The sequence below is a fragment of the Anabrus simplex genome, chromosome 2 (genome assembly GCF_040414725.1).
Source record: "Anabrus simplex isolate iqAnaSimp1 chromosome 2, ASM4041472v1, whole genome shotgun sequence".
Classification (NCBI taxonomy): domain Eukaryota; kingdom Metazoa; phylum Arthropoda; class Insecta; order Orthoptera; family Tettigoniidae; genus Anabrus; species Anabrus simplex.
In genome coordinates, this window is record NC_090266.1 from 902,345,430 (window position 1) to 903,498,862 (window position 1,153,433).

The following is a 1,153,433-nucleotide window of genomic DNA, read 5'->3' on the forward strand; positions in this document are numbered from 1 at the left end:
ATTCATTCCAGCAACACTCTCCATTATCATTTCATTTCTCATCTGTCATTCATTAATCATTGCCCCAGAGGAGTGCGACAGGCTTCAGCAACCGGCACAATTCCTATCCTCGCCGCTAGATTGGGGCTTCATTCATTCCATTCCTGACCCGGTCGAATGACTGGAAACAGGCTGTGGATTCATTCATTCATATTGAACATTAACAGACCTTCGCCCAATACAGTGTTCAAATCCATAATAGCCTAAGCAAATACAGAATGTATAAACTCCCCTGCTTGAGAACAATGACAACATAATATTTCGATTAAACAAACAATATAGTATTTGGAAACAAATGGTCCATGGTCAACTCACTTCTGGAGAGCCGTTAGCCCCGGCAATAAGGTATAAATAAAATACAACATCGGTAGTACGGCACTGGAAGACTACAAAACTACACCTCCCACCTGGCTAACCTCGCAGGCTCGGCACATTCTACCCCAGCTATTGCCCTACCTCCTGACCTAGTCAATTTGCTGAGCCAGCCATCATGTTACAACACTTGCCACGCTAGTGTGCCACAAAACTCCACACTTTGCAATTACCAGATGATCTACTTCCTTGTTGCCAGACAGTGTTACCTAGCTTCACCTCCAAAACAATGTTGTCTCAATCACTCTTACCTCCACTATGCCACCAACTTTACCTCTTACATCTAACAATACTTCAATCGCCAACCAGATCACCACTACCTCTATTATCGCTCAGACATCCCTCACCAAGCTTTCGATCGACCCCTTCAAAACAATATCCTCTCACATGTAGCAATCCTGCCACCACTTCTTCCTCCTTCAATTATTACCGTACTATAACTATAAATCCATCATTCTTATCTCCACTGAACCACCAATTCTACCTCTTACATATAACAGTACCTCAACAGCCATCCACATCAACACTACCGTACCTCTCTTATCAATCAAACATAATACCTCATTACCATTACTCTCTTGCCATGGTCCCCTCACTATATAATGAGCACCTCTGCACGGCCAAAAATACACCTCTCACATGTCACCAAATCAACCCCTTACGGATACGCCAACTCTTAATCGACCTAGAAATTACATTACACTACCAGTTCTTACTCCTTCAATTATTACTCTACCAAATCTATAAATCAGTCACTCATATCTTCACTACTCCACCAACTCTCCCTTTTACAGCATAACAAAACATCAACAGCCAACAACATCAACACTACCTCTGTTATCAATCCGACATAATACCTCATTACAATTCCTCTCTTACCATGATCCACTCACATCTATCAACAGCCAACCCCATCAATACTAACTCTCTGATCAATCAGACATAATACCTCCACTACCCCTATTATCATTCAGATATAATACCTCATTACAATTACTCTCTTGCAATAATAACAATACATTTTCACTTATCCATACACTCATCATCTACTGACTCTCTTTACTTCCTGCTTCTCGTTACTACACCCTCATCTTTAGTGTCTTTCTTGCCCCACAGTTCTTTTACACTCATACTTCTACCTTTCCTCAAGGCCCCCCCCTTTGCTAGGTGTCACTTTTATCTATTTCTGCCCTTCTCTGTCTTTCATCGTACCTCTCATATCTTTTATTGACTCATCAAAATTACCCATAATAATTCTGTTTTGATCACTTATTGTCTCTTTAACACTATCTCTAAGACTATCCATAATAACTCTGATCCGAAATTCCCTCGGCACACAACCTCCTATCGCCTTATCTGCCAAACCAAGACCGTCTTCTCCAGAACTATTTTCTGGAACCTGTCTTTCTTCCACTCTCACTCCGATCCCCTCTTCCACTGCCTTAGGTTTCGACACAGACCACCTCCGCGTCCATTTCCCATTGGTAACTGCTAGTATCAAGCTCCTGATCTGCCCCCTCAACATTTGCAGTCTTGCTCTCACTAGATGCTTCCTTACAGTCTTGTACTTCTCGTTCCCGTCTCTTCCTATGTCTCTATTAATCCACATTTTATCACCCTACAAATTTCTGTCATTCTTCACCACTATGTCCACCATCAGTGTTGATATCGTCACCTTTATTTGATCTACTTCCCCTTATTCTACCCACTCTCACATAATCATCTACGTCAACCTCGATGAAGTTTATTTTCATTTTCTGTTGAACAATATCTACCACTTTATAAATGACAAGAATTCAACCCCTTGATCACTCCTTCCCCCACCCTCACCCCGTCTAAGTGTATTTTCCGAAAACAAAAATACACGTTTCTTTATTTTTAAAGGAGATTCCAAATACCAATTTTCATGCCTGTATGTCTGTAACACCTTCCGTTTATGAGATAAATGCATACTCATGAGAATAATTCAACTTCTTCTTCACTTCTTTCCACCTTTCTCCCGCCTTAAGTAGACTTCCCAAAAAAAAAAAAAAATAGTAAGTTACGTGTTTCTTTATTTAGAAAGGAAATTCAAAATACCAACTTTCACGTCTGTAACAACCTCAGTTTTTGAGATATAAGTATCCTCATAAAAGTAATTCAACTCCTTTTTCAGCCCCTCCCCCCCCCCCTTTCTTAACCATTAAGTGATTCCCACCTCCGCAAAAGTGCGTGTTTCTTTATTTTTAAAGGAAATTCCAAATTCCAATCTTCACGTTTTTAACATCTTTAGCTTTGGAGATATATGTATCCTTATACAAAGAATTCAACTCATTTACCCACCTTAAGTGGATTTTCCAAAGACCAAAGGGCACATATTTCTTTTACCTTGAAAGAAGATTCCAAATACAAATGTTCATGCCTCTAACATATTCAGTTTCTGAGATATCAGTATCCTCATAAAAAGAATTCAACTCCTTTTTCACCCCATCCCATTGATTCCCCCTCCAAAATGCGTGTTTCTTTATTTTTAAAGGAGATTACAAATACAAATTTTCACGTGTGTAACATTAAGATTTTGAGATCTAAGTTTCTCCATAAAAAGAATTACATTTTTTTACTCCCGTTCACCCTCCCCGCTCAAGTGAATTTTTCGAAAACCAAAAATACTTGTTTCTTTATTTGAAAAGGAGCTTCCAAATGCCAATTATCAAGAATGTAACATCTTCATTTTTTGAGATATATGTATACTCATGAAAGGAATTCATCTCCGTTTTCTCTCCCACTCCCCCTACCTAGTTGATTCCCCCACCAAATGCGTGTTCCTTTATTTTTTAAAGGAGAATCCAAATACCAGTTTTCACGTTTGTAACATCTTTAGATTTCTTGATATATATATTCTCATACTAATAGTCCGGCTCAATGGCTAAATGGTTAGCATGCTGGCCTTTGGTCATACGGGTCCCGGGTTCGATTCCCAGCAGGGTCGGGAATTTTAACCTTAATTGGTTACATTCGCTGGCACGGAGGCTGGGTGTATGCGTCGTCTTCATCATCATTTCATCCTTATCACGACGCGCAGGTCGCCTGCGGGAGTCAAATAAAAAGACCTGCGTCTGGCAAGCCAAACTTGTGCTCGGACACTCCCGGCATGCCATTTCATTTTTTCATACAAATAATTCAACTAATTCTTCAATTCTTTCGCCCCCTCCCCCGTTAAGGGTCTTTCCCGAGAGCCTAAGAATGAGTCTTTCCTTATTTTTTAAGGTGATTCCAAATACCAATTTTCATGTCTGCAACATGTTAAATTTGAGATATACTGTAGATACACTAATTTTAAAATTCACCCCCTTTTCAGTTCCCCTTAAGTGGATTTTTCTAAAAAAATATTTTTGTTTCTTTACTTTTACAGGAAATTCCAAATACCAGTTTTCAAATCTGTAATATGTTACATGTCTGAGATCATTTGCAGATATGGTCTTTTTAAAAATTCACCCCGTTTGTCAATCCTGTTCACACCCTATTCATCAGATTATCCAAAAACAAAAAAATACAGGTTTCTTTATTTTCAAAGGAGATTCCAAATTTCAATTTTCATGTCTGTAAGATCTTCAGTTTTGGAGATATAAGCCTCCTCATAAAAGGTGTTCAACCCTTTTCCCCCTTTTATCACCCCCCTTAATGGGATTTTCTGAAAACAAAAATATATGTTTCTTTCTTCTTCTTCTTCTTGTTTCGTATAGGCCAGCTAAGGACCACGACATTCAACTATTGCATTTTGGAATGGGCTTTGATGTTTGCCCAGTAGTTGCGCATCCTCAGGCTGTGTTGCTCCTTCCTCTCCTTTGTCCAAAGGGCGCCAGTCTTCTTTGTTGATAATCTGTCCTGGAACTTCTTATGTTTAAGCATCTTCCTGAGTGCTGTACGATCCTTTAAGATTCCTTCTGTTATTCCCAGTTCTTGTAGATCTTTATTCACTTCCATCAACCATGGTGACTTGGTCTTCCTATTTTGCCAGTAGCTGAGAATCCGGTTGGTCAACCTGGTAGGATGCATCCTGTAGACGTGCCCATAGAATGCTAGGCGTCTCTTCCTTGCTACATTCGTTATTCTTTCACAGTACTTGTAGAGCTCTTGGTTAGGCCGTCTTTTATAACTGTCCCCTTCCTTGACTGGCCCCAGTATCTTCCTCATTATCTTTCTTTCCTGGATTTCAAGTTTTTCCATGAGTCCCTTCCTGTTGAGTGTTAAACATTCTGAAGCATATAAGGCTTCAGGGCGGATGACTGTCTGGTAGTGCTTCATCTTAGTATTACGAGAGAGACACTTTTTATTATACGTATTCTTGGTCAGTTGGTAGGCCATTTCAAGCCTGTTAACTCGAGTTGACAAAGCTGTTCCTTCAGAGAGACTGAATTCCAACCATTCTCCCAAGTACTTAAACCTATTGGTTTTCCTGATCTCTCCCTGTTCCAGATGCAACGTACAAGGAGATTCACCGATGTTCGTGATGAATTGTGTTTTTTCGAGAGACACATGTAGCCCAACCTTTGCTGCTTGTTGTCTGAGAACATTTAGTTGTTTCACTGAAGTTTCTATTGAATTAGATATCAGGGCCAGATCATCGGCATACGCCAGACAGTCAACATTGAGCTCATTGCGCTTATGTCCCAAATAAATGCCACTTGGAATCTCCATTCTAGCTAACTCCTTTCGCCACTCTCTTATTACTTTCTCCAAGGCACAGTTAAAGAGGAGAGGGGACAGACCATCTCCCTGTCTCACTCCTGATTTAATTTCAAAACTTTCTGATATGACTCCTCTGAACTTTACTCGTGACCTGGTGTTGCTTAAAGTCTGTTTGATTAGGTTATGGGTCTTCTCATCAAGTCCTAGTTCCTGCAAAATCTTCATAAGAGTAGGTCTGTCTACCGAGTCATACGCCTTTGTAAAGTCGACGAAAATGACAACGTATTTCTTACCGGCCATTTTTGCTTGATGTAATACTGATTGCAGATTGAGTATCTGTTCTGTACAAGAGCGTCCTTTTCTAAATCCTGCCTGGTACTCTCCTAATTGTGGGTCTAGTTGAGGTTCGGCTCTATTTAATAAGGCTTTAGAGAAAATTTTGTATGTGACTGGTACCAATGAGATTCCTCGATAATTATTGATGTCAGTCAAGTCTCCTTTCTTGTGCAAGGGATGAATTAATGCAGTGGTCCAGTCACTAGGTAATGTTTCGGTCTCCCAGATGTTTTGTAGAATTTCTGTCAGCTTGCTTACAGTCTTGTCTCCAGCCTGCTTCCATAGTTCGGCTACTATCGAATCTTCTCCGGATGCTTTGTTGTTTTTCAGAGACTGGATGATTTGTATTACTTCTTCTTTGGATGGTGGTTGCGAGTTTGGTTGCTTGATGTTGTCTTGGTAAACAAAAAAGGTATCAGGTGATTCACAATTAAGGAGATCCTCGAAGTACTTGGCGAGAAGGTGGCAATTGTCAGTGTCATTATAGGCTATCTTCCCATCTGGTCCACGGAAATGGAGACTGGGTGGACTGTAGTGACTAACGTTCCGTTTAAAGCCTCTGTAAAAGTTTCTGGTATTGTTCTTCTTGAAGTCATCATCCAACTGTGTCAATTGGTCTTTTATGAATTGCCGTTTCACTTGTCTGATGATATTGGCAGTTATCTTCCGTTGCTCTATGAACTTCTGTCTGTTTTCTTGTGTCTTCTGTGAGTTCCACTTTAACCAGGCCATCTGCCTCTGCATTACCGCTTCTTCACATCTAGCTGTCCACCAGGCATGCTTCTTCTGTTTTAGTAATGGCACAGTCTCTGTTGCTACTTTTACTAGATTTTTCCTCAATTCATCCCAATCTCTGCATTCTATTCTTTCCAATTTCTCTGTAAACTGTTTGCAAGTTGCAAGTTTTTCTAAATCAAACTTAGTAAGTTTAACTGATTTGGTTCTTTTAGTGTTCCTAGGTAGAAATTTCAGCTTTATTTTGGAGAGGTAGTGGTCGGAGTCCAAATTCGCTCCTCTTAACACTCTTACATTCTGGATCTCTCTATGGGCTTTCCTTGCAATGGCAACATGATCTATCTGAAATTCCCCTAAGAGGTTGTTGGGTGACGTCCAGGTCTTCTGTTTCCTTGGTAGTTTCTTAAAGGCCGTTGACTTCATTACCAGGTTGAAAGCTTTGCAGAGTCCCACTAGACGCTCCCCATTTCTATTTGTTCGTAAGTGAGCTGGGTATTCTCCCACAATGTCTCTAAATTTGCGCTCTTTCCCTAACTGTGCGTTGAAGTCCCCGAGTAGAATGATTGTATGACGCTCTGGGACTTTGCTGATGATGTCCTCTAGTTCTTCCCAAAATTTGTCGGTACTTTCAGGGTTACGTTTATTGTCCTCATTGATGGGTGCGTGAACATTTACTGCAGTGTAGATCTTGTTTGTACACCGGAAGGTTAGAAGGGACACTCGACTATTGGGCGAGTTGAAGTCAATTACCGAGTCCAGTATCTTATGGCTTACAATGAACCCAGTCCCCAGGTGTGGCACATTCTTCATTCTCCTGCGCCCTACCTTTCCCTTAAAAATACGGTACCCCTGCGAATCAAAGGCATGCTCATCTGTATACCTGGTTTCCTGTATTGCTGTGAGTAGTATCTTGTGGTGAGTCAAAGTATCAGTTAAATGCTTCAGTTTGCCTAGCTTAAGTAGTGAGTTGATGTTCAATGTGGCGAAATAGTTATGTTCCTTATATCGGATCTTATTGCTAGTAGTTCCAGGACGCTCCGACTCGTCCTCAAAGCATGTTGGTGTGGGCTCCCCAGAATCCGAAGGCCTACTAACACCGCCAAAGGCGGAGGTGGATTTGATACCACCTGGGGTAGTTGCTTCCGTGAGTTTGTCCTCCATGCTTTAGTTGAAAATTGTCTTAGGAGACCAGAGGTTAAACCCCCTGATCGAGATACTACCGAGGTTGTGAGCTCCGGTAGGATATGTATGTTTATTTTTAAAGATTCCAAATACCAATTTTTTCGTCTGTAAACTTAAAAATTTTGGAGATATAAACATCATTTTAAAAATTCACCCCCATTTTCATCCCCTTAGTGGTGGAATATCCAAAAATCCTCCCTTAGCAAGCACCTATATGTTAATATGAATGTATCCCCAAAATTTCATTTCTTTATGTCCAGTAGTTTTGGCAGGGCGATGATGAATCAGTCAGTCAGGACAAGTTATTTTATATATATATATATATAATATAGATATCCACCTTCGCTTCTGTCTTCTTTTCCTTCACACCTTAAATAAATATGGATTTTTCTCTACGTTCTGGACTAGCGTACGTTGTTTCCTGCTTTAAGTTCCTCACCTCCTCTTCCAAGGATTTTATTTTCTCCCTTAAAGATAGTTTCCCTGTCACTGATTTCCATTTTTGTTCTAGTTTCCTTCATGATCTCCTGCATTCATACCCTCGCCTTTTCATGTTCCTTAGCTTGTTCCTGCAACAAGCTTTTTATCTGATCAAATGGGCAGAACTCCTCTATTACTTCCTTAACTATCTTCCTTATAACTTTGACATCCTCCCAGCTCATGTTACCACTGTTCATAGGGCCTGGATTAACTTCTGTTCCCCCAATCACCAACAACACTGTGACCACTGCCGCCAACAACAACTCCACCTTCAGACCTATCTCCACTTTGCCTTCTTTCTTTCTGGCTGTTCTCTTCTTTATTCTTCCTTGCCATCTTCCTAAAGCAACCCTAAACTGCCCCACACCGATCATCTTCCTAGTCAAACTCCGGTTGACCCTTCCGATCCCCTCTTCACGACCTGCACACTCGCCAAGGCACTTCCGCTTGCGATACTTGCTTAGATTAGACTGTGGAGTTCTTTTACGTGCCAGTAAATCTACCGACACGAGGCTGACATATCTGAGCCCCTTCAAATACCACCAGACTGAGCCAGGATCGAACCTGCCAAGTTGGGGTCAGAAGGCCAGCGCCACAACCGTCTGAGCCACTCAGCCCGGCAAATAATAATAGTGCTGTTTGACCTGAATGTATATGAGGATGGGGCCCAACTTAAGATGATTTCTGATGTTGAAGACACCACAAAGGCTCAGCTTCGAGCCAGACGAAGGTTAAAATCTCCGAGCTGGTAGGGAATCGAACCCGGGACCCCTTGGACAAAAACGCCACCATGCTAACCATTTAGCCGTGAAGCTGGACATCACACTTTATGCTGGCTAATGATGAAGCAGATCAATGTCACATCTGCAAATAACCTATCACATTTACAAAGATCAAAGTTAGAGATTATTATTCATGAGGTATATTTTTGGGCTTATGCCATGTAATCAACTATAAAACACACTCAACGCATTTCGAAAGGAACCTTGCCTTTCTTCATCAGGAGACAACAGAGAAATGAAACAATGCATAACAGGTTACTAGGAGAAAGCAACAAGGAATTTGAAACGGTGCCCTAAGATGTAAACGGGACGCCATTTTAGCCCCAGCTAGAGACAACGAATGGCAACAGTAAAGCATTACTCTCTGATGGTTCTGATAATAGGTAGCCATGATTCACTGAGGTTGTAGCCCGTATCGCGGTTGAAATTATCTGGGTGTTTACGTATTTCAACCGCCTCCCTGATAATTCTTGGGCGATATTGCTTTATACGGGCAAGAACATCCACTTCTTGGAACAAGACATCATGACCAGGTGTTAAGGCATGATCAGCAACAGCTGATTTATCAGGTTGGTTGAGTCTGATACATCTGGTATCTTCTTTGTGGATGATACGTTCGTCATATGGACGGAAGGTGAAGACAATCTTGGTCACTTTCAGGATCACCTTAATCGCCAGCACCCTTCCATTTGTTTCACCATGGAAATGGAATCTGACGGCAAAATACCATTTTTAGATATACCTCATTAATAGTTACACGGGCTGTGAAAGTCTAAATGATAATATTAGAGATCATTGTCACTTTACAGCTTGTTACAGAGGACCTGCTCATTAGTCATTCAATAGTACATATTGTATTGCATAACATGTTCCCTTCTTTTTTCTCATAACCTCTCTGGGTATTTCTCTCACTTTATCGTATGAGTGTTTGTTTATGGTAATCAAACAGAACCAGGAACGATTTATTTTGTTTACACAACGCGTAGACGATATCAGCATTTGCCTTCTAGACTCTTACAAATTTATGAGCTTTTCTCTTGACATGCTCTTCCTTGTGATGATTTGACATAAAGCTGCCAGTATTTCCCAGATCCTATTGAATTTCAATCTGTAAGAGAATATTCCCTTACGATTATGTGATGAGTTGGGAAACTTTAGAAGAAGACAAACTACCTCCTCAGTCTCCATTTATGAGTTTCTTAAATGAAAGCTCTACTCCATCGCTAAGTGAACCACCAAGTTTCACTCATTACATTTTTTTTTCATTTTAGTTCCGTATTGACGTCATTAAACATGTACAAATGCAAATGTAATAAAATCTATTGGAAACTGGTGTACGACTCATTAAAAGCTAAAACGAAACATCAAATAACAATATGAATAGAAAGTCCATCTATCAAGTCGTAAAATCACACATATTCTGACAAGCTGATCACTAAACTCTTAAAACTGTTCTCTGATGTGTTGATAAACAAGGTTCTTGACGTGGTGAAATCCAAATTATGGGTTGCATATAACAAAGAGCACGTAAAAGAACTCCACAGTCTAGCCTAAGCAAGTATCGCAAGCGGAAGTGCCTTGGCAAGTGCGCCGGTCGTTTAAAATTGGGATATATATCCTCCTTTGGCATGGATTAGTCTTATTTAATGTTGTGGTGAACTTCAACAGGGAACCATTGAACCTCTTGAATACTGAGGTCTTGCTATTGATAACTGTGCTTTAATTATGAAGAACATACAATTTTAATTGTACTAGACTATTCTAAATGGTCATCAATTAAACAGCAGAACAGTTGGTAGGGGATGTTTTAAGCCAGTCAAAGGCCTACTTTCCATTGTGATGTCATTATGTCATTGGCATTCAGAACTGCTTACTTCCTCTTAAAACACTATTCACCATCACCGCTTTAAAATGATTCTTGTTTTTCTTTTTTTCAGTACTACTGCCTCCACTGAGGTTATTTTAATCACTTTCACAACATGAACATATTTCAATTACCTTCATAGATCTTGTCAATGAGCCATCATAGTAAAATCTCCCAAATGCAAGCCTACAGCTATATGACCAGTACCATGTAGCCAATTTGTTCAACAAAATTGTTTCTGGAGTGGAAGTTATCAAACAAAGCAGCAATCAACGCAAGTACTGAAATTGCAAGTACTGTTTAACAATTTTGCATTTTCGTCTCTTTATATCCAAAAATATTTTTTACAAGCACATATATTCTTTGATACCTTAAAAATATCCCTTGTTAATTTCAAATGCAACTGAAAGCCCTCAATGTTTCAACAGGAACTTTTCATAATCGGTTATTTTTCAATTTTTTAACTTACAGGCGTAAATTTTAATAAATTATAATGGCGTATGGCCTCCGGAAAGGCCTGGTGCAGGTCTTTTTCTAGTAGACGGCCTATTAGGCGACCTGCATGTCTGTGAAGATGAGAGCCCTACCAAGGATGATTTCTAATGTTGAATACACCACACACACACACCCAGCCCCCGAGCCATTGGAATTAACCAATCGAGGTTAAAATCTCCGACCTGGCCGGGAATCGAACCCGGGACCCTCTGAACCGAAAGCCAGTACGCTGACCATTTAGTCAACGAGTCGGACAATTTTAATATAAAAGATGATTCAATATGCTTTCGAGAAGAGCGATATAACTACCAATAAACATAGGATATAAATTTCATGGTTTTGATCCATATTGAATAGTGATCACAATAATAATAATTATTAAATTAATGTCATCATGGTCCACCTTTTCAATACTATAACTTGCAATATTTTTGAATTACATTACAAAAATACGGACTAGTTTCGGCCTTGACTGGCCATCTTCAGCCTTAATGTAATACATCTAATAACTAAATAAATGTACAAACACACAATTGATATAAAAACAAAAGCACAAAAATACATTTGACATCAAAATCTGGGATGATCTATGTGTAAAATTTTAAAAATAAATTAGGCTCTAAATTCTTAGCATCTGGAGTATGCTGATCATCCAGACTTTTTCTTGCATTAATATTCATAGAATTGTTAGTTCCATCACTGCTAATCATTACAATTTCAATTGCAAAACGGGAACTGGTAAATGTTGATTCTGTAGTCAGATCATCAATCACCAAATCTACTTGAGTGGTGTTAGCAGTATCCAAGCCAATGGACGCCACTGTAAATAACCACCAGCTGACGCAGAACTGCTAGATGGTGTTTCCACATCAGCCAACATAAATAAAATGAAATGTTCTTGTAGTGCTTGTTAAAATCATGCTGAAATGCTGTTGTACATTGTCAGGATGGCACATGAAGATATGGTTAAAACTGACAATTCTTAATTTGCAGCTGGTATAAATTCACAATTCATTGCGGTGTCCATGAAGTTAACCTGAATAAATGATGGATAAAATTAGATAAAATTAACGAATTGAAGGAGAGAGCATATTAGTCAAATATGGCATAGGTTATATGAGACTTGCCCCATGTTGCGGCATGTGGTGCGTGGCCTATTTTTGTGTGCCTCATACTAACTGTGGGGCAAGGGGAGAAGTCGGGGTTGTAGGGGAATGGGGAAATTAAGGCAGAGCCAAAGGATGTGGGAAAAGAGATGGCTGCTGAGGACAGGTACTGTGAATATTATGAAAAACTGAATTACGACTTCTAAAAATGGGAATCAGAAGGACAAATAGGTCATTCTCTACAGGAAAGAAGGACCCTACCCTGAGAATCCAACATGAACTTAAGCAGACCCTCAAGAATACTTAATATCTATTGACAGATCAAGAAAAAACTAAATTAATTAATATGAACCCAGGTTTACCCACCGCCAAAGCCCTCCCCAAGATACACAAAACTAGCGTCCCCATTCACCCGATCGTTACCTATAGACTGAGTCCGTTATATAAAGCATCACAATTCATTCAAAGATTTTAAAGAAGGAACTATAATTTTTTGTCGAAAAATCCGTCAAAAACACTCAAGAATTGATGGATAAATTGAAAAATTTTAACATTCAATCCGATCATTCCCTGCACTCATTCGATATTGTAAACATGTATCCTCGGATACAAATCTCCAAGGTATACCCCATCATTCAAAACAATTTAAGCAAATACTGCGGCCTAAGTATATCAGAAATACAGAATTTCATGTCTATGGTTAAATTAGTTAAAAGCAACAATTATTTCACTTTCGATAATGTTATTTATCAACAAGAAGGATTAGCTATGGAATCGCCGACCTCTGGTATCTTAGCCAAGATATACTTGGATTTTTTGGAACACACCAAAATTGATAATAATAATAATAATAACTTCAACAACATCCTTTTCTGGGCAAGAAATGTAGATGACACCACAGAAATTATGGATGAGAGCATCACAGACGCTGCTACCATAACCATTGATCCGCACATAAAAGTCACATTTGAATCCGAAATTGAACGGAAAATTAACTTTTTAGACTTAACTATTATCAGGAACCCAAGCTACTTAAGATATAAGATTTTAAGAAAACCCACCCAAACAGTCACTACAATCCGTCAAGATTCTTCACACCCCCAAATTCAAAAATGAGCGGCATACAACAGCATGGCATACAGAGCTTTCAATGTTCCAATGTCTAAAAGAGACCTCAAAAATGAGTTGAACACAATTTGTAACTTAGCTAAATCTAATGGATACAATAGTTTCTTTATTGAAAAAATAATCAATAAATATAAATATCGTCCCTCTACCACTTTGAAAAAAGATAAACAAAACAACCCCTCCCTTTCTATTTTTACATTCAATGAACAAACTTACAAAGTCACCAACATCTTCAAAAAGCATGATGTAAAAGTAGATTTCAAAACCAACAATAGGAATGCAGAAGTCTTACATAATGCCACATCCATAAACAAGTTCAATAGTTTTTCAAAATCAGGAGTATACAGGATTATTTGCAACAGTTGTAATTCTTCTTACGTCAGACAGACCGGGAGGAATTTTAATATAAGGTACTCGGAACATGTCAATGCCCTGAAGTACAATAAATTTTCAGCTATAGGACAGCATATGCATGACTATAATCACAAATTAACAAACATAAAACAAGATATGGAAATTCTCAAAATCATCAAAAAAAAGGACCCCTCTGTAACATTACTGAAAGTTGCTTCATACATATAGATCAATATTTTGATGATGATGATGATGATGCTTGTTGTTTAAAGGGGCCTAACATCGAGGTCATCGGCCCCAATCAATATTTTAACCCAAATCATAATCTTAATGACATTTCTTAAAAGCCAAATATCCTATTTGACCTTCTAATTCCCATTTCTAGAAACATCAAACCAACAAGTCATAATTCAGTTTTTCATAATATTCACAGCCCCTTTCCTCAGCAGCCATCTCTTTTCCCACATCCTTAGACCCCGCCTTAGTTCCCCCCTTTCCCCTCCACCCCCCACTCCTTTTCCAACTTCTCCCATTGCCCTGCCCCTTCCTTTTTCTTTGAATCTCCCAACCATTAGTATGAGGCACACAACAACAGGCCACGCACCACATGCCGCAACGAGATGCAAGTCTCATATAACCTATGCCATTTGACAAACTCGCTCTCTGTCTGGCCCCGTGGTGTAGGGGCAACGCGTCCGCCTGTCACTCAGTGGCCCCAGGTTCAATTGCCGGCCGGGTAAGGGTTTTTTAATTATACATGATTAATATCCCTGGCCTGGGGACTGGGTGTCTGTGTCATCATTAACATTCCTTTCCTCACATTCACCACTACACTTCCGCAATTACATTTACACGCAGGTTCCTATAATACGGTTAAAGTAGTGGCAAAAGATCTGCAGAGGCAGACGCCACAAGCAAATATCATTAAAAAAAGAAAACACGCCCCCTCCTTCAATTCCTTACTTTTATCTAGGCCTGATTTTATCCATAATTTATTCAGGTTAACTTTATGGACACTGCAATGAATTGTGAATTTATACCAGCCACAAATTAAGAATTGTCAGTTTTAACCATATCTTCATGTGCCATCCTGACAATGTCCAACAGAATTTCAGCACGATTTTAACAAGCACTACAGGAACATTTCATTTACGTTGGCTGATGTGGAAATGCCATCTAGTAGTTCTGCATCAGCTGGTGGTTATTTACAGTGGTGTCCATTGTCTTGCATACTGCTAACACCACTCAGGTAGATTTGGTGATGGATGATCCGTCTACGGAATCAACATTTACCAGTTCCCGTTTTGCAATTGAAATTGTAATGATTAGCAGTGATGGAACTAACAATTGTATGAATATTAATGCAAGAACGAGTCTGGATGATAAGCATACTCCAGATGCTAAGAATACAGAGCCTATTTTATTTATTTTTCAAATTTTACACATAGTTCATCCCAGATTTTAATGTCAATTGTAATTTTGTACATTTGTTTTTATATCAATTGTGTGTTTGTACATATGGTTATATATGAGATGTATTACATTAAGGCTGAAGATGGCCAGCCAAGGCCAAAACTAGTCCCTAGTTTAGTAATGTAATTCAGAAAATATTGCATATTATAGTATTGAAAAGGTGGACCATTACTACTTTAATAATTATTATTGTACCAATAAACAATCCAAGAAAATATTCAGTCAGACCAGGCTGGTTGTCGCCAACGTTGCAATTACAACAAAAGATCAAGAAAGAAACCGAATACATAATAAAATCGAGAGCAAAAATAGCAGGAATACCCTCATTTAACCCTGGAACTGGCAGTCGTCGCGATCGTGACTCATTTCCTTGTTACTCAACCGGCAGTCACTATAGAGATGCAATACGCCAGCGCTGACTAATTTTGAGATAGCGCCTTGACACTCAACATCTTTAAAACATATCTTGCATCATGTTGAAGAGGAAATTCTACTCTATAAATACAGCACAATTCTGAAGTAGTTTAGTGTGACTGTGTGCAGTATACACGTGGAAAAACAACAAAACTTTGCAGACTGTTCTATTGAAGGCAGTTCAGTTTTAGGAAGGTTATTCCACTGAAGCTCAACTTCTAGGATTCCAGCAAGATATAGCAGATATCTTGGATTCAGGAGGTCAAATGGACTGTATCGTGATTGACCTGTCTAAAGCATTTGATAGGGTGGATCATGGGAAACTACTGGCAAAAATGAGTGCAAGTGGACTAGACAAAAGAGTGACTGAATGGGTTGCTATATTTCTAGAAAATAGATCTCAGAGAATTAGAGTAGGTGAAGCTTTATCTGACCCTGTAATAATTAAGAGGGAAAGTCCTCAAGGCATTATTATTCGACCTTTTATGTTTTCTTATATATATAAATGATACGAGTAAAGCAGTGGAATCAGAGGTAAGGCTTTTTGCAGATGATGTTATTCTGTATAGAGTAATAAATAAGTTACACGATTGTGAGCAACTGCAAAATGACCTCGATAATGTTGTGAGATGGACAGTAGGCAATGGTATGATGATAAACGTGATTAAAAGTCAGGTTGTGAGTTTCACAAATAGGAAAAGTCTTCTCAGCTTTAATTACTGCGCTGATGGGGTGAAAGTTTCCTTTGGGAATCATTGTAAGTATCTGGGTGTTAATATAAGGAAAGATCTTCATTGGGGTAATCACATAAATGAGATTGTAAATAAAGGATACAGATCTCTGCACATGGTTATAAGGGTGTTTAGGGGTTGTAGTAAGGATGTAACGGGGAGGGCTTATAAGTCTCTGGTAAGTCCCCAACTAGAGTATGGTTCCAGTTTATGGGACCCTCACCAGGATTACTTGATTCAAGAACTGGAAAAAATCCAAAGAAAAGCAGCTTGATTTGTTCTTGGTGATTTCCGACAAAAGAGTAGCGTTAAAAAAATGTTGCAAAGTTTGGGGTGGGAAGAACTGGGAGAAAGACGACGAGCTGCTCAACTAAGTGGTATGTTGATATAGAATGATATAGACAAAGTCGCATAGTGCATTGGCACTGCCGGTGGCTCCAGGTGGCCTGCGCAGTGGTCTCCACGGTGTGCACTGGCCATGCGTCTTGGTGGGTGTGCTATGTACCAACTGATGAGCCCAACTTAGCACACGGAGGTGAAATGCTGGCAGCCAGGAATGAGTTAGCTGGAAAATTTATAATGTACCAATAACAGACCATTTATATTGGTAAGTGGTACGTTCGGAGCTGTTAGCAGAGAAATGGCGTGGAATGACATTAGTAAATAAGTTTGATTAGCATCTTTAAAAGTAGGAAAGATCACAATATGAAGGTAAAGTTGGAATTCAAGAGAACAAATTGAGGCAAATATTCATTTATAGGAAGGGAGGTTAGGAACTGGAATAACTTACCAAGGGAGATGTTCAATAAATTTCCAGTGTCACTGAAATCATTTAAGAAAAGGCTAGGAAAACAACAGATAGGGAATCTGCCAACTGGGTGACTGCCCTAAATGCAGATCAGTATTGATTGATTGAGTGATTGATTGATTGACGGTCTTTCTGTTGTGCTTGCTGTGGTTGTCCGATGTGCATTAGGTTTCATGGTGCAAAATGAGTGAATTGTCAAGAAGTAGTGAAATTCGTAATTGTCTGTCTGATCTGGGCGGCAAAGGTGATAGTGACGTATTTTTAGAAGGAATTGACGATGATTCTGACAATAATTCGTCAGGTAGTGGTGAGTTACATGAGCCTACACTAAGTGATTTCGACACTGATATTGACGATGATGCGGAACACAATGAACCTACCACTGATCATAATGATGACTGTAATGCTGTTGGCCAAACAGAACCCAATTGGACAAGAGTTTATATTCCAGAGACAGAAATAAAAGTGGAGGAGAAGGTTCGAAACTCAGGTATACAAAATTGCCCTCCGAGAAACAGTCCTCCTCTAACATATTTCTATTTGTTTTTCTCCAATGTTATCTGGAATCTTTTAGTGACTGAAACTAATAAATACGCACAGGAAATTATTCGAAATATAATGATTTCCAGAAATATGGGCCTGTATTCTCGTCTGCAAAGATGGGTTGACGTTACAGTATCACAAATGAAAAAATTCATTTCTGAACCCTAAGAGCAAAATTGAAAAATACTGGTGCACTTCAAAATCGTAGATATTTCCATATTTTTCTAAAGTCATGTCACTAAAACGTTTTGAAACAAACTCCATGTTACACATTAGCTCACAACAATATATTCCCCCAGGACAACCAGAACATGATCCATGGTATAAAGTAAGAACGTTCCTGGATTCAAATATTTCATTCAAGAAGTATTTTATTCCCCATCAAAATTTGTCTATTCCATGATAGGAATGAAGAATAGATTTGTTCATATAATGTATATGCCGAATAAGAGACACGTTCGGTTCGGAATTTAAAAAATATGAAGTAGCAGACAGCATATATATATTGTACAATGGAAAACGATTCTTGGCAGATTGGACTGATCCGCTTACAGAAAAAGTTGTTGTGCATTTGTTGACTGTCTCTAATCTTTTGAACAAGGGGTATCATATTTTCACTGACAAACTTTACACAAAAATGCCTTAGCTAAAAGACTTTTTGTGAATGACACATTTCTTACCGGCTTAGTCAATAAAAATGATAAGGATCTATTGAAATCAGTTCTGAATTCAAAACTTGCCCCTCAGACATCGGTATATTTCAGGAAAAAAGGAAACTTTTGGTAGGATACACAGAGAAACATGTTGGTGGGATATCCTTGTGTTATTTCAGTTCTATTTTACTTTACAATACTTCAAGGTAATGAAACCTTTCTACATATTTTTAATCAGCATAAAATTGTGCAAATTTTGTATATAGTAAAATCAGCATATAATATTACTCTTTACATACAGTAGCCCAGAACTTTTCGATTATTTTAGAATACTTAGCGTAAGTTGGATATTTCACCCATACAGCTGACTAAATTACAGTAGAACCTCGATAATTCGAAATCGGTTAATTCAAAATCCCACGTAATTCAAAGAAGCTCTCGTTCCCAGAAACATGAGATACAGTTTTGCACGTTATTTAATTGTTTAATTCGAAATACGGATAATTCGTAATTCGAAGTACAATGTCGGCCCCATTACCGAAATTCAGACTTTTAATTCGAAACTGCCTTTACATTTTAAAACAATAGTATGTTACAGAGTAATTTCAACTCGAAATTTATCCGCGTCATAATAGAACGCGTGTTCCGGAACGTGGAGGGGTAGCTTTCCGCACTTACACTCACTTCGGTGGATCTACAGTGCGCTTCATGATTGCTAAGTTGAATGAAATCGGAATTCTTTTATATTCAACCTTTTCAGGAACGCCGTAATATCACGCAACAGGCAGTGTGCGGGAAAACAGAATGCGCGAACACTGGCGACACCGACAGTTGACGAAAAAGCGTGGCTCATATAATAAATTCGTAAGCACCGAACAATACTGTCATTGTCGATGAAACTGCATTGCTTTATTTTAATGCGAGCCCAAACGGTCTTATAGTTTTAAAGGAGAAAGTGCCAGCCGGAGAATCGTATAAGGGGCGGGGACGGGGGTCATTGTAGTGCGTTGCAATTGCAATGCACATGGAAGCGGGAAACTTTATCCCCTCGTCATAGAAAAGTTTGATAAGCTACGTTTTAAGGGCGTCGGGCACTTTCCATCCCACTACAAAGCATCTAAAAATGCAAACAGTACAGATATCCAAAAAATAATGCATTTGCACAGGGGAACCAGCATAATTCATCCTCGTCTTTGAATTGTGTGATTTTTTTTCTTTCGTTGCGTGAGGTTATGTTCGTCAGTTATTTATCCAAGTGCATTATTTGAACATTGTAAATGCACCTTGTTGGATACATTTCGGAAATAGTTTTTCTATGGCATTGGAAAGGTTTAAACTGTGAATCGAGGTGACTGCATGTATTAATGGGTCTTAGAATACGTTGTGACGCGGCAAGTGTTTACATTTCTGAAGTACGCGAAAAGTGCCATGGCGGGAAATCGTACAAGGATAGTCATAGGAAAGTTTGATTTTAAGGGCATTGGGTACTTTCTGTGTAAATACAAGGCATCTAAAATGCATACAGTATAGCACTTGCACATGGGAGCCAGCATAGATTTCTCCTCTTCTTTGAATTGTGGTGTTTTTTTTTTTTTTTTGTTTTTTTTTTCGTTGCGTGAGGTTACATTTGCCAGTGAGATATGAAGTGCATTATTTGAATACTGTAAATGCACCTTTTTGGATACATTTTGGAAATAGTTCTTTTTTCATGGCATTTGAAAGGTATAAACTGTGAATCAAGGTTAACTGCATGCGGTAACGGGTCTTAGAATATTTCGTAACGCGGCAAGTGTTGGTACTTCTGAATTGCGAATTGGTGGTTAATTCAAAATCACGTAATTCGAAGTCCGATTTTTTAGTCCCAACAACTTCGAATTAACAAGGTTTTACTGTAGTAAGTTTCATTTCCTACTATAGTATTCTTCATCCTTTGCTGAATAAAATGACCTGTTATACATAAACATTAATTGAAAAACAACATTTTTATGTATTTTTTAAAAGATGCTTGCAAAACTCGCCAAAATGCTTGCCACCTGAAGGTAAACCGCTTGCCGGTTCCAGGGTTAATGTAATGAATATTACCTCAACTACCAGAAAGTCTTTGCTAATGTGAAAATATTATTGCTAAGTTGACTCGCATCCTTTCCATTAGGAAAATATGGAGGAGTAAACTCTCTATAAGCCAGGCAGACTCTTCTTTCTTGTACATCTTCACGCAAGATACTGTGCTCCCAAAGATAGCGAGCTTCACCATAGAGAACAAGAAGTGATCGCCTAGGCATTGGAACTCGTACCAAGGGACAAAAATTCTTCTCTTTTTTCTCAACATTGAATGTCACCAAACTACTGGCATTGTACTCGTTACAAATAGTACTTGATTCCTCACAATCTGATGGATCAAACACCACACTACCGGAATCATCCAAAACACGTGGATACATAGACACACATTTCAAATTGTATCGTCCAGGATCACCGCAGTAACGGGTCATTGTCAAAACACTGTCAGAAAGTAAATTAACAGTAACTATCCGTTCACCCCATATCCAGCAATCGTCAATGTGTGGATCGATAGATGCTCCCCGTAAGGGATCATACTCTAAAGAACACTGTTCTATTACACGGTAATTCTGTAAAATAGGTACTTCATCAAATTTCTCTTGAACGAATTTGGTAAATGATGGAAAGCCATGAAAATCACCAACTTTTAGGCGCTGCTTCTTGAAGTTGCATTTTGGCCCAAAATTCTGAAAAAAGAAGCAAGCAACATTATTATAAATTTCAAAGCATGATTTTATCTGGCATATAACATCTTTATCCATTACAACACTTTGTCAAATTTCTATAACATAAAAATTGTGAAAGTCGCTAAAAAAAGTAAAAAATCAACAGTATCTTCCACTAAGTTAGTGTTACTCATGTTACTCCAGACATGCCTTACATTTTAAACTTTTGTTCAGCATACAGGAGGAATTTCTTAAAATTATTAAATACCCTCCATTTGTTTTAGAAATTCAAAGTGTTGAAGATCAGTGGTTTAAAATATTTCCCAATTGAGAAGGAATAAATTATTTTATTAGAAGAAAAGGATAGTTACTGCTTTTAGAGATAAAATAAAATTTTCCAGGTGGTAAAAATGGCCACGGGTAGTAAACATTAATCAGCGTGGTGTCTTATGATGATTGTTGGTAGAACTCTACTATTGTTGGGCATGAGGCACGTCTCAAAGTGAGAGGGAACAGCAAAGCGAAGTTTTCAGTCTATTTGCTGCTCAGCGTTTTAAGTGGTTGGTCGTTTGGAGCCATCCTGTATTGTAATTTGTAATATTTATTCTTCCATGCCACAATACCAAAGAGAAAAATGTAAATTAAACAATAACTGAACAAGATAAAAATCTTTTAAAAGTGGGGAGAGACAAACATGAAGCCGAATGTTTATTGTCAATCAGAAACATTTGTTTCTATACCACAAAAAAGGAAAGCTAGAGAAATAACTACTGGTTTCTAATCCTTATGTTTGTGTTGTTTGGTAAATATTCAATACAAGGGCTTCACATAACATTGCAAACAAATTTCCTAAATAGAACAACATATACTGTAACTTAATCTACTTGTATCGTATAAAATAAAGCTGCCGTTTTCCTCTTAAACTGGTGAAAAGTGTAGAAGTGCATTTGTCTTCACAGAAAAATATGAAATGTGAAAACAGTTCCGGCAGTACAAGTGACATTAAAGTGTTCTTTAATCAGTCAACAAAATATGCACAGTATGTCAATGCAGCAAGGGGAACATCCGAGTTTCACACAGTCCATCATCATTCAGCATATAAAACCATGGACTGCACACCGAAACTGAAATAAAAAATATTTCTTGATTCAGATGTTGCCAAGATGGTGGAAGGACAAAGACCGAATCAATCTATATATATAACAGAACATGTCCTGACCGACTGATTCATCATTGCCGAGCCAATACTACTGGACATAAAGAAACAAAATTTTGAAGATAGATTTATATTACAATGTAGGTGCTCACTAAGGGAGGATTTTTGGATATTCCGTCGCTAAGGGGGTGAAAAGGGTTTTTTTTAAATCAGTGTATCTATATCTCAACACTTTGAAAATTTACAGATGTAAAAATTCATGTTTGTGGGTTACTGTAGTCACGTCCTAGTTCGTGAACCATGGGCAACGGCTGAGTGGCCTAGTAAGTGGTCCTGAGAGTCAGGATACCAGTTGCTATGGAATGGGAGTGGGCATCTCGGACATATTCTGAGTCGTGGCCCTCCTTGTGCTCAGGCAGCTAGGACTATACAATTCACCGGTGGTCCATAACCCGTTAGAGGAGAGATCCTCAGTTGGACTATGTGCAAGTAGAGCAGCATCCTGCTTCATGAATTTACCAAGCTCAGAACACTTTAAGCAAGCCTCGGACCTATGGGAGTAATGGAGACCCACTCCAATTTGACAGGCGAGGGACTCCTTGGAAACAACTTGGCGAACGAAATGGAACTCGATGGGGAGCTATCAATATTAATGGAGCTTATGGAAGAAAGAAGGTAGAACTGGCTGAGTCAGCAAAGAGGATGCATCTGGATGTGCTAGGAGTAAGTGATATTCGGGTAAGGGGAGATAATGAGGAAGAGATAGATTATAAAGTGTACTTGACAGGTGTTAGAAAGGGAAGGGCAGAGTCTGGGGTAGGGCTCTTTATCAGGAATACCATTGCACGCAACATAGTTTCTGTTGTATGTATGTTTAGTCCTCAGCCCGAAGGCTGATTGGATCCTCAACAGCTCCGCCATCAGCTGTCATAGATGGCCTGGGCATCACTGAAGAGGCGTACTAGGGAAATGAGGAGTGAGGTAGTTTCCCATTGCTTTCCTCACCGAGCCAGAAGTTGCTATTACATATCAGTCTGCCAAGCCCACTGAAATGCATGCACCAACCAACCCTATGAGCAATATTTTCACACCATTCATAGCAGGGACTGGCTGCAGAAGGAATGGCATTACTAGCATCACTCATACCTCAGTCACTTTCATTTTGTCAAAGCCAAGGATAAAGCTGAGAAAGATCAATGAAAGTAACAAAATTGCTCTAGCCCATACCAGAAGACATAGTGCACTGTAAACACTACATCTTAGGCACGTAAATGAGCGAATGATGTGGGTAGATCTGTCAGTGGGAGGAATTAGGACAAGAATTGTATCCGTGTATTCACCATGTGAGGCTGCAGATGAGGATGAAGTTGACAAGTTTTATGAAGCATTGAGTGACATCGTGGTCAGGGTCAACAGCAAGGATTGAATAGTGCTAATGGGCGATTTCAATGCGAGAGTTGGGAATAGAACTGAAGGATACGAAAGGGTGATTGGTAAATGTGGGGAAGGTATGGCAGCTAATAGGAATGGGAAGCGTTTGCTGGACTTCTGTGCTAGTATGGGTTTAGCTGTTGCGTATACATTCTTCAAGCATAAGGCTATTCACAGCTACAGGGGTACCAGATCCACAATAGACTATATCTTAATAGACTTTGAATTCAGCAAATCTGTTAGGAATGTACGAGGTTTTCGCGGATTTTTCGATGATACAGACCACTATCTGATCTGTAGTGAACTAAGTATCTCTAGGCCTAGAGTAGAGAAAGTGAAATCTGTCTGCAAACGAATAAGGGTAGAAAATCTCTGGGACGAGGAAATTAGACAGAAGTACATGGATATGATTAGTGAGAAGTTTCGAACAGTAGACAGTAAGCAAGTTCAGGATAGAGAAAGTGAATGGGTGGCATACAGGGATGCTGTTGTAGAAACAGCAAGGGAATGCCTAGGAACAACTGTGTGTAAAGATGGGAAAAGGCGAACATCTTGGTGGAATGATGAAGTGAGAGCAGCCTGTAAACGTAAAAAGAAGGCTTATCAGAAATAGCTCCAAACAAGGGCCGAGGCAGACAGGGATTGGTACGTAGATGAAAGAAACAGAGCGAAACAAATAGTTGTTGAATCCAAAAAGAAGTCATGGGAAGATTTTGGTGTGTGTTTGAGTCATCAGTCCACAGACTGGTTTGATGCAGCCCTCCATGCCATCCTATCCTGTGCTAACCTTTTCATTTCTACGTAACTATTGCATCCTACATCTGCTCTAACCTGTTTGTCATATTCATACCTTGGTCTACCCCTACCGTTCTTACCACCTACACTTCCTTCAAAAACCAACTGAACAAGTCCTGGGTGTCTTAAGATGTGTCCTATCATTCTATCTCTTCTTCTCGTCAAATTTAGCCAAATCGATCTCCTCTCACTAATTCGATTCAGTATCTCTTCATTCGTGATTCGATCTATCCATCTCACCTTCAGCATTCTTCTGTAACACCACATTTCAAAAGCTTCTATTCTCTTTCTTTCTGAGCTAGTTATCATCCATGTTTCACTTCCATACAATGCCACGCTCCACACGAAAGTCTTCAAAAACATCTTTCTAATTCCGATATCAATGTTTGAAGTGAGCAAATTTCTTTGCTTAAGAAAGCTCTTCCTTGCTTGTGCTAGTCTGCATTTTATGTCCTCCTTACTTCTGCCATCGTTAGTTACTTTACTACCCAAGTAACAATATTCATCTACTTCCTTTAAGACTTCGTTTCCTAATCTAATATTTCCTACATCACCTGCCTTCGTTCGACTGCACTCCATTACTTTTGTTTTGGACTTATTTATTTTCATCTTGTACTCCTTACCCAAAACTTCATCCATACCATTCAGCAATTTCTCGAGATCTTCTGCAGTCTCAGATAAAATAACAATATCATCGGCAAATCTCAAGGTTTTGATTTCCTCTCCTTGGACTGTGATTCCCTTTCCAAATTTCTCTTTGATTTCCTTTACTGCCTGTTCTATGTACACATTGAAAAGGAGAGGGGACAAACTGCAGCCTTGCCTCACTCCTTTCTGGATTGCTGCTTCTTTTTCAAAGCCCTCGATTCTTATCACTGCAGACTGATTTTTATACAGGTTGTAGATAATACTTCGTTCTCGGTATCTGATCCCTATCATCTTCAGAATCATAAATAGCTTGTTCCAATCAACATTATCGAATGCCTTTTCTAGATCTATGAATGCCATGTACGTGGGCTTGTCCTTCTTGATTCGATCCTCTAAGATCAGATGTAAAGTCAGGATTGCTTCACGTGTTCCTACATTTCTCCTGAAGCCAAATTGATCTTCTCCCAACTCAGCTTCAACTTGTTTTTCCATTCTTCTGTAAATAATACGTGTTAAAATTTTGCAGGCATGAGATACTAAACTAATGGTGCGGTAGTTTTCACACCTGTCAACACCGGCTTTCTTGGGAATAGGTATAACAACATTCTGCCGAAAATCGGATGGGACTTCTCCTGTCTCATACATCCTGCACACTAAATGAAATAACCTTACCATGCTGGTTTCTCCTAAGGCAGTCAGTAGTTCAGAGGGAATATCATCAATTCCAGGTGCCTTGTTCCTATTTAGGTCACTCACAGCTCTGTCAAACTCTGACCTCAAAATTGGGTCTCCCATTTCATCAGCATCAACAGCCTCTTCATTCCAGAACCAAATTATCTACATCGTTACCTTGATACAACTGTTGGATATGCTCCTGCCACCTTTCTGCATTGTCTTCTTTCCCTAGAAGTGGCTTTCCATCTGAGCTCTTAATATTCATGCACCTAGATTTCCTTTCTCCAAAGGTTTCCTTGATTTTCCTGTATGCAGCATCTACCTTTCCCAAGACCATACAGTCTTCGACATCCTTGCACTTCTCCTTCAGCCATTCTTCCTTAGCAACCTTGCACTTTCTATCCACTTGATTCTTTAATCGCCTGTATTCTTTTCTGCCCTCTTCATTTCTAGCATTCTTGTATTTTCGTCGTTCATCAATCAGGTCTAGTATCTCCTGAGTTATCCACTGATTCTTAGTTGATCTTTTCTTCCTTCCTAACATTTCTTCAGCCGCCCTACTGACTTCATTTTTCATGACTCTCCACTCTTCCTCTATTGTGTTTCCTTCAGCCTTTTTTTTTAGTCCTTGTGCAACATGTTCCTTGAAACAATCTCTCACACTCTTTTCTTTCAACTTGTCTAGATCCCATCTTTTTGCATTCTTTCCTTTCTTCAATTTCTTCAACTTCAGATGGCATTTCATGACCAACAAGTTGTGGTCAGAGTCCACGTCTGCTCCTGGGAAAGTTTTGCAATCCAACACCTGGTTTCTGAATCTCTGCCTAATCATAATGAAGTCTATTTGATACCTTCCAGTGTCTCCAGGTCTCGTCCACGTATACAGCCGTCGTTTGTGGTGTTTGAACCAAGTATTGGCAAGGACTAAATTATGATCAGTGCAGAATTCAACCAGCCGACTTCCTCTTTCATTCCTTTGTCCCAATCCGAATTCTCCTACTGTACTACCTTCTCTTCCTTGGCCTACCACTGCATTCCAGTCTCCCATCACAATTAGATTCTCGCCACCTTTTACATATTGTATTAAATCTTCTATCTCCTCATATATTCTTTCGATTTCTTCATCATCCGCTGAACTAGTAGGCATATAGACCTGCACTATTGTGGTGGGCATTGGTTTGGTGTCTATCTTGACAACAATAATTCTTTTACTGTGCTGCTCGTAGTAGCTTATCCGCTGCCCTATTTTCTTATTCATTATTAAACCAACTCCTGCATTTCCCCTGTTTGATTTCGTGTTGATAATTCGGTAGTCGCCTGACCAAAAATCCTGCTCTTCCTGCCAACGTACTTCACTTATACCAACTACATCTAACTTTAGCCTATCCATCTCCCTTTTCAGATTCTCTAACCTACCACAACGATTCAAACTTCTAACATTCCATGCTCCGACTCGCAGAATGTCAGTATCCTTCTTCCTGATGATCGCCCCCTCTCGTGTAGTCCCCACCCGGAGATCCGAATGGGGGACTAGTTTACCTCCGGAATATTTTACCCGGGAGGAAGCCATCATCAGTACATCATTCATACAGAGAGAGCTGCATGTCCTCGGGAGGTAGTTACGGCTGTAGTTTCCCGTTGCTTTCAGCCGTGTAGCAGTATCAACACAGCTAAGCCATGTTGAGTATTATTACAAGGCCGTATCAGTCAATCATCTAGACTGCCGCCCTTGCAACTACCGAAAGGCTGCTACCCCCCTTTCGATGAAGATTTTGGTAATAACCTGGAAAGGCTAGGTCAAGCAGCAGGGAAACCTTTCTGGACAGTAATAAAGAATCTTAGGAAGGGAGGGAAAAAAGAAATGAACAGTGTTTTGAGTAATTCGGTGAACTCATAATGGATCCCAGGGAATCACTGGAGAGGTGGAGGGAATATTTTGAACATCATCTCAATGGTGGTGTTGCAAACAGCCAAGCTCATTGGGAGGAGGAAAATGATGTTGGTGAAATTATGCTTGAGGAAGTGGAAAGGATAGTGAATAAACTCCATTGTCATAAGGCAGCAGGAATAGATGAAATTAAACCTGAAATGGTGAAGTATAGTGGGAAGGCAGGGATGAAATGGCTTCATAGAGTAGTAAAATTAGCGTGGAGTGTCGGTAAGGTACCTTCAGATTGGACAAAAGCAGTAATTGCACCTATCTATAAGCAAGGGAACAGGAAGGATTGCAACAACTATCGAGGTATCTCACTGATTAGTATACCAGGCAAAGTATTCACTGGCATCTTGGAAGGGAGGGTGCGATCAGTCGTTGAGAGGAAGTTGGATGAAAACCAGTGTGGTTTCAGACCACGGAGAGGCTGTCAGGATCAGATTTTCAGTATGCGCCAGGTAATTGAAAAATGCTACGAGAGGAATAGGAAGTTGTATTTACATACCTGCCAACTTTACAAAACCAAAAATCAGGAGATTTGGATATGAAAATCAGGAAAAATCAGTTGGAATCAGGAGATACAATTGGTCAAAACTGCTTATTCTACATGTCTTGCGCAATACAGGAGTGCTACTGGTACACTAACACCTATTGTCTCAAAACACGACTGTTGCTATACGAGGCTACAAGGTTAAAAATTACACATGTCTATTGCCTCACAGGAAGTATGTGAGTGAGGTGATCGACCTCTGATAACTCCTCGCGCGATTATGCACAGCACTATGTTATTTTAGTAAGGTAAGGGTGTATTCTGCCCGAAGGCAGGTCCGAACCTCCACAGAGGTATGCCTGAGCCGGAGTTTAAGTATGGTAGGGTGGCTAGTTCCTTTCCGCTCCTCCATTCCCTTACCCCCCACCAACAGCGCATGGCAACCAATCCAAATCTTGACCACGCCCAATGTTGCTTAACTTCGGAAATCTCATGGGATCCAGTGTTCCTCCATTCCCTTACCCCCCACCAACAGCGCATGGCAACCAATCCAAATCTTGACCACGCCCAATGTTGCTTAACTTCGGAAATCTCATGGGATCCAGTGTTTCAACACGGCTGCGGCCGTTGGCTATGTTATTTTTATCAAGTAATACATTAAAATTCGCCAGAATTGTCTCTGAATGGCTCCTAAAATCTCTAGGAAAGTCACTAGTCACTATCCTTGAAATTCTGTCACTAAATTATTTAAAAAGACCCCAAACCTAGCAACTAATCTCTAGAATAGACTAGACTGATGTGAACGAACACGAACATAGTACGCGAGAACGAGAAATTGACAATCGATATACGCGTCGCGATATACAGGTTTCAATAAACATCGCACATTCAGGCGCATTTCTCGTGTTAATAAACGCCGATATTTCATTTGAAAGCGGCAGTGAGCGAAGGAATTCCAGCCACTTGCGTACAAAGCTGAAATATACAATAATAAAGTTTTATTATGAATCCACCTGTTCAACACAATATAATGTTGTTACATTTAAAATAACTTCATTAGTTAAAAAGTTATATATGGGACATGTTTCGCTCCCTTATAGAGCATCATCAGCCAAATCTGAATCTCAAATAATTGTTATTTACGTAAATAAAGAAATAAATAAATAAATAACAATTATTTGAGATTCAGATTTGGCTGATGATGCTCTATAAGGGAGCGAAACATGTCCCATATATAACTTTTTAACTAATGAAGTTATTTTAAATGTAACAACATTATATTGTATTGAACAGGTGGATTCATAATAAAACTTTATTATTGTATATCAACAGATTTCAATACGGATTAAAACATGAGATTAGTCACTTGCAACAAAGCTGAAATGGCGAGATTTGAAAACCAATTTTTAAAGTTCACAAAAAGGAAAGGAAAAAAAAAGCTAAAATCGGGAGAAACAATAGAATAATCGGGTGGCGGGAAAAACTGTCGAAAATCGGGAGTCTCCCGCCTAAATCGGGAAAGTTGGCAGGTATGTATTTATGTTTCGTAGATCTAGAGAAAGCATATGACAGGGTACCAAGGGAAAAGATGTTCGCCATACTGGGGGACTATAGAATTAAAGGTAGATTATTAAAATCAATCAAAGGCATTTATGTTGACAACTGGGCTTCAGTGAGAATTGATGGTAGAATGAGTTCTTGGTTCAGGGTACTTACAGGAGTTAGACAAGGCTGTAATCTTTCAACTTTGCTGTTCGTAGTTTACATGGATCATCTGCTGAAAGGTATAAAATGGCAGGGAGGGATTCAGTTAGGTGGAAATGTAGTAAGCAGTTTGGCCTATGCTGACGACTTGGTCTTAATGGCAGACTGTGCCGAAAGCCTGCAGTCTAATATCTTGGAACTTGAAAATAGGTGCAATGAGTATGGTATGAAAATTAGGCTTTCAAAGACTAAATTGATGTCAGTAGGTAAGAAATTCAACAGAATTGAATGTCAGATTGGTGATACAAAGCTAGAACAGGTCGATAATTTCAAGTATTTAGGTTGTGTGTTCTCCCAGGATGGTAATATAGTAAGTGAGATTGAATCAAGGTGTCGTAAAGCTAATGCGGTAAGCTCGCAGTTGCAATCAACAGTATTCTGTAAGAAGGAAGTCAGCTCCTAGACGAAACTATCTTTACATCGGTCTGTTTTCAGACCAACTTTGTTTTACGGGAGCGAAAGCTGGGTGGACTCAGGATATCTTATTCATAAGTTAGAAGTGATAGACATGAAAGTAGCAAGAATGATTGTTGGTACAAACAGGTGGGAACAATGGCAGGAGGGTACTCGGAATGAGGAGATAAAGGCTAATTTAGGAATGAACTCGATGGATGAAGCTGTATGCATAAACCGGCTTCGGTGGTGGGGTCATGTGAGGCGAATGGAGGACGATTAGGAGAATAATGGACTCTGTTATGGAGGGTAAGAGAAGCAGAGGGAGACCAAGACGACGATTGTTAGACTCGGTTTCTAACGATTTAAAGATAAGGTATAGAACTAAATGAGGCCACAACACTAGTTGCAAATCGAGGATTGTGGCGAAGTTTAGTAAATTCTCAGAGGCTTGCAGACTGAACGCTGGAAGGCATAACAGTCTATAATGATTATGTATGTATGTATGTGTGTATATGTAAAAATTTAGAATCTCCTTTAAAAATAAAGAAACACGTATATGTTAGTTTTTGGAAAGTCCCAATAGGAGGGGTAAAAAAGGGGTTGAATGCCTTTAATGAAGATACTTACACCCAGAAACTGAACATATTACAGACCTGAAAATTGGTATTTGGGATCTTCTTTAAAAATAAAGAAACACGTATTTGGTTTTTTTAGAAAATACAATTAATGGGGGGTGAAAAGAGGGGGGTGCATTTTTAAAATGATTGTATTTGTATCTCCACACTTTAAAGGTTTACAGATGTAAAAATTGGTATTTAGAATCTCCTTTAAAAATAAAGAAACACTTATTTTTTTGTTTTCGGAGAGTCCTAATAGGAGAGGTGAAAAAGGGGTTGAATGCCTTTAATGAGGTTACTTATATCTCAGAAACTGAACATATTACAGACCTGAAAATTGGTATTTGTGATCTCCTTTAAAAATAAAGAAACACGTATTTTTTTTGTTTTTGGAAAGTCCAATTAATGGGGGTTAAACAGGAGTGACAAATTGGGGTGAATTTTTAGAAAGACTATATCTACAGTATATCTCAGAAACGTAAAATGTTACAGGCGTAAAAACTGGTATTTGGAATCTCCTGTAACAGTAAAGAAACACAGGTGATTTTTTTTGGAAACTCCACTTAAGGGGAACTAAAAAGGGGGAGAAATTTTAAAATAAGCATTTCTACAGTATATCTTAAAAAGCTTAACATGTTAACGAAGTGAAAAATGGTATAGAAGGCCTTTCTTAAGAAAAGAAATTTGCTTACTTCGAACATTGATATAGGACTTGGGAAGACATTTTTGAGGACTTTCTTCTGGAAAGTGGCAATGAAAGTTAAACATGGGTGATAAGTAGCTCAGAAAGAAAGAGAATAGAAGCTTTTGAAATGTGGTGTTACAGAAGAAGTGCTGAAGGCAAGATGGGTAGATCGAATCACAAATGAAGAAACAATGAATTGAATTGGTTGGGAGAAGAACGATTTGGCAAAATTTGACTAGAAGAAGAGATAGGGATGATAGGACACATCTTAAGACACCTATGTATTTGTTCAAATAGTTTATGAGGGAAGTGTAATAGGTGGTAAAAACAGCAGCAGTGGAGCTGCATCAAACCAGTCTATGGACGGATGACCTGAACAACACTGTTATCTGTATGTATAACTGAAGAAATGAAGATCCATAAACAGGCAAGTGGGTTGCCCTCTGGCAAAAGTCCAAACAGTATCTAATCACTTCCTTCCATTCATTCCAATTGTTGCCATACGAACAATACCATGTGGTATTATGAATCACAACAAGAAACTGAGTGACTTGTTTGTGATGTTTGGTCACATCGCTGAGAACTTGCATTTGGGAAATGGTGGATTCAAACCCCACAGTTGGCAGATCATAATATGATATTTCATGGTTTCTACATTATGACTCCAGGCAAATGCTGTGACTATAGCTTAATTAAGGTAACACTCACTTCCTTCCATTCATTCCAATTGTTGCCGTACGAACTGTCTTCAGTCGGTGAGAATTAAAGCCAATAGCAAAAAAGTAAAAAGATTTAAAACTTTTTCATGTAGTTTGACTCATTAGTGCTTCTGTACAACTCCTGGATTTCCCTAATGTGGCAAGCTTGAGATACAACCAGCCGGCAAACAGAAAACATGTTTTAAAAATGCTCCTTCCTTACTCCTTATTGGAGAAAGAAAGAAGGAAAGAAAGATGGAAGAAAAAATTCAAGCAAAAGGAAAGATAGATCATACATGTTCTTGAACTTTTGAAAATCATAATGAATCATAAAATTCAGATATCTCCTTTTAAGCATACGGTTATAGTAATGAGTACATCAAAATAAAGGCAAGAAATGTGTAACATTAAATTAAGCCAGTGAAGGAGAGAATGTATGTCTAGCTCAGGCAGTACAGTGCTGGCCTCCTGAGCTCAGGTAGGTGGGTTCTATCCTGGCTCAGTCCGATGGTATTTGAAGGTGCTCAAATATGCCAGGCTTGTGTCTGTAGATTTACCAGCATGTAAAAGAACTCCTACAGGATGAAATTCTGACACCTCGGAATATATGAAAATCATAAAAGTAGTTAGTGGGACATTAAACCAATAACATTATTATTCTCAATTCCTCAGTGAGCATGAAAGCTGACCTAATTTCTGTTTACATAGCTTGGCTCATTAGTGCTCCTGTAAGTTTCCTAGGTATGCTTGAAGATATAATCAGCCTGCAAGCTGAAAATATGCTTTAAAATTGCCCCCTTTACTGCTCATTGAAGAAAGAAGAGAAAACATTAATGCAAAAGAAGGGAAAGACATATACCGTATTTACTTGCATATTAGACCCCTTTTTTCCCCCCCCCACTTTTACAGCCAAAAATAATAAAGGGAGGTCCAATATGCAATAACCTCAAAATTCTGTGCAGCGAACATATGACTTCTAGGTTATAAAGAGCTAAAATTGTACGTGTAAACATTCTATACACACTACTATTTAACAAACTTAGAATGTATTTAAGTTATACTGGCTATTTTCGTCGGAAGGCAGTATTTCTAAACGTAAGAAGACAATAAATGGTGAACACGACTTTTAGGCCTACGGTACACATAAAAGTCCGTTTCAGATACTCATATCAAGTCCATCTGTTACATCTCATTAATTCCTCCGGTTAGGCTGACGTCAGGAAGGGCATATGGCCGTAAAAACTCGCTACAAAGATTCATCTCACTTCATACTCGATCCCGTAGAAGAAAGGGATAAGGATATTGTGTTATCATATACAGTAATTAAATATTGATACAAAAGAACTTAATGGCCAGTCATTTGTCTCTGTCAGTTCAGCAGTAGGCCTAGCACACAGTAAAACTGATCATCGCTTTCATTTGAATTGTCGCCTTGCGCCGCCAACTTCCCTGCCTTACTCCCGGCGTGTCGGCATTCTAAGTGACATCTTCACTATCACCCGCCAGTCGCGTCAACCATGTTTCATTCTCTTTCAGCCATGCACTGCAATCAAGAGCATATGAGGTCCCGTCTTTTTGAACCTTTTAAAAATAATTTTGTTCCCGACTACAGAGTCTAAACAGTGTAAATCTATTCCCAGTTGGTGTATACAGTAAGACCTCGTTAATTCAAAGTCGTTGGGACTCAAAAATCGGACTTTTAATTACGCGATTTCGAATTAACCGCCAATTCGCAATTCAGAAGTACCAACCCTTGCCGCATTACAAAATATTCTAAGGCCCGTTACTGCATGCAGTTAACCTTGATTCACAGTTTATACCTTTCAAATGCCATGAAAAAAGAACTATTTCCAAAATGTATCCAAGAAGGTGCATTTACAGTATTCAAATAATGCACTCGGATATCTCACTGGTAAACATAACCTCACGCAACGAAATAAAGAAAGAAAAAAACACGATTCAAAGACGAGGAGAAATCTATGCTGGCTCCCAAGTGCAAGTGCTTTATTAATTGGATTACTACACTGTATGCATTTTAGATGCCTTGTATTTACGCAGAAAGTACCCAATGCCCTTAAAATCGAACTTTCCTATGACTCTATCCTTGTACGATTTCCCGCCATGGTACTTCTCTCGTACTTCAGAAATTAATACATGCAATCATCTCAATTCACAGTTTAAACCTTTCAAATAGCATGGAAAAATCTATTTCCGAACTGTATCCAACAAGGTGCATTTACAATGTTCGAATAATGCACTTCGATAAATCAATGACAAACATAACCTCACGCAACGAAAGAAAAAAATATCGCACAATTCAAAGACGAGGATAAGTTATGCTTTGAATTAAGAATTATCCGTATTTCAAATTAAACAATTGAAATAACATGCAAAACTATATCTCATGTTTCCGGGAACGAGAGCTTTTTCGAATTAGGTGGGATTTTGAATTAACCGATTTCGAATTATCGAGGTTCTACTGTATGTAGCAGAAGCCACTCCTTCCGAATAAAGAAGTGTTGTAGAAGGCATGCCAAACTATCAGCTGATAATTAGCGTATGTTACGAGTTGTACTTCCGAATGTAATACTTAGTAACTGGAAACATTCTTTCGATAAGTGTGGCTGTTTAAACACAGACCCTTATTTTTAAGTACATTTCATGCTTGTTCTCTACATTTATCACATCAGGATTTGCGTACACAGCTGTCCATGAGATAAGACAGACCACATTGTTTAGGTTAGGTATATTATTGCCCTGATAGTGCCACAGACGATAGTGCGAAAAGTTCAACACAAAAATAAAAATAAATAACAGGGAAATATACTGCATTTATGGATATCTACAGGTGTGGAGGTAATGCGTTTTATTATCATAATGTTTAATTTCGTACGTTCGTTGTCTCTTTTTTATTAACGCATACCTTAGTATGTTTTGTTTGGCGTCTCCGAAAATCGTTTAAAGTACGTGGGGACATAAGATTATTATTATTTGTTAGGTACGTTGGCGAGTAAAACAATAGTTTTAATTGGATAGCTTTTATAACATTTTAAACTTACTGCTCTCCAAATATATACCTACATTGGCCCGAGTTACGAGATATTAAACGACCACTTTGTTAATGATCTCGCCTGCTGTATAAATAGCAACAACCGCGAATATTTCTCAACTAAAGTAACACTTGTTTCCTCATCCCGAGGTGGTACAGCTCTTTTTAGACACACCCCCAGTGGATGGGAGTTACATGTACCGCTTTTACCGCATATCAACCTTCCTGCCATTCGTAAGTCTCTGGCAGTATGGTACCGGGAATTGAAATCAGACCCCTGAAAACAGCAACTAATTGTGCTAACCATTATGCTGGCGGTCATTATTAACTACAAAACACAGACATATAGCATGACTGATGCATGCTTGCAATGCATGGGTTGGACACAAAGCTAGGCCTATTCATCTATTTGTGCGACGTCATCAGAGCTGCAGTAGACCTACGCTACAGTGGCGTACATTTCTTAACTGCGAAACACAGATGTACCGCATGGATTCAATGCGTTTTCATTGCGTAGGTCATATGGACGAAACTATTCATAAATTTGTGCGATGTCATCAGACCTGCAATAAGACTTGTACCCGCTTCAAAGCGGAATCATCGTCGTTCTCTGTCGAATTACGTTGGGGGGGTCTTATAGGCGAGATTTATTTTTTTCATTTTCTTCATCTCGAAAAGACAGGGGCGGTCTAATATGCGAGGGGGTCTAATACACGAGTAAATACAGTATATACTAAGTCAATTCTGGAACTTTTGAAAATCACACTACAAAGATCATCACTGCATCATTCAAGATGTCTCTCTCATTTTAGAAATATGGTTATAGCAAAGCATATATAAAAATAAAGGCAGAAATGTATAACATTAAACAGAGAGAGAGAGAGAGAGAGAGAGAGAGAGAGAGAGAGAGAGAGTGTGTGTGTGTGTGTGCGTGCGTGTCTTTCTTTCCTTAATTCCTCGTGAGTTTGAAAACAGACTCAATTATGACTATTGTGATTTCTTTCATACAGCAATATGAAAGATTCTGCTACACTTTTTATGAGGTGAAATGTTGATAAAACTGTTGGATATATCTTGTGATATATTGAACTCTTGCTGTGTTACAAAGGATTATTCCCAATTCAATAGGAACCAAATGAACCTTGCGCGCAATGTGAAACAAGCTTGCCGATGGAGTGCAACTAACCTATGGACTTATTGGACATCACGCAAAATAATTCCCTGTGCGCCAATGTTGAACTTCATTTCTTCTAGAACTCAATAGAAACATTGGACATTGTTTAAAATCCGGCATAACCCAAATTTCCAAATGTGCAACCTAGACTATTCGCCAAATAGAGCTTATTTTATTCAATTTTGAAATAATTGTTGATTAATATGTAATTTTTTGAGACATATATCAAAAGATTTTATTTGTCACTGATCAACATAGCATTGCTACCGCTACAACAGTTCATTTATTCAACATTTTATATGTATATCATTCCACCACATCCCCAGTCCATTCTTTCATCTTTCATCTCACCGCACAACTCTGTTTTAGTACTATGGTATACACATATGTATCTTGGCTAGGCTGATGATGGTCCTAATAAGACCGAAACTAGTACCTTGCAAAAGTATATTGTAATGTTTTTATAAACATCGCATGATTGTTAAATATTGAGAAGGTGGATTAAATTTTGTATTTACTTTATGTGTAACCTTAATTCAATACGGAACCACTATGAAGTTTATAACCCTGAACAGTCGGCAAGTACCGGCATGCAAACAAGCTTTCATCGGTTTATATGGTGTAAGTTCTAAGAAAACTCTACGTTTAAGCTTGTTACTGGTTGCTAATGAGTCGCCAAAAGACAAACGAGGGACATCTATAGGGTCTCGACACAACTTAATTACTGGAGAAACTTGTACGAGTATTAGCCAGTTCACAGAATTATTTGATGTAAAAGAGGTGCATTATTCCAACAATACTACTAAGAAGTACCTGCCTGCTAACCTGAATGTGAGAGCAATGTATGACATGCATGTTAATAAGTTTCCAAACATGAAAGGCACAGTGAAATATAAGTTCTTCCTAAAATACTTTAAGGAGAATCACGAGTTATCTTTTGATAGGTCTCAGATAGATGTCTGCTCTTTTTGCGAGAAATATAAACAAAAAAAGGGCAGTGCGCATTTAAATGATACCGCAAAACGCATAGCCACAGCTGAATATATAGTACATAAACGACGAGCCAGCAAGTACTACAACAAAATCAAGGAAATAAAAGCTCACTCTCTGAAGAATGATCATGTAGCAGGAATCTTAACAGATTACATGCAAAACCTTCCCTTACTTAATATTCTCGTGCAGGAGGTTTTCTATTACAGGCAATTATGGGTATTCGTATTTTGCATTAACAATTTAAAAACAAACAAAGCCAGGTTTTATTCATATCATGAAGGTGAGGCACTTAAAGGGCCAAACGAAGTATGCACATTTCTTAATGAATGTGTTGCAGAAACTGTTACTGAGCTTCATATTTTCTCGGACGGATGTCCGGGATAAAATAACACAGTGGTACATTTTCTATTACTTATGGCATCAAGTGGACCGATTTAAACAAATATATCATTACTTTCCCATTAGAGGACATTGCTTCAATGACTGTGATAGAAATTTTGCAGTAGTAAAACGTGAACTACGTAACGAAGATAGGATTTACACCCCAGAACAGTACATTAGCATGACTGTGCAATCATCAAGTACCAATAAATTTTCTGTGAAACACGTGGGCACTTCAGACATTATCGATTTCAAAAGATGGTGGCCTACACATTATAAAAGATCACTTATCAACTGCTTCTTTTGGGAAAAACATACCTAGAAAGGACAAAATATCTTTCCAGATTTCTGGGTACAATGAATTTCAATATGACTGTGCAGCACCCAGAGTTCTAAGAGTATCTAAGTGGATCTCTAGCCTCCCAGAACTGTCAGAAACATTTGCTTTGTCCAAGGCGACTGGGCTTCGTCCCGCTTTACAGACACTACTCAACTTTCAAACCTATAATGGAAGACTTCCTATTAATATTAAGAAGGTCAACGACATAAAAAAATTGCTACAGTATATCGGTAATGAACATATTAGTTTCTACCATGACATTGTAAACAAATGGCCAACTACTAAGCAAAAAGCACTGCAAGCAGCAGCATTCTGACCCCCTAAGAGAGAAGCTATTTGAAGTTCTTGTTTTTATTGTTAATGTACAAAAAATCAGTGACAATCTATTCATTATAATGGTTATAAGGTTATTTCTCAAAGAGCTAATATAAAACGTAGTGAAAAATATAATACCTTATAAGATGTAATGAACAATATTACTGGTTTTGTTTATCAAAACTATTTATGTGCATTGTTTGGGATGTTTCTGTAATTTGCCAATTTCTAAGTGCTACACGTTGATTAAAAAGAGACATTGTAATGATAAAATGTATTTTAAAACAGAATTAAAGAGACAAGGATGAAAAATGTGTGTTTAATTTCTAAGAACATTCCATTCCCTTGGAAAAGGGCACATCTCCAGGAAACAAAATTTGAATTTTTGTCCTTTAGGGATGGAATCTGAAATCTGTATAATGGGAATAAAAGGACCTTTACCTGTTATATGCATTGCCAAAATGCAGGCTTTTGTACTTTCACTCATTCACCATTTATTCACTCTTTTTGTCCCTCCTGTAAAATTTACTTTTGTGGACATGTGCCCCTTTCCAAATGTCCGATTCAATTGTAATTATTATACTACTGTTAATTAAGTGGGGATGGAGACATCTTGGTCTACATGAGGCCCTTTCTCCATTCACCATCCCTAAATTGTAATGTACAATTTATGGAAAATAATAATAATAATAATAATAATAATAATAATAATAATATATTCCATTAATAAGTATGACAGGAAAGACAAGAAAGGACAGAGTAAGAAATGAGGACATCAGGAAGGAAATCTGAGAGGAAAAGCTTTACAACAGAACTGAGAGGGATAGAAAATGTTATGAGGATAGAAGAAGGATGGATGCAAAAGCAGATGATGGAGATCCAGATAGGAAGAGGGAGACCCAGACTATGGTGGCTGAAAACAATCAAGAATAATATAATTGAAAACCGAATATTATATATATATATATATATATATATATATAATGACAAGAAATCTGAACAATCAAGTTGACGGTGAGGACCAGCCATTAGTCTACAATTGCTGATGATCAAATATTCAAATTTTACCACTACTTTAATCGAGTTGAAACTGAGCCACCTACAATGAACATCTGAAGCTGAACTGTAGAATACCCAAGACTGTTTTCCTATTTATACAATAATTGCTATTAATATACATACTCATATCAAACAGTGTACCAAAAGGTGTGAAGTTCTAACATGTAAATTTCATGAGAGCCTCACAAAATATCACTGCATTTTTCATGTGAACCCTTCCTTTCCTATTATCATATTCACTATTCATTTTACATCTTTTTGCCTATTCTCTGAAAATATCTCAATGAATTAGGTTTCATACAGATGAAGTAAACCAGTTCACTCTCACCAAAACTGTTGAAATTACACTCAGTTTTCAAACACTACTAATTAAATAAATTAAGATTTTATATGAACAAGTGTGGTCGACCAAAGTTCAACTTTCGCTACACTTGACATACATGGCACAGCAAGAATATTTCATGTACAGAATACCATATATAGAGTAATACAATTATATTTCATGGAGCAAAAAGTCTGAATTAATATATTCTCCTTATTAAAATGAACAAATGCAACAAAGACAAACATGTTATTTTAAAGGAAGTTCCATTAACTGTTCCATTCCTTCCTGAATGATGGGTTTACTAAAGGCAAGCTCTGAAAGTATACATTAAATTAATGGTTCACTCTGCATATTAAGTTTTTAAATGTCACCATAGTAACCTGAAAAACAGAGTCATTCTCCTAAATTACTGAACTGTAGACTGTGCAGGTCAGGGAAATAACAGCACTAACTAAATGTTTACTACACATCTATTTTCTGCTACTATATGCAACATTATCTTCTTGAGGAAAGAGAAACGAAGTTGGTTTAGAAAGAAATTTACTATCCTTTCATGGTATAAAGCTCATGGGTGAAACTTAACAAAAAGCACCCCAGCATAATCCACATAATTTGGAAAGGTGAACCACATTAATATTACCTTGTATGACTTCTAGGAGAGTGATGTGTTCATTACCAAGGCCAGGGATCCAATCACCAATCCCCAGAAATATATTTACTTTTATAACATATTATAAATTATATGGCATTTTCCATACCAGTCACATAAATAACCACTGCCATTGGCTGCAATTTATGCAATATGGCATCACTCCCAAAATTCAACACAGATGTCATTACCAACTACAGCACAATAAAAATTCCTAAGCAAATTATGATAAACTAATATAAACACACACACCTAAATAAAGTCTAACCTTCTATGATTTGCTTTGTTCTGCATATATGCTGGAATTCAACAAGTGGTGATAAATTTTCTGACCCATTACACTGAAAATAATCCAATTGTGATAAATCTTCTAATACTTTATGCCTTGCTTTGCTCAGCATTTATGCTGAAAATAAACCAATGGTGATAAATTAATATAAATACATCCAAACAAAGTCTAACCTCTTATGCCTTCCTTCGAACATCATATATACTGTAATGAACCCAATAGTGAAAAATGATCTTCACCTTGCAACCTGCAGACGCATTTCCTTAGCTGGCAGCAGTTCCTACAAGATAAGTATGTCCCTAGCAACAAAGGAGCATCATTCAGCAGTACATGCAGGAGCAGTGCTAGCTGTGAGGAATGAGGTGCACTCATTAAGAAGTGGTTTCCTTTTTTATATATAAACATACACTCACAGTGTATATATATATATACAGGGTGAAGCGTAATTCGCGCACTCGGGCTTCGCAGCGCGACTCCTCACATGCCAGCAATAAAAAAATGTCTCTTACAAATTTTCGTCTTGCGATTATATCCGGTAGAAAACGGACGTTGAAGAGTAGCAATCTGGCAACACTGTAACCATATGTAGGGTAACTACCGCTGTCAGCATGTTTTCGTCGTGCTGTACAGTTGGTGCAGTGGGTAGAGTTTTTGGTTGACATGCAGGAGGTCAATGGTTCGATCCTGGGTTGAGGCGCATTTTTTTTATTTGCTAATTTCCATCTGACATTACCTACTGTAATACAGTAAGACACCGTTTCTGAGGTCACATGTATCCTACATTTACAACATTTTGTAACGCTGAAACAACGTAATGTAACGTAAGGCCCTAACGAAATGTAATGGACCTGAACGAGGGAAGAATAATAGTTGGTACTGATCTATGGGACCATTGGAGGAGGGTACAAAGAAGGGTACAAAGAAAACAGGTTTCACATCTAGTAGATGAAGTGGTGCGAATAAATTCATGCCCACGACGTGGAAAGGGCGCCTTTCAAAGCTGACCAATGAAAACGATTGTTCGTCCATTTCTAGGATCGTAGTATGTAAGTGCAAATGGTTTCTAGAGGACCCGCTGCAATCGCTGTTGACGATTAAGATGCCAGATACCATACCATCTGGACTACATTTACGAAATAAAAAACATACGCCTCAACCCAGGATCGACCACTCGACCTCCTGCATGCTAACCCAAAACTCTATCCACTGCACCAACTGTACAGTACGACTAACTTCTGCTGATAGAGGTAGTTACCCTACATGTGGTTACAGTGTTGCCAGATTGCTACTCTTTAACGTCGTTTTTCTGCCGGATATACTCGCAAGACGACATTTTGTAAGATACATTTTTTTAATGCTGGCATGTGAGGAGTCGCGCTGCGATGCCCGAGTGCGCGAATTACGCTTCACCCTGTATATATATATACACAATTTGCTTTACATTGCATTGATGCAGTTAGGTCTTAATGGAAATTATGGGACAGAAAAAGGGCTTGGAGTGGGATGGAAGTATCCATGGCTTTAATTAAGGCCCCAGCATTTGCTTACTGTGAAAATGGAGAACCGCAGAAAACCATCTCCAGAGCTACTGACGTTAGGATTCAAACCAACTATCTGCCAAATGCAAGCTCACAGCTACATGACCCAAACCGTGCAGCCACTTACTTAGTTAATTAATTTTTACCATTCTCAAGTTTCTTTGACAATGGCAGATACACCCAGATGTTGTGCATTATATAACATTAAGTAGTCCTCCTTGACTTTAAGTAAATTTGCAATACAAAACAAACATTCAATAATTAAATCTGATTATTAAGTCTCCTGAACCTTCATTTATAGGTTTAAGTAGCTATTGCTCTTACTGTCATTCCAGTTCATACTGTAACAAAAACATACATTACATGTAAAATATTTAACCCATACTACAGTGTGACCAAGTTGAGATTGAAGAAGGTTACAACACAAGCAAAATTAAAACTGGCATGTAACATTCCAAAATTTGTGAGAAATATTTGAATTGTGAATTACTTGTGTGTATTTACTTGTTTAGTCTGCAATTAAGAATATGTTATACATCATAATATATTCCATTTCAGAAAAGTTACAAAAGTATTCAATTTATTATTCCATTCATTTAAGATTACCTTTCAGATTATAATCATAAAATTGAAATATATACATACATAATCATTATAGACCGTTATGCCGTTAAGCATTCAGTCTGCAAGCCTCAGAGAATTTAATAAACGATGCCACAATACTCTATTTGCAACTAGTACTGTGGCTTCATTTAGTTCTATACCTCTTACCTTTAAATCGTTAGAAACCGAGTCTAACCATTGTCGTCTTGGTCTGACTCTACTTATCTTACCCTCCATAACAGAGTCCATTATTCTCCTAGGTAACGTATCTTCCTCCATTCGCTTCACATGACCCCACCACCAAAGCCAGTTTATGCGTGCAGCTTCATCATTTGAGTTAATTCCTAACTTAGAGTATATCTCCTCATTCCGAGTACCCTCCTGTCATTGTTCCAACCTGTTTGTACCAGCAATCATTCTCGCTACTTTCATGTCCATTACTTCTAACTTATGAATAAGATATCCTGAGTCCACCCAGCTTTCGCTCCTGTAATACAAAGTTGGTCTGAAAACAGACCGATGTAAAGATAGTTTCGTCCGGGAGCTGACTTCCTTCTTACAGTATACTGTTGATCACAACTGCGAGCTCAATGCAGTGAAATACACTACAGTGTATTTTATTTCCCTATGCATTTTACAATCTTTGTCAGACCTGTAATATTACAAAATGACAGACTTTCATCGCTGAAACAAATTTGTTCAGAATGATTATTCAAATTGCTTTCCATCCCTTATATATACTCACTGACAAAAAAAGAAAAAGAAAAAGTAGTTTGGCACTCAGAAGGAATGGTTCAATTGGGACCTATAGGGAGCGTGCACGGTACTAGTAACAGAGCGCTCTGGCGGAGGTCCGAGAATTAATACGGTGAGAGTGCGTTCCGCTGGAAGACTTGCTTCATAGTTACGGCAAAAAATATCATTGCATCTTGTCGTCAAGATAAATATGAAGTAATGCTATGAAAGTTGTAATGCTGTACATATAAAAATACATTTAAACCTGATATTGTTGTCACAGGGCAAAATTAATAACAATATTGTGACTACCTCATATCTATGAATCTGTGAAATCTCAAATTTCGCGAGTGAGATTTCCGGTGAAATTGACTGTGCTTTTGACAAGCTATTGACAGGCAGCATCCAGAAAGCAAATAAACAGGAATTCAGTTGGAATAAGTAGATAACACGTAAGCGAAGTTCTGATAAGATAGATTTATATGAGTGGATTATGTGCAGGGGTTACAGTTCAACATTCTTTATTATTGGTGGCAAGAAATTTGCTAGCACACAAGCTACGTAAACAATGTCGCTGATATACGGAAACAGATTTTTAGGAATATTTTTCAAGATTTTGAAAATGTTCACCCTCCGTATGCATCGTACAACATGAATTCGCACACTTGCTACACTCTGAGTTTGTAACACTTCATCTGCTGTAAATCTCCCATTGTGAAGAAAAGGCGGCATAACAAGTAAAGAATGAGGTGACTGTGTTTGAATGCCTGGGAATCCTTTGTCCGCTAATATAACGTAACCTTCACTCAAAAGATTTAGGAAACCTGAATTGTTAACAATAAAAGTATCACTAGTTCTTCCATCATAACAAGGGAAACAAAAACAATCGTTCCATTTGGGGCCACAGCTAATAAAAATTTAAATGTATAACATGACTTGTACGAAGAATACATGTAACATCTCTCATCTATTCTTGCTGGCGTTTCTGATTTCATTTCTGAGCAATGTATTACAACTCGTGCTTCAGGATAATATGTTTTAAAAGCACGAGGCAAATTATTTTGCACAGAAGTTTGCTAGGCCAGAAAATAAAATTAGAAGTGCGTTTCTTGACTACTCCGACAGCAGTAAAAAATATTCACGCAGCAGTAGTCCGATGTACACCAAATATGACTGCCTCTGTGTGTGTGTGTGCACGTGTGTGTGTGTGTGTGTGTGTGTGTGTGCGCGCGCGCGGGTGGGTGCGCGCGGGTGGGTGGGTGTGCGCGTGCGCCACAACTTCTATCCACCTTTTCCGAAATACTTGAAGGTAGTGTGCTTGAGTAGCACTGTGTGCCTACATCATTCCCACTAAAAACACAAGTGAATTCGAAAGTCGCTGCTTCAATCTCAAATGCTGCTTGCACCGACTTATGTAGTTTTTCACACACTCATTTTTCACAATAAATTCATGAGTTTCCTGATTAGAAGACGTATGTATATTTGAGCATTTCATTCATTTATTCGCTCTTTCTCCTTATAGCTCTCATAAAACACAGATGGTATATATGATGGATGATTTTCAATATTACTTGGCTTTCCTCCAACAAAATTTTCACTGCAAATGACGGAGCATTTGGTGCGTTCCGATGGAGTTCCATCTGCACTGAAATGCAGGAACACATTATTTGTTATTATTATTATTATTATCATCATCATTCGGCATAGTCAAGACACGTGCACATGGAAGGACATGAACCTGCTGCAATGCATAATTGAAATGAAATGTACTATTTCAAAGTGTACTTAAATGAATGTGTTCTTGACTTTGCATACCTGGTATGTTTGAAATGTGTGATTTACGTCACAAATGAAATAAGGTAGTCTACTGTACATACTTCATCCTTCCCAAAGCCGAAATCCACTTCCTTGCATCTCACCGATTCCTATGGTCGACCAGGAATTGTGTGAAATATAATTCCTTCTCAATGCGTGTTTCTTTATGCGTTGTGGCAGTTCACTGCACAACATTTCTATTTGATTACAGCATGTTGATACACTACTACCACCACAATTTCACACCCACAGTTACACACCCTGGACTGACCGCTAAAGACAAGATCACCAAAATGTTACCAATTCCTTCCGCTAGAGGCGCTAAGAGCGGCCGTGCACGCTCCCTATAATTTGGAACAAATGTAGGGCCTATACCATAAATGAATACATGAATGCTTAATAGTTGTAATCATCTGTAACATCTATAACAGGCACAAAAATACATTACCGAGCGAGAAGGCCATGCGGTTAGGGGCGCGCAAATGTGACCTTGCATTCAGGGGATAGTGGGTTCGAACCCTACTGTCGGCAGTCCTGAAGATGGTTTTCCGTGGTTTCCCATTTTCACATCAGGCAAATGCTGGGGCTGTACCGTAATTAAGTCCACAACTGCTTCCTTCCCACTCCTAGCCCTTTCCTATCCCATCATCACCATAAGACATATCTGTGTTGGTGCTACGTTAAGCAACTTGTAAAAAAAAAAAAAAGTATATTAGTGGTGTGAGGTCTGACCAGAATTATAGTGATAGTGCAGACATGTACAGAATTTGAGAGAGTCAATGAATGTAATAATGTAACATCACCGAACAGAGTATGCCTCTTAGATGCATTAGGTAGAATCCCGAGCACCTGACACATTTTGACAGGTGATGGATAGAGGGTCGACATCATGCCCAGTGGTCGTATTGTGCAATTGTAAGGTGTGTGGAGCATTCAGATGTCACAAGAACCCAACATTAAAACTAACAGATACATATGAGCACCCACACACATGAAGATTCCAGCCATCCATGACAGATCACACCAAAGGAGGATTGCCGCTCATGCATAAAACATTATGCAATCCTAAGACAACTATGCTTGCAATACAGATACAGTTGTTTGTCTCTCTACAACCCAATGACATACTACTGATTCTACATTGTCTCAGCGACTGGTATCAGCCGGACTACAGGTTAACTGTCTCATGCAGAGACTACCATCAACACCAGAGCAGACACAGCTGCACCTGGAGTGTTGCAAAAACCAGGAGGTATGGACAATGACAAGTGGCACTGCATCATGTTTAGCAATTAATCTTGGTTAACTGTATTATCCCACATGATCCATGTTCCGAGTATAACAGAGCATAGGCGAGACGACACATCCAGCCAAAGTTGTAGAGTGAGACACAGCATTGCTCTTGGCATCACAAAGTGGGGGAAAGTAGAGTATGAATTCAGATCTCCTCTGATAACGATCTGGAGGGCTCTGAGAGTACAATATGTCAGTGAGATACTGCATCCTCATGTGTTACTGCCACGTAGCGTAGTGATGTACTTCAACAAGACAATGCTTGACCACAAGAAGGCAAATATAGCAGTTAATCAAAGGTAAGGAATTAAATGACAAACATTATTCGCATATATCGAACACACCCTCCCTGAAAGTACACATGTAGGCCAAAAGATTTGATGAAAAAAAAATTAATAGTATTTACAGGAGTATAAAAATACTGAGGAAACATTTCACAATACACACACACACACACACACACCATAACGTCATTACCGTGAATATATGAACTTGTCAGAATTTTGCATAACATAGGAATACTGTACAGTATAACTTGCGTAACTAGCATGCAGTTTTACACTAATATTGATACCATGATAATACCGGTATTTATGGAATGCTCAGTTTTATGTAAAATCCAAGCCACAGGGATATTACTGTTCTTTTTATACATTCCATATACACTGGCCAGGATTTGAACTGCAGCCACCTTGGTGAGAAGCCCACAACAATGTCACTCAGCTATCATGCCACCCAATGCAATGTACTTTCATCATCAATAATAATAATAATAATAATAATAATAATAATAATAATAATAATAATCACTGACTACTTTTATATCTTCATAGATGCTGAGGTGCCAAAATTTTATCCCACGGGAGTACTTTTACACGCCAATAGATCTGCCAACACAAGCCTGGCATATCTGAACACCTTCAAATAGGCCGGACTGAGCCTGCGCACCAACATTGACCAAAATCGAACCCACAATCTCAGGAACAAATGGACAATGGCTAACCAACCGCATTGAGATCATCATTACTTCAACAAATAATCAATGACATGTTCTCATGAATTTATCAAAATTGTAGAATATAGCAAAATATGATGAACATCAAAATTTTGCTGCTTCCTGTAACAATTATGTCACTGAAACAACAATTTGACAGTGGCAAGAAAATAAAAGGGTACACGAGGTGCAATGAGATCTGCAAGTTTTCTGTGGATAAGCATAGAAAAACACCCAGAAGTAGATGGCAATGTTCATTTCAGCCATCCACTGATGTCATTTCCTGTACTGTATGCATACACAGGGAAACAGAATGTGTATGTACATACACAGATGGGCTACTGTATTGAAGAAGGAATGGAAATTAATAAGAATGTATACCCTAATTAAACCAAACAGTTCATGTAGTTTAAATAGAACTTGACAGACTATCTAGGAAATGATCTGATGCAGGCACTAACCTTGAAAACTATGATGATGTAGATATGTACTTCTAATCACAAAAATCATAGACGTGCTTAGTTTGCCAAGAGATACTTCCAGACTTTAAAAAAAAACTCTCTACACTAAATGATGCGTGTATGCACCATAAATTATTCACAAGGTGGCAACTGGTATATTCCTACTGCAGACAGAAAATACACACAATAATTTACTCACGAAAGTACATTCACCAGTCAGCCTGTATCACAATAAAACAGTTTTCAACGACAACAGTTATATAAGCATATCCATTACGCAGCAGAAAACCAATCTTACAGTTTTACAAGACTGTTGATATTAGGACTGTATCCACAAGACCACCAATTTTACATGGAATCCAAACCAAAAGCTCATGAAATGTCATTTCAAAACACCACATGCAATGACCGGGATTTGAACCACAGCAGCCTTAGCGAGAAGCCAGCGACTACGTCACTTGGCTATCACGAACCCCCCCCCCCCCCCTTCACAATATAGTCTATATCATTTGTGACTAAAAGAACAAACCCAGCCAAGTAACAAGTAAGAGTGATTAACAAGGATTCAATTATGTGTTAGTATATTTGTCCATTTAACTGGTGATGGTCTTGAAAGACTATAATCTAAATTGGGCTAAAACTAAGTACCGGTACACTTTATATTTTCATTCATTTTAATTCCTTGTATGTATATCTTTCAATTATTTTTTAAAAGCTTGAGGAGGATACTCTGATACTTCATCCATAACAAAATAGGTTTCTTTATTTACAATTTGCTTTATGTCGCACTGTCACAGATAGGTCTTACGGCGATGATGGGATAGGAAATGACTAAGAATGGAAAGAAAGAGACTGTGGTCTTAATTAAGGTACAGTCCCAGCATTTGCCTGGTGTGAAAATGGGAAACCACGGAAAACCATCCTCAGGGCTGCCGACTGTGGGGTTCGAACCCACTACCTCCCAAATGCAAGCTCACAGCTGCGCACCACTAAACGGATGGCCAACTCGCTCAGTGTTTAACAAAACAGAACAACACTTAAAAGGTCATGTCTATGATGTCATAGTCTTATAAAAAAACAATCAGTAGTTGCATTAAAACCACTTACTTGCTTTCTTCTTCCACTCTGAGATAAGTCCCAAGGCATTTCATCAATTCCCTTCATAAGATAAGACTCCTCTTCAACTGACAGAAAGTTCAACTGGAGAAAGAAAAAATCAGAAGCCTCATAAACAGGAAATGTAGAGAATAAAACAACACACAAGATAAAAAGTTTTTCTTACGATTCCCATTTATAACAATGTTATTTATTTTTATGTCCCACTAACTACCGGTTTGGTTTTTGGAGACGCCAAGGTGCCAGAACTTAGTCCCGCAGTTCTTTTACATGCCAGTAAGTCTACCGACATGAGGCTGACGTATTTGAGCACCTTTAAATGCCATCGGACTAAGTCAGGATCGAACCTGCCAAGTCCGGCAATTCCCATTTAATTTCTTTTTTCAATTTGCTTTAAGTCACACCAACATACAAGTCTTACGGCGACAATGGGATAGGAAAGGGCTCGGATTAGAAAGGAAGTGGCTATGGCCTATGTAAGGTACACATACCAGCATTTGCCTGGTGTGAAAATGGGAAACCACATATAAAATCCTGATAAAAACTCAGATCATACCATGATGGTGGATACCAATCTGAACATTAATTACAGGTACAGCCACCACAATAATATAAAAAAAGCAAAGCCATCACCATACATGCCATGAAGGCCCATGGAAGAGTGAAAGGTAAAGGCTTCCACAATTTGTAACCTCGGCACTTAGTGGGATAGAGTTTTTGCTCTATGCCCGGCCACCTTTGCCCCCAGGAATTAACCTGGTACTCAATTTTGGTGCAGGCTGACAGAACCTCAGGGCCAAGTGCCATGAAGAAGTGGAAATTTTGTTTCTTAATTTTTCTACTTCCTGATGGGAAATCAAACCCATGTCCTTCTGGGCGACCCAAGCACACCTTAATTTATAGGCTTAACTCTACTTATAAAGCTATAAATACATGAGGCTAGTGACTATGATACCTGGAACAAAAAAAAAATGTTAAATTAGGCCAATCATTAAGCAACTTGAAACAAACCTAACTTTTGAGTCCCATGTCCATCTCCCACTGAGTCATTTACAGAATCCCATGTGGTAGAAAATGTCAGTTGATCCTTCAGTATTCCACATCCAAGGCATACAATAATATGGCAACATCATTAGGGTGTAATAGACAAATGATGCAGACGACCTTGCTACAGGGGTATAAGCACTGCCAGGCTTATTGTGTACCACTAATAGCTGCAGAAGGAACTGTATTTTTATGAATAAAGAAATGACAGTTTTATTGAACTAAGTTAATGACAACTTTCAAGAAAATGATATCTTTCGCAGAAGTGAAAGGTTTGCTACAAATTTCAATTACGATATCATTGTGTGCTAAAATTCTGGCTGGTAATTCAATTACATTTGATCCATCACCATCTAGAGAAGGGCAGTCACCGTTACCAATTTCCTGCATAACAATTTAGTGAATTCCATTTCTTTCGTGGTTTTGCCCATATATTTTTATATAAGTTAGGTAACATATTTTGAAAAAAAATTCAAAGATGAGATTTTTAATATAATTATAAATAAATACAGTCTAGAAAACAGAGAATAACGGCAGAGAGGATATGTCATGCTGATCACACAACATCTCGTAATCTGCAGGTCTTTGGGCTGAGCAGTGGTTGCTTGATAGGACATGGCCTTTCGGGGCTGTTACACCATAGGGTTTGGTTTTATAAATGTTTGGCAATAAGCATGTGGCAAAACAAACAAAACCTCTTCCAAGAACAAAAATCTTTCCACCAGAAGGAATGGAATGTTGTTACCTATGATATATGTTAAAAGACTATTCAAACACATAAATGAATGCTAATGCCACTGGGACTTTATCCCATATTGAGCTGTGTTAATCGAATATCGCCAGCTGCTTTGGAATTTTAATTTTAAACCAAACACCGAATTCTCACATTTAGAGGAATGTTGAATGTAATGTGCACTGTCCAACAGCTGGGCAGCAAGAAAGCGGTTTTCCCTGTCCACGAAGTTCCAGCTGACCAGCAAGACAATGCCTGCGCATGTATGCCTACTCCCACCTCCCCTATCGTGCCTGCTGCTCAGCACTCTCACGGTTCAGGAGGGCTTGCGCTCGCCTCCTGGTGAGCGCATTAGCCAATCAGAATGCTACATTTTTCTTTAATAATTTTAAAATATATGGCAAGAAATGTTCATGCTTTTAAAGACACCGTGCAAATCTATAGGCCAAGAGCTTTCATCAGTATGCTTTACGATGATCATCAGTTCAGCTGTTCTCGCAAAACTGAAAATGAAAACCTACAACCTGTTTTCCAGTCATTGACTGGGTCAGGAATGTAATGAATGAAGCAGATATAGGCTATTAGTACGATGGGGTCGCCACTCCCAAAGTGATTTATTAATGACTGATAAAATACTATGAAATGAGAATGGAGAGTGTTGCTGGAATGAAGGATGATGGGGAAAACTGGAATACCTGGAGAAAAACCTGTCCCGCCTCCGCTTTGTCCAGCACAAATCTCACATGGAGTGACCAGGATTTGAACCACGGTATCCAGCGGTGAGAGGCCGACGCGCTGCCATCTGAGCCACGGAGGCGCTCTCGCAAAATTAATGTAACAAATATCGGCCTAGTATTTTAAATATATAGATTTCCACAAGAATTGTCACTATCTAAGTCAGAAACTGGCAATGACAAAAATCTAGCAGATCACGCTTTTTGTAAGACTAACGGTTTCACTTCTCTATAAATGAAGAGAGTTCTGAACCCTACAAAAATACAGTTAGTTACAACCACATAAGTATCATCATAGAAGATTACTACCTTGTCTCAGATGTATAACTTAATGCATTGAAAGATTCCTAAAGCAGCTCATCATCCATATGATTTTTAAAGTAATTCATCAACTGTACAACATGATGAGTTCCTCCAAGGAGCAGAGGGCAAAACATCCATATCTACTGATCAGCAATATCACCAGTATTCACCACTTGTATGTATGGAACAGCATATGGTTAGGTCCGCTGTGTCTATAGTTGATTCATTACCTCTGTTGGTTTCCTTTGTTTGAGTGATATGGATGTGTGTGGAGGTTGTGTTGTGAACATTGGCAATTTCACCGTTAATTATAAGAACAATTTGAATGATTTATTACAGTTTTATCAACATCACATGTTGATTTCAAATACCGGAGATATGAAAAGTGTGGGCATAATGTAAAATTAAGTGTGACAAGAATCGCATATCGCTTACGTGTTATTGCCAAGTTGAAGGCGGTGGTCAATGCCGTTGGTATATTAGTGACAAACTTATTGGTCTGGATTGTTAGTTCCAGCTAGTACCAAGACCATTAGGCTAGGGACAAGCAAAGGGGGTGTCAGGGCACAAACCCCAGCTTAGAGCTGCAAAGCTATATCCAGCATGAAAATACCATTGGTATAAATTAGTTAGATATGCCAAGTGACAAAACTGCATTAAGGTAAGTTTCATACCAAATATTCTTGTTCTGTATTCCACAATCTTTCCTTTACAGTTTTTATTAACTTGCGTTTTTTATTGTGTGCAGGTTCGTAGAGGAATCTGCGAGTGTGAGTGCTTCAAGCAAAGGAGGGTCCAGATTATTAGCGAATTGAAGTTGGGTGACTGCAGCAAATTCTGCCTGCAAATGTGACAAAAAAGTCAATTACCATATCTCTCTTCACAGGAATTTTTGCTTTAATCAGTATATTGTATAATAGCAGCTGTAGCAGAACACATACTCCTTGAAGGAATTCATAATAACCATTTCCAGAACACAGAGGTCCTTTCCACCTCACTCATACCAGACTGCTACAGGCCACTGATATCCACAAGCACTATGACAATTTCATCAAGAAAATCAGAACTCGATACCAAGAATTACAAAACGTCCATTACATGCCAGCTTATGTTATTAGTGCAATCCAATACAGGTAGTTGTATATTATGGCATTAAGGTTGCTCTGCTAGATTGTATATTTCTATTTTTCTTTGGTACGTTACATATTTCCGCTATCTTCTCTTAAGTCTGTAATAATTATTATTAACGTGTCCCATATCATTACATGACTAGTTGGACAAAATAAAATATACTTTTATATAACGAACACATTAAATTATAACATATACTTCCAACGACACCCCACTACGATCCCGTCATTCGAACCAACTCTCCAATGAAACTTAATAATATACAAGCAACCAAAATTTACCAGTATATAGACCCCTGGAAAATGTATCGCTGTTCCTGCGTGGTTGGGATGATCTGCAATGATTTGAACATCCCATCCAGGCCAGGCCATATTACATGCCGGGCAATACACGTAACTAATCACGTCCTGAAAAGAGATGAAATAAACGTTACGAGGCACAAGTTCGTCTACACATCTACATAACCTCTACAAATGATCTATTTTTCTTACTTCATAGGATGGAACCTCTTTCTGTATTCCATACTCATTCTCACAAATTAAACAGGTTCGAATTCCTTTACACCCACACGGTCTTGGTTTATCCATGAACAAGTTTTCCACCGCAAACAATTCTTATTTTCCGTCGTACTTCTCTTTTGGACAGATCGTCTTTCTTCCTTTCTTGATACTTGTGGCAAAGAGAATGAGTAAGAGATGACTCTCAACGTTATTTTTCACTTCTGTACGCAACGGCTGCGCAAAGATCGCCAGGAATTGCACATTAGCGCCTCTAGTGAGCACAGGGCTGAACTAAAATTACCGGGCGGGCGATTTAAATCGTTTAGCGCGCGGAGGGTCCCCAGGTTCTCCCCCCCCCCCCCCTCTTAAATATTATATTAAATATATTTTTCTTTTTTTTTTTTGCTTATTTTTTTTCTTTCATTTCCTTTTCTTTCTTTCCTTCTTTGTTACCTTTTTCTGAAATACTGCATTCTGAACAATACACCTGGAGGTTGGCCTGTGCTTTTTTATTATTATTATTATTATTATTATTATTATTATTATTATTATTATTATTATTATTATTATTATTATTATTATTATTATTATTATTATTAATTTTTTGCTGGAGAAAAGAAGCTTACCAGCTTGTGCTGCTTATTATAATTATTTGATTTATGGAGTTATATTTTACTTTTACTAATTCACAAAGCCATGAAGGATGGGAGTGACTGGCCTTGCCTGTGCTGCTTTTGTTTGTTTCTGCTGAGGAAAATGGAAGCTAACTCACAAAGGGAGGAAGGAAGTGACCAGAAGGTGAGTGGGATTGGCAATCCCTATCTCAGATTAAGACCTATGACAGAAATAGGCACTAACATCCCCTCGTACATCAGTCCTCTTTAACACTACTTAAGCCAACTGTAACAGCCAATAGTATCAAGATATGCCACTTATGCAGGAAATAAAATATAAATACAATGTAAGAAAGAAAACCATACACAGGAACCACAATGATGAAAGGAAACTCATATGATAAGGAGGGAGTTTGTAGGATTCAAAGATAAATTGAAATGAAACATGATCTTTTGGTTTATGGAGCTATATTCTACCTACTATCCACAGTGTTACAGGTATAAAATTGTGTAGAAATTTGCACAAAAGTTTTAGTGATCATAGTATATCATAATCTCATGACATTACATTCAGCAGTGTTAATCATCAATTAATATTCATCAGCCAGAAAACTATGCAATACAACACAAATACAAAATCATTCATTTAGGAAAGAAAGACTGGAACTGACAAGTTACAACATAATACTTTTCTCTCTTATTGCAGTCTAACGTTGCACTGACATTGCAAAAGTTTTCAGCAACACCATTTGTATTTTTCCAAGGAACTTACTATATGATAAATCTTTCAGTCTGTCAAAAGAGGCACCTAGGGCCACACACTGAGAAATATTGAGATTTGTACTTCTTTTGCATCTACTAGAGGATGGCAAATCTCTGGCAGAGTAGTGTTTGAAGAAACCAAGACATGATAGCTCTGTTCCTACATACTGCACCAAAACACAACATATCATTCAATCAGTCATCTGCATTTAGATGATAAACAATGTCAAGCTACAAAATTGTATGCATCCTGTGTATTCATTGATCTGCACTATTTACAATACTTAAAAATGTTCTATTTTATGTGACAGTAGGATATATCTAAATTTTTCTGCTACATGGAAAAAGATGGAATCATGAATATGTTTGTGGGTTTAAAAGACAAGAGAGCGCTTACAGATTCTGTGATTGTTCCCTCTTACAACATTCAGGAGGTACAAATAATGCTTCCTTTCAGTCCATCCGCAGGAGAGGAGTTCCAATAAATGGACAGAAATATGTAGCATCAGGATCTACGTACAATAATATGGCAGCTGATCCAGCACAAAACATGACCATGCCAAGTCACAACATAGCTCCGCCTATTAAGAGCTATGTCCAAGGAATTGTATGCTAATTTAGTACAGTATTATGAACAATATGCTGCTACTTCCACAACATTATGGTGTGCAAGGGCCTTTGCTGTGATCTAGACGAAATGCCTGTTGAAGACAGTGGAAACTCACTTCAGACAGTGCCATTTGTACCTACTGTATATCGAAGGCGGAAATCTATGTTGGTGGTTGCAGAGTAGGCTGATCTGTGGTCTGACAGCATGCACTCCACCCGGCCAACCAAGTGGGGAGCTCCCTTACTGTTACCCAGTCTTCATCTTCTGCTGATAGGTTTGTTTGGGTTTGTTTGTACTATCGCTGTATATACAGAATGAAGCGTAATTCGCGCACTCGGGCGTCGCAGCGCGACTCCTCACATGCCAGCAATAAAAAAAATGTCATCTTGCGAGTATATCCGGCAGAAAAACTACGTTGAAGATTAGCAATCTGGCAACACTGTAACCACATGTAGGGTAACTACCTCTGTCAGCAGACGTTCCGCGTATTGTACAGTTGGTGCAATGCATAGAGTTTTGGGTTAGCATGCAGGAGTGGTCGATCCTGGGTTGAGGCGTATGTTTTTTATTTCGTAAATGTAGTCCAGGTGGTATATCTGGCATCTTAATCGTCAACAGCGATTGCAGTGGGTCCTCTAGAAACCATTTGCACTTACATACTAGAGGTGGGGACGGAGCGAGTAATACCGATGAGTAATCCGGTTGTAGCGGTAGAGCGCAGCACCGATCCCCTCCGCTTACAACTGTAAGTACTCGCGGAGGACCAGAGCACAGTGTAGCGCACGACAAGTGTTTAACAAGGGCAGACCACGACGTTGAGATCACGGATCATCTTCAAATTTTGTAAACTTTTAGTAGTCTATTAGGACAAGATAATGTGCAAATAGTAAGGCGTACTATTAAAGCGTTTTCAAGAAAATAGCAAGAGAATTTTCGCGTCGAATGTGTACCGGTGCGTTGCAGTCAGGAGCACGAGGTGGCGGTGGTCGAGTGGTTAGCGTTCAAGCTCCGTAATCACTGGATCGAGTCTCGCTTTTCACTTTTTGTTTTTCAACACTGGTCATATTCTTTCATATATATTGCAGGTCAGAGCGTCCAGGTGCAAAGCAGTTCCGGGTACCTTACTCGATTTCACTGTCAGGTATGAGGGATTTCACAAATCGCGACAGGCATACCTTTTCAGGAATACTTTATGCATTGGGCCGTTTACTTGTTGATAATTATAAATGATATATTTGTTTTGTAGTCCACCTCTGTCGTGGAGTGGTTCGTGTGATTGGCTAGCACCCCCAGATGCCCGGGTTTGATTCCCGGCTCTGCCACGAAATTTGAAAAGTGGTACAAGGGCAGGAACGGGGTCCACTCAGCCCCGGGAGGTCACCTGAGTAGATGGGGGTTCGATTCCCTCCTCAGCCATCCTCGAAGTGGTTTTCCGTAGATTCCCATTTATTTCTCCTCCGGGTAAATGCCGGGATGTAGGCCCCTACCTAATGTAAGGCCACGGCCACTTCCTTCCCTCTTCCTTGCCTATCCCTTCCAATCTTCCCATCTCTCCACAAGGCTCCTGTTCAGCATAGCAGGTGAGGTCACCTGGGCGAGGTACTGGTCATCCTACCCAGTTGTATACTCGACCCAAACTCTCGCGCTCCAGGACACCGCCCTTGAGGCGGTAGAGGTGGGATTCCTCGCTGAGTCCGAGGGAAAAACCGACCCTGGAGGGTAAACAGATAAAGAAAGAAAGAAAGAAAGAAAAATATTTTTTGTAATGATAAACATTAGTAAAGAGCCAAATAACATTGGAAATCCAATAACGTTGATGCAAATATACCTTTTTTTCAGTATATTACCTTTGAATTGTAATGTATATGAAAGAATTTGACCAGTGTTGAAAAACAAAACAACACGCGGGACTCGATCCAGCGAGCCAGCGCTTACGGAGCTTGAACGCTAACCACTCGACCACCACCGTTTCACGCAATGTTCGCAACGCACCGGTACATATTCGACGCGAAAACTTATCTTCAGATTTTCTCGAGAACGCCTTAGTAGTACACCTTACTACTTGCACATTATCTTGTCCTAATGGACTACTAAATGTGTACAAAGTTTGAAGATACTCCGTGATCCGAACGTCGTGGCCACCCCTTGTAAGAGTATTATGCCTGTATTCAGTCTGTGTTTCTTAATTTGCGTCTATATTTCCTCCGCTTGTTATGGTTTGTAGATAATACAAAGCATAGTAGATAATAATTGTGGCATTAGTTTGATATTTAATCCCATTTTGAGATGGTATTCATGTTTTAGAAAATTTAAGGAATTGCATAAATTTTTACAGAAATTTGTACCACAAATGCCACGAAAACCGTCTGATGCATGGCATTTCTTTGAAATTACTGGTGATAAAAATAAGCAAAGTGCAAATTTTGCGGCCGCATTTACTTGACGGGTGGTGGCGTATCAAATTTGTGGGATTATATCAAGAGGCATCACAAGGATGAAATGCGCAGGGCGGCTTCTCCAGCAGAAAGCAACATTGCTGTATTCAGCAAAATGGTTATGTTGTGAGAAAAGGGCATTGAATTTACGTTGCCATACCAATAACGTATTTAAACGTGCCGCCACATTACATTCACTCGGTAGTTTACTCGGTACTACCGGGTAATGACGTCACAACAACTGCTCCGCTCCGCTCCGTCCCCACCACTATTACATACTACGATCCTAGAAATGGACGAACAATCGTTTTCATTGGTCAGCTTTGAAAGGCGCCCTTCAAGGCGTGAATTTATTCGCACCACTTCATCTACTACATGTGAAATGGTCCCATAGATTAGTTCGTTCGTAATCTGTTTACCCTCCAGGGTCAGTTTTTCCCTCGGACTCAGCGAGGGATCCCACCATTCAGACTGTGGGTCGGGGGATACAACTGGGGAGAATGACCAATACCTCGCCCAGGCGGCCTCACCTGCTATGCTCAACAGGGGCCTAGTGGAGGGATGGGAAGATTGGATGGGACAGGCAAGGAAGAGGGAAGGGCCGTGGTCTTAAGTTAGGGACCATCCCGGCATTTGCCTGGAGGAGAAGTGGGAAACCACGGAAAACCACTTCCAGGATGGCTGAGGTGGGAATCGAACCCACCTCTACTCAGTTGACCTCCCGAGGCTGAGTGGACCCTGTTCCAGCCCTCGTACCACTTTTCAAATTTCGTGGCAGAGCCGGGAATCGAACCCGGACCTCCGGGGGTGGCAGCTAATCACGCTAACCACTACACCACAGAGGCGGACCCCATAGATTAGTATCAACTATTATTCTTGCCTCGTTCAGGTCCACTACATTTCGTTAGGGCCTTACGTTACCAGTAGGCCTAGCAACGTGCTCTGCGAATAATGTCCAAACTCGGTTACAATTTGTATGTGTTACCACCATGGTCCCAATAATTCTGCCTTTCAACATTGCGTGTTGCGTCTGGTAACCGCATGCTGTTTAGTACGTATCCCAATGTATTATTATTATTATGTTGTAAATGTAGGATCACAGTAGGTAATGTCAGATGGAAATTAGCAAATAAAAAATGCGAACAACCCAGGATCGAACCATCGACCTCCTGCATGCCAACCAAAAACTCTACCTACTGCACCAACTGTACAGCACGGGGTGGACGTGCTGACAGCGGTAGTTACCCTACATATGGTTACAGTGTTGCCAGATTGCTACTCTTTAACGTCCGTTTTCTACCGGATATACTCGCAAGACGAAATTTTGTAAGAGACATTTTTTTATTGCTGGCATGTGAGGAGTCGCGCTGCGACGCCCGAGTGCGCGAATTACGCTTCACCCTGTATATGTTATCGTCTCGTATTTCAAATCAAATCAAAATCTCTTTACTTGCAAATGAGGTGTCTACCTCGGTGGCAAATGGTACACTAAAATACATTATTGTCAAGCACTAAATTTTAAATTAACAAGAGAAGAATTTTTTTTTTTTTTCTAGAATAGAAAAGACTTGTTATTCACGGGCATCACACATTATGGGATTTTATTTACACATAAATTCATAATGTTATTGTTAACACCAAAGGTTAACTAGCGGTTGTATTCAAAAGCGAGGAATAGTGATTGAAGGTAATACCTCTGATAGCTGCTAAAATAGAAGTAGGTCGTTTGTTTACAACGTTAATTTGGTATGATCAAGAAACTGGTGAAATTATGTGGGGTGATGGTTCAAATAATAAACATTGGATGCTTGTTGGCAGAGGTATGTTCATTTTTATTAACTGCTTCAATAAAAAGAAACCGTTGAGAGGAAGCATATTATGAAGTTCAAGATGGCGGGCAATAAGCAATTAGCTGTGTGTGGTTCGTGCATAAAATCAATTACTGCCGAGGACGACTACATCATCTGTGACGGTAAGTGTCATAGAAAACATCACAGAGTGTGTATTAAATTAAATAAACGGGAATTCAGGACACTAATTGAGGACAAATCAAAGAAGTGGTACTGCGGCAAGTATGATAGTGTGAATGGCGATCTGGCCACAGGGCCAAGTGACCATAAGCTTGGGGATATGGAATCTGTAGTTAGGGACATCCACAAAAGGCCATGTAAACTAGAAGGAATCGAAGCTGAACAAGCGGAAATTAGAAAGTCGGTAACCTTCTGTGCTGAGAGTTTCGACGATATTAAGCGTCAGCTGCACAAAACAACTGATGACTTTAAAAACGCTATGGCGGAAGTAACAGCATTGAAGTCTAAGGTTGCTGCCCTCGAAAGGGAAAAGACAAGAGCAGATGAAGAAGTCTCTAAGCTTAGAGACGAAAATCAAGACATCCAACAGTACGTCCGGAAGAACAATGTAGAAATTCATGGACTGCCTCAGCTTGGTGACGAGAATCCAGTCGCAGTTGTCAAAGCACTTGGCAATGCGTTCGCTTTCGAAGTGACCGGCGGTGATATTGATGCGTGTCATCGTCTACCCCAAAAGAAGCAGGAACTCACTCCTCCTCCTCTCTTTGTAAAATTTTGTAGCCGGCTAAAAAAGGATCAGCTGCTCGCAGCAAGGAAGAATAAAGATTTAGGTATCCAAGCAGCTAACCGAGCTGTATATATCAATGAACATCTGACATCGGGGAATAAATATCTCCACAAGATGGCCAGGGATCTACGGCAATATGGATATAAATATATTCGGACAAGGGACTGCAAAATCTACGTAAGAAGAACTGAAAACCATCGGTCAGTGCGAATTAGGAGCATTGATGATATTAGAAAGTTGCAGAGCGAAGACACAAGTGTAACGGCACAGCCAAGATATTATACCAACACTCGTTAATGGCAGTACCTAAGTGTTACAACAAATATTCCATTTTTCCATTAGGCTGTTGTCAAATTCAATACGATTCCATAAATAATTTTGTTTTACAGAACATCACTTCATATACAGTTGCTTCTCACCTGGACGGAAACAGCTCTACTGGTCCGTAAAAATCTTACAGTGCGGTTAGGTGCTTGTACCTAAACAGCAGGAGTATCCGAAACAAACTTCAGGAAATAGAAATTGTTTTGCACATTATAGGTCAGGTAGATATATTGGTTGTGACAGAAACCTGGGTAAAAAGTGAGGAGGCGAAATACTATAATATACCAAATTATAGAAGCATCTTTTCACACAGAGACGGCAAAGCTGGAGGTGCCTTAGGTATTTACATTTCGCACTGTTATTATTATTATTATTATTATTATTATTATTATTATTATTATTATTATTATTATTTATTTTCCTTAAATTGTACATGTACAATTTAGGGGTGGTAGATGGAGAAAGGGTAAGCCCCACATACACGGAAATGCCTCCATCTCCACATGTGTACATAAACTCTACTGAATATTTACATACAAACTTATATAGACAATTTTAAATTTACATATTTACACTACAAACACTGTACCCTTAGAATAATAATTATCTTGATTTATCCTGAAAATATTAGAGTAAGAACACCCAGCCATTTATACTCTCACTCAGACCCCTGTATACACACTCATTCACAACCACTCACACCCGCGCACGCATACACATTCGCCCACATACACCTGTACTTGCACCCATCCTTCTTGCAATTCTAATTTATACAAGTTATATACATCACATATAGGTTTATATTTACATATACATTTTCTTTACTTCGCGGAGGAAGTGAGGAAGAGGAAGTAGCTTTACCTCAGATGGTATAAGGTTCCACGAACGAGCAGCCCTTAAGTAAAACCCATTTAAATATGAGGTTGTTCTAGCGAAGGGAGGGACAAGAGTAACTCCTTGGCCTCTTTTAACAGAGCGGTAATTGAGCTGCAGGCGGTGGAAAGGGAAGAGGTGTGTGTTATCTGTCAGGGATTTCCTAAGGAAGTCTACATCTATTTGTGTACATAGCGAGTTCACTGGTGGCAATGACCTGGCTGTGTTTAAGGGGATGTGTTTGTTAATTAAACGTTCTGCTCGTCGCTGGATACCTTCTAGTTTCCTCATATTTTCCGTTGTAGTTGGATGCCAGGAAGGAAGGCCATATAATAGTATGGGCCGCACAAGGGAAATATAAGCCGTTCGTAGGGCTTTACTTCTTCCTCCCGAGAGACATCTACGGACGAAACCTAGCGCCCGGTATGCCTTACACCTCACTTCCTCCACGTGTTTATTCCATTTCAGATTGTCCGTAATGTGAATACCGAGCAGTCTGATGGAGTTAGAAGTCGGCAATTGGATTCCACATAGAGTAGGTTGGTTCTGGAGTGGTTGTTTAGCTCTGCTTAGTCTTATATATTTACACTTCTTAATATTTATATACAATTTATTTACCTCACACCACAGAGCTATACTATCCAGATCCGATTGGAATTTTACAATATCATCACTGTTTTTCATGGCTCTGTAAATGACTGTGTCATCGGCATACTGCGCCATGGTCGAATTTACACAATCCGGTAAGTCGAGAGCATAAATCGTGTACAGGAGGGGCCCTATCACACTGCCCTGAATTACTCCAGAAGTAATTGTGGTTTGGTCTGATTTGGCTCCTCCGTACACAACACATTGCGTTCGACCCACCAAAAATGACCTCAACCATGACAGCAGTTTACCCTGAATGCCGTAGTTGCTAAGTTTTAACAGAAGTCTTTGATGTGACACCTGGTCAAAAGCTTTGCTCCAGTCCAGAGTCACACAGTCTATTTGTGAGACATCAGTCTGCTCCAAAGAGAACTGCCAGTCATCAATGACTTTTGTTAGAAGTGTTGTGCAGGATTTTCCCGGAATGAAGCCGTGCTGGTTTGAGTTCAGCAGGTTTCTCTCCTTGAGAAAATCCAACATACATTTAGCAACTAGACGTTCCATACATTTACAGACCCCTGATGTTATAGAAACTGGCCGGTAATCATCTACGTTTTCCTTATCTCCATCTTTGAAAACTGGCATTAAATTGGCTTCTTTCCACTCCAAAGGTACAGACCCGGTATTAATGGAAAGGTTGAAGAGAGCGCAAAGCGAGGGCGCCAAGGCGACTGCACAATTCTTGAGAATTCTTGCTGGCACTCGGTCCGGCCCGGTCGAGGCATGAGGTCTTGTTTTCAGAAGGCTCTCCTGTACTTCATTCGTTGAGAAATACAGGTTGGTTAGAGGGAAGAGAGGGGTAGATGTTGTCCTTGAATATAGCATGTTCTCTTCCTCAGTAGGGACGGAGAAGTTACTTTTAAATTTCCTATTGAAGGTGTCTGCAATTTCTTGTGGTGTTGAGACTGCCGTACCGTTATGTTTAAATACAGATGGAGCTCTGTTGCAACCTTTACTTCTGAGAAGAGCCCAGAGTTCCTTGGAGTTGGTGTTGGGACTGTGGATGTAAGAATCGTAGGAATCTCTGATAGATTGTTTAGCCTTGTTCCTAGCCAGCCTGTATTTCTCCCACTCATAATCGGTTGGATTTCTTTACCATTTCTGGTACAGGCGGTCTCTTCTTCGAATTTCTCGCACTATCTCCTTGGTAATCCATGGAGATTTCCGTCTGCTGGTTATATTTACTGTTGGTGTGGTTTCTTCTACGCACTGAAAGAAAATTTTCTTCCAGTCGTTCCATATCTTGTTTATGTCAGTACTGCCGGTGAAATCTGAGGTGAGAACGGGGAGGCGGTTGGATAGTAAAGTGGATAGATCGTTCCAGTTTGTTCGGGAATAATTATAAACTGTTCTGGTATGGAGTTTGGAGGATGGTTTTATATGGGTCAGTGTTGCGAGGATTGCCTGATGGTCACAGAATCCAGGGATAGTATTAAGAGATTGGACGGACTGTGGTATATTACTTAGGAAAAGATCAAGGGTTGAACGTGTTGTTTGCGTAATACGCGTGGCTTCGAACATTAACTGATGAAGGAATAAATCATAGAAAGCGGAAAGGAATTTATTGGCGAGGGGGTTATTTGGAACAGGTGCAGCATTTCTGGACCACGTAATTTCTAAGTTGAAATCACCGACAATATAAATGGCATCGTAATTTTGTTGTACATGTTGCACACGCTCGAGAGGGAGGATTAGTTCATCGTTCATTTCCGGCGACGACTTAGGGGCGCGATAAATTGATCCAATAAGGAATTTGCGTTTGTTGCACGTCACTTCCACCCACAGTGCTTCGGCTGCTGTCTCCAGGTGATGAACTCGAGTTGGATTACATTCTGGCTTGGCTGCAATTAGAACTCCCCCAGCAGAGCGGTCGGTTCGGTCCTTACGGAACAATATCAGCGAGTCAGGGAACACTTCTGAGTCATTAATCTTGCTGGACAACCACGTCTCATTGACACATACGATGGTCGGGTCAAGGCTTTCAAGCGATGCGTGGATATCTTGTAACCGTCCAGGTCGCATAATACTGCGCGCATTGAAGGCAAAAAGTGATATATTTTTATTTACATATGTACATTTAGAATTATTCACTAAATCACTGGGCGTATCACTGGTAACTGTAAAGAACGAGTCTGATAACAGCGGCATTTCACACTTCCAGCATAACCATGTACGGGAACCGTTCTTTATTTTTCTGAATTCAGACACTGAGACATTTGCGCAGGTTCTATGGCCTTTTAGAGAGCAATTATTACAGTGGACAAATAATTGATTCCTCCTACCACTATCTCCGCAAATTGTGCACTGTTGTGGACCCGGGTTTAGTTCGATGTCCCCACTTAGGGCAAGTGCCAAGCACAGCAGTGGCTGATTATCTACAGGCAGTCTGACAACACCGCTCCCGACCCTTCGCCGAGGCCGACCTATGGCTGCCATCCCCAGACTTTCAGCACTGCACCACGTCAAACCGTTAAGACTACATTTTTCACTCACCAATAGTTTTTCCAATAGAATTATGTTTTCCAGGTATCCAGGAGGGTTATCTGAAGCGATTGTAGCACTTTTGGAGTATTTCACTGCACTCTTTACCACCAAAAATATAATAATACAGCGCATAACACTCAGCGTCACTTCTGCACACGCCGCCATCTTGTTCCATCTTGTTGGAAAGTAAATGTGAAAATGAATTGTGAACTTGATCATAGCTTGATATGGGTTGAAATTTATAGGGATAAATTTAGTAGTAGTAAATATAAAAGTATTGATTTAATTGCAGGATATAACCCAAACAGAAATAATACCACACCATTTCTAGCATCCCTCGAAAATTTTCTAAGTAAAACAACTAACAATTTATGCCTATTTTTGGGTGACACGAATATTGATATCTTAACTAGTGACCAACTTAAAAGAAAATACATGAACCTGCTTTCTTGCTATGGTTTCAAGCAATGCAATAATGTTTATCGAACTCGAATATGTGATACCACAAGCACTTCAATAGATCATGTGTCTATAAATAATTCTGGAATATATTATTATTTATCAAATGTTGGTAGCTATATAAGTGACCATAATATATTAATATTTGATATTCTTTTGCCAAATTCTAAATCTCCATCACAATCGCTTGAGCTGAAAAGGCTGAAAGCAATCAATGTAGACCGAAAAGATGATAGACCTGAAAGTAGTAATATCACTGAACATAACACAAAAGTCATAAACAACACTACTAGTAGGATTGACATAATATATAATTCCTTTACTGACCAACTACCGCTTAGTACACAAAGACAGAAAGCACAAAGTCAACGAACACAAAGAACTGGTAGCTCACCATGGATATCTTCTGAACTTCTCAGCCTTATTGAGCGACATGACATTTTACATGCGAAACTTAAAAATCCCACCCTAAAGAATAACATCAATCTCAATCAAGAATATCGCAGGTGTAGAAACAATGTAACAAATCTAAAAAGGAGCTTAAAAAACAAATATTACTCTGAAAAATTTAGAATTTAGAAGTCAATAGATTTTAATAATTTTGCTGGTGGGTTGTTTATAGACCTAAAGAAGGCCTTTGATACAGTGGACAATGAAAGAGTGTTAGCTAAATTAGAGAGAGCAGGCGTTCGTGGTGTTGCTTTGAAGTGGTTTGATAATTATCTGTCTGATAGAAAACAGTATGTAGTGCTGAAAAACTGTAGGAGCTCAGCAATTAGAATTAGAAGTAAGATCTATAATATCAAATCTAAAAAACAAGAGTAGCTGTGGGCAGGATGGTATAACTGCCAACTTTCTAAAAGAATTCCAGGATTCTTTAAGCCCAAAGGAAACATGGAAAGTAATCAATGAAATCATACATAACAGAAAAACAACAAAAGGCGATAATTGTACATCTCTAGAAATAGATAACAAGATAATTACAGACAGTTAGGAAATATGTGAATCATTAAATTTATATTTTTCAAATATTGCTAAAACTCTGGCTTCAGTAATCCCTCCCCAGAGCACTGAAACACGTGGGGTTCCTAGTTAACTTGAACTCATTTTACCTATATCCAACTGATGAAAAAGAAGTAAGATCTATAATATCAAATCTAAAAAACAAGAGTAGCTGTGGGCAGGATGGTATAACTGCCAACTTTCTAAAAGAATTCCAGGATTCTTTAAGCGGGATGCTAACAGAGATCATTAACGAATCCTTGGCATCTGTTACATTACCTAGTGAGCTAAAAGTAGCTAAAGAAGTTCCTGTCTTCAAGGGTGGGGATGGGAGGAATCCTAGTAACTATAGGACTATCTGCATTCTCTTCATAATCTCCAAAATATTAGAAACTATTGTTAAAAAGAGACTTCTCACTTTTTTAAACAAAAATAATTTCGTTTACAATGCACAATATGACTTTCGTGAGAACTCTAACACTGAAATAGCAACCGTAGATCTCATAAATCTGCTGCAAGAGTCAATAGATTTTAATAATTTTGCTGGTGGGTTGTTTATAGACCTAAAGAAGGCCTTTGATACAGTGGACAATGAAAGAGTGTTAGCTAAATTAGAGAGAGCAGGAGCTCGTGGTGTTGCTTTGAAGTGGTTTGATAATTATCTGTCTGATAGAAAACAGTATGTAGCGCTGAATAACTGTAGGAGCTCAGCAATTAGGGTAACCCATGGCGTTCCACAGGGGTCGGTATTAGGGCCAATACCCTTTCTAGTCTACATCAACGACATTGCAACTTGCCGTTTGAAAGGACGTATCACACTATAAGCCGATGACACCAACTTGTTCTATACTGGTTGCAATATAGACTCCATTGTTAAAGATATGCAGGAAGACTTCAATACTCTGTGCTTTTAGTTTCAAGCAAATAAATTAACAATTAATGTGCAAAAGACTAATGATATGATAATGAAAAAACAAGGTCAGAATGAAATCCCACACAGTAAAATATATATGCAGAATACTGAAAAAACTAGTTAGTACTGTCAAATAGCTTGGGTTGGTGATTGATAGGAACTTGTACTGGACAAACCATGCTGAATACATTACTAAAAAGATCACACCTGTTGCAGGAATTTTAAAGAAGCTTAGTTATCTTATCCCACAACATCATCTAAAACAGATCTGCTACTCTTTAATTCATAGTCACCTACAATATTTGAATGTAATCTGGATGCGCTGTAAGAAGTCTGACTTGAACGAACTAATGGTAGTACAAAATAGAACTGTTAGAAATATACTTAATCTTCCCTACTTAACGCCAATAAAATATCTATACCTAAGTGCTAAAATACCACCCCTAAGCATGAGTACAGAATTCAATACAGCTGTACTCATGTATAAAATAAAACATAAATTTATACACCACAACACTACATATACTCTGAATTCTGACAACCATCCGTATAGTACTAGGCACGCAAATGACTTTGCCTTATACAATGTTCGCTCTTATAAATATGGTATAAACAGCTTGAAGTTCTCTGCGATCCAGTTATTTAATAACATCCCTGTGGAGGTAAAAACAGCACCAACTTTGGCAAAATTCAAACAAAGAGTCAAGCATTATTTTCGGGAAAGGTACAGTGCTGTTTAAATCAAAATATCAGTTGTCATTTAAGTCATTCCCCCAAACAATATTGCAAACTGTCCGGAATTATTCTTGTACATCTGCAACTTCTATGTTATGTAAATATAAATACTGTTCGTGTACCTCTGCAACTATGTGTTATGTATATGTACTGTAAATACTCTGTAATCAATTCTTGTACGTCTGCAACTTTTATGTTATGTAATTGTAAATAATCTGAAATCTATTCTTGTACTTCTGCAACTCTTATGTTATGTAAATGAAAATACTCTGTAATCTATTCTTGTACCTTTGCAACTTTCATGTTATGTAAATGTAAATACAGTCAGAAATAATTCTCTGTAATCCTCATATTGATGATGTACATATTTTATATACTGTATGTGTTTACATGTTCTACCATTTACTAATAATATTATATACACAAACTATATTTTGATGTGTAAGTGCCCGCCAGTATGTAATGTCCTGTACAATTCTTATGTATAAGCCTGCAGGCTCGTTGGAATTAATTGAAATAAATGAACGAACGAATGAACGAATGAATGAATGAATGAATGAATGAATGAATGAATGAATGAATGAATGAATGAATGAATGAATGAATGAATATTGAGAGCATTGAAAGAACAGGTGGTTACTATCTCCGTTGGAATGCCCACAGATACAGTATGGGAGGTTAGAAATGTTAAATCGGTATTTGTAGTCAGGCGTTAGTGATGGTTAAATCATAATCGTATGATATTAATTATGTGACGTCGAGTATAGGATCACCCAGTCACAATACTTGTTGATAGCAGCAATCACTCGAAAAATTTTGAACCGTAGCTCACCATATCCAAAAGGATATATATTACTCGCTCCAAAGAGAATGTGCACTCGCACACTTTTTCTTCTTCTTCCCCTACTAGATATTTGATTGGGCTCGGTATTTAACTAACACCCAGTTCCAATACTGTATGAATGAAACACTTCACAACACTCATAACCACTTATTTATGATGAATAATAAACACTTTTTCTCACAGATTTTAAAGCTGGTTATTACCATGTAGGGATCATACCTTAGTATGTGGAAGTAATGCAACTATTCAGAAAGTACTTTAACACAATGATCACTAGTAGGAGTGAAAATCTACATCATGTGGGTATAAGGGAAATAGACCTAGGAGTAAGCACGTGGACACAAGGTACTGTATCTTCACGCCGAAGTGACCCATCTTGGCGTCTTGCTACTATGACATACTGGGCCGGGTCTAGAAGTGGGAAGGACATAGAATATAGCTCACCTACTAAAGGAGCAAGTATTGAGGATGGGATAACACAAATCAGAGGGTTGTAATGTAGATATTGCTCAATGTGTATGTGAAAAGTACCAAGAACGTGTGTTATTACGAACGACGTGTTACTCTAAACCTGACCTACTGAATTTTGATCTTTCTAACAAAAGAACAACGCACTATGACACATGTGATAGAGTCGACAAATGACAGTAGCAGTGCGAACAAGGGTCTCAGTACCTTTTGGAGTTGTATATCAAACAAAACCGTAACAAATTTAAATAGGCATAGTGGGCAGTGTGAAGTAAGACATTTTAAAATGACACACTATTAATGAAAACGTTAACCGGATGGAAATTCTTATAGTATGATTTTCGTATCATCTAAAAATCTGTTTAATATGTATATTACCTCGTGTGTCGGGTTGTAAACAAGACAATCAACACTTGTTGGAAGCGGTAGTCGTAAACGCAGTAGACTTGTAAGTAAGCGTGTTCGAGCCTGAATATATAAAGGACACTGTAGAATGAGGTGATTTTCATCCGCCTCATTTTGAACCACACTGACATATCAGTTGGTGGACAATGTTGAAACGATATTTATACATGGGCGTAAGCGCATGGTTGAAACGTAGCATAATAATATTTATTATATGACGCCGGGTGTATGTTGTTCGTTGATACCAGTGTTGGACTGGCATAGAGGGTTGAATTCTGTGATAGAATTTCCCTTTTATACTTGCAGTTGCATTCCAGAACTGTTGCCATGTTGATTTTTGATGTTTCTTTAGTATTGGAATTACATCAGTTACTGGAGTCATAAATGTCATTGGAGGGGTGTTGAGCAGTGATGCTTCTTTGGCAGCTTTATGCGCTTTTTCATTACCGGGAATATTTTTATGCGCCGGAATCCATATATTCGTAATCTGTATACCAGCATTATGTAGGTCATGTAGTAGTTAAGCGTAAATTTAGAGGACTGGATCGATTGTAACGCTGATAGTGAATCTGTGAAGATATTGGCATTCGGAATTGATGCGTTTTTTATATACACTAGTGTTTGTCTTATCGCTATAAGTTCTGCTGTGAATATAGAGAAATCCGGGTGAAGTTTATATAGTTCAATGTGTTGTATTCGTTCATAATAAAACGCTGCGGCTACTCCGCAGGAATTCTTAGATCCATCGGTATAGAAATTATGACCAATATTAGAGTATGATAAACGAAGTTTTTTCGAGATTGTTGAAAAAGTAGAGGTTTTATACTGCAGCAAAGCAAAACTAGTAGTTGTAGCTTTTATAGTATCTGGATAGTATTGGACTACTCCATACGATACTGTATAATGGGGGAGGTTTGCACTCCTTACGATATTGACTTTTAATATCGACACGTGTTGGAATACGCTTATTACAGCAGGGGTTCTTTTATCTCTTATATTATACGAATTGTATCTTTCATAGTGTAGTTGGAGTTTCGGTACAATAGGATTAGAAACTGTTATTGAACGTCGTAGCAGGTACTTGGAAGCAAGGTACTGTCGGCGAATATGGAGTGGTGGTTCTCCCGTTTCCACTTGCAAAGCATTCGTCGGTGTAGATTTTAATGCACCAAAACAAGTACGTAATGCTTGGTGTTGTATAGTATTTAGCTTATTCAGTGTTGCGGGATTAGCAATATGAATGATATGTGCGCAATAATCTAATCTTGAACGAATTGTAGCGCAGTACACTAACTTGGCTGTTGTAGGGTCTGCCCCCATGATCGTCTCGTTATAGCTTTGAGCAGTTTAATATCATTAGCAGCCGTATTTCTGAGGTGGTGGACATGTCTAGAAAAATTTAGTTTTTATCTAGGATGACGCCTAGATATTTATGATGTGTATTTATCGGTATCTCATAGGAAGCTACTGTTAGCGGTTCAGTGTTGTAGATCCGTTTCTGCGTAAAAACGAGTGTTGAACACTTAGATGGAGATAGTGATAAACCATGGGCACTTAGCCAGTTCTGTACTTCAAGCATTACTTTAGTAATAGTATTACGTGCACTATCAATATCTCTCTCTGATGTGTAAATGACTATATCAACAGCATAGAGTAAGATACGGGCATATTGTAGTAGAAGTTGTTCTAGGTTTGAGAGATACAAGGCAAATAATATGCCACTAAAAATATCGCCCTGTGGAATTCCATCCGTTGCCTGACGTGAAATAGGCGGAGAATCAGGGTGTTTTATTATACGCGTTCTATATGTAAGGAGGTTTCGGAGTAGTGTGATGAACGAAGTAGGAATGCCTTTGGATGATAATAAGGCCCATAACATATGCAATTGGACGGAATCATACGCCCCCGTATATCCAGAAAAATTGCAATTGTGTGGTATTTGCGTGTTTTAGCAAGCAATATGTCAGTTAGTAGTATCATAATGGCATCATGTGAACTGCGACCTTTAAAATATGCATATTGGTATTTGGGAACTAATTTAATATGCTACTACTATTCCACGAATATTCTTGTGATCATTCAACGGTAGCCGTGGTATGGGAATAGGTATTAAGAAAAATTCATTCCAGTCGTCTGGAGGGGTAGAGGTTTGTAGGATTTGGTTGTAGTGACTAACAAGTTCTTGTAAGGCCTGACTGGGGAGGGCTTTTATCATCGTGTAATTAATGTAATCCGGGCCAGGTGTGGATGTTTTACATTTTTGTAACGTAGCTGTAAGTTCACGTAGGGTGATGTTCTGTAACAAAACTGAAGATTATCGTGTAGAATCGTTGCTTTTAGGGATAAACTGTGGGACCGCCGTATTCGGAGTTAATGAGTAAAGGAAATGTTCCAATATATCGGACTGAATTAAAAGTCTAGTAATTTGTGTGGAGACACGCGTCAGTGCTCTGACCGCGTTCCATTAACTTGGTACTGATATATATTTATGGAAAGAATTGATAAATGTTTGCCAAGCTTTGCGTCTCTTTTGGTGCAATATGCGGCGTAGTGTAGCAGTATGGTGTTTCAGCCGAATATAATTCGCTATGTTTAATGTTTTCCGATATATTTTAAAAAGACCTTTCCGTTTAAGAATTAAGTGGTGGCATTCATCATCCCACCATCTGAGGCCATCAATCTTGTGGGACTGTGCGTTAGGTGTTGGTTTAAATCGGTGATAACATTCCAGATATTAATATATCATTTGATAGGGAGTATTGTAATTAAACTCATCGTTTGTATGTTTTTCAATCTGTTTGAGTATAAATATCTTGAACGCCTCGGGATCAAACTTATGTAAAGAGCGTGTTGTACTCGTTATTTTATGGGACCATGGGGGTTGCACTATAGATCCGGAACCATGAGTGATAGATATTGGAAAGTGATCACTGCTATGGGTATCACTTAATGTACGCCAGGTAGTTGTGGATGCTATATTATAACTGCATAATGAAATATCCACAGCACTGGGAGGTGCTCCAGTGGGGTTAGTCTAGTCGGTGACCCATCATTGAGAATGACTAGGTTACTTTGCTGTAGTGCATTCAAGAAGTTAATTCCCCTAGGTGTATCAACTTGGGAACCCCATTGGGTATGGTAAATATTCATGTCCCCTAAAATAAGTAGCTGGCTGGTATCGGGAATTATTGAAAATATTGTGCCATTGTATATATGGTATATATTGATCAGGTGGCCAATATATATTTATGACATGTAAATTGTTAGATATTATACCAAGCACATATGTGTTAGGTATTTGGTATTGGGGATGAAATATCTGACATGAGAATGATTGATGTATTAGAAATGCTACTCCATCATACCCCAGGCCGTCTTTGCGTTCAATTTGGAAATAAGGTATAGAAAAAACATTATCGGGCGCAAGCCAAATTTCTTGTAGGATTCCTATAGCCGGTGTTGTTTCTTTTATCAATATTCGCAATTCATTATATTTATTCCGAATACTTCTAGCATTCCATTGAATTATTTTCATTGTCCTGATTGAATAGGAGATGGAGGCTGTCGCAGAATTGTCCAATCATGGTTAACGTATTAGGTTGATCCTTAAATAATGGTGGTAGTAGCAACATGAGCGTATGTAGGCAATGTAGGACTTGGTCCTTTGCGTATCACGTTGAGAGGGCAAAACAGCTGGGTTTACCGCTTGCTGTGATAAGTGTTGTATCGATGTAGATGGGATCGGCTGAGGATGTGAAGGGGAGTTTTTCTGAGCCGACATTGGTGCGTGCCGAGGAAGTTGATAGTGTTGCAGAATTTGCATATGCCCCATACGATCATAACCGGGAGTTTGTTTGGGTCGAAAATCTTGAACAACAACCTGTGTAAACTTCCGCTTACGTGGAGCTTCAGCAACAGTTGGAGTCGCATGAGTATGTAGGGGGAGGGGGAATTTTGAAGAGTATCTTGTGGAGCTATTGGCTGTGGGTATAGGCGAGAAGCAGCCTCAGAAAAGGATACATTCTCCAGGCACATTCATTTTTTTATGTTGACTTGGCGTTTGTGTACCTCCCATTCAGTCGAACCCTATTGCCTATTGCAGTGCAGACATTGTATTACATTAGATAGACAATCAACTGTCGCGTGATTTAATGCACAATTCCTGCATCTAAAGGTGGAAGATCGACAATTTCTTAGAGTGAGGTCATATCTTCGGCATTTCGCACAAATATTTGGATAAAAATTAAATGGAGTAACTTCTAACACAACTTGAAAAATAGAGACATATTTGGGAAGATGTTTCGCAGAAAAGACATTTTTGACTGAGCCAGTCGGCACATATACTAACTTCTCCTCTTCTATAGTTTTACGATTTAGCCTTTGTACAGAACGTACCTTTGTATCACTTTTAATTAGGGCTAATATGTCAGCTTCTGCAAGATTTTTCTCAACCCCTCTAATTATACCAATGCAAAATAGGTTTGAATGCCTGTAAATTGTGTGAGGCAAGAAAATTACACTGTAAAAATGAGTTAGCATGTAGGGCAGATTGAAAAGTGATCTGAATCCTGTTTCTCCTTTGGGTAGAATGGAGTGAACATGGAAATTACTTTCATGTAGAAGTCTTCCGAGTGCCATTGGATGTAGGTTGCCCATGTTATTCGTGTTTTGGGCGGACACAAATACAATATATGGACCTTGGTGATTAGTTGGGTAGCTATATGAAGCACACTCATTGTTAGTGGTTTTAGTAGTTGAATTATGAGCATTATTAGGAGGAGGATTATTAGCCACAGAGGAATCCTTAAAGTCATTTGCTGAATTTTGATTCGTCATCACTATTTCTTCATGATCTACATTTTTGTTAGCTGAAGGATCAGGTTCTTCACCTCCGCCACTGTCACTATCCATGTTGTCCCACACTGTGCACTCTACCAATCTTCAAGCACTAAGTAGAAAAATCTAAAGCCAACTCGATACAACCGCACGCGCTATACAACCGCACCACTCAACAGAGTGAACGAGACTGAGTCACTTGAGCAATCTCGCACACTTTTTAGTAATAGATGGACACCCTAGTGCTGCATCGGTCAACCTTGGCAATCTTCGAGATTCGTATTGGCAACCTTTGAAACGTAAACTATGCATCGCTTATGCATCGCTGTGCGACATCTAGCGTACATTTTATGTACTAGTACTGTATTTGTTCACACAGCAAAACCAAACTGTAGAATTCATGCTAGGAACAAGATTCGCATCAAGAAATGTTATATAATGTGTGTATGTGTGTGTGACACAGATGTTGGCTTAAGATAATAAAGGTTTAGAAAATTCATATCGATCGATCATATTATCGATACAATTCAGATTTCATTTCCATTCAGTTGGCAGCTTTACCGGAATCGGGAGAGCTCCTAAAACCCGTACACAAATCAATCATTAAAAAGTGTGCGAATAATACACATGTAACATGTCGGTATTGCCAATATTTTCATAGATAAGATACGAAATGATATTGCACCATAGCCGACTACAGTTACAAGCAGCAGTCATGTAAGTTTGGCAACGTCCAATGGAGGCCAAGGTGGAAGCGCGGGAGCTATCGGTGTATTCCAACGAGCTAGCTCGTTAGTGTATTCTGATGTGTAGAGAACGTCTTGTGTTTCATTTCTCGCGGATATGTTCGAGTATATTATCAAGGTAAGTGATCGAAGAAGCATACGTAGAACCTATTATCGGAATATGTAAAGGCACTGCAGGGCTGAGAAGCTTGACAGATTCAATCCTGACTCAGTCCGGTGATATGTGAAGGTGCTGAAGTACGTCAGCCTCGTGTCGGTAAATTTACTGACACGTAAAAGAACTCCTACGGGACAAAATTCCGGCATCTCGATGTCTCCCAAAAACCATAAAAGTAGTTACTGGGACTTTAAATCAATAACATTATTATTTGTGAAAGCGCAGACTGAATTTGTATCGTGGCAACTATAGCATAAAAAATGTTTTGTTACCTCGTTTAGGTTTCCTTCAGACGAGGAATTAAAAAAATTGATTTGTCACTTTAAACGGGATAATTGGGGAACCAGGGAAGGATTCAGTCATGTGAATAAAACATTTCACAGAAGAACGTCTTTCCATAGGGGAAACAATTTGTAATAATAAAGGCACCGTAACTATACTACCACCCACAATTAATTAGCTTCTTCCTGATACATACCCAAATATTTTTCCAAATTTGCCAATATATTTGTCATCAAGAAGTGTTAAAAGAAAAGATCCTGAAGGTAGGAGACTGGAAATGAAGAGTTAGGAAAACATGAAGATGGTCTATTTGCCAAATGTAAGCCATTTACTCAAAATTCACCAAGATATGAATGTCACTGAATATGTTAATAGTTATCAGGTGATAGCAAAAGAAATGACATGTTTAGATGATGGTAAAATATCCAAGTGGTCTTAACTAAGTGAATATTTATTAAATTATACATGAGCCACTGCTAGTCCCGTTAGTGTTGAATGTGTACGAAGAAATGAATTAAAATGCTTGACAAACATTTAGGCCAAAAACATGTTGAGCTGTTTACCTCACCGCACACCTCGCACCTCTAGCACAACATACCGAATCATTAATTTTCTCCTCGCCACACTTCCTGCCGTTTAATGTATTGAGTAATAATATTTAGTCAGACAGCGAAATATGAAATTGGAGCATATACAAAACAGAGTAATGGTGGAACTCTCTGGAGCACAGTAATTTACAAATTAATGGGAAAGCTCACACTAAATATCCCTGCTGAAGAATTTCTTTCACGTTCGAATATGTGAATTTGTTTAAACCATATGCTCCCAAACATCTAGAAGAAGAGAAGGAGCTATTTAACAAGAAACAGTCTGTAGCGCGAAAAAAAGCGGAATTCTATCCTCGAAATGAGAATATTGCACAAAGCAACAGAAACGTCCTGGAACTGCAGAAGCTATTGTTAAAGCTATCTGATTTTTTCATAATACACAAATTGATAGAGAGTATGAACAGATGACATTGCAGAGATCCCACCCTCCAGAATGATGTCCGAGTTCGAACTTCAGAGAGGTGGGTTAGTGGTGTCATCACATTGTGTTGTGAGTTTGCGTAACAGTGACAGGAATATTTGCCTTATTGGTATCTGAAGACTACAAGGAAGACTGCCTGGATTGTGAAAATAATAAAGTATTTCTCTTCTCTCTATCCAGAGCTGCTGTAGGAAGAGATGAAAATCAACAGTTCTAGTTTAAACGTGGTCATTGTGGATGTGGCAATAATGATCCGATAGATTGTTCATTCTCTACATTTTCCTATGCCGTATTAAATAATTATAGAAAACGATGAAGAACAAGAGTTGTATCAGCAGTGAGGATAATAACATTAAGCGGAGGAAGCTGTCAACGCTCCACAGTAATTGAGTCTGTGAGTACTGTTCTTAAAGAATTTTGATTTTATTAATGTACAATGTCTATTTTTAACTTCAGTGAATACATTTACTGATGTGTATGGGTCTCTTAGTATCATTTTACGAAGGGTGTGCATTTATCATAATCACCGTGTTGGTCTAAATGTAGTGAATATAGGTGAAGTAATTCAAAGACGGACACGCCCCCTTTGACAGATAGGTACAGTGTTGCCAAACATACCTTTCAGCTTTAACTGTATTTGGCTCTGTATTGCACACTAGTGATTAGAGATGACAAACGAATATCGATAAATCGGAAATATCGATACCTTGAGTGGGATATATCGATATATCGTCATCGATATACTGAGGTCCGATATATTGTCTATATCGATATTTTGTGTCCAATATATCGATATATCTGCCTAATTTAATACTTTTGGCTACGATGTGATTCTTTTTCAGGCCATTTCAATATTTTCATGCTACAGTTACTACATTTGAATTTTTATTTCTCAACTCACTTCGGTAAACACAGTGATAATATCACCACAACTCATCCATCGTGCATAAGTTGTAAGTTAATTAAGCCACCAGCCACAGCATGCCCAGTCGTTCACTACGTTATCATTGTTGTCGGTGAGGTGAAGGAACGTTGTGGAATATTGTTAGCGGTTAGTGTTGTTCATACTTCATAGTGTTGCCATAAGTAATTCATACGTTTACATATTTTAGTGGTATATAGTTTTCAACAAGTAGTTTCATAAATGGCTCCAAATAAAAGTGATATGTGGAGATATATCACAAAAATCAATAAAACTGATGTTAAGTGTAATATGTGTGCCAAAATTTTGAAACGTTCCGGCAATACCACAAATATGAAGGCTCGTTTGAAGATACATACATTAAAAAAGGAAATACTATATACGTCGCCTGTTAAAGGAACATAAAGCACGAAATGAATGCTCAAGTCAGTGGCAGGTGCAGTAAATCGTTCTTTAAAATCTGGTGAGGCTAAAGCCCCTCCTACAACATCCTTAGCAGCGTCTGCATCTACATCATCACTGGGAACTGCTACTGGGGGTTCACTGCATCCACTACATCGGTGACGCTGAGTTCTCGTCACCAAGTACGTCTACAGCTAACCAGTCATATATCCGGCAATTATTAGGAGACGTTAAGAAATGTTCAGGTTATTTTACTGAACATTTTGGCCCTTTATTGTAGCTGGACAACTGGGAATTCATGTTTAACCATTTACGAGATTACCGTGTTTCATAAATAATTGATGTATTTTTAGACCTATTAAGCAGAAAGTAGGCCTATTTTTAAAGAGCCGTTAGTTGTCTATTGCCCGTTCATTTCATTGTAGAGTCATCAGTCTTATAATAATGGATAATAGCACCAATATTTCAAAACCGATATATCGGCGATATATCGATATTTTGAAGACCGATATAACAATGGCATTGATATTTTATTACCGATGTACCGAAAATCCCGTATATCGATATTCTGAAAGGCTTTGTCATCAGTACTAGTGATGGGCCAAGACCAACTACAATTACATCCGACCGTAACACACACAAAAACGTGGCGGACATCGGTGGGCGATATGAGAGGTTGAGGAGTAGGTTATGCGTGCTCATTCCTAGTTATCTAAAGGAAACGTCACATGTCGAACGTCATGAAATGCAAGTAACTAACTCAAAATATGAATTATTATACACCAAAAGTAGCGTTATCGCGTAATTCTATAGTAAATACAATTTTAACTTCAGTGGGAGAATTACTTTATAAACGTCAGGTTGAAACAGACACACCATAAAATATTTTCACATATGCAACTCCGGACGGCAAATAAGATAAATAGGTGTCAACAAATAGCATTATTAACCTTCCAATAACTACCGTGCAACAACACAACTACCCACAGCACATAATGTAAGAAAAACATGCAAACAAATACATTTCGCGTAAAAAATTTCAATAATAATGATAATAATAATAATAATAATAATAATAATAATAATAATAATAAATACAGAAAATAGAGATAATTTAATCGAAATATTTCACAGTTAACTGCTGCACTATCTGTAATACTTGACATGCCAGTAATTGCACCAAATATTTCCTGAACATTAGGGATGTTAAAGACTCATTATGTCTATTTAACAAATTGTCACTAAATACTTTAGTAAACGCACATTATCAAACAAACGAAATATGCACTTTGATGCATCGTACGGGTTAGGTATACATGGTTTTAAGTTCAAACATTTTCCGGTTGGTCCTATGATTGTCACATATTAAGCAAACAACATCAAGTCCTACTTCGTGCATCACTTTTATAACTTCATTACTTTGATTTAAAAGGTTGTCGGCATTCATGTTCTTCTCAGGGAAAAGACCTATCACATCCTTTATCTCAAAAGATAAGGAAGAGTATATGAAAACCTGCTACTTGCGAACAGTTTTTCGCCACTCCATAAATCCTACCTGTTGTGTACGAGAGCTTAGAATTTACATACATCTCATCCAACATTAATCTTACTACATTTTCTTGTTCCTTAATAAGTTTTACTTTTTCTTGCAAGAATGCTTTCTGTTAAAGCCCAATGCCAGGACAGTTTGGGCCTATTTTAGTCAAAAATTTCCTCAAGTGCACGGGGCGAGATAAAGTCATCACATTTGTAAACCTGAGGAAATGATATGCAACAGGGAATGAAAATGAAATAGTTGCAGCCCATGCTAATAATTCTGCAGAATAAAGCACCTGATTTGTTTCACATAATTCCTGTTGCTCTAATGCAAATTTTATTTCATTACCTTTCAGTTTGTTGCAGTCACTGCCCACTTTGAGAGCATCTTTTACAAAATTTATTAACATAATTAGTCTCTCACTGACTGTAACACTAGATCCTGAAAAATTTCCAAGGTGACTTACCAATGAATTAAACTTGCTCAATCCATTGGATTTCAAGCCTTCGTGTCCTCCACTCTCCAAAATCCATCTGAACTGTTGAGTATAGAGATTTTTCTATGGTGCACTTGAACATCTAAAGAACTCCTCACCTTGAAACTTACCGGCATTGATGGCACATCATCCTTTTGTAATTTATAAAAGAGAATATAATCCTCATTCTCACTTACAAGAAATGGGGTTAGGTTTCGTTTACGCACCTCAGTTGTTAAACATTGGAAATTATAAATTATATCATTGTTGCACCACTGTTGAAAATTATTTTCACCTCTCAATCCTACCTGTTGTTTACGAATTTCGGAATCTTTCCGGGCCTGACTAACGTTTGTAGCCAGGTACGTTGTCTGATTGGGGACAATGGTAGGATAGGCATCAGTAGTTAACATCGGAACTTTGCGTGGCACTCGAACTGGATCACCACCTTCTATAGGTATAATGTCTTCCCTAACAATACATTTAGGACCAAAATGATTAATGTACACAACACTATTATCATTTGGTTCGAAGGTTTCCCTGTGAATGCACCTAACCCATTTTCGCCTTATACTGGGTCTTTCGGAAATCTGAACACTGAAACATGAACACTACCCATATAATTGGACATACGTCCAGGCACACAGCATATACGACCCATTGTATTAAACTATACTCATACTGCACAGTTAACTGAACATATTAAGAACACACTTTTAGTGTAGAACACTAGAACAATAACCTAATTACGAGGTAAATTGCGCAAATAAATAAGTTTTTAGGAATAAACAGCTTCTTACGGCACTGAAAGAGGCGCCATAGCTTCTTTAAGGCTACAAATATATAAAATTTAGATTAATAATATTCAAATTCCACGTAATTATTTAGCAACACGATTTCTACAGTCAAAACCAACACATGGTGGCAGATCGATAACCGCCCTATTTGGCAGTTTCAATAGGTCGGTCAAGGTCTGAGATATTGTAGTTGCTCTAGGATGGGCTAAATTTCACGAACTGTGATTTTTCCACCGATATCAGTAGTGTAAATAGGACGGTTCGGCCGCCACCTCCACCTCTGGCTCTCGGGAGAGGCCACCACCTCCCGCGGGAAATTTGAATTTTGGCGGGAAATTTGAATTTTGACGCGAGATTTTAAATGTGTAAACAAATCCACGTGCTTTTCGACAGTTGTCATCGACGACAACAACGCATCGCTAACCTCACTGCTGCCATCTTGACGGGCCTAAACCTCAGTGGTACCAACTTTACCTTACTAGCGCGAGTTTTGAATTTGTAAACAAATCCACGTGCTTTTTGACAGCCACGTGCTTTTTGACAGACAACAACGTATCCTAACCTCAGTACTGCCATCTTGACGGGCCTAAACCTCAGTGCTACCAACTTAACCCAACTAGCGCGAGATTTGAATCGGTAAACAAATCCACGTGCTTTTTGACAGCTGTCATCCGCCATCTTTAAACTACAGAGCACCGTGCTGCCCTCTTTATCGCAGTAGCTGCAAATTCGTCACCTGTCATCCGCAGTGCTGCCATCTTGGCGGGCCTAAACCTTAGTGCTACCAACTTAACCTCACTAGCGCGAGATTTGAATCGGTAAACAAAGCCACGTGCTTTTTTGACAGCTGTCATCCGCCATCTTTAATCAAGAGGGCACCGTGCTGCACTCTATGTGGTGGCGGCAAAGTCGAAGTGCTTTACAAACTCCACGTGCTTTTGCTATCCGCCATCTTTAATCCAGAGAGGACCGTGCTGCCCTCTCTGTGGCGGTGGCAAATTCCACGTACTCTTGTTTGGAAACAAACTCACGTGCTTTTTTCTGACAGCTGTCATCCGCCATCTTTAATCAAGAGAGCACCGTGCTGCTATCATGCGGGAAATTTCATCAGCTGTCATCCACCATCTTTAATCTACAGAGCACAGTGCTGCAATCTTTAGCTGAAATGTGGTGGCGTTAAATTCTACATGCTTTACAAAGCCACGTGCTTTTTGTCATCCGCCATCTTTAATCAAGAGAGCGCCGTGCTGCTATCATGCGGGCAATTTCGTCAGCTGTAATCTGCCATCTTTAATCTACAGAGCACAGTGCTGCAATCTTTAGCTGAAATGTGGTGGCGGTAAAGTCTACATGCTTTACAAAGCCACGTGCTTTTTGTCATCCGCCATCTTTAATCTAGAGAGCGCCGTGCTGCTATCATGCGGGCAATTTCGTCAGCTGTCATCCGCCATATTTAATGAGCAGAGCACCGTGCTGCCCTCATGCTTGCAATTTCGTTAGCTGTCATCCGCCATCTTTAGTGAACAGAACACCGTGCTGCCATCTTTGTGGTGGTGGCGAATTCCACGTGCTTTACAAACCCAGGTGCTTTTTTGGCAGCTGTCATCCGCCATCTTTAATCAAGAGAGCACCGTGCTGCTATCATGCGGGCAATTTGAAAAGCTGCCAAGAGAGCGTCGTGTTGGCATCTTTATTCTTTAACATGTGGTGGCGGCAAATTCCACATCCGCCATCTGAGAGCACCGTGCTGCGCTCTAGATCGTAGTAGCGGACAATTTAAAAAGAAGCGATTAAGAATATAATCGAACACTGTACTCGATACAACATATGATCAGAACATCGATTTGTTCTAAGAGAAAACAAGACTACAGTTTTGAATAGCTTGCGTAAGATAGCGATTGTTTGCTTAGCATAAATTGCACCTAACATGCTTGTTGTTACATCAGGAATAATAACTAGCTAAATCCTGGTCTTTCAGCGCTAGGAGGGGGCATCTAGCGGTAAAACAATAGTTCAAGTAACTGTGATTTAAATTTCTAGCTGTAAAAACAGATTCTTGCGTCAGGAAGGGCATCCGGCCGTAAAATAGGTTCTTACAATTTAAAATCTCATGTTAGGAAGGGGCAACCGGTTGTAAAAACAGGAGGAGAGCAGCAGCTAGCTGCTTCCTAGAGCATTTCAGGAGTTATGCCTTACGAGTAGCTATGTACTAGCAACGGATTTAGAATAAGCAGACTCTAGAACGAGAAAAAATATCTGGGATGTGTTTTTGAAGCATGCCTACACACACGCGCGCGCAAGCTGCATCAAGCTAGCGAGCTCCTACCTGGAATGTGTTTGCCTCAGCGGAGTACGAAGTCCACTGCACGCGTACAGTTCGCATTAAAATTATTAGCAGCTTGTAAAGCGGAGCTCAAACCTTCCCGTTTAATCATAGTACAAATACGTCTGCTTGTAGAACTTGTATATTTCGGTACCTCAGCGTTTCGTGTTGTTGCTAACAGGTAGGGGGTACTGTGGATGTAGGCTTAGCTTAGTGCTCCTGAGGATTACTTCTCAGCCTAGCGCCTTTGAAAATCGCTTCTTAGCCTAGTCCTCTCTTTGTCTACTTACAGGTAGGGAATACCGTAGATGCAGTCTTAGCTCGGTACCTTCAGGCAACGAATACCGTAGATGTCGGCTTTTTGCTTAGCTGAGCACCCTTACAGGCAGGGGATACCGTAGATGTGATCTTCGCTCAGTACCTACAGGTAAGGAATACCGTAGATGTAGGCTTAGCTCAGCACCCCTGCTAAGTACAGGTAGGGGATACCGTACATGTGATCTTAGCTCAGCACCCTTACAGGTAGGGGATACCGTAGATGTGATCTTAGCTCAGTACCTACAGGTAAGGAATAGCGTAGATGTAGGCTTAGCTCAGAACCCTGCGAAGTACAGGTAGGGAATACCCTAGATGCAGTCTTAGCTCGGTACCTACAGGCAAGGAATACCGTAGATGTCGGCTTTTGCTTAGCTGATCACCCTTACAGGTAGGGGATACCGTAGATGTGATATTAGCTCAGTACCTACAGGTAAGGAATACCGTAGATGTAGGCTTAGCTCAGCACCCCTGCTAAGTACAGGTATCTGATACCGTAGATGCGATCTTAGCTCAGCACCCTGCTAAGTACAGGTAGGGGATACCGTAGATGTGATCTTAGCTCAGTACCTACAGGTAAGGAATAGCGTAGATGTAGGCTTAGCTCAGCACCCTGCTAAGTACAGGTAGGGGATAACGTAGATGTGATCTTAGCTCAGCACCCTGCTAAGTACAGGTAGGGGATACCGTAGATGTAATCTTAGCACAGTACCTACAGGTAAGGAATACCGTAGATGTAGGCTTAGCTCAGCACCCCTGCTAAGTACAGGTAGGGGATACGGTAGATGTGATCTTAGCTCAGCACCCCTGTTAAGTACAGGTAGGGGATACCGTAGATGTGATCTTAGCTCGGTACCTACAGGCAAGGAATACCGCGGATGTCGGCTTTTTTGCTTAGCTTAGTACCCCCCGTTTAAGTTCAGAGGTCGAGGATCGCACGCTAACTTTCCCAGGTTCGATCCGCTGCAGAACTCCTAAATTCTAGCACCTCGGCATCGACAGCAGGTTCGATCCTGGCTTAGTGCTTAAATACATCAGCCTGCAGAACTCAGCGTAAGGCACTCAGGAGAGCTCTTGTTGCATAAATATTTAGTTCCAACTGTACTGCAGATGTCAGCGACTCTGATATCCGCTTGGTAAAAAGCAGCATAATTACTCGCTGCAGTCTGCGTGAAGCGCTTACAGTTCCTTGTGTGTGTTTATTACGTGCACATCCCCGTCTAAGTACTGTCTGCTGTGAATATTATTCTTCAGCCTTCAACTTAAGTTAAGCCTGAACTGTTGGTTAGTGTTTGCAAAGCAACTTCTACGCCAGGTAATAAACATCTACATTCATATATTTTATTTTATTTTATTTAGGTACAACTAGAATATTATCGTTCGAGTTACGGGCTTGAAGGTACGCATTTCATTCATCCGAGTAACAGTTTGCAGAGCGAATATATTAAGGTATGTCTGACCTCTATAGGTTGAAACTTGGTTTCTTCCGAACATCGTAACTTTAGTCTATTGATAAATAGTTGTTCTCTTCAATCCACATGCTGTAGAAGACTTTAATCTTATAATTTCAAACTTACAGCTATGTCTGACCTCTATAGGTTGAAACTTGGTTTCTTCCGAACATCGTAACTTTAGTCTATTGGTAAATAGTTTCCCTCTTCTATCCGCATGCTATAGAAGATGTTACTCTTATAATTTCAAACTTACAGCAATGTCTGACCTCTATAGGTTGAAACTTGGTTTCTTCCGAACATCGTAACTTTAGTCTAATGATAAATAGTTGTTCGCTTTAATACACATGCTATAGAAGATGTTCATCTTATAATTTCAAACTCACAGCAATGTCTGACCTGTACAGGTTCAAACTTGCTTTCCTCCGAACATCGTAACTTTAGTCTATTGATAAATAGTTATTTTCTTTAACCTACATGCCATAGAAGAGGTTAATATTATAATTTCAAACTTACAGCACTGTCTAACATCTATAGGTTGAAACTTGATGTCTGACCCCTAAGGTTCAAACTTGGTTTCCTCCGAACATAGCAACTTTAGTCTATTGATAAATAGTTGTTCTCTTCAATCCTCATGCTATAGAAGAGGTTAATCTTATAATTTCAAACTCACAGCAATGCCCGACCTCTATACGTTGAAACTTGGTTTCTTCCGAACATCATATCTTTGGTCTATTGGTAAATAGTTATTCTCTTCAATCCACATGCTGTAGAAGAGGTTAATCTTATAATTTCAAACTTACAGCCATGTCTGACCTCTATAGGTTGAAACTTGGTTTCTTCCGAACATCGTAACTTTAGTCTATTGGTAAATAGTTTCCCTCTTCTATCCGCATGCTATAGAAGATATTCATCTCATAATTTCAAACTTACAGCAATGTCTGACATCTATAGGTTGAAACTTGGTTTCTTCCGAACATCGTAACTTTAGTCTATGATAAATAGTTGTTCGCTTTCATCCACATGCTATAGAAGATGTTAATCGTATAATTTCAAACTCACAGCAATGTCTAACCCCTATAGGTTGAAACTTGATGTCTGACCTCTAAAGGTTCAAACTTGGTTTCTTCCGTACATAGCAACTTTAGTCTATTGATAAATAGTTGTTCTCCTCAATCCTCAAGCTATAGAAGAGGTTAATCTTATCATTTCCAACTCACGGCAATGTCCGACCTCTATACGTTGAAACTTGGTTTCTTCCGAACATCATAACTTTAGTCTATTGATAAAAAGTTATTCTCTTCAATCTACATGCTGTAGAAGAGGTTAATCTTATAATTTCAAACTTACAGCTATGTCTGACCTCTATAGGTTGAAACTTGGTTTCTTCCGAACATCGTAACTTTAGTCTATTGATAAATAGTTATTCTCTTCAATCTACATGCTGTAGAAGAGGTTAATGTTATAATTTAAAACTTACAGCTATGTCTGACCTCTATAGGTTGAAACTTGGTTTCTTCCGAACATAGCAACTTTAGACTATTGATAAATAGTTGTTCTCTTCAATCGTCATGCTATAGAAGAGGTTAATCTTATAATTTCAAACTCACAGCAATGTCCGAACTCTATACGCTGAAACTTGGTTTCTTCCGAACATCATAACTTTAGTCTATTGATAAATAGTTATTCTCTTCAATCTACATGCCGTAGAAGAGGTTAATCTTATAATTTCAAACTTACAGCTATGTCTGACCTCTATAGGTTGAAACTTGGTTTCCTCCGAACATCGTAACTTTAGTCTGTTGGTAAATAGTTTCCCTCTTCTATCCGCATGCTGTAGAAGATGTTAATCTTATAATTTCAAACTTACAGCAATGTCTGACCTCTAAAGGTTGAAACTTGGTTTCTACCGAACATCGTAACATTAGTCTAATAATAAATAGTTGTTCGCTTTAATCCACATGCTATAGAAGATGTTAATCTTATAATTTCAAACTCACAGCAATGTCTGACCTGTACAGGTTCAAACTTGGTTTCCTCCGAAGATCGTAACTTTAATCTATTAATAAATAGTTATTTTCCTTAATCTGCATGCCATAGAAGAGGTTAATCTTATAATTTCAAACTTACAGCAATGTCTATCCTCTATAGGTTGAAACTTGATGTCTGACCTCTACAGGTTCCAACTTGGTTTCTTCCGAACATAGCATCTTTAGTCTATTGATAAATAGTTGTTCTCTTCAATCCTCATGCTATAGAAGAGGTTAATCTTATAATTTTTAATTCACAGCAATGTCCGACCTCTATACGTTGAAACTTGGTTTCTTCCGAACAGCATATCTTCAGTCTTTTGATAAACAGTTATTCTCTTCAATCCACATGCTGTAGAAGAGGTTAACGTTATAATTTCGACTTACAGCTATGTCTGACCTCTATAGGTTGAAACTTGGTTTCTTCCGAACATCATAAATTTAGTTGTTCGCTTTAATACACATGCTATAGAAGATGTTAATCTTATCATTTCAAACTCACTGCAATGTCTGACCTGTACAGGTTCAAACTTGCTTTCTTCCGAACATCGTAACTTTAGTCTATTGATAAAGAGTTATTTTCTCTAATTTGCATGCCATAGAAGAGGTTAATCTTATAATTTCAAACTTACAGCAATGTCTAACCTCTATAGGTTGAAACATGATATCTTACCTCTAAAGATTCAAACTTGGTTTCTTCCGTACATAGCAACTTTAGTCTATTGATAAATAGTTGTTCTCTTCAATCCTCATGCTATAGAAGAGGTTAATCTTATAATTTCAAAAACACAGCAATGTCCGACCTCTATACGTTGAAACTTGGTTTCTTCCGAACATCATAACTTAAGTCTATTGATAAATAGTTATTCTCTTCAATCTACATGCTGTAGAAGAGGTTAATGTTATAATTTCAAACTTACAGCTATGTCTGACCTCTATAGGTTGAAACTTGGTTTCTTCCGAACATCGTAACTTTAGTCTATTGGTAAATAGTTTCTCTCTTATATCCGCATGCTGTAGAAGATGTTAATCTTATAATTTCAAACTTACAGCAATGTCTGACCTCTATAGGTTGAAACTTGGTTTCTTCCGAACATCATAACTTTAGTTGTTCGCTTTAATACACATGCTATAGAAGATGTTAATCTTATAATTTCAAACTCACTGGAATGTCTGACCTGTACAGGTTCAAACTTGGTTTCTTCCGAACATCGTAACTTTAATCTATTGATAAATAATTATTTTCTTTAATCTGCATGCCATAGAAGAGGTTAATCTTATAATTTCAAACTTACAGCAATGTCTATCCTCTGTAGGTTGAAACTTGATGTCTGACCTCTAAAGGTTCAAACTTGGTTTCTTCCGTACATAGCAACTTTAGTCTATTGATAAATAGTTGTTCTCTTCAATCCTCATGCTATAGAAGAGGTTAATCTTATAATTTCAAAAACACAGCAATGTCCGACCTCTATACGTTGAAACTTCGTTTCTTCCGAACATCATATCTTTAGTCTAATGATAAATAGTTATTCTCTTCAATCTACATGCTGTAGAAGAGGTTAATGTTGTAATTTCAAACTTACAGCTATGTCTGACCTCTATAGGTTGAAACTTGGCTTCTTCCGAACATCGTAACTTTAGTCTATTGGTAAATAGTTTCCCTGTTCTATCCGCATGCTATAGAAGATGTTAATCTTATAATTTCAAGCTTGCAGCATTGTCTGACCTCTATAGGTTGAAACTTGGTTTGTTCCGTACATCATAACTTTAGTTTAATGATAAATAGTTGTTCGCCTTAATCCACGTGCTATAGAAGATGTTAATCTTATATTTTCAAACTCAATTCAATGTCTGACCTGTACAGGTTCAAACTTGGTTTCTTCCGAACATCGTAACTTTAATCTATTGATAAATAGTATTTTCCTTAATCTGCATGCCATATAAGAGGTTAATCTTATAATTTCAAACTTACAGCAATGTCTAACCTCTATAGGTTGAAAGGTTTCTTCCGAACGTCGTAACATTAGTCTAATGATAAATAGTTGTCCTCTTTAATCTGCATGCTATAGGAGAGGTTAATCATATAATTTAAAAACTTACAGCAATGTCCGACCTCAATAGGTTGCAACGTGGTTTCTTCCGAACATCGTAACTTTAGTCTAATGATAAACAGTTATTCTCTTCTATCCACATGCTGTAGAAGAGGTTAATCTTATAATTTTAAACTCACAGCAATGTCCGACCTCTGTAGGTTGAAACTTGGTTTCTTCCGAACATTGTAACTTTAAGCTAATCTCTATTGATAATCATTATTCTCTTCAATCCGCATGCTGTAGAAGAGGTTAATCTTATAGTTTTAAACTTACAGCAATGTCTGACCTCTATAGGTTGAAACTGGGTTTCTTCCGAATATCGTAACTTTAAGCTAATCTTCACTTATAAATAGTTATTCTCTTCAATCCGCATTCTGTAGAAGAGGTTAATCTTATAATTTCAAACTCACAGCAATGTCTAACCTCTATAGGTTGAAACTTGGTTTCTCCCGAACGTCGTAACCTTAGTCGAATGATAAATAGTTGTTCTCTTCTATCCGCATGCTATAGGAGAGGTTAATCATATAATTTCAAACGTACAGCAATGTCTGGCCTCTATAGGTTGAAACTTCGTTTCTTCCGAACATCGTAAGTTTAAGCTAATCTTCACTGATAAATAATTATTCTCTTCAATCTGCATGCTGTAGAAGAGGTTAATCTTATAATTTCAAACTTACAGCAATGTCTGACCTCTATAGGTTGAAACTTGGATTCTTCCGAACATCGTAACTTTAGTCTAATCATAAATAGTTGTTCACTTTAATCCACATGCTATAGAAGAGGTTAATCTTATAATTTCAAACTTTCAGCAATGTCTGACCTCAATAGGTTGAAACTTGGTTTCTTCCGAACATCGTAACTTTCGTCTATTGATAAATAGTTATTCTCTTCTATCCGCATGCTGTAGAAGAGGTTAATCTTATAGTTTCAAATTTACAGCAATGTCTGACCTCTATAGGTTGAAACTTGGTTTCTTCCGAACATCGTATCTCTAGGCTAGCACACTTACCCTTTTATATCCTATTATTACTCTGTGTGATGCAAGTGCTAACGCTACATTTATATATTTGTTCTTTTTAGAAAAACCATGGAGAAGATTAACCAGCTAGGTCATATTTCAACTCCAACTACCAAGCCGCTAACAAGTCTACCGCTAAATGAGCAATTTAAAGTAATTTCACTACGAAGATTAAAAACTAAATTTGGAGAAAGGATTTTATGCGTCTGCAAAGACTTTCAAGTTTTTTTACCTAATAGATTTAGCGTGCTGATTTAGAAATAGAAGAACTAAATCATTGTTCTATTTTCATTATATATCGCGGGATAGAGAACAAATCTTGTGCTATTAGCTTTATTGACGCGTAAAAGCATGTACATACAAGAATTACATCGAGAAGGCAAAAGTACGCAAACATCACTACAAGTAAAATCATTCATGATAAAACTAGTACATACAAGATGTAAATAAATACTGTAGAATTGGTATATTCTTTTATTTTAGATTAGGTATTACCTTCTCCTCCTACTCCTTCCTCTCGAAGAAGAATAAGAGCAAGAAAGAAGGTGTTGATTAACTTCGTAAGTATGTTACCGTCTAGCACAGTAAGTATGTTGAGAAGAGATTTTTTTCTAAACAGTGCTTGATTCTAGTCTTGCAATGCAGTGTACTACAACATCGCACTATAGTATGTATATATATATATGTTTTTTGAACGGTAGTATGTGTTCAAGTCTAAACTTGCACACTCGCTTTTGCAATGCATGTTCGATAAAGATGTACCTTGGCAGAGTAAGTAAAGGTAAAGGAAGTTATACACATCAATTAATGTTCTGATCACATGTTAAAGTTAACAACATCGAGTACAGTGTTCGATTCTAGTCTTGTTATGTTTCAATCTGATTTTGTTAGAACAAAGGTATCCCCTAACATGTTCTAAATACATGTTGTATCGAGTACGGTGTTCGAATCTAGTCTTGATCACTTATCTAGTGTTTTGAACACATCAATTAATGTTCTGATCACGTGTTGAGGTTAACAACATAGAGCGCAGTGTTCGAATCTAGTCTTGATCACTTATCTAGTGTTTTGAGCACATCAATTAATGTTCTGATTACATGTTAAGGTTAACAACATCGAGTGCAGTGTTCGATTCTAGTCTTGCTCTGTTTTAATCTGATTTCATGTTCTAATCACATGTTGAAGTTAACAACATCGAGTGCAGTGTTTGATTCTAGTCTTGTTATGTTTTACAATCTTGTTTTTTGAAATGCATGTTCGATAGAGGCGTACCTTGAAAGAGTAGGAAGAGTTCGATTCTAGTCTTGCTATGTTTGAACCTGATTTAATGTTCTAATCACATGTTGTTGTTAACATCGAGTGCAGTGTTCGATTCTAGTCTTGTTATGTTTTACAATCTTGCTTTTGCAATGCACGTTCGATAGAGATGTACCTTGACAGAGCAGGAAGAGCAGCTCAGTAAGTATGTTGAGAAGAGATTTTTTTGTTTTTCTAAACAGTGCTTGATTCTAGTCTTGCAATGCTGTGTTCTGCAACATCGAACTATAGTCCGCGATTCTAGTTGTAATAGGTTTTAAACAGCAGTATGTGTTCAAGTCTAAACATGCATCACTGCAGTTACACGATATGTATAAAGGTATTCTCAAACATGTCGTATCGTGTTCTATTCTAGTCTTGATCACTTATCTAGTGTTTAGAACACATCAATTAATGTTCTGATCACATCTTACGGTGAACAATATCGAGTGCAGTGTTCGATTCTAGTATTGCTACGTTTTAATGTTCTAATCACATGTTGAAGTTAACAACATCGAGTGCAGTGTTCGCTCCTAGTCTTGTTATGTTTTACAATCTTGCTTTTGCAATGCATGTTCGATAGAGATGTACCTTGACAGAGCAGGAAGACTTCGATTCTAGTCTTGCTATGTTTTAATCTGATGTAATGTTCTAATCACATGTTGAAGTTAACAACATCGAGTGCAGTGTTCGATTCTAGTCTTGTTATGTTTTACAATCACAGAGCAGGACGAGCAGCTCAGTAAGTATGTTGAGAAGAGAATTTTTCTGTCTAAACAGTGCTTGATTCTAGTCTTGCAATTACAACATCGAACTATAGTATGCGATTCTAGTTGTAATAGGTTTTCTAACAGTAGTATGTGTGTTCAAGACTGAACATGCATCACTGCTGAAATTTGCCGCCACCACATGTCAAAGAATAAAGATGCCAACACGACGCTTTCTTGGCAGCTTTTCAAAATGCCCGCATGATAGCAGCACGGTGCTCTCTTGATTAAAGATGGCGGATGACAGCTGTCAAAAAAGCACGTGGGTTTGTAAAGCACGTGGAATTCGCCACCACCACAAAGATGGCAGCAAGGTGCTCTGTTCATTAAAGATGGCGGATGACAGCTGACGAAATTGCCCGCATGATAGCAGCACGGCGCTCTCTAGATTAAAGATGGCGGATGACAAAAAGCACGTGGCTTTGTAAAGCATGTAGACTTTACCGCCACCACATTTCAGCTAAAGATTGCAGCAATGTGCTCTGTAGATTAAAGATGGCGGAATACAGCTGACGAAATTGCCCGCATGATAGCAGCACGGCGCTCTCTTGATTAAAGATGGCGGATGACAGAAAGCACGTGACTTTGTAAAGCATGTAGAATTTACCGCCACCACATTTCAGCTAAAGATTGCAGCACTGTGATCTGTAGATTAAAGATGGTGGATGACAGCTGACGAAATTTCCCGCATGATAGCAGCACGGTGCTCTCTTGATTAAAGATGGCGGATGACAGCTGTCAGAAAAAAGCACGTGAGTTTGTTTCCAAACAAGAGCACGTGGAATTTGCCACCGCCACAAAGAGTGCAGCACGGTCCTCTCTGGATTAAAGATGGCGGATAGCAAAAGCACGTGAGTTTGTAAAGCACTTCGACTTTGCCGCCACCACATAGAGTGCAGCACGGCGCTCTCTTGATTAAATATGGCGGATTACAGCTGTCAAAAAAGCACGTCGCTTTGTTTACCGATTCAAATCTCGCGCCAGTGAGGTTAAGTTGGTAGCACTAAGGTTTAGGCCCGCCAATATGGCAGCACTGCGGATGACAGGTGACGAATTTGCAGCTACTGCGATAAAGAGGGCAGCACGGTGCTCTGTAGTTTAAAGATGGCGGATGACAGCTGTCAAAAAGCACGTGGATTTGTTTACCGATTCAAATCTCGCGCTAGTTAGGTTAAGTTGGTAGCGCTGAGGTTTAGGCCCATCAAGATGGCAGTACTGAGGTTAGCGATACGTTGTGGTCTGTCAAAAAGCACGTGGCTGTCAAAAAGCACGTGGATTTGTTTTCAAACTCAAATCTCGCGCTAGTAAGGTTAAGTTGGTACCACTGAGGTTTAGGCCCGTCAAGATGGCAGCAGTGAGGTTATCGATGCGTTGTTGTCGATGACAGCTGTCAAAAAGCACGTGGCTTTGTTTACAAATTCAAATCTCGCGCCAAAATTCAAATTTCCCGCCAAAATTCAAATTTCCCATGGGAGGAGGAGGCCTCTCCCGAGAGCCAGAGGTGGAGGTGGCGGCCGAACTGTCCTATTTACACTACTGATATCAACAAATCACGAGTAACGACTGTTAATTTGTACAGAGGCGGCTGGTGCATAAAATCAATTGTGTGCTGTAACCCATGTCCACTCACCCCATCCAAAATAAAAATATTTAGAAACATACATAAAAACTCACTCAGTAACGATAAACGAAGTCCATACGTTGCTCCTTCTTGCTACAGAATATGTCGATCACCCTGGCGTTGAATCCCTCCATGCTAGAGACCATCTCCTACTCAATGAAGAGTATAGCGAGGCCAGTTAGTCTTTCTTATAACATGGTGATCCGCAGGAAGGTCTTGATCCTCTTCAGTGACGAGAAGCACCTATCAGGCGCTGAAGTAGTCATGGGTGTTGTTACTATTATCTTCAGAAGATTAGTTATTTGGCAGAAGGTACCTTGCAGATTACTAGAAATTATGAACTGCAGAAGTGGAACTGCCACACCAATATTCTTAAGATCTGGCCTACAGTACAGAACCGACAGCTCTGTTCTGAGCCTTCGCTTTTCCACCATGCTATAGGCCTGGACAATCACATCAAGTTCTTTATCCGGAAAGGTTTTAGAAAGCCTTTCAAAGTTGGTGGACTCTAACAATTTTGCTGCTTCCAGGTGATCCAAGGTTTGGAAACGATCACGTGCCTCACGTGTTATTCTGTTGCACACTTCCTTGGCATCAGTACGCCGACATGATAGTTTTCTGCAGCACACGTTCCTTCATAAGTACTGGCAATGTTTTCTACCGATTCCCTTATGTTGTTTATCATTTGAATTAAGTGTGACACAGCATATTTTATTTTTACAGCATCAGCTGTTCTTGACTGCAACTGGTTATACATAATGTCCACATGTGGCATCAATTTATGAAAAAATGATAGCCAAAAGATGAATTCCTCTTCTTCTAAGCTGCGACGAAGCCCGTTTACTTCAAGGCAAGTTTTATAGAATGGGGTTTTCTCCAACATTAATAAACACTCTTTTGGGAATCACTTTGGTCGTACACCACATTACGGTGCGCGACTTGAAATTCCATCCAGTCGCTGGACCTGTTGGAAATTTTCGAGCTGCCACTGCTTCTAAAGCAGACATCCGTTGCGGCAACCTTGAAAAGAAAACAGGGAACGCTGAAAGGTGAGCGAAGAACACTCTAGCCGACTGATTCTGCGAAGCAGCATGGTCCATTGTCAGATTCAGCTGGTGTGCATATCAGTGGATGTAATGTGCGTTGGGATAGTAGACTTATATCTTTGCTTGCACTCCACCTTTACCACCAATCATTACTGATGCCTTTAAACATGTTGTTCGTTTTACTTAAAATGCATGATGAAAGAGCATCCGCATCCTGACATTCTGGTTCAAAGAAGCACCAAAATCGTTCGTATGGAATACCATCTTTTTCATACCGAAATACCAACATTAACTGCGTCTGATCTGAAATATCGGTAGTTTCATCGGCCATTACACTAACAAAATCTGCTTGCTGTATTTCTTCTGCCATCACTTCTCTGCAGGTCTCAAGCATGCAGTCCAACAGCTCTTTCTGGATGGTTCTTGTGGTCATTTTGAAATTATTAGATTCAATATGCTCCTTTACTGCACTGTCTATGCTAGAAATTAAATCCACCAGTCCCAAGAAAACACCAGGATTGTCGGAACTATGACTTTCGTCGTGTCCTCTTAAAGCTAATTCACACGCACCACAAAACTTAATGCAGTCTACAATTCTTGATAGCACATACCTGTTCTTTCCACTTGTTGATTGTTATTTTCTTTTTCTTCGTGATAAGCATGGCTTAGAAATGTTGCAAAATTAACCCTTCCTAAAGCACTTAAGTTTAAAGAATTATTAATGTGTTTCTCACTGTCATTATTCTTCCTAACAAAATCGTTTTGATGTCCAAGATCTTTAACACCGACTGTTCCCCCAAGAATCACTATTGCCAAAAGACAAACACGAAAAACAGAAAAGGGCAATTCTAATCTCGCATCCGCACACCCAATCGTTTTTATACAATTTTCTCTTAAATTTTCTAGTGTATGGAGTTGTATTAGGGATGCCTTTCTGAACAATAATTAAATCTGGGGTAGGTCTACCTAACTTCTTTACCTTAATATTTTCTTCCAGAGTTCTGGTTGAAAATCCTCTTTTCAAGAGACTCTCCACTGAGTTTTCCATTCTGAACTAACACTCAAATAACCTCAACACATATACACATTCCGCACACAACACTAATTTAGCACAAAATAACACCTGCAATGACAAAACATTCACGAACTCCGAAACACTATGTGTGAGCGCAAAAACAGTTTTCAATGTTACCGAAAGCATTGAAATAAAACCAGCAACGCAGTAATGCAAAATACATGTTATGTTGCTATAGTGGCATTTATGAATTAGGCATTTTGTAATTAAAGAAAATCAAAACATCGTGCCCTTATTTTGACAACATAAAAAGTACAATTTTTATCGTTCATCAATTTACAAATGTGGCTATGGAATAGGCAAGTTGGGAGTATTAAAAGATCTGGCGGGAACAGCTGATGCCTTCCTCTACAGTATTTTGTTTTCCCGTTTGTTTTGAGCGAATCCCTCTTAACCCTGAATCCAGAGAGTGCCACCTGCCACGCTCTCATTTTTGGTCGAAATGCGCGTGTGATCAGCCCTGATCACTGATCGGTGCTGCCTCCCTGTGGTCAAACGAAGAATCGCTAACAAGTGATGTCTTGGCTGTTCTTTCCACAGCATATCAGAAGAGTTGGGCACGCATGCGGAATAGGCAGAGTTCCTGCTTTCTGAAAAAATCTTAACGAATTCTCGCTGAGCTGTAAACAAACAGCCTCCGGAATGGGGCGCACGACAACTTACCTGATTGTGAGGGGAGTTGAATGATTTCCTGTTCTTTGACTGACGTCTTTCTCAATTCACTGTATTTGATTGTACTAGACAACCTTGCTCCGCACATAAGGTACGGCCGCCCCTGACTTTGTACGCTATCACTGTGATCAGCCGTGATTTCAAGATTTCACTTCAAGTGATTATCGTGCACCCTCTTAACCCCATATACCGAACTAGAGAATGTTGCTACATAAACTGTGACTGTGATCGATGTTGTGATCAGTCGTGATATCACGACATATGGTGTCGCAACGGTATTCACGCGAAGCGATGCGTTCAAGGCAACGACATTAAAGATATGGACTATCTGCCAACCATCTTTGAATCTACCTGAACTTCTGGCAGCCATGACACTTACAGGAAAAACAAACGATAAGTGTCATGGCAGAATGACTGTACTTGTAGAGATAAACACGTTAAATTCGTTATTATTTATGTTTCATGCAATAAAACCGGCCTTAGTTATGATAAAATTCTTTTTAAAATACATGTATTAAATGTACAGTAGAAGTTGTGTGATGACAGTGTTTAACGAATGTGAATAATTCATTTGTGGTTATGTGACAATAGACTGTTGGTTGTAAGGTAGCTCCTGATTACTGTAATTAACAATATTTAATGAAATAATGTTGAATGCTCAAAGTAAGTAGAGGGTACGGTACACAAGCCGACCATCGCCAGTTCACTCGTAGGTGCCGTGAAATGCTATTAGATATGCTCATTAGGGAACAGTTTGCTAGGATATCTCACTGTTAGCCTATATAAAAATGTAAACAAACAGAACCTCATACTAATACAATAGGATGAAATGTGTGATCATTTTGTAGGTATTGAATGCAAATATACAAAATCAATACAACATACACCACATTATAAGCACAACATATATTAAAAATATCACTTCAAAATTGACATAATTACGTACCATATTGTACTACCTATAACCTCTAAGTACAGATGGAAGAGATTGTGCTCATAATAAAAAACTAAAATAATTGTACAAATATACACCTTATTTTGGACTTTGGTCTCTATATATACATAAGCGGGCCTAATAAAAGTAGATAATACGTGCCATCTCCATAATACTTAAGGAACAATTTGCTACGATACCGTATGTCAGCTGTATCCTATATAACAATGTAAACAAACGAGTATAGTAGAATTAAATATATAATCCTCTTATAGATTTTGAACAAAAATATACAAAGGTAATATAACTTAAACTATATTATAAGCACAATTTATGTTAAAATATCACTTTATAGCTGACATAATGCTGTACTATATTGCAAGTGCCTACCTACTGTAGAATCTCCAAGTACAGATGAGACAGTTCCTGATCATAATACAAAACTAAAAAATTGTACAAATGTACATCATATTTTATACTTTGGTCTCTTTATACACACACAAATAGGCCTATACAAATGTAAAGGGTTGAACTTAACATCAGATTATTAATTGCTAATTCAGTTAGGTACAAAACAGTAATTAAAACTAACACAATAATTCAAATGAACCATAATGTAGATTTCCCCGTATGGTTGGGGGACGCAGATAAAAATACACCCATGTTATCCCTGCCTGTCGTAATAGCCCACTAAAAGTGGCGACACAGCGATGATATTAGACCCAAGTGATTACTTGTGATTGGTACCATTATGTGCAGAACACCATGGGTCGACGTTACTTGCGACTAGTACCACGTTGCGAGGAAAACCATAGGTCTACGTTACATAGAAGCAGTACCATTTACCGAGAAACACTACAGGTCTGGGCGTTGTTTGTGATAAGTGTCATCGTGTGCATTCCACCAGTCGGTTCCGCTGTGTACAGAATGGGTCTGTGTTACCTATAAGTAGTACCACGTTATAAGGAACACCATGGGTTTACGTTGCCTGTGATTGTGAGAGAAACCACAGGTTTGACTGGCGACCGTGATAAGTACCACTGTGATGAAAACCATGGGTCTGCGTTGCCTGATAGTAATTCCATTATATGAGGAACACCATGGGCTTGTGTTGCCAGTTGGCATTACCATAATGTGATACAACGTGGATCTAAATTGTCTATGATTAGTAGCACTATGTGAGTTACACCATGGTTCTGCGTTGCTTGTGAGTAGAACCCTAATGTGCAAAACACCATAGCTTTGTGTTACCTGTGAGTGGAACCATTATGTGTGACATGCTATGGGTCCACATTACTTGTGATTAGTACCCACCAATATAATAATATGAAATTTATCACCTATGACAGTACCCACCATGCGAGAAACACCATGAGCCTATGTTATCTCTGATTAGTACCGCTATAGGAGTAACACCATGGCCCCGCTTTACCAGTGATTAGTACCATTATGAGGGGCCACTGACCTGGATTTTAGACCCCTTTTAGATAAGTATCATACCAGTCCTTAAGGCATTAGGAATAGGTCCACTGATTGTTTTTGTTTCACGATCATTTTTCATCGTCATTCGTTTTAGACTCTAGTCTGTGGATACATTTTGAAATTTTAATTTTCATTTCATTCACCTCATACCATTAGGGGCCACTGATCTAGCTGTTAGGCCCCTTTAAACAACAAACATTATCAACAGCATTTAGATTTTGACCTCCATTTTTACAAAAACGTACAAAACTGAGAAACTAAATAACATGAGATTAAAAATAGTACAATTTTAAATATGATAAACATCCTATCAATAGGCACTTACATCATGATGTGTAATACTGTAGACTACATTTTCTGAACCTTGGTGAACAAAGTTATTGTCCTTTAAACAAGATGATCTTTGTGAACAACTGGCGTACAGATTTTTGATGCAAGTTGTAGGATTGCTTCTTTGCTGTGTGGTGCAGGCGAGCCTCAAAATAGATTTTCAGGAGTAATTTCAGTAAAGTGGAATAATGCTATTTTTCGCCATATTCACAAGATGAAATAAATGGTCATAAGCCTTGAAATGTTGTGTATCAGACAGTAGTGAAAAACTTGCAGTTGAAGTTTCAAAACTAAGTTATTTTTCAGGTTTTAGATTGGTACTGATATTGCATCGCAGCACTCGTTCAACAGTTTTACACAATTTCACTACTTCCTCAGAAGCATAAAGCAGACCACCCCTATCTTTAACCTTCACCATCAGACAGCTTCCTGGAGAACCATTTATTATGGAGAGACACTTTTCACATCTGACAATTTTACTGCCTTTTTACAGTCCAACCAGCAATATATTCCACAACATTTTCAGAATATTCTGTCAATTGTGAAGACGCAGTATGCATGGTCATTAACTGCACCAAATGTTACATGAAAGCTGTTAGGATCATGATCTGGAACTACGGTATATTTAAAACAGGTGTCTCATCTCATATACAGTTTCTAGACGAAGATGGTGTTATTTGTGTTAAGAGACATCTCCTGTTTGCAAACTTGAGTTGTAAAGCAGTAGGATTGTACCTTCACGATTCCTGATTGTTGCAAAGACTAATTCTAAATTATCTTGGCTGAGCTTTCTTGTTAAAAGAAAGTCTAACTTAGGGGTTTCTGTCCAAATAAGTTCATTTGAAATACCTCTGATGCTCACTAAATCCAAAATGAAGCCCAAAATACCCACATACCTTCTAGATTTCAAAGTTAGTGTTCTAATAACATCATATAATGATTTCAAGTAGTCAAGTGAATCATTTATAAAACACCGAAGTGGTAATTCATTCTGTTTTCTTACTTGGCTCTTTTTATACTTGCCCATAGGATGACATGAATTTGAAACATCAAATACATCATTTATTCCTTCCACGAATATTTCTGTTGATTGTATGTACATCAAAAAGTTCCTCGAGGTCCAAGTTACGTAGAAACCCGAAAGCATCGGCAACTGACTGACTCAAGGTTCGTGCAGCCAGTTTCATTTTCATTTTCTGTTGCTCCCATTGGATGTGCTGCTTTGATATTTTGTTTTTAACATGCGATACTTCCTTATCTTGAATTTTGTGGAGCTGTTCAAATTAAGTCCAGTCTATGGGTGCCTCGTTATGAATAATAATGTCCTCTTTTCAGCAAGTAAATTTCGAATTAACTTCAACATATGGGCTGCATCTAAAAAGCAGTAGACACTAGATGAATTGCATGGGTGTGTGAAAAAGCTTGTGATGGGTGCATTGTTTTCATCAAATTTTATGCCTAATTCTTTTAGATTACTAATAATTGAGGCTAGGTCATCGCATGTTAAGCCAATACATTTTGCATGAGGTTTCCTCAAATACTTTAAGCTGCCTAGTTAAACTGTTAACTAAACAGTAACAAGTTTGTATATTCCATGAATCATTGATGGCAGTGACCATAAAAACCAGTGCTTGTGTTGCTATTGGGACATCATCACCTTCAAGTGGCCCATGGCCTAAATCACAATAGCCCACAGACTGAGTTCCATAAAAATTAATCAATCAATTTGTTGCTTTATTTCGATTTCATCACACAATATACATACCGGTAAACATAAATTATCCTTGTTAGCAGCCTTCTTTTTAATCTTGTCAAATGATTGCTCGGTAAAACCAGGGTCTCCATTTACACTATATGCCCATTTTCTGATGGTACTTGGGTTAGGAAAAGGAATATAATTGTATGCTTTTGATGAGTAAACCAGTAAAGTGAGAGAGAATTTCTTAACATCATCTACATATAAATTTTTCTTCTTTCCCTTCAAGAGATTCACAATGAAGTCCCCATAAATGTCTCTAACTATGGACTCTCCTGCAATGCACAACCTCTTGGACAACCCTCTCGTAGTTTGCTCATATGATATTATTTTTGACAGCCGTCATTTCACTTTTTGTTTGCCTTTGCAGTAAATGACACTTGACTCCAAATGTTCAACAGTTTTTGCCATCTTACGGGGACTGGGAAGAATCAAATGAATCAAATGTGTGTACAAGATTATTATTTTCTTCTGACTCTGAAGACACATCACCAGTACTACAATTTAGATTCCTTTTCACTGGTGACCTCCTTGCGGTTAGGTGATAGTTTCCTTGGATGTGAAGGGAAGTCAAACTTTGAGGGTAAAGTATTATCCCCCAGATATTTTCTATCATTACCATACCTGAAAAACATAAGTAGATTTGAATGAATATTGATTATATGCTCTATTTTACTAAGCTTTGATGCCAGTTAGAGCAATAATGAAAGAAAAATATCATGGCACTTCAATTTTATCCCTGTTGGAATCTCAGTTTACTGGTTTCCCTGATCGTAACTGAAGTGACCATTGTGTGGTGGTCCAGTTGCTAAATTGCCTAATTAGGTTGAAGCTGGTATAAAACCTAGTTACCAGGTTCAGGATTTTATCAGAGATTTTCCCCTACCACTTTTTGACAAGTGTCTGGTAAGTAGTAGGTAAACTGTTTCACCATTAAAGCATTCATCTCATTATCACTTACTTTATCCTGTGAAAGACCCAGCAGTTACAACAGGGGCTTAACGTTAAATTCATTAATTCATAAATGATTTCCAGATTTCATTTCTCTATTTTACATGTTAGGTCCCACCTACTGGAGGTGCTAAGCATCTTTCCCCTAATAAGAGTTGCTGTAGACTAATAACAATTTCACCTAAAATCTGACGGTATAAAGTGATCTGAACATAATATGCTTGCATTGGTTGGCTCCCAATGATCTCTCCTTACTGCAATTAACCATTTGTTTAACAAAGGCGCATTGTTAAAGGAAACCATGAAGGAAAAAATGTGTCATAATTAGAATGGCCTATGGGATATGAAATTTTGTTTAGGCATATACTAAAAGAATTCGCAAATACGTAATTGTTCATACATACTTGTGAAATGTAACGTTAATCCGTTTCTGATGGTGTTTGGTGCAGTTAAATGCTGTGCATGACATGGCACCTTGATAAAGAAAAACGCGTATTATTACAACATAATAATGTTCATCTTCCTTCCAACCAAAGGACCACCAGATTTTGCGGGCTTATTTCATTAAAAGTCTTTTAATTATTAACGTCAACAGTGTCCTCAAAACGTCTGAATTTGCTATTTTTAAATAAGACGTTTGTTTTGCAACAGAAATTACCACAACTACCCATGAACTGATAAACGTGACATGCGTCTAGGCTAGTCTCGAAGTGTCAAGTTCTCTTGCCTGCAACTGTCATGGGGGCCGTAATTCACTGAGCGCTGTAACGAGTATGTTTAGCAGTCTATCTTTAATTTCGTTGGTTCAAGGAAAGAGCATCGCCATGATAACCAACCGTATGGCCATTTGTAGATTTCACTTTTAAGGGCGTCAACATATCGTCAGTATAAATACCGGTAAGGTATTTATAGAAAATGAGCACATTCCTCCCAAATATAATAATAACTGAAACCCTGGTAATCCTCGGCATCGCTTGTAATATTCGTTTTAGAAAATTGTCAAGTTGACTCTCAGTGTGGTATTTTTAAGCACACGTTCCAATTGCAACGTGGTAAACGGGACTAGCCTAGAATAGTAACAAACATGTATTTCTCCTTTATTTTAGAAGACCCAGAGGGTATTTCACTTTCTTACCTCTCATAGTCACTTGACCTCAGTATTAGGAGGCAAGTTGTCCGAAATGGCTTTTTCTAGAAAGAGGAAGAATAGTGATCTTTGGCAGTTCTTTAAGGAAGTGGATGAAAATTCGCATTATGTAATATGTGCAAACAGAAATTGTATTCTAAAACAAGTACCGTACTTCAAATCTGAAGAAACATTTGAAATGCAAGCTCACCTCAGTTGCTTTGCCCGAAAGCAGTAGTCAACAATCAGAATGTATCCAATGATACAGACCAGAGATTTTGGGCTCTAAAAATTGTCTTAGGCACCTAAAATAGGCTTTTTAAGCAAGTAAATAGATTTTAAAAAGAGAAATAGGCACTTCAAATAGGCTTTAAAAATCAGCAGAAAATAGACTTTAAAATATGACAATGTAGACCTATACATATACTGTAACGTGGTATTTTTTCTACTTTAAGTAATGTGATCTAGGCTACCTATTCTTAGCAGAAATAAGTGAAAAATTAAGACATAATTAAACAACGTTTATCACAAACAGCTATGGATTAGGTGTACGAAAAATCTTCATTAGTACTGTAATAAAATATCTGAACACAATCACAACACTGTAGGCATCCCATAATGGTGTAAATGCAGAGTGCCGTATGTGTACTTATTTGTGAGGAACATTCCTACAGCACTTTTCATTCGTAGTTTGCTTTACAGTGCATAATAATCTTCCCCAAATGTTCCACAGTCAGGCTGTGTCTTTTGTCTGTTAAAATAACGTTGAAAGCAGAAAAAGAGCACTCCAATCTCACAGATATTGGAGAGGCATAACAAAATGTACCTTCATTTTTCAGTTCAATTTCACTAGGTAGGTCTACATTTTCCTCATCCATTAGCTGATATACCCTTTTCTGCACTGAATTACCTGGATTCTTCTACAGTTTACTAGACCACCTGTCTCATTTTATCCCCTACTTTACCTCTAGTGCTTTGTACATTATTCTCAGTTTCCTCAAATACCTGTACAAAAAATAGCTATTTAAGACTGTTTACTTTTTCCATTTTTGTAATGGTGAGTGGAAGAAGTGAAAAAATGGCCTGAATATATGGAATGTCTCTCTGAACACTGAAATAATCCTTTAGCAGCTCTTTGCCCATACGACACATATGCATAATTGTCTGTTAAAGGCACAGATATCATCAGATGTCTATCACAGATATTCCATAGAATACAGGGCAGCTTCCATTGAGGAACCCCAATGGCTAATGATTGGCTGTGGTGGAAAGGTAATAGAGGGGAATTTCTCTCGGAAGATGGCTATTCTTTATGGAGCCTTAGACAATTCTTTCTTCATTGTTGACATCAGATTATTTACTGCAGGAGACTTAGCCCTAACTGTTTTTTGAGTATATGCAAGACATGGGCCATGCAAGTATCATGAATATTAAAGAAGGGTAGAAAGTTTTGAGGAGAGGTGGAGTAGCAATCATGTAGGAAGCAGCATTGGAGACAAGGAGACTTTATAATCATCAACACTTCCAGGATATAACAATTGTAACCCTTTGTTGATGATGTACACAACGTTTTGCTCTACTTTCTCATGCTGCTTATAGCAAAAAGGTGAGCAGTAGATGCCAATTGGGTTACAGTTTTTCTACTATAAGATTAGCAAAGTACACGCCCACAGAGTTGGTGGTTTTGTCCACATACAACCATATGCAAGACTCCCAAATATCTTCCCTGACTGACAAAAATACCTCTTTGTAACAAATATCCAACTAGTTTTTCTTTAATGTAGATGTTGAAAGTATGTGCTGTCGGTGTATTTATGTAAATAAATCTCTGAAAACAGGACTAGGCACAGCTGTTCCAGGGGATATTTGCAGCAACTAGAGCTCTACACATATCAGCATAGAAACCTCTATGGGTTGTGGGAAGTATTCTTTGTGTGAGCAAAGTCTGTATAATGTTACATTTCATGGCTGATTTGTCTTTGTGACTGGCTCTATCTGCATGCGGCTGAAGGTGGCATATTTCCTCTTGTGAAATCTAAAACAATAATGTGATGAAAATTACAGACTATGATGAGGAATAGCTAATAAATAAAAAATGTAATTTTAAATTATTTCATTTAAATCACTATTACTCTAAAGTTAATTAAGAACAAGAACACTCCAGGCCTCGAAAGGCCTTGACATTCATTAACAGCTGCTGCCCAGCTCTTGGCTTGCAGATGTTTGATAGCCATGTGGTCAGCACGCCACATCCCTCAACTGTGTTGCCTTGCCTCGGTGACCGCTGCTTAATGTAGCTTCCCAATTGCCCTCACAACACTGTGTCAACGCATTTCCAGACCTCACATCTTTCTAAATTACTGTCTGTACTAGGGAAAAGTGCAGTGATATTCCTAACCTTACATTTAGGTGGCTGAGAATAGTTATTCATCATTATATTTTTCACTCGTGCCAGATAAATGTGCAGAATTTCATTTCCTAGCACATACCAAATAATCGATTACGGTATAAAACACGACCGTTTCCAATATTGATCCAATTTTTTTATATATTGGATGAAATTCACCATGTCCACAAAACAAATGTAAATGAAAAAATAATTATGTTTGCACACCTAGAAGTAAATTGACAACGGTCGTGTCTGTAATGCAACTAAAATGTAGGCTGTATATTAAACCTTAGGTGGCTGATTTTCTTGTAAATGTTTACACAGAGATATCCTGGTCATTAGGGACGGGCGCGACTGAAGCCTGGAAACAAGAGTATCGACTCCATCGGTTCGCAAGCAGCCTCGCGACTCCAAGTTAACCTGATGCGCATTGTGGGGCCGCATGGTCGTTTCGCACGAAGCCTCGCGACTCCAAGCTTACATGCCGCTAGCATGTCGAAGCGCGGAAAATAACATGAAATATCACACATGTTTCTGCTCATTTTCTCACTGGGTTTTTTAAAGAGTATTGTAGAATGAAGTACGGTATCGTTAACGAAGACGACGAGCGTAATGGTGTATTTGAAATAAAAATAAAACGTGTGAAGTCAGAAGGTATCGGCTTAGTAGACCACGGACATCTAATTTCACGACTTTATTTGTCGTGATCAGGAAAGTGATAAGCAAATATCGATGGTAAATCATTATTTATTGCACATGAAAGATGAAAACGAATCTAATATGGGTAAATCCACTAACATAATTCGAACATAGACGAAACCATTAAAAATAAACACTGTCAACGAAGCGTTAACCAACAACGCCCATGTTGTCTCCCATACATGTTGATGGCTATACAGTATGACAATGAACACTGAATAATATTCGTCCTACAAAAGACGTTTCACTAATGAACTATACCGATGATGCCCGTATATAATTCGCGCATGTTTTACCGTCATCACGAAAGCTGAGATACAGGTAAAAGGCCCTGATCTGGCTGGAATCGATCCCGGGGCCTCCATAGACTGCGGAGGCGGCTTACATGATGCACAATAATTGGTAAAATATTTGGTGTAAAATCATACTCTACTACTACTACTAAAATGTTTTCATTCCTCCCTTGAAGGAAGATGCAGGCGTCTTAGACGGTGACGCCGTATCTCAGGCCGGGATATTTGTTTCGGTGAAGGAGATGCTGGGAGAAGTTGAGGGGGTTGGCGGCCGTGGCCTATACTAGGAACGGTCCCGGCATTCGCCTTAGTGCAGGAGACTGCAAAACCACGGAAAATAATTCTCAGGACAGCCGACGGTTGGGGCCAGTCATGAGGTCCCGTCTCCCGAATGCAGATTCGTAGAGCCTGGTAGAGCCGTGGCCACCCCTCCCCTGCTCGATTGGCCGGTCAGAGTGCAGAGCTGTTGGACCACGGACCAGGCCGTGGCCACTTATGGGCCGAGTCCCACTCTGCATCTACCGACATCATACTCTAAGCACTCGCCTTTTCTCTGTTTACATCATTGAAGTTAATATTGGCGATTATACTGTCTGTATACATTCCGATTATTATTAACACTACTATTATCGTCATCATCATCGTCGTTGCCAAAATAGAACTACAACGTTAACAATATCGATGACAATAAGCCGAAATAATATTTCATGCTTGCTGGCAAATAATCATCTTGTATTCATCTTTATAAGCCTCCATGGCTCAGACGGAAGCGCGCCGGCCTCTCACTGCTGGGTTCCGTGGTTCAAATCCCGGTCACATCATGTGAGATTTGTGCTGGACCAAGTGAAGGCGCGACAGGTTTTTCTCCGGGTACTCCGGTTTTCCCTGTAATATTTCATTCCAGCAACACTCTCCAATATCATTTCATTTCATCTGTCATTCGTTAATCATTGCCCCAGAGGAGTGCGATAGGCTTCGGCAGCCGACACAATTTCTATCCTCGTCGCTAGATGGGGCTTCGTTCATTCCATTCCTGACCCGTCTCTGAATGGAAACAGGCTGTGGACTTCAATTTTCATTCATAGTTGCCACAAGTTATCAAGGGAGGAACGTGGAACAATAAAAAGAAGTTCACTGAAGCGGTGGCAAATCGTGAAAAAGCACAGTTTCGGCACGCACATAAGATAAAGGGAACAGGGATCCTAATGAAATTGATATAGCTGCGACCTGACTCTCTTCTGAGATTGCCAACTTTATTAAGCGTGTAGATATAGGTACTCAGTGTTAACCAGCAATTAAGTTTAAAATTTCGAAGACGTTTAAACAGAAATAGAGGAAAATGACAAAGATAAAAGCAAAACAGCGAAGGGCGATTTCAAAATTAAGAAAGAAAATAATGTCTAGAAGAGGCATTGACAAGCTGAAAGAGCGAAGTATTCAATGCTTAAAAAATCAGATCGCCAAAATTCGTAGCGATGCCGAGGGTGGTTGCATTAAAGCAAATTTCCTAATTGAACAAAGTCAGGCTTATGCAAATAAAAGAAAAGCATATATCTTGAAATAACGATGAAATCGTGCGTGTTATTTTCGTCAAGATCACCATCAGGCTATAGATTGTTAAGGGGAGTGGAATTTTGCAGCTGCCTTGTCAAGAGACACTAAAACCCAGTGGTGGCTCGTGCTGAATTATGTTGGTCATTCTGCAGTGTGATTCCCAGTCCATTGCAGTAAGTGAAATAGACGAATCTAAATTTATTCTGCATAAGTTAAGTGCCAACTGAGGTCGTGTGCATCCGTCCTCCAACCCCGACGGAAACGCCTAATAGGTGTCTCTCTGCCCATGTCTTAGTTATCAGCTTTATAGTAATAAATACAGTAAACGTACATCTCAATTTGTAAGACATTCTCATTTCGAGTGACTTCGATTATATAAACAAGTGACTTGTATGGAAACTGTTAAAAAGGTACAAACGATACAGTATTTCGTCCCCTTGCCGAAAATTTGAAAATTATGTTGATCTAGTATGGACATACGGTACTCATGTTTACAGAATTTTCGAGGCTTGAATACAAATATCGTCGCCGGATTTCTTAACGAAGGAGAAATCATCATCTGATGAACAAACGTTCCTATTTTCATTTTCATGACTACCTAACTTCGAAGAGTTCACCTTCATTTTTACCATTAAGTGTAAGAAAGGTCCGCGAGCCCTAGGTTCGCCACATACAAGAGCTTAAAATAAAAATGTAAATTGCGGAGAAACATGATCACTTGCAGAACGTTCATTAACGTACTGATGTCATTAATTTTACGGCTTGTTTCGTCTTCCAGCTGCATTAGGAAAAGTGAAAGACTACTTATTGTAACCTTAGTCAAAATATGTCAGTTTAAACCCTTGAAAAATTGCACGCCTAATAGTGAGATGCCAAGCCGGAATAATGACATTTCAATACAAATTGGCAAGCAATATTTGAAGGCCTTTCTTTCCTTTCACTTGTTGCAAAAGAAGGTCGCCCCAAAGAGGGTGATAGCCCAAGAAAGGAGAGGGTGCGATTTACGGCCGCGCTTGGTTAGGATGGGTGGATGATTTCAAGAACTGGGGCGTCTCATAACTCAGCTACTCCAACACACACGAAAAGGCCAGCCGTACTGCAAGGCGTGCATATCAGACAGAAACGTGTGTGCGACTCTTTAAATACAGCTTTCTCTTATTGGCCACTAAGTGTGATCCCATGCGTTCGTTCTAATGTACTGTCGTTCACAGATCCAAGTAAGGTTAACAGATCACCAGTAACTCAATGGGTGCCTCGCTAACAATACACATTAAGTAGGATGGAATCACTAATCGCTCTTTATCATTTATTCTGGTGGTTCTGAAACTCTGCAGACCGTGTAGTGAAGCCGCGAGTGACAAAAACCTACAATGGATACTCTAATTGGGGAAGAGGCTTAACATCTCTGGCTAAAGCTAGTCTGATATCAGAAGAGAGATCATAAACTAATGCCTGTGAGAATGTAGCCTCCCTGATTATTAATGAGATGGGCATAAAACAGACTCTTCGATACTATAGCGACTTATATATGTTTTTGGGATGAGTTACAGAGAGAAAGTTTTTATCGGCATTGAGGACAAGCTGGCTAAAAGGCTGCTATGCAAATTATTTAAAGAGATGTCGATATTTTACGGACTACCAGTGTCTATTAATTCACTTGTGGTCTCACTGGGGAATAGAACAATTGACGCCACATGCTATTAGAGCTGTCGATGAGAGTAGTTTCAGGGTTTTACGCATTGCGACTAAGCTTAACGTTTCAATGTTTGAATGTCTGTGTATAAAAATGATACACTGACTCATGAAATACCACACCCATTAGACAAGAAAAGACGATTCTTTTTGAGTTTTGGTCTGAGCTATGTGAACAAAAATGTGCCATCGCTGTATTTAAGAAAACACTTCAAAGCTAATGGAAACAGTGTCAACAGTAACTATGTAAAAACTGTTGTACAGACTACAAAAGGCGTTCTTACTCAAGCTCGTGAGGACTATGACTCGTAAAATTATTTATTCAACTAATATGGAGAAGATTAAAGCTGCTTTACGTCGCACCGACACAGCTAGATTTTACGGTGACGATGGGATAGGAAGGGGCCAGGAGTGGGAAGGAATCAGTCGCGGCCTTAATAATTAAGGTACATTTGCCTGGTGTAAAATTGGGCAGCAACGATAAACTATTTTCACGGCTACCGACAGTGGGGTTGAAACCACTATCTCCCGGATACAATTTCACAGCTGCACGTCCCTAACTCTTTTAATTTTTAAAAAGAAGTATTTTAAAACAATTTATACATTTTTACTGATATTTTTTCTTATTTTTCTAATTCTCTCCTTGTCTTTTGTATTTTCTGTTTAAGGACGACATACATACCCAGTCCCCAGGCCAGTGGAAAGAACCAATTAATGTTAAAATCACCGACCCGGACGGGAATCGAACCCGGGGCCTCTTGAACCAAGGGTCAGCACGCTAACCACTTAGCCATGGGGCCGGGCAACCTAACCGCACGGCCAACTCGCCCAGTGGAGAAGATGAATGACGCAAAAGCCAAGGCCGTATTTTCTCCGGAAACAATTGCATGTGTGAGAGTTTAGAGATTTGTTCGGAGAGAATCAAAGATTAGGGCAGTTTTCGTGAAACAATCAACTTCATCGAAAAAATTCACAAGTAGTATGACCTACGAGACATCTACAGTGTGAAGCATAGCATCTACTCAACAAATGAAGAGAATCTCGTGTTTTGTGAGGTCGATGATCAAAAGAATAAATTAGCTTACGAATAATTTTCTGCGCTGTCTATATGATATTCAACGGAATTTTGAAAAAGCCCACAGATTTACCAGAGAATCCCTCAAGACGGTACAATTAACTACTTTTTCCACCGTCGCCTGCATCAGATATTTAATTCGTATTGGATATCGTTACATCATGACTAGCAATCTTACCAGGGATCACACAGAGGTTTTCTTTAGCCATTTGATACAAAGAGAGTGAACAATGATTCAGTGGATCCAAGATCTTGAATGTTATGCGACTGAAAGGACACTTAAAAACAGTATTATTGCAGCTTCGAGGCATGGAAATGTCGAACTCGCTGCTGACTCAGAACATGCAAGTACCAAACAAAGGCTCATAAGAACTACGTGAAACACCCAGAGATACATCCCGGAGATTCACGGTCATGACGTTCAAATATTGGATTCGCCTACTAAATGTAAAAGAAAACGTGTCTTTTCAATAACTACTTAGGCTATTTCAATAAATCTAAACAGTGTTAATACCTTCAGAATCGGCGGACAGCCTGTCTACCATTTCCATACCAATGGTAGCAGGATTTTTGGTGCGCGTGGCAGAAGATGCTACTTGAGAGCTACTTGCAACGGATTTCTTATCCAGCCGGAACAACTTCCAATTTAAGCTTGATTCGCTTCCAGGATCGAGGGGGCCTAGATATGAAAACATATCTTTTAGCATTCCTGAAAATTGTTTCTGATTTTGAGGCAGCTGAAGTTCTCTTTCTCCCTCGAAAAAAAAAATTAGTAAACCTCATGATCATTTTAGTAAACAGATTTGAAAGGGTAGTGAAGTGTGATGTCCGCCTCTGTGGTGTAGTGCTTAGTGTGATTAGCTGCCAACCCCCGAGGTCTGGGTTCGATTCCCGGCTCTGCCACGAAAATTTGAAGAGTGGTACGTGGGCTAGAACGGTGTCCACTCAGCCTCGGGAGGTCAACTGAGTAGAGGTGGGTTAGATTCCCACCTCAGTCATGCTGGACTTGTTTTTCTGTGGTTTCCCACTTCTCCTCCAGGCAAATGCCGGGATGGTACCTAACTTAAGGCCACGGCCGCTTCCTTCCCCCTTACTTGTCTATCCCTCCCAATCTTCCCATCCCCCGCGAGGCCCCTGTTCAGCATAGCAGGTGAGGCCGCCTGGGCGAGGTACTGGTCATCCTCCCCAGTTGTATCCCCCGACCCAGAGTCTGAAGCTCCAGGACACTGCACTTGAGGGGGTAGAGGTGGGATCCCTCGCTGAGTCCGAGGGAAAAGCCAACACCGGAGGGTAAGCAGATTAAGAAAGAAAGAAAGAAAGAAAGAAAGAAAGAAAGAAAGTGAAGTGTGATAAGTGCAATAAGGAGCTTGCATTACTTCTCACAAAAAGGTATTAAAGCGATGTAAAATGATATTGCGGTAAATCATTCTGAGAAGTCTGAAACGTCTCAGAAAAAGTTTTGAAGCTATCTTAACAAATTTTCAAGGCGTGGGTTATGGGTAATTTTTCAGTTTCAAGATATGTCTCCATTAAAGTACTATAATTTTGTATCTAGAAGCAAGTATTGTTCAGTATAGTGTGCATTATGTTTGAGAAAGTGATATGTTGTGATGACTTTATCGTTGTTTATTATGTTATTGGTAATATACACAGTATTATTGCCGATTGGTGAAACAACTGCTTTTTACGAGCAAGTAACCTATTTACTTATGCAATCGAAACCTAACATTGTCTCGCTCTTGCATCTACTACTTGTAACTGCGGGTGCAATTAACTTTAATTTAATTATTTAATTACTTTGTGCAGAATGGAGACTGCGCGTAACGCGTTTAATACTGTTATTGAAAAATATACCGCCAGAGGAGATAGGGGGAGAGGGCTGGGTAAAAGAGATCCTAGCGGCAGAATGCGGAACTCTAATGCCTTCCGTGGTTCTTGCCATTTTCGCGCTTTGTAATCCCGAAGGCAACGGTTTAAACCATGAATTGTAAGAAGTAGCAGGGAACTCCGATGAACAAAGCAGGAAGTGGTGTGACAATTCGAAGCCAGGTAAGGAACATAATCGCAAACATTAGAGATGTTTCGAGCGGGAAGAGAAATCAATTTGTGAAACAGGTTCTCCTCTGATTCTCTTCAGCAGTGTCCGAATGCACTGCTGCAGCAGCAGCCGTTAGTAAAAATGTCTCTTTGGTGGGTCATGAAAGAAAAGTTCAGTTCACCAAAATTTTCCACGTCGGGTAAAAGGAAAGAAATGAACGGAGAGCCGAAATACTACAGACACAGATACAAGATTCATTCCAGGACGATGCAATCCGCCACCAAATTTACGGTTGCCACTTTAGGTGAGAACATCCTTCTATAAATAAAACGCCAAAGAGATTAAAAGACTGCAGTCTGTTCTCGGGAGGGAAATCATCATTTCATAACGTACGGGATAAACTTGGCTTCCAGTACAAAATACTGAAGGCAGGAACATTTTACTTTAAAACGGGGGACGTTGTGTCGAAACTTTGTGAAATTTTAAGATAGATCCATGACAAAAGTCTTACCGAGATCGTCTGGTTGGATGATACTTTTTTAATGTAGGGCACATAGTATCAACCCGAGAATGACTGAGCGACGCCCCAGGACTGGCAGAAAGCAATACGCACGTAGCTGGCGAAATTTCCTAAGCTCAAGAACGCGATAGATTAATTGACACTGTGGTGGACAGCATGATAATACGTGTTGGATGTTCAAGTTGAAGATCAAGCACATCATGCCATAAAAGTGAGGAAAAGGGTAATAGTGCAAGTGGTAGGATGGAAGATGACTTACAGGGGATCGAACCCATCCCTTCGGTTATAAAAAAATGCAGTCCAAGCGGTGAGTAAATGTTTGTTCTATTTGTTTGAAAGCTCTCAGCGTTCAAGGATGTTATATAAACTGTACTATTACTGTAATTTATGCTCCGTAGTACAGTCATTATTTCAATATTTATGTTCGATCGACGGTCTCAGAATGTCAGTTCTTTTTTATTTCATAGCTGAACAGATCTGAAAGTACCCAGGCTAATATCTTTGAATAATATTGTCAAAATCAAATCAAATCAAATCAAAATCTCTTTATTTGCAAATGAGGTGTCTACCTCGGTGGCAAATGGTACACTAAAATACATTATTGTCAAGCACTAAATTTTAAATTAACAAGAAACGAAGAAAATTTTCCTACAATACAATATTATACAATTTACGCTAATAATTTGTTCTATTAAACACACACATCATCCTTAATAAATTTATATTGTTTACAAAATTCTACTTATAATATCTTACAAACATAGTCAACTCATATACAGTATGTGAAATTACTTCTAATAATAATATACAACTGGTATAAGATTAAAATTAACATTGAATTTATTTACATATTTATATTTTACCCATTTTGGAACCTAAGTAGCATAACGACCTGCTGCGTCTTAACCAGAGGCCCTTTTGCCACCACTTTTCAGAGTTCCTGAAGGGCCTTCACAGCTACCGTAGCGGTCCCAGGGCCCTCGAAGTCCCCACTGTACTTCACCCCTACAGGCAGTCCCCTACTTCGGCTGTCCAAACTCCATAGACCAGGGGATGGAATTAATTTAATCACACACATTTTTATTTACAATATCCTGCACTGGTCGAATGCCCTCTAACATTTCATTAACTTTTTCTGTTGTTGTTTATTCTCTTCTTGAATATCTGTACAGATTTTGGAAAAGGATCAAACACTACCCCTGGTAAACTGTTCCACTCCTTCACGCCCTTCCCAATGAATGAAAATTTACCCCAATCGCTTTTGCTAAAGTTCCTTCTAATTTTGTACTTGTGGTCAGTTCTACCAATATAATTATTTTCCAACCAAAGCCTCTCACGGATATCTCTCCATGCTTCTTCTCCTGTATAGGCTCTATATAATCCTATAAGTCTAGTTTTCTTCCTTCTCTTACTTAAAGTTTCCCAACCAAGTTCCTTTAACCTTTCCGATACACTACTCTTTCTCCTGAAATCCCCTGTTACAAACCTTGCTGCTTTCCTCTGCACACCATCTAGTTCTTTTATTAGGTATTCTTGGTGAGGATCCCAAACACTGTTTGCATATTCCAATAATGGACGAACCATACTTAAGTAACTTTTTCTTTTAATTCTTTGTTGCAGCCTTTAAGTAGCCTCATTATGACATGTAATAAATGGGTAATTTTTCAGTTTCAAGATATGTCTCCATTAAAGTACTATAATTTTGTATCTAGAAACAATGTCATCAACATGACCCTTCCAGTGCAAATTACTTTCAAATCTCACACCTAAGTATTTGCACTTGCCATCTTTAGGGATAACTACCTCATCCAAAGTATATTCAAATTCAGTTTTAAAGCTCCTGTTTGTAAATGTTGTAACAGTTGATTTGCCTCCATTAATCTTCATATTATTTTCTTCAACCCATTGTTGGATACTCTCAAGGTCCCTTTGTAATTCTGAGCAATCCTCAATGTTATTTATTTCCCTATACACAATTATGTCATCTACATACAATCTTATTTTCGATGTTATATTGTTCCCTAAATCATTTGCGTATATTAAGAAAAGTAACGGACCGATTATACTACCCTGTGCAGTTCCCTTCCAAACTTTCTCTTCCTGTGATATATTATTTCCTACTTTGACTTTCTGAACCCTTGAATTTAGAAATGTTCTTATCCAACGTATAACCCTTACGTCCAATCCTAATCCCTCCAATTTCTTTAATAATATTCCATGTTCCACTCTATCAAAGGCTTTGGAAAGATCTATAGCAATGCAATCTAACTGGCCTCCTGAATCCAGCTGATCTGATATGTCCTGCTGAAATCCCATCAGTTGTGCCTCGCAAGAAACTTTCTTTCTAAATCCATACTGGCTCCTCATGAACCAATTTTTATTATCACATATCCCTCTGATGTACTTTGCTATTAAACACTCCAGTATTTTACAAACTATACTGGTCAGGCTGATTGGTCTGTAGTTCTGTGGTTTCCTTTTATCACCCTTTCCTTTATAAATTGGTATTATTATAGATTCCTTCCATTCCTTTGGTATTACACTATTATTTATGACATATTCAAAGAGAAATTTTAAATAAGGTACTATATACCACCCCATTGTCTTTAATACCTCCCCAGTAATTTGATCACTTCCTGCTGCTTTTCCTTGCTGAAGCAGTTGGATTTCTCTGAAAATATCTTCATTTGTGAATGAGAAGCTTTTTGTTTCCCTATGTGTCTCTCCCTCTCTATCTTCTGTTATGGTTTCCAAGTCCTGACAATCTTCTACTGAATCTCTGAATTTCCTACTAAAGAGGTTTGCTTTCTCAGTATCTGTTAAATAGTGTTCACCCCCTTCTCCCACCATTGTAGGAATTTGGATTCCTTTTCCTATTTGATTCCTAATATATGAATACAGCTTTTTCCATTTCCCTTTGTGGTCATTACCCTCTTGAAGAATGCCATTCATATAATTCTCTTTAGGATCTAGAAATCTCACTCCCAGTTTCCCACATACCCTCTTAACAGTCTCATTGGTCTCATTGGTGAGATTCGTTATGCTTCATAGTGAAAAACTACTCAACGTATCTGCATTCAAGTTAGCTAGAACTGAACTACAGAAATAGGAAAATGGACGAAGACTTCAGCCCATCGCACAGTTCGACCGAAAGCTACATTTTATTAGCGAAACACTTAGTCACTTTATTGGACACTCTATGTTAATTTATCCGATAATGCCTGATAATGCCTGATAGTGCCTGAAGATAAATTCTCAGGATCAGTGAACATTAAGTTATGCCGTTATTAGTTATTTAAATGTGACAGTAGATGTTCCGTAATAAACATATCTTCATCGTGTGTATTACCGGGTGTAATTATTTACGAATGAATTATGAATCAGTGTTCACAAGATTTTAATTAATCCTGTTCAAGGTGAATTGTAGTTTTGAGGTAGGCATAGTGATTGGAATAGCATTACCTTATGCATCACGTGTAGTGTAGTAGGTAAGGTATTTACACATATCACTCACACAGGTGAGGAATATACTCCTGTATGTACTGTGGTGAGACTTTTACACACGTAGGGGATGAACGTCTGGCAGATGCGCTACATGAGGATTCGCATTCAGACACCGAAAAGACAAATTTATGTAGTTAGTTAGAGAACACGTTGGCAGATATTTATACGTGGATACGAAGACGGTGATTTATGTGATAGGAATCTAATTCAAGAAGACAAATCGACGAACGTCCACAATTGACAGGTAAAATATAATTTAGCTCATATTGCAAGTGATTGTTCCTACGGAAAAGTGGGCCACAATCTGTCTCTGAGAGCGATCGCGGCATCCTTTGCAACTGGACGCCCTATCGTGAGAGTGGGTCACAGTTTTGTTGAGTGTAACCTTGAAATGAACTGTTTAAGACGCCAAGTGTCTTAGCCGCGCCTTGTTGCTCTCACACACGAGAGGAAATATACTCCTGCATGTACTGTGGTGAGACTTTCACACACATAGGGGATGAACGTTTGGCAGATGCGCTAAATGAATTATGAATCAGTGTTCACAAGATTTTAATTAATCCTGTTCAAGGTGAATTGTAGATTTGAGGTAGGCATAGTGATTGGAAAGGGGCTGCCTGGCCGAGGCGGTAAAGGCGTGCTCGGCTCGCCCGGAAGGACGTGGGTTCGAATCCCCGTCAGGAAGACGAAAACTTTAAGAAATGAGATTTCCACTTCCGGAGGTGCATATGGCCCTGAGGTTCACTCAGCCTACACCAAAAATGAGTACCAGGGTAATTCCTGGGGGCAAAGGCGGCCGGGCGTAGAGCTAACCACTCTACCCCATCAAGTGCCGAGGTTACGGATAGTGGAAGCCTTTACCTTCCACCCCTCCAAGGGCCTTCATGGCCTGTAGGGAGATGACTTTGCTTTTGACTTTTGCTTTTATAGTGATTGGAATAGTATTAGCTTATGCATCACGTATAGTAAGGTATTTACACATATCACTCACACAGGAGACGAAATATATTCATGCGTGTACTGTGGTGAGACTTTCACACACACAGAGGATGAACGTTTGGCAGATGCGCTAAATGAGGATACGCATTCAGACACCGAAAAGACAAATTGATGTAGTTAGTTAGAGAACATGTTGGCACGTGGATACGAACGGTGAATTATCTGATAGGAATCTAATTCAAGAAGACAAACCGACGAACGTTCGCAATTGACAGGTAAAAGACTGCTAACATCTGACATCCAGCAGATACATCATGCCAACCAACAACTACCAAACAGATAAAGAATGCTTTACCTGTACAAAGGCGATCACTACTGACGAAATTACGGTGGAATGCGACCGCTGCAACTCACACGTACACAAAGACTGCTCAACCCTAACACAAGGAGAGTATGACATTCTGAAAAGGAGAAACCGGAAACTCATGTGGTTCTGCACCGCCTGTAAGCGTGCTGCCCAGGTAAAAGAACACGGCTGCATAAACCTAATCGAAGATCTCCAAAAGAGGCTCGACAATTTGAGGGAATACTTGACCCAGCAAATGGAAATCGAGCTAGAAAAGCGAATCAGTAATGCCTTCAGGGCTGAGCTGGAAAACACGATGGGGGCCCACCGCCTATACCAAAAAGAACCAAATGAACCAGAAGTAACAAAAAAGGGAAGGGAAGGAAGCGGAACTAACACCCAAATCAACCATGGAAGAGTCACAAGGCACAACGAAGCGGAGAAGGAGACAATGCAACAAACCACGCCAGAGGACAAAGTGGTGCGCCACCAGATGGACCAGATGGAGGATATAAACAACAACGGCCAGGAGGACAACGGACACAGCAATGCGAATAGTGCAAATGAAATAAATGACATCTCGCCAGCGGAACAGATAATAATGAACTCGTTCATAACAGCAGCCAAAATGAGCACGAATGGAGAGAAAGGGAATGGCGATCGCGATAACACGTGGAAGAATGGTGGGAAAAGAAGAATGCAGAAAATGGACGAAGACAGTCTTGTACACAAAACCTCAGACAAGAGTGGGATAGACAAGTATAATACTCAGATGACATGGAAGCCTAGACCAACACCTCCACAAAGGAGTAATATGCAAACCCGCCGTCCTAACAAAGCACAAGCAGAAACACCGCCGAGAAAGGAATATGAGTTGGTGCAGGTAAAAACTCCAGACCTGGAATATGCCAATTTTCCGGAGCAAGTTGCCAGCAAATCAAGTAGAAAGCAAACTAGACAGCAATACGCAATGATAAGAACAGGTCCAAGAGTTGAAGAATTGCAAGCGGCAAAGAAGAAAGCTTGGCTCTTTAAGGGGCGTTTGAGCCCGCACACAACCTCCGATGTCATAAAGAAATACCTAGAAAACAGAGGAATCAAAGACGACGTTACGTGTGAAGAAATAATAACCAATTACGACACGAAAGCTTTCAAGGTGGGGATTCCATTTGATCTAATGGACAGGGTATATGAAGAGGAATTCTGGCCGAAAGGGATTACTATCAAACGTTTTCAATTTCGATCCTTTCGCCCCATACGAGACAATGGACGCTCCTTCGAATAATTCGGAAAAGAAAATAGTTGAAAGAAGGAACCAAAACTTAAAAGACGCTTCAAGAAGTCTAAGAATCATGATGTGGAATATAGAAGGGCTAAAAGGTGCAATGAATATGAGCCCGGAAAACTTTCTATTAGGGTACGATATAGCAACTTTATTGGAAACATTCGTCACTGACGACTGGCAACACCCAGACTTCTGTGGTTTTCATCTTACAACTAGACAGGGAGAAAAAGAAAGACCTACTGGGGGGATAACTATCCTCATAAAACCACACCTAACCCCAATATTATCAAAAAGGCAACAGAACCATACCCTACTACTGGAAATAGGCGGCCTCGTAATTATAGCCGCTTACTTCCAACCGAACATAACAGCGATCGACATAATGGACGAGCTAGGCCAAATGATCACTCAGAGCAAACAAGATAAACCAATAATTATAGCAGGTGACCTTAACTGCAGACTGGACATTCCGAATTACAAAGCAAAGCTAGTCCTCGAGAAACTGGAAGAAGAAGGCTTCATCCTGCTAAACAACCCCACTATCCCTACATACATCTCACATAATGGAAAAAGCACAATAGATATTGCACTTATGAAAGGACCAATAACAGGCATCATGACTACAATATGGACAACAAACCAAGCCGTGATTAGGAAACACTTACCAATTGAAATACGTATCCAAGGGGAGTGGGAGAAACTAAAGAAAAAGACAATTCACCCCCCTTCAAGGAAAATAGATGTTGAGAAAGTTAAAGATATGCTAGATTCAACTACACATCTAGACACATTAATAGATAATTCAAGATTGGATGATGCAACAGGAATAATAGAAGAAATCCTACAAAAGGCCGCCATTCCGCGGGCCACAAGAAGAACAAAGATATGGTTTGATAGTGAGTGCTATAGGCTGAGGAGGGAGACCCTAGATAAATTGCAACAGGTAAGGCAGAACTTGAATAACCAAAGTCTAATATACATATACAATGAGAAGAGGAAACTCTACAAAAGAACACTGAAAGAAAAGAAACGCGCCTACTTAGAATCGGAGAGCAAGAAGCTAGCAGAGGAAGCCAAGAAAAATCCATTCATAGCCCTACACCCAAAGAAACAACAACAGACGCACTACATAAACATGGAAATCTGGGAATCACACTTTAGTAAGATTCTCAACATCGAAGGTCCAGCGAACCCCAGAAAAGATCTACATACCACTACTCCACATATACAATTAGACTGGGTACCCCTGACCATAGAGGAAACTAGAACCGCTATAGACAGCACCAAAAAACAAGAAAGCCGCAGGTCCGGACGGGATCTATAATGAATATGTAAAAGACACTGCACACCTGCTAGCCCTTATATGGACAAAATTATATAACAAATGTATAGAAACTGCTTCCATTCCCGACCAGTGGAAAAAGTCAATTGTAAAAGTTCTATATAAAGGCAAAGGAGACCCAAGAGATCCCAATAAGTACAGAGGCATAGCACTGGAAAACTGCCCCTTCAAAATATTCACCAAAATTATAACAGGAAAAATAAATGAGGAAATAAATGAGCATCTGCCAGAGAACCAATTTGGTTTTAGGAAGGGACGATCTACCCTAAACGCTATTGAACTCCTGCTAAACCAAATCTGGGATGCCTTAGAAGACAACGGAAAATATTACACCATCTTCATAGATTTTACTAAAGCTTTTGACCTGATAAACAGGAAGCTAGTGATAGACAAGCTTAAGGAGATGCTAGGCACGAACGACATATGGACCTATCTCATCACATCAATACTGCAATGGAACGAAGTACGAGTTTCGGATAACCTCACTCTATCAGATCCAATAGCTCAATCAAACGGGGTCCTACAGGGTGACCCACTGAGTCCTTTGCTGTTTATAGTTGCAACCGCAGATATCCTAAGAATTACCCAAAAGGAGGGAGTATTTTCTTGCGCGTATGCCGATGATATTGTAATTGGCTCAAGAGACATAACAAAATTACAGGAAACTGTAAATGACGTCCAAAACTGGTGCTCCGAAAACAAGCTGTTCATAAACATCTCAAAAACAGACACCATGGTGTTCAGGAAAGGAGGGAGAGTACCCGCCTCGGCAGAGACCTTCATTCGGGATAAAAAATTAAAGATAGTATCAGACTTCTAATATTTAGGCATCACCCTGCAATCGAGCGCATATTGTTTCACAAAACATGTCACAGAAAAGGCAACTCAAGCAATGATGGCAATGCATGAAATAAAAGACATTAGATCACTTAGTCTGGAGACAGCAATGTTGCTATTCAGAGTAAAAATTCTTCCAATAATGACTTATGGCATTGAAATTATCTGGACACATTTAACAACGAGGAACTTATCAACCTTGGAAAAGGTGAAAGCGAACTATATAAAGAAGGTGATAGGTGTATCAAAAACGACACGATCTAGACTTGTATATCTCCTCGCAAGGGAATCATTTCTCATAGAAGATGTCAGGACAAGTATGCCACTACCGAACACCAGTGCAGCAAAGAAACTGCTAGCAAATCTGACGGAGAAGAGAGAAGAAATTCAACCAGACTTCTATGGCACAGGGACAATGATAGATCGCTTGTGGACAAAAGCTAATTTTGAATTAAGACATGTCATTACAAGATTAGCAGTTCACGGTTTTCATCACCTACTCTGCAAATCAAAACACTTCCATGACCCAAGTATAGACTGTGAGTGCAAACTATGTGGAAAAACGTGTGAACAGTACCACATTGAATTCTGTACAAGAAGAACAATGTCTATAAGTGATTATGCAAATATGTAACCCATCAATGTAACCTATATTCTCTGTTATGGCTATTTGGCTGCATTAAATATAATAAATAATTCTCTTTTGCTTCCTTTTTCACTCTATTCAGTTCCCTCATTAGCTGTTTTCTAGTTTCTCTATTCTCCCTACCCTCTTTGATTTTCCTGTTTACTATTCTACATTTTCTTTTTAATTTTCTTATTTCCCTTGTATAATAAACAGGGTCTGAGGTCATTTTACCCTTCTTAACAGGTACAAATCTCTTCTCTCCTTCCCAAATGATTCCTTTCAATTTAGCCCAAAGTGTATCCACATTACTCCCTTCACTTATCCAACAACTGAATTGTGATTTAAGGTAAGTCCCAAATTCATCAACTTTAGTTTTTCTGTACAATTTCTTGTCTTGTGTGACCCTCTTATTAAGCCTTTTTGGTACCAGTCCTACATCCATTATTACAGCCTTATTCCTATTCCTTCAATTACCTCAGTTTTATAAACAATTTCCCGTGGTTTAACCAAGAATACATCTAGTAAGTTATTGAGACGAGTTGGTTCTTGTACTACTTGTGTAAATCCTCCCTCCCAAATTAACTTATTTGCCAGTTCTGTTCATGGGCTTCACTTGCAGCTCCATTCCATTCAACTTCAGGCAAGTTTAGATCTCCCCCAATTATTACCATATCATTATTATTGTTTTTATGAGTATAATCTATTATTTTCTCAAATATTTCCATGTCTATTTCCTCTCTTCCAGGCCTGTATGTTCCTATAATTCCCACCTCCTTCATATTATCACAAACTAATTTTACCCTAATATTTCATCCCTTTCATCGGTAAACCATTCATGTGAACAATAAGTTTCCTTCACCAGAATAAACACCCCCCCCTCCCTTTTTATCACCTCGGTCTCTACGATAGACTGTGTACCCTTCTGGAAAGATTTCTCTATTACCCACCCCTTCTCTCAACCACGATTCCACTCCTATCACCACATCAGTCTCATAAGATTCCATCAATGTACCGAATTTTAATTGTTTATTTACTACACCCTGACAGTTTACCAAGAGCTATCTCAGACCTCCTTCCTCCCTAAAACTAGACTGTTGCAATTGGGTAACGTTTGACTCATGAGTTGAGAACGTCCCTGGAACCCAGATCCTTGTACATAGATCTTGATTTAAGGGTCTGGGTTTTCTGGCATGTTTCCCTGTATGTGCCAGTTTAGTGGTATGGGTTTTCTTAAGTACAGATTAGTTTGCAAATCTCTGTTGATAATTGTAGCAATTTGTCTACAGAAAGTTGCTTTTCCATTGCCATTTAGATGTAACCCATGTCTAGTGAACATTTGCCTGCGAAGACTTAAAGTATCTACTACATAGACATTTCTAAAACTCTTACATAATCTCTTGATTTTTATATTTACATCATGTACAGCTTTGTTCACACATGAGTCCTCTAAAAGGTCATACCTGGGTGGCACATTAACTACAATTACTTTTGAGTCAGGTAGTTTGGAAATCTTACCTCTGAGAGTCGTAATTAGTTCCTCACCTTCATTTGCAGCAATGTCATTTTTACCACTCACAATCACCACATAATTGTCCTTTTCTAACACAGGATCACAACTTGAAAGGACGTCTTCAGTTTTGGCACCTGGTTTTATTAGTCCTAAAACCTCAGTTTCTGGATTCTGCAGCTCATCCTTGATGCCTTCTGCCATACCCCGCCCTTGACTGTCTGCGTAGAGATGAATCTTTGGCGATCTTGACTTTCGGTTGGTTTTCTTCTTCTGTAGGTTACCTCCACTGGATTTAAAATTATTTGGAAAACTTGGTGTGTCTTCTTCTGGAACTTGCTGCAATAACTGAAATCTATTTTGGCACTGCAAAGAGTTTTTATCCCGGTTTTAAGTTGTACGTAGTTTCTCCCATATGTTTAACATTAGGCCTAAAATGGCTACGCGTCACTTCCGTCCACGGCGATCTTTCTTCTCCAATGTCTTCTTTATCTTCCAGTTTCTTTATTCTGTCCTTTAAGCTTTCATTTTCATGTTTCAGAGCGCATAAGTCTTCTTGTAGCACTCCTAAAATCTTAATTATAGTTTCGTATGTCTCTCTTTCTTGTTGTACTGCCTCACTATCAGTTTGTTTACACTCGGGACACAGCCACTCACTTTCTTCAATATCAGTCCTATTTACAATATTTGCACAACGAAAATGACACAGAATACCATTTTTAACTACTCTTCTGCATTTGCCACATTTTTCACTGCATCTTACACCATTATCTACTACGGATATCACAGACTCACACACAGTAGTCGCCATCTTACTTGTAGAGTTTACCAAAAGGTGATATATTGGGTCCCATTTGCTGTTTGTTATATACAGCGGAATTAGAATCCATTGTAACTCATACATAAAGAAAATTAGAATTTCCAGATGACATAGCCATATACACCACACAAAATTCAGCTGAAGTATGCTGCATAAATCTTAAACAATATTTAGGCGAAGTATATAAATGACTTAAATTAAGGGGATTAGAAATAAATGCGTCAACAAGCAAAACGGAATCCTTTTCAAATAAAAGAATAAAAGGATAAAAGAATAAAAGTATAAAAGAATAAATAAAATGCCAATTCAAATGGAAAATCTAGATTTTAAATTTACAACTAATTTCAAAGTTTGGGAAACATTATAGACAAGAAACTAAACGGTATAGATTATAGAGTAAATTTAGTAAGAAAAAAGACTAAGGAATTTTATAAAAAATATTATATCCATGATGGATTATGGCTGTACTTTTACTGACATAACACATGCAAATCGTAGAAAATGGGCTTGTCTTCAATACCGAGCTCTAAGAATAATTACAGAAGCTTTAAAATCATCTCCAACAAATGCGCTCCTATTACAAACGGCTGTTTCTCCCCTTGAAATTGGAGGAAAACTGTTATCGATAAAATAGATCATGGAAAATACGGCAATAGTTCAATCTCCTTTTATGGCAAAATTATAATCATTATCCGAGTATTATGCAATAAAGCTACTAACGAAAACTAAAATCCCATCACTAGTATGGGCCTATAACCAGTGCTTTCCTGACAGAAACGAACTTCCTCAAACTAGAATTAATGTGATATATATTATACCAGGAAAAGATGTTTATCTTAGAGGCGCTTGACACTAAAATGATGAGCATGGACTATATCTTAGGGTGTGGCTTAAAACATTGGAGTTGGTACAGAGAGAGGTATAGTTCATCGAGCTTAGAGATTTTTTGATAATCTGAGTTTATTGACCATTGGAAACAAGTTAATATCACCTTCATACAGTAGAATTGAAGTGTCGTGGCCGGTTGGTTACTCCGGGTCTTGGGATGGCGCTGGATACGGCCTGGGTAGGAACCACGCCCGCCTGGATGTGAAGTTCTAGAATTTCTCGAAGTTCTGGACGCACACGTTCCGGGGTTCGATTTTTAAGACGTGATTCACGTGCAAGTCCCGGTACGGCACTCCATTTATTTGTGGCACTGTTAAATAGATATTACCTTTCAATGATTGCATCTACTCGTACAATGAAATGTGACAAGTATTACTAAATCCTTGATTCAGACACTTCATTGAATCGAAAATGTTCCTAAACAGTCACTTGAAAAACAGGATGATTGCAATAAATATTTGACCTTGTACTGGTGGAATTAATGTGTAAAATGTTAAGTTCGTGACGTGAGCTTACTAACACAGGCACGGTAAACTAGAATGTTCTATAGGATTGCCGTTTATAGTCACCACAGTTCTTAATGCACAGTTTATGAAGGTTCGGAACACATTGGCACATTTGCAATAAGCTTAGTAAATGAAATAGCACTCGGAAAATGTCTTATTCCGTCGATAAGCAAAGTAAATAATCATTAAAGAAAAATGGTCCTTGGAAAAAGTCTAACTCCATTAATTGTGAGTTCACTTATAACGCTGGAAAGTTCTATGTTCCCTCGGAACATGGCATGTGTATTCTAAGTTGTCACAGCCTATTATGTTGACACGAGCCTAAGCACAAGTCCTGATGCAGTACTCGGAAAGTATTTCATATTTTCACAATCGAATGCAATGTTTAAAAATACCTTAAGTTCCACAGTTTGTCATAAGACATAAGTTCAATGTGGTACTTGGAAGAAAAATCATACCATTCACACGAAAGTTTACGTTGACACAGCTTGTCATAGAACACAAGTTCAACTTACGCACTCGGAGAATTTCTATGTTCCTGAAATTGATCCACGAAAGCACAAGTTCGAAATATAAGTTCAAACGTGGTACTTGCAGAAGTCACGACACTCACGAGAATTCTAAGTTCCTTCAATAGTTACCGGATAAGAAAGTCCCAACGCGACACTTGAAGAAAATAACAAAGTTCCAATGTGGCACTTGAAGAAAATAACAAAGTTCAAACGCGATACTTCAAGAAATAACAAAGTCCCAACGCGGCACTTGAAGAAAATGACAAAGTTGCAATGTGGCACTTGAAGAAAATAACAAAGTTCCAACGCGATACTTTAAGAAATAACAAAGTCCCAGTGCGGCACTTTGAGAAAATAACAAAATTCCAACGCTCGGATTTCAAAGACTTTTCCAACTATAAGTTCGGTCTGCACTCACAGCGCTCTTCCCGTCACCCGTGCTGCAGAGACGGTGGAGTGACAGATACTGAATTTGTAGTCCGAGTCGTCCTCCTTTTATATCCGATTGTGGGGAGTATCTAGAACATGGGTATTATCTACCCTTATAACTCTTAAAGTATACGGTGGATGTCCCTCAAATGTTGACAAGTTGCGTCCATTATAATATTCTTTACGATGGCAGTGTCAAAATAGCAATATTTTAACGCAAAATAGACTTTTGCAGGTAGGCTGGAACACGACCATATATGGTAATGTAGAGGACACCCGAGGCGGCTACGTCACTCGCTCCGTACGTCATTGAGTTCGGCGGGCTGCAAATATCTTCCGCCTCGCGCGAAGTTCAATAAACATACTTCGAACTTCGCTTCCGTAGCTGTGTTCCCGGTACAATATATGTATATATTACCGTATTGACTATGTTCTCTTATACCACAAATTATTAAATCGGCATTCGACAATATAGAACCATTATTAAAATGAGTAAAATCGTCATCAAGAAAATATTTCTTGAAAAAAGTATGAATTCAAATCCATGTCGGAATTTTTTCACAGATGTTTTAAATTAATGATGGGCAATGCTCTCGATCGAGAGTCTCGAGACTGACGTCACAGATGTCAAGACTCTCGTGAGAATCTCGAGACCGAATCTCCTGTGCTATGATCTACGCGACGTCACAGTAACTAAGAGCATAAGCTTGATAGTACGTCAGCAGCAGATATTGCGTGAAATAATATTCTCATATGGAAACGCGTGAGCCGATAAATAATGTCAAAACCTTGGAAAAGTGCCGCATGAGCCCGTTGATACAATTAACGAAAATTAAAAGAGAATGTCAGTATCTTAAATAGTTCATAAGTTACTTGAGTTTGACATCTTAGCTGAATAACCCTGCATAATCTGTGAATAACTGTAGACAGGACACTACCTGGATTCTGAATACTAGAGACATGCATTATTCCAACATACGACTGAGCAAGATGGAGCAAGATATGCCTCGCTGCATATGCATTACATTACACATGGGCGGAACGTGTAATCTAAAATGCTCGTGTTTACTCCATTTCGTTCGACAGGGTATGTTCGATGCGAAGTATTCTGACAAGGGAGGATAACCTTGCTTGCTTTCCTGACGTTGCAAAAAATGTGGTTCATCCAGAGGTGAATAAGCCCTTGTTTACAAAGCGCAAAGGCCGGGAATTCTGTGTTATACACTAGTTTTGAGCTGACGTTCACCATGCCTCGTGAATAAACGGACAGCTTTACGGTAAAAATTCAAACCGGCGAATATATACTAATCCAGAGAGGATGGCTCAGTTCTGATATTTGGAAAAAAATACCTGCTTGTGGTCCCTGAAGACAGTCAGGAGACAGGTTATATTACCCGTGAAAACTTGTTTGTGCACTCTCAGCATATAAATCCGGTGTAATTCCTTTAAAAAGCGTTTGCAAATGCAATTCTAACGCTTCTCGCCAAGTTTTGCTCTGCAATACAAAGCAAACCATAACTAGCGAGCGAGTTTTCATGGGTGCCGAAGATTTTCGACCATTCAACAATGTTGCTGACGAAGGCTTTAATTAATTAGGGCAAGAATTGATTATTATCGTTGCTAATTTTAGCAAAGTAGATATTGTTCATGTGTTACCACATCCTTTCACCATTAGCAGAAACAAGGACGAAGGCGGGAGGAGAAATCACTTGTACCTGTGATTGAGATAGTGTGTAAAGGATCGAATATCAAATGGGAAGGTCGTATGAATATACAGTAGCTCGCCTCGCCTTTAGAAACAAACTTCGGTCTTGTTCATGCTTGACAAAATAGGAACCGATCGTAGAGACTGTTTTGCATGACACTACTGGATACCTATCAAAAAAGTTTTTAATGAGAAAAATCTCTCTGACTCAATACCCACTAAATTAAAACAGCCCTACCCATATTGGAGATATCATTTTGAGTCATTGAAATATAAAACAAATAATTTTCTGTATATTATAAAAGCCATAGTAAGGAGAAAATGGGGAGCGGATCCAGTCACTGCCCTTACCGTATATAAAAATACAATAAGAGCTAGGTTAGACTATGGAGGTTTCGTTTTTGATATGGCATCTGCATATCACTTAAACATTTGGATGTTATTCTATTCAAAGCGCTACGACTTTACATTGGGGCTTCGAAATCAACCCCCACTAATGCATTGCTGGTTGAGACTGGGGAAATGCCATTATTGCTTCGGAGAAAATTTCTATCAAACACGTTTTTAATGAGAAAAATCTCTGTGACTCAATATCCACTCCCTCCTAAATTAAAACGCCTATCTGAATACTTTCAGAAACACCATAACGCCACTCCAAAACCACCTGCATTATTAACAACCTTTGAATCCATAAGAGTTAATCTTAATGGCATAATCCAATGGCCATCCCTACCCAATTATTAATTCCCATATTATTTATCGTCTTATAAGCCGCAAATTATATTAGGTGCTGGAGCAGCTTACTATACTCCCTCCTCTCAGACGTCCTGTAAATTCACCTGAACAAAATATGCCTCACTTTTTACAGCTGAAGCCTTCACAACTCGACAGGCATTACCGTTTATAAAACAAAACAACATACCGAAGACAATTATATTTTCCAATTCACAGAGCGCTTTGAAAAGCATACAGTCCAATAACATTCCTAGTCCATGGTATATACTTAATATCAAAAAATACTATGTGAACTAGAAAAAAACGGTCAGTATATTACCTCAGTATGGATTTCTGGATATTCTAATATTGCTGGATATATAAAAGCTGACTTACTCGCCAAGGACGCTGTCTTGGGAAACGGTTTAATTTCAAATATCGCTGTTCCTGCTACTGACATTCAAACTCTAATCAAAGAAAATGTTTTTCAGGAATGGAAGGATATCTGGAAAGGATCGGAAAAAGCTAAAGGGGTTATTTATTCCATTATACAACCTACCATATGCCTTCGACAATGGTTTTTTAATGGAAAATATTCACGTCGACATATAACCACTATCATTCGCCTCCGTTTTAATCATGTTCTCATACCTTCATACAAATTTCGATTTCATCTACATAACTCACTGATGTGTAGTTGTGGGAAAGCTATTGGGGACCCTAATCACAATCTATTCCTATGCGAACAATTTACACTGCAATGATAACTATTATTACAAAACTGATCAAACAGAACATTACATTCCCAACTTATATCTCCTGCCTAGTACACGACCCTACACAGGAAATTGTTATGGCCATAACCGACTACTTAAATCAGTGCAGTATCTTTGTATGAGTGACATTTCAAGATGGAAAATATAAAAATGAGATGTGAAAATGTATTCGATTCTTCATCCTACACTATAGTGCTACATGAGTGTACTTTTTCATTCTGTAGGCCTATATACAGTATATATTCCAGGTGGTTCCCGAACGGCGTACATTCTACTTATAAATATCCCGCATGCACAAGTGGTGAATGGGATATCTACCAACAGATTTTCACAGGGGAACTACTGCCAGCGGGCAGGTTACATCAGAATATGAGGAGATAATAACCGGAGTGTCGCTTGCAGCATGTTACTCAGCGCTACCGTTCTAATGCACCCTTTGCGTTAGTAAACCTCGTTTTCGACCGCAAAGTTCTAGGCTGGTGTATGGTACAGCCACACTATATTTACTATCTGCATGTCGGCAATGGCTGGTTTGTTCAGCAGCGACGGATACACAGACATTATTTTAATCTAGACAATCTGGTCGGAATGCAACAGAAGCTCCAATCAGACGTATGCTTTCTACACACGCACTTCACCGAACAGTATTAGTTTTTGTTTCATACAATCAACTCTTTTATCGAGTGGAATGTCTACACGTGTATAAATTAATAATTAGATTTCATTTTCTGCATCTTTGGCGTGTCTACAAACAGTAGTGTCGATTAGGGGATGGGGCGAGGAGGGACAGTCTCCACACCACCCCCACTTTGTAGAGTAAACATTACATTTTTATTCCACTTTAGCGAGCTAGAACTAGGAATTATTTTAACACAGCTGTTTGTACATACCCTTATCTGCTAATTCCTTCGTTCATTTTCTTTCATTATTAACACATTTATTGACGGAAATACGCACAAAATGCTGTTCATCACGACTAAACAATTTGTACAGCACCACGGCAAGTAGTGGAGACTTTGCATGTGCTGTGAGGAAGGGTAGTAGGGGTACACATTTTTTGCCAAGGTCGTGGCCACTGAGTTATAATTCACCCGCTTGCCGCGCGCATTCATCAGTCTGTTAGTCCCTATAGTGTCCGTTAGATTCCTAGTGTGTATTTAAATACTAAATGATTTTTAATTGCATAGTCATGCCGTATTTCTTCTATTTAATTGCACCGGACGAGATGGCCGTGGGGTTACAGGCGTGCAGCTGTGAGCTTGCACTCGGGAGATCGTAGTTTCGAATCCCACTGTCAGGAGCCCTAAAGATGGTTCTCCGTGGTTTCCCATTTTCACACCAGGCAAGTTTTGCGGCTGTACCTTATTTAAGGCCACGGTCACTTCCTTTCCACGCGTAGCACTTTCCTGTCTCATCGTCGCCACAAATCCTATCTATGTCGGTACGACGTAAAGCCAATTCTAAAAAAATATTCGTTTGTAATTGTATTTCAACGGGAGATAATACCAACGTTCCTTTCAGTGCGCTAAATTATTTCTCTGTGTTATGTTATTTATTAAGTAAATGTATTTAACCTGCCCCGTAGTATGTTTGTAAGACCTGGTGAAAATTTTATTATACAAAATTGAATCAAAATCTCAAAAAAACTATTATTACGAATAATCCACGGGGCAGGTTAATTGCATTCACACATAAAATAACACAATACAAACGAAATAATTTAGTCCGGTGAAAGTAAAGTTGGTATTCTCTCGCCTTGAAATTACAATTAAATATATCTTTTTTACAATTGACTTTACGTCGTGCCGACACAGATAGAACTTATGGGAATTAAGCGCCGTGGCCTTAATTAAGGTACAGCCCCAGCATTTGCATGGTATGAAAATGAGGAAACCATGGAAAACCATCGTCAGGGCTAACGACAGCGGGATTAGAAATGACTATCTCCCTAGTGCAAGCTCACAGAAGCGCGCCCGTAATCCCACGGCCAGCTTGCCCGGTACGATTACATAGAACTATGGCAAGATTATGCAATTAAAATCATTTAGTATTTGAATACACACTAAGAAACTAGCAGACACTAAAGAGACTACCAGACTGACGAATGCGCGCGGCAAGCGGGTGAATTATAACTCAGTGGCCACAACCTTGGCAAAAAATATATACCCCTACTACCCTTCCTCACAGCAGATGCAAAGTCTCCACTACTTGCCGTAGCGCTATCCAAATCGGTTAGCCACGACAAACGGCATTTTGTGCATATTTCCGCCAATGATTATGTTAATTAAAGAAAATAAAGGAAATATTTAGCATATAAGACAACAAGTCTTGTACAAATAGCTTTTTTAAAATAATTCATATTTCCAGCTGTTAAAGTGGAATAAAAATGTAATGTTTACTCTACAAAGTGGGGGAGACGACCGCCCCTCCTCACCCCACCCCCTAATCGCCGCTACTGTTTGTAGACACGCCAAAGATGCAGTAAAGGAAACCTAATAACTTATTAATTTATACGCGTGTAGACATTCCACTCGATAAAAGAGTTGATTGTATGAAACAAAAACTAATACTGTTCGGTGAACTACGTGTGTAGAAGGCATACGTCTGTCTGGAGCTTCTGTTGCATTCCGACCAGGTTGTCCAGTTGAAAATAATGTCTGTTTATTCATCACCGCTGAACACACCAGTCATTGTCGATATGCAGACAGCAAATATAGTGCGGCTGTACCATACACCAGCCTAGAACTATGCGGTCGAAAACGAGGTTTACTAATGCAAAGGGTGCATTAGAACGGTGGCGCTGAGTAACATGCTGCGATCGACACTCCGATTCTTATTTCTTGATATTCTGACGTAACCGACCCGCTGGCAATAGTTCCCCTGTGAAATAACTTGGTAGACATCCCATTAATCATTTGTGCATGCGGGATATTTATATGTAGAAAGTATGGCGTTCGGGAGCCACCTGGTATTGTCATAATGAAGACATCGGTGACTAAAGTTATATAGAAAAATGTAAGTTTGGTGACTGTGTTAATTGACGTGTGCAGCGCCCAATAACATATATGAAGAAGAAGTTTTGCCACATTCCGAGCACCAGTGTCGTGCGAGCATTCAAATTTCGCAGATCGTTGTTCTTGTTTGCTGTTTTTGACTGGTGGTGCACTCTTAGGAGTGCTTGTAGTGGCTACGACCTGTCAGTGGCTGTCAGTGGCTGTCAGTGGCTACTGATAGATATGTAGTAGTGTGAATAGTTAAGGGATGTCTGTAGATAGTTAAGGTGGAGGTGTGATTCGACCTCCAGATCCGGTATCTGATGAACAAATAATTTTGTAGCAAGTGTCTTTACATGGGATGTTAGTTGGCAAACAGTTGCCTAATCAAGAACCTATTGGTAGAGATAGGCTTAATAATAATGAATGGTATAATATTGTCAATTTGAACATCTATGCAGAAACGCATATAGGGCCGCATATTGTGCATGTCGAATCGGATGATCCGGATAGAAAAATAGGGCATCTACACCCTATGGCTTTAGGCAGACTTTATTATAGAAGGAAGGTTCCCAATATCAAAAACATTCACAGAAAGCGCCGAAATAGAATTCAAATTACTTTCAGCCCTCTGTAATCTGCAAGTAATTTCCTTTCCAATCCGATTGATCAAGAAAATAAACGGAAAGCTTTCGTACCATTATCAAATGTAAATAAGAGTTGGTTTGGTGAGGGGGTAGATACCTTTTTATCAGAGTCAGAAATGTTACAGTACATAGATTCGCCATAGCCGGTGATCAAGTCTCAAAGAATGAATCGAAGATCATCCAAGGATGGTAAGAAAGAATATATACCAACTGGTACAGTTAAGGTAATTTTTGACTCTCAAAAATCACCTAAGGCAATTACTATCTTTAACGTAATTCTGGAGGTTCAATCATTCATTTTTGCACCTATAATTTGTCGAAAACGTCAAAGATATTGACATTCATCGACAAATTGTTGAACAAGGGAAGCTAGATGTGGGAAATATGCTTTTAATCATAACACCCAGGACTAAGCCCAGACACTGTTTAAATGCATCCATTGTGAAGGTAATTATCAAACAGGGGATGAAAGTTGTACCGAACATCAGCGACAGAAGGAAATTAAAAGAATAATGAGTGTTGAGAATAATACCTTTTAGAGGTAAAAAATTTTGTTCCTTTGGAACAGGAGTTTAATCCACTAACAATGCTACAACAGTCCGCACCCCTTAGTGCAATCTTCTCCTAGTTCATCTGAACCATTACCCCTTGTAAAAGGAAGTTTACTGCTATTATCCATAGTTCACCCAGACAACCCTGTCGACCAGGATTCTATAGAAGTAACTGCCTCCATTTGACAAGGGACCCTCAACGAGAAACACAATCCATTCCGGAAATCAAATCTCATTAACTTTCCAATTCTGTGAACGTACCCTAAATAAATAGGCCCAGCATTAGAGAACCATGCCGTCCTGGGAACTGTGTTAATGAGGCTTCTGTTTCTATGCCGGTAGAATCTTCTAATGTAAGCAATCTGTTGGAAGAGAAAGTTCAAGAACTATCTAAAAAATTTGAATTCATAATGAACCAAATGGGACAAAATATCCAGTGGCGTCACTTAATTAAAATTTTACACGATGAAGTTATCACTCAATTAAGTAACTAAGTAACTGCAGTGGAATTTGCCGTAGTATTTTCAACAAGAAATATGAATTAATTCATATTGTACAATATTTTGATCCAGAAATTGTTATACTTAGGCCCGGTTGTATAAAACACTTGATCTAAGTTTAACGAGGAAAATGGCTGCCAGTCAAGTTGAACTTAGATTTTCCGTTGTATAAACGCTAATCTAAGATCATGTCTTCTCGATCTAAGTTCAGATTTGACTGCCAAATATTCGTCGGTTAATCTCCTTGAACCTAGATAATTATCATTCATATTAAACATTGAACTAGACCTGAAACTTGGGAATTGTTTCTTTGTATCGTATCTGCGTAAGAATACCAAACCTTAATAATATCAATATGAGTTATAAATATCTTAAATGCTAGTAGTTAAAAAATATTGCTAAAGATCGCTCGATTTTTCAAAAGTGAGGTTATGTGAATATCATATAAAAATAGCCTACTGAATACAAACACGTTGCTATTACTTTTATTATACTGCTTCAAAAATTATTTTAATGATATTTCATGTTTACAAAACAATGCAATTGTTTAATGTATATATTTTCCTTAGCAGGGATGTAAGATTATTCCGACTTTTCGTCTGATGAAGAAGAATTGATTTTACGACGAGCTCCTCGCGTCTTTCGGCACAGACGGAATTCGATTATTCAAATGGGTGATCAAATGTTCAAAATGAGATTTTGTTTATCGAAAGATGTTATGGAACGACTGGAACTAAAGCTAAGGGACACACTACAAAAATGTACTCAAAGAAATTATCCCCTGTCATCCATGTGTATGTTACTAATAACTCTTAGGTTTTATTCTACAGGAAGTTTTCAAATGGTTGTTGGAGATCTCTTTACATTGACATCGGCTTCTTCAACAATTCATAAAATGACCAGGCAAATTGCTTCATGGAGACCGGAATTCACAACCATGCCTAACGAACGTCATGAAGCAGCTCAGTTAGTGAAAGACTTTCACGAAATCGGCAATATTCCTTGCATTTTGGGGCAATAGTATTCTTTATTCTTTAGTATTATTTTTTCTTTATTATTTTTTTCCAGATCACAGTAACCAAATACCCTCGATCCATTGAATGAGAAAAATAACAATGTTCATCCTAAGCCACCAAACTCCACACACATAAATTGACAAAACAAACTACTAATAAAATAAAATAAAATAATAATACCCTAAAAAAATACTAGTGTTAATCCCAAACGTACTTCTTGGGCATGCCATGAAGCTCGTCAGATACTCCGGAACCGTGACCCTTAAGGATAGGGTCACCACGGCAGTCATCCTCAGTACCTTCATGCCACGTCCATCGTCACCCTTACATTTTTCTATTCCCACACCCGTACATGCTATTAAAATAAAATATAGTTTTAAGATATCCTACTGCTATTGTACGGCCGTGTCATCACCCCTGGTGAGAAGAAGGCCGCCCTCCCGATGATGACACGACCGGCCCTATCCGTGAGGTCCTAAGGAAGGCCCCAGGAATCCAACCAGATGACAATGCTTTTTCCTCTCACCATTCCTTCTTGCGGCCATCCACCTGCAACTGGAGCCGTTCTCCATCCTTATCTCGTCTAATTCTCCCTTCTTTAATTGGGGGGAGCTCCGTCCCCACCCCGACCTCTTATGGGTATTGCCTTACCATCTCCTACTATGCTGTATTGTGAGAAGAAAAAGCCCCGTCACTGCCTCAAGTTTCTAGCATACACCTCTCGTGTCCATTATTCACTCAGCACTTTCGTCACATTCATCCTTGCCGTCGCGACACATTCCTTCACCGCTATTATACTTCTACTTGACCCACTCCGGATTGCTGAGTCCACACTCCCTTACATCACCAGTCTGGACTTTGTTTACATTCACCTGCTCATGTTGCAACTTTATCCTTGTGCTCTGTTTCTGCACTTCATACTTAACTCTACCTAATCTTATTTAAAGACCCAGCCACACTCCGCATTAAATTTGTCATCTCGTTTCCATGAAAATATACTATCAATACTTCCATAACTTGACAACTTATTTTGGGGCAATCGACTGTACTCATGTGGCCACAATATCTCCTGGTGGTAATTATTCTGAAACTTTTCGGAATAGTCATGGGTGGTTTTCTCTAAGTACACCCCATCTGTGACTCAAAGTTACGATTCAGGAATGTGGTTGCGAGATGGCCAGGTTCGGCCCATGATAGTAACATTTTAAGAATTCCAGAATTCATGCACAGTTTGAGGCTGTTGAATTTCAACAGGGCCTACTGTTAGGCGATAGTGGATACTGTTGTTGTCCCTATCTACTGACTCCTGTTTTACATGAGGAAACAGATGCCGAACGTGCTTACGACCGTGCACATAGGTGAACTAGATCTGCAATTGAAAGGGCCTTCGTAATGGTTAAGGGAAGATTTCCATGCCTGAGGATGAAGCTTCAAGTCAAACTATCTCGAGTTCCTACAATTATTGTAGCTACATTAGTATTAAGCAATGTTGCTATACGTGAAAATGATGACTTACCTGATATCGATCACCATGCTGCAAGAGAGGAAATGCCTTACATAGATCTCCCAGAAGTGGCTGCAAATTAAGGATGGAGGAGAGGAAATTCTGCAGTGCGAACTGCAATTAACAACTTATTCACATAATACTATGTACCCAATTTATTCACCGTTTGTGCTGTGTGCTCCGAATTAATACCATCATTTGGACTAGATTTTTCATGCGTAAACACCAAAGTAACTTACTCAGAAGGAACTTTCTCTGCAGTTCTACTTTTGTAGACATTCCGTCAACATTGCTTGGAGTGGAGATGAAGTTTTATTTTGAAATGCTGAAGATCCCAAACATTTTTTGGCTCAAAGGATTTGATGTTATTTCACAGTTGTTGGAGAAATATAAAGTTTCAGTTATATTTAGGAACTGTATAATAATTGGCGTAGATTTATGAGCGTTAATTTTCCCTTCAGAACTCATTAACGTAACAGTATGCAGAAAATTGTTTGGTACCGTAAATATTCTCCCTTCGAAATCTATGTTGGTGAATTCTAAATGAAAGCTGATGATCGTTCCTTCTGCGTCGATTTAACGATACTTAAGTAGTTACACTTTTTTAAATACACTGACTGACAGAGCAAATGCAACACCAAGTGGTCAGAACTTTATGCCAATTGCAGGGTAGACTGACGTCACTGAGGTATGCTCATGATGTGAAATGCGCCGCTGTGCTGCGCACGTAGCGAACGATAAATGGGACACGGCGTTGGCGAATGGCCCACTTCGTACCGTGATTTCTCAGCCGACAGTCATTGTAGAACGTGTTGTCGTGTGCCACAGGACACGTGTATAGCTAAGAATGCCAGGCCACCGTCAAAGGAGGCATTTCCAGCAGACAGACGATTTTACGAGGGGTATGAGGGGTATGGTGATCGGGCTGAGAAGGGCAGGTTGGTCGCTTCGTCAAATCGCAGCCGATACCCATAGGGATGTGTCCACGGTGCAGCGCCTGTGGCGAAGATGGTTGGCGCAGGGACATGTGGCACGTGCGAGGGGTCCAGGCGCAGCCCGAGTGACGTCAGCACGCGAGGATCGGCGCATCCGCCGCCAAGCGGTGGCAGCCCCGCACGCCACGTCAACCGCCATTCTTCAGCATGTGCAAGACACCCTGGCTGTTCCAATATCGACCAGAACAATTTCCCGTCGATTGGTTGAAGGAGGCCTGCACTCCCGGCGTCCGCTCAGAAGACTACCATTGACTCCACAGCATAGACGTGCACGCCTGGCATGGTGCCGTACTAGAGCGACTTGGATGAGGGAATGGCGGAACGTCGTGTTCTCCGATGAGTCACGCTTCTGTTCTGTCAGTGATAGTCACCGCAGACGAGTGTGGCGTCGGCGTGGAGAAAGGTCAAATCCGGCAGTACCTGTGGAGCGCCCTACCGCTAGACAACGCGGCATCATGGTTTGGGGCGCTATTGCGTATGATTCCACGTCACCTCTAGTGCGTATTCAAGGCACGTTAAATGCCCACCGCTACGTGCAGCATGTGCTGCGGCCGGTGGCACTCCCGTACCTTCAGGGGCTGCCCAATGCTCTGTTTCAGCAGGATAATGCCCGCCCACACACTGCTCGCATCTCCCAACAGGCTCTACGAGGTGCACAGATGCTTCCGTGGCCAGCGTACTCTCCGGATCTTTCACCAATCGAACACGTGTGGGATCTCATTGGACGCCGTTTGCAAACTCTGCCCCAGCCTCGTACGGACGACCAACTGTGGCAAATGGTTGACAGAGAATGGAGAACCATCCCTCAGGACACCATCCGCACTCTTATTGACTCTGTACCTCGACGTGTTTCTGCGTGCATCGCCGCTCGCGGTGGACCTACATCCTACTGCCGTCTCTGTTTTTTCCCCAACTTTCATCCCTTTCGAACCACTCCACCTTGGTGTTGCATTGTCACTGTCAGTCAGTGTATATTGTTAACTCAGAAGGCCATGAGTGAGACACACCTAAAATTATTGACATTAATTGTGCATTGTACAGCATGACAATGGCACAGTTAATGGGTAGCACCTCAGCACGGAAAGGATAAATAACATAGTAATCATGTGGGCGAATGGACTCTGCCATTGTTTGAAGATTACGCCAATGCAATGTCGTTCCCGTAATTCAAGGCAAAACATTTGTCTTGAATTATGGGAGTGACGTTTCATGGAGTAAATCTTCAGCCAGTGGCAGAAACCATTCGTGCCACTGCCAGCCGTCATTTAACACTTGCAATAACGCGACTTATGATGTAATATGAATTATTTTTTGTTAGTTACGCACCGACGCAGATAGGTTTTATGGCGGCGATAGGATAGGAAAGGCATATGAGTTGGAAGAAAACGGCCGTAGCCTTAATTAAAGTGGTGTGAAACGGGGGAACCACAGAAAATCATCTTCAGGGCTGCCGACAGTGGGATTCGAACCCACTGTCTCCCGAATGCAATCTCACAGCTGCGCAACCCTAACTGCACGTCCAACTCGCTCGGTTATAATATGAATAAGAAATGGAGGCCTAAAGCCCCTTCTGACGTGGGGGCGTACGCCTTTCCTTAATCACATACCAATGGTTTTGTCACTAGCCAGACCTAACGAATCCAGACCAATGATTTTCTCACTAGCCGGACATAATGTATCGAGACCAATGGCTCTGTCACTAGAAAAATATTCCATACACACATATAAAGAAGGAAATAGAAAAAAGGAACATGTATACCAATATAGAAGTACCTTAAGAGCCTCCGTGGCTCAGACGGCAGCACGTCGGCCTCTCACTGCTGCATACCGTGGTTCAAATCCCGGTCACTCCATGTGAGATTTGTGCTGGACAAAGCGGAGGCGGGACAGGTTTTTCTCCGAGTACTTCGGTTTTCCCTGTCATCTTTCATTCCAGCAACACTCTCCATTATCATTTCATAGCATTTATCACCCATTAATAAACATCACCTTGGGAGAGGCGACCCCATTGTAATAACAGCCTATATATATGTTTCATTCATTACATCCCTGACCCGGTCAATGACTGGAGAACAGGTTGTAGGTTTTCATTTTCATTTCATTCATAGAAGTACCTTAATTTCGATGTCCACAAACACCGACATCCTTTTTCAACAGTAAATTGATCATCATAGAAACGAATACATTGGTACGTCATACTAGAAACTAATCAATGTCAAATGAACATTAAACAGCGGTTCTGCGCTGGTGAGCCTTAGACAAAGTTGTACCAATTTGACTTCACATTTCACAAGTTTAAATGCTTAATTTTAATTTTGAAGACTTTTAAATTGAAGTTATTTTATTTCGTAATCCATTTCTAAATTTGCTATTACACTAGAGTCCCGTTAATCCGAACCCCTTTAATCCGAAAGTCCGGTTAATCCGAACTGAAATATTAATTTTTTTAAATCACCTTATTGAAATGAAAGAACATATTATAGAATTAAGATTTACTTGCATTTTATGAGTCATATTTTACTAGAATAATTTAATGTAAACAATTACACATCATACACAATCAATCACTGGTCGTTTGTCTTTACAAATTCTGTTAGTTTATTTTGCCGTAGTGATTGGAACCTACTCGAAGATGCAGTGTTAAACCAGCGTCTCATAAACATCACATCAGTGGGCGTAGCAGCGGAGTGTAGCTCGACGTAGCGTACGACAAGTTCTATGGACATTTCAAATTATAGTACGTACTATACTGTATTGTAGAAACTATTTCCTCACATGGTTGAGGCGCTGGCCTTCTGATAAATAATTACTTTAATATTAGCGAACTACTTAAGTGATTAGGATTATTATAAAATTTGATAAGGTGAGTCACTGTATTTAAAATACTGGTTGTCAGATCAATAGATATTAGATCTATATTTTGGTAAGCATATTTCTGAAGTATGGATTTGTAATTGATGAAATCGTGAGCTTACCATTTTTATGGGGAATAATACAGTTCGATTTGAAATTATACTTTCTCAAATATTGAAAATGAGGAAAATGTTTCCGATAAATGAGATCGTTGATCAATCTTGAAACAATATTTCTTTGAAATATAACTATCTTGATAATCAGAGTAACGTCGTGGTATACCATCTAATCCTAAGAAATGCTAGGGACAGACTGTTAAATTTACACCTACAAATATAGGTGTAAATTGTTTTTTAATCATTTGGGTTTAATGCCAATCCTGTAAATAAAGGATATCATTGAATACATCCGACTATAATTGCAAATACTTCTCCTGTCGATAGAACATAGTGGAAGTGAGCAACTATGTAATATAAATAATGTAAATTAATATCAATTGAGGAATTAGCTAATACTCTTACATTTTAATTTCACACATTTCACTTTACACTTCACCACATCAGATGCTTAATTTTGAAGACTTTTGAACTGAAGTTTTTGTATTCCATTTCTAAATTCCGCACTTTAAGTTCATGTTCACGTTCTAAATATTTCAACCTTTTAGAATAAAATTCTTGTTTTAACTCATAGAAAATTTTGCCTCTCTTCCTTCCGGACGCTGAACTCAATGCTTCATGACGTGTCACACTTTCTTTTGGAGGAACCGCTCTGTTATCAAGAGGAATTTCATTTATCACTCCTTCCTCACCAACTTCCACATCCTCTACTACCTCTACTAACACTTCTGGTTGCAGCCTGCCGAGTCATCTACCGCAGGATGGAAATTCTTGTCGTCATCAAAAGGGTTTGACAATGGCAAAAATTGCTGCTGTAGCGCACCAATTAACTTTTCTTACGTACTATTCAGTGTGGAAATAACAGCAATGCCTCCGCCTGTTTTATGTAGTTTAGTCCGAAAACATAAAACAAGTTCGTTACTACGAGTAGGCCTATCACATTAATGTACATTGATTAGATGACGTGAACATGAATTATTATCAACTATTTTTCCCACAAAATAAAGAAAGTATTTGACACTTACCTTCTCATTTGCGAGTGATTTCTTGGTAGTCTTCTTGGTGTTCTCATAGCATAACCTGAGACTTGTACAGTCTCTCTGAATGCCCATAGTACTAGAATTGAACTCGGCTTCAATTTCTTTGCAGGCCTTCGCTTTCATTTTCAATGTCACCGGACCGGTTCTTTTATTTTCTGTTATATATTTGTACCTTGATAGTACAATATCCACCAAATCGTCCTTTTTCCTTCGGTGTGAAATTCACAGAACGTTTCCTTGAAGTTCCTTCCATGTTTACTTCGCGTGAACACAATATTATTTTTTTCTCCTTCTTCGACAGTCACGGCAATTACATATTTCATTTGTTGACAGTCACGGCCATGTCAATCCCACCATTTAAGTATTATCCAATTGGCCGAGCTATTTCGTATTTCATTTGTTTTGCGGTGTTGCCACGTCCACTTTTCTGAACTCCGATTACATTTGAACTACACATGTATAAACCGAGTTCAGTTTTATACAACGCGACGAAGTCGTAATCTCAGTTCATTTTCAGAATTAAGTTTTAAATTGATCTCCGATCAAATGTCTTTATACAACCGGGCCTTAGTGAAGCATGACTCAAAAGAGAATATCATTTCCGTGTCCCTGGTTTAAATGTCATAACATTAGATGAAAATATTGTGAATGGCGTGTGTATCCACATTAAAATACTATAGATTTCCAAGCCAGACAATTAATACATGAGATTCCAAATGTCCTAACAATTGCAATCAAGTTAAATCATTTAGCAATAGTTTATTTATATTTTCATCCTAAAATTAGGCCGACTTATGAACAATGGAAGCATTTGTTTGAACAATTCAAAACGTATGCTATTATTGGCGATGATTTATACTCCCATAACCCGATTTGGTGAAGTGTTTCTTGTTGCAAAAACAGCTGGGATATCGACAACATCATAAATACAGTAGGTCCCCTCTTACAATCTTGAATGATGGATCACCAACACGGATCACTGCTCCTAATACAAATCCCAGTGCCGTAGATCTAACTATGTAACTATTGATTTGGCACATAAAATGTTGTGTAAAACAGGAAATGATACACACCAAAGTGAAATTTTACTATTTCCATTAATATCACCTCGAATGCAGTCCGAAAGCCACAAAAATGTAAGATTAGTGTGCGGCAAATAAAACATATTTATAATTCGTTAATTCAAAGGTATATACAGGACAAATTGTCTATTTTAGACAAAGAAGGGTATCATGGTCAATTTACGAAATTAATAAATAGTATAAAGCTGTATTTAGACACGTACCACCCACTTGAATTTAAATACAAGTCGGAATATTTGCCTAACATTCGTTGGTGGGATGATGATCGTTCGTAATGGGTACAGCAACGAAAAAACACTTTGAAGGAATTCAGACATAAAGGGACAATAGAAACTCATCTTCAACACAAGAACATAGCCGCACAAAACCAAAAATAATTTAATTAAAAATACGATTGGCTTGGAGAGAGTTTAAAAATTCATTAAACAAGATGCCTGGAGCGCCATTCTAAAGTCATGCAATTCGAACTTAAATATTATAAACAATACCGAATGGGATATTACAACTCTCGTTCAGATTTATCAAAATTTAACTCCATTATTATGTAGTACTTTCGCTTCAATGTCCGATACCTGGAATTACAAAACTATTTCAAGCATTGATGTGACAAATAATCCCACCGGAATTCGATATTTCATTGTATAATAAGAAAAGAACTTCCCCAGGAATGGATTATATATCATATAATATGATTAAATGCTTACCAACCAAAGCTAAAAGTATCCTAGTAAAAACTTTTGACCTTATATTTGAATTTGTAAATATACATATAGAGTGGAATTATGTCGTTTTAGTCCCTATAAAGAAACCTGGCAAACCGATACATGATCCAAATAGTTACAGAGGAATTTGTTTAAGTTCTTGTATTAGGAAACTGTTTCAAAAATGTTATTAAACAGAATACTGTGGGCTCTAGAATATTATGAAATTCCACCGAAGTACCAATTCGCATTCGTCAAAGATCGCAGCACGATAGATGATTTAAATAATATATTAGTAGATATAATGTTGGAGAAAGACGAAAGTTCTGATCTGTAAGAAAGGCTGTAAACGATCGAAGAATGAAGAATGGACGATTGATGGTTGTCAAGTGGAGGTCACAAATAGATTAGAGTACTTGGGAATATATATAGCAAACAACGGGAAGTGGATCCATCAAATAAAACAAGCCAAATGGAAAGGTCTTGCAGCATTATCAGTAATTAGAATTCTTGAAAATAAATTCCCAAATATAGACTATAAGATTCAGAGAAATGTCCTGCAAGCCTTAGTTAAAAATCGAATGCTTTATGGAGCTGAGCTATGGGGTGTAGAGAAAGAGTGTGAGATGCTGAATCAGGTTATAAGTAAGTTCTGTAAAATTGTAATGGGGTTACCAAATTGTACAGCAAATTGTGGAGTAAGATTAATATGTGAAGAAAATATCCAAGTAGATGTTCGTAAGAGAGTTCTGAAATATCTGTTGAGATTGAAAGGAAGAGAGGGTGGCGAGCTTCTGCAGATCGCATATCAACATCAGAGAGATAATATCCAGGGAGAGTATTGGTTAACGAAAATCAGAAGTATATTAGATAGGTTTGGAAATGGAAGTTATTGGGAGAGGTTGGAAAGATCAACGAATAAACTAATCATTAGACGACTCAGAGATATTCCAAGACAGTGGTTGGTATCCGAGTGTAGAAGCAAGGCGACCCTCTCAGAGTTTATTAGGATAAGGCAGGATATGAACATAAATATTGTGAGTGTAAATAGAAGAGAAATCAGGGGTTTGATATGGTGGTTAATGGGAATTTACAAGAATAGGGGATGGATTAAAGTGAAAGATGCAACAAGGTGCCTTCTCTGTGGTGAAAACAGAGAAGAATTTCACATGTTGAAATCATGTAAAGAAACCATAGCGGTGAGAAGGAAATTTTTGAATAACAAGGAACAATATATGATAAATGAGGATGAGAATGGCTATAGGATTATTAAGATGATAAGCAAAGAATGGTATAAACCTGGTAATCTCAGTAAACTGTTAATTGTAATTAGAAATTCATGTAGAAGAGTGTTGAAAGAGGCTACAATGAGGGTAGGTCATATTACGGATGGATGATTGTGTTGCGAACCGATTAGTTAAGAAATTGCCAATAGGGCTATGTAGTAAAAGGAATATTAGTATATGTAGCACTGTAAAGTCGATATGTTAGTAAGCCATAACGTAATTAACTGTCAATCTGTTTGTAATGAGACAGGGCCCAATGGATATAATGTTTCATCCTCAGCTGCTGGTGATCCGTGGCTGTAGGTTGATAACATTCATTCACTACTCATTCCACATATATTATTCATTCAATCATTTATTTAATTCATAATAAGGGCTCTCTCCCCAGTTACTGGTTATCCGTACTGGGAGGGATGAGTATTTTTTCCTAACATGCATGCATGAATATCCATATACCCATTCATAAATCCATCCATACGTGTTTTCTCAATACAGTTAGGGAATTGGTAATTAATTAATGAATTATTTCATTTATTCATACACTCATGTAGATAATCGTAGGCATGGCCCTTGCATGTGGAATGGCGATCCGCCTGTGCAAAGGGCACTATTTTAGATAGGGAATCATAGCCAATTAATTAATTCATTCATTAATTCATACACTTATGTAAGGCTATAACCGAAGTAGGACGGGATAGGACGGGCCTATCCCAATCGAATATGTAGAGTGATCTAAATGCGACAGAGAAAGAAGAATAGGGAAGGGGTACATGGGGTGCGGGATTTCCGTTTACGTGTGCCTCGCAGAAATTAGGGAATGGTGAGAAATTAGTGTTTAACAGCTATTAGATCAGGTGGGGTCTTCCGTTTGGGCCTCAAGGGAAAGGGCCGGACGTGTTATCCTTGGGAAGGTGGCTCCTTTTTCTCACCAGGGGTGGATAACACGACCGGGCAGTAGTCATACATAATCCCATCCATGCATTTATCCTGCCAACCGAATGCTCTCTCCTCAGTTGGTGGCTATCCGTGACTGGGAGGGAAGTGTTCATTCATTTATTCATGCATGCATGACAATATTACTCGGTCATGGAATCATTAAAAAAATCTTTCATGCATTTATGTACACCCATGTATAGTGTCTGTGAAAATGGAGGAGAACTCTGTACAGACTTACGATAAATAAATAAATAAATATAATGTTGGAGAAATATAGAAATCAACACGTTGTTGCTGCTTTTTTAAATATTAAAGGTTCTTATGAAAACGCGAATAATTCTATCTTACTCCATAAACTAAGGAATATGGATTTTCCTTCCACATTGATTAATATAATAGGACAACTCTATACGAATCGACGAGCATGTCTAAAACAACTCCCCAACCTAAGCAATTGCCGTAACGCATCTGTTGGACTGCCACAAGGTGATATTTTATGTCCAGTAATGTATATTTTGTATACGGCTGATCTCGAAAAAGAAATTTTTAAATCGGCTCGGATAATACAATTTACAGATGATATAGTAATATACTGCATTCAAAGTACTATAGAGGAATGTCAGATTACTATACAGAAGACGTTAGATGACCTTCAACAATGGACTTTACAAAATGGTTTGGAGGTAGCAACGGCTAAAAGTTCAGTTCTAATATTGACCAAAAACGTATACATGATCAATCACCCATTCGATGTGGCAAAGAGTAAACAAACAAACCATTCAGTATCTTGCGGTAGAAATAGATAATAAACTATCTTGGAAAAATCAAATTGCATGTATATATCAAGAAAAAGTACAAAAATACAAGTATTAAGATAATTCACGAATAGTACATGGGGAGCTGACCAATATAATCTTTTAACTGTTTATAAAATATTATAAGGTCTGTTTTGCTATGGCAGTCAGTTTATAGATATGGCCTCTGAGGATCAAGAAAGGAGACTAGACAAAGTACAGTAAAAAGCTATTCGAATGATCAGAGGTACCATGATCCCGACTCCCACAAATCATTTACTAGCTGAAGTTATCGAACCGAACATTGGAGACGCAAATACATATCTATTAAATATATTCTCAAGAAAATGGTCAGATTTCAACACCCGATCCTTCCCAAGTTGAAATTATTATCGGATTATTATGGAAATCTAAATGAATTACAAGAAAAATATCCGGCACTCCTATGGGTATACTTTCAATGTATATATTTACGACCTAATGTAGCACAAACACGAACTCACCCAAAGTAGTCCATAACGTTTCCTGCGAATATACAAATACCCAATATTATACGCACAAACTTCGACATAACAGTATTTCTGAGGATATAAACAGACGGACAACAAATAGACCATTAAGAACTACTTTAGATAAATACGAACAATATATCCGATTTTATACTGACTGGTCAAAACATCATGACACATCTGATGTTGCAGCCACTTTTTACTCCTCTCATGCGCAATTATCCAAAAAATTTCATATTACCACACATGGCATCTATATACTGTACCCGTAATATATAGTCCGACTTTATCACTTACTTTGAGATTGCACGACTTATGTCTCAAGGCTGTTTCAGGTAAATTATAGCTAGGGCTTGGTACAGGAGGAAGGGTCCTATCTACAAGAAAACTTGAATTTTTTTAAGTATCAAGTTTATTCGAATAAATGCATGTTGAATTGCATATCACCTTAGTGTAATTATTAGTCGTCTTCAATATCGCCCATCAGGTAACCGGTACTCCCAGGTCACCATGCTGAACTGGACTGGAAGTCGTTCTGCAGGCACCTCTCGTTGCGATGAAATGGAGCTGGAACATCCAGATCGGTCTGACGTGGGATCGAACTCGTACCTCTGAAGTTCTAGACGGTCTCCGACTTTCTCCGATGGTGTTGCGGGGTAATCAATCGTTACTTTACTCACACGAGTGTCCACAAGAGCACAGTTCCCCGACACATTTATTTGACACCAATGTTTAATTTAATATTGTCGTAATATGCATTCGAACTCTACTAGTCCCTTATAGATAGAATTTAAATGTTCCTTAAGGATGAAGATGTGGATAGCATCGAATTTAGAAACGAAATAAATCACAGATCATGAACATAATTTTATATAAGTAACGGGACTGAGGAATGTTCATAAATTATGCACAGTTCGTGGTTGCTTTCCACTGAAATATGGCGCACTTGACACAAAAAATAAATATGTGACTGCTCAAGATTTTATCCTACGGACACTTCTGCACTAATTAATAAACACTTTGAGGAAGAAATAATGTAAGAAATTATTATGCACAGTTCAAAATACAGTTCGGTTTGAATTGAATATAATTCACTTCAACCCAGAAATTGAGAAAATTAGAAAGTTAGCAAGTACTATGCACAGTTGTACATTAACACAGTTTAAATTGATTATCGTTCAGAATTAATCACTTGTGTCGAAGCACACGAGTATAAGTTACGTAATAGCCAATCACTTGCATTTATAGTAGTGAAAAAGTTTAAACACTTTCATGAACACGTCTATTTAATAAAGAAAACAAGCTGACTGATTTTTAAGAAAATTCCACAGTTAATAATAATGCAGTGGTGAGTCACTTTGCAATTTACAACGCTTGTTGAGACTATGTTCCACAATTGTAAAATTGTAAAACACTAAGTTCCACAACTATAAAGACTGTCACGTACCGAATTTTCTACACGCGCACAAATTCTAATTTCCAATTAACTGTCAGAACCTAAGTCCACTGTAAGTCGCGCACAAATTATAAGTTCCATTCAACTCATTGAATCTAAGTCCACTGTAAGACTTATATCGAAATTTCTACATGCGCACAAAATTAAAGTTCCTATTGATTGTCAGAACCTAAGTCCACTGTAAGACTTGTCACACATTGGAATTTCAACAAGCGAACATTACAAGTTTAAATCAACTCACAGAATCTAAGTCCCCTATAAAGGCATATAGAATTCGAAAATAAATAGGTCAGCACTTTGACCCGACGAACAGAGTAATGATGCAGCGTGGTGAGTAAGACTGGACTCCCAGCTATGACTGCACTGCACTGATTTGGTTGGGTTGAGCTCGTCTTATATACGATTTGTGCTACTACATCATCAGATATCATGATTTCTGTAAAGTTGATAACTCGATAATCCCTCGATGGATTTGCTTGAAACTTATAATTAGAGACGTTTATATGATCCTTTACAAAATGACGTATCTCTCAAGTCGATACGATCATTATTATAGGAGTTTTGAAAATGCTCAAGTCGAACATTCGGGAAGGTGTGACGTTGCTTCTAGAACATGCCAGTCCATGCCGGGAAGCACGTGGCGTGACAGGCTGGTGGCATAACTTGCACGTTCGTCCACGTCACTCGTACAGCTGTATCTGCTTCAGGCGGGCTCGCTCCACCGAGCGTAAACAAACCAAGCTCGCGGTAAATGTCTTGCGTGATGATTAAACGTTATTGATCTTTAAAAAATACGGCATGTTCCGCGCGTAACCGGTACAATACACAGTTGACATATTTGCAGGTCTTCAAGCATTAACATATTAAACATTCAAATATCCAAAATGCACGCATATATATCGATTCTCTCAGTGTTATTAAGGCATTAGCAAAACGTGACAAATGCGGAAAGTTGGTATATAGAAAACCTAAGGAAACTGCTGTGTGATTTAACCATACTGAATCGGTATATATGATTCACGTGGATTCGGGACATTCTGGAATAGCAGGCAATATAATGGCCGATAAAGAAGCAAACTAGGCAGCTAATGGACAAGGCCTGCGATACCAAATTGCAATACCAGAAAATGACGTATGGACACTGTGTAAGGAATTTATCCCAGAAAAGTGGAATGAACATTGGAGCCAAACAGCAAAATATAAAGGTAAAATTAATACAATATCCAAAATATAATTACTACTACCATGGTTCGCAAAAGACAGTACACCAGACGTCATATAACTGTTATAGTCAGACTATGCTTGAATCATGCCTGTACACTGGAACATCTGTATCGTTTAGAGATTAAGGATAACAAATTGTGTAATTGTGGTAATTATATCGGCAGTATAAATCATATCTGTTTTCCGTGCCATAAATATCCAAGACAACAACAACATTTCATTTCCAACTTAATATCACTAGGCTTTCAACTTCCTCTAAAAGTTAGTTGTTTAGTATTGTACCGGTTACGATCTGTACATGCCATATTTATTGATTGTTAATTGTATTTCATCATCACGCAAGACGTTCAGAGTAGTTCGCTGTAAGACGTGCAGGCGTAAATATCGAACGCGCTGTTCTGTTGTGTGCTGTGAGGTAGAAAGTTTCGAGTGGTATTAGTACAAAGTGCAAGAAAATGGCAAGCTTAAATTATTAGGAAAAATACAGTAAAATGTGCATTTCCTGATAAACTAAACAAACCCGGCCCGGCAAAAATTCATGAGTGGAATGAAATAGTTTTAAAATTAAATGTTGATCAAGTGGAAGCAATACAATTGAACAATTTGGAAACAGCAGTGTACATAAAATTAACCAGCAAATTTCTGATGAAGCGCATTTTGTCTGCAACAAGAGGAAAATCACAGGTAAAGAAATTCAATGGTTCACTTTCGGAAGTAATTATAACATGTGCTGATGAGGACACGAAACTAGTACGGATAATGAATCTTCCTATTGAAATGGCCAATGAACGCGTGGCAACTTATTTCAGTAAATATGGGAAAGTGAGGGAAATACATAATGAAAAATGGTCTTCTACATACACATTTAATGTATTTAGTGGAATTAGAGCTATGCGTATCGAATTACAAAGCGCTATCCCGACAATAGTGACAATTGATGGATATAGAGCTCAGGGACTTTATGAAGGACAACAAAAAACATGCTATTATTGTAGTGGTAGTGACCATCTCCGCCAAGACTGCCCGGTAAGGCGAGGAACAATTTCGACAGGTGAAACAGGACCTAGGCTTATGAGTCAAGTAGTTGCAGGGAACTCCACTGCCCCATCTCTCGCGAGCGACACAGTTGTAAACACTGATAGGAGCGACACGCTGGAATCACAACATGTTATCTGTCTTGAGTCACAACATGAACAGACCAGCCGGGGTCATAAACAAGATACACTACACGAAGCTCAAGTTATCACAACCCAAGCAGAGATACATTCCCTTCCGAATAACCTTGTAACACATGGCCAAGGCAACTCAGTCGATGTGAACGGACCAGAAACGTAACCACAAACTGTAGGACTGGAACAATCTACGGATCACATTCAAATTGAAGAACACTCACCCCACCATAACACAAATGTCACTGAACTTACGACAGGAAACGAACTTATTAATTCTGACCTCGCAAATACAGACTTTGACGTAACCTGTTTGTTGGCAGACAAGTTAAATAGTTCTAGTTACCCCAAAACTAGAAGTCCTCCGAAGGATGATATGAAACTAGATACTGATGATAGTAACACCACCGAAAATTTGACAGGTCATAGTGAAACTCCTAAACAGCTGTGGTCAGATGACCTTGAACCCTCGCCTCATACACTGCTTAACGACATTAGCGACGTTCCTTGAAGTCAGATTGTTCCGCTAGAGAAAAACGTTAAAAAGCTAAAAACTACCCAGTCCACCAAAGATGGCGTCCATAAGTCAGTACAACCTTATATCAGCCCAAAGGATCCTCGAAGACAAGGAGGGAGGATAGGTGAGAGACGGTAGTTTGGCAATGTCTGTCAGATCCAAGGGCTTGACAGTTCAGTTTAGTATCAAGATGAATGTTACATTCCACATGCTATTGACGTACACTATAATGACCTTAAACATTAACTGTATCCAGATAGCCAGCAAGCAACAGCTTCTAAAGAAATTAATTCGTGACCAAGATGTTGATATAGCATTGTTACAAGATGTTGCTACAGATGATTTAATTCATATATTTGGGTATGAAAGAATAGTAAATATCAACTAGACCAGACGAGGTACAGCTATATATATATATATATATATATATAAAAGATACAATTCCACATACAGCTCACGTATTTCTTCCCAGTTCCCGTCGTATCAGTTTCAACATAAAAGGACTTCTAATTATAAATATCTATGCACCTTCTGGTTCTCAGGCGAGAGCCGAACGAAATGACTTCTATACCAGTGATACCATACATCTAATTAAAAATCATAGAGATCGCATGGTTATTGGCGGGGATTATAATGCAGTTATCAATGCCAGAGATCAGAGCGGGAGTTTTCAGAACTGCATAGCCTTATCAACACTAGTGAAAGGGCTCAAACTGATAGACACCTGGGAATTACAAGCATCATCCAACCCAGGCTATACATATTTTTGCGCTACAGGAGCATCGAGATTATACCGAATATATGTCAGTCAAAGTCTGCAAGAGCATGTTGGGAATGCTGAAGTGTGCACCGTCGAATTTTCGGACCATGCAACATATATATAGGTAAAATAAAGCGATCAGAGCTGGGAGAAGCTCAGGGAAGGGGTGTATGGAAACTCAGTACGAATATTCTCAACAGTGGAGAACTGAAGGAACAGTTTTCTGTGCAGTGGCAACTGTGGAGGAAACATACTTCACGTTATACAACGAGACTTGAGTGGTGGTTATCTTATGCAAAGCCCACTGTAATCAAATTCATGAAACGGTTTAGTGCTCAATATACTCGACAGATCAATCAAAAATCCGAATTATTTTACAATTGTTTACGTCAGCTGTATAGGGAAGATCCCAGTAATCCATCAACATATCTCGTATAAAAAACAAGAGCACTTCTCCTCAGATTATACAGAGAAATGAATGAAGGACTTAAAATACGGACACGAGATCACCGAAATAATACTGATGAAATGTCATCATTGTAACTTCTCATTCGTGAGAGTAAACTAGGCAAACAAAAATATATTTCGAAACTGGCATTGTCAAGTGGGGAGTCTTCCGGTGATGTAAATATCATTAAGAACACAATTCAGAATTTCTTTACACAATTGTATAAACAAACGAATGATGGTCTTCTTGACAGCAACAGCGCCGTTTTTATTCTGTTCGAGGAAGACTGACACATGTGCAACATGACTATCTTATTGAAGAATTGCGGGAGGAAGACATTTATGAAGCCATACAGCGCAGTCTGCCTAACAAATCCCCTGGATTAGATGGCCTTGGGCGAGAATTCTACCAGACATTTTGGCCAGTTATCAAGGAAGACCTTACGATAGCCTTAAATGATGTGTTATATTCAAGACCAAATATAAGTCGCCTAAAAGAGGGACTGATTGTACTGGTACCAAAAAAGCCTAATCCTAAAAGTATAGATGATTACAGACCAACTACTCTGCCGAATTTCGACTAAAAGTTACTCACCCGATGTCTTAGAAAGCGAATGACTTTCCTTATCTCCGATGCTTTAGGGGCACACCAATCGTGTGGAGCTCCCGGTAGGAGCATTATACACTCAGTATGTGCCCTAAGAGACCTTATCAGCGATTGTAGGGTAAGAAGGCAGTGTAAACAACTAATATCTTTAGATTTCGATCACGCGTTTTAACAGAGTGAATCATACCTATTTAATTGCTGTTCTACATGCAATGGGACTAGACAACCACTTTATCAATAACCTACAACATGTTCTCCAGGGAGGATCTACGAAAGTCCAATTTAATGGGTTTTTACTAAGGCAATTAACATAAAAACAGGAGTACAGCAAGGATGTCCGTTATCGATGTTATTATTTGTGCAATCTCTTGAACTACTATTGAGTAATTTAGCATGTTTACGGGACAGAGATATGATGGAAAACCTTGCCTTTGCTGATGATGTCACCATCACTGCGGACCGCAGAACAAACGCACAAGATCTTCAAAAACTATCAGTGACTACTGCAACATATCTGGTGCACAGCTAAACGTTAATAAATCGTGTTTGTTAAAACTAGGAGCAAGCCATATACGTGATTAACCTTTGTTAAACTGGACAACGGTTCAGGAAGAGGTAAAAATCTTAGGACTTAGTTGTTTTTACAGTATCAACCAAATGATCCAGCATAACTGGGGCAAAACAGTGAATATGATACGCGGACTGTTACAGCGAGAAAAATACAGGAATCTATCATTAATGCAAATAATTTAGTATATCAATACATACATAATCAGTAAACTGGAATACATGGGTCAAATCCTACCTCTGCCTCGGGTATCCGGTATTAAGGTAATGTCTGCTGTAGGATGATACATATGGCAAGGTTCAATCTTAAGGGAGAATCGTGATACTTTAACTCTGTCAAGATCTACTGGTGGATTAGAACTCATGAATATCCAGAATAATGTGACAGCCTTACTCCTCAATCGACACATAAAATTCCTTATTGGTGAATGTCATCCGTATTCTCAAAATTTTCTCCAACAGTGGTGCAGTTTACAGCCGATGCCTAACCCTCCCCCTTTCCGTGATGTGGATAAATTCGTCCCTCATGCACGATATTTGAAATATGAAATGAGCTATCTACCACAAAATTTCATGAACAATAACGTGACCTCGAAAAGCATCTATATGTTTCTACAGCCTAGTCAATATGTAGCTCCCAGGATTCACCAGTCTATTCTGGTATGCAACTGGAATCGCATCTGGAGGAATATTACGCATCGGGTCCTTCCTCTTGAACTTCAAGCAAAGTGGTGTACAGTTGTTCATGACATTGTGCCGACAAATTGTAAACTGTATAATATTCGTATGGCGGAAAGTTCACTATGTACCGTGTGTCGCAGAGGAGAAGACACTTTTCTCCACCGTCTGCAGGATTGTGCCCGTGTTATGCAAGCGTGGCGATATGTGACGTACATCATCAAACGGGCTTCCCGATCCCGACATTTTGAAGTACCAGCGGAATGGATTGTCCGCCCCACCTTTGGGACAACTTCAGCTCGTGTACTCGTGTTAGTGATTGCAGTGTACGTGTATACAGTGTTAAAAACACATGGAACTTGGAACTCTTGACACCATAGTTTGTGTCCAGATTTTCAAGATGGTCTTGGTCACGTTTTTTCGTCACCAAAATCCATATAGTACGTTATTGTACTCAATAATGGAAGACTTCTATACTGAAAACAACATGAATAATTAAGAAACATTTGTTTTTAATGTCTTTTGCAATTGTCCGAAACTTATGCTACTGTTCCAGCTCGGTAAAGTCAAAAAGAGTGTGTTGCTATTTTTATTTATTTTAATTTTACTATTTGTATTTTTTTTTATTATTTTCATCCTAACGCTTACATAATAATGCTTCCTAACAAATTTCAATTGTGCCAAATTATCAAGACGAAAAGAGACCTTTTAATTTTTCAATCTGTATATTTTACTGAGACATTGTTTGCTAATTGTGTAATGTCATCTATGTAAATATTGGTGTTGTATTCTGTATGTGTACCTACGGTACCAACTGTGCCGAAGGATTAGGCACAAGAACTCTTCATTGTTTTACCCAAGACCAATTCGTTAATGGTAATCAATTATTGTCATAGGGATGTAAGATTGTTCAAGGTTGTGGAAGTGGAAAGGACTTACTGTAGATCAGGAGACATGAACTATGTAAACCTACCAACTGTAAAACTTGTAAGCATGTATTTTTACCAATAAAAAGTTGTATAATAAAAAAGAGCGAATTTGGTTTGTTTACGTTCGAAGGAGCGAGCAGGCGAGCCAACGACAGCTGTGTGTGTGACGTAGCTGCAGGGACAGGATAGACTACCCGTCTGACGCCAAGTGTAGCCTGCATGGCCTGGTATGTTCTAGATATGAACGTCACGCCTTTGCGAACATTCGATGTGAAAAGATTTTAAAACTCCTATAATAGTAATCGCAGCGACTTGAGCTATACGTCATTTTGAAGAGGATAACATAAACGTCTCAAATTACGAAACTCAAGAAAATCCATCGAGGGATTCACGGGATAATCCGCTTCAAAAGGATCATGTTATCCGATGACGTAGAAGCCCCAAAATGAATATAAGCTGAGCACACTTGACCTGATCAGACAGCCATAACTGGGTGACCAGCCTTACTCTCCACGCTGCAGTGTTCGTCGAAGTGCTGACAGAGGTTATCTTCGAATATTCAAAGTCTTCGTGTGGGACTTAAACTCTGACAGTCGTGTTGAACTTATAAATTGTGCACGTGTGAACTCTAATTTATAACAAAGTATTTATAATGCAGCGTGAGTCTATCAATGAAGTTGAACTTATAATATGTGCGCGTATTGGATCTCTGATAACGGCAAGACGTGTATTGGACTTAGGTAACAACAGTTGAGTTGTACTTTTATTCTGTGCGCATGCAGAAACTTCTCGATATAACTTAATTTCGTTCTTGTGAAACTGAGCTTATTGCCACGTTACCTGTGTGAAAATTAGTCTCTGAATCAATATTAATTTAAAAGCGACACTACTGCGATATACTAGGAACTGTGATATTTATTTTTTAAACCTCAGTCAGCAGAACTTAATCTCTGAACACATTAATTTCAGTGTGACACTACTACGTTATGCTATTAAATGTGACATTTTGTTAAATCTCAGTCAGCATAATTCTTTTTATAAACAAGGGTGTTCATGAAAGTGTTCGAACTTTCACATGAATGTTAACGCAAGTGATTACCATAATCGTGTGCTACGACACCAAGGTTTCGCTCCGAACTCAAACTGTGTTCTTTATCCATTTCAAACAAAATTTTGTATTATTTCTTCTGAACAGCGTGTAAATTATTTGTGTCTGACTGACAGCAGTGTCTATGATAAACTCTCGAACAGTCACCTATTTTATTTAATGTCAAAAGCGCCTAATAACGAACTGTACTTTTCATTTCAAATTTTGTTCTTCGTCAAAATGTTTAGTATTATTTCATGACTGACAGCAGTGTTTTTGATAAACTCTAGAGCAGTCATACAATTCTTTCAACGTCAAGTGCTACTTTATTTGGTGGAAAATCACCACGAACTGTGCCAAGTGCGTGAAAAATTTTCAGTTTCATTATTTCTATTCATGAACTGTGCTTTACTTTCTTCCAATCTCGATGCTACTCGCATCTACAACCTTAGTGAACTTATAAATTCTATCTACAAGATTAAATTGAATTCGACGGCATATCCCAACCATGTGAAATGAAACAGTGCTGTTAAACCAAAGTGTCGGCAGACAGTGTAAACTTGGACACTCGTGTAAGTTACGTGACGAGTTATTACCGTGCCACATCGTCGGAGGTCGTCGGAGAACGTCGGAGAGTGTCGGAGACCGTCCAGAACGTCGAAAGTTCGAGACTCAAACCCATATCAAACCAACCTGAGTGTTCCAGCCTTATCTCAACGTAATTTTGCAACTTCCAGAACGTGTTCCAGCCCCGTTCAGCCTGGTAAACTGCGAGCACGGGTCATCAAAAGGCGATGTTGAAGACAGCGACTATCAACAGTAAGGTGGTGTGTACTTTGAAATGCATTTTCTGAAGAAAAAACCATTATTCAATCTATTTAAAAAATTCTTGTAGATAGGACCCTGCCTCCTGTACCAAGCTAGAAACCACCCAGAATTTCCCTGAGACCTACTTCGTGCTAACGTTAATATTAATTCATAAAGTCGGGCTATTTTACTGGTACAGTATATCATCCGACAGTTCACCTAGCAGAGTTACTGACAATTTGTTGAAGAATGTAATATCACGTTTTAATAATCGATCCTGAATCGCTTATTTGTGAGCTGGTCATGTTTGTTATGGTAGTGAGACGCTGCGTTAGATCACACTGGCGTAAAGATCTAGAACCCTATGTCCCCGTGCTAAATAAATGTACTCTAAAAATATTTACTTGTTCCTAACAGTACGGTAGAAGACTATAGTAGTCCTAACGTATCCTACGTAAACAACCACTCCCAATAAAATAGTTCACACTTCCGTTTCTCAGTACCACACTATTCTATCCTCTTTGAACGGTACCTTTGATTAATAATACTTAAATCCTTTTGGTGTTGCTCGTTCGACGAAGTTGGTCGTGTTTTCTAGAACTAACGATACGTATACTTCTGGCTGGTGTAGACAGTGGAGTGTTTAACCTATAGTTAATTGTGTTTCTTTTTAGTCATTCTTACGGAATTAGAGTGCAGTCTAGTAGTGTAGAAGTATATTTGTGTTAATTATGGCGTCCTATATTGGGGTATAGAACCCAAACCTCCGGACATAAAGAAAGGAATCACGGAGGTTGATCAATCCGACATAGAATTGCAGGAAGTCTCATTAGAATATAAGAACGTTATCGACCCTCTAACGCTTGAACAGGGAAATAGAGAGATTAGTCAATCTCAGGCAAAATCAGTACCTAACTGTCTACTGAAAGAGAATTTATCAAATCTATACCCTCGTGGTCATCTAGGCCCATGCATTACTTTTGTTGAATCAGTTCGTGCAAATGGACAAATAGGTAATATCCATCCTATGGAACTATGAAGACTATTTTATGAACAAAGGGTCCCGGAAAAAATACATTAAGTGGAAAGGTAGAAATAGGGCAGGGGTAGTCTTTGTATCGGGCAGAGCGGCTAACTCATTCTTAAATTCAGATATCCTTCGAGAAAAGGAACTGACAGTCTACATTCCTTCCTTAAATGAACACCGAGTAGGTATAACACGTGGAGTAAATGTTGACCTTACGGAAGACGACAAGAAACATTGTATAGTGTCAACATGTCCAGTAATATGTATACAACGAGTGAGTAAGAGAACTTCTACAGACGGAAAAGTAGGATATGTTCTACCGGCACTATTAAGCTAACATTTGAAACTCAAATGTTACGCAAAAGTCTCTATTTTTAACGTTATCCTCGAAGTCCAAACATTGATTTTTCGCCAATAAGGTGCAACAATTGTCAACGGTACGGGCATACCCAAAACAATTGTCGCTCGCGGGAACCCCGATGTGGGGAGTTTACCCTAAATCACGATACACAGTCATGCAATCAAAATCATCCCGCAGAGGCTGCTAGATGTGAGGAACATCAAAAGTATGTGGCCATCAAGGGAATTATGAGTGTAGAAAATAAATCATATCAAGAGATCATTGATGAGCAATATTAAGGTCCTAAGGAATTTAACACCTTACTGATACCTCAACAATTTCCTAGTCTCCTAATGAGTAATACTTCTCTCATTTTGGAAAACCTAGGAAACGAAAGTTTACTGCGATAGTCCGGAGTCCTCATCGCCCCATTCAACGACCAGGTTTTGATAACGTAGGATACTAAAACATCCTACGAAACCCTCAAGGAACCAGAGAAGCTAGGGCAAGTTGTGGAACTAATATTGTTAGGCGGCAACCCATTACATCTTTTGAAAGTGAAGGAATAGTGAACGCACATCAAGTTTTAACATTATCCCAGCAACTTGATACCCTGATGAAACAAATGTGGACTAACACACAATGGCGTCATTCAGTCAAATTGATAAAAGAACAAGTCTTTAGATTGCTAGGTTTTCAAAATGCGTCTACTACAGTGGAATAGGAGAAGCATTCTCAACAAGAAATACGTATTACATCTTTTAATTGCGAAAGTATCGCCATAAATTGTTATCCTAAATGAAATATTACTATCTAGTAATTTTACTTTTAGAATTCGAAATTGAAGACACTTTTACAAAAATAGCCATAGTCAAAAAATTTAATTTTTTAACGGAGACCACCACTCTGTACTTTGCAACATGCTGCAACGTTGGAATTCAAATATTTCACAAAACATCCATAGTTCCATTATAAATACATGTTAAGATTTCCCCGTTTTACAAAAACAACCATTGTCCTGTGACTTTGTTACAAAAAGTGCCAAAGTCCAAAAAGACCTTGATGACATATCGTTATCAAGTAGGCACTGACTTCAAAATGGCTGACATAGATAGTGATGATGTGTACAATGATCCTGCAAATCCAACAAATTAGAATCGTAAAAGGGCTAAGCAGGAAAAAGGAATATATAATTAAAAAGAAGAAAGTATCTGGTGAAGCACACATTAATCACCAAGTCAAAGAGGTTGCTGCGTGCAGGTAAACATAACCGTACTTTACACATAATAACAAGAATGTGCGTCATACAGCAAGCATTACAAGTTATTTATTTATCTGTTTAATTGTAATTGTTCGAGATTGCAATGGTTCGTTAAAGTCAAGGCCGAAGAAAGGGCCAATATTTTGACTCTGTTCAACAAACTAGCAACTAGAAGCGAAGAAGATTCTCATCTGAGTGGTCTGATATCGTTTCATGCTCCATACTGTATCAGTAAAATAGCCCGACTTTAAGAATTAATTAAAAATTAGCACGAAGTAGTTCTCAGAGTGATTCTGGGTGATTTCTAGCTAGGTCTTGGTACAGGAGGCAGGGTCCTATGTACAAGAAACTTTTAATTAGATTGAATAATAATTTTTATTCAGAAAATGCATTTCAAATAGCACATCACCTTACTGTTGATAGTCGCTGCCTTCAACATCGCATTTAGATGACCCGTGCTCCCAGTTCACCAGGCCGAACAGGACTGGAACACGTTCTGGAAGTTGCCAATATTTCGTTGAGTTAAGGCCGGAACACCCAGGTTGGTTTGATATGGATTTGAGTCCCGAACTTTCGACGTTCTGGACGATCTCCGATGTTCTCCGACGATGTTGCGGGGTAATCACTCGTCTCGTAACTTACACGAGTGTCCAAATTTACACAGTTCCCCGACACTTTGGTTTAACAGCACTGTTTCATTGAATATGGTTGGGATATGCAGTCGAATTCACTCTTAATCTTTTAGATAGAATGTATAAGTTCACTAAAGATGAAGATGCGAGTAGCATCGAGATTGGAAGAAAATAAAGCACGGTTCATGAATAGAAACAACGAAATTGAAAACTGTTCACGCACTTGGCAGTGTTCGTGGTGATTTTCTACTAAATAAAGTAGCACTTGACATTGAAAGAAATGTATGACTGCTCTAGAGTTTATCAAAGACACTGCTGTCAGTCATGAAATAATACTAAACACTTTGACGAAGAAATAAGGTTGAAATGAAAAGCACAGTTCGTTGTTAGGCGCACTTGACATTAAGGGAGGTCATACAGTAGATTATACTAAAAATGTCATTTTTAAAAAATCTCAGACAAACACAGATATGAAGTTTTATGTAATAAATTCCTAGTTTCAGAGATATTTGCATTTTAGTGACAGTTTGCACATTGTGATGGGCGGGGCTACGTAGCAATGGATGAAAACGTACAGCGCCAGACGGTTGTGTGGTTTCTCTTTTCGTCAATTTCTTATAGCACTGGCTGCTTGGCAGTGGCGTATACTGAGGGCTACCAAGGCTATCAGTGAAGCCCAAGCCTCAAATGAGAACGATGGAAATATAAATCTTATTATAATGTAAGCATCTGACACATCCTTCCATTTACAAAACTTGAAAGCATTGAGAAAGAACGTCGCTCGTATTTCTGAGAGCAAGGCATCGGAGACTAACATCGCAGCCCAGGCCTTCGGCTCACTCCCCTCGACCCGCCGCGCGAGGCTTGCTGGCGAATGACGGAATAGTGCGGGGAACGAGGGGATACTAATCTTCAGCTGTGCTAGGCTTCGGTCCGTCAAATCGCCGCCGCTAACGAGAGAGACAGCGGTGGAAAGAGAAGGCCCAAAGACTCGAAGTTCTCCGGAAGTGTCCGAATTAATGGAATTCACCCATGTGCTACTGTATCACGATTTGTTTTTGCATATGCAGGACATCTTACGGGTTGCTTATAGTTGGAAATTATTGGTATATTTCAGTTGATCTCAGAACAATTTTAGTTTATCTGAAGTTATAGTGTTTAACGTGACAGTGACCTTGTAATGTTACTTCTGTGAAATGGCTGAACCGTGTGTAAGCTGTTGGATAAACCATTCTCGCAACTGAAATATGAAGATAAATTGCTGATAATTAAGAATGATAAGCTTACCCCACCTCTTACTCAGTTACAGTGTGAACACGAGGAGAAAAAGAAGAATCCATACAAAGGGTATTCAACGTAAATAAGTTTGGAAAATATTTGTGGTTATGTGGCTCATGCGAACTTCACAAACTTTATTGTTGGCCATGCTTATTGTTTGCAACTGAGATGATAATAATAATAATAATAATAATAATAATAATAATAATAATAATAATAATATCCGCCTCTGTGGTGTAGTGGTTAGTGTGTTTAGCTGCCACCCCCGAGACCCGGGTTCGAATCCCGACTCTGTCACGAAATTTGAAAAGTAGTACGAGGGCTGGGACGGGGTCCACTCAGCCTCGGGAGGTCAACTAAGTAGAGGAGGGCTCGATTCCTACCTCAGCCATGCTCGAAATGGTTTTCCGTGGCTTCCCACTTCTCCTCCAAGCAAATGCCGGGATGGTACCTAACTTAAAGCCACGGCCACTTCCTTCCCACTTCCTCGTCTATCCCTTACGATCTGCCCATCCCCCACAAGGTCCCTATTGAGCATAGCAGGCAAGGCCGCCTGGACGAGGTACAGGTCCTCCTTCCCAGCTGTATCCCCCGACCCAAAATCTCACGTTCCAGGATACTGGCCTTGAGTGTAGAGGTGGGATATACCGCTGATAACGAGGGAAAAACTAACCCTGGAGGATAAACGGATTAAGAAATAATAATAATAATAATAATAATAATAATAATAATAATAATAATAATAATAATAATAATAATAATAATAATAATAATATCCGCCTCTGTGGTGTAGTGGTTAGTGTGTTTAGCTGCCACCCCCGAGACCCGGGTTCGAATCCCGACTCTGTCACGAAATTTGAAAAGTGGTACGAGGGCTGGGACGGGGTCCACTCAGCCTCGGGAGGTCAACTAAGTAGAGGAGGGCTCGATTCCTACCTCAGCCATGCTCGAAATGGTTTTCCGTGGCTTCCCACTTCTCCTCCAAGCAAATGCCGGGATGGTACCTAACTTAAAGCCACGGCCACTTCCTTCCCACTTCCTCGTCTATCCCTTACGATCTGCCCATCCCCCACAAGGTCCCTATTGAGCATAGCAGGCAAGGCCGCCTGGACGAGGTACAGGTCCTCCTTCCCAGCTGTATCCCCCGACCCAAAATCTCACGTTCCAGGATACTGGCCTTGAGTGTAGAGGTGGGATATACCGCTGAGAACGAGGGAAAAACTAACCCTGGAGGATAAACGGATTAAGAAATAATAATAATAATAATAATAATAATAATAATAATAATAATAATAATAATAATAATATCCGCCTCTGTGGTGTAGTGGTTAGTGTGTTTAGCTGCCACCCCCGAGACCCGGGTTCGAATCCCGACTCTGTCACGAAATTTGAAAAGTGGTACGAGGGCTGGGACGGGGTCCACTCAGCCTCGGGAGGTCAACTAAGTAGAGGAGGGCTCGATTCCTACCTCAGCCATGCTCGAAATGGTTTTCCGTGGCTTCCCACTTCTCCTCCAAGCAAATGCCGGGATGGTACCTAACTTAAAGCCACGGCCACTTCCTTCCCACTTCCTCGTCTATCCCTTACGATCTGCCCATCCCACACAAGGTCCCTATTGAGCATAGCAGGCAAGGCCGCCTGGACGAGGTACAGGTCCTCCTTCCCAGCTGTATCCCCCGACCCAAAATCTCACGTTCCAGGATACTGGCCTTGAGTGTAGAGGTGGGATATACCGCTGAGAACGAGGGAAAAACTAACCCTGGAGGATAAACGGATTAAGAAATAATAATAATAATAATAATAATAATAATAATAATAATAATAATAATAATAATAATAATGCATAGACTCTGGAAAGGCTTGATGGTGACCTGATGAAATGAATGGTGAAGACGTCATAAGCACCCAGTCCCCGAGCTAGGGGAATTAAGAGTACGAGAAGGCTGATTCTTTAGCTACCATCTACAGTAGCAGAGGCTAGGGCTTGTGAACCATCCTTAACACAGCAGGCTACACCGATGGCTATTAGCTGCAGCTCAAAACCCTTAAGGCTTGACGTTCACTAAACCAACTATCGAAAATGGGTAACCTAACTCTAGTGATAGCCCATGCCTTGATGGCAGCATACGCCACTGCTGCTTGGGTAGTATACACGTAGGCCACGCCTGTATCCTTGGTTTGAGTTGTCTTTGAGAGTGGAAAGCTTTGTAAATATGTTTCCAGGGTTTATGTTGTGTACTCCTTGGCGGTAGTACCAATTTGTTTTGAAATTTTCCACGTTCTTTTATTACATTGTGTTGTGAATTGTGATCATAATGCCTAAGAAAGGGAACGTTGCAAGATGGAAAAAGAGGAGATTTGCTGGAAATCGCTTTTCTAATGAAGCGAGAGGTGATAATGGCAATGTTATTATTGACGTAACCAGTAGGCCTAATGCATCAGCCAGGAAACGTGTGCCAGAGGTAGGTCACTTATCAGGAATGCTAAGGATACTGACAGCGTGTCATAGAGGATTATAGATATTTCTTCTTTAGTGGATAATATAAGTGAACATTTGTGTGGCAAATTGTGTCATGGAAATGTGAAATTAACTGAAAGTAATATATTTGGGTGAGGAAAACAGAGTTACTGATAAGGTGTCTAAAAGGGAGAAACCAAAATGCAAATCAGTCATTCAACTGTAAAGTATGGTCCATTTGTCCCAAAACATGATGCAATGGTAATAAAATTGTTCAAATAGCAACCTACAGTGCAGTGGCCAGTTTTAACGTTGGCGCTAGTAGTGGTCTACAAGTACTCAAGGCATTGGGAATCAAAGTTGTGAAGAATACTGTGGAAGCTTTGAGCAAGTTTGACAAGGAACGTTCAGATTCAGCTGAAAAAAGTAAAAAAGTTCAACTTTGGAGCCTAGAAGAACTAGGTGAAGACTCAGGCTGGAAGAACAATCCAACAACATCCAGACAGAGGGTATAACATATGGCAGGGGAGCGGTGAGTAAACCGTGTGTGCCAAATTTACATGCAATTTCCTGAAAACTTATTTTTTTCAAACAAGAAACGTAATATCACAAGACCCATTTGTCTGGTCTAAACGAAACATTGCACGGTTGTTCAAATAGGAATTCTATTGAGGATGAAATAAAATAAAGGAACTGAGACAAAATTTAGGCTTAATATAATGATATGAACAGGACATAAAATGTAAAAAATATATGTACATGTTTTAAAAATCTGCCAAATTAATTTGAATGCACTAAGAGATTTCATCTTTGACCATCCTCTATAATATTCTGTCAGTTTCAATTCAAGAGAAAGAAAACTACCTTTAAGGTCACATTTAAAGGGTTATCATGTTTTGTCTTATCACGTGGTTAATAACTTTATCAAAATTTATTAATTAATATTGTGGCTACTTTACATTAAAATTTGATTTGTACTATATGAATCAATAGGTTAAGATGTTATGTATCAACATATTGATTTTCAATGTCCTACTTGAAATATTGTAGGATACAGTCATATTTTTGTCAAGTGGTAACTAAACATCGCATGACTAGTGTATGACCCCCCTTAAATAAAGTAGGTGACTGTTCGAGAGTTTATCAAAGATACTGCTGTCAGTCACACACAAAAAATTCACACACTGTTCAAGAGAAATATTACACAATTTTGTTTGAACTGGATAAAGAACACAGTTTGAGTTCGGAGTAAAACCTTGGTGTCGTAGCACACGATTATGGCAATCACTTGCATTAAATTCATGCGAAAGTTCGAACACTTTCATAAACGCCGTTGTTTATAAATTAAATTATGTTGACTGAGATTTAACAAATGTCACAGTTAATAGTATAACGTAGTAATGTCACATTGTAATTAATGACGTGTTTGTCCAGACGCTGAGTTTCACACAGGCAACGTGGTAATAAACTCAGTTCTACAAGAACGAAAGTAAGCTATATCGAGAAGTTTCTACAAGCACACAGAATATAAGTTCAACTCAACTGTTGTCACCTAAGTCCAATACATGACTTGTCATAATCAAGTTCCAACACACGCAAAATTTATAACTTCAACTTAACAATATAATCCGAGTCTGCTATGTAAAGACTTTGAATAATTTGATCTTCATCACACGCAAAAATTACAAGTTCAACTTAACTGATAGACTCAATGTTCATTATAAAGACTTTGTTACTTTTTGTAGTTTAACACGCACACAAATTATAAGTTCAACACACCTGTCAGAGTTTAAGTCCCAAATTAAGACTTGGAATATTCGAAGATAGCCTGTCAGCACTTCGACGAACACTGCACCGTGGAGAGTCAGGCTGGACACCCAGCTATGACTGTGTGATCGAGTCTAGTGAGCTCAGCTTATATTCAGTTTGGGGCTCCTACGTCATCCGATAACGTGATCTCTTTGAGGTTGATTATCTCGCGAGTCCCTCGACGGACTTCCTTGAAATTCGCAATTTCGGACGTTTATGTTATCTTCTTCTTAATGACGTATCGCTCAAATCGCTGCGATTATAATTACAGAAGTTTTCAATTTTTCACATTGAATGTTCGCGAAGGCGTGACGGTCATATCCAGAATATATCAGGCCATGCAGGCTACACGTGGCATCAGGCGGGTAGTCTATCTTGTCCCTGCAGCTACGTCACACACACAGTTGTCGCTGGCTCGCCTGCTCGCTCCTCCGAACGTAAACAAACCAAGTTCGCTTTGAGTGTCTTGCGTACAATTAATAGCCAAAAATACGGCATGTACAGGTTGTAACCGGTACATATCCCTCTCGCTCAGGGATAAAGAAAATTCTATGAGGATTTTCTTTTGATTTCTTCTTACTCAAAGTATTTTTTGAGATTAGAGGCACATTATCCAATGAAGAAATTCAGTCAAGAGTCTGCTGTGTGCAACTGACACAAGATTAAAAAATAAGATAATATGTTCATGGCTGAAAAATATTTTTTCATAAAATCGCTTAATGATATCTTTAAGCGGAGGAGGATGGTCGTACTCAAGTACCAGTCGGTCATTCAAGCCACGAGAGTCCAAGCATAATCGCAGATAACCATTGGGTTTCCTTACTATGGTGAGTGGATTAATATAGGGCATAACGCACTTTGAGATAATTCCGTCAGCCTCCATCTGACGAACAGTGTCCTGGTTTCATCCTTATACTTCTCAGGCACCGGGTATAGCTTGCGTTTATAGGGCGAAGTATTCTTGACGTTGAAGTGGTGTCTAAAATTCTTAATCTCTCCAGGCTTCTCATCGAAGACGTCCGAATATGTCTGATAAATCTCTTCTTCCGCCGCTGCAATGTTAGGGTAGCAATATGGGGCTTCAGTTTCACTGGAGATGTAGGTGAGAAAATCAGGCCCTTTGTCATTCAAAATGTCATCGATGGGTCCCTCTTCATCGGGATCACCTTCTTCTTTTGACACGGGTCCCACTTCTTCGGGATCACCCCTTTCTTTTGTACCTGCTCGACTGGGGCGACATCGCCAATCACACCATCGTCTTGTGTACGGGGTAAATCAATCCCTAGAAATCTAAGATCTTCACCGTCTACCAGCTGTAACTTTACAGATCCAATCCTACATAGGTGTAGTCAATGGTAGCCCTATATTTAGACAGAAAGTCTGAACCCAAGATAAGGTTAAACTTCATAGGCGAGACTATCAGAAATATATGCTCACACACTTCTTACTTGCTGCTTACATTTGATATCCTGTCAGGAATTATGTCCTTGACCTTAACTTGCGCTACCGGCAAAATGATAATGTTACTTCTGTCCTTGATTAATGTTATCAACTTGTCATATATTAGGGAACTTGCGCTCCTGAGTCCACTAATGATGAAACTTGAAATTCCCCAATGGTAATAATGATTATCGGTAAACTTCGTTGAACATGTTGACGAATGAGTAACTCTTCTTCAAATAATAAATTATCATCATCAATGTGCCAATAATTAACTATGTCCACATGGAATGACCCGGCCTCCTCATTTTCGGGCAATCTTATTTCCGAAAAAAATAAGTGTTTTTGATAACAGCACCTGTGGTCTCTGCATTTTGACTTCAGTTGTTTGATTCTCTTATAGTATTCTTGGTATTCAAGAGAAGTCGCTCCAGGTTGATGACCCTCTTGATTCTTCTGATCAAGGTAGTCCTGCGTTTCCTTCCACCGTTTGTGCAAGTCAGAATTGCTTGAGTCTCTACTCTCTTCTTGCTTTTTCCCTTGTTTTAACTAGGTAGGTTTAGTTTGGTATGGCGCCTGGCCACGGTATGGGCGTTTCCTATACCTTCTATACCGCGTAGGTGAAGATTGAGTATCTCTCTCTTCCCTTCTATCCGCTCGCCCAGAACGTTGTCGCGATGGTTCAGAAGGGTTAACCTGAACTGGATGGGCGGCTACGTCCTTACTCTTGCTCGGTTTCAAAGTACCCTGAGAATGAGCAGTATCAAGACGTCGTAATACAGCATCTAATTGATCCAAGTTCGAATATTCGCTGCTACTAAGATCTCTTGAACGTGAGAAGGATACTGTAACGTAATGACCTGTATAAGTTCCTTCTCAGGCAAAGGAGGGTCTAAATACTGCACCTTCTTCAACTGAGATAACAAAAATACTGAATATCGAGAGGTGTTGATGGGGTGTTATACCTTCTCGAATATTGTTGAAATTTGATAAGGTGCTGAGTTTCTGCGTTCCAAAAAACGGTCAAACAAAGCCTTCCTGAAGTCAGAGTATGTCTTAAAATTAAATTTGAAGACGGCGTGCCAGGAAAGAGCCTTGCCTTCTAATAATCGGGCGACTGTTCTTAGTTTTCTACCTTCGCTAATTTTGTGCTCTTGAAAATATTCCTCTACATTAATCAGAAAATCCTTGGCCGTGTAATCTTCTTTACCGGAGAATTTTGGAAGTTTTCCCCTTGGAAATTAACAATAGTCGTCTGGTATGACGTTTCTCCGACACCCTCTATTGAAGTATGAATAGGTCTGGACGTATCTCGAGATTCAAGATTAACTACTTTAGTGCCTAATTGATTGAGATTGTTCTTGAAATCCCACAATTGGAGTTGGACTACCTTCAACTTGTTTGACACCATTCTTTAATTCTATATTAAGTTCACCCACATATTTACAAATACGACTAATTTGTGTGGTCGTAATATCGGCTTGCTGGGTGAACCTTTTGTGAAACTCGCCTTGCTTAGCTTTTAATAAGGTGACTACGTTTCCAACTCTGGAAATGTCATTCTTAACCGTATCCCTAAGAATATCTTGGACAGAAACAATGTTAGTCTGCAATTGTGAAAGGTGACCAAGTGACTCCTGAAATTCAGACTTGAAATCCTCACTGTCCAGCGAAAGCTGATGGAATGAAGGAAGAACCTTTCTCACATCTTCCCTAACAACTTCTATAACTTGATCTTTAATAGTGTTTTTCATTTCTTCTACATTACGAGTCAGTTGAGAATGGATTTCAGTGAATCGGTCATCAATTTTCTTATTAGGTTTTGTGAATCATTTTCTATTTTAACACTTGCTTGATTGAAAGGCGATTCTAAGTTCGCATTCATTTCAGTAAAGCGCTTATCTAACCTGGCATCAGCTTCAGCTAACCGCCTATCTAGATTGATATTTGATTCTGTTAAGTTGTTTAAACGCTTCTCTAACTTAGCATTAGATTCAACATTCGCTTGAGCTAAGTTATTTAAACGTTGGTCTACATGAGCAAGATTAGCATTAGTTTGAACATTAGCCTCAGCTATGCTAGAGAGATTGCTATTATTTTCAGTGAGACGTCGCTCTAAGTTAACATTAGCCAGAGCTATGCTAGAGAGATTGCTATTAGTAGTAGATTTATTATTTCTCCAGATTGTACAGTTCTTCAACCGAATTAACATTTACGGAGAAATAAAAGGGACAACAACCCTAAAGGAAAACATATAGAAAGCAACCCACAGTACAATCAAAACAAGATGTAAATAATGAAAATCCCTATTGAATAAGTCTTCAGCAACACGGCAAACAAGGCAAAAAACAAACACAAAAGCTAACTATAACAGTCCCTACAATGAACGTGTGTCCGAGCGGCGAGCCCTTGGTCAGCTGACCGAGTCTACCAACAGATCCAGGCAGCCGAGCCCTGCCATAGGATGCCGCTCTTGCACACCCATTATCTCCCCCCACTCTGCTATCCAGCAGTGTGAGGATCTCAATTCTCTGCTGCTTATCTCGTCACTCCCTGCTGACCTATCTTCTCAGCAACACACTCGCTATGACAGGAAGAACAATATATACATCTACCTCACTCCACTCTACTAACTTCAGTTTCCTTTAACTTCTTAATGCAGCGTTTTTTGATAGCCTCTAAAAACTTGTTTATATTTCCAGGTTCTTTCCACTCTCTCGCTATCCAGTTAATAATCTTCCGGTCATTGTCCAACACTTTCATGGCTTCCAATTGTCCTTCGCTCATGAATTTCTCTCTCTCCGCACGAGTTCTCTTACATGCTATAAACAAATATAACTCCTCCCCTGTCTCTCCACAAAATAAACAAATTGAGTTGTCGTTCATTCTTGCCCACCCTTTATTTCTGTGAGTACCCAACATCCACCAAATTATTACTCTTCTCCCTAATCTATTCGCATTATCTATTCTTACACTTACTATTTGTTTGATTTTAATAAACATGTTTAGGGACGCTCTTCGCCCGCAATCAGTCTCCAGCTCCTGTAAGTGAATATCTTTAATCCTTTTTAACGTGTTCCTCCAACAAACTGCATTCCTTCTTCCCCAATCCATACCCAATAAATTCCTAACCCCAACATCTCAATGATATTCTTCACCTTGTTAACCCAATAGTCTCCAAAAGAACTCTTCATTTGATGACGGTAGACCGTTTGCAGGAACAGACCGCCCTCTCCCGTTACCAATCTTCTCCACTACCCCAACACTCTCTTCATGATATCAACCTCTAAGCACACATTACACATGAGTCTGACCGCTGCGTTAGCCGTACAATTTGGGAGGCCAATACAATTTTCCAAATCTACTAACAATCTGATTTAATATAATACAATCCTTTTCAACTCCCCATATATCTGCTCCATATAACACCCTACTTAGAACCACTGTTTTAAATACCATTTTCTGAATTTTATAATCGACCCCTGGGAATTTATTTTCCAATATTCTTATAACTGAAAGTGCTGCTATTCCCCTCCACTTAGCTTGATTAATTTGTTCGAACCATTTGGCATTCCTACTTATACAAACACCAAAATACTCCAACTTATTTGTCTCCTCTATTACCTCCCCATTTATCACCCTATGCTTCTTTGACTTCCCATTCCTGTTTTCCTACATACCATTACTTGTCTTAGTACTATTTACTCTCAATAACCACTTCCTGGCGTAATCCGCAACCTTATTTAAACTTCTCTGTTATCCTCCCCCCGTCAACGTCTGCAAATATCAGACCAGGAATCTCTATATCACCCAATACAGGACTCGCCCACTCCCTCCCATGCCCTTCTAATATATCAGTGATAAAGCTCAAAAAAGGAATGGGGGATAATTTGCAGCCCTGTTTTAAACGTACATTTGATTCGATTAGACCACTTACAACCGCTTCTTCTAATCTTATACTACAGTACATTTCCTCATATATGGCCTCAATAGCCCGTCTCATCTCTTTGGAAATTCCCATCCTACCCAATCTCTCAAGCAGCGCCTTCCTACTAACTGTGTTGAATGCCTTTTTCAAAATCCACCGCTGCTATATACACCTTGCTTCCTTCCTTCCTCACATACTTATCAATTATTGTCTTTACTATCATCACGTTATCCATTGTTCTACGTCCCTTCCTGAACCCACTTTGGTAGATCGTTAAAATAGACAACTCTTCCGCCCATTTCTTCAGTGTATTCGCTAATACACCCATGTACACGTTACTCAACGCATCTAATAGAGTTATGCTCATATAGTTACTGGAGTTGCTCTTCGCTCCTTTCTTTTTATATATAGTGCATATGATACCTTTTTGAAACTCTTTCGGAAAATTTGTACCTTCGAACACCTTATTAAATAACTTCACTATACACTCCCTCATCCTATCATTCTCTATCGCTTCTTTCCAAAATACATTTGTTATACCGTTCCTACCCCCAGCAGTTCTATATTTACCTTTGCCTATCAATTCCAATATTCTTCCCCTGATATTTCTTTGTCCAACCCCACCCAATCGCCTCCATGCTTATATCCCCCTTCCATCTATCCTTCCCTCCTAACAGTTTACGGAAATATTCCATCCATATTTCGTAATCAATTTTAGGTTTACTATCCCTCAGCTGTCCCCAATTAATTTTGTTAATTCTCTCCCATACCTTTTCCCCTTCCTTACTTTTGCATTCCCTATTGATCGGCTACACTTGTTTCATTTTCCATAACGTTTTCCTTTTTATTATCTTGGCCTTGTATTCCCTCCTCAGTCTACAAAACCTTTCCCTTTCTTCTCCCCCTCCATGCTTCCTAAAGTCTTTCAGCGCCCTCAGAACTTCTCTCCTCAATCCCTTACACTCACTATCGAACCACCCTTCTGTCTACTCTACCCTTTTCCCCCTATGACGTATCACCTCTGCTACCCTCTTAATGGGGTATTCCACTAGCTCTAAGGCCATGTCTACATTATTACATCTCAGTGCTACTTCGCACCATACCCTAATAATTTTACATTCATTTTGTAAATACTCATCAAGTCTTGTTTTCGTCTCCTCTGTCTATTTATATTTAATGAGACTATCTATCAGTCGTTCCTTTTCAAAACCTATCCCCATGTTCCCCTCTCCTCAGGTTTATAGATCTCGGGGCATGATGAGATTCAGCCAAGTTAATCACTTCCATTTTATTTATGTTCCCCAACATTTCGTCCGTGCTGATTACCAAGTCAGTAACACTCCCTCCTTATTTTGTGACATATGTCAACTCACCCTCGTTATCCCCTGTCAACCATAGACTGTCGGCCATAGACAAAACCAATCAGGATCTAACATCGTTTTCTTCTTGGTCTTTGAGATGTAGGCTTAGGTTAAACCCAGCAAAAACGCAAGCCATCATCCTTGGATACCCAAAACTACTCGCGAAGGTCAATCGACCAGAGATTCCATCTATAAGGTTGTGTAATACTAACATACATTCATGTCATCAGTAAAAGTCCTAGGCATTACTTTCGATGATGACATGTCATGGAAAACGCATATCACGAACATCACCCAGAAGACATTCTCTGCATTGCACATGCTGCGCGGGTATAAATACTTATTTCCTGAAAAACTCAAAAAATGCTGGTAGAAAGTCTGGTTTTCCCTCATTTCGACTATTGTGACGCGATTTATAGAGACGCTCGAGGCAAGTTATTGAGCAGATTACAACGTGGTCAAAATGCTTGTGTGAGATACGTCTGTAACCTACGGTACTATGACCATGTAACTCCTTCATATAACCATCTGTCTTGGCCCCGACTAGAAATCCGTCGCACTTGCATTCCCTATGTCATCTCCATAAAATCCTTCATTCATCACAACCATTTTACCTTACTTCATATTTCAAATACTTATCCTCTTATCACAGTCTTAACACCAGATCCACTAATAATTCCATCCTTGCTTTACCTACCCATAGAACTGCCATCTATGATAAATCATTCACAGTAATTGCCTGCCGTGAGTGGAACCTCCTTCCCGAAAATATCAGGGGGTTAAGCGCTATTCGCACTTTCAAGGAAGCACTTTGGAGACATTTTATGCACCAGTAAGGATCATATGTAAACTTGATGCTGCTACTTACAACCTATCTATTGTTATGGATGTCCTGGTAGAGAGTCTAAAATTCTGATCCGAGTTGTCTTTAAAATCAAATATCCTGTACTGCCTTTTTTTCTTTACATGTAGGATATTAGTTTTAAGAATTTATCCCTTTTTATATCTGATTTATTTCATCTTAATTTAATCTTAATTTATTAATTTAATATTAATTTATTTCATCTTAATATAATCTGACCATTCTTGTATTATTATTAATTTAATTTGTATTAGATCTAGTTATTGTAAGTAATACAATGCAATATATGTATATTTCAGTTCCTGGTTAGATGGAAGAGAATGCCTGAAGGCCTTAATCTTGCCAGGTAAAATAAAACATTACTAAACTAAAAATAAAACATTACTAAACCATCCGTTCAGAATGTATAAATTGCTTGCCGAACATAATTAAAGCAGTTTCTGCCCATACCCATTTATTACCTTATATTTACTCCTTCCTTCACTCCTTCTGATTCCTTTCGCCTCTTTATTATATAAGGGGCTTATGTTCGCTATTCTCGCATTCCAGTCGCCCAGTTAACAGTTTACGGAAATATTCCATCCATATTTCGTAATCAATTTTAGGTTTACTATCCCTCAGCTGTCCCCAATTAATTATCCCACTAATTTCCACTATCAGTTCTTCAAAGAAACTATCATTTGCATATACAGAAACACTAGGGTGGTTGTAAAAAAGGCCAGGCATACCTCTTTCGGCTCACCCCCACCTAGGTTAACCCTCACCCAAATCACCCTTTCCACCTGATTGTCTAAAATATCAATCATCTCGCATATTTCTTCCTTTATTAGTAATGCTATTCCACCAGGATATATTCCCCTCCTCCCCCGTTTTTTCTTAGTTATATTCCTTACCACAAATCCTTTCCAGGTCAAACTCCTTCCTTCTTCTAGCAATGTCTCCGAAAGGGCCCAATGTCAAAGCTCTCCACTCATTTTATCACTCCCCCGTTTCCCAATTTACTTAGAACCCCCTAAATATTTACGAATCCTATTTTCCAATATAGTTATTTATTCCCCTCTCCATCTTCTACACTTCCACCCTTAAATTTATTTCCTTCTGTTGTGTTGATCATTCTACTTCTCGTTACCCTCGTTCCTTCTCTTTCAACTACCCATTCTTCCTTTTTATTCATTTTGGCACTCTCCTTACTGTTCTTGTCATCCTGCCCTTTGTTTTTCTTATCCCATAAGTCTTTTAAGCTTAGACTCCTTCCCCTACCAAACCTTCTCGTCGTCTTCTTTCTTCTCCTTCCACAGCTCCACTTGCGTGAGACAGCACCAACCCCTCCTCACTCGGTGATCTACTCGATGCTCCTTCCTCCTCTCTGGGCACTGGACTTCGGTCACTTCGTCACAGTTATTCACTAGTGCATCAGCACACTCTGCACTTGCTTCGACTTTCCTTTCACCTTCACCCGCCACCTGCTGATGTCTGTCATCCATTTCCTCGAGATTTTTCACTCCCCACACACGTGACCACCGGCCGTCTCCAACTTCCATCTGACGATCTCTAATATGTGCTCTCAAACCTTGTTTTCTCGCTAAGGAAAGAAAAGAGCGTATCAAAAGGTACGATGGAATGGAGGTAGATGAGGAGAGGGAGATAGTGACGGGAAGAAAAAGTAAAGAGGGAAATGGAGAAGGTAGGTAGAAAAGTTATAAGTAGATTGGAAGATAAGCTTTGTAGATATTGAGGGTTTATTGGGCAAAATAGGCAATATAGAATTGAAAAATATAATAGAAAGTGTTGACATTGTGGCAATTTTGGAAACATGGCTAGAGCTAGGTAAGCATATAACTTGAGGTGGGGGGTTTACGGTCAGGCATAAGTCAAGAAAAAGTTGCATAATAAGGGGCGTTCGCCGGGAGGCATTGTGGTGCTAATTAAAGAAGAGATCAGCAAATTAGTAGAGGATATTGAGAGCTATTTGGAAGAAGTGATCTGGTTAAGATTGAATATAGGAAGGGAGAAAGGGATAGAGAAACAAGTGTGCTTGGCTTTGGCTTACTGCCACCCCAGGGATCCCGTTATGCTAGTGATAAGTTTTTTGAGGAGTTACTAGTAGAAACTAGTACCGGTATTATTAGAGGGAAGTATGAAGAAGACGGAATATTATTAATGGGAGACTGGAATGCCACAATAGGTGAGCGAAATCCATTGTATAGTAAGGAAGATGAGATGTTATTATTGAGAGGAAGAAGAAGTAGTGATAAAGAAATTAATAGTTAATGTGAAAAACTACTGGAATTCTGCGAAGTAGGGAAGTTCTGCGTCTTAAATGGATGATGGGAGGGTGACAAAGAAGGAACACTGATTTATATTACGGAACTGGGAAGTAGTGTTATTGAACTAGTAATTATTTCGTAAGACATGTTGGAGAAAATCAAAAGACTGGGTGAAGTCGCATAATGCACCGGTATGGGTGAGAATAGAGAGAAGATTAGAGGAGTTAAAGGAGGGAGATACAAAAAGGTCCTCTGAGAGGGGCAGTATTTACACTAAATATAAATGGACAGTGAACACGAAACAGGAACTAGACGACCTTATGAAAAATGAGATACAATTAATTAGAAGTGGATTGAAGATGGCTTTGAAGGATAAGAACATTGATAGAGCATTGGAGATAGTTGAATATCCAATAAGGAGGGTGGCACGAATAGATCAAGGTGGTAGAAGATAAAGGGGTGAAGATGGGGGTTGGTATAGTGAAGATCGTAAGGCTTCTAGGAGAGAAGTGATAAGAGCGTTAAAAGATTATAGAGCAAAAGGAGGGAATAAGGAAATAGAAGTCTTTTGTAGATTAACGAAAGAGTACAAAATTAAAATTGCTGAGAGGAAGAAGCTATGGATTAACGAACAATCAGAGCTAATAAATGGTGAATGCCAGATGAACCAAACAGAGAGGGGCCGATGACGTTAGATGTTAGGCCCCTTTAAACAACAAGCAACCAAACTGAGAGAATATGGGAAAGAATAAATATAATTAACAAATGAGGGAACTGATACGACAAATCAATTATTATTTATGATCAATGGGTAAGATACTTCAGCGAGCTATTAGGAGGAAGGTATAAATGGGGGTATAGAGGAGGGAGGCAGGTCATATGGGGAAATATAAAAGATAATAAGAACTGGGTAAGGAATTCACAATAGAGGAAGTTCAGGAGGGAATAGGTAATCTGAGGAGTAGATCGACAGGGGGAAGAAATTGTATCAACAATATAGTTTGGAAAGAACTAAGTACATATAGTATGATGGGGGGAGGGAATAGTAAAATTGTTTAACAGGACTTTTAATAGTGGTAAAGTACCGAAAGCGTGGGAATATGTGATTATTTGCCAAATATATAAAAGGAAAGAGAATGAAAACCTCAATCAATCAATCAATCAATCAATTTATACTGATCTGCATTTAGGGCAGTCGCCCAGGTGGTAGATTCCCTATCTGTTGTTTTCCTAGCCTTTTCTTAAATGATTTCAATGACATTGGAAATTTATTGAACATTGCCCTTGGTAAGTTATTCCAATTCCTAACTCCCCTTCCTATAAATGAATATTTGCCCCAATTTGTCCTCTTGTATTCTAACCTTATCTTCATATTGTGATCTTTCCTACTTTTAAAGACGCCACTCAAACTTATTCGTCTACTAATGCCACTCCTCCGTGGTTTCCCATTTTCACACCAGGCAAATGCTGGGGCTGTACCTTATTTAAGGCCACGGCCGCTTCCTTCCAACTCCTAGGCCTTTCCTATCCCATCGTCGCCATAAGACCTATCTGTGTCGGTGCGACGTAAAGCCCATAGCAAAAAAATGCCACTCCACGCCATTTGTCCGCTGACAGCTCGAAACATACCACTCAGTCGAGCAGCTCGTCTCCTTTCCCAAGATCAGTGATAATTGATTGATTTGATTTGACTGCCGACTTTTAAAAAAATACTGTAACTCTAAGATATCAACCTTCTACCCTTCCAGCCTTTGAAATGTGGCACCGGCATGAGACAATCACAGGATCGCTGACTGGGTACTACCCACAGAGATATCTTCGAATATTACAAACTAACCTTAAATTATTAAGCAGGAAGTATAAGAGAGAAGATAAAATTAAATAAAAAGATCTGACTGAGAACCTTTTAGTAAAACACAGATTTATTGAAATGAAAGTCTAAACTTTGGCTAAGTAACACTCCTACACAAATAAACTAAATTTCGGACTGTACATGGATAAGTCATTCATTATCTTTGTCCACTCATATGAAAATTTGGTTCAGTTTTACACAATTATTTATTTTAAATCACTCCATAGGCCATCACCTATTAAGAATTCGTCAGCCTAAGTTATCAAAATTAATGTTTCTCCTATGTCAACTATGACTATGAAAAACCAACAATCTCATCTGTGAATTCCAAAATTCATCCAAGTGTATCGCTTAATTGAGTTCATTATCATTTATCAACATTACTTTACTCCACTAATTCCTTTTACCTAAATCATCTCGGTTTTCATTATGTTTGATTGACACCATATTTCAAAAAAAAATATTAATGTAGTTGGCCATCATTACATCCATCATTTCGTCAGAGTGACCTTTGAAATCCAAAAGAAATAAATCAAATTACACCCATCTATTCATGAATTCATTAATCCATATCCACTTTCCATACTTTCAAAACTAATCAATTATTAAGTCATAAAATTGTATTATAATTATTTAAATTATTACAATATTTTCCATCATGGAATCGTGAAGCTGTTTGAAATAATTAAATCCTAACACTTGTAATATAATTCATGAACTCCACAATTTATTAAATAAAAATCATTAAATCATTAATGATCATTAAATCTGAGGTCATTGCATCATTAAAAGTCATTAAATCTGAAATCATCAAAATTATTCCATCATCCAATTTGTTAAATCATGAAATTATTAAGTCCGCCAATTTGTTAAATCATTTAGTTATTAAGTCCACAAATTTGTTAACTCATTCATTTATTAAGTCCTCTCAAATTTCGTTAACTCATTCTTTTATATTGCTTCCTCCTCTCATCTATATACAATTAACACGGAACGTGACCGAATCGATAGTTACCCCTGACACGAATAAATTTCACCTACTATTCTGATTCATCATTAAAAAGAAAAATCATTTCGCATACGCACAATCAGCTGTTTAATTAATACGTAAAAAAACACAAACTCTGTAGCAAAGGACCTACACTAAATTGAAAAATCCACCAAACTTATTCTACACTGAATCTATGACAATAGGACAGAACCATATTGTCGCAAACATATCAACCATAACTGAAATGAATTCACACATCAACCGAAAATTTGCAACTGCAAACCAGAATTTGCATTGCACAATACATAGTAAAACACATATCACATATGCAACAAACACAACATCAGTCAAATACATAATTATCAGGAAATCATGTTCATTGACCTGGCCGGGCATCGATCTCCGACCCTCAATATCGCACCATTACAGTGACCTATCATTCCCTACATTACAATGGACTGTCGCGAAGTGTATCTAGCATTTTAATTTCAATGTGCTGTTCCTAAATCTCTCAAGCAGAATTGTATAATAAATGACTTTAATCCTTTCATTTTTAAGACCCTAATCAACGCAGTTTGAAACACCTTTAGTATGCATGTCCAGCCGGTAAAACGAACATCTTATCTATATATTCCATTGACACGGCAATCTTCTCGTCAACACAAAATGAATATCTCTCCGTTCTAATTAAATCTATATGTCTCTCTTAAATCATCTTTCGTATAACTGAGCCTCTATGGGCGATCATTAACAAATATTTATAAGCATTCAACGCTTTCAATACACATTATTCATTCCGTACATCACATATTTTTTACACTCTCCTCACAGGATTCCTAACATAAGAGACACTTATATCACTTTGCCGGCACTATATACACATATTACGCTTCACAATATCGTCAGTTCGTTTCCTGCTACTGGCGTTTGTATCTTAAGGGTCTTACTTCGAAGCCAATCTCACTAAATCTCAACTGAATTATATGACAGGATCTCTATTCCCTCACAGCACATTTTCATCTACTGGTTAAAATACGTATCACCTACTGATGAAATAAACTCTAAGATTTCACTGCAATGTGCATGGATGGCCAATGGTTAGTATCTCCACGATGTCAATGAATTTTCTCTCGGCGATCTGAACTTAATATCATGCAGCATGCCACAACTATCCTATCCTATTCCCATGACTATAAAACACATACTGATTGCCATCTATATTACTTAAGATATTTACACACACGGATATCGTATCAGAAGATCACACACTGTCAAAATCATATTTCCACACACGTATCTTATTACTAGAGAAGATCGTATTTCCACACATATTATCTTATTATTCAAGATCATATTCAACAAACGCTTTTTATTCTACATAACTCACTCCCCCAATGCATCAGTATAGAAAGTTACTCCCTACAGCTAACTGCCCTTGCTACAGTAAAACAAATATAAAGTGAACTTTCATGCAAAAAATTATTTACAAGTTAACAGCAAATAGTGCATGAGCGAAATATTGAATCAGAGGTACTTATCGAGTTCGCTGGCATCCCACGTTCAGCAGCACAGCATCTTTGACCTTAGGTCGGCCCCATGATGTGGTTTATTACATCATATTGGTGGCATTAACATGTGCACCAATGCCTTTCTCGATACCCATGTTCTTCACTCTTGCTGGCTTTAACATTTTACACGGCTTCACACGCATTATCACACTAAAAATACACAGAAACATATACATGAATTACTTATAAATACACATTAAACACTTATTCACACAGTACAAGGAGTCCGTCTCTGCAATACTCTGCGATTCTCAACACGTGGCACTGCGAAGCGCCCTGCAGCTCGATATCGTTCCGGTCTTTACTGCCTCGTCAAAAATGTTAATATCGTGAGACTATATCTCCAAATTCTATACTATTTCCACTCCCAGTATCTAAGTGAAAATGAAATCCATCGGATCCAGTTATGCTTTATCAATTTGTTAAAGTTATTAGGCTAAGGAATGCTCAAGATTTTAGTCCGACTCGTCCCGAATCACGCAGCAGAGTGTCTCTCCCAAGCAGCGCGTGGCTTCCACCTGCACGCCGGCCTCCTGGTACGGAGTTCCGGGAGTCCCCTCATCTGTGGTGCAATATCCCGTCGTATATAGATACATTTAATAGTCGCGATAGTTCATCAGGAAAATATTGTCTTAAATTATCATCTATGTAAGAGCCTCAAATTGATTCTACAATGTTCTCCGGCGAATTTTTGTCAATATTGGAGGGCTTTCATGCTGGCGTCCATATTTCTTTCCCCCATCACCTCGAGCTTGCTGTGCTCTGATTCGCTAATCAGAAGTCCTACCAACTTAAAATCTGAGTACCTCGATCGCACACCTCTCTCACTCCAGCGTGGAATATTCCATTCCTCCCATATTACGCCATCAAATGACCCTGACACGTGGACTCTAGCTTCAAGCTTAGGCAAGCGGAATTGCAACACATATCCGGCCCCTCATGTAACTTTTCTCCGTTGTTCCCGTAACTTTCTATAATTTACAATGTTCTTTGCCAATGATATGAAACGTTCGGATTCAGATAGAATTTCCACCTGACCCCAAATGAGCCAGGGTGGCACCAGTGACTCCAGGGAGTAACTGAGATGAGCTGAAGATCTTTCCTTAACCTAATTAATGATAGGTCCTTCAAATAAAGTGAATCTGCATTATGATAGAAATCCGATTAATAGGCTATAAGCTTATACCTCCATGGCAAAATGGTTAGCAAGCTGGCCTTTGGTCTAAGGGGTTCCACATTTGATTTCCAGCCGGTTCGAAATTTTAATCTTCATTGGTTAATAGCTGGGCATTGGGGTGTGCACCACCATCAGGATTAGAATTTACCATAGGGAGGGTCCTAGTCTCACAGACACGCTAGTCGCCTATAAGGCATCACTTTTAACGACCTGCCCTTGGCCTCTCAGGATGCCACACTCCATTTCTTTCTAATAGTTTTATTAAAATTATGAAAGGGATGGATAAGTAGGTGTGTGGGTGTACAGAATGTGTAAGTTGCGGAATGAAGATGAATAATAAATGGAACAACTTTATTGCCTTATTACAAATGATATATTTTTATACAATTATAATGCAAGATTCTAATACAATATTTTCATACTTAATTGTATTGCAAAAGTCTGAACGTTTTGAGCAGCCAGAGCTACGGAATCGATCACTGTTTGGACTCCCAAGATTACGTTGAACATTTCCTAGATCTTACGTAACAAATGGCCAAAGTCTTTTAAATATAATCAGTAAATAATGTAAGTGGAAAATAATACACACACATATTTTTAATCTAATATAAAATTAAATGCAATAATGTGGATAGAAAGTTTCACTTACTCCTTGTGACGAATTAATTAAATTGGTTTTAGACTCCAAGCCCTGGAAGTATCGACTGTTGTGTAAAAAATTATTATGTGTAAGTCTGTTATTTATTCTTTACCAGCACTGTATTCTGTGATTACATAATAAGCAACAGTATAGAGAACATAACACCGGATTTACTAATAAGAATAAGAATAATACAGTGGTTTTACATGCCACAAACAATTTGGGGATGCCAAGATACCAAAATTTTATCCCACAGGTGTTCTTTATGTGCCTGCAAATCGACCAGCATGAGACTGGTGTGTCTGAGCATTTTCAAACGCCATCAGACTGAGCAGGGATCAAAACCCACCTACCTGGGCTCAGACGTCCCGTACTCCTACCATCTCAGCCACTCAGCCAGGCAATTGAGAAAAGGAATGGTCTGAGAAAACTAGCCATAAAACAGTCCAGATATAAAACCAGGGGAGACCATTGTAATAGAATAAACTCCCAAATTTAACAGTGAACAGTCCGCTTCAGATATTAAGAAGGAGTGGAAATCTATTCTCCTAGAAAGTTTCATATAGCTGCAAGAAGGGTTCCATAAAAAATTATGGTCATACTAAGTTATGAAATTGCTATACAGAGAATTATTTCATTACACATTTCATTCAGCTAAAATTGGGCCAGATGTACGTCAAACAATAAAATTTACAGAAATTAAACTGTCTATCCCCTTCCTATATTCATTATAGAGCGTTCCAAACTTAAATTGCAGTACAGCGTAGATGGAGCGCGCTGTTGCGAAATCGACTCGTGAAGATCGCGCTCGAATGTGGCTCAAACAGGGCGTCACAGGTCCAAATTTTTCGTTTGTAATTTTGTAATTTTAAGTTCATTAATTCATAAATTGATATTTGCAGGATGGTAAAATAAATACAACATACCTTAATCACTGTCGTTGCTCTCAGACAATGGACATACACCTTCTATCATTTCTGGAAGGTCTGATGTTCCCGCTTTGGATGAACTGGGTTCGGGAAATGAACATGAGGATGATCCGGACGATGAAGAAAGTCTTATTAAAAACTGTTCCTCGTCGACATCGTCCTGTAATTCTTCTGATTTCCAAAAATCTCTTTCATTTTTCTTTACTTTTTTCACGCAATGTTCCCAATTGTCCACCGTAATGTTCTGGTACGCAGCGGTTATTAAATTTTTCATATAATTTTTCTTGAATGATACGTTATGAGACCGGATGTAGTTTTTCACCTGAGACCACATGGTCTCAATAGGGTTTAACTCGCAGTGATAAGGCGAGAGACGTAGAATCTGCCGACCTGCCGCTTTTGCCATTTCATCTGTTCTCTGCTTATCATACAGAGCCCTATGCTGAGAAACAATGTACAACAATTCTCGCTTGAGCATCCCGTCCTCAAAAGATATTTGCTTTTTACGTAACCACTGTACGATGTCCTATTTTCGCCATGAAGCCACCTGCAAAAGTTCCAACTTACGGGAATGATAAGCGGCATTATCCAACACGATCACGGCACCTTCGGGAGAGTTCGGCAACAGTTGTTCCGAAAACCACTTCTCATAAATTTCACCAGTCATTTCCTAGCGGGCGTCCACCGTGTTTTTATGCCATAAAAATGTTAGTTCAGCATTTGGAACAAAACCATGTTAATTAGTAGAGGAGCAAAGTACGTCCCACGACGAGCCAATCAGAGGGCGCGGAGCAAGTCACGTGACTGCTGACGTCAGCAATGCGTGAAATGTGAATTCTACGGGAGGTCATTGACCCCTAGTAATGTACCTAGGCCGGTTTCGATTCGGTGGTCATTGACCCGAGGTCACTTTAACGTCTAGATGCCCTTCCAGACACATAAGAGAGTGAGCCTAACCTCACATCCGCCATCTGGAAGGGGCTATCCTTAGTTCTATGGCAAGATACCCTTTCCGACGCAATTGCACAAGATGGCGGCTATACAGTACCAGTAAAATAGCCCGACTTTATGAATGAATTTTAATGTTAGCACGAAGTAGATCTCAGGGCAATACTGGATGATTTCTAGCTAGGGCTTGGTACAGGAGGCAGGGTCCTATTTACAAGAAAATTTTTAAATAGATTGAATAATAGTTTTTTAATCAGAAAATGCATTTTAAAGTGCACACCACCTTACTGTTGAGAGTTGCTGTCAACAACATCGCATTTTGATGACCCGTGCTCCCCGTTCACCAGGCTGAACGGGACTGGAACACGTCTTGCAAGTTGCCAATATTACGTTGAGATAATGCCGGAACACCCTGGTCGGTTTGATATCGGTTTAAGTCTCGAACTTTCGACGTTCTGGACGATCTCCGACGTTCTACCACGTTCTCCGACGATCTCTAACGATGTTGCGGGGTAATCACTCGTCACATAAATTATACGAGTGTCCAGAATTACACAGTCCCCGACACTTTGGTTTAACAGCACTGTTTCTTTTAATATGGTTGGGATATGCCGACGAATTCACTCTTAATCTTGTAATTAGAATTTATAAGTTCAATTAAGATGAAGATGCAGGTAGCATCGAGACTGAAAGAAATTAAAGCACAGTTCATGAATAGAAATAATGAAACTGAAAATTGTTCACGCACTTGGCACAGTTCGTGGCGATTTTCCACTAAATATGGTAGCACTTGACATCGAGAGAAATGTATGACTGCTCTAGAGTTTATCAAAGATACTGCTGTCAGTCATAAAATAATACTAAACACTGTGACGAAGAAATAAGGTTGAAATGAAAAGCACAGTTCGTTGTTAGCCGCACTTGGCATTAAATAAAATAGGTGGCTGCTCGAAAGTTTATCAAAGACACTGCTGTCAGTCACACACAAATAATTTGCACACTGTTCAGAAGAAATAATACACAATTATGTTTGAATTGGATGAAGAACACAGTTTGAGTTCGGAGTGAAACACTGGTGTCGTTGCACACAATTATGGTAATCACTTGCATTAACATTCATGTGAAAGTTTTAACACTTTTATATACACCCTTGTTTATTAATGAAATTATGCTGACTGAGATTTAACAAAAATGTTACAGTTAATAGTATAACGTAGTAGAGTCACACTGAAATTAATGATATGTGTTCAGAGATTAAGTTCTGCTGACTGAGATTTTAAAAATAAATATCACGGTTTCTAGTATATCGCAGTAGTGTCACATTTAAATTAATAATATTGTTCAGAGACTAAGTTTCACACAGGTAACGTGGTAATAAACTCAGTTCCACAAGAACGAATGTAAGTGATATCGGGAAGTTTCCACATGCGAACAGAATATAAGTTCGACTTGACTGTTGTCACTTAAGTCCAATACACGACTTGTCATAATCAGTGTTCAAACACGCACACAGATGATAAGAACAACTTGACTGATATAATCCAAGTCTACTATATAAAGCCTTTGAGTAATCTGATATTCTACACACGCAAAAATTACAAGTTCAACTTAAGTGATAGACACAATGTCCATTATAAAGACTCTGTTATACATTAGAGTTCACACGCGCGCAATTTATAATGTCAACTCGACTGTCAGTGATTAAGTCCCACATGAAGACTTTCATTAATCGACGATAGCCTCTGTCAGCACTTCGACGAACACTGCAGCGAGGAGAGTCAGGCTGGACACCCAGCTATGACTGTCTGATCGGGTCTAGTGAACTCAGCTCATATTCAGTTTGGGACTCCTACGTCATCAGATAACGTGATCTCTTTGCAGTTGATTATCTCACGAGTCCCTCGACGGATTTTCTTGAGATTCACAATTTGAGACGTTTAATCGTATGTTATCCTCTTCAAAATGACGTATCGCTCAAGTCGCTGCGATTATTATTATAGTAGTTTTAAAATTTTCCACATCGAATGTTCGCGAAAAGTGACGTTCATATCCAGAACATACCAGATCATGCAGGCTATATGTGACGTCAGGCGGGTAGTCTATCTTTCCCCTGCAGCTACGTCACACACACAGAGTATTCGCCGGCTCGCCCGCTCGCTCCTCCGAAAGTAAACAAACCAAGTTCGCTCTAAATGTCTTGCGTGATGATGGAATCCAATTATTCGTCAAAAAATACGGCATGTACTGGTCGTAACCGGTCCTTATGAGATGGCCAAGGGGCGGTTGCGCAAGATGGCTGCTATACATAGGCTCTCATGAGACGGCTTAGGGACGCTTGCGCAAAATGGTCACTAAAAAGAGCTTCTTATGAGATGGCTTAAGGGCGCTTGCGCAAGATGGCTGCTATACACAGGCTCATATGAGACGGCCTAATGACACTTGCTCTCTTGATTAAAGATGGCGGATGACAGCTAACAGAACTTTTCAAATTGCTCGCTACTACAGAGAGCAGCACGGCGCTCTGTAGATTAAAGATGGCGGATGACAGCTGACGAAATTACCCGCATGATAGCAGCACAGTGCTCTATTGATTAAAGATGGCGGTTGATAGCTGTCAAAAAAGCACGTGGCTTTGTTTCCAAACAAGAGCACGTGGAATTTGCCGCCACCACATTTCAAAAGTATCTAGCTAAAGAGTACAGCACTGAGGTTTGTGATGCAAGATGGCGGATGACAGCTGTCAAAAATCACGTGAGTTTGTACAGCACGTGGAATTTGCCACCGGCACAAAGAGGGCAGCACGGTGCTCTCTGGCGGTTGACAGCTGTCAGAAAAGCACATGGGTTTGTTTCCAAACAAGAGCGTGTAGAATTTACTACCCCCACATAGAGGGCAGCACGGTGCTCTCTGGATTAAAGATGGCGGATGATAGCTGACAAAAATGCACATAGGTTTGTTTCCAAACAAGAGCATAAAGAATTTTTCAAATTGCCGCCACTACATTTCAAAAGTATCTAGCTAAGGAGTGCACCACTGTGGTTTGCGATGCAAGATGGCGGATGACAGCTGTGACGTACCACATTTCAAAGGTAAGTAGCTAAATAGGGCAGCACGGCGCTCTCTGAATTAAAGATGGCGGATGACAGCTGTCGAAAAAGCACGTAGCTTTGTTTCCAAACATGAGCATAAAGAATTTCTAAAATTGCCGCCACTACATTTCAAAGGTATCTAGCTAAAGAGTGCAGCACTGAGGTTTGCGATGCAAGATGGCGGATGACAGCTGTGACGTACTACATTTCAAAGGTAAGTAGCTAAAGAGGGCAGCACGGTGCTCTCTGGATTAAAGATGGCGGATGACACCTGTCAAAAAAGCACGTGGATTGTTTCCAAACCAGAGCATAAAGAATTTCTCAAATTGCCACCACTACATTTCAAAGGTATCTAGCTAAAGAGTGCAGCACTGAGGTTTGCGATGCAAGATGGCGGATGACAGCTGTGACGTACTACATTTCAAAGGTAAGTAGCTAAAGAGGGCACCACTGTGCTCCATAGATTAAAGATGGCGGATGACAGCTGTCAAAAAAGCACGTGGATTTGTTTATCTCGCGCTAGTGAGGTTAAGTTGGTAGCACTAAGGTTTAGACCCGCCAAGATGGCAGCACTGCCGATGACAGGTGACGAATTTGTAGCTACTGCGATAAAGAGGGCAGCACAGTGCTCTGTAGTTTAAAGATGGCGGATGACAGCTGTCAAAAAAGCACGTGGATTTGTTTATCTCGCGCTAGTTAGGTTAAGTTGGTACTACTGAGGTTTAGGCCCGTCAAGATGGCAGTACTGAGGTTAGCGATGCGTTGTTGTCTGTCAAAAAGCACGTGGCTGTCAAAAAACACGTGGCTATGTTTACAAATTCAAATCTCGCGCTTGTGAGGTTAAGTTGGTACTACTGAGGTTTAGGCCCGTCAAGATGGCAGTACTGAGGTTAGCGATGCGTTGTTGTCGATGATAGCTGTCAAAAAGCACGTGGCTTTGTCTACCAATTCAAATTTCCCGATAGTTAGGTTAAGTTGGCAGCACTGGAAGAGGCCTCTGGGAGCCCGATGGTGGTGGTGGCGGCCGAATCCGCCTATTATACTACTTACATGGCTTACTTTCCATAATCTTCAACTTTCCACCTCCAAATGCTGTGCAATATTTTTACCTCTAAGCGTAGGTCTAACTCTATCATTTATTCAGTACATTTTGACTGTTTATTTTTTGTCCCTTCTATCATTATCTCCCCTACATCTTCTTTTTCCTCTTCTAATCCTGGTTCTTCGTTGACTGGCTCTCCTTTTAAAACGCTACGTTTTCGATTCTCATGTCATTCCTTTTTGTTCCTCCCATAAATACCTCGGTGTCATGCTAGACCGCTCGTTATCTTGGAAACATCATATTATTCAGTTACGTAATTCTTCTGATACGCATATTAAAATTCTCCAAGCGGTTACTAGACGATCATGGGGTACTGACCCTGGCACAGCTCAGTTGTTATATTCCGCTACTATTCGCTCTAGACTCGACTACTGTGCGCATGTTATAGATACTGCGCCGGATTCTTTTCTTAACCACTTAAATACTTTACAATTTAAAGCCCTGAGAACTTGTGTTGGAGCATTGTTGTCTCCCCCTACTAATGCTCTCCTTGTCGAGACCGGTGAGCTCCCTTTTCCAATTCGCGGTAAAATGATAACATCTAAATATTTACTTAAAAATTTGCCTTGGCTCAACACCCATTGCTTCCTAAATTGCAGTTATTAGATGAATACTCTCTTCTTTCACAGGCCCGCCGTCGTAAGATGCCTGCTTTGTTGTATGCATATCAATTTCTTCTCTCGTATAAAAATACTATCTTACGCACTGCTTCTTCTCCCTTTTATTCAGTATATTTTGACTGTTTATTTTTGTCCCTTCTATCATTATCTCCCCTATATCTTCTTTTTCCTCTTCTATTCCGGGTTGTTCGTTGACTGGCCCTCCTTTTAAAAAGCTACTTTTTGCTCTAAGTGATTCTGGCGTCAACATATATACAGACGGCTCAAAAAACTCTTCTGGCGTTGGAGCAGCGTTCTATGTTGTCAATACCAATGTTGCTGAACTCTATCGCTTACCCAGTGACTTTTCTATCTACACTGCCGAAATTTTTGCTATTCCTCAAGCTCTCATGTACATTAAGCATCATTCTATACCTAAAGCAGCTATTTATACGGATTATCTCAGTGCCTTTCAGTCGCTCATGTCCTGTCATCTTTCTTTTAACTGGTATTTGTATCATGTTAAAAGTCTCATTTATACCTTGCATCAATCTGGGGTGGTTCTCACTTTTGTCTGGATCCCTAGTCATGTAGGTATCTATGGGAATGAACAGGCGGATTTATTCGCTAAGCGAGCTGCTCGTGATGGAAAATCCCTACTTAAACATTCTTAAACATTCCGCTTATCGTCAGTGGCAAGAAGATTGTACTCGATCAGCTTCTTTTAAAGGTCGCTATTATTACAATGTCCAGGCTTGTATTCCTCCCTATCCTTGGTATTTGAAGGGTAACTATTCTCGCCGTCACATTACCAACATTAATCGTCTTCGCTTTAATCATGCCCTTACTCCTCTGTATAAACATCGTTTTAACCTCTCCCCCCCCACTCCTTCTGTCTATGTGGTACACCGAGTGCTGATGTAAATCATTTATTATTCCAATGCCCTGTGTATGATTCTTTTCATCCAGCTTTTATTTCTCGTCTTATCAGTCTTCAGAAAGCTCTCCCCACCAATGTCTCCTGTTTGCTTACCGATATGTCTCCTGCTATCAATCAATCAATCAATCAATCAATCAATCAATCAATCAATCAATCAATCAATCAATACTGATCTGCATTTAGGGCAGTCGCCCAGGTGGCAGATTCCCTATCTGTTGTTTCCTAGTCTTTTCCTAAATGATTTCAAAGAAACTGGAAATTTATTGAACATCTCCCTTGGTAAGTTATTCCAATCCCTAACTCCCCTTCCTATAAATGAATATTTGCCCCAGTTTGTCCTCTTGAATTCGAACTTTATCTTCATATTGTGATCTTTCCTACTTTTACAAACGCCATTCAAACTTATTCGTCTACTAATGTCATTCCACGCCATCTCTCCACTGACAGCTCGGAACATACCACTTAGTCGAGTAGCTCTTCTTCTTTCTCTCAATTCTTCCCAACCCAAACATTGCAACAATTTTGTAACGCTACTCTTTTGTCGGAAATCACCCAGAAGAAATCGAGCTGTTTTCTTTGGATTTTTCCAGTTCTTGAATCAGGTAATCCTAGTGAGGGTCCCATACACTGGAACCATACTCTAGTTGGGGTCTTACCAGAGACTTATATGCACTCTCCTTTACATCCTTACTACAACCCCTAAACACCCTCATAACCATGTGCAGAGATCTGTACCCTTTATTTACAATCCCATTTATGTGATTGCCCCAATGAAGATCTTTCCTTATATTAACACCTAGATACTTACAATGATCCCCAAAAGGAACTTTCACCCCATCAACGCAGTAATTAAAACTGAGAGGACTTTTCCTATTTGTGAAACTCACAACTTGACTTTTAACCCCGTTTATCAACATACCATTGCCTGCTGTCCATCTCACACATTTTCGAGGTCACGTTGCAGTTGTTCAGAATCTTGTAAATTATTTATCACTCTATAGAGAATAACATCATCCGCAAAAAGCCTTACCTCCGATTTCACTACTTTACTCATATCATTTATATATATAAGAAAACATAAAGGTCCGATAATACTGCCTTGAGGAATTCCCCTCTTAATTATTACAGGGTCAGACAAAGCTTCACCTACTCTAATTCTCTGAGATCTATTTTCTAGAAATATAGCAACCCATTCAGTCACTCTTTTGTCTAGTCCAATTGCACTCATTTTTGCCAGTAGTCTCCCATGATCCACCCTATCAAATGCTTTAGACAGGTCAATCGCGATACAGTCCATTTCACCTCCAGAATCCAAGATATCTGCTATATCTTGCTGGAATCCTACAAGTTGAGCTTCAGTGGAATAACCTTTCCTAAAATCAAATTGCCTTCTATCGAACCAGTTATTAATTTCACAAACATGTCTAACATAATCAGAGAGAATGCCTTCCCAAAGCTTACATACAATGCATGTCAAACTTACTGGCCTGTAATTTTCAGCTTTATGTCTATCACCCTTTCCTTTATACACAGGGGCTAATATAGCAACTCTCCATTCATCTTGTATAGCTCCTCCGAAGAAACAATAATCAAATAAGTACTTCAGATATGGTACTATATCCCAACTCATTGTCTTTAGTATATCCCCAGAAATCTGATCAATTCCAGCCGCTTTTCTAGTTTTCAACTTTTGTATCTTATTGTAAATGTCATTGTTATCATATGTAAATTTTATTACTTCTTTGGCCTTAGTCTCTTCCTCTATCTCGACATCATCCTTGTAACCAACAATCTTTACATACTGCTGACTGAATACTTCTGACTTTTGAAGATCCTCACATGCACACTCCCCTTGTTCATTAATTATTCCTGGAATGTCCTTCTTGGAACCTGTTTCTGCCTTAAAATACCTATACATACCCTTCCATTTATCACTAAAATTTGTATGACTGCCAATTATGCTTGCGATCATGTTATCCTTAGCTGCCTTCTTTGCTAGATTCAATTTTCTAGTAAGTTCCTTCAATATCTCCTTACTTCCACAGCGATTTCTAACTCTATTTCTTTCCAGTCTGCACCTCCTTCTTAGTCTCTTTATTTCTCTATTATAATAAGGTGGGTCTTTACCATTCCTTACCGCCCTTAAAGGCACAAACCTGTTTTCGCATTCCTCAACAATTTCTTTAAACCCATCCCAGAGTCTGTTTACATTTTTATTTACTGTTTTCCACCGATCATAGTTACTTTTTAGAAACTGCCTCATGCCTGCTTTATCAGCCATATGGTACTGCCTAACAGTCCTACTATTAAGACATTCCTTTCTATCAAATTTATTTTTAACTACGACAAAAACAGCTTCATGATCACTAATACCATCCATTACTTCAGTTTCCCTATAGAGCTCATCTCGTTTTATCAGCACGACATCCAGGATATTTTTACCTCTGGTTGGTTCCATCACTTTCTGAATCAGCTGTCCTTCCCATATTAACTTATGTGCCATTTGTTGGTCATGCTTCCTGTCGTTCGCATTTCCTTCCCAATTGACATCTGGCAAATTCAGATCTCCCGCTACAATCACATTTCTTTCCATGTCGTTTCCCACATAGCTGACTATCCTATCAAATAATTCCGAATCCGCGTCAGTGCTACCCTTTCCCGAACTGTACACTCCAAATATATCAAGTTGCCTATTATCTTTAGAAATGAGCCTTACACCTAGAATTTCATGTGTCTCATCTTTAACTTTTTCGTAGCTTACAAATTCTTCTTTCACCAGAATGAACACTCCCCCTCCCACCTTTCCTATCCTATCTCTACGATACACACTCCAGTGCCCTGAGAAAATTTCTGCATCCATTATATCATTTATATCATAATACATGCTATCAATCGATGTTTGGATGACTCTCATATTCATTTGTAAATTACTGTCTTTTTATTGTTCGCACGGTTACATACTCCTGCTTCCAATGTTTTTTGCTTCTACGCTCTTCCTTTGTTATGGTACGCGTTACTTAAGATGTGTACATAGACATGATGCTCAACTCTGTTCCTGTGACCTTCGTAGTGAGACTCATTGCGTGTGACCTTCGTAGTGTGAATAATTGCGTGTGATTTCGCATTATAAGTGTAATATCACGATAATAAGTGTAGTGGCTGGGTGAAATAATAGAGCCCATAACCTCTTCAACAACAACAACAACAACAACAAATATTGACCGTTGGTGTGGACAGATTTCTTTGAGCAGTGTACCCTTAGTCTCGTCCACGACATCGTACTGTACGGTTCGTTGTGTTCGAGGTTTCGTGCTCGGTGTCTGAAGTTTCTAGAACTTACTCCTGCATTCGAGTGCTAGCTTGCGTGTGATTGTGAAGTGGTGGCATGAGTTCTGATAGTGGAGGTACTCGGGACTTTCATCCCGCGTCATATAGTAATGTTGAACGGGAAGAGGAAGTGAAAATGGATACAAACGTGAATGATAGTTCTACTCCTACCCCTTCGTTACAAACTTCGACCCAATGCAATACTAACCCTCCCCTTCCTGCTCAACCTCCTAATACTAGTGCATGTAATTTATACCCATTAAACCACCCAGGACCATATCTTGTTTTTCTTTCATCCAAACACGGTAATAACATTGGCAACCTACACCCTATGGCTATAGGGCGTTTACTCCACGAAAGGAACTTTCCTGTTAAATCCATCCAGTATAAAGGCCGTAACAGGATTCAGGTAAACTTTCACTCTCCTAATCATGCTAATGACTTTTTGCAGAATAAGTTCCTTGATACACACAAGTTGCATGCTTTTATTCCTCACTCCAATATCTTCCGCGTAGGCATTATACGCGGTGTTGACAAAGATCTAACTGAATCCGATATTCTTACTTTACTTCAGAGTGACGTCAAAGTTCATTCAGTTCATCGCCTACGCCGTAAATCCCTCCAAGATGGTCAGGCAGTATATCTACCTACCGGCTCCGTAAAGATTGGTTTTTGCTCCAAAACGTTGCCCAAATATGTTTCAATCTATCATGTAATGTTAGAAGTCAATCCCTTTATATTTTACCCCATTATTTGTTCCAAATGCCAGCGTTATGGACACACCATACGCAATTGCCAGTCCAATAACTTTCGCTGTCGCAACTGTGGTTTGAATCATCCTACCTCAGACTGCCTTGCTAATGTCAAATTATGTGTACATTGCAATCGGGAACACGAAACGGGTTCATCAGATTGTGCTGTTCATCAGAAGCAAGTGGAAATCAAAAAACTCATGTGCACTGATAACATCTCCTTCTCAGAAGCTTCTGCTCGACTATTTCCACCTACTTATTCTGAGTATAATAACATTCAACAATTTCCTCCCCTACCCTCTCAACATCCTTCTCCAATACCAGACGACCCTCGCAAACGCAAATTCACACAAGTGATTGTTAAGGATTTGCCACCTAAACCTTCTCCCGGATATGATAAAGCTGGGTATCTCCAGCTAGTGCAATCCACTACATCCTCTCGCCCCTCTCAGAGTTATCAATACCCCATTCAACCCAGTCAGCCAACTCCCTCAACATCGAGCCCGTCAATGCCTCTGCAACCCGCACAGCGTCCCCCACTAGGTACTACACTCCCACAGCGAGAACATGTTCAACAGTGTGATCTCAATCTTCTCATGCAGCTTACTCAACTAATTGGAGATCACCCCAATATCTTACCAGTTATTAGTCAACTTCGCGAAAGTTTACACCTTATCTTTAATAATGGTAGTACGCATCCTTCAATGGAATGCTAGGAGCCTACAAAATAAACAATAAGAATTCAAAATTCTCATGCACGAAACATCTCCTCATATAGTCGCTTTGCAAGAAACTTGGTTTTCTCATACAACTAACTTTTAATTTCCAGGATATTCTATCGAACGCCATGACGGACCAGGATTTGATGGTGTCGCACTTATGATACATACTTCGTTATCGTACACTCCATTACATCTACAATACATAATACCTAATACCTATTCCCTAGGCCTTATATATCAGAACACATATGTTATAAACTTGTATAACCCCCTGATAACTACATCTCTTTTGCCCAATGGTTCAAATTTTTTAATCAGTTTCCACCTGATACCCAACTGTTGTTTTTGGGAGATGTCAATATTCATCATACTCAGTGGGGAGCCCCGCTCAACACCTCCAAAGGCACACAGTTCTTACATGCTGTAACTCAACATAATCTCTTGCTTCTGAACGATGGTTCCCCTACCAGGCTCACTCCCCCTGGTTCGTTGCCTAGTGCAGTCGATCTATCACTTTGCCGCAACTCTATTGCCTCTATAACCACGTGGCGAGTACTCAGTGACACTCATACAAGTGATCACTTTCCTATCCTCATTACTTATGGCCACGGGTATATTACTAAAAACCCACTTAACGACCATTATATCGCTCCGCTACGTTCCATGAAACAGTTCAATGCTTCGTGCTTTAACTCCTACAAGGTAACCCAATTGGAGACCTTCCCTGTAACAGAATTATCCTATCACTCACTGCTCAAAATAATAACACAGTATCTGGACCTATACCATCCTTTTACACCACCATCAAACTCCATGACAACTGGTGCCTCTAAATTAAAGTGGTGGGACAGTGAATGTCACCAATTAATCCTTAAACGCAAGAGACTCTTCAAAATTTATCGTAAAACTCTAACCCCTTCACACTACTTTCACCTCAAACATCATATTGCTCATATCAGACGTGTATTCAATCACAAACGCCGACAGGCCTGGAAAACTTTTATATCCTCTTTCCATAACCATATTTCTGCATCTCAATTATGGAATGCTATCCGTGCTCTCACCCGAGCTTCCACTCACGTCCCACGCCCTCAAATCCTGCCGACTATTCTGAATGACTTTCTATGGTCCCTCACTCCAGATCATGCACTTCCACCTTATACTCCAGCTATCTCTGCTTCCACTCGTCAGTGTTCAGTCCTTTCTCGTCCCATCACTCTCCCTGAGCTCACGTCCGTTCTTAACTCCTGCAAATCATCCACTCCCGGTCCTGATTATATCTCTTATGCTATGTTACAACAGTTGCCGACCAAAGCGCTACACGTGCTTGTTCAGTACTTTAATTTTGTGTTACATACTACGACTCCTCCTCCCGAGGGGAACACTTTTTCCTAGTCCCATTTCCAAAGCCTCGACGTCCAATGACCTCCCCTAACAATATTATGGGAATAATTTTGCCATCTTGTATACGCAAACTATTTTTTAAACTCATGCTCCAAAGGTTTCTCTGGTACCTAGAATATTATTCCCTCCTTCCCAGGTATCAGTATGCTTACTGTAAAGGTCGAAATGCTCAGGATGCGATCAATATGCTTATAATAGACATCTTATTAGCTAAATCTCGAAAAGAACACACTATTGCTGTCTTCCTCGATATACGAGGTGCCTTTGATTCCGTCCCCCTGAATATGTTATGGGATGTGTTATCACAGACAGGCATCCCAACCACTTTCATAACTCTTTTACGTCATCTGTTAACGTCTCGCACTCTAATCTTCAAACCTCCCCTCACTACGCCATCCCCTCGTCAAGCTACTGTCGGCGTCCCTCAAGGTGATATCTTCAGTGGATTACTGTTTGCTTTATATTTATCCGGCCTCGAGCAACTTGCCCTCCAATCTGCCCGAATTCTTATGTATGCCGACGACATAGTTCTTTACTTTTCCCATAAAGACGTAGATGTTGCTCGCAAATGCATAACACGACTGCTCATTCAAGTTCAGTCCTGGTTACACACTCATGGGTTCTCTTTATCACCCGATAAATGCTCTGCAGTAATCTTTACTACCAAGCGGGTTTACAACTCCGAGCCTTTACTGTTCGATACTTATGAAATTCCCATACGTTCGCACCACAAATATCTTGGCATTATCCTTGACCGTAAATTACAATTTTCCCAACATATACAACACCTAATGCCTGTCCCAATTTTTATACTGATGGATCCAAAAATTCTTGTGGTGTCGGCGCTGCTTTTTATTACGAACAGACTCAGTATGCTGAATTGTTTCACTTATCGTCCCACTTTTCTATTTTTTCGGCTGAACTCCTTGCCATACGACAAACATTACTGTACATCAAACATTCATCCATACAATCTGCTAATATATTCACTGACTCTCTCTCCGTGCTCCAAACACTAAAATCTAACAAGTTTACGCTGAACTGGTATGTTTATAATGTCAAACACATCCTCTTCAATTTACACCAGTTAGGTGTCCAAATAACCTCCATTTGGATACCTGCACATAAGAACATACCAGGCAATGAACGAGCCGATCGCTTAGCGAAAGAGGCTTCCCTCTCATCTACAACCCCAGCTACATTTTCTGTTCCAGCCACAGATTACATATCTCTCCTCAAATCACAACAACGACAAATATGGCAAAACACATTGACAACATCTGCATGTCAGAAGGGCAAATTCTATCATAGTCTCCAACCCATACTACCTACTACTTTCTGGTATCAACACGCCACCTACACTCGTCGTCATATCATCAATATCATACGTCTTCGCTTTAATCATTCCCTTACACCTCTGTATAAATTTCGATTTCGCTTACAACCACATCCCCTATGTCATTGTGGATCTGTAGATACTGATATCAATCATCTCTTTTTTCAATGCCCATTGTACAACTCTCCTCGCCGATGCCTGTACTCCAGCTTAATACAATACAATTATCCACTCCCCTCGTCAATTGCATGTCTCGTATACAAGCCCTCTCCCACAATCATACGTATCTTAAATCAGTTCTTAGATCACTCTAATTTACAACTCTAACCCCACTTTCCCACAATACATTGACACTACTTACATATTTCATCATATTCTCATTTGCCTCCCGCCCTCCCTAACGCCTCCTGTTCAACCAAGAAACATAGTGTGGCGTGGTGAGTCAATGTGGGGTGCCAATAAATATTTTATTCATACCAGTGGCAAAAGGAACGAAAACCTTAGCATAGAAAATGAGATGGTCGACCCACAACAACAAAGATCGTCAAAAGATAATCATTGGGACACCACAACGCTCAAGGTAAACCAAAGTTATTTCACTGGTGGTGACTTGTCGGACCACGGAACGACTTGCGGTCAATGCCTCGTTGGGTGAAACCTAGTATATCAGATTTTATCATTCACCAATCAGCAGAGCCAGTGGACGCCACGGCGGGCTACCCGAGAGGGGTGTCCGTGGTAAGTACAATTTTTCTTTAAAGAAGAAAGAAAAGGGGAAAGGTAAAGAATGAGAGAGAACGTACAACTGACCAAATGTAAGAAAAGGAGAATGGTTTTAAAACAAGTTGTATTTTAAACTCCAAATGACAAGAATAAGCAGGGTACAATAAGCAAAGAAGGGGAATTACAAACTTTTGATAAGGGCTCAGCCCGTTTGACAACCAAGACACAATCAAGAATAATAATTATTAAGATTTCTTGGGAACTATTATCATGACTTTCAAGAAAAGCCCAAGAGCAAGGTTCGACAGGGGAAAACTAGAATCAACACCTATATAAGTACACAAACACTTTAATTAAGAAACAAAGCCACTAAATCTTTATATAAACAATGATTTAAGGCCACCATTACAATCTCGATTTTGCACCCAAAGGAGGGCAGAAAAGTTATAACGCATCGGAGGACAAGAATTTTTAGAACTCAATATCCGAAAGGAAGAAAAGGAAAGAAAAACAAAGCGGAGTAAGGAGGGAAGAAGAGAAAAAAAGGGATGAAGAGGGGGGGGATCCTTCCAGGCTGCTTAGACGCTATCACGTTGGCAATGTAAACGACCACTCGGGTCAGTGAAAAGTTCAAGGTGTGGCAACACTACTCTCACTTGTCCAAGCACAGTTGATTCTGGCGTATGAGGTTGATAAAGGTTCCAGTCTGAAGGACTTCGTTAGAATTGAAACCACGAAACCCCTAAATAATTTAACATTCAAAGTTCAAATCTTGATATTGAGCGCGAAAGATATAAAAGGTTGTAACTTTTGCTCACCCAGTCTGTTGATACATCAATGCAGCAATTCACAAATAAAAGTAAGTAAAACGTCGCAACGGACCAGCCGTTGGCGAACAGTTCCGCTCTCTCCACTCGAGTTGTTTTCCAACTGAATGTCTGACCGCCGAGAGTAAGGAATGGCTTGCTTATATAGGTGGTGAACATATTCGAGAAGTTACTCGATGAAAAATACGTAGGTGTGACGTCACAACGAGGAAGCAGCAGCAGTGTCAGATAGCAGACCAGTTAGTGAACAGCTGGGCGAGCAAGCAGAAGAATGCGGCAGAAGGTAAGACGTAGTAGAGCGGTCGTAACATATTCCCACCACTCGGCGAATCCGAAGGATGGGGGAGATGACGATGATGATCCAGAGGCGGAGAAGAAATTCCCATGGTGACCACGGAAGATACCATCGCCGGAACTCGTAGAACGATGAAGCAGAAACGGAAAGCAAAAACCAAACAAGCATAAGCAGCGAAATAAAAGGAAAAGGGAAGAAAGGGAAAAAGGGATGGAAGGAAAGAGAGAGAGAAGAAGGGAAAACAAAGATGGTAGAAAGTAGAAAGGAAGAGAAAGGTGATATGGAAGGAAATAGAGAGTTACAAAAAATAGACATATATACATTAATAAAAAAAGGAGTGGCCTTAATATATATATATATATATATATATATATATATATATATATATATGGAGAGAGAGATAGATATAAAAATAAGTATTTTTGAACAATATACGTTATTTAAAGTAAAGTTTCCCATACGAGAAATCAAGAAAGGTAATGTAAAACCCCTAAAATTTATATATGGGAGAGTCAGACATAGGGGGAGGGTGAGTGGAGAGAGCAGAATTGAGTGAGCAAAAGGAAAGAGAAAAAGAAAATACAAGTATAGAAAACTCAAAATGGACAAATGAGAGAAGATAAAAAAACCTCACCAAAAGGAACAACAAAGGCAGCCTGGAAGAAATCTTTATCCTTAACCCTCAGGAGCGGAAGGAGGGAAAAATTTCTTCATCTGAGAAAAATGAGCTTTGTTAACCTCAGTAGGAGTGTCAAGGGATTGGAGGAGGGCAGTGGTCGGGGAGGGAAAAGAGAGGATACGGAAAGGACCAATCCAGCGAAGGGAAAGCTTTGCAGATAAATTTTGAGAAGTAGAACTAATGGGATGATTCTTTAATAATACAAAATCAGAAACTTGAAAAGATGGGGAACGGACTCGGAATTACAAGCCTTACGATGAAGATCTCTGGCGTGAAGAAGTTTTTGAAGGGCTTGATTCAGTTGAGTATCAGTGAGAAGATGAGAGGGGGTATCCAATAATGAGGATAAATTCCAAGATAAAGAAAGGGGTGTGTGTAACTCTCTGCCAAGAAACAACTTGGCAGGAGTAAAGGAGGTAGAAGAATTAATAGTAGCATTTAATGCCAAAACAAAATGGGGGAGTTCGGAATCCCAAGACTTATGGTCAGTAGAATGAAAAATGGAAAGAAAAGTTTTGAGATTTCGATGGTAACGTTCTACAATGTTACCCTGAGGATGATAGGGGGAAGTAAAATCTTTCTTGATACCGTAAGAGAAACAAAAATTATAAAAGGCCTTAGAAGTAAAAATAGAAGCATTGTCGGAAATTAATACTTTAGGAAGACGAATGATGGGAAAAATCTGAGTGGATAATAAATTAATAATTATTTGGGAAGAAATATTTCGTAACGGACGAACAATAAGAAACTTGGAGAAACCGTCGAGCAAAGTGAATATATAAGCATTAGCTTTTGAGGATTTTACTAACGGGCCAACAATATCAATATAGAATTTTTCAGCGGAATAAGTGGCAGGAGAAGCGGCATAGGTCCCATAGGGTTGGTGGTTGAGTGGCTTATGTTTTTGACAAGAATCACATAAACGAACCCAAGAATATATGTCTTTTCTCATCTGTGGCCAAAAAAATAAAGAGGCAAGACGAGCATAAGTTTTGGCCATTCCAAAGTGGCCCCCAACAGGGGAACCATGGAAATACTGAAAAATCATAGGACGTAAATTTGAAGGAAGAACGAGGCGAGAAATAGCACGTGGAGTAGGTTTAAAAATTAGCAGACGATTCTGCAAACGAAAAGGACCAGAATAATTTGGAAGAGAAAGGTCTTGAATGAGCTGTTGACAATACGGATCTTGTTTCTGATGGTCCACACAGGACTGAAAGGAAAGGGGAAAATTAGTAAGGGAGGAAATAGAGGTAATAGCATTAACAGGCAAAGAATCAATTTCAGAGTCATGGGATTGAGTATCTTCAAAAAGGCGGGATAAAGCATCAGCAACTGAATTATGAAAACCCGATACAAACTTAAGCGAAAATTTAAAACGAGATAACCGAAGGAGCCAACGACCAGTACGACCTATTTTAGGAGCATTATGAAGCAACCAGGATAATGCTTGATTGTCGGTCTGTACTACAAATTCGCGATGGTCCAAGTATTCGGCAAAATGTTCAATAGCCAAAAGAAGCCCCAGAGCTTCTCTTTCGTAGTCAGAATATTTTTGTTCTGCAGGAGATAAAAGACGACTAAAATAGGCAATGGGTAAGATTTGGCCATTACAAGTTTGTTGTAGAACAGCGCCAAGAGCGACGTCAGAGGCATCAGTTGAAAGTTCAAAGGGGAGGGAAAAATCGGGGATTTGCAAGAGGGTGGCACGAGAAAGTTTGGATTTTAAGGTATCAAAAGCAGTTTGTTGAGAATTAGTCCAATGAAATTTAACGCCTTTTCTTTTAAGGAGATTTAATGGTTCCGAAATTTGAGAAAAATTAGGAATGTATTTGGCATAAAAGCCCACCATGCCTAAAAAGGAGCGCAATTGTTTCAAATTCTGAGGAGGGGGAATTTTATGAATGGCGGAAACACGGTCAGGATCAACAGCGACACCCTGTGAGCTGAGGATATGACCAAGAAATTTGATAGATGTTTGAGCGACAAGAACCTTGAAAGGGTAAACAGTCAAGCCAACGGAACGAAGACGTGTAAGAACTTCACGGACATGCAGTAGGTGAGATTCGAAATCAGGAGAATAAACAAGGATATCGTCAATAAAAGGAAACAAATATTTGTACTTAAGATCGGAAAATAAAGAATCAACAAAACGCTGCATGATCTGAGATCCAAGATTTAACCCAAAAGGGACTTTTTTGAACTGATATAAACCAGTAGGCGTAATAAACGCAGTGTAGCGAGAGCTAACATCATCAAGGGGAATCTGATTGTAAGCAGAATTGAAGTCAAAAATAGTAAAATAATGAGAATTAGAAAAATGTTGGAAAGCGGATTGTAATTTAGGCATCGGATAGGCATCATACAGTATACGGGCGTTTAATTTTCTATAATCGACTATAAATCGAAAGGAGCCATCAGGTTTATTAACAATGAAGGCAGGAGAGGCATAATTGGAGGATGAAGGAACGATAGTGCCATCACGAAGCATCTTATCAATTAATTCATTAAGAATCTTCATCCTAGGAGGGCTAAGAAAATACGGAGAGGAGCGAACCGGAGTAGTGTCAGTCAAATCGATATGGGCTGTGAAGTTCTAAACAGTCCCTAAGTTAGGGGTGATCACATCAGAAAATTCCTGGAGGAGAGACTGTACCTGATCAGAATAAAGAGAATTAATTGTGAGGGAGGAAGACTGATGGGAAAAGGGATAATCAAAAGGGTTTATCAACGGAACAGATTTGGATGAAAAATGAAAAGAAACCTGAGAATGAACGGAATCAAGGATGAGACCAGTGTGAGAAAAAATCAAACCCTAAAATGAGAGGAGACGATAAATGTTCAACCACAAGAAAGGTAAAGGGCCAGGAAAAATATTGCATTTTAATGTTTAAAGATATAATGCCAAGGATATGAAGAGGTTGGTTTGATGCGGAAATACATTGCCGAGAAGATGGAGTATACTGCAAATGAGGAAAATTGGCTTTTAAGGATTCAAAAAATGGCAAACTAATAAGGGATACGGCAGCACCTGAATCTAAGAGAGCAACTGATGGCAAATTATTCACAGTTATCAACACATGAGAAGTAGAAGGAAGAAAAGAAGCACTAGAAGAAAACGGAGGAACATTTTCAGGAGGAGAAAAAGTAAATGAAGGCAGATTTTCCCCAATAATACGACGACTGCCTAACGACGTGGGTGGAAGGCGTTTCCCGAAAGTGGGGCAGTACAATACTTAGAAATATGTCCCTGACCTTTACAACGAAAGCATGTTATAGCTGAATGATTTGTTGATGAAGAAGGAGAGACAGAAGGTGAAGGTAACGAAATAGGTAGGGGAGGGGGTACGATACCAGGTGGGGGAATAGATGAATAATATGAAAGATCTCCTAAGGAATTAATGACATGAGACTGAGCCAAATTGTATAACTGAAGCATGGTAGTGGGGGGGTTAAGTGCATCGAGGAGCTGACGAAAGGAAGGAGCAGCATAAAAACGGACAATTGAAATTAATTCAGAAGTATTACAAGCAATGTTCAGTACATCACTATAGGTAGTAATAGAATCAAGATAGTCATGTGTAGATTCAGTAGGCAGTTGGTGGCGACGGACAAACTCAGTGCTTAATTTGTAACGAATCTCATAGGGCAAAAAATAATTATGTATGATAGTCCGTAAGTGAAACCATGAAGAAAAATTAGACATATTATCAAGCCAAAATTTTGAAAAGAAACCAGTAGTTTTAGCCGACAAAAGACCAATTAATTGAGGAAAGGAAGCAAGTGTAATATTTAAAAATTTTCTCACAGAGAAAAGCCAAATGGTCAAGCTGCGAGGATCAGTAGCTTGTAGCTGAGGTACAAGAAGCAATGATTGCTTAACTATCTGAATATTAAGTGCACTGTCAACAGAAGTAAGATGGGGGGAGGAAGAAAAATGGGATGGTGATGGAAACATTGCATGTTTTTCGACGACTGGAGGAGATTTTATGTCATCAGAAGAATGCATTAGTGAATCCGAAGAAGGAGAGAAAGAAATCAAGTCCCCGATAAGAGGGTTCGGTAAGGACAGATTATGATATGAGGGAAGTGGTGAAGAATTAGAACTGTCACCCAGAGGAAAGTTATCCGAAAAATATGCCATAACGATAAGGAAAAGAAAAACAGAGCGTATAATTAATGGAAAAGATTGTCTGCTACCATTTGTGGCGTGTTAAGTCAATGTGGGGTGCCAATAAATATTTTATTCATACCAGTGGCAAAAGGAACGAAAACCTTAGCATAGAAAATGAGATGGTCGACCCACAACAACAACAACAAAGATCGTCAAAAGATAATCATTGGGACACCACAACGCTCAAGGTAAACCAAAGTTATTTCACTGGTGGTGACTTGTCGGACCATGGAAGACTTGCGGTCAATGCCTCGTTGGGTGAAACCTAGTATATCAGATTTTATCATTCACCAATCAGCAGAGCCAGTGGACGCCACGGCGGGCTACCCGAGAGGGGTGTCCGTGGTAAGTACAATTTTTTTTTAAGAAGAAAGAAAAGGGGAAAGGTAAAGAATGAGAGAGAACGTACAACTGACCAAATGTAAGAAAAGGAGAATGGTTTTAAAACAAGTTGTATTTTAAACTCCAAATGACAAGAATAAGCAGGGTACAATAAGCAAAGAAGGGGAATTACAAACTTTTGATAAGGGCTCAGCCCGTTTGACAACCAAGACACAATCAAGAATAATAATTATTAAGATTTCTTGGGAACTATTATCATGACTTTCAAGAAAAGCCCAAGAGCAAGGTTCGACAGTGGAAAACTAGAATCAACACCTATATAAGTACACAAACACTTTAATTAAGAAACAAAGCCACTAAATCTTTATATAAACAATGATTTAAGGCCACCCTTACAATCTCGATTTTGCACCCAAAGGAGGGCAGGAAAGTTATAACGCATCGGAGGACAAGAATTTTTAGAACTCAATATCCGAAAGGAAGAAAAGGAAAGAAAAACAAAGCGGAGTAAGGAGGGAAGAAGAGAAAAAAAGGGATGAAGAGGGGGGGATCCTTCCAGGCTGCTTAGACGCTATCACGTTGGCAATGTAAACGACCACTCGGGTCAGTGAAAAGTTCAAGGTGTGGCAACACTACTCTCACTTGTCCAAGCACAGTTGATTCTGGCGTATGAGGTTGATAAAGGTTCCAGTCTGAAGGACTTAGTTGGAATTGAAACCACGAAACCCCTAAATAATTTAACATTCAAAGTTCAAATCTTGATATTGAGCGCGAAAGATATAAAAGGTTGTAACTTTTGCTCACCCAGTCTGTTGATGCATCAATGCAGCAATTCACAAATAAAAGTAAGTAAAACGTCGCAACGGACCAGCCGTTGGCGAACAGTTCCGCTCTCTCCACTTGAGTTGTTTTCCAACTGAATGTCTGACCGCCGAGAGTAAGGAATGGCTTGCTTATATAGGTGGTGAACATATTCGAGAAGTTACTCGATGAAAAATACGTAGGTGTGACGTCACAACGAGGAAGCAGCAGCAGTGTCAGATAGCAGGCCAGTTAGTGAACAGCTGGGCGAGCAAGCAGAAGAATGCGGCAGAAGGTAAGACGTAGTAGAGCGGTCGTAACAATAGCTACCGTTTATTCACATCTCCCCCTCCACCGATCGCGTGTACATTTTCATTGATGTTCATATCAACACACTGTCGCCCCTCTTCATCTTTTGTTTACGATTTCACTGACACTTTGCGCTCTCTACATCCCCCATATACGTTGCTCAGATATTTCTTTCCATCTGTCCAAAGTCCTACACTCTCACATATATCCACCCCTCCGTCGTTCCACTGCCCTCTCCTGCTTATCCCTTATATGTTGGCCCGGTGTGTATGTTTTGTAGAAGTCGCTGAGACGGCCACTCTAGCGTGGAGATTAGTATACCTTGTGTCCCTGTGCTTTTCCTATATCTCCTAGTCTTGTATACGTATTTCCTCACTCTCCGTTGTCTAGGTGATACGTCTTTTCCAGAACTACTTCAAGTGCTTTGAACCCATTTTTTGAGTCCGCTGCATGGTCTACTTCCCTCAATCTTCAAGTACTGCGTACTCAGAAAACATTGTAAACTGCATTGGTGTACTACTTTATTGAAATTGTGTGCGCGTGTAGAACTAGAACAAATATAATACAGTATTGTGTCTGGGTGAAATGACGAGCCCAAATCAACTTCACGAACAGAACAGAACAGAGCAGTGTACCGACCAATGAGAACATATAGGACCGTCGTAACCATAGAAACGGGAATAACAAAGAAGTTAAGTTCTGGTATGAAAGTATATACATTGCTCCTGTAGTGACAAGTGTCGACGTATTTAAAATGTATAAATTAAAGATCGTATTTGTAGGTCCTGCCGGGGTAAGTTGTTGCAAAACATATATAAATGATATCCTTAAACGTGCCACATTCTACTGTTTTCCTTTCTTTTACTCACTGTAGTTTAACTTCATATTATTATTTTTTCTTCTTTCTTTGCTTTTATATCCAGAGTGGAAAGACTACTATAGCAAATTTTTTGGCGGATATGCCGGAGAATATTGGAGCTGGTGCTTATCGTCCTACTCAGGGTGTTAGAATTCTTGAATATGAAACACTCGTAGGTGTTGGAACCGAGGCACCAACCAAAACTCAGATTGAGCTCTGGGATTGTGGTTCTAACCAAAAGTAAGATTTTTACATACATGTTCATTTGTGTTATTAATAATTAGAATACTTTGTTAGCATCTCTAATAATAATAATAATAAAAGGTAAACTCGTATCCTCATCCTGAGGTGGTGCAGCTCTTTTCAGGCACACCCCCATTGGAGGTGAGTTGCATGTACCATTTCAACTACATACCAGCCCTCCTGCCATTTTTTAAAATTTCTGGCAGTACCGGGAATCGAACCCGGGCCTCCAAGGACGGCAGCTAATAACACTAACCCTTACACTACGGAGGCGGACATAATAGTAACAATAATCATAATCATTTGAATATAATATCCCTTGAACTATTGATAATATTCAGAAAAAATAGTGTGTCAGGATTTTGCTCTGAAAGATGTTATTTAACTTGTCCATAAATTTGTAGACGCAAACTGACTGTACCAGAAATTCAGTCCTCTAACCTTGGACACCAGTGGTGTATTCTGATACTCAATGATAGGTATGTAGTGCAGGAAATATAATTTCAATGACTTAGTGAATTGGGTACTATAGCTGAACAATATTTTAGGGTAGGTTGAGAGTCATAGTCTTAGTGTAAGTTTTTGCCTCTGGTGCACATTCCAAGTAAGGGTCAGGATAAATTGGTCTGTAAGTTAACATAACTAACAGAATAGCATTAACTTAACTCACTTTTCACCTGCTCCAGTTTCATAATTCCTGCCTAGCTTTTGGTAAATTTTGCTGATGTTTATATCATACCGTAGTCCTTTTCAAATTCTAGTGTGTTAGATTGCAGTTTTGCAGCATCTTTCGCCTTTACAATCAGATCATTAACAGGAACCAAACCACGTAGGCCTACAAGATTCCCACAAAACTACGTTGGCAAGTCAGTGTGTGTCTACACTTTTGCTCTAATTGTCTTTAGGTTGGCTCTATGGTGTTGTGTGCTCACCAGCCGCTAGATGGCACCGTTGTCTACATCTGTGGTAGGTTTCAGTGACGTAAAGATGGCCATACCATTCTCTCTTTGCACCAAGGAAGTACAGCATTCCGTAATCCGTATTTTGTGGTCTGAGGGTGTACCAGGAGTGGAAATTCATAGAAGACTTCCAGCACAATACAGGGACAATGTTTTGCCACAGTGAAATGTTTACCAGTGGATTGAACAGTCCACAAGCGGTTGCACGAGCGTGAAGGATGTGGAAAGATCCAGGCGTCCATCTGAAAGCCGTAACTGATGCCAATATTGAATAAGTGCATGATATGATCCTGAATAACAGACGAGTGACTGTTGATGACATTGCAAACCATATGCACATTAGCCATGGTTCTGCATGTGAAATCATGCATAACAGGCTTAACTTTCACAACATCTGTTCGAGATGGGTTCCAAAACAACTCAATGAATAGAAGAAATGCAATCACACGAGAATCTGTCAGCACCTACTGGATCGTCATGCTAACGAAGGTGAAGTGTTTCCGAAACTGATCATCACTGGAGATGAAACATGGGTTTAACACTTCGAACCAGAGAGAAAACATCAGAGCATGGAATGGAAGCATCCGCTGTGGCAAAACATTGTCCCCATATATTGTGCTGAAAGTCTTCTATGAATTTCCATTCTTGGTACACCCGCAGACCACAAAAAATGGATTACGGAATGCTGTCCTCCCTTGGTGCAAACAGAGAGTGGCGCGGCCATTTTTATGTCACAACAGTGCAAGTTGTACTGATCTGATAATGCTGAAACCTACCACAGACATAGACAGTGGTGCCATCTAGTGGCTGGTGAGCACACAACACCATAGAGCCAACCTAAAGACAATAAGAGCAAAATATCAGATAGTTATTGATTTGCTCTTGTATATCTTACTCTTCCATTTAATCCTGCTCTGTAAAAGATTCATGAACGGTAAGGGCAAAAGATTACAATATTATGTGAATCTTATCTTCTTTCTCTCTTGCACCAGGTGAGTTGACTATGCGGTTAGGCTGCACACAGCTGTGAGCTTGCATCTGCGAGAGAGTGGGTTCGAACCCCACTGTTGGTAGCTCTGTGGGTAACCTTAAAGATTGTTTTCTGTGGTTTCCCATTTTCACACCAGGCAAATGCTGGGGCTGTAGCTTAATAAAGGCCATGACTGCTACCTTCCCACTCCTAGGCCTTTCCTATCCTCGTAGCCATAAGACCTATCTGTGTCGATGCAACGTAAAGCAAATTTGTTGTGTTTTTCTCTCTTGCATTTCCCACACTCTGATGGTTTTGCATGTGTGATCTGTGTTGCACATATGGACTTGGCCCATATTTATGTTGGGATACCCTTCCTGACACCAACCCTATGCGAAGTGATGTAGGTATTCAGCTATTACATGCTTCTTTGATGGTTGCCTGTGTGCTGTGTTATGTGATTAACGTAAACACAATTAACCAATCCCTGGGCCAGAGAAATTATCAGCTAAATTCCCCAATCCAGGACACCCTGAACAAAGGCCACTGTATGAATCAATCAACTGAGGAGCCAGAGCAGTCTTGTAATTATTTAGAAATAAGAGTTCATAGTAACATAATAATAATAATAATAATAATAATAATAATAATAATAATAATAATTGTTCTTGTTAACATCTGTTCACAACTTTGTCCCGCAAGAGTTTTTCAATGCGCCAGGAACCAACAACATCCTTAAATTCTACTGATCTTACCAAGACCATACTCGCTATTTGGGGAATGGAAGGACTAACCAAATACTTCTGAGATCAGCATTCTACCAACAGCTGTTACAGTAGCCTGACTGTCAACATACAAGAAACCCATTTTATTGCCTGTAATAAACATACTCGCCTAGTACGCCCTACAACATCTTTGTTACCTGATAGTTATTGAAAATTTGATTCTGACGACTCCTTTGTGGTCTGGAACAGCAATGGTTTCATTTTTCCTTCTTCATCTTATGCTTTTTTCAGTGATTATCATCTGTTTTCTGCTGAGCCTGTAAACATCTTCCCTTGAATATTGATCAAGGAAATATCTCTCTCATTGTTTGCTTAGCTTGTAGATTGGTATATTTACTGCTTTGGTCCAGTCAGAAAGAACCTTACCCAAACTCCATGCTGATCTTGTTATTCTATGAGTGGCATATAAAACAGGAATTTGCAAGCTGTCAACTCCAATATCAAATTAACAAGGCCAAATATATGAATTTAAGGGTTTCATCTTTTCCACAAAATGTACAGAAAATTTTAAATTTTGGGACAGGGATTCTCTTTTTATTTTGGCTCTGTCTTTATTTAGTGTTTCCACTTGAACATTAACATCCATGTTGTTTCATTGCTTGCAAAGTTAGAACTATATGATGATGAGTCAAAAATCAGTAAAACTAACAATTTGAATTTAAATATCCACTAATTCTTGTAAATAATAAATTATCTGAATAAATGAAAAGAGTCTTGGAGAAAGAGTACGAGATGAAAATAAATAAGTCCAAAACAAACGTAATGGAGTGCTGTCGAACAAAGTCAGGTGATGCAGGAAATATTACATTAGGAAATTAAGTTCTAAGGGAAGTAGATGAATATTGTTACTTGGGTAATAAAATAATAACAATGGCAGAAATAAGGAGGGCATCAAATGAAGACTAGCACATGCAAGGAAGGCTTGTCTTAAGAAAAGAAATTTGCTCACCTCGAACATTGATATAGGAATTAGAAAGATATTTTTGAAGACTTTCGTCTGGAGCATGGCAGTGTATGGAAGTGAAACATGGACGATAACTAGTTGAGAAAGAAAGAGAATAGAATCTTTTGAAATGTGGTTTTACAGAAGAATGTTGAAGGTGAGGTGGGTAGATCGAATCCTGAATGAATAGATACTGAATCAAATTGGTGAGAGGAGGTCAGTTTGGCTAAATTTGACCATAAGAAGAAATAGAAGTATAGGATACATCTTAAGATACCCAGGACTAGTTCAGTTGGTTTTTGAGGGAAGTAGACAATTAGAAATACGAAAGGACCTCCACCTTATCAATACTAATTTATTGCACTTGTTATGCTACAGTACTGGTTTCGACCCCTTACATAGGTTCATCTTAAGCTGAGCAGTTCATTCACATATAGATCATGAAGCTATGATTGAGATTACATTGTCTGGGGAATGCCATATGAGAACGAATATTTGGTCACGTCCAAATGGTGCATGTCAAAATGGGAACTGGCGTGTATGTCTCTATGTGTGACAATGCAATAATATGTCTATAATGATATGCTTTAGGTCTTAAAATTAGTTTATAAAACACTATCTCCAGTTAAAACTAACTTATAAGTATACTAGCAATTGCACGCGGCTTCGCTTGCGTGGATTTCGTAATTTGATTAGAGTAATTGTTCCTCGGCATTGTACTAAGAGACTGTCTGAAAATTCCTAAAGTATAAAAACTCACCCAAAAATTGAGTTTCATTTACCCCAGAAAATCTTGTGTTTTTTTTTTTTTTGCTTTACGTCACACTGACACATTAGGTCTTATGGCGACGATGGGATAGGAAAGGCCTAGGAATGGGAAGGAAGTGGCTGTGGCCTGAATTAAGGTACAGCCTGGTGTGAAAATGGGAAACCACGGAAAACCATCTTCAGGGCTGCCGACAGTGGGGTTCGAACGCGCTATCTCCCGATTACTGGATACTGGCCGCACTTAAGCGACTGCAGCTATCGAGCTCGGTCAGAAATTCTTTGTAAACCATGTTTGTGGTATTACCTTTTGGGTCTAAGACAACCATGCGACATAGAATTGTACATGAGAGAAACAGTCCTCTCTCAAGTCAAAAAATAAATACATGTTTTTATATTTTTAAAGGAGATCCCAAATACCTATTCCCACATCTGTAACATATTCAGTTTTTGAGATATACATAAGTATCCCCATAAAAAGAATGCAACCCCTTGATCAGTCCTTCCCCTACCCCCATCTAAGTGTATTTTCAAAAAAAAATAATACATGTTTCCTTATTTTTAAGGTAGATTCCAAATATCAATTTTCACGTCTATATCATTTACAGTTTTTAAGATACGAGTATCCTCATAAAAAATAATTCAACTATTTTTCACTACTTTTCACCCGGTGTTAAGTGCCCTCTCCGAAAACAAAAAGGTATAGGTTCCTGTATTTTTAAAGGACTTTCCAAATACCAAGTTTCTTGTCTCTAGCACGTTAAGTTTTTGACATATAATGTAAAATGAAATGGCGTATGGTTTTAGTGCCGGGAGATCCCAGGAGGGATTCGGCTCACCAGGTGTAGGTCTTTTGATTTGGCGCCCGTAGAATACCTGCGCGTCGTGATGAGGATGGAGTGATGATGAAGAAAACACATGTACCCAGCCCCCTAGCCAGCGAAATTAAACAATCATGGTTAAAATTCCCGCCCCTGCTGAGAATCGAACCCGGGACCTTTGTGACCAAAGGCCAGCATGCTAACCATTTAGCCATGGAGCTGGATGACATATAATGTAGATATACCGGTACTCATTTTAAAAATTCACACATTTTTCCAATTGTTTTCAGCCCCTTAACAGGATTTTCCGACAACAAAATAATATGTGTTTAATTATTTTTAAAGGATGTTCAAATACCAGTTTTCATGTCTGTAGAGATAAATGTATACTCATAAGAATTATTCAATTTCTTCTTCCTCATTCCTTTCCACCCCTCTCCCACCTTAAGTGGACTTTCGGAAAACAAAAAAATACATGTTTCTTTATTTTGAAAGGAAATTCAAAATACCAACTTTCACGTCTGTAACAGCTTCAGTTTTTAAGATAAAGTATCCTCATAAATGTATTTCAACTCTTTATTTACTTATTTTCAACCCCACGCCCCTTACGTCAATTTTCCGAAAAAACAAATGCGTATTTCTTTATTTTTAAAGAAGATTCCAAATACTATTTGTAATTTTCACGTCTGTAACATCTTCAGTTTTTGAGATATAATTATACTCATCAAAGTAATTCAACTCCTTTTTCACCCAACTTCCTACCCATTAAGTTGATTCCCCCTCCCCCTCCGCATGTTTCTTTATTTTTAAATGAGATTCCAAATACAATGTTCATGCCTTTAACATTTTTAGTTGAAACAAAATGGCGTATGGTATTTAGTGCCGGGAGATCCCAGGACGTGTTCGGCTCGCCAGGTGCAGGTTTTTTATTTGACGTCCGTAGGCGACCTGCGCGTCGTGATGAGGATGAAATGATGATGAAGACAACACATACACCCAGCCCCTGTGCCAGGGAAATTAACCAATGATGGTTATAATTCCCGACCCTGCCCGGAATCGAACCCGGGTCCCCTGTGACCAAAGGCCAGCACGCTAACCATTTAGCCATGTAGCCGGACATTTTAAATTACTTGAGATATAAGTATCCTCACACAAAGTACTTGACTAATTTTTCAATTCATTCACCCCCTTAAGTGGATTTTCCATAGGCAAAAGAACACGTGTTTATTTACTTTGAAAGGAGATTCCAAATATAAATGTTCGTGCCTCGAACATCTTCAGTTTTTGAGATATAAGTATCCTCATAAAAAATATTCAATTAATTTTTAACCCCAGCAAGTTGATTCCCCCCCCACTCCAAAATGCAAGTTACTTTTTTTTTTTTAGGCAAGTCAAAAAAAAATTCTCGTGTGCAACCTTAAGTTTTTTATATATAAGTTTCTACATTAAAAGAATTACATTTTTTCACTTCCTTTCACCCTCCCCTCTTAAGTGAATTTTCCGAAAACCAAAAGACTTGCTTCTTTGTTTATAAAGGAGCTTCCAAATGCCAATTATCACAACTGTCACATCTTCAGTTTTCAGATATATGTATCCTCATAAAAAGGAATTAGGCTCCTTTTTCACCGCCCCCACCGCAAGTTGATTCTCGCCCCCCAAAAATGCAAGTTTCTTTACTTTTAAAGGAGATTCCAAATACTGATTTTCACGTCTGTAACATCTTTAGTTTTTCGGATATAAGTGTCGACCGAATATAAAAACTGGGCTAAGTGCCAACATGTAAGTTCTAAGATAAATAGAAAAAACATTGTCATTTTCACTGTTTTTTATTTTTTCTTCCAAAAAGGCATAAAAAAGTCAGAAGCACTTACATTATAAACACTCATGAAAGCTTAATGTTACCTAAGGAATATTATTCTTACAATTACCTCTTTTGTCTGAACATTTTATGAAATGAGGTATGTGCCAACCCCTCTTCCTTTAAAACCGGGCTAAGTGCCGTTAAAGTATCACAATAATGAAAGGCAAAATTTACAAGAGCAGAGGTAGCAAACAACAGGTATGGATAACGTTTCGTTAAAGAAAGGAGAAAATTTTTTAAAGTGAATTTTATTCATAAAACAAAAAATTTAGTACTGAAGTCATAATAATAGTAGGCCCTAAGTAAAAAGTAGTGTTCTTGAAAACTTTGTTGTAGAAACAATTAATAATTTGAAAACAATGTAGTGTACAGTACTTTTCTTTAGGCTATGGTATAGTGGCTTTCCTCTTTCGGTAAACTTTCAATATGATCAATTATTAGCTTTACATCTTGAGCGCCGGGCTGAGTGGCTCAGACGGTTGAGGCGCTGGCCTTCTGACCCCAACTTGGCAGGTTCGATTCTGGCTCAGTCCGGTTGGTATTTGAAGGTGCTCAAATACGTCAGCGTCGTGTCGGTATATTTACTGGCACGTAAAAGAACTCCTGAGGGACTAAATTCCGACACCTCGGCGTCTACGAAAACCGCAAAAGAGTAGTTAGTGGGACGTAAAGCATATAGCATTATTATTACATCTTGAGCAGTGTATTTCCTTTCTTTAGTTTTGTTACCCCTACGTTCAATATGGGTCACATCACCCCACTTTTTTGCTGCAGCTAGGGTTTCGACTCTTCGCTTTGTAATACCATGAACTTCAAGGAATGTTCTTTTACACACCTGAGCATGTTTCCCGTTGCCATCAGGAAGTGGAAAGTAAACAGTTTCCTGCCGACGACTTTCTTCTGGAGCTGTGAACGAACCATGCCACCTATGTTTAACATCACTAACACCTAAGAGTCCCATTAAATATGAATTTTGCTTCACGTGGTCTGCCAGGCTATAAAACTGGTTAAATATATTGATCTTTTGTTCATAACCAATGTACTTACATTCATAATGGCATCGGCATACAACCTAAAAGTGAAAGTAAACCCACAAGGCATTAGAGGCATTACTATTATTGCCAAAAATAACCTGTTTGCTAAGTTACTCTGCATAGTACAACTAAGAAACTAAAGCCTTAAAATAATCTTAGGCCTACTCACACATTCTTGGAATAAAGATAGCCTATAAGGTTAACATTAGCACTCTAGGCCTTTTGCAAGAACAGTTTGTTTGTTATTTCCCTCATAACTTTTCCCCTCCGACCTACACTTCTTCTTAAATTGGGAAGCACTTTCTTCTCCACTTTTAGGGCATTTTTTAGGGTCATCCATTATTAAAGCAGATTCCAAGTACCAATTTTCACGTCTGCAAAATCTTTCTTTTTCGAGATAAATCAACTAATTTTCCTTCCCCCCCCCCCCCCTCCACTTTAGGTGGATTTCCAAAAAAAAAAAAGTATTTCTTTATTTTCAAAGCAGGTCCCAAATACCAATTTTCAGGTCTGTAATATCTTCTGTTTCTAAAATATAAGTATCCTCATTTAAGGCATTCAACCCCTTTTTCACCACTCCTATTGGGATTTTCCAAAAACAAAAAAAAATACGTGTTTCTTTATTTTTAAAGGGGATTCTAAATGCCACTTTGTACATCTGTACACTTTAAAAGTTTTGAGGTATAGATACACTCATTTTAAAAATTCACCCCCTTTTCATCCCCCCATTAATTGGATTTTCCAAAAACAAAAAATACATGTTTCTTCATTGTTAAAGGAGATCCCAAATACCAATCTTCAGATCTGTAATATCTTCAGTTTCTGAGATATAAGTATCCTCATAAAAGGCATTCAACCACTTTTTCACCCTTTCTCACCCTTCCTACTGGGATTTTCCAAAAACAAAAAATACGTGTTCCTTTATTTTTAAAGGAGATTCCAAATACCAATTTTTACATCTGTAAACTTTTAAAGTTTTGATATATAGATACACCCATTTTGAAAATTCACCCCCCTTTTTATCCCCCCCCATTAATTGGATTTTCGAAAAATAAAAATATACGTATTTCTTTATTTTTAAAGGAGATCCCAAATACTAATTTTCAAGTCAGCAATATCTTCAGTTTCTGAGATATAAGTACCCTCATTAAAGGTATTCAACCCATTATTCATTCCTCCTATTGGGATTTTCTGAAAACGAAAAATACGTGTTTCTTTACTTTTAAAGGAGATTCTAAATACCAATTTTTACATCTGTAAACTTTTAAAGTTTTGAGATATAGATACACTCATTTTAAAAATTCACCCCCCTCTTCACCCTCCCATTAATTGGATTTTCAAAAAACAAAGAAATACGTATTTCTTTATTTTTAAAGGAGATTCCAAATACGAATTTTCAGGTCTGTAATATCTTCAGTTTCTGAGATATAAGTATCCTCATTAAAGGCATTCAACCCCTTTTTCACCTTTTTTCAGCCCTCCTATTTGGATTTTCTGAAAACAAAAAAATACGTGTTTCCTTATTTTTAAAGGAGATTCCAAATACCAATTTTTACATCTGTAAACTTTTAAAGTTTTGAGATATAGATACATTCATTTTAAAATTTCAGCCCCCTTTTCACCCCTTCAGCGACGGAATATCCAAAAATCCTCTCTTAGTGATCACCTACATTGTACTATGAATGTATCCTCAAAATTTAATTTCATTATGTCCAGTAGTTTTGGCTCGGCGATGATGAATCAGTCAGTCAGGACATGTTCTTTTATATATATAGATAAGATAAAAACAATATATGTAGGAACAATTCATGCACATGAACATTCGTGTCTTGCGTGTTGTTCAATTCAGCGGTTGACTTCTGTGTTCAAGTCTTATTTTCATAGTTGTGCACTTGGTTGATGTTTTTGGAGCTTCAATGATACGATTTGCTTGTAAAATTATCACACTATATTTATAAAAGATTTTGTCTTCATGTATGTACATAAAATAAAACACTTTCAAGTTTTAAAAGAATGCCAGGCATATGGATACAATTAGGATAAAATATGTATATTCAGCTCTGCTGTGTGTTGAATCTTGTTGTTTTATGTTATAACTAGCAAGGTACCCGTGCTTCGCTACGGTATTATAATGAAATTTATAATTGAATGCTTATTGTTTTAGATATATAATCCGCCGAAATTCGCGATCTGACTCGTTTTCTGCGAGAATCCGCCAAAATGCGATCTGACTCGTTTTCTAATAGATTACGGCAAGTCTCCTTCCATTTTTCAATCTTTCTTTCCAGCAATCGATTTCATACTTACCGGGCGAGTTGGCTGTGCGCGTAGAGGCACGTGGCTGTGAGCTTGCATCCGGGAGATAGTAGGTTCGAATCCCACTATCGGCAGCCCTGAAGATGGTTTTCCGTGGTTTCCCATTTTCACACCGGGCAAATGCTGGGGCTGTACCTTAATTGCCACGGCCGCTTCCTTCCAACTCCTAGGTCTTTCCTATCCCATCGTCGCCATAAGACCTATCTGTGTCGGTGCGACGTAAAGCCCCTAGCAAAAAAAAAAAAAAGATTTCATACTTCCCGGGCTAGGTCCAGGTATTCCACCCGGTCAGTTGCGTCCCTAAATCTTTGTCATCTTTTCCTATAAGCATTTTTAATATGGATGAAATCCTTCAGGAGATCCGGCCTGGTGTCGTCATGGGTGCCTTGGCGGTTCTGAACCCGCAGCCGGACTAAATTCTTAGTCGTTACCCGTCCAGGACCCGTTTTCAGCACGGTCCGCACATTTGACGATGGTCCAGAACATTATTATTATTATTATTATTATTATTATTATTATTATTATTATTATTATTATTATTATTATTATTATTATAGATGTTCTGGACCCAACAGCAAGATGCAAGACCGCTACTTGGCGGTAAATTACATCTGCTGCCATTGTCATTGTTGAGAATGTGACCAGCACCATTGTCGCGCGTAGGCAACTGTGGGGGGATTTCTGGCCATATGAAAGACATACTTCCGTGCATTATTGACCTTATTATAGAGATGAAAAACTGGACGGTCGATCTCATTCCTATCATTTATTTCAAATGTGTTTAAATTTTTATTTATATGCAAGGAAAGGTACTGTAATCTAAGAACGTTCTCCGAAGGGAAAGATGGCTGTTGAAAACGAACCCAGGAAAGATTAAAAATGATCGGTTTACGATCAGAATAAGTACATCGAAAATCTACAGCCTGTTTCCAGTAATTCGACAGGGTCAGGAATGGAATGAATAAAGCCCCCATCTAGCGGCGAAAATAGGAATTGTGCCGGAAGCCGAAACCTGTCGCACTCCTCTGGGGCAATGATTAACGGATGACAAATGAAATGAAATTATATTGGACAGTGTTGCTGGAATGAATGGTGACAGGGAAAACTGGAGTATCCGGAGAAAAACCTGTCCCACCTCCGTTTTGTCCAGCACGAATGTCACATGGAGAGACCGGGATTTGAACCACAGAACCCAGCTGTGAGAGGCTGCCGCCTGAGCAACGGAGGCTCCTTATAAATACATTATGAACAGTAAAATCAATTGGTCTCAACTCCTTTTACACCCCACCGCCGTTAAGTTTATTTACCCCCCCCCCTCCAAAAAAAGAACTAAAAGAAGGCATGCTTCTTTATGTTTAAAGGAGATTCCAAATACCATTGTTTACGTCTATTACCTTCAGTTTTCAGATTAAAATAATTCACTTTTATCACTTTCACACTCCTCCCCCCCCTCCGGCAAGAAAATACTTGTTTCTTTAATAGTAAAGGATCTTCTAAATACCAATTATCACGACTGTAACTTTTTCAGTTTTTGATTTATGTGTCCTCATGAAAGGAATTCAACTCCTTTTCACTCACGCCACCCAAGATGATTCCCCCCCTCCCCCCGCTCACAAAACGGGCTTTTCTTTGTCTTTAAAGGAGATCCAAATACCAATTTTCACGTCTGTAGGCCCTAACAACTTTAGTTTTTATTAGATGTAAGTATTCTCATACAATTAAGTCAATTAATTTTTCAATTCTTTCACCTCCCCCCTCCCCATTCATTGGATTTTCCGAGAATTCGTGTTTCTTAACTTTTAAAGCAGATTCCAAATATCAAATTTCACGTCTGTAACATCTTCATTTTTGAGATAACAGTAGCCTAATTAAAAGAATTAAACACCATTTTCAGTCACTTTTACACCCCCTCCCCCTCCACCCAAGTGCTATATCCGAAAACTAAAAATACACGTTTCCTTATTTTTATAGAGATAAAAATACCATTTTTCACTTCTGTCACATGTTAAGTTTCTTGAGATATACTGTATAAATTCTCATTTTAAACTTTAACCACCCTTTTAGTTCCCCTTAAGAGGAGTTTCCAAAAACAAATCGCCTATGTTTCTTTACATTTACAGGAGATTCCAAATATCACTTTTTACGTCTGTAACATTCTACGTTTCTCAGATATTCTGTAGATACTGTCTTTCAAAAAAATCACCCAAATATGTCACTCCTGTTTAACCGCCATTAATTGGATTTTCAAAAAAACAAAAAATACGTGTTTCTTTATTTTTAAAGGAGATCCCATATGCAAATTTTCAGTTCTGTAATATCTTCAGTTTGTGAGATATATGTATCCTCACTGAAGGCATTCAACCCATTATTCACCCTTTTACACCCCTCCTATTGGGATTTTCCGAAAACAAAAAATACATGTTTCTTTATTTTTAAAGGAGATTCAAAATATCAATTTTCACATCTGCAAACGTTTAAAATTTTAGGGTGTAGATACACTCATTTTAAAAATTCACCCCATTTCACACACCCCCCCTCATTAATTGGATTTTCCAAAAACAAAAAAATACGTGTTTCTTTATTTTTAAAGGAGATCCAAAACACCAATTTTCAGGTTTGTAATATATTCAGTTTCTGAGATATAAGTATCCTCATTAAATTCATTCCAACCATTTTTCACCCCTTTCCACCTTTCCTATTGGGATTTTCCGAAAACAAAAAAATACGTGTTTCTTTATTTTTAATGAAGATTCTAAATACCAATTTTTGCATCTGTAAACTTTCAAAGTTTTGAGATATAGATACACTGATTTTAAAAATTCACCCCCCTTTTCACACTCCCATTAATTGGATTTTCCAGAAACAAAAAAATACGTGTTTCTTTATTTTTAAAAGAGATTAAAAGTACCAATTTTCAGGTCTGTAATACCTTCAGTTTCTGAGATATAAGTACCTGTATCCTGATTAAAGGCATTCAACCCCTTTTTCACCCTTTTTCACCCTTTTTCACCCTTTTTCACCCCTCCTATTGGGATTTTCTGAAAACAAAAAAATACGTATTTCCTTATTTTTAAAGAAGATTCTAAATTCCAATTTTTACATTTGTAAACTTTTAAAGTTTTGAGATATAGATTCACTCATTTTAAAATTTCACCCCCTTAGCGACGGAATATCAAAAAATCCTCTCTTAGCGAGCACCTACATCTTAATATGAATGTATTCCCAAAATTTAATTTCATTATGTCCAGTAGTTTTGGCTCGGCGATGATGAATCAGTCAGTCAGTCAGTCAGGACAAGCTATTTTATATATATAGATTGAATCATGTTGTCCTGTGACATTCGTAAAATTTGAGTGGCATTGGATTCAAAGTGGTGGCGCCTTTCCCGTCTGTAGCTGTGCAGTGATGTTATAATTATTGTTATTGGTGTGGTTGAGTTGCGTTTGATATGTGAGCTTGTTGTGTAGTTCATAGATTACGGTAGACAAGTAGATTAGAGCAGATGCAGGATGTACAACTGGAAAGGTTAGCACAGGATAGGGTGGCATGGAAAGCGGCATCAAACCAGTCTATATAGTGATGACCCAAATAGCAACATATTTGGAATGATGTTGGTCAGCATTTTATGTTTCTCCACGTATAAATGTGATTTGTGAAAATGAAGCAGCCGTTAATGTGGGCAGTCATAGCAACTTCATTTTTTATACAAAATTATTCTCAAATCACGTCCATTTATGCAAGAATTATTGGTCATTGTGCTTTCATTGCAGTTTGTTGTACAAAGTTTCTTTTCTGCTTTTCCATTTGATATTTACTATGCCTCTTGAAATATAGCTAACTGAGTCATAACTTTGATCAGATCAGTACGGTATTGTCACTGTTTAATTGCATGTATCATTATTTGTGATTCATGTGTTAGTTTCTGTAATTACTTCCTACTTCTGAACTATGAGTAGTGGTTAGAGGACCTGGTATCTTGTCACGGGAGTCGTGATACTAGCTACTACAGAATAGATGTGGGCATAAGAAATATATTCTGAGTCATTGCCTACCTTGTGCCCTGATGGGTAGGACTGCCCACTTCATCAATTAACTCCTAGGGATAACACTCACTGATTTCCTAAAGCTTGCTGCTTCTATATTAAGCTTGCAAATAACAGCCAGACTAAGATGTAAATTAGATTCCACTGGCATGACAATGTTGCTCTACCTTTTGAGGCCAAGAACAACTCAAAAATGAATATGCATTCAAAGAGACCATGTTAAAATCATTGGGAACTGTGGGAGAGAAAAGAACTAGATTGGGATGAATCAGTGATCTAGATAAGATTGTATGAAAGAGTTCCTCTCAGGTGTTGTAGTGTGCTCTGTGTGATGTAGAATTGTTCATCGGGGAAAAGCGTAGAGCATAATATAGTTGCAGTTGGATACCTAAATGAATACATTATGTGGTTTGTTGGAACTATGCTAGTGTCCAAAAGTTATACATAATTAACATATGAGAAAATATTTTATTAATAAAATAATGTCAGACATGCAAATAACACAGAAAAAGTTAATCAAACATTTACCTGGTACACAGTACAACAGAGTACAATGAATTGAAATTAACAATTTTTTTATTGCAAGGATAGATGCAAAATGCTACAAAATTCATAGTTCACTTCTTCTATAGAAAAACAAAGATAACCTGGGGTGTGGATACTCCTAGTAGCCACTCACATAAAATGACATGATATGACATGCTCTCAACACTCTGGTTTCTCTATGGGCAGCTACTTCTGTTCCTCACGAAGGGCAGTGCTGAGCTCTGAAATTGTCCCTTACGGAGCCTCACGGCCTGTAACGTATCTCCCTTTTGAATCGGAGACATACTCTGTAGGGTTCATGTCTGCAGACCTTTCTGGCTAGTCCATGCAGTAGATATCTTTGCCATCTACAAATTCATCTACTAGATTGGTTCGATGTGCCATTCATGAAAATGAAATCTGGGCTGACTCCAGCTCTGAAAAGTTGCATATATTGTTGGAGTTCCTTGTGTCTATACCTCTAGACCAGGGGTTTCTAATTTGTAAGGGCTCGAGGGCCAAATTGGAAACCTTAGTCATGCTCGCGAGCCACACTTGAATAATAGGTCAATTTTCGTAAAATTCTGCATATAGTAGGCTTACAAAACTACCATTTTGAAAAAGATAATATGCATAATTCAATTGATATAAAGGTTTGATCATTTTAATTACTTAAGTAAAACATTATTTTACAATATTGGAGCCGGGTAGAGTAGCTCAGATGGTTGAGGTGCTGGCCCTCTGAAGCCAGCTTGGCAGGTTCGATGTTAGATCATTCCGAAGGTGCTCAGATACGTCAGCCTCGTGTCGACTGATTTACTGGCACGTAAAAGAACTCCTGCTCGACAAAATTCCGGCACCTAGGCGTCTCCGAAAAACATCAAAAGTAGTTAGTAGGACGTAAAAACCAATCACTATTATCTGAAATTTGGAATTAAAATTTTTTTAAATGAAAAATAATCTATTCAGATCAAGTGACTTTTTAAAAAGAGGAAATAGGATTTAAGATTGAACTAGTTCGGACTTGGGTCTATAAAGAATATAAAAATTAATACATTTTTGAACGATCTATAAAATATTATTTTGTAACTATTCTTCACATTATTTATTAGAATGGTCTCGTGGGCCACATTATATGGCTTCGCGGGCCGCCAATTGGAAAACCCTGCTCTAGACATAAACAGCATAAAGATAGGCAGCACTCCATACATCCATTGAACATGATGCTTGCTCACACCAGTATTCCACTACCACCAAACTGATCCCTTTCCCTTAAGTTCCTGGGACTAAACTATGTTCTGAGTTCTTTCCAGATTAATGTGTGAGAGGAATCATTTTGCAAACTGAAACTAAATTTATCGGTGAAGAGGTTGTTTCTCCATCCATTCAGGATCCAATTGATAGTGCTGACTCCACTGTAAACGAGCCCTTCTGTGCATTGGATCCAGCAGGATACGCGCTGTTGAACGTTTTGCATAGAGACCAGCTCTCCTGAATCTCCAGTACACAGTTTGCTGAAAAAATTACTACTGATGTGGCTGGAAGCTCCGAGGACTGTTTTCTTGCTGGTATTGTCCAGTGTCATCGTGCAGTTAGGGCCAGATATTGGTCCTGTTTTGGAGTCGTTTTTCTTGTACTACCTTGTACTGGCCAACAGTGAACATCTCCTGTGTCTTGGAGCCATCACCAGTGCTTGAAAATGACACTTTGTAATACATTGACGGCTGCTGAGACTTCAGTCTGTGTAACTGATGTCCTTGTTCTTACCATAGAGTGCTCACTTTACTATGAAATTACTCTCTAATAACAATTAGAAGACAATACAGAATTGGTCTGATACACTGTGTTTTGTTTTCCTTTTGGTTATGAGCCCAGTTGATGCTGGCAGAATTCTTGCTAATGCACATAAGGTGAGTTACACTACTTGATAAATTTTTACGGTGATCGTGCAACTTCCCCACTCTGTTTCTATTGTTGTCATTATTATGCTTAAATTTTTGACACTGGTGAGAAACAGAATCATTTTAGTAAATTCACAGGTCAGGATAAAGAAGACAAGTTCTTTAATGCAACAGGTGATTCACTGGATCAACAGAAGACAGAGTTAAGTATTGGTATATTTACAAGGTTTATATCAGGAGAGAAAATTTAATTTCAGGTTATGAAAGATGAAAAAGAAAATCTTGGAGAGATTTAGAAGCTAACAGAAGCAAATCATATTTATCAATATTGTTTAATTACAAGCCGGCCCCGTGGTGTAGGGGTAGCATGCCTGTCTCTTACCCGGAGGCCTCGGGTTCGATTCCCGGCCAGGTCAGGAATTTTTACCTGGACCTGAGGGCTGGTTCGAGGTTCACTCAGCCTACGTGATTAGAATTGAGGACCTATCTGACGGTGAGATAGTGGCCCCGGTCTAAAAAACCAAGAATAATGGCCGAGAAGATTCGTCTTGCTGACCACACGACACCTCGCAATCTGCAGGCCTTCGTGTTGAGCAGCAGTCGCTTGGTAGGCCAAGGCCCTTCAAGGGCTGTAGTGCCATGGGGAGGGGTGTGTGGGGGGTTTATATACAACCAAGATGGGATGCTAGGAAGGAGGGTGTGAACATACAAAGGGGGATAAACACGATGACATAGTGTGGGTAGAGGGAGCAACAGAGAGGAGAGACAGGGACTGACAAAACACTACGGAACAAGGTCTTCACAATCTGAAGTCTTCATAGATATATAAATTGACTCTCTCCATATTAGTCCCAGCTCCTCCATATCCATTCTATCAGTTAGTTTCTTCTTCCCAGGTTTTATTTTAAGTGTACTCACTGCATGCTTGTTGAGTTTTAGGAATTTTAAATGTTTTTGACTATACTGTATTATCTGTTAATGTCTGTTACGTCTATTTTGACCGGGCGAGCTGGCCGTGCGGTTAGGAGCACGCAGCTGTGAGCTCGCATCCGGGAGATAGTGGGTTCGAACCCCACTGTCAGCAGCCCTGAGGATGGTTTTCCGTGGTTTCCCATTTTCACACCAGGCAAATGCTGGGGCTGTACCTTAAATAAGGCCACGGTCACTTCCTTCCCACTCCTAGGCCTTTCCTGTCCTATCGTCACCATAAGACCTATCTGTGTTGGTGCGACGTTAAGCAACTAGCAAAAAAAAAAGTCTATTTTGATCTAAACTATTAACAAGCAGCTGAAGATGTCTTTTATGAGACTAAACATGTACTGCTAATTTTGGTAATGTAATTAAATTGCCAAGTGTGATTAGAATTGTACTGAAGACATGGAAATCTTCAAGACGTTTATTCTAGAGCAACTCACGGTCAATACGGAACAATTATGAAATTTGTAACTTGTAATATGTATGCCAACCAGGAAAATAAATTCCCTAACATTTATCTGAAATTAAAGATTAAAACAGCGAAAATAACAAAGGACATCGACTTATTTTAAATCACCTAAATGGTAACTTGGTTCCTAATTTTTTGAGGCATGCACAAAAGAAACATTTAGCTTCTTTATGCCATAGCCTAACTCAAGAGAAAATTAATAAGATCTGGTTGAAGAAGGAGATTAATTTTTTGTTCAAGAAAAATAGCCCTAATGAATGAGGAACTATATGCAGTACATTTAAAGGCTCCTTTAGAGCTGACCCCCTTAGAATGGAACTCTTTCGAAATTCATGTTAAAGGAAGAAATAGAAGCTATTCTGGCAAAAAAAATAAAAAACTTAATAATAAACTAATGCGCATAAAAGGGTCTATTTTAACAGAAATAAATAAAAGTATTCTGCATCCTCCAAGCTCCCTTCCGATTCCAAAGGAAGATTCTCTAAAAAAACCTGTCTAAAATTAATTTTTTAGACTCTGAGATTAGCATTCTCAATAAAGGCCCAAATTTTAATTGGCCTAGTTCTAATAAAGAAAAGGACCTCATAACTACCATAGCCAAAATCAAAGCTACCATCCAAAAACTCCCTACTGACCAGCAAAATGATATATGGTACTATTTAGTTAGGTTGAAATGTAGTAAGCAATCTGGCCTATGCTGATGACTTGGTCTTAATGGCAGATTGTGCCAAAAGCCTGCAATCTAATATCTTGGAACTTGAAAATAGGTGCAATGAGTATGGTATGAAAATTAGCGCGTCGAAGGCTAAATTGATGTCAGTAGGTAAGAAATTCAACAGAATTAAATGTCAGATTGGTGATACAAGCTAGAACAGGTTGATAATTTCAAGTTTTTAGGTTGTGTGTTCTCCCAGGATGGTAATATAGTAAGTGAGATTGAATCAAGGTGTAGTAAAACTAATGCAGTGAGCTCGCAGTTGCGATCAACAGTATTCTGTAAGAAGGAAGTCAGCTCCCAGATGAAACTATCTTTACATCGGTCTGTTTTCAGACCAACTATACTTTACGGGAGCGAAAGCTGGGTGGACTCAGGATATATTATTCATAAGTTAGAAGTAACAGACATGAAAGTAGCGAGAATGATTGCTGGTACAAACAGGTGGGAACAATGGCAGGAGTGTACTCATAATGAGGAGATAAAGGCTAATTTAGGAGTGAACTTGATGGATGAAGCTGTATGCATAAACCGGCTTTGGTGGTGGGGTCATGTAAGGCGAATGGAGGAGGATAGGTTACCTAGGAGAATAATGGACTCTGTTATGGAGGGTAAGAGAAGTAGAGGTAGACAAAGACGACGATGGTTAGACTCAGTTTCTAGCAATTTAAAGATAAGAGGTATAGAACTAACTGAGGCTACAGCACTAGTTGCAAATAGAGAATTGTGATGATGTTTAGTAAATTCACAGAGGCTTGCAGGCTGAATGCTGAAAGGCATAACAGTCTTTAAAATGATAATGTATGTATGTTTATTGCCTAAAAACTTACATTTCTAGTAAATATGAAATACATTTTAATTTAACTGTATATAAGAAAAAGAAATTGAAATTGAGTTGTATGTAAGAAAGAAATTGAAGTGATCCCATCGTCGCCATAAGACCTATCTGTGTCTGTGCAACGTAAAGCAAATAGTAAAAAAAAAAATAATAATAAAAAATTGAAGTGTAGTTAGTAATAAATTACATATGTATGAACAGATTTTTTTTATCACAGTTAATCACTTTAATGAGAAGGATGGCACTCTTTCTTGTTATCGACAAGTTTTTTTAATTTTGGGAGAGTAGGTAGTGGCTGTCATTTGAATATAGTTGTCCAGGTGTTCATCAGTCAGTCTGTTTCTGTAGTTGTTTTTTATATATTTCATACTAGAAAAAGAAACCTTGTACAGATATATAGAGCTGAACATTGCCTTCACTTTGAGAGCAACCTAGACAAAAATGGGTATTTTTCTTTAGGAACAAGTGGCCAAATATTTTCAGAGCTTGAAGAAAGTGATTTTACAGATACCGTAAATCATTTTGAAAGTCAGTCAGTTCCAACTCCACTGCAGCGTTGTATTCTTGAAAATCAAAATCCTCCATGACACAAGTAGAGAACTCTTCAGCATCGATTTCTATAAAAGGCGATTTGACAAACTGTGCAACAATTGAAATGCTTTTGAAATCTTGGAAGCGTTTATTGAAGTGACTTCTCAAATCTGAAAGAATTTCAACATATTGTTTGCTGTCGTCAGGAGGCATTGAAGAGCCTTGCTTTTCAAGGGTTTGTTTTAAACAGGCAAAGTGTTTGTATTCACCCTGGATGAGATTTTTTCACTCACAGTTTCACCTTTTTTGGAAATGAAGGAACCTCTGAAATTGTTCCACCAATAACTTTATCCTTACCTTGAAGCTGAAAATTAAGGATATTTAACTTTTTGATGATGTCTGTGAGAAAAGCAAAATCCTGCAGCCAAACCAGATCTTCTCGTTCACGGAAGGAGTCGCCTAGTTCTTTAAAATAATTCTACATAGGCAGGAAGCAACTATTTAAAACATTGTAATACTCTGACTCTACTAATCCAGTGAACTTCCATATGAAGCGATAGATCACCTTACTGGCAATTTAGTTTATCAGTCAGTATCTGAACAAACATCTCTGAATTGCACATGCTCTAACTTTGTTCACTACTTTTCTGACTCTTTTCATTAGATTGTTCATAGTTAAAAACTTTCCACGCACTGACTGCTGGTGTATTACACAATAGTAAGATAGAAATTTCAGAAAGCTGTTGTCTTTACTACTCAAGGCTACGAATCCCTTCTATCCGCCTACCATTGTAGGAGGTCCACCAATTGCTAAATCCACCCACTTCTTTACAGGAGTATTTTATGAGTTGATAAGATGTTTAACTGCTAAAAATATGTCCTGTTCCATAGTGCATCCTGTCAGTATTACAATCTTTACAAGCTCCTCTCTTATTTCAAAATTATCAAAAACTATTCTTGCAAAAATGGCCATCTGAGCTGAATCAACTATATCAGTCGATTTGTCAAGATGTAGGGAAAAATAGGTGCAATGATCAAAGTCAGGTTTTTAACACTGCACTGCTCGCGCTGTGAATTCTAACGTGAGTGCTTGCGCAGATGACACGTGCCATCCATTTTAATTCTGTTGTTCTACCTTAACTATTAATATATGTGTTTTATAGGTCATTTTATCTATTAAATAATGACCTTATGTATTCAGAAAAGTATATATTTTTTATTTTGAACGTATGAAGTGCTTCAAACAACCTGTTAAAGAATATAACAGAAATTCCAAGTAATTTCCAACTGCTTACATGTCTGTGTGTACTCAACCACTTCTGTTTTCTGTTGTCTGTTGCCATCATTCTTCTTTTACATGAACAAAGGAGGCTGACTGCATCTGCATGATCAGAGCAAATCCATTTGAAATGTGTACTGCAGGATTTCCGGGTGGTCTTGTTGCGACTTCTTACGCACATGTAGCAGCGTTCTTGCCCTCTTGCCTTCCTATGTATGGACGGTTACCAGGTGTCTCATCATTTTTAATTCGCATAAATAACTTGCACATCATTTTCATTTCCTTAGGAATCATTTCTTGTTGTATCCTTCTGAATATATGGGGTTGATGAGGTCATACGGGAACTTTCTTCTCAAAATATTTTATAAACTGCCTGAAAGGGCAGTTTCCACGAAATGCAGTCAGTTGCTCATCAGTGCACAGGAACTCTCCGAGCTTGAATCACTTTCGGCAGTTGATCACAAGGATGTTTTCTACTGCCTTCCATTCTTCCCTCCTATTTATGCCACCAAAACGTATGCATCTCGTAACTTCTTTGTTGGTAGAGTTGAACGGGAAGACTATGTTTCATAGAGAAGATGGATTGAGTGCTTAACTCTCGTTGTGAACGTAACGTCCTATGTTACGGCATATTATAATCACTCTGGAAAACTTTGTGGAGATGATAAAAGTTATAGGTAAGTTAAACAACAAAATTGTTACACCATTCCTCGCATGGATGATTATCGTCATCCACTTGCTTTTAAGATGCGATAATAATGGAAGTATTTGGAGAAATTAACCTTAAACTTCAGAGACATCTTCAGCAATTGTTTCTTGAGGATTATATAAAACACTCAAACAAAATGTTTTAAAACATGTACAATACTAAGAAAATTGTACCACTGGATGACAGTAGTCATCCGTGCAAGCACTGGAGTGGAAGTAACATCAGAACTCATAACCTCAACCCTCCTCATTACTGTATTTGCATAAAGCTGTACAGATTTAATAGCAGATATTATCTCAGTTTTATTTTTGAAAATATCAAATAATGAATGTGCAGCTTCTAAAATGCAGTTTTGATTCATTCATCGTACAGTTCCTTATTCTTTACAATCATCTTTGAAACTCTGAATGATGCCTCAGTTGCTGCTTTATTCTTGTCTAATGGTTTTTAAAAAGTGGACTGTTGAGTATTAAATTTGGATTTTAGCTGCCTTACCCTTTCTTTCCTTAGAGCAAAATCCAGTGGGAAATCCTTTTCAATCCCTAGGTAAATGGTTTTGAACTGACATTCGATGTTCCCTTTCTTCCCAACTGATACACTTGCACAGCACAGTAATCACACACATTTGTCCTTTACCTGGGTAAAGAAGTAATCGGTTTCCCATTCCGAATGAAAGTGATAGGTTTTTTGCTTAGCACGCCATTATTAGAACAAACCCAGCTTAGTATGAATGTGTAAATCAAACTATCGACATTAGCAAATGCCTGATATACACACAAAAAACAAAATGTTCATAACCTCACACATATACAATCAAGTAGGAGGCTGACAATGTAGTATTCTTGACTGACAATTGCAGTTGCGCGGTCTGAGCTCAGTGAAGCAACTCTAGGTTAGCTAACCTGAGCGTTACCACGATCTACCGAAAATGTCCTTGCGAGTTACTAGTAGCTCAAGATCAACGGTTTGGCCATTGCTGCTCTATACAGTATAACATCATCTGCAACAAGAGCCTCATCTGTGATGCCTGTTCTTTACTCATATTGCGGCGCTGAGTAGCCCAGATAGTAAATTCTTGGCCTTATGACTCCAAGTTGGCAGGTTTGAGCCTGGTTCAGTCTAGTGGTGTTTGCAGGTGCTCAAATATGCCAGCCTCAGAACTCTGGTGGAACAAAATTCTAGCACCACAGTGTTGTGGCAGAAAAGGAAGCCAGGCCAAAGCACACATGTTCATAGTCTTGCTGCCAGTAGATGGTTTCCAGTAGTACATGTACACACTCCCAGTGCCACATTCAGTCAGATCTCTGCTTGGGATTCATTACAGTCTGCCAGTGATGCCCTTACAATATGCCAATCTTGATGCTCATCTGTAATACACAGTAATCCTGAATCTGGTCTATGGCCTGTTCAGTTGACCACCATTTATAACAGTGCTGTGCCACATTAATAATGCATCATGACAAACTTGTGCAGCAGTCCATCGATATGTCCATCCCTCCTTGCTAAGTCCCTCGATCTGGCCCTTCTCAAAAGGCTGTAATTGCTTAACAGAGACACAAAACTCTTTGAGTCAATGCTATAGCTTGACTACTGCATACATAAACGATACTGTCTGGTGCGTAGTTGGATATGGTGCAACATATGATTAATACCACACCATCTATTGGCCAATGGCCTTGAAATGTTCATCAGTTTAACTGCAAACCTCCAGCATGCCACTATTGTACCCACATTCAGTTGGGCGTCACTCTTTACAGTAGAATGTTTTATTCTTTCCTTTTTCCAGCAGTGTATAAAAGAATTGGGGATATAAGAATGGGAAATGGAGGTACCTAATTGTACTTGAAAACAGACGAGGGTGAGCCTCATACTAGTGGACTAGACTGTATGCTGATTAAGATGGGAAAAAAGAAGACTGGTAGTTTGTAGCCCTTTGTCACCCAGGTTCATCATAGACTGATTTAAAACTCGCATCTGACCAATTATCATTTTAAAGTGCTATTCCGTACAGAAGTTTTTAAAAATTAATTAATTGTTTTATATATACAATTTGCTTTAAATCACACTAAGACAGATAGGTCTTACCACAACGATGGGATAAGAAAAGTCTAGGAGAGGAAAGGAAGCGACCTTGGCCTTAATTAAGGTACAGCCCATGTATTTGCCTGGTGTGAAAATGGGAAACCACGGAAAACCATCTTCAGGACTGCCGACAGTGGGGTTCGACCCCACTAGCTCCGAATACAAGCTGACAGCTACATGACTTAAATTGCACGGTCACTTGCTCGATCCCTACTGAAGTAGTAGTCGAGGAAGACAAAGGATATTTCTACTATTAACTATATGTTGCTCTTTAACAAATAAAGCATCAAGCAAGGAAACTTGCACAAATGGCAGCGTTTTAATTAGCTATTTAGCTACTGGTACTTATACACTAACATAGACACATTTGTTCATAGTTTGCATTCTCAATCACTTACACACGAACACAGTCACACTAGTTGCTCAGTTACACATTACACAGTTTCTTATATCACACGTAGTGCACTGTTTGCACAATAAGCCACTGTCACTCATTTGTCAGTCACACACACCAACAGTCTTCGTTCAGTGTCTTTCGCTGGCCTCCTTCAGACTCCACACTGATACACATAACCGGGGCACTCCAGACTGCAGGCAGACTCAGGACCAAACACAGCTTCATAACAGTCCACCACAATGGCAGTCTCTCAGCACACTGACACAGAACACTCTCTGACTGTACTGTGCTCAGAGTAGTACACATACAGTACTCCACTCATTACGCCACCCAGTACCCTACAGCAGTATTCACACATTACTCACTACTCCATGGCAGTACTCCCCATGGCACTCCATGATAGTCAACACGACACTTACTCCACTCGACTGTACTCCCCTGTACACACCACAATGAATTCCACAACAGCACTGATGTTACTGGCTGCCTGTCTTATATGGGCCAGGCCTGGCAGCCAAGAATAACAAAATGCGGATTCACCTGGACACCTGGACCTTTCTAGGGAGCTGTAGAGAGGGAATGATCTCCTGCTCCTTGCTTCGTCCTTCCTGAGTGGCGGGCCACACATCAGGGAGGCAGGGCCAATAAACTAGTTGAAACATCGCTCGTGGGCAGGGCCAGACTAACTTGCTCCTCATGCTTTGAAACAACATGGTGGCCATTCCGTGACATTGCCCTTTCCGGCGCCAGACGATCCAATTGGACGACCATCATCCCTCTCCCATGTGGGGGTCAACTGTGTCTGATAGATGATGTTTATTCTTGCAATGACAATTTATGGGCCTTCCCATGCCAGCTAAAGTTTCAGTGACTTTTCTCTCATCTGCACATTCATGCGCTTCCGGGGACCGTTCTCCTTCATCTTTCACTGGCACGATGCATGCAACTGGCTCACAAGTCCTAAACTCAGTCTTGCTGGATATCCTCTGACACTTCGACGATGTCAAGCTCGGTATACAGCCCGGCATGCAGCTTCGTGCCGGGATGAGGCAAGCATCTTGGCCAGATAGACTCCTCGCTCGGTGGTCGTCGATTCGGGTTCCACTAGCACGCTGTCTCCTAATGAGGGTCCCTCCAGCCATGCCGTCGCCACCACTTCATCCATCTTCCGCACCATCATCAGGCCTACACGAGGTTATGCACTGCACCAAACATCATCCTTTCACGGATCTTGGCGTCACAGAGCGCATCGATGAAGGTGTCGGCTGCCTCGCGCTGGATGTGATCCCAGGGTGGCCTGTCCAGATTTATGTGGGCTAGGTGGCTGTCAACTGGTATTCACTGTAGCTCATATTGAGCAACCCCAAAGTCTCGTCATAGGTGGCACCCAGCTGGAGGCGTGTAGTGCCTCCGTTGCTTGCCCATGCAGCGTGGCGATCAGGTGTACAGCTGTCTCTTTCAATGTCCATCCATGATGCTTGTACACCAACTTGAACTAGGTCCAAAATGTTCTCCTGGAATTGGTCCCATTGTTGCTTGCGGCATGGGAGTTCCCCCTTTGTGATGCTGGGGCTTCCCTCGCTGCCAGTGGGATCTGTTGAGGTCTCCATGGCCATCGACCTTCCACGTTGGGCACTCACTTCTTCCCTCAGGTATTGAATTCTGGATTCCATGACCTGGTGTATTGCTCTGTGATTTTAAATGCTTTGAAGTTCCATTATATAGTAAACATTTTTTAAGAAACATAAAGATCGTTGAAATTTTGAAACTTTAATTTTTTAAACCTATTAATCAATGTTCTAGCCTGGCTGGCGTATTAAGAATTTATTAATTTGACCATTTTATGTTGTAATTGTAAGTTTTTAATTATAATGTAATGTGTGATTTTAATCAAGTCATCAATGTTTTTAGGGTATTATTTCTGCTGTGGAAGAGACTGGACTATTTTCTTGAAATATATACGAGTAGATAAATGTAATAAACAAATTGTTTTGTTTAAAAGTGCATCATATTGACATGTTGGACTGCTATTATACTCCTGACTTTTTAGTGTAAGAGGTTAATTGTTAACGTCAATATGGACCAAAAGAACCATAAAAATGGTCACATGAATAAATTTTGAATATGCCAGCTAGGCTAGAATATTGATTACTAGGTTTGAAAACTTAGACGTTAAAGTTTCCAAAATTCAAAAAAAATTGATACTTCTTAAAAATTGTTTACTCCATAATGTAACGCCAAAGCATTCAAAGTCACAATGAAAAAGAGGTAGATGGAAAAAATATGAAAAGAAGACTGGTGTATTGCCTCAGACAGCTTCTCGACCAGTTCATTAATGTTCTGTGTGATATCACCCTTTAATTTTGTTCCAAGAGAATGCACTTCTTGTACTAACTTTTACTGTCCACCCTTTAGTTCACTCCATTCCAATGTTAGTTCACACTAAGTTCTTCCTGACTCAATTTTAATTCACCAATGAGTTGGTCCTGATGGATGTAAGTTCAATTTTAGTGTGGGCCTGGCTAGATTTAAGTTCATCTTGACTGAGTTCTACAATCAGCTAAGCACAACCATCACCAAGGTACCATCTGCTCTTACTCCTTGACGATTTCAATGCCAGAGTTGGGAGAAAAATGTGATGGGTAAACAAGGACTTGGCAGTTGTAATGCAAATGGACTATTGCTTCTCGGCCTATGTGCAGAACATGAACTCTTCATCACCAACACTCAGTTTCAACTGCCTGACCGCTTCAAGACCACGTGGATGCATCCTCGATCCAAGCATTAGCACACACTTAATTATGTCATTACATGGAATTGTGATAAAAAGGACGTGCTTATTACCAGAACAGCAAGAAATATTGATGATTGTTGGACTGATCACAAACTCCTTATACGCTCTAAACCATCTAGGAATCACCAAATATTGACCTGAAGAAAGTTTAACATATTTTAACTTCAGGATGAATCCTTTGCCACAGAATTTCAGAGTATGATCAGTGTACGGCTAACAGTTAATCTATTTAGCACAAATGACATTCAACAACAATGGGCCACTTTGCAGAAGGTAATCATGAAGTCAGCCGAGGAGACCACTGGTTTTGTAAAGCAGAAGAGACACGACTGTTTTGATGACAACAGTGAGGAAATTTTGTGTCTCATCAGTCCATCCATTCTCCAATACGAAGAAAGCACAATTTTTAGAACTCAAAAAGAACATGTCAGACTAAGATAAGAGAAATTAAGAAAACATGGCGGCAACAGAAACCTCAGGAACTTCAGAGACAATGGGCCGATTGCAGAAACTATGACTAGTTTTAAGCCTTAGACAAAGCCTATGTAAACAACATTTAAGTTGCGCACAGTCTTTCATTGCGTAAACAATGTTTAGCCGGTGTTTAACTAGACATCGTTTACAGTTTCAATATTGGTTCGAAAATGGAGATAGAATATCTTTCATGCAACTCTTTGCTTGTCGCAACCAATGAAATTCATCTCTGTGTGCGCCGAACGCTAGTCAGCTGTTGTCTTCGTACACATTACTCAAATATAGCTAAGCATGAGCATGACTTGCCCACATATAAGAATATCACTTTCAATGGAAATTAAATCTCATAATATTATCGACACTAAAGAGACACGCCACTTTACGAGGAAGTGTAGCTTTGATTAAAGTGTTATTACGGTGAGTGTAATCTAAATAGCTTTGGCGAAGTGAAGATGAAACAATAGTACTGTGTAACCAAGTGAGTTGTATGGGCTATATGGTTGTAGCTTGCATTTTGGAGATCATGAGTTCGAAACGCATCATCGGCAGCCCTGGAGATTTTTTTCCAAAGTTTCCCTATTTTTATGCCAGGCAAATACTAGGGCTGTTATTATGGCCACAGCTCTTCTTCCCCAGTCCTAGCCTTTTCCTATCTCATAGTTGCTGAAAACTTATCTGAATTAGCATGACAGTTGTCAAGAAAACCCACACACAACCTATTTTTTAGTTGTCACTATTATATGTGCTTACATAACAGTAAATATAAATGAAACCCTCCTAGTTGATGTATGTGATAGCCCTCTGACAATCGGGACAAGTAATTCTGATATGTATGTGGTCGCAAAGCGATCTATAATTCCATGGAAATTATCCAATGTACAGTATAATAAAATATATTGGTTGCCAAGAATTGTGGTCAAGTTGAGAGTTACCAGACTGTTCCTTTGTCATTCTCAAGAAACAAGTCTCTTGAAAAGCAAAATTGTATTTTAAGCTGTACCTCCCCATACATTTCCAATGAATTGCTGCAATTTCACAGCAGATGACCCACAGAGAGGCCGTTGGAGTAACCTTTCTTCACAGAATCATCTCAGCATGATAATACAAATTATATGTTTCATGGTACATAACCTCTGATTGTGATTCACTCCTCACATTTGAGGTTGAGCAGTGTTTAGACATGGCCGGTTGAACATCGGTTTTAGACAGTGTCTAAGTGATAAATAATGTGTCTGCAATGTGGCAGCCATACATAGACATTGTTTAACCGTAGACATCATCTAAACACCGTTTCTGCAATTGGCTCTATCTGATGCTCAGGACCTGAGAAACTTGTACGTAGGAATAAAAGAGCTGTATGGTCCATCTCACACTTTAACAGGTGCACTGAAAACTGCTGACAACTCTACTACTCTTACTGACAGCCATGAAATTCTGGAGTGTTGGAAGGAGCATTTCTTCACCTTTCTAAATCATCCTGCTGCTGATGAAGACTTTCTTCATGATGTTCCTCAACGGCCCAAACAACCATGAATGGCAGTTCTGCCAACTTACCAATATTTCAGTGCAGCTCTTAATCTTCTGAAACCGAGAAAAGCACCTGGACCAGATAACATCCCTCTGGAGTTTATTCAAGCTTATGGTCAATCCCTCAAAACAAGGATTTTCACTCTCATCCTCAAAATTTGGGAAGTCAGAGAAGTATCTGGTAAACTAAACATTGCCATTATGATCACAGTCTTCAACAAAGGTGATCGCAGTGTTTTTGGCAACTACAGTAAAACCTCTATTATCCATCCCTTTATTAACCGTTCTGCAGATTGTCCATCGCCAAAAAAATCTTATTTAAAAGCAATGAACAGTCACTCCAAAACTGCACGAGCATACTCTTGATGTCAATAATAACAATAACAATAATAATAATAATAATGTTATTGGTTTTACGTCCCACTAACCACTTTGACGGATTTTGGAGACACCGAGGTGCCGAAGTTTTGTCTTGCAGGAGTTCTTTTACGTGCCAGTAAATCTACCGACACAAGGCTGACGTATTTAAGCACCTTCAAATACCACCGGACTGAGCTAGGATCGAACCTGCCAAGTTGAGGTCACAAGGCCATCGCCTCAACCATCTGAGCCACTCAGCCCGGCTCTTGGTGTCGAGGTATCTTGTCACAGTATTCTGTTTTGGAGAGACTGTACATTGACTCTCAGACTCCTGAGTCCACAATCATAACATACTGTAACTACTGTACGTACATGCGCATAGACCAGCAATCGGCATTGGAGACATGACTTCATACATTTTTTTACTACGTAATTTTATGTTGTGTAAAATTATTTAACTTTTAACTGTTATAAAAGAAGAGGGATGCTATTCAAATTCAACAGTCACAGACTTTATTATCCATTCCATTGTTGACGAATAATGTACTGTAATGTGCCCTCTCCCAGCCCACGGAGCATAGAGTATGGTTTGCTGCTAATTTCTATTTCAGAATGATACCTACAACTTATTTGGTAGCGTGTAACATCTCCGAGTACTGTACATAGATCTTTCATATAATTCTCTGTCAAGGTTAAATATTTTCACCACAGGCTACTGCATCGTAAATATTTCACAATGCACAGGAATCGGAAACCGGCCTAGCAGTCCATCATAGTCACCCTGCACTATTAGTAGACAGGTAGGCTACATTCTGTACTGTAGTGCAAAGTAAGGAAATGTGAGAGTGGCTGATAAAGTTGGACATTTATTTTCCGTTCTAATAACCGAGAAATGTTGAGATCGAAATTTGCAGTAAAAAAAAAATGTAGTTTTAACAATACAAAATAAAGTAGTATAATCGAACCGTTAAAGAAAGGTGTACTACTCTCAAATTTAGCATCAGAGTTTGGTGTGAGTATGTCAACAGTGTGGGACCTAATGAAGAATAAAGACAAAGTGTTGCAGTTTGCGGTGAGTTCTGACAGTTCGCATGGACTCGCTAAAAGAAAAACATTGAAAGCATCATCTTTAAAAGAACTGGATGCTGCGTTATTTACGTGGTTTCAGCAGAAGAGAGGCGAAGGTGTGCCTATTAGTGGTCCTGTGATAACAAGGCAGGCACAAATTTTTCACGAAAAGATGGGGCTCTCAGGGTCCTCACCAGCATCCAATGGTTGGCTACAGAGTTTTAACGACAGACATGGCATTCGAGAATTAAACATCGAAGGAGAAAAACTAAGTGGTGACAGTAGTGCAGCAGAAAACTTTAGATACAAGTTTAAGTGCATAATTGAGAGATACAATTTCATTCCTAGTCAAGTGTACAATGCCGATAAAACTGGACTTTACTGGAAGTGCTTACCCAGTAAAACACTAGCAGCTGCTGAAGAGAAATCAGCTCCTGGTCACAAATCTAGTAAAGAGCACATTACCATCTTGTGCTGTGCAAACGCTAGTGGCGACCATAAATTAAAATTAGGTGTTGTTGGTAAAGCAAAAAATCTTCATTCTTTAAAAGGAACAGTGATGAAATATTTCCCAGTAGATTATTGTCATAACAAATCTGAATGGATGACACTCAATATTTTCAGGACTTGGTTCCATAAAAAGTTTGTTCCGTGGGTTCCAGATTTCTTGGCATCCAAAGGCTTGCCATTAAAAGCCGTTCTTTTTCTTGATAATGCACCCCCTCACGCTCTTGCTACAGAGTTTAAATCAGAGGATGGAAACATTTTTTTTTCCTATTTGCCACCTAATGTAACTTCATTAATTCAGCCGATGGACCAAGACGGCATCGCAACCTTTAAGGCACATCATATGTGGGAATCGCTAGGCCTCTTACTTTCCGAAGAAACGTTTATGGTTGAATTCTGGAAAAAACTCAATCTTAAAGAAGCGCTTTATTTTGCCCAGAAATCATGGGATCTAGTAACCGCTCAGAACATTACTCGGTCGTGGAGAAAATTGTATGTTGATGTTGAAGAGCTCGCCGACGATATTCATGGGTTCACTGATGAAGATAAAAATGAGGGATTGATGAACAAAGATATCCTGAAGACTACTGAATATAACATTCATTTTGGAGAAGTGGATGAAAGTAACACTGAGGAGTGGTTTCATACTGACTATGTATTGCCTGGGCATCATATTTTAACTGATGATAAAATAGTAAATAAAAGCGCGAATGGGAACTCTGCAGTCGGCTGTGATGAGTGAAGGTGAGGGGAATGGGAAAGAAGAGTGCATCACAAACAATCGCGTACCGCTTCAGGCCGCACTGGAGTCGGCTGAAATGTTAATGGAATTCTTGGAGCAAGAGGACAGTATGGATTTTTCAGACATTCTTGTAATTAGAAAGCTCAGAATGGACATAAAGAAGAAAATAAGTTTTAGGAGAGTGCAAAAAAAAAAAAAAAAAAAGTAACAGATATTTTTTAAAGCAGCTTAAATGACACCAGGTAAATTAATTATTTATGGTCTGCTGGTAATTTAGGTGAATATTTAGTATGTATTGCTATAGCTTTGAGTACATTTTTGTTTTAAAGAGGGTTTAATGCACTGCATTTTAAGGTTATACGGTATGTATTTTATGTACTTTAAAGTCCATTAAAAACTAGTAGTATGGATTATCCAGGTTTTTTTATTAACCGTTCACCCCTTACCGGGCATTAGAACGGATAATTGAGGTTATACCATATCGTAGTTTATCGCTACTATCTATTGTAGGTAAAATTCTTGCAAGAATTCTGCTTAACCACCATCAGGTTATCTCTGAGAGAGTCCTCCCAGAGTCCCCGTGTGGGTTTCAAACCTCCAGAAGCACAACTGATCTGATTTTCTGTGCAAGGCAACTTTAGAAAAAATGAAAGAGAAGCAGAATCCTCTCTTCTTAGTCTTTTATGACCTGGAAAAGGCATTTGACTCTTTTCCAAGACCTGCTATGTGGGCGGTACTGAAACACTTAGGTTGTCCTCAGCGTTTTGTTGATCTGGTTCCATGATGGCAAGACCGGACAGGTTTACCATCAGAATAGGATCTCAGATGAATTTCCTGTTACTCATGGATTTGGTATGTGCTTGCTCCTACATTATTTGCATTATATTTGGCTGCCATGCTACATGAATCTTCTACGAACAACCCAGATGTGGAGGTTATGTATCGTTTTGATGGAGGGCTTTTCAACCTAGAAAGACTTTGCTCCCTGTGGCTCACCCAGGTTTCATAGGTAACCAAAATGCTGTATCACCTACACTCAGACCAGAGGAAATGCAACAGTCAGTTAACTGCTACAAGAATGCATGTGATCATTTAGTTCTCACCATTAATGTTCAAAAGACCAAGGTCCTTACACTACTTTCAACCAGCACAACCCTTCCACAAATCAACGTCTCCATCTTAGATACTCCACTGGAGCAGTTAGATCACTTTTTGTACTTGGGTAGTATCCTATCTGTGTGCTGTAACTGTAAGCAAGATGTGGAGAAGAGAATTGATGCTGCCCATGCAGCATTTGGATGACTATCACACCAGGTGTTCATGAATAAAGACCTGGCCGTGAAGACAAAACTCATTGTGTACCACGCTGTTGTCATCACAACATTGCTGTATGGTTGTGAAACTTGGACCCTTTACTAATGTGACCTGATAAAGCTTGAGCACTTTCACCAACGAAAACTTTGATCCATCCTTAAGTGAAGACCATGTCACCAACATTGCTGTTCTTGGGAAAACGAATGCCAAGAGCTTAGAATCGTACATCATTGGTCATCAACTTAGATGGATTGGCAATGTCCGTCGGATGAGTAATACCAGATTTCCATGCCATGTCCTGTATGGTGAAATTTTTTCCATCACCAGACCTTGTGGAGCCCCCATGAGGCGCCACAAGGACCAGTTTAAGCACACTTTCAAAATACCGGTCTCAATCCACGAACCTTGGACATGCTCAGTTTGGCACCGAACCATCTCTGCTGCTGTCAGTCTGTTTGAAGGGGAATGACACAGATGTGAAGAGGCCAGGAGAGAAGCATGAAAACTCCATGTAGCGCAACCACGCCCTCCTCCAACAATTCTGTGAAATCTGTGTGGATGCTTATTCCATGCTAGAATTAGTCTGTTCAACCATCAAAAGTACAACGGACAGAAGTGAATTTATTGGAAGAAGTTAAATACTCGGAAACGAGATAAGCCTACAACAACTCTAATGTTGGAAATCGCCCCTAACAAATCGAGCTGCTTTTCTTTGGATTGTTTCTAGTTCTTGAATCAAATAATTCTGGTTAGGGTGCCATACACTGGAACCATACTCTAATTGTGGTTTTATCAGAGACTCATGCCCTCTGTTTTACATCCTTACTGCAAACCCTAAATACCATCATAATAAAATGGAGAGATCTGTAACCTTTATTTACAATATATTAATACCTAGGTACTTACAGTGATCCCCCACACAGAACCTTCACCCCATCAATGTAGTAATGGAAACTGAAAGAACTTTTCTGCTTTGTGAAACTCACAACCTGACTTTTCACCCCATTTATCATCATATCATTGCCTGCTGTCCATCTCGCAACGTTGTCAAGGTCTTTTTGCAGTCGCTTACAATCTTCTAACTAAATACAGTATAAAATCATCTGCAATAAGCCTTATTTCTGTTTCCAGTTCTTTACTCATAACATTTACATATAAGAAAACATAAAGATCCAATAATACTGCTTAGAGGAATTCCCTTCTTAACTATTACGGGTTCAGATAATGCTTCACCTACTCTAATTTTCCGAGTTCTATTTTCTAGAAACGAAATGAAAATCTACAGCCTGTTTCCAGTCATTCGGCCAGGTCAGGAATGGAATGAATGAAGCCCCCATCTAGTGGCGAGGATAGGAATTGTGCTGGCTGCCGAAGCCTGTCGCACTCCTCTGGGGCAATGATTAATGAATGATAGATGAAATGACATTGGAGAGTGTTGCTGGAATGAATTATCACAGGGAAAACCAGAGTACCCGGAGAAAACACTGTCCCGCCACCACTTTGTCCAGCACAAATCTCACATGGAGTGACCGGGGTTTGAACCATGCAACCCAGCGGTGAGAGGCCGGCGCGCTGCTGCCTGAGCCACTGAGGCTCTATTTTCTAGAAATATTGCCACCAATTCAGTCACTATTTTGTCTTGTCCATTTGCACTCATTTTCGTCAGTAGTCTCCCATGATTTACCCTATCAAACGCCTTGCATAGGGGTCAGTTGCAACACAGACCATTTGACCTCCTGAATTGAAAATATCTGCTATATTTTGCTGGAATCCTACAAGTCAAGCTTCAGTGAAATAACTTTTTCTACCCCTTAACTGCCTTCTATCAACCCAGTTAGTAATTTTGCAAACATGTCTAATCAGAAAGAATGCTTTCCCAAAGCTTACATGCAACAGATCAAGCAGATCGGCCTGTAATTATCAGCTGTATGTTTATCCCACTTTCTTTTATACATAGGGGCTACTATACTAACTCTCCATTTATTTGTTATAGCTCCTTCTTGCAAACAATAATGATATAAGTACCGCAGATGTGGTACTATATCGCAACCCATTGCCTTTACTATATTTTGAGATATCTTATCAATTCCAGCTGCTTTTCGAGCTTTGAACTTTTGTATCTTATTGTAAATGTCTTTGTTATCGTAGGTAAATTTCAGTACTTTGTTAGTATTAGTCGCCTCCTCTATCCAGACATTATCCTTGTAACGAAAAATCTTTACATACTGCTGACTGAATACTTCCTCAAATATGCATGCCCCTTGTTAATTAATGATTCCTCTAATGTTCTTCTTGGAACGTGTTTCTGCATTAAAATACCTATTCGTACCCCTCCATTTTCCACTAAAATTTGTATGACTGACAATTATGCTTGCCATAATGTTATCCATAGCTGACTTCTTCAATAGATTCAATTTCTATTAATTTCCTTCAATTTCTAATAATTTCCTTCAATTTCTCCTTACTTCAATGATTTCTGACTCTGTTTCTTTCCAGCCTGCACGTCTTTCTTAGTCTCTTTACTTCTCTGTTATAATATAGCAGGTCTTTAGCATTCCTTCCTACCTTTAAAAGTATGTACCTGTCTTCACGTTCCTTAACATTTGCTTTAAACCCATCCCACAGCTGGTTTACATTTTTGTTTACCAGTTTCCACCGATCATAATCATTTTTTTTATACTCCGTCATGCCTGTGTTATCAATCATAAAGTACTGCCTGATAGTCCTACTTTTACAGCCATATTTATTATTAACTGTGACGAAAACAGCTTCGTGATCACTTATACTATCTTTTACTTCAGTTTCTCTGTAGAGCTCATCTGATTTTACCAGTACAACATCCAGAATATTCTTCCCTCTAGTTTGTTCCATCACTTTCAGATTCAGCTGTCCTATTTGCCATTTGTTGGTCATTCTTCCTGTCGTTCGCATTGCCTTCCTAATTGACAATATTGGTAAATTGAGATCACCCTCTACAATCACGTTCCTTTCCATGTTGTTTCCTACGTAGCTGATTATAATATCTAGTAATTCTGTAGCAGTACCAGTGCCATGCTTTCCTAGTCTATACACCCCATAAACATCACATCTTTAGAGACAAGCGTTACGCATAGAATTTCAGGTTTCTTATCCTTAACTTTTTCATTATTTGCAAATTCTTCCTTCAGCAGAAGTGATAAACACTCCAGTTCCATGAGAAAATGTCCGCATCCATAATATTACATCTCAACGATGATTCAGCTCCTTCAACCTAAACATTAGTTGGATTCAGCTCCTATTACAATATCTATATATACGAGGGCAGGTCAGAAAATAAGTTGCACTTTCCAGTTATGGCCATTTATTACACCACCTATACAACAGCAACACGACTATAATGGCATACACTGTAACGTCACTTTTCCACATTGTTTTTAAGAGACTCCAAACATTTCTGCGAATGCACAACCAACTTATCGATGCCGGATGCATAGAAATTTCCTCCAGCGTTCTGCAAGCACTCGGAGACAGCGCCCTTCACCTCCTCATCGGTCTGGAAACGTCGACCACCGAGCTCCGTTTTGAGCTTACCGAAAAGATGAAAGTCACATAGCGCTAGGTCAGGACTGTAGGGTGGATGTTGCCAGACCTCCAACTTGAAACGCTGCAGCAGTTCTCTCGTTTGGCGGGCCTTGTGAGGTGTTGCGTTATCATGCAACAAAATTACACCGGCGCTCAATTTCCCCCAGCGCTTCTCTTTAATCGCTTTACGCAACCGGTGCAACGTTTGACAATACGACGCCACGTTGATCGCCGTTCCGTTCGGCATGAATTCCATGTGCAGCAAACCCTCCATGTCAAAGAACACTGTCGCCAAAACCTTACCGGCTGAAGGTTGAACCTTGGCCTTCTTTCGTTGTGGTGATGACGGGTGCACTCATTCCATTGATGTTTGCTTCGTTTCGGGGGTGAAGTGGTGGACCCACGTTTTGTCGCCTGTGACGATTCGCCGCAGAAACCCGTTGCCATCTGCGGCATAGGGTTGCAAAAATGCCAGGGAGGATTGGAAACGTTATCCCTTGTGCTCATCGGTGAGAAGACGTGAGACCCATCTTTGACACAGCTTACGATATCCAAGGTCCTTGTGAACAATGGTGAACACACTGCCATACGACATGTTCAGCTGCGTCGCGATTTATCTCAGTTTAATGCGCCGGTTCTGTCTAATGATCGCATTCACACTGTTGACTTTTGCACAGGTCATGGACGTTGCGGGCCTGCCTTTGCGATGGTTGTACGTGATATCCGTGTGTCCGGCTTTGAATTGCTGACACCACTTTACGATACCTCGCCGGGAAATGGCCCACTTCCCATATACAGCACTAATTTCATGATGAATGTCCGTGCAATTCTTCCTTTTGGCCCATAGGAGTCGGATTGTCACATGTACCTCATATTTGGAGTGAACGTCCAGTTGACGCGCCATTGCATTTGGCTGCTATTCATACTGTTCCGAGGTATCTGTGGAACGGCAGAGGTGAAAGAAGGTGCGGGGATGAACAGGTCTCAAACTACGAAATTAAAGTTAAGGTAAAATTTAACAAGGTTATATTTTATTTTACAGATTAAGAAATAACAAGAATGGCAGGTACAGAGTAGCAAGGCAACAAATGTACAATTACAGTATTCACGGAATTTGGGTTTCAAGCCCCGGATTCACAATTCTTGAGCAATTAGCCCAACTTTACCCAAAAACAAGATTCGACAAAGGGGCAGAAGACCCCAATCATGTTCAGGAACACTTGCTCCCAATTACAAAATAAAGCCTCCTCGAGGCATCCAAAATCAATTTCAAAAGAGCACCCGCTCTTAAGTTCCAGCCTATCAAAGGCCACACCAAACTCCACTTTCAAGTTGTCCTCCGAGGACATGAAAACAGGGGTAAAATACCCAACCTACTGAGGCCTATTAAGAAAAGAAACAGGTTAATTACCTGGCCTCTAAAATACCAATTTGAGAGGAGGCGAAGCTGCACTCCTAATACATTTTGTTTAAAACCTACTTGGCACTAGGCCGTTACTGCATGGGCTAATCCCATACTAAAGAGGTGACTTATATGAGAAGACAATTTACATTACGCTAGACAGGAAGAAACGGTTGAGAAAATAAGTTCACCTCAAAGCAATATGAGTGGGAACTCGAGAGGGTTAAGCACTCTCTATCCCAATTTATAGTTTAAAAGATAGAATAGATACTAGGTGTCTTTACATTTTAGGGGAAAAGTTACATGGTAGAACGGCTTCGGACCTGCCCCGAGAGTTAAACTGCTGAGCTAGCAAGAAAAGAAGTTATTAAACGGCCATTACCTACCTTGTAGATGTACTGCTGCCCGAAGAAAGAGGCGCTTCCCGCCCCCTGCTACGTACTTTACACAATGAAAGATGTTACTGGAGTGGCGCGGAGACCCGAAAATCAGCAGTTTATATACTCTCGCGGAAAGTTCGAGGCGTTTCAGGAATGAGAACACCCTCCCACAAGAATTTTATTGGTTAGGGTTAAGCAACATATCTAAGTTGAAGAAGATACACCTGATTGGTTATAAATTAATTAAAGAAATTCGGGATTGGCTAAATTCAAACCTGGCGGAAGGAAGGGGTTAATATTGCCAACATAAACAATAACTGAAAGAAATTTGACAAAGAACAAACTTATAAACACAAAATTTCTTCAAAAACATAGTTCTTTCACTTCGCACTAGGGTGCATAATTGTATTTCTTCAGTAGTGCCATCTGGAAGAGAATGTCCACACTTCTTACTACAGGCAAAACAAAAATACATCGAAAACGACCCACTTCAGAAACTTCAAAGTTTACAAGTAGTGACATCTTCTGAGAAACTTGAAAATTTACGCAGTAGATAAAGTTCAGGCTTCCTCCAGTAGAGGAGTTTCAACTGGCGCAAAGTTTGAATTAGCGGCATGGAGGTGTACCACCCGGTACAGACCTCCCCCCCCCCCCCCAAAAGTTCCTCCAAGGGGTAACACAGAAGAACATAAACTTTTGTTTCAACATAAGGTCCAAGTTATGATGTTGATATGGAAGTTAATAACAAATTTTCTTAAAATGATTGGATCCAGTTTTAAAATTCTTTGATTACTCTTGATGTAATGTCTTTATGCTTGTAGAAGTTGAATTCAGAAGGAAACTTTTAGTTTTTAAAGTTGAGGAAAAATTTTCTAAGTCCACCAGATATAGCAGTTGGATTCAAAACTGTAGTAATTGTTGATGTTAAATGTCCATGTAGCTGATTACATATATCCAAGGTTGATTAAGTTAGACGGCCAGACCGGCCGCTGCTGCTTGTGTCCAGAGGAGGCCGCTCGGACCCCTCAAGTACCCTGAGATACCGCTCGCCCGCACTATGAGAGGAGTAGTGGAGTTGAAGCACGCCGCGCCCGCGGCGAACATGAAGGTCGCGGGCCAGTTACAGGTTGTGCGCCGCACATCAGTCTTGGCCGAGAGGAGGACTCCGGCTCGCCGTACACTGGTTGGCCTCACTGGAGAAGGGCGGGCCCGTTCCCTGCCTCAGTAGCGGTACGGCGCCGCGCTGCTGCGGGGGCACTGAAACATTAAAACTCGGCGGCAGAATTTTGTTTGACCAGAATGATTTTTTTTTTGAGGGCACAGGCTTTGTGGAGAGGTTGAGGGGCCAGCGGCGTGAAGATATCCATTTCATATACAAGCCACTGTTTTTTATGTTAGCAGGAGACGGGAGCGTGGTAATGGCCGTGGTAAGGACAGGATGTCGGTTTAACTGGTCGGGGAAGGTGTACAATAAATGCTTAAATATAAGGAACATTATAGAAAGGGCAGAAGGCCTTAAAAGTGAAACCCCTTAAAAAAAATATAACCTTCCTATTTCTTTCAAAATTAAATGAAGCAAGTTAACAGAGAAATTACACCGGTTTCACCTGCGACAGGTGAACCCTAAATATCCTCTCGGTGGCTGGATTACTTAACAATAAGGTAACGGGCGTAAGGAAATCGAGAATGGTACACGGCCCATGAAATCTGGGGGCAAGCTTGCCCGCGGGAACAAAATTCTTGACCATCACCTGGTCGCCTACCTTCAAATTGGTGGGTCTCCGTCCACGATCATATCTTTCCCTAACTTTTTCATGAGACACCTTAAGATTGGCTTTAGCCTTCTTCCAAAGATCTTTAATGTTATCTGGATCTATTGTCTCAGGTAGAATGTCACTCAGAGACCAGAGGTTAGAGAGCGGCGTGTTGGGAACAAACTTGAACATCAACGAAGGTGGAGTAAATTTATGTGATTCATGAACCGCCGAGTTCAAAGCAAAGGCTAACCAATGCAGGGACGTGTCCCACCTAGAATGATCTTCATGATGATAGGCAATAAGCGCGGACCTGAGATTACGATTAACCCGTTCAGCCAGAGATGGTTGAGGGTAATAAGCAGAAGTTGTCACATGAGAGATGGACAGGTCAAAGCAGAATCTACGAAATAGATTAGATGTAAAAGCCTTAGCATTATCAGACACAATATATTGACACGGACCAAAAGAAGCAAAGATTGAATTTAGACAAGTAATGGTGGACTGAGCGGTAGCCAGCTTAGTCGGAAATAACCAGGAAAATCTTGTAAAACCATCTACACATACAAAGATGAACTTGTTGGCATTTCCCTTTGACTGCGGGAAGGGTCCTACATAATCAATATACAGGCGTTCCATAGGGCGCGACGCTTGATGAGAAGACAACAGGCCTACCTTAGTGGACATGGTTGGTTTACTAAGCAAGCAGGATTTACAAGCCTTTACTAGTTCACGAATTTCACCGTCCATACCCTTCCAGATGAACCTTTCACGAATCTTTTCACGAGTTTTAAAGATGCCTAGATGCCCCCCTAATGGGGACTCATGATAGTACTTGAAGATCATAGGTACAAGAACAGCTGGAACGACAACCTTCATTATCTTATCATGCCTCGAAGGGCAACATAAAACACCATTCCTCAGTACATAAGGGACAACATGTTCCCCAGAAGAAAGGGTTTCCATTATCGGAGCCAGCGTCGGATCTTCACGTTGGTATTTCTCAATGTCCCTAAAGAGCATGGGAGCATCTGTTAAGATGGCATTAACCTCGGGTAGTATGGACTCGGGAGGTGATGAACTATCGACCGGTTCATGGGTCTCGACGTCGTTGGAAAACATACGGCTGACTCCGTCTGCAATAACATTTTCAGTACCTCTGATATGCCTAACATCAAATTGGAAGGCAGAAATTCGGATGGCCCAACGGGCTATACGACCAGTACGACGCGGCCTACCTAAGACCCAGCTTAAGGCTTGATTATCAGTCTCCAGGTCGAATTTGACATGTTCCAGATAGAGACGGAACTTTTCTAAGGCAAATAAGACTGCCAAACCTTCGAGCTCATAGATAGAATACTTGGCTTCTTGAGCCGATAGAGTCCTAGATGCATAGGCGATGGGTCGCCTCCCTAGCTCAGTCTCTTGAAGAAGGACTGCAGCTACCGCCGACGACGACGCGTCGGTTTGGACGATGAATTTCTTCGAGAAATCAGGCATAGCAAGGACCGGGGCATTACAGAGAGCTAATTTAAGATCTTCAAAAGCGGCTTGTTGAGAAGGTCCCCACTCAAATTTGATGCCTTTCCTACGAAGAAGGTTCAAGGGCGCCGCTCTATTAGCGATGTTAGGAATAAACTTCCTGAAGAAATTCACCATACCAATGAACCTGGCGATACCTTTGATGTCCTTGGGAGGTTTAAAATCACGGATGGCCTGTGTTCTAGAATGATCAACTGCAACACCATCAGGTGACACAATATGCCCTAGGAATGACATGGAGGGCTTAGCAAAGGCAACCTTGGACAACTTCACAGTTAACCCGGCCTTACGAAGGCGGTTGAGAACTTCTCGCAGATGATCTAGATGTTCTTCAAAAGTCTCTGAAAATACGACGACATCATCCAGATAATGATACAAGTACTCGAATTTGATATCGGAGAAGACCCTATCTAGCAATCTAGTGAGTACAGCTGCTCCCGTGGGGAGCCCGAAAGGCACACGGTTGTATTCATACAAATTCCAGTCCGTGGCAAACGCTGTAAGGTGTTTAGACTCTTCAGCTAGGGGAATTTGATTATAAGCCTGATTCAAATCCAAGATGGTGAAGAACTTGGCCTTACGAAACCATGAAAAACAAGAATGAAGGTCAGGAAGGGGCACAGATTGTAACACCACCTTCCGATTGAGAGCCCTGTAATCAATGACAGGCCTGAAGCCACCTTGTGGTTTCGGGACTAGAAAAATATGTGATGAATACGCTGACTTAGAGGGCCTAATAATACCATCCTTCAACATTTGGTCAATGATTTCCTTCAGAGCCTTCATTTTAGGTGGAGACAGCCTATATGGTGGAAAACGGACCGGAATCGAATCCGTGACCTCAATTTTGTTTTCAATAAGGTCAGTAACACCAAGAGTATCAGAGAACACCTCTGGAAACGACTGACACAACTTACGAATACTATCAGCCTGCTCCTCAGGTAGATGTCTAAGGTCTAACAACATCTCATCCTGGGTAGGCGAAATAGAGGAACATGATACAGAATTACACTTTAACAAGGGGATTTTACAATTGGAAGCAAATTTGAATGTGCACGACTTACTCTGAAGGTCGAGCATGTAACCGTACGTATGTACGATCCCCGAGTTTTTAGGTTAGGAAATTTTCGTATATAGTTTGTTAGGTTAAAATCATGTAATTTTGTTTATTTACCATGTAAAAAAACGTAATATTATAAGAAGAATGTATAGTTAGGGAATATTGCATATGTTCATCATTATATTTTGTATAAATTTCCGTTTGGGTAAGAGTCTGTAAATATGGCCTAGCCGTAAGGATTGTGCAACCGGGAAAACTGCGACTATATCGGGAAGGACGGTTGAAGTCAGTTGGATGTGTTGCAACAAGTGGCTTGAAAACACGGGGTACGGCAGGTTGTATCGGTTGAAGAATTGGAGTGAATCAATGTGGACATACATGAGTGGACGGTCTATGTCACATCATATACTCGATAGCCAATGCGAGGGCTTTGTTTTGAGCGAGGTATGGGTTGACAGAGTGACGGGGGAAGAAGTGCCGGTGTGAGCGTTGCTACCACTAAACTTTTCAGGACGCTACAACCACGTGTAGCAAGCATATATAAGTGTGTACGCGTGTGCGGCGAGTTATTCTGATTCTGATTCTCATTCTCATTCTGTTTCTGACTCTGATGCTGATACTGTGTGTTTCTCATTTGTACTGGTCTGCGGGAGCGACGTATTTGCGCAGTTTGCTATACGATCTGCTATTGTTCGTGAGTGTCTGATACGGAGTGAGCATGGTATAATCTCAACGACTGACCGGCTTTGCAGTGGACTTTCTGTAAAAGAAAGTATTTGTTTGGAACTTGTCACCCGAGTATGCAGCTTCAGTTGATGGAGAATTTTGCTGTTTGCTTGCCTCCGGACATGTAACGCTTTCTGTCCAGCCAGCAATTGTAAAGAATTCAAGACGACGAAGAAGTGTAAATAAGGTTAGGGATGCTCGTCTTAAAGAAGGTTGCATCCATATGTAGAGAAATAGTCGTCGTACTTTTCTCTACCAGATTAGGATTCACGGTAACAGTGGAGTGCAGTGGGGCTCTTACCTGGAGGTATGTTAAAAGTATAATGATGTTCTATTTTTAGTGATGATTTTAATGATGTGTAATTTGCCTTTGTAGACGGCAAACGAGTAAATCTCGTGAAGAGATGATTTTGTTGGGTAGTATTGTGTATATTAGCTCTATGTAAACAGCAAGCACTAAGTGGATTGCATAAGTGTTTATTTTTGTTGGTGTTTGTCACATATTAGTTCTTATTCGATGTTCTATTTTTATTGGTGAGTTTAATGATGTGTAATTTGCCTTTGTAGACGGCAAACGAGTAAATCTCGTGAAGAGATGATTTTGTTGGGTAGTATTGTGTATATTAGCTCTATGTAAACAGCAAGCACTAAGTGGATTGCATAAGTGTTTATTTTTGTTGGTGTTTGTCACATATTAGTTCTTATTCGATGTTCTATTTTTATTGGTGAGTTTAATGATGTGTAATTTGCCTTTGTAGACGGCGAACGAATAAATCTCGTGAAGAGATGATTTTGTTGGGTAGTATTGTGTATATTAGCTCTATGTAAACAGCAAGCACTAAGTGGGTTGCATAAGTGTTTATTTTTGTTGGTGTTTGTCACATAATAGTTCTTATTCTGGGAGTAAAGTCATAGAATCAAACTTTAAGTGAGTCTTTTGTCAGTGGAGTAAGGCTGAACCTGGCATGTTACCCAAATTTAATTTCAGGGGTTATATAGCAACAGGTAAGGTTATAAAGCAAGTCTGGAGCCTCGTCAGCCTGATGACCGTCGCCTTGGGAGAGGGAGTGGCTCGTTGCTCTACATAATTAAATATTCCTGCAATTGTTTTGCAGGTGGCGCCCATTATCCTTGTTATTTACACTTAGTTGAGTCAACGTTTATCTGGGTCAGTATTTCAATAGTCTGCAGTAGTTGCAATTGGCGCCGCCAACGTGAGGCAGAATGATATCCAGACTTGCTATATGACCTTGGTAGGCACATTTGGTCCGGTGTTTTAGTGAGCTTGTGTTAGGAGTTATGTATCGGTGTTGTCATGTTTTGAGTTCTATGTTTTATCAGTGGAATATGAATAATAGTAAGAGTAGTAGTGTAATGAATTTGAGAAGGAGAAAAGTGCATAAAGGCAGTATGTCATTTAATGATGAGGAGAGCAGTTTTGACACCAGCACACAAAGTTTGTTGAAAGTAGTTTTCAGAGTGATAATATGTCTATGGAAAAAGTGTATGGAATTGTAATGGGGGTGAAGGGGAAGGTAGTGATCAAAATCAAAGTAGCATGGGGGTAATAATGAGTTTATGAAGTTAGTATTGGAGCAGTTGGCCAAATTGATTGATCAAGGGAATAATTTAAGTAGTCAAATTAGTAATCAGGGGAAGGAATTAAGTGATAAAATTAGTAATGTAGGGGAGGAGGTAAGTAATTTAATTGATAAGCATTGCACGGCAGCTAATGATTGGGGTAGTAGTGTGGAGAAAGGAATTGATAATGTAGGGAGGGAAGGTGATGATTTGAGGGATTTTGGGGGTAAGGGGTGTGAAGAAAAGGAGGATTTGTCGGAGGACCTACTATGTGCTAAAATTGATGGTGATAACACTGTGGTAATTGATGCTCTTTGGGAAGTTGCAGAAATTGAAAAGGAAGTTAGTTGTAAAGGTGATGAAGATTATTTTGTGGAGGAGGAGTCTTTGAGGAAGACATATCATGTTGTAGAGGATGGTGTTATTGAGGAGATTAATGTTACGTCGATAATGTGTCTGAGTAGTGATGATTTTGAGATTAATGAAACTTCCGTTAAGAGGGTCAAGAGCAACAGTGTTGATGGCATGAATGATGTGCGAGTGGGAACAGCGATGAAAGATATGGAAGTGGGAGAATTTAGTAGTAATGGTCGGGATCTCGAGTTCAGTGATAGTAGTGATTTCAGGAAGAGAGAGAGAGTGAGTGAAGGAAAGTGTGAGAAGAGTTGTGTGAATGAGATTGAGGTGATTGAAGCTGGTATGTCCGATAAGGATGAGTGGAGGAAAACTGTCGATGCTGTGCGTGAAATTCTTTGTGAAGTGGAGGTTAGGTCACATTTTGTGCATAATGAGAATCATAAGAGTGGTTGTGAATATTATGGGGATTCAGGGTTTGAAGATTTTATGAGGAGTAATTGTGTTGGAAAGCTTTTTGGTATTTGGAGAAAGTTCAAAGAAAGTGAGAGTGACATTGTGTATGAGAGAACAGGAGGCCGATTCAAATGTACACTGACTGACAGAGCAAATGCAACACCAAGAAGGAGTGGTCGGAACTTTATGCCAATTGCAGGGTAGACTGACGTCACTGAGGCATGCTCATGATGTGAAATGCGCCGCTGTGCTGCGCACGTAGCGAACGATAAATGGGACACGGCGTTGGCGAATGGCCCACTTCGTACCGTGATTTCTCAGCCGACAGTCATTGTAGAACGTGTTGTCATGTGCCACAGGACACGTGTATAGCTAAGAATGCCAGGCCGCCGTCAACGGAGGCATTTCCAGCAGACAGACGACTTTACGAGGGGTATGGTGATCGGGCTGAGAAGGGCAGGTTGGTCGCTTCGTCAAATCGCAGCCGATACCCATAGGGATGTGTCCCCGGTGCAGCGCCTGTGGCGAAGATGGTTGGCGCAGGGACATGTGGCACGTGCGAGGGGTCCAGGCGCAGCCCGAGTGACGTCAGCACGCGAGGATCGGCGCATCCGCCGCCAAGCGGTGGCAGCCCCGCACGCCACGTCAACCGCCATTCTTCAGCATGTGCAAGACACCCTGGCTGTTCCAATATCGACCAGAACAATTTCCCGTCGATTGGTTGAAGGAGGCCTGCACTCCCGGCGTCCGCTCAGAAGACTACCATTGACTCCACAGCCTGGCATGGTGCCGGGCTAGAGCGACTTGGATGAGGGAATGGCGGAACGTCGTGTTCTCCGATGAGTCACGCTTCTGTTCTGTCAGTGATAGTCACCGCAGACGAGTGTGGTGTCGGCGTGGAGAAAGGTCAAATCCGGCAGTAACTGTGGAGCGCCCTACCGCTAGACAACGCGGCATCATGGTTTGGGGCGCTATTGCGTATGATTCCACGTCACCTCTAGTGCGTATTCAAGGCACGTTAAATGCCCACCGCTACGTGCAGCATGTGCTGCGGCCGGTGGCACTCCCGTACCTTCAGGGGCTGCCCAATGCTCTGTTTCAGCAGGATAATGCCCGCCCACACACTGCTCGCATCTCCCAACAGGCTCTACGAGGTGTACAGATGCTTCCGTGGCCAGCGTACTCTCCGGATCTCTCACCAATCGAACACGTGTGGAATCTCATTGGACGCCGTTTGCAAACTCTGCCCCAGCCTCGTACGGACGACCAACTGTGGCAAATGGTTGACAGAGAATGGAGAACCATCCCTCAGGACACCATCCGCACTCTTATTGACTCTGTACCTCGACGTGTTTCTGCGTGCATCGCCGCTCGCGGTGGTCCTACATCCTACTGAGTCGATGCCGTGCGCATTGTGTAAACTGCATATCGGTTTGAAATAAACATCAATTATTCGTCCGTGCCGTCTCTGTTTTTCCCCAACTTTCATCCCTTTCGAACCACTCCTTCTTGGTGTTGCATTTGCTCTGTCAGTCAGTGTATGTTGAGTGGAATATCTGATGCTGAAGATCGTATGAATGATTTCAATGATGTGTGGAAGAGTATTGATGAAAGATGTGCGATTGTGGTGTGTTTTCAGAACAGGAGGGATGTTTTGATTGTGAAATGTATATGTGTTCCGAATGAAAGTGTGTAAGTTGTGTGTGAAAGAATGGGAAGAGAGTTTTTGTGTTAGATTGGCAACCATGGTAGATCTACCCTCAGCAGAAGTGGTATCTTCAAAGGTGATTGATTTAGCGAGGCAGAATTTAAGGAAGTCAGCTGATAGGAGAATGATGCAGCAGGGGAGGCATCATGGAGATAGTTTTGAAGTAGGGGAGGAGGTGTTACTAAAGGTTCCACACGTTTCATCTGCAGACAACAAAGAAATTCATGTTTTTTAAATTGTATCAGGGACCTTATACAGTAGGTAAGAAAGTTGGCAAGTGTGCTTATCACCTGTTGAATAACAAAGGTGACATGATTGGTACACACAATATTCACAATCTTAAGAGGTATGTAAGGTGAAGTATTGTAAGTTCAGATGTTTTGTGTATGTTAAGAATAATATGTGAATTTTCTTTAAATCCTGAGTGACTTTGACAGGCTGTGTAGGCTGCTGTACTGAAAAGACTGTGATTTGCTCAGATGTATTGTATATAATCTTCACAAATCAAGGGGAGGTATTGTAACCGTACGTATGTACGATCCCCGAGTTTTTAGGTTAGGAAATTTTCGTATATAGTTTGTTAGGTTAAAATCATGTAATTTTGTTTATTTACCATGTAAAAAACGTAATATCATAAGAAGATTGTATAGTTAGGGAATATTGCATATGTTCATCATTATATTTTGTATAAATTTCCGTTTGGGTAAGAGTCTGTAAATATGGCCTAGCCGTAAGGATTGTGCAACCGGGAAAACTGCGACTATATCGGGAAGGACGGTTGAAGTCAGTTGGATGTGTTGCAACAAGTGGCTTGAAAACACGGGGTACGGCAGGTTGTATCGGTTGAAGAATTGGAGTGAATCAATGTGGACATACATGAGTGGACGGTCTATGTCACATCATATACTCGATAGCCAATGCGAGGGCTTTGTTTTGAGCGAGGTATGGGTTGACAGAGTGACGGGGGAAGAAGTGCCGGTGTGAGCGTTGCTACCACTAAACTTTTCAGGACGCTACAACCACGTGTAGCAAGCATATATAAGTGTGTACGCGTGTGCGGCGAGTTATTCTGATTCTGATTCTCATTCTCATTCTGTTTCTGACTCTGATGCTGATACTGTGTGTTTCTCATTTGTACTGGTCTGCGGGAGCGACGTATTTGCGCAGTTTGCTATACGATCTGCTATTGTTCGTGAGTGTCTGATACGGAGTGAGCATGGTATAATCTCAACGACTGACCGGCTTTGCAGTGGACTTTCTGTAAAAGAAAGTATTTGTTTGGAACTTGTCACCCGAGTATGCAGCTTCAGTTGATGGAGAATTTTGCTGTTTGCTTGCCTCCGGACATGTAACGCTTTCTGTCCAGCCAGCAATTGTAAAGAATTCAAGACGACGAAGAAGTGTAAATAAGGTTAGGGATGCTCGTCTTAAAGAAGGTTGCATCCATATGTAGAGAAATAGTCGTCGTACTTTTCTCTACCAGATTAGGATTCACGGTAACAGTGGAGTGCAGTGGGGCTCTTACCTGGAGGTATGTTAAAAGTATAATGATGTTCTATTTTTAGTGATGATTTTAATGATGTGTAATTTGCCTTTGTAGACGGCAAACGAGTAAATCTCGTGAAGAGATGATTTTGTTGGGTAGTATTGTGTATATTAGCTCTATGTAAACAGCAAGCACTAAGTGGATTGCATAAGTGTTTATTTTTGTTGGTGTTTGTCACATATTAGTTCTTATTCGATGTTCTATTTTTATTGGTGAGTTTAATGATGTGTAATTTGCCTTTGTAGACGGCAAACGAGTAAATCTCGTGAAGAGATGATTTTGTTGGGTAGTATTGTGTATATTAGCTCTATGTAAACAGCAAGCACTAAGTGGATTGCATAAGTGTTTATTTTTGTTGGTGTTTGTCACATATTAGTTCTTATTCGATGTTCTATTTTTATTGGTGAGTTTAATGATGTGTAATTTGCCTTTGTAGACGGCGAACGAATAAATCTCGTGAAGAGATGATTTTGTTGGGTAGTATTGTGTATATTAGCTCTATGTAAACAGCAAGCACTAAGTGGGTTGCATAAGTGTTTATTTTTGTTGGTGTTTGTCACATAATAGTTCTTATTCTGGGAGTAAAGTCATAGAATCAAACTTTAAGTGAGTCTTTTGTCAGTGGAGTAAGGCTGAACCTGGCATGTTACCCAAATTTAATTTCAGGGGTTATATAGCAACAGGTAAGGTTATAAAGCAAGTCTGGAGCCTCGTCAGCCTGATGACCGTCGCCTTGGGAGAGGGAGTGGCTCGTTGCTCTACATAATTAAATATTCCTGCAATTGTTTTGCAGGTGGCGCCCATTATCCTTGTTATTTACACTTAGTTGAGTCAACGTTTATCTGGGTCAGTATTTCAATAGTCTGCAGTAGTTGCAATTGGCGCCGCCAACGTGAGGCAGAATGATATCCAGACTTGCTATATGACCTTGGTAGGCACATTTGGTCCGGTGTTTTAGTGAGCTTGTGTTAGGAGTTATGTATCGGTGTTGTCATGTTTTGAGTTCTATGTTTTATCAGTGGAATATGAATAATAGTAAGAGTAGTAGTGTAATGAATTTGAGAAGGAGAAAAGTGCATAAAGGCAGTATGTCATTTAATGATGAGGAGAGCAGTTTTGACACCAGCATACAAAGTTTGTTGAAAGTAGTTTTCAGAGTGATAATATGTCTATGGAAAAAGTGTATGGAATTGTAATGGGGGTGAAGGGGAAGGTAGTGATCAAAATCAAAGTAGCATGGGGGTAATAATGAGTTTATGAAGTTAGTATTGGAGCAGTTGGCCAAATTGATTGATCAAGGGAATAATTTAAGTAGTCAAATTAGTAATCAGGGGAAGGAATTAAGTGATAAAATTAGTAATGTAGGGGAGGAGGTAAGTAATTTAATTGATAAGCATTGCACGGCAGCTAATGATTGGGGTAGTAGTGTGGAGAAAGGAATTGATAATGTAGGGAGGGAAGGTGATGATTTGAGGGATTTTGGGGGTAAGGGGTGTGAAGAAAAGGAGGATTTGTCGGAGGACCTACTATGTGCTAAAATTGATGGTGATAACACTGTGGTAATTGATGCTCTTTGGGAAGTTGCAGAAATTGAAAAGGAAGTTAGTTGTAAAGGTGATGAAGATTATTTTGTGGAGGAGGAGTCTTTGAGGAAGACATATCATGTTGTAGAGGATGGTGTTATTGAGGAGATTAATGTTACGTCGATAATGTGTCTGAGTAGTGATGATTTTGAGATTAATGAAACTTCCGTTAAGAGGGTCAAGAGCAACAGTGTTGATGGCATGAATGATGTGCGAGTGGGAACAGCGATGAAAGATATGGAAGTGGGAGAATTTAGTAGTAATGGTCGGGATCTCGAGTTCAGTGATAGTAGTGATTTCAGGAAGAGAGAGAGAGTGAGTGAAGGAAAGTGTGAGAAGAGTTGTGTGAATGAGATTGAGGTGATTGAAGCTGGTATGTCCGATAAGGATGAGTGGAGGAAAACTGTCGATGCTGTGCGTGAAATTCTTTGTGAAGTGGAGGTTAGGTCACATTTTGTGCATAATGAGAATCATAAGAGTGGTTGTGAATATTATGGGGATTCAGGGTTTGAAGATTTTATGAGGAGTAATTGTGTTGGAAAGCTTTTTGGTATTTGGAGAAAGTTCAAAGAAAGTGAGAGTGACATTGTGTATGAGAGAACAGGAGGCCGATTCAAATGTACACTGACTGACAGAGCAAATGCAACACCAAGAAGGAGTGGTCGGAACTTTATGCCAATTGCAGGGTAGACTGACGTCACTGAGGCATGCTCATGATGTGAAATGCGCCGCTGTGCTGCGCACGTAGCGAACGATAAATGGGACACGGCGTTGGCGAATGGCCCACTTCGTACCGTGATTTCTCAGCCGACAGTCATTGTAGAACGTGTTGTCATGTGCCACAGGACACGTGTATAGCTAAGAATGCCAGGCCGCCGTCAACGGAGGCATTTCCAGCAGACAGACGACTTTACGAGGGGTATGGTGATCGGGCTGAGAAGGGCAGGTTGGTCGCTTCGTCAAATCGCAGCCGATACCCATAGGGATGTGTCCCCGGTGCAGCGCCTGTGGCGAAGATGGTTGGCGCAGGGACATGTGGCACGTGCGAGGGGTCCAGGCGCAGCCCGAGTGACGTCAGCACGCGAGGATCGGCGCATCCGCCGCCAAGCGGTGGCAGCCCCGCACGCCACGTCAACCGCCATTCTTCAGCATGTGCAAGACACCCTGGCTGTTCCAATATCGACCAGAACAATTTCCCGTCGATTGGTTGAAGGAGGCCTGCACTCCCGGCGTCCGCTCAGAAGACTACCATTGACTCCACAGCCTGGCATGGTGCCGGGCTAGAGCGACTTGGATGAGGGAATGGCGGAACGTCGTGTTCTCCGATGAGTCACGCTTCTGTTCTGTCAGTGATAGTCACCGCAGACGAGTGTGGTGTCGGCGTGGAGAAAGGTCAAATCCGGCAGTAACTGTGGAGCGCCCTACCGCTAGACAACGCGGCATCATGGTTTGGGGCGCTATTGCGTATGATTCCACGTCACCTCTAGTGCGTATTCAAGGCACGTTAAATGCCCACCGCTACGTGCAGCATGTGCTGCGGCCGGTGGCACTCCCGTACCTTCAGGGGCTGCCCAATGCTCTGTTTCAGCAGGATAATGCCCGCCCACACACTGCTCGCATCTCCCAACAGGCTCTACGAGGTGTACAGATGCTTCCGTGGCCAGCGTACTCTCCGGATCTCTCACCAATCGAACACGTGTGGAATCTCATTGGACGCCGTTTGCAAACTCTGCCCCAGCCTCGTACGGACGACCAACTGTGGCAAATGGTTGACAGAGAATGGAGAACCATCCCTCAGGACACCATCCGCACTCTTATTGACTCTGTACCTCGACGTGTTTCTGCGTGCATCGCCGCTCGCGGTGGTCCTACATCCTACTGAGTCGATGCCGTGCGCATTGTGTAAACTGCATATCGGTTTGAAATAAACATCAATTATTCGTCCGTGCCGTCTCTGTTTTTCCCCAACTTTCATCCCTTTCGAACCACTCCTTCTTGGTGTTGCATTTGCTCTGTCAGTCAGTGTATGTTGAGTGGAATATCTGATGCTGAAGATCGTATGAATGATTTCAATGATGTGTGGAAGAGTATTGATGAAAGATGTGCGATTGTGGTGTGTTTTCAGAACAGGAGGGATGTTTTGATTGTGAAATGTATATGTGTTCCGAATGAAAGTGTGTAAGTTGTGTGTGAAAGAATGGGAAGAGAGTTTTTGTGTTAGATTGGCAACCATGGTAGATCTACCCTCAGCAGAAGTGGTATCTTCAAAGGTGATTGATTTAGCGAGGCAGAATTTAAGGAAGTCAGCTGATAGGAGAATGATGCAGCAGGGGAGGCATCATGGAGATAGTTTTGAAGTAGGGGAGGAGGTGTTACTAAAGGTTCCACACGTTTCATCTGCAGACAACAAAGAAATTCATGTTTTTTAAATTGTATCAGGGACCTTATACAGTAGGTAAGAAAGTTGGCAAGTGTGCTTATCACCTGTTGAATAACAAAGGTGACATGATTGGTACACACAATATTCACAATCTTAAGAGGTATGTAAGGTGAAGTATTGTAAGTTCAGATGTTTTGTGTATGTTAAGAATAATATGTGAATTTTCTTTAAATCCTGAGTGACTTTGACAGGCTGTGTAGGCTGCTGTACTGAAAAGACTGTGATTTGCTCAGATGTATTGTATATAATCTTCACAAATCAAGGGGAGGTATTGTAACCGTACGTATGTACGATCCCCGAGTTTTTAGGTTAGGAAATTTTCGTATATAGTTTGTTAGGTTAAAATCATGTAATTTTGTTTATTTACCATGTAAAAAACGTAATATCATAAGAAGATTGTATAGTTAGGGAATATTGCATATGTTCATCATTATATTTTGTATAAATTTCCGTTTGGGTAAGAGTCTGTAAATATGGCCTAGCCGTAAGGATTGTGCAACCGGGAAAACTGCGACTATATCGGGAAGGACGGTTGAAGTCAGTTGGATGTGTTGCAACAAGTGGCTTGAAAACACGGGGTACGGCAGGTTGTATCGGTTGAAGAATTGGAGTGAATCAATGTGGACATACATGAGTGGACGGTCTATGTCACATCATATACTCGATAGCCAATGCGAGGGCTTTGTTTTGAGCGAGGTATGGGTTGACAGAGTGACGGGGGAAGAAGTGCCGGTGTGAGCGTTGCTACCACTAAACTTTTCAGGACGCTACAACCACGTGTAGCAAGCATATATAAGTGTGTACGCGTGTGCGGCGAGTTATTCTGATTCTGATTCTCATTCTCATTCTGTTTCTGACTCTGATGCTGATACTGTGTGTTTCTCATTTGTACTGGTCTGCGGGAGCGACGTATTTGCGCAGTTTGCTATACGATCTGCTATTGTTCGTGAGTGTCTGATACGGAGTGAGCATGGTATAATCTCAACGACTGACCGGCTTTGCAGTGGACTTTCTGTAAAAGAAAGTATTTGTTTGGAACTTGTCACCCGAGTATGCAGCTTCAGTTGATGGAGAATTTTGCTGTTTGCTTGCCTCCGGACATGTAACGCTTTCTGTCCAGCCAGCAATTGTAAAGAATTCAAGACGACGAAGAAGTGTAAATAAGGTTAGGGATGCTCGTCTTAAAGAAGGTTGCATCCATATGTAGAGAAATAGTCGTCGTACTTTTCTCTACCAGATTAGGATTCACGGTAACAGTGGAGTGCAGTGGGGCTCTTACCTGGAGGTATGTTAAAAGTATAATGATGTTCTATTTTTAGTGATGATTTTAATGATGTGTAATTTGCCTTTGTAGACGGCAAACGAGTAAATCTCGTGAAGAGATGATTTTGTTGGGTAGTATTGTGTATATTAGCTCTATGTAAACAGCAAGCACTAAGTGGATTGCATAAGTGTTTATTTTTGTTGGTGTTTGTCACATATTAGTTCTTATTCGATGTTCTATTTTTATTGGTGAGTTTAATGATGTGTAATTTGCCTTTGTAGACGGCGAACGAATAAATCTCGTGAAGAGATGATTTTGTTGGGTAGTATTGTGTATATTAGCTCTATGTAAACAGCAAGCACTAAGTGGGTTGCATAAGTGTTTATTTTTGTTGGTGTTTGTCACATAATAGTTCTTATTCTGGGAGTAAAGTCATAGAATCAAACTTTAAGTGAGTCTTTTGTCAGTGGAGTAAGGCTGAACCTGGCATGTTACCCAAATTTAATTTCAGGGGTTATATAGCAACAGGTAAGGTTATAAAGCAAGTCTGGAGCCTCGTCAGCCTGGTGACCGTCGCCTTGGGAGAGGGAGTGGCTCGTTGCTCTACATAATTAAATATTCCTGCAATTGTTTTGCAGGTGGCGCCCATTATCCTTGTTATTTACACTTAGTTGAGTCAACGTTTATCTGTTCAGTATTTCAATAGTCTGCAGTAGTTTCAAGCACTAGACCGGTGTGAGAAATGAAGTCAGCTCCCAATATAATGGGGCAAGACAAGTGCTTGGCCACAAACAATTTAACTTTCCACGTAAATTTAAAAATACGAATTTTGACATTTAAAGAGCCTAAAATTTCTAATGGAGAAGAATTAGCCGAAACATATTGAACAGGAGATGAGCAGTAGTCAGGTAGTTTGCAAATAGATTTCAATTTCAAATACCATTCAGCCGAAACAATAGAACAAACACTGCCTGAATCTAAAAGAGCAGTTATAGGTTCATTATTTAACTCAATTTTGAGAAAAGGAACAGGTGCGGGGGAGTCCGCCACAATCCTAAGACATTCTTTGGGGCATTCAAAAGATGAATTTGTAGACAGAATATTCCCTGAATTTTCGACCTGTTTACCGGGGGCTGAGCCTTGGGAAGCAGAATTAGTCGACCCAGCCGAAGCCGCTAGTCACTTATTATTAGTGACATTGGTGGAAGTTGCACCAGAAGTTGAGCAGGAGGGGGGCTATTTGAATTTGGGCAATTCTTTGCGATATGTGAGAAAGCCCCACATTTAAAACAGCCTTGTGATGAACCAGCTCCATTATTTGCCCTACTAGATTTGACCAATGGACATTTATTGCGAAGCATAACATTTACGGGGTGTGACTGGTCGGCGAGGTGGAGGCCGAGGATTACTAAAAGAAGGAGGGGGTTCTTTCGCGACACGCAAGGAATCGGCGTATCTAACGCCTTCCGCTGAGACGGCCAATGCTTCAAGTTCAGAGAAGGTTTGCGGGCACGCCGCGAAACACAAATATGACCTATAGGATGGTGAGATACCTTCCACAATAGCTTGTACAATCTGATCCTTAGGGAAGTGAAGAGCAAACACCCTAGTATAGAACTTAATATCTTGGATGAAATCTGCCAAGTTTTCATCCAACCGTTGTACACGATAATAGTACTTCTGAATAAGCGAGGACCTTGCCCTAGCCGGAATGAAGTTAGCTAGCAAGTGGGCGTGGAAGTCTTCAATAGATGATTGTTCGGCAATGGGTCTTACTATTTTGTCTGAGAGAACACCAATTGCATAAGGATAAATTATCTGCAAAATTTGACATGGAGAAAGAGAAAAAACAAGAGCATGGTCCTGAAACTCAACTAAAAACCTTAAGAAGGAAATTACTTCACTGGTGGTATTAACAGAAAACTTAGAGATACCTCTGAGCAACATTGCTAATGGATGAGGCAAGCTGCTGAACCCAGGTGACATAGTAGGTAAAGGTTTAAGTGGCAAAGAAGTTAATTCAGAACGTACATTATTCAACGAGGTACGGCGTTCAGACTCGTTGTCCAATGAGGCAGAGGTTGTTTGAGCTCCAACAGTTTTCCTATTGACTTCTCCCTTAGGAGGTTCTTCCTCGCTACCTACATTCACCGTAGTGGATTGATCAGTTTTGGGAGGAACTTCCCCAGTTAACAATAGGGTAACCATACTAGACAATTCAGAAAGATTTTCAAGAACCATACTAGCTTCCTTCCTCTGAACGTCATTCAACTTCAGAGGCAACAGATCGTTGACTCTATTAGAAAAATGAAATAGCCTAGCTTGCACACATTTAATTTGATTAGGCGACGGGTCATTTTCTTCAAAAAAGGTAATTACAGATGCCAGCTCAGTAGTATTGTCCGTGATCGTGGAGAGAGAGTCGTCAATTTCTTTCTCTCCCAAAGTGGGGATGGAAATGGGCAAATCAAGGGACTCTCTAAGCTTATTTGTGTCTACCGCAACCGTGCCTCCAGATTGCACATTTCTAATAGTTAATTCATAGATCAACTCCTCCTTGCGCAAATAGTTAAGATGGAGAACATCGCAAGGGCCGGGCATGATGACAAAGCAATTTGAAAACAAACGGAAAAATCAAAAAATTCCAGGAACTGAGAAAATTGTTAGAGTTCGAAAATAAGGCAATGTTTAGCCGTCAGAAGGGGCTAAATTGAGACCCATTCAACCACGCTCTGCTACCACTTGTTCCGAGGTATCTGTGGAACGGCAGAGGTGAAAGAAGGTGCGGGGGTGAACAGGTCTCAAACTACGAAATTAAAGTTAAGGTAAAATTTAACAAGGTTATATTTTATTTCACAGATTAAGAAATAACAAGAATGGCAGGTACAGAGTAGCAAGGCAACAAATGTACAATTACAGTATTCACAGAATTTGGGTTTCAAGCCCCGGATTCACAATTCTTGAGCAATTAGCCCAACTTTACCCAAAAACAAGATTCGACAAAGGGGCAGAAGACCCCAATCATGTTCAGGAACACTTGCTCCCAATTACAAAATAAAGCCTCCTCGAGGCATCCAAAATCAATTTCAAAAGAGCACCCGCTCTTAAGTTCCAGCCTATCAAAGGCCACACCAAACTCCACTTTCAAGTTGTCCTCCGAGGACATGAAAACAGGGGTAAAATACCCAACCTACTGAGGCCTATTAAGAAAAGAAACAGGTTAATTACCTGGCCTCTAAAATACCAATTTGAGAGGAGGCGAAGCTGCACTCCTAATACATTTTGTTTAAAACCTACTTGGCACTAGGCCGTTACTGCATGGGCTAATCCCATACTAAAGAGGTGACTTATATGAGAAGACAATTTACATTACGCTAGACAGGAAGAAACGGTTGAGAAAATAAGTTCACCTCAAAGCAATATGAGTGGGAACTCGAGAGGGTTAAGCACTCTCTATCCCAATTTATAGTTTAAAAGATAGAATAGATACTAGGTGTCTTTACATTTTAGGGGAAAAGTTACATGGTAGAACGGCTTCGGACCTGCCCCGAGAGTTAAACTGCTGAGCTAGCAAGAAAAGAAGTTATTAAACGGCCATTACCTACCTTGTAGATGTACTGCTGCCCGAAGAAAGAGGCGCTTCCCGCCCCCTGCTACGTACTTTACACACTGAAAAATGTTACTGGAGTGGCGCGGAGACCCGAAAATCAGCAGTTTATATACTCTCGCGGAAAGTTCGAGGCGTTTCAGGAATGAGAACACCCTCCCACAAGAATTTTATTGGTTAGGGTTAAGCAACATATCTAAGTTGAAGAAGATACACCTGATTGGTTATAAATTAATTAAAGAAATTCGGGATTGGCTAAATTCAAACCTGGCGGACGGAAGGGGTTAATATTGCCAACATAAACAATAACTGAAAGAAATTTGACAAAGAACAAACGTATAAACACAAAATTTCTTCAAAAACATAGTTCTTTCACTTCGCACTAGGGTGCATAATTGTATTTCTTCAGTAGTGCCATCTGGAAGAGAATGTCCACACTTCTTACTACAGGCAACACAAAAATACATCGAAAACGACCCACTTCAGAAACTTCAAAGTTTACAAGTAGTGACATCTTCTGAGAAACTTGAAAATTTACGCAGTAGATAAAGTTCAGACTTCCTCCAGTAGAGGAGTTTCAACTGGCGCAAAGTTTGAATTAGCGGCATGGAGGTGTACCACCCGGTACACATACAATACTAGACGAGACACCACAGCGACCTGCCTAACAGACGTGTGGGCAGTGTCTGTCCCTTTCTCTGCTGTGCCCACGTTTGCAACACACAGCGCGCTGCTGTGGCGCGTTAGTGCAACTAACCTTTTGATCCACCTACGTATAAAATAACTTGTCGTGACTGACTGACTGACTCGTTCATCATCGCCGAGCCAAAACTTCTGGACATAAAGAAATGAAATTTTGAGGATACATTCATATTAACATGTAGGTGCTCGCTACGGGAGGAGTTTTGGATATTCCATCGCTAAGGGGGTGAATTTTTAAAATGAGGATATCTATATCTCAAAAACTTAAAAAGTTTACAGATGTAAAATTTGGTATTTGGAATCTCAGACACATAACATATTACAGATTTGAAAACTGGTATATTGAATTTCCTGTAAAAGTAAAGGAACATAAATTTTTTTAGAAAATCCACTTAAGGGGAACTGCAAAAGCTCAAAAACTTGAACATGTTGCAGATGTGAAAATTTGTATTTGGAAACTCCTTTAAAAATAAGGAAACACGTATTCCATGGTTTTAGAAAAAAAAACCTTAACGGGGGGGAGGTGGAGAATTGAAAAATTAGTTGAATTATTTGTATGCCCAACAACAAAATCTAAAGATGTTACAAATGTGAAAACTGGAATAGGAACCTCCTTTAAAAATAAATAAACACGCATTTGGTAGGGTGAACGGATGAAAACGGAGATGAATTCCTTTCACGAGGATACATATATCTCAAAAACTGAAGATGTTACAATCATGATAATTGGTATTTGGAAGCTCTTTTAAAGAAACGGATACTGTTTGTTTTTGGAAAACTCACTTGAGTGGGGAGTGTGAAAGGAAGTAAAAAAATTGTACATAGTGTCTTAACATGGTGTTTATTTTATATCAAGTGTGAATGTATTGTACATAACGTCTTAACATAGAATTTTATTTTGTATCAAGTGTTACTGGCCTCTTTAAATGTTAAACAGTGTTTCATAAGACTGAGATTGCCTAACCACATGATCATCATTTTAATAAGTGCCAGCACCAGGTATCTTCCAAACATTTCAAAGACTCCTTCAAGAACTCCACTAAATCTTGTTTACCTGTCAGTAAAGGACCATCACGTTGTATTTTTAACCCATACTACTATTTTGGTTATATGTTGGTTTTAATATGAATGTATCGGTATCCCGATATCTATTGACTTTGAGGCTGAGAGATAGCCTGACGATGCCCACAACAAGGGCGAAACATGTTCCAATTTAAGTGTCATGCTTAAATTATAAACATTCACATGAATGTATTGTATTGAATAGGTTGACCACTTCAATAAACTTACTTTTTTCATATTTAAGTCTATTTAAGGCGGGAGAGGGGTGGAAAGAAGCTAAGAAGAAGAAGAAGAAGAAGTAGTAGTTTGAATTATACTTATGAGTAGGGCTCGGATGTTTAGGAAAAGTCATATTTTTTCTTTGTCTCTATTTTCTTGCATGTTTGGATTTTGGTGAAAATTAGGTGATTATCTTCACAATTAAGTTATTTTTATTTGTCATACAAATGCATATTTTGGCTATTTTTTGTCATAAGGTCATATTTTGAGCTATTTTCATATAAACGTCATATTTTGGCGCTTTGACGACAGCTGTAGCTGTGCAAAATTACCTTCGACTTACCAAATACAAACTAGTATTCACAAAACTGTTTCTCTGTATCACGTCTGCAGCGAATACAAGTACAATACTCTGCCTCTTCTGTCAAGATTGTACAGGATTGTTTTCTAACAGTTTGTCAGTAAGTCTGGCATATATTAAGTCTAATTTTGGAATTATATCAAGTGCAATTCCTCGTTTAGAAGCTGCTAGCTTAGAAATTCATGCACGTATTGAAATTTTGAGAAGTGTTGAACCTCCAGTACATCAATCACATGGAATAGTTGGCGACAGTATAAAACGGAAACTTTAAAACGTGCTTAATCAAAATGACACTTTTCGCTGTGTGTGCAAGATTAATGATGTTCTTAGACGAGAAGGTACCAGTACATTTCATGATGAAGCATACTTGACAGCAGTGATCTAACATTATTTAAATATGCACTAATAACGTCTTGTGTCGTAGAAAGGAGCTTCTCTTCCTACAATAATGTGTTAAGTGATAATCGGGTCTTTCGCACCTTATGCGTTGAGTATGAATCTTGTCATACCCTCAATTCCATCCGCGGAGAAGAATGAAAAAGGTATACGAGTTTGCACTATGTGCCCTGCCGCCGTACCATAATGTATTGAAAGACATCTACTTAATTTCGTGGTGCTCAATTTAAACGTTAATGCATTTGAGTAATATTAATGAAATTTAGACTTAAACGTTCAAAAATATTTAAAAATAGATTGATTTCTATTTTTCTCGTATTTCAAACCACCAATGTAGGGTGCAAACATGTCTTGACTTTTAAAATATTGTGTGATATGATCATCTTAGCGAACTTAGAACTTTATAGGTATGTATTCACAAATGCTTGATAATATTTATTTATTTGGGAATATTTATTTATTTATTTGGGAAACCAAAACAGCGAGAAGCCGAATTACAGAGTTCCGCAATGAAATACATATTTACAATAGAGTAGCACAAGGCAAGCATAAAGAAAAGTGGAAGAATAATGACGAAAAAACATCTAACGATAAAAATAGAGGAAAAAATTAAAAACTAACAAAATTAGAGACACAACATATAAAAACAAAAAATAAAGGCTAAAGAAACAACGAGAAAAATTGTTGGACGTAAAACGAAGAGAAGAACTTACAGCTAGGCACAGTAAGATAAATACAGATATAACACTTAAGTAATTGTATAGTACAGTAAAAAATAAATAAATATTATATTATGTACAAAAGAGAGGACAGCAATGAGAAGAGAAAAAAGGAATATGAACTAAATGAACTAGGTTAAGTTAAGGAAGAATCGATTAAAGGAGGCATACGAAGAAAAAACGTCCAAGTTCCTGTCAGAAGATAAAGAGTTAAGGAGGGTTGGTATGCGGATAAATAAACTTCTTTGAACGAGAGAGAGGCGGGAATGCGGAATATGAAGGGGCGGAGTAATCCTGGTTTTGCGAGTTGGAACATATAAGGAAAAGAAGGATGCAGGTTCAGGAGAACGAAATAAACCGTTAACAGCGTTATATAGGAATCTAAGGTCGGCTACATTCCTGCGACTAGATAACGGGTGAAGGTTTAACTTGTCTAGTATCTGATTACTGCTCAAGTTTCGACAATCAGATACTCTGGCTCTAACAATGGCACAGAAGAATGACTGTACGCGGTCAATATGATTCAGATTAGTGGGTGAAGAGGTAGACCAAATGGGAGACGCGAATTCAATAATCGGTAGGATGCAAGATACATAGTAGGCTCGGAGGGCGCGGATATCGGTGATGTCAGTGAATACTCAGATTTTATAGCTAGTGGCTTTACGTCGCATCGACACAGATATGTCTTATGGCGACCCAGAAAATTAATATGAAAGTAAGAATAAATTTAGTTAACAAATATGTATCAAAGGAATTGCCATTTCGATTGATAACTTATTTTAAAATTACCATATTTAGATTAATCATTTTCGGGTCATATTTCGTCACTTTTGAGGTCATATTTCGTCACTTTTGAGGTCATATTTCACCATTTTGAGGTCATATTTGCTTGCTTATTTGGGCTAATTTTAGGTCTTAAACATCTGAGCCCTACTTATGAGTATACATTTATCTCAAAAATTGAAGGTGTTACAGACATACAGGCATGAAAACTGGTATTTGGAATCTCCTTTAAAAATTACGAAACACGTATTTTTTTGTTTCTGGAAAATCTAGTTAAGGGACTGAAAAGAATTGGAAAAGCGGGCAAATTTTTAAAATGAGTACCGGTATATCTACATTATATGTCAAAAACTTAACATGTTAGGGACAAGAAACTTTGTATTTGGAAAGTCCTTTAAGAATACAGGAACCTGTACCTATTTGTTTTCGGAGAAAGCACTTAACAGCGGGTGAAAAGAAGTGAAACATAATTGAATTGTTTTTATGAGGATTCTTATATCTTAAAAACTGAAGATGTCACAGATGTGAAAATTGGTATTTGGAATCTTCTTTAAAAATAAAGAAACATGTATTCTTGTTTTCAGAAAATACACTTAGAGGGGGGGGTGAGGGTGGGGGAAGGACTGTTCAAGGGGTTGAATTCTTTTTATGGGGTTACTTATGTATATCTCAAAAACTGAAGATGTTACAGATGTGGGAATAGCTATTTGGAATCTCCTTTAAAAATAAAGAAACATGTATTTATTTTTTCAACTTGAGAGAAGACTGTTTCTCACATGTACAGTTCTATGTCTCATGGTCGTCTTAGCCCCACAAACATAGTTTACAAAGAATTTCTGGGGTAAATGAAACTCAATTTTTGGGCAAGTTTTTATACTTTAGGAATTTTCAGATAATGTCTTAGTACAATGCCGAGGAATGATTACTTTGATCAAATTACAAAATCCATGTGAGCAAAGCCGCGGGTAATTGCTAGTCTGGTAAATATATATATTTTATTACTTAATTCTATTTCTTTCTTTACAGTATTTCTGCAGTTTAACACTAACATTTTTATGTCATCCTTACTTGACTTCAAGATCCCTGTACTCTTATTGTCATTCCCTAGTCCATAGTGATGAAAAGGATGGGAAAGAATCCATAAAACACATGAATGAAATGAGTAACAATTATGAAGTCAATTTATATTTAGCAATTCTTATTTCTGTACTACCAGATAATTGTTGTAGAGCTAAAAATGAGGCTGAAGCATACTTTATTGATGAAATTACTACTGAAGTGCGAATATTCAGTGTTAATTTTATTTTGATACATGGTATAAATAGATGTTTAGTAAATGTTGTTGTTGTTGTGTTGTTGTTTTTACATCCCACTTATAACTTTTGCCGTTTTTGGAAACACCAGGATGCCTGGAAATTTTGTCCTCTTGGAGTTCTCTGATGTGCCAATAAATCTATCAACACAAGGATGGCTTATTTGAGCACTTTCAAATACCATTGAACAGAACATTGATTGAACCAACCTCCTTGGTCTCAGAAAGCCAGCACTCTACCATGCAAGCACTCAACTGATTCTTCTGTCTTATTTGCCGATATCAAAATGTTTACATTCCCATTTTAAGGATGTCTATTTGGGTGAAGTTTGATAGTGGTTTTTCATAGATCTCTCAGTATCTATTGAGCTGTCCGTTGTTTACTGTGGACGTCCTAACTTTCTCCAAGATACTATTTAGGGTTGTATTCTTTCTTTATTTATATAAAATAACTTGCTTTACGTCGCACCGACAAAAATAGGTCTTATGGCGACGATGGGATAGGAAAGGCCTAGGAGTGGGAAGGAATCAGCCGTGGCCTTAATTAAGGTACAGCCCCAGCATTTGCCTGGTGTGAAAATGGGAAACCATGGAAAACCCTCTTCAGGGCTGCCGCAGTGGGGCTTGATCCCACTATCTCTCAGATGCAAGCTCACAGTTGTGTGCCCCTAACCGCTCGGCCAACTCGCCCGGTATACTTATATTCATCATAGGATATATTACTTAGGAGTTGACACTCCCAATGGCATTTAATATTTATTTTAGTCAGGTTGTTCCTAACGTAAAGACAGGCGCCCTTTGCAGACACTCTTAACTTGGAGATCGCTTGTTATCGGGTGGATTTCATATATATATACACTGACTGACAGAGCAAATGCAACACCAAGAAGGAGTGGTCAGAACTTTATGCCAATTGCAGGGTAGACTGACATCACTGAGGTATGCTCATGATGTGAAATGCGCCGCTGTGCTGCGCACGTAGCGAACGATAAATGGGACACGGCGTTGGCGAATGCCCCACTTCGTACCGTGATTTCTCAGCCGACAGTCATTGTAGACCGTGTTGTCGTGTGCCACAGGACACGTGCATAGCTAAGAATGACAGGCCGCCGTCAACGGAGGCATTTCCAGCAGACAGACGACTTTACGAGGGGTATGGTGATCGGGCTGAGAAGGGCAGGTTGGTCGCTTCGTCAAATCGCAGCCGATACCCATAGGGATGTGTCCACGGTGCAGCGCCTGTGGCGAAGATGGTTGGCGCAGGGACATGTGGCACGTGCGAGGGGTCCAGGCGCAGCCCGAGTGACGTCAGCACGCGAGGATCGGCGCATGCGCCGCCAAACGGGCGGTGGCAGCCCCGCACGCCACGTCAACCGCCATTCTTCAGCATGTGCAAGACACCCTGGCTGTTCCAATATCGACCAGAACAATTTCCCGTTGATTGGTTGAAGGAGGCCTGCACTCCCGGCGTCCGCTCAGAAGACTACCATTGACTCCACAGCATAGACGTGCACGCCTGGCATGGTGCCGGGCTAGAGCGACTTGGATGAGGGAATGGCGGAACGTCGTGTTCTCCGATGAGTCACGCTTCTGTTCTGTCAGTGATAGTCACCGCAGACGAGTGTGGCGTCGGCGTGGAGAAAGGTCAAATCCGGCAGTAACTGTGGAGCGCCCTACCGCTAGACAACGCGGCATCATGGTTTGGGGCGCTATTGCGTATGATTCCACGTCACCTCTAGTGCGTATTCAAGGCACGTTAAATGCCCACCGCTACGTGCAGCATGTGCTGCGGCCGGTGGCACTCCCGTACCTTCAGGGGCTGCCCAATGCTCTGTTTCAGCAGGATAATGCCCGCCCACACACTGCTCGCATCTCCCAACAGGCTCTACGAGGTGCACAGATGCTTCCGTGGCCAGCGTACTCTCCGGATCTCTCACCAATCGAACACGTGTGGGATCTCATTGGACACCGTTTGCAAACTCTGACCCAGCCTCGTACGGACGACCAACTGTGGCAAATGGTTGACAGAGAATGGAGAACCATCCCTCAAGACACCATCCGCACTCTTATTGACTCTGTACCTCGACGTGTTTCTGCGTGCATCGCCGCTCGCGGTGGTCCTACATCCTACTGAGTCGATGCCGTGCGCATTGTGTAACCTGCATATCGGTTTGAAATAAACATCAATTATTCGTCCGTGCCGTCTCTGTTTTTTCCCCAACTTTCATCCCTTTCGAACCACTCCTTCTTGGTGTTGCATTTGCTCTGTCAGTCAGTGTATGTGTATATATATATATATTGTACCAGTTATGCGCGGTACATGTCGTATTTTTTTGGATAAATAATATTTAATCATCTCGCAAAACATTTACTGTGAGCTTGGTCTGTCTACGTTCGGCGGAACGAGGCCGCCTGAAGCAGCTACAGCTGTACAAGTGACGTGGACGCAGGAGCAAGATAGGCTACCCGCCTGTTCTGTCACGTGCTGCCCTGCATGGATTGGCATGTTCTAGAAGAAACGTCACACCCTCCCAAATGTTCGACAAGGAAATTTTCAAAACTCCCGTAAAAATGATCTATCAACTCGAGGGATACGTCATTTTGTAGAGAATCATGTAAACATCTCTAGTAATAAATCTCAAGTAAATCTATCGAGGGATTCTCGGGTTATTCAACTTCATAGAAATCATTATATCTGATGACGTAGAAGCACAAATCGTATATAAGATGAGCTCAACCCAACCAAGTCAGTCAGTCATAGCTGGGAGTTCAGTCTGACTCACCACGCTACACCATTACATTGTTCGTCGAGACGAAGAGCTGTCAAAATCTATCTTCAAATTCTACAAGTCTTCATAGTGGACTTAGATTCTGTCAGTTAAATGGAACTTAGAATATGTACGCGAGTAAAAACTTCGATATGTGATAAGTAGAGCTCGGATTTCCATGCAAATGCATGTTTTTAAATAAGGTAGTTACACTTCTCAAACTTTGCAAATATGCGTTTTATGGCTTAACAGTTCCAAATAACCGTTCTTTTTCCGTGCATGTTTGCATGTTTCGGCCTTTTTAGGACAAAATTCATGCATAATGCATATTTTGAAGATTTTGGATTTAATGTTACATAATATGACTTTTCTTCTGACTTTGGCGCATATATAATGGTAACTTGCATGATAGTGCCTTTTAAGAATGTTGGTTTTTCATGTTACACAGTATGTCTATTACTGGGAGACGGAGAGAATGTATTCCTGGTATCCTATGTTACAACCAAAGTTAGTACATATGGTAGAGGTCCTATAATCCAATTTAACCAAGCACTTTCTTATCCGTTGCTTGAATAAACATTGACGTAAGCCGGAAGGCTACACGTCGATCTCTGTGATTTTTAGGAATAAGGTGTCCCAGTTATACATTGCTGTAAATTGAACCGCAAATTGTGCATGACACATTGATGGCTCATTTTTTCGTTTATGTTAGACGAACAAAACAGAACTTGTATCACTCTTCTGTGGTGCCGCGTTACTGAGACATTAGCTTCCAAATCTTGGTTTTGCATTGAATCCTCTTCTGTTGTTATCCTGGAATTTTCTACCCGGAACTCTCAATTGCCACACGTTTTTGTTATCGCAGCATACAATCGTTACCAGTTATTGAGGACATTCAAATGTGTCTGCAATCATCGCACGGAGAAGTAGCTGGGGCAGGTACAGATAGGTTGAACAATGTGATCCGTTCAAGTTATGATTTTGAATTCGTCAAGCTTGTAAAAGACGTATTGTGGTGAAAGTGCAAAAGACGTACTTGTGACGTAGAAAGGTAATTTTCTGTGCTTAAGAATGTGCTGACATATAAACGGATGAGCTAAAATCAAGACTATTTGGAGAAATTAGTTGTTGTACAATGTTTCAAAAGGAACTGAATTTTGATAGTGCATATTTTCCAGTTTATTGTGCATGTTTTCCCATATGATCGTGCATGAATGCATGCATATTTTGAGATTTGATAGTGCATGGAAATCCGGGCTCTAGTGATAAGTCTTACAGTGGACTTAGGTTCTGACAGTTGATTGGAACTTAGATTTTGTGTGCATGTAGAAACTTTGAAGACAAGTCTTTATAATTGTGGAACTTAGTTTCTTATCAACGAGTGTTGTAAATTTCAAAGTGACATACTACTACATTATACACTGACTGACAGTGACAATGCAACACCAAGGAGGAGTGGTTCGAAAGGGATGAAAGTTGGGGAAAAAACAGAGACGGCACGGATGAATAATTGATGTTTATTTCAAACCGGTATGCAGGTTACACAATGCGCACGGCATCGACTCAGTAGGATGTAGGACCACCGCGAGCGGCGATGCACGCAGAAACACGTTGAGGTACAGAGTCAATAAGAGTGCAGATGGTGTCCTGAGGGATGGTTCTCCATTCTCTGTCAACCATTTGCCACAGTTGGTCGTCCGTACGAGGCTGGGGCAGAGTTTGCAAACGGCGTCCAATGAGATCCCACACGTGTTCGATTGGTGAGAGATCCGGAGAGTACGCTGGCCACGGAAGCATCTGTACACCTCGTAGAGCCTGTTGGGAGATCCGAGCAGTGTGTGGGCGGGCATTATCCTGCTGAAACAGAGCATTGGGCAGCCCCTGAAGGTACGGGAGTGCCACCGGCCGCAGCACATGCTGCACGTAGCGGTGGGCATTTAACGTGCCTTGAATACGCACTAGAGGTGACGTGGAATCATACGCAATAGCGCCCCAAACCATGATGCCGCGTTGTATAGCGGTAGGGCGCTCCACAGGTACTGCCGGATTTGACCTTTCTCCACGCCGACGCCACACTCGTCTGCGGTGACTATCACTGACAGAACAGAAGCGTGACTCATCGGAGAACACGACGTTCCGCCATTCCCTCATCCAAGTCGCTCTAGCCCGGCACTATGCCAGGCGTGCACGTCTATGCTGTGGAGTCAATGGTAGTCTTCTGAGCGGACGCCGGGAGTGCAGGCCTCCTTCAACCAATCGACGGGAAACTGTTCTGGTCGATATTGGAACAGCCAGGGTGTCTTGCACATGCTGAAGAATGGCGGTTGACGTGGCGTGCGGGGCTGCCACCGCCCGTTTGGCGGCGGATGCGCCGATCCTCGCGTGCTGACGTCACTCGGGCTGCGCTTGGACCCCTCGCACGTGCCACATGTCCCTGCGCCAACCATCTTCGCCACAGGCGCTGCACCGTGGACACATCCCTATGGGTATCGGCTGCGATTTGACGAAGCGACCAACCTGCCCTTCTCAGCCCGATCACCATACCCCTCGTAAAGTCGTCTGTCTGCTGGAAATGCCTCCGTTGACGGCGGCCTGTCATTCTTAGCTATACACGTGTCCTGTGGCACACGACAACACGTTCTACAATGACTGTCGGCTGAGAAATCACGGTACGAAGTGGGCCATTTGCCAACGCCGTGTCCCATTTATCGTTCGCTACGTGCGCAGCACAGCGGCGCATTTCACATCATGAGCATACCTCAGTGACGTCAGTCTACCCTGCAATTGGCATAAAGTTCTGACCACTCCTTCTTGGTGTTGCATTTGCTCTGTCTGTCAGTGTATTATTATCTGTGGAATTTCTTAAAACTCAGTCAGCTTATTTTCTTTCATTTATTAAGTAGAAGTGATCATGAAAGTGTTTAAACTTTTTCACTACCCTAAATGCAAGTAACTACCTATTACACAATTTATACTCGTGTGCTTCGCCACAAGTGATTAACACTGGATAGATGTGAACGATACTCAATTCATAGTGAAGTGAATTTACAACTGTGTATAATAATTGTTAACTTTATTATTTCTTCAAATTTTGGGTTGAAGTGAACGATACTTAATTCAAACTGAGTTGAATTTGAACTGTACATAATAACAGCCCACATTATCATTTCCTCAAAGTGATTAATAATTTATTAATACTTTACTGACAGCAGTGTCCATTGGATAAACTCTAGAGTAGTCGTATATTTATTCTAGTGTCAATTGCAACCATATTTCAGTGGAAAGCAACCACGAACTGTGCATAATATGTAAACAGACTTCAGTTTTGTTGTTTCTAAAACTTATGTTCATAAACTGTGATTTATTTCTTTTCTTAATTCAATGCTATCCACATCTTCATCTTTAAATAACATTTAAATTATATCTACAAGGGACTAGTGAAGATTGACGTCATATTACATCAATATTAAATCAAACATTAGTGTCAAATACGTGTGTGGGGGGGGGGGTCTGTGCAATTGTGGACACTCGTGTGAGTAATAAAACGAGTGATTACTCCACAAGATCGTCGGAGAACGTTGGAGACCGCCTCGAATTTCAGAGGTACGAGTTCGATCCCAAGTCGGACAAGCCTGGGTGTTCCAGCTTCATTCTATGGTGACGAACGAGGCCTGCAGAACGAGTTCCAGTCCAGTTCAGCATGGTAACCTGGGAGTACGGGTTATCTGGTAGGTGATGTTGAAGACGACGAAAATCTACACCAAGATGATATCCAATTCAACATGCATTTATTTGAATAAACTTAATTCTTTAAAAGAATTTTCAAGTTTTCTGGTAGATAGGACAGGACCCTTCCTCCTGTACCAAGCCCTATCTGTAATTTACCTGGAACTGCCCTGAGACATAACTCGTGCAATTATAAATTAAATAGTAAATCCGGGCTATATTTTACTGGTAAAGTATATACTGTATATATATACATATAATGTTATAATATTGATTTTACATCACACTAACTACTTTTCCAGTTTCTGGAAATATCAAGGTGCCAGAATTTTGTCCCACAGGAGTTCTTTTACATGTCAGCAAATTTACCAACATGAGCCTGATGTATTTTATCACCTTCAAATACCACCGACTAAGCTGTATTTGGACCCACCAAGTTGGGCTCAGGAAGCCAGCGCTGTACCGTCCGAGCTACTCAGCCCATTTGGCAAATTTTATTATCATTTACTTTACTAAATGTGCATCATCCCATAGGTGTTCCTCCATCTGATGTTATTGGCCTTTCTAGGAAGAAGAGCTATGAGGTATATTTTTTAAGTAAGTACCGTTTTGAAATAAACGAAAAACAAACAGAGATTTTTTAACAATTTTATTTTTATATGAAAGCCTGTACATTACTCTGCTTTTCAACATAATTCCCTCCAATATTGAGGCACTTGTCATATCGTACAATGAGCTTTTACATACCATCCTCATAGAAGTTGACCACCTTATTTGTCAGTCACTGCAACACAGCCATCTTGACCCCATCATCGTTGTCGTGGCATTTGCCGGCCTTATGTTTCTTCAAATACAGGAACAAGTGGTAATCACTGGGCGCAAGATCAGGACTGTATGGAGGGTGATCGAGTTGTTCCCAGCGAAATGATGTGATGAGGTCTTGGGTTTGATGAGCCGCATGTGGGCGTGCATTGTCATGAAGCAAAACGACGCCCTTACTGAGCATGCCACGCCTTTTGCTCTGAATTGAGCAGCACAATTTGTTTAAGGTCTCACAATATTTTGCTGAATTGATTGTCTCACCACGGTGCAAAAAGTCCACCAGTAACACCCCCTTTCTGTCCCCAAACATGGTACACATGATTTTCCGGGTTGACATTGTTTGCTTAAACTTCACTTTCTTGGGTGAAGTTGAATGTCGCCATTCCATAGACTGCTGTTTTGATTCAGGTGTAACGTAGGACACCCAGGTTTCATCCCCCATTACTATTTGACTCAAAAAATCATCACCTTCCTCGTGGTAACGCTCTAGGAAAGTTAAGGCACTGCCCAAACGTTTGCTTTTGTGCTCCTCCGTCAACATCTTCGGTACCCAGCGTGAGCACACCTTTCGGTAATTTAATCGTTCACTCACAATTTCATAAAGAACACTTCAAGAAACTTGAGGAAACACGTCAGATAATGACGTAATCGTAAAGCGTCTGTTTTCTCTCACTGCTCGGTCAACTGCCTGAACCAAATCTTCACTAATGGCTGAAGGTCGCCCACTCCGTTCTTCATCATGCACATCTTTGCGGCCACCTATAAATGCTCGAACCCATTTCCTAACCATTCTATCGCTCATTATGTTTGGTCAATAAACTGCACAGATCTCACCTTTTGAACTCAGAAAATGAATAACAGACCGGACTTCACAGTCGGCGGGACTCTCGATCGGCGAGGCCATTTCAAATGCTTGCCAACAAACATACACAAGGGCAACTATTGCCGTAATGGCGTCTCAGCCTTGCCAATAGATGCAGGTACACAGTGCGCATGCATGGAATGCCGAACGCAGCGCTGCATCGGCGGAATATCAAAACGGTACTTACTAAAAAAACATAACTTAGTATTTGCCATCACTGAACGCTCATCAGCGAGTGTCTAGCTGTACATTTTACTCCATTACTGTAGCAGATACTTCGTAAGTCAGCCAATGCCCCTTGCCATACACATAACAAACATCGAGTTGCTTTACGTCGCACTGACACATAGATCTTATGGCGATGGTGGGACAGGGAAGGGCAAGGAGTGGGAAGGAAGCGGCCATGGCCTTAATTAAGGTACAGCCCCGGCATTCGCCTAGTGTGAAAATGGAAAACCACAGAAAGCCATCTTTAGGGCTGCCGACAGTGGGGTTTGAACCCACTATCTCCCGAATACTGGATGCTGGCCGCACTTAAGCGACTGCAGCTATCGAGCTCGGTATAACAAACATCCACACAACTATAAAATAACACTTTCTGTGAATAAATTCCATGTTAAAATTCATAATATTGCCTTAAATTTTCACAACCTTTATGAAATCACTACTTTCTTATGCTCTGTAACAATGGCCTTTGGTGTTTCACAGTCTCATTCATCAGTGATACATGCCAATAATTCAATAATTACAATAACCGCAGTCTAGCCTGAGCAAGCAACAGGTGCGGACGTGCTGAGTGGCGAGTGCCGAGAAGTATGGTGGGAGTTGAGCAATACCGGGCGGCGATTGGGAGATGGTAGTGGAGAATGAAGAAGAATACCTCTAAACGATCAGGGTGCAAAGAAGATCTGGGAAAGATGGGAGAGGCGGTTTTGGTGGCAGGGGTGATAACTGTGCTACTGGTTATCAGGGGCGTGGAATTAAACCCTGGCCCAAATGCTAGTGGCAACATCAGCTGGGATGACGTTGAGGTGATTAAGGAGGTGATGAAGGAAGTATTTAAAGAAGCCTGCCCATTTGCCCAGATTAAAGAGATGATACAAGAGCAAGCTAAGGAGTTCAGAAATATGAAGCAATGGATACAAGAAGAAACGGAAGAACCAATGACCAAGGTGGGAAGTAATGAGGAGGAAATCGTGATGCTAAGAGAGAAAGTTAAAAATCTGGAAGAGGAGGTGTTGAAACTGATGAAAGAAGCAGAAACCAGCAGTCAGGAACGTATGAAGAAATGTATATTTATATACGGTGTGCAGGAAGAAGTGAGAGAAAACAAAGTGGACATGATATACTAAGCGGTGGAAGTAATTTGGAAGAAAATGAAAATCAATTTCAGTGAAGTTGACATAGATGACACGGAAAGGGTAGGTAAAATTAGAGGACACAGACCAATTAAAGTCAAGTTACTGTCTACCCTAATGGCGGACATAGTGATAAGAAATGCGGATAATTTAAAAGGAGAAAAATCTGGATGAAAAGAGGCATGGGAAGAGAAGGGAGTGAGAATTTGAAAGTTTTAAAGAGACATTTAGTGAGAGCCAAACATCAAGGACTGAGGGTGCACATTAGGGGCCAGCATCTGGTGGTTTACAATGGCAGATGAGTACGAGTTTGGTCAGTGACGAAACTGCAGGTAATGGAAGAGAAGCTCAAGCGAAAAGACGACTTGGTGACAAGGCAAGATGGAAGGCAGGACGCAGATCAAGCGGTGGGATGAGACGAGGTAAGATACGAACTCAACTCAGGGGTCAGTGGACAGTGCAGCATGGGATCAAAAAGAAGGATTCAGGAGGTGGTGGCGTAGGGTGACTCAAGAAACGGCAAGGACAGGTGCATAACAAAGGTGAAGGTTTGGGGGATGAAATGAAAGGAAGAGAAGCCATGACGACAGGGAGAAGTCTGAGTTTAAGAGATGTGTGGGGTAAGAAAAATAAAGGTATGGAGGGCAAAGAACGCCCTAAAATGACAAGAAGAGAGGGAGTGGAGGTAGAAGGAGACACGGCCATAGTAACGAGAAGTAAGAATAAGGGAGGAAATGGAGAAGGAAGAGAGGGCAAGCTATAACTAGATTGGAAGATAGGGTTTGTAAATATTGAAGGTTTGTTAAGTAAGTTAAGTAATAAGGAGGTCAAAAAAGTACTGGAAAGCATTCACATTGTGGCACTCTTAGAGACATGGTTAGAAATAGGTATGGAGATAACAAGGGGGGGTTTGTGGTCAAGTATAAGTCAAAGGAAAAAGAGCGCAATAAGGAGCAAATGCCAGGGAGGGGGGATAGTGGTGTTAATTAAGGAAGAGTTTAGTGAACTAATAGAGGATATTGATAACGAGCTGGAAGAAGTGGTCTGGCTTAGGTTTAACATAGGGAGGGAGAAAAGGAGAGTAAAGAAGGTATGCTTGGCTCTTACATACTGTCACCCCAATGGCTCCTTATATGAAAATGATAAGTTCTTTGCGAACTTATTACTGGAAACTAGTATCATTAGTGGGAAATTTGAAGAAGATGGAATATTGCAATTTGGAGACTGGAATGCTAGAATAGGTGAACAGTGCCCAATGTTCAGCAAAGAGGATGAGGTGATAATGGGGGGAGGAGGAGGAAGCGAAGATTAAGAAAGGAGTAATTATGGAGCAAAATTCTTAGAATTGTGCACAGCAGGAAAATTCTATGATTGGTGGGAGGGGGATAGGTTAGGGATATTCACATACATTACAGCTCTGGGAGGAAGCACTATTGATCTGGTAATTAGCTCGGAAGACATGTTAGAAAGAATCAAAAGGATGGAAGTAGGAGACTGGGTTAAATCCCATCATGCACCGGTCTAGGTGTTAATAGAAAGAAGTGTGGGAGAGGCAAGGTATGGAAAGATAAAGAGGAGTACCGAGAAGGGTTGAAGTTACAGCAAATATAAATGGACAGATAGAACAAACAGGGAATTGGATGCCCTTATAGAAAACGAGCTACAATTAATTAGGTGTGGCTGAGAAGTTGCTTTGAGAGAAGAAAATTTTGACAGAGCATTAGATTTAATTCAATACCCAATTAAAAGGGTAGCTCAGATAAGAGGAGTAAAGTGAGAGGGGAGGAAGGTTGGTATAATAAGGAGTGCAAGGAGTCATGAAGTCACTAAAAGAATACAAGATAAAGAGAGGGAGTACAGAAAGAGAAGTTTTCTGTAATTTGAGGAAAAAATACAAGCTTAAAATTGTTGAGAGGAAGAAATTATGGATGAAGGAACAAACAGAGCCAATAAATACGGAGTGTAAGATGAATCAACCTGAGAGAGTATGGGATAGAATAAACAAAATTAATAAGGGAGGGAAAATGTTTGATAAACCGTGCATTGATTACACCCAGTGGGTGAACTGCTTCTATGAACTATTAGGAGGGAAGGGCAATTGGAATTATAGAAAGGGGGAAAAGGTCTTATGGAGAGATATAGAGGTAATGGTACATGAACATTGTAAATAAATTGCAAAAGAGGAAATGTTGCCATTGATTCTTTCACGGCCTGTACTTATAGACATGATACTGTATAGGCTTTTGGGCTTATGCCGTGCCAAGAAAATAAGGTGAAATTCTTTACGTTTTGCAGAGGACTGTGCTCTGCATCATCAGAACACAACAGAACAATTGTTTAAGAAGCCTTTCTCGTGGACAGTCAAGATTTTCTTCTGATGACCCAGAGCACAGTTCTCTGTGAAAAGTAAAGAATTTCACCTTATTTTCTTGACACGGCATAAGCCCAAAAGCCTATACAGTATCACGTCTAAAAGAGGAAATAATTGAGGTGATAGGTAAACTTAAGGTAGGTTGGCGGGGGGAAGTAATGGCATCAACAACCTGTTTTGGAAAGAAATAGGGAAACATGGGCATATGATGGAGGGCATAGTAAAATGATTTAACAGGATTTTCAATAGTGGTAGATTTCCTAAAGAGTGGGAAACAGGGATTATATGCCCAATCTATAAGAACGTAATGAAATGGGTGGTTCGGGGGAGAGGATTGAACAAGTAGATAAGTTAGAATATCTAGGAGTGATTATAAACAGAAGAGGGGGATGGGACGATCAAATAAAGGGAGCAAAATGGAAGGGGAGGGCAGCCCTCTCAGTTGTTAAAATTCTAGAGTCAAAGTTCAGAGGGATAAATTATAAAATATTAAGCTTAGTGCTAAGGAGATTAGTGTTAAGTAGAGTACTGTATGGGGCTGAATTATGGGGTCTTGAGGAAAAAAGAGATGTACTAAATTCAATTATTTGTAAGTTTAGTAAGATGGTAATGCGATTACCAGAGTGCACAGTGAACGCTAGGGTGGTATTAATGTGTGGGGAGTATTTTAGAAGTGGAATCCATCAAGAGAGTATTTAATTATTGGATGTGTTTAAAAAGAGGAGAGAGGGTGAACTGCTGCAAGTGGCTTATCTACTACAACAAAAAGTACGTACGCTGTGTGCTGGCTATCAAAAATTAAAATGTATGTGGAGAGGTTGAGGATGGGCTACATTTGGCAAGAGGTCTGGAATAGAAGGGGTAGATACAAAGGCAGAGGCAGGTAGAAGAAAGCAGGAATAGACCATCCCTTAGTGTATATAATAAGGTAATACAAGTTGCAGAGATAAATATTAGGAATGTGGATAGAACAATGAGAGGTGGTCTATTGTGGTGGCTTATGGGATTGTACAAAAATAAGGGGTGGATTAAGAAAAATAAGATAATTATGTTGTTATTTTTCTCTCTTATAAAGATCGAATAGGTAAGATCTGGAGGAAAGTAAATAAATAAATAAATAAATAAATAAATTACAATAACCCTTGAATGATACACAACAGAATATCTACTACAACATTACATTAAAAACTTATAACAATTGCACGCACTATGTGATACTGCCACATCCTGCTCACTGACTCTGCTCTCTCCTAATATACTAGTATTTAAAGAATTTACAATGTATATTATGTGGAAAAATTATTGATGACCTACACTTCGTAAGCCAATGTAAAGAAACCGAAAAGATAAGAGGGAATCTTGTGAGTGCCAGTAATCAAGAGATATTCAGGCAAGGGGATGAAAAAAAATTTTTAGTGTGGGTGATCAAAGATTGGAACAAGGGAGCGAATTTGAGTTGATATTTATGTGCCGTCAAAAAATTATGTGTAAAAAAAATCAAAGAGGTGGACACATAAATTTATATAGGATGTATTAAAAAGGAAAAACTGGTGTGTGGAATCACAAGTGGACATGAATGTAAATGGTGAAGTAGAACAGTGAAGTAGTATTATAAACTGCGGAGACAGCAAGTTGAAATGTAAGAGGAATTGGAGCACATACTCGGCGGCTGACTAAATGTCATGATTGAATCAGCAGGCCTTAGTTTAGTGGGATATGTCTCAAGTGAATATGGCATATATATATGGAATGTACTCTAGGCTTGCTGACGCAATCAGGTCAGAGGAGGCAGGTCATTAGCCTCCCTTGGGGGTAGCCGCGTTGGTACATGAGCATCCTCGCGATTCTCTGGCAATCACCAATTTTCCGGTAATCACCGGGCTCCATCTCGCTGTTATCACTACTTGAAGGAGTCACTATTCTTATTATTCATAATTTCTATTATTATCGTGAGTATCCTCGCGATCCGCTGGCAATTGCCAAATATCTGGTTAACACCAGGCTCCACCTTGCAGTAATCACTGCTATATTGTTTGGGTCTGTTAATGTCAGCTTGATGCCGTGGGTAAGTGTTCTTGATATCTTCTCTCAGAGTAGGAGAACAATCCTGGTTTAATTTAATTGTGTTATTGTTTAGTTTATGTAGTTTAGTAACTTGCAAATGCTTGCTTGGGTTTAGATAATTATGTTGTTATTTTTCTCTCTTATAAAGATCGAATAGGTAAGATCTGGAGGAAAGTAAATAAATAAATAAATAAATAAATTACAATAACCCTTGAATGATACACAACAGAATATCTACTACAACATTACATTAAAAACTTATAACAATTGCACGCACTATGTGATACTGCCACATCCTGCTCACTGACTCTGCTCTCTCCTAATATACTAGTATTTAAAGAAACAAACTGCTCCACTTTTCCACTCTAGTATATCCTCTTGATCCCCCTATATCATAATTCTTCTTTTGTACCTCAAAGATTTGTTTGGTCCTTTTTTATTGTTTTTTATATCCACCTAGATGTTAAGCCCCTTTAAACAAGTCATCATCATCTTCTTCTTCTTTATATCAGCTGTTTCCTTGTATTTGATTTTTTAATCTCCATATAAACCTTTCTCATTGGTTTCATCTATTTCAATTTTTTTACATTCATAATTTCTGTGCTTAATATAAAGAGAATTCTTACAAATAACATAACATTACAACTTTTGTATTTACAGATACGATATGTGCTGGCCAGCTATCCAGAATGAAGCCCATGGAATTTGTTTTATAATAGATGCTGCTAATCCTTCCGATATTCCTGAAGTTGAGAAGTTGTTCAACATATTGGTCATTCAAACTGGGCTAAATCGAAACAGGTGCATGCTTATCGCACATCACAAGAAATCCATAGATCGTGAGATGAAACATCTTTCAAGGCTAGGTAGGTTATTTTATACTACATTCCAAGTTGGAAACCTTTCAAGTTCTAAACAGAGCACACCTATCATTAACCCATCTCTTGTAGCTCTTGATGTTGAAATTAATCCATGTAGTATCATACAAGGGAGGATCCCTAAGTATGGCAAGTTTCCTAACCACAAGTACTTAAATACGCAGGTGCACAACTGCCTTAGAAGTAATCCCCCTGTGTGATCATACACATTCGCCAGCATTGGTAAAGGTTCTGGAAGCATTACTGGGAGCAGTCTTTTGCAACCACCCATGCCTCCTGTGATGATCATTTTACTTCATTAACTGATGCAAAATTATGTTCCTTTGGATGTTTTTTCATATTTGGAAGGAGTCAAAAGTTGGAAGGAGACTAAGTAAGCCAGGTGGATAGGCAGAATGTTGAACCACAGGAGTTCCATGTTTAACTTTGTGACCAGTAGGCACCGACTTGCTTGAGTGTTGTCGTTGAGAAGTACACATTGTCCACTTCGCCACATCACATCTCAGGCTGCCTACAACAGATAAACTCCCACAAGCAATGTAAAAATCCAAACACTTTGCAACTGTCCTCGTAAGTATATGGTACCTAGAATGGTTAAATGACAACTTGTTTGTGCTCGTGCATCTCACATACCATAATACGATTGCTGTCATTAACTATATACAGGGTTATTCACCTAACATGTTACACAGAAATAACTTCTAAACCGTTAAAGATATCGGCATTCTGTTTTCATATTCGTAAATGGTAATTGGGGTCTTGTAAACTAACGTGCTACTTAGTCTCATGGGATGATTAATAACCGATATATTGATACTAACTCTGTATTTTTAAATGGAATGTCACAAATTTATACAGCTGGCCTAAAAGTTCAACTACGTACAAGTTCAAATATGTAAGTATTTTCAGAATTGGACAAGTACATTTTGAGATATAAATAAGAACATCATGCGCGGTTTCACATGCCGCATCAGATGGCGTGCAGTCGGGCAAGGACATACTGACGCACAAGCAGTTTCCTGGGAGTGAGTTCAGCCTCAGAACGGATACCAGGCATGTATTGTAAACATAATATGATGTACCGAGGCTAGGAAAACAACAGATGGTGAATCTGCCACTTGGGCGACTGCCCTAAATGCATATCAGGATTGATTGATTGATTGATTGATTGATTGATTGATTGATTGATTGATTGATTGATTGATTGATTGATTGATACCGTATCATACCCTGGGTGTGCTTTTTTTTTTACATCCATGTATAATAGGCTGCGCTCAGTTTAGCGTCTTTTCTCACGGATGTGAATGGGAAGGATTTGGAAAGGACGTCGGCCGTGGCCTATCCCAAAGGTACCTATCCGGTATTTGCCTGGTGTTGAACATGGGACTCTATGCAAATCACTTTCATGTTGGGCGAGGCAGGACTCGAACCTGCGTTCTCCCGAATGCAGAGCAGTCTGTCGAGTTTTTTTAATCACGTGTAGCGGCTAGCATTCGTAGCTGTCACCGCGGTGGCCGGGTTAAATTCCCGGCTCTGATAAGCCATTTAATTCTGGTTGGAGGGCTGGAACGGGGTACACTAAGCCTCGTGAGGCAAAACGGAGAAGAGGTGGGCTTGGTACCCATCTCATCTATCCTGGAAGTGTTTCCATGGTTTCCCACCGCTACTCCAGGCAAATGTTGGGATGGTCCCTTACTCACTACAATGGCCGCCTCCGTCCCAATTCCTAACCTGAATTACAAATACAGTACACTACTACAGACACCACAATAACACAGGTTATCCGACATATTCTAACACGGGCCGATGACCTCTATGTTAGGGCCCTTTAAACAACAAGCATCATCACATTCTAACACACACACACACACACACACACAAACACACACACAGCCAAGCACATGGGACTACACGACCACGATGTCAAAGTCCCAGAAAAAACATAACAACAACTATTCTCTGTACCCCTTCGAGTGTCTTAATCACGTACGTCTGGAGAGGAACCCGAACAATAAGATGCATTACTGAAAATGCGACCGTATAAGCATTACTGTTCTGGAGTAGACTTAGTGTTTGAAAATGTGGATTTTGTCATGCAATCACAGTGTGAAATGTTACACGTCCTGCAAACAAATGGAAATAGTTGCTGCTATTGGACGGCGTAGGAGGGGAAGGTCTTGTCCGCCCTGTTCTCCTGGAAAACGTACCCCTCAACATATGACAGGATATGTGGTTCCAGCACGATGGGTCTTCTGCCCACTATTCGCTTGTGGCCCGGCAAGTCTTAAACGAGATATTCCCTGGGCGATTGATTGGACGTGGAGGCCCCATCAGGTGGCCAGCACAGTCACCTGATTTGACACCGCTGGACTTTTTCCTCAGGGGTACGTGCACGGACATAGTCTACGCGTAAGCTCCAACATCACCACAGGATCTCGAGCGACATATCATCGCAACATGTGCTGCAATGTCGAGGGAAACTCTTCGGTCTGTAATATCATCCCTCGCAACACGACTGCAAATGTGCATTGCCGTTGATGGTCAACATTTCGAGCACATAATTAAATAGACACAGTGTGTATGCGGATCACTGAGATGCAGTCCGGCTCCATGGCTAAATGGTTAGAGTGCTGGCCTTTGGTCACAGGGGTCCCGGGTTCGATTTCCGACAGCGTCGGGAATTTTAACCATAATTGGTTAATTTCGCTGGCACGGGGTCTGGGTGTATGTGTCGTCTTCATCATCATTTCATCCTCATCACGACGCGCAGGTCACCTACGGGAGTCAAATCAAATCAGAAGACCTGCACCTGGCGAGCCGAACTTGTCCTCGGACACTCCTGGCACTAAAAGCCATACGCCATTTCACTTTTTACTGAGACGCACGTATTCAAACATCACCCACCTCGTATCTTTATTGTTGTGATAATTCCGCCTCCAGCCAATCAACGATTGGCCACGAATGGCTTGGCCACATAAAGTACTGAACTCGTTGCCAACACGGTCTCTACATACAAAATGCAAAAATGCCCGCCTCATAACAATTACACTGACGAGACGTTGTTATGTTCACATTCCTATGCCCTACGATTATTTCCAATGAAGTCTACCTCGGACATTATTCATTTGCTTTTCTAGAAGGAGCTCTTCCGGTGTTTTGTGTTACGCTTATTTCTCAACTCATACAGTAGTATGTAATGTACACTACAGCCAATGACAATTATAGCTTTCGTTATGTTCCTTTCAAGGCAAGTTTTTACTTTATTCCTTTTAAACATATCATCCCTCCATGTCCTGTCATGACTTGGCTTGTCATACACACTTTACAAACCCATCACATGTGTATGAGGTACTTACATGCCTGGTATCCGTTCTGTGGCTGAACTCACTTCCAGGAAACTGCTTGCGCGTCAATATGTGCTTGCCCGACTTCACGTCGTCTGATGCGGCATGAAAAACCGCGCATGCTGTTCTTATTTATATCTCAAAACGTATAGTCCGTTTTTTAAAATACTTACATATTTGAACTTGCACACAGGTGAACTCTTAGTCCAGCTGTATGAATTTATGCCGTTCCATTTAAAAATATGGAGTTAGTATCAATATCTCGGTTATTAATCACCCCATGAGACTAAATGGCACGTTATCTTACAAGACCATTTACGAATATGAAAACAGAATGCCGATATCTTTAATCGTTCAGAAGTTATTTGCGTGTAACATGTTAGGTGAATAACCCTGTATAATAGGGTAAATTGGTCCACCTATTCAATAGACTAGAGTGCTCATTATTAACAATGGATCATCAGCCCTCTTTAAAACACTGATTTCACTCGATGTTTGATATCACCTGGAGTCGCTGTACACTGCCATTAGCAGTCTCCAGATGTGTTTTTCCTAAATGCTGAAAAATGTTATATTTGAATGTTGCTCTTGAAAATCCATGTTTCTTTCATTGCAGCATAAATGCAACCAACAGTAGAGGAATGCATCTGCACATGCTGCTGTTTCTCTGTTTACAGGGAAGCCATTCCAATTATGGAAGGGAGGGATGGTAGGTTGCATGTCAGACAGTGTTACTTTAACTACATGCTCATGGGTTACTGGGTGCACACAGCCTCAAAGTTTTCAACGCATTGTAGAGAATGAATAAACATACCCTTTCAAACTATATACTATATTGCTTGAGTTGTGTAGTGTTCTAGATGTGTAGCCAGGCTTTCAGAAAAGTAATTATTATGTAATAACTTCCCTCAACTAGAAACACTTTGAATATGTACCCAGCTAAAAAGGTCGACTGTAAGAGTTACAGTCTATATCAATTATAAATAGCTTATAATGATTTCAAAAATATTCTAGCTAGTATCATGCTTCATAAAGTTGGGCTTGGTCTTCATTTGGTTCTCTAAGATCAGGTATGGAATGAGAATGGCCTTCCTGTACCTGTATTTCTTCAGAAATGAACTAATCTCCAATTCAGCAAAAACATGTCTTTGCATTCATCTGTAAACACTTTGCAACTGTCTTCGCAAGTATACCTAGAATGGTTAAATGACAACTTGTTTGTGCTCGTGCATCTCACATACCATAATACAATTGTTGTCATTAACTATATATAATAGGGTAAATTGGTCCACGTATTCAGTACTTATATACAGTGCCAAATATAATATTTCTATGAATCTGTTATATCCTCATTGAAACTGATTTTCAGTACTAGTTTTGACCCTTTGGGTCATCTTCAGCCGTATACAGTCAATTGGTATATTAAAAACATGAAACAGAGCACATCTAAAAAAGGGGAAACCACTCTGGAAAAAGAAAACACTTTAAAAAACACTTTCAAAACAAGTCAGTCAATCAGTCACTACTGATCTGCATTTAGGGCAGTTGTCCAGATGGCAGATTCCCTATCTGTTGTTTTCCTAGCCTTTTCTTGAATTATTTCAAAGAAATTGGAAATTTATTGAACATCTCCCTTGGTAAGTTATTCCAATCCCTAACTCCCCTTCCTATAAGCGAATATTTGCCCCAATTTGTCCTCTTGAATTCCAACTTTATCTTCATATTGTGATATTTCCTACTTTTAAGGACACCACTCAAACTTATTTGTCTACTAATGTCATTCCACACCATCTCTCCACTGACAGCTTGGAACATACCACTTAGTCAAGCAGCTCGTATTCTTTCTCCCAAATATTCCCAGCCCAAACTTTGCAACATTTTTGTAACGCTACTCTTTTGTCGGAAATCACCCAGAAGAAATCGAGCTGCTTTCCTTTGGATTTTTTCCAGTTCTTGAATCAAGTAATCCTGGTGAGGGTCCCAAACACTGGAACCATACTCTATGTGAGTTCTTACCAGAGACTTGTATGCCCTCTCCTTTACATCATTACTACAACCCCTAAACACCCTCATAACCATGTGCAGAGATCTGTACCCTTTATTTACAATCCCATTTATGTGATTACCCCAATGAAGATCTTTGCTTATATTAACATGTAGGTACTTACAGTGATCCCCATAAGGAACTTTCATCCCATCAATGCAGTAATTAAAACTGAGAAGACTTTTCCTATTTGTGAAACTCACAACCTAACTTTTAACCCCGTTTATCACCATACCGTTGCCCGCTGTCCATCTCACAACATTATCGAGGTCATTTTGCAATTGCTCACAATCTTGTAACTTATTTATTACTCTGTACAGAATAACATAATCCACAAAAAGCCTTATCTCTGATTCCACTTCTTTACTCATATTATTTATATATATTAGAAAACATAAACGTCCAATAATACTGCCTTGAGGAAATCGCCTCTCGATGAATGTATCTTGGAGATGGCATAAAGTACATCCGTTGTAAAATAGTGCATACGAAGACTATCCCTTACATTATTAGTGGCACCATGATGATTGTGAAAACATTATTGTCCTTGATTTAATTAATATGACTTGTAGAGCCTTAAATGATATACTTGAAAAGTTGAGTGAGGGGGGGGCATCTGTAAAATAGGCCAAACGGAACAGCAGCCCTTTGTTTGCGACTGTCATTGTTTTCTTTTTTTCAAAGTGGTTTCTAAATGTGAGTAGGGCTAGAATTCAATAGCATCCCATACCATAACACCAGGTGCCAGACCAGTAGCATAATGCATAATGCTAGGCTTTTCTAATCTGTCGTCATGGTACTGCTAGACACAGATGTGATCATTTTGGTGCTGCATTTAAAAATGTTGCCAGAAAAGATTATGTTATACTATTTATTCTTCAGTATGTGATATTATAAGCACCACTGCAATCACTAGTGGCCATGGTGTGCAATGAAAGGTAGTCAAAGTAACAGGCACCATGAGATAAAGAAGTTCTTCATCTGCAGATGATGTCAAACCATGGATGTGGTTTTGGCAACCGAACAACATACCCAAATTCTTGAGAAAGTGTTTGTGATGTGACTGTTCGAACTGTAATAGTCATGTGCAAAAATTCTGTCCACTAATTGAGATGTTGTTTGCATAACCATAACTGCATTCCAACCAATATACAGTAAGCATCACCGTCCTGGAAGTATAATCCATGGTCTTGATAAGTCAAAGTTTGTAACTTGCTGGCAGGGGTGCCATATTTTTCAGTGAGGCTCAGTGAAGTTATCTGTGCATATGTGCAGCAAGTAAATGCTCTTCCACTTTGTAACAACAGTCCTCTGTCCACACCTTTTCTTAGTGCTTCTCAGGGACGTGATTGACACAAGTGATGTGCAGTGATTGTACAGCTATTCGTGTTATTGTTTTCTCATGTGTCACTTTTGGTGGTCCAAATTTAATATCCAACAGCATACATAGAATTGTGCAGTCAGTTTCTGCTTCTGTCAAGCTAATCAGTTGTTATGAGGATATATCACCAACTCCCTGGTAACTGTTCCCTACATAAGACCTTCAGCGCTCTGGCAAATTGTGACCTGAAGATTGTATCCTCAGTCTCATCCTCATCAATGGATTCTTGTCTTTCAACTACATGATTTTTTAAATTATTTTTCTTAATCTAACCACTCTATGCTCCTTTCATCCTGCCTTGTCTTATTTTCCTATTAGTGGCTTCCTATTTGAGCTCCCGCCTTTCTAATCATTCAGCAGCACAAATTGGCTTAATTTCATTGATGAAAAAGGGAAACTGTGGCAGGAAAAAATTAAAACTACACCAACTGATGAATGTTTTTTCTCAGAAGAAGCAAATCAAACCTCACGCTCACTGCTGTGGACTTGGCTCACAAACTGTGGAAAAGGGGAGTGAATCTGCATGTTTCTAATGTTTGTCATAGACTTCTGGCAGCTGGAAGGAAAATCCACAAACCTGCATAGAAACACCTTCTTATCGGGAGAAATAAGCAGGAAGCGTCTCTGGTGGGCATGTAGTTATCAGGATTGGACAATGCAACACGAAGTTCTTTTCTCTGGTGAGAGTCACTTTGAAGTACAGGGACAGAGGGTTCAATATGTGTGCTGAGTGAAGAATGAGCCAACAACTTCAGCACATTTGCAACAGATCGTAAAACACACCATGAAGAAAACGTTCAGGAAAAATTGTGCACAAACTCTTCATGGAAAAATTATTTCTGCAATCAGTAATCAAGCCTACCTGTTCACAAACATGATGATGATGATGATGATGATAATATGGCTTCAGCTACCTTGTGTAAGCATTTTAATTTAATGCCATCTGGCTGCTTGCTCATCAAGTATTGATGTTCCATGTTACTCTAGGCTTACTAGATGTCACAGTAAGCCAGATCTCTCTTGGGTTTCGTCTATAAATTTTGTCTGGTAAACACCAAGTGTGTCACCAGAGATATTTTACGTGTTGATGTACGGTATGTACGACTTTATTCTGCCCTCTGCCGGGTTTGAACCTGCTATCTTGGGATTCGGAGGCCAACACTCTACCACTGATCCACAGAGGGAGTTACAAACTTATGATGATTGGCTCAGATGGACCAAATGTGAATAAGAAAGTCCACAGACTTTTCAAAGAAGATTTAATTAATGAGATCTCACAGATTAGTTGATATCAGGACCTGTCCCTTTCACGTCGTTTATGATGCATGTCTAAAAGACTCTGAATTAGCTGTTGTTGTTTGTCACTATTTTGATGGGTGACCAGCCAGGCTGGAGGAATATGAAAGAATTCAAGGAGGTCTCAAGTTATTTCAAAAGAAATTCTTGTAACATTCTCCATCTGGGTGGCTTACATTTCTTCCACTGCTGAGAGATTGCTTGTACTGTGGAAGGATAACATAATTTTTTCATAAATTCTTGCCATCAGTAAAGATACAGACTGTGTCACAGTCTACTTCATACAAAAGGATGGCCAAAAGTCTTACATTGTTCAACAATCAAAGCACAGTTGTATTTAACTATATCTTCTGCAGAATTTTTTTACATGCTTCACCAAAATATTTCAACAAAATGAACCATTAATTCATTACCTTCAAGTACAAGTTCTGTTAGAAAAACTGGCCGGAATGTTTGCAAGTCTATTTCTGTTGGTAACTTTGATGTAAATGTGTTACTTGATTCAAAAAAATATGTTGCCCCTGAAAGATATTGTTGTTTCATAGAAAATGGAAATGAACTTTCACATAATTTGGAAAAAGAACTTTTGGTTTTCGTGAACAGTGCAGTGAACAGTTTTTGTATACAAATATTTGATTGAAAGAGCAATGAAAGATTGTGATTTGATTTAAGCTCTGAGATGTTTAATTAAACCCCTCTCTTGTATAAAACCAATAAAGCTATCCAGATACAGATTGGCACCAGAGAACTATCTATCCATATGAAAGAGGACATGCTTGTTGACAAATGAAAGAAGTTGCAGATGGAGACGGGACCAGCTTTCAAAGGAAGAATATAGAGATATTGGGATAAAAGGTTAAAGAAAACTAATGTAGCAGACCAAAAAGAATATAAGGAATTGGTAGCCTTGAGACTGCATTGTCTCTATCACATGGGAATAATAATTGTATATTCCTGTTTTACTGTCTTCATTCAGTAATGTAACAAAATGTATTTCTTAAAATAACTTTTAATGTAAAAGTTGGAAAAACATTTGCCGTTTTACTTCTATTCCTCGAACATCAGTATTTCATTTAATAAAAATCTGTAATTAATCTTCATATTTATTTAATAAATGAACAGGCCAGGAATAGACACAAATGAAACAGCCTAAATCATCAAAGGAAATAGCTACCGGTACTATTCTTTATCATTTGGTAATTTATATGTGTATACTTGTACTTACAGATTCATTTCTTTTTGGTCTCCAGCGGCGTTGTTGTTGTTGTTGTTGTTGTTGATGTTGTTGTTGTTGTTGTTGTTGTTGTTGTTGATTACTATATATATTATTCATCACAATTTTCCATCCAGAAACATGTGAATATCTATTATTTGACCATATTGATCATTTGGCAACTTTGTCTCTTTTTCTCTTTCTGTGGAGTGGTCTACCACTCCTAGCCCTGCTGTCCCCTAAATATGCCATTGAGTGTACCAGGTGTATGCATAAGTTTTTGCCGGTTCTTGTGGTAATGAAAACAAGTAATTTTCAAGGAAAATCAATTTTTTGTTTGTTAAAAATATTGGCCATCGGCTTGTACACGCATCGCCCATCTTTCAGGTAAGTTATGAATACCATGCCAGAAAAACTGCTTGTCTTTTGCAGTAAACCATTCGTCGAGCCATTTTCCAACTTCCTCAAAATTGCTGAAGTGCTGCTCTTTGAGTGTGTGTCCCATTGATGCGAAGAGGTAATAGTCAGATGGCGCCAGGTCCGGGCAGTACGGCGGGTACAGAAGGATGTCCCCATCCATACTATTTCAAGGTGTCTTTCACTGGTTTTGCTGTGTGAGACGGCGCATTGTCATGTAACAAAATCACTTTGTCGTGGATTCTGGCTCATTTTGGTCGTCTTTCGATCAATGCATGATTTATATGAATCATTTGTTGGCGATAGCATTGTTCATTAATGGTTTTTCTGGGCTTCAAGGGTTCATAACACAATATACCGCCATGATTATCTCCACTTCTGGTTTTCAAAATAAATCCATTTTTCATCACCCATCACAGTTTGGTACAGAAATGATTTTCTTTCATGTCATTGAAGCAGTGTTTCACAAGTGACTTTGCGATTTTCCATTTGCCATTCATTCAAATTGTGTAGGACCCATTTACCAAGTTTATTGATCTTCCCCATTGCTCTTAAATGTCTGCTGATTGTTTCTTGTGACACATTTAATGCTTGTGCCAATTGCTGTTGAGTTTGAGTTGGGTCATCATCCAGTAACGTCTGCAATTGCTCGTCTTCGTACTTTTGTGGTCTACCTGAGTGTGCACTGTCTTTCACATTGAAATCAATATGTTTAAATTGTTGAAACCATGTCTCACATGTTCTAATTGATGGAGCATGTTTACCATATGTTTCTACCAACAGACGATGACTTTTCACAACCTTTTTCTTTTGATTAATTAAGAAAAGCAATGCATGCCACAAATGTTCCTTTTCAGGCACAAACGTTGACATGATCACTGAACGATACAACACAGACGCTAGTGTTTGGCGGACTCAACTTGTGTGTGTTGTTAGTTTAATGACAGTCTAACAAACTGATGTATGTGTCAAATTCATATGCTGTGTACTGTTCGCTGGTGCCATCTCTTAGTGAAACGGGAAAAGACTTATACATACACCTAGTATGTACTGTAAGTATATTTCATTTCCTCCTCCACTACCTTAATTTTAATTGTTGTTGTCATGTACATTTTTTCAGGTAGCTCCTTCCCTCAGGTTTATACGATACATGCAAATGTTGAGGAAAATGACTCCAGATTATTGAGTGACTTCAATAATTTCTATTCTTCTATATTGGCTGGACTGAAAGATACTAATGAACAAGAAGAACTTAGTATCATGAATATGGAAAAGACTGGATAGCCTGGCTGAACTAAGGAGTTTACAATAAAGTATTGAACATATAGTTGGTTCTACACTTAATTGTAATTATCCTATCACTGTATGCAGACAGTTCTAATTTTGTCTTCTCATTAAGTACAGTTGTATGCATTAGCCAACTCTGAGATAAATTCTCTTATGTATATTATTTCTTTCATGGCCTGTATTAATAAACATCCTAATCTTTTGGGTTGTTGCCATGTGAAAGATGTGGACTGTAGGAATCCGTTACATTTTGCAAAGACTTTGCTCTGCATCCTCAGAAGAGAAACTTCTGTGACATGTTTACAACCCTGTACAGATTTATACAGCCCTGCACCCCAGAGGGGTGAAGAATGAAGATGTGAAAAGAACTGCCTACCTTCCTTATATCCAGAATAGCACAGATTGAAGTACTTCAGATCCTCCACAAGCGCAGTGTTAAACCATGTTTGGCACTGTTACAAAAATTGGTAACAGTTTAGGTAAGAACAAAGGCAAATTGTCCCCACTATTACAGCCTGGGATGAACAAAATTCCCTGTACTTGCAGTTGGGTATGCAATGGCCAAGCATGTCTGCTCATTGGGACTCACATCAGGGAACACCAAAGAAATATCCATATCAACCAGCCAGACAAGTTGGCAATAGCTGAACATACCCATTAAGTTATGATTTCTCGTGCTGCAGGATGTTCGAAATCTTGCCCACACAAAACACAAAAGTTCCAGGATCATACAGGAAGTGGTGTAAATATATAAAAAGTCCTAATAATTTTAACAGGCATACTGGCTATCAATTAAGCAGTACTTGGTTGCCAGCGATTTAAGATTTGGGTAGGTAGTTAGTTCTCTTCCCTGTCTTTGACTGTCTATTTCGTTTCATTCATTTTCCAGATTCGTACTGTGCTCATTACCAAATGGTTCACTCACCGAGTTATATATTCATCTATGTGCACCTGTTACTTATTTATTTTTATTTTTTAATCTCATCTCTTCAACCTTCTTTGGTAGTTTCCATCTTCCCTTCTTTCACCCCCCCCCCCCGCCCCCCGCTCCCTCTAGCACCTGTACTGTCTTTAATTTTTTTTCTGTTTTCAACTACATCTCTGTTCTATTCCTGTGTCTTTCTTCTGTTGATCGTGATTTAATTTTTCTGTTATATTCCTCCCAACCACTACTGTCTTTGATTAGCCTGATGACTTTGTTGTTTATTCTGCAACTCATGGATGTGTAAACATGAAATATCTGACTTAAAGCTATGATGGTAACAAAAATTTCTACAATAGTGCATAGTGAGCCATCCGGTGATGAATGAGAGTATCATTTAATCAATAGAGCAACAGTAAGATGTTTTCCAAATTCAATTACGATTATTAGAACAGTCGTAGTCAGGCATAGGGTAGGGTGGGGCTATTCTGCTCGCGGGGCTTTCCCACCTGAAATAGGCAGAAGTTATAGTGAGCAGCCACCTTGCGCATGTGACGTCTCCCATTGTGTTTGGTGTGAACATTAGTATCTATGCTACTAGATCTATCGTATGTTTGAGACTTACACGTTGAGTGTGGGAAACAAGGGGAAAATACTCTAAGGTATGTAGTTTGTATTGCAAAAATTGTTTTCATGAATGAATATTGTTTGCACCTTAGGGCATAGCATCCACTGTTGTGGCTATTCTTTCCCGGAAGCATGGCACCTGGTAGTCTGAAGGTTAATTTATATCTCGGAAGAGCAGGTAGTACATTTCCTTTGTCACAGTTCTCACAAAGGCACACATTTCTAAATTTCAGTATTTGGGAATATTCCGCCTAGTCAGCACTTCTCCTTATTATAATATTGCAAAAAAATTATTTCAGATAGCAGATAAGTATTTTATTTTTGATACATTATAGATGGTATGGATGTACAAGCGGAAGGTAGGCCAAAAATGGATGGAGGAAGATATTGACTGAGCTATTTCAAGTGCTTTACGAGGGGATATGAGCATGAGAGGTGCAGCTGGACTCTTTGATGTGCCTTATTCAACACTTAAGGACCATGCTCATTTATGTAAACGACAGGGAACATTAGAGGATATAGTAGTAGACAAACTACCTGGTCATTTAGTATGCATGAGGACAGGGATTTTTCATCCTGGCTAAAAGCCTTGGCAGCAAGAGGTTTTGGATGCACACCAGAACAGTTTTAAAGGACAGCATTTGTGTACGTTGCTGTGAAAGACATAAAGCATCCCTGGAATAATGTGTAGAATCTACAGGCAAAAACTGGTTTACAGGTTTCTAGAAGAGAAATCTGTACATTTCACTAAGAAAACCTGAAGGTTTGTCTAAAGCAAGAGCTCAGGGGATGAATAAAAGGGCAGTAGACAATTATTTTCTAGTGTATCAGGATTTATGTACAGAACTGAACATTAATGACAATCCCCATCTAATTGTTAACATGGACAAAAGTTGAACACGCTGTCAGAGGTTTCGAATGCACAGGCATGTTTCCGTTCAATGCAATGGCCATTCCTGAACGCATTTTTTCATCTTCAGAATACTTTCAGCCAGTCATTTCTGAGCAGGCTACAAGTTTAGCAAGTGATACTCCACAATCTATGAAGTCGGCTGATTTATCATCAGTAGGAGAAAAGAAGTCTCCCTTCTGCTCAGTAATTCAAACTCTATGAAAAAAGCAAACAATCAAAGAAGTCTGAAGAACCCCAGAAACCAAGCACCTGACATCAGATGCAAACTTTGAAGAGGCAAGAGCAAAATGGAGTTTAAAATTCAATAATGGAAGTAAAGGAAAGGTTGCTAAGAAACCTTTTCAAAACATTAGTTAGGCAAACCATGGAGACCTAGAGCCCGTCCTGCCAGAAGACAGTGACGAGGAAGACATACCCTGTGGATTTTATGGCATAATTTTCTACTCTGCTCAGTCATCGTCAAAAGGTAGCTGAATGCAATGCCAAGACTGTGGAACATGGTTTCATGATGTGTGTATTGGGGCTACAAGAAGGAAAAACTTCTTTTGTGACAAATGCCTTTGAAAGAAAACATTACGTACAATGAGCAGAATAGCCCCACAAATGTAATTTTTTATTTTTGCATCGATTCATATTTTAATTTAACCAGACTGTACATGGTAATATCAGCATATTTTTCAATAAATGTAAGTGGTAAGCGATAAATAAGATGTCTTTTGTTGTGGGCCCATAATAACTGTTTTTTAAATTTCTAATTCTTACAACTTGAAATGAGTGGAATAGCCCTGCCCCACCCTATTCTTTTGAGAACGCAGAGCAAAGTCTATTCCAAACGTAAGGATTCTCACAGTTTACTTCTTTCACATGGTGATAATACAAAAAATTATGTCTATAAACTTTTATGTTTAATAAAAGAAGCTATTCTTACATCATTAACTTTAAATTCTGTTCTTTATAATCATACTTGTTGTGTTAAAGATTTGATTATGTGATAAACTAGTAATTACCCGCAGCTTCGCTCACGTGGATTCGTAATGTGATCAAAGTAATCGTTCCTTGACATTGTAATAAGACATTATCTGAAAATTCCTAAAATATATAAACTTGCCCAAAAACTGAGTTTCATTTACCCCAGAAATCCTTTGTAAACCACGTTTGTGGTATTACATTTTCGGGCTGAGACGACCGTGCGACATAGAACAGTACATGGGAGAAACAGTCTTCTCTCAAGTTGAAAAAATAAATACTTGTTTCTTTATTGTTAAAGGAGTTTCCAAATACCTATTCCCACATCTGTAACATCATCAGGTTTTGAGATATACATAAGTATCCCCATAAAAAAGAATTCAACCCCTTGATCAGTCCTTCCCCCTCCCTCACCCCATCTAAGTGTATTTTCTGAAAACAAAAATACATGTTTCTTTATTTTTAAAGGAGATTCCAAATACCAATTTTCACGTCTGTAACATCTTCAGTTTCTAAGATATAAGTATCCTCATAAAAAATAATTCAACTATTTTTCACTTCTTTTCACCCCCTGTTAAGTGCCTTCTCTGAAAACAGCAAGGTGCAGGTTCCTGTATTTTTAAAGGACTTTCCAAATACCAAGTTTCTTGTCTCTAACATGTTAAGTTTTTGACATGTAATGTAGATATACCGGTACTCATTTTTAAAATTCACCCGCTTATCCAATTCTTTTCAGCCCCTTAATTGGATTTTCCAAAAACTAAAAATATGTGTTTCATAATTTTTAAAGGAGATTCCAAATACCAGTTTTCATGCCTGTATGTCTATAACATTTTAAGTTTTTGAGATAAATGTGTACTCATAAGAATAATTCAACTTCTTCTTCACTTCTTTCCACTCCTCTCCCACCTTGAGTGGACTTATAATACCAATATAATGGTCCGTTATTGGACATTATAAATTTTCCAGCTAACTCATTCTTGGTTGCCTGCGTTTCGCCCTCGTGTGCTAAGTTGGGCTCGTCAGTTGGGACTTAGCACACCTCCCTAGACGCAAGGCTAGTGCATACCATAGTCGCGCGTAGGCAAGTGTGGAGGATTTCTGGAGATACGAATGACATACTTCCGTGCATTATCGACCTTATTATAGAGGTGAACAATTTGACGGTCAATCTCATTCCTATCGTTTATTTCAAATGTGTTTAAATTTTTATTTATATGCCATGAGAATCTACTGTAATCTAAGTACGTTCTCCGAAGGGAAAGATGGCTGTTGCAAACGAACCCAGGAAAGATTAAAAATGATCGGTTTATGATCAGAATAAGTACATCGAAAATCTACAGCCTGTTTCCAGTCATTCGACAGGGTCAGGAATGGAATGAATAAAGCCCCATCTAGCGGCGACAATAGGAATTGTGCCGGCTGCCGAAGCACTCCTCTGGGGCAATGATCGATGAATGACAAATGAAATGAAATATTGGACAGAGTTGCTGAGTAGTATAATAGGGGGATTCGGGCGCCTCCTCCTCATCCCGCGGCGCGGGAAATTCGAATTTTGGCGGGAAATTTGAATTTTGGCGGGAGATTTGAATATTGGCGGGAGATTTGAATTTGTAAACAAAGCCACGTGCTTTTTGACAGCTGTCATCGACAACAACGCATCGCTAACCTCACTGCTGCCATCTTGACGGGCCTAAACCTCAGTAGTGCCAACTTAACCTAACTAGCGTGAGGTAAACAAAGCCACGTGTTTTTTGACAGCCACATGCTTTTTGACAGACAACACCGCATCGCTAACCTCAGTACTGCCATCTTGACGGGCCTAAACCTCAGTAGTGCCAACTTAACCTAACTAGCGCGAGATAAACAAATCTACGTGCTTTTCGACAGCCACGTGCTTTTTTGACAGCTGTCACTTAACCTAACTAGTGCGAGGTAAACAAAGCCACGTGTTTTTCGACAGCCACGTGCTTTTTGACAGATAACAACGCATCGCTAACCTCAGTACTGCCATATTGACGGGCCTAAACCTTAGTGGTACCAACTTAACCTAACTAGCGCGTGGTAAACAAAGCCACGTGCTTTTTGACAGCCACGTGCTTTTTTGACAGCTGTCATCCGCCATCTTTAAACTACAGAGCACTGTGCTGCCCTCTTTAGATGTAAAATTCGTCACCTGTCATCGGCAGTGCTTCCATCTTGACGGGCCTAAACCTTAGTGCTACCAACTTAACCTCACTAGCGTGAGATAAACAAAGCCACGTGCAGCTGTCATCCGCCATCTTTAATCACAGTGCCGCTCTCTTTAGCTACATACCTTTGAAATGTGGTGGCGGTAAATTCCACGTGCTTTACAAACCTATATGCTTTTCTGACAGCTGTCATCCGCCATCTTTAATCCAGAGAGAACAGTGCTGCAATCTTTGTGGGGGCGGCAAATTCCACGTGCTCTTGTTTGGAAACAAAGCCATGTGCAGCAGTCAACCGCCATCTTTAATCACTGTGCTGCCCTCTTTAGCTACTTACCTTTGAAATGTGGTGGCGGTAAAATTCCACGTGCTTTACAAACCTATATGCTTTTCTGACAGCTGTCATCCGCCATCTTTAATCACAGTGCTGCCCGGTGGCGGCAAATCCCACGTGCTCTTGTTTGGAAACAAAGCCATGTGCAGCTGTCATCCGCCATCTTTAATCAACACAGCACCGTGCTGCGGGCTATTTCGTCAGTTGTCATCCGCCATCTTTAATCCACAGAACACCATGCTGCCCTCTTTATGGCTACTACCTTAATCACGTAGTAGCGGGCAATTTGAAAAGTTCTGTTAGCTATCATCCGCCATCTTTAATCAAGAGAGCACCGTGCTGCCATCTTTAGCTAGATACCTTTGAAATGTGGCGGCGGATAATTTGAAAAATTGCTTTTTGACAGCAGCTATCTTTGAGCACCGTGCTACCCTCTATGTGGTGGCGGCAAATTCTACATGCTTTACAAACCCACGCGCTTTTTTTGACAGCCATCATCCGCCATCTTTAAGCAACAGAGTACAGTGCTGCCCTCTTTGTTGTGGCGGCAAATTCCATGTGCTCTTGTTTGGAAACAAAGCCACATGCTCTTTTGACAGCTGTCACCCGCCATCTTTAACCAACAGAGCACTATGCTGCTATCATGCGGGCAATTTCGTTAGCTGTCATCCGCCATCTTTAATGAACAGAGCACCGTGCTGCCCTCATGCGGGGCAATTTCGTTAGCTGTCATCCGCCATCTTTTAATGAACAGAGCACCGTGCTGCTCTCTGTAGTAGCGGGTAATTTGAAAAGTTCTGTTAGCTGTCATCCGCCATCTTTGAGCACCGTGCTGCCATCTATGTGGTGGCGGCAAATTCCACGTGCTTTACAAACTCACGCGCAGCTGTCATCCGCCATCTTACATCGCAAACCTCAGTGCTACACTCTTTAGTTGAAAAATGGTGGTGGATAATTTAAAAAGAAAAATTCTACAGCAGCCATCTCTCGACGCTAATTGCACAAGATGGTGGCTATACATGACTCCTTAAAGGTTCTTATGCAAGATGATCGCTATACATAGACGCCCTTGGGATGCTTACGCAAGATGGCGGTTATACAAGGCTCCTTATGAGACACCCTAGGGATGCTTGCGCGAGATGGTGGTTGCTCTTATGAGGCGGCTTAAGGATCCTTGGCTCGAGACGCCCTAAGGATGCTTGCGCAAGATGGCGGATGCAAGATGGCGGCTATACATAGCTCCTTATGAGACAGCCAGTACTCAATACAACATGTGATCAGAACATTGATTGATGTGTTCAGAACACTACATAAGTAGAATCGAACGCTGTACAACATGTTAGGGGATACCTTTGTTCTAAGAAGATCAGATTGAAACATAACAAGACTAGAATTGAACACTGCACTCGATGTCGTTACATGTGATCAGAACAATGATTGATGTGTTCAGATCACTAAACAAGTAGAACCGAACACTGTACAACATGTTAGGGGATACCTTTGTTCTAAGAAGATCAGATTGAAACATAACAAGACTAGAATTGAACACAGCACTCGATACAACATGTAATCAGAACATTGATTGATGTGTTCAGATCACTAAACAAGTAGAACCGAACACTGTACAACATGTTAGGGGATAGCTTTGTTCTAAGAAAATTAGATTGAAACTAACAAGACTAGAATCGAACACTGCACTCGATGTCGTTAACCTTAACATGTGATCCGATACAACATGTTAGGGGATACCTTTGTTCTAAGAAGATCAGATTGAAACATAACAAGACTAGAATTGAACACTGCACTCGATACAACATGTAATCAGAACATTGATTGATGTGTTCAGATCACTAAACAAGTAGAACCGAACACTGTACAACATGTTAGGGGATAGCTTTGTTCTAAGAAAATTAGATTGAAACTAACAAGACTAGAATCGAACACTGCACTCGATGTCGTTAACCTTAACATGTGATCTGATACAACATGTTAGGGGATACCTTTATCCTAAGAACCGAACACTGTACAACATGTTAGGGGATACCTTTGTTTAGATTGAAACTAACAAGACGAGAATCGAACACTGCACTCGATGTCGTTAACCTTAACATGTGATCCGATACAACATGTTCTAAGAAAATTAGATTGAAACATAGCAAGCCTAGAATCGAACACTGTAAGAACATTGTTTGATGTGTTCAGTACAACTTCAATGATTTACCTAGTGTAAAACACACACTGTGCACATATCGCATAGCTATCTCAAATCAAAAAACACACTGTGCACATATCGCATAGCTAACACTTCAAATGATTTGCTTAGTACGAAAATAAAAAATCTATACCGGGTAGCTAACTCGTTCATCGCACTGCTCAGACGCTTAGTAATTGCGAATACACTCATACGAAAATCAAGAAAGCACACTGCGTAGCCAACTCGCTCGGCTCACGGGCTTAGTAATTGCAACACTGATACACACACGGATAAGAATGTTCCGAGATACTACATACTTACATGTTTTTTAAGGGGTGTGAAAGATCATAAATTATATGTACACATGTTGTCTCCTCCAAGTTGTAAGATGAAATAGACGCAGTACTGCGAGTTTCCGCTCTAGCTGGCGAACGGAAGTAGCATGATATCTCAGCAAAATAAAAAATAAGCGTGAGCTTGCAAGTCAGACACAATGATGGATACCGCGATTCAAATCCTGGCAACTTATGCCGTCGGGAAGGGCATCCGGCTAGGTCATGTAATGACGATCGCGCAGGTCCCTCGCCTAGCATTTGCTATTTTTTACGGGTTCCAGTTCGAACCCGCTATCTTCCGAAGTAGTGAGAATGATTGAAGAGTGTTTGAGGGTGATTCATTTGTTGGATGGAGGCGTTAAGCTGTGTGCAGGCTTCTTCGGTAGGAGTAGGCTATGTACCGGTACCGGGATATCTAGTTATCGATTTAAAATCCTAGTCAGGAAGGGTAACCGGTCGTATAAAACTATGGTGTATGATCTAAGAGGCGGGGTGTGCAAAAAAGCCAGCATTAAGTAAGGGTTGTTGATGGGGGCGTTAAACCTTGTGCAGGCTCCTTCGAAAATGATTTTGAGTACAAGAGTGTTGAGGGTGATTCATCTGTCGGATGGAGACAATAAGCCTTGTGCAGGCTTCTTCGGTAGGAGTAGGCTATGTGCCGGTACCGGGATATCTAGTTATCGATTTAAAATCCTAGTCAGGAAGGGCAACCGGTCGTAAAACTATGGTGCATGATCTAAGATGCGGGGTGTGCAAAAAAGCCAGCATTAAGTAAGGTCTGTTGATAGGGGGGCGTTAAACCTTGTGCAGACTCCTTCGAAAATGATTTTTGGGTACAAGACGTTGATGGTGATTCATCTGTCGGATGGAGGTAATAAGCCTTGTGCAGGCTTCTTCGGTAGGAGTAGGCTAGAATCGAACTCGGACCTCCGGGGGTAGCAGCTAATCACACTAACTACTACACCACAGAGGAGGACTATTTCAGTTTTACAGAACAGAATATTTTACAACCTTAATTGGTACTGTGTTTTAACCTCTCCGTACAATCATAATATGTTAAGAGCTTACATGGGCTGAATGCTACTCAGCTAAGAAGACGTTCGTGAGTTACAAGTCGCTTATCAGCACACCATGTCTTCGTTCAAGGTTACTACTACAGCCGGAAGATACGTGTACAATTTCAGCTAACACATGCATTCCGCGCCTCGCTCAGAATGACTGCGTCGATACAACTTCAAAGACTGTAAAAATGTAACCCATAGCCTACAGTTTAGTTTAGTGTGCATGCCTCTCACCCGGTAGTCTCGGGTTCGATTCTCTTGAGGTTAAAAATATGTTTTACAGATTTTAAATCGCAAGAATTTGTTGAGTCGTCCTTCCTGACGCAAAACTAGCAGTATCTAACCTCTTACATCATACACTATTGTTTTCGACCGGTTGCCCTTCCTGACGACAAAGAACTCGGATTAAGAATCTGTTTTACAACTTCTAACACGAGAATCGGGGATTTACAGCTAGATGCTCTTCTTAGATTTTAAATCACTGTATCACGAACTATTGTTTTACAGCCGGATGCCCTTCCTGACGCAAAACTAAGATTTTAAATCGCAAGAATTTGTTGAGTTGCCCTTCCTGACGCAAAACTAGCAGTATCTAGCCTCTTACATCATACACTATTGTTTTCAACCGGTTGCCCTTCCTGACGTCAAAGAACTCGGATTAAGAATCTAACACGAGAATCGGGGATTTACAGCTAGATGCTCTTCTTAGATTTTAAATCGCTGTATCATGAACTATTGTTTTACAGCCGGATGCCCTTCCTGACACAAAACTAAGATTTTAAATCGCAAGAATTTTTTTAAGACTCAAGTCTTGTTATGTTTCTTTCGTAATCCGCAAGTCTAAACATGCATATCGCTGCACACTCTTGCTTTCGCGATGCGTGTTCGATAATTGTTTTCGACCGGTTGCCCTTCCTGACGTCAAAGAACTCGGATTAAGAATCTGTTTTACAACTTCTAACACGAGAATCGGGGATTTACAGCTAGATGCTCTTCTTAGATTTTAAATCGCTGTATCACGAACTATTGTTTTAAGCCGGATGCCCTTCCTGACGCAAAACTAAGATTCTAAATCGCAAGCATTTGTTTTAAGACTAGTTGCCCTTCCTGACGCAAAATTGGCAGTATCTAGCCTCTTACATCATACACTATTGTTTTCGACATGTTGCCCTTCCTGACGTCAAACAACTCGGATTAAGAATCTGTTTTTCAACTTCTAACACGAGAATCGGGGATTTACAGCTAGATGCTCTTCTTAGATTGTAAATCGCTGTATCACGAACTATTGTTTTACAGCCGGATGCCCTTCCTGACGCAAAACTAAGATTTTAAATCAGAAGAATTTGTTGAGTCGCCCTTCCTGACGCAAAATTGGTAGTATCTAGCCTCTTACATCATACACTATTGTTTTCGACCGGTTGCCCTTCCTGACGTCAAAGAACTCGGATTAAGAATCTGTTTTACAACTTCTAACACGAGAATCGGGGTTTTACAGCTAAATTCTCTTCTTAGATTTTAAATCGCTGTATCGTGAACTATTGTTTTACAGCCGGATGCCCTTCCTGACGCAAAACTAAGATTTTAAGTCGCAAGAATTTGTTTTAAGACTAATTACCCTTCCTGACGCAAAACTAGCAGTATCTAGCCTCTTACATCATACACTATTGTTTTCAACCGGTTGCCCTTCCTGACGTCAAAGAACACGGATTAAGAATCTGTTTTACAACTTCTAACACAAGAATCGGGGATTTACAGCTAGATGCTCTTCTTAGATTTTAAATCGCTGTATCACGAATTATTGTTTTACAGCCGGATGCCCTTCCTGACACAAGACTAAGATTTTAAATCGCAAGAATTTGTTTTAAGACTCAAGTCTTGTTATGTTTCTTTCGTAATCCGCAAGTCTAAATATGCATATCGCTGCACACTCTTGCCTTCGCGATGCGTGTTCGATAATTGTTTTCGACCGGTTACCCTTCCTGACGTCAGAGAACTCGGATTAAGAATCTGTTTTACAACTTCTAACACGAGAATCGGGGTTTTACAGCTAGATGCTCTTCTTAGATTTTAAATCGCTGTATCACGAACTATTGTTTTACTGCCGGATGCCCTTCCTGGCGCAAAAATTAAGATTTTAAATCGCAAGAATTTGTTGAGTTGCCCTTCCTGATGCAAAACTAGCAGTATCTAGCCTCTTACATCATACACTATTGTTTTCGACCGGTTGCCCTTCCTGACGTCAAAGAACTCGGATTAAGAATCTGTTTTTCAACTTCTAACACGAGAATCGGGGATTTACAGCTAGATGCTCTTCTTAGATTGTAAATCGCTGTATCACGAACTATTGTTTTACAGCCGGATGCCCTTCCTGACGCAAAACTAAGATTTTAAATAGCAAGAATTTGTTTTAAAACTAGTTGCCCTTCCTGACGCAAAACTGGCAGTATCTAGCCTCTTACATTGTTTTCGACCGGTTGCCCTTCCTGACGTCAAAGAACTGGGATTAAGAATGTTTTACAACTTCTAACATGAGAATCGGGGATTTACAGCTAGATGCTCGCCGGATGCCCTTCCCGACGGCATAAGTTGCCAGGATTTGAATCGCGGTATCCATCATTGTGTCTGACTTGCAAGCTCACGCTTATTTTTTATTTTGCTGAGATATCATGCTACTTCCGTTCGCCAGCTAGAGCGGAAACTCGCAGTACTGCGTCTATTTCATCTTACAACTTGGAGGAGACAACATGTGTACATATAATTTATGATCTTTCACACCCCTTAAAAAACATGTAAGTATGTAGTATCTCGGAACATTCTTATCCGTGTGTGTATCAGTGTTGCAATTACTAAGCGAGTGAGCCGAGCGAGTTGGCTACGCAGTGTGCTTTCTTGATTTTCGTATGAGTGTATTCGCAATTACTAAGCGTCTGAGCAGTGCGATGAACGAGTTAGCTACGCGGTATAGATTTCTTTTTATTTTCGTACTAAGCAAATCATTTGAAGTGTTAGCTATGCGATATGTGCACAGTGTGTTTTTTGATTTGAGATAGCTATGCGGTATGTGCACAGTGTGTGTTTTACACTGGGTAAATCATTGAAGTTGTACTGAACACATCAAACAATGTTCTTACAGTGTTCGATTCTAGGCTTGCTATGTTTCAATCTAATTTTCTTAGAACAAAGGTATCCCCTAACATGTTGTATCGGATCACATGTTAAGGTTAACGACATCGAGTGCAGTGTTCGATTCTCGTCTTGTTAGTTTCAATCTAAACAAAGGTATCCCCTAACATGTTGTACAGTGTTCGGTTCTTAGGATAAAGGTATCCCCTAACATGTTGTATCAGATCACATGTTAAGGTTAACGACATCGAGTGCAGTGTTCGATTCTAGTCTTGTTAGTTTCAATCTAATTTTCTTAGAACAAAGCTATCCCCTAACATGTTGTACAGTGTTCGGTTCTACTTGTTTAGTGATCTGAACACATCAATCAATGTTCTGATTACATGTTGTATCGAGTGCAGTGTTCAATTCTAGTCTTGTTATGTTTCAATCTGATCTTCTTAGAACAAAGGTATCCCCTAACATGTTGTATCGGATCACATGTTAAGGTTAACGACATCGAGTGCAGTGTTCGATTCTAGTCTTGTTAGTTTCAATCTAATTTTCTTAGAACAAAGCTATCCCCTAACATGTTGTACAGTGTTCGGTTCTACTTGTTTAGTGATCTGAACACATCAATCAATGTTCTGATTACATGTTGTATCGAGTGCAGTGTTCAATTCTAGTCTTGTTATGTTTCAATCTGATCTTCTTAGAACAAAGGTATCCCCTAACATGTTGTACAGTGTTCGGTTCTACTTGTTTAGTGATCTGAACACATCAATCAATGTTCTGAGTACATGTTGTATCGAGTGCTGTGTTCAATTCTAGTCTTGTTATGTTTCAATCTGATCTTCTTAGAACAAAGGTATCCCCTAACATGTTGTACAGTGTTCGGTTCTACTTGTTTAGTGATCTGAACACATCAATCATTGTTCTGATCACATGTAACGACATCGAGTGCAGTGTTCAATTCTAGTCTTGTTATGTTTCAATCTGATCTTCTTAGAACAAAGGTATCCCCTAACATGTTGTACAGCGTTCGATTCTACTTATGTAGTGTTCTGAACACATCAATCAATGTTCTGATCACATGTTGTATTGAGTACTGGCTGTCTCATAAGGAGCTATGTATAGCCGCCATCTTGCATCCGCCATCTTGCGCAAGCATCCTTAGGGCGTCTCGAGCCAAGGATCCTTAAGCCGCCTCATAAGAGCAACCACCATCTCGCGCAAGCATCCCTAGGGTGTCTCATAAGGAGCCTTGTATAACCACCATCTTGCGTAAGCATCCCAAGGGCGTCTATGTATAGCGATCATCTTGCATAAGAACCTTTAAGGAGTCATGTATAGCCACCATCTTGTGCAATTAGCGTCGAGAGATGGCTGCTGTAGAATTTTTCTTTTTAAATTATCCACCACCATTTTTCAACTAAAGAGTGTAGCACTGAGGTTTGCGATGTAAGATGGCGGATGACAGCTGCGCGTGAGTTTGTAAAGCACGTGGAATTTGCCGCCACCACATAGATGGCAGCACGGTGCTCAAAGATGGCGGATGACAGCTAACAGAACTTTTCAAATTACCCGCTACTACAGAGAGCAGCACGGTGCTCTGTTCATTAAAAGATGGCGGATGACAGCTAACGAAATTGCCCCGCATGAGGGCAGCACGGTGCTCTGTTCATTAAAGATGGCGGATGACAGCTAACGAAATTGCCCGCATGATAGCAGCATAGTGCTCTGTTGGTTAAAGATGGCGGGTGACAGCTGTCAAAAGAGCATGTGGCTTTGTTTCCAAACAAGAGCACGTGGAATTTGCCGCCACAACAAAGAGGGCAGCACTGTACTCTGTTGCTTAAAGATGGCGGATGATGGCTGTCAAAAAAAGCGCGTGGGTTTGTAAAGCATGTAGAATTTGCCGCCACCACATAGAGGGTAGCACGGTGCTCAAAGATAGCTGCTGTCAAAAAGCAATTTTTCAAATTATCCGCCGCCACATTTCAAAGGTATCTAGCTAAAGATGGCAGCACGGTGCTCTCTTGATTAAAGATGGCGGATGATAGCTAACAGAACTTTTCAAATTGCCCGCTACTACGTGATTAAGGTAGTAGCCATAAAGAGGGCAGCATGGTGTTCTGTGGATTAAAGATGGCGGATGACAACTGACGAAATTGCCCGCAGCACGGTGCTGTGTTGATTAAAGATGGCGGATGACAGCTGCACATGGCTTTGTTTCCAAACAAGAGCACGCGGAATTTGCCGCCACCGGGCAGCACTGTGATTAAAGATGGCGGATGACAGCTGTCAGAAAAGCATATAGGTTTGTAAAGCACGTGGAATTTTACCGCCACCACATTTCAAAGGTAAGTAGCTAAAGAGGGCAGCACGGTGATTAAAGATGGCGGTTGACAGCTGCACATGGCTTTGTTTCCAAACAAGAGCACGTGGAATTTGCCGCCACCACAAAGATTGCAGCACTGTTCTCTCTGGATTAAAGATGGCGGATGACAGCTGTCAGAAAAGCATATAGGTTTGTAAAGCACGTGGAATTTACCGCCACCATATTTCAAAGGTAAGTAGCTAAAGAGAGCGGCACTGTGATTAAAGATGGCGGATGACAGCTGCACGTGGCTTTGTTTATCTCACGCTAGTGAGGTTAAGTTGGTAGCACTAAGGTTTAGGCCCGTCAAGATGGCAGCACTGCCGATGACAGGTGACGAATTTTACATCTAAAGAGGGCAGCACAGTGCTCTGTAGTTTAAAGATGGCGGATGACAGCTGTCAAAAAAGCACGTGGCTGTCAAAAAGCACGTGGCTTTGTTTACCACGCGCTAGTTAGGTTAAGTTGGTACCACTAAGGTTTAGGCCCGTCAATATGGCAGTACTGAGGTTAGCGATGCGTTGTTATCTGTCAAAAAGCACGTGGCTGTCGAAAAACACGTGGCCTTGTTTACCTCGCACTAGTTAGGTTAAGTGACAGCTGTCAAAAAAAGCACGTGGCTGTCAAAAAGCACGTAGATTAGTTTATCTCGCGCTAGTTAGGTTAAGTTGGCACTACTGAGGTTTAGGCCCGTCAAGATGGCAGTACTGAGGTTAGCGATGCGTTGTTGTCTGTCAAAAAGCACGTGGCTGTCAAAAAACACGTGGCTTTGTTTACCTCACGCTAGTTAGGTTAAGTTGGCACTACTGAGTTTAGGCCCGTCAAGATGGCAGCAGTGAGGTTAGCGATGCGTTGTTGTCGATGACAGCTGTCAAAAAGCACGTGGCTTTGTTTACAAATTCAAATCTCCCGCCAAAATTCAAATTTCCCGCCAGATTTCAAATTTCCCGCGCCGCGGGAGGAGGAGGAGGCGCCCGAATCCCCCTATTATACTACTTTGCTGGAATGAATGATGACAGGGAAAACCGGAGTATGCGAAGAAAAACCTGTCCCACCTCCGTTTTGTCCAGGACGAATGTCACATGGAGTGAAATTGATTTGAACCACGGAACACAGCTGTCAGAGGCCGGCGCGCTGCCGCCTGAGCAACGGAGTACATTATGAACAGTAAAATCAATTGGACCGGGCGAGTTGGCCGTGCGCGTAGAAGGCGTGCGGCTGTGAGCTTGCATCCGGGAGATAGTAGGTTCGAGTCCCACTATCGGCAGCCCTGAAAATGGTTTTCCGTGGTTTCGCATTTTCACACCAGGCAAATGCTTGGGCTATAACTTAATTAAGGCCACGGCCGCTTCCTTCCAACTCCTAGGCCTTTCCTATCCCATCGTCGCCATAAGACCTATCTGTGTCGGTGCGACGTAAAGCCCATAGCAAAAATAATCAATTGGTCTCACCTCCTTTTACACCCCACGGCCGTTAAGTTCCCCCCCCCCCCCCAAAAAAAGAGAAGGCGATTTCCTTTATGTTTAAAGGAGATTCCAAACACCAATGTTCACGTCTATTACCTTCAGTTTTGAGATATAAGCATCCCCATAAAAATAATTAACCTTTTTTTACTTCCTTTCACTCTCCTCCCCTTTTAGTGAATTTTCCGACAAAAAAACTTGTTTCTTTAATAGTAAACGATCTTCTAAATAGCAGTTATCACGACTCTAACTTCTTCAGTTTTTGATTTGTGTGTCCTCATGAAAGGAATTCAACTCCTTTTCACTCTCGCCCCCCAAATGCCCCCCCCCAAAAAAACCGCTTTTTTCTTTGTTTTTAAAGGAGATCTAAATACCAAATTTCACGTCTGTAAGAAGTTTAGTTTTTATTAGATGTATGTATTCTCATACAATCAAGTCCATTAATTTTTCAGTGGATTTTCCGAGAATACGTGTTTCTTTACTTTTAAAGCAGACTCTAAATATCAAATTTCACGTCTGTAACATCTTCATTTTTGAGATATCAGTAGCCTAATTAAAAGAATTCAACACCATTTTCAGTCACTTTTACCCCCCACCCATCCACCCAAGTGGTATTTCCGAAAACTAAAAATACACGTTTCTTTGTTTTTAATAGAGATAAAAAATACCATTTTTCACTTCTGTAACATGTTAAGTTTGTTGAAATATACTGTAGAAATTCTCATTTGAAAATTTCACCCCTTTTTAGTTCCCCTTAAGTGAAGTTTCCAAAAACAAATCACCTGTGTTTCTTTACATTTACAGGAGATTCCAAATATCCACTTTTTACGTCTGTAATATTTTTCGTTTCTCAGATATTCTGTAGATATAGTCTTTCAAAAAATTCACCCCAATTTTTCACTCCTGTTTAACCGTCATCAATTGGATTTTCCAAAAACAAAAAATTACGTGTTTCTTTATTTTAAAGGAGATCCCATATACAAATTTTCAGTTCTGTAATATCTTCAGTTTCTGAGATATATGTATCCTCATTAAAGGCACTCAGTCTGTAACCCGTAGTGGGTGACATGGTACGTGAGCTGCAAGAAAATGTTTAAGTTTTTATTCTGGATGAATCGAACTATTGGACGGTGATCACAAGAGTGTTTTGTATACATCAAGAAATTGTAATTTTATGTTGTTTTCTCGGTGAAAATGTTTTGTGTATCTCGAGAAATTGGTTTTTTTTTTCTAGGTAAAGACTATCCGAAAATTATTTTGAAAGAAAATTATTTAGAAACAAACTGTTTGGACATATGAAGAAAAAATGTGTTATTATGTTTTGTGTATTTCAATTATTCCAGTGATAACTTGAAGATTGTATAATTTGGTTTTGCTGATTTTATGTTTTAAAATTTTGGTCCAGTTTAAAAATGAACTCCCTATACCAACACGTGTAAGAAATTGATGGTTCAATTGTTGCGTCAGCAATTTCTTCATGGCTTGTCGTTTGCCTGATGCCCATACAAGGTTAGGGTTTTTGTAATTGGTTGTAATTAGAAGTTTTGTATTGGTTTAACATGGAGGTGTTTTCCGATTGGCGGTTTGATATCGAACGATTTCCGGTATGATGTGAGGTACGCGTGTGCTACCGTTTTCTTGTTGTCTTTCGTTTTTGATCTTCGAAGGGGTCGGACGCGCGGTGCGCGCAGTCCGGGCCTATGGGGCCAACCTACCCTAAGGTAAGCACGTTTAATTATTTTAAAATTTTGTAATATGTGATTTTGTTTTTTCTTTCTAAATTTAACTTTCATGTGTTTCGGCCTTTCTTATTAAATTTCGCGAAATGTAAATGTTCTCATCCTGCCAGGAAATCACCTCGAATCTTAGTTTGGGCTATTTCATTTATGCCTCTGTGCTACACGAGGCCACCTTTTGTTTGGAGGTTTTCCTGTTTTAAAATTTATTTTATTCTTTATGTTGCAATGTGTTAATTTTCTGTCAGGTTGCCTCCAGGAGCTCTGTATAATGAAATTACAAGAAAGGTCTGTAGTTGTCCTTTGATGGACCATCCAGAAGATTGTTTGTTATATCCTATCGGGTTTATTGTTCAAGATTCAAGTTGCAGTTGTATTTTGTTCCTTTTCACGAATTGTTTTCTATACGTTTCTGTTCTTGTTTTTCTAATTATATTTTATACGAAGGGTATGGGCGAGTACGTTCTTTTCCTTACAACATCCTACGATCTTACAGCCTCATAGGGTCCAAGGCCGCTTTCCACACTATTCCTGCCTGTAGTTGTCATTTAGACCTTTAAGCTTTAAGTATCCTATCCGCATCTTTTATTTTATTTACGATTTTATTTTTAACGCAAATCGGGTAACCGGTAAATATCAAACCAGGCTACACAGTCCATTATTCACTCTTACAACCCTGCTATTGGGATTTACAGAAAACAAAAAAATACGTTTTCCTTTATTTTTAAAAGAGATTCTAAATTCCAATTTTACATATGTAAACTTTTTAAAGTTTTAAGATGTAGACACACTCATTTTAAAAATTCACCCCCCCCTTTTCACCCCTCATATGGATTTTCCAAAAACGAAAAAAAATAACTGTTTCAGGTCTGAAATATCTTCAGGTTCTGAAATATAAGTAGCCTCATTAAAGGCATTCAACCTCTTTTTAACCCTTTTCCACCCTTCCTATTGGGATTTTCCGAAAACAAAAAAATACGTGTTTCTTTATTTTTAAAGGAGATTCTAAATACCAATTTTTACACCTGTAAACTTTAAAAGTTTTGAGATATAGATACACTCATCTTAAAAATTCACCCCCCGCCCATTAATTGGATTTTCCAAGAACAAAAAATACGTGTTTCTTTATTTTTAAAGGAAATCCCAAACGCCAATTTACAGGGCTGTAATATCTTCGGGTTCTGAAATGTAAATGGCCTCATTAAAGGCATTCAACCCCTTTTTCACCCTATTCCACCCTTCGTATTGGGATTTTCCGAAAAACAAAAATACATGTTTCTTTATTTTTAAAGGAGATTCTAAATACCAATTTTTACATCTATAAACTTTAAAAGTTTTGAGATATAGATACACTCGTTTTAAAATTTCACACCCTCATTAAATGGGTTTTCCAAAAACAAAAACAAACAAAATTCGTGTTTCTTTATTTTTAAAGGAGATCCCAAACGCCAATTTTCAGGTCTGTAATATCTTCAGTTTCTGAGATATAAGTATCCTCATTAAAGGCATTCAACACCTTTTACACCCCTTTTCATCCCTCCTATTGGGATTTTCCGAAAACAACAAAATACGTGTTTCTTTATTTTTAATGAAGATTCAAAATAAAAATTTTTACATTTGAAAACTTTAAAAGTTTTGAGATATAGATGCACTTATTTTTAAAATTAACCCCCCTTTTCACCCGCCCATTAATTGGATTTTCCAAAAACAAAAAAATACGCGTTTCTTTATTTTCAAAAGTGATCAAAAGTACCAATTTTCAGGCCTGTATTATCTTAAGTTTCTGAGATATAAGTACCGGTATCCCAATTAAAGGCATTCAACCCCTTTTTCAACCTTTTTCAGCCCTCCTATTGAGATTTTCTGAAGACAAAAAAATACGTTTTTCCTTATTTTTAAAGATGATTTACATCTGTAAATTTTAAAGTTTTGAGATATAGATGTACTCATTTTAAAATTTCACCCCCCTTAGCGGCGGAATATCCAAAAATCCTCTCTTAGCGAGCACCTACATCTTAATATTAATATATTCTCAAAATTTCATTTCTTTATGTCCAATAGTTTTGGCTCGGCGATGATGAATCAGTCAGTCAGGACAAGTTATTTTATATATATAGACTAGCAAGATACCCGTGCTTCGCTACGGTATCATACTGAAGTTTATAATTGAATGCTTATTGTTTTAGATATATAATCCGTCGAAATTCGCGATCTGACTCGTTTACTGCGAGAATCCGCCAAAATTCGCGATCTGACTCGTTTTCTAATAGATTACGGCAAGTTTCCTCCCATTTTTCAATCTTTATTTCCAGCAATCGATTTCGTACTTCCCGGGGTAGGTCCAGGTATTCCGTCCAGTCAGATGGGTCCCTAAATCTTTGCCATCTTTTCCTATAAGCATTTTTAATATGGATCAAATCCTTCAGGAGATCCGGCGTGGTGTCGTCTTGGGTGCCTTGGCGGTACTGAATCTGCGGCCGGACAACATTCTTAGTCATTACACGTCCAGGACCCATTTCCAGCGCGGTCCGCACGTTTGACGACGGTCCAGAACATTATTATTATTATTATTATTATTATTATTATTATTATTATTATTATTATTATTATTATTATTATTATTATTATTAGATGTTCTGGACTCCACAGCAAGATGCAAGACCGCTACTTGGCGGTAAATTACATCTGCTGCCATTGTCATTGTTGACAATGTGACCAGCACCATTGTCCCGCGTAGGCAAGTGTTCGGGATTTCTGGCGATACAAATGACATACTTCCGTGCATTATTGACCTTATTATAGAGGTGAACAATTTGACGGTCAATCTCATTCCTATCGTTTATTACAAATGTGTTTAAATTTTTATTTTTATGCCAGGAGAATCTACTGTAATCTAAGAACGTTCTCCGAAGGGAAAGATGGCTGTTGCAAACGAACCCAAGAAAGATTAGAAATGATCGGTTTATGATCAGAATAAGTACATCGAAAATCTACAGCCTGTTTCCAGTCATTCGACAGGGTCAGGAATGGAATGAATAAAGCCCCATCTAGCGGCGACAATAGGAATTGTGCCGGCTGCCGAAGCACTCCTCTGGGGCAATGATCGATGAATGACAAATGAAATGAAATATTGGACAGAGTTGCTGGAATGAATGATGACAGGGAAAACCGGAGTATGCGAAGAAAAACCTGTCCCACCTCCGTTTTGTCCAGCACGAATGTCACATGGAGTGAAATTGATTTGAACCACGGAACCGAGCTGCGAGAGGCCGGCGCGCTGCCGCTTGAGCAACGGAGGCTCCTCATAAGTACATTATGAAAAGTAAAATCAATGGGTCTCACCTCCTTTTACACCCCACCGCCGTTAAATTTATTTACCCCCCCCCCAAAAAAAATTAAAAGAAGACGTATTTCTTTATGTTCAAAGGAGATTCCAAACACCAGTGTTCACGTCGATTACCTTCAGTTTTGAGATATAAGTATCCCCATAAAAATAACTACCTTTTATTCACTTCCTTTCACACTCCTTCCACCGTAAGTGAATTTTCCGGCAAAAATACTTGTTTCTTTAATAGTAAAGGATCTTCTAAATAGCAATTATCACGACTCGAACTTCTTCAGTTTTTGATTTGTGTGTCCTCATGAAATGAATTTAACTCCTTTTCACTCCCGTCCCTCCAAATGCCCCCTCCACCAAAACGCGTTTTCTTTGTTTTTAAAGGAGATCCAAATACAAATTTTCAGTTCTGTAATATCTTCAGTTTCTGATATATATGTATCTTCATTAAAGGCATTCAACCCATTTTTCACCCTTTTACACCCCTGCTATTGGGATTTAAGGAAGAAAAAAATACGTGTTCATTTGTTTTTAAAGGAGATTCTCTATTCCAAGTTTTACATCTGTAAACTTTTAAAGTTTTAAAGTTTTAAGATGTAGACACACTCATTTTAAAAATTCACCCCCCTTTTCACCCCTCATTTTTTGGATTTTCCAAAAACGAAAAAATACCTGTTTCTTTATTTTTAAAGTATATCCCAAATACCAATTTTCAGGTCTGTAATATCTTCAGGTTCTGAAATATAAGTAGCCTCATTACAGGCATCCAACTCCTTTTTCACCCTTTTCCACCCTTCCTATTGGGATTTTCCAAAAACAAAAAATACATGTTTCTTTATTTTTAAAGGAGATTCTAAATACCAATTTTTACATCTATAAACTTTAAAAGTTTTGAGATATAGATGCACTCATTTTAAAAATTCACCCCTTTTCACCCCCTCATTAATTGGATTTTCCAAAAACAAAAAATGAGTGTTTCTTTATTTTCAAAGCAGATCTCAAACGCCAATTTTCAGGTCTGTAATATCTTCAGCTTCTGAGATATAAGTATCCTCATTAATGGCGTTCAACCCTTGCACCCCTCCTGTTGGGATTTTTTGAAAACTAAAATTACGTGTTTCTGTATTTTTAATGAAGATTCAAAATACCAATTTTTACACTTGTAAACTTTAAAAGTTTTGAGATATAGATGCACTCATTTTAAATATTCACCCCCCACGTTTCACCCTCCCATTAATTGGATTTTCCAAAAACAAAATAATACGTGTTTCTTTATTTTCAAAAGAGATCAAAAGTACCAATTTTCAGGTCTGTAATATCTACAGTTTCTGAGATGTAAGTATCCTCATTAAAGGCATTCAACCCATTATTCACCATTTTACACCTCTCGTGTTGGGATTTACAGAAAACAAAAAAATACATGTTCTTTATTTTTCAAGGTGATTCTAAATACCAATTTTACATCTGTAAACTTTTTAAGTTTTAGGATGTAGACACACTCATTTTAAAAATTCGACCCCCTTTTCACCCCCCCCCCATTATTTGGATTTTCCAAAAACAAAAAAATACCTGTTCCTTTATATTTAAAGTAGATCCCAAATACCAATTTTCAGGTCTGTAATATCTTCAGGTTCTGAAATATAAGTGGCCTCATTAAGGGTATTCCACATTTTTTCACCCTTTTCCACCCTTCCTATTGGGATTTTCTGAAAACCAAAAATATGTGTTTCTGTATTTTTAAAAGGGATCAAAAGTACCAATTTTCAGGTCTGTAATATCTTCAGTTTCTGGGATATAAGTACCGGTATCCTCATTAAATGCATTCAACCCCTTTTTCACCCCTCCTATTGGGATTTTCTGAAAACAAAAAAAATACGTGTTTCCTTATTTTTAAAGAAGATTCTAAGTACCAATTTTTACAACTGTAAACTTTAAAAGTGTTGAGATATAGATAATTTTAAAAATTCACCCCCTTTCCACCCACCCCCCCCCCATTAATTGGATTTTCCAAAAACAAAAAAATGCGTGTTTCTTTATTTTTGAAGGAGATCCCAACACCAATTTTCAGGTCTGTAAATATCTTCAGTTTCTGAGATATAAGTATCCTCATTGAAGGCATTCAACCCCTTTTTCATCCCTCTTATTGGGATTTTCTGAAAACAAAAAAATAAGTGTTTCTTTATTTTTAATGAAGATTCTAAATACCAATTTTTACATCTGTAAACTTTAAAAGTTGTGAGATATAGATGCACTCATTTTAAAATTTCACCGCCCCCTTTTCACCCCCTTAGCGACGGAATATCAAAAAATCGTCTCTTAGCAAGCACCTACATCTTAATACGAATATATTCCCAAAATTTCAAATTTCTTTATGTCCAGTAGGTTTGGCTCAGCAATTATGAATCAGTCAGTCAGTCAGGACAAGTTAATTTATATATATAGATAGATATACAGGATGAAGCGTAATTCGCGCACTCGGGCGTCGCAGCGCGACTCCTCATATGCCAGTAATAAAAAAATGTCTCTTACAAATTTTCGTCTTGCGATTATATCCGGTAGAAAACGGACGTTGAAGAGTAGCAATCTGGCAACACTGTAACCATATGTCGGGTAAGTGCTGCTGTCAGCACGTTCTTGTCGTGCGGTACAGTTGGTGGAGTGGGTAGAGTTTTTGGTTGGCATGCAGGAGGTCGATGGTTCGATCCTGGGTTGAGGCGCATTTTTTATTTGCTAATTTCCATCTGACATTAGGCCTACCTACTGTAATACAGTAAGACACCGTTTCTGAGGTCACACGTATCCTACATTTACAACATTTTGTAACGCTGAAACAACAAATACCTGGTTAGACTAATAAGAAATAGACAGCTGAAACAAACAGGTTTCACATCTAGTAGATGAAGTGGTGCGAATAAATTCACGCCCACGACGTGGAAAGGGCGCCTTTCAAAGCTGACCAATGAAAACGATTGTTCGTCCATTTCTAGGATCACAGTATGTAAGTGCAAATGGTTTCTAGAGGACCCACTGCAATCGCTGTTGACGATTAAGATGCCAGATACCATACCACCTGGACTACATTTACGAAATAAAAAACATACGCCTCAACCCAGGATCGACCACTCGACCTCCTGCATGCTGACCCAAAACTCTATCCACTGCACCAAGTGTACATTACGACTAACGTCTGCTGACAGAGGTAGTTACCCTACATGTGGTTACAGTGTTGCCAGATTGGTACTCTTCAACGTCGTTTTTCTGCCGGATATACTCGCAAGACGAAATTTTGTAAGAGACATTTTTTTATTGCTGGCATGTGAGGAGTCGCGCTGCGACGCCCGAGTGCGCGAATTACGCTTCACCCTGTATAAACTAGCAGTTACCTCCGGCTTCGTTCGCGTGGATTTCGTAAGATCATCATCATCATCTGTTTACCCTCCAGGGTTGGCTTTTCCCTCGGACTCAGCGAGGGATCCCACCTCTACCACCTCAAGGGCAGTGTCCTGGAGCTTCAGACTCTCGGTCGGGGGATACAACTGGGGAGTATGACCAGTACCTCGCCCAGGCGGCCTCACCTGCTATGGTGAACAGGGGCCTTGTAGGGGGATGGGAAGATTGGAAGGGATTGGCAAGGATGAGGGAAGGAAGCGGCCGTGGCCTTAAGTTAGGTACCATCCCGGCATTCGCCTGGAGGTGAAGTGGGAAACCACGGAAAACCACTTCGAGGATGGCTGAGATGGGAATCGAACCCACCTCTACTCAGTTGACCTCCCGAGGCTGAGTGGACCCCGTTCCAGCCCTCGTACCACTTTTCAAATTTCATGGCAGAGCCGGGAATCGAACCCGGACCTCCGGGGGTGGCAGCTAATAACGCTAACCACTACACCACAGAGGCGGCATTATTTCGTAAGATAATAAATGTAATCATTCCTCGGTACTGTGCTAAGACATTATCTGAAAATTCCTAAAGTATAAACACTCGCCGACAATTTGAGTTTCATTTACCCCAGAAACTCTTTGTAAACCATGTTTGTGTTACCGGTATTGCCTTTTGCAGCATAGAACTGTACATATGAGAAACAGTCTTCTCTCAAATCGAAAAAATAGTTTATTTTTAAAGGAGATTCCAAATATCTATCTTCACGTCGTAACATTTTCAGTTTTTGAGATATACTATAAGAATCTCCATAAAAAGAGAGGTTCCAAATACTAATTTTCGCGTCTGTAACATCATCAGTTTGTGAGATATAAGCATCCTCATTAAAAATTGTTCACTTCTTTCTCACTTCTTTTCACCCCCCGTTAAATGCTTTTTCCAAAACAAAAAGTGTATGTTCCTGTATTTTAGGGAACTTTCCAATACGTACCAAGTTTCATGCCTATAACGTGTTAAGTTTTTGACATATAATGTAGGTATACCGGTACTCATTTTCGAAATTCACCCACACTTTCAATTCTTCTCATCCCCTTAAGTGGATTTTACTGAAAACAATAAAGTACGCGTTACTTTATTATTAAAGGAAATTCAAAATACAGTACCAACTTTCACGTCTGTAACATCTTCGGTTTTTGAGATATAAGTATCCTCATAAAATGAATTCAAATTCTTTTTCCCTTTTTCCACCCCTTTCCCTTTAAGTGGACCTACCGAAAATAAAAAGTATGTGTATCTTTATTTTTAAAGAGGATTCAAAATACCAACTTTCACTTCTGTAACTTCTTCAGTTCCTGAGATATATGTATCCTCTTAAACAGAATTCAACTCCTCCTTTACTTATTTTCACCCCTCCCCCCAAAGTTGATTTTAAAAAGACCCTTTTTCACCCCACCCCCGTTAAGGTGGTTTCTCCCCACCCCATGCGTGTTTCTTTATTTTTAATGGAGATTCCAAACACCAATTATCATGTCTGTATCTATCAGCTTTGCGATATAAGTAGGCTATCCACATAAAAATAATTCCATTTTCTCACTTCCTTTCACCCTCCCTAAGTGAATTTTCCGAAAACCAAAAATACGTGTTTATTTATAAAGGAGCTTCTAAATACCAATTATCACAACTGTAACATCTTCAGTTTTTCAGATATGTGCCCTCATAAAAAGAATTCAATTCCTTTTCACCCCCTCCCCATCAAGTTTATTTTCCCCTAAAATACGCTTTTCTTTATTTTAAAGTAGATTCCAAATAATTATTTTCACGTTTGTATCACCTTTAGTTTTCATAAGATATAAGAATCCCTATACAAATAATTCAATAAATTTTTTATTTCTTTCACCCCCTTAATTGGATTTCCCGAAATCAACGGAATATGTGTTACTTTATTTTTAAAGGGGATTCCAAACACCAATTTTCATGTCTGCAACATCTTTAGTTTTTGAGATATAAGTAGACTCATACAAATAATTTAACTATTTTTTCGATTTTTTTCACCCCCATCTAAGTGGATTTTCCGAAAACAAAAGTGTGCATTTGTTTATGAGTTTCCAACCAACAATTTTTACGTTTGTAACGTTTTCAGTTTTTGAGATATCATTATCCTAATAAAATGAATTCAACCCACTTTACAGTCCTTTCTACCCGCCCCTCTCCCTCTCCCCCCTCCACCAAGTGGTTTTTCTGAAAAAAAAGTTTCTTTTTTTTGAATGGGATTAAAAATATCAATTTCCACTTCTGTAACATGTAAAATTTTTCAGATATACTGCAGATATGCTCATTCTAAAAATTCACCCCTTTTTAATTCACCTTAAGTGGATTTTCCGAAAAAATTATCTGTCTCTCTTTACAGTTACAGGTGATTCCAAGTACCAGTTTTCAAGTCGGTAACATGTTAAGTGTTGAAGTATACTGTAGGCCTAGATATATAATTTTTAAATTCCTCCCCTTTTGTCACTCCCGTTCACCCCTATTCATTGGATTTTTCAAAAACAAAAAAAAACAAAAATACATGTTTATATTTAAAGAAGATTGCAATTACCAATTTTCAACATCTTCAGTTTTTGATATATAAGTATCCTCATAAAAGGTGTTCAACCCCTTTTCGCCGGGCTGAGTGGCTCAGACGGTTGAGGTGCTGGCCTTCTGACCCCAACTTGGCAGATTCGATCCTGGCTCCGTCCGATGGTATTTGAAGGTGCTCAAATACGTCAGCCTCGTGTCGGTAGATTTACTGGCACATAAAGAACTCCTGCGGGACCAAATTCCGGCACCTCGGCGTCTCCAAAAACCGTAAGAGTAGTTAGTGGGACGTAAAGCAAATAACATTATTATTCAACCCCTTTTCCCCATTTTTCACCCACCTTAATGAAATTTTCTGAAAACAAAAAATACGTGTTCCTTTATTTTTATACGAGATTCCAAATACCAATTTCTACATGTGTAAACTTTCAAGTTTTTGAGATATAGATATCCTCATTTTAAATATTCACCCCCCCCTTTTCACCCCGTTATTGACGGAATATCCAAAAATCCTCCCTTAGCGAGCACCTACATGTTAATATGAATGTATCCCCAAAATTTCATTTCTTTATGTCCAGTAGTTTTGGCTCGGCGATGATGAATCAGTCAGTCAGTCAGTCAGTCAGTCAGTCAGTCGGTCAGTCAGTCAGTCAGTCAGTCAGTCAGGACAAGTTATTTTATATATATATAGATGTCCCTTTGTTTTTAAATTGTTGGTTTAATGAACCTAGCTGTGTAGGTTATTGTTCCCTGGTGACAAGTTGATAAAAGATACAAACAAACACAGGTCATTCACTGGTCTTCTCTGTAATATCACCTGAGCAGTGGCGGCTCGTTTGGGAGGCGCTAAGGCGCGCGCTCCCCACGGGGTTCCATTAAATTCAGGAATTTTAATCTTAAATGTTAAGAAGGGAAATATTTTACTATAAGGTTATTATCAAGGGCGCGAGTTGTACTGTACTGCGGCCCGATGTGCTGCTGGCCCTGCGTAGGAGGGCGCTCTATAATAGCAGACCAAACATTCCGAGGGAGCCAATCAGAGGCACAGGAGAGATGTGATGTTCTAACGGAGATTCTGGCACGTTTCTGCCCCGGCCTTTCATTGCAGCCAACCTACCCGAAACATTGGTGATTTGATTTCTATTTAACAGGGGTCAGTTTGTCCCATTTCTCTCCTAAAACTAGGAACTATTTTACGGAGGCACTTACCTGAGTTAAATGTGCTGGTATATATTTAAAATAGTCTTGTAATTTTTAGGATTATTAACAACGAAATGAGTAATGACTGTAACTACCGTTTCCTCGCACTTGACTCATGTTGGCTATATTCACTGGAGAGCGCGATGTTTAGCTTTATGTTGAAATGAAATGTTGCATGGCTTTTAGTGCCGGGATATCCCAGGACGGGTTTGGCTAGCCAGGTAGAGGTCTTTCTATTTGACACCTGTAGGCGACCTGCGCGTCGTAATGAGGATGAAATGATGATGAAGACAACACACACACCCCCAGCCTCCGTGCCATTGAAATTAACGGGTTAAGGTTAAAATCCCCGACCTGGCCGGGAATCAAACCCGGGACACTCTTAACCGAAGACCAGTACGCTGACAGTTCAGCCAACGAGTCGGACAGCTTTATGTTGATGGATGATCTCGTGAGGTGACTGTGACAAAGTGAAATTAGAAGAAAGGTTGTGATTTATATGTAGGCGTAGTGTTATGTTTGCACTTCGTACAGTATAATTACCGTCGAACATATTAAAGAACTAACGGTTTTTTTTCTTTCTATCGAGAAGAAAGTCAAACTGAAGGAGTGTGGTAGGCCAACACCAGACTTCTCGTTGAAGAAATCGGAGACCAAGAAAAATGAAAATAGGGCTTTTCTAAGGAAAATGAATTCTCCTGACGTATGTAAGAATGTATTACATTGAATCCAATCAATACGGAATATGAAACTTATAAATAATAATAGTATATAAGAAGAACCCGTATATATGTGGAAGTGATGTCTCAGAAACCTTTTACTTCTTTCCTTGCCTGCTATTCTCCCGTTCTAGGAAAGGAGATAAATGGATCACCACAGGGGTAAGTGATATCAAGCATATTCATAAGAAAATTAAAAAGCGTGAAAGATCCCAAGAACATATCACTAGTACCATGGACTTTGAAATGCTTGGTCAAGTCAATGTCGTGTCTTGTTTAAGTGATCATTACAGTGAAACTATTCGTAAACATAATTCAATCGTGGACAATAACAGGCAAATAATAAAAGGACTCATCACTTGCGTACGTTTTTGTGCGGAATTTGAATTGCCGCTCAGAGGCCACAATGAAGAAGATAATTCTTTAAATCCAGGTGTATTAGTTAACTTCACGGCTGATCTGGATAGCGTAATGAAGCAACAGTTAGAAACAGCTAGTGTATTTAAAGGAACGTCAAAGATGATTCAAAATGACATTTTAAGTTGCATGCTGGCAGTGTGTAGAGAGGAAATATCTCAACAGATTAAAGAGGCTGAATTTCTTGGTATACAGTGTGATGAAACAACCGACATCTCGAAACATTGTCAGTTGATCATTGTTTTAAGATACCTTCACGAGGGCTCGGTACATGAAAGATTCTGGGGATTATTTTATCCATCTGACAAATCGGCGAGTGGAATAACAGAAACTTTTTTGGAACAGATTAATCCTCTGGTAGGCCATTCCCGCAATAAGTTGATTGCACAGACCTAATAAATTATTACATTTATAATATATTTGAAGAACCACCTTTCCAATACACAAAATCCTTATGTTTAGGATGAAACCATTAAATCACAAATTGGACATGTTTCGCTCAATCTTAGTGAGCATCATCAGCAATAGAAAACCTAAAACATTGGTAGGTCAGGGCCCTGATCCTGGTGTATATCACAAAAGAATGTCTAAAATACATTGGTAAAATGTATGAATTTAACACTTTAAATAAGATTATTTATGTCTATTAAAACGAAAATTAATCATTCAAATTGTTTAAAATGTAAAACGGAATGGATGGCTTAAATGTTAAAAATAGTTTATGGTAATTAGATGTTCTTAAAAATCGTTGTCCAATATAACTACGTTCGATTGCACTAAACTGTTTATGATAAAACCAGTTTTTTATATCTGGGTGAGCCAGTTACCATCAAACCTCAATAAACAACCAAGGAACCAGTTCACACACGGGATACATCCGATTTAATTTCACATACTAGATCAGTAATTCTCCGTCAGGAGAACAATCAACACATTACTGCACAAAATAATGGCACGACGTGGATTTCGTTTTTCAACCATTATGTGTGATTTTTGGCGTTTCTCATCATGTTCATTTTTTAAAAAACAGCAACATAGTTTATAATAAGAGCTCACCCAGATATAAAAAAACCCTTTATTTACAATCCCATTTATGTGCTTACCCCAATGAAGATCTTTCCTTATATTAATACCTAGGTATTTACAACAATCCCCAAAGGGAACTTTCACCCCATCAATGCAGTAATTAAAACTGAGAGGACTTTTCCTATTTGTGGAACTCACAACCTGACTTTTATCCCCGTTTATCATCATACCATTGCTTACTGTCGATCTCACAACTTTATCGAGGTCATTTTGCAGTTGATCACAATCTTGTAACTTATTTATTACTCTGTACAGAATAGCATCATCTGCAAAAAGCCTTATCCCTGATTCCACTGCTTTACACATATCATTGATATATATAAGATAACATAAAAGTCCAATAATACTGCCTTGCGGATTTCCCATCTTAATGATTACAGGGACAGATAAAGTGTCACCTACTCTAATTCTCTAAGTTCTGTTTTCTAGAAACAGAGCTGCCCATTCAGTCACAGTTTTGTCAAGTTCAATTGCACTCATTTTTGCCAGTAGTCTCCCATGATCTACCCTATCAAATACCTTAGACAGGTCAGTCGCAATACAGTTCAATTGACCTCCTGAATCCAGGATATCTGCTATATCTTGCTGGAATCCTAGAAGTTGGGCTTCAATGGAATAACCTTTCCTAAACCCAAACTGCCTTCTATCAAACCAGTTACTAATTTTGCAAACATGTCTAATATAATCAGAAAGAATGCCTTCCCAAAGCTACATGCAACGCATATCAAACTTACTGGCCTGTAATTTTCAGCTTTATGTCTATCACCCTTTCCTTTATACACAGGTGTTACTATAGCAACTCTCCATTAATTTGGTATAGCTCCTTCAACCAAACAATAATCAAATAAGTATTTCAGATATGGTACTACATCCCAACCCATTGTCTTTAGTATATCCCCAGAAATCTTATCAATTCCAGCTGTTCTCTTAGCTTTCAACTTTTGTATCTTATTGTAAATGTCATTGTTATCATATGTAAATTTTAATACTTCTTTAGCATTAGTCTCCTCCTCTATCTGGACATTATCCTTGTAACCAACAATCTTAACATACTGCTGACTGAATACTTCTGCCTTTTGAAGATCCTCACATGCACACTCCCATTGTTCATTAATTATTCCTGGAATGTCCTTCTTCGAACCTGTTTCTGCCTTAAAATACCTATACATACCCTTCCATTTATCACTAAAATTTGTATGACTGCCAATTATGCTTGCGATCATGTTATCCTTAGCTGCCTTCTTTGCTAGATTCAATTTCCTAGTAAGTTCCTTCAATTTCTCCTTACTTCCACAGCCATTTCTAACTCTATTTCTTTCCATTGTGCACCCCTTTCTTAATCTCTTTATTTCTCTATTATAATAAGGTGGGTCTTTACCATTCCTTACCACCTTTAAAGGTACAAACATGTTTTCAAATTCCTCGACAATTGCTTTAAACCCATCCCAGAGTCTGTTTACATTTTTATTTACCGTTATCCACCTGTCATAGTTACTTTTTAGAAAATGTCTCATGCCTGCTTTATCAGCCATATGGTACTGCCAAATAGTTCTACTTTTAAGACCTTCCTTTCTCTCACATTTATTTTTAACTACGACAAAAACAGCTTCATGATCACTAATACCATCTATTACTTCGGTTTCTCTACAGAGCTCATCTGGTTTTATCAGCACAACATCCAGGATAATTTCCCTCTAGTTGGTTCCATCACTTTCTGAATCAGGTGCCCTTCCCATATTAACTTATTTGCCATTTGTCCGTCATGCTTCCGGTCGTTCGTATTTCCTTCCCAATTGACACCTGGTAAATTCAGATCTCCCGCTACAATCACATTCCTTTCCGTGTCGTTTCCCACATAGCTGATCATCTTATCAAATAATTCTGAATCTGTGTCAGCGCTACCCTTTCCCGGTCTGTACACTCCAAAGATATCAAGTTGCGTATTATCTTTAGAAATGAGCCTTACACCTAAAATTTCATGTTTTTCATCTATAACTTCTTCGTAGCGTACAAATTCTTCTTTCACCAGAATGAATACTCCCCCACCCACCATTCCTATCCTATCTCTACGATACTCACTCCAGTTCCATGAGAAAATTTCTGCATCCATTATATCATTTCTCAGCCATGATTCAACTCTTATTACAATATCTGGTAAGTATATATCTATTAAATTACTTAATTCTGTTCCTTTCTTTACAATACTTCTACAGTTCAACACTAACATTTTTATGTCATCCCTACTTGATTTCCAGTTCCCTGTTCCCTTATCACCGCTCCCTGGTCCACCCCGTTTCCCTGAATGTACCTCCCTACAACTCTTCCAAACAAATTTCCTAACTTATATGTACCACTGCGGTTTAAGTGAAGGCCATCAGAGCGAAGATCCCTATCTCCTACCCACCCATTAGGATCTAGAAAATTCACTCCCAGTTTCCCACTAATCTAATAGATTGCCTTGAAGAAACTGAAGAGAAATGTACAAACAAGATCAGATGAAATGAAGCAAGTAGCTTAAGATGCATTCTTTGTGATCCTGAATTTGTTTTCTGGCTATATGTGTTCCATAGTCTATTTCCTCACGTTAATCTTCTATATAATCAAATTTAGTCCCGAAACAAACATAGTGTTCAATAAATGACATTGATTCTTTCGAAAAACACGTAATGAGCGAAAGAGCACCATTTGATGTAATTCACAGGGAAATTGAACAAAACATTCCAGAACCGGATCGAAAGTGGAAAAAGGATGATATTTCTCCACAGAGTATACGAATAGTGTCAGCCAAAGAAATATGCGACATGGTTTCAGTGCAAGTGTATGTTTCTCTTTCAGTGAACTATAAGCATACCTGTATGTTTTGAATCAAATCTCAAGAGAAATCATGTCTTCAAGTCCCAAGGATGCTGCACAAGCTTTCGTCTTGGTGAAAGAAGGTCGTAGTATATGTTATATTGCAAGAGTGTTAGGAACTACAGTTTTGGTGATATCTAGAATAGTAAAAAAGTACAGGGAAAGTTAAAATTATTGCAGTACACCAGGATTGTCAATCAATCAATCAATCAATCAACCAACCAATCAATCAATCAATCCTGATCTGTATTTAGGGCAGTCGCCCAGGTGGCAGATTCTCTATCTGTTGTTTTCCGACCCTTTTCTTAAATGATCGTGTTTGATCCTGGCTCAGCCCGGTGGTATTTTAAGGTGCTCAAATATGACAGCCTCGTGTCGGTAGAGTTACTGGCACATAAAAGAACTCCTGCGGGACTAAATTCCGGCACCTCGGCGTCTCCGAAGACCATAAAAGTAGTTAGTGGGACATAAAGCAAATAACATTAAAATTAAATAATCGTAAAGAAATTGGAAATTTATTGAACATCTCCCTTGGTAAGTTATTCCAATCCCTAACTCCCCTTCCTATAAACGAATATTTGCCTCAATTTGTCCTCTTGAATTCCAACTTTATCTTCATATTGTGATCTTTCCTATTTTTAAAGACACCACTCAAACTTATTCCTCTACTGATGTCCTCCCATGCCAACACTCCACTGAGAGCTCGGAACATACCACCATACAACGTACCACCAACGACTAAAACAATGGGATGCACTTGATGCCAGACATTTTATATCCTTTCTCACCAAGCTGCTCTCTTGTAAATATGTATATAAGCTTGTAATTTCTCAACTGTTCAATTGGATATTGTAAATTTACTGTATAGTTACCCTGTCAACCTGTGTCATGAACATTGACGCCAGATACTATATACCCTTTCTCCCCTAACTGTTTAAATGTAAATATATGTATAATCTTTATATTTTCCTATAATTTTCTAATGAATAGTGTCAATTATTCTTCGGACCACCACTGCTGGACTCTGCTAAAGTACCCAGTGATTTTACGTATTGGTGCCGACTACTGTGTCTATAAACTTATATTGTTTAACTGTAACTTTCCCATTGTAATGTATGTGTCATGAACATTGACGCCAGATACTTTATACCCTTTCTCCCCTAAGTCTTCCCAGCCAAACTTTGCAACATTTTTGTAACGCTACTCTTTTGTCGGAAATTGCCCAGAACAAATCGAGCTGCATTTCTTTGGATTTTTTCCAGTTCCTGAATCAAGTAATCCTGGTGAGGGTCCCATACACTGGAACCATACTCTAATTGGGGTCTCACCAGAGACAAATATGCTCTCTCCTTTACATCCTTACTACAAATTATAAATACCCTCATAACCATGTGCAGAGATCTGTACCCTTTATTTACAATCATCGTATGTGATTACCCCAATGAAGATCTTTCCTTATATTAATATCTAGGTATTTACAATGATCCCCAAAGGGAACTTTCACCCATCAACTCAGTAATTAAAACTGAGAGGACTTTTGCTATTTTTGAAACTCACAACCTGACTTTTATCCCAGTTTATCATCATACCATTGCCTACTGTCCATCTCACAATATTATCAAGGTCATTTTGCAGTTCTCACAATCTTAGGCCTGAGAAGGGTCACACATCAGGTAGGAAGAAGCCAGTCTCCATTCCAGAAGATCTGCTGCGGGCACCAAACTCACCTGACATTGTACTGTTCGCTTGCGTTATGCGACAGAACATCGTGACTGGACAATCCAGTAGTGGGAGTAAGTGCTGTTTACTGATAAGCTTTGATTTTGCCTCCAAACAATGGAGGGCAGAGAAAATGTGTGGAACGGGACTGGGGAAAGATATCCCCCTGCACATTTTCACCGAGGACAGCTTTCAGGGAGGTTCTGTTATGGTGTGGGTGGGAATAAGCGTGACAGCAAGGATTGACCTGGTCTTCATCTAGCATGGGATCCTTACAGCATGTTGGCAAGTAGATGAAATCTTTGAGGAGCATGTTGTGCCATTTGCTCCATTCATCGGTGATGGTTTCATGCTAATGTACACAATGCTCACCCACATGTTGCAAAGTAATGGAATGGACTATACGTACATTGGATCTGAATACCACAGAGAATAATTTATGGGTTGAACTGCGAAGAATGGTCCACCAGCATTATACCGACATCCCACAGGACCTGCGGGATACTCCCCAAGAACAATGATAACACGATTGCATTATTAATCTGGAGCCTGCCTGAAAATTTGGAAGACGTGTTTAAAGCAAGACCTCTTACACATGACATATATTTTCTTTAATAATCTAGTTTCTCAATTATTTTTCCTTTTAAGCCTACTTTTACATCTGTTGGCAGTGCACTTTTCAAGGGAACCCCCCCACCCCCACCTACAACTTACTGTATGTAACAGGATCAGCCTTCAATCATAAGAGAACTTGAAAATAATTTTCCCATATCAACACTCCAAGAAGCTTCTTCAACGGCAATATCATACTATTAAAAACTTTTATAGTGTACAAGTAGTCTTCAGACTTTCTAAATGCATGTTTTTAGATGTGGAATCAGTATTCATTGAAAGCATTTTAAATTCATCTACATGATAACTTTCGATTATAGCCTTTGTATTCTAATTTAACTACCATTGACAGATTCGTTGTCGAATCACCCATTATTCACTAAGGGTTTTAAATTATCCTTGTTCCAATTATTTTGTTTCTTCTAATGGCTGATGATGTCCCAAAGTGGATGAAACATGTCCTATTTTATTAAGTATATGTTATTTTGAAAAGAATAAAATGAATTTTGTATTGTAAAGGAAGAACATTTTCACTAAAATCATTATAATGCTTACACTTCATTTCCAAACCAAACGAAACTAAACCAAACCCCATGGCACTACAGCCCTTGAAGGGCCTTGGTCTACCAAGCGACCGCTGCTCAGCCTGGAGGCCTGCAGATTATGATGTGTGTGTGGTCAGCACGACGATTCCTTTCAGCCATTATTCTTGGCTTTCTAGACAGGGCCCGCTATCTCACCGTCAGATAGCTCCTCAATTCTAATCATGTAGGCTGAGTGGACCTCGAACCATCCCTCAGGTCCAAGTAAAAATCCCTGATCTGGCTGGGAATTGAACCCGGGGCCTTCGAGTAAGAGGCAGGCACACTACCCCTACACCACGGGCCGGCTTACACTTCATTTGGTTTGGACAAAAACCACATGGTTAAAATTTGGAGGTTTATGCTTTTCTCAGAACTTAAGACAAAGTGAAGGATACGGAAGAGGGTTGACATAAAACTTGCTAATCTTTTAAAAATTGGAACACTGTGTTGCACAGCGTAGTGAGACCATCAATAAAGGGAACAATAAGTGTGCATCATCTGTAATGAAAAAAATAAGAGAATGAAAGGATGAAACCAAAATCAAAAATATTGCGTGAAAAGATAAGTCTCAATCAACTTACTCGTTAATACGCTGTTGTCTCAAGTGGAATGACTTTGTCGGTCTCATGTCACTATTGACACTAAGCTTGTGTGTAGCTTACAGCGTGTCAGAGCTGATGTGGTTGGGTGAGGAAGCAGAAGGGAGAAGGAGGAGGGGTAAAGTACGGGAGGGGGATATTGAGGGAAGGGTGGTCTAGTTCTAGAATGCTGAGCTGAGTGGCTCAGATGGTTGAGGCGCTGGCCTTCTGACTCCAATTTGGCAGGTTCGATCCTGGCTCAGTCCGGAGATATTTGAAGGTGCTCAAATACGTCAGCCTCGTGTCGGTAGATTTATTGGCACGTTAAAGGACTCCTGTGGAACAAAATTCTGGCACCTCAGTGTCTCCGAAAACCGAAAAAGTAGTTAGCGCGATGTAAAGCAAATAACATTAATTAGTTCTGGAATGTTGATGGTGAAACTCGTTTTTATTAACAAATTGTTGACAGATGAGCAATACAAAGGTTTCCAGTAAAACATTTTTCTTCTTGTTGATTTCATTTAGGTTGTTTGAGGAATTGTTGTATTGGTCAATATCAATATAAATATTCTGAAGTATATTGAGTAAGGGATTTTCTGTTCATAATGTAAAATCTTTAAATCCTGGTCAATTGTTGTGTATTAACGATTTTGTTCCTTACAATGTTCGCTCATGGCTGGGTAGCGGTTATATCTCAAGACGTTAAGATGTTCAGTGTATCTTATATTGAAACTATGGCCAGTTTGTCCTACGTAGGTTGAAAAACAAGACTGGCACTTTAATTTGTATACCCCTGAGTTGGTAAATTTGCTGTTGCCATTGACGGTATGAGAATTAAGAACTATTTTAGCATTGGTGTGAGTAGTCTTGAAAGCAATTTTTAACTTGTGCTTTTTAAAAATATTAAAATTGGATATATGTAATTATTATGGAAGGTAGATGTGGTAAACGTTTCTTTAGGGGGAGGTTCTTTTTCCAAGGTAGTCTTGGGTTTACTTCTAAATTTATTAAAAATTTTGTTCACGAAGGCTTTATTGAAATGATCAGATTCAGCTATTGTATAAATGGTGTTGGTTTCTTTCTTAAAGTTCTTATGAGAGAAAGGAACATTAAGTGCTCTGAAAATCTTGCTATTAAAAGCTGCCTTCTTCTGCATCCCCGGATTTAGAGACGTCTGGTGAATTGTGCTAATTGTGTGGTGTATAAACCGACCGCCGACCGACCGCTGATCTGCATTTAGGGCAGTCGTCCAGGTGGCAGATTCCCTATCTGTTGTTTTCCTAGCCTTTTCTTAAATGATCGCAAAGAAATTGGAAAATTATTGAACATTTACCTTGGTAAGTTATTCCAATCCGTAACTCCCCTTCCTATAAACGAATATCTGCCCCAATTTGTCCTCTTGAATTCCAACTTTATCTTCATATTGTGATCTTTCCTACTTTTAAAGACACCACTCAAACTTATTTGTCTACTGATGTCCTCCCACGCCATCTCTCCTCTGACAGCTCGGAACATACCATTTAATCAAGCAGCTCGTCTCCTTTCTACCAAATCTTCCCAGCCCAAACTTTACAACATTTTTGTAACGCTACTCTTTTGTCAGAAATCACCCAGAACAAATCGAACTGCTTTTGCTTTGGATTTTTTCCAGTTCTTGAATCAAATAATCCTGGTGAGGGTCCCATAAACTGGAACCATACTCTAGTTGGGGTCTTACCAGAGACTTATATGCCCTTTCCTTTACATCCTTACTACAACCCCTAAATACCCTCATAGCCTGGATTTGATTCCCATCCGAGCCAATGATTTCAACTGTGCATGGCTAATTCCTCTGGCTTGTAGACTAGGTGACTGTAATTGCCTTAATATACTTCTCTTCATTTACATAAAACACATCACACTATTAACCACTACAGAAACATGCACTGGTGAATACATCCTTCAAAATAGTGTTGGTGAGTGGGCTTCCTGTAAATATCAAAAGAAAGGGTTTTATTATGATTATGAGTAATAGTTAAATCGAGATAATTAAGAGAGTTATTGTTTTCGGACTCTATCATGAACTTTATATGAGGGTCAAATCTACTTAGTTATTCAAGTACTGTATTTCTATCTATAGTCTGAGAATCTAGGATAATAAACGTTTCATTGATGTAGCGTGTCCAGTATTTGATACCGTTAATTTTGCCTATGATATGAGTGTGTTCAAGTAAACCAATATAAATGTCAGCGAAGATTCCCGAGGCTGGTGACCCCTTGGTATACATTATTATTAAAAGTGAAGAAGTTATTATTTAATGTGAATTTGAGGATCTGAATAAACTCATCTATCTCATCTACACTCAATTTACTAAATGTGGAAAGATTAGTTTTTACTAATTAATAGGCTGAAACATGTAGAGATATCGTCCCATCTAATATAGATGGTTGTTTTTTATTGAAAAGGAGGATTATTTAAGACTTTATATTTGTAAAGTGAAAATCTTTGACAAACAAGAAACATGAAAAGGTGAACCAAGAGAGACAGAAGGGAAAGGAATAAAACTATGATCTTTCCAGCAACTGATTGAAAATAATTATGAATCCAGCTAAGGAAATATTCAGGATTATCAATACCTGTACTCAAATTTTCTCAGTCTTAGAGAGCACATACCTCGACTTTTTCTAGGATACAATTTCAATAAACTCTACCACCAAAGCTAGATTGCAAAATTATCCTTCTGACACCTCTACCGCAATCACAAAACTTCAATGATCAGAAACAAAATCTCCCCCACTGAGCAAGTTGCATCAGAGGGCCCTGGATTCGATTCCCATCCGAGCCGATGATTTCAACTGTGCATGGCTAATTCCTCTGGCTTGAGGACTAGGTGACTGTGATTGCTTTAATACACTTCTCTTCATTTACATAAAACACATCACACTATTAACCACTACAGAAACATGCACTGGTGAATACATCCTTCAAAATAGTGTTGGTGTCAGGATGAGCCAAGTCCATAAATCCAAAGGCTAGGAAGAAGAAGTGACGAGGGTCAAACTAAAAAAGGGAGAAACAATCACAGCTTTCTGCAGGAGTCAACTCATCATTATATGGAAAGACAAAATGGATGCTAAACGTGTTTAATATTCCAACTATTAGCAGACTTAGGGCCAGTATTATAATAGAGGTTTAAACTGTTGGTTCAGTTTAAACTTTGGTTTGTCTGTCAGTCGCGTATTATAAAACTTAACCTTCAGTTTAACTAGAGATTAATTTGATTGTCAGTCGTCTACCGTTTAACTGCAGTTTAAGAATAATAACAGTATATGACAGAACAAATTAACGTGTTTGGTTGATGCAGAGTGAGTCTCGATGCACAAGTGGCCACGGCTGATCCGTGGTCCAACAGCTCTGCACTCTGACCGGCCAACCGAGAAGAGGAGGGGTGGCCACGGCTTTACCGTAGCTCTACACCTCTGCATTCGTGAGTCAGGACAGGGCTGGCCCCAACCATCGGCTGTCCTGAGAATGGTTTTCCATTCTCCTGCACTTAGGCGAATGCCAGGACAGTTCCTAGTATAGGTCACGGCTGCCAATCCCCTCACTATCTCCTTCCATCTCCTTCACCGTAACAAATCTCCAGGCCTGAGAGACAGTGTTACTGTCTAAAAGGCCCACCTCCCCTTCAGGGGAAGAATGAAAAAGTTTTAGTAGTAGTAGAAAATGAATGTAACTTACAAGCTTTTCAGTTACATTTAACTGAGTCGACACTGGAAATTATGGCATCCTTCTTAACTAAAGAACAAGTGAATCTCAAGGATATTTTTGAGGTGTTTGAAGAAATACTTAGCGATGATGCAGAAGTGGTTCATATTATTGAACAACCACAGGCACCATGATTTTTTCAATCAAGGGCATGTCACTTTCATATATGCATTGAAACTGAGTTTTAAAACAGGTTTAGGCTGACACAACAGACTGCCATAAAACTATTTCAGCAAATCGGAGCTAGAATAAAATATGCAACAGAATGACATTTTTGAACTGTTAATGTCAAAAGTGTAAATTTTAGAAAAGGAAGTACAGTAAATTCCTCGTGTTTCAGAAATTATCTCAATCAGCTACCGGTACTAATAATGCCGCCAGCAGTATGCTTATTACAATGGGAAATTTTGGAACAGAATCTTCCCAGTTGGAACGAATCACAGGTAAGAACACAAAACTCTGTTGAAAGGCTCTGTGGAGTCTGGAAACGTCGATTCCCTATTTTGTCTCTAAGCAGAAGACAAAATTTAAAATGGCTCAGGTGGTTACTGCAGTTTTACATGTCACTGCAAGAGACAGGAATCAACCTGAGCCAGACTTGGATCGTGTGGATGAAGACAGACTAGAAGGTATAATGGAAAGGGTGCTAGGGACCAAAGTAAACAGAGGTGGAGAATTTGTTAGGCAAATCCTCATTCAAGATAACTTTTCAGATTTATTGCAAGGCTTGCATTTTATTTCAGTGAACAAAAGAGGAATGCATTCTTGTAACAAAATAACACTTTCAATTTTGCTGTCAACTTTTAAGATTTTCAGATGGGTAGTTTCCTATAAGAAAAACATAATTCCACTGTTGCATTATAGATACTGTTGTTAATTAACATGAACACTGGCATGGAACTATTAGCGATAAGAAAATGAAGGGCAAAGGAAAAGAAAGATCTCATCAACATTTTACTAACTTTTCAGTAGAAGCATTTTAAACTTCAAAACCTCGTAGAACCAGTAATTTTACCGAATTCAAAATCCAGAAATTCATAAATCTTGGTACATTTCATTATAAATGTGTAACTTATTTTCATTATGGAATTTTAACATACAATAAGGCAAAAAAAATGAAAATAGTTTCCAACTATGTACGGTGTAGGAAGAAAAGGGGCTCATTGCACTGAACTACTATTATCTTAAGTCTCTGTATTATTGTTTATTTTCATTATTAGTAAAATAAAAAGAGCAATATATAAACTATGAACATTTTTCAAGCCCCTGATGAGCACAATATCACACTTTACAATATTTATAACAATTTATCAATTACTTGAGTAACTATTATGTCCATCACACCCCATAACACAGGCTACAGTTCATTATCCATGAGGAATTTTTGGGAAATAATCACTTGCCTCATTACCACAGAATCTCATTAACTCTTGTAAGTCAATGAACTTTTTGGCAGATATGGGCAAAGCTCCTAGGAAAGAAAAGCATTGTGCTATGTTGGGGTAATTAAGTGAAGGTGAGAATTACGTCATGAAGGAATGGTACACTTACCTTCATAAGCTTCCTCTGGCAGGTCAAATTGGCCATCAGGATGATTGGAAGCATCATGTCTCTTCCGTTTCGGTGCTATGGGGATGCATTCCCAAGCTCTGTTGTAAGTGGTCCAGAAGCTCAACAACAGTCCTATTTTAATCTTGATCTCTGTTACTGGCAGAGACAGAAATGGTGATTTCTTTGCATTCTTCTCATCGAAGAAATTGTTCCAACTCCTGAACATTGCGTGGTCAACTGTTACAGCATCGACTGACAAATGGTTTTGATTATAGAGATCCAGTCACTAGGAACAATTGCCTGACTCTTGAATTCACCAAACTCATGTTCTTACCATCCTCAAGACACGAATGGCCCCTTACTGGGAAAGTTGCATTTTTTCCTCAATAATTACCATATTAAAGAGGAACTGAAAGAAACTGAAGTTCTTCTGTTGTTCACTACACAAGTCAGAGAACATACTCAGGTGCATTACATTAGAATGGTTGTAGATGAAGTGATGTAACAAGGAGCATACATCGTTGCTCTCTTTTTGCTTTTATGCTCCGGATACACATGAAAAACACTTTGAGAAGTGGACAGTACATGGACGTTAAGTGCAAATACAGGTAACTGTCTCTTGAAGCAGACATCATTCATGAAGATGTTAGGAACAGCCAAGCTTATTCCACAGTCAAAGCAAATCGCCTCAAATTCACATTGACTTTTTGATTTCTCCTTACGTCTTCTTTTCTACAAATAAAATGCTTCTGTTCTACTTAGCTCACCTCCTGCTGCTCATACGCTGAGCGCGAGAAGAATACAATAAGCTCCTCCTTCCTCTGCAGGTATAACGATGAACCCCTTCTTTCCCTGTATGGTCTTTTTTTCTTCAGCTCATTTCTCTGGAGGGAGCTCCTCCTTCAAGTTGCCCACTAGGAAGTTCAAGTAAACATCAGCCGACGGAGTAAGGATAGTAATTTTTCTAAAAAATGCAATGAGCCCCTTCTTTCCCTGTATCTTTCAAATATGTTTGTGCTAATTGCACAGTCACTTCCATATTTTCTTGGAAGTAAAATTAGGACAATATTCATTGTTTTTATCTGCCATTTTTGCTATCAGAAGTAAACAAAACAATCAATAGTCATCTCTTCTCAGCAGTCACTGCTACCAAGATTCTGTCTTTCCTTCTCCACCTCAGTTTAACTTAGACAGGACATTATAATATGCAACATAGGTTTAAACTCTAGTTACAGTGTAACTCAATCTTCAGCTTAAACCTTTATTATAATACCAGCCTTTAATAGGGGATGTTGAGTCAAATTTAGGACATAATAAACATGCAAGTAAATCTGTTAACATGGGTCTCCTACATTTAAGCACTCTTAAGGTACAATTCCACTGCCTGTAGCAAAGGGTGACATCTAGCATGCGGCTGGCAACAAAGGTTGCTCTTTGTAACATGCAACTTGTTGTCAGTGGGCAGAAAAGATGTGGTATGTTACATGTGTTGCCGGATGTAGCTTGCGTCACTTGTGGAGACGTGTCACCAACTACAAACGTTATTCCATCATGGCAACCAAGGCAACAGTTCCTCACCCGACTTTGACTGAGTAAATTGTCTTTGCAGCAGCGTATATCATTATTCAGCATGGTCATAGGAGAAAACAGCCTCGGTGGTGGAGGGGAGAATTTTTCGTTCGATCAAATCGAGTACAGTACAGCATGAAGTATTTGATAAGTTGTTGGCTGATGACAAAGCACATTTCAAAAATTTTACAGGAATGAGCCCAAAAAGATTTTGAATTTTTGTTAGAGAAGGTTAAACCGATAGTTGTAAAGTCGGACACCAATTTTTGTGAAGCAATACCACCACAAGTTAGACTGTTGCTTACACTTCAGTTTTTTGTAACTGGTGACAGCTATACTTCCTTGATGTTCTTATTTTGAGTTTCTGAACCTAGCATCTCGCGAATCATCCCGGAAGTGAGCATAGCGCGGAGTGATTCAAGCTGATAAAGGCAATGGAGCCTTTCGCAAAAAAAAAAAAAAAAAAAAAAAAAAAAAAAATGTTGGAATTCTCAAGAGGTGAAAGCCATTAGGGATGTGTTTATGGAGTACTTTTTCAGATGAAGGCCATGCACCATGGCAGGATCGGTATGCTTTTAGAAGCTTCTTGTACACTGGAATTTAATCAAAATTTTAAAATTAAAATGTATTAAGTAAAATATCAAACCATATTATGTTAAAAGATGCATTTACGAGAAATCCATAGGAATGAAAATGTCATACAATACTGATTTGTAGAATATATTATTTTTATTATTGTTGTATAATAATAATAATAATGGCTCTATGTCTCATTACTACTTTTACTTTTTTTTTTTTTTGGCTTTACTGAGCTCGATAGCTGCAGTCGCTTAAGTGCGGCCAGTATCCAGTATTCGGGAGATAGTAGGTTCGAACCCCACTGTCGGCAGCCCTGAAAATGGTTTTCCGTGGTTTCCCATTTTCACACCAGGCAAATGCTGGGGCTGTACCTTAATGAAGGCCACGGCCGCTTCCTTTCCACTCCTAGCCCTTTCCTGTCCCATCGTCGCCGTAAGACCTATCTGTGTCGGTGCGACGTAAAACAACTAGCAAAAAAAAAAAAAAAAAAAAACAAAACTGTTTTTGGAGATGCCAAGGTGCCGGAATTTAGTCCCGCAAGAGTTCTTTTACATGCCAGTAGATCTACCGGCACAAAGCTGACGTATTTCAGCACCTTCAAATACCACCGGACTGAGCCAGGATTGAATCTGCCAAGTTGGGGTCAGAAGGCCAGTGCCTCAACCGTCTGACCCACTCAGCCTGGCACTTACAAGAGTTATTAAGCAGTTAGCTTATTTTACTTGTTAAAGGAAAACAGTGGCTTAACATCAATTCACCTCATGTTCCTCATTGTCACCTGACGTTGAAGAAGTTTTCTTCAGAGCATCGATATCAAGAAGAAAGGTAAGTAGATTATACCCGAACCATATTTTTCCTTTCAATCGAGAAGCACCACAAGTTTTCATTTTCTGAATTCTTTTATGCTCATGGTGAAAAGATGAACAAATTTCTTCAGTTTCTGGACACTGCAGTCATATTTTTCTGAGAGCCATTTCAACGTATCCATCTTAATGCTACTGTTTTTATAATCACTCAAAGTTGCATTCCACAATTCCAGAGCATTGTGATAATCCTCAATTAAATTTACACATTTTTTCAACACCCCACTCCATATTGTTGCACGGAAATTGTAGCACCGATCCACATGTCGCCCAAATGTTGCCTCAGTGAAATCCCACCTTTAAATATTAACTAGATGCACCAGGATATTATCTCACAACCTTGGGCAAAGAAGGCAAGCATCTAACCAACTGTGGTATTCAGCCAGTCCATCCACCTGTGCTTTAGTAATTAGGTACCTTGAATGTTGTCATAAATAACTGTTCTCCACATTGAATATGAGAAAGGAAAATATACCATTTCCCTTGAATACAACTTCCAACAAGAGGTGATCGAAGACTTGGTCGGCAATATTTATAAATGCCTGAATGAAAAATTTCAGATCAACAACAAAAGAAACTAAAGAGAAATTGTGATATATGCTCCAATAGGAATCCGAAAGAAGCTAGAAAAGAAATGGCCTTTTACTGCAAAATCTGTTCATGACACTCTGTTCTGCATCCTAATTTGTTTTTGAAAAATTCTTCTCAAATAATAGATTTGGAATAATCAGGGTAAATATGTCTTTTATGTTACATTGTTTTCTAGTGTTCACTTAAGCTCATGTGCTAAAATAATTAAAGAATGTAATAGGAAATGTGGAAGGAGGTAGAAAATGGGGGGAAAATTAAGTTCATAGGCTTAAGAAAAAGGTAACAGTTAATCTAATCTTATTAACTACCGGTATATGTTAAAAAAAAATATATGCATACTCATGGAGGTTATTGGGAGACAACTGAGGCTGTATATATAAACTGAATCATCAAATGCTGAATAACAGGTGTCTTCCAACGTGGAAATAGAATACCCACCAAGTCCATGGAAAATGAAATCCAGGTCACGAGTATGAATTAAGTCTTGCCTATTTTCCTATATCTGCTCTGTTTTGAAGTACTAAGGTCTTGGGCATTTAAAAGAATGAAATCCAAGTCACGAGTATGAATAGGGAACATGCATAATTTTCAAAAATATTTTTTTTGAAAAATACCCTAACGAAACAGTATGTAAACGTATTACATTGTGGTAAGTTGCCTTGTTTTCTACCATTAAAATAATATTTAATAGTGCCTTACCGCAAGGCGAATGAAACGGCCTCTGACGTAATCGGCGCGTTGTGACGTCACGATCCAGTACCGCATGCAGCTCTACCAGCCGTTGTGCATCAGCCGTTGCTAAAAGCCGATTGTTTATTATTCGTGATCGCGAATAACTTCGAAATGACAGAAGAAAGGTTCAAAACAGCACAGTCAGACAATCTACCATGTGTAGACGTCATCATTCTTGAAAAATAGTGACTTTTGTGGCCGCAGAAATTCATGGATAAAAAGCAAGTTTGTAAGTGGCGTCTTTTATATACGTGCAGTGTACTGCAACTCATAGTATTAGGATAACAACGAACCTGGATAGATATCACATCACTTTCAACATTTCCTTCTAGACTGATTCCCTTATTAAAGAATAACATTACATTTTCGGGCTTTCAGCATTAGTAAAGTAAGAAATCGGATTTCAGCACTAACATAAACATATAGGTAGCATTATAGTACTAGTCCGCCTTTGTGGTGTAGTGGTTAATGTGATTAGCTGCCACTCCCGGAGGCCCGGTTTCGATTCCCGGCTCTGCCATGAAAGTTGAAAACAAATAGTACGAGGACTGGAACGGGGTCTACTCAGCCTCGGGAGGTCAAATGAGTAGAGGGGTTTCGAATCCCACCTCAGCCATCCTCGAAGTGGTTTTTCGTATTTTCCCACTTCTCCTCCAGGCACCTAAGGCCACGGCCGTTTCCTTCCCTCTTCTTTGTCTATCCCTTCCGATCCTCCCATCCTCCAACAAGGCCCCTGTTGAGCATAGCAGGTGAGGCCGCCTGGGCGAGGTAATGGCCCTCCTCACCAGTTTCATCACCATACCCAAAGTCTCACGTTCCAGGACACTGCCCTTGAAGCGGTAGAGGTGAAATCCCTCGCTGAGTCCGAGAGAAAACTAACCCTGAAGGATAAACTGATTAAGAAAGAAAGAAAGAAAGAAGAAAGATCATAGTACTATAGGGCTATAATCTATCATTCCCAAAAAATTATATATTTATGGTAGGGACAACTGGCCTACCCACTTCCAAGGGTAAATATCTTTGTGGAAGGAAAAAGTTAAAACATGATAAAGATAAATATGACTTCATCTAGTTTTCACGAGTCAGGCTGAGTGGTTCAGACGGTTGAGGTGCTGGCCTTCTCACCCCAATTTGGCAGGTTCGATCCTGGTTCAGTCCGGTGGTAGTTGAAGGTGCTCAAATACGTCAGCCTCGTGTCGGTAGATTTACTGTCATGTAAAAGAACTCCTGCAGGACTAAATTCCTGCACATCAGCGTCTCCGAAAACCGTAGAAGTAGTTAGCGGGGCCTAAAGCCAATAACAATGATTACATTTGGCTTTTAACAAGCTGAGCATATCAGGCAAAAAAGTGTCCTGGTGACATTTTAGTCGTTCAATACAGGAATGTCTTTGGGTGCTGTGACTTTTACTTTTTTTTTTTCTTTGCTATTTGCTTTACGTTACACCGTTACAGATAGGTCTTATGGCGACGATGGGACAGGAAAGGCCTAGGAATGGGAAGCGGCCATGACCTTAGGTACAGCCCCAGCATTTGCCTGGTGTGAAAATGGGAAACCACGGAAAACCATCTTCAGGGCTGCCGACAGTGGGGTTCAAAACCCACTATCTCCCGGATGCGAGCTCACAGCTGCGCGCTCCTAACCGCACGGTCAACTCGGTTTATTGACTTGGCTTGTATAACCTAAAACTTAGGCTAAGTTGGATAATATTTTAAACAGCAACATCACTATTTTCACCTGTGTGCAATTATATAATTTATTTCATTAATATTATGATAATTATTATATTTGAGCATTGTTAACTTACAAGACCCCAACAGACACACATTGGTTATATACATTTGTTAAATTCACGTTGTTTCCTTTCATGGTGTACACGCCTATTTTTTGTTATATTATAGAGTATTTAGATATAGCCTAAATTTCTTTACAAATTAAACTCTTCAATACAGACATAAATAACTGTCGCATGCCAAGGTAAATTGGTAGAATTAGAGCTGTCAATATGGTTCATAACCCCTTTGATTTATTATCTTGACATGGATCATCCAAAACATAGGTTAGGTTTGGAGAATACTTTAATAATCAGCATTACTTAATGCACTGTTTATTACTTTCATATTCCAAGATGTAATTGAAGTATTTAAATAAAGCATCATACATTAAAATTTAAAGTTTTACCACTAGAATAGCTGACATGGAAAAGTGATTAAAAATTCAAACAAATTCATCTTACGTTAAAATCTTCAAAAATTAAACTGTAGACTTTTCCGATATATCACCAGCATTTCTCCGGCACGCCAAAATCCATTTCTCCCTTGTTTTAGCATCTTTGGAACATTTATAAACAATTTGTTTGGGATCGTATGCAATGTGTTATTGCACATCGGAACTCTACACCATTTATAAGTTTTCTGCCTCACTGTCTGCGCAGAATTCATTTTAAGTCTAAAATATACCACTCAGATTATTATCCAATGTATAGACCTCGAATTTAACTATACCAGACACTAGCATAAAGTAGAAATAAGCGACGTGTATCCTGCTTCTCACAGCACACTATGTGTTATTTCGTCTGCTAATTCAGTCAACGTGTACGATGACGTCAGACCAATGAGATCACGTACTTGCGTCACGTGACAGTTTCGTATATTGATTTGGATATTTATCGTGTTTGGAGTTATTATTTGTACATTCTGATCACATTTTTGAATTCTGCATGAAATTTTGAATCAGATTAGCATATTTTTAATTAAAACCCCGGATCATGCATGTTCCCTAATAGTCTTGTCTATTTTTTCTATATCTGCTCTGTTTCGAAGTACTGTCTTGGGCATTTAAAACAAATTTTAGATGCATCTATTTGAGTGTGAGATAAATTGAAGCACTGACAAGATATATAAGACTTATCTGGAAATACCAAATACAGTAGAAGTCCGTTATAGCGAGAATTCACAACCGCGAAAAATTTACTCGCTGTAACGGATTCTCGTTATATCCGATTTTTAATAAAAGTCGGAAAACCCTTCATGCACTTTAAAATCGGTATGAAACGGCAATCAGTTTGTTCAAAACTTGCGTTTCTGTAGATGATATTCACACTACGGCTTACTTGTTTGTTATTTTTCGTAATCCGATACTACGTGAAAGTGTATGTTTAATTTCATTCTGAAAAAAATATAGTACCGTATATCTCCGAATCCAAGATGAACCCCACTTTTTCCTTCAAAAACAGGCTCAAAAAGAAGTTTGTAAAATCATATGAATGCCTTGTCTTACACTGGGCCTACGCATTTTTAGACTATTTTTAGACGCCGAACATTGACTTTCGTCACGCCGTATTTCTTTATTTTTGGCGGCTGCACAATTATTAATTTCCGCGGGTTTAAGGACCATTAACTCAATATTGGCATCATAATACCGAAGAGAACTCGTTGAAAATTTTCTGGCAATACCTATTCCATGCGTCTCTACAATACAACGATCCATCAGGAAATCATTCTTGCTGTCTATAAAACTGTTAGTTTTACGCAGCGTCAGATATAACCGGCTGCCGCTACACGCACGTCTCGCTTGTCGGATTCGGCCAAATTCAGCGACTAGCGATGTATTGGCCTAATCGCGAACGTTGAAAGTCAACGAACGAGTTTATTGCGCCACGGTATGGCAATTCCGCCCTTGCGTTTTTCGTGCACATACCTCACAATTTCATCTTCGACTTCTTTAAAGCGTCCTTGTTGCGGACCACTGAATGCATTTTTTGTACAGTACGCATTTTTTAGCTCTTTGTCTTCACGCTAACGCCAAATATTGGCTTTAGTTAGGCCTATGCCGTATTTACTTGCGGCTGCACAATTATTCTACATTTCCGTGTGTTTAATAAACATTAACTTATAATTGGCATCATAATATCGACTAGAACCCGTTGAAAATTTGCCGGCAATACCTTTTCCACGTATCTTTACAATACAACTATCCATCACCAAAATGTTCCTGCTGTCTATAAACCTTAATTTTACTAAGCGTCAAGTACAATAGACGCGTTATGACTCTGCCACTGAGTAGCCATGGCTTTTGTAAGAATTCGAAGGGTCGCATGCTTTGATGCCATTCTGCAGATTTGAGAAACGCACAGGCTCTGTACAACCGGTTGTCGCGGCTAGCGATGTGTAGTAAAGAGGCGGTCGTTTATTGTCAACGAGTTCAGTGCGCGTGTGAAAAGAAGCAGCGTGGTTACCGCGGTAGTTGCCAGTGGTATCCATTAACTTACTGGTGTTAGGCCGCGAATGCAACAACCCTTGAGTTTTCGCATGAAATTCTGAGAAAAAAGTATTGGATTCGGAGAAATACGGTATCCCTCCAGAGATATCTGTGGCAAACACCTCAGGTTTCTTCTACAAACAGTGTCACCTAACCTAACCGTATATGTAGCCTATCATGAAAACATATTTGAAACCCTTGTAGAGAAATAACCTCCTCGCGAAAAATTGACCGTAACTAGAAATCAGTGATGTACTCTGCCATATCTTGAGGTGTATCACATTCTTACTTAATTTCCGTATATAACATTAAAATTAAGATATCGTTTACTTCAGTCTATTTTTAACGAGTTAACAACTGCTATCGGCCACGTTATTTACGCATTTATTACGAAAACGTGTTTTCCTCTTTCATTTCGAATTTTCTTTAGAGAACAGCAGTCAATGGGTATTACTAATAAACTCCAACATCGCCACTGAATGTCAACGAGAGAGCTCGCAAATGCACAAACTGAGAAAACTATACCGTACCGAAGACGATCGATAGCATTTTGTTGCAAACGTTTCGGTTTTCTTATTCAAACAGCGTCACGTACCCTAACTTAACCGTACTATACGTATGATGAATACACACTTCAAGCGCCAGTAGGGAATTAAGCACTCTGCCATATCTCAAGGTGTATCCCATTCTTACTTAATTGCAGATTTAGCCTCAAAATTAAGCGGTGGTTTAGTCAGCCTTAATTTTAACGAGTTAACAACCGTTATCGGACACGTTATTTACGCATTTATTACGAAAATATGCTCTCTTTCATTTCGAATTTTCTTTACGGAACAACTGTCGACGGATATTACTAATCGACTCCGACATCGCCTTCGAATGTCGACGAGAGAAATCGCTAGTGCACATAGCGAGGAAACGTTGCCGAAAGTAATCGATCGCATGCAATATCATCGCTGGGGTGCATAAATATCGGCAACGGAAAAAATCGCGCGCGCTTTAATCGCTCGTAATAACGGATGCGCCAGTGATAGGGTTCTCGCTGTAACCGAAGGACGATACACAGTTTAATATAGGAATTTTGAAGGGACAGAAAAATGTCGTCGCTATAACTGAGTTCTCGTTATATGCCGTACTCGCTATAACGGACTTCTACTGTAATTTAATTTTAATTATCTTGTTTGTGTCACCTTTGAAAATATTCACATTTAATCCTCTTAAAACTTTAAAATATAAGTTCTTTCTTCATTGATCAAACTTTTCTTCTACAAATAATTCTACAAAACACATGATAAATGCCAAATGTAAATAGATCTGCTACACCTTGGCAAAGATTTTACCTCAAGCCCAAGTTTATTTCTTAAATAGGTCAAAAATAAGGATTTTACAATAGTAATGCCCTCAACACAATGAGACTCGCTTGAAGATGCTACACTGCAATACTGGTAAAGAAAAACTGATATAAAGCATAACATTCCCCCCCCCCCCATTTTCCCTTCATCATATTAATGGAAAAATGCTCAAAATATTAACAACTTTTGACTCTTCACTTAAACACAAACTGAAAATTATCAGACCTTGAGAAATGAAGAAGTAAAGTAAAGTTTTCATAGACAGATCTAATTATACAGAAGTTTTAGTCACAATTTCTTTACAAGCAGAAACTGAAAGGAGAGACTTTAAAGGTTAAACATATTTCTGAATGTACTTATACACAAATGTGTTCATGTACAAATATGGTATATACTAAATGTAATTGTGTAAGTTGCAAATATAAGCATTAAAAATGGGAGAGAGAAAAAAATAGAATGCAGCAATGAAATTAAAAAATGCTCTGAACATCAAAACATGCCATTATAACAAGCAAGGTGATAATGGCAATGTGTATTGGTACAGGGAGAAAACTTGACTTATAGGATTATATAAAGCCTATACAGGAGAGGAAGCACAGGGGGAAATCCATCAGAGATTTCAGTTGGAAAATAATTATATCAGCAGGGCTGGCCACAAATATAAATTTAGACTGGATTTTAGCAGAAACGATTTCATTCATTGGGAAGGGCATGAAGGAGTGGAACAGTTTACCAGGAGAAGTGTTTGATCCTTTTCCAAAATCTGTACAGATATTTAAGAAAAGAATAAACAGCAACAGAGAAAAGAAATGAAATGTTAGAGGGCATTTGACCTGTGCAGGTTATTCTAAATAAAGTGGTTTTTTTTTTTTTTTTTTTTTTTTTTTTTTTTTTTTTTGAATAAACTAATTCCATCCCCTTGTCTATGGAGATTGGACAGCCAGAGTAGGGGACTGCCTGTAGGAGTGAAGTACAGTGGGGATTTCGAAGGGGGCCAATGACCTTAGATGTTAGGCCCCTTTAAACAACAAGCATCATCATCATCAAGGGACTTCGAGGGCACTAGGACCGCTACGGTAGCTGTGAAGACCCTTCATCAACTCTGAAAAGTGATGGCAGAAGGGGCTCTGGTTAATACGCAGCAGGTCGTTATGCATGTTAGGTACCAAAATGGGTAAACATAAAAGCAATGTAAATTTAAATCTAATAGCAGTTCTGTAGTATTATTTGAAGTGATTCCACATACTGTATATAAGTTGATTATGTGTGTAAGTACAGAAGATATTATGAGTAGAATTTTGTAAATAATATAATTTTATTAAAGATTTTGCTATTGCTTTAAACTGAAAATTATTATTCAAAGTTTTACTTTTTGGAGAGTCCACTGTCAACTAAGCCTATAAAATATGCCCTCAGTTCGTACATCAAACGTTTTTGGGGGAATGATTATTTATTTTCTGATCTAACACTCATTTGATCCCCATACGGAAGAATTTGAATGTTTTAAACCCTATCTTATTTAAAATCTGGGATGTAAAAATGACCAACCTGTGAAATTTTAATTTTGTACATCGAACAGTAATGGAGGAATATATACTTTCTAAAGGGTGAATGTTTTTAAATATTTATTAACATCTAGAGTACAGAAGACCAAATTTCATAAACAAATAAGTTAGTGCCTGAAAGGGTTTCGGAGGGTCAACCACCATCTAAATCCCTTAGGGGAGAAATATTTTGAAGTATACGATATTTTACACCTAGGACATAAAAGAACACCCTTCTAGTAAAATTACAACTTTGTACATCAAACAGATTTGGAGGGATGAATAATTTAGTTTATGGAGCTAACCTCATTTAATGCTTAGGGTTGGAACGTTAAAAAATATTTCCTATTTCACACCTAGGATTTGGAATTGGAATTTTGTCTTCATACGTTAAACCATTTCAGAGAAAGGTATGAACATATTTGTTTTTGGATCTTAACCCCCATTTAACTCTCTGAGGGGTTAAATTTGTTTCAAACCTTCTGTTATTTAACGCCTACGATATCATTTGGAATTTTAACTTCATAATTCAAATGGTTTCATATAAATGCATATTTTTGTCATCATTCCTCACCCCCAGACAAAACCCCCTTAGGGGTATACTGTTTTAAGTCCACTTCTTATTTGTATTCTCATAAAAATAATTGAACTCCTTTTACGCCCCGCTAAGAATACGCGTTTCTTTTTTTAAAAGGAGATTCCAAATACAAATTTTCATGTCTGTGTCATCTTCAGTAATTAAGATATAAGTATCCTCATAAAAAGAAATCATCTCCTTTTACAGTCCTTTTTACAACCCCCACCCTTAAGTGTTTTTTCCGAAACAAAAAATGTGCGTTACTTTATTTTTAAAAGAGATAAAAAATACCAGTTTTCATGTCTGTAATGTGTGGTAAGTTTTTTGATATACTGTAGATATGCTCATTTTAAAAATTCACCCCCCTTTAACACTTCCCATTAAGTGGATTTTCAGAAAACACAAAAAATGTGTGTTATTTTATTTTTTAAAGAGATTGAAAATACCAATTTTCATGTCTATAATATGTGGTAAGTTTTTTGATATACTGTAGATATGCTCATTTTAAAAATTCACCCCCCTTTAACACTTCCCCTTAAGTGGATTTTCAGAAGACAAATTATGCGCATTCCTTTACTTTTACAGGAGATCCAAATACCAATTTTCACGTCTGTAACATCTTCAGTATCCTAATATATAAGTATCCTCATAAAAATAAATTCAACACTTTCTTCAGTTCTTTTCACCCAGCCCAACCCCTTAAGTGGATTTTCTGAAAACAAAAGAATACGTATTCTTTATTTTTAAAGAAGATTCCAAATACAAATTTTCATGTCTGTAACATCTTCAGCTTTTGAGACATAAGTATCCTCATAAAAAGAGTTCAACTCACTTTTCAGTCCTTTTTACAACCCCCGTAAGTGAATTTCCCAAAAACAAAAATACGTGTTTCTTTATTCTTAAAGGAGATTCCAAATACAAATTTTCATCTCTGTAATATCTTCAGTTTTGGAGATACCAGTATCCTAATAAATTAATTCAACCCCTTTTTCAGTCATTTTAACCCCCCCTTAACGTGTCCTTTTTTGAAAACAAAAATATGTATTTCTTTATTTTTAAAGGAGATTCCCAATGCCAATTTTCATCTCTGTAATATCTTCTGTTTTGGAGATACCAGTATCTTGATAAAAATAATTCAACCCCTTTTTCAGTCATTTTAACCCCCTTACATGTTTTTTCTGAAAACAAAAACTATGTGTTTCTTTATTTTTAAAGGAGATTACAAATACCAACTTTCACATCTGTAATATCTTCAGTTTTGGAGATACCAGCATCCTAATAAAAATAATTCTACTCTTTTTCAGTCATTCCCCCCCCCCCCTCCTTAAGTGTTTTTTTCTGAAAACAAAAAATACGTGTTGCTTTAATTTTAAGAGAGATTAAAAATACCAATTTTCACTTCTGTAATATGTTAAGTTTTTGAGATATACTACAGATTACTCATTTTAAAAATTCACCCCCTTTAACACTTCCCCTTAAGTGGATTTTCAGAAAACAAATTATGCGTGTTCCTTTACTTTTACAGGAGATTCCAAATACCAATTTTCACGTCTGTAACATGTTACATTTTTGAGATATATCGATATACTCATTTTAAAAATTCAACCCATTTGTGACTCCTGTTTACTCCCTCTTAAGACGATTTTCCAAAAACAAAAAAATACGTGTTTCTTTATTTTTAAAGATTTCAAATACCATTTTTCAAGACAGTGAATTTTTGAGATATAAGTATTCTCATTAAAGGCACTCAACCAATTTTTCACCTTTTATCACACCTCTTAAGAGGATTTTCCAAAAACAAAAACAAAAAAATATGTGTTTCCTTATTTTTAAAGAAGATTCCAAATACCAATTTTCATGTTTTTAAACTGTTAAGTTTTTGAGATATAGATACACTAATTTTAAAAATTCACCCCCCCCCCCTTTTCACCCCCTCAGTGATGGGATATCCAAATATCCTCCCTTAGTGAGCACCTACATTGTAACAGAAATGTATCCTCAAAATTTCATTTCTTTATGTTCAGTAGTTTTGGCTCGGCAATGATGAATCAGTCAGTCAGGACACGTTATTTTATATATAGATAAGCTGTATGTTTAATAGAAAAACTGTTAGTGTAAATTGTATAATACTGTATTTTAGGAAATGTCTTCTTTCCTTTTTAATTTAAAATTTAATGCATGATAATGTATTTTTGTGTACCATTTACCACCGAGGTAGACACCACATTAGCAAATAAAGTGATTTTGATTTGATTCAGTTTGAATGTGTTCGAAACATGCATCTTCATGCCTCATGCATTGTTTACAATGGTCCTGGAGATTGTCAAACATACTGATGAACACAGGTTGCTACAAGGACACAAATAAATGACTATCATCTCTCGTACTTCAGAAACATTTCTAGGTTGGCTGTCTGACTGGAAAATGGTTTGTTTTCAGCATGGCCCATGCATAGGCATTTGGAGGCATGAGATCTGGGGAATGGGAAGGGTATGGGAAATAAAACAATCTTCAAGTGTTGTTGCAGAAGGGCAAGTGACCCTCTTGCAGTGTCGGCTGTAGCTCCATCTTGGTCCATCCATTGTTGATGCAGTGACAGATTTCTGGTGACATTCAGTATTGTATGATGTTCAGAGCATATTTGTAATTTCAGTACTGTTTGTTTTACTCCACACTGTATTTTACTTATGGCATTAATGAGAACAGATACAAGAATGGAACTGCATATCACTTTATTACATCCTGTACACATTATGAAAGGATACTGGAATTGCACAATAAATCTAAGGTATGAGCAATATATTAAACACGGTAAATATGTTTCTTTAAAAAACATATCTTACCACAGATAAAGTACTATTAGTATTAAAGAAGAGCTAAGCAAAACTGTTCTTCCAATTAGAAGTATAAAATGATCTCTGTGCTAAATTTCAAAACTAATTTACAATACTTTGAAGAACAGTCATGTTTTCATATTTATGAACTTGATAAGAACTTTGATAAAATGTAACATTCATCTGACAATATGTTCTACAATAACAATGCCTTTATATTTCTAACTTTAAAGAATACCTAGGCAAATACATCCTATTTTATTTATATATTTCAAACAATGAATATGTTAAAAGGCTTTTCAACAACATGCCAGAATTAAAACAAATATTTCAACTTCTATACAGATATATATCAACCATACAAAATATCTTTATGTCAATGTTTTAAATATTATCATCACTGAATAAAAATACGTCTAACAACATTTTATTATTAAAAACTAATATTGCAGAATTGCACAGTTCATGCTTAATAAGTGTATATACACCTACTTTAACAACTGTCAACAATAAGAAGCAAAAATGAATTTCATAATTCACCTTTTTTCCATTTCAAATTGTTGAATGAGCAACAGTACTGGCAACAAATTCATTTTCTCAACATTTTACTATTTAGGATGAAAGAAATAAGTACCAGTATGTAAATCATACTCTACACAAGTAATCATTCATAAATTCTATCAGATGCAGACAAAAACACTGTAAAATTCATAATTTAAATGAAGATCAATTTTATAAAAGATAATTCTCATAAATCATAACTCCAAGAAAAAATCATTCAACATAATAAAATGCAATTCCTCAAATCTGCTTTCTATTTAATGTGCAATGTTCACTGCCAGGAGATGGAAGTTTTATCCATCATCATTACAACATTTGCATAATACAAACTTCATAGGAGATTCCATATACATATAGTGGCTTGTAAAGAGGGTAAGGGAACAATTCACACAATTCAGAGCAATACCAGATACACTATTTTGTATTGGTTAATGGTGCAACAATTTATAAAATTGATATAATGGAAGAAGTTATTCTAGCACCAGGAAGTATTGCAACAGTCTCAGCATGAACACAGTCTTAGAATCTCTCATCACAAATGACTGATACATTTTGAGTTATATATTATTTAGTCATAAAGAAAGGGCCAAAATCTAGAAATTGAACTTATAAATTCACGTCTTTAATTAACAAATGATAGAGTTTCTAAACAATTAAATGATTCTAATGAGAATTAAAAATAATAACTTTTATGTAACTGTTCATAGGGGTTTACTTATTGTTTCAAGCATCAAAAGTCCAACTTTCCTGGTCTCTCAGCACCTAGAAGATTTCATCCCAGAGCCTCCTATAATAATGAAACAATATGTCAATGAACTTCTGCACTCTACTTGGGAACAAATTCATCATGGGTACGATTATAGATACTGATCTGCAAATTAGGACTGAATAAATTAAAAGATTCTGTGGCACAGCATGAAAACAACCAAAATGATGCATCAAGGTACATTAAAAGCAGCCTTTTCTAACATAGTGCTACTGAAATAATGACATGCGCAGCGATGAAAAAGAAAGAAAAGCAATTTTCAATGTAGATACCAACACCAGCATTCAAACTTTGAATATCTACTTAGATAGGAACGCAAACTAAGGAAACAATTGACCACATAACAAAACAACTGATATAAATGCAAAGAAAAGAAAATCTTGCATGGTTTAAAATTGTTTGATACAGGTTCACATCTCAGCCAGGGTTTTGTTCCCTAGTGTCTCACTATCACATTCAGGCACTTCTATCTACACAGTCTAATCACATTATTATGGCAAACTGCAGCGCGTAGCCCACGACGTATGTCCCATGATTTGGGCAGCTGAAGCAGGTATATAATGTGACCAACAAGCTGGCTGTACAAATAGCACTTCCCGTTGTCATGTGTAAAGGCCGGTCTCCACTGATTAACACTTAACACTAACATGTTAAATTTAACATGTTACAGTTGACATGTATATTGTGATTGTGTCCTCCAATTGACTTTGCATGTTAACTCAGAATGTTGAGGTTAACACTTTTAACATGTTGGCATGTTTTCCACATCAGTTCGTTGTTCGTGAGATGTCAGCACAGCTTTAGAAACTTCCGTGCTGTTTCCATGCCAACACATAGCCTAAATGACGCAAATGACGTGCTTCTCGTGAAGTAGGATTGTATTTACAACACTCCGCAACACTCATTCTCTTTGCTATAAAAGCTACAAATACAGTACGCGCACGTGTGTCGTTCTCTTTGCACTATACTAAAATTTATCGTCAGAAATGGAGTGGAGCAAGGAGATTACTCTGGACTTCATTAATGATATAATAGAAAGGCCTTGTTTGTGGGATGTCTCATCAAAGGAATACAGAGATAAAGCGAAGAAAGCTGACAGTTTCCAAGTACTTGAAATTATCTATAATTGTTCCCGTGAGTGCATCGAAAAAAACTAGCATCCCTCCGCTCCCAGTACAGTCGAGAATTGCAAAAAGTTCAGAAAAGTCGGAAGTCAGGGGTGGGAGTGGACTAAGTTTATACTTCAAAGTGGTTTGCTTTTGAAGCAATGAGCAGGATTAGGGGAGGAAATGTGCCTGATAACACTGCATTTCTAAATCAAGAACAAAAGCAACAGTGGCAATAACAAAGGCCAAATGCTCTTCATCTGAGTCCATTGTCCTTGTTTGAAAATACTAGACACCACCTAAATGTATTACCACAAATTGATATGATGTAACTACCTGTATATAAACAAAGGAAGTCAAGTTTAACACATTTATTAAGTGTGGACACAACACTAATGAAACAGCATTTAACATGTTGATGGTATCACCAGTTAACATTTAACATGTTATTATTAAATGTTAATCAGTGGAGACCAGACTTAAGGGAAGCAATTTAACAAAGTTGCAAAAAGGAATGATCATTGACTTTTGGGCCAAGGGGGACAGCATTTCGGAAAGAGCGATGTTTGTGAACTGTTCACGTGCCTCTAGTAAAGGTGTATCGTGAGTGGACAAACGACACCATTGGGAATAACATTGTGTAAATTGTGGAGCTCTACGCACCATTGATGTCTAAGGTGAATATCAACTACAACGGTGCATTAAGGCCTACCAACAGGCTACAGTGGAACAGCTCATGGTCCAAATGAATCAGGGGCATCTAGACAGGTTTCTACCCCATCATATTAGTGAACCCTTCAGCGAACGGGGCTCCAGAGCAGATGGAGAGTGACTGCACCCATGCTGACACAGGTGCTTTGATGAAAATGACTGGAATTTGCTCGACAGTATGGCAACTGGACTGCTGCAAATTGGCGATGGTTAGTCTTCTCTGGTGAGTCATGCTTTTAGCTGCATAGAACGGATGGACATCAGTGTCCGGCAAGAAATGTTGGAGTAACCTGCAACCATTGCTGGACGAATACAAGCCGGTGGGGACAATGTTATGATCTGGGGAATGTTCTTGCGTTCTCTAGGTCCCATTATCCGTGTGGAAGGCTCTCTTGATCGATTTGGTCATGAAACCATCTGTTGTGATCACGTGCACCCGCACATGATGATTGTCTTTTCTTGGAAGGATGGGATCTTCCAACATGATAATGCACCTTGCCACATGGTTAGTGTGTCTGCACATACCTAGAAGATAATGATCAAGACTTCAAAGTTCTTCCCTGGTCACAAACAGCACCGATTTCAATCTAATTGATCATCTGTGGGACCACCTCGATAGACGTGTTTGCCATCTGTCTCATCAAACACACACACCCTTTAAGAGTTACGAGACACACTGCAGATGACATGGCTCCAGAGGCCCGTAGAGACCTATCAGCACCTGACTGAGTCACTACCAGCTCGTTTAGCCGCTGTCTATTCTTTTTAAATTTTAGAATTGGCTTTATGTCGTACCGACACAGATAGGTCTTATGGCGACGATGGGATACGAAAGGCCTAGGAGTGGTAAGGAAGCGGCCATGGCCTTAATTAAGGTACAACCCCAGCATTTGCCTGGTGTGAAAATGGGGAACCACGGAAAACCATCTTCAGGGCTACCGACAGTGGGGCTCAAACCCATTATCTCCCGGATGCAAGCTCACAGCTGTGCACCCCTAACTGCACAGCCAACTCGCCCGGTTAGCTGCTGTCTGTGCTGTGATGAGTGGTTACTAGTAGGTGGTCATAATAATGTGACTGAACTGGGTTTATGACCAGTACAAAACCTTGCATGTCTTTGTTTTGTACAGAGTAATATACAAAGACACTATGACAGGATTCCAAATGATCAAACATTTTAACTCTGGCTAGCTTTGTATATTGGCTAATCAGCAAATAATGTGGCCAAATGGCAGTGAATTCACTAGGATAATTTCAAATCTCCCAACAATGACAGTTTCACTATTACAGACTCAAATAAGCCCTCGTACCAACATAAGAAGACCTCTCTCTCTCCCAACCAGTTTTTTTTGGCCGTCACACTGATGAGTGATCCTAGATCAGACAGCCCCTTCAAGAAGAGAAACAGTGAAGTGTACCTTGGGTACACAATTAATTAGGAGAAGAAATAAATTCTACTTTCAAACGCTGAATGTCAACTGATCGAAGTAGTGGTAGTAGTTACTTTGTGGAAGGGACTTATGACATCTTGCGAGACATATACTATATGATATAATTTACGTCGCTGTGGCAACTGATTCAAGTGTTATAAGCAATGAATGTCATTTTGGTCCATGGTGGAATTATTATATATAACAAATTCCAACTTGTAAGTTTGAGAAGTTCCACCTTTCCACCACTTTAAAATTCTATGATTTTTCTTAGATTGAAATAACATTAATTTATTTTAAAATTAGGCCTAGTTGGTACATGTTTTGTTTCTCATAGAAAACATCTTCAGCTGTAATCTTGATTTTCAATTAAAATATCACAAAAAAACAGTGAGCAGTGATAAGGGAACAGGGAACTGGAAGTCAGGTAGAGATGACATAAAAATGTTAGTGCTGAACTGTAGAAGTATTGTCAAGAAAGGTATAGAATTAAGTAATTTAATACATATATATTTACAAGATATTGTAATAGGAGTTGAATCATGGCTGAAAAATGATATAAATATATAAATATGATATAATGGATGCAGAAATTTTCTCACGGAACTGGATTGTGTATCGTAGCTAGGACAGGAATGGTAGGAGGGAGAGTAATCTTTCTGGTGAAAGAAGAATTTGTAAGCTACGAAAATGTTAAAGATGACAAACATGAAATTCTAGGTGTAAAGCCCATCTCTAAAGATAATAGGTAACTTGATGTCTTTGAAGTGTACAGACCGGGAAAGGGTAGCACTGATGCTGATTCAGAATTATTTGATAAGATAATCAGCTATGTGGGAAACAATAAGGAAAGGAACATGATTGTAGCGGGTGATCTCAATTTACCAAATGTCAATTGGGAAGGTAATGTTAACGACAGGAAGCATGACAAAAAAATGGCAAATAAGTTAATATGGGAAGGACATCTGATTCAGAAAGTGATGGAACCAACTAGAGGGAAGAATATTCTAGATGTGGTGCTGGTAAAACCAGATGAGCTCTATAGAGAAACAGAAGTAATAGATGGTATTAGTGATCATGAAGCTGTTTTTGTGGTAGTTAAAAATAAATGTGAAAGAAAGGAAGATATTAAAATTAGTACTATTAGGCAGTACCATATGGTCAATAAAACAGGCATGAGGCAGTTTTTAAAAAGTAACTATGATCACTGGAAAACAGTAAATAAAAATGTAAACAAACACTAGGATGGGTTTAAAGCGATTGTTGAGGAATGTGAAATATGTTTGTACCTTTAAAGGTGGTAAGGGATGGTAAAAACCCACCTTATTATAATAGAAAAATAAAGAGACTAAGAAGGAGGTGCAGATTGGAAAGAAATACAGTTAGAAATGGCTGTGGAAGTAAGGAGAAATTGAAGGATTTTACTAGGAAACTGAATCTAGCAAAGAAGTCAGCTAAGGATAACATGATGGCAAGCATAATTGGCTGTCATACAAATTCTAGTGAAAAATGGAAGAGTATGTATAGATACATTAAGGCAGAAACAGGTTCCAAGAAGAATATTCCAGGAATCATTAATGAACAAGGGGAGTGTGTATGCGAGGATCTTCAAAAGGCAGAAGTATTCAGTCAGCAGTATGTAAAGATTGTTGGTTACAAGGATAATATCCAGATAGAGAAGGTGACTAACACTAAAGAAGTATTAAAAAATACCTATGACAACAATGACATTTACAGTAAGATACAAAAGTTGAAAACTAGAAAAGCAGCTGGAATTGATATGGTTTTGGGGGATATACTACAGACAATGGGTTGGGATATAGTACCACATCTAAAGTACTTATTTGATTATTGTTTGCATGAAGGAGCTATACCAAATGAATGGAGAGTTGCTATAGTAACACCTGTGTATGAAGGAAAGGGTGATAGACATAAAGCTGAAAATTACAGACCAGTCAGTTTGATATGTATTGCATGTAAGCTTTGGAAAAGCATTCTTTCTGATTATATTAGACATGTTTGTGAAATTAATGACTAGTTTGATAGAAGGCAGTTTAGGTTTAGGTAGGTTATTCTACTCAAGCTCAACTTGTAGGATCCAGCAAGATATAGCAGATATCCTGGATTCAGGTCAAATGGACTGTATCACGATTGACCTATCTAAGGCATTTGATAGGGTAGTTCATGGGAGACTACTGGCAAAAATGAGTGAAATTGGACTTGACAAAAGAGCGACTGAATGGGTGGCTATGTTTCTAGAAAATAGAACTCAGAGAATTAGAGTAGGCGAAGCTTTATGTGTCCCTGTAATAATTAAGAGGGGAATTCCTCAAGGCAGTGTTACTGGACCTTTATGTTTTCTATATATATATATATATATATCAATGATATGTGTAAAGAAGTTTAATCAGAGATAAAGCTTTTTGCAGATGATATTATTCTGTACAGAGTAATAAATAAGTTATAAGATTGTGAGCAACTGCAACGTGACCTTGATAATGTTGTGAGATGGACAGTAGGCAAGAGTATGATGATAAACGGGGTTAAAAGTCAGATTGTGAGTTTCACAAATAGCAAAAGTCCTCTCAGTTTTAATTACTGCATTGATGGGGTAAAAGTTCCTTTTGGGGATCATTATAAGTACATAGGTGTTAATATAAGGAAAGATCTTCATTGGGGTAATCACATAAATATGATTGTAAATAAAGGGTACAGATCTCTGCACATGGTTATGAGGGTATTTAGGGGTTGTAGTAGGGATGTAAAGGAGAGGGCATATAAGTCTCTGGTAAGACCCCAACTAGAGTATGGTTCCAGTGTATGGGACCCTCACCAGGATTACTCGATTCGAGAACTGGAAAAAATCCAAAGAAAAGCAGCTCGATTTGTTGTGGGCGATTTCAAACAAAAGAGTAGTGTAAAAAATGTTGCAAATTTGGGCTGGGAAGACTTGGGAGAAAGGAGATGAGCTGCTCGACTAAGTGGTATGTATTACCAATATAAATGGTCCGTTATTGGACATTATAAATTTTCCAGCTAAGTCATTCTTGGTTGCCAGCATTTCTCCCCCGTGTGCTAAGTTGGGCTCCACAGTTGGTACTTAGCACACCAACCACGACGCATGGCTAGTGCATACCGTGGAGGCCACTGCGTAGGCTACTTGGAGCCAACGGCAGTGCCAATGCACTACGAGAGACTTTGTCTCCTTACCAAAAATTAATGCCTGCTTGACCATCAGGTGATACAGCTGTTGATTCCCACAGGGAACCTGAAATATTTGTCCCGAATGAATAAATTTATAATACCAATATAAATGGTCCATTATTGGACATTAGCACACTTAGCACAAGGGGGCGAAATGCTGGCAACCATAAATGAGTTAGCTGGAAAATTTATAATGTCCAATAACAGACCATTTATATTGGTATTATAAATTTACTCATTCGGGGCAAATATTTCAGGTTCCCTATGGGAATCAACATCTATATCATAAGTGGTATATTCCGAGCTGTCAGTGGTGTAATGGCGTGGAATGACATCAGTAGAAGAATAAGTTTTAGTGGTATCTTTAAGAGTAGGAAAGATCACAACATGAAGATAAAGTTGGAATTCAAGAGGACAATTTAGGGCATATATTCATTTATAGGAAGGGGAGTTAGGGACTGGAATAACTTACCAAGGGAGATGTTCAATAAATTTACAATTTCTTTGCAATCAATTAAAAAAAGGCTAGGTAAACAACAGACAGGGAATCTCCCACCTGGGTGACTGCCCTAAATGCAGATCAATAGTGACCGATTGATTCATTGATTGACAGTTGACGTATGTAAATCACAATTAACCACTTAGGGCCTATATTAAAAACAGCTTGTCCTTGACAAGATGAAAGGTCTAAAAATCTAAAGAGTCTGGTTTTTTCTTCATTGTCACTATTTGACATTACTTAAAGTGAAAGATGTATTATTCATAAAATACCACTTTGAAAAATATCCCAAGGTAAAGGGATCTTAATGTTTCTTGATAAATAAGTGAAAGAGAAGTGTACAATTATGCAAATTTTTCTGACATTCAACATTTTCTTTTTTTTTGCTATTTGTTTTACATCGCACCAACACAGATAGGTGTTATGGCGACGATGGGATAGGAAAGGCCTAGGAATGGGAAGGTAGCAGCCGTGGCCTTAATTAAGGTACAGCCCAAGTATTTGCCTGGTGTGAAAATGGGAAACCACGGAACACCATCTTCAGGGCTGCCGACAGTGGGGTTTGAACCCACTATATCCCGGATGCAAGCTCATAGCTGCGTGCCCCTAACCACACGGCCTATTTACCCGGTCATTCAACACTTGATGTAACCTGCGTTTTTGAGCACATTTTAACTGTAAATCAAGATTACGGATGAAGAGGTTTTCTATGAGAAACAAAACTTGTACCAACTAATTTTAAAATAAATATATTATTTTATTATAAGAAAAATTGGAAGATTTTAAAGTGGTGAATAGGTGGAAATTCTCAAACTTACAAACTGGAATTTGTTGTATAGAATAATTCCCCCACAGACCAGGATGAAATTCATTACATGTAATAGTACAGTCAACCAGGCAAAAATTCCTAATACTTTCTTGAATCTTAAGATCAAAATTGCCAAAATCAACAAAGGCATAGGTTTCTTGAAAGAGTGTAGGACCCATAACCTCATTCAAATTTTATAATTTCCTCCCAAAGAAAAAGTTTGCCTTCCGAGCAACACAAAGCAACTCAAAACAGCATTAACCAAATCTGGTTAAAAAACGAAATTAGATTTTTGTGTCGAAAGAAAGTCATGTTGAATAAGAAACTGTACTGGACTCATCTGCAGGCACCCCAACAGCTGACTCCCTTAGAATGGAGTTCGTTTCAAACACACACCTTAATAATAAGATGGAGAAAGTTTTATCCCAAAAACAGGCCACTATTGATCGCTAGTTAGGTGGCTGAAGACTAGTCAGTCAAAGGGAAAAGAAGATCCTTCTAGATCTACCACCATTAAAGCAAATGAAACCTCCAATCTGTTCAGTGTTCGCTTCACTGAGTCCGAATTAAACATTTTGTGCTAAGGACCCAAGTTCAAATGGCCAAGCCCAAATAAGAGAGAAGATTTGTTAACTTCCATAGCAGAAATAGAAGCTAATATCCAAAAATTACCGAAATATTAACAAGATGTTAAATATGAAATGAAAAAGAAACTACCTAATTTAGCTAAAGGCATTAAGGAAAGGGCCCCAGGTAATGTTACGAAACAAAATAAGACGTTAAAAACTAAAATACATGGAAACAATGTCATAGTTACGAAATACAATAAGGGGGAAACAACTGTCATCATGGACAAGGACGATTATGTCTCAAAAATGAGAGACCTTTTTCTCAAACAGTTCATGCACATTAGTAAATAAGGATCCTACAATGCACATTCAGAAGAAATTAAAAACACTCCTAAAAACTCATCTTTCATTTTCACTGAACACGAGAAACAAAAGTTCTTCAACATGAACCCTAGTCTTCTGACAGCCTGAGCACTCCCGAAACTGCTTAAGACCAGAATCCCCACTAGACCGATCATTAATTTCCAAAGCATTCCTACATATAAGATCTCTAAATACACACTTCATTTCTTAAAACAACACTACAATTTCCACAGGAAAACACCCATAAAAAAACTCAGTAGATTTCTGTGAGAAAATGAACCAGTTTAAATTGTCAGTTTCATGTCATGTGTTCATACAACATCAAGGACATGTACTCACCCAAAGAGAAACCATCAACATTATCTGAGACATATCAATTAAGCTAGCTAGAAATAGAAAATTTCATCAGCATTTCAGATTTTGTTTTAAGCAACAATTACTTTACATTTAACCGCAAAATTTATCATCAAATGGGACTTCCGATGGGAGCTCCGACCTCCGAGATTTTAGCGGATATTTTTGGAAAACATTAAAATTATTGGGCAAGTGCAGGGCCTAGAGATCTGGTTGAGATTTGTTGATGACACATTTGTCATCATTGACCAGAGGAAAAAAACAATAGCCACGATATTCTTCAATATCGTAATCCATTACATAAAAACATCAAGTTCAGCATTGAGGATGAGGTAGATATTTTATTAAACATTTTAGATGTCACTATTACGAGAGACCACGAGAATTTCGTCTATAAAGTATACAAGAAATCGACATATTCACCCATCACAATTAAATATAACACTATGCATCCAGCTGGGCATAAGAAAGCAGCTTTTTAAAGGCCAAGCGCAGTAGGCTATATCGAGCTTTTAAATTACCTCTTTCTAAAGATGAACGTTACGAAGAGTTGAAATATTCATGTAATGTAGCTACATTCAATGGTTTTGAAGCAAAATTAATCAATAAAATCATAAGTAAGGTAATGCGAAAATTTGTTTCAAAATTGACTCCGGACACAAGTAAAAAATCCAGTTTTTTACAAATAGCATACGTGTTTGAAAAAAGGAAAGTTCAAGTGGCATACTCCACCCACAATACGAATAAGATGGTTTAATTCAATGTATTTTCACGTTTCGTGTTGTAGAGGAGTGAATTTAAATCACAAAATAACGCAATTTTATGTATAACACCACAATCTCCGAAATAAAAACATTTTTATAAATGACTAGCAGGATAGCCGTGCTTCGCTACAGTATTATACTGAAATTTCGAAATGAATGCTTAACATTTTATACATAATCCGCCAAAATTTGTGACCTGACGGCAAAGTTCCTCCCATTTTTCAATCCTCTTTTCCAGCAATCGATTTCGTACTTCCCGGGCTAGCTCCAGTTATTCCGCCGGTCAGTTGGATCCCTAAATCTTTGCTATCTTTTCCTATACGCATTTTTAATATGGATAAAATCCTTGAGGAGATCCGGTGTTGTGTCGTCTTGGGTGCCTTGGCGGCACTGAACCCGTGGCTGAATCGCATTTGTAGTCATTTTACCCGGCCAGGACCCGTTTCCAGTGTGGTCCGCACATTTTGACAATGGTCCAGAACATTATTATTATTATTATTATTATTATTATTAGGTGGTGGTGGTGATTATTGTTTTAAGAGGAAGTGCAACTGGGCAACCATCCTCTATTATTATTAGGGTAGGTGATATTAGTTGAATTTAGATGATTATTATTATTATTATTATTATTATTATTATTATTATTATTATTATTACTGATGTTCTGGACCCCCCAGCAAGATGTAAGACTGCTACTTGGCGGTAAATTACATCTGCTGACAATGTGACCAGCACCATTGTTGCACGTAGACAAGTGCGCAGGATTTCTGGCGATACAAATGATATACTTCCGTGCATTAATGACCTTATTATAGAGGTGAACAATTGCATGGCCAATATTATTCCTATCGTTTATTTCAAATGTGTTTAAATTTTTATTTATATATCAGGAGAATCTACTGTAATCTAACTAAGTTCTCCAAAGGAAAAGATGGCTCTTGAAAACAAACCCATGAAAGATTAAAAATGATCAGTTTATGATCAGAATCAAGTACATTATGAACAGTAAAATCAATTGGTCTCAACTCCTTTTTCACCCCACCACCGTTAAGCTGATTCCCCCCCAAAAAGGTGTGTTTCTTTATGTTTAAAGGAGATTCCAAATACCAATGTTCACGTCTGTTACCTTCAGTTTTGAGATATAAGTATCCCCATAAAAAATAATTCACCTTTTTTCACTTCCTTTCACACTCCCCCCACCAAGTGAATTTTCCAGAAAAAAAACTTGTTTCTTTATTAGTAAAGGATCTTCTAAATACCAATTAGCAAGACTGTAACATCTTCAGTTTTTGAGATATGTGTCCTCATAAAAGGAATTCAACTCCTTTTCACCCCCACCCCCCCAAGATGATTTTCCCCCCAAAATGCGTTTTTCTTTGTTTTTAAAGGAGACCCAAATACCAATTTTCACGTCTGTAACAACTTTAGTTTTTAATAGATGTAAGTATCCTCATACAATTAATTTTTCAATTCTACCCCCACCCTTTAAAATTGGATTTCTGAAAACAAAAAATACATATTTATTTATTTTTAAAGGAGATTCCAAATACCATTTTTCACTTCTGTAATATATTAAGTTTTTGAGATATACTGTAGACATGCTCATTTTAAAATTTCACCCCTTTTTTAGTTCCCCTTAAGTGGAGTTTCCGAAAACAAATCGCTTATGTTCTTTACTTTTACAGGAGATTCCAAATACCAACTTTTACGTCTAACATCTGTGAGTAGATGGAATTCCTGGTTTAAGGCTGTAATGTATATGGCCATACATCTGGAAGATCTGGTAGCATTTTCCAAAACACTGCAAGATTCAAATTCTGAGGTCGAATTTTTCCAAAAAGCATCAACTTCAACAATACAAATTATAAAATTCCAAGCAGTGTATGTTTATTGGTGCCTCTCTTACGGACTTGCTTAATTTCATGGAGAGATCCATATACTCATTAGAAAGCCAGATGACCTTGAGGTAAGGCCCAAGTTATTAGGCAATAGTGGAGTATTCAACCAGACGATCCTCCAGAACTTGATATCTCCTACAGAACTATTCCAAGTTGTTTTATTTTTATTTTTTTATACGAAGAATGCAAAACACCACCTTTGATTTTTAAATCAACAAATCTTTCAAACAGTTTTTAGAGGCTCACAGTACTTACCTGACTGCCATTAAGAACCAACAGCGTCAAGAAAATTATGTGAATGCTCCAGAGATTCTCATGGGATTAACGCTTGGACTCTGAGACTATGAAACCGCTACATTAAAATGTGTGTGGTATCCATGTTCAAATGTGGATTCTGAAAAGTCGTTTTCAAAATATGGTTTCATAGTAAGTGTTAGGAGAGACGGCTGACAGCTGCAAATGCCGAGACACTGACCATGATCTAATTTCAATTAATTCACTGCAGTATTCAGATAAAATTGAGAAAGATAACTTGTATTCATTTAAATTATGTTTCAAGATGCTGCATGGAGGAAAATGTAAAATAAAATTGTGACATCCTTATAAATGTTTTCTTATTATTAGGCACATTTAACAGTTTACCTACTATCTTGCTTTTCACTTTGTTTAATTAATGTTATATATTTTTAATGCACTTATTGTACAAGCCTGATCATTTTCCAAATTTTAACTTTTTCTTTCCAAGAAAATTATAAAAATACAAAACACCACCCTTGATTTTTAAATCAACAAATCTTTAAAAAAAAACCTTTCTAACACCTCTAGTTATGTAGAGATTTAGGTGTTTACAGACTTAATTGTGCTAGTTGTGGAGCCTTGTACGTTGGACAAACCGGACTTCGCAACTAGATACATGGAACATGTAAATGCCAGTAAACACAGAAAATTCTCAGCTGAGTATCCAGATGGAAGAGTGAAGAAAGGGTGCCTCATGAATACAACGGAGAACCTATTTATTTTCCTGGACAACTTTTATAATAGTAATCAAAATCTGAACAACAACTTAGAAAATAGGAATCCTTTCCTTGATTCAATACATCACTTATTAAACCTACTCGGCGTCAATAACAAAATAGGTTACAGAAAGAAGAATTTTCCCCCGATTTAGACGGAACATTTCCCCTACAACTCCTTCTGCAGTTGTTGTTCCCCCTCCCTCCACCAAGCATGCAGACCCTGCTGGCACAGATACAACACCAGGAGGAAAGCAACTTTGAGTGCAGTAGGAAGCGTGGTGTGAGAAAGCCGTGAGGGGTATCAGGTGGTGAGTAAATTTAAGATCTTATTAAACACAACAGGCAGATCACTTTCATTATCCTTTCCAGATTTGGACGCAACAACAGCATAGGGAGTTGCTTTCCATCTCGAACACAATCAGTCCATTTCATCTGACAAGAAAATTCACCTTTTCCATTCACATCAAGTGTTGTATGTCACAAGCATGTGCACAGTTGTACACTGCTGTTTCATTTATTTATCAAGAAATGTTAAGATCCCTTTATCTTGGAATAATTTTTCCAAGTGGTATTTTATGAATAACACATCTTTCACATCAAGAGATGTCAAACAGTGACAAGGAAGAAAAAACCAAAGACCCTTTAGATCTTTAATCTTGTCAAGGACAAGTTGTTTTTAATATAAGTAGTTAATTGTGTCTTACTTATGTAACCTGTGTTTTTGTTCATATTTTAACTGTAAATCAAGATTACAGCTGAAGATAATTTGTATGAGAAATGAAACTTATACAGACTAATTTTAAAATAAATGGTATTTTAATCTAAGAAAAACTGTAAGATTTTAAAGTGGTGAAAAGGTGGAACTTCTCAAACTTACAAGTTGGAATTTGTTATATATGATTAAAATGTTCTACTGCACATGTGGGACATCACCATTTTACATACAGATTACCAAACTACTCACAGAGAATGCCTGCAGAGATTCTACATTGTCGTGTCCACTCCAGACTTGAACTCAGGACAACCACTCTTCCGAGGATCGAACCTGTGGTCAGGAACATACGAGGAATGGTGTCACTGAAACATGAGCAGATATTAAAGGGGAGAATATGAGTATATAATTATACCTATGTAATGGTAATAACACAAAAATAGTGTGCATAATATCAGAAGGGAAATTAGTATAAAATACGAATCATAAGGTTTGGAATATGAGAGAATATTGAGTGAAGAAAGGTACAGCATAATTGTGCAATGAGAGGAAATGGCTTGGTCGAACAGTGGTTAGTCGCGTACGTAGGGAGTCGCACCCCAAGTGCGTAGATCTTCTTCGAGAAAGTATAAAGTCACGTTGCACAAACACGGGAGCTTTAGCCCTCTGATTGGCTGAATTCAGTTTCCACTGGGTGGAGAACTTCGATTCCCTTCTAGAAACATGGGCGTGTCTAGGAGAAGGTATAAAGCCCGGGGGCACACCCTGAACGGGGTCTTTGGATCAAATCTACCAGGAGTTGAGAGCGGAAGCTCTGTCAGTCAGCACTTTGAGGTCTTCAAATAATAATAATGTTAAGCACTTCAAGTTGGGACTTAGAAATACATACCACTGAGTGTCGAACACGCCAAGTCTTCGATATACATATCATTTGAAGTTGTGGAGGCGCTTGTAAATACTGTATATATCATCAACTGCGGAATTAAATGTGGTATAAGGGAAGCTGTGGACTTCAATTCTCTTTATGCGTAGCGGATCACCCAGGCCCATAGAATTAATCTTCTAAACCGCTCGGGGAGCAATCTGATTTATCAACACTCACGTCATGAAAAACCAGTATCACGACAACGTATTTCTTATATTATACTTATCCATTAAAAGATGGACATACAACAGTTTTATTCATCACAAAGTAGATTCTGTTTGTTATTCAATTAAGTGCTTCAAGATGTGCTGCTCTCTTTTATTATTTATTTACTGAATATAGCCCAAAAGCCATTGAGAAAAATAAAATAAAAACAGCTTTGTATCTCTTCAAAACAATGTTACACATTCTTCTATAGCATATCTGTATGGGTGGAGAAACTCTGAAACATATGAGAGTCCTTTTGAAGGATAATTGTCAGCGAGTGTTTTCCCTAGATTATTCCTCATTCATACAATTTCTGACCTGATTTCTGACACCAATGTCTGAGGATCCTCTCCCATGTCATAAAATGAGTTGCTGCTTCTGCTACTACATAAATAAGAGCAAAAGGTTGCAAGGAGATGAGTATACGCTGAAATTCCCATAAACAGCAGTAGTTTTCAATGTATTCAACAATATCACCAGAAGAAACATTAGATGACACCAGCCACTTAAGCCTATGAATGAATATCATCTTGGTAAAGATAACCAATTGAAGGTCTTTTACTTAACACACATCGGTAGAACTACTGAATGAATATAATTTTCCAAAAATATTTTGAACATATTTCATTTTAAAATTAACTAAAAAAGCTAAGATTAGAATATAAACTACACATCATTCCAGAAAGTGGAAACTTTAAAATGAATTTCAAAAATACAAAATAATTATTCAGTACATCATACAGTCAACAATATGAACACACCAATGAAGGATGAGAGAAACTCTGCATTCTGAGTTTACACAAATTCACTTCTGGTTAAGAAAAAAAGTACATTTATACTCTCTTAAAAACAAAATTAGCTCTTCCTTATAAATAAATGCCACGCCATTTAAAATATAACTGGATTCACATAATGCCCATTTAAAATAATACAAACATGAAAGAACAGCACATTACCAACACAAAAAACAAAACATTGTTGATTCTAAAAGCTACTGAAATATTCATTATTAACAAACCAGCTGGTATCATTAATAATCTTCAGAGGCATGTTACAAATAATAAGCTAGATAAATCTGGGTCATCTATCTCAATAATATTTCCAGAACTGGTGATGAACAGGGTGTAAATGAGATTCTACTGTATGCAAGAAATACTGAACTATACTAAGGAAAATTTAATTACCAATAGGGGTGTATTTCAATATTCACATACATTTTATCAATTCAGCAATGTCTTGTTTACCAATTTAGGTCCGTTTGACTATCAAGTAAATATGGAATTTAACTTATCTTCTTCTTTCGATCCCCGATCCCACATTAAGAAATGGGTCTAAGGGGTAGACATACATCCAGTTAACTATCCTCTTTCTGCAGAGATGGAAATCTCAACAGAAAGGCTTTTGCTCATCAACTGCTGAAGTTAAATGTTCTACAGTAAATTCCAATTTACCTACTTATGATATTTAACAAAACAATAGTTACAAACTGAATATCTGTTCTTTGTGTGGATTGGACTGTGTCAAATATTTATGTAAATTATGCACAGGTTACAGACATTTCAAGTGCATTGCAATAATCACTATCAAGACAACTTAAGTATATCTACTAAACCTGAGGTACTTGGAGTTCCCAAGCGGGTAACTTTGTCTAGGTTGGACCACGTTTCAGTTTTACGTACATTATTTACACTTAAGTTTAAAATACTAGTATACTTGCTCCACCTAGTCAACAGATACAAGTTTATTTATAATTCAAAATTGTAAAAACATCATATTAAAACAACAATACGAGTTTCGGCCTCATTAGGCCATCTTCAGCGGTCTAGAAATAATGTTAACTTAAAATTATGTATTGAAAATTGCAAAACATGAGTAAAATTTACATTCATATGATATATTTTTAAAATAAGATAGGTGTGTGCTAAAACATCATTAGATGAAAGAGTCATTTGATGTAATATGATGAAGTCAGAATGAGTCTGACATTGAACTGTTTTATGTAATAAATGACAATGATAATGCAATTAAAAGTTTCTTCTGTTCCTTAAAATTTGTTTTCCACTTCATATAAAAACTTCTAGAATGTTAGAGTTTACAAGTGTACAGTAGATTAAATTAATTTTATTGCCAGACAGAGCTGAGTGGAAATGAACTGTCGTCAGGTCATGTTGTGAGATATGAAATTTTCAACAGCTCTGTGTTTGCGTCATATCATATGTGTCAACTTATGATATACATAATTTAATAATTTCATCCCCGTGTTGATGATTTACAATGACAAAGAAGAAATGGAAAAATTGTTCCTCCTGATCAACACATTTTTATTTACAAGAATAAAATTTTTTCAGTACTAGATTCGGCCCTTTTCCTGGCCATCTCCAGCTTAATAGATAAACATAAATAAAAACTTAAAAACACAAATTAGCATACATTAAAACATATAGCAAAAAACAGTGGTGGGGGAGTGACACTTTCATTTAATTTATTTTAGCACACACCTGTATTACTTAAAAAATATATCATATGAATGTAAATTTTACTGATGTTTTGCAATTTTCAATACATTAATTTTAAATTGAAGTCATTTCTAGACAGCTGAAGATGGCCTAATGAGGTCGAAACATAAACAGCTTTAATATGATATTTATACAATTTTGAATTATAAATAAACTTGTATGTACTGATTAGGTGGAACAAGTATACTAGTTATTTCAACTTATATAACATAACTGTACATACGGATCAAAAATGAAATTTATTTTACGTTTTTTACAGGCTGCCAACAGCTCATGCACACAGCAATATTCACTATCAAGGCAAATAAAATACACCTACTAAACCAGAGGTAATTCATTTCCAAAGGCAGATAGAATATGTTACTGCTGTGCTAGTACTATGGATGTTCTCAAATCAGGAGAATTAAATGACACTGTCATTTAAGCTAAACTTGGTGAACACTTCAGAAAATTGATGTTTAAAAACAAGAAACTTATTAAAGCTCTGTATCTACTGTTGGTGAGTTTTCACAGAACTTGTTATCTACAGGACTTGCAATCAATTTTAAACAGTGCATTAGAAATAAGTTTCCAGAGAGACCGAGGCAAGCTGTGAAATGGATTATTCCAGCAACCTTTCTACTTAAGATGAAAATGGCTCTGAGTTTTGGAGAATGGCAGACAATGTAATGCTGTTAAAGGGTAGGAGGTGCTCAGAAGCATGCGAGAAGTAACGTTGTGTGGAAGAGTGGTTATGACGCAAAGGTTTCTAAACAGACATTCGTGCCAGCTGCACCATGCCAACAGTGGTTAAGTTACATGTTACTGAATAGTAACTTTCATTGTTGGAACAGTTCACATTGTTTGAAAAGACAGTTATTTCAACACTCTATAGAATGTTATTCATCTGAGTAATATTAAATAATAGTAAAGCAAAGAAATGAGTGAATGTGTGTCACCAGTCCCAGAAGTTCCAAGAGGATGTAAGAGGTCTGAGCACAAACACTGAGGGGAAAAAAAACCCTCCAGGTATGCTGATTCTAGTAATACACCTAACATTCCTTGTACCCATATCTTGACATGGAAGGAGAAAAGAAAATTAATAAAAATTGTTTGGCATCTAGTTTGTCTCTAACTTCATCCACTTCAGAGAAAATTTTTATAATAATGAAACGAAGTTGAAGCAGGATATCTTTCTATGCCGATATATGACCATCGCAAACCCTGCAAGGTGAGTGAACTACCGCTGAAGAGGAGAAAAAGAGAAACAGATCCATGACAATGTCTTACCATGTAGAAAATTAAGGAATGAAAGATACTGATGTGCTTCTACTTTTGTCAGTATACTGTTCAAAGGATAAACTACTACACCTGGCTAGAATATATATCATCACAGGACAGATTCCAGAAGAAAATCGCAGTGGTCAGCAGAAAATGAAAAAGATGAAGAGCAGAAACAGCAGATTAAAATACAAATTTTGTAATACAAATGTAGAGAGGCACATTACTCCCAGTGAGATAACTTCCGTTCTTATTTGTAACCAGAACTGAACTTGAAGATGATGTGGAAACTATTCAGTGATGAGCATGTTCGAGATGGTGGTTTGAAATGTTCTTTGTCTTAGTACAACTCTGTGTTTTACGAATATTTCAATCTAGGATTTGGTAACGCCAACACAGATACATGTTCTACATGTGCACAATTTTTATTACAAATTAAAGCTGCCTTTGATCTGGACGTAAAACAATTGTGGTACAAATGACATTGCTGCAAATGAAGGTGAGGAATTAATTACGACTCTCAGAGGTAAGATTTCTAAACTACCTGACTCAAAAGTAATTGTAGTAAATGTGCCACCCAGGTTTGACCTTTTAGAGGACTCATGTGTGAACAAAGCTGTACATGATGTAAATATAAAAATCAAGAGATTAAGTAAGAGTTTTAGAAATGTCTATGTAGTAGATACTTTAGGTCTTGGCAGGCAAATGTTCACTAGACATGGGTTACATTTAAATGGTAATGGAAAAGCAACTCTCTGTAGACAAATTGCTACAATTATCAACAGAGATTTGCAAACTAATCTGTACTTAAGAAAACCCATACCACTAAACTGGCACATACAGGGAAACTTGCCAGAAAACCCAGACCCTTAAATCAAGATCTATGTACAAGGATCTGGGTTCCAGGGAAGTTCTCAACTCATGAGTCAAACGTTACCCATTTGCAACAGTCAAATTTTAGGGAGGAAGGAGGTCTGAGATTGCTCTTGGTAAACTGTCAGAGTGTAGTAAATAAACAATTAAAATTCGGTACATTGATGGAATCTTATGAGACGGATGTGGTGATAGGAGTGGAATCGTGGTTGAGAGAAGGGGTGGGTAATACAGAAGTATTTCCAGAAGGGTATACAGTCTATTGTAGAGACCGAGGAGATAAAAAGGGAGGAGGGGTATTTATTCTGGTGAAGGAAACTTATTGTTCGCATGAATGGTTTACTGATGAAAGGGATGAAATATTAGGGATAAAATTAGTTTGTGATAATATGAAGGAGGTGGGAATTATAGGAACATATAGGCCTGGAAGAGAGGAAAGAGACATGGAAATATTTGAGAAAATAATAGATTATACTCATAAAAACAATAATGATACGGTAATAATTGGGGGAGATCTAAACTTGCCTGAAGTTGAATGGAATGGAGCTGCAAGTGAAGCCCATGAACAGAAACTGGCAAATAAGTTAATTTGGGAGGGAGGATTTACACAAGTAGTACAAGAACCAACTCGTCTCAATAACTTGCTAGATGTATTCTTGGTTAAACCATGGGAAATTGTTGATAAAACTGAGGTAATTGAAGGAATAGGTGACCATAAGGCTGTAATAATGGATGTAGGACTTGTACCAAAAATGCTTAATAAGAGGGTCACAAAAGACAAGAAGTTATACAGAAAAACTAAAGTTGATGAATTTGGAACTTACCTTAAATCACAATTCAGTTGTTGGATAAGTGAAGGGAATAATGTGGATACACTTTGGGCTAAATTTAAAGGAATCATTTGGGAAGGAGAGAAGAGATTTGTACCTGTTAAGAAGGATAAAATGACCTCAGACCCTGTTTATTACACAAGGGAAATAAGAAAATTAAAAAGAAAATGTAGAATAGTAAACAGGAAAATCAAAGAAGGTAGGGAGAGTAGAGAAAGTAGAAAACAGCTAATGAGGGAACTGAATAGAGTGAAAAAGGAAGCAAAAGAGAATTATATGAATGGCATTCTTCAAGAGGGTAATGACCACAAAGGGGAATGGAAAAAGCTGTATTCATATATTAGGAATCAAAAAGGAAAAGGAATCCAAATTCCTACAATGGTGGGAGAAGGGGGTGAACACTATTTAACAGATACTGAGAAAGCAAACCTCTTTAGTAGGGAATTCCGAGATTCAGTAGAAGATTGTCAGGACTTGGAAACCGTAACAGAAGATAGAGAGGGAGAGACACAGAGGGAAACAAGAAGCTTCTCATTCACAAATGAAGATATTTTCAGAGAAATCCAACTGCTTCAGCAAGGAAAAGCAGCAGGAAGTGATCAAATTACTGGAGAGGTATTAAAGACAATGGGGTGGTATATAGTGCCTTATTTAAAATTTCTCTTCGACTATGTCATAAATAATAGTGTGATACCAAAGGAATGGAAGGAATCTATAATAATACCAATTTATAAAGGAAAGGGTGATAAAAGGAAACCAGAGAACTACAGACCAATCAGCCTGACCAGTATAGTTTGTAAAATACTGGAGAGTTTAATATCAAAGTACATCAGAGGGATATGTGATGATAAAAATTGGTTCATGAGGAGCCAGTATGGATTTAGAAAGAAATTTTCTTGCGAGGCACAACTGGTGGGATTTCAGCAGGACATATCAGATCAGTTAGATTCAGGAGGCCAGTTAGATTGCATAGCCATAGATCTTTCCAAAGCCTTTGATAGAGTGGAACATGGAATATTATTAAAGAAATTGGAGGGAATAGGATTGGATGTAAGGGTTATACGTTGGATAAGAACATTTCTAAATTCAAGGGTTCAGAAAGTCAAAGTAGGAAATAATATATCACAGGAAGAGAAAGTCTGGAAGGGAATTGCACAGGGTAGTATAATCGGTCCGTTACTTTTCTTAATATACGCAAATGATTTAGGGAACAATATAACATCGAAAATAAGATTGTATGCAGATGACATAATTGTTTATAGGGAAATAAATAACATTGAGGATTGTTCAGAATTACAAAGGGACCTTGACAGTATCCAAGAATGGGTTGAAGAAAATAATATGAAGATTAATGGAGGCAAATCAACTGTTACAACATTTACAAACAGGAGCTTTAAAACTGAATTTGAATATACTTTGGATGAGGTAGTTATCCCAAAAGATGGCAAGTGCAAATACTTAGGTGTGAGATTTGAAAGTAATTTAAACTGGAAGGGTCATGTTGATGACATTGTTGGGAAAGCATACAGATCGCTACATGTCATAATGAGACTACTTAAAGGATGCAACAAAGAATTAAAAGAAAAAGTTACTTAAGTATGGTTCGTCCATTATTGGAATATGCAAACAGTGTTTGGGATCCTCACCAAGAATACCTAATAAAAGAACTAGATGGTGTGCAGAGGAAAGCAGCAAGGTTTGTAACAGGGGATTTCATGAGAAAGAGTAGTGTATCAGAAATGTTAAAGGAACTTGGGTGGGAAACTTTATGTAAGAGAAGGGAGAAAACTAGACTTATAGGATTATATAGAGCCTATACAGGAGAAGAAGCATGGGGAGATATCCGTGAGAGGCTTCGGTTGGAAAATAATTATATTGGTAGAACTGACCACAAGTACAAAATTAGAAGGAATTTTAGCAGAAGCGATTGGGGTAAATTTTCTTTCATTGGGAAGGGCGTGAAGGAGTGGAACAGTTTACCAGGGGTAGTGTTTGATCCTTTTCCAAAATCTGTACAGATATTCAAGAAGAGAATAAACAACAACAACAGAGATAATAAATTAAATGTTAGAGGGCATTCGACCAGTGCAGGATATTGTAAATAATAAATGTGTGTGATTAAATTAATTCCATCCCCTGGTCTAAGGAGTTTGGACAGCCCAAGTAGGGGACTGCCTGTAGGGGTGAAGTACAGTGGGGACTTCGAGGGCCCTGGGACCGCTACGGTAGCTGTGAATGCCCTTCAGGAACTCTGAAAAGTGGTGGCAAAAGGGGCTCTGGTTAAGACGCAGCAGGTCGTTATGCTACTTAGGTTCCAAAATGGGTAAAATATAAATATGTAAATAAATTCAGTGTTAATTTTAATCTTATACCAGTTGTATAGTATTATTAGAAGTAATTTCACATACCGTACTGTATATGAGTTGACTATGTTTGTAAGATATTATAAGTAGAATTTTGTAAACAATATAAATTTATTAAGGATGATGTGTGTGTTTAATAGAAAAAAATTATTAGCGTAAATTGTATAATATTGTATTCTAGGAACATTTTCTTTGTCTCCTGTTAATTTAAAATTTAGTGCTTGACAATAATGTATTTTAGTGTACCATTTGCCACCGAGGTAGACACCTCATTTGCAAATAAAGAGATTTTGATTTTGAAATAAAATAATTGAGAAGTGAGTCACAAGTTGAAAGCTAAACAATTTTTCCACATATTAAAATCACTAAAGATGATGTTATTAATAACTGTTTTGACAGCTAGCAGAACCAGCCACTTCTCAAACTTCCCATTGGAGAAATACTGTATAGCCATCAGGTGTGGCTGTATAAGTTAACAGTGCTACAAAAACAAAATGGCGTATGTCTTTTAGTGCCGGGAGTGTTCGAGCACAAGTTTGGCTCGCAAGATGCAGGTCTTTTGATTTGACGATCATAGGTGACCTATGCGTCATGATGAGGATGAAATGATGATGAATACAACACATACAAGCAGCCCCCGTGCCAGCGGAATTAACCAATTATGGTTAAAATTCTTGATCCTGCCGGGAATCAAATCCGGGACCCATGACCATAGGCCAGCATGCTAACCGTTTAGCCATGGAGCTGGACAACAGTGCTACAACTACAGAGTGAAAAGTGTGAAAATGTTTCCCATTACACATGACAGGAAACACAAAGTTCTCGAGGCTCCAACATCTCATGCGCACAGCAATATTCACTCCAACATTCTGGATATGGATATGGAAGCAAAGTTACGCAGGGAAAAGAAAAATATCCTTCAATTCTTCTCTAATTGAGTGCAACAGGCCTCGGCAGCCGGTACAATTCCTATCCTCGCCGCAAGTTGGGGGCTTCATTCATCCCATCCCTGACCCAGTCATTGATAGGAAAACAGGTTGTAGGTTTCCATTTTTTCTTCTCTGATTCCTGCTTCTCACAAAATAAAAATTCTACAATGCTGGCCGCATTAATGAGGATAAATGAAAAGTCGATGACTTTCAGGAAGATCACTATTTTCCCCATCAGAGGTCACAGTTATTTACCACCAGATTATATCTTTGGGAATATTGAGGAGGAGGAGTATAGGTGCTTAGATACAATCACTGTACCTTTGCAGTATTATGTTATTCTTGGAAAATATGGCAAATGATTAGTCCTTGGCATAGATTAGATGAATTTTGACTTGAATACCACATCTGCAACTCTACTGAAGAATAAGCTGCCATTTAAACTCAGTGAGATATGTGTGCTTCAACTTTTCAAAGATGAAATACACACAAAGACAACATATGCAGGACCTATGATTAAGGTGGAAACATTGAAGAAAGGTGTAAGAACACTGAGAAATATGGACAAGACATTGGAGGTTAAACTGAGAAAACACGACATACAATAAGTGTTGATGTAAAGAAGTTGATGAATATTTTGACACAGAATCAGAGGAAGCCAAGATGTTTTACTGGGGCGTGTTCAATGAGTATGCACAGAACAATAACATCATCAAAGCAGAATATCAGGAAGAAGCTATGTAAACGTTGTTAAGCTTTCATAATTTGGTGTTTGTGTTATTCTGTTGAAATAAGCATTGATTTGTGTTTCCCAAGAATTTGGATATAGTCTTCTAATGATAGAATGTGCTTAAGATTCTGAAAGACACTAATGCAGAGTACTGTGGAAAAAAAACTTGACACTTATTCATAAATAGCATGAATGAAAGAAGGTTAATTTTAAATTGTTTGTAGAAATGTACAACGTAATTATGTAATGTCAGTGTGTTTGTGTTAATAACAGTGTTACTATACCATATGACAAGTGAAACATAGTGGATATTTGATGCAAACTTCATAATAATAAGTGCAGATAATGCATTTTGTAAAAATTCTAGAAATTTACTTATATATTCTACATAAAAATAAATTACTTTTTCCAAATACATTCAACTATTCCATTCTAATATTTAAATACATCATACAAATATAATTTTTTAAAATTCATCATTATATGGGTGTATTTGAAAAAAAAAAACAGCTCACCTGAAAAAAAGTTTCTTCTAGACAAGCTTTGTGAAAACGCCCCTCAATTATTATAAAGTGATATTTTATTTAGTGTTAAATGTGTATCTATCGTTATCCAGTATCCATTTGTATTAGCTTTACGTTGCCACAATAGATGAAATTGTTGGACATTCACGAGGCACATCATCATGTCATTTAATTTGGAGCAGAAAGGAGTTACTAACAGTAACAGTTATTAAAAATGGGATACAGAGTTGAGTCGGAGTGCAAGGGAGGCATTTTAGCATGAGTATGCACAGAACAATAACATCATCAAAGCAGAATATCAGGAAGAAGCTGTGTAAACGTTGTGCCCATTTACATCTCGTAGACAGCTTTCAAAATGGCGCTGAGTGAAGGTATGGCCCATCTGATCTATAAGATGCAAGGAATAGATATCTAATGTGATATTATATGAAGGCCATACACGTCACGGAACGGTCATATATTGAAGGCACTACGGACAGTGGACTGTCAAATGCATTTTTTTTATGAAAAAAAAAAAAGAAGACAACGGATTGTTAAAAAACTCCATCTTAAAAATTTTCATTGGAGGGTGAAGACGCAATTGGCGAACGCGCTAAGTAATTTGAAGAAGACGGAAAAATTTAGTAGAAGTACTTGAGAAAAAGGGATCGTCATAGTAAAGAAACGACGTAATTCACCAGCTGATGAAAGGCGATAAAAAAAATATAAAATAGGCAAGATACGACGAAATACGCGTGGGAGGATCTCGACAGTAATTGAGCTACATTCCACAAGGAAGAAGCAAGTGAAACCTAGGAAAAAGATTCTCATACGGGAAGAAGACTAGCTGAATTTAGTTTCAAGAGAAGAAGAACAATTTTTTTCAACATTTGCGGGAAGCAGCCGATATAGATATATATACGCGGAACTTAAACCCGACGAAATTAAATTCACCTCTGAGAGCAGCAAAGGAAATAATAATTGAGGAATTATTATCATCGAATGGAACATACCATGGCTATTTACTGCTCTGAAATCTGCATTTTTGTTGCTAACAGAAATAGCATGATGATGGCTTGCTAAATACGCATGATGGACCGAGCTGGGGGAGCAGTACATCCTTACCGGAAGACCAACCCATGATGAAGAAGGCAATGGGAAACCAGACCACTAACACATGATGAGGAAGGCAATGGGAAACCAGACCACCAACCCATGATGAGGAAGGCAATGGGAAACCAGTTGACCAACCCATGATGAGGAGGCCGAGGACCTACCAGGCGACCTGACCGCAGAGGCAACTACATCCGAGTGGAGGCGGAACGGCTGGACCAGATGTAACGATAAGCGAGCTAAGTCATTTACATTATTTAATTACATAGTTTTTGGTTCGCGTACACAGGTGCTTTTGGCATGTGCCGATAAGTTGGTTATAGAAACCGTGGAATTTAAAGTGCAAGTGAATAATGAAAGTGATGTGTGAGATATTTAAGTCCATAGTAATACGATTATGCAGTGTAGAATAAGATTCTTGTATGTTATATATATATATCCATCACCGCATTTTGGTCAGAATAACTCGTGAGTAACTACAAGTGGAAAGAAGTGTCTTTAATAACAGCTGATAGTAATGACACATTGTGGAATTGCAATGAATTCATATTTGTTATACTATATGTCTACGTCACGTTGGTATGCGCGGTGGTAATGAATGCATAGAATCACGTACTCTTTGCTTCGCAATAAGTGCATTGAACTCAGCTTTAGGGTTATGATAAACAGCGATATTGAAATGCGTTTATGAGAAAGGAATTGTGGCATTTTGACATGGTAAAGTTAAGATAATCGCGACGTTGTTATGGAGGCTATGATAGTTAAGATGTTAAGTGAATGTGGAAATATGGTTACAATAGTGGTAACTCGACGAAGTATGTTGTTGTATATGAAATGCGGAGATTTATTTATGTATTACGTAGAGGCCAAGGAGTGCCTGCAGCTTAGGATATGCCATGCCACACTTATTATAGGAAAGGAATTATGTGAAAGGATACAGGTACGTGAAATTGACCACACCGCGGAGATGAGCTAAACCAAGGTATGGATGGAATTCATTGAAGTAGAATTGAATTTATGACGGGATTATATGTCAATTGTAGATGCTTTGTTCCAATTACGAGAATATTATCATATGTTTTATGACGATGATCTTGACCAAATGCATTCAGGATACCCATAAATGCGGTGATATATTCCCATGTACAAATACGTATTATTTATATTACGACTGCACATAAGAATTCAGTCTCAAATACGTGTGTATGTCGACCAAAAACTTATGTTGAAGTTAGATAGATAGCTTATTTATCCTGAAACGGAGTTTGTTGGAATTTACATTCTTTCAATGAGTAATGGTTAGGGAAATGATAGGCTAGAAGCCAGATTTAACAGGCACTAGGGGGAAATGCCTTAGTCCGTAAATCGTTAAGCCATGTGCAACACTGAAGAGAGAACAAATAAATGAGTTCAGATTTATGATTTGCAACGTATAATTTAAATATTATTCATAATCCAAATATAATTGAGATATATAGTTCGAAGTTATAATTCAGAATTATTTTCAAGCTTAGATCTATTTGTTGATCTTACATTCACTTCAGATTAACTGTACGTCTACTCAGATCTACTTAGCTTAGGTTTATAATGAAACTGAGCAATGCTAACAACATAATGATATTGGTGTCGTCTCAAGGACTTGATTTCAAGGAGGACCGTAGGAATCCAGTGATTAATTGTAAATATTTGTATCCGATTTTGAATTCATGACAGAACTGATGTACATAACTTAACGTTATATTTATTTTCTTTTTCTACGAGCCAGCGCTGACTCTGAACTTTACTTGTAAATAATACCAGACAAATACTACCCCAAATCAGATTACATTTTCATAGGGCATCTGTTTATTCAATAAATACTATTATTGTGCTTTTCTATAATTTGGTGTGTTATGAATTCTTTCATCTTGACATAGTTGATAAGTTAGTTGATAAGATATGTGAACTAACGAATGGGTATTTACCCAATTTGAATATACTGAGTTCTCACGTCGTTGGTACCTTAGTTAGGAGAAATAATTAATTGATATTATGTCTATATCAAACGACCGCAGATAAGTTTACCGTGGATCGCTATTCTCTTCGACCTCACGTAAAGCGAAACCTAGGGTAAAATCTATAGATTTTACTTGACAATCGGATACCCTGAGAAGAAATTGAGCTATTGGGAAAAATGTCCAGTCAACGACTGTGTCACAACGTTAAGCTTTCATAATTCGGTGTTTGTGTTACTCTGTTGAAATAAGCATTGATTTGTGTTTCCCAAGAATTTGGATATAGTCTTCTAATGATAGAATGTGGTTAAGATTCTGAAAGACACTAATGCAGAGTACCTATAACACGCAACATGTCCTAATAAAAGGACATCTATTTACACAGGTAAAAATCTCAGCAGCATTGTACAAATACAAAACCAGTGACTGGACAAACTCGAATGTACTTCACCATCCTCTGTGAAGAGTGATGGTGATGATTATTGTTTTTCTATGAGGAAGTACAACTGGGCAACCATCCTCTCCCTTGTGAGGAAGTGGCAACTAGGTAAAAAGAAAGCGGAAGTAGACGAGTTTGATAGAGGTGATTCGACAGACTATGGAGGACATCTGCATCAACCAAGTGTTGGTAAGTTATTGTCTGCAATTGAGGAAAAATTCAATTTCCCTTGGCAAAAGGATGTTATCAGGGATACATTATGAGACCCAGGATTTGTTTGGAAGCGTTCAATCAGTAAGAGGAAGGTGTCAGTATAGAGACGTGACATTACGGATTGGAGATGTCGCTATTTTATGAAAGGGTGACAGTTCAGAGCAGACAGGAAGCCAGTGATTTTCCTCAATGGAACATGGGTGGACAATAACCTCACATTTCATATATGTTGGCAAGGCCCTGGGATATATGGGGTAATGGACACCGCAAGTGGAATTAATAGACTAATATTGTAGTTCACATTGGATCAACAGATGGGTTTTTACTCAGTGCACAGCTCATTTAAAAGGCGGGGAGTGTGTTTTGTAATTATCACATCGAGATGAACTACGAGAATTTTTTTTTTATTATTTTTTTTTTTGCTTTACGTCGCACCGACACAGATGTGTCTTATGGTGACGAGAGAATTTTTCTAAATGGGTCATGTCATCAATCATCATCATCATCCTCATCATTTTACGGTTCCAGCTTTTTGGGTAGCAGAATACTGATAGTGGCATAGACTAAAGGAGATGCAATGGACACCACTGATGAAGATGACGACCAATCAGGAGGAAGAGTGGGTGATTCAGCTTGTTAAACCGGTAAGTCGATATTTTTACAACAGATGGCAGGCACAATCGTGAACAAGCTGGACAAGTAGTGGGTAAGTGGAGGGGAGACACCAGCTTGGCCTTCGCTACGCCGCTGCTGGAGGAATAAAGCTGGAGAGTCGCAAGCGTAAGTGGCCAGATGGATTAACGTACATCAGTCTGTTGTTTCTTGGATGTGGCATTAGAGTCCAAAATTGTGTTCTGAAGGCCAGCACAAGGATGAACAAGTGTAACACCCAAAAGAGAGGACCGTTACTTGACCATAAGGATGAGACGGTACAACCGGAGGACTACATAGCAGCTGGCACCTGATCTCACAGCAGCCACTGCAACAGTTGTATTGAGGCAAATGGTGTAAAGATGGCTTAGGCAGAGTGGCCTTTACCGACAGGGATCAGCTGTATGTGTACCCCGTGCCGCGTGTATACAAATGACAACATATAGAGCGGAGTCAACAACATGTCACCTGGACAGCTGTACGGCAGGCCAATGTTCTCTTAATGGACGAGTCCCGATTTGGTCTTCAGAATGATTCACAATGGATTCGCATCTGGTGAGAATCTGGAGCACTGTTCGGGTTTGGCCCTCAAACATTGCAGAAAGGGACCAACATTAGGTGGATCAATAACAGTGTGAAGTGGCATGATAACAATTCAAACACCTCTCCATGAAGTTGTACAGGCAAACTGGCAAGTTTGACGGCCATCAGGTATTGTGACGACATCTTGGCAACTCATGTTCGTTTGTTTTGAGGTGCTGTGGGCCCCGATTTCATATTGATGGATCATAATACATACCGTCATAGAGCACAGCTGGTTGATGTCTTCCTGAAAACTTAACAATATTTTTTGCATGGATTGCTGCTTGCCCTCCCAACTGAAACCCGATACAGCCCATGTGGGATGCTCTTGGGAGACTAAATGCTTCACGTCCAACTCCTCCAGGCACTCTCCACGAGTTAAGAGTTGCTGTATAGGAAGAATGGAAATTAATGGTGCAAAATGAGACTGGTGACATTATTCACAGTGTGTCATGTCATTGGTGGGCCTGTATTGCTGCCGGAGGTGATCACACACCCTACCAAGAAGTAACCCGTGTTTTGGTGTTCGTGAAAGTGGATACATTTTGTAGAAAAGCAGACAATGGTGGTTTGTGACTGTTCATTCATCAAGAACAAATGAGCAAATAATGTTACAATGTTTACTTTGTTTGTACTTTATATTTGACTAAATCTGATACTATTTTGTGATTTAAAAAATTAAAGGAGGAAAGAATTTCCATTTGTTGCTTTAATTTTGGACACTAGTATATTTCATAAAATTATGTACCTAAGTATATAATTACCAAATTAAACTTACCCAAGTTCAAACTCTCTACTAAGATATGAAAATTTCAAATTATTTTCACATAACATGGAACAATAGATAGCAAGTTAAAAGGTAGGAAGCAATCTGAGTAAATATAAGTCACTCAAGTAACAGCTGTGATATATGGGAAAAACTATACTAAAGTGTTTCCAAGAGAAACTTATTGAATGATCAATAATCATGGATTGAGGTTCTCCTACTCATGTTAACACAAATGTGATTTACAGTGAGCTATATAAAAATAAATATTTAAAAATAAAACATTCATACTCCAAATGCTTTTCTCAATCATTGCAAAATATGTTTTTTGTTTTAGTTTTCAAGAACTAAAATAAACTGCGAACGCAATTTCATATTCGAACAGTTTGAATCATGCAGAAGAGCAACAAGTATCTTGCTGTGTCCCTGTGATCAACTCAAAACACAGTATCAAAATGTTTACATTTATTTTCCCAATTAAATTGCAACTTCTACTGTTCCTTCACATGAATCATTCACTGAAAAGACTAAATTGGTATGGTAAGATTCTAATAATAATGTTACTGGTTTCACACTCCACTAATGGGGGTAAGATTCTCTAAGACAGAAAAGAAATAAACTTTTCCTTACATATGCTGATGATACAACACTGAACAGTCTGTCAAGAACTTGCAGTTTAATATTTCAGAACTCACACCATATAAAGTGGGTGCAAAATAACATTTCAACAATGGAAATGATTTTGTGTAAAAAAAAAGAACAACACTCAATATCAAAAATAGGATATACCAAATAGGAATAGACAATGAATATCAAGTAGGATATATGAAATGGCAGCAGACTGAGCAGTTCAGTATTTGAGCCAAGTATACTTCCCTCAGGATGGGAGAATTTGTTAAGAAAAAGATAATCATCATACACCACAGCCAATGCAGTGAGCTTTCAGTTGTACACTATAAAATGTTGCAAGAAGGAAGTTCGTTCACAACAAACTGTCCCCACATCATTTTGTGCCCAAACTAATTTTGCTGAAGAGCACAAGCTGGAGGAAACAGACCTTAACATAGTGAAATAATTGCAGACTGGGATGGGAATAAGAGAGGAGAGTTTCTGTTATGAAAAAGTCACACTGAATACGAAAACATTTAACGAAGCTATCCACAAAATTTAGGTTGAGTGGTGAGGCTAGAGGTGATGCAAAAATTGATGATGAGAGGTTACTGAATGTGAGAGAAGATTGAAGATGTTCATAGATACAGAGGGATATCCATGAAGTGACAGAACTGCTGCTTTACATATTACTAATTAATTTTATGGTTTTCAGAGACTCTGAGTGGCTGAAGTTTTGTCCCGCAGGAGTTCTTTCATTCGCTCTTAAATCTGACGTGAGACTGATGTATTTGAGTACCTTTAAATATCTCTGGACTCAGTTGGGATTGAACCCATCAACATGGGCTTACAAGGCTAGTGCTATATCATTCAAGATATTCAGCCCGACTTTGAATAAAGAATTGCTGCCACAGTTATAACAGTGCGCTAGGAAAATACAATGTAATACAAGAGTTAGTTTATTCTATCTGTGGGTACTAAAAACGTATCCAAATCATAATGCTCTAAATAATAAAGACAGACTGCTATTTAAACACATCCAGCCAAACAAAAATTTGATGACAAAAATTTCTAGAAGTATGGTACTTCAGTGTCTGTGAAATCAACTTTGAATAATTACAAAAATGTTTAGTGGAGAAAACTATCATCAGAATGAATCTTTACAGTATGGAGAAATTGCACTTTAAAGTTGCCATGTAATTTCAACATTCACGTGATTTAATTAACCCTACTGGGGAAGGGGGGGGGGGCATAAAGCTAACTACATTTTTATACCACATCAGATAATAGGAACGAGCAAATTGATTCAGAAGTTATATCTACAAATATTACTCTAAGCTAACTCTTATAAATTTTATCATCCTTAGTTAAAAATTGTTGGTAACGACTCTCAGAATTACAAAACTAACTACGGCCCATGTAAATGGTCTGCAAATGTTGGAGTAATTTGTAACTAAAGTAGTTTAAAACATATTATTCTTTTCAACTCATGCAATTCAGAAGGAGTAATTCATTACATAATATGTTCATGTTACACAATATTACAACACAGATGTTGCAGATTAATTTTCTCTAGGTAAAATCCTCCTTGCAATGATTTGACATCCTTCCTAATAGTCAGATGTATTCAACTACTATGACTATGTTTTTCATGTAGCAAATATTTACAAATATACTTAAATATTACAAAGCGGAGGCAGGACAGGCTTTTCTCAGGGTACTCCGGTTTTCCCTGTCGTATTTAATTCCAGCAACAATCTCCAGTATAATTTTGTTTCATCTGTCATTCATTAATCATTTCCCCAGAGGAGTGCGACAGGCTTCAGCAGCCAGCACAATTCCCATCCTTGCCGCCAGATGGGGGCTTCATTCATTCTATTCCTGACCCAGTCGAATGACTGGAAACAGGTTGTGGACTTTCATTTCATACCTAAATATTGTATTTAAGCAGTCCGCCTATTCAATACATATTTATTTTGATCTAGAGCAGGGCCTCTCAAACGCCGAAACTCTCACGCGTGCAGAGCGAGGTGCATAGGCTCTGTGCACTGTGCATCGGTTCCCCTCGGCGATACTCGGCATGACTCGGATGGTGTCGTGTGCTGAGAGCGACGAAGCGTTTGGTGGTAGATGACGTGTTTATCAGTGAAATGGATAAGCGCACGACGACAACATAATAATGGAGCAACCTGTTTCGAAGAAAGCAAAGACTGCCGAAAGTCCATTTCAATCGAACTGGGAACTTTCATGTTTTTTGTCTGTCGTGACGATAACGCCAAATAATCTGTGGGACGATAATTACGTGCGTAAGAAAATCGTCTATTGAAAGACACTACTACAGACTACATTTGGAACATTATTGTGAAATCATAGGAGACGCCATAGAGAAAGAATTAAGGAAGTTGAAACATCTTGAAGAAGAGCATTCTATATCCACAAATGAGGTTTGTTCCAGTACTGTAGCATTTTCAGTTTGGTTACGGGTTCTGCATTCCTTTAAAATTATGTTTACATTCCTCTCAAACATGTATCTGTATTTCTAATACACTTCTTTAATATATCTAATTTAGGGCGAGGAAGATGAAGGGTGTAGTCACGCTGCTCTTAGAGCAAGTTATAAAGTTGCTTTACGGCTAGCAAGAGCTGGGAAGCCGTTTATGGAACGGCCACTAATAAAGAGTATTTTGTTGGACATAGTAAAGACAATGAACCCTACATTAGCTCCAGCATACAGCAGAATACCACTGTCCAGTATGACAATAACTCGACGAATCAGCGACATTGCAGGGAATTTGCGTGAACAATTGGCAGCCAAAACAAGACTTCTTAGCGTATTCCATTGCACTTGATGAGTCAACGGATATTAGCGACACATCCCAGTTAGCCATTTTTTTACGTGGTGTAGACGACGACCTGCATGTAACGGAAGAGCTCCTAGATATGATTTCAATGAAGGACACTACTACAGGTGCGGATATTTTAGACGCGGTCGAAATGGCAGCTGAAGGAATAGGACTCACTTGGGAAAAGCTATTTTCCGTGACAATAGACGGGGCGCCAGCAATGCGCGGTAAAGTAAAAGGGTTCACTGGTTTACTGCGGAAAAAGCTTAATATGCCGTATTTGCCATCCATTCATTGTTTTGCTCACCAAGAGGCTCTTTGTGCAAAAGTTATTGGTCTTCAAGACGTGATGAACGTAGTTGTGCGTATCGTGAACTATATTTGTTCTCACGGGCTCACTCATCGCCAATTCAAAGAATTTTTGGTTTCACTTGAGGAAGAGTATCCCGATATCTCCTACCATACAGAGGTACGGTGGTTAAGCAAGGGAAAGGTGATTTTACGATTTTTTCGAATACGCCACGCTGTTGCTGAGTTTTTGGTGGAAAAAGGACGTCCAGAGCCACTTTTACATGACTCTGAATGGGCAGCTGACTTAGGATTTTTAGCAGATATTATGGCTCTTCTAAATGATCTAAGTTTTAAACTCAAAAAAGAAAATCATCTAATCAAAGACATGGTCAGCAAGATTAAGGCTTTCCAACAAAAACTTCAACTCCTCAAACACAACCTTTAGGAAAAAAATACGGAACACTTCCCTGAGCTAGGTAAGCGATATATATACATATTATAATCTTTAATAAATACTCTAGGTTTTACAAAGTGGTTTACTCAAAACGTTACTATGGTTTTGTTTGACAGCATCTGTGCGGGAAGGAGCACACTTTGAAAAGTACGTCGAGGTGCTACAATCCCTTGAAAACGAGTTTAGCGACCGATTCCAGGTAAAGTACCGGTATACCGTCAACTGTAAAAAAGTAGATGATTTTAAGTGTACAAGCGTAACATGCAATTAGAAAACATTCGTCCACAATACCTCTTTATGTAAATATGTCCCTTTTGGTATTCCAAAGTATTTTATATATTAAAAACATAACTTTTATTTTCAAAAAGTGTGTTTCTCGTTACAGGATATTACTGACCTGCAGCCAATGCTTGATGTCTTTGTAAAGCCCTTTTCGGTAGCAGTTGAAAGTGTATCTCCTGATTTGCAATTTGAATTAATAGATTTGCCGTCAAAAAGATCTGTTTTTCCATACAAAGACTTTGCCCAAATTCTACCAGAATATGTCGAAGGAAGATTTTCCTAAGCTACATCGAGAAGCAGCTAAGACTATTTATATGTTTGGTTCAACATGTATATGTGAAAGGTATTTTTCTGTTTTGGCTTGTACGAAAACTAGATTGCGTGCTAGTATTTCTGATTGTAATTTAAAGAACGCTCTCAGAATTGCTGTCAGCCGATCCCTTATTTCAGACATTACTGGTATAATTGCAAGGAAAAAGGAAAAGAAGAGCTAGAGAAGGACACTACTCAAACCAAACATAATCTACAGTACATGCCGACAAATATCCAGCATGCCGTGCACCATCTGTAAAGTTGTTTAGTACCCTGGTCCAGCGCCTTTCGGAAATGGGACCCTCGAACTAAACTGAAAGAAGAGGTTTTTTTAATAACACTGGTAACCTTGTCCCATACAACTGAGCGTCTCCGCTCACCACACGTAAACATTTCGCAGTGGGGGAGAAACAGCAGTGAAGGTGAGGAACGCGGAGACAGACCGAACGGGTGAGGCAGGTGTAGGGAAAGAGGAGTGGGGGGTCTGCACTCTGGTCAACCAAGCGAAGTAGTCTTTTGCACCGTGCACAGTGCATGCACCACGCGCATGCACCCTGAGAGGCCCTGATCTAGAGCATGTTTCTTCCCCAAAGGGACAACCTGAAAATGTTACAGACGTGAAAACTGATATTTGGAATCTTCTTTAAAAATAAGGAAACATGTATATTTTTTTTTTCGGAAGATACACTTAGGTGGGGGTAGGGGATGGACTGATCAAGGGGTTGAATTCTTTTTATGGGAATACTTATGTATATCTCAAAAACTGTATGTGTTACAGATGTGGGAATAGATATTTGGAATCTCCTTTAAAAATAAAGGAACATGTATTTATTTTTTGACTTGAGAGAAGTCTGTTCCTCGCATGTACAGTTCTATGTCGCATGGTCGTCTTAGCCCCAAAAGGTAATACCACAAACATGGTTTACAAAGAATTTCTGGGGTAAATGAAACTCAATTTTTGGTTGAATTTTTATACTTTAGGAATTTTCAGATAGTCTCTTAGTACAATGCGGAGAAACGATTACTCTGATCAAATTATGAAATCCACGCGAGCGAAGCCATGGGTAATTGCTAGTCTATTAATATGATTTTATATCTGATGTATTTTGTGAAATATTCTAACTAATGATGTCCCTTAGGGGAAGAAACATGTTCTAGATTTTTAAAATAAGTATTGAATAGGCGGACCACTTAAATACAATATTTAACCATATTCTTAAATATTTGCTACTTAAATTCTTAAATATTTGCTACTTTGATTTTCAAGTCAATACGGGTTTTAAAAAAATGAGGATGATAAAGCTTGTTACTTGTAATCTATGTTTTTCATCGCTAAGTCTATTAACAATTCACAGTGAAGAATGTTATGCATTAAATTTTGTAAAGACTTCATTCATATCTTTAAATCTCATCTGTTTATTCCTAACAAATGTAGACATAAAATTTATTTTTTTTACTTTGCACTGACAGATAGGTCTTATGGCGATGATGGTTTAGGAAAGGGCTAGGAATGGTAAAGAAGCGACCGTGGCCTTAGTTAAGGTACAGCCCCAGCATATGGCTGGTGTGAAAATGGGAAACCACATAACACCACCTTCAGGGCTGCAGACAGTGGGGTTCAAGAATACTACCTCCAGAATGCAAGCTGATAACTACATGACCCAAACTGTGCATCCACTTGCTTTGTTATAACAATGGTCAACTTATATCCTTCTTCAGATGTGGTTTTATTATTTCGAGGCTAGTATGTACCTATTACAGGAGCCCAGAAATAATCATACTCAGTTTGGCAGCTTAGGAAGAGAGTGATTGCTGGATATTGTTATTTGTGAAGTCTCTGTCACAATGAGCCACTTTCTGTTGTCCTTAACAGCAATGCCATTTTAGAGTTTAAAATACAAGCAATCTACAGATCTTACATTTACTCTATATGAAAATTTGAAGATACCTACAGAAACATGAAAAATACTGTGTTAACAAATGTCAACATTGGACATGTATGGAACTACCACAACAGTTACAGTTTTTCCTCTTAGCTTTCATTTAGACTGACTGTTAAGCAGATTGCTAGTATATCTCTGAAAGAGGCAGATAACATTTTTGATGCTCTTATATTTATAGATGTGACGGTGATGGTGACAAGGATGAGGATGAGCTGTGTGGAGATGTGAACAGATTTCAGAGAATCAGCTTGGAGTTGGAGTAGAATTTGAGCACATGAAAAACTGAAAGCATGATTGATTGAAGCAGGAATCTGCATGTGTTATGTCAATGATATTACAAAAATAAATTGACAAGAGGGTCCACCTTTGCAATACAATTGCACTTCAATACGGAACAAAAATGAAATTTATAGCTTATAAATATATCAATGATATCTGTGATAAGGGGACGTTTTCCAGAAATTGTCATAAAAATTACAATAGTGGACAGCCTGAATGGAACATAATATGAATTACACTCAGCAGGACTACAGTGGCAAGGATACGGAACCAAGGCTGCCTCGGGGAGAAGCCAATGGCAATGTAACTATCATGCCCAGTCAATGAGTCAATGTTGTCGTAATATGGTATACTATAGATATAAAAATAAAATAGTGTAGGTTGGGACAAAGGTAAACATTTATTTGCCCATTTTTCAGAACCATGATTACTCTCCAACTCAACTGTTTGAACTACACTTAAAAGGAGTCCTTGACTTTAACATGCAGTGTAAAGTTCAATGTTCTAACAAGATAGGAAATACATATTCTACATTGAATAAGAATGAATCACAGTTCAACTCATTGGCTGAATGGTCAGTGTACTGGCCTTCAGTTCAGAGTGTCCCGGGTTCGATTCCCGGCCAGGTCGGGGATTTTAATCGCTTTTAATTAATTCTTCTGGCTCAGGGACTGGGTGTTTGTGTCCGTCCCAACACTCTCCTCTTCATATTCACACAACACAACACACTACACTACCAACCACCACAGAAACACGCAATTCTGATTACATCCCTCCATATAGGGTTGGCGGCAGGCAGGGCATCCGGCCGTAAAACAGGGCCAAATCCACATGTGCGACATAGTTCGCACCCGCGACCCCAAATGTGTGGGAAAAGCGGTAGGAAAAGAAGAAGAATGAGAATGAATCACAATGCTTTTTGTTTGGAATTTTAGTTCCTTCCAGTGACAATATGATGGCCAGCCCTAGAATGAAAATGTGTATCATGTGTAAAATATGTAAACAAGGTGATGGTCCACAAAAAATAGATAGAACTGATTACCTTGAAATATTCACTCTGTGCAGAACATAATAATTGAATGCTAGCTTTAATATTACCCTTGTAATACATATTCTTCAGTGTATAAGTCAAAAACTAAGCAAACTTGTATTTTTATGGGACTGTTGATAATGTATGATCACAGCCACAAGGATGTGACTTCTCATTTCAAAAATCCCATGTTCACTGGCAAGGATACGGACTAAGGCAGAAGCCAGCTGCAATGCAATTCGGCTTATCACACCCACTGGATGAGTCATTGGTGTCATAATACGCTTTTATTCTTGCTAGTGGCTTTACGTCGCACCGACACAGATAGGTCTTATGGCGACGATGGGATAGGAAAGGCCTAGGAGTTGGAAGGAAGCAACCATGGCCTTAATTAAGGTATAGCCCCAGCATTTGCCTGGTGTGAAAATGGTAAACCACGGAAAACCATCTTCAGGGCTGCAGACAGTGGGATTCGAACCCACTATCTCCTGGATGCAGTGTCATAATATGGTTATGCATAGATTCATAATTCACTGTGGTCCCAAAACCATCAGGGTGAAAATTCTCACTGGAACTACATGTAAGTAAGGCTGAAAAGTTATATCATCATCATCATCATCATCATCATCATCATCATCATCATCATCATCATCATCATCATCCTATGCAGTTTCCAGCTGCTGGCTGGGTCTGCTTTGAAAAGTTACAACACACTGTAACAAAATATCAAACTGAAATATATTTAATGCTGAATGAATCCTGTTACATGAAATTTAAGTTAATTTAGATTCGAAAGGAAAGCAATAATGGGACAACAATTCTTTTGGAATTATACATGTTGCTCACAAGTTGCCTTTGTTTACTCAACAATATGGAGAATATGTGTGTAGAGATAAAGTTACAATAATTCATTTAAAATTGCTTAGAGAAGAGAACATTGAGAGAGAGAGAGAAGTGAGGTAGGGTTCAATCAAGAGAAGGAAGTAAAGATGGGTATCATAACATCTAATCACAAACCCTAGCCTACATCAAGATAAAATATGTCACATTCTGAAAGCATAACACCACGTTTAATTGACTTCTACTGCACACACTGCTCTCCTTGATCTAGTTTCTGCATGTACTTAAAAGAATTCTGATTATCTTAACAGTCAATGTCCATAACATTAATGACTACTCCAAAGAATTTCAATTCTCTTCTTCATCCATTCCCTTTTCCAGATTCTCTCTGGATAGGTTAGTATACCAAATCCCTCCACGTTACTCGATATTTCCACTATTCCTCTTCTAGTACTTTATTGCTATCGACTCCTGTACTTGCAATACAGTCCACAACAGACCTCCTCCATCTCATTCTAGGCCGTCCCCTAGGCCTCTTTCCAGTCTCTGTATCCATGAATGTTCTCTTTGGTATTCTCTCTTCTGGCATTCTCATCATGTGTCCAAACAATTTTAGCTTTGTTATATCAATCTCTTCTTGAAGTTTACACACTCCCATGCTTCTCCTTATTTCCTCATTTCGTATTCTATCTCATCTTGTCTTTCCCTGTATGCTACTCAAGAACTCATTTCAGCTGCTCGTATCTTACTTTGGTTCCGCTTAGTCAACGTCCAGGATGCTGAAGCATAGGTCAGTATAGGTTTGCACAGTAGAACCTTGATAATTCGAAATCGGTTAATTCAAAATTACGCCTAATTTGAAGAAGCTCTCATTCCCGGAAACATGAGATACAGTTATGCATGTTATTTAAATTGTTTAATTCGAAATACGGATAATTCGTAATTTGAAGTACAATGTCGGCCCCATTACCGAAATTCAGACTTTTAATTCAAAACTGCCTTTACATTTTAAAACAATAGTATGTTACAGAGTAATTTCAACTCAAAATTAATCCGCGTCATAATAGAACGCGTGTTCCGGAACGTGGAGGGGTAGCTTTCCGCACTTACACTCACTTCGGCGGGTCTACAGTGCGCTTCATGATTTCTAAGTTGAATGAAATTGGAATTCTTTTGTATTCAACCTTTTAAAGAACGCCGCAATATCATGCAACAGGCGGAAAAACAGAATCCGCGAACACCGGCGATGCCGACAGTTGACGAAAAAACGTGGCTCATATAATAAATTCATAGGCACCGAACAATATTGTCATTGCCGATGAAACTGCACTGCTTTATTTTAATGTGAGCCCAAACGGTCTTATGGTTTTAAAGGAGAAAGTGCCAGCCGGAGAATCGTACAAAGGTGGGGGATGGGGGTCATTGTAGTGCGTTGCAAGCAAGTGGAAGCGAGAAACTTTATCCCCTCGTCATAGGAAAGTTCGATAAGCCACAATGTTTTAAGGCAGCCGGGCACTTTCCATGCCAGTACAAAGCATCTAAAAATGCAAACAGTACAGAAATCCAAAAAATAATGCATTTGCACAGGGGAACCAGCATAATTTATCGTAGTCTTTGAATTGTGCGATTTCTTTCTTTTGTTGCGTGAGGTTATGTTTGTCAGTGAGATATCCAAGTGCATTATTTGGATACTGTAAATGCACCTTCTTGGATACATTTTGGAAGTAGTTCTTTTTTCATGGCATTTGAAAGGTATAAACTGTAAATTAAGGTTAACTGTATGCAGTAACGAGCCTTAGGAGGTTTTGTAACGCAGCAAGGGTTGGCACTTCTGAATTGCGAATTGGCGGTTAATTCGAAATCACGTAATTCGAAGTCCGATTTTCGAGTCCCAACGACTTCGAATTAATGAGGTTTTACTGTAACAGGATGAGTATAAAACCTTGCACTTCATTGGCATATCTTTGTTCCATACAATGTCTCTCACACACTGGTAGATACTTGCAGACTGCTGTATTCTTAAATCAATTTCTCCATCCAAATTTCCATCTTGTGACATCACGCTGCCCAAATATTTAAAATTTTTCACTACTTCAAGAGGTTCATTTCCTATTTTTATCACTCCCCAGGATTTTCTGTTACCTCTCGTCATAATTAAAGTCTTGCTTTTTGCAGTACTAATCTTCATTCCAAAATTTCTTATCTCCTCATGCCATAAATGAAGTTGTGTCTGTGGTTCCTCTTCATTATCTCTCCAAACTACAATGTCATCAGCAAAGAGCATAGCCTTTACTTGCTCGCCCATCATCTTCTCCTTGATATTATGTAGAATTCTATCCATGACGATAATGAAGAGTAAGGGAGACAATACACTTCCCTGTCTTAAGCCTGTCTCAACTCTGGACCGTTCAGTTTGACCCACTTTGGTTCTAACAAAGCTTTCGCAATTTTGATACAATGCTATTACCATCTGCATTGTTTCATTCCTAATATGTGCCTCTGTCAATGTTTTCCATACAAAATTCCTTGGGACACTGTCATATGCCTTTTCAATATATAGAAACATTACTATGTCCTTTCCATATTCCCAATACCGTTCCATCATTTGACGCAATGTGAATATTGGGTCAAATGTGGACGTGCTTCTTCTGAATCCATACTGGTGTCCTGACAATTTACCCTCTACTCTGTCTCTTATTCGTTTATCCAAGATTCTTTCAAGGATCTTAGCTGTATGAGGAATCAGTGTCACTCCTCTGTAATTTTCACATTGCTTCCTGTCTCCTTTCTTGAAAATTTGTACAATGACCCCTTTTGTCCACTCTTTTGGAACATTCTTTTCTCTCCATATCACTCTGAAGAGTCTATGCAACCACTGTAGACCAACTGCTCCTGCTGCTATTATCATTTCTATGGTGACCTCGTTAATTCCAGCTGCCTTGCCTCATTCCATTCTTTTAGTGGCCCACTCAATCTCTACCATGAACACCTCATTTTCCTTATCTTCCATCTGCAATAAATCTGGTTCTTCGATTTCTCCTTGTACCGGGCTATTTCACACGTTGTAAAGCTGTTCAAAGTATTTTCCCCACCTTCTGTGTCATCACCTCCTCCTGTTCATTTTTAATGAAATTAACACCTTCACCTGGGTGTTTCTTCTTTTTAACCCACTGGAACAAGATCATTTTGCTTCCGGTTGTATCTTCTTGCAGAGATTCAGTGAATTTTTGCCAGCATTTCTTTTTCTCTTCTTGAACCACCTAGGAGCACTCCTTGCAATGCCTGTATTTTGTTTTGCATTCTGTTGTTCTGTTTCTCAGCCATCTTTTCCAAGCTTGTTTCTTCCTTTTAACTATATCTTTTACCCAGTCATTCCACCAGGGCATTCTTGATCTTTCTTCTTTCCTGATACTCTTCCACAGGTCTTTTCTGCAGATTCCACCACGACTGTTTTAAAGTATGCCCATTCTTCTTCGACCCTTCGATGTCTTCCTTAGGTATACTTGTTTTAATGTGTGTCTGGAACTCTTAATTTATTTACTTCTGCAATTTCCACACCCTTAGCTTTCCCGGCCTAATATCCGTCATCTTTTGTATTTTTCCCATCTTTAACTTAGCTATCACAACTCTGTGATCTCCTTCGAAAGATTCACTTGGAAGGGCTGTTACATCTACCAACATTTTCCTGTTACCTTTCTCGACCAAAATGTAATCTATCAGAGTTTTGATTTTGCTATCCCAACTATATCTTGTTATCTTCTGACTGTTTTTCTTTTGAAACCATGTGTTACCAATGATCAGCTCATTTCTTCTACAAAAGTCTACCAAAATACAACAGTTTAATCTCAAAACCAGACAGCTTCTCTTGCTATTCACATTCTTCTTAGAGACTGATCTACAGCTGTGAATAATAAAAACAAAAAATATGAAGAACTTAAGTGTGTCATGCACTCGCGCTGTTCATTACACATTAAGCTGAACTATATACCCACAACTTTCACATCCTTCCAAATTGATTCCCAAATGTTGCAACATATGCAACATAGATCAACTAGGTAATTTCTCACTACTCAGTCACTGCATGATTTAAATAAGAGAGTTGACAGCAATAATGAGACTATGAGAAACAAGCGAAGTTACTCCATTAATTTGTTTAAGATTTTTCAATATCAAAGCAGTAGCATAAAAAATACAGACAATTAACTGTAAGCATAAGACAATGTATTAATCAAAAGAAATAAAATCTATTAAATTCCATTCTATGTTGACTTATGCATTACAAATCAATAGCAGATTATAGTAACAACGTTATTCAGGATGTGCAATGAGATTTCTTTCCTTCATTTCTACCCCAATACTGAAATCTACACATTTCATTTTGTATTAAAAAACACATTCTCCATTCACACACTGAGAAAATTTTTCAAAACTTCCAAGGAAAATCACGTAATTAATGATGGAAGAATTACCAAGTTTAGAAAATTTCTTAAAAAGTAAGCATGAGAATACTTGTCTAAAAAATTAATTATATATACAATCTGTTTATTGGGAAAATTGAGTTTCTAACATTTAGGTAAAATGCTGAGCTATAAAGTATAACCTTTCAGCTATATACAAATTATATTGTGCTTTGTTACAGTTCCTTTCTAATCGTAGTATTGTACTATATTCAACATTTTTTCGCTGCCGGGACAAAACCTCCTATGCAAAATACCGTATTTAAGTGAATAATCCCCGCACCCTAACTTTTGGAAGGCTGATTTTGAAAAAAAAAATGCCAACATTGACGTAAATAAAACCCGCACCCCAATTTCGTGCCTCAAATTAAAAAAAAAAAAAAAATGCGGGTATTATTCGCATAAAAAATAAAACCTGCACCCCAATTTCGTGCATCAAATTTTTAAAGAAACTATGCAGGTATTATTCGCGTAAATACGGTATTTTAGCTTAGAACTTTGGCCCGTAAGGTTCTGTCATCTAAGGTTCAATATTGTGTAAATATTGTCAAGGCATTCTTGCTCTTCATAATGTATGTGCTGCGGGTCAGTATATCTCCAAAAATATTATCACATAGGAGATTTTGTCCCAGCAATGACGATTTGTAAAATACTCTATCTGAACAAAGTATTTTATGATTATTATACAGCAACAGGAGCTTCATTTTACAAATATCTATAATTCTTAACAACATACAAAAATATCAAGACCATGTAACATGTTTGGAAACAGCATAACAGAGCACAACAAACAAAACTCTGGTGCGATTCTTATCGTCAGAGTAATCTACAAACACGAGCTTCCGTTCACATTATCTTTTGCATTCCACATTACTTTCTCATTTTTCACAAATCAGACAACTGATTACAAGAAAGATGGTGGTAACTTAACAGATAAATATTTTGAAGGAAATACATTCACTAGATTCACTATAATGGAATACTGTATGAAGACAAAAGACTTGCTATCAGTCTCTCTTCCTTTCAAACGTTATGCGATGTGTGTGTGTCCCCTAAGTACTATTCAGTAAGAATAACAGTCTCATGGTAGTTACATAACAGTCTATATACATATGTCTAAATATAAAGAAAATATGAACACTTTTTGCATACGTAAAATACTGGAACACATTTTCCTTGTCCTGCAATTTATGCACTGTGAAGCTGTACCATATTATCACTATTTGTTATGCACCAAAATGAAGTAGTAGTACTACTATACATGAGAGACTGCAGGTAATTTCACTATTATTCTTAGCTTTCACTTGCAGTTATGAATGTGTCTACCAATACAATAGTAGGATTTCTAATTTTGTTTCGAACTCTAAAGCTGGAACTTTGTAACAAGCTGTTTTGTGGCCTTAGCGATATCATAGGCACATGATCGAACTTGCTGAAGAAAGAATGCCCTCTCTGCAACCTGGGATGCATCGGCTGTGCACTTCTGTAATCCAGCACATTCTGTCTGTAATCTTCCAGTGTTGCTATTGAGCTGCCGTAGTGCAGTGCGAATATGTTCATCTGGAGGGTTCTGGAACAGGTAATTAAATCCATTGATTACCATAGAATACATATAGACAAAATTTATTAAAGCACAAAATACAAAATTTACTGAACAAATCAGCCCACTAAACCAATTATGGACAAAAATGTTCTACTAAACCAAAAATGAAATGAAAGGGTGTAAAAAATTTACTTTGTCTTTACAAAAATAAAAGGACACAGAAAACATGATTCATAATTTAATCACCTCCAAATATATGTATCATTCACCTGAACATTCATGTAGATATATTCAATTAACCCTAGAAGTACCAAAAGTCGATTTTTCGACAATGTGTGCCTGTCTGTAGTGTCAGCGCCGAAAAATTCGACATTCATAAAAGTTGTGATAAAGGTACTTTAAGTTATATCTACTGACTTAGTAGTAGTACTATCTGTGTCAGTGTGATGTAAAAAAATTCTTTAAAAAAACCCTGTCACTACTTGTATCATTACTATTAATTTCACTGTGTTCTATATCACTAAAATTACTTCCTCCATCTATTAATTCTAGTAGGAGTATGAAGCACACAACAGTAAGCCACGCACCACATGCTGCAACGAAAGGTTAACCTCATGGACACCGCATTTAATTGCGAATGTCTACCAGCTACAAATTAAGAATGTGCCAGTTATTTAACCACATCTTCGTGTGCCGTTCCTTGATTCATCCATTGATAATGTCTCATATTTAACACATTGTGCACATAGTTCATCAGAGATGTTTTTAACATTTTTTAATGTCATTTGTGTGTATTTGTATATTTGTTTTAGTTATTGGATGTATTTGTACAGTTTTCCATTAAGGCTGATGATGGCCAGCCAAGGCCGAAACTAGTTCCCAGATTAGAAATGTAATTTAAGCATTGCATAATATAGTATTAAAAAGGAGCACCATTATGACATAACCTAAGTTTAATTATTTTTGTGATCACAATTCAATATGAATCATAATGTGATGGCTATACTTCTTTTTTTTCTATTTGTTTTTTGTCACACCGACACAGATAGGTCCTACGGCGGCGATGGGAGAGGAAAGGCCAAGGAATGGGAAGGAAGCGGCTGTGACCTTAATTAAGGTACAGCCCCAGCATTTGCCTGGTGTGAAAATGGGAAACCACATAAAACCATCTTCAGAGCTGCCGACAGTGGGGTTCGAACCCACTATCTCCCAGATGCAAGATCTCAGCTGTGAGCTCCTAAACACATGGGCAACTCGTCCGGTTCAATATGAATCAAAACCATGAAGTTTTTATCCTATGACTTAAGATACATACCAAGTTGTCAAGCATAGACTGAAGTTTATTTTTTACTGCTTAAGGAGTTCCGGATCTGTAAATATTCCATCCTCTTTGCTTTGTGATTTAAATGTGGTCAAGATGGTGATTCGAGATGTCAACAATGCAAGCAATATTGACTTTATTGCAGAATTAATAGGTGGAGGAAGTAATTTTAGTGATGTGGAACACAGTGAAATTAATAGTAACGATATAAGTTTTTATTTTTTTAAGAATTTGTTTTACGTTGCACCGACACAGGTAGGTCTTATGGCGGCGATGGGAGAGGAAAGGCCTAGGAGTGGGAAGGAAGCAGCCGTGGCCTTAATTAAGGTACAGCCTCAGCATTTGTCTGGTGTGAAAATGGGAAACCACGGAAAACCATCTTCAGGGCGGCCAACAGTGGGGTTTGAATCCACTATCTCCGAGATGCAAGCTCACAGCTGCGCGCCCCTAACCGCACGGCAAACTCGCCTGGTGACAGTAGTGACAGTGACAGTGAGCCAGAGCAGACTCAAATGCCAGAAAATGGCGATCGCGTGACTCCGAGGATGATGTTCCTCTTCGATCCTGCTAATGCAGGTAGGGGTAGGCCTACAGTACTGAAGACAATTAGGACACTATTACAGGCCTAGAGAACTGAAGAGAAGGAAACCTGCTGTGGAAGAGGAAGAAAAATAAAAAGAAATCCACTCAGACAACTCAAGTAACCTAACCTAACTTCCTGTTATACATGTCTACTCATATTATTTTCTGTTGTAACCCTAGTTTTGCAAAAATTGCAACCAAACATTTATTAGCAACTGATAACATATCAAGGAACAATTTGCATATATTTGATTTTTCAAATTATATAAGTGTTTTTCTGGCAATTTTGCTTTGAATTTTGAACTGCTTTTTATTTTATTTTTTAAATGTTAAAATGTTCTTCTTCTTCTTTTCTTCATGCCGCCTCTAAATATTAGTTCCTAATTAGCATCGACCTCTAAGATCTTTTGCTACCATGTTTCTCCTTCATTCCCACCTAGATATACCTGCTCCCTTCACAAAGCTGCAGGTTGTTCTTATTGGGTCATCTTGGACTTTTTCTCTCTCTTCACCTGGTAGTCCTAGAGTGGAGAGTCCGATTCTACCCAGCACCTCACATTCGAAAAGTACGTGTTCAAGTGATTCCTCTGCTTCATTGCATTTGCTACATATGTTGTCTCTTATTACTCCAATTCTATGTAGGTGTTTTTTCAGATGGCAGTGTCCTGTCAACAGTCCTACTACCCATCTTATATTTTCTCTGCTGAGTTTCAACAGTTCTATGGTATGCTTCTTGTTTGGTCCTTTTATCAGTTCCTTTGCAAGCCTGCATCCTGGAGTATTTTTCCAGTTTATTAAAATGATAAGTTAGGTCTTTCAATTTCTTGAACAAAGCTACATCCTACATACGATTAAATTACAGAATCTGCTCTAAAAATTCATATACGAGGTCTCTCATATGAACTAAGACCATCAAAGCAGGGTTTTTACTTTCCAATACGCAAGCTCCAGTATGGGAGGCATGCACATTGTTCTTGACCTTGCAAGCAGCTTGCAAGTGTTCAACCTGGTAAGCATCAGTCACCAGTCTAAATTTCAGCTGTTAGCATGATGAGATAGTTATCATTGCAACACCATATTTTCGTATGACAAAGTTCTCATTTCATCTTAATGGTTGTGTGTTCACTCGTAACTCTCGTTATTGATGACGATGATGATGATGATGATGATGCTTGTTGTATAAAGGGGTCCAAAATCCAGGTCAACAGCCCCTTATAATGGTACTTATCACTAATAAAGTAAAACAATGGTATTGGTCATGTTGCGGTACTAATCAAAAGTAGCGTAGACTCAGGGTATTCCACACATTATGGTACTACTCACAAGTATTATATGTCGCACAGGTAACGCAGACCTATGGTGTTTCTCACATAATGGCGCCACTCATACGCAACGCAAACCCGTGGTGTTCCTCACCTAGGTGTACTAATCACGGGCACCGGTATTCCCATGGTGTTCCTCATATAGTGGGTACTAATCACAGGCAACGCAGACCCACGGTGTCACTCATATAGTGGTACTAATCATAGGCAATGCCCAGATTCGTTGTGTTCCTCACAATGGTACTAATCATCGGTAGTGGAAACCCAGACTGAACCACTGTCTGCTGCCACTAAGCACAAACCTATTGTGTACCTAACATAGTAGAACTACTCACAAGTAAAAGTGACCCATGGTGTTCCCCGCGTGATGATACTGATCACACATAGTTTCATGGTTCTAATAAAATCATCTCTTGGTCGCCCCCTTTAGTTGCCTCTTACAGCAGGTAGGGGATACCATGGGTGTATTCTTTGTCTGCGTCCTCCACCCACAGGGGGTAGACAAGAGAGAAAAAGAAGGGATCCGTCACTTCGGATGAAGAAAGGCAGGGGCCACGAAAAGCATGAAAATGAAAGACTCCCTAGGCCTCGAATGCTCTAATACCATCGGCGTCAACAAACCTATTGTGTACCAAACATAGTGGTACTACTCGCAAGTAAAGGCGACCCATGGTATTCCCTGCGTGATGGTACTAATCACAAGTAGTTTCATGGTTCTAATACAATAATTTTGATGCTGTTCTTTCATCAGTTAGCAGAAGAAAAATCGTGTGCGTGGTTTCAACAAGATTCAGCCCATGCTTATACAGCAGAAGATTCCCTCTTACAATCTCGGAAGTGTTTGCAGACAGAGTGATCAGTGCTGGTCTATTTCCCCCTCGTACTCCAGATCTAACAGTGTGTGATTTTTACTTGTGGGGTTAACTGAAAGAAAATGTGAACCGTGGACAGCGCCAACAGGAGGGCTGTGTGAGTGAGGTAGCCTGTGGGTGGTTAAATAGTGAGGACAAAGGCAAAGTTAAAGAGTGTGACAGTGTGTGGAAATTGTTTCAAGTTATAGGGGGGATACTGACGCAAGTGCAATAACAGGTATAACTTGAAAACAATGTTCTCTCACCCATGGGTAACTAATGCAGATACCATGCTCGAATTATTATTATTATTATTATTATTATTATTATTATTATTATTATTATTATTATTATTATTATTATTATTATTATTATTATTATTGTTACCGTGTTTTGGTGGTAGTTATGCATGAAAGAAGGTGCGGGGTGGTGAACGGGTCTCAAGCTACTAAAGTGAAATTAATTTTAAAATTTAACAAGGTTATATTTTCTTTTCAAAATTAGGTAACAACAAATAGAACAGGTACTTAGTAGCCGAAACACGATTGACAAATACATTTACATAGGTACCCCATTTGGGGCTTCAAAAGACAGAAACATAATTCTTGAGCAATGAGCCCAACCTTACAATGAACACCATACAACAAAGGGGCCGAAAACCCCCAAACATGCCAGAAACATCTGCTTCCAATTACATCCAAAAGCCTCCTTGAGGCAGAAACACAATTTTCAAAAAGGGCAACTTCCCCCTAAAATACAAGCCTATCATAGGCCACTCCGAACTCCACCTTTAAGCCGTCCTCAAAGGACATATACACAGGGGCAAAATACCCAACCTCCTGAGGTCTGTTAAATAACAAGAAGATTAATACATGACCTCTAAAATACAATTTGAGAGGAGGCGAACTTGCACTCCTAATACACTTTGCTTAAGACCTACTTGGCACTAGGCCGTTAATACAAGGGCTAATCCCATACTACAGAGGTGACTTAATAGCAATTTACATTACATTACGGAAGAATTGGTTGAGAAAAATAAGTTCACCTCAGGACGATGTGAGTGGGAGCTCGAGAGGGTTAAGCACTCTCTACCCCGATATGTCGTTTTAAAAGAGAATATATGAAAAGAGTAGTTACATTTTAGGAAAAGGTTACATGGTTGAACGCTTAGAACCCGCCCCGAAAGTTAAACTGCTGAGCTAGCAAAGAAAGAAGTTATTAATCGGCCATTACCTTGTTGTTGACCGCTGCCGAAGAAAGAGGCGCTTCCCGCCCCCTGCTATGTACTTAACACACTGAAAGATGGAACACAAGTGGCCCGGAGACCCGAAAATCAGCAGTTTATATCCTCTCGCGGAAGGTTCTAGGCGTTAGGGGAAAGAAAACACCCTCCCACAAACTCTTTATTGGGTAGGACCCCGCAACAGATTCAAGTTGGGGGAAGATACACCAGATTGGTCAGAAATTAATAGAAGAAATTCGGGATTGGATACATTCATAACAAGGGGAAGAAAGGGGTAAATATTGCCAACTTAAACAATGACAGAAAGAAATTTAACAAAGAACAAACTCTTGAAATTAAATTTTCTCCAAAAAAATAGTTCTTTGACTCCGCACTAGGTTGCACTATTGTAGATCTTCAGTAGTGTCCTCTAGAAGAGAAAGTTCACACTTCTTACTTCAAGCGAAACAAAAACACATCAAAAGTGACACAGTTCTAAAACTCCAAAATTTACAGGTAGTGACATCTTCTGAGAAGGTAGAAAATTAATACCGTCAATAAAGTTCAGACTTCCTCCAGCAGAGGAGTTTTAACTGGCGCGCATTTAAATTAGCGGCGTGGAGGTGTACCACCCGGTACAATTATTATTATTATTATTATTATTATTATTATTATTATTATTACTATTATTATTATATTCTTATTATTACTACTTGTATGTATGGCTGTGAAGTGTTACATCCAGTTAGTATTTGTATTATTATTGTGATACGATCACGTTGTTTTTGTTGTCACGTCATGGAGAACGTGTTGTACATAGACATTTATATAAGTTCATTTAATGTAAATACCTGTAAATTAATATTATAATTTATTCTTATCTGTATATATAATTTGTAATCTATAATTGAATCGGCACATGCTAAAAGGGCCTCAGTCCAAGCAACCCAGTTTCGATAAAAACGAAAAAAGTGTCTCTCAGCGATCCAAATTAAAAAAAACTAATTACTTTACTGGAAGGTAGTACATACCTCAACAGTACCCGTTTTTACTATTTTAACAATCTTTTAAGTTTAGTTACTTTGCAAACTAGGTGTATATACCGTGGACCGAGGCCCTTTTAACATACTGCAAGGTTTTCACAAAATAGAAACAGAACATCTTCGGTTTTTGTCAATCTGTTTACTAACAATCAAAGATTCTGAGTAACATATTTTTATAAAGGTAAGAAACACTTAATGTATCAGTACAAAATGTCTTTAAAGTTGAACTTAGTCATCATTTCCATCATCATTGCTGCGTTCAGAGGTAGGCCAGGCTAGAATTTCAGTATAAAACTCCAGAAACTCATGAGGAATGTATGGCATTAACTTTTTAATGTCACTTACTTTGGCAGGTTTTATAGGGACTTTGTTTGTGGGTAAGCTACTGCATCGGGAAGCCTAGCTTCTTGAACTCCGGGTTGTTTAAGGTGAAATGTGTGGGTTATCACAGAATCAATGAAGTGTATTGCGACAATCTGGAATTTAAACTTGGAGTCGTAGGTAAAGTGCATGCATGTACTGATCATAAAATTAACTTTGTGGTCTCTAGGAACAGTCTTGGGTTTAGTTTCTTCTGAGATACAGTTCGTTTTATAGTAGCGTGGCCACCATTGTTTGAACTCAATAATTTCTTCACATTGAACTTCTTTCACTATGAACTTGTGAGTTTTACTTGACTGGATGATATTGTTTGTCAGTTCATGAATGCCATAAATTCTGTCGTGTTTTTTCAGTGCTTTCTTTATTATAGTGAAATCCCTATCACATGGTAGAAATGAATGTTCTCGGACAGGAAAAAATTGTTCAATTTTTCAAAACGCTTTGTGTCCGTTAAAGCTAAAAGCATTCTAGGTAAGGGATGATTTTTATTTTGCCCCCCTCCCCACAGTTATCTGAATACACATGCAGCTCTGTGTATTGTGGGGGGACACTATTCAAAAAGTCATAAACAAGTGAGCATACTTCATTAGGCCCTTTTTTCCCTACACCTTCATGATACAGATGAATAACGGCCTTATTTTTTAATGTCGTGTATACAAGACATGCTGGTTGTCAGCTGACGTAGGTAGAAGGTTCCTAGAACAGGTATTTGAGGTAGTTGGACATTCTGCATGAAATCAAAGCAGATAGCGAGTACATGGGGTTCGTCTTTGGTTTCCTCTTCCCTTTTCAAACGAGTATAAAACTTTGAGGCTTTTCTGTTATGAACTAAAAGCTCCGCAGATGCCGCTCTTTTAGGTGCCTCATTTAGGTGGGGGATTTTTAACTTGACTTTCAGTTCTTCACAAGTAAAACAACAATCACTCTGTGCTACATCAAAATGCAAGTTATGATTTTCATCAAAATATATTGCAAAAAATGATTGGCTAACTTTGTTGTTTGGATTCTTTTCATTGTAAAGAATGCACAAGAGTTTTTTGTTCAACCTTGCATCTAAATGGTTATAAGTCTTTGATGCATAACAGGTTTGTTTTTGAGGGAAACTTTCAATATGTTCCCGCAAAAGCTATTTTGTATGTGGCAAGTGGGCTTTTTTAACGTGTTTTCCACGTTGGTCAACAGGACTTTTATCCAATAGTTTCAAGTATTTCAGTCTTTTAATTCTTTTTACCGACACTGGAATGGAGAGCTAAGAAAGCTTTAAAATGTACTTCTTGTCTGTTTGATCCTACCATCACATGATAACAAAAAGTGTTGCTATTTTCTCTGGCAGCATCTCCTTTTCGAGTACGTCTTTGTTGTACTGCAAAAACATCAATCAAATGTTGCAAATGCAAATCTTGTACATCTTAGGAGGAAAAATCATAAAACTTTGCCAAAATGTCAGTTTGTTCATCTTCGGTTATGATTTCAAAACAATTCATTCTCTTGCAACTGAAAGAGAACATAAAAATTATTAACAGAGACTAGAAACGCAAACAAAAACACTTTGTGTATGTTTCGTTAGGCTATATTCTTTACAATATAAAAGGTGTAAGTCTCAAAATCTTTAGGCCTATGTTTTTTATTAAAAAGATTTTGATTTCAAGTTCCAAATTACACGTTTGTATGTGTGGGTTAGTATTTAGTTTTTATCAGAACTAAATAGTTTCAAAAATTGGTTGCAATGTTACTGCACTGATATATCTTACCTGCAGGCATTTCCAGTAGTTTTCTTAGGCACAATAACATTTACTTCTGAGTTGGCAAATTCTTCATTGTTAACCTATTCTATTCCTCTTTGTTGCCTTTATGCTTCTTACCAACAGACTTTTCACTATTCTCCACTAAATCTTCCATTGATATTATTACGTACAACAAACTTAAATGTTTTATAAAACTACAGCAAAACAAATGTTTAATTCTGTTTATGACACATTACACACAGTGCAGGCTTGCTAAGTAAGGTTAGGTTAGAAACAACACCACCAAACAAGTATGACAGCTGATCAAGCATGCGAAACAGTCAGACAGTGTTGCCACTAGCGTATGCTAGAAGATCCTCAGTCACGGTCTGAGAACCTTTTAGCGTACGTTAGGAATTTCCCTAGCTAATATTAGCTAACCTGAGTGTGTGACTCAATCCCTTTTAGCATAGATAGTTGAACCTATCCTATAACATGCGATTTTCATGCTTAACTCACTTTCCCATTTTTTGTGACTGGGGACCTTTTAGCATGTGCCGATTCAATTGTGAAACACATTGTAACTTCCAGAGTGGTATAGACGCTAGAAGGATTGAGAAAATTCTGTACATTACGACCTATGTATTATGCAGTCTAGAATATTCAAGAAGGTAGTTTTTTGTAACATATCTTTCTGAAAACCTGGTCAGGATACATATAAAGGGACGATCTTGACGGTGAAGTAAGTTCAGAGTTAGTTGTGGTTTGGAAGTTATTGAAAGAGAGTTATTGTTTACTAGCATGTGGCTGACATGCCGAGTTAAGCAGTCTCCATGTTGAATTGACCAGTAGTAGTCTGATTTCAACTGTGCTTAAAAGTGTAACCTCTGTTGTATTCGGTGTCACTTGTCAACGAGTTAAAGATGGCGGCTTTGTTGATATTCTACAAGTGAAGTGTTTTTGTTTTGTGATAGGGTGATTAAGGTTATGTGTGTATTAATTTGTGGATATATGTAAATAAAAAGTATTGTATCAACTGACAGCATCTTGTGTGCATTTCTGTGGATACGTTAACCGCCTCCCCTCAAAACGTTTACACGTCAAATACAAAGCACCCCGTTTGTTCTTTCCAACAGCAATCTATTCTATGGTATATCATATTACACAATAAAATTTGCTCATTACCTGTTAGTTCTGCAATAAAAAATTCTTTGTAGCCTGTTTCGCACCCAGCAGCTGCTTTTCAGTGTAGGTTTTCTTGAAACATACTTCACCCTGAGATGACATTTTCGTCTTCAGAACCATAAGCGATTCCAGTGTAGATGTACTTGATGTAGGCCTGAATCCTTTCTGATTTTTCCTAACAACACTGAAATCTCTTTCTGTGGAAGAGTTACTGAGTTACACTTAATACTGCAAATACAATATTACTTAAGGTTTTATACTTCATTTGACCACTTTCGTTTTTAAGCTCTGCAATGTTGCCCCAGTTCACATCAATGTTAGGTCATGTACAACATATTCAGGGAAAATATCACACTGGTAAACTGCAAATTCCTCTTCAAGTTTGACATGTTCACTTTCCTTGACCAACTTGGAAATGTTTGAACAAATTATTCAAGAGGTGAATAGAAAACCTTCATTCTGAGAGAGATGAAGAAATTCATCAAGGGGAAATTTCCTGATAATTTAACTGTAAACTGCCATATAAAACTCTCTTACAGTATTATAAAACATCTCTTCATCACAGTCATTATCTTTCAAGTATGCCCTGGCTTTTGCTCCAATTACTAAGTCCTCATTGGCTTTCTGGTATTTCCTTCTCTTGAATACAGCACTCAAAGGGGAGGTAGATTCTGACTGAATAAAACATGACTGAACAAATCTGACCAATAGGTCAGTTAAAAGACCAGTAAGTTTCCTTCTAAGGAGATGTACGGCTGGAGCATCTTGTTGCAGAAATAAATTCACTGAGTTAAGACAGAAAGTGTACTCTGAAGAAATAGCAAAACAGTTTTGTGTGTGGGTCTTGTAAGAAAGATTTGTCAGTTTCAAACTGCTTGGTGCTCTCATTTTTATGGTGGGACTCACTACAAAACATGAGTGTCAAAGCTTCCCACCGGCTCAAGAATTTGATTAATAGACTGAAGAACTGAGAGCCAGTGACTACTGACACATTTCAAAATTTTGTGACCCTCTGTGCCACAAACAGCCCGATAAACTTTCAACGTGTTTTGCCTTTTAGAACTCTTATCAAGATAGTAATATAACTGAACCAAAAAGTTCCCAACATTGACTGGTAATTGGGCTGCTGCTTTTTCTGCACAGATGTGTATGAGATGACATCCATGAACAACCCAGGACATAAACAAAAGAATGCCTGTCCTTCACAAATTTGGCAACACATTTGACCCTATCACTGAGTATGCATTTTCAGATGAAAAAGAATTGCGATTTTCCCATGGAATGGCTAAAGAAGACAATTCACTATTAATAACAGAGAAAATTCCTTCGTCTATGTTGTCAGTACTCTCTAACAATAGAAGAGCTGATATTTGGCCTCTCTGAGCATTAAAAAAAAGAGACAACTATTGAATAAAGTTTAACTGCATTTGAATCTGTACTACCATCAGTAGCCAAGGAAAAAGGCGTTAGTTGCAAAAGTTCACTTATTTCCTTTTTTGCCTCAGATGCCGTGTATGTAACTAAAGCAGAGGTTTTAGTTCTTGAACAACCATATTTCTGAGATGTTTTAGAGTCTGGGAACATTAAATAATAAATAATGTCGTATAGTCTCCGTAGAGGCCTGATGCAGGTCTTTCGAGTTAATGCCGCTTAGGCGACTTGCGCATCTATGAGGATGGGGCCCTACCTAGGATGAATTCTAATACAGAAGACGGCACACACATGCAGCTCCCGAGCCACTGAAATAAACCAATGAAGGTTAAAATCCCCGACCTGGTCAGGAATCGAACCAGGGACCCTCTGGACCAAAGGCCAGCACGCTAACCATTGAGCCATGGAGCCGGACGTCTGGGAACATTGATCTAAATAAATTTCCAGCGTGGTCTGAAACTGATAATGGAATAATATGCTCCAAAAGAAATGATGTGAACAGGAATTCGGCATTTGTCACTGCAGTTTCATTACTTTTTACGAAGAACGATGAAAGAGACTGGTTTCATAATTTTGCTTCACCGTACGTGTGATGTTTCTTCGTATCTATGCGTCTTCTGCAATCATCTCGTCCACAGTGAGTTACAGAGAAATAATGCGAACACACACTGCAGAACACGTGGTTTTCACTAACACGTGAAGCAAGTAGGCATGGCCATTCGTTTGTGTAACCGTCTCCATATTTCTGAAACACTGCTGTCTTAGAAGAAGATGCAACCTGACAATTGCTCTGCTTCAATTTACAAAACCAATCACTTCTTTTCGAATCAATGACTAGGATAATTAGAATTGAAACGCACTAAATATACCACTCACGTCTACGCACACAACAAAGAGAGAGGTGATCGCGCACATTGGAGAACAGCAGAGCAAGCAATAGAGCCTACTTCACGGCTTACTTGACTAGCTACGAGTACAGCGTATATCTATGTAGCTGGCCATGATTTCACAACGCTTGCAGGAAACAAAAGGCAGTGACGACCAAATACCCGCCAAATATGTTTAGCTGCCAACTTACAAACAATGAAACGAGGAGGGTTGACCAGTAATGCTCTAAGGGATTGAACATGTTTTACTTCCTTCCTTTTTTTGGTGTTTTTTTGTGTGTAGAAATTCATTTTTATCATGATAATGTTGTTTTTCTGTAATAATTTCCCCTTTGACTGTAATGCCGTAATCGCGAAGTGAAACCCGTAATGATTACGGGCAATCCGTAATAGTTGGCACCTCTGTATGAGACCCCCTGTTTGTAACATTATTTTCTGAAAAAATTGTGGTAACTGATAGTATTTAATCCATAGGCTACAAATTGCAGGTTTACAAGCTGGCACTAAAGAATTAACACAAAATCACGTGGGGGAAACACAGAAGCTGGTGTGATAATCAACTCTTTGAACCGGTATTTGAACACCATGCCAATGAGCCTACATGTGGTAATTAAATTTACTGTGACTTAGCACTCTACAAGTATCACACAAAAACATCTTATAACACAAGAACCAAAGTAAATAATTTTGTACATTTTTCTGGACTACTTATCAAGACTTCAGGTCACACAATAGTGCAGTTTACAAGAAATTCTGATGACTCATTTATCTGTGGCAGTGGCATAAATATAAATGTTCGGCTATATTTTCCACTTCAATATGAAATATACCCACAGATACTTCATAATAAAGTTACACACTAATATTCCTTCATCGTCATTGGTTCCCACTTCCTAGTGTGTCTGAACTTGGCTTTAGAATAGAACCTTGAGTTCATTTTCTCTCTGTGGATCTGTTCTCAAGTACAATTTCATCTATACCCTTGTCATAAAGAAAATAGAAAGGCAACTAACACACTGTCAAAACCCTTTGCACTGGGTGAGTTGGCCATGCGGTTAGGGGCGTGCGGCTGTCAGCTTGCATCCGGGAGATCGTGGGTTCGAATCCCAATGTCGGCAGCCCTGAAAATGATTTTCCGTGGTTTCCCATTTTCACACCAGGCAAATGCTATTTTCACACCAGGCAAATGCTAGGGCTGTACCTTAATTAAGGGCATGGCCGCTTCCTTCCAACTCCTAGGCCTTCCCTTCCCACTGTCGCCATAAGACCTATCTGTGTTGGTGTGACATTAAGCCACTAGCAAAAAAAATCCTTTGCAGCCCCGGTTGAACTGTTAAAAGTTATTCTGCTCATAGTATTCAGACCATGGGCCCACTATAACTTCACACAGTGTGTACTGCTGCTGGATCTGCAGAACCTAAATTATTATAGTCTTCGTCTTCCTGGAGTCTGGTTCTCTTTGGGCACAATCACTATCATTTTTTCTAATCACTCCTGGAACTGTTATTTCTATATAAAAGAATGGAAACTTCAGCAGTCATAAGAAAATGAGATTGTCCAGTCATTGTAAATTCCCAGGATACTCCTTGGAGGTGAGAAACTTACATTTTTTTATGTTTGCTACAGTAGGTGGAAGTAGTATGACTAAAAAGCTTTCTTTATAACGTATTTGCTTATGTACTGTGCACATCAGTTTTTTTCCTTTAATCGTTCCGAAAGTAGGGTGCACATCATACGTGAATGCTTTAATACGAGTCATGTTCCAACTGATGTTATCTGATTGGTGTAGTACTTCTGATAAACTTATGCTCTTTCAAGACTATAATCTGAGCTGTATTCCAACTGACGTTACCATATTTGACTATTTTTTAGTACATCTGGCAAACTTCTGCTCTCGAAGCTGTGTGTACATGCTGTGCTGCGACACATTTATTTGAGAATGCTCTCATGTATTGACTTTTTAACCGTGATAGTGTACAGCTCATAAAATGTGTAAAAATATGAGTGATAAAAAGTATTTCATTCCTGCAGAGCCGCAGAAAAACTAAGAGTTATTAAAGAGGCTGAAGGGTTAGGGAATTCTGTAATAGGAAGAAAATACAAAATTCCAGAATCATGTGTTAGAGATGAAATGTTTCTTAGGTTTCACAACTGCTAACATCTTTATACAAAAATGCTATTCATAATTAAACATGACTGTACGCTCAGACTTTGTGCAATACAGACATACAAAACAATCCCTCCCCACAAAATTTACTAATTAAGGTTACAATACAAATATAATATTCTGGAATGCATCTAGTTAAGTTAAAAGATGCCATAAATTTAATAAAATAGGAAAAATAGTTGAACAATGCTGCAGAATCAGCAGCTAATCAGAATATGACCTTACCGTGTGTATTTGTTTACATCAGGCAGCAGGTTACAACAGGCCCACTCATTATACTGTAATTGTTTATTTCTTCACTTTAACCAACATGCAATATTGGACTTTTCTTTTGTCTTAGATGAAACTTCTAAAACCAGGTGAGTTGGCCTTGCGGTTAGGGGCGCGCAGCTGTGAGCTTGCATCTGGGAGATAGTGGGTTCGAACTGCACAATCGGCAGCCCTGAAGATGGTTTTTTCCATGTTTTCCCATTTTCACACCAGGCAAATGCTGGGGCTGTACCTTAATTAAGGCCACGGCCACTTCCTTCCCACTCCTAGGCGTTTCCTATCCCATCGTTGCCATAAGACCTGGCTGTGTTGGTGCAATGTAAAGCCAATTGTGTGTAAAGAAACTTCTAAAACAGGGCAATAAACTCTTAAGATTAAGTATTACTTATTAAATACATATTATGCTTCAAGAAAATGTTGTTATAAATTTCTGCCCTGATTTTATCTCATAAGATAAACTGGCCGATCCAGTCCACTATGGTAATCGAGTAGACCGTACAGCCTATGATTCTGCGCTAAGCGTCAGACGGCAAGAAAAAACTTGACCCCCAAAGAGGACCAACGGCTTTGGGCGGATAAGCTCTCTTAGGTGGGATGACGGTACGTTCACAAGGGCGTGCAAGTTGTGATCACAACTGCAAAAAAAGTTTTGGTTTGCATGTTAGAGTTTTACATTTACATTACAAATTAACAATTACACTGCACTTTACAATCATGCGCATGTTCAGTCACCCGGCTCAAAAAATAGGTTGTTGGTAGCTCTTGGCAAAAGATTATGAGGATGAACCTCTCCACAGAGTATAAAGTGCCGGAAACAAAATTGCTTATCACAGTCGGAGCACTTCATGAATGCCTGCATTAAGCAGTCTTCTGAGTCACACTGCTTTTGAACATCAAAAATATATTCAGGCGATGTTTTAAGCCTCTCTGGTCTGAAGTCATCATAACCAGCTTCAGTCCAAAAGTATCTAACAAAGTCTGTGATGACTGAAGAACAGAACTGATCGTGTAGAATACACATCAACAATGAAACTGAATCCCTCGATGATGGTGTGAACCGATAGTAGTTAAGGATACTGTGATCTTCAATCTGCTTCAGCACCACCTTGAGCTGTCGGACAAATAGCACATCAAGTGGATGAATGTAAGGTGTGCACCCAGGAGGGATGGTCTTGACTGTATACACCATGTTTTGAGGTCAGATAGCATCGATACGAGTTCTGTGACGATATGTCCCGAGTGAATCATCCAGAAGAAGAGACACCTTCGCTGCATATGGGAAGTAGACATCTTGAAAGAATTGCATCAGGATTTGTTTCGTGATTAGGCTGGACTTCGAGGTAACTAGAATCAGATTTTGCTGTTTCAGCATGTGTTGCACTACTCGCACTCCAAACTGGCTTATAGGTTCCTGGTAAATTACCAGCATCTTCGGAAACATGTATCCACTTGCCGACGTAGTGGGTTGGATGGTGTAAGAATGCGTTGTTGCATAATCACTCTGCACCGAACTTATCGATTTTTCTCCCTTGAAATGCAGAGTTTGCGATGAGTGAAGTTCTCTCCGCATACCACTTTGATCGGTATTATTAATCTGTATATGCTCTATGGCGTTCATCAAGGATATTACCTCATTGCTAAACTTGTCCCATCTTTCATTCACTTCACATCTGTATTCCACATTTTAGTGGTTACATATTTTGTTATTGCCCGTGAGTCAAGATGGTGTCTCTGTTTAAACCTATCCATGGATAGATCCAGTGAATTGAGTCAGTCCTTATTTCTTCGGTCTTTTCCAAACCCTAAGCACGAATATCCCTGCTGTGAACATAAGCACCTAAAACAGCTCTCACCAACCTGAATTTTTCAGCTACATAATCGTCAAGCATGTGAATTTTGAGCGCTGGCCTTTCTGCCCTTTCCCTACTACGTGACGTAAATATTGTAGATGATGTAGATGTAGATGCACCATACAATATTGTTTCTGTACTGTATTGAAACTTAATCTTTTAGTTGTCCCAGAATCATGGAATGCTATTATCTCATTTGCCTTTTCAAAAGATACATCACACCACTTCTTCCTCTTCAGTGGACTTGGCAGATAAGCAGATGATTGACTTCCATCACTTCTAAACAACTCTTCTTCACTGTCAGGTTCTGGATCATCCATAACTTTTTCACAATCGGACAAGTCTTCTTATGCATATTCATATTCTTCAATATAGTCTATTGTATTTTCATGATGTATATTGTTACCATTGGCTGAACCGTTTCATCTATCACACTGATTATGAATGCAGCTACATTTCTCTTCTTTACTGTAATTTCTATGGATCTTCTTTTGTGTATGTAATGGCTAACAATCATGCTCGCTAAATTATTTGCAGGATTCATTGTCACACGATTAGCTTGACAGTGAGAGTAATGTGACTCGCGACGAAATCGGTATCGAAACAGACAGACGGATTAACTGCCGAGGTTGATGCAACATAGATGGGGGTCACTGTTATACTGGTTTCCTTGTTCTTATGCGTCATGTCTGACTCGTTCCCCTAGATGCCGCATTGGACACTTCGTCACGTGACCTTCAGTACGGCGTGGTGAGTGGACCATAGCATACACTGTAAATAACTACATTGGCTAGAGAAAAGAATGTTTTTTATGACTAAAGTTACTAAAGTCACGATATCATGTTAGGTATTGTCCCCTTCAAATTTGGCCTACAATTAACATTTTATTGTGTATGGAAATAAGAGACTATCATTCCTTTATTAAGGGTGATATATTTCAAGTTCATTCTTACACAGTCATGTTCGCATGCAAAGAACCGGTTTTTACAGGCCGGGGGAGCAGTATTGATTTTTCAATTGACCAGTCAGCTGTGTCATGTGACCTACTTGGGAAATTTCAAGGCCAGGTTAATTAGCAGCGCGTGTGGAATATTCTGGAGAATGTGATATGTAGAATTATAGTAACCTATCAGGTGTAAGTACGACGTCCAATTACGTTACCTATATAATGGTCCGTTATTGGACATTATAAATTTTCCAGCTAACTCATTCTTGGTTGCCTGCATTTTGCCCTCGTGTGCTAAGTTGGGCTCATGAGTTGGTACTTAGCACACCTACCATGACGCAAGGCTAGTGCATACTGTGGAGGCCAGGCTACTTGAAGCCACCAGCAGTGCCAATGGACCATTATATTGGTATCATAAATTTACTCATTCAGGACAAGTATTTCATGTTCCCTATGGGAATCAACATCTATATCATCTGATGGCCAGGCAGGCATCAATTTTTGGAAGTGAGCCTCATAGTGCATTGGCACTGCTGGTGGCTTCAAGTAGCCTATGCAGTGGCCTCCACGGTATGCACTAGCCTTGCGTCTTGGTAAGTGTGCTAAGTATCAACTGATGAGCCCAACTTAGCACACGTGGCGAAACGCAGGCAACCAAGAATGGGTTAGCTGGAAAATTTATAATGTCCAATAACAGACCATTATATTGGTATTATAAATTCACTCATTCAGGACAAATATTTCATGTTCCCTATGGGAATCAACATCTATATCGTCCAATTACGAGACGACATTGTGACACACCCACCAGGTAAGTGCTTAAATACCCATGTTTTACGAACAAACACTCTCTTATTCTTTGATTCTATGATATTCTAACACTCTTATATTCTGATTCTACGATACTTTGACATTCTGACATTCTGGTAGTCGTCGAGTAAAGCAGATTTTCAAGAGCTAAGTTATGTACTGTCCTTCAATAAATTCAACGTGGCTGTGTGTGAGAACATAGACTAAAATTTTGTGTTAGTTTCAGCTTTCACCTTATCAATAGAGAAGAGGACCGCAACGTGTTCGATAATCTTTGCCAGGAGGTTTCAACTACCATCTGAAGAGAAACCTACAAGATTACTGATCTGGACTTGGCTGTCGACATGGAGAATTAAGATGTAGGCATTATCTGACATGGGGAGATAGCGACTGGAGCAGATTAACATCAACATGTGAGCGAGCAGATCCAGAACATCGATGGGGAGATCCAATTCCATCAGAAATTTAAGTACCATTTTATAATGTTTTTCCTGTTCATCTTTGTAGACTTAATACTTACTTATTCATTAGTGGTAGTATTTCTATTAGATTAGTAAATTTTGATGATATTTCCATTCTTCTTACACATGGGTAATGGTAGTGTTGTTACGTTGAGAGTGTATGAGTTATTGGATTCTATTAGAGTAGTTAGACTGTGTGTGTCTTCTATTATAATTCTGAACGTCCCAACCAAAAGCTTAGTGTACTATTTAAAAACCATTGACCTCACCGATAAAAGATGATGGTTTTTAGAGGATATTTTCAAATGTCAAACTCGTGTGGGACAGATTTATGGCATATTTAATATGCTGAATTTCAGTGTAAATTTCACCTCACATATTTCATTGGATTTATGCGAGTTAGTATCATCAGATTCATTGTCGAACTCAGATTTTGGTGGAAGTAATATCCAGCACTAATAATAATTGTACCGGTTGGTACACCTATACGCCACACATTTGAATTTTCCGCCTTAAATTACTCCTCCACAGCTGAAACTCTGAACTTTAAAACTGAATTAATTCAACCGTTTATCTGAAGATGTCACTGTGTTAATTTCGAATAATTTTTGTTTCTAATTATCAGGAAGTATGGACATTCTCTCACAGATGTCTCTACCAAAAACTATGATCATGCACCCTGGTGTGAAATGAAGGAACTTTTCTTGAAGATATTTTGTATTCATAAGTTGTTGTCTTTACTAAATTTCGTTCTTTCGTTGTTGGGTTGGCAATATTAATCCTTTCTTTCCGCCTGTTTTGAATTTACCCAATCAGTAAATTCTGTAATTAATTTCCCTCCAATCACAGGTTTCTTCTTCATTTTTGACTTGTAACTTTTACCCGACCAATAAACGCATGTGGGTGTGTCTTATTTATTCATGAAAGGTCTCGAATCTTCCATGAGGGTATAAAAGCTGCTGATTTTCTGGTCTCTTGGCCACTTCAACAACATCTAGCTTAGTGTATGGAAGTATAGCAGGGGGCGGGTTGCGCCTCTTCTTTCGAGCAGCAGCTCTTCAGCAAAGGTAATGGCCCTTTAACATCTTTATTTCTTTCTTGCTCAGCAGTTTAACCCCCGGGGAAGGTTCGAAAGCTTTTCAAAGTATCCTACCTGTTTAAAAATGTAACTTAGTGCCGGCTTATGTGAACATTTTCTTATTACTTTAACTGTGAATCGGGGATAGAGAGTGCTTTACCCTCTCGAGCTCCCCTTCAATTTGGATTTGAGGTGACTATATTTTCATAACCGATTTTCTTCTCTTCATTAATGTGTTAAATTATTTTTCTTATACAAGTCACCTCCCTAGTGTGGGAATAGCCCCTGTTTAATCGGCCTAGTGCCCCTTAGGTTTTAACAAGTTGCATGTAGGAGTGCAAGCAACGCCTCCATTCATATTGGTATTTTGGGCCATTTCATTATCCTATTTTTTTCTTTTAAGGCCCGGTAGGCTGGGTATGAGATACCCCTGTTTAATTCGTGTAAGTTGCGCCTCGATGGCAAGTGATTGTAAAGCTTAGTATTGCCTTTAATAGGCTTGAAAGATTGAGAGCGGGTCAGCTCTTTATGGTGTTGTGGTAAAAGTGCCTCAGAGAGGCTTGAGATGTGAAGGTGGGAGCAAGTGCTCCATGTTATGAGGGGTTTTCTGCTCTTTGGTAATTTGTGGTTGTGAGCTGAGAGCTCAGAAATTGTTAATCTTTGGGGCTCGTAGCCCAGAATTTGTAAAGACCCCTTAACTTGTGCTTTTGTTTGTAAAGTTGCTTTGTACCTGATTTTTCTTTGTTATTTCACCGAGTGAAAATTGTTAAATCTTGTTGTCTATTGAAAATATAACCTTTATTTAAAATTTCAAATTCACCTTTCGGACTTGTAGTTAGACCCATTCCAGCCCGCACCTTCTTTCACCTCTGCTGATCCACCGAAACACGGTAACAATAATAATAATAATAATAATAATAATAATAATAATAATAATAATAATAATAATAATAATAATAATAATAATAAAAATTATAGCTTGGGTTAAACTAAAGATTAAGGGTCATGAGTTTAAATGTTACTTGTTCTTATTGTGAAGTGTTTGATATGTGCTCAAGTAAGTGGAATATGCATCTGGAATACGGTGAAATCCCGAGGGCTTAATTATTGGATTTATTTGGGAAGTATGTGTTTGGTGAACCATGACTTTTGCAAATGTTGGAGCACGTCTTAAATGATGTGTGTAAGATTTAAAGTAATAATAATATTATCGTGACTCATGAACCGCAGGTTCGGTGGTGTTAATGTTTGACCTGTATTATGTGCGTGTTTGTAGACGACAATTCTTCTGAATATTGAACCGATAATATTCCTAATGACCAACGTTGTGAGAATTTTGGTAGTTTTTCTGAATAAGTGATCGCCAATATTTTATCACGTTTCTGTGAGGGCCGTGAGTTGATATTTGACCGATACCGTCATCATAAAAATTCCATGAGTAGGGAATAATAACCAGAATTTAATACTCAAAATTCTAGAATCCGCTTGTAATATATGTAAATAATATTCGTGTATCATTTGTGTGAGTGTTGTAGTTCATTACATTTGTTTCTGTGATTTATTGAAATGTGGTTCTGACCTGGCCAAGTGGTCACCATGTTGGGCCCAGGTTATTGTTAGCATTGTTTAGGATGATTTATTTTGTGTTGATTTAAACCTTTAGTGACTTTTATTTAAAATTTACATAAAAGTAACATTAAGGTACCAGTCATGAATGAATAAGTGTGTAATATTTCATAAGTGAAGGCAAAGGCACCCGAATTTGTAAAAGTTGTTAATTTCATTTTTGAGGCGTCAGATAATGTGAATTGATTAATATCACGTATTATTCAGTGACATTTTGAAGGAGTTTCTTGGAAATAACAGTTATAAGATTTTTTTTCTTTTTTTCTTTTTTGCTAGTTGCTTTACATCGCACCGACACAGATAGGTCTTACGGAGACGATGGGACGGGAAAGGGCTAGGAGTTGGAAGGAAGCGGCCGTGGCCTTAATTAAGGTACAGCCCCAGCATTTGCCTTGTGTGAAAATGGGAAACCACGGAAAACCATTTTCAGGGCTGTTGACAGTGGGGTTCGAACCTACTATCTCCCAAATACTGGATACTGGCCACACTTAAGCGACTGCAGCTATCCAGCTCGGTAGAATGTAATTTAAAGGTGATCTTATATAGACATGCTTTAGAAAAATTTTTATAATAAATATTTGAAGCATAGTTCAGGGGAGCTCACGCTAGATTAATGTAATAATGTTGATGAAACTTATCCACGAGAAGGACGACTTTATTATAATATTTCTGGCAGATTTATGTGAACTTAATGACAATGATAATTAATTTCTTCAGAAAACATGAAGTTTCTTTGTGTGAATGTAGATGTTATTACGATAACACATGAAAGTATAAGATAGTCTAGGATAGCCTAGGATGGCATATGTGAATTTTTCGAGCCATGGAAAGCACTGATATTTAATTTTCTTATAAATTGTCAATAATCCCACCATTATTAAGAGGAGATTCTCCCAGCATAATGTGATTTCTTTATTCAAGCCAGATGTAGGCGAATAAATATTTATTATGTATTTTAGTTAAATTCAAGTTTCAATATGAGTGGAGAACGATGGTGTTATATCTCAGGCAACTTGCAGAGAAGAATTTGAGTAAAAATCCATCAAGATTTGTTTATTAAAATTTGTTAAATTTGTGTTTTGAGTGCTAGTTTTAAATAAATGTCAAACCTGTTGTTTTAAATGTTCTTTTTGTGATTGTCGTCAGTCCTTGTATCTTTCCTGCCTCTTTAAAGTAAGCAAAGCCTGACAGCGAATGGTCCACGTCTGGGACTTTTGCTCTCCCGCTTAGCCGACCGGGAATAAAGGGGGCAGTATGGTCCACTGTGAACAGAATATCGAATCTTCGTAGCTTACAGTGTAGTTGGTGATGGCACTATGCTTATATATTTTTGTAATCAACATCTCAAAACGTATTCATACAAACCACAACTCAACTGCAATTGTGATCGCAACTTACGCTAACTCCCTTGTCAGTGTAGGAAATAACACTGGAACCCATCCAGCAGCATTTGACCCCAAGTTAGGAGCGGCTGCAGAATGCGTCTGTATTCCATAACTTGCTGGCTGCAGCACTAAAATGCCTTTGGGAGTGGAGAATCCATTGCAATAACAGCCTAAAAATAAGTGCATATTTGATGTGGCCTCGGTAAAAGCAGGTGACGGCAGAGTTCTTCAGGTACTGCGACCAGTATCACAATATATCCGAATTGGGACAGTCAACATTCTAACCCTGAAAGACAAGACCGAAGAGCTGATAGAGTTCATGAAAGAGAAGGACATAGCCATCCTTAGTCTTAGTGAAACAAAATGGAGAGGAAGATGGGAAAGAAAACTGAAAGAAGAATATAGGCTGTTTTACAGTGGAAGACAAGATGCAGTAAATGGAGTAGGAATGAACATTAGAAAGGATGTCCTGGAATATGTGGATGAGGTGAAGAAGATCAATGACAGAATGATCATAGCAAGGATACAGTTTGTGACAGGAACACGAGATTTGTACCATGTATATGCTCCATAAACTGGAAATAAAGAAGAGAATACAGAACAATTCATTGAAGAAGTGGAGAAATACATAGAAGACAAGGAAGTAATTATAATGGGAGATTTGAATGCACAAATGAGAAAAGAATAGATTCTGGAGCCGTATGGATATGACAACAAGAATCAAGAAGGGGATATGTTAATCTAAAGGACTTTCATTTAAATATCCCTGTATGTCACACTGGCTCAGATTTAAATCCCAGTGGAGAAGCTGTTTGTGAAGCACAACAGAAAATAGATTGTGAAAATAATTTTTGAATTGGCTTTATGTCGCACCGACACAGATAGGTCTTATGGCGACGATAGGATAGGAAAGGCCTAGGAATGGGAAGGAAGCGGCCATGGGGCTCGAACACACTATCTCCCGGATCCAAGCTCACAACTGCGCACACCTAACTGCATGGTCAACTCGCCCGGTAGATTGTGAAAAGAGAACTATACAAGATATTAACCTGAAATTTTGTCAGTAGGTGAAGGAATACATGCAGTCACCTAAACTGTTTTTGTGTGATAGATTACAAAGCAATCAGGGAGATGCAGTGGAATTTCCCACTTCTTGCACTGCCACATTGTCTTACTTGTTTGCAAGGTCGCAAGTATCTGTGTCATTACAGTCACAGGGACGTCTGCGTAGTAGAGTTTCCTGCGCTCTGACTGTAAGGAAGTACAGTGCACTACAAAGGAATTGAAAAGACAAATGTCTAGAAGACAGAAAAATATTTTTATTTACTCTTTGACTGTTTGCTTCATGATAGGAAAAAGGGCAGTGACCTGGTCTTGTAAATCTACTCACTTCATCCCATCTTGGTACTCAAGGGCCAGTTTTGGTTTATCAATTTCTTCTCATGGCACTTGTCTGCACCTTCTCCTGAGTTTTTCCATTGGTGTAATATTTGCTGTTACGTGTTTTGAAGAAAGAAAATGAACACCTTTGTTATCCTCCCAATTCAGGCACAACATGTTGTTGGATGACCACGTTTGATATTCACCTCTTAGCAGTACTTTAGATGAAATATCAGGTGGCATGTTTTTTTCTGTTGGGCCTGACAGTTCCTAAAATATTTGTTTGCTTTTCATTATCTCTTTTACAAAGGTCTGGAGACATATACCAGTTGTCAAGGTACATGGTGTGACCCTAGTTGAACAAAGGTTCACACATGCTCATTACATTAGTGTTCACACGCAAGGAAGAATCAATCATGTTATTTCCTGTGTACATACGAAAGGTGTTGTAGTAGCCTGTATTTGCATCACAAATTTTATATATCTTTATGCCAAATCTGGCCCTCTTACTGTGATTACACTGTGCATACAGCAGCCTACCACGAAATTTCATGAGGGATTTGTCTAAGGCAATGTTTTCTGAAAGTTCAAACAATGAAGAAAATGTGTCCAAAAAATTTCAAACATTGAAGAAAATGTGTCCAAGAAGTGTGAAATTATAGGCCTGATTTGGTTCAGTTTGTCACTAGTAGCATCACCTGAAACGACACCAGTGAAGTGGAGGAAACGAGAAAAGAGGAGAAATCTTTCCTTGCTCATTGTTTCTGAAAAGATAGGAATTTCAATACACCTATCTTTACTCCAGTACAACTGGATACATGGTTTCTGAACCCGGGACATCAGGATACACAAGGCAAAGTACTCATTTATTTCGTCATCCGTTGTGTTAAACCATTTCTCGACATCTTTTCACTTTTTCCTATTCACATCTGTAAGTTGCTTCTTATCTGGCCCCGCGGTGTAGGGGGCAACGCGTCTGCCTGTCACCCAGCGGCCCTAGGTTCGATTCCCGGCCGGGTCAGGGGTTTTTAATTGTAAATGATCAATATCCTTGACCTGGGGATTGCGTGTTTGTGTCATCCTTAACGTTCCTTTCTTCACATTCAACACTTTACACTTCCACCATTTACATAATATGTGCAGGTTCCTCACATATGGTGCAAGTAGAGGCAACAGATCTTCATAGGTCGACGCCCCACACAAACCGCATTAAAAAAAAGTTGCTTCTTGGCATAAATTATTTGCTCTATAGCAATTACAGAAAATAAAGGGTCTGTATAGTCTAAAAAGACGGAGAGCTCTAATGGAGCTATGGCCACATATTTCAGAAATAAGGACTCTGAAACACCACTGTGTGCACTGAAGGGGTGAATGACAGGAATATTATCTCCACTTATCCACACCCAGCCATCCTGTTTCATGTTTTGGTTGTGGAGGCCTGGCGCGAAAGGTATGCTCATCATCACTCTCTGAGGCACTAGTGGTATATATAGGGTGACCCAAAAGTCCATTAACATTTGACAAGGCAGTACTTCACGGAATATTGAAGGTAGAGATGTAATAATTGACACACATAACTGGCATGACATGCGGTTTTATTGACACAACAAAGCTTCACTAACAGTGCCTTTTCTGGTAATATCAACATGCCACAATTGCAGGTGCATCTTACGCCCTCTCTCATGACAGCTCCTTTCATACCGTACACGGGTCTCATATGGCATCACTGACAAGTTGCTGTCCAGCACCATCTATTGGCCTGTTTGTGTACTCGTTGTTGGTGATAATAAAACCCCATGTCATATCAAGCATATGCGGCCATTTGTATCTAATGTGTTGCTGTCCAGTACAATCTGTTGGTCAGTACTTTATTTTGGTGTCAATAAAACACCATGCTGACTCATTACACTGGCAGTTTAATGTACAGAGTACGCTCAGCGCAACACAATGTTCGAACATTCATATGTCGTTAACCAGTCATCCTAAATATGCATTCTTTGTACCATTTCAATCTCCAAAGTTTTTTTTCCCCCTTTCCTGCCATTTATGAATTATCACTGCTGGAAATCTGATTCATATCTAACAGTGAATTTGTTTGAAGTTGAGCTGTGTGCTCACTAGAGTGTATCCTCTTGTGTATCCAATGAAAAAATACTGTATTTGCTCATGTAACATGCGCCCTCACTTAAGACGGGCATCCAAGTTTCGTGAGACATCATCATCATCATCATCATTAACTCCACTCTTCCAGCTGACACTGGGTGGGGGCAAATACGGTACCTCTCCACTTCGTCCTGTCTTTCCACCATTTCTCATCCAACACTGTGTTCCAGTTCGGGTTCAATTGTCCTATGCTGTTCTTCACAGAGTCCATCTATTTTAATATTGATCTCCCTTGTCCTCTCTTCCTTGTTATCTGTCTTTCCAGTGATCTTCTTGGCAACCTTTCTTCTTTCATCTGCTTGACATGTCCAAAACACCTCAATCTATTCTGTTCCAGTTTGTCATTTAGTTTTTGCACAATGAGCTCTTTTCGTATGTTTTCATTTCTTACTCTATCCCTCCTTGTCTTCTGTACCATACTCCTCGGGAATTTTATTTCAGCTGCCTTTACTTTACTTTCATCTCTCTGAGACATAGTCCAGGTTTCTGCTGAAAATATCATTATAGGTAAGTAATATCCCTTGTACAAAACTTCTGTAGCCTTCATTGCTATATCCTTATTACATATTCATCTCCGTATCTGGTGGTAAAAGGCACTCCCCAGTTGTATCTTTCTGCTGATAATAATAATAATAATAATAATAACAATAATAATAATAATAATAATAATAATAATAATAATAATAATATTATTTGTTTTACGTCCCACTAACTACTTTTTAAGGTCTTCGGAGACGCCAAGGTGCCGGAATTTAGTCCCGCAGGAGTTCTTTTATGTGCCAGTAAATCTACCGACACGGGGCTGTCGTATTTGAGCACCTTCAAATACCACCGGACTGAGCCAGGATCGAACCTGCCAAGTTGGGGTTAGAAGGCCAACGCCTTAACCGTCTGAGCCACTCAGCCCGGCAATAATAATAATAATGATAATAATAATAATAATAATAATAATAATAATAATAATAATAATAATAATAATAACAACAACAATAACAATAATTGTATGGCCTCAGCTACCATATGAAGACATTTTAATCTGACGCCTGTCTGCTTGTCAATTTAGACGGTCTGTTTTACTCTAAGCCTACTGGATGGTAGGCCGAGTAAACCGAAACTCTCTTGGGTGTCTATGGCTGAGATTTAATGAATTTTGCCAGGTAAACACCAAATGTGTCACCAGAGATCTTTTACATGCTGACATCATATGACAAGGAGTGTCGAATGGACCTTTTTCCGCCCTTCAAAAATCTGTCTACCCCTGCTGGGTTTGAACCTGCTATCTTGGGATCCGGAGGCCGACACACTACCACTGATCCACAGAGGCAGCTATCTTTCTGCTAATTTCCATATACAGTCTTCCATTATCTGTCAGTTCACTTCCCAAGTATTTGAAGTTATCTACTTTTTTTCACTTCCTTGTCTCCAATTTTGATAGCTCCTCTTCCTTCCTTACACTTCCTGTATTCATCACCATTGTCATTCTCTTCTCCACCTTGATCCTTATTCCCCATTCTTCAATCCTTCCATTCAGTACATTCAGCTGTTGTACCTCCACCTCATCTTCTCACCAGATCACATAATCATCTGCAAACATCATTACACAATCAAGGCCACACTCACTTCCTTTCCTCTCCTAGCCTTTTCCTATCCCATCGTCGCCATGAGACTCATCTGTGTCAGTGCGACGTAAAGCAGATTGAAAAAAAAATCTTTCATTAAATTCATTCTTTCCCTTCTACAATCTTCCCTTGCAGCCTTCACGATGTCGTCCATCACCATTATGAACAGTAAAGGTGACAGCACACTTCCTTGTTCAGCCCACTGTCAATTCCAAACCATTCTGTTCTACCCATTGTTGTCTTTACACATCTGTAACAGCTGTTATATAGAATACTGCTTTTATCATTGTTATTAGTTCCTTGCCTGCGTGTGGGATCTGGGGAAGTTGTTGTATGCCTTTTCTAAGTCTGTAAAAGTCGTTATTATATCCTTCCTATATTCTCAGCTCTTTTCCATGATTTGCCCCACAATGAAAATGGGTTCTAATGTTGACCATTCATTTCTGAAACCAAATTGCTCCTTTTGTACCTGACTTCCAGTCTTTTCTCCAATTTTTATAAATTATTAGGTAATAGCATTATTACAACATCTTAGTTTGTATATTTTACGTGGTAGAACATGTATGGTTTACAAAAAAAGGAGTATTTCAAATAACTGGCAGTAGGTCCTTTCTGTGTGTATGTAATAAGCAAGTTGTACACCACACGTGGTCTGAAACCAGACTGGTATATTGATAGTTCTGTCCAAGAGCTGACTTCCTCCTTACAGAATGCTATTGATCGCCTTAAAAGTTTACAGACGTAAAATTTTTTATTTGGAATCTCCTAGTGTACTAGGTTTGCTGCACCTATATTCAATGTTGCTTACTATACTGTCATCCTGGGAGACTACACATCCTAAATACCTACTTGGAATTATCTACCTGTTCCAGTTTTTTATTCCCCAACTGACATTCAGTTGTCTTCCCTACTGAAATCACTTTAGTCTTGAAAAGTCTAATTTTCATGCCATACTTTTTGCACTTTTTTTCAAGATGCAAGATATTAGATTGCACAGTTTCAGTAGACCAAGTCTTCCACATAGGACAAACTGCTTACGACAATTCTACCTAACTGAATCCCTCCCTGCCACCTTATACCTTTGTAACTTAGCCTTTATCTCCTCATTCCAAGTACTCTCCTGCCATTGATCATACCTGTTTGCACCAGCAATCATTCTCACTACTTTCATGTCTGTTACTTATAGCTTATCTATATATAAAATAACATGTCCTGACTGACTGAATGAATGACTGACTGATTCATCATCACCGAGCCAAAAGTACTAGACATAAAGTAATGAAATTTTGGGGATACATTTATATTATAGTGTAGGTGCTCACTAAGGGAGGATTTTTGGATATTCCATTGCTATGGGTGAAAGGCGGGGGGAGATTTTTAATTGAGTATATCTATATCTCAAAAACCTTAAAAGTTTACAGACGTAAAATTTTTTATTTGGAATCTCCTTTAAAAATAAAGAAACATATTTTTTTGTTGTTAGAAAATTCCATTGAGGGAGGTGAAAAAGGGGTTGAACACCTTTTATGAGGATACTTATATCTCATAAACTGAACATGCTACAGACATAAAAAATGGTATTTTGGAGCTCCTTTAAAAATAAAGAAACACGTGTATTTTTGTTTTTTGTTTTTGCAAAATCCAATTCATAGGATATAAACTTCATGGTTTTGATCCATACTGAATTGTAATCACAATAATAATTATTAAATTACAGTAAAACCTCGTTAATTCAAAGTCGTTGGGACTCAAAAATCGGACTTCGAATTACGTGATTTCGAATTAACCGCCAATCCGCAATTCAGAAGTACCAACCCTTGCCGCGTTATAAAATATTCTAAGGCCCGTTACTGCATGCATTTAACCTTGATTCACAGTTTATACCTTTCAAATGCCATGAAAAAAGAACTATTTCCAAAATGTATCCAAGAAGGTGCATTTACAGTATTCAAATAATACACTCGGATATCTCACTGGTAAACATAACCTCACGCAACGAAAGAAAGAAAAAAAAAAGCACGATTCAAAGACGAGGAGAAATCTATGCTCGCTCCCATGTGCAAGTGCTTGATTGATTGGATTACTATACTGTATGCATTTTAGATGCCTTGTATTTACACAGAAAGTACCCGATGCCCTTAAAATCGAACTTTCCTATGACTCTATCCTTGTACGATTTCCCGCCGTGGCACTTCTCTCGTACTTCAGAAATGTAAACACTTGCCGCGTCACGAAGTATTCTAAGACCCACTAATACATGCAATCACCTCGATTCACAGTTTAAACCTTTCTAATGCCATGCAAAAAAACTATTTCCGAAATGTACCGGTATCCAACAAGGTGCATTTGCAATGTTCAAATAATGCACTTGGATAAATCGCTGACAAACCTACAAAAAAGAGCCATCAAAATCATGTATGGATTCCCCTTCCTCAAACCATCACATGAAGTTTTTTCAGAGTCAAATATTCTGCCATTCCATAAACAAATTGCATTTTCATCAGCAGTCTTTATGTATAAGCTAGACAGGAAGTTAACCCACTACTGTTAACTTCTCCCACTTTAGTGAAGTTCATGGATATGAAACTAGAGGATCATTAAGGATATATCCCTCTCATTCTAATTCAGTAAAGTACGGAGTGAAAGGCATAGAATCATCAATATTTAGGGAATATAATGTGTTGCCTCCTGTTATAAAGAACTCTAAATCGATTATATGTTTTAAGAAAAAACTGAAGGAATATTACTCTTTTACAGATATCTTAATATAATCTCTATATAACTTGCTTTAATTAATACAATAATATATATATTGTCCATATTTAGTATATTACAGCCATGCAATATCTGAATATACTTCTGAAAAATTATGATCCTAACATGTAAAAAGAAAGAAAGAAAAAAGTACTTGTCACTTTACAGAAAAGCCATTGTATATGAAATGTAATTATTGTGTTGCCTTAAAAAAGTATGTACTGTATTGTCCCTATCACGAGCCAGAGGCTCATGGGACCTTTTATCACCAATAAATAAATAAATAAATAAATAAATAAATAAATAAATAAAAACATAACCTCACGCAACGAAAGAAAAAAAAAGTCGCACAATTCAAAGACGATGATAAATTATGCCGGTTCCCCTGTGCAAATGCGTTATTTATTGGATTTCTTTACTGTTTGCATTTTTATTATACATGCTTTGTAATGGCATGGAAAGTGCCCGACGATCTTAAAACATCGTGGCTTATCGAAGTTTCCTATGACGAGGGGATAAAGTATATCCCTTCCATGTGCATTGCAACGTACTACTTATGACCCCCATCCCTCACACTACGATTTCCCGGCTGGCAATTTCTCCTTTAAAACCATAAGACCGTTTGGGCTCGCATTAAAATAAAACAATGCAGTTTCACCGGCAATGTCAATGTTGTTCGGTGCCTACGAATTTATTATATTTGCCACGTTTTTTCGTCAACTGTCGGCATCGCCAGTGCTCGCGGATTCTGTTTTCCCGCACACTGCATGTTGCGTGATATTACGGCGTTCCTTAAAAGGTTGAACACAAAAGAATTCGATTTCATTCAACTTAGCAATTATGAAGCGCACTGTAGACCCACCGAAGTGAGTGTAAGTGCAGAAAGCTACCCCTCCACGTTCCGGAACGCGCGTTCTATTATGACGCGGAGCGGATACATTTCGAGTTGAAATTACTCTGTAACATAGGCCTACTATTGTTTTAAAATGTAAAGGCAGTTTCGAATTAAAAGTCTGAATTTCGGTTATGGGGCCGACATTGTACTTCGAATTACGAATTATCCGTATTTCGAATTAAACAATTGAAATAACATGCAAAACGGGAACGAGAGCTTCTTCGAATTAGGCGGGATTTTGAATTAACCGATTTCGAATTATCGAGGTTCTACTGTAATGTCATAATGGTCCACCTTTCAATACTATAATATGCAATATTTTGAATTTTATTACGTTGATTGATGTTGAAACACCTTCTAGCAGCTCTGTGTCAGCTGGTGGTTACTTACAGCGGTGTCCAGTGACTTATATACAGCTAACACCACTCAAGTAGATTTGTTGATTGACTACAGGATCAACATTTACCAGTTCCTGTTTTACAATTGAAATTGTAATGATTAGCAGTGATGGAACTAACAGTTCTATGAATATTAGAGTACATGAAAGAGTCTTGATGATGAGCATACTCAAGATGCTAAGAATTTAGAGCCTAATTTATTTTCAAATTTACTCATAATTTCATCCCAGTTTTTAATGAGAATTGTATATTTGTTCATTTGCTTTATGTCAATTGTGTGTATGTACATTCGTTTAGTTATTAGATGTTTTACATTAAGGGTGAAGATGGCCAGCCCAGGTCGAAACTAGTCCCTAGTTACTGTAATTCAAAATATTGCATATTATAGTATTGAAAGGTGGACCATTATGACATTAATTTAACGCATTAATGACGGGCTACGTTAATTAACCTAGTTTCGTATTGGTGCGCGGGCGACCGGCTACGTAAATTAACGTTTTCTCACATTGCTTCATTCTTGTGTGTTTTTATCCTCTCCGCTGTTTATTAATCGAAATCTTTTGTGTTGTTTACAAACTAAAGTCTTTGTTGATCGGAATTTAGATAGACATATTATTTCCTTGACAAAGCTTTCGGCACAGGAACGTGGTTTCATAACACTCAGTACTACGTGACCGAGTGTATTGCCAGGTGTCAGCATGGCACACATTAGCAAAGACAGCTTAAACGATGATGAAATATTTGGAGAATTGCATGCTGATAGTTTATCTGATGTCCCTAGTGATTGCAAAAGTGTAAGTATTAGTGATTGTGAAGATGTGTTTCCGCTAACATCAAAATATACGCACGGAAGCGAAAGTGCGACATTCAGTTCAGACGTGTCTGTTGACGGCGGCAATAATACGAGTGAAGATGCCAGTGATTGCAGTGACAGTGAGGTTGATGGATGCACAAGTAAGGATGAAAACAGAGTCCTAGAACCATTTACAGGTTTTACAGGTATTTATATTTCATCCTACTTCTCATGCTAAGTGTGCTTCTGTTGCTGGTCCACACGAAAGAATGGAGTAGCACACGCCCGGACAACAATGTGTTAATAATTATTATTGTGATTTCAATTAATGGGAGTGAACAGAATTGACAACGGGGGTGAATTTTTAGAAATACTATATCTTCAGTACATCTCAGAAACGTAACATGTTACAGATATAAAGATTTGTATTTGGAATCTCCTGTAAAATTAAAGAAACGCAGATAATTCATTTTTGGAAAATCCACTTAAGGCGAACTGAAAAAGGGGGGTTAATTTTTAAAATGAGCATATCTACTGTATATCTCAAAAATTTAGCCCCTCCTTTTAAAAAAAAAAAAAAATAATAAAAAAAATAAAGAACCGAGCTCGATAGCTGCAGTCGCTCAAGTGCGGCGAGTATCCAGTAATCGGGAGATCGTGGGTTCGAGTCCCACTGTCGGCAGCCTTGAAGATGGTTTTCCGTGGTTTCCCATTTTCACACCAGGCAAATGCCGGGGCTGTACCGTAATTGAGGCCACTGCCGCTTCCTTCCAAGTCCTAGGCCTTTTCTATCCCATCGTCGCCATAAGACCTATCTGTGTCAGTGCGACGTAAAGCAAATAGCAAAAAAAAAAAAATAAATAAATAAAAAAATAAAAAAATTAATAAATATGTTTTTTTTTTTCTGAAAAATGCACTTAAGAGGGAGGGGGATGAAGAGAATTGAAAAATTAATTGAATTATTTGCATGAGGATACTTACATATAATAAAAACTGAAGTTGTTACAGATGTGAAAATTGGTATTTAGAATCTCCTTTAAAAATAAAGCAGCACACATTTTGGGGGGAAAATCAACTTGGGAGTGGGGGTTCAGAAGGATTTGAATTCCTTTTATGAGGACACACATGTCTCATAAAATGAAAATGTTACAGTCATGATAATTGGTATCTGGAAGCTCTTTTATAAATAAAGAAACACTTTTTTTTGTTTCTGGAAAATTCACTTAAGGGGGAGGGTGAAAGGAAGTGAAAAAAATTGCATTCATTTTATGGGGATACTTATATCTCAGAAACTAAATGTTAGAGACATGAAAATTGGCATTTGGAAACTGCTTTAAAAAATAAAGGAACACATATCAAGAGAAAAGAGCAAGGCTACAGGAGTATCGTGTAGAATCGCGTTAATATGCGGAGAAATTGAAACGACTTGTTGGGAATCGTTACATAACTGGCTACGTCACAAGACACCACACAGAAGTAGCAGATATAATTCTAAGTCACTGGCAAGAAAATAATAAAAACTGCAGCAACTGAAAACAAGATATAGAAAACTAAATCGAATTATAATTGAGAATTTCGTAGACATATTAGTAGTCTGCAAAACGTTAACTGGATTACATTGAAAGAAGCATTCTTTTCAATACGTTTATGAATGTTAGAAGGCTTTGAATACTAAGATGACGAAACTGACCGTGTTCATCTTTATTTTTGTCCTAACTGCGCAAGAGATGGCCAGCATCATGCACTAAGAAGACCAAGGCTGACTGTCTGGAGATGACCTGAAGTCAACGGAGCCATCCCAAGATGACAGAGAAGGGAGGATAACATGCCCATATGTTCCCAGAGACCAACACAATGTAGCAGACGTATCTGACTAGATGTCCTAAAGCATCTGGACACACCATCGAGGGAATACAGGGAAGAAAAGATAAGTTGATTGATATACTATTACAGTAAGTAACTTAAATAGCTTGTTTTGAAAAGTGCCATTTTCTAATTGCGTGTAATATATAATTGTGCAGTGCTGTCATTGATTTAATTCAAGAAGAGTGAATTCATGTGTGAAATAGCATTGATATAACGACGTAGGAGGATAATAGGTAGTCATCTAACTCAAAATGACAATCCTTTGGTTAGGATGTATTTGATCAGTGATAATCAAGTTATGTTTTCGTAATGCTGTCTATTTTAAGTAAGAGGTTAATTTACTTCGGTTGTGGATATTATACTGACATTGTGGTTAATGTTATGATTGAATTAGGGTGTTATACCACGAAATGGTGATGATGCGGTATGATATACAGGTTATATTTGGATCATAAGATGACATATGAGCAATATGAAATGAATCTGAAGAAAATTGAGAAGGAAATGGAACATATAAGTGGATAAATGATAGTTATGAATTCATATGCGTCAAGATATATATATATATAAGGGTTATTGAAATGAAGGAAGAGATATGATGCGAAGAATATGAAACAGATGTTATATATATGAAGAATGGTTGTGTAATAAGAAGAGTAATGATGGTGATGATTACTATTTCATTGAGAGAGAAGAGATGGATGTATTTTAATGGTGATATTAAGTTAATTGACATGATTTAAGGTTAAGAATGCATGTATTTAATTCCATAACGTATATTAATCCTTCAGTATTCCACATCCAGCATTAAATATGATCCATGTAGTTTACATATGTCGGATAGGTACCGGTAGATCATCAAAATGAATCCATATAGGGAAGAGTGAGTGGAATTAGCCCACATTATCCAGAATTCTTAACCACAATCATGTTTATTTTAATAAATAGAGTTAGAATGCTTAATTGCTCATTTCAGTGATATCACTGAAGAGGTTTTCCATAATTAGGTGATAAAGATACTGGTTATTAAAGTCTTCTTAGATGACAGACCACAGAATTTCCAGAAATGATATTAAATAAGGTGTTGCAAGTTATTGGTGACACACTAACAAGTAGCACATGATATAAGTCATTGGCACTTAACTTGATTTTGAGAATTTATTTTTATTTTAGGTAAATGATCTACATAATGATCAGTAATGGCAATTTTTTGTTATTTTAAAAAATGAAAATGTTAAATGACTTATCTTTTATCTTTTCTTCCTTGAAATTTTGAAGATAAAAGCCACTGAATCTGAAATACTCGAGAAATGAATAAGAAGACTAATGTTTTCCTTGTACTAACAATTAGCGATGGTGATATAAAGCACGATTATAAAATATTGACAGCTACATGCAGGCAAATAGACTGATCACTTCTGAATAGATCTGCAATATATTATATAACTATTCTGAAAGAGAATTTAGGGAATTATTTTGTGTTCAAGCAGAAAAATGAATAACCTAAACGTGATTTTAATTTTAAAATGTCACAATAATGAGCATCTCTAGATTATTTTCTACTTTTCAACAGAAGCAATGTATATAGAAAAGATTATTTTTTTTAATATCAAAGATCTTTGAATATTTTTATGTAATAATTAGCTAAGTTAAGCGAGGATAGTCAGATTTCAACAAACTATTCAACTATTCTATTTCAAGATTATTTAATTTAATAAAGTGATATTAAATAAATTTATTCATTCTTTTAATGGTATCTTGGGTTAAATAAGTACTTATAAACATCCGTAGATTAAGTATGACCGGGCGAGTTGGCCGTGCGCGTAGAGGCGCGCGGCTGTGAGCTTGCATCCGGGAGATAGTAGGTTCGAATCCCACTATCGGCAGCCCTGAAAATGGTTTTCCGCGGTTTCCCATTTTCACACCAGGCAAATGCTGGGGCTGTACCTTAATTAAGGCCACGGCCGCTTCCTTCCAACTCCTAGACCTTTCCTATCCCATCGTCGCCATAAGACCTATCTGTGTCGGTGCGACGTAAAGCCCCTAGCAAAAAAAAAAAAAAAAAGATTAAGTATGATAGATATTTATGAAGTGTTATGGATTAATTCGCGAGATGGAAATGTCCAATGAACTGATCTGATGCAAATTTAGCCGTATAGCTCACCTGGTGACTTTACTCTCGGAACCTACGACCCAAAACAGATACTCGATTGATAGATAATGATGAATTGAGCTAGTCAGGATTTCTTTGCGGCGCGACCTGGATGCAGGAACAGCGCACATATAATAGGAACAAATCCACTGCCTTGCAAACTGCGATCGTCTGGTTCTTTCCTTTCTCCTAATATATTAATACATTAGAATAATATCTTCACCCGAATTATCGCTTTCACAACACATTCTTTTCCACTCATGAATATGAATACGTCTGTAGTCTGCACAGTACTGGGCAGGAGTATCACCTATTTCCGTGCAGTCAATCCCTCTCGATCGATGACCAGTGTGACAAGTTAAATGAATTTAGTCGTTAGTACTCGATGGCAGTTGGTTGCTCTTGATCGTTCGATCCTCTGTGTGACAGGGGGCTGAGAATTGCAAGAAAGATGAGTGCAATTACAGTTGAATGTGGGAAAATGTGTATGCGTACACATGTGGGAGTAGCCGTGAATGAGTGTGTATACAGAGGTATGAGAGAGAGTATAAATGGCTGGGTCTTCTTACTCTAATACGTATAGAATAAACCAAGATAATTATTGTTCTATGAGTATAGTATTTGGAGAGTAAATATGTAAATTTAAAATTGTCTACAGAGTAAAACTTTGTTATTGCATACCTCATTAACAAGTTTTCCCGCTTAGGATGCCGTAAATTCAAAGTCCTGATTCTCATCGTATTAAATCTACATAAAAATAACTCGCTTATTGCGTCATGAATTTTCGCTATTACCCCTTAGTCCGATCACTTTTTTTCTAGCCCTGAAAATGTTATTTGTCATCCCTTGTGAAAGAAACTCAGGTAATAGCCGTCGCCACAGTTGTGTCATCCTGGCAAAAGGCCTTGAATTCCTGAACTTCGCAGGATAAGTTGCACCTTCAGGGAGCAAGCCGTAAGCCTCAGGAATGTTCAGTTTTGCTTGCCGGTTAGCAGCGAGATTGCTGAAAAACTGTGAACCTGTTTGTGCGTGTATTTCGCATTCCATTCAGAAGTTAGACATTTATTTCCGTGTTGAGTGGTACAGTGAAATGTAGCGAATATTTGTCATGTAATACAATAGCCTATATCTGGATTAGGAATATAATTGTGTGAAACTGACTAGCATGATGCATATTTATCTTGTGATAGCCTAGTTATGGATACAGACAAAGTCGTAACATTCCTTCCTAATGAACACAAAATTAAAATCCATCAGAAAGTGGACAGGCGTCCGAATCTTTAAACGCGCAGAGGTCGTGAATGTTAAACTTGCACCTTCGAGTTTTGTCTCGATCACTCAAGTTGGTTGAAATTTTGTAGACTTCAAAATGGCGGCCAAAGTAATTCGTCCCGGTTGCACATGTTCGAGCGTAACCTCCAATTCCTTGTGTAAGAGTGTGACCAGAAAATAATGCTTACTAACCCACTGCTCCGAATAAAAGGCCTCTACCAACGTTTGTTTTCAAAAGAGTGTGATCAACAATAATACTTCCAATATTTTTAGTGGCCCCGGTGCACATACTTTTATGTATGTTGTCTGGCTTTATTACACCTTTCAGTACACTTGTTATTATAAGCGCCAGTGGAAAAGGTTTTCATATTTGTTCTCTCGTGCTTTTCCACACCTTTTAATACTCTCCTCTCATCTTTAGAAATTGCTGATATAATTTTCAGTGTACCCGCGGATACACAATGTAAAATGCAATGTCGGAAAAACCATATCTAGTGTTTCCACATCCCTGTTGGATAGTTTTTATTCGTACATTCAATAGTACGTTTTCTTACTTAACATGTTCTTTTTCCTTGTCTCCTGCAGAGACATCTTAACGAGTTTTTACTGTATATGTAAATACACTGATTGACAGAGCAAATGCAACACCAAGGAGGAGTGGTTTGAAAGGGATGAAAGTTGGGGAAAAAACAGAGACGGCACGGATGAATAATTGATGTTTATTTCAAACCGATATGCAGGTTACACAATGCGCACGGCATCGACTCTGTAGGATGTAGGACCACCGCGAGCGGCGATGCATGCAGAAACACGTCGAGGTACAGAGTCAATAAGAGTGCGGATGGAGTCCTGAGGGATGGTTCTCCATTCTCTGTCAACCATTTGCCACAGTTGGTCGTCCGTACGAGGCTGGGGCAGAGTTTGCAAACGGCGTCCAATGAGATCCCACACGTGTTCGATTGGTGAGAGATCCGGAGAGTACGCTGGCCACGGAAGCATCTGTACACCTCGTAGAGCCTGTTGGGAGATGCGAGCAGTGTGTGGGCGGGCATTATCCTGCTGAAACAGAGCATTGGGCAGCCCCTGAAGGTACGGGAGTGCCACCGGCCGCAGCACATGCTACACGTAGCGGTGGGCATTTAACGTGCCTTGAATACGCACTAGAGGTGACGTGGAATCATACGCAATAGCGCCCCAAACCATGATGCCGCGTTGTCTAGCGGTAGGGCGCTCCACAGTTACTGCCGGATTTGACCTTTCTCCACGCCGACGCCACACTCGTCTGCGGTGACTATCACTGACAGAACAGAAGCGTGACTCATCGGAGAACACGACGTTCCGCCATTCCCTCATCCAAGTCGCTCTAGCCCGGCACCATGCCAGGCGTGCACGTCTATGCTGTGGAGTCAATGGTAGTCTTCTGAGCGGACACCAGGAGTGCAGGCCTCCTTCAACCAATCGACGGGAAATTGTTCTGGTCGATATTGGAACAGCCAGGGTGTCTTGCACATGCTGAAGAATGGCGGTTGACGTGGCGTGCGGGGCTGCCACCGCTTGGCGGCGGATGCGCCGATCCTCGCGTGCTGACGTCACTCGGGCTGCGCCTGGACCCCTCGCACGTGCCACATGTCCCTGCGCCAACCATCTTCGCCACAGGCGCTGCACCGTGGACACATCCCTATGGGTATCGGCTGCGATTTGACGAAGCGACCAACCTGCTCTTCTCAGCCCGATCACCATACCCCTCGTAAAGTCGTCTGTCTGCTGGAAATGCCTCCGTTGACGGCGGCCTGGCATTCTTAGCTATACACGTGTCCTGTGGCACACGACAACACGTTCTACAATGACTGTCGGCTGAGAAATCACGGTCCAAAGTGGGCCATTCGCCAACGCCGTGTCCCATTTATCGTTCGCTACGTGCGCAGCACAGCGGCGCATTTCACATCATGAGCATACCTCAGTGACGTCAGTCTACTCTGCAATTGGCATAAAGTTCTGACCACTCCTTCTTCGTGTTGCATTTGCTCTGTCAGTCAGTGTATTCAGTACAATTTAAGTACACATACATGTGGGGATGGAGGTGCTTCCATGTATGTGGGGCTTGCCCTTTCTCCATCTACCACCCCCTAAAGTGTACATATACAATTTAAGGAAAATAAATAATAATAATAATAATAATAATAATAATGATAATAATAATAATAATAATAAATAATAATAATATCCTTCCCATTATGTTTGCAACATGGGAGAAGATGGTGATTCCTCAGTAGATACTGCACATCATGTTATCTCCTTTCTCGAATATTGGTATTATAACCTCCTTTTCCCAACCCTGAGGCACTTCTTCCCCTCTTCATAAACATTTGAATATTCTTCAAGTCCACTGGAGTCCCGCTGGTCCTGCAGCCTTGATCATTTCTATGGCTACTCCATCTCTTCCCACACCTTCTCCAATCTTCATCTTTTTATCTTGATTAATTAATTTCATTTTTGTTCCGTATTGATATCTAACACATATCATAGAAAGAAAGAGAGATCCACCTGATCAATACTTATTTATTTAAAAGTTTTTTTAAAAAACAGGACCGGTTTCGACTTCTCACAAAGTCATATTCAGCTAATATACATTTACATTAGACTACACATATTCTCAATAGTAATACCTTGCCAAATTTTAAACAATTTTGTATTGAATGACATCAAGTAGTCATGTTTTTGTGTGATTGTCCTGTTTGTATATTTAAGTTTGTTAGAAGACTAATATTAAAAGGATAACTATTTTGAAACACATTAAAAGTTTACATTATAGGGTAAAACACATTGCTATGTACACTTGTACTATCACCTTTCAAGTTATACAGATAAAACAAATTCTTAATACAATTCATCAGGTGTAAAAAGATAATATGCTTGAATACAGCTGTATAAGCTCTTATAATGTTGTGTTAGGCTTTTTACCTAGTTAAGTGAAAAAAACATGAGTCGGAAGTTAGACTGACATACACATAATAAACATATTATGTTCATAATAATAGTACAAAACAGGTAACTTAAAAACGGTGTTGATTGACAAGTTGTAAACCATGTAGAATACATTAACTGCACACAAGGTGAAAGTACACTCCAAGATGCAAACGTCTATTGATGAATCAAATGAAAAGTATAAACATTCATGAAGGTATACGTTGAGCTCATGTGGAGCATTTGTTTTATTGCGTATGCATGCTAAGTTCATATGGGGCATTTAGCATCATCATATAATGTTTACATTGAGTCCAAGCACTGTGTAGCTTGCATTTTTCTAATATTGTCGAAGTGTTCTGGTTTGAAGATGAGCGTGTGCTGTTGAAGTTATTAATCTTGAAACCGTAAAAAGCAGGATACACTTATGTGTAAAGCAGTTGTTGTAGGTGGCCCTCTTCCAGTCTATGACTTCTGATAACTATCTGTAAGAGGTAAATTAAGTTAATTAGAAATTTTAAAGGTGTTCGAGAGTGTCTACTTGTGTGTGTGTAAGTAAAAGTTACTTACTGCTGTTGAATGGTTGGGAAGCGTACAGCTTAGCTGCTTGGCGTGTACTATAGCGTGTACTTCTGGTGCTGGTGTTCATCGACGCGAGGGGAGTGGAGGGGTAGGTAGGGAGAGTTGTTATGTGAGTAGGGGCGGAGTTAGGCGTGTACGTCACTTGCGCTGTGGTTTGTGGGTGACGTTGTTTGTTGACTGTTGTGAGATAGTAGTTTTTTACAATAGGGATAATTTTGTTAAATAAAATATTAGTTTTTTTAGTTATTTCATTAATGTTGAAATTGGGGTTGGTATATTGGTCTATTGTTATGTAAAGTTCTTCTGTAATATTGAGTACGGGTCCTTTGGGGTTTGTATTTAATATTTTCATGTAATTATCTATGTTGGTAAAATTATGTTTATAATCGACCATGTGTTGACCTATCGCCGAAAAATGATTATGCTTTATAGCATTGACGTGTTCGTTGTATCTGACAATAAAATTTCTACCGGTACGTCCTATGTAACTTGTTAGGCAATTATTGCAACTGATTCGGTAGACTCCAGAACGAAGGTATATGTTGTTATTGTTAATGGTCTTGGAATTATGTATGATGCTACTGCTATTGTGTGTAGTCCTGAAGGCTATTTCGAGGTTGTGTTTTCTGAAAATGTTAGTTAATGGGTATATGTGTGTGTTATTGAAGGTGAAGGTTGCGTAGTTTTTCTTAGGTTTGTCTATTTTTAATAATTTTGTTTTGGGTCGATTTTTGAAATTCTGAATAATTTAATTGACTATTTCTTTTTTGCTATTTCTTGGATCAGGTGTATTTCTTCGTTGAAGTCAGTTTTTGACAGTGGTATGTTAAAGGCTCTATGAATCATACTGTAATATGCTGCTTTTTTATGGGAATTGGGATGAATAGAATCTGTTCCTATTGTGTTCATTGTATGAGTGGGCTTACAATAAATTTTGAAGGTCAAATGATTTGCCTGTCTAGTGATAGTCAAATCGAGATAGTTTAATTTGCAGTTATTCTCAGATTCTTTTGTAAACTGTGTATGTGGGTCTATGGTGTTTATTCTGTCCAAAATGGTGTTGTCATTATCTAGTCTATTATCGATGATGGCAAAAACGTCATCAACAAATGTGCACCAAAAGAATATTCCGTCTATTGTACTGATTGAGGTGTATTCGAGGTGGTCTATATATATTTCGGCTAGTATGCTGGAGGCATCGGTAAGCCTGATTGTTGATAAATTGTATCATGGAACCTGAAAAAGTTGTTATTAACGGTGAATTCTAGTAATATTATGAACTCCTCAATTTCTAAATTACTTAGTTTACTATGAGTTTTCAGACTGGATAAGATTATGTCTATGTTTTTTTTAACGGGGATATTCGGATACATATTAGTTATGTCGTATGATGCTAAGGAATGATATTGTTCTAAACGTATCTCCTTAGTTTTATTACAGAAATCTACTGAATTACGTATAGTTTTATTGGCTTGGAAATGGTAATGTCTTTAAGAAATTTTTGGATAAATTGAGATAATTTATATGTAGGACTTGCTCTGTAATTTACTAAGGGTCTCATAGGTGTGTTATCTTTATGTATTTTTGGAAGAGCTTTTGCAGTCGGTAGATGGGGGTTCATTAATATGAGATTTGTTGCTTCCGCTTCTGTAAGTAAGAAGTGTGTGTTTTTTAGTGAAGTCTTGAGATTTCTTTGTATCGTATTTGTAGGATCTTTTCGTATGATCCGGAAGGTGTCATTTTTGAAACGTTCTTTCGTTTTTTGAACGTATTCATCTTTGTCAATGATTACTGTAGTATTGCCTTTAACAATGATTACTGTAGTATTGCCTTTATCTGCTTTTGTTATGATTAGATTGTTCTGTTTAATTTTGTTTTTAAGAGTGTTTATCTGTGTTGTATTCGTCTTGTTACTGTGTGAACTATTTTCTTGTACTTCGTTGATATACTGTGGTAGCCTAACACAACATTATAAGAGCTTATACAGCCGTATTCAAGCATATTATCTTTTTACACCTGATGAATTGTATTAAGAATTTGTTTTATCTGTATAACTTGAAAGGTGATAGTACTAGTGTACAAAGCAATGTGTTTTACCCTATAATGTAAACTTTTAATGTGTTTCAAAATAGTTATCCTTTTAATATTAGTTTTCTAACAAACTTAAATATACAAACAGGACAATCACACAAAAACATGACTACTTGATGTCATTCAATACAAAATTGTTTAAAATTTGGCAAGGTATTACTATTGAGAATATGTGTAGTCTAATGTAAATGTATCTTAGCTGAATATGACTTTGTGAGAAGTCAAAACCGGTCCTGTTTTTTAAAAAACTTTTAAATAAATAAGTATTGATCAGGTGGTTCTCTCTTTCTTTCTATGATTTGCTTCATCTTTTTATCTGCCAACTTTTTTCGGCTACTACTTTCTTGCAAACTCTTTTCGCTTTGATATGTGTGGCACTACTCTTTTCAGTCTTTTGTGTTTTCCATTCCTTCCAAGTTCTTCCTCTGTCACTGTAATGTCTGAATCCTTCTTTGTTACTTCTTCTATTCCTGCTACCTGGATACCTTCTCCACACGTCTAGTTTCTCACGTTTCCAGTTTACTGAAATATTCTTCCCATATGTTTAGTATCTCTTCTGGTTTTGTGGGTGTTACTCCTCCTTTATTCTTCACAAGTCCTGTGTTTATGATTTCATTCCTAAAATTTCTTATAATTCCAAAGAATATACCGTGTGATTCAGCAGCCCCTTCCAATATCGTCTGCTGCAGGCATACGTGCATACGGTTATAGGGGTGCAATTCCCATGGAGGCAGACTGTATGGTACTAATGTTCGGTGAGCACATTTTGCACACGATTTTGAACCCTAGCAAAATGTTATATCATCTGTTTGCAAAACATGACGTCTTGAAATCATGTAGCTATGTTAATGTATCGTGCCTCGTGACTGGGTGTAATGAAGAGGGGAATCAATGCATACTCGTACTACCAGCATGTTTCAAGCAGTGTAGCATAGTAGATGTGGTTAGGCGTTCGCCTAGCAATCGACGGAATATGCCAGCACCGGTTCGAATCCTGCAACGTTCAAATATTTTTGCATCGGTATGAGGTTTGAATACGTAAATACAGGCCCACATTTGCCACGTTCAAACAGTGGAATGACGCTGTTATTCATCTTGTGCCCTGTGCATACTCCGCTCGTTAGGGCCTGAATGTACTGTAATCTCTGCAGTCATTCGCCATATTTTCCACAGAGGAATACGTTGACATGCTCCTCATTTATGGGAAAGCACGACAAAATGCGTGCGAGGCACTACATCTCTACCAGGAATAGTATCCCGACAGGTGACACCCAGCTGCTATGACATTCTGCCGTGTTGAAAGATGCCTAAGGACAACAGGCATGATTTCCAACCTGCCACCAGTCCGCGATAGGCTTGTTAAATAGGGTGAAACAGAAGAGGCCATTCTGGAGGCAGTTCGTAATAATCCACACATCAGTACAATGGCGACTGCATGACCAGTGAACACCAGCCAGCTGTCCGTCTGGTGAATACTGCATGAACATAAATTTCACCCATCATATTGAGCTACACCATGAGATCCATGGGCGGGATTTCGAAGCTCGAATGGAATTCTGTTGGTGGCTATTAGGCCGGCTGGACAAAGATGCAGCATTCGTATTGCATATCTTATTCTTGGACGAATCGCGCTTCCACAATAATGGGAACGTCAATCGTCACAACATGCACTACTGGAGTCCGGACAATCCTCACTGGGTGTGACAGGCGGCCCATCAAGTACTATGGGGAGTGAATGTTTGGTGTGGAATCTTGGGGGATTGCCTGACTGGACCTTATTTCTTTAAGAGCCCATGCTACCTGCACTTTCTGAGTCAGAAACTCCCACTGCTGCTCGAGGATGTGCCCTTGCACAATCGTTTGACGATGTGGTTGCAACAGGATGGAGCTCCACCACATTCAACTGCGCTCGTCCGTAACCATCTGAACAAGGAACTGCCAGGGAAATGGATAGGACAAGGAGGCCCTGTTTCTTGGCCCGCCAGATCACCGGATTTAATGCCATTCGACTTCTTCTTGTGGGGACATATGAAGACCGTTGTTTACACTCACGCGCCAGAAAACCCCCACCAGCTCCGGCAACTCTTCACGGATGCCTGCCGAGCGATTACACCTGGAATGCTTCATTGCGCAAGATGATCTATTGGACACCAGGCCCGAATTTGCATAAACAAAAACGGTCATCACATAGAGCATTTACTGCGATAAAACATTGTCAGGGCAGTTGTGTTCCTATTATTTCCGGTCTGTATGTGTCCGGCCTGCTAACTAATTGGCCCTTCTTAGGGCTACAAACATATTCATTCACACAAAATTTGCATGAAAGCGGGTACTGAACTTACATTGCATGCGGTACGTATTAAAAAAATATTTTTAAAATTTGTAATCTTTGCCCCAGACTCGAACCTCTCACCTCACATGCAAGCCCACTCTGCCATGCCTTTACGAACTACACTATGGTTCCATATGGCACACTGGGCAGCTTATAGCAAGTATTAGGTTTACTGCGGTCACAATATCAATTTAGTATTTCGCCGGCGTGTCAGGTTCATATGATCTAGAAGGTGCACACGTCTTCCAGTGTTTAATGCAAGTATAACATTACGGCGTCCTATCATGGTGAGGCGGTAAATACCAAGATATCCGGTTGTGTTGTCTGAGCATACCGGCAGGGCAGATGTTTTCAGGACGGAATGGATATTGTGGGTTGCATACAACTACATTGGAAGGGGCAGCTAAATCATGCTGTATATATATGTTTTTACAATATGTTTTGCACTGCACCTGCACAGATAGATCCTATGGTGGCAATGGGATAGGAAAGGGCTAGAAGTGATGAAGGAAACAACCACGGCCTTAATTAAGGCACAGCCACAGCATTTGCCTGGTGTGAAAATGAAAAAAACACAGAAAACAATCTTCAAGGCTGCCAACAGTGGGGTACAAACCCACTATCTCCTGAATGCAAGGTGATAGCTGTATGACCCAAACTGCACAGCCACTTGTTCTCTTAATAATTTTTCCTCCACAGTTCAAATCTTCCTTTACTTCCTGGGGGAATGTTTCCCAACTTTTCTTCAGCTACTACTTTCTTGCAAACTCTTTTTGCTTCTGTGTGTCTGGCTCTATTCTCTTCTGTCTTTTGTGTTCTCCATTCCTTCCAAGTTTTCTTCTCTTCTTTTACTTCATCTTTCACTCTATCATTCCACCATGTTGTCTCTTTCTCTCTTACCTTTCCTGATGTTCTGCCACATGTTTTCTCTGAACACCTTATATATGCACTCTTAAAATTATTCCATTCCTGTTCAACATGACTAAAATCTGTCCTTGGTATCAGGTTTTGTAATTCTTCTTGAACTTCGTTTTCCTTCAATCTCCAGATCCTGATCTTTCTTTTTTTTCTTGTAGTTTTGTGCTCTTGCCTAATTTCAACTTTGCTATCATTGCTCTATGTCACTCCTAATTAGGCATAGCTCTAACATCCATAAAATCATTCCGATGTCCTTTTTCCACTCATATGTAATCCATCAGCATTTTCATTCTTCTAACTACCCATCCGTACCTGGTAACCTATTGGCTATTTTTCTTCCTGAATCATGTGTTTCTTATTATTAGTAGATTCCTCTTGCAGAACTCCATTAACCCAATGAACTCGGATGACAAGGCATGCCTGCTTGCGAACACATGGTCTACAACTCAGATGACGAGGTAGGTTGCTTCAGACAGTACCACGATTAGTTACTGTATGTAAATTTTCTTTTTCAAGAAGCATGTAGTGATGTTATATTATATGAGAGTCTTTTAATTACAATTCCAGAGGAACATTTGACATTTTTTAAATTTAGAAAAATCTAGATATAAATTTAGTTCATAGCTTTTGTATACTATGGTCTAATCATACCTGAGGAAATATTGCAGTGAGCTCAGCAACTGCAACACGTATCCTCTCTGCACAGGGAACAAATGCATCTCGTTTCTCTGGATCCTGCATGGATGTCCACAACTCTTGAATGCGTTTCGTAACTTGGTCAGTGCGCCGCACTACCTCTTCTGATAATGGCATTCCAGTGCTGCCACTACAGCTTCTTGTAAAGCCTTCTGAATTTGTACCAACACACTGGTACAGACTCTGAGTCATCACAGGACGTACAAGTGAACTTGGACTGTCGTATTCATTCATGATCCCATCTTTCTTATGCTGAAAATAGATCATAACTGTGATAACCAAAGTTTAAGACTAACAAATGGAATAAAAAAGACAGAAATAGATGATGATAATAATAATAATAATAATAATAATAATAATAATAATAATAAATAAGAACAACTAAAACAACAATAATATACCAGGGCATAAATTACAATGCTTAAAACAGTAAAGTACACTTTAGGACAAGCCTTCCACAGACATTTATTTTGCAAGTGGTTTAATGTCACACTAACACAATGAAGGATTTTGGTGATGCAATGATGGGAAAGAGGCACCAATCTGCAGTAGATTGTTAAATCGTGCAAAACACTCTAGGTGGTAGAATTGGCTACTTTAATAACCAGCAAAATCCTAGACATATAAAGGGGAGAGTTGGAGGCGAGTTTCTGGCCCATTAAAACTGGATGAACTCTACCAACGGGGGAAAACCTTGACATAAAGTACTGATGATGATGATGATGATGCTTGTTGTTTAACTCTTTGAGCACCAAGGGATGATTTTCATTCCTCCGTGAACTCGCCGAAAGTGCCAGGAATTATATTTCATCCCTCATGCAGACTCGTTTGGAAATCATCATAGTTCTTCTTTTTCCATTAGATGGTAGCACATATCAGTATATTCTTATCAAGGAAGGTGTGTAGTCTCTAAACTTACCACTAGGACCTTGATTTATCAGTTTTATTTTCCGTATTGACCGTTATCGTAAGTTATAGACGAGAAAGGTTCCACCTTATCAATACAAATATCTACAGTACCGGTTTCGACTCTTTACATGTAGTCATCCTCAACTGTACACCGTTACCACCTTCACATAAATCTAATTAGTTGATTTGCCTTGTCCATAATAATAGCCATAATGATAGGATATATCTTACTTCTAACTGAGCATACATCAGGGTAAATTTGACTATGTACAATCTAAAATGTGTAGGTGAATTTTTTTAGGCCTAATATCATGTAAATGGGCTGTTATTAAAAGTAAAATTATGTAAACACTTTTTAAAAAATATATGTGAAATATGTAAAATGTTGTCTTAAAATATACAGTTCAAGTAAAATCCGTTATAATAAATAGGAAACATTTTGTTGGAATAAGTTTTCGTCTTGCGTACGTTGATTTAAATCAATATGATGTGAAAATTGTATAAATGGACTATTCTTAAAAGTACAGTTACATAAACACTCTTAAAAATATATATAGTACATGTAGAGTGTCATCTTAAAATGTGCAAATTCATGTAAGATCCGTTACAGTAAATAGGAAACAATTTTTTAGAGTAAGTTTCCGGTCTTGTATTCGTTGATTTTCTTCAATATGATATGGAGAATGTCTATGCTTTTTTGTAAGTGGTGCTCTTCTTTCTGCTGTATATTATGCTTATTCATTAGTTTATGGTTGACTTATCAATCATTAATAACAAGTCTGATGTATTGTCTGAGGTAGATGTGTGCAGCTGCGATTGAATATGGCTGGAGTATTGAATGTATTTTCTATTCTGTGAGTGTCAAATGCAGGAAGGTGGGTCTTCTCTGGTCTATAAATGCCGATGTGTGTCTGTAAGAAATGAAAAATGAAATTAAGAATTTGTAGTCTGAGGAATGCCTGTTTGTTTGTGTGTGTGTTTAATATAGAGTTCTTCTCTGGTCTATAAATGCCGATGTGTGTCTGTAAGAAATGAAAAATGAAATTAAGAATTTGTAGTCTGAGGAATGCCTGTTTGTTTGTGTGTGTGTTTAATATAGAGTACTTACGATTGCTATTGTGGTTGTGATGCGCTAGCTTTGGCTGCCTGGCGTGTACTGTGTCGTGTTCTTCTGGTGTTAGTGTCCGCTGCTGTAAGGGGAATGGAGGGGTGAGGGATGAGGGGAGTTGTTGTGGTGGGGGTAGGGGTAGAGTTGGGCGTGTCGATCATCTGTGTGTTGGCGCGTGCTGGATGTTGTTTATTGATTATTTTAAGATAATAGTTTTTTAGTGCAGGGATAATTTTATTGAATATGGTATTGTTTTTTTCTGTGATTTCATTTGTGTTGTAATTAGGGTTGGTATATTGGTCTAGTGATATGTATAGTTCTTCTGTTATATTGAGTAAGGGACCTTTGGGGTTTATGTTAAGTATTTTCATGTCGTTTTCAATGTTGGTGAAATTATGTTTATATTCGTCGATATGTTGACATATTGCAGAAAAATGATTGTGTTTCACAGTATTAACGGGTTCATTGTACCTGATTGCAATATTCCTACCAGTACGTCGTATGTAACTTATTTCACAGTTATTACATTTGATACGGTATACTCCTGAGTGGTGATGTTTATTAGTGTTATTGATTGTCTTGGTATTATGTAATATATTAGTACTGTTGTGTGATGTTTTGAACGCTATTTTTAGGTTGTGTTTTTTGAATATATTAGTTAGTGGGTATATGTGTGTATTGTTGAAAGTGAATAGTGCGTAGTCCTTCTTGGGTTTATCTGTTTTTGTTAATCTGGTTTTTGGTTGGGATTTGATTTTCTGAATGATGGTGTTGACCATATCTTTCTTGTAACCATTATTCTTAGCTATCTCATGAATTAGTCGTATTTCTTCATTAAGGTCAGTTCTTGATAATGGTATGTTGAAGGCCCTATAAATCATACTGTAATATGCTGCTTTTTTATGAGTATTGGGGTGGATGGAATCTGTTTTGATTGTGTTCGATGTACGTGTGGGTTTTCGGTAAATTTTGAAAGATAAATGACTTTCATGCCTGGTTATAGTCAAGTCGAGGTAATTTAATTTCTGATTGTTTTCGGTTTCTTTTGTAATTTTTATGTTCGGGTCTAGTGTGTTTAATTTTTCTAATAAGATGTTGTCGTTGGTGTGTCTGTTATCAATAATGGTACAAATGTCGTCGACAAATCTGCACCAGAAGAATATGCCGTCTGTTTTCTTGATGGAGGTATGTTCTAGATAGTCTATGTATATCTCAGCTAAAATACCAGAAGCAGGTGACCCCATTGGAACGCCTTGCTGTTGGTAAATTGTGTCATGGAATTTGAAGTAGTTATTATTGGTTGCAAATTTGAGTATTTTGATGAATTCTTCAATTTCTAGGTTACTTAATTTGCTATGATTTTTGAGATTAGATTGAATTATTTCTATGGTTTTTTTTTTGGTGGGAATGCTAGGGTACATATTGGTTATGTCAAACGAAGCGATGGTGTGGTATTGTTCTAGTTGTAATTATTTTGTTTTTTTGCAAATTCATGAGATAGCTAAGAATAATGGTTACAAGAAAGATATGGTCAACACCATCATTCAGAAAATCAAATCCCAACCAAAAAACCAGATTAACAAAAACAGATAAACCCAAGAAGGACTACGCACTATTCACTTTCAACAATACACACATATACCCACTAACTAATATATTCAAAAAACACAACCTAAAAATAGCGTTCAAAACATCACACAACAGTACTAATATATTACATAATACCAAGACAATCAATAACACTAATAAACATCACCACTCAGGAGTATACCGTATCAAATGTAATAACTGTGAAATAAGTTACATAGGACATACTGGTAGGAATATTGCAATCAGGTACAATGAACACGTTAATACTGTGAAACACAATCATTTTTTTGCAATAGGTCAACATATCGACGAATATAAACATAATTTCACCAACATTGAAAACGACATGAAAATACTTAACATAAACCCCAAAGGTCCCTTACTCAACATAACAGAAGAACTATACATATCACTAGACCAATATACCAACCCTAATTACAACACAATTGAAATCACAGAAAAAACCAATGCCATATTCAATAAAATTATCCCCGCACTAAAAAACTATTATCTTAAAATAATCAATAAACAACATCCAGCACGCGCCAACACACAGATGATCAACACACCCAACTCTACCCCTACTCCCACCACAACAACTCCCCTCATCCCTCACCCCCCACTCCCCTTATAGCAGTGGACACTAACACCAGAAGAACATGACACAATGCACGCCAGGCAGCCAAAGCTAGCGCATCACAACCACAATAGCAATCCTAAGTACTCTATATTAAACACACACACACAAACAAACAGGCATTCCTCAGACTACAAATTCTTAATTTCATATTTTTGTTTCTTACAGACACACATCGGCATTTATAGACCAGAGAAGACCCACCTTCCTGCATTTGACACTCACAGAATAGAAAATACATTCAATACTCCAGCCATATTCAACCGCAGCTGCACACATCTACCTCAGACAATACATCAGACTTGTTATTAATGATTGATAAGTCAACCATAAACTAATGAATAAGCATAATATACAGCAGAAAGAAGAGCACCACTTACAAAAAAGCATAGACATTCTCCATATCATATTGAAGAAAATCAACGAATACAAGACCGGAAACTTACTCTAAAAAATTGTTTCCTATTTACTGTAACGGATCTTACATGAATTTGCACATTTTAAGATGACACTCTACAAGTACTATATATATTTTTAAGAGTGTTTATGTAACTGTACTTTTAAGAATAGTCCATTTATACGATTTTCACATCATATTGAAGAAAATCAACGTACGCAAGACGAAAACTTATTCCAACAAAATGTTTCCTATTTATTTATTATAACGGATTTTACTTGAACTGTATATTTTAAGACAACATTTTACATATTTCACATAATTTTTAAAAAAGTGTTTACGTAATTTTACTTTTAATAACAGCCCATTTACATGATTTTAGGCCTAAAACATTTCACCTACACATTTTAGACTGTACATAGTTGAATTTACCCTGATGTATGCTCAATTAGAAGTAAGATATATCCTATCATTATGGCTATTATTATGGACAAGGCAAATCAACTAATTTGATTTATGTGAAGGTAACGGTGTAGAGCTGAGGATGACTACATGTAAAGAGTCGAAACCGGTACGGTAGATATTTGTGTAAATAAATTTGTATCGATAAGGTGGAACCTTTCTCGTCTATAACTTACCACTAGGAGCCGCATAAAATTATTTGTTTTCGTGCGATGAAAATGAAAAAATGTGAAGGCCATGTCCGCACATCTCGAGCACGTCAACAGTGATGGCGGAATTACGGCACGTCGTATTTACAAACAATGATGGTCTAGCTGATTACATACAAAGTTTAGAGAATGACTATGATTATGTAGAGTCAGAAAGTGAACTGGACTTCATAATAGTGTTGAAAAAACACCGCTTGTGAGGTTATAGTCTGCGAGAGAAGTTCTGAAAACGATTTTGTAAGTCGAACACTGCCCATTGCCGAGGTTAGTGATAATTTGGAAAGTAACGAAGATTTCATCGGTAATATTGGTATTAACAATATCACACATTGTCATTATTTAGTGAAGTTACCCGTGACAATGATTTGCCATACCAACCACCTCACCCTTTCCTCGAGTTACCCGGATCGAAACATGTCCCCCCTCATGATGCTAAACCTGTACCACATATTTTGATTTTAAAGACATAGTATCACTCCAAATAACATGATTTCATTCAAAACGACAGTCAAGAGTCTGTTTTACAAAAAATACCATCAGTTAGTGTGTCATACCGATTTTTAGAACTACATATTTGCCTTAAAATGTGGATTTTCATTAATTGTATTTAAAATTTTTAAATTCATGATTTATTTTAACTATAAATGATTTTAGGTAAAAAGTGCCACTACTTCATAGGAACATTCCTTTTATATAATAAAAAAAATTTTCACTGAGAATGGGTATAAATTGAGAGAGTGATGAATGTTTTTCTAGAGAGTTGCAAATCGGACAAAACATGGGTGGCACTCTTAGCTAGTACCTAACAAATACGCCCGGCACTGAGAGGGTTAAAGGGGCCTAAAATCTAGGTCATCAGCCCCTGACATAAAGTAAAATAGGCATGGAAGCTGTGAAGAGGCAACCCCTCGACTGTGCTAGCCCACATAGGCATAATCACCCTTGTTAGGTAAAATCTTTAAATTCAAAGAATAAAGAGAAGAATAAAGATTTTACTGCAGCCGATGGTCATTAAATATGTTTATATGACTAATTACATCAAACAGAATTTGGTTAGTCCCATCTGTCTTTTAGTACACATCACAACATGATATAAGTCGCAAATCTTCTCGCACAGTACACATATACATTCCTTTCTCGGGGTGTGAAAGGTTTTGTTAGCACACACACGATGATGAAAACTGTGTGTTGCTAATCTAGTCACTATGTGCCTGAGTTCATAGTTTGCCTTCATCCAATCCGTACCGGTCATTGACGACATAACGGATACCCTCAGACATCCAAAAGGGAAAGTTTACGCGATCTTCGTAGACTACAACAAAGCGTTCGACCTACTGGACACAGAAAAGCTACTGAAGAAACTGGGAAACATAATAGGATATATGAATCCTTTAACGAACATCATTAGGACCATTCTTGCTTATAATTACATCTCTGTAAATGATAACGTCTCTATCTCAAATCCCATAACACAGATATTCGGAGTACTACAGGGTGATCCAATGAGCCCCATACTCTTCAATATTGTGGTCTCAGACCTAATACCCACTATAAAGGTCGAAGGCGATGAGGTACATATATATAGTACGCGCACTTTTTCTTGAGCCCTAGTTCCCATTCGTTACTATGGAGATCCGGGCTCAAGATAAAGTGCACGTATAGTACTGTACCCGGATGAGATAGGCCCTAGTTATCATGATTTCTTGATTATAAAATAAATGCAGATATATGGGAATGATAAATTATGTACAGTGTCAGTTTGGTGTGGAAAGAAGAATTTCGACATAGCCAGACGTGGTCATGACAATCCGTCGCCACAGTTAAGCCTGTCATTATGGAGAGAATATTCTTGGTCAAAAGTTAAGAGGATTAAATCTAGAGCTCACAACAACAGAAGTAATGACTATAAGGAAGTGAAAGAGCATTTATTTCTGAACAAGGGCGAGGCCAGGTGCATCACCGATACGAAGAATTACGAACTAGTATTTCCAACGCCTCGAGGCATTTTGTGTTGTCAAGTTGCAACGAAGAGATTTTAAACTAACCGATGCGGTGTTGACCAATGGAAAAATTTATCAGAGGCTCGCAGATAAACCAACATAAGAGAAACTCAGAGTGAACTCCAGTTAGCTTCTCCGATAACAATAATTAAATTATTCCAACCACAGAATTGAATAGAGGGGATTTTTGTGATATCATTCCCACGTTGATTAATTGTAATTGTAATAAATTAAAGTAATGAATTCTTGGAAATGACCCACGCTATCTCACCATTGGTCAAGATGAGCACGCCATCAGGGACGCCGACTTAGCGCGCGAAAGGTGGAGGACAGGAATTAAGTGATATTTCCATAATCACCAAACGATATGAGTTCAGAATACGACACATGAATGTGTATCGCCAGTTTATTAAGTGGGATAAATTAAGAGATCCAAATCCACCTGCATATGCCGATTTAGGATAACCAACCCCTCTCCCTATGAGATGACCACGGATGACCCTGGCGGGAAACCATATCATCCATAAATAACCAGCAGTGGGACCTCACATCACCAGTTGTTACTAGTCACCAGTTGTGACCAGTCGAGCTTCACATCAACCAGTCGTTTGAAATAATTTGATACGCTGACACGGTGACTCCGTAACTCAGTACCAGAAAACGCATTATAGATTCTGTTAGAGTTGAAAGTACATTAGTAGTCATGAAGGTGAAGACGAACAGTGATAATTATTCAGTATATCGAGTGTAAATTATCAGTATCACTGTATGTGAAATTAATATATTTCTCAACATTTCATGTGTTGGAATTTAAAGGATCGACAGGAACGCCGATAATACTTTTTGAAGGCAGTGTTCAGAGCCTGAAATAAATATTTCATGATAGACGGTGTAACAATTACTGTAGCAGGGAACTGTAGGAGCGAGGCGATCATAAGACGGCATCGTATACTTCAGGAAGTGCGGGATAAAGAACGCGATACGCGCCAGTTCGAATGAAACGACACTTCATCGTAATGTGCCACGACGTGTGATTCGGGCTCAAGGAAGTATAATTGTGCAAATGTAATGGGTCTAGAGGCACCTATAAGTGTTTGTTTTTATTCTTGTATAAATTAGTGTAAATTCTCTAGTAAGGTATTAATCATGGGTAGTTGCCCAGAAGTGTTTTATTGTGTTAAATTTATAAAGTGCAATATGAAGTACGAGTAAAATTACCATGGGGCCATAAGGCTTCTCATCCGTTACGAGACAATGGAATTCTACATAGGAATGAGTACACAAATTTAATATTTGGGGATGTTATCGCGACTAAACGGGGTTCAATGTAGATTAATTATGGTTACTTAACATGGTCCGCCTCCCGAATCCATGATTTTATTTTTTTGTTAGACGGATGAACTAATGTATATTAACGTAATTATGGGTTAGATTAATTAATTTGAGTATTTGTTTGTTGTATATAATGTAAATATGGGATATATTTCTTTCAATTAATGCATGCAGTTTGTGTATACTTTGATTTAAGTGTTAGATTTCCTTTTGTGCTAACCCATTTATTTGATTTTCAATCACTGCGGTGATTATTTGTATGTTAGTATGAATATTTGTTACCAGACATCCAGATTATGAATGTGCCAGAGAGTAAAATTTTTGTGTTGCGTACGGAAGGTAATAATAATAATAATAATAATAATAATAATAATAATAATAATAATAATAATAATAATAATATTTTGTGCGTTTGCAAGTTAAAATATAATAATAATGACAGTGCTTCGTGAGTTGGCTAGTGCTAATCAATGTGGAGACGACATGTAGCGTTAAAGAATTTAATTCGGGTAGTCAGTTTGATTTTACGTAAATTGTTGATTGCACATTTTTGGACTTTATCTAAACCATTAAAATTTGTTTAAAAGCGATAGAGGCACGTGAATTAGAATGGTCACGATATGTTAAAAGCCCAGAGTAGTTTGAGCCCATATTTAGAGCTGGAAGTCATGATGGACGAAAATCCGGCATGAATTAAAATTGAACCGTACTGTTTGTAATGATTAAATAGATGAATCTCAAGGCCTAAGATGATATAAAATGCATATTCTGGTGTTATGAGTGGCAGAATCCACACACCGAGGAGTCATTTATGAATTAAATGTTTGAAGAGTTCCAATAAGAAAAGTTGGATTTCAAATGAGTAGGAAGGAATAGTTAGCAATCGCCGGCATTGGAGGTATTTGCCCAGCCGCGACGTGCCATAGGTTGTGAGATGTGTCTTGGGAGGACATGTGTCCCCATAAAATTAACGGCAGTACGAAACTGAAGGTTGCGGTACCGAATACCGTGTTGTCCCAACCGATATAAAGCAGATCTTGGTGGTTCATAACGGGATTTAACATATGTGACTGAATTCTAAAGAGTGGAGATTAAAATATCAAATTTCCCATTTTAATAATAAGAATAAGAATAATCCAAATGAATCTTGTCTTAAATCAATTGCTTAGTGCCAAAGTAGACTGAAATTGTAAAAGCTTATGCATTTATAACCATAAATATCGCTAACGTTAGTGTAACACGTACAATTAAGTTACCATAACAATAATAATAATAATAATAATAATAATAATATGAAGAGGAATAATAGGAAGAATTTATTTGATTAATTTGAGAATAATTATGGTGAGATCAATGTAAAATATTAAACCCATGATGAATAAGTGATGCGATAATGATAATCTCCACTGATGGAAATAATAATAATAATAATAATAATAATAATAATAATAATAATAATAATAATAATAATAATAATAATAATAATAATAATATTTTATTAGGAAACTGATCATTAAATTGTGCAGATAAATTACGAGGAAGAACGACTCGTTGTTTGAGACGTCGGCAAGGGTTAGCATATAATCATCCTGGATGACAAATGATAATAATCAAATATAGGATTATAATTGAAATGAATGATAATAATAAATTAATTGATGGTAATCAAAGAATATGATAATGATCAGATAAAGAATGATAATGATATTATTTAATAATCATAGGAGGATATGATAGGGACAGTCGTCATGTGTCGAACTGCTCAGAACCAGATGATGGGTTTTCACGTGGGAGATTATCAGTGGTAGATGCGAAATAATCCACGGGCGGCACATGTCTTCGTTGTCAGAGCGTAGTAATGAACCTTTCCGTACGTCTTGTCATATTGACAAGTGTAAATATTGAAATAGGCTTTGAGTTAATGAGCTCTACCTGGCATGTTTGTGAATCTGGAAATAATAGGCTAGAGTTTGTCCGTACTATAAATTCCCGTTTTCGATACGATAACAATTCCACGGTGGGTGTCCGGCTCACCAGAATGTACATACCAGAAGTGTCTCATGTCCAAATGGAACGAGGAGATGACAGTAAAAAGTTACTGTTATGCCTTCGTCTCCGAAAGATCTCCAGCGGGGAAACGTCCACTCATACGGATGTGAATTCGACCCCCAGTAACCAATTGGGGCGAATTCACCAAATGTTTTTTTTTTTTTTTTTGCTAGTTGTTTTACGTCGCACCGACACAGATAGGTCTTATGGCGACGAACCGAATGTTTTACACTACCAGAGTAGTGAGGTAAATCCAAGTAGTATGTCATTTATTTTTCAGGATGGAAGTGTCCCAATGTAAAAATTGTCATCATGTGTAGTTTGCAAAATAAGTGAATAAATTGCTCCTTATTGCAATTTCAATAGGAATACAGTTTCCATATCTTTTTATTGTAGTTAGTCCAGTATGCCCATGGAATTTAAGTTGTCACTTCCCAGTCCTATTGTGGAGTCTAAAATTTGTATCCATGAATGAGCAGTCCCTGTTACCTTAATTTGCATGCCCCGTTCATCCCTGTGTTTATTTGGTGCACCGATTTATAATTATAATTTCTTTATAAAATTTTTAAAAATCTTTTTCGAACTGATCACCCCTGAGATTAAGGCTAGTCTGGGACTCAGGAGGTGAGCGGGTGCAATACATGTATGCAGATGACATGGTACTCGTATGAAAAAAAAAACACGAAAAACTACAGACTGCTTTCAACAAGCAGAACATTTGGGCAGAGGACAATAAATTCAGAATTAATCGACAAAAGATAGTACAGATGATCTTCCGTAAGGGAGGCAGAACAGCATTAAAAGAGAAAATTCACTATGAAACTGGAAGAGAAACTATGCCAATAGTAAACAACTTTAAATATTTGGGCATTACATTACAGACGTCAGGAACTACTAATACCAGACACATCAAGGATAGAGTGGCTGCAGCCGTAATAGCAATGAATGACATCTTGATCTTATGCAAACTTTCGGTTAAAGTCGCTATGAAATTGTTCCATGCAAAAATATCTCCGATAATGACGTATGGACTAGAATTGATATGGGAACATCTCACTAAAGGAAATATTCGAGACATTGAAAATGTATAAGCAATCTACATGAAAAAGGTATTATGTTTGTCCAAATTCACTCCTTCAAGACTATGTTACGAGCTGACAAGAGAACTCTTCTATACAGAAGGACTACGTCACAAACTAATATTGCCGTATACAGATGCATTCAACCAGTTACAAACAGAGCTGCAAACCAAGAAGGGAGATATATGGGAAACATTTTACACCACAGAATAAAGAGAAGAGCTGGACGGATAAACATAATATGAACTTGTGAGACAAGGACTACGAGATGGGCTACATGTAACGAGATAACCTCTATGACAGGAAAGGAAAAATGAATGGATCCAGTACATCAGACAAGAACGGAAAGCCTCTGCTGCAATCAGGAAGCTAGCCACTGGTAGGAATGCATATAGAAAATGCCTGGTAGAGCCAATGCCAAGAGGCAGAAAGTGATTCCTGCCCAGGCATTGTAACTGTGTATAGTTAATTGCTTTGGCTTGGGGACAGGGTGTGTGTGTTCAACTTAACACACACCACTTCATCTACATGTAAGCTGCCTCTGTGGATCAGTGGTAGAGTGTCGGCCTCCGGATCCCAAGATAGCTGGTTCAAACCCGGCAGAGGTAGTCGGATTTTTGAAGGGCGGAAAAAAAACCATTCGACACTCCATGTCATACGATGTCGGCATGTGAAAGATCTCTGGTGGCACATTTGGTGTTTACTTGACAAAATTCATTAAATCTCAGCCATAGATGCCCAAGAGAGTTTCGGTTTGCTTGGTCTGCTATCTAGTGGGCCTAGAGTAAAATGGAACGTCGAAATTGACGAGCAGACAGCCAGATGGCGTCAAATTGAAATGTCTGCACACGGTAGCTGAGGCCATATGAGGCATCTAGTATCAAAACCGGCCAAGTCACTCAAGGCATATTTTTCAATATGGACGAAAAACCTGTAGAGACAAAGCAATGATGGTCAGAAAAGATATTTTTTCACAGTTATATCCTTAATGGTTTAATATTTAAGTTCCATTGTTTTGAGAAATCTAACTCATAATTAACCCATCTTTTTTGTTAATTTAAATTTTGACTTGGCCGTTTTTGTTGCAATTTTGTGCAATTTCACAAGGTATGAAAGTAAATTTTTCAGTTCAGCACTTGGAACAATATCCATGTTACAGCACACAATAATGACAAAATACGAGCACACCGGAAATAGGATTGCTTTGGCGCCAATAACGGTAAGAAGCCCGCGAATACGTAAATCAGTGTTGCAAACGAACAAAAAACAAAATATTATGACTTCAAAGAATATACATTATGAGGAACGATTTTGCCTACTGATATTATCACATTGTTGCTTAATGTAACAACACAAGGTTCCAGACAATAATGCTGCATCATAAAGATTGTCGCTCGTTCCTTGACTTGGCCGGTTTTGAATTCACTGGCTGCATGACTTGGCCGATTCTGTTGCACGACCGAGAATTCAGTGCTCTATAACATGAGGACAAGGACGATTTTAAAGCATATTCTTGTTTCACCTGATAGTGCTATACTTCTACTTCAAATTTATAACCTTAACTCATTTTTGTAAATTTTGTGACTTGGCCGGTTTTGATACTAGACGCCTCATATGATTATTCTTATTCTATCTACAGGTAGGATTGGCATAATTCAAAATTCCAAACAACCAGGACACCACTTATGTGTTAGTACAGTTGCTGTCAGGAATCATTTATAATTAAAAAAATAACATTGGTATGTTTGTATCAACTTCATTTAATGGCGAGAACATGTATTACTCCAAAAAATGTGTACTTGTAATGGACTAAGCATTTGTATACCATCCAAACTTCACAAAGCCAAGAACAGAAGGTAGAACTTTATTTGAATTTCAATAAGCCCATGAAACTTACAAACTAACATGTTTTAAGTTGTAATGTAGTTCCAGCATAGCATTTACAGGTATTAGTGTTAATCTGTTCCTTTCCACTGTCCATTGGGCAGACATGAGTCACATTATGCTTTGGAACAGAGAAATAATACCCAACAATTTTGAGCACTTCAAACTTTTGTCTCCTTGGGCCAGAATTCTTCTCACTCTATAAAATCACGCACTGTCTGTGAAACCCATGATATATGGTAACTCTACCTACACACAACATACCACACTACCAACCACCACCACAAAAATACACAATAGGGAATACATCCTCCAAAAAGGATTGGTGTCAGGAAGATCATCCAGCCGTAAAACAGGGCCAAATCCTCATTAAGTGCCAACTCCAAGAAATTGGGAAAAGACCAAGAAGAAGAATGTTATGGGTTTTACATCCTACGAACTACTGTTACGGTATTCGGAGACACCAAGTGCGATTGTGTCCTGCAGGAGTTCTATCAAAAACAAGGCTGGCATACCTGAGCCCTTCAAGTACCACCGGACTGAGCAAGGATTGAACCTACCAACTTAAGTTCAGAAGGTCAGTGCTCTACTGAGCTACTCAGCCTGGCAGGAAGAAGGACAAAAGAGTAGTAGAATATCCCTTAACAATATCCACCTTTGTGGCAAAGCATGCCAAATCCACACTCTACAACAGAACTGTAAACTTCATTACTGAGGTGTCCAAGGTTGGAATGTTAGTATCTCTAGTGGCTATTGGTTATTTTTAGTATGTTTCCCCCAACATCTTCACATTCATTCCAAGAAAGTACTAGTTCAGTACAACTAAATCAACTGTAGCAAAACTTATTTCAGTTATATAAGTTACTAGCTGATGTACCCGTGCCTCGCTACGGGATTCTCAGAAAGACTGACTTTTTGGTTTTCCTAACTGAAGTCAACATAGGTCACTACAAAAATGTCAGTAGGAATGTAGCGATTAAAAGCAATGTTATATCATATAAAACACTCGATCTAATGAAAATCCGCACATTTTCTCACTTTTAACGAACAGTACTACAGTGCCGATCTAACAGTCCAAAGTTCCAGAACTGGAATGACCAGGCCGCAGAGAGCCGTGAACACTCCTCTGCCATTATTCCGTAACATATGCACACTGCTCATTCCATTCAGTGCCTCAGAGTAGGGATTCAATAGTTCGAATGCTATGATGAACCAGTGTGTAACGTACCAGTAGTATCAGAAAATTTATGAACCACAGGAATGGCATGCTAAAGAAGAAAGTTATCTAACTCCCCAGGTACTTCTCGCCAATATTCAGGCAGGCTGTTACACTCAGTACGACCAGGAAAGTTGGCCGTGTGCTTAGGGGCGCTCAGCTGTGAGCTTGCATCCGGGAGATAGTGGAATCGAACCCCACTGTCGGCAGCGCAGAAGATGGCATTCTGTTGTTTCCCTTTTTCACATCAGGCAAATGCTGGGACTGTACCTTAATTAAGGCCAACGCCGCTTCCTTCACACTCCTGGCCCTTTCCTATCTCATCGTCGACATAAGACCTATCTGTGTTGGTGCGACGTAGAGCAAACTTTAAAAAATGGTACGCAGCAGTAATCCTATCTATCCGAGATGAGTGGCAACAGGAGACACAAAGCACATCACAACAAACAACGGTCAATATAATGTTATTGATGATCAATTTTATGAGCTTTCTATATTGTAGGCCTTCACATTTAGTTTTCTTTCGAATCTGTGATATTAGGGCACCTTAAAAAATATTTATAGCGTAGATTTTAGTTCATTATTCTCCGACTTTACATACCTATTTTCATTAAATTCTGTTTACCAATCTTCTTGTGACCCGGCGCTGATATGGACTTAGTAACAAAAATCCAAATTCATGAATATCTCTGTGATCATAGCCTATACGGTAACAATGTATAAGACATAAATGATTGGAAATTTAATACTATATAACTTTAGTTATGTAGTATTTATCAATACGACCACTAAAAACATAAATATTTGAGAATTACATTTTTGGCCTTCCCCTAAACTACCAGTTCACTCAGCATTTATAAAATTATTTATGGCCTAGATTATAGCGCCTTAATCCCCGACATTGCGTACCGATTTTCATTAAGATAGGACCACTAATAACATAAATATTTGAGAATTAATTTACAGGCCTTCCCCTAAACTACCATTTTTCTCAACGACGTGAATACAATTATTTATAGCCTAGACTGTATCGACGTTTTCTCCAGCTTTGTCTACCGATTTTCATTAAGATACAACCACTAATAACATAAATATTTGAGAATGAAATGTTCAGGCCTTCCCCTAAACTACCATTTCACTCAGCGTGAATGAAATTGTTTATGGCCTAGATTATAGCAACTTATATCTCAACATTTTATACCAATTTTCATCAAGATAGGACCATTAATAACATAAATATTTCAGAATTAACTTTTAGGCCTTCCCCTAAACTACCATTTCACTCAGCGTGAATAAAATTATTTACAGCCTAGATTGTAGCGACTTATTCCCCGACTTTTCATACCGATTTTCATTAAATTCTCTTCAGCCGTTTTCTCGTGATGCGTGTACATACATACATACATACATACATACAGACAGACAGACAGACAGACAGAAATTACAGAAAATTTAAAAATGCTTACTGTGGCCACAGCTGATACAGAAATACCATACTTTTTAAATTCTGAGCAATGTACAGACAAAACTCTTATTTTATATATATAGATTATAGAACCAAGCTCGATAGCTGCAGTTGCGTAAGTGCAGTCAGTATCCAGTATTTGGAAGATAGTGGGTTTGTATCCCACTGTCAGCAGCCTTGAAGATGGTTTTCCGTGGTTTCCCATTTTCACACCAGGCTGTACCTTAATTAAGGCCATGGTTGCTTCCTTTCCACTCCTATACCACTGTCACTGTATGACCTATGTGTTCACTATTAGTGATTAGCTATTTTCAATACGGAACAATGACGAGAATAATGGTTTGTAATGACCTATCTGTGCCGGTGTCACACAAAGCAACCTGTAAAGTTATTATAGACTACATCAAACACAAATTACCCGACAGTTAAATAATTAATCACCTGAGCTGGTATTTAAATCTGCAACCATGAGTATACGGAGCAAAAAAACCTTGGCATGCAGATGGTCCCCCAACAGCTTCTTTATACACAAGTATTTTAGACTTATTTCCCAACACATTCTAAGCCCTTAAAATATCATCATGGTCATCACCATTGTTTAAATCACTACAATCATCAGAAGTATGCATGTGAGATCTCTGAAATGCAGAGTCATACCCCTGTGATTTGGATTCTATGCAACACTGCAAATCATATCAGGCACAGGCAACATCAACAGTCATGTAAAATTACAAGTTTACCTATTGCATCAGGGCTGAGCACACCACTCTTCCTCTTCATTGTTGAACGAGCTAGCGAGTGGTCAGCTGTTACATGAACTCTGTAGTATTTCAGTGATAAAGCAGTTTATACTTATTGAAATTTAGTTAATTTTGCATGTGTAGGATCTGTTCAATTCTATAAATATTGGTGTTTAGTGTTTATTTGAAATAAATGAGATTAGTGATATTTATTTAAATTTTACATTACGTAGTTCCGTAAGCGTCCAGTAGATTACACGATGTAGGATAGGTTTTTCTCTGTTTCAATTTTGGGTTGGAATAAGGAAGAAAAACCAGTAGTATTAACTTTTTAATATAAATATCGGTAGGTTTGTTGATAGAATATTTAGAAAGACAGGATATTGTATGGAATTGTAACTTCCGCAGCATTTCGCATTCGTACTCTATCTCCAAGAGAAATTTGCCGGTTCTACCTATCACGAGGGTAATAATTTCTTTAATTAATACGATAAGCTTGTAAATTTTGTTTCAAGCAAGAAATTCAACTGAATATACAGTATTTCACTGGCGAAATAGTTAACAGTCATCGTATTGTCATAGATTATTGCCACTCATTGTATTCAAATATTTGTATATTCTGAAAACTTACCGTATTTGTAGTTCTGAGTACGAAGTTTAAAGTTTCCACATAATATATACTAGCACCCTCAATCTTTCCCGGCATTTAAGAGAAGTTGTAATTTCTGTTAGTTTGTAGGAATAAAACGAAAATACTTTCTAATAAGGATTTAGTTTTAACTACATTTCTGTTGTTTCAATTAACCAATTGTAATTAGGATGTCTAAAAGAAGGGGTGGCGGTGGCGGTGGCGGTGGCGGCAGCGGCGGCGGTTACCAATTCAGCTTTGTTGTGTAATCCTTGAGTAGTTCTTCTGAATTACAAATATTAATTGTAGTTTTCATTTCTGTTTGTAAACAGCAATAACCTATTGTAATTAGGATACGTCTGAGCACAGTTTAAAATTATTGCAGTGTAGTTATTTTATTAGAAATTAGCGTGCTTATTTTATTATTGCAAAATATGGTATTTGTGTAGTAGGAGAAATATCTTCCAAGAAACTCAGATCTTACTAGAATTCTATTGCTCTAATTAGGATAGGCTTAACTGCAGTTTAGAATTGTGTAATTCTCGCGTATTCCTTTCGATATTCAGTAATTAACGTCAGTTTTCACTCTAACAGGGTGTTGTAGGATTAAAACATAATAATACGCCTAAGTAGTATTGTAGTATTGTCGTGTGATCCGTGTGCACTATCCTAGAAAATATTTCTTTCCTTCGATTCTTTTGCACAGAATAAATTATTTTGTCTTTGCTGATTGCTTTTATTCCATAAAGAAGAGTAAAGAATGGCTAAGGAATGCAGGTGTGGGAACTGTGGGTGTGGCCAGGCATTAAGGAGTATGAGGGTGGATTGGAGGATTCGAGGAAGATAATTAGGATTTTCTCAGAGGACAGAAAGGAATCTCTGCTTCCCTCAAACAATCTACGGGATAGGTACAGTAGGTGAACAAGAAGGATGTGAAGGAAACTGCAGGTTAAGAGCTCTATTCAGGAGCAGAATTCAGGACAGGTGTCTGTGAGAAAACCGTATGAGTCACTGCATGTAGAACAGCAGAGGGAAGATGAGGAACAGGGAACTGTTGCTGAGGAGTGCGGAAGTAAGAGGACAGTAAAAGAAAGGAAAGGGAAATGTAGAGTAGAAGATAGGAAAAAGAGAAAAAGACAAAAAATGGTGAAACAGGGTCATGGAAGGGAGAAAAGGGAGGAGTAAGTAGCTTCTGAAGCCATCAGGAAAGATAGGGGAGACCAGGAGGGGAGGGTAACAAATGAGGTCGGTAGGGATGAGGCTCTGGTAATGGGGGTTTCCACTGTTAGACATATAGGGTAAGTGCAGGGAAAAGATGGAACCTGGGTAGAGTGTTATCCAGGTACAGTAGAAGTCCGCTATAGCGAGTATGGCATATAACGAGAACCCCGTTATAACGATAAGTTTTGTCCGTCCCTTCAAAATTCCTATATTAAACTGTGTATTATCCTTCGGTTACAGCGAGAACCCTATCACTGTAGCATCCGTTATTACGAGCGATTATGCGCGCTCCATTTTTCCGTTGCCGATATTTATGCACCCAGTCATTATACTGCATGCGATCGATCATCTTCGGTACCGTTTCGTTTTTCTTGCTATGCCCACCAGCGAGCTCTCTCGTTGACATTCGAAGGCAATGTCGGAGTCGATTAGTAATACCCGTCGACTGCTCTTCCGTGAGGAAAATGAAAGGGGGGGAACACATTTTCGTAATAAATGCGTCAATAACGTGTCCGATAGCCGTTGTTAACATGTTAAAGATAAACACTGAATAAACGATCGCTTAATTTTAATGCTAAATACCGCAATTAAGTAAGAATGAGATAGGCCTACACCTCAAGATATGGCAGAGTGCGTCATTGATTACGAGGTTCATTTATATTTTCTCGCGTCCGTTAAATTACGGAAAGGCTATCATCATGTAAATTTATAGCGAGAAGGTTATAATTTCTGGTTAAGTGTAAGACAGGGACACGTGTCCCTAACTTTGCCAGTTAAAATAAACCATATCTATCTATCTATATTATAATTTCTCTATTTCCGCTTGAAGTATGTTTTCATCATACATATAGTACAGATATGTTAGGATATGTGACGCTATTTGAATAACAAAACTGAAACGTTTGCCACAAAATGCGATCGATCATCTTCGGTACAGTATAGTTTTCGCGCTATGTGCACTTGCGAGCTCTCTCGTCAACATTCGAAGGCGATATTGGAGTCGATTAGTAATACCCGTGGGGCCGATGACCTTCGATGTTAGCAGTAATACCCGTCGACTGCTTTTCTCAAAAGAAAATTCGAAATGAAAGAGGATAAGATGTTTTCGTAATAAATGCGTAAATAACGTGGCCGATAGCAGTTGTTAACTCGTTAAAAATAAAGGCTGAAATAGACGATCTCTTAATGTTAATAGTATACCGTATACTGAAATTAAGTAAGAAAGTGATACACCACAAGATATGGCAGGGTACTATCACTGATTTCTGAGGATAGTTTATATTTTCTCGCGTCTCATTAAATTTCGGAAAGCTATTCTTATGTCAGTTGTTAACGAGGAGGTCATCATTTCTCTACATACGTTCCAAATAGGTTTCCATGATCACGGTTAGGTGATGCCGTTTGAAAAAGAAAATTCAAATGTTTGCCACAGAAGCCTCTGGAGTGATACCGTATTTCTTCGAATCCAAGACGACCTTTCTCAGAATCTCTTGTGAAAAATCAAGGGTCGTTTTGCATTCGCGACCTGATAGTAATTAACACCACTGGCAACTACCGCAGTAACCACGCTTTTTCACCTCCCCCCCCCCCGCGCGCACACACAAAACTCGTTGACAATAAACGGCCGCCTCTTTATCATAGGCGTACATCCCTAGCCACGGCGACCGGTCGTACAGTGCCTATGTGTAACGTCACTGGATCTCGGAAAATAGTGAAGAGAGAGTGACATTCTACGTTTCTCTTCAAAAACGTTTCTCAAATCTGCAGAATGGCATCAAAACATGCGAGGCTTCGAATTCTTAGAAAGGCCACGGCTATCAGTAGCAGAGTTACAACGCGTCTGCTGTACCTGACGCTTAGTAAAATTAAGTTTTATAGACAGCAGGAATAATTTCTTGATGGATCGTCGTATTGTAAAGATACGTGGAACAGGTATTGCCGGAAAATTTTCAACGTGTTCTCGTCGATGTGATGATGCCAATTTTAAGTTAATGGCTACTAAACACTTGGAAATGTATAATAATTGTGCAACCGCAAGAAAATACGGCATAGCCCTAATTAAAGCCCATATTCAGCGTTACCGTGAAGACAAAGATAGCTTAAAAATGCGTACTGCGCAAAAAATGCATTCAGTAGCCCGCAACAAGGACGCTTTAAAGAAGTTGAAGATGAAATTGTGAGGTATGTGCACAAAAATGCATGGGCGGAATTCCCATACCGCAGCGCAATAAACTCGTTCGTTGACTTTCAAAGTCCGTGATTAAGACCTGTACATCGCTAGCCGCTGAAGTTGGCCGAATCTGGCAAGCAAGACGTGCGTGTAGCGGCAGCCAGTTATATCTGACGCTGAGTGAAAGTAACAGTTTTATAGTAAGCAAAAACATTTTCCTGGTGGATCGTCGTATTGTAGAGGCGTGGAATGTGTATTGCGGGCAAATTTTCAACGAGTTCCCTTACATATTATGATGCCAATTTTAAGTTAATGAAACCCAATGAAATAAAGCATAATTTACAGCCGAAAAAAAATACGAAATAACTAAAGCCAGTGTTCGGCGTCTACAGTCTAAAAATGCGTACTGTATAAGAAAAGACTTTCATATGATTTTACAAAGCACTTTTTAAGTCTGATTAATTATTTTGAAGGAAAAGTTGTAGTCGTCTTGGATTCGGAGAAATACGGTAATATTTATTTTTCAGAATGAAATTAAACACACACTTTCACGTAGTATCGGATTTCGAAAAACAAAAAACAAGTAAGCTGCAGTGTGAATATTATCCGCGAAAACTCAAATTTTGAACAAACTGACTGTCATTTCATACTGAATTTAATGTGTATGGGGTTTTCCCCGACTTTTACAAAAATCGGATATAACGACAATCCGCTATAGCTAGTAAATTTTTCGTCATTATGAATTCTCGCTATAACGGACTTCTACTGTATTAGGTTAAGACAGATGTTGAAGAAAGTAGAAGAGAAGGAGGGGGAAAGGAGAAGGTGGTAGATTTTCACGTTGGTACCAACAACTTAAGGCAAGCAAGTGTAAGTACCAACATAGTGGGAGATGTATGAGATATGGTTAATGCAGCATGGGTGAAGTCTAAGGAAGCAGAGATTGTCATCACTGGAATACTGTGTAGGAGGGATACTGACTGGAGGATGATCGGGTATTTAAAAGAGACTATGGAGTGGGTATGTGGGAAACTGGGGATGAGATTTCTACATCCTAATGGGTGAGTAGGAGATAGGGATCGGCACTCAAATAGCCTTCAATTGTACTGCAATGGTAGCTTACATACAAGTTAGGAAGTTTGTTTAGAAGGGTTATAGGGAGGAACATTCATGGAAACGGGGTGGTTTAGGGAGCGGTGATCAGGGTACTGTAACGGTTCAAATCCCATTACAAGATGATATCCGTATTATTATTATTATTATTATTATTATTATTATTATTATTATATCTGTGAGATTACTATTATTGTATTATAATTATTATTCAATTCAATTCTGCAATGCTTGTCGCTTGCGTGATTGTAATTAAATGTATACATATATAAGTGTGTGTTGATTAACACTGAAAACATGTACAGTATGAGTTGCTGTACCGTAAAACAGGGTAACTTCGGCCACTTTCTCGTATATTTTTAAAATTAAAATGTGAAATAATCCCTCTAATTTTCTGAAAAATATAATATAAGTTCTGCCATATTTGTTCTTCATTTCTAAATATGAACATAATTCTAATTGTTCTTCAGTAATGAATTATGATTATCGAAAGAGTGGCCGGAGTTACCCCATGTTTTGGGGTAACTTCGGCCGCCATAAAAATATCTCTTAAAACGAAGTTTTCTTCGATGTAGTGTTACTTCGGCCTCTGTGAATGTTTTTAAAAAACTGCAAAAAGCCCAGTATCAACAATCACAAACAAATTAAAACGATTTGTGGTGAAACAGAAGTATAGTGATCAAATTCACATTTTTCACAAAGAAGAAACTATTTTATTTAGCCTAAGCATACAAGCATTGTATGATATTAAAAATTACGTGTTGCATGGCGTAATTATTCGTAATGGTACAAAATCATAAAGCCCAATAGTATGGAGGGAAAAGGAGATCGGAAAAGAAGCAATCTTGTAGACTGTTCTCATAATACACTGTCTTCTAAATTAGAAAATATCCGGGCCTTCAATCAAGTTCTTAATTGCGCCTCGTCCATGTCAACTGATTTCCATCTATTTATCATTGAAAATAAGAACCGTCTTTCTTCTCCCTGTCGGGATCAACTTCCCCGTTTATTGTTATTGTAGCTTTATTAATCTCTTCTAAAGCATTCTTGAAGTAAACAGGCTCGTAATTACAAAACCCGCTGCAGCGTAATGTTTTCCTGTACGTTCTTGGCATGGCCGAAGTTACCCCGGAAGTGGACAACTTTCATCACAAAACTATTCCCTGAAGAACCTATTTGAATAAAATGCATCAAATTAGGTTGATCAGTTACCAGACGTACTTACATTTTGACCCCATAAACCACTGGAATGGAGAATCGAATGCTGGGGCTAGAGAACAGTTTGTTTTCTGCTGTTACCAGACAAGACAATAGTCGGGGCTGCGAAAAAAAGGGATTGGCTCAAAAATGAGCCCGCCAATATTCTTTGGACTACCGAGTGTTGATAGAGCATTCTATTGTACGGGCATTTCAGTTGTTGAAAGTGGTTTATCTTCTTCAGTTTAGGAGGCAGGAGAAAATAAGTGTTGCTATTCGTCAGTGGCCGAAGTTACCCTGTATGTCCGAAGTTACCCCCATTTTACGGTATATCAGATGTGGATGTAGTGTGTGCAATAACTTGTGACATAGTAATATTGCAAAATACTGCTGGAGTAACTGCAGAGTCATTGCTACGTCATCGTGAGCATTTAGCGGTGAGCTCATTTTCTTAGAGATACCTAGGGTGCCGCCGGCGGTTTCACCATTGCATGTAACATTTGTTGCGAGGTGGGAGTAGATCATAGTTATTCCTGGAGATTGTGTAGGTGTGTCAACCAAAGTCTATATAAGGTGGCTGCATATTGTAGCGTCAGTCATTATTCAATTGGAAGCATGTGCCACAGTTGGTCAGAGAGTGAACGAGATGGAGAGGCCTCAGTCGGTCATTAAGTCAACGGGAGTCTACGGGAAGGAGAGGACTCAGTAAGTCATTAGTCATTGAGAGAGTGAGGCCACAGTTGGTCGGTCACTTAGTTGATGATACAGACGGGAAGGCTTACCACAAAGTATTAGAAGGATAGACTTTCCAAGAAGTCATCACATGGATACTTAGTTGTCAGTGAAACAAAAAGGATACATCACCAAATTAGGCTTGATACATCTACAGCAAATACCAATTCAAAGGAATACGTTGTAATTACACTCAAAGTGTTGAAGGTACAGTCAAGTGAACCAGAGAGGGATAAATTTTGTGTATAATTGTTTAATGTCCGGTCAAGAAAAATTCAAATTCATGCCTAGTTTCTTTCAGTTGCAATGTCATAATTTTATATTCTCATCTGTTTTAATCACAGCAGTTCTCACTATTTTCAATGAAATTATTTCTAGAATATATTTTGTTCTATCAAATTAATTAATCGTTTTATTTAAACAGTAAAATTTCTTAACCTCAAATTTAATGGGGAAACTGAATGCCAATCTCCTTTTCCCAGAACTTATATGGTATGTTGTCACAAGTAAGCTTATTACTCCACACCCTTTTAGTAGTAAATATCTCAGTACAGAGATCTGGAAGTGAAGTAGGGATGACATGAAAATGTTAGTGTTAAACTGTAGAAGTACTGTAAAGAAAGTAATTTAATAGATATATACTTATCATATATTGTAATAGGAGTTGAATCATGGCTGAGAAATGATAAAATAAATGCAGAAATTTTCTCACGGAACTGGACTGTTTATCGGAGAGACAGGAAAGGAATTGTAGGACTATACTTATAAGTACCTGACATTTACAGTAAGATAAAAAAGTTGAAAACTAGGAAAGGGGATATACTAAAGACACTGGGTTGGGATATAGTACCATATCTGAAGTATTTGTCTGATTAATGTTTGCATGAAGGAGCTATACCAAATGAGTGGAGAGTTGTTACAGCAGCCCCTGTATTAAAAAATAAATAAACAAAAGAAAGGGTGGTAAACATAAAGCCAAAAATTACAGGCTAGACAATTTGACATGTGTTGCATGTAAGCTTTGGGAAAGCATTCTTTATTATTATATTGGACATATTTGCAAAATTAATAACTGGTTTGATAGAAGGCAGTTCGGTATTAGGAAAGGTTATTTCACTGAAGCTCAACTTTAGAATTCCTGCCAGATACCTATGCTTCACTACGGTTTTAAACTGAGTTATTATTCAATATTTTACATTTTGGAGAGTCCATTGACAGCTTAGCCTGTAAAATATGCCCTCAGTTCATATGTCAAACGGTTTTGTGGGAATTATTTATTTTCTGATCTAATACTCATTTGAAACCCATAAGTAAGAATTTGAATGTTTTAAACCCTATCTTATTTAACATCTAGTATATAAAAGTGACCAATCTGTGAAATTTTAATGTTGTATGTCAATCAGTAATGGAAGAATGAATACTTTTTTAAGGGGTGAATATTTTTAAATACTTATTAACCTTCTAGGATATAGAAGACCACCCTCGATAAAAAAAAATAATAAGTTCATGCCTGAAACGGTTTCAAAAGAATGGATATTGTGTTTTTGAGAGTCAACCACCATCTACACCCCTTAGGGGGAGAAATATTTTGAAGTATATGATATTTTACACCTAGGACATAAAAGAAGACCCTTCTCATAAAATTAAAACTTTGTATGTCAAACGGTTTTGGGGGGGATGAATAATTTTGTTTACGGAGCTAACCTCATTTAACACTTTAGGGGTGAAGCGTTAAAAAATATTTCCTATTTCACGTCTATGATTTAAAATATATACCGCTATTTGGAATTTTGTCTTCATAAGTTAAACTCTTTTGGAGGAAGGAATGAACATAATTGTTTTCGGATCTTAACCCCCATTTAACTCTCCGAGTGGTTAAACTTGTTTAAAACCTTCTGATATTTAACACCTAGGATATCATTTGAAATTTTAACTTCCTAATTAAAACAGTTTCATATAAATGCATTTTTTCTTTCATCATTCCTCACTCCCCAGTCAAAACCCTTTTTGGGGTCTTCTGTTTTAAGTCCACTTCTTATTTGTATCCTCATAAACATAATTCAACTCCCTTTACACCACCCTTAAGTTGATTCTACCCCTGCCACAAAATATGAGTCTTAATTTTTAAAGGAGATTTCAAATACCAATTTTCTCATCCAAAACATCCTTAGTTTTCAAGATGCAAGTATCCTTTAAAAAAAAAAAAATCAACTCATTTTTTAAATTCATTTAACCCCCTCCCCTTAATTGGATTTTCCAGAAACAAAAGAATACATGTTTATTTTTAAAGGAGATTTCAAATACAAATTTTCATGTCTGTAACATCTTCAGTTTTTGAGATATAAGTACCCTCATAAAGAAGAAATGAACCCCTTTTTCAGTCCTTGCAACAAAAATATATGTTACTTTATTTTTAAAAGATATTAAAAATACAATTTTTCACGTTTGTAATATGGTAAGATTTGAGGTATACTGTAGACATACTCATTTTAAAAATTCTCCCCCCTTAACACATCCCCTCAGGTGGATTTTCAAAAAATATTATGCATGTTCCTTTACTTTTACAGGAGATTTCAAGTACCAATTTTCACGTCTGTAACATCTTCAGTATTTGAGATATATGTATCCTCATAAAAATAATTCAACCCCTTTCGCAGTCCTTTCTATAACCCCCTTAAGTGAATTTTTGGAAAACAAAAAAAAAAAATGTGTTTCTTCACTTTTAAAGGAGATACCAAATACCAATTTTCACGTCTGTAATTTCCTCAGTTTTGGAGATACCAGTATCCAAATAAAAATTCAACCGCTTTTTTCAGTTGTTTTACCCCCTTAATTGTTTTTCCCCCAAAACAAAAAAATTCATGTTACTTTACTTTTTAAAAGTGATTACAAATACCAATTTTCATGTATGTAATATGTTAAGTTTTTGAGATATACAGTAGATATGCTCATTTTCCTCCCCTGCAAACCACGTGACCTTGCCGCAGTGGGGAGGCTTGCGTGTCCAAATGAAGCAGATAGCAGAGCCGCAGGTGCAACCATATCGGATGGGCGTCTGTCGAGAGACCAGACTAACGAATGGTTCATCAAAAGGGGAGTAGCAGCCTTTCAGAAGTTGCAAGGGTGGCAGTCTAGATGATTGCCTGATATGGCCTTGTAATAATACTTAACATGGCTTAGCTGTGTTGATACTGCTACACGGCTGAAAGCAACGGGAAACTACAGCCGTAACTAACTCCCAAGGACATGCAGCCCTCTCTGTATGAATGATGTACTGAAGATGGCTTCCTCCCGGGTAAAATATTCCGGAGGTAAAATAGTCCCTCATTCGGATCTTCGGGTGGGGCTACATGAGAGGGGGCGAACATCAGGTAGATGGATACTGACATTCTGCGAGTCGGAGCGTGGAATGTTAGAAGTTTGAATCGTTGTGGTAGGTTAGAGAATCTGAAAAGTTAGATGTAATTGGTATAAGTGAAGTACGTTGGCAGGAAGAACAGGATGTTTGGTCAGGCGACTACAGAATTATCAACATAAAATCGAACTGGAGAAATGCACGACTTGGCTTAATAATGAATAAGAAAATAGGGCAGCGGGTAAGCTACTACGATCAACATAGTGAAAGAATTTTTGTTGTCAAGATAGACACCAAACCAATGCCCACCACAATAGTGCAGGTCTATATGCCTACTAGTTTAGCAGATGATGAGGAAATCAAAAGAATATATGAAGAGATAGAAGATTTAATACAGTATGTAAAAGGTGACGAGAATCTAATTGTGATGGGTGACTGGAATGCAGTGGCAGGCCAAGGAAGAGAAGGTAATACTTGGTTCAAACACCACAAACAATGGCTGTATATGTGGATGAGACCTGGAGACACTGGGAGGTATCAAATAGACTTTTCATTGTGATTAGGCAGAAATTCAGAAACCAGGTGGTGGATTGCAAAACTTTCCCAGGAGCAGATATGGACTCTGACCACAACTTGTTGGTCATGAAGTGCTGTTTGAAGTTGAATAGGTTGAAGAAAGGAAGGAATGCAAGGATATGGGATCTAGACAAGTTGAAAGAAAAGAGTGTGAGGGTTTGTTTCAAGAAACACATTGCACAAGGACTAAATGAAACGGCTGAAGGAAACACAATAGATGAAGAATGGACAGTCATGAAAAATGAGGTCAGTAAGGCTGCTGAAGAAATGTTAGGAAGGAAGAAATGATCAACTAAGAATCAGTGGATAACTCAGGAGATACTAGACCTGATTGATGAACAACAAAAATACAAGAATGCAAGAAAGGAGGAGGGCAAAAAAGAATGCAGACAATTAAAGAATGAAGTGGACAGAAAGTGCAAGATAGCTAAAGAAGAATGGCTGAAGGAGAAGTGCAAGGATGTTGAAGGTTGTATGGTTCTAGGAAACGTAGATGCTGCATCCAGGAAAATCAAGGAAACCTTTGAGGAAATGAAGTCTAGGTGTATGAATATTAAGAGCTGATGGAAACCCACTACTAGGGAAAGAAGACAAAGCAGAAAAATGGCAAGAACATATCCAACAGCTGCATCAAAGTAAAGACGTAGATGATCTGGGTCTAGAACAAGAAGAGGCTATTGATGCTGATGAAATGGGAGACCCAATTTTGATGTCAGAATTTGACAGAGCTGTGAGAGACCTAAATAAGAACAAAGCCCCTGGAATTGATGAAATACCCTCTGACTTACTGATTTCCTTAGGAGAAACCAGCCCGGAAAGGTTATTCCATCTAGTGTGCAAGATGTATGAGACAAGAGATGTGCAATCTGATTTTCGGTAGAATGTTGTTATACCTATTCCCAAGAAAGCTGGTGCTGACAAGTATGAAAACTACTGCACCATTAGTTTAGTATCTCATGCCTGCAAAATTGTAACACGTATTATTTACAGAAGAATGGAAAGACAAGTTGAAGCTGAGTTGGGAGAAGATCAATTTGGCTTCACAAGAAATGTAATAATAATAATGTTATTTGTTTTACGTCCCACTAACTACTTTTTAAGGTCTTCGGAGATGCCGAGGTGCCGGAATTTAGTCCCACAGGAGTTCTTTTATGTGCCAGTAAATCTACTGACATGGGGCTGTCGTATTTGAGCACCTTCAAATACCACCAGACTGAGCCAGGATCGAACCTGCCAAGTTGGAGTTAGAAAGCCAGCGCCTTAACCGTCTGAGCCACTCAGCCCGGCTCAGAAGAAATGTAGGAACACGCGAAGTAATCCTGACTTTACCAGGATTGAATTAAGATGGACAAGCCCACGTACACTGCGTTCATAGATGTAGAACAGGCATTCCATAATGTTGATTGGATCAAGCTATTTGAGACTATGAAGGTGATCGGGATGATCAGATAATGAGAAAGAAGTATTTGAAGGTGCTCAAATACGACAGTGCCGTGTCGGTAGATTTACTGGCACGTAAAAGAACTCCTGCGGGACTAAATTCCGGCACCTCGGCGTCTCCGAAGACCGTAAAAGTAGTTAGTGGGACGTAAAGCAAATAGCATTATTATTATTAAAAATCAGTCTGCAGTGATAAGAATTCAGGGCTTTGAAAAAGAAGCAGCAATCCAGAAAGGAGTGAGGCAAGGCTGCAGTTTGTCTCCACTCCTTTTCAATGTTTACACAGAACAGACAGTAAAGGAAATCAAAATGAAATAGCGGATGGATTTTAGTGCCGAGTGTGTCCGAGGACATCTTCGGCTCGCCAGGGGCTGGTCTTAGATTTGACTCCCGTAGGCGACCTGCGCGTCGTGATGAGGATGATATGATGATGAAGACGACACATACACCCGGCCCCCGTGGCAGTGAAATTAACCAATGATGGTTAAAATTCCCGACCCTCCCTGGGAATTGAACCCAGGACCCCTGTGACCAAAGGCCAGTAAGCTAACCATTTAGCCAAGGAGCCGGACTAGGAAATCAAAGAAGAATTAGGAAAGGGAATCATTGTCCAAGGAGAGGAAATCAAAACCTTGAGATTTGCCAATGATATTGTTATTTTATCTTAAACTGCAAAAGATCTCAAGAAGTTACTGAATGATGTGAAATCTTGGGTAAGGACAAGATGAAAATAAATAAGTCCAAGACAAAAGTAATGGAGTACAGCTGAACAAAGGCAGGTGATGCAAGTAATATTACATTACGAAATTAAGTCTTAAAGGAAGTAGATGAATGTTGTTACTTGGGTAGTAAAATAACTAACAATGGCAGAAGTAAGGAGGACATAAAATGCAGACTAGCACAAGCAAGGAAGAGCTTTCAAAAGAAAAGAAATTTGCTCACATCAAACATTGATATAGGAATTAGGAAGATTTTTCTGAAGACTTTCATCTGGAGCGTGGCACTGCATGGAAGTGAAAAATGGATGATAACTAGCTCGGAAAGAAAGAGAATAGAAACTTTTGAAATGTGGCGTTATAGAAGAATACTGAAAGAGAGATGGATCGATCAAATCACAAATGATGAGATCCTGAATCTAATTGGTGAGAAGAGATCGATTTTGCTAAATTTGATGAGAAGAAGAGATAGAATGATAGGACACATCTTAAAACACCCAGGACTTGTTCAGTTGGCTTTTGAAGGAAGTGTAGGTGGTAAGAATGATAGGGGTAGACCAAGGTATGAATATGACAAGCAGATTGAAGCAGATGTAGAATGCAATAGTTACGTAGAAATGAAAAGGTTAACACAGGATACGCTAGCATGGAGAGCTGCATCAAACCAGTCTATAGACTGCTGACTCAAACAACATGCACATGTTAAAAATTCACCCCCTTTAACACTTCCCCTTAAGTGGGATTTCAGAAAACAATGCACACATGTTCCTTTACTTTTATAGAGGATTTTCCAAATACCAATTTTCATGTCTGTATCATATTACGTTTTTGAGGTATATTGCAGATATATTCATTTAAAAAATTCACCCCCATTGTCACTCTTGTTTACGCCCTCTTAAGTAGATTTTCCAAAAACAAAAAAATACGTGTTTCTTTACTTTTAAAGGAGATTCCAAATACCAATTTTATGACTTCAACATTTTCAGTTTTTGAGATTTATGTATCCTCATAAAAGGCATTCAACCCCTTTTTTCATCTTTTTTCACCCCCTTAAGAGGATTTTCTGAAAACAAAAAAATACATGTTTCCTTATTTTTAAAAGAGATTCCAAATACCAATGTTTACGTCTTTAAATTGTTAAGTTATTGAGATATAGATACACCCATTTTAAAAATTCACCCCCCCTTTTCAGCCCCTTAGCGATGGAATATCCAAAAATCATCCCTCCATGAGCACTTACATTGTAATATAAACATATCCTCAAAATTTAATTTCTTTATGTCCAGTAGTTTTGGCTGGCGATGATGAATCGGTCGGTCGGTCAAATGGACTGTATTGTGATTGACCTATCCAAGGCATTTGATAGGGTGGATCATGACTTTTTGCGGATGATGTTACACTGTATAAAGAAACAAATAACTTACAAGATTGTGAGCGACAGCAAAAAGACATCTACAATGTTGTGAGATGGCGAGATGATGATAAATGGGGTTAAAAGTCAGGTTGTGAGGTTTCACTAATAGAAGAAGTCCACTCAGTTTAAATGACTGCATTGATGGGGTGAAATCTCCTTGTCTTGTCTTCTTCTTCTTTTTTTTTCTAGTGGTTTACTCTTAACACTAACATACTGAAGGTGTTTGGCAATTGAAAGTTCCTTATGGAGATCACTGTGAGTACCTAGGTGTTAATATAAGGAAATATCTTCACTGGAGTAACCAGATAAATGGGATTGTAAATAAATGGTACAGATCTCTGCACAGGGTTATGAGGGTATTTAGGGATTGTAATAAGGATGTAAAGGAGAGGGCATATAAGTCTCTGGTAAAACCCCAACTAGACTATGGTTCTAGTGTACGGGACCCTCACCAGGATTGCTCGATTCGAGAACTGGAAAAAATTACAAGTTACTTACTAAATGGAAAAAATCCAAAGAAAAGCAGCTTGATTTGTTGTGGGCAATTTCTATTGCTATTTACTTACGTCGTACCAACACAGATATGTCTTATGGCGACGATGGGAAAGGAAAGGCCTGGGAGTGGGAAGGAAGCGGCCGTGGCCTACATTAAGGTACACCCCCAGCATTTGCCTAGTGTGAAAATGGGAAACCACGGAAAACCATCTTTAGGGCTGCTGACAGTGGGGTTCGAACCCACTATCTCCTAGATGCAAGCTCACAGCCGCGCGCCTGGGTGATTTCCAACAAAAGAGTAGCATTACAAAAATGTTGCAAAGTTTGAGCTGGGATGGCTTAGGAGAAAGGAGAAGAACTGCTCAACTAAGTGTTATGTTCCGAGCTGTCAGCAGAGAGATGGCATGGAATGAGATAAGTAGACAAATAAGTTTGAGTGGTATTTTTAAAAGTAGGAAAGATCACAATATGGAGATAACATAGGAATTCAAGAGAACAAATTGGGACAAGTATTTGTTTATAGGAAGAGGAGTTAGGGATTGGAATAATTTACCAAGGGAAAAATATTCAATGAACTTCCAAATTCTTTGCAATCATTTGAGAAAAGACAAGGTAATCAACGGACAGGGAATCTGCCACCTGGGCAACTGCCCTAAATGCAGGTCAGTGGTTATTGATTGATTCCTCCTCTTTGCAACTCTCTTGAGGATCTGACTGCTTGTCTTACCATACAATAGAATTTTTTTTAAAATTTTTTTTTATACTTTGTTTTACGTCACACCGACACAGATAGGTCTTAGGGCGACAATGGGATAGGAAAGGGCTAGGAGTGGGAAGGAAACGGCTGTGGCCTTAATTAAGGTACAGCCCCAGCATTTGGCTGGTGTGAAAATGGGGAAACCATTGAAAACCATTTTCAGGGCTGCTGACAGTGAGATTCGAAACCACTATCTCTTGGATGCAAGCTCACAACTGCGCATCCCAAACCACACGTCCAACTCGCCCAGTCTTTAAACATTTTTTTAACAATAGAAAGTCAATGTTGCATGGAATGTAATCCAAATAGCTTCCCTTCTACCACCACCCAAAATGCCTTTATATAACAGCTTCTTTCAGAAACTAATGGATTTTAGATACGTAAAGGGGCCCAAACATGTTACCTGACAACAGCCTAATTTTTCTAGAAGTACATGTAATTGACTTTATATGCAGGTAACAGAAATCAAGACTTTGACAGCAAAAGCATTTCGCATACACCTAGATTATCCTAGATTTGTACTTCAGTTGCTGAAAATGGTATAGTTCTTCAGTCTGCTGCTACCACCCAATAAGCAGTAATAATGGTGTTATGAACTTGGCATTCCAGTAGGAAGGTCAAAGAGAAGCGATTTTTGTATTTTGAAGCCTGCTGGAAAAACATCATCCCTGTAAATGTTCCCAAACTGTGAATTTGTAACTAGGCTTGGAGAGAACACAATCATAGTCTATGAGACAGGTAGTTTTTCCAGCATTTACCTCCATATTAAATGTTAAACTATGGCAAGGTATTTCAAGGATGAACAGCAATTGGATATTAAAGTACTTCTCAAATTATGGAAGAGAAAAAATTGTTGTACTTCAAACTGAATGCAATAACCCTTTCCACTAATTAGAGAAAACTTTTAATTTCACCTGAAATTTATCCCACTTTCCCATATTAGCTGCAACTGATGAACAATGAAGACTGCTTCCAGAACGATACAACAATCCTTCCCTTGGTTCGTACATAGATGCTGGTCGCTGACTTGATGACCTTGGTGATTTCACATCCAGCACAGGTTCATTCTCAGTTTCTGGATCATGGCCGTTAGGGACAGGCGAGGCAGAAGTGGGAAGTGCCAGTCCAGCATTCTGGATTACCCGACGAAGTTCACGATTCTCCAAAATAAGGTTATTAACCTGAAACATAGACAGAATATATGAGGAAAACATACTCCAGAAAGAAGTGAAGAGACAGTCAGATTTTAGAATCCAAAATGGAATTGAGGAATGAGCATATTTCACATAGCATCATATACATCATCTTTATTACAATTTCATTTATTATATTTCTTCCTTGCTTACTAGACAATAATAGACAAAATCCACTGTTTATCGTGTGAGTTCCTGTTTACATCATTCTTGAACCATGACCAACAGATGAGACAAAATTTTCATCTGTATTGTCCATTTACAGAAAAGCATAAATCGTGAGATCACGAGTCAATTATATTAGGTGAAAATATGTAAACAATTTCATTTATGACAATGACCTGATTGTAACGACAGACTGTCATATATAGATTTCAATTCCCGATAGAGAACTTGAAATATTTGCTCTGAATTAGTATATTCACAATTACAATATAATTGGTTCATTATTGGACATGATAAATTTTCCATCTAACTCATTCTTGGTTGCCAGCATTTCACCCCAGTGTGCCACTTCGGGCTCATCAGTTGGTAATTAGCAAACCTACCAAGACGCATGGCTAGTGCAAGTAGTGGAGACTAGTGCACAGGCCTCAGACAGTGCCAATGCATTATGAGAGACTTGGTCTCTTACAAAAACTGATCTCTGTTAGGCCATCAGATGATAATTTTAATTCCCACTACATGAACTCACCTCCTAGGGCATCAGATGATATAGATTTTGATTCATACTACATGAACTAATTATGCATATTGGCAGGTGTACTACCTACCAACTGACGAACCCAAATTGGCACATTGGGGCGAAATGCTGGCAACCAAGAATGAGTTAGTTGGAAAATTTATATTTCCAATAACGGTTGAATTATATTAGAATTATGACAGCCTGTGCTGAAAACTTGTAATACCTTGGAATTTGAAATGAAATGCTATTGCAAGTTAAGACAAGCAGCATTTTCACAACTAAAGTAATGTCAGTAGGGCAGAATCTAAAAGGATTATATGTCAGGCAAGCAATATGAAATTAGAACAGGCAGATCATTACCCGCATGATGGAGTAGTTAGAGAAATAGACTTAGGACCTAGAATAGCTAACACAGAGGGTTCAAAGTTGTGGCTGTGTTTCATTAGATGGAAGCAGATCCATGGATCAAAATTATTCTTGCATGCTCACTCCTTCAGCCAATTTTGCAGTAGGTAGATTTAAGATATAGATAAGACTGAGTGAACATACACCAAAGTATCAAGATCAATCATAGGTATGCACAGATGAGAAGAGAAGAACAACAGGATGAGATTCAATGAAGACAGATAACAGCTGAATTCTTTTTTCTTTTTTGCTAGTTTCTTTACGTTGCACCGACACAGGTCCTCCGGCGATGATTGGATAGGAAAGGGCTAGGAGTGGGAAGGAAGTGGCTGTGGCCTTAATTAAGGTATAGCCCCAGCATTTGCCTGGTGTGAAAATGGGAAACCATGGAAAACCATCTTCAGGGCTGCCGACAGTGGGGTTCGAACCCACTATCTCCCGAATACTGGATACCAGCCGCACTTAAGTGACTGCAGCTATCAAGCTCAGTATGGAAACTTTTTTTATTTTTTTGCTAGTTTCTTTACGGCACGCCGACACAGATAGGTCTTATGGTGACGATGGGACAGGAAAGGCCTAGGAATGGGAAGGAAGCGGCCGTGGCCTTAATTAAGGTACAGCCCCAGCATTTGCCTGGTGTGAAAATGGGAAACCACAGAAAACCATCTTCAGGGCTGCTGACAGTGGGGTTTGAACCTACTATCTCCCGAATACTGGATACTGGCCGCACTTAAGCGACTGCAGCTATCGAGCTTGGTGGAAACATTTTACTGCCAGCAGATTTCTTTTTCATTTCTTAATGTTGGTAGTACATATTGTCAAAAACGGCAGCTATAGAACCAACACTAGGACATTCTGGAGTGAAAAGAATGCGAGGCAACGAAAAAAATTAACCGAAGCTGAGGTGTTAAGTGCTTTGGAGAATAGTGAACATGAGTTTAGTGGTCATGAATCCGAGAACAATGACTGGTTTCTGGAGAATTCGGACAATGGGGATAGTGATGACAGCGTGGAAGGGGACCTCAGAAGTATGTTTAAACATATCATAGAGTCGGAAGATACTGGCGCTACTGATAATGAAGTCAATGAAGAACCAGCAGAAGCAGTAATAAATGAACCAGATAATGCTTGGAGTACGGAGCCATGTGACCAGCAACATTGTTCTTTCATAAAACAGGAAGGTTTGTACATTCACCTTGCTGGGAATACACCTATGGATTTCTTTCTGATAGTACAAGGGAGAAATCTAGGATATGTGCCTGGAAAACTGTAAGTATAGAAGAACTGTGTTTTTGGGAATTTCATTACATTACTTCCCAGGTTACAAGGTTACTGGAAGAAGGATCCACTGTTTCAAAATAAAGGAACTGCCATGAGTATGAGCAGAGATAGATTTTTGATCATCTTACATGCATTGCATTTTGCTAAATATCCAGAGCCAGGTCAACCCAAATCTAATGATCGCTTATATAAGATACGGGCAATCGTTAATTTTTTCAACATAAAAATGTCACAAGTTTATTACCATGGAAGAGAACTATCGTTAGATGAATCTATGGTACTTTGGTGGGGGAGATTGTCATTTAGACAATATACAAAAAACGAAAGGCATAAATATGGCATCAAATTGTACATGCTGAACAATCCGGATGATTTTGTAAACAAGTATGCTGTGTACACGGGGATGCTTGATGATATGGGGGGAAGGTCATGCTGAAAAGGTTGTTTTGCATTTGTTGGAGGAGAAGCTGAATGTAGGTCATCACATTTACCTGGACAATTATTACAATAGCTTTACATTAGCTAAAACTCTCTTGGATCTAAAAACGCATTGCACTGGCACACCGAGGTTGAGTAGAAGGAATACGCCAAATGAAGTTGTAATGGAAACTAGAGAGGTCCAACTATTCAATACCATATAATGTTATAAGAAAAATTATAACATTTTATTATATTATACTCGGTACCGGTTTCGATGCTGGTGTGCATCATCATCAGCCAAAAATAAGAAAAATATACATAGACAAGGTTACAATTAACAATGCATAAAGTATACACAAATTTTACAAAACTGGCAAGACCTAATTAAAAAACAAGATCCATAAACATTAACCTATGACTTAAACCTAAAAATAGCACCAACTGTCTTAAAACTTTGAATATACGTTCTCTTGATAAAAGTCCTCTGAATCTAAAAACATTAAACCATGAGCAAGCAGATTAAATGTTTTTAGATTCAGAGGACTTTTATCAAGAGGACGTATATTCAAAGTTTTACGACAGTTGGTGCTATTTTTAGGTTTAAGTCATAGGTTAATGTTTGTGGATCTTGTTTTTTAATTAGGTCTTGCCAGTTTTGTAAAATTTGTGTATACTTTATGCATTGTTAATTGTAACCTTGTCTATGTATATTTTTCTTATTTTTGGCTGATGATGATGCACACCAGCACCGAAACCGGTACCGAGTATAATAAAATGTTATAATTTTTCTTATAACATCATATGGTATTGAATAGGTGGACCTCTCTTGTTTCCATTAGATTCTTGGTTCAATACAGAATTAACATGAAGTTTTTAAACTTGAAATGAAGTTGTATCCACAAAACTCGAAAGAGGCACAACTATTGCTCAGTATTCTCAAGGTGTGATGATCAGAAAGTGGAAAGAAGGAAGAGTTGTTAGTTATATGTCCACTGCAATTATGAATACAATTGTGGAAGAACCAAATAAACACCAGGTAATGAAGTCAAAACCATTGCCAACTGTTAAATACAATCTTTACATGTCTGGGACTGATAGGCAGGACCAGATGTTATCATATTATCTATGTGAATGAAAGATAATTCGTTGGTCTAAGAAGCTATTCTTTCACATAACTGAAATGATACTTTCAATTCTCATTGGCTGTATGATAAATACCCGGGAAGTAAAATGCCTCTCTTTCAGTACTGAGTAACAGTGATAAAATGCACATTGTAGAAAAGCGGAAAGCAACTGAGGGAAAAAAACGGGTCATGAGGGAGAGGTGAAAAAAGTGTGCTGAAGGAGGGAAGCAAACTGATATAACCTATGAGTGTAAAAACTGTCCAATGCATCCTGGATTCTGTCTGAACTGCTGTACCATTACACACAATTAGAATCTGTACGGAAGACTGTTTTATTCTTTGCCAAAAAAGCACATTATGTTTGGTTTTTCTTTCTTCATTTTATTGTGAATAAAGTTACATAGTCAGGAGTATTGTTGAGTAATGCTGGCGATGTGAATAGCAATGTCTGAAATAACAGCATGACGCTTATATGCGTCGGACAGCATGCATAGATTACCACGATACCAGTGCGACTGATGTTTACTGACGCTTATAGGCGTTCTTGCATTTTAAGGACCCCCTGGTGTTAAGATATCGTTAGGAGTCAATATTTAGTAATTACAGAATACTTGATGATGATGTTGTTTAAAGGGACCTAACATCTAGGTCATCGGCCCTACAGAACTCTAAGATAATATAATTTCAGCTCCTGGGTGATGCAATGGCCTAAATGAATAGCACCAAACGTGTTAAGATAGACTGATCAACTCGGCCAGGGAACATAAATGCAAAAGGAGTTTGAGGAAACAATGGTTAGTCTCCATACTTCATTATTTCAAGAGAAGAGTCACAGAAGTACAGTATAAGTAACATAAGTAACATTCTTGAATATAAGGAAACGTTTCAGGAGATATTACTTCATTTGCTGAAATCTACATACCGAACACAGAAAAGAATAACAGACTATCATAGAAATGTATGGGTGCATGTAGACAATAAGAAAGAAGACTGTTATAGCAAGCAGTGTTCCAGTTTTCAAATTTTAATATATGTACAGAAATTTAAGGAACATTTAGTAATTAGCCCCATTGATGTTAATGTGCACTCTCAGATGGGATTAATTACTGAGTCACTAACTAAAAATATATATATTAGAGTGTATCAAAAGGTCAATAAAAAAAATACACTATTGACTTACTGACGGTTGGAAAGTTTCAGTATTTTCCCAGAAGACAGTATCAGTAGCAATAGACAGTATGTATCAGACAACTAATCAAGAGTAAAGTACCAATTGCTTTGTGTTTTTCTTCTCTTTTCTTACAGTGTGTTTTACATCAAACCGACACATCTAGTTCTGTGCTTTTATACCTGATGGATATGTCTGGAAATTTATTCTTCTAGACTAATATAACAATACTTCTCAAACCACTTAGAAACAGGACATAATTACGTAGATACAAGTACATATTATAGCAGAGATGCTCATGCTGGGCATTTCGTCCCGCGGGTGCACAGCACTGTAAGTGGGGAGGCAGGTAGGTGACGGACATATGCTATTCCAACACAGTGACGTGGTTACATCACAGGTTCTGGAGTTTGGGCGAAGTTCTCCCTGTCACTCTCAATCACTGTGGCGATACCTGAGTATGAAATGGAGGCAGAAAATAATGAAAGAAAGAGGGCAGAAAACCAAGCCACTTTCAATTTACGTTGTGAAAAATAAGTTATGTTCATTGCAGTTTATATATTTTGACTGGGATACAATAAAGAGTTAGGCCTACAACCTCATATTTTTGTAATGAACTAAAATTTTCACTATTAAATTTTGAGAGGTGCTTTAGAAACATTTCTAATATAATACGGAGTTAACGGGTTAAGCTGTGGCTTGTGGTTAGGTTTAAATTATCTGATAAACTCACCAACAATCCAATCATGCTTACTGGGAATAAAATCAGTTAGGTTATTTATTTGAAGGCACACTGTATATACAGGGTGAAGCGAAATTTGTGCACTCGGGCGTCGCAGTGTGCTCCTCACATACCAACAATAAAAAAATGTCTGTCACAAAAGTTTGTCCTGCGAGTATATCAGGCAGAAAAAGGACGTTGAAGAGTGGCAATCTGGCAACACTGTAACCACATGTATGGTAAGTACCTCTGTCAGCAAATATTATCCGTGCCGTACAGTTGTTGCAGTGGATCGAGTTTTGGGTTGGCATGCAGGAGGTCGAGGGTTCGATCCTAGATTGAGGCGCAAATGCTGTAATACAATAAGGCAGCGTACCTTAGGTCACATGTATCCTACATTTACAACATTTTGTAACACTGAACACAACAAATACTTTGCTAAGCCTACTGGTAACGTGAGGCCCTAATGAAATGTAATGGACCTGAACGAGCCAAGAAAAATAGTTGGTACTAATCTATGAGACCATTGGAGGAGGGTACAAAGAAAACAGGTTTCGCATCTAAAATATGAAGTGGTGCGAATGAATTCAGGCCCACGACGTGGAAAGGGCGTCTTTCAAAGCTGACCAATGAAAATGATTGTTCGTCCATTTCTAGGATCGTAGTATGTAAGTGCAAATGGTGTTTAGAGGACTCGCTGCAATCGCTGTTGACGATTAAGATGCCAGATACCATACCACCTGGACTACATTTACGTAAAAAATATACGCTTCAACCCAGGATTGACCCCTCGACCTCCTGCATGCAAATCCAAAACTCTATCCACTGCACCAACTGTACAGCACGATTAACATGTGCTGACAGAGGTAGTTACCCTACATCTGGTTACAGTGTTGCCAAACTGCCACTCTTCAACGTTCTTTTTCTGCCTGATATACTTGCAGGACCAATTTTTGTGAGAGACATTTTTTTATTGCTGGCATGTGAGGAGTCGCGCTGCGACGCCCGAGTGCGCAAATTTCTCTTTACTCTGTATATTTGGTACATACATTTACATTGTTGTTGTACTTTAATAATCTTGGACAGAAAACATTATGTCCTCACTCGTGATGTAACTCTCTCGCCATTCAGAGACTATCATCAAACGCCTGATAAGTTTTAAATACTATTTCCAGAAATTCAGTGAACAGGGAAGTCACACAATACTACACCACCTTGCAAAATCAAGCAGTAAACTTGTTGACTTATGTAAATATATTACTTTTTGCAGAATGAGTAATAGGAATTTTACTTTTTTAAATGGAAATACTGTTATTCCCATCCAAGAAATTCTTGTAACTTGTACGCTTAAACCCTTTACTTTTGCAAATTGAAACACTTTTTTTTTTTTTTTTTTTTTTTTTACGTCGCACCGACACAGATAGGCTTTATGGCGGCTAGGGGACAGGAAAAGGCTAGGCGTGGGAAGGAGGCAGCCTTGGCCTTAATTAAGGTACAGCCCCAGCATTGCCTAGTGTGAAAATGGAAAAACCACGGAAAACCATCTTCAGGGCTGCCGACAGTGGGGTTCGAACCCACTATCTCCCGAATACTGGATACTGACCGCACTTAAGCGACTGCAGCTATCAAGCTCGGTAACACGAAAATTATAACATGCCAGTATTCTTTGAATGTATAAATGCAAGAAAATGAAACTGACTGCTTATATCAAGCGCAGTATAAATAAAATCGGAATATCTTGAAAAGGTCTGTTTTTTTGCAATTATAGTGTTCTTTCCTTTTTAAATCTTGTACCCCAGTCAGCATTTCATTGAGTGGTGGAGGAGAGCTTCGTAATCACAATTGAATGTCACTGTTTCTTCCCTGCAAAGTGTGTTTGCTATCCTGCTTCACTGTGCCATATGCTTGCTACGTAAGCCACCCACATTTACATTGGGCCAGCCCAGCTGCACTGGGCTAGCCTCAATGGCCGCCCAGCTGAGCACCTCTACATAACAGGTTTAAAAATTGAACTAGAGACCTTTCTGTTAGCAACCTATTGCCCAAACTGCCCGTGCACAAAGCACAGCTGTGGATGTGTAGTCTCTACTTAACAGATAATCTTGAAATTTCTGATTCATAACTGATGAGATGTATTATTATAATAATAATCATTGTTGTTAATATTAAAGAATATTTAATTAGTATTCATATTATTAACATTTGGTGGAGTAGAAATAAGTGAAAAAGTGCCGTGAGGTGGAACTAATCACAACAAAAATGATTCTTGTTGTCAATGGTAGGTAACTTGCTCTTAATCAACATACTAAAAATATACATCCGCACTGTCATGCAAAATGAGATTTTTTGGCCTCCGTCTTGAAAAACAAAAAATTGAGAGAAATCATAAAAAATCACATGTGGTACCAAATTACAGGAAATTTCATACTAAAAAGGCATATGATATTGGTTTTCAAAAGTCAAAGGAAATAACAAAAAGGTGGCCAAAAAACTAAGCCTTTGCAGTACTGTATTGAAAAGCATATATTTTTTTTTTAACACACACATTTAAAACCTATGTTTTACTTTAACTTTGCTCACAATTTCTAAAGAAATGTTATATTAAAAAATGATTATATGATTAATTTCACACTTAAAAATCTACAATTTGAAGAAGTTACACAATAAATGGGTTTATTTCATCAAAATTAAATCACTTCTTGATCTAAATCAAAACTGTCTCCTGTGTTTGTACAGTCCTTTCCACAACAGTTTTTACAAACTACAGAACATGGAAGTCCATATCGTCAATGTGTACATTTCATGGTGTTATATGGTTCAACTGAAGGGATGCACGCAAAAATGGGCTAACAATAATTTTTCTTAAATTGGAGAAAAAAATTCTCACTGATGGAAAAAAATACATTTGTTTGCTTTCATTTGAAAGAAGTAGCTTTATTTTTTAACAATGGCAAACAACTTTAACCATTTTATTGATAACCACAACAAGGGTGGAACAAATTATGTTCAGATGCAGCCACTTAATCATAATCCAGCCCATTGAAGAAAGGTTCCTCAAATGATAGCTGGTTGTCGTCATGTGGTAGGTTCCAGGGAATTTGAAATAAGGTACTATCCCGGCGTTCGTCTGGAGGGAATGCAAAAAAAAAACTAGGGTAAAACCAAACTCAGGATAGCTGCTGTTAGCACCGGCATTCGGAACTCTGATCTCAGAACGTCGCAGCTCCTCATTCCTGTCATGGAGGACGAGTGAATATGCTGAGCCATGGAGAACGGAACACAAAATATTGGGCTAGAACATGAAAACAGAAAATGCATCTACCATTTTTCAGCAATAGTATTAACTTTCGCACACATTTACAGTCTCCACCAATGCTTTCCTTTTCCCTCAGTTCACCTATGTACATAATGTAAGAATCACCACTAACCCTTTTCTTTTGTGTTTTCCCTTTCTCTGTTTCTGACATTCTTTTTAAATTTTCTGTAATTTACATTTATAGAACTCTTATTATTTTTACATAAATTATCATTACTTTGAAAAGCAGAAGCCATCTTTACTTGGTTTGTAAACAGACAATGTCAGTAAGAAACAATAAATGTCAATATAACACTTCATAATTGACATTAATAAACGTATCGTCTAGCCAACTTGAGATAGCATATTTTATGCCCATTTTGAAACTTCTAACCAACAGTAATTATTTCATATTCGATAAGGTAATATACAAACAGGACGGGCTAACCATGGATTCACCGGCATCTGGCATTTCAGCCAACATACATCTAGATTTCTTAGAGTACACAAAAATAGAAAAAGACAAGAAATTTAACACCATAAGCTTATGGTCTAGATTTGTAGATGATACGTTTATTTATTATTTATTTGGCGTATGATGAATAATGACAACCTATAAACTATTTACACAACCAGTGAAAGATGAGTACAAAGTAAATACAAATTATCATATCTATACAGTCAAAGAAAGCAATTTACAAAGTTTGAAAATACAAGAAGAAAACACAATATATTTACATCACTATCCACCTATCAACTCTGACAGTTCATATATACACACTGAGTGCGAGTGATGTACATGTCACTAAATGTGAATGTCCAAACCCGCCACCCACTTCACTGCTTCGGGTGTTGCTGTGTTGAGGTCTTCCATGGTGCCAGTGAAAGCACGGAGTGGACATTCCTGCACTACATGTTTCATTGTTTGTCGAACCTCCCCACAATCACAGTATGGAGAAACTGACCAGCCCCAGGTGTGTAAAGTAGATGCTGTTCTACCTACTCCACATCTCATGCGGTTTAGTCTACTCCAGGTGCAATGTGGCAGATCAAAGCCTGCCAGCTTTGTGGATGGGTTATCAATATCCACTATTGCCCGAGCTGGGGATAAAGACCACTCTGTTAACCATTTAGAGGTGGGGTTGAATTCACTAGATGTTATCTTCACGGCTGTCTTCCAAGCAGGCTGGCGAGACTTCAGGCGTGTGCATTTCTGTCTGATATCCTCATGAACAGGTAAACGTTCATTCTTTAGCATTCTGGTCCATAGCTGAAAAAGGGCCTTCTGTCTCCTGATATGTGGAGGTAGTATATTGCTGAGAACCGGTAACCATTGGGTCGGTGTAGCACGAAGTGTACCAGTTATGATTCGCATGGTTTGACGAAGTTGTGAATCTACTAGCTGTGTGTGAGCACTGTTAAGCCAGACACCAGAGCAGTATTCTGCTGCAGAATAGACTAAGGCCAGAGATGTTGTCCTTAATGTGTTTCCATCTGCTCCCCAGGAAGTTCCAGCCAATCGTTGGAGAATGTTATTACGACTTTTTACTTTGTTGGCGGTTTTCTGCAGATGATTTTTGTACGTAAGAGACCTGTCCAATGTTACTCCTAAGTAACTGGGATTGGCACAATATTGTAGTTCATGGCCCTTGAAGAATACCCTTGGATGGTGGTTTGCTTCTGCGTTGTTCAGATGGAATGTAGATGTCACTGTTTTCTGTGGATTGGGATGAAGGTACCATCTTTGAAAGTAGTCATCCAACAGTTCAAGGTCTCGGTTAAGAACTATTTCAGCTTCTGCGAAGTTGGGTCGTTGAATTGTAAGGCAAATATCGTCCGCATATATGAACTTTCGGGACACTGTTTCAGGCAGGTCGTGGATGTATAAGTTGAAGAGAGTAGGAGATAGAACCGACCCTTGAGGCAGACCATTGTTGACTTTGTGGAATTTGCTTCTGTTGTGTTCTGAGTGAACTTGAAATAGTCGGTTGCTTAACATTCTGTCAATTAGTGTAGTAATTTTTAAGCAAGGAACAGCTTTAATCAGTTTAAGCATAAGACCTTCCCTCCAGACTGTGTCATATGCAGCTGTAAGATCTAAGAAGACAGAGACGCTTTTCAATTTCTTCTCAAAACCAACCTCCAGATATGTGGTCAAGGACAGTACTTGGTCACTGCAGTCACGACTGGGTCGAAATCCTGCTTGTTCAACTGGAAGGAATGCTTCGATGGCTGGTACTATTCGGTTTAGTATCAGTCTTTCTAATAACTTGTAGGTGACGCAGAGTAGAGCTATAGGTCGATAGCTTTGTGGGAGAGTTGGATCCTTTCCTGGTTTCAGAAGGGCAATAATTTTTGACTTCTTGAAGATTGGGGGAAGTCTTCCTGACTGAAGTATGGAGCTGAAGAATGCAGCAAGCCATCTTCTTGTAGCTGGACCACAGTTTTTTAGTAGTTCTGGGTAGATTCCATCTAGTCCTGCAGCTTTGCCATTTCGGAGTGATTTTAATCCCTCATCGACCTCTTGTGATGTGAAAGGTTGTGAATAGGTTGCGTTCGGTTGTGTTTCTCGTTTTGCCTGTTTAAGCTCAGTTTTAACCCATTTCGTGGTCAGTTTATTCCTTGTTGTTTTAGAGGTGGAAACGAGGTGATTTGCTATTGCTTCTACCTTGATTGGGGAATGTTGCTTTGGTGGTATGGATGTGGAATCTAATTTCCGAATAAGTGACCATGCTTTTCTGCTGGAATGGGTGAAATTCATGTCTTTTACAGTCTTCACCCACTTCTCTTTTCTAGCAAGATCAAGTGATTGTAGTAGATCTGTTGCCTTCTCGTGACTGCTATTTTCTTCGAATTCCTTACACAGTCTGCTGGACTCTTCACTCCATCCCGGTATATAGTCTTTACGGAATCCTCTAGGAATATAGGTTTTTGCTGCTGATTTTATTAAGCCAACAAACCTCATGTAGTTCTCTGGGACAGGTTTAATCCATCTGATGTTGGCATCAGTAGACTTGGCATAAGCAACCCAGTCTGCTTTCTGAAAGTTCCAGCGAGGTCTGGGTGTAGATTGTATAACTGGGATCTGAATTCCTATTTGGTAGATTATGGGTCTGTGCTGGCTGTGTGGGAAGTTATTGAGCACTTGTCTCCTAACACGGCAAGATGGTAACATAAAAATGTGCGAGACAAAACAAAGGTCTGGTGTGTAGTCACATTTCCAACGGCCAGAGTGAAACGTTCCCTTATCTTTGGGGTCGTATATCAGTGCAAGGTTGTTTACTTCTGCCCATTCTGAGACCTTAGTTCCATTTTCATCATCTCGCTTATAGCCCCAAGATGTATGGTGGCTGTTGAAATCTCCAAGGATGATGTTATTATGAGAGGGTATTATGGGAATGGGATCAGGCCATATTTCATTGGGTGGCTTGTAAATATTCGTTACCATGATGTCTTCTATTTGTACTGAGGTGGAGAAATAGGTTGGATGATCGCTTACTGGTAGGGTACTGTAGTTGCAAATGTTATTTCTAATGTAAGTAGCAATTCCGTATTGAGCATGGTCATGAGCTGCTATCATTTTAAATCCTGGTATCTTTCCCCTTGCCAATAACTGTTCAGTGTTCTCTGTATGTGTTTCCTGTAGTACAACAATGTCAACTGAGTGCTTCTGTAAAATGCTTGATAAATACTCACTCTTGGCTCTACTAATGCCTTCGATGTTAAACTGGCAGATGGTGATCTGTGGGCCGATCTTCCGTGTATGAAATTCATAGTCCTTGGAAGGACTGTTCGACGAATATAGGTTATCATGACCGAGAGGTCGTTTATGACAGTTCGGTCTCATCTTGATCGTTTATTATCATGGACCAACGTATTACTGATGCATCTACTACTCTTGCACACCTCAATAATATCGATATAGACATTAAGTTCACAATAGAGTCTGAAAGCAATAAGGCTCTCAACTTTTTAGATTTAACTATCACTAGGCTCCCATTTTTTTTAAAAATACAAAGTCTATAGGAAACCAATGCACACAGCTATAACCATCAAGCAAGATTCCATACATCCCCCTAGCCATAAACGTTCCACCTATAACAGTTTAAAACAATGTACCCTTCAATGTACCCAGGTCAAAATAAGATTTAAACAAAGAACTCAATACTATACGTAGCATTGCACTCCACAATGGCTATAATCATAGTTTTATAGAATGTATAATATATAAGTTTAAACACCGACCTAAATCCAATTTACAAAACGAAACATCTAAATCAAAAACTCATTCAACTTTTACATTTAATCCCGACAACTACCGAGTAACAAATATATTTAAAAAGAAAAATACCAAAATTTCTTCTAGGACCAATAACAGAAATCTCCACATATTCCATAACTCTAGCCTAGTTAATGTTCCCAACCTCTTTGATAAGTCAGGCATCTACAGATTTCACTGTAACAACTGCTCCAGCGCTTACATTGGACAAACAGGGAGATCCTTCAAGATCAGATACAATGAGCATGTTAATGCTATCAAATACAGGAGATTTTCGGCAATAGGGCAGCATATAAATGACTACAAACGTAGCTTTCATGGCAACAATAATGATATAGACATCATCGAAATAATGAATAAAGGTCTTCTACTTGACCTAACGGAGCAATGTTTTATTTTATTTGATTAGTATTACAACCCTAAGTACAATCTTAATGATCTATCTGAAAAACCTACAATCTTATTTCATATGTTTATTTCAGTTATTAACAATCTTAAAATACCGAAAGATCCAACAGTATACCAAACAATACGTAACACGCTAGCCTACTATCCCCACCAGAATCCACGTCCTCCTGACCTATGTTCTCCTGCTACCATGACCTCCCCTCCCCCTACCTGACACGCCCCCCCTTCCCCGCTGCTGTCGCGGCTTCTTGCCTGACATTCTGCTTGGCAGTTCCTCTTTAACTCTTCGCTTGTTAACTTGGCGCTCAAGGTGAGTTCCTTCCTTTCTATTCTTTTTTACTAAGCACTTTTCTTTGTCCCTGATTGCATCGTGCTATCCTTTTAGGTGTGTCCTGCTTCGAGATCTTTCTAGATCCAAAAAAATTCACCTGAAAATAGCGTATTTTCAAGAAACCTCGTCCATCAATTTACGGCTTCAAGTTTACCACATAATGTTGGATACGATTTTAAATTATAGGACCAATACTAATGACACATTTTTAAACTAAGCTGATTCAGTGTGTCCATACAATACATACTGTATGTCATTAAATCTTTTATTCTAATAACGAAAAAATATGAACACTACATATGGTTCACTAAATCACAGTCTATGAGGAACTGTTTTCTATCAAAATTGGTCACTGAAAATGGTTTTCTACCCATTTATATTGTACAACAATATTCTAAAATGAAACCAGCTGTTAGTTTATTATTTTAGAAAAGTGTCTAAGACAGAAATTTTTTTTAAAAGGTTTTTATGCCTCTTCAAGGCTAACTGCATGCCCTTAAGCTGAATAAGTTAAACTTAATAAGAAATTTTATCTAAAGTTTGGTGTAGTAGTAAAATTTTTATAATAGTTGCAAACAATTCGACAATGCAAGGAGCTGTATATTTTAAAATTGCATACATTTTTATGACTTATCTAGAACCTGATAACAATTGAATTAGTCTCTGTATTTCAATTACATAAACTTTAAGGTATACACGCAACTGTAAATACAATTAGTATAAGTATTTTATTGTAGCTATCAAAAATGTCCTGCAACAATCTCCTAGGCTGATGATGGCAAATTAAGTTGCCAAAACCGGTACCAGAAATGACATTAAATAAAAATGTGATGTTTTAATAATTTCACTATTTTGTAGTATTGAACAGGTGGAAAACCCTACCCTTATCTTTGATTGTAAACTTCTCTCCAATAGATTGTTGCATGGCTCGAATGTCACGAACTTCATCTGATTGTGTGGGAGACTGCATTAACCCAATCGCTTCAGGTTTAATTGTCCCGTGCCCTCACTTAGAAATCAGATTTAAATCACCCTCAACACGAGTAAGCCACCTGGTCAGAACTACTGTGTACCACTCTGAAATAAATGCCATAAAAAGAACACCAACCAAAATTTTCACGCACAGTTTTCAGTGAAGCATTCACAATAATTGTACTCAACAACAACAATGTTAGAATGAAGATTCTGTCCGGTAAATCGTGAAACATTCAGGTATATGTAGAGGTACTTCACACTACTCATTGTCTCTCGAAAAATTGGGGTCAATATCATTCGATGCAAGGCTTACGAACCTGGGACATCAGAATGCAGAGGGTAAAGTACGCCTTAGTTTCATCCTCATTAGTGTCAAACCACTTTTCACAATCTTTTTCCATGTAGGTCTGATAATTGTTCCAAAGCATAAATATTTGTTTCCCCACACAATTTGGGAAACAATGGGTCCATTAACTCCACGAACACAGACAACTTTGATATAGAATTATCTAAATATTTGTCTCTCAGTTCTCCTGATACCCCTGGAGAGCCTGTAAAGTGGTTATCTCTATTATTAACCCACATCCAGTCACTGTTTTGGTTTCGCACGCGGGGCTTTAGGCACAATTTCACTGTCACTCCTATCAGATGAAATATCACTTTCACTTCAAATCCCTTCTTCAACGTTACTAATCACCATCACTGTCCTCCAAATCTAAAACACTTTCAATTAACTCAGCAATAGCATTGCCGTCACTTGCTTATACTACGCCCAGAGTCATGGCTAGGAGAATGACTGACATCTGATGAAATGTTTGTGCTTTCAGAGGCTACAATTAGGCCATAAATAACGGAGCATGTTCTTAGAAGGAGAGCTGTAAACAAATCACATTCCTGTTCTATTCATAGAAGTTCGCAAAAAGGAAACCCTTGCAGGGGTGATCAAAATATAAGCTAGTACATAAGACTCGGCGCAGCACATGAATGTCTCATCATCTGAGTTTAAGGCCTGGCCAATGCTCGCATGTATGTTACGTCAAATGAGTTGAGTGGATTGAAATGTTTTTAGAAGAATGAAATAGCAGTAGGATTAAAATATCAGTATCATCACCAGCTACTACAATGGCATGTTTTTCCTGGGCTATGTTTCAAGCTTCTCTGACCAATTAGTGTGTCTGCATCACTTCTGCATGAATGACAGAATGACCTCTTCCTTGAAAATAACTCCCCAGTATATTGATAAAGCATTGTTTGTTCATTTGTCAAGTTAGAAAGAAATTTGTTTTTCTGGTTGATCACAGGCGAATTTTCATCAAGGACTACTACAACAACGGACGACTGCTTCATGCACAATCTATGCTCCGTATCTTTTATATTTGGTTTTTCATATCAATCAAAAACTATTGTCACTTTTCCATACCTTCTGTTGACATACGCGATTCATGTTGCTTTATGACATTGCCAAATGTTGCAGAAGCAGACCACGGCAACTGGTGAATTAATGTACGAAAGCTGATCAAATATAAACAGGATTTTTGTTCCTGAACATCAACAGTTGGTAAACTGGCCCCACGCTTCTGCTATGCTTAGAAGGGACCGTTAGGAGTAGGGAGAGTGTGCTGTTAGATATTTCCCGCTGTTTCGTCAATAACGCTCTCGATGTTGGAGCAACAGGTGCACCCCTCCACTGCACAACGCATAATTATGAAATTTCTTGCTCGTGAAGGCGTTACAGTGGCAGAAACTTGCCAGAGATTGACTGCACACAATAATAATTATAAAATTAATGTCGTATGGTCCACCTTTTTGAATACTATATTATGCGATATTATTGAATTACATTACTAAACTAGGGACTAGTTTCGGCCTTGGCTGGCCATCTTCAGCCTTAATGTAATACATCTAATAACTAAACAAATGTAAAAAGTACATGTTTGACATGAAAACTAATGTACAAACACACAATTAACATTAAAATCTGGGATGATATAAGTGTAAAATTTGAAATATAAATTAGGCTCTAAATTCTTAGCAACTGGAGTATGCTCATCATCCAGGCTCTTTCTTGTATTGATATTCACAGAATTGTTAGTTCCATCACTGCTAATCATTACAATTTCAATTGCAAAACGGGAACTGGTAAATATTTATTCTGTGGTCAGATCATGAATCACCAAATCTACTTGAGTGCTGTTAGCTATATACAAGCCACTGGATGCCACTGTAAATAACCACCATCTGACGCAGAACTGCTAGATGGTGTTTCCACATCAACCAACGTAAATAAAATGTTCCCGTAGTGCTCATTAAAATCATGCTGAAATGCTGTTGGACACTTGTCAGGACGGCACATGAAGGTATGGTTAAAACTGACACAATCTTAATTTGTAGCTGGTATAAATTCACAATTCATTGCAGTGTCCATGAAGTTAACCTGACTAAATGATTAGGAGCATGTTATCTACCATTTAAAACAAGAATAATTTTTCTTCCATTTAGGTCCACCTCTAACACTATTTCTACTGCATTAACTATAGGACTATCTGAATTAACAATAATAAACATACATCAGGTTATATCAATGCAACAATCAAAGCTAAATGTTAGTACACCAAATGGACAACATTAATGACAAAATAACAAACAATCATTGAGTAAATTCTGAGAAAACTGAAGTCAAAGTTAAACCCACATTATAAATCTGTATGTTTCTGAAATGGCCCAGATTCATGCACACCTTTTCAGCATTTTTTTAAAGTTGTATTTTTTCACTGAAAATTATTCATTTCAGTAATGTATTTATTTAGCTATTAACACTTGTCCTGCTTCAGTGTCACCCATAATGAGGGTTGAGTTACCTGCAGGTGTTATTGGTTCATGGCCTGTTGCTTTCAAATGTGGTATAATAATGGGCAGAAGTAAAAAGCCTTCTGATCCTTCAAATTTCAAAAGATTATGTCGTAATTTTCTGAAAAACTGTAACGAAGATGGCATTCTCCTTCTCTGGAGATTTAAAGCTTTTGTACAACTTTCAACTCTCTATTGTATGACACCTCCTTTCTTCAACGATGACAACAATGGCAGCAATGAAACCTAAATAACTGAAGGAACAAATGAGCTGCCAATAAAAGAAGCTCTAAGTGACAATGGCAAAGCTCTAAGAAAGGGTTGTAAGTTTGTGTCACACACAGAGGAAATGAACTGCTTACATTTATTTCTGTCCTCAGTGCTGGCTTTAGACTTACCACTAGTGCTGTATGCTACACAAATAGCTACAAAAATATAGAATACTGATGATTATTTTACATGTGAACGATTGTTACTAAACAATGTAACAGTGGAATGTAAATATAGTATGTAGATATACAGTATTATAAACAGGTGGGTGCCTAGGATATTTTATCATTCCACACATGCAGCGTCATCGAAGATTTTTCATTTGTGTGTGCAAAAATTCATTTATTAATGTTGAAACTATCTACTACCGCCTTCCAATTAAAAGAAATGGAAGAAAAAGTTATCCGATCCTGGAGTGATTTATAGGCTTAATAATTAAGGTGGGTGGTTGTTTAATTGTAATTCGTCTCAAAAAAATACACCACCACGACCTTCAATTGCTACAGATTTTAAGAGACATTGGGGTGTTGGAATTTTGTTTCTGTGGAGTTCATAAATGCATTAGAAGCGAAGGACACAGAGTAATTACATTTAAACACCTTCACAAATACATACCTTTGATTCCTAATCCAACTTCTTACAGCAAACTAATGTGTCATCAATAAAGTAAACAAGTTTACAAGTTTTAGATGGTAAATTCATAAGCCATCCAAACTACCGGGATGAAACATTCCATTAAAGAAACCAAAGACCTGCAGCCCTGGGCACAGGAGGAAAGTGTCCAACTGCCCTACTCAGTTGGCTGGAAAGGTAGTAAAATTCTAGCTTAAGTAATATATATAATGCTTACTGGATTCATCTCAACCTTCAAAACAGAAATGACAAAAATGAGAGAGGGCTAAACAAAATTATTTTCAATGAAAAGAAGCAATCATTTAACATTAAAAAGAACATTAATCAAAAAAAGTTTTGCATCAAACTGTAAGCAAGTCAGTATGTTACTTAACTGGATAGACATGAGAAGACCAGAAAGCTAATCTTTAATTTGTTTGCATACACCACCATATTTGTATGTAGCCCTACCTACAGGGAGAATCTCAAACTCAGATGAAGTTGTGGTCTGGTGCCTTGGCTGAATGGTTAACTTAAAAAAATAATTCAATTTGCTTTATGTCGCATCGACACAGATAGGTCTTACGGCGACAATGAGATAGGAAAGGGCTAGGAGTGGGGAGGAAGCAGCCATGGCCTTAATTAAGATACAGCCTGGTGTGAAAATAGGAAACAATGGAAAACCACCTTCAGAGCCACCGACATTGGGGTTCGAACCCACTATCTCCCGAATGCAAGCTCACAGCTATGCAACCCTAACTGCACGGCCAACTTGCTCGGTCTGACTGGTTAGTGCCAAGGCCTTCGGTTCAGAGAGTCCCAGATTCGATTCCTGGCTGAGTGCAAAATTTTAAATGTGTCTCGTTAGCTCTTCTAGCTAGTGTTGGCATCAGGAAGAGCATCCAACCGTAAAAAAAAAAAAAAAAAATAGGGGGCCATGTCCACATGTGCTATACAGCTCGGACCCCTGAGCCCACAGGATGCGGAAAGGGGAGAAAAGGAAGAAGCTGTAGTACAAGTAAAGAAACATTCGGATTCTGTTCTAAAAAGTTTAGTGCAAGTTCACGATGGCAAGAAGAACAATGTCAACATTTGATCATGTCTGCATTAATCACTTTACATTGTGGATGACTATCAACAATGGAAGTTGCTCAATGAATGCGAGAGAACCAAAGTAACGTGAATTGGACAAAAGAATAATTTCAGAAGAGAACCAAGTGACGTTCTACAACTGCGGCCGATGGCTGTTATCTCCGACTGTTGGCTCGGATGAACTCCAAGCCACAGGACTAAATTTGGCATTTGTGGTGGCTACAGGACATAAGACAGTCCAATCAAAATGTACGGAATAGGCTGTTTGACACTAATCTGCATTCCCAACAGTCATAGTGAATTCCAGCTCTTCCACCTTGAACATCATGTACCATACTACATATAGGCAGAATGTACTTCCCAAAATAGGCATAGGGGCAGTTAATATGTCTGAACTCAGAGGACTGCAGATGTGTTTTATTTCTCTTATATTATTTTGTATTTACTATAACAGTACCCACTTCTGTCTGGTAGCAGACAGGAAGATGCAACTATGTTCCAAATGTGAAGTAACTGTGGGAGATACAGTTACCATCATAGCAGACACAGCCATACGGTGCAACATTTCCTTGTCTATTCCATTGATTCCAGTCATGATGCTGGTCTTCAAATCTTCAATTGTTCGAGGTCGATTCTGATACACTTTATCCTTGAGATAACCCCAGGGGAAATAATCTGATGTTGTTAAGTCCAGTGATCTTGGTGGTCACAAATTCTAAGAGATTACTCAGATCTCAAAGAAGCTGCTGGTAAGAGCGAGACACTCACCTGAAGTGTGGCAACTCTTGCTGAAAATAACCCTCAATGTCAGCTAGTTGCTCGACAAATTACAGGAAAATATCCTTGCACCGGTCTGTGTTTATTGTATCCAAGAGGAAGAATGGATCAACTATCAATTTGCTGAGACTGCACACCAAACTCTGACCTTTTGTGGCTCCAGGGGTCTTTCATGAATACCAACTAAGTTGTGTGTAGCCCAAATGTGGGTATTTTGAGAAATCACAAAACCAGTCAGATGGAACCAGGCCTCATCTGTGAGCCACGTGATGTTCAGAATTCCTGATAGCCGTACAGTAAAATCCAAGAACCATGTGCAGTAATGGATTCATTTTTCTTTATCTGGCACCTGCAACTCATGAACTCATGCTGTATGGCTGCAGTTTCTTTACTTTGGTCACTCTGACATATGGAATACGAATACCATGCATCCTGAGAAAAATGATGTAATGATTTTCTAGGAGACCGAAGCAAACGAGTGTGAACATCTTCTGCCACATCTGCTAAACCAGATGTGCGATGATTGCCAGACTCATTCAACAAAGACCCATTCTCATATACAGCCAGTATCGTATCTCTCTTTTTGCTAGTTGCTTTACGTCGCACCGACACAGATAGGTCTTATGGCGACGATGGTACAGGGAAGGGCTAGGAGTGGGAAGGAAGCGGCCGTGGCCTTAATTAAGGTACAGCCCCAGATTTGCCTGGTGTGGAAATGGGAAACCACGGAAAACCATCTTCAGGGCTCCGACAGTGGGGTTCGAACCTACTATCTCCCGAATACTGGATACTGGCCGCACTTAAGCGACTGCAGCTATCGAGCTCGGTACATATCTCTCTTAGGAGGATCATACACACACACCATACTCTCTCCTCAATGCTCTCTGCGCGCCTATGATGGATTTCACAATGCAACTGTTCACTAAAACCATATGTTGAGGCAATGTGTACTGCATCGTGAATGAATGTATGAAAAAACAAGAAGCAAGCCAGCAACAAACAGAATTGCAGAAACTACTGACAATTAACAAAAAATAACTTCTGTATTGTTGGCAAATGTTGGCAAGTGAATTTCCAAGAGTTTCTTCACATTTTGAAAGCAAATGCATCTTCCTCTTTACTAACAGAAAGAAATTGGGTCATTTTGAAAACCATTTGGTTTATATAAATCGCCCCATATAATTTTGTCAAACCAGGTATTTTCTCAATTTTTACAATTTTTGCATTTATATTCAGCTTTAGTTGGTTCACTGAATAGACAAAATTCCAAAGTTTGATATTTTATATAACAATTTTCATCATTTGAATAATGAATGAATGAATGAATGACAATGAGAAGTCCCTCATTACATTGTGAATGTATTTCCATTGCTTCATCCTCTTATGTTTACTTTGTGTTTAAGTACTTCATTTAATTTTTTCATTTTCTTCTCCCTTACCATTGAATGTTGACCTTGAACTATGCACGAGTTCATAAAGTAATGTTTTGGTAACTATACCTCGTTAATCAACTGACCAAAAAATATTTCACCGAGGAAGCCCCTAATGAGGGTGAACGTGTATGAAATTCATCCTGTGAAGAATTCAATAATTTCTCACTGAAAGTATTAACTGGCTGATCTATTTCGGCTTTCTTTGATATGAATATTCTGAAGGTAGATAACAAGACATTCTTCCCTTTCTGTCAACAATATGTTAGGAGAGGACCAGGTAGCACTATATGCCTTTAATGTTGTGCCGAACATGCACAACAAAATAATCGCTCATTGAAGTTCTGGGGTGCCATTACGAGAAGTCACTATACACTACACATGGTTGTGCAAGGTACACTAAATGCTCCTAATTACAGGGATAATATTCTTTTTTCTTTTTTGCTAGTGGCTTTACGTCGCATCGACACAGATAGGTCTTATGGCGACGATGGGATACGAAAAGCCTCGGAGTTGGAAAGAAGCGACCGTGGCCTTAGGGGACAATATTCTTCAAACTGTACTGCCAGCATTTCATAAAAGACTTTACCTTAATAGACGATAACTCGTGTTTACATTGTACGTTCATGTGATACCAGCATAGAGTGACCAATTCTCGGCCCATAATTTAAAAGAGATTTAGTCTTGACAACTTTTGCACATTTTTAGCAGTGTTGCCATCATAGAAAATTTTCATGTAATGGATAATAGAATTAAATCACTGTCATATAATACACAGACCAGCTTAAAGATTACAAAATTGGCATGTTTGTGTATCTGTCAACTAATGTTGCAGAACGAAGCATTTTTTAATTCTCTTGTGCAAACTTCAAAAACTCTTTAACAACTAAATTATACTCACAATTAACTGCCCCCATTAACTTTGACTTAATTAGTTCTAAGCTGCATTGATTTCTCTGATCAGTCCATTTATTGCTCACCAGCAAAAAAACTCTTTCATGTTGAGGATTTGAACCTGGGATGCTTAAAACAAAGTCTAAAAATCTTATTAAGGTTTGTCACATCAATTTGTGTCCAACTTGTTGGCTGAATGGTCAGCGTACTGGCCTTCGATTCAGAGGGTCTTGGGTTCGATTCCCGGCCGGGTTGGGGATTTTAACCTTAATTGGTTACTTCCAATGGCTTGGGGGCTGGGTGTGTGTGGCATATTCAACATTAGAAATCATCCTAGTTAGGGCCCTTATCTTCACAGACATGCAGGTCGCCTAATAGGCCGTCTACTAGAAAAAGACCTGCACGAGGCCTCTCCGGAGGCCATACGCCATTATTATTATTACATCAATTTGTTTGTTTCTGAAAGCAATGATCCAACTTTCTTCTCTAATTCCCCTTTTTAGTATTTTCACAATAGTTTTTGAACATTTTTCTTCGCACAGCACTACGTCCAGTCACTGCTTTGTTCTTTGAGTGTACCTATTATATTGTATTTGTATTACTGGTAGATGGAAGTCTAATGTAAAATGTTTTTAAAGTGGAAAGTTTGATAAAAAGCAGCTCGAAGCCCTTCCAAGTGCCTGCCTGGTAGCTTGCTCTTTTATCCCCCATGCAAAAATCAAACCCCTCCTCCAATTTCATTAAAATTACAATAACCCTTAAACCATTAACACAAATAGATAGTGTAGAGAGCTGCTTTTCTTTCTTTTTGTAATTTTTTCATACACACTTGGTTGATCGTTTAGTCAGCATAAGCAGTGATGGCCTTTTTTCTTTGACTTCCTTCACTAAAATCACCACTGCTTAGGTCCCTTTTTATTGTAGATTGTTTCATACACCTAAACCTTCTCCGATAAATGCTCTGTGCCCCCCCCCCCCCACACTCTCTCTCTCTCTCTCTCACACATATATATATTTTTTACTTGAGATAAATAAACCTGTACAGTAAATTGTTTGCATCACCTGCCGAATAAAAGGGTTGGATATTCACTAGCTGTAAAACATAGTTTGTTAGCCACTTGTTTTCTGTGTTCAAAAGTGCAAAATGAATCTCAGCAGGGTTGTATTTAGAAGTTCTTAAATGCTAGATACCCATGTCTGTAGATTGTAGATTTACTGGCACATCAAAAAAGGAATAGCTGCCTAGTTGTTTTCCCTTTAAAAAGTAATCACCCCCACCTTTATGGGGTAAACTTATGACATTACGGCATGTCTTATATTCTATATCAATTGAAGGAACATTCAAAAGCATTTTTTACAATTACCACCACCAGTTTACCATTGGGGGTTTAGCATGATAGCTGAGTAACAGTATCCCTGGTTTCTCACAAGTCATTTGAATTGTGGCCAGTGAATAAGGGATTTAAAAAATTAAAAGTCTCATCTTGCAGTTCAAATTCCACATAAAACTGTTAAGTCCCACGGCTAGCGATAACAAGATTAAGGTGCTTCAAACTATCAAATTGATTTATCATTCTTTCACAAATGTTTGTGACTTGTTCTCCAATGTTTGAGGCATTTATATTAAGTTTTATTCCAACTTGTTGTTAAAGGCATGCGAGATTTCAAAAGTGAATTCCAACATGAAACTTGAAGTTTCTGTGGCTATGATCATAATATAAACATTCGTGTAAAACTACAAGCTTGCTTACTTTTGAATTCTCCCATGGTATAACTGTGGTGCTCCTCTTTTCAGTTTTTCACTGAATGGAACCACGTTATGTAGCATCTCTCAAGTCCATGTACATTTTACTCTAAGTGTACGTTTATGCTGCAGCAAACTGGCACATGGATGCTCACCCTAGCACCTCGCTGCTGCCTATAGCCAGGCTTTTCACCCATGGAGCTTTTAACCTGTAGCAGCACCGTTGCTCACGCTGCTGGCAGCTCTCAGTTGTAGTCAAAAATTCAAAACAGTGGAACTGATAGTTAAGGCCGTTTGTATTTTGCGTAATGTGATTACAGATATAAAAGGGCTGAACACTGTGATTACGAAGACGTACTTCCAAGAGCTACGCTGTCAAGGAGGAACAATGCAGCTCCAGCTGAAGCTTTTGAAGTGCGAAATAAATTCAGAGTTATTTAACGAGTGAGTCACAGTTTTGTTGGCAAGTATATCTTACAATAATTTGGTGTATTGCATGTGTAATAAAAAGTGTAAAATGCCTCGCCTGGATTTTTCAGTGCTTTTCCACTGCGGGAGTTGCTTGAAAAATGAAGTTATCAATGCTTCATTTTGTAATTTAATAGTGTACTTTTGAATAATGTAAAATAAGTGGTTATGCTGTACCTCATTTTGAATTTAGTTAGGTCTCCTAAACAAAATATATTTACAGTTTAAAAAATAACTGTCTAACTTTCCATGAAAATCGAGGTACTTCATATAAATCACCTGCTTGCAATGATAGAGGTCCCCAAATAGCAAGAATGAAAATAAAAACAAAGTTGACATAATCACTCCGCATTCTTTTACCAATTCATTCCATAGTTATTGGGCTAACATCTAGGCCATCGTCCTCTGATGGTACGAGATGAGATGAAATGGTTTAAAAGTTATAATTAACCCACTGACTAGGATTAGAAAAATGATGAGGAAAATTTTTATGAATTTAAAATAATAGTTGATTTAATTCGCAACGCCTTATTTTCCTCTAAAATAAAAAGCGTAAAATTTAATAAAACTGAACAAGACACTGACATAGAAGTAAATTCATAAATTTAATTCAAATTTTAAAATATATAAAGATCGATGGACACATAGTAAATACAGTAGAATAAAAAAGTAGTTACAATAAAAGAAAAATTAAAAACAAATAGAAACTCACTTTTAAACCCGATAAATCAGGCCATTATCCCTCATAAGATGGAGGACGAGGTCTCTGGCCGCTCATCTCGTCACTCCATATATCCCCTTTGAACCTCGTATGATGATCCACATGCCGCTGGTTCCTAATCGCATTTCGTTCGAAGATAAGTTCAGATAGCAAGTGACCCCAGAACATCTGTATAGAGTGCGAAGAGAGGAAGAGTGGGAGAGCGGATGACCTTGAAAGAACCAATCACTGTTCAAGTTAGAGGATAGCCGGCGAAGTGCCAGGCTCGATAATTAAACGTGTTTGAGACCATGAATGTGTCGGGGATAGCAGCCAGCAGCGCAACTTTAAGCTGGGCTCCAGGGTAAAAGCACCGATTGAGATCCATTGGTTTGTTTCATCATCACCTAACATCAAGCAGCGAGGCTTGGCGATGTGCCAGCAGCGAAGCTGCAGCATAAACATACCCTAAGAGAAGTTCTTTAACATGTTGGAAGTCAGCAACATTAGAATTGTCACAATAAAGTTGCAAATGCCATTCATTTCAGCTGGGATCTAACCTGCTATCTCCAAGCGAGTTGGCCATGTGTAGCTGTGAGCTTGCATTCAGCAGATAGTGGGTTCGAATCCTACCAATGCACAGTGGGTAATTTTAGCATCCAGCTGGCCAAAAATTATATTTTCAACCCTTGTCTTTGGTGCGCATTTTCTGCGAGTTGTATTTTTAAGACTCTTGGGTACAGTAATTAAGTATTGAAAGGTCGTGCTGTCTGATTGTCTAATCTCACCGAAGGCCTAAAGTGGCTCTCCTCCGTTAGAGGATGATAACATTCTGGCGAGGTGAGCACGCAGTTCTTATTATGTGAGGGCTCAGTAAGGACGTCAGAACTAAATATTTCTTTAGCTTGCAATGTGATTATATTAGATGAAGGTATGTATTTTATATAGTATGCAGCATTTTATGAAAATTACTATATTGTTGTCCGGAATGTGCGCTTAAAATTCAGGTACAGGGTGTCCAAGCGCTATCTAATTATATAAAGTTGAGCTGACTTTCAAAATGGATTGCCTTTGATTTCCGTAATGAAAGTATTTTGGAGGAGTTATCTACACTTTAATGAATAGAAAGCTGTGACTTTGTGCTGTGACCAGGCGCGACCATGAGAGTAATAAATTTTTTTTTTCAGAAGCCATGTACTTTGTAACCCGGAGGTCGGTTTTCGAGCTGTTGAGGAACAGCAGGGAATATAAGCAGAACGATGATATTGCGAATGTTGTAATTGAACATTTAGGTTTTGAGGGTTGTTCCGAGGATATATCCAAGTCAATAAATAAATTGGTCAGTATTTTGTGTGCTAAAATTCGATCACGCTGGACAAAATAGAGTAGAAAAAGGGACAAACTGCTGAAGTACAATAAAAGTTGGTTCGACCACAACAATGTCAGGATGAGCCTGCCAGTACTATAGCTCATTCCATGTTAAGAAAACAGTTTCGCTCATATGACAACAGGGTTGCCATATCGAACGGCTTTTCTCAACGCCATCACGGGAAAATGGCGGCACATAAATTTGTGAAATTCAGTATTTAAGTTCAAGACAAAAAACTGAAGAAACTAAAGGGAGCGCGGGGTTTACAGGGGCCACTTTTCGTTTGTACAGAATCAGAGGTAAACTACGGCACATAAAAAAACCTCAGCACTGAAATGTAAGGCAAATTGCGGGAGAAAATAGACAAATCATTTTTATGGGCTCAAGGGGCGGGGGATGTATTTAATTGCATTTAATAAATTTCTCAAGAGAATAAAGACTAGAAAACAGGTGCAATAAATAAATACTGCAGATGACTATAAAAGATCACAGTATTAATGTTAAAGAAAGAAATCACACATGTAGGCTTATCGCATAACTCTCACTCAACACAAGACAATTCCTACTCCTTGTAAATCCATAGAGCAATGCTGTTTCCTTAACATGGAATGAGCTATAGCACTCGAGGATGTCCGCGTAAACTGTTTGCAGAATTGAGTGAATGGTCCAAGAGAAGGAAAACTAGATCACTTCTTGAAGAAAAATCACAAGAAGTTATAGTTTCTGCCACTCAGATGAGTCTTTGAGCTTCTGGGAAAAATGATGCCACTGATATTGTTGGTGAAATTTCATTTGCCTCTCTTCAACGTGCAACAAAAATAAAAAGGTCACGCAATTTATTTTTGCAGGAACAACCGACAATGTCGCCTTATCAGACTCTCGCTATGATAATTGATTTGTAATTGTCATCTAATCAGTACAAGGAATTGAGGGAAAATGCTAAAACATATAGCTGTAACTTTTAGGTACCCTCCATATTATCTAGTGAGAAAAAGTAAAGACGAATGTTACCCCAGTGATGTTTTAATCACCGATTCATCTGCAGAGGTCAGATTACAAGTGATTTTTGACTATACAAGTATGCCGAATTTGCCAAATAGTATGGAATATGTTGAATTTGGCAGATCAAGAATATAAATATCAGTATAAACTTGTAATGAAGTGGGGCTGTGATGGCAATTCAGACCAAAGTCAATAGAAACAGAGATTTTCACAGGGTCAATCATTAAGTGACGAGTCTCTGTTTTTCATTTCACTTGTGCCCCTTGAGCTTTTGTTTAGCCACCCAAACACTGGAAACCAGGATACAATCTGGCATAATCCTAGACCTTCATAATCTTGTTACTGCAGGCCTATTAAATTAGAGTCCCAAAAAGAAACAACCGACTTATTCCGGGACGAGGTGCAATGTATTAGTGTCCAGGAAGAGAAGTTGTTGCCTACTACGGTAGTCCTGAATGATGAAACACAATTGTGGTTGAACATGAGCTACACTTCACTATGGTGGATGGAAATGTCTGCAGTGCACTGTCTTCCTATCAGTCTTCCAAAATGTGCTATATATGTGGCGCATCCCTTAAAGGGATGAATAATATTCCTGAAGTGACTGAAAGAGTAATTAGCCCAACAACACTTAAGTTTGAGTTATGACTACTTCATGCATGGATTCAATGTTTTGCATGCCTTTTACATATAGCGTACAGACTTGACGTAAGAAAGTGGCAAATAAGAGATGCCGAGGAGAAGAAACTGGTTGAAGAAAGAAGAATACACAGGTTCAGTTCAGGGAGAAATGAGTCTATAGTCGAAATCCGAAGCAAAGTGCTGGCAATACTAATGATGGAAACTTCTAGAAGATTCTTCAGAGAGGCTTCCACTTCTGCAGATATTACTGGAGTAGATCTAAATTTAATAAACCATCTACGTGTCATCTTAGAAACTCTTTTGTGTGGGTATGAAATTGGTAAAGTGACATTTGGCATGTATGCAAAGGAAACTATACAATTGTACTTACAAAAATACAAATCGTACTACATGGCTGTAACTTTGCACAAACTCTTGGTTCATGGAGAGGAGGTCATTAGGCACTGTATTATACCTATTGGAGAACTCTCCGAGGAAGCCCGGGAGACCAGGAATAAAGATAATAGGAAACCTTCCAGAAAGAACACAAATACTGACCTTTTCCATAGGCTGCTTATATCCTCGGACCCTTATATTACCAGCTTAGGGAAATCAAGGAAGAGGAAGTTGATTCCGCTTTCATGAGAAGTGCTCAACTTACTGTCTGAGCCTCCTGTATCTGGTTCTGCCGAAGGAGATAATGACAGTGAAGTTGGCGGTTCTGATGTAACTGCATCTAATGACTAAATTGTTTGGGAAGTACATGTATTCCTGTATCTGTTTTTCAACATTCTAAACAGCATGTCCCGATATTAACATCTACAGTCAAATCTCGGAATGCGAGTAACTTGGTCTACGAGTGTTTTGCAAGACGAGCAAATATTTTAAATAAATTGCAACTTGATAAAAGAGTGACGTTCCGCAATACGAGCGTCACGTGTGCCTATGTTTTCCCCTCCCCTGTTCGTTTGTTGAATGGATGAACGAGAACTTTGGTCCTGTAGTGAAGACATACCTTTCAGAAAAAAAAATCTGTCGCTCAAAGTCTTGCTGGTTATGGAAAATGCTCCTGCTCATCCTACAGGTCTTGAGGCCTTAAGGACGACGTACTGGAGGAATTCAACTTCGTTAAGGTTAAGTTCCTACCTCCCAACACTACTCCACTACTCCAGCCTATGGATCAGCACGTCATTTCGAACTTCATGAAGCTAAACACCAAAGCACGATTTCAGCGATGCTTCAAAGTGACTGAAGAAACAAACATTACCCTCCGAGAGTTTGGGAGAAATCATTTCCCCATTGTGAACTGCCTGAAGATCGATAAAGCCTGGGATGGAGTCACCAAGAGAACTCTCACTTCCGGTTGAGGAAAGCTGTGGCCTAAGTGTGTTCTTAGACGTGATTTTGAGGGGATTGTTGGTGACAATGAGCCGCCAATAGCCGATGAAATTGTGTCCTTAGGGAAGACTATGGCTATGGGGCTGGAGGTGAATGACAAGGACATTCAAGAGCTGGTGGAAGAACATAGCTAGGAACTGACCACCAACAAACTGACGGACCTGCATTGCAAACAACAGGAGGAGGCTATGGAGAAATCGTCCGGGGAAGAGGAGGAGGAAAAGTCAATGGAATCTCTCACTTCAACTGAGATTCGGGAGAAGTGCAAAATGTGGGAAATGGTGCAAAAATTGTAGCAAAACACCACCCGAATGAGGCTGTAACAGTGCGAGCGACGAATCAGTTCAATGACAATGCAATGTCACATTTTCGTGAAATCTGTAGCGGTGAATCGAGACTACGCGTACACAAATAAATAATAATAATAATAATAATAATAATAATAATAATAATAATAATAACAAATACTGACTTAAAATGTGAATAAAGAAATAGTTGTAAAATAATATAGACACTTAATAATATGAATAAGGAAATAGTATAATGACGCCGTAGCGGAGAATTCACATCAGAACATGGAAACGTGACGAGTATCTTTCGCTACGCAATATTAAATCAAATACAACGGAACACTTACAGGCCTAAAAATGACAAATAAGAGAGGAGAGTGGAAGGTGTTGGAAGCTCTATGAGGTCCATGAGAACGTATGATGTTATGGGGGAGAAAAGACTTACAATAATACACCGAACAGACAAATAATTATTGAGAAAATGAACATACAATAATAAATGAACAAATAAATGAACTGCGGATTAACTGATACTTGAGATACAAAACAAAAGATGTGTAAGGGAAATGAATTAGGCTCTTCGGTCATGAACAAACTTTGACATAGATATTCACATTAAAAGTTAAATTTACGGAATGAAAACTTTGACATAGAGGTTCACATTAAGGTTAAATTTACAGAATGAAAGGAGGCAACCTCGAACGAAACAAAATTAATTACACTATTCAAGAAAGAGTGTTACTGTTACTTACAACCAAAACTAGAGTTAGAAAAGAAGGTCTGCCTCTGAAAACAACACGTTGCGGACTAGTACAATCGCTAAGTCATATAAATGCTCTATTTTGGAAAATGTGGAAAACTAGAGGAAACTCCGGCACAAAAGATGATATTCTACATAATTACTGAAGTTACATTAAGTGGGAATAGTCCGAAATACAAGAATGCATTTAAATAACGTAAGGCAAAACACCGCTTACCTTGCCCGGCTGAAGACCCATAGCGGGACGGACGCAGAACGCGTCCGCCCGTTGTACTGCTCCAAATTCAAGGACGTGGACAAGGTAACTCGCACACGCAAGGAGCCACAAACAGGAAATAGAGTGATTACAAATAACCAATAGCAATACTCCAGTTTGCCACATTCACCAATTAAAAATCCTAATGTACTGGCCAATAAAAACACTTGAATTTTGGCCAATGATAATTATCTTCTGGAATAATCCTTTCTGCTGACTTTGCATCTTCGCGGATATTAAAAAACGACAGGAAAGGGCCACTTACACGTGGCACACCCTGCCTCACAAGTCATGTATTAAAATTCCACATCCCTTTCTATACTTAGCAAAACAATACAATTTAAATCAGGAAATGCAAAAGAACATAAATCTTCTTCATAGGCCTAAATATTTAATAATTTTTAAATAAGAAAGCTTCATACAATAATTTGCTTTACATAAACACTTCAGTTCTTTAAATGTTTTTGTTTACCCAACATGATGACAAGACAAAATTAAATGATAACAAGACAAAATTTATATCACAAGGACTTCTGTTGCTTTACTGATTTCTGTTGATTGCTGTTCAACAACAGCCAAAAATTCCTCAGAGAGAGGCAAAAGCAACAGTCATTGGAGAGGTTCCTCGTTAAAGCTGAATGAAAAGAAAACAATTCCAGTGAGCGAACAGATAGCAGTGATTCCATTAGTGCAATTTGTGCTACACAGTAACTCTTCTCATGTCATCTCTCATCTCCCTCACACCAACAATGATTCTATTGTAAGGAAAAGTGCACTTTAATTTGTTTTACATTGTATTTTGTTTTAGAAATGGTATGCGAATAAATATTTTTGTGTCGTGAACGAATCATCCGCGTTTCAATCGTTTCTTATGGGAAAACTTGCTTTGATATACGAGCGCTTTGGATTACAAGCAAGTTGACGGAACGAATTATGCTCGCAATCCAAGGTTCCACTGTATTTAAATTCTTAAAGCTATAATGAAAAATGATTAAAATTACAAAGTTTACTAATTCTATCCTTGGTGTAGTCATTTGTTCTTTGTACTTGACTGACATACTAAGTCAGTCCATTAGTTTCAGAGATACGATTTTTGGCTGGCTAGATTCCTGAAATTACACACTGTGCAATGGCAGCTCTGAATATGGTTTTCCGTGGTTTCCCATTTTCACATCAGGCAAATGCTGGGGCTGTACCTTAATTTAGGCCATGGCAATACCTTCTGAATCCTAGTCCTTTCCCATCCTTGCATCACTGAAAACTTTCAATGTGTTAGTGTGATGTTGAACAAGTAGGAAAAAAACCCTGCTGTCTTGGAGATGGATGTTGCTAACCAACTATAACACAGAGATTGGTGGAATGGAATGAATTTGTACGTATATGTATACAATTATAAAATTAGAACCTACAGTTTGGTTCCTTGTCTGAAAGGTCAGCATAGTGGACTTCAAATCAGAGGGGCTCGCGCTTGATTCCCAGCTGGGGCAGGGAATTCAACTGTGTATGGTTAATTCCACTGACTTGGGGACGAGTTGTTTGTGGACGTCATAGTTTACACCTCTTCACCTACATACCAAATTACCAACCGCCACAGAAACTTGCAATACTGAATAGTCCTCTATAAAGGGTTGGTGTCGGGAAGGCATCTCGCAGTAAAGCTGGGCCAAATCCACGTGAAGTGCCACACTCAATAAACTGGGATAAAAGAAAGGAAGAAGGAAGAATTCTTCTTCTTCTTCTTCTTCTTCTTCTTCTTCTTCTTCTTCTTCTTCTTCTTCTTCTTCTTCTTCTTCTTCTTCTTCTTCTTCTTCTTCTTCTTCTTCTGTAACTGATGTTGGTGTTGGATAATTTCACTTTCAAAAGCAGCTTACCAGCAGATTCACTTATCACAACGTTCACCATATCTACAGAGGATGGTAAAATGGGTTATTCTTATGGTATGGAGTTCTTTATATTTTGCAATTCTGTAAAGCATTTCTTGGTACTAACATCTGCTTAAAAATATACAGTACTGGAAATAAGAAATGGCCCATCTCTGTAGTTAAGAAAGTTAAATGACACAGCACATATTACGCAAGGCGTTATAGTCATCATGTGGAAGTTCGTGGGGTAAATCTACGCTAATGTTACGGGCAATTTTGGTGAACACTGTGTAAAATTACATGAAGAATGTGTAATACTTGCAACCCAATGCTCAGGACCAATATTTGACTGGGCTGGGCACAAAAGAGAGGAAAATGTTTGCCTTTGTGCAACGTGTCTCAGAAGCTCAGGCATCTGTAGCATGTGCCTCATGTTGAAGGCCATAGAATTCAAATCCCACTCCCTCCTTTATAATAATTTTTGTACTGTTACAGGCAACGTGGTTGCTATCTTACGGCCGTCCTTATAATGTAGAAAAGAAGTGGTTAAGTATTTGTATCCAACAATGCAGGTACTAGTTTTAGACATTACCAGGCTCATGGTAGGGAGGAAAGCAATGCAAAAGAACATTAATATTTGGAAGATTAAGCATAAAAACAGGCATGTAGACCTAATACTTTGTCCACATATTGTTGGCTTCCAGATTTATTTACATACCTGCCAACTTTTAAAAACCAAAAATAGGAAGATTTTTAATTCTTGGATTTCACCACATATATTCCACCACAGTCTACATGAAAAAAGGTCAGGATAAAAGGCAGACATGTCTATAGTTACAATGCGAATTGACCATTAAATTTAAAATCTTAAAGTAAGAAAACATAAAAATGGTTACAGGGTAGTTCCCTTCAACGTCTTCAGCCACTCAATGTATGGCATGTGCAAGACATGTTACATGCACCATTTTTATGATACAGAAATTGAAGATTTTTTGACGCTTTTATGACACTTGCAATCTTGCAAATAATATTATTTATGTCACACCGGCACACACAACAATATGCACAATACCGTATTTTCTCACGTAATTAACGCACTTTTTTGACGAAAAATACAGGCGAAAACTTTGGATGCGTAAATTATTCAAGGAATTCAGATCTTTACAAATTATTTACAATTCATTTACATTTAAAAGATACATCAAATATAATATAAACCCAATTGGTTCAATTCATTTGTGGTTAGTCATTTGGCGTAAAATTCCGGCGTGAGATTTTTTCTGAAAAGTCAAATAGGGTACATCAGGTAAGTTAGACACGTGGGTTTGAAGTACCGACACTAGAAAATATTCTTCTCATTACGATCTGACAATAGGACATGAATGACATACCGGCAAAAAAGAAAACTGTCCAACACGAGAAGGACCAGGCATCGAAGGAGGGACCCTGCTACCTTACCCCAAACCGTTCATATCCAATCTTGTACGAGTGACGTGTCCATCCACCCTTTTTCTTGAATACGAACGTGGATCACTTGCGGAAATGTTGCTTTAATCATTGTTCTTTGTTTTATAACAATGTAAGGTGCAAGCTTTCTGCCATCAGCTGTTACAGCAAGCATTGCAGGACCGGTACTTCGTTGTTATTTTTTGCTTCCGGTAGCGTGTATGATAACTCTGTATGTTCCTTTCTTATCGATTGTTCGACTTTGTGACATATGGGAACTGATTGGCGTCTGACCTGTGGGAGATCAATCATTTTCATTGCTTTGTGATTGAGAGGCGTAAAGTGAAGTGCACTTCTGTTACCGCGGTAGCGCACATTTCATGTGGACACTGAATACTTGCCGCCCGCTGCCCTATTCCCGTATGTTTCGGCGTAACTGATCACCGCGAGTTTGTATGATGCAGTATTACTCCAATACTGTGGACTGACAAACAATTTTGAGATCACAGAATGTCCCGTACCCGAAACACTCGTAAAACGAGTGCAGTGAGAATTAGTTACCATGTTCCAGTGATTACCTTCTAAATGGCATTTCAACTTACATTTACAGCATACTGTTCTTTTCAGCAGCAAATCAGTGTGATTATCAGCCTCCCTTTCAAAAGAATCTTTCATACACAGCAGACATTGTTTACTCTCTTCACCAATGACTTCGGTCCACATAAAACTGAAGTCCAAATAACCATATACACAGTAAAGTCACATTACTAGGACCACCAGCCAATACACAAAGCCATCACCATGTGCAGAATAAATGACAGCTACTAGGTTGGGCTGGGAGCAACTCAATAAGGTCCTGGTGAGTTGTCTAGAGCCATGTTACCTGTAGTGCATTCCACAGCCACTGGAGATTGCATGGCAGAGGATCCATACAGCAAACATGACAGTTGCAGAGGTCCCACAAATGGTTCACTGGGTTCAAATCGAAGGAATTCTAGGGCCAGAGAAGTAACTGGATATATTGGTCCTGCTCCTTCAACCACTGCTGGAAACATCTAGTCATGTGATATATCGCACTTTCTCACTGGAAGACCCTAGGAAGGACTATCAGTATGTATGGGAGTACTTCACCTGCATGAATGGATTCATAAACATATCAGTTGAGAGTGCTTTCAACATGGATGAGTGATCCAAAAGAATGCCACAAAAACCGCTCTCATACTATAACACTGCTGCCATCAACTTGTCGTCTTCCAATACTGCCAAGCAAACTGAACAAAACCTGCTCTGCTGGAGTGCCTTCATTAGCGTAAGTGTAGTGAGGATCCATTTGCTTTGCAGCCCCAAACGCAGTAGGGTGCTTTGAAACATCATTTTCGATTCACGTCTAGCAGCCTCCTCATTCATTCTCACAGTGAGCTGCTCTACTGTAGCGTGTCAGTCAGCCCTCATAGACCTTTGAAGCAGATGTTCATCTCTTACATCAATGAGGCAGGGTGCTCTAGAGTTTTCATGTCGATTATTTGCAATGGTACCATTTGTCCACTTACAGTACACCATCATCACAGCAGAACACAAACTAACTGTTTCAGAAATATTGCCGCTCCACTCTCGGCCCAGAAACCTATAACCATACCTTTTTTGCAACTTGGAACATTTACCTGTGTAGCTCGCCAGGTCATTTTCATTATCAGCTATAATGAGGTTACCAATCTCATATTTTATATCTGTTCATAACATATGGACAAATGTAATTTTCAGCCACTTGTAACCTAACTAACAGGTCCTATATGATGGATTTTATTGCAGTTTCCTCCAAACAGAGGTCATAACCCAATATGGAGGGGCTTCTCTGTCCAAATTTTCAGCCGTTCTGGGGATTTGAATCATACTTCATTACTGTAGCAGGTACATGGCAATACAGCCAATGAACCTGGCCAGACACATGCTAAGTGTCCACAAAACCATAAAATAACATACTCAAAACTTAATTTTTTAAAATATAAATGAATTAAAAATACGTTAAGAATCTTGTTCATCTTTACACACCAAAGCAAGCTAGTTTTCAGTTTTACATGACTATTGGTACCATGATCATAGCCACACGACTTCTAGTTTTACAAGGAATTTCAACCACAGGGACAAAACTTTTCATTTAAATTATCCAATGTGCATTGGCTAGGATTTGACCCATGGCATCCTTGGTGAAAAGGCAGTGAGTGTGTCCGCTGGCCGTACAGGTCCCCTTATATTCTGCAACAATGGCTTTCTGAGTTGTGCAGTATTATCTAAGAGTTACAACCATACATTTCAGTAAGTAAATAAGCCTTGTGTAACACATACTAATCCTTGAGCTGCATCATTTTAAAATAATAGTCACACTAAGCTAGTATTGAAATGAACAATATTACTGACATAATGTAAACATAAGATAAATCATAAGTGATACATACCCTTCTTGCAACAATTAAAAGCACAGAAAAGTTCAACAACCATAAGACCCCAATGAAGACTGGGTACTCAATACTAGTGATACTAAATAACTGAAAAGGAAACCTAGCTTGTACAGTATATTTAAAAAGCACACAATATGTTAACATAATTAATTCTTGAACCACCCATAAGCAGTATATTAAAACAGCATATCTCTGGACAATATCTCAGGATAAATAATTAAAAACAAACTGGTAATAGAACAATGTTGTATGATCATTCTGAGGACACTGCAATGAAAACTGAAAGCACATCACATCCATGTGGCCAATATAAGGGTATTGCTGTGTTGAATACTTGCAGTTAATGTAAGTAATTTCATTAGTTCTACAAATGCATTATGTATTCTTAAAATGCACTATGTGAGAATTCTCATATTTCGGTATAGTGTACAACACACAATGTCTTCTGACATGGGCTGGAACAAGTCTGTTACTTTCACTGGCCTGTTTCGGTTTCACCTTGACACATTAATGATGCTATCAATACTATTCCTTTTGCAGCAGTCCTCATGACGGATGGTGTGAAAGTATGGCTTGTAGTGTCGGTTGGTATGCCTGTGCCTGTTTCACTGAACTTGGCAGACTGGGTCAGTGATGAAAAGCATTGAAAAATTTCCTCACTCCTCATTTCCTTGTATACCACTTCAGTGATTCCTGGGTTATGATAGCTGATAGTGGAACTATTGGGAATTTTAACAGCCTTTGGACTGAGGACTCTAGAGACACATATTTTCTTTCTTTCTTTCTACAGTATGATTTACTTTAAGTAAATCTTCTCTTCCTGAACAATCTTTGGTTACATTGAATGAACTGGTCTTCTGCCTCCCTATACTCATTCTCTATAATAGAGGTCAAAGTTGTAAGGTGACTGGTTCAGTAACTGAGGTGTAGTCCTATCACAGAGTCTTTGACTTTCCATTTCAACATTCCACCCATGTTTGTTATGTCCAATTTTGTACTTTGTTTATTCTGTACCATGTAATAGGCTAGGTGTCTGCAGGTATGATCATGTAGATGTCTATGACATGTTCTGTTCATTAGCTGAACATATTCCACTGAGACACCTGTTTAATGAATGAAACATCAGCACTCTCCACTCAATCTCCAGTTTATAAGGTAGGCAAGTGCTTGGTTTATTTCTTGTTGATATGCCAGTAAAATAATAATAATAATCTTCTTCTTTTCCTACCGCTTTTCGCACACCTGTGGGGTCGTGGGTAAAATAATAATAATAATAATAATAATAATAATAATAATAATAATAATAATAATAATAATAATAATAATAATGTTATAGAAGAAAAGCCCATAGTGAAAGGATGAGGAAGTTTCGGGAACATATGAACAAGAAGTCCAGTGCTAAATAATGGTTCTACGTGCTCCTTAAAGGGCAAAACACATCATATACTGTATATAATAATGTTATTTGCTTTACATCCCACTAACTACTTTTTACAGTTTTTGGCAATGCCGAGGTACCAGAATTTAGTCCTGTTGGGAGTTATTTTACGTGCCAGTAAATCTACCAACACGAGGCTGACGTATTTGAGCACATTCACATACCACCAAACTGAGCAAGGATCGAACATGCCAAGTTGGGGTCAGAAGGCCAGCGCCTCAACCGCCTGAGCCACACAACCCGGCAGTAAAATTCTTCTTATTAATTTAACATTACTTGTCTGTGAATGCAGCTAACTGTCCACACAGAACAATGCTGTAGCATACTGGTTCAGTTCTGGCATTTCCAAGACCCAGTCTACAGCGACAAACCTCTGCCCAAGTTAGACACATTAATGTTTAGGGGGCCCAGTCAGAAGCAGCTTTATCCTTCTGATTAATCTGTTGTTTTTAACTTTCTTCACAGTTTGGACTCTATCTCACACAAGCAGCCACCACAAATCCCTGATGTTAGCAATAGTTTACCAGCAACTAAGAATGATGCCAGCCAGTATCAAGTATTTCTTACAGCTATCTTTAAAATTAAGGCACATTCATCGAAATGGCCTTGCACCCTCGAGTAGCTTTCCAAATAGCAGAGTGTTTGGTATTCGTTGAAGATCCAAGCACATGACGTGATCCAGTCATCTGAGCCACCTGTAGCTAAGCAGGCTATATGTAATGATCTTTACGTGCAGTAGTAATGTTTATTCTGTCTCTTCACAAGATCTGGAAGAAATGTGTTAGGCAAAGATTTGTTCTGTCCCACCTGAAGAAGGTAATATAGGACATAGTTTTTTTTTTTTTACCAATGGTACTGATGCTGGAAGAACTACCTGATGATATGTCACACTTACCCTTTCAACTATATTTCGATAATCTTTTTCCTGAAATGGCAGTTTTGGCTCATCTAAAACATTGTGGATATGGCGCTACAGGAACCATTCGAGAGAACAGAATTCCCAAAGACTGCTCGATCACACCTTCAAATGAAATGAAGAGACAGGCTCGTGGGACATACGACATGGCAATGAACTCAGAGGGTATAAGTATTGTTCGGTGGGTTGATAACTTCGTGGTTACCATAGCATCAACATGCCATGGTGTTGAACCAGTTTCTAAGGCAACACGATACTCCCAGGCAGGGAAAAGGAAAGTGCGTATAAACCGGCCGGCTGTGTTTGGAGCTTACAACAGTGGAATGGGTGGAATAGATAGGATGGACCAGAATGTGTTGTACTACAGAGTAGGCATATGTGGAAAGAAATGGTGGTGGTCGCTATTCACATGGCTCCTGGACGTATTCATTCACAATTCATGGTTACTGCTAAGGAGGTCTGGATGTGATTTGTAACATCTAGAATTTCGTCGCCACATTGTGCAAACATATCTACGTAAGTTCAAAATAACGCCAGTAGGAAGAGGCCACCCCATCACCTCAAGATACAGTATCCAGCAGAGTAGTGTCACTGACGATGTACGACTTGATGGGATTGGGCACCCCATAGCGCCCTACAATCGACGACACTGTGCTGGAAAGGAATGCTCCACTACTGTTCGCACCGAGTGCATAAAATGTAATGTTGGACTCTGTGTTCCATGCTTTGTCCTATTTCATACAGTGTGAAGCATACAGTTCTTATATTTGTTCCTATTCGGTAATTTCTGTGAATTAGATAACTTGAATGTAATATATTACGAATATCTTGAGACTTTCATTGCTTTATTTATGTACGTACATATTGTAATTAATGTATATTCTTCATAAATTATCATCTTTAGTTTATTTTAGTGTATTTTGTTCATAATTTATCAATATCAATACATAAAATATATAAATACTAAAGAAATGCTATACAGACTGAAATGCTAACACATCCGCCTAGCGTGATCATATGAACACGCCACCGAACGACGAAACTGTGAAAAGTATGAGCTTAATATTTTGTAGTTATGTTATACTATGGACCTGAAGTGATTTAAACGAATTTCAAAGAAAACGGACGAAAATAATTTCGGCGTTAAAGGGTTAACCAAGACTAAATCAAAAGTCAAGCTCAAAGGGGAATTCTGTGAGCCATTCATCATAGAAACTGGTTGAAGACAGGAAGACTGCTTGTTACCACTGCTGTTCAACTGTGCCTTGGAATATATAATGAGGGAATGGTACAATATAAACCCAAAGAACATCTGAATTGGAAGACCCAAAGACAACAGAAGTTTAAATTGCCTAGGATCTGCTGATGACCTTGCTCTCTTGTCAAACAATATTCAGGAAACCAGACAACACATTATATCACTACAGGAAACAGCACAGAAAATTGGTCTTGGAATATCTTTTAAAAAGACAGTAATCATGTTAACTAACCCACCACTCATAAACAAAATTGCCATAGGAAACCAAGAAATCAAAAATTCACTTCACTCTAAACTCAAGGCTGTCTGTGGATGTGTTGACGGTGACTAAACAGTCCAATCTTAGCATGGAACAAAAGACCACACAGATCACACAGAATTGTTGGAGGAGGGCGTGGTTGAGCTCCTCGCTTAGCTTCTTCATAACTGCGCCATTTCCCTTCAAACGTCTTGAGAGCACCCGGGATGATCTGTCGCCAGCTTGAACGATCTTCAGCAAGCGATCCCCAGGTTTGTGGATTCAGACTTGTCAACTTCATAGTATGCTTAAACTGGTCCTTATAGCACCTCATAAGACCTCCATGAGGTCTGGTACCAGAAGAGAGTTCACCAAACAGAATCTGACATGGAAGTCTCGTATCATCCATCAGGCGGACAAGACCCAGCCACCTAAGCTGATGACCAATGATGGATGACTCTATACTATTAGCATGGGGAGATTCTGAATGAGCGATTCATTATTCAGTGTACGATATGAATCGACTCGTTGAATCGAGAGATGGTAGCCGCAACTCGTTCCTTGGTTCATCATTCGTTCTGATTCATATCACCAAGTCGGGCATCCATCATTTTTTAATCAATGATAACTTGTGAAGAACAACTCTGTTATTTTTTTATTTAACCTGAACTAAAAGTCCGGTTCACAAGTCAAATACTCGTAACCTAACCTTAAAGGAAAAACAATTTCTTAAAATAAGAAATTAACACATTGTTTCAAGTCACACACTTCATGGAACTGTAATATACACTCAACTTCCAGCTCATTGCAAAATATTAGGTTAAGTTTACTTCAAGGTTCCCGTTCTCGTGAAGTACTGTGAACTAACGTGTGGAACATGGAAGCCTCCCCGTTCTCATTCTCAGCCCTGGCACAGATTTGTTTCCCCTAATTGTACTGCCTACTACAGAGAGAGTGTGACCCGCCTAAATTTGCTATCTAGTGAGTAGCTTGTGAACTTAATGGAAATCATAAGGAATGTTGTTAAGAACAATCGAAGTTCAAAAAACCGTAACGTAGCATTTACTTTGTCGCAGTTGATTATTTCGCAGTCGGGTGATCACGTTCACATTTGGTTTCAGATATTTTAAAAATATTTCTTCAGTACAAAAGAATTAAAAGTAAAGAACTGATGGTGAGTTGCTGTCAATATTCACTTTTGAACTGCCACAAAAATGTTCGTATCTACTATAAATTTCAAATTCCATTGTCATATAGTTTTGAATGGTAGCTTTGAAGAGTGTATGTTATTTTCTTAAAATCACAGTTAAGCATCGGCAGTTCCTAACCTACTTAAGTTTGGAAAGGATTAGTTGGACAGCGGTGTAGCATTTTTCGACTGTAACCTCTAAAAAGGATATTACTCTAGCGATTACCTTCAACATTTCACTTCTTGTAACTTGTACACTTGTAAAGCAGTAGAAGTTACAAAGAACATAATGGAATGGTTCATCTGAGTCCATGGTTTTGCTTTCGGCTCTCAGTCACGTGGTAATCGAATAAACGAATCAAATGAACAAATCATTTTGGTGAATCATTTCAAGTGAATCAGTTCTCCTAAATGAATCAGATTCCCTATCTCTAATTGACAAGTTTACACAACGTAAACAATTTGTATAAGCATACACACATGGTTAGAAGTGATTTGATAGAATCCGAGAATGTTCTTGTAGATTTAGAATGAAACATGTCATTCTGTTACTAATAGTGGTGGTGATTTTTTTACAGATATATTGTAGTGTTGTAAGAGTTATATTTCATGTTTCAATAGAGTGCAAAAACTAAAATATTATACATTTTGCTAGTGGTTTAACAATGCACGAACACTACAGGTTTGCTGGCAACAGTAGTATCGGGAAGGGCTAGAACTAGAACAGTAGTGGCTGGGGTTTTAATTAGGTAGTCCCAGTATTTGCTTGAAAAAATAGGAAAACACAGACAATCATCTACATTGCCAATGGTGAGATTTGAATTCATAAGCAAAAAAATTTTTTTCTTAATGGAATGGCGTATGGCTTTTAGTGCCGGGAGTGTCCGAGGACAGGTTCAGCTTGCCACATGCAGGTCTTTTGATTTGACGTCCATAGGCGACCTGCACGTCGTGATGACGATGAAATAATGGTGAAGAAGACACATACACCCAGCCCCCGTGCCACCGGAGTTAACCAATTACGGTTAAAATTCTCGACCCTGCCGGGAATCGAACCCGGCACCCCTGTGGCCAAAGGCCAGCACGCTAACCATTTAGCCATGGAACCGGACACGAGCAAGCAAATTCCCAGCTACAGAACCTACACCACACAGCCAATTCATATTCTGCTGAGGGCAGCAAGCTAATATTTTGACACTTGAAGTTAATACAAAGGGCACTAAGAAAGTTTTGAAATGTGAGTGAACGCTTTAGACTTTTTCAAAATAATTTCCACCACACTCAATATACTTTTCCATACGTCGAAACCAGTCACTGAACCAACTCTGCCACTTTTCTTTGGTTACATTTTTACACTCTTGATCCCATGCTGCCAGAAGCTCCTCGTCGGATGCAAAACGCTGCCCTTTCAGCTTCATCTTCACTTCTGGTAAGAGCGTGAAGTCACATGGGGCAACATCAGGACTGATCAAGCACAGTCAACCCTGATCTGGCAAGAAAATCCACTGTTACATTAGCACGATGTGCTGGAGCATTGTCATGATGCAAGAGTTAAGTGTTGAGCCGTGACCTTGGACGGAGCTGCTTGAGAACCTGGATGACCTGAGGCAGGCAAGTCTCACTGTACCACTTTGCAGTAACTGTCCTTTGTGTTTCTAGCACAACCCGAGTCAGGATGCCCCGTTTAGTGAAGAATACTGCAATCATCCTTTTCTTCACTGACCTTGACTTTCGCACAGTCACAGGAGTACCCTCATATTCAAACAGACACACCTTGTTCTGGGATTTTGTTGGGACATCGTAATAATAAAGCCAAGTGTCGTCACCTGTAACGATGCTATTGACGTTACACGAAGTCCCATTTTTAAACTGTTTTAGCATATTTCGGCACCATTTCACTCGATGTGCCCTTAGTTCCTCTGAAAGTGAATGGGGCACCCCATGGGAACAAACCTTTCTAACATGGAGATGGTCATGTAGAATTGAATGAATAGAAGGTGCAGGTATGTGGAGGGTCTCTTCTACCTGCCAATGTGTCAACCACCTCTCTTGCTGCAACATTTTCCTCACAGCTTCAATGTTTTCCTCAGTCACTGATAGAGATGGTCGCCCAGAACAAAGATCGTTTTCAACCCCAAAATTTCCCCTCTAGAACTCTTTGTACCAGCGGAAAATTGTTGTCCGATGTGGACAGTCTTTCCCCAGGACATGAGTCATTTCCTCCAGGCACTGGTCAACAGTTAATCCACGAGCAAAATTGTAGCGGATAAATGCGCGATATTCACCTTTAGACCACACTGACATCTTAACTTGCTTTCAATCCCACTGCTTGGTAACAACTGGTGTGAAGGTCGCACCTTGCTGTCTTCTAGACCGGTTTTCACCCCTCTTTTCACCCATCACCATAACAGGGGTGTCCAGCCAACCATTTTTGCATATTGCAAAACATTCCTAATGCCCTTTGTAATAATGTTGTTGATTTTGCATCCTACTAACTACAATTTTTTTAAGATTTTAGGAGACTCTGGGTGTTGGAATTTTGTCTCACAGGAGTTCTTTTTTTTTCTTTTCTTTTTTTCCCATTTTCACACCAGGCAAATGCTGGGGCTGTACCTTAATTAAGGCCACGGCCGCTTCCTTCCCACTCCTAGCCCTTCCCTGTCCCATCGTCGCCATAAGACCTATCTGTGTCGGTGCGACGTAAGCAACTAGCAAAAAAAAAAGTTCTTTTACGTGTCAGAAAATGTACTGACATGAGGCAGATGTATTTGAGCACCTTCAAATACCACCAGGCTGAGCCACGATTAAATGCGCCAAGTTGGTCTCAGAAGGCCAGCACTCTACTGCCTGAGCTGCTCAGCCCAGCACACCTGAAGTTACAGAAGGCATAATTCTGTGGCTTGGTTCTAAAAGGGCCAATGTAATTTTTTATCGAAATTGAGATATTAACTGATACAAACGCGTTTTATCCTGGCTTGCAACATGTTAAAAGGGCCAATGTCTCTGTTAAGTACCAAACGAACAATTAACGTTTAATTAAATAAGCCCTTGCCAATAATGTTAGATTACCAGTAAAGATTAGAGACCTGGCAATTTTTAAAGAATACGATAGAAAAAATTAGCGTTTAATAAGGTGACTTCCACAAAGAAAGTATAAAGTTATTTAAAGTTAGTTGTTTAACTGGAAAACTATAAGCAAAACTTCAAATGCTCATAGCTCAAAAACAGGTTTTTTGACATTGGCTATTTTAGAACCAAGCCACAGAATTATATCTGTCTGTTACAACTGTTGGCATAGAACCAATGAAATTAATTTAAATTACAATGTTATTCAGCAGGAAACACTCAACTGATATCAGGAAAGGAAACAGATCAAATTATGTGTTTAATGGGTATAATAGCCTAATTTATTTTTAGCTAGCTGTAACGTATAGTCATGATACACAAAGTCTGCAAGACAAAATGGTGTAACTGCTCAGCACTGGGTTCATCACAATGGCTGTGTAATTATCATAATGTTTTATCTTACAAAGGTTTGAAACTACACCTCATACAAAAAAGAACTACCTTGGAATATCAAACAAGTAAACAAGCAGCCAAACAAACAATCAATCTAAATACATGCCTCAGTTATCACATGCTTTATGGTCAATAAAAAGAAAACCATATTACTTTCATCCTAAATAATTAGAAAAATGTACATTAAGAAACAACCTTGGTCCAAAATATTGATTCAGATTAGATTTCTAACTCGTATCATTTTTCCTGACAGAGAACTGAATCATCCTGCCAGCAAAATACAATCTCAGACACCAGAGATGAAGTTTTGTTTCAAATGGCTTACAATGTAGATCCACTAATTTCTACTGTACAAAGCTCCTGCTATTCAGAGCAGGCCCCAACTAAAGCTCTGAAAATTCCAGACATGCAAGAAGTCACCACTGCCTAGAAAGCAATTGAAAAGATCTCAGTGTCCCAACCTATTTCTATGAGTGGAACCCCGAATATTAGTACATGGATACAGAACAAGATGGCACTGCGTTGGACAGGTACCACGCACAGTGCGATGGAACTGTAGAATGGATATGACAAGAACAACGTGCATACATCAAAATGGCTTGCTGGGGTTGCAATTCCAAAGAATGCTACAAAGAGCTTGTGGAAGCTGTGGGGAAAAATGTCCTTCTGTACCTAACTGCTGTAAGATGGGCAGCAGCATTTCAGCATGGATGTGAAACAACCAGTGACGTGCAATGGTCTGAAAGACCTGTTAGTGTCCAGAATGATATAACATGTGCAGTAATTATCCAGTGCATGGATGTGGATAGAAGATGGACACTACTTAAGTTACGAGCCAAAACAGACATCGAAAAGCGAACCATTCACAGAATGGCACAGAGGCAACTTCAGTGATGGGGTGGAAGTACTAGAACACCCACCATACACACAAGACCTATCTCTGTGCTATTTTGACCTCATCCCCTAACTGAAAGAACCATTGCGTGGGAGATGGTTTGGGACACGAGAACACATTGCCAATGCTGTGAAACATGAGATTGCAAAATTCACAGATGATGAGGCAACTGGTATCTGCGGTCTTTCACATCATTGGTAATGTGTTGTTGACAATCTAGGGGACTGCTATGAGGTTTCACTGTAAAAGTTACTATACTCTGAGAATAAATATTATGAAGTACATGGATTTCATAACTTACAGTTTCCTTGCTTTATACTCCATGGTAAACCTTCTTGACATTTGTACTACGCTCCCTACAACCGTGTGTGTATTTTCATTTGTCTGGAAATCCTGCATTTGTGCGGAAAAAAATAGCTGCCATGACTTATGCGCCAACCCTCATAATTAGAAAAAAAATAGGCTAATGTATGTGTGGATAATGAAATTATAGTCTGGGATTTTCTATTTTGACCAGTATATTAGCCTAATTTTTTTTCTTGCTTCCTTTTAAATCTCTTAGCAAATATATGCAAACCCTTACCCAAACAACATACTAAGTTTGGAAGTTTGGTTATATTTCACAATACATCATGCTACAGAATTAATTTCTTCTACTAACATCCTTTCACGTTTACAATTTTCTTTATAAATTCTACACACATGCTCCAAGTCCTTGATAACCTCACTAGGTTATAATCCTGTTAATTCCTCACAAATATAAACAGAGGTTTTATATTACATTGTGATTAAAGAACTACAGAAATTCCTTCAAATACTTAGGCAATATGAGCTGGTTCGATGCACTAGGAGAGGTAAAGAACACGTTTTCTAGTATTCAACCTGCAAACATCCTAGAACAAACCATACTTCTCCACCATCCTTTGCTCATGGCAAACTTCAAGGTTTGATACCAAGAAAGCTTGGCATTTTAGCACTTGTGCAAAGTTAGTTTTCATTTGCTATGTGGGTTTCCTGGATGACAGCCCTACGCTTTCAAGAACCTGAAGAAAAAAACTGGCAACGAAATCTACTTATGCTTTCTATATTTAGCTGACCAATTCTTGTATTAAGTCCGGAGGTCCACATCCTGGGTCTTTAGAAGGACTGTGTCATTGGATTTTCATTCTTGACATGAATTATCTTGGAATTCCAAGGATTGTCTGGCTTCCACCGTAGTTATTTCTTTAGCACCACTCTAGGGAAACATACAGCGCATAAGTGTTGTGCATTGCAGCCACAGAAAAAGACTATCTTGACATACGAGCACTGTTCAACTTCAGTTACTTCCATTATGCACTGCTGTCACCAAACAATTGAAATCGGGAGTGTCACCATTTCTGGAACCTATCATAGTCTACCTAGTAGCAATGTTATGAAGCAAAAATCACACTTTCAAATATATATATTACATTTCCAATGCAGTACATTTTTGGGAGATATAAAATAGCTGTCATAAATTATGAACCTATGTACAGATGAACAAAAAAAAAAATTTCGCATCTCTAAAGACGTGAAATATACCTATGTCAACAGTCAACTGAATGCGTTTTGCAACACCATCCCTAGTTCTCACTTATTGTGTCGGTTGCTCTCTCTCTCCTTCTCGTGACATGCAGTTGCATACAGCACTATGAAATAATAAGCACATAGCAAGCTCCTACACAGTGCAGTAGGTTAGCTGTTGGCTATGAAATTCATGCCTACCATAGCAGCTAAGGTTCGAATCCCACTGTGAACAAATTTTTCTCTTCCCGAACTAATTCACCGTGATGAAGTCAGACTACCTACACACCAAATTTGACAGAGCTAACATCACTGCTAAATCCTTCACTCTACTCTGACATGACATACTATTCACACACAACAAGAGAGCAACTGCTGGCTCTTGTCCAACATGGAAATTTTAGCACTTGTGAGGCAGTAATTCGATGTGGCGTTTCGCCTAGGAATGCTCAGAGACGGACACAGCAGTGACGGGTGTCAGGGGACACTGGGTGTCTACCGGGCACTGGTTTAAAGCAGGTTTCTACTATGGAAGGAGACAAGAGGTCAGTTGAAAATTCACAGGAGAACACGTTCTTAAACTCGGCAGAGCTTATGCAGACAACCAGTTTTCCTTGATGTCCATACACGGTCCGTAAATGATCACGGGAAGCTGCATTCCATTGCAGAAAAGACTCTCTCTGATCAACAGGTAGTCGATCGGTTGCCAAGATGGAGTTAAAACCATAATTGGGATCATGTGATCTTCTCTAATGAGACCTCTTTCAGTTTGGTAGAGGTTGGGCCAGTTCATGTTTACAGACCACGAGGAGCCTGATACGGCAAAAGATATATATATAGCCGAGTATTCACCCACTGGCTGCATATCCGAGTCGTGTTGCAGCTGGATATCATCTGATGAGGCTGGAGTGCTTCATCAGTTAGAAGACACGTCTCACATTGGACCAATATTTGGACATTCTGCAGAATATTATGGTTCTGTATGTGAGAGTGCACTATCTAGATGAAGTACTACAGTTCATGCAAGACAACTCCACAATCCACAGAAGCGTTGTGTTAAGGGCTGGCTTTCTGAGCAGGACTGCACTGAACTGCTCAACAGGGTCCCTCGGGCTCCAAACTTGAACCCCATTGAACATGTGTAAGCAAGGCGGACACGCCATATAAAGAAACAGTGCCCTCACCTCTCCCGCATTCACATGATCCTTTGTAGGGCGTTATGTTGGTTGCACAGGAGGAGGTCGTCCTTGATGAATACTTTAGGAAGCTTGTTGAGTCAATGCTATGTCAGTTTGAAATGAAGGCAGAAAATAATGAAAGAAAAAGGCAGAAATCCACGTCATTTACAATTTATGTTGTAAAAAATAAGTTATTTATGTTCATTGCAGTTTACCTATTTTGACTGGATACAATAAAGAGGCCTACAACCTCAAATATTTTTGTAATGTACGCAATGAATTACAATTTTCACAATTAAATTTTAAGAGGTGCTTTAGAAGCATTTCTAATATAATACCGAGTTAAGGTGGAAAAGCTGTGGCTTGTGGTTGTTGGGTTTAAATTATCTAATACACTCACTAACAAACCAATTATGCTTACTGGGAAGATATACTGTACATCTACCGTATTTGGTACATACATTTACATTGTTCTTGTATTTTAATCTTGGATAGTAAATATCTATGCCCCCACTCAATATGAAACTGATGATGATGATGTTTGTTGTTTAAAGGGGCCTAACATCTAGGTCATCGGTCTCTAATGGTACAAAATGAGATGAAATGAAATGACAAATTAAAAGTCCAAAATCCTCCACTGACCAGAATTCAAAACGTGAGGATGAAGAATGAAAGGATGGATGGATATGAATTTAAAATGATCAGTGGAACCGACCCACAGTGCCTCACGTGCACAGAAGCTGGCATAAAACAATAGTATTAATGACCAAGGGACTGCTTGTATAGCACGATACTGAGTCGATGATGCTTGTAGTCGAAAGGAGTCCAAAATCCAAGTCAGCGGCCCCTCATAACAGTACTTATTGCTACAAAAGTAGAACCATGGTATTTGTCATGTTGTGGTACTAATCAAATGTAGCGTAGACTCACGGTATTCCACACATTATGGTACTACTCACAGGTAATGAAATTCGCACATGTATTGCAGACCTACGGTGTTCTGCACATTGCGGCGCCATGTACAGGCAACGCAAACCTATGGTGTTCATCACATAAGTGTACTAACCACAGGGACTCGTACTATCCCGTGGTGTTCCTAATCATAGGTAAGCCAGAAACATGGGTTACCTCATCCCATGGCGTCACTCACATTGTGCTACAAATCACAGGTACTGTAAAAGCCGTCGCGCTCTCGTTTGCTACTAATCACAAACCTATTTTGTACCTGACACAGTGGTACTACGCGCAAGTAAAAGTGACCCATGGTGTTCCCCGCGTGGTGGTACTAATCACAAGCAGTGCCATGGTTCTAATATAATAATCCATTGGTTGCCCCTTTTAGTCGCCTCTTACAAGAGGCAGGGGATACCGTGGGTGAATTCTTCGTCTGCGTCCCCCACCCACAGGGGGCCGATATGAAACCCCCATGCTGTATAAATCAAACAGGAATATCTTGAAAAGGTCGGTTTTCTTGTGATTACAGAGTTTTCATTTTATTTAAATACTGTGCCCCAGTCAGCATTTACAGGTTAGCTATTATCATCAGGAGCTTGATAAGTTTTAAATACTATTTTCAAATTTAGTGAACAGGAAAATTCAAATATCACAACACTGTACAAAATCAAGCAGTAAACTTGTTGAATTATGTAAATATATTATTTTTTGCTGAATGAATAACAGGAATTTTACTTTTTAAGAAATGGGAGTACTGTCATTCCCATCCAAGGAATTGCAAATTGTAGCTTGTATGCTTAAACCATATACCTTTGTAAATTACAAAACAAATATTATAATGTGTATAAATATAAGAAAATAAAACTAACTGTTTACATCGAGCGCAGTATAAATCAAACAGGAATATCTTGAAAAGGTCGGTTTTCTTGCGATTATAGTGTTTTATTCTTAAATACTGTACCCCATTCAGCATTTCGCTGAGCAGTGGAGGAGAGCTTCATAATGACAATCGAACGACACCGTTCCCTTCCTACAAAGTGCACTCGCTCTCTCGCTTCACTGTGACGCATGCTTGCTACATAAACTGCCCACATTTACATCATGCCAGTCCAGCCGCACTGGGCTAGTCTCAACGGGAGCCCAGCTGAGCACCTCTGCTATACACCATTGCACCATGAAGTGCATCGAGCTTCACTTCCCAGGTGTGTCCCTCACTTCACATACTTATTTAACCATTTTGGCACACTCTCATCCACTTCATTGTATTCTTTTACATTATTCTGATACCAGGACAATTGCATTTTGTCAGAAATATGTCTTAACAATAACTGAGTTGCATAACTTTTTTGTTAGAGATGTACCGCCTCACCCAAGGACAATGATACCTGTTACAGGACTTTAACATTTTTTATACTCTGACAGGTTTTGTAGAGAAAGAAATGAGAAAAGTGTGTTGTATTTGGACATGTAACTATGGATAAATTGTAAACGGTTATCATTATTGTTAGATGATATTTTGGAACATTGTGAAAACATCATGACTTGGACTTTTGGTACAGGGGGTGTTTGCCCTTGTCGATTCTAGAAGCATGTTCTAGTAGTGTACTAGTTTCGTAAGATGGAAAGTTCTCGATAAATATTTTGGTTGGAGAAAATAACAGGGGTTTGGATTGGTGGATCTGGGTGGCGAGGGTAAGCTTCTATGGCCTGATTGGTTACCTGGTGTATGGAGCAGGGCCAGTCTCGGCCTCCTTAAGAGAGCAAGGCAAGATTTTGTGATCCTTTCGGTTTACGCCAGTCTAGTGAGCGGACACACTTCTGCGATCCTCCCATACGGGATAGCCTGCCTTGGGGTAAGCGCTGTTGGTTTCATTTCCATCTTAATTTAAATTCAATGTTTCCTTTTCTTTTCGCATAGGAGTTTACCCCTACTGCCCTGACTCGCCACTCTATTATAAAGATGCCTTAGCTATTCAGCTGGGCCCCACTGTTTGATTTTGGAGGCAATTCCCATCTTCTTTACTTTGGTAACTGCGTAATTAATCGATAAATTTCATTTCCCTCGGGGTTGCCTCCCGTAATTTTGTGTCACTTGATGTATGCTAGCTGTTCCTCTACCCCACACCAGAAGTGTTCTGGGTTGGGAGTAAGTTCAGGTAGCCCCTGTATCAAGTTTTAGTATTTCTCGTTTCCCTCTTGTTTCCATTATGTATTATTTTAATATCATGTGGTTCCTATTACCTGTAATCATTGTATTCTGAAGGTTGTATTCTGTAAAATATCTTTTGGTTAGCCTCTTTGTCTTAAGGGAATAGCCCTTGGTAAGTTACTCCTGAACTCGTATATTATGGCCTATGCTAACTTGAATTTTGAATTGATGAACTTTGTTTGTAATGTTTATTTTGGAAAAAATATTAACAGTTCAAAGGATCAACATTGATATTTTTTTTTTTTTTTTTTTTTTTTTTTTTAAATATAATCCGCGACCTACGTATCCCCATGGACCTGGTAGGGTTCCCACACCTGCTCCACATCCTTCCTCATAGCTGTCACGTTGCCCAACCTGATGTTAATTTTTTTATGTTTTGATGCAGTCCGTCTGGTGTTTTGGTTTGTCTTAAAGGTGTCCAAATTCCATGTAATTTAAGTTTTTTAAAAAAATTATTATTATTTACCTTGTGTTGTGTAACTGGAACCCGGTTACACATACGTCAATTTTTGATTATTCAATTGTACATATGTTTCATATTCAGTATTCAGTTTGGTATCAACATGATTATATTTCAACAGCTACCAAGGTGAAATTCCATCACCTCTTCTGAAGTTTGGGTGTGACTGGCAGAAGTTGAGTGTTTCAGCTGAGTTTCAAATATAGAAGAACAAAAGTTACCTGTAAAGCCGAGATTTGAAAGCAAAGTGCTTGTTTATTTATTTTACACACCTAAAGGTATACTTTGTAATGCACACCTTCTCTAGCTATTTACTAGAATCTGATAGTGCATACAAATGCACATTCCATGGGAAAACGATTCAACACATGTACCAGTAATGTAAAATTTAAGATAAAAATGGATATTTTACTCATAACTCTCCTACTACTGTACATTACAGTCGATGCCATTTTAACCAGCCTGCTCAGGACCAGATCCTAGGTTGGGAAACAAAATGACTGGTTAAACTAACAATATTCAAATAAAGGGCATATTCAGCAATTTAAAACAAAATACCATAATTTAAGATATTTCAAAATGTTTTTAAAAATATTTCAAAATATATTATCATAAAGTTCATTTGAATACAGTAATCTACAGTATTACAAATGATCTAAACATGAAAAAAAATATAAGAGTACAGTACGCACATATCAACATCTGAAACGATACAAAATATGAGATCTGATTCATGATCCAACTAATCCTTAATATCTTTTGCTATTTTGTGTCAAATGATATTTTGAAGCCAAAGTCACATCATTTTTATTTGTTGGCCTCTTTAAAGTGCGTTCAGTAGAAATAATTTTTTCTGAATCCAACTAAGCACAGTAGTCTGGCAAAGATTTTTAACTGCCTCCCTAACCATTTACCATATTTTTCCAGACATGTAACTCAAGATAAATTAACTTCACAGATTCATCTTTACTTAAATGTTCCAATACACTAAGCTTCTGCTGAATTGTTGAAATGTTTCGGTATTTTTTTACCCTACAGTCAGTTTAACAGTCAGTTTACAATCATTTAAGTATAGCACACTTACTTTACTGCACTCAAGAGATCAGCAAAATTGACTAAAAACATCACATGCAATTGTAGGTTGATACTGATAAGCAATATGAAACAAGTTGCATGTCATTTCCGCAAGCAGGGCGGAGTGGGAAGTAGTGTGCGTGCTCTCACAACTGTGGGAAACTCGAAGCAACGTTGTTCACCAGGTCAGCTGTTTACCTTGAGGCCCATTAAGAGGGTGTCCACTGTATTACTGCATATATCTAACCTCCAAACTTCAGACAGGAAAGCAAACAGCAAGCTAGATGGAAAATCCAATCTTGAACATACTAACAAAAACAAATCTGAGAACACTGTTCTCTTAGAGAAATCATCTTGCCCTGAAGTTGAGCAGTCCAAGTTAATATCTATTCCAAGAGACACACACTAATTGTGTGAATGTTAAGGAAACACAAGACCTGCCTGTCTCTTCATTGCACTTTACCGTGCAAGTTCATGCATGTTGTAAAATGCTACTGAGCAGTGAAAATTAGAAGAGGAATTTTTTTTTTGCTAGGGGCTTTACGTCGCACCGACACAGATAGGTCTTATGACGACGATGGGATAGGAAAGGCCTAGGAGTTGGAAGGAAACGGCCGTGGCCTTAATTAAGGTACAGCCCCAGCATTTGCCTGGTGTGAAAATGGGAAACCACGGAAAACCATCTTCAGGGCTGCCGATAGTGGGATAGGAGAGGAATTAGGGTATCTCTTCCAAGCTGTGGTGTAGTTAATCACCACTGATCTGCACTTAGGGCTATCACCCAGGTGGCTGATTCCCTAGCAATCATTTACCTAATATTTTCTTAAATGTTTTCAAAGAACTTGAGCATTTATAGAACATCTCCCTAGATAAATTCTGCTAATCCTTAATACCTCTTCCTATAAAGTAATATTTGCCCCAATCTGTCATCTTGAATTACAACTTTATCTTTGTTTTCTGATCATCCCTACTTGAAGTTTAATTGTCTACTAATACCATTCCATGCCTTATCTGATAACATGCCACTTAGTTGAGCAACCCATCTTCTTACTCCCAAGTCTTCCGAGCCATAGTTTGCAATATTTTTGTAACTCTACCCTTTTGTCAGAAGTCACCCATAATAAATCACGCTGCTTTCCTTTGGATTTTTTCTAGTTTTCAAAATGAGTAATCCTGAGTGTCCCATAAACTGAAACCACCTCCAATTGGAGTCTTACCAGTGAGTTACATGCCATCTCCTTTCTATCCTTACTACAACCCTCTAAATACCCTTGTGACCATATGAAGAGCTCTGTAACATTTATTTACAACCTCGTTAATGTGATTACCCAAATGACAATCTTTCCTTATACAGGATGCAACAAAAATGTACGGCACAAATTGAAGGACACATTCCTTATATACAGATGAAGAAATTATGTTATATGAACATGGGTCCGAAAACGCTTTGTTTTCATGTTACACCTCAGTATCTGCAACGCATTAATCATGGGAAGCACACAAGAACAGAATGTACCAGCATACCACATGCAACTCTTTCTCACAGATGTTCAATATGCACTCCATGAGCTTTGATACATGCTAGCCAAGGTCGTACTGACCAATGAAAGAGTTGATGTAACCTGTAACCAAGCAATGATGTAAGTTGCATGGCAACAGCGACATGTAAAACAAAACATAACAAAACAATGGCAGTGCACCTAAGATAATAACACTGTTACAAGATATTAGAATCATTCCGTATTGATAGTTTTCACTTTACAAAGGTAAAAAATTGAGTGTATCTTCCTAATTCAGTACATCATATTTTCCATCATTAGATGGAGTAATCAAATTCAAACATGTTTTGGCTCGTTTGAGCCATCTTCAGTGAAAAAAAGGGAGGGACGGGGGCGTTGAACTAATTGACATAATACAACCTAAAAAATGCCAAAATACATAATGAAGGAACAAATGAAAAAACAAAAGAGAGCCTAGACGGAAACAAAATTAGCACAATATACAATATTTACATCATCATGTGGAGCAAAAAACAACTCGCTGCGATAAAATTCAGTGAAACAGGGGTTAATACAAAACATAATTGAAACTAAAAACTGTGTTAACCTAAGAAGAAAAGAAATGAAAACAAATGATACAGATGGAAATAAACAATAAGTGTACATAGTGAGGTTGCGGTCCTCTTAGTTTACAAAATATTGGTTTTGTAACAATACAAAACAGAATGAAATCACAGTCGAAAATTCAGGCAGAAAATCTATCTTTGTAGAAACCCATCACATTGAATTGGCTAGGATGGGAGCGGGAGCGAAAAAGTTTGAGGAATCAAGCCTGAGGTAACGTGCAAGCGAAAAGCCTGTGACAAGGAAAAACACCGATGAAATTTAAAGCTTTAGAACAACAGTATTCTCAATATCTTCTCAATCTAGCGGTCCATTCTTAATTATCGTTTCATAATGTTGGCTGGTTGGTTTGCCTTATTATAAAAGGTCAGAAGGGCTGCGACATAAAACTGAGAAGCCATGTTAAAGGAGATGACAAATGCACGGTAAACTGTAAGTGACCTAGTGGAAACTGTCAATGAAGTTCTAATCTGTAATTGAAAAAAAATGAGGTTGTGTGAGAAACTTGGGCTGATAAGTAAAAAGTGTGAAATGGGTGTGTAAAAGCTTAAACTTACGGTGTTTAGAAAGTGGTTGTCCTCTCAAACGGCCTGGCCAAGGCCATTTCACACTTTTTACTTATCAGCCCAAGTTTCTCACACAACCTCATTTTTTTCCATTACAGATTGAAACTTTATTGATGGTTTCCACTAGATCACTTACAGTTTACCATGCATCTGTCATCTCCTCTAACACAGCTTCTCAATTTTATGTCGCGGCCCTTCCGACCTTTTATAGTAAGGCAAACCAACCAGTCAACATTATGAAACGATAATCAAGAATGGGTATAGATAAGAAAAGTGTTTTTCCACCAATCAATACACAATTTATTTTAAATAGATTAAACTAGTACCGGTTTCGGCTCTTTAACGGCCATCATCAGCTAGTACATGATTTGTTTCCAGCCATTAGACAATTCACAAGTTGTTATTGTATTAGACATCCGGATGTCTAATGGGGGATGGAAATGTATACAGTAGCATGTAATTAAAATATCAGTAGTCAAGGTAAAAAGTTACAATAAGTTAGAACATGAGTATGTAGGACATATTAAAACATATGGGTCATAATATAAAACACTTAAAAAGTTTTAACACATTAAAATTTGGTAAGTATAGGTAGACACTTGTTAAAAAATTTTAGTTCATGTCACATAGGTTCCATTCTTCTATCTTCTGTGTAGTTCCTTTGCTTTTATGTTATGTTGATTTTAGCTGTGTATGGTAATCTTCGAGAAAGTTCTGAAGTTGGTATGCGTCATATTGATATGGACCTTTGTCATGAAGAAATTTTTTATATTGTGTAATATATTCCAACTTGTGATGTACTCTGATAAGTTTTAATATAGTAAACAGCAGGTCTTGAGTTTGAATTAGAAGTAGTTGGTGGCAACACCTCTCTCGTCTACGTTTGTGGTTGTAGTCTGTAAAGATAAGGTAATATAAGTATACCGGTGGTGTGTGTATGAAGGAATGCCTGGTGTGTGTATGGAAAGAGTACTTACTTTAGTTGTTGTGGAAGTCTTGTGCCGATGTGTTTGAAGGCTTGTTGTCTTCTACTGCGAGTGCGTCTGGGGCTCATATTAGCTGTGGAGGGGGATGTAGGTGGAGGGGAAGAAGGAGTGGCCATTGGGGAAGTAGGGGCGGGGTCGGGCTTGTGATTCGTTGGTTTGTTGGAGCGTGTGTTTACTATTTTGAGGTAATCATTCTTTAATGCCGGAATGGCTTTGTCAAAAATGATGCTGTTTTTTTCAGTAATATCATTAATGTTATGATTGGGGTTAGCGTATTGGTCTAAAGAAATGTAGAAATCTTCGGTTATGTTGAGCAGTGGGCCCTTGGAGTTTATGTTTAGTATCGTCATGTTGTTATTGATGTTTGTGAAACTATGCTTGGATTCTTCTACATGTTGGCCTATTGATGAGAAATGGTTATGTTTTATGTTACGTTCTAACTTATTGTAACTTTTTACCTTGACTACTGATATTTTAATTACATGCTACTGTATACATTTCCATCCCACATTAGACATCCGGATGTCTAATACAATAACAACTTGTGAATTGTCTAATGGCTGGAAACAAATCATGTACTAGCTGATGATGGCCGTTAAAGACCCGAAATCGGTACTAGTTTAATCTATTTAAAATAAATTGTGTATTGATTGGTGGAAAAACACTTTTCTTATCTATACTTTGAATGTGTCAATACGGAAAATGAAACTTATAAATAATAATACGGAAGCCAACCAGGCAAAACGTAAGGCATTTAAATATCAGAACTTGAAAATTAAACTAATGAACGCAACCAAAAGCATTGCCTTTTTGAAGGAATGCCTTTCAAACAACTTAACACCGAAGTTTCTCCAGAAATACAATAATAAACACAGACGAACTGCTCAGACACGCAAAACACAAAACAGGACTAATGAAATTTGGTTAAAAGAAGAAATAAAATTCCTATATCGTAAGAAACAACACCTTAATAATGAACTTTACTCAACACACCTGGAAGCATCCCATGAACTCCCACACAGCTATTGGAATTACTTTCAACGAATTTCCAGAGAAAAAATAGAAGACTTAGCCATAAAGAAACAAAACACACTAAACAAAAAACTGGAAACACTGAAACAACAACAAAGTAAACCAAAGCCACTAACCATAATCCAAAACAAAGATCCCTCTCTTTCTAACAAGAATTCCCAACATAAATTCCATCCGCCTATAAAAAATCTTACGCAAACCGTATTTGACGACGTAGAAACAGATATGTTGAGCAGGGGACCCAAACACAACTGGGGTAATGCATCATCCTTCCAGAATATTATAACTACCATTACCGAAACAGAACTTGCTTTACAAAGGATCCCATATGACGTACGAGACGAAGTTAGACACGAAATCAGCAGAAAGATCCCGCAATACATCAATAACATTCACAATAATAACCTAAACATGAATACCACCAATAGATCGAACTTAAACAAACTTAAAAATAAAATAAAACAGAACAATTTACTAATAACGAAGGCCGACAAAGGCAACACTACGTTTATAATGGATAAAAATGAATACATAACAAAGACTAAAAAATGTTTCCAAGACAATACTTTTTCTATTAAATGCCGAGATCCAACCAATAACATACAAAGGAATTTAAAAATCTTACTTAAAAACACACACTTTCTTCTCACCGAAACTGAATCTGCTAAACTCATAACAATGAACCCCCAATTACCGTCCGCGAAAGCCTACCCAAAAATACATAAAGAAGACGTACCTATGAGACCAATTATAAACTATAGAGCCAGTCCAACCTACAAATTATCGCAATTCATCCAAAAAATGTTTTAAAAAAAGCACTATACATTTTTAGCAAACAAAACAATACTAAACTCAATAGATTTCTGCAACAGAACCAGAGAGCTAAAGATCGAACAACACCACACCCTTGCTTCATTTGACATAATAAATATGTACCCTAACATTCCTGTTAAACAAACAATCAAAATAATAGAATCTAACCTAAAAAACAATAGCAACTTGAGCACCTTAGAAATAAACGAATTCATAAACTTACTTGAATTCACCATAAACAATAACTATTTCAGATTTCACGATACCATTTATCAGCAACAAGGCCTACCTATGGGGTCTCCTGCCTCCGGAATATTACCAGAAATATATATAGATTACTTAGAACACACGTCAATCAAAGAAATAGATAATATACATTTTTGGTGCAGATTTGTTGACGATATCTTCGTAATTTTAGATAATAGATCCACTCACGCACAAGCTATACTAGACAAACTTAACACTCTAGATCCCCAAATTAAATTCACCAAAGAAACCGAAAATAACCGTACACTAAATTACCTAGACTTAACAATAACCAGACACGACAACCACTTATCTTACAAGATCTACAGGAAACCCACACACACCTCAAATACCATAAAAAATGACTCCATTCATCCCAATACACAAAAAAGAGCAGCCTATTATAGTATGATTTATAGAGCTTTTAACATCCCAATGACAACAGAAGACCAAAACAATGAATTGAAGTTAATCCACGACATATACTTACCAAATTTTAATGTGTTAAAACTTTTTAAGTGTTTTATATTATGACCCATATGTTTTAATATGTCCTACATACTCATGTTCTAACTTATTGTAACTTTTTACCTTGACTACTGATATTTTAATTACATGCTACTGTATACATTTCCATCCCCCATTAGACATCCGGATGTCTAATACAATAACAACTTGTGAATTGTCTAATGGCTGGAAACAAATCATGTACTAGCTGATGATGGCTGTTAAAGACCCGAAAAGTTTAGGACCACATAAGAAATCACGAAATTTCATCCAGAACCGAAAATTGTGCCACTAGACCTCTGTAATTTTCTTTCTGAGTTCTCATATATAATAGGATATATGTCGCTTAATTTCATTGAGTTACTGTAGAAGTTATGAATTTTTAACTCTTGGAATGTCACAGTAAAAATTCAAAAAATTTAGCAATATTATGTACTGAATACTCTAATTGGTTGCAAGTATCACCAACAAGATTGTTTTGTAGACTTAGCAATAGGTGGGGGCCATCTTAGTATAAATATAAAAATTCCGAAAATATGCGGCACTGTTTTTTTCGCGTGTTTTATTTTTTTTGAACCAGGGCCAAAACTGTTGATTTTTCTTTGTCTTTGTCATGTATGGTCCAAGGTCACAGGACGAGCTATCGGCGTCAAACTTATCCGCCCTGATAGTTTCAATTGCGCTTTGCGGATGGCATCCAAGAGCACATCTCTGATGCCGATAGCTCACAATGAGACCTATGACAAGAACGAGGAAAAATTCACTATTTTAGCGCTGGTTTGAAAGAAAAAATAAAAGCACAAAAATGGGTGCTGTATTTTTTTGGAATATTTATAGTTATACTAAAATGACCCATAACTATTGCTAAGTCTATAAAAGAATCTTGGTGGTGATACTTGAAACCAATTAGATGATACAGTACATAATATTTCCAAAAATGTTGACTTTCTGATGTGACCTTCCAACAGTTAAAATTATATAACTTATACAAAATTTGGCGTAAATCACTGAAATCAGGCGATGTATATCATATTAGATGCAAGAACTCAGGGGAAAAAATACAGAAGTCTAGTAGCACAATTGTAGGTTCTAGATGAAACTTCATGATTTTTTAATGTGGTCCTAAACTTTTGACCGGTACTGTAGTTTAATCTATTTAAAATAAATTGTGTATTGATCGGTGGAAAAACACTTTTCTTATCTATACTTTGAATCTGTCAATACGGAAAATGAAACTTATAAATAATAAATCAAGAATGGGACCGCTAGATTGAGAAGAAATTGAGAATGCTGATGTTCTAAAGCTTTAAATTTCATCGAAGTTTTCCCTTGTCACAGGCTTTTCGCTTCCACGTTGCCTCAGGCTGGATTCCTCAAACTTTTTCGCTCCCGCTCCCCTCCTAGCCAATTCGATGTGATGGGTTTCTACAAAGATAGATTTTCTGCCTGAATTTTCGACAGTGATTTCATTCTGTTTTGTATTGTTACAGAACCAATATTTTGTAAACTAAGAGGACCGCAACCTCACTATGTACACTTATTGTTTATTTCCATCTGTATCATTTGTTTTCATTTCTTTTCTTCTTAGGTTAACAACAGTTTTTAGTTTCAATTACGTTTCACTGTTTCACTGAATTTTATTGCGAGTTTTTTTGCTCCACATGATGATGTAAATATTGTATATTGTGCTAATTTTGTTTCCGTCTAGGCTCTCTTTTGTTTTTTAATTTGTTCCTTCATTAAGTATTTTGGCATTTTTTAGGTTGTATTATGTCAATTATTTCAACGCCCCCTCCCCCCCTTTTTTTCACTGAAGATGGCTCAAACCAGCCGAAACATGTTTGAATTAGATTACTCCATCTAATGATGGAATATATGATGTATTGAATTAGGAGGATACACTCAATTTCTTATCTTTGTAAAATGACGCCGTTAGAAGACGTGACCAAAGAGTGCATGTTTCCCATGATTAATGAGTTGAAGAAAATGAGGTGTAACATCGAAAAAAAGCATTTCTGGACCCATGTTTATATAACATAATTTCTTTGTCTATGTATGGGGAATGTGTCCTCCAATTTATGCCGTACATTATTCTTACACCCTGTATTAACACGTATGTCAGGGGTCCTGATTGATGGTAATGTTGCAATAAAGGGGTCTCTGGGGTCCAAATATTTGGGTGAGAACAGTAAGTGCTGGTCTTGCTTACAGTGATTCGTTGATGATGATGTTTGTTGTTTAAAGGGGCTAACAGCTACGTCATCGGCCCCACGGTGATTGGTTACTCCATTCAAAAACTACAGGAATAAAGTACAGTATATATTAACAATGCACTTCAAGGCAATTTTAACAACTTTAATCAGTGGAGTGTTTATATACAATAATACATTCACAGAGAAACTAAAGTTGGATCAGTGATATTTTAAATTCAATGACAATATGCACGTTTGAAATATACATTTCACCCACCCACCCTCATCAATCAGAGAATTGGCATGTCTTTATAAGTGAAATCTTTTCAAAGTCTGGAGTGTACAAAGTTCTAGTAATGGTTAAGCAGTCCCTCAAGTGCCCACTAGCTATCCTGGATCTAAAAATGTTTTTCACAAAATTCACACTGGAAATCATACTTTCACACATGTTGACCCAAACATTGTCAGCACACATTTTAAAAAATTGTGCAAGTCATGAATCTCTATCAAGAATGATTCAAAACAACAACTTTCTCTGCTCATTTTTCTGTCATCTACAGTTGTAGCATTTCCATATGTACTTCTACCTTGTCATAGTTCCACAATTAAGTTCCCCTTGAGGATCAATGGAAAACATCTCAGTTACAAGATAAGGAATGATCTTTGGGAAAATTAATTCTTTCCTTCTTCAAGTCTTTAATAAAGAGATCTAGACTTGTTAAAAAAAATCATATATCATCATCCAGGTCATGTACCAATGGACTGATTTTTCTACGTTGAATGGGGTAAGAATGTACCTACCTATTCTTCAATTCATGAATATCAATGATAATATAAATATATTTTCATAAAAAATTGGCTATAATCTCATCAAAACATTAATGGTACTAGTTTTAAACTTACTTGGGGTCATCCTCAGCCATTACATACTCAAAATTGGCATAATTAAATAGTACATCTAAAAAATGATAACATTTTTTTAAAATCACGAGTCTTTGATGAAAAATATATTGAAGAGTGATGCCAATGTCCATCAGTTGTAGTGTAATGTGATGTTATTCAGAAGAAAATGTTTGTTGAGTTAATGGCACTATTTTGTTCAAGTTGTAGCTGTAGGAACCTGTCAAAAACACTGTGACTTGTAATGAGAAAATATGTTTGACAAACTTGATAATTGGCTGGAGGGGGCCAGGAGTTGTTTGCAGGCTGTCAATATGGATCAAATATGTGTATCCAGAATAGATGTCTGAAAAAATAAAAAAATAAAAAAAAAATAAAAAAAATAAAAAATAAATAAAATAAAATAAAATAAAATAAAATAAAATAAAAAAATAAAATAAAATAAAATAAAATAAAAAAATCAAACCGCTGTTTTGTTGAAGAAAAGTAAATGAAAAGTCCAGTATTACACAAGACTTACCCCCTCCCCCCGGTCACACAGTTTAATGGGGTGTCCTTCAACAACGATGGAGTGCGCAACACTGATTGCCATATCGAAGCAGAGGCTGGCAGTATGGGTTCAGGTTGTAAGAGGGGTGGAGGAGGGAAAGCCGTAAGGGGATGTAAGAGTGGCGAGAGGCTGGAAGGGATATTAAAGCTTCTGTTCATACTGAATTTATGCTTTTTATAGACAGGAATGATTAGGTCAAATGAAATGTTAGGTTTTTCAAAAATTTTGTTGAGGTTGTAATTGGGATTAAAATATTGTTCTAAATGAATAAAACACATCTTGAGAACATTGAGCAGAGTACCTTCATCCACGACCTTTATGATATTCATATCTTGGCTAATATATGTCAACTGATGATTGGAATGAGACATATGTTGACTCATGGCAGAAAACCAATTATATTTTTCAGCGTTAAAATGCACTAAATAATGTGTTGTGAAGCTTCTGCCTGTCTGACCAATGTTGCTGTTATTGCATATAAGTTTATAAACTCCAGAATAGAGAAATTTATTATGTGGGTTGATTAAATGTGTTTTGTAAAAGATGGAAGAATTATTGTTTTGTAAGCTATATTTAACTTATGTCTCTTAAAAATGCTGGTAATCTGATATATATTATCATTATTACTATTAAACAAGGAGGAAGATAAATCTTTTTGGGGGGCATTTCTTTAGTTAATGTGGATGATATCAGTTTTTTTTATTTTATTAGTTATTTTGTCAATAAACTGTTTGTTGTACCCGTTATATCTAGCTATTGCACGGATAATATTGAATTCTTTTCTAAGATCTATTTTGGATAAAGGAACAGTAAAGACTCTATGTATGACGCTGTAATGAGTGGCTTTTTTATGTGATTGAAGATGCAGAGACTCTTGTTGGATAGTATTAGCAGTTTGTGTAGGTTTTCTGTAAATATTGTAAGATAAATGATTTGAATGCCTGGTAATAGTTAAATCACCGGGCTGAGTGGGTCAGACGGTTGAGGTGCTGGCCTTCTGACCCGAACTTGGTAGGTTCGATCATGGCTCAGCCCAGTGGTATTTGGAGGTGCTCAAAAACATCATCCTCGTGTTGGTAGATTTAATGGCACGTAAAAGAACTCCTGTGGGACTAATTTCCGGTAGCTCGATATCTCCGAAAACTATAAAAAGCAGTTGGTGGGATGTAAAGCAAATAACATTATTATTTAATAGATAAATCTAAATAATTCAATGATTGGTGGGTTTCAAATTCTAGAATAAACTCAATGTACAAGTCTAAGTCATTTATTTAGCTTGGTAAAAGTGGAAGTTAAATTGGTGGATCTATGATCTATTACAACAAATATACGGTCAACATATCTCGTTCAACAGCATTTGTTGCTGAAATCAGTATTATTAAGAATTTTATTATGTTCAAGATTATCTAAATAATTATCTGCAAAAATCCCTGAAGCTGGCAAACATATGGGCAAATCGTTTTGCTGATGAATGATATTGTCAAAGCTAAGGTAATTGTTGTGTAAAACCAGTTGTTTTCTTACTGGCTTTACGCCGCACCAACACAGACAGGTCTTATGGTAATGATGCGACAATAAAAGGCCAGGAGTGGGAAGGAAGGGGCCGTCCGTGGCCTTAATCAGCCTTAATTTGCCTGATGTGAAAATGGGAAATCACAAAAAACCATCTTAAGGGCTGCCAACAGTGGGGTTTGAACCCACTATCTCCCGAATATTGGATACTGGCTGCACTTAAGCGACTGCAGCTACTGAGCTTGGTAAAACCACTTTTAAGATGGTAAAAAATTCATCAATTTCAAGTTGGCTCAATTTGCTAAATTTCTTTAAATTGTTGCTAATTATGTCTATTGTATCATTTATGGGAATGCTTGGATACATATTAAATATGTCAAATGAGTAGATGGAATGGTAAGATTGAATGTTGATATCTTTCATACTATTGCATAACTCTTTGGTATATCTTATTGATTTTTTTACCATGAAAAAAGTTGTTTTTTAAATAATAATAATGTTATTGACTTTACGTCCCATTAACTACTTTTATGATTTTCGGAGACGCCGAGGTGCCGGAATTTAGTCCCGTAGGAGATCAATTACATTCCAGTAAGTCTACCGACACAAGGCTGACGTATTTGAGAACCTTCAAATACCACCAGACTGAGCTAGGATCAAACCTGCCAACTTGAGGACAGAAGGCCAGCGCCTCAACCGTCTGAGCCACTCAGCCCGGCTTGTTCCTTAAAAATCGTTGGATCAACTAAGAAAATTTGGAAAGTGGACTATGACTGAAATTAATAACTGGCCTCATGGAGACTCCAATTTATTCAATCTTAGACAATGCTCTCGCTTTCGGAAGTCCTGGGTTCATGTTTATAAGTTTTAAACACTCTTGATGACTTAAATGAAATGATTTTGAGAATTTGCTTTAAATTATGCTGGATTCTGGATGTTGGGGAGAGGGGGCTTTCTTAATTATAGTTAGCGAATCATTAGAAAAAATGTTTTGGTTTTAATGATCTAGTCTACTTTATTCACTGTAAGGGCTGTATTTCCATTATCTGCTTTTGTAATGATAAGATCTCTGTCTTTAATAGTTTCTTTTTAAGATTTGAAATTTGTTTTAAAGAATTATTATTATTATTATTATTATTATTATTATTATTATTATTATTATTATTATCATCCAAATTATGAGTTTTTGTGAGATGTTGATGTTATTTAATTTCTTTCTGGCTTCATACCTGATTTAGTCTTGCTTATCAACAAGCTAATTGCTAATTCAGTGACTTCTGCTCAAAATTCCAGTCTCAATATTGTTTAAAGGAGAATCGCCAAATTGATGATGGGGGATTAAGGTTATGTAACATATTATTAGATGTCTGAGTTCTATGATCGATTCTATGACTGGGTGCTAGATTTTTAAGTTTGTTCAACTTATTATTTAGAACTTGTTTATAAGTTAAAATAGTTTGAAGCCTGTGACTATCGTATAATTGGAAAGATCCCACTAAAGTCCAGGTAAGTGGCTGCATACCTCTAAGTGAGTATCGCATACTTTATAAGTTTTCTTCTTGTATAGAAATTTAATTGTGTCTTTGAGCCAAATTTTATTGGTTTCAGCTTGAGTTTTAGCAGTTCGAGGAGTAAATCTAAGTTTCTTTTGATTAAATTTTAAGAAGTTAGGCATCAAATTACTTGCTAGACATTGTTTTAAGAACATGATCATACATACATACATACATACATACATACATTATAGACTGTTATGCCTTTCAGCGTTCAGTCTGCAAGCCTCTGTGAATTTACTAAACATTGCCACAATCCTCGATTTGCAACTAGTGTTGAGGCCTCATTTAGTTCCATACCTCTTATCTTTAAATAGTTAGAAACCGAGTCTAACCATCATCGTCAGGGTCTACCTCTACTTCTCTTACCCTCCACAACAGAGTCCATTATTCTCCTAGGTAACCTATCCTCATCCATTCGCCTCACATGACCCCACCACCGAAGCCGGTTTATGCGTACAGCTTCATCCATCGAGTTCATTCTTAAATGAGCCTTTATCTCCTAATTCCGAGCACCAACCTGCCATTCTTCCCACCTGTTTGTACCAGCAATCATTCTTGCTACTTTCATGTCTGTTACTTCTAACTTATGAATAAGATATCCTGAGTCCACCTAGCTTTCGCTCCCGTAAGGCAAAGTTGGTCTGAAAACAGACCGATGTAAAGATAGTTTTGTCTGGGAGCTGACTTCCTTCTTACAGAATACTATTGATCGCAACTGCGAGCTCAATGCATTAGCTTTACGACACCTTGATTCAATCTCACTTACTATATTACCATCCTGGTAGAACACACAACCTAAATACTTGAAATTATCACCAATCTGACATTCAATTCTGTTGAATTTCTTACCTACTGACATCAATTTAGTCTTCGAAAGCCTAATTTTCATACCATACTCATTGCACCTATTTTCAAGTTCCAAGATATTAGACTGCAGGCTTTCGGCACAATCTGCCATTAAGACCAAGTCGTCAGCATAGGCCAGACTGCTTACTACATTTTCACGTAACTGCATCCCCCCTGCCATTTTATACCTTTCAGCAGATGATCCATGTAAACTACGAACAGCAAAGGTGAAAGATTACAGCATTGTCTAACCCCTGTATGTACCCTGAACCAAGAACTCATTCTACCATCAATTCTCACTGAAGCCCAATTGCCAACATAAATGCCTTTGATTGATTTTAATAATCTACCTTTAATTCCATAGTCCTCCAGTATAGCAAACATCTTTTCCCTCGGTACCCTGTCATATGCTTTCTCTAGATCTACGAAACATAAACACAACTGCCTATTCCTCTTGTAGCATTTTTCAATTACCTGGCGCATACTGAATATCTGATCCTGACAGCCTCTCTGTGGTCTGAAACCACACTGGTTTTCATCCAACTTCCTCTCAACGACTGATCACACCCTCCCTTCCAAGATGCCAGTGAATACTTTGCCTGGTATACTAATCATTGAGATACCTCGATAGTTGTTGCAATCCTTCCTGTTCCCTTGCTTATAGATAAGTGCAATTACTGCTTTTGTCCAATCTGAAGGTACCTTACCAACACTCCATGCTAATTTTACTAATCTATGAAGCCATTTCATCCCTGCCTTCCCACTATACTTCACCATTTCAGGTCTAATTTCATCTATTACTGCTGCTTTACCATCCTTTCCACTTCCTCAAGCATAATTTCACCAACATCATTTTCCTTCTCCCCATGAGCTTGGCTATTCGCAACACCATCAGGCTGATTTCCTTTTACATTGAGAAAATATTCCCTCCACCTCTCCAGTGAATCCCTGGTATCTATTATGAGTTCACCTGAATTACCCAAAACACTGTTCATTTCCTTTCTCCCTCCCTTCCCTTCCTAAGATTCTTTATTACTGTCCAGAAAGGTTTCCCTGCTGCTTGACCTAGCCTTTCCAGGTTATTACCAAAATCTTCCCACGACTTCTTTTTGGATTCAACAACTATTTGTTTCGCTCTGTTTCTTTCATCTACGTACAAATCCCTGTCTGCCTCAGCCCTTGTTTGGAGCCATTTCTGATAAGCCTTCTTTTTATGTTTACAAGCTGCTCTCACTTCAATATTCCACGAAGATGTTCGCCTTTTCCCATCTTTACACACAGTTGTTCCTAGGCATTCCCTCGCTGTTTCTACTACAGCATCCCTGTATGCCACCCGTTCGCTTTCTATATTCTGAACCTGCTTACTGACCACTGCTCGAAATTTCTCACTGATCATATCTATGTACTTCTGTCTAATTTCCTCGTCCTGGAGATTTTCTAACCTTATTCGTTTGCAGACAGATTTCACTTTCTCTACCCTAGGCCTAGAGATACTTAGTTCACTACAGATCCGATAGTGGTCTGTATCATCGAAAAATTCCCAGAAAACTCGTACATTCCTAACAGATCTCCTGGATTCGAAGTCGGTTAAGATATAATCTATTATGGATCTGGTACCCCTAGCCTCCTATGTGTAGCGGTGAATAGCCTTATGCTTGAAGAATATATTCGTAACTGCTAAACCCATACTAGCACAGAAGTCTAGCAAACACTTCCCAATCCCATTAGCTTCCATATCTTCCCCACATTTACCAATCACCCTTTCGTATCCTTCACTTCTATTCCCAACTCTCGCATTCAAATCGCCCATTAACACTCTTCTATCCTTGATATTGACCCTGACCACGATGTCACTCAATGCTTCATAAAACTTGTCAACATCATCCTCATCTGCACCCTCACATGGTGAATACACGGAGACAGTTCTAGTCCTAATTCCTCCAACTGACACATCTACCCACATCATTCGCTCATTTATGTGCCTAACCGAAACTATGTTTCCTGCAATGGTATTCCTGATAAACAACCCTACCCCATACTCTGCCCTTCCCTTTCTAACACCCATCAAGTACACTTTATAATCTCCTATCTCTTCCTTGTTATCTCCCCTTACCCGAATATCACTTACTCCTAGCAGATCTAGATGCATTCTCTTTGCTGACTCAGCCAGTTCTACTTTCTCCCTTCCATAAGCCCCATTAACACTTTGGCGACTACGAGACCCGCCGGCGGGTCACGCCAACTCTTTACTTCTGGACGGTGAGACTCGCCGGCGGTCTCATGACACATTATATATACTGGAGCTGTATTGCGCGCCGTTCACAGATTATGCTTTCGTCCTTTCTGGTTTGTCTCTACATAAGGCAAACTAACTTCGTATACAGCGGGACATGCAGGGAGTACATAGGAGCCAGGATAATTCAACATGCTTGTTCCATTACTCAAATCATTTTATATGAAGAAAATATGTACAAATATAAGAATAGACACACACTTAACATGTTGCTTCACAACACTACGTTCGATCAAAACAAACAATGCTGCATAAGACCGCCAATTTCAGTGAGGTCGCCGGCGGGTCACAGAGTGCGCGCGAACCTCGTGCGTTACCACTGGACGATGAGACCCGCCGGCGGGCTCAGCACACAGTGCACCCTAACGCCTATAGGCTGTACTTAAAATGTGTAATAGTATGTAATATATCCATTAGAGTTCAAGTACCTCTGATTTTTCACTTCGTTCCTCATGAATAAACTCGGAAAACAATACGCCGTCGTCAACGTGTTAATATTGATAGCTCAACATCAAATTCCATTTTGTTCGCCAAGTTGTTTCCAAGGAGTCCCTCGCCTGTCAAATGGGAGTGGGACTCCGTTACTCCCATAGGTCCGAGGCTTGCTTAAAATGTTCCATATCAACTGGTATCCCGACTCTCAGGACCACTTACTAGGCCACTCAGCCGTTGCCCATGGTTGACGAACTAGGACGTGACTACAGTAACCCACACCATGAACCATAAGAACTTGATATCTTTGCCAATTTTGGCTATTTTGATTTTTAGACCTAAATAATAATAAGCCTTTTTTTTCTTGCCTGGTTGGCTTTAACATCATAATGATCCGTATGAAGTTTACATCATATGAGGACTGATTCTTCATTGAGGAATTTGATAAATTGATATTTCTGGTTGTTGTCCTTAAAGTCATACTCACTGATAAATTTTCTGATTATGTCTTTCAGTTCAAAGAATATGGAAAGCATGTTTCCTTTGCTAGCAAGTGAACATTGTTGTGAAGCAAAAGATCTGTGCGCATGTGTGCATGGCATCAAGTTCCTCAAGGTAGGTTCTGAAAAGTCGTGTGTCAATGTTGATCTCTAATGTAAAAAATTAACCATATTGGCGACTTTTCTCCCACCATCAGACAACTCAGAAGACAAACTGCATATGCAGTGGCAAAACACAACATAACTATTTGGATTCAGTTATAATATGCCAGGCCACTCTTATTTCCCACCATGCTATGAGCACCATCTTTTGCCACTGATAACGGATTTTCCCATTTTATATCACACTCCGACATAATGGCGCATAGTGTCCAATATATGCCTTCCACACGACTGCGTTCAATATCCTTGAAGGCAAGTAAATCTCCACAAATCGAACACCATTAAAGAGGTGAATATATATCTGATGATTTGCCCAGAGCAACAGAGCATCAGTGCCCATATGACAGTTTTTTTTTTTTTTGCTACTTGCTTTACGTCGCACCGACACAGATAGGTCTTATGGCAACGATGGGACAAGGAAGGGCTAGGAGTGGGAAGGAAATGGCCGTGGCCTTAATTAAGGTTCAGCCCCAGCATCTGCCTGGTGCGAAAATGGGAAACCATGGAAAACCATTTTCAGGGCTGCCGACAGTGGGATTCGAACCTACTATCTCCCGAATACTGGATACTGGCCGCACTTAAGCGACTGCACCTATCGAGCTCGGTCATATGACAGTTTGTAGGGGGCGACTTGTATTCTGTGGCAGAATAACCCACAGTGTTCTCTGGCTGTTGGTGGGGAACGGTACTACCGCTTCAATGTAATACTGACTTTTAAATCATTTTCTTGAAAGGAAAACACCTGACTAGACTAGATTTTTGCCTTTCCCTGAGAGCTGGGGGCGGGGGCACGGCCCGACCTTGCCCCCGGGTGTGGGCACCCTTGCAACAGAGTAAACACAAGTATCATGCATTTCCTGCTTGAGTTTAGTATGAACATTCATTGATAAAAATTCTACCCTACACACATTTGTAGCTGCAGACAGCAGTATATTTTTCACAACTTGAATCACTTTTGCATCACCTGGAAATAACGTTCCGGCCATTTCTTTCAACAAGACAATCTTTCACAGTTTCAGAGCTGACAAAATAACTTTCTGCTGTACCTAAAATACAGGATACTTTTACAGCTGCCTGTGTTGCCTTCTTTTGTTCTGTGGTGTCTCATGCATTCTAGACCAGTCTGTAATGAAACTTTCAAAAGTTAATCTTCCTATTTCTTGCATCAGTGCCAAGTGGAAATTGTTGGTCATAACTGGAATGCATACTGCTAAATGCTGCTTTAAATTCCCAATCTTAATAAAAGCAACTGTCTGATTGCATATTAAACATCTTGGTTTTCCATCTGTACAATCAGGCAAAGGAAAGAAGAAATGTAGTTCCCATTCCTGTTTGAAGATGATTTCCATAGTCCACTGTGTCTCCCTTGTAATCACTCATGACGAAAAAGTTCACTGAAATAATTGAAAAACTACACTGATGTATAAACAATATATTAAGTTTTAATTCGTGTGTAGTGCAAGCTAAAGTTAACTATTAACAGAGGCAGGAAAGAGCCTGCAGACAAGGGAACACAACATAAACACTCCCCGTCATCTGTGGAGCAAAATAGGAAACCTGTTCTCTCTCATATCTACTACGATTTTTTGGAGCAAATGTTGTTTTAGGCCAGAGGCTATGTAAGTTGTATATTACCCTCTAAAATATTTTTACTGTTTTAACTGTAGTTTTTTCCCCTTCTGTCCTTACTCTTGACACAGTGAAAACTGTGCAGGTCTCTAAAAACTAAGTCATCGGGGTCTGGATCCAGACTGGGGTCTGCCTTTTGAAGACTACTGGATCTATACCTCTAATAACTAAACTTGGCGTCCAACATTTCTTAGAGGGAGGTCCGTTTACTGCCTGCCATGGCGGGATAAAGGGAGTGGGGGTATGGTTGCCATGGAAACGAGGGTAGGGCAACTGCGGTTGCCATGGAGATAAATCTTCTGGCTAGCTCGTCTTACTGGGAGTTGCCAAACCTCTCACTTCACTTCTGAGTTAGATCTTGCTGCAAGCAGTTCAGTGTGAGTGGCATGCTATTTGCGATCACTGTAAAATTATCAGCAGCCTATCAGGGTTTTCCAATGTCAATGCAGCAAGGGGACTGCTAATTAGGGTGTACTACACACAACTGTGTGTTAGGGATTCTCCCAACCCATACCCTCTCTCTTGAACGTTTTTTGAGGTAATATTAGTCTATACTTTTCAACATACTGTAATTATTCCAGCTGTAGACATCCATCGTTGACGTTGCTTTTGTTGTTATGCTATCTGCGTGCTTACTTACGACATGCAGGTCAATGAAATGAAGAAAGGCATATAATGGATACTCTTACAGAAATTTATGGAAAAGTCAGGGATGTTTGGTGACATGGGTTTGTTTTACCACTGGATTTACATTGCAGCGACACAGATAGGTCTTATGGCGACAATGGGATAGGAAAGGGCTTGGAGTGGGAATGTCAAGATGGCGGCTGGAGGAGACACGCGCAAGCTTAGTGCTGGTGCAGTTTGTGTTGTTTGTGTGGTAATTATCAGAGTTGTTGCGCTTTACAGTTCTCTGCACGGGTCTATTCGAGTTAAGGAATCGGTGTGTGCAAGTGAAAAAGTGAGTTCTCCTTTTGCATGGCTACTAGCAAAGAGAAACTACTACATTCCGGCGTTCTTTCTGACTGGATGCGCCATTTTCCAGACTTCTAGGTGCCTCCCTACTAGCTCGGAGCCGAACAAGCCTAGGCCTGGTCTCTCAACGACTAGCGGCTTACTTTGCCTCCTACTACTGGCTGGAGATGTCCACTTAAACCCCGGTCCCACCGCTTGTGAAATGAAAACAGACATAAACATCTATTATCAGAATGTGCAAAGCCTAAACAATAAGTTGTCTGATTGTGAACTATCCCTGCCAGACTTAAGAGAAGTTGACGTGATTGGACTTACTGAAACATGGCTCTCTTGGGCTAGCGACAGTGAAATACCACTCAGTGCTAATTACAGCATATTCCGTCGTGATCGCGCTACTCTAGGTGGTGGAGTGATGCTAGCAGTAAACAGTGCGTTATGTAAACGAAGGACAGATCTCGAACGGAACTGTGAGTTAGTGTGGGTTGAGCTACTCTTTCCTCGACGCCCTGTTACTTGTGGGATGTTACTACAGACCACCAAACAGCCCATTCTGTGACCTTGAACAGTGCCTGGACTCAGTCATTGCAGCGTTCTCTCATGGTGAAGTAATTTTAATGGGCGACTTGAACCTGTCTATAAAGTGGTCTTCTCCAACTACCAGACAGTCAGCTAACAACTGTGACACATACTTTATAGACAGTTTTATTAATGGCCTCGGACTGAAATAGTTTAATATGTACCCAACCCGTGGACCCAACACCCTGGACTTCATACTCTCCTCATTAGAACTTAAAACAATAACCCCAGGCAGAAACCTTTTCCTGTGCGACCACCAGTCCCTCGATGCTACATTCCTCCTTCCCCACCCCTCCTCAAAGCCTCACAGCAGGACATCCTACCGCCCTACCTACATCTGGCGCCGTGCCGACTGGCCTGCTCGAAATAGCTGATATCGAATCGGCTCTTGATCTGCTGTACGACTGGCTGCAAGCTGCAATTAAAGACTTCGTACCTGCACAACGGGATACTACTAGCAAACATCAACACTGGACAAGAGACCAGACTGATTCTATTTAATAAGAAGAGAGCTTGGCGCCTGTGGAAAGACTTCCCTAACCCACACACTCACAATACCTTTGTTAAAATCCGCAGCCACGCGAGATTTATGGTCAGAAGAGACTACAAAACACACGTAGACACTGTCACTGAAAACGTCCGCAGCAATCCCAAGCGCTACTGGAGTCTCATCAACACACGGAGAAGGACAGAGCGGATTCCTGTCAGCGTGAACCACAACGATGCAACAGCAGATGGCGCCGATCACAATGAACTGTTCAACAGGTATTTCTTCTCCAACTTCTCCCCTCCCTTACAAAACCAACCGCTCCCTCCCATTGGTACAGCTTCAAACAGAACGCTATCAAGCATAACTACCACACCAAGTGAAGTTCATAACCTTCTTCAAACTCTTCGTACCAACAAAGCTACCGGTGCCGACACTATAGGTCCTCTTTTCCTAAAAAATACTGCCAGCACTCTTTGCGTCCCTCTCTCTAAATTATTTAACAGATGTTTTGCCGCGGACTATTTTCCTATTACCTGGAAACAGGCAAATATTGTTCCACTTCTCAAATCAGGCAACAAATTTAATGTTTCATCTTACCGACCAATCTCTATTCTCCCCACACTATCCTTTATCTTTGAAAAAATTATACACCAGCGTCTCCTCGCATTTACTTTGCCGTATATCTCAACCAAGCAGCATGGTTTTCTACCAGGTGGTTCTTGTCTAACAAACCTGGCCACTCTGCATAGCTTTGCATCACACGCCATTGCAGCTAAATCACAGCTGGATATCTGCTACGTAGACATTTCGAAAGCTTTCGATTCTGTTGACCATACTCTGTTGCACCATAAACTCTCCGAACGATTTAATATACATGGCAGTCTTCTGACCCTTCTTGCTGGCTTCCTACATAACCGTTGGCAGAGAGTGGTAATATCAGGCACTTCATCCTCATGGTTACCAGTCACCTCCGGATCCCACAAGGCAGTACTCTTGGCCCCTTGCTGTTTTCTTTGTTTATGGACGATCTGCCGTCCGAACTCAACAAAACAGCGAATACCCTACTCTTTTCTGACGACTGCAAGATATTTAAGGAGATCAGGAATCCAGCAGATGCAGCTCTGCTACAGTCCTCACTTAATGCCCTCTCGAACTGGTGCCGTACTTGGAAACTTTTCCCCAATCCACAAAAATGCAGCCACATGACCATAACACTGCGTAAATCTCCTCTACGGACATCATATTACCTACTCAACAAGCCCATCACCGTGGTTACGCAACAGCGTGACCTAGGTGTAATATTCGATACAAAATTACAATTTAAGACCCATATAGAAACATATACAACCAAGGCTATGAAATTACTAGGCATTTTCTATCGCTTCACAGAAATTTCTGACCCCATTGCTCTTCGTCACTTCTTCCTCACGATCGTTCAACCTCTCTTAAACTACTGCTCTCCGATTTGGACAACAGCCGCCCCCTCCAATACTAAGCAGTTAGACAGAGCAGTGTCCTTCTTTGTTGCAATTGTAAGGAACAGAAACCCCAAGCTCAGAAATCTGTCTACGCAGCAGGTATTAATGGCAATTAATATGTCACCACGGCACATCAGGCGACAGGTAGCTGACCTGAGTTTCCTTCATGAGATCTTAAATGGACATTACCGCTCGGAACATCTTGTTTCTCTCTTCTCTCTCCGCTCCACCAGAACCAAAGACCTTCTCCACATTCCCCACACTCAGCACTCAATACTTCAACGATCTTTCCTAATCCGCCTCCCAACACTCTTTAACAATATTAATAGGAGACAAGAGCTTGATATAGCATCAAATAAAAGTGTATTCGAGAGGTGTGTAAATAGTATCTTAAAGATAAGTTGATGTGAAGGGATTATACCGCCATCTTGACCCACGACGACTTGGCTATGAACATGGACATTCTCATGGTTTTCGATTTGGACAGTTATTAGTAGGATGTGTACCTGATCTTGTTATATTTTGTTATGTTTGTTATATTTGATTATGAAAGTTTACGTTTGTTAAATAGTCTGTTGACAGTGCAAGTGAAATTTGCTCAGTGTAGCTGTATCTTGTGCTTTGTGAATAAATAAATAAAATAAATAAAGGAAACGGCCATGGCCTTAATTAAGGTACAGCCCCAACATTTGCTTGTTGTGAAAATAGGAAACCACGCAAAACCATCTTCAGGGCTAGCAACAATGGGATTCTAACCCAATATTTTCTGAATGCAATATAATCTTTTCATGCTATCATTATAGAATTATAATTTTTTCAACTTATTTTAATCTAAGCATTGTCTTGACATGAAGTTCTGGAATCTTGTACATCTAATCCGAGCATACAGACAAAAATCATAATTTTATTTATATAGGTTAAAGTAGGCTGAGTGGCCGCGCATTTTAACGCGCTACAGCTATGCAGCAAAGCTCTGCATTCTGGAAACACGTGGGTTCGAATCCCACCGTCGGCTGTTCTCAGAACAGTTTTCTGTGGTTTCATATTTTCACTTCCAGGCAAATGCCGGTTCAGTTCCTATCCATAGGCCAGAGCTGAGTCCTCGCACCCCTTACCCAATTTCATTCGCCATAACACATTTCATCTTCATTAGCTCCTCAACTGAGGTTGGTGCCAGGAAGGGCATCCGGCCGCAGAAACATGCTGTATAAATTAATCTCATCTCATCCCGACCCGGTACCAAGAAATGAGAATGAGGTGTACACATACAGACAGAGGAAAGTAGGCTAATTGCAGTATATTTTGAGCAGCTGCTTACTTTTTTTTTTTTGCTAGGGGCTTTACGTCGCACCGACACAGATAGGTCTTATGGCGACGATGGGATAGGAAAGGCCTAGAAGTTGGAAGGAAGCGGCCGTGGCCTTAATTAAGGTACAGCCCCATCATTTACCTGGTGTGAAAATGGGAAACCACGGAAAACCATCTTCAGGGTTGCTGATAGTGGGATTCAAACCTACTATCTCCCGGATGCCAGCTGCTTACTTAACATCTCAGTATGAATATCTGAACAGTTTGAGCATTAAGTAAGCATTAATTTAATATTATCCCCTATTGTATAAGAAAGTGTAAGTCAACTGTTAAGTAAGAGATGAGCTACAATTGCTTCAAAAAGGGTAGCACTGTCGAAGAAGTTAAGTGTCACAGCAAAATCCTTTGTTTTGAAATCAGAAAGTGTAAAATTCTACGGTTTTAATGCGCCCATCTTTTGACCTACTTCTTAAAACTCATTTAACTGCCTTTACACCCACAACCATCTGGTAACTCTAAATAAAAGGTTTATTTGAGTCCTGTTTATTCTCTGTCAGTCCCGATATAAACGCATCAGTCTCAAACGGTAAATATAAGTAATTTAACTTGTTTCAACATAAGATTCGTAAGAATCCCAGTTTCGCCAGTTACTTGAGGGATGTCTTCCTGTACCAGTTCTTCAGTAAGGAATTCCCTCACAGCAACCTGACTGTTTGTATGTCACTGATAAGAGTGATCGCAAATGGGACGACACCACCTGGCCAGGTAGTTACAAGAGATCATAGCGGTCAGAATGAACGTGGTAACAAGTGAGCCGGAAACGAGGGGTAAGAGAAAGGAATGATGGAATGTGGCAACATCGTAAAATGGCACGTGCAATGCTCCTCCCTCCAACCTTAGGTGTCAGACACCAACTTTAGTTATTACAGATATAGGTACGTATAGCGATTCCTATGAGGTACCTTCACTCCATCAGCACAGTAATCACTGCTGACAAGATTTTGACTCTAGGTTAAACTTACAACCTGACTTCACCTCGTTTACCATCATACAATTCTTTGCTGTCCATTTCTTAACATAGTCGAGGTCTTCTTGTGGTCATTCAAAATCCTGTACCATATTTGTTTCTCTATAAAGTATAACATCATTAGCAAAAAGCTTCATCTGTAATTCCAGTTCTTCATTCATGTCATTTACATACATAAGAAAACAAAAGTCCAATAATAATGCCTGGCAGAAACCCTCCCCCCACCTCTTTAATTACAACAGGAACAGATAATGCTTACAGCAAATATAATTCTCCGACTTCAAGTTTATAGAAATTTAGCCATGCATTCAATTACTCTTTTGTCTACTATAATAGCCCTTATTTTCAACAGTAGTATCCCGTGACCTCCTCTATCAAAAGCCATGGATAGGTCAATAGCAATAGAGTCCATCTGACGTCTTGAATCTAAAATGTCTGCTATATCTTGCTGGAATCCTATAACTTGAGCCTCATTGGAATAACCTTTCCCAAACCTAAACTGCCTTCTATCAACCAGTTAGATATTTTTTTTTTTTTCTAGTTGCTTTGCACCGACACAGATAGGTCTTATGGCGATGATGGGACAGGGAAGGGCTAGGAGTGGGAAGGAAGCGACCGTGGCTTTAATTAAGGTACAGCCCTAGCATTTGCCTGGTGTGAAAATGGGAAACCATGGAAAACCATCTTCAAGGCTGCCGACAGTGGGGTTTGAACCTACTATCTCCTGAATACTGGATACTGTAACACCAATATAAATGGTCTGTTATTGGACATTATAAATTTTCCAGCTAACTCATTCCTGGTTGCCAGCGTTTTGCCCTCGTGTGCCAGCGTCTTGGTAGGTGTGCTAAGTACTAACTGATGAACCCAACCTAGCACACGAGGGCGAAACGCTGGCAACCAGGAATGAGTTAGCTGGAAAATTTATAATGTCCAATAACAGACCATTTATATTGGTATTATAAATTTACTCATTCGGGACAAATATTTCAGATTCCCTATGGGAATCAACATCTATATCTACTGGATACTGGCCGCACTTAAGCGACTGCAGCTATCGAGCTCGGTAGTTAGACATTTTGCAAACATGTCTAACATAATCAGAAAGAATGCTTTTTGAGAGTTTACATACAACACACGGCAAGCTGACTGGCCCATATTTATCTGCTTATCACCCTTTCCATTGTACGCTGGGACTTCTATAGCAACTCTCCATTCATTTGGCATAGCTCCTTCAAGCAAACCATAATCAAACTACAGTAGTACTTTAGCTGTGGTACTATAACCCAACCCACTGCCATTAGCATATCCCCACAAATCTTACCAATCGCAGATGCTTTTCTGGCTTTCAACTTTTGTATCATTTTGTAAATTTCTATTTCATCATACGTAAATTTCAGTACTTTGCTAGTATTAGTCAACTCCTCTACCTGGACATTATCCTTACGTCTAACAATCTTAACACTCTGCTCACTAAATACGTTTGCTTTCTGTAAATCCTCACATATACATACCCCTTGTTAATTCATGATTTCTGGAATGTACTTCCTGTTTCGGCCTTAAAGTATGTACTATACAAATATTTTGATTTTTCAATAAAATTCATACAACTTGCCAATATGTTATCCATAGCTGGCTTTTTGTTAAATTCAATTTCCTAGTAAATTCCTTCAATCTCTACTTACCTCCACAAACATTCGTAACTATTTCTTTCTTGCCTGCACCTTCTTCTTAAAACCCTTTTATTCCTGTTATATAGCAGGTCTTTATCATTCCCTACCACATTTAATGGTACACTCAACAGCGCATAAATTGGCCATTGCAGAAGATGGCTTGCTTTTGAAATCCTCTTTTTTCAAATAGGAAGAACATACCGTATTGTGCAGATGGTATTCCAAGTATCATCTCCTCAGCCACAGGCTGTCCACAGTTTACGAATATCTTTGTGTTTCGAGAATGTATAAAATTAAATATTTCTTTACTGGCCAGTTTTAGTACAGTTGAGTGTTAATACCTGTTCTCACACTCCTTGACAATCCCTTTAAACCCATCACATAGGCTGTCTAGATTTTTATTTTCCAATTTTTAAGGATCATAATTACATTTTTTAAACTACCTCTTGCCTGTCTTTTACACCATATGATACGGCTTAATAGTCCTACTTTTACAACCTTCTTTTCTATCACATTTAGTTTTAACTACAACCAAATCAGCTTCGTCAGCATCAATCAGTTCAGTTTCTTTATGAAGCTCTATGGTCTTATGGAGCATCATGTCTAAAATATTCTTCCCTCTAGTTGGTTCCACCTTTTTCTGACTGAGCTGTCATTCCACTTATTTACCATTTGTCGGTCATACGTAATGCTTTCTGTCGATCGTATTACCTTACCAGTCAACATTTGGTAAATTGAGATCACCTGCTACAATCACATTCCTTTCAGCATCATTCCCTAATTATCTCATCAAATAATTCTGCCTCAGCGTCACCCCTTCCAGGTCTGTACACTCTAAAAATATCAAGCTGCCTATTATCTTTAGAGACAAGCCTTTCTCCTAGAATTTCATCTTACTCATCCTTAATTTTTTTCACAGCTTACAAATTCTTCTTTCACCAGTTTAAATATGTTTCCTTATTTCAATTCTATCCTACTTCTGTGGTAAACACTTCAGTTCTGAGAGAAAATTTCTGCATCCACATCATTTCACAGCCATGATCCAACTCCTATTACAATATGTGGTATAAACATGTAACTATTAAATGACTTAATTCTATTCCTTTCTTGACTTTTTGCCACCCTTAATTGACTTCCAACACCCAGTACTCTTATTGCTGCCCCTAGTCCGCCGCATCTTTTCCAAATGTACCTCTCTACAACCCTTCTAAACAAACCCCGTAACTTATATCTAACTATATGGTTCAAGTAAAGACCATCAGAATGTAGATCCGTATCTCCTACCCATACATTAAGATCCACAAATCTCACTCTCAGTTTCCCATATACATTCCATAGTGTCATTTAAATTCCCAAGCACCCTCCATTCAGTTTCCCTCCTACAGTGTATCCCACTGATAATCTCTGGCGCCTTAAACTTCTGCCATGCTGCTGTCATCATGATTGACCTATCTAAGGCATTTGATAGGGTAGATCATGACAGACTACTGGCAAAAATTAGTGCAATTGGACTAGACAAAAGAGTGGGTGGCTATTTTTCCAGAAAATAGACCTCAGAGAATTAGAGTAGGCAAAGCTTTATCTGACCTGTAATAATTAAGAGGGGAATAACTGATATGAGTAAAGAAATGGAATCAGAGATAAGGCTTTTTGCAGATGATGTTATTCTGTATATAGTAATAAATAAGTTACAAGATTATGAGAAACTGTCAAATGACCTCGATGTTGTGATATGAACAGTAGGCAATGGTATGCTGATGAACGGGGTTAAAAGTCAGGTTGAGTTTCACAAATAGGAAAAGTCCTCTCAGTTTTAATTACTGTGTTGATGGGGTGAAACTTCCTTTTGGGGATCATTGTAAGTACCTAGGTGTTAATATAAGGAAAGATCTTCATTGGGGTAATCAATCACATAAATGGGATTGTAAATAAAGGGTACAGATCTCTGCACATGGTTATGAGGGTATTTAAGAGTTGTAGTAAGGATGTAAAGAAGAGGGCATATAAGGCATATAAGTCTCCGGTAAGACCCTAACTAGAGTATGGTTCCAGTATATATGGGACCCTCGCCAGGATAACTTGATTCAAGAACTGGAAAAAATCCAAAGAAAAGCAGCTCGATTTGTTTTGGGTGATTTCCGACAAAAGAGTAGCGTTACAAAAATGTTGCAAAGTTTGGGCTGGGAACAGCTCAGTAAGGACCAAGGAAATGAGATTTATAACATGTAATAAGTGGTATGTTCCGAGCTGCAAGTGAAGAGATGGCGTGGAATGACATTAGTAGATGAATAAGTTTGAGTGGTGTCTTTAAAGTACGAAAGATCACAATATGACTGATTCCTTCCCTTCTACCTCACTCAACATCTGTCTTAACATAATTCCTGGATAACACAGTACCCTGGTTCCTTTTCCTCCACACATTTTCCCCACGTCTAACAATGGAGCCCCCAATGACTACAGCCTCAACACCACCTACCTCATTAGATCCCCTCCCAGTTGACCTTATCTTCCCTGCAAAACCCACTTCCTCCTCCCTTTTCTCCCTCTTGCGACCCGGTTCACCTCCCTCCTTCTATCCTCTACTCTACTCTAGGTTTCCATCTTTCCCTTTATTTTCCCTTTTTCCCATCTCCCCTCTGCTGTTCTAGCAGCAGGGTCTCATACTGATACCACTTCTGAAATCCCCTCCATCCCAATGCCCCCCCGTGACTAAATCTCTTAGCCCTCAGTTTCCTTCCCCATAAAACATTAACCCACCTGTCCCCAAAAATTTATTCCCTTCCTTTCCCTCCCTGCTGTCTACCTACTGTACCCTGTACATTGTTTGAGGGAGACCTACCTTAATTGTTGTTCTCTATAAGAAGCTTAAACCCAAAAGCAAATCTAATCAGCACCAGGCACGTATTCACATGAAGTTGATAAATCCCGAGTTATCAGAACTGCAAAATGTACATGATACCGGTACATTGAAACATGAATGTACCAGGGTATCAACAGACAAGAAAATAGATACAGTAGGGCAGTGAATATTCAGTATTGTACTTTGTACCATGAAAGCAGGTGCTCTAAAACCCACGCTGATTCACACACCTGTACCTAACATAGTGGTACTACACGCAAGTAAAAGCAACCCATGGTATTCCCCACGTGGTGGTACTAATTACAAGTAGTCTCGTGGTTCTAATTTGCCCTTTGTCGCCCCTTTTAGTCGCCTCTTACTACAGGCAGGGGATACCGTGATGTATTCTTTGTCTGCATCCCCCACCCACAGGGGGGGATTTTGTGTTTGGTCTGCAAGAGATATTTTATTTTGCTCAAGTCCACTGGCAAGCCGGTTAGGACCCCCTATCTGCCACCTGGGACACGCCATGTGGCAGTATCACCTTTCCCCCTGCTATGCCAGCATAGTAGGTTCATGGCAGGCGGGGTGGAATACTTGGTTCGAGTCTGGCTCTACATTCATAAACATTTCAATGACGTTGACTTCATAGACATGATGAAGGAAGAGAACAATGGTGTTGTATTTTTGAAGAATATAAGTAGCAGTGAGCTAGCTGTCACAAGAGCTTGAGCTGAGTTTATGGCAGAAAACTGTAACCGGATCATGGATTTAATTACACCATTAGAAGGGAATAACTACCCCACTGCTCATACTCTGTGTTCTAAGCTTGGAGTATTGCAGAACATGTTGCATCTGCTGACTAGGGAAGTGTTTTCTCTGAACTTAACCCTTTAAGAGACATGTTTCTGAAGCACTAAAATACCTCACACTTTAGGTTTTTTTCACACTTATAAATAAATTGCATTATAAATTACCGTACAAGCACATAGTACATTACAGTAGCAGTACAAGATGGCAGCTTGTCACATTCAGGTGTCTGTAGTTCTCCGAGTAATACTTGTGTTCTCAATAGTTAAATACGCCTATCGTCCAGTTCGTTTGTGCCGATGTGATTACAGTACTCTAAGTTTGACAGTATGTGAGATACAGTTTGGGAAAGAGTCCTAGTGCAATAAATGCAGTTTATCTGGCCTCGTGGCTTCTCTCAATGGCTCGAGATACTTTGTGTCGCCACACCGAAGTGAAAGGTGCGCCCGCGACTAAGGGAGGCCTGCTCGTCTGCCGGTATCCAGCCATGTACTAGCCATCCTAATGCTAGCGCTCTCTGGGGATGTACAACTGAACCCAGGACCCAACCAAAGCAATCAAGGTATGACATTTTTCTATCAAAATGTGAGGAGCATGCCTAACTCGCTTGCTGACTTTAATGCTGGACTAAGTGAAGGGAACTATAACTGTATTTGTATCAGCGAAAGTTGGCTTAACGAAACAGTAGCTGATACAGAAATATTAATGGACAGTTATATGGTATTTCGTAAGGACAGAAATTCTGTGCACACTTCACAACTGGATGGTGGAGGCGTTTTACTGGCTGTGAAGCCTGACCATGGATCAGCTTGCTGGGAACTGGGAGTGTCAAGCAGTGAAAGTCAACTCTCAACCCAGTCATGCTGTCTTCATTGTGTGCTGCTACCTGCCTCCAGATGAAGTGAACAATCGGCGTAACAACCTATGTCAAACATTGCATCTGTTCACAACTCACGGGACATTGTCATTGTGTGTGGCGATTTTAACTTGAGCCAATTAGCTTGGAAAACTGATGAGTGATCAAAAGTCCAACACATAATCAAACAGAGAAGCGAGGAGGTATTCCTATTTCTAGAAGTTATTAATGAATTCTATCTCTGTCAGATTTGTGATTTCCCTACTACGCCAAACACATTTCACTTCAAAGCGCAAAACACAGTCATATTTGCCTGGAAGAAAGCTGATTTTTCTTCAACGAGGGACCCTTTATCCCTGTGCCCCTAGGATATGATTAAAGAATCCCACACTATGGTTGAAGCTATGAGCACTTTTATGACTGCATATAGTAAGTTCAATTGGAGATGCATTGGACAAAGGTAAACAGGTTGATGTGATATACTGTATACGGATTTCTCCAAAGCCTTCGACTCTTTACAACATGAGGTCTTGTCGAGGAAGTTGTCAGCATATGGAGTGTCTGGGAGTATTTTCGAGTGGCTGAAGAGTTACTTGACTAAACGGATGTGTTTTGTCAAGTCCGATGGTTTGATCTCTTAACACCTATAAACTTTCATCTGGCGTCCCACAGGGATCACTGTTAGGGCCTCTTCTATTTGTTTTTTTTTTCTAAATGATAGTACTAAAGTCATTCAGAGCAGTGAATGTCTCTTGTAGGCTGACAACTTCAAAGTATACAAGTCATAGAAAAAGACAGTGATGGCAGGTATCTACAAGACGATCTATGCGAGTGGTGTGAGAAGTGGTCCCTCATTAGTAAATAAAGTTAAGTGTGGTGTCATGTCATTTACTCGAAAATCAACACCTGTACTTTACAGAAATAAAATCAGTGGAGGAAGTTTAAATTGTGTGGAGGAGTTTAATGACCTAGGTGTAATTTTTAGTAACAGGAATGGTTTATCCTTTGAGTAACACATCGATAATATTATAAAGAAATCTTTCAGATTACTGGGGTTTATCAAAAGGAATTGTAAAGATTTCAGTAATATTGCATGTGCCGAAACACTGTTTTGTTCCCTGTTGAGACCCTCTCTCGAGTATGGTTGTGAGGTGTGGCTCCCGTATAAGAAAGGCCACATACACCATCTCAAGAGAGTACAGATAAGTTTCATGAAGTGGATTAGTTTTGGATTACTGGGCATGCCACTCTCTTCAAGCAGGTATGAAGAATTTGTAAAAAATCTTGGAATGAATACGCTGGCAACGCGCCGGAAATGCGCGAATGCAATGTTAACAACTAAATGCTTGAAGAGTAAAGTGGACACACTGGCTATACTGGGGTTAATTCCACTTCATGTTACAAGCAGGCGAACAAGGTAGAAATGTACATTCCACCTGCCCAAATGTAGGACGGTTGCACATGAAAATTCTTGGTTCATACAAACCCATAGAGCCATAAATCAACTGGAAGGGTAACTCGACATTTTTCACCACCCTGCCACTGCAATTTGGGCATGTTACATTGCCTGCCTGCTTCCTCCAGCAAGTCAGTGCTTGTTCCACATCAGACATTTACTTCTTTGCCCGAGATCCTAAGTGAACTTAAAGACATCATATTGTGACAAGAAGATCATAACCATAAATTTTGTTATTATATGTAATGTAATGTTATAATTATTCCTGCAACATTGTCTCTGTCTGTTATACATATGTTTTAGTTATCACATAATCTGTTTAATTTTATTTGGCTGAAGATAGCCACTAGGTGGCTGAAACTAGTCCCAAGACTGATGTAATATCACTTACATGATATATTGCACTGAAAAAGGTAGACCCTCTTGTCAATTTATTTTTTTTATCTTCTGAATAACTGTTTCTTTAAATGAATGACTAGGCCTCTCTGCAATGCTACCCGCCAGATCAGCTGTGTCACATTCGCTGACTCTGTAATATGATGTCATGTTTGAATACTGTTGGTGCTTGCAAAACATTGAGAGGTTTGAACTTGACAGTAGAGGTTGTCCTACTGCACAGAACAGTTCAATGAGCAGAAAACAGTGTTAGCTTCCGTAAATGCAGAAGATACCCAGCTCCGTCGGTAACTGGTTAGTATAATGCCCTTTGGTACAAGGGGTCCTGGGTTTTATTCCCAGGTGCATCAAGTATTTTATCCTCCATTGGTTAATTCTTCTTCTTTTTATTTTATAGAATTTGATTCACGTCACACCGACACAGATAGGTCTTATGGCGACGATGGGAAGGAAGCGGCCATGGTCTTGATTAAGGTACAGCCCCAGCATTTGCCTGGTGTGAAAATGGGAAACCATGGACAAACATCTTCAGGGCTGCCGACAGTGGGGTTCAAACCCACTATCTTCCGGATGCAAGCTCACAGCTGCGCGCCCCTAACCGCACGGCCAACTCGCCATTGATTAATTCCTCCGACTCGGAGATCGAGTATGTGTGCTATCTTTAACAACAGATTTCATCCTCACAGTCATGCAGGACACTCATGGGAGTCAACTCGAAAGACCGTCACAGTAAATTCATTAATTAATGTAGAAGATGCAGCAAACACTTTAAGAGTTCAGAAATGTTTTTCTGAAAATAGCATTACGAGAATGCTCCAGTACACCGATAAGTATTTCTCCAAACTATCCAGAATTATAACAAAATTACTTCTTCTTCTTCTTCCTCCACAACATTTCCCCACACCTGTAGGCTTGCGGGTGCAAACTGTGTTACACATGTGGATTTTGTCCTCTTTTACAGCTGGATGCCCTTGCTGATGCCAACCCTATGTGGAAGGACGTAATCACTATTGCACGTTTCTGTGGTGGTTGGTAATGCGGTGTGTTGTCTGAATATGAAGAAGAGAGTGTAGATACGAACACAATCAGCCGGTCCCTGAGGGAGAAGAAATCCCCGACCCGGCTAGAAATCGAACCCGGGACCCTCTCAACTGAAAGCCTCAATGTTGACCATTGAGGTAATAAGTCGGACAATTATAACACAACTGAAGGCTTGAAATAATTCCTTACATCACTCATTTTCTCCAATTCATCAACTTTAATCAAATTTCATTACCATTGTCTTCAGAAACTCACAGTGTAGGTAAAATTGAGGACCTGGATACATTAACAGCGTTAGTCTACTTACGCTCTTGTTGCATAAACATCATATTCAAAATCTGAACCCTCTGTTATCCAACAAGCTATGTCTTAGATCTGTACACAACTTCTAGAGATAAGGAGATGACAGAAATGAATGGTGTGCGCTATACTGTTGTTGAAAGGAACAAGAGCGATCCTGCATCAACAGCGTAAGAGAAAATGTCGCGTGATAGTGAAATGATGCACGGGACACATTCAATCTAGTTTTTCACAATGTAATGAATTGGATGTGTCTACTGATGAACAGGAGGTGGATGAAAGTTTTACACCTAGGAGTAAAGGGAAGAAAAGGGAGATAAAATACAGGTAACTAGAAGAGAAATATTATAAAACGCATTTCTAAGAGTACCTACTGCAAAAGGGTACATATTTTCAACCCAGAAATATGTGAGGCTTCATTACAATAATGGCATTGTATCTGCGTCTCAGACATATTTTTCCAACTTTCAGCCATTTGTGTTCATAAATAAAAAGGTTAACGTTGTGTCTTAAAATGATTTACAATTACATAATATACATAAGCCAGGTGTGAAAGCACAAAAGAGGGGTGATACACTATCCTTAGCTAAGTACTTAAAACCTGAAAAGTCGCCATAAGACCTATCTGTGTCGGTGCGACTTAAAGCCAAAAAAAAAATGTGGAGTGGTATGAAAAGATCTTGTGTGTGAGCTGTGAATCAGAAAGTTGAGAAAGTGATTCCGAATGTAACAATGCATGAGTGAAATGAATAATTAAACTGAATGAAAATCATCTTAATTCAATGTATCATCCAAACCTCTTTTCCAATCATAGTTGGTCCATATTCAGCTGATGTAATTACTCAGAACCTGCGTTTATATAGTATTTCAGAGTTCCATGCAATAACAGCGTATACTAAGAAAATTTAACTCATTTTATCCTTGTACCCATTAAAGATATTTGAGTACAAATGTTAGAATGTCTTATCTGATTGTTAAATATTATGTTTATGTATCATATTACCTTTTTCAAATTTAAATTCAAATTTAAAACTTTGACTTCCTGTTTCTCCAAACAAATCTATTAACGTTGTTGTTGCATCTAGGTTCTCAATTGCAGTTAGCCCCTCCTGTGGATAACATGGTGCCGAAGGACACTTTTTTCCTTCCCTTTTAGTTAACCCGTTAAGTGGGGAGCGAGCTCTTCCTCTTTACACACTACGGTGGGGAGGTGTTTTCATCATTATTTATTTTTTTAAATACTTGGATTTATGCAACCCGACATGTATCTATCTAATATTACTTGTATATAGTGACAATAAGACACATTAATTTCGATACTGCACCGCATATTCACGATAAAGAATGATTTTTAAGCACTACGTTTTTTAGTGCAACAAAGGCATAAGTCTCATATTTCCCGTTTTTTCTCTTATGGGCATTGTAATACTTTCTGAAACTTGTACATAAGCAGTAAACATTTACGAATCAAACTGTCATTGTAGTCCCACAAGCACTATAATATATTGTTATACTTTACTATTATTACACTATTGAAGAATATAAAAATGATCAGAGAAAAATGTACTCACCGAATATCTACTTTCTTCTCTTGTTCTGGATATGAAACTGCCGAGTCACTAATTTCACTCATAGATTTTAACTAGTCTATATATCCACACACGCAGTGGCGGTGACAATGGTGTGGGGGGGGAGGGGGTTAGCGGTTAGGGGTAGTGCTCCTCCACATTTTGGGGAAAAATAACATTTTTATTGCATTTTAGCCGTATAAAAAAGAAATTAAATTCGCAGTTCAAATGTAGGTCCTACCCTTTTGTTTCTAATTTCTTTATCCGCTAGTCGCCGTCACTGTCTACACGCACGCACACACACACACACACACACACGAGTTTACACAATTAGGGACACTATTCACAATACACGTTCAATGGACGCCTCTCAGTTCACATTTTAGCGGTGTGGTACACTCCGAAACAAGGAGCCGGGCACAGTGCTACATCGCAGATTTTGCAGCAGTGCTGTGTCTCCTTTCTTTTATTATTTGCATTGCAAACAACACATCTCTTGCTTGCAATGGGTTTCGTCTTTGAAGGGGCATTGAAATCCGGGAAGTGCCTTCCCGAGAATCGATCCGAAGGGTCATTTGACAGTGACAATACTGATCTGACTGGCTGGGCTTCAGCAGGGATTGATTTATCATACTTGTCAAAAAGCTTCTGGATAACGTGCATACGAAATTGTAAGTGAGTGAATTTTCCTCCATGTTTTTGATAAATAACGAAGGAATTGAACATTGTTATGTCCAACAAGTGCCTGAAAATCTTTTGGTAGAATTTCTTGATTCGCTTTCGGGCTGTACTGTACGGGACCATACACTGATCAGATAAATCGACCCCACCCATTGAGTCATTGTAATCTATACACATGACAGGCTTTTCTACTGTGTCCCCTTTCCTGTTTTTCACAGTGTGCATTTCGGCATCATGTATGCTACTTAGCATACACACATCCCTCTTGTCTCTCCACTTGAGAGCAATGAGTTTGTTACGATAAGCAAACGCAACTTCCCCCATTTTTAGTTTCTTCCCCATAACATCTTTTGGGAGATTTTTCCTGTTCGGTCTTACGGTGCCTACAGCATCTGTCTGAAGGTCATTGAGCAGGTCAAATAGCTCCGGACTACTGTAGTAATTATCCACAGCTATTAGATAACCTTTATTCAGCAGACCTTCGGCCAGTGTAAATACTACTTTGGAAGGCTTAGTGTACTCGGAAATATCTATTCCACAAACTTCGTTTACCAGATCAGTTTCCTTCCCCGTATACCATAGGAGGTTCCACACATACCCAGATTTAGCTTCACATAACTTATAAGATTCCATACCAAAGCGCGACCGTTTCTTCGGTATGTATACCTTCCATCCCAGTCTACCTTTCCACAATAACAGGCTCTCATCGATAGATAGGCGATCGTCTGGAGTATATGCAGTTCTGAATTTTGATAATAGGTCGTCTAGAACTGGCTTCACTTTATACAATTTGGGGTGAACCTGTCTATTATATGCTTCATTGTCCGCAAAATGCAAAAATTTAAGTAAAAGGAAAAATCGTTTCTCAGACATAATTTCATAAAATACAGGAGTAGCTAACAGTTTATTACGAGAAAAGTAATGGACTAATTTCGGCTTCTGAACAATACCCTGCAGTAATAAGATTCCTAAAAAGAGTTTTATTTCATTTTTGTTAGTGGGTACCCAGTCTCTCTCACGACTTCTTCTTTTCACTTTTGCCATCAACGAATTTGAGGTAATTATTTGCTGAGCATACAGATTTGTTTGCTGTGCAATAAGATCACAAAGTCCGTCATCTATAAAAAATTCGTAAATTTCTTCGGGCTGTTTCTTATCCAAAAGTTCACCCTGAATTCCAGCACTGTAATTTGTTGGAAATCTTGCTCGCTTACAACCCCGCACATCCCATTCACCCTGTACAGCAGCAGGATTACCGTCATTCGCAGTTTCAGTTTCACTGCTTTCACTGGAACTCGAACTCCGCACCGATTGAACCGGTCTTGGAACACTACTAGAAAAGCTACTTCCTGGAATATTTACTAATAACGGAGATTCATCGTCACTTTCCGAGCTGAAGTCACTACAACTTTCATCTTCGCTATTTTCAAGGATATCACGAATAGTACAATCACTTGGAATATCCCCCGCCCTTTTAAACATACTGTATTATGATATAAAACAAAATAAACATTTCAAAAACGCAAAAGGAACACACTGAAGCTTCTATTTATCGTGAACTTAGTACAGCGCAGGGCCAGTCATGCGGCCTACTGACGAATGCACGGGCTGAATGTGATGCGGCGCTTAAGCGATTTTTGCACTGAACAAATACGAACGAAACAGAAAGGGGATTCCCTGTCGCAATACCGTTCTTACTACGTAGTTCGAAAAAAATCGTCAAGATGGCAGCACCTTCCAAAGCATGTGAGGAAAGTTTCAAGGCTCGCGCCTAATATTGAAGATAAGAAAAAAATAAAAACAGTCCCGCGTCTGGAGCCGCATCGCCCACCCTAGCGCAGAGTTTGAAGCGCGGATGGAGACGCAAGCCCCGCTCTACGGGTTAAGATATAATTTAGTTTTATAAAAATACCCTGGCATTTCAAGGAAGGCATGGAAAATTTATAAGTATTACAAAATATTCTGATACTTTGGCAACTGGAATGAAAGCTAGTGTGATCATATAGTGTACTAAGATAGTCTACAGATCATCCTTGTACATTGCTGCCAAACGCCGCAGTATGCATAGCATGCACAAAGCACAAATCACAGCTTGTTTGAGAAGTCTGCAACAATTTGCATTTGTTTTCTATTACTATGTAATTCTCAAGCACTGATAATGGCCACGGCGATGAAAAGATTCATTCAGGAAGCTAACTGGAACCAATCAGTACTTATAGTGTCTTGTGAATGCTTCCCTTCCAGCATGGTATGTCTAGCATTTGACAATCAGCATTACATAATATGACCTAGAATCCAGATTAATATTACGTTATCAATAACAGACACTAACAATGCTGTAAGAGCATGTACTGTTTATTGTGTGAATTAATTTTGTAACCTGAATATTCAAGAAAAAGTACCCTTTTATGTTAATATAAATTTGCACCTCTTCCTTCCCCTCCAGGATTTTAAATGCAAATGCAAGTCCCATGTATGGCTCCAATGATTCGTAACAAGTTTATAAAGATAAATTACGGCAGCATGCCTTTAGTGTTTATAGCATAATTCCAGCCCGCGAGCTAGAGAAATTAACCCGGCAAAATTTAAATTCCTGTCCCACCAGGAATCAAACCCAGGGGCCTCTAAACCGAAGGTCAGCATGCTGACCACTCCGCCAAAGAGCTGGACTAGGTTATAAGTGTTATATAGGCTATTAATACAGACAATGTACTGATACAACTCTGTGAATATCGTGAAACTTCCTTCAAGAGAAAACTTTACGTACTGAGACAATGGTAACTGAGACAACATAAATAAATTTGGCCGGCCGTGGGATGACAAATTCCGTCCAACTCTGAGTTATTGTTTTGGATTTGTGTAGTAACACAGGACAGTGTGATTTCTGTTCTCTATAGTAACAGACAGCCCTCTATTGCAAACATGCTTGTAGGTGTTACTACACACAAGTTCTATCAGATCTCTTGAATTGGTCAAGATAAAATAATATCCATTCTAAGACTAAAAGTTAGTCCAGACTAAGGCTGGATCATCTTCGGACTAACTGAAAAACCATCTATGAATAAGAAAAGCGATTGTTTGCTTTTAGTCCGTAGTTGGTACCGGCTTAGTCCGGACTAACGACGATTATGAATACCACCCTCTAACTTTAAATGATCCATCATTTGGATCAATAAATCTTATTTCCAGTCCTAAATTCTTGATTTTCCTATATTGCAACTGGTTTGGGTGGAAGAAGCTGCATGACACATTACTTTCATGAAATGTTATTAAAGCAGTATTGATCATAGAAACCACAAAATCTGCCATCATTCATCTCCATATTGGTGAAGTAAATTGCAGAATATTGCACTGCCTCCCTAACATCTTCAAATATATTTATATACAGATCTTTCTTTTATTGCAAATAAAAATATAAATATGAATGAAGAATATTTTGGATCATTGTGGTATAAATCTCAAATCTTCATTGGAAGAAACATTTGATTTCCCAAAGATTCACAATGCATATTTCTTTCAATTTGCCCAGCATGGGACTTGGCTCAACATATTAGAAGGCAATGATTGTTACACAGTAAATATGATGGCTGTGAATAAAGTAGTGGCAACGTAGTCCAGACACTCGCAGGAGATTGGGCATGGGCAAATTGGATATGGGAGCGGTCAGGTGGTGCTGTTGTCGATGTGTAGTGTGCATTTAATGAGCATCCAGTTGGTAGTGTTGTTTCTGTGTGACGTTGAAGTGAAGAGTGTTGATTTCACCGCCCTAAAGAACGTTTTCAAAAGGAGATCAGTGTTCGTGGATTAAAATCAAGGTTGCCTGTGGCAAAGATGCAACAGAATGATATCGAGTATTACGTGAAGCCTGTGGCGAGAAAGAATGACTGTACAGAATGGTTGCACGATGGGTCAAGGCATTTCGTGCGGGTCGGAATGGGGTTTTGGAACACCCTCCATACTCACCAGACATGAGTTCTAGTGATTTCGACCTGTTTCCGAAGTTGAAGGAACCCCTCAGAGGTCGCCAATTTCCTGACGTGGCAGTAGGGCCCTCTGTCACTGTCATCAACAGAGAATGCCTTGACAACGATCTCCAACGGCTTCCCGACATTTGGCAAAATGTAACAAACTTTGCAGGTGACTACACTGAAGGAATGTAATGTAATTATACATGTTAGTTCATTAAATATTGCGTTCAATCAATATTGCCACTACTTATTTACAGCCTTCGCATAAGAGTGCAACTGAAGATGCTCGATAGCAAACTTTTTTAGCCTGTAAACAGTAAATTTCACGAATAGGAGAAGACACCTTCATAAAATTCCCCATACTTCTCATGATTGCTGTTGTCTTAAATTTTGGCTTCTTTGACATGAGCACTAATTGTTTGCTCACAGAGAGTCTGTATTATGAAATATATATCCACTTATAAAACAAATTTTCTTCTTCTTACTAACAAAGTAATTGTAACAGGAAGATCCAACATTTATAATATAGAATTCTGACAGGCTATAAAAAAGATAACAGATTGAAAAATAGTTCAGCAAATTTTGCAACAAATTGAAAGTTTGTTTATACATGCCCTGATTATGCTCTGAACATTATCTAAATTGGTGTTTTGTCTACTTTTGTTGCTGTCTACTGGTTGTGTGTGGAAACACAGACATTAACCTATCCCACGCTGCCTTTCGGACAGATTTATATCAGTACGGCGTGATTTCAAAACCTGGTTGCCAACTCTATTGTGTACATTCACCATGTGGTTAAGCTATCTCGCTCAGCATGTGTGGTTATGTTGCCACAAAAAATAAGCGGTTTACAGTTTCTTAAGTGGAAAACCTGTTAGCCAAAACTGTGGCTAATGTTAGTGCCAATGACTGGAGAAAATTTGTGCACCATATACTAGCAGTACTACGTCAGGAAAAAGAAAATGAAGATGTAGTCGAGAATTACATTGATAGTTTAATAATCTCTTTGGGAACCGGCAACAGTGATACACTGATGGCAGGTTCCCGTGATTCTGATATCTTTGGAGTATTCCTTTTGTAAGCCATAACCTCCTACCTGTGCTAGCCATACGTGGTAACTAATTTATTATTTACTCATTTCTTTTATTCTATGTAATTTACTTTCCTTGTTTTAGTGTCTGAAGTTGTTAGTAAGTGCATACAGTGTCTTAAGTTTTTGTGAATTTGTTTTCACCCGTAATTCATTAGCTTTCCCGAGTACGATATTGCATTATATGAGGGATGTGCGCTTTAGTCATATTGCATTAGCTGTTCTCACAGCAGAAAAGCAATGGCAACATAAGTAAGGCATTGGTAATGTGGTTTGCAAACTGTCAATTTAGAAATAAAGGAAAGTCAGTAAATAAGTGTTCCTAATCTGTCTTCTGCAAGAATTTTACTATTTTCTTTACGCTGCACCGACACAGATAGGTCTTATGGCGAGGATGGAATGGAAAAGGAATGGCATAGGAACGAAGTGACCATGGCCTTAAATAAGGTACAGCCCCAGCATTTGCCTGGTGTGAAAAGAGAAAACCATGGAAAACCATCTTCAGGGCTGCCAATAGTGGGATTCGAACCCACTGTCTCCCAAATGCAAGCTGATAGCTACATGAACCAAACCACGCAGCTACTTGCTTGGTGCAAGAATTTTCATTTTAGAAATTAGCGTATGATATGGACAAGAAGAATTATTAGTCAACTATTTTTAAAAATAATTCCCAATGTCACTGTGGAACATTCTGTACTGTTTCACAAGTTTGAACAACCTCTCTTCGTAAAAGTGCAACTCCTGCTGACAGATGAAGAGTTGTACAGCAGTTTCAATACCTGCATTGGTGGTTTAATGCTTTCCTCCCAGTGTTTTCTTCAAATCAGGGAATGAGAAGAATTGGGCGGATTCCAGGTCAGGACTGTAGGGTAGGTAGCCAGACACTCCCAAATGATGCTGATAAGATAGCTGATCAATGCTGCACCCATATGGGTTTTCAAGTTGTTGTCTACAATGAGAACTCCAAATGTCAGAATTCTTTGAACAGCAGTTTTCAGTCATGCCAGTATACAAAAGTACTATGGTTCTGTGACTTTGGTAAAAGATTTTGTGGATTCATGTATGACTGATACCAAATTCAGTGGTAGTGTCATTTAAATGTGTGTTCTGTTTATCATCTCATCAACTTGTCCAATAGTCTTATCTCTGGTGACTGTTGAAAACAGACAGGGTCTCACATCATCCGTCACACTTTCACATCTTTTGCAGAACTGCTCACATCATCGCCACACCACATGTATCAATATCATACCAAGACCATACACTTACACTAGTCGTTTACGAATGTCAGTACCAGACATTCCACGTGCCCATTCGTAGCAACCACCACCCTATACTTCCTCCTTTGTCTATCTTTGCAACACATCTTTTGTTTGTGCCAGTCAGACAGGCTGTTCAGCTCTTCCTTTCTTCCAAACAGCATACCGTTTCTGCCATCTTCATGGTCATGGATCGCAAAAAAAAAAGATCACGCCCGTATAACCACACAACATACAGTCAAACTTGGATATCCTCATGTACCTGCAAAGGCTGAAAATACTTCGAGTTATTGAAAATTTGACAGATATAGTCCACACTACTTTTATATTTGGAGGATACTGTTTGTTATTTCAAAGAGTTGGAGTGCAATTCTGATCCAGCAGCACTTTCATATTTTTGTGAACTAAGTTCTGGAAAGACAAAGTCTGTACAATGTGAGGCTACATTTGCCGTTGTGGATCTCATCACCACTTTGGAGAGAATATCCTATCCATTAACTCAAAGCTTGATGGACATTTAAGTGAGTGGCAACTTGTGGAAAAGTTTGTTTTAAGGGAAAATGTTACTGATATCCTTACCACTCTAAGTGATAGCAGGCAACAAACAGCCAGAAGCGGAATCAAGCAAGTGGCAGAAAAAACTGTTATAAAGCTGACACATTTTATGAAAATAATACCCTGCAGCTAAATTGTTTGGAGCTGCTGCAGAAATTTTCTAGATAAATTTAAAGACATCCTTGTGTTAGATGGTTTTTCAAAAAGACTTTTTGAAAGGTTATCAAGCTTTTCAGAACACTGCAAGAGAAGAAAACTGAATGTGACTGAATAGTGTTTTGACAGGCTTGCTTGAAGATCACAACAGATTTCCTTCCAAGTCCCTGCGACTTCTATGGCTTTCAGTTTCAAATGTTGATATAGAGGATTTTCTGTTCACAAAGACATTTTATCAGATAAAAGGGCTTCTTTGTCATCTTCAAGTGCAGAAATTATTCTCAAGTCCTTTTATTGCTCAGAAAAATATTTACTTTCCATAATAATTAGACAAACATGTTAGTTTAATATACTCATTTTAAAAGTTTATTTTTTGCTGAATGTGAAATTTGCACAAAATTGCCTGCTTTTTCAAGAAATATTCACTGAAATCAGTGTATTATAAGCACCAAAGTCAGAGTAAAATAATCACCATTAAATCACACACCTAGTATGGGATATATAAAATGTAAAATATATAAGATCCGTCAGGAAATAAAAATTTAATCAAGATATCAAAGTCAAGTTACAGAAGTCTGACTGTATTATCAATCTACATCTCTACATTTCTAGAAAACAGAAATATGAAAAACTCAATTTCCAACTATCCATCAACACATTATTATTATTATTATTATTATTATTATTATTATTATTATTATTATTATTATTATAAACTACAATAGTAAGTATATCATCAACTCTCACTTCCAAGAAAAACTGCACACCATGAACAAATTGTATGGGTATGACGGTTGACACAATATTGTTATAAGCCGATGTGTCCTGTTTGCGTTTAATGCAAACCACTTGCACGGAAGTGCCACAAGGGAGTGTACAAGTCCCTCACTCATTCACATATGCACCGAATAAGAACTTAGAAGCAGTGTGCCTCGATAGCACATTCAACGAACCTTTATATACAAGTTGCTTTATGTCGCACTGACACAGATAGGTCTTATAGCGATGATGGAACAGAAGTGGCTAAGAGTGGGAAGGAAGTGGCCGTGGCCTTAATTAAGGTACAGTCCCAGCATTTGCCTGGTGTGAAAATGGAAAACTACGGAAAACCATCTTCAGCACTACCGACAGTGGGATTCGAACCCACTATCTCGCGAATACTGGATACTGGCCGCACTTAAACAACTGCAGCTATCGAGCTCGGTCAATGAACCTTTGACCAACCAGATATGTTTGAGAGGGGCTGCATCGCCAGACTAAGAGAGGGAGACTGGAAGTTCTGGTGTATTACTTGCCACTTCAACCATTCTGACTACACTATGCACTAGTGCTGGATGCAGTGGAAACACGAGGGTATATATACGCGTCGAAAAGGGTCGGGTTGGTCTCAGTGAATGACCAGCAGAAAGGATTGTTTCATTATGCAACACGCTGTAAGCACTCCATTGATGTCACTGCGCACCATCCAGAGATACGTTGCGGGAGCTGGGAATACGCCTGTGTCCACCAGTACCATATCCAGGAGCTAGCACAGCAGGATCTGTCATTACAGTGTCCCTTACAATGTCTACAATTACGACCTGAGCATCATCGACCCTGTGTGAACATCTACCAGGAATGTGCAGTATGACAGCTTGCGGATTGGCGACAAGAGGTGTTCAGTCATGAATCACTTTTCTGTCTAATAAAGATGACTGCCGAATTTGAGTTGGAGAAGTCCTGGCCAGCGCAGTAATCGACGCTTCATTGTAGAACAACACATTGCCCCAACGGGAGGTGTCATGGTGTGGGGTGCCATTTCCTATGTTTCCTGCTCACCAAAACTGTTGACTGAAAGAACCCTGAATGCAATGACACGTCCAGGAAATTCTGCAACCACGTGTGCTTCTCTTCCTGGTACAGCTTGACAACCCCATTTTCCAACATGATAACGCCCAGCCTCACATAGTACAGGTATCTCTGGCCTGCCATCACGATGTCAACATGTTTCTTTGGTCTGCAAGGTCTCCAGATTTCTCACCTATTAAGAAAATTTGGGACCAGATTGGATGCTAACTATGGACAGTGGCAACTATGTAAGATCTGGAGGGTCAGTTGCACCACCTGTGGCAAGACCTTCCTCAGAAGAATATTCGACAACTGTATGTCTCCATGAATGATTGTATTGCTGCTTGTCTCTTCACTGTGTGTGGTACAACACCATACTAAGTGCATCCAGCAAGTGTATGTTACTCTGCAATAAAAAATGGTTAGTCCTCTCGACCACAATGTGCTTGATGTCACACCGACACAGATAGCTCTTATGGCAAAGATGGGATAGGAGCGAGAAGGAAGAGACCATGACCTCAATTAAGGTACAGCGCCAGCATTTGACTGGTGTGAAAATGGGCAACCACCAAAAACCATCTTCAGGGCTGCTGACTGTGGGGGTTCAAACCCCTGAATACAAGCTGATAGCTACGCGACTTAAACTGCAATTGATTAATCTCATATTTGCTATTCCACATTGACACCAATATCATATAATAACCTCAAAAGGATATAATTCTGGTTCTACCTTATTCAATACTTGCCACTTGCTCAGTATTTAGATGTTTTCATCTTTGCATTATGTTGCAACGACACAGATGGGTCTTATGGCAACGATGAGATAGGAAAGGGTTAGGGGTGGGAAGGAAGCAGCTGTGGCCTTAATTAAGGTATAGCCCCAGCATTTGCTTGGTGTGAAAATGGGAAACCACAGGAAACTCTCTTCAGGGCTGATGACAGTGGGGTTCGAACTATCTCCTGGATGCAAGCTCATAGCTATGCGTCCCTAACTGCACAGCCAACTTGTCCGGTTGAAGTTTTCTTTATCCTACCATGTCCCCCTGCAATAGCTCCTTGATGGTGCACAATCATTGTTTGCAAATGAGTTTATTTAGGAAAAGAAATATCTCAGGGAACATGGTACTGAGAAAAATTAATGCAAAATAAAGCTTCATGAAATTTGTTCACTGTGAGATATAAATCTGGGAAAACTGCATAAGAAATAATGGATTGTAAAAAAAAGTGTCCAGGAACATGACTACTCATCTTCATTCTCATTCAACAATATCTTCCATTAAACAAATACAATAATCCTTTGTAATGATAATAAGTGTAAATTGTGTACATTTAACAAGATCAAAATTCAGTATTATTTTTCTACTTGTTCAACGTCGCATTAACATCAAAGGTTTCCGCCAAAGGAGGGATGAGAAAAGGCTGGGATTGGAAATGTAGTGGCCGTGCCCTTCCTGAAGGTACAGGCCCAGCATTTGCCTGGTGTGAAAATAGGAAATCATGGAAAACCATCTTCAGGGATGCCAATGGTGGAATTCGAACCTCTACTGCATGCAAGCTCACAGCTGCACGACATTATCTGCACGGCCAACTTGCTTTGTAATTCAGTGTTTACTGTTACTATTTCATAGCACAGTAGTTAGTTCAAAATATAGAAACCATCTTAAAATAAAATCTACTGAACAAGTGAGCAATACTACCATTTTTACATACTAATACCTAATTGTACATGACAGCAATGCAGCATTCCATGCTCATGCTAGTCTGTAATAGTTTGTGCTCCTATGGTGATAAAATATTGCTTCTTCTATTTTTGAGCAGATTTTATCAGCTGGTAACATTAAACTAAATTATTACTAAGATTAACATATACAAATTTTAATTTATATCTGAAGCCATCTCTTTTCAGTATTGACTCAGTTAGTTTGTAACTATTAGGTCCTTCAGACTGCCAAAAATAATGTTGAATAAATAAATTTATAAACCACCTGAAAAAGAACTTTTTCAGGTAGTTCATAAATTTATTTGTTCAAAATTAATTTCAGCAGACTGAAGAACCCAACAGTTATAAATTCACTGGCTTTAAGCCACTGCTGCACTTTTAAAACAATGATGAAGGTATAAAGTGAGTGCACTTAAAAAATTAATGTGTGAGTTCCATGGGTGTAAATTTGAAAGAATATGTATACCTAGTAATTGTAAAATTTATTTCTTAGTAATCTACTTTACTTTGATTCCAACTTTTTTTTTGCAGCATTCCTACAATAAAGCTACCAAAATTTCAAAATGTAACTTTAAAACTTTTCAGTCTGTCGAAAACACTAATTATAACATATACAGTTGAGACTGGTTTGTACGTAGTTCAAGGGGACGGGGTTTAACAACGCATAACTGAAATGTACTCCCAAATCTGATATAATTTTTGAGAGGTTATTTTATGTACAGTAACTGAAATCTAAACAAGGTAAGCACTCATAAAATTTATTTTTACATTGTTCTAGTGTAGACCTATTTGAACAATTATAATACTGAGGTGAATTAAACTGTATAAGTTCCACTAATGTTTCACATAATTTTTTTCTCGCTTGATTCTTTTTTGTTGCACAGTAAGAAAAGTCAGAATTTTGCTCTGTTTTGCACTTTGAGCATAGGGATAATACACCTCCTTCTGAAAATCATGCAGCGATGTTAACGCTGTTTCACCATTCACCATTACTCCACAAAACGCTTACACAAATTTATTGCACTATTCACCTCACCTAAAGTCGGAATGGAGAATGTAGGATTTTCATCATCATCTTCTTGGCCCCAAGAGTCATTCTCATTTCTTTGCATGCACGCTTCATTGACAATTTCATCTCCACCTTGCTCTCCACAAACGACAAGGTTATCATCAAATTAAACAGAAGAATTGAAGTTCACATCTTCATCAATGATCACTGCGTCAGTTTCATCTTCAGAACTCTCTTTGTCATCTTTTACAGCACCTGCTTGGCAAAAGCAATTTTTGATTGATGAAGAGGATACCTGTTTCCATGCAGTTAAAATGAACTCCATGGCCTATAAAGATAGACAAACGAAACAAATCACATCATGAACATACAATAGATATATACTTATGATTTTAGAAAACAAGAAAAATTAAGTTCATAATTACCTCAAGAATGTTGATCATGGGATTGATTTTCCCTACGTCAGGCTCAGCAACTGCATGTTGCACTAATATTCTCTTGTAATGGACTCTGAAGTTGGCAAATATGCCCTAGTCTAGTGGCTGAAGCACACTGGCAGTCAGGTGGGAAGAACTCAACTCAAATATTCTGTAGACACATCTGAGGTTTATGAGCAGCACAACGATCCATAAGAAGAAGAACCTTCTATTTTTCCATGGTTGTGTCTAATTCATTAAGCCATTTTCCCATCAAAGCCATTGTAATCCACAAATTTTTGTTTGATAATTCGTAGGGTTAGTCTTGAAACAGTGTAGGTTCTGCAACTTTCCTGTAACCAGGGGTCAAAGTCTATGCCAACCATCAGAATTCATAGCCAGCAGAACAGTTGCCCGGACCTTACTCCCCTCTCTCCATGGCAAAGGTCTCCTTTCTTGTTAAAATTATAAAATAATCCAGTTTCATCACAGTTGTACACGTTATCGGATGTATTATGTCACTGAAGGCTTTCAAGTCTCCACGAATCATCCATTGTGTTTTACCATGGCGTTCCTTGAAACCCTAAAGTCGTCCTGTGGCTGCCTTAAAATCATCTGTTACATTCAGTATTTTAGCAAGTTCTACTGCTTTTGATTTTAGCATATCGCCACTAATTTGTAGGCTGATAGCACGCTTTTGCTGAAACAAGTTGTCAAATGTCTCTTCCATGTATGCAAATTTTCCCTCTTGTAGACGACTGTTTTTTGCAGACTGCCTCAATTTTATGAAATTCCTGCAAGATTTTCTCCTTCTTACTGATGAGTACAGTAGTGTACTTTATGTTTAAATTCATTGCTATTTCTGCAGGTTTTCCTCCACTTCCTGTATGAACCTAACTTTATCCTGGGTAACTTATTCTCTTTTTACCACCAATAGTAGTTGAGTAGAAATTGAAGTGTTTCCAACTAAACAAACACGTTGGTTGGCCAGTGCCAAAATCCACACTTTTGTCTAGATCTAGAGTCAGCACTATACACAGCTGCCCTGAGCCTGAACGTGTGGTCACTATAGGGGAAAACCCTGAATGTGTCACAGCTGTATTCTGAACAGTATGGCGCAGTGGCGGGCTTTGTGATTGTTTGGGCAGGCACATGGCAATCAGTTCAGTCTAGACTTGCACCCTGTGAAAAGACACACCACAGGTCTGCATGGCCAATAATGTAGTCTCATACACTTCCAAAGGCAAAGTGCTCGACTCATGTATGTTTGTGTGATTCGCGCCAGACTCATTTCTTGCTGTACTGCTCGAAGTCTTTCTGTTTGTTGATACTTATTGTAACTATTGTTGGTGTGGAGAATACTGTAAAAACAACAAAAGCCCGAAATAAGAATGCACAGCTAAATCACGCTTTCAGAAATTACCTACGTATAGAGGAAAATTATATACAAGTCAGTTATGCATAGCTCAGAGAGATAGTAAAGTAGTTAAATGGCGTATTTGTCGGGACATGCGTAAAACCACGCACAAACAAGAACTACGTACAAATGGTTTACGTAACTTATAAACCAGTTTCATCTGTATAATAAACCTGTAAAAAAACTAAAAAAGTAAAACAAAAAACACACACTAGTAAAGAATGACACGTTTTGTTCTATAAGAACATCCCTGGATTCTATCAAATCACTTTAAATTATGAGTATATATGTAGAATATTGTTTATATTGCATACACATGTCAATGATTGTGAACTGATGTTATGAACATGCGAGACAAATTATGACTGTAGTAATCTTCCACTGTCAGCTTAGTAACTTTGTGAGATTCCTGTATTTATCCTAAGCTGTTAATTGACTGTTACCTCCAATGACTACGTTTGGACCGAAGCCAGTCATCTTGCTCTGTTGTGGTTAGTATATATAGTGAGGTGGGGTGATGGGAATACCGTAGGCAGTAACTCTGTAATTTTGTGTCACACACTAATAAACAAAAAAATGACATACATTAACGGAATTAATTTAAGTACAGAATTTCTCAAAATTACTAAGGCGACAGTGGTGGACTACAACAATCATAATTTGTCCTGCTTTTTCATAACATCATCAATTCACAATCATTGATAAGTATACACAACATAAACAATATTCCACACACAGTATATACACTACACATGATTTAAAGTGATTCTGATAGAATCTGAGGATGTTCTTGTAGAACGAAATATGTAATTCTTTGTTTATTAGTGTGTTTTTTTTTTTTTTTTTTTACAGATATGTCATAGTGTTATACGTGTTGTTATTTATTTTACTGAAAAACGAAAATCCACAGCCTGTTTCCAGTCATTTGACCAGGTCAGGAATGGAATGAATGAAGCCCCCATCTAGCGGCGAGGATAGGAAATGTGCCGGCTGCCGAAGCCTATCGCACTCCTGTGGGGCAATGATTAATGAATGATTAATGAAATGAAATGATATTGGAGAGTGTTGCTGGAATGAAAGATGACAGGGAAAACTGGAGTAACCAGAGAAAACCGTGTCCTGTCCTGCCTCCGCTTTGTCCAGCACAAATCTCACATGGAGTGACCGGGATTTTAACCACGGCATCCAGTGGTGATAGGCCAGTGCGCTGCCGCCTGAGCCACAGAGGTTTCTATTTATTTTATTATTATCAAAAGACTGAAAAGCTCGAAAATTACATTAACTAAAAAAATGTCTAAAAATATTTGCAGTAAGTTACATGTTTTAAATGACACTGAAGGTATAGCACAGCGAATAACTGGACCTATTTCATTAATACCGAGGAGGATAGACAGAACATATGATGAACTACATCACAGAAACCAATACCGCTTCAATATATTTTGCTCTCAATAGAGATGATATACGTAAAAGAAGGAAAAGCAATACCACTGATTAGAAGAAAAAGTAAAAATGTGAAACCAGGTGGAAATAAGATGAAATCCACCTAACTCTTGAAAAGCCAACTATTCCCTAGCTTAAATTACAACTTTTACACTACATCTGGTCATTAAAATTTTAAAAAATAAAAAAATGAATGAAATTTTACTGTTACTTTAACAATATGTGGTTTTATTTTCAATACTTCATGAATACTACTCAAATCAGAGAAAGTACGAACCACATACATCCATTTTTTATGACTGAAAAATAGTAGCTTGCAAGTTAATTCCTGAAAATTTGAAAATAATAAAACTAAAATCTTTAAGCATTACAAAATGGCAACTGAAGCAGTCACCACAACTATTATAGAAAGGAGTATAAAAAAGGAAAGAAAGAAGAAAATAAATAAAAACTAGCTACCAGTAGGTGATTCAATACAATAAAAATATATAGAACTTCAACAATGTTCATAGACATATGTGGAAGAGAGGCGAAATTTTGATTTGCTATACTGTTGAAGAAAATAAAGTAAGAGTATAATAATTTGTAGTTGATGTCCCTGATACATTTCTGACATTCAAATAAGAACTACACACTACTAATGTAAGTGTATTTTTCAAGATAAACAATTTCCATATTCCAATCCTTAACAAATCACTCAAAAGCATAACTTTGATAGAAGAATACCACATCTTCTGAATCTTGTTATACTTCTAGAGAGAGGCAGCCAACATTTTACTTAGCGAGTCAACCATCTTTTTTCTTAGCAAGTTTCAAATGCAGTTACCTACACAACATGCACATCAAGATGTAAAAAAAAAATTTTTAAAAATAAAAAATAAAAAGACACCAAAAATTGGTGAAAAAGTTGGCCAAAAAAATTTAAATTCTAAATTGTATTTGTAGAATGCAAGTATTGTAAGATGAAATGAAACATCCACAAACAAATTTGACTTGAAGCTAATAACAACAAAATTCTAACATTCTAAGTCTGTAGGACTACGAATTTCTTTATTCCAACCTACATGCAATCAAATTTAGCTGGAATTAATTTTCATAAAATACCATGAATGCTACCTTCAGGGCACATGAACTATTAACATGCAAAAAATAATAGAAGAAACAAACAAAGAAATGGACCAACTTTGGATTGTAAGGAGAGGCAATACCCCGCAGCAGATGGCACACCTACAAGACAGACAGATACAAAACTATGAGTAGTTTTGATGATAAGACGACTAAAGTATAACAGGAGAGGAGTTACAAGCTTAAGTGAATAATTTCCATCAATTTAGTATATACAATGCAACTTTCTTCCAAAAATTATGAAGAAAATTCAAGAAGTGTACATATTTCTTACTGAAATTACGTACCTTACAATGATTTAAATTATCACACCAAAATTTGAATACATTCACTGCCATTAAAGATCACCACTCTGAAGGAAGCGCAACAATGAACCCAGGCATACAGCTAGCACTCGCAAAGGACATAGAATGGTGAAATATGTAATCTATTCAACAGTTCACAGTGGGCTTTTCACAGTCAAATGAGTCTACCTGATACTTCCCAGAGACCTCAACATCCAAGCAGACAAGTACCAGTGAAGTTATTTTAAGCACAATCAGTGACAACTTCTGAGTGTTGAAAGATGAAAATAAAATCAATCTGAATTGTGGTATGTTTTCGGCAGCACCTTTGTATATTCAAATATTCAGGACCACAGAAGGCACGTATGTGGATGAAAACTGCAATACGTATATACTCTGCAGAAAGATTGTTTAAAGCTCCTCATTCCTCTGGATATGTAATCCAATCAATTACATAGAAACTGACAGCTGCGTACTGCTGACCACAAAATCTCTCCTCAAATCTTACATTTTCGTGCTTTATAACTTAACTGAACATCAGACAAAATAGTTTTAGTTTATTCGTGTTCTTCATATTGTTCAGTTTCCTTAACTGGCACTACAAATATATTATGATTTTGGATTAAGAATCTTTGTAACGTATGTCTCTGAAGCAAGTTTAGTAAAAGAACACTGATGCGGCTCATAATAAGAATACAGATGATCACTTCAGACATAGATTCTACATAATGAAAATAGCTCAATTACATGGAACAGACAGCGAACCCATTTCTATATCCTCCTTTTCTTTTGAGCTTGTGTCAATTGCTTTTTTAAAAGCAACATTTTCATATACTACAGCACCAAGAGAGAAGTTACTGCATTGGCTCAACTTCTGCTAACAGACTGGTATCCTCTGATATTTTTTCACACAGTAATTTGGCTCCCACAGTAACCCAAGTAAAAAGAAAAAAAGAAAAAAAACCAACACATTCAACTGACCAAAGACTGAAATACTATGCTGACAGTTCATGTGTTATTCAAGATTCCTCTCCCTCCTCTTCACTTTAAACTACATATCCTATTATTTCACACATACAGCATATCTAGTGATATTCTGAAGTAAAATATAAGTTTTAAAAACAAATAGAAAATAACTCCATTCACTATCATTTCACTTCTACAGATTTATCATAACTTTGCTGTCCACTAAGGGTAACTTTCTATCCATCCCTCTATCCATACTCTGTGCACAATAATCAATCTTCCTGTAAATGTAATCATTCAATGTCCCCATCAAGTGCAAACTATATGCTAAGTGCCAATGAGTGTGAACACCCTCCCGTATGTGGCGATTCTGTTCCAGTAATGAGGACAGGAAAGAATTTCACAAACTGTGGAATACCTGTATAGCAATAAATAAATATTTACATGCTAAAAAATTTCTTTAGTCAAGGATTTAACCTTCAGTAACACTCTTAATATATGTTTTACTCAGTTAACAAAATATCATCGAATATGTTGACAGTTTAAGTGCAACTATGTGATCTTGCTAAGATCAAGGATACAATTATACATATAGATAGATAATTACATGCCATGTAAGAATTGCATGCTAATCACAAAAACTATTGTGATTCATACATTTTAGAAAGGTTACTTCTGATATTCAACTACTTTTCATAGAGAACCAAAAATAAAATAAGAAACACAAACAAAAAGCCACAAAATTGGGCATACTGTTGTCTGGAGATCACGTATCTCAGCTTTCATTTCATCCATTCTGCTTTCAGACACAGCTAGTTGCCTTCGAAGGTTTTCTTCTATTGAGGACACACTGCCATTCAGAACATTACGGTGTTCTGTTTCCTGGAATTCAGACTCAAAATTGACATCTAGACTACTACTGACCAGAGAAGGAAATTAATAGTGCCAGGCAGCAAAATTTTAAACTTTCTATTACTACTATATGCATTCAAATATTTTAATGAACTACAGTATTGTGTCAAATCAGTTAAATAAATAACTTTACATAATATGCTTCAATATAAGCATTTTAAGAGAATTGGTCTTTATTTCAAATATAGTACATACACATAAAAAATAAAAAAAAGGTTGCTGTGAATCAAACAATGTACACAATGTACACAGAAAAGGGGATGAACCAATATAAGGGAAGAGATCAAACACACAAACAAAGACAGAGTGAAATCCAGCTGCTCTGGTACAAAAATTTGTCAGATGGTGCAAAAAAGTGACCAAGAGAAACCTTGTACTAAAGTTGTGCTAATTTAGAACTGTGTTGTACTTCATATCCACTTGCTGGAACCTTGTAAGGCAACGGGGGCAATGTAACTGCCTCTTTGGCAGCCTTATCTGCTAACTCGTTTCCCTCTACACCCATGTGGCTTGGGAGCCACATAAACGTCATTCTGGTGCCGGCATCCGAACACCCGGCCAGCAGGTCCTGGATCTGCTGCACCAGAGGGTGCCGAGGGAAACAGGTATCAATAGACTGTAGCGAGCTCAAGGAGTCAGTACACAGATGGAAATGCCAGCGCCCATTGGACAGTGCGTACCGCAGAGCTTCAAAGATAGCATTGAGCTCTGCTGTGTACATACTACAGGTTTTCAGGAGAGCAAAAAGAAACCTATCATTGTCGACAACGAACGCACAGCCCTCCATCGTTTCTGCCCTCGAACCATCCGTGTAAACGATGACTGAACCTGGATACCGGCCAGCAACGGACAAGAAGAGCCTCCGATAAATCGAAGGGTCCGTGTTTTCCTTCGGACCAGTGTGCAGATCCAGGATTTCAGGTTGTCGTATTATCCACAGAGGTACCTCACTTGGTTGCCTGACAAGGCAGGGAACTGAAGGTATATCAAACAATCTGTGACTGCTATCCAAGCATAATCCAACCGGCCGCGTTGCTCGAGAATAAGCAGCATACAACCGACTGTTTCCATTGTGGAATACAAAAGGATAGCTTGGGTGAAGTGGCATCTGTCACAAATTTGGAGCATAGGACAGAAGCATTTGCTCGCGCCTCAGGTGTAAAGGCGGCACACCAGATTCAGCGAGCAGGCTAGCAATGGGACTTGTATGTAAAGCTCCCGTCGCCAACCTAACCCCGCTGTGGTGGATGCTATTCAGTTTCGCAAGGGTGCTTTGTCTTGCTGATCCTTATGCTGCACTGACATAGTCTAACCTGGATAAAATATGTGCACTATAAAATCGTAGGAGCATCAATTAGTGCTGCTAAGAGACTTCAAGATATTCAACTTCTTAGTACATTGCACTTTTAACTGCCGCACATGTGGCTCCCACAATAATTTGCTACAGAAAAGGAGCCCAAGAAATCAGTAAGTGCCAACTACGGGAAGAGCAACATTTCCTAAATAAAGCTCAGGATGTGAGTGAAGAGTGCGCTTCCGACAAAAGTACACAACAGAGGTCTTTGCGGTTGAAAACCGAAACCCATGCTCTAAAATCCACTGTTCCACTCTTTTAATAGATTGCTGTAATTGCTGCTCTGCAACTGCCATATTATGCGAGCTATATTGCAGAGCAAAATCATCCACATATAGTGCAGTATTACTGCTGAACCAGCAGCAGCGACAATACCGTTTATGGCAATTGGAAACACAGTGACACTAAGAACCGATACCTGTGGGACTCATTTTCTTGGACGTGGTACTGCGAATATGCCCTCCCTACTCAGACACGGAATAGATGGAGGGACAAAAAATTTGCAATAAATACCAGCAAGTTACCTCGGAATCTCCATTGGTGGAGGACTGAAAGGATACCATATCGCCATCTGGTGTCATAAGCCTTTTCTAAGTCAAAGAAAACAGCCACAAAATGCTGTTTACGGAGAAATGCATCCTGGACAGAACTCCCCAGGCGTTACCAGGTGGTCAGTGGTCGAGTGGGCGGCTTGAAAACCACATTGGTACTCGGACAAAAATCCTTGTTTCTCCAGACACCACACAAGTCGGCGATTTATCATCCTCTCAAATAGCTTACACAAACAGTTAGTAAGACAAATAGGTCTGTAACTAACTGCATACTTGGGATTATTGTCAGGCTTAAGGACAGGAATGACTATGCCCTCTCTCGCCACTGAGACGGAAACTCACCCTCTATCCAGACTCGGTTGAACACACGAGGGAGATATAACAGACTATCCTCACTAAGGTGTTTAAACATCTGGTTATAGACTTTGTCTGGTACAGGAGAAGTGTCCTTGCAAAGTGCCAAAACGCTGCGGAGTTCGCACTCCGTAAAGTGCACCTTTTAGTCCTCTGAAGCTTGTATGGCAAAACTAAGATGATGACGTTCTGCCTCCCGCTTAAGATCAAGGAAATCACGAGGGTAATTCCCGGAGCCAGACACATGCGCGAAATGACTGGCCAGATGGTTAGTAATCAAGAGCGGATCATCAGTGATGGCACTGCCCGCAATGGAAATTCCTGGTACAGAAGTTGATCCTTGGATACCCGAAATACTTCGAAATTTAGTCCACAATTGAGATCACACAGTATGTGACGTCATAAGACACAAAAATGTCCAATAAGGGACCATTTATATTGTGGTATTACATCTCTCCCACGAAGCTTTCTTACTCTGTCGAATAAGAACTCAGAGTTTCTTAAATGTTACCAAAATGGCCACAGCAGGCTGCCTACGATAGTGTTTATGAGCACGACGGCGTTCTTTGATAGCTGCTGCAATTTCTTTGTTTCATCAAGGAACGATTTTTTTGGTGAGGAGTCCCTGAAAACGATTGAATGGACTCCTCAGCAGCAGCAAGAATAAGTTTTGTAATGTAAGTTATATCGCCGTCTACGGTCTGCCTGGTCACGTCGTTAAAGACAGCAAAAGATGTGAACTTTGGCCAACCAGCATGTTGAAGAATCCATCGAGGAGTCAATGGATTTCTGTTTCAACAAAGTAATAACAATGGGAAAATGGTCACTGTCACAGAGATCATCGTGTGTATTCCACTGAAACAGCGGAACCAACACTCGGCTGCACAGACTTACGTCTATTCGAAAATATGTGCCATAACATAACACTAAAATGAGTTGGCTCTCCTGTATTCAAAATGCATAAATCCAGCTCTCTCACTAATGTTTCCAACTCTCTTCGCCCAGGGCAAGGCGCTTCAAAGCCCCATATAGGGTGATGGGCATTGAAATCACCCAATAAGAGGAAGGGAGGTGGAAGCTGATCCGTAAGATCAGTGACATCATTTATTTTGAGGCAGGCCTGGTGGAAAATAAACATTACACACTGTTGCTATGATAGGCAGCGGAACGCAAACTGCTACAGCTCCAGCAGGGTTCTTAGTGGAACCTCTTCGCTGTAGGTATCAGAATGGACAAAACTGCCAATGCCACCAGAAGCTCGGTCAGCATAATGTCGTTCTGTCGAGTATAGTCTAAAATTTCTCAAGAATGTACGATGACCTGGTCTGAGATTTGTTACCTGAACACAGACTACTGTATACTCGCCGAATACTCACTAATGAGCTGGCGCACGAGATGAGGTGACGCATGCCTTGAACGACGTATTCCTGGGGCAGGGTTTCTTCCTACAAGGGGAGCGCGCAGGTTTTCCTCCTGGCGCAGATCAGACCCTCCGGGTAGAGGGCATGAGACCCCTTTTGTAGGAGAGGTGGAAGAATGCCTTGTAAGAGTGCTCTTCTTTCCCACCGTCGATTCTTGTTTAGACGGGCTGGGAAATAATTTCCCAGCTCTGGTCGACGATGCCACCTCCGCCAGCGGAGGCAGAACTTTCGCTGACCTTGTGCGAGGGAAGGAGACGTTGTCTTCTCCCCCTGCTGTGCCGGCTAAGAAACCTACGCCAGCACAGGCTTGTTTGTGGTCGAAGGCTGGGATGAACCCGCCTTCGAGCTTTTTATGTTTGCGGCGTTGCTCACAGGAGCAACTGCCGCCTTGGACGCAGCTATCTTCTGGGAATGTGTTGCAGTAGTAAATGATAAACCAAGGAGAGACTGCGCTATCATGCAGAAGTCTAGTGTCTTGGCTGGTGCATTCAGAGAATTAAACTTACAGCACGCTTCCTGGTAGGAAAGACCATCCAGGGTCTTGATCTCCTGGACCTCCTTCTCACTCAGGTATAATGGACAGTTCCGATCTTGAGGAGAATGAAGACCAGGGCAGTTAGCACACCTATATGGAGTTGTGCACTCTTCCGCGCCATGAGCTTCTCTTCCACCGAACCACACAGATGGATTCGAACGAAATAAATAAATTTGTTCTATTACTATACTAAAACATACATAATTAATGTTATTTCAATTAGATCAAAATTTCCTATTCATCAAAATTTAAATTGATACTTTCAAAATAATTCGAATCGCACGAACATCCTCTCAGTGTAAATGAAATGCTTCACTTTAAGCTTTATTTTGCATTCTAGGGTCAACTATCTCTTTTATTGGAATTATCTTCCTTATTTTCATTATTTGAGAAAGTATAATCTCAAATCGAACTGTTTTATTCCCTATAAACATGGTCAGTTCATTAGAATGATATCAATCCTATCCTCCGGCTGAACACTCATATTCGGAACTACCTATATTAACTAATTTCTAATATGGCAGAATAGTGCGGTAGATTTAAGCTCTACATATAAAGTTCACCCTTTTAAATTCCGTGGAATCCAATTTTATCCAATCAATCAAATTCTATTTTGATCTATAGTTTCTATTGTCATCCTTTTAACATGAATTGGTGCTCGACCAACTTGTTAGGGATGGATCGTAAAATTGCATATGCGAAAAGGAAATATCATTCGGGTTGAATATGAACAGGTGTAACTAGAGGGTTAGCAGGAGTAAAATTATCAGGATCTCCTAGTATATAAGGTTCGAGAAGAGTTAATAATAGTAGAATGGCAACTATAATGATGAACCCAAAAATGTCCTTAAAGGTGAAATAAGGATGAAATGGAATTTTATCCGAGTTTCTATTTAAACCTAAAGGGTTATTTGACCCTGAGTGGAGAGAGAAAATTGCTAAGTCAACAGAAGCACCAGCGTGAGCAATCCCTGAGGAGAGAGGGGGATAAACTGTTCAACCAGTACCTGCAGCGCTTTCCACTAAACTACTTCTAAGTAATAAATACTCTTACATTTTTGAATTCTAAATTCAATACACTTCTCTGCCAAAGTAGTATTTAATGTTTATCACCTATATTAAAAATTATTTTGAATATTTGGTCCTTTCGTACTAAAATATTCACTTATTATAAAGACAGAAACCGACCTGGCTCGGTCAGACGGGCATTAATTCCATTGTGGAGTTTTATCTCCCGTATGCAGTTATCAGACTGTGCCACATAAGAGGCTTCTGATAAGTTCACCTGCATACACCCCAGCATCAGTGGGTAGGGTCTGACACATCCCACTCTGATGAGTCTAGTGTCAGACCTAAGACGAAATGCTGGTTAATAGAGCAAACGCCTGAAAAGCCATACATCCAATTTTTGATCTGATTTTTGATATGCTCTATTGGTGGAAAAATATCTAATTCCCTTCATGGGAATTTAGTATTACCATTTGGAATTGCTAGGCAGGCATTAATTCCATTGTGGAGTTTTATCTCCCGTATGCAGTTATCAGACTGTGCCACATAAGAGGCTTCTGATAAGTTCACCTGCATACACCCCAGCATCAGTGGGTAGGGTCTGACACATCCCACTCCGATGAGTCTAGTGTCAGACCTAAGACGAAATGCTGGTTAATAGAGCAAACGCCTGAAAAGCCATACATCCAATTTTTTATCTGAGTTTTGATATGCTATATTGGTGGAAAAATATCTAATTCCCTTCATGGGAATTTAGTATTACCATTTGGAATTGCTAGGCGGGCATTAATTCTATTGTGGAGTTTTATCTCCCATATGCAGTTATCAGACTGTGCCACAAAAGAGGCTTCTGATAAGTTCACCTGCATACACCCCAGCATCAGTGGGTAGGGTCTGACACATCCCACTCTGACGAGTCTAGTGTCAGACCTAAGACGAAATGCTGGTTAATAGAGCAAACGCCTGAAAAGCCATACATCCAATTTTTGATATGATTTTTGATATGCTCTATTGGTGGAAAAATATCTAATTCCCTTCATGGGAATTTAGTATTACCATTTGGAATTGCTAGGCGGGCATTAATTCTATTGTGGAGTTTTATCTCCCGTATGCAGTTATCAGACTGTGCCACTTAAGAGGCTTCTGATAAGTTCACCTGCATACACCCCAGCATCAGTGGGTAGGGTCTGACACATCCCACTCTGACGAGTCTAGTGTCAGACCTAAGACGAAATGCTGGTTAACAGAGCAAACGCCTGAAAAGCCATACATCCAATTTTTGATCTGATTTTTTATATGCTCTATTGGTGGAAAAATATCTAATTCCCTTCATGAGAATTTAGTATTATCATTTGATGGGAATTTCGCCACAGTGGTTGCACATAAGTAACCGATCTGCTTGGAGCGCAGTGCTCATGTTCAGAAGCAAACCACCACTGCGCATTTTCTTAAGATCCCCAAGTTCGCCGTATACACCTTTGATGTGTCGACTGAAAAGGATCGAAATGACCAGCTTGAAATCTTGCCCATCAGTTCTGGTAGCAACCAGGAACCTAGGGAAGCTGGAACCCAGACTAATAGGCTGCACTTGTTCCCAAGGGGTTGCCCCACTTAGGGAACTACCGAAGAGGCAGGCGGAAGTGGTTTTGACGCCATGCACGAAATCCTCCTCCCCGAATGCCACCCACTCCAATCAGGGGCCTCTGTAGCCGAACCAAGCAGACAAGGCAATACCCACCTGATCGTAGCAGGTATTGGCCGGGGTCCGATGTTGGACGATGCCTAATACGGAATGACTGAGGCAACGAGCACTAGGACTCCCTTCCTCCAGTCACCCGCAATAGCGTGTACAGATAATGAAATATTTTATTCACACCCTTACCTCCAATGGCCTTGATGATTCCTGCTGCTGTGCAGTTTGTTTAAATGTGTCAGTGAAAAATTCAATGTACCACTCTTTATACAGTTTTGCACACACCTTGTATCAAAGAATTTCTATAAATGTAATAGAGTGTTTAGCAATACATTCTAGCCTACATCGTTGAACATTTTTAATATTTAGAGGGTTTATTTACTCCCATACTGTTAAGTACTGACCCAAGTTTATCACTGCTAAATTCTACTACCAGGCAGATCTGAGGGGAAAAAAAAAAAAGAAACCCACAACTTGTTTTTGAGTCAATGACTGGGTCAGGGATGAGATGAATGAAGCCCATACTTGCGGCGAGGATAGGAATTGTGCCGGTTGCCGAGATCTGTCGCACTCCTCTGGGACAATGATTAATGATTGACAGATGAAATGAAATGATAGTGGAGAGTGTTCCTGGAATGAAAGATGACAGGGAAAACCAGAGTACCCGGAGATAAACCTGTCCCACCTCTGCTTTGTCCACCACAAATCCCACATGGAGTGACTGGGATTTGAACCACGGTATCCAGCGGTGAGAGGACAACACGCTGCCGCCTGAGCCATGTAGCCCCTGCAGATCTGAGAAATGAAACTTTTTTTCTTCTGAATTTCTTTCTTAATGGTTCATGGTGTGGGTCACAGTAGTCACATCCTAGTTCGTGAATAATGGGCAATGGTTGAGTGGCCTAGTAAGTGGTCCTGAGAGTCGGGATACCAGTTTGTATGGAATGGGAGTGAGCATCTCGGACATATTCTCAGTCATAGCCCTCCTTGTGCTCAGGCAGCTAGGACTATACAATCCACCGATGGTTCCTAACCCGTTAGAGGAGAGATCCTCACTTGGACTATGTGTAAGTAGGGTAGCATCCTGCTTCATGTATTTACCGAGCTCAGAACGTTTTAAGCAAGCCTCGGACCTATGGGAGTAACGAAGTCCCACTCCCATTTGACAGGCAGGGGACTCCTTAGAAACAACTTGGCGAACAAAATGGAATTCGATGGAGAGCTATCAATATTAATAGGGCTTATGGAAAAAAGAAAGTAGTGCTGGCTGAGTTAGCAAAGAGGATGCATCTGAATGTGCTAGGAGTAAGTGATATTTGGATAAGGAGAGATTTCGAAGAAGAGATAGGATATTATAAAGTGTACTTGACGGGTGTTAGAAAGGGAAGGGCAGAATCTGGAGTAGGGCTCCTTATCAGTAATACCACTGCACGCAACACAGTTTCCGTTAGGCAAATAAATGAGCGAATAATGTGGGTAGATTTGTCAGTTGGAGGAATTAGGACTAGAACTGTCTCCGTGTATTCACCATGTGAGGGTGCAGATGAGGATGAAATTGACAAGTTTTATGAAGCATTGAGTGACATCGTGGTCAGGGTTAACAGCAAGGATAGAATAGTGCTAATGGGCAATTTCAATGCGAGAGTTGGGAATAGAACTGAAGGACAGGAAGGGTGATTGGTAAATATGGGGAAGATATGGAAGCTAATGGGAATGGGAACCGTTTACTGGACTTCCGTGCTAGCATGGGTTTAGCAGTTACGAATACATTCTTCAAGCATAAGGCTATTCACCGCTACACATGGGAGGCTAGGGGTACCAGATTCATAATAGACTATATCTAAACCGCCTTTGAATTCAGGAAACCTGTTAGGCATGTACGAGTTTTACGGGGATTTTTCGTTGATACAGACCACTATCTGAACTGTAGTGAACTAAGTATATCTAGGCCTAGGGTAGAGAAAGTGAAATCTGTCTGCAAAAGAATAAGGGTAGAAAATCTCCAGGACGAGGAAATTAGACAGAAGTGCATGTATATGATTAGTGAGAAGTTTCGAACAGTAGACAGTAAGCAGGTTCAGGATATAGAAAGTGAATGGGTGGCATACAGGGATGCTGTAGTAGAAACAGCAAGGGAATGCCTAGGAACAACTTTGTGTAAAGATGGGCAAAGGCGTATATCTTGGTGGAATGATGAAGTGAGAGCAGCTTGTAAACGTAAAAAGAAGGCTTATCAGAAATGGCTCTAAACAAGGGCCGAGGCAGACAGGGATTTGTACGTAGATGAAAGAAACAGAGCGAAACAAATAGTTGTTGAATCCAAAAAGAAGTTGTGGGAAGATTTTGGTAATAACCTGGAAAGGCTAGGTCAAGAAGCAGGGAAACCTTTCTGGACAGTAATAAAGAATCTTAGGAAGGGAGGGAAAAGGGAAATGAACAGTGTTTTGAGTAATTCAGGTGAACTCATAATAGATACCAGGGAATCACTGGAGAGGTGAAGGGAATATTTTAAACATCTTCTCAATGTAAAAGGAAATTCTCCTAGTGGTGTTGCTAACAGCCAAGCTCACGAGGAGGAGGAAAATGATGATGGTGAAATTACGCTTGAGGAAGTGGAAAGGATGGTAAATAAACTCCATTTTCATAAAGCAGCAGGAATAGATGAAATTAGACCTGAAATGGTGAAGTATAGTGGGAAGGCAGGGATGAAATGGCTCCATAGCGTAGTAAAATTAGCATGGAGTGTTGGTAAGGTACCTTCAGATTGGACAAAAGCAGTAATTGCACCTATCTATAAGCAAGGGAACAGGAAGGATTGCAACAACTATTGAGGTGTCTCATTGATTAGTATACCAGGCAAAGTATTCACTGGCATCTTGGAAGGGCGGGTGCGATCAGGGGTTGAGAGGAAGTTGGATGAAAACCAGTGTGGTTTCAGACCATGGAGAGGCTGTCAGGATCAGATTTTCAGTATGCGCCAGATAATTGAAAAATGCTACGAATTGAAAAATGCTATGAGAGGAACAGGCAGTTGAGTTTATGTTTCATAGATCTAGAGAAAGCATATGACAGGGTACCAAGGGAAAAGATGTTCGCTATACTGGGGGACTATGGAATTAAAGGTAGATTATTAAAATCAATCAAAGGCATTTATGTTGACAATTGGGCTTTGGTGAGAATTGATGGTAGAATGAGTTCATGGTTCAGGGTACTTACAGGGGTTAGACAAGGCTGTAATCTTTCACCTTTGTTGTTCGTAGTTTACATGGATCATCTGCTGAAAGGTATAAAATGGCAGGGGGGATGCAGTTAGGTGGAAATGTAGTAAGCAGTCTGGCCTATGCTGACGACTTGGTCTTAATGGCAGACTGTGCTGAAAGCCTGCAGTCTAATATCTTGGAACTTGAAAATAGGTGCAATGAGTATGGTATGAAAATTAGCCTCCCGAAGACTAAATTGATGTCAGTAGGTAAGAAATTCAACAGAATTGAATGTCAGATTGGTGATACAAAGCTAAAACAGGTCGATAATTTCAAGTATTTAGGTTGTGTTTTCTACCAGGATGGTAATATAGTAAGTGAGACTGAATCAAGGTGTCGTAAAGCTAATGCAGTGAGCTCGCAGTTGCGATAAGCAGTATTATGTAAGAAGGAAGTCAGTTGCCAGACGAAACTATCTTTACATTGGTCTGTTTTCGGACCAACTTTGCTTTACGGGAGCGAAAGGTGGGTGGACTCAGGATATCTTATTCATAAGTTAGAAGTAACAGACATGAAAGTAGCAAGAATGATTGTTGGTACAAACAGGTGGGAACAATGGCAGGAGGGTACTCGGAATGAGGAGATAAAGGCTAATTTAGTAATGAACTCAATGGATGAAGCTGTATGCATAAACCGGCTTCGGTGGTGGGGTCATGTGAGGCGAATGGAGGATAGGTTACCTAGGAGAATGGACTCTGTTATGAAGGGTAAGAGAAGTAGAGGTAGACCAAGACAACGATGGTTAGACACAGTTTCTAACGATTTAAAGATAAGAGGTATAGAACTAAATGAGGTGAAGCCATAACGCTAGTTGTAAATCGAGGATTTTGGCGATGTTCAGTATATTCACAGAGGCTTGCAGACTGAACGCTGAAAGGCATGACAGTCTATAATGGTAATGTATGTATGTATGTATGTATGTATGTATGTATGTATGTATGTATGTTAGTAACTTGCACGGACCAAGAAATGGGTTGCACATTTTCAACAGGAAGCTTGGAGCCGAGGGTCTATTTGTTCGCAAGCTATATTGAGAAAGAGGGATTTGTACATGACACACCCGACCTGTACGTGCTTGGTTCAGAACAAGGAAATGATGGAAGACAACAACATGGACCAACAGACCACATTTCAGAAGCCCGGCGAGAGGCTAGGAGGTCATACGACGTGAGTTTGAAGTAAGCGTCGGGCACAAAAATGTTTGGAACCAATGAAAAGGTAGCATCATTCCGATATTGTCTATGCACTGGTTAAAGTGAGAGATGGCCCTAAATGAGCATACAACAGCGTCTGTGGAGGCGAATTAATAAAAGTGACCAGCGCGCTGGCTTGCTACCCTCATTCAGCATGGGTCTTCGAAGTAGTAACATCATGAGAAGAAGTGTACTTACGGAAGTGCGGAGTCAGGTATTATATGTCTGGACTGTGTGGGTACTTCTAACATTTAGCTCAATATGCTCAGACTTCACTTAATTACTCATGATTTAACTTTGATAAATTTGCATTTAGTATCTTCAAATTTCTGACGGGAGAAACAGTTTCAATATGAACATTTATGCGCATAGTTGCCTGCCTATTTAAAGTAGATTTTCCAAGGTCACGAACCCTCCAGCTTCTAGTCCAGCATTTGTGTACTGTTTCCAAATGTTTGAGCTGTGACGTAACACAATTGAAGTGTGGAGCGAGTGGGGAAAATTTGAGTTAGTTACGGTGTTAGATAAGTGAATATGTGTCCTGTGGCTGATTGGGAACTGGTTTTCATGGCCACGGGAAATTACCCCGACTGTTGTAGATAGTAACTGACAGGTTGTATTAGCCCAGTTGTAATACCATGAATGAATGGAATGTTTTAGTCAAGATCCGAACCGGCAGTAGCAGGAAGACGAAAAGAACATATTTTCTATGCCAGGATGGAGAACCACAGACTGAAGGAGTTCCAATTTTACGGCATCACAGTCAATATGGCTGGCAAGAACGATTGGGAGCCGACTGTCCGATAGCGGGCGACTGAATCAACAAAAAGATGAGTATTAGCTTTGCAATGTAATAATGTACAAAGGGCACTAGGAAAGTTTTGAAATGTGTGTGGACGCTTTAGACTTTTTCAAAATAATTTCCACCACACTCAATACAATTCTCCATATGTCGAAACCAGTCACTGAAAGAACTCTGCCACTTTTCTTCGGTTACATTTTCACACACGATCCCATGCTCCCAGAAGCTCCTCGTCGGATGCAAAATGCCACCCTTTCAGCTTCATCTTCACTTCTGGGAAGAGTGCGAAGTCACATGGGGCAACATCAGGACTGTATAGTGGGTGATCAAGCACAATCAACCCTGATCTGGCAACAAAATCCATTGTTACATTAGCACAATGTGCTGGACCATTGTCGTGATGCAAGAGCTAAGTGTTCAGCCGTGACCTTGGACGGAGCTGCTTGAGAGCCTGGATGACCTGAGGCAGACAACTCTCACTGTACCACTTCGCAGTAACTGTCTTTTGTGTTTCTAGCACAACCTGAGTTAGGATGCCCTGTTTAGTGAGAATACTGCAAGCATCCTTTTCTTCACTGACCTTGACTTTCGCACAGTCACAGGAGTACCCACATCTTCAAACAGCCACACCTTGTTCTGGGATTTTGTTGGGACATCGTAGTAATAAAGCCAAGTTTTGTCACCTATAATGATGCTACTGACGTTACACGAAGTCCCATTTTCAAACTGTTTTAGCATTTTTCGGCACCATTTCACTCGATGTGCCCTTTGTTCCTCAGAAAGTGAATGGGGCACCCAAAGGGAACAAACCTTTCTAACATGGTGATGGTAGTGTAGAAATGAATGAATAGCTGGTGCAGGGATGTGGAGGGTCTCTTCTACCTGCCAATATGTCAACTGCCCCTCTCGCCACAACATTTTTCTCACAGCTCGATGTTTTCCTCAGTCACTGGTTCAGACGGTCGCCCAGAACGAGGATCATCTTTAAACCCCAAAATTTCCCCTCTGGAACTCTTTGTAGCAGCGGAAAATTGTTGTCTGATGTGGACAGTCTTTCCCCAGCACAGGAGTCATTTCCTCCAGGCACTGGTCAACAGTTAATCCACGAGCAAAATTACAGCGGATAATTGTGCGAAAATCACCTTTAGAGCACACTGACATCTTAAATTGCTTTCGATTTCACTGCTTAGTAACAACTGGTGTGAAGGTCGCGCCTTGCTGTCTTCTAGACCGGTTTTCACCCCTCTTTTCATCCCTCATCATAACAGGGGTGTCCAGCCAACCGTTTTTGCGTATTGCAAAAGTTTCCAAGTGCCCTTTGTATTTGTACACGTGTTTTAATGTAGTCAAGGGGTAGGTTAGTTTCTTATTATTTCATTTCAGTAAGTTCAGCTGTTGTTTGGAAGGACTACGTCCTATTTCAGTAAATGTAAGGAAGTTTGTAAATATAAATAACTGTGAAGTACATGTGGACCGATTGCATACGGTCACAGCTTGATTTTTTCCTTTCATTAAGATTTTATAGCTGAGTAGTTAAAGTCATTCTTTTTACAAGTCAGTTTCTTGCTTTTAGTGTTTTTTTTTAAATTTTTAATTTGTTTTCCTTTGATGTTTGAGACGCAGTGAATGTCTCGGGGTTTGAATGTAAATGTTATAAGGATTTAAATTAAAGTCAGGAAGGGCTAGATTGATTAGATAATGGGATTTCAAGGTGTACGAAAACATGCCCTCATATTTTCTCTGATTTATTGCATGAAGTGTGGATGAGAATATGTGTTGGTTGAGATTAGATCCACAACCTCTGATAGCATCATCTTCATGATTATTTGAATGTTAAGATGGGTGTGAATTAGTGATTGATTCACAATTTCCTCTAACGCAGTTTGGTATTCCAAGTTCTGAATGTTAGAATCAGTGTTCTTTAAATCTTGTTATTATTATTATTATTATTATTATTATTATTATTATTATTATTATTATTGCTGCAATTTGCTCGAATTGAAAAGGTAAGATATTTCAGTAACTTTCAGATTTTCAGACATGATCCATGTCTGTCTGTTGTAATTTCTCAGTTTCTAGTTATTGTATTATTACAGAGTTGGCTATTTTCTTTTTAAAGTTTAATGTAACAAGTGTGAGTGTTCTGGTTTGTGACCAGCGCGGTGTTGTTTCTTTTCCTTAAGAGCAAAAGTTAGACAACATCATTTATATTTGTATCAGTTTTGGCAACTTTAGGAGATGTGATATTTTGTGTGATGATGAATAAGGGGACGCGCTCCTCATTCTAAAAGGCCTGCATTTTTCATGTTGGAGTAACTTGCAGCGTGTGTTAAGGGTTGGACCCCGGATGTATTGGTATTTGCTGCAAATTTTGGGAGATGAATATCCGCTTTTGAGTCATTCTGCCATGTGGTATGAAAGGATGATGTGTGTTTCTACCGAGGAGAGTTTCATTTTAGTGGCCTATTTGTGTTGATTTTTTTAATGTCCATGTCACTCCGGTTGATGCTGTAAACGAGATTTTTATATCGTGATGCCTAGTTTTGACTTGTCTTTTATGATATGACTGCGCTGAGTTATGTGTTGAAGGTAAAAGGCTACTCTGTCATTTTCTTGAATTTTGTGTCATGTAATTTATTCAGGAAACCACGTTGATTTATGCATGACGTTGTAAGGTCCACCAGATTATTGGTTTGTATCACGTAATCTATTTCACGAACCTACTTTGAATAGGAAGTGATTGCTCAAAGTGTATAATTTATCTCATTAATATTTTCCATCGAGACTGTGTGCGAGTGAGAGTTGCATAAATGCGGCATGCATTTTCTTGGTGATGCCTGGAAAATATGACAACATGTTTTTGCTCTTTGATTTGTGTATAGTTTGCCATTTATGTGATGTTTATTGGTGTGTGGTTCCGATCCACAGTGTTGTTTTGTGCTCATGAGTTTACTCATTATCGAGGTGTATATATTAGTAGGATGTTTTACCACTCAGCGTAGTTTCATTGTGTACAGTTAGATTAGTTATTTTCGCCCCGAAGCACATTAAAGCACATCTCTTCTTTAAGGTTAAGGGCCCCCATTGCAATGTAAAGTGTGCAGGAAAGTAGAAAAAATTAACAAACCAGCCAGAAGCGTAGTGCGAGCACACGGGGCACAGTGTTAAAGTGCTAAAATTTAGGAATTTTTCTTGCTAATGTTACGTATGTGTGTCGACATACACTTGTTAAGATGTAATATATTATTTGATCTTCGGATGAACCTTACAAGCATTGAGAAAGATCTGAGTCACGTATTTTTTTTTTTTTCATCACACTTGATGTTCCAACATTTCTGTATTTTCTTGTTTATTTTAATAAACATTTTTTCCTCTAAACTGATGTCATGCCTCACCTTGTATTATTTATAGCTATTAGTTGACCTCGTCTTGTCCATTTAGATATATGTTCCCCATCAAATCCAGCGTGTAATTTTTAAGTTTTCCTTCATAATTCGAACTGAGCACGCCTGGGAGCAGCTGACTAGTCTGGAGCAGATTACCTTGATTGTCAAAAATGGGGACATATAAATGGCACAGACTAACGTGGGGCTTTGTTTGATGCCTTTCACCCCCTGTTGGTGATTTGGACACGGTGGTTATGTAATTGCTTGCCCAATGTTTGATGTTGATGCTTTATCGTATTTTGGTGACGGCAAAGTATCCATTTTATCAGATTTGAACGACGCGAGGAACGTGGAAATTACGGTAAAGCTAGGTTCGAAAGTAGACTCCACCTTACCCTTAATATGGACGAGCGTTAAGGTGAAAGTAAAATGTAAATTCATATTAAGCGCAGTAAATAAACCATTTCACCTTTACCATAAGGAAGGCTATGCCTAGTATGAGTGCTTTTTAGTGTTATTAGAGCGAGGCTTCAATGTCAAAATTTGACGATAGGATGGTCAATATGACACGGTAATTTCAGACAGGGTTTTAAGTCACAAAGCATGTTATGTTGAACCACATAACGTGCGCACGCTCACCGTATAGCAGAGAAGAGGTTTGATATTTTACCCATTGGGGTACATTTTTTCTATGAGCTCCACGTAATTTTTAATGTAATGAAACCTGTTTGGAAGGTTATTTCCTTTCTTTTTGTTCAAGTTAGGCATAGAATTAAGGGCATGACACAGAATGGAGGTGGGATCCTAGATAAAAGTGACCAGATTATTATTATTATTATTATTATTATTATTATTATTATTATTATTTTTCTAAGTGACATCAAGATTTAAGGAGAATTTGTTTATGGCAGTGTAGTAGAGTTCATCGTTTTCCTTTATATTTAGCTCTGCTGAAACCTACGCCGCACAGGTTATTTTAATTTTCCAAATTGTATGCGATTATTTTGTGAGGTAATCATGGTTACTAAAGTAAAATAAAAGTAAGCTGAATTTTTTACGAGAGGGCACTGGCTATTTGTTTGTTCTTTCTACTGATTCACTACGTTGCTATGCTGAAGGTCAACCATTCCCATATGTTCAATATTAACTATGTAGTAATGGCTACTTTAGAGGAAATTACCAAGTTGTTAGAGGAGAACAACAGGAAGATGAGCGAGGGATTAAATAAGAACATTAGGTAGGTGATGAAAGATGTGATGAGAACATTCAACAGGTGCAAGAGAACATTAGACGGGTGCAAGAAAATTTAAGTGAGAGTATCAAAGAGGAAAATAGGCAGGCAAAAGAGAAACTATTAGATCAGATAAGAACTTTCGAACTAGAATGCAGTGCAGGTAGGAATGAGGTCGCCAAGCAGCTTGTGCAAAGTCAAGAGAAGGTGTCAGAGCATGTACCCCAGTTGAAGGAAAAGATTACTGTCACTAGGGCTGACATACAAGTAGTAGTGAGAAGTTTAAACAGAGTGCGAAACGAGGTAGGCACGGTCGGATGGAATGGAAGCGCTCAAGGAGGAGGTCAAAGTTTCGATCGCCGAAGTTTCTAACAATTTCAAGTATAGGGTGTCAGGATTGAAATCGGAAATGCAGACCATAGTAGAGGCTATCCAGAAGAAGACAGAAGGTCAGACAGATGGAATGAATGAAGAAATTACAGCTGGGATTAGGAAAGAAGTGCAAAAAGTTCGACAGCTGTCGGAAGAGAAAGTTGGCCATGTGAAGATGGAAATCAGGGGTGAGATATCTCATCTATGGAAGGACGTCAATGGATCACAACCAGGAAGAAAGCAGCCAGAATAGCATAGAGCTAGGAGAGAGAATTACGTCATGGGGCGAACGACAGCGTAAGGCCGAGATAAGGACAGCAATGCAGGCCAGATAACAGACATTAAGCGTGATTTAGGGACAAATGACAAATATACCGTTAGACCTCCAGAGAGAGATGACGCAGTTAAGGTTGCAAGACAATAGGTCAATGACGAACGTGAAGTCAATATCGTACCAGCAGTGTTACCTAGTGCCGAAACCACTGAATGAGATTAGTAAGCTAGGGCCACCACCAGATGACACAGTGATGATAAATCGGAGTCTTCCAAGTAACGTAGATCGGGCACACATTGGCCGAAATGTACAGATGTCAACCCCAATCGTAAACATAATTTGGATAGGGGACGACATGCCCAGGATGACTGATGGATTAGAAGCAGTGATGCCCAAGGGTTTCTTGCGTCAGCTGGAAGATTACATGCACGACCATAAGATACCTTGTGAAAAACAGCTCAGGACCATGGAAAAGCTACTTGACGGGCACAGCTTAATGTGGTTTACGGCGTTTCGCTATTCCTTCAACAACTATGAGCCTACGCAGTGGCCTCCACGGTATGCACTAACCATGCTTCTTGGTGGGTGTGCTATTTACCAACCGATGAGCCCAACTTAGCACACTGGGGCAAAACACTGGCAACCAGGAATGAGTTAGCTGGAAAATTTATAATGTCCAAGAACGGACCATTTATACTGTTATTATAAATTTACTCATTCGGGACAAATATTTCAGGTTCCCTACGGGAATCAACATCTATATCAACTGTGAGGAATTCAAACGAACGTTTCTGCAAAAATATTGGAACACACAAACTCAACAATCTCTTAGATTGGAGTTCTACTCCAGAAAATATACCCGGCAAATTCCCTGTCTAAATACTCAGAGTTCTTCACTGCACAATTACAAAAGCTCAAGGAGTTGGACAATGGAGGAGGAATTAATCTGCGCAATAGAGAAACTGTTGCCTGTCAAAATTCAAAAATTATGATCGCCTCTAACATTAGAACGCTAGTGAACGCTGAGGCCGTCCTGAGGCAATTAGATCAGATAACTCGTGCATACCACCACAGGAATGCAGTACAGCACGACCATCAGGTGAATGTGATTAACGCCACCATCCGAGTAGAGAAACCATGCGGAAGACACCAAGGTACTAACACGCATGTTAGGCAGGAAGATACTTGGCAGCCAAGGCCAGTATAACACTACAATGACGGGAACCATTACGATAGGCAACCCACTACATTCGAGTGATGGAATCCAGGAAATTGGCGATGGCAAGAAAGGTGGCCAGCGAGAAGAGAATAGAATTCTAGCCACGCCTACAGAAACGGGAGAATGTTTACGAATTGTACAGGAGCTGGAGACCGAGAATGGAACCAACCAGGCCGTAACTTCAAGGAAGATATTGAAGAACAAAGGCGAGAATCAGAGAGATACCTCAATGAATTGGCAAGGAAGGAAAGAGAGCAGGAGCAATGGAAGGAAGCAATTTTGGAGAGAGCGGCACAAGAAGGATGTGAGGGAAGAGAAAGCGAGGCCCTCCAACAGGAAAACAAAAAGAAGTCAGAGGAGCAACTTAAATCCACTTGGTCAGGGATTTGAGTCCGTTCAGGAAAAAAAATTCCGTCAATTTTCTTAGGGTATCATGCGACAGAAGGGCAACGGTGCGAGAAGAATGAAGTATGGGTCATCGCACAGATTGATGGGTGGGTGGTCAACCCAGAAGAATTGGTTGCTGATTTCCCGAAGAAGGACGAGATTGCCAAGAGAGCATTGCCGATCATACACGTGAAAATTGCCAATATTGTTGTAAAAACATTGACTGATACTGGAGCTTCAATCAGCATGATCTCGTTAGATTTAATTAAGCACATAAGGATGGAAGTGCATGTGCGCACTATACCACTTTTAAGCGTGAAAATAAGAGGGATTATTCAAGATAAGATCGCTGCCTGTAAGGAACAGGTATTCCTAGAGTTAGAAACTGTGAACTGTTATTTTAACTACACATTTATCGTAATGCTTAAGATACATTACCATTTAATTATTTGACTAGACTACTTGAAAACACATCAGACTGTCATAGATATGTCGCAGCATGCAATCAGGTTTAAGGGACGGAGAGCTCAGAACAGGTCAGCGTTGACTCAAGTGGAGATAAACTCACTAAGGGAGAGGAAGTCTGGACATTGGACCTCATTAAGGACGGGAAGGACGAGCATGGATTGCAATGTTTGTCTGGCGGAGACTTGTCTGGCGGAGTCAGCTTGAGCAGGTTGTAGCTGTACTGGAAGAAGAGAAGGAACCGGATTACATTATGATGATTCACAAGAAATTTCGCGAAGCAAAACTCAGCCCACCTGATATGGAGAAATTGAAAGCTATATTATTAGGTATTATGGATGTCTTTGATTCAAAGGCCAGAATGGTAAAGAATTTTAAATACACTCAACAACTGGAGTCTGTGGAAAAAGCAACCTTATCCAGTACCTGAAATGCACTATGTTGCGGTGAAGAAAACTATCAGTGAAATGGAGGAGAATGGCCTCATTAGTAAAAACCCCAATGTGTTCGTAAACCTCTCGTAATTGTCCCCAAGTCTGACTGCACAGAATGAGTCTGTTTGGACGCTAGAGCGATTAATGAGCGTTTAGTTCCAGAATGAGATCAAGCTACAGTCTCAAGGGAAGTTCTACGTAAATTCAGAAACAAGAGATTTTTTATTACCATTGATCTGATCGCCTCTTTCCACCACATCTTGCTTGAGGAGAAATAACGACTGCTGACAGGTTTTCTGTTTGATCAACTGACCTATACATTTATCCGGCTCCCTTTCGGCATCAAGACAGCTTCTTCCGCACTAAACAGAGTGCTTGATAGGAACCTAATCCAGAAGTGAGGGAGTTTGCTATCCGCTATATAGACGATATTATTTTGGCAGATGAGACAGTAGAAGGACTCCTCGGCCAGCTGGATAAATTACTGCAGAATTTAAATGAGGCCAACTTCAAGATCCACTTGAAAGAGCCGCAGTTTTGTCAGGAAGAGGTCTTATTCTTGGAGCATATTGTGGACAGACATGGAGTGAGACCGAATCCACTGTTTGCCAGTTTCTAGGAATGACCCAGTTTTTCACGAATCACTGTCCGGGCTACTCTGAGACTGTAGCACCGCTTCAAGAGCTCTTAAGGAAGAATTCGAAATTGGCATGGAATGAAGACTGCACTAAGGCTTTCAACAGCACGAAGGATATGTTCACAAACAATGTGAAGCTAGGGTATCTGGATTTATAATCCAGACAGATGCTTCACGAGTAGGAATTGGAGGTATGCTGTATTAGTAAGAGAAAGGACTGGAACGAAAACGGAATTACCTAGGGTTTATGAGTAGAAAGATACGTAGCCACGAAATGAAATACACTGCAACCGAACTGGAGATGCTAGCCATTGTTACAGCACTTCAGTATTCTACGAAAATTGTTTATGGTTTTCCCGTTTCTATCTGTACGGACCATAAAGCTCTTACGTTCATTTTGAAAGCAGAACTGGCCTCCGATCGAGTGCAGAGGTGAGTGCTGTCCGCACAGCAATTCGATTTAATCCTAGAACACTGTGCAAGAAAGGAAGTATGTTACCTGACGCACTGAGCAGGAATCGCAGCCCAGGGGAGCTCATTATCCACAACACTGAGCTAACGGACGAGGATGAAGAAATCTTAGACAAGCTCGGCAATATGAGGGAGGAGCAACTGAGGGACAAATTTACTGGCACGATGATCAACTTTCTTACCAAGCAGTTAAATTCAGATGCACTGGAATAAAGAGGATAGTGCCACAGTACCATTACTACAACAGTATGCTCCACAAGTTTATCGACCTGGATCACACCACGTTCCGTATCGTAGTACCCAAGGGTTTACAGAAAGAACTGATGGAGCACGTGAACAGAATAACAGGTCACGGGGGTATTGACAAGGTGATGGCTGTAGTGAAGTAGGATTTCTTCTGGAGCAAGCTCAAGGACACAATTCGGAGCGTGATTAAGACGTGCGACAGTTGCCAGCGAGTGAAGCCTAAAACCTTTCTACTATCACAACCACCTAAGCCTCTTCTATCTACCAAACTGCTAGAACTATTCGCAGCAGATTTGTACGGCCTGCTACCTCCTAGTAGAAGAAATTGCAAGCACATTCTAGTAGTTGTGGATGGTTTTTCCGAGATGGTTGTACTCAGTCTGATACAGCGAGCCAACAGTAAGCAAGTCATTAGTTGGCTCATGAACAACGTGATACCGAAGCTAGGCAAGCCCAAATACCTTCTAACGGATCACAGCTCGCAGTTCACGTCAGTGGTGTTCCGTGATACCATTCAGAAGCTAGGAATTATGCATGTTTTATCTTCTATTCAACACCCCCAGGGGAACCCTAGCGAACGCATTATGGCTGAGATAGGAAAGTTCTGTAGTATTTACGTGTCTGAAGCCCATTTCTGTTGGATTGGTATATTACCAACTATTACAGAGTGTATAAATAATACGGTGCACGAATCTACCGGTCAAATTCCTGCTGCTGTCCATTTCAACCAATATCCAGAAAGACCATGGCATAAGAAACTTCCATGTCTTGAGGACCAATGACCATCACACGAGCTCTGTATCAAAGCGACCACAGAACAGTTGAAGAAACAGGCTGAGAAAAGACTATGAAGGTTATGTCATAAGCCTTCCCATAGACCGCTTCAAGTCAGAGAGTTGCTATTGATAAGGAGGCCTACGGGATCCAATGCCTCAGGCAAAATATATACTAAATTTTGTAAGCTTTTCGTGGGGTCTATGAAGTTATTGAAAACCAAAATAATAACGCTTATAAGGTCAGGAGCAGGGACAGTGCAAATGTAACCTTTCATAACGCTGCTAACTTGAAGCTGTACTATAAACCTGACAGCAAAGTGGAAGAAGGAGATGACGAAGAAGAGGAAGAAAATGATGTCTGAGGAGAAGTAGAAGAAGAAGCAGACAAAGAAATCAGCGAGATCAACGCCTGTGGACCAGAGACAAATGTATTTGTACATCAAGAGCAGGGACAACATGGGAGAGGTGATAAGTGTGAGGAATGCGAGGACGACGAGAAGCTACTAAGACAATTACAACATTGGTGGAACGAGGCGCTGGAAGAAAATGCATGTCTCAAGGAAGAATGCCGGACTCTAATCTTAACGGAGGAATTCAAGTGGAAGCAGAAGGCCGCACGGGGACAGGAATCATGCCCAGATGTAAATAAGGTAACATGCAGAAGAGAACAAAATTACACTATTTCTTTTGCCAAAGTGTTGAGGATATGAGCCCTTACTGCTCATTTAATTGATCATTCATTTATTGAGAGCACAGAGAATACTTCATTTTATTGAGTCTTAGTAACTTGGACGGACCAAGACCTGGGTTGCACAATTTCAACAGGAATTTGGAGCTGAGGGTCTATTTGTTCGCAAGCTATATTAAGAAAGAGGGGTTTCTACATGACACACCCGACCTGCACATGCTTGGTTTAGAACAAGGAAATGATGGAAGACAATGGCATGGACCAACGGACCACATTTCAGAAGCCTGGCGAGAGGCTACGTCATACGACATGAGTTTGAAGTAAGCATCTGGCACGCGACGTTTGGAACCAATGTAAAGGAGCCTCATTCCGATAAAGTTGTTAAAGTGAGAGAGGGCCCTAAACGAGCATACAACAGCGTCGGCGGAGGGGGACACCTACAACTTGGATCAGTGGACTGTTTGGTCCAGTGGAAAAATCTTTGTGATTATCAACGAATCAAATGTGAAATAGATGTCTGAAAGAGAAAGGATAAAAATGTATTTGAAAAGGAACTAATCTTGGAGGAGACAACAAAACAGAATAAAGAAGGAAAAAACATGAAGCTGCATGAGATGTGTCTATAAGCTATGGAAGCTTGTGCCAAGTGTTGGGCAGCAAGAAATAACTCGACCCCGTAAGAGGGCCAATGGCTTCGGGCAGATGAGTTCTCTTTTAGGTGGGGTGATGATCGCCTCAGTGTAGGAAATTACACTGGCAGCATATGTCCCCAGTAAGGGGCGGCTACAGAAGGAGTCTGTATTCCATGTTAGGAGTGGCCGCATTACCTGCTGGCAGCAGCTCTAAAATGCCTTTGGTAGTGGCAAACTCATTTTAATAAAAGCCTACAAAATAAGTGGAAATATGGTGCAGCCTCAGAAAATGTTCGGGCATCGCCTGCAGCCGATGTGCAGTTCTTCAGGTACTGGGTGAGCTGTGACAAGTGGGCGACCAATATCGCAATATATCTGAATCGGGACAGTCTGACAGACAAGACTGAACAGATGATAGCGTTCATGAACAAGGACGCAGCCATCCTTGGTCTTAGTGAAACAAAATGGAGAGGAAGAGAGGAAAGAAAAGTGAAGGATGGGTATAGGCTATTTTACATTGGAAGGCAGCATGCAGTAAATGGAGTAGGAATGATCATTAGAAAGGGTGTCCTGGAAAATGTGGAGGAGGTGAAGATCAATGACAGAATGATTACAACAAGGATACAGTCTCAGATAGGAACACCAGATCTCTTACAAGTATATGCTCCATAAACTGGAAATAAAGAAAATACAGAACAATTCCTTGAAGAAGTGGAAAAATACAGAGAAGACAAAGAAGTAATTATAATGGGAGATGTGAATGCACAAGTGGGAAGAGAGAGACTGGGAAGAGAAGAGATTCTGGGGCCATATGAAATGAAGAAGAGTGAAGAAGGGGATATGTTAATAGACTTCTGCCAGAGAAAACAACCAATAATAGGGAACGTACGGTTCAGGAAGAAAATTGCCAGAAGATTACCCGGTATGGATGGGTAGACAGAAGAAAGAAAATGTTGATTCGTTATATATTAGTGGAAAAAGGAAGTATCTTATAAATGTTATAGCTATGTCTAAGGAAGCATTTGGTGGTGACCACAGAGCAGCAACAGCAAAGTTGAAAATACTCAAGGTCATAAGACAACAAGAAAAAAGAGAAAGAAAAATTAGGGTCTGGAGATTGAAGGAAAAGGGGGTTCAGGAAGAGTTCAGGAAAGAATTACAAAAATCATTACCAAGGACAGATATTAGTCATGTTGAACAAGATTGGAGAATTTTAATAGTGCATTTGTAAGGTGTGCACAGAAAACATGTGGCAGAACATCAGGAAAGATAAGGGAGAAACCAGATGGTGGAATGATAAAGTAAAGAGAAAGAAAATACTTGGAAGGAATGGAAAACACAAAAGATTGCCGTGTTCTACATCATACACGCCGCCAGAGGTCCCATTTTGAACGGAGAACATCGTTTAGTGCCCTGGGAAAACACGGTGTCCGCCTAATTTTCATGTAAAAACTTGCTATAGAATACTTAGTGGATCAAATCCAGCCACAATTTCTTAAGTTAGAGAAGACATACATTTTACTATGTAAAAAACAAAGTTTGAAGTTCTTTCATGTTCTCGTTAGATTTAAAATTTGTTACGTCTTGAGACTGGTTAGGCTATTTTAACGACTGTTTTCAATCAATGGTAAAACAAACATTTTTTGATTGAAGTTCTTTACATTTGCACCACTTACTTCAAGACTCGGTGAATGTTCATCAAGAAGACTTATGGAGTTGGACTTTTAAGATAGTGTTATTGTCCTCGGCTCATTGTTAATCTAGTCACATATCATTCAAAGTTTTAAGATTCAGTGAACTCTTGTTATGAGGATGTTTACACAAAGCTTTAAGATAATTGGTGCTATATTTTTAGAAGAGTGTACTTTTAGGTCAGTGTTACAAGCTCATGTTTTTAATCAAGTCATTCCTCATGTTTTTGCAACCTTACATTGGAACAATAAACTATTATAATTCATTTTATAGCATTGTATTGAATACGTGGACCCCACAGTTTTGCTCCCATTAGACCAAAATAAATTTTTAAAAATGACATACAGATGGTGCTTCATACGATACATAAGCAATAATTAGCATAACAAACTAGGTTCAGGAAAGACGATGTTCTTTATAACACATGCTCAATATGTCGGCCGTCATTCATCAACAATATCTGTAGTTGAGGGACAATCTTGTGAACAGCACTGTACAGCATATCCGTAGGTATGGTGAGAAATTGCCATCGGATGTTGTCTATTAGCATCCCTAATACGGTTGGACAATCGTGGTAGATTTGAGACTTCAGGTTACCCCACAACCAATAATCACAATGATTCAAGTCGGCGGACCGGGGAGGCCAAGCATGACAAGCCGCTATTGCAGGAACATCTGAAGCCCTCTCTCATGACAGCTCCTTTTTAACCGTACACGGGTCTCATGCGGCATCAATGCTGTATTGCTGTCCAGCGCCATCTGTTGGATTGTTTGTGCACTCGTCGTTGGTGTCAATAAAACCCCATGTCATGTCAAGAATGTGTGGCCATTTTTAACCGACGTATTGCTGTCCTCCAGTGGCGCCATTTGTTGGTCATTCTGTGTACCTTATTTTGGTGTTAATAAATCATGCCAATCACGTGTGTCAATTATTACCTCTCTACCTCTAATATTCCGTGAAGTATAGCCTTGTCAAATGTTAACGGACTTCTGGGTCACCCTGTAAAATGGATATTACCCACTAATAATGACATTTGCAGCAGAAACCTGGCCAATGACTCAGAGATATGGGAGTAGAGTACAAGCAGCAGAAATTAAATTTCTGAGTAGTATGGTACAGAAAACAAGGGACAGAGTGATAAATGAAGAAATACGAAAAGAGCTAAATTTACAAGAACTAAATGACAAACTGGAACAGAACAGATTGAGGAGTTTGGACATGTCAAGAGGATGAATGAAGAATGAATGCCAAGACAAGCACTGAAAAGACAGATAAAGGGGAGAGAGGACGAGGGAGACCAAGATTATGACGGATGGACTCTGTGAAGAACAGCACAGGATAGCCGAACTTCGACTGGAACATAGTGTTGGATGAGGAATGGTGGAGGTACAGGAGGAAGTGGAGAGGAACCATATTTGCCCCCACCCGGCAGCTGGAAAGGGCAAAGTGATGATGGTGATGATGATGATGATGATGATGATGATGATGATGGACATAGTTTCTTTTACCTGTCGCTGTCGGAACTGAATATATTTCAGGTACCTTACACACGAAAAATTTGTATTTTTACCACAAAATTATTATTTATTGATCAAATAGGTGAAATTAACGTGAAGTAAACTCAATCAATGATTTTATTACACAGTAATCACCCGAATTGAGAATAAGTTACACTATAGGAAAAATCTAAACATTTTATGATGCTAAGTGTTTTTCGAAAGAAAAATTTTGTTTCAAAACATGTTCAGATAATTTCACAAAGCGACCGAATCATTACTACTTGTAGTTGGCCACTTTGATAATTATCTCCTCATAAAAAAAAGCTGTGCGTCCTCTCCTTGAATGTATTTCATCAATTTCTGAATATCTTATATTTCATTTCTGTTTATCATCACTTTTCCTTCTTTGTAACCCCTACTTAAGGTCTTAGAAAATTCCAGTACCATACCTTCTTTTTTTTTTTTTTTTTTTTATCAGGTTAAACCAATGTTTAACGCAACCGTTCATAAAATTATAGGCAGTTACTATTCCAAGTTTTGTTGAATGATACCCATATTGTTTAACCCTCAAATGGTTAAACGACGATGCATCACCCTTTTTGTACACGCTGTTGTGGTCAACGGCGCTACATCGACTGTTTTGCAGCCGTTCATTAGACACGCTCTCGTTATGCGTAGCAACACACAAATGTGCTCTATGTAGTATCATTTTAAACAGCAGATTCCAGTCTCTCTTTTTACTCTAGTTGCTAGGCTGTAGACTGCCATTTAAATGAACTGCGCAGTCTTAAAATTCAGCCATTAGGCTCGCTACCTTAACTGCGCAGTACAATATGGCGCCTTGCCGCGTCACGGTGTCGTTCTGTTGTACGCGCTGTTTTTATCAGTTATTTGCGGAAATGGCGAGTAATTTAGTTTCAAGTCCCAAGTAATTTAGGTTCAAGTCGCATTCGGAAAATGTTGGATGAAATAATGAGTGACGTGAGTGATATGAGTGATAATGACAGTGACATTGACAGACTTCCTGGAAAGCTGGAACGTTTATGCGTAATCTGTGGATCAACAAAAAAGGGGAAGGACCTGGTATTTGTGCCCTGGTTGTAACTATGCAGTTCACAGGGGGTGTTACCACAATTTACAGCACTTTAGGAGGCCTGAAAGGAGAGGAAGAAAAAGGAGAGAGCAGTCTAATTCTGGTAGCTCCTCTGAGTGACTTTGCGGAGGCGTTCTAGTGCTTGTGTATATATGTATATATATCTTTATTTGTGTATATAACATCAAAAGAGTTTATAGTTTTTTGAAGTGCATAAAATTGTGAACAACATTGTGATTTGACTTTCTCGGGTAAGTTGAGTAATTTAGTGTCTGGTATGGGTGCAAACATTTTGATAATATCATTTTGGAACACTTTTTTGGAAACTCAGGATGGCTGTAAAGATATAATAAAAGGTACGAAACAAAAATATATTTATTTCAATAGCCTATGATATTATGATTTAATAAAATGTATTACACTGCGTAATTTCCTTTTAAAGCCTATTTTTAAGAATTTTTAGTGAAAGTATACAAAAATCCTGAAAATCGTGTGACCGTAACAGTTGTTTACATAGACCATTTGAGGGTTAAGTAGTGATGAGCAGAAGCTTTGCTGTTTCCCTAGACAGTACATTTTTCTAATAATAACAAGAATCACTGGCATAATTCCTTCCTCCTCGTGATGATGAATGTTGATACGCGTTTTTTTCCCCTTACGATACATTGCACATAGCTCCTGTCAACATAAGCTGTGGACAAATTAATAATAATTTGTGGAAATATGCCCCATGTAAGGGGTGGCCTGAATAATTACGGGCAGTAGCTCTAAAATGCCTTTGAGAGTGGCGACCCTATCGTAACAATAGCCTAAAATGAGTGGGGGTAATTATCAGCCTTGGAAACTATTAGGGCGTACCCTGCTAAAAGCGACACCCAAGTTGTTGTGCTGGGGGAGCTGTGATAAGTGGGCAACCAGCGGTTAATATTATGAAGGTGGGAATAATAAATGTTATGCCCCTGACAGGAAAATCAGAAGAGTTGATTGATTTTATGGAGAAAGAGAATGTTGCAATGATGGGATTGAGTGAGGTCAAGTGGAGAGGAAAGGAAGTGAAGAGGATGAGTAGAGGGTACACCCCATAGTGCAACGGAGGAGGTGAGGCAAAGAATGGAGTAGGAGTGATCGTTAACAAAATCCTGGATGAAAATGTGGATAGCGTAGACCACGTTAGTGATAGAGTAATAAGAGTACAACTGAGGACGGAAGAAGGAGTGAAAGATTTCATCCAAGTTTATGCACCCGAAACTGGAAACAGTGAGGAAAATATAGAGGAATTCTTGGAGACACTTGAGGAAGTAATCACCAACGTGGAAGTGATAGTCATGAGAGACCTCAATGCGCAGGTTGAAAATGACAGAATTGGTAAAGAAGAAGTGACTGGTCCATTAGGATATGGAGAAAGAAACAGCGAGAGAGATAAGTCGATTGATTTTTGTGAGAGAAATGGTAGATAGTGCGGTAACATTCGGTTTGGATAGAAGAATAGTAGAAAGATCACTAGATATGGCTGGGGCGAAAGGACAAAACATTTATTGATTTTTTCTTTTTTGGTTGAGAAAATAAATCGTAAACAGTTAATGGATGTAACAGCACTATCAGGTAAAGCATTTGATGGAGATCACACAGTAATGGTAGTAAAACTGAAAATAGGTAAAATTGTGAGAGTAAAGGAATAAGACAGGAGAAAATAAAAGTATGAAAATTGATGATGATGATGATGCTTGTTGTTTAAAAGGGTCAAACATCTAGGTCATCGGCCCCTAATGGTACGAAATGAGACGAAATGTAAGGACAATTAAAAATCCATAATCCTCCACTGACCAGAATTCAAAACATGAGGACAAAGAATGAATGGATGGATGGATATGAAGATAAAACAATCAGTGGATCCGACCCACAATGCCCCACATGCCCAGAAACTAGTGTTAAACAATAGTATTACTGACCAAGGGACTGCTTCCCGAGCACAATACAGAATCGATGATGCCTGTAGTCTAAACGGGTCAAAATCTAGGTCAACGGCCTCTCATAATGGTACTTATTGCTAGAAAAGTAGAACCATGGTATTTGTCATGTTGCTGTACTAATCAAAAGTAACGTAGACTCGCGGTATTCTACACATTATGGTACTACTCACAGGTAATGTAATGCACACATGTAACACAGACCTATGGTGTTTCGCACATTGTGTCGCTATTTGCAGGCAACGCAAACCTATGGTGTTCTTCACATAAGTGGATTAACCACATGGACTCGCACTATCCCGTGGTGTTCCTCACATAGTGGGTACTAAACACAGGCAAGGCAGAACCATGGTATCGCTCACCCATGGTGTCGCTCATATAGTGGTACGAATAACAAGTACTGTCAAATGCATCCTGAGCACACACTGTCGCTACTAATCACAAACCTATTGTGTACCTAACATAGTTGTACTATGCGCAGGTAAAAGCAACTCATAGTGTTCCCAATTACAAGTAGTATCATGGTTCTAATTTTATCATCCCTTGGTCACCCCTTTTAGTTACCTCTTACGACAGGCTGGGGATACCGTGGGTGTATTCTTCATCTGCATCCCCCACCCACAGGGGGTTGTGTGTTTGGTCCGGGAGAGGTTTTTTTTTTATTACCATCAAGTCCGCCGGCAAGCCGGTTAGGACCCCCCTATCCGCCACCCTGGATGTGCCACGTGGGAGTATCACCTATCCCCCACTGCTATGCCAGCACAGTAGGTTCGTGGAGTATGAAAATATCCCTCACCCACAGGGGGTTGTGTGTTTGGTCCGGGAGAGGTATTTTATTTCCCTTAAATCCGCCGGCAAGCCCGTTAGGACCCCCCTATCCGCCACCTTGGATGCGCCACGTGGGAGCATCACCTATGCCCCACTGCTATGCCAGCACAGTAGGTTCGTGGAGTATGAAAATTAAAAGATAAAAGAACTCGGGAGGAATTAAAACAGCAAATCCTCATGTCAGAAATAGAAAGTGTAGAAGAAATATCAGAAATAGAAGGTGTAGAAGAAGAATGGATCAAATTTAAAAACACATTTATAAGCTGTGCAGAGAAGATTTGTGGTAGAACTTTGATGACAGTGAAGGAAAAGGAGACACCTTGGTGGAATGAAAAGGTAAAGGAAGTTGTTAAACAAAAGAAGAAAGCATGGCAAGAATGGAATGGAGATAGAAAAGAAGAAAGTAAGATTCAGTATCAGAAAATAAAAAATATGTGTAAAAAGGTGGTAACACGAGTAGGAAGAGGATGTAAATGGTGGATAATTTTTTTTTTGCCATTTGCTTTACGTCGCACCGACACAGATATGTCTTATGATGACGATGGGATGGGAAAGGCCTAGGAAGTGGAAGGAAGCAGCCGTGGCCTTAATTAAGGTACTGCCCTGGCATTTGCTTGGTGTGAAAATGGGAAACCACGGAAAATCATCTTCAGGGCTGCTGACAGTGGGGATCGAACCCACTATCTCCCGATTACTGGATACTGGCCGCACTTAAGCGACTGCAGCTATCGAGCTCGGCAATGGTGGATAAAGAATATAGTATGGACTGATAAAAAATAAGAGAAAAGAACAAATCTACACAAAACAAGTGAAGGAAGAGAGTGAAAATGTAACATCAGACCCAAAGGAGATAAAATAAGGGGAATGATTATTCTGATAAACTCCCAAATGTGAGATATGATGCAGAAGGGTGTGTGTAGTGGTAAATCAGGATGATTCAGAAATGGAGAGTGATATTGCAATGGCAGAGGTGGAAATGGCTGTTAAATAAATGAAAACAGGGATGGATGAAATGTGTGTGGAAATGATAAAGACAGCAGGACCTATTCGTCAATGTTGGTTAAATAGGCTGCTACAGTATATCTGGAGGGAAAAAAGCAAGTACCTGATGATTGGTGTAAAGGTGTAATAATACAAGTATTTAAGAGAGGTGACAGGAAGGTATGTAACAATTATCGTGGAATTACACTATTGTCACAAGTAGCCAAAATATTGGAGAGAGAATGAGAGGATGAGTGGAAAGAAATTTAGAAGAAGAGCAGTATGTATTTCAACAGGGCAGGTCAACGATAGACCCTATATTTACCATGAGATTACTGATGGAAAAACAGTGGGAATACGGAAAAGATCTGGTGATGGTATTCCTTGATCTAGAGAAGGCATAAGTTAGTGTTAAGTCCGGCCCCGCGGTGAAGGGGGCAACACGTCCGCCTGTCACCTGGCGGCCCCGGGTTCGATTTCTGGCCAGGTCAGGGGTTTTAATGGTAAATGATTAATATCCCTGGCCTGGGGACTGGGTGTTTGTGTCGTCCTTAATGTTCCTTTCCTCGCATTCCACATTCTACATTTCCGTAATTCCAATTACACGCAGGTTCTTATCATATGGTGCAAGTAGTGCCAAAAGATCTCTAGAGGTTGACGCCACGAAAAAATATCATTATATATGAAAAATGAAAATAAAGTTAGTGTTAATAGAGAAAAGGTGTGGAAAACCCTGGAAAGGAAAGGGTGTGGAAGCCAATCAAGGTGAGAACAATTTGTCCCAGTTGTGTCCAGACTCCAGTGGGGAGAGCAGATTGGTTTCGAAACCAAATTGGACTAAGACAGGGAAGTGTATTGTCTCCACTTATATTTATAATGGTTATGGATGAAATTCTAAAGGAAGCAAAGGCAAGATATGGAGGGGATATGAAAATGTTGTTTGCAGATGACATAGTGATCTGGGGAATCAACAATACAGAAGTGCAAATCACACTAGAGGCTTTAAATGATAATATTGAGATGAATGGTATGAAAATCAGTGTGGAGAAAAGCAAAACAGTAGTGATGACAAGAGGAGAAAGAGAAGGAATTGTTTGAATCACGAGACAAAAGTTTGAGGTTGTTAAATACTTCAAATATTTGGGAAGTGAAATAATGCAGGATACAAGGTTGAATAAGGAGATCAGCAGAAGGGAACAAAGTGGAAAATATGTTCCACCAGAATGAAATGTAAACAGATATGTACAAGATGTACTATACCCATATATTAATGTACTAATGTATTAATGACTCTGACAGCAAGAAATGAGAGTAAAATTCACGCCAGTGAGATGAAGTTCCTAACGATTATGGTAGGGAAGGGAAGGAGAGACAGAGTAGAAATGTTGAAGCCAGAAAGTGTTGGAGGATAAGATGGAAAGATGAAGGCCCAGAGCAAGATGGATGGACTCTGTCAGTAGTAGTAGTAGTAGTAGTAGTAGTAGAAGAAGAAGAAGAAGAAGAAGAATGGAATACAATTACTGAAGAAGAGTGGTGAAAGGAGAGGCAACGGTGAAGAAGTGCCATCAACACCCCGACCTGGCAGCAGCTGGACAAGGGGAAATGAAAATGAATGAATGAAAAGTGCAAAAATTAACTTAGTTCCTTTTTCTACCAGCTGATTCCAATTTAAAATATCACAAAAATTAATTATGCTCACATACCAAATCATAATCTGCTTGACAAGGGTTACCCCTTCTGGTTAAGAGCAGGTGGGGTGGAGAGAAATCAGCTTTATACAGGACTATTACTCTCATCTCTTGGCCATTTCTTTTACTTGCGTGTGTATAATTTCCTCACCATCGACTTCTTAATCACAGGTGAATACACAGACAATACAACAAAGTTATATCAGGTTTATTATGTGGCTTATACATACCTCAGTTTTATCACTTACAGGACCATTTTTGTTTTCTACTAGATCCCCCTTCTCCATTGAAAGCTTTTCATCCAGCTTCTGAAAAAAAAAAAAAAAAAAAGGCAAGAAGCAGCTGTTTTATCCTATGCCACAGTAAAATTTCCATACTTGTCCTGCATCCACATATGGTTGGTTTTATCTGCATGCAAAGGGAATTACCTCTGGCCTCTTATCTTTGTTGTCCTGAATCTTTCCAATAGCAGTTTGTTGAGTAAGAACAGCCATTTGCTCTGCAGAAACATAATCTTCATCTGATGCCACACTGTCATACAAAGGTTCATCATCTGAGATTTCAGATTTTCGCTTCAAACCCGCACTCAGAGTCATAAGTGGACCCTTCAACAGTTTTGATGAAAGGATATCTCTACTTTCTGTAGGAAAAGAGAGAAATTATTTCCTGGCTAATTGTAACAATTTACACTAAATATGAGAAAACAATATTTAAAGTCACACATCACAAAAATTCTTTAACCAATTTATTCCACTCACCATGAGATAAAATAAGTGAGGAAGTTGATGGCGACTGGCGACGTTTTGCATCTGACAAGATATCGATTATGAGCATGGCGAATTCTCGAGCATTAAAACGAGCTAATTTCTGTCTGCCTTGATTTCGTGTTGAAGAAAACTCAGGATTGACGGGAAGAAATGGCACAGCACAACGGTCTATAGCTAAAGCATTTGTAGCCTGTTGCATTGACAGCCAAACTGAAAGATTCAACAACTGTTTTATTAATGTAAGAAATGGTTTTGTGAAATAGTGTCTCTCTTTGAGGAAATATTTCTAAATAGAGCCAAGCCAAAAATGGACCTCAAGAGACTCAAATAAAAATTCTCAGAGTTTATTATGAGACCAGTCAGGGATTTCTAATTTTGTCAAATGATTAACATAGATAAATAGATAATTAAAGTGATTCATAAAATAAGGAAACTAGAATACCTTCACTGCATTTATGATTGATCTGATTACGCTATCTTTACCTTAAAATGAAAACAACTTATACTGGTCACTCAAGATAAACGACAAACACTCTTGTTTGAAAATATACGTTCATTTTGGCTTAGTTCTATTCAAATGTATATAAAGGGTGTAACAAAACTATACCAACAAAAAAATCAGGGATGCTCCTCGTATTATGTTATGAACAATGGTGCAATCTGTGATAGTACATATATCACACCCCCGAATTATATGTAGAAGTTACAGATATTATTGTCAGTATTCGATTTATTATTATTATTATTATTATTATTATTATTATTATTATTATTATTATTATTATTATTATCTGTATTTCATTTATATATTTTGTCATTTATATTTGTAAGCTGGGAGATATCCACATATGTAGGTATGAGTAATTTGTTTTGCACGAGCAGGAAAACATTGCTATATTGGACTCTGGTAATTTGGATGACTCATGTGGGCATCCCAGAGTCTGATGAGATGTGTTTGTTGATGTTATTGTACTAGGAAAGATCTATGAGTCATGTGATATACCCCAGCGTTTGTTTATTTCTTGGGACCAAGTATGAGTTCAGGGCATGGTCTTGACGAGAGCATCACTCATGATTGGCTGGCAAGGACCAATCCAAACGTATCATCTGAGAGGAAGGGAGAAGCAGATGTTTATAAAAACTTCAACATCACTGTATGAAGGAGCCACAACTGACACTCTGTACTACTGGAACCACAACTGACACACTGTATGAGAAGGAAGGAGTACTGACACACTGTACGAGCAGGAAGTAGTGCTGATACACAGTACTGGAGTGACACGGCTGCAATGGACTGGACTTCAAACGTTCGTGGAGTGTAGTCTTGTTATGTTCGTGGAAAGTGGCTGATCGACAGATTGTGGAGTGCTGGCGCATTAAGTATTGTAGCACTTGTGGCGGCCTGGCATTATATGTTGGTGAAAGCTATCTCAGACTTTCCATAATTTATGTTCAGGGTCAACAAGCATGTGTTACTTAAATGTATATATCTTTACAACAAGTGTTAAAGTCTGTGAACACAGTATTACGAGGTACAGTATCTGTGTGATGTTAGAAGTGCTGATTATGAGAATTGGCAAGTAGTATTGATACAGAGACAGTGAAGGGTATTTATCTACATATATGTACATTGTTCATCGGACTATCTACAAATGGTAGTTAGTTCTCGCTTTCGTTTTCCCACTGTTTTCATTGTTGTTGTAAATATGGAGTCTTCCAGCAATATTTTGTGTGTGTATTATATGTATAATTTTGTGTGTTGATGAGGTGCTCATGCACGGATTTTGTTAAGAATATAGTTAGCTATTTTAGAATCAGTGAAATTATCGATGAACCTAGGTGCAGTTCCTACCTATTTAGTCATTTTCAGGAGGTTAGGTAAGGCCTACAGCAGATGTACCAGTACGCAGCATTATGTACACGCCCTGGGATATAAAGTTTATCATGCTCTATCAAAATTCGAGGGATCCATTCTGGTGAACTCTGGCGCCCATACAACAGACATTTCGATTAACTATTTCTATTAATTTAATTTATTCAAGTATTTTATGAAATTTTTGAATATTTTCATTTGTGATATATTTTATGATATTTTATTGACTATATTCATTATTACCATCAAATGGTTACAAATCAGATTGGCGGAGAAAATTTTTCTTTCAGAGAAAATGATGTTACTTTGTTACTTTCGAGCGCGCAATTAAAATTGACGAACTTGCCATATTTGCTATGCCAGAAAGCCAGCTGCTACCTGTTGCTGTGGGTCAGAGGAGGGATAGGAAGTGGGAGAAGGTAATGCTCAGTGCGAATGCACAAGTTTCTCATTCATTTCACATAGTCTCTTCCCAGCCCAAGTAGGCAGTGTACAGTTTGTTCTGCATGAACTGACTACTATGCAAACCCAATAGAAAGAGAAGATGAACTTGTACCAAGAATACAGTCAGCTTTTCGGGTCGTTCGCTACACACCATACATCCTGAACAGAGTCCAAAGGTCACTACTACACTGTTGTGAACTGTACATCGAAGTAGGAGGCGGGCATAGCGAACATCTACTGTAATCAAATCACTGGGTGTATCGTTTGCTTCTTTCAGTATTTCATACCATTTACAATGTTGTGAGTGAAGGAATACACAATCATTGGGCAGCACCGTTGCACCTTCAAGCATGTTAAATAATAGAGAATGTTACTGCGACCAACAGACGAAAGGAGAAACGATCTGGTACATTCCTTGACTGACTAGTGTATATTAATTTCAGTGTATTCTTGTACTGTATGTGCTGTTCAACAAATGAAATGTGGATATTAACTGTAAGAGACGAGCACAATCTCGTGTGAGACAAACGAGGAAACTTGTGCATATGCACAGAGCATTATCACTGTCTCTATCACAGACCCCACTCCCCCTCCCTCCCCTTCTCTTCCCTGAGGCATGGCAGCAGCTTGTGCTCTAGCATACCAAATACGGCTAGTTCGTCAATTTGATCGTGCGCCTGGAGGTAGCAAATTAACCTAATTCCCCCCCCCTCCCAAATTTTTTTTCAGCCAATCCAAATGCACCATTGTTCCTAACATAACAGGAAGAGCATCCGTGATTTTTTTTTTGTCTGTATAGTTCTTATCCACTCTGCAACCGATGCCTGGTTTTTCCATCATACATATTCACACTTGCATCATATATAAATCTACAATTTTTAACATTTTCCTAATAAATCTATAACACAGTAGAAATACAAGATATGTTACTATACATACATACTGTTATATGCCAGCCCCATGGTAGCCCCTTATGGTACTTCCAGGAAGGGGCCAGTGACTCACACGACCTGGGATCTCCCAGCCAGCTTGTAAGATGGGGCCGGCCGTTTCGTGTACTGTTCTTGCAAGTAATCAGCTTCATTTTCCGTATCAAAATCTAATCACTGAGATTTACAATATTAAAATTCTTCCACCGTTTTGATACTTTTTTTATTTGCCTTTTAGCAAATTTTTATTTGTCAACAGTACATGTTTCGTTCCTACTTAGGAATATCCTCAGCTGTTACTAAAGCTTAGGTGAATTGCGAAGATTTTAAACACGTTAATTTGCAGGTACATTGATTCTCTTAAAAACTACTAAAATACCAAATAAACTAAATGATATTAAAAACAATGTAGGGGTTAGTGTGTTAATGTTATGAGAATGAATGATTACATAGTTGGTCAGCTTAAAAACTATGTCTATTCATTTGATTAGTTGTTAAAAAATTTTTTGTTATATTAAAAATGTCTGTTTGTTTTCTGGTTAAAAAGTTTTAAAAATGTTTGACTTCATGACACTGTTCAAATTGTTGAATGTTTTTTCTTTCATTCCTTCCAGGTAAGTTGTTATTTATGAGTTTGCTTAAAATGCCTTTGATTGAGTCTAATGTGGAACTTTGAAGCTGATTGCTCCCTTCCCAAAAATTGACCAGCAATCAGCTTCAAAGTTCCACATTAGACTCAATCAAAGGCATTTTAAGCAAACTCATAATATATAACAACTTACCTGGAAGGAACGAAAGAAAAAATATTCAACAATTTGAACAGTGTCATGAAGTCAAACATTTTTAAAACTTTTTAACCAGAAAACAGACAGACATTTTTAATATAACAATTTTTTTTAACAACTATTCAAATGATTAGACATAGTTTTTAAGCTGACCAACTATGTAATCATTCATTCTCATAACATTAACACACTAACCCCTACATTGTTTTTAATATCATTTAGTTTAATTGGTATTTTAGTAGTTTTTAAGAGAATCAATGTACCTGCAAATTAACGTGTTTAAAATCTTAGCAATTCACCTAAGCTTTAATAACAGCTGAGGATGTTCCTAAGTAGGAACGAAACATGTACTGTTGACAAATAAAAATTTGCTAAAAGGCAAATTTAAAAAGTATCAAAACGGTGGAAGAATTTTTAATATTTTAAATCTCAGTGTACTGTTCTTGTCGGCCAGCTTACCTGTGAGGTTCTTGGAGATTCAGTGGGAATTGCCTGCCTCTAGTGATCTCGCGAAAATTTTGGGTGAAATCATCCGAGCTATAAAAAGGGAGGCTAGCCGCGGACAGTCAGTCAGTGTTGGACTCCATGTGAGACTCAATGTGTTCGGGTTCGGTGGCTGGGCTGAGGGCAACAAAGGTGCTGGCTGATGATACAGATGTTGATTCTCATAGGGAACATGAAATATTTGTCCTGAATGAGTAAATTTATAATACCAATATAATGGTCCGTTATTGGACATTATAAATTTTCCAGCTAACTCATTCTTCGTTGCCTGCGTTTCGCCCCTATGTGCTAAGTTGGGCTCATCAGTTGGTACTTAGCACACCCACCAACATTCCCTATGGGAATCAACATTATCATCTGATGGCCTGGCAGGCATCAATTTTGGAAAAGAGACAAAGTCTCTCATAGCGCACTGGCACTGCTGGTGGCTTCAAGTAGCCTTTGCAGTGGCCGCCACGGTATGCACTAGCCTTGCGTCTTGGTGGGTGTGCTAAGTACCAACTGATGAGCCCAACTTAGCACATAGGGGTGAAACGCAGGCAACCAAGAATGAGTTAGCTGAAAAATTTATAATGTCCAATAATGAACCATTATATTGGTATTATAAAGGTGCTGGCTGTTGCTAGTGTCCCACCGAGGTCTGAACCAGGAGCTGTTGTTGTGGTGTCTGAGAGACCAGAGAGTAGATGGGCTGGAGACGACGGAGCGGAAGACGTGTACTACCTGAGAGAACTGTGTCCTTGTGTATTTCTGTGGACTGAGAATCCCTGTGAGACAGCGAGGAAACCAGATATCATCAGTGCGAGGATAAATGGACCTGTGTTAATGTTCGCTGTTGTATTGTCCTGCTGCTGAATACTGCTGACCTGTTTAGTTGTTCGCTGAACGTGACTGCGTGAATTACTGGACAATCTGTGGAGTCGAACCAACGAACAGTCATTGTGTGTTGTGTAGCCAGTGGCACTGTGTTCAAATCCAGTGGTCTACACACACCTGCTGTATGAGTTGACTGGACTTGGGGGAAGTGAAACTAAGGATGAAGTGACCCCAGTCCCCAGGTAGAGTAATGGGCTGGACCGCCTGCTGCGCCATAAGGAAGAGCAATTTGTAAATAGACAGTAATTAGTTAAGTGTGGCCATTCATAGCTGATTAGAACTGTGTGTGTGTGTGTGTGCATTTATTGGGTCATCCTGAAATATATTGGAGTAATAAAAAAGATGGAGTTTTATTCGTAACAATACATACATACATACATACATACATCATCATTATAGACAGTTACATCTTTCAGTGTTCAGTCTGCAAGCCACTGTGAATTTACTAAATGTTGCCATAATCCTCTATTTGCAACAAGTGCTGTGGCCTCATTTAGTTCTATACTTCTTATCCTTAAATTGTTAGAAACAAAGTCTAAACATCATCATCTTGGTCTCCCTCTAATTCTCTTACCCTCCATAACAGAGTCCATTATTCTCCTAGGTAACCTATCCTCCTCCATTCGCCTCACATGACCCCACCACCGAAGCCAGTTTATGCGTAGAGCATCATCCATCAAGTTCACTCCTAACTTAGCCTTTATCTCCACATTCCGAGTACCCCCCTGCCATCGTTCGTACCTGTTTGTACCAGCAATCATTCTCGCTACTTTCATGTCGGTCGCTTCCAACTTATGAATAAAATATCCTGAGTCAACCCAGCTTTCGTTCACATCAAACGAAGTTGGTCTGAAATAAGACCGATGTAAAGATGTTTTGTCTGGGAGGTGACTTCCTTCTTACAGAATACTGTTAATCGCAACTGCGAGCTCACTGCATTAGCTTTACTACACCTTGGTCCAATCTCACTTACAAAGGGCACTAGGAATGTTTTGCAATGTGAGTGAAATCTTTAGACTTCTTCAAAATAATTTCCACCGCACTCAATACACTTCTCCATACGTCGAAAGCAGTCACTGAACCAACTCTGCCACTTTTCTTCGGTTACATTTTCACACACTTGATCCCATGCTGCCAGAAGCTCCTCGTCGGAAGCAAAACGCCGCCCTTTCAGCTTCATCTTCACTTCTGGGAAGAGTGTGAAGTCACATGGGGCAAGATCAGGACTGTATGGAGGGTGATCAAGCACAGTCAACCCTGATCTGGCAAGAATATCCATTGTTACAGTAGCACGATGTGCTGGAGCATTGTCATGATGCAAGAGCTAAGTGTTGAGCCATTACTTTGGACGGAGCTGCTTGAGAGCCTGGATGACCTGAGGCAGACAAGTCTCACTGTACCACTTCGCAGCAACTGTCCTTTGTGTTTCTAGCACAACCCGAGTTAGGATGCCCCGTTTAGTGCAAAATACTGCAATCATCCTTTTCTTCACTGACCTTGACTTTCGCAGTCACAGGAGTACCCTCATATTCAAACAGACGCACCTTGTTCCGGGATTCTGTTGGGACATCGTAATAATAAAGCCAAGTTTTGTCACCTGTAACGGTGCTATTGACGTTACGTGAAGTCCCATTTTCAAACTGTTTTAGCAATTTTCGGCACCATTTCACGCGATGTGCCCTTTGTTCCTCTGAAAGTGAATGGGGCACCCAAAGGGAACAAACCTTTCTAACATGGTGATGGTCGTGTAGAATTGAATGAATAGCTGATGCAGGGATGTGGAGGGTCTCTTCTACCTGCCAATATGTCAACCGCCTCTCTTGCTGCAACATTTTTCTCACAGCTTCAATGTTTTCCTCAGTCACCGATTCAGACGGTCGCCCATAATAAGGATTGTCTTCAACCCCAAAATTTCCCCTCTGGAACTCTTTGTACCAGCGGAAAATTGTTGTCCGATGTGGACAGTCTTTCCCCAGCACAGGAGTCGTTTCCTCCAGGCACTGGTCAACAGTTAATCCACGAGCAAAACTGTAGCGGATAATTGCGCGATATTCACCTTTAGACCACAATGACATTTTAACTTGTTTTCAATCCCACTGCTTGGTGACAACTGGTGTGAAGGTCACGCCTTGCTGTCTTCTAGACCGGTTTTCACCCCTTTTTCATCCCTCACCATAACAGGTGTGTCCAGTCAACCGTTTTTGTGTATTGCAAAACTTTCCTTGTGCCCTATTTGTATTACCATCCTGGGAGAACACACATCCTAAATACTTGAAATTATATACCTGTTCCAGCTTTGTAACACCAATCTGACATTCAATTCTGTTTAATTTCTTACCTACTGACATCAATTTAGTCTTTGAAAGGCTAATTTTCATACCATACTCATTGCACCTAATTTCAAGTTCCAAGATATTAGACTGCAGGCATTCAGCAAAATAGGCCATTAAGACCAAGTCGTCAGCATAGGCCAGACTGCTTACTACATTTCCGCCTAACTGAAATCTTCCCTGCCATTTTATACATTCCAGCAGATTATCCATGTAAACTATGAACAGCAAAGGGGAAAGATTTCAGCCTTGTCTAGCCCCTGTAAGTACCCTGAACCAAGAACTCATTCTGCTATCAATTCTCACTGCAGCCCAATTGTCAACATAAATTACTTTGATTGATTTTAATAATCTACCCTTGATCCCATAGTCCCCCAGTATGGCGAACATCTTTTCCCTCAGTACCCTGTCATATGCTTTCTGTAGATCTACGAATCATAAACACATCTGTCTATTCCTCTCGTAGAATTTTTAAATGACCTGGTATATACTGAAAATCTGTTCCTGACAACCCCTCTGTGGTCTGAAACCACACTGGTTTTCATCCAACCTCCTCTCAACCACTGATCGCACCCTCCTTTCCAAGATGCCAGTGAATACTTTGCCTGGTATACTAATCAATGAGATACCTCGATAGTAGTTGCAATCTTTCCTGTTCCTTTGCTATTAGATAGGTACAATTACTGCTTTTATTATTATACTGGGCTGGCAAATTAAAACTGGCCCGGAAAACATTTATAAGACTGGCATGAAATTGACCCTTGTTAATGAGCAGGAGAATGGCCTACCACAGGAAATGCTGGAAACCATGATTACCAATCAGTTGCTGACACATGTCTGCGCGAACGCATCTCTTGAGTAGATCGTCGTGTGATTACATGCGAGTGAGTGAGAAGAGCAGATGTGTTTAGTGACCAGTTGAATGCAACACAAAAGGGTACTCACAATAAAACAGCATGTCGTATGTTATGCTTATCACGATTTGTGGAAAACCTGCGCGGAGCTGTTTGTGCAAGAGTTTAAGATTGGAGGTGTTGTGGCAAAACGTTCAGCAAAGTCTGCAATCAAAAACTTAGTGGCAAAATGCGTGAAACAGGCCCTGTAGTAAAAAAAAACCGTAACTATCCGAAAAGAGTTTGAACACCAGAAAACTGCTCAAGTGAAGGAAAGCCTGGACTGAAGTCTGACGAAATCTCAATGCCATTTATCCGTGCAAGAGGTAATTAAGGGATCATTGTGTCAAAACATTATCAAAAAGGAATTTCATCTGTATCCTTACAAATTTTTTTGTTGTGTATGTGTTAAAGCATCTAGATGAACTTTCAAGTGTTGAGTTCTGCCGGTGGTTTCTGAGTGAAGTGGAGTCAGGTCTTTTGGATCACTCAGTTTTTCATTTCTTGAGATGAGACTATTTCCAGCAATTTCTGAGATGCTTATTAACAAGGGTCAATCCTGTATCAGTCCTATTGTAAATTCTTCTGGACCAGCTTTATTCTGCCCAACCTGTATTATAAAAACTTATATAAAATTCCTTAACTTGCTCTTTAAAATGTTAAATACATAATTTGTAAAGTTTTTTCATTATGTGCGCTCATGTGATGCAAGTACAAATGGATATATCAAGGACCGTGCTTCTAGTAATCTGAAAAACAAAAGCACATATACAACAAAACTATATTTATGGAACAAGGATATAACACATAAAATCATAAACACAGTAGAAAGCTAGTATGGGCAAAGGAAAAAGAAGGAAAAACATGACACATAATTTGGCAGATATCTGTAAGCACTATTGAGAGTATGCTCTCTGAAAAAGTATTTGTGCAGGTGAACTTCTAGTCTGTGTTACTTTAGAACAAGGCACTCACTTTCACCAAAGTATGTGCCCCACATCAAGTGAACTAAATTCAAGAAGCGCTAAGTATTGTCATCAGGTAAGTAATACTTGTACGATGGGTAAGGCCAAGAAGATTGCAGCCAGTACGGGACTGGGGTTAGAGCTAGTGCAGCGAACGAAGTGACCTTGCAGACACGACTGTCTGGCAGGTAAGGGCAGCCCTTCAGTGAAGTAATAGGTTATTCATGAACAAACTGACTCTTCTGAATGACTCATTCTAAAGAGCTAGCTTGCTCCAAAAAGAACTAGCTCATTCCACTGACTCTCATTCTTAGCCAAACATGTTACTGGACATTACTTGTCAACTTATTCCTGTATGTACTTAGAATCAATGAAGGATGTAGGTTGAAATAGGTTAAGTGCATACAAATGTCAACACCACAAAACGAAACCAAATTGAGGTTAACTTTCAGAAACTATACATAAATAACACTGTTATGGTACAGAGCACTGGAATACACCACCAATACCAAGCAGAAAACAGCGTAGATTTATTCTGTTGGGAATAATTAATAAATAGACAATTGGTCACGTATTCTTCAAATCTGGTCATAACCATGACTCAACACATAATACCAACATCATTAATACCATTCTCTTTCACGGTTCAAAGGATAAATTGATATAGCTTGAAATCAAAATTATAGAAAAAATAAAATGGCACGACTAATTTGGGAATTTAAAAATAAATAACAAAGAAAATAACTCTTACCACAGTACTTATACTGTTATATGTTTTACATAATGATTGCAAACAGGCAATGAATGCCAATATATTGATGTACAGTGCATTCAGTTTTAAAATACATTATTTTACAAACCCCCCCCTCAGAAACCGTAAAGGTAGTTAGTGGGGACATAAAGCCAATAACAATATTATTATTATTATTTGTTGCGTGAGATGTAAACTATCTGATGCTCTCTCATTTGTTCAAACTTGAACGAGAGTGGATACAGAAAAATAGCCATGACACCTCCTTTGCTCCTTCCCCCACGAATGAATGAACCAAGTAACAACTCAACCCTAGGTGTGCTTGATAACTAGACCCAGTCATTCAATTACATGTCGACTCTCTTATGAACTACAGCTACAAAATGAGCTAGCTCATTTCACAAGCTCATGCTCTTTACAGCCAATAGCATGCTTCATATGATCATGCGATGGAGAGAGTCACTTTATAGGTTATTCAGGCTTTTTTTCTGTCCTCAATCTTGGCGTCGAGTCAAGTGAACACTACTAAAATGACATGATGTTGACGTTGACTACCAAAAACTGTGCAGAAACAACATTGTCACTATCCAGAGCACACAGCACCGTCAAGTAGGAAACAGAGCAGCTTTTTCTTCTGTTTGCAAAAGTTAAGAAATATTCCGGTAAATCCTCACATATTCCTTAAATATGGTCACAGTAGTTGTAAATCAATTATGCCAACATTATTTATATCACTCGGTTGAATGGTTCAGTAGATAAAATGATATTGTTTTAAACAGGAATTAGTCCGGCCCCGCGGTGTAGGGGGCAACGCGTCCGCCTGTCACCCGGCGGTCAGGGGTTTTTAGTTGTAATGATTAATATCCCTGGCCTGGGGACTGGGTGTTTGTGACGTCCTTAATCTTCCTTTCCTCACACACAACATTCCACACTACCGGCATTCCAATTACATGCAGGTTCATGTAATATGGTGCCAGTGGGGGCAAAAGATCCACATGGGTCGATGCCCTGAACAAACAGCATTTATAAAAAAAGAAAAAATAGGAATTAAGGAAAGTATAAAATAATATAACTCTTGGGATTTAAAAATACATAACTTCCATGACAGAACTTATAATGATATTCAATGCCATATACTGTATGAAAAATAAACTCTTGCACCATCTCGTTTGTTGAAAATTGAATGAGAGTAGCGGGAGAATAATCACCCCCACTGGTTAAATGCAGAAATCGAAGACCTCATGCCCCAACGTGACTATAATTTTAGGTACTCCAAAAACACACAAAACTGATGAGTTCTTCACAGTGTATACAATTCTGGGAAATAAAATAAATAGATAGATTTGATTCAATCAGAAATGTAAAATATGTCATGCATATATTCAACTGAACACTGATCTTTTATCAAAATTATGGCAAAACTTACAGAACTTAGGCGTAACGAGTAAAAGATGTAGTGGTAGTTTGATGCGGCATTATTTTTATACACACTGAATACAAGTATCATTACTCCCCCAGTTCAGACAGAACCTGAGACTAAATAGACCATAATATCCAACTAAGTTCACAAAAGCCTGACTGCGAGCAATTTGCAATGAGTACAGTATCCATGAATCAAGTGAAATTGGCATTGTGTAGAGGTAAGAAAAAAAAAAATATATAAAGGAGAGGATGGTATCTGTTCTGAAATGCTTGATCTAATTCTGAACAAAATTCTTCCCACAATTACGTGCATTTACAACTATTCGTTCATATTCCCATCGCAAGAGAAGCGTGCAGCTGCCCATCCCATGCCAGAAGTCACTAGCCCCATTACGTTCTCAGATTAATGACCCATTAATATCACAGGAGCTCTCTCCATAGATCTGGAAAGGATTGTCCATGCTCAAATGTTACAATTTCTACTGAAGCTTAACCTATTAGACTCTCTCCAGTTGGATTTTCGACCCAAACACTGTACTTGTACAGCCCTTGCCTATGTTCAGAGATGCTGTTAGAAGTGGTATGGATAAAAGGAAAATAACTATAATGTCCCTAACTGATTTCAATCATGCAACTGTCAGCAGAGATCACAATATCCTACATGCGAAGTTCAGAAACCTCAACATGGCCAATGGCATGGTGAAGTCGTTCAATTCTTACCTTAAAAATACACTGGTGGAAAACGAAATCTCGAAACCAAGGAGTTGTGCTAGATAAACGAGGAGGCATGTTTGCACACCTGAAAGATGATGCCTATTCAAATTTGCGCACTAGTCAATGAAGAGTGGTGCGAGCAGCACCACTATGAGCTTGTAAAGCAGGATTACTTTAAATAAACACTGTTCACATCGTGAGGCTTGGTCATCAACAAGTGTAAATGTTGTGAGGTAGGTGCGAGTCAAACATGCCTTTAAAGAGACGAAGAAGGCAGTATCAGCAGCTTACCGAGGTTGAACGAGGGCGTGTAATAGGGCTACAAGAAGGTGGAAGTTCTTTCCGCGATATTGGAGAAAGACTTGGCGGGGATTTATTAACAGTGCACCGGTGTTGATAACAATGGTCACGGGAGGCACTGTCTCAAGATGACCAAGGTCTGGACGCACACGGGCCACTACGGAGAGGGAAGACCGCAGTGTTCGCCGCATGGCTGTGGTAGAATGTACTGCATCTGCAGGAGCCATTAGTTTCAGTTGGCACCAGAATGACACAGCGAACTGTAACAAATCAATTACAGGAGGGACAGCTCCGAGCCAGACATTATGTAGTTTTCATGCCACTAACTTCAAATCACTGCCATTTGAGGCTTTAGTGGTGTAAAGCTAGAGCTCATTGGAGAGCAGAGTAGAGATTTGTTGTATTCTCAGAAGAGTGCCAATTTTTCTTGGTGTCAGTGATGGCCATAGTTTGGTAAGGAGGAGGCCAGGTGACTGCTTGGAACCAAGCTGTCTGTGGCGTCAAAACACTGGACCAGGATTAACAGTTGCTGATTTGACTGATCAAGTGCAACATGCGTGCGACTGCACCTCACAAAATGATGTACGGCACCTGTACGACACAATGCATTCAAGTTTGCATGCTTGAATTCGAAATCGCGATGATACAGCAGTTATTAATGTACCATCATGTCGCATGTCTTCTCGTGCACATTTGAACCTGTGACCTGGAAACTTTAATCAAATTACGTAGACAGTTTTGTATGTATGTCCGAATCTTGTCCCGTTTCTCTATGGGGATGGGCATGGAGTGAGATGAATCTTCTTAGTGAGTTTTTACGACTGGATGCCACTAACCCCATCAAAGGTGTTAATGCGATGAAATGAATGACATGATATATGATGTGAGGAAGGGACAGAGTGAAATCTGCTGCTGGCACATAGCTCACTCCTGTCGAATAGCACCAAGGAGTCTGCTGAAGGCTTAACGTTGCCATCCTACGGACGAATCATCATTAACAGCATCATATGCCTTCACTTCATATGAACAGTGCAGAGTTTTGGAATTGAATCCAGGCTTTTGGCATACATCTAGTGATTAGAAATTGTATACCACGACCTCCTCTACCCTGCTGGCTAACATTCAGATTTTTTTTTTTAACCAACAGGACTCAAAACGGCTAACTATGGTGTCAGACCATATAGACCTGATGCCTTAATGATCATGGCCACAAGGCAGCCATTTTACCTAGACAACTGCTTAGCCTAAATTGTAGGTATTCCTCTAAACTAATTTCAACTTGATATTGAGATTTCATTTACTGCCAGTGCAGAAGTCAGAGAGTAATTTTGAGCAACAGTTTCATCTTGCTGAAATTACATAATTAAAGGAGCTCCTCAAGGTTCTGTGTTGGGCCCATTATTATTTCCGCTTTTCATCAACAATATTTGTAAGGCATTGACAATCTCTAGTTACCATATTTATGCTAATGATCTGCAGAATTACAAACACTCCAATCCATGTAACATCTCCGAAAACGTCACCATTAGTCATTCTGCTCATTGCCTGAGCATTGTGACCTACTTTTATCAATCTACTATTGCATTCATGATGATACACATCGGCCCAGAGCAGTCTTCAGATACTATCATAATCTGAAGAGGCGATTGTCTTCACTTGACCTAACCATCTACCTTTTCTTCCTCATGGTCTACAGTTTCGAATTTGCCTAGCAAGATGATCTCCAAATTCTGTCCTCTCCAATAAACGTGAGCAAGGAATTGAATGTAACTTTCTCTTACATGGGAAAATAGATGTTTCTTGATGCTCAGTTCGTCTATAATGGAAGCATTTGTTCGCCTTCCCATCCATGGTATATGTACTGTAGCATAGAAGGCATCGATTAACTTTTGTCACAAGTTTTCACGGACCAGGTCTCACGGCCATATAAAAAGATGGAGAACACTAGTGATTCAACCAAACCCACCTCCATGGCTTTTTTATATTACCCGATTCCACCAGTTTCACCATCACAGCTTGACCTATGACAATACACATTTTTTATCTCTCTTTTTTTTTTTTTTTTTTTTTTTTACAGATGACTGACCCAAGGTATATGAAATTCCTTAGTACCTCCAGGTCCTTTAGATATCACGTAAGTTGGATTAGACCTTCCCGGTGGTTATGTCACAGGCCGTGAAGGCTGGGCGAAGTTCTCCCAGTCACTCTCGATCACTGCGGTGATAGCCAAGTTTTGAAATGGAGGCAGAAAGTAATGAAAGAAAGAGGGTACGTTGTAAGAAATAAGTTATTTATGTTCATTACAATTCATATATTTTGAATAGATACAATAAAGAGTTAGGCCAACAACCTCAAATATTTTGTACTTAACGAAATTAATCACAATTTTCAATATTATATTTTAAGAGGGGCTTTTGAAACATTTCTAATACGTAGGTTGAGTCATAAGTCATGGCAACTATTTTTTTTCTTGTGAACAGGAGACAACACGGAAAATCTAAGATATGCATTTCAAAATGTACAGTATGTACTTGCGTATGATGCCACTAGATGGTGTATGTAAACAACAGTGTGGGTCTAAGCATGCCCCCAAGTTCAGTGTGCGAGGGAGAGCATCACAAAATGGAAGTCAACAAGCAGGAGCAACGATCGTATATTAAAATAGCAGTTCTCCATGGCAGAAATGCACACCAATGCCACGCAGAGCTGCGGGAAGCATTAGGTGGACAACGGTTTGCTAACAAAGAGGACATCCTAACAGCATTTCGGAGAGAGGTGTCACAAGTTAGCGATACACATGCAGCGAATGGTTTTCAGCGCCTGCCCCACCGCTGGCAATGCACAGTGGAAGCCTTCGGTGATTATTTCGAAGGTCTGTAACCAGTGGAGACCTGTCCTTTGTACGTAGTCTTTTGTATTTGCTATCTATACCATAATAAAACAATGTTTACCAATGGCCTGTGTTCTGTCACTTTCCTACGAGAATCTCCTTGAACCCAGAATTTGTCTTCAGGCACTATGCATAATACATGCTCTATATTTCCAAATGCATATCTTAGATTTTCCGTGTTGTCTCCAGTTCACAAGAAAAAAAAACAGTTGCCAAGACTTATGACTCGACCCTCGTATAATACGGAGTTAAGGTGGATAAGCTGCGGCTTGTGGTTGCTTGGGTTTAAAATATCCGATAAACTTGCCAACAATCCAATCATGCTTCATGAAGATGATGCTTGTTGTTTAAACGGGCCTTACATCTGAGATCATCGGCCCCCAATCATGCTTACCAGGAATTACATCAGTTAGGTTATTTATTTGAAAGCATACCATATATCTCTCTGGTAAATGCATTTACATTGTTGTTGTTGTTGTTGTTGTTGTACTTTAAATTTGGATAGTACAGTAATTATCTATGTCCTCACTCGTGATGAAACTCCCTCGCCATTAAAAGGATAGCTGTTATCATCAGACGCCTGATAAATTGATAAGTTTTAAATAGTTCTCCACATACAGCCAGATTGTCATCGAAATGCACAAAAGTATTGAATTCTACACCCTCCAGTAGCGTTAGCTCATTGCCACACAAAACTTCGTCCCCATAATCATCATTAGAGGCAGCCTCTTCTAGTAAGACACCAGCTCTGCGGAAACAGTTGCTGATTGTGAAGGATGACACCTGCTTCCAGGCAGCTGAAATAAAGTCCATGGCTTGTAGCAAATTAATGGAGAGAGGTTCATTTCCTGCATCATTCAGTGTTATTAAATGTTGAACCAGCATTTTTTTATAATGCACTTTGAAATTTGCAATGATGCCCAAATCAAGCGGTTGTAGAACATTGGTACAGTTAGGAGGGAAAAATTCCATTTGGACATTCTTCAGAACAATTTGAGGTGGATGTGCTGCACATCGATCCATAAGAAGAAGGATCTTCTTCTGTTTCTTTTTCATTTTTATGTCCAGTTTTTTCAACCACTGTTCCATTGGATTCATATTCCTTAGGTTTTGTTTTCGCACCCTTTAAACACCTTAGATTCTTCGATTTTCCTGTCACAAGTGGAGGAAGTTTGTCAGATCCATCTGCACTGATAGGGAGAAGTACTGTTACACGAATTTTACTTTCCTTCCCTCTATGGCATGAGTCACCCTTTTCAGCTAATGTTTTACTAGGAAAGAGATTGTAGAATAGGCCGGTCTCATCACAGATGTAGATGTTGGAGGCTGATAATCGCTTACAATACCCGGCAGAACCTCCTCTTTCCAGTGTTACACCGTGACGTCATCTGCAGATTTTGAGTCACCGCAAATTGTTCTCCCTGTGATTCCATGACATCTTTAAATACTTGCAACCATCCTGATGAAGCCTTGAAAGCGCAGTGATACTCATCATTTTAGCTAAATCCATCACCTTTGCCTTCAGCATGACTCCACTAATTGGTAGAGCTGCAGGCCGCTTTTGCTGGAACCATGTGAAAAGTGCTTTCTCCAAATCTATGTACCTTTCTTTTTGCTGACGGCTGCGCTTTGCTGATTTTGAACCCAGTTTTGGGAACTCATCCAAAATAGTGTTTCTTTTACTGATGACTGTACATAGCGTGGTATAAGCAATCCCTAAGTCTGAAGCGATTTCAGTTTTTGTTTTGAGTGGATTAGCGTGCACTTCTTGTATAACTTTTCCTTTTTCTGTTCTCCATGGCTAATCAAAAGCAAATGAAAGACAAAACTACTGTTCAACAGTAAACACCAGATACCAGCACCATGGACATTTTACTTCTCCATTGTTCCCATGAAAGAAATTATCATATTCAAACAAATTTACTTGCAACTTGTTTCCGCACCAAAACCGCCCACTTTGCTCATAATACATCTTAGTCTTTGGTGGCGTGTCAAAAACGACGAAGGTAGAGGAGGAGCAAAGAGGACTCACCTTTGTTAAAACGCCAGTAAGTAAGGGTCAACAATGTCACTCGGCAAAACTCTGTGTTCTGTTTCAGCACCGAAACCCGATCACTCTACTTCCGCCTACGCCGATAAAGAGGAAACTTTGTAAATACAGTAGTTTCTTTTTAAAAAGCACATTCTCATTACAATTACGCAAAACTCAATTATATTTCACTGGCACTTAATACATATAACAGCGAATTACGTATAAACAAGGTTTAATTAACATGCTTTTAAATTATATTTTGCCAGGACCTAAAGGAAATTATGTATAAATACGAATTATGTAGAACAGAGTTACGTATAAAGCAGGTTCAATTGTATTTTAGTATTTTTAAAACTGTACACAAATCAACATTTTGCTGAATAATGGAGAAGAGCTTCATAGTCACAATCGAACGACACTGCTTCTCTCACTTCCCTGCCAAGTGTATTCACTCTCTCGCTTCACTGTGGCGTATGCATACTACATAAGCTGCCCGCATTTACGACAGGCCAACCCGGCCGCACTGGGCTAGCCTCAACGAGCATCCAGCTGAGCACCTCTGGTATAGATGATGTCCTGTCTTAGGGTCATTCCCAGTTTTTCATATTGTATATAAGACATGCATTACTTTCAGCATTTCTCCAGAAAAACCATCAATAATGGGGCTTCATTTTTCTTCAGAAGACAGACGGCTTTCTTGATATCACTGAATAGAATACTGGGTTCCATGTCAGATTTCATAGAAATTTCTTGTTCCATGATGGTATATCCTTTGCAATACAGCATTTCATAGTATAGCTTCCACCTATCTATCGTTTTGTCCTTATAGCCAACAAGGTTGTCATTTTCATCTTCAATTGGCCAAGTGTATGGTTTGAACTTGTGGGTAATTCTGCTTAATTTCTTAAAAAAGGTCATGTATTTCTTTCAACTTTTGCTGTTGGTCTTATTTCATCACACACCCTAGTGAGATACTGTCTCTTGTCAGTTCTACATTGAAATTTGCAGCAAGGTACACTGTATGCTTTTTCATCTTGCGAGGTTTGAATACCATGTTTCTTCAGCTCTTCTACCAGTACAGAGGTGTATGATATCCAGGGATGTTCCACTTGAAGGGACTCAGTAAGTAGTACAGGAAGGGAGGAATAAATGATAATTTTGACTTTGCCCCATGTTTGGAAGGTTGCTCCCTCCTCTTCCCCAGCCAGCATTTGCCTGGTGTGAAAATGGGAAATCACGGAAAATCATCTTCACGGCTGCCGACAGTGCGGTATGGCGCAACCTCCGACCAGCCGAATACACATCCGGATGGGTCAATCCCGACCAGAATCGAGTTCTACAATTGGCCACTACACTACAACAGCAACTACTGGTGACGACAGCCGGCAGGGATCGACACGACATAGAAACCATTCTCCGGGGCCACAGTGCCTGGAACACCTCGACGATGCCCAGCGCAGCTACTTCGCCACCCGAGCAAACCTTCTCTATGTGGCCATCAACAAGGGATGGCAAGCAGCCATTCAGCTGGACGCGGCCACGTCAGAGACACTTGCCTGGACCCCAGAGGGGTTCTCCTTTCAGCCAGTGCAGCGCCCAGCCCCGGTCATCCGCGGACGGGGACGCGGAACTCGGGGGGGGGCAATGCGAAGTGAAGCAGCACGATCGTAATTTACTTAATGGGGGAAAGTTATTATCTATGAACATTTAATTTTACTATCAAAGTAATGATCTGAAATCCCATTATCTCTCTCTCCCTCTCTCTCTCTCAAGGTACTACTCACTGCATATTACTTGCATCGCGTCTACATATAAGTCTTGCTCAATCATTCCGTCTGGGTCTAGTCTTAGATCAAAAGCTTAATTTTGACATGACAAGTCGGTTCCCTGTGTTTTTCTTGTGTATTTTCTACATTTTTGCTTCCCTGTGTTTTCACGACTTTCCTTGTTTTTTTCCAGAAAACGGGTACCATGTATCAAGAACTTTTTACCATGGGGCAGTTCTTATTTTCTATTTTATCATCTTCAAGTTCCATCCTTTCTTATGTGGGTCTTAGCAGATATATGCATGTTCTGCTGGCTCTGTTTCACTGCAGTTGTCTGAATATCGAGCTTTATGAAGAAAAAGCACACTTGTATGAGACCAGTGCTTTGTAACCCATGGAGAAATTGTGGAACTGACAGGTGACATTGGAAGTGTGGTGGCAAAGGGCTGCTCCACCGGTCCATAGTCAAGGTCAGCAACACTGTTCCCCACGGACACTAGCAGCTGAGTAAAGTAAGAATTTCCAGTTTCAATCAAGATCTCGTCTACATTCTAAATTGTGTGTGTAATAGCAGATCATCCTCTCCCCTAAATTTGTATTCGGGTGCAAGAAAATTCTTACAGATATGATATGGGCTTTTGCGCTTATGCCGTGTCAAGGAAACAAGGTGAAACTCTTCAAGTTTCCCAGAGAACTTTGTTCTGCGTCCTCAGAAGAAAATCCTGACTGTTCCCGAGGAAGTCTTCTACAATAATGAGGGTTTGAATTTAAGATTGTTTTACTGTTGGATCTGCAGTGGTACGCTCGTTCATCACCAGGTAGCTCACTGTATGCTGGCACAGTGGTCCAAGCGGGAGCTGACGACAACATTAAGCTCCAATTAAGATGTTCATCACACCGTATGTGAGGAGTAACAGAGAGGACATCGACAAATCAGGGACAAATGTGGTAGAAGAAATAAACAGAAACTAATAAAGTAAAATGCAACAAAAGACACCAAGAAAGAAGAGAGCAGAGCTGAAGAATGTTCTATTCTTTTCTGGTGTCTTTCCTTGCATTTTATTAGATGTACAAAACATAAATGTAACTATCTATTCCTCTCATAGCATTTTCAAATTACCTGGTGTATGCTGAAAATCTGATCCTGACAGACCCCCTGTGGTCTGAAACCACACTGGTTTTCATCCAACTTCCTCTCAACAACTGATTGCACCCTCCCTTTCAAAATGCAAGTGAACACCTTCAATGGCATACTGATCAATGAAATACCTCAATGGTCGTTGCAATTCTTCCTATTCCCTTGCTTATAGGCAGGTGCAATTACAGCTTTTGTCCAATCACAAGGTACAGTACCTTACTAACATTCCATGCTACTCTTATTACTCTATGAAGTCATTTCATCCATGCCTTCATCACTACATATCACCATTTCAGGTCCAATTTCATCTATTCCTGCTGCTTTACGACATGGAGTTTATTTACCATTCTTTCCACTTCGAACACAATTTCACTAAAATCAATGTCCTCCTCAATACGAGTTTGGTTATTTGCGACATCAACAGTAAGATTTCCTTTTATGTTGAGAAGATTTTCAAAATATTCCTTCCAACTGACCAGTGATTCCCTGGGAACTGCTATGAGTTTACCTGATTTACACAAAAAACAATTCATTTCCTTTTTCCTCCCCTTTCTAAGATTCTTTATTAATGTCCAGAAAGGTTTCCGTGCCACTTGCATACCTGCCAACTCTACAAAACCAAAGATAAGGATATATTGATATGAAAATCAGGAAAAATCAGGAGATACAATTGGTCAAAACTGCTTATTCTACATGTCTTGCACAATACAGTACTATGATATATTTATAACACTTATTTTCTCAAAGCCCGACTGTTGCCATATGAAGCTACAAGGCTAAAAATTACACATCTCTATTCCCTCACAGGAAGTATGTGAGTGAGATGATCAGTCTCTGATAAGCTTACCAAAAATAGTATTAACTCATGCTCCACATGTGTGAATCAGTGCCATTACTTAGCAAATGCATAGATTAATATATTGCATCAAGCATCCGCGCAATTATGTGAAGCACAATGCTATTTGGATCAAATAGCTAGCTGATGTACCCGTGCTTCACTACGGAATTCTCAGAAAGACTATACTTATAGTTTTCTCAACTGAAGTCAACATAGGTCATTACAATGACGTCAGTACGAATGTCGCAATTAAAAGCAATGCTGTCATATGAAATATTCAATAACGTGAAAAACAGCACATTTTCTCATTTTAACGAAGAGTACTACCATACCAATATAAATGGTCCGTTATTGGACATTATCAATTTTCCAGCTAACTCATTCCTGGTTGCCAGCGTTTCGCCCCAGTGTGCTAAGTTAGGCTCATCAGTTGGTAAATAGTACACCCATCAAGACGCATGGCTAGTGCATACCGTGGAGGCCACTGCGTAGGCTACTTGGAGCCACTAGCAACATCTATATCATCTGATTGCCAGGCAGGCATCAATTTGGTAATGAGACAAAGTCTCTCATAGTGCAATGGCACTGCCAGAATGACCAGGCTGCAGACAGCCGCGAACACTCCTGTGTAATTATTCTTTTTAAGTGTGCACAATGCTCATTCCAATCACTGCCTCAGAGTAGGGATCGAATAGCTGGAATACTACGATGATCCGGTGTGTTACGTACCGGTAGTATCAGAAAATTTACGAACCAGAGGAATGGCATGCTAAAGAAGAGAGAGATCTAACTCCCCAGCTACTTCCCGTCAATATTCTGGCAGGCTGTCATACTCTATACACAGCAGTAATCCCATCTATCGGAGATAAATGGCAGCAGAATACACAAAGCACATCACAACAATGGTCAATGTAATGCTGTTGTTGATCAATTTTATGAGCTTTCTATATTGAAGGCCTTCACACTTAGTTTTCTTCCGACTCAGTGATATTAGAGCATCTATGTAAAGTGAGTCGTCCTTTCTTTCATGACTCCCTCTTGTGTTATTATTCAAGCGATCATTCCTTCATGATTTTTTTCCTCATTCTTATAATCATCTTCACAATTTAGACACCATCCCCACCAATATTATTATAGTCAGTATGCTAAAACTGAATAAGACATAAATAATCAGAAATTGTATTCTCTATAACTTTTGTTATGTAGTACTTTTTGATATGACCAATAAGACAGATAATTAAAAACTAAATTTTTGGCACCTTCCCCTAAACTACCATTTCGAACAGGGTGAATAAAATTATTTATAGCGTAGACTGTAGTTCCTTATTCCCCAACTTTACATAAAATTCCGTTCACCCATTTTCTCGTGCCTCGGCGCTGATATGGACTTAGCAACAAAAATCCAAATTCATGATAGTCTCTGTTATCATAGCCGGTACGGTAAAAATGTATAAGACATAAATTATAGGAAATTCAATAATATATAACATTAGTTATGTAGTATTTTTTGATAGGGCCAATAATAACATAAATATCTGAGAATTTAATTTTAGGCCTTCCCCTAAACTACCATTTCACTCAGCGTGAATAAAATTATTCATGGCCTAGATTATAGCGACTTATTCCTCGACGTTATATACCGATTTTCATTAAATTCTCACTCAGCGTGAATAAAATTATTCATGGCCTAGATTATAGCGACTTATTCCCCAACGTTATATACCAATTTTCATTAAATTCTCTTTAGCCGTTTTCTCATGATGAGCGTACATACATACATACATACATACATACATACATACATACATACATACATACATACAGAAATTACGGAAAATGAAAACGTACGTTTCGCCTTGTTACTGTGGTCACGACCGGTACGGAAATATCATTCTTTTTAAATTCTGTGCAATGCACAGACAAAACTCTTATTTTATTTATACTAAGATAAATTAAAATTAGTCAGAATTGTCTCCAAATGTCTCCTAAAATCACTAGAAAAGTCACTAGACATTAACATTGAAATTCTGTCACTAAATTACTAAGAAAGACTCCATATCTAGCAATTAGTCTCTAGACTCCCTAGAATCTATTAGGCTGATGTGTTGCATAAGACTATTTTCATGTTTTTTACCCGTATTAAACTTAATAATAATTGTTACAATTCTTGTTTCATTTTCCACCCAATTCAATACATAAAAATGTTTATTGTCTTTAGAAGGACATTTTATTACAACACTAACAGGAACATGTTTCGCTCGTTATATCGAGCATCTTCAGCTTCATTTGAACAACTATCTCAAGGTTAAGTCTTTTCATTGAACTTTCATATAAACAATTTGATCATTAAAATTATTTTACACCCATAAAATATTACCACTAGTTAACAATAATTAAAAAGAATTAACAAATTAAAATATAGCTGTGATGAACTAGACATTGAAATGAAATGGCGTATGGTTTTAGCGCCAGGAGTGTCTGAGGAGAAGTTCGGCTCGCCAAATGCAGGTCTCTTTATTTGACACCCGTGGGCGACCTGCGCGTCATGCCCCCCGCGCCAGCAAAATTAACCAATTATGGTTAAAATTACCGACCCTGCCGGGAATCGAACCCGGGTCCCCAGTGACCAAAAGCCAGCACACTAACCATTTAGCCATGGAGCCGGACGGACTAGACATTGATTACAATTGAATGGGTGCTCGCAAAAACGGGCTAACCAACATTTTGTCAGAACAGAGATATATCAACTTTTCCAAATGTCAAAAAACAAAAATTATACCATAAAAATAACATTTGTTTCATTATTTTATCTTGATGTAGTGACTTTAAATTATCAATACCATATATTGGAAGTGTATTAAAAATGAAAAGTGCTTGAAAATATAGGAATATAAAAAATGGAAGAAAATTGATGTCTGCACTGACCTAGCTATAGTTAATAGTTTACCTTAGATTCGTAACCAAACTTTATTTTATGATCATACAATACAAAAAAGTGTTTTATACAGTAAACTAGACATAAAGATGCCGGCCCCCGTAGTGTAGGGGTAGCGTGCCTGGCTCTCGCCCAGAGGCCCCGGGTTCGATTTCCGTCCAGGTCAGGGATTTTTCTCTCGACCTGAGGGCTGATACGAGGTCCACTCAGCCTACGTGATTAGAACTGAGGAGCTATCCGACGGTGAGATGGCGGCCCCGGTCTCGAAAAACCAGAATAACGGCCGAGAGGATGTATCGTGCTGACCACACGACCCCTCGTAATCTGCAGGCCTTCGAGTTGAGTAGCGGTCGCTGGGCAGGCCAGAGCCCTTCCAAGGGCATAACTTCCGTGCGTTTTCTAGACATAAAGATGCTTCAGACTTATTTTCAAATATGACATAACTTTCCCTCATGGGACAATCATCAGTCATATGGGTCATATTCTAATGCATTGGAAAATAATTCCTCAGTCACCTCTTGACCATTGCTAGCTGTCAGTTCTCTGTAATACTGGTGATATATTGCAGGGACATATTCAAGTAGCTCAAGAAAGTCCTTAAGCTTTGTTGGCTTTATTGGCCTTGTAAAACTGTACTTTGGTGACAGCTGAACACTAGCAAGTGATGGCCGACCACCATTACTATTCCTTTTGTGAACGTCAACACAATCATATTCCTCAACAATACCATATAAATAATATTTTTAAAAAACTTAAATGGTACATCTTTCATAAATAGTATGCCTGAAACTTTACTAGTTAGTACTCTTTGCTTATTTAGAGATACCATTCTCTTGGTTAATTTTTCTAGCAAAGGTTGAGTGCTCACAAACTTATCACTTGTCATTTTTACTACATGAAATGGCTTTCTTACTCTAGCTCTTTTTACTAAATCCTTCCATTAATCTGGCACAAAAACACGAGAAACACCCACAGCCTCTAGTATACACGGGGATAAGGTTTGCTAACCTACATATACAGCAACGCCATCTTTACGGCCACCTCCGTAAATGTCTCTTAGCCCGATTTTGCAATAAGAAAATTGCCCTAAATAAAATGGCATAAAATTCAAAGCGTTGTATCTCATCACACAGGATTGCCTCATGTTAGCCCAACTCACAGAAGATACTTTGAACCTTCCACAAGTGACAGCAGCACTTAACTCAATTTTTCCAAATTTGTTGGTTAGCCCGTTTTTGCGAGCACCCATTCAATTTACTGATGTCCAAGTCATAGTAATGTTCTAAACATCTGTAAGATTTGGCTAAAAATCTCGCTAGTTTCCAGTTTTTACTAACACTATTTAGTGCTATGTGTTTTTTTTTTTTTTTTTAATTCCCTATCTGAAATTAATGATGTTAGAGGATTAAACTTGCAATATTTTTCTCCTTCGTTGTACAATAGACAGGGATCTCAAAATAATAAAAAGGATTGATAAAAGGAAGTTAATGACCGAGTATGAAAACATTTATATTCATTTGGATCAGCATTACAATAAAGAAAAAAACCTAAATGAAGCAATCGAAATAAAAATCCCATTAATAGAGCGATTGCCAAAATTGCTACAAGTTCTCAAATCAGAAAAGAGTAATATCTTCAAAATATTAAATTATAATCCTTCCAACATGTTAACAAACACAAATCCCACCTCAAAAATACACAGCGACCCCCACCACAAGCCAAGTCAGTATACAACATCCTGCCCACAGTTCCTTCCCCTACGCCCCCTACTCGCCATCCACATGTTACACCGGTGCTTAATGCTCCACAAACAGTTTCTTCCCCTACGCCTCCTACTCGCCCTCCAACACACCCGCCCCATGCATATAACACAAGAAGCAGAAACACGATAATAAGTAATCTCAGTACCGCAAAAAGCACAGCTATGCACTAAAGCATAACTAAAGCAGTTAGTGAAATTCTAACCACAAGAATTTCTCATTACAACTACAAACAACACACTCATAATATTCTTTTGTTACAGGCACATTCATCCACAAATGTTGCAGTAAAACAACACATCAGCAACTAAGCAACATTTATTGGTGTCCCTATTAACCATGCTTCAATAACAAACAGATCAGTGTTAAAATACGCTGACAAAAACCAGGTGAGGAACGGAAAGGACTACTAGTATGATGATTCCAACAGACCAGAAACCTTCAAAGCATAATCTTTTAATAACGTAGTGGTTTCTCAACTAAACCCAACTAATCCTCTATTTGCAACTAGTGCTGTGGCCTCATTTAGTTCTATACCTCTTATCTTCAAATCATTAGAAACCGACTCTAACCATCATCGTCTAGGTCTCCCTATACTTCTCTTACCATCCATAACAGAGTCCATTATTCTCCTAGGTAATCTATCCTCCTCCGTTCGCCACACATGACCCCACCACTGAAGCCGGCTTATGCGTACAGCTTCATCCATCGATTTCATTAATAAATTAGCCTTTTTCTCCTCATTCTGAGTACCCTCCTGCCACTGTTCCCACCTGCCTGTACGAGCAATCATTCTTGCTACTTTCATGTCTGTTACTTCTAACTTATGAATAAGATATCCTGAGTCAATCCAACGTTCGCTCCGATAAAGCAAAGGTGGTCTGAAAACACACCGATGTAATGATAGTTTCGTCTGGGAGCTGACTTACTTCTTAGAATACTGTTGATTACAGATGTGAGCTCGCTGCATTAGCTTTACTACACCTTGATTCAATCTCACTTACTATATTACCATCCTAGGAGAACACACAACCTAAATACCGGTACTTGAAATTATTGACTTGGTCTAGCTTTGTATCACCAATCTGACATTCAATTCTGTTGAATTTCTTACCTACCAACATCAATTTAGTCTTTGACATGCTAAATTTTATAGCATACTCATTGCACCTATTTTTAAGTTCCAATATATTAGATTGCAGGCTTTCGGCACAATCTGCCATTAAGACCAAGTCTTCAGCATAGGCCAGACTGCTTACTACATTTCCACCTAACTGAATCCCTCCCTGCCATTTTATACTTTTCAGCAGATGATCCATGTAAACTACGAACAGCAAAGGTGAAAGATTACAGCCTTGTCAAACCCCTGTAAGTACCCGGAACCAAGAACTCATCCTACCATCAATTCTCACCAAAGCCCAATTGTCAACATAAATGCCTTCGATTGATTTTAATAATCTACCTTTAATTCCATAGTCCCCCAGTATGGCGAACATCTTTTCCCTCAGTACCCCGTCATATGCTTTCTCTAGATCTATGAAAAAAACACAACTGTATATTCCTCTCGTAGCATTTTTCAATTACCTGGTGCGTACAGAAAGTCTGATCCTGACAGCCCATCTGTGGTCTGAAACCACACTGGTTTTCATCCAACTTCCTCTCAACTACTGATCGCACCCTCCCTTCCAAGATGCCAGTGAATACTTTGCCTGGTATACCAATCAATAATAATAATAATAATAATAATAATAATAATAATAATAATAATAATAATAATAATTTCGTGTGGCTATTTCTAGCCGAGTGCAGCCCTTGTAAGGCAGACCCTCCGATGAGGGTGGGCGGCATCTGCCATGTGTAGGTAACTGCGTGTATTGTGGTGGAGGATAGTGTTACATGTGGTGTGTGAGTTGCAGGGATGTTGGGGACAGCACAAACACCCAGCCCCCGGGCCATTGGAATTAACCAATGAAGGTTAAAATCCCCGACCCGGCCGGGAATCGAACCCAGGACCCTCTGAACTGAAGGCCAATACGCTGACCATTCAGCCAACGAGTCTGTATATACCAATCAATGAGATACCTCGATAGTTGTTGCAAACCTTCCTGTTCCCTTGCTTATAGATAGGTGCAATTACTGCTTTTGTCCAATCTGAAGGTACCTTACCAACACTCCATGCTAATCTTACTACTCTATGAAGCCACTTCATCCCTGCCTTCCCACTATACTTCACCATTTCAGGTCTAATTTCATCTATTCCTGCTGCTTTATGAAAATGGAGTTTATTTACCATCCTTTCCACTTCCTCAAGCGTAATTTCACCGACATCATTTTCCTAGTCCCCATGAACTTCGCTGTTTGCAACACCACCAGGAAGATTTCCTTTTAAGTTGAGATGATGTTCAAAACATTCCCTTCACCTCTCCAGTGATTCCCTGGGATCTATTATGAGTTCACCTGAATTACTCAAAACACTGTTCATTTCCTTTTTCCCTCCCTTCCTAAGATTCTTTATTACTGTCGAGAAAGGTTTCCCCTGCTGCCTGACCTAGCCTTTCCAGGTTATTACCAAAACCTTCCCACGACTTCTTTTTGGATTCAACAATTATTTGTTTTGTTCTGTTTCTCTCACCTACGTACAAATCCCTGTCTACCTCGGCCCTTGTTTGGAGCCATTTCTGATAAGCCTTCTTTCTACGTTTACAAGATGCTCACACTTCATCACTCCACCAAGATATTCGCCTTTTCCCATCTTGACACACAGTTGTTCCTAAGCATTCCCTTACTGTTTCTATTACAGCGTCGCTGTATGCCACCCATTCTCTTTCTATATCCTGAACCTGCTTGCTGTCTACTGTTCGAAACTTCTCACTAATCATATCCATGTACTTCTGTCTAATTTCCTTGTCCTGGATATTTTCTACCCTTATTTGTTTGCAGAGAGATTTCATTTTCTCTACCCTAGGCCTAGAGACACTTAGTTCACTACAGATCAGATAGTGGTCTGTATCATCGAAAAACCCCAGACACTCTTACATTCCTAACAGATTTCCTGAATTCGAAGTCGGTTAAGACATAGTCTATTATGGATCTGATACCCCTAGCCTCAGCCTCACGTGTAGCGGTGAATAGCCTTATGCTTGAAGAATATATTCGTAACTGCTAAACCCATACTAGCACTTAAGTCCAGCAAACGCTTCCCATTCCCATTAGCTTCTATATCTTCCCCACATTTACCAATCACCCTTTCGTATCCTTCAGTTATATTTCCAACTCTTGCATTGAAATCGCCCATTAACACTATTCTATCCTTGCTATTGACCCCGACCACAATGTAATCAATGCTTCATAAAACTTGTCAATTTCATCCTCGTCTGCACCCTCACATGGCGAATACACTGAGACAATTGTAGTCCTAATTCCTCCAACTGCCCTATCTACCCATATCATTCACTCATTTACGTGCCTAACAGAAACTATGTTTCGTGCAATGGTATTCCTGATAAACAGCCCTACCCCATACTCTGCCCTTCCCTTTTTAACACCCGTCAAGTACACTTTATAATCTCCCATCTCTTCCTCGTTTTCTCCCCTTACCCGAATATCACTTACTCCTAGCACATCCAGATGCATCCTCTTTGCTGACTCAGCTAGTTCTACTTTCTTTCTTCCATACGCCCCATTAATATTGATAGCTCCCCATCGAATTCTATTTTGTTCGCCAAGCTGTTTCCGAGGAGTCCCTCGCCTGTCAAATGGGAGTGAGACTCCGTTACTCCCATAGGTCCGAGGTTTGCTTAAAATTTTCTGAGCTCGGTAAATTCATGAAGCAGGATGCTACCCTACTTACACATAGTCCAAGTGAGGATCTCTCCTCTAATGGGTTATGGACCACCGGTTGATTGTATAGTCCTAGCCGCCTGAGCACAAGGAGGGCCATGTCTCAGAATATGTCCGAGATGCCCACTCCCATTCCACAGCAACTGGTATCCCGACTCTCAGGTCCACTTACTAGGCCACTCAGCCACTGCCCATTGTTCACAAACTCGGACGTGACTACAGTAACCCACACCATGAACCACGAAGGGAAACATTAAATGAATTTTTGGAGCACCTAAATTCCATTAACAGTAAGATCAAGTTCACAATGGAAGTAGAAAATGAAGGTAAATTACCTTTTCTTGATGTGTTAGTATACAAGAAGAACGATGGTACTCTAGGCCATGCAATGTACAAGAAACCTACACATTCGGAAAGATACCTTCATAAGTCCTCACATCACCACACCTGCCAAAATGCAGCTCTCCTTCGAACGTTATGTACTAGGGCGAATAATGTTGCAGACGATGATAACCCCTCAAGTGCATTAAGAGAACTGACAACATCTATGAAGAAAAACGGCTATACGTCAGGAGACATAACACGAGCTGTGAAGATCAAGGAGCCTAACAGGGATAGTACCAACCAGGACTACAGTAAAAAGTATTCCTTGCTTACGTGGCAGGTATAACTGACAGAATAGGGCGCATTCTTAAGAAGTACAATATAATTCCAGTTTTCACCACAGACCGAAAGCTCAAATCCCTGTTTCCACCAGTCAAAGAAAAACCACATCTTGAAACACTGGACGTGTATGAAGTTCTATGTGGTTGTGGTTGCTCATATATTGGCATGACAAAATGGCCTGTTAGCACCAGGATGAAAGAAGACATCAGGTCAGTAAAAAATGTCACTCTTTCATTCTCCACGAAGAATATTATAAGTCAGTCTGCCATAGCAGAACATTTCTACAGTACAGACCATGAAATCTTCTTTGACCAGGCAAAGGTCATCGCGCCTGTAAAAGACTTCTATGCTCGACTTGTGAGGGAAGCCATAGAGACTGAGCTGTACCCAAATAACATTAACAGGCAAGACGGCTTCAAGTTATCAAATACATGGAGACCTGTACTGTAGATATATATGCATAACACTATCATGGCATAGCAGGACACACTCAACAAACCGTCGACAGAGGGCGGTGAATCAGTAACCTCCCTCCCAACCACCACAGCACAGCGTAACGATCGTCGAGTCTAGTTAGTGGGGGTAGGCTGTGGACAGTATGGGCATGACTTGCACGTTCCTTCGTATAATTTCTTTGATTACTGTCGGAGGCAGAACTTCACATGCCCTGATGAAGGCCAAAGCAATTTAGCTAAAAGTTCAGCTTTATTATTAAATAAATATATATATAGTGGCTTTAATCCAGTTCATTTATTTCTTTATGTTAATACAATGAGCAACGAAAACCTACGTTCATTAATTGCTATAACTTCTAAACGACTTGTCTTATTTTGTTAAAAATAAGAGGTTACGTAATTCATATCATGCAGATGTTGAATTTACGTACAAAAATGTGGCATGCAATGTAAATAAAATGCCTAATTACCTTCTTGTTGGAATAAAATTCGAATCAACAGGTGTCCATGACCACTCGGGTGAGCATTCACTTATATTACTATCATTATGTACATCACACGTAATTTCCTGCTGTGCATAATCATCATCACTAACACTTTCATTATCACTTGGATTATTCTCATAACTACTTTCACCTAATATGCATTCGAGAGCTGCATTAGATAAATACAGATCATGCGAGGATGCCGCCATGTTGTAAACAACGATCGACATTGATGGAACAAATTCTTTTTACGCCAACACAATGCCACATTATGGTAGAAGGTACTCCCTGCATGGAATGATACCCTGTGCTGCGAGCCATGCTAAAAGTTCACGTTGACAACAGATGGCACGCAGATGTACATCTAAAACATTGCTAGCTTAGTCCGCACAGGTATAGATCTAAGGGCCGCTTCACACCAGGCGACTGGAATCGGCGACTAGAATCGGCTACTGAGTAGCTCAGGTGAATTCCGTGTCGCCGTGCGGTCGCCGGTAGCGCTACTTAGCCGCCTTCCCCGGCCTAGAACCAGTTTTCATCATGAGTTCCCAGGCAGAGGAGTACTCTTGTTGTTACATGTAATAAATATCATTTTTGGTCCGTATTGATGATATTAGATTGAAATAATAACATTAAGTTATTTATTAGACCACCTAATCAATACAAAATCGTCTTGGATGATTTACATAAATTTGTTAGCTAATGGTGGGACATGTTTCGCCTTCCCTGAAGGCATCATCAGCCATAGTCTTAACCTTAAATTAAAAATAAGCGTTTAAATAACATGTAGTGATGAAATGAATTTTAAAATCTTGAAGAGATTTGAAGTAAAATAACATTAAAAATAACAATGATGGTTTGAAAATACAATGTGATGAGATACAATAGTGGAAGTATTAGCAAAATTAACATTAGAAGGCTGCTAAAATAAGTACAATGGATAAAACAACAGATTGTTATACAACCAGTAGTAAGATTGCATAAAAGTAAAGTTGATAGTCATGGCGGTTATAATTAGACGATGGCGAAAAATCTTATATAATCAAAGTAAAGAGGAGAGAATAAAAGTCAAAGTTAGTCGTGAGATCAGAAGTTCATCATGATCTTGAAGATAAAAGACGAAAGTCAGATGCATATGGTGAAGTTGTAGAACACGTTGAGGATATGAAGTTGGTGAATAGAAGTTGAAGAACAGTTTCAAATAGGATCACTATGGACCATCTCAAAATTTGAAGTGATGTTCAAATGTTGTAAATTGTGAGTTTGTAGATATTCTAGTTGAAAAAGCATATACAAGTGGAATCTGTAAATGGAAGCAAGAAACGTAGAGTTAATTGTGTGAAAAGATATTTGAAAAATATTGAAGTAGAATCGTATGCACTTACCATTTGACGGTGACAAAGATAGCTTGTAATATTATGAGTTAGAAGTATTTGCAACAGTAGACTTCTTGCTACGTGTGTTATAACTGAAGTTTTGTGCTGGAGGGGGATCTGTTTGCGTTGACGTAACTATTGGAGGGGGGCTGCTATTGGTGGGAGGGAAGGAAGAGAGTGTATTACTGCGCGTGTTGTAACGGTGTGAGGCTATTGGAGGGAGCGATGTTCCGGTGGGTGTGGCTATGGGTTTATTGGTTGTATTTGAATTAGAGGTACTAGCGGCGGGGGGAAGGGAGGGGGGTATATTAGCTGTAGGGGAGGTGGGAACTCTAATTGATGTGAGGTTGAAGATTTTTAAGAATTTGTTGGTGAGGGAAGTTGATTCTCGTAATAAAATAAGAATCTGTTCATACAAGGGGCTTTTTTTATCAATAGTGTCATTTAGATTTTTATCTTTATTAAAATGTTGGTCGAGGAAAATAAATAAGTTTTCATATTCTGTCATGAGTTTGCTTTTATCGACTCTTTTTAGGATATGGAGGTCTTGTTCTATTGTGGTGAATTTATGCCCGGTGTCCCTCATATGGTTGGCCATTGCGGAGAATTTGTTGTGTCTTTGGGCATTGTAATGCTCGGCGTATCTGGTAGAGAAGCTGCGGCCAGTTTGGCCAACATAAGAAAAATTACATGTAGAGCATTTCAATCTGTATATTCCTGATCCAGAGTAACTATTGTCTGTGATGTTGATAGAGTTGTGATTGAAGAATAAATTACGATTAGTGTTTTTTGTTGTGTAGGCTATTTTTGTTTCGTGCTTCATTAATGAATTGGTTATCGGGTAAATGCTATGGTTAGTGAACGTGAATTTAGCGTATTTAGGTTTGACGGGTTTTAATGGAGTTAAATTGGTAGCTAGTTTCAGTTTGGTTTTATTGATGATTTTATCAATCATATTCGTGTTAAATCCATTGAATTTAGCTATTTCCTTGATGAATAGTAATTCCTTCTTTAAATTAGTAGAGGACATAGGGATCTTTAATGCTCTATATATTAAACTGTGATAAGTGGCTTTTTTATGTGAGTTGGGATGTAAAGAATCATTTTTTATGGTTGTTGGAGAAAAGGTGGGTTTTCTGTATATTTGGAAGTCGAATTTGTTTAATGCTCGTGTGATTTTGATATCTAAGAAGTTCAAAGAGTTATTAAACTCATCTTCTTTAGTGAATTTAATATTATTATCTAAGTTGTTGAGGAATGATAGTATGTTATTGCTGTTGTTGATTTGTTTATCAATGATAGCTATGGTGTCATCAACATAGCGATGCCAAAGACAGAGTCCGTTGATGTTATTAATAATCTTACTATGTTCGAGATTATCTAAGTATATATCGGCTAGTATTCCAGATAACGGGTCTCCCATCGCTAGACCTTCTTGTTTGTAAATTTTCTTATTGAAGGTAAAATAGTTGTTGTCTAAAACGAAATTAAGTAATTTTAACCATTCATCAATTTCGATTTTACTCAAAGTGCTATGTTTCAACAGATTGTTTTTTATGATGTTAATAGTATTGTTGATAGGGATATTAGTATACATGTTGGTGATGTCAAAAGAACATAAAACGTGGTTTGGTTGTAGACTGAACTTATTTAAGGAATTACAAAGTTCGATCGAGTTCTTTATGGGGTTGGAGTTGTGAAATTTGAAGTGTTTTTTTAGGAATTTGTGTAGGAATTGAGAGGTTTTATAGGTAGGACTATTGATACTATTAATTATAGGCCGAATGGGGACATCATTTTTATGAATTTTGGGCAGTGATCTCACTGTAGGTAATTTTGGGTTCATTACAGTTAATTTCTGATAATCTTGATCATTTAAAATGAAGTTAGAATTTTTAAGAAGGTTCTTTAAGTTACGCTGTATTTTGTTTGTTGGATCTTTGTTAATTAAGGTATAGGTATTGTCTGAAAAAAAGGTTTCAGTTTTATTGATGTAATCTTGTTTGTTCATTATTACTATGGTGTTGCCCTTATCTGCTTTTGTAATTACTACGTTGTTGTTATTAATTTTGGATTTTAGGTTTAGAATTTGTTTCGAGACATTGAAGTTATTATTAGATGTTATCTCATTAATCAAAGTTGGGAGTTTCTTCTTTACTTCATATCGTACGTCATTCTGTTTATCAATTGGGATTTGTTTATCGATATTAGTTTCGGTTTCAGCGATGGTAGTGATGATGTCTTCTGCCTTTTTGTGATTAGGCCAATTATGTTTGATGCCTTTATCTAATAGATTTAATTCTTGGTTAGAGAAGGTTGCATTAGATAGGTTGATTGTAGTGGGAATGTTAGTCAAATGGGAAGGGGATACTTTGTTGTTTGTATTTTGGTCAGGAGTTTTACATTTGTTTTCTTGAAGACAAAGTAATTTATGGTTTAGGGTTTTTTGTTTCTTGTCTAATACGTAAGATAGTTTGAGGTCAGTGTACCTTAAAAATGAGCTCCATTCAAGTGGGGGTAATTTCTGAGAGATGGTCAAATGAGTCCTATATAATTGTAAATTTAGTAAAGATTTCTTCTTGTATAATAGTTTAATTTCATTTTTCAACCATATGTTGTTTACTTTCTTTTGAGTGGCATTAGATTTTGAATAGGGATGACTTTTTCTTTGTAAAGATTTGAGAAATTTAGGTACCAACTCTAATTTCAAGCAATCTTTGAGAAACTTGATATCTCTAGAAATCTTGCCTATTTTAATTTTTAGGTTCAAGTACTTGTTAGGTTTTACTATTGCCTGGTTGGCATTGACATTACATGTAATAAATATCATTTTTGGTCCGTATTGATGATATTAGATTGAAATAATAACATTAAGTTATTTATTAGACCACCTAATCAATACAAAATCGTCTTGGATGATTTACATAAATTTGTTAGCTAATGGTGGGACATGTTTCGCCTTCCCTGAAGGCATCATCAGCCATAGTCTTAACCTTAAATTAAAAATAAGCGTTTAAATAACATGTAGTGATGAAATGAATTTTAAAATCTTGAAGAGATTTGAAGTAAAATAACATTAAAAATAACAATGATGGTTTGAAAATACAATGTGATGAGATACAATAGTGGAAGTATTAGCAAAATTAACATTAGAAGGCTGCTAAAATAAGTACAATGGATAAAACAACAGATTGTTATACAACCAGTAGTAAGATTGCATAAAAGTAAAGTTGATAGTCATGGCGGTTATAATTAGACGATGGCGAAAAATCTTATATAATCAAAGTAAAGAGGAGAGAATAAAAGTCAAAGTTAGTCGTGAGATCAGAAGTTCATCATGATCTTGAAGATAAAAGACGAAAGTCAGATGCATATGGTGAAGTTGTAGAACACGTTGAGGATATGAAGTTGGTGAATAGAAGTTGAAGAACAGTTTCAAATAGGATCACTATGGACCATCTCAAAATTTGAAGTGATGTTCAAATGTTGTAAATTGTGAGTTTGTAGATATTCTAGTTGAAAAAGCATATACAAGTGGAATCTGTAAATGGAAGCAAGAAACGTAGAGTTAATTGTGTGATTTTGTATTGATTAGGTGGTCTAATAAATAACTTAATGTTATTATTTCAATTTCAATACTCTTGTTGTTGTCGAAAAGAAAGAAGGAAAGAAAGCGTCGTAGGTTTCATTCACATCCTATGTTGAAAGATCGTTTGGAAAAAGGATTTTTCTATAAACTGTTCGACGATTTATGTGATGATGGTATAAAGTTTTTTAGTTACTTCAGAACGTCAAAGAAATATTTTGATGAACTCTTCGAAAGTGTGCAAGAAGATATTCCCGGAATGGATACCAAGTTGAGAAAAGCAATACCAGCAAAAGAAAAGTTAGCCTTGAATTTGAGGTAAGTTGAACTGAGATGCTAGTAGTTTTCCAGTAAAAGGTTCCTACATAGAAGCGTATTTAAACAAATTGCCCAATCCTTGTCTATATAATCGGGATAGAGTGGGTTCAAGCCCCACTGTCGACAGTCCTGAAGATGGTATTCCGTGGTTTCCCATTTTCACACCAGGCAAATGCCGGGGCTGTACCTTAATTAAGGCCACGGCCGCTTTCTTCCAATTCCTAGCCCTTTCCTATCCCCTCGTCACCATAAGACCTGTCTGAGTCGCGCTGCCTAAAGCAAATTGTAAAAAAAAACACGACTCGACCGGGAATCGAACCCAGAACCCAGGCCCCTCTGTACCGAAGGACGTTGTGCTGAGCATACAGCCAAATGAGTCGGACAACAATATCTCAATTAACTTATATTGAACATTTAATAAAAGTGATGTCACATAAAGGCTATTTGTAAAATTTTACTTAAAGATCTCGTTTCTTTCCTGGGATGTTCTTTCTTCAAAGTCACTGAAGAAATGCGTGATTACTTCAGACCATGCGTTTTTCTTTTCAACTTTATTGCTGTACTCGTTACAGTTTAGGTTCCAGATGGCTGGATGCTGCTCAATTTGTAGAATTAAGTCTTCAGTGCTAATTTGGCCCACTTGTTTAGGTAGATCGCTCATACTGAGAACGTACGAGAAAAGCGCAATGACACTGAAGGGTGTTCTGAAGGCGAGTAGCTGGGCTGCACAGTCGCCTAGTGTGAAGACTCCAATATAAAACAATGGTTCACCAGCTGTCGCTAGCCGGGGTTGTGCAATCTGCCTCCGCGACCGGTAGCGGGACTGAGCTACTGCAAGGTCAGTTGCCAGGCTTCTTTCTGTAGCTCGGCTACTGAATCGCCCAGTGTGAAGAGCTCCATTTAAAACAATGTTTCACAAGCACGGGTGGCTGGTCGCCGATTCTAGTCGCCTAGTGTGACTTTACAAAAGAAAATATTTATAAAATCCTCCTATCAATACAATTCAAGTCATCTGTTAGATGAAGCAAAGTCATTGTTTTACTACTGAAGATGGCCTTGAGATTAGGCTGAAACATGTATAGACTTTGCTTCATCTAACAGATGACTTGAATTGTATTGATAGGAGGATTTTATAAATATTTTCTTTTGTAAAGTGATAACCGTCAATACGGAATGAGATTCATAACTTGCAACGCCTAGTGTGAAGCGGCCCTAACTGCTCCTGGCTTATGTTTTGTAGGTCCATACACGTACACATCAAACTGGCTTGAGCGGTTAAAGAAACATTTAAAAAAAGTTCAGTAACAATCAGCATGGATGATCTTTGTAATGCAACATATGATGCAATATGTGTACTATAATATTTTCTCCTCAATGAAGGTCACATCTTTTTCTGGTAACTTACAAATCCACCATGAATCCACACCATTCACACCATGAATCTGGTTGGTTGGAAAAGAGGTTCATGAGCTGTTGAGTTATTTAAAAGAGCAGGTTCTTTTCAGTAAGCAAAATGCTGAGCCGTCTCTAACAAGTTGTATATCCGAAGCAATTAAGTTAATGGAATTAAGATAGAAATTGGCTTTACATCCCACTAACTACTTTTACGGTTTTCGGATTAAGACAGAAATGAGAATATTTTGCTAAGATTATCGGAATACTATATATGCAATGGAAAGTGGTCACCACAAAAACTAGATTTGTAATGAATATCAGAGATTCAGTCTGGTCTAATAATCTGAGCTCCGAAGTTTGGAAAATTATCATTCTTAAAACATGTCTTGATATATCTAATCAATCTGATCAAAGAATAATTAGTGTGATATATTTCATTTCTGAACTTTCTCATATGAAGAAATATAACATGATTTATATTTGATGAATAACAGAAATGGTACTCACTTGTTTCGGTCTCTCGTCTATCTACTTCATCGTACACATCCATAGCAAGTTCTTCAAAGAGATGATTTGGCAACTGAAATAAATTAAACACTACTGCAAACCTTTTTCTAATCATGAGAGCCCCCTTTCTTCCTTTATTTCCAAGTCATTTCTACATTCAATGGACTGTTATAGAGACCTGAATAGTATGTAAAACAAATTAAGTTCTTACCTGTTGCAACTTCTTCTTAGCAGTTTTGGCTAATTCTGTAAGCTCCAAACTATCAGACATTTCTGGAATTATGTAATGTTGACCATTCAGGTGATCTGGTTTTCGTGAACACAAGTAATAGGCTAATCTGTCAGTCAGTTCATACATGCATTCAGTAAGACGATCTGCAAGATCTTTGTGCCCAGAAGATCTGAAAAGTAAGAAAGAAAATTAAGACCAGAAACCGAACATATATCAAAAAATACAAGTGCAAATCATGATATAATTAAAATTTTAATCACTCCAGCAAGAGGACATGTCCACTATCTTACATGCTCTCACCCTGCCCAGCAAGTATTTTAAAATTTTGTAAAATGTCCAACATATAAATGAAAAGTAAGCCTAAAGGACCTCAGAAATAAGGAAGAAAAATATCTCACACATGACTGTAATGACATGCTTATAAAGGTGGGCTAAGGTGTAAAATATTAAACAGTTTACGTCAAAACAGTGCTGAAGTTACTACCACTGAATATATGGACTTCATTTCTTTCCCAAGTAGGTATTGTATTATTGGACATAAAAGACTGTGTATATTTACTTTGATGGTCACAAAATAACAATGGAGAGTATTTATTGTTCAATATTGTTTCCATTAAACCAATATCAGTTCAAATTACCCAAATTTGTAATAATAATAATAATAATAATAATAATAATAAATAATTTTACATCCCATTAACTACTTTTACAGTTTTCATAGATGCCGTGGTATCAGAACTGTGTTCCTCAGGAGTTCTTTAATGTGCCAGTAAATCTATGGGCATAAGGCTGATGTATCTGAGCACCTTCAACAAATACAACCTGGCTGAGCCAGGATCGAACCTGCCAAGCTGGGCTCAGAAGACCAGTGTTCTACCATCTGAGCTATTTAGCCTGGCAAATAATTTTGAAACAAGGTCATAGTTAATTTCACAAAATTCCTCGAAGAAACACGTTATGACATGTTAAAGCCAACTGTTATGTTTTGCCATTATACAGAAAGCATTCCATCACAACAAAAAGTCTGGATACGTTGGCAACTTACAGTGACAAACAACAAGAATCGTGGGCAGTCCTAGACCCATATGTGTTGTTACACATCTCTAAACAAGAAATCTTTGCTGAAGTTCTTTGATAATGGTTATCAATGGGATGTCCATACATATGACATATAAATGTGAAACCAAAATCTGGCAAAATAGAGCCTTGCTTGGACTCTCTGCCACCAATGTTAAGGACAGAACATGATGGAAAAGAGCTGGTCATGTCGCTGATCCCATAACAGGATAAAGCGAGGAAAAGAAGAATAAATAACTTGTTTTGCTCCAGAACCAATTCAGTGAATGCACATTTTCCCCCATACCAGCGTTCCCTTACCTGACCTGACACACATAATAAGAATTCTTTTGTGAAGAACTGGGTGGATTTCCATGTTGAATGTAGACTGAACATCTGAACAATGTTGACTTGTTTACCATAACAGTGAACTGTGGTTCCAAGAAGTATAATTAATTGGCTTTACGTCCCACTAACTACTATTGTAGATTTTGAAGATGATGAGGTGTCAGAATGTTGTCCTGTAGGAGTTCTATCACTTGCCAGTAAATCAGACTGGTACGAGGGTGAAATAATCGGTACATTCAAAAACCAACAGAGTGAGCTGAGATCAAATCCACCAATTAGAGCTCAGAAAGACAGCACTCTATCAGCTAAGCTACCCAGTCTTGCTTGTCCAACATACAAGCATAATAATACCTGAAGAGGGTCATAGGGCATCACACTTATCGAAATAAATTGTAAGGAAGATGTAATGGCAAGATGCAGTCAGGACGGTCGACAAGGTCCAGGAATGAATACACTGTTGGCTTTCAGAGAAGACAGAATGATCACCTGGTTCAACAAGTGTAGTGGATACATGAGGAATACTGGACGACCCAGGACGGTAGTGGAAACCAAATTCTCACAACACAGAGCCTTGTTTGAACTGTCTGCTACTGATGCAATGGACAGGATGCGATGGCAAAGAGTAGGTCATGCCGCTGACCTGATAATGGGATAAAGGGAGGAGAAGAATAGCATAATACCAATCAAGAAACCACAGGCTTTATTCATGGCCAATTTGTATGTCCCACTGGCATTAATTGGACAGTGAGTGAAAAGAGGATCATTTTTATGGCCCTTGATTTCAAGAAGGTGGCTTTAATTTGAAAATAATTTTTACACGGAAAATTAACTCAACGGTTTGTGGTGAGGGTTACTGTAGTCATGCCCTAGTTAGGTAACGGCTGTGTGGCCAAGTACATGGTTCTGAGAGTCGAGATACGAGCTGCTAGGGAACAGGAGTTGACATCTAGGTTATATTCTGAGTTATGCCCTTCTTGTGTTCAGGCAGCCAGGACTATACAATTCACTGGGAGTCCCTAAACTGTTAGAGGAGAGATGCTCACTAGGACTATGTACAAGTAGGGTAGCATCCTACAGAAAATACTGAACTCAGAATATTTTAAGCAAGCCTTGGACCTATGAGAGTGATGTAGTCCTACTTCCAACTAACAGAAAACTGGGCAAATGAATTTGACACAGTCCTACCAATATTGATGGGCCTTTTGAAAGGAAGAAAGTAGAACTGGCAGAGTCAGCAACGAGGATGCATCTGGGTGTGTTACAAGTTAGTGATATTTGGGTAAGGGGAGATAACAAAGAGATAGGAGATTATAAGGTATTCTTATCAGTCTTAAAAAGGGTAGGGCAGAGTGTGCAGTCGGGCTGTTTATCAGGAACACCATTGCACGGAGCACAGTTTCTGTTAAGCATGAAAATGAACGAATGGCACAGATAGATTTAGCAGTTGGGAGTTAGAGCGAGAATTGTCTCTATGTATTCACCATGTGAGGGAGCAGATGAGGAAGAAGTAGACAAGTTTTATGAAGCACTGAGTAACATTGTAGTCAGGGTCAACAGAAGGATTTTGTATTACTAATGGGCAATTTCAATGGAAATAGGGCTTAAGGATATGAGAAGGTGATGGGTAAATGTGGAAAAGGAATGGAGAGCATTTACTGGACTTCTATGTGTTAACATGAGATTAGCAGTTGCAAATTCACTACCCACAGTTACACGTGGGAAAGTAGGGGTACGAGATCCGTAATAAACTACATCATAACTGACTTTGAACTCAGAAAATCTATTAGCAACGTACACGTATTCTGGGGATTTTTCTATGACATAGATCACCATGTGTAAAGATGGGGAAAAGTGATCATCCTGGTGGAATTATGAAGTAAATGTAAGAAGAAAGTGAATCAATGGCTCCAAACGGGAAATGATGTACATAAGAGAACTGTAAGTAGATAAGAAAAAAACAGATCGAAATAAATCATTGTAGAGTCAAAGAAGAAATCATCGGTAGGTTTTAGTAATATTCCGGCTGTAAGACAATTTGTTTTACGTCACACCAACAAAGATACTTATGGTGATGATGGGATTTCATAAATTTCATAAATTGGGATGGGAAAGACCAAGGAGTGGGAAGGAAGTGGCCATGGCCTTAATTAAGGTACAGCCCCAGCATTCGCCTGGTGTGAAAATGGGAAACCACGGAAAACCATCTTCAGAACTGCCGACAGTGGGTCTCGAACCCACTATTTCCCGGATGCAAGCCCACAGCTGCACGCCCATAACCACAATGCCAATTCGCCCAGTCCCTACTATAATAAAGAATAATTTACGAATAGTAAAGAATCTCAGAAAGGGAGGGAAAAGGGAAATTAATAGTGTAATAGCTACATCAGGTGAACACATTTTTGATCCCAGGGAATCACTGAACAGATGGAATACAACTGAAACTGGTTTATACATAACCGAGCTGTACATAGTTCTGGTATGTGTGTAGTTTTATGCTTTGTGCATAGTTTTAAGCAAGTTCTAACGAATACGCCATTTAACTACATATACTACCTCTCCGAGTTATGTGAAACTGACTTGTATGTATGTAATTCTCCTTTCTACACAGGTAATTTTTTGAAAGTATGATTGAGCTGTGCGAATTATTTTGGATTTTTTTTTTAATTTTTTACAGCATTCTCCGTCGCAAAGATAGTTAGGATATGTATCAACAAACGGAAAGATTTCAAGCGATACTGTGATAAATGAGTTGGACGCGAATCACACAAACATAAGTCAAGCCGTTTGCCTCTGATAGTGCATGAAACTACATTATTGTCCTTGCAGACCTAGGGTGTGTCTTTTCACAGGAGGCAAGTCTAGACTGAACTGACAGCCATGTATCTGCGCAGACAATCACAAAGCCTGTTACTGCGCCACTCTGTTCAAAATCCAGCTACAACACTTTTGGGTTTTTCCCCATAGTGACCACACGTACAGGCTCGGGCCAGCCATGTACAGTGCAAGCTCTAGGTCTAGACGAAAGTACAGAGCTTGGCGCCAGCCAACCAACATGTTCACTTCAAGACACTTCAGTTTCTGCTCAGCTACTATGGTTGATAGAGAATAAGTTACTCATTAGAGGATAAAGTTAGGTTCATACGAATAGTGGAGAAAACTCCGCATAAATCTAAAGCAGAAATAACGATGAAGCTAAGCATAAAGTACATTATTTTTATGTACCCTCATTGGAAAGAAGGAGAAAATCTTGCAGGAATTTCATAAACTTAGGTCAAAGTCTGCAAGACAGAGTCCTCTCTACAAAAGGGAAAATTTACAGAAAAGGTTTCTACAAAAGCATGCCACCAACCTACCAATTAGTAGATATGTGCTAAAATCAAAAACCATAGAATTTGATACAATGATGAACATAACAGATAATTTTAAGGCATCCACAAGATAGCTTCAAGGTTTCAAAGAACGCCATGGTATAACAAGGAGGAGGAGTTCCGGAGAATCGAAAGCCATTGATGACGTAACAGAGAATAAAGGGATGATGGCGATTCTGACACAACCTTTTCCAGATTATATGCCCAATAACGTGTACAACTGTGACAAAACTGGACTCTTTTATAATCTGTTACTAAGTATAACACTTGCTGAGAAAGGATACTCTTGCCATGGAGGGAAGAGGAGTAAGGGCCAGGCAACTGTTCTGTTGGCTACGAACTTTGATAGTTCGCATAAACATGGACCCCTGGTTACAGAAAACTTGCAGAGTCCATGCTGCTTCAAAAATGTCAAGATAAAACCTACAGATTGTGAGGCAAAGAAAAGTTCAGGGATGACAATGGCTTTGATGGGAAAATGGCTTAAATAAGAAACAAATATGAAAAAAGTAGGTTCTACTTATGGATCACTGTGCTGCTTGTCCACCACACGTCTCTGCAGAATGTTCAAGTGGAGTTCTTTCCAGCTAATTGTACCAGTGTGCTTCAGCCACTATACTCGGGCATAACTGCAAACTTCAAAGTCCATTACAAGAGAATGTTGGTGACACATGCAACTGTTGACCGACTCAGGGAAGAATCGCACGACCAACATTCTTGACAAGACTATTATTTTAATTTTTCTTGTTTTCTAAAATCATAAGTTTATATTTACCATATGTTCGCAATTTGATTTGGTTTGTTTTGTTTACATATTTTTACAGGCCATGAATTTCATTGCAACTGCATTGAAGCATAAAAAATTGCTTTTGCAAAGCCGGCGTGTAAAGAATGATGAAGAGGAGAGTTTTGAAAATGAAACTGACGCACCCAATCACTGATGAAGATATAAACTTAAATTCTTATGTTCAGTTTGATGACAACCTTGCCATCTGTGGAGAGCAAGGTGGTGATGAAAATGTCAACAAAGCGCCTATGCGTAGATATGAGGAAGACTCTGAAGAAGAAGAAGAAGAAGAAGAAGAAGAAGAAGAAGAAGAAGAAGAAGAAGAAGAAGAAGAAGAAGAAGAAGAAGGAGGAGGAGTAAATCCTACATTCTACTCGTACATTCCGACTTTTGGTGACTTGAATAGTGCAGTGAATTTGTGTCAGCATTTTGTGGAATCACAGATGAATGGTGGAACAGTGTTAACATCGCTGAATGATTTTCAAAAAGACGTGCATTCACTCCATGCTAAAAGTGCAAAACAGGGCAAAATTTCAGATTTTTTCCTATGCAACAAAAATGAGTCAAGCATGAGCAAGAATTATGTGAAACGTTAGTGAAACTTGTATAGTTCAATTCACCTCAGTATTGTATTGTTCAAATGGGTCTGCACTAGAACAATACAAATATGTTACGAGTGCTTACTGTATTCAGATTTCAATTACTGTACATAAAATAACCTCTCAAAATTTAGATCTGGTTTGTGTATAATTTTGGTTTATACATAGTTAAAACCCATTCCTTTGAGCTACACTGCATGCCAAAAGCACCCAGGAGAAATGGTCAGATGTCAATGGAACATCATACATGTACACACCATCGGCGGGTATGTAAATTATTAGAGTTGTTTTTCTCTGTAATGGGTACAACGGCCACCAGGTCTGGTAGGGTATATATGGGGTGTGAACAGCATCAGATGTTTAGTGATCACTGTGAAGGACACGTAGATGCCATGTACTCATATGAGACAAAATTATCAGCACCTGACAAGAGTTTGAAATTGGCCTCATTGTGGGTCCCCATTTGGCCAGCTGGTTAAATCGTGCAATATCCAGATTTGTGAGAGATTCGGACGTGACGGTGGCCCCACGTTGGACTGTATGGGAACATGAGGGCAGACATACTCGTCGTCAAGGTTCCAGTTGACCAGTCTGACCACAAGGGAGGATTGCCGTATTGTGCACCAAGCACATCATTAACCCCTTCACATCTGCGCCTGCCATCCTTGGCCTCCCTGCAACTCTCTGCATCATCCCGCATCACTGGTCGAAGATTAGCAGCAGCTGGACTATGGAATTATGGCCCATGCGTAGGAAGCCATTAACACCACAACACAAACAGCTGCGTTTGGAGAGGTGCCGTGACCAGGAAGCACGGACTACTGATGAACAGTGTCGCATTGTGTTCAGCGCTGTATTGCGGTTCTGCTCTACCATGGATGACTATCATCTGCGAGTATGGTGGCAACCTGGCAAGAGCGCTGTATTGCGGTTCTGCACTACCATGGATGACTATCATCTGCAAGTATGGTGGCAACCTGGCAAGACGTCTCATTCTTCCACTGTTTTGGAGAGGCAGAACAGTGTTACTCCTGGCAGCATGGTGTAGGGAGCCATAGGGAATGACTTCAGGCCACAGCTGGTAGTGATTGAGGGAACTCCGACAGCACAATGGTATTATTGTTTATAAATTTCATTTCCAATAAATTGTGTATTGATATGTGGAAAAACACATTTCTTGTCTATACAAGCACAATGGTATATCACGGACATCCTTCGTCCTTGTGTTACCTCTCGTACAACAGTATCGTGGTGTCATTTTTCAACAGGACAATGCTCGTCCACACACGGCACTTATCTCTACGAACTGTCTGCATGATACTGAGGTACTCCCGTGGCAGCAAGATTTGCAGATCTGTCCCCAATAGAACGTGTGGGAACAGCTCGGATGTCAACTCCGTCCCAGTGCCAGTAGTACGGATATCAAGGACTAGTTACAACAGCTGAAGGCCAGCATGCATCAGGAGAGGACATCATGGCCTTATGACACCCAACTGAACAGAATCAGTGTATGCATCCAGGCCAGATGGGGCGGAAGGGCAATGTCATACTGATAAGTGGGCTCATACTGCCAAGGTCTTTGTAAATTTGACTTGATTTGTAATCACAGAAATAACATCGTATACCCTCTCAACATGCTAAGTTTCATTTTGTTTCCTTCTCCTCTTCTGGGTGCTTCATTTTTTTTTTTGGTCAGGCAGTGTACATACAAACCAGTCTTAACAGTTTTTCGAATATCCTCTGAACATAAAAATTATTTCTGTTGAAGCCCTGAACGATGGAGGTCATGGGGAGAAAAAACTACAAAGGCAGTGAAATTACACCCGAAGAAATGGAATGGATTTTAAATAAATTATATTGTTATAAAGCAACATGAATAGATTGAAGGCGAAAAGGTGAAATATAGTGAAAATGAAGGGAAGAACTTGCTTCGTAGAGCAATAGGATTTAGCATAGAATTCAGTCAGGTACTTTCTGATTATACGAAAGAAGTAATTGCATCCATCTATAAGCAAGGGACGAATGGAAGGCTACCTAGGAGAATAACAACTGGCTTTATGTTGCACCGACACAGATAGGTTTTATGGATATGATGGGACAGGAAAGAACTAGGACTGGGAAGGAAGCGGCCATGGCCTAAATTAAGGTACAGCCGCATTTGCCTGGTGTGAAAATGGGAAACTATTGAAACACATATCTTCAGTGCAGGTAGCAGGTAGGGACCCTCTTCGGAGGCAGCCCTACCCAGGGAGTGGCGCCCCTGCCTATGTGAGTCCCAGAGCACACTGACCCGGTGTGTATCATCTGGTAAGGGTCCCAGCTCAGGGTTACGGGTGAAGACCTCAACGGCAGTGAAGGCGAAGATGAAGATCATTGGTACGGCGAAACTGGCGGAAAAGGCATCCTTGCTTTTTGGGATAGTAATAAAAAGCATTCACGAAGATAGTCAACAGCTTCAGCAGCGAATGAGGAATTTGGATCCCAACGGTGAAGAAGGTGGAAGAACTATCTTTGAAATGTAAATCCACACATGTCTGATCCCGCAGCGGGCGGTGTTGTGGTCAGCGTCTGTATCCAGATCAGGGTCGGCTGTTTAAGCATGCTCCAGGTCTTACCAATCTGGTTCTAATTGTTGTGGAACCTACAGGTTCCACCCTCATGTGAAATGATTCACACAATCTACCATGATGGTACAATGCACATCGGAAACTACCCCAGCCGGTAAAATCCGGGGCCAGTTAGAGTCTGGTCTAAACAGGGCATTGGATTCTGGGGGCCCTGCACCATCATGTTGGGATCAGTTGGAGGATCCCTCACCCCGCAAGATCAGGACCAAGAAAAAACACTTCTTTGGTACAGTGAATGTCAATACCCTCCTAAGAGTCGGTAAACAGCTGGAACTGGAGAGATATCAGATCAAGCTACTCGCTGTACAGGAAACAAGATTCCCATCTAATGAAGTATCTATGATGGGCAAGTACAAGATAATAAAGGGTCAACCAGCGATCAGGGAATATAAAATGGGTAATAAAAGAAAATCACCTTCAATTCTAGGAACAGCATTTTTTGTTCACAATTCAATTATAGATGCAATCATTGATTTTCGATCACCTTCCCCTAGGATTTCCATCTTAACCTTGAATAGTGGAAACAAATCATATGCTATCTTCAATGGGCATGCACCTATTAATGAGGACAACAAGAAAAATCCAGATAAAGTTGAAGAATTCTGGTCTCTCCTGGAAAAAGGAGTTGTTGGAAACTCCGGAACATATGATTAAAATATTAATGGGTGATTTTAATGCTCAAGTTGGCAAGGAAAGAAAATACAGAAAAATAGTTGGCAGTTATCCTGGGCATATAAGAACCAATGGATAATAATAATGTTATTTGTTTTACGTCCCACTAACTACTTTTTAAGGTCTTCGGAGACGCCGAGGTGCCGGAATTTGGTCCAACAGGAGTTCTTTTACGTGCCAGTAAATCTACCGACACGGGGCTGTCGTATTTGAGCACCTTCAAATACCACCGGACTGAGCCAGGATCGAACCTGCCAAATTGGGGTTAGAAGGCCAGCGCCTTAACCGTCTGAGCCACTCAGCCCGGCAGAACCAATAGAAATGGGGAAAGGCTTATTGAAGTGTGTGAAGCATTCAACCTCAAGTTAATGTCCACCCAATTCAAGAAAGAAATTAATGACATGGCGTTCACCAAATCCCATGTTAGGGGAGTTCCAAATAGACCATGTAGCCACATCGAACCCTGCAGAGATTTTGAACGTTAAAGTGCAAAAAGGTGCAAACATAGATTCTGACCACTACCTTGTTAGAGTCAAGATAAGATTTATTCCAAAGTCCTTCAAAAGACCTTCACCCAAAATCAAGAAATATCGAACTGATGAACTCAAGATAAACCAAGAGATTGTTGAGAATTATAAACGAGAGCTTGAGGTCTTGGAATCTTCGAATTGGGCCAAAATGGCAAGGAGGATACAAGAAGCAGCTGAAAAGACTATAATGATCGCCAAAAAGAAGAGACATCCATGGTGGAATGACGATTGTGAAGTAGCCTTACGGGAAAGGTCTCTTTTTTTTTTTTTTTTTTGCTAGGGGCTTTACGTCGCACCGACACAGATAGGTCTTATGGCGACGATGGGATAGGAAAGGCCTAGGAGTTGGAAGGAAGCGGCCGTGGCCTTAATTAAGGTACAGCCCCAGCATTTGCCTGGTGTGAAAATGGGAAACCACGGAAAACCATCTTCAGGGCTGCCGATGGTGGGATTCGAACCTACTATCTCCCGGATGCAAGCTCACAGCCGCGCGCCTCTACGCGCACGGCCAACTCGCCCGGTCGGGAAAGGTCTAAAGCGTGGAATAAATGGTGTACTAATCACAAGAATTTCGAAGACTTCAAGGGACAACGGAAACATACAGAAAAAATTCTTCGGAATACGAAAAGAAAGTACGAAAAAGAACAGCTGCACAACATAGAAGAAGATTTCAAGAGAAACAACACAAGAGATTTCTATAGAAGGTTTAAAAACAAAATCAAAAAATTCTCCCCTGGTAATCTATGTTTTAAAAGTGAACAAGGGAAACTCATTATTGGTGACAAGAAGAACTGCGAGTATCTGGCCAACTATTTCCAGAATCTTCTGAACTGTGAACCTCCCGAAGATGGATTGCTGTTTGGAGAGCCTCAATTCAAGTTGAAGGATTCATTACCACCAAATAAGGAAGAAATTAGGGACATCATTAAGCAACTAAAAAACAACAAAGCTCCTGGGAAAGATTCAATTACTGCAGAGTTATTCAAATTTGCAGGTGAAAATATAGTGGAAAAACTAGAGGAATTATTCGTTTTTATTTGGGAAAAAGAAGAAATACCAAGTGATTGGAAAAATGCACTCATTCATCCTTTACACAAAAAATGGGACCAAACTAACGTCAACAACTACAGAGGTATCTCTCTTCTTCCTATAGCATACAAAATTCTATCCAAGGCATTGCAACACATCTAGATAAACAAATTGGTGAATACCAGGCAGGGTTCAGGAAAGGGCGTTCATGTGCTGAGCAGATTTATATTCTAAAATCACTTATAAAAATAAGATCAATGAGAAATTAGAAGAGGACAATTATAACCTTTGTTGATTTCAAAAAGGCATACGATTCCATAGATCGTGGAGTGCTCATGAACGTTCTGCAGGAGTTTGGCGTGGATGAGAAATCTCTGGCCATAATTCGGCAATCTCTTACAAACACTTTTTCTCAAGTCAAATTTATGGGCGAACTCTCAAATCCATTTGAGATTAAAACGGGTTTGAGGTAAGGAGACAGCCTTTCTCCACTACCCTTTAATTGCATTTTAGAAAAAGTTATTAGGGAATGGAGGCTGAGAATGACTGAAAATGGAATGAAGAATGGGGTAAAGATAGGTTGTGGAAAAAATACGATGATGTTGGATTGACTTGCCTTCACAGACGATGTCGTTCTTATTACAGACAACCGTCAAACAGCCAAGAAACAAGTCGAAGAACTACAAAATGTTGCAGTCAAAACAGGGTTAAGAATATCTTTCGAAAAAACAGCATTCATGGATTCTATAAAAAAAGGCGACACGGACAGACTTGTTACATTGTATGGGGATATCCAGCGTGTGCAAAAATTTAAATACCTGGGAGAAATACTCACCCCCAATGGAGATGAAAAGGAGGGATTAAAGGAGAGGGTGAGAAGGATGGAGCTGGCATTCAGACTATGTCATGACACCTGTAAGTCCAAATCTCTCTCAATTCAGGCCAAGTTAAAACATTACTGCACAGTGGTTAGAACAGAGTGCCTTTATGGAGCAGAAACCTTGACGAGGATGGCTGACCCAGTCCTTGAAAAAAGAGAAAGAAGATTCTTGCGAAAAATCTTAGGCCCTATAAAGTCGACGAGTGACCCAAACACATTCTGGTTAAGATCGAATTTGGAGCTCTACAAGACAGTAGAAAGAATCACGACTGTGATGAGAAAAAGGAGACTGACGTTTTATGGACATATCAAAAGAATGAACCCTGAGAGATTGGCCAACAGGATACTTCTTCTGCAGGAAAGGTGGAAAAAACAACCGGGATGGCTTACACACGTGCACAATGATTTGGCAGAAATAGGTATCAAGGAGGAGGATATAAAAGAAAGGACATCATTTAGGAAGAAGGTTGCGGGATTGAGGGATGCGTCTGAAGAGCAACATGCGAAGCCACGGAACATCTCGGTGGAAGAACGAGCAAGAAGAAGTCAAAGACTCAAGAATCTTTGGCGAGAGTGTAAAGAGAAGGGTATCAGTCTGCGTGACAGAAGGAAGATTGTGTAAACGTGGCCCACAGGTGGCCGTATCGATTAATAATAATAACATATCTTCAGTGCTGCCGACCTAGGAAAATAAAGAACTTGGCAATGGAGGGTAAAAAAAGTAGAGGGAGAACAAGACAACAATGGTTGGACTCAGTTTTTAATGATTTAATGTCAAGAGGTGTGAACTATATGAGGCCACAGTGCTAGTTGGAAAAAGAGTATTGTGGAAGCTTGAAGACTGAATGCTGAAAGGCACTGCTGTCTATGTATGTATGTATGTATGTATGTATGTATGTATGTATGTATGTAAGCCTCTTAGTCCCATTTCATGACAAAAGGTCAGGGAAGAGGTGAAATGAATTTATTTGGCATGTTTTTATGGCCGGATGTCCTTCCTGATGCCAAGCTGGGTTGAGGATACAACAACAACAACAACAACAACAACAACAACAACAACAACAACAACAACGTTATTTGCTTTACGTCCCACTAACTACTTGTACGGTTTTCGGAGATGCCAGGGTGCTAGAATTTAGTCCCGCAGGAGTTCAAGCCAGTAAATCTACCAAGACGAGGCTGACGTATTTGAGCACCTTCAAATACAATGGGGCTGAGCCAGGAATGAACCTCAAGTTGGGGTCAGAAGACCAGCGCCTCAATTGTCTGAGCCACTCAGCCTGACGAGGATCTAATGAAGATGAAATGAATTATTGTGAATGGAATTGTGTAAAGAGGTGGAAGGAATCAGCTGTGGCCTATGAATAGGAACTGTCCCGGCATTTGCCTGGAAAAGAAGATGGGAAACCTCAGAAAATTACTCGGACAGCCGATGGTGGGGTTTGAACCCACGCATCTACCGAATGCAGAGCTCAGCTCAACAGCCACTCAATAGCCACTCAGCTCGGTATAACAGTATATTATGTAAAAATGTAAATATACGCCGTCGTCCCAAGGTGGTGCAGCTCTTTTCAAGCTCAAACAAATCGAGGTAAGCTGCATGTACTTTTTTCTGGCTTTATTCTCAAGTTCAAATTTATGTCGCCTTGGTACAAGTGTGGCATTCTGTTTCGTTGGTTTATCCATGGTCCACTGTCAATGTCCTCCCCATGGAACCACGTCCCGCAGTCATCCCCATAGCACCACGTATCCGTAGAAGTTCCCTCGACGGACGTTCTCGCTTGTGAGGTAAAAAGTATATATCCCAAATGTAACCAGAACTACTGAATTCCTGACTTTGTTAAGCAAATTTTAAATTTATTCATGAGAAGGAAAATTAAATTTCACTGATGTTGTCACTGGAGAAAAATGACCAGGCGAAAAATTAATCGCGTACAAATGTCACTTAGAATCAAACCCACGACCACTCGTCATGTTAGAAAGTAATTAAATTAAGAATTCGTAAGTATCTACATGTTGATAGAGTTTATTGACATGCGTGAACACTGCTGTTGTCTATACAAATTATCATGAAGAAAATAGTTTGTCAGAGTTTTTGAGACACACAGAACTTATTATAACTATGTCCTAATGAGTTATTTGCTTTAATGCCACTTCAAGTTAAATGTTCAAGTATTATTGGAATGGAGAGTGAGATAAGTTTATTCCACTCGAAGAGTATATTTAGATGTTCACTCACGATATCACAAAAAGATAAAGTACTCTTCCGCTAGAAATCACTGTGTGTTACAACTGGAGACTTAAGTGACTTCTAGCACTAAGTTATCAAAAATTATAAGTATTACATTCAACGGAGAAAATATCCAAGTCCGTAGCACTGTGGCATTGAAGAAAGTTAAAAGTCTTATTTTCAATGAAGAAAATAGCTGTAACACTGTTCATGGAGAAGAAAGTTAGTCTTATTTTCAATAATGAAAATAACCACGTCCACAGTAATGTCACATAAAGGAAATTATGTCCTATGACATGAAGAATTTAACGTGAAATTTCCTATTAAGTACAGCAGTTGACCAGAATGGTAGTGCTGTGGATCGTCAACCAGATAATCTGGGTAAATCTGAGCCACCTTATATAGCAGAGAACTGCAGCTGGCGAGAAACATCACGCCAAATGCATAAGGACCTTCCTTCTTTAATAACCACTATAATAACTATCCTATTTTCCTCAAACCAGGAGGTTTTATACATCTTATAGAGATGCACAAGTTGCAGCTGTCTATATTCTTGGATTACAATTATTATAAGAGAGATAAAATAACATACAGTATCAGGCGATACCAAGTGATGTATCACAGGACTAGGAATAGGAAGGAAGCGACTGTGGCCTCAAGTAAGGTACAGTCCCATCATCTGCCTGGTGTAAAAAGGCTAAACTCTGGAAAACCATCTCCAGGTCTGCCCACAGTAGGTTTCAACTCACTATCTCCCAAACGCAAGCTCACAGCTATGTGACCCTAACCACATGACCAACTTGCTCAATACATCTCCAGAGGCCACATGCCATTCTCATTATTATTTAACAAAACTAGGATCCACAATAGTCCTGTTTCCTAGTAATATAGACCTACAAATTTTAAGCAAATGGAAAGTTCGTGGATGTGGAATTATTATTTTAATGCAAGAAATACAAAATTAAGGCACCAAAAATCTTAATTTACTTATAAACACACTTTTTCTCTATTTAAATACTTTCTAATGAAGGTATGCTTATCTAATTTCAAACTTAATGTTAAGATGAAAAAACTGCTCCTCTACAAGAAAACTGCGTATTTTACTGGCTTTATAAATGTACTTATTTGCCTAATGAGCCACAGAACTACTGAAATTATCTGCTCAAAGATGAGTAGATGGGAATTTTGATTTCAATTAAAAGAGAACACTTCTGAATTACTCAAGGAGGATTCTTTTTTAATTATCAAATATTCTACATGTAAAAAAATACTTTATTTTGCAACTATTTCATACACAAAGCAAGAATCTAAAAAGCTGTTCACATACATTTAGACAATACAATGGTGTACAGATTTCTCACACACACAAACATAGAAATAATTTTAATAGCATGTCAAGTAAAGAAGAGTTTCCCACTGGTAATAACATTTTCCTAAAAACTAAAAGTTAAATTACTTTTTACAAGTTGTTTTACATCACACCGACACAAGCTCACAACTGCAACTGCTCGGCCAACTCGCTTTGTAAGTTAAATTACAAAACTCTCTCAGCAAATAAAATGGCCCATTTTTACAACAGCAAGAACACTTTGTTTAGAAAACATTCAGATAGATGGTAAATGTTAAAGAATCACTCAGCTAATAGACTGAGAATATTTCATTAATTTTCTCGACTTCAGTCACAATATATATATGCACGTGTTTACTGTCATTTCTTAACACTTTTAAATTTGAGAAGTGGATGGTTTTACATACTCACTTAGCATAATCAATTGGTGTTTTTCCATTATTATCAAAAGCCCCTGGATCAGCACCATAAACAGCAAGTAGCTCCATTTGAGACATCTGTCCAGCTTTTGCTGCTACATGCAGGGGAGTTGTTCCCTTCTCCTGAAATTTTAAAAAAAAGAGTAAAATTATATATAATCATTACGGATACCCAGTTCACGACTTTCCTTTCACAACTATGCTTTATTATTTCAGAAACTACTCTTTCTCACTATCACCAAACATACTCATATTTTTAAATTTCTTTTGTCACTATGCACAGCAAAGAAATCAAAGTTTTTCTTCAACAAAAAAAAAAATTCTTTAAAATGGTTTAAACCTGCATGTCCTATGCTGAGTTAATAATGATCAAGTTTCTAAAGAATATCTTTGCAGCTCTCTGTCATAAAATATGTTTTCTGGTTCTACAACAAGTTCTTTAATACTTCACTTCTTTTCAAAATGTATACACTTCAAGGAACAAACCATTATCAATCTTCATATGTACGATGTTTCCCAGGAATCTCTTGATCCTAATGGATCACAGTTACAAATATTTCTAGCATTGTCATTCATACCAGGGAAGTGATAACCATTTAAATGATTGTTTTTACATTGTGTCAGACTGTCCAAAAAGCTTCAAGTTTCAATGATCAATATAAATATCACCATTCTGTTAGCTCCCTCTGTGAATAGTAGCAAAGTGTCGGCCTTTGGATCCCAAGATCGGAGGTTCAACCCTGGCATAGGTAGTTGGATTTTTGAACGGCAGAAAAAAGTCCATCTGACGTTCCATGTTGTACAATGAGAGCACGTAAGAGATCTCTGGTTAAACATTTGGTGTTTACGAGGTAAAATTAAACAGATAACCTATGGGAGATTTGGTTTACTCTGCTACCTAGATGAAGTAAAACAGTGTGTTGAAATTGACATGCAGGCAACCTAAATGGCATCAAATTGAAATAACTGCACACGACAGCTCAGGCCATACAAGCAGTAGCAGCAGCATTTTGTTAGCAATCATACTGCTCGAGAACAGAGCACATGATAATTTGTGATCACCAGCAAGGTGACATTTGACTGTAATTCACAATAAAATGTAATTGTCTGAAATACGAGTGAGCATATGCTGAAGATTCAATATCTGGGACTATTCTATAAAAAGGAGGAAAAATGCTAGATACATGTAAAATAATTTGTGGAGTGTATGGAGAATGTGGTTCTAGTGAAGCAGCGATTAGATGCTACTGAAAAATTCAAAACAAACTATTTTAACTTAAAAATCTTTGTCAGAGGACAGCGATCTTGCAAAGATATAATGAGGCCAGTCCAAAATTTACAACTCAATAGTTAGCACAGATGCAAAATATCCCTACAAAAAATTGCTCATGAATATTTAAAGCAGTGATGCTTAGGTCCCACACATCCTGTTCCAGAAAATACAATCCGATAATGAAGTTCTGTAACCACTACATTTAACTACACCTCTTAATAAAGTCCAGTTGCAAGGTTTGGCAAGGTTTCTTTTTATGTCACAACAACACAGGTCTTATGGTGAATAGTAGCAAAGTGTCGGCCTTTGGATCCCAAGATCGGAGGTTCAACCCTGGCATAGGTAGTTGGATTTTTGAACGGCAGAAAAAAGTCCATCTGACGTTCCATGTTGTACAATGAGAGCACGTAAGAGATCTCTGGTTAAACATTTGGTGTTTACCAGGTAAAATTAAACAGATAACCTATGGGAGATTTGGTTTACTCTGCTACCTAGATGAAGTAAAACAGTGTGTTGAAATTGACATGCAGGCAACCTAAATGGCATCAAATTGAAATAACTGCACACGACAGGGCTAGGGCTGGAAAGAAGCAACTGTGGTTTTAATGAGGGTGCAGCCCAATTGCCTGGTGTGTAAATGGGGAACTATGGATCACCATCTTCAGAGCTGCGAACAGTGAGGTTCCAAAACACAAGTATGTGATCCAAACAATGAAGATGATGATGATGATGCTTGTTGTTTAAAGGGGCCCAACATCGAGGTCATCGGCCCCTAATGGTATGAAATGAAACAAAATGGAATGACAAATTAAAAGTACAAAATCCTCCACTGACCAGAACTCAAAACGTGAGGACGAAGATTGAATGGGTGGATGGATATGAATTTAAAACTATCAGTGGAACTGACCCACAGTACCCCACATGCACAGAAGCTGGCGTAAAACAATAGTATCACTGACCAAGGGACTGCTTCTATAGCACAATACTGAATCGATGATGCTTGTAGTCGGAAAGGAGTCCAAAATCCAAGTCAGCGGCTCCTCATAATGGTACTTATCACTAGAAAAATAGAACCATGGTATATGTCGTGTTGCAGTACTAATCAAAAGTAGCGTAGACTCGCGGTATTCCACACATAATGGTACTACTCACAGGTAATGAAATTCGCACATGTATTACAGACCTACGTTATCGCACAATGCGGCGCCATTTACAGGCAACGCAAACCTATGGCGTTCATCACATAAGTGTACTAACCACAGGGACTCGTACTATCCCGTGGTGTTTCTCATATAGTGGGTACTAATCATAGGCAAGCCAGAACCATGGGTTCCATCATCCCATGGTGTCGCTCATATAGTGCTACTAATCATAGGTACTGTCAAAGCCGTCGTGCTATCGTTTGCTACTAATCACATTTACTTGTTGCCTAACATAGTGGTACTACGCACAAGTAAAAGCGACCCATGGTGTTCCCCGCGTGGTGGTACTAATCACAAGTAGTTTCATGGTTCTAATATAATCATCCCTTGGTCGCCCCTTTTAGTCGCCTCTTAGAATAGGCAGGGTATACCGTGGGTGTATTCATCTGCGACTCCCACCCACAGGGGGTTGTATGTTTGGTCCGCGAGAGGTATTTTATTTCCCTCTAGTCCGCCGGCAAGCCGGTTAGGACCCCCCTATCCACCACCTGGGACGCGCCACGTGGGAGTATCACCTCTCACCCTGCTACGCCAGTGTAGCAGATTCGTGGAACAATGAAGATAACTCTCTTGTTTGTTTGGGAAGAAGTATAAATTTCTGTATTGACTAGTTTGAATACAATAACAACTTGGACTTTTCGGTGATATAAAGCAAACATACAGTCTTATGCGACTTGATATAGTGAACATAGCCACAGGACCTCTAGTTTTAGCACTCTGAAGACGATGTCACCCCATGTGGGGTGACAGACTCTCATACAAAATATAGTATGTCACCCCTCGTGGGGTGACACGGTAGTATGACCAGGCCTCTCAACTTTAGGCTGTCGCACGAAACTAGCGCTACCATTTGCTGTTGTATTGCATTGCTTGTTCACGTAAGGTGTTCATAGAGTGCAGCGCAGTGCCCATTCCTTTTTCAGCACGCTGTGCATTGCGCAACAGACAGTGGAATTTCACCCCATACACAACCATCAGAATTCAGTTATTAATGGCAAGGAAAATAATGTGGATTGGAGTTTATTATTGCTTTATTCTTACATACTGGTTGAGATTTAGCACTCGGATGAAATTGTAAACCGGGGCTACGTGTGAATAAAAAAATGTTTCTGCAAACCTGAGAATGTTCCCCAGTAATTGTCACTGGCTGGTGATTTGGTTGAATCATCGCCTGATACAGCACCAGAATCTTTGCTAGTGTCCTCGCTACACAAACTACTGTAGAATTCCGACTCGGAAAAGGTGGCATCACATTGCAAATCCTAAATTTCAACATCTCTTGATTCAACATTCGAACCCTTTTCAAGTTGTTGTTCTATCTCTCTATCGGTAATCATGGCTTACTCAGCACAGAAACACATAACATGAATTAAATTCTTGTCACAAAACTGTAAATTACAAGGAACTCGTTGAAAGGTGCGTAAATCAACAGCTCACAACACAGAGCACAGTGTTCCACAACAACAAAGGTAAAAAGGCCGTCACCCCTGTAGGGGTGACGTGCGCTTTCTCTGTTGCATAGTCAACCTAATAACCATATGTCACCCCAATGGGGGGACACAAATATAGTAACTTTGAACATAAATTATGTCTTTGCTTATCATCTACAAATGAAATTACGAACATCCGTAGCCCACAACAACCTGACAAATGTATATCACATTTCAGCAGTTTACCACGAAAAAAGCAAATGTGCATGTCGACGCTAAAGTGTTAGGTGGCATCCAAATCTGACAGACATAATTTTCCATTTGAAAAATCCCACATGCTCTGGTCGGGTTTCAAACTACAACCACCTCAGTAAAGAAGACAGTCTCAGTGATATCATGATCATCATCATCATCATCCAATTCTATCATTACATGATGTGGCCTCCTTAAAGCTGAGAACTCAGGTAAGTCTTTAGCAGAACTCTCCAGGTGGAACGGTGTTGGAGCAGTTCTCTGCCAGGTATCACCAGCTATTCTCTTGATGTCTTTGTCCCATCTGTCTGGCGGTCTTCCTCTAGGCCTCTGATGATCTCTCCGTTCTAACACTAGCTTCGTCCATCTGTCATCTTCCTTTCAAGTAATATGTCCAGTCCATTGCCATTTTAAAGTGGCTATTCTCTCAAGAATGTCATTAACTTTAGTGGCTGATCTCATGTCATCTGCCCTCTTCTTATCTTTCCTTGTAAAACCCAGCATTGACCTTTCCATGCCTCTCTGCACTGTCCTAAGTTTTCCTTTTGTAAATTAATTCAGTGTCCAGGTCTCGCAGCCATAAGTCAGCAGAGGTAGAATGCACTGATCGTAAACTATTTTCTTCAGATTTACTGGCATATTTGATCTGAAGACAGTTGAGTTTCTTCCATACGCCTGCCATCCTAGCTTAATGCATCAAAAAATGTTGGTCTTATATCACCTTTCATGGAGCCTCCGTGGCTCAGACGGCACCGCGTCGGCCTCTGACCACTGGATACTGTGGTTCAAATCCCGGTGACTCCATGTGAGATTTGTGCTGGACAAAGCGGAGGCGGGACAGGTTTTTCTCCGGGTACTCCGGTTTTCCCTGTCATCTTTCATTCCAGCAACACTCTCCATTATCATTTCATAGCATTTATCACTCATTAATAAATAACCTTGGGAGTGGCGACCCCATTGTAATAACAGCCTATATGTTTCATTCATTACATCCCTGACCCGGCTTATGACTGGAGAACAGGTTGTAGGTTTTCATCACCTTTCATATTCATCATCTGGCCCAGACAGATATATTCACTGACCTCCTCTAACGGCGCGTTGTTGATGTTCACATTTCCTGCTGCGATCCATTTGTTGGACATGACCTTTGTTTTGGAAAGATTCATCTTCAAGCCGACTGACTCACATGTCTGGAGTTCGTCATTGTCGTTTGCCAGTAATGCAATGTCATCAGCAAATCTCAAGTTGTTAAACCTTCTGCCATTTATCCTTATACCCTTTCCTTCCCAATTTAACTTCGACATTGCCATCTCCAAAACAGCTGAAAACAGCTTTGGAGAGATTGGATCACCTTGTTTAACACCTCTTTCGATAGGGAATTCTGAAGTTGCTTCACCGACATTGACAAAGGCTGAAGAGGTCTTATAGATGTTATTGAGAACTCTGATATAAGCCACTTCAAAACCATGCTTATCTAAGGCTTGTAAAATAGCTGAATGGCTGAATGAATCAAATGCCTTTTCAAAATCGACAGAGGCTATGCACAGAGGCATCTGGTATTCATTTGCTCTGCTAATCATTTCACGCAGAGCCAGAATGTGGTCCATTGTGCTACTGCGGAATCCTGCTTTTTCTGAGCTGAGTCATGGGTAGAGCTGATTCTGTATAACAACATCTTCATAAAAAGTCTGTACAAAACAGAGAGCAAGATTATAGGGTGATAGTTTTGGATATTTTAAATACTTTGTTTATTATGCAAAATTACTATCTTTGTTTTATTCCATGATGCTGGGATTGAAGCATTGTGTAAACAGAAGTGAAGATTTTAGCCAAGTGGTTTACTGTTTCATCACCTGTAAGCTTCAGAATATCAACAGAGAGATCATTGCCAGCAACAGTTCCTTTCTTCATGTTGTCTATAGCACATCTGACTTCCGAAGGAAGTATACCTGGAACTTTAGTTACACTTTTTAGGCCAGGTGCTATCGATGTTTCCTTCGTTTTACTATACAGATTTATATAGTCTCTAATAAAATTCAAAATCTCCTCCTTTTCAGTAATTCGACCATTGTCTCCATCAATTGCTATTATCTGCTTTTTACCAATTGTGAGCTTACGTTTAGCTGCCTTTAAGCTTGTCTTGTTTGTAAGGTTTCTTCATTGACTTCTGTATATCAGCTTTCATTTCTCTTCTTAAGCTCAGAATATTCTATTGTGTCCCGATCAGTTCGATTTTTCATTTCTCTTCTCCTCTGTAGCAGGTTTTTGGTTTTATCACTGAATTTATTTGGTTTGTCATTATTCTTATATAAGCCACCTACTTCTTGTGCACTTACAACTTACATCTCTGCTAGGTCTTCTTCCTTTGTTACCTGAAACTTCCTTTGGATGACATTTTGGAATTCCTCTTTGTTTTCTTCTAAATTTTTGAGATTTATTACGTTTCTCTTCCTTTTCAAGAGTTTCTTTCATCTCTTACAATGTTTTCAATTCTTGCTCTTATAAGTCGGTAATCACTGTCAGTGTTGAATTTGTTTAAAACTGAGACGTCTTTCAAAATATGAGGTGTATTTGACAGAATAAAGTTGATCTCATTTTTAACACTGAAGTTACGATTCTTTTTGAAGAACGCGTTCATTATTGGTATGGTGGTATATTCTGCAAATTGGACTAATCTCTCTCCTCGGTTGTTTCTGTCATCAAGCCTGTAATTGCCCACCAAAGAGTCGCCAAGTTTATAGGTGCAGACTTTTGCATTAAAATCACCAATAACCAGTTGGAAATGACAATCTCTTCCTTTTTCACACATTTTTTCACGACTCTCATAAAAGGACTCAACTTCTTCATCTGAATGGCTTGAAGATGTCTACATTAATCATATAGTTATACAAAAAACATATTTTTTTAACCAACTTCCAAAATAGCATTAATTTTAAAGATTTTTTATAAGGATAAAAATAACCAGGATCCTGGATATTTTGATTCACTGAGTTAAGAAACATGGCTGATGATGCCCAAAATATGGGCAAAACATGTCCCATAATAGAATCAATAACAGTGTAAAGTTTTAATGTGGAACAAAAAAATGTGATGTATTGAAAAGGTGGTCATTTCAAATAAAAGTTTGAAGTAAATAACATTCAGAACCAGTCGAGCAATTTTGCTGGATACTCTAATACCGATATCTTGTCGGTGATGTTCCTGTTTACTAAAAACCCAACTCTGTTCAATTTTCCTTCTGGCTTGCCACAGAAATAAAACAAATTGCCAGATTTTAAGAGGAGACAGTCTTCTCCTTTCCGACGTATTTCACTTAGGCCATCAATACTCCAGTTGATCTTGATCTTCCCAAGTTGTTCTTAAATCTCTTCTAGTCAGTCATTACCTAGCAATGAACGACAGTTATAGGTACAGACATTGAATATTTGAGGTTTCTTTGTAACAGATCTTTGTTTCTGAGACATCAAATCTACTCCCACCCGGAGATCCGATTGTGGGAATATTTTACCTCTGGAGAATTTATTAACCTTAATGTCATTCATCATTTGACTAAAAGGGTGTGAAGCTTAATCACAACGCCTGCATCAATGACGGATTGGTGGTCCTCCCCCACTGATCGGCTCGCCGACCCAGTTTCCCGCTGGGGTTGAGCACCCAAACCTTCCACTGGATTGCTCGGCCTAACAGGGGCACCTCTTGTAGGTTATGTGATTGGAGTTGACGCGAGAGAGGCTAGAGAACTCAAAATTGCCGAGTCCTTATGTTATTGTAGCTAGATGGATTGCAACGATGCATCTCACGCCCATTTGCCAGATTCAAAAGACTCTTCCCAGGTCAATTCCCAGTAATATAAATTTCCAAATTAATATAGAGAGGTAATTAAATAAAAAAACATTTGTTGACAGAAAGAAAAAAAAACCACAAAGGTCAGGCAACTGTCTAAGAAATAAGAAAGAATATCAGTGGTTATGAGCAACACAGTCACCATGATGCTTGGTCAACATTCTGTCTCTTATGAAGTTTGTCAATATTCTGTACTACAGAGTGCAGCAGATCTTAGACAAGCAGTGTTTCCATTGATGATCGCAGATGACACCTTTGTTTATTTGATACTTTATCTACACTACATAAATTCTTACATTCACTCTTTGATGAGTTGGCCATCAGCAGCAATCATGGACACATATTTAAAATTTGTAGCTACTGATAGGTCTTCATGATCAACTCAAACTGTTCTCATTTTTTTGTGGCTCCGATGTCAGATATGTTGATGATGATGATGATGATGATGGTGTTTGTTGTTTAAAAGGGCCTAACAGCTAGGTCATTGGCCCCTAATGGTACGAGGTGAACGAAATGACACTATAATTGAAATATCAGAATGTATCCACTGACTATAATCTAAAATGAATGACGATGAAAAAATGACCATGTATCCAAAACAGTCAGTGGATCCAATTCACAATTCCTTATTTTCAGAGATGATGCTTATTGTCCAAAGGGGTCCAAAATCCAGGTCACCTGACCCTCATAATAACAATCACTGGTAAAGCAGAACCATGGTGTTCCTCCTATAGTGGTACTAATCATAGGTAATTTAGACTCATGGTGGTACTAATCACAGGTAATGTAAACCCATGGTATGTCACACACAATGCCACCACTCACAGGTAATAAATACCCATGGTGTTCCTCACATAGCAGAACTAATCATAGGCCACGTATACTCATGGCGTTGCTCACATAGTGTGCTAATCATAGGCAATGTAGACCCATGGAGTATCACACATTATGGTAACACCTACAGGCAACACAAACCTATGGTGTTCCTCACATAATGGTACTACTCTCAGGCAACGCAGAGGCATGGTTTTCCTCACATAGTGGTACTAATCACGGGCGACAGCCAAACCCGTGGTCTCTCTCATAAAGTGATACTACTCATAGGTAACGCAGACCCATTCTGAACACAGTACAGTGGAACCAACTGGTGGAATGCACACGACACTTATCAGAAGCAATGCCCAGACCCGTAGTGTTCCTCTCATAATGGTACTGCTCCTATGTAATGTACATCCAGGGTTTTCCTCGCAAGGTGGTATTAGTCGCAAGTAACGTCGACCCATGGTGTTCCGCACGTAATGCTACTAATCAAAAGTAGTCTCATAGTTCTAATATCATCCTTTTATCGCTCCTTTTAGTCGCCCCTTATGACAGGCAGGAGATACGTGGGTGTTAGTGATGGGAATATCGAATGTTTTAAACTATCGGTAGACTACCGATTGTGAAGCGTGACAGTGATAGTTTTCATTCGGCTTGAAATTGGTTAGAAAGTAGTGAAATGCGTTTTGTACTGCGGTGCTCAACTCTTAGTAACTAGTAATAAGTCATTTGCTAGTAACTACAAAGATCGAATATTGAAATGCGGATTGTTGTATTATACTACCGATTTTTACAGCATGTTTGTTTTGTTGGTAGTGATATAAGCGGAAATATAGAGACCAGTAACAAACATTACACAATGTTCGAGTGAAGTGATTGGAAACTGAAAAACTTGGTCTATAAAATAAGATAAAGATTCCCGATTAAAGTAATTGTGGTCATTATGTTTCATTTTAAATAAAATGCATTTTTGTGTCCCTAACCACAAGCTAATGAATGTATGATCGTTCATAAAACAACATGTGTTAAGTAATTTCAGACGAAGGTTACCTTTACACCTTCTTGTAATGAGACCCCATATTAAAATAATGTGAATGTAGCAAACTAAACTAAATGAAAAGACAACATATTTTACTAAGACCAAGTACTGTAATACTGCACATGTTAATTTAAAAACCATTCCATTCATTTAAGATTATTGTTCAATCATTAGAGGTACATAGTTAGTACATGGAAAGTATTTATAAAAACTATAACATGATTATCTATTGATAACGTACACAATAATACAATTTCATTTTATCATTATACAAATTTGTATCAGAGTCTGCGAGGGGAAAATATATCCACACATATTATTCGCTTTATTAATTTATGTTTATATCATAATTCACGCCAGTCAAGAGATTCATCCCAAAGAGTATACAGTCTACTATCAACTCTGACTTTACTCCATGACGAAGGAGGAGGCCAATTTCAGCGCCGACAAGTGGAAGCAATTGGAATTTGAGATCCGAATGTAAAACCGAATGCAAACGGAAATAATCGGTTGTAACAGTAGTTGACGACCATCAAATAATTCGGTAGTTTTCATTCGATAGTCTTGTCACTAGTGGGTGTATGCTTCGTGTGCGTCCCCCACCCACACAGGGTAGATGTGTTGTTAGCCTTTTTTTTTATGTCACACCAACACAGATAGATCTTATTGCAACAATGGGACAGGAAAAGGCTAGGGGTGGGAAGGAAGCGGCCATGGCCTTAATTAAGGTACAGCCCCAGCATTTGCCTGGTGTAGAAATGGGAAACCACGAAAAACCATGTTCAGGGCTGCCGACAGTAGGGTTTGAACCCACTATCACCCGAATTCAAGCTCACAGCTGCGAGTCCCTAACCACATGGCCAACTCAGTCGGTGCCTTTTTTTTCTTTTGTTGCAACCCACATTGTGTCAAATGATCATTCTATACTTGGGTTTGCATTGGAGATCACGCTTGATTTCAGCACCTAGCATGACCTCATCAGCATACAGCAAGTTCCATGGTATCAATAGATGCAGGTCTGCCATAATAGTGTCCATCACAAGAAAAATCTTAAGTGGTGATAAGAGTCTAGCCCTGGTGGCTGTAAAATTATTACCTGACATTCCAACAGTGGCTTCGACACTTATTAGCACTATGTAAAACTGCTGCTTTCATCTGATAAGGCACATTGCAATGTCGAAGATCAAACCATACAAAGTGGTACATGATTGCAGCCTTCAGGAAGGGAAGATGGAGAGGCATGTTCTTTTCATAGTCTTTCTCAACAAGAAGTATTGCAGTATGGATTACGTTGGTTGTGCAGTAATTTTTATCTAGCTTGGCTGTCAAAATTTTTTATGATCTTCCAAACAACATCAGGGCCACCAACAGGACACTGTGAGAGGCAGTGATATTGGATCGAGTAAGTTTCTTAGATTGCTGCAGGTAAACTGCGGAAGTATTGGTAATAAAATCGCAAAATTCGAAAACTTAGAGTTGATGCGAGTGACCCTGATATAATTGTGGGAATGGAAAGTTGCTTATCGGATAATATATATAACTGAGAAATATTCAGGTCAAAATTTCTAACATTTAGACGGGATAGAGGGTCTAAAGGAGGCGGAATTTTCATTTGTGTTAGGTTACCCCTAGGCAGTACGTTAAAATGTGTTTTGATGACTGCGAAATAATTGGGGTGGAGATAAATAATGCATCCAATAAACAAAATATTATCATTATTGGAGCTTATCGCCTGCCAAAATCAGGTTTAAACATGATCACTTGTCTTTCAAAATTGACATGAGCAAATATAAGCTACGGGAAAAGAACTATAATTGCAGTGGATCTAAATCTACCGTCAGTAAACTGGGTTGGGTCAACTACGAGGGCGCCTATCACAGGAAGCAGTTAACTTATTAGTGTGGAATAATGGCTTTTCCCAAGTTGTTATAAAGAACACATGTAAACAAGCACTCTTAGATGTTTTTCTAGTCAGAGCGGATAACATAGTGACGTAATTCAGGGATTAGTGACCACAGTGCAGTGGTACTCTATCTCTCTTGGGAAACTTGTAATACGAGGCATGTGGGAATATCTAAGACTATTTGATGCTATGCGAGGGGAGACTCCGTAAGTTTTCAAAACTATCTGAGGTTGTGCTATACTACTTGGTTAAAGGAAGGCAAGGGGATGGACGATATTTGGGAGAACTTCAAAACCATTTTAAATACTGGACTGAATAAATTCGTTCCCAAAAGGATAATTAGGGAAAATTCAGATCCGCCATACTACACTGCGAGTATTAGGAAGCTTAAACATAAGACTAGGCGAGTGTTCAACAGCAGAAATAATAACGATGTGTGCAAAGCAGAGTACAGAAGTTTGGTGAAGCTTTTGCTAACAGAAAAGATAATGGCTGAGGACAAATATCTTGACAATATCCTAAATGAAAATTGGAATTCCAGGAACCCTTTTAAAAGTATATTAGAAGATTGAAGGGAGAGAACAAGTCAGTTCCTTCTCTTTGTATAGGAGGTGATTTATTGGCGACAACAGATATAGATAAGGCGGAAGCATTAAATAAGCACTACGGAAAGGTTTTTGATCCGGCGGCATAGTTATTCAGGGACAATTTTCTGAAAACTAATAATGATTTCAAAAATTAAAGCTTCATTATTGCATAAAGGTCTTTCTAAACTCAGAAGAAGTAAATCTTGTGGGCCAGATTCTATTTCCGGGGAGGCACATAAACTCGGGGGTGAAGCGATCCTACCACATTTAATAAGAATCTTTACTACATCACTGAACAATACGAAGGTTCCAGAAGATTGGAAATCGGCCAGTGTAGTTCCTATTCACAAAGGCGGTGACAAGAGTGACTTGAATAACCACAGACCAGTAAGTTTGATGTCAATCGTATGCAAACAAAAGGAGCAATAAATAGTAGATTATCTGAGGTTAAAATGGGACTCTGGGACTCTTCTGGAATAATATTTAAGGGGCAGCATGGTTTTAGGGAAGGTTTCTCCTGCGAAAGTCAGCTCTGTTCGGTATGCCAAGATATATCGGATAACCTCGACAGTGGGTCAAGGATTGACGCAAAAGTAATTGATTTTGCTAAAGCAGTCGATCTTGTGCCATACTGACATCCTCCTTAACAAGTTAGCGCGTACAGACATTGACATCAGAGTTGCAAAATGGATACGAGAACTCCTCAATGGAAGAACTCGGGGGGTGCGCATGAGAGAAATGCTATCTTCTCCAATAAGTGTTACGTCTGGTGTGGCTCAGGGTAGCGTTATTGGGCCAATTCTTTTCATGAATGATATGCCTGATTGGAAAAAAATCAGAAGGGCGCCTCTTTGCCTACGATTGCGTCATATATCGGAGGATAAAGACAGAGGAGGACGAAGGGCCAATTCTTTTCAAACTTTTCATGAATGATATGCCTGATTGGAAAAAATCAGAAGGGTCCCTCCTTGCTGATGATAACGTCATATATAGGTAGATAAAGACAGAGGAGGATGAACTACTGCTTCAGCAGGATTTAGATACATACATACATAATCATTATACACTGTTATGCCTTTCAGCATTCAGTCTGCAAGCCTCTGTGAATTTACTAAACGTGTCGCCACAATCCTCGATTTGCAACTAGTGTTGTGGCCTCATTTAGTTCTATACCTCTTATCTTTAAATCATTAGAAACTGAGTCTAACCATCGTTGTCTTGGTCTACCTCTACTTCTCTTACCCTCCATAACAGAGTCCATTATTCTCCTAGGTAACCTATCCTCATCCATTCGCCTCACATGACCCCACCACCAAAGCCGATTTATGTGTACAGCTTCATCCATCAAGTTCATTCCTAAATTAGCCTTTATCTCTGCATTTTGAGTACCCTCCTGCCATTGTTCCCACCTGTTTGTACCAGCAATCGTTCTTGCTACTTTCATGTCTGTTACTTCTAACTTATGAATAAGATATCCTGAGTCCGCCCAGCTTTCGCTCCCGTAGAGCAAAGTTGATCTAAAAACACACCGATGTAAAGATAGTTTTGTCTGTGAGCTGACTTCCTTCTTACAGAATACTGTTGATCGCAACTGCGAGCTCACTGCATTAGCTTTACAACACCTTGATTCAATCTCACTTACTATATTACCATCCTGGGAGAACATACAACGTAAATACCGGTACTTGAAATTATCGACCTGGTCTAACTTTGTATCACCAATCTGACATTCAATTCTGTTGAATTTGAATTTCTTACCTACTGACATCAATTTAGTCTTCGAGAGGCTAATTTTCATACCATACTCATTGCACCTCTTTTCAAGTTCCGAGATATTACACTGCAGGCTTTCGGCACAATCGCCATTAAGACCAAGTCGTCAGCATAGGCCAGACTGCTTACTACATTTCCACCTAAATGAATCCATCCCTGCCATTTTATACCTTTCAGCAGATGATCCATGTAAACTATGAACAGCAAAGGTGAAAGATTACAGCCTTGTCTAACCCCTGTAAGTACCCTGAACCGAGAACTCATTCTACCATCAATTCTCACTGAAGCCCTATTGTCAACATAAATGCCTTTGATTGATTTTAATAATCTACATTTAATTCCATAGTGCCCCAGTATAGCGAACATCTTTTCCCACGGTACCGTGTCATATGCTTTCTCTAGATCTACAAAACATAAACACAACTACCTATTCCTCTTGTAGCATTTTTCAATTACCTGCCGCATACTGAAAATCTGATCTTGACAGCCTCTCTGTGGTCTGAAACCACACTGGTTTTCATCCAACTTCCTCTCAATCACTGATCGCACCCTCCATTCCAAGATGCCAGTGAATACTTCGTCTGGTATATTAATCAATGAGATACCTTGATAGTTGTTGCAATCTTGTTCCCTTGCTTATAGATAGGTGCAATTACTGCTTTTGTCCAATCAGAAGGTACCTTACAAACACTCCATGCTAATTTTACTACTCTATGAAGCGATTTCATCCCTGCCTTCCCACTATACTTCACCATTTCAGGTCTAATTTCATCTATTCCTGCTACTTTATGACAATGGAGTTTATTTACCATCCTTTCCACTTCCTCAAGCGTAATTTCACCAACATCATTTTCCTCCTTCCCATGAGTTTGGCTGTTCGCAACACCACCAGGATGATTTCCTTTTACAATGAGAAGATGTTTAAAATATTCCCTCCACCTCTCCAGTGATTCCCTGGGATCTATTATGAGTTCACCTGAATTACTCAAAACACTGTTCATTTCCTTTTTCCCTCCATTCCTAAGATTTTTTATTACTGTCCAGAAAGGTTTCCCCTGCTGCTTGACCTAGCCTTTCCAGGTTATTACCAAAATTTTCCCACGACTTCTTTTTGGATTCAACAACTATTTGTTTCGCTCTGTTTCTTTCATCTACATACAAAGCCCTGTCTGCCTCGGCCCTTGTTTGGAGCCATTTCTGATAAGCCTTCGTTTTACATTTACAAGCTGCTCTCACTTCATCATTCCACCAAGATGTTCGCCTTTTCCTATCTTTACATACAGTTGTTCCTAGGCATTCCCTTGCTGTTTCTACTACAGCATCCCTGTATGCCACCCATTCACTTTCTATATCCTGAACCTGCTTACTGTCTACTGCTCGAAACTTCTCACTAATCATATCCACGTACTTCTGTCTAATTTCCTTGTCCTGGAGATTTTCTACACTTATTCGTTTGCAGACAGATTTTACTTTCTCTACCCTAGGCCTAGTGATAGTTCAATACAGATCAGATAGTGGTTGGTGTCATCGAAAAATCCCCGGAAAACTCGTACATACCTAACAGATTTCCTGAATTCGAAATCGGTAAAGATATGGTCTATAATGGATCTGGTACCCCCAAGCCTCCCATGTGTAGCCTTATTCTTGAAGAATGTATTCGTAACAGCTAAACCCATACTAGCACTTAAGTCCAGCAAACGCTTCCCATTCCCATTAGCTTATCTTCCCCACATTTACCAATCACCCTTTTGTATCCTTCAGTTCTATTCCCAACTCTCGCATTGAAATCGTCCATTAGCACTATTCTATCCTTGCTGTTAACACTGACCACGATGTCACTCAATGCTTCATAAAACTTGTCAACTTCATCCTCATCTGCACCCTCACATGGTGAATACACGGAGAGAATTGTAGTCCTAATTCCTCCAACTGACAAATTTACCCACATCATTCGCTCATTTACGTGCCTAACAGAAACTATGTCGCGTGCAATGGTATTCCTGATATAGAGCCCTATCCCAGACTCTGCCCTTCCCTTTTTAACACCCGTCAAGTACACTTTATAATCTCCTATCTCTTCCTCGTTATCTCCCCTTATCCAAATATCACTTATTCCTAGCACATCCAGATGCATCCTCTTTGCTGACTCAGCTAGTTCTACTTTCTTTCTTCCATAAGCCCCATTAATATTGATAGCTCCCCATCAAATTCCATTTCGTTTGCCAAGTTGTTTCCAAGGAGTCCCTCGCCTGTCAAATGGGAGTGGGACTCCGTTACTCCCATAGGTCCGAGGCTTGCTTAAAATGTTCTGAGCTCGGTAAATTCATGAAGCAGGATGCTACCCTACTTGTACATAGTCCAAGTGAGGATCTATCCTCTAACGGGTTATGGACCACCGGTGAATTGTATAGTCCTAGCCGCCTGAGCACAAGGAGGACCATGACTCAGAATATGTCCGAGATGCCCACTCCCATTCCATAGCAACTGGCATCCTGACTCTCAGGACCACTTTCTAGGCCACTCAGCCATTGCCCATGGTTCACGAACTAGGATGCGACTACAGTAACCTACACCATGAACCATAGATTTAGAGACGATTGAAATATGGGCGTGTGAAAATCAAATGTAAATCCACAGCGGAAAAAGCAAGAAATTGTGTTTCAATAAAAAGAAAATGACTGGAAAGAGGGATTACAAAATTGGAGGAGAAAGTGTTGTTGAAGTTGATAGCTGTAAGTACTTAGGTGTTACTATTAGAAAAGAAACTGGTCAGAGCAAATGGAAAATGTAGTTAAGAAATCCTGGAGATCGTTACATTTCATTATGCAGAATCTCAACAAAGCTAATTCTGATGCCAAAAGTAAAGCTTATAAATGCTTGGTAAGACCGATTCTCGAATATGGATCTGGGTGCTGGGATCCATACAGGGTGGGTTTAATAAATTCCCTAGAAAATTTCAAAGAAGAGCGATGCGTTTCGTAATCGGGAATAGAAGGAATACCTTTAATTGGGAAAGTATAAGTCTTTATAAGAGCTATACGGGAAGGGCTGCCTGGAGTAGTATTAGGAATAGGTTGAAACCTCCCTCATAATTATCAAGAAATGATCATAAGCATAAAATTAGGGCCAGAAACCCGCATACAGACGTGGGCAAGTTTTCCTTCGTTAACACGACTGTAAGGGATTGGAATAAATTACCTGCAACAGTCTTTGATAGATTCCCTTCCGGTATCAAGTCATTTAAGAAGACCATTAGTGCTAGTGTAAAGTGAAAAGTAAGAGCTGTAAATTACGGACACGGAATTTGTGATTTTCTGCTTGGTTTAAATTGTGATACTAGTTGTTTTGTTGTTGTAGTAGTAGTTGTTGTTGGGTAATTACCAATGTTTTTAACTTTACTTTATTATCACTTGTAATATTAAGCTAGTAGTAAGTTCAACCTGTAGTACGGTATTGTAAGCTGTAGTGTTAAGCACTGGAAATACTGAAGTTGTGTATGAAATTTTATATGATAATGCTGGATTTAGAATGGTAAACTAGTAGTATTTTGCCAGCAATTGGTAACATTGTTTGAGCTACTAAATAAAGTGCTAGCAACAAGAGAGCTTCTCCTGTGTGAAGCTGCAATGCACTCTAACTGTGCTGCATAAGTAGCTATTCTCAAGTTGTACCCTGGGTTTGAACTCAACTCAGTTACTTGGTATCTGAAGGTGTTCAAACCATCACCCATTTTGTTGAATGTCTGTGAGGCAGTTACATGCATGCCTTCGTTCAGACGACAGTGTAGGTCTTTTGTAGTCAGTCAATGGATGTTCTGCGATGTCAAGACGATGTATATCAACGTTTAATCGTACACAGATTGTTGCTTTATGCCAACACAGACTGTCAGAGAGAGACATTGGGAGGCGAATAGCAGTGAGCCAGAGTGTTGTTGTTCGGACCTGGAATTGCTTTGAAAACATAAGTACTGTTCATGACTTATAATACCAATATGGTTGTTCCGTTATTGGACATTATAAATTTTCCAGCTAACTCATTCCTAGTTGCCAGCATTTCACCTCAGTGTGCTAAGTTGGGCTCATCAGTTGATAAATAGTACACGTACCAAGATGAATGGCTAGTGCATACCGTTGAGGCCACTTAACACACTGGGGCAAAACGCTGGCAACCAGGAATGAATTAGCTGGAAAATTTATAATGTCCAATAATGGACCAACTATACTGGTATTATAAATTTACTCATTCGGGACAAATATTTAAGATTCCCGAAGGGAATCAACATCTATATCGTGTTCATGACTTGTCCCGTACTGATCGCGCTAGGGCAACAACTGCGGTAGATGACCGGTATCTGCGACTTCTAGCCTGCAGGAACCCTGACCAAACTATGATTAACAATGACTTCATGGGAGGCCACCGGGAGGCACATGTATAACAGAACTGTACAAAACAGACTCCACAACGCCTCTGCGCATTATAGACGGCCATGGAGAGGCCTGGCCGTTGAACCCAGACACCATGCTGAACGGTACAAATGGGCAAAAAGTCACCAAGAATGGACTATGGAAAATTGGGGTGAAGTTCTCTTCACAGATGAATGCCACATGTCTGATACCTAATGACTGTCGGCAACGTGTGTGCAGGGTACCTGGTAATGCTACACACCAGAGACATCCGTCCATTAAGTACAGCAAGGTGGTCGATCAGTAATGTTCTGGGGTGGCATCTTGTGGGGTGTTGGACACCATTGTTGCCATGCAGGGCAGACTCAATGCTCCCCAATACAGGGATAATATTCCCCAACCCATCGTTGAACCATTTGATCAGCAGCATATCGGGGAAGAATTCAAGTTTGTGGATGACAACTCCCACGCCCATTGTGCAGGCAATGTCAATGATTTCATCAATCATGCCAGTAGTGCCCGACTGGATTGGCCTTCATGTTCCCCCGATATGAGTCCCATGGAACAAGCTTGGGATCGATTGAAAAGAGCTGTGTGAATGTCCTGAACCACCACAAAATCTATGGTAGTTACGCAGGATTACCACTGAAGAATGAGATAAATTAGACCAGTAGTGGTTAAATGAACTCATGGGCAGCATGCCATGTATGGTGCTGGCTTGCACTTATGCAAGGAGACAAGTTACTTTGTACTGAATGAGGTTGCTATACAATGGGCTTAACTGAAGAAAACTGATTTTGTTTCTGTTAGCGTACAGTCAAAGTCAGTATTTAGAATTCTAGAAAGTAAGACGATACATAAGTGAGTTGAAAACTCAAATAACCCAATACTTTTATCATTTTTAACTGCAGCAGAGCAGTGGTCCGCCAAAAGGGTGGCTCGGAGAATAATTTATGTGGTGCATCTATCGGAAGTACATATTATGACAATACAACCTCAGGCTCATTTTTCACAATTATTGCTATCCTCAGATTCTCAGTGCAGTAAGCCAGGCAAGAAACTCATCCATTCCTATTCAAAACTGACATACCTTCATGGAAACACAATAACTTAATTAGAATTTCATAAGTACTGACCAGAATGACTGACAATTGGACCGTAACAGCATAAGTCTGGAAATTAAATGCTGACACAAATCTTTGACTACAGCAATTACCCCAGCGCCCTTTTGGATCCGAACCTACCGCCCATTGTGCCAACTTCCACCCATTGTAGCTTAATGACAATAACGCACTTGCCACTACCTTGCTATGCTACAACAATAGATTCTTCTTTCTTAGCCTGTCAGTCAGTACAAAGACTATGAATGAACACTACACTGTGTTGTAAAAATGTATTTCTGTGTGTTTAAGGGTTTTCAGTGGTAAATATTGTCATAATTATGGACAAGTGGCTGATTCACAGTGGTAAAGAACGATCCCATGAAAGTATTCCGTCAAATGCCTGTTAGCACAGGAAAATACCCAATAAAGAATAGGATGCAAATTTAGTTGTAAATGCTGGAGCTGTATCTTAATTACGGTCATGGTCGCTTCCTTCCTGCTCCTAGCCCTTTCCTATACCATTGTCGCCATAAGACCTACCTGTGTCAGTGTGACATAAAGCAAATTGTTAAGAAAAAAAAAAAAAGAATTAGTTCACATCTGCTTCAGCTCTCGCCGGTAAGGTTAATTAAGCGTCACGAGCAAAAACTGAAAGTAAAGTGTCATATTCCTAGAAAAACATAAAACAGTTTTTAAAAAAGAGCTAGGAGCATCGTTAGAGGTTTTATGTAGAATCATTTGCTGTCACAAGCAACTAATTATTATTAACATAAGTTCATATGAGTTGGATTTTTTGTGCAATTTAATGAGTACTGAGAGGGAGGGGAAGGAAAGAAGGGTATGGAGGGTGGGAGGAACAAGAAATTTTATGCTCCTGAAAGGGGGCACGACATAAAAAGTCTGTGGAGGACTGCAACGAAAGTGTACGAGAAATGACATCATATCGAAGTAGGATACACTTGGTAACACATTTGCCCATAGTTGCAAAAATGCAACAAGCAAATTTATCAAAGTATAAATCAGAAGTTCTTGGTGTCAGAATGTCGTTTTTATGCTCTGAGCAGATAATGCACCTTCCTACAGTAGAACTATGTGCATAAGAGTACATATTTATAAAACGAGCATACGAGATTTCCTCGTTTCTGTCACTATGTGACATCATTGTTTCATGCAGATTGAACTCATACTACTATAAACAATCGCCAAGAATGGTCAGCTGTAGCAGCATTGTTGTCCGACCTAGAAATGAAGAAAGTTCATTATTTACTAATACCAGTGGCATTTTAAGACGGAAAAAACATGAGTGGCAGTAGTTTGTTGCTAAAATGCACCTATGCGCTTGATCATCATTATCACCCATTCCCCTTTTCCTGCTGAGACCAGATGGGGGCATATATGATTCCTCTCCACTTTGCCCTGTCTCTCCATCATTCCTCATTCAACACTGTATCCAAATCCAGGTTCCATTGTCCTATGCTGTTCTTCACAGAGTCCATCCATCGTTAATCTTGTCTCCCTCATCCCCTCTTCCCTGTCATCTGTCTTTCCAGTACTTGTCTTGGCAGTCTTTCTTCTTTCAAACGCTTGACACGGCCAAACCACCTGAATTTGTTCTGTTCGAGTATGTCATTTAGTTTTTGCACATTTAGCTCTTTTCGTATGTTTTCATTCCTCAATCTGTGCCCACTTGTCTTCTGTACCATACACCTCAGGAATTTTATTTCAGCTGCTTTCATCACTCAGTCAATGTCCAGTTTTCCGCTGCTTATGTCATTATAGGTAAAATTCCTTGTACACGACTTCTTTAGCTTTGATTGGTACAACTTATTCCATATTAATCTCCATACTCAGTGGTAAAAAGTTGTATCTTTCTACTAATTTCCATATCCAGTCTTCCATTTTTTGTCAGTTCACTTCCGAAGTATTTGAAGTGATCTACTTTTTACACTTCCCTGTCTCTACTTCGATAGCTCCTTTTCATTCTTTACTTCCTCTACTCATCATCATTGTCTTGTTCTTCTCCATGGTGACCCTCAATCCACATTCTTCATTCCTTCCATTAGTACATTCAGCTGTTGTTGTACCTCCTCCTCTCATCTTCTCCCAAGACCACATCATCATCTGCAAACATCATTATGTTCATTCTTTCCCCTTTATACTCTCCCCTTGTTGCCTTTACGGTGTTATCCATCACCATTACTTTGTATGAACAGTAAAGGTGACAGCACACTCCCTTGGTTTAGCCCATTGTCAATTCTAAACCATTCTGTTCTACCCACTACTGTCTTCACACAGCTGCAACACTTATCATAGACTGCTTTTATCATTGTTATTAGTTCATTGCCAATGTCCCTGTGTGTCAGGCTTTTCCAAAATTTTGACCTGAGGATGCTGTCTTATGCTCTTTTCCATGATCTACCTCAGGCCTATAGGCTTACATAGGTTAAATCTCAGTTTGGATTAGGATTTTCTCAGAACCAGAGTATTTTAAGACCTCTATCATCACTCAAATATTTTGAAGCCGAAGATCGTGTCAGTGACAGTGATATTAATTTGTCCTTTGCTGGATTGTGAATTATGAAAACTAGACTGTGATATTCAGAATAAAACATGACTATGAAATGTATGCAACAATAGATGATGGCTTTTTAACGGAGGCACAAACAGATGATGATATTGTACAGGTAAGTGAAGAGAAGAATACCTTAGTGAGAAGAAGAAGAAGAAGAAGTATTAGTAGTTTGAAACACTTAACCCACCTCTAAGTAATACTCAGATGCCATCGGAGTTGTGAAGTTGTTCTACAAAACTAGGGGAGGGAAATTATGATGCAAATTATGAACAGAGAATGTAATTTAAAAAGTATGTACTGGCAAGCAGGAGCACACAGAGAATATATATATATATATATATTTTTTTTTTTTTACTTTCTGCTTTACGTCATTCAAATACAGATAGGTCTTATGGTGATGATGGGATAGGAAAGGCCTAGGAGTAGGAAGGAAGTGGCCGTGACATTAATTAAGGCACAGCCCCAGCATTTGTTGGCTGGTGTGAAAATGGGAAAGCATGGAAAACCATCTTCAGGGCTGCTGACAGTGGGGTTCCAACCTAATATCTCCCAGATGCAAGCTCACAGCTGTGCGCCCCTAACCGCACGGCCAACTCGCCCGGTACGCACACACAGAAAAATGGCTCATTATTCATAAATGAAGAAGCCTGGCAAGTTCTGTATATACTGTATTTGTAAGTTTAACTGCACGAAGCAAAAACTTTATGAAATTAATACTGAATTTTATGTTGTATGTACTTCAATTTTGCAGTCCGACTTGTTGGCTGAACGGTCAGCGTACTGGCCTTCGGTTCAGAGGGTCCCGGGTTCGATTCCCGGCCGGGTCAGGGATTTTAACCTTAATTGGTTAATTCCAATTGTACGGGGGCTGGGTGTATGTGTTGTCTTCATCATCATTTCATCCTCATCATGACGCGCAGGTCGCCTACGGGCGTTAAATAGAAAGACCTGCACCTGGCGAGCCGAACCCTTCCTGGGATATCCCGGCACTAAAAGCCATACGACATTTCATTTCATTTCAATTTTGCACTTTAATCTCAGGCTTAAAAATTAATATGTACAATCTAAAATAAGTCTAGTTATTAAGTTTCGTCCTATGTCATTTCCATAAATCTCGGTTATGACAACAATGGTTTATAATGTCAAAATTTATCAGGACCTTTAAATGTTGTTGTACCCAAATTCTATCATAAATATAGTCCGGCTCCATGGCTAAATAGTTATTGTGTTGGCCTTTGGTCACAGGGGTCCTGGGTTTGATTCCCGGCAGAATCAGAAATTTTAACGATAATTGGTTAATTTTGCTGGCATGGGGGATGGGTGTATGAAATGAATACTGAACATGTTGTATGTACTTCAATTTTGCACTTTAATCTCAGGCTTAAAAATAAATATGTATGATCTAAAATAAGTCTAGTTATTAAGTTTCGTCCTATGTCATTTCCATAAATCCCGGTTACGACGACAATGGTTTATAATGTCACAATTTATCAGGACCTTTGAATGTTGTTGTACCCAAATTCTATCATAAATATAGTACAGCTCCATGGCTAAATGGTTATTGTACTGGCCTTTGGTCACAGGGGTCCTGGGTTCGATTCCCGGCAGAGTCAGAAATTTTAACAATAATTGGTTAATTTTGCTGGCACGGGGGATGGGTGTATATGTCGTCTTCATCATCATTGCATCCTCATCACGACGTGCAGGTCACTTGCAGGCGTCAAATCAAAAGACCTGCATCTGGGGAGCCGAACTTGCCCTCAGACACTCCCGGCACTAAAAGCCATACGCCATTTCTATTTCATCATAAATATATTTCAAGGGGGTGTCCTTTACATGTACCTTGGTTCCCAGCATTGGTAATGAACACTTCTCTCTCCTATATGTACTACGAGGTAATATTTCTATAAATCATCTTCTGTAATTATGTATTTCATGCTGAGAAACTATTTTCATGTTTTACCAGACCAACTAACTTAGGCATAGAAAGCCAGTGTTCTAGATGCCACTCAGGGAGGCATTTCTTTCTATCAAAGATCAGTACAATAATGTTCTGTTTCCAGTCGGTCAGTATTCATTCTTCTTTAACATTTTGGTTAAAAAGTAATGTTAACAAGCCTGCAACATCCTATCTGTGAGAGCACCATTTCTCTGATGCAAATTTGCCTCACCCAGAAGTATTTCTGGCTTTAATTTGCTTGAAAGCATTTTTGGCTTAGGAGACATCAATTTGCTTGACATACCGTTCAGTGGCATTGATGTTTGGGATTTCCCGGCCAGGGAAGACCTCAGTCGAGGTCTTCTAAGAGCAACGTTGTCAGCACTCTTTCATTTTCTTCAAATCCACCAGCAAATTGCTCAGTTTGTCATTAATGCTGTAGAAAAATTAAATGTTTTCCATTTTGCAATGCCATGATGTCAGCATGCACAACTTAGCACCATTTGCCTTCCTCAAACAGATCAGCATATGAAATAACTTTTTGTCATGGTTCCAGTCCCCTTTGTCTATCAATGGGCTGTTTTGCTGTTTTGCACGAGTTCCAATGAAGTGGTGATTACGATGATGACTATGTTTAAAGAGGCCAAACATCAAGCTCATTCATCCCCAATGAGATCATGATTTGCTGTCGAGACACTCATCCAACAATTTGCTATTGCATAGTGCACCTTTGATTTCATCACTCAAAAGTCACGAACCTTAGTCAATCTCTTACATTTCTTTGCATCCTTCGTTTTCTTGTCAATCACTTATACAACAGTATTTATCCATTTTTGTATTACTGTATTTCTACATATCAAGTTTTTTTCTATTAGAAATTATCAACCTTCTAAATTAACTTTTAATTTTATTACCATTTGAATGACTGATAAGCTTAAGATATAAGCTCATTATCAAGTAAAACTGAGTACCAAGATGGATGTTCCACCAAATCAACACTTGTCAAGTACTGAACTGGTTTATTACACTAGAGGACCAGTTTCAAATCATCATGGAGTCTTCTTCAGTTCAAATATTAAAAATAAGAACCATAGTACATGCATACATACAGATAAAAAGTTACAAATAAAATATCATATGTTCCATAATGTCAAACCATCAGGGATTCCGCAAAATTCTTCCTCAATTTACATTATTTACATTTATAAAGTGTCTCTTGTTTCAGCTCAAATATGACAAAAAACCAAAGTACATATATATATATATACACAGATCAAAAGTTCCAAAAAAATATTTTATGTTCCGCAATGTCAACTGTCAAGGGTTCTGGAAAATTCTTCAGTGTCCTGCTTTTTACATTTAAAAAAGTGTCTTTTGTTTAAAACTCATACTGAAAGTAACTAATGTTACAAAATAAAAAAAATTATGCTGCAATATGATTGGAATCCTTCCTTGTAGAAGTCTAACACTTCTGTTAAATGTGGATATATCAGTCTTATATGGCCAATATTAAACTGATGTCAAATGGGCCTTGCTTACAATAGATCTGTCTAAACTTATCAATATATTGGTGTTTTGGATGGGAACATCCTCTAAGGTGAATATTGCTTGTAAATATTATGTTATGCGTGGAGAACCAGTAAACTTGTGAAGTCAGATGTCTATCATACAACTGGTAGTGTTCAAAATACCTGAATGTCTGTAAGGAAAGGAGAAGAATGAAAGTGAGCCTTTATAAAATATCATAGTACTGAGTGTAGAAGCTATTGAGCATACTTACTCCCTTTCTTGCCCATGCTGTCCTACCACTGAAAGTGTTCGGTGTGCTCCGCTGGCTTGTTTTGGTGCGGAGGTTGTATCTCTGTGAGTCTGGAGAGGGTGCAGGGGAAGAAAGACGGGCTTTGTTTGGACATGGAGGGGAGGCTCAAGGGTTTAGCGAGTTGGAAAGTACGTATTTAAGATGAGGATCAATATTCTTTTGATATGTTTTCATAACAAAAGGGTAATGTTTTTCTTATAAGGTATTAACTTTATCTAATGGATCATTTAAATTATGATTAGAATTATTTTTTTTGTCCAGAAATACAAAAATATCTCCTGTAATGCTGAATAGAGACCCCTTATGTATCTCTTTCAATACATGTGAATCTTGACATATCAGGAAAGTTGTGACCGGAATCCTTCATGTGTTGCCCCATACCCAAGAAATGATTTTGTCTTATTGTTTTTATTACTCATATCTTATATTAAAACTTCTCCCTGTTTGCCCAATGAAACTCACTGGACATGTAGGACATTACAGACTTATTACCTGTTATTTTTATTTATCAAATTTGAGTTATTAAAATGTGAAAAATTATTATTAGTTGTTCTGAATGCTATCTTAATTATAAAACTTCTTGAAAATGTTGGTGATTCGATGAATATTTTGATTATTATAGCTGAATGTTGCATAACCTCTGTTGTGTTTAGATTCCCTGATTAAACTTGATTTTACCTTATTTTTATCTTTGAAATTAATTTATTATAAATGTCCCTGCTATATTCATTCCTTTTAGCGATTAAATGTATAATGTCTAATTCTTCTTTAAGATCTGGCTGCGAGATACGAATACTGAATGCTCTATATAACATGCTGTAAGAGGGTGTGGCAGGATGTACTAAAATATGCCTTATCGTGTTGTTGGTTTGTGCACGATTTCTGTATATGTTAACGGGACAGATGATCAACATTCCTGTTTATAGCAAGATCCAAATAATTCAACTTATGGTTCTGTTCTATCTCCATAGCAAATTGTATATAAGGACTCAAATTATTTAAAGCTTCGAGAATCGAGTCACTATTGGTTTGTTGTGTATCAATAATAACAAATGCATCAACTACTTACCTAGCCAAGAAAAATATGTGATCTATTTTGTCATTGCTGGAATATTCTAGATGATCCGAAAGAAAAGTCCGCCAAAATGCCGGATGCAGGGTAACCCGTGGGTGAACCGTTTTGTTGGTATATGGTACCATCAAAAATGAAATAGTTATTACTAAAAAAGAATTAAGTAAGTATAAGGAACTCTTCTATGTCAGTTACACTCAATTGGAAATACTGTTTAAGATTGTTCTCTATAATGGATATAGTATCCTTAATAGGAATCAATCAATATCAATCAATCAATCAATCAATCAATACTGATCTGCATTTAGGGCAGTCGCCCAGGTGGCAGATTCCCTATCTATTGTTTTCCTAGCCTTTTCCTCAACGATTTCAAAGAAATTGGAAATTTATTGAACATCCCCCTTGGTAAGTTATTCCAATCTCTAACTCCCCTTCCTATAAATGAATATTTGCCCCAGTTTGTCCTCTTGAATACCAACTTTATCTCCATATTGTGATCTTTCCTACTTTTATAAATGCCACTCAAACTTATTCGTCTACTAATGTCATTCCACGCCATCTCTCCACTGACAGCTCGGAACATACCACTTACATTGCAGGTTATAAACTTCATTTTCCTTGTCCGTATTGAAGATCTACTTGTGATACAATTCCTTTAGTTTTGCCAATTGCCACCTTTTCAATACAATAAAAATATATTACAAACTTACATATTTATTATGATGCTTATATGGTACATGTTTCGCTCCTTTTTGTGAGCATCATCAGCCAAACTATCATTAATCTAAGATTGTATAAGATCATAAAACAATTATTTTGGTTCAAGATTACTCCTATAAAACTAACTGATAATCTTATAACATTTTAAAAGTTACATAACAATAAAACTATGTCTTAAGCTAACACTTTTTGTCTAAAATCTTCTTCAGTCTAACATTTTATTGTCGAAACTTATCTGGTGAACACCTTTTAAAATTGTTTAAAAATAAGAATAAAATAAAAAATAAAAATAAAAACTTTTGAGATCTGGCTAGTTGTGTTGATTCCTGTTGCTTAACTTGTATAATTGTCATTAAAACTTCATAAACAGTATTGAATATTTTCTGCAGTTGATAATTGTCATTATGGTCGATAGACTCGTTCTCGTTGCTGGAGTAACATTTATAAAATGTATTGGTATTAATTTATATTATCAATGGGTTAAATTGTTCGTGAACAAACTTGTTGATGATACACTTTCTGATGTGATATTGGATTTAAAATGTTCTCGAACGTTCCATAATGGCTCGTTGGTGTATCTGTAATGAAAGATAAATATTATATGTTTATGGTTTTGATTGTATTTCTGTATAACATCTTATTGGAAGAATTGTCACTTACTTTCCTTTCTGCTGCGTAATTGTTTGGTGTTACTCCTAGCCTCTTGAGAACTACTTGTTGTCCTGTTTGCACATCTTGTGTTGTATGAGTGAGTGTGGATGAGTTTACGTTTTGGCGGGGAGGGGGAAGGGGAAGTTAAGGTAGGCGGCGTATTGATAGTTGCAGTAGACTGTGGAGGGGATAGTCTAGGAGAAGTGAGGGGAGGAGTTGAGTTGGTTTGTGTCAATAAGCCATTAACTTTTATCGGATTAAAATGTTTATAGAATTTATTTATATCTGATTTGAGTATTTGTATTAGTTCCGGTAATTGTAATAAGATGGGATTCTTTATTTCTATTTCGTCATTTAGGTTTTTATTTTTATTGTATTGTTGATCTAAATGAATGTATATGTGTTCCAATTCCGTCATTTCTTTTCCTTTCAATAGTTGTAAAACTGTGTCCAGTTTCTTGCATGTGTGTACTCATTGCAGAATGTTTCCTGTGTTTGGCTGCATTTACATGTTCGAGATATCTTATTATAAAGCTTCGGTCAGTCTGGCCAACATATGAAAAATTGCACTGTGCGCACGTGAGCCTATATATTCCAGATCCTTGATATTGATTACTATTTATATTAACTTTATTGTGGTTGAAGAAAACGTTTCGGTTCATGTTTTGGGTCTTGAAGGCAATGTTAATATTTTGTTTTTTGATGGTGTTAGTGATTTGGTATATAGCTGGGTTAGTAAATGTGAAAGTTGCAAATTTGGATTTTTTATTTTTATCTGGTACGAGATTAGTGGCCAATTTTATTTTCACCTTATTAATGATTTTGTTAATCATTTCTATTTTGTAACCATTATTGAGTGCTAGATCTTTTATAAAATCAAGTTCTTTCTTTAAATTCATGTTTGTTAGTGGAATTTTTAGGGCTCTGTAAACCAAACTCAAAAATGCTGCCTGTTTGTGAGAGTTGGGGTGTAGTGACTCGTTTTTGATCGTTACTGGAGTAATCGTCGGTTTTCTATAAATCTGGAAGTTAAATTTGTTTCCTGCTCTCTTTACATTTATATCTAGGAATCTTAATGAATTGTTCCTTTCATCTTCCTTAGTGAATTTTATATTACTGCCTAATTTATTTAAAAAATCCAAAATGTTATCACTATTGTTTAGTTTACTGTCTATTATAACAAACGTGTCATCCACGTATCTCAGCCAAAGGTTTAGTCCATCTACGTTATTTAAAATTTTAACATGTTCTAAATGATCCATATAAATGTTAGCTAGTATACCTGATACAGGGTCACCCATTCCTAAGCACATTTGCTGATATATCTTTTGATTAAATGTGAAGTAATTATTATTTAAAGTAAATCTTAATACATTTATGAATTCTTCTATTTCACACTTACTTAATTTACTATGATTGAATAAATTTATTTTGATTATATTAATGGTTTCGTTGATTGGAATGCAAGGGTACATTTTAGTTATATCATATGAACACATTTTATGATGTGGTTGCAGTTCGAATTTATTTAGTTTATCACAGAATTCTATTGAATTATTAATTGTAGAATTATTGTAAAATTTGTAGTGCTTTTTTAAAAAATGATGTATAAATTTAGAGGTCTTATATGTTGGGCTATTCATGCAGTTGATTATAGGTCGTATAGGAATGTTAGCTTTATGGATTTTAGGCATGGCTCTGGCTGTCGGTATCTTGGGATTCATATTTATCAGCTTCTGACATTCTAGATCATTAAAGAGAAAAGACGAATTTTTAAGTAATTTCTTTAGGTTTCGTTGAATTTTAATTGTAGGATCTTTCTGTATTATCGAATAGGCTCTATTTGAGAAAAATTCTTCTGTTTTCTTAATGTAATCTTGCTTATTTAAAATAACTGTAGTTTCTCCTTTATCAGCTTTGGTCACCATTATGGTGCTTTCGTTGATTTTAGTTTTTAATTATTTGATTTGTTTAGTGAGGTCGGGATTTAAGTTGTTATTTATTTCTTTTACTAAGGTTGGAAGTTTCTTTTTAACTTCGAATCTTGTATCACTTTGCGATTCTAAAGACAATTTCCCTATATTAGATTCTACTTCAGCTACAGTGGTTATTACATCTTCTATTTGTTGATGGTTAGGCCAATTACATTTTGATCCTTTATTCAGTAAGCTCATTTCACTATCCGCGAAGGTGACATCTGATAAATTTACAGTGGTTGGAATGTTTAAGAGAGAACAAAACAAAATCCGAAAAACATAATATAAGAATAAAACAGACTAACTCAGACCTTAAAAACATCCCAACCACTGTAAATTTATCAGATGTCACCTTCACAGATAGTGAAATGAGCTTATGAGATATAAATGTAAAGAGAGCAGGAAAAAAATTTGACTTCCAGATTTATAGAAAACCGACGTTTACTCCAGTAACGATCAAAAACGAGTCACTCCACCCCAACTCTCACAAACAGGCAGCATTTTTGAGTTTGGTTTACAGAGCCCTAAAAATTCCACTAACAAACAAGAATTTAAAGAAGGAACTTGATTTTATAAAAGATCTAGCACTCAATAATGGTTACAAAATAGAAATGATTAACAAAATCATTAATGAGGTGAAAATAAAATTGGCCACTAATCTCGTACCAGATAAAAATAAAAAATCCAAATTTGCAACTTTCACATTTACTAACCCAGCTATATACCAAATCACTAACACCATCAAAAAACAAAATATTAACATTGCCTTCAAGACCCAAAACACGAACCGAAACGTTTTCTTCAACCACAATAAAGTTAATATAAATAATAATCAATATCAAGGATCTGGAATATATAGGCTCACGTGCGCACAGTGCAATTTTTCATACGTTGGTCAGACTGGCCGAAGCTTTATAATAAGATATCTCGAACATGTAAATGCAGCCAAACACAGGAAACATTCTGCAATGAGTACACACATGCAAGAAACTGGACACAGTTTTACAACTATTGAAAGGAAAAGAAATGACGGAATTGGAACACATATACATTCATTTAGATCAACAATACAATAAAAATAAAAACCTAAATGACGAAATAGAAATAAAGAATCCCATCTTATTACAATTACCGGAACTAATACAAATACTCAAATCAGATATAAATAAATTCTATAAACATTTTAATCCGATAAAAGTTAATGGCTTATTGACACAAACCAACTCAACTCCTCCCCTCACTTCTCCTAGACTATCCCCTCCACAGTCTACTGCAACTATCAATACGCCGCCTACCTTAACTTCCCCTTCCCCCTCCCCGCCAAAACGTAAACTCATCCACACTCACTCAAACAACACAAGATGTGCAAACAGGACAACAAGTAGTTCTCAAGAGGCTAGGAGTAACACCAAACAATTATGCAGCAGAAAGGAAAGTAAGTGACAATTCTTCCAATAAGATGTTACACAGAAATACAATCAAAACCATAAACATATAATTTTTACCTTTCATTACAGATACACCAACGAGCCATTATGGAACGTTCTAGAACATTTTAAATCCAATATCACATCAGAAAGTGTATCATCAACAAGTTTGTTCACGAACAATTTAACCCATTGATAATATAAATTAATACCAATACATTTTATAAATGTTACTCCAGCAACGAGAACAAGTCTATCGACCATAATGACAATTATCAACTGCAGAAAATATTCAATACTGTTTATGAAGTTTTAATGACAATTATACAAGTTAAGCAACAGGAATCAACACAACTAGCCAGATCTCAAAAGTTTTTATTTTTATTTTTTATTTTATTCTTATTTTTAAACAATTTTAAAAGATGTTCACCAGATAAGTTTCGACAATAAAATGTTAGACTGAAGAAGATTTTAGACAAAAAGTATTAGCTTGAGACATAGTTTTATTGTTGTGTGACTTTTAAAATGTTATAAGATTATCGATTAGTTTTACAGGAGTAATCTTGAACCAAAATAATTGTTTTATGATCTTATACAATCTTAGATTAATGATAGTTTGGCTGATGATGCTCACAAAAAGGAGCGAAACATGTACCATATAAACATCATAATAAATATGTAAGTTTGTAATATATTTTTATTGTATTGAAAAGGTGGCAATTGGCAAAACTAAAGGAATTGTATCACATACCACTTAGTCGAGCAGCTCTCCTTCTTTCTCTCAATTCTTCCCAGCCCAAACTTTGCAACATTTTTGTAACGCTACTCTTTTGTTGGAAATCATCCTGCTTTTCTTTGGACTTTTGTCCAGTTCTTGAATCAGGTAATCCTGGTGAGGGTCCCATACACTGGAATCATACTCTAGCTGGGGTCTTACCAGAGACTTATATGCCCTCTCCTTTACATCCTTACTACAACCTCTAAACACCTCATAACCATGTGCAGAGATCTGTACCCTTTATTTACAATCCCATTTACATGAACACCCCAATGAAGATCTTTCCTTATATTAACACCTAGATACTTACAATGATCCCCAGTGGAACCAATTCCCTTCTCAGTAAGGACTCGGGAGGTGGGGCTATTATTATGACAGGGTCAAGATTTTTTAAGGTCTTCAAGTTTTTTTTTTATACTTTCATGTTTCTAAAATATAACGGTTTCTAATTTAATATGTGTACAATTGAGAAACTTGTTCCAACATAACTTTGGAAGATTGTTTACGCTTCCAGATGTGCTTCATGAAGTCCAGTGTTTAGATGGACTTTTTTTGCTATATTGAAATATAATTCCCTCCTTTAACCATGTTTTATTGGTCTTAATCTGAGACCGTCGTGTTTGTGTAATAGACCTATGTTTTTTATTATAGGTTCTCAAGAATTTTGGTGTTAGGTTGTGTGTCCAAAATTCCTTCAAAAACTTCAAAAATGTTAACGCATTTGCTATTATTGATAACAACAAAACAATAGTGAATTGATTCTTGAAGCTTGAAATAATTTGAGTCCTTATATACCATTTGGTACGAAGATAGAACAGAACCACATATTGAATTGCTTGGATCTTACTATAAACAAGAATGGTGATCATCTGTTAGTTCACATATACAGAAAACCTACACAAACCAGCAACATAAGACACAGTTCAGTACATCCTGCCTCACACAAACGCTCACCCTTTCAGAGCATGTTATATTTATAAAAAAAACCAAAACCAAACCCCATGGCACTACAGCCCTTTAAGGGCCTTGGCCTACCAAGCAACCGCTGCTCAGCCCGAAGGGCTGCAGATTGGGAGGTGTAGTGTAGTCAGCATGATGAATCCTCCCGGCCGTTATTCTTGGCTTTCGAGACCGGGGCCGCTATCTCACCGTCAGATAGCTCCTCAATTCTAATCACGTAGGCTGTGTGGACGTCGAACCAGCCCTCAGGTCCAGGTAAAAATCCCTGACCTGGCCGGGAATCGAACCCGTGGCCACCGGGTAAGAGGCAGGCGCGCTACCCCTACACCACGGGGCCAGCTCGAGCATGTTATATAGAGCATTCAATATTCCTCTCTCGCAGTCAGATCTTAAAGAAGAACTAAACCCTATCCATTTAATCGCTAAAAGGAATGGATATAGCAGGAATTTTGTTAATAAATTAATTTTGAAGTTAAACATAAGGTAAAATCAAGTTTAATCAAAGAAAATAAACACAAAATAGGTTATGCAACATTCACCTATAATAATCATCAAAATATTCATCAAATCACCAACATTCTCAAGAAGTTTGATAGTTAAGATAGCTGTCAGAACAACTAACAATAATTTTGCACATTTTCATAATTCAAATTTGATCAATAAACATAATAGGTTTAATAATTCTAAGAACTATAGACTGCAATGTCCTACACGTCCAGTGAGTTACATTGGTCAAACAGGGCAAAGTTTGAATATAAGAAATAATGAGCATATAAATGCATTAACAACAATCATTTCTCAGCATATGGGTCAACACATGAAGGATTCCAGTCACAACTTTTCTGATATCAGTCAATACTTGCATTTACTGAAAAAGATACATAAGGGGTCCCTACCCAATATTACAGAAGAATTTTTTTTTTTTTTTTTTCCTGGAGCAAAAAAAATTCTGATCATAATTTAAATGAACCACTACATAATGTTAATACCTTATAAGAAAAGATTTATCCTTTTGCCATGAAAACATATCAAAAGAATATTGATCTTCATAATAATTATGTACTTTCTAACTCGCTAACCCCTCGAGCCTCCCCTCTATGTGCAAACAAAGCCCCTCTTTCTACCCTGCACCCCTTCCAGACTCACCGAGATATAGGCTCTGCACGAAAACAAGAGAGCAGAGCACAGTTAACACTCCTAGTGGTAGAACAATATGGGCAAGGAAAGGAGTAAGTATGGTCAAATAGCTTCTACACTTAGTGTTATTTTATAAAGGCTCACTTTCATTCTTCTCCTTTCTTTTTAAAACCACCACTTGTAGGACATACATCTTACTTCAAAAGTTTACTGGTTCTCTGCACATAACGCCATATTTACAAGCAATATTCACCTTAAAGGCTGTTCCTGTCCAAAACACCAATATAATAATAAGTTTAGACAGATCTATGTAAACAAGGCATGTAAGACTGATATATCCACATTTCACAGAAGTGTTCTACAACAAAGGATTCCAATCATATTGCAGCATAACTTTTTATATTCTGTAACATTGCTCACTTTCAATATGAGTTTTAAACAAGAGACAGTTTTCTAAATGTAAAAAACAGGACGCTGAGGAAGAATTTTCCAGAACCCTTGACGGTTGACATTACGGAACATAGAATATTTTATTGTATCTTTATATATCTATAGATTAGACATATATATTTGTATAATTTTTTTTTTTCATATCTGTGCTGAAACAAGAGAGACTTTATAAATGTAAATAACAGGACACTGAGGAAGAATTTTCCAGAACCCTTTAACGGTTTGACATTACAGAACATATATTTTATTTATAACATTTTATCTGTATGTATACATGTGCTATGGTTCTTATTTTTAATATTTGAGCTGAAGATGACTCCATGGTGTGTTGAAACTGGTCCTCTAGTGTAATAAACTAGTTCAGTACTTAACAAGTGTTGATTTGGTGGAACATCTTTTTAAAGGTAGTTTTGAAGTAAGTAGTATTAACACAGAAATGAAAATTTATCGAGATTAACAAGAAAGAGTCATCAGAATTGCATGAAACTTGATATGGGTGTTTGTAATATTCATCTAAATCATTACAATATCAGAGCAAGAGGACAGTTTATTGTAGAAATCTGAACACTTGAGGGAAGACTTTAGTATTCTGAAGCAAGATGGTGGTGTGCATGCCGGTGGTTACAAGTGTTCTGCGTGCATTAATTATAGTTTTGTTGGTAAAAAGTATCGTGGCATACGCGAAAAGTGTAACAGTGCATTCGGATAAGCCTTGTGGTGATTTGAATATGATTCATCAACTGGAAAAACTGTTGGCAAGTGAGAAATTTTCTCTTAACCCTCTACTGCATGAATTATTTTTCGTTTTCGTTTGGTGAAGAAAATTTCAAGCTTTAATGTTCAACATACGTTCAGTGTATTAGATGTACCAGCAATTCTTAACTGAGGCTAATAGCTTAACACTCATATGTGATGTGGATTGCCATAGTTGAATATATATACGATTTTTCACGATTTTACTACCTACTGGCCATGGATACGTACTGCAAGGCGCAAGTACAACTTGCAGAACCGTAGGTCGGTAATGTCTTTGAGGTTGAGCCAGAGGTACTCCTGAAGCCTGTGGTAATGTGATGGGGAGGGCCCACGTAAAATAAACGGTGGTTGGTTCGCGTGGATGTTGACGGGGTGGAAGGAGTACCTTTGGTTGTAGGGCTGTTTTGACTTATGTTATGTAAAAAAAAAACAAGGCATCAAAAAAATGTAGTTACTGTTTTCATAAATCTGCATTGTATTATAAGAAGACGCTGCATAAAGGGGCTTTTCAGTCTCAGTGGCATGTAAATCATGATCAATAAATTCAATTCAATTCAATTCAATTCAATTTTTTTTTGCTAGGGGCTTTACGTCGCACCGACACAGATAGGTCTTATGGCGACGATGGGATGGGAAAGGCCTAGGAGTTGGAAGGAAGCGGCCGTGGCCTTAATTAGGGTACAGCCCCAGCATTTGCCTGGTGTGAAAATGGGAAACCACGGAAAACCATCTTCAGGGCTGCCGATAGTGGGATTCGAACCTACTATCTCCCGGATGCAAGCTCACAGCCGCGCGCCTCTACGCGCACGGCCAACTCGCCCGGTTCAATTCAATTTAATTGATTGTACAGTTGAAGGTGTGCCGTAAAACTACCTCTGTCTACATTAATTATCCATTTATAGAGATGAAAAGTTATTTGTTGCCAAAAGGCAACAGTATGCAGTAGAGGGTTAAGTGTCTCACTTGGTGTGGCAGTGAAAGCCTCGGGCTGCTAGCGATAGGGCAGATGGGGAGGGCAGAGTTGTCAGACATCCGATCGCTGGGCGGCCACTGTAGTGCCAAACTCTCACATTAATTGGAGACCTAAAATTGAACTCCAGATCTCAGCAGTGTATAATATGTGAAAGCAGTGTAAGTCGTAATCAACTATTTGCGAACTGTAACAGTTGTTCGTCATGTAGTCACGGGACACATGCACAAATTTCAACTTCGGAATACAAGAAATTAAAGAAGGGGGGCAGAACGTGGATTTGCTGGCAATGTGAAATGCCGTCACTAACGAACTCTTTTTTTCTAATACCAGTGACATTACCTGTGACTGTAAATAGCTACAACTGTAAATATGTAAATAATAATCTAACTCTCTCTACTTTTAATGCATGCAGCATTTTACGACCAGGTAGAAAAGAACATATTCTCACTTCGCTCTCAAGCCTAAATCCCTCTATAGTGTGTATCAGTGAAACATGGCTTTCAGATACAATTAATGACTCAAAAGTGCTACCAGATTCTCTTGTCTAGTTCTGTAAAGACCGTATCCTAACCACAGGAGGCGGAGTTCTTATTGCAGCAAAACCAGAGAGTAATCCAACTAGACGTCTCGAGTTGAGAGATGACCGCTGAAGCCATGTGGGTAGAAATTACGTGCAGTAATAATAAATTCCTCATGGGATCACTGTATCGTACACCAAAGTCCTCGGAAACGATGAACAGCCATGCTCTCCTCTCTGGATCGAGTGCAACAAGGACAAAGTAATTATGACACAATTTATATTGCCCGTGACTTCAATCTTGAAATTACTTGGTCTAGAAATGCCGCCCCAGTACCAGACAATACTCATGCTAATAGTTTTCTCTCCACCTTCTACAACATTTTTCTCCATCAGTGTTTGAAGCGAGTCGTATTAATCAAAATTTCCATTCAACACTAGACCTATTTCTTACTAACTCCCCATCATCTGTCCAGTCCCTGGACGTAATACCTGGATTTTGTGATCACCAAACTATAATTTCAACTTTGACCTACAGAAAACCCTCCCCAAAACTTCACTCCAGAACAATATATAATTTTTCCCGCACCAACTGGAACGATCTTTTCTCTTTTCTATCAAAAAATCTTCCTATTCCCCTCATGTCCTTCACCGGCAATATAAATATCAACGAGATCTGGGAAAACTGGAAAAAAATATTTATTGAATGTGTCGATCAAGTTGTGCCAAAAGTTTCCAACTCTAATAAGCAAAAAACGCCATGGATCACTAAAGAAATAACATCAGGTATTCGAAAGAGAAATTGTTTATACAGGAAATGGAAGGAAAACCCAAGTGACAGTAAGTGGGAGAAGTACAGGCTGGCTAGAAATAAACTCAAATCATTAATCCCTGATGCCTACAGTTCGTATAACTACAACCTTAGTTCCAATAGTAAAGAGCTATGGGCTTTCATCGGAAACAAAAGCGACAACAGTGCTCCCTCAGTCTTCAAATTCAATAGACTATCAGATTCCTCTCCCCAAGAAATAGCAGACACATTTAACAGTAAGGCCTGGTTTCTCCAAATCTGTGTTAAATTTTACTTAGCAAATGTTAACTAACAACTGTTATTAATTTAACACTTCGGTTAAAAGTGCCCTGTTTCACAAACACATTTCCAACATTTGTTATGAAACAATTGTTAAAGACAAATTAACACATTTCCGTGAGATTCCTGAACGCGTTTGGCAGTAAGCGTTTTTGTTTCTTTACATAAAGCACTCCTAGCAGTATGTTGAAATAGTATTTTGTCACATATGGTTGACATTATTATAGGTTATGGTTAGGAGAGACTGCTAAGACGTAAACATATGTAGTAAGAGGCAACAAAAGCGTTATTATGATGAATGCAGGAGAAATGTTGTTATAAATTTCAATTTGAAAGTATGCGAGTGTGCTCGATAAGTCTAAGAATGGACTGCTATATCACAACATTCAATATTATTCTTACATGAGTGCAAACTAAGGCTCCTATATTACTGGGTAAATGTGATAGTTGATATGTTTTGAATTATTTTCGGGCATTCTTTTACTCAGGGGAAAATAATGTAATGCCTTGTTAATGCTGCAATGGCAGCAGGAATTCTTTGCAGAATTCAACACACTCTTGTCTCGCACTCGTGAACATAGTCTCCTACAATTACACAAAAAGTGTCCCAAGCATAATATCTACAAGACCCTGAGGTCAATCGATTTCAACAAGCTTCAATGTACCTATGGGGGGGGACACTCAACAGTAACTCGTGGCCGGTATAAGGGTTTAGATCTATACGCATTCGTTTTCGGAGAGAGAAAAAAAAGAGGTCAAATATCATGACACAGGATCCACTTCGGACAAAGCGGAGGTGATATAACACTAGAAGGCGAGCAAATATTACTTAAACATGTCAGGTCCGCAACCTAATAATTTCTGAACAATTGATGAATCCCCAAATCCAATGCAACGCATATATACTTGTACGTTATATCACATTTAACATTAAGAATTTCATATTTAGGTTCCGTATTGAAACAAGATTTACATCAAAGAAAGGACAATAAGTTCCACCTTTTCAATACTATATATTGTGTGAAAGTTTTACATTACAGATAAAACATCACAACTTTTGTATATTCGGTACCGGTTTCGACAGATTCCCTGTCATCATCAGCCGAGAATAATTAAACAAAGACAAGTATAGATCATGATTCTTATGGTGTAATTACAATGGTGGATTAAAATATACATTATATGGTTAAACTAATTTCTTTTAACAAATTAACCTTTTAATTAGAAATATATATATACACAAATAAAAGGAAAGTAAAATGGGAATGGTCATTATTCTATGAGGTGTACACCTTGATATTTCTAATTAAAAGGTTAATTTGTTAAAAGAAATTTTGTTCTTGTAATATATAATTAGGGCCTATAGTGAAATTTGATTGTAGGCTTAAATCTATAATATTTTAACTTTTTGACCAGTCAATTCATTGAAGTTATGTAGCCATGTTTGACACATTAAAAAGGTAAACAAAACATTTAGTCGAATGGTGTTCCACATAAAATATGTACAATAAAATTCGATTGGAGCTTCAACTTGGACTTAAGAATGGAAGAATTATATTAATGTTCAATGCAAACTGAAATAGACGAGTTAATTTTTTTCATTATGTATTGATGTTGATAGTTAGAATGTCCATTGAACAGTTCAATATGTCGATTTGTATTCTGGAATGGTTTACATTATTTTGAGATATAGTAATTGAGGTTCTTGCTAAGGTGGTACTTGAAGATCTTGTGTTGTAAGTTATGGATACATAAATGATCCTGATCATACATAAATGATCTATACTTGTCTTTGTTTAATTATTCTCGGCTGATGATGACAGGGAATCTGTCGAAACCGGTACCAAATATACAAAAGTTGTGATGTTTTAACTGTAATGTAAAACTTTCACACAATATATAGTATTGAAAAGGTGGAACTTATTGTCCTTTCTTTGACGTTATATCACAGTCAAACCGAGCGGTGGCCTAGTGGGCACTGTACTTGTCCGCGAACCTCGCTGACGTGAGTTTGAGTCTCGTCGCAGCTATAATTCTTGTACAAAATAAATTAATAATTGAGGGAATGTGATGATAAAAATGGGAACAAAATATTACGTAAATTGCAGTACACTTAATTTTCTACTTGTAATTAACATACCGGTAGGCCTAAATGTTTTCACAGTTACTACTGGATCTCTCTCTCAGTATATACTCACGTCAATGCAGTTCATAGACAAGTACGGTGACCAGTCGGCCACCGCTCCACTTGACTGTGTTGCAACTATTCAAGTATATACATGTTGCATTGGAATCTGTGGATAATTCAATTTTTCGGAAATTATTACGTTGCGGACCTGACATTTTTTAAGTAAAATGTGTTCGCCTTTATGTGTTCTATCAACTCCACTTGGTCCGAAGTGGATCCTACCTCATGACATTTGTCCTCAATTTTTCAAAAACAAAAGCGTATTGACCTAAACCCTTATACATGAGTTACTGTTGAGTGCCCCCAACAGGTACATTAATTAGCTCGTTGAAATCGATTGGACGCAGGGTCTGACCTCTCCTTATAAAAACTATTAGCTACTGCTGCACTGGGGACATTGATAAATTTTAATTTGTTGGAAACTCCAAACAATTTTCAATTTCTTCTAGTACCTTGTTCATTATGGCTTTGGTAATTAGATATCTTTGCAGAAATCTTTCTTCTGACAACTCTAAAAAGTCATTCTTTTTTATTAGTATGGGTCATCCTTTGCCTTGTCCGACTCGGCTGAACGGTCAGCGTACTGGCCTTCGGTTCAGAGGGTCCCGGGTTCGATTCCCGGCCGGGTCGGGGATTTTAACCTTAATTGGTTAATTCCAATGGCACGGGGGCTGGGTGTATGTGTTGTCTTCATCATCATTTCATCCTCATCACGACGCGCAGGTCTCCTACGGGTGTCAAATAGAAAGATCTGCACCTGGCGAGCCGAACCCTTCCTGGGATATCCCGGCACTAAAAGCCATACGACATTTCATTATCCTTTGCCTTCTTCAGTTTATAAAATCTTCATACAGCAGTGAAGCTTCAAACTTACATCTTCTACATGCCTCCATTTTGATATTTTAGCAGTTGTTAAGAGGTTAAGATGTTAATTTAACACAGGTATGAACAATTTGTTAGAGCTAACAATTCTCGATGAGACAACCATTTTGTTAAATTATGTGTTAAGTCTTCTTAACAGCAGTGTTAACACTTAACATTTGTTGAAGAAACTGGACCTAAATTTAAAAATAACTTCACCACAGCTGACTAGACGGAAGACATGTTCACCACAAGGACAACCTCTCCCTTTCCACCCCAAACTAGCCTGTACTTCACTGCTAACGAAGTCGCAACAAGTCTTGAAGAACTAGACCTCATGCAGCGAATGGGCCAGATAACGTGCAGGCCAGAATTCTCTATCGCTGTGCAGAAGCATTGGCACCTTCTCTTTGTACAATATTTAACATTTCAATGAACAGTAGGACTATGCCAGAAGAATAGAAGAAAGCAAATGTCGTTCCCATGTTCAAAGACGGTGACAGGAAAAAAGTAGACAACTATCACCCAGTCTTACATCTGGTTTATGTAAATGCATGGAACGCGTAATTGTTAAACCTGTGCTGGATTTTCTGAATGAGAGAAACCTGTTGAATAACAACCAACATGGATTCCTCCCTGGAAAACCCTGTACTACACTTTTAGCAACAGTAATTGATGAGTGGCAACATTCCCTGGACCAGTCTAATATATCCCAAGTGGACTGCGTAACTCTCGAATGGAGTAAGACCTTTGATCAGGTACCTCATCAAAGACTTGCTAAAACTTGGCAAGTATGGCATTCAAGGCAACCTGCAGTCATGGTTTCGACCATTCCCGGTAGGTCGGACGCAGAGCGTTGTGTTCAGTGGGGCCAGGTCAGACTAAACTTTACTCACCTCGGGTGTGATTCAAGATAGTGTGATAGCGCTGCTTCTGCACAGGATATTTACGCTGGATCTGCCAAGTTGTGTATTGTCTACTATGGCACAGTACACTGACGACACCATCATTTACAGAGCCATTCGCAATGAGAACGACATAAATAGGTCACAGTCAGATCTGGATAATGTGGCTCTGTGGTGCACAGTAAACAGAATGTCTATAAATGTACAAAATGTAAATATATCCGCTTATCTAGAGCAAGATCACAGCTACAACACCGAATTTTACTGTGTGGTAAAAATCTGATGCCTTACACCTCAATAAAATTGCTGGGCATTCACATTTGCAGCAATTAAAAAGGAACAAGCATGTTGAGGAAATAAGTTGCAAAGCCTACAGAGTCTTGGGATTCATCCACAGATCTCTACTGGGAGCCAGGAAGAAAGCAGTTCAGACAGCCTATTTGTCATAGTATGGCCAATACTGTTGTACGGGCTTCCTTCCTGACACCCCACTACAGTGGAGAACAAAATGAAACTAGAGGGAGTTCAGCACCGAGCAGAACGACTAATTACTCAACACGGTCATTTAAACACAGCCAGGTCACTGCCCTCCGTAACCACCCTCTATAAACAAGTATATATTGCTTTTCTGAGAAAATCCCTCGCAGGTAACATTCATACAAACCCTTTCAACTGCTTACAGCTGAACTATCGTCCCACTCAAAGAGGTCGAAATGTGTCCCTTTTCCCTCCATTTGCAAGAACAGTATCGTATCAAAGTGGCTCCTTTATTCGTTTTGCTCGGCTGTGGAATGAACTCTCACCGCAGATAAAAGAACTACCTGCAGAAAAATTATGTAAAGAGGTAAAAATAATGTATATATAATGAAACCTTCTGTACATAACATAGTTTTTCTACTGTGTGAATGTTCCGTATGCGTGGGAGGATGGATGAGAGTTTATGGGATCCGGAATGAATGAGACGGCATGTGAGCATGAGTGAGCCAGTCTAGCTGAAGTATATGTGGGGATTCTAGTGTGTGTACGTGTGTGTGTGTCAAATTACTTGAATGCTGAACAGGTCTTGTGAATATTATGTAAATATGTCTATGTAAATACGGTAAATGTATATAAGCACACTATGTAGAATATAACTATCTTTTAACATTGTAATTTTAAGTGGGGATGGAGGCAGGTTCGTGTATGTGGGGCTATGCCCTTTCTCCATTCACCATCCGTAAATTGTACCTACTATTTGTGGATAATAATAATAATAATAATAATAATAATAATAATAATAATAATAATAATCTCTAGCTTGGATACAAGATCTGATACTAATGGGTATGAAGGCATACAGCTTTATTATGGTATCCTGTGGCAAAACTGTCTGTATTTCCTACAAATGGTCCTCTAAATCGTGTAAACTCCTAGGATGGGTGTCAATGGCAGGACACACAATGGGCATTATGAGATGAAATTTTGTTCAGTCAAGAACAATGGAAATTGTTCAGGCTGACAGGGGTCCTGTAACGATGATGCTACATTTATCTAGTTGCCGGACACTGTAACAGCGGATCTGCTTGTAACTGTGGGTAGAATGGACGTCGGTGGTTAGTCCACAGTATTCTGGACCTAGTGGCTATGTGAGTGTGCTCTTGTGCATCTGATAGTCTCAACATGCCTTGACAGTCCAGAATGCTTTGGTGTGACTGTGATGTAGTCACAAAGATGCACACAAAATGCTATCACTTGGGCACACTGATTTTATTTACAATTTATTCCCACATTACACACACATCAATAAACCACCATTTTGAATAACTGCCTATCACGAAGAATAAGAAGACTGCAACCAATGCATGTCAACTACCAACTCAACATAACCAATTCACATACTTCAAACACTCGCTAGCACGACTTCCACACAAGTCTCATCAAAACAACTCCTGTTAAACAATAACTCAACTCATCCATCGAGACTGTCTCCTTATATATGTTGCCTGGCCAGGCTTCTAGAAGGATATTACACAACATATTTTCTCGTAAATTCTAGAGTGCCTAATAGCCCAGTTATAATGTAAAGTACTTTCTACAACTATCTAGTGCCAAAGATACGTTATTCTGGATATTACAGTGCGTTGCACAATATTGTAGTGGATTATACATCATACATACAGGTAATAATAAATTATATACTATTAATTAATGTGTTCTTACATTAAATAAATGTATGTTTATATACATATACATACTGCACATGTTTCATGACATAACCTCACAAATAATATGATCGTCCGTACATAACTGCGTAAGTAATAATATTACTAATGAGTGGATGTAAACACTGCATAGCCATACCTCACAAGTCAATAATAATAATAATAATAATAATAATAATAATCATAATAATAATAATCATAATAATTGTACCGGGCGTACACCTCTACGACGCAAGTTCAAATCTTGCGCCAATTGAAACTTCTCTACTGTAGAAACCCGGAACTTTAACAACTGAACTAACTCGACTGTTTATCAGAAGATGTCACTGTGTGATTTTGATTTGCTTTTGTTTTTCATTGATCAAGAAGTGTGGACATTCTCTAACAGATGTCTCTACCAAAAACTATGGTAATACACTCTGGTGCAATGGAATGAACTATCTTGAAGAAATTTTGTATTCATAAGTTTTGTCTTTACTAAATTTTGTTCTGTGGATTGTGGGTTGGCAACATTAATCCTTTCTTTCCGCCTGTTTTGATTTTAGCCGATCAGTAATTTCTGTAATTAATTTTCCTCCAATCATAGCTTTCTTCTTCAAATTTCCATGTGTAATTCTTAGTCAACCAATAAAAATTGAGTGGGTGTGTCTGCTCATTCCTGAAAGGTCTCGAATTTTTCACGAGGGTATAAAAACTGCTGATTTTCTTGTCTCCGGGCCACTTCAGTAACATCTAGCTTAGTGTGTGGATATGTAGCAGGGGGCGGGAAGCACCTCTTTCTTCGGGCAACAGATCTCCAACAAGGTAATGAATGGCCTTCTAATATCTTTATTTCGTGCTAGCTCAGCAGTTTAACTCTCGGGGAGGGATCGAAACCTTTAATATGTAAACTATTAAACATGTAAACCCTTTTCCTGGTAAACTTCAGTTTTCTTGAACTTTAATTCGGGGATAGAGAGTGCTTTACCCTCTCGAGCTCCCCTTCATTTGAAATTGAGGTGACTACGTTTTCGCGACCGTTTCTTTTCTTCCTTAATGTATTAAAGTTTTCTCATATGAGTCACCTCCCTAGCTTGGGATTAGCCCCTGTGTATTGGCCTAGCACCACATAGGTTTTAACAAACTTTAGTGTAGGAGTGCAAGTACTCGCCTCCATTCAATTTTGTATTTTGGGCCATTTGTTTAACCCGTTTTGTTTTCCTTCCTGAGAAGGCCCAGTAGATTGGGTACGAGGTACCCCTGTGCCATTATAAGTGTGCCTTGAGGGCAGTTAGTGTAAAGTCAGTTTATGGCCTCTTAAATAGGCTTGAAAGATCGAGAGCGGGTCAGCTCTTTGTGGTATTTTGAAAGGTGCCTCGGGGAGGCATGACATTTTGATTGCTGGGAGCTAATGCTCCATGTAATTAAGGGTTTTCTGCCCTTTGGTAATTTGTGGTTATGAGCTGAGGGCTCAGGAATTGTAACTTGGGGCACGAAGCCCAGAGCTTGTAAGAACCCGAAACTCAGGCTTTTCTTGTAAATCTACTTTGGTACGTGATTTTGTTATTTCCCCTAGTGAAAACTGGTTTAAGTTTTTATCTAATCTTGGACTTCTTGATTGTGTACCTGATTTAACTTGTTGTTATTTGTTGTACGCTCAAAATTCTATGTCACCATTGTTAAGTTTTGAAAATATAACCTTTCTTGAAATTTTAATTCATCTTTCGGACTTGTAGTTAGACCCATTCCAGCCCGCACTTTCTTTCACCTCTGCTGTTCCACAGATACCTCGGAACAATAATAATAATAATAATAATAATAATAATAATAGTAAAAGTAATAATAATTATAGCTCGATATTGGCATTATTTACCCATGGGTTGAAGAATATTGTTTTCAAGTTATCTTAGTCTATTACACTTGTGTCAATGGGCGAATTGTTGATCAAAGTAATGTTCTATGAAAAACCAAAAAGCTACGGTTAAAGAATGAATTAAAATTTCTTTACAAGAAAACAACCTATTTGAACCAGAAAGTGTATGAGGCTCATCTCAAGGCCGCGGGTGCACTTACGAAGGCTAAATGGAACCTTTTCCGAGAACAGTTTCAAAATAAGCTAATTATTTTCTTGACATTAAACAGACAACATTAGAGAAAAAACTTAAAATACTACATAAAAAAAGTAGCATCCAGCAAACCTCTCCTTCCAAAAGCTAAGCTTAGTTCCAATGACAGATTAATAGGTCATTTCCATACTCCAGTAATTAACCTGTCTAAGATTGACTTAAATGAGGATGAAAAGATTATTCTTGTTAAGGGCCCTACACATAACTGGCCTAATTTTAATTTGGCCAACGTAGCCTCTAAACTAGTCATTGAATATGAAATTGCAATTCGTAAGATGCCGCATGATTTGCAGGATGATGTCAGGACAGATGTAAAAAGACAATTACACAAAATTTTCATTACAAATAATAATAACAAACCCAGTGTTATATAAAGCCTCCCTTATTGAAAGAAAGCATATCCTCAATCTTAGGAAGACAATTAAAGATGAAGAGCTTATTGTAACTAAAACTGAAAAAGGTAATACAACATTAATTATGCATAAGGCCGGTTACATTCAAAAAACCAAAATATTTTTCGACGATGAGACCTTTGTCTCAAGTGTTATTACAATATTATAAGTCCACCTGTTCAATACAATACAATATGATCCACTATTTCATATGGTCAAATGTTTTTTATACATAATACATAAAAGTCAAAGGTACATGTTTCACCCTCCTTAGGGGCATCATCAGCCTATATCAATCTTAAAAAATAATAATAATACATATACTTATAAATTATAGGTTAAAATGTTGAAAATGGTTTCGTAAAACATTATACAATAACATCTAAAACAACGATAATGCACCAAAGTATGTTAAAAGAGTGAAATTAACAGTTTGAAGATTAAAACGTGATTAAACATGAGATTTTGAGAGTCTAAAACTAAAATGGATCCATATTTTTATAATATCATTAAGACTGTGAAAGCCTTGAGTATAAAAACAATCATCAAAGGGGGGATGTTTCTTCAATTCCCAAGTTGAATCCAAGGTGGTAAAATCACTTTCAGTTATTTAAAACGGAAGTGTGAATGTAATAAACAAGTTTAAAATGTATATGATTGGGATATCTGAAAGTCAAGAAGAAAATGGAACTTCTGTAGAGGCGATGCTTGTGATAAAACGTATGTCAAAGCTAGCAGAGTTCGGAAATTATGGTAGTCGAATGGATCTAAAAGATAGTCAAGTTGATATATAATTCCGTTGAAACATGTGTTGGAAGAAATGTTCAGGATTTTCTGAAACAAAATGTAGAAGAAAGTATGTTAATAATACCGTACTGTACAAGAGACTTCCCGTACGTCAAAGATGGCTAATGCGGTACTTACTCGTACGGAGCGTATTAAGTACGTCAAGTTGTTACAGCAGCGCTAGCTTGACTGGGTTTTCGACTTCTAGTATTATAACGGTGTGGCTGAGGCAGTGAAGGGCATGGAGGGGGGGTAATGGTGGGTGGATCCTTGCGCGCATGTGTTGTTATTGGCGGGCTGTTAGGAGCAAGATGGGCGGGCCTATCATTTGACGAGGTGGTGGAAGCTTTAGAACAAGAAGTTCTAAAAGTTGGCGGGATTGTATTATGTTTTGAATTCACCATGCCTAATAACTTTGGAGTTAGCTCATATAAAGGATTTTTTGTTTCCGTGATATCGTTAAGATTATGGTCTTTGTTATAGGCTTGGTCTAAAAAGATGTAAAGATTTTCTAATTCATTCATAAGTTTTCCTTTGCCTATGCATTTTAGAATAGTGAGATCTTTATCAATTGATGTGAACTGATGTCCTGTTTCACTCATGTGTGAGCTCATCGCTGAATATTTGTTGTGCTTTAAGGCATTATAATGCTCCATATATCTCGTATGAAAGCTGCGCCCAGTCTGTCCAACATAACTAAATCCACACTGAGCACAAGTGTGTCTGTAAATACCAGATCTCGAAAAACGGCTGTTTTTATAATTGACTTTATTATGATTGAAAAATATACTTTGATTTGTATTGACTGTTCTGAAAGCAATATTAGTGTCGTATTTCTTCAGTGTGTTGGCGATCTGGTGGATGGCTGGGTTATTGTATGTAAACGTAGCGAAACTAGTTTTTTTAGGTTTATCCGGGATGAGATTCGTGGATAGTTTGTATTTAACTTTACTGATTAACTGGTTAATCATTTCAACCTTGAACCCATTAAGCTTGGCCAAGTTCCTTATGTAGTTTAATTCTATTTTTAAGTTGTTAGGGGATAGTGGGATTTTTAAGGCTCTGTGTATTAAATTATAGAATGACGCTTGTTTTTGAGATTTAGGATGTAAAGAGGAATTATTTATGGTTATAGGAGACTGTGTGGGTTTTCTGTAGATTTGAAAATCGAAAGTATTATTGGCGCGCGTGATCGTTATATCTAAAAAATTTAAGGACTGTTTAACTTCGTCTTCTTTAGTGAATTTTACATTAGGATCAATTTTATTTAAAATCTCTAAAACTTCGTCGCTGTTAGTAACATTTTTGTCAATAACTACAAAAGTGTCGTCAACAAATCTCAGCCATAAACATATACCTTTTATATGTTCTTTAATTTTCGTGTATTCTATTGAGTCCATGTAAATATCGGCCAAGATGCCGGACAAAGGGTCACCCATGGCTAAGCCAGTCTGTTGATAAATCTTGCCATTAAAGGAAAAAAAGTTGTTATTCAATACAAAATTCAGGATCTTCATAAATTCATCAATTTCCAGCTTACTCAGGCTGCTATGTTTTGAAATATTGTCATAGATAATTTTGACTGTTTCTTTAGTAGGTATATTTGGGTACATGTTTATGACATCATAGGAACACATTATATGGTTAGGTTGTAAGTCAAATTTACTTAAAATATCGCAAAATTTGATTGAATTCTTTAAAGGAAGTTTATTATTAAACTTGTAATGTTGTTTGAGAAAACCGTGGATATATTTGGAAACTTTATAGGTAGGGCTATTACGGCAGTTAATAATCGGACGTACGGGAATGTTGTTTTTATGGATTTTAGGTAGGGCTCTGGCTATTGGAATGCTGGGGTTCATGTTTATCAGTCTCTGTTGTTCCTGTTCATTGAGAAGGAATGTGGAGTTCTTAATTAGAGATTTTAAATTACGTTGTATTCTTACGATAGGATCTTTGCTAACTACTGTATAAATCTTATCCTTAAAAAATTCTTCAGTTTTATTTATGTAATGGTCCTTATCCATTAACACCATAGACCCTCCCTTGTCAGCTATTGTGACTATGATGTTGTTGTCTTCTATTTTCGTTCTCAAATTACTTAGTAAAGATTTTTGATTAGAGTCGGATTTAGCATTAAGTTCTTTAGCTAGTGTAGGTAATTTCTTTTTTATGTCAAATCTAATGTCATTTTGAACTTCAAAGGGGAGTTTAGAGATATTAGCCTCTACCTCAGCCACTGTGGTAATAATATCTAAGTCCTTTTTTTCACTAGGCCAGTTATACTTTGGACCTTTATTCAGGAGTTCCATTTCTGTTCCAGAAAACTGCACGTTGGTTAAATTAACAATTGTGGGTGTGTGAACATTTGAAGTAGTTGTTCTCTGTTTATCTGTATTCTGTACAATGGATAGTGTTTGAGATTCTTTTAAATGTGATAATTTCTTGTCTAAAGTGGCCTGCTCCGACTCTAATCAAAAATCTTTACTAAGTAATTTGAGAACGAAAATAGAAGACAACAACATCATAGTCACAATAGCTGACAAGGGAGGGTCTATGGTGTTAATGGATAAGGACCATTACATAAATAAAACTGAAGAATTTTTTAAGGATAAGATTTATACAGTAGTTAGCAAAGATCCTATCGTAAGAATACAACGTAATTTAAAATCTCTAATTAAGAACTCCACATTCCTTCTCAATGAACAGGAACAACAGAGACTGATAAACATGAACCCCAGCATTCCAATAGCCAGAGCCCTACCTAAAATCCATAAAAACAACATTCCCGTACGTCCGATTATTAACTGCCGTAATAGCCCTACCTATAAAGTTTCCAAATATATCCACGGTTTTCTCAAACAACATTACAAGTTTAATAATAAACTTCCTTTAAAGAATTCAATCAAATTTTGCGATATTTTAAGTAAATTTGACTTACAACCTAACAATATAATGTGTTCCTATGATGTCATAAACATGTACCCAAATATACCTACTAAAGAAACAGTCAAAATTATCTATGACAATATTTCAAAACATAGCAGCCTGAGTAAGCTGGAAATTGATGAATTTATGAAGATCCTGAATTTTGTATTGAATAACAACTTTTTTTCCTTTAATGGCAAGATTTATCAACAGACTGGCTTAGCCATGGGTGACCCTTTGTCCGGCATCTTGGCCGATATTTACATGGACTCAATAGAATACACGAAAATTAAAGAACATATAAAAGGTATATGTTTATGGCTGAGATTTGTTGACGACACTTTTGTAGTTATTGACAAAAATGTTACTAACAGCGACGAAGTTTTAGAGATTTTAAATAAAATTGATCCTAATGTAAAATTCACTAAAGAAGACGAAGTTAAACAGTCCTTAAATTTTTTAGATATAACGATCACGCGCGCCAATAATACTTTCGATTTTCAAATCTACAGAAAACCCACACAGTCTCCTATAACCATAAATAATTCCTCTTTACATCCTAAATCTCAAAAACAAGCGTCATTCTATAATTTAATACACAGAGCCTTAAAAATCCCACTATCCCCTAACAACTTAAAAATAGAATTAAACTACATAAGGAACTTGGCCAAGCTTAATGGGTTCAAGGTTGAAATGATTAACCAGTTAATCAGTAAAGTTAAATACAAACTATCCACGAATCTCATTCCGGATAAACCTAAAAAAACTAGTTTCGCTACGTTTACATACAATAACCCAGCCATCCACCAGATCGCCAACACACTGAAGAAATACGACACTAATATTGCTTTCAGAACAGTCAATACAAATCAAAGTATATTTTTCAATCATAATAAAGTCAATTATAAAAACAGCCGTTTTTCGAGATCTGGTATTTACAGACTCACTTGTGCTCAGTGTGGATTTAGTTATGTTGGACAGACTGGGCGCAGCTTTCATACGAGATATATGGAGCATTATAATGCCTTAAAGCACAACAAATATTCAGCGATGAGCACACACATGAGTGAAACAGGACATCAGTTCACATCAATTGATAAAGATCTCACTATTCTAAAATGCATAGGCAAAGGAAAACTTATGAATGAATTAGAAAATCTTTACATCTTTTTAGACCAAGCCTATAACAAAGACCATAATCTTAACGATATCACGGAAACAAAAAATCCTTTATATGAGCTAACTCCAAAGTTATTAGGCATGGTGAATTCAAAACATAATACAATCCCGCCAACTTTTAGAACTTCTTGTTCTAAAGCTTCCACCACCTCGTCAAATGATAGGCCCGCCCATCTTGCTCCTAACAGCCCGCCAATAACAACACATGCGCGCAAGGATCCACCCACCATTACCCCCCCTCCATGCCCTTCACTGCCTCAGCCACACCGTTATAATACTAGAAGTCGAAAACCCAGTCAAGCTAGCGCTGCTGTAACAACTTGACGTACTTAATACGCTCCGTACGAGTAAGTACCGCATTAGCCATCTTTGACGTACGGGAAGTCTCTTGTACAGTACGGTATTATTAACATACTTTCTTCTACATTTTGTTTCAGAAAATCCTGAACATTTCTTCCAACACATGTTTCAACGGAATTATATATCAACTTGACTATCTTTTAGATCCATTCGACTACCATAATTTCCGAACTCTGCTAGCTTTGACATACGTTTTATCACAAGCATCGCCTCTACAGAAGTTCCATTTTCTTCTTGACTTTCAGATATCCCAATCATATACATTTTAAACTTGTTTATTACATTCACACTTCCGTTTTAAATAACTGAAAGTGATTTTACCACCTTGGATTCAACTTGAGAATTGAAGAAACATCCCCCCTTTGATGATTGTTTTTATACTCAAGGCTTTCACAGTCTTAATGATATTATAAAAATATGGATCCATTTTAGTTTTAGACTCTCAAAATCTCATGTTTAATCACGTTTTAATCTTCAAACTGTTAATTTCACTCTTTTAACATACTTTGGTGCATTATCGTTGTTTTAGATGTTATTGTATAATGTTTTACGAAACCATTTTCAACATTTTAACCTATAATTTATAAGTATATGTATTATTATTATTTTTTAAGATTGATATAGGCTGATGATGCCCCTAAGGAGGGTGAAACATGTACCTTTGACTTTTATGTATTATGTATAAAAAACATTTGACCATATGAAATAGTGGATCATATTGTATTGTATTGAACAGGTGGACTTATAATATTGTAATAACACTTGAGACATACGTCAACTTCAATACGGAACCAAAATGAGAATAGTCACTTGTAAGATGAGACCTTTCTCGCAACACGCAACAGAAAAACACCAAACAACACACCCAGCTCCACCCCTACCCCCACAACAACAACTCTCCCTACCCCTCCTTCCCTTCCCCTCACAGCAGCTAGTATGAGCCCAAGAAGAACACGAAGTAGTACATTACAGGCTTGCACGTCAAACACAACTCAGCTACACCAACAACAGTAAGTACATATTCCAATTCACACACATAACCCTTAGACATTCCTCCAACACGATATCACTTATAACTCAATCTTATCTTCCACAGATAAACATAACATCATTGCACAGCTACAAATGCGAAAGGACCCACTACTTTGAACACAATGTCATCCAAATTTACAGACGCCAAAGGACAACATGAATTGGTTCTAATAAAAGGGCAACACACACAGCAGAGCTGAACATATTTTAGTTGAATTTCATCCATACATTTGGCACCTTTTTAAAACTGAAAGTGTTTTATCCCACATTTACACAGAAAGACAAAACTTTTTACCCATGCAATTTTACAAACTCCAAGAATAGCAGCTGAAGTGTACAACTGTAAATAAGACTTAAATATGGAAGTTAGTTGATGTATTGACCAACAAGCAAGAACGAATGTTCATATGCATGAAGTGTTTTTATATATATATGTACAAGATAAATACAAGTTAGTTTAAGTATAGACATATTTTATACACTAATTTTAAGACCTTCAACATTTTAGACATACAGCTGCAATATTGTACAGAATGACATATACGCCAGTTCACGCTAAGACGTGCCCCATTTGTATGTGACTAAATGTACATCATCATCATATAGCATTCCTTTAACAACACAATCTTAATCAAAGCTTCATTATATAAATATGTATGTATGGTTCAGCTGAAGATGTATATGAGGTCGAAACCGGTCCTGTAGTTTAATATATGCAATAAATAAGTATTGATTGGTGGAAACCCTCTCCTGTTTTTAATTGTTTTAATTGATGAGACCTTTACCGTTTCCAAGAAAGATCCAACACAACTACTTCAAAAACAACTAAAACAAACATTAAAGAATGCGGTTTTCCTCTTTACGGAACAAGAGAAGAACAAATTAATTAATATGAACCAGGGACTTCCAACAGCTAAAGCACTTCCAAAGATCCACATGGCCGGAGTCCCCATTTGACCCATAACAAATCATAGACCGAGTCCTTTTTACAAAGTGGCACCGTGTGCACTGGCCAGCGTCTTGGTAGGTGTGCTAGGTACCAACTGATGAGCCCAGCCTGGCACACGGGGGCGAAATGCTGGCAGCCAGGAGTGAGGGAGATGGAAAATTTACAATGTCCAATAACTAACCATTTATATTGGTATTATAAATTTACTCATTCGGAACAAATATTTCAGATTCCCTATGGGAATCAACATCTATATCATCTGATGGCCAGGCAGGCATCAATTTTTGGTAGTGGGACTGGGTCTCTCATAGTGTATTGGCACTGCCGGTGGCTACAATTAGCCTACGCAGTGGCCTCCACGGTGTGCACTGACCGGCGTCTTGGTAGGTGTGCTAAGTACCAACTGATGAGCCCAGCCTGACACACAGGGGCGAAACGCTGGCAGTCAGGAGTGAGTTAGCTGGAAAATTTATAATGTCCAATAACGGACCATTTACTCATTCGGAACAAATATTTCAGATTCCCTATAGGAATCAACATCTATATGATCTTAAAGGATCGAATAAAGAATGACAAGCCCACGTACATGGCATTCGTAGATCTAGAAAAGGCATTCGATAATGTTGATTGGACCAAGCTATTTAAGATTCTGAGGGTGACTGGGATCAGATACCGAGAACGAAGAATTATCTATAATCTGTATAAAAATCAGTCTGCAGTGATAAGAATCAGGGACTTTGAAAAAGAAGCAGCAATCCAGAAAGGAGTGAGGCAAGGTTGCAGTTTGTCCCCGCTCCTTTTCAATGTTTACAAAGAACAGGCAGTAAAGGAAATCAAAGAGAAATTTGGAAAGGGAATCACAATCCAAGGAGAGGAAAACAAAACCTTGAGATTTGCCAATGATATTGTTTTTTTTTTTTTTTTTTTCTTTTTTTTTTTCTGAGCCTGCAAAAGATCTCGAGAAGCTGCTGAATGGTATGGACAAAGTCTTGGGTAAGGAGTACAAGATGAAAAATAAATAAGTCCAAAACAAAAGTAATGGAGTGCAGTCGAACGAAGGCAGGTGATGCAAGGAAATATTAAATTAGGAAATGAAGTCTTAAAGGAAGTAGATGAATATTGGTACTTGGGTAGTAAAATAACTAACGATAGCAGAAGTAATGAGGACATAAAATGCACATTAGCACAAGCAAGGAAGAGCTTTCTTAAGAAAAGAAATTTGCTCACTTCAGACATTGATATAGGAATTAGAAAAATGTTTTTCAAAACTTTCGTGTGGAGCGTAGCATTGTATGGAAGTGAAACATGGACGATAACTAGCTCAGAAAGAGAATAGAAGCTTTCAAAATGTGGTGTTACAGAAGAATGCTGAAGGTGAGATGGATAGTTCGAATCACAAATGAAGAGATATTGAATCCAACTGGCGAGAGGAGATCGATTTGGATAAATTTGACGAGAAGAAGAGATAGAATGATAGGACACATCTGAAGACACCCAGAACTTGTTCAGTTAGTTTTTGAAGGAAGTGTAGGTGGTAAGAACGGTAGGGGTAGACTAAGGTATGAATATGACAAGCAGATTAGAGCAGATGTAGGATGCAGTAGTTACGTAGAAATGAAAAGGTTAGCACAGGATAGGGTGGCATGGAGAGCTGCATCAAACCAGTCTATGGACTGATGACTCAAACACATCGGAGATTAATCTCTCTCCTTTTCTCTCTCTCCCTTATATTAAGACAACATTTTATATCATTTTCATTAATTTCCAGATGTTTACAGGTCATTTTATATTGTCAGACATTTTATATTGTCAGAGGTTAAATGTTTTCAAAGTTAAATTTTTTTTTTGGCTAGTGGCTTTACATCGCAGTGTCACAGATAGGTCTTATGGTGACAATGGGGCAGGAAAGGCCTAGGAACTGGAAGGAAGCAGCCGTGGCCTTAATTAAGATACAGCCCCAGCATTTGCCTGGTGTGAAAAATGGGAAACCACGGAAAACCATCTTCAGGGCTGCCGACTGTGGAATTCGAACTCACTATCTTCTGGATGCAAGCTCACAGCCACGCATCCCTAACCGCACGGACAACCTGCCTGGTAATGCTAATTTTATCAGTTGAGGCAGCCAAATGTACTTGAATGTAATAATCGCCTTATAGACAGTTCATGGGCTTACCCATATTAATCTCCACTACATGGTGCCCCCTAGTAACCTAAGTATGATTTCTTTTCAGAGATAATTTCGTTTCTCTGTAATCATTTCTCCTTAATACTGAGGCAAAATCCGTAACAATTATACGCAATCCATAACAGTTAGCACTTCTACGTTATATAAATTACATGAGTAGCTTTTAAACCACTGGGCCTTTTAAAAAGGATGTTAAGAAGGTAAGAGTTATTGCCTCTTTTATTTATAATATACACTTCAAAAATAGTTTTGTACCACCTATATTTTTAGTGTTCACGTTCTAAGAGTTTTTGCATGACAAACAAGACAACTGAGTGATGAGTAAAGGCACCTGTTAGTGGACGTGAAGTTAATACATGCAGTCTTAGAACAGTCCAAAAGAGTGTGCTGTTAATGTCACCTGTAGACACAACCTGACAAGAGCACATTTGTGTCCTGAGCAGTATACAGACATGCCTTGACGAGTGATTACCGCTTCTGACCATACACGCATAGTGACACTGCATCAACAAGGCCTGTCTGTGAGGGCAATTGCTGGCCTGGTTGGTGTATAATATAGCGATGTTGTCAGGAAATACAGCCGCTACCGTGTGACACAATATGTTGAAGATACCCTAATAGTGGTTGTCCGCAGCCAACAACAGCAGTTATGTGCGAATTCTGGCTCGCAGGAACCTGGCAGACACTGTAACAGAGCTGCGTAATGCCTTACCGCAGGCAACTCGCAGGGCTGTGTCTATACAAACAATCAGAAATTGTCTCCATAGCGACCGCCTACACTCAAAGAGTTCCTTGGCGAGCATCTGCATGTACACCCCAACACTGTGGCGCCAGGTACAGATGGGCAAAGGGGCACTTGTACTGAACTGCGGAAAAAAAGCGGTGGGTCCTCTTCACGAATGAGTGCCAAATGTGCCTGATGCTGGATAATCGTTGGAGGAGGATTTGGAGAGAGCGAGGTAACACCAGACGAGTCCTGTACGCCATCAGGGAGATGGATCAATCATGTTTTGGGGCGGCATTATGTATGGATATCGTACGCCACTCATCATCGTAAAGGGCAATATGACTGGTACACAATACCAGAACAGAATCCTCGCTCCCACTGTTTAACAATACTGACAACATTTTATGTTCTGCAGGATGAAAATGTGTGCCAGCACCACTCCAATCTTGTGAATCTCTTCTTCAGGGAGGCCCACAACCATTGGATGCACTAGCCTGCAGTGTTTCCGACATGAATCCCACTGAACGTGCCTGGGATATGCTGAAACAGGAAGCGCAACTATGAACAAATCCAGCTTTCACCTGGCCAAAGGGTGGGAAAGGCTCGACATGCCATGACAGGTCCGACGATCATGCTTCAATGCACGGGGTAGAGCAACACCATACTGAGAGGCAGAATCAGATTCCCATGTTCATTAAGGAGATGTATGTATATTGCCGAAGGATAGCATTTGTGTTGCGCCTGCCATTGCCTTTTCTTTACACCAATCGTGTTGTGCTTGACAGGGTGCGTATTTGCATCCCATACATTCCTTGGGGTCATCAGCAACCTAGAAACCCAGAAACCTGGTGCAAAAATTTCTTTGAAGTATGTATTACTATAATGTAAGTTTTGGCTTAATAAGAACAAAGCAATTACAAATGAATGGGGGAAGTTTTATCTATGAACATTTCATTTTACTATCAAAGTAAAGACCTGGAATTATGATATCATTAACAGTGAATTGTAAGGTACACCAAATTCAATCTAATTCAATACACGATGTGTTGCATGTCTTATATACTGCCACCTTTGAGAGGCTAGCACAAGTATGTCTATCTTTTCCATTCACTCACCCTCGCTATCATTCGTGCTCACTCTATAAGTCTCTATATTTCTCTCAAAGTACTACTTGCTGTGTATAACTTGTGTAATGTCTACATATCAGTCTCATTTGATCATTCCATTTGGGTCCAGTCTTAGATCAAAAGCTTAATTTTGATGTGACAAGTCATTTCCCTGTTTTCCCTGTACATTTCCCCATTTTTATTTCCCTTTGCTTTCTCCATTTCTCCAAAAATTGGGTATTCTGCACTATCACATGTTTACATCACCTGTATCCTATTTCCTCAGCAGCAGTTTTAGGCTGTGAGTGTTTTTTATTTTATTTGTTTTGAAAGAAGAGTAAGGGATATTGTTATAGAACTGCTACTACTCCTCAGTCCTATTTCCTGATATGGGATTGGGGATGAGGGGAGATGAAATTCATGGCTTGTTCCTATGGCTGGATGCTATTCCTTCCTGTTGCCAACCTCAGTTGAAGAGGTAATGAAGATAAAATGAATGATACTGAATGAAATTGGGTAAAGAGCTGGAAGGAATCAGCTGTGGCCTATGAATAGGAACTGTCCCAGCATTTGCCTGGAAATAAAAAAGGGAAACCACAGAAAATCATTCTCAGGACAGCTGACTGTGGGGTTTCACTGATAACTCAAATGCAGAAAAAATGAAATGGCGTATGGCTTTTAGTGCCGGGAGTGTGCAAGGACAAGTTTGGCTCGCCAGGTGCAGGTCTTTCAATTTGATGCCCGTAGGCGACCTGCCGGGAATTGAACCTAGGACCCCTGTGACCAAAGGCCAGCACGCTAACCATTTAGCCATGGAGCCGGACTCAAGCGCAGAGATCGGGCTCCATAGCTGTAGCACGTTACCACGCACGGCCAATCCACTCGGTTACAACATATTTTCTCCAAACATGGGTATTCTGCACTATATGATTTAGTATAAACAAAAGTCCCTGCAGATTAACGGTTCACCATTCAACAACCAACAGGGCTAGCAGAAAAAGAAAACTTTTTGCTATTGGTTTTACGTTGCACTAACTCTGGTAGAATCTTATGCCGACAATACAATAGAACAGGGATAGGACTCTGAACGAAGAGAGTGTGGCCTCAATTAAGGTACAATTTTGCCTCATATGAAAATGGGAAACATGGAAAAACCATCTTCAGGACTGTTAACAGCAGGGTTCAAACCCATTATCATCCAAATGTGAATCAACAAGCATGGCCTGAAACATGCAGCCAACTTGTTCTGTACCAAAAGTAAAACTGAGAAACTAAGAAATTCTGATTTCCTTGGAACCCCACACTGATCATCCTGTTTTAGGACCAATCAATATTGGATATATACCGGGTGAGTTGGCCGTGCGGTTAGGGGTGCGCAGTTGTGAGCTTGCATCCGGGAGATAGTAGGTTCGAACACCACTGCCGGCGGCCCTGAAGATGGTTTTCCATGGATTCCCATTTTCACACCAGGCAAATGCTGAGGCTGTACCTTAATTAAGGCCACAGCTACTTGCTTTCCACTCCTACCCCTTTCCTATCCCATCGTCGCCGTAAGACCTATCTATTACAAATCTCATTTTTGGTCCGTATTGAAAATTTACAGTTCATAAAACAATAAAGGTGTTTTATAATCCACCTATTCAATACTTTTAGTTTCACTTATAGTGGTTACATAAACAGGCTATCCGTTAAATGGGACATGTTTCGCCCTCAATTTCGGGCATCTTCAGCCTAAAAATAATCTTCAAGAGTACATCTATATATATAAAATAAGAGTTTTGTCTGTACATTGCTCAGAAGTTGAAAAGAATGGTATTTCTGTATCGGTCATGTCCACAGTAACAAGAAAATGCATTTTTTACTTTTCCGTAATTTCTGTCTGTCTGTCTGTATGTACATGCATTACGAGAAAACGGCTGAAGAGAATTTAATGAAAATCGGAATGTAAAGTCGGGTGGTGAACCGCTACAATCTAGGCTATAAATTATTTTAATCACGCTGAGTGAAATGGTAGTTTAGGGGAAGGCCTGAAATTTAATTCTCAAATATTTATGTTATTAGCGGTCGTGTCTTAATGAAAATCGCTAGACAAAGATGGGAAATAATTCGCTACAATATAGGCTATACACGCTGAGAACAATGGTAGTTTAGGGGAAGGCCTAACATTTAATTGTCAAATATTTATTTTATTAGTGGTTGTACCTTCACGAAAATTGGTATGCGAAGTCGGGGAATAGGTCGCTATAATCTAGGCTATCAATAATGTTATTCGCACTGAGTGAAATGGTAGTTTAGGGGAAGACCTGAAATGTAATCTATATATAAAGGAAGTGCTTTGCCTGTGCATTGCTCAGAATTTGAAATGAATGATATTTCTGTATCTGTCACATCCACAGTAACAAGGAAATGCATTTTTACTTTTCCCTAATGTCTGTCTGTCTGTCTGTCTGTACACGCACCAATATAAAACGGCTGAAGAGAATTTAATGAAAATTGGTATGTAATGTCGGGTGATGAACCACTGCAATCTAGGCTACAAATTATTTTATCCACGTTGATCGAAATGGTAGTTTAGGGGAAGGCCTGAAATGTAATTCTCAAATAAGTTATTTATGTTAATAGTGGTCGTATCGATAAATACTACATAACTAACATGTATGTATGTTCAGTCTTCAGCCCTAAGGCTGGTTGGATCCTCAACAGCTCTGCCATCAGCTGTCATAGATGGCCTAGGCATCACTGAAGAGGCGTACTAGGGAAATGAGGAGTGAGGTAGTTTCCCGTTGCTTTCCTCACCGGGCCAGAAGTTGCTGTTACATATCAGTCTGTAACATAACCTTAGTTATGTCGTAAGTTAGTAGTAGTTATGTAAGGAGTTATTAAATTTCCGATCACTTATGTTTACACATTGTTACCTTACCGCATATAATCAGAGATATTCATGAATTTGGATTTTTGTTATTAAGTCCATATCAGTGCTGAGTCACGAGAAAATGGGTAAACAGAATTTAGTGAAAATCGGTATAAAAATTCTGAGAATAAGGAACTACAGTCTACAATATAAATAATTTTTTAGGACACCCTAATATCACAGAGTCGAACGAAAACTAATGTGAAGGCCTGCAATATAGAAAGCTCATAAACTTTATCAACAATAACATTACATTGACCATTGTTTGTTGTGATGTGCTTTTTGTCTTCTGTTTCCTCTCATCCCCGATAGATAGGATTACTGTAGCGTACCAAGGTTTTTTAAAATTTGCTTGATGTCGCACTGACACAAGTAGGTCTTAAAGCGACAATGGGATAGGAAATGAATAGTGGTGTGAAGGAAGCGGCCTTGGCTTTAAGGTACAGCCTGGTGTGACTGGTGTGAAAATGGGAAACCACGGAATACCATCTTCAGGGTTGCCGGCAGTGAGGTTCGAATAAACTATCTCCCGGATGCAAGCTCACAGCTGCGCGCCCCTAACCACACGGGCAACTCGCCTGGTCATACCGACTGTAACAGCCTGCCCGTATATGGGCGGGAAGTAGCTGGAGAGTAAGATAACTTTCTTCTTTAGCATGCCATTCCTCTGGTTCATAGATTTTCTGATATATCTGGTACGTAACACACTGGTTCATCATATAGTATTCGAGCTATTCAGTCCCTACTCTGAGCCACTGATTGGAATGAGTAGTGTGCATATTTAACGGAATTATGACAGAGGAGTGTTCACTGCAGTCTGCGACCTGGTTATTCCAGCTCTGGAACTTTGGACTCTTAGATCGGCACCGTAGTACTGTTCGTTGAAAGTGAGAAAGTGTGCGGTTTTTCATTTGATTGAGTATTTTATATGATAACATTGCTTTCATTCGCTACATTCCTACTGACGTTTTTGTAATGACCTATGTTGAATTCAGTTAGGAAAACCACCAAGTCAGTCTTTCTGAGAATCCCGTAGCGAAGCACGGGTACATCAGCTAGTCTAATATTAAATATGGAAGCTAAAAGTTTAGCCAGTTATTAAAATTATTAAAGACAGTTAGTTCAAATAAATTTAAGATACCTAATATATTTAATTCTTCATACTCTAATACTCCACACATACCTACAGATATTAGGCCTACTTCCAGCAAAACGGACTCGTCACAGTTAACTCCACCCATCCTCTCCTCCCTTCCACACTCCCCTATTCCTTCCCGTCCGAGTTCACTGCCGCCTCTGCACCATAGTTATAATATGAGACTAAGAGCCAACAGAAGGGCAGCTACCAACACAACAGTAGTTAACAAATAACAATTTTCAACTAACATGTAAGTCCTCATCTGTTCCAAATTACTTAAGCTGAATTTTTCTCCTTGCATTCAACTCCAATTTCATTTTTTCCTTCTCTTACAGAGAACATTTTTCAGTATCCTCTGACATTTCCTGACAAGGTTTCAGCCAATAGTATTGCCTACCGATACTAAAGGCTACTTCTACAATATTTCAACTGTTGCTTCTGTTTCACCTTATACTCACGAATTTCTTTAGCAGCCTTGAACATGTTGCTTTTATGACATTCATGTTTGTGCTTGTGTGCACACCCTCCTGTCGTTGGCATTATGTTGTTATCACTCTGATATTCCATTAACATTTTTAAATGAACTATTTTAATTGGAATTTTAATGGAAGAAGTTTTAGTCTCTGACAAGATCATTGTTTAATCATTGACTGTGTTTCCATTAACATGTTTGTATAATGTATCATTTTTCACATTTTTATATCCCAAAGTTTAATAACTGGCTAAAATTTTAGCTTCCATATTTAATATTAAATGTACTCTTGAAGATTGTTTTTAGGCTGAAGAAGCCCTAAATTGAGGGCGAAACATGTCCCATTTAACTGACAGTCTGTTTATGTAACCACTATAAGTGAAACTAAAAGTATTGAATAGGTGGATTATGAAACACCTTTACTGTTTTAAGACCTATCTGTGTCGGTGCGACGTAAAGCAAAAAAAAAAAGAAGAAGAAGAAGATATAATGAATGAAAATAAGATGCAACTCATGAGACAGATCCCAAAGGAGGTGCAAGATAGATAAATAAAGTTTGTTTCTTGTTAAAGAGAGGATCTAATTCACATTGGCCCTAGTATCTGACACCACAGCTGTATACAAAAAGATCACCTAATAAGGGAAGGATTTTAAACATCTCAAGATGCAGCTCAGTCTTATCAATTTCTTCTGATTTAGTTTACTTGAGAACAATGGCAATGGAGGGAGAAATTGCAGAGATGTGTGACTAGTACCATGATCTTTTAAATAAGAAGTTGAATGCATAAAACCTATCTAAAAAAGAAAACATGAAAATCATGTGAATAGAGCAGTAATTGTTGCAGATAAATCCAGGTAAAGTGTGACTACTGAAACAAAACAAAAATTAAGCTCTAAGGTGCTACAGCTCTGTTGGGCCTTGGACTATCAAAGACCATTGCTCAGCATAAAAGTCTTCGGGTTATGAGACTCGTGTTCTGCGGCAACCTCTCAGTTGTTATTCTTGGCTTTCTAGACCAGGACCGCAATCTCACCATCAAATAACTCCTCAGTTGTTCTTGCATACACTAAGTATATCATGAACCACCCCTGAGATACAGCTAAAAATCCCTGACCATATCGGTAATCAAATCTGGGCATCCAGATAAGTGGTAGAATCACCACCCCTATATTACTGCTGCTCAGCCTTACGGTTGAAAAAGTTGAAAATTTGTTAGTCATACTTTGTGAACAATGCCTTTGCTGGTGGGATGTAGTGTTTACAGTGCACTATATCTTCTGGTATGGGCTATATCTAATTTGTTACTTTCATTGACCTGTCTCGGTCTCAACCTTGGCTTTGACAATATGAAAGTGACTGAGGTATGAGTGATGCTAGTAATACCATTCCTTATGCAGACAGTCCCTGTTATGAATGGTGTGAAAATATCGCTCATAGGGTCGGTTGTTGCATGCATTTCAGTGGGCTTGGCAGACCGATATGTCATAGCAACGGCTGGCTCGGTGAGGAAAGCAACGGGAAACTACCTCACTCCTCATTTCCCTAGTATGCTGTGAACAGGAAAAATATGTTAACCTGTAAGGTACATTTATTTATATTTTGTAAGAAAAATACTGTATAGGAAGTACAGAATAAATTAAGAATTTTTTTATAAATTTGCTGCACACAAGGTTTTAAAAATTTAATTCTTCTGTCTTTTACTGTGTTGTATCTACATTTTAGACTTTATGATATTTATAGACCCTAGATACTGATATCAATAAAACTAGAAGCTTCAAAACCTTTACTGGATCATATCGCTGAGGAGGTTTATCTCTAAACTACCACCAGTATCAGACATTTCAAACCTCCTCGTCCTAACCTTACTTACAAGGAGCAGCATGAGCAGCATGTACAGACCGGGAAAGGGTAGCACTGATACGGATTCAAAATTATTTGATAAGATAATCAGCTATGTAGGAAACGACAAGGAAAGAAATGTGACTGTAGCGGGAGATCTGAATTTACCAGATGTCAATTGGGAAGGTAATGCGAATGACAGGAAGCATGACCAACAAATGGCAAATAAGTTAATATGGGAAGGACAGCTTATTCAGAAAGTGATGGAACCAACCAGAGGGAAAAATATCCTGGATGTGGTACTGATAAAACTAGATGAGCTCTACAGAGAAATTGAAATAATAGATGGTATTAGTGATCATGAAGCTGTTTTTGTCATAGTTAAAAATAAATGTGATAGAAAGGAAGGTCTTAAAAGTAGGACTATTAGGCAGTACCATATGGCTGACAAAGCAGGCATGCGGCAATTTCTAAAAAGTAACTATGATCGGTGGAAAACGGTAAATAAGAATGTAAACGGACTCTGGGATGGGTTTAAAGAAATTGTTGAGGAATGCGAAAACAGGTTTGTACCTTTAAGGGAGGTAAGGAATGGTACAGACCCACCTTATTATAATAGAGAAATAAAAGGTTCTTTCCAACACGCAGTTTGCTGTCAGTACATGGACGCATCCATTACCGCTCTATACGCATGGGCTGACTTTGTATCGGTTCTGGGATTGATACACGATTGGGTTGTGTTGAATGGATTCTCGTTCATGAACTCCAAGGAATAGGAGTAACGGCAATTACTGTACTAACCTGGTGTAATGCCGATATTTTCCCATATTGCCCGTAATGTCTTTTATGATTTGTAATATCTTGAGCAAATCCTCAGCTAATGCGGAAGTGCTAGAAAAACTCTTTCATTATACTGAGGAACAGTTTCTTCTAAAAAATACATCATATTTCAATTATATTTTGTTTCACCTGGTAGCTATTGTGCCTTCATAAACTATAGGCCTAACATAACACAATACATAAATAACTAAAGAAAGATGTTTAATTACCGTCACCTAAAAAATTTTCATTTCTTTTTCTTTTTGCGAAAAATAGTACTTCCTCTTCTTCACTGGATAAAGAGTGTAAAAAATCGTTGTCACTATCCATCCTAACCTCAGTAACCAAACAGCTGATTAATTTATTAATGGGAGAAGAGCTTACAATGTGCATAAAAATGGCTGATTAAGGAACTCCAAAGAAATCAGCGTACAGCAGAAGGTCACGATAGTGTTTCTGCGCATGTCACAGAAATGTACGGCTCAGTACATGCTTTAGACTGCGGACTAGTTCCGACCGCCAGGGATTGATGAGAAGAGTTTGTTGGAACGCCTGACTGCAGTACACGGACGAATACATGGATGCAATTTTAACTGTGTTGGAAAGGATTTTTCGTATTGCGCATGCGCAAGGCCACCATCTACCGGTACAGGGACTGTGTTGGAAAGAACCTAAAGAGACTAAGAAGGAGGTGCAGACTGGAAAGAAATAGAGTTAGAAATGGCTGTGGAAGTGAGGAGAAATTGAAGGAACTTACTAGAAAATTGAATCTAGCAAACAAGGCAGCTAAGGATAACATGATGGCAAGCATAATTGGCAGTCATACAAATTTTAGTGAAAAATGGAAGGGTATGTATAGGTATTTTAAGGCAGAAACAGGTTCCAAGAAGGACATTCCAGGAATAATTAATGAACAAGGAGAGTGTGTATGTGAGGATCTTCAAAAGGCAAAAGTATTCAGTCAGCAGTATGTAAAGATTGTTGGTTACAAGGATAATGTCCAGATAGAGGAGGAGACTAATACTACAGAAGTATTCAAATTTACATATGATAACAATGACATTTACAATAAGATACAAAAGTTGAAAACTAGAAAAGCGGCTGGAATTGATAAGATTTCTGGGGATATACTAAATATACTAGCTACCAACTGATGAGCCCAACCTAGCACACGAGGGCGAAGCGCTGGCAACCAGGAATGAGTTAGCTGGAAAATTTATAATATCCAATAACTGACAATTTATATTGGTATTATAAGTGGTATGTCCCGAGCTGTCAGCGGAGAGATGGCGTGGAATGACATTAGTAGACGAATAGGTTTGAGGGGCGTTTATAAAAGTAGGAAAGATCACAATATGAAGATAAAGTTGGAATTCAAGAGGACAAACTGGGGCAAATATTAATTTATAGGAAGGGGAGTTAGGAATTGGAATAACTTACCAAGGGAGATGTTCAATAAATTTCCAATTTATTTGAAATCATTTAGGAAAAGGCTAGGAAAACAACAGAAAGGGAATCTGTCACCTGGGTGACTGCTCTAAATGCAGATCAGTATTGACTGACTGACTGACTGATTGATTGATTGATTGATTGATTGATTGATTGATTGAAAACAACTGAAAATGAAAAAACACATGGTGGTCTTGAAAGCTGGTATAGGCAATACTACTGTGGTTATGAACACGGTTATAAATTCTCAGTGAACCTAACTGTACGGTGCCCAAGAATGATCCTAACACCACCACTTATAGGAAAACTGAGTCTCTTCTTAAAGCTAGCTCAATTCTGAAAGATGTTTCTCATGGTTTAAGAAGCAGACTTCCACAGTTCCCACATTTTATGGTCTTCCTGAGATCCATAAAGATAGAGTTCCCCTTAGACTGACTGCCAATTGTACAGGCTCCCCTAAATACAACCTGTTTTAAGTCGCACTGACACAGAGAGGTCTTATGGCGACGATGGGACAGGAAAGGGCTAGGAGTGGGAAGGAAGCAGCCGTGGCCTTAATTAAGGTACAGCCCTGATGTGAAAATGGGAAACCACAGAAAACCATCTTAAGGGCTGCCGACAGTGGGGTTCGAACCCACTATCACCCTGATACGAGCTCACAGCTGCGCGCCTCTAACTGCACGGCCAACTAGCCCGGTGGATTGAAAATGAGTTTGGAGTTGGTGTGGGAGGTTCTATATGCTATTTTGATATTGTGGGTTTTTTTAATGTTAGAAATTTGGTAAATGCTACTATTATTGACAGTGAATGTGGAAAACTTTTCTTTAGGAGCGGAATCCTTTTCTAGGGTAGTCTTGGACCTGCTCTTATATCTATTGATGATTCTGCTGATGAAGATTCTACTGAAACTATTGTGTTCTGCAATATTGTAAATATTGTAAATAGTATTAATTTATTTTTTGTAATTCTTGCGGGATGAAGGAACAGTTAATGCTCTGAGGACCATGCTATTAGAAGCTGCATTCTTATGTACATCTGGGTGCATGGTGTGGGTGGGTTTCCTGTATATATTAAAGGATAAAGCGTTGTTGGTGTTGCGCATAAGGGTTAAGTCCAGGTAATTAAGGGCATTATTGTTTTCTGACTCTATGGTGAATTTTATATGTGGGTCAATGGAGTTGAGAAATTCAAGTACTGTGCTGCTGTTAGTAACGCGGGAGTCTAAAATAACAAAAGTGTCATCTACAAAGCGTGTCCAGTGTTGAATGCCATTAATCTTACCAATGATGTGAGAATGTTCTACATGATCGAAGTAAATATCTGCAAGGATTCCTGAAGCTGGTGAACCCATGGGAAGACCTATCTGTTGGTAAATGACATTATTGAAAGTGAAGAAATTGATATTCAATGTAAACTTCAGAATCCGAATAAATTCATCTATTTCGCCTATACTTACAGTAAATTGCTGAACTTAGAAAGATTGTTCTTGAGGTGCTGTTAACAGGAACATTAGCATACATGTTAGTAATATCAAATGAATGAAGAGAGTGGTGTTTAGATAAATTAAAGTGTTTAATTCTATTGCAAAATTCTATGGAATTCTTTACTGAAGTATTGGCTTGAAAATGATAGTGTGACTTGAGGAATTTGTGAGTGAACTGAGATACCTCATAGGTTGGACTATTTCTGAAATTGATAATGGATCTTATGGGGATGTCGGCTTTATGGATCTTGGGTAGTGCTTTTGCTGTGGGAAGCTTCAGACTCATAATAATCATTTTGAATTTTTCAAGGTCATTAAACAGAAAAGAAATGTTCTTAATGATGGATTTTAAGTCTCTTTGTATTTTATTAGCTGGATCTTTTTATAGAGGTTATGAAGTTGTTCTCAGCAAAAAACATATGTGCTTTATAAATATAGGCACTTTTGCCCATGATTACAGTAGCGTTCCATTTGTCGGCTTTTATCATTATTAAGTCATGGTGTCTGACTTTTTTCTTTAGTTTGTTTATTTTAGCTATGTGTTCTGTGTTGGGTTTAATGGTTTGTTGTTGATTAAGGATAGAAGATAGCTTGCATTCGACTTCATATCGGACCTCTTCTTGTATGTTCATGGGTAATTTATTAATGGCCAATTCAGATTCAGCTATGGTGAAAATTAAATGACCACGCTTAGAAGGTTTACCCCAATTACGTTTAGGTCCCTTGCTCAGCACATCGAGATCATTGGCATCAAGATTGATTTTACTTATGTTTACTACAGGTTGGATGGTTCATGTTTGTGGGTTACTGTAGTCACGTCCTAGTTCGTGAACCATGGACAACGGCTGAGTGGCCTAGTAAGTGGTCCTGAGAGTCGGGATACCAGTTGCTATGGAATGGGAGTGGGCATCTCGGACATATTCTGAGTCGTGGCCCTCCTTGTACTCAGGCGGCCAGGACTACACAATTCACCGGTGGTCCATAACCCGTTAGAGGAGAGATCCTCACTTGGACTATGTGCAAGTAGGGCAGCATCCTGCTTCATGAATTTACCGAGCTCAGAACACTTTAAGCAAGCCTCGGACGGGAGTAATGGAGTCCCACTCCCATTTGACAGGCGAGGGACTCCTTGGAAACAACTTGGCGAACGAAATGGAATTCGATGGGGAGCTATCAATATTAATGGGGCTTATGGAAGAAAGAAGGTAGAACTTGCTGAGTCAGCAAAGAGGATGCATCTGGATGTGCTAGGAGTAAGTGATATTCGGGTAAGGGGAGTTAAGGAGGAAGAGATAGGAGATTATAAAGTGTACTTGACGGGTGTTAGAAAGGGAAGGGCAGAGTCTGGGGTAGGGCTCTTTATCAGGAATACCATTGCACGCAACATAGTTTCTGTTAGGCACGTAAGTGAGCGAATGATGTGGGTAGATTTGTCAGTGGGAGGAATTAGGACAAGAATTGTGTCCGTGTATTCACCATGTGAGGGTGCAGATGAGGATGAAGTTGACAAGTTTTATGAAGCATTGAGTGACATCGTGGTCAGGGTCAACAGCAAGGATAGAATAGTGCTAATAGACGATTTCAATGCGAGAGTTGGGAATAGAACTGAAGGATACGAAAGGGTGATTGGTAAATGTGGGGAAGATATGGAAGCTAATGGGAATGGGAAGCGTTTGCTGGACTTCTGTGCTAGTATGGGTTTAGCTGTTACAAATACATTCTTCAAGCATAAGGCTATTCACTGCTACACATGGGAGGCTAGAGGTACCAGATCCATAATAGACTATATCTTAACAGACTTTGAATTCAGGAAATCTTTTAGGAATGTACGAGTTTTTCGGGGATTTTTCGATGATACAGACCATTATCTGATCTGTAGTGAACTAAGTATCTCTAGGCCTAGGGTAGAGAAAGTGAAATCTGTCTGCAAACGAATAAGGGTAGAAAATCTCCAGGATGAGGAAATTAGACAGAAGTACATGGATATGATTAGTGAGAAGTTTCGAACAGTAGACAGTAAGCAGGTTCAGGATATAGAAAATGAATGGGTGGCATACAGGGATGCTGTAGTAGAAACAGCAAGGGAATGCCTAGGAACAACTGTGTGTAAAGATGGGAAAAGGCGAACATCTTGGTGGAATGATGAAGTAAGAGCAGCCTGTAAACGTAAAAAGAAGGCTTATCAGAAATGGCTCCAAACAAGGGCCGAGGCAGACAGGGATTTGTACGTAGATGAAAGAAATAGAGCGAAACAAATAGTTGTTGAATCCAAAAAGAAGTCATGGGAAGATTTTGGTAATAACCTGGAAAGGCTAGGTCAAGCAGCAGGGAAACCTTTCTGGACAGTAATAAAGAATCTTAGGAAGGGAGGGAAAAAGGAAATGAACAGTGTTTTGAGTAATTCAGGTGAACTCATAACAGATCCCAGGGAATCACTGGAGAGGTGGTGGGAATATTTTGAACATCTTCTCAATGTAAAAGGAAATCATCATGGTGGTGTTGCAAACAGTCAAGCTCATGGGGAGGAGGAAAATTATGATGGTGAAATTATGCTTGAGGAAGTGGAAAGGATAGTAAATAAACTCCATTGTCATAAGGCAGCAGGAATAGATGAAATTAGACTTGAAATGGTGAAGTATAGTGGGAGGGCAGGGATGAAATGGCTTCATAGAGTAGTAAAATTAGCGTGGAGTGTTGGTAAGGTACCTTCAGATTGGACAAAAGCAGTAATTGCACCTATCTATAAGCAAGGGAACAGGAAGGATTGCAACAACTATCGAGGTATCTCATTGATTAGTATACCAGGCAAAGTATTCACAGGCATTTTGGAACGGAGGGTGCGATCAGTCGTTGAGAGGAAGTTGGATAAAAACCAGTGTGGTTTCAGACCACAGAGAGGCTGTCAGGATCAGATTTTCAGTATGCGCCAGGTAATTGAAAAATGCTACGAGAGGAATAGGCAGTTGTGTTTATGTTTCGTAGATCTAGAGAAAGCATATGACAGGGTACCGAGGGAAGAGATGTTCGCTATACTGGGAGACTATGGAATTAAAGGTAGATTATTAAAATCAATCAAAGGCATTTATGTTGACAATTGGGCTTCAGTGAGAATTGATGGTAGAATGAGTTCTTGGTTCAGGGTACTTACAGGAGTTAGACAAGGCTGTAATCTTTCACCTTTGCTGTTTGTAGTTTACATGAATCATATGCTGAAAGGTATAAAATGGCAGGGAGGGATTCAGTTAGGTGGAAATGTAGTAAGCAGCCTGGCCTATGCTGACGACTTGGTCTTAATGGCAGACTGTGCCGAAAGCCTGCAGTCTAACATCTTGGAACTTGAAAATAGGTGCAATGAGTATGGTATGAAAATTAGCCTCTCGAAGACTAAATTGATGTCAGTAGGTAAGAAATCCAACAGAATTGAATGTCAGATTGGTGATACAAAGCTAGAACAGGTCGATAATTTCAAGTATTTAGGTTGTGTGTTTTCCCAGGATGGTAATATAGTAAGTGAGATTGAATCAAGGTGTAGTAAAGCTAATGCAGTGAGCTCGCAGTTGCGATCAGCAGTATTCTGTAAGAAGGAAGTCAGCTCCCAGACAAAACTATCTTTACATCGGTCTGTTTTCAGACCAACTTTGCTTTATGGGAGCGAAAGCTGGGTGGACTCAGGATATCTTATTCATAAGTTAGAAGTAACAGACATGAAAGTAGCAAGAATGATTGTTGGTACAAACAGGTGGGAACAATAGCAGGAGGGAACTCGGAATGAGGAGATGAAGGCTAATTTAGGAATTAACTCGATGGATGAAGCTGTACGCATAAACCGGCTTTGGTGGTGGGGACATTTGAGGCGAATGGAGGAGGATAGGTTACCTAGGAGAATAATGGACTCTGTTATGGAGGGTAAGAGAAGTAGAGGTAGACCAAGACGACGATGGTTAGACTCTGTTTCTAACGATTTAAAGATAAGAGGTATAGAACTAAATGAGGCCACAACACTAGTTGCAAATCGAGGATTGTGGCGACGTTTAATAAATTCTCAGAGGCTTGCAGACTGAACGCTGAAAGGCATAACAGTCTATAATGTTAATGTATGTATGTATGTATGTATGTATGTATGTATGTATGTATGTATGTATGTACTACAGGTTGGTGAAAATCATTTGGCTTTATATTATTTTTGATGTGTTATGTTTGCTAAGTGTTGTTTTTGAAAGAGCATTCCATTGTTTGTCAAGTGTGTTTTGTTTCTTTAACAAAGTAAGATTAAATTTGTTAGTGACGTGTAATTGAAAGGACGTCCATTCGAGGGGGCAAAGGAGAGTGGAAACTTCTAAACGAGTTTCATATAGTTTGTGGTTCAGAAGAGATTTCTTTTTATAGAGAAATTTGATTTCATCTTTAATCCAGATTTTATCGGTTTTAAGCTGAGTCGCGCAAGTTTTTGCTGTGTTCTTATGAGTTTTCTTGGTGAATTTTAAAAATTTGGGGATTAAGTTATTGATCAAGCATTTTTTCAAAAAAATGTAAGTCTTGCCCTAATTTGGCAACCTTTATTTTGAGACTGCAATAAAGGTTAGTTTTCTTGCCTGCCTGGATGGCATTTCCATTACAAGATATTTTCAATCCACACATTGTCAACAACAACAATAACATTAATAATAGATATTAGAACTCTGGACTTTACAAATTAGAATGGCAATCCTGTAATTCCAGCTGTGTAGGTCAAACAGACCGCAATTTTGTCATAAGATATGCCGAACATCGCAACGTTCTCAAATATAATAGTTTTTCAGCTATGAGTGAACATCATATAGCATCCAGCCACGAACACACTTCAATACATAAAGATCTTAAGATCTTGTATTATGAGCAAAAACGCACCTTGCTCAACGTTCTCGAGAGCATCCATATCGATTTAGATCAGTTTATGAACCCCCCTCACAATTTAAATGAAATCAACGAAAAAAAGAACATTCAACTTGAAACATTCATTCCATATATTTGTCAGAACTTCCATAATATAAACAAACCCCGCCTCCATCTCTCCAATTCACCACCACTCCCCCCTCCCCACCAGTCCTGCATCACGTATTACCGTTCCGCTCCTTCCATCCCTGCAAACACAGCTGAGCCAACAATAGACTCGATCGTACGAACTGGACCGTTAACTTTGAGAAAGCCAGACCTTCTAAACACCATAAGTTTAAAGCTTTCTTCACACCCATTTTACAGTTTTTACTAATCAGCCCTAGTTTCTCACACAACCTCATTTTTTCCATTACAGATTGGAACTTCACTGAGAGTTTCCACTATGGTCACGTATAGTTTACCATGCATCTGTCTTGATCTCTAACACAGCTTCTCAATTTTTGTCACGGCCCTACCGACCTTCTTAAAATAAGGCAAACAAACCAGCTGACATTACGAAACTATAATCGAGAACGGGACTGCTAGACTGAGAAGAAATTGAGAATGCTGCTGTTCTAAAGTTTTTAATTTCATTGACGTTTTTCATCACTTGTCACATGAATTTTGCCTGCACATTATCTCAGGCTTGGTTTCTCAAACCTTTTCGCTCCCGCTCCGCTCCTAGCCACTCGATGTGATGGTGTTTCTACAAAGGCAGGCTTTTGGCCTGAATTTTTGACATAGTGATTTCATTCTGTTTTGAATTGTTATAAAATCAAGACTAAGAGGACCGCAACCTTCCTATGTGCACTTACTGTTCATGTTCATATGTATCAATTGTTTTCATTTCTTTTCTTCTTAGGTTACGACACATTTCAGGTTCAATTATGTTTTGTATTGCCGTGGGGGTTTTCTTGCCTGTTCCCCTATCGGGCGTGTTCCAGGTGGCGGATAGGGGGGCCCTCTGGACTTGTCTGGAGGGTCTGAGGGAAATAAAATACCCTCTCGCAGACCAAAAACAGGTGTTGCCTGAAAATATCTTGAGGCAGTGTGATTGTTACAAGCCCAAGCCAAGTCTTAGAAGTGGAAACCTTGCCCACACATGCTAAGGGCATCCATGTTACCTCCGCATGGGTGATAGGGTTGTTCAGGTAAAGTGGGTGCTGGTGATTGAGGTGAAAGCTCACTGCGGTGTGCTGGAACCAACATATCACTTTGCCCTACGCAGCCTGAATGAGCCGCGGGTTGGGAACGGGGCAAACCCAACCTAGGGGGAACCCATGGCTGTGAACTCAGTCATGGGAATGCCAAGTGAAAACCACATGAGTAGGTCTAGTGCAGGTGGAACAAACCTAGTCGGGTTCGGGCCTGGGGCGGACTGCTGGATGGAAGGCTGAGGGGCGTGGTGCCTGCAACGGAGAGCCTGAGTTGCAGGAGGACAAAGTCTGGCAGAATGCCTCATCACGGATGGTGAGAATGCTGCTCGGGACCCTAGAAGGGGCAAAAACCCTTAAATGAACCACTTAAACAAATACCAAGGGAAGCTATGGAAGCTCCAGAAGAGCAGGTCCAGCGGCAGGCCCAAGAGGAGAATATGGAGACAGAAGTCCCAGTAGGGCAAGCTGAATCCAAATCTGAAGAAGAAACAATAGAAGCAACAGGAAAGCAGACTTCTGGACAAAAGGAAACAGAAGATTTCACGAGAAAGACCTGAAGATATCGGCATCGAAACTAAATAGGATGCATATAGACAGACCACCTCACACAAGTGCCTACTGCAAGGAAAAGAAGAAGGCGAGGAAAGAAGCCAAGATAGCGGCTGGGACTTGGGTGGAGAAGAAGCCAAGGAACAGGGCTCGATGACATGCCATGCCTATGACTACGCCCGAAAGGCCAAGGTCGGAGGAAAGCATGCCATCAAGTTCAGCTACAAAACCACCCTCCAAGAAACAGAAGGAAGAAAAAGTCATGTCCTTTTCGGAAAGACTATCCTCAGTTAAGGTCGCTTTAATACGTAAGACCTTTCCAGATGGAAAACTAAAGGATGAATTGTTATCTGCTCTGACAGCACAAATGAAGCCGCTGTCAGACGGATGTCTGCCAGGCCTCCTTGAGTCACAAAGGACGGAAAGTAGAGCTATGGTACTGATCTGTGTAAATCCAGAAACAAATTGTAACCCATGGAAAGGGTAGACCCTAGATGTGGCGGACGCAAAATAGGGGCTGAACACGAGCAATGTCATCACCAAGTTCCCACCTCCTTTTGAAAAGATGAAAGTGGACGATGTTCTTGTCAGAATCAATCAGCATGATGCCAAACTTCTAACACAAGAGTGGAGAGTGCTGAATGCCGCTTCAATTGACAAGACAGAAAGGACAGTCGTTTTAGCCCTTGGTGAAAGAGACTTTGAAGAGCTCAAATACAGAAGCCTTAAGGCTAAGCTCAGACTTGGGCATCATGGGAAAAACGAAACCTAATGTTGATACAGATGGTGCTGAAGGTCCTTCCATCCAATCTTCAGCATAAAAAAGCAGCTGTGGCCAATTTCGCCAGGAAGTTCAAGTCCAGGGCTGTGGACGTGGCATTTATTCAAGAGCCTTGGGTAGTCAAGGGCAGAGTAGCAGGACTGAGGGAATCTGGAGGTAAGCTGATGTACGATACAACATCGGAAATTCCCAGAACATGTCTTCTTGTGAACAGGAAACTAAAATGTCTTATGTTAGAGGAACACTGTTCATGGGACTTAACCATGGCCAAAATTAAACTTGGAAATTGGGAGAGACTCAGAGAAATTAGCATAGGCTCTGCATACCTCCCATATGACTCAACTAATCTGCCCCCACCAGAAGAAGTTGAGAACCTAATTTGCAATGCAAAGAGGAAAGGCGAACACTTAGTCCTTGGAGCAGATGCAAATTCACACCACACAGTATGGGTAGCACGAACTGCAATGCAAGAGGCGAGTCTTTACTAGAGTTTATTATAGGAACTGAGTTGACGACACTAAACCTATCAAACAACCCTACATTTATAAATAAAAATTGTAGAGAGGTAATAGACATTACACTAAGCACTATGCATATTGCAAACTTTATTAAAGACTGGAAGGTGCTGGAGGAACCATCATTGGCAGACCACCAGCACATCCAATTTGCAATAGATGAGAGACTATGTGGGATTGAGATGTACAGAGACCCAAAAAGAACTAACTGGGATAGATCCGGAGAAGTTCTAGGGAAGGCTGTCCAAAAAATTCCAAGTAACGTGAGAGGACAGAGAGAATTGGATGAGGCAGTGGAACTATTAGAAGAGGCCATTATAGACTCATTCCATGACAACTGTCCTCTCAAAGAAAAGAAAAACACCAAAAAGTAAAGTGGTGGAACAACAAACTAGCCAAAATGAAAAAAAGAGGTTAGGATGTTGTACAGAATATCATCTAGAAATGGTATGTGGACGGTATGTCACAGGAAACTCACCGAGTATAACCTTAGAGATACAGAACATACATACATACATTATCATTATAGACTGTTATGCCTTTCAGCGTTCAGTCTGCAAGCCTCTGAGAATTTATTAAACGTCGCCACAATCCTCGATTTGCAACTAGTGTTGTGGCCTCGTTTAGTTCTATACCTCTTATCTTTAAATCGTTAGAAACAGAGTCTAACCATCGTCGTCTTGGTCTCCCTCTACTTCTCTTACCCTCCATAACAGAGTCAATTATTCTCCTAGGTAACCTATCCTCTTCCATTCGCCTCACATGACCCCACCACCGAAGCCGGCTTATGCGTACAGCTTCATCCATCGAGTTCATTCCTAAATTAGCCTTTATCTCCTCATTCCGAGTACCCTCCTGTCATTGTTCCCGCCTGTTTGTACCAACAATCATTCTTGCTACTTTCATGTCTGTTACTTCTAACTTATGAATAAGATATCCTGAGTCCACCCAGCTTTCGCTCCCGTAAAGCAAAGTTGGTCTGAAAACAGACCGATGTAAAGATAGTTTTGTCTGGGAGCTGACTTCCTTCTTACAGAATACTGCTGATCGCAACTGTGAACTCACTGCATTAGCTTTACTACACCTTGATTCAATCTCAATTACTATATTACCATCCTGGGAGAACACACAACCTAAATACTTGAACTTATCGACAGAAAGCAAAAAGAAAATCTTGGAGACTGTTCTGTGAGAAAGTGGAATCACAAACTGAAACAGCAAGGCTCCAGAAGGTTCTGAAAGCAACCAATATAAACCAAGTGGGGACACTGGAGAAACTAGATGGGCCATTTACGCAGGTGGGTAGGGACACGCTGGAGATACTAATGGCGTGTCACTTTCCTGAGGCTGAGGAGATGACAGAAGAAGAAACAGTTGGAACAGAGACCGGAGCTCGAAGAGCAGAGTGGAACTGTGCAAACAGAATAATAACATAACCCTGTAAAATGGGCAATCGACACGTTTCATCCTATAAAGGCTCAGGGGCCAGATGAGATATTTCCGATACTCCTACATGAAGGACGGGAGATACTCGTCAATGCCCTGGCGGACCTTTTCAGAGCTAGTCTAGCCTTAGAGTACGTAACAACATCACTGTCTGAAGCTAAAGCGGTATTCATACCTAAGCCAGGAAGGACAAATTATGCCCAAGACAAAGCATGCAGACAATTATGTTTAACCTCCTTCATGCTGAGAGGAATGGAGAAAATTCTGGATAAATATATCAGAAGAATGGTGCAACTGAACTCAATGTTACATGAAAATCAGTTTGCATATAGACCTGGCAGATCCACTGAAGTAGCACTCCACCAGTTGGTTTGTAAACTAGAGGAAAGCATAGAATATAAAGAAATTGCACTGGCGACATTTCCAGATATAGAAGGAGCCTTCAGCAATGCAACCTATGACTCTATGATCATAGTATTGGAAGAGAGCAAGGTGAGTGAAACCGTCGTCAAATGGATTAAATCCATGTTAGATGGAAGGAAGATAAAAGCAACCCATTTTGAAGAAACGCTGACGGTTAAGGTCACACGAGGCTGTGCTCAGGAAGGAGTTCTTTTGCCTTTGCTGTGGAAACTCGTGGTGAACAACTCATAGCTATGCTCAACGATCAGGGTTTTTATACACAAGGATACACAGAAGACCTAGTGATTGTGGTACGAGGTAAGGTGATGAGTGTTATCCAGGACTTCATGCAAAGATCACTTAATCTTGTGGAGAACTGGTGTTGGGAAGAACTATCAGTCAAGCCAAACAAGATAACTCGGGTCCCTTTCGCAAGAAGGAGAAAATTAGAGAGAAAGAGATCACTGAAGCTATTTGAAAAAGATATATATATATGGAAGAAGAGGTACTGCACCTAGGTGTAGTGTTAGATAAAAATCTAAAGTGGAATCCAAATATAGAAAGGAACATAACCTGGGCCAAGAACTTGCTGTATGCATGTAAAAGAGCTGTCGGGAAGACATGGGGCCTAAGACCATCAATGGTAATGTGGATATACACAATGATCATTAGACAGTTGATGGCCAATGGTGCAATCATCTGGTAGCAGAAAGTAAGTCAAAGAAAAGTCAGGAGTAGATTGGATAGCCTACAGAGAATGGCATGCATAGCTATAACAGGGGCTATGAGAACTACACCGACAGAAGCCTTGAATACTTCACTAGTCATATAGATTGGCACAATCAGACGCAATCTAGGACACTGTAAAATTAACAGAGTAATAACAGAGGAAGTTCTACACATGCCTTCTGATCATATGATACCAAAGTACAACATTGAAAAACCGTTTGAGACCCACATAATAAAAAAAGAAGACTGGGATATCAACAAATGGAATGCTGAAAAAGAAGATGTAGTGTGGTGGACTGATGGCTCAAAGACTGGGGATGGCACAGGAGGAGGGATCAACGGGGGAAGACCTGAGAGATCAATCCAGATGAGCCTGGGCAAACACACTACAGTCTTTCAAGCAGAAGTGATAGCTATCACATGTTTTGAAGAAATTCTGAAAATGAACTCTAGCAATAAGAACATTTTCATTTTTATGGACAGCCAAGCGGCCATTAAGGCACTAGAAGCAGTCCGGATAACATCCAGAATTGTGTGGTATTGCCATTCACTTCTCCTTAAGCTCTCAAAGTACAACACTGTCAGAATAATATGGGTACCAGGGCATGAAGGTATAGATGGAAATGAAAAGGTAGATAAACTGGCCAGGAAAGGGGCAGAAACATATCGTAGACCCAGAACCTGTATGCAGGATTTCCTATGGACAAGCCCGGCACTACGTAAGAAAATGGGTACAAAAGAAACAAATGGATTACTGGAAAAATACTCCAGGATGCAAGCTTGCAAAGGAACTGATAAAAGGACCAAACAAGAAGCATACTAAAGAACGGTTGAAACTCAGCAGAGAAAATATAAGCTGGGTAGTAGGAATGTTGACAGGACACTGCCATCTGAAAAAACACCTACACAGAATTGGAGTAGTAAGAGACAATATACGTAGGAAATGCAATGAAGCAGAGGAATCAGCTGAACACATACTTTTCAAATGTAAGGCGCTGGGTAGAACCAGACTCTCCACTCTAGGTCTACCAGGTGAGAAGAGAGAAAAAATCCAAGAAGACCCAATAAGCACAACCTGCAGCTTTGTGAAGGGAGCAGGTATATCTAGGTGGGAATGAAGGAAAAACATGGTAGCATAAGATCTTGGAGGTCGATGCTAATTAGGAACTAATATTTAGAGGCCCCATGAAAAAAAGAAGATGTTTTGTATTAACCCCTGTTTTCACTTAATTTTATCGCAGTGAGTTGTTTATTGCTCCATATGATGATGTAAATTTGTATATTGCGCTGTTTTTTATTTCCATCATGTCTCCCTTTTGTTTTTTCATTTGTTCCTTCATTATGATTTTTGGGACATTTTTAGCTTTTATTATGTAAATTACTCCAACCCCTTCCCCCCTTTCACTGATGATGTCTCAAACGAGTCAAACGAGTCGAAACATATTTGAATTTTTAATTACTCCACCTAATGATGGAATTATATGATGTACTGAATTAGGAAGATATATTTCATTTTACCTTTGTAAAGTGGTGTAATATATGAACAAATAGACGTTGTTGCAATGGGTTCACCATTTCTATATGCAGGATTTTGAACTGAAGTAAATTTCTAACAGGATCCTTCAATCTTGAGGGTTCATACTGTGAAGTGACAATTGCCATTAATGGTCTTCATTCTACACTGTCATTACTCTGAAGACGATCTTGCTTGCAAGCTGTATTCCATCATAAGACTGGACCAACATCGACACCCTTCAAATATCTAGGCGTGATATTCAAACACCTGGCAATACATACACCTCGCACATTAAGGACAGGGTCAGTGCAGCAATAAAGCAATGAACGATATAAAGCATCTCAGAAGATTATCTCTTGGAACAGCCAAAAACTATTCCACATAAAGATATCACCTGTCGCAACATATAGCCCACAAAATATCTGTGATCTCAATATGGCACTTAAAAGAACTCGAGACAGTTAAAGTAAGGTTCCTGAAGGAGATCATGTACCATCTGGGGCTATGCCTTGATTACGGCCACGGTCGCTTCCTTTCCATTTCTAGCCCTTTCCAATCCCATCATCGCCATAAGACCTTTCTGTGTTGGTGAGACTTAAAACAGGTAGCAATAAATATAATTTATTTCTTCGTTCTTCCTGCACATGGCTTGTAATTTGGCTATTGGTTTATGTTAGGCCTAATCCCAAAGCCTCGGACATTTCCTTCTGATATTTAAAGAGGACAGCCTACATTTATGATGAGGCGGCCTATAGCCTACAAGGAAGAAAGGCAATGAAAGTATTAATATGCATGTATGGTTAATGCGACTCATTTGTTTCACTCTCATTTTCGTCTTATTTATCATTTGAATCATCGAGCATGTTTCACAGACTTCCCACATGCCTTGTACTTTGGTTTAAACTGATCTCAAAGCTGCAGATTTTCCCTTCCAAGACTCATTGCACAGGACAGCCTGCATATTATGGTAATGCTACATGCTTTGTTAACATCACATTTTTATCTCTCTTTCTCATTATCGTGCACACTTCTATCTTCTACAGCACATTGCTTGTAATTTGGTTTAACCCTTTAATTGGCAGTTACCTGAAGTTTATAGGAGACATTTTCAAAGGATATTTCCTACATGAATTGAACTCTCTGAATGCTCTGATGTGTTCACAAACATTTATTTACATTATGTACAGAAGTACTGGAAAGTAGAATAAGGCTGAGGGCTGAGAATCAGATACAGGAGAATCAGTTTGGTTTCAGAAGTGGAAGGTCAACAATAGAGCCCATTTTCATTATGAGACGACTAATGGAAAAGCATTGGGAGTACGGGAATGATATAATAATAATAATATTTTATTGCAGCCAATGGCCAAAAGATATTTACATTAATACACAACATTAGTCATCTCTGCAGAAGGCTATCATCGATTCGCGCCGACAAGTACAGCTCATGGCATGATATCGTTCACAGCTCTTACCACAACGTTCACATACACAGTCCGTGTCTGGTTGATGGAATTTCTTTGTTTTACACAGCTTGTAATGAAATCCGTGTATTGCAAAGCGTGTAATCATGTGTCTGAGCTCATATCCTTCTGCTTGCCAGTCTTTGTAAACCATTGCGTCCGTCGAGTAAAATTCGCTCCATATGTCTCTCTTCTTTGCTCGTAATTTCTCTATGAACTGTAGATATGTTGGTGTAGTTGGTAGTGGTAGGTGACAACGGACATCTTCTACATAGAAAGGTTCGCGGGTTAACTCATATACAAGCCTTGAAGGCGTATACTTCGAGACACAAAGTGCCTTTTTCAGAAACGTAGCTTTCACTTTTTCTAATTGCTCGAACTGTTTCATTTTTAGATGCGGCCATACAATTTCTAATCCATAGGTGATCACTGGTGACACTTTGAGGTCAAATATTTTCAGGGCTGTTTTGATAGATAGCTTATTCAAATTCTGTATGTCGTTGATGGCTCTGATTGCTGCATTTGTCCTGTCATTGATGTGGGTAGAGAAAACATTACCTCTAGTTTGTAGTGTGACCCCCAAATACTTGAAGTTTGATACATTCTTTAGAGGTCTCCCATGTATATGAAACTCTGATGCTTTCCCTCCTTTCCTAAATGTCATTGTTACTGTCTTTTCCTCATTTAAATGAAGTTCATTCTCTTCTGTCCATTTCACCAGCGCGTCAAGTGTCTCTTGCAGTTTCTCGCTGGACCTCGAGGCAATCACGATATTGTCTGCATACACATATATGCTTGTTTCTTCAGGGATTACTTCTGTGATGTCCGCCGTAGCAATTATAAATAGTAGTGGGCTTAGTGGATCCCCTTGTAGTACACCGGTGGTTTGTTGAATTGGGTTGGACTTCGCTATTCCGTCACTAATTTCTATGCAGTTTGAGGCCAGTATGTTCTGAATTAGTCGTTTGAGACTTGCATTGCTTCTCATTAATCTGTCTAGTTTCTCCATTATAATTTTTCAGCTGATAGAGTCGAAGGCTTTGGAGAAGTCGACGAAAATGGTATACAGCTTGCCTCCCGCTCTAGTTGTACCTGCTTCAATATCATCCATTAGACACTTGATGGCCTGAATCGTGTTCCTCCCTCTTCTAAAACCGAATTGTTCTTCTGGTAGTTTGGAATCGACTTCTCTAGTAAAGCGTTGACATAGGAGTTTTGTTAGGATCATTAGCATAGTACATTCGAGAGCGACGCCTCTATAAGCGTTTGGGTCTTCAGTGCTTCCCTTTCCTTTATATATCATTTTGACTGTGGACTTTCTCCAGCTGCTTGGAATCGTTCCTTGCCTGAGGCATTGGTTCAAGACATATGTTATTGCTTCTTTTAGTGTCAGGAAAGCAATTTTGATGTGTTCATTGTAGATATTATCCGGACCGCAAGCCTTATTATTCTTGGAGCTGTTTATAGCATCTTCGACTTCCTTGAATGTAAACCGTACAGTGTCTAGGTCTTTTTCTCCCGTGGGTGTTTGAGTTAGAATACTGCAAGGACGTGTGTCTCTTGTACTTAATACGTGGCCCACATGCTTCTCCCAAACCTCAATAGGAATATTTTGCGGATATTTCGGGCGTCTTGGGTTAAGAGCTTTATACGGGCATTGCTCTGATTTTTCTATCAATCTTTGTTCTTCCTGCTCCTGAAATAGCTTTTACTCCTGCTTTACGAGTGCCTTATAGGTCCGTCTCTTGTTGGCGTAATCTTCCAGTAGATTGGTGTTTGTGCAGTCTTTCTTGCCATGTAGCAATTTCTCCTAAACCAAGGCTTTGCTTTCCTTTTAAATGTAGGCTCTGAAATGACTGTGCCTTGTAGTAAATTTTCTAGCTTGTTGACCGCTTCCTCCAGGTTGCCTTCCACCACCATCTTCACAATTGCCTGATTATCTGTCTCACATACATCGTGCTGGAGGAATTTCCTCGATATCCTACGGGTTTCAATCTCCTCTCAATCATAATCACCTTTAATCAGAAGCATAGTTTCTACCATCTGATGTTTCCTTACTGGGTTTAGGATAATTTTCTGTCCTATTGGTTTTAGTTTACCTAGGTTTGTAAAGATCAGGTCTATGGTGCTGGCTCCATTATGACATATGTATGTTTTGTCTTCGCTTCTATTAACCATGGATAGTCCTTCCTCTTCCAAATATTCTAATACTTCTCTTGATTTTTGCGAAGGATCATCTACTCTGCAGTTGAAGTCACCCGCAAGGATGATGCCGTCATTTCTGTTTGTTGTGCTCAAGGCTGTGCCTATTTCATCTATGATTTGGAGAGAGTTGAAGTCCGGTTGGAAGTACGCACAAATGAAAATACACAGTTTAGCTTTTACTACTAAGACATTATTAGTTCTATATATAGCTTTAAAGGGCAAGAATTTCGGCGTGAGGAGGCATGTGATTCCTCCTTTTGGTCTTCCTGTGAGTCCTTGTTCTGCTAGTACGTTAACTGTGTAATGCTTGTTTGCTGTCCACTCTGAAGTCAGGAAGGTTTCTAACATTATCACTGCGTCGTAGCGATCAAAGATATTCTCTGGCTCTAAGTTGGTAACATTTAACATGCCTTCAACATTCCATAGTAAAAGATTCACTTCTGAGACTCTCATTTGCCATGAAGTTTCACTGTCTCTTTGAGCTGAAACGAAAGGGCCGAAAAATTACGCCCGTTGGCCAGAAAGCTAGCTCATAGACGTTATCTTTGCTTTCTAGAGGAATTCCGACCTTGAAGGCTTTATTTTCTCCTTTGGTTCGAAGTTCTTCACATTTAACTCCATCTTTGATCCCCTTGTCCCCCAAGTAGTCGATTACATCATTTGGAGTTATGTCCTGGTGTACTCGGCCTATATAAATCCAAGCCATCCTGTCTCCCGCCCTTAGTTTTAAGTTGCCTTTGGATGTTATAGCTGTCCCTCTTTGTGTTCTTTGTGTCATTTTGAGTCTGGTATTTTCAGTGTTTGCAGGTTCGGTCCCATCGCTTCTCCAGGGGGTAGTGTCGCCCTCTCTTCGCATGGTAACTTCATGCGGGCCAGCATCTGTACAGCCGTCCGTATCTTTCCTTTCCCATCGTCTGATGACTCCCTTCTGAGCTTCGTTAGCATCCTGTCTGGGTGTTGGTCTAAGTTGTCTCGTCATCTGAGAGACAATCCTATTTCCATGTTTGCTTGCGTCAGGCTTAAAACTACTGTTATCTTCTTCCACTATCTGGTAAACTTCCTCCCTCATCTGGGCTCCGTCTCGATTTCCACTTTTCCATGACTTATCAAGATCGCCCTTCCCTTTCTTTTCATTTGTGTTGATCTTAGTAGCTACAGCGGACGTGTTTATAATTATCTGCTCAGCTGGGGAGATCTCATATGATCATTTTTCATTATTCACGCTGTTTCTGCGATCTTGCGGGGGGTGCGCTACTTCATCCGCTGGCCTGGTCTCCTTTTCACTTATGTTCTTCCCTATATCTACTTCTGCCTCCCTTCCGCGGTTTCTTGAGGAGTTGTTCTCTACGAATATCAACATATATTGCTTCATATCTTCTATATCTTTCATCATTCTGAACAGAGTGCTCTCATAATTTCCCAAGCTTTTCATCTTTGCTTTACATTCATCACATACCCATGCCAATTTGCAGTTAGTTCGTTTTAAAGTATCGAATTCCCCCTGCGTTAAGCCAGCACATTTCTTATGATGCCAAGCTCCGCATCCCTCGCATTCCACCGAATAGCAATCACTATCAAAATCGTTCTTGCAGGTTCTGCAGAAACCCTTTAGATCACTCTGTGTAGCTATTTCTGGCATTTTGAAAACTCTCTAAGTGGCCGTGGCTACGACAACAAACGAAACAAAAGAGACTTAGTTCTTTTATAGACAGATATATCACACACTAGTATTACCGCCGTGAGAGCGCACGTTTAAGTTATTCTATATACTATATATACTACCATATACTATATACATATGTATCAGAGAATGTCTGTCCGCATTTAATACAACTGTGCAGGTATGCGATCTCCTCCCCTTGTGATTCGCTATGTGCAACTATGCTTTCTCTTTCCAGTGTGGGTCGAACTTTCCTCCACCCTTGATACAAGTATGTGGTCTCTTCCTCGTGTGATTCACTACGTGTAACTACGTTTCCTCTTTGCTGTGTGCATTAAAATCTTCCACCACCCTCGAAACACTTATGAGTTTTCTCCCCCGAGTGATTCACTAAGATTTTCTCTTCACGTGGGCGATCTGTTTGTTTCTCCTCCGAGTGTTTCACTAACGTTTTCTCTTCAGGTAGATGATCTGTTTCTCGTCTTACTTAACCTCACTAATTTCACCCTGGCCGTCTCTAGATTTTGTACTTGTATTTTACTTTATACACTGTTATTTACTATTAATTGATGATTTATATTTGCAATATGCTCCTTTCCTGTTCTCTTGTACTCTGCCTTACCTCGTTTAAGACATGACATATGGTAATGACATTCATTGACATTGAAAAGGCATATGACAGTGTCCCTGGGACGAAAGTTTGGGACAGTCTCGTGCAAAAAGGAATTGGACAGGAATTAATAAAAATGATCATGGCATTGTATAAGGAACGTTGTAGTTGCGTGCAAACACAAGTTGGCAGGACAAGTTGGTTCAAAATAACTAGTGGGCTGAGACAGGGAAGTGTTCTATCACCAATCCTGTTTACAATAGTAATGGATGACATCATGAGAACAGCAAAAGCAGCATATGGAGGAAAAGAAATGAACATGATGTTATTTGCAGATGATATTGTCATTTGGGGAGAAGATGATGGGAAGGTTGAAGAACAGTTGAATGTGGTGAATGGGAAGATCGAAGAATGTGGATTGAAAATAAGTGTAGAAAAGAGTAAAACTCTTGTTATGACTAGAGGAGAGAAAGAAGGGAAAGGTCAGATTAGACTTGCAGACAAGCCCCTGGAAGTAGTGGAAACGTTTAAATACCTGGGGAGTGAATTAATGGAGAATGGTCGACTGGATGCTGAGATTAGTAAAAGGATTCAAGCTGGAAGTTGTTTCTATCATAGTGTAAGAAACATGTTACGGGACAAAGATGTGCCAACGGAAGCAAAGGATACTATGTACAAGATGTATTATGTACCCATAACAACTTAGGGGGCAGAAACTTGGACAATGACAAAGAAGGATGAGAGTCGAATACAGGCAGCCGAAATGAAGTTCTTGAGGAGTACGATACAGAAGAGTAGAAGAGACAAAATAAGGAATGAGAAAACCCGGGAAGAAATTGGAGTGGAAAAAATGAATGATAGAATAGAGAAGAGCCAACTAAGATGTTTTGGGCACATAAAGCGAATGAGCGATGAAGGAATGCCAAAAAAGGCGATGGAAATGCAAATCCAAGGAAGGAGAGGCCGTGGACGACCACGATTGAGATGGAAGGATAACATCCAATGCAGCATTATGGAAAGAAACCTGGACTGGGACACAGTGTTGGAGGAGGAGTGGTGGAAAGACCAAAGAAAGTGGAGAGGAACCATATTTGCCCCTACCCGGCTACAGCTGGATAAAGGGAAACGATGATGATGATGATGATGATGATGATACAGAAGTTAGGGAATGATACTTGAGAGCAACACTACTGAAAAGTAACAGTCAGTAATTTCGATAAAATTCTTGTTGCTTCAGAGCAACACTGCCTATTAAAGGGTTAAACTGACTCTAGAGAATCAGACCATCATCATTTGAGAATTGAGAACAGATGAGAATATTACTGTATAATGTATACGAATATTATTAGCAGAATATTTGCCAGTGCTATAAGCAGAATAAAACTCTGTGTGCACTTTGAGTAAGAACTCAGGTTTTATTCATACCACCCATTATGTGGAAGAACTACGGCTCACAATGCTTTTGCCAGTAACAACCCGATACGAGACTGTCCTGCATGAGCTAATGATAAAAAAGACAAGAAATCTGGACTGACTTTTATGCCACTGATGCTATAATTTTTCAGAACTGGATGCAAGCAAATTAGGATCTGCATCATGCGATGACCAGATACGCAGTGCACGGATTTCACCATCTGGTATGTGGTAATTCAATATTTCACCAACCAGTTTGTGTTTGCAAACTCTGTGGCACAACATGTGGAAGATACCACATAATGTAATGCAAAGAGAAACATGAATAACTGATAAGATTCTATTTTATGTTTATACTAGCAATATACCCGTGCTTCGCTATGGTATTATACTGAAATTTGTAATTGAATGCTTATTGTTTTAGATATATAATACGCCGAAATTCGCGATCTGACTGGTTTTCTGTGAGAATCCGCCAAATTCGCGTTCTGACTCATTTTCTAATAGATTACGCCAAGTTTCCTCCCATTTTTCAATCTTTCTTTCCGGCAATCGATTTCGTACTTCCTGGGCTAGGTCCAGGTATTCCACCCGGTCAGTTGGGTCCCTAAATCTTTGCCAACTTTTCCTATAATCATTTTAAATATGGATCAAATCCTTCAGGAGATCCGGCGTGGTGTCGTCTTGGATGCCTTGGCAGTACTGAACCCGCGGCAGGACTGCATTCTTTGTCATTACCTGTCCAGGACCCATTTCCAGCGTGGTGCGCACATTTGACAACGGTCCAGAACATTATTATTATTATTATTATTATTATTATTATTATTATTGTTGATGTTCTGGACCCCACAGCAAGATGCAAGACCGCTACTTGGCAGTAAATTACATCTGCTGCCATTGTCATTGTTGACAATGTGACCAGCATCATTGTCGTGCGGAGGCAAGTGTGCGGGATTACTGGCGGTGCGATTGACGTACTTCCATGCATTATTGACCTTATTAAAGAGGTGAACAATTGGACGGTCAATCTCATTCCTATCGTTGATTTCAAATGTGTTTAAATTTTTATTTATATGCCAGGAGAATCTACTGTAATCTAAGAACGTTCTCCGAAGGAAAAGATGGCTGTCGAAAATGAACCCAGGAAAGGTTAAAAATGATCGGTTTATGATTAGAATAAGTACATCGAAACTCTACAGCCTGTTTCCAGTCATTCGACAGGGTCAGCAATGGAATGAATACAGCCCCATCTATCGGCGACAATAGGAATTATGTCGGCTGCTGAAGCACTCCTCTGGGGCAATGATCGATGAATAACAAATGAAATGAAATATTGGACAGTGTTGCTGGAATGAATGATGACAGGGAAAACCGGAGTATCCGGAGAAAAACCTGTCCAGCCTCCGTTTTGTCCAGCACGAATGTCACATGGAGTGACCAGGATTTGAACCACGGAACCCAGCTGTGAAAGGCCGGCGCACTGCCACCTGAGCAATGGAGGCTCCTTATAAGTACATTATGAACAGTAAAATCAACTGGTCTCACCTCCATTTACACCCCATCGCCGTTAAGTTTATTAACCCCCCCCCCAAAAAAATTAAAAGAAGGTGTGTTTCTTTATGTTTAGAGATTCCAAACACCAATGTTCACGTCTATTACCTTCAGTTTTGAGATATAGCATAAGCATCCCCATAAAAATAATTAACTTTTTTTCACTTCCTATCACCCCCCCCCCCCCCACAAAGTGAATTTTCCGGCAAAAAATACTTGTTTCTTTAATAGTAAAGGATCTTCTAAATACCAATTATCACGACTATAACTTCTTCAGTTTTTGATATATGTGTCCTCATGAAAGGAACTCAAATCCTTTTCACTCCCACCCCCAAGATTATTTCACGCTCCCCAAAACGCGTTTTTCTTTGTTTTAAAGGAGATCCAAATACCAATTCTCACGTCTGTAACAACTTTAGTTTTTATTAGATGTATGTATTCTCATACAATTAAGTCAATTCTTTCACACACCCCCCCCCCCCCGTTCATTGGATTTTCCGAGAATACGTGTTTCTTTACTTTTAAAGCAGATTCCAAATATCAAATTTCACGTCTGTAACATCTTCATTTTTGAGATATCAGTAGCCTAATTAATTAGTTCAACACCATTTTCAGTAACTTTTACCCCCCCCTCCACCCAAGTGGTATTTCCGAAAAGTAAAAATACACGTTTCTTTATTTTTAATAGAGATAAAAAATACCATTTTTCACATCTGTAACATGTTATGTTTTTTGAGATATAAATTCTCATTTTAAAATTTCACCCCTTTTAGTTCCCCTTAAGTGGAGTTTCCAAAAACAAATCACCTATGTTTCTTTACATTTGCAGGAGATTCCAAATATCCACTTTTTACGTCTATAACATTTTACGTTTCTCAGATATTCTGTAGATATAGTCTTTCAAAAAATTCACCCCTATTTATCACTCCTGTTTAACCGCCATTAATTGGATTTTCCAAAAACAAAAAATGCGTGTTTCATTATTTTAAAAGGAGATCCCATATACATCTTCAGTTTCTGATATATATGTATCCTCATTAAAGTCATTCAACCCATTATTCACCCTTTTACACCCCTCCTATTGGGATTTACAGAAAACAAAAAAAATACGTGTTCCTTTATTTTTAAAGGAGATTTTAAATACCAATTTTTACATCTGTAAACTTTTAAGGTTTTAAGATGTAGACACACTCATTTTAAAAAATCACCCCTCTTTTCAGCCCCCATTAATTGAATTTTCCAAAAACAAAAAAATACCTGTTTCTTTATTTTTAAAGTAGATCCCAAATACCAATTTTCAGGTCTGTAATATCTTCAGGTTCTGAAATATAAGTAGCCTCATTAAAGGCATTCAACCCTTTTTTCACCCCTTTTCACCCCTCCTATTGGGATTTTCCGAAAACAAAAAAATATGTATTTCCTTATTTTTAAAGAAGATTCTAAATACCAATTTTTACGTCTGTAAACTTTTAAAGTTTTGAGATATAGATACACTCATTTTAAAATTTCATCCCCCTTCTCACCCCCTTGACGACGGAATATCCAAAATTCCTCTCTTAGCGAGCACCTACATCTTAACATGAATATATCCCCAAAATTTCATTTCTTTATGTCCAGTAGTTTTGGTTCGGCGATGATGAATCAATCAGTCAGTCAGTCAGTCAGTCAGTCAGGACAAGTTATTTTATATATATAGATATGGTCAATGGCTGCTATAAATAGTTCATTCATAATATGAGAAAAAATGCACACAATCCAATGCTATGAGTATATTGTTACATTTTCCACCAATAGTGTTATAAACCCTCTGTTTAAAGTAATTATGATAAATAAAAGACATCTGTTCTACTGACCTTGTAATGCTGCCTTTAAGTCTTCAAAGTGCAGATGTGGGATTTCAATGAAGTGGTTAAAGCAAAGTGGAAGAGAACAATATACACATCTCATTAAAGTCACATTTTTATAATCAACATCATTTTCGCATTCAAACACTCCAATATCAAAAGCCACACTAATTACATTTTCGCATGATGATATCGGTATGTCAATGTCAAAACCTTCTTTTTGTTAAGCATACTGCAGCATAAGGCTGTACTTTGGTGAAGAAAACTGATTGTATACCACCGAGTGAGTTCTAATTATGAATGCCGGTCCTATAACTTGTGGTTTTTCACATTGTTGTCTTACAAAATCAGCAGTGCTTATTGCCAAAAGAAATATACTTTGTTGTTTTCGGTGAAAATATCTTAACCCAATCCTGTATAAAGACGGATCCCTCTGTTTCTCCGTCCTGGAAACGTGCATGTTTATGAACATTGTCTTTTGTTTATCAACTTTGTATTAGTACAACAGCTTCCCTATAGATGACAATGTTTAACATATATGACTTCCCTGGAGAATTTGCGATGAAAATAATGTGAGCGAGTGGAATACCTTGTACCTAAGCATCCAAGGCTTTGACACAGGGATATCAAGATGGCAGCTTCCATGCTAAACAAGAAAGAAGAGATACTGAAGTTTCTAGTAGAAAGTGACATAGAACTCGAGATAAGTGATGAAGACTGGGTTAGAAATGACAGTAGGTAGTGTATCAGTGATGAATTTGTCAGTGACAATGAACAAAAATTTACCGGCAAGAAATCCACTGAATGCTAGGCTTGCCAGCGATGTATCACGAGTTGTTTCCGGTTGTATTTCGGATGAAAATAAGTGGCAATGGGAGAACATAAGTATGTAGGGACTTCAAAAAGTAAGTTACACACCATGCTAAGACCATTGCACAATAAGAGTGGCTCACTGTCAGAAGAGAGTACAAGTTCTGGCTTCCTGCAGACACAGTTCTGATGTGGTACCGATAACAGGTGCATCACAGTGTGCGAGTGAAATGGCACATCAACTAGAAACGTACTCCAAAGTTATGGGTCGGCTGATGTTCATATGCTGTCTGGTATAGCTACACATGCACACAGATAAGTTGAAATAACTGGCTCGCAGGTTTCTAAAAAGGTATCCAATCATAAGTCAAGGTCAGCCACATGTATCACGATATGATATGTATACAAGCAGCCACATCATGCACGGGACGATAAATCACACCTGACCAGAAAGAGATTAGCCATTTGGAGGAAGTTTCAAACAGAAGGAGCTGAAATAAAAATTCTGAATTGTAGATGCACATTATTTTTGGTGATATTATTAGAATTTTAAGATGAAAGAGATGCTTATTTTATGTAAGAAAACATTGTTTTTATGTAATTTAAAATATTTTATTTTGTTGACAAGTCTTGTATTTTAATTATAACAATTCAGAGTAATGTGATTTTAAATATTTTATGTAGATGACATTTCTTGTATTTTAATTTCAACTTGTTTAGATTGTATTGTGAGGAGATTAGGTATCAAGTCCACAAATTACTTGGTCGCTGATGAAGAGAACAAGCGACGTTCTCCAAACATGTACAGCATTTTATTAACATAGATTAAATAACTTTTTATAGTACTGACAAAGTGGACATAGATCTTTACCAATGATTTTCAGTGGTGTATTAAATTTAAGTCAATAGGACCAAAATAATGAACTCCAACTGAACTCTAAAGTTGAAGTATGCAGGACAGGACCATTCTTGCGGGCAAAATGTCTAAATTGCACAGAGATTCATTGTGAAATTCTGGCAGTATAAAGACCAAAGGCAATGACGAGTTCAGCCATAGTGAAAAGGTGCCAACAATTTGACCAAGGCTGCACAGACGTGTTCAACGCAGATGAAATGAATTTATTTTTTTACCGTCTACCTGATAAAACATTGACATTTTAGAGCAAGAAATATCATGGTGTAAGGAGAGACTGATAGTCATATAGTATTTCAATGAAAGTGGAACAGAAAACTTGGTTCCTCACATAATAGGGAAAGCAAAGAATCCACAGTATTTTTAAAATGTGCAGATATTTTCACACAAGTGCACTTCAAATCCAAAAGCCTGGGTCACAACCACAGTATCTAAGCAATATTTACATGCACTAGATATGGAGATGGGTGCCATAAACCAAAAAATCCTTTTGTTTGTTGACCAGTATGCAGCACATCCTACTGATACATCATATCTCCAAAATGTGAAAGTTTTATTATTTCCAGCAGACCACACAAGTCGTTTGCAGCCTCTCCATCACGATATCATATGACGTGTAAAGCAAAACTGTAAAAAGAGCCTTGTTCAAACGCAGTTGACATCTCTTCCTTCCACGATGTGGAACATAAACTTCTTGGATGCGACGTATTTTGTATGTCATGCCTTTCATTAAGGCTGCCTGAGATTCTGCAGAGCAAAACACCAGTCGGAACTGCTTCAATGCAACCGGCTATTGTCCTGTTCGCACTGATGATGTCATGCTAGATAATTTTTCTCAGAATGAAGAATGACGCCGAATAGCAGGAGAGGTCACTTTCAAAACATGTCAACGATGATGACGATGTTCCAGTGTGTGAAAGTACGACAATAGATGAAAAATTTGAAGAACAGAAGATGGAAAAGCATCAGTGCAGGATGAAAGTGATGACGAACCAGATCCTGAGCCAATTCCCATAGTGTCAAAAGTGATGGAGGTAATTGACATAGTGAAGCGAAATGTGTGTAGTTTCGAAGTTGATGGCAAAGTAATGACTTCATTAAACAGGATGGACAGAACAATTTTAAAATTAAAACCAAGAAAGCAATCAACCACACAAATGTATTCCAAACCAGTGTAAATATTAATGTTCGACTGTGAGGTAAGATGTATTATTAGAATTAAAGTTTGTATACTATAATTAATTTTTTTAAGTTTTTATTTATTCCCCTTGTAAGTTAGTGACAAACCTATGTTTATGTTGTGACTGTAGGAGTGCACGTAACTAATTATTATTAAGGTCGACAATTTCACATGCACATCTATGACACGTTTTTTTTAAATTATTTTTAAACGTTCTAAATACAGTATAGCGTTTTCGGTAGTATGTTTTCCCCCTTTTGACATATAATATTTTTCACTCCCTTTGAAAAAGGACTAACGAAGTTTCACTGTATTTGAAAACTGAAGCTCCATGAACAAGTAAAAATATTTTATGCAACGTGGGACTTGAACTGCCGAGCCTATTATGGGACTGACTATCATTCCAAATTCATAGGATATAAACTTCACGGTTTTGATCTGTATTGAATTGTGATCACAATAATAATTATTAAATTAATTTCGTAATGGTCCACATTTTTCAATACTATAATATGCAATATTATTGAATTACATTACTAAACTAGGGACTAGTTTCGGCATTTGCTGGCCATCTTCAGCCTTAATGTAACACATCGAATAACTAAACAAATGTACAAACACACAATTGACATAAAAACTCATGTACAAACACTTAATTAACATTAAAATCTGGGATGAACTATGTGTAAAATCTGAAAAATAAATTAGGCTCTAAATTCTTAGTATCTGGAGTATGCTCATCATCCAGACTCTTTCTTGTATTAATATTCATAGAACTGTTAGTTCCATCACTGCTAATCATTACAATTTCAATTGCAAAACGGGAACTGGTAAAGTTGATTCTGTAGTCATATCATCAATCACCAAATCTACTTGAGTGGTGTTAGCAATATGCAAGCCACTGGATGCCACTGTAAGTAACCTCCAGCTGACACAGAACTGCTAGATGGGGTTTACACATCAACCAACGTAAATTAAATGAAATGTTCCCGTAGTGCTTGTTAAAATGCTGTTTGACATTTTTAGGACGGCACATGAAGATGTGGATAAAACTGACACATTCTTAATTTGTGGCTGGTATAAATTCGCAATTCGTTGCAGTGTTGCGGCATGGGGTGCGTGGCAACAAGATGTTAACTTCATGGACACCACAATGAATTATGAATTTATACCAGCCACAAATTAAGAATATGTCAGTTTTAACCGTATCTTCATGTGCCATCCTGACAATGTCCAACAGCATTTTAACAAGCACTACGGGAACATTTCATTTAATTTATGTTGGTTGATGTGGAAACCACATCTAGCAGTTCTGTGTCAGCTGGTGGTTATTTACAGTGGCATCCAGTGGCTTGCATACTGCTAACACCACTCAAGTAGATTTGGTGATTGATGATCTGACTACAGAATCAATTTTACTAGTTCCCGTTTTGCAATTGAAATTGTAATGATTAGCAGTGATGGAACTAACAATTCTATGAATATTAATACAAGAAAGAGTCTGGATGATGAGCATACTCCAGATACTAAGAATTTAGAGCCTAATTTATTTTTCAGATTTTACACATAGTTCATCCCAGATTTTAATGTTAATTAAGTGTTTGTACATTAGTTTTTATGTCAATTGTGTGTTTGTACATTTGTTTAGTTATTAGATGTATTACATTAAGGTTGAAGATGGCCAGCCAATGCCGAAACTAGTCCCTAGTTTAGTAATGTAATTCAATAATATTGCATTATTGTTTTATTATTTACATTTTATGGCCTTCATTGGACTGCTCTAGCTAACTTTATATAAAGATTTTACAGTTTCCTGTCAGCCCAGTGCTTCTTCATTCTCTCTGATCTTATCCTTCTTTCTTCATCAGAAATCACCCCTCCTATTGTCTGTCTGTAGACTGGTTTACTTGTCTGTGAGTTTCCTGATTTTGTCGGTTTTGTTTCTTAGGTCTTCTACGGTAATTTGTAGTTCATCCATATCTTCCTTGATTTCTGTAATCCACTTAATGTTGCACTTGCTATTCTATTATTCTCCTGATGATCCTGTTCTCTGCTGTCCTGATTAGATGTCCAAAAAATGAAATGCATTTCTTCCTGATTGTGCTCATTACTGGTTCTATTTCCTTGTAGACTGTTTCATTAGAAGCTACTCTCCAGTGCCCATCTTTTTGGTATGATTTGTTGATGCACGTTCTAATGATTCTTCTCTCTATCTTGAGTATTTTGTCTATTTGTGCAGTGTTAGTTGTTTTGAAGATGGTTTCACTTGCATATGTTATTTCTGGTTGAGTGACTGTTTTGTAGTGTTTTAATTTTTTTTTTTTTTTTTGCTAGGGGCTTTACGTCGCACCGACACAGATAGGTCTTATGGCGACGATGGGATAGGAAAGGACAAAGAGTTGGAAGGAAGCGGCCGTGGCCTTAATTAAGGTACAGCCCCAGCATTTGCCTGGTGTGAAAATGGGAAACCACGGAAAACCATTTTCAGGGCTGCCGATAGTGGGATTCGAACCTACTATCTCCTGGATGCAAGCTCACAGCCGCGCGCCTCTACGCGCACGGCCAACTCGCCCGGTAGTGTTTTAATTTTGTTACTATTGATAGGCCCTTTTTGTTGTAGGTATTCTTGGTGACACATTGTGCTCTGGTCAATTTATTTATTCTGTTATGCCACACTGGCTTTTCATTGAGGTTATATGTTATGATTTCTCCCAGATATTTAAATTTATCTACAATTTTGATTTCTTGGTTTCCTATGGCAATTTTGTTTATGAGTGGTGGGTCAGTAAACATGATTACTGTCTTTTCAAAAGATATTCCAAGACCAATTTTCTGTAGTGATATAACTTGTCTGGTTTCCTGAATATTGTTGGACAAGAGAGCAAGGTCATCGGCAAATCCTACGCAATTTAAATTTATGTTGTCTTTGGGTCTTCTAATTCAGATGTTCTTTGGGTTAATCTTGTACCATTCTTTCATTATATATTCCAAGGCACAGTTGAACAGCAGTGGTGACAAGCAATCTCCTTGTCTTAAGCCTGTTTTTATGATGAATGGCTCAGAGAATTCCCCTCTGAACTTGACTTTTGATTCAGTGTTGGTTAAGGTGAGTTCTATAAATTTGATTAATTTTGGATGGAGCCCAAAATTTCTTCCAATTTTCAACATTGAAGGTCTATGGATACAGTCGTAAGCTTTTTTAAAGCCCACAAAGGTTATTGGAAGAGGCTTGCTTTTTCTTCTTGTAATATGCTATGGCTAATTTTAAAGTGATGATTTGTTCTACACAGCTTCTCCAAGGTCAGAAGCCTCCTTGGTATTCACCTAATTCTTCCTCTAGTTGCTCTTTGATCCTCCTGTATAGGATTCTGCAGAAAATCTTGTATGTGCAGTCTAAGAGAGAGATACCTCTGTAATTATCTGGATTACTTTTATCTCCTTTTACGTGGAGTGGGTAGATTATGGCTGTGGTCCAATGTTCGGGGAACGTTTCTGTTATCCAGATTTTTGTTAGGGCCACGTGTAAGCATGTTCAAACTGTATCACTGGCATATTTCCACATTTCTATGAAAACTTGGTCTTCTCCGCATGCCTTATGATTTTTCAACTCTCTGAGTGCTGTTTCTACCTGTTGGATTGTTGGGGGGTTTATGAGTTCAGGCAGGGTTTTGGTGGGCGTGTCTGTATTAATTGCTATAAGTTCCTGGGGTTCTTCACAATTCAAAAGTTTAATGAATGCTTTTGCCATGATTTTGGCATTTTCCTTGTCATTTTGTATCGTTTTTCCATCCTCACTTTTCAGCATTAACGTGGGAGGGGCAATTTTTTTACTTGTCTTCCAACATTTTGTAGAAGTCTCTGGAATTGGTTTTGTGGTAATTTTCTTCTACTGAGTTGATTCGATCTTCCTGCGATTGTCTCTTGGTTTGCTTGATAATTTGTGTGAACTTTTTCCTGATATTTTTGAGGTTGGTTGCACTTTCTTCTTTTTTGTGTGTTTGAAATTTTAACCATGGCTGATGTCTTTCTTCATGAATTTTGTCACATTCTGAGGTCCACCAGGCATGTCTTTTACGTGTGTTATAGGGGCTAAATTTTCAGCTCGTTGCCTGAGAATTGGAACCAGTTCTGCTAAGTTATCTGTCAGTTTTATGTTTTGTGTGACTTCTCTATATTTATCATTTCTAATTAATTGGTGTGGATCAATGTTCCTCTTTCGTTTATTGCGTTTTGGTTTCTTTTTTAAAGGTGTGAACTTAATTTTGATTTTGACTATGTAACGATCTGAACCTATATATACTCCTCTTAATACTGTAACATTGTAGAGTTCTCTGTGGAAGGTTTTGTCCATAAATACGTGATCCAGCTGCATATTGCATGTTATAGTATTATAGTATCAAAAAAGGTGGACCATTAGAACATTGATTTAATAATTATTGGTATCACTCCAAAACCAATTCCTTTCAGTTATGCAACAGCTGTGCAAGTGGCTCACATATTACCTTCAGAAATTTATGCGAAGGAACATGGCTCTACTCACACATTTAATGAGACATGTTAAAATTATATTTTCGTATGAAAGCGCATGGCAGTAATGTGAAATAAGATGAAGCTCAACAAAGATGGGAGAGAATGACGACGACTTCCTAATTTATTGTACGGTACAGTTCCTGGTCCGAAGTTGTGCGAAATTCTGCACGATTCTCAGGTTGGACGTTGTACCTCTGACCACCGTCGTAAAGCTCCGACATTGATGATACCTGATATAGATGTTGATTCCCCTAGGGAATCTGAAATATTTGTCCCAAATGAGTAAATTTATAATACCAATATAAATGGTCTGTCATTGGACATTATAAATTTTCCAGCTAACTCATTCCTGGTTGCCAGCGTTTTGCCCTCGTGTGCTAGGTTGGGCTCATCAGTTGGTACCTAGCACACCTACCAAGACGCTGGCTAGTGCATACCCTGGAGGCCACTGCGTAGGCTACTTGGAGCCACCAGCAGTGCCAATGCACTATGAGAGACTTTGTCTCTTTACCAGTGCATTGGCACTTTCTTCATCAGCATTTTAACAAGCACTATGGGAACATTTTATTTTATTTCCGTTGGTTGATGTGGAAACCACATCTAGCAGTTCTGTGTCAGCTGGTGGTTATTTACAGTGGCATCCAGTGGCTTGCATACTGCTAACACCACACTCAAGCAGATTTGGTGATGCACTATGAGAGACTTTGTCCCTTTACCAGTGCATCGGCACTGCTGGCGGCTCCAAGTAGCCTACGCAGTGGCCTCCACGGTATGCACTAGCCAGCGTCTTGGTAGGTGTGCTAGGTACCAACTGATGAGCCCAACCTAGCTGGCAACCAGGAATGAGTTAGCTGGAAAATTTATAATGTCCAATGACAGACCATTTATATTGGTATTATTACTGATGATACCTCCCGTAACATCTGTCCTATCGAAAAGAGTAAAATGCCTCTTTAGTTTTTCCCATTGCCCACCTTGAAATGGCATGCACAACATGTCCCACAGGACTTGGACTAAAAATTCAAATTTTGTTAATCATCTGCATTATCAGTCATACAATAAATACATGCAGGATATAAAGGAACGGAAGTAACGTATTCTTAAACGTTTGTTGTATACAGTATTTTGATAAAGCTAATGTTAATGAAAATATCTGAGAATAATCTTCCTATAAATACCAACTCTAAGGGCCTGTACTACGACTGTCAGGTAAACAGCCAGATATGCAGGCTTCAGTTTTGCAAATTAGGAGTTAAATATTTTCTTGCGTACTACCAACGGCTTTTAACAGTGGTATTGAAATGCAGAAGATGTAGTAATGTTGTTGCGTTGGTAAAAAGGTTACTGAATATACAGTGAAATTTAGCACGGTGGTATACGTGTTCCCTGGTGTTTTGTTTGTTTAGCGCTATTTTAAAAAAAATTGTATTACTGGAGTCTTATTAGGATATAATGTGGAAGTTCAGGTCAAAAGCAGATTTAGGACTGACATTTACACATACAAAGAAATTTTAAAATTAATTAACTATGTAACGAAACTCAGAAATTGTAGAAAATAAAAAGACAAAGTGTAACCTGGATGCAAAAATTAAGATTCAGGTTATGCATCTTATCAAATAATTCCTACCACACTGTACAATTTTGTTTTTTGTCTAACACTCTTTATGAGGATGCAGGTTACGGCAAAAGGAAAGTTTATATTCGTAATTAATGCCACTGTATGCAGCGTAGGATCATTAATTTTATTATTAAATCTATTTAGTGTTGCTAATTTAATAAGTAGTTAGTTTCTTTTTTCTTACCAAGACAATGTTAGAATAGTAACTGGCAAGCATTTATCTCACATTAGTGTAAATACTTATCAGGAAGTTGTTACGAAATCAAAGAAACATAACCTTAACATCCACATTCAACGGACGAATCACCATGACCAATGTCGTATACCTTATAATGCATATGTGCGTCTTGGATAAATTTTGAATAGAACCCAAGCTTTTGACACGCATTCTAATGATTAGGAAATGTGTACTATCACCTCTAGTACCCTACCGACTAACATTTAGAAGGTAAAAAAAATCTTGGGACTATTTGGACTCGAACCCATAAATAATTGCCTGCCAGCATGAAACGTTGTTGCCGTAACGACTACAGGTACCTAAGACGCTTGCTATTGAGTTGCTTGCGTGCAACTCATACAGTGAGTAGCAACAACTTGCTAGCTTGGAGAAATCTTTAAAAATTTTGTGATAGCTAGACAGGAAGCATGATATATTTTAAATTTTATAAATATGTATACTGTAGATAGATTACATTTTAACAATTTATTTTTCGTATAGCATCATGCAGATGTAGATTCACCTTGATGTGTAGCCATCTTGATTCTTACAGTAGCGTCCCCGATAGGAGTCAAGTCCCAGATAGGAGCGAGCGGTAACTGCCTCTCCAACTTCGGCACAGCTAAACTTGAGAATATTCTCCCAGACTGAACATAAACGAAAGTCGTAGTATGCGTTTTCAATCAAACTTCCAGAAGAATGTGCAAACTGCCACATAAATTTAAACCGCACTTTTACCTGAGTGTCGTAGTACAGCCCCTAAGTGATTACCAAGACGTCATATGCACCTGATAACACAATCCTGAGTGGGTAGAATCCAAATACGTAGTTTGGTTGAAATAAGTCCAGCAGTTTTCCACTTTTAGGAATATACAGACTGATAACCAGGCAGAAACCAAAGGAAAAGTTCTACCTCATGTTACCTCAGTGGTCAGATACTAGGTGGGGGTAATTTTAAAGCTGAGAGAAATACGAGGTGAAGCAATTAAATAACGAGACTGCACCCCTCCTACTCCGTGGTCGCATGGTGGGAGATTGTCATTGGAATGTAGTTGACCTTGATTCTTCCTGAGCAAGCATACTTCGTTCCATTCTTCTACCTGCTTTAGTTTGCTTTTGAGACTTGGTTGTAGCGGACACTGTTGTGTAGTCGTGCCGTGATCATGGTGGACATAAAACTCGAGCAGCGCAATAACCTGAAATTCCTAGTGACATTAAAGAAATCACTCACGGAATGTTTTCAAATGTTAAAGGAGGTGTTTGTTGACAATGCTATGTCACGTGCACGAGTGTTTGAGTGGCACAAACTATTTTCTGAAGGCCGGGAAGAGGTTGAAGATGAACGTCCCACACGACCTGTGACTGTCAGAAGTGAAGGAAACGTCCAGAAAGTCACAAAATTGTTGGAAACAGCGACGTCTGAGTATTCAGATGATTGCCGACATGTTAAACATTAACAAAGAGACAGCGAGTCAAATTTTGCATGATGAATTAAACATGAGAAAAGTTTGTGCAAAATTGGTCCTGAAAGACCTCACTCAGGAACAAAAAGACAATCGGAAGAACATGTGCTCTGACATCATGGAACGACTCGCAGATGATCCAGACCTGCTCACAAATGTCATCACAGGTGACGAAACATTGATTTTCCAGTATGACCCGGAAAAAAAACGTCAATCCATGCACTGGAAGAACCCCCTCATCGCCAAGAATGAAAAATTTATTATTTTCACCGTGTTGGTCCGTATTGACTTATATTCAAATCTCTATAGAACATTTTCCTGCCTTGTCAATACTTTACATATTTTATTATATTTAATTACCGCACATGTTTCCAGAGCCAACTACTCTCTTCTTCAGCAGTGCCAAACATTAATTAATCTTTGGACTTGGTGCACTGGTACAAATAGAACAATTATATATAAATCTTGAAATTGTTACAATATTTCTCTGTGGTTCACCTTTCACTTACCTACTATGTCATTTGTTACAGACTTTAAACTAGAATTTTCAAATCATAAATAATAAAATCTGTTAAATTAATCACTATATGTTAATTTTAAGTCCTTATTTACATTTAAAAAGAAAAGACCAGATTCATGGAAGAACGGCTCATGGATTCTTCACCACGACAACGCACCTGCCCACAACGCCCTATCTGTGAAGCAGTTTTTAGCTGACAAGCGCATTCCTGTGCTAGAACATCCTCCGTATTCACCTGATCTTGCTCCGTGTGACTTTTATCTCTTCCGGAAAGTGAAAAGTGTATTGAAGGGAACACATTTTCAGTCTGTGGAACATGTAAAAGTAAAAATGGCAGGTGTTGTGCAGGGTGACAAAGGATGACCTACAGCATTGTTTCGAACAGTGGAAGGCACGTATGCAACGGTGTATAGATAGGGGAGGGGAGTATGTTGAAGGGGATAAAAGTGTATTGTAACTTTGTTTGCAATAAATCACATTTTTCACATCAGTCTCGTTATTTAACTGCCACACCTCGTATAATGCATCCTCTCATTTTCTCCTGTTATGGATCCTTCAAATAACTGTACGTCAGCGACGGTGTCCGACAATGGCTGCAGAACATGAAGCCCGTAGAAAATAGTAATTTTCCCAGTCTTTTGAAGAGCAAGTGAAATTATGTAAAACAATTATTTAAAACGAAGGGGCGTTTCTCATAGTCAACAGAATTTACATATAATCAATAGTGTAAGAGAAAATTGAAAAAAACTCCTGTGGTCTTCAAATAAACTCCCAGTCCACTGAGTGATTTTTAAATGATAATGCATATCAAAGCCTGCTCCTGGATGCATAGACTCTAGATATGAAGTATGGCCGAGATATAATCAATAGTGTAAGCGAAAATGTAAAAAACACTGTTCTGGTCTTCATATAAATCCCCCAGCCTCTTCAGTGATTTTTAAATGGTATGCATATCGAAACCTGCTCCTGAGTGAGTAGACTCTAAATATTAAGTTTGGTCGAGATCTATTCAGCCATTTACCCGTGAAGGTGGAACAAACACACAAACAGACAGACAGACACGTAACCTAAAAACTACTGATACGATCCTGAATTGATCTAAAACGGATAAATATATAAAAATTTGGCAAAATAAATGACAGTACAGACAACAGTTCCCCTAGAATTCTTTTAATACGACATCTGGTGTGCAATTCTCTTCCACTTCCGTGTTTGATCGTAGTATCATGTTACTATATCATGATTTAAGCATTAATAGCATACTACACCTAATCACTTGGCATTACCTAAAACTTCCATATGGCAGATTAATGTACAATTTATAAAGAATGTAATATTTTTGGAACAATGTTTTCACTGTACAAAATTTAAGAGAGTCCAGAGTGCTTTGCAGGATATACTTGCAGTGAGTTATACCTGAGGCACACAGAGGAATATCAACCATCACGAATAAAGCTAAGACTATCTCGTATTACTGAATTATGTAACTTCCAAAATTGTAAGGGGCAACTGATTCACTTGGCATAGTCCATCTGCTCCCTCCGTATCAACAGTATATGACTGTCTCTTTCCATTTAGTCTCTTGCATGTCCAACAATTAAGGCGATTAGCATAGGGTGCAAGTGACTTATTCTGATCTCATACATTAAAATGAAAATCATGATGGAAGAAATTATCAACAATGGGTTGTTGTTTAAATGAAGCTTCACTTTAGTCACAATAAAAGTAACTAGGATGGTTGAAAGGACATCAATTATTATTATTTTTCTTTTTAAAAAATTTGTTTTACATCACACCGACACCGGCGATGATGGCATAGGGAAGGGCTAGGGGTGGGAAGGAAGCTACCGTGGCCTTGAGGTACAGCCCCAGCATTTGCCTTATGCAAAAATGGGAAATCATGGAAAACCATCTTCAGGGCTGCTGAGAGTGGAGTTTGAACCCACTATCTCCCGAATGCAAGCTGATAGCTACGTGACCCAAACCACGCAGACACTTGCTCGGTCTTCAATAATTTAATCATTACCTTTCCCTGGAAAAAACAAGAACCAAACTCAATTCCAGAATGCCCAACAAACATAACAATACACCAAAGCTGTTACATGTAATGAAACTTGCTATGTTCCAGTAATTCTGTTTCAAAAGAGCATAGTCTATTAAATCTTGTTAAACTTCAAACATCCAATGAAACTGCTTAACATAGGGTCTGTCAAGTAACAACCAATCAACAAAAATTAAGTATATTTTTGGATTTTGCAGCCCAAAATTACTAAAACTGGCTACTATTACCTCTAATAATATTTTGGCAGTTGACAGTGCAATCAAGCACTTGTAATATGAGAATTTTAAAGTTACTGCATTTACGCGAATAATCGCTGCACATTTTTTTTAAAAATTCTGAAGTAAGAAATTGGGACGCGGGTTTTATTTGCATCAAGATTGGCAACACGCTCCTGCATCACCTAGTTTTTCGATGTTGGCATTAGTTCACCACTAGTGAGGAGCTAGCAAATGCCTGGTATCTGAATGGGAGTAAATGTACAAACTATTATGAATATATACAAATCTGAACGGGGTTGCTATGATGGAAAACATGTAGTGGACCCAGTGTTGCCTATTAAGTGAGTTTCCTACTAGACCTGGAGGCTTTTGATGTTAAGGTAGCAGGTGTTTCAACAGCAGCAGCTAGCGGGTATTGTGGCGGTTTCTACCTTACAAATAGCTGGAATTTAGCCGTAAATATAATTGCTATTAAATACGATTTTATTTATCAGTATAGTACTGACAACCCTAAATATGTATTATTAAGCGAGACTTTACATTTTATGCCAATGAAAATAAAAAGTCTGCATAATGATGCATCACGGCTTTATTTTTTATTCTGCTGAAAGTAGGATATTAGGAAATTGGAGTCTTTCCGGTGTAATCATATGTCTCGCTGTTTGCAGCTCTGCTTCAGATGACAGGCTGTGTCCCAGTCAGGTCCTGGTCTCGGGGACCTGTCAACAGGTGATAACAGCACTTCCCGTTTGGTTTGCCATCACCCAGCCCTTACCCCCCAGGCCGTGCCGTTTCGAATGTCAAAGCGTCTGGAAATGGTGGAAAGCGCCTATTTTGCATGTTGTATAATTTGGAAATTAATATAAACTGTAATATATTGGTTGTCATGTCATTCAAAACCCGATCATGTATTGTTCAACCACGGCCCTTTTTCAATAAATATAGTAGTTTGACATTCTAGCATGATTTGGAGGAAAAACTGCAGATTTATAAGATCCATCTTACAGGACTGTGCCAAACACAGTTGGCAACTCTACGTGAGCCATGGAGTCATTCTTCTGTGTGCATCAGGTGAAGTGAATCACGTGTTCGAGACGGCAACAAATGGAACATGCTATACGACTTTTACGGCCAAAGAAAAGCTGCAGATTATAGAAGTCACAAAAGGAATTGGAAATCGTGCAGCAGGAAGAAAATACGATGTAGACAAGAGCTATACTCGGTTCGTGACAGGCAAAAAATATAAATTACGGCTTCAGCAAACTAGTAGTTAATGCTGGGCATTTCATGAACAGAAAGCAAAGTTTCCTGAGAATGAAACAAAATTATGTCCGTATATCAAAGAAAAGAGACAATTCAGATGTGCCGTTACGAGTGAAAGCTTAAACCCTATCGACTGCAAAAGAACCAGGTGTTACGGGTTTCAAAGCTAGTCATGGATGGCTTTCACGATTTTATGTTTATTACAGCTATAGTTTTCAAAGAAAAATTACCATCGTGCAGCATCTTCCAAAAGATTATGAACATAAAATTATGAATTTCCAGAAATATGTGACCAATTTACGCAAGAAAAACTCATACTTTCACAAATAGGAAACGCAGACCAGATTCCAATTTTCTTCAAAATGCTGCTTGATTATACTGTAAACAAAAAAAGTGAGTCCAACATCATGGTTAGAACTCCCGGGAATAAGAAGCAAAGGTGTACAGTTATGCTTTGTGTAACCGCACACGGAAGAAAACTGTCCCCATACATTGTATTTAAATGGAAAACAATTCCTAAAATAAATGTGAAAATCGTTATCATAAAAACGCAACCCAAAGGGTGGATACAAAATAACCTACTAGCAGACTACTCATTTTAGATAGGTTTCACGGGCACACTACTTAAGAAGTTCACAAAGTTTTTTTTTTGTTTTTTTACAACTTGCTTTACATCTCACCGACACAGATAGGTCTTATGGCGACGATGGGATAGGAAAGGGCTAGGAGCGGGAAGGAATCGGCCGTGGCCTTAATTAAGGTACAGCCCCAGGATTAGCCTGGTGTGAAAACAGGAATCCACGGACCTTCAGGGCTGCCGACAGTGTGATTCGAACCCACTATCACCTGGATGCAAGCTCACAGCTGCGCGCTCCTAACCGCATGGCTAACTCGCCTGGTCACAATGTTTTGTCAAGGGGTAGAACGGACTTGTTAATAATTCCAGGAGGTCTAACATCCATTCTCCAACCACTTGACATGTGCATTAACGGGCCTTTTAAGGTGGCAGTGAAACAACTATACACACACTGGATGGCAAATGAAGCGCACAAATTTACGTCTACTGGTAAAATCAAGTGCCCAGAAGGGAGGCAGATTTGTGAATGGATAAAACATGCTTGGGATTCCATTCCTCTGCAATTGGTGGAGAAGAGTTTCAAGAAATGCAGGATCTCTAATTTGCTCGACGGAACAGAGGACTGTGCTGTGGAAGAATGATGATGGTGACAACAATGGGGACTGCAATTATGCCAGTGATAACAAACACTAAGAAGATTACAGGTAAGGGAGCATCAATGTACAGTAATTTTATTTCGTGCTGTTTATTTCCATGCAATTTTACGATACACAATTACAGTTATGTTTTTTCTATTGTAGGATGCCGGACGCTGCTGCTACGATCACAGTATAATATTGTGTTTACGTTATTTTCTTGTATGCGACTCCTGCACTTTGCTAATTCATGTACAATTTAAAAATTTTATTTGCCGATTCATGTACTATTTATATTTTTTATTTAAGCCTTTATAACTTATTAAAATAAAGTAAGTAAAAAAAAACACACTTTCCAGCCAGGAAATACAGTAGGTGTAAATAAAATCATGTGATTTCGACCACTTCACACTTCCTTTGTCTGCCCAGTAAAGGGTCCTCTTAAATTTTGTACGATTGTAATGAGTTGTTTATGACGGTTTGAAGTATGAAGTATTGAGTGCAAAAATACTATTAGGCCCACTGTTCTAAGCTTCTAACGAATATCTTAAACATCCAATATCTGCTCAAAGAAATCCCTATTTTTCTGCTAGCTGTAGCAGGTGCAGAGATCACGAACAAATGATCTCAATTCTCTTCGCTGCAATGTTTATACACAGAGCAGTTCCTGCTCGTGTAAAACATAAAGAGAGGGGAAACAACTGAAAAGGAGACAAAAGACAGTTGTGTTAAATGTATTTAATATATTCATTAGGGTGTCCCTGAAAAAGTCCAAAAAAAATTTTTTTTTTTCATTTATTGAAACGCATACCCCATTATTGTGTTTAATAGTCTCTTAGTTACCCAAGTACAGAATTTCAACTTCCTACATTAATTTTAACCTGTGCCGACGGGGCCTAAAAGTTTTAGAAAATAGCTGCTTAAAGTGTCTCTTAAATGTAGTTGTAGAAGAGAAATATAAATGAAAACTGAAATTGATATAATGCTCTTCTTGTAAGTCACAAAAAAGATACAATTTTTATACTTATTCATTTAGATATATCCTCTTCAAAGTCTCTTTTTTACAGTCTGGGTAAATTTTTCTATGTTCTTGCACACAATGTAATAAGAACTGCTTCTGTTCTTCACCTGCGGTAATCAAACCATGAATGTCTGTCATTAGTTTAACAGCCCTTTCAGCTGTGTCATTAACTGCTTTTAGGCAAATACAGTAGAGACAATATGCGACACTCTGCGAGATATCGAGGGACAGCGATTAGAGCTCTGTCTAGCGGAGTGACCTGGGTGTTACCGATTCTGTCATAAGACCACGTGTATTTGTTTGTGAAGTTTTTGGCGTTATTTATGCGTTTGCATTCAGTTGACATAAGAAAATAGTAGTGTGTGTCATTCCTTTTATCTCCTCTCAATATGAGTGGAAACATATATGCTGTGTTTGGTTGCAATTACAATGAAGTGCAGAAGGATTCGCGGTCTTTCATCCGTTTCGCTCGTGACAAGAAAATTTAAGTAAATATTGTGTTTGCATAGATATTCTCCCAGTTACAAAGAGATTTGTATAGTATTTCCAACATTTCTGACCTGCACGATCCATATTTTAACCAGTTTAAAGCATAATCTTATCTTATTGTATAGTCAGCAGTTAACCTTCAATACCGATGTGTTGTTGTAAGTGTGATCTGTGGGTTTTGATTTAATTCAAGAAAATGCATATGTGTGTGGCTGGTTGTGTTCCAAGTTACCCCATTTGGAATGTCGTAATGCGTTGACAAGCACTGAAGGAAATATGAGTGATTTACGAAATGTACATATTTTGTTGAAACAATATGACGATGCAAATTTGCTTTACCCCAATGTAATGGCAAGTATTGCTTATAGGGAAATTTTGAATGTTCTTGAGGGTAAATTTATAGATTTTCTTTCTGTTAGTAGGCTTCAAGTTAAAAGGAAAATTGTCCAGCTCTTAAATATAAATTCACTGAATCATGTATGTAAGGAATGTGCCGATATATTTATTGACTAGTATCTTAATGTGATGATACAAAGCTTTTAAATGGGAAAAACGATAAAGCTAGCCGTGAAAGTTCAGGTAGGAATACTAAAGCTAAACAAGTAATGCATAAATGAAAGATCAAGCCCTTTCACAGCAGTCCATTTCACATCTTGGTTATATGTCTAATTTCAGTCTTAAATAATAACTTGTTAAATAAATTTTCATTTATTTATCCAGAATTCCTTTAGCAACTTTGAAGTTAATATCTTAGTAACACTTTCTTTTTAGATGTAATTTATTTATCCATTTCCATATATGCATTTCCATTTATATTTGAATTTAGCGCTAATTTTCAGGTCACGCCACTAGGAGCGCCACTTGCGAATTTTGTCCCATTTTAGCAAGGCTAAATCCGGAAGTGTCACGTATTGTCTCTACTGTATTTGTTTTAAGGTGGAAACCTTCTTTTTAGCTTCCACAAGCGCCACGTTGTCTTTCCATGAAGATACAATTTCTTGGAGGAAACCACTGTCGAGTTTCAGTCGTGAAAATAAATCTTTACTCTTGTCAGAAACAAAATCACTCAAAGATTTCCCTGAAACAAGATAAAAAATACTTGTAGTGCCTATAAATAAAACAAATAAGTTCTAAATTAAATACTAGATTAAACACTACTAGTCTACTACGTACCATATAGAGAGCCAGACATCTCTCCTTTCGATGGAACATCTCTCCTTCCGGAATCACCAAAGCTTTCTTTTTGTAAGTTTTCTACAATGTTTCCTTCGGTCTGCCGATCAACTTCATCATCAAAAATTGAAAGGATGGCTATTTCCTCTGACAAGTACAAGTGTTGACTGAACTTGTTTAAAGCTGCATTAGAAATCAACTTGTCAACTTTCTCGTAATCTTTTAAGGTCTTTAAAAAACAAAAATCTTGATTCGGCGCTTTTATTGCCAAACTAAATCCAAGCTAGGGCTTCATGTAAACTGCCACAATGAATAAACAAACATTTTGTAAAGCTTGTTTGTTCTTAGCGTTCATTTTAAACTGGGACTGCAGTAAACACATTTTAAGGAGTAAATAGCTCTTGCTATCCATCGTGCTTGATGCATTGGACCAGGAGGTCTGATTTTTATTTTATTTTTAATGTCTCCACCCAGAAAAATAATAGTGAGCTCGCGATAATCATCTCGTACAGTCGATTTTGCCAGCTCATTGTTAAAAAAGTCACCAATTCAACAATATTTGCCTCACAGAGATGTTGTTGGACAAAATCAATGCACAGTTCGATGGCACTAGGATTAATATTCTTCCAGTTGTATCTAAACTTCTTGAACAGCGGAATATCAGGACAACTAGTGATTTGTTGGATCTTTCAGTCAAACACACTTCTGAGCACCAGTTCGTAAATATGATGGCGGCAAGGAAAGAGTGACAACTCTCTTTCTAGTTTTTGCTCTAAAAGCACACAAGCTCCGTTGCTAGATGCTGTTGTATCACAGCACATTATTTGTACCTTATCATCCAGGTTCTAGTCATGAAGGGCATTTGATACTGCTTTCGCTTGCTCTTTGCCGGAAGAGTTGTCTAACTTCGGAATAGCAAGAAGTTGTTCTTCCTCTTCATATGAAATAATAATGGTAGGCGTTCTTCTTTAGAACTTCTTACATCCGGAGCAGGTAACAATTTTCCATCCTAATGAACAGTAACTACTTCGTGCACGTTATTCTGAAAATCGGATTTAATGGATCCCGCTCTATCTTTTCTCATTTGTGTTCGAATCCGTTGAATAGAAGATTTGTTGATCGGGTAATTGTCAGAACTAAGACCAAGTGCTTCTACTACACACTGAATTATATAAACAGAATCTCTGATGCTTAGTTGACACTGTCTAAATTTGCAACTAATTTAGATGTGATAAAATCTTTTTTTCCTCTTCTTCTCGACGTAGCTAAAGAATGGAAGATAGGAACTTACAGATTGAGATGTGGATGGCAGAGATTCTTCCAGGCTTTCTTCAGAGCTTGTAGATTGTTTTTCTACGCCTTCATGTGTATCAAAGGTCTGTAAAGTTGCAGATTCCAATGAGCTCGCGGAAGGCATTTGCTTTAGTCTCTTTTTATCTTCTGCGAGTTTTCTCAGCCTGGCCCTTTCTTCAGTTTCAGCCAACTTTTTTTTCAACACCCGCCAGGCAGACTTTGCTTTTGCAAAAATATTTTATCTTGTTTGATGTTTATTCTTTCAAGAGCATCAGCATGTGCGATATCGAATAAATAATCTAATTCAAGTTTAAAGTCCTCCTCGCGGCGCCTATATAAATCCTGAATCTTCTTGCTATCTTTTTGCAGTTCTCGCCAGACCTGATATAGATCCACTAACTTAACACAATATGCACAGCTCTGGTAGTTATTCTACCCTTTTCCCAGAATATATTGCACTCCTGAATGACAAGATTTGTGCTTTCACTAACAGACAACTTAAACTCACGTATGTTGAAAAATAGAACTGCGAGAACTTGACGATTAGATGGCAATTTTGCGCCTGTTATTTGGTGATTTACTTCACCAACCAAGAAAATACTTTTTTTTATTGCTCCTTAGTTCCACTGATATCTTTGAAATATAAAACAATCCATGCTAGCTGCCAGGTAAGCGAAAACTAAGTGAAAATAACAATTAGAGCACGCCACTCTTGTAATGCAACTTGTATGAACATGTTTGCGAGCGAGTCGGCACGGGTTGAACTGTTCCAAATAAGGAAAAAAATTGTCGTCGGGTGTTTTAAGCCCAAATGAATAAAACAATAACCTGTGCATTGCAAAATTAAAACTTTGAAAAATAAGGGACACACTAATGTTTATGGAAATGTATCCCGACTGTATAATTGATCATATAGCAAAACTAACTTCCAAGTTTGCTGGTGTGTCTGTTTCAAGTGTTTCTTCTTCTTCTTCTTTTCTAGCCTATTTCAATCCACCGCTGGATATAGGCCTCTTCCATATGGTTCCAACGTCTTCGGTCGTGAGCCACTTGGAAGCAGCGTGTTCCAGCCAATAGCTTTATGTCATCGAGCCATCTCTTCTGGGGTCTTGTGTCCATTGTCTCCAGTGAACAATCTTAGAGGTCCACCTGTTGTAGTCTTGTCGAGCTACGTGTCGTACCCATTGCCATTTTAGCCTTGCTACTCTCTCTAGGATGTCAGTTACATTCGTTCTTCTCCTGATGTCCTCTGAACGGATCTTATCCCTAAGGCTGATCCCTAGCATCTGTCGCTCCATGGCTCGTTGTGTTCGCTGAAGCTTGCGAGCACTTTCCTTCGTCAGAGTCATCGTTTCCAGACCGTAAGTAGTAACTGGCAGCACGCACGTATTATAAACCTTGGTGTTTAGATTAATTGGAGCATCCTTGTTGGTCAGGATGAAACTTAGTTTTCGGAATGCTATCCAACTCATACCTATTCTGCGAGGAATTTCTGCACGTTGGTTGTCTTTTCCAAGTTTTATCTTCTGTCCAAGACAGATGTACTCATCGACAACTTCTATATGTTGGTTTCCAATTTTAAGTGGTTGACTGTCTGGGCTTAGTATTTTCATTTTATTAATGTTCATTTCCAAACCAATCTTAGCAGAGGCAGTTTTTAATTCTTGGATCGTGCTTTCTAGCTCATCTAGATTTTCACTTATGAGCACAATGTCATCGGCAAAACGCAGGTGGTTCAAATATAACCCGTTGATTTTAATTCCTTTTTTATCCCAATGAAGGGTTTTGAATACATCTTCCAAGGCAAGGGTAAACAGCTTTGGAGAGATTGTGTCACCTTGTCGAACTCCTTTGCCAACTGGGATCTTATTGGGGATGAGGTCTTCGTCCACTCTGACTACCACTGTTGCTTTATCATAAATGTTTTCCAGGAGCTTTATATACCTTGAGGCGTCTCCGAAGACCGTAAAAGTAGTTAGTGGGACGTAAAGCAAATAACATTATTATTATTATTATATACCTTGAGTTTATCATGGCATTTTGAAGTGCCTTCATGATTGCCCAAATCTCCACCAAGTCAAAAGCTTTTTTATAATCAATGAAGGCCAGATGAATCTTGATGTTGTGCTCAGTGGTTTTTTCAAGAAGAAGACGAATAGTCTGGATGTGTTCAACAGTTGAGGAACCTTTACGAGATCCCACTTGCTCGGCAGGTTGATAAAAATCCAGTTCTCTTGTGAGGCGGTTGGTTACAATTTTAGTCAGGAGCTTGTAAAGGTGTGATAACAAACTCACAGGATGATAGTTCTCTAAATTTTCCTTATCACCTTTCTTGAAGAGAAGTATCACTTCAGCATTTTTCCAATTTTCTGGTATTCGTCCAGAGTTAATACAGTTGTCGAGGAGTATTCTCACGGCTTCTAGCAGATCTCTTCCACCTAATTTCAGCATTTCATTTGTTATTTTATCCTCCCCAGGGCATTTTTTTATTCCTTAGTTGTTTAAGTGCATTTTCAATCTCAGCCGTGGTTACTTCTGGTGTTACTTCATGTGTATAATTCTGGACTAGTTGTTCATCACTGGGTGGTTTATTAATGGTTGATGTATACAGCTTGTAGTAGAAATCTCTAATAACTTCAGCAATGTTTTGCCTATCTGTGACTATTTCTCCATTTTGGTTCTTAAGTTTTGTAATTTTTGGTCTTCCTGTAGACATGTTGTTCTTTAAAATCTTCATGTTTTTATTTTCTTCAATTGTCTGCATGATCATCTTATTATTGAATTTCCTTAGATCTTTTCTCATTTCCTTGCGAATGGTCTTGTTAAGATTTTTGTATTCTGCTGTATCCCTGTCCATTGTCTTCCTGTCCTTAATGAGCTGTATGGTATTAAGTAAAAGTCGGCTCCTCTTATAAGTTTTCTTCAATGGGATCTTCTTTGCTGCATTTTGAATACTCACAGTAATTTTCTCATTAAGTTTGTTCACGTCCAAGTATTTCAAATCTATTGCGTTAAGTTTTTTGGTAAGAGCTTGCTGAAATGATGATTGATGTCTTTCTAAGTCCTCTACTCTTGGAAAAGTGTGCCCCCTTGTCACTTTGGACCGTTCACAAGTTTGAGGTCAAATGTGAAGGTTGCTCGAACTAGCCTATGATCGCTTCCTGTATCAAATCTGTTGAGAACAGTAACATCTGTACAATATTTCTTCTTGTTGGTCAGGATAAAATCTATCTCATTCTTGGTTTGTCTATTGGGGCTCTTCCACGTCCATTTTCGTTGGATGGGTTTTTTAAAGAAAGTATTCATGCAAAAGAGATTTTCGGCTGAGAGATATTCTAGCAATCATTCACCTTTTTTGTTTCAATTGCCTAGTGTTTACATAGCATGAAAAGAATTATCCACCACTGGTTGTGTTACTATCCGAGTAAAAATAGACTGCGTGTGAGAAGTGTTTTAGACGTAGACTGTGATGAATTTATAAGCAATTTAGGAGAGGATTCTAATGATGCATGAGAACGAATCTTCCGATCTACAGGGAATAGAGCCTCTTGCAAGTTCAGATTAATGAAATATCTGTCACATAAGTAGGCCTACTTGTTAATTTTCATTTTATACCAGCGATAATATATTTTTATCATATCAAATATGTTCAGGCAAAGCAGCTATATCCGTAAAATTACATGTTCATACATTTGCGTTAAGACCACATGGGCCTCGCAGAGTTATATGAAATGTTTGTATATAGTATACCTAGGTTAGTCTTTTCATGGAAGGAATTTTAGTTTCTTAGTTGTTTTTTTTGTTTTGTTTTTTTTCTTTCTCAAAATGACCCTTCCTAAAATTAGGGTGCAGGGATTATTTGCATCAATACAGTAACATACCTAGAAATTTGCAGGGAAAAGTAACAGAGGCTGCTCGTTTTGTCCCACATAAATACAGTACATTCATGAATATTAGCTAGAGAATATGAATTATAGAAAAACCCCTATTTAATGTATTTGGCCAATTCCAGGCATCACGTGTTTACATTTGTATATTTCTTTTTAACATATATATGAAACTTACCATCTAAAAGAATTGAGATTTGTGCATAATAACGTTTAAATGATGCTCAATAACCTCCACAAATTTCATTGTTGTAAATCTAATGTATGCGACTTTATAAAAATTTAAACATAGCAATCGGTGTTTACATGGAGAAGACTTAAATTCACATACCTTTACGTTTTTTCCTAAATTCTACGAATTGTGGTAACCTTTATTGGTAATGTTAAGGTAATGTTTACATGAAGGACAAAGGTACATTTTGCAAAAAAAAAAGTGTAAGTTGCATAATTTAGTTAAAGGTGATCGTCACGTTTACTTTACTGCATCGCAGGATTACACATGTGAATCAGTGCTATGGCGACATGGCACGAGGGGCTAATAAATCTTAAACTCCGCATCAAATACGACCACTGAATGATAAAATTTATATTTAATATCGCAGTAAGTAATAAGTAATAATAAATAAAGAGAGTGATGACGCAGCGGTGAAGATGCTTGCAACCACCAAGACGGGCTGGGTTCGAGTCCCGATTAATGCATGTGTGACTTTCAAGTCACATACGATGATTTCAATTTTCAATTTCAATTTTGCATAAATAATGAGGTCCTGTGGCTTATCAACATGCGATTATTGGTCACAAAACATTCCAAGCTTCCTTCCTCATAATAATAATTAATAATAATAATAATAATAATAATAATAATAATAATAATAGTAATAATAATAATAATAATAATAATCATCATTCCGTGTCCGGTCAGCATTTCCAAAATGTAGCGACTCCGATGGCCTTGTTGTTCGCCTCGATCAGGTCCTGTGTAGTGCAGGGATGTTCTAGTAGGGGACAGATGAGCAGGTGGTTTGGATCTTGTGTTACACCACACTCGCAGGATGCGTCTCCATCAGCTGGAAGTATGGCCCATTTTTGCATGTTGGTCTTGCAAAGAGGTACGCCCAGCCTAAGACGATTAAGTGATCTCCAAATAGGGTAGGGCAGGTCATTTCCTGGAGCTAGCTCTTCCTTTGCAGGAGTATCAGGCGGCAGCACGCTCTTCCACCTGGTGATGCGGTTAGACTCAGGTGTTCCTACCAGTGGTTGAGTCCTGGTGATGAAGCTCTTTCTCGACTTCAGTCGACAGACTAGAGCCTGGTGATCATGCAGTGGGTGGCGAGAATCATTAGTCTGCTTTGTCCTCTCTGCATCAGCAGCAACAGCCCTTCTGATAGCGGGGGGAGCTATTCCAACAATCGGGTAGAGTTTGTCAACTGGGATTGGCTTCAGACATCCCGACAAGATACGTACAGTCTCGTTGATTGCAATGTCAACCTCCTTGGTGTGAGTGGATGCACTCCACACAGGTGAAGCGTACTCTGCAGCGGACACACACAAAGCAAGAGCAGAGGTTCTCAGGACGTGAGGGCTTGCTCCCCAGGTGGTGGCTGTGAGCTTTCTCAAAAGATTGTTCCGTGAACTAACTTTCAGCCTGGTGTTGTGGCAATGTTTCTTGAAGGACAGTGTTCGGTCAAGAGTAACACCTAGATACACAGGTGTTGGACAATGTTCTAGTCGTTTGCCTTGCCATACAATGTCCAGTTCCCGCCGAGCTTCTCTATTCCTTAAGTGAAATGCGCACACCTGAGTCTTGTTGGGATTTGGCTTTAGATGATTGCCTTCATAGTAAGAGCCAAGAGTATCTAGTGCAGAAGTCAACTTTTCCTCCACCTCTTCAAATGTCTTTCCTTGGGCAGCCACTGCAGTATCGTCGGCATAGATGAAAAGCCTGGTATGTTCCATTATGGGCTGATCATTAGTGTAAATGTTAAAGAGCACAGGGGCTAGCACACTGCCTTGAGGTAAACCGTTCTTTTGTACGCGCCATCTGCTCTTCTTACCATGGAGAGAGACTTGGAATCGTCTATTCTGCAGGAGAATGCCAATAAGAGATTTTAGTTGATAATCATTAGTGAGCTGGTAAATTTTCCTCATTAACTTCCTGTGGTTGATGGTGTCATAGGCAGCTGTTAAGTCAACAAAGGCAACTCCAGTTACCTTATGCTGTTCGAAACCATCCTCGATGTGTTGAGTAAGGTTCAGGATTTGACTGCAGCATGACTTTCCAGGTCGAAAACCAGCTTGTTGAGAAATGAACTTTCCTTCAAGGATGCCACTAATTCGGTTAAGGATAAGGCGCTCGAAGATCTTGAAACAATGACATAACAATGATACTGGGCGAAAGTTTTTAGGATCGTTTGGCTCCTTACCAGGCTTAAGTAGTGCAGCCACTCGAGCTTTCCTCCAGAGCTTGGGAATATAAAGATTATACACTGACTGACAGAGCAAATGCAACACCAAGAAGGAGTGGTCAGAACTTTATGCCAATTGCAGGGTAGACTGACGTCACTGAGGTATGCTCATGATGTGAAATGCGCCGCTGTGCTGCGCACGTAGCGTACGATAAATGGGACACGGCGTTGGCGAATGGCCCACTTCGTACCGTGATTTCTCAGCCGACAGTCATTGTAGAACGTGTTGTCGTGTGCCACAGGACACGTGTATAGCTAAGAATGCCAGGCCGCCATCAACGGAGGCATTTCCAGCAGACAGACGACTTTACGAAGGGTATGGTGATCGGGCTGAGAAGGGCAGGTTGGTCACTTCGTCAAATCGCAGCCGATACCCATAGGGATGTGTCCACGGTGCAGCGCCTGTGGCGAAGATGGTTGGCGCAGGGACATGTGGCACGTGCGAGGGGTCCAGGCGCAGCCGGAGTGACGTCAGCATGCGAGGATCGGCGCATCCGCCGCCAAGCGGTGGCAGCCCCGCACGCCACGTCAACCGCCATTCTTCAGCATGTGCAAGACACCCTGGCTTGATTAATAAATTTCATGATGTTCCGTATTGATATCTATAGTATGCCATAGAAAGAAAGAGATCCACCTTATCAATACAAAATTTAATATTGTTATTTAAAACAGGACCGGTTTCAACTTATTACAAGTCATCTTCAGCTGTCATTTACATTCACATTAGAATACATGTTCAAACAGGTGTATCTTACAAATAAACATGTCATGTTTGATAGACATTAGATAGTATGTCTAGAAGTGAAATTCTGCTTCTTATATCTAAGTTTAAAGGATCAAAAATATTAAAAAGATATCTATCTTTAACACATTAAAAAATTACAACACATGATAAAATTTGTTGTTTACACCTGACCTTGAATATAGCATTATCGTTCAAGTTTTACTAATAATAGTTCTTAAAAGGACTTTTATATTGCATTGTTTTTAGTCGACTAAATATGCTTAAATGTAGCCACATGTGCTTATACAGATACTTCTTATTAGGCTTAGACTTCGTCAAAATGAGTAATGTGAATTCAAAGTTGAAATTACAATAACAAAGTGAAGTGCGTTTGAATTAATATTGAATGACCTCTTCAAATATATACTGTGTAAAATACATTAAAATCAACATAAAACAATGGTACATTTCAATATAAGTTAAAAAGTAAGAGGCAGTCCTGCAAATTTGTAAAACTTCATATGAAGTACTGTTCTTCATGTGTACATGCCAAGTTCAAATGGGGCACTATTGGCCACTATTTGCTTAAAGTCCAATCACTATAAATTTATATTGTCTGGTTGAATATACAGTGAAGATGAATGTGCTGCTGGGGTTATGAAAGCTGTTGTTGTAGGTGGTTCTTTTTCGGTCTATGATACTTGCTAACTATTGTCGTGAGATGATTGGGAAGTGTATCGCTTGGCACCAAGCGCCAAGCTGCCAAGCGATACACTTCCCAATCATCTCACGACAATAGTTAGCAAGTATCATAGACCGAAAAAGAACCACCTACAACAACAGCTTTCATAACCCCAGCAGCACATTCATCTTCACTGTATATTCAACCAGACAATATAAATTTATAGTGATTGGACTTTAAGCAAATAGTGGCCAATAGTGCCCCATTTGAACTTGGCATGTACACATGAAGAACAGTACTTCATATGAAGTTTTACAAATTTGCAGGACTGCCTCTTACTTTTTAACTTATATTGAAATGTACCATTGTTTTATGTTGATTTTAATGTATTTTACACAGTATATATTTGAAGAGGTCATTCAATATTAATTCAAACGCACTTCACTTTGTTATTGTAATTTCAACTTTGAATTCACATTACTCATTTTGACGAAGTCTAAGCCTAATAAGAAGTATCTGTATAAGCACATGTGGCTACATTTAAGCATATTTAGTCGACTAAAAACAATGCAATATAAAAGTCCTTTTAAGAACTATTATTAGTAAAACTTGAACGATAATGCTATATTCAAGGTCAGGTGTAAACAACAAATTTTATCATGTGTTGTAATTTTTTAATGTGTTAAAGATAGATATCTTTTTAATATTTTTGATCCTTTAAACTTAGATATAAGAAGCAGAATTTCACTTCTAGACATACTATCTAATGTCTATCAAACATGACATGTTTATTTGTAAGATACACCTGTTTGAACATGTATTCTAATGTGAATGTAAATGACAGCTGAAGATGACTTGTAATAAGTTGAAACCGGTCCTGTTTTTAAATAACAATATTAAATTTTGTATTGATAAGGTGGATCTCTTTCTTTCTATGGCATACTATAGACACCCTGGCTGTTCCAATATCGACCAGAACAATTTCCCGTCGACTGGTTGAAGGAGGCCTGCACTCCCGGCGTCCGCTCAGAAGACTACCATTGACTCCACAGCATAGACGTGCACGCCTGGCATGGTGCCGGGCTAGAGCGACTTGGATGAGGGAACGGCGGAACGTCGTGTTCTCCGATGAGTCACGCTTCTGTTCTGTCAGTGATAGTCACCGCAGACGAGTGTGGCGTCGGCGTGGACAAAGGTCAAATCCGCCAGTAACTGTGGAGCGCCCTACCGCTAGACAACGCGGCATCATGGTTTGGGGCGCTATTGCGTATGATTCCACGTCACCTCTAGTGCGTATTCAAGGCACGTTAAATGCCCACCGCTACGTGCAGCATGTGCTGCGGCCGGTGGCACTCCCGTACCTTCAGGGGCTGCCCAATGCTCTGTTTCAGCAGGATAATGCCCACCCACACACTGCTCGCATCTCCCAACAGGCTCTACGAAGTGTACAGATGCTTCCATGGCCAGCGTACTCTCCGGATCTCTCACCAATCGAAAACGTGTGGGATCTCACTGGACGCCGTTTGCAAACTCTGCCCCAGCCTCGTACGGACGACCAACTCTGGCAAATGGTTGACAGAGAATGGAGAACCATCCCTCAGGACACCATCCGCACTCTTATTGACTCTGTACCTCGACGTGTTTCTGCGTGCATCGCCGCTCGCGGTGGTCCTACATCCTACTGAGTCGATGCCGTGCGCATTGTGTAACCTGCATATCGGTTTGAAATAAACATCAATTATTCTTCCGTGCCGACTCTGTTTTTTCCCCAACTTTCATCCCTTTCGAACCACTCCTCCTTGGTGTTGCATTTGCTCTGTCAGTCAGTGTATACACACTCATTAATCATTGTAAGCAGCCATTGCAGAGTAGTCCTGCCGAATTTCTTGATCTGTTCTACTCTGATATCATCGATGCCAGCAGCCTTATTTAATTTCAAGGTGGAGATGACAGACTCTAGTTCATTCAAGGTGAAGGGTTCTTGGAGATTATGGTTCGCACTTCCTGGGGTTCGTTCCAGTTGCTCCCGTGTACTCCGACCTTTAATATAATAATAATAATAATAATAATAATAATAATAATAATAATAATAATAATAATAATAATAATAATAATAATAATAATAACTACAGATACTGATACTAACATGTGGCCTACTTAATGTTTTTATGAATTGTCACATTTTTTTTTTTTTGTAGTTACTTTACGTCGCACCGACACAGATAGGTCTTATGACGACGATGGGATAGCAAAGGCCTAGGAGATGGAAGTGGCTATGGTATTAATTAAGGTACAGCCCCAGCATTTGCCTGGTGTGAAAATGGGAAACCACGGAAAACCATCTTCAGGTCTGTCGACTGTGGGATTCGAACCCACTATCTCCCGGATGCAAGCTCACAGCTGCGTGCCCCTGACCGCACGGCCAACTCGCCCGGTCAATAACAGTGAATGTAAAATTAACTAAAATATTTTTAAAAACTGAACGTTCAATGCTTAAGTAACCTACGGTTTGAATGAAAGTTTGATTGGAAATAAAAAATATTAAAAAATGAAAAAACTTTTTTGTTCATTCCGCTTCTGGTATAGACTCATCAAAATACCATTTCCCACAAGTAAAATGCGACACTGGTAATTTTCTTGCAATTTCACTTTCACTTAAAAAGCACTAGTCTTTCATCGGTGGTTCACAAAACAGTTTATCTTCATTGTTGAACTTACGAAAATTGGTTATGAAATAATCACCACCATCACTTTCAGTTAAGGTACAAACATAATATTTGGAATGTTTCTTTCCACTGTATTTTCCAAGTACGAAGTCGCCCGTGTTCCTGGAAGAGCACAGACATCGGCGAAGCGGCTTTCCAGAAGGGGTTTACTCTTTTCAACATCTTCAGCAGGAACGAATATAACATTTGCGTTTGCTGAATTCCTTTTCGTCGCTTCCACAACATCGTGCATGTTTATAAATTCTCTTTTTGCACGTAGAGCAACAGTCAAATTATGTTTTAGTGCCCCACCAACACCATCAACAGCACCTTTCCTGTGACCAGACGAAAAAACATTCCAAGTTACATTCTTTCCAAAAGTTTCCTTAAAAAATGTTAGGTTTGCGAACATGAACTTTTGTTTAAACTGGCTTGCAGCCCCATCTGAGAAGATCAACACTGTGGTGATATCAGGTCGGTTTTCCTTGATGTCTGTTAATACAGTGCTTTAAAAGGAATACGTGGCATATTTGTTATGCTCCATATCGTCAGACATAATCCTATATGAAGCATGATTTCCTCCCGCAAACCATGCAACAGCAGTAAATATCATAATTTGTCAGTGATGCCAATAACAACTCTGAATTTCATCTTCTGGAAGAATAGTGAAATTCTCTGTGAAATCCACTTGCAAAGCCATTGAATTTTCAATCATTTATTTTTTCTGTACCTTTAACACTTTGCTTTGATTTCTCTTAATAAATGTGTGTTCCATAAGTTTGTCAAAGCACTCTTGGACAGTGACAGATTCTTGAATTTTGAGATACTTGATTTTCAGTATCACTCTGCCACTGGTACTACTCTATTCCGTCTCCAGCATTCTCCTCTGTCGATTAATATTTTACAATATTTTTAGAGCAAGTATTACATTAAACAGTCATACACTGTTCATTAGTCATCACACGCCACAGAAAGAGCAAATTCACTAAATTTCCTAGGAATATTAAGTACTTCTTTATTTAAAGCATCAATCAACAAACTGAAATTTTCATGCTGCTTGTACAGGCAAATATTTCTTGGAAACTGATGTTGTAGAGAAATGTACTTTGGTCGAAGTCCGCAAAAATAAGACCGACCAATTGCGTGATGTGGGTGTTCTTGTTTAAAAAGTTCATATGCCTCTTGCATTATGACACACATTAATCGTTTTTGTTGTTTTAATTTTTGTCCAGAACTGTTCTTTACAGAAATAAAATCTTTTGTTCGAGGAGATGGCCAAGTGATATAATCCCGATTGAGAAATTCAAGAATTTCTTGATTTGGAAGTGATGACTTCCTGCGCTTGCTGGAGGTAGATGAACTTACACCGAATTTTGCATTCAGCTCAGAAACAACTTCCCGTTTCTTTCGCGGACTCACTGGTAAAGCCTGCTACAGCTTTCTCCAAGGTTTGTGTTGATGGACTTGTAGAACAAGAAGTAACTGGTGATAAGCTCTGAGGTTTTTCTGATATCTGTGTTTCTTCGCCGATTTTTGTACCTGTTGGCAGCGTACGCGTAACTGGGCAGGTGTCATCTTCCTTCTTCTCCTTGCACGCCTTTCCCTATTCTTTCTTATAAAATCCCCATAATCCTTTTTCTTCTCGCGATACCGTTTACAACGTTCCTTGTAAGTGGCATTATTAAAAATCACCACAGTGAGAACACCGATTTCTGTTCTAAAATATGTCCTCTACAAGTGAGTGTGATGCAGAAACTGAATCCAGTGGATAGCGTCTTGTGTTACATAATTCATTCCTGTACACATGGCTCCAAGCGACGGGAAACTCCCTGGTCGCCTGCTCGCAAGAGCGTCGTAAACACGTGATGTATTTTACTATCAACTTTATATGAAACCATTTGAAACTTTAAATTAATGATATAGCAGCTTGAAAGGGTGTACAGTATTGGCTTTGCATAACAAATTTTATTCATACTGAGCCGCGCACTTTTCGTCTACGGAAACTTTTATACCTTATTCATTGCATGTTTACATGGCCTGCAGCAATAAATTAGTTGCCTTATTACACCTTATATAAACTGTTAATAACCTAAATAACTACTTTACTTCAAAGAGAAAGAGCCTTAGAATTAAAATTTACCACAATAATTATTTCCATACCTTTTCATCATAATAAACAGTAATTTCTAATACCATTGAAGAATATCAAATGAATTTAGACTGTACAAAGGTTCAATCAACACAATTAAAAATTGAAAGACATCAATAAATGAATACATATCATAAAATTAATAACATTTCATGTTTTATCTATCATTAAAACAAATTTTTGAGATTTATTTCAAACTTTACTTCTTTCCTAACTGGGTGGACTATTCTCTGAATCAGCCTTTCAGAGGGACCTGATTTTTTTTAAAACCCTAATTGGGGGTTTACCTTAAATCGAGGTTTCAGTAGAAAGCACACCTATTCCAGAAAACTTTGCCTGTACACTAAAATACCAGTATAACAAAATTTTGGGGACCTCTGAAATTAATTTGTTATACTAAAATAAGTCAATTCTTAACCCCTTAAGCGGCGAGCTCGGTTCACACTATCTCACTCCCAGGTGGGGAGCGACTTCCCTGACTGAAGAAAATATTTAATTACTTGATTAAAAACAACCTTAGACTAAAATGAACTATTGAAGGGCCAAAAGAGTAATATTTACTTGAATATAATGTATTTAATTGTTGAAAAATTCGATTATTTTAAATTTTCAATACTTTGTGCAAAAACGTACTAAGTGCTTTCACACTGTGAAATCGAGATTGCTTCTTCCTAACAGCAAAACTCTGGTTTTTGTGTATACAGTAACTTTCACCTGAATATTTTAGGCAGTTTACTATCAATCTCTGCCTGTAAATACATGTTTCTGCATATGTAAATTGTAGATTTACAAAGTTTACATGTACTTAAAAGATGTACAATGGAATAAATTATAATACTCACAAATTTTTTGTTATGTTGGTTAGCGCTTTCCAGGGATCAATTTTATATCGCCTCCCTACAATTCATAAGTGACATAAACGGACTATATTATACTACAGTATAGGTAATATTTACAGTATTTACAGTCTTCACAGAGTTATGTCTTTTACAGCTGTTCATTATGATACAAATGGAAGCAGGTCATGTTATATAACCTGTCTCGCCTTCGCATAATTTATATAATTCCATTCCAAAACGCGATCCTTTTCTTGTTATGTAAACATTCCACCCTAGCCACCCTTTCCATAGCAAGACGTTGTCATCAATTGACATTTTGCCACCAGGGATATAAGCTTCCGTAAATGTTGCTAACAGGTGGTCAAATACTTGATTTATCTTGTATATTTTGGGAGGATGTTGTGCATTATTCACCTCATTGTCAGAGATATGTAAAAAGCTGTGGAGGAAAATTTAATAATAATAATAATAATAATAATAATAATAATAATAATAATGATGTTATTGGCTTCACGTCCCACTAACTACTTTTACGGTTTTCGGAGACACTGAGGTGCCGGAATTTAGTCCCGCAAGAGTTCTTTTGCATGCCAGGAAATCTACTGACAAGAGGCCGACATATTTCAGCACCTTCAAATACCACCGGTCTGAGCCAGAATCGAACCTGCCAAATTGGGGTCAGGAGGCTGGGCAGGCCACTTAATCTGGCAAGAAAAAATCTCTTCTGTGTCATCAGTTCATAGAAAGTAGGCGTAGTGAACAAGCGATTGAGAGAAATAGTGTCCTAATTTAGGTTTCTCTACAATCCCCTGCGGCAACAGTTTGGCCATAAGAAGCTTTATTTCGTCCTTATTTGTCCGGACACGGTCTTGATCTCGACTCCTTCCTCTTGTCTTACTAAACTGGGATTTATGTGCGATTTCCTGCTCGGCATCTTTTGTCTGTTCAGCTATGTTCTGGCATATCTCGTCATAAGAAAAGAATTACAATATTTCGCTCAGTTTTGTTTTCCCTAAAAACACTCTTTTTACATCACGATGGAAATTTGGATCAAAGCGGGAATTTCTTTGTCCATTTTCAGTATAAGTCGACGAAGAACTTGCAATGGTTGGATTGTAATCAGTGTTATCGTCACAACTGTCACTGTCATGATCGCTACTTGAACTGGAATCGAACACGTGTTATCTCTTTTGCGACGCTTAACATTCATCAGCTACGCCCAAATCCTGTATATTCGAGCTTGCAGTACTTTTTCTAGGTAAATTCCTGTCACTTACGAATTCCCCTTCGGCAGAACTTATTTCATAATATCACAATTCTCCCCAGTAAATTCCAACATTTTGTTTATCATGACCCGTAAATCGTCTTCCTCTAACAGTGGGGGCCGGTAATTCGTTATAGATATTTTAGCGGAAAAAATGTAAGAAAAAGGATGGAATAGAACCCTGGTCTCAGCAGTTTGGCCGGAAATCATGAAATAGGAGTGTATTACGTATGCGTACGATAATAAAATGCTGTGTAACTCGCGATAAACACACACTCCAGTCGTGAAGGATGAACTCAAGACTGGGGATAATAAATCAGGTCACAGTTCTAAAATGTCATCAGAGAAGTCTGTTCAGTGTCATAATCTCTAGAAATCCCTTCTACAGCAATATTATTACATCCAAGGGACGATTAGGCGATGAGCTAAAGCTTCAGCGCGGAGCTATTAGGCCTTAGGTCGTTCTTGCCCGGACACAGCTGCGTTCTTTATGTTGCAACTCGTGGATGACACATTTGTATTGAGAGAACATAATTGAAAAAATTCACATCAGAGGGCAGACTCATCCAGAATACGCTGCTAAAAAGGAAATAAACCTCGGCAGGCAGGCAACTAAGAAAAAAAATATAATTCGAATTGGCGGATATATCCGCGTTCCCCACCGAACAAGCGACTTGTAGCCGCGGATCTCGCCGCTTCGCCCACGGAAGGGGTTAAGAACTCGCCTAGTATTATATCCGTTAGTTATGGTTGATTTTAGGGGTGGAACTATGAGGTCATCTGCCCTGTTATATCCGTTGCAGGATATATATAACTTCAAAATACCATTATGAGTTACAGTATTGACAGATGTTTTCAGAAAATCTATTTTTACATTGTACCAGGAAGTCTACACATTGTTCCAGAACCTCATTTTTTGAAAAAGTATGTGATTTTCTTCTGAACAGATCCAGACACAAAAGCTCGTTCCAAACAGTCACCAACCACTGCACATGAATTTAAAACAGATTCTGGCACATCACTTCATGACACAAGAAAATCTTGAAGGCTACGTGCCATGTTTGTTGCCTGCTGGAGAGTCAATCTCTGTCGATCACAATCATTTGGGGGTTGTCTTCCTCTTCTTCCTCATCACATGGATCTTTCATTCATAATGTCCTCCACAATTTCCTCACTGGTGATTTCTTTGTGGACTACTACATCACTATCTACATTGATGTAGTCGGTAAGACGTATCGTAGATGGCACATCCAACGTTATACACAAATGCTTCCAATTCTCCTCGGTTTCCACATCATCCAACACTTCACTTTCTGTGACGTCTTCTGTAAAAACCACTCCAGCTTTTCTAAAGCAGTTTATGATGATGTCTGCATTCAGGGATTTCCATGCAGCATTAAACATCTGCATTGCTCCCAATATGTTGATGTTAATGTCTCTATTCGTGGCAACGTTGCACAGCATTCAACGGACCACAGGAGCTCGGTAATGCTGCTTTACTGCATGAATTATACCCTGATCCAGAGGCTGCAGAATTGAAGTTGTATTTGGAGGCAAAAATAAAACTTTTACATGCTCCAAATGGCGAGACACACAATTATGAGAAGAGCAATTGTCCAATGATAGAAGAATTCTCCTTCTTTCGGCCTTCATCCGATGCGCTTGACAACGGTTGGCTGTTGAGAGAGCTCTTGCATTATTGTAGTGATAAAGTAGTTAAATCCTATTGAAATAGCTTAATTTTGTGTATTTCTGATTCATTTAGTGCTGTTTATATAGTGGTGTTTAGTGCTTGTTGGTAGAAATTGGGAGTAGTGATATTTATTTAAATTTTATAACAAGTAATTCAGTTGGTCTTCAGTAAATTACGTTTTCTAGGTTAAGTAGGCTAGCTAGGTGTACCTTGTTTCGAATTTAGGTTTAGGAAATACTTTAGGTAATAATATTAACTTTAAACATATTTGTAAATATCTGTAGGTTCGTTGGTATAAGACTTACAAAGGCAGATTATCATAAGGAATAGTACCGTAACTTCTGCCACAACTTCTCCGGTACCCGGTATTTCGTATAGATATCCGTTCAAAATATCGCGAAGGTAATAATTTACTACATTAAAAAACACGATACACCTGTAAACTTTGATTTAAAAAGAAGTTAAAGAGATTACACGGTAATAGTTAACAGTCGTCGTATTGTTATTGATTATTGTCGCTCTTCATATTCAAATACTGCATTGTCGGCTACAGCCGTGAACAAAGGGTGTAGTGTAGTCAAATAAATATAAATAAAAATCAGCTGATCTTGTATTCCAATCACTTGTAGTTCTGAGTAGGTAGTTAAAGTATCCGTAATTTATATCGCGCTCCCTCGATCTTCAGTATTTATGAGCGGTTAGATAATAATAATAAAGTTCATATATTCCAGTAATTGAAATTCAAGTCCCCAAGGAGTAGTTTCGACAGAAATATTTGAGAAATTATTGTAGACAACCTCGTATTTTTCAGTAGGCCTAATTAAGGACACTTTTATTCTCCGTCCCGTGGAGAAAGGAAAATAATAGTTATCCACCAGCTGTAATAATCACATAACCACGTTTCAGTTGAGAATTGTAGTGAACATAAGGCATATTAGATAGTATCTTGCCTGTTATATTTGTGGTTTTCTTTGTGTACGGCAATCCTTTCGATACTTAAGCATTTAACCAAACGCAAGGTTTCATTTCTATTAGAGCATAATAGGATAAGTTATACCCTAAAGAAATAATCTTCTGTCTACGCGTTTAACTTTGTTGGTAATCCCTGAGTACGGTAGTTCTTGCGAATTTCAAACTTTAGGCCTAATTGCAATTTTCATTTCTATTTGTGCTTATTAATAACCTATTGTAATTAGAATACGTCTGAACGTAGTTTAAAAACTGTTGTAGTGTATTGTAGTGAATTATTAGGATTTAGAGTGCTTATTCTATTGAGTAGTCTTGCGAATTTCAAACTTTAATTGTAGTTTCCGTTTCAGATTGTGCTTAGTAATAACCTGTTGTATTATAATTAGGTTACGTCTGAACGTAGTTTAAAATCATTGTAGTGTATTATAGTAGGTATTTTATTATAAATTAGCGCGTTTATTCTATTACTGTGAAATATTTGTGTAGTATAGTATCTGTAGTATCTATAGTATCTGTGGTATCTGTATTAACTCTCTTACTAGAATTCTGTTGCAGTAATTAGGGCAGACTTAACTGCAGTTTAGAATTGTGTAGACCTAATTCTTGTGTATTGCTTTCGGTTTTCAGTAATTAACAGCAATTTTCATTCTGTTAGGGTGTTGTAGAAAAAAAATTCGTACAACTAAGTACCGGTAGTATTGTAGTGTAGTAGTAGCCCCGGGCATGGTTTTGACAGAAATTATAGTAGGCAACCTCTTATTTTCAGCATTTAAGGACACTTTTATTCTCCGCCCCGTGTAGTAGGGAAAATAATACTAGTCCACCAGCAGGTAAAAGTTCATATAACCACACTTCAGCTGAAAATTGTAGTGTAAATACACTGTAGTATAGATACAGTAGCCTACATTTAAATAGTGCCGTATCTTGCCTGCTATATTCGGGTGTTATCTTTCGTGTGTATCTATTAGAGCGTAGTACTAATATAATTTGTCTAAGCATTTACCTTTGTTGGTAATCTTTGAGTACAGTAGTTCTTGCAAATTTCATTTCTGTTTGTGCTTAGTAGTGACATACGGTACCGGTATCGTAATTAGGATACGTCTGAAAGTAGTTTAAAAAATACTGTAGTGTACTGTACAGTAGTATACGAGTAATTTAGAATTTACTGTGCTTATTTTATTATTGTAAAATATTTGTGTACTACTGGTGTAGTAGAGGTATCCGTAGAAACTCTTACTAAAATTCTGTTGTTGTAATTAGGATAGGCTTAATTGCAGTTTGGAATTGTGTAGTTCTTGTGTATTACTTTCGATATTCAGTAATTAACATCCGTTTTTATCCTGTTAGGGGTTGTAGGATAAAAAATAGAGTACGACTAAGTAGTATTGTTGTGTAGTCGTATATTAATTACCGTATTGTTGTGTGATCTTTGAGTACAATCCCAGACAATATATCCCTCCGTTCTTTTATTTTTTGCAAATAAGTTATTTTATTTTTATTTTCATTTTTGTCCGTAAGAATGGCTAAGGAGCGCGAGTGTACGAACTGTGGGTGTGGCGAGGCATTGAGGGGTATGAGGGAGGAGTTGGAAAGTTTGAGGGAGATAATTAGGATTCTCACAGAAGACAGGAAGGAAGATAGGACTCCCTCAAACAATGTACAGGTTACAGTAGGTGTACAAGAGGGAGGGGAAGGAAAGGCGGGAGTTGTAGAAGCCAGGTGGTCTAATGTTCTAAGGGAAAGGAGATTGCATGCTAAGGGCTCTATTCAGGATCAGAATTAAGGACAGGTGTCTGTGCGAAATCGGTACAAGTCACTCCAGGTAGAACAACAGAGGGAAGATGAGGGACAGGGAACTGTTGCTGAGATGTGTGGAAGTAGGAGGAAGGGAAAAGGTAGGAAAGGGAAATGTAGAGTAGAGGATAGGAAAAGACAGGTGGAACAGGGTCATGGGAAGGAGAAAAGGGAGGAGGAAGTAGCTTCTGCAGCTATCAGGAAAGATAGGGCTGACCAGGAGGAGAGGGGATCAAATGAGGTGGGTAGGGTTGAGGCTCTGGTCATGGGGGATTCCATCGTTAGACACGTGGGGAAAGTGTGTGGAGGAAAGGGAACCAGGGTAGAATGTTACCCAGGAACTAGGTTGAGGCAGATGTTGAGGAAAGTAGAATAGAGGAGGGGAAAGAGAAGGTGGTAGTATTTCACGTTGGTACCAACAACGTAAGGCAAGCTGATATAAGTACCAACATAGTTGGAGATGTGTGGGATCTGGCAAATGCAGCACGGGTGAAGTTTAAGAAAGCGGAGATTGTTATTAGTGGAATAGTGTGTAGGAGGGATACTGACTGGAGGGTGATTGGGGATTTAAATGAGACTATGGAGTGGGTATGTGGGAAACTGGGAGTGAAATTTCTAGATCCTAATGGGTGGGTAGGAGATAGGGATCTGCGCTCAGACGGCCTTCACTTAAACCGCAGTGGTACGTATAAGTTAGGAAATTTGTTTGGAAGGGTAATAGGGACGTACATTCAGGGAAACAGGGTGGCCTAGGGAGCGGTGATAAGGGAACAGGGAACTGGAAATCAAGTGGGGATGACATAAAATTGTTAGTGTTGAACTGTAGAAGTATAGTAAAGAAAGGAGTAGAATTAAGTAATTTAATAGATATATATTTACCAGATATTGTAAAAGGAGTTGAATCATGGCTGAGAAATGATATAATGGATGCAGAAATTTTCTCACGGCACTGGAGTGTGTATCGTAGAGATAGGATTGGAATGTTGGGTGGGGGAGTATTCATTCTGGTGAAAGAAGAATTTGTAAGCTAAGAAAAAGTTAAAGATGAGACACATGAAATTCTAGGTGTAAGGCTCATTTCTAAAGATAATAGGCAATTTGATATATTTGGAGTGTACAGACCGGGAAAGGGTAGCACTGACGCGGATTCAGAATTATTTGATAGGATAGTCGGCTATGTGGGAAACGACATGGAAAGAAATGTGATTGTAGCGGGAGATCTGAATTTGCCAGATGTCAATTGGGAAGGAAATGCGAACGACAGGAAGCATGACCAACAAATGGCAAATAAGTTAAGGGGAAGGACAGCTGATTCAGGAAGTGATGGAACCAACCAGAGGGAAAAATATCCTGGATGTGGTGCTGATAAAACCAGATGAGCTCTATAGGGAAACTGAAGTAATAGATGGTATTAGTGATCATGAAGCTGTTTTTGTCGTAGTTAAAAATAAATGTGATAGAAAGGAAGGTCTTAAAAGTAGGACTATTAGGCAGTACCATATGGCTGATAAAGCAGGCATGAGGCAGTTTCTAAAAAGTAACTATGATCGGTGTAAAACGGCAAATAAAAACGTAAACAGACTCTGGGATGGGTTTAAAGAAATTGTTGAGGAATGCAAAAACAGGTTTGTACCTTTAAGGGAGGTAAGGAATGGTAAAGACCCACCTTATTACAATAGAGAAATAAAGAGACTAAGAAGGAGGTGCAGACTGGAAAGAAATAAGAGTTAGAAATGGCTGTGGAAGTAAGGAGAAATTGAAGGAACTTACTAGAAAATTGAATCTAGCAAAGAAGGCAGCTAAGGATAACATGATGGCAAGCATAATTGGCAGTCATACGAATTTTAGTGAAAAATGGAAGGGTATGTATAGGTATTTTAAGGCAGAAACAGGTTAGAAAAAGGACATTCCAGGAATAATTAATGAACAAGGGGAGTGTGTATGTGAGGATCTTCAAAAGGCAAAATTATTCAGTCAGCAGTATGTAAAGATTGTTGGTTAGAAGGATAATGTCCAGATAGAGGAGGAGACTAATACTACATAAGTATTCAAATTTACGTATGATAACAATGATATTTACAATAAGATACAAAAGTTGAAAACTAGAAAAGCGGCTGGAATTGATCAGATTTCTGGGGATATACTAAAGACAATGGGTTGGGATATAGTACCATATCTGAGGTACTTATCTGATTATAGTTTGGTTGGAGGAGCTATACCAGATGAATGGAGAGTTGCTATTGTAGCCCCTGTGTATAAAGGAAAGGGTGATAAACATAAAGCTGAAAATTACAGGCCAGTAAGTTTGACATGCGTTGTATGTAAGCTTTGGGAAGGCATTCTTTCTGATTATATTAGACATGTTTGTGAAATTAATAACTGGTTCAATAGAAGGCAGTTCGGTTTTAGGAAAGGTTATTCCACTGAAGCTCAACCTGTAGGATTCCAGCAAGATATAGCAGATATCTTGGATTCTGCATGTCAAATGGACTGTATCGCGATTGACCTGTCTAAAGCATTTGATAGGGTGGATCATGGGAGACTACTGGCAAAAATGAGTGCAACTGGACTAGACAAAAGAGTGACTGAATGGGTTGCTATATTTCTAGAAAATAGATCTCAGAGAATTAGAGTAGGTGAAGCTTTATCTGACCCTGTAATAATTAAGAGGGGAATTCCTCAAGGCAGTATTATCGGACCTTTATGTTTTCTTATATATATAAATATTATGAGTAAAGGAGTGAAATCGGAGGTAAGGCTTTTTGCGGATGATGTTATTCTGTATAGAGTAATAAATAATTTACAAGATTCTGAGCAACTGCAATGTGACCTCGATAATGTTGTGAGATAGACAGCAAACAATGGTATGTTGATAAACAGGGTTAAAAGTCAGGTTGTAAGTTTCACAAATAGAAAAAGTCCTCTCAGTTTTAATTACTGTGCTGATGGGGTGAAAGTTCCTGTTGGGGATCATTGTAAGTATCTAGGTGTTAATATAAGGAAAGATCTTCATTGGGGTAATCACATAAATGGGATTGTAAATAAAGGGTACAAATCTCTGCACATGGTTATGAGGGTGTTTAGGGGTTGTAGTAAGGAAGTAAAGGAGAGGGCATGTAAGTCTCTGGTAAGACCCCAACTAGAGTATGGTTCCAGTGTATGGGACCCTCACCAGGATTACGTGATTCAAGAATTGGAAAAAATCCAAAGAAAAGCAGCTTGATTTGTTCTGGGTGATTTCCGACAAAAGAGTAGCGTTACAAAAATGTTGCAAAGTTTGGGTTGGGAAGAATTGAGAGAAAGAAGAAGAGCTGCTCGACTAAGTGGTATGTGATTGAAATAATAACATTAAGTTATTTATTTGACCACCTAATCAATACAAAATCGTCTTGGATGATTTACATAAATTTGTTAACTAATAGTGGTACATGTTTCGCCTTCCCTGAAGGCAGCATCAGCCATAGTCTTAACATTAAATTAAAAATAAGCGTCTAAATAACATGTAGTAATGAAATGAATTTTAAAATCTTGAAGAGATTTGAAGTAAAATAACATTAAAAATAACAATGATGGTTTGAAAATACAATGTGATGAGATATAATAGTGGAAGTATTAACAAAATTAACATTAGAAGGCTGCTAAAATAAGTGCAATGGATAAAACAAGATTGTTATACAACAAGTAGTAAGATTGCATAAAAGTAAAGTTGATAGTCTGGCGGTTGTAATTAGACGATGGCGAAAAATCGTATATAATCAAAGTAAAGAAGAGAGAATAAAAGTCAAAGTTAGTCGAGAGATCCGAAGTTAATCATGATCTTGAAGATAAAAGACGAAAGTCAGATGCATATGGTGAAGTTGTAGAACACGTTGAGGATATGAAGTTGGTGAATAGAAGTTGAAGAACACTTTCAAATAGGATCACTATGGACCATCTCAAAATTTGAAGTGATGTTCAAAAGTTGTAAATTGTGAGTTTGTAGATATTCTAGTTGAAAAAGCATATAAAAGTGGAATCTGTAAAAGGAAGCAAGAAACGTAGAGTTAAATTGTATGAAAAGATATTTGAAAATATTGAAGTAGAATCGTGTGCACTTACCATTTGACGGTGACAAAGATAGCTTGTAACGTTATGAGTTAGAAGTATTTGCAACGGTAGACTTCTTGCTACGTGTGTTATAACTGAAGGTTTGTGCTGGAGGAGGATCTGTTTGCGTTGACGTAACTATTGGAGGGGGGCTGCAATTGGTGGGAGGGAAGGAAGAGAGTGAATTACTGCGCGTGTTGTAACGGTGTAAGGCTATTGGAGGGAGCGATGTTATGGTGGGTGTGGCTATGGGTTTATTGGTTGTATTTGAATTAGAGGTACTAGCGGCGGGGGGAAGGGAGGGGGGTATATTAGCTGTAGGGGAGGTGGGAACGCTAACTGATGTGAGGTTGAAGATTTTTAAGAATATGTTGGTGAGAGAAGTTGATTCTCGTAATAAAATAAGATCTGTTCATACAAGGGGCTTTTTTTATCAATAGTATCATTTAGGTTCTTATCTTTATTAAAATGTTGGTCGAGGAAAATAAATAAGTTTTCATATTCTGTCATGAGTTTGCTTTTATCGACTCTTTTTAGGATAAGGAGGTCTTGTTCTATTGTGGTGAATTCATGCCCTGTGTCCCTCATGTGGTTGGCCATTGCGGAGAATTTGTTGTGTCTTTGGGCATTGTAATGCTCGGCGTATCTGGTGGAGAAGCTGCGGCCAGTTTGGCCAACATAAGAAAAATTACATGTAGAGCATTTCAATCTGTATATTCCTGATCCAGAGTAACTATTGTCTGTGATGTTAATAGAGTTGTGATTGAAGAATAAATTACGATTAGTGTTTTTTGTTGTGTAGGCTATTTTTATTTCATGCTTCATTAATTAATTGGTTATCGGATAAATGCTATGGTTAGTGAACGTGAATTTAGCGTATTTTGGTTTGACGGGTTTCAATGGAGTTAAATTGGTAGCTAGTTTCAGTTTGGTTTTATTGATGATTTTATCAATCATACTCGTGTTAAATCCATTGAATAGCTATTTCCTTAATGAATAGTAATTCTATCTTTAAATTAATAGAGGACAAAGGGATCTTTAATGCTCTATATATTAAACTGTGATAAGTGGCTTTTTTATGTGAGTTGGGATGTAAAGAATCATTTTTTATGGTTGTTGGAGAAAAGGTGGGTTTTCTGTATATTTGGAAGTCGAATGTGTTCAATGCTCGTGTGATTTTGATATCTAAGAAGTTCAAAGAGTTATTGAACTCATCTTCTTTAGTGAATTTAATATTATTATCTAAGTTGTTGAGAAATGATAGTATGTTATTGCTGTTGTTGATTTGTTTATCAATGATAGCTATGGTATCATCAACATAGCGATGCCAAAGACAGAGTCCGTTGATGTTATTAATAATCTTACTATGTTCGAGATTATCTAAGTATATATCGGCTAGTATTCCAGATAACGGGTCTCCCATCGCTAGACCTTCTTGTTTGTAAATTTTCTTATTGAAGGTAAAATAGTTGTTGTCTAAAACGAAATTAAGTAATTTTAACCATTCATCAATTTCGATTTTACTCAATGTGCTACGTTTCAACAGATTGTTTTTCATGATGTTAATAGTATTGTTGATAAGGATATTAGTATACATGTTGGTGATGTCATAAGAACATAAAACGTGGTTTGGTTGTAGACTGAACTTATTTAGGGAATTACAAAGTTCGATCGAGTTCTTTATGGGGTTGGAGTTGTGAAATTTGAAGTGTTTTTTCAGGAATTTGTGTAGTAATTGAGAGGTTTTATAGCTAGGACTATTGATACTATTAATTATAGGCCGAATGGGGATATCCTTTTTATGAATTTTGGGCAGTGATCTGACTGTAGGTAATTTTGGGTTCATTACAGTTAATTTCTGATAATCTTGATCATTTAAAATGAAGTTAGAATTTTTAAGAAGGTTCTTTAAGTTACGCTGTATTTTGTTTGTTGGATCTTTGTTAATTAATAAAATTTTAATAAAGATAAGAACCTAAATGATACTATTGATAAAAAAAGCCCCTTGTATGAACAGATTCTTATTTTATTACGAGAATCAACTTCTCTCACCAACATATTCTTAAAAATCTTCAACCTCACATCAGTTAGCGTTCCCACCTCCCCTACAGCTAATATACCCCCCTCCCTTCCCCCCGCTGCTAGTACCTCTAATTCAAATACAACCAATAAACCCATAGCCACACCCACCGTAACATCGCTCCTTCCAATAGCCTTACACCGTTACAACACGCGCAGTAATACACTCTCTTCCTTCCCTCCCACCAATAGCAGCCTCCCTCCAATAGTTACGTCAACGCAAACAGATCCTCCTCCAGCACAAAACTTCAGTTATAACACACGTAGCAAGAAGTCTACCGTTGCAAATACTTCTAACTCATAACGTTACAAGCTATCTTTGTCACCGTCAAATGGTAAGTGCACACGATTCTACTTCAATATTTTCAAATATCTTTTCATACAATTTAACTCTACATTTCTTGCTTCCTTTTACAGATTCCACTTTTATATGCTTTTTCAACTAGAATATCTACAAACTCACAATTTACAACTTTTGAACATCACTTCAAATTTTGAGATGGTCCATAGTGATCCTATTTGAAACTGTTCTTCAACTTCTATTCACCAACTTCATATCCTCAACGTGTTCTACAACTTCACCATATGCATCTGACTTTCGTCTTTTATCTTCAAGATCATGATTACCTTCGGATCTCTCGACTAACTTTGACTTTTATTCTCTCTTCTTTACTTTGATTATATACGATTTTTCGCCATCGTCTAATTACAACCGCCAGACTATCAACTTTACTTTTATGCAATCTTACTACTTGTTGTATAACAATCTTGTTTTATCCATTGCACTTATTTTAGCAGCCTTCTAATGTTAATTTTGTTAATACTCCCACTATTATATCTCATCACATTGTATTTTCAAACCATCATTGTTATTTTTAATGTTATTTTACTTCAAATCTCTTCAAGATTTTAAAATTCATTTCATTACTACATGTTATTTAGACGCTTATTTTTAATTTAATGTAAAGACTATGGCTGATGATGCCTTAATCATCCAAGATGATTTTGTATTGATTAGGTGGTCAAATGAATAACTTAATGTTATTATTTCAATCAAATATCATCAATACGGACCAAAAATGATATTTATTACATGTAATTGGTATGTTCCGAGCGGTCAGCGGAGAGATGGCGTGGAATGACATTAGCAGACGAATAAGTTTGAGTGGCGTTTATAAAAGTAGGAAAGATCACAATATTAAGATAAAGTTGGAATTCAAGAGGACAAACTGGGGCAAATATTCATTTATAGGAAGGGGAGTTGGGGATTGGAATAACTTACCAAGGGAGACGTTCAATAAATTTCCAATTTCTTTGAAATCATTTAGGAAAAGGCTAGGAAAACAACAGATAGGGAATCTGCCACCTGGGCGACTGACCTAAATGCAGATCAGTATTGATTGATTGTTCGAAGTCCAACAACCACTCTTTGAATAGCACAAATGTCATCCATGCCTTAGATTTGTGCCTGTATTCACAGGGCAGATGTTGCACCCCCTTGAAGCACCTTGGCTTCCCAAACTTCCCAATTATGAGAGGCTTGAGTTTGCCCATCCCAGTGGAATTGGTGCACAAAAGAGCCGTGATACGTTCTTTTGAACATTTGCCCCCAAAACCATGGGTTTTGTTCGGCATTAGTTTATAAAATAACGCAGTTTCTTCTGCATTATAAATGTCTGCCGGAGAATATTCCTTCAAGGCATCTGTTAGAGTCTCCAGCCGCCATGAAGACGCAACTTTCTTCGGGGCATCGTTAGCTTCACCATTTATAATTTTGTGAGATATGCCATATCTCTCCCGGAACCTATGAAGCCAACCAGCACTACCCATAAACTCAGATGACCCAAGCGAACATGCGAAAGATCGCGGATGCTCACATAACAGTTGGCCATTTATTGGAATGTTCTTACTCCGCATTTCCACAAACCCCGTACAGACGACTTGGTCCACCTCCTTGTAGTTGGCTGTCCTGATCATCTTACACTGTGGACCTAGGGCATCAGCATCAATATTTTCCTCTATCTTACTTTTCTGTTTTAAAAAAGTAGAGAGTGTTGATGGGCTAATGCCATACTTCTTTGCTACTTCTCCTTTCTTTCCGCCTTTCTCTACTTCCGCAAGTATTTTACGTTTTTCACTCAATGAAAACAGCTGTCACTTCTACTTATCCATTTGCGGTGATATGAACTTATTTAACGAAATGCACACGAACTTTCCAAGTTTAATTATATAACCTTAACAGAAACACGTTGCTTTGCGAATTAAATATGAAGAAGAAACATGCAATGCATGATGAGACGAAACCGTTGCGTTCATTGGTGGATAACAAACTTCGCGATCCTAATCAGCCAATAATGTGACGTCTTACATTGGTTGATGGGCGAAGCCTATTGGTTACACAAAGTGTAGCGTTCATTGGTGGTTTGCAAACTTGGCGCTCCTACTCAGGTAATAGAGTGACGCCTTACATTGGATGACGGGCAAAGCATATTGGTTACACAAAAGATTTGCCTTCTCAATTGCGTACGGTGTATAAGTGGAAAATGGCGATCATATCATCTGAATATGCCTTTGCTGGCAGGATGTAGTGTTTACAGTGCACTATGTCTTCTGGTAGGGCTAGAGCAATATTGTTACTTTCATTGATCTGTCTCAGCTTTATCCTTGGCTTTGACAAGATGAAAGTGACTGAGGTATGAGTGATGCCAGTAATGCCATTCCTTATGCAGCCAGTCCCTGCCATGAATGGTGTGAAAATGTTGCTCATAGGGTCAGTTGGTGCATGCATTTCAGTGGGCTTGGCAGACTGATATGTAATAGCAACTTCTGGCTCGGTGAGGAAAGCAACGGGAAACTACCTCACTCCTCATTTCCCTAGTACGCCTCTTCAGTGATGCCTAGGCCATGTATGACAGCTGATGGCGGAGTTGTTGAGGATCCAACCAGCCTTCGGGCTGAGGACTAAACATACATACATCATCTGAATAACGAAATAATATAACAAGAAAAATGTTGGTCATAAAACAGGATGAATTTTAGTTTTAATCTGAGAAAATATGGTCAAATTGGTAAAGAAAAGAGCTAAATTTTAATTCGTTAAACTGAAACTACAAAATTCGTTAAGATGAAATATTTTAACACACAATAAATGGGGAAAAAGGAAGGGACCAAAAAAAATTCGTTATTCTGAAAATTTTATTATACTGGTGTTCGTTACAGTGGAATTCTACTGTATTAACATAAATTGCACCATCACATATTATTTACACAGTGACAGCAATAAGACACGGAGATATCTACCTTACACACTATACTGTTGTTACAACTATGTACTGTTTGAGCTGAAGATTACTTCTGTGTGAAAATTGCCCCTGCTACCTAAGCAAGAGATCTATTTTGCACCATAACTAGCTTTGGCTCAATTTGTTCTTTGAAAAAGGAAAAAAATAAAAATAAATAAATACTGCGTGCATGGGTACAGCCAAACAAATGTGTTTCTTTGCACTACCATCAGATTAATACACCTAATATATGCTATTTACAGAAACCAACTGAATAATTGCTGAAGGCAATCACCACATACACAGGGAAACGTGGTTCCTAGATGATGGATCGTTACGCCTTTTAGCATTCAGTCTGCAAACCTCTGTGAATTAACTAAGTGCTTCCATAATTCTCTATTTGTAACCAGCTCTGAAGCCTCTTTTAGCTGCACACCTCTACGTCTCTTGGTTAAGAAACTGTTTTCAACGTTATTTAGGAATATGTTCACTATTATTCCTGTCAATGGTGAGCCCATGGTTAACCCTTTCTTTTGACACATTTTTGTCAGTGAATACAAAACTGTTTTGGTTTAAGACTGTTCTTATAAGGCTGGAAAAAATACCACACTTGGACCAAAACACATAAAAATCAGTATGAAACAGCAATCAATTTGTTTAAATATTTTCACAGATGTTTTCTAAACAGCGGCTTAGTGCAGTATTTTCTAATTCTGATAGTCTGTGAACACGCATATTCGGTTTTATTAAATACTGTAATAGCATCACTCCAGAGGCTTCTGTGGCAAAGTTTTCATTTTCTTACTTCAAATGGCATCACCAAACCTAGGTTTACTGCACAAATATTATGAAAACATATTTCAAACTCCCCGTAGAGTAATGACAACCTTTCCACTATTAATTTGCAAGGGAACAGGCTTTCTGAAATTTAACCAGACACAAAAGTACATAATCTAACCTCTGAAATTAGTTATGCACAAAGCTGTATCTTGAGAAGGAGAAGTATCACATTCTAATTTTACTTCAGTATCTAGTATTAAAATTAAGCATTCCTTAGAGTTAACAACTGCTATCAGTGCACTCACTGCAAAAACATGTTCACCCAGTGTTCGTTTACCCCAGTCGGAGTTGTGGGACATTGTCAATCGACGCCACCTTTGAATGTCAGGAGGAGTCAGTGTTGGTTGGGGAGAGCTCCCTCAGGACCAACTCTAGCTCGTGCATATAGTGAGGAATCGATACAGAAGATGATTGGTTGCATTCAATATAAACGCAGGGGTCGAATGTATGAATACTGATAATGGGGAAACTAACGCGCCCAAATCTGCCCGTAATAACAGATGAATCGATGAATGAAAATTCAGTAGAACCCCATTTTAACGTGCCCGCTTTTAAGAAATTCCGGCTTTTAACGAAGAGTTTCATAAGGTCCAGCTAAATCGCCATAACCACAATGTTATTTAAACCCCCTTCTATGAACCCCAACATAAGGAAAAGTCCGCTTTTAAGGAATATATTTCACATAAATTACGACCGCACATCCCGTTGAAACAAAAACTTGTGATAAGATACTTTTTTCTAAACTTGCTTTAAATGTTGTTTTATTTCCATTTTCACGTAATCTCAGTCTGAAGTAAACTCACTAAATGAAAGCGTTCCTTTAGCGATGTGTGGAACCATTACAAACTGGCGCAGCCTCTGGAAATCACTATTACCGGCAAGCAGCAGTCACAGTCATGCTAGATGCTGTTGGTTAGTTATATATTGAACTGTAGGTAGTACTGGAATGATGGCTGTATGGCAGCGAAGTGCAGTTTCTAGCAAGACTAGCTGTACGCCTGGAGGCATAACTGATGTACGCACATGCCGCGAGACACAAGTAACTTCACGAAATATCAACATTTAGGCAGAAAGTCTCTTGCAAACATCTCGTGATTTACAGTGAAGGATATATTTCAGGAGATTAAAAGCAACTAAAAACTGAAAATTGCTATGGATATTGAACAAAATGAAAATGTATTCTAGAAAAAATTACGGAACGAGTAGAAAGTCGTGCCTTCTATGGCTTATGCTGCCTGAACCATCATCGATAAACCGTAAGCGTACAAAATGCAGAGCTGTTCAAGCTCTACAAGAAAGTCCACGAGGGCGTATACTTATCTCCAACCATTTGCCCTTTAGAGCGATTTTAGTTCATAGTCTGTGGTAAGAAAATCACTTTTCACATAAATAAATTAGAGATTTTTCCTGAATTTTGCATCCAAATAAAGTATAAACCTCCTCTAGGGCTCATTAAGGATTAAAGTAACCTTAAAGTACATAATTTGCACAAACGATTCGGGAGTGAGGACCATTTTAGTCAGGGTGGGTCGCTAGTTGACCTCCAATATTCATAAAAATTATTAATTTCGTATCATACATCAAGCCTGCGTGATTTCTACAATCATAGTTTACAGCATCCATAATAATGACATTTAATTATAATCATAAATTTTAAAAAAAGTATAAATAATCCCATAATGAAATTAAATATCATATCCAGTGATTATCTGAAAAGGAGAATCTTCACTAACGATAGTTCAGTGGTTATGATCTCCAGTGAGGTCAGCTGCCTTAACCTATAGCCGCAGCGCTGTTACACCGGATAGGCATTTCTGTCACGCGACACCAATTGCTGAATAGGAATCACGCGGAGGGCGCAGACTGAAGAATATTTTATTCCTGCGTTGCAAGTTGTGTTACGAGTTACATTTGTGTTTGTGATAAGAGTTGTGCTGCGAGTTACGGCGGACTACGATTATTATACCTGCTAAATGCAAGAAGCTGACTCTTCAACAAAAGATCAACATCATTAGTGATGTTGAAAGGGATGGCCAAGTACCTTTGTCACAGACGGCAAACAAATAGACTTGGCACCCTCTACATTGTTTGGCATCATGAAACCAAAGGAAGCCATTCCAACTGCGGAAGTGGAGTGTGGTTCAGGGGCAAAAATACGGAAGAACATTTGCTCTTCGCCATACGAGGAACATAAAAACATTTTAATGAAGTGGTTCGAGGGAAAAAGGAGTGAGAACTCTCCAATCGATGGGGACATACTTACTATATAGAAATAATGAGTCACCACCTTATCAATACACTATTTTATTTACTACCAAACTGGTAAATAGGGTCAATACCGGTTTCGACCCCTAAGGGGTCATCCTCAGTTGACACATACAAAATATCTACAAAAACATCACATATAATGGTTAATGTTTAAAATTCATATGTCATAAAATGCTGGTAAGTACATCTTAGTTAGGAACATAAAAACATAGAACAGCCAACCAGGCAAATAGAATAGCACACAGATATCAAAATCTGAAAATTAAGATCACAAACATTGTCAAAAACATCACGTTTTTAAAACAATGTCTACAAAATAATTTAACCCCTAAATTTCTTAAGAAATATAATAACAAACATAGAAGTACCTATCAAACTCGAAATACACAAAACAAGACAAATCGAATATGGCTTAAAGAGGAGATCAAATTTATGTACAGAAAGAAACAACACCTCAACATGCAAATGTATGAAGCACACCTAAAAGCCTCACATGAATTACCATATACATACTGGATTAACTTCCAACAAATAACCAATGTTAAGATATAAAACATAGCGATACAGAAACAGAATACCCTAAATAAGAAACTCAATGCATTGAAGCAATCACAAAATCAACATACACACAATTACACACAGAACAGACAACATACTACTGCACCTATTGAAAGCAACCTACATGAATTCCACCCACCAATCAAAAATCTAACTAATACAGTATTTAATGAAGCAGAAACTACTATACTGAGCAAGGGACCGAAACATAACTGGAAAAATAACTCAATTTTTGAAAATATCACCACTATCATTACTGAAACAGAAGATGCCTTAAACAAAATACCTCAAGAACAACAAAATCAAATCAGATATGAAATTTTAAAAAATATTACCACAATATATTAATAGAATCAACCAAGAAACCTACAAACAAGATATTAAAGACCTAACACAAATTAAGGAACTCAAAAACAAAATCCAGCATAACAACTTACTAGTAACAAAAGCAGATAAAGGAAATACTACAGTTATTATGGATAAAGAGGAATATATAACAAAAACAAAAACTTGTTTCCAAGATGAAACCTTCCAAATTAAGAATAAAGATCCAACCAACAGTATCCAGAAGAACTTAAAAACTCTTTTAAAAAACACCAACCTCCTTTTAAATGAACAGGAAACTACAAAACTGATTACAATGAATCCAAGTATACCTACAGCCAAAGCTTACCCTAAAATTCACAAAGATAATATTCCCATGAGACCTATCATTAACTACAGATCAAGTCCCACCTACAAACTGTCAAAATTCATACAAAAATTCCTAAAAAAACATTATGTTTTTCAGGCAAATAAAACCATAAAAAACTCAATAGAATTTTGCAACATTACTAAAAACATAAGAATAGAACAATACTACAAACTAGCAACATATGACATAACAAACATGTATCCTAACATACCTACACAAAAAACTATAACTATCATAGAATCTAATCTCTACAAATACAGCAAGCTAAGCAAATTAGAAATAGATGAATTTATAAAACTATTACACTTCGCCAGCAATAACAATTACTTTAAATTCCATGACACTATCTACCAACAGAAAGGATTACCCATGGGATCACCAATATCAGGTATAATAGCTGATATATATATATGGACTATCTAGAATACCAAGAAATCCAAAAAATAGAAAATATCATTCTTTGGTGCAGGTTTGTCGACGATGTATTCATAATGATGGACAATAGACACACAAATGAAAATACAATCTTGGAACAACTGAATGAAATAGATCCCCACATTAAATTTACTATGGAAACCGAAAACAACAATACCATAAACTACTTGGATACATCTATAACCAGACATAACAACCATCTAACATACAACATATACAGAAAGCCTACCCATACATCAAATACAATAAAAACAGACTCCACCCACCCACACACTCACAAAAAAGCTGCATACTACAGCATGATACACAGGGCATATAACATTCCACTTTCAAAGAAAGATTTGAACAAAGAACTAAACATAATTCATGAAATAGCCAAACAAAATGGATATAAAAGAGAAATGATAAACCAGATCATCAACAAAGTAAAAAACCAACCAAAAACTAAGCTAACCAGAATCACCAAAGATAAAAAAGAATACGCACTATTTACTTACAATAATAACCATATACACTCCATAACCAACATCTTTAAAAAACAAGGCCTAAAAATAGCATACAAAACTACACGCAATAACACCAACATACTATACAATTCCAAATCAGTCAATAGCATAAACAAATACAACCACTCAGGAGTATACCATCTAAAATGTAATGATTGCCAAGCCAGTTATGTAGGGCTTACTGGTAGAAGTTTTTCAATACGATACAACGAACACGTAAATGCCATTAGATATAGACACTTCTCAGCCATGGGACAGCACATTAATGATCAGAAACATAAATTTACAGACATCAGTAATGATATGCAAATCCTCAATATAAACCCAAAAAGCCCCTTGCTCAGTATACTAGAAGAATTCTATATAAACTTAGATAAATACGTTAACCCAAATTCCAACTTGAACGATAACATAGACAGAAATAATATTCTTTTTCATACAGTTATTCCCCTCCTGAAAGATTATTACTTAAAAAGAATTGATAAACAAAAATCCATAAATACAAATCAGCCGCTCCAAGACCTCTCCTCTTTTAACCCCACTCCCGTTACAAGCGCTCCACCCATCCCTCCAAGCCTCCCCTCTACCGCCGCAAACTATAACCTCAGAACAACACGCTATAGATCTCAACTGACAGCCACACAGAGTGCACGATCTCAACAGCTAACGTAAGTAATACGATATATAACTTGCCACTACATTCCTATGAGACATCATCTCACACACTTATTATTTCTACTTACAGATATATTAATTTACAACACGCTTTTACGATACAACCAACGTGCAACCCAATTAAGACATACGACATCCAAAATGTACTTCATCTCATAATAGTCACCAACCCAACCTGAATACGACACGCGACAAGAAGAGAACGCTTTCTTAACAACATTCAAGATTTCCAGCTACAACAACAGCAACATCCCACAAAATTGCCAGTTATTACTATCAAAATGTTACGCAATTTCACTCGTAATGCATACAGCATGAACATGTATTCGGTCCTATTCAAGTAAACATTTATATATTTCTAATGGACCAGCTATTAAACTACAACAACTATCATAATAACCTACAGTACTGTTATCAAACTATGTTGAACTCATTTATGTTTCAAGAATATGCACATAGCACCACATATCAGTACTTTTAATCTAAAGTATTTTAACAGGTATCTCATACTGGTATTTTAGCCCTAAGGGTTCATTTTAACAAGACTTTTATATGCCTGCACCTAACAAAATAAACAGTGTCAAGGCACAACTCTATTTTAAGACAAAAAACAAGAATAGAAGGTGCTACAAAGTTATACATTAGTATTAAGGATCCACGTCAACAAGGTATCATATACCATTATTTTAATCATAAGAATTCAAATCAACAAGGTCCTTCTATGCATTTAACTGAACTAAATAAGTGAATAAGTAAACCTTATAAACCACTACATGAAATGTAATCAGGATACTGAAAATCCAAACAGTATATCTTTAAGACCCTACATTGGACTTAATATCATATATGTGTGCAAATGCAATAATTTTACTTCATATTGTGTAATATAAATTGTAAAGTAGAATAGCATGTACCTCTTAGTAAATGTACATACTTAATAGTCAAGTCACTAGCATTTTGTCAAATGGATGAATTACATTCAATACAATACTTTTGACACTGTATACAAGGGAACAGAAGACCTATATAATAGCTCAAATAGTGCAAACTTATAAATCCCATAATATACGCATATCCTAACTAAGATGTACTTACCAGCATTTTATGACATATGAATTTTAAACATTAACCATTATATGTGATGTTTTTGTAGATATTTTGTATGTGTCAACTGAGGATGACCCCTTAGGGGTCGAAACCGGTATTGACCCTATTTACCAGTTTGGTAGTAAATAAAATAGTGTATTGATAAGGTGGTGACTCATATTATTTCTATATAGTGATACCAATCAATACGGATATGAAGCTTATAAAGAATAAGGGGACATACTTAAACAAAAAGCTTGAGAATTCGCACCTAAGCTGGGTTTGGTCGATTTCAATGCTTCTAATGGCTGGTTTGATCATTTTATAAAAGGCACAATCTTTTGTTCCAAATCATATACAGCGAGAGTGAGAAAGTTAATGGCAATACAGTTGCGAACTGGAAAAAATATACGTTGCCTCGATTTCTTGAGGAATATGATGCTAAGGACATTTTTAATGCAGATGAAATGGAGTGTTTTACAATTTGCTCCCGTCCAAGATATATGCTGTTTGCGGAGAAAAATGCCACAAAGCAAAAAAAAAGTGAAGAAAGACTGACGTTGTTATGTGTTGACAGCGACGGGAGTGAAAAATTACCCCAATAATAATTGGAAAACTTAAGAATCCAAGATGTTTCAAGAGCACCCGTACACTCCCGTGTAAGTATTATTTTAACAAACATGCATGCATAACATTGGAGATATTTCTAAAATTTTTAAGTCTGGAAGGATTGGCAGGAAGGAAGATAGTGCTGGTGATAGATATCCTGCTCATCCTTCAGATACATCTTTCCTGTGGAGTATCAAAGAGGTTTACTTTCCTCCTAACTGCACCAGTCACCTGCAGCCTTTGGACCGTGGCATTATTCCTTCTGTGAAACAGAAGTACAGGAAGGCCCTGGTTCAAAGAGCTATTTCTTTCCTCGAAAGACACTATTCAAAACTGCTTTGGCCATGCAGTTTTTTGTGCCATTTCAGACCTTTTTAATGAAGATGACATTACTGATGACATTGGGGAAGATTGGGGGACGTTGTATCAAAGGACTTGAGTGCCACAACATTTGAACAATATGTTAATTGTGATGATGATATCCTAATCTCAGCACCACAGATGAATGTTGGAGACCTTTGTGACGATGCAAAAAGACAAAGTACTGAAGTGGAAGAAGAAGAGGATCCAGCAGAACCAACTTTTGGGGCAGCAGTGGAGGGACTGAAATTGTCTGATGGTGCTTCTCCTCCTTCAACGCTGATGAAGACCCCATCAACAGCCTCAACCAAATTGAGAGAAAACTTGTTTCCATGAGACATCTGGTCAAGAGAAAGCAAACTACTGTACTGGTCTATTTCAGAAAGTGAAAGTTAATATGCTTATTCTCACAGTTCTCATGGTCCATTTTTCACAAATCTCTTTAAAAATGTATTAGGCCTGTGTTCCTTCAGTTAAAATTGCAAGTCAGTAATATTATTTCTCTTTTCCTTGCTGCAGGTTGTGCTCCCAATGGTCCACTAAGGAATTTTTTGTCTGCCGTTTTGTAGATATTTTCTGTCATTCTTGTGTATTTCTAACATGTTCATTTATCATTTCTTGACAACATTACATTAGTTAAATACATAAATGGATTATTATTTCTTGTAATATATAGCCTATTTTCTTTGACCCCCCCCCCCCCCTTTATTTTTACAATTTGCTTTACGCATCACCGACACACATACATCTTACGGCGACGATGGGATGGGAATGTGCTAGGAGTGGGGAAGGAAGCAGCCGTGGCCTTAATTAAGATATAGCCCCAGCATTTGCCTGATGTGAAAATGAGAAACCACAGAAAACCATCTTCAGGACTGCTGACAGTGGGATTCAAACCCACTATCTCCTGGATACAAGCTCACAGGTGCGCGCCCCTAACCGCATGGCCAACTTGCCCGGTGAACCCCTTTTTAAGGAAGAAATATCAAATCCCCCCAAGATTCATTATAAAGGGGGTTCTACTGTAATTACAACTAGTGTGAAGGCATTAATGAATCATATTGGCTTTTATTTATTAGGTGTTTCATGTAAGTGAGAGTATTATTCCTGTATTACAGCAATATTTCCACTATAATGTTTCAGAAATGAGGGTCCAAAGAAAAGGGTATCAAAATACAATTTCAGATGCCAAAACCAATCAAATAATTATACAAACCTCATGGAAGTAATTTGGATCAGCTCCTTGAGAAAGAAGACGCAGACTAGTTTCAAGGTTTGTAGTACGTACACTCGAATGTAACTGCTTGCTCAGATCACTTTCCAAAAGTACAGTGTCATCTTTTCCAGGTCGGAATACAAATGCCAACATCTGATGCTTTGCACGGATGAATTCTGCTTTTGTTGGGCTGAAAACAAATTTGTTAATATCAATGTTCCATAGCACACTATCAAATTGTTTACTGAATCCTGGTATCATAAACCTTGGTCTATGCACACTTTGAAACTACTGTATTCTACATGGCCAGTACTGAAGATGAAAGACCAGTAATGTAATTAAATTACAGGCATGTTATGGACAGTTCACCCACAAAGAAGACTATTTCTCCTCCATCTTAGTAATCGCAACAGAAGAGAAGGAAGGTGATGGAAGGAGCACAGAAATTGAAGCTCAGTATAGGTTACACTAATATTGGATCTTGTAAAGCAAACTTCCTATCACCATGACAGACAATAAGATATATTTTCTCATTTCTACTAGCTGTTTAATGTCACACTAACTTCACATACAGTATTTACTCATGTATCATCCCCCACCTTCCTTGAAATTTTAAATCATTAATGTGGGGGGGGGGGGGGGGAGCGGGAACTACATGGGACTGATCAGTTACAGGGAAAAAAATCAAGAAACTAAAAAATTTACAATTTTCTGTCAATTATTGATAGGAAATTGGTATATTTTTCTATGTCAATAAAATACATTTTCTTATTCATTTACAAAATTTGGTTGAAATGTCTCTCCATGGTGGCAGAATCCTCCTGAATATCATCAGTAAAGTATCATCCTGTTCAAAAGAAAACTTTTAATTGCTTTTGTTGTTGTGGAAGCAATTTCTTTTCAGTTTCAACTTAACATATAACTGCAAGGTTTTTCAGTCTATCAAAACAAATTCAGGATAAATAAAATGAGAAAATACTTGAAAAATAAAATATTTAAAAACATTTAAGCACTTTAGCACCTTTTCAATCGTGAAATTACCAGCGTTTCACCCCAGTGTAGCAGTGGGCTCAATAGTTGAATTGCTACACCTTTCCAAGACGCTGGCGACTACTGAGCCGTTAAGACACCACTACAAGCCTCATATGTAGGATAACGCAATGATGGTGCACTAGGGGAAGCATGTGCCTCCACTTGTATAAATGCTGAAAGATATCAGTTAATCAAAAACAGAATGACATGTTTTGTTGCTGATGGAATATCATTCGATTTTATCAAATTATGATTTTTATTATTATTACCTTTTCTTTTTTTTTTCTAATTTTAATTGATGAATATTATGAACAGAACTTTGTTAATATTCTGAGTATACCTTCCTAATAATAACTAATGAAACGTTTGATCTTATCATAACCCGAGAACGGTCGCTGTGGGTCGTCATAACCCGCACGCTTACATTTCCATTCACTCCTCCTCCACCAATGGCAACACAGCAAAACACCTCCCAGTATCTTCCTAAGTCTACCCCCTCTACACAGCACAACACGCGGCACTTAGTTCAAGCGGAGCAGTTCTCGAGGAAAGTAGTGTGCAGGTCACCACGACCCACCAGCGACCTTTTCTGTTCACATAAATGTTCTGAGTTAATTTTACATTTCAGTACGTTTTCCTTGTTTCGGTGAAATGCATGAGAGAGAAGCAGACCGTATTCGTTCTCTGCTAAATTAATCATTCTCGGCAGAAACAGACAATGAACTGGGAGGTGATGAAAGTGATGTAGGGACTGATGTCGATCCAGAAGAAGAAATACAAGGCGACCAAACCGGAACACAGATACGGAACAAAGTGATGTTAGTGATGACAAAGTAGCCACTGACGGTGAACATTTGGAAGGCAACTCTACTTCTGATGATGACATCCCACTGCTTTATAGAGGTAACTACACTGGTAAAGACGACACTGAACCTACACAATCAGTCCGTACAAGCGAGGGGTATTGTGACTCATCTTCCAGGGTGCAAAGGAGCAGCGAAAGAGGCTAACACACCGACGAAAGCATGACAGTGTTTCTTCACAGATGACATTCTACAGAAGATCGTTGATTATACCAATATATACTGCACCCGTCCACCTCCCGAGTCCCAGACTAGCATTTATCTCAGGGGTGTCGGTTCATTATTTAAATCATCAAATATAAATATAACGGCATAATAGAACACGGGGATGAACGGAGCAACTTAAAATTAAAAGGGGGAAGGCTCGATTGTAACTTGAATTTAAGGACTCCATGATAGGACTAGGAAGTGACTGTTACTTTAAAAAGGGCATCATCTAACTACAATAAAAAGATTATGAGAGTGGTTTCCTTTGAAATAATTTGCCAGAAGGAGCGGTTTATTACGCCATTTGACGTATAAAACTTTGATACACGTGGCAACAATATTTGAATTTACACACATGTTACATATATAAATCACTTGCCATACCGCAAGTGGTATCAATATCTTGCTGCGTTGCTTCTGAAATAAAATGACATTTTGGAGGTATAATTTACGGATCGATTCCATTTGAATCGAACCGTCACTCAAAGATATAGCTTCCTTCTATCGGGAGCCCGAGCATAACCCATGTTACGGTCGGCTTCCCGATTTAACTAAGATGATGTACTCCGGCTATATACATTTTTCCGAGACCGGTACTCGGACTGGGTAATGTTTCTCGTGAAGTGCGAAAACTGGATTCCACGGACAGTTCCTATCTTACGATATCCAGCTGATGCCATACCAATGAATTAGCATTTACATTTTATTTACATGTGATCTGAATTGTCACCAGTTAGCCTCAGTAGACTACTGACACAGATGAGATAACGAGAAGCGGTGGGAAATACCGTGCCAGTGACCCCCCTCGCATCGCGAGCGAATTAAACAAACACGCAAGTATGTAACATCGTCCCATACGGAGACCGTACAATAACGCGGTAAAAAAAAATGATTCTAATATTATCACTCTCATTATTCAACATACGAATAGAGGGACGTCGTCACCAAATAATTAAATTCACGATATTATCATCCTCGAAATTATTATTATTATTATTATTATTATTATTATTATTATTATTCAACGGTTCCTGGCACTGTCACGTTTGATTAATATCATCATTATTATGCGGGATGCAAACACAAATGGTTATTACTGTTATTATTATTATATCCCTCTCGTGATTATTATTATTATTAATTAATAGGTGACTCAAGATATTATTATTGTTATTCACGTCACTTAAGAGGTTATTATTATTAATGGACCGGTCACTTCCGCCAAATTATATATTAAGATATCGGTCGCAATTACAAATTAATTCACTGATCAACCAACGACATCATTACAGTTATTATTATGACAATTATTATTAATCTGACCGCGATGATTTAACATCGTCCTTACATTGTTATTATTATTATCGGTTGCATATTATCATTTAGATTCCCGTTTAACATCCTTATCAACGCTCATTTAATTAAGGCGGTCCAATCCTTTATCTGCAATATTTATTATTATTATTATTATCACGACATCATGATTGTCCCTCGCTCGTCATTACAATGAATACAATATACGACCATTTATGTGGAATCTGAACTCTCATTATCCTTAGATCCGTTGTATCTCAACGAACAGCTGTGCAGTCTATTTATTTCGTACATGCTGTCACGGGTTCGAATTCTACCCGCTGCGTAACTCAGTATTTCTCTGTGACACTGCCCGTACATTTTACACTCATATCAATATCCTAAGTGTCTCTCGTACGGAATTTATTTTCATCTCTATCTCAATATTCCTCGATTCATTTATTTATTCCTCACAGAATTATCAACTGACTTATTTATTCATTTCGGACATCGTACGACCTTTTATTATCTGACTGCAAATTCTTTCACATTTTCTATCTCATTTGGATCTATGCCTTAGTTCATTCCCCACAAATAATCGTAACATCTTGAAATTATATTTACCAAAATTTGACAATCATGGTCTCGTAATATTAGCACTACATGTTCCGGCTAATGAATCGCAACTTCAAAACGCGACATTTATACGTAAAAAAAAAAATTGGACCGTAATTTAAACCACACGTTCATTAACATGTACGGATTATTAACACCGATCTACATTTCAATATTATTAATCGATCAAATTAAGTTATCACGCACTTTAATTCCAAATTAAAACGACCTCCCGTCATTAAATGATTCCCAATAAACTCAACACTTGATCACATAAATTATTATTACCTCCAAATCATATTTAAAAAAAAGATATCTTCACAAAAAAAAGTAGTTATATTATTTATTTATTATTATTATTAATATTTAAAAAAAAAATAATAATTTCGCCTGTACTACGGTAGTCCACTCTTATTATGTTTAACGCATAACCCCTTTAACAAATTCAATTTATTCTGGCACTAATCACTCCAGATATGATTTACTTGGACATTAGTATATTAATCGCATCTCACAAATTTAACAACTTCACTTTGAAAATATGACCATATTAATTTCAACAAAACACACTTGGTATGGCGAAGCTGGATTTTCCTTCCATGTCATTAAATGGCTCGTTAAAATGACAAAACATAAAAGCACATATCGGGTCTTATTTAACTAGCATAATCAAAATCAAATGTAAAGAAAATTATCGACTACAAAGAAAATAATGAATGCATGCATGACTTAACGTACTACACTATATATACAAATTTACATCTCCAACAAACTGAATACATAAAAGACCCGATTATTTACATTATTATGATTTACTACTGTCCGTGCTACAAATTTAGGATGGGGTCGTTAAGCGACCCATCTTGTTACAGAAGGTAACCAAGTATGACCAAATTATTCCCATTTTTCCCATCACGATAACATTTCCCAAATATATTTTACAGTTTAGTACTCATCTTAGTTATCGGTATTCCATTGCAGCTTTGCAGACGAGAGGCTTCATCCAGCCCCTCTCTGCGTTTTACTCCTCCATCCTTGATGGCGTAGTTTCACAAAAGATTTCCTGGCACATTATTATTTTATACTCATATCTTGATTACCACAAACCTTCACCATTTACTACGTTAACACTGTATGCTTTAATTTGGATACAACAAATTTCTATCCTAGACCCAAGAATTTAATATATTTACACTATTTAATCTTCGTCCACCTACCGCACAATGGACCTGGACACGTACGACGTGGTGTCAACTATTACGCCCGCCGCGATACGCCCGATTTATACGGCATTCTTGACGTGTTCATTACATCGGTTCGGTATAGCTAAGTACAGGCTACTACTTCCTTAAAGTACTGTTCGTCACACAGTCTATTATGTACGTACTTATGGTGATATATTTTATACTACTCTCTTGCAGGATAATTACTTTACGTCACTGATTATTCATAAATAACAAACACTATCCTACGTTAACTATTTCCAGATTTAACATGTTGCTTGAGCGCGATCACACTTTACAAACACTGGCGGATGCTCGCGCCATTAAATGACTGTACGTCCGTAGAATTCTAAGTTACCGGCGACCAACAGTTCAACTCCCGATATTCAATTCACGTGTGCTGGCGACCGTCAATTCAGCTCCAACGATTCAAGACAAGTGGCTGGCGACCGTCAATTCAGCTCCGTATATATGGATGAAGCCTTTTTCCCGCGGATTCGTTGACGTCATGCCCCTTAGGGAGGGGGTGGATTTTTAATATCGGTACTTGCACTCCGAATTGGAAGTTAAAATTTACATCAAATTAATCCACTCCGCTAGCATATCTGCTGGATAAAATATGAACTCCAGGTGATCACAGATTTAGGAGATATGGGTGGATTTCGCTCCTCACATTTCGCGCCTTCGTAAGCGTCCCTGACAACGTGGTCTTCTTTCAGCCAATGAGATTCAAGCTGTCCGGTTTCCAAGAAATCCAGCCTTCAATTTAATTAATTTGCCAATAAGTATTGATTATTTTTCCATGCATGACCCCTAATAAATTCATTACATTCATCCGCGTACTCCTATTAATTTATTACTGAATACTTTTGTAATTACGAAAATATCTCATCCATCATTCCTTAAGATGGTATCACTGAGTCTCCCATCAAATTTTTACTATTGGCCGGCAAGCGGTCACGTGATTTAAATCTCCACCTGCTCGAACTTAGGCTAGCGAACGTACACTCAGCCGCTGTAATTTTCCATGAGGTCATGGAATTTCCGTCCTACCAAAAATATCCCAAGGTCTTACTCATGTGGTGAGTTTTCTTTGTATGATTCTCCCCCTTCCTCTTTCTGACCAAGACTTATTTGTGGACTCTGTATTTCCTTGTACGCCAACTAATGATATTCCCTGCTGTGAAGTAGCTAAAAGTTGTCGTGTTGAGCTAATCCGTCAGGCTCCAGTCTGTCGTCCTTCCTTCGCTCCGATTTCGACATTACCTAAACGAAATATTTTCAAATACACTCCTCTGTATTTCAATAAATGTATCATATTATTTTACCGATCAAATCATGATTGATTATGGGCCTAAGTCACTCGGGTTCATCACATCAATATAATAAAAGACAATTACGAATGTGAAAGAGGCTCAAAGAATACAAATTTAGAGGAGATAAAGGCATTACTAGGACTTCTGTTTTATGCAGGAGTATTGAAATCGTCGCACTTGAACACTGATGAAATGTGGAGTGACGATGGGACTGGAGTACCTATTTTTCGGTCTGTAGTGTCTCAGCAGCGCTTTCGGTTTCTTCTCAGAGCTCTTCGCTTTGATGATAAAAGGGATCGTCACATTAGAATTGCTGGTGATAAACTCGCTCCAATGCGTGAGGTTTTTGAATACATCGTAGCTAAGTGTCAAGCAAATTTCAGTGTATCGGAATATACCACAGTCGATGAAATGCTGTGGGGATTTCGTGGCAGGTGTCCCTTTCGTCAGTACATGCAAAATAAACCAGCTCAGTGCGGCATAAAAGGGTCTTCCATTGTTGATGCTCGCACCTTCTACGTCCTGAACATGAAGGTCTACTTGGGGAAACAACCACAAGGTCAGTATCATCAGATCAGCCAAACTCCTGCTGAAATTGTTATGAGGCTTGTATCACCTATTTCAGGAAGTGGACGGAATATCACCCACGACAACTGGTTCACAAGCGTTCCCCTAGCTCAGAACATGTTGCTGTAACATAACCTCATAACTGTTGGTACCATTAAAAAAAATAAGACATAGCTACCTCTTTGCTTTGTGAAAAGTACGGGGCGTGAGGTACATTCTTCTATGTTTGGATTTGGCAAGAATCTTACAACTCTGGTATCCTACGTACCAAAGAAAGGAAAGGTTGTCATCTTAATTTCAACGATGCACCACAGTATATCTATTGATCCTAGCACAGGTGATGCGAAGAAACCGGAGATCACTACGTTCTGGGGTTGACGTAGACGATGAAATGTCGGGAAGTTACTCTGTGGGTAGCAAAACAAACAGGTGGCCCCTTACTGCATTTTTTCTCTTATGGACGTGACAGCTATCAATGCACTAGTTGTTTATTCCTGGAACAACAAAGACAAGCATCAAGGTGAGGAGGCAGTTCTTGAAAGAACTCGCCAAGGAATTGGTTACGGCGTTTATGAGGAGCCGCTTGCTGGCTGGAAATCTTAGCTGTCAGCTCAGGACGGAAATTCTATGCACTCTGAAAGAAACGGATCCACTCCCTGTGGGACCTCAAGAATACGAAGGTACCAGAAAATGAAAAAGATGTGCACTGTGCTCCAGGACTGGCAACAAAACGTATCAGACGTGTGCAATCTGTAAGAAGTTTGTGTGTGGAATCCATGGCAAACTGACTTGCCTAGACTGTCTGGAAAATGCCTAAACCAAAGACTGAGAACTGTGAGAAGCTGAATTTGTAAATGTTTTTTAATCCTAGCTAGAGATTCTGAATTTATCAGTTGTTTCCGACGTTTATTCGTTTCTGTTACTTTTTATATGTTTACTCGTACCAAAAGTTTATGTGTGAAAATCAGTGAAAAATTCAATATAGTGCCTATTCAAAACTGATCTCTAAAACTTTCTTCATGTTCTTAGAAGGCATTCGTGTAAAATTATTTCTGACTTTTAAAATATTCCAGAAAAGATACTAATTTTTGTAACACATGCAATTAAGTGGAGGTTTTGTATTAACGTTTTAAAAATAAATTTGTAGTTATATAGTAAGAACATAAATAAAGGTTCGGTTGATTCTATCTCCAAGATAGTATTAATTGATGTACAAACATAGTTTTAAAGAACAACAAGTCCTGACGAAGTAAGTTAAATAATAATTTGTGGGTCATGGTGACCCACCGCGAGCACTTTAAGATGCACCATGTGCGCGACCACTGCCGGGTTAATGATATACTCCTCTTGTGCTTCCCCTCTCCTCACTAATCCAGCTAGGACTGCAATGTGCCATCCCTGGCATCATGCCAGCTTGCTGGTTACGTAGCATTTCGTCCGAGTTGCAGTTCATCCAAAAGCGAAATACGTAGAAAAATGTTGCAGTTCGTCTGCAACTGTTTTACAGGTCTGAAAACAGGTTAATGTGTTGCGTTTTGTCCAAGCCTGGGAACAGGAAGGGATGGAAAACAGATACCTGAATCAAACCACTAACCTAGCGACATACTGGTGACGAGTCACACTTTGACCAACCAGTGGTTCCTCCACCCTTGAGGGAGGGTGCAAGACATTGTTGACATTATTTGTGTCTGTGTTTTCAAGGATCTTCTCGCACTGTAAACCTAAGCAATGAACAATCACACACACACCTAAAAGATCCCCCACTATTCGCTAGATTAAATCACATCTCAGTAAAGCAGCACAATTCAAACTCCACTTAATTGTAAAATGTATTAATTGACTAATGCTCAATAAAAATCCTGTAAATGAATTTCAAGATAACAACAACAACAGAAGAAGACCACAAGCACAGTTCTGTAAAAGCCAATGACATCACCAAAGCATGACACAACAGAATGTTACTGATAAATAAGCCAGCTTGTGTGACACCAGGGATTACACACTGCACTCCTAGCTGCAATAGTGAGGGGAAAGGAAGCACAGGATTACATCATTATCATAAAGGTAAGTTCAAACATTTCAACAATAATTATTAGAAAGGTGTACTCAGAAATGTTAAAATAAATTTATTTACACTTGATAAAAGGAGCAGGACCCATTGGTCTACAATGGCTGTATAGGCTATTTAGATCTATTTGGAAAGAAAATTCATTACCATATGACAGGAGTAAAGGAGCAATAATACCTGTATTTGAGAGGGGACAAGAAGATACATGATGATGAGAGAATAACACTCATATCTCAGGTAGCAAAAATATTTGGAAGGGTACTAGAAAAGAGAATGAGAAGAAAGGTGGAAGGACAATTTATTACAAGAAGAGCAACATGCCTTTTGGAATGGAAGATTATCTTCAGTATGAGGCAATTAAAGGAATAATATTGGGAATATGGAAGATGTATGGAGATGACAATCCTTAATTTAGAAAAGTTTATGATAGTGTATCCTGAGCAAAGGTATGGAAAGTAATACCATGGAAAGGATTTGGAAAACAAACGATAGGATATGTACAAGCAATACACAAAAATTGTTGCAGCAGTGTTCAGGCAGATGTGGGGAAGAGAGTAGTTTTGAAATTAAACTGGACTACAAAAAGAAAGTGCTCTATTACCACTGTTATTCATAATGGTTACAGACAAAACTGTGACAGAGAAAAAGGTAAAATATGGAGACAGGTAGCTGAAGGTAATGCTGTCTCTAGATGGTATTGTGGTATGGGGAGTAGAGCTGGCTAGCGTATGTATGCTTCAAAACACTGAGTCGGTGCAATCAGCTGCCTCGATGCCTCAACACAAAAACACTTCACTGTTTCAAAGCAGTGAGTTTGCTTCATGTGCTGTGTCGCATGAAAAGAAACTCCAGTCGTTCCGTACATGTCAGCTACAGGTCATTATCCTCATGGTTGTTCCGTACTGAATGATGTTATTCACAGCAATTATAATAAGAAGCATTTCTTATCCACCTATTCGACACAAATCACCTTTATTGGTGTTTACAATTTCATATAATTAATTCTTCTAAGGGACATGTTTCGCTCTTATAAAGAGCATCTTCAGCCATCTTAAAATGATGTTCGTGAACAGTCATAAACATATTAAAAAGACAATAGTCAAAATTAAAATTACAGTAGTCTAAAAACCAAATTACATTACATCTAACAAACAACATTAAAACACTTCAAAAACATGATAACATGAAAATTTAAAATTATCACAATGTCCATTCAAAACCTTGTGTCTGAAACTATTATTGAATCTTCGTCTTAAAAACAGTAGTAAATGTTTTTCTATAAAACCAGCACCAAGGTGAACACCAATACTACGGAAAAAAAGAAAATGAAAATACAACTTATGTGACGTGGTGTTTCCAGAATGTAAGTTAAAATAGAGTGCCCACAAGCTGAATTGTGAAAACACAATGATCCATATTGCTCTAAACATAACAGACAAGACGTAGAACGTGTGCAGGAGTCAAATGTGGGCTCTAGTTGAAAATGTTGATCAACTTGTTCAGAAATGTAGGTAGTAAGCATACGTTATGTTACGCAAATTTGCGAGGTATAGAACGTCGTACTTGACCTCCAACCAATTTGTACAGATAGTGGAATTTGTTATTATTAAGATGATAGGTACGTCCTGCTGATTGAGAGTTGCTAACTTGCTTTTAACTGTAAAACATCCCTTTCAGTATCACTGTAAACGTATAGTAAAGAAACACAGTTTATTAATATATGCTGGTGCTTATTATACTGTGTGTCATCTTTTTATCATATTGTATTTTGTACACTTGCTCATTAAATATTTCGTGAACCTCATATTTTATCGCTTTCAGAATGTCGAACATTTTATTCAATGAAGTGAACTTAGCTATGAAGTGAGGTTCATGTTTGACCACACCATCACGAAACATTGCTTCTCTTGCAACCTGAGACAGAAGTGTTAACACACTGCTTTGAAGCAATTTGCTGTGCCATATCGAATATTTTGAATCAGTCAGCAGTGTCACTTTGCCCATCTCTAGTGGGGAGCAAACAAAGGAAGTACAAGGGCTACTCGACATACTGAGCGAGATTATTGAAAATTATGGAATGAAAATAAGTGTGGAGAAGAGTAAGACAATAGTGTTGACTAAAGAAAAATGGAAGGGAAAGGAACTACAAAAATAAAGCAACAAAACCTTGAAATTGTGGAGAGCTTCAAGTATTTGGGAAGCGATTTGATGCAGGATGCAGGGCTGGACATAGAGATCAGTAAAAAGATTTAATGAGGAAACACATTCTAGCAGAGTGTGAGATACCTGGTGTGGAGGAAGGAAGTACCAATGAAGTGTAAATACATGGAGCAGACTTGGACCCTGACAAAAAGACAAGAGTATAAAATCCCCAGGCCAGTGAAATGAAAGTTTTAAGCAGTATGATAATAAAGACATGAAAGGTCAGAGTAGGAAATGAAGACATCAGAAAGGAAATTGGAGTGGAAGAGAATTTACGACAGAATGGAGAGGGGTAAACTTAGATTGTTTGGAGATGTTAAAAGGATGCCGAGGCAGATGCAGGAGACCCAGGTAATAATGTTACTGGTTTCCACATCCCAGCAACTACTTTTACGGTACTCAGAGGCAGTGAAGTGCTGAAAGTTTGTCCCGTAGGAGTTCCTTTGTGTGCCAGTAAATCTACAGATACAAGGCAAACACATGCATTTGAGCACCTTTAAACACCACTGGACTGAGCTGGCATTGAACCTGCCAAGCTAGGCTCAGAAGGCTAGCGCTCTACCATCTGAGCTACTTAGCCAGGCAGAAGACCTGGATAGAAAGAGCAAGGGCAAGAGGGAGACCCAGACTAAGGCTGAAAACATCGTGGAGCGGGGAGCAAAGCAGAGAGCAGAGCAGCGAAATCGAACACACGTTTGTAAGTGGGAGCTTGCATAGTGCAGCGGAGAGCGAAGCGTCACTTTTATCACGAGGAGAGAGCAAAGCGGAGCGTTCAAAATAATTTGATTTCGCTGCTTTGCTTGCTGCTCTTACCTTGGATCCAACATGGATATCGATCAATTAATTAGTGCTGTTTATATTCGTAATGCTCTGTGGGGCTAAAAGGACGCACAACACCACAATCGCTTTGTTTTAGATAAGCTTTGGGATGAAGTTGCTGCAGAAATGAAAACAAGTATGTAGATATACTAAATTACTGTAGTAGTTTTTAGATGATTTTACACGTGCCATAAATTTAAGGAATCTGGGCAAACTTGACTAATTCCAATATAATAAGCTTTTATTACTTGTTCTACTAGGTATGTTAGTTAAAAATTCGTAACATCTCAAATCGTGCGGTAATAACCGGCAGTTTTCTTTTTTTCATCCGAGAGCGAGATTGTGGAATCTTTGTTCCCATTACAGAATATGTACTGTATTACCGTAACTGCTTTTTGAGTTATCAGTGTAAAGTGTATTGACATTTTGCTCCTATAGGAGATGAGGTGAGTTTTGTTAGGGCAGGTCCCTAACTACGCTAATGTTTAAATATCGCGTTGCAGAGCGGCATTTCTAAGGAACTTCTCATAAGCCAGTTGACCGTAGCAGTAGTTGGCTTTCCGGACGGGAAAAATACCTAGTCCCGGCGGTTGAAACATTTTTAGGCCTACATATTGCTGCTTGTTGTTTAAAGGGGCTTAACATCTTGGTCAATGCTGTGGTTAAATCGTTCGTTGTCCTCATTCCGAGGTTGTGAAGCTCTCATCAGGTACACCGTCAAAGGAGACGAGATGCATGTACTGTTTTTAAAACACATACCGGCCCTCTTGCCATCTTACATTTTTGGCTTATGAGAATAATCCGGGCCTTCGAGGGCGGCAGCTACGGACGTGGCCTGTAGTAAAGGCTTAATAATATATTTTAGAATAACATTTAAATGGTATTTAGCCTACGCTTGCCTTTTTCGGTACCGGTAATCGTTTTATATTGAGGCGCTGCGTGTGTGGAGACACATTCAGGCTTCCCGGATAATATTTCTCACCAGAATGTTTCGTTACTGACTTATAAATGCACGAGGAAACGTAGGAATGTATTTCGTAATTTAATACTCTGGCTTACCCTAAACAATTGAAGACTAAAATCAACTCATAACGAGAATATCTAGGACAGCTAATCTAATATTTCTCACCAGGCTCTTTCGTCACTGGGTTATTGGGTGCACATTACAACTTCTACTGGTACTGGTATCTGCGTTTTGCAGCACATGCCAGATTTTAATGCAGAATTTTCCAGCATAAACAACTCGTCCATCATTCACTACCTCAAGGTACGTAGAATACATCTACCTTGCACTACCTGACTGCGAAGTCTGTTGGCGCACACTGCTCGCTGCTTTGCCCTCCGCTTCACTATGACCACCAACCTCCTTCATCGGCGCATTGACAATAAAATGCTTTGCTCGCTGCTCTGCTCTCTGCTTTGCTCTCCGCTTCACTATGTTTTCAGCCTAAGGTGGCTGAAAACAATCTAGAAGAGTATAACTAGAAGATATCTGAATTGGAACACAGTTAAGGAGGAACAATAGTTGTTGGATATGGAAAGATTGAAAGGTGCATAAACATCCCAACTCAGCAAGAGCTGGATGAGGGAAATGGATGATGAAGATGATGAAAAAAGAAACTTTGACATACTGTATTGGGTCCTTTGGCTGTGGTTTCCGTCGACCTGATTTTGAATTTGTTGGATCCAGGAGAGAGTGTTCCCAAATGCTGTTTACACCACTGTTGTTTAATGTGTGCACCATCTGAAGTAATGTAGGACTCCATGATCCCTTCTTCAATGACTTCACTTGTGATATGTGACGACCTAAACTTCTGTGTATGCTACAGCATTCATCACACAGTAAGATACCTCTGTTAATAGATGCCCATGATGGATCTGAAATAGAAATATAAAGAATATTGATTACTGAATAACTCCTGCACAAAAGCAAAAAGAAAAACTTAAGCCAAGATTGATGACTATCTCATCAATTTTCTACATAGTAACCACATCTGCTATGCACTTTTGTGCATCTGAAATTTATGTATCTCGAATATGAAATAGTCATGATAACAATGACACTAATAACATTGGAGTGGACAGCCAATAATGCATACTAAACGAACCAGCAAAGCAAAGCCCCAGAGGAAGACCCAACTGAGGCATTACAGGTATACTGGCACCATTCAAGGTTGTTCACATAACAGACAAAGTTCAAGTCACATGCACGTACTTTCAACCACGGCACAAGTGTTTCATCCAAATACGTGGACAAATGTTGGTAGTTAAAATCAAGCAAATACTAAAAAACGGCGTCTACCTGATGAGACTAAGATCCTGAGTGACCAAAAGAACTAGTTTCTGTTGTACCTGATTCACTCAGCATGGCATGGTCAGTTGTCATCCAAGCGCTTTGCTGAACGTATGTACAAACTTTAAAATAAAGCAAGGTTCTCCATATTACTTTCTTATTTTTTAGGTGAATTGTTATGATTTTTGAAATGGATAATGTTGAGCCAAGAACTACTTTCAAATATTCATAATTGCAGTAATTTAGTTATAACTGTATGATTTTGAAACTGAGAAAAAGAGCTGTTTGTTTCACCTGAAAATAAATTTATGTGTTTCCGGGTTATCTACTTATCTACATTTGAATTTTGGGTGCCGAAAAGGGCCAATTAATTGTGTTTTAGTGCAGCCTATATTTCTTAAGAAAAAAAATCTGCAACTGGTCGTCACATTTCTCATTTTCTTTCCGTTCAGGGCCTTCTAATGTGAACATTGTTACTTGAGAATTTGTACTTAAGAAGTTAAAGTAATATTCTGAGAAGGATTTTTTTTAAATGGATATATTTCAAAATGAAGTAATAAATGTTTGTTGTTTACCTACAGAGTAAAAACCCGAATTTTTTAAAAGATTTTTGTGATTTAAATCTGGAATTATGTTAAGTGGCAAGCTGCTAAAAGAACAGAGCAAGTTTTCTTGAGTAAGAATTTAAAATGGCTACAAGGAAATATAGAAATACCTCGTAAGAAAGTCACTACTGTAACTGTCAGCCGTCTGCAAAAGCCTTTTGAGTACCTGACAGATCACAGTAAACGCTGGAAAACAGAACACTGAAGGACAAGTAATGTGGCTCAAGAGATGTTTTAGGCAGGACAAATGCTGCTATGGGAGCAAGGGAACTCTGGTAGATCGCACATAATGAAAGACATCATGACTACTCCAACATGCAGTGACAAGTATTAAAAAAAAAGCATACAGGAAAAGTGATCCAATATCATCAGTTAGTAAGAACTAACTCCAACAGAAATACTATCGATGTTTGTTGAGGCATCTTTAAGTAGAAGACAATATGAGAGTATTCAAGGAATTTCTAAAGGTCTTTATCCTTGCTACAGTATTTTGCTAAAAGCTAAGAAAGATTGTTATCCTGTAAAAGAGTGGTGGTGGTGATTGTTTTAACAGGAATTATAACTGAAAAGCCATCTTCTAGTCCTGTAAAAGAATCCTGCCGGGTTACTGAAACGTGTCCTGAGGTTGATTTTAGGCGTTATTGAACCATACCGCACAGTGACTTATAATGTATTTCAACGGTGTTGTTGAAGTGTGAACTGAAGAATTGTAGAATTGGCTTCCCTTGAACTGAAATGCAAGTGAGGCCGTGATGGAAAGCAACAAGGTCAGTATATAAAATTTAAAAAAGGGTCCTATAATATTATTGGTTGGCTATAAAATAGCAGCGATTCTGACGCCAAAATAGTTTGGCTTTCTCTAGTTCCTTTATGACTCACTTGCCTAATAAACTACAAAATTATTTGGCAAAATTCTGCTCCATTGCCTCGGTTTTGTCATCTTATCAGGATAAGGTTCATAGGGCCTACACGAGATGCAAGATGTAACCAAAGAAAAAATTAACGGCAACAACAAAATTATGTCTTTAAATGCAAAAGTAGTTGCAAAAGAAGGAAAAGAAATTATTGTAAAACACACAATGCTTTTGACAATGGTCGATGGCCAAGTATGATTCTAGTTCAACCATGAGATGTTATAATTGTAAAGCTACATCAAAACAGTTCAATGATTTGTCAAGATGTAATGAAGTGAATACTGAAAATTCAACATTTAACATTTGGTTTGTTGACATTACATGCCCGAATAAGGTTTTTTGAAACTTTGCTCCATCCCTCTTATAAGATTCCTGTTCAGATCTGGCAAATACAATCTGAAGAAGAAAAAAGAATAAATGAAAAGGACAAAAAATATATCATGCAGCAGAAATTTAGAACAGAACTTGGATTTATTTTTGATGTACCGAAATTACAATATGGCAACAGTAATAATGGCAATATAAGCGAAGGTTTACCCCAATTTTTTTTTTTTTGCAACTTGCTTTATGTCGCACTGACACCCGTAGGTCTAATGGCTATGATGGGATAGGAAAGGTCTAGGAGTGGGAAGGAAGCAGCCGTGGCCTTAATTAAGGTACAGCCCCAGCATTTGGCTGGTGTGAAAATGGGAAACAACAGAAAAACCCTCCTCAGGGCCGCCGACAGTGGGATTTGAACCCACTAGATCGCCAATTCTGAAATGTCCACAGTGATCACAGGCATCGGCAAAAGCCTCATAGTAAGATTTGCCACTGTCACACAGAGGTGGACACAAGTTTGAAAAAATTTTGTACTTACTGCATAGATACAGCGACAGTGTACCTAAAACTATATTTGTAGCACCTGATGTCTCCTTCAGTCCACAAAATAAGAATAAACAGATCTGTGATTACCAAGCATGCCTTACTTCCAATAAGGACATTATCAGAATAGGCTGCAGTGGCCAGATATAAACATTTTTATCAATTCAGAGAAAGTTACTCTAGAAAATGTTCTTGAGAATAAAACAATATGGAGAATGTGAATAGATTATTATTGATGTCTGACCCCAATTTAAGTTAGGCCTACATTAGACAAACAAAAACCAAATCAAAGCCTTTAACCAAGAATGCTTTAGAAAAGCAGCTTCATTGGGAAAATAATGAACAAGTATTTGAGGAACATGTGGAAAAATATGATGAAGATTGGGTTTCTTCCTTAGACTGAAATTTTATATTGTAAAATAAATCATATCAAAAATTAGGTTCCTAGAAGAAAACCATAATTTAATTTCACTGATTGCAAATGTTAAAAACATGTTTAAAAAAATGTTTTTATAACTTATATTGTAAACTAAACTGTTTATTTCCATGCCTGTCCCGAATGTAATTGTTTGTTTGTATAAGTATTTATTACAACAAAATATTTTCTAAGTTTCCAAGCAAATGGAAATGAACTCCTGGACAGAAGCTGCTAAAGAATATGGACTCATATTCAGCCAAGAGAAAAGTGAGATTATGGTCATGAAAAGATACAGACAACCAATGGGACCATTGAAATGGAGGGGAAACAGCTACAGATGAAACATCAATTCAAATATCTTGGAAGTGTTATCTCTGATACTAGTTCTATGGACAAGGAAATGTCTCACAGATTTCAGGGAGGTAGCAACTTCTACGAAATAGTTAAGGACATAATATGGAACAAGAAAATACCAACACAATGTAATAGAGTCATATATGAAACCTATTATGTACCAATCCTGACCTATGGTTGCGAAACAGGGACCATGAGAAGTAAAGATGTCAGTAGAATCCAGGCAGCAGACGAGATTTGTCCATAGCATCATCGGTAAGACACAAACGGACAGAGTCCGTAATGAGGATGTCCGCAAGCAAGCTCAAGTTGTAAGGCTGCAGGACAGAATAACATCGTAGCGACTGAGATGGTACGGACATATGCGATGCATGGAAGATAACAGATTACCAAAACCAATGTATGATCTAAAACTTGAAGACAAAAGAGCAAGAAGGTGACCAAGACTCAGATACAAGGACATCGTGAAGACTGACAATGAACAGCAAGGACTTGCTTTGGAAAGCACTGAAGAAGGAGAGAAATTCACAAACCGGAACTGGTGGAGAAGGCTCGTTCGTCGACCCACCGCTTGGAAAAACGTGGAGTATGTATGTATGTATGTATGTATAGTCCAGACAGTCCAGAGTCCAACTAATGGACGACTGGACAAAGGAAAAGGTATGCAGGAAACTAGATGTAGAATTAACGGAACATCGGGTGATCATCCACATAGTGGAGCTGATCTCAACAAGAGATCTGGACGGAACAACAAATAAAATTGAACGAGCCATTCAACATTGATGGTACCAAGACCTACCCCAACACAAAACCGAAGGCATAGTTTAACCAAAACTGCTATGAGGCATACAAAATAGAGGAAGCACCGACCTACTCAATGTGAATCCTTCCAGATTTCCAGTTTCCAGAATTAAAACGACAAGAGAAGACAATACAACATCATTATCAAAGAAGAGAATAAAGGAAACTGATGGGGATGCAAACAGAAATCCATATAGAGCTCTGACAACCCAGAGTCCCATGAAACATCCTTATAGAGGTTTGGGAAGATGATGTTAGATCTTCAAAACTGGGATACATGCCCCGAACATATCAGGAGGAAGCTCCTCCGACATGACAGGAGAACAAAAAATATTCATAGGAGAATTTATATCAGTCATCAACCGTGCGAGGTACAAGACATGAGGCACGGACTTAATATACTACAAACACCTGAAAAAAGGCTGGGCCCAAACCAGGACAAGCCATAGCCAATCTCTTCAAAGAGTGCCTTAGAAAAAAGGCCATCAGTGAAACTTGGAGAAAGTCAACAAGGGCTACTAGTGATTCAAATTTGTACTGACCAAACTAATATGATCACATGACAAGATGTAGGATAGCCAGATCCCCACAGAACTTTTTTGCAAGTTGCTTTACGTCGCACCGACACAGATAGGTCTTATGGCGCTGATGGGCAGGAGAGGAATAGGAGTCGGAAGGAAGCATCCGTGACCTTAATTACGGTACAGCACCAGCATTTGCCTGGTGTGAAAATGGGAAACTACGGAAAACCGTCTTCAGGGCTGCCGACAGTGGGGTTCGAACCCACTATCTACCGAATTCCGCAAAGAACAGTCTGGTTTCAGAAGAGGCAGATCAGCAATACAAACCATCCAATGTTATAAACAGAAATTGAAGAAGCACTGGCATCTTCATGTGGGAAACTGCATGCAGTAATCCTAGATTATATGAAGGCCTTTGATACTATCAACAGAGGAATTCTGATCCTCTAACTGGAGATACTAATGGCAGAAGAGAAGCAGCCCGACTCATTAAGAATATATTCAGCAGGGAGTATGTGGAAGTCAGCAACCATACCACAAGATGCAGACCCATCAAACAGAAATGGTGTCCTGTAGAGGATTGCCTAAAGTCCCAATTGATTTTTCATTGTCACGACTGATATCATAGAAATAATACCAGGGAACATGAAGCTACAGTGTATACATATAAGCAGATGACAAACTTTTTGCGTCAACCAGCAGAAAAGACCTGAAGGATGCATTTGACATGGTATTAGACTGGGGGAAAATGAGCTAAGCTTAATCAAGACGAAGACAGTGAAACTCGCAATCAGAAAAGGAGATAGACAGGATCATATATTAGACAGGATCATATATTAAACAGACTGTCCTCTTGCATCTGCAAAGCATTTCAAGTAATTAGACGATATGTTCCGAAGTTACACAACCCATCTTAACAAGAGAGTGAATGTTCCAACAACAAGCATAGACACATCAATCAAATATGCACTCTCTCCCACAAGGCAAAAGTAATCCAACCCTTTTCACCTTAAAATAGCCTCAGTAGCAGGATGTGAACTGGAGAACACATGGCCAAGCCTGATATACAGACATCTGTCAGAAATAGAAAAATCAAATCCACCTACGTTCTATCTTTCAGAATCCACACCATCACAAGCCTAGTTCATGTAGGTCTACTACCAAGAGAGCTTCCTTTTCTTGAAGAATTATGACCTCAGTTACTACTTACCAGTTACACTGGGATACACAAAGCAAACGAGTACCATAAGTAAGAAGGCAAAAAAAATATTTTGGAGTGAATTTTACTCAAAAGATACCATGACCAAAAGTTACAAGAAACAATGTTCATTCAAACTGCAGCAAACAGTAAAAAGATTTTCAGTCCAAGGGTTGCATTTCAATGTGTGCAGAAACAAGAACTACCATTTTCACACTTCCAGTGCTCCTGCACTCCCTGTGGGAAACACTGTGACAGATACCACATTATATGGTGTGAATGAATGCAGAAGTCTCTAACACAAGTCTATAATGAAGATTAACCTATCACTACCACGTATTGTGGTGTGAATGAAGGCAAAATTTGTTAACAGAATTCTGTAATGAAAATTAATCTGTCACTTTGTGCATATTAAGTGCTTTTCTTCTTAGAGCCAATTCTATCACCTAAGGGTAAACTAACACAAAAGTTGTCCTTCAAGTTTTCATTTGACTACTCCTGTGTGGCACTGCTGTCAGTATAAATCGTAGTTACCCAACAAGTAATTTATCGGCCACTTTGAGGGTCCATTAAGTTTACCTGCTGAGCAAGTCTTGAGAGCTGAACACTATTAGCTGCAATATTGGTGACATACATATTAAATTACCTCAGTATGTTGATAAAAACATGATTCTGGCTCAGTCCAGTGGTATTTGAATATGCTCAAATACATCAGCCTCATGTCGGTAGATTTACTGGCAAGTAAAAGAATTCCTGCAGGACAAAATTCCAGCACCTTGGCATCTCAAAAAAACCATAAAAATAGTTAGGGGGACATAAAGCAAATAACATTATTATTATTATTATTATGATAAAAACCTGGCACCATAACAGTGATCGGTAATGTACAACATCAATGCTTCCCTTGAGTTGCAATAGTCACACCACCCTCACACATCTACAGAGTCGCAAACACATATTATATGTCGAGCTTTTGTGAGGAAACTCTACAAGGGTACAGAATCAAACCTATTTGGAAACTACCTCAATTAGGCTTTAATTTTCAAATTTCAATTTTTTAGTCTTCAAACACCAGTTATAAGTACCAACATATACCAACGCTATCACAAAACTTCTTGTAGCGTAATGGCTAAGGCGCTAGCTTTGTAACATGAGCCACTTAAGTTCAAGTCAATATCATTCTGGATATTTTTACTCTCATAATAAGCTGTTGTATTCACCTGCAAGCTTTTTTGGTAAGCACTGTATTTTTTATTTTACAATTTGCTTTACATCCCACCGATGATGGGATAGGAAAGGGCTAGAAGTGGCCTTAATTAAGGTACAGCCCCAGCTTTTGCCTGGTGTGAAAATGGGATACAACGGGCTGCCAACAGAGCGGTTTGAACCACTATCTCCTGAATGCAAGCTCACAGCTGCACAAACGTAATAGCATGGCCAACTTGCCCGGTCCTATCATACATACCTTTATTGATAACATATTTCATTCAAATATTTAATCACACTATGTCTATTGGGAAAATGCTTTTAAATGTAAAGAAAGTGATGTTATGATTAATTCCAACCATCACCCAAGTGGCAGATACCCTATCAATTGTTTAGTATTTTCTTAAATGATTTGAAAGAACTTGGAAAACTATTGAACATATTTCCTTTGATAAATTATTCTATTCCCGAATTCTTCTTCCCATAAATGAATATTTGCCCCAATTTGTCCTCTTAAATCCCAACTTTATCTTCATAAAGTTAAATATTAGAATGAAATAAATTGTTATCAATGAAAGGAAACACGTGGAACTAAACGAGGCCACAGAGCTAGTTGCAAATAGAGGATCGCTGTGGCACTCATTTCACGGAAGCCTCTGGACAAAATGCTCAAAGATGTGTCCATTAGGAAAATATTATACTAGCTGATGTACCCATGCTTCACTGCAGAATTCCACACTGTATACAGAATTCTAGGTTAAGTAGTGTTCACGTTGTAAGATTGTATTAAATTCCATAGCTCTTAACGTTACCCCACAAACGTAACGGGGAAGTCACCATACGTTTTTTCTCATGTGAAGACTAAGGTAGGAATTTTCAGTGTAATGGCAGACCCTCTTGCCTAATATCATTTTTATTTTTATGCTATTGGCTTTACATCGCACTGACACATATGTCTTATGGTGACGGTGGGACAGGAAAGGGCTAGGACTGGGAAAGAAGCGACCGTGGCCTTAATTAAGGTACAGCCCCAGCCTTTGCCTGATGTGAAAATGGGAAACCACAGAAAACCATCTTCAGGGCTGCCGACAGTGGGGTTCGAACCCACTATCTCCCGAATACTGGATACTGGCCGCACTTAAGCGACTGTAGATATCGAGCTCGGTTTGCCTACTATCAGTCACAATCAAGTTGGGGAATGTTCATTATGATGGTAGGCCTACTTGCCTACTGCCAGTCAGAATCGAGTTGGGCAGTTTTCATTATAATGCCAGGCACTCGCGCTCCACCTGCCATTTTACATCCTCAGAAAGACTGTTTTTTTGTGGTTTTCTCAAATCATGTCAATATAGGTCATTACAATGTCAGTCGGAAGGTCACGATTGAAAGCAATGCCATCATATGAAATACTCGATCAAATGAAAAACTGCTCGTTTTCTCACTTTTAACAAACAGTACTACACTGCCGATCTAACAGTCCAAAGTTCCAGACTTGGAATTACCAGGCCACAAACAGCCGTGAACATTCCTCTACCATTATTCTGTTTAATGTGCACTATTTGCTTTACGTCGCAATGACACAGATAGGTCTTATGGCGACGATGGGACAGGAAAGGCCTAGGAAAGGGAAGGAAGCAGCCGTAGCCTTAATTAAGGTACAGCCCCAGCATTTGCCTGGTGTGAAAATGGGAAACCACGGAAAACCATCTTCAGGGCTGCCGACAGTGGGGTTCGAACCCACTATCTCCCGGATGCGAGCTCACAGCTGCACACTCCTAACCGCACGCCAACTCGCCCATTCGTCAGAGTAGGGATTGAATAGTTGGAATACTAAGATGAACCAGAGTGTTACGTACCAATGGTTATCAGCAAATTTAAGAACCTGAGGAATGCTAAAGGAAAGAGTTATTTAAATCCCCAGCTACTTCCCGCAAATATTCAGGAAGGCTGTAATACTCGGTATGCAACCGTAATCCCATCTATTGGAGATGAGTGGCAGCAAAAGGCACAAGCCACATCACAACAAACAATGGTCAATGTAGTGTTACTGCTGATCAATTTTATAATAATAAATTTTATTGCGCACAAAGTGCAAAATTTGCATATTACATCAAGTAAATTACAATTCACTCAAGGAGAACTTTGTTCAGAGCAAAACTGATTCAGAGAGACTGTTCTCTTCTTGCACTTCATTACGTGATATGTATCACACTGTTCACTGCACAATACACATACACAGTCCTGGCTGACCCGGTGGTAGGATTTCTTGGCACAGATAGTCGTGAAAGCCATGTATTGCAAAGCATATCACCAAATGTCTCAACTCATATTCCTCTTTCATCCAATCCTTATTTATCAGTGTGTCTGTACTGTAAAAGCTTTCCTCGATCGAGTCCCTTTTCTCTCGTAGTTCTCGTAATAGTTCCTCGTATGCCGGAGAGGCATTTGTAGTCTTAAATCCTCTATCAAGAAGATTTAATGGGTTAAAACTTAAAAGTACCGGTATCGGGTGAATTTAGATACCCCTAGGACCCTCTTAAGGTATCACAGTTTCATGCTTTCCAGTTCTCATAGCTGTTTGCGTAATAGTTACTCCCATATTACTTCTAATCCGTATGCGAGTGTTGGTGACACTTTGAGTTGGAAAAGTTTCATGGCCATCTCCAGAGACATTCTTTGCAGATGTTCGATTTCACTTATGCTTCTAAGTGCAGCAGCTAGTCTCTTCTTTATTTGCAATGAGAAGGTCATCCCAGAGACTTGTAGTGTGATCCCTAGATATGTGAACTGGTTTTTTGGTGTTAATGTATGTCCTCCCACATACAATGTAGTTGTCATCTGCCCGTTGTGTGATAAGCTCCATTCCATTTTGCAAATCTTTTATGTTATCAGCAGCTAGGGCCATTTTTTTTTGTTAGTGACTTTACGTCACATCGAAACAGATAGGTCTTATCTTGATTTATGAGTTTCATAGCGAAACCGGTACTGTAAGCTAATTCTTACAATAAACAGTATTGACAAGGTGGAAACCCTTTCTAATCTGTACAGATAGGTCTTATGGCAACGATGGGATAGAAAAGGGCTAGGAGTTGGAAGGAAGCGGCCGTTGGCCGTGGCCTTAATTAAGGTACAGCCCCAGCATTCGCCTGGTGTGAAAATGGGAAACCATGGAAAACCATCTTCAGAGCTGCCGACAGTGGGATTCGAACCCACTATCTCGCGGATCCAATACTGCCATATCATGCTCATATGTATGTGCTTATATTTTGTGCTCCCTCTTTGGTTTTTGTAGGGAGATCCTGGGTCACAGCACTGAACAATAAAGAGCTCAATGGGTCCCCTTGTAGCACTCCGATGGTTTGATCAATCCAGTCTGATTGGGATACCCTGTCACTGATTTGCACTTGGTTTGCCGCTAGTATGTTACAATAAACAGTCATTTGTCATATCCGAGCTTTCTATATTGCAGGTCTTCACATTTAGTTTTCTTCCAACTCTGTGATATTAGGGCATCTAATGTAAAGTGAGTCTTCCTTTCTTTCATGACTCGCTCTTGTCTTATTATTCAAGTGATCATTCCTTTAAGATTTTTTCTCATTTTCATTAACATCTTCACAATTTTCCTTGTCCATATGGACCAATGACCATCTGTTTTACACCTTAAGACAATCAAGTTAAAATCCATTGGCAGTTAACACGATTGAACAATATTTCCATGTCAGCAATGCTCGGTGTTGATATGGACTAAGCAATAAAAGTCTAAATTCATTAATTCTCTTATTATAGCCATGCCCCTGTGGGTGGGGGCAGTAGAATACCACCCAAAGTATCACCTGCCGGTCGAGAGATGCAACTAAATGTGGCCCCAGGGGCTCTGAACTTGGGAGGGTGTGTTGTTGACCACGGGGCTCTTAGCTGAGTCCTGGCATTGCTTCCACTTATTTGTGCCAGGCTCCTCACTTTCACCTATTCTATCCGACCTCCCTTGGTCAACTCTTGTCCTTTCCCGAACCCGACAGTATTACATATGGAAGCCTAGGGAGTCTTTAATTTTCACACCCTTCGTGGCCCTTGTTTTTCTTAGGCCAATACCTTCGTTCTTCCAAGTATCGGACCTCCTCTAATTTTCTCTCTTCTTCTTTTCATACTGCTTTTCCCACATCTGTGGGGTTGCAGGTGCGAACTGCGTCGCACATGTGAATGTTGCCCCGTTTTACGGCCGGATGCCCTTCCCGACGCCAACCCCATCGGGAGAGATGTAATCACTATTGCATGTTTCTGTGGTGCTTGGTAGTGTGGTATGTTGTCTGAATATGAAGAGGAGTGTGTTGGAACAGGCAGAAACACCCAGTCCCCAAGCCAGAAGAATTAATCAGAAGCAATTAAAATCCCCAAAAGAAATAAATGATTGGAAATTGTATTCTCCATAACTTATGTTATGTAGTACATTTCAATAGGACCAATAACAAAGGTAATTACAGATTAAATTTTAAATGCCTTCCCCTAAACTACCATATCAACCAAGATGGATAGAATTTGTTAGAGTTTTCATGGATCACAGAGGTGAAAGAAGGTGCTGGTTGGAATGGGTCTATCTACGATAGTCAAAGATTAATTTAAAACTTTAAAAATAAACGTTATATTTCTTTTCAGATATTAAATTTAAACAAACAACAAGAAGTCAGGTACACAGGTAGTTTTGTACAAAAACCAAGAATTGGTAAGTTACGATTTCAGCTTCAAGCTCATTATTTACAAATGTTGCGTGTAGACAGACAGTCAAGGAGACGAATCTCCCAATTTGTTTCACAGGAAATTCTAAATCACAATTTTGAAGAGCACTTTGCTCCAAAGGTCACAAAATATGGCCTTCGCAAGGCACCATTCAATATCATACAAATATATTGTACATTCGAAGAAAAGAGCCTCAATGTTCTACAATTCTACCAAAAGAGACTACGCTCCCAAACCCTTATAACATACTCAAGGCAATCATTAACTTTTACAATATTGATTAATGCGTCTTTGCTCAATAAAATTACACTTTCAGGACTCTCTAGGCAAAACCTACAATTTACAAGACCATATCAATGACCTTTTAAGTTTGCACAGGGGTATCTAGTACCCATTCTACTGGGCGTTTATGGAAATCAACAAGTTCAATTACTGGCCCCAAAAACAAAATGTATGGAGGCGGACACTTGCGCTCCTTGAAATTAAGAGTTTAAAACTCTGGTTGGGCTTGTGGCCCGACGATGCAGAGGCTAATCCTAAACTACTGAGGTGACTAGATGGACAAGTTAAGTTACAATTTACAAGCAAAAATGGTTACAAAATCACAGTCACCTCAAGATTAATGCAAGGGGAATTCGAGAGGGCAACGCACTCTCTATCCCCGGTTTTCAGTTTAAGTACTTATGACTTATTTGAACTTTTACATGAGAAGGAAGAAAGTTTACATTTTAGGAGATGGACAGTTACATAGTTAAAGATGGGAACCTTCCCCTCGAGTCAGCTTGCAGAGATAACTACTGAGATAGAAAAATGGTGGCCATTACCTTAACTGATATTCTGTCTGCCGAAGAATGAGGCTCCTGCCTCCTCTCTTAACACACACAATGACGCAACGATCAATAAGACAACTTAGCTCGAAAAGTCGTCAGCTTTTATACCCGAGAGGAAGGTTCAAAAAGGCTCTGGACTAAAACCAGACACAACCTCTCACTTTATTGGCAGATAAAATAGGTACAAGAAGCGTTTTATTGGCTGAAAACTAAATACACAAAATTTCCAATTGGCCAGACTCCAAAGCTGGCAGGATGAGTAAGAAGTGTTGCAAACCTTGAAGTATCAAAAACCAAGAAAGTCAATTCAGTTCAGACAACCTGTGAACACAACATTTCTTTAAATTTCTAGTTATTCCACTTTGCACCAGAGTGCATGACATCAGTTCTTTAATAGAGACATCTATGGAAAAAAGTCCAAACTTCTTGAAATAGTTGTTGCAAGCTGTGATACACCCCAAAAAACAAAAAGAAATCCAGTCATTTTATGAAACCTTAAAATAACACATTACTCTATCACTTTAGTAGTGACATCTGTTGATCAATGTCCCAACTTCTTGCACTAGTTGTTTCAATTTTTATGTGATGGATAGAGTTCTTCAAGGCGCTTCATTTAAAATCACGGGATTGAGATGTACCTCCCGGTACAAAATTATTTATAGCGTAGATTGTAGTTTCTTATTACTCGACTTCACATACTGATTTTTGTTTAATTCTGTTTACCCATTTTTTCATGGCTCAGCATTGATATAGACTTGGCAACAAAAATCCAAATTCATGAATATCTCTGTTATCATAGCAGTATGGTAAAAATGTATAAGACATAAATGATCGGCAATTTAATACTATATAACTTTTAGGCCTTCCCCTAAACTACCACTTCGCTCAGCATGAATAACATTATGGCCTAGACTGTAGTGACTTATTTCCCGGCTGTACATACCGATTTTCATTAAATTCTCTTCACCCATTTTCTCATGACGGGCATACATACACACAGAAATTATGGAATGTTAAAGTGCCTTCTCTTGTCGATGTGGACACAACTGATTCTTTTTAAATTCTGAGCAATGTGCAGACAAAACTCTTATTTTTTTATATACAGACTGAAATAATAAAGGCATATTTGTAACGGCAGAGAACGAAAATATTTTTGAATTTAAAACCTAATCGAGACTTGAGGTAGAGACCATTGTAGAAGGTGACCTATATCCAGATAAGATAGAGCCTGTGGGCATGCCTACATGGTTTACTTTCTTTACTGTGAAAGGAACGGAAAAGCAGTCCCAGCAAACTCTTTGGAAATTTGGTTTTGTCCCATGGCCGTCAACCTTCAGTCCAAAAACGTATTGTAGGAATGCCTCACTGGGCTCTCAATGGTTCCATGCCCAATACAAACCATTACAGCACCATTTCTTTACAATGGTACCTATTAAGAAATCAAATGGGAACTTTATGAAACAGAGAGCTTCACTTATGCTCGAACAAAGTGTTCAAATCTCATTTGTGTTTCGTGATGACGAAACATAAGGCATGGCTCCTTTGGACATGGCGCATTTGCAAGCCCGAGGTGGATGGGGAGTAGGAGTTACTAATTATGATGCAATCAGTGGTACTTCCTTTTTTTGAAATAATTTATTGAAACTATTTGTACATAATAAATTATAATTACATTAATCTGTTGTATATATTTCTTTGCTCCTTCATATCCATGTGACAAGGTACTTATACGATCTGGTAACACGATCCGCTTCTTGTCGGTGGACGACAGTGCCAACTGACGTCGTTTTATTGTTCTAGGAACGTGTTGTAGAGACCGTATGTAATAGTGATCCACAAACAATTCCTTATCGCCAAAGAGACAATTTAAATAATCTCTGAACTGTATTTCACACTTGCCGGCAATAGTGCAAGCATTTGTTCCCCCTTATGTTTCTGTGTAGATGAATCATCACAGAAAGGAAGGGCGTAAGTTTTTACTCGTAAACCCACAAACTCAACAATTTCTTTGTAGTCTACCTCATCTGCCCATAATCCTTCTACTTTGTGAGTTCCGAATGTTCTAATAACATAACCAGGTGGTGCATTTTCAAAGTCCAGTTTGGAGCTCAACAATGGGTTTCGCATCATAGTTAGAAATGGATGCATGCATAGAGAATGAAAATGCCACAGTAAGCTATCTGTATCAGTATATAATAAGCGGGCGTTCTCACCAAATACTTGCAAAATGTGAAATATGAAAGAATAAATTTCTAACTTTGCGAATTCTAAGATCGCAAACCCTAACTGTATAGGTTTGTTTAAATGGATCTCCGTGTTCTACTTTCTTTCTTCCAAACACTGCATTAATCATTATAGCTCCCCATCAAATTCCATTTCATTTTCCTAGTTGTTTCACAGGAGTCTCTCGCCTGTCAAATGGAAGTACAACTTATAACTTTCCGAGCGTTCTCGGAAAAAATAATCTGTGATGCAGGATGCTGCCCTACCTACACATAATCCCGGTAGGAATCTCTCCTCGAACAGGTTAGGGACCACTGGTGTATTGTACAATCTTAGCCACAACTCAGAAATGTCCGGGATGCCCACACCTATTCCACACTAACCGGTATCCAAACTCTGAGGACCACTTACTAGGCCATTCAGCCGTTGTCCATGGTTCATGAACTAGGATGCGACTACAGTAACCCACACAAGGAACCTTTAAAATTAAATAAATTTGTAAGTATAAAAGTATGCTATTCCCTTACAAATGTTGCTGTTTTTGTAGAAAATTATTGTTAAATGTTCTATTACTGACAATGAAGAATGTGTTGTACACAATCATGAAAAGTGATGCAGAAACATTCACACTGAAAGGAATTGAGAAAGAGAACAATGAAAGAAAACAATCAATGAATATAAAATGATAAAATCATGTAGGCCCTACAGTGCAAATCAATATTACCACAAATCTTCCAAAACAACAAATCTAATACCAAATGCACACGATATGAAATACAATAGGCTACTAAACAATTCTTAAAATCACTCAAATAAACAGTAATTAGTTTTTAAAGAAATTGCAAGATACTTTAATAGCAGATAACAGAATATTGTTTTGTACAAAATGTCAAAAGTACAACACAAACAATCTTTATTTGATAGATACAATTTAAAATTATAGTCTAATTTTACAAGTTAGACACAAATTGCTGTCTTGAAATACTTCTGTCGGATAATACAGGAACATTATTTTATCTATGCAGGGGATTGTCGCTCACCCGCTCGCCTGCACTACAAGCCTGTCTCCTGCCAAGTACTATGCCATAATGCGGCTAAGTGCTCAACCGGCACTAAATCATAGTGCATTTTTGCACAAGATTTCCTGTACTTTTTGAAGGTAGTATGTATATACATACGCTCTCGTAACGAAAATGGCATTGGAACAACACAGTGGGCACTAAACATGTGAACACTTGACCAAACTGAACCTTACACTGATAAAGCTCTCAGCAGATTGCAAAGGAGGGGAACTCATGGCACCGTGAAGCGCACTAAGGCAAAGTGCTTGGTGGGTGAGAAACTAACAGCGCTGGTGACCTAGCGAGTGATAATCCCCATCAAAGATAAAGGAATGTCTCTGTATATACACTATTTACAAAATTCTCTGTTGCCAGGACACAAAACAAAGGATAAGAGTCTGTTTTGTAGTTAAGTACAGAGTCTCTTAAGGGAAGTATTATGTGAGAATATCACTGTAAATATTAGTTCTAGATGTACGGAAGTAGTTTGAAGGTAAAGACGAAGTCTTAGAATAAGAATGCTATTCCTTGCAGCCGATGGACACGTCCTGAGGTCAGACCTCCCTGTTTACTTCAGTCTACCTGTTCAGGACACATTCAAAATAGGGAGTAACCCTATGTCTCCGAAGTACTGTATCATAAATCGCTGGATGGTGATCTGTCTTCTCCTGCTGGGTCTCTTCTTTATTTACTAGTCTGCGCAGTCACATCAGCGCTGCTGCCTGTTCACCGGTCGAACTCGCAGGCATAAACTGCTGTTGATAAACTTAACCATAACAGGTGTTTTATTTGAACCTGTATTGACCTGTATAAATCTATTAAAGAAATTATTTAAAATAGTCAATACACTTTTTTTTTTGCTAATTGATTTTACATCGCACCGACAAAGATAGGTCTTATGGCGACGATGGGACAGGAAAGGCCTAGGAACTGGATGGAATCGGCCATGGCCTTAATTAAGGTACAGCCCCAACATTTGCTTGGAGTGAAAATGGGAAAACACGGAAAACCATCTTCAGGGTTGCCGACAGTGGGATTCGAACCCACTATCTCCCGGATGCAAGCTCACAGCCTTCTGTAAAATAAATGGCATTTTGTCAAAAAAAAAAAAAAGTCAAACAGATATAAATTTGTTGTATCCTCGTGAAGAAATACTCCCTTTAATTCTGAGAAAAGGAGGCAGATAAAGCATGGTTTAAACAATAATATGTATTATTTTTAACGTGAACACCTTGCCTCATCTATAGAAATCTTATTTTTAATTTTAAGAGTGTAAGAACATGAAAAAAATCAGAAATGAATTTAAAAACAAAGAATTATTAAATATCAATAAATAAATAAATAAATAAATAAATAAATAAATACAAGGTAGGAACAAAAAAAAATTTTTTTCAATTGGTTTTACGTCGCACCGACACAGATAGGTCATATGGTGACGATGGGATCGGAAAGGGCTAGGAGAGGGAAGGAAGCGGCCGTGGCCTTAATTAAGGTACCGGTACAGCCCCAGCATTTGCATCTTGTGAAAATGGGAAAACACGGAAAACCATCTTCAGGAGTGCCGACAGTGGGGTTCAAAACCCACTATCTCCCGGATGAATGCTCATAGCTGCCCGCTCCCAACCGCATGGCCAATTCCTCCAGTAGATAAAAGAGAAGCCAAGAAAACTCCCTTTATTTTGGCTCACTTGCAACTGAGACTACCCTCAACTAAATTACACTGGAGCAGGAGCAATAGGCCTACAAGCTATCACTGACAACAGACAGGCTTTAATTCTTCCAAATGACAACAGGTTCATTTTTCTTCCAAGGATCAACAAACTGATATTTAATTTTATTGTATTATTCCTTAACAACAGCTGCATGACACGTCCTGCAACAAAACAAGTTGCTGCTCTAGTGGAAAATTGAGAAACAATTATGCTGGGGTAAATTCCAATGGAACATCTATCCGCACTCCTATAACTACACAGTTCCAAAAAAAAAAAAAAAAAAAGGGGGGGGGGGGGAACATGTTTTTGAATGTATGCCATTTTCCACAAAACAATACCTCACACTTAGTTATATTACCAACTAAACCTTTATTCTTTACCACTGAAGTATACAAAAGAACATTGATGGATCCGCATTCATTTTTAGAACACCAACGGAAATGTCAAAACGGGCAAAAACAAAGTGATAACAGTCCTCCAGGGTAGATTTTTATCAGAGTTGGAGAGCTTCAGTATGGTGAATGTCCTCTACGAGCATTTATCACAGCTTGGCACCTACATGGCATGCTCCGTATAAGTCAACAGAGGTCACGTTGAGGTATCAGGTCCCATTCTTCAATGAGAGCCTGTTCGAGGTCTTGGAGAGTCTGTGGTGGAACAGGACGCCCAAGAACACTTCTGTCAAGCCTATCCCACACATGCTCGATGGGATTAAGTTCAGGACTCACTGCTGGCCATTCCATCTCTTGAATGTCCAGTTCTCGCAAGACAGCACTGGTGATACGCGCTATGTGAGCCCTGACGTTGTGCACGAGTATGAATTCAGGGCCAACACCGTATGCAGCAACCAACACATGCTGTAGCAGAATCTGCTCAATGTATCCTGCAGCACTAAGATTACCACGGACGATGACAAGATCTGTCCAATACTGATGCCACCCCCACACCATCACAGAACCTTCTTCGAACCGGTCGCCTTCCTGGACAATATTTGGCATGTACTGTACACACTGACGTCCAACACGCTATGTCAGAGGAAATCTGGACTCGTCTGTGAACAACACAGGTCTCCATTGGCGAAGTTGCCAGTTGACGTAAGTAAGGGCAAACGGAAGGCGAGCTGCGCGATGTTGCTGCATTAAACGGGCACTCGAACAAGACGTCTGGGTCGAAAGTACAGTTTTCTGAACTTGTTCCTTACTGTCTGCTCAGACACTGTGACTTCAGTGACCCTCCGGAGGTCTTGTTGCAGTTCTCTGGCAGTTGCTGAACGACGCCGTAACGCACAGATGGTCAGATAACGGTCATACTGTGGGGGTTGTCGTGCATCCACGACCTTGTCCAACCCTCCTCGGGAACTGGTCTGTCTCACTGTAGCGATTCCACAAGTGGTGAATAACTGACGGAGAGACATTGAGATCCACAGCACCACAACGAAAAGTCCATCCTTCCTGGATCAAAGTGACAGCCCTTGCGACTTCATCCTCGTTAAGATGTCTTACGGGATGTGCTGGTTGACGTACAACGTGCCCAAATGACCACAGTAGTCTGTGTATCTCACGACACACAGACGCGCCGCTATTCACTTTGTTTTGAGGGGTCACCTGATAGTTTAATGTATGGCTATGCCTACAGAAGGAGTATGACTTCGATTTAACATACCCTGAGTAGGTAAGGTCTCAAGGTATGCTGTACGACCATTGGAACCCCATCTACCAAATTAACGTTCACATACCAGGCTTACAAAACATGTTCCCCTAATTTCTTTTAACTGTGTATTTCCAATAAAGGACATGTTCAATAGTGTACTCTGAACCAATCCTTAAAAAAAAAAAAAAAAAAAAAAAATTAATACCTGAATGCTGTCCTTTTATAATAACAAATGGACTTCCTTTCTTACAATAGGCCTACCTTCTGTAAAGCAGAAGCTGTTGCAATGCAGATATGAACACAATATGTTTTGCTACAAATCAAATATTAGGCCTATAGGCCCAATTATAAATATAGAGAATAACACATCAAAAATAACTGACAGAGTAACAAAATCAGCCAAACAAGTAAAATTCATATCTTTAAGTTAATAACACACTACGTCCCTTTCCCCAAGAGTAGTGAATGATGCAACTTCATCTAAACATTACTTCAGTGTTTGAGTAACCATAGCAAGCAAAATTTGTCCAAGCACCCCTACAGTACATGAAATTTTTGGTACACACATACAAAGCAGTACACTAATTAATATATGTATAAAACTGAATAATCATTAGGCTGAATAATGTAACTGGTTATGTACTCGCTTCCTATGAATAAGGTTCCAAGATCACATCCCTGTGCAGTTGGTTCATAGGAAGTGTTTAAAACCAAACGCAAATTTATTGGATGTTTTAAAGAAAGCCCTTTCTGTGCAAAAATTCCAGCACACCAGTATATCCTACCAAATAACAGCAGTTGAAAGGATATCAGAACACGTATCATTTCTTTGTTTTTATGATATCTTTATCAAAACTATGGTGTCTGTTCATGCTTTTACATAAGTAGTTCACCAATTTGTAACCTTCAGTTTTTGCAGACTTTTGTGATGTGGCTCAGCCGTCTAGTTAACCCTACAAAAACTAGTCGGTATCTCACATAACCAAGAATCTAAATATTCTGCACACGAAACGATCAAATAGACATGCATTATGATTTTGCAACATTAAATAGGCCTATGTAGCCTAATCAGTAACATCACACACTAAAACTACCCAATGCAAATACATTGTAACAAAACAGTTTTATCATCCAGCACCCTACCATATAAGATGACATTATTTAGCGTAAAATATGAGAGAGCATCAATTTATGATGGCTATTTTTATAGAATGTTGTATTAATTTTTAGCACCGTTCACTGACAAAACATATAGATCGTTCCCAGACACTATATTTCATAATCCATATATAAAAGGAATGATCCAAGGATGGCAAGCATCCCAGTACACACAATGCACCACCAGTGCCAAAACAGAAGGAAAGAAAAAATTTGCAGGCTTATAATCCAACTCACAGAGTGTAAATACGCACGACTACATTACACATCCGTCACAAAAATAATTACTAGCTCCCATCAAAAATTTGACAAATTATGGAAGATATTAACGACTTACCCAAAGCTCCACAGTCGGCACAAACTTCAGTGACACTCCTTAATTTTCCCCTGGACATCTGAAGTGACATTATACAATTCCATTAATGTAGGTTAGGATTAACCCACGTTCAATTTAAGGATCCCATGATTTTCAGTACTAGCAGAAAATAGCACTATACACTCCAGAATGTCAGTTTCGAGCTCTATCACGGAGTAACATTTAATAACATCTCCGTACAAACGCTTTAGGGGCAATTAACGCGAATACCATACACCAACGAAAGATTTCTACAATCCACTCTTTGTCATTAATCACAATGTTAAATGAAATTTAAACATCCCAGAATATACTTATGATCCTTATCGAGACCTGAGAGTTGGGCCACCTATCTACAGTCATTGGACATTCTAAACTCCAAGACTTCTATCCTCCTATGTTCTACGATCCAAAGAAATTCGAACGCAGGTAAAATATATATATATATATATATATATATATATATGGAAACGTCGCGCTAATCCGGTTGGTCTTAGAATATCGAAGGGGTCCGTAATCCGAGAGATTACTTAAGCCTGATAGGTTTTCACAGGGAAGTTCTTAACTCATGAGTCAAACGTTACCCAATTGCAACAGTCAAGTTTTAGGGAGGAAGGGGGTCTGAGATTGCTCTTGCTAAACTGTCAGAGTATAGTAAATAAACAATTAAAATTCGGTACATTGATGGAATCTTATGAGACTAATGTGGTGATAGGAGTGGAATCGTGGTTGAGAGTAGGGGTGGGCAATAGAGAAGTATTTCCAGAAGGATAACCAGCCTATCGTAGAGACCGAGGAAATAAAAAGGGGGGGGGGGGGGCGAGTTTATACTGGTGAAGGAAACTTATTGTTCACATGAATGGTTTACTGATGAAAGGGATGAAATATCAGGGATAAAATTAGTTTGTGATAATATGAAGGAGGTGGGAGTTATAGGAACATATAGGCCTGAAAGAGAGGAAAGAGACATGGAAATATTTAAGAAAATAATAGATTACACTCAAAAAACAAAAATGACATGGTAATAATTGGGAGAGATCTAAACTTGCCTGAAGTTGAATGGAATGGAGCTGCAAGTGAAGCCCATGAACAGAAACTGGAAAAAAAATTTAATTTGGGAGCGAGGATTTACACAAGTAGTAGAAGAACCGACTCGTCTCAATAACTTGCTAGATGGATTCTTGGTTAAACCATGCGAAATTGTTGATAAAACTGAGGTAATTGAAGGAATAGGTGACCACAAGGCTGTAATTCAGTTGTTCGATAAGTGAAGGGAATAATGTGGATACACTTTGGGCTAAATTTAAAGGAATCATTTGGGAAGGAGAGAAGAGATTTGTACCTGTTAAGAAGGGTAAAATGACCTCAGACCCTGTTTATTACACAAGGGAAATAAGAAAATTAAAAAGAAAATGTAGAATAGTAAACAGAAAAATCAAAGAGGGTAGGGAGAATAGAGAAACTAGAAAACAGCAAATGAGGGAACTAAATAGAGTGAAAAAGGAAGCAAAAGAGAATTATATGAATGGCATACTTCAAGAGGGTAATGGCCACAAATGGAAATGGAAAAAGCTGTATTCATATATTAGGAATCAAAAAGGAAAAGGAATCCAAATTCCTACAATGGTGGGAGAAGGGGGTTAACACTATTTAACAGATACTGATAAAGCAAATCTATTTAGTAGGGAATTCAGAGATTCAGTAGAAGATTGTCAGGAGTTGGAAATCGTAACAGAAGGTAGAGAGGGAGAGACACATAGGGAAACAAGAAGCTTCTCATTCACAAATGAAGATATTTTCAGAGAAATCCAACTGCTTCAGTAAGGAAAAGCAGCAGGAAGTGATCAAATTACTTGGGAGGTATTAAAGACAATGGGGTGGTACATAGTGCCTTATTTAGAATTTCTCATTGACTATGTTATAAATAATAGTGTAACACCAAAGGAATGGAAGGAATCTATAATAATACCAATTTATAAAGGAAAGGGTGATAAAAGGAAACCAGAGAACTACAGACCAATCAGCCTGACCAGTATAGTTTGTAAAATACTGGAGAGTTTAATAGCAAAGTATATCAGAGGGATATGTGATGATAAAAATTGGTTCATGAGGAGCCAGTATGGATTTAGAAAGAAATTTTCTTGTGAAGCACAACAGGTAGGATTTCAGCAGGACATATCAGATCAATTGGATTCAGGAGGCCAGTTAGATTGCACAGCCATAGATCTTTCCAAAGCCTTTGATAGAGTGGAACATGGAATATTATTGAAGAAATTGGAGGGAATAGGATTAGACGAAAGACGAAGAACATTTCTAAATTCAAGGGTTCAGAAAGTCAAAGTAGGAAATAATATATCACAGGAAGAGAAAGTTTAAAAAGGGAATTGCACAGGGTAGTATAATCGGTCCGTTACTTTTCTTAATAACCGTAAATGATTTAGGGAACAATATAACATCGAAAATAAGATTGTATGCAGATGACATAATTGTTTATAGGAAAATAAATAACATTGAGGATTGTTCAGAATTACAAAGGGACCTTGAGAGTATCCAACAATGGGTTGAAGAAAATAATATGAAGGTTAATGGAGGCAAATCAACTGTTACAACATTTACAAACAGGAGTTTTAAAACTGAATTTGAATATAGTTTGGATGAGGTAGTTATCCCAAAAGATGGCAAATGCAAATGATTAGGTGTGAGATTTGAAAGTAATTTGCACTGGAAGGGTCATGTTGACGACATTGTTGGGAAAGCATACAGATCGTTACATGTCATAATGAGGCTACTTAAAGGATGCAACAAAGAATTAAAAGAAAAAGTTACTTAAGAATGGTTCGTCCATTATTGGAATATGCAAACTGTGTTTGGGATCCTCACCAAGAATGCCTAATAAAAGAACTACATGGTGTGCAGAGGGAAGCAGCAAGATTTGTAACAGGGGATTTCAAGAAAAATAGTAGTGTATCAGAAATATTAAAGGAACTTGGGTGGGAAACTTTAAGTAAGAGAAGGGAGAAAACTAGACTTATAGGATTATATAGAGCCTATACCGGAGAAGAAACATGGAGAGAAATCCGTGAGAGGCTTCGGTTGGAAAATAATTATATTGGCAGAACTGACCACAAGTACAAAATTAGAAGGAATTTTAGCTGAAGCGATTGGGGTAAATTTTCATTCATATGGAAGGGCGTGAAGGAGTGGAACAGTTTACCAGGGGTAGTGTTTGATCCTTTTCCAAAATCTGAACAGATATTCAAGAAGGGAATAAACAGCAACAGAGAAAATAAATGAAATGTTAGAGGGTATCGACCAGTGCAGGATATTGTAAATAAAAAATGTGTGTGATTAAATAAATTCCATCCCCTGGTCTATGGAGTTTTTACAGCTCAAGTAGGGGACTGCCTGTAGGGGTGAAGTACAGTGGAGACTTCGAGGGCCCTGGGACCGCTACGGTAGCTGTGAAGGCCCTTCAGGAACTCTGAAAAGTGGTGGCAAAAGGGGCTCTGGTTTAGACGCAGCAGGTCGTTATGCCACTTAGGTTCCAAAATGTGTAAAATCTAAATATGTAAATAAATACAATGTTCATTTTAATATTATACCAGTTGTATAGTATTATTAGAACTAATTTCACATACTGTATATGAGTTGATTATGTTTGTAACTACAGGAGATATTTTAAGTAGAAATTTTTAAACAATATAAATTTATTAATAGAAAAAAATATTAGCGTAAATGGCTGATAAAGCAGGCATGAGGCAGTTTCTAAAAAGTAATTATGATCGGTGGAAAACGGAAAATAAACATGTAAACAGACTCTGGGATGGGTTTAAAGAAATTGTTGGGGAATGCGAAAACAGGTTTGTACCATAAAGGCTGGTAAGGAATGGTAAAGACCCACCTTATTATAATAGAGAAATAAAGAGACTAAGAAGGAGGTGCAGACTGGAAAGAAATAGAGTTAGAAATGGCTGTGGAAGTAAGGAGAAATTGAAGGAACTTACTAGAAAATTGAATCTAGCAAAGAAGGCAGCTAAGGATAACATGATGGCAAGCATAATTGGCAGTCATACGAATTTTAGTGAAAAATGGAAGGGTATGTATAGGTATTTTAAGGCAGAAACAGGTTCCAAGAAGGACATTCCAGGTATAATTAATGAACAAGGGGAGTGTGTATGTGAGGATCTTCAAAAGGCAGAAGTATTCAGTCAGCAGTATGTAAAGATTGTTGGTTACAAGGAAAATGTCGAGATAGAGGAGGAGACTAAGGCCAAAGAAGTAATAACATTTACATATGATAACAATGACATTTACAATAAGATACAAAAGTTGAAAACTAGAAAAGCAGCTGGAATTGATCAGATTTCTGGGGATATACTAAAGACAATGGGTTGGGATATAGTACCATATCTGAAGTACTTATTTGATTATTGTTTCGTCGGAGGAGCTATACCAGATGAATGGAGAGTTGCTATAGTAGCCCCTGTGTATAAAGGAAAGGGTGATAGACATAAAGCTGCAAATTACAGGCCAGTAAGTTTGACATGCATTGTATGTAAGCTTTGGGAAGGCATTCTTTCTGATTATATTAGGCATGTCTGTGAAATTAATAACTGGTTCGATAGAAGGCAATTCGGTTTTAGGAAAGGTTATTCCACTGAAGCTCAACTTGTAGGATTCCAGCAAGATATAGCAGATATCTTGGATTCTGGAGGTCAAATGGACTGTATCGCGATTGACCTGTCTAAAGCATTTGATAGGGTGGATCATGGGAGACTACTGGCAGAAATGAGTGCAATTGGACTAGACAAAAGAGTGACTGAATGGGTTGCTATATTTCTAGAAAATAGATCTCAGAGAATTAGGGTAGGTGAAGCTTTATCTGACCCTGTAATAATTAAGAGGGGAATTCCTCAAGGCAGTATTATCAGACCTTTCTGTTTTCTTATATATATAAATGATATGAGTAAAGGAGTGGAATCGGAGGTAAGGCTTTTTGCGGATGATGTTATTCTCTATAGAGTGATAAATAAGTTACAAGATTGTGAGCAACTGCAGCGTGACCTCGAAAATGTTGTGACATAGACAGCAGGCAATGGTATGATGATAAACGGGGTTAAAAGTCAGGTTGTGAGTTTCACAAATAGGAAAAGTCCTCTCAGTTTTAATTACTGTGTTGATGGGGTGAAAGTTCCTTTTGGGGATCAATGTATCTACGTGTTAATATAAGGAAAGATCTTCATTGGGGTAATCACATAAATGGGATTGTAAATAAAGGGTACAGATCTCTGCACATGGTTAGGAGGGTGTTTAGGGGTTGTAGTAAGGATGTAAAGGAGAGGGCATATAAGTCTCTGGTAAGACCCCAACTACAGTATGGTTCCAGTGTATGGGACCCTCACCAGGATTACCTGATTCAAGAACTGGAAAAAATCCAAAGAAAAGCAGCTCGATTTGTTCTGGGTGATTTCCGACAAAAGAGTAGCGTTACAAAAATGTTGCAAAGTTTGGGTTGGGAAGAATTGAGAGAAAGAAGAAGAGCTGCTCGACTAAGTGGTATGTTCCGAGCTGTCAGCGGAGAGATGGCGTGGAATGACATTAGTAGACGAATAAGTTTGAATGGCGTTTGTAAAAGTAGGAAAGATCACAATATGAAGATAAAGTTGGAATTCAAGAGGACAAACTGGGGCAAATATTCATTTATAGGAAATGGAGTTAGGGATTGGAATAACTTACCAAGGGAGACGTTCAATAAATTTCCAATTTCTTTGAAATCATTTAGGAAAAGGCTAGGAAAGCAACAGATGGGGAATCTGCCACCTGGGCGACTGCCCTAAATGCAGATCAGTATTGATTGATTGATTGTATAATATTGTATTCTAGGAAAATTTCTTCACCTCTTGTTAATTTAAAATTTAGTGCTTGACAATAATGTATTTTAGTGTACCATTTGCCATCGAGGTAGACACCTCATTTGCAAATAAAGAGATTTTGATATTATTTGATTTGAAGATTAATTCAGATAGTTAACTGATGAATTAAAATTTCCTGAGCACATTGTATATTATATGCTTTTCACGTGCGTACAATTTAATTTTCATAATATCGGAGGGAGATTTATTACCCAGCAATGTTTTCAATACTGGATATTTGTATAGTCGTTATAACCGTTGCCGAGCAGTAACCAACCAGCGAAGTGAACGGACGCGGGTATGTTACAAGAGTGCATACGAACAAGAACGGGTGTGCCAACCGAGCAATACGGGTGCGCTAAAGGGAGGTGCAATTGTAGCATGAAAGTGATAATAATTCCAATAGTCCACAGTCCCTGTAACATTATTGTTATGACCATACACGAATTACATTTATAATTAAACACGAACACCTTGCTTACACAAATACTGTATTGAAAGTGTATCATGATACTCTGACAAAAAACAACCTCAACAAAGAATAACAAGGTATCTGTATAAATGCTGTGGTCAACATGCGCGCATTCTACTGGGATATAACAGTCTCCCACGATTATTTTGAAGAAGAGAATTTGGTGATCATTTAAGTAACATAGTCCTTAAGGTACTGCGGAGGACGGCGTGTCCTATCTGGTAGGCAGGTTAGGATTGGGGGTGGAGGTCCGTTTTCTTCTGCTTCAAGTCTTCGATTTTGCATGTCTTCTTCTGCCTCGAGTCCTTGATTACTCCCAGGGATTGCCTCATTCATCCGGTCAGTGAAGATGAAAGGTTGTTTATATTCAGGGTGTTCTTCTTGTTGACTTGGGCCTAATTTCTGATCAGTGATTGTTCCCGTCTTCTTCGGAACCTCCGTCCTAAGTATTTGGTCAATATGTCTTTTGAGGCTATAACCATCGTCTAGCTGAATCTGGTAATGCAAATTATCGAACTTTTCAATGACTACTCCATACTTCCATGTCATTTTATTCCATTCATAGAATTTCACTCAGACTCTGTCTCCCACGCTTAGATTGCGATGTCCATGAGTCTTCTCTTGATTTCCTTCCTGTTTGATTGGGCGCATAACGTCTAGTTTGATCCGTAATTGTCTGTTCAGGTACAATTCAGCTGGTGATTTTCCACAATCTAGAGGGGTGGCACGATATTTCAGAAGGATCTCTTGCACCTTTCTGGATATAGACAAGGGCTCATTCGACATAGCTTTTAGTCGACGGTTTAGCGTCTGGATGTTTCTTTCAGCCATTCCGTTAATTGCTGGATGTCAAGGAGCTGTGAATTTTTGGAATATATCGTGTTCCCTACAGAAGGATTTGAATAGGTCACTTGCAAATATTGTAGCGTTATCAGAGACTATCGCTATTGGGAATCCATGAAATGAAAATATTTCTGTTAATAGCTCAATTGTCTTCGCAGATGTCGAAGCTTCTCGAATTACTTTGATTTCTGCCCACCTGGATTTTGCGTCAACAATTAGAAGGAAGTAGAAACCTTGAAATGGACCTGCATAATCCATGTGGATTAGTTGTCTGTAGGGACGTGCCAGTTGTGAATCGGTGCTTTCGCTGGAGAGGATCGAATGTCAGCGCAGGCCTGACAAGATTTTACCATTTTCTCAATATCCTTATCGATATTCTTCTAGTAGGAATAACTCCTTGCTAATTGTTTCTGTTACGGAGTTTTGGTGGACCAGCAGAGGTGAAAGAAGGTGCTGGGTGGAATAGGTCTCAACTTACGAAATTAAAATTAATTTAAAACTTTAACAAATGTTATATTTTCTTTTCAAGATCAAGAAATAACAAGTACAACAGGCACCCAGTAGCATATCAACAAATTAAGAAAGTACAATTACAGTTTGTTACAGGATTTGGGCTTCGAGCCCCAGACTCACAATCCTTGAGCAAAGAGCCCAACTTTACCTATATACAAGGTTCAACAAAGGGGCAGAAAACCCCAATCATGCCAAGGAGCACTTGCTCCCAATTACCCAGTAAAGCCTCCTCGAGGCACACAGAAAATCCACTTTTAAGAAAGAGCAAACCCGCTCTCAAAGATCAAGCCTATTCAATCTGCCTTCCAGGCACACAAGAACAGGGGTAATAATACCCAACCTACTGAGGCCTATTCAGTAAAGAAACAGGTCAATTACATGGCCCAAAATTCTGAGTTGAATGGAGGCATAACTTGCACTCCTAATATATTTTTAAAACCTATTTGGCACTAGGCCGCTTATGCAAGGGCTAATCCCATACTACGGAGGTGACACGATAAGAAAACTTATTTACATTACGAAGGGAGGAAAAATGGAAATGAAAACGTAGTCACCTCAGAACAATATGAGTGGGAGCTCGAGAGGGTTAGGCACTCTCTATCCCAATTTATAGTTAAAAAGCCAAAATTTACCAAATGTCTATTACATATTAACGATAGGTTACATTAGGAAGGATTCGAACCTGCCCCGCGGGTTAAACTGCTGAGCTAGCAAGAAATGAAGTTATAAAATGGCCATTACCTTATAGATGAACTGCTGCTCGAAGAAAGAGGCGCTTCCCGCCCCCTGCTACATAATCACACAAGGAGAGATGTTACTGAAGTGGCCCCGAGACAAAAAAATCAGCAGTTTATATACCCTCGTGGAACATTCGAGACCTTTCATGAATGATAACAACCCGCCCAAAAATTTTTATTGGTCGGCTAAAGATTACAAGTCAAAACAGAAGAAGATATCTAGGATTGGTGGAAAATTACAGAAATTACTCATTGGTCAAATTCAAAACTGGCGGAAAGAGAAGGGTTATACTGCCAACCCAAACAATGACTGAAAGAAATTTAACAAAGAACAAACTTATGAGTACCAAATTTCTTCAAAAAAAGTTCCTTCACTTCGCACTAGGGTGCACAATTGTAGTTCTTAAGTAGTACCATATAGAAGAGAATGTTCACACTTCTTACTACAGAGCAAACAAATACAAATCGAAACCGACATAGTTCAGAACACTTCAAAATTTACAGTAGGGACATCTTCTGAGAAACCTTAGAATTAATGTGGTTGTTAAAGTTCAGTCTTTCTTCAGTAGAGGAGTTTCAACTGGCGCAATGTTTGAATTAGCGGCGTGGAGGTGTACCGCCCGGTACAGTTTCATTTTTGTAATCCCTGTGTGTGTGCTATGTAATTCCCTCAGGACTAATGGCTGGAGCTTTGACGGAATGACGACTCTTTGACCCTTGAATAAGATTCCATCATCTAGTGTGAATTCATTGTCTATGGATTCAGATGACATGAGCTCTGCTTTGATTTTTGATAACAATTCATCGTTTTCTGTTGAAATTCAAATACTGTCAGGATTTAATTCCGTGGTTGCTATTTCAGCGATAGTTAAATAACAGAGTTTATGAATTTCTTCATTGAACACTATATCTTTTGAAATGTGTGATTGAATATTCGCTGCTCTTGACAAGCAGTCAACTTTGGTATGTTCTGAACCTTTTTTAATACTCAACTTAATAGTCAAATCCCGAAAGAAATGATGCATATCCTAACAATCTAGCAGAAGTCATAGCTGGTAATCTTAAATTCTGATGGAAGATTCTTGTAAGTGGGCTATTGCCTGTTATCAACTTAAATTTGCATCCAAATAGATACATACAAAATAGTTGACAGCGAACATAATTGCTAGAGCCTCACGATCCAGATGGCTGTAGTTACGTTCAGCTGAAGACAAGAATCTTGAAGCAAATGCGATAGGCTTTTCAACATCATTAACAATGTGTGACAGGACTCCAGGAATACCTGTTGGATTGGCGTCACAAGCTAGAACCAGTGGTAGATCTGCATTATAAGGTGTCAGCACTCGATCAATTGCAATCCCAACTTTGTCGCCAATTGTTATGACCAAAGGACCACAGTCCCTGTAACATTATTGTTATGACCATACACGAATTACATATACACTGACTGACAGTGACAATGCAACACCAAGGAGGAGTGGTTCGAAAGGGATGAAAGTTGGGGAAAAAACAGAGACGGCACGGATGAATAATTGATGTTTATTTCAAACCGATATGCGGGTTCGATTCCCGGCCAGGTCAGGGATTTTTCTCTCGACCTGAGGGCTGGTTCTAGGTCCACTCAGCCTACGTGATTAGAATTGAGGGGCTATCTGACGGTGAGATGGCGGCCCCGGTCTCGAAAGCCCAGAATAACGACCGAGAGGATGCGTTGTGATGACCACACGACCCCTCGTAATCTGCAAGCCTTTGGGCTGAGCAGAGGTCTCTGGGCAGGCCAAGGCCCTTTCAAGGGCGTTTAAGTGCCGGGGGGTTCATATTTCCAAGAAACCCTTTTTGGACTATGAATATAAACATTCTGGTTTGACTACCGATCTGTACTATCTGAGTTTGGCCTGAGGAGAGAGTCCGGCACAGTCTGAATGTTTTTTTCCATCTTTCACGCCCTTTCTTCGATTACTCTTTTTAGCTGAAGCTCGGTGTCAGAATCTCACCGAGGTACTTGAACTTCTGGACGCTATTCATATTATTATTATTATTATTATTATTATTATTATTATTATTATTATTATTATTATTATTATTATTATTTAGAGAAGATTCTTCTGAACTATTCTATGTGATTCCACAGTTCAGTAAGATGAATAGAATATCCACAATTGTTAGAATAGCCCGCTTGTATATTCACCATGCATAGCACCCTCATCAGAAGTTAATGTCTAGGGAGTCCGTTCATTGAAAAATAAATACACTTTGCTTTACGTCGCACCGATAGAGATAGGTCTTATAGCGACGATGGGATAGAAGAAAGGTAGGAATGGGAAGGAAGTGACCGTAGCCTAAGGTACAGCCTTGTGTGAAAATGGCAAACAACATAAAACCATCTTTTGGGCTGCCGACCGTGGGGTTCGAACCCGTTTTCTCCAAATTACAAGCTGATAACTAGGAGATCGAAATCGCGCGGCCACTTCGTCAGTCCCTTTCATAACACAGTGTCTACAGGGGGCATCCAGGGAACAGTTCATCTCATGAGGATTTTACTCCCGCGTCAAGTATCCACCGAAGTGGTCATTAGTGCTTCCGCAACTTTCCCTAGATTAACCACAGGTAATTAGTTATCCTCACAGCAAATTTCCACTACTTATCACACACGCACGTTAGTGCATGGAACTGATAACCAGATCTCAAACTCCTCAATATAAAGCAACACCAAAGCAACAAATATTTACATATCTACACTGACTGACAGTGACAATGCAACATCAAGGAGGAGTGGTTCGAAAGGGATGAAAGTTGGGGAAAAAACAGAGACGGCACGGATGAATAATTGATGTTTATTTCAAACCAATATGCAGGTTACACAATGCGCACGGCATCGACTCAGTAGGATGTAGGACCACCGCGAGCGGCGATGCACGCAGAAACACGTCGAGGTACAGAGTCAATAAGAGTGCGGATGGTGTCCTGAGGGATGGTTCTCCATTCTCTGTCAACCATTTGCCACAGTTGGTCGTCCGTACGAGGCTGGGGCAGAGTTTGCAAACGGCGTCCAATGAGATCCCACACGTGTTCGATTGGTGAGAGATCCGGAGAGTACGCCGGCTACGGAAGCATCTGTACACCTCGTAGAGCCTGTTGGGAGATGCGAGCAGTGTGTGGGCGGGCATTATCCTGCTGAAACAGAGCATTGGGCAGCCCCTGAAGGTACGGGAGTGCCACCGGCCGCAGCACATGCTGCACGTAGCGGTGGGCATTTAACGTGCCTTGAATACGCACTAGAGGTGACGTGGAATCATACGCAATAGCGCCCCAAACCATGATGCCGCGTTGTCTAGCGGTAGGGCGCTCCACAGTTACTGCCGGATTTGACCTTTCTTCACGCAGACGCCACACTCTGCAGTGACTATCACTGACAGAACAGAGGCGTGACTCATCGGAGAACACGACGTTCCGCCATTCCCTCATCCAAGTCGCTCTAGCCCGGCACCATGCCAGGCGTGCACGTCTATGCTGTGGAGTCAATGGTAGTCTTCTGAGCGGACGCCGGGAGTGCAGGCCTCCTTCAACCAATCGACGGGAAATTGTTCTGGTCGATATTGGAACAGCCAGGGTGTCTTGCACATGCTGAAGAATGGCGGTTGACGTGGCGTGCGGGGCTGCCACCGCTTGGCGGCGGATGCGCCGATCCTCGCGTGCTGACGTCACTCGGGCTGCGCCTGGACCCCTCGCACGTGCCACATGTCCCTGCGCCAACCATCTTCGCCACAGGCGCTGCACCGTGGATACATCCCTATGGGTATCGGCTGCGATTTGACGAAGCGACCAACCTGCCCTTCTCAGCCCGATCACCATACCCCTCGTAAAGTCGTCTGTCTGCTGAAAATGCCTCCGTTGACGGCGGCCTGGCATTCTTAGCTATGCACGTGTCCTGTGGCACACGACAACACGTTCTACAATGACTGTCGGCTGAGAAATCACGGTACGAAGTGGGCCATTCGCCAACGCCATGTCCCATTTATCGTTCGCTACGTGCGCAGCACAGCGGCGCATTTCACATCATGAGCATACCTCAGTGACGTCAGTCTACCCTGAAATTGGCATAAAGTTCTGACCACTCCTTCTTGGTGTTGCATTTGCTCTGTCAGTCCGTGTATATTCAAAATTTCATGCCGTTTTTATAAATTCCCTAGTGCCAAACTTTTGTGCATCGTACATTCGAATCATTTTAGAATAAAGTGATCAATCTCACAGTAAATCACAGATAATTATTAGATCACCATTCTACACTGTGTACAATCTCAATCACAACTTGACAAAGAATGCCGTCGAGTGCACAATCATACATCAACACGGTCAACTGTATCATAATGAAGCAACAAGTAGCCAGATCTGCCTCAAGGCTCATTCTTTTATAGGCAAATAGGGGAGAGAGGGAAGACCACGCCCCGTTACCAAACTTTGGTCCGCTAATATGGGATCCTGGACGTTGATTGAGGTATCAAATTAAAGCATGAATGTTCCTCTTCTTACTGATCGATTTTCATTACAATCGCATTGTGTGTTCTCTGCAATCTTGAAAGCGTCCTCTGATATTTTCCAGTGAGCGGCGCTAAGCCGATCGGAATCCTAGAGCTCGCTCGGGTTGTCAGAGCTCGACATCTGTTTCTCGTTTGTCGCACACTTTTTTACTGTTAATTTAATTATGTAAGACACTTCTTGGCGTTATAATTTAGGATAAAATTCCCAGATTCAGAGGAATGTTAACTCGTAACTATCCATCATATACTTCGCAAATTCAGTTTTTTATTATTATTATTATTATTATTATTATTATTATTATTATTATTATTATTATTATTATTATTATTATTATTATTATTATTATTATTATTTTTACGGAGTTATCCGTGGTAGTTAGAGGAGAAAGAAGGTGCTGGGATGAATAGGTCTCAATCTACGAAATTAAAGTTAATTTAAAATTTCACAAGGTTATATCTTCTTTTCAATATCAAGAAATAAAAAATATAACAGGTACTCAGTAGCCTAGCAACAAATCGAGAATGTACAATTACAGTGTTACAGGATTTGGGCTCCGAGAGCCAGACACACAATTCTTGAGCAATTAGCCCAACATTACTCGTATACAAGATTCAACCAAGGGGCAGAAGACCCCAATCATGCTCAAGAGCACTTGCTCCCAATTACATAGTAAAAGCCTCCTCGAGGCACACAGAAACAATTTTTTTATAAGAGCAACCCGCTCTCAAAGTTCCAGCCTATCAAAGGCCACACGAAATTCCACCTTCAAGCTGTCCTCTAAGGACATAAACACAGAGGTAAAAATATCCAACCTACGGAGGCCGATTTAGTAAATAAATAGGAAAATTACAAGGCCCCAAAATACAAACTTGAGTGGAGGCGTAACTGGCACACCGAATATACTTTATTAGAACCTAATTTGGCCTTAGGCCGCTTATGCAAGGGCTAATCCCATACTAAAGAGGTGACACGATAGGAAAACTATTACATTACGAAACGAAGAAAAATGGTTGAGAAAACGTAGTCACCTCAAAAACAATATGAAAGGGAACTCGAGAGGGTTAGGCACACTCTATCTCAATTTGTAGTTACAGAGGCAGAATTTAAATCAAGAGTCTTTTACATTTTAGAGGAAGTTTACATGGTAGAAGTTTTCGAACCCGCCCCGAGGGTTAAACTGCTGAGCTGGCAAGAAAGTAAGTTATAAGACGGCCATTACCTGGTGGTTGAACTGCTGCCCGAAGAAAGAGGCGCTTCCCGCCCCCTGCTACATAATTTACATAACGATAGGTGTTACTGAAGTGGCGCAGAGACCCGAAAATCAGCAGTTTATATACCCTCGCGGAACATTCGAGACCTTTCAGGAATGATAACACCCGCCCACAATCATTTTATTGGCTAACAACGAAAACCCCTACACCAGATGAAGAAGAATCACATTATTGGTGGAAAATTAATTAGAGAAATTCGGGATTGGTAAATTCAAAACAAGGGGAAAGAGCAGGGTTATACAGCCAACATAAACAATGACTGAAAGAAATTTAACAAAGAACAACATTTTGAACACAAAATTTCTCCCAAAAAAACCAGTTCTTTCACTTCGCACTAGGGTGCACCATTGCAGTCCTTCAGTAGTGCCATCTAGAAGAGCATGTTCACACTTCTTACTACAGGCAAAACAAAAATTCATCGAAAACGACACAGTTCAGAACACTTCAAAATTTACAAGTAGGGACATCTTCTGAGAAACTAGAGAATTAGCACTGTAGTTAAAGTTCAGGCTTCCTCCAGTAGGGGAGTTTCAACTGGCGCAAAGTTTGAATTAGCGGCGCGGAGGTGTACCGCCCGGTATAATTATTATTATTATTATTATTATTATTATTATTATTATTATTATTATTATTATTATTATTATTATTATTATTATTATTATTATTATTATTATTATTATTATTCTCATTATTAAAAACGGCTGAAGACTGAGATGGTACCAGTGAACATGTAGGGAAACTCACGGGGTCATACTGCTTCATATGTTGAGACGACATCTTAAGTCCCGCTTGGTGACCTAAACCCTTAGTCACGTAAGGCGTACCTATTCCGAGCTCTCTCGCACAAAAAGAAAGAGAGTTTTCCAAGTACAAACTCTTGTACTCACCTCTTCCTCTCATTACGCGCAATGAGACTTCAGTCGCGCTAGCCAACAGATAACCACTCGTGTCCCGGAACAGGTAAAATGTGCTAGTTTGGACACTATTTGTCATAGAATGGCGCGGAAAACGACATATTCTACCTTCACAGTATCATGACGTGCTCTTTATGATGTCGTGAACGGTCACAATACATAAAAAAATTTAAACGCTCTTGTAATATCAGAAGCATTGTATGGGGCAAAAATATGGCGTACTGAATTAGATAAAAGAACTAGACGTAATTCGTGATAAATTCTGAAAAATAATGATGGGTTTATAATAATGTACAGTTAAAACGGCGTCAATAAATGAATATTCAAGATAAACTTAAATATTATAAATAAGTGGTCACCTATTCAATACAACATATAATTTATTATATCTAGTACATGTTTCTTCCCCTAAGGGACATCATCAGCTAATAATAATAAATTAACATTAATATATCAGAAATAAATATTATTAAAACTGGAGAGACATATAAAAATTTTTTGACATTTAAAATAAGATGGTAATTTTGTTAAAATTGCAAGTCATAAGACAGATAAAACAGTTAAATTGTCCATGTTTCTCTTCTTGATGTTCTTGGAAATACCAGTTTGGCTTATAAAATCTTAAAATATCATTTGTTGTAAATAGCACACTTGATGTGTATCTCTTGGTAGAAGATTTGTTGAAACGTAATAAGGTATAATAAAATTTAAATGCTTCAGAATTTAAAGTCAGATCGGGGCCGTGATGGTAAAGTTCTGTGTGGTAATGGATAAAATAATTTGTCTGAAATAAAATGAAAAAATGAAAAATAATATAAGTGTAAGTAACGTGAAATGGAAGATGAAATAAATATAACGTAATGTAATAAAATCGCATTACTCACTCCTTATTATTGGCCCGATGTGCTGAGAAGGACTCACTTCTACCGAGGTAAGTGTGCATCTGCTTTAAAACAAGTACTGGTAGTTGCTACGCTGAGCGGGGAGTGTGGAGGGGAAGTAGGAGAGTGTGTCCTATGGTAAACAACCTCAGTGTCACCGAGCGTGTGACGTGTTAGAGTCTGATGCTTCTTCCTAACTCTCGCTTTTAATAGTTCTTCATATAAAATATTATACTTCTCAGAAAGCTCATTGATATTATTTGTTGGATTGTTTCTCCGGTCCAGACAAATGTAGATCTCCTCATATATGTTTAACAAATGGCCTTTATTTACGGTTTTCAGTATTTTAAGGTCATCATCTCTGTTTGTAAACATGTGATTGGAGTCGCTCCGGTGTTCCCTCATGGCCGAGTATCTGTTGTATATCTTGGCTCTGGTGTGTTCCTGATATCTTGTAATGAAGTTCCTACCTGTTTGTCCTATGTAAATTTTAAACAACATTTTAAACTTAATTATAATATTTATCTTGAATATTCATTGATTGATTACACAACCCAGCATTTTCAAACATTTTTCTTGCGGCAAGAAGTGTGATAGGTGATCTTAACTAATTTTGGGTCGCTGAACACGAATCCGTTGTTTCTACGTATCACGTCACGCTTTCTCGCAATAGGTACATCAAAATAAGAGATCGACCTGAATATTGCATTTGAAAAGTACTGAAAAATGTTGATAATTTTGGAAATATCTATATTTCTTTGTATTATTATATATATTTTGAAACAGTTGAATATTGTCTTGAGTTGTTATATACAATGAATAATTATTGAGTATAAAATTACAATGAAATATTTAGCATTTATTGTAATATAATACTGATTTACACAAAGCACACAAACAACTCTGAGGCAATGAAAGCATTTTATTTTTACAATTAAACGTGATTTACAAGCAAACAGTGTAACTTTTATTCAGCATCTTTATCAATTCATAAATGTGAACAAAATAAACTTTAACAGTCCTAGACGACCGCTTGGATTGAACGCTTGGCTCCCCAGCATCTGACTGCACAAAAGTTTGTTTTTCATTTCAAACACCAACAGTAGTCGGCAATCATTGGTTCATCCAACCCCTCCTGGTATCTTCTTTCTGCCTCCTTGATGTCCTGATGAAACCTCTCTCCCATCTCTTCATTAACTGCCCCAACGTTTTTCGGAAATTGATCGAGATGAGAATGTGCAATTTCAGACTCATTCTACGCAACTCTTTCATATCACCCAACATCGTTTTCACTGTTGTTTCGTATTGTTCATCCTTTACATTTCCTAGAAACTTCATTACGGCGTCTCTTATTGAATTCAATGCATCAACTTCCATGGCATTCGTTGTCTGTTCAAAGTTTCCGTTTTTCATAAGCTTTAAAATTTGTGGTCCATAAAAATGCCTTCCTTGACTTTTGCATCAGATAAATATGGAAATTTGCTTGCAATGTACTTGAAACAGAGGCTACTTTTGTCCAAGGCCTTAACGAACTGCTTCATGATTCCCAGTTTGATGTGTAGCGGTGGCAAAATATTTTTTGTGTGTCAACTAATGAAGCATTTGTAACATTTGTAACATTTTTCACACCAAGTGTCAAAACATGTCTCTTGGGCCAGGAAGATGTAGACCAGTGTTTGTCCCTAGCTCTGCTGTCCCATTCACATAAATAACAGGGAATTTAGTGTAGCCTGCTTGTTGTCCTAATACAATACCACACACCTTCATGTCACTACACACATCCCACCGGTGCTCATGATACTTGATTTTATCTAAAACTGTTTGTATTGTGATATATTGTAATTTTCTTTCAGTGATACCGAATGTGCCACAGGAATCGAAGCTTGAATGTTTCCGTTATGAAGTAGTACAGCCTTTAAGCTCCTCTTGTAGGAATCCACAAACACCCGATTTGCCGTTATCACAATGCAGCACTGTGCAGCAATGACACATTTTCAGACAGTAAATGGCAAATATCATCAAAACTAGATGTGATACAATACAACAAATGACATTTCTGAGATCAGGAGACCTTATTTAGTTAATATCATGTATCAGCTGCCTTGCCGCAAAAATCATGCTGGGCAGTGTTATAGTCAATACGGGATTAGCATTACTTGAAATGAAGCTGTTAAAGCTTATCACTTGTAATAAAAACGGAGTCAGTGTACTTCGCAGAAATATAAATATATAAGTTGATATAGCTGGATAGATAATAAAATATTGGCTGAGATTAAGTAGGGGAACCATGGAGGGGATATTGAATTTAGCACATCAACAACCGGATGAGACATTTAACTTATGATTACTGGGTAAAGAATGTTAAAGGTATGCGGGGTAGAATAGGAATAGGAGAACATTAGAATAGTGAGATACAGAACAAAGCCAAGAAATGGTGCAAACGAGCAAAGACGAAAGTGAAAGGTATTGAGAAGCAAAGGATTATGGTAGAACGTAAGACTAAAAGAACGTTATCCGATTTCTTTCAAATTACCAAAATGTAATTTAAGAAAGAAAGGTTTCCAAACAGAGAATTAGGAGGTATAATGTGGTGCCTAATGGGGCTACACAAGAATGAGGATCAGCGAGAGAAACTTGACGAGAACCATTGTTTACCTGGTGGGGAAATAATGGAAGAAGATCATATAGTGAGAGCTTGTAGTGACACGGATATAATCAGAGTAAAATATCTAGGAAGTTAATATAAAGAATAACGTGAACGAGGAAAAGAATTCTACACAGTCATTAAATTATTAAATAAGGAATGGACTGAACCGGGAAGAACTGCAAAATTGTTTTGCATTCTAAAAAGTATGTGCCAAAAAATGAATAAGAAGAACAGAACAAGCATTAACGAAAATAATGAAGGATAAGAGACGTGTTTATCCGAGAATATGTAACAGTGTATAATATCTAGGTCAAAAAGAAAAATGGGAAATGGATATCATTACTATGATGTTTAAATGTGGCAGTGAATTAGAAATTTCATTCATTTATGAAACTCTCCCCCAAGTTGGTGGATATCCTTGACTGGGGAGAGAGGACTACTTTTTATACTGTTCACTCATCCATCCGCTCAATAATAAATGCTCTTTCCCGGTTGGTGGCTATTCGTGAATGGGAAAGAAGAGTGTTTATTCATTAATGTATGCACGAAGACGATTCAATCATAAAATCATCCATTTAGTTCAATTCATTCATCCAATCATTCACTCAATTCAATCTATTAATTCATTCATCAAAAACTCTCTCCCAAGTTGGTGGTTACCCGTGACTAGGAGAGATGATAGGCCCTATAGATATTTTTGCGCGAACCCAGTCTATTCATTCATCCATTCCACCATTCATGCATTCATCAATTAATTCATTATTTCATTAGATAAATAAATAAATAAATAAATAAATAAATAAATAAATAAATAAATAAATAAATAAATAAATAAATAAATAAATAAATCATTCAATCAATCAATCAATCAATCATTAATGAATGCTCCCTCACTGTTTGTGACTATCCGTGACATTGTGGGAAGAGTGCTTATTCATAAATTAATTGATTGACTGATTGATTCATTCGTTCATGAAATTATTCATCCGAAATTGATGTAATCTTTTTCTCATTCTTTCATTCGTTGAATAAATTCAAAATGCATGTTGTAATTGTTGGATAAAGCACGAATACAACTTAGGGAGGGTAAGAAACATGTTTGTCCTAGACTACATAACTATTAACATCTAGGAGATTATATATAAATAAATAAATAAATAAATAAATAAATAAATAAATAAATAAATGAGTAAATAAATGAGTAAATAAATAAATATTTAATGAAGTAACAGATAAATAGTAATAAGCAAAATAATATTTGTATCAAAACTCATTTTCGATTACAGTAAATGATTACAGCCTTCCAGTTTAAGGTGATCCGAACTGACGGATATGAGTATTCTATTCTATCCCAACCTCGTCTATTCTATTTTATTCTATTCTATAACCGTTGAATACGCTATCATATAATGCCTTGAAATGCACTAATTAAGCCGGGCGGTATCCTAGTTCGCCATTCATCCACTTGTGTTCGCATGGCCGTATATATCTATAAGTAATCATATCCTGAACAAAAAGAGCATCTTTGTGAGTACTTACAGTACCTTATTTGTAGAGCGGTGCTTCATTACCTTGGACAGGTAATTAAGTTTATGATTTTTTTTCTGCTGGGAGGCTTGTTATCAAGTTTCGGAACACCCTCTCTACTACTTAAGTCTATCAGAGGTTAGAGATATTTTTGGAATAGAAAAAGTTTTAGTTTGTACACTTAATTTCGCTGATGAAACTTTCTTTCAGGAAAAAAAATTGTTCATATTTAGTAACTGTTACCGGGACATGTACCGCACACCAGTGGTGTTAAACTACCTCGTGCAATGCAGAAGTGTCACAAACGACGATTTCTAGTATCTGAGGACTGCGCGACCTAGGAAACGAATAAGATGCAATACTGGAATTTCACTAGCTGGAGAAGAGATATATTCTTATCAACCTTCACAGTCTGCTCGTTCGGCCACACGAAGTGAGTATTTTTCTTCCATAGCTATAGCAATATCAGCCATTGTAGCTGTTGATCCTAAAACAAACTAATCATATGTATATACTAGCGAACATTTTTCAATAACGTATTCTTCAAACAGGGTTTTGTATTGATAGACATTATGTGTTCAGAAAGCTGAGGAAATTGCAAATCCTCGAGCTTTCATGCCTTCGATCTTTTTCATCCACCTGAGACAAAATTGATTATAGTAAACTGGTTCGTGCAGTGTGGATTTTTTATTTAACCCTCAGCTCAAAATTGCCATGAATTGATGCTGAATCAGAGCATGGAACGTTCTTTCGATTGAGTTTAGGCATGACCTTGCATCCATAGTGTCACTCTATCCCGCTTTGCGATGTAAGTGATTGAACAACAGCTCGATGTCATTTCTTGTTAGGTTACTCGTCAAGGCATAATGAAAATGTATAATTATATGTTACGCAGGCCACAGTCGGTTGGATAGTCAAGGCCAAACCCTGATACGTTTCCCTCGTGAATCAATTCGCGTTCTCTGGATGTATTTCAATTTTCTTAATATATAACTGGTAATCATTAATTAATGAAATGAGGCGTTCATATTCAACGTTGAAAAATGGCAGTTTGTTTTTATTCCAGGAATATATCTCACATGAAGTGTCGGAGACTTCATGCGCATCAAACCTGTTCACGAAATCCTTCATAAAAATGTTTTTTAAACTATCTCTGTATTTAATGCTATCGGACGAAACCTAATCTATACTTTTCAAACCAGTTATTTTTTTTAGCTCTTTCTACATTGCTTTCTTTTCAAACATGTCGGGTAAATTACTTTTCTGGTTAGTTTCCTTACCGGGTTCATAATGGAGAATTTATGAAGTTTGAAAAGGCCTCTCAAATGATAGCTTGTCGAGGAAGAATTGTTTACCAAAAAATTCCCGTGACATATTTGGGATCGCACGATTTTAATGACGATACTCGTATCAAAACCTAGGAACAAGAAGCATAGTTTCATAAGCTGCATGTCGTATCTCCTGCGTAATGCTTCGTCCGCATAATGTTTCGAACATGGAAACACTTACTTGAAAACCACATTCTTGAACAGAGATTAACGCATACAATTATGCAAATTGTGCGCCCGTAACGGTGGAAGTGAAATAGAGAGACACCAGTATTCTGTGGTATGTAGAAAGACCCTTGAACAAAAAGCAGAATGTTATATTGGTTAACCTATCTTCAAATCCTATAGCGTCAATTTCTGTCATTCAGTCTAATAAATATACCTAATTTCCTGTCACACATTAGTCTCGGCTTTATGGACATTTCATGGATTGTAAGGGAACCAACCTTTTCACTACGACTGACTAACGAAGTTATTTCCGTCAGTAATCGGGCTTTAGTTAGAGATAACGCAGGGTGCGAAATCAGAAATAAATGGTGGAGGGAAGGGATATAGGGTTTAACTACTAGTGCTTTTATCAGGCATTATTTCGCGGTTGGGGGGGTTAAAATTCTCCTGTAATTTAATTACCCCCTTCCTTCCCAGACAAATGTAAATTGTAAATCTTTTTGTTTGAATTTTGTTGTTATAACGAGAATGATAAACATTGGAAAATTATTCCAATCAGCTGAGAAGTTTTGAGAGACGAGGCGTGGTTTGTCGTGATTTATTGCTCTATTAGTGGAACCTTTCTCTATCAGGGCTAAGTTTTGACTGAAAAAAATTGTCGGTTTGTACACTGCTTAAGTGAATATTGTCCTATTGACTACTTATCGGAAACACACCCTCTCCAAGAAGTACAAGAGTGGTGTAAGCTCGAGCTACATAGAGAAATTACAAAGGAGGAGAGCTTTAAGTAATTTATATTTTTCCCGGGGTTCGGATGGACTTGTCAGAGAGAAATAAGAATAATAGGTTGCAGGTCAGGATTGCCACTGCTGCGTTGTTTTATTGCTGAAGGTCTGGCAGTCACTTGAATTATTACTGATGTTTTCATAAAAATATGTACAGTAAAATCATTAATTTCAGTCATAAATTATATGTGTTCTACATTTTCCTCATAATTTTATAATGAAAGGATCCCCCCGGGCAATTTATTGGGGGGAACTTTTGAGATATAATCGTCGGTGGGGGTAAAACCCTCCCTTCCTCCCGCGATTTCGCACCATGGATTACATTGCCGTTCTGATTTTGAGTAAACAACCTACGATTTCAAAGTTTTTGGACCAGGAAGATGCAAAGCATCGAGTGTTCTGAGAATCCGATAGTATAGTATTTATTGAACATAACAGGCGATTAGCCCGATACATGTTCACAATGCCCTTTCCATGCACAAACAACTAACAACAAAAGGAAAGAAACACGAGACTCTTTGGGCATACCATGAGGTCCATCAGATATTCCGGAAACGTGGCACTGCCAAGGGAGGGTCACCACAGCAGTCATCCTCAGTCCCTACATGTCACGTCCATCGTCTCCATTTAATATTAAGAACCAAAATATATAAAAAGATAATATAATTAATAATAATATTAGAAAGGGCAAGCTAGCTACCCACTACTACTGTCCGGCTGCGCCATCAACCCTGGTGAGAAAAAAGGCCACCCTCCCAGTCATGGTACGACCGGCCATAACCCGTGGGGCCCAGAAAAGGACCCCCACTACCCCCACCAGATGACAGTGCAGTTTTCTCGCAATTCCATTTGCGGCCGGCCACGTGGTGCTGAAACCTCTCTCGTCCTGTTCCCCGCCTCCCTCACTCCTCATCCCACATATATCTCCATTATTCTTTGGGGTAGGCCCGTTATACCCCATCCTCTTACGAGCACCTTTTTCCCTCCCTTACTCATTTATGAATGAATGAATGAATGAATGAATGAATACCTTCTCTCCCAGTCACGGATGACCTCCAACTGGGGAGAGCGTATTCGTTTATTGTAATCTAAAACATTACATGTAGTTAAATTTGAACTAATTAAAACAAACCAATAACCGAAAGCAAGATACAAAAATCCAAGGATTTTCAAATTCGTTAACAGATGTTAGTATATGTTGCATACCTCATACATATTATACATCCTTATAAAAACAGCGAAAAGGCCCACCCAAATCAGGGACAACTGGCCACCGGGAAAGAAGGTCCGCCCGCCGCGAGCATTACACTCGCATGCAACCAGAAATATTAATTACGGTAAATCAAATATATTTAACTCCACACGACCGATTGGAAACAAAGAACGGACATCCCCTCCCCCAGTCACGGATGGCCACCAACCCGGGGAAGTGACCGTCCGATCATCGAATCCATCGCTATCACATGCACTGGTTCTGCTCCATTTCGAAATGCAACTCACTTGTAACTGAAACCACATTCAATTACAGTTTACTACCACACACATGTTCTTTAATAGTTACTTAAATATATCTTTAAAAGTATACCTTATGAGGTATTTCCTAGATTTTATCTAAGTTGTACAGTCCAGGATACCTCTTCCGTAACTACATGTAATTATCTCTGTTTTCTTCACTTTTTTCCCAAATACATCTAATAATATTAAATATTTTTGTTACTTTTCCCGGTTTCTTCCATTCTCTGTTTAATAGCCTTGAAAGTGTGTAAAATTCCTGTTCATTTAGGATTTTATCCAACACTTTCCTTTCTATGTATTTCTCTTTAATATTTCTTGTTTATTTAAAACCCTTAATCAAATGTGCTACTTCCATATTTTAATTACATAAAATAAATTTATTTTCGTCATTTTTTCTCTTAAGGCTTTATTTATATACACTCCAGTCAACCACCAGATTATTCCTGTCATCTCCCTTTTGTTAACATTTGTGCCCTTATAGTCACATTCTCACTTATTTTACAAAATTCTATTAGTGTTCTCTTGCTGTTGCATTCTGTCCTTATTGTTTGTCTTTATTTATCTTTCACCCTTTGAAATACTTTCTTATGCAATCTCCTGTCATCCCTTGATATATTACTAACCCAGTATGATACCAATCCTATGTACTCTAGAAGCTTCTGCACCCCATCCCCCCTGTAGCCTTCGTTTAGATGTTTCATTTGGTGCTGATAGGCTATGCCTAATATTTCACCACTTCACCCCGTCTTTAATCTCAACCCCCTTACCCATTTACTATACATAAATAGTGCACCCTACGGGTCAGGGTAACCACAGTATTTTCCCAACTAGTCAGTTATATATCTCAGGGTATTCATGCCTCCAGAAAAATGGTTAATTTTTCTATGTTTTGGTTTAACGTGTGTTCAAAGAGAAGGTAACGGTATCATACGCGGTTCAGAATTACATAATTCAACGCTCAGTTGTAGATTTTGTGTACGTAAACTTCAGTCAACCTTTCAAAAAAAACATATCCGCATAACGAGAACCTTACTCACTAAGTACAACTACTGACTACCATTATAAATGAAAACTCATTCCATTATATAAAAATTAATCAAGAAAACACATTTATTAAACTATCAAGATTCGCGAAAGAAATGGTTAATGTCAAATATTGCTCATAATCTTCCAATTATCAACCTAATAAATAAATATTTTAATTACTGAATCAAATATTCTAGGTCAGCGCTGCCTTACTCCTAAACTAAGTTTACATATCTCAACATTCTGGGTCGCGTATTCCTGAAATGAATTGTTGCTTTGTTTCATCTTCCTATTAAAATTTACATCTGGTCACTTAAGTATATATTACATCAAAGTCTTCAGACCACGGTCAAAATTCGGTATACCAATAAGTTATTCCATCACTCACGGTGTTAATTATATACCCTCATCAAAAATACAACCATAACATTGTTCAAGTTATCGTGGAAATGAACTGAATTTGAATAAAATGTCCTGAATACAAATATCAGTGACCTAAGTTACATTGAAAATTATCTGAGTTCGTTGGTGCAGACTACAGTGAAGAAAATGAAATATTTAATGACACACTAAGTTTCTCGGTCCGATTGCCACTTAAATTACGGCTCCTAACTAAATATTCGCTCTAATAATATTTCAGATTAACAAAACATCGATGATATCCTAAGTAAATCTCAAATAATTTCCCTACTCTAGCTAGATAATTTCTTATGTATCGTATTCCAGTTCAATATACACATAGCCAATAAGCATTTCTCATATATAGATGTGCAAATGCCTACACAAAGATATTTCAACACTACATTATCATACTAGTTGCATACAAGTTTGATCTTCCACGCAATTACCATTCATTCAGAATATGATACAATCATGTATTCATTTACCCATCACCGGTTGTTATTATTGTCAAACCACTTTCACACTTCATTAAAATATGCGTAATTTTATTGTCCATACCTTGCTATAGTTCCTTCTTGGGGCATACTTATATTACGTAGTCGCTTTACATGTGCTCCTACCTCGCACATTATATAAATCATATACGTTTTACTCCCTGTTAATCTGCGCAATATATCATTTAAAATACCATATACACTTCCATTATTTCATTATTAACCTTCAATTCAACCCATATTTAATTCATTTAACATCTATAATTACCGCGTTTAACCTCCAATATTAATTAAACACAACGATACGTATCTCTTCAATAGCGCAGAATTCGTTCCTCAAAACGCATTTTTGTCATACAATTAAACATATAACCCCAAATTCAGTATCCATTCTTTCAATATATTCACACAGCAAAGAGTATGGTAATTTAACTTAACCAAATCAAACAAGCATCCCTCTGTGACGTAACTGGGTTTGACTGGTATTACATCACTCATGGATCTTTCTAACTAACCGGGATTCTTTGAAAACAGCTGTTACACTATGTCACATTTTTAAATCGTATTCCTTCATCCTTGGATAAAATAATGTAGTAAACACGTTACCATTCTGTCACGAGATATCGTCTAAAATATTTCACACTGCACTTTCTTATATTCACAGCACACTTAATTATCTCACGCTTAGGCTATTCAGATCTATTGCATATACTGGTAATACTCTACATAAGAAATTATACTACTTAATACTATTACTTAGCTCGCCATTCAATATCTCGGGCCTTAGTTGCTCTTCGGTCTGGTCGTAGGCCTTGGATTGGGAACTGGGCAGGATCTCCACCACTGGTATCTCAGGTAGAGTGACCTCCTTCACACGGGTCGGGTGGTTTTAGCAGCCAGGATGACATCTCCCTCCAGGTTGGTCTATGCCGATTTAGCAAGCCATCATCTGTTCAGGAACACAGTAGACAATATGCGTCGATTCTGGAAAATATGAATTCATCATGGTTCAGCGTAGTATATATATATTTTTAATAGTGATTGATTCTTTATTTAGGCTGTCCTTGCAATTATTTCCACTAAATATAGCTCAACCTCGAGCTCTCACGTCTCAATCAACTTCTTGTCTCCAAACGACATTGCGTCTAAGTATTTGGACGGACTTTTCAAAGCTTCTGGATTTTTATTCCCTCTTTACGGTATTTCAACGTTTATCTCTTCGTTTCGTTCAATATTTCCGTCCTCTCAGCTAAAAATTTCACGTTAGATAATGCAAACCTTGCTTATCTTTGAGAGCGATGTTCAGGATATCTTGTCCTTACCACGTCAATTTTTAAGTCAGTTTTTTATAATAATCTGTTTGATCCTTCTTATTTTTTAAAAAACAATTCTATCGATTCTACACCATTGTACACCGCCTTCATAGTGGTAGGTTTAAGTTAGTCATGGCCTTCTAGCATACATCAATATCGATACCCTATTACAAATTTCTTTGCCTAGGCTGGCCTCTACTTTCCGTAGGCGCCATTTTTAATACGTCCAGTAAATGCATCGGGTACAATAGTGAGAAATCAGCACATGCCGTCATATAAACAACTAAGTGCCGTCCTGCTAACGTACTATCATTAATAGTAAAAATATAAATTATAATGACCAAATTATAATCATAATTAACTACCATAAAATAAAAATAGAATACCCTACAATTCCAGTCCTAAATAAATCCAGTCTAGCCCTACTCTATCCTTAGATTCTACACGTAGCAATTCAGGTCGCTGTTGCAAAATCCGCCGACATCAAGTTTCATCAACTATTAGCACATGATCTTGCCTGCTTATCTACTGCGTTCGCATTTCTTGTCCACTGGACCACTCTGATGAGTCAACAGTTACACAATCACCTGCCGTATCATCATAAGACCTCCTACAGTTACAAAATCAAATCAACTCCCTAACTTACAACATTACACTCATCTCCCTTTTCTCAATGACTTCAACACACCTCCATCTTCAGCCTTTACACATCGACTTATTCCTCCTATGCCTCATCCTCTCTGAACTTTCTCTTAACTCTTTTTAATGACACACATGTACCTGAGCAACTCTCTTCCATCTTCCCATTGACTGATAAACCACATTATAATATTCCGCTCATCCCCTTTTCCTAATAATTCACGATGTTAGGCACTCAATAGGCTATTCCTTATCTTACTCGTTTCTTTTCAATTACCAATTAAATGAAAATCGTCGTTTACTCCCCACATAATACCTATGCCTCCTTATCTGTACCCTTTAACCATCCCTTGTTGTTGTGGAGTACCATCAACCACCATACCATCTCACCCCTGTTTAGCCTATCAACAAACCTAATATTTATCCCCATTCCTCTAATACTTTATTCCAAACACTAAGGGAACTACTTAGCCTAATTTCTTCTAAAAATCTCTGCCTTTACATATCTCTAATCCTCCTGGATAGTACCTTCCACTCTCTGGTATCTGTCTTCGACCAAACCGTATCCCACATGTACCCCTAACCTATCTTCCCCAAATATCCTTTAATTTTTTCTAGCCAGCATCCCTTACACATGCTCTTCAGTTGTTGCTTGTACGCGGCTTTCAACGATTCCCCGCCTTCTTCTCTTTTCGAAATTATCCAATACTTAACTGTTCTTTTCACACACCCAAATTCCGTATCTTCCTCACATAGTAATTCCACCCCTGTATTATCTGTGCACTGCGGGAGCCGCACCACCGACTTACCGAAATTAAAAATGATTCATCTTAACTCCACTTTCTCTCACTCAACTCCCATAATTCAACCACCGATCTTAAAATTAACCTCAAGGTTTTATAATTGATACTCGGAATTTTATCCAGCAAGTTTTTGCCTGAGGCTGGGGCGGCCATACCTTTCTTTCTCGCTCGTCTAATTTGATCGTCCCAAGTCCCTTTTCTGTTAATAATGACTCCTAAATATTCCATCTTACTCACTTGCTACAACCTTTCTCCCTGCACGATCCATTTCCCATCCCCATTCTTTCCTATGTGTACCTGGGCTACTAGCACTTTCGATTTATTCGCGTTAATTTTCAAGGCCTATTTCTTTGCGAAATCCGACAGTGCATTTAAGCTCACCTGCATCCCTCTTGAAGTTAGTCACCAATATTACATCATCAGCAAAAATCAATCCCGGTATTTCCAACCCATTAATCACGGGTACTGTCCAATCCTTTCCCCCATGTCCAACCAGGATATCGTTAATAAATAAAATAAACAATATTGGGGATAATTTACACCCTTGCTTTAAACCCACCGTAGACTCTAGTGGTCTGCTCAACCTATCGTCACCCAACTTTACACAGCACCTAACCACCTTATATGTCGCCTACACTGCCCTTAACATCTTTTCCGACACCCCCAACCTACCCAATTTCTCTAATAGAGACCCTCTATTCACCTTATCGAACGCCTCTTCAAAGTCAATTGCCGCTATATACATCTTACCTCTTGAAAAGCTCATATACTTCACCAAAACCGTCTTCACTATCACTGTGTTGTCCACTGTTCTTTTCTTTTTTCTGTATCGGCTTGGTAATCTGACAATACTTCGTTTCTTTCGGCCCATTCACTTAACCTGTTCGCCAACACCCCTGTATAAATTTTACTGAAGGAATCTAACAGAGATATCCCCCTGTAATTATTCGTACTGTTTTACTACCCTTTCCCTTATATATTGGACATAAAATTCCTGCCTCCCGCTCCCTAGGGAATTTCCCCTCCTCAAAAATCTTATTGAATAGTTGACTATGCCGTCTATCATTGTTCCATTTATGCTAAATTCTTTCCAAAACGTATTATTGATACCATTGCAACCCCCGCCGACCTGTCCCTAATTCTTCTTATCACTCCCAATTTTCTTCTCTTGTAATTTCCTTGTCTAGTTCGTAAATTGCCACTCTTCTATTCCTCCAAATTGTTTCATCCCACGTCTCACTCATCCATACCTCCACTTCCCCCCTAGTAATTCCCTAAGGTAACTAGCCCACTGTACATCCTCAATACTCGTTTTCTCTAAACTCCTTCCTCCTTAATTATTCTGTTTATCCTTCCCCAAATTTTTGAGTGCTGTTCAACTTACATTCTTTATTTATGGTTTCCTGTCCTCTAGTCACGAATTTTTTACCTCACAAGTTTTCTTTTAGTAATCTTTCCTTAACTTACAGAAGACCTCAATTTCTGCGCTCCCACCTTTTTTCCAACACTCTCCTAACTCTCCCAACACCCTCTTTCGCATACCTTCACACACTTTATTAAATCATTCTTCTCCCTCTTTCTTTTTTCTTCTTCCACCTTTATCCGTCTGAGTATTCATCTTTATTGGATGTAGCAGCAAGAGAATCCGATAACCCATTTGTGATCTTGAGATAACAGCACACACATTTTAATTGTTATCTCCAGGTATTTTCATTTATTTTCTCCAAAGCACTGAAGCTGCTCTAACAAAAATGCTTTCGTATAACCTCCCTCAGCTTCATTGTGCATTTCAGAGTCTTGAATTGCAATATTATCGTGATCCTTCTTTCTCTTACTGACATTTGCATGCAAGTCGCGGATATTTCATCCGAATTTTTTAATAATAATGGTCACATGCCTTCCATTCCTTCTACTGATGTATTTTGATACTGTTGGTTTCAGGACGGGCGAAAGCTTTGTACCTGTTGTTGCGGTGCCTACATATATCGGGACCGATTCTCCAGTATTATCAAGCCAAGACCAACTACAATACATTAGACCTTAACCAGCCTATCGAAAATGCCCGTAATGTCGGAAATTGGAGTGCTAGCTTTTGCTTGTTTTGATTGGTGGAATTCGTATTGTTACCAAATATGTACGGAAATTTGAATATTATTCATCGAAAAATATTTATTTATAGCCTTAAAAGGCTGTATGGCCTGTTTCAGTGCCTGAAGAATCAGTTTGTTATTAAAAAGCTTATTTATTCGAAAAATTCCGGAGGTGATAATGATAAGGTTATTGTCCTCATGTTCTTCTTAGGACCTGTTTTCTTTATATTTTCAGTTGCCTGTGCAGTATGTTTGTAGTTTAATCTGATAGGTGGTATACGCTGCGTGCCTGGATGGAAGTCCAATTACAGGGGCAGAGCAAATGCTTCGGTGTTCAGATTTCCAAAAAGACTTGGTATTAATGTAAATTGGTTAGGTGAATTCATAGGGAAAACCTCGAACCAAGCGATACTAGTGTTGTGTGATTCATCATTTTGATATCAAATTTATTGTTAGGGAAGTTATTAAACCCTTAAAAGGTGTTGCTCCAGTTCAGGTGCCAAATCAACCAACGTACCTAATTACAAAATTAAATCAGTCCCGGAAAAATCCGAAAAATCATGACCCAGAGTTGCGACTGAGATATGAAGATCACTTTAAACGGGTAGAAGAATGATACAATTGAATAATTTTCAGTGTATTACAAGGAGGTACGTACACGATACCTAACCCCATTCCCCGTGAGATGGAATGAGGATTACATCATTAAAAAATACTGGATGATTGTACGCCATCAATTCTGGTGAGTTTTAAGGTGACTAGCACTTTAGATGTTCAAGAGTATCATACAAATATCACTGTACATATTCAACAATTCAGGTGGATTTTGGAGAGTTGAAATTTTGTTTAAGAAATATATTTGATTGCATGTTTTACATAATGGGCTGTAGTTAACAATGATGCTGCATGGTAGTTCATGTATAGTTAACAATGGTATTCCTTGACATTTATTAAACTTATTTGCTGTCCGGAGTTGCCTATGTGAAATATTTTTATAGTATGTGTGTGTTTCAACCTGACATTGATAAAACAATTCTCCCATCGGTATTTTCCCAATGAAATTAAAATTAGATTTAGAACAATATTACTTGATAACGATGCTCTTGATGCATAGTTATTCATATTTTGAGTTAATGAGCTGCATTTCATGACGTTCGACTTGTGATTTTTTCCTTAGGGGACTCAGAATAAACACGTTTAATCTTCTCCTAAACCTCTCCTTCCGCCAACAGATGTCTGGTTTATGGTCTGATGTATTGTAGTTGGACTTGATCAAGTACAGGGTATGTCCACTGGCACTAATGTTGAGGTACGCGAGATGTAGTTTCAATGAATTCGGATAGGGAAGGAAACCAGTCGCAAATCCGTTTTTCATTTACATATCTATGGCGACATTTAAGGCGTTAAATCGTTAAAATACAAAGTTTGTACCATTTTCTTTGAAGATGAAGACACCACGAAAATATACCGTAAGTCTGACTGTGAGCCCGTTGGTACCATTACTGAACGTACTTTAAAGAATTCTGTAAATTGTGAAGTGTTACTCTCTCCTTATGTACATACAGCTGAAGAACTCTATATATAAAGTAACATGTCCTGACTGGTTCATGTTCGTCGAGCCGAATATTTTTCATTGCAATTCATATCCATGATTTTCTTTTCTTTAATATTTCTTCCTCGATTCCCATCGCTTTTTCATGTTCTTCATTCAGATACATAACCTTTTATTAAAAAATTTAATTCCTTTTCAATAAACACATCTCTACAATAGTTACATGCAAGAGTGAGTAACACATCACAATTTACAGAAATATTTAATCTTATCTTCAGACTGAGTCTACTTTTAGAAAGATAGCAAATAAATTCCCTTTAAACAAATTATTTATACTATTATACATTATATGTGCGGATTCATTGTGAAATGGTAATGTAGTATTTTTATATTGTTTCAGAACAACATGCACAGCATTCACTTTATTATTCTTTCTATACAAGTTTACAAATTTATTTCTAAATTCTTCATGAGGCAATTCTGCACATATCCAGCTGTATACATATGAATCTGCACATTAATGAACAATATTTACAGGGATTTCATTACTTCCTTGTACTGGATTATTTACTGAAGATTGAATAGCAAATAGTTTAATTTTTCTGTAAATCAGATCATACAACTAAAAACTTACTTGCATCCATGGCTCAGTTGCTTGTTTTACAAGTCTAAGATTTTTTCTGAATGTTGAGGAATAAGGGGTCACATTGTTTCCACCCTTAATTCTTACAACAGAAAATCAATTTTCCAAATTATCTAAGTAATATCCAAACCGATACTGAGTTTTTAGCTCCTGTCACAATAATTTTAATGCTGAAATGTTTTCAAGGGGCTGATGTCCTTAGATGTTAGGCCCAATAAACAACAAGCATCATCATCATCATCATCATCATCATCAAATATTTTCAACCCATCCCTTAATACAAGGAGGTTTCTCACGCTGGCTATTCACTCATAGATACACGTATATGTTTATTGTTCACCCTAGTATACATCATCAGCTTACAGGTAATAAAGACAGAACGGAACAAAATTATAGCCACTACATCTCTCTTAAATCAACTTAACTATTAACTACCACTACATCTACTTAGTATCATCTCACACGCTCGCGGACAGTCAGCACACATGCAGAACGCCACCGCACTACAAACTACCCTAATCACCTACTCCTATCCCCCGCCTAAAAAAAATTGAGTAGACAGGTCGCTGCGTCAGCCCCGGTATGGAACACAAACACACCATAACGATGACGCAGCCACCAGCCTCGCCACGTGAGAATAGATATCATATCTTACCCACACCTGCTGACAATGTGTTCCTTCCCTATCTGCATGGCAAGACACATAAGGCGGAAACCAGACCCAACACCCGGCCTGCCACACCCTTCCGATGTGCACTTCACGCCTATTTTGATCCATTGTCAGCGCACTTCCTTCCCTCTCGTTTTTCGTCACGTGCAGACATGCTTAAGCCTAATTTCCTTTGGATGGGTCAGGTCCCCACCCCCTCTTCCCTTGACACATTAAAATAATTTTTCCTTTTTTAACTCTCCACCACATACTTCCACATTTCTCATTTTACCAACCCTTTCTACTGCACTACACTACCCACTTCAAACTCTCATAATTTTCTATTCCATACCCATTCACTTACACACTCCTAAACAAAAACACTTATTCTACCACACCGCACTTGCACACATACAAACTATTTTCCATTCCATGTCAATATGTTCACTCAGTCTTCTCAATCGACAGCACCACACTTACACACATCAAAACGTTTTCTTACGCAAACAGTATGTTCCCTCAGACTTTTCCCAGTTCTTTCCGTCTTATTAAACTTCAGACTTAAATATCAACTCTCAATCATTTTACATCCCTCATCAACGCGCAAAAAGCAATTTAACTATTTTTAAGGCACTATTACATACTTTCTCAATTTTCATACCGCCAATATTAACTCATTAACTACAGTCTCACATACTCTACCTTAATTACAATTACATACACCTTTATCCTCCCTCCTCACACATGTACACCTGAATAATCCAATTTCTTCCCACACTTCATTTACAAACAAACAAACAAACAAATAAAACAAACAAACAAACAAACAAACATTTTTCCATTCCAGGTCCATTAGTTCACTCAGTTTTCTCACATTTTTTTTACTAACTTCTAACTAGGCGTCATTTCAACCATCAACGATGAACATGAACTATATACTAACTTCTTAAATTTGCACTACCCTCAGAGCCTACTCAACCTCCCCTTTTCTCAACTCCTATCTAATTTTCTCTGGCTTTCCCTTGTTGCAAACTCTTTTCATAAACACATCTACTCTCGTATTCCTCATGTCTTAAATATACTACACCCTTCCGTACTACTACTTCTCGATCTACTTCCCAACAACTTGCCCCGTGCGGATCACCATTCCACAGGGTAAGGTGCTCTCCCCATTCCCCTAACACTACAGCCCCCTCTTCTGATATCATGGTCACCATGATACCCTTCGCGCATCTGCTCAGGGCGGATTGCCATACATCTGAGCAGAATGCCTTCCCCCTTCCCCTCTCAGCATGAACCACTTTATCTGAACAACACCTCTTATTCTCTCATTTTCGTTAGAAATCTAGCTCTAGCCACATCTAAGAATTTCGCTATATTCGTTCCTTTCTCACACTCTCTACGTAACCGAGATGTCATTTTACTTAGTAGTTTAATCTTTACCTCCTCCAAAGCTCGGAATTACAGGTCCGCCCACCTCTCTCCACATAACACACATCTATCCTTATTCTCACTTCCTACCCACCACCTGATTCTCGGAACTCCCAATACCCAATATAAACCTCTCTTATCCCTTCTACTCTCGAACTCATTTTTCGGGTTTATTACTTCCACCAATTCATTTAATGCTAATAAAGAGGCTCTCTCTTTCCCCCTTTCTTTATTCCCTTATTAATATAGGATTACCTCCTTTTTAAAATAAAATAGGGAGGATTGTACGCCATCAATTCTGGTGAGTTTTAAGGTGATTAGATGTTCAAGAGTATCATGGAAATATCACTGTACCTACTCAACTATTCAGGTGGATTTTGGAGAGTTGAAATTTCCCTTTCTCCTTTCCCAACGCATTTATTTCTACCTCCCCCCATACATCTCCATATACCCCCAATCCAGTCTGTTGTAACCTGTTTTTGCACTTAATCACTCAGGAACCTTCGTTCGTAATCCCTTTCTGAAAACTAAACGCTTCTTGTAATAATAACACACTGTTTCCTTCCGCCAATCTAATCCAATACTTGAACACCCTCTTAGGTATTTCAACTTCCATTGATTCTTTACACACTAATCTGGCATCTGCATTGGCTGTGCAGTTCGGGAGGTCCATCATGATCTTACTAAGTTTCGCCACTACCTGGTTTAGTTCACCCCTGCCCTCCTCCATCCTCCATAATTCCACCCCAAATAGCATTTTGCCCATTACCAGTGATTTACACACCGTTTTCTGAATTTTGTATTGAATATCTGGGAATTTCTTTTCTAATACCTCCACAGCCGCAAGCGCTCATTTTCCCTTTAATTTAGCCCTCCTATACTGTTCTTTCCAAGAACCATTCTTACTAATTATTACACCTAGATACTCAATTTTCCCCCGGTCTAATTTCTTCCTGATATAGCCTCCAGACTTCCTTATTCTTTCACCCCTTTTCCTACAGACCATTATCTGAGTCTTCCTTACATTTACTCTGAGAGACCACTTCCTAGTATACTCAACTATCTTGTCCAACCCTTTTCGCAATCCACTTGCCCTCAAAGCAAAAATCAATAGGTCATCCGCGGATAGCTACCATGGAACCTCCATTTTCCCTATCCAAGGACATCCCCGTCTCTCTCCTCCATGGCCCTCTAAAATATTATTTGTAATATAAATAATATCGGGGATAGCTTACACACTCGCCTCACCCCGCTCTTCGAATCAAAACACTTACGTATCCTTCCACCCTGCAATTTAATCATCACAAACACTTACTCATGTATTATTTCTATTGCCCCCTCAGGTTCTTCGACATTCCAACCTCCCTTAATCTCATAAATGGAGCCTTCCTACTGACCGTATCGAAGGCTTTTTCTATGTCAATCGCTGCTACATATAATTTACGCCCTGCTGTCCTCACGTACTTTGTAATCAAGGTGTCCAGAACTCAAACATTATTGACTGTGTTGCTACCTTTCCTAAATCCATTTTGAAACTCAGATATCGTCCCATACTCTTCCGCACAATTTTTTACCCTATTCGCCAGAACCCGTGTGGACACCTTCGACAACGCGTCTAGGAGTGTACTGTAATTCCTCTATAGTTGTTAGGATCATTAAGAGCCCCTTTATTTTTATAAATTGGGCATAATACCCCCTTCCTCCATCCCCTCGGAAATTACCCCGTTTCCAGCATCCTATTAAAAAAATTACAATCTCCCTCAACATAGGTTCATTTGCCCCAACCTCCTTCCACACACTATTGGAAATATCGTTCAGACTTCCTGCTGCCTTTTGTCTTGAAATCCTTATTACTCTCATTACTAGCTATCTTCTCATCCAATTTTTTAATTTCTACTTCCAATTCCCTTCCTACATATGACTTGTCTATTTCTCTATCCGAATTCCCCTCGCCTTCTAAAAGCCTTTTAAAATGCCTACCCATACGTTTTCTCCTATTGTATCCCCTATCCACCGGTTTCGTTCTTCTAAGCTTGTTTATAGACTCCCATATCCTATCAAATTTCTTCTCTCTACAATATCGATTTATTTCTTCAGCTTCCGCCTCCTTCCATCCTCTCTCCTTCTCATTCAATACCTCCTGACATTCCTTTCTCAATTTATCATATACCTTCCTTTTTTCTTGCTCCCCCTCCTTCCTAAACTTCACTAGGTCTCTCATTACAATATCTCGTTTTCTCCTGCGGTCTTCATCAAACCATCTATTCATTTTGTTCTTTATTCTCTCTACCCTTCTCACTTTCTACTCCACCTTCGATACAAGGAGTTATATTAATTCTAGTACCCTATCCATGTCATTTCCTTCTGCCGCCCTTTCAATTCCTATTCTTAATATTCCTTCCTCTTTCAAATCCCGTCTCAATATCTCTTTCGCATTATCATACCAGACATACTTCCATCCTCCTTTCCTATATATCTCCCTACTTTCCTCCAGCTTGCCCTTCTCATCAGCAACCACAGTTCTCAATTTTATTTTGATAGGCATATCTTCAGTTAACCCACAATCTAACACCTCAAAATTATTATTCTCCTTAACGCTATCTCTGAGCTTATTCATATGTCCAATACACTCCCTCCATTTGTTGTAATTTTCGTCAAATCTCCCACACTATCCCCCTTCATCCACCCATTTAGAATAAATAGCACATAACTCTAATTAACTTTCTCCATAAGTTTTTTACACCATTATCCTTACTCTTTCTTTGCAGCCCCCGCCTGCTTTTACTTTACTTTACTTCTTTCCTGTACACCAGTACACTATTGCTCACTCTCGCAATCCAATCCCCCAATAAAATCATCCCATCTTCTACATACAGCCCTTTAATTGTGTTTATTTCTTCAATCAGTTCGTCAAAGATATGTTTATTTGCATGAACTGAATTGCTCGGGTTTTTATAAAGCAGGGCCAGACAAATTGCTTCCGATGACTTTTTCCCCATTGTTACTCTCAGCCACACTATCCCCTCTACCCTACTCTGTACATCTCCAAATATTCCGCTACCTCATTTCTTATTAGAACTACTATGCCCCCTGCGTTTCTAAACTTCTTCCCTATTTTTTCCTTAACACGTTAACTACTCTATAACTGTTCCCTTTCCCTAAACACAAGGGCAATTATCTCAAAATCTTTCACTAAATCCACAATTCCTCTATTCCCTAACTTCCCCATCAACCAATCAATATTCGACACCCCTATCACCATCTCTATAGTTATTTATTTCCTCCCCTTCCCTCTCTATGCTTCTGCGTTTCACCAGTTCCCCCTTATTTCTCGTAATTCTTCCTTGAGACTCCAAACCATCCGTCTCCACTTCCCTCCTTTTTTCTCAACCCCCTCCTTCCCCTTTTCCGTGCCAAAGCCCTTTTGCCTCCCCATAGATCTTTTAAACTTAACGATCTCCACTTATTCAACGCCTGATTTCTCTTCAAGTTTTTCTCTTATTCGGGGAGGCTGAGTTACTACCCTGACTCATTTTTCCTCCCATCACCTCTTCACTATCTAAACTCACTTCAATTCGGTTTAGTGTCATATTTGTTGATTCACTCATTCCTGCGTTGTTCTGACTCACCAAGGTCTCTGCTATCCACGCCACTTGATCGCTGACACAACACTCCCATCTTCTCTCTTCCTTCTCCCCAATGATGACACCCTGCTCTCGATTTCTGCAACTCATTTCCTCCTCACATTTTTCCATCCTCAGCAGTTCCTCCTGTGCCCACTATCGGGTCCAATTTCTGCCTGAAGTCACCAAATACCTCCTTACTATCTTGGCTCGCAATCCCTACGCTCTAGCCTGCCACATGTGCCGTTTTAAGATCTCCGACCGTATCCTGTCTTCTTTCTCTGTCTCAGCTTTCAAATAAATGTTCGATCCTTTCATATTTTCGGGAATCCTCAGAATTATATCGGCCATCAGGGTTGAAATTAATGTTATCTTCACCGGCCTATGTACCTTGCTCCTTCCTACTCTATATATATCATCTATATCCACTTCAGAGAAGTTCATCTTCATTTTATTCAAAACTATGTTCACCACTTTCAATACTAACAACACTTTTGATTCAAATTCTTCCCCTGGTACACCATACACAAACACATTTTTCTTGCCGATTCGTTCCTCGCTAGCCTCACTTCTCTCTTCATTGCTGTTAATTTATCTTCCAGTACCAACACCGGCTTTTTAAAAACACCCTACCTCATGTTCTATCTCCACTAAACTTGTCATTTACCCCTCTAATTTCTTCTTTTATAAAAATGTTTTAAGTCCTTCATCTCCTTCATTTGGGTTGACTATTCATTACAGCGATACTTTCCAAGAATTGTGATAATTCATTTAAATATTCAAAATGTTTGCGTTCATCATGTATAGCGCAGCGGAATTCCTTTGCGGAATGATTTTGAGACGAGTTGAATACATCAAATAAAGAGTCCATTTCTTCAATGAACTTAGCAGCAACTAACGTTTCATCATGCATACAAAGAATTATAAGCAACACGCGTTTTAATTCCACAACTAACAGAATGACTGAAAACACGAAGAGCCAAACATACCCTCATCGGACCAAATGGAGGGAGATGAATAAATTTCCTGGTTAATCTTGGAGCTAATCGAGGTTTCATGGCACTATTTTTTTATAACATTCTACAATATGGTTCCAAGAAACCCTTCCGTCTTCGCACATTAAATCATGCCTTTTAAAATTGTTACTGACTTATTTTAATGAGTGGGGAGCGCTGTCAGTGAATCGCGTTCGTGTGCTCTTACGATGAAAGATTTTCACTTGACTCGTAAAAAATTCTTTTGAGTATGAGCTGGAATTACCAAAGTACTTTATTAAGTACGTACTTAAGTCATTGTTTCCACCGTACTTTTCTCTAATCTGTCCATCTCGCCCTTCACTTTGGTGATATGTGCAGATAGTTCTGCAGATAGTTTTTTGAGACACGCTAAGTTTGCTTAATTATATTGAGATTAACTTCGTTATTAATACGTTTAGGACACCTTTTACGAAGAAGACAGAGTGTTGGCTGCACCTGAGTAGTGCTGGTGGATAGAGATTTTTCCATTACGTTCCAATTCTTCTTCTCTTTTTCTTATTCGCTCTTCCTCTTGCGTGGATTCCCTCCTTCTTGATCTAAAAACGCCTTTCACGCGCTGCTGGGAAGATTTGCTGGCACAGAATTGGACTTTACCCTAAAATATGAGTTAATATTCATATTAATTATACTTTATATTAATTATATTTTTCAATAAACCCATGGTCTTTTACTATGAAATGCAAAACTGGTAGGCTATAATAATACAACATGTAAATTTCAAGAATACGTAAACTGCTGTGAAATACCATTCAATTTCATACTAATTGTGTAACAGCCCAAGATTCAATATTATATTATTAATTTTTGTGGTTCATGGTTTGGGTTACTGTTGTCACCCCCTAGTTAAAGAACCACGGGCAAACTCTGAGTGGACTATTACGACGTCCTGAGTCTCGAGACACGAAGGAGTGGGCATCTCTAACATTTTCCGAATCATGTCCTGTTTTGCGCTTTGGCTGCTAGGACCCGTTTGGGGAGAGGTCCTCAATAGGACTATGTGTAAATAAGGCAGTATTCTGCTTCAATGAATCGACCGCTCCATGCGGTAGAGCTTGTGATAGTTATCGCACTCTTATCTGTCCTCAGAGAAAAGTATCGTTGGCATGTTTCTGCTGCAACTAGTATTTACTCCGCATTGTTAGTAGTTAAATATTAAGATTGGTGCATTTATTATATAAAATAATGATTCATTGGAAATTTAGTGAACATCTCCCTTGGCAAGTTATTCCAATCCCTAACTCCCCTTCCTATAAACGAATATTTGCCCCAATTTGTCCTCTTGAATGCCAACTTTATCTTCATATTGTGATCTTTCTTAATTTTAAATACACCACTCAAACTTATTCGTCTACTAATGTCACTACATGCCATCTCTCCACTGGCAGTTCGAAACATACCACTTAGTCGAGCAGCTCGTCTCCTTTCTGCCAAATCTTTCCAGCCAAACTTTGCAACATTTTTATAACGCTATTCTTTTGTCGAATATCACCCAGAACAAATCAAGCTACTTTTCTTTGGATTTCTTTCCAGGTCTTGAATCAAGTAATCCTGGTAAGGGTCCCATACACTGGAACCATACTCTATCTGGGGTGTTACCAGAGACTTATATAGCCTCTCCTTTACATCGTTACTACAACCCCTAAACACCCTTATAAGCATGTGCAGAGATACTATAGTGTCATGTGCAAAATATTCTTGTTCAAATTATGCTCATATTATTCTGGTGTCACCTAAGGGATTTATGAACTGTAATTTAATTGAACCTTGTGACCATTGACTGCAATAAAATATTAAATTATTATTATTATTAATATTATTATTATTATTATTATTATTATTATTATTATTATTATTATTATTATTATTATTATTATTATTATTAGCGTATTCTCCAAATAATGGAAGACGTTAAGCAAACAACTCAATCAAGCTTTCTTTGGGTTCTTCTTGTTCTTCCAATAGGCTTTCATTCTCTCTGAGAAGGCTTGTTTACGTTCTTCCGACCATTTCGGTCTGCACTGTTTTTGCTTTGGTTGCTCTGCTGTAACTTCCCACTTGTTGACTTTGTGTCTGAAGGTGTCTCTTTCTAAAATGTCTGTTGCAATATGTTTGAGTTTTTGAGGTCCTTTCGAAGTTCGTCCAGCCAAGGTGTTGATTTCTTAAGTGAGCTAACATAATTTAATATTCTTTTTGACAGTCGATTTTCTGGTAATCTTGTGAGGTGTCCAAAGAATTGCATTCGTCTTTTCTTAATGTCAATTTCAATGTTTGAAACTTTTTCTGTTGTTTTGATTGATTGTAGCCTGTAACCATCTTGGGTATATTTTGCTCCTAGGATTTTCCTGAAGATCTTCCTCTCTTGCTTTTTTATTTCTTCTAATTCTTGTTTACTGTTAAGTGACGATGTTTCACTTGCGTAAAGGACTGTTGGTTTTATGACTGTGTTGTAATGCCGAATTTTGGTCTGTCTTGACATGCATTTTTTGTTGTAGATGTCTTGAACTAACGCTAATGCCTTCTTGACTTTTTGGAGACGGTTTTGCTGTGAGATCTTCTCAAGGCCTGCCGGTTCGATGAATTCTCCGAGGTATTTACAGTACGAGACCCGGTCGATTTTACCGTATTTTGTTCTCAGGCTCGTGATATCTGTCTTTGAACAGAAGAATTTAGTTTTCTCAAATGAAATCTGTAGTCCCACTTTTTCTTCACATTCCTTAAGTATCTCAAGCTGCTTGATGGCAGTCTCCTCATCTTCGGTTAAAATCGCCAGATCGTCCGCAAATGCGAGGTATGTTACGTGGAGGTTGTTTTTGGGAAAGCCCAATCGGATCGGTTTCCAAGATTCACGTTTCTTGATTTCCTTCTCCCATTCTTCCATAACCTTGTCTAGGACGACGTTGAACAGAATAGGAGAGAGTCCATCACTTTGTCTCACACCTGTCTGAATGTCGAAGGGTTCTGAAATTTCTCCCATAAATATCACTTTAGATTTTGTGCTCGTTAGTGTTTGTTTTATGTGTTCTAGTGTTTTGGGATCTAGTCCTCTCTCTTCTAGAATTTGGAATAGTGAGGGTCTGTCTATCGAATCATATGCCTTTTTGAAATCTACAAATGTGCATACTGTAGGCTTTTGTCTGAGGGCTCGTAGTTTAAGTATGGTTTTGAGGTTGAAAATTTGCTCTGGGCATGACTTGTTTTGTCTGAATCCTGCTTGAAATTCTGATAATTTGGGTTCTAATTGTTGTTGTGTTCTATGCAAGAGACAGGCTGATAGTATTTTGTATGTGACTGATACAAGTGAGATTCCTCTGTAATTGTTTACGTCTAACTTGCTGCCTTTTTTATGTAGTGGATGGATTAGTGCAATCTCCCAGTCATCCGGGAGCTTTTCGGTTTGCCAAATGTTTTGGATTATTTGTGTAATTTCTCTGAGTGAATTTGGGCCTAAATTTTTCAGAAGTTCAGCTACAATTCCGTCTTCCCTGATGCTTTGTTGTCTTTAAGTTTCTTGATATGTGAATAAATTTCTTCTTGAGTTGGTGGTGACGAATTTTCCGGTATGATTTCTGGCTGTACTTTCGGGAATCTCTTTTTGGGTTCTGGACAATTTAAAAGCTGTGAATAATATGTAGCTAATTCTTGGCAGTTTTCCTTATTTGTCAAGGCTAGTTTACAATCTTACTTCCGAAAGTAAAGGTTCTGTGGGGAATATCCTTTAATTTGGTTCGCAAAGGTCTTGTAGAAATCGTGTGTGTTGTAATTTGGGCCGATGACCTCGATGTTAGGCCCCTTTAAACAACAAGCATCATGTGTTGTAATTTTTGAAGTTGTCTTCAATTGACTTCAGTTGGACATTGACGTATTTCCGTTTATTTTGTCTTAAAATGTTGGATACATGCTTGCGAACTTCGAAGAATTTCTTCTGTGTTTCTTCTGATTTGTTACAATTGTAGTTTTGAAATGCCTTTTTCCTTTCTTCTGGTGCGGTCTCACATTCTTGATTCCACCAAGGATGTTTTGGTTTCTTGCGAAGAGGGATTAGGTCCTTCGCCGTTTCGATGATTTTAGTCTGGAAATTCTCCCAGCTCTCTGCAGGTCGTTTTTCCCATTCTTCTGAAATTTTGGAGTCCTTGATTTTGTGTAGATCAAATTTTGGAATCACCGATGTTTTCCTGTTGAATTTCCCTTTGGGTGTGAATTTAATTTTGATTCTGCTTAAATAATGATCCGAATCGATGTTAGCACCTCTGCGCACTTGCACATCATGAATTTCCTTTTGGTAATCATATGATATTGCCACATGATCAATCTGAAATTCTCCTAAAAGATGGATGGGTGATCGCCAAGTTTTTTGCTTTTTGGGATTCTTCCGGAGTGGTGTTGACATAATTTTGAGGTTATTTTGTTGGCATAACTCAATGAGGCGTGTGCCATTTTTATTGGTGAATCTGTGGGCTGGATTGTCTCCCACTGTCCTCCTGTATTTGTACTCCCTGCCAAGCTGTGCATTGAAATCACCGAGTAGAATTTTCACATCATTTTTAGGGATTTTGGCCATTTCTGTTTCAAGTTCTTCCCAGAATCTTTCTGTTTTTTCAGGCTCCTTTTTATTGTCTCCATTTGTTGGTGCATGCACATTAATAAATGTGTATTTTTTGTTTGTATGCCTGATTCGTAAGGTCATAAGCCTATTGTTGATGGGTTTCACCTCTATTACTGAATCCAAAACTTTTTTGTCTACACAGAAGGCCATTCCTAACAATGCTGCTCCTTTACCAATTTTCTTGTTTGTTCCACTTTTGAAGACCCTATAATTATTGTAATCCATCGTTTCTGAATCGGTGAAGCGTGTTTCTTGTAGGGCCAGTATTTGGATTTTCTGCTTTGTAAGGTCTGTTGTGAGATTGTGCAGTTTTCTTGTTTGAATCAGTGTCTGAATGTTGAATGTGCCAATGAAAGTGTGAGTCTTTCGTGGAAGTTTATCAGAGCACTCCGACTTGCTCTCTCGTATTTGCCCAAGCTCCCCAGAATCCGAATGCTTAGTTGCCACTTTGGAGTGGGTGGATTGTCCACCTGGGGTAATTTTGTCTTTACTTGTACGAGTCATGTCTGCTTGTAAGCAATCTTCTAGCTTTCGCTAGTGGTGTAGGAACAGGGATTGTTAGTTCCTGGAGCATATTTACAGCAGCACCTCGGGTGATCAGACGCTGACCACTTGCGGCTTGCTACAAGTCAGACGCGAAGTGGATTTGATTCGGTTCTTCCGCCCTCTCTGCCATTGGGATATGTCCTCTTCTGCCGTGCCGTCGAGGCCGTTGACAATTTCTCTGTTTACCTCAGGTGATCCGCGGGTGCTTATTTGGCTAAGCCTTATTCACATCTGTCCTGCATATCTACAGGAGCTTCCCCTATCAGCCATATGGGACGCTCCGTGTCGGGGTTGAGGGCCCCCACCCCAGTGTCTTACGCAGGGTTATGCCTAGCTCCTACTTATTTCAGAACCAGACCCCCTTGTAAGCTGACCGGGCACGGTTATTATTATTATTATTATTATTATTATTATTATTATTATTATTATTATTATTATTATTATTATTATTATTATTATTATACTCACAAAGGCTTGCAGAAAGACATAACCGTATGTATGCAATAATAATTTTCTCTATTTGAAGCAGTAAAGCGCAGTTAAACGTTTTATACACAAGATCAGTTTAACCTCATAACTTACCGATGACTACACAGCCGAGGATTGGAAGTGATCTGAACATATCCTGTATGTGCTATTTAAGTAGGCAGGTCTTTCTTTGTAGTAAATGCCATCTAAATCACTTCTCCTACATTTGATAGCTCACTGGTCACACCTACAACGAAAGAAAACAACAAATTAAAATCTAAGCTATGAATGCAACTTTTAGGCCAATGAAACCAAGGTATATCAATTACAATAAAAATACACATACACAAACCTTAACGCCCTACGCATATCACAGTGGGATTGTGCGCGAAAGGTCCAATATGTATCTAGAATAACTTATTATGTAAAATAATTTAAGATAAGAATACATGTTGTCAGCTAAATGTTAAACATAATGTGATGTGTACACTAATATTTTGCATTGTTGGAATTTACGTACATTGTTTGTTTTTCTCGAACAAATTAGAAGAAAGATTTCGATAGCTGAACAAGTTCGGAGTTACTGCAGCCATAAACAGCACAAACCTTACCAAAGACAGTTCAGTGCTTGTATGATTGTAATTCCGAAATGTTTTGTCAGTGGATAAATTAAATTTTCACGAAAATCTTCTTCTTAACGTAAATCCGAGAACAAATTTTTCGCACATCTAATGATCGGTATCACATCACAACTACACTCAGTTTAAGTTCGTTGCCCTAGGCGCGCTGGCAATCAATGCCTCGTGATACATCGTGAATTTTCTATAGTGTATGTTACAAGATTTGTATGTACGTTGGCAACCCTTCATGTTGTGTAACAAAACACACTTGTAGTTGTCAACCCGGGACGACTGTGTTGTTTGATGAGTTTATGTCTTGGAGCAATTGGTTATAATGTCCAGATCAGGCCTTTTTCGGTGAGGTTTTAAACCATAAATGGCTGTGTAAACATTTTGAATTAGATGGCGATTTCGCATGAACTTGTCTGCAACAAGATAATCAGATGTATTGAAGTTACTCGATGGACTTGGGGTGCCGGTAGGGTATATCAGCGTAGAATTACAAATTATATTAAGGACATCATCTGAATATATTACGAATGCATTTTATTGGTTTATCCATAGGACAATTTTCGTCATGTACGAATATCAGTTGAAATACCATGGACGTTGAAAGTGTAATTGTTTTTCTGCTTGCAGTTGTAAGAAGATTGATTTGTGATTTTGTTACAGCAATCTGTTACGATTGGGATCTTCATATACAAAGGGGGTCTTTTCGTAAAATTTCATCAGCTAATTCTTTGATGCGTTGTGGAACCATTTGCTTACTTTTAGAATTTGCCCGGAATTGGGAGACCTTTATTTTATAATATTTTGTATCAATCTGTCAATACTTGGGATTGTATTTTGAAGTTGATGCAGTCAAGATATTGATTTGTTAATATTGACCTAGGTGTCACTAGAGGAAACTCACCTAGATCACATTCATTTTGCTGGTACTAATGTTTTAGAGAGAAAAAATTGTCATGGGAAGTGATGTCATTGTTTGCAATGCGAGTACTGTGGAACTCTTGGTCAGTGTGTGCTTGTGGATTCTTGCTCATGAAGGATAAATACTTAACAATACTTTTGAAAAAGTACTCCAGATGTAGAAGATACAAGTTGGCAGCTAAGTTATTCTAGATACATATTGCACCGTATGTGCACAATCCCACTGAGATATGCATAGGATTTTTAGGTTTCTGTGTGTTTATTTTTATTGTAATTGGTATACCTTGGTTAGGTTCTAGTGAGTGACAGATTATTGATTCGATTACAGTATCACATGGCATAGGTGTGTATATGTTACCTTATTGCTTTTGGGTAGTGACAGATTATTGGTCTGCTTATCATGTAGCATACTGATGGGTAGGAGAAGAAAGAAAGAATGAAAACCTGACAACAGAATTTTTCAGGAGGCCAAAACTTAGGTGCCAGTAGCAAAAATACAGTCGCTGCGGCGACTTGACGTCCGAGATTTCTGAACACGTTTTAGACCAATGGGCTTGTCACTAGCCGCAACTAAGTTGCCTGCTTTGTGTAACTTGTTATGACGTTCTCCGGTCATGCCATGTTGGTACTCCTAACCGCTTTGCGCGCCTGTTAGTAAAGTACCGTAGACTCGCAGTATTTCACACAGTATGGTACTATGCACAGGTAGTGAAATTCGCACAGGTAACACAGACTTACGGTGTTTCGCACACTGCGGCGCTACTTACGGGCAATGCAAACCTATGGCGTTCCTCACATGAGTGGACTAAACACAGGGAACCACACTATCCCGTGGTGTTCCTCACAGAGTGGGTACTAAGCATAGGCTAATCCCATGGTGTTGCTCATATTGAGGTACGAAACACAGGTACTGTAAAAGCCGCCAACACACACTATTGCTACTAATCACGAACCTACTGTGTACCTAACATAGTGGTACTACGTGCAAGTATAAGAGACCCATGGTGGTACTAATTACAAGTAGTATCATGGTTCGAAATTTTAGATCTCAAATTCTTCCACCAAGAGCTCTGCTGCTGTAACAAATAAGGCCCAGCTGCATTATGCATAGTGACTATCAACTATCGGTGCAAATTCTCTTGTTTATGGATATACATCGATGGTCCTGTGCATATATATATATCTTCTCTTTGGTCCATTGGTTATTTATTTTTGACAAGATCATGGCGTGGTTTTAAGCTTGTTCAGCAAAGTCACGTCGTATGTCACAGGGCTTTTGTTGCATACATGCTGATTGGCCAAATTTCAGATCACTCGCTATCTTTAACGACGAGACCAGGCGGACTATAGACGGCGATAGACCTTATATAACACAAGTTATCCTTGCTGCTGCTGATGAGTACATTCCCTCCTTCTGAGGGAGTCCTCGCCAAAAAACTCATTCCTTGGTGGAATGAAGAAATTGCAGCAGCTATCAAAGAACGTCGTCACGCTCATAAACTTTATCGTAGGCAACCTATTGTGGCCAACTTGGTAACATTTAAAAAACTCTGCGCTAAGGCGTGTGTTCTTATTCGCCAAAGTAAGAAAGCTTCGTGGGAGAGAGATGTGTCGTCGTTCTCTGCAAACGGCATTTGGTGGCTGTTTTCTTTGACTTAGAAAAGGCCTATGAAACCACGTGGCGATATGGTATCCTTTCAGTTCTGCATCAGTGGAGATTCCGAGGTAACTTGCCGGTATTTATTGTGAATTTTTTGTCCATCCGTCTATTCCGTGTCCGAGTTGGGAGGGCATACTCGCAATACCACGTTCAAGAAAATAGAGCCCCACATGGATCGGTCCTTGGTGTCACTCTGTTTGTGATTGCCATAAACGGTATTGTCGCTGCTGCTGGTTTAGCAGTCACACCGTTGCTATATGTGGATGATTTTGCTCTCCATGTTAGCTCACATAGGCCTAATATGTCAGTCGCAGAGCGACAATTACAACAAGCAATTAGGAGAGTGGAACAGTGGGTCTTAGAACATGGCTTTCGGTATTCCACCGCAAAGTCCTCTATTGTCCACTTTTGTCAGCTCCGCACTCTTCACCCACAACCTGAGCTTTATTTAGGAAATGTCGTTCTTCCCGTTGTTGGCACTTACCGATTTCTTGGGCTCCTTTTCGATAGCAAATTATCGTGGGAGCCACACGTGCGGCAGTTAAAAGTGCAATGCACTAAGAAGTTGAATATCTTGAAGTTTCTTAGCAGCACTAATTGGGGTGCTGACTGCACGTGCTCCTAGGATTCTATAGGGCACATATTTTATCCCGGCTAGACTACTGCAGTACAGCATATGGCTAAGCGATACCAAGCGTCCTTGCAAAGCTGAACAGCATCCACCACAGCAGAGTTATGTTGGCGACGGGAGCTTTTCGTACAAGGCCCGTTGCTAGCCTGCTCGCTGAATCTGGTGTGCCGCCTTTACACCTGAGGCGCCAGCAAATGCTTCTACCGTATCCTGCAAATTTGGAACAGATGCCACTTCACCCAAGTTATCTTTGCGTATTCAACAGTGGAAACCTTTGGCTGTACGCTGCTTATCCTCCAGCGACGCGGCCGGTTGGAATACGCTTGGATAGCAGTCACAGATTGTTTCACGTACCTTCGGTTCCTTGCCTTGTCAGACAACCAAGTGGTGTACCTCCATGGGTAGTACGACGACCTGAAGTAATCCTGGATCTGCACACTGGCCCAAAGGGAAAAATGGACCCTTCAATTTATCAGAGGCTCTTCCTGTCCGTTGTTGGCCGATATCCAGGTTCAGTCATCGTTTAAACGCACGGCTCGATAACAGACACGAAAGTGGACTGTGTGTTCGTAGTCGACACTGATAGGTTTCGTTTTGCTTTCCCGGAAACTTGTAGTGTGTACACAGAGGTGCTCTATGCCATTTGTGAAGTTCTGCGGTATGCACTGTCCAATGAGCGTTGTCACCTTTTCTGTGTACTGACTCCTTGAGCTCGCTACAGGCTGTTGATACCTGTTTTCCTCAGCACCCTCTGGTGCAGCGGATCCAGGACCTGCTGGCCGGATGTTCGGATGCTGGCACCAGACTCACATTGTTTCTGTGGCTCCCAAGCCACATGGGTGTAGAGGGAAACGGGTTAGCAGATAAGGCTGCCGAGGAGGCAGTAACACTGCCCCCGTTGCCTTACAAGGTTCCAGCAAGTGATATTCGCTCTCAGCTGAGACATCTGGTTATGTCCCTTTGGGAGATGGATTGGCAGGCCACTATTCCAAATAAGCTGAGAGCGATAAAAGGTACAACGAAGGTATGGAGGACTTCCCTTCGGGGTACTCGGAGGGAAGCAGTGGTATTATGTCGTCTTTGGATCGGCCTGACGCACTCCCATCTATTGAAAGGAGAACGCCCTCCGGTGTGTACTTGCGGCGATCATCTTACCATGGTACACATCCTTACATAGTGCGTGGATCTGGTCGGCCTGCCCCGTAGCCTAAAACTCCTGAGTACCATCTTCCTCATCCTGTGCAATGATGAGCTGTCGTGACCCTAAGGGATGTACAACAGGCTGAGGACTTGGGTTCGGAGTTCTGGGAGTGTATAGTCAGATTGGCAAAGTTTAAGAATTAATTATATTCTAAAAACCCAGAATATTCACACATCAATATATACAATAGTACATACAACACAAAATCTCTGACACCAATTACCCTTTCAATCTCTTTCAAATCTTGCTAAGAGTCCTGGAGTCTTTTTCCATTTACACACAAGAATACATATAATATATATTCATTGGTTAAATACTTAACTACGGGTATAGTTGATCCTTGTACAGCTGAAGTCTTCGTTCTTCTTTCTTCTCTTCTGTTTCTGAGTAGCAATCCCTGGAGCCCGTTGTTTTACATGACAAAGTGATACTTTCCCAAATGAGACTGAGCTTCTGGTTTATACAATTAACTTCCAACACCTACTTTGATAATTGGTGTAGTAAACCCTTGTGATTACTTGCTGGCAAATCACACTTACTTTCTGAACGTAATATCCCTCTTACTTACTATTGCTTTACTGCGTACTTGCGGCTCTACTCAAAGTCTACCAGCACTCCAAGAGTTCTCCCCTCTACAGCCGAAAAGCCTCCTTCGAGGTCTGCTAGTTCAAAAGCCTTCTTCGATTGTCGTGAGTCAAAACGCCCTTTTGTTTAACAGTTACCAAGTTATATAGTCTCTTTCTATTCTTTCTCGAATAATCGTACTGATTCACATACCACCATCACAAGTCACTAGTTCACATCATGACTACACTGTTCTCTGATTGGTTCTTTCACATGGAACCACCCAGTCACGTTGCATTACACACATTGTTCCAGAACACATTGGAAACTGTTTCTACGACTCTTACACGTGACTCTGTATATTTCCAACCCAAAAGAAGTGCGCATTTATCTTACACAATGTTTCACAATATTGAGACACAAAACTCTTGGCTTACGAGCTCCAAAGCAACATCGAATGTTGTAAATCCTTCTTTGAAATATTCTGTTATTTCTCTTATTATTATTATTATTATTATTATTGTTACCATCATTTATGAATTATGAGTTATGAACAAACACAAATTCTCCTGTAATTTCCCTTCATATATACATGCACTCATATGCCTGCTACTTTTCAAATCACAGGCTTTCTACCCTGGAGGTCGCAGATTCGAATCCGTTCGCTCTCTTGTTAATACGCGGAAGGTGCGTCGCGAGCCGTCGTTCACGACAGAGCAGTCAGCAGGCCTCGTCATCCGTTTTATGAGGGATTGTGGTCTTTTTTATCGCGTTTAATAATGTACTTTGTCTTTGTGTATTTGTGTTAACTGCACTTTTATGCCTTTGACTCTATTTTAGTTTGTGTTTGCGTATTTTAATTTCTGACATGAAATATGTATATATCTGTATTTCCAGGCAATGCCTTATTCCATTATCACCTCTATTTTCTATACTTTTATTAGAATACTAGCTGATGTACCCGTGCTTCGCTACGGAATTCTACATTGTATACAGAATTCTAGGTTAGGAAGTGTACACGTTGTGAGCAAGATTGTATGAAATTGCATAGCTCTTAACCTTACCCTAGAAACGCGACGGAGAAGTCACCAAACATCTTTTCTCTTATGAAGACTGAGTTAAGGAATTTTCACTGTAATGGTAGACCCGCTTGCATACCATCAGTCACAATCAGGTTGGGGAGCTTTCATTATAATGGTAGACACCGACTCTCCACCTGCCTTTTTACATCCTCAAAAAGGCTGTCTTAGTGGTTTTCCCAACTGAAATGAACATACATTACAATGACGTCAGTAGGAATGGAGCGATCAAAAGCAGTGCTTTCATATGAAATATTTGATCAAATGAAAAACCACACATTTTCTCACTTTTAACGAACAGGACTAAGCTGCCGATCTAACAGTCCAAAGTTCCAAAGCTGGAATGACCAGGCCGCAGGCTGCCGTGAACACTTCGTACCTTTTCTGCAGGGAGGGGGTCGAATAGTGGCAACTCCCAAGGCAAAAACTATGCCTTTTTCTAATCTGTTTCCTAGGAGTACCCCGATGAGTCTGAAAGTATCAATTCACTACACTGGCAGTGGAAAAATCTATCTGACTTGGAGGCAAATTTTTCCTCCAAGCCAGAGGAGAAACCTCCTCTTCACTGCTAATTTGGGATAAAATGAATGTAGAATTTAATAAAAATGAAAAGGAAGAAGCTTTTGTTAAGAAACGGCTCTTTTCAGGGTTGAGTTTTGAGTTATTTAGTGAATTGTGGTGCTATAATTTGGAATAGCCCTAATTGTTATTCTAGACCAGGCCATACTACTACTACTATCCTACTAAGTGAGCTTCTGCCTTAAGTATGCCCACTGCTTATTCAAAACAGCGCATCAGAGTAGAGATCGAATAGCTGGAATCCTACGATGAACCAGTGTGTTACGTACCAGCTGTATCAGAAAATGTATGAACCAGAGGAATGGCATGCTAAAGAAGAAAGTTTTATAACTCCCCGACTGTTTCCCTCCAATATTCAGTCAGGCTATTATACTCGGTACGCAGCAGTAATCCCATCTATCGGAGTTGTGAGGCAGCATAAGAGACAAAGAACATCACAACAAACAAAGATCAATGTAATGTTATTGTTGATCAATGTTATGCGCTTTCAATATTGTAGGCCTTCACATTTAGTTTTCTTCCCACTCTGAAATTATAGTAGGTACGTAAAACGGAATAAAACATAAATGACCGGAAATTGTATTCTCTATAACTTTTGTTATGTAGTACTTTTAGATAGAATCAATAACATGTTTAAAAATTACATTTTAGGCGCCTTCCCCTAAACTACAATTTCATCCAGGGTGAATGAAATTGTTTATTGCTTAGACTGTAGTTTCTTATTCCCCGACTCTATATACCAATTTTCATTAAATTCTGTTAACCCATTTTCGCGTGGCTCGTCGTTGATATCGACTTGGCAACAAAAATACAAATTTATGAATATCTGTGTTATCATAGCCGGTACGGTAAAAATGTATGGTATAAATGGTCGGAAATTTAATTCTATATAACTTTGGTTATGTAGTATTTATCAATATGACCACTAATAATATAAATATTTGAGAATTAAATTTTATGCCTTCCATTAAACTGCCATTTCATTCAGTGCCAATTAAATTATGTATAGCAGAGATTGTAATGGCTTATTCTCCGACTTTGCGTACCAATTTTCAATGAGATAGGACCACTAATAATGTAAATATTTAAGAATTAAGTTTTAGGCCTTCTCCTAAACTACCATTTCACTGGCATGATTAAAATTATTTATAGCTAGATTGTAGCGTCTTGTTCCCCGACTTTGTATACCAATTTTTATTAAGATAGGACCACTGATAACAAAAATATTTGAAAATTAAGTTTTAAGCCTTCCACTAAACTACCATTTCACTCAGCGTGAATAAAATTATTTATGGCCTAGATTGTAGTGACTTATTTTCCTACTTTGCATTCAGATTTTCATTAAGTTCTGTTTAGCCGTTTCCTAGTGATGCGTGTACATACATACAGACAGACAGAAATTATGGAAAAGTAAAAAGTGCATTTCCTTGTTACTGTGGACATGATCAGTACAGAAATACCATTCTTTTCAAATTCTGAGTAATGTACAGACAAAACTCTTATTTTATGTATATAGATAAGGCATTGTGAATTAGATCCACTGATTGTTTTAATCTCATCATTTTTCATGTCCGACTCGTTGGCTGAACGGTCAGCGTACTGGCCTTCGGTTCAGAGGGTCCCGGGTTCGATTCCCGGTCGGGTCGGGAATTTTAACCTTAATTGGTTAATTCCATTTGCACGGGGGCTGGGTGTGTGTGTTGTCTTCATCATCATTTCAACCTCATTACGACGCGCAGGTCGCCTACGGGTGTCAAATAGAAAGACCTGCACCTGGCGAGCCGAAACCTTCGTGGGATATCCCGGCACTAAAAGCCATACAACATTTCATTTGATCAGTTTTCATCACCATTTATTTTAAACTCTAGTCAGTGGATACATTTTAATGTTTTAATTATCATCTCATGCCGTCCATTTTGTACCATTAGGGGTCGATGACCTTAGATGTTAGGCCCCTTTAAACAACAAGCATCGCCATCATCATCGTCATGTTTATCAGCTCTAGTGACTGATCGGAAATGTTATTGTGCTCTTGGAAAATGTAAATGTAAATAAAGATAAAGCAGTTGCTGTGGCAAAACTTCTACTGAGAAAAAACTCACTGATTGTAAATTTGTTTGTATGTTGCACTTTTTCTGGATTCTATTTTAGAAATCATGAAGTATTTGTCTCACCTATTTCAGAGGAAACGGCTATTTCTCAGCACTATTAAACTACATGTAAAAAGTACAATAGAATCACTTGAATCACTCAAAACTACCCCTGGCCCAAATGAAGATACCTTCATTAGTGGCATTTTCCAAGACATACAACTGAAGGGGGTTGTACCTGCTGCTAGTTCTGCTGTTGATTTGCAGAAAGAAAATCTGATCATCCATAGTGTCAGACAATTGAAGGGAAGATTTTTGGTGCAAGGAGCTGTACAGAAATCCACAACTTTATCTCATACCCTTTCATGGCAAACTGATCTGGAAAATTATGGTGTTGATGACATCTCTATGTTGACAGAACATTTCAGGAAGCAACTTGCAAAATGTGAGATCAATGGGAACTGCAAATGCATACCGTACAAAGTGAGTGTTATGAGTTCAAAATTTTTGCAAGAGGAAAAAAATTGTTCGAACTGTTTAAACTTGCAAGCAGCGACAATTTCCTATCCTGGGACAGCTACTATCTATTAGGTGTGGTCTTCCACTCTCCACACTATCGTGTGGGCGAGGATTTATTCAGATGAACTTTGTACAAGTCAGATTCAGATTGTTATTAGAAACAAACATTTTGTGTGATTTGATGATATGTAATATGAATGTACCTGCAGTAAGTCAATTTATTCCTGCAGGGTCTGTGGACCAGTGGTTTTTTATTAGCAAGATTACAATGGAGATCCATGGCCACAAACAACTATGCAATAATTAGGCAATTATTCTGTAAGATTTGTAAGTCTATGTTCTGTATTTTCTGAATTTTGTAAAACAAAACTGATACTAGAATTTACAGGTCATAGTCCTGCTATAGCTCTTTAATATTAGTGGATGGTTTAGATATTAAGATTAGATAAAGTAATACAGTAGCACAGCTAAATTATTTGTAGGTATTAGGTTGGTCTCTTAAACTTAGGGCTGGCTCCTCAATTCAGAGAAAATTTCTGAACCCTTGGGCTAAAATATAGCTGAATTTCACTCTTTCTGAACTTAATATATTCACGTAGCAGATAGATCTGGCACATGCCATGACACTTTCAAAACTTCAAGGTTTTGTTATTGTAACGTGTTGGCGGGGTAAATAAGTACATAAATGCGTACAGAACCTGGTAGCAACCTATTTCTAAGATTTATTAACTAAGCACTACAATTACAGATTTACACACACACAGACGATAGCCGAGCCACAACTTGCACATGGTTACACACTTACACGGTTCACGCTCTCTCTCTCTCTCTCTCTTAGTTTCTCATGTCCCATCTACAATGGCACACACACACAGTCACCGATTATTTACAGTACACTCTCTCAGCCACTCAGTCACACTCGTTAGCGCTGTCACGGTCCACAGCCTACACGTCAGTCTCGCAGGTCGGGATAGTATCCTCTGTTCACTCCATCCGTTGAACTCCGCAGTCTTCACACGTCGGCACCCAGTGTTCCCCTCGCGCTTCTCCAGAACACCCAAGGTTTCCTCTCCAGCAGCCGGCCCCAAGAGATACACATGCACGACATCAACGAAACAGGAACGAGTCCTCGGCTCCAACAGGCAGATACTCCATCAGGCTGACACCTCAGCCCAGGCTATCACCGACTCACTAACTAACTCTCACTCCAAGTTACTCCTCTCCTTATATACCTGCTCTGGGCCTTCCAGAACAGTCCGGATGCTAGAAGTATCCAGGAACCTCGACCGGACCCAGCGGATCCCCCATGGGAAGGTGGTGGCCAACCAAACACACCGTATTGCAGATTAATAGTCGAGTAATTTCCGTCATCCTCTGCTGTAGAACCGCGGACGGAGGCGAGAGGGCCGGCCTAGCACCAAGTGTTGTTCATGATTGGCGCGCTTGAGCGTAAGGGGGGTGGGGCCGATATGATGACGCCCCCGGCACGTAGCGAGTTTTCATGGCGGACACTATAACCATTACATTGCCCCCTCCTTAAGGCTGCTCGTCCCGAGCTGCTCCACAATACGCTGCAATACGGTGTGTTTGGTTGGCCACCACCTTCCCATGGGGGATCCGCTGGGTCCGGTCGACGGTGTCCTCGTTCCCGATGATAACGAACAGCAAGTCCTCGCGTGGCAGCCGGATCTTCGGTGGTTTTCCTTTCGTCCACTGCGTCTACTTTTGGGGCTTGAGGGCCTTCGTAGTCCTCGGGTGCGATGCCCAGGACTGGTTTGCTCACCCCAGATTTAGCCCTGCTGAATTTCCTTTTCTTCTGGGGTGCGGAATTTGATGTTCGTACTGGCATGCAGCTTTGTGCCGGAACAAGTGTCGTGGTCAGGTGGCATCCTCGTTCGTTGGTCATCGGTTTATCTTCCATTGGTGCTCCGTCTTCTAGTAGGGGTCCCTTCAGCCATGCCGTTGCAGTAGCTGCCTCTGTCTCACGGGCCATTGTCAGAGCCTGTTTGTAGTTCTCTTTCCTGCCGATCGTCCTCCCTGGATGGATCTCTGCGCCGCGTAGTTTATCACAGGCATCAGCCGCCTCGAGCTTGGTGTCACCTCACGATAACTCTTCCACAATCACGTCTCCTGGTCGCTCAATCTCGGTGTCGATTTCCCGTGGCGTTTTATCGGAGCGCCGAGTCCTCTCCTGCAGCTGGACTCAGTAGGTAGCTCTCGGTTCCTGGACACCGCAGCGCATGTCGAGCACTCCTACAAGTTCCTCGTAGGTAGAACTTGGCCGGGGGCTGCGTTGAACTATCATCTTCTGTACACGTAGTCCGGCGATCGGGTATTCGGCACTCTTCTTGGACGTCGATCCGGTCTCGAACTGGGTTCGGCATGTTCTGTTGGAAGTAATCTCGTCGTCCTGTAGGGTTTCCATCTTCACGTTGGTGGAGCCGCCGTGGCTGCTAGCAGGATTCATTCGCGTCTCCACAGCCATAGTTTTCGCACGCAGGGCACTCACTTCCACCGCTGGGTCTTGAACTCCGGACTCCACAACCAAAGCATCTCTTCGGATCCCTTATCTTTCAGTTCGTTGTCATCCCGCACATCGTCATCGTCGACCTCGGTTTCTATAGAGCGCACTTTGTTTTCTTACTTTAACTGCTCACTCTTCTGATCACTTAAGTCTGTTTCCAGCTGGTCTGAGATAGAACTCCGTTCAGATCTCAGTTCATTAACGAGTTCGCCATAGGTAGATATGATTTTGTTTTCAAGTTCACTAAACTTGCTTAGAAAAATCTGAAGCTGTTTGGAATTCATTTCGCTAGTAGAAATTTCTGTCAACTACAAAATACGCTACCAGGTACTCGATTCTGACACCAGTTTTTACGCAAGAGTTTATCCACTATTTTATTACACTTGTCCATCCCACTTCTGATGCCAGTTGTAACGTGTTGGCAGGGTAAACAAGTACATAAATGCGTACAGAACCTGGTAGCAACCTATTTCTAAGATTTATTAACTAAGCACTACAATTACAGATTTACACACACACACACAGACGATAGCCGAGCCACAACTTACACAAGCACACGGTTCGCGCTCTCTCTCTTAGTTTCTCATGTCCCATCTACAATGACACACACAATCATCGATTATTTACAGTACACTCTCTCAGCCACTCAGTCACACTCATTAGCGCCGTCATGGTCCACAGCCTACACGTCAGTCTCGCAGGTCGGGATAGTATCCGCTGTTCACTCAATCCGTCGAACTCCGCAGTCTTCACACGTCGGCACCCAGTGTTCCCCTTGCGCTACTCCAGAACACCCAAGGTTCTTCTCCAGCAGCCGGCCCCAAGAGATACACATGCACGACGTCAACAAAACAGGAACGAGTCCTCGGCTCCAACAGGCAGATACTCCATCAGGCTGACACCTCAGCCCAGGCTAACACTGACTGCGCTCTTTGCTAACTCACACCAGCGAACTCAGTCTTGCTCTCACTCACTAACTAACTTCTCCCACTCCAAGTTACTCCTCTCCTTATATACCTGCTCCGGGCCTTCCAGAACAGTCCGGATGCTAGATGTATCCAGGAACCTCGCGAGATAGAAGACTCCAGATTAATAGTCGAGTAATTTCCGTCGTCCTCTGCTGTGGGACCGCGGACGTAGGCGAGAGAGCCGGCCTAGTACCAAGTGTTGCTTGTGATTGGCGCGCTCGAGCGTAAGGGGGGATGGGGCCGATACGATGACGCCCCCGGCACGTAGCGAGTTGCCATGGCGGACGCTATAACCATTACATTATTTTTACAGAATGCATCCCTATATGATGCAGGCTCTGTCGGAGATAATAGCAAACTGCTCCGGTCAATGGGAACACAGAAAATGGTCCCATTTTCCTGATTAACATAATCTCGGCTTTAATTTTTCTTTACATTAAAAATAATTCTAGGGGGTCCTTAGCAAGCATAAAGGAAGCATATGTCCTCTTGGCTAATTCAGGTATCACTTAACATAATTTTTGCATGATTTTCTCGTTCCTAAACATGCACCCTCGTTAGTAAAGTGTTGCTAATTTGTGGTATTTAATTTCCCTTGAATTGGATAGAGAAAAGGGGCAATAGGCTAGAATCTTAGTTTTGTCTCCCTGGTGGTAATGTGTGACTTAGGACGTGGAATCTTAATTATCTTACCTCACTTGACATGTTTCTAAATATCAATAACACTAACATTAGTGAGGTCTACTTTTTACAGGCTTTGAGTACCACATTAAACATTTCCTTTCAAATATCATCAGATTGCCAATGCCTCTAATTGCAGCTGGGATTGAGTTCCAAGAACGTGTGGTATCAGGTATAAATGAGTTGTTATATGCATTACCATGATGAATGGGAATGGGCAAGAGGGATCGTGTGTATGATCTTGAGGGAGCTCTACCAGATGGGGAGAGGTACTTAAAAGTACCTATTCTGAGATAGTGTGGTTTGCTTGTTTGCAGAACAGTATGGAGGAGGAAAACAGCGTGGTATTTCAGTTGTTCCGTCAAGCGTAGACATGACAGCTGAGAGAGGAAGGGCTGATATGAGTTTGGACTGGGATGTTTAATACAGATTGAGCACAAGCATTGCAGGCTCGCTGTAGTTGACATGAAAGTGTTTTGCTCATACTAGTTTCAACTACATCTCTGCAATCAAATATTGGGAATATTAGATTCTGAACTAATCATTTTCTGTGGTTTCCGGGAAGGAAGTCCCTCATCCTTTTTTAGAGAATGTAATGAAGAGTTAGGTACTGTGAGGTGGCTAGAGGACTGTAGTATCCCCTGAGCAAGACCATTGGTATGGTTTGGTTAGACCATTGGTCGGCTTTGGTTAGATCCTGTGAGTAACAAGACCAGTGGTCTGCTTTATTGCTAAAAAGAACACATAAATTGCTTTAGTAATGTGTGATTGATTAAAGAGTCCTTGAATTTCACTCGATCGCTAGTTATTGAAAACTTGTAATATGGTTGCATCCAGCACTTGCCATGACCCATGATGATTTAAAACTGGGCGGTTTTCTTATTTTGACCAAATGTGAGTTCCATGTGACTAGAGATGATGCAAGCTCTATTGGAGACAACAGCAGAGTTGCCTTCATCACAGCTAGCCAATAGCAACACAGAAAATTGTTGTATTTCACATATTTACACAGGCTCATTTTTAATTCTTCTGTATAAGTAAGGATAGTTCTAGGGGAGGGTTGGTGGGTTTGTGGCTGGCATAAAGGAACGATCTCTCCTCACGGCTACTGTTTGTTTGCTGGTAAAACATCTCTCTGGTAGCTCATTTTGTAAAACATATACGGGAGACAATTAATACAAATTTATTAAACCACATTTACATCAAATACTTAAGAAGCTCAGACACACAATAGCGTGTGGCGATCATTGCTAACTGCGCTTTAAGCGAAACATAGTAGCTCAAGTTCAAATCTACAATCAACCATTGTTGCCAAGACAAGTCCAACAGTCTCTTTAGCCCACTGTTACGGGCGTCCAACAGAGCAGCCAAGCGGAACACACAAAAATCACTTCAATAGTACAAATACAACAACAAATAAAATAAGAACAATTGCACAAATAAACATATAAGAAAGTCAGTCCCAACATTCCGGCCGCCAAGAAATGTCAATTTCTTAAAATATACAACTGCAAAGGTACACATAATAAAGTTGAAATCAAAATAATTCAATCAAATTACACTAGACAAGTTCACAGTACAACACTCAATATTTACAACGTCCTCCTCCATAGCGTAACGGTTAGTGTTATTAACTGCCGTCCTCGGAGGCCCTGGTTCGATTCCCGGTACTGCCAGAAATTTAAGAATGGCTGGAGGGCTGGTATGTGGCTGAAATGGTACACGCAGATCACCTCCATTGGGGGTGTGCCTAAAAAGAGCTGCACCACCTCGGGATGAGGACACAAGTTTTTAAAATACTTACGACACACATAAATCAATCTTTGTCCTTTGGAAGAGGGCACAGTTTATTGATAGGCCTCTTCAATATCCCACGAGAGGTGCAGACAGTAGCCACACGCACTGGTCCATCTGATCCTGGGTGAACGTCCGTGATCACTGCCAGTTTCCACATTAGTGGTGGAAGATTATCTTCCTTTAACACCACCAGTGCACCAGGTTGCACATTTGGACTGGAGTGTGTCCATTTGGATCACTGCTGAAGGTGATGCAGGTAGTCATTTGACCAGCAGTGCCAGAACCTCTGCATTTGCTGCTGTAGTATTTCCCATCTAGTCAGTAGGTTAAGCTTAGTATTACCTAGATCTGGCCAGGTAATGGTAGTGAGAGGTGTGCCAAACAGGTAGTGACCTGGAGTTAGGGCTTCAGGGTCATCAAGTTTGCAAGACAAGGGAATACAGGGGCCTGGAATTCAGGCAGGCTTCTATTTGGCAAGTGAGGGTGGTCAGCTCTTCATAAATGAGACATGTAGTTCCCATGACGCGGCGAAGGTGGTACTTGAAGGACTTCACGCCAGCCTCCCATAATCTGCCAAAGTTTGGTGCTCGAGGAGGGATGAATATCCATGTTATTCCCTCTTGTTCTGCGAAGTTTCTGACTTCCGTTTGCTGTTGACAGGACCTAATCACTGCACAAGTTCTCGGTCCGCTCCAACAAAGTTTGTCCCGTTGTTGCTGTGGATTGACTGACATTGGCCATGACTCATCTTCAATGCCGCTAGGAAGGCTTGAGTAGACATGTTGGTTACAACCTCAAGGTGTGTTGCCTTAGTGGCTAGGCATACAAACAAGGCAATATAACATTTCTGCTTTGTGATCGCTTGGAACCTGTCCTTACATAAGAACGGCCCAGCATAGTCTATCCCACGGTTGTAAAATGGTCTAACTGCTTCTAAGCGAGGGCGTAGCAGCTGAGCCATCAGCTGTTGAGCAGTGTTTGACTTCAATTTTTGACAAATCAAACAACGGCGCAAAATTCGTCAGATGATATTTTTGCCATTAACATTCCAATACTGCTGTCCATCCGATGATAGTAGAAGTTGTCCGCTGGCATGCAGCATACATCTGTGCTCTTGCTCAACAATCAACTTTGTAAGGTGGTGATTTGCTGGTAGCATTGCTTGATGAATTTGTTCATACAGTATTTTGGCTTGTTCGAGTCTTCCTCCCACTCTCTGGATATTTGTATTGTCTAACACCGGATTTAAAGTTTTCAATTTGCTCTTGCTCTGAATAGGTTTCTTGGACTGCAACTGATGTATTTCCTTAGATTGCGATGTCAGCAGAGCTATTCGTATGCAGTGGAGAATTGCACTGTTGAGCTCTAGAAGGGATAGTGCACCTATTGCCCTGCACCCACGGGTTGTCCTGCAATTTCTTGCAAATCCTAGACAGTTTGCTACAACACTTTGCAGTTTGGTAAGCCTGGAAAAGCGGCTGATAATATTATCCTCAGGAATCGTTGTGATATTACATGTCACCTTGCACCTGTCTTCAGGTAGCGTTAGGGGTGGATTGGTGGTAGAACTGGGTTCCTCGAAAACCGCATGATTAGGTGCATAGTTTGCAGGAGTCACAGAAGGGAGTGAAAATTCCATGTTCCCTAACTCTTGGCATTCCTTTACGAATTTCACATGTTCTCGGTTCATATAAGATTCTTTGCACAATCTTCCCTCTAGATGAGAGAATCGCCTGGCTGCCATTTGAAACGAGTGGGTCTTCTCTCAATGGTAAACGAACAACAACCTTCTTAGTATGTTGCACAAATTGTGCTTCACATTGCTCTTTCTTCATACACGGAGTCTGATGCAACTCTTCAATCTCCCAAAATCTTCGAAGCTGCTGTTGTTCTTCAACATCTGTCTTAGCAAAGAATGACAGAACCGACCGCCGTGAGACACCTGAAGGACCTTCGCTAATTGTGTATCTTTCGGCTACAACACATCCCAGTTTGGTTTCTTGAAGAATGGGGTGATTAGCATCTTTAGTGAGTCTGCCTGGCTGCTGAATGTATGGACAGACCTCAGCTCCTAGAAGGATGTCAATCTTACAGGGCTTATAAAACTCTGGATCAGTGAAAACAATGTGCTTTTTTTTTGCTAGGGGCTTTACGTCGCACCGACACAGATAGGTCTTATGGCGACGATGGGATAGGAAAGGCCTGGGAGTTGGAAGGAAGCGGCCGTGGCCTTAATTAAGGTACAGCCCCAGCATTTGCCTGGTGTGAAAATGGGAAACCACGGAAAACCATCTTCAGGGCTGCCGATAGTGGGATTCGAACCTACTATCTCCCGGATGCAAGCTCACAGCCGCGCGCCTCTACACGCACGGCCAACTCGCCCGGTAAACAATGTGCTGGGGAATGTTCCATGTTGCAAAATCAATCATGTGACCAGGTAAGTCATCTGTTATCTTAAGAAGCACAAAACAATTTGCTGAAGTTGTAAAGTCACTAATGAATGAGCCATGATCTACTGAAACACTGTACAGTACTTGGTTTCTGAAATGGTATCACTTATTCCCTGAACAGGTGTTCTGTTAAGTTCTCTATGCAATCTTAATCGTTGGGCACAAGACACTGACATAAAACAGGATTGGGAGCCTGAATCTAGTAGAGCTCTACATGTCTGCCACTTTCCATTCCTATTCTTAATTCCGATGCGTGCAGTGGATGAAAGGATGTGTTTACTTGGTTCCACCTTTAGTGAACAATAGCTATTGATATGTGACTCTGATTGTGATGAAGTACTCACTTTCTCGGTGTTGCATGACAGGCCCTGTTGTTGAGCAAAGTACTGATATGTAGTGTCTGCATGTACTAGAGTATGGTGCTGTTTACCACAAGTGCGGCAGGCACCAGATTTACAAGCCTCTACCTTGTGATCTCCCCGAAAACAGTTGAAGCACAGATTGTTGCAAAGTCTCTGCGCTCATTGATAGAAATACGTGCAAAGTTACGACACTCAGTGCGAGAGCTTCAGTGCAATTTGTGCACTGCGGAGTGGTCATCACATGACTTCTGGGTTTGAAGCTGCTTACGACTGGATGAGTAATTCGTTCTGGTGTTCGAAAAGGTTGGTTATACAGGCAAACTAGAACTCACGATCTCAATGGACTTGCATTTCGTTTCCAAGAAGTCGCAAGTATCTCTTAATTGTAGGGAATGTCTTGGAACTAGAAGTAGTTTCGTACTCCCTACGAATCGACGCATCCGTTTTTTTTTTTTTTTAAGAATTAGCTCTGAAACAATCAGATCATCTACAGTAAATGTACATTTAGCTCCTAGGCCTTGAGAGCGTTCAAATTACTCAAAGCTTAATTGAGTAAAGCACGGAGTTCATTCGCTGATCGCTTATTCATCGTAGGTAAGTTCAATAGATTCTTAAGATGTGCGGATGCAATTAACCTCGGATTATTGTAGCGTTTGCAAATCGTATCGAAAGCCACGTTAAAGTTGGAGCTAGTGACTGGGAGGTTTGCTGTTAGTACATGCGCATCGCCAGTTGGAGAACTCAGTAAGTAATGAAATCTTTGAATACGGAGCTCGATTGCTGCAGTCGCTTAAGAGCGGCCGGTATCCAGTAATCGGGAGATACTGGGTTCGAGCCCCACTGTCGGCAGCCCTGAAGATGGTTTTCCGTGGTTTCCCATTTTCACACCAGGCAAATGCCGGGGCTGTACCTTAATTAAGGCCACGGCCACTTCCTAGGCATTTCCTATCCCGTAGTCGCCAGAAGACCTACCTGTGTCGGTGCGAAGTAAAACAAATAGCAAAAAAAAAAAAAAAAAAAAAAAAAAAAATCTTTGAATGTTGTCCAGCGATTCATTAACTATATCTCATGAACGTATCATAAAAGTGTCTAAATCCATTTACATCACCATTGAAGGTTGGCAGTTTTATGGTAGGGAGCTTAATTGCCTTCTTAGTTTCACTTAAACAAGACTGGCTGTCACTAGAACGAGAACTTCTGGGGCCAGCAGCTTCGGTAGTCAATGCGATTAAGCTATTCATTTTTGCTTCTGTGTCGAAATACACTGACTGACAGTGACAATGCAACACCAAGGAGGAGTGGTTCGAAAGGGATGAAAGTTGGGGAAAAAACAGAGACGGCACGGACGAATAATTGATGTTTATTTCAAACCGATATGCAGGTTACACAATGCGCACGGCATCGACTCAGTAGGATGTAGGACCACCGCGAGCGGCGATGCACGCAGAAACACGTCGAGGTACAGAGTCAATAAGAGTGCGGATGGTGTCCTGAGGGATGGTTCTCCATTCTCTGTCAACCATTTGCCACAGTTGGTCGTCCGTACGAGGCTGGGGCAGAGTTTGCAAACGGCGTCCAATGAGATCCCACACGTGTTCGATTGGTGAGAGATCCGGAGAGTACGCTGGCCACGGAAGCATCTGTACACCTCGTAGAGCCTGTTGGGAGATGCGAGCAGTGTGTGGGCGGGCATTATCCTGCTGAAACAGAGCATTGGGCAGCCCCTGAAGGTACGGGAGTGCCACCGGCCGCAGCACATGCTGCACGTAGCGGTGGGCATTTAACGTGCCTTGAATACGCACTAGAGGTGACGTGGAATCATACGCAATAGCGCCCCAAACCATGATGCCGCGTTGTCTAGCTGTAGGGCGCTCCACAGTTACTGCCGGATTTGACCTTTCTCCACGCCGACGCCACACTCGTCTGCGGTGACTATCACTGACAGAACAGAAGCGTGACTCATCGGAGAACACGACGTTCTGCCATTCCCTCATCCAAGTCGCTCTAGCCCGGCACCATGCCAGGCGTGCACGTCTATGCTGTGGAGTCAATGGTAGTCTTCTGAGCGGACGCCGGGAGTGCAGGCCTCCTTCAACCAATCGACGGGAAATTGTTCTGGTCGATATTGGAACAGCCAGGGTGTCTTGCACATGCTGAAGAATGGCGGTTGACGTGGCGTGCGGGGCTGCCACCGCTTGGCGGCGGATGCGCCGATCCTCGCGTGCTGACGTCACTCGGGCTGCGCCTGGACCCCTCGCACGTGCCACATGTCCCTGCGCCAACCATCTTCGCCACAGGCGCTGCACCGTGGACACATCCCTATGGGTATCGGCTGCGAATTGACGAAGCGACCAACCTGCCCTTCTCGGCCCGATCACCATACCCCTCGTAAAGTCGTCTGTCTGCTGGAAATGCCTCCGTTGACGGCGGCCTGGCATTCTTAGCTATACACGTGTCCTGTGGCACACGACAACACGTTCTACAATGACTGTCGGCTGAGAAATCACGGTACGAAGTGGGCCATTCGCCAACGCCGTGTCCCATTTATCGTTCGCTACGTGCGCAGCACAGCGGCGCATTTCACATCATGAGCATACCTCAGTGACGTCAGTCTACCCTGCAATTGGCATAAAGTTCTGACCACTCCTTCTTGGTGTTGCATTTGCTCTGTCAGTCAGTGTACATGATTTCAAAGTGATCTCTGTCTTCGGCTTGCTGTTGGAAATCCTCAAATATTTCTAGCTTAGATTGAGCAGTTTGAAATTTGTCACGAATAATAGGCAATTCCTTCAAACGAACTACGATGGCCTGATTATTTGAATCCGTTTGAAATTCTTGTACGAATTTCGCGAGACGCGTGAGGCTGGCTTTCGCTATTGCAAGAGTAGGCCTACTGCTGGTCGCATCCATGCTGACAGATAAGGGCCGTAGAAGAGTAATGCACAAGAATAATAATAGGAACATTGGGGTCAGTAACACGAGCGGGGATAACATGAACATACAATATTAGGTAAGAAAGGATTGTTTGTTGCCAGTCTAGGTACTTACGTCTGCCTGTAGACGTGCTTCGGCCTGGAGTCGAACTAGGGCGCTCCGCCAGGTCCAGTAGGTTACTCAGCTCTCCACTGGAATTCTTGAACAGCGCGTCGGGTTGTATTTGAACGGGAGCCCGCACGATAGTCTGACACTTTGAGCTTCGTCGGCAGATAAGCACGGCCGCGATGAAACCCGAGTCCATTCGGAGATCCGCAAGACATAACATACAGTTATGCTTAAAACGACTGGCAAACAGCACACAACGCGGCACTGGCTACCGTACGTAAAGTAGCGTAACATACGAACTGAAGGACCCATGCACGAAAGTTCACAATAGGGTATTCGTAACATACGGCTGTAGACTATTCACAAGATCCGGCCCGGAGGCCAAAAAAATGTTTGTTTGCTGGTAAAACACCATCCCTCTGGTAGCTCATTTTGTAAAACATATACGGAAGACATTTCATACTAATTTATTAACCATATTTACATCAAATACTTACGAAGTTCAGACACACAGTAGTGCGCGGCGATCATTGCTAACTGCGCGATAAGCGAAACGTAGTAGCTCAAGTTCAAATCTACAATCGACCATTGTTACCAAGACAAGTCCAACAGTCTCTCCAGCCCACTGTTAAGGGCGTCCAACAGAGCAGACAAGCGGAGCACACAAAAAAATCACTTCAATAATACAAATACGACAACAAATACAATAAGAACAATTGTACAAATAAAACATACCGGTACGGTATAAGAAAGTCACTGTTCCAAAAGCTACTTCTGGTATCACTTGACGTCAGTTTTACATGCTTTTGGTATTTCGTAAACATATAGACCTGAAATTGAATCTCTACTCATAAACCTATTGTATTGAAATATGTTTAAAACCTTAACAAAATAAACAGTTAAGTTTTCAACCTCCATGTATATTAATCTGTTAAGATCAAAGGTATGTTTAAACACCATAATAATAATAATAATAATAATAATTTTCGTACCGCGCAAGTTGGCCGTGCGGTTAGGGGCGCGGAGCTGTGATCTTGCATCCGCGAGATAGTGGGTTCGAACCCCATTCTCGGCATCCCTGGAGATAGTTTTCCGTGGTTTCCCATTTTCACACCAGGCAAATGCTGGCGCTGTACCTGAAGGCCACGGCCGCTCCCTTCCCATTCCTAGGCCCTTCCTATCCCATTGTCACCATAAGACCTATCTGTGTCGGTGCGACGTAAAGCACATAGCAAAAATAAATAAATTTTAGTGGGTACTTGAAACATATTGTTGCAACTGTGTTGTTTGACGAGGGGCAGGCAAATACACTGCTGAGTGTGCTCATAGTGACCCTGAATGCACACACAACCACAGCGGAACAATCCTGACATATAGGCTATATCTTATTAGCTATTGTGACCAAGGTAGGCCAGTGGTAATTTGAATCTTCTTGTGTTTGTGTCAAGACATGATGTCATTGGGAGGTGGTTTTGATTTATACAGAAAGGTCAGATGTGAGTTTTTGCTATGCTGTCGTATATTCCCTAGCCACCAGAAGTTTGATTCCACATATATTTGCGAGATATTTATTTCAGTTGTGAAAAATTAATGAATCAGAGTTCTGAGCAAACATTACAGATGAATGGGGCTGGAAAAATCTGAAGGTGCCTGAACCGTGGTGATGACGAAAATGTGTAGGCACATAAAATTATCTAATTGTGACTACTAAGTTTGAGAGTGAGAGTTTCTTCCACTCTAGAAATAACAACATATAAAAATTTAATATTTGTGGCACCCCTTGTTGGTGGGGGGACGCAGATGAAGAATACACCCACGGTATTCCCTGCCTGTCTTAAGAGGTGACTAAAAGGGACGACCTTGGCACGGACATGGATTGCGGTTTGGTATCAAGTGTTGGACCCCCTGTGGATGGGAGGGGCTGAATACATTCACAGGTAATTGCTACCTGCGTAGAAGGCGACTAAAATGGTTATCAGATGTAAGGCTTTTCAGGCGTTTTTTGACATGCTCTATTGGTGAAAAATATCTAATTCCCTTTATGGGAATTTAGAATTTCCATTAAAATGGTTATGTCGCCATTGATCCCCTCTTTATTTTTAAAACACATGGACACATGGACCTCCTACTTGTGCGACTACGCTCGAAAGCCCGTGTCAGTAACCACCCAGGAAGCGGCGGGTGGGAGTGTCATGTACCGGGCAGTAGTATCCGCCTGACAGCCGCACAGCCGAATGTCAGAAGGACATATTCTTATTAATTATTTTTATTTATTTTTACCTATATTTAGTGCTTTGTATATGCTAAGGGTTATTTGTGGACAGATTCAAAATTCTTGATGTGTGTGCTGCTCAGAGAAGGGCGACTACTGTCGGATTTTTTATTATGGACACTCGAGTTTAGGCTTAATTACAAACGAACCAATAGGCCTATTGCAATGCGAGTTATACCAATATTTTCCTTGTTTAATTCTATATTAGCTTATATAAGACAGATTGTTTTTGACGTTCATTAAATATTTTTATTTGTGGTTGTAATAAATATTGCCCGCATTTTTGGCTTCTTCTCTAGGAAGCGCTCACTTAGGAATATATACAAGGAAAACTACTTGTCTGATGGTAATGAAATTTTTATATGATATAACCACATGTATTTGTTATGTAATACCCAAGTTACAATTTTATTCAACCACTCCGAAAGAAGTTCTTATCATTTTTCTAAAGCAACTCTTTCTCAGCCCAGGATAAACTTACAGCAGCAAACTTGGGCTTGTTTTGAAGCAATCAGTCATGGTTATCAGAAACTACAACTACTGTAACCGTACAGTGTGGTACCGAATTCATGAAGAGTAATATTAAAGGGAGGTTTTCTGTACGCCGGACCGTGCGATTAACAGCAGGCCGGGTGGTGAAATCGGGCGCAATGTTGCCGCGTTCAATAGCAATCACCCGCGCAACGAACACAGCTTTTCGTTTACTTTCAACCTTTACTTTCAACTTGCAATGATTTTGAGTGCTATTTGTTTCTTTCAATGTGAGGGGGGGAAAAGTAGGGGACAAGAGGTTCCCTGTGTACCAGAAGGTGGCAGATTGCCTTGGATAATCGCTGTCGTCATGAAGAGAGTAGGAGCCGCTTCAAATGCGAGTGATGGAAATACGTCATCCAGGTCAAGAAAGAAGTAGTGTGTGAGACCGGTGCGTCCGAAAATGCATCTCGATGATTTTACTTCGGGCACAATACGAAGAAATATCCACGATTTTTATATGAAAAGATATTTCCCACAAATAAAAGCCTCCCCATGAAACTGTTAGAAAATATGGCGGATTTTTCTGATATGTCAATTTCTACGCTTTTGAAAGTACCGGTAGTTCAAAGCTTGGGATTCAGATTCAAAAAACTAAAAAGGAAACTAGTGCTAATGGAATCTGTAACAGTTGACATACCTACCTTAGAAAAAATTACAGACTTAAGAGCACAGGGCTACAAGATCTTCTTTACAGAAGAGACCTGGTGCGGACAGAACCATACTATGAAATATGGGTGACAAGAAAACGTGGTTGAAGCGTTAGAAAACAACTTTGACAACTATAATCTGTACAGAGCGTACATTCAGCAAATTTATGGATGGCGTGGAGGGTTCAAAACACTGTTTGGAGCTGGGAAACGCATCATTATTTTACACGTCGGAGGTGAAGAAGGATTTATTGACGGTGCAGAACTCTGTTTTATTGGCAAGAAAGGAAGTGATGATTATCACAATGAGATGAACTCGACTCATTATGAAGAATGGTTCACGAAAGTCTTGAGTCTGATTGTCCTTGCCAGGCCTTATCCGGTAAAGAAGCTGGAACAACTGACTAAACGACTTCGACCAGATGTACAGCTTGTTTGGTTACCAGTGGCCCATTGCGAGCTTAATCCAATCAAGCTCATTTGGGCTTACGTAAAAGGGAAAATAGCAAAAAAAAAAAAAAAATGGCTAACACATTAGAAAATGGTAGAGGTACGGAAGCAATTAACGCTTTATGCCGAGAAGCCTTACTTACCGTGACCCATGAACTCTGCAAACAATGTATTAAACGCTAAGAAAATTGAAGTCCACTACTGGGAAAAAGATGGACTGTCTGAAAATGTCCCTTATTTCGAGCCAGTCATAATCAGCATGAATGACAGCAGCACCGAACATCGGAACACAGTGATTTTTCAGACGAAGAAAATTGATAGAATTAAGTATTGTAAATATATGTAAATAATAATGCAAACAACTCTTGTAAAAATGTACAGTGTCATATTTCTAAATTAGGAAGTCAACCATTTTTAAACCTGGGATTGAAGGTCGAAAGCCGTTATGAGAAAAGGTGATGGGAAGTGGAATTAATAGGAGGAAATAAAATTGAAGGTTGAAAGCAAACGAAAATTTGTGTTCGTTGCACGCGTGATTACTACTGAACGCGGCAACACTGCACCCAATTTCACCACCCGGCCTGCTGTTAATCGCACGGTCCGGCGTGCAGAAAACCTCCCTTTAATATTACTCTTCATAAATTCGGTACCACACTGTACGGTTACAGTTGTTGTAGATTCTGAAAACCATGACTGATTGCTTCGAAACAAGCCCAAGTTTGCTGCTGTACGTTTATCCTGGACTGAGAAAGAGTTGCTTTAGAAAAATGATAAGAACTGTTTTCGGGGTGGTTGAAAAAAGTTTTAACTAGAGTATTACACTACAAATACATGTAGTTATAACATATAAAAATTTCACTACCATCAGACAAGTAGTTTTCCTTGTATATATTCCTAAGTGAGCGCTTCCTAGAGAAGAAGCCAAAAATCCGGGCAATTTTTAATACAACCACAAATAAAAAATATTTAATGAACGTCGAAAACAATCTGTGTTATATACGCTAATGTAGAACTAAACAAGGAAAATATTGGTATAACTCGCATTGCAATAGGCCTATTGGTTTGTTTGTAATTAAAGCCTGAACTCGAGTATCCATAATAAAAAATCCGACAGTAAGCCCGAAAGCCCGCCGGTTTTCTCAAAACTACCCCCTGCAGGTGGGGGATGCACATGTAGAATACACCCACAGTATCCCCTGCCTGTCGCAAGGGGCGACTAAAAGGGGTGACCTAGGTGCGGACATGGACTGCGGTTTGGTATTATGCGTTGGACCCCCTGTGGATGGGAGGGGCTGAATACGCTCGCAAGTAATCTCTGCCTGTCGTAGAAGGCGACTAAAAGGGTCATGTGGCCAGGGTCCCCTCGTTATTTTTTATTGTTTTTTTTTTCGAGGGTCAATTGAAGGCCATTTCAAAAATTTTCATGTGCGTGTTGCTCGGAGATGGACCTCCTACGTGTGCGACTACGCTCGAAAGCCCTTGTCAGTAACCACCCAGGAAGCGGCGGGTGGGAGTGTCATGTACCCGGGCAGTAGTATCCACCTGACAACACAAGTCCCCGCACAGCCGAATGTCAGAAGGACATATTAATTATTTTTATTTATTTTTACCTATATTTAGTGCTTTGTATATGCTAATCGGGTACATGCTATTGCGGGTGAATGGAGGAAGGGAGTCCTAGTGCTCCTTGCCTCAGTCCTCCCGTATTAGGCATCGTCCAACATCGGACCCTGGGCAGTACCGGCTATGACCAGTTGGGTGTTGCCTTGTTTGCTTGGTTTGGCTACAGAGACCCTTGATCGGAGTAGGTAGCATTCGGGGAGGATGATTTCAGGCATGGCGTCGAAACCACTTCCGCGTGCCGCCTCGGGTAGTTCGCTACCCGAGTTTTTATCATTTGATTCCCTAAGGGGGGCAACCCCTTGGGAACAAGCGCAGCATAGTAGTCTGGGTTCCAGCTTCCCTAGTTTCCTGGTTGCTACCAGAACGATGGGCACGACTTCAAGCTGGTTAAATCCATTCTTTTCAGTCGACACATTAAAGGTATATAGGGTGAACTTGATGACCTTAAGAAAATGCGCAATGGGGTTTGCTTCTAAAGACGAGCACTGCGCTCCAAGCAGATTGGTTGCTTAAGTGCGACCACTTTGGCGACATCCCCGTCAAAGTAGAAGAGCACAAAACCTTGAATCTGGTTCGTGGAGTTATTTTCAACCATGATCTCGTTCTGAACAATGACGAGGAATTGATGGAAGACATGAAGCACCGTGGTGTGACCGTCCGGCGTATCACACACAAAGTCAACGGTAAAGACGATGCCACAGGTGCGTTCATAGTCTCCTTCAAATTGTCAGTGGTGCCAGAGAAAGTCAAGGTAACAAACTATCGTTGCGATGTGAGGCCGTACATCCCGCCTCCTATGCGATGCTATCAGTGCCAGAGATTCGGACACATGGTATCTCATTGTGCGAATCAGTGTCTGTGTGGTACATGTGGAAGAGTAGCTCACGGTGCGGAGGAGTGCACAGCTCTGTACAAGTGCACTAACTGCTCTGGTCTTCATTCTCCTCGAGATCAGACCTGTCCGACCTATCTGAGTGAGAAGATCCAGGAGATCAAGACCCTGGATGGTCTTTCCTGCCAGGAAGCGCGCCATAAGTTTAATTCTCTGAATGCACCGGCCAAGACACTAGACTTCAGCATGATAGCACAGTCTCTCCCAGGTTCCTCATTTTCAAACGGAACACCTTTCCAGAAGATCGCTGCGCCCAAGGCGGCAGTTGCTCCTGTGAGCAATGTCGCAAAGAGAACGAGGTCGAAGGTGGGTCCATCCCAGCCTTCGACCATCAATAAGCCTGTGCCGGCTAAGAAACCTATGCTGGCACAGCAGGGGAAGAAGACAACGTCTCCTTCCCTCGCAAGGTTGGCGAAAGCCGCGCCTAAGGCAGCGGAGGCGGCATCGTCGACCAGGGCTGGGAAATCACCTCCCAACCCGTCTAAACAAGAATCGACGGCGGGGAAGAAGAGCGCCCTCACCAGGCGTTCTTCCACTTCTCCTACAAATGAGGGTTCGCCCTCCACCCGGAGGGTGTGATTCTGCGCCAGCGGGCTTTCCGCCTGGAAAACCTGCGCGCTCCCCCGGACTACGTCGAAGAAATTCAAGGCATGCATCACCTCGTTTGGTGACGAGGTGATGCATATGGAGCATTTATCTCCATCATCATATGGGGATGTGAGTGTAGGTTAGGTAGCATTACGCTGCTTCTAACCTAAACCTTACAAGTCCACGCCAACACTATGGCACTGTTACAGTGAAATTGCAACGGTTATTACAGGCATCTTGCTGAGCTACGTCAGCTCATTAGTGAGTACGCAGCGAGTATAGTCTGTATTCAGGACACAAACTTCAGACCAGGTCATCATACGGTCTTGAGAAATTTCAGATTATACTCGACAGAACGATATTATGCCCTCCGGGCATCTGGTGGCGTGGGTATTTTTGTCCGTTCTGATACTTATAGCAAGGAGGTTCCTCTAAGGACCCCACTGGAAGCAACTGCGGTGCGGCTACTGCTGCCTGTCACAGCAACAGTGTGTAACGTTTATTTTCCACCAGGCCAGCCTCTTAACATAAATGATGTCACTGATCTTATAGATCAGCTTCCATGTCCCTTCCTCTTATTGGACGATTTTAACGCCCATCACCCCATATGGGGCTCTGAGATGCCTTGCCTCCGGGGAAGAGAGCTGGAAACATTAGTAACAGATCTGGATTTATGTATTTTGAACACATGGGAACCAACTCACTTTAGTGTACGTTGCGGCACATATTCTCGTATAGACGTAAGTGTGTGTAGCCGAACATTGGTTCCGCTGTTCCGTTGAAATACACACGATCTCTGTGACAGTGACTCTTTTCCTATCATCCTTACTTTGTTGAAACGAAACTCCGTTGAGCCTCGATGGATTCTTAAACATGCTGATTGGCCAAAGTACACATCACTAGCTGTCTTTAACAACGATATCAGGTGGACCGTCGGCGAGGAAATAACTTACATCACCATTCCGTTCTTCTCGGGGATTCCTCGCCGAAATCTTGTTCCTTAGTGGAACGAAGAAATAGCAGCAGCTATCAAAGTACGCTGCCGCGCTCATAAACGTTATCGTAGACAGGCTACTGTGGTCAACTATGTAACATTTAAGAAACTCCGCGCTAAGGTGCGAGTTCTTATTTGCCAAAGTAAGAAAACTTTGTAGGAGAGATATGTGTCATCTATGACATCACATACTCCATCATCTCAAGTGTGGACTAAGCTTCGACGTATTTCGGGTATCCATGGATCAACTTCTGTAGCGGGAATTTCCATTGCAGGCAGTGTTGTTACTGACCCACTCTCGATTGCTAACCATCTTGCTAGTCATTTCGCGGATGTATCTGGCTCCAGGAATTACCATCGTGATTTCCTCGCTCTGAAACGGGAGGTAGAACGTCATCACCTTAGTTTTGCCACTCAAGCTTCAGAGAACTACAACGTGCCCTTTACGGAGTGGGAACTTTAGCGCTTTGCAAGGACACGTCTCCTGGATCAGACAACATCCATAACCAGATGTTGAAACACCTTAGTGATGATAGCCTACTATATCTCCTTCGTGTGATCAGCCGCATCTGGATAGACGGTGACTTTCCATCTCAGTGGCGAGAGGGCATAGTCATTCCTGTCTTCAAGCCTGACAAAGATCCTAAGTATGCAGGGAGTTGCAGACCGATTTGTCTTACAAACTGCCTGTGTAAGCTATTTGAGAGGATGGTAAATCGCCGACTTGTGTGGTGTCTGGAGAAACAAGGACTCTTGTCCGAGTACCAATGTGGTTTTCCAGCCGCTCGCTTGACCACTGACCACTTGGTACGCCTGGAGAGCTCTATCCAGGATGCATTTCTCCGCAAAAACCATTTGGTAGTTGTTTTCTTTGACTTAGAAAACTCCTATGGCACCACATGGCTATATGGTATCCTTTCAGTCCTGCATCAATGGAGATTCCGAGGTAACTTGCTGGTATTTATTGCGAATTTTTTGTCCCACCGTCTATTCCGTGTCCGAGTAGGGAGGACATATTCGCAATACCACATTCAGGAAATTGGGGATCCACAGGGATCGGTCCTTAGTGTCACTCTGTTCACGATTGCCATAAACGGTATTGTTGCTGCTGCTGGTTCAGCAGTAATACCGTCGCTCTATGTGGACGATTTTGCTCTGCACTATAGCTCACATAACATGGCAGTCGCAGAGCGACAATTACAGCAAGGTATTAGGAGATTGGAACAGTGGTCCTTAGAACATGGCTTTCAGTTTTCCACCGCAAAGTCCTCTGTTGTCCACTTTTGTCGGCTCCGTACTCTTCATCCACAACCTGAGCATTATTGAGCATTATTTAGGAAATGTCGTTCTTCCTGTTGTTGATACTTACGATTTCTTGGGCTCCTTTTCGATAGCAAACTATCATGGGAGCCACATGTGTGGCAGTTAAAAGTGCAATGCACTAAGAAGCTGAATATCATGAAGTTTCTTAGCAGCACTAATTGGGGTGCTGACTGCAGGGTGCTCCTACGATTCTACAGAGCACATATTTTATCCCGGCTAGACTACGGCAGTGCAGCATATGGCTCAGCGAGACCAAGCGTCCTTGTGAATCTGAAAAGCATCCACCACAGCCGGGTGAAGTTTGCAACGGGAGCTATTTCTACAAGCCCCATTGCCAGCCTGCTCTCTGAGTCTGGTGTACTGCCTTTACACCTGATGCGCCAGCAGCTCCTACTTTCATATGCTGCAAATTTGTGACAAATGCCACTTCATCCAAGCTATCCTTGCATGTTCAACAATGGCAACCGTTTGTCCTTGAGCAACGCGGCCGGTCGGAATACACTTGGATAGCAGTTACAGAATGTTTCACGTACCTTCGGTTCTTTGCCTTGTCAGACAACCGAGTGGGGTACCTCCGTGGGTAGTACGACGACCTGTAATAATCCTGGATCTGCACACTGGCCCGAAGGAAAACATGGACCCTTCGATTTATCGGAGGCTATTCCTGTCCGTTGTTGGGCAATATCCAGGTTCAGTCGTCTACACGGATGGTTCAAGGACAGAAACGAAGGTGGGCTGTGCATTCGTTGTCGACAATGATGGGTATTTTTTTGCTCTCCCGGAAACCTGTAGTGTGTACACAGCAGAGCTCTATGCTATCTGTGAAGCTCTGCGGTATGCACTGACCTATGAGTGCCGACACTTTCTTCTGTGTGGACTGACTCCTTGAGCTTGCTACAGTCTATTGATACTTGTTTCACTCAGCACCCTCTGCAACAGCGGGTCCAGGACCTGCTGGCTGGGTGTTTGGATGCCGGCACCAAAATCACGTTTATGTGGCTCCCGAGCCTGGTAGTACAGCTGATATTTATATACATAATTTACATTAGACGTTAAAATAACATATTAAAATACACAACACAAACTAAAATGAAGTCAACGGGATAAAAGCGCAATTAACACAAATACACTAGAACAAAGGACATCATTACACATGATAAAACAGACCACTATTCCTCATAAAGCAGATAACGAGGTCTGCTGACTGCTCATCATCTCGCAAGGTAAGTTAGATTGTACTCGGGAGGTTAAGACTACAGCGCAGATCGACCAGGACCAAACACTCCGTAAGGATGTGTATCATGGTAAGATGATCACCGCAAGTACACACCGGATGAGGTTCTCCTTTCAATAGATGGGAGTGAGTCAGGATACCGTGGCCGATCCGAAGACGACACAATACCATTGCTTCACTCCGCGAAGCCCTAAGGGGAAGTCCTCCATACCTTTCAAGGTTCCAGCAAGTGATATTCGCACTCAGCTGAGACATCTGGTTATGTCCCATTGGGAGAGGGAGTGACAGGCCATTCCACTTCTAAATAAGCTGAGAGCGATAAAAGGAACAACGAAGTGTTCAAGTTAACATACAATATACCTACATTTATTTATTTATTTATTTATTTATTTATTTATTTATTTATTTATTTATTTATTTATTTATTTATTTATTTATTTATTTATTTATTTATTTATTTATTTATTTATTTATTTATTTATTTATTTATTTATTCACGAAGCACAAGATACAGCTACACTGAGCAAATTTCACTTGCACTGTCAACAGACTATTTAACAAACGTAAACTTTCATAATAAAATATAACAAACATAACAAAATATAACAAGATCAGGTACACATCCTACTAATAACTGTCCAAATCGAAAACCATGAGAATGTCCATGTTCATAGCCAAGTCGTCGTGGGTCAAGATGGCGGTATAATTCTTTCACATCAACTTATCTTTAAGATACTATTTACACACCGCTTGAATACACTTTTATTTGATGCTATTTCAAGCTCTTGTCTCCTATTAATATTGTTAAAGAGTGTTGGGAGGCGGATTAGGAAAGATCGTTGAAGTATTGAGTGCTGAGTGTGGGGAATGTGGAGAAGGTCTTTGGTTCTGATGGAGCGGGAGCGAACGCGGAGAGAGAAGAGTGAGACAAGATCATCCGAGCGGTAGTGTCCATTTAAGATCCCGTGGAGGAAACTCAGGTCAGCTACCTGTCGCCTGATGTGCAGCGGTGACACATTAATTGCCATTAATACCTGCTGCGTAGACAGATTTTTGAGCTTGGGGTTTCTGTTCCTTACAGTTGCAGCAAAGAAGGACACTGCTCTGTCTAACTGCTTAGTATTGGAGGGGGCGGCTGTTGTCCAAATCGGAGAGCAGTAGTTTAAGAGAGGTTGAATGATCGTGAGGAAGAAGTGACGAAGGGCAATGGGGTCAGAAATTTCTGTGAAGCGATAGAGAATGCCTAGTAATTTCATAGCCTTGGTTGTATATGTTTCTACATGGGTCTTAAATTGTAATTTTGTATCGAATATTACACCTAGGTCACGCTGTTGCGTAACCACGGTGATGGGCTTGTCGAGTAGGTAATATGATGTCAGTAGAGGAGATTTGCGTAGTGTTATGGACATGTGGCTGCATTTTTGTGGATTGGGGATAAGTTTCCAAGTACGGCACCAGTTCGAGAGGGCATTAAGTGAGGACTGTAGCAGAGCTGCATCTGCTGGATTCCTGATCTCCCTAAATATCTTGCAGTCGTCAGCAGTGAGTAGGGTATTCGCTGTTTCGTTGAGTTCGGACGGCAGATCGTCCATAAACAAAGAAAACAGCAAGGGGCCAAAAGTACTGCCTTGTGGGACACCGGAGGTGACTGGTAACCATGAGGATGAAGTGCCTGATATTACCACTCTCTGCCAACGGTTATGTAGGAAGCCAGCAAGAAGGGTCAGAAGACTGCCATGTATATTAAATCGTTCGGAGAGTTTATGGAGCTACAGAGTATGGTCTACAGAATCAAAAGCTTTGGAAATGTCTACGTAGCAGATATCCAGCTGTGATTTAGTTGCAATGGCGTGTGATGCAAAGCTATGCAGAGTGGCCAGGTTTGTTAGACAAGAGCCACCTGGTAGAAAACCATGCTGCTTGGTTGAGATATACAGCAAAGTGAATGCGAGGAAACGCTGGTGTATAATTTTTTCAAAGATAAAGGATAGTGTGGGGAGAATAGAGATTGGTTGGTAAGATGAAACATTAAATTTGTTGCCTGATTTGAGAAGTGGAACAATATTTGCCTGTTTCCAGGTAATAGGAAAATAGCCCGTGGCAAAACATCTGTTAAATAATTTAGAGAGAGGGACGCAAAGAGTGCTGGCAGTATATTTTAGGAAAAGAGGACCTATAGTGTCGGCACCGGTAGCTTTGTTGGTACGAAGAGTTTGAAGAAGGTTATGAACTTCACTTGGTGTGGTAGTTATGCTTGATAGGGTTCTGTTTGAAGCTGTACCAACAAGAGGGAGCAGTTGGTTTTGTAAGGGAGGGGAGAAGTTGGAGAAGAAATACCTGTTGAACAGTACATTGCGATCGGCGCCATCTGCTGTTGCATCGTTGTGGTTCACGCTGACAGGAATCCGCTCCGTCTTTCTCTGTGTGTTGATGAGACTCCAGTAGCGCTTGGGATTGCTGCGGACGTTTTCAGTGACAGTGTCTACGTGTGTTTTGTAGTCTCTTCTGACCATAAACCTCGCGTGGCGGCGGATTTTAACGAAGGTATTGTGAGTGTGTGGGTTAGGGAAGTCTTTCCACAGGTGCCAAGCTCTCTTCTTATTAAATAGTATCAGTCTGGTCTCTTGTGATATCCAGTGTTGATGTTTGCTAGTAGTATCCCGTTGTGCAGGTACGAAGTCTTTAATTGCAGCTTGCAGCCAGTCGTACAGCAGGTCAAGAGCCGATTCGATATCAGCTATTTCGAGCAGACTCCAGGGAAGGCATTCCAGGGCACGACACATTGCAGGCCAGTCGACACGGCGCCAGAAGTAGGTATTGCGGTAGGATGTCATGCTGTGAGGCTTTGAGGAGGGGTGGGGAAGGATGAATGTAGCATCGAGGGACTGGTGGTCGCACAGGAAAAGGTTTCTGCCTGGGGTTGTTGTTTTAAGTTCTAATGAGGAGAGTATGAAGTCCAGGGTGTTGGGTCCACGGGTTGGGTACATATTAAATTGTTTCAGTCAGAGGCCATTAATAAAACTGTCTATAAAGTATGTGTCACAGTTGTTAGCTGACTGTCCGGTAGTTGGAGAAGACCACTTTATAGACAGGTTAAAGTCGCCCATTAAAATTACTTCACCATGAGGGAGCGCTGCAATGACTGAGTCCAGGCACTGTTCAAGGTCACAGAATGGGCTGTTTGGTGGTCTGTAGTAACATCCCACAAGTACAGGGCGTCGAGGAAGGAGTAGCTCCACCCACACTAACTCACAGTTCCGTTCGAGATCTGTCCTTCGTTTACATGGTAACGCACTGTTTACTGCTAGCATCACTCCACCACCTAGAGTAGCGCGATCACGACGGAATATGCTGTAATTAGCATTGAGTGGTAGTTCACTGTCACTAGCCCAAGAGAGCCATGTTTCAGTAAGTCCAATCACATCAACTTCTCTTAAGTCTGGCAGGGATAGTTCACAATCAGACAACTTATTGTTTAGGCTTTGCACATTCTGACAATAGATGTTTATGTCTGTTTTTATTTCACAAGTGGTGGGACCGGGGTTTAAGTGGACATCTCCAGCCAGTAGTAGGAGGCAAAGCAAGCCCCTAATCGCTGAGCGACCAGGCCTGGGCTTGTTCGGCTCCGAGCTAGTAGGGAGGCGCCTATAAGTCTGGAAAATGGCGCATCCAGTCAGAGAGAACGCCGGAATGTAGTAGTTTCTCTCTGCTAGTAGCCATGCAAAAGGAGAACTCACTTTTTCACGTGCACACACCGATTCCTTAACTCGAATAGACCCGTGCAGAGAACCGTAAAGCGCAACAACTCTGATTATTAGCACACAAACAACACAAACTGCAGCAGCACTAAGCTTGCGCGTGTTTCCTCTAGCCGCCATCCTGACTGTTATGCCTTTCAGCGTTTAGTCTGCAAGCCTCTGTGAATTTACTAAATGTCGCCACAATCTTCTATTTGCAACTAGTGCTGTGGCATCATTTAATTCTATACCTCTTATGTTTAAATCGTTAGAAACTGAGTCTAACCATTGTCATCTTGGTCTCCCTCTACTTCTCTTACCCTCCATAACAGAGTCCATTATTCTCTTAGGTAACCTATCCTCCTCCATTCGCCTTACATGACCCCACCACCAAAGCCAGTTTATGCATACAGCTTCATCCATCAAGTTCATATCTAACTTAGCCTTACCTCCTCATTCCGAGTACCCTCCTGCCGTTGTTCCCACCCGTTTGTACCAGTAATAATTCTTGCTACTTCAATCAATCAGTCAATACAGATCTGCATTTAGGACAGCCGTCCAGGTGGCAGATTTCCTATCTTTTGATTTCCTAGCCTTTTCTTAAATGATTTCAATGCATACATACATTATCATTATAGACTGTTATGCCTTTCAGCGTTCAGTCTGCAAGCCTCTGCGGATTTACTAAACGTCGCCACAATCCTCGATTGGCAACTAGTGTTGTGGCCTCATTTAGTTCTATACCTCTTATCTTTAAATTGTTAGAAACCGAGTCTAACCATCGTTGTCTTGGTCTACCTCCACTTCTCTTACCCTCCATAGCAGAGTCCATTATTCTCCTAGGTAACCTATCCTCCTCCATTCGCCTCACATGACCCCACCACCGAAGCCGGTTTATGCGTACAGCTTCATCCATCGAGTTCATCCCTAAATTAGCCTTTATCTCTTCATTCCGAGTACCATCCTGCCATTGTTCCCAGCTGTTTGTACCAGCAATCATTCTTGCTACTTTCATGTCTGTTACTTCTAACTTATGAATAAGATATCCTGAGTCCACCCAGCTTTCGCTCCCATAAAGCAAAGTTGGTCTGAAAACAGACCGATGTAAAGATAGTTTCGTCTGAGAGCTGACTTCCTTCTTACAGAATACTGTTGATCGTAACTGCGAGCTCACTGCATTAGCTTTACAACACCTTGATTCAATCTCATTCACTATATTACCATCCTGGGAGAACACACAACCTAAATAACTTGAAATTATCGACCTGTTCTAACTTTTTACAAGTGACTATTCTCATTTTGGTTCCGTATTGAAGTTGACGTATGTCTCAAGTATTATTACAATATTATAAGTCCACCTGTTCAATACAATACAATATGATCCACTATTTCATATGGTCAAATGTTTTTTATACATAATACATAAAAGTCAAAGGTACATGTTTCACCCTCCTTAGGGGCATCATCAGCCTATATCAATCTTAAAAAATAATAATAATACATATACTTATAAATTATAGGTTAAAATGTTGAAAAATGGTTTCGTAAAACATTATACAATAACATCTAAAACAACGATAATGCACCAAGGTATGTTAAAAGAGAGTGAAATTAACAGTTTGAAGATTAAAACGTGATTAAACATGAGATTTTGAGAGTCTAAAACTAAAATGGATCCATATTTTTATAATATCATTAAGACTGTGAAAGCCTTGAGTATAAAAACAATCATCAAAGGGGGATGTTTCTTCAACTCCCAAGTTGAATCCAAGGTGGTAAAATCACTTTCAGTTATTTAAAACGGAAGTGTGAATGTAATAAACAAGTTTAAAATGTATATGATTGGGATATCTGAAAGTCTAGAAGAAAATGGAACTTCTGTAGAGGCGATGCTTGTGATAAAACGTATGTCAAAGCTAGCGGAGTTCGGAAATTATGGGAGTCGAATGGATCTAAAAGATAGTCAAGTTGATATATAATTCCGTTGAAACATGTGTTGGAAGAAATGTTCAGGATTTTTCGTACGGAGCGTATTAAGTACGTCAGGTTGTTACAGCAACGCTAGCTTGACTGGGTTTTTCAAGTCGAAAACATAAAAAACATTTGACCATATGAAATAGTGGATCATATTGTATTGTATTGAACAGGTGGACTTATAATATTGTAATAATACTTGAGACACTGTTCTAGCTTTGTATCACCAATCTGACATTCAATTCTGTTGAATTTCTTACCTACTGACATCACTTTAGTCTTTGAGAGGCTAATTTTCATACCATACTCATTGCACCTGTTTTCAAGTTCCAAGATATTACACTGCAGGCTTTCGGCACAATCTGCCAGTATGACCAAGTCGTCAGCTTAGGCCAGACTGCTTATTACATTTCCACCTAACTGAATCCCTCCCTGCCATTTTATACTTTTCAGCAGATGATCCATGTAAACTACGAACAGCAAAGGTGAATGATTACAGCCTTGTCTAACCCTTGTAAGTACCCTGAACCAAGAACTCATTCTACCATCAATTCTCACTGAAGCCCAATTGTCAACATAAATACCTTTGATTGATTTTAATAATCTACCTTTAATTCCATAGTTCCCCAGTATGGCAAACGTCTTTTCCCTCGTTACCCTCTCATGTGCTTTCTCTAGGTCTACGAAACATAAACACAGCTGCCTATTCCTCTCATAGCATTTCTCAATTACCTAGCGCATACTGAAAATCTGATCCTGACGGCCTCTCTGTGGTCTGAAACCACACTGGCTTTCATCCAACTTCCTCTCAACGACTGATCGCACCCGCCCTTCCAAGATGCCAGTGAATACTTTGCCTGGTATACTAATCAATGAGACACCTCAGTAGTTGTTGCAATCCTTCCTGTTCCCTTGCTTATAGATAGGTGCAATTACTGCTTTTGTCCAATCTGAAGGTACCTTACCAACACTCCATGCTAATTTTACTACTCCATGAAGCCATTTCATCCCTGCCTTCCCACTATACTTCACCATTTCAGGTCTAATTTCATCTATTCCTGCTGCTTTACGACAATGGAGTTTATTTACCACCCTTTCCATTTCCTCAAGCATAATTTCACCAACATCATTTTCCTCCTCCCCATGAGCTTGGCTGTTCGCAACACCACCATGATGATTTCCTTTTACATTGAGAAGATGTTCAAAATATTCCCTCCACCTCTCCAGTGATTCCCTGTGATCTATTATGAGTTCTCCTGAATTACTCAAAACACTGTTCATTTCCTTTTTCCCTCCCTTCCTAAGATTCTTTATTACTGTCCAGAAAGGTTTCCCTGCTGCTTGACCTAGCCTTTCCAGGTTATTACCAAAATCTTCCCATGACTTCTTTTTGGATTCAACAACTGCTTGTTTCGCTCTGTTTCTTTCATCTACGTACAAATCCCTGTCTGCCTCGGCCCTTGTTTGGAGCCATTTCTGATAAGCCTTCTTTTTACGTTTACAGGCTGCTCTCACTTCATCATTCCACCAAGATGTTCGCCTTTTCCCATCTTTACACACAGTTGTTCCTAGGCATTCCCTTGCTGTTTCTACTACAGCATCCCTGTATGCCACCCATTCACTTTCTATATCCTGAACCTGCTTACTGTCTACCTTTTGAAACTTCTCATTAATCATATCCATGTACTTCTAATTTCCTCGTCCTGGAGATTTTCTACCCTTATTCGTTTGCAGACAGATTTCACTTTTTCTACCCTAGGGCTAGAGATACTTAGTTCACTACAGATCAGATAGTGGTCTGTATCATTGAAAAATTCGCGGAAAACTCGTACATTCCTAACAGATTTCCTGAATTCAAAGTCTGTTAAGATATAGTCTATTATGGATCTGGTACCCCTAGCCTCTCATGTGTAGCGGTGAATAGCCTTATGCTTGAAGAATGTATTCGTAACAGCAAAAACCCATACTAGCATTGGAAATTTATTGAACATCTCCCTTGGTAAGTTATTCCAATCCCTAACTCCCCTTCCTATAAATGAATATTTGCCCCAATTTTTGCTCTTGTATTCCAACTTTATCTTCATATTGCAACCTTTCCTACTCTTAAAGACACCACTCAAACTTATTTGTCTACTAAAGTCATTCCACGCGATTTCTCTGCTGACAGCTCGGAACATACCACTCATATACAATAATAAAGTTTTATTATGAATCCACCGGTTCAATACATTATAATGTTGTTACATTAAAATAACTTCATTAGTTAAAAAGTTATATATGGGACATGTTTCGCTCCCCTATAGAGCATCATCAGCCAAATCCGAATCTCAAACAATTGTTATTTACGTAAACAAAGACTTAAGAACCATTAGAACACTTTTGACAAATTTAAAACTTATTCTATTAGAAAATCATAAAATATAAAATCCTTGTATACATGGCTCAATTTTAAAACTTATTCATAATAAAACTTTATTATTGTATATTAACAGATTTCAATACGGATTAAAACATGAGATTAGTCACTTGCAACATACCACTCAGTCAAGCAGCTTGTCTCCTTTCTCCCAGTTTTTCCCAGCCAAAACTTTGCAACATTTTTGTAAAGCTACTCTTTTGTTGGAAGTCACCCAGAACAAATCGAGCTGCTTTTCTTTGGATTTTTTTCCAGTTCTTGAATCACGTAATCCTGGTGAGGGTCCCATACACTGGAACCATACTCTAGTTAGGGTCTTACCAGAGACTTATAAGCCCTCTTCTTTACATCCTTACTAAAACCCGTAAACTCGGGAGATAGTGGGTTCGAATCCCACTGTCGGCAGCCCTGAAGATGGTTTTCCGTGGTTTCCCATTTTCACACCAGGCAAATGCTGGGGCTGTACCTTAATTAAGGCCACGGCCACTTCCTTCCCATTCCTAGGCCTTTCCGGTCCCATCGTCGCCATAAGACCTGTCTGTGTCGGTGTGACGTAAAGAGAAAAAAGAAAAAAACCTTAACACCCTCATAACCATGTGCAGAGATCTGTATCCTTTATTTACAATCCCATTTATCTGACTACCCCAATGAAGATCTTTTCTTATATAAAACCCAGATACTTACAATGAACCCCAAAAGGAACTTTCACCCTTTCAACGCAGTAATTAAAACTGAGAGGACGTTTCCTATTTGTGAAACTTACAACCTGACTTTTAACCCCATTTATCAACATACCATTGCCTGCTGTCCAGCTCACAACATTATCGAGGTCATTTTGCAGTTGCTCACAATCTTGTAACTTATTTATTACTCTATAGAGAATAACATCATCCGCAAAAAGCCTTACTTCCGATTCCACTCCTTTACTCATATCATTTATATATATAAGAAAACATAAAGGTCCAATAATACTGCCTTGAGGAATTCCCCTCTTAATTATTACAGGGGCAGATAAAGCTTCGCCTACTCTAATTCTCTGAGACCTATTTTCTAGAAATACAGCAACCCATTCAGTCAATCTTTTGTCTAGTCCAATTGCACTCATTTTTGCCAGTAGTCTCCCATGATCCACCCTATCAAATGCTCTAGACAGATCAATTGCAATATCGTCCATTTGACCTCCAGAATCCAAAATCTTGCTGGAATCCTACAAGTTGAGCTTCAGTGGAATAACCTTTCCTAAAACAAAATTGCCTTCTATTGAACCTCTTATTAATTTTGTGAACAGGTCTAATGTAATCAGAAAGAATGCCTACCCAAAGCTTACATGCAACGCTTGCCAAACTTACTGGCCTGTAATTTTCAGCTTTTTGTCTATCACCCCTTCCTTTATACACAGGGGCTACTACTGCAACTCTCCACTCATATGGTATAGCTCCTTCAACCAAACAACAATCAGATAAGTACTTCAGATATGGTACTATATCCCTACCCATTGTCTTTACTATATACCCAGAAATCTTATCAGTTCCAGCCGCTTTTTTCGTTTTCAACTTTTGTGTCTTATTGTAAATATCATTGTTATCATATGTAAATTATAATACTTCTTTAGCATTAGTCACCTCTTCTATCTGGACATTTTCCTTGTAACCAACAATCTTTACATACTGCTGACTGAATAATTCTGCTCTTTGAAGAACCTCATATACACACTCTCCTTGTTCGTTAATTATTCCTGGAATGTCCTTCTTGGAAGCTGTTTCTGCCTTAAAGTACCTATACCTACCCTTCCATATTTCACCAAAATTTGTATGACTGCCAATTATGCTTGCGGTCATGTTATCCTTAACTGCCTTCTTTGCTAGATTCAATTTTCTAGTAAGTTCCTTCAATTTCTCCTTACTTCCACAGCCTTTTCTAACTCTATTTCTTTCCAATCTGCACCTCCTTCTTAGTCTCTGTATTTCTCTATTATAATAAGGTGGGTCTTTATCATTCCTTACCACCTTTAAAGGTACAAACCTGTTTTCACGTTTCTTAACAATTTCTTTAAACCCATCCGAGAGTCTGTTTACATTCTTATTTACTGTTTTCCACCGATCATAATTACTTTTTAAAAACTGCCTCATGCCTGCTTTATCAGCCATATGGTACTGCCTAATAGTCCTACTTTTAAAACCTTCCTTTCTATCACATTTATTTTTAACTATGACAAAAACAGCTTTGTGATCACTAATACCATCTATTACTTCGGTTTCTCTGTAGAGCTCATCTGGTTTTTCTGGATCAGCTGTCCTTCCCATATTAGCTTATTTGTCATTTGTTGGTCATGCTTCCTGTCGTTCACATTTCCTTCCCAATTGCCATCTGGTAAATTCAGATCTCCCGCTACAATCACATTCCTTTCCATGTGGTTTCCCACATAGCTGATTATCTTATCAAATAATTTTGAATCCGCGTCAGCACTACCCTTTCCTGGTCTGTACACTCCAAAACCATCAAATTGCCTATTATCTTTAGAAATGAGCCTTACACCTAGAATTTCATGTTTCTCATCTTACTTTTTCGTAGCTTACAAATTCTTCTTTCACCAGAATGAATACTCCCCCTCCCACCATTCCTGTCATATCTCTACGATACACACTCCAGTTCCGTGAGAAAATTTCTGCATCCATTATATCATTTCTCAGCCATGATTCAACTCCTATTACAATATCTGGTAAATATATATCTATTAATTTACTTAATTCTATTCCTTTCTTTACAATACTTCTACAGTTCAACACTAACATTTTTATGTCATCCCTACTTGACTTCCAGATCTCTGTACCCTCATCACCGCTCCCTAGACAACACTGTTTCCCTGAATGTACCTCACTATTACTCTTCTAAACAAATTTCCTTACTGCGGTTTAAGTGAAGGCCATCTGAGCGCAGATTCCTATCTCCTACCCACCCATTAGGGTCTAGAAATTTCACTCCCAGTTTCCCACATACCCACTCCATAGTCTTATTTTAAATCCCCAATCACCCAGTCAGTATCCCTCTTACGTAGTATTCCACTTTAAAATCTGTTACTTCTAACTTATGAATAAGATGTCCTGAGTCCACCCAGCTTTTGCTCCCGTAAAGCAAAGTTGGTCTGAAAACAGACCGATGTAAAGATAGTTTCGTCCGGGAAATGACTTCCTTCTTACAGATTACAGTTGATCTGAACTGCGAGCTCACTGCATTAGCTTTACTACACCTTGATTCAATCTCACTATATTACCATCCTGGGAGAACACACAACGTTAAATACTTGAAATTATCAACCTGTTCCAGCTTTGTATCACCAATCTGACATTCAGTACTGTTGAATTTCTTACCTACTGACATTAATTTAGTCTTCAAACAGCTAATTTTCATACCATACTCATTGCAACTATTTTCAAGTTCCAAGATATTAGACCGCAGGCTTTCAGATTAATCTGCCATTAAGACCAAGTTTTCAATTATCTGGCGCATACTGAAAAACGGTCTTGCACAAGGTAGTGTGCTGGCTCCAGTTCTGTTCAATATATACACAGACGACCAACCCTTAGCCCCCAGTTGCAGTACCTTCTTGTATGCTGACCTCATTCTAGCCACCCAGAGCACAGATTTTGAATCAGTGGAAAACACCCTCACGGATGCCCTTAATGATCTTTCTAGATATTACAGCACAAACCAGCTTAAACCAAACCCCTCAAAGACACAAGTGTGTGCTTTTCATCTGAGAAAAGGGAAGCTACTCACAAGTTAAAGATAGTATGTTCAGGGGTCAACCTGGAACACAATGAGTCTCCAAAATATCTAGGAGTGACACTTGTTAGATCTCTTACTTTCAAGAAGCACTGCATGAACTGCAAATCGAAAGTCTCCACCAGGAACAATCTTTTATGGAAACCTGCCGGATCACAGTGGGGTAGCCAACCTGAAACCATCCAAACTTCTGCAGTGGCACTATGCTATTCTGCAGCAGAGTATGCGTGTCCTGTTTGGTATAATTCAACATATGCCAAACAGGTGGATATAGCTCTCAACGACACTTGCAGAATTATAATAGGTTGCTTGAAATCCACTTCAGTCGAATATCTCTACCACCTTGCAGGAATAGCACCTGCTTCTATTCAAAGAGAAATATCTGTGAACAAGGAAAGAAAGACAGTGGAACAGGAAAGGACCTATCCTCTATATGGGCATGAACCGTATCTGCAACGATTAAAGTCAAGGAAGAGTTTTCTCAGAACTTCGAAGAAACTTAGAACCACTACTGAAAAGGCCAGGCTAATCCTAACTTTTCCCTGGTTGGATAAAATTTTCTAAAACTCTACCTCCTGGCCACGACGAAGAATGGATGATCTGGAAGTTCCTGAATAGACTGAGATGTGGAGTTGGTAGATCCAAGGTTAATTTAGCAAGATGGGGCTACATTGGTCAAGAAAAAATCCAATGTGACTGCGGAGAAGACCAGACCGTCCAACATATGCTCCAATGTCGACTATGTCCAGCCTCCTGCACAGAAGTTGAACTATATCGAGCTTCAAAAACGCATTGGAAGTGGCCAAGTTTTGGACAAATGTAATATAGTAATTATAACTACTATAATTATAATTTTCATACCATACTCATTGCAACTATTTTCAAGTTCCAAGATATTAGACTGCAGGCTTTCAGATTAATCTGCCATTAAGACAAAGTTTTCAGTTACCTAGCGCATACTGAAAAACTGTCTTGCACAAGGAAGTGTGCTGGCTGTATGTTTCTGATACGAGAATAATTATAATACTGAAAATCAGATCCTGCCAGCCCCTCTGTGGTCTGAAACTACACTAGTTTTCATCCAACTTCCTCTCAACCACTGATCGAACCCTCCCTTCCAAGATGCCAGTGAATACTTTGCCTGCTATATTAATCACGCCGGGCTGAGTGGCTCAGCCGGTTAAGGTGCTGGCCTTCTGACCCCAACTTGGCAGGTTCGATCCTGGCTCAGTCCGGTGGTATTTGAAGGTGCTCAAATACGTCAGCCTCATTTCGGTAGATTTACTGGCACGTAAAAGAACTCCGGCGGGACAAAATTCCGGCACCTCGGCGTCTCTGAAAACCGTAAAAGAGTAGTTAGTGGGACGTAAAACAAATAACATTATTATTATTATTATTATTATTATTATTATTATTATTATTATTATTATTATTATTATTATGATATTAATCATAGAGATACCTCGATAGTTGTTGCAATCCTTCCTGTCCACTTGCTTATAGATAGGTGCAATTACTGCTTTTGTCCAATCTGAACGTACCTTACCAACACTCCATGCTAATCTTACTACTCTATGAGGCCATTTCATCCCTGCCTTCCCACTATACTTCACCATTTCAGGTCTAATTTCATCTATTCCTGCTGCTTTATGACAATGGAGTTTATTTACCATCCTTTCCACTTCCTCGAGCGTAATTTCACCAACATAATTTTTCTCCTACCCATGAGCTGCGTTGTTCGCAACACCACCAGGAAGATTTCCTTTTACGTTAAAAGATGTTCAAAATATTCCCTCCACCTCCCCAGTGATTCCCAGGGATTTATTATGAGTTCACCTGAATTACCCAAAACACTGTTCATTTCCTTTTTCCCTCCCTTCCTAAGATTCTTTATTACTGTCCAGAAAGGTTTCCCTGCTGCTTGACATAGCCTTTCCAGGTAATAACCAAAATCTTCCCATGACTTCTTTCCGGATTCAACAACTATTTATTTCACTCTGTTTCATTCATCTACGCACAATTCCCTGTCTGCCTCGGCCCTTGTTTGGAGCCATTTCTGATATGCCTTTTTTTTTTTTTACCTTTACAGGCTACTCTCACTTTATCATTCCACCAAGATGTTCGCCTTTCCCCATCTTTACACACAGTTCTTCCTAGGCATTCCCTTGCTGTTTCTACTACAGCATCGCTGTATGCAACCCATTCTCTTTCTATATCCTGAACCTGCTTACTGTCTACTGTTCGAAACTTCTCAGTAATCATATCCATATACTTCTGTCTAATTTCCACATTCTGGAGATTTTCTGCCCTTATTGGTTTGCAGACAGATTTCACGTTCTCTATCCTAGGCCTAGAGATACTTAGTTCTCTGCAGATGAGGTAGTGGTCTGTATCATAGAAAAATCCCCGGAAAACTCGCACCTTCCTAACAGACTTCCTGAATTCGAAGTCTATTATCGATCTGGTACCTCTAGCCTCCCATGTGTAGCAGTGAATAGCCTTATGCTTAAAGAATGTATTTGTAACTGCTAAACCCATACTAGCAGAGAAGTCCTGCAAACGCTTCCCATTCCCATTAGCTTCTATATCTTCCCCACATTTACCAATCACCCTTTTGTGTCCTTCAGTTTTATTTCCAACTCTTACATTGAAATTGCCCATTAGCACTATCCTATCCTTGCTGTTGACCCTGACTATGATGTCACTCAATACATCATAAAACTTGTCAATTTCATCCTCATTTGCACCCTCACATGGTGAATACATTGAGCGATTCTCGTCCTAATTCCTCCAACTGCCAAATCTACCCACATCATTCGCTTATTTACGTGCCTAACAGAAAATATGTTGCGTGCAATGGTATTTCTGATAAAGAGCCCTACCCCATACTCTGCCCCTCCTTCTAACACCCGTCAAGTACACTTTATGATCTCCTATCTCTTCCTCGTTATGTCCCCTTACCCGAATATCACTTACTCCTAGCACATCCAGATGCATCCTCTTTGCTGACTCAGCTAGTTCATCTTTCCATGAGCCCCATTAATATTGATAGCTCCCCATCGAATCCTATTTCGTTTGCTAAGTTGTTTCCAAGGAGTCCCACGCCTGTCAAATGGGAGTGGGACTCTGTTATTCCCATAGGTCCGCGGCTTGCTTAAAATGTTCTGAGCTCGGTAAATTCATGAAGCAGGATGCTACCCTATTTGCACATAGTACAAGTGAGGACGTCTCCTCTAACCGGTTAGGGACCACCGGAGGATTGTATAGTCCTAGCCGTCTGAGCACAAAGAGGTCCGTGACTGAGAATATGTCCGAGATGCCCACTCCCATTCCATAGCAACTGGCATCCCGTCTCTCAGGACCACTTACTAGGCCACTCAGCCGTTGCCCATGGTTCACGAACTAGGACGCGACTGCAGTAACCCACACTATGAACCATACATACAATAATCCTAATATTTATGTACTCAAATTTATTTAAGAAACACAATATTAAGGTAGCTTTTTCAACGAACAGTAATACTAAACATAGGTTTTTCAACCACAACGTAGTCAACAAATCCAAAGAACAGGAATATCAGGAATCTATAAGTTGACTTGCTCCCTTGCAGGGTTTCGTATGTCGGACAGTCCGGGCAGAATTTTTCAATAAGATATCAGGAGCATGTCAACTCAGAGAAATATAGAAGGTTCTCCTCAATAGGGGCTCACCTGAAGGAAACAGGACATAAATTCACCAACATTAAACAAGGCCTTGAAATTATTAACAGGATAAACAAGGGAAGACTTATGAATAATTTAAAAAACATTAACATCCTTATTGATAAGCTAACGAATAATGATCTGAATTTAAACGATATGAACAAAGAAACCCACTATATGAACATATGCTTAGATATATGGAATTACTAGAAAGGAAGCAAACAAGCTTAGCAAATAAAACGAACAAATATGACGTCTCTAAGTCACAGTTAGCACCCCCTCCTCAGAGAAACAATAACGGATGATGACACGCCCTTGTTTCGCATCTTCCCGCCGAACCGTGCTAGCAAGCAGGCTATAACACATCGCTGCTATACCAGATCGAGGACGGAGGACACAGACCCACACCCAAGATAGTGGGAAGTAAAGACTTGAATCCAGACAGGGGTAAGGTAGGATTTTTCAAAACACTACTCTCCTTTTTCCTAAGCGATAATACTAAATACACTTCCGAAAAAACGCTTTTATTCTCACGTATTTTGTGCCGGTTGCAGATCATGTTGCAAGCTGCCCAATAATATGGTCTATGGACATAACATCTAAACATATCCCAACAGTGAGATGCAAGGGCATTCTAAGAATCTGCCTTTGGCAATAAGAAAGGCAAGCTAATCAGCTTTTTCCACAAGCATTCACGCGCAATATGAGTGAGACTTAAAAAGAAGATTTTTACTCGTTGAGCGGAAGCTGGCATATGTTTTTGTGAATATTTTAGTTAAGAATATGTTTTAATTATATACTTCAATAACATCTTAAGTAGTTAGTTGGGGAAAAGTTAATCACTGTTTTTCAAATATGCTTCCGAACAATAGCTAAAAAGGACAATTAAAGACTTTTTATCTTCTTGGTAGAAGAGAAATTAACAATATTTTAGTTAAGGTCAAGTTATTAATCACTTCTTAAGCATTTCTCCCCCCACCTCCAGTCCTCCCTCACCACCACCATCCTCCCCCAATAGACAAAAATTTTTAAGATTCCCATGAGAGATTATTAAGACTAATACGAGAACATGTAATGTGCATACGTTTACCTTATTTACACCTACGCTTATGTAAATATAGTTGATGACTACAAAGCAGTGGAAATAGGTACTATTGATGATTTAATAAAATTGCCAAAGGCAAATAAAATATCAATTAGGTGCATAAAAATATATTTCTTTGATTGTTAGAACTGCAAATAGCGAAAGTAGGGTAACTTCACCTCAGAGTTATTCCAGCAATTGTAATGCACTGTATGAACAGTTTCTAATAACATCAGATGATCAGAATCGCGTTCATTTTATAAAGGTCTCTGTTTTTACATTTATTCTCAAGAGTTTGTGTTTGATCTAGTACTAACTACTAACTGATGTTCCTGATAAAGTTAGAATAATTTTGGAGCATTTGCAGAAAGATTCTACTAGTCTGGTTGATGCCTGTAGAATTTGTTGATGCATTTGTGCTATTGAAAGAGAATGTCCTGGAAAATATTTGAGAGAGGTTGAATTTGACGTAGAGAATGGAAATTTTTGCGTTGTTCCACTTAAAAAGGTATGTAAATTCGTTTCCTCGTCCTGAGGTGGTGCAGCTCTTTTTGGGCATGCCTCCGCTTCATGTACCATCTTAACTATTTAACCACATACCAGCACTCTTGCCATTCTTCAGTCCTTGGCAGTACTCAGAATCGAATCCGTGCCCCCCGAGGATGGCAGCTAATAGTGCTAACCGTTATGATATGGAGGCGGACATCTTTTATGGTTGAAAAAGGTCAGAATTCATTTCTCCAAAGACTGTCTGAGAATGTGAAATCTAGATTGCTGCCCACAATTTCCTCCTACTGTAATTCTCAAAGTGATGCTGCCGATACATCAGAGTTCAAAGCATGGATTGAACTTAATTCAAGTACTGGGACCTCTGCATGGCTAGTAGATGTATATACTCCATGGCTTGAGGATGGAGAAGAAATTTTCACAACTATGTGAAAGGTTCTGCATCCCCTTCTACATGGTTCATGAAAACTTAAAGGATCTCAATAATTGTTAATGTGTGAAAGCCAATTTGAATAAAGTGAAACTGGCTATATCACCATTGCCCGTAACTAGTGCTGTATCTGAAAGGAGATTTAGCACTTTGAATTTCACCATGGCACCATCCAGGAAACGTCTTTTGATTGAAAATGTTTCTAGTTTGATGTTCAACTTATGGCCACCACTTCACTTCACAAGAATGGTTTCTGGAACACAGAACGGCTAATGATACACATGAATCGCACAGTGTCATCTTCAGTAAAATTATATAAGATTTTTTTTTAAGCTCTTTTGACTGTGTTTGAATTTTATGGCTGTTTGTGAGTATCATGTTAATTATCATGACAAAGACTATGCATCTTTTGTGTTACATAGAACTACTTTATAGGTCAGTAACTTGGTATTGAAATTTTATGTGAATTTAAAAATATATTAATATTTTGTTGTTATTATTATTATTATTATTATTATTATTATTATTATTATTATGCGTGAATGGTCCCTTCGGAACACATGAAGTTTTATTTATGATTTCGTTTGCGGAGGATCCAGGATGCTTTCATCTGTTGACTAAAGATCCTTTTCCTTTCTTCCGTCCACTTGGTACCTGCTCTTTTTGGTACTTCATTCTCTGGAGTAACTTCTCAATTGTCAATTTTCTTTCTATATATATTTCGATTCAAAATGTCTTCACAGAGAATTTGTGCGTTCTTCATGTCCGCTTTTGTTTTTTGTATCCAAGGAAAATTCTTCAGTTTGTCAACTCTTTCAAGAACTTGGTGGGTTAGTCTAGTTTCTGGAAGCCTCTTAACATGTCCATAAAATTTTAGCCTTTTTTGCCTGAGGTTTGCCGCAATATTAGATAATTTTTCTGTGGATTTCCGGGTTTGGAGGCGGTACCCTTCTCCCGTGTGTCTTGGTCCTAAAATTTTCCTCATGATTTTTCGCTCTTCTTTTAGGATATTTTCCAGTTCGCCCTTTCTATGAAGCGTTGGAGTTTACCCTGCACATAAAGCCACCGGTTTGATTACAGTATTGTAATGTTTAATCTTAACGTGGAGAGACATTCATTTTTTGTTGTAGATTTCTCTTGTTCTCCCATAAGCTCTTCTGAGTTTTTGGACACGGTTGTTTTGGGCTATTTTCTCTTGTCCGGTTGGTTCGAGGATTTCGCCCAGGTATTTGAAGTGAGGGACTCTGTTGATTTGTCCGTATTTTGTATTGAGACTATGGATATCTAGTTTTGCACAGAAAAATTCAGTTTTCTGGAAGGAGATATGAAGTCTGACCTTTCTGGCACATTCTTGGAGAATTTCAACTTGCTTTATTGCTGTGACTTCATCGCTGGACAAAAGGGCCAGGTCATCCGCGAAAGCTAAGCATGGAATTTCAAGCTTGTTTTTTCGTGTCCCGATGTTTACTGGGTTCCAGCTATTTTGTGCTTTCAGTTCGTTTTCCCATTCCCTCATCACCTTATCTAGTACGAGGTTGAAGAGGAGGGGTGATAGTCCATCTCCTTGCCGGACACCAGTTTTTATCAGGAATTCGTCTGAGATTACTCCCATGAATTTCACTCTTGACTTCGTGTCAGTGAGGGTCTGTTTGGTCAAGTTTAGCGTTTTGGAGTCTAGTCCCTGTTCTTTCAGGATGCTGAACAGAGATTGACGATCAACTGAATCATAAGCCTTCTTGAAATCTACGAAGGTACAGATGATTGGAAGGTTTCTGAGGGCCCTGAATTTTAGAGCGGTTTTGAGGTTGAAGATCTGTTCAGTGCATGATCTGTGAGGGCAGAACCCAGCTTGATATTCACCAATTTTATGCTCTAGTTGTTCTTGTATTCTTTTCAACAGGCATGCAGAGAAAATTTTGTAGCCGACTTCAAGGAGGGAGATTCCCCTATAGTTGTTCACATCAGTTTTGTCTCCTTTTTTTGTGAAGTGGGTGAATCAAGGCACATTTCCAGTCTTCTGGGAGTTTTTCATTTTTCCAGATTTTCTGTATGATTTCTGTAAGTTCCTTGAGTAATTTGGACCAAGATTCTTAAGGAATTCTGCAACAATCCCGTCTCTTCCTGAGGTTCTGGTGTTCTTTAGTCGTTTAATGTGGCTCTGAATTTCTTCCGGGTTTGGTGGAGGTGATTCTGGGTGAGTGAAACTGGATGCTTCTTCAAGAAATCTTTCAGTGGGTTCGGGGCAGTTAAGAAGTTCTGAGAAGTACCGTGCAAGTTCTTGGCAGTTTTCTTTATTAGTAAGCGCCAATTTTCCGTCTTGTTTCCTAAAACATAAGTTCTGTGGAATGTATCCTCGGATTTTTTCTGCGAATGTTCTGTAGAAATCCCTTGTGTTGTGGTTTCTAAAGTTTTCTTCAATTGACTCCAGTTGTTCTTTCAGGTGCTTTCTTTTCTCTTGCCTGATGGTTTTGGATACTTGTTTTCTGGTCTCATAAAATTCTCGTTGAGTTTTCTGGGATTTTCTACTGTTGTATTTCTGAAACGCAGATTTTCTTATCTCTAGGGCTTGGCTGCATGTTGAGTTCCACCAGGGGTGTTTTGCATTCCTTTTTAAGGGTACCATTTCTTGTGCCTTCTGTATGATTTTGGTGTGGAATTCTTCCCATGTTTTCGCTGGTTGATTTTCCCATGCTTCTTTTAGATCCGTAACAGGAATCTGTTTTATGTCAAATTTCTGTTGTTGGATTTTCTTGGAGTAAATTTTACTTTAACTCTTGTGAGATAGTGATCAGAGTCTATGTTTGCTCCTCTTCTCACTTGTACATTATGTACCTCTTTCTGTAGCTGATACGAGATAGCTACATGATCAATCTGAAATTCTCCAATGGATTCAATGGGGGACCTCCAGGTTTTTTGTTTCCTGGGATGCTTTTTGAGGGATGTGGACATGATTTTAAGGTTGCACTGTTGACATAGTTCAATGAGCCTTGAGCCGTTTTTGTTCGTAAATTTGTGCGCCGGGTAGAGCCCGACAGTTTTCCTGTGTTCCTTTTCTCGGCTGATCTGTGCATTGAAATCGCCTAAGAGGATTTTGACGTCATCCTTTGGAATTTTTGACATAACTTTTTCAAGTCTGTTCCAAAATTTGTCCACGTTTTGGGGATTCTTCTTCTTGTCTATATTTGTAGGGGCGTGTGCATTTATTAATGTATATTTTTTATTGGCACACTGAATCCTCATGGTCATTAGGCGATTGCTGATGGAATTAACTTTTTGGATCGAGTTCAGTATACTTTTATGTACTACGAAGCTCATGCCAAATAAAGGGGTCCTATTTAGAATCTTTTGGTCTGTTTTGCTTTTGAATATACGGTAATTTCCATAATCCAAGGTGGCATCATCAGTAAATCGAGTTTCCTGCAGGGCAAGGATAAGAATTTTTTGACGATCAAGTTCTGTGACTAAATTTCGTAATTTTCCTGGTTGTATCAAAGTGTTGATATTGAATGTACCAATGTACGTGGGGGTTTTGTGGGATAGTTTACCAGAGAGCTCCGACTCTCTCCCATGTTTTCGTGGTTGTCCAGGCTCCCCAGAATCCGAAAGCCTGGTTGCCGTCTCAACGCGACGGGTGGATTGGATACCACCTGGGGTAATGTTGTTAGTACGCTCACGAATCATGTTTGGCTTGTAATAGGAAATCCAGCAGTGCTGGGTGCTTAGAACCAGGGATTGTTAGTTCCTGGAGCTTGGTATTGCCGCCGCACCTACAAGGTGACAGACGCGGACCAGGAAGCCGGTGGATACCACTCAGACGCACCTGGATTTTAAACAGGCTTTTTATTACTATCCCAAAAAGCAAGGGTGCCTCATCCGCCAGTTCCGCCGTACCAATGATCTTCATCTCCGCCTTCACTGCCGTTGAGGTCTTCACTCGTAACCCTGAGCTGGGACCCTTACCAGATGATACACACCGGGTCAGTGTGCTCTGGGACTCACATAGGCAGGGGCGCCACTCCCTGGGCAGGGCTGCCTCTGAAGAGGGTTTATTATTATTATTATTATTATTATTATTATTATTATTATTATTTACCGGATAATCTCGGAAATTTGTGAGATGTGTAATAAGCAACTGGCAGTGCTTGTGGTAAATATGTCTCCATATGGAAACCAATCACTACTTGCAAAACATTTTTAAGTAACTAATCAACCTGTAAGTTGAGCTAACACTGTATATAATTGTAATGTGTTTTAGTAGTTATGGTGTGCTTTTTTTCTTGCCCTTCCGATTTTGCATTTTCTTAAAATATACTGTGGTATATTGAGACATTTAAATAATTGTAATAATTTTAATGCAGTTTTTTCCCCATTTCAGTTGGTCAAAAGCCCTTCCAAGTAATCTATTACATGCATGTTCATATTTAATTTGTCATTTCATGAGTGAGTCTGTAACCTATTTCTGTTACCACTACAACCCTAGTGTAGACGATGGTGAAATTTTTTTAGCAGATATGGTAGGTGGTGTTTTGCTACATACTTCAAGCTGTGATGATGTTGAAAGTGATGGCAACTCAGATTGGTTCGACGTAGACTGTGTCAAAGAAGGCCTGAAGGTGTTGAATGACAGTGCTGTTATTAGGCAATCAAGGAAAAGAAAAAGAATGCTAACAGAGGAAACAAACGAGGGTGATGAAGACTACAACACAACATTCTTTTAATTCTGGAGAACTTTATCAGCTATTCATGTACACTACAATAGGCTGACCGAGCGAGTTGGTCATGTGTTTGTGGGCACACAGCTGTGAACTTGCATTCGGGAGATAGTGGGTTGAACCCCACTGTTGGCAGCCCTGAAGATGGTTTTCCATGGTTTTTCTATTTTCTCACCAGGTAAAAATGCTGGGGCTGTACCTTAATTAAGGCCAGGGCTGCTTCCTTCTCACTCCTAGTCCTTTCCTGTCCCATTGTCACAAAAGACCTATTTGTGTTACCTATCTGTAAAAATAATAATAATAACTTGGACCCCATGAATTTCAACCAAATTAATTCTAGAATACTGCTCACAATCAACTTGACATAGATTTATACTAATATTTTCCTTCCTTAGTGTATTGTTTCAGGTCTTCAATACTATTAAGACATTTGCTGATAATTTCTTACCGTTTTTGTAGTAACGATTCTCATCTAACTTATCATGAGTGGCACTTAATGATTTACCTAAATACTTTTCAGTCTCTTTACTTAGTTTCTTTAGTTCCTACACCCCATCTGTTAACACAACCAACAATTGGCAAATTTCTATATTTGGTATTTTGTCTGCGGTGCTCTTATCCAGTTCATGTATGCTTCTCCTTCACGGCACCAAACAAGAACGGCAGTGCCACTGCTGAGATGAAAATATTTTATATCCTCTTCCTTTATATTAACACAATTATATCGAAACCAGTTACTACAAATATTGCACTGAATTTTAACATTAATATCTGCCCTTGGTACAGATTGTTGCACTCAATACACACCCTCATTTTAGTGAAGACGTGGAGCACCTAATTCAAAGAAGTTGTCGATGTCAGTATCTATTTATGAAAAGTTGTATCATACATTGACTTGTGTGGCTAGGCGAAGTTGGTAGAACTGTATAAATGAGACTCGATTTACTTTCACTGGCTACAACCAAAACATATTTTTAACACATAATGAGTATCATAGAAGTTTGTAGTATATCCAATACTTGCTGAGCTTCAAAAATATTCACTGCATTAATCAAACATCGCTCCATGTCTCCAAACAACCTCCGACCACAAGAAATTAAAAATACAGAGCTCCCATCACCACACTCGCTCACACTGCCATGACGTCATTTGTTGACTGGAAGACTGGGCTGTGTAGCTGTGAGTTTGCATTCGGGAGGTGGTGGGTTTGCATTCCACCATCAGCAGCCCTGAAGGTGGTTTTAGTATTTTCACATGAGAAAATGCTGGGGCTATACTTTAATTAAGGCTTTGGCTGTTTCCATTCCCATCCTAGCATTTTCCTATCCTATCATAGCCACAAACCTTTCTGTGTAGACGATTTGTATAAGAAAGCAGTTACTTGTATGAAGACCAGATGGCAGTGGTGTGCATTGAATGCCATTGTTGTTGCTGCTACCAGCCAGTTCCATTAGGCAAATGTAACGACAAAGGCGTTTTTAATGTACCATGCATCGAATCACTGTATCGAGTCAGTAATGTGAATGGAATCAAATGAATCAGATGTCTTATCACTAATCACTTGTGCTATACCTAGCATTGATTTGGACCGATTCAAGTTGAAGGTATAAATTTTAATATTCTCACCACTTTGTATGCTTAATATGCAGATGCCTATCCATTTCCAGAATAATTTTAATTTTGTCTTCAGTAGTAAACAAATTGACAACTTTTTTTTCTTATTCATAACTAAGTTATCACAAGACAATACGTACGACACTACTGAACTTCTTGTGATTATGTTCCATATTCGTAAGTAGGCTATCAGACAATGAAATATATTCACTACCCTTCACTTGTTCAACTCAACATAGAATAACTGCTCCAGAGCCAACTTCCCCCTCGCTTATATAGCCACTTGGAGCGGCGCGTGTATGGGAGAAGTTAGCACTGGCACAGCCGTGCCGGGACAAGAGGCTAAGAACCGTGATGTCCCTCTGAAGGAGGTGGCACCACCAATGCTTTATTTTTATAAAGTATACATCAAACAGTAGCGGAATGACATGAATGATACAAAAATAACACAAAGGCTGAAAAGGTACAAAGAAAGATTACTAGAAAACAGATGAAGACACAAGTACTCATCACTGGAACCCGTCGGGCGGCTTCTTGCGTCTGGGACTGCGTCGGATGGGTCCCCGGATCATAAGACAGATAAGATTTTCAGGACTGGGAAAAATGTGATCATACTAAGCGGCAATAGTGAAAAATTGTTATTCTTTAAGTGAGGTATTTTTATACATATTTACATTGGAAAACAGGACTTTGAATTTTTGACATGCCAAGTGAGAAAATGATTTATTGAGGAATGCATTAATGATGTTTCATTGTATTGCATTGGCTGTTTGGTAGTTATGGAGTCAGCTCGTTATTGGAATCCATGGCATTTGTTGATATGTTCAGACATGACAAACTGTATCAAGCCTTTCCTCAGTGGTCTACCAACCAACTCTTTCAGTTTTGATTCAATCAGGGTGTAATTCCTTGGGAACAATCGCAGTACCAAGTGCTTTGGCTGCGTAGTATGGGCTGTGTAGCTGTGAGTTTGCATTCGGGAGGTGGTGGGTTTGAATTCCACCATCGGCAGCTCTGAAGGTGGTTTTCGTATTTTCACATGAGAAAATGCTGGGGCTATACTTTAATTAAGGCTTTGGCTGCTTCCATTCCCGTCCTAGCATTTTCCTATCCTATCATAGCCACAAACCTTTCTGAGTAAGTACAGTATTAAAACAGTAGCAACAGGAAAAAGAAGAAGAAAAAACTCTAAACAACCACAGCGTGAGAAAACTAGTGCCAGTTTCTCCAAGTTCTTGGTTACTACCAGGACTGATTAGAGGGGCTTCAATCTGATAAAATCCATACTCATTAGCTGCTGCGTAGAAGGCCTGCATGGAGTGTAAGACAAGGTCAAAAAATTGTGAAATGGTGTCTTGCTTTTGAAGACACATTCACATGCTCAGGGAGTAGAGTTACACGAGTCTGATGACGCTTTCGTTCGTGTCAAAGTTGAAGAGCTTAGAACTCTAAGGGGACATGGAGTTACACACTTTTGTGACCTGATTCTCAATACTGACAAAGGGTTGCTTGAAGATGCGAAGAACCATGGTACTTAATAATAAGCTATAAATTTCATTTTAGTTCCATATTTAAGTGCAATTGTAAGAAATAAATCTTTTCAATACAGTATATCAAGAAAATAATATTACATAAGTCTTGGGAATAGTTTCAGCCACTTAGTGACCATCTTCAGGCAAAATAAAATTAAAGAGATCATGTGATAACTAAAACAATGTATATAAGATAGACATTATTGCAGGAAAATTTATATCATTAGAATACATATAACAACAAAAATTATGATTGTGATCTTCTTGTCATAATGCGATGTCTATAAGTTGGGTTAGGACCTCAGGCAATGAAGTAAATCTGGAGATGATAGCTAAAATTAGGAATGAATAAACAAACTGAAAGGAAATGAAAAAGGAGAAAATTATTTGAGACTCACCTCTAGAGTGAAATATACAGGACATGTCATGTCTGATGTAGAACAAAACACTGACATGCGAGGGGAAGCAGGTGGGCCATGGAAACAAAATAGTGGATAGGGAACAAATCATTCACTGACGTGTTTTCAGGAAGCAGGCAATGGAAAACAAAGGAGTAGATGGGAGGAGGTGGGGTAAAGAAGGAAGGAGTAAGGGTGTGAGGGGAGAAGGAGAGAAGGGGCATCTAAGGTGGGGCTGAAGGATGCAGAAAGAAAGACTGCTGCTGAGAGGGGTTTTCTATAATCTCTTTAAATTTCCCTCTCCACAGCAGTCTTTCTTTCCACATCCTTTAGCCCCACCTTAGACACTCCTTCCTTCCCTCTTCCCCTTCCCCTCCTGTCTCTTTTCCCCTTCCCCTCCTGTCTCTCTTCCCCTCCCGTCTTTACCCCACCTCCCCGCCTCCCACTATCTACTCCTTTGTTTTCCATTGCCTGCTTCCTACAGCATGTCAGTGGATGTTTCGTTCCCTATCCACTCTTATGTTTCCATGACCTGCCTGCTTCCTCTTGCATGTCAGTATTTTGTTCTGCATCGGACAGACATCACATGTCCTGTAGGCTATACTTCGCTCTAGAGGTGAGTTTCATAAATAATTTTTCTCCTTTCTAATTTCCTTTCTGTTTAATCATTCCTAATTTTGGCCATCATTTCCAGATTTACTTCATTGCCTGACGTCCTAATCCAACTTAAAGACATCATATTATGACAAGATGATCACAACCATAATTTTTGTTATATGTATTTTAATGGTATAAATTTTCCTGCAATAATGTCTATCTTATATACATTGTTTTAGTTATCACATGATCTCTCCTCTGCGAACCATGTGACCTTGCCGCGGTGGGGAGGCTTGCGTGTCCCAATGATGCAGATAGCCGAGCCGCAGGTGCAACCATATCGGATGGGTATCTGTTGAGAGACCAGACTAACGAATGGTTCATCGAAAGGGGGGTAGCAGCCTTTCGGTAGTTGCAAGGGCGGCAGTCTAGATGATTGACTGATACGGCCTTGTAATAATACTCAACATGGCTTAGCTGTGTTGATACTGCTACACGGCTGAAAGCAACGGGAAACTACAGCCGTAACCACCTCCCGAGGACATGCAGCTCTCTCTGTATGAATGATGGACTGATGATGGCTTCCTCCCGGGTAAAATATTCCGGAGGTAAACTAGTCCCCCATTCGGATCTCCGGGTGGGGACTACACGAGAGGGGGCGATCATCAGGAAGATGGATACTGACATTCTGCGAGTCGGAGCGTGGAATGTTAGAAGTTTGAATCGTTGTGGTAGGTTAGAGAATCTGAAAAGGGAGATGGATAGGCTAAAGTTAGATGTGGTTGGTATAAGTGAAGTACGTTGGCAGGAAGAACAGGATTTTTGGTCAGGCGACTACCGAATTATCAACACGAAATCAAACAGGGGTAATGCAGGAGTTGGTTTAATTATGAATAAGAAAATAGGGCAGCGGATAAGCTACTATGACCAGCATAGTGAAAGAATTATTGTCGCCAAGATAGACACCAAACCAATGCCCACCACAATAGTGCAGGTCTATATGCCTACTAGTTCAGCGGATGATGAAGAAATTGAAAGAATATATGAGGAGATAGAAGATTTAATACAATATGTCAAAGGTGACGAGAATCTAATTGTGATGGGAGACTGGAACGCAGTGGTAGGCCAAGGAAGAGAAGGTAACACAGTAGGAGAATTTGGATTGGGACAAAGGAACGAAAGAGAAAGTCGGCTGGTTGAATTCTGCACTGACCATAATTTAGTCCTCGCCAATACTTGGTTCAAACACCACAAACGATGGCTGTATACGTGGACGAGACCTGGAGACACTGGAAGGTATCAAATAGACTTCATTATGATTAGGCAGAGATTCAGAAACCAGGTGTTGGATTGCAAAACTTTCCCAGGAGCAGACGTGGACTCTGACCACAACTTGTTGGTCATGAAATGCCATCTGAAGTTGAAGAAAGGAAAGAATGCAAAAAGATGGGATCTAGACAAGTTGAAAGAAAAGAGGGTGAGAGATTGTTTCAAGGAACATGTTGCACAAGGACTAAATGAAAAGGCCGAAGGAAACACAGTAGAGGAAGAGTGGAGAGTCATGAAAATTGAAGTCAGTAGGGCTGCTGAAGAAATGTTAGGAAGGAAGAAAAGATCAACTAAGAATCAGTGGATAACTCAGGAGATACTAGACCTGATTGATGAACTACGAAAATACAAGAATGCTAGAAATGAAGAGGGCAGAAAAGAATACAGGCGACTAAAGAATCAAGTGGATAGAAAGTGCAAGGTAGCTAAGGAAGAATGGCTGAAGGAGAAGTGCAAGGATGTCGAAGGCTGTATGGTCCTGGGAAAGGTAGATGCTGCACACAGGAAAATCAAGAAAACCTTTGGAGAAAGGAAATCTAGGTGTATGAATATTAAGAGCTCAGATGGAAAGCCACTTCTAGGGAATGAAGACAAAGCAGAAAGATGGCTGGAGCATATCCAACAGTTGTATCAAGGTAAAGATGTAGATAATTTTGTTCTGGAACATGAAGAGGCTGTTGATGCTGATGAAATGGGAGACCCAATTTTGAGGTCAGAGTTTGACAGAGCTGTGAGTGACCTAAATAAGAACAAGGCACCTGGAATTTATGACATTCCCTCTGAATTACTGACTGCCTTAGGAGAAACCAGCATGGCAAGGTTATTTCATTTAGTGTGCAAGATGTATGAGACAGGAGAAGTCCCATCCGATTTTCGGCAGAATGTTGTTATACCTATTCCCAAGAAAGCTGGTGCTGACAGGTGTGAAAACTACCGCACCATTAGTTTAGTATCTCATGGCTGTAAAATTTTAACACGTATTATTTACAGAAGAATGGAAAAACAAGTTGAAGCTGAGTTGGGAGAAGATCAATTTGGCTTCAGAAGAAATGTAGGAACACGTGAAGCAATCCTGACTTTACGTCTGATCTTAGAGGATCGAATCAAGAAGGACAAGCCCATGTACATGGCATTCGTAGATCTAGAAAAGGCATTCAATAATGTTGATTGGACCAGGCTATTTATGATTCTGAAGATGATAGAGATCAGATACCGTGAACGAAGAATTATCTACAACCTGTATAAAAATCAGCCTGCAGTGATAAGAATCGAGGGATTTGAAAAAGAAGCAGCAATCCAGAAAGGAGTGAGGCAAGGCTGCAGTTTGTCTCCTCTCCTTTTCAATGTTTACGTAGAACAGGCAGTAAAGGAAATCAAAGAGAAATTTGGAAACGGAATCACAGTCCAAGGAGAGGAAATCAAAACCTTGAGATTTGCCGATGATATTGTTATTTTATCTGAGACTGCAGAAGATCTCGAAGTTGCTGAATGGTATGGATGAAGTCTTAGGTAAGGAGTACAAGATGAAAATAAATAAGTCCAAAACAAAAGTAATGGAGTGCAGTCGAACGAAGGCAGGTGATGTAGGAAATATTAGATTAGGAAACGAAGTCTTAAAGGAAGTAGATGAATACTGTTACTTGGGTAGTAAAATAACCAACGATGGCAGAAGTAAGGAGGACATAAAATGCAGACTAGCACAAGCAAGGAAGAGCTTTCTTAAGAAAAGAAATTTGCTCATTTCAAACATTGATATCGGAATTAGAAAGATGTTTTTGAAGACTTTTGTGTGGAGCGTGGCATTGTATGGAAGTGAAACATGGACGATAACTAGCTCAGAAAGAAAGAGAATAGAAGCTTTTGAAATGTGGTGTTACAGAAGAATGCTGAAGGTGAGATGGATAGATCGAATCACGAATGAAGAGATACTGAATCGAATTGGTGAGAGGAGATCGATTTGGCTAAATTTGACGAGAAGAAGAGATAGAATGATAGGACACATCTTAAGACACCCAGGACTTGTTCAGTTGGTTTTTGAAGGAAGTGTAGGTGGCAAGAACGGTAGGGGTAGACCAAGGTATGAATATGACAAACAGATTAGAGCAGATGTAGGATGCAATAGTTACGTAGAAATGAAAAGGTTAGCACAGGATAGGGTGGCATGGAGGGCTGCATCAAACCAGTCTATGGACTGATGACTCAAACAACAACAACAATTATTCCTGCAACATTGTCTTTATATACATTGTTTCAGTTATCACATAATCTCTTACATTTTATTTTGGCTGAAGATGGCCACTAAGTGGCTGAAACTAGTCCCAAGATTTATGTAATATTATTTTATGTAATATTATTTAGGCCCTACTTGATATATAGTATTGGGAAGGTCGAACCTCTTGTCAATTTAATTCTTGTAGAACCATGGTACGACTAATATTTGTTGCTTATGCGTTAAAACGAGGATGTTGCCACCAGTACCTTCATCATTTCACACAAATTGTCAGTTCATCCTTTAAAGGTCAAAGTGACAAGCTACTGGTGTGATGTTAGACCGTATATTCAAGCTCCTATGTTGTGCTCCAACTGTCAGAAGTACATCCGGGAGGTAGTGGGTTTGAACCCGACTGTCGGCAGCCCAGAAGATGGTTTTCTGTGGTTTCCCATTTTCACACCAGGCATATGCTGGGACTGTACTTTAGTTAAGGCCACAGCCGCTTCCTTCCCATTCCTAGGTCTTTCTTCTCCCATCATCACCATAAGACCTATCTGTGTTGGTGCGACGTGAAAGCAAGTGGCAAAAAAAGAAAAAGAAAAAAAAAAGCTGTCGAAAGTTGGGGCCTGTTATATCTCTTTGCTCAAGGAAGTATGTGGAAACTATGGAAAAGAACCTCACATCATGCATTCCACCCACCAACAATTACACCAAGTGCTCCAGGCTTTGTTCCCCTCGGAATAGGAATCGTTCTATGTATCTAAGGCTATTAACAAATGAATGATTAATTTGCTGCCCTGTAGAGTTTGTAAAAGGAATATGCTCCAAAGACGTGCCACAGTGAACAGAAACTAAAATGGTGGAACCCTCGTTTTTGGTATGGATTTAGGTGAATAAACTCTTCTTGCTCCCATCCTACTGTGTTGCTGTCACCATAGATGACAATGGTGGTTTTAGATGCACCCAGAAATGGTAGTTCATTTGACATCAAGAGAGAAAACACAAACGTGAGAAAGAGTATTCCACTTGAGAAGAGTCTTGCAATTGCAATGAGGTAGGTATCTGAATCAGTAATATTTTAGAATGGAAACTATTTTACAGGAAAGCATCCATTGATGCGCTCATTTCCTAACTATGAATTGAAACTCATGACCAGTCTTATTAGAACCAGCAAACTCCTGAGGTCTGGCCAGGTCTAACAGCCATTTTGAATTTCTTTGTAGTTTGGAAAGCAGTAGTAATGTTTCAGTGGTTTTTCTGCACCGGAATATTACAGTATATTAAAGTACACTCTATATAACAATTTTTGAAACTCAGATGTTTTAATTATCTTAACTTCATTATTCATACGTCTAGGAAACATGGTGAGCAGCAACTACCATGTGAGACCATGTGGATAGAGTGGACATAAAGGAAAAAACATGGGTCCAAAATTTTTGGCTGCAGCCTTCGTCATTGTAGGATGAAATGTTAATGGTCATGGTTGGCAAGGAGACACTTTGTGTGGTGAGGGGAGTGGGGGACAGACAGACCAGAGAATCAAAAAAAAAGGAGAGGTTGTATAATATTAAGGCTGAGTAAATGTTCGAGGACTTCAGCTGTGAAAGATACATCAAACATGTTTTGATGGTGCCTGGTTTCGAATGGGGACTGGAAGATCTATGTTACAGGTTTTGCAGGTACTGCAGTGGCTACATATACGTTTAGCATCCAAGTTTTGTTATTCACATATTTCATTGAATTAATAAAAGTCATTGCAAGTGCTTGACTATCGGACTGGAGGCATACAACTTGAGCAGGTGATCCAGGAGATGGATTGCAGCTTCGGTGATAAGAATGACCATGTGGAGAAGGAAATTTCTGGGTTGGTGTGGGAGTGTTGAGTTGCAGGAATCCAAGTCTTATGTTTCATATGACCTGCTGTTGGATGGAGAAAGGGTTGGAAGCTGGGATAAATGGTGACAGACTTGCTTGATACGGAGGTTGGTTTGGAGGGGGATACTCATGACTGATGAAAGCATTCTATTGTATTCTTTAATACTGCTAATAAATTCTACCTGGAGGTACAATTTAGCATCTTCAGGCAGACTCATAACAGAGCAGGAGGCTAAGTAAAAATGTCTGTTAGGGTCATTTTTACATTCTGGCAACTTCTTCTGCAGGTTTTGTGCAGTAGCCTGAAGAACCTGGTGTTCTTCCAAAGCAGCTGTTTTACTCTTTCTTTTTTGAACAAATGGTAGTGAATTCTCAAATGAAAGGGTCCACCTGTTCAACACTTTACCTCATTTATTGAGTTATACAGGATGAACCGAAATTCGCGCACTCGAGCGTCGCAGCGCGACTCCTCACATGCCAGCAATAAAAAAATGTCTCTCAAAAAAGTTCGTCCTGCAAGTATATCCGGCAGAAAAAGAACGTTGAAGAGTGGCAATCTGGCACCACTGTAACCACATGTAGGGTAACTACCTCTGTCAGCACATACTAGTCATGCTGTACAGTTGGTGCAGTGGATAGAGTTTTGGGTTAGCATGCAGGTGGTCGAGGGGTCAATCCTGCGTTGAGGCGTATGTTTTTTATTTTGTAAATGTAGTCCAGGTGGTATGGTATCTGGCATCTTAATCATCAACATCGAATAAATTCACGTCCACAACGTGGAAAGGGCGTCTTTGAAAGCAGACCAATGAAAACGATTGTTCGTTCATTTTTAGGATCGTAGTATGTAAGTGCAAATGGTTTCTAGAGGACCCGCTGCAATCACTGTTGACGATTAGGATGCTACATACCATACCACCTGGACTAAATTTACGAAATAAAAAACATACGCCACAACCAAGGATCGACCCCTCGACCTCCTGCATGCTAACCCAAAACTCTATCCACTGCTCCAACTGTACAGCACGACTTATATGTGCTGACAGAGGTAGTTACCCTACGTGTGGTTACAATGTTGCCAGATTCCCACTCTTCAACGTCCTTTTACTACCGGATATACTCGCAGCTTTTGTGAGAGACATTTTTTTATTGCTGGCATGTGAGGAGTCGCGCTGCGATGCCCGAGTGCGCAAATTTCGGTTCAACCTGTATATTAATGGAGATACATGTTTTGTCCCCTATGGGGACATTCAGTTCTTTGAAAGATAAGCAGATGTGGTATTAAATGATATTTATAAACTATTACCAAAAAAGAAATGAAATGGTGTGTGGCTTTTAGTGCCAGGAGTGTCCGAGGACATGTTTGGCTCGCCGGTTGCAGGTCTTTTTGATTTGACACACATAGGTCACCTGCACATCGTAATGATGATGAAGATGGCACATACACTCAGCCCCCGTGCCAGAAAAATTAACCAGTGCTGGTTAAAATTCCCAACCCTGCTGGGAATTGAACCTGGGGCCCCTGTGATCAAAGGCCAGCTTGCTAGCCATTTAGCCATGGAGCCAGACACCAAAGAGATAAGTAAAACATAAGAAAGATGCCGTCACCTCCCCTCACCCTCCTCCTTACCCTGATCATAACACTCCTCCAGCTAATATGTCACTCCGGCCCTCCTTAACAGCTGTTCAACTTAACCAACTGTCTTTATCACGTGCGCCGCATAAGACACGCATACCACCTTTCGGAAGGATTCAGTGGGGAAGTAACATATTTAAAAACTTATCTGTAATAAACCTTATTTTTATCTACACAATACTTATACTCCCATTTCTCGTAGTTTCTAGGCTCAACACTCTGGAATTGTCGGATTACACCCGTTCCATATAAACACAGTTGTCATCTGAGAGGAGTTTCCCTTTCAACATTTTACTCATTTTAAAGAACATTTTAATATGTATGTTGGGTATTCAGCCTGAAGGCTGGTTGGATCCTCAGCAGGTTCACCATTAGCTGTCATAGATGGCCTAGGTGTCACTGAAGAGGCGTACTAGGGAAATGGGGAGTGAGGTAGTTTCCTGTTGCTTTCCTCACTGAACCAGAAGTTGCTATTGCACATCAGTCTGCCAAGCCCACTGAAATGCCTGCACCAACCGACCCTATGAGTGACATTTTCACACCATTCATAGCAGGGACTGGCTGCATAAGGAATGGCATTACTGAGACAGGTCAATGAAAGTAACAATTTTATTCTAGCCCATACCAGAAGACATAGTGCACTGTAAACACTACATCTTGCCAGCAAAGGCATAGCATTTTAATACCATAGTTAATTTCTACAATTCAGTTGCTATAAAATCATTTTGTTATATCCAATTAGATTATATCTTATGCGATTTTAACTTGTGTGTTCAAATAGACAACAAACTTGATGCTCAAGATATAATGAAGCTTAAAGACTTCATCATCCACATAAATTTTAAGGTTGTCCTCTAAAAAATTGGAATTATAACATGTCCATATAGACTACAATTTATTGCTCAAGATACAGTTCAACCTAGACATTATCTTTTAAATAACCATAAATGTAATAATAATAATAATAATAATAATAATAATAATAATAACGTGTTGTCCTTGTAACCTTATGCCTATCTTTCAATGAACTGAGGATATCACGATGGGGGGCGAAACATGTATTCCCACTAATATATAACTCAATATATTAGATAAAGCGTTGAACAGGTGGATCCTTTCATTTGAGAATTGAATCGTGTCAACACGGATATGGAAATTACAAAATTAATCAGTAGTTGCTAGTTATGGTGTTCGAGGTTTCAACATTTCACTCTCTTCCGATGTTTCCCTTGGTGTAGTATCAATAGATCAATATCAATAAATTTTATAAGTTTATAAGAGATACTCTAAATAACAATTTTTGAAACTCATATTATTTTTATTATTCTTACTTTATTATTAACCTTTTGTCATGTTAGTTTCAATTAAAAAAAAAAAGAAGTCATCACAGATGCTCGTCGGGTTGGACTGGGGGGGGGGGGTACAACACGAGTAGCTGTTGTAGGTGATCCAGGAGCTGCACTGCAGTTTGTGAAGTGCATTGGAAATGATAAGAATGACAATGCTGAGAAGGACGCTTCCTCTTCTGGAGGCTTTCATTAGAAAACTACCATCAAGAATGACAGCTGCTTAAAGAATATATATTCCTCCCTGTTTCTCCTCCAGAACCAGAATTCATCATCTTTTACTTTGTCAGCTTTCTTCTGAAATTATTGCATACATTTTTCACCTTCGTTGAAGGTCCACAGGTGAAAGCTTTAAAAATATGGTTTCAATTTTTTTTTTGGCTACTTCCAAATTTTGAGATGAGGGGATTGATAACAATACCAATATATCAAAAAGGATCTGCGTAACATTATTACATTGATATTAGCATGTTATTACTTTGTAGAGTGATAGTAAACGGGAAAACTCTTCAACTAGAAATAAAATTAAGCCTATTAGTTCTTCATGAAACTTGTTATTATCATTAATTCATTCATTTGATCCATTTATTTGTTTGCAGGTATCTTGATTCTTTCAAAGACCTAAATTACACATTCAAATGTGGAACATCCGCTGCTGATGAGTAGGGAGTGGATTTTTATGTGCTAAAAATGTGAAAAATATTTATTTTTTATGTGCTGAAAAACTTTAAAATATGTGATAAGTTAAAATTATTTTCCTTTAAATATCACATAACTACTCACACTCAAGAAGTAAATAAGTATAACTTTTTGTATTAGAATATGGTGCTACCAAACGTGCTCCTTAAGGCAAATTGGTGTCTGTGTATGGAAACGTGCAGTATGGTATATTAATTTTTGATATGTCAGAGTAGATATTATGAATGGTTATTTTTTTAAAAGGTAATGTTTTGTTTAAATATAGCAAAAACAACCTGTAATCTTTGGAAAATTGTACGAGTTCGTACTCACCCATCACGCTGGAATATTAGTTGCTAGAAATAGTTTCAGAATTGCAGTGAACAACAAAGGTCATCGCCAAATTGTCCATCAGAAATGCATGCCGATTATCTCTAAAGAACGCCTTATACTGCGAAAATGATCGTTCCACATCGCAGGAAGTCAGGCGTGCATAGTTAAAGAGAGGAATGTCACCAACACTAATGCCATCAATTTTGCCAACATGAACCCCCTGTAATACATTAGAAATTTGGCACATTGTTTGAAATCCGCTGTTTTTCCTGAAAAATTTTGATATTTGACCTTTAACAGTCCCTGTATCTGCGAAGCCGGGGGTGAATCTAATTTATTTTCAACAGCGTGCACTTCCTTCATTGTTTCGGACAACAGGTTAGTGGATTTTTCAAGTATGTGTATTGTTTTACACAAGACGCTTAGATTGGCAGATATAAATGCCGAATCATTTTTCAAAGAGCTGTCTTTCAGTATCTCTTGAAGAATCTCAATTGACGACACGCCGTTTTTATCTAGTGCATTCACAACGGATGCAAAACTTTCGAAATTGTCTGTGTAGTATACCACAGCACTAAGCCAGGTACCCCACTGCGTAACGATAGGCAGAGAAGGAAGCTCAAGATCCATTAGACACTAATTTATCCACTTGAGGATACTGAGCCCGCACAGTTTCATATAACCTGTGTAGAGCATGAACAATGCAAGTTACAGAAAGGCCTTCGGCTGCCTTCTTCATGTTAGCTGCACTTTCAGTAATGAAAAGCAATACATGGTCGTATTTTATACCTTCTGGCCAATGTAAGTGCATGGCTTCATTGAATAACCTAGCTACAGTGACATGGTTTGCAGCAAGCATTTCTTCACACGCTAGTAAATAAGAATGTTCACAAGCAGTTTTGTCATTTTTCAACACACCAACTACAACATTTCCTACTTTTCTGCCACTTGAATCAGTGGTTTCGTCAATGCTCACCCACAGTTTTTCGCTATCACATACTGCTCGAATTCTCTGTAAAGTTTCTTCATAACATTTTGGGAGATAGTTTTTCCTTCATGTGGATTCGTCTGGAGGTTTAAAATTAATGTACTTTGTTAAGAAATTTCTCAGTCCCGGATTATTTATTTTGTCAAGAGGAATGTCGGCGCAAACAATTGCTCTGCACACATCTAAATAATAATAATAATAATAATAATAATATTTGCTTTACGTCCCACTAACTACTTTTACGGTCTTCGGAGACGCCGAGGTGCTGGAATTTAGTCCTGCAGGAGTTCTTTTTACATGCCAGTAAATCTACCGACACGAGGCTGTCGTATTTGAGCACCTTCAAATACCACCGGACTAAGCCAGGATCGAACCTGCCAAGTTGGGGTTAGAAGGCCAGCACCTAACTGTCTGAGCCACTCAGCCCGGCACACATCTAAATAATACTGGTAATATTTAGATGGGCCTGCATTTGAAATAGCTGGTTCAGCTATTAGTAATTGTTGCGAACGCACATGCAAAGCAGCAGCAGTACGCTTATTTCCAGACAAATGCTGGGTTACTTGAGAACGTTGATCTGCACGTACTGTTTTACCACACGGTTGGCAAAATAATACTTTTCCATCGGTAGTGAAAATGCTTTTAAATTCCACTACTTATTGTTGAAGACGTGACCTTGCACTCGACTTCTCTTTTGGCATTATTTCGCAGGTTGCGACACGAATTTACAGTGAATCACTGTTTCAATAAAAAGAATAGCAGCAGACACTGAAGGAAATATTTCTTAGAAATCCATCCAAAATCACACGACCACGGGAATGATATATGGACCCGAACAGCTAATCTTACTCTTAGAAATGATGAAATCCCACCAGCTAATGGTGGGGCAGTATTCTTCCCAGTCTCCCATGTCGTAACGGTATTATGTCACCTTATCTCTCTGCGATTGCCTTTCGCTGACATTCTATAAACAAAACCCGAGCGGGCTGACTCATAAAAGCGAGTTGGAATGACATCATGCAAGGAAACACCTTGTGCAGCAAATCAATTCGCTGTCTAAATGTAACGACGTAGCCAGTGACCAGCAAGTTTTAGAACTTCTGGAGGGAAGTCTATAAATAGCTGAAACATTCAGATACATGATGTCAAATACATTGTTAAAAACAATACTGTAATTGTAAAATGAAAATATGAGCATTATTTTATAACACACAAGTATTTTAAATTTTACTGATTAACAAATATTGCTGATTTATGTTCTTATTATAGATTTTCTTAAAATATGTATTTGTATTTTAAAAATGTGAAAATATGTGTTTTTATGTGAAATAAGATTCAGTTTTTACACTTGGGGATGCACAATAGGAATAATGAACTTTGTAACTTGTGTTAAAACTTACGCAAAAAAAAAAATGTAATTACATAAAAATCCGCTCCCTCCTGATGAAGTAGTCACTGATGTCTGTTAAAAATTTTGGAAGCATCTATGCGGACTCTGTTTTCCACCTTTACCCAAGAAGAGTGTCTGAAAATAGCAGAAGGCTTCCAGATACATGTCAACTTCCTAAACTGCCTAGGAGCAATTGATGAAAAACATAATAGACTCATTCAGCTGGTCTTTTTAATATTACTATTAGAAATATTTTTTGGCTATGTTACTGGTGCTGTGTTTTTCTAACTACAGATTTATATTCATTGATATTGGGTCATTTGGTAAGGCCTCAGGTTCATCAGTATAGGAAAATAGTGAACTCTGTCTTAAGATTTGGGACAAAACTTTAAACATCGCAAATGACAATTTGGGGAGCCACTGCCCTTCACTTTAGATAATAGATTTATTAACCACCAACAAGCTATTCCCAATTAAAGATTGCATAACTTAACTAGAGATGAAGCCCTTGGTCTCTCCACGCAATTGCTAAAACTGTTTTGGGGCAAAAATCTCTCACAGAGAAAGAAAATCTTCAATTATCATCTCTAAAGAGCAAGGCGCTGTACTGAATGAACTTTTGGAATTCCTATCAACAAGTGACATATATTCCATAGACCATTGAACGTGCCACTTTGTTAAGAAAGCTCAAACTATTATAAAAGTTTGTTGCACTTGACATAACTTTGTACAAAAACGGTCTGGTGTACGCTTTGTATGTACTCTGAATATTCTAGGATTTCATGATGGTGACATTGTACCTCAAACAGGAGGTCTACGCTATGATGGGCTTTATCAATCAGAGAAAAGTTTGGCCATTACTTTTGTAGTGAAGAAGGAGCTCTCCCTTGGCAGTTCAGAATGATCGTAATCTATGATCTTCATATCCGTATTGACAAACTACACAACTAGAAATAGGAAAGGACTTCCACATATCAATACTTATTTATTGCACTTATTATGCTACAGTACCGGTTTCGACCCCCTACGTAGGGTCATCTTCAGCTGAACAATACATTCACATATAGATCATGAAGCTAAGATAAAGATTACATTGTCTGGAGAATGCCATATGATAAGTATTTGGTCATATCCAAATGGGGCACGTCAAAACGGGAACTGGCGTGTGTGTCACTGTGTGACAATGCAATTGTATGTCTATAATGATATGCTTTAGGTCTTATAATTAGTTTGTAAAACACTATCTCCACTAAAAACTAACTTATAAGTATATAAGATAAAAACAATATATGTAGGAACACTTCATGCACATGAACGTTCGTGTCTTGCGTGTTATTTAGTTCATCGGTTGACTTCTGTGTTCAAGTCTTATTTTCGTAGTTGTACACTTGGTTGATGTTTTTGGAGTTTCAATGATATGATTGGCTTGTTAAATGATCACATTACATGTATAAAAGATTTTGTCTCCAAGTATATACATAGAATAAAACACTTTCCAAGTTTAAAAAAGAGTGCCAGGCGTATGGATACAATTAGGATAAAATATGTATATTCATCTCTGCTGTGTGTTGAATCTTGTTGTTTTATGTTAAAATTGAATCATGTTGTCCTGTGACATCCGTAAATTTTGAGTGGCATTGGATTGAAAGTGGTGGCTCCTTTCCCATCTGTAGCTGTGCAGTGATGTTATAATTATCTGTGGAAGATAAGATTGAGCTGTGAGCGATATTTTATGTTGGAGGAATGTCTAAGGATAACATAACAGAAGAATTTTACATTTCTCTAGATCAGTATACCAATCCAAATTTCAACATAAATGAAATTACAGAAAAAACTAACATCTTCACTACAGTCATCCCCGCCCTAAAAACTGGTTACCTTAAGATAATCAATAAAAAAAACATGACATGCAACAGGGAAACATCAAATGACACACCTAGCTCCACCCCTACCCCCACAACAGCAACTATGATGTCGTAAAAATGTATCCAAATATTCCTACCAAAGAAACTGTAAGAAACATCGATAACATCAATAAACACAGCCACCTTAGTAAGCTGGAAATCGAAGAATTTATGAAGATCTTGAATTTTGTCTTAAATAATAACTGATTCTCTTTCAATGGAATCATAGACATCCCATTTTCCCCATTTGAGGGTACCTTATCTTTAACAATATTCCAAAATAATGTGTATGTAAGCCATGCGTACAGTGTTAACTACAGATAATTGTTTTGAAATATAGGTTTATCTGCTTTGTTTTTCTTTCCGTTGTTGAATTTGTTTTTCTTTCCGTTATTGAATATCTACTTCTGGAAAAGTTAGGAAGGAATATTGAGAACAACTCTTCCCATGCTTTTCTTATTGAAAACTTGTTTCTGTACACCTGCCAAATAGAGTTCCAAATTGAAGGGTGGACTTCCACTTTTACAATAAAATTATTGGTATTGAAAGAAGCCATTGCGAACACTTGTGTACACTGCGATCCCCAACCACCAAGTGTCTGGAAGTCTCCCGTATGCTTCTTGTTTTTGTGTGAAATGGTTATGCCATGCGTTGCCACAGTCTCTTGCTACTGCTGTTGCTCGTGTGATCAGATACCTGCCTTACTCATGGAGTACAATGCTATGCTACTTCATGCCACTTCGTGGTGCCTCGGAGTAGCACCAGAGAGTCGTTCATATTGTTACGTGTCAGCCCTCTGGTAGTCCCTTTCGTTACTTCTTGGAAGGGGCTAGTTAGTCAGTTGACCGGGGATCTCCCAGCCGGCCTATGGGACGGGGCTGGACTTTCTGTGTATTGTTCTCGTTGGCTGATTTAATGCGAGTTTCTGGGAGATACAAGAAGAATGTTCTGCCTGTAGCCATCTTGTGAATATTTTGGTACACATCACCCGGGCTATAAAAAGGTAGGCTATCCGCAGATAGTCACTATTGCACTCAGTGGTGGAGTCAGTGTTGGACCCCATGGTGGAGTTCTTGTTGGACTCGTGAGTTAACGTTGGAGTCAGTGTGAGACTTGGCTTGTTGGGATTCGGTGGCTGGACTGAGCGCGACAGAGGTGTTGGCTGGCGACGATTGAAGCAATTATTGTGAGTGTAATTTGATCTGTGTTAATAGTTGCTGTTGAATACTGCTGAGCAGTTGCTGTATAGTTGTTCATTGCATGTGACTGTGTGAATTACTGAACTGTCTGTGGAGTCAAACCAATGGACAGTCATTGTGTATTGTGTGGCGAGTAGCCCTGTGTTCGAATCTAGCTTTTTGCACACAGTTGCTGTGTGGGGTAACTGGATTTGGAGAAGTGAAAGTTAAGGTGAGCATGTGAATAGGATTAGAGTTTCCTTCAGGTAAAGACTGTTCAGCTGGAGTCCTGCTGTGAGAGACTTGTAAATAGACAGCCATTTGTGAGTGTGGTCATTCATGGTTGAATAGAATTATATGTGTGTGTGCGCCTTGAAATAAATTAGAGATAAAACAGACAATGTTTTATTCATAACAAATTTGTCAGAAGTAAGAATAGACCCCCCCTTCCCATGTGTGATACATCATCATTGTAATCTGTATGAATCACTGGACCAGGTACTGTAGGTTTCGACCGCCATCGAGAGCATTCCAGATCACCGGTGTATAGTGACTACACACACATATAAATCTTTACGTTTTCATTTTGCGTTATTTGCTGTATGCCGGTTGAGACCAGAGGCCACACAAAATTGGAGGCTCAGTTAAACGCGCTCTTGGAGACTATAAAAGAGATGAAAGAAGACCAGAAGGAGATGAAGGAAAATCAGCAAGGGATGAAAAATAAGATGGAAGAAGACCAGAAAAGGATGGTAAAGAAAATGGAAGAAAGCCAGGAGAGGATGATAAAGACGATAAAAGATGGTCAGAAAAAGATGGACAAAGATGACCAAGAAAAGACAGCCAGAAGAACATGGAAGATGGCGAGAAGAAGATGACGAGGAGAAGATGACGAGGAAGAGGCAGAAGACATACTGAAGAAGACAGAAGACTGCTAGAAGAAGATGGAAGAGACTACAAGGAGAAGACAGAATATGGTCAGAAGAAGATGGGAGACAGAAGATGTTAGGAGATGGCCGAAAGATGACGAGACGACCAGAATAAGATAGAGGAGAGCTGGGGGAGACGGAAGACTACCAGAAAAAGATGGAAGGCGACCAGAAGAAGATGGAGGATGGGGACAAGAATATGAGTGACGGACAGAGAAAGATCGATGAGGGTTTCCATGAGATGAAGCATGTTCCGCAGGTCAACGCTCTGTCTTAAAGACCTTGTCCAGAAGACTGCAAGTTCTGTTCAAGGAGGGAGGCCGAGCACGAAGTTCCCTGCTGAATAATGACTGTGGAGTTTGAAGGAAACTGGAGGTGTGACACCTGGATGGAAGTGCGGAGGACGGGGATCGTCACCTTCCCATAGTCCCCTTGGCTTACCAGTCTGCAGTGCACGAGGTCACGGGATCTACTCCAGCGAGGACACCCTGTGAAAGAGAGCTGCAACTTCTGGGGTATTTAAGGTTCGGCCAACCTGAGGACCATGCTGCCCCAACCGATAGGTACTGCCTGGATGTGACAGGGAGACCAGAGGATGTACATACCGCTGTCTGGAAGAGTACGAGCACAGAGAGTGATCGAGTGGAGGCATGGTATGACCAACGAGTGGACACCATCGGAAATCATGAGAACGACCTAGGATGGCTACATAATCCCTTAAGGAAGAGAGGCTTGTCTCTCAAGCTCCAGAGGATGTGGAACGACACTTGCCAAGTTCCGAGGGGATTAAATGATGTTGGTTACAGAGTACGGCGGAGGCCAAGATACAAGATGAAAGAGGTACATCTAGACCGACAGGTGCCATACCAAGGTATAACTGAAAAGAGACCGATCAGTTCTCGAAGAGAGGCAATGTTACGTGCCAGCCCTGCGGTAGCCCCTTTCAGTACTTCTTGGATGGGGGCTAGTGAGCCAGACAAATGGGGATCTCCCAGCCAGACTGTGGGACAGGGCCGGTCTTTCCGTGTATTGTTCTCATCGGCTGGTTTACCTGAGAGTTTCTGGGAGATGCATCAAGAATGTTCCACCTCGTGATATGCTGGTACACGTCACCCGAGCTATAAAAAGGGAGGCTAGCCGGAGACAGGTGGTGGAGTCGGTGGTGGACTCGGATTTAGTGTTGGAGTTAGTGTGTTGGGGTTTGGTGGCTGGGCTGAGGGCGACAAGAGGTGTTGTTGGCTGTGGCTAGTGTCCCACCGGGGTCTGAACGAAGAGTCATCGTTGTTGTGTCAGAGTGTCAAGCAAGTAGTTGGACTGCAGACGGTGTACAGGACAGAAGTCTGTGTACTGCCTTAGAGGACAGAGAGAGAACTTCTCTAGATTGAGGACCACCGTGAGTTAGTGATTGAAGCAGTTATTGAGAGTGTAATTGGCTCTGCGTTTATAGTCGCTGTTGAATACTGCTGAGCTATTGCTGTTTAGTTGTTCACTGCATGTGACTGTGTGGTTTACTGGACAGTTTCTGGAGTCAGACCAATGGACAATCATCGTATATTGTGTTGCAAGTAGCTCTGTGTTCAAATCTAGCCTTTTGGATGCAGTTGCTTTGTGGAGTAACTGGACTTGGAAAAGTGAAGTTTAAGGCAGTCAAGTGAATAGGATTAGAGCTTCCTTGAGATGCTTAAATACTTCAACCTTGTGTTGGTAGATTTACTGGCATATAAAAAAACTCCTGTGAGAGAAAATTCCGGCATTTTGGCATTTCCGAAAACCGTAAAAATAGTTAGTTGGACTTAAAGCAAATAACATCATTATTATTAAAACAGACTCTACTATTTTATTCATAACAGTATGTTCCTAGAACATGGAGAAGAAAATCCAGGAGATCAAGACCCCGAAAAGAATCTTCTGCCAGGTAGCACACAAGAAGCTTCTTGACTCTGTAAGTGCCCTAGTATAACAGGCAGATTACACTCTGGCTAGTTGGCTAATGCCCTCAAGCTTGTCATTTGTGGAAATTGTGAATACCCTTGCTATCGTAACTCTAAAGAAGATTGCTTCAAAGAGCAAATCTGTGGAGAATGTAAGCCTGAAGGCGGGTATGGCATTTTCTTTCAGCCCAAAAGAAGTCTGTGTTGGTGATGGCAAGTCAACTGATGCTGCAGGGGAGAAGGCTAAGTCTCCTTCCCATAAAACATCTGCGATAGCTGCTCTCAAGTTGGCAGAGGCGGTTTCATTGACCAGAGCTTTTTATGTGTGCATTCGAAACACTTTCTAATCTAGTAACACTGGCTGACCATCTCAGCATCTTAGTCTCCGTGATGCTTAGTCAACATTCTGCTTCTTTTATAGGTGACCAACACTTGGTACCATAAAATGCAACAGGATGATAATAGAGCAATAGATATTAAATTTCAAGTGCTCTTTCATCCAGCAATCACCGTTGATGCTGGTCATTGTTCACCACTTCATAAAGGCTACATTAATTTTCATGAATTGGCCATCGTCAACAATCAGAGAACCAATGTATTTGAATTTTTTCACTGGGAAAAGTCTCTGCCACCAACTTGGATTATTCCAATTTCTTGTGGGTTTATGTCATGTATTCAGTTTTCTTTTTGTTCATTCGCAGCTTTGTTGCACCTACGTTGCACCGACACAGATAGGTCTTATGGCGACGATGGGATAGGGCTAGGAGTGGGAATGAAGTAACTGTGGACTTAATTAAGGTGCAGCCCCAGCATTTGCCTGGTGTGAAAATGGGAAACCACCAAAAACCAGCTTCAGTGCTGCCGGCAGTGGGTTCGAACCCACTATCACCCAAATGCAAGTTGACAGCTATCTGACCCAAACCACGCAGCCACTCGTTCAGTTCCTGCAGTTAGCATCAGTTAGTGTCAGTTCCTATAGGTCTGCCATTACATTGTCAGTCCCAAGGATGAACGGAAACGGCTATAGCCCTAGCCCTGGTGGATGCCAAATGTAATGTCGTAGATATCAGACGCTTAGATTTAGCTTCATGGGAACACCGTGTTGTCAAAATGCTAACCAAATTGATAATTTTTCTTGCAATTGAAGGCTTCTTGATTTCCTAGAAAGTGAGATGAAGCGGCTTGTTCTTCGCTCCGTATTTGATTTGCATGAGCTGTGCAGCTTGGAATGCATCAGTTGTGCCACAGTTTTTCACAAATCCAGCTTGGTACTTTGTCATTTTGACAATATTTCTAATTCCATTGCTTAGAATTCTCATCATGTAGCTTAGAAGATAGATTGAGTGGTACTTAGCACACTCTGTGGGACTTTTCATTTTGAAAATATGTTCAGTGATGCTCTGTTGCCAGTTGGAGACTGTTCGTCAGTCTTAAATAATTTGACTAAGCAGCAGCCTTCACCAGCTTGCTGCATCCTGTCTTCAAGAGCACCACATGTGCTTACTATGAGTGCCGTTCTTAATATTTGCCTCATAACCAGTCTTGGTGTGGTGTCAGTTAAGCTGTATGAATTTTTAATTTGGAAAAGCTGGGGCTAAGGAGGAAACAGATGTAGCCTTTGGAAAAGTATTCTCCCTGATATTTCTTAGAGTTGAAAAGGGTTAGAAAAAGCAATTTCAAGGAAGACTGATGGTGACATTTAAATGCACTTATTTCCTAATTCCAAGGATATTTTCCTCACTCACTCTTGCTTAAATGTACTGTCATACCAGCCCATCTGAGTGTTAAATATTATTCACATTAAAGCAATTTTTCCCCGAATTGTTATGTATTTGGATTAACTGTCTTCCTTGAAGTGAAACCTGGGTGGATTTGAGGTTAATGTCCATGAACATTCCAAGGTTTATCTGTATTACTTATAGCTGGGAGCAGTGCCTGGCCATAGAAAACCAGTAAGGGAAAATAGGGAAAGGAATTTTATTTTGGGGTGTGCAGTGTGGAAAACCTGTATTACGGAAGTAATGAACTCTCAGAGCAGTGGTGCTTTAAAAGTATATGTGATTTAGAAGCAGATCAGGCTGTATTGTTTACATTAATAGATGAATTTGGTGCTCCACCTTATATGCTTTAAAATGCTGTTAACCCCCTGTGGGTGGGGAATGCAGACAAAGAATACACTCACTGTATCCCCTGTCTGTCATAAGAGATGACTAAATGGGGCGAGCAAGGGATGATCGAATTAGAACCATGAGACTGCTTGTAATTAGTACCATCACGCGAGGGTGGCCTTTATTTACGAGTAGTACCACTATGTTTGGTACACAATAGATTTGTGATTAGTTGCAACAGTGGGTGGGCCACTATGGGTTTACAGTACCCGTGATTAGTACTATTATGTGCGGAACACCACAGGCTTATGTTGCTTGCAATTGGTACCTTTGTGTGAAACACCATGGGTCTGAGTGTTGCCCATTATTAGTACCACTATATGAGCGACACCGTGGGTCTGTGTTGCCTGTGATTAGTAGCCACTATGTGAGGAACACCACAGGATAGTAAGAGCCCCTGTGATTATTACACCTGTGTGAGGAACACCATGGGTTTGCATTGCCTATGAGTGGTGCCGTAACGTGAGAAACACCATAGGTCTGTGTTACCTGCCCGTATTACATTACCTGTGAGTAGTACCACAATGTGTGGAACACTAAGTCTACGTTACTCATGATTAGTACCGCTACATGAGAAATACCATGGTTCTTATTTTCCTACCGATAAATACCATTATGAGGGGCCATTGACATGGATTTTGGACCACTTTAGACAACAAGCATCATCGATTCAGTATTGTGCTTTGGAAATAGCCCCTTGGTCAGTATATACCGTACTATTGTTTTAATATCGTTTTTGGGAAGGTGGGGCATTGTGGGACGAATCCACAGATTGTTTTAAGTTCATAATCCTTGTTCGTCTCTTTTTTTGAATTCTAGTGAGTGGAATAAATTTGGAATTATTTTTAACTTGCTGGTTGGATCTGCTGATTATTTTAAATTCATGTTCATCCATTCATTCTTCATCACGTTTTGAATTCTGGTCAGTGGATGAGTTTTGGACTGTTATATTGTCATTACATTTTGTCTTATTCATACCATTAGATGACCCAGATGTAAGGCCCCTTTAAGCAACATGCATCATCATCATAAATGCTCTTAGATATATTGCAACTCTGCAGAACATGATAAAGTGTAGAAGTTAATAAATTTGCATTATTAAGATATTCTCTATTATTTTACCTCCAGTGATTATCTTTTCTCCCCTGATATTGTTAGGGCTCTATGGCCTTCTGTAATGTGATATACAGGTGTGGTACTTAAAACACGACTTGATGATCAAGACTCTTGATTGTGCGCTACTTCTCCTACATTCAGAACTATTAGGATTAATATTGAGCCTGTACTCTTCTTGTGTTATTTCCCCTTTCAAATGACATAAGTTATTTTGTTTTATATAGTTAATGTATGGAACTTTTCTAACTTGATTTGTTGTGTGTTGTCTGATTTTCAGAACAACTACCCCTTCCCAAAAGGCTAGTGCAAGTGGCCAGAATGATGGTGCTAAGCAAGTAAGTTGATAATTTTTCTTTTTAAAACATTTGTTGAGAAATCATTGAACTCTGACTGGCTACATAGTATAGTTGACTGGACAGTTACTTCTTGTGCCTGCGTACCATGACCAGGTTAGGGGTTGGGCGTATGGTAACTCCTCTACCTCGTAAAAAGAAAATTGTTATGCATACCATAAGATTGCCTAAAGTAAAATTGGATAACTTGGTGATAACCTGGCAAGAAAAACAGCTAAAGCGAAGGAAAACTGTTATTGTATTAGCAACCTGAAATGTGAGGACATTGAACAGACCAAGCAGGTTGATGGAATTAAGGAATGAATTGGATAAGTATGAAGTGAAGATAGTAGCATAGCAGGAAATAGGATGGAAGGGGCAAGGGATGATAGTGTCTGGACAGCGTATCCTGATGTACAGCGGAGAAGAAAAAGAAGGCAGTAATGGCACAAGATTTCTCATACAAAAGTCTGTATACCAAAGCTTGATTAACTGTACTGCAATCAAGGATAGGATGTGGTCTTTGAGACTTCGGGCAGAATTCTTTAATGTTACTGTGTGTATGCCCCGACAGAGGAGGCAGAAGATGAGGAGAAAGATGCATTTTACACCAAATTGGAGGGAGAAATCAACCAAGTATAAAGACATGACGTGAAAATGATACTTGAAAATCTAAATGCAAATATTGGAATAGAAGAGGTGTATAAACACATAGTAGGGAAAGAAAGCTTGCATAAAGTCGGTAATGATAATGGATCAAGACTGATTGACTTTGCAAGAGGGAAACAGATGATAACCAAGAATACTTGGCATGCTCAGAAAAACATAAGGAAGGAGACATGGATATCACCAGATGGAGTAACAAGAAACCAAATTGGCCATGTTATCATAGATAGGTGGCATGCAAGGATGTTAGATGCTGTAAAGGTGCTGATGCTGATTCACAACACTGTCTTGTTAAAATTCAGTGCAGACAAAAAATAGACATGGCGAGAACTGATAAAGCCAGAAGAAAGGCAAAGCACAATGTTGAGAGCCTTAAAAATGAGGAATTGCAATAGAAATACAAGAAGAAAATAGCAGAATCTCTGAGAAAAAAAAAAAGTTATGGGAGAAAGGAAAAGTGGATAGTAAATGGCAGATACTGAGAACAACTACTGTATTTACTCGTGTATTAGACCCCTCCCCCCTTGTCTTTTCGAGGTGAAGAAAATGAAAAAAATAAATCGCATACAAGATCCCCCAATGTAATTCATCAGAGAACAACAAGGACTGGAGAGTATGCATTCAAATAAACTGTCAGAACTTCACTAACCTTTGAAGGACTACAGTGTTTTTTTCTGGAGGCTTTCCTGAATAGTCTTAGTACTCTTTTCTGGTGTGGTAATCCGAATAGCAGGTACCTTTGTGAAGGGGCATACGACATTGTTTGCACATATATCTTGTTTCACTACTCTTACCCTTGCTCAAACACACACAACTCACTCTAGTTGGGTGTTTCTTTGCCCCAGTTGCTGGAATTTTCTCCAGGTTATGATCCCTTATTTGTCTGGAGAGTCTGATTGGGGGCTCTCTTTATAGAGCCAGAAGGAGAGGAAGTTTGGGGATCCATGGAAGTTACACTTCCATTCCCTAGCAACTCCCACCAGAAACTGCTTCTACCTCAATTTTCTTGGGGGATTTAGGAAACAGAACAGCCTAATAGCATTGAATAAAGCACAGTTCACTAAATAGAATACTACCCTCTTATTCCATTTTACTGTCTTGCGAAGGAGAGTAAAATATGCCAGGTATTGGTCCGCCCGATCCACTCCCTTCATAAATCTGTTATAAAAGAGGATGAAAACGGGCTTGAATATAATGGTCCCTAGGTTGAATGTTGACCGCATAGATGCATCATGATGACATCGTAAAGGCAGCAAGGGGAGATTATAGAGGGGAAAGAATGAACCTAATGATGTTTGCAGATGATGATGTGATCTGGGGAGAAGATGAGGAGGAGGTACAACAACAGCTGAATATACTGATTAAAAGGATTGAACAATGGGGATTGAGAATCAATGTGGAGAAGAGCAAGACAGTAGTGATGAGTAGAGGAAGTAAAGATGGAAAAGGAGCCATCAAAATTGGAGACAAGGAACTGGAAAAAGCAGATCACTTCAAATACTTGGGAAGTGAACTGACAGAAAATGGAAGACTGGATATGGAAATTAGTAGAAAGATACAACTTTTACCACCAAGTATGGTGGTGAATATGGAATAAGCTGTACCATTGAGGGCTAAAGAAGTCATGTACAAGGGATATTACTTGCCTATAATGACATAAGCAGCAGAAAAGTGGACATTGACTCAGAGAGATGAGAGTATAGTACAGGCAGCTGAAATAAAATTCTTGAGAAGTATGGAAAGAAGACAAGGAGGGATAGTGAGAGAAATGAAGACATATGAAAAGAGCTAAAACTAAATGACATACTGGAACAGAATAGACTAAGGTGGTTTGGACATGTCAGGTGGTTGAAAGAAGAAAGACTGCCAAGACAAGCACTGGAAAGACACATGGCAGCGAAGAGTACGAAGCGGACCAAGATTGCGATGGATCGACTCGGTTTGAAACAGCGTAGGACAACAGAACCTGGACTGGAACACAGTGTTGGACGAGGAATGGTGGAGAGACAGGACGAAGTGGAGAGGAACTATATTTTCCCCCACCCGTTGTCAGGTGGAAAAGTGGGATTGATGATGTTGATGACGACGACTAGAGCCCGGATTTTTATGTAATATCAAAGTGCGAAATATGTACATAAAAATGTAGTAAATATCAGTGAAATATGTATTTAAATATGTAATATTCTAAAGATATGTAGTTAAATGTGCAATATTCATAAAATACATATTAGTGTTAATGCACTAAAGAACCAGAGAAACAAGGAAATGCCATTTGGTTCTTGTTTCAGTGACGGTGAAATCCTGACGTTCACCTCCCCGCGGTAGAGAGGGGCAACGACTGCATATAAAAATTATATTTTATATGCACGCGGCTAACGGATGAAGGGACCGATTATCTCCCGGTATAAGGAGATCCCCTATACCAAGTGCCAACAGTCTCTTTGAGAGTGGATGAGCGAGTATGGGTAAGGGCAATCTATTGTCCTGGGGACAAGAAATTGTTCCCAAAGGCGGAGGAACCAGTTTGGTCAACGGCAGTAGGATGCAGAAGGCAACGGGAAACCACTGCATTAAAGATCCTGAGAGATATTCCAATAAATTTACATGGCATGGCTGCAACGTCAAGATCAGAGCTGGCCATGTGGATCGTCTACCTCCATTTGGAGACGATGTCTTAAGATTAATGCACTAAATTTATGAAAATGTTCGTATATTCCTTTTATCATGGTTTACGATGTGAGACAAGAAGTTGTTTTAAATCCCTCCATATTTTATGACAAAGTCATCATCATTTCTGTAGATAATTCATATAGTCTACTGTTTTCTAATGTTGTCAGTACAGTCTAACCTCTCTTCTGCGGACACCACCGGTTCCATGGAAAAGTGTCAGTTACGAGAGGTGTCCGCTAAAACAAGGTTATAAAAATTAATCAACTATCTTAACGGCAAAGAACATCCCTTTAAATATAAGCATGCATCTTTATTTTGATTATTCTAAACCATTTATAACTAAATATTTGCCTGGGAGATATTAGAAGTCGTTGTACAGCCCTTACATTCCTTGCAGCTTCGGGAAGTAATCATTCAGCTGGATATACAAATTTAGCACATTTTTCTTTACTACAGTATTCTAAAAAAAGGGAATAACGACCCACTGTGAGAGAGAGAGAGAGAGAGAGAGAGAGACACACACACACACACACACACACACACACACACACACACACACACACACACACACACACACACACACACACACACACACACACACACACACACACACACACACACACACACACACACACACACACACACACACACACACACACACACACACACACACACACACACACACACACACACACACACACACACACACACACACACACACACACACACACACACACACACACACACACACACACACACACACACACACACACACACACACACACACACACACACACACACACACACACACACACACACACACACACACACACACACACACACACACACACACACACACACACACACACACACACACACACACACACACACACACACACACACACACACACACACACACACACACACACACACACACATTGTTTGTTCAGTTAACCTCAACGTTCAGGTTACTTAAGATTTCTCGCACTTTTTCTTGTAACATTGACCCACTCACTCACAGTTTCTTTGGTTGAACACATTCGAATCACTCATATACCGCAATATTCACTTCTGTGAAAACTGACTCCCACTTCTTTTCGTTCCTTGTTTCCTATTTTCCTGCCACTCACTTAAGATGTCATTCTTATGGTTAGTTCACACCAAAGTTAATAAACAATGTTAATGAAAACATTTCCCCACATGTTAAAAACTTTTGTTAACAAACTTCTTCAACGTTGTGTCCACACCAAAATAGCTGTTGGTGAGGTTACAGTTGATAGGGTCAGGAAGAAGAAAATACTTACAGCTGCAGTTTTCATTATTTTAGTGAGTACAATTAGAGAAAAGCGCAGGCACGAAGTGTGGCAAAGAAAAATACTGGAAAGGCGAGTAGAATTAAGTTTGGAAAGAACACTTATATCAGAACTTTTAATTCATGATGCAGCAGGCTTTCAAAATTCTGTTGAGAATGCCCCCACATGACTTTCAGTTCTTGTTGACAGTAATTGGGTCTGAAATTGCAAGTAATGATACAGATTATCAGAAAGCCGGCTCCACTGATGACAGGCTATTTTTTCTTCATAGATATGCTATAACTTGAAAGATTCCTGGTAACAGGTGATATTTCACTTATATACCTACAGTATTTGTCTAGAGTATCAAAACAAGCAATTTCGGATATTGTGTGTGAGGTGTTTGAAGTTTTATACAACAATATCAAGGAATTGGTAAATGTACTGTACCAGGAAAGCCTAGGTCCTGGCCCATATCAATCGAAAGAAACGTTATTCCGGCATAAAATATCCGTCTGACGTATGAACAACTGAGCAAAGGAATGTTCCAGCGTGTGCCAGACTCCACGAGTGCACTAGGCGAAGTCAAGTGACGTCACCAGTCGCTCGAAGCTCACCTCCCCTAGAGTTATTTCTCAAAAAGAATTTTCTTTTTGCAAGCTTTTCAACGCCTTAACCAATTTCAACGGGACAAACGCTGAATTGTAGCGGACGTCATAAAAGTTAATCCCTGTGAATTTCGAATTAATCCATCCCATGGTTGTTGAGTTATAATAATGTAATTATTAAATTAATGAAAGGTGGACCATTACTACATTAATTTAATAATTACATTGTACTTGCAATTCAATACGGATCAGAACCATGAAGTTTATAACCAATGAGTTATAATAATTTAAAGTCTAAGAAGATTATGCAGTCACGGTCACATGACCAAGAGAACCACCCCTTCCAGCGCCGGTATATATGTCAAGGCTAACAAGCAGAGCAGAGCAGTACAAGGACGAGTACACAGATGTGTGCGTGAGTGAGACAGAGGGAGACCGACCCTCGTACAGTATGTCCGCGCAGTCACGGTGAAAGTACTTGCCCTCGCGTTTCCAGAATACGAAGTTATATCGCCGACAAAGTTATAAAAAACGTCGCACTGTATTTAGTATATCGCGTCGCGACTACGGTCTAATTCTAAAGACATTTGAGAATATAATACGAGTGAACTTATTGAAGTGCAAATACTAAATATTTAACGTTCACGGAGTATATCATTACGTGTAGACTTAGTTTACTTTACATAATATTGAACTTCTGTAATGAACAGAAACTAATGTGTAGAATTACCAGGACTCATTTCTTTTCGAGCATTGAACTGTGTTTTTTTTTTAATTCACGTAGTGTTCATGCCATATTAGTATGCGACTTACAGTAGTAAACTGGGTGAATACTTAGAACTTTTCTGAGGTAATATGACGTTATAATAACCAGATAATCAGAAAATAATCCTTAGTGACTTAATGACCGTGTTCAAAGACTGTGGTTATAGACTGTGATTTGCCTTTTTTCAAGCGCGAACTGTGTAATTATGGATGTTCTTAGTAACGACTTTAAATAGTATTTCATACAGAAAGGACTGTGATTATTCATTTAACGTCTTAAAGTTCAATTACGCCATAAACTGTGTTCGACAGTAAATGACAGTGTCAGTGATAACTACTCGCACTAAGTGAATTTTCCGTGTGCGAAAAATCACCTTAACGAGCTGCATTTCTACACTATCCAGTTCCAGCAATCATCACCTCATCGAGGGACGTCAACATGGTGTGTTAATGGAACATCGCCGATCCTGATTCTCCACGGAACATTCCAGACGTCCGTCCTTCAACATTTGTAGCAACACTTCTTTCATTAAGTGAGTAGTAACAAACTGACTAAAATTTTCTCATTAATTTTGAACAGTGGAAACTTCAGTGCTGCGTGTGAACAAATATTTCAGAGTTTTCATAATTTCTCAGAAGTTCATCTTTTGTGATTAATTTAATTTTCAAATTTAATTTTCATATCTCATAGAAGAACTTTAGGCTTTTCAAGTGTGCTATACATTAAGGTTTACAAACTGAAAAAACTGAAAAACTTTCAACAGAAATTTAAATTATCAGGTTAATTTGCAATTACAAGTGTGTGCTCATATTTAGAAAGACTTTAGGTGGAAATCTAATACCTCGTATTCTCATATATGAAAGACTTTGGAATCAGTGATATTAATTTAATTTTCATTAACAGAATTCAAGAAGATTACGTTTAAACTTTTAATTTCAATGCCAGATTTGAGTCCAATAATCACATTGCAGGGTGAAGAATCAATAAATTGTTAAAAAAAAAAAAATTATAACCATCTATTATTTGCTCTGCAAGTCTGTCCTACTCTGTATCGGCTCCAAAACCAAGTTCCACTCCCTGAGGTCCTACTCATGCCCTTTACCCAAGAACTTCTCCTGGTACAGAGAGGATAGAATATATAATAGATGGCGCCGCAACTTTAGGGGCTCGATTTGGAGCCGTGCCATAATAATAGATGATGCGCCAGTAATAATAGATATAACCACAACATTCAGGGTTCGATTCAAGCCATAATAAATTGCAATTTGAGTACAGGATTCAACTGCAACTATTACGAACACGAAGAACTTGTTGTATTTGACTTATTCGAATATTCCGGAAACATGGATAACTTACTTGCAGCAATCGAAGCTCTCAGGCTTAGCATTAACGATCAGAATGCTAGGATTGATAGGTCTAATAACCAGATAACACAAATACAGGCGCAAATGGTAGAGTCTAATAACCAATTGCAGGCTCAAATGAACACACAAATAACCGCACTACAGTCACAGATAGTTGACTCTAATTTCCAATTGCAGGCTCAAATAATAGATTCTAATACTCAACTGCAAACGCAGTCAAATGAGTCAAGCAGCAAGGTCGAGGACTTAACTTCTAAAATTGATAGGACTTTGGACACTAAGTTTGCAGAGGCCGATTAAGTCATTAATAAAAGGCTCACTGAATCCAGTGCCCTTATCGAGCAACGATTCCGTGAAGCTGGAACTCGCCTCGAAAAGAAACTTACGGACTCTAGTGCACAAGTTGAAGCCACTTTAAAAAACATGAAGGATCAGTTTGTTAAAAACTTAGAGTCTATCAAGGAAGAAATAAAGACAGAGGTCGTCAAGTCTTTAGACAAAGATCTTAGAAATGTTCTTCCGTTCAAGCATTTTCCACTGAACTTAGAGATTTACGGACTGAATTTCAAGAATCCCATGGTAACATCTCGCAAGCTCAAGTAAAGCTAGCTCAGGTGCAGGAAAACCTGCGAGATGCATTAAAGAACGACGTGGGCAAATTATGAAGCGAGATAGGATTAATTAAGAGCACGCAAGGAGAACTCGACAAGCGTATTACAGGACAGCTAGACAGCACGCATACCCAAATAGCTGCTTTCTGTAAAGATGTACAAGTCATTAAAACTGACTTGAGAAATGAAATAAAAGATTTAGACGCCTCAATTAATTCCAAAATTGAAAACTTTTCTGAAGTGAATCATATTAAACTCGAAGAATATACGACTGACTTCACAATCCCTGGTTCGTCGAGGGAAGTACACAACACAACAACCCTCATTAAAGTACCAGATGACAAACCAGTCAAATTTTCAGGACGTGACGAGTATACTGCTGGAGAATTTTTGTTAAATGTCGATGATTACCTGGAAGAGAATAGGGTAGATGACGATAGAAAACTTAGAGTAGTATCCAAGCTTCTAGAAGGACGAGCCTTGTCATGGTTCATAGCTTTTAAGAGCAACTTTAAAAACTATGACGACTTTAAAAAGGCACTTCTTAAACGCTTTTGGGATTCTGAAAGACAACACCTCGTCAAGATGCAACTCTACTCTAGTAAATACAATACTTCAGTCAATACTTCCCAATATTCAGATTATTGTTTAATGCAATTTAAAAAATTACAATTTTTAGATCCACCTTTGCCAGATAGCGACCTCATTCAGATCCTGGTACTTCAATATCCGCCTCATGTTCAAGAGATACTAGTCGCTGCCAACATTAAAACATTGGAACATTTCGACGCTACTTTGCGCAGATTAGATACGGCTAATATCCAATCTAGTCCGAAAACTAACAGGAGTCGAGAAATAAATACGAACTCTGCGGAAATAAAACCGCCGGAGAGAGAGGAACCCAGGACACGTGAAGAAGGCAGATTAAGCCCTACCAACCCAACCAGATTCCGGAATTTTAGATGTCAGAGGAATCAGGATAGACACCCTGACCAACCTAGGAATTCATGGAGACAGCATGAAAGCACTCCTGAAGGAAATGGTGAGTCCAGACGACGAGAACTCGTAAGTAGATGGAAGGATACACGGGAATACGTCAGGAAGAGAAATCGTAATCCTGATGAGCTTGGAGCTACGTCCCTGGAATACCAACGTCAATTCGGACCAAGAGAACAAAGATCACATGATCCTGAATCAGCAGGCGCTATTAAAAAAAACGCCGATCTCACAATAGGGAGATTGACTACAGAACACGATGAGGACGAGATTTCAAACTACTGTACTGCTATTATCAATTACTGGCACATTGACGATTCCGAATTACTATTCGAAGACGCACAAACACCAAGGCCAATCATTACCCGTTCATTACCTGTCATAACAGTATGCACAGGCAACCTACAGGTGACTACGCTCATCGATTCTGGAGCGCAAGCTTCTTTAATTTCTGATAGGCTTGTGGACTCACTTAAAAATCAGAACAATGTTTTGTTATTTCCTGCAGCTCAGATCAAAGTAAGAGGGATAGTTCCTGATAAAGTTGTTAAGTGTAAATCCCAGGCATTTTTAGAGTTTGAAATTAACAGTCAGTCATTCGAACACATATTTTTGGTAGTATCACGTCTTAACTTCAATTGAATACTTGGATCAGATTTTATGATCAAATACAAAGGAACCATTGACTATGATGCCAACCTCGTAAGATTAAAGAATAATTCCGTAGGACTATAGCTGGTAGGACGAAGCGACCTGGAAGTTCAAGAGAATGGAGCCCGTTTCGAAGAAGCCGTTGGTGACATTATTAAGCCCGCTGTAAGCGAGGTTGTGCCAGCCGTAGCAGAATGTAGAAAGGGTGACCAAAGTGAGGACGATGCAGAGTCCCTATTCAATGAGAACTCCATCATAGGTCGGGATTATATAATGTCAATAACCAGTGTGGTTGAAGACCTGGAAATTAAATTAAAATTGGAGGAGGCTAAAAATGATGTTCTACAAAAATTTGCATGTGTGTTCGATGACAAGCCTGGAGAGATAGCTGGCTACGAATATCATCTTAATGTAAATGACTTGTCCCCTTATCAGAAGAAGCCATATCCCGTCCCCGAGAAATATCGAGAAGTAGTTCGTGACTTAATTCATAAAATGACAGATGATGGGATAATTTCGCCTTGCGTAACTAAGTACCTGAATCCATTGGCCATAGTGCGTAAGTCTAACGGTAGTATCAGGATTTGCCTTGATGCGAGGGTCCTAAATGACCGACTGACCTTAGAATATGACCGTCCACCATTACTTAAGGATATCATCAGAAGATTCCACGGCATGAATTTCTTTAGTTGCCTTGACGGAACTTCTTCATATTATCATATAAAATTGGATGCTGAAAGTAGACTTTTCACAGGCTTCTTATTTGAAAATAGGACCTATGTTTTCAATAAAATGCCCTTTGGCATTAAGAACTCGGGAGCTGTTCTGATCAGAGCCCTGGAAAAACACTTATCAGCTGATGTAAAGGACATAACTACGATTTATGTTGACGATATTTTGATTGCCTCGAGAACGTTCGAAGAGCACGTGAGAGATGTCAACCTAGTCCTACAGGAATTGGAGAAGAAGAATTTCAAGATAAATGCCCAGAAAAGTCAGCTTTTCCAAACATCAGTATTATTCTTAGGACATGTAATTAGTGGTGATGGAATTCTACCTAACCCTGCCAAGATTAAGAGTATCATTGACTTTCCTAGACCTCAACGCTTTAGAAACGTAAGACAGTTCCTAGAACTTTGTCAGTTCTTTTCTCAACACTGTCCAGATTATACTGAGACGGTAGCTCCTCTAGAAACTACTACTTAAGAATAATAGATGGAAGTGGACTGAGGAATGTGAATGAGCTTTCCTTGCCACCAAGGACATGTTGAAAAACTGTTAAACTAGTTTATCTGGATTTTTCTCTTCCATTCTTCATAGAGTGTGATGCCAGCTCTGTAGGAATAGGCGCAGTGCTGTATCAAGTGAGACCTGAAGATCCCGATCACAGACTTTACATCTCGTTTCTAAGTAGAAAACTATGACCTCACGAAAGGTCCTATACCATAACCGAACTCAAAGCTCTGGCTGTTGTTTTTTCTCTCCAGTATTGGAAGAAAATCATCTACGGCTATCCAATTATGATTTACACAGACCATAAAGCTCTTGACATTCATACTGTCATCTGACATGACGAATGAAAGAGTCTCCCAATGGGTTCTTTTCTGCAGTTCGATCTCACAGTAATACACAGGCCTGGTCGGAAGAATGCCTTAGCAGATGCCCTCAGCCGCAACCCTGCTGAAGTTATCGAAGTTCACGAGGTTAACACCATGAATGATGATGACGAAGAATTTCTTCGCAAACTGCGATACCTTGTCCAGATGCAACGAAGAGACGCCAATTGTAGGGAAATAATTCGATTTTTATCAGGTTCGATTCCCGCCGATGATGATGAATTCCCACGTCTCCAACGACTTTCTTCAAACTTCTGTTTACGGGATGGGATTCTTATGAAATACATTGACTTAGCCAAGACGCAATGCAGGATTTATGCACCTGTCAAAATCAGGAAGGCTATCATATGGCATTGTCACTCAATTTCAGGTCATGCTGGAACGGATAAAGTTCTCAACCTTATTAAGGAAAGGTTTACATGGGAATATCTTAGGCGAGACACTAGGAGAATTTTGCGGTCTTGTGATTTATGCCAGCGGATCAAACCAAATAATTACCTACTCAAGGAATTTCCCAAACCGCTGATCCCGGAAAAGCCCGGAGAAATTATGGCAATCGATCTGTACGGCCCTTTGCCAAAGGCGACCAGGGGGAAGAGACATGTCATTGTTGTTGTGGATGTATTTTCCAAATATACTATGCTGTTGCCTATCCAGAAAGCTAATGCCGGTAACATCTTAAGGAGGCTGAAAAAGAACGTCATCCCTGAGATGGCAAAGCCTGAATACTTACTGACTGATCATGGAACGCAATTCACTTCCGTAGAATTCCAACAGGCCTTAGAAGAACTTAACATCCGTCATATAATGAATTCTATTAGGCACCCGGAAGCTAACCCTGCTGAAAGGATAATGAGAGAACTCGCTAAATTCTGCCGAATTTATTGTAGCGAACATCACTGGAAGTGGATCGAGGTCTTGCCAGTAATGCAAAAGATTGTAAACTCTATTGTGCATGAATCCACTAATGACATTCCTCTCAGCCTGCATCATGGGATAAAACCAGAGCAACCTTGGGACAGAATTCTACCAGCTCTACCAGATGCCATCGTGCCGCAGCAAGTTAAGATCAATGACGCGCTGACCAGGTTAAGACATGCAGCTGCCACCAGAGAACGACGTCAGCATAATAGGAAGTTCAGAAGACCATTAAATCCTCTAGACCTTATTTTAATATGCAGACCAGCTACTTCCAACCCTGAGAGAAGGATTTACGCTAAGTTCTGTCCACTATTTATAGGTCCTTACCGTGTCCGCACTGTATTGAGAAATGGAGCTTGTGAAATTGTAGGATTGGATGGCACTTTTGAGGGTATTTATAACTCAGCCAATTTAAAACAATATGTACCACAGGAAGAGTAAAGCCTGGAAAAGAAAATCCTGCGTATTTTCTTTTCGTCAAACCAAGGGGAAGATGTACCAGGAAAGCCTAGGTCCTGACCCATATCAATCGAAAGAAACGTTATTCCAGTATAAAATATCCGTCCGACGTACGAACAACTGAGCAAAGGAATGTTCCAGCATGTGCCAGACTCCACGAGTGCACTAGGCGAAGTCAAGTGACGTCACCAGTCGCTCGAAGCTCACCTCCCCTAGAGATATTTCTCGAAAAGAATTTTCTTATTATTTATAAATTTCATTTTCCGTATTGACAGATTCAAAGTATAGATAAGAAATGTGTTTTTCCACCAATCAATACACAATTTATTCTAATAGATTAAACTAGTACCGTTCTCGGCTCTTTAACGGCCATCATCAGCTAGTATATGATTTGTTTTAGCCATTAGACAATTCACAAGTTGTTATTGTATTAGGCATCCGGATGTCTAATGGGGGATGGAAATGTATACAATAGCATGTAATTAAAATATCAGTAGTCAGGGTAAAAAGTTACAAATTAGAACATGAGTATGTAAAACATATTAAAACACACAGGCCACAATATATAACACTTAAAAAGTTTCAACACATTAAAATGGTACGTATAGGTAGACACTTGTTAAAATTTTTAATTCATGCTACATAGATTCCATTCTTCTGTCCTCTGTGCAGTTCCTTTGCTTCTAAGTTATGTTGATTTTAGCTGCGTAAGGTAATCCTCGAGAACATTCTGAAACTGGTGTTCGTCATATTGATATGGGCCTTTATCATGAAGAAATTTTGTTATGTTATATATCCCAACTTGTGATATACTCTGGCAAGTTTCAATATAGCAAACAGCAGGTCTCGAGATTGTATTTAGAAGTAGTTGGTGGCAACACCTCTCTCGTCTACGTTTGTTGTTGTAGAAGTCTTGTGCCGATGTGTTTGAAGGCTTGTTGTGTTCTACTGCCTTTTTACCCTGACTACTGATATTTTAATTATATGCTATTGTATATATTTCCATCCCCCATTAGACATCCGGATACCTAATACAATAACAACTTGTGAATTGTCTAATGGCTAAAACAAATCATATACTAGCTGATGATGGCCGTAAGAGCTGAAACCGGTACTAGTTTAATCTATTAAAATAAATGGTGTATTGATTGGTGGAAAAACACATTTCTTATCTATACTAAGAATTTTCTTTTCGCAAGCTTTTCAACGCCTAAACCAATTTCAACGGGACAAATGCTGAATTGTAGCGGACGTCATAAAAGTTAATCCCTGTGAATTTCGAATTAATCCATCCCATGGTTGTTGAGTTATAATAATTTAAAGTCTAAGAAGATTATGCACTCACGGTCACATGACCAAGAGAACCACCCCTCCCAGCGCCGGTATATATGTCAAGGCTAACAAGCAGAGCAGAGCAGTACAAGGACGAGTACACAGATGTGTGTATGAGTGAGACAGAGGGAGACCGACCCTCGTACAGTATGTCCGCGCAGTCATGGTGAAAGTACTTGCCCTCGCGTTTCCGGAATACGAAGTTATATCGCCGACAAAATTATAAAAAACGTCGCACTGTATTTAGTATATCGCGTCGCGACTACGGTCTAATTCTAAAGACATTTGAGAATATAATACGAGTGAACTTATTGAATTGCAAATACCAAATATTTAACGTTCACGGAGTGTATCATTACGTGTAGACTTAGTTTACTTTACATAATATTGAACTTCTATAATGAACAGAAACTAGTGTGTAGAATTACCAGGACTCATTTCTTTTCGAGCATTGAACTGTGTTTTTTTTTTATTCACGTAGTGTTCATGCCATATTAGTATACGACTTACAGTAGTAAACTGGGTGAATACTTAGAACTTTTTCTGAGGTAATATGATGTTATAATAACCAGATAATCAGAAAATAATCCTTGGCGACTTAATGACCGTGTTCAAAGACTGTGATTATAGACTGTGATTTGCCTTTTTTCAAGCGCGAACTGTGTAATTATGGATGTTCTTAGTAACGACTTTAAATAGTATTTCATACAGAAAGGACTGTGATTATTCATTTAATGTCTTAAAGTTCAATTACGCCATAAACTGTGTTCGACAGTAAATGACAGTGTCAGTGATAACTACTCGCACTAAGTGAATTTTCCGTGTGCGAAAAATCACCTTAACGAGCTGCATTTCTACACTATCCAGTTCCAGCAATCATCACCTCATCGAGGGACGTCAACATGGTGTGTTAATGGAACATCGCCGATCCTGATTCTCCACGGAACATTCCAGACGTCCGTCCTTCAACATTTGTAGCAACACTTCTTTCATTAAGTGAGTAGTAACAAACTGACTAAAATTTTCTCATTAATTTTGAACAGTGGAAACTTCAGTGCTGCGTGTGAACAAATATTTCAGAGTTTTCATAATTTCTCAGAAGTTCATCTTTCGTGATCAATTTAATTTTCAAATTTAATTTTCATATCTCATAGAAGAACTTTGGGCTTTTCAAGTGTGCTATACATTAAGGTTTACAAACTGAAAAAACTGAAAAACTTTCAACAGAAATTTAAATTCTCATGTTAATTTGCAATTACAAGTGTGTGCTCATATTTTGAAAGACTTTAGGTGGAAATCTAATACCTCGTATTCACATATATGAAAGACTTTGGAATCAGTGATATTAATTTAATTTTCATTAACAGAATTCAAGAAGATTAATTTTAAACTTTTAATTTCAATAACGTATTTGAGTCCAATAATCACATTGCAGGGTGAAGAATCTTAAATTGTTAAAAAAAAAAAAAAAAAATTATAACCATCTATTATCTGTATCGGCTTTACCCAAGAACTTTTCCTGGTACAGTACGAAATAAAGAAAATCTTCATTTAACTTGCCTAGTTAGGATAGTATTATTTTGATGATATACAAGTGATTATGGCAGGTTAGGTTATTCAGCGAGGAGCGAAGCTGGATATGAAACTACATTAAAACACAGCTAAAAGAATATCATACAGAATTAAAGGTACTGTATATTAGAACTTTTGCTTGCGATTTGATAGTCAATTTTTATAAGAAATAAGAAATCGTCTTATTCCACACTATGAATGTGCGTGCTCTAATTGCATCCTTGTGCATGTGTGAACTGAAATATTAACAAATACACGAAATATTAATGAAGTTTCATTCACAAAAGTTAAAGAAATTTTGTTTATCACCATGCTTGAAAAGTTAATGAATACGCTATTTTGTTTATTATCATACAAAAATGTTTGTGAACATTTTTCATTAACAGTGTTTATTAAGAATGTTAAGAAAACATCTTGGTGTGGACGCACCTTTTATTAACTTTTTTCAGGGGGATTTACTCACTGAAAGTCTTTTCGCACTATATTTTCTCTTGTCTTGTGATCTAAACATGCTCGTCCCTCCTCATGTTTACTGGGCGATTGAAATACTATGGTATTTCTGCCTCAACAGTCAGCACATGAAAGTCTAGTCCTTGTCAAGTTTAACTGAACTATCTGACCTCGACCTTATCATTGACAATATGAGTTATGAATAGAATGATGCAAGATATGCTGGAAAATCCCTGGTAACTCGTGAGTCACTGGTAGCATTCCCGGACAACTACAAATCTCAGAATGTACACTAATTAGGACAAAAGATGACGCTAATGAAAGGTTTGGAAAGAGCCCTGTAACTTCATGGCTACTTCAGCATTCCTATGTACCTTCTTTTCTGTTTTCCTTGGACATGAAGTAGCACAAACATTATACACAAGAACCTCGTTTATCTGGCCCTCATTAATCCGTATCTCCAGTTTTTCCGGATTGATTATAATAAAAATTTATTTTCAGTTGTACAGTATTTCTTTCATGGGGTCGTTTCTTCTTGAATGTCTTTCCGCCAAGGATAGTTAAGGACAGGAATTGGAAGTAAGTCGGCTGCGCTCTATCAAAGGTACTGTCCTGCCATTTGCCTGGAAGTGAGAATGGGAAACCATGGACTCTCTGAGTTCCTTGACACATTTGCACGCATTCCCGGATACTCGGACATAGATGTGAATGACGTAAATGACCGGTTGAAAAATGACTGTAATTCAGTCTACGGCATAATGACAGGTGAATAAACTATTGCCTCTTGTTCCTCGGCAGGTAATGATGAGAGTGATGGTGAATTGGAAGATGAAACTGGCGCTCTATCAGAAGAAACAATAACTCGTGGAGATGCGAAAATGCCCCTGGACAAACTGATGGCCTGTTTAAGAATCCCAGACTGAAACCACACCGGCAAAACTGATGTTAGTAAAATGTCTTCGTGAATATGCTGCACACAAACGCTATACAAATGTAAAACAGAAAAGGCTCAGACATTACTTTAGTGCATAAAACAGAGTCGGCGTCTCTGAAGACCTTAAAGAGTAGTTAGTGGGACGTAAAACAAATAACATTATTATTATTATTATTATTATTATTATTATTATTATTATTATTATTATTATTAAAACAGAGTCGTAAATGTAAGAAAAGTGTTCTTATATTTATTGTATAATTGAAGAAAGGTACTGTACAACTTATATTAATCTATACGTACATATAAAAGAACATGTCCTGACTGACTGACTGACTGACTGACTGACTGACTGACTGACTGACTGGTTCATCATCGCCGAGCCAAAACTACTGGACATAAAGAAATGAAATTTTGAGGATACATTTATATTACAATGTAGGTGCTCGCTAAGGGAAGATTTTTGGATATTCGAATGCTAAGAGGGTTAATTTTTAAAATGAGTGTATCGATATCTCAAAACTTTAGAAGTTTACAGATGTAAAAAATTTGGTATTTAGAATCTCCTTTAAAAATAAAGAAATACGTATTTTTCGTATTCCCAAATCCATTTAAAGGGGAGGGGGTAATTGAAAAATTGTTTAAATTATTTGTTTGAAGATGCTATTATCTCAAAAATGAAATATGTTAAAGATGTCAGAATTGGTATTTGGAATCTCCTTTAAAAGTAAAGGAAAAGTATTCCTTTCATTTCGTAAAATCCAATGAAGGGGGGGGGTGGGGAGAGTGAAAAAATGGAAAAATTAATTGAATTAATTGTATGAGGATACTTTCATCTAATAAAAACTAAAGTTGTTACAGATGTGAAAATTGGAATTTGGATTTCCTTTTAAAACAAAGAAAAATGCATTCACTTAACGGTGGGGGGTGAATGGAAGTGAAAAAAAGGTAATTCGATTCATGGGGATACTTATATCTGAAAACTGAAGGTAACAGACGTTAACATTGGCACTTGCAATCTCCTTTAAACATAAAGAAACACGCCTTCTTTTTTGTGGGGGGAGGGTAAATGAACTTAACGGCAGTGGGGTGAAGAATGAGTTGAGACCAATTGATTTTACTGTTCATAATGTACCTTGATTCTGGTCATAAACCAATCATTTTTAATCTCTCCTGGGTTCGTTTTCAAGAGCCATCTTTTCCTTTGGAGAACTTAAATTTAGGCATATAAATACAAATTTAAACACATTTGAAATAAACGATAGGAATGATTTTGACCGTGTAATTGTTCACCTCTATGATAAGGTCAATAATGCACGGAAGTATACCATCGTATCGCCAGAAATCCCGTGCACTTGCCTATGTGCGACAATGGTGCTGGTCACATTGCCAGCAATGACAATGGCAGCAGAAGTAATTTACCGCCAATTAGCAGTCCTGCATCTTGCTGCAGGGTCCAGAACATCAATAATAATATTAATAAATATAATCATGAAATGAAATGGCGTATGGCTTTTAGTGCCGGGAGATCCCAGGAGGGGTTTGGCTTGCCAGGTGCAGATCTTTTGATTTGACTCCCGTTAGGCGACCTGCGCGCCATGATGAGGATGAAATGATGATGAAGACAACACATACACCCAGCCCCCGTGCCAGGGAAGTTAATCAATAATGGTTAAAATTCCCGACCCTGCTGGGATTCGAACCCGGGACCCCTGTGACCAAAGGCCAGCACGTTAACCATTTAGCCATGGAATAATAATAATATAATCATCATCATAATAATAATAACCTAAATTCAACTAATATCATCCACCCTATTAATAATAATAATGTTCTGGACCATCGTCAACATCTGCGGACCGCGCTGAAAACAGGGTCCTGGTCGGGTAATGGCTACGAATGCAGTCCAGCGGCGGGTTCAGTACCGCGAAGGCACCCAAGACGACACCACGCCGGATTTCCTCAAGGATTTGATCCATATTAAAAAAGCTTATAGGAAAAGATGGCGAAGATTTAGGGACCCACAATCGATTGTTAGAAAGAGAGATTGAAAAATGGGAGGAACTTTTCCATAATCTCTCAGAAAACGAGTCAGATCGCGAATTTTGGTGGATTCTCTCAGAAAATGAGTCAGATTGCGAATTTCAGCAGATTATATATAAAACTTTAAGCATTCAATTATAAATTTCGGTATAATACTGTAGCGAAGCACGGGTATCTTGCTAGTGTATTATATAACATGTACTGTATTTGTTTTTTTAGTTTTTCCAGATTATCTGGATTCTCGATAATCCGGATAAGTTCCGGTCCCACTTAATCCGGATAAACAAGGTTCTTGTGTAATTGAATTCCCTTATGTTTTCAGAATGATTTTAAGATAAAAGCCCTATACAAAAATCGTGTCCTGGAACGTGTCAAGTCTCCGCTTAGGAGAAGTGGACGTGATTAATGGTGATATCCGCTGTTCGTAATTCAAAGTTTCTACTTAAGTGGGGCTTATTTAACATGTGTCTTATGTAAAATAAAACTTTTTCTGTGGAAAAATGTCCATGTGGGGAGGTATCTGCTGAATAAAGGTGTCTTACGGCAGGTTCAACTTTATTAAATAAATCAAATTAATGGCACAATCAAAATAGTTCACATATTTAAAATTAATGTTACGCACTGTAAATCGCGGAGTATGTTGCCCAGTGTATTGCTGTATCTAATTCCTATTGCTATCTTGTTTGGAAAATAAAACAAAAATGTTAATAAATAAAGTTAATACAGAATCTGTCTTTAAACCCCTATTTAGTAATGCAAATAGTACAGTACCTTTTTTATCGTGATGCGCACTTTGACACCAAGTACTTCTCTATGTTTTCCATCGTGATATTTTGGCGCTGATCTGATAAAATTTGCTTATAGGCTGAGAAGGACCGTTTAACATCACAGGAAGTCACCAGTGCATACATTTTTATTATATAATTGGCTTTACGTCACACTGACACAGATAGGTCTTATGGCGATGAGGTGCATATTTTAAAAGAAAAACTAACTGGGTGGAATATTTTCTGAGGTGTTCGTCTTGTTCGCCACTAATGATTCTGCGAACAGACAGAGTTTGAATAACCTGGATTTCAATTCAAGAGTGCATGGAGTTTGTTACACTCTGACCAGTGAAATTCTCTGAGCCATTCTGGATTCTTAGAAAGGATTAGTGCTGTTGTATGGAGTTGAGGCTCTCAGACCTGTTGTATTTCACAGACGAAGGGTTAGAAATCCCAATTTAAAATAATTTTACACCAAACTTTAGCAGTTGAAATATACTCTATATGAGATTAAAATTGACAATTATTTCACTGTAGTCTGAATATTAAATGAGCTGGCACAATTTTTAACAATTTTTGAATTATCACTTAGATATGTACAAAAATGTTACATTCATCAGATATGTGAAAATGTGTAATATTACTAGGATATGCAAAAATGTGTAAAATAAAAAATGGGTATAAGCATAACCACAGTTTGCCAACCTTTTTCATTTTCAGTTATCTGCAAGAGAATTTAGGCCCTAGTGATGACTCTCAAGGTAAGACTTGTAATATCAAATAAGGCTGTAATGATAGTTGCAGGTAAGGAACCATGAAAGAAATTAGTGTTTTCGGAGAGACCTGTACACTGAATTCTGTGAGATCCAATAAAGTAGTTAATGATGTAAACTGAAGATTGCATGTTACTTAATTTGGAATTGGCAACATTGTTTATTAAGGTATCTGTAATATCTGTACCATTTTATTCTTGATTACTCTAGTGTGATTGTGACAAAACAGAGATAACAGTCCATATATTATGTGTACTTGGGTTCATGTATAATTTTATACTTTATTTTCAGTGACTTCAGGTAACATGTTATGCAATGCAGATTGAGAGAGAACTCGTTAGTTAAGTTTGTGGGGTGAAATAGCCCACAATTTTAGTAGACTTTTAATTTTTGCTTAAAATTGTTTTGCTTTCTTTCTTTTTGTAGGGAGAGGATGATAACGTTGATCAGGGGAGTTTGCTGATGAATTACATTACTAAGGAATATGAGCTATTGAAAAATGTTCTTAAACAATTACCAGCCAAAGATTTGAAAGCTGCTTCTCAGGTTTGTAGGTATGAATCATTACAGTTTATAATCTCTGAATCAGTTATCTCTATAAACAGTGCAAAGTTTAAGCACAAAATATGGTAGGTTTTATTCTACTGATAAAGCCTTGTAGCCTAATAAAGTTGGTCATTATAAAAGGGATATACTCAGAACAGACATTATATGTATGAATTTTTGAATGAACTGTTTTGTTCCAACTGTACTATTCATTCTTCACCGAACACATCAGTTCTTGCTTAAGTATGCCATGGTGAAACATTATTACAAATTGCATGCACATCTCTACAGTAGATCACAAACTTCACTCAAATTGGTGTGGATAAATATTTTGTAAGAGAAATAACGTTTGGTTATAAGGATATTCGACTTGTGTTCAGTCTGATAGAATATGTATTTCAAGAATATGTATTTCACTCTGGAGTTTTAGATCCTGAAGGATATGTATTCTTGATTTCTGGCAGGTTTGATGCTATCCTGAATATGGTTTACCTTGAGGTAGGTCAGTAATTCAGACACACTGTACCAGTAAAACATAGCTCGTCCTAACTGATGATTTAAAAGAGCATGGATGAAAGTTCTCAAGGCGTTTTTACTATGCAAAAATAGCTAAGGCTTGGCAGAGGAGGATAGGTTCTATCTACAATGAGTGAAGATGTATTTTGAAAGTACAAAATTATTGACAAGTTGAAATTCATGTCACCTTCCCGAATGGTTCTCCAGGCAAACTCGTACTCCCAGGTCCTCCCATCACCATGAAATTGGACTCTTACCCCAGGATCCTCTCGTCACTACGGAAGTGGACTCGTACTCCAGGATCCTCTCGTCAGTATAGAATTGGACTCGTACTCCCATGTTCACTCACCAGCATGGAATCGAACCCGTACCTCAAACCTGAAGTTTTCAAATTTCTCAAAGGTCTGCGACAAACTTGATGTGGGGTAATCACTCGTGAATTTAACTTAATATGAGTGTCCACAGTCTTACATTCCCCTGACTCGTTCAGAATCACTTGACACCAAAGATTGACTTTAATATTGATACTACAACTCGAAGTTTGAAGTATGCCAAATCTTCACTTGACACTTGCAGATAGAAATTATTGAATGTTACTTGAAAAGTTGAAAATGCGGATAGCATTGATCTAGGAAATGAAATGATGGAACACAGTTCATGGTTAGAAGATAGGAAACTTAAAAGGGTCCACCTTTTCAATACAATAAGTGGCCGCTCCCCAGACCTAAACTATCCAACACGCTCTGTTCCTCTTCATCTCGCGCCATAGCTTTACCACCTTATGTCCCTCAATAAACATCATAGAAACCTGCCCCCACCCTACACGTAACGCTGCAACAATACACCACAAATACTGGCACAGTCAACTCTCAGAAAACGTATTCCTTAATACCAATTTTATATTCTTGTCGAGCTGAATACCGGACCTGTGAAGATTACAAGATTATTTTGTGCATCTACAGAATGGTGGTGTTAATGAAGCTATGTAATATAGAGAGAGACTTTCAAAGGTGGTTAAATGAAGAAATTTATATCATGTTCAAGATCATGCTTTCACGTCTCTGCACAGTATTTAAAATACAATTTACCGTTGGTCTTTATAGCTATTGTTGAGAGTAAAGAAAATTTCCTGTTGTGTATGTTTATCAGGAACTCAAGGGAGACTTCATTAGTTAGTCGGAACATAGAAAAAATGATGAACTCTTCTCAGAAGAACTCTTAAGGTTTCACCTTACTTTTCCTGCCTGCTGGCTCTTCAGAAGTGTGTGCACGTGTGTTCTGTATTCAGGAATCATTCAAGGCAAATATTTTCGCACTGCAAGATGTGTGGTTAAGGTTATTTTTAATATGTACAACTTTTGCTTTCTCAACGACTCATTTGTTTCTATATTCGTCCCTGTTTTTATCTCCTCGTAAGATGTGTATTGTTTAATGTAACACCTTGTGTAAAAAATTGGGTTAAATGAAGAAGTTAGATCATGTTCATGATCATGCTTTCACGTCTCTGCACAATATTTAAAATGCATTTTACCGTTGGTCTTTATAGCTATTGTTGAGAGTGAAGGAGAATTTCCTGTTGTGTATGTTTATCAGGAACTCAAGGGAGACTTCATTAGTTAGTCGGAACATAGAAAAAATGATGAACTCTTCTCAGAAGAACTCTTAAGGTTTCACCTTACTTTTTCCTGCCTGCTGGCTCTTCAGAAATGTGTGCGCGTGTGTTCTGTATTCAGGAATCATTCAATGCGAATATTTTTGCACTGCAAGATGTGTGGTTAGGGTTATTTTTAATATGTATAACTTTTGCTTTCTCAACGATTCATTTGTTTCTATATTCTTCCCTGTTTTTATCTCCTCGTAAGATGTGTATTGTTTAATGTAACGCCTTGTGTAATATAAATGTCTACATGCTAGCATATTTCCCACATTTTGGCTGAAGATGACGCCAAACAGCGTCGAAACTAGTTCAAGTTTAAATATATGTTGTAAATAAACTATAACATTTATTGTATTGAAAAGGTGGACCCTTTTAAGTTTCCTATCTTCCATTCTCTGTTCAATACGGACAAAAATGAAATTCCTAGATTTAAACAGTTCATGGTTATTTACCACTAAGAATGATGAAACTACCGTTCACTTGTAGTGCACTGTCTGTGGTTACTTGCAACAACGAATAATAATATTGTCGCACTTGACACAAAAATGGCTATTTAAGAGTTTATCTGTAAGACACTGCTAATAGCGATAAATAAATGACTTGTCACCCTTAGCACTGTAAGTCTCATAAAATGACTGAGTCACTGAAGAATAGTTAGAAGTAATTATGTACAAGTATGAGCAGAAATCAATTCGAATCCAGTTAAGTCTAACACTATAATGGATTATCAGTTCACATCGCTAACTTTTAACAGTGCCGTTAGCACAGTTTATCATACTCAAAATTTATCTCCAGTTAAGGAGCACTTAAAGAGTTGAATTGCAAGAAATAGACCAACACTTGTGTTATCACGATGAAATATCACAGTCACTGAAATAATGTTTTAACACTTGCATAGCAATGGAATAAGTTAAACACTTCACTTGGTTTCTGACCGAAGAAATTCTAAGTTGCGTAGTTGGAGAATTACATTGAGTTCGGTTCTCGGCGTGAGAACTTTCACATCGCACTTGATAACCACTACGTTGTCACTTAACTCTACTGCTGACGAACAGAATAACAGAGGATCTGGCAAGGCAGAGCCCTTGTCGAAGAATGTTTGTCTCTTGCTGGGTAGCCTAGTCTTTTATATGTTCAAGACCTACACGTCATGAGGTAACGTAATTATTTAAAAGTGGATTTACTCGAAAATCCCCTGGTGGATTTTCTTGAGATCTGATAGTGGAGATAATCTTGTAGTTGGCTACAGAATGGCGTATCTCCCAAGACGATACGACCATTATTAAAAAGATTTCTAAATCTCTAAATCGAAAGTTCGAGAATGCCTGACTCATTGTTCAAGGTATATCCATGTCATGCCTTTGCTGGTGAGATGTAGTGTTTACAGTGCACTATGTCTTCTGGCATGGGGTAGAATAAATTTGTTACTTTCATTGACCTGTCTCAGTCTCATCCTTGGCTTTGACAGTATGAAAGTGACTGAGGTATGAGCGATGCTAGTAATACCATTCCTTATGCAGCCAGTCCCTGTTTTGAATGGTATGAAAATATCACTCATAGGGTCGGTTGGTGTGTCCATTTCAGCGGACTTGGCAGACTGATATGTTAGCAACTTCTGGCTCAGTGGGGAAAGCAACGGGAAACTACTTCACTCCTCATTTCCCTAGTACGCCTCTTCATTGATGCTTAGGCCTTCTGTGACAGCTGTTGGCATAGCTGTGGAGGATCAAACCAGCCTTCGGGCTGAATACCCAACATACATACATATCCATGTCACGGTGCAAGTTGATGAGCTGGGCGGGTTAGTCTACCTTGCTCCTATATCTGCGTCACTCACAGCTGTTTTCCTCACATGCTGGCTCGTCCTGGTGGATGTTAGCACTACATGTAATTAATCTCATAATTAGACCTGTATTGAACTATGCTATGATATACTAACAATTTGTTGGTTATTTTGATCCACCTTTTCAATACAAATTACAGTTTGTGTTTCTAAGTTGTAATGTTACAACACTAATTTACCAGGACATGTTTCGCTTTTATTCACAAGCATCATCAGCCTATACAATTGCCTCAAGGTTTGTCATATTTGGATTGTTGTTACAAATTTCATTACATTGAATGTAAATCTAATTTCAGTGATAACAATATTTAAAACAAGAATAATATACACATTAAAAATTATGACAATATGATTTGCAATGTTAAAATGGAGTAACTCTTAATTCTAAAACACATTGACGTCCAAAACACAGTTTTTACAATTTGAAAATTTGGCTAAAAATTGTTTGCAATGTTAAAATAAAATTGATTCAACTATAATTTGGCATTAAAATTTGAGTCATTGGAGAGTCTGGTCGCTTCAAACAAGAATTAAATATGTCAGTACTTCCTCTGATCAAATTGCCAAACTGCAGCAGCAAGCCTCATCAAATCTAGAAGCCATTTTCCAACGAACCCAAGACTTCAATTCTAGATTATCATAATGACTAATTACGCATAATGCAAAATTACAGCCTTTTTAAATAACATTATTTAGAGACCACAATTCTTAACTAAAATTCTCAATACTGAAATGTTACTGTATTCTAGAAACCAACGCACTTCAGAAACTATGGCTCCTATATATTAACATCCAATATTTGTATTTATGACTCAAATTTTAATGCCAAATTATAGTTGAATCAATTTTATTTTAACATTGCAAACAATTTTTAGCCAAATTTTCAAATTGTAAAAACTGTGTTTCGGACGTCAATGTGTTTTAGAATTAAGAGTTACTCCATTTTAACATTGCAAATCATATTGTCATAATTTTTAATGTGTATATTATTCTTGTGTTTTAAATATTGTTATCACTGAAATTAGATTTACATTCAATGTAATGAAATTTGTAACAACAATCCAAATATGACAAACCTTGAGGCAATTGTATAGGCTGATGATGCTTGTGAATAAAAGCGAAACATGTCCCGGTAAATTAGTGTTGTAACATTACAACTTAGCAACATAATCTGTAATTTGTATTGAAAAGGTGGATCAAAATAACCAACAAATTGTTAGTATATCATACGATGTTTGGACATCGAGCTTGTAGTTCTCTGCGTGCGCGATGATTATACGACATCGCTCTTAATAAATACGTCATTTACCGTGCGTTCCTGGTACATATCCCTCCCTCTCAGGGAAAAAGAAAATTCTTATGTAAAAGTATGAGTAGAAATCAATTCAAATCTTCCTTCTCAAAGTATTTTTTAAGATTGGAGGCGTTGTAAATGACTTCAGAGCTGTTTAACTTTTTAACCTTCTAGGCGCCATTATCTAATGATTCAGCTATCCTGTAAGGACCAATGAATAAGGGACAGAATTTAGCATAGATACGCAATTCCGGATGGGAAATTGCAGGCTTGCGTATCAATACTTTATGTCCCACTTGCAAGGGTTGTCAGAAGTTGCGGTTTTGGTTTCTTCTTCCCCTGAGGTCGGCAGCATGTTTGAACTTTCCTAGGGCTTTTGCCACTCTATCTTCTTGGGTGATCGCAGCATCTGATGAAACAGGTAGAACTGTATCGCATGGACAGTCTGGTGTACATCCATGATGTAGAAGTACTGGGATATCTCCAGTGGACTCATGGACATTAGAGTTAACGATCTGCTGCATTACTGGAAGCCTGTCGATCCAGCTCCAGTTTTCCTCACTGCAATATACGCGGCAAAATTTGGCGATTTCACTCATCAATCGCTCGACAGGGTTGTCTTCTGGATGGTGTATGGAATTCATAATGTGGTGGACTTCCATCTCTTTCAAAACTGCTTGGAACTCTTTGGAGGTGTACTGACTCCCATGATCAGTTAGAAGAAATGTTGATTTTCCCATCTCAGAAAAGATGTTCTTTTGTAGTCTTCTTAAAATGTTGCCGGTGTTTGCTTTCTGGATTGGCAACAGTGTGGTGAATTTAGAAAATACATCAATTACGACTAGGATATGCCTGTTGCCCCTGGTCGCTTTAGGGAGTGGGCCATACTGGTCGAGCGTCACCACTTCCCTTGGCTTCTCTGCAATGATAGGCCTTGGATACTCCCTCATAAGATGATTGTTGGGCTTAATCCTTTGACATGTCACAAGTCTTAATGGTGACCCTAATATCTCTTCGGAGGTACTCCCAAATGAACTTCTCTCCGATGACGTTGGCGACCTTATCTACTCCAGCATGCCCTGTGATAGTGTGACAATGCCAGATCACTTCCTGTAACTTAGTAGGGCCATAAATCTGTTGCTTGGTCCTAGTGGGATCGAGATACTTGTACAGCAAGTTTATTTTCAAAGGAGAAAGCTTGAGCTGCCTGCCTAATCCGGGTGTAGTCTGGATCGTTAAGCGGAATCAATCCCTCGAAGAATGGAATGATCTCCTGGAGCCTACTATCTCTACGCTGGGCTTGAGATAAGTATCGAAGTCTTCTTAGGAATTCCTCATCATCATCATTGGTAACAGACGTTCCATCATGCAACTTAAAATGTCATTTTGAATCATCTTTGATGTTCCTTTAAATACACTAGCTGTTTCTAAGTGTTGCTTCATTACGCTATCCAGATCAGCCGTGAAGTTAAATAATCCCATAAATACACCTGGATTTAAAGTATTATCTTCTTCATTGTGGCCTCGGAGGGGCAATTCAAATTCCACAAAAAACGTACGTAAGTGATGAGTCTCTTTAATATTTGCCTGTTCTTGTCCATGATCGAATTATGTTTACGAATAGTTTCACTGTAGTGATCACTTAAACAAGACATGACATTGACTTGACCAAGCATTTCAAAGTCCATGGTACTAGTGGTATGTTCTTGGGATCTTTCATGCTTTTTAATTTTCTCATTAATATGCTTGATATCACTTACCCCTGTGGTGATCCATTTATCTCCTTTCCTAGAACGGGAGAATAGCAGGCAAGGAAAGCAGTAAAAGGTCTCTGAGATATCACTTCCACATATCTACAGGTTCTTGTTATATACGTCAGGAGAATTAATTTGTCTTTGGAAAGCCCTGTTTACATTTTTCTTGGTCTCCGATTTTTTCAACGAGAAGTCTGGTCTCGGCCTACCGCACTCCTTCAGTTTGACTTTCTTCTCGATAGGAAGAGAAGAAAACGTTAGTTCTTTAATATGTTCGACGGTAATCATACTGTACAAAGTGCAAACATAAAACTATGCCTACGTATAAATCACAACCTTTCTCCTAATTTCACCTTGTCACAGTCACCTCACGAGATCATTCATCAACACAAAGCTAAACATCGCGCTCTCCAGTGAGTATGGCCAACATGAGTCAAGTGCAAGGACACAGTAGTTACAGTCGTTACTTGTTTCATTATTTAATAATCCTAAAAATTACAACACTATTTTAAATATATACTGGCACATTTAACTCGGGTAAGTACCTCAGTAAAATAGTTCCTAGTTTTAAGAGAGAAATGGGACAAACTGACCCCTGTTAAATAGAAATCAAATCACCAATGTTTCGGGTAGGTTGGCTGCAATGATAGGCTGCGGCAGAAATGCGCCGGAATCTCCGTTAGAAGAGCACATCTCTAGCGTGCCTCTGATTGACCCCCTCAAGGCCAGTCAAGTGAGACTCGGAGTGTTTGGTCCGCTATGAGTGAGTGCCCTCCTGCGCAGGGCCAGCAGCGTATTGGGCCGCAGTACAGTACAACTCGCGCCCTTGATAATAATCTTACAGTAAAATATTTCCCTTGTTAACATTTAAGATTAAAATTCCCGAATTTAATGGTACCCCATGGGGGGCACGCGCCTTAATGCCTCCGAAACGAACCGCCACTGCTTTCATGACAAGTATGTTGCTGAATTCCCATAGTGTTTTCTCTGGAAAGAATCCAAACCCAAACTTTGTAAGAATGTCAATCCTGTCTCTGTTTACTGAAGACTGCAGCAGCTTCAAAAGCACCTAATTTCACCAAATGGCTGTGAAGAAAAATTGTCTATGGACATCTCTTCGTAAGTAGAAAATGTTAATTCTCATTATTGTTCTGTGTATTCACATATGAGTATATTTCTTGAGGAGTTCAGGTGAGGCTAGTGCCCTGTACACTAGCTTAGTAACTAAAGGAACAGCTTCTGGAATGTTGTTCTTATGAGTAAATTGACAGTGTAATAGACTGATAATTAGCACAACTACACGTAAATTGCACATAAGGTCTTGTTTATTACCGTCATCACTACACATAAACTACTGGCAATATTAAATCTATTAATCTAAATCTTGTACTTCCATCTAAGTTACTGGCAAACTCCTTGGTTCAGAGTAACAAATTTTTCCACGAAACAGTGGTAGGACTCTTTTTCTTACCTCAACGTTGATTTTTTCTTTTTGTATTTTGTTCATATGTATCTTCTTTACTTACATGAACACTCTACCAAGCCTACCCATCCTGAAATACTTTCCTTATGAATCACTTGAAGTAAAATGGAAACAGCCTTAAAAAAAAAAAAAAAAAAAAAAAAAAAAAATCACACTGCAAAACAGGTGCTAATAACAAGCCCAGAAGTCAAGAGTATGCCTCTCCAACAAATAAATATAATGGCCATCTATAATAGAATGTTATTTAGGACTGTTGCTGAGGTGGAATATTTCCTATTAATTATTTACCTAGTCCTTTAGTCTTTTCTTATGTAATTTCAATTTGCTGTCTTACATAGCCTGTCAAAATTGTTTGTAAATACTGACTATAGAAGATAATATTTGACAGAGTAAGCTGCATAGCTTTTGTAAGACCTTGGATTTTATAGTAATTAATCTACTCAACCTTTGCGTCCGGCTCCATGGCTAAATGGTTAACATGCTGGCTGTTGGTCACAGGGGTCCTGAGTTCGATTCCCGGCAGGGTCGGGAATTTTAACCATCATTGGTTAATTTCCCTGACACGGGGGCTGGGTGTATGTGTTGTTTTCATCATCATCATCATCATCATCACGACGCGCAGGTCGCCTGCGGGAGTCAAATCAAAAGACCTGCACTTGGCAAGCCGAACCCGTCCTGGGATCTCCTGACACTAAAAGCCATATGCCATTTCATACTCAACCTTTCATTGCAAGGATTTAACTGTCATATAAATTTATTTTCAATAAATACTCATGTGCATAAAAAACAGAACACTGGGCTATTTGGCCGTGTGGTTAGAGATGCACAGCTGTGAGCTTGCATCCAGGAGATAGTGGGTTCGAATCCCACTGTCGGCAGCCCTGAAGGTGGTTTTCTGTGGTTTCCCATTTTCACACCAGGGAAATGCTGGGGCTGTACCTTAATTAAGACCACGGCCGCTTCCTTCCAATTCCTAGGCCTTTCGTATCCCATCGTCGCCATAAGACCTATCTGTGTCGGTGCGACGTAAAGCCAGTAGCAAAAAAACAAAAAACAAAAAACAGAACACCTTGAAAGACTAGAGATAGGAAGTTTATATTCACAGGACATGTTCATTAGTATATTCTACAGAAACGATCAGTATTTCAGTCACCTAAGATCAGCATGTGTCCTGTTGCCTAGTAGGCACTGATAACTTGTTCCATGCATGATGGCATTGACGCATATAAGGCACGAATGGCGGCCTGGGGTATAGCCATTCATACTGTATTCACCTGGTTCCAAGGGTCATCTTTGCTGGTTGGCATTGAGTCACAGCGCCGCACGCATCGTTTCACCATATCCCAGAAATGTTTGGTTGGCGACAAGCCCGGTGATCGGGTGGGCCAGGGCTACAATCTGACATCCTGTGACAACGAGATGGCATGTGTTTGTACAGCAACATGTGGGTCGCGCATTGTCCTGCTGAAATATGGCGTCTGGGGTGTCGTGTAGAAAGGTTATGGCTACGGGTCACAGGATGTCATTCACGTAGGTCAAACTGGTCACAGTGCCTTCTACACGCACCAACTGTGATTTGTGGTTGTACCCTATAGCATCCCACACCACAAGGCCTTGAGCTGGTGCTGTATGTCTTGTGCAAATGCCCCGTAATATCTCTCCTGTCTGTGGCGAACCAAAATGTGGCCTTCATTTTCAAACAGACAGAATCTGGGTTCGTCGGAAAACACTATCTGCTGCCATTCCTGTCCCTAGTGATGTTCCATACACCAAGACAAGTACTGATCCTAGTTACCCCACCGAATCCAAACAGACGTGGGCATCGAAATACATATCATATAGCTACTTCAATGTATCGACCGTAATAAACGGCGGCGGACTGTCACTCCTGATAGTATACGATGTGTTACACTGTTCCACTGTTGCGCCAATGCTGAGGAGGACACACATCTGTCCTGCAATGCCATTCAGATGAGGTGTCGATCTTCTTGGGGGGTGGTCTGGGTGGTGTGACCAGACCCATCTCGTCGTGTTCTACGGCCTTCTGGGAACAATCATGTACACACCCATTGCACTGCCTACATGTACCTAATTAAGGCCACGGCCGCTTCCTTCCCACTTCTAGCTTCTTCCTGTCCCATCGTCGCCATAAGACCTGTCTGTGTCGGTGCGACGTAAAGCAAGTTGCAAAAAAAAAAAAAGCACTGCCTACGCACTTCGCCCACACGAGCAGCAATTTCCCGGTTGGATGCATCACGTTCTCTCATGCCAATAATACACCCTCTTTCAAACTCACTCATTGGACGGTACGGTTCTCGCATATGTCTGCGAGGCATCCTGCACGTCTGCTCATGTCACAACGATTCATCACCTTATAGTGACAACGAGAGTTGCAGGCATATATTACCAGTCGGTGGTGGTGTGCCGATATATTGATGTAGACCTTGAACCTGAGGGCCGACATGGTTCAAGTGCTAATTATTTCTGTAGAACATACTAGTGCGCGGGTATTCAATTTTATGATAATACAGACCACTATCTGATCTGTAGTGCCAAGTATCTCTAGGCCTAAGAAAAAGTGGAATCTGATTGCAGTCAAATTATTAGGGTAGAAAATCTCCAGGACGAGGACGAGAAGTAAATGGTTCTGATTAGTGAAAAGTTCCAAATAATAGACAGTAAACATGTTCAGGATACAGAAAGAGAGTGGATGGCATACAGGGATGCTGTATTGGAAACAGATAGGGAATGTACAAATATCTTGGTGGAATGATAAAGTGAAGGCAGCTTGTAAACTTACAGAGAAGGCATATCAGTAATGGCTTCAAAGGAGGACTGATGCAGACAGTAAATTGTACTTAGATGAAAGAAACAGAATGGAACAAATGATTGTTGAATCCATGAAGAAGTCATGGGAAGATTTTGGTAAGAGCCTGGAAAAGGTAGGTCAAGCGGCAGGGATTCTGGACAGTGAAAGAATTTTACAAAGGGAGAGAAAAAAAGAAATGTATAGTATCTTGGGTAAATCAGGTGAACTGAAAGTAGAGCCCAGGGAATCTGTGAAAAGGTGGAAGGAATATTTTGAAGATTTTCTCAATGTAAAAGAAAATATTTCTGTTGATGTTGCATACAACCAACCACATATGGAGGAGGACAATAGTGTCAGTGAAATTGCACTTGAAGTGACAAGGATAATAAATAAACTCCTTTGTCACAAACCACCAGGAAGAGATGAAATTAGGCCTGAAATGGTGAAATATTATAGTGTAAATGCAGGGATGAAAATACTTCATAGAGTAATAACTAAAGCCCGGAAGTTAGGCAAAATGCCTTTTTTATCTGACTGGATATATTGAAGAATCGGATAGAGATAAATGTGTTTTCGTGCATTTAGGAAGTGTAGAGACAATTTTTGTTTTGCCTTTTTTGCCTTTTTCCTATTTCAAGATTTAAAGCCTCTTTCTGCCTTTTTTGATCATTATGCAATTTTTTTTTCTGTGATTTACACAATGTAAAAAGCACATAATGAATTTCCGTACATCAAAGGCAAAATAGGTTGCACAAATTAAATTACATATTGCCGTCACAAATATATATTTAAAATATTGTTCCCTGTAAATCGTTTATTTGTTTTCAGGCATTCGAAAGCTTATTTTCTCAACCCATTCATTTAACTTCTGTAAATAGCAGAACCTTCATTAGTGAAGGAATGCACAAGCATAATGAATACCAGGAAAGAGAGAGGATGAGAGACGTACGTCTCTTCTCCTTCCAGTGAGAAGTGTAAATGCGTTCTGAGTGCTAATGTGGACATTGAAAAAATTAAGATCATTCATGATGTTCTGAAAGATGAAAATTCTGTTTTAACTGGCATGTGTCCTTCCGAAATAACTTGTTTCAAATTTGCGCCAATCACTTCAGTGGAAGTAGAACGTTCCTTTTCCACGATGAAAAACATTCTTTCTGACAAGCGTCTGTCTATGACAGTTGATACTTTGTAAAAGCACGTTGTTGTTGCATGTAACCAAGGAAAGTAAGAGTAAGTATGGTAATTATGTGATAAATTGATAATAAAGAAATGAATGAGTATTTAAAATACATATTTTCATTAATAATGAATGAGATTCCTCTTTGCTTTCACTCCTAATAAATGCCTATTTTAATTACAGTACTGCCTATTTTCAGTATTTCAACTGCCTTTTGGCCTGCCTATTTTAACCAAAAATAATTGCCTAACTTCCGGTCTCTAGTAATAACAATAGCATGGAATGTTAGTAAGGTACCTTCTGGTTAGACAAGAGCAGTAATTGCACCTCTCTATAAGCAAGGGAACAAGGATTGCAACCACTATAGAGGTATTTCCCTGAGCAGTATACCTGGCAAGGTGTACACCAACATTTTGGAATGGTCAGTGGTTGAGGGTATGTTCAAGTGTGGTTTTGGATCGCAGAGGGTATGCTAGAATCAGATTTTCAGAATGCATTAGGTAATTGAAAAATGCTATGAGAGGAATGTACTGTTATATTTATATTTTGTAAATCAAGAGAAGGCATTTCACTGGGTACTGAGAAAAGAGGTGTTAGCTAAACCTTGGGGGGGGGGGGGGGGGGCGATTTCAGGATTACAGGCAGATTATTGAAAGAAATCAAAAGCATTTAAGTTCACAATAGGGCTGCAGTGAGAATTGATAGTAGAATGAGTTCTTCGTTCAAGGTACTTGCAGGGGTTACACAAAGCTGTATTCTTTTGCCTATGTTGTTCATTGTTTATACAGATCTATAGCACAAGAAACAAAAGAATGGGTCTACTTTGATGTCCTTAATGGACTCAGTATATCTTATTAATAATAAGTTAGAAGTAACTGACATGAAAGTAGCAAGAAGGATGGCTGTTGCAAATAGGTATGATCAATGCCAGTATAGTGCTTGCAATGAGGAGATAAAGGTTAAGTCACAAAGGTATAAAGTGGCAGAGAGAAATTCGGTTAGGTAGAAATGTAGTAAGCAGTTTGTTCTAGGCGGACGACTAGGTCTTAATGATAAGACTCTACTGAAACCGTGCAGTCTAATATCTTGCAACTTGAAAATAAGTGCAATCAGTTTGACTAAAGTGATTGCTGTAGGGAAGACACCTAAAAGAGAATTGAATGTCAGGTTGGGAAAACAAAACTGGAATAGGTAGACAATTTCAAGTAGGTATTTAGGATGTGTATTCTCCCAGGATTGTAGTACAGTAAACAAGGTGCAGTGAGCTTGCAGTTGTGTTCAACAGTATTCTGTTAAAGAAAAATTGGCTTCCGGACAAGACTGTCTCTACACCGGTCTGGTTTCAGACTGACTGTACTGTACAGCTGTTTACTACATATGCACAGAAAGGACCTACTATTTTAAAATACTATTTTTTGTTACCTATGCATGTTTTATCACATAAAGCTAGTTACCAGTAATAAATCTGAAATAGCAGCATAATAAAGCTAGTAATTACCAATTTTCATCCCAATTCTCAAAGCAGTAGTGCCATACAAAATTCAGTCTTCCAATTACTATACCCAGGGAGTCTAGGATTATGTAGCACTTCGTTCTCATGCACAAGATAAATTTAAGTTAGGAATGAACTCGATGCATGAAGCTGTGCGCTATGGAGTGGGTTCACATAAGGCAATTAGAGGATAGGTTACCTGAGAGAATAATGGAGTATGTTATGGAGAGCAGTAGAGGGAGACCAAGATGATGCAGTTTCTAAAGATTTATATATAAGAGGTAAGAAACTAAAAGAGGCCACAGAGCTAGTTACATACAGAGGATTGTGGTGGTGTTTAGTAAATTCACAGATTGCATACTGAATGCTGAAAGGCTTACAAGAAGTATGTTTTATAATAGAACTGGTTTGGTATTCACTGTAATAATTTAATTAAATACTCCTGTTTGATTGTAACACCTGTTTCTTTCCTAGTTAACACAGGCATTTCATGAAGTAAGCATAACCAAGATTTCTACCAATACTTAGTTTTCCTGACGTTGCTTCCTGGTGAAAATTTATCCATATTAAAGTACAAGACCTTCTTTATCAAGTCGTGTGGCAGACTAAACTACAGTAGAAATTAATGTAATCTACGTAACTTGGATCTACAACGGCTTGTTACATATACACAGAAAGGACCTACTCTTTCAAAATACCCTTTTTTTTGTTAACCACACATGTTCTACCACATAAAATATACACATTAAGATACTGTAATACTGCCATTACCTTACAATTAAAGGAGGAGGTTCTACCACATAAGGAGTAAAGGCTATATTCTTCTCAAATGCTAATATACATAACTCACTGAGGATTCCAATAAATGTTGATAGATAAGTAGGGACCTGAAAAATTAGCATCTATTTCAAAATTATCATCTACTTTTTCCAAAATTAGCATCCATTTTCCAAAAATTAGCATCTATTTACAAAGTTAAAATAATCGCATGGTATTATTAATTTTAACGATTCCAAGTTTATGAAGTGCAATTATTGTCCTTGGTTCACACACAATACAAATTCATTGTTCAAACGAAAGCATTGTCAGTACTTCGGCATTGCTTTTTTTCAAATTGCAGTGTCTGTCTGTAACCACTGTGTTGTAATGAGACAACACGTGCTCGCTATCTACATTGTTCGTTGGGGTCCACAACAACTCAAGATAGTATTTAGCAAATATGCTGAACTCTGTCTGAACTGCAGTTAATGCAAGAATGACATCACATTTTTCACTTTCTTTCCTCTTGGTTTGAATTGATTCAGATAACAGCAACCAGACCAGATATAGTTTTGTGAGAGATCTGTTACTCCAAACAATTTCTCAGGTTTATCTTATTTATCAGTGTTATTCAAAATTATATTTTTTGGATACAAAGCTTGAGAAATTGACACAATGCTTATGGTTGGGGTCTTTACCTTTCAATTTGGCTAGCTTGCACCGTGAAGAATGAGCAGGTTTGACAAATGTGTCTCTACATGCAGCCTGCTGTAGAGGAGTGAGCTTAATCAAAGCATCATTAGTTGCCGCAGAAAAATTCCCCTCACAAATTAAGGTAAAACTGCCGTCAATGTTATGCAGTTTGGGGTAAAGGAGATGAGAGGTAGGATACAAAGACCCTTCAAGTTCAGTAAGGAGGTCAACCAATCCAGCTGCATGATCTGTGACAAAAACCATATGGGAGTGAAGCCTATTCACTTCTCGGTCACTCAGATCAGTCACAGTTGTTGATGTTTTTCATGTCAGACATCTTGAAAAATGTAACATCAGTAAAGTAAGCACTCAGATAGAAGACAGCTTGAAACCAGCTATTCCATCGGGTTTTAACAGGTGCAGGGAAAAGCTTTGCTTCCTTTGAAACACCATACTTCGATGTTGAGAATTGTAAATAATTATATTTTCGTTTTCTTGTGTTCAAAAATGCAGACTTCACCATCGCAACCACATGATTTAAATCTGTCATCACTGTGACCCAATAATTGCCAACCAAGCTGATCTTGTATGCCCCATGCATTAAATGATCCCCTATGACCACACTTAATGTTTCATAACACCGGCTCATGTACGGGGCACTGTCACTAACAAACACTTTAACTGCATCATATGGTACACTATAACTGCGCAGAGCTCTAAAACAGCATGAGAGTAGTTTGTAGCATTTCCTGCATCAGGATAGTTCACAGAAACAACGTGCAGCTCTCTTTTCGATCCGGCTGGGACTTGGAATATGATGATAAAAACACAACGGCCTATTCTATCTGTAGTTTCATCACAGAGTATGTTGATATTCTTCCCCACTAGAGCCTCTGCTGTTCTTTTCTGGTGGTCAGATGCAACTTCTAGAAAGGAAGAAAGACCTCAAATTATAACAAAATAATTTAAAATTACTGGATCAATTGGGTCCGGGTAAGATAGTTCGATATGGAAATCACACTCAAATTCGGTATCCTTCAATTTTGCGTGTGGTTTCGATGTCGTAATACCTAAACTGTACCCGATCAGTGAAATCGAAACACCCGGTAAATATACTTCACATAGAGTTCTCACACAGGGCAGCTCTTCATTTGAAAACTCAGTAATCCAGGCTCTTAGCTCTTTGTTTCCAGCTTTTCCAGAGGTATATTTGCTTTGGCAAATACTTCAACTGTGCGTTTCGAGAAGTTATCTCTGAAAATTTTTTCGTCGTCTACAACTGTCTAACTGTGTAAGCACAGAAGATTGCTTTCTTTGAGACGTACTAGCAGCAGGGGTTGAACTTTCGTTATCGCGTCGCTTACCCACGTGTTTTTCAGATTTAACATGATTCACAATGCTATATCTTTGTTTTCCCATCCAACTCGGCAATTACAATAGTTGCAAAACACTGTAGCTGAATCTGTGGCATATAAGCCACCCTTTGCATATTGCTGAGTCCTTCGTGCGCAGTTTTTGTCATACGCTCCATAACCTAAACAATCGCTCGACCTTCTACTCTTCACTAGTTTCAATTTTGAACAATGGTTTTCCGTGGTTTCCCATTTTCACACCAGGCAAATGCTGGGGCTGTACCTTAATTAAGGCCACGGCCGCTTCCTTCCAACTCCTAGACCTTTCCTATCCCATCGTCGCCATAAGACCTATCTGTGTCGGCGCGACGTAAAGCCCCTAGCAAAAAAAAAAAAAAAATTTTGAACAACAGATAAACAACGCTGCACCCATCTCATTATTTCTGTGACACTCGATTTACATTTCGATAACAATCGATACAGATCCTATTCCCCTTGCTATTCACATTGTAAATATTGATTAAAGTCAGCAAACAGCAATCAATCGGCTACTTTTCTTCATCGATCGGAACGGTCGAAAGATTTATGCATCATATTTTGAGTGTTTCTGACGGTTTTGCCGAAATATGTTGTTTTCGCCACTCAAATAGCCCATTTTTGTGGAATTCGCACCAAAATCGCATATTTATACTAATTTCGCATTTTGTCGCACTTCTAATTATGTTGCAAGCTGTCCACTTCATGGCCGTATCGATGAGTTTACTCAACAAATTAATCTAAAAAGCCACCTAATCGATACTTTATTTCTTTTGCCTTTGGCAAACTTAAAAATACATTAACAAACACAGTACATGTTTCGACCACGTAGTGGTCATCTTCAGCTGTATATAAAAAATCTTAGATGATAACATTTAAAAGCAAGCACATTGGATCTTATAACTATATCCCATGGGAATCCAAAAACTATTGTTCTAGATGCTTTAAATGAATTGGAAGATGGGGGGGGATTGGGGGAAAGGAGATTTATGTGAATGATACTTAAATTACAGTATCGTTTACAATTGTGTTTAAAAAACTTAAATGATGAAAAACATATTTAAAATATTTAAAAGCGTCTATGTTAAAATTCTTTTTGATAAAATTAGGTGGCGTGATTAAAAGTTCGTGTTTGTAACAATCGTCAGGCATTTGTGAGAAAATAACAACTTAATTAAAATTCGCGTCTATGGTGCTGTTAAACACTTTGTTTTTAATAAACACACTTAAAATATTCTAAAGTGTCTATGGTAAGGCACTTATTCAAAAACACTTGTGCTTGAATGAAAGTTTGTCAGATGCACCAGTCTTCAGGTATTTATTGTTTATATTTGATAACTTCCTTGAGTGATATTCTTGTGGTTAAAAGGCCGTGTTGACTGTTTAACTTCCGAGAATTGCTCTTCGGAATGTGATAAAAGAATTTGTGTTAGTCGTTTAACTTGTTAAAACCCTGTGGTGGCTTCTGTTATACAAAATGGCGATCTGATTCGGGCAGCTTGCCTCGCGATCTGTAACCAGCAGGAGATCGTAATATATTAATATATAACATATGATAAAAGTAAAAAGCTCTGAATTCCAAATAGATAGCGGGAAGATATTTGTATTCGAGATTGCGTGGCCTTGACTTACCTTATCTGGCAAATGTTATGTGTAAAAATGTTATTCCACATTAGAATTACCGTAGGCTTGGATTCAGTACAAGATTAAAAAAATCGCATTTATCGCAAATGCGATTTTTTTCAGGTCCCTATAGATAAGTAAATGGACAACATATTTAATTGAAAAAGTAGAAAATTTCTCAAGGACACATATTTTATTAGATTCTTCCTTGATCTAGGAATGAATACAACAGTTCTTGAACTTTTACTCTGAATACCCTTCGATCTACTTCACTGAGTCTTTCCATGTCCTCGTGGGGACTCTCTAAAAATAACATTGATGATGTTTTTTCAGTTTTCACTTTCTTTTCCAAATATTTATTTAGCATATCACTTTCACATTTCTTTTTTTTTTTTTTTTTTTTACATTGGTAGCAAAGCTGTTTCTAGAAGGAGTCACTAGACTGGAAGTTGAAGTCCCTTCAATAATACTTGAATTGGAGGAGCCCTCCATCACAAGCTCTATTTCTGCCTCCTCCTCCTCCACTTCAGCTCGTTGAGAAGGCTCTCCTACGTCAGGTGCCACTTCTGTAGGCCATGGTGTGTTTGTTATAGGACTGTAAAAAAAAAAAAAAAAAAAAAAAGAACAACATATTAATGCAGTTCTTCTGAATAGGAGGTAATTTTTAGTATGCACACAAGCCTTATGTTTAAAAATATATAAGTTTCAGTTAATTCTGATACATTAATGAACAGAGGGTAGAAGGTAAGGTCTACAGACGGCATTTTCCCGTCATTCTTTTTTTCACTACTAGAGCATAGATCTGTACTGTAGGCCTACTAATAAAAATAAATATCACAGAATTATAACTTCTTCCAGTAATGAAGGGTTCCAAAAAGCTCAGAGCATCAAGGTAGACCCTTTAATTTTTATTTTTTCCCTATCAGAGCTCTATATCCTGCCATTTTTTGGCACAACTTTTTCCTGAAACAATGAATTACAATATTGTGACAAAGAAACACTTCATGTAGTATTTACGGCATATTTGTCATTAAAGAGAACAATGGTGCTCATTCCATGTGCCGATTAGGAAGAGATAGAGGTTAGGTAAGTAAGTACTGCTTATGTTTCCCAAACTTGTCTTCAGTTATCATAAGAACAATAATTACTACTTCTAGTGTAACTTTCTTTACCAATCTATTCCATATAATAGGTTTTACCAGTAATTATTATGAGATAGCACTACTCATAACATAAATATAATAAAGCTAAAACTTACTTACCAGTTTTCGTCCCAATTCTGGAAGCTATAGCGTTCCAAACCAAATCTACGGTCTCCCTATTGCTGTATCCAGGGAGTCGAGGATTGTATATTAGTGCCTACTTCATTTTCATGCACTAGGCAAATTAATTTGTCGATTTCTTCCACAGACCACGAAGTTACACCCACCATTATCGAACGACTGCGACTGAAAAACGGACACGCATTTTTTCACAAACCAGTCGATCTTCATCGCTCGTAGTTGATTGCTGACGATTGATGCTGTGTGACTGGTGCCACTGCCTTCCGTAGGTTTCTTTCCTTAGTCGGTTGATTGCAGTCGTTCGATCGATCCAGTGTGACAGCCCCCAAAGGGCATCAGCAAGCATGGTCTTTTTCCGAGGTCGATGTACAATAGACATATTAAATTGCTGTATGATTAGAGCCCACCCAGTGACCCTTTCGCTGGTGAGATCGGAAGACAATATAAAAGGTAAGGCTTTGTGATCCGTATAAATAGTGATCGGGTATCCAAAGTCTACTTTCTTCCAGTAGAGAAGCGAATATACTATAGCTAGGGCTTCCAGCTCATTGACTGTGTAAACTCTTTCATGCGCCCTCAGCTTCCAGCTCAAAAATGAAATGATTAACTTCACGTTGGGCTCACTAGGATCAACCTGGTAGAGAGCTGCACTTATCCCTATCCTACTGGAATCACATTTAGTGTGGAATGGCCATTCATAATTAGGATAATAGAGCTTGACGTTGTCCTTGTAGTGGCAATAAAGGATCGCTCGCATTTGTCAGTTCACTTCCAGCGATTGTTTTTCTTTAGCAATTCTTGAAGAGGTGACAAAGTCTCTGTATAGTTGGGTGAATACTGTGTGAAGATTTGGCAAAGTCCAAGAAATTGCTGAACTTGTTTAATCCTACAAGGCCTAGGGAAATCCACAATACACTGGATCTTGGCTGGATTCAGGCGCATGCCCTCGCTGCTGATGGCATGACCAAGGAAAAGTATTACAGTTTTGAAGAACTGAATTTTCTTCATGTTAATCTTGAAGTTCTTTTCCCTTAATTCCTTGAGGACCTTGTAAAGATCTTCTACGTGCTACTTCCAAGTGAAGTGAAGTGAAGTGAAGTGAAGTGAAGTGACAGTGAAGTGATGTTTGAACCCTCCGATTTCTCCTGGCTTCTCATCGAATACATCAGGGTAGGAACGATAAATCTCCTATTCTGCCGCAGCTGCGTCTAGATTGGGTTCTGGGGCTTCAATCACACTGGCGACATAGGTGAAGAAATCGGGCCCTTTGTCACATAAAATTTCAACAATGGGTCCCTCTTCTTCCTTGGTATCACCCTCTTCATCTTTTACGTGGTCAACTGGGGTGGCATCCCCAATCACACCATCGACTTTTGTATTAGGCAAATTAATCCCTTGAAGTCTACTGTCTTCACCATCTGTCAGCTGCAGTTCTACAGAACCAACCCTGTATAGACTAATTTTTTTTTTTTTTTGCTAGGGGCTTTACGTCGCACCGACACAGATAGGTCTTATGGCGACGATGGGATAGGAAAGGCCTAGGAGTTGGAAGGAAGCGGCCGTGGCCTTAATTAAGGTACAGCCCCAGCATTTGCCTGGTGTGAAAATGGGAAACCACGGAAAACCATTTTCAGGGCTGCCGATAGTGGGATTCGAACCGTATAGACTAATAATGTTGGCAGAGTAATCTGTAGTTGCCTTATACTTCAATAGAAAATCCGATTCTAGGATAAGGTTGAATTTCATTTGTAAGATTATCAAGAAAATATCTTCAAACACTTCCTCTTCTATGGCAAACTCAAGAAAAACTTGTTTTTTACATTTGATGTCTTTGTCAAGAATGGTACCCTTAATCTTCACTTGTGCCACTGGTAGGATAAGAATATTATGTTTATCCTTAATCATGGTTACTAATTTATCAGATATCAAAGAAATCTGAGTACTTAAATCCGCTAATGAGGAAATTTGAAAGTCCCTAATAGTAATATTAATGACTGGTAGGCTTCGTTGTACTCTTTGACGAATAGGTGACTCGTCCTTGTGCAGTAATCCGGCATCGTCAATTGACTGTGTCAACATAGAACGACTCAACCTCCTCATTTTCAGGCAGTCTTGTTTGAGAAAATTTTAGTTTTTTTTTTTTTTTTTTTTTTTTTTTTTTTGACAACAGCACCTGTGGAATCTGAAGTCTGACCAATGGTGTTGTTTCTCTTATTATACTCTTGAAATTCAAGAGAAGTTGCTCCAGGCTGATTATATTCTTGTTTGTCTTGTTGGAGATGGTCCTGTGTTTCTCTCCATCTCTTGTTCAGGTTGGCTCGATTAGAGTTTCTACTCTCTTCTTGCTGTCCACCTTTCCTTCGCCAGGTAGGTTTTGGCTGGTATGGTGCCTCGCCATGATATGGGCGTTTTCCATACCTTGTATATCGCATAGGTGCAGCTGACTGAGTATCTCTCTCTTCCCTTCTCTCAACCCGTTCTGGACTTCGATTCGGTTGTTCAGGAGTGCTGATCTGAACTGAATGTACAGTTAGGTCCTTACTCTTGCTAGGCCTTAGAGTACCTTGTGCCTGAGCAGTATCAAGATGTCTTAGTAACCCATCTAATTGGTCTAAGTCTTGAATATTTGCAGTTACTAAAATCTCTTGGACATGGGAAGGATACTGCAAAGTGATAACTTAAGTTTCTTCTTAGGTAAAGGAGGATCCAAATATTGCATCTTCTTTAATTGGGACAGGAGAAAATCTGAATATCGAGAAGTATTAATCGAGGTATTGTATCTTCTCGAATACAGTTGAAGTTTGGTTAGGTGCTGTGTTTCTGCATCCTCAAAACGCTTAAGCAACGCATCCTTAAACTCTGAATAGGTTTTAATGTTAAATTTGAAGACAGCATACCATGAAAGAGCTGTGCCTTCTAATAACTTGGTGACAGTTCTTAACTCCCTATCCTCAGTAATCCTATGTTCTTGGAAGTATTCCTCTACATTAAGTAAGAATTCCTTGGCAGTGTATTCTTCATTGCCAGAGAATTTAGGTAGTTTTTCGTCCTGAACTTTGATTACTTTCGTCTGATGTGAAGTCTCTCCTATGCCCTCTATCATACTTTATACTGGTCTAGATATTTCTTGAGACTCTAAGTTGACAGCTGTATCTTCCAACTGGTCTATCTTTCCTTCCAAATTGGTCTTAACGTCTCCCAATTGAAGTTGGACGACCCCTTCCACCTGTTTGACTTCATTATTGAGATCCATCTTTAGTTCACTAACATCGTGGTCAAACTTTAAGCTTGTTGAATGAACCATTTGTCAAAATTGCTCTGTTTAGCTTTTAACAAGCTAATATCATTTCCTACTTTGGGAAAGTCGTTTCTGAATGACTCTCTAAGATTTTCTTGCACGGAGACAATCTTAGCCTGTGCCTGTGAAAGTTGACCATGTGACTCCTGAAATTCAGTTTTAAAAACTTCAATGTCTCTTGTGAGCCACTGGAATGAAGGAAGAACGTCTTTTAAATCTTCCCTAACGACTTCTATTACTTGAGTTTTAATGGTTTTTCTCATCTCTTCGACATGATTAGTCAGTTGGGAGGTGATTTCTGCGAATATATCATCAATCTTTTGAGTAGATTCTGCAAATCGTTTTTCTATCCTGGCACTTGCTTCACTGAGACGTAACTCTAACTTATCATTGATTTCAGGAAATCTAGCCTCTAATTGGGAAAAATTAGCCTTAGACTCAGCCAACAGTTGAGCATCATGTTCTGCTAAACGCCTATCTATGTTAGCATTAAATTCAACTGCTAGGTTGGCATTTGATTCTGCCTGAGATTGTGCTAAGTTGTTTAATCGCTGATCTAAGTTAGCATTTGCTTCGGCATTGGATTGAGCTAAGTTAGCAAGATAAGCATTAGGTTGGACATTAGATTCAGCTATACTAGAAAGATTATTAGTTTCTGCAAAACGTCGCTGTAAGTTAGCGCATGTTTCAGGAAGCGTGGTTTCTAAATTAGCATTGGCTTCACTTACATTAAGCCTAAGAGTTTCAATGGCTGCAAGAATGTTATCCATTTTACTACAGTTTAATGTTGAAAATATAGCACTAGCAATTTTAAACTGTTGATTGCATAGAAATGGCTTTCGAAGTTCGAAAAGCACTCAGTTTTTTTGTAAAAATGTAAATATCACACTTAGAGTTGTCTTATGGTCAGTCTTATGAAGAGAATACATAGAAAATATTCAAACATTTGTATAAGAATGATTTACTTGCCACGTTCAGGGCATCAATTGCACTTAACTATAACACTACGTCCAGGATGTTGCATTTATCTGTCTAACTCTGATAGCACTGTTTTTCATAGCTATCGAGCCCCACACTCATGGGGGCCACGTTTATCCAATCCTCTCTGTACCAGTAAAAGATAGCCCGTCCTAACTGATGATTAAAAAGAGCATGGATGAAAGTTCTCAAGGCATTTCATAGGCAAAAATAGCTAGGGCTTGGTACAGGAGGATAGGTTCTATCTACAATGAGTGAAGATTTATTTTGAAAGTTTAATTTATTCAAAATTATTGGCAAGTTGAAATTCATATCACCTTCCCGAATGGTTCCCCAGGCAAACTCGTACTCCAGGACCCTCTCGTCACCATTGAATTGGACTCGTACTCCTAGATCTTGTCATCAGCATGGAATTGGACTCGTACTCTCAAGTCCGTTCACCAGCATGGAATCGAACCCGTACCTTGAAACTGAAGGTCTGGAATTTCTCGAAAGTCTGCAGCGATCTTGATTTAACTTTATACGAGGGTCCACAGTCGTACAGTCCCCCGACACGTTCAGAATCACTTGACACCAAACACTGACTTTGATATTGATGTAACACGAAGTTTGAAGTATGCCAAAACTTTGCTTGACACTTGCAGATAGAAATTGTTGAATGTTACTTCAGAAGTTGAAAATGCGGATAGCATTGATGGTTATTTACCACTGAGAATGATGAACTAAATACCGTTCACTTGCAGTGCACTGTCTGTGGTTACTTGCCACAACAAGTAATATTGTCACACTTAATACAAAAATGGCTGTTTAAGAGTTTATCTGTATGACACTGCTAATAGCGATGAAATAAATAAAGTTATCAGTCACCCTTAGCACTGTGAGTCTCGAAAAATCAGAAAGTCATTGAAGAATAGTTAGAAGTAATTATGTACAGCTATGAACAGAAATCAATATTTGAATCCAGTTAACACGCGAGAGGTCGCACCCGTTATAGAACGCGAGAGATCGCACGAAGGCAAATTGCTCATGCTTAATATTTTAATGAGCTGCTATTTTCCTTATGCAGTGAATGCTCTGATAAAAATATAAATATGTACCCTGTTTAAGTGCCTATCAACAAGTACTAACATAATTACCCAGTAAAAATATTTTTCCAATGTAAAAAAATTAATGAATTTTTTTTGCAAAATCTGGTAAAATTATGCGAGTTCCTAAAGAGCCTCAAGTGTTGAATTGCAAGAAATAGGCCAACACTTGTGTTATCACGATGAAATATTTTAAACACTTAAAATATCACAGTCACTGAAATAATGTTTTAACACTTGCATAGCAATGGAATAAGTTAAGCACTTCACTTGGTTTCTGACCTAAGAAATACTAAGTTGCGTAGTTGGAGAATTACACTGAGTTCGGTTCTCGGCGTGAGAACTGACACGTCGCGCTTGATAACCACTACGTTGTCACTTAACTCTACTGCTGACAGACAGAACAACAGAGGGTCTGGCCAGGCAGAGCCCTTGTCGAAGAATGCTTGTCTATTGCTGGGTCAAGTTGATGAGTTTGGTGGGTTAGCCTACCTTGCTCCGACATCTATGTCACTCACAGCTGTTTTGCTCACATGCTGGCTGGACCTGTTAGATGTTAGCACATCGAGCTTGTAGTTATCAGCGTGCGTGATGATACGACATCACTCTTAATAAATACGGTATGTACCGTGTGTTCCTGGTACAATATGTCATTAAAAATAGAGCACAGATATTCTCACCATGGATGATCTTGTTGGCACAGTTTGTTAGTTGGTGGTCTTCTATTCTCAACGTATTGGATTTGATCGGGATCAAGATCGGCAACATTTGAGTGTGTTCGGATGTGACAAGTTCATGCATGAGCTCCCAGCACATGAAAGAACTCTTGCAGGGCAAAATTCTAATACACTGGTGTTTTAAAATCTACACCTAGGGAAGGGATTTCAAAGAAATATATATATTTAAAAAAAAATATTGTTTTGGCCTTTTAGGACGATGGTTAACACTTTTCAGCCTTTCTGGATTTCCAGTACTTCTTCATCTTGATAGAGAATGCAGTTCTTCGCTCTTTGGGCCACTTTGCACTAGTTTGTTTTCTCACTCTGTCTGGAAGATCTATTTTCCCATATACCTAGACCCCAAACTTACTTCTTTCTTGAACCAGTGTCTCGGAGACACTGCCCAGATACCCCTTCACTGCAGTTGCCCACGCAGTGGTACATTTCAGTCATGAGAAGATTCAAGAATTCAAGATATTCTGGTGTTGGGCATACGAGACAGATAGGTGTAAAACATAAGATGACGCTTGCTCATCACAAGTGAGAGCTTTCCATTTTAAAAAAAAAATCTATTTTACGTTGCGCCGACACGGATAGGTCTTATGGCGACGATGGGATAAGAAAGGACTTGGAGCGGGAAGGAAGAGGCCGTAGCCTTAATTAAGGTACAGCCCCGGCATTTGCCTGGTGTGACTTTCCAAGTTTAGAGCACATCACTGCATTTTTACTTGGGCGATATTCGCTCTCACAATTTTGATGTGGGCTTAGGAACTTCCTTTAGAATTTCCTAATTGAATTCTGTTTTACGTCGCACTGACACAGATAGGTCTTATGGTGACGATGGAATAGGAAAAGGGTTGGGAGTGGGAAGGAAGCGGCCGTGGCCTTAATTAAGGTGCCTGATGTGAAAATGGCAAACCACGGGAAACCATTTCTGGGCTGCCGACAGTAGGGTTCGAACCTACTGTCTCCTGGATGCAACCTCACTGCTGCGCATCCCTAACCGCACGGCCAACTCACCTGGTATTTCCTAACTATCTCCCTGCGTTGAGTCAGAGCAAAGCATTCAGCATCGTATAAAGCTTTAAGACATAGGCTACTATGATGGTGTAATGGTGGTATTAGACCTGCCATGAGATTACTCAGGACTGATAAGTGTGTTTTAGATAGATAATATTTATTTTCCTCCAGATCTACAGTACATGACCTTAATGATGTATAACAGAGAAAAATAACAATGTCTAACCTTATCAACTTATGTTCAATCAATTTGCATTTGCTGAAAACTAAGCAAACGAATCAAAATAGATTTCCATGAAATAATCGACCGACACACTCAAAAGACCCACGGTCAACGCCTTTTCGGAGATCCGTTATCCGTGGGAATATGACAACTGTGTGAACACAAAACCAAAAGGCATACATGGCAAAAAATGAAATAAAATAAAATAAAATAAAATAAACAGCAGCACGGCACATGGTGCTTGGCCATCCATATGGAGGGGTAATGTCCTCCCATTTCTCTCCTGACTGACACAGCAAGTCATTACTCATTCCACAACTACATGTCAACATGCGACCCATTACAACTTGAGCCAGACCAACGTTAAAACATCTGCTGAGTCAGTGTCCTCTATTTTTCTCTTGTATCTACCTAGTATATTGTTCTACTTCCATTACTCACTGTGACATCATTAACTACTTGCCATTTAAATAATTAAAAGCTAAATCCACTAATACAATCTAATATTACACTCTTTACCAACCATTATAATCTCCATCACTCTCAATCATACTATATCTTCTATTCTAATTGTAAACAAACGAATCAAGCCAAACTCCACATTAAAAAATTACTCCACCGAGCTCGATAGCTGCAGTCGCTTAAGTGCGGCCAGTATCCAGTATTTGGGAGATAGTGGGTTCGAACCCCACTGTTGGCAGCCCTGAATATGGTTTTCCGTGGTTTCCAATTTTCACACCAGACAAATGCTGGGGCTGTACCTTAATTAAAGCCACGGCTGCTTCCTTCCCAGTCCTATCCCTTTCCTGTCCCATCGTTGCCATAAGACCTATCTGTGTCGGCGCGACGTAAAACCCCTAGCAAAAAAAAAAAGCCTTACTTACTTACTTTACTTGACTTTTTACTTCTAGTTACTATGTCCTCATAATTTTTTTTTTTTTTTCATTCCCCACAGATCCCTTAAGCTCCTGCTCCTCCCTTTTTTCATAAACAGTTCTGTTCTCTCTCTGTTCTCCACTGACCTTTTCTTTCCATTCTGCACGTCCATTCCTTCACTGTGTTCACCTCTCTGCCTTTCCTCTTCCCTGGCTATATGTCCATAGCTGCTTCCTTAAACATTTCTATTCTCACCCTGTTGTCTACTGCTCTTTCCTTTTCACTATGCATGACCACTCTTTCACTATGTTCATCTCCCTGCCTTTCCTCATGCAACTTCCTGTTTCCCTTGGTTCTTTCCTTATCACCATGTCCGTCTTCTCCAACAATGCTTTCTATAACTTGCCTTTCTTCCCCATCACTTCTTCTTGCTTCAAATTCTCTTCTAATTCCCATAACTTTGTCACTGTCCAAAATCTGGTCCATTGGTCATTGGTTAGCACTAATTGCTGACCCCTAATGTGAGCTCTTAATCCTTGAAGTCTGGCTCTCACTAAATGTTTCTTTAGGGTTTTTATATTCTTAATCCCTTCTCTTCCCATGTCTCTCTTAATCCAAATTTTTGTTTTGTGGATCACCCGCGTTTATTATCACTATTTCCGCCGTCAGGGTGGATAACAACTTCACTTTTATCGGCCTGTTACCCTGTGCTTTACCTATCCTTTCCACATCTTCTATATCAACTTTACTGAAGATAATTTTCATTCTGTTTTGGATGACTTCCACAACATTGTAAATTGTCATCACTTTGTCCTCTCCTTTTTCTTCTAGCACTCCATATATAAATGAGCATTTCTTCCTGCGTCCCTGGCTACTGTCTTATATTTCTGCCTTCAGCTTCACCACCTCTTCTTCCATATTCCTAATTTTCTCTTTGACACAGTTTCTTTCTCGTAGTTTCCCACTTTGGTCATTGTTTCGTCCGTTTTTCCCTGGATCCATTGCCTCATATTTTCAAACTCGTTCACTTGTTCCTGAATCATATTTTTAATCTGTTCAAATGGGCATACTTCTTTGACGACCTCCTTTACCACCCTCCTTATGACCTCCACATCTTCCCAGCTCATGTTGCCACTGGAAGTCGGGCCGTGGTTTACTTCTACGCCCCTTAAAACTGGCAGTACCATAATCGCTGCTACCACCAATATCATCTCACCCTTCAATCTTATTTCCACTTTACCTCCTTCTCTTTCGGCTGTATCCTTCTTCCTTCTCCTCTGCGATCTTCGGATAACTACCCAATATTGTTCCACACCAATCATCTTCCTCTTCACTCTTGTCTTCCCTCTTGCACTCACCGCTCACACTCCGCTCCTGCTCTACCGGCACACTCGACCTAGCACGTCTGCACCCGATGCTTGCTTAGGCTAGACTGGATAAGTGTGTTTGCAGAGGTAAAAATCTGTTTCCATGCATGTAGCCCGATATTTTAGAGCTACTTTTTCCTGTGCATTAAAGTTAACTATCTCTCCGAGATACTTAAAATGAATGCAAAATTGATTTTTCTATATTTGGGATTGAGAAATGCAGTGGTCAGATGTCATTACTTCAGATTTATCGAAAGATTCCTGGAGACCTTCAGCTTCAACTACTTCTAGTAAAGTTTCAACCTGTAAGTCGGCAATGTTCGGGTCATCTGCCTTTAGGGCTACATCATCTGCAAAAGCAAGACAGTCGATGTTCACTGCATGGCTGAAAGCAACAGGAAACTAAGCCGTAACTAACTCCTGAGGACATGCAGCTCTCTCTGTATGAATGATGTAATGATGATGGCTTCCTCCCGGGTAAAATATTCTGGAGGTAAAATAGTCCCCTATTCGGATCTCTGGTTGGGGACTACACGAGAGGGGGCAATCATCAGGAAGATGGATACTGACATTCTCTGAGTCGGAGCGTGGAATGTTAGAAGTTTGAAGTATTTTGGTAGGTTAGAGAATCTGAAAAGGAAGATGGATATTAGATATAGTTGGTATAAGTGAAGTATGTTGGCAGGAAGAGCAGGATTTTTTGTCTGGCGGCAATCACAGCATTATCAATACAAAATCAAACAGGGGAAATGCAGGAGTTGGTCTGATAATGAATAAGAAAATAGGGAGGCGGGTAAGCTACTACAACCAGCCTAGTGAAAGGATTATTGTTGTCAAGATAGACACCAAACCAATGCCCACCATAATAGTGCAGGTCTATATGCCCAATAGTTCAGCAGATGATAATTGAAAGAACATATGAAGAGATAGAAGATTTAATATAATATGTAAAAGGTGACGAGGATCTAATTGTGATGGGAGACTGACATTCAGTGGTAGGCCAAGGAAGAGAAGGTAATACAGTAGGAGAATTTGGATTGGGACAAAGGAAGGAAAGAGGAACTCAGCTGGTTGAATTCTGCACCGATCATAACTTAGTCCTGAAGCCACTGGAAGGTATCAAATAGACTTCATTATGATTAGGCAGAGATTCAGAAACCAGGTGTTGGATTGCAAAACTTTCCCAGGAGCAGAGGATGGCTACCACATCCAAGGAAGGCAGCAGGCATGCAAATTACCCACTCCCGGCACGGGGAGGTAGTGACGAAAAATAACGATACGGGACTCATCCGAGGCCCCATAATCGGAATGAGTACACTTTAAATCCTTTAACGAGTATCCATTGGAGGGCAAGTCTGGTGCCAGCAGCCACGGTAATTCCAGCTCCAATAGCGTATATTAAAGTTGTTGCGGTTAAAAAGCTCGTAGTTGGATTTGTTTCCCACACTGTCGTTCATCGCTCGTCAGTGTCTAACTGGCATGGTTCGTGGGACGTCCTGCCGGTGGTGGTGAGTTGAAAGCACGCGGCCGCCGTGGTTATCCGCATGCGGTTCCTACACGCCGTAGGCGGACCCCGATGAAATCCTACCGCGGTGCTCTTCATCGAATGTCGAGGTGGGCCGGCACGTTTGCTTTGAACAAATTAGAGTGCTTAAAGCAGGCCGGCTGCGCCTGAATACTGTGTGCATGGAATAATGGAATAGGACCTCGGTTCTATTTTGTTGGTTTTCGGAACCCGAGGTAATGATTAATAGGGACAGGCGGGGGCATTCGTACTGCGATGTTAGAAGTGAAATTCTTGGATCGTCGCAAGACCGATGCGAAAGCATTTGCCAAGTATGTTTTCATTAATCAAGAACGAAAGTTAGAGGTTCAAAGGTGATCAGATACCGCCCTAGTTCTAACCTTAAATGATGCCAGCTAGCGATCCGCCGAAGTTCCTCTGATGACTCGGCGGGCAGCTCCCAGGAAACCAAAGCTTTTGGGTTGCGGGGGAAGTATGGTTGCAAAGCTGAAACTTTAAGGAATTGATGGAAGGGTACCACCAGGAATGGAGCCTGCGGCTTAATTTGACTCAACACAGGAAACCTCGCCAGGCCCGGACACTGGAAGGATTGACAGATGAGAACTCTTTCTTGATTCGGTGGGTGGTGGAGCATGGCCGTTCTTAGTTGGTGGAGCGATTTGTCTGGTTAATTCCGATAACAAACGAGACTCTAGCCTGCTAAATAGTCGCATCTGGTATCCATTCGTGCTACCGGCGAGAACACATCTTCTTAGAGGGACAGGCGGCTTCTAGCCGCACGAGATTGAGCAATAACAGGTCTGTGATGCCCTTAGATGTTCTGGGCCGCACGCCCACTACACTGAAGGAAGCAGCATGTCCTCCTAGTCCGAAAGGACCAGGATGAGCTGTGTGTTTAATAGAAAAAATTGTTAGCGTAAATTGTATAATATTGTATGATAGGAAAATTTTCTTCTCTTGTTAATTTAATATTTAGTGCTTGACAATAATGTATTTTAGTGTACCATTTGCCACCGAGGTAGACACCTCATTTGCAAATAAAGAGATTTTGATTTTTTTGATTTTGAACCCGTTGAACCTCCTTCATGCTAGGGATTGGGGCTTGCAATTATTCCCCATGAACGAGGAATTCCCAGTAAGCGCGAGTCATAAGCCCGCGTTGATTACATCCCTGCCCTATGTACACACCGCCCATCGCTACTGCCGATTGAATGATTTAGTGACGTCTTCGGACCGGTGCACGGGATGTGCTTCGTGCAGTTTCTGATGTGTCTGGAAAGATGACCAAACTTGATTATTTCGAGGAAGTAAAAATCGTAACAAGGTTTCCGCCAGTGAACCTGCGGAAGGATCATTACCAAAAGTGTTTTATCAAAAAACATTTTTAGAAGGAGGAGTTGGACGGCCCCGCGCGGTCCTCTTCTCCGGCGAGGCTCCCTCGAGGAGCAAGACTCCTGCCGAGCCTGCCGTTGCGAGCTCAGACAAGTCCTGTACGTATTCTCTAAGCGGCGGCCCCGTCCGTTGCCGACAGTGGGAATTGAAATTGACGAAATTGAAATAAAGAACCCCATCTTAGTACAATTACCGGAACTAATACAAATGCTTAAATCAGATATAAATAAATTCTATAAACATTTTAATCCGACAAAAGTTAATGGCTTATTGACGCAAACAAACTCAACTCCTCCTCTTACTTCTCCTAGACAATCCCCTCCACAATCTACTGCAGCTATCAATGCACCGCCTACCTTAACTTCCCCTTCCCACTCCCCGCCAAAACGTAAACTCATCCACACTCACTCATATAATACAAGAAGTGCAAACAGAAAAACAACAAGTAGTTTTCAAGAGGCTAGGAGTAACACCAAACTATTACGCAGCAGAAAGAAAAGTAAGTGACAATTCTTCCAATAAGAAGTTATACAGAATTATAATCAAAACCATAAACATATAATTTTTTATCTTTCATTACAGATATACCAACAAGCCATTATGGAACGTATGAGAACATTTTAAATCCAATATCACATTAGAAAGTGTTTCATCAACAAGTTTGTTCACGAACAATATTATCCTATTGACAGTATAAAATTAATACCAATACATTTCTATAAATGTTACTCCAGCAACGAGAACAAGTCAAATGTCCATAACATAGACAATTACCAACTGCAGAAAATTGTCAATATAGTTTACGAAGTTTTAACGACAATCATACAAGTTAAGCAACATGAATCAATACAATTAGCCAGATCTCAAAAGTTTTTTATTTTTTATTTATTTTTTATTTTTTAAACAATTTAAAAGATGTTCACCAGATGAGTTTCGTCAATATAATGTTAGACTTAGATGGATTTTAGACAAAAAGTTTTAACTTAAAAACATAATTTTATTGTTGTGTGACTTTTAAAATGTTATAAGATTTGTCAATTAGTTTTATAGGAATAATCTTGATCCAAAAAAATTGTTACATGATCTTATACAACCTTAAGTGAATGATAGTTGGCTGATGATGCTCACGAAAAAGGAGCGAAACATGTACCATATAAATATCTTAATAAATATGTAAGTTTGTACTATGTTTTTATTGTATTGAATAGGTGGTAATTAACAAAATTATAAGAATTTGTATCACAAGGCAGTGGGATTGTCGTGGTCCGTGTGGCCGCGTCTTCTTCGATGCAGACGTTCGACATTGGGTACTTACCTCCCTCGCTCAGTGGATGGGGATAACATGAGGGGACCCACCGCGGCTTCGGCCCGGCGGGCAGGTTTTAAATGAACGCAACGCCCATGCTCGAGACACTTCTTAGCTCTGTGATGAGAAACCCATGAAAATGATTGCTTCTCCTCCACTCACCGTGGAGAGAATGATCGAAAAATGAAACAAACAACACTGAACGGTGGATCACTCAGCTCATGGGTCGATGAAGAATGCAGCAAATTGCGCGTCGACATGTGAAATGCAGGATATATGAACATCGACATTTCGAACGCACATTGCGGTCCATGGATTCCGTTCCTGGACCGCGCCTGGCTGAGGGTCAGTTGCTAAAACTGAACGTGTCATTGCATTCGAAGGGTGGGAGCGTCGCGGTTCATGCGGCCACGGCTGCCGCCGCGTCTCCTGAAAAGAGCTTCACCCCGGTGGAGCTGGACCGGTCGACACCACCACTGAGAGTGTGTTAGACGGGAGGGTTGGTCCGCGCAGCGTCTTTGTGTCTGCTGGCGCTGGTTTGCCGCCCCTTCCCCGCAACCAAGCTTGAAAGTGTGTGCTGTGTGTGCTGTGTGTGCAGCAGCCGAACATTTTGTGCAACACGCACAAACCAAACACGACCTCAGAGCAGGCAAGACTACCCGCTGAATTTAAGCATACTCTTAAGCGGAGGAAAAGAAACTAACAAGGATTCCCTTAGTAGCGGCGAACGAACAGGGAAGAGCCCAGCACCGAATCTCGCAGGTTCACCCTGCCGAGAAATGTGGTGTTTGGGAGGGTCCACTTATTCCGGGAACCTGCGGCGAGTTCAAGTCCTTCTCGAATGGGGTCACGCTCTGCAGAGGGTGCCAGGCCCGTAGAGACCGCTGCAGCTTCCGGGAGGATCTCTCCTTAGAGTCGGGTTGCTTGAGAGTGCAGCTCTAAGTGGGTGGTAAACTCCATCTAAGGCTAAATATGACTACGAGACTGATAGCGAACAAGTATCGTAAGGGAAAGTTGAAAAGAACTTTGAGGAGAGAGTTCAGGAGTATGTGAAACCATTCGGGGGTAAACGTGAGAAAACCGAAAATACCTCAGCCGGGGAGATTCAAGCCTTATCCGCTCCTCTTCCCCTGCTTTGGCCAGATGGGTCCGTCCCCCTGCACGGAGCAATCCGGCGTCAGGGTGGTAACGGGTTTCTACTCGGCCGGGCAGTGGTGGGGAGGTATGTGGGCCGCACTTTTCCCCTCGTTGGACGTTGCGACCCGTTGCGTGTCGGTCTAAGGCCTGGGTGTGTAGCCTGTTCGTCCGCGTCGCAAGGCGTGATCGTCGGACCACAACTTGTTGGTCATGAAATGCCACCTGAAGCTGAAGAAATTGAAGGAAGGAATGCAAGTAGGTGGGATCTAGACAAGTTGAACGAAAATAGTGTGAGGGACTGTTTCAAGGAACATGTTGCACAAGGACTAAATGAAAAGGCTGAAGGAAACACAGTAGAGGAAGAATGGACATTCGTGAAGAATGAGGTCTCTAGGTATGCTGAAGAAATGCTAGGAAGAAAGGAAAGATCAACTAAGAATCAATGGATAACTCAGAATATACTGGACCTGATTGATGAACGACGAAAGTACAAGAATGCAAAAAATGGAGAGGGCTGAAAAGAATACAGGCAATTAAAGAAAGAAGTGGATAGAAAGTGCAGGACATTTAAGGAAGAATGGCTGAAGGAGAAGTGCAAGGATGTTTAAGGTTGTATGGTCATAGGGAAGGCATGTGCTGCATACAGGAAAAAGAAAACCTTTGGATAAAGGAAATATGTGTGTATGAATATTAAGAGTGTAGATGGGAAACCACTTCTAGGGAAAGAAGACAAGGCAGAAAGATGGCAGGAACATATCCAACAGTTGTATCAAGGAAATGACGTAGATGATATTGCTCTGGAACAAGAAGAAGCTGTTGATGCCGATGATATGGGAGACCCTATTTTGAGGTCAGAATTTGATAAGAGCTTTAAAAGACCTAAATAGGAACAATTCCCTCTGAATTACTGACTGTCTTGGGAGAAACAAGCATGGCAAGGTTAGTGTGTAAGATGTATGAGACAGGAAAGTGCCATCCGATTTTCAGCAGAATGTTAAATGAGCTGGGAGAATGTCAGTTTGGATTCATAAGAAATGTAGGAACGTGAAGCAATCCTGACTGTACACCTGATGTTAGAGGATTGAATAAAGAAGGACAAGCCCATGTACATGGCATTCGTAGATCTAGAAAATGCATTTGATAATGTTGATTGGACCAAGCTATTTGAGATTCTGAAGGTGATCGGGATCAGATACAGAGAACGAAAATTATCCACAATCTGTATAAAAATCAGTCTACCGAGCTCGATAACTGTAGTCGCTTAAGTGCGGCCAGTATCCAGTATTCGGGAGATAGTACTGTAGGTTCGAACCCCACTGTCGGCACTCCTGAAAATGGTTTTCCGTGGTTTCCCATTTTCACACCAGGCAAATGCTTGGGCTGTACCTTAATTAAGGCCATGGACGCTTCCTTCCCACTCCTAGCCCTTTCCTGTCCCATCGTTGCCATAAGACCTATCTGTGTCGGTGCGACGTTAAGCAAAAAAAAATCGGTCTGCAGTAATAAGAATCGAGGGCTTTGAAAACGTAGCAGCAGTCCAGAAAGGAGTGAGGCAAGGTTGCAGTTAGTCACCCTTCCCCTTCAATGTGTATATAGAACAGGTAGTACAGGAAATCAGACGAATGTGAGAAGGGAATCACGATCCAAGGAGAGGAAATCAAAACCCTGAGATTTGCTGATGATATTGTTATTTTATCCAAGACTACAGAAGATCTGGAGAAATTGCTGAATAATGTGGGCAGAGTCTTGGGTAAGGAGTACACGATGAATATAAACGAGTCCAAAATGAAAGTAATGGAGTGCAGTCAAACAAAGTCAGGTGATGCAGGAAACATTAGATTAGGAAATGACATCTTAAAGGAAGTAGATGAGTATCTTTACTTGGGTACCAAATAACTAGCGATGGCAGAAGTAAGGAGGACATAAAATGCAGACTAGCACAAGCAAGGAAGGCCTTCCTTAAGAGAAGAAATTTGCTCACTTCGAACATTGATATAGGAATTAGAAAGGTGTTTTTGAAGACTTTTGTCTGGAGTGTGGCATTGTATGGAAGTGAAACATGGACGATAACTAGCTCAGAAAGTAAGAGGATAGAAGCTTTTGAAATGTGGTGTTACAGAAGAATGCTGAAGAGGGATAGATCGAATCACGAATGAGGAGATACTGGATCGAATTGGTGAGAGGAAATGGATTTGGGTAAATTTGACCAGAAGGAGAGATAGAATGATAGGACACATCTTAAGACACCCAGGACTTGTGCAATTCATTTTTGAGGAAGTGTAGGCGGTAAGAATGGTAGGGGTAGACCAAGGTATGAATATGATAGGCAGATTAGAAGAGATGTAGGATGTAGTTGTTACATAGAAATGAAAAGGTTAACACAGGATAGGGTGGTATATAGAGCTGCATCAAACCAGTCTAAGGACTGATGACTCAACAACACCTGTAAAAATAAGACTTTTTAACCAAGCAATAAAAATACACACTATTAAACAAAGAATGACACGTTTCGTTTTTAAATCATCAGATCGTAAGTTATGAATTTCATTATGGTCTGTAATGACAATTGATCACTATCAAAGGGTAGAGAAGAGTCCACCTAATCAGTACCTTTAGTTTGTATAGTGTCCTATATTTAATGGCTATAATGAAACTTTCATCGAATGCATAATCAATAAGTTAAGACCGATCAAAATCAAATTTGATAAAAGATAAATCTAAACCCAAGTTATTTTTTACTTTCACTTTTAATAAAAGCATTTACAGTGTCACTAATAGATTTAAGCAGCACAACATCAATATCTCTTTCCGCACTAGCAACAGTAATATGGATATTCTTCACAATTCTTAACAATAACCGATAATCGAATTACAAAATCTTGTTTATTCCTCCTTCTACTATCTCTTGGTGGATTACCTCCTTTTCTAGGGTTCTTACCTAAATGATTGGTTATTCAAACCTTGACTGATTTAAATGACCAATTTATTGTAATCATCATGGTAACTATAACCCTTCGACTAACATTTCTCGCATTCCTATTCTCCTACACTGAACTAAAATGAACTTTAGTTGGTTCCTTTAATCATACTCTTTTCTCTCTTGTATTAATCCTTACTGGAATATCAACATTAGGGTTACCTTTTAGATCCATCCTCTATTTTATGCTTTAAGGCTTTAAGTTAATGAAATATTAATATATTAAATTGTAGAAATCACCATGGATAAGGACACATTGTGTTAATAGTACATTCAGCGAAGCAGAAATTGATGATCAGATGTATATACGAGGCATGTTTCTTTTAAAGTAAGTACCGTTTTGATATTCCACTGATGCAGTACCTCGGTCGGCATTCCGTGCATGCGTGCTGTGTACCTGCATCTGCTGGCAATTCTGAGATGCCATTACGGCAACAGTCGCACTTGTGTACGTTTGTTGGCAAGCATTTGAAATGGCCTCGCCGATCAATTGTCCCGCCGACTGTGAAGTCCGGTCTGTTATTCGTTTTCTGAGTGCAAAAGGTTTGAAAGCTATCGATATTCATCGTGAGATCTGTACAGTTTACGGACCAAACCTTATGAGCGATGGAATGGTTAGGAAATGGGTTCACTCTAATCAGAGTTATAGAAAATTATCACTCTAAAAACAATCTTACAACAGTGGTATACAAACTGATAAAAATCAAGTCAAATATAATGTGTATTATCGATTACAGGACAGATTCCTCTGAAAAGACTAAAACACCGCCAAATTCTTTGAGTTCCAAGAACATAATTATTACTACTCAAGTAACAATATTTACAATTGGAATAATAGGGTATCTAATCGTAGTTTATAATCCAACTTTCAAAGCTTCATATATCATTCCCAAGTTATACATAAATTCAGAATTCTACCTTCAAACTTACAAAAAAAACCCTATTAACTTTTATACTAATAATGTTTACTCTAACCCTACGTATAACCACGGCGGCTGGCACGACTTTAGGCGGCTACATATTATAATACTAATTCCAAGTCACCTTGATAAATAATATTAAATACTGCAAGTATACTTTTTACTATTTAAACTTATAAATCTATATTCACAAAAATTCACATGTAAAACATATAAAAAGTAAACAATTAAGCAAGAATAAAACTTTTAAAATCCATTATTAAACAATGGGTCAAATAATAGCAATATTAATAATAACATAACATCACATAATTAATTATATATAATATAATGTACCCATTTTAAGTATTTCCTGACGTTGGATTTTCATCATATCTTTCGCCCCTATACAATGAAAATATTCACTTAACCACAAAATAACATATGGGACACATCTGCTATATACTGATAACTTTACTTTATCTAATTACTTTAACTCCCAAAAAAACTCCGCAGGCCACGTAATAAATATTTAATTAGAATAATAATCATAGTATATTTATGTATAATTCTTGAAATATATACTCAAATAGGTATATTTATTATAAATGTATATATAATAATAAATACTTTAATGTATTGTTAAAAACTAAATAGGTAATGAATATAGGTTATTATATATTTATCCCTATATCTCAGATATATATTATATAAACATTTATTAATATATAAATATATATTTAATATATATGTAGATATATACCCCCTACTATGCTAGAAATATCTATAAGATCCTCTTTTTCTCTCTCAAGTATATTTGTTATTAACATTATCGGGGATTGTATATCAATAAGTTATTATTAATGAATGTACCTTTTCTATATGTAATTTTTATATATATAACTATTGTAACTGACCAAAATTTCTTACTAAAAATTATCAACTAATCTAAAATTGATCTTAAATATGGCCTTTATTCAAAAATTTTAAAATTTCAGATAATTTCAAAATTGTTGCTAATTTATGTCAACTACATCTATTTTAATCGTTTTTTTAAACCTCAAAATTTCCAAAAATTGCTGGCGACCAAAAATGCAGAAAATGCGCACTTAAAAAAAAAAAAAATTACCCCGCGGGGATTGTGCTCCTTTTCATTAATCATTATTTTTTTTTTGCTATGGGCTTTACGTCGCACCGACACAGATAGGTCTTACGGCGACGATGGGATTGGAAAGGCCTAGGAGTTGGAAGGAAGCGGCCGTGGCCTTAATTAAGGTACAGCCCCAGCATTTGCCTGGTGTGAAAATGGGAAACCACGGAAAACCATTTTCAGGGCTGCCGATAGTGGGATTCGAACCTACTATCTCCCGGATGCAAGCTCACAGCCGCGCGCCTCTACGCGCACGGCTAACTCGCCCGGTCATTAATCATTATAACACTAACTACTACCCTACACCAATCCTTATCATTCATACATAAAAGTTTTTTACAATGAAGTGCCTGATAAGGATTACTGTGATAGAGTAAATCATGTAATTATTTACCTTCATTTTATCTAATAGGTTTAAACTATTTCCTAAAGTATCAAAAACTTTCGTGCTTCATACAGGTAAATATATCAATAATCCTAACAAAAAGTTAAGCTAAATATAAGCTAATGGGTTCATACCCCGTAAATAGGATTGTCCTCCTTTTTAATCTTCATTACTCCTGCTAAGCTCTTATTTACTACAACTTTAGTATTAGGTACACTTATTGCCACTACATCTACTTCCTGACTAGGGGTATGGATAGGACTAGAAATCAATCTTCTGTCCTTTATTCCCTTAATAACTAATACAAAAAATCTCATATCAACAGAAGCCTCCCTAAAATACTTTTTAGTGCAAGCTCTTGCTTCCGCTGCACTACTTTTCTCTATTATTTTAATGTTTGTATTCTCTTATAACCCTTTTTATATAAATTCCGAAATCTTTTCAACCCTAATATGTTCAGCATTGTTACTAAAAATGGGAGCTGCCCCCTTCCATTTTTGGTTTCCAGCAACAATAGAGGGTGTTGCTGTCAGCCATATGTTTTGGTAAAGTGATGTGAGCCGTATAAAGAAGTGTTTCTAACATTAAATTCAGTGCAAACCAATTGTAAGACTTCCTTAAATATGTTCCTGCGTTTAATGGTATTACACAACATTTAGTGGCGACCGTGGCAGGACATTTATGACTTGAAGAAGGAAGAATCATCGTACCCACGAGGAACATGGAGCGCGGAAGCCTCGATAAATTACTGAAGCATAGGAGAGCGACAAGGACTTCGTTTACGAAAATTGCTAAACAGGTTAGTGATTTGACTGAAGAGGAAAATGTTAATATTACGGAACTTCAATCATTATCCACCTTCCTGGAAAGTAAGATAGCGATTTTGAACGAACTAGATTCGAAAGTGCTTGATTTGTTATTAGACGATGACGAGGCTGATATTGACAAGGAAATGGAAGGGGCTGATGAGTATCAGAAAAAGTATCTGGACCTTAAATTGCGTATTTCCGGAATACAGGTTCAACAAACTGAATATGAAGCAGGTAGTGTTGCTAGTAGGTTTAGCAACCAACAAACCAAGAAATTCAAGTTGCCGAAGTTAGAATTCCGCACTTTTGGAGGGGATTTAAAGGAGTGGTTACCATTCTGGAGTCAGTTCTCAAAAATAGATGAAGATCCCGAAATAGCTGTGGAGGATAAATTTCAATATTTAATACAGGCAACAGTAAAAGGATCACGTGCTAGGCAGGTGGTTGAGAGCTTCCCCGCAACACGAATAAATTACAGCAAAGCAATTGAAAGGCTAAAATCTCGTTTTGGCCAAGAAGATCTTCTTGTGGAGGTTTATGTACGTGAACTGTTGAGGTTAGTTTTACATAAAGCCTCGCAATCCAAATCCAGAATTGCATTGTCTCAACTTTATGATCAGTTGGAAACACAGTTGAGGTCACTAGAATCGCTTGGTGTCACAACGGACAAGTGTGCCTCTATGTTATTTCCCTTTGTTGAATCGTGCCTCCCCGAAGACTTATTAAGAATTTGGCAACGCAGTATTCCATTCACCTCCGTTACAAATGCGAAAGACCGTCTGGAGGGGTTAATGAAATTCCTGAAGTCGGAGGTGGAGGGTGAACAGCGAATAAACCTTGCTACATCTGGGTTTGACTTAAAGTGTGAAGGGGCAAAAGAAAAACTGAAGCACAAGGGGAAGGATTCAGACGACAACATTCCTACAGCTATGGGGTTATTAACATCAAATCAACGTAAGGATGACATGTGTGTTTTGTGAGGGTCATCATACCAGTGCAGATTGCTTTTCCGCTAGAAAAATGTCGATGGAAAGTAAACAGAAACTGTTAAGGGAAAAGGGGTGTTATATGTGTCTGAAGTCAGGGCATATGGTAAAGAATTGCAAGGCAAAAAACATAAAATGTATAATTTGTGGTGGGAAGCATGTTGTTTTAATGTGCAGACAGTTGTTAGAAAAACATGTCCCCAAAGCAGTTAGCAACAGTGAAGAAAATGCAACTCAGGAAATCACATTGGCAAATGTTTCCGCTTCGCCCAAGGTGTTGTTACAAACTCTTCGTGTAAATGTAAGATCTGATAAAAAGACTGAATGTGTTCGTGCTGTAATGGATACAGGCTCCCAGAAGTCATACATTTTGCGAAAGACGGCTTTAAAGACGGGTTACACTTCACTACGAAAGGAGATCATCTCACATTCTCTTTTTGGTGGTGTAACAACGCAACGGAATGAGCATGAAGTTCACAGGGTGCGTGTAGGGGACCTGAACGATGAATTTCAGTGTAATTTTGAGGCTTTAGACCAAGAAGTGATCTGTGGAGACATTTCACATGTTACGGAAGGGGAATGGATGAACGAGCTAAAGAAATTGAAAATAGATATCACCGATAATGAGGAAAGTTTGGGGCCTATAGAAATACTTATTGGGGCGGACGTGGCTGGCAAACTTTTAACAGGAAGAAGAGAAGTGCTGTCGTGTGGTTTAGTTGCAGTAGAGACATTGTTAGGCTGGACTTTGATGGGAGAGATTCCTAATACCAAGAGAAGTGAAGAAAATGAAGGCTTGCTTGTAACTTCCATGTTTATTAAAGAGGCAAGTATTACTGATTTGTGGAGGTTGGATGTAATAGGCATTTCGGACCCTGTCGAGAAAGTTACGAAGAAGGAACGAGAAATTGCTGTGAAAGATCATTTCCTCCAAAGTGTTCATCGCACAGAAGAAGATCGATACCAAGTTCGGCTACCTTGGACTGAGGGACATCCCGCCTTGCCATCAAACCTGAATCTTGCTGAAAGAAGACTGGGTTCGATGAGGAAGAAATTATCTGAAGACCTTTTTCGAGATTACAATGAAGTGTTCGAAGATTGGTTGGCTGAGGGAATTATAGAAGAAGTGCCTGAATCTGAACGTGTTCATTGTTGTCACTACTTACCGCACAGACCAGTTGTAAAGGAAAACAGTGCAACTACAAGAATCAGACCTGTTTTTGATGCTTCGGCAAAACTAGGCAGTTCTCCATCTTTAAATCAATGTCTTGAAACTGGTCCAAATCTGATTGAACTCATCCCAAATGTGCTGTTAAGATTTAGAGAAAAGAAGATAGGAGTGGTTGCTGATATTAAAAGAGCATTTTTACAGATTGGTATTCACCCTGAAGACAGGAACTTCCTCTGTTTTTTATGGTGGAACTGTTATGAAAAACTGGTGGTTAGGGTATTCCTGCATGCAAGAGTGGTTTTTGGTGTAAAGTGTAGTCCTTTCCTCTTAGGATCTGTAATCGAACACCACTTATTGAGGGAAGAGGATTCAAATCATTCTCTTAAAGAAAAGTTACTGCACAGTTTTTATGTTGATAATGTTGTTTCTAGTGTGGACACTGAAGCTGAGCTCAATGCATTTATGTCAGAATCGGTCAAAGTCATGGCAAAGGCCAAATTCGAGCTTAGGGGTTGGGAATGGACAAGTGACAAGTGTCAGAGTGTTCATGATAACTCTTATTCTGCAGTACTGGGTTTGTTGTGGAATCGAGAAAGTGATGAACTCAAAGTTAACATGAGTTGGATTAGAGATTTTCTTTTTGACACCATTACCAAGAGAACAATCCTGCCAATCTCTCACAAAGTGTTTGACCCTATTGGTTTTAGTTGCCCTGTTATGTTGTGTCCTAAATTGCTCCTGCAGAAAATGTGGAAGATGGAATTTGATTGGGATACAGAAGTTGACGATACTATCAAGAAAGAATTTCTGTCATGGTATGAAGAACTCTCTCATTTAGAAGAAATAGGCATCCCCCGATGGGTACAGGAACCTGTGAATATAGAGGAATGCACTTTACACACCTTTTGTGATGCCAGTCAAAAGGCATATTCTGCAGTAGTTTTCCTCAGGGTAGAGACAAGCGACAACGTTCAGCTTCATCTGTTGGCGGCCAAGACACGAGTCTCTCCTATAAAGAAGATATCTATGCCTCGTTTGGAGCTTATGGCTGCAACTATAGGAGCAAGGCTTGCGAAGTCAATTCTGGACGGATTGGGATGGAAAAATGTGAAGACTTTGTTCTGGAGCGATTCTACTACAGTAATTGCATGGATTACCAGAGGAGACAAATGGGCAGTCTTTGTCAGAAATCGAGTTGATGAAATAAGGAAAATCACTTACTCTGAATCTTGGAAGTATGTCCCAGGGGAACTTAACCCTGCAGATTTACCATCCAGGGGCTGCAAAGCTAAACAATTAGTTGCTTCTAGATGGTGGGAGGTACCTGCATGGTTGAAGGAATCACCAGGAAAGTGGTTTGCTCGCAATGATGATCCCAAAGAAGATGAGATCAACATGGAAAAGGTTAGATCCCCAGCTGTTGTGAATGTTAACTGCTTGGTTTCAGAGAACCAAAAAGACTGGTATTTCAAATACTTGTCTAATTTTATAAGAATTGTCCGCATGTTGGGGTGGTTGCTAAGGTTTATACATAATAGCCGCTTACCTACAGATCTGCGTCAGAGAAGTGAATTAACTGTGGAAGAGTATGCCACTGCAGAAAGAAGAGTTATTTAATTTAATTTCCGGGTTGAACCGTGTTGTACTTGTACGCATATCACGTACAGTTTGCCGACGTTTCGAATACATTGCAGTATTCTTTGTCAAGGCGACTGAAATACCCCTACTCGATCCGAGGTAATCAGTCTCCCAGGCAGAAATTACTCTAGTAGAGTTCAGTCGCCTTGACAAAGAATACTGCAATGTATTCGAAACGTCGGCAAACTGTACGTGATATGCATACAAGTACAACACGGTTCAACCTGGAAATTAAATTAAATAATTCTTCACACCGTGGAAGCTTCACTTCTAAGAAAGAAGAGTTGTTCGGTTTATTCAAGAGGACTCCTTTTCTGGGTTAAGGGACGACAGACTGCGAACGCTCAGTGTTTCAAGAGCATGAAGGAATAATTAGGCTGAAAACTAAGATCACCTACCGAGATGACCATGAGGACTTTCGTCAGCCTGCAGTACTTCCATCACAACACGAGGTAGTGAAGAGGTTAACCATGACGGAACACAAGATACAAGGACATGTAGGATTGCAAATGCTGCTAAATAACCTCAGGGAACGCTATTGGATTTTAAACGGTCGGAAAGCTATCAGGTCGGTTTTGTCCAAGTGCGTCATATGCAAGAGACACAGTGAAAGACATCTTGAAGTTATTTCACCTCCACTTCCATCCATTCGAGTACCGGATGCTGCCGTGTTCGAGATTGTTGGACTGGATTTAACCAGGCCCTTATATCTACAAGGTGGGATTAAAATGTGGGTGTACTGGGCGAGTTGGCCGTGCGCGTAGAGGCGCGCGGCTGTGAGCTTGCATCCGGGAGATAGTAGGTTCGAATCCAACTATCGGCAGCCCTGAAGATGGTTTTCCGTGGTTTCCCATTTTCACACCAGGCAAATGCTGGGGCTGTACCTTAATTAAGGCCATGGCCGCTTCCTTCCAACTCCTAGGCCTTTCCTATCCCATCGTCGCCATAAGACCTATCTGTGTCGGTGCGACGTAAAGCCTCTAGGAAAAAAAAAAAAAAAAAAAAAAAAGAGCAAATGTGGGTGTGCCTCTTTACTTGCGCAGTGTTTAGAGCTGTCCATCTGGAATTGGTATTATCAGTCTTGACAGAAGCATTCTTGCAAGCACTCCGTCGATTTGTGACTCGCAGAGTCTGTTATCTACAGTGACAATGGGACGAACTTCACTGGGGCTTCTAATTTGCTTCGAACTCTGAACTGGGAGGATATATCTAAGTACAGCACTGCTAGGTGTATTGAATGGCGTTTTAATCCCCCCAGTGCACCTTGGTGGGGTGGATGGTGGGAGCGCTTGATACGCCTCCTCAAAGATTTATTGAAGAGGATATTGGGTAGGTCATGTCTTACTTACGAGGAGATGATGACTACATTATGTGATTGTGAGAGTTTGATGAATTCTCGGCCTTTGACTTATATCATGAAAGAAGGTTCTGAGCTAGTGCCTCTCTCCCCTTCTTTATTCCTGCAAGATATATGGGAGATTGGTGTTCCTGATCTCAATACGATAGACACTCAGAGCCTCAAAAGGAGGTATAGGTACCGACAAATTTTGAAAAGGGATTTGAGGAAAAGATTCAGAAGTGAATATTTGGGGCAGTTAGTGTTACATCGTGAAAAAGAGGGCACCCGTACTGTAGCTGTGGGGGACGTTGTGTTGATTGGGTGTGACAATCTCAAGCGTATAGACTGGCCATTGGGATACATAGTTGAAGTTATACCAGGTAAAGATGGTGTCATCCGAACAATGAAGCTCAGAACTGGTCAGGGTGAGTTATTACGTCCAATACAAAGGATTTATCCCTTGGAAGTGTCTGCTGATGACCCTATTGTGCTCTCTAGAAATGGTGATTCTTCAGGTGTACCAAAGGATGACAACAGTGGTGATCCAGTTGTTACTCGAAGTGGTCGAGCGGTGAGTGTTCCTGACAGACTTGATTTGTAAGCAGCAGGTTTGTATTTGTTGGTATTGTCGTGTAGAATGTAATTGTATATTTGTATATTATAATTTTAAGTGGTGATGGAGGCACTTTTGTGTATATGGGGCTATGCCCTTTCTCCATTCACCATCCCTAAATTGTAACTACAGTTAGTGGAAAATAAATAATAATAATAATAATAATAATAATAATGCTACTCAAGGTGGGAGTATGTTGCATCAGGCTTTGCTGTCAATACTGTCAGCCATTTGCTGGCAGTGCCACATGCTGGACAAAAAAAAAACCCAGTGGAAGCAAGTAATGGGCGCTATGTTTTGGTAAAGTGATGTGAGCTGTATAAAGAAGTGTTTCTAACATTAAATTCAGTGCAAACCAATTGTAAGACTACCTTAAATATGTTCCTGCGTGTAATGGTATTACACAGAGGGTTTAAGATGAAAGAACTGTTTTATTTTAATAACTTGACAAAAAGTTGCCCCTTTAATACTGTTGGCCTACATTATTGAAACAAATGTTTTCATTAGAACAATTATCCTCACCTCAGTACTAGTTGGATCTTTAGGACGACTCAACCAAAATTCCTTACGAAAATTAATAGCTTATTCCTCTATTAACCACATTGGTTGAATAATTGCTGCTATTGTAGAAGGAGAAAAATTATGAGAATATTTCACTATCTATTCATTCCTTACCTTGTCTATCATTTTAATATTTAATCGAGTATCTAACAGTTGGAGTGACACATAAACAATTTGCCAGCAGTCATACATTTGACAGTTAGAGATTGTACTTTGAATTTTGACAACACATTATCACGATTGTAGTTGTATTATCATATTTCAAAATCAAATCATGGCTGATGATGCACTAAATATTCTATGATATCTCAAAGGGACCCACAAACAATGTAAAAGCATTGAACTATACCTGTCAAGTAGAGTCCCTAAGTGTTCACATTATCAAAGTATATTTCCACTCCATGTTTCGTCCAAGCATAACTGATAGTTCACCATTGTATTTTGTATTACTATATTTTGGATATGCTAGTATGTTCAGAGGTGGCCAACACTGAACATCAGAATGTAAATACATCATCTTATTATGTACTATACCAATTTGATTTCTAGGTTAACTTATAAGGCTGATGACCCACAAATATATATATACACACTGACTGACAGTGACAATGCAACACCAAGGAGGAGTGGTTTGAAAGGGATGAAAGTTGGGGAAAAAACAGAGACGGCACGGATGAATAATTGATGTTTATTTCAAACCGATATGCAGGTTACACAATGCGCACGGCATCGACTCAGTAGGATGTAGGACCACCGCGAGCGGCGATGCACGCAGAAACACGTCGAGGTACAGAGTCAATAAGAGTGCGGATGGTGTCCTCCATTCTCTGTCAACCATTTGCCACAGTTGGTCGTCCGTACGAGGCTGGGGCAGAGTTTGCAAACGGCGTCCAATGAGATCCCACACGTGTTCGATTGGTGAGAGATCCGGAGAGTACGCTGGCCACGGAAGCATCTGTACACCTCGTAGAGCCTGTTGGGAGATGCGAGCAGTGTGTGGGCGGGCATTATCCTGCTGAAACAGAGCATTGGGCAGCCCCTGAAGGTACGGGAGTGCCACCGGCCGCAGCACATGCTGCACGTAGCGGTGGGCATTTAACGTGCCTTGAATACGCACTAGAGGTGACGTGGAATCATACGCAATAGCGCCCCAAACCATGTTGCCGCGTTGTCTAGCGGTAGGGCGCTCCACAGTTACTGCCGGATTTGACCTTTCTCCACGCCGACGCCACACTCGTCTGCGGTGACTATCACTGACAGAACAGAAGCGTGACTCATCGGAGAACACGACGTTCCGCCATTCCCTCATCCAAGTCGCTCTAGCCCGGCACCATGCCAGGCGTGCACGTCTATGCTGTGGAGTCAATGGTAGTCTTCTGAGCGGACGCCGGGAGTGCAGGCCTCCTTCAACCAATCGACGGGAAATTGTTCTGGTCGATATTGGAACAGCCAGGGTGTCTTGCACATGCTGAAGAATGGCGGTTGACGTGGCATGCGGGGCTGCCACCGCTTGGCGGCGGATGCGCCGATCCTCGCGTGCTGACGTCACTCGGGCCGCGCCTGGACCCCTCGCACGTGCCACATGTCCCTGCGCCAACCATCTTCGCCACAGGCGCTGCACTGTGGGCACATCCCTATGGGTATCGGCTGCGATTTGACGAAGCGACCAACCTGCCCTTCTCAGCCCGATCACCATACCCCTCGTAAAGTCGTCTGTCTGCTGGAAATGCCTCCGTTGATGGCGGCCTGGCATTCTTAGCTATACACGTGTCCTGTGGCACACGACAACACGTTCTACAATGACTGTCGGCTGAGAAATCACGGTACGAAGTGGGCCATTCGCCAACGCCGTGTCCCATTTATCGTTCGCTACGTGCGCAGCACAGCGGCGCATTTCACATCATGAGCATACCTCAGTGACGTCAGTCTACCCTGCATGGCATAAAGTTCTGACCACTCCTTCTTGGTGTTGCATTTGCTCTGTCAGTCAGTGTATATTGGCCCCTTTTCTGAGGTCACTCAGCTGGGCAATACAAGAGTACCTAGGGACAGTACGTTTGTGGTTGGCTGATCATAGCGATATCAGGACATTTAATTTAGGTAATTGAAGGAATAGGTGACCATAAGGCTGTAATAATGGATGTAGGACTCGTACCAATAAGAGGGTCACACAAGACAAGAAATTATACAGAAATTATACAGAAAAACTAAAGTTGATGAATTTGGGACTTACCTTAATTCACAATTCAGTTGTTGGATAAGTGAAGGGAATAATGTGGATACACTTTGGGCTAAATTTAAAGGAATCATTTGGGAAGGAGAGAAGAGATGTGTACCTGTTAAGAAGGGAAAAATGACCTCAGACCCTGTTTATTATACAAGGGAAATAAGAAAATTAAAAAGAAAATGTAGAATAGTAAACAGAAAAATCAAAGAGGGTAGGGAGAATAGAGAAACTAGAAAACAGCTAATGAGGGAACTGAATAGAGTGAAAAAGGAAGCAAAAGAGAATTATATGAATGGCATACTTCAAGAGGGTAATGACCACAAATGGAAATGGAAAAAGCTGTATTCATATATTAGGAATCAAAAAGGAAAAGGAATCCAAATTCCTACAATGGTGTGAGAAGGGGGTGAACACTATTTAACAGATACTGAGAAAGCAAATCTATTTAGTAGGGAATTCAGAGATTCAGTAGAAGATTGTTAGGAGTTGGAAACCGTAACAGAAGGTAGAGAGGGAGAGACACACAGGGAAATAAGAAGCTTCTCATTCACAAATGAAGATATTTTCAGAGAAATCCAACTGCTTCAGCAAGGAAAAGCAGCAGGAAGTGATCAAATTATTGGGGAGGTATTAAAGACAATGGGGTGGTACATAGTGCCTTATTTAAAATTTCTCTTTGACTATGTCCTAAATAATAGTGTAACACCAAAGGAATGGAAGGAATCTATAATAATACCAATTTATAAAGGAAAGGGTGATAAAAGGAAACCAGAGAACTACAGACCAGTCAGCCTGACCAGTATAGTTTGTAAAATACTGGAGAGTTTAATAGCAAAGTACATCAGCGGGATATGTGATGATAAAAATTGGTTCATGAGGAACCAGTATGGATTTAGAAAGAAATTTTCTTGTGAGGCACAACTGGTGGGATTTCAGCAGGACATACAAGATCAGTTGGATTCAGGAGGCCATTTAGATTGCATAGCCATAGATCTTTCCAAAGCCTTTGATAGAGTGGAACATGGTATATTATTAAAGAAATTGGAGGGAATAGGATTGGACGTAAGGGTTATACGTTGGATTAGAACATTTCTAAATTCAAGGGTTCAGAAAGTCAAAGTAGGAAATAATATATCACAGGAAGAGAAAGTTTGGAAGGGAATTGCACAGTTTAGTATAATCGGTCCGTTACGTTTCTTAATATACGCAAATGATTTAGGGAACAATATAACATGGAAAATAAGATTGTATGCAGATGACATTGTTGTTTATAGGAAAATAAATAACATTGAGGATTGTTCAGAATTACAAAGGGACCTTGAGAGTATCCAACAATGGGTTGAAGAAAATAATATGAAGGTTAATGGATGCAAATCAACTGTTGCAACATTTACAAACAGGAGCTTTAAAACTGAATTTGAATATACTTTGGATGAGGTAGTTATCCCAAAAGATGGCAAGTGCAAATACTTAGGTGTGAGATTTGAAAGTAATTTGCACTGGAAGGGTCATATTGATGACATTGTTGGGAAAGCATACAGATCGTTACATGTCATAATGAGGCTACTTAAAGGATGCAACAAAGAATTAAAAGAAAAAGTTACTTAAGTATGGTTCGTCCATTATTGGAGTATGAAAACAGTGTTTGGAATCCTCACCAAGAACACCTAATAAAAGAACTAGATGGTGTGCAGAGGAAAGCAGCAAGATTTGTAACAGGGGATTTCAGGAGAAAGAGTAGTGTATCAGAAATGTTACTGGAACTCGGGTTTTTTTTTTTTTTTTTTTTTTTTCGTGTGGCTATTTCTAGCCGAGTGCAGCCCTTGTAAGGCAGACCCTCCGATGAGGGTGGGCGGCATCTGCCATGCGTTGGTAACTGCGTGTTAGTGTGGTGGAGGATAGTGTTATGTGTGGTGCGTGGGTTGCAGGTATGTTGGAGACGGCACAAACACCCAGCCCCCGAGGCATTGGAATTAACCAATGAAGGTTAAAATCCCCGATCCGGCCGGGAATCGAACCCGGGACTCTCTGAACCGAAGGCAAGTACACTGACCGTTCAGCCAACGAGTCGGACAGGAACTCGGGTGGGAAACTTTAAGTAAGAGAAGGGAGAAAACTAGACTTATAGGATTATATAGAGCCTATACAGGAGGAGCAGCATGGAGAGAAATCCGTGAGAGGCTTTGGTTGGAAAATAATTATATTGGCAGAACTGACCACAAGTACAAAATTAGAAGGAATTTTAGCCGAAGCGATTGGGGTAAATTTTCATTCATTGGGAAGGGCGTGAAGGAGTGGAGCAGTTTACCAGGGGTAGTGTTTGATCCTTTTCCAAAATCTGTACAGATATTCAAGAAGAGAATGAACAGCAACAGAGAAAATAAATGAAATGTTAGAGGGCATTCGACCGGTGCAGGATATTGTAAATAAAAAATGTGTGTGATTAAATTAATTCCATCCCCTGGTCTATGGAGTTTGGACAGCCCAAGTAGGGGACTGCCTGTAGGGGTGAAGTATAGTGGGGACTTTGAGGGCCCTGGGACCACTGCGGTAGCTGTGAAGGCCCTTCAGGAACTCTGAACAGTGGTGGCAAAAAGGGCTCTGGTTAAGACGCAGCAGGTCGTTATGCTACTTAGGTTCCAAGATTGGTAAAATATAAATATGTAAATAAATACAATGTTAATTTTAATCTTATACCATTTGTATAGTATTATTAGAAGTAATTTCACATACTGTATATGAATTGACTATGTTTGTAAGTACAGGAGATATTATAAGTAGAATTTTTTAAACAATATAAATTTATTAAGGATGATGTGTGTGTTTAATAGAAAAATTTATTAGTGAAAGTTGTATAATATTGTATTCTAGGAACATTTTCTTCATCTCTTGTTAATTTAAAATTTAGTGCTTGACAATAATGTATTTTAGTGTACCATTTGCCACCGAGGTAGACACCTCATTTGCAAATAAAGAGATTTGATTTGATTTGATTTGATATAAGCAGGGGTTTGTGACTGGATAGGTGATGGCATACACAAAGATCAATTGAAATACAAACAAGGTGAGCTTTTATTAAACAAAATCAAATGAACATAATTTTTCTTGTCTTAACATTCATGTGAGAGGAAAAACAAAAAAACAAGGTTACAACTTTTCATTCCTTTGAATTTGAAGTGACTAGATATAAACTAAACGGGCGAGTTGCCCGTGCGGTTAGTCACAAAGGTGTGAACTTGCATCCGGGAGATAGTGGGTTTAAATCCCACTGTCAGCAGCCCTGAAGATGATTTTCCATGGTTTCCCATTTTCACACCAGGCAAATGCTGGGGCTGTACCTTAATTAAGGCCATGACCTCTTCCTTCCCACTCCTAGGCCTTCTGTATCGCATCGTCGCCATAAGACCTACCTGTCGGTGCGACGTAAAAGCAAAAAAAATATATATAGCGATATAAACTAAAGATTTGTATTTATTATGTTTCAAATCTTCTTCCAGGTTCCTAATGATGCCAGATTAAATTGAAAATCAACCAAATAATTGTAAGATTAGTGTAAATTCCACTATATCTTCCAGAAAAAATTAAATCCTTTGCTGTCTTGACAACAGTTAGTTTCTAATTATTTTTGCTAAATTCCACCTTTCCACTCATTTTTACTTTAACGTGTAAATCCCATTTTTTTAGGATTAATTTCCATGAGAAATTGAGCATGTGTGCCCTTGACCTGATTCACTCTTTATCGCAATTTATCAGTGACCATGTGCTCCAAAAGTCTTCAATCTCTGCGTTATACAATATTTACGAGATCTAGGAATTTAATTCCATCAATTCATGTATTCAATTTCATGTATTCAATTTCATGTATTCTTCCCAAGTCTACTATATACAATTTACATGAAGATCTGGTTTGTCTTTACTCATTAGTCTCAGCTAGTCATTAGTGTTTATTAAACATGTGATTAAAGAAATATTTTCCCAAATATAGATTTAGGATTAATTCTTCAGAATTTAATGTTCAAAATTTATAATCCTACTCATCTCGTTCACAGTAGTTTTAAGGGCACTGTTTACTCCTAATCTCAGTTTAGGTCAAATTTTAACCTATAATAAATTTCTTTATTATCCCTAGCCATTTAATTTAATATCTTCCTGTTACATACAAATACGTGTTTACTAGTTCGATTGAGACTGATGTATTTTCCTTTCTGCTACTCAAATTTCTTTACACTGCTTTATTTTCTCCCTTCCAGATTCTTTGGTGAAATCTTCTCTTCCATGGATTTTGCTAGATTTTATTCATTGTATAATTCTATTAGATTGAAATTATTCACTTAAATTGTTAATCACATATTGGAAAATATTAGAGTATCATTCCATAAATCAAAAGTTCTGAGTTCAACAAGATCTGACACTCCTGCTGTGTGAACGCAGAGAGTTCAGAAAATCCAGTAGCAAGTTGCACATGAAACATTTACACAGAAGGATGTTCCAAAACATCATATAATTCTGTAATACATGCATACACTCTAACATCTTTACGTGGGTTTTTATGTATTTTTTTTCAATGTTACCTAGGCACTTATTATTAATTTGTTAATTTTAATTTCCTTGCCATAAAACTCTGTAGATGACCCTACAGTAACTCATCTTATACAGCCCTATTCATAGGATGCAAAATTAAAGTGGAAGAATCTTGTACACAACACAAATCATTGTACTTCAACGACGTACCAATGGGATAAAAATTTTAAAAATGTCACTCCATAATCCGTGTTAATCTAACACAAAGATTTTCAAAGTATTTCGGTAGTTGATTTATTTATGCATTGTTGAGTTTTCCTGCTGAATGATTATTATATTATTTGCCAACATGTGCTCTAACAGCTATTACGTGGTCATGAAAATCATTCCTACAAATTACTGCATAAATTTGCTTGGGCTCCAAATTCTAGAAATCGATTTTTCTCGTATGGCTTAATCCCTCTGTTGAATTGGGCATAATCAGCATTTCAGCAATATCACTCACTCCAACCTATTTATCTTCCTCAACAACGAAAATTTTATTTTTCACACCATTCCATCTCGTCCTTGTATTTCACAATTATTATTTTATTCCCTATCCAACACTTCGTTGGATAATCATATGCACGTAAAATATTCAACACTCAGTCATCATTTGATTAAATCATTCATTAATAGTCAGCATCTCTTCTTCTTATCTGATTTTTAAATGCCTAAATATTCAGGTAATACATTCAGAAGACCGTACTTGCACACATGTTCGAAAAAGGTAGATCTAATCCATCCACACTCTAATAAACCAACACAAAAGTTGAAGAAGAAAGAAAATTAAATCTAAGTCTAGTAGCAACAATATCTAGTTCTAGAATATAATCTTACGTAAGATTATTGGAAAAAGAAAGAATAAAATCTGAATGGTACTCAAGTTTTCTCAATGTAGGCAGATTCAGCTGGGATGGTGACGGATGTCCTACTCCATCAGGTTGTGTTATACAGTTCTATTGCGCTGGCTCACGCAATTACAGGTTTAGGCATGCATGATGTCCTGCGATGAAAATTGTTGGCGATGATCCATGGTTTTACAAGTCGAAGCTCTCCGTTGTTGCTTCATTTGGCCGATGGCCTTTTAATTGGAGGTTCACTGAAACTAATGCTTAAATTTAGAATGTGATACACACGAATTGTAACACCGTAAGTTTTGTACAATTATACTTAACTTGTAATCTCTCTTGTGTTGTAAAGATGTACAACATACACGTTTAATTATTTCATTCTCCCACAGACTTACAGGAATTATAACAAACAATAAGAGGACTTCAGCACTTGCATCGGCTGAGTTGATTATCTCGTAGAGGTCCGTAATTATCGTCATTACCCGCTGTAGATAACAGACTGAATGGCCTGCCGTCGAACCCTGCAGTACGGCAGACTCCTCCTTGAATACAATGTTTCATTTTCACTTAGTTAGGATACAATATGTAGCTCTGAATGCTCACACTTATTCAGAGATGATATGTAGAATTGTGAGAAGTCAAATAAGTAGAAAGTCAAATCGTACGAGATACAACTTGTAAGAAAGACGGCTTGCAAGAGAGACAACTTGTAAAATAATAATGTTTTAGATTGTGCCTTCTCTCAATTACACCTCTTTTATCACTTTATAATTTGGGATGTAACTCCTCATTTTGAGCAGTTATGGTGGGAAGTTGTATCTAAATTGTCATTGGTTCAGTACGTTGGAACACAGATAATCGTCGCAGTTTTATTCCAACTATTTGATTCTCGCGCATCTTCCCCTTTACAAGTTGTGACATGGCTTCACGTGGCCTTGAATGTACGCTGCACACAGCAAAACAAAAGTTACAACCTCCCCCCTTCTAGCATGAGTTTCCATGGCTCGTTCACTTCAACGAAACGGTCCGGTAATCAGCTGCTTAACTCGTCAAACCAATGCGATTATGAATAAACATACCCTTAGTTACATTACATCCTTTGTTATTAATGAGGTACGAACTGGACAGGTACAAGATATATATGTAAATAATACAGTGATTTAGTAAACAAATTTGTATTGATTAGGTGGATCTAACCCCATACCACAGTTAGAAATTTATTGTTCAGAGATTTCAAGATTTCTTTGTAAATCAACTTACTTTTTGAAAATATTTTATTTTTATAATAAGGCCATTGAGTATGTAAAAGCGTTTTCAGTGTTATCTAAATAAAAGTAAACTTATTTGCAACAAGAGTCTCAGCAATGGGCTTTAGAATAGAAATCTTGATAAATTACAAAAATATTTACGAGGGGTATGCCGAAAGTTTTTAGCAGAGTGTGAGAATAAATGTTTATTTGTGATACAACAATTACAACTTTTAAAAATACTCTCCATTAGCATGTATACATTTTTCCATTCTCTGAAACCACTTAGAAAACATTTCAGTCCAAGCTTCTTTCGGGATGTCACTTAGTGCACTCTCGTACGCTGCGATGGTTTCTTCATCTGACTAGAACCGCTGACCACGTATTTTTTCCTTAGTCTTAGGAAACAGAAAGAAGTCACATGGGGCTAGGTCAGGTGAATAGGGGGGATGAGGTAACACTCGCACTTTTTCCCTTTCCAAAAAGCCCATTGTTCTGGCAGCCCTGTGTGCAGATGCATTGTCGTGATGCAGCAGAAGGTGCCTACTTTTGGACTTTGGGTGCTGTGACCTCCAAGTGGCGAGGACTTTGGGAAGACAGTCATTCGCATACCATTCAGCATTGACTGTATGACGTGTGTCCAAGGTCACAGAGGTGAGATGTTCCATTTTCGTAAAAAAAAGTTGCCACCATTTTCTTTCCGGAGCTCCGACTTCGTCGAACTTTTGTGAGTGGTTCCTCCCTTGGAAAGCACCGCACAGAAGACTATCTCTTCGTTTCAGGGTCATAATGGTAGACCCATGTTTCATCACCTGTGACAATAATGTAGGTGTCTTCGGACTGCCCTCCATTGAATTTTTCTAGCATGAAATTACACCAGTCCACTCTCTCCTCCTTTTGGCTTTCTGTCAGGGAATGTGGTAACCAACGGCACATCTCTTGATAAGGCCTAAATAGTTGTGAGTGATGGTCTTCACTGTTCTTGACCCAATATTTAAGGTCCCTTCAATGTCACAAAATGTAAGATGTGGATCTGCTTTGATCATTTCCCTCACAGCATCAATGTTTTCTTGATTCACAGCTGTTGCTGGGCAACCGGGATGAGGTTCATCTTCAATTGACTGCCGATCCCTGGAAAACTCGCGAAACCAATTTCCAACTGTGGCTCTAGAAGGGGCAGCCTCACCAAAAACGCGCAGCAAAGAAGAATGGCATTCCTCAGACCTTAATTTCTTTTTATAATCATAAAAAATCATTGCTCGAAAATCGCGGCGTGACAGATCCATCTTGCACCTTGTCTGAGTCAGCACTGCCTGTGCTTTCTTCCCTCGCTGTGGAGGAACTACCACTGGGAGGGGTTGTGCTTGCATGTTCCAAGGTAAAAAAACATCGCTCTTTTGAATGAAAATAATCCCAATGTCCTCAGAATTATGGTTTACATGCTGCTAAAAACTTTCGGCATAACCTTCGTATATGCCATTTTCATGCTGTGTATCTTTGAAAACAACTTAGAAGCACATAATTGACACAACCTGAGATGGAAATATTAAGAAGAAATTTGTCAATAGAAATAACATGGCTTTAGTTCCTGCTTATTTTCTTCTTTACATGCTTGATTTGAAGTGAATCAGTAATACTGAACTGCTGTTACTAAGTGAAGATGAAAGAAATTCAGACTTGATTTTGCAAGCACAAAATATAAATTTAGTTCTCTACTTCCATAGACCATTAAATTTCAGACACAATCCCCACCATTCACCTTTTCATTGAATGTATAATTTCACAAGTCGTATGAATGGTGGAATGTGCCACCAAGACGGTTTATACTAATGTTCCCCCAAACGACTTTTGACTGAAATTCTATAAATTGGAGCTTCTTTTTTTTTTTTTTTTTTTTTTGTCCTAGATGGTCCGTATTGACTATAATACTCAAGGGGTCCGCCCTGTCAGTACTTCATACATAACAAAGTTCTTGTCTACATTAAACATACATGTTTTGAGGAATGACCATTCTCTTCATATGTCACAAATAATGAAAACATCCATACATATTTGGGGCCTCAAAATCATACATACATACATACATTATCATTATAGACTGTTATGCCTTTTGAGCGTTCAGTCTGCAAGCGTCTGTGAATTTACTAAACGTCGGCACAATCCTCGATTTGCAATTAGGGTTGTGGCCTCATTTAGTTCTATACCTCTTATCTTTAAATCGTTAGAAACCGAGTCTAACCATCGTCGTCTTGGTCTACCTCTACTTCTCTTACCCTCCATAGCAGAGTCCATTATTCTCCTAGGTAACCTATCCTCCTCCATTCGCCTCACATGACCCCACCACCGAAGCCAGTTTATGCATACAGCTTCATCCATCGAGTTCATTCCTAAATTAGCCTTTATCTCCTCATTCCGAGTACCCTCCTGCCATAGTTCCCACCTGTTTGTACCAGCAATCATTCTTGCTACTTTCATGTCTGTTACTTCTAACTTATGAATAAGATATCCTGAGTCCACCCAGCTTTCGCTCCCGTAAAGCAAAGTTGGTCTGAAAACAGACCGATGTAAAGATAGTTTCGTCTGGGAGCTCACTTCCTTCTTACAGAATACTGTTGATCGCAGCTGCGAGCTCACTGCATTAGCTTTACGACACCTTGATTCAATCTCACTTACTATATTACCATCCTGGGAGAACACACAACCTAAATACTTGAAATTATCGACCTGTTCTAGCTTTGTATCACCAATCTGACATTCAATTCTGTTGAATTTCTTACCTACTGACATCAATTTAGTCTTCGAGAGGCTAATTTTCATACCATACTCATTGCACCTATTTTCTAGTTCCCAGATATTAGACTGTAGGCTTTCGGCACAATCTGCCATTAGGACCAAATCGTCAGCATAGGCCAGACTGCTTACTACATTTCCACCTAATTGAATCCCTCCCTGCCATTTTATACCTTTCAGCAGATGATCCATGTAAACTACGAACAGCAAAGGTGAAAGATTACAGCCTTGTCTAACCCCTGTATGTACCCTGAACCAAGAACTCATTCTACCATCAATTCTCACTGAAGCCCAATTGTCAACATAAATACCTTCGATTGCTTTTAATAATCTGCCTTTAATTCCATAGTCCCCCAGTATGGCGAACATCTTTTCCCTCGGTACCCTGTCATAAGCTTTCTCTAGATCTACAAAACATAAACACAACTGCCTATTCCTCTCGTAGCATTTTTCAATTACCTGGCGCATACTGAAAATCTGATCCTGACAGCCTCTCTGTGGTCTGAAACCACACTGGTTTTCATCCAGTTTCCTCTCAACGACTGATCGCACCCTCCCTTCCAAGATGCCAGTGAATACTTTGCCAGGTATACTAATCAATGAGATACCTCGATAGTTGTTGCATTCCTTCCTGTTCCCTTGCTTATAGATAGGTGCAATTACTGCTTTTGCCCAATCTGAAGGTACCTTACCAACACTCCATGCTAATTTTACTACTCTATGAAGCCATTTCATCCCTGCCTTCCCACTATACTTCACCATTTCAGGTCTCATTTCATCTATTCCTGCTGCCTTATGACAATGGAGTTTATTTACCATCCTTTCCACTTCCTCAAGCATAATTTCACCAACATCATTTTCCTCCTCCCCATTTGCTTGGCTGTTCACAACACCACCAGGATGATTTCCGTTTACATTGAAAAGATGTTCAAAATCATTACAACGCATATTAAAATATATCTAAAAACTTGCTATTAAAAATTATAGTTCTAATGTTCTCATTAATGTAATGCTTCCAAACTTATAATGTGAACACTAAGGAACTGAAAAGTTACAATGTACAAAGGACCACAGAGATTTTCTGGATTTTTTTTTTTTTGCTAGTTGCTTTACGTCGCACTGACACAGATAAGTCTTATGGCGATGATGGGACAGGGAAGGGCTAGGATTGTGAAGGAAGCGGCCGTGGCCTTAATTAAGGTACCATTTTCAGGGCTGCCGACAGTGGGGTTCGAACCTACTATCTCCCGAATACTGGATACTGGCCGCACTTAGTGACTGCAGCTATCGAGCTCAGTAGGAAAATTCTAATAACTGTTGCCATATATGCTTATGTCCTTGAGTTGAAATAAAATCATGAAGGCCTGCTGGTGAGTTTAAAAATAATGTCACTTTCACATAACTCAGTGCTGTGTCCAGATCAGGGGTGGCGAACCTATGCCACTCGTGTCACTAGGTGACACGCGAACATCATTTCGGTGGCACGCCACATGAACACAATAACGTTTTTATATACGTCTTGTACTACAGACAATACATATCTTATAATGTATCACGTGTAAGAAATAAATATCGAAAATCTAAATACTTGTTCCATTCGGACGTGCAATATTGCAATACTGCTACTCTGATAGGTCTGAAAGTCAAGTGAGATAAGTGTCGTTTTCTGGTGGTTTTGTATACTGACATTGCAAACATGTTTTCAGTGCCGAAAAGAATAGAAACTTGACAAGTGGTCGGATTTTTCAAGAACAGTGGACAAGGGAATTCAGAATGATAGAAAGATGTATTGCCTGGCCATTTCGAGACTAATCATTCAAATGTTTGTTCCATGCCAAATGAAGAAAGAAGAGAGTTTGTTCCACAAAACATCGAACTTTATACAAAACAAATTAGTTCTTTTGTATCATATTTCCATGCATGGGAAACCGCTTTCTGACGGTGAGTTCTTGAAATAACAATTCTTATTGACGTCCGACACATTATTTGAGACCTTCCCTAACAAACTACAAATAATTAACAGAATTAAAGGAATGCCAGCCAGCTGAACTGCTGTCAAGGACAGAATAATAAGAATGAGTGAAGAAGTTTCTGAGCAATTGAAAGCTAATTTGGACAACTCCCAGATGTATGCAGTATATTTTGATGAAAGCATGGATGTGACCTTACAAGCGAGGATAGCTGTTTTTCCGATTTTCTTGTCGATATATGATGAGGGGGAAATAAGTAAAATTGTTGAGCATACGAACTACGACAACATGGAAAGATAATAAAGCTAAAGGAGGAAGTGAAATCCATTGGCAATATTAGTATTTTTGATTTTTATATGTAATATTTATTTTCTTACAATTTGTTTAACGTCGCACTGACACAGATAGGTCTTATGCTGACGACAGATGACGAAAGACTTACGAGTAGGAAGGATACCGCCGTGGCCTTTATTGAGGTACAGCCCCAGCATTTGCCTGGTGTAAAAATGGGAAATCAGGAAGCCATCCTCATGGCTGCCGACAGTGGGTCTCGAACCCACTATTTCCCGGATGCAAGCTCACAGCTGCGCGCCCCAACCGCGCTGCCAACTTGCCCGGTAATAATATTTATTGATGAAGTGTGTTACATTGGGAGCATATTATTTATATTTTTACAAATAATATTAGAAATTTTAAAAACGTACATATTTAAAAATGTATTTTTTGTAGTATTTGCAAAATACGACCTCGGAACATGCAATCAAATGTATTTACAAGATATATATCTCAAAAGCAAATACATCAGTAAATAAATAAATGAATAAATAAATATTATGAAATATAATTGGAATTTGGAAAGGAAGTCGCGGTTGTGGGGAGGGGTTAGGTTGTAGCAATTTCTTAAAGGAAAATAACAAGTGGCACAGTCAACAGTGGAGAATAACAAACGAGACTTAAAATGGCACACTAGTTGGAAAAGGTTCGCCATCCCTGGTCTAGATTATCTAGTGTCATGAAGTACATTGTTGTTTAAAGTGACCATATTGACTAGATTTGAGGGGATAATAAGTTGACCTTGCTATGTTGTTAGTAAAACAGCGCAGATCCAATGACGTCTCGATCTGATCTTGGACATAATCCTGCCAGGAATGTGTCAAGTTTTTCTTAATTTATGTTTGATCATGGCAGCATAATGTGGGTCGCTTTGCAGTTAGACTGGCACATTGTTTGTCATTATATTTATTAAGTATTGACAGGTTGGACCCAGTAAAGAACTCTTGAGTATTATAACTTTTGACTGCTCAAGCATCTTCAGCTAGTGTGGAAAGAGTTTTTTCTTCTTTCAGTTTAGTTCATTCAAAGTTTTGAAATAGTGATAATGCTTCATTTCTTTTTGTGTTCACAAAAATCATTTGCATTATTTAATACTTTATTTAATATCACATCAGCTGCCTTGTCTTTTTGTGATCTAACTATAAAATACAGTGTATTAACAACAAATGACAAAAACGTTTTACAAGATGACACATCGTGAAGTTCGTCTGTGAAGTGCCCTATGTTAATCTAGCCAAATCCTCATTTATAGATTTATCTAGTTATCGGGAATGGTCAAACCAATTTAATTAGTATACTCTTAAGACTGTACAAAATTCAAGAATACCCTAAATGCCATGCAGAATAAGGTTTCATCGTTTGAAGATTGGCTGAAAGAACTTCAAGCTCGTCAGTAGTATAGGGGCCCATCCAGGACAATAATGTCCAATAACGGACCATTATATTGGTATTGTAAATTTACTCATTCAGGACAAATATTTTAAGTTCCCTATGGGAATCAACATCTGTATCATTCACCGGCATGCCGATTTACAACACATAATTTTTTTCCTATTGTCTTCAATGGGCCCCACGAAAAAAATATAAATAACAGTTATTTAACACTATTTTTATTATTTTTTCCTATTGTCCTAACTGGGTACTGACGAAAAAACTGTTTAAATACCTATAATTTAACCTAAGTTTGGTCCTCGGAAAAAATATAAAATACCCATAATTTTTTTCCTATTTGTCCTAACACATAATTTTTTTCCTATTGATTCACCGGTATGTCGATTTACAACACATAATTTTTTTCCTGTTGTCCTCAATAAGCCCACGAAAAAAAATAACACTATTTTTATTATTTTTTCTTTTTGTCCTGAATCCCCCAACGAAAAAAATTGTTTAAATACCTAAAATGGTGAAAAAACTGTTTAAATACCTATAATTTGTCCTAAGTGTGCCCCTCGAAAAAATATAAAATAACAATCATTTAAGACTATTATTATTATTATTATTATTATTATTATTATTAATTGACAGTACTCATTCATACTCGTTCTCTGTTGAAACGACCTTCCGGAGCAACGTTCTATCTTGTTGAAGCTAACAAGGTCATTTCCTCAATGTAATTACTGCTTGCGGTATTAATCATTCTTCAATGTCATCTACACTGTTCCGGTGACGTAATCGCACAGCGGTGTGTAATCTTGTTTTTTCGCATGTGCTGCCATCTTTTAGCTACTGACAAGTACTATTTGCTAATGCTTTCTAGCGTCTGCTAATAGAACATTTTAGAAGTGAGCATGATGTAACGTAACACATATAACCAGTTAATCTGGCCTTCACTCATCAAGTCATCGTGGCGCAGTGAGTAACGTGTGCAACTGGTAATTGCAAAGACTACGGTTCGACTACAACTATTGGAAAGAATTTTTAAGATTTATTCAACATTAAGTTCATATATATATCCCTACCAGAACGAGAATCTTTGTCTGCCACATTAGCTCAGGTGGTTAGATGTTAGGTAAATGTCTAGGATTTGTTCTCTTTCGGTCGAAGGCGCCTCGACTGACTGGTTCGAATCTCTATTCATTCCTTTAAAAAATTCTGAGCTATATAGGAGAGGTGAGAAGAGGTGAGAGTGTAATGTTGGTGAAGGCTCTCCAGCGTTTACAATGCTGAGAGATGACTTCGGAGGAGTTGGCCGCTCCAGGAAGTAAAGGGAAGGAGAAAGGAAAGAGAGAAGGAGAAGGAGTGAAAGAAGGAGAAAGGAGCAAATAAAAAACCCTGGGGTTATATCGAGGAAAAATTAGAAAACCAGCGCTGGCTTCGAAAACTCCCCAGGGTTTCTCCTAAGTTAGGAGTTTTGATGTATGAATGAAGGCCTCTGACGTAGTGGTAAACACTCGCAAGCCTGAATGTAAAGACCTCTGGCATGGCTATAAATGCCTCTAAGTCTGTGTGTATGCGGCCTCTGACGTAGTGGTAAACACTCGCAAGCCTGAATGTAAAGACCTCTGGCATGGCTGTAAATGCCTCTAAGTCTGTGTGAATGAAAGACCTCTGGCGTAGCATAACTGCTCGTAAGTCTGTGTGCATGTTTTGCCTATATATTTATAAGAGTACATCTAGTCTATGCTATTCTATGTGTTAATAACCATATGGAACGGTATCATAATTAGGAAGAACTACTCTTTTATCGTACGCAAATGAAAATTGTTTGGTTACGTCCTTATTTACTAAATTTTTAGTTATAGCGTCTCTGGATATTTGATTGTAGTGTAATGGTATATTTTCCCTTACTTCGCTTTCAATAATTTTTACCATAGCTTCACCATTCAGACGTTGTAAATTTCTCCAATTTAGAGTGAAGCCCTTAATTTTTGTAATAGCGGAACTATCATTCTTTTTTAAATAATAACTCTTAGGGCCTGTCGAAGCCCACTCAACGCCGCAAATACCTTTTCCCAGTTCATTTGTCCATTCACCTAACATACAACCTGTTTTACCGAGCTCGATAGCTGCAGTCGCTTAAATGCGGCCAGTATCCAGTAATCGGGAGATAGTGGGTTCGAGCCCCACTGTCGGCAGCCCTGAAGATGGTTTTCCATGGTTTCCCATTTTCACACCAGGCAAATGCCGGGGCTGTACCTTAATTCAGGCCACGCCCGCTTCCTTCCACTTCCTAGGCCTTTCCTCTCCCATCGTCGCCATAAGACATATCTGTGTCGGTGCGACGTAAAACAAAATAGCAAAAAAAAAATACAACCTGTTTCTATAGTATTTGAACCATTATTTTTATAGACTATTGAATCCGTATCGAAATATATCACAGAATCCCCCAATTTTTCAAGCATATGATATAGACGTAGTCTTGCGTTTGAAGTAGTAAAAGCAGCAATAAAGACGTTTGTTGCAGTATTATTTTCTATATAATAATCTTTAAAGCTGTACTTCATTTGAACCATATCGTCATTGAGAAAATTCACATCTATTTCCTCTAACCTGTCGTCTAGAAGAATTTCATAGAATCTATCTAGCGTAGTTACGTATTCAGTTTTACTCATATTTTGTCTCTGACCAAACTTACCCCATAAAGAATTTAAGCATGTTTTTGAAACATTACGTTTTCCTGGTTTTTCTCCAATATTGTCTAAATCTAGATTAATATCTATTTTTTCCTTAACAGCCTGTACATAGTGTTCCTTGCTTTCGAAATCATCTTTCCAAGGACTTGTTTCCAGTTTGATTTTCATAAAATCTTTTACATACCCTCTAAATAATGTGTTGCTCTTCTTTTCAAAATGCCAGACTTCATGTATGTTTAGTATTTTATATCCCTTTTCTATAGCCTTGTTGACTTCATCTGTTGTCCATGTGCCTATAAAACTTCTTTCTATTTCAGTATGGTTACAACTTTGTATTTGTTCCTCTACACCCCTGTAACATAGAGGAAATAATAATTTTTCATTCTTGTCAATTTTGATTTTTGCAGGAAGAACAGGGTGATATAATTTTCTTGGTGCTGTAACTCTGCATTTTATTAATCCGTACCAAGTATGATCATAGTAATCTGGTTTATATATTTTTATTGGGTGCCCGACAGGATAGTAATCATAATACTGAACAGTTGGATAAAGACTGCAAACATCTATGTATTCTATTTTTTCATGAACTCCATCAACTGTAACTCTTAGTTTTGTGGCATTCGTTCTTCCTCCAAAGAAAGCATCTCTTGGATTAAGAGGTTCAATGATTTCAGGCAGTTTTTTGTTCTTTTTCATCATTTTATACGTTTGAGAATTTTTCCATTCGCATTCCCAAATCTCAATTAGGTTGTATCCAGCATCTCGTATTTTTTTTACTTCGCTCTAATGTTTTTTGATACAAATCACTCATAGTTTCCTGATTTTTGTTGTTAATACATTCAGATTTAAAACATCTTCGACATCCGTGCCAGAAGCATCCGTGGAACTGATAAACGGTGTTATTTTCTCTGTCAAAACCATCGACTTTAGCGCCCGCAATTCTAACTTCTCCACCATTCAAAGCATGCTGAATATTTTTCTTGTAATGACTTGATAACCACGAAATAGATTCTTTACTGTATCTTTCATTTTGTTCTTTATCTAGTACAGCGATTGTATTTTCTTGTAGATATTTTGAACGATATATAGCCATACAAACTCCAGCTATGGTGAGGTAACAAAAAGGATCAATATTTACAATTTCTAAAAATTGTTTCCGTAATTCTAGACAGCCTCTTCGCAGAATATCAACATCTGAATTACAATATTCGTTAATTTCTTTTTTCATGTTGAATACGTAATTCTCTTCAACTCTTTCCTTATGCCATTTCAAAAACATTTCTCTGTCTTTTGGCTTCATTGTATCGATGCAGTAATATTTTGTATCTGGAATAGAACCTATATAATTTTCATTTCCTTGAGTATTAAACAAGTGTGGGAAGTATCCTTTTTTCAGTTCTTTCAATGCAAATGTTTTTGGAAAAGCACTCAGAGCACCTTGTACAAAATTACTACTGTCAATAATTTTTAGTCTGATACTCTCAATTTCAAGAAGCATAAGTTTTGTTCCAGTGTAAACAGTGTAAGGTGTGATTGTATTTTCAACGCAGTATTTCAAAATAAACTGTGAATCGTAGGCCTTAGCATAATGAGCTATAAATGTATAACCCTTGTGTTCTTTAGAAATCAACCACTTACAGAATTCATTTGTTTTGAATCGGTAAACTGTATCACCGCTGAAATTGTGAACTATTATTAAATTAGGTATATGAATACCTGTTTCTTGCTGAGCCTCGTAATCAAACCACATATACTTTTCGGTATAGTCACAATCGTTCTTAGGTTTTAAATATCTGCCTTTTTTGTCCTTACAACACTTGAATTCAGAGATATTATCACATTTTAAAATTTTGTGGCATTCTGAGCACTCGAAATAATAATATGGAACACGCTCTACAATTTTTGTCTTATCGAAAGCATTCGTTAAAGTCGTGCCATCTTTACTGCAATTAGGACATCCTCTTGCCATCAAAGGTTTACCCTCTTCTTCTTCAATTAATCTCGTACATATTCCACCCTGTTGTTTTCTTCTCTGCATGTAACATTTGTGATTTTTAATCTCTACCTCTTCTTTACAGTTTCTACACCATTCGAATCCGCATTTATGTTCTCGATTTCTCAATATAATTTTATTACATCCTGTACATTTCAAAACCGTGTCACAAAGTTTTTGATGGTTATCTAAACACTCTTGATTGTAACAATATCTATTACATTGGCGACAATATATTTTATCCTCTTCAGTTTCATGTTCATCTCCAGAACACAATATACATTTGGTTTTTACCTCTTCTCCTTTACACGTATGTTTATTTTTATTATTGTATGGCTTTTTACATTTGTGACAGAAGTAAGAAGAACCCAAGAAAGCCTGCATACTGTTGATTACATCGAAGTGATTTTTATTTTTATATAGGTATATTTTTGTCTCACTATCCCTACCGCTGTAAATAATCGAGTTAACATTTTCTGCGCATACAACGTTGATTTGAATATTTAATAACTCTTCTGTATTTTTTATATCAGCCAGCGTAAACCCTTCTTCATTAAATTCACCCAATCTCTGCAGCAAGTTGGTCCTGTAATTTTCTCCCTTTTCTAATATATGTTACTTCATTATCACTTAATTCACGGTCAAGAATTATTTTTGTGTGATAGGTTAAAGCCACAATAACAGCTCTCAGACAACGTAAATTATCAGTATTGTTGATCTGAGTTATACATTTTTTTGTTCTCACATCTTGACTTAAATTTATAATTTTCTTTCCACCACCAGCACCTCGAGGCATGGAAATAACTCGAATGCTAAAACCAGTTTCAGCAAAGTCTAGAGTTTCGTTTGAAGTTAAAATCTGTGCTATTCTTTCGGAAAATGAGTGAACTGATTCCTTGTAGCTGTGAAATTTGTAAAGTCCTGTAGAGATGGGATTATTAAAAGATAGATTATTAGCCACAATACACACCATATTGTCTCTCTGTAGTTTAGTCCTCTTTGCAACCAACTTTAGCATTCTGGTTAGTGTATCTTCAATTACGTTAACATCTGTAGTGGTATTTGCGTTGTTATTGAATTCAAAGCGGTAATTAATTTCGTAGGATTTATACTTTTCGTTAAACCTTGGATTTGACTCTACAATGTTAAAAATATCTGTTCTTTCTCTCTTGGACTCTTTCTTTTCATCTCTTGGTTTCTTAAACAGTTTATTGCTAAAGGGAAATATATCTTTTAATTTTTGTGGCCTCTCTCTACTGTTACTAAATAAATCATCATCGAACCGATAAAAGTAATTAATATTTGGAACACGCTTTTGTCTTGGAGGTCTTGGTTTTTCAAAGATATCATTACTAAACTCGAGGAATGGATTGCTTACAGATTCTTCTCCTTGTATAAGATTTTGAAGTCTTTGAATCAGATCAGCCTTTCTTAATGTAGAATAATTCCTAATACGATTTTCTCTTGCTAAAGCTCTCAAATCTGTTACATTTAGACTGTTCAAGTTATTATTGTTAATTGGCGGTACCTCTGGGGGATTTTGAAGTCTTTGAATGAGATCAGCTTTTCTTAATTGAGAAAAATTTCTAAGACCTCTTGTTCTAGCTAGTTCTCTTAAATCTCTCACTGACAGATTTCTCAAGTTGTCCATTTATATAGGAAAAAAATTATGAATAATATTTTCTTGTGAAAGAGACTACGCCCTTTCTATTTATATAGGAAAAATTTGTTTTAATAAAAAATAAAAAAATGAAAAATGAAAAATAAAAGAATATTCAGCATAATTTAAGCGGTAATTTTCTCATGATAAGGTAGTTTTAGATGGCTTCTCATACTACATCTGGAGAGAACCTTACCACAAATGCATTCAACTTTCTCTCTTAATTTAGAGCGATATTTATCATAATAAGCCTTTGCACAATTTCTACACCTGTGTTCGCTGGTACAGTTTAAACACCTTTTTTCTTTTGTTGGTTGACCACATTTGTGATTATATCTGCTACCATTTTTAATGTCTTCATTACATACTGGACAGGTAATTGTTTTTTGCTTCCAGTTACGTTCGAGTTCCTTAAGATGTTCAGAATATTCCTCTCTATAATCTTTTTGTTTCTTCTTTATACATTCAAAGCACCCACTCTTTGATGGTAAATTTTTCTGTTTAGTTATTTTGATCTCTTTATGCATTTCTTTCTCTTGTTTACACAAGGGACAAATAACCATAGAAACAGTTTCCATTTATTATAGGAAAAAAACATCAGTAAAAAATCTTTAAAATAAAATCTACTGAATAATTATGTTTTTTAATTTTTATTTTCTAACCGAACTACAATATTCTTTAAATCATTTACTATCTCTACAAAGGTAGAAGACTTCTTCGGACAATATATACCAAAGAGTTCGATATTGAATTTTCCTGCTTTTATTAATGAATTTGTAAACTCATTGTACTCATACATGTTCTTGTCTTTAAAAAAATACAGCATACCGTTTATGTATCGAAACGCTGAATCTATAGCTAGAGGTAAACCAGGAAAACTTTTTGAAATTATTCCGTGACGTTTAGGCTTAAAGGTACATCCATCTATTTCTGTAAAAAACATATCATTGTAGAAAATATAAGTATGTATTCAGTACCGAATGTATTCTTGTATTTGATCTAATATTCCAAACAGATATAGATTTTGGATAATCATTTACTAACATTAAGCTCGGGTAGTCCACCATGTAAATATCATTGTTGATAATCATGACAATTTCACCGGATGGTCTTTGATAAACAGCTGTGATGTTTTTGAAATTTTGAGGCAGGAATGTCAACCAATCAGTAATGAGTTGAGGATGTGTATTTTCTACAGTTACTGAATTATTGAGATCTAGAATCCAGAACCATTTTTCATAAAATATATACATTAGTTGATTGACAATTAAAAATGTGTTTACGTTCAAATCACATAATTTAGGCTCTGTCTTTGGTAATTCAGGGGCTGGCTTGCTTTTAGGTTCATTATTACGGTTAATAGCTTTTCCATATAAACTTTGAATAGCAAGAATATCATCTTGGTGTAGTTCTATTTGATTTTTATAAAAAGCATACATGAGGGACTTGTCGTTACTCAAATGCGATATTCCTAGAGCATGGCAGATTTCATGTAGTAAAACAGAATATAGATTTGTTTTCCCTTGTGGTGTATTGTCATCGATGTTCAAGTACCAATCTTCGTCTTGATCAATATGAATTTCAATAGGTGAATTTAAACTATTTGGATAAAATGCGTGAGCTAGTGTTCCTCCTTTTCCATCTAATCTAGCAGAATATTGTCCACCAATTTTTTGATTTCTATGTGGATATCCTCGTTTGTTAGAAATAATAATATCAGGATTCTTTATATCATTTTCAAACTCCAGATCAGCATATTGTTGCCACGCTTTAAAAGCAGCTTCCGTTATTTCTAGCACTTGTTGACTAGTAAAAGCATAATGCCATTTTATATTTTTATTGTTCCATTTGTATTTTTTTGTACTGAAATATATTTCATCGTCTGGAACACCACATCATGGAGTATTGATTAATTCTAATGTTGCTTGGTCTAATTTTCCAGTAACTTCGAGATTGTAGTACTCTTGGAATAATTTTAGAGCTTGTTGGTAAGTTGTTAAATTTACTTCTGAAATTTGATGTTCATCAACAGATGGCATATAACCAAATTCATGTAAATAATTGATAGTACATAAGGTCTGATTTTGGATTGATAATGGAATACCGCATACCAGTGATATAAAGGTTGAAAGTAAGATTAGTCTGTTCATTTATTACAGAAAAATCTCGAAATACTGTTTCAATTTCTTCTTTTGTATAATAATTTTTAAACTCATCTTTAGGTATATCTTTTGAACTGGTGACTTTTTCTAATGCTATATTAAATTGTTTCAAATTAATTGTGTCACTGGCCGTGCGCGTAGAGGCGTGCGGCTGTGAGCTTGCATCCGGGAGATAGTAGGTTCGAATCCCACTATCGGCAGCCCTGAAAATGGTTTTCCGTGGTTTCCCATTTTCACACCAGGCAAATGCTGGGGCTGTACCTTAATTAAGGCCACGGCCGCTTCCTTCCAACTCCTAGGCCTTTCCTATCCCATCGTCGCCAGAAGACCTATCTGTGTCGGTGCGACGTAAAGCCCCTAGCAAAAAAAAAATAAAAATAAAAAAAAATTGTGTCACCATCTTCAACACCATCGCCAATATTTCTTAATATCTTTTTTCTGAATCCAAAATAATCCTTACCATACCAGATTTTACTTTTGAATTCTTCATCAAATTTGTCTTTAGATATAAGATCTTTAGTTTTATTATCAATACTGTTTATTAATTTTGATATCTTTTTGGATTCGTCATCAAATTTCTTTTTATGTAACAAATCTTTAATTTTGTTATCTACATCTGTCTTTTTGTAAACATTTTCATTAGTATTATTTATTAAATCCAATATTTTTTTGGATTCTTTCTCAAAATTTTCTTTTGGTAACAAATCTTTAATTTTATCATTAGTATTATTTATTAATTCCAATATTTTTTTGGATTCATCATCAAATTTCTTTTTAGGTAAAAAATCTTTAATTTTATCATCTATATCTATCTTTTCATAAGCACTCTCCAATTCTTCCCTTATTATAATACTATCGTGTTCTTTAATTTTATTTCCGAATATATCCATTTATTATATCCAAAATTTATGGTCCTATAACACTATCTTTCGGTACCCAACTGTTGTGTGAGTTATCGAACCCGAGCCACTTGACATATACTTGATCACCTTTTTTTCTTAGAACCTTTTCAACCAAGTAGTGATCAGGATGTTTTGTTTTCTGCAGTTCTTGTTCGTAAAATGTGCCGTTAATTTCTTCTCCTCTATAGTCTTTAAGAAAATAGTAGATAGGATTCGTTGCAAAAACTTTGTCAATTTTAAATATTTCTGTGGACCAGTTCCCAGTATATCCTTTTTCAAATAACCCTTTTATTTTGCTTACACGCACGTAATCACCTATTTTAAATTTTGGTTTTCCATGTATAGTAGGCTCAGAATCAAATAAATTATTATATACATCGTCTCGGTTCTTTGGACTAACATCTACTGGTTTCATTTTAATAGCGCGATGAAATGTGTTATTATAGTCATGTACTAATTTTGGAAGAATGTCTACCCATTTATAATTTCCTTGTAGTGAAAACTGCCTCCAGATTTTTTCTTTCAGTGTTCTATTGAATCTCTCAACAACAGCTGCTTTGAAAATTGAAAATGTAGAGTAGTGATTGATGTTGAATTTCTTCATGAGATCTTGTACATCCTTGTTGTAGAACTCTTTACCTTTATCTGTCTGTATATTTTTTGGAGATCTATTTGATGTTTTAAATTTATGGTCTAGTGCATCTCTAACACATTTACCTGATTTATCTTTAAGTGGTATAGCCCATGCGAACTTGGAAAACACATCGATGACAGTCAGTAAATATTTATTGCCTTTATTGATTTTTGAAATTCCTTTCAAGTTACCAGAATCCATTTCTACAAGATCAGCTTGCCATAGATCATCGATACCGTATGTAATAGTTTTTCTAGTAGGATAATTTCTTCTAGCTGGTTTGTGTACTTCATCTATAATGTCTTCTCGTATTCCCTCACCGATCAATTTTTTTTTACAAATTGACTTTTCTTTGCACCACATACCGAACATATACCTGATATTCTCTCTCTTCCATTTACTGTTTTCACTCGTTGAGAATCAACTGTGTTTGTTTCTTTCTTACACTTCAGGCACCAAATATGTTTCATTTATAGTGTAGAAAATTCTCAACCTTATTGTAACTCTAATATTACAGTAGTCATAGCACCATTAAAGTCAATCAAGTCATCATTTTCATCTGTAATCTCGAGATGTATATTTTGAATTCTGTCATAAATCGGAACAAATAAAGGGTATTGTGGTTCGTAGATTATTGCTCCTCCAAATTCAACATCTGGCATAAAACAAGCAATTACGTTTGTTTCTCGGTGATAGTGATTCCCATCTTTTTCAAACATTCCATCGGCTAAATTAAAGTGAACTTTGATCATTTCGAAGGGTATTATTTTTGGTAAGTCAAGCGCAAGAGTTTTTGTTTTTGGATATACGATTTGATCATTAAATCCTAACACTGAACCGATGCTCTCTTCTTTATCAAAGTACAATTTAAAATCACTTTTAATTTCAACTCTATTTAGCTGTTGATTTGCTTCAATACTTATATTGGTAGCATTGAAAGGTGGTTGCCTCTGAATACTTTTTTCTAAACTCTCTAATGTATATTGTCCTGGAGGAATCATCATCATATATATTACATGTGTTCCATCATCCGATGAACCAGGAACAACTTTTTCATAGTGTAGTTTATTGTTTTTTGAAGTTAAATTTGGTGTCAAAAATCTAGAATAAAATCCAGCGAGTCTAACTTTTCTAAACTCGCTATTCAAGGGTACTGTTAGTCGCTTTTCTAGGGTAGATGACTCTCCGCTCAACTTTAATAATCTACTCATTTATTATAGCTAAATAAATGAAGGTTGATTGAGATCCAAAAATACGATTACCAGAAAAGGAGATAAAAACTAAACATGGAGAGCTTTTACCGAATTCTATTCGTTGTGCTATCGTTGGTTCGAGTGGATCAGGAAAAACTACACTTATGATAGATAATTACATCTTAGCTCCAGGATGGCTTAATTGGAAGAAAATCAACCACTTGTACGTTTATTCAAAGAGCTTAGATTAATCAAAGTATCAGGATCTCATCAGCAGATGTAAGAAAATTGAAGATAAAAATGGTCTTTCGATAGCTACGTTTATAGATAATAATGAATAATGAAGATGCTATACCTTTAGACGAGTGTGAAGATTGTTCTATAGTTCTATTTGACGACTTTATTCTAGAAAATCAAGATATTGTTAGGGAATACTTTACGAGAAGAAGACACAAGGATATTGATTGTTTTTATTTAGCTCAAACTTACTCTAGAATTCCTAAACAGTTGGTTAGAGATAACTTGAACTTGTTAAATATATTCAGACAAGACGACACCAACTTAAATCACATTTACCACGAAAAAGTAGGTGGAGATATGAAATTCGATAAATTTAAAAATGTGTAGTAATTGTTGGAATCAAGATACTTTCGGATTTTTAACTATAGATTCAACTCGTAAACCACACAACGGCCGATACAGAAATAAAATTCAAACATTCTTGTAAACAGACACAACAGACAAACACACTGTTTTTTTCGTTATATAAATGTTAGCACATTACGATTCTATGATGGCTAAGCCAAAGAAAAAGAAGACAACCAAACAGAGAGAACAAGAGACTTCGAAAGACTCGGAGGAATCTGAAGCCGTCAAACAAGCAAAATTAAATATTAGAAAAGCAGAAGAATTGAAAGAAGGTTTCAAAGCTTGGAAGAGACAACCAATTACAGAATATGAAAAGTACAAGAAAGAAGACCAACCTGTTATAGATGCCATTAGTATGGTTACTAATAAATTAGAGGCATTAGAAGATAGTGTTGTAAAAGCTATAGAAGAAAACAGAGAGGTTGAAAAAAGATTAGTACCATACAAACACGATGACTTTAGTGATTTATTTCCGATACCACCAACACCTGAAGAAACATTGTTTGAGAGAAAGTTATTCCTAAGTGACGATGAATCAATCTCTTCTCCAGCAAGGAGAAATTTAGAACCACTCTTGGAGCAAGTTGAAGAGAAAGAAAAGAATAGAATTGCTAGAAAACGTATGTTAAAAGATAGTCCTAGTCTCATAAACGTAGGGCATGAATTACTAAAAGACATTAACAATTCTGACGATTTTATATTTGGATTTAGACCTGAAGGAAAAGAGAGAGATATATTGGTGATTCGAAAGTTACATTTGATCACGATGATTTTATCGTTCGGAAAACAGGTAAAAAATATACAGGGACAAAAGGTCTTCTAACACTTCTAACAAGGAAGGAGATATCCATCAAAGAGTATACGGAAGACGATTTAAATAACTACAAAGAGATAGCTGAACACACGAATTTGATTTTCGAGGACTATAATCCAGATACAGGAAAAGTACGATCATCAAGAGGAGAAAAATGGACAGATATTTTTAGTGATCTATGGAAAGACATTAAGGTAAAGAGAGGAATAGGAAAAATATCAAGATCAGCATCTTTAACTACTCCTCCAAAATCTGCAATGTCTCCTGTAAAAACTGGTACAGGGTTTGTGAAAAAATACACAGAAAAGCCTGTAGAATATGTTTGGATGAATGATGTTCGAGATTTGATTGATAGACTTGCTGTCATTCACGGTGAAGAGAATGCTGGTAATAATAATTTTTTAAATGAGAAGGTTGGAATCACACAAATGTTAACGAGTAAGTTTAATGACTTCATTGTGAATCATCCTAAAGGTATTCCTTATCTTATTCGATTCTTGAGTAATCTTCCTCATACTTTTTGGAAATCTGAAAAACATGGAAAAGGAATAGTAAATTGGGCATTAAATAACTTACCTCTTCCAGAAATGCATATACCTGGATTTAATTATTGTGGCCCTTACACGAAGTTAGAAGAACGATTAGCAAGAGGTGATAAAGGAATAAACCCTCTCGATGAAGCTTGCAAATCTCACGATATAGCATACAGAGATTATAAAGATTTAGAACATAGACATGTAGCTGATAAAGAATTACAACAAGTAGCAAAAGAGAGAATGTATAGTAAAGATGCTGATATGAAAGAACGATTGGCTGCTGCAGCTGTTAGAGGAATGATGTACTCTAAAAGAAAATTAGGTATGGGTATAGAAGTTGATGAGAACGGATTAGGATTGTAATATATTTTTATCTATATAAATGAGTCCAAGTAGTATTAACTATACAACTTGTCCAAATGGTAAACCCAAACCCAAATCTGTTTCTATCAAATTTCCAAAAGATAAGGTAAAAGAACTCAATAGCATTGATGATTATTTGACTGCCACACAGAAGACAAGAAAACAAAATCAAATAAAGAAAGGTGGTAATTTACTCTTAACATTTACTATACCTGTACTGAAAAAAATATACGAACATTTAATAAAACAGAAAGAGGGTTCAGGTCTATCAAAACATGGAGGAATTTTACCACTTATATTTGCTGCTCTGGGTGCTCTTGGTGCATTAGCTGGAGGTGCGGCAGCAATAACAAGTTCTGTACACAATAAACAAAAGAATGACGCTGAACTAGAAGAACAAAAGAGACATAATCTAGCTGCAGAGAAAAAAGGTTCTGGTTTACCAACAATTCTTGGATCACTTTTAGTTAAGTACAGTTTAGAAAAAATTATTGAGGCACTAAAAAAAGAAATCTGGTCGAGGGATTTTTTTAGAGAAATAGATGACGATATATTAAATTCATTGATCAAACAATACCCACAGGCACTGAGTAATTTTGACATAGAGAAATTAGTTAAAAAATTAAAGATTAAAAATTTTAGAGGTGTATTTATGATTGATGAACTACCAACTAACCCTAATAAAAAAATTGAATCAGGGATTGTAAATCTAGATACTTCTGATCATGTTGGTACGCACTGGATTTGCTACTACAAGAAAGGTGATGAAAAATTTGTATTCGATTCCTACGGTGGTAATGTTCCGAAAGAATTAGTTGATTATCTTAAACCCGAAAATTTATTCTTTAATGCTGAAAGAATACAAAACTATGACGAATATATCTGTGGTCACTTGTGCCTATTTGTTTTAAAACTGTTTTCGGAAGGACATAGTAATCCGAGTGAAATTTTAGATATCGTAAATAACGTTAGACGCTAAAGTAAAGACACGATATTTTCTTTTATATAAATGGAGAAAATCGAAAGCTATCAGTGGCATTCATTCCCAGTGAATGAAAGAACTAAAAATAATGTCATGGTTCCAAACAAAGACACTGACATAGAAGTCAAAGTTGGTGATGGATGGATAAAAGATAAATTCCAACTATTCATGAATTTAAATGTTACTCATGTTAATGGCACAGACTATACACATTACGAAGGAAAATCAAACGTGAGACTCATAGATAATTATCCAGCATTTTTGTTCTCTGCAGTAACTGCTAAAAAAGGTAACAATGTTGTTTCTAGAACAGAGAATCCAGGTATCGTTGCCTCTGTATTGCATCAACTCCTTTCGTCTTTAAGTGAGGAAGTTAGATTTGAATCTAACATCGTCAACAATGGAAAGTTGCAATCAAAATCAGTCGAAGTACTGTATCCGTTAGAAAAGTTAGGTGGATTCTTCAAAGATTATCAAGATATTGAGTGGGAAGGTAATTATACTATTAGTTTCACTTAGAGCCCGAACGCAGGAGATGTGCTATATAGATGGTTCAGTAAAGATGAAACAGGAAGTGATATCATTGGAACTCGCCCTGAGGAAGGAAAAGTAACTATTACACATTTAGAGATACGCACTCCTGTTAAGTACGAACCAAATTATGAAGTTGAGTGCAGAGAACAAATATATAAAAATCCAAAAAGTCTCATCTCATTTTTTGACCTACAAGCACATGAATTTTCAGATATTGTTGGTAAAAGGAACTTTGAGATAGACATTACCAATTACTATCAGTCTATGGAGTTTGATCAACCTTTATTTATTTTTGTAGTATTCCAGACAAACAGAAAAGGAAATCAGTTGCTAGATTCGTCTCTCTTTGACCACGTACAGCTTCAGAACATATACGTAAAAAATGCTCGAGATGAAATATTTCCAGAAGAATCTTGGAATCTTGACCCTCCAGGAAAATTCTTAAAAGCTTACGACGCATTTACAGATTTCAAGAGAATAACTCAATTAAGCACAGATGTTGGTATTAGTCCTCGTCAGTATATTAAATCATATCCTGTTTATGTTATTAATATGAGTAAACGTAGAAATGTTATAACTGCTACAAAAACAAGTATGAAGTTGTGTGCAACATTTAATGCACCTATTCCTGGTAATACATCGATGTATGTAATCATGTATGGAAAGAAGAATATAATCTTCGATGCTCAGCATAGACTAATTACAGAAAAATTTAAAGCTATATAAATGAATAAAAAACTAAAAAGCATTCTAGAGTTGATTGCTGTATGTTTTTCATCCTTAGTTAAGTTTCTTAGAAAACGCGAGAAGGAGAATAATTAATTCAAAGTCTTTCTTTTATATTTTTATATTTTCATTTGTAGGGACATTAAGGACAAATACGAAAATAATAATAATGTTAATATATTTGTCTTTCAAGACAAATCGGAAAAATAATAATAATAATAATAGTCTTAAATGATTGTTGTTATATATTTTTTCGAAGGGTACACTTAGGACAGATTATAAGTATTTAAACAGTTTTTTCATCATTTTAGGTATTTAAACAATTTTTTTCGTTGGGGCGCGTTTGGGACAAAAAGAAAAAATAATAAAAATAGTGTTTATTTTTTTTCGTGGGCTTATTGAGGACAATAGGAAACAAATTATGTGTTGTAAATCGACATACCGGTGAATCAATAGGAAAAAATTATGTGTTAGGACAAATAGGAAAAAAATTATGGGTATTTTATATTTTTTCCGAGGACCAAACTTAGGTTAAATTATAGGTATTTAAACAGTTTTTTCGTCAGTACCCAGTTAGGACAATAGGAAAAAATAATAAAAATAGTGTTAAATAACTGTTATTTATATTTTTTTTCGTGGGGCCCATTGAAGACAATAGAAAAAAAATTATGTGTTGTAAATCGGCATGCCAGTGAATGCCGGAATTGTCCTGGATGGGCCCCTAAACTACTCTCGTCTTGACCAAGTGATCGTGGCTGCTAACAGTGCTACCAACTCCCATGACATGTTCAAGGATAACCGCTTGGACCTCACTGATTTCAAAGCCACTGTTGGTGCTGAATTGGTCTCCATAAAGGAGGAGTTAGCCTCATTACAGTGAAAGTGCAGAGCAATGGTCCAGGCGAAATTGCCTCCTCATCCACGGGATCAGTGAATGCCAGGGGAAGATGTAGTGGCTAAGGTAATCAGCAAGAAGCAGAAGCTAAACATCGAGCTTACGAAGGACAGTATTGACCACTCATAGGTGGAGAAGAGTCTAACAATCAAAGAAATATTTAGCCACGTAATCAATACCTTTATTATTATTAAGAAATACATTGCAAATGGGAAATATCCCGATGGCAAGGGTCACTTACAGTAATATAATAATAAAGTAAAATAAACATAATTACCCATCAAACAACCAAACAAACAAACAAACAAACAAACAAACAAACAAACAAACAAACAAACAAACAGAGTACAACAAGCAATTGCATGGAAAGAAAATATTACAAGAAATACTACTACTTTAACATCCTAAATCCAGCATCATATAAAAATTCACACACGACTTAAGTATTTCTAGTACTTTTGCCTTTGGCAATTTTATAACATCATTAATAATACATGTTTCGTTCACGTAAGCTTAGGTGTAAATAAGGTAAAAGTATACACAATGTATGTTCTTGTGTTAGCCTTGATAATTTCTCGTGGGAAACTTAAACTTTTTTGTCCATTGGGGGAGGATAATGGTAATGAGGGGGAGCGGGATTTGGAGGGGTGGGGAAGAAAGCTAAAAAAGTGATTAATAACTTGTCCAAATAAGGACAGGATAGGATACAAGAAAGAGAACATCACTATCAACTGCTTAGCATTTGCTGACGATCTTGTACTGTTATCAGAAAATATTGAATCGGCGATAATACAAGTTAACACTTTAAAAGAGGTAGCAATGAAAACTGGCCTGCAGATATCATTTGAAAAGACACATTTCATGACCAACATTAAAGAAGCCCCAAGATACATAGTAACAACAAACAATGATAAGATAGATAAAGTTGTTAAATTCAAATACCTTGGTGAGATTATACAACCTAATGGGCTTGATAAAGAAGCAAACCGCGAGAGAGCCAGAAAAATGGAGCTTGCATTCCACCTTACAAAAAACACATATAACAAGAAAGCGATCTCTATTAGGACAAAACTACGCCACTATCAGGCAGTAATTCAACCAGAGTGCTTATGTGCTTCAGAATGCCTGGGATTAACAACCAGGAAAGACATTGAAGAAATCGAGAAGAAGGAAAGAAAGATTCTAAGAAAAATCCTCGGTCCAAAGAAATGTACGGACACATATCGATTACGCAGTAACAAAGAAATATATAAAACATGCAGTAGGATTTCAGATGTCATTCGAAAGCGAAGAGTTACATTTTTTGGACATATTTCAAGAATGCCTGATAACAGACTTGCCAAGAAAATCTTTAACCACTTCAATAAGCCCAATAGGAAAGGCAGCTCTTATGAAAAATGGTTTGTTAACACGAAGAAGGATTTGCAAGAAATGAACATCACACATCAAGACATCCACAATAGAACCACCTTCAGAAACAAGTTACACACATTTAAGGGTTTCCTAGAGCCAGAAACAGCGACCAAGAAGAAACAACAATGGACGGCTGAAAGAAAAGAAGCAGCAAGCAGGAGGATGAAGGAGTACTGGCGCCAAAGAAAGTTTAAATCATGAGGAGTTATTTACGTGGTCTACAGCTGGCCAAAATCGATAGTAGAAGAAGAAGAAGAAGAACTTGTCCTTAACTAAAATATTGTTAAAAATTGTCTTCTTCCAATAAGAAGATAAAAAGTCTTAAGTCTTTTTTAGCTTCTGTTTGGAAGCGTGTTTGAAAAAACATTGATTAACTTTTCACCAGCTAACTACTTGAGATGTTATTAAATTATAATTAAAACTTATTCTTAACTAAAATATTAAAAAACACATCAGCTTCCAGTCGAGGAGTTAAAATCTTCTTTTTTAAGTCCCATTCATGTTTGTGCTTGAATGCTTGTGGAAAAAGCTGGTTAACTTGTTTTTTTATTCTTAGAATGCTCTTGCAGCTCTATGTTGGGGTGTGCTTAGAAGTTATTGTGTCCATAAACCATATAATTGGGCAGCTTGTTACACGATCTGCAACTGGCAGAATATAGGTAAAAATAATTTAAAATGATTTTTTTTCCAAAGTGTTGGCATTTAGAATTAATCTTAGGAAACAAGGGGGTGGTGTTTTGAATATATCCTAACTTACCCTTGTCTGGATTTCCGTATTTACTTCCCGCTATCTTGGGTGTGTTGCAAGCTGTCCACTGTCAATTTGTTGATCTTGGGTGTGTGTCTGTGTCAGAGTCCTCCGTTCTCGATCTTGTATAGTAACAATGTGTTGTAGCCTGCTTGCTAGCACGGTTCGGCAGGAAGAGGGGAAACAAGGGCGTGTCGTCATCTGTTGTTGTTTCTCACAAGGAGGGGGGTGCTAACTGTGACTTAGATACATCATACTTGTTTGTGTTATTTGAGAAGCTCGTTTGCTTCCTTTCTATTAATTAGAGGGTTTCTTTCTTCGTTCGTATCGTTTAAATTCCGATCCTTATTTGTTAACTTATCAAGAAGGATGTGAATGTTTTCTAAATTATTCATAAGTCTTCCCTTGTTTATCCTGTTAATAAGATCAAGGTCCTATTTAATGTTGGTGAATTTATGTCCTGTTTCCTTCATGTTAGCCCCCATGCGGTGAACCTTCTATATTTTTCTGCTTTGATGTGCTCCTGATGTCTTATTGAAAAATTCCGCCCGGACTGTCCGACATACGAAACCCTTCATTGGAAGCAAGCCAATTTATAGATTCCTGATTCCTGATATTCATCTTCCTTGTATTTGTTGACTATGTTGTGGTTGAAAATCCTATGTTTAGTGCTTTTGTTCATTGAAAAGCTACCTTAATATTGTGTTTCTTAAATAAATTTGTGAGTACGTAAATATTGGGATTATTGTATGTAAACTTTATGTACTTTTTTCTTTCTCCGATTGTTCTACCAAATTTATCTGTTGTTTAGATCTTTACTTAGTGATTATTTTATGAATGATTTTGAGACTAAAACTGTTAAACAAGGCCTGTTTGCGGATGTATGCAAGCTCCTTTTTTCTCTCATTTTCGGTTAATGGAACTTCGAAGACTCTGTTAATAAAACTGTGATACGTGTATTTCTTCTGTGTATTGTGATGCAAAGAATTGTTTTTAATCGTGGTTGGTATGAAGGTGGGTTTCCTATGTATTCCAAAATAGAAATGGTCTTCTTTCCGAGTTGTTTTGATATCTAGAAAGTTGAGGGAGCCATTTTCTTCTTTCACTGTAAACATTGTATTTGGGTTCAAAGTGTTCTAGATATTTAGAACATTCTGACTATTGTTGAATTTCTCGTTTATTATAGCGTGTGTATCATCAACATAATGTAACCAAAAGTCTAGCCCTTTAATGTGACCTAAGATTCAAGAATGTTCCAAGTGATCCAGGTATATATTGGCTAGAATGTCTGAGGCCGGGGCTCCCATGGAGAGGCCGTCCTGTTGGTATATTTTGTTGTTAAAAGAAATATTGTCATGATTAAGCACAAATTTTAGGATAATCATAAAATCCTCTATTTCTGGTACACTAATGCGTTTATGTTCTAATAAGTTTGTTTTAATGATCTTGAGTGTTTCTTCTATGGGGATGTAGGTATACATGTCTTTGATGTCGAAAGAACATGTAACATGAGAAGGAGCTAATTTGGAATCCTTAATTGCTTTACAGAAGTCAATAAAAATGTTAATAGAAGTTTTAGTATGAAGAACATAATTTTGTATTAAAAAATTGTGAATAAACTGAGAGGTTTTATATGTGGGACTCCTACGAAAATTGATTACGGGTCTATTGCGTACGTCCTTTTTGTGTAGCTTGGGCATGGCCCTCGCTCTTGGGAGTCCCGGGTTCATATTTACAATTTTTTATGCATCCTGATAACTTTTTTTTTGCTAGTTGCTTTACGTCGCACTGACACAGATAGGTCTTATGGCGACGATGGGACAGGTAAGAGCTAGGAGTGGGAAGGAAGTGGCCGTGGCCTTAATTAAGGTACAGCCCCAGCATTTGCCTGGTGTGAAAATGGGAAACCACGGAAAGCCAATTTCAGGGTTGCCGACAGTGGGGTTCGAACCTACAATCTCCCGAATACTGGATACTGGCCGCACTTAAGCGACTGCAGCTATCGAGCTCGGTCCTGATAACTTAAAAGGACAGATGTTTGCTTAAATATTCCCTTCAAACTTCCTTGTATTCATGTGGTAGGATCTTTATGACCTTGAACTTCACTTTTCACTTTATTGTTAATGAACATAACAGGTTTTCAGCCCAAATACATGTTCACAATGCAATAATAATAATAATAATAATAATAATAATAATAATAATAATAATAATAATAATAAAACAAGAATCTACGTACTAATTTGATACAAAAAGACTAATCTAGCCCCACCCTGACCTTGTATTCACCACATGACCGTCACAACAGATAGTTGCCACAAGAACCGCTGAGTTCACATTACAACAGATTCAGCTCATGTCCTTGTATACACAGCTGCTTACTTCACATTCTTTGTTCCCTGACCCACTTTCTCTGTATTCAAGTACACCAAATGACAACAATTGCATACTATACAATATCTCAAGGCCTCTACATATTCCAACATACCATAACATTTACTTACTCAACACATATTCCAACATACCATAACATTTACTTACTCAACTAACTCGCAATCTCAACGCCCTTTGTTATCACTTGGTCTTACTTAACCTCCAGGCTCAAATTCTAACTTCTTCATTATGTAAACACACATCCCCATTCCAAACACATAACCCCTTATTACCTCCAAGCTATACTTCCTCTTCGTATTCACTGCACACTCTCCGCAATCACCCTATGACTCTTCTTCTTCCATTTTTCTCACGCAGGAATTTTTTTACACACATAAATACCTGTTCAATTCTCCTCCGTCTTCCCATTCCTTAATAATCCACCTTACAATAACCCGCTCATCCCCATTTCCTAATATTTTCCGATGTTTTGCACTCAATAAACTATTTCTGATCTTACTTGTTTCTTCACAATTACCTAATACGTGAAAAATCATCGTTCTCTGCCCCACAAAGTATACATACTGACTTATCTCTACCTTTTAATCAGCCCTTATTTTTATGTAGCTCCATCAGCCACCATACCAACCCTCCCATCTTTAACCTGTCAATGTATCTAATGTTTATCCCCGTTACTTCCTCTACTTTATTAAAAACACTAAGGGAACTTCTTAATCTACTTTCTGCCAATAATTTCTGCCTACCCATATCTCTAATCCTCCTTGACAGAACCTTCAATGACCTTGAACTTATTATTATTGAAAAATGTTTCGGTCTTTTCAATGTAATCAGTTTTATTTAATATGACTGCTATTCCTCCTTTGTCTAATTTCTGTCACGAATACATTACCTTGTCTGATTTTACGTTGGAGTTCTTTATTTTCCTTAGTATTTTCATGGGTCGTCGTCTTTAATCCCTTAATTAGGGAAGGGATTTTTTCCTTTGCTTCGTACCTCAAGTCGTTTTGGACTTCAGCTGGGAGAGTCTGTTTAGCCACTTCATTTTCAGTTAAATTTAGGATTAATTCTTTACCTTCTTTAATGCTGTGCCAATTAAGATTTGCGCCTTTACCTAATACTTGCAATTCCTGTTCTGTGGAGACTGTTTCCAACAAGTTTTTAACTGGGGGTGGGTGTCTTTCTTGGTTAAGGGTTAATTTAAACTGTGCCTTGCTTTCTGTTTTCGGATCATTATCTTTAAGGTTCTCTAATTTCTTATTAAGAGTCACTAGTTTCTTTTCCATTAAATTATTTACTTTATCCCTACTGTGTTTTAGAAAGGAGTTCCATTCTAACAGTAATAAGGCTGTTGAAGCTGAGAGGTATGCTAAATATAATTCACGATTAAAGAAATGTATATTTTTGTACATGAATTTAATTTCTCTTTTTATCCAAATTTGACTAACAATTTTTTGTGTTGCAGATTGAAATTCTGAACGTGCATTATTCCTTTGAGTCCATTATAGAAATTTTGGTACCAGGTCATTTTTGAGTCATTCTTTGAGAAACACTGTATCTTTGCTTACTTTTGCCAATTTCACCTTTAGTTTTAAATAGGTGTTTGTGTTATTTCCTGCCTGGTTAGCATTCTTATTACAAGCTATCCACTTCATGTCCGTATCGAAATGAAAATCTAATTATTATTTATAAGTTTCATATTCCGTATTGATTGGATTCAATGTGGAACATCGGTGGAACATTTTTCTTATCTATTACAATGAAAATCTAATATTCAAAAGAAAAATATTAGCCACCTAATCGATACCTTTATTTGCCTTTGGCAATTTTATAAAATCATTAATAGTACATGTTTCGACTGCTTTGTAGTCATCATCAGCTATATTCACATAAGCTTAGGTGTAAATAAGGTAAAAGTATCACGCGGCTGTGAGCTTGCATCCGGGAGATAGGAGGTTTGAATCCCACTATCGGCAGCCCTGAAGATGGTTTTCCGTGGTTTCCCATTTTCACACCAGGCAAATGCTGGGGCTGTACCTTAATTAAGGCCACGGCCGCTTCCTTCCAACTCCTAGGCCTTTCCTATCCCATCGTCGCCATAAGACCTATCTGTGTCGGTGCGACGTAAAGCCCCTAGAAAAAAAAAAAAAAGGTAAAAGTATCCACAATATATGTTCTTGTATTAGCCTTGATAACATCTCGTGGGAAGCTTAAACTTTTTGTCCATTGGGGGAGGATAGTGGTAGTGAGGGGGGTTACAGGTGGGGGGAGAATGCTTAAAAAGCAATTAATAAATTGTCCTTAACTAAAATATTGTTAAAAAATTATCTTCCTCCAATAAGAAGATAAAAATATCTTTTAAGCTCTATTTTTTTAGCTTCTGTTCAGAAGCATATTTGAAAAAAAATCAATGATTAACTTTTCACCAACTAACTACTTGAGATGTTATTAAAGTATAATTAAAACTTATTCTAACTAAAAATATTAAAAAACGTATGTCAGCTTCCAGTCCAAGAGTTTAAAATATTTTTTTAAGTCCCATTCATGCCTTTCAAGCACAAACATGGCATGAAGTAAAAAATATAAACGATATTGATAAGAAAGTTGAAACTTTTACTTCACTTATACTTGGCCTCGTTGATATACATGCACCTAAGCACACGGCCAAAGTATTCCAACCTCCTTTTCGATGGCCGAGCGATGACGTGAAACAAATGTTGTCTCATCGCGACATATTACATTGGCTCTACAGAAGCAGTACACTCTCTCCCAGCATGCTTGAACAGTATCGGACACTTCAGAATAGAATTAAAGTAATAATGCAAAATAAGAAATTTTTATCAACACTTGGCTGGAAAATTAAATGTGGCAGGCACTTGGAAACAAATTTATTCCATTGGTATTGGGAAAGCTTTGCCCCAGCCATGTAATCCAGACATCTCTCTGGAGAGAATAAAGGCTCATTTCTCTGAAATAAATATACCGTTTTGATGGAGGTATTTTTAACATAGCTTGACTTCGCTCTAAGAGCCTAACTCAGGTTACAAAGATTACCAGTATGCTGTATGCAGATGATACTGTGTAACCTGCACTCACATCAGAGGAGTTACAAGAGTCGGTTAATTGCTACAAGAGTGCAAGTGATCGATTTGGTCTCACAATTAACTTTCAAAAGACTAATGTCCTAGCACAACATTCACCTGGCACAATCCTTCCACAATTCAACATCTCCATCTCAGATGCATCATTGGAGTAGGTAGACCACTTCTCATACCTGGGTATTACCCCTATCTGTGCGTTGCAACTGTGAAGAGAATATGGAGAAGAGAATTGGTGCTGCCCATGCAGCGTTTGGGCGACTATCACATCTGGTCTTCATGAACAAAGATCTGACCGTGAACACGAAGCTTATGGTGTACCAGGCTGTTGTCACCTCAACATTACTCTATGGCTGTGAAACTTGGACCCTATACCAACGTGACCTTAAAAAACTTGAGCGCTTTCACCAACAAAAGCTTTGATCCGTCCTTGCTCCCCCCCTGTGGGTGGGGGACGCAGACGAAGAATTCACCCACGGTATCCCCTGCCTGTCGTAAGAGGTGACTAAAAGGGGCGACCAAGGGATGATTATAACAGAATCATGAGACTACTTGTGATTAGTACCACCAGGCGGGGAACACCATGGGTCACTTTTACTTGTGCGTAGTACCACTATGTTAGGTACCAAATAGGTTTTTGATTAGTAGCAAACGAGAGCACGACGGCTTTTACAGTACCTGTGATTAGTAGCACTCGATGAGCGACACCATGGGATGAGGGAACCCATGGTTCTGGCTTGCCTATGATTAGTACCCACTTTGTGAGGAACGCCACGGGATAGTACGAGTCCCTGTGGTTAGTTCACTTATGTGATGAACACCATAGGTTTGCGTTGCCTGTAAATGGCGCTGCAGTGTGCGACACGCTGTAGGTCTGTAATACATGTGCGAATTTCATTACCCATGAGTAGTACCATAATGTGTGGAATACAGCGAGTCTACGCTACTTTTGATTAGTACCGCAACATGACAAATACCATGGTTCTACTTTTCTAGCGATAAGTACCATTATGAGGGGCTGATGACTTGGATTTTGGACTCCTTTCGACTACAAGCATCATCGATTCAGTATCGTGCTATAGAAGCAGTCCATTGGTCAGTAATGTTATTTTCTTATGCAGGCTTCTGTGCATGTGAGGCACTGTGGGTCGGTTCCACTGTTCATTTTAAATTCACATCCGTCCGTCCATCCACCCTTCGACCTCACGTTTTGAATTCTGGTCAGTGGAGGATTTTTGTCTTTTAATTTGTCATTTAATTTCGTCTCATTTTGTACCATTAGGGGCTGATGACCTAGATGTTCGACCCCTTTAAACAACAAGCATCATAATCATCATCACGATCCATCCTTCGGATTAAGTGGGAAGACCACATCACCAACCTAGCTGTTCTTGAGAAAGCGCATGCTAATAGTGTAGAGTCATCCATCATTGGTCATTGGCTTAGGTGGATGGGACATGTCCGCCGGATAGGTGATACGAGACTTCCACGTCAGATTCTGTTTCGTGAACACTCTTCTGGCACCTGACCTCATGGAGGTCTTGAGGTGCTATAAGGACCTGTTTAAGCATGCTATGAATTTGACAGGTCTGAATCCACAAACCTGGAAATTGCTTCCTGAAGATTATTCAACCTGGCAACAGATCATCCCGGAATCTGTCAAGATGTTTGAAGGGAAACGGTGCAGTTACGAAGAGTCCCAGCGATGAGCAGGAAATATCAGGGCAGCTCAACCATGCCCTCCACCATCAATTCTGTGTGATATGTGTGGGCGTTTGTTCCACCATAATATTGGACTGTTTAGTCACCGTAAACACATCCACTAGCAGCCCTGAGTTCGGAGTGAAGTGACATGATAGAAGATTATACTCGGAAATGAATTAAAGCCGACGATGATGATACAACACGTGCCTCATAAGTGGCCTCTTTCCTACAATGTGGGAAATTGCCATTATAAAACCTGTTACCAAAACTTCCTCACCTACTGTATATTTAAAACAGATTATTCACCTGTGTACATACTTTTGTCTCTCTTGAAGCCTCTTAAACTCGTAGTACACGTGCAATTAACTGGCTATTTAAATATTATTTGACCCTGTACAATTGGGTTTCAAAAAGGGACACAGTACAGCCACTACACTGTTGAAGGTTACAGACGGCATGTGGCGTGTTGTGGACAAAAGACAGGTGACGTTACTTGCTCTTCTTGATTTTAGCAGCACCTTTGACACAGTAAATATAGAAATAGTGGTTGCTACGAATAAATTGAAATCACTTTATCTTGGAAAGACAGTTCTAGGATTTTTCTCTCATATTTTAATGAACAAAAACAATGCGCAATTTGTCAGAATAGGTTATCTGAGTTATTATTATTATATTATATTTGCCTTTATTTGTAGTGGCGAAGTTAGGACCCATGGTCCTCTCTTACACTTAACCACACTTCATTAACAATGTACATCTGAGAGCATTATTCATAATCTTATCTTAAAACTACCATTGCAGACTAGAAACAAAGTATGAAACAAAATAACATAAACTCTATAAATATTCTTAGTCATGTCTTAAAACTATCATTACAAATTAAAAGTCGAATGACACAAAATACCATAAGCACAGTAAACGTACATTCATACACACATTCACTCTACCAGATTCATTCAGCCTGGCGGCACACATCGAGGAGATGCTCACGGCAAGACAACTTGAAGGAATTTAAGGAATTTATGGCTCTAATGTTGTGGGGGAGAGAATTCCATATTCTAGCTCCATTTGCAACAAATGAACGGCTAAATGCTGCTGACCTGCTGAGAGGGATAGCAAGTGTACTGCCGGAGCGTGTGTTATACTGGTGGAAAGAGGATAGGAAATTGAGTTGTTAAGATAAGTAGTATGGGATATTCTCTTTTAACCCATTGAGCCCTGGATATTTGTTGGATTGAAACTGCATTGGCGCTGGGATTATTTTGGAGGAAATATAGTGTCGATTCATGTCGTGAGAAATTTCTTACTTACAAGACCATTAAAGATTTAAATATACATGAAAACAAAAGGCTTTCATACCACAAACTGCGGAACAAGGAGTACAGTAAAACATTTTATTTTATTAGCATCACGGGTCCGTACTCAGTCAGCCTGCTGAGCTGTAACACGGCCTTCTTTTTGCATTTCCTCTCCGATTTCCACATCTATTTGTTCTTCAGGAGCATTGCTCACACTAGTACTAATATTACTACTAATTTCAATGAAAAAATTACATTCCTAATCATCATTACTTCCTAAAAGGGGTTGTATATCGGTAAATATCAGTTCTATACTGGCAGCCATCTTGTTTACAAGCGAATCTCAAAGTCGAGAGATAGCCCACTTCAAACTAATATTACCAAGCACACTATCGATATATATTAGCAAAGAACATATAACATCGCAAAGAAAGAATCCCTACAAAAATCACAAATGCAACCCACTCTGCCATCTCTTGAGGAAAAGTTGAATTACGTAGTAAAATGAGACAATGGAACAGGTTCGTGGTCCGGCATTTGGTCCACCGAGACGAAGCACGGAACGGTTCCGTGGCTCGGGCCCAATGAGTTAATACTCAAAAGATTAATACTGCCACGTGGAGGTTTCTATATTGTTCAAATTTTAGAAGGGAAAGTTGTCGATAATAAGGGGTAACATGAACATCATAGCGTAAGGAAAAGATAAATCTAATAAATGAGTTCATAGCACGTTGTAATCGGTTTAGTTGTTCTCTCGTGGCATCAATTAGTACTACGTCACAGTAGGAAAATATAGGGAGGATAGGAGTATTTATAAGCCTAATTCTCATATTTAGTGGCAGCATATTTTGATGATATTTTAGTGGGTGAAGGAACGCGTACACTTATCTACAGATATTTGTAATGTGCTCTCCCCATTTAAGATTCTCGTTTATAATTACACCAAGATTTCTTACCGAGTTTTCGTACGGAATAATTTTACCAGATAAAGTTAGTGGAGGAATGTTTTTGTTTTTTGCCGCACTGATTTGTTTCGTCTGCCCAACAATATTAGCTTTAGATTTTGATGGATTAATTAAAATACAGTTTTCATGAGCGCATGCACAGATATTATTTAAGTCAGAGTTCATATAACGTATTGCTTGATTGATGTCTGAAATTTTGGAATGATAATAGATCTGTAGATTGTCAGCATACAAGTGGTATTTAGTGTCTTAGCCGTGTCGATATATCATTAATATAGATAACAAAGAGAAGTGGTCTAAGTACAGAGCCTTGTGGTACTCCTGAATATTTCATTACCCATTCGGATGACCTATTCTGAAGAATTACGCGTTGTTTACGTTCCGTAAGATATGAGAGAAAGAATTCTAGAGCTGTCCGTCCAAGGTGAAGCAATTTCAATTTAGTAACCAGTACGTCTATATTTACTGTGTCAAAAGCGCTGCTAAAATCGAGAAGTGTAAGTAACGTCACCTGCCTTTCGTCCATAGCAAGTCTCATGTTGTCTGTAACTTTCAGCAGGGCAGTGGCCGTACTGTGTCCCTTTTTGAAACCCGATTGTAAAGGGTCAAGTAGTTTGTATTTATTTAAATAGTCGGTTAATTGCACGTGTACTATGCGTTCAAGAGGCTTGGAGAGAGATGTAAGTATGCAGACAGGTCGATAATCTGTTATAAGTACAGGTGAGGAAGTTTTGGGAACAGGATTTATAATGGCATTTTTCCACATTTTTGGAAAGAGGCCACTTGTGAGGCATGCGTTGTATATATGAGTAATGGCGGGAAGAATAATGTCAATGATATGTTGTATTATGAGTATGGGTATTTCATCAGGTCCTACAGCAGATGATGTGATTGATAATACCTCGCGTTTCACGTCAATCTCTTTGACTTCGCGAAATTCAAAGAATGGCCTATTTGGTGGTGGCTGGTTCAGAAGAGATTTTATAGTCTGTGATATTGTGTGTATTTCCGGTTTAATTTTTATTTCAGAAAAATGAGCATTCAATCTCTCCAGAGAGATGTCTGGATTACATGGCTTTCCCAATTCCAATGGAACGAAGTTGTTACCAAGTGTTTGACACATTTAAATTTCCTGCCAGGTGATTGTAAAAAGAAAATTTCTTATTTCGAATTATTACGTTAATTCTATTCCGAAGTGTCCGATACTGTTCAAGCGCACTGGAAGAGTGTGTGCGTCTGTAGAGCCGGTGTAACGCGTCATGGTGAGACATCATTTGTTTAATCTCATCGGTCAGGCATGGAGAAGGAGGTCGGGAGACTTTGGCCGTAGGCTTAGGTGCATGTTTATCAAGGAGACCAAGTATAAGTGAACTTAAAGTTTCAACTTTCTTATCGATACCGTTTATATTTTTCACGTCATCCCAAGGACTACCTGAGTGGGTAATGAAATATTCAGGAGTGCCACTGGGCTTTGTACATGGACCACTTCTCTTTGTTATCTATGTTAATGATATATTGACACAACTAAGACACTAAATACTACTTGTATGCTGGCATTGGCATTAACATTGTCTTTTAAAAACTTTTAGATGAAACTCATCTATTAACCATTTATTTGAAACCTTTGTATGAGATCTGGCTAATTGTATTGATTCAGTATTCTTGAATGGTATAATTGTCCTTGAACATTCATTGTAATGCGAAATTGTGTTTTTCGTCCGTTTTCTTTGAAATTCGTTTAAATCACTTCAGGTCCATAGTATAACATAACTACAAAATATTAAGCTCATACTTTTCACGGTTTTGTCGTTAGTGTTCATATGATCACGCTAGATGGATGTGTTAGCATTTCATTCTGTATAGCATTTCTTTAGTATTTATAGATTTTATGTATTGATATTGATAAAGTATGAACAAAATACACTAAAATAAACTAAAGATGATAATTTATGAAGAATATACATTAATTACAATATGTACATACATAAATAAAGCAATAAAAGTCTCAAGATATTCGTAATGTATTACATTCAAGTTATCTAATTCACAGAAATTACCGAATAGGAACAAATATAAGAACTGTATGCTTCACACTGTATGAAATAGGACAAAGCATGGAACACAGAGTCCAACATTACATTTTATGCACTCGGTGCAAACAGTAGTGGAGCATTCCTTTCCAGCACAGCGTCGTCGATTGCAGGGTGCTACGAGTGCCCAATCCCGTCAAGTCGTACATCGTCAGTGACACTACTCTGCTGGATACTGTATCTCGAGGTGATAGGGCGGCCTCTTGCTACTGGCGTTACTTTGAACTTATGTAGATATGTTTGCACAATGTGGCGACGAAATTCTAGATGTTACAAATCACATCCAGACCTCCTTAGCAGTAACCATGAATTGTGAATGGATACGTCCAGGATCCATGTGAATAGCGACCACCACCATTTCTTTCCACATATGCCTACTCTGTAGTATGACACATTCTGGTCCATCCTGTCTGTTCCTGCTAAAACGGGATCATCGTCTGCGCCTCCTATACAATCGTTGCCAGCGAGTACAATTTCTGCCTTACTTGAAAGCTGGCGACCTGTGAGGTTATCAACCAAACCACCAACATCTTCATCTCCTGAATCTTCGTCAGAGTGAATATTAGCTTCCGGAGGTTCAATAAAAATGTTGTTAACCTCTTCAATTAGTTCGTCCGATTCAAGAATATCTAATACTTCATGGAGCGTAATGTCCCTGTAAAAAGGGAAACAAGATTTTGTAGCTGTTAACAAGTCGCAATTTATTTAAATGTAGAATAGATGACCGTAAATTGAATAAAATTGTTCAATGAAAATTGATGTATAACAGTAATAGTAACAGGTAGCATAACGTACACCATCAAATACACACACAGGGTGAATATCTAACACAAGCGCCTAGCGTGATCATATGATCACGCAATGTTTTAAGTGCCTACGGGAGTAATATTTACTGTTAAATGCAAATTAACTGCATCATAATGTGAACATAGATCACTCCCAAACTTGTTAAGCATATTAGTTGTGTAATCTAAACATAAATATATGTGAAATATCAAACTTACTTGAAGCGCGCCATCATGATTCAGCTGCTGTGACAATGACACGAAACAAAAGTGCGCCGAAACAATGAGTCAATATGTATCACGTAATAATATGCTCGCACACAGTTGCCACATGCTTCTTGAATTGATCTACACAGTTAGCAGTCAATTCCAGCGCTATACAAAGCACTGAGAGCAATCTAAATGAAGGAATGCAGGCCGTGATCATATGGACACGCACGGCGTTAACGGGTTAATGATTTTATGAACCTAATAATAGCCTGTATTATAAACCATTCGTCTAAAAGTTTTCACAAGACAGTGTTAATGCCAAGATTTCAGACAATTGTCTTTTATGCTTAAGACATAACTTTTTACTGTCACATAATCAATAAAATATTTTAAGATTTGTCACTCATGCTTCTAAAGCATATTTTAGTTCAATAGAATATGTTCATGATCTTATTAAACCTTGAGTAAATGTTAATTGGCTGAAGGTGCTCACTAAAAGGAGCGAAACATGTATCATGTTAACAATTTAATAAGGATGTAATTCCACATTAGCTTGTGATGTATTGAATAGGTGGTTTATAATAAAATTATAATAATTTTGTATCATAAGTGGTATGTTCCGAGCTGTCAGTGGAGAGATGGCGTGGAATGATATTAGTAGACGAATGAGTTTTAGTGGTGTCATAAAAAGCAGGAAGGATCACAATATGAAGATAAAGTTGGAATTCAAGAGGACAAATTGGGGCAAATATTTGTTTATAGGAAGGGGAGTTAGGGATTGGAATACTTACCTATGGATATGTTCAATAAATTTCCAATTTCTTTGAAATCATTTAAGAAAAGGCTAGGAAAACAACAGATAGGATATCTGCCACCTGGGCGACTGCCCTAAATTCATATCAGTAGTGATTGATTGGTCGATTTATGGTATTTTTAAGAATTGAAGAATATGTTTTGATTTTTTGATGTCATCGAGTGCAGAATGAAGGTTATTGATGGCAGTATGTTATATGAACTTACTTTATCTAGCATATAGTAGGCAAGACCAATAGAATGTGCCAGATGGCAATATACACCTGTTGTAGGGGGTTCTTTAGTATGCATGCAGAATTGAGTGAGCTTAGTATGTTCAGTTTTGAGATGAGTTTGTTAATATTGTATATTGTATTACTAACTAGTCAGATTTTATACTGTAAGTATGACTAATGTTTAACATGATCATCTGCGTTATTATTAAATCATGTTTCACAGCATCAGTACTGGTATATTAATATGAAAATCAAGGCTCAGTTTTTCTACCATATCAGTGCAAAGAGAGTGGTGGTTTATGTAAAATAAGAAGATAAAAGTTTTTTGACCCAGTGTAGTGTGAAGGTTTTTTGAACAAAACCTGTTTCTTTCAACCCTAATTATTATCGCTGCCACCACCATCTCCACCACCAATTGGAGGTGATTGTTTGGCAGTGTGTGTGTTTCATTTGTAGTGTTCCTTAATCATTTTGAAATAATGAAAGTAATTATGTTATGGGTGTGTACGTCCAATTTCAACCAAGGTTGATTTGCTGTAGTATACTGTGGTCGAAGTCTTACTCCGGAATACATATCTAAAGCAGGTTCTAAGAATGAGATCATTGCTGAATGTATTTCATCAACATCTTCGCCCTTCATTCTATGAGTCAGTAATTCGTACAGCCAAACGAACTTGTGCATTATGTCACTAAGATACAATATTGAAACTGTAGTGTGAAGATCTGCTGAGAAGAGTGTCTCAGATGGTAGAATGATAACTTTCTGAGCCCAAGTTGGTGGGTTGTATCCCAGCTCAGGCCGGTGGTATTTGAAGGGACTTACATGCATGAACCTCGTGTTGTTGGATTTACCGGCATGTTAAAGGAATTCCTCTCGGACAAAATTCAATCACAAAGGGGTATGCAAACATCGTAAGAGTATTTAGTGGAATGTGAAACCAGTGACATTATTATTATTATTATTATTATTATTATTATTATTATTATTATTATTATTATTATTATTATTATTATCATCATCATCCAACCAATAGCTAAAACTACTTTCATTAGGCCTTCTTCGCTGTTAACACAGAACACAGCCTGGTCTTGGTTAAATATGAATTGCATGTCATACTCTTTAATATAAGAAAGACCACATGGCCACTTGTATGGTCAATGTCAATGTAAAGCTTTTAAGGTAGTTTTCAATTCCTAGGGAAGGTTAAATGCTTCACTCTGGGAGATTCAGGGTCCCCAGGATCATATAAACTTATGAACTTCTCTGACTTATTGTTTGCACAATAGATTCTTCTGCATGTGCTCTGTCCAAATATCTGAGGAAATTGGCTCAGTCTTACATAGGGCAAACACAATCATCCATTAGGTACTCCATATATTTTGTGAATAAGGTGTCAAGTATAACCTTTTAATCCAGTGTTCTTGTGAGTTTTGATGTGGAGCCCTTGTTAATTTTAGTGCCCATTTACTCAGTCATGTCTCCCATCAAGCAACTGTTCCCCGAGGACATCGATGGTTTATTTCCTCACTGTATGGTTTTTGTCCATTTTCTGAGGGATGGTTGATTTTAGAAACAGATTGATGATGCTGTTATGGAAAGTCTGCATTTGCCTGTAATGGTTGATTTTTTTCTTGGAGTGCTTTTAGAAATGATGCTTTCTTCAGCTTCTGTGAGACCAGTGGTTTCACTCCCTGGGTCACCTAAATCAGCAGCATTGTTCAAAAGCAATGGTAGAGATGGAGTTGGATTGGTGTCTGCTTTTTTTTTAATATTCTAGTGAGAAAATGAGCCAAACAGCTCCCTGGGGCACACTGTCCACCACTAGCCTATCCATAAAAATTGTAATATCTATGCAAATTCTCACCACCGTCCAGTACAAAAGCAGGGTATTCTCAACACTTACTGTGATTTTTTATTTTGGTGATTTTTGTTTTAAGAGGAAGTACAACGAGGTAATCATCCACTTACTGTGAAGGAAAGTTCTGTTTCCTGAAGCACTGAACCTTCAGTTTTGAATTTACTCATAACTTTGTACATTCCGTTAAAAATGTTTTCTTCCTCTTCTAGTAGATTTGTGGCCAGGCTGAGTGGCTCAGACGGTTGAGACGCTGGCTCTCTGACCCCAACTTGGCAGGTTCGATCCTGGCTCAATCCGGTGGTATTTGAAGGTGCTCAAATACGTCAACCTCGTATCGGTAGATTTACTGGCACGTAAAAGAACTCCTGCGGGATTAAATTCCGGCACCTCGGTGTCTCCAAAAACCGTAAAAGTAGTTAGTGGGACGTAAAGCAAATAACATTAAATTAAAATATTATTAGTAGATTTGTGCATGAAGTGATGGTGTTGCCATCAGTCCAAGACTGGTTTAGTGCTGCTATCCTTGCCATCCTATCCTCTACTGCTCTTTTCATTTTTATGTAACTGCTACTGCTACTCTAATGTGCTTCTTATATTCATGTCTTGGTCTATCTGAGGGTGAAACCCAACACTAGGGAATACCATGCCACAGCTGGGACTCAGCACTAAGGATAAGGGAAGGAACTGACAAAAGCAACATAGGAAATCTCACAACATAACATAAAGGCAAGAAACAAATGTGAAGAAATCCCAACCTTACCTTTTTCAGTTCATCCCATCTTAAAAACGGTGGAAGAACAAGCTGACACAAGGTCCCTTTATCCCAGCAGGAGAAAGAGGTGAAGAACAGGTTTTTTTGCATGTTGCTATATGTCACACCAACACAGATAGGTCTTATGGCGACGATGGGACAGGAAAGGGCTAGGAATGGGAAGGAAGCATCCATGGTCTTAATTAAGGTACAGCCCCAGCATTTGCTTGGTGTGAAAATGGGAAACCACGGAAAACCATTTTCAGGGCTACTGATAGTGGGGGTCGAACCTACTATCTCCCGAATACTGGATACTGGCCACACTTAAGCGACTGCAGCTATCGAGCTCGGTAGGAACAGGTTTTACTGCAACACATCAAGTATACTAACTTGCCTGAATATTAAAGTCATAAATGATAATACCATTTTTTTAAATGTCATTTTTTAATTTTACAATTTCCTTTGTCACACCAACACAGATAGGTGTTATGGTGATGATGGTATAGGAAAGGGCTTGGAGTGGGAAGGAAGTGACCATGGCCTTAATTAAGGTACAGCTCCAGCATTTGCCTGGTGTGAAAATGGGAAACCATGGAAATCAATCTTCAGGGCTGCCTTCAGTGGGGATCGAACCCGCAGTATCCTGAATACAAGCTGATGACTATGTGATCCAATTCGCGCAGTCACTTGCTCAGTGAAACACCATTTACAGTAAAAATAAATTTAATAGTCAGCATTGAAAATAACTATGTACATGATATCATTTACATTAATGGAAACAAAGAAAATAAAATCACAAAGATGATGATGATGATGATGATGATGATGATGATGATGATGATGATAATAATAATAGTAATAATTCAATTAATACCTTAGAATTTCCTAAGATACTACTTAAATATTTTAACCTTTGGAAAACAGTTAGCAAATATTTAAGAATAAACCTAAATATTGTATTTAAGCAGTCCGCCCGGACATCATCAGCTAGAATACTCGCAAAACACATCAGATATAAAATCACATTGTTTGATTCGTTAAGACATCCATTAAAATACACTTTTATATACAAGGACATTTAAAATAAAATATTTGCAAACTTGACTTAAGTTCCAAGTTATGTTGTCAATAATGTTAATGTGAATTGTTCATAAAATTCTTGATGAAAAAGTCCTTATAACCTAACATTTGCATTTGTGAAATTGAAAAATGAACATTGATGTGAGTAAGATCTTTGGTGGAAATTCCTTTAAATTGCATTGAAGAATGAGCGCTTCTGAGTTCCAAATCAAAACGGACCTGAAATGGTAAAGTTAGGTTTAAAATTGAATAATGTTAAGTCTGAAATTAAAATAAAACTAAGTATAAGTGAAGAGAGATGGAAGATGAAATAATATATATGATCTAAATTGCGTTACTGACTTCCTTGTTATTGGCCCCGATATGATGAAGAGGTCTCGCCTCTGCTGAGGTATGTGTCTATCTGAATTCAAACTAGTAGTAGCTGCGTTGAGCGGGGAGTCTGGATGAGAAGTGGTAGGGCGTGTTCTGGGCGGAGGAATGACCTGAGTGTCACAGAGTGTGTGACATGTTTAAGTTTGACGTTTATTTCTAACTTTCACTTGGCCAATTCCTCATAGAAGATGATCTTCTCAGAAAGATTGTTTATATTACCCATCAGATTCTTCCTCTGGTTCAGATAAATGTAAATTTCCTTGTGTATGTTCAATAAATGGCCTTCATTTAAAGTTTTCAAGATATTAATGTCATTGTCTCTTTGTAAACATGTGATTGTAGTCTGTCGTGTGATAACTCGTGGCCAAATATCTGTTGTATGGCATATTCCTGATATCTTGTAACAAAGTTTCTTCTGGTCTTACCGACATATATAATTAAACAACTCGCACATTTCAATTTGTATACACCCGAGTTTTGAAATTTATTGTTATTATTAATGATATGAGTGTTATAAAATAATTTAGAGTTCATGTTGTTGGACCTAAAAGCAATTCTTAAATTACTTCTCTTGAACAAATTCATAATCCTCTATAATTTACTGCCATTATATGTGAATATGGCAAATATCTTAATCTCTTCTTTCCGTTCTTTGCGCGCGGCTGTGAGCTTGCATCCGGGAGATAGTAGGTTCGAATCCCACTATCGGCAGCCCTGAAAATGGTTTTCCGTGGTTTCCCATTTTCACACCAGGCAAATGCTAGGGCTGTACCTTAATTAAGGCCACGGCCGCTTCCTTCCAACTCCTAGGCCTTTCCTATCCCATCGTCGCCATAAGACCTATCTGTGTCGGCGCGACGTTAAGCCCCTAGCAAAAAAAAAAAAAAATCCGTTCTTTCACTAGTGACAGGTTTATTTTATATTTTATTTATAATCCTGTCTAAAAATTCTTTATTAGAGCCATTGTTATATGCTATACAGGATATGGTATTAATTTCTTTTTTTTTAGATCCAAAGTTGAAAGAGGAATATTAAATTCTCTGCAGATCATACTAAAGAAACGTATTCTGAACCTTGAAATACATGTAAAACACACAGCCAACAGATTTCCTTGTTTGTGAACAATACCGAAATAGGCTGATATATAAGAGCTGCTAAAAGAAAGCCACAATATAAATATTAGATTATCATGACATGTATTTTTGGACACAAAGTAAAATAATGGATCATACTGTCTTATAAAAATACTTGATAAGATAATGGAACATATTATATAAAACTTTGCACAAGAGATAAGAAGAAATACTAAGAACATTGAAACTCTAGATGGTAACCATACATTATGTAAATTCCATTAAATTGCATTAGACATTAAATAATTTTCCAAACATAAAAGTCTAGGCTCCTATTTGGAAAATAAATTGTCCAGGGTTGATTGTTTTGGATTTTTACTGCTTTCTTGATGTATAAACCTCTCCATTTCCCACATTGCCTTCCATGTGTTCTAAGACACACTGACTGAACCTTACATAAACCACCTCAGTTTTTCAAGGCAGATGCTTGCCTCACTGCAGGATGATCTTGGGGAATTCTCTTCCTCAACATCTTCTTCTTCTCCTTCTTCTTCTTCTTCTTCTTCTTCTTCTTCTTCTTCTTCTTCAATCTCCTCATCTCCTGCCTGAATATCCTTGCAGATCTCACCGATGGTCTGCTCCTCGCAAGTGATCACCATATCATCAATGGCAGTGAAGTCATCGAAACTACTGGTAATCTCCATCTTCTCCTGTATAGTTTTCCAGCACCCTGGCTCTTCATCACCAACTTCCATAACAGCGCTGTTGGTACTACCTCCGAAGCCTGCTTTCTTGAAGCAATTTGCTATCATTATAGGCTCCACTGAATCCCATGATGAGGCAATGAAATGCATTGTGTCCAAAAGAGATGGTGTATAGATGGGTTTGCCTGCTTCCATGCGTAGCAGCATATGGTGGACAACTGATTTTCAGTTCCTCTGCTTCAATACCTTAATGATTCCTTGGTCCATGGGCTGTAGTACCGATGTAGTATACGGTGGAAAAAATTCTGCCTTGATGCTCCTTAAATGGGGCCACTCCTTGGGATGAGCAGGGCAGTGGTCCATAAACACCACAATCTTTCTGTTCTGGTTCCCCATTTTGGCATCTAATGCCTACATATACTCTTCAAATAGTGAACTTGTTGCTGGTGTACTTGCACGGTAAAGTCCTGACATTTTTGAAACAACGTGGCTTCCTAGACTTCCCTATCATCAGTAGAGGTAGTTTTTCAGTTCCTTCCATATTAGCACCAACCAATACCGTAACTTGCAATTTACTTAAATTTTCCCCGTGGCAAGATTCTCCCTTCAAAACTAGAGATTTATCCTGGATAAGCTGGTAAAAAAAGTGCGAATTACTCGAGATTAAAAATGTTGCAAGGTTTGTAACTGCTTATTTTAGCAGGCAGAACTGTTTCCTTCCACGCTCCCCTTTCGTCCGCACTTACACTCTCTGCTTCGCCACAAATTGTTCTGTAAATGATACCGGCTCGATTTTTAAAGCGGTCCGGCCACCCGTTCGATGCGGTAAGAGGTACCTTTAATTTGCATGCAATTTCTTCAGCTTTTTCCTTCACAATATTCACACTCAAAGGTATGTTTAAACTTTGCTGCTGTTTAAACCACATCAGCAGAGCTTGTTTTACTTCATCATACTTTCCAGATTTAACTTTCTTGCAATTTGCTGAAGTATTTCCTGCAGAAGCCAAGATCCCTTCTTCCTTCACTATAATGCCATTCAAAGTAGACAGCGGCATCCCCAGCTCCTTCGCCAAAGCAACACGGTAAAGTGTGGATGACTCCACTTTCCTTACAATCTGCACTTTGTCTTTAATTGTTAGTGCCTTTCGCTTGATCATTTTCACTTAAAACGTTCGTACGTTGATATTACAACTAACTTCACTGACTCCTATTCACACTAATTACGACGCTACACTATGCTTGGCAATCCGTAGCTTAGGCTTACAAGACGAAAAGACAAGACGTGTACTACAGTTCTTCCTCACACCCCATGACTTGCAGTAGCAACACTAGCACATCTAAATGTAAACAGTTTATTTTCCCTCCGAGAATTTTATTTCATGTCTCCTCATACTTGTGCTATGTTCTAATAATGCGATGTAATAATTACGAGTGACACGATAATACAATGTTTAGCTCATATAAAGGTAATAAAAACCTTCAAATTTTATCCCAACACGTGGTATCGCAATGCCTCTATGTGCGTGTCAGCCCCCCTCCCACCAACACCCAGCTGGTTATCAACATTCGTTCAACTTCGTAGACGATCGGGATCTTTCGGCCGGCTGTTTGACAGCATAATATGTATCAGCTGGCAAGTCGGCTGTTTCCTGCATAGAATCGGGAAGTTTCTTTGTTTTGTAATAGTTTATTCACCTAACTAATAATGGACATGGAAAATCATGTCAGTTTAGTTCCAAAACGTAATTTCCTCTACGACAAGACTCATAAGTATTATTGCAACAACAACAACAACAACAACAACAACAACAATGTAAGAGAGAATGCCTGGAAGGAAGTAAGCAAGCAAGGGAATGAAAAATCAAACAGGTTAGAATACTCAATTTTGTGGTAGATTAGGCCTATACGGTACTTGGTTTATTTTGCAATTATTGTTGACCTTATTTCAGAATCGTACTGTATTATCGTGTTGGAGTCCATATACAGTACGATATGTAAGTATGATAATTGACATGGCTTGGAATGAACAGTATTTACCGTGAACAATTTTATAAGTGGCATTACCTACAGTTGTTGTACATGTATTCCTAACAAACAGTAAGGTAATGCATAAGAAGTTGCTGTGTTGTGGAAAAATATATTTTTTGGTTTTTAATTCATGTTGAGGCCACCTCAATTAATGACTTCACCGTGTTGCGGCACACAACTTACTGCATTAAAGTTTTATCAAAACATCCATTGCGTGCTTTGTGATTCCCGCGTAGAATCCTGTTCGATTCTATTCCGCTTGATGTGAACGGTGGAGTGGAAATTTTGACTGATGGATTTGATTCGATTCCACAAGGTGAGAGTGAGCATCTGGTGTTCATGTTGTCATAGCGTGACGTCATATGGCCTAGGCAAGCCCGGAGATGCTCCATGGCAGGCGCAAAAGGTCTACCACAGGGTTCAGCTTGCACGGAGACTGGAGGGTTCTAACCATGAGCTGCTTTGAGCGGACGTTTTCTATCTCAAGGGGCTCTAAAATATGAACTGTTAAACCGGGAAATATATGTACAACAGAACACATGAAACGGGAAAAATATACATATATCTTAATGCAACCGATCAAGGGACGAAGAATATCACACTTCTTAGGCGGGAAAATTTCTTATGCGGTAACTTCTTAACCAAGTTTCACTGTAATTCAAACTGTCATTTACTTCAGAATCAAGTATGAACTTAACATACGGATAAAGAGAGTTAGGTGATTTAAAAAGGTCTGACCTTTAGTTATTCTTTCATCTAAAATTACAAAGGCATCATCCACAAATCTAGATTAGTGGTACAATCCTTCATGTTTATCAATAATTATAGTTTTTTCCATGAGATTGATGTAAATTTTGGCTAAGATGCCCGATACTGGGGCGCCCATCGAAATACCTTTTTGTCGGTAGACTTTGTTGTTGAACATGAAATAGTTTATATTTAAGACAAAGTCTAGGATGATTCATACTTCATTTATTTCCTGAAGGCTCAAGTGGCTAAATTGGCTTAAATTCTCTTTAATAATGTTAATGGAAAAAACATTGTGGGATGATATATGCTCATAACATTAAAAGAAAAAAAATAATGCTTGTATCACAGTAACAGTTTTGGTAAGTTAATAATTTTAATATTTTTTGAAACATGAAATATTACTTTAAAACACAGCAAAAAAAGGGATTTTTAATTAGAATTGAGGATTACTTCACATAGTTCCGAAATGGCAGCTACATGGCGTCATGCAGTCATTCACGGCAAAATCGAGCAATTGAGGCATAAATACATTGGAGGAGTTGCTAGAGTCAATGCAGTATCCCATTTTCAGTTTTTCAATTTTTTAAAATTTCGTGTGGCTATTTCTAGCTGGGTGCAGCCCTTGTGAGGTAGACCCTCTGATGAGGGTGGGTGGCATCTTCCATGTTTTTAGGCAACTGTGTGTTATTGTGGTGGAGGATAGTGTTATATATGGTGTGTGAGTTGCAGGGATGTTGGGGACAGCACAAACACCCAGCCCCCAAGCCATTGGAATTAACCAATGAAGGTTAAAATCCCCAACCCGGCTGGTAATTGAACCCAGGACCCTCTGAACCGAAGGTCAGTACGTTGACCATTCAGCCAACGAATTGGACCCATTTTCAATTAATAGTGCTGTACTGCTGTCAGTGGTCCTCTTCTAATGATAGTATTCCAGTATTCCTTGTCACCGAATATCACAAGGATGCACAACTTTTTTTCAGATTACATTTTTTAAATAGTTTCTTCGGGCTTATAGGATAGTGTTTGTTATGTAGGATATAACTGATGCATTTATCCCAGCTCAACTTCGGTGATCAGACACATTAAAAGCCATATCTTCACTGAAACCATCGGAGACATGGTACGGACTGTGCTCTCTTGACGACTCTGTACAGTCAACTTACTGCAGACAACTCGCTTCGCTTTCAACCAGTCCAACAATACAAGTGGAGTATATGCACAAGAGAGAGTTTTCCCACTTCACTGGAGCTAAGTTGGCTATCGTGTAACATTCAGTTAGGTTAGTGCAAGTCTAAGAAGTGATACACTTCATTTGTTTAATTCTTGATGATAAAATTGTCCCAAATATAGGCTACATAAGATTACAGTTTCAAAGGTTAACATCACGATTAGTAGATGGCATAGGTTGTTATCCAAAGAAATCAATTCTGTTGTAACGACACAACCCGTTCTGTTCTTAACCCCTACACTTTCCTCAAAAACTGATTGAATAAGCCGTGGATGTTGCATGATGTGTCCTATCAATCTGTCTCTTGTTCTAGTGAAATTGTTGTCCTTCACCAACTCAGTTCAGTATCCCTGCATTTGTGATCCAATCGACCCTTCTTGCCTGTGGCAGTTTTTGGTAACACTACATTTCAAAAGCCTCTAATCTCTTTCTTTGTGTCCGTCTCGTTGGCTGAACGGTCAGCGTACTGGCCTTCGGTTCAGAGGGTCCCGGGTTCGATTCCCGGCCGGGTCGGGGATTTTAACCTTAATTGGTTAATTCCATTGGCACGGGGGCTGGGTGTGTGTGTTGTCCTCATCATCGTCATTTCATCCTCATCACGATGCGCAGGTCGCCTACGGGAGTCAAATAGAAAGACCTGCACCTGGCAAGCCGAACCCGTCCTGGGATATCCCGGCACTAAAAGCCATACGACATTTCATTTCATTTCTTTCTTTGTGTGCTAGTTTCACTTCTATTGAATGCCACACCCCATACAAAACTCTTCAAAAATCTTCCTGATGTGCATATCTGCTTTGAAGGGAGAATATTTCTTTTTTCTTATTAAAGGCTTTCCTTGTTTGCACTAGTTTGCATTTTTTAGCAAGAACATTTGCTAGTACAAAACATGTGGCAACAATGGCAGGAGGGTGCTTGGAATGAGGAGGTAAAGACCAAGTTAGGAATGAACTCGATGGATGAAGCTGTACGCATAAATCGGCTTCGGTGTTGGGGTCCTGTGAGGCGAGGAGGAGGCTAGGTTACTTAGGAGAATAATGGACTCTGTTATGGAGGGTAAGAGAATTAGAGGAAGACAAAGACAACGATGGTTAGACGCAGTTTCTAACTATTTAAAGATAAGAGGTATAGAACTAAATGAGGCCACAGTACTAGTTGCAAATAGAAGATTGTAGTGATGTATAGTAAATTCACAGAGGCTTGCAGAGGCATAACAGTCTATAATGATAATGTATGTATGTATAAAAGTGCCATTTCTGTTCGTCTCATACTGGGCGAGTTGGCCGTGTGGTTTGTGGCGCGCAGCTGTGAGCTTGCATCCGGGAGATAGTGGGTTCGAACCCCACTGTCGGTAGCTCTGAAGAGCTTTCCGTGGGTCCCCATTTTTGACACCAGGCAAATGCTGGGGATGTACCTTAAGGCCACGGCCGCTTCCTTCCCACTCCTAGGCCTTTCCTATCCCATCATCGCCATAAGACCTATCTGTGTCGGTATGACATAAAACAAATACTAAAAATAAAAAATAAAAATATTCATCTCATCTCATATTCCTTTTAGTTGCCTAACATACCATACTGTAGTACTTCTTCCTATGTATGATTCAAGTTTCATCGAGCTCTGATACTTGGCAGTGACACAACATGTGAAAGTTACTTTCGTCTTTAAGTTTTGCACAGCAGTGTAGAAGAGTAGGAGAGACAAACTGTAGCCCTGTCTCACATCTTTCTGGTGACTGATTCTTTTTCTTACCCCTCATTTCTTATCTATACAGATTGATTTTTTACAGAAGATTCTCCTCTGAAAACTGTAAATGTAGTTAGTGAGACGTTTAGCCAATAACATTATTATTACAGATTAATTTTTTTATAGATTGTAGATAACCTGTCTTTCTCAATGTTTGATCCCAGTCATATTCAGAATCTTAAATACCTTGCTCCAATGAACATATCAAGTGCTCTTTCTAGATCTGCAAATATCATGTGCGTGGGCTTGCCTTTCATAATTTGGTCCTCTCTGATCAGCTATAGAGTCAGTATTGCTTTATGTGTTCCTGCATTTCTTTGGAAGCCAAACTTATATTCTCCTATGTTGATTCCAACTTGTGCCTCAGATTTTCTGTAAATAAAATTTGCTAAAACCTTGAAGCATTGTATACTAAACTAATGGTGCAGTAATTTTCACACTTGTCATCATCTGCTTTCTTAGGAATGTGGATAACAACATTCTCTTTTATTACCGAGTGACACCTCTTCTATATTATACATCTTAAACACAAATTCTGTAATTTTGAAGGCATGTTACCAATTTCATGTCCATGTTCCTACATAGGCCTTTCTATGCTCTATCAAATTCTGACCTTGAAATTGGGTCTCCTATTTCATCAGCGTAGACAGCTTTTTCTATTTTCAGTACCTTATCATATGCTTACACTTCATACAGTTGTTGAATATGTTTGTGCCATCTCTGTCTATAGCACATAAAAATATTCTGTTCTACAGTTAGCCGATAAGCGATCACTCTTGCAATGACATGAAACCAATCCTTTAGTCCTGTGTAAAATACAACTCTTGTTTTACAGAAAGCTATCTCAGATGAATGAATCTCACTACTAGGATGTCTTACGATGACATTACCATGAATACGATGTCAGTCATGCAGACTTACAGCACTTAATGGTGCTTCACGCCAGTTGAAGCAGATAACACAATGTAATGATTTTCACTTTACTTTGTTGAAGATCATCTATATTGTTACATTATTTTAAAATGGATTTTGTGTGTGTCAGACACTGGAGAAACTATTATCTTAGATATCATGTTTATGTATAGAACTTGGCTCACAAAAATTATTTTTCTATTTAGGGCATGGAGATCTGCTGCTACCATCATCAACCAGTCTCGAATAGGACCTCATTGGTTCCTTTGGCATCAGAGTATAGGGGATTTTGGAATGGATGAGCTTCCTAGTAAACTATTTACAAGTCATGTTTACAGTGAACCACTGCTCTGCCTGTGCTTTATGACTGACAAAACATGCAGAATGAACATAGATTGCAGCAGCAGTAAAGTTCCTTGTCCATGTGGTCATCTCAGGAGATGCACGTTGTCTCATCGAGGTAATGAGGACAAATATTATTTTTATTCTTTAGAACTCATCACTATTGTTAAATGAACCATTATTTAGCCTGGTTTAATAACCTGCTGTTCTCCCTCTGCATGATATGCATATTAGAGTTTTTTGTATGTAGATTGATTTTATTGCTAGAAGTGTAGACTAATTTTATTGCCACAAGTATGCACACATTCTTTGGTATTCTTCTATAGCTCATGCATTGTATCAAGTATATTTTTAGTTTTAGGTGTATTTACATGCATTTTTATACTCCCATAATTTTTGCACCCCCTTCAGACTAAGTGTATTCATGCTACTTACACATTATTAACTTTTGTCTTAGTACTTGGTCTATTTGAAATGCTATGTTTCAACTTCGATTGAACATCTAGCATGTATTTGTAATATTATTGGCATAAGAGGAGGCAGATGATCATAATGAGTTAGTTTGTACCAACCTAAGTGACGTAGTAGGTTAGTTGCTGGTCTTCTGTTCCCAGGATAGGAGGGTCAATCGCAACCTAGGGTAGTGGCATTTTAGGCAGTTTAAATATACTAGCTCCATGTTGTTGGCCTCTGGAATATTAGACAACTTCTATGGAACAAAATTCCAATATCCTGCCTCCTTCTCCTCCTTCTTCTTCTTCTTCTTCTTCTTCTTCTTCTTCTTCTTCTTCTTTTTCACCACTTGTTGTACAACACTTCATTTTATGTTTGAGAAATTCCTTGACCTCAGAAATTATGTATTGTTCTGGAAGCACATTTCACATTGTGGACTTATCATATGAGTAAAGAGAAGGATGTTTCTGAATGCCAGGTTGGGAAAATTAATGTGGATGAGGCAGTATTTGATAACCCAAAGCAGTCGCACGTGCTGTAATCTTCTGTGCTGATTGAACTCTTACATTATTGTGGAGTAAATGCTCATCATATGTCAGTTTCTCGTTATGCTTTGCCTTGAATATTCTCTGTTATTTCATTTAGAGGTCTCTGTAATGTTCTCCTTTTATTTTTTGGGTCATTAGGACATAATCTCTCAGGAGCAACCATTGTAGTCCCAAAACGTGCTTAGTGTTGCCTTGCTTGATGATGACTTCATCTTCACCTTTTTTGTTTGTTTGCTTGTTTGTTTGTTTGTTTGTTTGTTTGTTTGTTTGTTGGAAATGATGAGTTTACATACTTCAACTACTTGTTTTGTTCATTCATCTGGGAATTATAATGGTACACTCAGCATTCAACCAAGATGACCAGGCAATCAATAATGTCATCAGGGTTGCTGCAACATTCTTGTGCTTTTTTTTTTCTTTTTCTTGGAGCTCCTGTTGCACAAGCTTGAGCAAATGAGGAATTGATAGTACCCACTGTTCTCTGTGCCCTAGGGTTTCCATTTGCCTCCAATTCTCAGTTCACTGGTGAGAATAATTGGTTGGCTGCCATTTCACACCAGTGTCATATTCTGCACAGAGCAACCAGCTCAGCACAGATCTACTGTTCATAGGTCTGAAGATTGCTATCATAAGAAGTATGACCAGTGACACGCCATGCACTGCTAACTTCGGTGGTCCTGAGTGATAACTGGCTTCCTGATAAAGTGACATCATATTATACTTACGAGGAAGACAGCTTGTGTTACTTGAATTTAAATAATTCTTGATCGGTTTTAGTTTTGATAATAAGCATTGGAAAAGCATGGAAACAAGCAGATAAACACTAAGACTGTCTGATGGTATTACAAAGCAGGTAGGTGATATTCTTTTCAGTTAGCTAGTTGTGGAGAGATTGCTATGACGACGGCATAGTGGAGTGGAAGGGAGCGGACAGAAGACCAGCAGTCATGTTCTCCATTTCACCTTCCATTCACAGTCTTATTTCTTTTGAATACCAAACCTAAATTCCCACATTAATTTCTATTTTCTTTATGGTCTGTACCATTTTTGTTTCGATGCGTTTCCAGCATTTCGTAGTGATAGACTTCTATAATGTATTGTGGCTACAAGCATGTACCCTTGTTCTACAAAGATTTTTTTTCTATTTGCTTTACGTCGCACCGACACAGATAGGCCTTATGGCGACGATAGGATAGGAAAGGCCTAGGAATGGGAAGGAAGCGGCCGTGGCCTTAATTAAGGTACAGCACCAGCATTTGCCTGGTGTGAAAATAGGAAACCACGGAAAACCATCTTCAGGGCTGCCGACAGTGGAGTTCGAACCCACTATCTCCCGATTACTGGATGCTGGTCGCACCTAAGCGACTGCAGCTATCGAGCTCAGTGTTCTACAAAGTAAGGTATAGTCTATTCCTGTTAGAAATGTTGATGTACACTTTATTACCACCCTTTGTACAGGTGCACATGATCACCTGTGACAGTTTCAGGAATCTCAGAGGCTTTACTATCCACAGTGCAGTGTGTAGGTCTTTATCATGCTGTTGAGTAATGTCTATTGCAATGGAGCTGATGACCTAGATGTTAGGCCCCTTTAAACAAGCATCATCATCTATTGCAATGATAAATTGTCTAGATAAGTCTAAATTTATAATATTCTGATACTGTAAGATACTAGACAGTTTAGGACAGTGGTATTCAAACTTTTTGGTTGGCGTACCCCCAAAATCCAGTTGTTTTACTTTCGTACCCCCGAAGTACGAGTATATTGCAATTATAGCAGAAATAGCATTAATATTGTTGGATGACAAATAATTTTAACTATCATCATCATCACAGGCCAATGACCTTTGATGTTAAGCCCCTTAAAACAACGAGCAACAAGCATCATCATCAGCATCTGCAGCTTATCCTGCTTGCTCAGGTTCCTTACATACACTGAGTCATGAAAGAGTTGTGGCCGGGGATTGAAGGTTGCATGTTCTTCGATACCACAAGATTTTCAACTGAAAAACCCACCCCAGCGACACCACGAATCAAACCATGGTCGCCGGAATGACAAGCAAGCAGCTAAGCCTCTACACCATCCTGTTCCCCTAATAATAACAATAATGTATTTTATAATACAGTCAAACCTTGATAGAACAATATCCCAGGGACCTTAAAATTAATATCGTTATAGCAGGGTTATTGTTATAATGAGGTTTTTTAAATAGTGACTACTGAAGAACTGTACCTACTGCGCCGAAAAGTGCAGTATATACAGTACTCTTCTGAAGAAAAAGAACATTAAAATACAATTAATAAAACACATTTTGTTCACTCCATTTATTCGTAGAGTATCTTACTCTTTTGTACAGAAGAATTCACTTATTTTCCTTTGTTTCTTTTTCCTTAACGACTCTCTAGTAAATATTATTTTTATCTCCTCTAACGCAATCACTTGTTCCTCCGAACACTGAGGGATTGAAGATGCTACTTGCTGGATGGTTTCCAACTGTCCGATTAGTTCCATCAGAGGAGGAGGATCATTCACACTTACCATATGACTGTTATTGTTACAAGTGAAATATGTAATGCGAGTGGAATGTAATTTTTTTTTTTTTAAGTCTTTGTTTGTAAAATGCAATATGATGTTTTATTTTTATTGACCTAACCTGTACTGTATAATGTTGTAACATAGGCATTTGTAAATAGTAGAATTCTGTCTATAGTTCCTGGAAAGATCTAGAGAGTTACATAACTTTTGTACAGGGTGTGTTACTTTGTTGGTTTGTGTTCTAGAAAGCGTGTTCTGTCTATTCTGGAAAAATACGACTTTCGCGATCATGCGTATTCTAGAATGTTAGTCAAAATTCTCGATTGAAAGTAAGGTTGTGATTGGTGAGTCTAGGTGGCGATAGGGAACACGTGCACGCTGATTGGTTGCCTCCAAGGCCAGTAATTCCTATATATAGTGAGCGAGGCAGTGTTCGAATTCATTCTGTATCCTGAATTCTGTTGGTCTCGGTTTATCTGTCTGCGAGCAGCCTATCTGGATGACGTCCCTCCGGTTTTCGGGATGGCGCACTCCTCGGGTAAGCACTCTTAAATTCCGTTCCTGCTAAAAATTCTGTAATGTTCCGATTTGGTTTTCATACAGGAGTCTGCCCTAACCTCGCCTAGATTCACCAAATTAGCTACTTGTGACGCCTTAGTTTTTCAGCTAGACTTACCTGTTCGTTTCCGAGGCATTCCCATTTTGTTTCACTAAAATATGTATATTGTAGTTTAATAGTATTTCCCTTGGGGTTTGCCTCTGATAGTTCTGTATCACTTTAGGTACGCTAGATTTTGGATAACCTGTAAATTGCATTGTACTACTGCATTGGTAACTAGATGTACAGTTCATTTGTAATTTGAATTTACACTGCTACGAATAACCTATGTATATCACTGAACTTATAGCTCATAACTTGGAATGTATATGTAGAATTATCTTGTAAATAATATTTTAAAAACTAAGGATCACGGTGATTCATTTCGGAATCCGCTATCTAAGCCATGTCCATGCCTTTGGTAGGTTCCCAGCCCTTCCATCTTCCCGTTTTGTCGTTCACTAGTTGGCCCTACTGATAGTTATGTACTTGTTTTGTTGGAGATCCGCGTAAAGGCTAGTTACTGTTTTTCCAAGTGTGTAGTGTTTTCTTATATTGTGTATTGTACTCTTACCTTCCCCTTTTAACTGTGTTTGTGCCTTGTTTGGTGTTACCACTGTAGTAGAGGTAACAGTTATAATCAGAATCGTCAACAGGCAAATCTCCCTTCAACTCTTCGATGATAGATTCGTCGATGTATGCTTCAAACACCAATGCCTCATCATCCACTGACACATATTCAACCACTGATACATCTATGGTTTTCCCAGTTATTGCTGAATACACCTCAAGATCACTTTGAACATCGTCCTGTATTTCTTTATCCACCACAACATTCTCACTAACATCTTCGCTTTCAGAAATCCTTGCTTTTTTCCAGAAGTTTGCAATCACATTTGCCTCTACACTGTTCCAGGAACTAGCAGTCATGTCACAAGCCTGCTTCACCTTGAAACTATATGGGTTGTCCACCTTTCTTTCAATGTTTGCAATCACATGTTGAACTAGATGTGAACGGTATTTTCTCTTGAAGTTCTTAATTATTCCCATGTCTTGTGGCTGAAGGATCGAAGTACAGTTCGGGGGGAAGTAGCATAGTTCTACATTCTGCAACGCTGGCATGTTGTTATGCGCACTACAATTATCCACCAGCAATGCAATTTTCTTCTTTTTACTTTCCATCTCTTTATCAAGTGAAAGCAACCAGTCACTAAAGAGAGCAGACATCATCCATGCTTTTCGATTTGCCTTATAATTCACTGCAATAAAAAATCACATTTAGAATTACAAAAAAATTGAAATTAATGTTCTAGGGTACAGTACTGTATTTACCTACTCTTCATGCATACTCATAAAATGACTACAGTACGCATTGTATCAACTTAGGAATTAAAGAAAGATAAAATAAAATGTATGTACTCTTACCTGGTAAGCTTTTTACATTTTTGAAGCATCTGGCATTTGCTGATCTTCCGATCACCATTGGTGTCAACTTATGTGTCCCCGTCGCGTTGTTGCAGAGAAGAACTGTTAAGTGTACTTTAGATTGCTCCCCTCCTTTACATTTTTCTCCTCATCAAGGTCATTGTCTTCTCTGGCATCAGCTGGTAAAACAATCCCGTCTCATCTGCATTGTATATGTTTTCAGGACCGTACTTTTCAAGCAGTTTACAAATGGCATTTTTCTGGCAACATTCTGCATCACCTAAAGGCGCCAATTTTTCTTTGCCTGAAATCACTTTAAAAATTATCCCATGCTGCTCCTTAAACCTCTGCAGCCACCCATTACTTGCCTTAAAATTCAAATCGCCAAGCAACTTAGGGAAATCTAAGGCTTTTTTACATATTAAGGGGCCATTAATTGGAATGTTCTGCGCACGCATCTCGTTAAACCACCGCAGTGTAACACTGTCCACATTGTCAGCAGCAGCCGTCTTCAGTCTTTCTCTTAAAGGGTTGAACTTACCACCTAGAAAACTTCCTTCAATTTAATTCCGTTTTTTAAGGAACGTAGCCAATGTCGATTGTGCAAGTCCATACTTCCTCACCACATCTACCTGTTTCATCCCGTTATCAATGTCTTTGAAAACTTCCAGTTTCGTCTCTAAGCTTATCTGTTTCTGAGTTCCAGCCATCGTCCAAATCCCATTAGCCAAGTCCAAAATATATTTATCACCTAAAAAACATTTACAGATTGCACATGGGTGTCACGTAAATAAACTTTGTACAAGCTCAGCACAACACTTCTGACTGTAACTCAAGCTCAATAATGTACAGGCTACAACAGTTAACACTGTTTCAAACACAGGAGCTCTTTGACTCTTGCTACTTGCTGCTGAACACAGCTTACCGCGGATATTCGCTACCTGGTTACTGCCAGCAAAGTATGAAGGGAAGCTTCTAAGAATACAGTGCTGAAGGTCGAGAGGTTTAACAGACAGTATGTACTGTTTTGGTCAGATTCTTAGAAGCAGAAAACTTTGTCTTCGTTATAACAGGGTGTTACTAAAATTACTTCATCGTTCTGATGAGGGGTAATTAATGTAGTAAATATAGGAAATCTGCCGGGACCACATAAAATTATCGCTGTACCCGGGTTTATCGTATCGGTAATCATTCTACAGAGGTTTGACTTAATTGTGTATGATGGGTTATCCCTCGTAAACGAGTATGATTGTCTTCCTGAAAAGAACTTAGTTTTTGTGAGATCTTAGGTGACTGTAGAGGCCAATCCTAGAATTGCAGATTTTTCCACATTTTTGACACACATTTGTTCTCTTAGGTGCTGGCTGTGTAGTTTGATTATTCTTCATGAGCTTACATTGTTTTCTTGCATTGCGCTTGTCAATTTCTGTTCTCCGCCTTTCTTGCTCGAAGCGCTGAGTTCATTCCAAGACGCCAGACTGTGCTTCCCAGTGTTAGTTTTCTTTTGACACTGTTCTATGTTGGTTTTACTGCATCTTTGTAATGCTTTTGTGGTCTTCCAAGTTTCCTATGACCATCCTTTAGCTGGGAGTACATAATTTGTTTTGGAAGACGGAATTCAGGCATGCGAATGATGTGGCCTGTCCATTGAAGTTGGTGCTTGATAATCATGGCCTCAGTGCTAGTGGAGTCAGCTTCTTCCAGAACACTGATGTTAGTGCGTCAATCTTGCCATTTCATCCTCAGGATCCTTCTCAGGCAATGTTGATGGTATTTTTCAAGGCATCGTATGTGCCTCCTGTAGGTAATCCACGTTTAGCATCCATATGTAAGAGATGGTATAACGGTAGCTTTGTACACACAAAGCTTGGTCTGAGTGCTGATATTATGATTATCAAAGACCCTTACCCGAAGACGACCAAAAGCCATACTAGCACATTTGGGGCGTTGTTGAATCTCATCATCAAGATTTGCATTTGCTGAGAAATGGCTGCCAAGGTATGAGAAATGTTCTATGTTCTTCAGAACTTTGCCTTGGACTGTGATTGTAGGACATACGGAGGTGGAGTTTGGTGCAGGCTGGTAAAGAATCTGAGTCTTTTGGATGTTAGGGCTTAGGCCAATACTTGTATAAGCTTCATCAAATGCATTTAAGATTGCTTGTAAATTGTGTTCAGAGTTTGCAAGAACAACATTGTCATCAGCATACTGAAGTTCAATGATGGATGTAGTGGAAATTTTGGTCTTGGCTCGTAGTCTACTGAGATTGAATAAACCTCCATCAGTCCTGTATTCAATTTCTATGCCTTTTGGTAGTTTCCCATCAACAAGATGAAGTATAGTCCCAACAGATATTGAGAACAGAATGGGAGCTATAACACAACCTTGCTTCACACGTGCTGTGATTTCAAAATTTTCTCCAGGGTTATTGTTGACAAGAACCATGCTCTTCATATTATCATGCAGTAATCTAAGAATATTTATGTACTTCTGAGTACAGCCTATTCTTTCCAGGATCTTCCACAGGGCATCTCTTTTAACCGAATCAAAGGCTTTGGCAAGATCTATGAACGCCATGTACAGAGGTAGATGTTGTTCTTTGCATTTCTCCTGCATTTGTCTAGCACAGAAAATCATATCTGTTGTGCTGTGATTGGGTCGAAATCCACACTGAGTTTCAGGTAAGCAGTTTTCAGCAAGAGGTGTCAGGCGGTTGGATAGAATTCGAGCGAGTATTTTCCCAGCAATAGATAGAAGAGTAATTCCACGGTAGTTATCACAGTCAGTTCTGTCTCCTTTTTGAAGATCGTAACTATCAGAGTATCTCCGAGATCAGGAGGTATTGTTTCAGTGTTCCATATTTTGACTATGAGCATTAGTGTATGTTCAGCAAGAATTCGTCCACCTTCCTTGAAAAATTCAGCAGGAATTCCATCTGATCCGGCAGCTTTATTATTTTTGAGCTGTTTAATAGCATTTTCAACTTCTTGTAAGGAAGGAACTTCACCAAGGTGAGATTTTGTAGGTTTTAGTGGAATTGTCAAGATTTCTACTCTGTTGATCTCTGGATCCTTGTTCAGCAGTTCATGAAAATGTTCTTTCCGTCATGCATTAATGGAATTGCTGTCTTTTAGGGCCGGTTCTACCATCTGCTGGTAAAGTGGCTGGCAGCTGCCCGGGAGGTAAACTACCTGGGGGTGTAAATCAGCTGGTACTTTGCCTTGCATGCTACCACCTCCGCGCAAGCTCTGGGTAGCTACCCGGAGCTAGACACTGATATACGGAGTTGGCTAAACTGATTTTCAGCGACTTCTCGCTTTCGAGTGTGGTGCTATCTATTGTCAGATGTATGAAGCTCATTTCGATTGTCTTATTTTCCTGTGCTTGCATCTGTTAATTATCATCAAAAAGCCTAATAAGGGGAGTCTTAAGAGTTATGGACAACGATTTATGTCAAGCTTTCGTGATTTTAATCTATGAGCTTCAAAATCAATACCTAATTGGGATTAAAATCTCGAGATTACATTTTCGTATGCCAGTTATAACCTGTCATGTAAGGCAGCGATTTTGGAAAGTATTCTTGTAGTAGATTGGTCAAGTCGCTCGCTCCGTAATAGAAGGTATGCAGGTTTTCATCGTCCTTTTAAAAATTTACAGTAACAAATTTATTTTCGTTCCCTGCCGTTGTTCTTAACTCTTTTTCATGCGCTTCCATATACATCTTCCTTACGGACTTCCAGCCTTTGAGCATTCTATCTGCAGGCTTCTGTGATTTGATTAAGTATCTCCACGATGCTCTATTTGCAACTAGTTCTGTGACCTCGTTTAGTTCCAAATGCTTTGATTTATTGATAATGCATTTCATTCTAATGTTTAACTTTATGAAGATAAAGTTGGAAGGTACTGTTAAAGAACTAATCGGGGTAAATATCCATCATAGGAAAAGGTTTTTTTTTTTGCTATTGGCTTTACGTTGCACAGACACAGATATATCTTATGGCGACGATAGGATAGGAAATGCCTAGGAATTGGAAGGAAGCGGCCGTGGCCTTAATTAAGGTACAGCCCCGGCATTTGCTTGGTGTGAAAATGGGAAACCACGGAAAACCATCTTCAGGGTTGCCGACAGTGGGGTTCGGACCCACTATTATAGGAAGAGGAATTCGGGAATGGAATAGTTTCCAATTTCTTCAAAATCATTTACAGGAAGGCTATGTAAACAACTGATAGGGAATCTGCTACCCGGGCGACTGTCCTATATGCTATATTAATCGTAACATCACTTTCTATAAGTAGCACACATACAAAGCATTTTCCTAGTAGGCATAATATTGTGATTAAACATTTCAATGAAATATATTATTAACAAAAGAACATATGTAAAGAGGCATACAGATTAATACAATGCTAATAATGAAAAGAAAAAAGATTCGTCATAATGAAGACTCGAACCTACAAACCTCGTATTATGAAATGAGCGTGTTAGCCATTATGCTACGAGGAAGCTTGGGATAACTGGGATACATAGAGTAAATTACCCATGGTGTCTGAAAACGTAGAAAATTAAATCCCATTTGAAATTATTTCCAAAAATGTTTTGATTTTATATCCTTTTAGAGTTTCTTTGCGAAAGATTGACGTATAAACTGTGTTCCCTACGCTACCAATGCGAGAGGCTGGTGTGACCGTTGCAACTCAAAGGAAAGTATTAATGTTCAAAATCCTGCAATACAATATCGATCACTGTTACAGTATAATACTTTTTTCAGTATACTAAGCTAATTTGGGTTGTACGTCACCAGAAATACAGCTAATAATGTTCAGCTCTCAAAACTTGCCCGGCAGGTAAAGTCTTATCAGGCTCTCGAAGTGGCCGATAAATTACGCGCTGGGTAACGACGATTTATGCTGCCGATAGTGCTACCTGGGAGTGGTAGAACGGAAACATCCTTATACGCGGAGGGCAAGTTACACGCTACTTTACCAGTGGGTGGTAGAACCGGCCCTTAGAAGAGTAGAGCCATCCCTAGATTTAAGAGGGTTTAATCCTTGAGCTGTTGGGCCATATACGGTTTTTATCATGCTGAAAAAAGCTCTAGTGTTGTTGGTTTCAGCTAGATGTTGCATTTCTTGAGACTTCATTGTCCACCAACTGTTTTTCAGAACACAGGTTTTCCTCTGAACATCTGCTTTCGCTTCTTGATATTCTTGTTTCTTAGATGCTGAACTAGGATTGATCCGCCAAGCTTGGTGTGCTGCTCTCTTTTTGTCCATTAGAGTCTGAATTTCTTGGTCATTTTCATCAAACCAGTCTTGGAGACCTGGATTTCACCAGATGGTGTGACAAGAAATCAAATAGACCATGTTATCATAGACAGTCGACATGCATCAGATATTATGGATGTTAGAAGCTGCAGAGGTGCTGATGTAGGTACAGACCACTATCTTGTTAGAGTCAAGTACAGACAAAAAATAGATTTGGCAAGAACGGAAAAAGTAACAAGAAAGGCAAAGCACAATATTGAAGGTCTAAAAAATGAGGAATTGCAAGAGAAATACAAAAAGAAAATGGCTGAATCTTTGGAAATAAAAAGGGAATTATGGGAGAAAGGAGAAGTGGAAGATAAATGGGAGATACTGAAAACAACTATCAGTGAAGTTGCAGATAGTACCCCAGGAAAGAAGAAATTGGTAAAGAGAGCAGAATGGTTTGATGAGGAATGTTCAACATTAATCCAAGAGAGGAATGATGCTAGGAACAGAATGCTTCAAAGGAGAACAAGACAAACAGTAGAAGAGTATAGAGAGAAACGAAGAAGAGCAGATAAGATATGTAGATATAAGAAAAGAGCTTTTGAAAGAAAGAGAATCGAAGAACTGGATGAAATGAAGGATAGAAACGAGGTACGAAAGTTCTATGAAAGAACAAAAGACCTTAAGAGAGGATTTCAACCAAGAGCTGTTTTCTTCAAGGATAAAGATGGAAACCTTCTGGGTGATAAAAGCAAAGTGCTTGGAAGATGGCAGGAGTATTTTTACGAGTTACTCAATGGAAATAATGAAGATGATAGAGAGGAGGAAAATATAAATATTGATGGGGAAGAAAGAGAATTGGAAGAGGAATCAGTAAAACAGCCAGACTTAGAAGAGGTCAAAGCTGCAATTAATGCATTAAAGAATAATAGAGCCCCAGGTGAAGATGGAATGGAGTCAGAGCTGTTGAGATGTGGGGGAGAGGGAATAGAAAAGGCTGTTTATGAATTGATTAAGGAGGTTTGGACAAAGGAGGAAATACCCAAGGATTGGACATTGGGTATAATTTACCCAATACATAAAAAAGGAGATAAGGCAGTATGTGGAAATTATCGAGGGATCACCTCGCTGGATGGAACGTACAAGGTTTTTGGTAAGGTACTAGCCTTAAGATTGGAATTATGGATGGAAAGAATATTAGGGGATTACCAAGCAGGTTTTGGAAAACATCGCTCTACTCTGGATCAGATATTTATATTATGACAAGTACTAGAGAAATTTTATGAATATGACAAACAGCTACATCAGCTATATGTGGATTTTAAACAGGCATATGACAGTCTAGATAGGGTAAAATTTACAAGATTATGAAAGAATTTGGAATCCCAAGGAAATTGATTAGATTAACAGAAATGACTTTGAAAACAACAGTATGCAAGGTGAGAGTGGAGCAAGATCTGTCAGAGGAGTTTTTAGTGGAGAGAGGACTAAGACAGGGAGATGTACTTTCCACACTGCTTTTTAACCTAGCATTGGAAAAAGTAATCCGTCAATTGCCCATCAACCCAGGGGGAACCATTTTGAACAGATTAGTGAAAGTGATTGCATATGCTGATGATGTAGCAAGAAATGAAAGAGCTCTTGAAGAGAGCTACTCACTATTAGAAGAGAAAGCACGGGACCTAGGACTAGAAGTGAATATAAACAAAACAAAATATATGAAGATGGGAGATACAGAGGGAGTAAGAGGAAGGACCCCAGTAAGATTAAATGGGAAGGAATATCAAAGAGTCACATCTTTCAAATATCTAGGCTCTATAATAACAGAGGACAATAAAACCTCCGTGGAAATACAGGAGAGGATAACAAGTGGAAACCGATGCTTTTACGCCTTGCAAAATATGTTTAAATCCAGGAATGTCAGCAGGAATACAACAATTAAAATATACACAACAGTACTAAGACCAATAGTTATGTATGGATCAGAATGCTGGGTGATGACCTCCAGAGAAGAACAGTGGCTGTTACGGTGGGAAAGGAAGATATTGAGAAAGATATTCGGTGCAGTAAGAGAGCAGGATGGGTGGAGAATGAGGACAAATGTAGAGCTGCAAGGACTGTTTGGTCAGCCAGATATTGTTACTAAAATTAAGCAGAGAAGAATTAGGTGGGCCGGTCATGTTCAGAGAATGGCAGAAACCTGCACCGTTAAAAAGGTGTTTATAGGGAAACTTGATGGAAGGAGGAGGAGAGGAAGATCCAGGAAAAGATGGATTGATGATGTTAAGGATGACCTTAGAAAGTTAGGAGTCAAACGTTGGAGAAGAAAAGATGAGGACTGAGATGGAGGCAGGTGATAAAGGAGGCCAAGGACCTACAAGGACTGTAGCGCCGACCGGTGGTGGTAGTAGTAGTAGTAGTAGTAGTAGTCTTGGTGTTTGACCCTAAGGCATCCTACAGATTCTTCACCAGCTGATAGTATTGCAGTCTTCAGTGTTACCCAGTGTTCTTCAGTGCTTTCAGGATATTCATCCAGCAGTTTATCACCTAGGTGTTGTTGAAGGTTTGCTTTAGTGCTATGATCCTTGAGACGGTCTGTGTTCATTTTAGGTCTCGTAAGTTTTCTCTGTTTCATTCGCTGCTCGTGGATGTGAAGGGTGATCGTCGACCATATAAGTCGGTGGTCTGTCCAGCAGTCGTCAGCACTTGTTAGAGCCTTTGTGATTAACACATCGCGTTGGTCTTGGGCGCGTACAATTATGTAATCAATTAGATGACAGTGTTTTGACCGTGGATGTTGCCATGATGTTTTAAATTTATCCTTTTGTCTGAAGAGGGTATTAGTGAAAACTAGATTGTGCTCTGAGCACTTTGTGAGCAGGAGGGTTCCATTAGAGTTGCAATTCCCTACTCCCTCTTTTCCAATTAGTTTGGGCCATAGCATTGAGTCTCTACCAACTTGCTCATTGAAGTCTCCCAAGAGAATGATTTTGTCAGCTTGGGGTATTCTTGTTAGAAGGGTGTCAAGTTGGCAATAGAATGCTTCTTTTTCATCTTCATCACAAGTGAGGGCCGGAGCATAGGCACTAATTACTGTAACTCGTTGATTGTTGGTGAGCTTGAGGCGTAAGCTCATGAGTCTTTCATTTAACCCAGAAGGAAGTTCATCAAGGTGAGGGACAAGTTCATTTGCAATGGCAAAACCAACACTATGAATGCGGGGCTCATGAATACTTTTACCTTTCCAGAAAAAAGTGTATCCACCTCCGTGTTCTTTAATTTGTCCTTCATCTGGTCTTCTAGTTTCACTCAGTGCTGCAATATTGATGTTAAATCTTTTTAGTTCACAAGCCACGATAGCTGTTCTCCTTTTAGCTGTACCATTATCCATTAGAGTACGGATGTTCCAGGTTGCAAAATTCATCTTTACTTTCTTTTGACCGCTTATGGTGTACCCTCTGGACGCGGTTTCCCAGTCGGGACGTGATGAGGCTGACTATGTTTAGGGCACCTTTTATAGCCCCCTCCCCATTCAGGGTGAGCAGAGTGGTTCCTGAATAGGCCTGCCTCAGTCACGAATGCAGCACACGAGTTTCTTTACAGCCTCTCCTCAAGCAAAACGGTTATCACACATTCGTCGCCTACGTGCCGGTTCGTCACTAGGAGCTCCCAAACTACACAATCCTGCTCCCGTCACAACTCCCCGATCGCCACAGGACTTCTAGTGTATGTGCTGAGTTCTTCAGAAGACGCCTGTGCGTGACATCTTTTAGTGTGGGAATGCTGCTGCACATCAACAATCACACATTTCTTGACAGACTCAGAACCTGTCCCCATTGGCATAAGAGTTACGACGACTGGAGGCTCCAAGACTGCTGCGGCCTTCGTCCGCCTTCCCAGCTGCCAGGGAAGTTTTAGTTGTCCCTACGCCTGGTCTGCCGTTGAGGACTTTCTATGCCGTTGACCATAAATGGTTCTTCCGCCTTTAGAGGTGGTTTCCCACCTCAAGGGCAAGAGTGTGCCCCTGCCCCTGCCAGCTCATCTGCCTTCATAGGGAGCCATTGGCATAGCAGAGGGGGACTCCTTATCCCGGGAGTCGCTCGGTCGCCAGGGCCTCGTCAGTCGAAAGCAGGGTGCACCACGTGCAGGTGAGGTTGACATTTGAGTAGGAGGGCAAAGGAGAATTTGGAGTAAACCTTACAGAAGAAGCCCAAAACTGAGCGGTCAGGAATGGCTGGAGAACTGTTCCTGGCATTTCCATTGCTTAATGATAGCCCAGTTATTTGACTATTGGAGTCTTCTATTCCTTTCTCAGCCATTGCGGTAAGCCTTCACAAGACAGATTGAGAAACGTAGTTCTCTTTTGACACACACACACTCTCTCTCTCTCTCTCTCTCTCTCTCTCTCTCTCTCTCTCTCTCTCTCTCCACCTAGTCAATGGGAGGTGCAAACTGACAAATATTTTAGAATGAATAGTTTTGAAAAGGACTCTGTGTAGTGGCAGACAAAAACACTAAATCAAAACAAGATTTTATTGAAAATTAGCAGGCTCAACTCGTTTCTGATCTGCTCGTTGAAAACAGAAGCTGAGGGAATGGTCAGTTCAGAGTCATCTGTGAGTTCTACCTCTCGCCTCTTGTTAAATTAGGTGTGGGTACAACATGCGAGAGGTGAGCTCTGAAAGAGCTTACAGATGACTCTGAACTGACCATTCCCTCAGCTGATAAGGGTAATGCGACTGTGGTAATGGACACTGACGAGTATAAGAAAAAGATCTTGGCTATGTTGGCTGTTTACAGATTGAGCTCACGTGACCCTACCATTCCGTTGTCCATTGCCATTGTGAAGATGTTAAGGCAATCCTCAATTTTGAAATAGGAGGCTAAACATCTGACTTCAGCTTTACGTCGCATCGACACAGATAGGTCTTATGGTCATCTGACTTCAGGGGGATGCAGTGTCACCTATACAGAATGCATTAAGTTGAAGGATTATGGTTGACAACTTATTGAGAGTCCCTAAAGTATGACTCAGTATGTCCTATATGTGGCTGAAGCAAGTTGCTTAGGTGTTTAGCCAAAGCACACATAGGAGAAACTTTCGCACTAACAATTGGTCTGAGAGGAACGTCGTCTTTATGGATTTTAGAAGTCCATATAACACAGGGTGTAACAAAAATATACAGCACAAATTGTAGGACACATTCCTCACACTTAGATGAAGAAATTATGTTATATGAACACGAGTCCAGAAACGCTTTTCCATGTTACACCTCATTTTCTCCAACTCATTAATCACTTCTGGTGAGTTTCGATGAGGAGTCCTCGTTCACTGAAGAGCCAGTTGACATAAATTCTCCAGTTAATAAGTTACTCAATTAACATCCCGCAGGATAACCATATTCCAGGCACATCATGAACTGAGCACATTAAATCTCACATATAAGGAATCTAAGATAATTTATAACTCACGACCATTTAATTCCATTTTTACCCGATCTTTACTTGATTTTATTATTATTCAAGTGATTATTATATCTATCAATCCTCATGAAATATCATGAAATTAGATGACTCGATCCTAAAGAATACAAGTATCGGCAGCCCTGAAAATGGTTTTCCGTGGTTTCCCATTTTCACACCAGGCAAATGCTGGGGCTGTACCTTAATTAAGGCCACGGCCGCTTCCTTCCAACTCCTAGGCCTTTCCTATCCCATCGTCGCCATAAGACCTATCTGTGTCGGTGCGACGTAAAGCCCCTAGCAAAAAAAAAAAAAAAAAGAATACAAGTGATCTTAAAATGACACTAGGTTTGATCCTATCTCACATATTTTACACATATTCCAATCCAGATTAATTCCAATATCACAGGCAAATAAATAAAGTTTATCACGTGGTCAGTGATTTTTAGATATATCTAACTCATATGCATGGGAACTCACTCAAAGACAGACTACACATCTAATCTAATAGGTTCCAAATTTCAGTCACACACATGTAACTCGACTACCATGACACCTCAAGAAATAGAAAATGAAATATTTCTATCTACAACAAGAACTAATAGAGCTACGATTTAAAGAAGAAAGATCCTCTAGTTTTACAAAGATGAGAAAGAAAATAAATTTTTAGATGGTAATCAAGTTTTAGATGAGGTTCGATCCCAGGTTGCAGTCAGTCATTCTGGCATTCCCCGGTTAGTCACCTTCCTTGTCCAGAAGCGCCCCTCACGTACTTAGAAGATCATGGAGACACGGCAGTAGACGTCCCACGATGAAATTAAAATGCACATAGTAGAGGAGTAATCCATCTTGATGTACACAGCAATCACTGGGATGAATTCCATCGTGTTCCGGAAGTGTGGGCTGTAACTAAAACGACAAATATTAAGATATGCTCACACACGCAGAATTACTGAATGTTCTCCTGGATAAATACACTTAACTTGGATCTCCTAAGTTGGAATTCGCTCCATAAGAGTTGTTAATAAACTTCACTAAATTCGGCAGAACCGATGTCTGCTTGCACGGCAAAGTTCTCCTTCCACGTGGTTACGATGAACAGCAGAGTAGCGCAGAGTAGACCAGAGTAGAGTACAGCAGAGTAGAGAATGATTTACTTTGAACATGGCTTTTTATAATCTTGGCTCGGGAGGTGTGTATTTCTTGAAGACAATCATAGGTTCACGGGGTCTCTTATAATTGGCTACGACTGTTCTCGAAGCTTGCTTGCAGTCCAGGTCATCCGCGCATGGTAGGCTAGAAACACAGGCTAGTCACGTGATCTACCTTGCACTCAGTCGAACACAGATCAATACATCGCCCCTCTGAATGACAAAAAAAAAACCAGTTTGGAGCTCGCTCACTGCTTCCCAAATGACAAATACAGCTCCCGGTGAACAATAAAACTTTCAATGTTAACTTGTCGTAAATATTCTAGAGATCGCCAAATTTGAAGGGGACAGTACCTACACTGGGATTTATGATCTGGGGAGTGATTTCCTATGACAGCAGGAACACTCTCGTCGTTATCCAAGATGCTTGAGAGAGGATTTGGACGTCAGACTGGTGATTGAGTTGGTTGTGCTGCCATTCATTCGCAGTATTCAAGGGGGCGTTTTCCAACAGGATAACACTTGTCCTCATACCGCTGCTGTCACCCAACATGCTTTACAGTGTCGGCCAGTTGCGTTGATCCGCGAGATCACCAGACCTTTCACCTACTGAGCACGTAGTGGACATTATAGGATGCCAAATGCAGCATCATTCAATGCCAGCATTAACCGTTGCTGATTTGAGTGACCAGGTGCAACAGGCATGAAACTTCATTCCTCAAAATGACATACAGCATCTGTATGACACAATGCATGCAAGTTTCCATGCTTGCATTCAGAATTATGACAACTACAGTGGTTATTAACGTACCACTAAGGGCCGGTTTTATCAATGTGAGTTAAACCTTAACCTCGAGTTACACAATATTAACTCTGAATTTGTCTATTCATTCTGTTTCATCAAGGAGGGTTAATTTTAACTCTAGGTTAAGGCCAAAATTAAGTTAACCCCTCCTTTCACCTGGGTTAAAATGTTAACTCGAGGTTAAAACCAAAATGGCCACCATAAAACATGTGTTTGATGCAGAGTTGCTTTATTTAGATTTGTTCAATGGTGTTCCTAACAGAAATAGACCTATAATCAGAAGGAACGACTTTCAAAATCTATCTGAGGAACAATTTCTGTAGAGGTATACATTGTCAGAAACTGTTATCAGTAAAGTCGTCGATGAAATTCGCAAGTGGTTAGAATACATGACTGACCATCATCAGTAAAGTCGTCGATGAAATTCGCCAGAGGTTAGAATAAACGACTGACTGAAACAGGCCTCTTTCTCCTATACTAAAGGTATTGATTGCATTAAGGTTTTATACCACAGAGTCGTTTCGTATAATGGTTGGAGATAGCAAGTGTTATTTTTGTCAGTTGTCAAGTAATCAGTGGTTCTAACCTCAAAATTCGTTATATAGTTGCAAGATGGCCTGTAACATGGACAACGCTATTAAATATTCCCCTCTTATTTTTTTCCCATGTGTCGTCCTTTTATTTTAATTTTACACAGTCAATCTTCTTGCATTCTATAATGCTTTGATATTTGGTGGCTTATTCAATAAGTAATGTTTTCTTTTAAAGCAGAAACGTTTGTGCCCCTCTTCTGAACTTCTTCCATTTTTCAATCACTGTAACCAGTTCTATCCTGATTGCGTAAAAATAATATCTACCATGAAACGGAGGAAGAAAACAAAACACCGCACAAGAGATAAACAAAAGAACCACGCAAAAAGTGCATTCATAACCTCTGATTTTAGTCTCTGCCTTCTTGATCGGTGCAGCAGCGGTTTCCGGCGAGGGTTAGTATGGTGTTAGTTAACCCTCTGCCAAAATAGCTTGGTGAAACACATGGCTCATAAGATTGAGTTAAAATATTAACCCTAAGTTAACAAACCCAGGCTTGGAGTATATTTAACCCACGTTGATGAAACCGGGCCTATGTCACATGTCTTCTTGCACATACTTGAACTTGTGACCTGGAAACTTTAATGAAATAAATTTGTTATCTAGACAATTGCTTAGCCTGAATTCCATTCCTCTAAACTGTCTTCTTGGTGTTGGGATTTCATTTTCAGCCAGTGTACATGTTCCGTCTGCTGTAAAAAATATAGTCAGCATTTGTTAACGCCTACGGTGAGATATTCTTATTCCACTAGGGGTCTGTTAGCCACCTCCCTCATGGCATCGTGCAATGGATAGTAATGCCAAATATAATAAGTTAGAGATTGGAATTCGATCCTGAACTTACAAATACCGAGCTCGATAGCTGCAGTCGCTTAAGTGCGGCCAGTATCCAGTAATCGGGAGATAGGGGTTTCGAGCCCCACTGTCGGCAGCCCTGTAGAGTGTTTTCCGTGGTTTCCCATTTTCACACCAGGCAAATGCCGGGGCTGTACCTTAATTAAGGCCACAGCCGCTTTCTTCCACTTCCTAGGCCTTTTGACGCAGGTTGAACTATTATTCCACTGGTCAGCTCGTTGTTAAATTGACATACTTCTACTAAAATACAGCAGTCCTCATTATCTGTCTATTGCCTTCAGTTATAGGAATCCAATCTTCATAAAAGGAAAGAAAAATTCCACCTAATCAATACATTTATTTTCTTGTAAAGTATTACAATCTAGGACCGGTTTCGACCCTTCATAGGTCATCTTCAGCTATATCAGAATCACATTTGCATTTCTATCTTATACCTCTGAAAGACCTTATGATATATTGTTTCATAATTTTCAGTGAAAACTTATCTTAAAAACTTACAAATTTCTAAGCGTTGTGTTAAAATTAAAAATTAAAATTACAAAACTTTGTCTATTATATACATGCCCTTGGGCTGACAGAATGCATCCTTGGGTTGATTAAGCATTTATCTTAGGTATTGTTGCTTATTCTGTTGAATCGAATCCCTTTTATACTTATGTACAATCGTGAATAGACTATCAGTAAGGTCCTTTGCTTAATATAAGTGAAGAATTATATATAACACTAGATCAGTATGCAAATCCTAATTATAACATAAATGAGTTATCTGAAAAAACTAACATTTTGTTCAATAAAATCGTTCCTATCTTAAAAAACGACTACGTCAGAATAGTCAACAGACGACGTCATACACAGGCTACGGCGCAGACAGCGAACCTCAGTGACTCCGCCCATACACACGTAACAACCTCCCCTACTTATCCCTCCGCCCCTCTCACAACAGACAACACAAGAACCATCAGTACGAGGTACATTACTCGTCAAACGGCCAAGAAACTTGCATTTCAAACATCCAGCAGTAAGTAAATTAATTCAGGCTTACAAATTCACACAACATTACACTTCTATTGAAATCTAACTCACTTCATTCATTTTGGCTTACAGACTTTACCAGCCTTAAAAAGGGAAAGGAACCACCACAGTCTTACGGCATTTGATGGGAGAAAACTCCAGAAGTTAGGCCAGAACTGAATCACACATATATTCCATAATTTAACACGTTTCAAGCTTATTGATTCATTTCACAATCATAGGAAAGTGCTGTTATTTTACAAATGGAACCTATAAAGACCAACATTCGACATATATAAAAAAATAGGCAAATTATGGAAATATAATGCAAGAATCAAGGCCAACATGTTTCTGTGTCACTAAACACACTGACTATATTACTAGACATTCATGTGCTTTTAGTAAATGATAAGCATTCAATTTATTAGATATTTATGTTTTATACAATACATAATCAACATAATATGAAACTTGTAATTTTATGCAAGAAGGAAATGACATTTAATCATTAGATTTAAAAGCCAACTATACACGGCATATTTATATGTTATCAATATCTGATGTTATATAAGACAAATTGTTATAATATTTTACCACATAACAACGCAAGATCCAAAGCATAAGTATTTTAGACTTTAAAGTACAATGATTAGACTTTAAAATATATTAGTGTGTTTATGTAAAATATTTTATAGAGATCAACCCGCATTTATATTTTGCCTAAAATAATATCACTCCAGCAATAAGGTATAAAGATGTAACATGATATTTTTATTATAATTATCACGCAAGTTTTATTTATCAAATTTTACTGATAGTCTATTCACGATTGTACATAAGTATAAAAGGGATTCGATTCAACAGAATAAGCAACAATACCTAAGATAAATGCTTAATCAACCCAAGGATGCATTCTGTCAGCCCAAGGGCATGTATATAATAGACAAAGTTTTGTAATTTTAATTTTTAATTTTAACACAACGCTTAGAAATTTGTAAGTTTTTAAGATAAGTTTTCACTGAAAATTATGAAACAATATATCATAAGGTCTTTCAGAGGTATAAGATAGAAATGCAAATGTGATTCTGATATAGCTGAAGATGACCTATGAAGGGTCGAAACCGGTCCTAGATTGTAATACTTTACAAGAAAATAAATGTATTGATTAGGTGGAATTTTTCTTTCCTTTTATGAAGATTGGTAAATGTCAATACGGAAAATGAAATTCATAAATCAAGATATAGGAATCCAAGACGAGGTCTTATAAGTTGTGCTTAAGGTAATGAGGATCAAACATGTTTTGTGCATTCAACCATAAAATAATGTGTGTAATTAGGTGCTAGTAGGTAATAACTAAAATGAGAAGAAATAATGACTACCATCTTAAGCTATTAATGGAACAAATACTATTGTATGTATGTACTGTTATACAGAGAAATGAAACGAAATAAGGGACTTATGATAACCTTCCCGTTAATATTGTTAGTGTATTCCAAAAAGCGACTATGGTTACAATTCGTTCTAGTTAGCGATAGAAAAGAAGAGTAGCAAGCACTGTGCACACCTGCCAACTTTCCCTATTTAGGCGGGAGACTCCCGATTTTCGACAGTTTTTCCTGCCTCCCAATTATTCTATTATTTCTCCCGATTTTAGCTTATTTTTTTGTGAACTTCAAACATTTGTTTTCAAATCCCGCCATTTCATATTTGTATGCCAGTGGCCGGAAGTCCTTCTCTCATTCCCCGCTTTCAAATGAAATATCAACGTTCATTAATACGAGAAATGTGCACGAATGTGCGATGTTTATTGAAACCTGTATATCGCGATGCGTATATCGATTGTCAACCTCTTGTTCGTGCATGCTATTGTTCGTGTTCGTTCACATCAGTCTAGTCGATTCTAGAAACTAGTCGCTAGATTTTGAGTCTTTTCTTAGTAATTTAGAGGCAGAACTTCAAAGATAGCGACTTTTGTTTTTAGATGGGAGTCATTTGGAGACAATTCTGGCAATTTTTAATTTATTACCTACTTGATAACAATTGCATTGCGCTTTGCATAATCGCACAGGTGCATGATGTAATGTATTAATCTATGCATTTGCTAAGTAATGGCATCTAAGTGCATGACTGATTCACACGTGTGGAGCATAAGTTCATACATTTTCGGAAAGCTTATCAGGGACCGATCATCTCATTCACATACCTGTGAGGGAATAGAGATGTGTAATTTTTAGTCTTGTAGCCTCATATAACAACAGTCGAGTTTTGAGACAATGTGTTATTTATTGCGCAAGACATGTAGAATAAGCAGTTTTGACAAATTGTATCTCCTGATTTCTCCTGATTTTCGTATTAAAATCTCCTGATTTTTTGTTTTCTAAAGTTGGCAGGTATGACTGTGTAGATTCGAACTACTGCATTTTATACAGTATCATCCATATACCCTGCATCTACCGACTAAGTTAATACATCCCACTGTTGGAACAGGTCGCATAACCAACACTGAGGTATTAGTTCTTTTTGTCCACTCCACAAGTCTAAGCAGTACACTGAATGCAAAGACCAATGGAAATTACATGTTTTGGAGCCAATTTTGATACAAATGTTGAGATAAGTTGCCCAAGTTGACAGCAAGTACATAAAAAGTTTGGTCACTGGAAACGGAGGGTCCCTGACTCTCAAACCAAAGACTCCATCCTTTTCGTGTAATACCACTAGTAGGACCAGAAGCAGATGATCGTCCTTGGGTATAATCGGTTGAATGGTATAACTATGGGTCAGTGAATTTACGGATTTGCTCGAGCGAATATAACCTTGTCACCTTTACTCTGAAGAGTTAGTCCAGAGTAAAATTCACGTTGAACGTACTTTGATTCGTATTGAAGACACATGTTGCACTACAGGTTTTGATGGCTTCCACATCTCCAACAAAAATGTGTGGTATCTGCTGGAAGATTGGCCTGATGTGTTGCGTAATGATGAGAAACAAATTTTTTCGAGTCCAAAAAAGGCTTTCACGTCTGCAGATCTAAAAATCAGGAATAGAATCACCCAAACGCTGGTTCTATTCTTGTAATTTTTAAATTTTGTCTCTTTTCATAACACAATACAGCAAGACTTTATGAATTTTGAAAGCGAAAACTTCGATGCTCGGCAAGTCTTATCACTAGGGGTCGAAAGTTGAGGAAAAATACTTTTTTACCTCGAGTGTCCAATGACGAGGTCGAATATATGTTCATTCTAGGTCATTGTCGGCCAGGAAATGGTGGGTTTTAGTCCTTTTCTTTTTACTTTGTTTGGTGGTTTTTTGCATTATAGGTCCTTTTTTAAAGCATTTTTGTAGGTCTTGTGGGGGTACTCTGTTACTATATTGTTGTGTAGCGTGTGATAATACAGATCTGGAGGCGAGCGATAAACAATAGTATCAACTGAAGTGCACGGCAGTAATGGTAAATGTACATACGATAGTGATATAATATAGTATAGAGCTTAAGCAAAAAGGTCGTAGAAAAAGAAGGCTCAGATAATAATAATAATAATAATAATAATAATAATAATAATAATAATAATAATAATAATAATAATAATAATAATAATAATAATAATTAAACCATGGAAACGCGCAGTAAGAAGGAGTAGGCCAAGACATGAAAGAATATGAGAACAAGAGAAAAAACAAAGATTAACAATATGGATAAGATATATTTAACAATGAAACATTTTGCAACAAGATAAATAAATGAAGACAAATTTTAATAAGTAGTGAAAGATATATATGTATAACCTGAGAAAGTAAGAAAAATGTGCCACATTTACAAATAGTAATATCAGAAATGTATCAAAGAAAAGCCTTAAGACCAAATACAAGCGTACAATGAAGAATATAGAAGCTGAATAAGAAAAAGAGGAGCAAGACCTGAAAGAAAAGAGGTACGAAAGGAAGGGAAAAGGGAAGTGGGAAAAGGATCAAAAACGGGGAAAGGATTTTCTTCACCGGGTATTACTATGTTGCGGGAACAGAATTTATGATATTAATAATACAAAATAGCATACGTCTTAGGAGGCAACTGAAGTGGTTACAAATGTTTGCATTGTCCGTAGCGCAGTTCGTAATTAAAAAAGGTGTTGTAGAAGTAAAGTCTTGCATATGAGATTTGAAAATACGAAATTTAAGTCGGCGGTAGAAAAGTTCAGCAGTGGCAGATGGCCCAAATGAAAAATTAATGTCCAAATAATGATAAATCTTGCTCCAGATGGAAGTGACATAATACAAAGTAGCACGGTTATTTTGGTGCTCCACCACTCCGAGGCGAAGGCAGACTCCAAATTGTGGAACAGCGGAGTGGGAATATATAGCGGTATAGAAAGATCTAGAGAAGTAAGGAGGCTAAAGGCCAGCAAGTTCCAGAAGCGTATTTATTACGTGTCCAATAAGAAAACACCAGCATACACACAACGGAGCAGGTGAAGCGTAGATAGGATGACATCAGAGTCACATGATGAATGGAGCAGCCAAAGCACAGGTGAGCGAAGTAGTTGAATGCGTGGAGCAGCGGCGACGTGTTCAGCGAAAAAGCAGCATGCAAGGTAGGGAATATACGTAATATAAGCGGAGATCGTAACAGTCTTAAAGCTTTTTTTGTTTTGTAACTTCACCTTCTTTCGATTTCATTTCTACTGCTCATTCTCAATGCAAATCGTTATCAGTTCATCCATCAGCTCTTAAATATATTTTCTGTTGTAAGAGAGAAAATGAAATGAAAACAGAGTGATAAATAAAATTAATTTCTGAAACATCCAGGGGTATCAAATTATGTGCAAGATAAGTGAAATATTGAAAGGAGAAAATTTTGATGCAGGTGTTTCTGAAGAGGAAGATTTCACGTGCTTTAAGTATGAACCCTTAACATTCGTTGATGTGGAGAGAAGTTTCTCAATGTTTCTTAATGTGCCGTCTGAAAACCGACGATCCCTTACAACTAAGAACCTGGAGATGACTATTGCGATATACTTCAAAGCTAACTGAGGTAAGGTTTCCGAATTCCAGTTTCTGTAACCTTACTGTGGTGAAGCCAAATATGATTCCAATTATATTAATTTAAATTTATTTTTCCAGGATGTCCATTGCGGGTTTGCTGAATTCATTCTATGTGGAAAAAGACATTTCATTCTAAATTCTGCAAGTACTATTTTTTTAACAAACATGGAATCATTTTCTTTAAATCATGTTAATCTAAAAATATGTAATATCTTAAAGAACAATTTTACACTTTAAAACATTATATTCCTTCATTCAGTATTAAAACTAAAATTATGAATGAATTTAGATTGCATTTTTACATGTTTTTTGCCAAATTTTAGGTCCTTTTTTTTGTGTGGATATTTTAGGTCTTTTTAGGCAATTTATGGGTATTCAAATTCTGAGCCCTGTTTATCACCTACTTGCTGTGCTGCTGCTGCAAGATACCATTTCCTGATATCGTTGTCATGAACAACTTTTCTTCTATTTCTGGTGCATGTGAACTTGTGGAGCATTATATTGAAAATGAACTTTAGACTGTCTCTTTTCATGCCCCATTCTCAGCTTGCTGCTTTCATTTGTAAAGATCAGTTCAGCATTAAATTCTTGAAACTTTTTTACCGCCTGTATTGTGCCAAAATTAACAATGTCCTTTTTATTAAGTATTGAGCGCTTACAACTTTTGTCGCTTTCTGTAGGTACATCATGCTCACTGTCATATTATTGGTCTTTGTCAGGATGAGTTATAAGTAGGGTGTCTTTCGTCCGAAGAACATCAAAACTTGGGTTTTGTATATGGTGTCCGATTTGTTGTGTAAAGAAGGAAACAAATGAACTGCTAAAACAAGCACTGAATGAATCACTAGTTTTGCACGTTGTGTACGTTTAGATTTATGGTACTGTGACCGTACGCTTATAGGCATGATCACATGATATTAAATCAAGGAATATTCATTTATGTAGAGAAATATTTCAAGCTTGGGCAATGAAGACTGCAAGCTGGAGGAAGAATCCTGTCGTCAGCACAGTTCTAATACAGACTTCGCTTTGCCCATAATAGACCGTGTGTAGGGTAAACCCTTTTCTGTTAGGAGGCTGGGTAAATCCAGAGACCACGACAGACTGGCGGACATTTAAATCTAGGAATTTCATTTTTGTCCGTATTGAACAGAGAATGGAAGATAGGAAACTTAAAAGGGTCCACCTTTTCAATACAATAGTTTAATTACAACATATATTTAAACTTGGAACTAGTTTCGACGCTGTTTGGCGTCATCTTCAGCCAAAATGCGGGAAATAGGCTAGCATGTAGACATTTATATTACACAAGGCGTTACATTAAACAATACACATCTTACGAGGAGATAAAAACAGGGAAGAATATAGAAACAAATGAATCGTTGAGAAAGCAAAAGTTATACATATTAAAAATAACCCTAACCACACATCTTGCAGTGCAGAAATATTCGCATTGAATGATTCCTGAGTACAGAACACACGCGCACACATTTCTGAAGAGCCAGCAGGCAGGAAAAAGTAAGGTGAAACCTTAAGAGTTCTTCTGAGAAGAGTTCATCATTTTTTCTATGTTCCGACTAACTAATGAAGTCTCCCTTGAGTTCCTGATAAACATACACAACAGGAAATTCTCCTTCACTCTCAACAATAGCTATAAAGACCAACGGTAAAATGCATTTTAAATATTGTGCAGAGATGTGAAAGCATGATCATGAACATGATCTAACTTCTTCATTTAACCCAATTTTTTTTTTTTTTTTACACAAGGTGTTACATTAAACAATACACATCTTACGAGGAGATAAAAACAGGGACGAATATAGAAACAAATGAGTCGTTGAGAAAGTAAAAGTTGTACATATTAAAAGTAACCTTAACCACACATCTTGCAGTGCGAAAATATTTGCCATGAATGACTCCTGAATACAGAACACACGTGCACACACTTCTGAAGAGCCAGCAGGCAGGAAAAGTAAGGCGAAACAACAAGTGAATCTGCATGCTAAGATAGGACAGCAAGCAGAAAACAAGGAAACAGGCAATTTGAGCTGGTGACAAGTGTATGGTAACCAAGCTTATACAAAGAAACATGACAAGAACAATGGAATAAAATATTAAGATACCCTTAGAGAGGCTAGAGGTACATGATTCACTGGTTGACCATTAATAGTGAAAGTCATTCTCAAAAATGTCTCAACTTTGCTGATGCATCTTTCGTGCCACCCAGTAAGACATAGCGTCTTCCACGTGTGTCAGACTAATTGGCGAAGAGGTGAAAATAGGCCCTGAAGATGTATAAGGGACGGGATCTCTTTTTTTATGGTATTTTCATATGGTCTTTTCATATTGAATCGTGGTAACCGCGTCTTGTAACAGTCTATATTTGTGTTGCAGAACTTAAGGAGCGTGGCCGTGGGGTCAATGACTTCTTTATTTCAGACTTCATAAGAATGATTCACATTAGATGACGTCAACATAATAGCATTAAAGATCATGGCTAACAAGAAAGTAGACTTTCGAGTGCAGTTATTTTCAGACTGTATAATTGAATTTCCAGAAGAAACTCAGATTTTGTTTGAGCGAACTCCAATTACATTTATTGTGAATGGTGTATTGTTGGAATGAGAATCATAATCATTATAATTTGCATGTGATCAACTTCATGTTAGATTTTGTATTGATAGATGTTACAAGTGAACTGGAAGTGAGTGGAATGTAATTTTTTAAGACTTTATTGGCGAAGTACTATATAATGTTTTATTTATCATGACCTAACCTGTACTGTTATTTGTAGAGCATAAGATAATTTAATGACCTAACCTGTACTGTATAATGTTGTAACATAGGCATTTGTAAATAGTAGAATTCTGTCTATAGTTCCTGGAAAGATCCAGAAAGTTACATAACTTTTGTACAGGGTGTGTTACTTTGTTGGTATGTGTTCTAGAAAGTGTGTTCTGTCTATTCTGGAAAAATACGACTTTCGCGATCATGCGTATTCTAGAATGTTAGTCAAAGTTCGCGATCGAAAGTAAGGTTGTGATTGGTGAGTCTAGGTGGCGATAGGGAACACGTGCACGCTGATTGGTTGCCTCCAAGGCCAGTAATTCCTATATATAGTGAGCGAGGCAGTGTTCGAATCGATTCTGTATCCTGAAATCTGTCGGTCTTGGTCTATCTGTCTGCGAGCAGCCTATCTGGTTGACGCCCCCCAGTTTTCGGGATGGCACTCTCCTCGGGTAAGCACTCTTGAATTCCGTCCTGCTAAAATTTCCGTAATGTTCCGATTTGCTTTTCATACAGGAGTCTGCCCTAACCTCGCCTAGATTCACCAAATTGGTTACTTATGACACCTTAGTTTTTCAGCTAGACTTACCTGTTCGTTTCCGAGGCATTCCCATTTCTTGTTTCACTCAAATATGTAGAATGTAGTTTAATATTATTTCCCTTGGGGTTTGCCTCTGGTAGTTCTGTATCACTTTAGGTACGCTAAGTTTTGGATAACCTTTTTCACATCACTGTATATTGCATTGAACTACTACATTGGTAAATAGATGTATAGTTGATTTGAAATTTGAATTTACACTGGTACGAAATAACCTATGTATATCACTGAACTTATAGCTCATAACTTGGAATGTATTTGTAAAATTATCTTGTAAATAATATTTTTAAAATCTAAGGATCACGGTGATTTATTCGGAATCCGCTATCTAAGCCATGTCCATGCCTTTGGTAGGTTCCCAGCCTTTTCATCTTCCCGGTTTGTTGTTCACTAGTTGGCCCTACTGATGTTTACATACATGTTTTGTTGGAGACCCGCGTGATGCCAGCTACTGTTTTTCCGAGTGTGTAGTGTTTTCTTATATTGTGTATTGTACTCTTACCTTCCCTTTTAACTGTGTGTGTGCCTTGTTTGTGTTACCACTGTAGTAGTAGGTAACAATGTTGACTATAAACTTATTAAGAGACTAGCAAGATACCCGTGCTCTAGTACGGTAGTATAATGAAATTTATAATTGAATGCTTAATGTTTTATATATAATCTGCCGAAATTAGCAATCTAACTCGTTTTCTGAGAGAATCTGCCAAAATTCGTGATCTGACTCGTTTTCTGAGAGATTATGGCAAAGTTCTTCCCATTTTCAATCTTTCTTTCCAGCAATCGATTTCGTACTTCCCGGGCTAGGTACAGGTACTCCACTTGGTCAGTTGGGTCCCTAAACCTTTGCCATCTTTTCCTATAAGCTTTTTTAATATTAATCAAATCCTTGAGGAGATCCGGCGTGGTGTCGTCTTGGGTGCCTTGGCGGTACTGAACCCGTGGCCAGGCTGCAATCGAGGTCATTACACGGCCAGGACCCGTTTCCTGCGCAGTCCGCACATTTTGACGACGGTCCAGAACATTATTATTATTATTATTATTATTATTATTATGGTGGGTGATATTAGTTGAATTTAAGTTATTCTTCTTCTTCTTCTGCTCTGTCGTTTAGGCCTACTGAGGACCACGCGGCTCTTATCTACTCTTGGGTAAAGTTGTTGCTTTCTTCTTCCAATACTCCTTCATTTGCTGACTATGAGCCAGCTTTCTCTCCTCGGTCCACTTAGTTCCTGTAGTCTTCTTACTTGTAAGGGACGTTGGGAAAACTCCATGTCGGATGGCTTGACGGAACAGTAGTCGGTCATGAGTTTGTCCCAGTGGGATATCTAGTTGTTCCATATCTGACTTAACTGACATGATCTATTTGTTCTTAGAAGCCATGCCTCTTCCTGTTACTGTGAATATCCTGTTGGTGAGTCTTTTGGAATCCAGACAGGCCAAGTGTCCATAAAAGGTCAGGTGCCTTTTCCTTATAAATGTGACAATGTTCTCCTGGTGTTCATAGAGTTCATCATTATGGCGGATTCTGTAAGTGCCTCCTTCCTCTCTGATTGGTCCTAATATCCTCCTGAGGATCTTCCTCTCTTTTAACTCCAGCTTTCTGAGTGGGCCCTTCCTAGCCATTACAAGGCACTCAGAAGCATACAGAACAGATGGTTTGGCTACTGAGTTGTAGTGTCTGAGTATGAGGTTCTTGGAGAGGCACTTAGATGAATAGATACGACACGAGTGATAAGCCCTTTCGAACTTGGTACATCTGGCATCTATGGCTGGGTTCTCGCTCTGATTCGCAGAGATCCATTCTCCCAAGTACTTAACTGCAGGTACTTTTCGTATGGTAGCGTCTGTGAGAGGAATTGTAGAAGGGGCCTCCTTGATATTGGTCATAAATTCAGTCTTCTGGATGCTGATTTTCAGACCAGTCTTAACCGCAACACAATAAAGACTCTGTAAGTTGTAGGTAGCCTCCTCTATATTGTTTGCCAGTAGAATGAGGTCATCGGCAAAAGCTAGGCACGGGACAATGAGGTTGTCTCTCTTGTACCCAAGCTTCAGTCCAGCTCCCGGTGGTAGCATCGTTCTCCATTCTCTAATGATCTTTTCCAGGACACAGTTGAAGAGAATGCAGGAGAGACCATCACCCTGTCTAACTCCTGTTCTGATTGGAAAGCTTTCAGATAGTTCACCTCTGAACCTGACCTTGGACGTTGTGTTCCTCAGAGTGGCTTGAACCAATTGTAGGGTCTTCCCATCCAGACCAAGTTCCCATAGTATGGAGAAAAGGGTGTCTTTGTCCACAGAGTCATAAGCTTTCTGAAAATCTACTAGGACCACCACCCAGGGATGTCCACCTCGGCTTTTGTAATTGAGAACTGTCTTAAGATTGTGTATCTGTTCTGGACAAGATCTAGTCTTACGGAAACCAGCTTGGTATTCACCTAACTGTGAGTCTAGCTGTGTGGTGACTCTATTGAGCAGGGCTACAGAGAGGATCTCGTAGGTAATTTGTAACAAGGAAATACCTCTGGAATTGTTGAGGTGGGGGACGCCGATGAAGAATACACCCACGGTATCCCCTGCCTGTCGTAAGAGGCGACTGAAAGGGGCGACCATGGGATGATTAGATTGGAATCATGAAACTACTTGTGATTAGTACCACCACGCGGGGAACACCATGGGTCGCTATTACCTGCGCGTAGTACCACTATGTTAGGTACGAAATAGGTTTGTGATTAGTAGCAATCAGGAGCACCGTGCGGTCAGGCTTTTACGGTACCTGTGATTAGTAGCACTATATGAGCGACACCAGGGTTGTGGCTTGCCTATGATTAGTACCCACTATATAAGGAACACCACGGGATAGTACGAGTCCCTGTGTTTAGTACACTTATGTGATGAACACCATAGGTTTGTGTTGCCTGTAAATGGCACCGCTATGTGTGAAACACCATAGGTCTGTATTGCATGTGCGAATTACATTACCTGTGAGTAGTGCCATAATGTGTGGAATACCGCGAGTCTACGATACTTTTGATTAGTACCGCAGCATGTCAAATACCATGTTTCTACTTTCCAAGTGATAAGTACCATTATGAGAGGCCGATGGTCTATATTTTGGACCCCTTTAACTTGCAAGGATCATCGATTCAGTATTGAGCTATAGAAGCAGTCCCTTAGTCAGTATTACTATTGTTTTCCGTCAGTTTCTGAGACTGAGACTGAGGTATTGCGGTTCCGCTCCACTGATTGTTTTTAACTTCATATCCATCCGTTCATTTTTCGTCCTCACGCTTTGAATTCTGGTCAGTGGAGGATTTTGAATTTTTATTTTGTCATTGCAGTTCGTCTCATTTCGTACCATCACGGGCTGATGACCTAGATGTTGGGCCCCTTAAAACAACAAGCATCATCAATTGTTGAGGTCTGTCTTACTTCCCTTCTTGTGAAGGGAATGAATCACGGCGGACGTCCATCCTTCGGGTAGGGACTCTGTTGTCCATATGTCCTTTATGATTTGATGGATGCTCTGCAAAGACTGGTCATCTGCATGTTTCTACATCTCGGCAACTATGCCATCTTCACCTGAAGCCTTTTTGTTCTTGAGACCAGCGATTGGTTGAGAATCAGGGTTCCTGTGTGAAGGCTCATGGAAAATAAGCTTTTCTTTAGGTTCCTCTGCGTTTAGTAGCTTCTGGAAATAATCTGCAAGAGTTTTGGTGCAGTCTTTATTATTCAGTTGAAGTTTTCCATCTGGCCTGTGGAGGATGAGGGTAGGAGCTGTGTACTGGGTCGTTTGCTTCTTAAGTCCTTTGTACAGGTCTCTTGAGTTGTTTCTCTGAAAATTATTTTCAGCCTGTTGCATTAGGCTCCTGAGGTAATTTCTCTTGGCACTGCAGATGGTGTTAGCTGTAGCTTTTCTTTGCATGAGGAAGGCTTCATAATTGGCTTCAATTTTATGTTGGTTCCACCTAGTCCAGGCTTACGCCTTTCTTCTATAACCTCATCACACTTTGAACTCCACCATGGGTGTTTGCCTTTGGTTGATGAAGCCGGGATAGTTTCTTGAGCGGCATCTAGCAAGGCTTTTTGTAAGGCAGGCCATCCTTCGTTCTCTGTATTCTTCCTGAGGGTATCCTGAAAATCACAATCCTCATCGTGCAGTAGCAGAGTGTTGAACCTGGGTATTTTACGACTACTTTGGAGAGTTGGTGTTTTTCTAAAGGGTTGCATATTAATCTTGACAAGTGAAAGGTAGTGATCAGAATCTAGGTTGGCTCCTTGTAATACCTTGACGTTCTGTATGTCCGTATGATGTTGCCGTGCTATAGCAACATGGTCTAACTGGAATTCACCAAGCATAGGATTTGGACTCCTCCAGGTTTTGGCCTTTCTAGGTAGACGTTTGAAGGCTGTTGATTTAAGGACTAAGTTGTACTTGTCACAGAGTTCAATGAGACGTTCTCCATTTCCGTTTGTTCTCTTGTGGGCTGGATAATGGCCTACTATCTTCCGGTACTTCCACTCCTTACCGACTTGTGCATTGAAGTCTCCCATGAGTATGATGGAATGGTGGGAAGGGATCTTATCTAAGAGTTTCTTCTAAGGTGGCCCAGCATTGTTCTACATTTTCCAGGTTTGAACGGTTTGTGTCATTCGTGGGTGAGTGGAAATTTACGATTGTGTATGCTCTATTACGAGACCTGAAGGATAACGAGGAGGTCCTTCTGTTAGGTGAAGTGAAATCTAAAATATGGTCAACCATCTTGTGGTGTACTGCGAACCCAGTACCAAATTGTGGAAGTGTCTTGATAACTCTTTCACCAGGTTTCCCCTTGTAGATTCTGTACACTCCGGACTCTATTGTATCCTCGTCGGTAAACCGAGTCTCTTGTAGCGCTGCTATCATAACCTTGTACTTTTCCGGCACGTCAAGCGTTTGTTTGAGCTTACCTACCTTCAGTAGGGAATTAATATTTATTGTAGCAAAGTACTCTATGTTTCTCGTTGGTTGTCGTTTAGCAGAATTAGATAGAAGTGGGAAGCATGAAGGTGCAGGTTCCCCAGAATCCGATGACCTGCTTGCCCCAGACTGTGTGGGGGTGGATTGTTTACCACCTGGGGTGCATTTCTGAATATTCTTTGTCTCCATGTTTCGAGTATTACGAGAGTTGTAATGGTGGTTACCTAAAAGGTAACAGGTT

General features: G+C 38.8%; 4 protein-coding genes and 1 non-coding gene across 10 annotated transcripts in view; 3 read left to right on the plus strand and 2 right to left on the minus strand.

The window, feature by feature from the left end:
• Positions 1 to 18,328: 18,328 nt before the first annotated feature.
• Positions 18,329 to 53,939, minus strand: LOC136864541 (alpha-ketoglutarate-dependent dioxygenase alkB homolog 4). Its single transcript, XM_067141652.2, has 4 exons — positions 53,743 to 53,939; positions 53,533 to 53,658; positions 49,298 to 49,390; positions 18,329 to 20,910 (listed from the first exon to the last, which is right to left on the minus strand). The coding sequence occupies exons 1-4, from the start codon at positions 53,836 to 53,838 to the stop codon at positions 20,251 to 20,253; spliced, it is 975 nt and encodes a 324-aa protein (XP_066997753.1). The 5' UTR covers positions 53,839 to 53,939; the 3' UTR covers positions 18,329 to 20,250.
• A 153,081-nt stretch (positions 53,940 to 207,020) lies between these two features.
• On the plus strand, positions 207,021 to 301,075 carry LOC136863174 (intraflagellar transport protein 22 homolog). The gene is made up of 4 exons (XM_067139525.2): positions 207,021 to 207,145; positions 207,276 to 207,451; positions 286,308 to 286,513; positions 297,341 to 301,075. The coding sequence occupies exons 1-4, from the start codon at positions 207,107 to 207,109 to the stop codon at positions 297,502 to 297,504; spliced, it is 585 nt and encodes a 194-aa protein (XP_066995626.2). The 5' UTR covers positions 207,021 to 207,106; the 3' UTR covers positions 297,505 to 301,075.
• Positions 301,076 to 354,874: 53,799 nt separating this feature from the next.
• On the minus strand, positions 354,875 to 865,120 carry Git (ARF GTPase-activating protein GIT1). 4 transcript variants are annotated; one of them, XR_011017843.1, is made up of 14 exons: positions 864,717 to 865,120; positions 843,469 to 843,715; positions 829,633 to 829,822; positions 680,547 to 680,677; positions 664,641 to 664,830; positions 664,430 to 664,502; positions 625,648 to 625,866; positions 625,318 to 625,529; positions 625,120 to 625,197; positions 591,593 to 591,721; positions 482,748 to 483,014; positions 448,898 to 449,194; positions 370,001 to 370,113; positions 354,875 to 356,335 (listed from the first exon to the last, which is right to left on the minus strand). XR_011017843.1 is itself a non-coding variant. In XM_067141654.2 (13 exons), the coding sequence occupies exons 1-13, from the start codon at positions 864,784 to 864,786 to the stop codon at positions 401,346 to 401,348; spliced, it is 2,310 nt and encodes a 769-aa protein (XP_066997755.2). In that variant the 5' UTR covers positions 864,787 to 865,120; the 3' UTR covers positions 395,333 to 401,345. The 4 variants fall into 4 exon arrangements, 3 of the variants coding, with proteins under 3 accessions (XP_066997755.2, XP_066997754.2, XP_068082425.1); XM_067141654.2 differs by lacking the exons at positions 354,875 to 356,335; positions 370,001 to 370,113 and adding an exon at positions 395,333 to 401,552; XM_068226324.1 differs by lacking the exons at positions 354,875 to 356,335; positions 370,001 to 370,113; positions 591,593 to 591,721 and adding an exon at positions 395,334 to 401,552.
• Positions 865,121 to 911,008: 45,888 nt separating this feature from the next.
• LOC136864543 (F-box only protein 22) overlaps positions 911,009 to 1,153,433 on the plus strand; it is a 477,522-nt gene continuing 235,097 nt past the window's right edge. For 2 of the 3 annotated variants that reach the window (XM_067141655.2, XM_067141657.2), the window contains exons 1-4: positions 911,009 to 911,082; positions 990,133 to 990,190; positions 1,011,105 to 1,011,232; positions 1,118,985 to 1,119,238. In XM_067141655.2, coding sequence (XP_066997756.2) covers positions 911,060 to 911,082; positions 990,133 to 990,190; positions 1,011,105 to 1,011,232; positions 1,118,985 to 1,119,238 — 463 coding nt within the window. In that variant the 5' untranslated portion in view covers positions 911,009 to 911,059. The other variant, XM_067141656.2, reaches the window with a different exon arrangement.
• LOC137498659 (5.8S ribosomal RNA) lies at positions 1,044,979 to 1,045,133 on the plus strand. Its single transcript, XR_011017896.1, has one exon. It is a non-coding gene; the product is annotated as a 5.8S ribosomal RNA (ribosomal RNA).

Excerpts from the sequence above, each read along its gene's own strand:
- Git (XM_067141654.2), bottom strand. The coding sequence starts at position 864,786 with ATGTCACTTCAGATGTCCAGGGGAAAATTAAGGAGTGTCACTGAAGTT. Across the intron at positions 664,831-680,546 it reads ACACCAATTGATTATGCTAA|ATCTTCTGGGCACAAAGATC; the intron begins GTGAGTATGTAA and ends CTTACTTTTCAG. Across the intron at positions 401,553-448,897 it reads TCACTGCAATATTTCCTCAG|AACCCTCCAGATGAACATAT; the intron begins GTATGATTAGAC and ends TACCTGTTCCAG.
- LOC136864541 (XM_067141652.2), bottom strand. The coding sequence starts at position 53,838 with ATGGATAAACCAAGACCGTGTGGGTGTAAAGGAATTCGAACCTGTTTA. Across the intron at positions 53,659-53,742 it reads AAGAGGTTCCATCCTATGAA|GACGTGATTAGTTACGTGTA; the intron begins GTAAGAAAAATA and ends ATCTCTTTTCAG. Across the intron at positions 49,391-53,532 it reads TTCCAGGGGTCTATATACTG|TTGAACTTTCTGTCAGTTGA; the intron begins GTAAATTTTGGT and ends TTCTTTCTCCAG.
- LOC136863174 (XM_067139525.2), top strand. The coding sequence starts at position 207,107 with ATGTATAAATTAAAGATCGTATTTGTAGGTCCTGCCGGG. Across the intron at positions 207,146-207,275 it reads TATTTGTAGGTCCTGCCGGG|AGTGGAAAGACTACTATAGC; the intron begins GTAAGTTGTTGC and ends TTTTATATCCAG. Across the intron at positions 207,452-286,307 it reads GATTGTGGTTCTAACCAAAA|ATACGATATGTGCTGGCCAG; the intron begins GTAAGATTTTTA and ends TTGTATTTACAG.